The 1,115,032-nt window shown below is 43.5% G+C and overlaps 6 protein-coding genes, 3 long non-coding RNA genes and 3 other non-coding genes across 29 annotated transcripts; 2 read left to right on the forward strand and 10 right to left on the reverse strand.

The window, feature by feature from the left end:
- Positions 1 to 97,989: 97,989 nt before the first annotated feature.
- Positions 97,990 to 113,900, reverse strand: LOC140206145 (uncharacterized). 2 transcript variants are annotated; one of them, XR_011888070.1, is made up of 6 exons: positions 113,278 to 113,900; positions 107,924 to 107,971; positions 106,931 to 107,019; positions 104,390 to 104,423; positions 101,501 to 101,577; positions 97,990 to 98,144 (listed from the first exon to the last, which is right to left on the reverse strand). It is a non-coding gene; the product is annotated as an uncharacterized lncRNA (long non-coding RNA). The 2 variants fall into 2 exon arrangements; XR_011888069.1 differs by having other exon boundaries at positions 97,990 to 98,148.
- LOC140206144 (2-5A-dependent ribonuclease-like) lies at positions 113,777 to 175,140 on the forward strand. 3 transcript variants are annotated; one of them, XM_072274371.1, is made up of 7 exons: positions 113,777 to 113,884; positions 153,779 to 155,443; positions 159,423 to 159,598; positions 164,521 to 164,738; positions 168,002 to 168,134; positions 169,242 to 169,387; positions 172,360 to 175,140. In XM_072274371.1, exons 2-7 carry the CDS (start codon positions 153,811 to 153,813, stop codon positions 172,490 to 172,492), a joined length of 2,439 nt encoding a protein of 812 aa, XP_072130472.1. In that variant the 5' UTR covers positions 113,777 to 113,884; positions 153,779 to 153,810; the 3' UTR covers positions 172,493 to 175,140. The 3 variants fall into 3 exon arrangements, with proteins under 3 accessions (XP_072130472.1, XP_072130471.1, XP_072130470.1); XM_072274370.1 differs by lacking the exon at positions 113,777 to 113,884 and adding an exon at positions 117,452 to 117,605; XM_072274369.1 differs by lacking the exon at positions 113,777 to 113,884 and adding an exon at positions 117,452 to 117,601 and having other exon boundaries at positions 172,360 to 175,139.
- Positions 175,141 to 215,435: 40,295 nt separating this feature from the next.
- On the reverse strand, positions 215,436 to 783,807 carry LOC140206146 (rab GTPase-activating protein 1-like). 9 transcript variants are annotated; one of them, XM_072274372.1, is made up of 26 exons: positions 783,720 to 783,742; positions 758,783 to 758,947; positions 753,776 to 753,938; positions 738,304 to 738,511; positions 697,671 to 697,845; positions 694,605 to 694,762; positions 693,373 to 693,483; positions 675,768 to 675,834; positions 670,926 to 671,028; positions 668,117 to 668,283; positions 634,963 to 635,128; positions 596,579 to 596,672; positions 595,568 to 595,718; positions 485,877 to 485,990; positions 455,837 to 455,911; positions 440,744 to 440,869; positions 428,650 to 428,793; positions 379,915 to 379,956; positions 308,662 to 308,790; positions 256,703 to 256,795; positions 228,229 to 228,339; positions 227,479 to 227,583; positions 226,038 to 226,121; positions 224,322 to 224,393; positions 217,444 to 217,638; positions 215,436 to 216,483 (listed from the first exon to the last, which is right to left on the reverse strand). In XM_072274372.1, the coding sequence occupies exons 2-26, from the start codon at positions 758,921 to 758,923 to the stop codon at positions 216,331 to 216,333; spliced, it is 3,147 nt and encodes a 1,048-aa protein (XP_072130473.1). In that variant the 5' UTR covers positions 758,924 to 758,947; positions 783,720 to 783,742; the 3' UTR covers positions 215,436 to 216,330. The 9 variants fall into 9 exon arrangements, with proteins under 9 accessions (XP_072130473.1, XP_072130474.1, XP_072130475.1 ...); XM_072274373.1 differs by lacking the exon at positions 783,720 to 783,742 and adding an exon at positions 782,245 to 782,343; XM_072274374.1 differs by lacking the exon at positions 783,720 to 783,742 and adding an exon at positions 782,115 to 782,137.
- Positions 540,197 to 541,276, reverse strand: gpr52 (G protein-coupled receptor 52). Its single transcript, XM_072274763.1, has one exon. It carries the CDS (start codon positions 541,274 to 541,276, stop codon positions 540,197 to 540,199), a length of 1,080 nt encoding a protein of 359 aa, XP_072130864.1.
- Positions 783,808 to 786,765: 2,958 nt separating the features above from the next.
- On the reverse strand, positions 786,766 to 794,232 carry LOC140206147 (uncharacterized). Its single transcript, XR_011888071.1, has 12 exons — positions 794,181 to 794,232; positions 793,947 to 793,997; positions 793,352 to 793,382; positions 792,455 to 792,497; positions 792,125 to 792,166; positions 790,667 to 790,711; positions 790,301 to 790,337; positions 788,423 to 788,464; positions 787,966 to 788,010; positions 787,342 to 787,395; positions 787,140 to 787,168; positions 786,766 to 786,967 (listed from the first exon to the last, which is right to left on the reverse strand). It is a non-coding gene; the product is annotated as an uncharacterized lncRNA (long non-coding RNA).
- LOC140206488 (small nucleolar RNA snR60/Z15/Z230/Z193/J17) lies at positions 788,077 to 788,160 on the reverse strand. Its single transcript, XR_011888176.1, has one exon. It is a non-coding gene; the product is annotated as a small nucleolar RNA snR60/Z15/Z230/Z193/J17 (small nucleolar RNA).
- On the reverse strand, positions 790,138 to 790,219 carry LOC140206484 (small nucleolar RNA SNORD79). The gene has a single exon (XR_011888172.1). It is a non-coding gene; the product is annotated as a small nucleolar RNA SNORD79 (small nucleolar RNA).
- LOC140206487 (small nucleolar RNA SNORD47) lies at positions 792,236 to 792,309 on the reverse strand. Its single transcript, XR_011888175.1, has one exon. It is a non-coding gene; the product is annotated as a small nucleolar RNA SNORD47 (small nucleolar RNA).
- A 9,290-nt stretch (positions 794,233 to 803,522) lies between the features above and the next one.
- Positions 803,523 to 854,814, reverse strand: zbtb37 (zinc finger and BTB domain containing 37). 2 transcript variants are annotated; one of them, XM_072274382.1, is made up of 5 exons: positions 854,752 to 854,814; positions 851,397 to 851,503; positions 843,811 to 844,704; positions 831,277 to 831,379; positions 803,523 to 810,820 (listed from the first exon to the last, which is right to left on the reverse strand). In XM_072274382.1, exons 3-5 carry the CDS (start codon positions 844,677 to 844,679, stop codon positions 810,338 to 810,340), a joined length of 1,455 nt encoding a protein of 484 aa, XP_072130483.1. In that variant the 5' UTR covers positions 844,680 to 844,704; positions 851,397 to 851,503; positions 854,752 to 854,814; the 3' UTR covers positions 803,523 to 810,337. The 2 variants fall into 2 exon arrangements, with proteins under 2 accessions (XP_072130483.1, XP_072130484.1); XM_072274383.1 differs by lacking the exon at positions 803,523 to 810,820 and adding an exon at positions 830,519 to 831,158.
- Positions 854,815 to 876,203: 21,389 nt separating this feature from the next.
- serpinc1 (serpin peptidase inhibitor, clade C (antithrombin), member 1) lies at positions 876,204 to 895,872 on the reverse strand. The gene is made up of 7 exons (XM_072274764.1): positions 895,767 to 895,872; positions 892,081 to 892,490; positions 888,033 to 888,248; positions 886,869 to 887,006; positions 881,915 to 882,308; positions 881,097 to 881,161; positions 876,204 to 876,478 (listed from the first exon to the last, which is right to left on the reverse strand). Exons 2-7 carry the CDS (start codon positions 892,474 to 892,476, stop codon positions 876,293 to 876,295), a joined length of 1,395 nt encoding a protein of 464 aa, XP_072130865.1. The 5' UTR covers positions 892,477 to 892,490; positions 895,767 to 895,872; the 3' UTR covers positions 876,204 to 876,292.
- Positions 895,873 to 905,615: 9,743 nt separating this feature from the next.
- LOC140206149 (roquin-1-like) lies at positions 905,616 to 1,042,808 on the reverse strand. 5 transcript variants are annotated; one of them, XM_072274385.1, is made up of 21 exons: positions 1,042,458 to 1,042,807; positions 1,037,054 to 1,037,137; positions 996,084 to 996,406; positions 989,088 to 989,208; positions 978,814 to 979,053; positions 978,042 to 978,217; positions 968,042 to 968,242; positions 958,959 to 959,091; positions 958,323 to 958,441; positions 950,572 to 950,684; positions 942,609 to 942,908; positions 940,198 to 940,421; positions 934,900 to 935,303; positions 932,526 to 932,699; positions 926,494 to 926,649; positions 918,898 to 919,120; positions 916,009 to 916,102; positions 914,233 to 914,377; positions 913,679 to 913,834; positions 912,384 to 912,496; positions 905,616 to 910,629 (listed from the first exon to the last, which is right to left on the reverse strand). In XM_072274385.1, exons 3-21 carry the CDS (start codon positions 996,312 to 996,314, stop codon positions 910,488 to 910,490), a joined length of 3,465 nt encoding a protein of 1,154 aa, XP_072130486.1. In that variant the 5' UTR covers positions 996,315 to 996,406; positions 1,037,054 to 1,037,137; positions 1,042,458 to 1,042,807; the 3' UTR covers positions 905,616 to 910,487. The 5 variants fall into 5 exon arrangements, 4 of the variants coding, with proteins under 4 accessions (XP_072130486.1, XP_072130489.1, XP_072130487.1 ...); XM_072274388.1 differs by having other exon boundaries at positions 940,198 to 940,418; positions 1,042,458 to 1,042,806; XM_072274386.1 differs by having other exon boundaries at positions 1,042,433 to 1,042,461.
- LOC140206150 (uncharacterized) lies at positions 1,042,472 to 1,114,832 on the forward strand. Of its 2 annotated transcripts, none has more exons than XR_011888073.1 (6): positions 1,042,472 to 1,042,936; positions 1,043,344 to 1,043,489; positions 1,086,031 to 1,088,969; positions 1,096,426 to 1,096,511; positions 1,103,181 to 1,103,240; positions 1,114,289 to 1,114,832. It is a non-coding gene; the product is annotated as an uncharacterized lncRNA (long non-coding RNA). The 2 variants fall into 2 exon arrangements; XR_011888074.1 differs by having other exon boundaries at positions 1,042,473 to 1,042,745; positions 1,086,031 to 1,088,124.
- Positions 1,114,833 to 1,115,032: the final 200 nt, after the last annotated feature.

Below are 1,115,032 nucleotides of genomic sequence, written 5' to 3' on the forward strand. Positions count from 1 at the left end.
TGTGGGGTCACGGAGAAGCTGATGAAGCAGGTGTGAGGTCAGGGAGAAGCTGATGAAGCAGGTGTGGGGTCAGGGAGAAGTTGATGAAGCAGGTGTGGGGTCAGGGTGAAGCTGATGAAGCAGGTGTGGGGTCAGGGAGAAGCTGATGAAGCAGGTGTGACGTCAGGGAGAAGCTGATGAAGCAGGTGTGGGGTCAGGGAGAAGCTGATGAAGCAGGTGTGTGTTCAGGGAGAAGCTGATGAAGCAGGTGTGGTGTCAGGAAGAAGTTGATGAAGCATGTGTGGGGTGAGGAAGAAGCTGATGAAGCTGGTGTGTGGTCAGGGAGAAGCTGATGAAGCAGGTGTGGGGTCAGGGAGAAGCTGATGAAGCAGGTGTGGGGTGAGGGAGAAGCTGATGAAGCAGGTGTGAGGTGAGGGAGAAGCTGATGAAGCAGGTGTGAGGTCAGGGAGAAGCTGATGAAGCAGGTGTGGGGTCAGGGAGAAGCTGATGAAACAGGTGTGAGGTCATGGAGAAGCTGATGAAACAGGTGTGAGGTTAGCGAGAAGCTGATGAAGCAGGTGTGTGGTCAGGGAGAAGCTGATGAAGCAGGTGTGGGGTCAGGGAGAAGCTGATGAAGCAGGTGTGTGGTCAGGGAGAAGCTGATGAAGCAGGTGTGAGGTCAGGCAGAAGCTGATGAAGCAGGTGTGAGGTCAGGGAGAAGCTGATGAAGCAGGTGTGGTCAGAGAGATGCTGATGAAGCAGGTGTGGGGTCATGGAGAAGCTGATGAAGCAGGTGTGTTCAGGGAGAAGCTGATGAAGCAGGTGTGGGGTCAGGGAGAACCTGATGAAGCAGGTGTCGGGTGAGGGAGAAGCTGATGAAGCAGGTGGGGTGAGGGAGAAGCTGATGAAGCAGGTGTGAGGTCAGGGAGAAGCTGATGAAGCAGGTGTGGTCAGGGAGAAGCTGATGAAGCAGGTGTCCGGTCAGGGAGAAGCTGAAAAGCATGTGTGGTCAGGCAGAAGCTGATGAAGCAGGTGGGGTGAGGGAGAAGCTGATGAAGCAGGTGTGAGGTCAGGGAGAAGCTGATGAAGCAGGTGTGGTGTCGGGGAGAAGCTGATGAAGCAGATGTGGGGTCAGGGTGAAGCTGATGAAGCAGGTGTGTGGTCAGGGTGAAGCTGATGAAGCTGGTGTGGTCATGGAGAAGCTGATGAAGCAGGTGTGGTCAGGGAGAAGCTGATGAAACAGGTGTGTGGTCAGGGAGAAGCTGATGAAGCAGGTGTGGGGTCAGGGAGAAGCTGATGAAGCAGGTGTGGGGTGAGGGAGAAGCTGATGAAGCAGGTGTGTGGTCAGGGAGAAGCTGATGAAGCAGGTGTGGTCAGGGAGAAGCTGATGAAGCAGGTGTGAGGTCAGGGAGAAGCTGATGAAGCAGGTGTGGGGTCAGGGAGAAGCTGATGAAACAGGTGTGAGGTCATGGAGAAGCTGATGAAGCAGGTGTGAGGTTAGCGAGAAGCTGATGAAGCAGGTGTGGGGTCAGGGAGAAGTTGATGAACCAGGTGTGGTCAGGGAGAAGCTGATGAAGCAGATGTGGGGTCAGGGAGAAGCTGATGAAGCAGATGTGTGGTCAGGGAGAAGCTGATGAGGTTGGTCTGGTCAGCGTGAAGCTGATGAAGTAGGTGTGGTCAGGGTGAAGCTGATGAAGCAGGTGTGGTCAGGGAAAAGCTGATGAAGCAGGTGTGGTCAGGGTGAAGCTGATGAAGCAGGTGTGGTCAGGGAGAAGCTGATGAAGCAGGTTTGTGGTCAGGGAGAAGCTGATGAAGCAGGTGTGGTCAGGGAGAAGCTGATGAAGCAGGTGTGTGGTCAGGGAGAAGCTGATGAAGCAGGTGTGAGGTCAGGGAGAAGCTGATGAAGCAGGTGTGTGGTCAGGGAGAAGCTGATGAAGCAGGCGTCCGGTCAGGGAGAAGCTGATGAAGCAGGTGTGAGGTCAGGGAGAAGCTGATGAAGCAGGTGTCAGGGCGAAGCTGATGAAGAAGGTGTCAGGGAGAAGCTGATGAAGCAGGTGTGGTCAGGGAGAAGCTGATGAAGCAGGTGTCAGGGAGAAGCTGATGAAGCAGGTGTGGTCAGGGTGAAGTTGATGAAGCAGGTGTGAGGTCATGGAGAAGCTGATGAAGCAGGTGTGGTCAGGGAGAAGCTGATGAAGCAGGTGTGGGGTGTGGGAGAAGTTGATGAAGCAGGTGTGGTCAGGGAGAAGCTGATGAAGCAGGTGTGAGGTCAGGGAGAAGCTGATGAAGCAGGTGTGTGGTCAGGGAGAAGCTGATGAAGCAGGTGTGGGGTCAGGGAGAAGCTGATGAAGCAGGGGTGAGGTCAGGGAGAAGCTGATGAAGCAGGTGTCAGGGCGAAGCTGATGAAGAAGGTGTCAGGGAGAAGCTGATGAAGCAGGTGTGGTCAGGGAGAAGCTGATGAAGCAGGTGTCAGGGAGAAGCTGATGAAGCAGGTGTGGTCAGGGTGAAGTTGATGAAGCAGGTGTGAGGTCATGGAGAAGCTGATGAAGCAGGTGTGGTCAGGGAGAAGCTGATGAAGCAGGTGTGGGGTGTGGGAGAAGTTGATGAAGCAGGTGTGGTCAGGGAGAAGCTGATGAAGCAGGTGTAGTCAGGGAGAAGTTGATGAAGCAGGTGTGGTCTGGGAGAAGCTGATGAAGCAGGTGTGGTCAGGGAGAAGCTGATGAAGCAGGTGTGTGGTCAGGGAGAAGCTGATGAAGCAGGTGTGAGGTCAGGGAGAAGCTGATGAAGCAGATGTGAGGTCAGGGAGAAGCTGATGAAGCAGGTGTGGTCAGGGAGATGCTGATGAAGCTGGTGTGGGGTCATGGAGAATCTGATGAAGCAGGTGTGGTCAGGGAGAAGCTGATGAAGCAGGTGTGGGGTCAGGGAGAAGCTGATGAAGCAGGTGTCGGGTGAGGGAGAAGCTGATGAAGCAGGTGGGGTGAGGGAGAAGCTGATGAAGCAGGTGTGGGGTCAGGGAGAAGCTGAAAAGCAGGTGTGGTCAGGGAGATGCTGATGAAGCAGGTGGGGTGAGGGAGAAGCTGATGAAGCAGGTGTGAGGTCAGGGAGAAGCTGATGAAGCAGGTGTGGTCAGGGAGAAGCTGATGAAGCAGATGTGGGGTCAGGGTGAAGCTGATGAAGCAGATGTGGGGTCAGGGTGAAGCTGATGAAGCAGGTGTGAGGTCAGGGAGAAGCTGATGAAGCAGGTGTGGTCAGGGAGAAGCTGATGAAGCAGGTGTGTGGTCAGGGAGAAGCTGATAAAGCAGGTGTGGGGTCAGGGTGAAGCTGATGAAGCAGATGTGGGGTCAGGGTGAAGCTGATGAAGCAGGTGTGTGGTCAGGGTGAAGCTGATGAAGCTGGTGTGGTCATGGAGAAGCTGATGAAGCAGGTGTGGTCAGGGAGAAGCTGATGAAACAGGTGTGTGGTCAGGGAGATGCTGATGAAGCAGGTGTGAGGTCAGGGAGAAGCTGATGAAGCAGGTGTGTGGTCAGGGAGAAGTTGATGAAGCATGTGTGGGGTGAGGGAGAAGCTGATGAAGCTGGTGTGTGGTCAGGGAGAAGCTGATGAAGCAGGTGTGTGGTCAGGGTGAAGCTGATGAAGCTGGTGTGGTCATGGAGAAGCTGCTGAAGCAGGTGTGGTCAGGGAGAAGCTGATGTAACAGGTGTGTGGTCAGGGAGATGCTGATGAAGCAGGTGTGAGGTCAGGGAGAAGCTGATGAAGAAGGTGTCAGGGAGAAGCTGATGAAGCAGGTGTGGGGTCACGGAGAAGCTGATGAAGCAGGTGTGGGGTCACGGAGAAGCTGATGAAGCAGGTGTGAGGTCAGGGAGAAGCTGATGAAGCAGGTGTGGGGTCAGGGAGAAGTTGATGAAGCAGGTGTGGGGTCAGGGTAAAGCTGATGAAGCAGGTGTGGGGTCAGGGAGAAGCTGATGAAGCAGGTGTGACGTCAGGGAGAAGCTGATGAAGCAGGTGTGGGGTCAGGGAGAAGCTGATGAAGCAGGTGTGTGTTCAGGGAGAAGCTGATGAAGCAGGTGTGGGGTCAGGAAGAAGTTGATGAAGCATGTGTGGGGTGAGGAAGAAGCTGATGAAGCTGGTGTGTGGTCAGGGAGAAGCTGATGAAGCAGGTGTGGGGTCAGGGAGAAGCTGATGAAGCAGGTGTGGGGTGAGGGAGAAGCTGATGAAGCAGGTGTGGTCAGGGAGAAGCTGATGAAGCAGGTGTGAGGTCAGGGAGAAGCTGATGAAGCAGGTGTGGGGTCAGGGAGAAGCTGATGAAACAGGTGTGAGGTCATGGAGAAGCTGATGAAGCAGGTGTGAGGTTAGCGAGAAGCTGATGAAGCAGGTGTGTGGTCAGGGAGAAGCTGATGAAGCAGGTGTGGGGTCAGGGAGAAGCTGATGAAGCAGGTGTGTGGTCAGGGAGAAGCTGATGAAGCAGGTGTGAGGTCAGGGAGAAGCTGATGAAGCAGGTGTGAGGTCAGGGAGAAGCTGATGAAGCAGGTGTGGTCAGAGAGATGCTGATGAAGCAGGTGTGGGGTCATGGAGAAGCTGATGAAGCAGGTGTGTTCAGGGAGAAGCTGATGAAGCAGGTGTGGGGTCAGGGAGAAGCTGATGAAGCAGGTGTCGGGTGAGGGAGAAGCTGATGAAGCAGGTGGGGTGAGGGAGAAGATGATGAAGCAGGTGTGAGGTCAGGGAGAAGCTGATGAAGCAGGTGTGGTCAGGGAGAAGCTGATGAAGCAGGTGTCCGGTCAGGGAGAAGCTGAAAAGCAGGTGTGGTCAGGGAGAAGCTGATGAAGCAGGTGGGGTGAGGGAGAAGCTGATGAAGCAGGTGTGAGGTCAGGGAGAAGCTGATGAAGCAGCTGTGGTCAGGGAGAAGCTGATGAAGCAGATGTGGGGTCAGGGTGAAGCTGATGAAGCAGGTGTGTGGTCAGGGTGAAGCTGATGAAGCTGGTGTGGTCATGGAGAAGCTGATGAAGCAGGTGTGGTCAGGGAGAAGCTGATGAAACAGGTGTGTGGTCAGGGAGAAGCTGATGAAGCAGGTGTGGGGTCAGGGAGAAGCTGATGAAGCAGGTGTGGGGTGAGGGAGAAGCTGATGAAGCAGGTGTGTGGTCAGGGAGAAGCTGATGAAGCAGGTGTGGTCAGGGAGAAGCTGATGAAGCAGGTGTGAGGTCAGGGAGAAGCTGTTGAAGCAGGTGTGGGGTCAGGGAGAAGCTGATGAAACAGGTGTGAGGTCATGGAGAAGCTGATGAAGCAGGTGTGAGGTTAGCGAGAAGCTGATGAAGCAGGTGTGGGGTCTGGGAGAAGTTGATGAACCAGGTGTGGTCAGGGAGAAGCTGATGAAGCAGATGTGGGGTCAGGGAGAAGCTGATGAAGCAGATGTGTGGTCAGGGAGAAGCTGATGAGGTTGGTCTGGTCAGCGTGAAGCTGATGAAGTAGGTGTGGTCAGGGTGAAGCTGATGAAGCAGGTGTGGTCAGGGAAAAGCTGATGAAGCAGGTGTGGTCAGGGTGAAGCTGATGAAGCAGGTGTGGTCAGGGAGAAGCTGATGAAGCAGGTTTGTGGTCAGGGAGAAGCTGATGAAGCAGGTGTGTGGTCAGGGAGAACCTGATGAAGCAGGTGTGAGGTCATGGAGAAGCTGATGAAGCAGGTGTGGTCAGGGAGAAGCTGATGAAGCAGGTGTGTGGTCAGGGAGAAGCTGATGAAGCAGGTGTGAGGTCAGGGAGAAGCTGATGAAGCAGGTGTGTGGTCAGGGAGAAGCTGATGAAGCAGGTGTGGGGTCAGGGAGAAGCTGATGAAGCAGGTGTGAGGTCAGGGAGAAGCTGATGAAGCAGGTGTCAGGGCGAAGCTGATGAAGATGGTGTCAGGGAGAAGCTGATGAAGCAGGTGTGGTCAGGGAGAAGCTGATGAAGCAGGTGTCAGGGAGAAGCTGATGAAGCAGGTGTGGTCAGGGTGAAGTTGATGAAGCAGGTGTGAGGTCATGGAGAAGCTGATGAAGCAGGTGTGGTCAGGGAGAAGCTGATGAAGCAGGTGTGGGGTGTCGGAGAAGTTGATGAAGCAGGTGTGGTCAGGGAGAAGCTGATGAAGCAGGTGTGAGGTCAGGGAGAAGCTGATGAAGCAGGTGTGTGGTCAGGGAGAAGCTGATGAAGCAGGTGTGGGGTCAGGGAGAAGCTGATGAAGCAGGTGTGAGGTCAGGGAGAAGCTGATGAAGCAGGTGTCAGGGCGAAGCTGATGAAGAAGGTGTCAGGGAGAAGCTGATGAAGCAGGTGTGGTCAGGGAGAAGCTGATGAAGCAGGTGTCAGGGAGAAGCTCATGAAGCAGGTGTGGTCAGGTTGAAGTTGATGAAGCAGGTGTGAGGTCATGGAGAAGCTGATGAAGCAGGTGTGGTCAGGGAGAAGCTGATGAAGCAGGTGTGGGGTGTGGGAGAAGTTGATGAAGCAGGTGTGGTCAGGGAGAAGCTGATGAAGCAGGTGTAGTCAGGGAGAAGTTGATGAAGCAGGTGTGGTCAGGGAGAAGCTGATGAAGCAGGTGTGTGGTCAGGGAGAAGCTGATGAAGCAGGTGTGAGGTCAGGGAGAAGCTGATGAAGCAGATGTGAGGTCAGGGAGAAGCTGATGAAGCAGGTGTGGTCAGGGAGATGCTGATGAAGCTGGTGTGGGGTCATGGAGAATCTGATGAAGCAGGTGTGGTCAAGGAGAAGCTGATGAAGCAGGTGTGGGGTCAGGGAGAAGCTGATGAAGCAGGTGTCGGGTGAGGGAGAAGCTGATGAAGCAGGTGGGGTGAGGGAGAAGCTGATGAAGCAGGTGTGGGGTCAGGGAGAAGCTGATGAAGCAGGTGTGGTCAGGGAGAAGCTGATGAAGCAGGCGTCCGGTCAGGGAGAAGCTGAAAAGCAGGTGTGGTCAGGGAGATGCTGATGAAGCAGGTGGTGTGAGGGAGAAGCTGATGAAGCAGGTGTGGTCAGGGAGAAGCAGATGAAGCAGATGTGGGGTCAGGGTGAAGCTGATGAAGCAGATGTGGGGTCAGGGTGAAGCTGATGAAGCAGGTGTGAGGTCAGGGAGAAGCTGATGAAGCAGGTGTGGTCAGGGAGAAGCTGATGAAGCAGGTGTGTGGTCAGGGAGAAGCTGATGAAGCAGGTGTGGGGTCAGGGTGAAGCTGATGAAGCTGTTGTGGTCAGGGAGAAGCTGATGAGGCTGGTCTGGTCAGCGTGAAGCTGATGAAGTAGGTGTGGTCAGGGTGAAGCTGATGAAGCAGGTGTGGTCAGGGAAAAGCTGATGAAGCAGGTGTGGTCAGGGTGAAGCTGATGAAGCAGGTGTGGTCAGGGAGAAGCTGATGAAGCAGGTGTGTGGTCAGGGAGAAGCTGATGAAGCAGGTGTGAGGTCAGGGAGAAGCTGATGAAGCAGGTGTGTGGTCAGGGAGAAGCTGATGAAGCAGGTGTGGGGTCAGGGAGAAGCTGATGAAGCAGGTGTGGGGTGAGGGAGAAGCTGATGAAGCAGGTGTGGTCAGGGAGAAGCTGATGAAGCAGGTGTGAGGTCAGGGAGAAGCTGATGAAGCAGGTGTGGGGTCAGGGAGAAGCTGATGAAACAGGTGTGTTCAGGGAGAAGCTGATGAAGCAGGTGTGGGGTCAGGGAGAAGCTGATGAAGCAGGTGTCGGGTGAGGGAGAAGCTGATGAAGCAGGTGGGGTGAGGGAGAAGCTGATGAAGCAGGTGTGAGGTCAGGGAGAAGCTGATGAAGCAGGTGTGGTCAGGGAGAAGCTGATGAAGCAGGTGTCCGGTCAGGGAGAAGCTGAAAAGCATGTGTGGTCAGGGAGAAGCTGATGAAGCAGGTGGGGTGAGGGAGAAGCTGATGAAGCAGGTGTGAGGTCAGGGAGAAGCTGATGAAGCAGGTGTGGTGTCAGGGAGAAGCTGATGAAGCAGATGTGGGGTCAGGGTGAAGCTGATGAAGCAGGTGTGTGGTCAGGGTGAAGCTGATGAAGCTGGTGTGGTCATGGAGAAGCTGATGAAGCAGGTGTGGTCAGGGAGAAGCTGATGAAACAGGTGTGTGGTCAGGGAGAAGCTGATGAAGCAGGTGTGGGGTCAGGGAAAAGCTGATGAAGCAGGTGTGGGGTGAGGGAGAAGCTGATGAAGCAGGTGTGTGGTCAGGGAGAAGCTGATGAAGCAGGTGTGGTCAGGGAGAAGCTGATGAAGCAGGTGTGAGGTCAGGGAGAAGCTGATGAAGCAGGTGTGGGGTCAGGGAGAAGCTGATGAAACAGGTGTGAGGTCATGGAGAAGCTGATGAAGCAGGTGTGAGGTTAGCGAGAAGCTGATGAAGCAGGTGTGGGGTCAGGGAGAAGTTGATGAACCAGGTGTGGTCAGGGAGAAGCTGATGAAGCAGATGTGGGGTCAGGGAGAAGCTGATGAAGCAGATGTGTGGTCAGGGAGAAGCTGATGAGATTGGTCTGGTCAGCGTGAAGCTGATGAAGTAGGTGTGGTCAGGGTGAAGCTGATGAAGCAGGTGTGGTCAGGGAAAAGCTGATGAAGCAGGTGTGGTCAGGGTGAAGCTGATGAAGCAGGTGTGGTCAGGCAGAAGCTGATGAAGCAGGTTTGTGGTCAGGGAGAAGCTGATGAAGCAGGTGTGTGGTCAGGGAGAACCTGATGAAGCAGGTGTGAGGTCATGGAGAAGCTGATGAAGCAGGTGTGGTCAGGGAGAAGCTGATGAAGCAGGTGTGTGGTCAGGGAGAAGCTGATGAAGCAGGTGTGAGGTCAGGGAGAAGCTGATGAAGCAGGTGTGTGGTCAGGGAGAAGCTGATGAAGCAGGTGTGGGGTCAGGGAGAAGCTGATGAAGCAGGTGTGAGGTCAGGGAGAAGCTGATGAAGCAGGTGTCAGGGCGAAGCTGATGAAGCAGGTGTGGTCAGGGAGAAGCTGATGAAGCAGGTGTCAGGGAGAAGCTGATGAAGAAGGTGTCAGGGAGAAGCTGATGAAGCAGGTGTGGTCAGGGAGAAGCTGATGAAGCAGGTGTCAGGGAGAAGCTGATGAAGCAGGTGTGGTCAGGGTGAAGTTGATGAAGCAGGTGTGAGGTCATGGAGAAGCTGATGAAGCAGGTGTGGTCAGGGAGAAGCTGATGAAGCAGGTGTGGGGTGTGGGAGAAGTTGATGAAGCAGGTGTGTCAGGGAGAAGCTGATGAAGCAGGTGTGAGGTCAGGGAGAAGCTGATGAAGCAGGTGTGTGGTCAGGGAGAAGCTGATGAAGCAGGTGTGGGGTCAGGGAGAAGCTGATGAAGCAGGTGTGAGGTCAGGGAGAAGCTGATGAAGCAGGTGTCAGGGCGAAGCTGATGAAGAAGGTGTCAGGGAGAAGCTGATGAAGCAGGTGTGGTCAGGGAGAAGCTGATGAAGCAGGTGTCAGGGAGAACCTGATGAAGCAGGTGTGGTCAGGGTGAAGTTGATGAAGCAGGTGTGAGGTCATGGAGAAGCTGATGAAGCAGGTGTGGTCAGGGAGAAGCTGATGAAGCAGGTTTGTGGTCAGGGAGAAGCTGATGAAGCAGGTGTGGTCAGGGAGAAGCTGATGAAGCAGGTGTGTGGTCAGGGAGAAGCTGATGAAGCAGGTGTGAGGTCAGGGAGAAGCTGATGAAGCAGGTGTGTGGTCAGGGAGAAGCTGATGAAGCAGGCGTCCGGTCAGGGAGAAGCTGATGAAGCAGGTGTGAGGTCAGGGAGAAGCTGATGAAGCAGGTGTCAGGGCGAAGCTGATGAAGAAGGTGTCAGGGAGAAGCTGATGAAGCAGGTGTGGTCAGGGAGAAGCTGATGAAGCAGGTGTCAGGGAGAAGCTGATGAAGCAGGTGTGGTCAGGGTGAAGTTGATGAAGCAGGTGTGAGGTCATGGAGAAGCTGATGAAGCAGGTGTGGTCAGGGAGAAGCTGATGAAGCAGGTGTGGGGTGTGGGAGAAGTTGATGAAGCAGGTGTGGTCAGGGAGAAGCTGATGAAGCAGGTGTGAGGTCAGGGAGAAGCTGATGAAGCAGGTGTGTGGTCAGGGAGAAGCTGATGAAGCAGGTGTGGGGTCAGGGAGAAGCTGATGAAGCAGGGGTGAGGTCAGGGAGAAGCTGATGAAGCAGGTGTCAGGGCGAAGCTGATGAAGAAGGTGTCAGGGAGAAGCTGATGAAGCAGGTGTGGTCAGGGAGAAGCTGATGAAGCAGGTGTCAGGGAGAAGCTGATGAAGCAGGTGTGGTCAGGGTGAAGTTGATGAAGCAGGTGTGAGGTCATGGAGAAGCTGATGAAGCAGGTGTGGTCAGGGAGAAGCTGATGAAGCAGGTGTGGGGTGTGGGAGAAGTTGATGAAGCAGGTGTGGTCAGGGAGAAGCTGATGAAGCAGGTGTAGTCAGGGAGAAGTTGATGAAGCAGGTGTGGTCTGGGAGAAGCTGATGAAGCAGGTGTGGTCAGGGAGAAGCTGATGAAGCAGGTGTGTGGTCAGGGAGAAGCTGATGAAGCAGGTGTGAGGTCAGGGAGAAGCTGATGAAGCAGATGTGAGGTCAGGGAGAAGCTGATGAAGCAGGTGTGGTCAGGGAGATGCTGATGAAGCTGGTGTGGGGTCATGGAGAATCTGATGAAGCAGGTGTGGTCAGGGAGAAGCTGATGAAGCAGGTGTGGGGTCAGGGAGAAGCTGATGAAGCAGGTGTCGGGTGAGGGAGAAGCTGATGAAGCAGGTGGGGTGAGGGAGAAGCTGATGAAGCAGGTGTGGGGTCAGGGAGAAGCTGAAAAGCAGGTGTGGTCAGGGAGATGCTGATGAAGCAGGTGGGGTGAGGGAGAAGCTGATGAAGCAGGTGTGAGGTCAGGGAGAAGCTGATGAAGCAGGTGTGGTCAGGGAGAAGCTGATGAAGCAGATGTGGGGTCAGGGTGAAGCTGATGAAGCAGATGTGGGGTCAGGGTGAAGCTGATGAAGCAGGTGTGAGGTCAGGGAGAAGCTGATGAAGCAGGTGTGGTCAGGGAGAAGCTGATGAAGCAGGTGTGTGGTCAGGGAGAAGCTGATAAAGCAGGTGTGGGGTCAGGGTGAAGCTGATGAAGCAGATGTGGGGTCAGGGTGAAGCTGATGAAGCAGGTGTGTGGTCAGGGTGAAGCTGATGAAGCTGGTGTGGTCATGGAGAAGCTGATGAAGCAGGTGTGGTCAGGGAGAAGCTGATGAAACAGGTGTGTGGTCAGGGAGATGCTGATGAAGCAGGTGTGAGGTCAGGGAGAAGCTGATGAAGCAGGTGTGTGGTCAGGGAGAAGTTGATGAAGCATGTGTGGGGTGAGGGAGAAGCTGATGAAGCTGGTGTGTGGTCAGGGAGAAGCTGATGAAGCAGGTGTGTGGTCAGGGTGAAGCTGATGAAGCTGGTGTGGTCATGGAGAAGCTGCTGAAGCAGGTGTGGTCAGGGAGAAGCTGATGTAACAGGTGTGTGGTCAGGGAGATGCTGATGAAGCAGGTGTGAGGTCAGGGAGAAGCTGATGAAGAAGGTGTCAGGGAGAAGCTGATGAAGCAGGTGTGGGGTCACGGAGAAGCTGATGAAGCAGGTGTGGGGTCACGGAGAAGCTGATGAAGCAGGTGTGAGGTCAGGGAGAAGCTGATGAAGCAGGTGTGGGGTCAGGGAGAAGTTGATGAAGCAGGTGTGGGGTCAGGGTAAAGCTGATGAAGCAGGTGTGGGGTCAGGGAGAAGCTGATGAAGCAGGTGTGACGTCAGGGAGAAGCTGATGAAGCAGGTGTGGGGTCAGGGAGAAGCTGATGAAGCAGGTGTGTGTTCAGGGAGAAGCTGATGAAGCAGGTGTGGGGTCAGGAAGAAGTTGATGAAGCATGTGTGGGGTGAGGAAGAAGCTGATGAAGCTGGTGTGTGGTCAGGGAGAAGCTGATGAAGCAGGTGTGGGGTCAGGGAGAAGCTGATGAAGCAGGTGTGGGGTGAGGGAGAAGCTGATGAAGCAGGTGTGGTCAGGGAGAAGCTGATGAAGCAGGTGTGAGGTCAGGGAGAAGCTGATGAAGCAGGTGTGGGGTCAGGGAGAAGCTGATGAAACAGGTGTGAGGTCATGGAGAAGCTGATGAAGCAGGTGTGAGGTTAGCGAGAAGCTGATGAAGCAGGTGTGTGGTCAGGGAGAAGCTGATGAAGCAGGTGTGGGGTCAGGGAGAAGCTGATGAAGCAGGTGTGTGGTCAGGGAGAAGCTGATGAAGCAGGTGTGAGGTCAGGGAGAAGCTGATGAAGCAGGTGTGAGGTCAGGGAGAAGCTGATGAAGCAGGTGTGGTCAGAGAGATGCTGATGAAGCAGGTGTGGGGTCATGGAGAAGCTGATGAAGCAGGTGTGTTCAGGGAGAAGCTGATGAAGCAGGTGTGGGGTCAGGGAGAAGCTGATGAAGCAGGTGTCGGGTGAGGGAGAAGCTGATGAAGCAGGTGGGGTGAGGGAGAAGATGATGAAGCAGGTGTGAGGTCAGGGAGAAGCTGATGAAGCAGGTGTGGTCAGGGAGAAGCTGATGAAGCAGGTGTCCGGTCAGGGAGAAGCTGAAAAGCAGGTGTGGTCAGGGAGAAGCTGATGAAGCAGGTGGGGTGAGGGAGAAGCTGATGAAGCAGGTGTGAGGTCAGGGAGAAGCTGATGAAGCAGCTGTGGTCAGGGAGAAGCTGATGAAGCAGATGTGGGGTCAGGGTGAAGCTGATGAAGCAGGTGTGTGGTCAGGGTGAAGCTGATGAAGCTGGTGTGGTCATGGAGAAGCTGATGAAGCAGGTGTGGTCAGGGAGAAGCTGATGAAACAGGTGTGTGGTCAGGGAGAAGCTGATGAAGCAGGTGTGGGGTCAGGGAGAAGCTGATGAAGCAGGTGTGGGGTGAGGGAGAAGCTGATGAAGCAGGTGTGTGGTCAGGGAGAAGCTGATGAAGCAGGTGTGGTCAGGGAGAAGCTGATGAAGCAGGTGTGAGGTCAGGGAGAAGCTGTTGAAGCAGGTGTGGGGTCAGGGAGAAGCTGATGAAACAGGTGTGAGGTCATGGAGAAGCTGATGAAGCAGGTGTGAGGTTAGCGAGAAGCTGATGAAGCAGGTGTGGGGTCTGGGAGAAGTTGATGAACCAGGTGTGGTCAGGGAGAAGCTGATGAAGCAGATGTGGGGTCAGGGAGAAGCTGATGAAGCAGATGTGTGGTCAGGGAGAAGCTGATGAGGTTGGTCTGGTCAGCGTGAAGCTGATGAAGTAGGTGTGGTCAGGGTGAAGCTGATGAAGCAGGTGTGGTCAGGGAAAAGCTGATGAAGCAGGTGTGGTCAGGGTGAAGCTGATGAAGCAGGTGTGGTCAGGGAGAAGCTGATGAAGCAGGTTTGTGGTCAGGGAGAAGCTGATGAAGCAGGTGTGTGGTCAGGGAGAACCTGATGAAGCAGGTGTGAGGTCATGGAGAAGCTGATGAAGCAGGTGTGGTCAGGGAGAAGCTGATGAAGCAGGTGTGTGGTCAGGGAGAAGCTGATGAAGCAGGTGTGAGGTCAGGGAGAAGCTGATGAAGCAGGTGTGTGGTCAGGGAGAAGCTGATGAAGCAGGTGTGGGGTCAGGGAGAAGCTGATGAAGCAGGTGTGAGGTCAGGGAGAAGCTGATGAAGCAGGTGTCAGGGCGAAGCTGATGAAGATGGTGTCAGGGAGAAGCTGATGAAGCAGGTGTGGTCAGGGAGAAGCTGATGAAGCAGGTGTCAGGGAGAAGCTGATGAAGCAGGTGTGGTCAGGGTGAAGTTGATGAAGCAGGTGTGAGGTCATGGAGAAGCTGATGAAGCAGGTGTGGTCAGGGAGAAGCTGATGAAGCAGGTGTGGGGTGTCGGAGAAGTTGATGAAGCAGGTGTGGTCAGGGAGAAGCTGATGAAGCAGGTGTGAGGTCAGGGAGAAGCTGATGAAGCAGGTGTGTGGTCAGGGAGAAGCTGATGAAGCAGGTGTGGGGTCAGGGAGAAGCTGATGAAGCAGGTGTGAGGTCAGGGAGAAGCTGATGAAGCAGGTGTCAGGGCGAAGCTGATGAAGAAGGTGTCAGGGAGAAGCTGATGAAGCAGGTGTGGTCAGGGAGAAGCTGATGAAGCAGGTGTCAGGGAGAAGCTCATGAAGCAGGTGTGGTCAGGTTGAAGTTGATGAAGCAGGTGTGAGGTCATGGAGAAGCTGATGAAGCAGGTGTGGTCAGGGAGAAGCTGATGAAGCAGGTGTGGGGTGTGGGAGAAGTTGATGAAGCAGGTGTGGTCAGGGAGAAGCTGATGAAGCAGGTGTAGTCAGGGAGAAGTTGATGAAGCAGGTGTGGTCAGGGAGAAGCTGATGAAGCAGGTGTGTGGTCAGGGAGAAGCTGATGAAGCAGGTGTGAGGTCAGGGAGAAGCTGATGAAGCAGATGTGAGGTCAGGGAGAAGCTGATGAAGCAGGTGTGGTCAGGGAGATGCTGATGAAGCTGGTGTGGGGTCATGGAGAATCTGATGAAGCAGGTGTGGTCAAGGAGAAGCTGATGAAGCAGGTGTGGGGTCAGGGAGAAGCTGATGAAGCAGGTGTCGGGTGAGGGAGAAGCTGATGAAGCAGGTGGGGTGAGGGAGAAGCTGATGAAGCAGGTGTGGGGTCAGGGAGAAGCTGATGAAGCAGGTGTGGTCAGGGAGAAGCTGATGAAGCAGGCGTCCGGTCAGGGAGAAGCTGAAAAGCAGGTGTGGTCAGGGAGATGCTGATGAAGCAGGTGGTGTGAGGGAGAAGCTGATGAAGCAGGTGTGGTCAGGGAGAAGCAGATGAAGCAGATGTGGGGTCAGGGTGAAGCTGATGAAGCAGATGTGGGGTCAGGGTGAAGCTGATGAAGCAGGTGTGAGGTCAGGGAGAAGCTGATGAAGCAGGTGTGGTCAGGGAGAAGCTGATGAAGCAGGTGTGTGGTCAGGGAGAAGCTGATGAAGCAGGTGTGGGGTCAGGGTGAAGCTGATGAAGCTGTTGTGGTCAGGGAGAAGCTGATGAGGCTGGTCTGGTCAGCGTGAAGCTGATGAAGTAGGTGTGGTCAGGGTGAAGCTGATGAAGCAGGTGTGGTCAGGGAAAAGCTGATGAAGCAGGTGTGGTCAGGGTGAAGCTGATGAAGCAGGTGTGGTCAGGGAGAAGCTGATGAAGCAGGTGTGTGGTCAGGGAGAAGCTGATGAAGCAGGTGTGAGGTCAGGGAGAAGCTGATGAAGCAGGTGTGTGGTCAGGGAGAAGCTGATGAAGCAGGTGTGGGGTCAGGGAGAAGCTGATGAAGCAGGTGTGGGGTGAGGGAGAAGCTGATGAAGCAGGTGTGGTCAGGGAGAAGCTGATGAAGCAGGTGTGAGGTCAGGGAGAAGCTGATGAAGCAGGTGTGGGGTCAGGGAGAAGCTGATGAAACAGGTGTGTTCAGGGAGAAGCTGATGAAGCAGGTGTGGGGTCAGGGAGAAGCTGATGAAGCAGGTGTCGGGTGAGGGAGAAGCTGATGAAGCAGGTGGGGTGAGGGAGAAGCTGATGAAGCAGGTGTGAGGTCAGGGAGAAGCTGATGAAGCAGGTGTGGTCAGGGAGAAGCTGATGAAGCAGGTGTCCGGTCAGGGAGAAGCTGAAAAGCATGTGTGGTCAGGGAGAAGCTGATGAAGCAGGTGGGGTGAGGGAGAAGCTGATGAAGCAGGTGTGAGGTCAGGGAGAAGCTGATGAAGCAGGTGTGGTGTCAGGGAGAAGCTGATGAAGCAGATGTGGGGTCAGGGTGAAGCTGATGAAGCAGGTGTGTGGTCAGGGTGAAGCTGATGAAGCTGGTGTGGTCATGGAGAAGCTGATGAAGCAGGTGTGGTCAGGGAGAAGCTGATGAAACAGGTGTGTGGTCAGGGAGAAGCTGATGAAGCAGGTGTGGGGTCAGGGAAAAGCTGATGAAGCAGGTGTGGGGTGAGGGAGAAGCTGATGAAGCAGGTGTGTGGTCAGGGAGAAGCTGATGAAGCAGGTGTGGTCAGGGAGAAGCTGATGAAGCAGGTGTGAGGTCAGGGAGAAGCTGATGAAGCAGGTGTGGGGTCAGGGAGAAGCTGATGAAACAGGTGTGAGGTCATGGAGAAGCTGATGAAGCAGGTGTGAGGTTAGCGAGAAGCTGATGAAGCAGGTGTGGGGTCAGGGAGAAGTTGATGAACCAGGTGTGGTCAGGGAGAAGCTGATGAAGCAGATGTGGGGTCAGGGAGAAGCTGATGAAGCAGATGTGTGGTCAGGGAGAAGCTGATGAGATTGGTCTGGTCAGCGTGAAGCTGATGAAGTAGGTGTGGTCAGGGTGAAGCTGATGAAGCAGGTGTGGTCAGGGAAAAGCTGATGAAGCAGGTGTGGTCAGGGTGAAGCTGATGAAGCAGGTGTGGTCAGGCAGAAGCTGATGAAGCAGGTTTGTGGTCAGGGAGAAGCTGATGAAGCAGGTGTGTGGTCAGGGAGAACCTGATGAAGCAGGTGTGAGGTCATGGAGAAGCTGATGAAGCAGGTGTGTGGTCAGGGAGAAGCTGATGAAGCAGGTGTGTGGTCAGGGAGAAGCTGATGAAGCAGGTGTGAGGTCAGGGGAGAAGCTGATGAAGCAGGTGTGTGGTCAGGGAGAAGCTGATGAAGCAGGTGTGGGGTCAGGGAGAAGCTGATGAAGCAGGTGTGAGGTCAGGGAGAAGCTGATGAAGCAGGTGTCAGGGCGAAGCTGATGAAGCAGGTGTGGTCAGGGAGAAGCTGATGAAGCAGGTGTCAGGGAGAAGCTGATGAAGAAGGTGTCAGGGAGAAGCTGATGAAGCAGGTGTGGTCAGGGAGAAGCTGATGAAGCAGGTGTCAGGGAGAAGCTGATGAAGCAGGTGTGGTCAGGGTGAAGTTGATGAAGCAGGTGTGAGGTCATGGAGAAGCTGATGAAGCAGGTGTGGTCAGGGAGAAGCTGATGAAGCAGGTGTGGGGTGTGGGAGAAGTAATGAAATGAAGCAGGTGTGTCAGGGAGAAGCTGATGAAGCAGGTGTGAGGTCAGGGAGAAGCTGATGAAGCAGGTGTGTGGTCAGGGAGAAGCTGATGAAGCAGGTGTGGGGTCAGGGAGAAGCTGATGAAGCAGGTGTGAGGTCAGGGAGAAGCTGATGAAGCAGGTGTCGGGTGAGGGAGAAGCTGATGAAGCAGGTGGGGTGAGGGAGAAGCTGATGAAGCAGGTGTGGGGTCAGGGAGAAGCTGAAAAGCAGGTGTGGTCAGGGAGATGCTGATGAAGCAGGTGGGGTGAGGGAGAAGCTGATGAAGCAGGTGTGAGGTCAGGGAGAAGCTGATGAAGCAGGTGTTGGTCAGGGAGAAGCTGATGAAGCAGATGTGGGGTCAGGGTGAAGCTGATGAAGCAGATGTGGGGTCAGGGTGAAGCTGATGAAGCAGGTGTGAGGTCAGGGAGAAGCTGATGAAGCAGGTGTGGTCAGGGAGAAGCTGATGAAGCAGGTGTGTGGTCAGGGAGAAGCTGATAAAGCAGGTGTGGGGTCAGGGTGAAGCTGATGAAGCAGATGTGGGGTCAGGGTGAAGCTGATGAAGCAGGTGTGTGGTCAGGGTGAAGCTGATGAAGCTGGTGTGGTCATGGAGAAGCTGATGAAGCAGGTGTGGTCAGGGAGAAGCTGATGAAACAGGTGTGTGGTCAGGGAGATGCTGATGAAGCAGGTGTGAGGTCAGGGAGAAGCTGATGAAGCAGGTGTGTGGTCAGGGAGAAGTTGATGAAGCATGTGTGGGGTGAGGGAGAAGCTGATGAAGCTGGTGTGTGGTCAGGGAGAAGCTGATGAAGCAGGTGTGTGGTCAGGGTGAAGCTGATGAAGCTGGTGTGGTCATGGAGAAGCTGCTGAAGCAGGTGTGGTCAGGGAGAAGCTGATGTAACAGGTGTGTGGTCAGGGAGATGCTGATGAAGCAGGTGTGAGGTCAGGGAGAAGCTGATGAAGAAGGTGTCAGGGAGAAGCTGATGAAGCAGGTGTGGGGTCACGGAGAAGCTGATGAAGCAGGTGTGGGGTCACGGAGAAGCTGATGAAGCAGGTGTGAGGTCAGGGAGAAGCTGATGAAGCAGGTGTGGGGTCAGGGAGAAGTTGATGAAGCAGGTGTGGGGTCAGGGTAAAGCTGATGAAGCAGGTGTGGGGTCAGGGAGAAGCTGATGAAGCAGGTGTGACGTCAGGGAGAAGCTGATGAAGCAGGTGTGGGGTCAGGGAGAAGCTGATGAAGCAGGTGTGTGTTCAGGGAGAAGCTGATGAAGCAGGTGTGGGGTCAGGAAGAAGTTGATGAAGCATGTGTGGGGGTGAGGAAGAAGCTGATGAAGCTGGTGTGTGGTCAGGGAGAAGCTGATGAAGCAGGTGTGGGGTCAGGGAGAAGCTGATGAAGCAGGTGTGGGGTGAGGGAGAAGCTGATGAAGCAGGTGTGGTCAGGGAGAAGCTGATGAAGCAGGTGTGAGGTCAGGGAGAAGCTGATGAAGCAGGTGTGGGGTCAGGGAGAAGCTGATGAAACAGGTGTGAGGTCATGGAGAAGCTGATGAAGCAGGTGTGAGGTTAGCGAGAAGCTGATGAAGCAGGTGTGTGGTCAGGGAGAAGCTGATGAAGCAGGTGTGGGGTCAGGGAGAAGCTGATGAAGCAGGTGTGTGGTCAGGGAGAAGCTGATGAAGCAGGTGTGAGGTCAGGGAGAAGCTGATGAAGCAGGTGTGAGGTCAGGGAGAAGCTGATGAAGCAGGTGTGGTCAGAGAGATGCTGATGAAGCAGGTGTGGGGTCATGGAGAAGCTGATGAAGCAGGTGTGTTCAGGGAGAAGCTGATGAAGCAGGTGTGGGGTCAGGGAGAAGCTGATGAAGCAGGTGTCGGGTGAGGGAGAAGCTGATGAAGCAGGTGGGGTGAGGGCAGAAGATGATGAAGCAGGTGTGAGGTCAGGGAGAAGCTGATGAAGCAGGTGTGGTCAGGGAGAAGCTGATGAAGCAGGTGTCCGGTCAGGGAGAAGCTGAAAAGCAGGTGTGGTCAGGGAGAAGCTGATGAAGCAGGTGGGGTGAGGGAGAAGCTGATGAAGCAGGTGTGAGGTCAGGGAGAAGCTGATGAAGCAGCTGTGGTCAGGGAGAAGCTGATGAAGCAGATGTGGGGTCAGGGTGAAGCTGATGAAGCAGGTGTGTGGTCAGGGTGAAGCTGATGAAGCTGGTGTGGTCATGGAGAAGCTGATGAAGCAGGTGTGGTCAGGGAGAAGCTGATGAAACAGGTGTGTGGTCAGGAGAAGCTGATGAAGCAGGTGTGGGGTCAGGGAGAAGCTGATGAAGCAGGTGTGGGGTGAGGGAGAAGCTGATGAAGCAGGTGTGTGGTCAGGGAGAAGCTGATGAAGCAGGTGTGGTCAGGGAGAAGCTGATGAAGCAGGTGTGAGGTCAGGGAGAAGCTGTTGAAGCAGGTGTGGGGTCAGGGAGAAGCTGATGAAACAGGTGTGAGGTCATGGAGAAGCTGATGAAGCAGGTGTGAGGTTAGCGAGAAGCTGATGAAGCAGGTGTGGGGTCTGGGAGAAGTTGATGAACCAGGTGTGGTCAGGGAGAAGCTGATGAAGCAGATGTGGGGTCAGGGAGAAGCTGATGAAGCAGATGTGTGGTCAGGGAGAAGCTGATGAGGTTGGTCTGGTCAGCGTGAAGCTGATGAAGTAGGTGTGGTCAGGGTGAAGCTGATGAAGCAGGTGTGGTCAGGGAAAAGCTGATGAAGCAGGTGTGGTCAGGGTGAAGCTGATGAAGCAGGTGTGGTCAGGGAGAAGCTGATGAAGCAGGTTTGTGGTCAGGGAGAAGCTGATGAAGCAGGTGTGTGGTCAGGGAGAACCTGATGAAGCAGGTGTGAGGTCATGGAGAAGCTGATGAAGCAGGTGTGGTCAGGGAGAAGCTGATGAAGCAGGTGTGTGGTCAGGGAGAAGCTGATGAAGCAGGTGTGAGGTCAGGGAGAAGCTGATGAAGCAGGTGTGTGGTCAGGGAGAAGCTGATGAAGCAGGTGTGGGGTCAGGGAGAAGCTGATGAAGCAGGTGTGAGGTCAGGGAGAAGCTGATGAAGCAGGTGTCAGGGCGAAGCTGATGAAGATGGTGTCAGGGAGAAGCTGATGAAGCAGGTGTGGTCAGGGAGAAGCTGATGAAGCAGGTGTCAGGGAGAAGCTGATGAAGCAGGTGTGGTCAGGGTGAAGTTGATGAAGCAGGTGTGAGGTCATGGAGAAGCTGATGAAGCAGGTGTGGTCAGGGAGAAGCTGATGAAGCAGGTGTGGGGTGTCGGAGAAGTTGATGAAGCAGGTGTGGTCAGGGAGAAGCTGATGAAGCAGGTGTGAGGTCAGGGGAGAAGCTGATGAAGCAGGTGTGTGGTCAGGGAGAAGCTGATGAAGCAGGTGTGGGGTCAGGGAGAAGCTGATGAAGCAGGTGTGAGGTCAGGGAGAAGCTGATGAAGCAGGTGTCAGGGCGAAGCTGATGAAGAAGGTGTCAGGGAGAAGCTGATGAAGCAGGTGTGGTCAGGGAGAAGCTGATGAAGCAGGTGTCAGGGAGAAGCTCATGAAGCAGGTGTGGTCAGGTTGAAGTTGATGAAGCAGGTGTGAGGTCATGGAGAAGCTGATGAAGCAGGTGTGGTCAGGGAGAAGCTGATGAAGCAGGTGTGGGGTGTGGGAGAAGTTGATGAAGCAGGTGTGGTCAGGGAGAAGCTGATGAAGCAGGTGTAGTCAGGGAGAAGTTGATGAAGCAGGTGTGGTCAGGGAGAAGCTGATGAAGCAGGTGTGTGGTCAGGGAGAAGCTGATGAAGCAGGTGTGAGGTCAGGGAGAAGCTGATGAAGCAGATGTGAGGTCAGGGAGAAGCTGATGAAGCAGGTGTGGTCAGGGAGATGCTGATGAAGCTGGTGTGGGGTCATGGAGAATCTGATGAAGCAGGTGTGGTCAAGGAGAAGCTGATGAAGCAGGTGTGGGGTCAGGGAGAAGCTGATGAAGCAGGTGTCGGGTGAGGGAGAAGCTGATGAAGCAGGTGGGGTGAGGGAGAAGCTGATGAAGCAGGTGTGGGGTCAGGGAGAAGCTGATGAAGCAGGTGTGGTCAGGGAGAAGCTGATGAAGCAGGCGTCCGGTCAGGGAGAAGCTGAAAAGCAGGTGTGGTCAGGGAGATGCTGATGAAGCAGGTGGTGTGAGGGAGAAGCTGATGAAGCAGGTGTGGTCAGGGAGAAGCAGATGAAGCAGATGTGGGGTCAGGGTGAAGCTGATGAAGCAGATGTGGGTCAGGGTGAAGCTGATGAAGCAGGTGTGAGGTCAGGGAGAAGCTGATGAAGCAGGTGTGGTCAGGGAGAAGCTGATGAAGCAGGTGTGTGGTCAGGGAGAAGCTGATGAAGCAGGTGTGGGGTCAGGGTGAAGCTGATGAAGCTGTTGTGGTCAGGGAGAAGCTGATGAGGCTGGTCTGGTCAGCGTGAAGCTGATGAAGTAGGTGTGGTCAGGGTGAAGCTGATGAAGCAGGTGTGGTCAGGGAAAAGCTGATGAAGCAGGTGTGGTCAGGGTGAAGCTGATGAAGCAGGTGTGGTCAGGGAGAAGCTGATGAAGCAGGTGTGTGGTCAGGGAGAAGCTGATGAAGCAGGTGTGAGGTCAGGGAGAAGCTGATGAAGCAGGTGTGTGGTCAGGGAGAAGCTGATGAAGCAGGTGTGGGGTCAGGGAGAAGCTGATGAAGCAGGTGTGGGGTGAGGGAGAAGCTGATGAAGCAGGTGTGGTCAGGGAGAAGCTGATGAAGCAGGTGTGAGGTCAGGGAGAAGCTGATGAAGCAGGTGTGGGGTCAGGGAGAAGCTGATGAAACAGGTGTGTTCAGGGAGAAGCTGATGAAGCAGGTGTGGGGTCAGGGAGAAGCTGATGAAGCAGGTGTCGGGTGAGGGAGAAGCTGATGAAGCAGGTGGGGTGAGGGAGAAGCTGATGAAGCAGGTGTGAGGTCAGGGAGAAGCTGATGAAGCAGGTGTGGTCAGGGAGAAGCTGATGAAGCAGGTGTCCGGTCAGGGAGAAGCTGAAAAGCATGTGTGGTCAGGGAGAAGCTGATGAAGCAGGTGGGGTGAGGGAGAAGCTGATGAAGCAGGTGTGAGGTCAGGGAGAAGCTGATGAAGCAGGTGTGGTGTCAGGGAGAAGCTGATGAAGCAGATGTGGGGTCAGGGTGAAGCTGATGAAGCAGGTGTGTGGTCAGGGTGAAGCTGATGAAGCTGGTGTGGTCATGGAGAAGCTGATGAAGCAGGTGTGGTCAGGGAGAAGCTGATGAAACAGGTGTGTGGTCAGGGAGAAGCTGATGAAGCAGGTGTGGGGTCAGGGAAAAGCTGATGAAGCAGGTGTGGGGTGAGGGAGAAGCTGATGAAGCAGGTGTGTGGTCAGGGAGAAGCTGATGAAGCAGGTGTGGTCAGGGAGAAGCTGATGAAGCAGGTGTGAGGTCAGGGAGAAGCTGATGAAGCAGGTGTGGGGTCAGGGAGAAGCTGATGAAACAGGTGTGAGGTCATGGAGAAGCTGATGAAGCAGGTGTGAGGTTAGCGAGAAGCTGATGAAGCAGGTGTGGGGTCAGGGAGAAGTTGATGAACCAGGTGTGGTCAGGGAGAAGCTGATGAAGCAGATGTGGGGTCAGGGAGAAGCTGATGAAGCAGATGTGTGGTCAGGGAGAAGCTGATGAGATTGGTCTGGTCAGCGTGAAGCTGATGAAGTAGGTGTGGTCAGGGTGAAGCTGATGAAGCAGGTGTGGTCAGGGAAAAGCTGATGAAGCAGGTGTGGTCAGGGTGAAGCTGATGAAGCAGGTGTGGTCAGGCAGAAGCTGATGAAGCAGGTTTGTGGTCAGGGAGAAGCTGATGAAGCAGGTGTGTGGTCAGGGAGAACCTGATGAAGCAGGTGTGAGGTCATGGAGAAGCTGATGAAGCAGGTGTGGTCAGGGAGAAGCTGATGAAGCAGGTGTGTGGTCAGGGAGAAGCTGATGAAGCAGGTGTGAGGTCAGGGAGAAGCTGATGAAGCAGGTGTGTGGTCAGGGAGAAGCTGATGAAGCAGGTGTGGGGTCAGGGAGAAGCTGATGAAGCAGGTGTGAGGTCAGGGAGAAGCTGATGAAGCAGGTGTCAGGGCGAAGCTGATGAAGCAGGTGTGGTCAGGGAGAAGCTGATGAAGCAGGTGTCAGGGAGAAGCTGATGAAGAAGGTGTCAGGGAGAAGCTGATGAAGCAGGTGTGGTCAGGGAGAAGCTGATGAAGCAGGTGTCAGGGAGAAGCTGATGAAGCAGGTGTGGTCAGGGTGAAGTTGATGAAGCAGGTGTGAGGTCATGGAGAAGCTGATGAAGCAGGTGTGGTCAGGGAGAAGCTGATGAAGCAGGTGTGGGGTGTGGGAGAAGTTGATGAAGCAGGTGTGTCAGGGAGAAGCTGATGAAGCAGGTGTGAGGTCAGGGAGAAGCTGATGAAGCAGGTGTGTGGTCAGGGAGAAGCTGATGAAGCAGGTGTGGGGTCAGGGAGAAGCTGATGAAGCAGGTGTGAGGTCAGGGAGAAGCTGATGAAGCAGGTGTCAGGGCGAAGCTGATGAAGAAGGTGTCAGGGAGAAGCTGATGAAGCAGGTGTGGTCAGGGAGAAGCTGATGAAGCAGGTGTCAGGGAGAACCTGATGAAGCAGGTGTGGTCAGGGTGAAGTTGATGAAGCAGGTGTGAGGTCATGGAGAAGCTGATGAAGCAGGTGTGGTCAGGGAGAAGCTGATGAAGCAGGTGTGGGGTGTGGGAGAAGTTGATGAAGCAGGTGTGGTCAGGGAGAAGCTGATGAAGCAGGTGTAGTCAGGGAGAAGTTGATGAAGCAGGTGTGGTCTGGGAGAAGCTGATGAAGCAGGTGTGGTCAGGGAGAAGCTGATGAAGCAGGTGTGTGGTCAGGGAGAAGCTGATGAAGCAGGTGTGAGGTCAGGGAGAAGCTGATGAAGCAGATGTGAGGTCAGGGAGAAGCTGATGAAGCAGGTGTGGTCAGGGAGATGCTGATGAAGCTGGTGTGGGGTCATGGAGAATCTGATGAAGCAGGTGTGGTCAGGGAGAAGCTGATGAAGCAGGTGTGGGGTCAGGGAGAAGCTGATGAAGCAGGTGTCGGGTGAGGGAGAAGCTGATGAAGCAGGTGGGGTGAGGGAGAAGCTGATGAAGCAGGTGTGGGGTCAGGGAGAAGCTGATGAAGCAGGTGTGGTCAGGGAGAAGCTGATGAAGCAGGCGTCCGGTCAGGGAGAAGCTGAAAAGCAGGTGTGGTCAGGGAGATGCTGATGAAGCAGGTGGGGTGAGGGAGAAGCTGATGAAGCAGGTGTGAGGTCAGGGAGAAGCTGATGAAGCAGGTGTAGTCAGGGAGAAGCTGATGAAGCAGATGTGGGGTCAGGGTGAAGCTGATGAAGCAGATGTGGGGTCAGGGTGAAGCTGATGAAGCAGGTGTGAGGTCAGGGAGAAGCTGATGAAGCAGGTGTGGTCAGGGAGAAGCTGATGAAGCAGGTGTGTGGTCAGGGAGAAGCTGATAAAGCAGGTGTGGGGTCAGGGTGAAGCTGATGAAGCAGATGTGGGGTCAGGGTGAAGCTGATGAAGCAGGTGTGTGGTCAGGGTGAAGCTGATGAAGCTGGTGTGGTCATGGAGAAGCTGATGAAGCAGGTGTGGTCAGGGAGAAGCTGATGAAACAGGTGTGTGGTCAGGGAGATGCTGATGAAGCAGGTGTGAGGTCAGGGAGAAGCTGATGAAGCAGGTGTGTGGTCAGGGAGAAGTTGATGAAGCATGTGTGGGGTGAGGGAGAAGCTGATGAAGCTGGTGTGTGGTCAGGGAGAAGCTGATGAAGCAGGTGTGTGGTCAGGGTGAAGCTGATGAAGCTGGTGTGGTCATGGAGAAGCTGCTGAAGCAGGTGTGGTCAGGGAGAAGCTGATGTAACAGGTGTGTGGTCAGGGAGATGCTGATGAAGCAGGTGTGAGGTCAGGGAGAAGCTGATGAAGAAGGTGTCAGGGAGAAGCTGATGAAGCAGGTGTGGGGTCACGGAGAAGCTGATGAAGCAGGTGTGGGGTCACGGAGAAGCTGATGAAGCAGGTGTGAGGTCAGGGAGAAGCTGATGAAGCAGGTGTGGGGTCAGGGAGAAGTTGATGAAGCAGGTGTGGGGTCAGGGTAAAGCTGATGAAGCAGGTGTGGGGTCAGGGAGAAGCTGATGAAGCAGGTGTGACGTCAGGGAGAAGCTGATGAAGCAGGTGTGGGGTCAGGGAGAAGCTGATGAAGCAGGTGTGTGTTCTGGGAGAAGCTGATGAAGCAGGTGTGGGGTCAGGAAGAAGTTGATGAAGCATGTGTGGGGTGAGGAAGAAGCTGATGAAGCTGGTGTGTGGTCAGGGAGAAGCTGATGAAGCAGGTGTGGGGTCAGGGAGAAGCTGATGAAGCAGGTGTGGGGTGAGGGAGAAGCTGATGAAGCAGGTGTGGTCAGGGAGAAGCTGATGAAGCAGGTGTGAGGTCAGGGAGAAGCTGATGAAGCAGGTGTGGGGTCAGGGAGAAGCTGATGAAACAGGTGTGAGGTCATGGAGAAGCTGATGAAGCAGGTGAGAGGTTAGCGAGAAGCTGATGAAGCAGGTGTGTGGTCAGGGAGAAGCTGATGAAGCAGGTGTGGGGTCAGGGAGAAGCTGATGAAGCAGGTGTGTGGTCAGGGAGAAGCTGATGAAGCAGGTGTGAGGTCAGGGAGAAGCTGATGAAGCAGGTGTGAGGTCAGGGAGAAGCTGATGAAGCAGGTGTGGTCAGAGAGATGCTGATGAAGCAGGTGTGGGGTCATGGAGAAGCTGATGAAGCAGGTGTGTTCAGGGAGAAGCTGATGAAGCAGGTGTGGGGTCAGGGAGAAGCCGATGAAGCAGGTGTCCGGTGAGGGAGAAGCTGATGAAGCAGGTGGGGTGAGGGAGAAGCTGATGAAGCAGGTGTGAGGTCAGGGAGAAGCTGATGAAGCAGGTGTGGTCAGGGAGAAGCTGATGAAGCAGATGTGGGGTCAGGGTGAAGCTGATGAAGCAGGTGTGTGGTCAGGGTGAAGCTGATGAAGCAGGTGTGGTCAGGGAGAAGCTGATGAAACAGGTGTGTGGTCAGGGAGAAGCTGATGAAGCAGGTGTGGGGTCAGGGAGAAGCTGATGAAGCAGGTGTGGGGTGAGGGAGAAGCTGATGAAGCAGGTGTGTGGTCAGGGAGAAGCTGATGAAGCAGGTGTGGTCAGGGAGAAGCTGATGAAGCAGGTGTGAGGTCAGGGAGAAGCTGTTGAAGCAGGTGTGGGGTCAGGGAGAAGCTGATGAAACAGGTGTGAGGTCATGGAGAAGCTGATGAAGCAGGTGTGAGGTTAGCGAGAAGCTGATGAAGCAGGTGTGGGGTCAGGGAGAAGTTGCTGAACCAGGTGTGGTCAGGGAGAAGCTGATGAAGCAGATGTGGGGTCAGGGAGAAGCTGATGAAGCAGATGTGTGGTCAGGGAGAAGCTGATGAGGTTGGTCTGGTCAGCGTGAAGCTGATGAAGTAGGTGTGGTCAGGGTGAAGCTGATGAAGCAGGTGTGGTCAGGGAAAAGCTGATGAAGCAGGTGTGGTCAGGGTGAAGCTGATGAAGCAGGTGTGGTCAGGGAGAAGCTGATGAAGCAGGTTTGTGGTCAGGGAGAAGCTGATGAAGCAGGTGTGTGGTCAGGGAGAACCTGATGAAGCAGGTGTGAGGTCATGGAGAAGCTGATGAAGCAGGTGTGGTCAGGGAGAAGCTGATGAAGCAGGTGTGTGGTCAGGGAGAAGCTGATGAAGCAGGTGTGAGGTCAGGGAGAAGCTGATGAAGCAGGTGTGTGGTCAGGGAGAAGCTGATGAAGCAGGTGTGGGGTCAGGGAGAAGCTGATGAAGCAGGTGTGAGGTCAGGGAGAAGCTGATGAAGCAGGTGTCAGGGCGAAGCTGATGAAGAAGGTGTCAGGGAGAAGCTGATGAAGCAGGTGTGGTCAGGGAGAAGCTGATGAAGCAGGTGTCAGGGAGAAGCTGATGAAGCAGGTGTGGTCAGGGTGAAGTTGATGAAGCAGGTGTGAGGTCATGGAGAAGCTGATGAAGCAGGTGTGGTCAGGGAGAAGCTGATGAAGCAGGTGTGGGGTGTGGGAGAAGTTGATGAAGCAGGTGTGGTCAGGGAGAAGCTGATGAAGCAGGTGTGAGGTCAGGGAGAAGCTGATGAAGCAGGTGTGTGGTCAGGGAGAAGCTGATGAAGCAGGTGTGGGGTCAGGGAGAAGCTGATGAAGCAGGTGTGAGGTCAGGGAGAAGCTGATGAAGCAGGTGTCAGGGCGAAGCTGATGAAGAAGGTGTCAGGGAGAAGCTGATGAAGCAGGTGTGGTCAGGGAGAAGCTGATGAAGCAGGTGTAGTCAGGGAGAAGTTGATGAAGCAGGTGTGGTCTGGGAGAAGCTGATGAAGCAGGTGTGGTCAGGGAGAAGCTGATGAAGCAGGTGTGTGGTCAGGGAGAAGCTGATGAAGCAGGTGTGAGGTCAGGGAGAAGCTGATGAAGCAGATGTGAGGTCAGGGAGAAGCTGATGAAGCAGGTGTGGTCAGGGAGATGCTGATGAAGCTGGTGTGGGGTCATGGAGAATCTGATGAAGCAGGTGTGGTCAGGGAGAAGCTGATGAAGCAGGTGTGGGGTCAGGGAGAAGCTGATGAAGCAGGTGTCGGGTGAGGGAGAAGCTGATGAAGCAGGTGGGGTGAGGGAGAAGCTGATGAAGCAGGTGTGGGGTCAGGGAAAACTGATGAAGCAGGTGTGGTCAGGGAGAAGCTGATGAAGCAGGCGTCCGGTCAGGGAGAAGCTGAAAAGCAGGTGTGGTCAGGGAGATGCTGATGAAGCAGGTGGGGTGAGGGAGAAGCTGATGAAGCAGGTGTGGTCAGGGAGAAGCTGATGAAGCAGATGTGGGGTCAGGGTGAAGCTGATGAAGCAGATGTGGGGTCAGGGTGAAGCTGATGAAGCAGGTGTGAGGTCAGGGAGAAGCTGATGAAGCAGGTGTGGTCAGGGAGAAGCTGATGAAACAGGTGTGTGGTCAGGGAGAAGCTGATGAAGCAGGTGTGGGGTCAGGGAGAAGCTGATGAAGCAGGTGTGGGGTGAGGGAGAAGCTGATGAAGCAGGTGTGTGGTCAGGGAGAAGCTGATGAAGCAGGTGTGGTCAGGGAGAAGCTGATGAAGCAGGTGTGAGGTCAGGGAGAAGCTGTTGAAGCAGGTGTGGGGTCAGGGAGAAGCTGAGGAAACAGGTGTGAGGTCATGGAGAAGCTGATGAAGCAGGTGTGAGGTCAGGGAGAAGCTGATGAAGCAGGTGTGTGGTCAGGGAGAAGCTGATGAAGCAGGTGTGGGGTCAGGGAGAAGCTGATGAAGCAGGTGTGGGGTGAGGGAGAAGCTGATGAAGCAGGTGTGGTCAGGGAGAAGCTGATGAAGCAGGTGTGAGGTCAGGGAGAAGCTGATGAAGCAGGTGTGGGGTCAGGGAGAAGCTGATGAAACAGGTGTGTTCAGGGAGAAGCTGATGAAGCAGGTGTGGGGTCAGGGAGAAGCTGATGAAGCAGGTGTCGGGTGAGGGAGAAGCTGATGAAGCAGGTGGGGTGAGGGAGAAGCTGATGAAGCAGGTGTGAGGTCAGGGAGAAGCTGATGAAGCAGGTGTGGTCAGGGAGAAGCTGATGAAGCAGGTGTCCGTTCAGGGAGAAGCTGAAAAGCATGTGTGGTCAGGGAGAAGCTGATGAAGCAGGTGGGGTGAGGGAGAAGCTGATGAAGCAGGTGTGAGGTCAGGGAGAAGCTGATGAAGCAGGTGTGGTGTCAGGGAGAAGCTGATGAAGCAGATGTGGGGTCAGGGTGAAGCTGATGAAGCAGGTGTGTGGTCAGGGTGAAGCTGATGAAGCTGGTGTGGTCATGGAGAAGCTGATGAAGCAGGTGTGGTCAGGGAGAAGCTGATGAAACAGGTGTGTGGTCAGGGAGAAGCTGATGAAGCAGGTGTGGGGTCAGGGAAAAGCTGATGAAGCAGGTGTGGGGTGAGGGAGAAGCTGATGAAGCAGGTGTGTGGTCAGGGAGAAGCTGATGAAGCAGGTGTGGTCAGGGAGAAGCTGATGAAGCAGGTGTGAGGTCAGGGAGAAGCTGATGAAGCAGGTGTGGGGTCAGGGAGAAGCTGATGAAACAGGTGTGAGGTCATGGAGAAGCTGATGAAGCAGGTGTGAGGTTAGCGAGAAGCTGATGAAGCAGGTGTGGGGTCAGGGAGAAGTTGATGAACCAGGTGTGGTCAGGGAGAAGCTGATGAAGCAGATGTGGGGTCAGGGAGAAGCTGATGAAGCAGATGTGTGGTCAGGGAGAAGCTGATGAGGTTGGTCTGGTCAGCGTGAAGCTGATGATGTAGGTGTGGTCAGGGTGAAGCTGATGAAGCAGGTGTGGTCAGGGAAAAGCTGATGAAGCAGGTGTGGTCAGGGTGAAGCTGATGAAGCAGGTGTGGTCAGGCAGAAGCTGATGAAGCAGGTTTGTGGTCAGGGAGAAGCTGATGAAGCAGGTGTGTGGTCAGGGAGAACCTGATGAAGCAGGTGTGAGGTCATGGAGAAGCTGATGAAGCAGGTGTGGTCAGGGAGAAGCTGATGAAGCAGGTGTGTGGTCAGGGAGAAGCTGATGAAGCAGGTGTGAGGTCAGGGAGAAGCTGATGAAGCAGGTGTGTGGTCAGGGAGAAGCTGATGAAGCAGGTGTGGGGTCAGGGAGAAGCTGATGAAGCAGGTGTGAGGTCAGGGAGAAGCTGATGAAGCAGGTGTCAGGGCGAAGCTGATGAAGCAGGTGTGGTCAGGGAGAAGCTGATGAAGCAGGTGTCAGGGAGAAGCTGATGAAGAAGGTGTCAGGGAGAAGCTGATGAAGCAGGTGTGGTCAGGGAGAAGCTGATGAAGCAGGTGTCAGGGAGAAGCTGATGAAGCAGGTGTGGTCAGGGTGAAGTTGATGAAGCAGGTGTGAGGTCATGGAGAAGCTGATGAAGCAGGTGTGGTCAGGGAGAAGCTGATGAAGCAGGTGTGGGGTGTGGGAGAAGTTGATGAAGCAGGTGTGGTCAGGGAGAAGCTGATGAAGCAGGTGTGAGGTCAGGGAGAAGCTGATGAAGCAGGTGTGTGGTCAGGGAGAAGCTGATGAAGCAGGTGTGGGGTCAGGGAGAAGCTGATGAAGCAGGTGTGAGGTCAGGGAGAAGCTGATGAAGCAGGTGTCAGGGCGAAGCTGATGAAGAAGGTGTCAGGGAGAAGCTGATGAAGCAGGTGTGGTCAGGGAGAAGCTGATGAAGCAAGTGTCAGGGAGAAGCTGATGAAGCAGGTGTGGTCAGGGTGAAGTTGATGAAGCAGGTGTGAGGTCATGGAGAAGCTGATGAAGCAGGTGTGGTCAGGGAGAAGCTGATGAAGCAGGTGTGGGGTGTGGGAGAAGTTGATGAAGCAGGTGTGGTCAGGGAGAAGCTGATGAAGCAGGTGTAGTCAGGGAGAAGTTGATGAAGCAGGTGTGGTCTGGGAGAAGCTGATGAAGCAGGTGTGGTCAGGGAGAAGCTGATGAAGCAGGTGTGTGGTCAGGGAGAAGCTGATGAAGCAGGTGTGAGGTCAGGGAGAAGCTGATGAAGCAGATGTGAGGTCAGGGAGAAGCTGATGAAGCAGGTGTGGTCAGGGAGATGCTGATGAAGCTGGTGTGGGGTCATGGAGAATCTGATGAAGCAGGTGTGGTCAGGGAGAAGCTGATGAAGCAGGTGTGGGGTCAGGGAGAAGCTGATGAAGCAGGTGTCGGGTGAGGGAGAAGCTGATGAAGCAGGTGGGGTGAGGGAGAAGCTGATGAAGCAGGTGTGGGGTCAGGGAGAAGCTGATGAAGCAGGTGTGGTCAGGGAGAAGCTGATGAAGCAGGCGTCCGGTCAGGGAGAAGCTGAAAAGCAGGTGTGGTCAGGGAGATGCTGATGAAGCAGGTGGGGTGAGGGAGAAGCTGATGAAGCAGGTGTGAGGTCAGGGAGAAGCTGATGAAGCAGGTGTAGTCAGGGAGAAGCTGATGAAGCAGATGTGGGGTCAGGGTGAAGCTGATGAAGCAGATGTGGGGTCAGGGTGAAGCTGATGAAGCAGGTGTGAGGTCAGGGAGAAGCTGATGAAGCAGGTGTGGTCAGGGAGAAGCTGATGAAGCAGGTGTGTGGTCAGGGAGAAGCTGATAAAGCAGGTGTGGGGTCAGGGTGAAGCTGATGAAGCAGATGTGGGGTCAGGGTGAAGCTGATGAAGCAGGTGTGTGGTCAGGGTGAAGCTGATGAAGCTGGTGTGGTCATGGAGAAGCTGATGAAGCAGGTGTGGTCAGGGAGAAGCTGATGAAACTGGTGTGTGGTCAGGGAGATGCTGATGAAGCAGGTGTGAGGTCAGGGAGAAGCTGATGAAGCAGGTGTGTGGTCAGGGAGAAGTTGATGAAGCATGTGTGGGGTGAGGGAGAAGCTGATGAAGCTGGTGTGTGGTCAGGGAGAAGCTGATGAAGCAGGTGTGTGGTCAGGGTGAAGCTGATGAAGCTGGTGTGGTCATGGAGAAGCTGCTGAAGCAGGTGTGGTCAGGGAGAAGCTGATGTAACAGGTGTGTGGTCAGGGAGATGCTGATGAAGCAGGTGTGAGGTCAGGGAGAAGCTGATGAAGAAGGTGTCAGGGAGAAGCTGATGAAGCAGGTGTGGGGTCACGGAGAAGCTGATGAAGCAGGTGTGGGGTCACGGAGAAGCTGATGAAGCAGGTGTGAGGTCAGGGAGAAGCTGATGAAGCAGGTGTGGGATCAGGGAGAAGTTGATGAAGCAGGTGTGGGGTCAGGGTAAAGCTGATGAAGCAGGTGTGGGGTCAGGGAGAAGCTGATGAAGCAGGTGTGACGTCAGGGAGAAGCTGATGAAGCAGGTGTGGGGTCAGGGAGAAGCTGATGAAGCAGGTGTGTGTTCTGGGAGAAGCTGATGAAGCAGGTGTGGGGTCAGGAAGAAGTTGATGAAGCATGTGTGGGGTGAGGAAGAAGCTGATGAAGCTGGTGTGTGGTCAGGGAGAAGCTGATGAAGCAGGTGTGGGGTCAGGGAGAAGCTGATGAAGCAGGTGTGGGGTGAGGGAGAAGCTGATGAAGCAGGTGTGGTCAGGGAGAAGCTGATGAAGCAGGTGTGAGGTCAGGGAGAAGCTGATGAAGCAGGTGTGGGGTCAGGGAGAAGCTGATGAAACAGGTGTGAGGTCATGGAGAAGCTGATGAAGCAGGTGAGAGGTTAGCGAGAAGCTGATGAAGCAGGTGTGTGGTCAGGGAGAAGCTGATGAAGCAGGTGTGGGGTCAGGGAGAAGCTGATGAAGCAGGTGTGTGGTCAGGGAGAAGCTGATGAAGCAGGTGTGAGGTCAGGGAGAAGCTGATGAAGCAGGTGTGAGGTCAGGGAGAAGCTGATGAAGCAGGTGTGGTCAGAGAGATGCTGATGAAGCAGGTGTGGGGTCATGGAGAAGCTGATGAAGCAGGTGTGTTCAGGGAGAAGCTGATGAAGCAGGTGTGGGGTCAGGGAGAAGCCGATGAAGCAGGTGTCCGGTGAGGGAGAAGCTGATGAAGCAGGTGGGGTGAGGGAGAAGCTGATGAAGCAGGTGTGAGGTCAGGGAGAAGCTGATGAAGCAGGTGTGGTCAGGGAGAAGCTGATGAAGCAGATGTGGGGTCAGGGTGAAGCTGATGAAGCAGGTGTGTGGTCAGGGTGAAGCTGATGAAGCAGGTGTGGTCAGGGAGAAGCTGATGAAACAGGTGTGTGATCAGGGAGAAGCTGATGAAGCAGGTGTGGGGTCAGGGAGAAGCTGATGAAGCAGGTGTGGGGTGAGGGAGAAGCTGATGAAGCAGGTGTGTGGTCAGGGAGAAGCTGATGAAGCAGGTGTGGTCAGGGAGAAGCTGATGAAGCAGGTGTGAGGTCAGGGAGAAGCTGTTGAAGCAGGTGTGGGGTCAGGGAGAAGCTGATGAAACAGGTGTGAGGTCATGGAGAAGCTGATGAAGCAGGTGTGAGGTTAGCGAGAAGCTGATGAAGCAGGTGTGGGGTCAGGGAGAAGTTGATGAACCAGGTGTGGTCAGGGAGAAGCTGATGAAGCAGATGTGGGGTCAGGGAGAAGCTGATGAAGCAGATGTGTGGTCAGGGAGAAGCTGATGAGGTTGGTCTGGTCAGCGTGAAGCTGATGAAGTAGGTGTGGTCAGGGTGAAGCTGATGAAGCAGGTGTGGTCAGGGAAAAGCTGATGAAGCAGGTGTGGTCAGGGTGAAGCTGATGAAGCAGGTGTGGTCAGGGAGAAGCTGATGAAGCAGGTTTGTGGTCAGGGAGAAGCTGATGAAGCAGGTGTGTGGTCAGGGAGAACCTGATGAAGCAGGTGTGAGGTCATGGAGAAGCTGATGAAGCAGGTGTGGTCAGGGAGAAGCTGATGAAGCAGGTGTGTGGTCAGGGAGAAGCTGATGAAGCAGGTGTGAGGTCAGGGAGAAGCTGATGAAGCAGGTGTGTGGTCAGGGAGAAGCTGATGAAGCAGGTGTGGGGTCAGGGAGAAGCTGATGAAGCAGGTGTGAGGTCAGGGAGAAGCTGATGAAGCAGGTGTCAGGGCGAAGCTGATGAAGAAGGTGTCAGGGAGAAGCTGATGAAGCAGGTGTGGTCAGGGAGAAGCTGATGAAGCAGGTGTCAGGGAGAAGCTGATGAAGCAGGTGTGGTCAGGGTGAAGTTGATGAAGCAGGTGTGAGGTCATGGAGAAGCTGATGAAGCAGGTGTGGTCAGGGAGAAGCTGATGAAGCAGGTGTGGGGTGTGGGAGAAGTTGATGAAGCAGGTGTGGTCAGGGAGAAGCTGATGAAGCAGGTGTGAGGTCAGGGAGAAGCTGATGAAGCAGGTGTGTGGTCAGGGAGAAGCTGATGAAGCAGGTGTGGGGTCAGGGAGAAGCTGATGAAGCAGGTGTGAGGTCAGGGAGAAGCTGATGAAGCAGGTGTCAGGGCGAAGCTGATGAAGAAGGTGTCAGGGAGAAGCTGATGAAGCAGGTGTGGTCAGGGAGAAGCTGATGAAGCAGGTGTAGTCAGGGAGAAGTTGATGAAGCAGGTGTGGTCTGGGAGAAGCTGATGAAGCAGGTGTGGTCAGGGAGAAGCTGATGAAGCAGGTGTGTGGTCAGGGAGAAGCTGATGAAGCAGGTGTGAGGTCAGGGAGAAGCTGATGAAGCAGATGTGAGGTCAGGGAGAAGCTGATGAAGCAGGTGTGGTCAGGGAGATGCTGATGAAGCTGGTGTGGGGTCATGGAGAATCTGATGAAGCAGGTGTGGTCAGGGAGAAGCTGATGAAGCAGGTGTGGGGTCAGGGAGAAGCTGATGAAGCAGGTGTCGGGTGAGGGAGAAGCTGATGAAGCAGGTGGGGTGAGGGAGAAGCTGATGAAGCAGGTGTGGGGTCAGGGAAAACTGATGAAGCAGGTGTGGTCAGGGAGAAGCTGATGAAGCAGGCGTCCGGTCAGGGAGAAGCTGAAAAGCAGGTGTGGTCAGGGAGATGCTGATGAAGCAGGTGGGGTGAGGGAGAAGCTGATGAAGCAGGTGTGGTCAGGGAGAAGCTGATGAAGCAGATGTGGGGTCAGGGTGAAGCTGATGAAGCAGATGTGGGGTCAGGGTGAAGCTGATGAAGCAGGTGTGAGGTCAGGGAGAAGCTGATGAAGCAGGTGTGGTCAGGGAGAAGCTGATGAAACAGGTGTGTGGTCAGGGAGAAGCTGATGAAGCAGGTGTGGGGTCAGGGAGAAGCTGATGAAGCAGGTGTGGGGTGAGGGAGAAGCTGATGAAGCAGGTGTGTGGTCAGGGAGAAGCTGATGAAGCAGGTGTGGTCAGGGAGAAGCTGATGAAGCAGGTGTGAGGTCAGGGAGAAGCTGTTGAAGCAGGTGTGGGGTCAGGGAGAAGCTGATGAAACAGGTGTGAGGTCATGGAGAAGCTGATGAAGCAGGTGTGAGGTTAGCGAGAAGCTGATGAAGCAGGTGTGGGGTCAGGGAGAAGTTGATGAACCAGGTGTGGTCAGGGAGAAGCTGATGAAGCAGATGTGGGGTCAGGGAGAAGCTGATGAAGCAGATGTGTGGTCAGGGAGAAGCTGATGAGGTTGGTCTGGTCAGCGTGAAGCTGATGAAGTAGGTGTGGTCAGGGTGAAGCTGATGAAGCAGGTGTGGTCAGGGAAAAGCTGATGAAGCAGGTGTGGTCAGGGTGAAGCTGATGAAGCAGGTGTGGTCAGGGAGAAGCTGATGAAGCAGGTTTGTGGTCAGGGAGAAGCTGATGAAGCAGGTGTGTGGTCAGGGAGAACCTGATGAAGCAGGTGTGAGGTCATGGAGAAGCTGATGAAGCAGGTGTGGTCAGGGAGAAGCTGATGAAGCAGGTGTGTGGTCAGGGAGAAGCTGATGAAGCAGGTGTGAGGTCAGGGAGAAGCTGATGAAGCAGGTGTGTGGTCAGGGAGAAGCTGATGAAGCAGGTGTGGGGTCAGGGAGAAGCTGATGAAGCAGGTGTGAGGTCAGGGAGAAGCTGATGAAGCAGGTGTCAGGGCGAAGCTGATGAAGAAGGTGTCAGGGAGAAGCTGATGAAGCAGGTGTGGTCAGGGAGAAGCTGATGAAGCAGGTGTCAGGGAGAAGCTGATGAAGCAGGTGTGGTCAGGGTGAAGTTGATGAAGCAGGTGTGAGGTCATGGAGAAGCTGATGAAGCAGGTGTGGTCAGGGAGAAGCTGATGAAGCAGGTGTGGGGTGTGGGAGAAGTTGATGAAGCAGGTGTGGTCAGGGAGAAGCTGATGAAGCAGGTGTGAGGTCAGGGAGAAGCTGATGAAGCAGGTGTGTGGTCAGGGAGAAGCTGATGAAGCAGGTGTGGGGTCAGGGAGAAGCTGATGAAGCAGGTGTGAGGTCAGGGAGAAGCTGATGAAGCAGGTGTCAGGGCGAAGCTGATGAAGAAGGTGTCAGGGAGAAGCTGATGAAGCAGGTGTGGTCAGGGAGAAGCTGATGAAGCAGGTGTAGTCAGGGAGAAGTTGATGAAGCAGGTGTGGTCTGGGAGAAGCTGATGAAGCAGGTGTGGTCAGGGAGAAGCTGATGAAGCAGGTGTGTGGTCAGGGAGAAGCTGATGAAGCAGGTGTGAGGTCAGGGAGAAGCTGATGAAGCGGATGTGAGGTCAGGGAGAAGCTGATGAAGCAGGTGTGGTCAGGGAGATGCTGATGAAGCTGGTGTGGGGTCATGGAGAATCTGATGAAGCAGGTGTGGTCAGGGAGAAGCTGATGAAGCAGGTGTGGGGTCAGGGAGAAGCTGATGAAGCAGGTGTCGGGTGAGGGAGAAGCTGATGAAGCAGGTGGGGTGAGGGAGAAGCTGATGAAGCAGGTGTGGGGTCAGGGAAAACTGATGAAGCAGGTGTGGTCAGGGAGAAGCTGATGAAGCAGGCGTCCGGTCAGGGAGAAGCTGAAAAGCAGGTGTGGTCAGGGAGATGCTGATGAAGCAGGTGGGGTGAGGGAGAAGCTGATGAAGCAGGTGTGGTCAGGGAGAAGCTGATGAAGCAGATGTGGGGTCAGGGTGAAGCTGATGAAGCAGATGTGGGGTCAGGGTGAAGCTGATGAAGCAGGTGTGAGGTCAGGGAGAAGCTGATGAAGCAGGTGTGGTCAGGGAGAAGCTGATGAAGCAGGTGTGTGGTCAGGGAGAAGCTGATGAAGCAGGTGTGGGGTCAGGGTGAAGCTGATGAAGCTGTTGTGGTCAGGGAGAAGCTGATGAGGCTGGTCTGGTCAGCGTGAAGCTGATGAAGTAGGTGTGGTCAGGGTGAAGCTGATGAAGCAGGTGTGGTCAGGGAAAAGCTGATGAAGCAGGTGTGGTCAGGGTGAAGCTGATGAAGCAGGTGTGAGGTCAGGGAGAAGCTGATGAAGCAGGTGTGTGGTCAGGGAGAAGCTGATGAAGCAGGTGTGGGGTCAGGGAGAAGCTGATGAAGCAGGTGTGAGGTCAGGGAGAAGCTGATGAAGCAGGTGTCAGGGCGAAGCTGATGAAGAAGGTGTCAGGGAGAAGCTGATGAAGCAGGTGTGGTCAGGGAGAAGCTGATGAAGCAGGTGTAGTCAGGGAGAAGTTGATGAAGCAGGTGTGGTCTGGGAGAAGCTGATGAAGCAGGTGTGGTCAGGGAGAAGCTGATGAAGCAGGTGTGTGGTCAGGGAGAAGCTGATGAAGCAGGTGTGAGGTCAGGGAGAAGCTGCTGAAGCAGATGTGAGGTCAGGGAGAAGCTGATGAAGCAGGTGTGGTCAGGGAGATGCTGATGAAGCTGGTGTGGGGTCATGGAGAATCTGATGAAGCAGGTGTGGTCAGGGAGAAGCTGATGAAGCAGGTGTGGGGTCAGGGAGAAGCTGATGAAGCAGGTGTCGGGTGAGGGAGAAGCTGATGAAGCAGGTGGGGTGAGGGAGAAGCTGATGAAGCAGGTGTGGGGTCAGGGAGAAGCTGATGAAGCAGGTGTGGTCAGGGAGAAGCTGATGAAGCAGGCGTCCGGTCAGGGAGAAGCTGAAAAGCAGGTGTGGTCAGGGAGATGCTGATGAAGCAGGTGGGGTGAGGGAGAAGCTGATGAAGCAGGTGTGGTCAGGGAGAAGCTGATGAAGCAGATGTGGGGTCAGGGTGAAGCTGATGAAGCAGATGTGGGGTCAGGGTGAAGCTGATGAAGCAGGTGTGAGGTCAGGGAGAAGCTGATGAAGCAGGTGTGGTCAGGGAGAAGCTGATGAAGCAGGTGTGTGGTCAGGGAGAAGCTGATGAAGCAGGTGTGGGGTCAGGGTGAAGCTGATGAAGCTGTTGTGGTCAGGGAGAAGCTGATGAGGCTGGTCTGGTCAGCGTGAAGCTGATGAAGTAGGTGTGGTCAGGGTGAAGCTGATGAAGCAGGTGTGGTCAGGGAAAAGCTGATGAAGCAGGTGTGGTCAGGGTGAAGCTGATGAAGCAGGTGTGGTCAGGGAGAAGCTGATGAAGCAGGTTTGTGGTCAGGGAGAAGCTGATGAAGCAGGTGTGTGGTCAGGGAGAACCTGATGAAGCTGGTGTGAGGTCATGGAGAAGCTGATGAAGCAGGTGTGGTCAGGGAGAAGCTGATGAAGCAGGTGTGTGGTCAGGGAGAAGCTGATGAAGCAGGTGTGAGGTCAGGGAGAAGCTGATGAAGCAGGTGTGTGGTCAGGGAGAAGCTGATGAAGCAGGTGTGGGGTCAGGGAGAAGCTGATGAAGCAGGTGTGAGGTCAGGGAGAAGCTGATGAAGCAGATGTCAGGGCGAAGCTGATGAAGAAGGTGTCAGGGAGAAGCTGATGCAGCAGGTGTCAGGGAGAAGCTGATGAAGCAGGTGTGGTCAGGGAGAAGCTGATGAAGCAGGTGTGGGGTGTGGGAGAAGTTGATGAAGCAGGTGTGGTCAGGGAGAAGCTGATGAAGCAGGTGTAGTCAGGGAGAAGTTGATGAAGCAGGTGTGGTCTGGGAGAAGCTGATGAAGCAGGTGTGGTCAGGGAGAAGCTGATGAAGCAGGTGTGTGGTCAGGGAGAAGCTGATGAAACAGGTGTGAGGTCAGGGAGAAGCTGATGAAGCAGGTGTGAGGTCAGGGAAAGCTGATGAAGCAGGTGTGGTCAGGGAGATGCTGATGAAGCTGGTGTGGGGTCATGGAGAAGCTGATGAAGCAGGTGGGGTCAGGGAGAAGCTGATGAAGCAGGTGTGGTCAGGGAGAAGCTGATGAAGCAGGTGTCCGGTCAGGGAGAAGCTGAAAAGCAGGTGTGGTCAGGGAGAAGCTGATGAAGCAGGTGGGGTGAGGGAGAAGCTGATGAAGCAGGTGTGAGGTCAGGGAGAAGCTGATGAAGCAGGTGTGGTCAGGGAGAAGCTGATGAAGCTGGTGTGGTCATGGAGAAGCTGATGAAGCAGGTGTGGTCAGGGAGAAGCTGATGAAACAGGTGTGTGGTCAGGGAGATGCTGATGAAGCAGGTGTGAGGTCAGGGAGAAGCTGATGAAGCAGGTGTGTGGTCAGGGAGAAGTTGATGAAGCATGTGTGGGGTGAGGGAGAAGCTGATGAAGCTGGTGTGTGGTCAGGGAGAAGCTGATGAAGCAGGTGTGTGGTCAGGGTGAAGCTGATGAAGCTGGTGTGGTCATGGAGAAGCTGCTGAAGCAGGTGTGGTCAGGGAGAAGGTGATGTAACAGGTGTGTGGTCAGGGAGATGCTGATGAAGCAGGTGTGAGGTCAGGGAGAAGCTGATGAAGAAGGTGTCAGGGAGAAGCTGATGAAGCAGGTGTGGGGTCACGGAGAAGCTGATGAAGCAGGTGTGAGGTCAGGGAGAAGCTGATGAAGCAGGTGTGGGGTCAGGGAGAAGTTGATGAAGCAGGTGTGGGGTCAGGGTGAAGCTGATGAAGCAGGTGTGGGGTCAGGGAGAAGCTGATGAAGCAGGTGTGACGTCAGGGAGAAGCTGATGAAGCAGGTGTGGGGTCAGGGAGAAGCTGATGAAGCAGGTGTGTGTTCAGGGAGAAGCTGATGAAGCAGGTGTGGGGTCAGGAAGAAGTTCATGAAGCATGTGTGGGGTGAGGAAGAAGCTGATGAAGCTGGTGTGTGGTCAGGGAGAAGCTGATGAAGCAGGTGTGGGGTCAGGGAGAAGCTGATGAAGCAGGTGTGGGGTGAGGGAGAAGCTGATGAAGCAGGTGTGGTCAGGGAGAAGCTGATGAAGCAGGTGTGAGGTCAGGGAGAAGCTGATGAAGCAGGTGTGGGGTCAGGGAGAAGCTGATGAAACAGGTGTGAGGTCATGGAGAAGCTGATGAAGCAGGTGTGAGGTTAGCGAGAAGCTGATGAAGCAGGTGTGAGGTTAGCGAGAAGCTGATGAAGCAGGTGTGTGGTCAGGGAGAAGCTGATGAAGCAGGTGAGGGGTCAGGGAGAAGCTGATGAAGCAGGTGTGTGGTCAGGGAGAAGCTGATGAAGCAGGTGTGAGGTCAGGGAGAAGCTGATGAAGCAGGTGTGAGGTCAGGGAGAAGCTGATGAAGCAGGTGTGGTCAGAGAGATGCTGATGAAGCAGGTGTGGGGTCATGGAGAAGCTGATGAAGCAGGTGTGGTCAGGGAGAAGCTGATGAAGCAGGTGTGGGGTCAGGGAGAAGCTGATGAAGCAGGTGTCGGGTGAGGGTGAAGCTGATGAAGCAGGTGGGGTGAGGGAGAAGCTGATGAAGCAGGTGTGAGGTCAGGGAGAAGCTGATGAAGCAGGTGTGGTCAGGGAGAAGCTGATGAAGCAGGTGTCCGGTCAGGGAGAAGCTGAAAAGCAGGTGTGGTCAGGGAGAAGCTGATGAAGCAGGTGGGGTGAGGGAGAAGCTGATGAAGCAGGTGTGAGGTCAGGGAGAAGCTGATGAAGCAGGTGTGGTCAGGGAGAAGCTGATGAAGCAGATGTGGGGTCAGGGTGAAGCTGATGAAGCAGGTGTGTGGTCAGGGTGAAGCTGATGAAGATGGTGTGGTCATGGAGAAGCTGATGAAGCAGGTGTGGTCAGGGAGAAGCTGATGAAACAGGTGTGTGGTCAGGGAGAAGCTGATGAAGCAGGTGTGGGGTCAGGGAGAAGCTGATAAAGCAGGTGTGGGGTGAGGGAGAAGCTGATGAAGCAGGTGTGTGGTCAGGGAGAAGCTGATGAAGCAGGTGTGGTCAGGGAGAAGCTGATGAAGCAGGTGTGAGGTCAGGGAGAAGCTGATGAAGCAGGTGTGGGGTCAGGGAGAAGCTGATGAAACAGGTGTGAGGTCATGGAGAAGCTGATGAAGCAGGTGTGAGGTTAGCGAGAAGCTGATGAAGCAGGTGTGGGGTCAGGGAGAAGTTGATGAACCAGGTGTGGTCAGAGAGAAGCTGATGAAGCAGATGTGGGGTCAGGGAGAAGCTGATGAAGCAGATGTGTGGTCAGGGAGAAGCTGATGAGGTTGGTCTGGTCAGCGTGAAGCTGATGAAGTAGGTGTGGTCAGGGTGAAGCTGATGAAGCAGGTGTGGTCAGGGAAAAGCTGATGAAGCAGGTGTGGTCAGGGTGAAGCTGATGAAGCAGGTGTGGTCAGGGTGATGCTGATGAAGCAGGTGTGGTCAGGGAGAAGCTGATGAAGCAGGTTTGTGGTCAGGGAGAAGCTGATGAAGCAGGTGTGTGGTCAGGGAGAACCTGATGAAGCAGGTGTGAGGTCATGGAGAAGCTGATGAAGCAGGTGTGGTCAGGGAGAAGCTGATGAAGCAGGTGTGTGGTCAGGGAGAAGCTGATTAAGCAGGTGTGAGGTCAGGGAGAAGCTGATGAAGCAGGTGTGTGGTCAGGGAGAAGCTGATGAAGCAGGTGTGGGGTCAGGGAGAAGCTGATGAAGCAGGTGTGAGGTCAGGGAGAAGCTGATGAAGCAGATGTCAGGGCGAAGCTGATGAAGAAGGTGTCAGGGAGAAGCTGATGAAGCAGGTGTGGTCAGGGAGAAGCTGATGAAGCAGGTGTCAGGGAGAAGCTGATAAAGCAGGTGTGGTCAGGGAGAAGCTGATGAAGCAGGTGTGGGGTGTGGGAGAAGTTGATGAAGCAGGTGTGGTCAGGGAGAAGCTGATGAAGCAGGTGTAGTCAGGGAGAAGTTGATGAAGCAGGTGTGGTCTGGGAGAAGCTGATGAAGCAGGTGTGGTCAGGGAGAAGCTGATGAAGCAGGTGTGTGGTCAGGGAGAAGCTGATGAAACAGGTGTGAGGTCAGGGAGAAGCTGATGAAGCAGGTGTGAGGTCAGGGAAAGCTGATGAAGCAGGTGTGGTCAGGGAGATGCTGATGAAGCTGGTGTGGGGTCATGGAGAAGCTGATGAAGCAGGTGGGGTCAGGGAGAAGCTGATGAAGCAGGTGTGGTCAGGGAGAAGCTGATGAAGCAGGTGTCCGGTCAGGGAGAAGCTGAAAAGCAGGTGTGGTCAGGGAGAAGCTGATGAAGCAGGTGGGGTGAGGGAGAAGCTGATGAAGCAGGTGTGAGGTCAGGGAGAAGCTGATGAAGCAGGTGTGGTCAGGGAGAAGCTGATGAAGCAGATGTGGGGTCAGGGTGAAGCTGATGAAGCAGGTGTGTGGTCAGGGTGAAGCTGATGAAGCTGGTGTGGTCATGGAGAAGCTGATGAAGCAGGTGTGGTCAGGGAGAAGCTGATGAAACAGGTGTGTGGTCAGGGAGATGCTGATGAAGCAGGTGTGAGGTCAGGGAGAAGCTGATGAAGCAGGTGTGTGGTCAGGGAGAAGTTGATGAAGCATGTGTGGGGTGAGGGAGAAGCTGATGAAGCTGGTGTGTGGTCAGGGAGAAGCTGATGAAGCAGGTGTGTGGTCAGGGTGAAGCTGATGAAGCTGGTGTGGTCATGGAGAAGCTGCTGAAGCAGGTGTGGTCAGGGAGAAGCTGATGTAACAGGTGTGTGGTCAGGGAGATGCTGATGAAGCAGGTGTGAGGTCAGGGAGAAGCTGATGAAGAAGGTGTCAGGGAGAAGCTGATGAAGCAGGTGTGGGGTCACGGAGAAGCTGATGAAGCAGGTGTGGGGTCATGGAGAAGCTGATGAAGCAGGTGTGAGGTCAGGGAGAAGCTGATGAAGCAGGTGTGGGGTGAGGGAGAAGTTGATGAAGCAGGTGTGGGGTCAGGGTGAAGCTGATGAAGCAGGTGTGGGATCAGGGAGAAGCTGATGAAGCAGGTGTGACGTCAGGGAGAAGCTGATGAAGCAGGTGTGGGGTCAGGGAGAAGCTGATGAAGCAGGTGTGTGTTCAGGGAGAAGCTGATGAAGCAGGTGTGGGGTCAGGGAGAAGCTGATGAAGCAGGTGTGGGGTCAGGGAGAAGCTGATGAAGCAGGTGTGGGGTGAGGGAGAAGCTGATGAAGCAGGTGTGGTCAGGGAGAAGCTGATGAAGCAGGTGTGAGGTCAGGGAGAAGCTGATGAAGCAGGTGTGGGGTCAGGGAGAAGCTGATGAAACAGGTGTGAGGTCATGGAGAAGCTGATGAAGCAGGTGTGAGGTTAGCGAGAAGCTGATGAAGCAGGTGTGTGGTCAGGGAGAAGCTGATGAAGCAGGTGTGGGGTCAGGGAGAAGCTGATGAAGCAGGTGTGTGGTCAGGGAGAAGCTGATGAAGCAGGTGTGAGCTCAGGGAGAAGCTGATGAAGCAGGTGTGAGGTCAGGGAGAAGCTGATGAAGCAGGTGTGGTCAGAGAGATGCTGATGAAGCAGGTGTGGGGTCATGGAGAAGCTGATGAAGCAGGTGTGGTCAGGGAGAAGCTGATGAAGCAGGTGTCTGGTCAGGGAGAAGCTGATGAAGCAGGTGTCGGGTGAGGGAGAAGCTGATGAAGCAGGTGGGGTGAGGGAGAAGCTGATGAAGCAGGTGTGAGGTCAGGGAGAAGCTGATGAAGCAGGTGTGGTCAGGGAGAAGCTGATGAAGCAGGTGTCCGGTCAGGGAGAAGCTGAAAAGCAGGTGTGGTCAGGGAGAAGCTGATGAAGCAGGTGTGTGGTCAGGGAGATGCTGATGAAGCAGGTGTGAGGTCAGGGAGAAGCTGATGAAGCAGGTGTGGTCAGGGAGAAGCTGATGAAGCAGATGTGGGGTCAGGGTGAAGCTGATGAAGCAGGTGTGTGGTCAGGGTGAAGCTGATGAAGCTGGTGTGGTCATGGAGAAGCTGATGAAGCAGGTGTGGTCAGGGAGAAGCTGATGAAACAGGTGTGTGGTCAGGGAGAAGCTGATGAAGCAGGTGTGGGGTCAGGGAGAAGCTGATGAAGCAGGTGTGGTCAGGGAGAAGCTGATGAAGCAGGTGTGAGGTCAGGGAGAAGCTGATGAAGCAGGTGTGGGGTCAGGGAGAAGCTGATGAAACAGGTGTGAGGTCATGGAGAAGCTGATGAAGCAGGTGTGAGGTTAGCGAGAAGCTGATGAAGCAGGTGTGGGGTCAGGGAGAAGTTGATGAACCAGGTGTGGTCAGGGAGAAGCTGATGAAGCAGATGTGGGGTCAGGGAGAAGCTGATGAAGCAGATGTGTGGTCAGGGAGAAGCTGATGAGGTTGGTCTGGTCAGCGTGAAGCTGATGAAGTAGGTGTGGTCAGGGTGAAGCTGATGAAGCAGGTGTGGTCAGGGAAAAGCTGATGAAGCAGGTGTGGTCAGGGTGAAGCTGATGAAGCAGGTGTGGTCAGGGAGAAGCTGATGAAGCAGGTTTGTGGTCAGGGAGAAGCTGATGAAGCAGGTGTGTGGTCAGGGAGAACCTGATGAAGCAGGTGTGAGGTCATGCAGAAGCTGATGAAGCAGGTGTGGTCAGGGAGAAGCTGATGAAGCAGGTGTGTGGTCAGGGAGAAGCTGATGAAGCAGGTGTGAGGTCAGGGAGAAGCTGATGAAGCAGGTGTGTGGTCAGGGAGAAGCTGATGAAGCAGGTGTGGGGTCAGGGAGAAGCTGATGAAGCAGGTGTGAGGTCAGGGAGAATCTGATGAAGCAGGTGTCAGGGCGAAGCTGATGAAGAAGGTGTCAGGGAGAAGCTGATGAAGCAGGTGTGGTCAGGGAGAAGCTGATGAAGCAGGTGTCAGGGAGAAGCTGATGAAGCAGGTGTCAGGGAGAAGCTGATGAAGCAGGTGTGGTCAGGGTGAAGTTGATGAAGCAGGTGTGAGGTCATGGAGAAGCTGATGAAGCAGGTGTGGTCAGGGAGAAGCTGATGAAGCAGGTGTGGGGTGTGGGAGAAGTTGATGAAGCAGGTGTGGTCAGGGAGAAGCTGATGAAGCAGGTGTAGTCAGGGTGAAGTTGATGAAGCAGGTGTGGTCTGGGAGAAGCTGATGAAGCAGGTGTGGTCAGGGAGAAGCTGATGAAGCAGGTGTGTGGTCAGGGAGAAGCTGATGAAGCAGGTGTGAGGTCTGGGAGAAGCTGATGAAGCAGGTGTGAGGTCAGGGAAAAGTTGATGAAGCAGGTGTGGTCAGGGAGATGCTGATGAAGCTGGTGTGGGGTCATGGAGAAGCTGATGAAGCAGGTGTGGTCAGGGAGAAGCTGATGAAGCAGGTGTGGGGTCAGGGAGAAGCTGATGAAGCAGGTGTCGGGTGAGGGAGAAGCTGATGAAGCAGGTGGGGTGAGGGAGAAGCTGATGAAGCAGGTGTGGGGTCAGGGAGAAGCTGATGAAGCAGGTGTGGTCAGGGAGAAGCTGATGAAGCAGGTGTCCGGTCAGGGAGAAGCTGAAAAGCAGGTGTGGTCAGGGAGATGCTGGTGAAGCAGGTGGGGTGAGGGAGAAGCTGATGAAACAGGTCTGAGGTCAGGTAGAAGATGATGAAGCAGGTGTGGTCAGTGAGAAGCTGATGAAGCAGATGTGGGGTGAGGGTGATGCTGATGAAGCAGAAGTGGGGTCAGGGTGAAGCCGATGAAGCAGGTGTGAGGTCAGGGAGAAGCTGATGAAGCAGGTGTGGTCAGGGAGAAGCTGATGAAGCAGGTGTGAGGTCAGGGAGAAGCTGATGAAGCAGGTGTGGGGTCAGGGAGAAGCTGATGAAACAGGTGTGAGGTCATGGGGAAGCTGATAAAGCAGGTGTGAGGTTAGCGAGAAGCTGATGAAGCAGGTGTGTGGTCAGGGAGAAGCTGATGAAGCAGGTGTGGGGTCAGGGAGAAGCTGATGAAGCAGGTGTGGGGTGAGGGAGAAGCTGATGAAGCAGGTGTGAGGTCAGGGAGAAGCTCATGAAGCAGGTGTGGGGTCAGGGAGAAGCTGATGAAGCAGGTGTGTGTTCAGGGAGAAGCTGATGAAGCAGGTGTGGGGTCAGGAAGAAGTTGATGAAGCAGGTGTGGGGTGAGGGAGAAGCTGATGAAGCAGGTGTGTGGTCAGGGAGAAGCTGATGAAGCAGGTGTGGGGTCAGGGAGAAGCTGATGAAGCAGGTGTGGGGTGAGGGAGAAACTGATGAAGCAGGTGTGTGGTCAGGGAGAAGCTGATGAAGCAGGTGTGGTCAGGGAGAAGCTGATGAAGCAGGTGTGGGGTCAGGGAGAAGCTGATGAAGCAGGTGTGGGGTCAGGGAGAAGCTGATGAAACAGGTGTGAGGTCATGGAGAAGCTGATGAAGCAGGTGTGAGGTTAGCGAGAAGCTGATGAAGCAGGTGTGGGGTCAGGGAGAAGTTGATGAAGCAGGTGTGGTCAGGGAGAAGCTGATGAAGCAGATGTGGGGTCAGGGAGAAGCTGATGAAGCAGATGTGTGGTCAGGGAGAAGCTGATGAGGCTGGTCTGGTCAGCGTGAAGCTGATGAAGTAGGTGTGGTCAGGGTGAAGCTGATGAAGCAGGTGTGGTCAGGGAAAAGCTGATGAAGCAGGTGTGGTCAGGGTGAAGCTGATGAAGCAGGTGTGGTCAGGGAGAAGCTGATGAAGCAGGTTTGTGGTCAGGGAGAAGCTGATGAAGCAGGTGTGTGGTCAGGGAGAACCTGATGAAGCAGGTGTGAGGTCATGGAGAAGCTGATGAAGCAGGTGTGGTCAGGGATAAGCTGATGAAGCAGGTGTGTGGTCAGGGAGAAGCTGATGAAGCAGGTGTGAGGTCAGGGAGAAGCTGATGAAGCAGGTGTGTGGTCAGGGAGAAGCTGATGAAGCAGGTGTGGGGTCAGGGAGAAGCTGATGAAGTAGGTGTGAGGTCAGGGAGAAGCTGATGAAGCAGGTGTCAGTGCGAAGCTGATGAAGAAGGTGTCAGGGAGAAGCTGATGAAGCAGGTGTGGTCAGGGAGAAGCTGATGAAGCAGGTGTCAGGGAGAAGCTGATGAAGCAGGTGTCAGGGAGAAGCTGATGAAGCAGGTGTGTGGTCAGGGAGAAGCTGATGAAGCAGGTGTGGTCAGGGAGAAGCTGATGAAGCAGGTGTGAGGTCAGGGAGAAGCTGATGAAGCAGGTGTGGGGTCAGGGAGAAGCTGATGAAACAGGTGTGAGGTCATGGAGAAGCTGATGAAGCAGGTGTGAGGTTAGCGAGAAGCTGATGAAGCAGGTGTGTGGTCAGGGAGAAGCTGATGAAGCAGGTGTGGGGTCAGGGAGAAGCTGATGAAGCAGGTATGGGGTGAGGGAGAAGCTGATGAAGCAGGTGTGAGGTCAGGGAGAAGCTGATGAAGCAGGTGTGGGGTCAGGGAGAAGCTGATGAAGCAGGTGTGTGTTCAGGGAGAAGCTGATGAAGCAGGTGTGGGGTTAGGAAGAAGTTGATGAAGCAGGTGTGGGGTGAGGGAGAAGCTGATGAAGCAGGTGTGTGGTCAGGGAGAAGCTGATGAAGCAGGTGTGGGGTCAGGGAGAAGCTGATGAAGCAGGTGTGGGGTTAGGGAGAAGCTGATGAAGCAGGTGTGTGGTCAGTGAGAAGCTGATGAAGCAGGTGTGGTCAGGGAGAAGCTGATGAAGCAGGTGTGTGGTCAGGGAGAAGCTGATGAAGCAGGTGTGGGGTCAGGGAGAAGCTGATGAAACAGGTGTGAGGTCATGGAGAAGCTGATGAAGCAGGTGTGAGGTTAGCGAGAAGCTGATGAAGCAGGTTTGGGGTCAGGGAGAAGTTGATGAAGCAGGTGTGGTCAGGGAGAAGCTGATGAAGCAGATGTGGGGTCAGGGAGAAGCTGATGAGGCTGGTCTGGTCAGCGTGAAGCTGATGAAGTAGGTGTGGTCAGGGTGAAGCTGATGAAGCAGGTGTGGTCAGGGAAAAGCTGATGAAGCAGGTGTGGTCAGGGTGAAGCTGATGAAGCAGGTGTGGTCAGGGAGAAGCTGATGAAGCAGGTTTGTGGTCAGGGAGAAGCTGATGAAGCAGGTGTGTGGTCAGGGAGAACCTGATGAAGCAGGTGTGAGGTCATGGAGAAGCTGATGAAGCAGGTGTGGTCAGGGAGAAGCTGATGAAGCAGGTGTGTGGTCAGGGAGAAGCTGATGAACCAGGTGTGAGGTCAGGGAGAAGCTGATGAAGCAGGTGTGTGGTCAGGGAGAAGCTGATGAAGCAGGTGTGGGGTCAGGGAGAAGCTGATGAAGCAGGTGTGAGGTCAGGGAGAACCTGATGAAGCAGGTGTCAGGGCGAAGCTGATGAAGAAGGTGTCAGGGAGAAGCTGATGAAGCAGGTGTGGTCAGGGAGAAGCTGATGAAGCAGGTGTCAAGGAGAAGCTGATGAAGCAGGTGTCAGGGAGAAGCTGATGAAGCAGGTGTGGTCAGGGTGAAGTTGATGAAGCAGGTGTGAGGTCATGGAGAAGCTGATGAAGCAGGTGTGGTCAGGGAGAAGCTGATGAAGCAGGTGTGGGGTGTGGGAGAAGTTGATGAAGCAGGTGTGGTCAGGGAGAAGCTGATGAAGCAGGTGTAGTCAGGGAGAAGTTGATGAAGCAGGTGTGGTCAGGGAAAAGCTGATGAAGCAGGTGTGGTCAGGGTGAAGCTGATGAAGCAGGTGTGGTCAGGGAGAAGCTGATGAAGCAGGTTTGTGGTCAGGGAGAAGCTGATGAAGCAGGTGTGTGGTCAGGGAGAACCTGATGAAGCAGGTGTGAGGTCATGGAGAAGCTGATGAAGCAGGTGTGGTCAGGGAGAAGCTGATGAAGCAGGTGTGTGGTCAGGGAGAAGCTGATGAAGCAGGTGTGAGGTCAGGGAGAAGCTGATGAAGCAGGTGTGTGGTCAGGGAGAAGCTGATGAAGCAGGTGTGGGGTCAGGGAGAAGCTGATGAAGCAGGTGTGAGGTCAGGGAGAAGCTGATGAAGCAGATGTCAGGATGAAGCTGATGAAGAAGGTGTCAGGGAGAAGCTGATGAAGCAGGTGTGGTCAGGGAGAAGCTGATGAAGCAGGTGTCAGGGAGAAGCTGATGAAGCAGGTGTGGTCAGGGAGAAGCTGATGAAGCAGGTGTGGGGTGTGGGAGAAGTTGATGAAGCAGGTGTGGTCAGGGAGAAGCTGATGAAGCAGGTGTAGTCAGGGAGAAGTTGATGAAGCAGGTGTGGTCTGGTAGCAGCTGATGAAGCAGGTGTGGTCAGGGAGAAGCTGATGAAGCAGGTGTGTGGTCAGGGAGAAGCTGATGAAACAGGTGTGAGGTCAGGGAAAGCTGATGAAGCAGGTGTGGTCAGGGAGATGCTGATGAAGCTGGTGTGGGGTCATGGAGAAGCTGATGAAGCAGGTGTGTTCAGAGAGAAGCTGATGAAGCAGTTGTGGGGTCAGGGAGAAGCTGATGAAGCAGGTGTTGGGTGAGTGAGAAGCTGATGAAGCAGGTGGGGTCAGGGAGAAGCTGATGAAGCAGGTGTGGTCAGGGAGAAGCTGATGAAGCAGGTGTCCGGTCAGGGAGCAGCTGAAAAGCAGGTGTGGTCAGGGAGAAGCTGATGAAGCAGGTGGGGCGAGGGAGAAGCTGATGAAGCAGGTGTGAGGTCAGGGAGAAGCTGATGAAGCAGGTGTGGTCAGGGAGAAGCTGATGAAGCAGATGTGGGGTCAGGGTGAAGCTGATGAAGCAGGTGTGTGGTCAGGGTGAAGCTGATGAAGCTGGTGTGGTCATGGAGAAGCTGATGAAGCAGGTGTGGTCAGGGAGATGCTGATGAAACAGGTGTGTGGTCAGGGAGATGCTGATGAAGCAGGTGTGAGGTCAGGGAGAAGCTGATGAAGCAGGTGTGTGGTCAGGGAGAAGCTGATGAAGCAGGTGTGTGGTCAGGGAGAAGCTGATGAAGCAGGTGTGGGGTCAGGGAGAAGCTGATGAAGCAGGTGTGAGGTCAGGGAGAAGCTGATGAAGCAGGTGTGGGGTCAGGGAGAAGCTGATGAAGCAGGTGTGTGTTCAGGGAGAAGCTGATGAAGCAGGTGTGGGGTCAGGAAGAAGTTGATGAAGCAGGTGTGGGGTCATGGAGAAGCTGATGAAGCAGGTGTGGTCAGGGAGAAGCTGATGAAACAGGTGTGTGGTCAGGGTGAAGCTGATGAAGCTGGTGTGGTCATGGAGAAGCTGATGAAGCAGGTGTGGTCAGGGAGATGCTGATGAAACAGGTGTGTGGTCAGGGAGATGCTGATGAAGCAGGTGTGAGGTCAGGGAGAAGCTGATGAAGCAGGTGTGTGGTCAGGGAGAAGCTGATGAAGCAGGTGTGTGGTCAGGGAGAAGCTGATGAAGCAGGTGTGTGGTCAGGGTGAAGCTGATGAAGCTGGTGTGGTCATGGAGAAGCTGATGAAGCAGGTGTGGTCAGGGAGAAGCTGATGAAGCAGGTGTGAGGTCAGGGAGAAGCTGATGAAGCAGGTGTGGTCAGGGAGATGCTGATGAAGCAGGTGTGGGGTCATGGAGAAGCTGATGAAGCAGGTGTGGTCAGGGAGAAGCTGATGAAACAGGTGTGAGGTCATGGAGAAGTTGATGAAGCAGGTGTGGTCAGGGAGAAGCTGATGAAGCAGGTGTAGTCAGGGAGAAGTTGATGAAGCAGGTGTGGTCTGGTAGCAGCTGATGAAGCAGGTGTGGTCAGGGAGAAGCTGATGAAGCAGGTGTGTGGTCAGGGAGAAGCTGATGAAACAGGTGTGAGGTCAGGGAAAGCTGATGAAGCAGGTGTGGTCAGGGAGATGCTGATGAAGCTGGTGTGGGGTCATGGAGAAGCTGATGAAGCAGGTGTGTTCAGAGAGAAGCTGATGAAGCAGTTGTGGGGTCAGGGAGAAGCTGATGAAGCAGGTGTTGGGTGAGTGAGAAGCTGATGAAGCAGGTGGGGTCAGGGAGAAGCTGATGAAGCAGGTGTGGTCAGGGAGAAGCTGATGAAGCAGGTGTCCGGTCAGGGAGCAGCTGAAAAGCAGGTGTGGTCAGGGAGAAGCTGATGAAGCAGGTGGGGCGAGGGAGAAGCTGATGAAGCAGGTGTGAGGTCAGGGAGAAGCTGATGAAGCAGGTGTGGTCAGGGAGAAGCTGATGAAGCAGATGTGGGGTCAGGGTGAAGCTGATGAAGCAGGTGTGTGGTCAGGGTGAAGCTGATGAAGCTGGTGTGGTCATGGAGAAGCTGATGAAGCAGGTGTGGTCAGGGAGATGCTGATGAAACAGGTGTGTGGTCAGGGAGATGCTGATGAAGCAGGTGTGAGGTCAGGGAGAAGCTGATGAAGCAGGTGTGTGGTCAGGGAGAAGCTGATGAAGCAGGTGTGTGGTCAGGGAGAAGCTGATGAAGCAGGTGTGGGGTCAGGGAGAAGCTGATGAAGCAGGTGTGAGGTCAGGGAGAAGCTGATGAAGCAGGTGTGGGGTCAGGGAGAAGCTGATGAAGCAGGTGTGTGTTCAGGGAGAAGCTGATGAAGCAGGTGTGGGGTCAGGAAGAAGTTGATGAAGCAGGTGTGGGGTCATGGAGAAGCTGATGAAGCAGGTGTGGTCAGGGAGAAGCTGATGAAACAGGTGTGTGGTCAGGGTGAAGCTGATGAAGCTGGTGTGGTCATGGAGAAGCTGATGAAGCAGGTGTGGTCAGGGAGATGCTGATGAAACAGGTGTGTGGTCAGGGAGATGCTGATGAAGCAGGTGTGAGGTCAGGGAGAAGCTGATGAAGCAGGTGTGGTCAGGGAGAAGATGATGAAGCAGGTGTGTGGTCAGGGAGAAGCTGATGAAGCAGGTGTGTGGTCAGGGAGAACCTGATGAAGCAGGTGTGAGGTCATGGAGAAGCTGATGAAGCAGGTGTGGTCAGGGAGAAGCTGATGAAGCAGGTGTGTGGTCAGGAAGAAGCTGATGAAGCAGGTGTGAGGTCAGGGAGAAGCTGATGAAGCAGGTGTGTGGTCAGGGAGAAGCTGATGAAGCAGGTGTGGGGTCAGGGAGAAGCTGATGAAGCAGGTGTGAGGTCAGGGAGAAGCTGATGAAGCAGATGTCAGGGCGAAGCTGATGAAGAAGGTGTCAGGGAGAAGCTGATGAAGCAGGTGTGGTCAGGGAGAAGCTGATGAAGCAGGTGTCAGGGAGAAGCTGATGAAGCAGGTGTGGTCAGGGAGAAGCTGATGAAGCAGGTGTAGTCAGGGAGAAGTTGATGAAGCAGGTGTGGTCAGGGAGAAGCTGATGAAGCAGGTGTGAGGTTAGCGAGAAGCTGATGAAGCAGGTGTGTGGTCAGGGAGAAGCTGATGAAGCAGGTGTGTGGTCAGGGAGAAGCTGATGAAGCAGGTGTGGGGTCAGGGAGAAGCTGATGAAGCAGGTGTGTGGTCAGGGAGAAGCTGATGAAGCAGGTGTGGGGTGAGGGAGAAGCTGATGAAGCAGGTGGGGTCAGGGGGAAGCTGAAAAGCAGGTGTGGTCAGGGTGAAGCTGAAAAGCAGGTGGGGTGAGGGAGAAGCTGATGAAGCAGGTGTGAGGTCAGGGAGAAGCTGATGAAGCAGGTGTGGGGTCAGGGAGAAGCTGATGAAGCAGGTGTGTGTTCAGGGAGAAGCTGATGAAGCAGGTGTGGGGTCAGGAAGAAGTTGATGAAGCATGTGTGGGGTGAGGGAGAAGCTGATGAAGCTGGTGTGTGGTCAGGGAGAAGCTGATGAAGCAGGTGTGGGGTCAGGGAGAAGCTGATGAAGCAGGTGTGGGGTGAGGGAGAAGCTGATGAAGCAGGTGTGTGGTCAGGGAGAAGCTGATGAAGCAGGTGTGGTCAGGGAGAAGCTGATGAAGCAGGTGTGAGGTCAGGGAGAAGCTGATGAAGCAGGTGTGGGGTCAGGGAGAAGCTGATGAAACAGGTGTGAGGTCATGGAGAAGCTGATGAAGCAGGTGTGAGGTTAGCGAGAAGCTGATGAAGCAGGTGTGTGGTCAGGGAGAAGCTGATGAAGCAGGTGTGTGGTCAGGGAGAAGCTGATGAAGCAGGTGTGGGGTCAGGGAGAAGCTGATGAAGCAGGTGTGTGGTCAGGGAGAAGCTGATGAAGCAGGTGTGGGGTGAGGGAGAAGCTGATGAAGCAGGTGGGGTGAGGGAGAAGCTGATGAAGCAGGTGGGGTCAGGGAGAAGTTGATGAAGCTGGTGTGGTCAGGGAGAAGCTGATGAAGCAGGTGTAGTCAGGGAGAAGTTGATGAAGCAGGTGTGGTCAGGGAGAAGCTGATGAAGCAGGTGTGAGGTTAGCGAGAAGCTGATGAAGCAGGTGTGTGGTCAGGGAGAAGCTGATGAAGCAGGTGTGGGGTCAGGGAGAAGCTGATGAAGCAGGTGTGTGGTCAGGGAGAAGCTGATGAAGCAGGTGTGGGGTGAGGGAGAAGCTGATGAAGCAGGTGGGGTCAGGGGGAAGCTGAAAAGCAGGTGTGGTCAGGGTGAAGCTGAAAAGCAGGTGGGGTGAGGGAGAAGCTGATGAAGCAGGTGTGAGGTCAGGGAGAAGCTGATGAAGCAGGTGTGGGGTCAGGGAGAAGCTGATGAAGCAGGTGTGTGTTCAGGGAGAAGCTGATGAAGCAGGTGTGGGGTCAGGAAGAAGTTGATGAAGCATGTGTGGGGTGAGGGAGAAGCTGATGAAGCTGGTGTGTGGTCAGGGAGAAGCTGATGAAGCAGGTGTGGGGTCAGGGAGAAGCTGATGAAGCAGGTGTGGGGTGAGGGAGAAGCTGATGAAGCAGGTGTGTGGTCAGGGAGAAGCTGATGAAGCAGGTGTGGTCAGGGAGAAGCTGATGAAGCAGGTGTGAGGTCAGGGAGAAGCTGATGAAGCAGGTGTGGGGTCAGGGAGAAGCTGATGAAACAGGTGTGAGGTCATGTAGAAGCTGATGAAGCAGGTGTGAGGTTAGCGAGAAGCTGATGAAGCAGGTGTGTGGTCAGGGAGAAGCTGATGAAGCAGGTGTGTGGTCAGGGAGAAGCTGATGAAGCAGGTGTGGGGTCAGGGAGAAGCTGATGAAGCAGGTGTGTGGTCAGGGAGAAGCTGATGAAGCAGGTGTGGGGTGAGGGAGAAGCTGATGAAGCAGGTGGGGTGAGGGAGAAGCTGATGAAGCAGGTGGGGTCAGGGAGAAGTTGATGAAGCTGGTGTGGTCAGGGAGAAGCTGATGAAGCCAGTGTGTGGTCAGGGAGAAGCTGATGAAGCAGGTGTGGTCAGGGAGAAGCTGATGAAGCAGATGTGGGGTCAGGGAGAAGCTGATGAAGCAGGTGTGGGGTCAGGGAGAAGCTGATGAAGCAGGTGTGGGGTCAGGGTGAAGCTGATGAAGCTGGTGTGGTCAGGGAGAAGCTGATGAAGCTGGTCTGGTCAGGGTGAAGATGATGAAGTAGGTGTGGTCAGGGTGAAGCTGATGAAGCAGGTGTGGTCAGGGAGAAGCTGATGAAGCAGGTGTGGTCATGGTGAAGCTGATGAAGCAGGTGTGGTCAGGGAGAAGCTGATGAAGCAGGTTTGTGGTCAGGGAGAAGCTGATGAAGCAGGTGTGGTCAGGGAGAAGCTGATGAAGCAGGTGTGTGGTCAAGGAGAAGCTGTTGAAGCAGGTGTGAGGTCAGGGAGAAGCTGATGAAGCAGGTGTGTGGTCAGGGAGAAGCTGATGAAGCAGGTGTGGGGTCAGGGAGAAGCTGATGAAGCAGGTGTGAGGTCAGGGAGAAGCTGATGAAGCAGGTGTCAGGGAGAAGCTGATGAAGCAGGTGTCAGGGAGAAGCTGATGAAGCAGGTGTGGTGAGGGAGAAGCTGATGAAGCAGGTGTGGTCAGGGAGAAGCTGATGAAGCAGGTGTGGGGTGAGGGAGAAGCTGATGAAGCAGGTGTGGTCAGGGAGAAGTTGATGAAGCAGGTGTGAGGTCAGGGAGAAGCTGATGAAGCAGGATTGGGGTCAGGGAGAAGCTGATGAAGCAGGTGTGGTCAGGGAGAAGTTGATGAAGCAGGTGTGAGGTCATGGAGAAGCTGATGAAGCAGGTGTGGTCAGGGAGAAGCTGATGAAGCAGGTGTGGGGTGAGAGAGAAGTTGATGAAGCAGGTGTGGTCAGGGAGAAGCTGATGAAGCAGGTGTAGTCAGGGAGAAGTTGATGAAGCAGGTGTGGTCAGGGAGAAGCTGATGAAGCAGGTGTGGTCAGGGAGAAGCTGATGAAGCAGGTGTGGGGTCAGGGAGAAGCTGATGAAGCAGGTGCGGTCAGGGAGAAGCTGATGAAGCCGGTGTGAGATCATGGAGAAGCTGATGAAGCAGGTGTGGTCAGGGAGAAGCTGATGAAGGAGGTGTGTTGTCAGGGAGAAGCTGATGAAGCAGGTATGAGTTCAGGGAGAAGCTGATGAAGCAGGTGTGGTCAGGGAGAAGCTGATGAAGCAGGTGTGAGGTCAGGGAGAAGCTGATGAAGCAGGTGTGGTCAGGGAGAAGCTGATGAAGCAGGTGTGTGGTCAGGGAGAAGCTGATGAAGCAGGTGTGAGGTCAGGGAGAAGCTGATGAAGCAGGTGTGAGGTCAGGGAGAAGCTGATGAAGCAGGTGTGGTCAGGGAGATGCTGATGAAGCAGGTGTGGGGTCATGGAGAAGCTGATGAAGCAGGTGTGGTCAGGGAGAAGCTGATGAAACAGGTGTGAGGTCATGGAGAAGCTGATGAAGCAGGTGTGGTCAGGGAGATGCTGATGAAGCAGGTGTGGGGTCATGGAGAAGCTGATGAAGCAGGTGTGGTCAGGGAGAAGCTGATGAAACAGTTGTGAGGTCATGGAGAAGCTGATGAAGCAGGTGTGGTCAGGGAGAAGCTGATGAAACAGGTGTGAGGTCATGGAGAAGCTGATGAAGCAGGTGTGGTCAGGGAGATGCTGATGAAGCAGGTGTGGGGTCATGGAGAAGCTGATGAAGCAGGTGTGGTCAGGGAGAAGCTGATGAAACAGTTGTGAGGTCATGGAGAAGCTGATGAAGCAGGTGTGGTCAGGGAGATGCTGATGAAGCAGGTGTGAGGTCATGGAGAAGCTTATGAAGCAGATGGTTGTGTAGTTGGGAATCATGTGTGCTGCTTCCACCATCTATATGAGACTTCCATGTGGTTTGTCAGAATCTTCCTGAAAACTCAGTAGTACTTTAACTTAAGTTATATCTCTTTTGAGAAAAGAATGATATTTCACTGATGGTTTAAGTGAGTGTGGAGAATGAAGTTGGGGAAGGGTAGGGTTGAATGAACACATTTCTGACGAGTGACTAAGCAAAGCTGTCTGTAATCCATCGGTGTAAGGCACTGGGATGGTACACATGGTGACATTCCTTTACAACTCAATCAGCACTTTTTGAAGGTTAGTCACTCTGGCACTCAACCAGTGCAGCCCCTTCTAGTGTTGCACTCCCTCAGTTCTGAGCCTCCCACAGTGCTGCCCCTTCCCAAAGTGCAGTACCTCTCCTCTCACAGTGTGACATTCTCTATGTACCATCCCTGCCACAGTGTGACAAGTTTTGTACTCCCTCAGTTTTGCGACCAGTAATGCAGCACTCTGTCAGCGCTGGCCCTCCATGGAACAAAATGTGTTGAATCTTACACAGAATGATCAGCTTGCATTACGTGCTAGTCTCGAGTGGGACTGTACTGCGCCCTGACTCAGAATAAGGTTCCTGATGATCAGTGTTTTGTTTAGTGGGAGATCACATAATAATGAAAATCGAAGTTGAAACTTTTAAATAAAAGATCTGTTGAAGCTGGAAATCTGAATCAAAAATTGGAAGTTGTGGAATTGCACATCAGACAACATGTGTGGTGATAGTTACTGGTTCAGGTCAATGACATGAAGATGCCTGAAGTAACCTGTAGTGTTACCAATACTTTTGGTTTTTATTATAAAAGAGAATGGGAGGTCCTTTTAAAAAGTATCAGATTCCAATCACAATGAGATCTTTCTCCTTCCATGTCTTTCACACAGATTCTGTTTCCTGAACGCCCTAACAATATTGGGCCAACCCATAGGTCATTGGAGAAGGGAGTATGTTCCACCAGATTACCTGAAGCCGTCTCTTGAATTTAATTTTTATGAAATTATCCCTGCACTCCCAGGAGGTAAGTAATGGGTGAAGTGCTACTGGAGAAAGGATCAAAGTATTTCTCCAAGTTAAGCTTTAGTTACTCTACAAAGGGATTTCCTTCCAAAATGATTGTCTATTGTCACAGGGAGGGAGTCAAGATAACTTTCAAGATTAATGCATGCAGTTCTGCTGAGAGAATGATTAATGGAACGGGATAGTCATTCCTTTACTCTGTCATTATAAATGGTATAGCTAGTCTAAGAATATTGATGGAAGAGTGGGGAAGGAGGCTTTGTTTTGACCCTAACAAGTGTTGTCCTTGCTCTGTTAATGTCTAATACGAAAGTTTCATTTTGTAGAAGCTTTATATCCATGTTGAAGGTATTGGTTGGAACTCAGAAAGTGTAGAATGTTTTACTTAGTACTTCTGACAGGGAATGCTTGATCAGGAAAGGAGGAAGCTTAGTGCCATGGTGACCCAGCCTTTATCAGCTTTGAGGTTTGCTGAGAATGGGCATTTCTAACATGGCTGTGGGAGTGTTTTTTGAGACAGTTTATAGAAAGCTTTACTCTGGAAATCATTTGTGCTGTACTTGTTCTGGACATTTTGGTTAGAGAGTAATGGGCCCCAAACAATCCTTCCAGGTGAGGCAACGCTTCACCTGTGAATCTGCTGGGATTGTTTATTGTGTCTGATGCTCCCGAGGTGGCCTTCTCTACATTGGTGAGACCCATCGTAAATTGGGGGATGGCTTTGTTGAGCACCTCCGCTCCATCCGCCAAAAGTGGAACTTCCTGGTGGCCAAACATCTTAATTCTGGTTCTCATTCTAATTCTGACATGTCGGCCCACGGTCTCCTCTTGTGCCAAGATGAGGCCACCATCAAGGTAGAGGAACAACACCTTATATTTCATCTGTGCGGCCTCAAACCTGATGGCATGAATATCAATTTGTCTTTCCGCTTAAAAAAAATCCCTCCCCATTCCCTCTTCTATTCCACACTCTGGGCTCATACCTCTTCTCACCTGTCTATCAGCTCCCCCGGGTCTCCTCCTCCTTCCCTTTTACCTCTGATCTGCTTGCCTCTCCTATCAGATTCCTTTCTCTCCAGCCCCTTGCCTTTCCCATCTGTCTGGCTTCACCTCTCACCTTCTAGTGATCTGCCTTCGTCTTCCCCCACCTTTTCACTTTGGCATTTCCCCCCTTCCTTTCCAGTCCTGAAGAAGGGGCTCAGCCTGAAAAGTCAACTGTTTATTCATTTCGACCAATGCTGCCTAACCTGCTGAGATCTTCCAGTCTCTTGTGAGTGTTGCTTTGGTTAGAGAGTGTAGGTGGTGCTTAGCAGCGCATTTCACCTGAATTTGATGTAATTTTCTGAGACAATGTTGTGGGAGTTTGACTCTGTCAAGGATTTAAAGTGCATTTATTATCAAATATTATTATTGTCACTGATTGGTACAAACTTTTCCTAGGAATATTTGAAAGGGACAATGTGGAATGAGCTTTCTTCTGCATTTAACAACTATTACAGTGCCTTGGAAGGTTCTGATGAGACAAGGCAAAGCAAGTATTTATTGTGCTACACAGCCCTTCTGTATCAGCCTGATAATTGATGGGCAGCAGAGCAGGAGCTTTGCTGTGCACCTTTTGTGCTTTAATTCACCTGGACTTTTTGTTTAGATAGAGGAGAGAAGCCTTAAACCTTCATGTAAGAATGCTATAGCCATTTCATGATACAGTGCTCTTTACAGTGTTGAAAGGCAAAAATCCATGTTGCGGTTTTTGGTGCAAAGAACTTTTTGCAGTCCTCAATGCTGTGCTATTGGTATGATACTCTGTGCACTGATACTGTCTGATCTACTGATGGTTCTAATTGTCTGTTTTTATATCACAGTTCCAGCATCAACTGAATTTTGTTTTGGAAAGCTTATGCAATGACTCTCATTGGAATGATTCCTGGGACAGCAGAGAGGGATTTTATAATTTGTCTGCCATACTTATTATTACCAGAGAGAAGGTGCTTGGGAAGCTGAAAGTAGATCAGTCACCTGGACCCAGCATATTGAAAGAGGTAGCTGATGAGATTGTGGAGGCATTTGTAGTGATCTTTCAAGGGCTAAGAATCTGGAGGACTGGAAAATTGCAAATGTCACTCCACTCTTTAAGAAGGGGAAGAAACAGAAGAAAGGAAATTATAGGCCATTTAGCCTGACCTCAGTGGTTAGGAAGATATCGGAATCCATTATTAAGGATGAGGTTTGGGGTACTTGGAAACACGTGATAAAATAAGCCAAAGGCATCATGGTTTCCTTGGGGGAAAATCTTGCTTGACAATTCCATTGGATATCTTTGAGGGAATAACAGGCAGGATAGACAAATGACAGTCAGTGGATGCTATTTACTTGGATTTTCAGAAGGCCTTTGACAAGGTGCTACACGCGAGGCTGCTAAGCAAGGAAAGAGCCCGTGGTATTACGGGAAACATACTAGCACGGTAGCAGGAGGCGAGGAGTGGGAGTAAAGGGTTTTTTCTGGCTGGCTGCCAGTGGTGTTCTGCCAGAGACAGTGCTGCAGCCACTTTTCAATTATTTGGATGACAAATTGACGTCTTTGTGGCCTAATTTGCAGATGATACGAAGATAAGTGTGAGGGCATGTAGTGCTGATGAAGCAGCGAGTCTGCAGAAACATAGAAACATAGAAAATAGGTGCAGGAGTAGGCCATTCGGCCCTTCGAGCCTGCACCGCCATTTATTATGATCATGGCTGATCATCCAACTCAGAACCCCGCCCCAGCCTTCCCTCCATACCCCCTGATCCCCCTAGCCACAAGGGCCATATCTAACTCCCTCTTAAATATAGCCAATGAACTGGCCTCAACTGTTTCCTGTGGCAGAGAATTCCACAGATTCACCACTCTCTGTGTGAAGAAGTTTTTCCTAATCTCGGTCCTAAAAGGCTTCCCCCTTATCCTCAAACTATGGCCCCTCGTTCTGGACTTCCCCAACATCGAGAACAATCTTCCTGCATCTAGCCTGTCCAATCCCTTTAGGATCTTATACGTTTCAATCAGATCCCCCCTCAATCTTCTAAATTCCAACGAGTACAAGCCTAGTTCATCCAGTCTTTCATCATATGAAGGTCCTGCCATCCCAGGAATCAATCTGGTGAACCTTCTTTGTACTCCCTCTATGGCAAGGATGTCTTTCCTCAGATTAGGGGACCAAAACTGCACACAATACTCCAGGTGTGGTCTCACCAAGGCCTTGTACAACTGCAGTAGTACCTCCCTGCTCCTGTACTCGAATCCTCTTGCTATAAATGCCAGCATACCATTTGCCTTTTTCACCGCCTGCTGTACCTGCATGCCCACTTTCAATGACTGGTGTACAATGACACCCAGGTCTCGTTGCACCTCCCCTTTTCCTAATTGGCCACCATTCAGATAATAATCTGTTTTCCTGTTCTTGCCACCAAAGTGGATAACCTCACATTTATCCACATTAAATTGCATCTGCTGTGAATGGGCAAAGAAGTGGCAGGTGGAATGTAGTGCAGGGAAGTGTACGGTCATACATATTGGTAAAAGGAATATTAGACTATTTTCTAAATGGGGCAAATTCAGAAATTCAAGGTACAAAGGGACTTGGGAGTCCTTGTGCAGGATTTCCTAAAGGTCAACTTGCAGACTGAGCTGGCAGTAAGGCAGGCAAAATTCATTTCAAGAAGACTAGATTATATAAAAGCAAGGGTGTAATGTTGAGGCTTTAGAAGGCATTGGTCAGACTGCATATAGAGTATTGTGAGTAGATTTGGGCCTCTTTTTGAAGAAAGGATGTTCTGGCATTGGTAAGGGTCTAGAGGAGGTTCACAAGAATGACCTCAGGAATGAAAGGGTTAACAGATTTACTGAGAGTCTTTCTGGCCGTTCGAGCTGTGCTGTCCAGCAATTGCTTGATTTAATCCTGGGCTAATCACGGGACAATTTACAATGGCCAACTAACCTACCAACTGGACTGCGTGAGGAAACCAAAGCACCAGGAGGAAAGGTATGGACATGGGAAGAACGTACAAACTGCTTACAAGCAGCGGTGGGAATTGAACCCAGGTCACCTGTACTGTAAAGCATTGTGTTAACCACTATGCTACCATGCTGTATGGGGAGAGTTAACCTGTACTCACTGGAGTTTAGAAGAATGAGGGGGGTATCTCATTTAAACCAATTGAATATTGAAAGGCCTAGATGGAGTGGATATAGAGAGAATATTTTCTATAGTGGGTGAGTCTCAGAACAGAGGGCACAGCCTCAGGATAGAGGAACGTCAATTTAGAACAAAGGTGAGGAGGAATTTCTTTAGCTAGAGAGTGGTGAATCTGTGGAGTTCATTGCCACGGACTGCTATGGAGGCTGAGTCTTTAACGCAGAGGTTCATAGGTTCTTGATTAGTAAGGGTGTCAAAGGTTACAGAGTGGAGGCAGGAGAATGGTGTTGAGAGGGATAAAAAGCAGCCATGTTGGAATGACAGAGCAGACTCAATAAACCAAATGGCCTAATTCTGCTCCTGTGTCTTATGCTGCATCTATGTTCAAGATGCTGTGGGGCAGTGTAAAGTGAGCAGACTGATGCTGCGCTGGTCGGGAAATGTTGATAGGGAGGAATGTGAAGGGAGCTGTTCTGTGCATCTTGTTAGATGCCTCAGTAATTAATAACTACAGGTCAATATAAAACTTACCACGTTTAAGTAAAATCATTGAAAAAATTGTTTATCAGAACTTAACAGCTTTTTGGCACTAGGTAACTGTTTTCCTGTCTGGGTTTTGACAACACTATACTGAGACTGCTATGGTCAAGGTTTTAAATCACATTCACTTACGTCATGATGATGATAAAATTTAAATTTTGGTTTTACTGGATCTTAGAGTTACTTTTGACACTGTTGACCATGGTATATTACTGGACAGACTGGAAAACTGGGTGACACTTTCCAGTACAGTCCTAATGTGATTTAAATCGTATTATAGGACAGGGACTATTTTGTATCCATTGGTAGCTGCATATCTGACCGAACAAAAATAACGTGGAGTGCCTCAAGGATCTATTCTTGGGCCTCTTCTGTTTAACATGTACATGCTCTCTCTAGCTCAAATTAAAATATCTCACCTTAATTATACAGATGACACTCAGATTTATATAACAGTATCATCAAGAGATTATGGTCCCATACAATCACTAAGAAACTGTATTGAACAAACCACTGTTTGGACGAGCCAAAATTTCCTCCAGTTAAACAAAGAGAAAACTGAAATAATTGTTGTTGGTGCCAGAAAAGAACGATTAAAAGTCAGTGCTCACTTAGAATCCCTGTCATTACAAACCACAAACCAAGCTAGAAAGCTTGGTGTTGTGATGGACGCCAACTTAAATTCTAACTGCCACATTAAGACAATTACAAAGTCAGCCTACTGCTATTTTATAAACATAGCAAGTTAAAGGGCATATGTCTCAGTAAGATCTAGAAAAACCCATCCATGCATTTATTTTTAGTAGACTTGACTACTGTAATCGTATTTTCACAGGTCTCTGTAAAAAATCCCTCAGACAGCCGCAGCTCATTCAGAACACTGTTGCTAGAGTCCTCACTAAGACCAAGAAAGAAGGGAGAGAGAAATCCGGGAATTATAGACCGATTAGCCTAACGTCAGTGGTAGGGAAAATGCTGGAGTCAGTTATCAAAGATGTGATTACAGCACATTTGGAAAGTGGTGAAATCATCGGACAAAGTCAGCATGGATTTGTGATTGGAAAATCATATCTGATGAATCACATATAATTTTTTGAGGATGTAACTAGTAGAGTGGATAGAGGAGAACCAGTGGATGTGGTATATCTGGATTTTCAAAAGACTTTTGACAAGTTCCCACACAAGAGATTAGTGTGCAAACTTAAAGCACACGGTATTGGGTATATGGCATTGATATGGATAGAGAATTGGTTGGCAGAAAAGAAGCAAAGAGTGGGAATAAACGACACCCCTTCAGAATGGCAGGCAGTGACTAGTGGGGTACTGCAAGGCTCAGTGCTGGGACCCCAGTTGTTTACAATATATATTAATGACTTAGACGAGGGAATTAAATGCAGCATCTCCAAGTTTGCGGATGACACGAAGCTGGGCGACAGTGTTAGCTGTGAGGAGGATGCTAAGAGGATGCAGGGTGACTTAGATAAGTTAGGTGAGTGGGCAAATTCATGGCAGATGCAATTTAATGTGGATAAATGTGAGGTTATCCACTTTGGTGGCAAAAACAGGAAAACAGATTATTATCTGAATGGTGGACGATTAGGAAAAGGGGAGGTGCAACGAGACCTGGGTGTCATTATACACCAGTCATTGTAAGTGGGTATGCAGGTACAGCAGGCGGTGAAAAAGGCGAATGGTATGCTGGCATTCATAACAAGAGGATTTGAGTACAGGAGCAGGGAGGTACTACTGCAGTTGTACAAGGCATTGGTGAGACCACACCTGGAGTATTGTGTGCAGTTTTGGTCCCCTAATCTGAGGAAAGACAGTCTTGCCATAGAGGGAGTACAAAGAAGGTTCACCAGATTGATTCCTGGGATGGCAGGACTTTCGTATGATGAAAGACAGGATCGACTAGGCTTATACTCGCTGGAATTTAGAAGATTGAGGGGGGATCTTATTGAAACATATAAAATCCTAAAGGAATTGGACAGGCTAGATGCAGGAAGACTGCTCCCGATGTTGGGGAAGTCCAGAACGAGGGGTCACAGTTTGAGGATAAAGGGGAAGCCTTTTAGGATCGAGATGAGAAAAAACTTCTTCACACAGAGAGTGGTGAATCTGTGGAATTCTCTGCCACATGAAACAGTTGAGACCAGTTCACTGGCTATATTTAAGAGGGAGTTAGATATGGCCCTTGTGGCTAAAGGGATCAGGGAGTATGGAGGGAAGGCTGGTTACAGGGTTCTGAGTTGGATGATCAGCCATGATCATACTGAATGGCGGTGCAGGCTCGAAGGGCCGAATGGCCTACTCCTGCACCTATTTTCTATGTTTCTATGAAAGTCGAACACATGTTGCAGAAAAAAAATCTCAGGAGCAGCAGACAGAATAGATCAGGCCGACTCAGAGAATTATTTCAGACTAAACGATTTTATTACATGATATCATTTAGAGCCCAGACTCCTAAAGTGGAGCTCTGCAGCTCTGCTCAGCAATGGATTACACTCTTGTTTATACCCCAGGTGTATGTGACAAGAAGCACTTGAATCTGAAAATGGAAGGAACTTCGACTACAACTCGATAGAATAGCGAAGTTGTGCTATATGTCCTCGAGCAGTTATACATTTTCTTAAGTGTTAGTTCTCAGGACAGTATATCAGGCTTTCCCAAGCGCAGACATGTGATGATTCTTAGAACAAGGAAACACAGACATAGTTATTTTCTCATCCCGTCTACAAAGCACATTTACACAGTGTACAGACTTTGAATTCACATACTAGAAGAAGGTCATTAACCCCTTAACGTTTGTCACAATGTCTTAGTATGTTTCTTCCACAGTTCCCTCCTTGTTAATCCTCTAGATTAACATTTCATACTGTGGTATTTCCTGCTTCTCCTCATAAGGGGGCTCATATCCATAGGGGAAGGGTTTTGCTTTCTCGAGGTACACCTCTTCACCCCACCAGTGCTCCTTGCTTCTTTTACCATCTGGGATATCATTGGGACACCCTCACGGCCGGACAAAGTCCTCTTTATCAACTAATAATAGCACAACCTCAGTGCTCCATACACAACACCCTAAAACAGGGGTCCCCAACCTCTTTTGCACCACGGCCTGGTTTAATATTGACAATATTCTTGCGGACCGGCCGACCGGGGGGAGGGGGTGTTCAAGTAGGGTTAAATTCACCTCAGTATGTCTTTTACAGTTAGGGTTGCCAACTTCCTCACTCCCAAATAAAGGACAAAAGTAGCAGTCAAATCCCGGGGACACTTTACCCCAAAAAGACTACCATGACCTATCATTTCCCAATGTGATGTGCGCATGCGCGTAGATGCCAATTTTTTTTCCCCACAATTCGGTTTTGCCTTCATCTTCCCAGCTATGCTGTATATACGTTATTTCTACTTTATATAGGCTGTGTATTTATCATATCATTCCTGCTTTTACTAAATGTTTGTGTTATTTATTTTTGGTTTTATGTGTTATTTGGTATGATTTGTTGGGTTATTTTTTTGGGTCTGGGAACGCTAAAAAATTTTTCCCATATAAATTAATGGTAATTGCTTCTTCGCTTCACGCCATTTCGGCACAAAAGGTTTCTTAGGAACGCTCTACCTTGGCGGGGGAATATGGGACAAACCAACTTAGCCCAATATTTGGGATGTCCCGGCAAATACGGGACAGTTGGCAACCCTATGTTCAGGTTCAACAGTGCGTGACAGAGAATGAGGAAAGGTGCAGCTGAGTCATATCGTTTCCTCGCAGCCTGGTAGCACATGCTTTGTGTGTGGTTGGGGACCGCTGCCCTAAAACACATATAATTACCACTGTAATTATTTCATGCGTTATGCAGCTTCACCAGCCAGAAAACCATCCCCATATTCCTTCCCACCAAGATCCTCCACTGTTAAAGTTTTCGAGCTGTTCTCCCACCTTCTTAATCTCCTTAACCTTCTCCATAACGTGCTGGCCTAAGTCAGTTATGTTTTCTGTGGCACTGGGAATATAAGTACAACATTCCTCTTCATCGTAACTATCCTCTTTTTTTCCCATCTCCCGTGATGTGTGATTGCGCATAGCATAATGCTACTGTCTCCTCTGACTTTGACTTTGGAGGGGTGCAGACCCAGCGAACGCATAGTTGTATGACACAATGAACTACCTCCGCTAAGCAGATCAGGGCAATGAGGCTGTGAAAGAGGGGCTGTAGCCAGGAAAATATTCCTTCAATCCCACCCCAATATGATTATTACCACCCTTCATGTTAGTCCTCTATTGAGTATATATTTTGTTAATAATCAGTCACTATGTATATAACATGAGGTGCAGGTTAAAATAGATTTATGTTCCAGTCTCTCAATAACTTGTTTACATGTTTACTAGTTGTTTACAATATATATTAATGACTTAGACGAGGGAATTAAATGCAGCATCTCCAAGTTTGCGGATGACACGAAGCTGGGCGGCAGTGTTAGCTGTGAGGAGGATGCTAAGAGGATGCAGGGTGACTTGGATAGGTTAGGTGAGTGGGCAAATTCATGGCAGATGCAATTTAATGTGGATAAATGTGAAGTTATCCACTTTGGTGGCAAAAACAGGAAAACAGATTATTATCTGAATGGTGGCCGATTAGGAAAAGGGGAGGTGCAATGATACCTGGGTGTCATTGTACACCAGTCATTGAAAGTGGGTGTGCAGGTACAGCAGGCGGTGAAAAAGGTGAATGGTATGCTGGCATTTATAGCGAGAGGATTTGAGTACAGGAGCAGGGAGGTACTACTGCAGTTGTACAAGGCGTTGGTGAGACCACACCTGGAGTATTGTGTGCAGTTTTGGTCCCCTAATCTGAGGAAAGACATTCTTGCCATAGAGGGAGTACAAAGAAGGTTCACCAGATTGATTCCTGGGATGGCAGGACTGTCATATGATGAACGACTGGATCGGCTAGGCTTATACTCTCTGGAATTTAGAAGATTGAGGGGGGATTTTATTGAAACATATAAAATTTTAAAGGGATTGGACAGGCTAGATGCAGGAAGATTGTTCCCGATGTTGGGGAAGTCCAGAACGAGGGGTCACAGTTTGAGGATAAAGGGGAAGCCTTTTACGACCGAGATGAGGAAAAACTTCTTCACACAGAGAGTGGTGAATCTGTGGAATTCTCTGCCACAGGAAACAGTTGAGGCCAGTTCATTGGCTATATTTAAGAGGGAGTTAGATATGGCCCTTGTGGCTAAAGGGATCAGGGGGTATGGAGAGAAGGCAGGTACAGGGTTCTGAGTTGGATGATCAGCCATGATCATAATAAATGGCGGTCAGGCTCAAAGGGCCGAATGGCCTACTCCTGCACCTATTTTCTATGTTTCTATGTTTCTAATAACAGTTTGTTCTTGGTTCTGAGCGCCATTCCTCTCTCTCTCGGGGAAGATGTCACTTGTTCAGTGTTTTATGTCTTCCTCGTTGTGGTGCAACTTGCACCTACTGGTGTGTATCCAATCAGTTTTCTCCTTCACCTTAACGGCTGTATGGGTTCTCAGCAGCCTGGGAGAGAAAGAATCTTTATTCATTGATCTCACATATGTTCTATCTCCCGGCTTAAATGGATGCATGTTACCTTCAGTTAAAGGTACCTGGGCTTTCCGGACCCTCTCATACAATTTTCCCACCTCCTGACACATCGCTTTTGCGTATTTCAGTGTCTTCTCATCATTCCACATTAGCACTACCTTTTCTGGGGTCATGGGAGGCTTAGTTACCGTTGTTATAGGCCGCCCCTTCAACATTTCATGAGGGGTAAGTCCTGTATTTCTATTCTTCTGATTCCGCAGAGTGTACATTACTAAGGGCAGTGCATCTGGCCATCCAAGACCGTTTTGCAGACAAACTTTTGTCAAAGCCGCTTTTATCTTCCCATTTGTTCTTTCCACCATACCTGAGGACTGAGGCTGGTAGGGGATATGCACTTTCCACTGGAACCCCAAGGCTTCCTTCAGTCCCTGCACTAATTTATTTGTAAAATAGGTTCCCCTGTCGCTATTTATCCCTCGGGGAATTCCAAACCTAGGTATAATTTATTTCATCAATATGTTCACCACAGTTCTTACATCATCCCTCCTATTTGGGTAGGCCTCCACCCATCTGAAAAACATGTCTACTATTACCAATATATACCTAAACCTCCTTTCAGCAGGCATATGTACAAAATCAATTTGCAGGTTTTCAAAAGGCATTTCCGGTTGGGGCAGGTGATCAAATTTAGTGGGCATCTTTCCTCTATTGTTGATGGCATGCGCATTGATTTCTCAAACTTCTGGTAATTGCCCTCCCCACCTTCATCATTCCTATCCCGTTTCCATCTCTCACCTCATCTCCTTGACTGCCCATCTCTGCCCTCTGGTGCTCCTCCCCCTTTCCTTTCTTCCATGGTCTTCTACCCTCTCCTATCAGATACCCCCATCTCCAGCCCTTTATCTCTTTCACCCATTAGCTTCCCAACTCTTTACTTCACCTCTCCCCCTCTCCGGGTTTCACCTATCATCTCCCACCTTGTACTTTTCCATCCCCTCGCTCCACCTTTTTGCTGTAACCTCATCTATTTTTCCAGCCCTGGTGAAGAAACTCGGCCTGAAACATTGCCTGTTTATTCTTTTCCATCGATGCTGCCTGGCCTGCTGAGTTCCTCCAGCATTTTGTGAGAGTTGCTTGGATTTCCAGCATCTGCAGATCTTCTCGTCACATAATAAAGAATTTGAGGACTGACCATTAGCAAGGCATTTTATAGCAAACGAAATGAGAAAGGGACATGAGCATGATGATGACTTACTATTGTCATGTGGACCAAGGTACCGTGAGAATCTTTGTGTTGCATGCCATCCACACAGATCACATCACATGGGAAATGACAAGAGAGAAATTCACTCGAAGCTGGAAAACATTGTTCATCCCAGAAGTGTGCATGGTGCCAAGACAGAAGGGCCTCACTATGGTAGTGGAGAAGGCCAAAATAGGAGTGGCATTACTAACTGAAGGGCATGCAACAGTAACTGAGAGTAACCCCTGCAGATTGAGAACACATGCACTGAAAAGTGATCACCACCTATCACCTGCTCTCTGCTGCTGACGAGTCAGTGTCTGAAGCTCATAGTTATCTTCGTGGATCTCCAATATGAAATGTAAACATACCAGATCTCATTCTTACCAATCCACCTGTAGCAGATGCATCTATTCATGATAGCATTGGTGATGATGACCATGTCTTCAGAATCAGAATCAGAATCCTTTATTATCGCCAAGTATGTGGACACATACAGGGAATTTTCTATGTTTCTATGTTTCTATGAATTTGATGCCGGTTTCCCTGAGCTTTCGCTGTACAGAATCAAAAAAAAAACAAACAAAACAATGGTGCAAATAATCGTGAACTATATACAATGAGGTATACCTGTGTATGTACAGGTGGACTTGGTTTATAATAGACTAAAATTCAAGTGATCGTAAGACTGATGGCATACGGAAAGAAACTGTTCTTGTACCTATTTTGTCCTGACATACAGTGATCTAAAGCGCCTACCAAAAGGAAGGAGTTGGAACAGGTAATGTCTAGGGTGTGATGGGTCTACAATGATGCTGTTTGCTTGCTTCCTGACTGTAGATGCATATAGGTCCTGGATCGAGGGCAGCTTCACACCAGTAATCCTTTCTGCAGCCCTGACGGTTCTTTGGAGTCTATTCTTGTCTTATTTAGTAGCTGATCCAAACCAGACAGTGATGGACGAACAGAGAACAGACTTAGGGAACGCAGTGGGAACAGTAGCAGAAATGTACAAAGCTACAGTCTGAAACCTCACTAATGCCCCTGCTGAACCTCACCAATTTTTATTGATGCACCGTAGAAAGAATCCTTCATGCTTGGTATGGTAACTGTTCTGCCAAAGAGGGGAATGTGTTGTGAATCAGTGTGATACTTATCTATCATCCTATTAAAGATAGCAAACGTTATCAAACTGCAGAGAATTCTGATACAGCGTAGCACATCACAAAAACCATACTCCCCTCCGTGGACTCTGTCTACATTTCTCACTGCCTCGGTAAAGCAGCCAGCATGATCAAAGAACTCCACTGCCCCAGATATACTCTCTTCTCCCCCGTCCATTGGGGAGGAGATTCAAAAACTTGAGAAAAAGTACTACCTGTATCAGACTAAAGACATTTTTTATCTTGCATAATAAAACTATTGAACACACTTTTTTGTACAATAAGTAGGATGCTTGACCTCACAATCAACCTTGTTATGGCCTTACAACTTATTGTCTGCTTGTACTGCACTATATTCTCCATTCTCTTACTGCTTTACCCATTTTCTACAGTCTGCTGAAGTGATGAAATGATTTGGTTGACCATGGATGTTGTGTCCCAGCTGTCGATGTGATAGGCAAGCCAGGGCAGTACGATATGGAGAGCAATTGTTGCCCATGTAGCAAGTTCTCCCTCTCCATGCATTTTATGAATCCAAAGGAATGGCAGAGATTGATATAGGTTGCCAATCAGCATTGAATTCAATGTAGTTCTGCCTTAGAGACTCCAGCTGTGGACTTTTCCTTAGGATTTACTCCTGAAGCCTTCCCCATGAGTGAGTATAGCCACAAGACAGCGGCGGCTTAAGATCAGAGTTTTCCTTCTAGATGAGTTGCCAACCATGGCTGACGAGCCCCATCTGCCCAAAGCGACTGGTTTTAAGGTGCCTGTATCTTGCCTTTGCCCCTTCTCTTGCCAGTAGGAACTTTTCCGCTGGAGTTAGTAGCTAAGCCATGTATGAAGGCTCATGGCTGGACTTGGTTGTCAGAGGCTATTTGACATGCACACCATTGGGAGCATTTAATGAGTAATGGGAGCTTATCCCCATTACCATCCATGGTTATAATAATCTTGATCATGAAAGACAAGTTCATTCTACTATACTTTGGACTTGTGACAATAATAAACCTATTTACAGTTTGCTTTCTGTTACGTACCCCATAACTGGGTTGCCAAACCAGCAGAAATGGATCACTCAGTTGGAGTCTGGATTACTGGAACTAAGAAAGTTTTATTAAAGAAATAAGCAACACAGTACTCTAATAGTAAGGATATAAATGCAACAGGTTAGCACTGAATAAACACACATGTACACAGAACTAGGATAATAGGATCAATCAAGCTCTATCGCAGTCTAGGGGTAAAATGTTCAATCACAAGTGACAAAGTTCAGTTTAGTTCAGTTCGCAGCAATCGTTGTTGTGCTGTTGAAGAGAGAGAGAGAGAGAGAGCGAATGCTGATATTCAAAATCGGATTCAACAGACCTTTGATATTTCTCGCAGTTAGCTTTCGGGCGAGCCCTTTGTAATGTCTTCTGAGGTCACCGACTGTGACCCCTCCGTTTTCAGATACGATCGTTCCTCTGCGGTGAACCCGGCACCCAGGCAAGGGTGGACATACACACTAGGTTCTCGCCGACCGAATCTTTCCACCCTTTATGTCTATGGCTGGTCCCGTGACAATCCTCCAAAACTCCCACCGACTTGTGGGGGCGCACTGCTTCCAGGGTCTCGATACCTGGTGGTGTCGTGAGTGGTGTCTCGTGTGGTGTCTCTTGCCTTAGCGAACCCATCCCTTTTTATCCCCCTGTTGGGGTATCGCCTGTCCATCACTTCAAACAGTTCAGGTTCAAAGCAAACCAGTCTTGACAATACCCAGACTGGTGTCTCCTTCCGTTAATCTCTCTCGTCTCTTCATTAACATTTCCAAATGCTGCTCCATTGTCTTACTTATCTCTCTCCTGAAGACAGGTGGCAGATCAACTGTTGATCCTACTGGTGATAGCACAGGACAGTCAACATCTTAGTCTATGTCTACTTTCGTCACACCCCTCTCCTTTAAGAATTTTTACCGGGTAAAAATTATAAGCATGAATACATTATTAGATACACACAAATATACATCTTCATCAGCTATTTGGCTAATACAGAGAATTTTAAAGTTGTCAACACCTTGACAGATCGTCAGCAATCACATTTTCCGTTCCTTTTATATGTGTAATTTTACTAATCCTTTAAACCAGGCTCCATCTTAGCAAACTTCATAGTGGCCGAAAACACTGATGAATCGTGATCAGTGTAACCTCTCACTGGGTTTCGTCCTGGACCACGATAACAAGGGTCGTCCCATCCCGACTTAGTTTTCTTTCACAAGGGCTTAGTAGGAGGGGGAGGGGTAGTACCCGCAAAGTTATTGCAAAACTTCCTACAGTACCCCACCATCTCCAAGAGTCTTCTGAGGGCCCTCTTGTCTGTCGGGGTTGGGATGTCAGAGATAGCCCACACCTTAGCTTGCATCGCTGCCAGCTGCCCCTGTGTTACCACAGTTCCCAGATAAGTGACCTTCGCGTGGCCGAACTCATTTTTTTCAAGGTTCACTATCAAGCTGGCTTCAGACAGCCGTATTACATCGCCAATATACACTTTTGTGTTCTTTAGCTCTTTTGTCACTGAATTACTCATTCTATAGGGGTGTTGCTCACTAGGCTGACCTAGCGTGACAAACACCACCCAACGTCCCAGTTCTTTGCATCGCCTCGGGACAATCAAACACACGTGTGCGAGCCGTTTAATTAACTCTCCTAAAGGGTCGCTTTGTTCGGGGATTAAGGGAGAGACCTTATCAGCAGAGCTGGCCAAAACAATAGCCTTCTCCCATCTGGTCGGTACCATACTCATCTTTTCAAAATGGTTTTTCCCCTTATCAGGTGGCACCCTAGCTTCATTGATTTCCGCGCTAACACCGACTAGGTTTGTTAGCATATCAAAAGCCTGTGACCGTCTCAGTTCGTGTCTGCAATAATCAATAACATCCTTTCTCCTGTGCAGCCAGAAAAACTCTCTCATGGCTTCGCCGATTGTTTCCTTCAGCACCTCAAGATGTCCACCGAGGGGTACTTTGTGGGCCAGGTTAAAATTCTCATCCCCAGAACTCTTTTGCACCACCCCCCATTCCTCATCTGCAGTATTTGGTCTCCCTTTCTTCCTTAGCACACCCTCCTCCACACAATAGCCTACTGGCTCTCTTTTTAATCCTGCTTCAGAGAGAGCTGTTTCCTCATCTCGCTCCTGTACCTGTATAAAGTCCTTCTTTTCTACTGATAAATCTACCTTAATTTCCCCACTTCCTCCTGTTTCATTACGCTCCTTCTTTTCACTTTCTACCCCCTCCTCGTACAAGGCTGGTAGAAACGTCTCAGCAGTGTCTCTGGACATACAGCGAGTCACTGCGCAAACAGGATGAACCTGTGAGTCCATGGGCGGGGCCTCAAAGCTGGCAGGCTGACCTGTCAATCTCACTGCCGAGAACACAATTCCCCCGGCGAGGTCATTACCGAGCAAGACTTCCACGCCTTTCATCGGTAATTCGGGCCTCACCCCGATCGTGACTAGTCCAGAGACCAATTTGCTTTGTAGGTGTATCTGGTGCAAAGGGACTGCTTCTGTCCCTTCCCCAATACCTTTGACCCTGACCTCCCCAGTCTGGGTCTCTGAACTAAACTCTAATACACTCTTCAATAGCGATGACTGACACGCTCCCGTATCTCTCCAGATCCGTACTGGAACTGGGTTTAACCCCTCCTTCACCGACACCAATCCGGCCGAGATAAACCTCTCACGCCCTTCCTGAACTTTGGCAGACCTTTCCTCTCCTAGCGGTTCATTTACCAGCTCGATACAGCCAGTCGAAATCGCCGTTTTTCCTTTCCCCGTCTCCTTCTTTGGGGCAAAGCACTTGGACGCAAAGTGTCCGACTTTCCCACAATTATAACAGACGACCCCAGGAGACTTCCTACCAGACTGCTCCTGGTCTACCTTATCCTTCTCACTAGTCCCCGGCTTACTTACTGACTTTTCTGGCGGACTCTCCCCGCCGTCCCGACTACCCTTCTGGTAGCCTTTACTTGGGGCAAACTTCACTTTATGCGTCAACGCGTACTCATCTGCTAACTTAGCAGTTGCGGCTAATGTGGCTGCCTCTTTCTCATCTAGGTAGGGTCTCATACCGTTAGGGACACAACCTTTAAACTGCTCAGTCAGGATCAGCTGTAGCAGTCTGTCATAATCCCCATTTACCCCCTTCGAGGTGCACCAACGCTCACAATATGTCTGCATCTCACGGGCAAACTCTAAATATGTGCGGTCCCACTGCTTCCTCGCATTCCGGAACTTCTGCCGGTATGCCTCCGGGACCAACTCATAAATCCTGAGGATGGCCTCTTTCACTACCTCATACCTCTGGGCATCTTCCGCGGACAAAGCTGAGTAAGCTTGTTGGGCTTTTCCTTTAAGTACACTCTGAAGCAAAACAGCTCACTTATCCCTCGGCCAGTCCTGACTTGCAGCAACTTCTTCGAAATGGAGAAAGTACCGATCCACATCGGTATCGTCAGATGGGGGAGCCAGCCTAACCTCCTGGGTCTCCCTGATCCCTCCACCTTGGTTCAGCATGGGTCCCTGTTCTGCCCTTATCTTTAACCTTTCCAGCTCGAGTTCCCTTTCCCTCTGTTTCTCCTCTCGCTCCAACTGCCTCTCTTTCTCTTTCTCCTGCCGTTCTAACTGCTTCTCTCTCTCTCTCTCCTGCCGTTCTAACTGTTTCTCTTTCTCTTCGTGTTCTAGCTGCCGTACCCGGAACTCGTGCTCGAGTCTCAGTTTTTCAAGCTGCACCTGTACTGCGTCTCCACTAGGTTTTCCAATAGATATCACCTCCAGCTCGCCTTGGGGAAACACACCTTTAGATACATAGTGCTCTACGATAGCTCTGCGCATCTCCTCTCTCCTCATTGTCGACTTCCCCTTAACAAGATTCAACCGTTTGGCCACAGCTGCCAATTCCGCTTTCCTGGCATCCTCTAATGCCTCCATGGTCGGCGCCTTTAGAAATTCCTCAATCTCCATTTCTGCTGTTTGCCTTTTCTTTCTTTCCGGAATTTTAACCCAATCAATTTACCCCGTCCCAAATTTAGCGTTCAAAATCACGGACGAGAACCACACTTATGTTACGTACCCCGTAGCTGGGTTGCCAAACCAGCAGAAATGGATCACTCAGTTGGAGTCTGGATTACTGGAACTAAGAAAGTTTTATTAAAGAAATAAGCAACACAGTACTCTAATAGTAAGGATATAAATGCAACAGGTTAGCACTGAATAAACACACATGTACACAGAACTAGGATAATAGGATCAATCAAGCTCTATCGCAGTCTAGGGGTAAAATGTTCAATCACAAGTGACAGAGTTCAGTTTAGTTCAGTTCAGTTCGCAGCAATCATTGTTGTGCCATTGAAGAGAGAGAGAGAGAGCGAATGCTGATATTCAAAATCGGATTCAACAGACCTTTGATATTTCTCGCAGTTAGCTTTCGGGCGAGCCCTTTGTAATGTCTTCTGAGGTCACCGACTGTGACCCCTCCGTTTTCAGATACGATCATTCCTCTGCGGTGAACCCAGCACCCAGGCAAGGGTGGACATACACACCAGGTTCTCGCCGACCGAATCTTTCCACCCTGTGTGTCTGTGGCTGGTCCCGTGACAATCCTCCAAAACTCCCACCGACTTGTGGGGGCGCACCGCTTCCAGGGTCTCAATACCTGGTGGTGTCATGAGTGGTGTCTCGTGTGGTGTCTCTTGCCTTAGCGAACCCATCCCTTTTTATCCCCCTGTTGGGGTATCGCTTGTCCATCACTTCAAACAGTTCAGGTTCAAAGCAAACCAGTCTTGACAATACCCAGACCGGTGTCTCCTTCCGTTAATCTCTCTCGTCTCTTCATTAACATTTCCAAATGCTGCTCCATTGTCTTACTTATCTCTCTCCTGAAGACAGGTGGCAGATCAACTGTTGATCCCACTGGTGATAGCACAGGACAGTCAACATCTTAGTCTATGTGTACTTTCGTCACATTTCATAAACTCAAATATGAGGATGTTCACTAACGATTGGTGCACATTATCTAATTTCATCTGAAAATCTTATGTAAATGAACCATTTCACACCTGCATGCAACATTCAGGCATGGGATGGTAAGTATTCATATAGGAATATACGGGGTGTCCAGCGAGGAGTAGCACCTCTGGGGAATGGTCTTGTCATGTCAATTCTGGGGCAGCTCACTTACCTTTGGTCCCCAGTGAACACTCAGCTCTCACCTGTGGCTCCAAGTAGCTGTTTGCATGTGACAGCAGCCACACCCCAATGCACTGCTTCAACAGGTGGACTAAATCAGGTGAGGGTCGCCAGCAGCCTCGTACCCCAGGGAGACAAGGACATGCCTGTCCTAGCATGCAAAGTCAGCTCCGGCAGACCAGGTGGATGAGATGTACAGTGAGATCCAATGACCAGGAAGGCGGCTCTGTAATGCTCCGTGGAGAGCAAAGGGCATGACAAGGCACAGAAAACACGGACTCATCCACTACCACTAGGGAAGACTCCAGATGGTGACACTTGTTTATGCCACTGGACCGGACTTCTGAGGTTGAGAGAGTGGAACTTCCCCAGTACAACAGCTTTTCAACTTTAAAAACTCCCGCACAGGTTTCATGTCATTATCGGACACGATGGACAAACATTTTATGTCTCTAAGGTATGATGAAGGTGATTGAAGAGTGGACAGAATTGGTATGTTGATCACAAAATGCTGACCATCATTGGGGAGGGTGTCTGTTGGTGACATTCCTTTGATGTACTGGAAATTGTGATGGTTGATCCACTCAGTATGGGCTTTGGGAGGGATTCTGTTGTACTTGCCCTGTCTTCTCCTCCATGAAGCCAGGCACCTCATTACCATGTGAGGTAAAATCCTGAAGCCATAAAATGCAGATAGCTGCAAATAATACTGGAAAAAGATGAAAACAGGGACAGCTGCAATGTGAGTGTGGGGATGTGTCTGCTCCTAGCAATCAACAGATAAGAAATGGTTTGCAACACAATGGGGCAACTACAGAAAGCACTGTATCCTTATAAGGCAGATAAAAATAATAGTTTTTCCAAATACATGGAAACATTGTCAGATTTGTCTGATCAATTTAAGAGAAAAAAACATGATTTATACTTATCGGTTTAATTTCAAGTTAAACTTTTTGCATATTTTTGGTGAAAACATTGCTGTTTTGAAATTGGAAATGAAATGTCGCTCTGGGACCTTAGAAAGGAATTTTAGAGCTGATTGCTTCAAATAATGGAGAAATTCAAAGTCAATGTAGAATTTATTATCAGAGTACATACATGTGATCACATACAACCCTGAGATTCTTTTTCTGCAGGCATGTTTGTTGGCGATTAACCTCTCTCTACATTCACTACTTGTAGGATTAAATCCTGCTAAAGATCACTAGCAAGCTTACAGTCCACCCACCACCACATCATAAACATGAGGAAGTCTGCAGATGCTGGAAATCCAAAGCAACACACACAAAATGTTGGAGGAACTCAATTGTTCAGGCAGCATCTAAGGAAACATGTAAACAGTTCACGTTTCACACCCAAGCCCTTCTTCAGGACTGGAAAGGAAGGGGGTAGATGCCAAAATAAAAAGTTAGGGGAGGGGAAGGAGGCTGGTTGGAAGGTGATAAGTGAAGCCAGAGAAAGGTAAAGGGCTGGGGAAGTGTGACCTGTACAAAAAGGACGGGTTGCACTTGAATCACAGGGGGTCCAATATCCTGGCGGGGAGGGTTGCTAAGGCTACTGAGGAGAGTTTAAACTAGAATTGTTGGGGGGTGGGAACTGAACTGAAGAGACTGGGGAAGAGGAGGTTGGCTCACAAATAGAGAAAGCTTGTAGACAGTGCGAGAAGGAGGATAGAAAAGGGACACGCTCAGACCAAAGGTTTGAGATGTGATTATTTTAACGCAAGGTATGTTGTGAACAAAGCAGATGAGTTTAGAGTGTGGATCAGTACTTGGAGATATGATGTGGTGGCCATTACAGAGACTTGGATGGCTCAGGGACAGGAATGGTTATTTCAAGTGCCAGGTTTTAGATGTTTCAGAAAGGACAGGGAGGGAGGCAGAAGAGGTGGGGGCGTGGCACTGTTGATTAGAGATAGTGTCACGGCTGCAGAAAAGGTGGACGCCATGGAGGGATTGTCTACGGAGTCTCTGTGGGTGGAGGTTAGGAACAAGAAGGGGTCAATAACTGTACTGGGTGTTTTTTATAGGCCACCCAATAGTAACAGGGCTATCAAGGGGCAGATAGGGAAACAGATCCTGGAAAGGTGTAATAATAACAAAGTTGTCGTGATGAGAGATTTTAGTTTCCCAAATATCGATTGGCATCTCCCTAGAGCAAAGGGTTAAGATGGGGTGGAGTTTGTTAGGTGTGTTCAGGAAGGTTTCTTGACACAATATGTAGATAAGCCTACAAGCGGAGAGGCTGTACATGATCTGGTATTGGGAAATGAAACTGATCAGGTGTCAGATCTCTCAGTGGGAGAGCATTTTGGAGATAGTGATCATAATTCCATCTCCTTTACAATAGCATTGGAGAGAGATAGGAACAGTCAAGTTAGAAAAGTGTTTAATTGGAGTAAGGGGAATTATGAGGCTATCAGGCAGGAAATTGGAAGCTTAAATTGGAAACAGATTGGAAGCACGGAAAAGTACGGAAGAAATGTGGCAAATGTTCAGGGGATATTTGTGTGGAGTTCTGCATAGGTTCGTTCCAATGAGACAGAAGTTATGGTAGGGTACAGGAACTGTGGTGTACAAAAGCTGTAATAAATCTAGTCAAGAAGAAAAGAAAAGCTTACAAAAGGTTCAGGGAGCTGGGTAATGTTAGAGATCTAGAAGATTATAAGGCTAATTAGGAAGGAGATTAAGAAGGAAATTAGGAGAGCCAGAAGGGGCCATGAGAAGGCCTTGGCGGGTAGGATTAAGGAAAACCCCAAGGCATTCTACAAGTATGTGAAGAGCAAGAGGATAAGACGTGAAAGAATAGGACCTATCAAGTGTGACAGTGGGAAAGTATGTATGGAACCAGAGGAAATAGCAGAGGTACTTAATGAATACTTTACTTCAGTATTCACTATACTCAACAGTATTGTGCTTGCTGTGGAGACCTTCAGGTTTCTGGGTGTCACAATCTCCCAGGACCTGAAGTGGACACCCAACACGGACACTCTTATCAAAAAGGCTCAGCAGAGATTGTATTTCCTACGTCAACTCAGGAAGTACAACCTGCCTCAGGAGCTGCTGAATCAATTCTATTCAGGAATAATCCACTCTGTTCTCGGTTCGTCCATCACTGTCTGGTTTGGATCAGCTACCAAACAAGACAAGAATGGACTCCAAAGAACTGTCAGGGCTGCGGAAAGGATTATTGGTGTGAAGCTGCCCTCGATCCGGGACTTATATGCATCTAGAGCCAGGAAGTGAGCAAACAGCATCATTGTAGACCCATCCTGGACATCACCTGTTCCAACTCCTTCCTTCTGGTAGGCACTTTAGATCACTGTATGCCAGGACAAATAGGTACAAGAACAGTTTCTTTCCGTATGCCATCAGTCTTATGAACACTTGAATTTTAGTCTATTATAAACCAAGTCCACCTGTACATACACAGGTATACCTCACTGTATATAGTTCACGATTATTTGCACTATTGTTTTGTTTGCTTTTTGGTTCTGTACAGCAAGAGCTCAGGGAAATCGACATCAAATTCCCTGTATGTGTCCACATACTTGGCGATAATAAAGGATTCTGATTCCAATTCTGATACACTATGGAAAAGGATCTTGGTGATTGCAGCAGACTGAAAAGCTTGAGCATATAGATATTAAGAAAGAGGATGTGCTGGAGCTTTTGGAAAGCATCAAGTTGGATAAGTCACCGGGACCGGATGAGATGTACCCCAGGCTACTGTGGGAGGCGAGGGAGGAGATTGCTGATCTTTGCATCATCAGTGGGGACAGGAGAGGTTCCGGAGGATCGGAGGGTTGCGGATGTTGTTCCTTTATTCAAGAAAGAGAGTAGAGCTAGCCTAGGACATTATAGACCAGTGAGTCTTACCTCAGTGGTTGGTAAGTTGATGGAGAAGATCCTGAGAGGCAGGATTTATGACCATTTGGAGAGGTATAATATGATTAGGAATAGTCAGCATGGCTTTGTCAAGGGCAGGTTGTGCCCTACGAGCCTGATTGAATTTTTTGAGGATGTGACTAAACACATTGATAAAGGAAGAGCAGTAGATGTAGTGAATATGGATTTCAGCAAGGCATTTGATAAGGTACCCCACGCAAGGCTTATTGAAAAAGTAAGGAGGCATGGGATCCAACGGTACATTGCTTTGTGGATCCAGAACTGGCTTGCCCACAGAAGGCAAAGAGTGGTTGTAGACAGGTCATATTCTGCGTGGAGGTCGGTCACCAGTGGAGTGCCTCAGGGATCTGTTCTGGGACCCTTAGTCTTCGTGATTTTTATAAATGACCTGGATGAGGAAGTGGAGGGATTTCTGATGACACAAAGGTTGGAGGTATTGTGGATATTGTGGAGGGCTGTCAGAGGTTACAGCAGGACATTGATAGGATGCAAAACTGGGCTGAGAAGTGGCAGATAAGTGTGAAGTGGTTCATTTTGGTAGGTCAAATATGATGGCAGAATATAGTATTAATGGTAAGACTCTTGGCAGTGTGGAGGATCAGAGTGATCTTGGGGTCCGAGTCCAAAGGATGCTCAAAGCAGCTGCGCAGATTGACTCTGTGGTTAAGAAGGTGTATGGTGCATTGGCCTTCATCAATCATGGAATTGAATTTAGGAGCCAAGAGATAATGTTACAGCTAAGTAGGACTCTGGTCGGATCCCACCTGGAGTACTGTGCTCCGTTCTGGTCGCCTCACTACAGGAAGGATGTGGAAGCCATAGAAAGGGTGCAGAGGAAATTTACAAGAATGTTGCCTAGGTTGGGGAACATGCCTTATGAGAATAGGTTGAGTGAACTCGGCCTTTTCTTCTTGGAGTGACGGCGGATGAAAGGTGACCTGATGGAGGTGTATAAGATGATGAGAGGCATTGATCATGTGGATAGTCAGAGGCTTTTTCCCAGGGCTGAGATGGTTGCCAGAAGAGGACACAGGTTTAAGGTGTTGGGGAGTAGGTACAGAGGAGATGTTAGGGTTATGCTTTTTACTCAGAGAATGGTGAGTGCGTGGAATGGGCTGCTGGTGGAGGTGGATACGATAGGTTCTTTTAAGAGACTTTTGGATAGGTACATGGAGCTTAGAAAAATAGAGGGCTATGGGTAAGCCTAGTAATTTCTAAGGTAGGGACATGTTCGGCACAACTTTGTGGGCTGAAGGGCCTGTATTGTGCTGTAGGTTTTCTATGTTTCTATGTTTCTATGAATCTGATAGGAGAAAGGGAAGGAGGTGGCGAATGATAAGCAGGTGAAAAGGTGTAAAAGGCCAGAGTGGGAAGAGAGGAAGGGGAGGGAAAAAATCCTTTTACCGATAGGAGAAATCGATATTCATGCCTTTGGGTTGGAGGCTACCCAGACGGAATATAAGGTGTTGCTTCTCCAGCCTGAGGGTGGCCTCATCCTTGGCACAAGAGGGCTCCATGGCCCAACAATTTGGAATGAGAATGGGAATAAAAATGTTTGGCCGCCGGCAAGTTCCACTTTTAGGGGAGATGCTCAATAATGAAGCAGTCCTCCAATTTATGACAGGTCTCACCTATGCAGAGGAGGCCACATCAGGAGCACCGGACTCAATAGATGACCCCAGCAGATTCACAGGTTAAGTGTTGCCTCACCTGGAAGGATTGTTTAGGACACTGAATGAAGGGAGGAGCTGAATGGGCAAATGTAGAAGTTAGGCCACTTGCAGGGATAAGTGCTGGGAGGGACGCATGGAGAAGGGAATCGTGGTGATCCCTGCAGAATGCGGAGGGGGGAAGGGAGGTGGGATTCCTTTGGAGATGGCAGAAATTGCAGAGGATGATATGTTGGATGTGAGGGCTCGTAGGGAGGTAGGTAAGGAAAGAAGAGATGAGGGTGAGGACAGCATCAATAGTGGAGGAAGGGAAACCCTATTCTGAAAGAGGATATCTCTGATGCCCTGGAAAGGAAAGCTGCAGCTTGGAACAGATGTGGTGGAGGTGAAGGAGATGAGAAAAGGGAATAACAGTTTTATGGGAATAGGGTAGGAAGAGATAAACATGGGAATTGTGGCTTATGAAATGTCGGTTGACAGTTTGTCTCCAGAGGTGGAGACGGAGATCGAGAAAGGGGAGGGAGGTGTCAAAATGGACTGAGTGAATTTAAGGGCAGGGTGGAAGCTAGAGGCAAATACAAAAACATATGCTTGTATGTCACCTTCAGAGTAGGTAACACTGTATGTTAATTTTGCATGCGCAGGTAATTTTAATTGATGTTAAGCATTTTTTTGTTATACTGTATTAATGTCACTTAAAATAAATTCTTACAATGGAATCAAAATTTCAAAATTTTATGTGAAATATTATTCTCAAATGCAATGTATTTCTTGATTTATTGCTTGAAGTCAGTAAAGTAATTGTCCTTTCACATGTTTTTTAGAGGAGTTCCCCATTCTCAGATTCACACTAGCCAAAGGAATACAGATACTGATCCCTCAAGAGCAGGAGACAGGTGTGATACACTGCAAAACTGGCCCATTTGATTGATCTAATTCTGTCGCACTTAGAACTCTCAGAATACGCCTCACTCATCTGAATGTGCTGAATGCTGTTGTGCATTACTGAGGTCACTGTTGATGTATATTCTTGTACAAGCTCCTTCCTCAACAGTTTCTTCAGCATAGAGCAGACCCATCGGGACTGCAAACATTATGCCCCGGTGTCCCCTTTAGAATCTGGACCTCTGAAATTCAGGGGATGCCACTCCCTCAGCTCATGATCAATCAGAGGAACTTTCCCATGGTCAGTGTTAGGTATGCAGAAGCTCACATCATTCTGTTCATTGATAGTTTCTCATTGATCATGTTACCTGATGGAAGCACGTTGGGGATTAAGGGCCATCTTTATTCAAAGGGTCTTCTGCACAGTTTTCAGCCACTGAGGCCTGCTATATGATGAAAGCCCCCCAGTCTTCCTGATAACAAAATTTGTGTGAATTGCACCCAGCTGTAACTCCGTACAGGTTGTGTTAGGAAACTGGAGCTGCAGCTGGATGACCTGTAGCTCATTCAGGAGAATAAGAACGTAATAGATAAGAGTGACAGGGAGGTAGTCAGGAGACAGAAGACAGGAGCTAGATGACTGTCAGGAGAGAGAAAAGGAATAGGTAGGTAGTGCAGAATGGCCCGTAGCCATTCCCCTGACTAACACTTAGGATGGCATCTAGACTAGTTCAGTGGCTCAGAAGGGAAGAAGGGAGAAGGGGAGGGCAGTAGTAATGGGGGAGGGGAGGAGTTCAATAGAGGATGAGACAAGAGATTCGGTGGTTGCGAAAGAGATACCCGGATGGTATATTATCTGCCAGGTTCCAGAGTCAGGGGTGTCTCATGATGATAATAACGATGATGATGATAGGGCAGGTGACGGAGGTATGTGTTGGGGAGCTCTTCAGGTCCAGTGATCACAATACCATTAGTTTCAATATAATTATGGAGAAGGATAGGACTGGACCCAAGGTTGAGATTTTTGATTGGAGAAAGGCTAACTTTGAGGAGATGCGAAAGGATTTAGAAGGAGTGGATTGGGACAATTTGTTTTATGGAAAGGATGTAATAGAGAAATGGAGGTCTAGTGGTGAAATTTTGAGGGTACAGGATCTTTATGTTCCTGTTAGGTTGAAAGGAAAGGTTAAAAGTTTGAGAGAGCCATGGTTTTCAAGGGATATTGAAAACTTGGTTCGGAAAAAGAGAGGGATCTTCAATAAATATAGGCAGCTTGGAGTAAATGAGGTGCTCAAGGAATACAAAGAATGTAGAAAGAATCTTAAGAAAGAAATTAGAAAAGCTAAAAAAAGATATGAGGCTGCTTTGGCAAGTAAGGTGAAAATAAATCCAAAGGATTTCTACAGTTATATTAATAGCAAAAAGGATAGTGAAGGATAAAATTGGTCCCTTAGAGAATCAGAGTGGACGGCTGTGTGAGGAGCCAAAAGAGATGGGGGGAGATTTTGGATAAATTCTTTTCTTCGGTATTCACTAAGGAGAAGGATACTAAATTGTGTAAGGTAAAGGAAACCAGAAGGGTAGTTATAGAAAGTATGATGATTAAAGAAGAGGAAGTACTGGCACTTTTAAGGAATATAAAAGTGGATAAGTCTCTGGGTCTGGACAGGATATTCCCTAGGACCTTGAGGGAAGTTAGTGTGGAAATAGCAGGGGCTCTGACAGAAATATTTCAAATGTCATTAGAAACGGGGATGGTGCCGGAGGATTGGTGTATTGCTCATGTGGTTCCATTGTTTAAATAGGGTTCTAAGAGTAAACCTAGCAATTATCGGCCTGTGAGTTTGACGTCAGTGGTGGGTAAGTTGATAGAAAGTATTCTTAAAGATGGTATATGTAATATCTGGATAGACAAGGTCTGATTAGGAACAGTCAACATAGATTTGTGCGTGAAAGGTCATGTTTGACAAATCTTATTGAATTTTTTGATGAGGTTACTAGGAAAGTTGACGAGGGTAAAGCGGTGGATGTTGTTTATATGGACTTCAGTAAAGCCTTTGACAAGGATCCAAACGGAAGGTTAGTTAGGCATTAATATCATGGTAGTAAAATGGATTTAGCAGTGGCTGTATGGGAGACGCCAGAGAGTAGTGGTCGATAACTGTGTGTCAGATTGGAGGACGGTGTCTAGTGGTGTGCCTCAGGGATCTGTACTGGTTCCAATGCTGTTTGTCATATATTTTAATGATCTGGATGATGGGGTGGTAAATTGGATTAGTAAGTATGCAGATGATATTAAGATAGGTGGCATTGTGGATAATGAAGTGGGTTTTCAAAGCTTGCAGATAGATTCAGACCACTTAGAAGAGTGGGCTGAAAGGTGGCAGATGGAGTTTAATGCTGATAATTGTGAGGTGCTACATTTTGGTAGAACTAATCAAAATAGGACATACATGGTAAATGGTAGGGCATTGAAGAATGCAGTAGAACAGAAGGATCTAGGAATAATGGTGCATAGTTCCCTGAAGGTGGAATCTCGTATGGATAGGGTGGTGAAGAAAGCTTCTGGTATGCTGGCCTTTATAAATTAGAGCATTGAGTACAGTAGTTGAGATGTAATGTTGAAATTGTATAAGGCATTGGTAAGGCCAAATTTGGAGTATTGGGTACAGTTCTGGTCACCGAATTATAGGAACGATGTCAATAAAATTGAGTGAGTACAGAGGATATTTACTAAAATGTTGCCTGGGTTTCATCTCCTAAGTTACAGAGAAAGGTTCAACAAGTTAGGTCTTTATTCTTTGGAGCGTAGAAGGTTGAGGGGGTACTTGATAGAGTTATTTAAAATTATGAGGGGGATAGATAGAGTTGATGTGGATAGGCTTTTTCCATTGAGACTGGGGGAGATTCAAACAAGAGGACATGAGTTGAGAGTTAAAGGGCAAAAGTTTAGGGGTAACATGAGGGGGAACTTCTTTACTCAGAGAGTGGTAACTGTGTGGAATGAGCTTCCAGTAGAAGTGGTTGAGGCAGGTTCGATGTTGTCATTTGAAGTTAAATTGGATAGATATACGGACAGGAAAGGAATGGAGGGTTATGGGCTGAGTGCAGGTCGGTGGGACTAGGTGAGAGTAAGAGTAAGAGACTAGAAGGGCCGAGATGGCCTGTTTCCGTGCTGTAATTGTTATATGGTTATGGTTATCATCATCATCATCATCGTGTCTCAGATCGAGTCCATAGTGTTCTAAATGGCAGGGTGAATAGCTGGATGTAGGGAAGTAACATTGGTAGGGTAAGGGATGAGGTCTTGAAAAGAGAATATAGAGAGTTAGGATAGTAAACAAAAATGAAGGACACCAGGAGTGTGTGATGTTTGGATTACTGCCTGTGTCACACGCCGGTGAAGGTAGGAATAGAATGATTTGGCAGATGAATGAGGAATTAGTGCAGGTTTTCAAAATTGTGGATCATTGGCCTCTCTTCTGGGGAAGGTATGACCTGTACAAAAGGGACAGGTTACACCCGAACTTGTGGAGGACCAAGGGTCTCGGCCTGAAGCATCTACTGAACTCTTTTCCATAGATGCTGCCTGGCCTGCTGAGTTCCTCCAGCATTTTGTGTATGTTGCTTGGATTTCCAGCATCTGCAGGTTTTCCCTTTTGTGTGATTGGACTTTTTCCTTGAGCTGGATTTGCCTGATCTGTTGGGGAGGGTTTAACCTAGTTTCACAGGAGGATCGGATCCAGAGTGATAGGTCAGAGGTTGGGGCAATTGGTATACAGGTAGGTGCAGCATGTAGAGAGACTGTGAGAAAGGATAGGCAGTTGATAGGGCAGAATTGCAGTCAGTGGGATGGGTTGAAGTGTGTCTATTTTAATGCATGAAGTATCAGGGACAAGGGTGATGAACTTAAGAGCATGGGTCAGTCCATGGAACTACAATGTTGTGACCATAACAGAGACGTGGCTGTCACAAGAGCAGGAATGGCTGCTGGATGTTTCAGTAGGAACAGAGAAGGAAGTAAAAGAAGTGGAAGAGTGGCATTGCTAATCAGGGATAGTATCACAGATGCAGAAAAAGAGAACATCATGCAGGGATTGTCTACTGAGTTAGTTTGCGTAGAAATCACTCTATTAGGTCAACTCTATTGACCTCAACCCGCAATAGCAACAGAGATACTGAGGAACAGATCAGGATTCTGGAAAGGTGTAAAATTAACAGGGTTGTTGTCATGAGGGAGTTTACCTTCCCTAACATTCATTGACACCTCCTTAGTGCAAATAGTTTAGATGGGGTGGAATTTGTTAGGTGTGTTCAGGAAAAATTACTAACATAATATGTGGATAGGCTGACTAGAGCATAGGCCATACTGGATCTGTTACTGGGCAATGAACCACATCAGGTGTTGGTGGGTGAGCATTTCGGAAACAGTGACCTCGACTCCCTGGCTTAGAGTAGATGGTATGGGGAAGTATTTAATTGTGGGAGGGTGAAATATAATGCAGGAACCTGGGAGCGTAATTGGGAACAGATGTACTCATGGAAATGCACAATGGCAATGTAGATATTGTTTAGGGAGCACTTGCATGGGGTTCTGGATTGGTTTGCAACAATGAGGGAGAGGATGGTAGGGTGAAGGAACCATGGTTGACAAGAGATGTGGAACATCTAGTCAAGAGAAAGAAAGAAGCTTACTTAACGTTTAGGAAGCAAGGATCAGACAGGAGAGTTAGAAGGTAGCCAGGAAAGAGCTGACTTAGGAGTGCTAGAAGAGGATTAAGGAAAACTTCAAGGCTTTCTATATGTATGTGAAGAACAGGAGGGTGACTAGAGTGAGGGTAGGACCAATCAAGGCTAGGAGAGGAAGCATGCGCCTGATGTTAGACAGGCAGGGAAGGTCCTTAATGAATACTGCTTCAGTATTCATCTTGATGTTTGTGAGGACAGCATAAAACAGACTGTTATGCTAAAACATGTCAATGTTAAGAAAGCAGGTGTATTGGAACTTTTGAAAAACTTTAGGATAGATAAGTCCTATGGCCAGGGCAATATATTCTAAGTTGCTATAGGATGTGAGGGAAGAGGTTACTACAGCTTTCGTAATGATCTTTGCATCCTCACTGCCACAGCAGTAGTACTTGGTGATTATAGGCTGGCAAATGGTATTCCTTTGTGAGGGGCAGGTCATGCCTCACGAGCCTGTTTGAATTCTTAAGAGGATGTGACGAAGTATATTGATGACGTTAGAGCAGTGATATGATATATATGGATTTTAGTAAGGCGTTTGATAAGGTTCCCTCTGGTAGACTCATTCAGAAAGTCAGGAGGCAAGAAATCCAGGGAGATGCAGCTGTGTGGATACAGAATTGGCTTGCCCATAGAAGACAAGGAGTGGTAGTAGATGAAGTGTATTTTTCCTGGAGGTCAGTGACGAGTAGTGTTCCTCGGGGATCTATTCTGAGACCCCGGCTCTTGGTGATTTTTAAAAATGATTTGGATGAGGAAATGGATTGCTAAATTTGCGGATGTCATGAAGGTTGGTGGAGTTGTCAGTAGTGTAGAAGGTTGTCGTAGGTTACAACAGGATATTGTCAGGATGCAGAGCTGGAATGAGAAGTGGCAAATGTGATTCACTTTGGAAGATCAAATTTGAAGGCAGAATACAGGGTAAATAGCAGAATTCTGGGGCAATGTGGAAGTAGAAGGATCTTGGGGTCCACATCCATAGATACTTCAAAGTTACCACCAAAGTTGATAGGGTTGTTAAGAAGGCGTATGGTGTGTTTGGCTTTATTAGTCGGGGGATTGAGTTCAAGAGCCGTGATGTAATGTTGCAGCTCTATAAAATCCTGGTTAGACCACATTTGGAATATTGTGTTCAGTTCTGGTCACCTCATTATAGGAAGGATGTGGAAGCTTTCGAGTGGGTACAGAGGAGATTTACCAGGATGCTGCCTGGATTAGAGAGCATGTCCAATGAGGAGAGGGTGAGCAAGCTGGGACGTTTCTCTTTGGGGCAAAGGAGGATGAGAGGTGACTTGATAGAGTTATACAAGTGGATAGGAGGCATAGAAAAAGTGAATAGCCAGAGACAATTTTTTTCCACAGGACAGAAACGGTTAATATAAGGGAGCATAATTTTAAGGTGATTGGAGGAAAGTATGGGGGGATGTCAGAAGTAAGCTTTATTATACAGAGATTGGTTGTTGCATAGAATAACCTTCCAGGGGTGGTAGTAGAAACAGATACATTAGGCACATGTAAGGAACACTTAGATAGGCACATAGATAAAGAACATAGAATAGTACAGCACAGTACAGACCCTTCGGCCCACATTGTTGTGCCGACCCTCAAACCCTGCCTCCCATATAACCCGCCACCTTAAATTCCTCCATATATCTGTATAGTAGTCTCTTAAATTTCACTAGTGAATCTGCCTCCACCACTGACTCAGGCAGTGTATTCCACGCATTGGTAAAAAACCTTCCTCTAATATCCCCCTTGAACTTCCCACCCCTTATCTTAAAGCCATGTCCCCTTGTATTGAGCAGTGGTGCCCTGGGGAAGAGGTGCTGGCTATCCACTATATCTATTCCTCTTAATATCTTGTATACCTCTATCATGTCTCCTCTCATCCTTCTTCTCTCCAGAGAGTAAAGCCCTAGCTCCCTTAATCTCTGATCATAATCCATACTCTCTAAACCAGGCAGCATCCTGGTAAATCTCCTCTGTACCCTTTCCAAAGCTTCCAAATCCTTCCTATAGTGAGGCGACCAGAACTGGACACGGTACTCCAAGTGTGGCCTAACCAGAGTTTTATACAGCTGCATCATTACCTCGTGACTCTTAAACTCTATCCCTTGACTGATGAAAGCTAACACCCCATAAGCTTTCTTAACTACCCTATCTACCTGTGAGGCAACTTTCAGGGATCTGTGGACATGTACCCCGAGATCTCTCTGCTCCTCCACACTACCAAGTATCCTGCCATTTACTTTGTACTCTGCCTTGGAGTTTGTACTTCCAAAGTGTACCACCTCACACTTCTCCGGGTTGAACTCCATCTGCCACTTCTCAGCCTACTTCTGCATCCTATCAATGTCTCTCTGCAATATTTGACAATCCTCAACACTATCTACAACACCACCAACCTTTGTGTTGTCTGCAAACTTGCCAACCCACCCTTCCACCCCCACATCCAGGTCGTTAATAAAAATCATGAAAAGTAGAGGTCCCAGAACCGATCCTTGTGGGACACCACTAGTCACAACCCTCAAATCTGAATATACTCCCTCCACCACGACCCTCTGCCTTCTGCAGGCAAGCCAATTCTGAATCCACCTGGCCAAAATTCCCTGGATCCCATTCCTTCTGACTTTCTGAATAAGCCTACCGTGTGGGCCATTTAATAGAGAAGGGTTAGACTGAAAGTAGTAGGTTAAAAGATCGACACAACATTGCGAGCTGAAGGGCCTGTACTGTTCTGTATTTTCTATGTTCTCTGTTCTAACACGTGGTGTCAAGGCCCAAGCAATGGCTCACTGAATCTAAAGTCACATATATAACACCATTTCTTGCCTATGAATTGACAGTTCCCTGCAAGTCTCATATACTTTGCACCTTTTATCCATTACCTTCCAGCTCCACTAGACTTAAATAGCAGCAGAACTGATCACTGACTGATTGGTCTTTATTTTGTCCAGTTTGCTGCCACTTGTTCAGCTGTCTGAGATTAGGAAAGGTGTCCATCTGACCATGAGTGGCAAAACCTCTGTCCAGCCGGGGAGGGAGTCTTATTTCACTGTTCAACTGTGAGAGGCACCTCTCCTACCATCTGCATTCCCAGGCAGGTGGTGAAATGAGGGGCTTGCTGTTTCTCCATTAGCTTTCCCGTTTCTCCATTAGCTTTCCCATTCAGCCATCATGTCTGTAACTACCACCTGTAGCAATGAAGTGGCTACCAGTTACTTTTAATGATGCAATCCTCTGGTCTCTGCTCTTTATTCAAAAACAGTATAAAAGCTGTGTGTAGCCTGTATTAATGCTCCTACTTGAGTAGGATGACTTTGCAGACCAATGTGTCATGGTAAAACTGTTAACCATAATATTCTGCTCTTTGAATATGTAGTGGAAAATGATACTTCAAATCACAGAAACAAGTCCTCAGATCTGAGTCCTGTCAATCAGTGAGTGGTCTTTTCAATAATTCATTGGCTAGAACTGTGCAAAGGATTATGTATATGACTGCTAAAGCAAAATAGTAACACCATAAAATAACTGTTAAACATAAAAGATCATACAGATGCTGGAAATCCAGAGCAACACACACAAAATGCTGGCAGAACTCAGCAGGTCAGGCAGCATCTATGGAAATGAATAAACAGTCAATATTTCGGGCTAAGACCCTTCATAGAGTAAGAGTATCTACGAAGAGAGAAAGTTAGGTTTGTGATCCTTTCATTTGCTGAAAAGCCTTGAATGTGAAGACCTTTTTCTTTCCACAGATGCTGAATGACCTGCATTTTTAGTATTTTCTCTTCTTATTTCAAAATTCAAACATCTCTAGGGTTTTTAAGAATGCAAAATATGTCTACAGTCCAAGTCCCTGTCCCCACAAACTCACACTGTGTCCACAGGCCCTCTCCATTTTCCCCACAGACTCTCCCTCCTGTATCCAGCCCTCTCCCCTCCCATCTGTCCTGTATCCATAGCCCCTCTTCCCCTTTCCCCAAAGACCCTCCATTCTGTTCTCAAAAACCCTCATAATGCCCCACCGGGCTTTCACCCTTTTTCCCTTAGGCCCATACCCTTGTCCCACAGACTCTCATCTTGCCTCCTGAACCCTTATCTCTCTTCCACCTGGCACATCTCTGTCCCAAAAGCAACCTACCAGCAACGTGCGGTTTTGTCCTTTTCCCTCATGACCGTCCTTTCGTCCATGACCCTTTCCTTTGCCCTCACTCTGATCTTCTGTGGGTAAGTTCCTTCGTGTGGCCCAAGTACATCTCCCATAGATGTACCTTTCCTATCACTACCTTCTACCATGTTCACACCATCCTTCCTTGGACTACATTCATACCTATTTGACCTTGTCCCTTACAGCTTAGACAAAATCCTTATCTTTAACTAAAACTCTTTTGGCTGTAGTTCTTGGTCAATTTTCCGATACTTTGAGCCAGACCCCTCATGGCTGTTTATTTTTGGACTGTTTTACTCAATAACTTATTGCTGGCTATCAGGTAGTTACATGCAATGTTCTCTATGATATTTCACTAATAATGTTTGTGTTTGGAATAAGTCCTTTGGGTAAAAAAGCAGTCAGAAGTTCAGAGAGAAGGGAAGAAAAGAAAAGACATTCTCGTTCAACATAAAAAATTAAGAACTAAAATGCTACGTGAAAGGCACAAGAGAAGCACAGCTGGAGAGGGAGAGAGAACTGGGAATGTTGTGAAGGAGGGGAGAGATTAAGCTGTTTCTGTTACAATAAAGACATTTTCACATTCTTTTGGTGTTTTGTATTTTAGGAACTTTCTATTCCGGAAGCAGGTTAAAAAGTAACTTCCAAGAGAAAGAAAAGATTAAGAACTGAATGGTGTCCTTTGAAATTTTTACTCTTCCCCCATTCCATCACAAATTATTTTCGGAAGCATTACTACTCGTTTTTGCATTTTTAATATATTTTCAAGGTTTCCAAAGTGGATGATATCGCACCCGTGGGGGTAGTTGGTATTTCTAAGGGGGAGATAAAGGGAGTGGTTGGTGGTGGGGAGGTGTTGGCTCTTGGTAGGAAGGGCAGACAGCTGGAGGATTACAGGCTTAATTTAAGAAATGAATTGCTTATTACAAGCATTTGATCTTCAGTGCTTCAAAATTAATTAAAATAATCATGTAATCATCACATCCCTTGCTAACCCATCGTTCTCGTAGACTTTGCTCGAAGTATGTTATAGTTGTTGAAAAGCAATGTGACACTTCTGTACTTGACATATCCTAAGAAATATGGACTGAAGAAATTGTGATATTTCTGGGCCTGGCCTATGCATTATTGCTGTTCACTTCTGTAGTACAGTGTTAGAAACATAGAAAATAGGTGCAGGAGTAGGCCATTCGGCCCTTCGAGCCTGCATTGCCATTTATTATGATCATGGCTGATCATCCAACTCAGAACTCTGCACCAGCCTTCCCTCCATACCCCCTGATCCCCGTAGCCACAAGGGCCATATCTAACTCCCTCTTAAATATAGCCAATGAACTGGCCTCAACTGTTTCCTGTGGCAGAGAATTCCACAGATTCACCACTCTCTGTGTGAAGAAGTTTTTCCTAATCTCAGTCTGAAAAGGCTTCCCCTTTATCCTCAAGCTGTGACTCCTCGTTCTGGACTTCCCCAACATCGGGAACAATCTTCCTGCATCTAGCATGTCCAATCCCTTTAGGATTTTATACGGTTCCCATACACTAATCATGCAGTAATGCAATTCCTGTGAATTAGGGTTTGCTGTTCAATGGGGTAAAGTTCAGAATCTGCCCTTTTGAATGGTCTTGACCACATTTCTTTAGACCTAAGACCCAACCAACATATCACTGCCCCACTATATGTACCTTCAGGCAGAAATCAGGTTTTGCCTGAGCTATGATAACATCATAACTTTCCCCTTTATTGATTGTAGCACTTGAGATTGGACTTAAACAGTAGGTGATTAACTGCAGTCATTAATCCATAATGAAAATGGCAGAAGTGGGCCAAACAAAAAAGAAGTCTCAATAGTACGGTGTGAAGTATCTGAAAATTGGATTTATACCAGCACCAAGCAACCAACAGCAGCAATGTGTTTGGTGTGTGAAAAGGTTTTTTTTTCAAATGAGGCAGGGAAACCATCCAGTCTCCCTGAACATTTGAAGAGATTACACTCTGATGAAGCAAACAAGAACTTGTCTTATTTTCAGTCACCTTCAGAAAAGGAAAACACTTCATAACATGTTTGCCAGCATTTCACAACAAAACAGTGATTGTTTGTGTGCTTCATACAACATTTCGTTGTTTATTGCTAAATCTGGAAAGCCTCATACAATTGGAGAAGAACTGAATCTGACAGCAGTAAGGGAGGTTCTGAGTACAGTGTTGCAAAAGTCACATGATCAAGTAACTAAAGCAATTCTGCTTGGCATCAACACTGTCTAAAAGACAAATAGATGAAATGTTTGAGAATGTGGAAGACACATTATGCAACATATTTAGGATAACCGAATTTGTTCTGCAGCTGGATGAGTCAACTTTATCAGGCAACAAATCTTTGCTTTGTGGTTATGTTTGGTTCATAAAGGATGAAAGCATGGTTCAAGATTTGTTATTTGCAAGAGAACTAGAAGTGGATACAAAGGGGGAGTCAATATTTTGGACTGAATGAACTTTTAGAGATAAATACATTCCACTCACCAACATTCTTGCTTGTGTAACAGATAGGACACCATTAATAACACGACATATGTAGAGTTAGTACTTGAAAAAAGCTGTTTCACGGACATCTTGTTGCAAAAAAAAATCTAAGTGATCACCTGCATAAATCATTAAATACTGTTACCACAGTGGTAATTAAAATCATATACTTGCTTTCAATTCTCAACTGTTTTGAGAGCTGTGTATTGAGAATGAGGAACAATTTGAACACTAGATGTTGTACACAAAAGTCAGATGGCTCTCAAAAGAAAACTGCTGAGATGCTTTCATGTCCTTTTTGAAACTGATAAAATTCCTTGAAGACTTAAATGTTTCATTCAGTAACAACTCAAGAATTTTAGGCATGACATTGCTTATTTGCTAGAATTATTTGCAGTTTAATGAAATCAATCTTCAATTACAAGGAAATTATGTGAATCTTATCTTAGTCAAATCAGTTGTCTCCACAATTCTGTTCAAGTTAACCCTATTTAACTGCAATATTGGCCGTCGTGACCTTTTCCAATCTCAGAGCCTCTCTGATCTCTGAGATCTTCAACTACACTGTGCACACCTGGATGAGGTGCATAAAGTCATGACAGAGATGTTTCAGGATCTTCTCTTGATCCAAATTCCAGATTGGGTAATAAATACATTCCTGAACACTTATAATGAGAAATTAACAAGAAGGATGGAGGAGGAAATGATCTTACCACAAAATGATTTTGAACTGAAGCCAAGATTCAAAAAAATCATATGAAGACAATTGATTGCAGAAAGAAATCTCTGAACGCTATCCTGCAGTGTGGGAAAAAAGTCATGGTGGTCTTTATTGCCTTTCTAACATCATATTTAGTGGAGCACTGTTCCAGTACAATAGCCCAACTTTTTTCAAAGCAACAAAGCAGTTTGGAAATGACTGAATGTGGAGATCTGAGACTTCTTCTGAATGACATTCAGCCTGATGTGGAGAAGCTGGTATCACTGCACCAAACCCATCCATCTCATTGGAAGGTTGGACTACCAACATATGCTCTAAAATTGTTCAGAAAAATATGGTACATAGAGCTTAGAAAAATAGAGCTATGGGTAACCAGAGGTAATTTCTAAAGTAAGTAGATGTTCAGCACAGCATTGTGGGCTGAACAGCCTGTATTGTGCTGTAGGTTTTCTATGTTTCTAAAATTTAATTTACTGTAATTAAATAAATAATTTTATGTGTAGCTTTACATAGACTTGAATATTTTTGCAATTATTTGCCACTGCATTGAATTTGCAGTTCCTATTTTCTTTCACTGCATCGTAAATCAAAATTCTTGAAAGTTTTTATGTAATGGCCAGAATGGGGGTGGGGGGGGAGATGCTGGGGTTGTGGTCTGGGACCCAAGTGGACAGTGAGCCAAAGAAGGTTGGGAACCACTGTACTGAATGATCATACGTTAGATTTTGCCAAGTTTGATGTTGATGCTGCATTTGAGTTAATTTTCCATGATTCTCAAGTAAAGAGGAGCTCATTGTCATATGCATAAATAAGGTGAGGTACAATTGCAGTGCAAAACTTGTTTGCAGTAGAATGACACACCTACAGCCAATTCAGTTAACATACAAACCTTAGAGTAAATTGTACAAGACCATGAAGAGAAAAAGTTTGCAAATCAAAACATTTAGTGCAAAGAAACAATAACAAGTGCAAAAAGTGGTCATAAAGTTGCTGAGTTAGGGTTATGCTGGTCATTTCGAGAACTGTTGGTTGTAGGAAAGTACCTGTTCCTGAGTTCCCCTTATTAAGTCAGGGATGATTCTTTGTTTTGTTGACACTGAGCACAAGGTTGTTGCTGCAGTACCACTCAATCACATGATCTAACTCACTCTTACATGGTGACTCATCACCACCATCACAACTCATGATAATTGTCACCAATTCATCCCATAGTATTACAGGAAAGATACCAGCATTGCTAGAAAATTGGCTGACTGGTATAAGTAATATATAGGATTAAAGGGATTTTCTGGGTGGATACCAGTGATTAGTGATGTTCTGCAGGGGTAAGTGTTGGGACTGCTTCTTATGTATCACTGATTTGGATGACAGAATTGATGGCTTTGTGGGTGATTGGCGAAGGGGCAAGTAGTGTTGAGGAAGCAAGGAATCTTCAGAAAGACAATGGTTATATGTCTGGCAGATGTAATACAGTGAAATGTATAGTACTGCACTTTGCTAGAAGGAATAGAAGCATAGTCTATTTTCTGAATGGAAAGAAAATTCCGAATCAGGTACAAAGGAACTTCGGAGCCTTTTTGTGTTGAATTCCTGAAGGTCAACTTGCAGGTTGAGTCAGTCATAAAGGCGGCAGATGCAAGAGGCTTATTGGAGTACAAGAGCAACTGACAAGTGTTGCTCTAATTCTTGACACCAATCTGTTGTGACTTGCATACTGAAATCAGTATTGCAACTGTACCAGAAAAGGTTGGCTCAAGGCATAGCTAGGTGTTCAGCATGTTTTCAGTATAACAATCTGATTCTTTTGCCTTTGTTGTTTTCAATGCTCTTAGCTATTTTTTTCATATCATGCAGGATATTAAATTGCCTGGCTTCAGTGATGTTGTGATCTTAGGAAGAAGCAGAAATTAACCTTCCATTTGACACTTCTATGAGCGCACTTACAAACACTTTGTGCTCGATTCCGCCACTATTGGGGATAAGGATATGGCTGGTGTCCATTCCAACTAGGACTGTGGAGCTTGTTTTGTATATTGTACAGCAGATACCTTCCTGAGTTTGCACATTTTTTAGGTATGCTGTATACTGCTCCCAACATGCCCTTCTGAATTTCTCACTAAAGTAGGGTTGATTATAATGGCCAGTGAGGCTGGTGGAAGCCATGAAGTTGCATTTTGGTAGAATAAAGCTCTGTTGAATATTTATATTCATTTAAACTTGCTAGAATATTAGAAGCCTTTTAACCAGGCAGCACAGTGCTTGAGAAGAGGAAGAGACTTTCCGAGGTGCAGCATTGAGTCTTACTTTGCTTTGGCTTAACATCTTGACCAGCTCAAACAGCAGCTATCAAAATAAAAACTACTAATTGTCAGTCACCTTTGTGTTTGTTGTATGCCTACTTTATTCTGATTTGATTATCATGGCAATTCCTATTTCTTCATGCATCAATAAACCCCTCCAATACTAAACCATTCGATTATTTTTTGAGAAAGGCTAAAATCTATGCACTTCAGATCATTAATGCAGTTTTGACCTGCAAGATTGGGGTTCATCCTAATACAATGATGTCCCAGATAAAGTGAGAGCGGTTTCAACAAGGGCTGTGTCTTGACATTGATAATGTTGATTCACCTACATGTAGATTGGTGAAAATGAATTAGGGATACTATACCTCATTCATTTACTTAACTGCCAAAGATCCTGACAATTATCTTCAGAACATAGCCGGTGGTGATAGACATTAAAATTCCCAAATACTAGCTGCACTCTTTGTAGGTGCTAATTGCAAGTGTCATCTAACAACGATAAATAATGTTATGAGCTGGGAAACAGTGATGTGACATGTTATCAGATTAATTTTTAAATACTTAATTAAAAGAGGACAGAGAAGACCTGAAGTATAAACTGCAACTTCAACAGGATCACCCAAGCCAGGGTAAAATGGAACTAGCATTGCTTGGTACAACTAAAAGTCATAGGGTTTAGAATCAGATCCTTTTTCTCCCACATGTGCCTCTGCAACATCATCTCTAATGTGACAAGACCTGCCCAAGATTAGTGATGGAGGAGTCTGGCACACTGCTTTGCAGGAACGATTCTGTGTGCATAACTGTTAGGCCATTGCTCTACACAATCATGGGACTCTGTTTAGGTACTAGCAGTTTGTGAAACAGCAAAATTGACCGAGCCAACAGTGTCTTTACCTTGCCTAAATAAGATCCCCAAATCAAATGCTAGATAGTTTAGCTGCTTTTTACTTTTACTCAGTGACTTTGACGCAACCACATGGCTTGCTCAGGCAACTCGAAGGATAGACAAGAGATAACTACAGTAGTGCAGATTTGGAGTCACTCATGTCATACTGAACAAATGCAGCAGATTTTATTTTCTTTAAGAAATGAATAAACCATTAATTTGGCGACATTACAAGCTTCTTGGTGGCGCAAGCTTTGCTTGCTAGTTCTGCAAGATTCCCTTCAGAGCTCAGACCTCTTCATGGGCTTTGATTCAATCAAGGGCAACCAAGGGAACCCATACTTGTCAGTTCTCCATATACTATAGCTGCTGTAATGAAAGCCAAGGCAGCACAAGGAGCTGAGTGAACAAAATCTTATTTTGTTGAATTTAGCTGCACCATTGAGCTTGCACTTCAGTACACACCAGAAAGATGTTACTAATTTGATTACTGCTCATCATAAAACTCAGATCCACAGAAGGAAGGTAATGGGTTTCAGCAGGGCTGTCAACAACACAAAGTAGATATTGATAGGCAATAAAAGCAAATCATGCTGAAGTTTGGAGCCCATCGATGGCAATGAGTGTCACTGCCTTAGTGCCTCAGTGATTTGTCATCACCCTCCAACATTCAACAGCCGATTCTGGTGTCTTAGATTACACTGGTCCAAGACAATTTCATTTTACAGAAAACTACTTATTCAGCAGCAAAAAATAAATACCACTTACAAAGATCAGCATAGTGTTCAACAGATTAATGTTAAAATTGATAAATGAGGGGGGTAAAGAGGACCCACAGTAGATTGTTTATTTATTTAAAATAGCAGGAAGGATAACTTAAATAGTATCATTCTGAGTCAGGGTAAAATCAAACCATCGTTGCTTGACATCTTGACAGGACAGCAATTCCTGAGAAGACACTTCACTTGCAGGCAACGTACATTTCTACCTAGGGAAAAAGAAATTGATAGGATGTACAAAGTAAAGACCAAAATTCAGGAAGCATTTGGCACATCAGGCAACAACTATTGCAAAGAAACACAGATAATATGTTGTTGGTCAAAGCCTTTGTCAGAACTCATAGGAAGTCATGTGAATAACTCCAGTAAGAGCCAGACTGATTATAGTAAGACTAAAGGGAGAAGTGATAGGGAAATAAGATGAGGAAAAATAATGTTTGGAACAGTAAGGTTGATTTGGAGAAAGTATGGGAAAAACAAACTATTTTTAAAGTAAGCAAACTACCTCATGCTGGATGGGTGCATCTGATGGAGCTGGAGTGGAGAATTGTGGGATTCTCCCCCCCCCCGCCAAACTTTTTAACTCTTCAGATACAGATACAAATGAGACAATACAGATTAAATGTTCAAAACGCACATAAGTTTTATAACTTAGATATTTCTGCCCACAAATCCTGGATGGTATTGTTTTTAAAAAATGTAGCATATTGGAATTAATAAACATTCATAAACTGCCCAGACCACAGGTGAATGAAGATGTGGATTCTACCTTCAATGTGACCCAACACAAGACCACAAGACGTAGTAGAATCAGACCATTCAGCCCATCAACTCTGCTCCACCATTTCCCCCTCAACCCCATTCTCCTGCCAACTCCCTCTAACCTTTCATGCCCAGGCTAATCAAGAACTTATCAACCTCTTTAAATATACCCAATGACTTGGCCTCCACAGCCACCTGTGGCAATGAATTTCACACAACCATAGCCTCTGGCTAGAAATTCCTCATCTAAATGGACATCCTTCTATATTGAGGGTGAGCCCGCTGATTCTAGACTCCCTCACCGTAGGAAACATCTCTCCACATCCACTATCTAGGCCTTTCAAAATTCTATAGGTTTCAATGAGATCCATCATTCTTCTTATTTCCTCAAATTCCAACAGATTTATCAGTGAAGATTTTCCCTTAAGGAAACCATGCTGACTTTGGCCTGTTTTATCATGTGACTCCAAGTACCCTGAAATCACGTCCTTAACACTAGACTCCAAACCACTGAAGTCGGGCCAACTGGCCTCTAATTTCTTTTCTTCTGCCTCCCTCAATTCTTGAAGAGTGGAGTGAAATTTGAAATTTTCCAGTTCTATGGAACTATGCCAGAATCTATTCTTGAAAGATCATTGTTAATGCCTCCACAATCTCTGCAACTACCTGTTTCAGAACTCTGGGGCGTAGTCCATTTGGTTCAGCTGACTTATCAATGTTCAGAATTTTCAGTTTCCCAAGCACCTTCTTCCTTGTAATAACTGCACTCACTTCTGCCCTGATATTCTTGAACTTCTGGCATCTGCTAGTGTCATCCATAGTGAAGACTGATGCAAAATTCTTTTAGTTTGTCTACAATTTCTACCTCTCCAGCTTCATTTTCCAGTAGTCCAATATTTATTCTCAGCCCTTTTACTCTTTATATATCTGGAAAATATGTTAGCATTTTCTTTGATATTATTAGCTAGCTTATCTTCACATTTCATTTTCTTACCCATGGCTTTTATTTTGGTTGCCTTCTGCTGGCTTTAGATTCCCAAACCTCTAACTTCTGAGTAATTTTTGCTCTATTTTAGGCCTCCTCTTTTGCTTTTGTGTTGGCTTTGACTTCCCTTGTCAGCCACAGTAACTTCATCCTGCCTTTAGAATACCACTACTTGTTTGGGATGTATCTATACTGTGCCATCCAAAATGCTCTCAGAAACTCCAGCCACTGCTGCTCTGCTGTCATCCCTGCAAGTGGCCTCTTCTAATCAACTTTGGCCTCTCTCTCTCTTTCCTGCCCTTGTAATTTCCTTTACTCCACTGTAATATTGATACATCTGACTTTTACATCCCTCCCAAATTGCAGGGTGAATTCTATCATTATGATCACTGCCTCCTAAGGGTTCCTTTCCTTTAATCAAATTTGGTTTATTACATAACATGCACTTCAGAATAACTGATCCCCTAGTGGGAGCTGCAAGCTGTTCTAAAAAGCCATCTCATAGGTATTCTACAAATTCTCCCTCTTGGGATCCAACACCAACCTGATTTTCCCCAATCTACCTGCATATTGAATCCCACCCGACTCCCCAAATGACTACCATAACATTATCTTTTTGACATGCCTTTTCTAACTCCTGTTGTAATTTGTAGCCCACATCCTGGCTACTGTTTGAAGACATGTATACAACCCCCACCAGGGTCTTTTTACCCTTGCAGTTTCTTGGCTCTACCCACAAGGATTCTACATCTTCCAAACCTACATCATCTTCTAATGATTTGATTTCGTATTTTACCAACAGAGCCACTCCACCCCCTCTGCCTACCTGCCTGTCCTTTTGATATCCTTGGATGTTAAGCTCCCAACTGTGATCTGCTTTCAGCCACAACTTAATGATGTGCAAAACATCAAACTTATCAATCTTTAACTGTACAAGATCATCTACACTATTCTGGATATTGTGTGCATTGAAACACAACACTTTCAATCATGTATCCATCACTCCTTTCGATTTTGTTCCCCTTTTACACTGCAGCTCATCCCACTGACTGAAATTTTGCCCTATTAACTGCCTGTCCTTCCTGACATGTTCACTACCACTGCCTCTGCTTGTAAACCCAGCCCTATTCTCCAGTTACCATCTCCGGGGCCAAATTAGTTTAAAACCCTCTCCAACACTGCTTGAAACTCTGCCCCCTACAGTCACGCATTCATCTGCCAAATCATCATATTTTTACCCTCACTGTTAATGATATTACTACCCTAGAGATCCTGCTTTTCAGCTTTCCACCTAGCTCTCCAAAATCTCTCAAGACTATCTCACCTTTCCTACCCATGACATTCATGCCAATATATACCAAGACTTCTAGCTGTTCCCTCTCCCCCTTTAGAATGTCGTGGGCTCGATCCAAGACATTCCTTACCCTGGCACCCGGCAGGCAATTTATTATCTGGGTGACACAATCTCACGCCTACTCCTCAAACAATGGAATCCCCTTTCACTACTGCCGTCCTCCTCTAAACCACCCCCCCACCTCCCCCACTTCCATTCTGAGCCATAGCACCTGGCTCAGTGTCAGAGACCGTCTCCCTCACAGATATCCAGAATGGTATACTTGTTATTTAGGGAGTGGCCAGAGGAGTACTCTGTACTGGCTGCCCACTTCCCTTCCATCTCCTGACAGTGCATCTGTGGTTATCCAGGGGACCAGAGGTCACTCAGAATTCCCACATCTCACACAAAGAACATAACTGAATCATTCTCAGTGTTCTAAGTATACATTAACAGATGACAAAAGACAGAAGAGACTTACCAGATCCCACAAAAGCTCCTTCATTAAATCTCGCACTTTAGGACCTGCGGGAGGCCTCCACCATCAACTAGACCACACTGCCAAAAAAAAAATCAGCAATCAGGTCTTCAGTTGTCTCTGAACATAAGAAAATAAGAGTAGCTTTAAGCCTGCCTATTCATAAAGATAAGCGCTGATTCAAGCTGACTTCCATTCCTCTCCTGTGACAGCTTGTCATACCCTCAATTCAAATATTTATCTATCGCCACCTTCAACTGATCAAATTATCCAGTAACTGGATTTCATCCTGAATATCGTTGCTGTATGGAAACTGCATTTTTCTTGTTCCTTGTGACTATAGGTCTGGAAACCTCCGCACTGAAGGATCCACTGACAAAGCCCATTGATCCAGCCCCTTCTCACATCACAGCCTCTGTCTGAAAGAAATAGCTTACCTATGCATTAGTCTCACTATATGCACAGTGAACTCAGGGGTACAAAGTGCATGGTTAAATCACCATGAAAAGAGCTGCCCAAGATTAGTGATCATACTCATCAGAAAATTAGTGTTTAGATCTTCACAGATATTAAGGGCATGTACACACAATAAAACAGAATGCATCAGAGCGTTTACTTTGAGCCTCACCAAAATCAGCAAAAAAGTATGTCATCACTTGCATCCTGTTATTCATTACTAGCAATTCTGCCCATGGTAATCATCTCAAACATAATAGCCAGCTAGCTAATATACACTTCCTTCTGGTGATAAGTCTCAACACAATACCTCATGAAAATCATTGCCAATGGTTAAAATTAACAAAATTTTATTGTAGGACTCCAAAATCATTTTGCATGACATCAACCTGTAGTTTTAGAAAACTAAAACACTCATGTATTACAGCCAGCCTGAGGTGTACAGTGAGATCCAACTGCCAGGAACACAAAACTGCAGAAATAAGGGTGTGACACAGCACAAAAGATGTCATGGTCATCCACTGCAACCAAAGCCTGTCTGTGACATCTGCTTGACTTCTGAGGGCGAGAGAAAGCTCTCCCGGACAGACATGACATACAAACACCACCACTGGTAAGTAGATCCACTGAACAGATAGCTGCAGGATCAACTGTTGCTTAATTGAGTTTTGAGCTTTAAGGTTTTGTAGAAGATCCTGAGGGGCAGGATTTATGAACATTCGGAGAGGCATAATATGATTAGAAATAGTCAGCTTGGCTTTGTCAAAGGCAGGTCATGCCTTACGAGCCTGATTGAATATTTTTTTTCAGGATGTGACTAAACACATTGATGAAGGTAGAGAAGAAAATGTGGTGTATATGGATTTCAGCAAGGCATTTGATAAGATACCCCATGCAAGGATTATTGAGAAAGTAAGGAGGCATGGGATCCAAGGGGACCTTGCTTTGTGGATCCAGAATTGGCTTGCCCACAGAAGGCAATGAGTGGTTGTAGACAGGTGACCAGTGGCGTGCCTCAGGGATCTGTTCTGGGACCCCTTCTCTTCGTGATTTTTATTAATGACCTGGATGAAGAAGTGGAGGGATGTCAAGAGGTTACAGCGGGACATCGATAAGATGCAAATCCATGCTGAGAAATGGCAGGTGGGAGTTCAACCCAGAAAGTGTGAGGTGGTTCATTTTGGTAGGTCAAATATGATGGAAGAATATAATATTAATGGTAAGACTCTTTGCAGTGTGGAGGATCAGAGGGATCTTTGGGTCTGAGTCCATAGGACACTCAGCTGCTGCGCAGGTTGACTGTGTGCTTAAGAAGGCATACGGAGCACGTTGGCCTTCATCAATCGTGGAATTGAGCTTAGGAGCTGAGAGGTAACATTACAGCTTTATAGGACCCTGGTCAGACCCCACTCGGAGTATTGTGCTTATTTCTGGCCATCTCACTACAGGAAGGATGTGCAAACCATAGAAAGGGCACAGAGGAGGTTTATAAGGATGTTGCCTGGATTGAGGAGCATGCCTTATGGGAATAGGTTGAGTGAACTCAGCCTCTTTTTCTTGGAGCAACAGAGGATGAGAGGTGATCTGATAGAGGTGTACAAGATGATGAGAGGCATTGATCATGTGGATAGTCAGAGGCTTTTTCCCAGGGCTGAAATGGCTAGCATGAAAGGGCACAGTTTTTAGGTGCTTGGAAGTAGGTACAAAGGAGATGTCAGGGTTAAGTTGTTGTTATTTGTTTGCTTTTTCTTTTTTACACACACACACACACACACACAGAATGGACCGCCGGTGATGGTGGTGGAGGTGGATACGATAGTCTTTTAAGAGACTCATGGATAGGTACACGGAGCTTAGGAAAATAGAGAGCTATGGGTAACCCTAGGTAATTCCTAAAATAATTACATGTTCGGCACAGCATCTTGGGCCGAAGGGCCTGTATTGTGTTGTAGGTTTTCTATGTTTCTATGAAATGGCTGATCAAGCTCACTTTCAAGTTTGCAGGTATTGGAGAATTGAATGGGAGTTAAATCAATCAGGATTCATAGCAAGCCTCTCACAATCACCACCTATAGACCAGTACACGCTTTCTGTTCCATTGTGAGATAATGGGGAATGTCAAGGTCTGCACGTATTACCCATACCAGAGTGACCTGGAATTAATGGCACTTGTGTCAGCTCAACCTCAACCATCCGTGTGTTGAATGTGCCAGTCTAGAACAATAATGTTGGTGCCTCAGAAAATAAACTGAATTCTTTTGCGTCACAGCAAAAGATATCAATCTCCTCCCAGACTCTCTGCTTATGCTACAAGAAATAGCTCTCCCTTTTTGGTCATTAAACAAACACCTGTCTTAAAAACTTGGTATGCCAAAACTCCACCATGGAGGAAAGCCATTTTAAAACAAAATAACACTAAATTAAGCACTCACGTACATATTGAAAAGGTGAGAGGTTTAAAGCCTTTGACCTGTCAACAAAAGAACAATTATTAGTGACAATAGTAGCAACTTATCATATACTGCATGCATATCTATCAGAGCCAAGACAAACATGATATGCCAAAATCACCGCCATGTAATCAGATTCCAAACCATAAACAGGATGCATCAGAGTTTTTACTTTGAAGATCACCTGCCTTGAAGACAATTGACATCACATTTCCCAATACTCATCATTTGCATCACTCCGCTCAAATTTACAGCAAAGCGTACATAGATTTTGGAACAGTACAGCACAGTACATGGCCCTAGCTCACCAGGTTGTGCCGACTCTTTAACCTACTCTATCAATCTAACCCTTCCCTTTGTCACAGCCATTTTTCCATCACCCATGTGCCTATCTAAGAGTTTTTTTAAAAAAGGCCTCTTATGTATGTAATAGTGCTTTACTTTCTAAAAAAATATTTTGCTTCCAGATTTATTGGTGCACTTTAAATGCAAAGTTATAGAACATAGGACATTACAGCAAGTACAGGCCTTTGGTCCACAATGTTGTGCCAACCTTTTAACTTACTCCAAGATCAATCTAACCCTTCCCTCCTACAAGGCCCCCCATTTTCCTATCATCCACGTGTCTAAGTTTCTTATATGCCCCTAATGTAGATTAGATTAGATTCCATTCGATTCAACTTTATTGTCATTGTGCCGAGGACAGATACAAAGCCAATGAAATGCAGTTAGCATCTGACCGGAAATGCAAAGAATAGTGTTATTTACAAAATAACTGCGAATAAAAAGTAAGTGCTACAGCACACAAATATAGAAGTAATCAGACAGTACAATATGGATGCAATACTGCTTAGCGCTGTGATGTGAGGTTCAGCAGTGTCACAGCCTCAGGGAAGAATCTCTTCTTGTGCCTGCCGGTGCGGGAGCGGAGGCTCCTGTAGCACCTAGCGGATGGGAGGAGAGTAAAAAGTCCATGGTTAGGGTGAGATGCATCCTTGATAATGCTTTTCACCCTGCCCAGGCAGCATTTATAGTAGATGTTCTCAATGGTTTGCAATTGGGTGCCGATAATCCACTGGGCAGTTTTCACCACACGCTGGAGTGCTTTGCGGTCCGATACCGGACAACTGCCATACCACTGTATTTGCCTCGACCACCATTTCACCTCTGACATCCCTCCTCTACTTTCCTGCAATCACCTTCAAGTTATGTCCCCATGTATTAGTCATTTCTGACTAGGGAAAAGGTCTGTCTATCCACTCCAATCTATGCCTTTTTATCATTTTGTACACTTCTGATCCTTCACTCCAAAAGAGAAGAGCCCTAGCTCTCTCAACCTCTTTTATTCCTAAGACAGGTTCAGACAGCATCCTGGTAAAATCTCCTCTGCACCCTCTCTAAAACTTCCACATCCTTTGTATAATGAGACGACCAGAACTGAGCAATATTCCAAGTGCAGTTTAACCAGATTATACAGCAGCAAAATTATCTCATGGGACTGGAACGCAAGCCCCCAACTAATGAAAACCAACACATCATACGCCTTGTTAACAACCCTATCACCTTCACATCAACTGAGGGATGTGGACCCCGAAGATCCTTCTGTTCCTCTATACTGTCAGGAATCCTAACATTAACCCTGTATTCTGCCTTAAAACTCAACCTTCCAAAATGGATCACTTCACTTTTTACTGGGTTGAACCCCATCTGTCACTTCTCAGGCCAACTCTGAATCTTGTTGCTATCCTGCTGCAACCTACCACGACTCTCCACACTATCCACAACAACGTTCATGTCATCTGCAGAATTACTAACACACCCTCCCACATCGTCGTCCAAGGCAATTATGAAAATCACAGGGGCCCCAAAAGAGAGAGATACTACAGGGGCCTGAGGGGCACATTTTTCACTCTGAGGGTGGAGGATAAATGGAATGAGCTGCTAAAACTAGCAGTGGTGCATACAATCTAAAAATCAGTACATGGATAGGAAAGATTTAGGGGATTATGAGCCAAAGGTAGACAACTCAGTCAACATGGATGGATTGGGCTAAAGGACCTGTTTCCGTGCTACTTATCTTTATGATTCTATGATACTTGAGACAGAAGTATAAAAAAATTGAAGTATAGATAGGGTAGATAATCAGTCCTTCTTTCAGGGTGGAAATGTCAAAAAGTTTTTTCACCAACACTATTAATCGGAATGATTATTAGGTTTATTATCACTGACATGTCATGAAATACATTGTTTTGCAGTACAATGTAAATAAATAGGAAGTTACTATAAAAATCCCTACATCTCAACCTAGTTCCATTTAGCAGTTATGGCTCTGTAACCCCTGGCATCAGTTAAAAAGGCTTCTCAAAATCAGCAACAAGATTTCCAGCTGACCCATGAGAAATAAAGTATGCAGAGATGTGCAACCTAATCGTAATGATTCTTCCTCACACCTAATATTCTCTTAAAAACAAATTGCACGAAATACAGTCTCAGTATCCTGAAGGCTCTCACTACAAAAAAAACCTACCGTTTTTGAAGTCACTTCCTTGGTCTTCTACAAGCCATCCCTCCAAGCAAATGCAAAAACCTTGTCCAAACTTCAGAATTCATGAGTGTCTGGAACATACAAAGAGCCCATAATCAACATATACTGATGGACTTCATTTCACACGACAGGCCTTAATAACAATAAATAATTAAAAACCAGTCACACCTGAGTTTGGACAGTTATTTTTAAACATTCATTGAACTTTGCATATATAGAATAAACTAACCATTATGTGGAAAATAAACTTTTTAAGCACAGCTTGCCCCCCAGAGTAATAGAATATAAAGAAAAACTATGCTTCACTGATGTTTCTATGTCTATCACAAATGACCCCAGTTGTGACAACAGAAATATGCAAGCTGATAATTTGGCTATAACTCTAAAAGCAATATAATAAAAAATCTAAGTAGTGCAGAAAATATTCAATGAATAATTATTGTGCACAGAAAACAAGTTGCACCCGATAGTATAAAGCCCCATTTGTTTTATCAAAAACAAAACACATGTTGATCTGTAGGACACATCAGAGCGTTTACTTTGAGCCTCACGGTAGAATCTGCAAACAAAAATCATCATTTGTGTCCTTTCCCCTCCTCACAAGGGGGCCACCCCACAAGATTAAGAGCTCATGATAAAGTATTGATGACAAATGCATTCAGTCTGTCTTGTGAAGATGTCCTTCTACTAACCACAACAGAAATCATTACCAAATGCAGAAGGCTGACTTGCAATTTACAGCTAACTGCAAAACTTCCACAATATTTAGACTTAAAAAAAACCACACAAATCTGTTTTATGCCTCCTCCTGGTTGGTGAGTAAACTGAGCAACCCAGGCTCAGCAGTTTTATTAAAAATTGGCATTTGTTCCTCATTTCAAGGACTAAATAAATTAGTCAGAGCTCTACACTGATTTCCATTGTGCAGTACAGTATGTTTCTTCCTTAATAAGACGCAATCCTGCAAAAACTCACCATTTATAACAACTGGTTGGAGCAAAAATCTTAATCCTTTAATGAGATCTGAAAAACAAAAATCAAAGATTAAAAGACAATGCTGCAGAATTTAAAAAATGGGGGGAAAAGCAAAAAAGGGAAGTTCTATGGTGGGTTGGAAGTCAGGTAAATTAAATATTAATTTAAAGGTATGGTCAGAAGCCAAGAAATTGACAAGTGCAAAAACAACAGACCAGTCACCAGATGTAGATGGGAAACAAGCATCACAATATGGTGCTGGAGTGAGAGTGGAGCAGTCAGGAGTGCTGGCAACTAAAGAGGGGAAACCTGAGTTGAAGAAAAATGCCAAACCTGATGCATATCAGAGCTGCTGACTCACACTTCCAGTAACCCAGGCTTAAACCTGACCTCTCATTCCATCTATGGTATGTATTCTCCCAGGTGCTCTGGTTTATTGCCACATCCCAAGATAGTTTGTTAGATTAATTGGCCCACTGTAAATTTATCCTTGGCAAGTGCCAGGAGAATCAGGACGGAATCAATGGGTACAAAAAAAAAGAGAACATATTACAGCGAAGCAAGTCGGAATAGACTCCAAGCAGTATGGGCCTTTCTACTTTGACAGTAAAAATGACAAAAGTGACATTATAAGAGCTAACAAGACAAAGGCATAAAAACTGGAAGCATAAAATGAGTACAGCGATGGGAAGTGGAGAGTACATGGTCAATGCTGCTCACTTGTCCATAACAGAGATAAAAATAAACAAGAGTTCAAGATGGAGCACATGATGAAACCAGAATTATATACAGATGCAAGCTCAAAGCAAAGAACGGGAAGGTGCTTCCACTGTTATTAATTGACTGGACAAAGACAGTGTATGGGACAAGGAAATAATGTTCCATAAGCCCAACAATAATAGGCATTCCTGAACCCAAAAGGCTTCCATAGCATTTAGAGAAAGTGAGTGGAGTTAAAGCAAACACCGTTCAATGTACAGTAAATACATAACAGTCAGAAGACAGTAGTGGTGGAGGGATAGTGGCTAAAACTCTAGCGGAGAATAGAAGGGATCTTGGACTCTCCTTGGATTAAAGTATTAACAGTGGGGCCAGGACACTGTCTTCAACTAACCGGCCTCCACTACCAGTGGATCATCGTTCAAATTTTCATTTATTTTCAAAGTAATGCCACCATCAAAATACCTCTTTCTTCTTTTGCTATATGAAGGGATCACTTCCCCGGGTGCTGTTTCATTTACCTTCCAAATTTCATTCTCATGACCTCTTTGTAACCAACTGCAAGAGATGCAATGTTTGTCCCTTTACACTACTCCCAAGCACTTAACCAGGAAAAACTATATTGCTTTTATTTTAGAAAACTGCTGTTCACAATGCAGTTTCCAATTAACAGTCCCTCAGTGCAAAGTTGATGGGTCTTATAAAAGTAACCATGGTGGATGTGTTCCCACCATGCTGACATAAAAGAATTCTGGCGTAACTGAGTGCTTGTGCCATAGTAAAACACTCAATAGCTTACACAAGCTATGATTTCAATAGTTTGAAGTATTCAGAGCAGGACCTGGTGCTCATTGAGCTAACTCATTGTCCTGAGACAGCCTGCATTTAATCAGAGCATTTTCTTTCGAAAAATACATCTCAGGATGCTCTGAACACATAATCAATGATGTAGCCTGGGGTCATTGGGTGTTACCCAGGCGACCCAGCCGTGGTTGATCAAGCCACAACTTGTGCTCAGGTAGCATGTGCTGCAGATCCCCATGGACTTGCTTCATCCAGGGCCACCTTGAGTCCTTCTCTGCTGGCTCAATGATATTGCAAATGGCTCTCTGCCTCCTTGTACCAGAGATGCCCAATGTGCTGCAGACTCTGAAGAGACTGTCGAGCGAAGCTCCAGCAGTATAAAACACCACAGTTAAAGTAGTGGTGCTTCTTTTAACAACTTCCCATTCTTTGAGCCCAAAGTCTATTATAATCTATCTAGTCAAATGAGAAAGAAATTAAATTGATTTGCATCCAGGAGGCACAGAAAGGGGATAATCCAAGAGCCCCAAACTGTATTTTATGAAAATGAATCAAATGTGGGTCGTGAGCATCACTATGGCCAGATATTTAGCAAAACAAATTTCTAGGCTTCGAAAGGAATCTTTTAAAATATTGTTAATGAAGTAATCTGAAACTGATTTTGAACATAATCCCAAATTAATTTCAGGAATTCTATTTGGAACCTCGATGAGCAAAGGAACAAGGAGAAAGCCATGCATCGGCTTATATAGGCCCACTGCCTTTAGTTATTGTGAGCACGTGGTAGAATGGGCTCCAGGATAGACCAGAGCATTTACTTTGAGCCCTTGGCTGAAATCAGAAAAATACTAAATGATCACCTGCATCCTGCTGTTGTATACTAACATTGCTGGCTTTGATACTTATCCCAAACATATTAGCCAAACAACTAAACAGAATGCAAAAACCTGCCCTTGGACAGCAGGCATGGCCTGCAGATATGATCGTGGCTAATCTGCCTTGAGCCTCATCTCTGTTGCATTAGTTCCCCATGGCACTTACTTCCCTGACCTTTCAAAAAAAATGTTTCCAATTGCTTTTTAAATATTCCCAATGATATTGCCTCCATAGTCCTCCCAAATAAAAAACTCCAGAGATTCATTACCTGCAAAAAGCTCCTACACCTCGGTTTTAAATGACCACTGCCAAATCTTGTAACTGGTTTCTCTGCCAGTGACACACCCTGAGACAGGTTATTAAAAGATTTCTGATGAAACAGTCACAGGCTGAGAGGGTGATGAAGACAACTTTTGACGTGCAGGCTCTCACCAGAGAATTGAGTCCTGAATATGGAAAATGGGATGTTGCAGTTGTACAAGACATTTGGTCACCGCGCTACAGAAACAATGCCATTAAACTGGAAAGACTGAAGATTTACAAAGATGATGTCAGGACTTGAGGAATGGGTAGTGCAACAATTTGAGATGCCGGCCAAGCTAAGACTTTATTTTGTGAAGCGAAGTAGACTGAGAGGTGATCTTATACGAGGTATATAAGCCAAGAATGGCAAGGTTTATCAGCAGCTCAAGGGGCAAACTTTTCAAACAGAAGGTGAGAGGTAGAGGGAATGAGCTGCTAGAGCAAGTGGCTATGGAAGGTAAAACAACACTTCAAAGGCATTTGGACAGGTATACATTTAGGAAAGATTTGAGGGATAATTGCCAAATGCAGGTAAACAGGACTAGCTCAGATGGACATCTTGAATAGCGTGGCCCAGAATGCCAAAGAGCCTGATTCTGCACTGTATGTCTAATGCCATATGCCATAAACTGATGACATCTTGCACTGGCAGAGGAACAGAAATTCATTCAGGTCTGTTCTGCTCCTGTTCCTACAGCCAAGTTTATAAGGAGTAACTTCAAAGCAACGATCCCCACTCTCAAATATTCAGACAGGTTTTACTTCTCAGCAATGGCACAGCCTTCCAGAGTGGGTAAAATAGATTAGCCAAAACTCCTATAATCACTCCTGCTGCAAAGTACATACAGGATTATCAGTTTCACTAAAGAATGTGTAAATCCTCATCATTTGTCCTCATTCAACTGTGATGAGAAATCATCTTGTGATGCTTTGAGATGAAAATGAAGATTCTAGAAATCTGGTACAGTATAATAAAATTCTGGAAAACACAGCAGAAAGTAACTGTGGAAAGAGAAAAAGTATTTCAGATTGAAGGTTCTCTTGGTAAAGTTAGAATGTTTAACGATAAAAAGGCGGGGCATTGAATTGAGGAAAAAGCAGGATATTCAGCCTCAAACTATCATGCAACTCAATCAATATCAACCCTTAAATTTAAATAAATTTAAACTTACACCTGGGTGCAATTAAATGCCTATATGCATAAAGTACCCAAAGTAAACTGCAATAATTGATTGATAGATTCTTAACTGGTCAGGGCATGAAGGGATTTGGGGTGAAGGCAGAAGATTCGGGTTGAGAGAAAAATTGTATCAGCAATGATGAAATGGCAGAGCAGACAGGATGGCCTAATTCTGCTCCTATCTTATGGTCTATTAGGTAGGATCAAACAGCAAAAAGCTGCAAGGATTGAACAGTATAGTCTCACATCAACTCTGCATCGCTCAACATCCCAAAATCTATCTTTACATTGAATATATCAGTATATTAAAGCCTATTGAACACAAAGCTTTTCAGTACCTGAGACTGGGGTTCAATTCCCACCATTCCTGTAAGTTTGTACATTCTCCGGGGTTTCCTCACACAATCCAAATGCGTACGGATTGATCATAAGACCATAAGACAAAGGAGCAGAAGTCGGCCATTCGGCCCATCGAGTCTGCTCCGCCATTTTATCATGAGCTGATCCATTCTCCCATTTAGTCCCACTCCTCCGCCTTCTCACCATAACCTTTGATGCCCTGACCACTCAGCTGCCTATCAATCTCTGCCTTAAATACACCCAATGGCGGCCTCCACTGCCGCCCATGGCAACAAATTCCATAGATTCACCACCCTCTGACTAAAAATATTTCTTCGCATTTCTGTTCTGAATGGGTGCCCTTCAATCCTTAAGTCATGCCCTCTCGTACTAGACTCCCCCATCATGGGAAACAACTTTGCCACATCCACTCTGTCCATGCCTTTCAACATTCGAAATGTTTCTATGAGGTCCCCCCTCATTCTTCTAAACTCCAAGGAATACAGTCCAAGAGCGGACAAACGTTCCTCATGTTAACCCTCTCATTCCCGGAATCATTCTAGTGAATCTTCTCTGTACCCTCTCCAACATCAGCACATCCTTTCTTAAATAAGGAGATCAAAACTGCCCACAGTACTCCAAGTGAGGTCTTACCAGCGCCTTATAGAGCCTCAACATCACATCCATGCTCCTCTACGCTATTCCTCTAGAAATGAATGCCAACATTGCATTGATAGGTTAATTGCTCATTGTAAATCGTCCTGTGACTAGTCTGGAGTTAAAACGAGGGTTGCTGGGCGGCGTGGCTCAAAGTGCCTATTCCGCACGGCATCTAAATAAATAAATCAATTAACTACTCACTCGGTCAGTCATAGAAACAGGCTCAGTCTGCACAGTCTGCTCTGGATGATGGGGTCCTTAATGATGGAGGAAACCAGTGGATACCCAACAATCACAGGGAATACATACACATTCTCGAGATAGCTAGCACTGGAAGGAAGGATTGACCCTGGCTTGATGGAGCTGTGAGACAGCAGCGCCAGTCCACGGTGAACATGAATGTGTTCTCCGATTTTACACAGTCGGGGAAACTCATCGGTCCCGACGCATAATTACCGTCCCCTCTTCTTACCTTTCGGCGGTCCACGGCGGCCTCTTGGTAATCACTGCAGCGCACCATAAATCGCAAACATCAGCAAACTCCCTAAACTTTCTTCATGTTTTGCAACCAATCATTGATTCGTTGGGACATGCGATTTCAAATTACTAAGCTATCTTTCAGCATATCAAATGCCAAGCTGGACCAAAACACCCACAATGGATTTTGCCCATTCTCAATTTTCCCCATTTTTGGGGAGTGGGGATTTCAAAAGTTCTGGGGCAACAAGGCTCCAGGAGAGAAATGAGGGCATCCCACCGTCTCTAGATCCGACTCCCTCTAAATTCTATACTCGCAGTCGGTTGGTGGCAGAATGGCAGCTACAACCCCAGGATAGCGAGAAGTGGGAACCCTGCCAATTGTGTGCCGTCTTTTGAGAAGGAAAACCTGCTCCATCTTAGGCGCATCGCAGCAGCCCCAGCGCCGCCCGCCGCCGCCATTTTGCGGCGAGGTCACCAAAGGCCGGAAGTTGCCCACGTGACCGTTCATGGCGCGATCGAGTTGCCCCGGCCTTGTCCCTGGTTCGCCTCCCGACTCCACGCTAGCAGCTACAACCTGCGACCGCTGCCCGTAACCACCCGTAAGTAGATTCCCGCCGTCCGTGCAGCAGCCAATTAGTGGCGGGAACCACAGTCCCACCCACCGACTTCCTTGATGGCCTTCTGACAGCAGCCACGTCATCCTCTTTTGTGCCGATGGCGTCTCAAGAAGGTGCTTTGTGGCGGTAATGCACTATTAAGCTGGATGCCAACCGCCGTAAAACAAGATACAGACAGAAGAAGGTGCTTTACCGTCACCTACTGTAATGGGGTATGAAAGGAGCCATTACACGTCTTAACCGCCCATGCCTCACGTTCCAGTATATTCTGCAAACTAAGCATCCAGGTTCTACCCAATAATTGCCTAAATAGCTTTTTACGTTTTAATGAATATTTGCTGCATACCATGATCACATGTTCCACTGTCTCTGGGACCTTAAAAGATCACACCGCCTATTCCCATGATTACCAACAAGAACCAAAATGGAGTGCGAACCTGCATGTCCATACCTCAGTCACTCCGACCACACATCTTCCCTCCTATTCCTTCTCAAAAGGTGCCTCCTACAGAGGATGGGGAGGAGATCTGGCCCCTGCACACATAGCACGCAGGCCCACTGGTGTGTGGACATGCCCTGCTGCTCGTCAAGTAGATCCCCAGCTATGGATAAATAGCCTCACTGCCTTGTGGGCAGCTTTGGGAGAGAAGAAGGCTACAGGAGTAAACCCAGACAAAAAATCCAGAGTGGAGTGGATCCCTTAAGGTGGCTGAGCATCGCTGAACATCATTGAACATCCTTCCGGCAGCTCCTGTGGCCAAGCTGGTGCCAAACGTATTGCTTCATGAGCTTTCCTTTGGACTACACTGGTGAGGCCGAGAGGGGGACCTCCATACCATAGAAACCATAGAAACTACAGCACAGAAACAGGCCTTTTGGCCCTTCTTGGCTGTGCCGAACCATTTTCTGCCTAGTCCCACTGACCTGCACACGGACCATATCCCTCCATACACCTCCCATCCATGTATCTGTCCAATTTATTCGTAAATTTTGAAAAAGAACCCGCATTTTCCACCTCGTCTGGCAGCTCATTCCACACTCCCACCACTCTCTGTGTGAAGAAGCCCCCCCTAATGTTCCCTTTAAACTTTCCCCCCCACCCTTAACCCATGTCCTCTGGTTTTTTTCTCCCCTTGCCTCAGTGGAAAAAGCCTGCTTGCATTCACTCTATCAATACCCATCATAATTTTATATACCTCTATCAAATCTCCCCTCATTCTTCCACCCAGGCTTGTGATGGTGATCATCATTGCCCATCGTCCTTCCAGACAGATGGATGCCAACCACCACCACCAATTTATTTATTTATTTTATAGTCATAGTCATACTTTACTGATCCCGGGGGAAATTGGTTTTTGTTACAGTTGCATCATAAGTAATAAATAGTAATAGAACCGTAAATAGTTAAATAGTAATATGTAAATTATGCCAGTAAATTATGAAATAAGTCCAGGACCAGCCTATTGGCTCAGGGTGTCTGACCCTCCAAGGGAGGAGTTGTAAAGTTTGATGGCCACAGGCAGGAATGACTTCCTATGACGCTCTGTGTTGCAGCTCGGTGGAATGAGTCTCTGGCTGAATGTACTCCTGTGCCCACCCTGTACATTATGTAGTGGATGGGAGACATTGACCAAGATGGCATGCAACTTAGACAGCTTCTTCTTTTCAGAGATATATATTTTCAGAGGTACATGGTATATTTATTGTGTATTGCATTGTATTACTGCCACAAAATTAACAAATTTCACAACATATGCCAGTGATATTAAACCTGATTCTGATTATCCATCCAAAACACTCATCAACTCGGCAAGTATATTCGCAACAACCCAGCAGGCAAGTCATTGTGCTCAACCCCTTGTCATTAAACATGCAAATCTATTTATACAAGTTTGAAATAATTAAGTTATTTTTAAAATTAAGTGCAGAAATTTAATTTTAAAAAGTAATCAGAGCCATAAATTAAATAAACTTCTTCAGAGGGTGGTGGAGTGCAGAATGAGCTGCCAGCACAAGTGGAGTCTGTGAGCGTGAATTCAACTTTTAAGAGGAGTTTGAATAGGTACATGGATGGCAGGGGTATGGAGGGATATGGTCTGGATGCAGATAGGTGGGACTAGGCAGCTTAAATAGTTTGGCGCAGACTAGATGGGCTGAAGGACATGTTTCTGTACTGTAGTTCTGTATGACTCTGACCTTGGAGGTAAGAAAGAGTAGCAAGAATGGGCCTATCATTGCCTCAAATTGGGTCATGGTTGGTGCAATCTTAATCTTAGGACATTTTCTTGAGCTCTCCCCATACCTCCAGACTTCAACTTGAATATATTCAGTGATAAGCCCTTCACAGTTCATCCTACTGAGTTCAGGCTGACCATCAATCACCCATGTAGAGTTATCTCTCTTCCCTTCTTGTATCCCTCTCCCCACTTTCCAACCTTTGGGATGTAGAAGGAAACTAGAGCACCCAGGGGAAACTTAATACAGTCACAAGGAGAATGTGCAAACTCCATACAGTCAGCACCTGAGATCAGGTTCTAAAGCTGTGAACACCTTTTTCCTCTTGAGCCATCCTCTCAGCATCATACTTACTGCTCCCCTAAAAACTTATGTTTCAATAAATTCATGTTTTATTGCTCTAAACTCAAATATATATAGATATATAGATCAATCTTTCTTCATGTCCATTGAACTCATTAATAAATCTTCTGAAGCTTCTAACACTGCCTCCAATAACTTCTCAAAGGTAGAGTCGAAAACTAGACTAATTATTAAATGTATAATGAGTTCATAGAACTATCAGGACCATGTTAGGTCTTAGCTGAACAATCCATTACCCGTCTCCTACAAATTATTTTCTTTTGCATTCCTACCAACTCCCCTTTCATTCTCTTGCCATCCTGAAACGTTAAGTAGTGGAGCTGAATTCACTAAACAATGGTCTGATGTGGGTGTCTTTACTGTCCAGCTGCTCCAGAGTGTAGAACCAGGGAGAAATTATCTGCCGTAGGCCTGTTTTGGCAGTAGGCAAACTGCAGTAAGTTGAGGTTGTGTGGAATGCTGGAATTGGTGCTGCCATGACCAGCCTCTTGAAGCATTTCATCAGTAGTCATCAAGCCACATTATCTTAGCACCAGGATGATCATGGTCTTCTTAAAGCAGGAGGGTACCACAGTCTGAAGCAGGCTGAGGTTAAAAAAAAATGTCTGCAAATGTGCCTGCCAGGTGATCTACAGAGGATCTAAGAGGCATGGCCTTGGACACCATCTGGCCCAAAGCTTTCTGTGGATTCATGCTCTATATGGCTGATCTTACTTCTGTGAAGGTGACAGTAGATTCAGCTGCAGTGTTGGAGGCGTGGCAGGTGTTAGGTAAAACTGGGAGGGGGTGGGCTAAAGTAAAAAGCTGAGAAGTTAACTGGTGAAATAGATAAAGAGCTGGAGGAGGGGAAATCTGATAGGAGAGGACAGAAGACCATGGAAGAAAAGGAAGGGGAGGAGCACCAGAGGGAGATGATGGGCAGGAAAGAAGTGATTACGAAACAGAACTGCCTCCTTTCCTTTCAGTGTGATGCAGTTGTAGCCGAGACATATTTGGTTAAACGTCACCCCACCTACAACTATCAAGTATATCGTAGAGCAGGAAGTAGATGTGTGTTCTTAGTTTTGAAGAAAACAATAAGGAACTTTTGACAAGCAGCTTGTAAGTCAGTAAAATTCTGATCATTTGTAAAGCTTTGCCTATTGATGTTTCATATAATTTAAAAATTAGCTCGTTTTTTTTTAGATTTTTGCTTAACATGTTATTAATTTCTTTGTAATTTGCCCAGTGTAAGACTTCATTCGTTTTATTTCTTAACTGTTTGGCTTGCTTTTGTGTGATTTAGCTGGTTTTAAACTGAAGCAGGAAAGGGTGATTGTTTCCTTCTGAAATTCCAGTTGTTTAAACATCTGCCCAAAGAGGGGTTTAAACTTGATTGATTGCAGAATGTAGGAAATGAACATTCCAAGTCTATGGCTTGTAACTGTGTATTGCTCTCAGTTTGCTGTAGTTTTCAAACAATTTGATGCTTTGAACTGCCAAATATAGTCACAAAGATACTATTGTGACTTTCAAGCAGCAATTTGGAAAGTGTTGAGAAGAGTCAATAAAGTTCATAGACAATTGCACAGTCAATCAAATATTTTTACCTTTACAGAAGCCGTCAGCATAAAAGGACCAATTTTGCATAGCTATCAACTCCTAGTACCTCCAAACTCTTTCTCTGTTATCCTCATGATATTTCTAAAGTATTTATCCATTTTTTAAAGCTGTGAGAGCTGCCGGTCATTCCACATAAAATACCACTAATTCTCAGATGCCTTGAGTTCTTTTATAAATAACTTTTATTTTTTGTCTAATAACAAACAAGAGAAAATTTCAGATGCTGGAAATCCAAGCCACATACGCAGAATGCTGGAGGAACTCAGCATGCCATGCAGCAACTATGGAAAAGAGTATAGTCAACGTTTTGGACTGAGACCCTTAAGCAGGGCTGGAGAAAAAAAAGTCGAGGAGTCAGAGTAAGAAAGTGGGGTGAGGGGAGGAAGAAACACAAGGTGATAGGTGAAACCGGGAGGGTGGAAGGGGTGAGGTAAAGAGCTGGCGGGTGGGGGGGGGGAGTGATTGGTGGAAATACAGGGCCGGAGAAGGGAGTATCTGATAGGAGAATTCAGAAGGCCATGGAAGAAAGAAAAGGGGGAGGAGCACTATGGGGAGGTGATAAGTAGGTAAGGTGATAACATGAGAAAGGGAAATGGGAATGGGGAATGGTGAGGGGGGTGTGTATACCAGAAGTTTGAGATGTTCATGCCATCAGTTTGGAGGCTACCCAGATGGTTCCCCCAACCTGAGAGGGGCCTCGTCACGACAGTCGAGGAGGCCATGGACTGACATGTTGGAATGGGACTGGGAAGTGGAATTAAAATGGGTGGCCATTGGGAGATCCTGCTTTTTCTGACAGATGGAGCGTAAGTGCTCAGCAAAACGGTCTCCCAACCTGTCGGCTCTCACCAATATACAGGAGGCCACACCGGGAGCACCAGATACAGTATATGACCTCAACAGCCTCACAGGTGAAGAGTCACCTCACCTGGAAGGACTGTTTGGGGCCCTGATGGTAGTGAGGGAGGAGGTGTAGGGGCAGGTGTAGCACTTGATCCGCTTGCGAGGAGAAGAGCCATGAGGGAGATCAATGGGGAGGGATGAATGGACAAGGGAGTCATGAAGGGAATGATCCCCATGGAAAGCAGAAAGTTTTGTCTGCTTACTAATTCATGAGATGTGGCTATTGCTAGCTTCGTGTTTATTTTTGTTTTACCTTTAATTCAGAGTCAAAGTCAAATTGATGTTCATTTATTTATCACACGTAAATCAAAACATGCCCCATTTGTGTTGTTACGTGTCCCGTGAAGAACCAGCAGAAATAGAGAACACCTTGGAGTCCAGTATTGCTATTAACTAATAATATTTATTCGTAACTACGCAATACAGAAATATAAATGTAGATAAATCAAACAGGTTAGCAATGATTTTTATATATATATGTGTGTGTGTAAGTATATCAGTAAGTGTGGAAATATATATGAAAAACAAAGCTGCTTCAAGTCTAGGGGTAAAAAGATACAGTCTTACGATGATGAATAAAGTTCAGTTCAGTTCAGTTCATGGTATTGAGTTGAGTAGTGATGGAGAGAGAGGGAGAGATTTGAGTCTTCAGTTGAGCTGACCCCGTCGATTTTCTTGTTGTCCTCCGAAATCCTTTAAAAGTCACCGTCTGTGACCACAACAAAGGGGACTGGTTTCCTGTGGTGGAGCTATCAACCCAGGCAAAGGGTGGACACATGGGCAACTCCCCACCGATCAATCCCTTTTCTCACTGTAAGAGCCAACTGATCGATCCGCCTGATCAATCCTCCAAAAACCCACTTTTTCTGCGGGCACAGCAAAGCTCATTCAGTGTCCAAAACATGTGCCTGAGGTCTATCATCTGACCTTCTATTTTATCTTCCCGTGCTGAACATCAACTGTCACTTAAATAACTCCTCCTTCCTCTCTCTGTGTAAGAAATGCACAAGCAGGCGAATATCCTTGAGAAGTATCAACACGCTGCCGGAAAATCATAACATTGAGTGTCTATCAAATAACGCCGCCTTCGGTCACCATAGCAACTTACGAGTTGCTCAGCACCGTCTCCAACTCAGCAGAAATCCGAAAGTTAGCCAGTTCTTTCTCGTGCCCTAAAATGACAGTCCAACAGTTAGTCTTCATCTCTCAAGCAGAATTCCTGTTGTTTGAGTCTTCATCTCTCTCTCTCTTTCTTTCATTCTCTCTTTTCAAAACAAGATATCGGTGGTAAATACCACCGTGCATGACCATGCATTTTTCACTTGTTTACATTTGATCTATATCCCTCTGAATCTTTTCCATCCATGTACCTGCCTAAGTGTCTTTTAGATCAGTGGTCCCCAAACTCCGGGCCGCGAAGCATGCAGGGGTGCAGCGGTAGCCGGAACGCACCCAGCACATCTTTATGAAAAAAGCCGAAATAAACAAGCTAATAATAATAATAATAATAATAATAAAATAAATAATAAATGACTCATGTAAAATTGGTAAATTGGTTATTCAAGTCAAGTCGTCACTTTTTATTGTCATTTCGACCATAACTGCTGGTACAGTACACAGTAAAAACGAGACAATGTTTTTCAGGACCATAGTGCTACATGAAACAATACAAAAACTACACTGAACTATGTAAAACAACACAAAAACTACTGTCACGTACCCCATGACAAGTTAAGGAACCAGCAGAAATGGAAAACACCTTGGAGTCTGGTATTGCTGTTAACTAATGCTATTTATTAGTAACTACACAGATATATCAAACAGGTTAGCAATGATTTTATATATATATAAATAAGTGTGGAAACATGAAAACCAAGCTTCTTCAAGCCTAGGGGTAAATGGATACAGTCTTACAGTGATGGGTAAAGTTCAGTTCAGTTTTTGGTATTGAGTTGAGTAGTGATGGAGAGAGAGAGGTGTTGTGGTTGTCCGAGTAAGCCGATGCCATTGATTCTTCCCGTTGTCCTCCAAGATCCTTTGGAAGTCACTGAATGTGACCACAACAAGGGGACTGTTTTCTGTGGTGGAGTTATCAACCCAGGCGAGGGTTGGACCTACTAATAACTTCGCATCAGTCACACCTTTTCCACACTGCGAGAGCCACTGATCGATTCTCCTGATCGATCCTCCAAAAACCCACCTGTCTGTGGGCACAACAAAGCTCATCCAGTGTCCAAAACCATGTATGTTGAACAACCAGCTGACCTTGTATTTATCTCACCATGCTGAACACCAGCTGTCCATCAAGTAGCTCCTCCCTCCTCTCTCTGCAGGAACTCAGAAGCTGGCCGTGTCCTTGCAGAAATCTCAAACAAACTGTGAGCAGTCTTCGCCTCTCTCTCACTTAATAACAAGTTGTTTGTGCTGTACAGCTCTCTCTCTCTTTTTAAAAGCACAGTTCATAAGGGATAATTCAGGATCCCGTCACACTACACTAGACTACAGATCTACCCAGGACTGCATAAAGTGCACAAAAACAGTGCAGGCATTACAATAATTAATAAACAAGACAATAGGCACAGTAGAGGGCAGTAGGTTGGTGTCAGTCCAGGCTCTGGGTATTGAGAAGTCTGATGGCTTGGGGGAAGAAATTGTTACATAGTCTGGTCATGACAGCCCAAATGCTTTGGTGCCTTTTGCCAGATGGCAGGAGGGAGAAGAGTTTGTATGAGGGGTGCGTGGGGTCCTTCATAATGCTGTTTGCTTTGCGGATGCAGCGTATGGTGTAAATGTCTATAATGGTGGGAAGAGAGACCCCGATAATCTTCTCAGCTGACCTCACTATCCGCTGCAGGGTCTTGCGATCCGAGATGGTGCAATTTCCGAACCAGGCAGAGATGCAGCTGCTCAGGATGCTCTCAGTACAACCTCTGTAGAATGTGGTGAGGATGGGGGATGGGAGATGGACTCTTCTCAGACTTCGCAGAAAGTAGAGACGCTGCTGGGCTTTCTTTGCTATGGAGCTGGTGTTGAGGGACCAGGTGAGATTCTCCACCAGGTGAACACCAAGAAGAATATTATCATGTGTACAGAGATACAATGTAAAAATTAACTTCTATACTGATTAACATTGCACTGAGGTCATACAAGATAAAATAGTCATAAGATGCAGAATTAAAGTGTTACTACAGGAAGTTGATAATGAGATGCAAGATCACAACAAGGTAGGTTGTAAGGTCAAGAGTCCATCTTATAGCACTAGGGAACCATTCAAGGGTTTCATAACAGCAGAGTAGAAGCTGTCCTTGAATCTGGGTGGAATTTGCTTTCAGGCTTCTGTATCTTCTGCCTGAAGGTGGGTGGGGTAGGTGGAACAAGAGAGAATCTTTGGTTGCTGCCCAGCAAGAAGTGTAGACAGAGTCCATGGAGAGGAGGTTATTTTCTATAATGTACTGAGCTGTGTCCAGTACAGTTTCTTGCATCATGAAGAGAACAGTTGCCATACCAAGGTCAAAATGTGTCCTGATAGGATTCCTTCTATGGTGCATCAATGAAAATTGGTGAGGGTCGAGAAGGACATGGCAAATTTCTATAGCCTCCTGGGGAAGTAGGGGTACTGGTGAGCCTTCTTGGTTGTGGTGTTAAGCGATTGTACAGGAGAAATTTTTGGTGATGTTCAATCCAAGGAACTCTCAACTCTCACAACTTCAGCATTGTTGCTGTAAACAAACAGTGAGCACCACCCCACTTCCTGAAATCAATGCCAGCTCTTTCATTTTGCTGACATTGAGGGAACGTTTTTGTTATAGTATCATGGCACTAGGTTCCTTATCTCCTTCTTGTACTCCGATGTGGCCAAGTGGTTAAGGCATTGGACTAGCAACCTGAAGGTCGTGAGTTCGAACCCCAGCCGAGGCAACGTGTTGTGTTCTTGACCAAGGCACTCAATCACACATTGCTCTGCGACGACACTGGTGCCAAGCTGTATGGGTCCTAATTCCCTTCCCTTGGACAACATTGGTGTCCTGGAGAGGGGAGACTTGTAGCATGGGCAACTGCTGGTCTTCCATACAACCTTGCCCAGGCCTGCACCCTGGAGAGTGAAGACTTTCCAGGCGCAGATCCATGGTCTCGCAAGACTAACAGATGCCTTTATTACTCCGACTTATCTTTATTTGAGATATGGCTCACTACAGTAGCATTGTCTGCAAACTCTCAGATGAAGTTACAGCAGGTTCGAGCCAGTCAGTCATGAGTGTAAAAGGGATAGAGTAGGGGGCTGAGAACACAGCCTTGTGGGGAGCTAGTGTTGAGAACAATCACAGCAGAGGTATTGTTCCCTATCCTTACCGATTGAAGTGTGTTGGTCACTAAATCCATAAGACATAGACTTAGGAGCAGAATTAGGCCACTTGGCATATTGAGTCTTCTCTGCCATTCCATTGTGGCTGATTTATTAGCCCTCTCAACTCAATTTTTCTATTTTCTCCACGTAACCTTTGATGCCCCGACTAACTAAAAACCTATCAACCTCCGCTTTAAGTGTACTCAATGACTGGGCCTCCATAACAGTTCCTGACAATGAATTCCACAGATTCACCACCCTCTGGCTAAAAAAAATTCCTGCTAAATGGACATCTCTCTATTCTGAGGCTGTGCCCTCTGGTCCTAGACTTAACCACCATAGAAAACATCCTCTCCACATCCACTTTATTTACACTTTCAATATTCAATATGTTTCAATGCGATTCCCCCTCATTCTTCTAAATTTCAGTGAGTACAGGCCCAGAAACATCAAATTCTCCTCACACATTAACCTTTTCATTCATGGAATCATTCTCGTGAACCTCCTCTGGACCCCCTCCAATGCTAACACATCTTTTCTTAGACAGGGTGCCCACAACTGCTCACAATCCTCCAAGTGTGGTCTGACCAAAGCCTTATAAAGCCTCAACATTACATCCTTGCTTTTATATAATCTAGTCCTCTCGAAATGAATGCTGACATTGCATTTGCTTTTCAACCATTAGGCTCTTGAACCAGAGGGGATAACTTCACTCAGCTTCACTCACACCATCACTGAACAGTTCCCACAACCTATGGACTCTCTTTCAAGGACTCTTCACATCATGTTCTCGATATTTATTGCTTATTTATTTATTTATTCATTCATTCATTCATTTGTTTGTTTATTTGTGTTATTAATTTGTTCATTCATTCATTTATTTTGTATTTGCCCAGTTTGTTGTCTTTTGCACATTGGTTCTTTGTCTGTCCTGTTAGCTGTGGTCTTTCATTGATCCTGCTGTGTTTCTTAGATTCGCTGTGTATGCCCACATGAAAATGAATCTCAGGGTTGTATATGGAGACATATATGAAGTTTGATAATAAGTTTACTTTGACTTCGAACCTTCTTCTTAGTAATGGCAACCTTTCTCGCTTCTGTCCTCTGACACTCTTGCATTTCAGGCATGCTGCTAGCGTCTTCCACAGTGAAGACTGACAAAAAATACTTATTAAGTTCATCCACCATTTATTTGTCCCCCATTACTACCTCTCCAGCATCATTTTCCAGTGGTCTAATATCCATTCTCGCTTCTCTTTTACTCTTTATATTATTGAAAAAAACTTTTGTTATCTTCTTTTCTATTTCATATTTCATCGTTTAACACTTTATAGTTCATTTTCGTTATAGAGTCATAGTCACAGAGTACAGACAAAAACAGGCCATTTGGCCCATGCCAAAACCATTTAACTGCCTACTCCCATCGACCCGTACTGGGACCATAGCCCTCCATATCCGTACTATCCAAACTTCTCTTAAACACAGAAATCAAGCTCCCATGGACCACTAGTGCTGGCAGATCATTTCGCACTCTCACAACCCTCTGAGTGAAGAAGTTTCCCTTCATGTTCCCCTTAAGCTTCTCATCTTCCACCATTAACGCATGACCTCTGACTGTAGTCCCATCTAACCTCAGTGGAAAAAGTCTGCTTGCATTTACCAAATTTATACTCCTCATAATTTTGTATACCTTTATCAAATCTTCTCTCAATCTTCTATGTTCCAAAGAATACAGTCCTAAGCTATTCAGTCTTTCCTTATAACTCAGGTCCTCCAGACCCGGCAACATCCTTTCAACCTTGTTTGCATCTTTTCTGTAGGTAGGTGACTAAAAGTGCACACAATACACCAAATTAGGCCTCACCAATGTCTTATACAACTTCAACCTAACATCCCAGCTTCTGTACTCAAAATATTGACTTATGAAGGCCAATGTGCAAAAGCTTTCTTTACGACTCTATCTACCTGTGTTGCCACTTTCAATGCATTATGCATCTGTATTCCCAGATCCCTTTGTTCTTCCACAATCTTCAGTCTTTAACATTCTAACATTCATTTAAGACCTACACTGGTTGGTCCTACCGAAGTGGAAACCTCACAAACAAGAGAAAATCTGCAGATGCTGGAGATCCAAGCAACATGCACATAATTCTGGAGGAACTCAGCGGGTCAGGTAGAATCTATGGAAAAGAGTACAGTGGACGTTTCAGGCTGAAACCCTTTGTCAGGACTGGGGGAAAAAGCTGATGAGTAGATTTAATAGGTGGGGGGGGAGGGGAGAGAGAAACACAAGATGATAGGTGAAACCTGGAGGGGGAGGGATGAAGTAAAGAGCTGGGAAGTTGATTGGTGAAAGAGACAGAAGACTATGGAAGAAGAAAAAGGAGGAGGAGCACCATAGGAAGGTGATGGGTGGGCAAAGAGATATGGTGAGAGAGGAAAATGGGGATGGGAAATGGTGAAGGGTGTGGGGGGCATTATCAGAAGTTCGAGAAATCGATCTTCATGCTGTCAGGTTGAAGGATATCCAAATGAAATATAAAGTGTTGTTCCTCCAACCTAAGTGTGGCCTCATCATGTCAGTGGAGGAGGCCATGGATGGACATATCGGAATGGGAATGGGAAGTGGAATTAAAATGGATAGCCACTGGGAGATCCCGCTTTTTCTGTTAGATGCTTGGCGAAGCGGTCTCCCAATCTATGTTGGGTCTTACTGATACACAGGAGACCACAGGAACACCGAATACAGTAGATGACCCCAACAGACTCACAGGTGAAGTGTTGCCTCACTGGAAGAACTGTTTAGGCTCTGGATGGTAGTGAGGTAGGAGGTACAGGGGCAGGTGTAGCACTCATTCCACTTGCCAGGAGGGAGTTCAGTGGGAAGGGTAGAATGAACAAGGGAGTCATGTAGATGCCTGCGGAAAGCAGAAAGTGAAGGGGGAGGGAAAGATGTGTTTGGTGGTGGGATCCGGTTTGAGATGGTGGAAGTTTCGGAGAATTATGTGCTGGACCTGGAGACTGGTGGGGTGATAGGTGAGGCTCTAACCTATCCCTGTTAGAGTGGCGGGAGGATGGGGTAACAGCAGTTGTACATGAAATGGAAAAGATGCGGTTGAGGGCAGCATTGATGGTGGAGGGAAGCCCCTTTCTTTGAAAAAGGAGGACATGGAACCATAGAACCATAGAAACTACAGCACAGAACAGGTCTTTTGGCCCTTCTTGGCTGTGCTGAACCATTTTCTGCCTAGTCCCACTGACCTGCACATGGACCATATCCCTCCATACACCTCCCATCCATGTATCTCTCCAAATTATTCTTAAATGTTAAAAAAGAACCCGCATTTACCACCTCGTCTGGCAGCTCATTCCATACTCCCACCACTCTCTGTGTAAAGAAGCCCCCCGCCAATGTTCCCTTTAAACTTTTCCCCCCTCACCCTTAACCCATGTCCTCTGTTTTTTTTCTCCCCTTGCCTCAGTGGAAAAAGCCTGCTTGCATTCACTCTATCTATACCCATCATAATTTTATATACCTCTATCAAATCTCCCCTCATTCTTCTACGCTCCAGGGAATAAAGTCCTAACCTATTCAACCTTTCTCTGTGACTGAGTTTCTCAAGTCCCGGCAATATCCTTGAAAACCTTCTCTGCACTCTTTCAACCTTATTTATATCCTTCCTGTAATTTGGTGACCAAAACTGAACACAATACTCCAGATTCGGCCTCACCAATGCCTTATACAACCTCATCATAACATTCCAGCTCTTATACTCAATACTTCGATTAATAAAAGCCAATGTACCAAAAGCTCTCTTTACGACCCTATCTACCTGTGACGCCACTTTTAGGGAATTTTGTATCTGTATTCCCAGATCCCTCTGTTCCATGGCACTCCTCAGTGCCTTACCATTAACCCTGTATGCTCTATGTTGGTTTGTCCTTCCAACGTGTAATACCTCACATGTCTGTATTAAACTCCATCTGCCATTTTTCAGCCCATTTTTCCAGCTGGTCCAAGTCCCTCTGCAGGCTCTGAAAACCTTCCTCACTGTCTACTACACCTCCAATCTTTGTATCATCAGCAAATTTGCTGATCCAATTTACCACATCATCATCCAGATCATTGATATAGATGACAAATAACATCTCCTTCATTCTAGAATGAAAAGCCACATCCTGAGAGTAGATGCGGTGGAGACGGAAGAATTGAAAAATGGGGATAGCGTTTTTACAAGTAGTAGGGTGGGACGAGGTGTAGTCTAGGCAGCTGTGAGAGTCTGTGGGTTTGCAATAGACATCAATCGATAAGCTGTCTCCAGAGATAGAGACAATGAGATTGAGAAAGGGAAAGGAGGTGTCAGAAATGGACCAGATAAATTTGAGGGCAGGGTGGAAGTTGGAGGCAAAGTGGATGAAGTCAAGAAGTTCAGCATGGGTGCAGGAAACAGCACGAAAGCAGTTGTCAATGTAGCGCGGGAAAAGTACAGCACGGGCACCAGTGTAGGCTTGGAACATAGACTGTTCCACATAGCCAACAAATAGACGGGCATAGCAGGGACCCATGCGAGTGCTTATGGCTACAGTTTTTGTTTGAAGGAAGTGAGAGGAGCCAAAGGAGAAAGTATTTAGAATGAAGTCAAGTTCTATTAGGTGGAGGATAGTGGTAGTGGAAGGGAGCTGGTTAGGTCTAGTGTCCAGAAAGAAACGGAGAGCTTTGGCCCTTCCTGGTGGTGGATGGAGGTGTATAGGGACTGCACATCAGAGTAAAAGTAAGATGAGGGCCAGGGAACCTGAAATAATTGAAAACCTCACACTTGTGTACATTAAATTCCTTCTGGCACAGTTGCCTCATTCTCCCTTTAGAATACTTCTTCATCTTTGTGATGCTCTGTATCTATCCTGCACCTTCCAAATTGCCCACAGAAACTGCATCCATTATTCTGTCATCATCTCTGATACATCCCATTCCAATCAACTTTGGCCACCTGCTCTCTCATGCCTCCATAATTCACTTTACTCCACTGTGATTCTTATACATCTGACTTTATCTTCTCCCTCTCAAACTGCAGGGTGAATTCTATCATATTATGATATTTGCCTCTGAAGGGTTCCTATATCTTAAATCCCCTAATCAAATCTGGTTCATTATATAACACACAATCCAGAATTGTTTTTTTCCTAGTGGGCTCAACCGCAGACTGCTCTGCAATGCCATCTCATAGACATTCTACAAATTCCCTCTCTTGGGATCCAGCACCAACCTAATTTTCTGAATTATTTGCATATTATAGTCCAAGAACAGCATTCTCACATAAGCATCCTTCTTCTCCAGGTGTGTAAGGACGGTAGGCGAATTGTACGGGATTCAGTGTGGGTGGTAATATGTTGCAGGTGTAGTCCTTGACCAGCCTCTCAAAGCATTTGCTTATTATTGAGGCGAGTACAACAGGACACCAGTCATTCAGACATGTTACCTTGGTCTTTTTAGGTACAGGAATAATGGTGGATGTTTTGAAGTGGGAGGGCACTCTACACTGGGAGAGGAAGAGGAAGAGATTAAAAATGTCGGTGAACACACCTGCCAGTTGTGCTGCGCACACTCTGAGTATCTGCCCCGGGATTCTATCTGGTCCCAAAGTCTTGCGACTGTCCACTCGTTGGAAACACCTGCGTACTTCAGCTTCAGAGATGATCAGGTCGCATCAACGGCTCTCCTCAGTGGCTCAGTGTTGGCGACATCAAGTCGAGCGTAAAAAATATTTAGCTCATCTGGGAGAGAGGCAGCCATGTTGGAAACTCCACTGTGTTTAGCTTTGAAGTCTGTGATGGTGTGCTGACCTTGCCATAATCTGCGTGTGTTGTTGGTGGAGAGTTGAGTGTGGATCTTGTCCCTGTATTGTTGTTTCACTGCCTTGATGACTTTGTGCAGATCGTAGCTGCATTTATTGAGATTCTGTTGGTCACCGGCAATGTAAGCTCTGTGTCGTGCATTAAGTGTTGTTTGCACGGAACTGTTGACCCAAGGTTTCTGGTTTGGATGGACCCTGACTGATTTCTGGGGGACAACATTCTCGATGCACTTCCGGACAAAACTCGTGACCCTCTTCCGTGAACTCGGAGACATCCTCATCATGGAAAACATTCCAGTCAATGTCATCAAAGCAGTGTAGCATGGAGGCTGATTGGTCAGGCCACTGGTGGACAATTTTAACTATGGCCGCCTCTTATTTCAGCTTCTGCCTGTACCTCGGCAGCAGCAAGATGGAGGAGTGATCCGATATTCCAAATGGTAGCTGAAGGAGCACTTTGTAAGCGTTGTGGAAGGGAGAGTAGCAGTGGTCGAGTATTCTATCTCCCCATATGCACACCTGGATGTGTTGGCAAAACTTCAGAGAGCCTTTAGTCAGCGACGCACTATTAAAGTCCTTGGCGACAGTGAAGGCAGCCTCCAGATGTGCAGTCTCCAGGGTGCTGATGGCCTCGTACAGTTCCTTGAGAGCCGGGTCAGTATCAGCTTGCGTCGGAATATACACAGGTATGATAATAACAGCCGTGAACTTCCTAGACAGCCAGAAAGGCCTACACAGCAGCCCAAGGTATTCCAGATCTGGGGAATAAAAGGACTTGAGGGCATGCACATTCCCGGGGTTGCACCAAGTATTATTGACCATGAAGCATACTCCACCTCCTTTACTCTTCCCAGTTCCCAGAACAGGGAACTACAATTCAGTATTCAACACCATAATTCCCTCCAGGCTCAAAAAGAAGCTCAGTGACCTTAGCCTTCACCCTGCCTCACCCCTCTGATCCTCAACACAGGAGCACCCCCCCCCCGCCCCGGGCTGTGTCCTAAACCCCCTCCTTTACTCTCTGTATAGCCGTGCATGTGTCACCACCCACAACTTTAATCTGCTTATTAAATTTGCTGATGACACTACACTAATCTCAAATAACAGCCTACAGAAAAGAAATCAATGGTGTCAGGAAAACAACCTTTCCTTCAATGTCGCAAAAACAAAGGAGCTGGTTGTGGACTACAGAAGGAATGGAGACAGGCTAACTCCTCTAGACATCAATGGATGAGAGAGTGGACAGCTTTAAATTCCTTGGCATTAACATTACTGAGGATCTCACGTGGTCCGTACATACCAGCTGTGTGGTGAAAAAGGCATAATAGTGCCTCCTACACCTCAGACGGTTGAAGAAATTTGGTATAGGCCCCCAAATCCTAAGACCTTTCTATAGGAGCACAATTAAAAGCATCCTGACTGGCTGCATCATTGCCTGCTAGGGAACTGTACTTCCCTCAATCATAGGGCTCTACAGAGAGTGGTGCAGATAGCCCAGCGTATCTGTAGATGTGAACTTCCCACTACTCAGGACATTTACAAAGACAGGTGCGTAAAAGGAGCCCAAAGGATCATTGAGGACCCAAGTCACCCCAACCACAAACTGTTTCAGCTGCTGCCATCCAGGAAACGGTACTGTAGCATAAAAGCCAGGACCAACAGTCTCCGGGACAGCTTCTTCCATCAGGCCATCAGACTGATACAATTGTATTTCTACATTATATTGACTGTCCTGTTGTACATACTATTTGTCATAAATTACTGTACTATAATTTGCACATTGCACATTTAGACGGAGATGTAATGTAAAGATTTTTACCCCTCATGTATATGAAAGATGTAAGAAATAAAGTCAAATCAATTCAATTTAACTCATGACTATCGTGACATTGCCCTTTTTACAAGCATTTTCTATCTCCCACTGTAATTTGTATCCCACATCCTAGCTACTGTGGGGGGACCTGTATCTAATTCCCCTCAGAATCTATTTACCCTTGCAGTTGTTAACTCTACCCACAAGGATTCTATATCTTCTGATCCTCTTTAGTAGGATTGATTTCATTTTTTACCAACAGAGCCACGCCGCCCCCTCTGCCCACCTGCATGTGCTTCCAATACAATGTGTATCCTTGGATGTTAAGCTCACAACTATGATCTTCTTCAGCCAGGACTCAGTGATACCCACAATGTCATACCTGCCAATCTGTAACTGTGCTACAAGATCATCTACATTATTCTGTATACTGCGTGCATTCAAATGTAACACCTTCAGTCCTGTATCCGTCACCCTTTTCGATTTGCCTCCAAGTTACACTTCAACTCATCTCACTAACTACAATTTTGCCCTGTCATCTGCCGGTTCTTCCTCACAGTCTCACTACACAATGCATGGAATCGACTTCTGTAGCAATTGTCCTATCCTCAGCCCTATTGCTCTAGTTCCTATTAACCTGCCAAATTAGTTTAATTAACTCCAGCCGCCCTTGTGGGTTTAGGTGCATTGGAGTCCTGTGTTTAGTGCTTTGGAGATGAGTTTGCTTGGGATTATAGTACAGAAGAAAGATCTGTAGTTAATAAACTATAGTCTAACATACATCGTTACTGTGCAGGTGCTTCAGGGATGAGTAGGACCAGGGAGATTATGTGCACCGCAGACCCATTTCCATGGTAGGTGAATTGCACTGGGTCGATGGTGTCTGTGAGGCTAGAGTTAATGCATGGCATATCCAGTATCTTGAAGCATTTCATGATGACAATTTAAAATGCCTCTTTCCCAATGCACATTAATAAAACACTCATCCTCTCCTGCACCCATAACACCTGATGACATCATGGGTCCTTCTGTTAAGGTGACTGGGCCGGCATGTCAAGTGTATATCAGTATACAGTATATGTTTAGTTAATTTTACATTTTTTACATGAAGTATGAAACTATGTTAACGCTATTGTTAACACTCTTGTAACCTTGAATCTGAGTCAGGAATACTGGTTATGTGACTCAAATTGTTTTTCCTTGGCTATTATGTCACTGAAAAAGCTTCCAGTCCATAATTCAAAGCATCACTCACATTTTTATATACTTGTATTATTTTAAACTAACAAAGACTCATTTTGTTTTGTTTGTTTAGAGTATAGAGAATGCCAGGCAGGATGTTGGAATGCTCCTCTTGCAGGATGTGGGAAGTCAGGTAGACCTCCAGTCTCCCTGACAACGACACCTGCAGGAAGTGCATCCAGCTGCAGCTCCTGACAAACCGCGTTAGGGAACTGGAGCAGGAGCTGGATGACCTCCGGATCATTCGGGAGAATGAGGAGATTATAGATAGTAGCTTCAGGGAGGCAGGTACGCCAAAGGAGCAACACACAGGTAATTGGGTTACCGTCAGGCGAGGGAAGGGAAAGGGCAGGCAGAGCAGGGTTCCCCTGTGGCCATTCCCCTCAACAACAAGTATACCGATTTGGATACTGTTGCGGGGGATGACTTATCTCGAACAAGCTGCGGCAGCCAGATCTCTGGCACTGAGTCTGGTTCTGCAGTGCAGAAGGGAGGATGGAAGAAGAGGAGAGCGGTAGTGATAGGGGGCTTGATAGAGGTACAGATAGGAGGTTCTGTGGTCATGACAGAGACTCCCGGGTGGTTTGTTGCCTCCTGGGTGCCAGGGTCAGGGATGTCTCTGATCGCGTGCACAGCATTCTGAAGTGGGAGGGTGATCAGCCAGATGTCATGGTACACATCGGTACCAATGACTAGGAAGAAAGAGTGAGGAAGTCCTGAAGAGAGAGTATAGAGAGCTTGGTAGGAAGTTAAAATGCAGGACCTCGAGGGTGGTAATCTCAGGATTGCTACCTGTGCCACGTGCCAGTGAGGTTAAGAATAGGATGCTCTGGCGGATGAACACGTGGCTGAGGAACTGGTGTAGGGGGCAGGGTTTCAGATTTCAAGATCATTGGGACCTCTTCTGGAGCAGGTGGGACCTGTACAAGAGAGATGGGTTGCACCTGAACTACAAAGGGACCAATATCCTTGCAGGGAGGTTTGTTAGTGCTGTTGGGGAGGGTTTGGACTAGATTTGCAGGGGGATAGGAACCAGAGTGCCAGAGCAGATAGTGGAATGGGAGGAAAATAAATGATGTTAAAAGTTCATGCAAAGTCACAAATAGAAGGGTTGTGTGTGGTGGTAACAATCTTCTGAGGTGTGTCTATTTCAATGCAAGGAGTATTGTGGGGAAGGCTGACGAGCTGAGGGTGTGGATTGACACATGGAATTACGACATTATAGCCATTAGTCAGGAGGAGCAGGACTTGGCTACAGGAGGGGCAGGACTGGCAGCTTAATGTTCCAGGGTTCCAATGTTTCAGACGTGATAGAGGCAGAGGAATGAAGGGTGGAGGGGGGGTGGCATTGCTAGTCAGGGAAAATGTTACAGCAGTGCTCAGGCAGGACAGATTAGAGGGCTTGACTACCAAGGCCATATGTGTGGAGCTGAGAAACAGGAAAGGTATGACCACATTAGTGGGCTTGTATTATAGACCACCCAATAGTCAGCAAGAATTGGAGGAGCAAATCTGCAGAGAGATAGCAGACAACTGCAGGAAACATAAAGTTGTGATAGTAGGAGATTTTAGTTTTCCACATATTGATTGGGACTCCCATACTGTTAAAGATCTAGATGGGTTAGAGTTTGTAAAATATGTTCAGGAAAGTTTTCTAAGTCAGTATATAGAGGTACCAACTAGAGAGGATGCAATATTAGATCTCCTATTAGGAAACAAGTTAGGACAGGTGATGGAAGTGTGTGTAGGGGAACACTTTGGTTCCAGTGATCATAACGCCATTAGTTTCAACTTGATCATGGATAAAGATAGATCTAGTCCTTGGGTTGAGGTTCTAAACTGGAAAACGGCCAAATTTGAAGCAATGAGAAAGGATCTAAAAAGCGTGGATTAGGACAGGTTGTTCTCTGGCAAGGATGTGATTGGTAAGTGGGAAGCCTTCAAAGGAGAAATTTTGAGAGTGCAGAATTTGTATGTTCCTGTCAGGATTAAAGGCAAAGTGAATAAGAATAAGGAACCTTGGTTCTCAAGGGATATTGGAACTCTGATAAAGAAGGAGAGATGTATGACATGTATAGGAAACAGGGAGCAAATAAGGTGCTTGAGGAGTATAAAAAGTGCAAATAAATACTTAAGAAAGAAATCAGGAGGGCTAAAAGAAGACATGAGGTTGCTTTGGCAGTCAAAGTGAAGGATAATCCAAAGAGCTTGTACAGGTATATTAAGAGCAAAAGGATAGTAAGGGATAAAATCGGTCCTCTTGAAGATCAGAGTGGTCGGCTATGTATGGAACCAAAAGAAATGGGGGAGATCTTAAATAGGTTTTTTGCATCTGTATTTACTAAGGAAACCGGCATGGAGTCAATGGAAATAAGGCAAACATGTCGTCGTCGTCGTGGCTATCCCTCAAGGTCGAGGATGATGGTCTTCGTTCCGAAGAAGTGGCCCACAGAGCGAGGATGCCTGTGCATGTATTTGTTTGATGTGAACTTGATGTTGCATTCCAAGAAGCACACGATACTTCACAAATCAATCAACTGATTCCAATGGCATGGAAACCACGCCGATTGGAGCTGATGGATTTGTTGCAGCCTTCATCCGCCTTCACAGCCGTTGAGTTCAAAGTAACTTCGTCCGCCTGTTCCACCGTTGAGGTCTTGGTTGGATTGTTCTTTGTCAGGGACCTCACCCTCGACCTTACCACCATGGGTGACCCTACCAGGAGCATAGCTCCAGACAGCATTGCTCTCGGGATCACAGGACCACACAAGCTTCTCCACCGTGACAAGGCGACAATCCATGGCAAACAAGTACTGAGGTCATGGAACCTATACAGATTGAAGATGAGGAGGTGCTTGCTATCTTGAGGCAAATCAGAGCAGATAAATCCCCAGGACCTGACAGGGTATTCTCTCGGATCTTGAAGGAGACTATTGTTGAAATTGCAGGGGCCCTGGCAGATTTATTTAAATATTGGATTGGAGGATAGCTCATGTTGTTCTGTTGTTTAAAAAAGTCTCTAAAAGTAATCTGGGAAATTATAGGCCGGTAAATCGACGTCAATGGTAGGTAAATTATTGGAAGGAGTACTAAGAGATAGGATCTACAAGTATTCGGATAGACAGGGACTTATTAGGGAGAGTCAACATGGCTTTGTGCTTGGTAGGTCATGTTTAACAAATCTATTAGAGTTTTTCAAGGAGGTTACCAGGAAAGTGGATGAAGGGAAAGCAGTGGATGTTGTCTACATGGACTTCAGTAAGGCCTTTGACAAGGTCCCGCATGGGAGGTTAGTTAGAAAGATTCAGTCGCCAGGTAAACATGGAGAGGTAGTAAATTGGATTAGACATTGGCTCAATGGAAGAAGCCAGAGAGTGGTAGTGGAGGATTGCTTCTCTGAGTGGAGGCCTGTGACTAGTGGAGTGCCACAGGGTCCATTGTTATTTATCATTAATATCAATGATCTGGATGATAATGTGGTAAATTGGATCAGCAAATTTGCTGATGATACAAAGATTGGAGGTGTAGTGGACAGTGAGGAAGGTTTTAAAACTTGCAGAGGGATTTGGACCAGCTGGAAAAATGGGCTGAAAAATGGCAGATGGAGTTTAATACAGACAAGTGTGAGGTATTGCACTTTGGAAGGACAAACCAAGGTAGAATATACAGGGTTAATGGTAGGGCACTGAGGAGAGCAGCAGAACAGAGGGATCTGGAAATACAGATACAAAATTCCCTAAAAGTGGCGTCACAGGTAGATATGGTTGTAAAGAGAGCTTTTGGTACATTGGCCTTTATTAATCAAAGTATTCTTTCTTTTTCCAATATTTTATTAAATTTCGTATACACAAATACAGAATTCATAAGGATACTTATTATAAACCAAAATAAGGTAGCACAAAATGGACTATATATAAATCACACTGATACAATCACGGTATCCCATATTCATGATCAATCAAATAAAATAAATTGAATTATGAAATACAATAATATGGTTAATTATATTTTTAAAAAATCAACACCCACTACTAAGACAAAGCTGGTTAGTAAAAAAACAAAAGAAAAAAAAAGATCATATAATGTCCCCCGCTTTTCAAACATTCGCTTTACGAAACCTCACTGTTATGAAAGACCTACATTATTTACCTGTTTTCGCTAACAGAAGGTGTTTTCACTGTTACAAAGAAGGGCAGCGCGCGATAAAAAAGTAGTGTCCGATAATAATCAGCGCACGCCCCAAGCAGCTACTCTCCCCCGGATTCGGAGCGGCATTCTCGCCAGCTTTGCTTAAACACGTGCCTGTGAGTGTCGTGGTTTCACAAATGACAAGGAAGCGCCGAAGATTCTTCAAGAAATGTTTAAACTTTAATTTGCAAATTAAAGCTGAGACAGACAGTGGACCAGGCTGTGTAGTCTGTCACTGACTGCCCATTTGTCATTTTCATACAGCATTCTTTATAGCCCTTCTGGGTTAGCATACCTCTGTAAGTTTTTTTACTCTAACTAATAAATCAATCACTCTTATCTCTCTTACTTGGCTACATTTGTTTTTCTCGAGGGGTTAAAAGTACACAGGTTTCATTCAATGGTAACATCCCAAATACCATAGTAATCCCACGCACTCAGTAACAGACACTTAATGCATAGTAAAGGCATGTTCAACATCTGAATAAACACCTAATACGCAATGAAAGCACACTTTAAAATAAACACTTAGAAAACAGAGTTAAAATGTTTTCCAATATAATCCCTCCTATGAGACTGACAAAGTCTCACATAGAGAGAGGAAACTCCGAGTACACACACAAAAGCTCAAATAAACTCCAGAATTTACTCCCAAATCTGGGTCAAACTATAATTTCTTGTGCTTAGAACTCGAAATGTTCTCTCCCTACCTTCCTAGGCCACTGAGACAAAAACCTGTCCCTCCGTGTCTGAGACAGGAAAAAAAGACTCAGGAGCCTTTACAGTCTACTGCCACATTATCATTTCCCTCCTGTACATCTTGCTTGTCGTGTAAGCTGTAAGAGTACATCATTGGTGTTTCTCTTTCCACCAGGCTTGATTCAGCAATTTCCAGGAGCATCGGAAAGCATTTTGTTGTGGCCCGCACTATAAGAGACTTGAGACACGGAAGAAAACAGCACAAAACAATCGCACAGCTTACCAATACAATACCTACAGTTATCGCTATCTTGGTTAGCCATGCTCCCCATTATCTGAAAAAGTACTACCACCTATAACCCCATCCTTAGGGTCTTCGGGCCTGTCCTCAGGACCAAAAATTCCCTTTATGGTCTGATCAAACTCCTGTGGTACAGTGACAACTTCTTGTTTTTCTTGTCTGTCCCCTGTTATCCGTTCCTCTTCACCACTTACCTCAGGCTCCACACCTGACTGTACCTGCGGGACTGCTCTGGTGCAGTGATTGAGATGGTACCAGGTGGAACGTCCCTCTACTTGAACTGCGGTGAGTGACGCCTTGGTTACTGTAAAAGGCCCTTCCCTTCTTGGTTCGTTCCACTTTCTTCGAAAAGCTGGCACATAGACCTGATCTCCTGGCTTGTTTGGTCCTTCCCTTTGCACGATCTCCGGCTCTTTCCGTTTTTCCTGTGCATAGATAGACTTATGTATCATGGTTAGTTGCTGCATGTATTGTTTTGGTTCTACTTCCAATTGTTCCAAGCTAGGCCCTTTGTATGGTCCTCTCCACTGGGGCACTGGCATGGGCCTTCCGGTTAGCATTTCATGCGGTGTTAGACACGTCACTCGATTACTTTGCATGCGGTAACCCATTAACGCTAACGGCAGCGCGTCGATCCAGTTGAGTTTAGTACCCGCACAAATTTTATTCAGTTTGGTTTTTGGAGACCCGTTAATTCTTTCCACCATGCCCTGCGACTGAGGGTGATACACGCATCCAAACCTCTGCTTTATTCTTAGTGCTTGCAATACTAATTTGACCACTTTTTGGATAAATGCTGAACCATTGCCTGAGCTGACTTCTGTAGGTATTCCGAAACTTGGGATCACTTCGTTTGTGAGGAATTTTACCACTATTCCTGCCCCTTGATCTTTCGAGGGTACCGCTTCTACCCATCTACTGAATCTGTCAATTACTACTAACATGTATCTTTTCCCTGTTACTGTCCTTATCATATCTACGCAGTCAATCACTAAACGTTTAAATGGCCCTTCGGGCACGGGTATATGACCTATTGGGGTCGTAATTCCTTTCCGAACATTATTCTGTGCACATACCTTGCACTGCGACAGCACATGGACTACTGAAGCCTGTAAATAAGGCGACCAAAAACCGTCCTTTTTTATTTTCCTTATTATATCCCCCCTTGTACAATGATCCATCTCATGCGCTTCTGAAATCAGGATAGTCAAAACCGTCCTCCGTGCACCACAGGCCGTCTGGGCTCTGCTTGGCCCCCCTTCGTCTCCACATTGTCTGCTCTGCCAAAGTTGCCTTACCTTGTATTTCAACCAGGTCCTCTACCATAGGTTCCGGCTCCAAACTTACCTGGGGCGCAATGAAGGCCGACATACATCCAGATGCTTTCCGGGCTGCTTCGTCTGCAGCTTGATTTCCCTTAGTTATTACATTGTTTCCTTTTTTATGTGCCTGTCTCTTGTGTTAGAACCGCTGCGACATAGCCTTCCTGCCAGTTGGATACATACAAATGAAAGTCCTTCTCATAGTCAGGCAAAGCTAACGCTGGGGCTGACTGCAATTCCTGTTTAATAGTATTAAACGCTATTTCTGCCTCCTTCATTATTTTCCTTAATGGCATTACAATTTCAGCATATTCCCCAATCCAATCTGAACTGTATCCTGTTAATCCTAAAAACGTCATCATCTGCTTTACTGTCTGGGGTTTAGGAACTTTAGCTATTGCCTCAATTTGACTCGGCGCTATCGCCTTCATTCCCTTGGAGATTACCCTACCTAGGTATTCTACCTGTTGCTTACAGAATTGCAACTTCTTTTTGGATACCTTATGTCCTCCATACGCCAGTCTTTCTAAAAGTGTTACGGTCTCCTGTTCACACTGCTCCTCACTTTCGGAGCAAATTAACAAATCATCCACATACTGTATTAATGTACTTTCCAACTGTATACCCTCTAAGTCTGCGTTTAATACTTGATTAAAAATGTGCGGCGAGTGCTTAAATCCTTGCGGCATTCTTGTATAGGTATATTTGTTACCTCTGTATTTAAATGCAAATAAATACTGACACTGATCGGCCAGGGGAATGCTGAAGAAAGCTGAACACAAATCAATCACTGAAAAATAGCTTGATTCTGGCCGAACGTTAGTCAAAGCCGTGTGTGGGTTGGGGACTACAGCTGGCCAGTCCTCCACTACCTCATTTACCGCTCGTAAATCATGTACCAGTCTCTATTTGGATTCGTCCGCTTTTAAGACGGGCAACCGCGGAGTATTACACGGACTATCTATCATCTTAAGTACACCTGCTTCGAGCAACCCCTGTATTGTGGGCACTATTCCCTCCTCTGCTTCTGGTCTTAGAGGGTATTGTGGTCTCCAAGGTGGAACTGCTCCCTTTTTCAGTTTTATTTCTACCGGACTTGCTGTTTTTATTCTCCCTACGTCCGTGTCATGTTGCGTCCACAGAATAGATGGTAACCTATCCAGCCTGTTATCTTTTCCCTGACCTTTCCCCTTTTCCAATAGTGACATGTGCAGCTGAGGAATTACTTCGACTTCCTTTATAGTTCCTGTCATATCTATATCTACCATTATTTTAATGTAGTTGTTGTCTCCCGATGTCCATACCTCCTGCATAATTTTCCTCCAAACCATTACCGTTCCAGCGCGTTTTACTAAGGGTCCTAGGTCTCTAGACTGGTATCCTTCATTCACCAGCAACGTTATGTGGGGCACAGCCTCTGGTATTCTATACCATTTCTCCAAAAAGGTATTCAACCTGACTTGTAGGGCTGCCTCTTGCTTTCCAATTATTATAGCTTCTCCTCTTAGGTGCTGCTGGGTACATGGCCCCTGGTGTCATCTCTCCTCTAACTCCTTACTCTGAGTCTCGTCATAAATTACTGTGCAATGTAACTCAGACTTAGGCGCTTCCGCCTTGGGCAATATGGCCTGCATGCCCTTTTTTCATTTTTCCCAGGTTTCCCAGATCTGATCTTCTATGTCTCCTATCCAGAAAACATTAGCTTTCTTGATTTCCAGCACTAGTAACTGAGTATTCGCTCTTTCCACACTCAACCCATTTCTAGTGCATTCTAATATTAATTCTAGTTTTAATAGTGCATCTCGCCTAGCAAATTAATCGGGGTTCCTTTGGACACTAATACTGGCAGAACTACTCTTTTACTGCCCATCCCCAACCATACTGGAGCTGTATATTGTGTTAACTGTGTTTTCCCCAAGAACCCTACAGTCTAAATAAATTTTCCTGACATGGGAAGGTGAAGAGCATACTATGGCTGTACACAGGTATACGTGGCTCCAGTGTCTATCATCATGGGTCTCAATTGCCCTTCTTACATAACCTGAACAATGGGTTCCTTTTCTGCCTCCCTTGTTACCACTGGGTAATGTCCCTTCCCACCTGGGTTCTCTGGGCACCCCTAGCATCTTGCATAGGGGTTCACGGGTCTGCCTGAGCCTGTGGGGGCTGGTTCTTGGCTAACCTGCGGTTCCCCTCTCATCGGTCCCTGTTGGTACGTGACGAGCCATAACCTGAGTGGACAGTCTCTTCTCATATGTCCTGGCTGGTTACACTCCCAGCACAGTCTCTCTGTCTATCTCTCTCCTTGTTTCCTCACTGGCCCTCTTTGTCCATAACCTCTCTGGCCCCCTCCTTGGGGTTTCCAGTCCTGTCTGGGCTGCTGTTTAAATTTACTCTGTTCGTGATAGGGCATTCGTGGGAATGCTCCTCCAAAGACGTTTATTATTGGCATGGGGTTTCTGGCCCCTGTCTGACAGCGCGACCGGTTCCTCCATACAGTGGTGTTTCATTCATTTCAACGGTTGCACTCAAATCGGGTGCTACTGGCAGCATCTTTTTTCTCGCAAACAACATCTTTTTTCTTTTTTCTCTTCTCTTTTTCCTTTTTAAGTTCTTCAAGCTGCATTTGTGTTAGCTTTCTTTGCACCTCTTCCTCCTGCTCAATCAGCTTCCGTTTGTCTTTCCGATATTTCTCAACCGCATGAATTACGTGGTCTCTAAATTCTTGTGAGTTCATTGACATCAGTCCGACCACTTCCTCCAATTTAGATTTAACTTGCAGAGGCATTGCTTCCAAAACGGCAGTTTGGAACAGTATGGTCATAAACGAGTTGTCTTCCACTTCTTGCTCAGTCTCCAGTCTCCACCTTTTTAACTGATTTTCTACATAGGCTGCTGGATTCTCAGTGTCCCCCAGCGGATCCCCTTTCAAAGCTTTGGGGTCCACTTTAGGTGGGTAAAACTCCCTGAGGGCCTGCCATACCCTCTGCCTCACTTGGTCAAAGCTGGTCCCGTCAGTCATTGGGCTGAATGCATTTAGTAGTCCAGCCGTTTCCATCAACTCTTTTAATTTGGAGGTTCCCATCAACCTTATCAGCAGTGCCTTCAAATCTCCCATAGCCAATAACCGTCCCGTAGTTTCTTCTTCAAAAGCTCTAATCCACTTCCCTGCTCCTTCATGTAAGCTAGGCAGGGTGTCTTTCAGCCCATCCAGGTCCTGGGAGCCCCAAGGAACATACTGTACTTGTCCTGATCCTTCTACTAACAACGGCATCACTTTTTTCCCTTTTCTCCCCATATTCTGATTTTCCTCCTCATCTGACTCCTTTTCCCCTTCTGACCTCGTTCTTACTGGCTGCCACACAAATCTCTCCAGGGTTTGCTCTCTCCCTTGTTTTCCTATTTTCTCTTGACTTCTCCTTAGAGTCCTCTCTTTCTGATTCAGGCTAGCATTTGCTCGGGTCCTCGCAAATTCCTCAAACTGTTGTTGGAAACCCAGTGGGAAACCCAGTTTCCGCTGTAATCTCCTATACTCTTTCTCCGCTTCTCTTATCTCCCTTTCCACTCTCTCTTTTTCCCCTTCAAGGAACTCCTCTTCTATCCCCTTTCTACACTCTCTTATACCCTCATACTCATTACTTGACTCTTGCTCTTATGAATCATCTTCTTTTTCAGTCTGTTCAGTGTCGTGTTCCTGTAACAGGAATTCCTCCTGATTTTTCCTCAGCCTCAATTCCTGCAACTCTTTGATACATTCTCCTATTATCTTACTTTCTCGTTCTACTTTTTTCTTATCTTCCTGCATCTCCTTCCGCAGTTCCCCTCTCTCCTCCTCATATTTCCTTCTTTACTTGCTACTGATATTCGTCCTTTCTTTCTCAGTCTTTCTCCTTCCATCCTAAAGAGTTTTAACACTTCTATCTCCTATTTTCTTTTTTCTCCCTTTTTTAGATTTATCTCTTGTTTTATAATTTTTAATCAGCGCCTCCATTTCCTCACATAAACTTACATCAAATGTTCCTTCTTTCGGCCACTTCGTGACTAGATTTTTGGTTCTTTTTTCCCATTTTTCTGAAATTTCCGCGATCTTACCTTGACACACCGGGAATATTCTACTCAATATTTCTACTGCTGTTCCTCTCCCTGTCATATAGTTCTGCCCCTTTTTAAGGTATTCTTGGTGTCTCACACCAAAGTAATACTATTTTCTGTAACCTATTTTCTATCTAGCTGTATGGTTTCTTCTCACCCGCGTCTAAATTATCTACTTAAGCTATCCTTATCTTTTATTCTGTTCTGCCCGTGCAGACCCCTTTCTCGGGCGGTATCTGCAGAACCTTCTTTTTGCACCTCGCCTATTCAGACCCTTAACTTTTCTTAAGGCGGTATTCACGAGGATTTTCTCTTTTCTTTCTTTCCCTGTCTGTTCAGCCCTTCGTCTCGTACGAAGCAGTATCCACAGGGACTTACCAACACCACGTGGAATTTTTCTCACTTAACTTCTTATTACTTTATTCATACTCACCCACCTCATTGCAGTGTTCTTGATTAATCCTCCGAGCCTCCTTTTAACCCTCAATTCTGCCAGATTCTTTGAATCGGAGAGACCCTTTGGCAGTTGTTTCACATTTCTGAGTCCCCGAGGTCTCCCAAAAACCAACAGAATTTTTAGTTCAAATTGTCGCTAAGAAGCACTTACGTTTGTTTGGGTGCACCCTGAATTCTGTTAGCTCTGTGGAGGTCCCCAGGGACCAAGAAGCACCCTCAATTTGCCATTTCCTTCTTCCATGGGTCTCTTCCCGATCCTGCCGAATACGCCAGTTTTGTCATGGTTTCACAAATGACAAGGAAGTGCCGAAGATTCTTCCAGAAATGTTTAAACTTTAATTTGCAAACTAAAGCTGAGACAGCAGTGGACCAAGCTGTGTAGTCTGTCACTGACTGCCCATTTGTCGTTTTCACACAGCATTCTTTATAGCCCTTCTGGGTTAGCATACCTCTGTAAGTTTTTTTACTCTAACTAATAAATCAATCACTCTTATCTCTCTTACTTGGCTACATTTGTTTTTCTCGAGGGGTTAAAAGTACACAGGTTTCATTCAATGGTTACATCCCAAACACCATAGTAATCCCACGCACTCAGTAACAGACACTTAATGCATAGTAAAGGCATGGTCAACATCTGAATAAACACCTAATACGCAATGAAAGCACACTTTAAAAGAAACACTTAGAAAACAGAGTTAAAATGTTTTCCAATATGAGCAGCCATTAGCAAGATGAGTTCTAAGGTACCGGAAAAGCCTGAAAGAGCTCGTAAGGGTGTTACACTTAGCGTAAAACTGGACATAATTAAGCGTTTCGATCATGGTGAACCAAGTAAGGACAAGGTGAGTTTGACTTGTGGAAGCTGACGAAGATGATGTTGAAGAGGTTTTGGCATCCCATGCCCAAGAACTGATAGATGAAGAGCTGGTGCAATTGGAAGAGGAAAGGATAACAATCGAAACCAAATTCAGTAGCGAAAGTGAAGTCATCCAGGATCTGAACTTGAAGCAACTGCGTGAGATTTTCGCTGCAATGATAAAGTACGACTTTAATTTTGAAAGTGTATGTCGGTTTAGGGCATATTTGCAAGATGGTTTGAGTGCTTACAAAGAACTGTATGATAGAAAAATGCACAAGGCTCGGCAGTCAAGCAAGCCTTCCACATCAGCCACAGCAGATGACGAACCTCGACCTTAGACATCGAGGCAGGCAGACATAGGAGAAGATGAGCTGCCTGCCCTAATGGAAACAGGCGACGACTAGATGACACCCCAGTGTCCCACCACCCCAACCCCCAGGCTGCAGACAGATACCAATTCGCGGAGAATGCAGCGGTAGCCAGGATGCACCCAGCACATCTTTAAGAAAAAAGCCGAAATAAACAAGCTAATTAATTAGGTGCCGCCCGGCACGTAAATGTTGACCCAGATCAGAGGCGATTGCCGATTGTGTCGCCTCTGGTCCGGGCCAACAATTACATGCTGGGCGGCACCTAATTAATTAGCATATTTATTTCGGGTTTTTTCTTAAAGATGTGCTGAGTGCGTTCCAGCTACTGCTGGACCCCTGCATTCTTCGCGGATTGGTATCAGTCGGCGGTCCGAAGGGTGGGGTCCCTGCACCACCCAAACTCCGACGACTCAGCCTAACACACCATCATCAGTGTGTTTGGCAAGCTGTCTTCCCGATTCCAGTAAGTGATACTACACTGTACATACATTATTTCTACTTTATATAGTCTGTGTATTTTTACGTGTTATTTGGTATGATTTGGCAGCTTCATAGCTTAAAGATTACTGGAGAGAGTGTTTTTGCTAACAGCGCTTGCGTGAGATTTCCTGCCGCGAGAACTTGCGTGAGAGTTTCACTACGGAGAGCAGTACCGGCAATGATCGTGGAGAAGTATTTCTACTTTATATAGGCTGTGTATTTATCATATCATTCCTGCTTTTACTTTCTTTCCTTTTTAAATCTTTTTATTGTATATATATATAGGAAAAATAGATTACAATGCCTCAAAAAAAACCATCATGTTAAAAATTGAAAACAAAGTTTTGTAATAACAAAAAAAACCCTACTAAGCAGAAAAGTGAGAATAAAAAAGAGAATCCGTTAGGTGTACAACCCCGGAGCCATGCGTCATACAAAAATAAACATCAAACCGCCAGCAAGAAAAGAAAATATACTAAAAGAATTTACAATTAGATCGTGGAAAAATTATATCAATTAACTCAAATGATAATAACGAGCAAATGAGCCCCATCTTTTTTCAAAATCAAATAAAGGTTCAAAGGTTCGACTTCTAATTTTCTCCAAACTAAGGCATAGCATCACTTGAGAGAACCATTGTGACAAAGTGGGAGCTGATGCATCCTTCCACTTCAACAAAATGGCCCTCCTAGCTATCAATGTAACAAATGCAATAACATGTTGGTCAGACACAGAAATACCATGAATATTTTGAGGAACTATTCCAAAAAGCACAGTTAATTTATTAGGTTGTAAATTAATTTTAAGTGCTTTAGAAATTGTTGAGAAAACCGACTTCCAGAACTGTTCCAATATAGAACAAGACCAAAACATATGTGTCGGTGTAGCTATCTCAGTTTTACATCTATCACAATGACTATCAACATTAGGAAAGATTTTAGAAAGTCTCTCCTTTGTCAAATGATAACGCTGTACAATTTTAAATTGAATCAATGAATGGCTAGCACAAATTGAAGAAGAGTTAACCAACTTCAATATCTGCATCCAATCCTCCATCATAAAAGTCAAATTAAGTTCCTTTTCCCAATCCTGTTTAATCTTAGACAAAGGACGCTTATCCCATTGTAAAAATTCTTCCAATAGAACCCTTAATCAAAGGATTCATACTCATAATAGTATCTAACAGGTCAGCCTCCAATGTGTAAGGGAAATTCTTAAATATTTTTGTCAAAAATTTCTAACTTGAAAGTATTGCAAAAAGTGTGAATATGAAAGCGAATATTTATCAGTTAATTGTTCAAAGGACATCAATCTATCTTCTTTAAATAAATCCAAAAAAGAATTAATACCTTTATTTTTCCAAAGTAGAAAAATTGGATCACTCAAAGAAGGCTTAAAAAAGTAATTTTGTTAAATTAAACTACAAAGTTTAAATTTTGTAAGATTAAAAGAATTGCGGAACCGGAGCCAAATTTGTAAAGAATACTTAATCACAGGATATAAGTTTAAATTAACAACTTTACCTAATTGCATAGGTAAAGGAGCCCCCAATAACAAAGTTAAATAAAACTGTTTTACAACTTTTAGTTCCAGATCTACCCAAATTGGCCGATCAGTCTTATCAACCCAGTATAACCAAAAAGACATATATCGCAGATTAACAGTCCAATAATATATTCTAAAATTCGGCAAAGCAAGACCTCCATCCTTTTTCAATTATTGTAAATGACATTTACTAATTCTTGGTCTTTTATTATTCCAAATAAAAGATAAAATAATAGAATCAATCCGATCAAAAAACTTCCTAGTCAAAAAAACAGGAATATTCTGAAATAAATATAAAAATTTTGGTAGAATCATCATTTTAACTATATGACTATGACCAACAAGTGAAAATGTAAGTGGACTCCATCTACTAAATAAATACTTCATAGAGTCTACTAAGGGAACAAAATTAGCTTTATAAAGATCCTTATATTTTTTAGTAATTACAATACCTAAATATCTAAAAGAGTCTGAAACTTTAAAAGGAGTATTATCATATATAGAAACAGAATCATTTAAAGGAAATAATTCATTTTTACTAAAATTAATTTTATATCCTGAAAAACCTCCGAATTCATTAAATAATTTTAACAGGGCAGGAATGGATTCGTCAGGGTTAGATATATAAACCAATAAATCATCAGCATAAAGAGAGACCTTATGCATGGTCTCATTCACAAAGATCCCATGGATATTTTTAGCCTCACGAAGAGCAATAGCAAGGGGTTCTAATATTAAATTAAACAACAAAGGACTTAATGGACAACCTTGCCTTGTTCCCCGTGAAAGCTGAAAAAAAGGAGACCTGCAATTGTTAGTAACAACAGTAGCAATAGGGGCTTTATATATCATTTTAATCCAATTATTAAAATTAACACCAAAGCCAAATTTCTCTAAAACGTTGAATAAATATTTGCATTCGACTCGGTCGAACGCTCTTTCAGCATCAAAGATACAACACATTATGGAATTTTAGAAGAGGATGAATATATAATATTAAGTAGTCTCCGAACATTTGAAAAGGAATAACGACCCTTTATAAAACCTGTTTGATCTTTACAAATAATTTTACCCAAAATATTCTCCAACCGATTGGCCATTATCTTTGACAAAATCTTAACGTCAACATTCAGTAATGAAATAGGTCTATATGAAGCACAGTCAGTAGGATTTTTATCTTTTTTAAGAATTAAAGAAATAGAGGCCTCATAAAAAGTAGAGGGTAAGTCACCTCTCACAAAAGAATCCTTAAACATTTCCAACATATACGGAGAGAGCAACTTTCCAATTTTTTTATAAAATTCTACGGGATAGCCATCAAGTCCTGGGGACTTACCAGATTGCATTCAAAAAATAGCTTTATGAATTTCGGCTTCAGTAATTTGAGCATCGAGAGTTTTTTGATCCTCAGCCGAGATTTTACGAAAAACAATCTTTCGTGAAAAAGCATTCATTTTAGAGGAACCTAACGGAACGGACATTGAGAATTATATAGCTCAGCATGAAAGTCTTGAAAAATCTTATTAATTTCCTCATATTCCTGAGCTAAGGTACCATCTTTCCTACGAATTTTCATGATTTGCCTTTTGGCTGGAGCCATTTTTAATTGAGATGCAAGCAGTTTATTGTTTTTATCTCCAGACATATAAAATTGGCTCTTTAACTTAAGCAAATAACCTTCAATGGGATGAGTTAATAACAGGTTATATTGTGATTGAAGTTCCACCTTTTGTTTAAATAAATCAGTATTGGGGGAAATTGCATAAATATTATCTAAATCTTTATTTTGTTTTGAAATTCTATCTAATTCTGCTTTAGTTTGTTTTTTAAGTTTAGCTGAATAAGAAATAATCTGACCGCGTAAAAATGCTTTAAATGTATCCCATATAACTAATTTAGACATACCCCCTATATCATTAAAAAGAAAAAATTCCTTTATCTGGGTTTCAATGAAAGTGACAAAGTCAGAGTTTTGCAATAATGTCTGAGACATGCGCCAAGGTGGGAGGGCAAGAGTGACATCATCAAATTCAAAAGACAAACTCAGAGGTGCATGATCAGATATAGCAATAGCGTCATATTCACAGGTTTTAACACTAGGCAAGAAGCGGGGATCGATTATAATATAATCGATCCTCAAATATTTTTTATAAACGTGTGAGAAGAAAGAATAATAAATCCTCTATTGTTGGGATGAAGATACCTCCACAAATCAATCAACCCAAAATCAATCAAAAAGGAATTAATAAATGACGCGGATTGATTTGGAAGTCGCTGATTGGTTGAGCTCTTATCAATCATAGGATTTAAACAACAATTAAAATCCCCACCCATTATGAGCATATATTCATTTAAGTCAGGCAGTAAAGCGAACACCTTTTTAAAAAAGGAAGGATCATCTAAGTTAGGACCATACAAATTAACCAGAACAACTTTTCTATTACAGCTTGTTCCTTTAACAATTAAAAATCTACCATTAGAATCTGATTCAATATCCTCTTGAATAAATATATTAGGTTTAATGAAAACAGACACGCCTTTTGTTTTACTCTGAGGAGTGGAGTGGAATTGCAAACCATCCTACCATCTTAAAAATCTATTTTGATCTCCCGCCCTGATATGTGTCTCTTGAGCAAAAATTATATCAGGTTGGAATTGGTTAATAATTTTAAAAGTCTTCTTTCGTTTCATAGGATGATTCCAACCACGTACATTCTAACTTATTATATTAATCCGTTTGAGCAGCATAGTATAATTTCATTCTACTTTATACATGCACAAAGCACATACCAATGCAGGATGATCAAAGGTGGCGGCGATGAAGAATACAACCAAGTAGAAAACACGCATGCTCTGGAACCACCCAATGGGAAAAAATTAACTCTAAACCCACCCACCCACACCCGGAAACCCGAAAAAGGCAAGCGATCTACGATAGAATTCAAAGCTGCTGACTGCTCTGTCTGTGTTTTCTTTCCCTTCCCCCAGTTAGTAAAAAAGTAGAGTGACCTTGTGAGAAAGACAATAAAGTCTCAGGAAAAAAAGGTATTTACATTCCATCGACTGATAAACAAGAAAGAACCAAAATAATTCCCTAAAAAAGCTTTAAATTCAGTTATAAAATGTTATAATAGAACAGAAAAATATATAAAAAGCCCTATTAGTAGGAAAAACTACCAATTGGCTATGAAGTATTAAATTAAAGGAACAAATCGCCTTATCTTCTTCTCTCAGTCATAAAATGTCCAGAGATCATTTGAGCAGAGACACTTAAACCATAAATCTTTCCAAAGGAAAACCAATAATATGCAATAAAAAGCAAGTTTCCGTGTTCTTTAATTAGACTGTCGATGAAATATACAGGTGACCTTCATAAATCTTCTTTCCAAAATGCGAATAATATAGAAATAGCCAAACAGCCTTTCAGATGGGTCATTCAACAGCGGTGTCGGTCACAGCGGCAGGCAAAGCCTGAACAAAATCCAGTGCAGCTTTTGGATCAAAAAAAGTACGAGGAGGAGAATTTTAATTTTAAGTTTTGTCGGATACCTCAGAGACGGGAAAAGATTCTTATCATATGCTTGTTTCATTACCAGGGCAAATTTTGATCTTTGTTCCATTATCTCTCTTGGATAATCTTCATAGAAGCGGAGCTCAGATTCCATAAATCTAAAAACTCTGTTTTCTTGCTTGTCGTATTATTTGATCTTTAATTTTAAAGTGATGAAAGCAAACCAGAACAGATCTTGGTTTACTAGAGTCCTTCGATTTCGAGATAAACGCCCTGTGTGCCCTTTCAGGCGGCTTTGATAGAATGGTAGGAAATAAAGTGTGGAAAAGCTTACCAAAGTAAGCCGTTAGATCTGCATCTTCAGCTCCTTCCTGCACCCCAACAATTCTTATATTCCTTCGTCGAGACCTAGTTTCCAGGTCTATAATCTTATTCTGATATCTTTCCAAACGAGTTGTAGCTTCAGACAGCTTTTGCTTAGTTATCTTCAATTCCTCTTCGTGTGAAATAACTTGAGTTTCCAGGTCTTTAAGTTTTCCCCGAAATGACTTCATTTCATTACTATTCTTTTCCAGTTGGTCTTTAATTGATCCATTCTGATCCTTAATTGCATTCAGTGTCTGAATGATATCTTCAGCCCACGATGGCATTTCATCAGATCTTTCCTTTTGCAGCTTTCCTTTCCCATTACCTTTATCAGGTAAATTCTTCCCACTTCTTGTAGACATAGACATATTGAACACCCTCAAGAATCGACAAGTAAAAATTTTAAATTCAAAGCTTAAACTAGGGGGAAAGAAAGAAAACTAAGAGCAGCAGAAAAATACTGCTACTCCATTAGCAGACAGGGGCTTTTTCTATATGTTACTGTTATTTTAGGTTTTATGTGTTATTTGGCATGATTTGGTAGGTTATTTTTGGGTTTGCGAACGCTCACAAAATTTTCCCATATAAATAAATGGTAATTGCTTCTTCACTTTACGACATTCCGTCTTACGAACCGTTTCATAGGAACGCTGTACCTTCGGATGGCGGGGGAAACCTGTAGTGTTTTATAATGATAGCCCAGATCTCTATTTTAATAACAAAATATAGTGGGAGTGTGGAATGAGCTGCCAGGTGAAGTGATAAATGCGAGCTCACTTTTAACATTTAAGAAGAACTTGGACAGGTACATGGATGAGAGGTGTATGGAGGGATATGGTCCAGGTGCAGGTCAGTGGGACTAGGCAGAAAAATGGTTCGGCACAGCCAAGAAGGGCCAAGAGACCCGTTTCTGTGCTGTAATGTTCTGTGGTTCCTAGACAGTTCTGCAGTTCTGCAAATTTCTGATCTTTGACCTAATTCCATTCTTTTTTTGTCTTTCCTCACTAACTGTTGCCAGATCAAGTAAAAACCTAGCACCATAACTAGGAGTGATGTTTTCAGACTCTCATATGTTCACAGTTACTTTCATTTTCTCTTTGTAGTTCCAATCCAACCCAGGTTACTTCTTTCTCTATGAAATACTTCTTTTTGAGTTTTACACTTGATTTCTGTAGTAACCTGAATGCATCTAACTTTCAAAAATTTTTGTCTTTGGTACTTTTCTTTGGAACGGGGAGGCTGAGAGGAGACTTAAATGAGGTGTATAAAAATATGAGTGACCTGGGTGGAGTAAATTGGGAAGACCTGTTTACGTTAGAGGAGTGGGAGGGGTGGACTTAGGTAGTTCAACGGGAGGGATAAGGAGATGTTCTCCAACCCAGAGTCTGGTGGAGAATAGAACCAGGGTGAATTGGTGCTGGAGGTAAGGGTGCTGCAGGCAGAAACCCCCAACCCATATCGTACTAGCTGTGGGAGAATTGTGATCTGCAGGGTTACGGACTTAGTCCTGAAAGGAAAATTAAGCTTGCCTTCAAACAACACAAATGCGATAAGCCAAGCAGTCTTCTTCTGTGTCATATGTTTGTCCCTTACATCGTCTTTAAACTTCCTTGTTCTAACCTTAAATGCATGTCCTCTGGTATCTGTCATTTCTATCCTGGAGAACAGATACAGTACTGACTATCTATCCTATCTATGCCTCGCAATTAAAAAAAAACTTAATCAAGTCTTCCTTGACAGCTTAAGAAGAGAAATTCAAGTTTGTCCAAACTGTTCTAATATCTCGTATCTCAAACACAGGAACATTGAGTTGCCTGTCCTGAATCTGATGTTTCTGTACTGGGAAGAACATAATTATTCCATTGGCTGCTCTAGGCTCTTGTTTATCCTTTTAAGACTCTTGTTTTACCTATAATACTCCTAGTGTTGAAATAAGCCCATTTTAGCCTATCAGTCACACTGTTTATTAACCTGTTCCTTTCTATCTTCCTTTCAGTTTTACTTGTGAGACCATCATCAACTTGTTGCCCTGCTGTTGTAGTTCCCATCCTCCTGCTTTTTCCTCCTAGGATATCAGTTTTCTTGCAGTTCAGATACAAACTATCTTGCTTGTGCACATCCCACTTGCCTTGGAAGGGAGCCCAGTGATCCACAGATCTAGGGCTTTTAGCCATGTATTGAACTGCATTATGTATTATTTCTCAGCTCGCTAGCACTTGAGATTCCAACCCTGCTTTTTATCTTTCTACATAGCTTTCTAAATTCATTTTGCAAGACCGCATCTCTGCTCCGGCCTATATCATTGGTAACCATATGGACAATGATCTGTTCACCTCACCCCTCCTCAGAATGTCCCGTATCTCCTGTGAGACTTCCTTGACCCTATGCCCTTTACTACCAAATCACCTGTTACTATCAGTCTGCTTGACTTCACCTTTTTTACATCAGAGCTGGGCACAGTGCTACTGACTCAGCTACTAGTGCTAGCCTCTGAAAGGCCACCCACCCTCAACAATATGCAAAGGGATATACCTGTTAGTGAGGAGAATGGCCACAAGGGAACTCTGTTCTGTCTGCTTACTTCCTCTACTTTGCTTCTCCTGGTGGCCACTCACCTTCTGTTTTCAGCACCTGAGGTGTGTCCACCTCACAATGATATCATTTATGACATCCTTAGAATCCCAGATGATCTGGAGTACATTCAACTCCAGCTCCAGTTCTAATTCCTTCACCCAGTCTGTCAGGAGCTGCAGCTGGGTGCACCTTTCACAAATGTAGTCACCACAGAGACCATAAGGTTCCTTGACTTCTCACATCTCACAGGAGGACCATTCCACTGCCCAGACTGCCATTTTATCTGCACTGTCAAAGGCTGTGGATTGACAGGAAAATAAAAACCTTACCTGATTATTGTCTGCTCTTCACTAAAGCCTCTCTAGCAAAAGCCTTAGCTCACCACTCTTACACTGGCCCACTCTCACAATGGCCATTCTTTTTCCTGATCCTACAGTATCTTTTTTTTATTGGCAAAGTATGTAGCAACTCACCCACTCAGAAACAACTTTATAAAGGTGCTGGCTGTTCTGTTCTGCTCTGCTGTCCTGTCTGCTGCGACTTTAAAGAGATAATCCCTTAAATAAGATAAAATAAGCAAATTATATCCATCATAAAGCAGATTGTGCGCAGTTGCAAATGGCATGATTTTATCGCTAATGTTTTCCCCTCACAGGACCCTTTAAAGGTCCCTCAAATGTTCAGAGGATTGGGAATGATATCTTGAAACCAGTTTGCTATGATACTATAATCACCAATGTGTTATTTTCTTACTCAGGAAAGAGATTCAGCTGCAGCAATCGAAGAAAAATGTCGGATCCAGAAGCACTTGGTGAGAAACTTCGAGACCTCTGTAATTCTTCAACTTCAGATCCCTCAGAAGTGGAGCAATTAATTGCAAAGGGAGCATCGGTTGATTTTAATCCTGATGACAAAGGGACCCCTCTATTTTTAGCTGCAAGTAAAGGTAATGAGCAGGTTGTTGAGTTGCTCTTGAAGAACAAAGCTAACATTAACTATAAGACTGAGGATTATGGTTGGTCACCTCTCCATACCGCTATACAATCAAATCACGAAAAGGTTGTTCATTTATTGTTGGAGCATGGCGCAGATCCACATCTCAGGAGGAAGAATGGAGCAACGCCTTTCATTACTGCTGTGATATATAGTGAAGTGAGTTTGCTCGAAGTGTTTCTATCACTTGGTGCAGATGTCAATGATGCAGATGCCAATGGCTTTACTGCCTTCATGGAAGCAGCAGAACATGACAGAGAGGATGCCTTGCGTTTCCTGTTTAATTGCAAAGCTGATGTGAACAAGCGCAGGGAAGTGCCAGACACCAAAGCAAATGTGGGCAGGGGTGGAAAGACAGCACTCATAAGTGCTGTAGAGAAAGGTCATGAAAATATTGTTAACATCTTGTTAGATGAAATGCATGCAGATGTTAATGTGCGAGACAACCTTGGCAGAACAGCTTTAATTTTTGCCTTAAAGGAAAACAGACAGACAATTGTGGAAACCCTGTTGAATCATGGGGCCAGTGTAAACTCCATAGACAATAATAAAGAAACACCTTTGAGCACCGCTTTGAAAAATAAGACGGATGGTGATGTGGTGGAAATGCTGCTGAAGCATGAACCGCATGTGAATGTTCCAGACCAAGATGGGAAAACACCCCTGATTCTTGCAATATCAAACAGATTCACAAAGGTGGCTGAACTGCTGCTGGAGAGTTACAGTGTTGACATCAATGCACGAGACAAATCAGGGTGGACGGCTCTCCTGGCAGCAGTGGACAGCAAAAATACTGAGTTGACAAAAAAGTTGTGTGAGAAGGGAGTGGATGTGCACTCCAGTGACAATACAGGGACTACACCAATAATGTTGGCCAGAAGACGGTATGCAAAAGAAATAATAAAAATATTGAATCCGTATGGCTCAGAGAATATTAATCAAAACGTAGAAGTTTCTTCAACTTGGAAGAAGTGCAGTAAACATTGGCATGGAAAACTGGAGAAATTGCAGAAAGTTGACTGTACCCCAATTGGGAAGCTGAAACTGTCCCGGATTGAGGATTATAAGATTACTAGGGAAAACAAGACTGAAGTTTACCTTGGTTTCCATAACAGAGGTACTGAGGTGGCAGTGAAATGCCACAAGAGGAACAGCGAAGAAGCCTTAAAGGAAAGCCAATGCCTCAATGAGCCAAAGATCGAAGCAAGCAGTCTGTTTGTTAAACTGGTGTCTTCTGAACATGATGATTATTGTGACTACCTGTGCCTGAATCTCTGTGAGTGTAATCTAGAAGAATATGTGCAGAAGGAGCCTAAGGAATGTCAGTCAGGAGCCCCGGACATTATGAAGCAGTTGATTGAGGGTCTTCAGATTTTGCACAGTGTCAAGATTGCACATCGGGATTTGCATCCAACAAATATCCTCAGAGGTAATGAGTTATACCTTTTAGATATTTAAATCAGAATCAAGGCTGCACTTACCAAGGCTTACTCTTATCAAGGCTGTTCTTTTACTGTGATACCACACAAGGCCCAGGCAAAATGGAAGTGGATGAGTCAGTTCTATCAAAGTTCCCTTAAATGACTGGGACTGATTTTATGGATATCTCTTGTATCCTACAACTATCCCCCACGCCACTTTTCTGGAGAAATATACTTGCTTTTATTGGCTGTCATTGCTGTAGATTTGGTCACAAGCTTTGTTTGTTGTGGTTCATAGTGATCTATAAATCGTCTCTGTTCAGTGGAGTTAGTTTGTAAACCATTTACAACATCAAGGATACCAGCCTACACTCACACTTAATAGAACAACATGGCCAAGGAGATGTGCATGCATATCATGAAACAACAGTTGATGCAAAGCTACCTGAGGAAGCATGAGCCACGTCACCAATGATGGCCAACCAGATCATGATCTTGATGACAATTTATACTAAATGTCCTTTATCCGTGTCTCAATTGTATCTCCCCATTCCCTTCATAGTCACGTGTCTATCTAAAACCCCTTTAAACTCCACCAAACTGCATCCTTCCTCTACTAGCCCTGGCAACCTATTGCAGACACCTACCACTCTGCATAAAAATCTTGCCCATCATATCACCTTTCAGCTACACCCTCTAACCTTAAAAACATATCCTCTGGCATTTGGCATTTCTAACCTAAGGGAAAAGATTTTGACTGTTTAACCTATCTATGATTCACATAGTTTTCAAATTGTCTATCAGGTCTCCCCACAGCCTTCAGTTCTGTAGGGAGAATAATCTAAGTTTATCCAATCTTTCCTTATAATTGGTATCCGTTAATCCAAGCAGCATCCTGGTGAACCTCTTCTGTACTGTTTCCAGTCTCCACGTCCTTCATAATGAGGCAATCAAAACTGCACAAATGTGGTCTGACTGAAGTTTTATATAGCTGCAGAATGGCTTCTTATTTACCTCCCCTGTCAATGAAGGCAAGAATACCATATGCCTTCTTTAACGCCTTTGGAAATGGAAATGAACTGGAGGAAGGTATAAAGGGGGATGTCAGAGGCAAGTTCTTTACTTGGAGAGTGGAACACCCTGCCAGCGGTGGTGGTAGAGGCAGACAAATTAGGGATATTTAAGACACTCAGATAGACACATAGATGATGGAAAAATGGAGGGTTTTATAGGAGGGAAGGGTTAGATTGATCTAAGAGTAGGTTAAAAGGTTGGTGCAAAATTGTAAGCCAAAGGGCCTGTACTGTGCTGTAATGTTCTACATTCTATTATTGTCATATGTGGTACAGTGAAAAGCTTGTCTTGCTCACTGTTCATACAGATCAAATCATACACAATGCATTCAAGTTGAATAACAGAACAATAACAGAATGCAGAATAAAGTGTAACACCTATAGAGAAAGTGCAGGGCAGTTATACAAAAAGGTGCAAGATTGATTGTGGTCAAGAGTTCATCTTATCATACTAGAGAATTTTCGATAGTTAAATAACAGCAGGGTTGAAGTAGTCCTTGAGAATGGATATCCATGCTTTCAGGCTTTTTATCTTCTGCCAAAGGGAGAGAGGAGATTAGAAATGCTTAGGTGGGTGGGGTCCTTGACTTTGTTGGCAGATTTTATCGAGACAGCATGAAGTATAGACAGAGTCCATAGACAGGAAGGTGATTTCTGTGATGTGCTGAGCTTTGTCCATAAATCTCTGCAGTCACATGCAGAGCTGTTACCATGATGCATCTGGATCCTATGGTGGCATCGATTAAAAATTGATGAGGTTGACAGGGATGTGCCAAATTTCTTTCGCATCCTGAAGAACCAGAGGCATTGGTGAGCTTTCTTGGCCGTGGCATCTACAGACCAGGCTATTGATGATGTTCACCCCTAGGAACTTTAAGCTCTCAACTCTCTCTACCTCAGCACCATTGATGGAGAGAAAACTATGTGCACTGAGCCCTTCCTGAAGTCAGTGACCAGCTCTATGTTTTGCTGACATTGAGGGGAAAGGTTGTTGTGACACCATGTCAGTAATCTATGTCCTTCCTGTATTCTGACTCATCATTATTTGAGATGCGACTCACTACGGTAGTATTATCCTCAAACTTGTAGACAGAGTCAGAACAGAATCTGGCCACACAGTCGAGTGTACAGGGAGTAGAGTAGGGAGCTGAAGACTCATCCTTGTGGAACAACAATGTTTAGAATAATTGTGGCAGACATGTTGCTGCCTTTTGTGGTCTACTTGTCACAAAGTCAAGGATACAGTTGCTGAGGGATGTGTTGACTCCCAGCTTGGTGATGCATTTGCTTGTAATTAGTATTGAAGGTGGAGTTGTAGTTAATAAATTATGAATTGTAGTCACCAGACAATACCTTATCCGTTTATCTGCTTTCAGTGAATTATGGACATGGGCTCCAAGATCCCTCTATAACTTTAGTGCTATTAAAGGGCTTTTGTTAGGGGTTTGAAATTAGAGGAACACCAAGTATCGCAGAGGGTTGCAGGGCTAGAAGTTACAGACTGATAGAGGAGTTTAAGAAGGTAGAAGAGAGTCTAGGGGTAGATTTGTAATCAATGATGAAAATATTAAATGAACGGGAGTCTAGAAAACACCAAGGTGATGGCAAAAGGTGATTTTGTCAGATTTAGATTGTAGATAATGAAAAGTGTTGGTAAGTGAAGTGAGACATGATATTTATATGTTGATTTTCTGGTTAATGATGACCTCTAGGATTTTGATAGTAAGGGACAACTATTAAATGTCAAGGGAGGGTCTCCTTTGTTTGTCTGATGTGAATGTTACGTAACACTTATCAGCCCACACCTGAATGTTGTTTAGGTCTTGCTGAATGCAAATGTGGGCTACTTCATTTACTGAAGAGGGGTGTTAGAGATGTGGGATATGACCAAAAAAAAAAGTGGAGTCACTTAACACTTTGGTGCAAGGCTGTTTATTAGGTGCATCAAACTTACAAATCTTAGTGAAAATAGTCAAAAGAAAAATGCCAATATTTACAAAACAATATCTACAAGAAAACACAATAATCACTCTGTGCTGTGAACTCCTGGCAGCCCTGATCTCTTTCTCTTGCTGAGGGCACCAGGACATACCAACTTTAATTACCAGCAAAGTTAACTTAAGACTACACATGAATTAAAATATGATGCACCCCACAATCATATTACAAAATAAACAGAAGTATCTATATAAATACAGTATACAAGCGACATTAACACACTTACATCTCTCTAATACTAAAGGAATGGAATATATCACTCTGTATGGAGAGAAAGGCACCATAAAGCCAACCTGAGCACATTGTCTTGGTTTAGGTCCCATTAGTACTCAACACAATCTCACACTTATGGTTAAGTACACATAAAGAATGAAATTAAATCAAATTTCAGTGTCTGATTCTGATGTATGTAGCAATGTGAAGAGAGAACAGTGGGTTACTTATGAGAATGTACCAGGGAAGATATTGAAGTGTGTACACTCTCTGCAATGACAGCAGAATGACAAGGAAATGTTTGTGTGTGAGTGAATATGCATTGGAAGGAGTATGCTTACCAAGTGCTTCCATGACAAGAGCGTCACTTTAATACTTAGTTCCTCTCCAATTCTAGTCTTTGTCCTCAGCTTGTTCCTCTTCTACCTTTTATTCTTTACCCACATCCTTGTTATTTTGATCTTTTCCCTCCTTCCCTTCTTTCAAAACTTCTTTTAACTTCAACATTTTCCAGTTCTGAAGAAAAGTCATTGATTGAAAACATTAGCTCTCTCTCCCTCTTGTCATTATTGATGCATTTATAGATTTTACTGGATAATTAGTGTGAACTTCTTAATCTGCAAAACATTGTGTTTAAGCTGATTTCACTTTTGCATGTATCCAGTCAAAATATTGAGAAATTAAACAGTTTGATTTTCCACAGATGTTGAAAACCGTGTTCTCCTGGCAGATTTCGACAAGAGTGTGTGTCTTGCTAACAATTCACCTGTAAAGTTATCATCACAAGGGACCTGGGAGGCTTCAGAAATCCTTCAGAAAATGAAACAAGCGTCAGATTCAACTTTTGAACCAAGTGATCTCTTCACAGCAGATCTGCAGGTCCACTTCTTTCTCTCTGTCAGCTAGGTGATTTCCATATCATAGTGTGCAGCTGGGGCTGGGAAGAGCGAAAGCGAACTCCAATCTATCAAGCAGTGGTGCCTAAGTTAGGTTGTACCATCGACTTGAAACATCTACTTTGTTTCTGTCTCTACAGATACTGCCTGACCTGCTGTTTGTCTCTGTTTCTATTTTAGGTTAGATGATGCCAAGGAGGTTGGAAACAATGAGCATGTAGATTGCGTGAGGAGCTGACAAACCAGTCTACTTAGTGGTAGGGCAACAAGGAACAGAGGCAAACAGAAAAGGGGAGGAAAACATTGACTAATATAGAAGGAGGATGGTGTTCTGTATTTCATTTGGGTATCTACTGATATGAATGTTATACCGTGTTAAGGTGACATGTCCTCTTGTTTATTTATTAAACATAGTTATGTTCTATTGAGAGAATAGCCCAGTGACTAGATGGATGAGCTGACTGACCCAAGACAGTCATGCAAACTCATAGGGTTATAGATTCTTCTCTTGAATTCCATTGAACTAGCTGGTCTCTGCAAACACTGCTGATGGTTGCTTATTGAATTTGGCATCAAAATAACTGAGTGACTTAAATATGTATGTTATTTTGTTGTTATTCTGTGCAGATTTATGTCAATTATTTTGTAAACCTACATAAACTGTGCCATGTGTGCATTCAGTGTGCACATACTTTTGTCACAGGAAAAAAAATTGCACAACATAAGATTTTTGCGCACACTGACTACTAAGAATTAGAGGGAATATTGATAGGCTTTTCAATATTCAGTAGGCTTCAATGAGATTCTCTCCCCCCTCAATTCTTCTAAACTCCATGAGTACAAGCTCAGAGCCATCGAATGTTCTTCATATATTAACCCTTTCATTCTTGGGATCATCCTTGTAAACCTCCTCCGGACTCTCTCCAATGCCAATACATCTCTCTTTAGATATGGAGTCCAAAACTGCTCAGAATACTCTAAATGTGATCTGATCAATGCCTTATAAAGTCTCATCATTACATCCTTGCTTTTATACTTCTCTCAAAATGAACTCTAATATTGAATTTGCCTTCCTTAACCTGCAAGTTAACCTTTAGTGAATCTTGCACTAGAACTCCCAAGTTCTCCAATTTCTTCCAATTTTTGAAAATTTTCCCCCTTTAAACAATAGACTATGCCTTTATTCTTTCTACCAAAGTGTATAACCATACATTTCTCAATGTTATTTCCTTACTTTTATTATTTGCACAATTGTTATTTTGCTCTGCACGTTGGGTGTTTGATGGTCTTTTCTTAATGGGTTCTATTGGGTCTCTTTGTTTTGACGCCGCCTGTAAGGAAACAAACCACAAGGTTGTACAAACTTTGATAATAAATGTACTTTGAACTTTCTCTACACTGTATTCCATCTGCCAATATTATGTCCATTCTCCTAATCTGTTCAGGTCCTTCTGCAGAATCATTGCTTCATCAACACTACCCGCTCCTCTACCTACCTTTGTGTCATCTACAAACTTGGCCATGAAGCCATCAGTGTCATCATCCAGATCAATGACATGAAAAGAAGTGGTCTCAACACTGACTCCTGCAGAAGACCACTAGTCATTGGCAGTCAACTAGAAAATGCTTCCTTTATTCCCACTCTTTGCCTCCTGCCAGTCAATCAACCTTCTGTCCATGCTAGTATCTTTCTGTAATACCAAGGACTCCTTTCTTGTTTAGCATTCTCATGTGTGGCACCTTGTCAAAGGCCTTTTGGAAATCCAAGTAAACAACATACACTGACCCTCCTTTGTCCATCCTGCCTGCTACTTCCTCAAAGAACTCCAACAGATTTGACAGGCAAGATTTCCCCTTAAGAAAATCATGCCGATTTTAGCCAATTTTATCAAGTAGTGTATCTCCAAGTACCCCGAAACCTTATCCTTAACAATGGACTCCATCATCTTATCAAAAACACAGTCAGACTAACTGGCCTATAATTTCCGGTCTACCTCCCTTAAAGATTGGAGTGACATTTGCTATTTTCCAGTCCTCCAGAACTATTCCACAATCTAGTGATTCTTGAAAGATCACCGTTAATGTCTCCACAATCTCTTCAATCAGCACTTTCAGAACCCTCAGGTGTAGCTTATCTGGTCTAGGTAACTTATCTACCTTCAGACCTTTCAGCTTCCCAAGAACCTTCTCTATAGTAATAGCTGCTACACTTAACTCTGTTCTCTGACTCTCCCAAATTTCTGGCACTGTGAAGACTGACACAAAATACTTGTTCAGTTTATCTGGCATATCTTTGTTCCCCATCAGTACCTCTCCAACGTCATTTTCCAGAGGTCCAATATCCCCTCTTACCACTATTTTACTCATTACATACTGAAAAAAACATCTAGTATTCTCTTTTATAATATTGGCTAGCTTAACTTCATAGTTCATCTTTTCTCCCCTTGTTTTTAGTTGCCTTCTGTTGGTTTTTAAAAGCTTCCAAACTGCCCACTAAATGTTACTATATTATATGCATATTCTTTTGCTTTTATGCTGTCTTTGACATCCCTTGTCAGCCACGGTTGCTTCATCCTCTCTTTAGAATACTCCTTGTTAGAATTATGGAGCACTACAGTATGGAATTCTTTTTTGGGATAAACTGATCCTGCGTCTTCCAAATTACCCCCAGAAATTCCAGCCACTGCTGCTCAAACATCATCCCTCCCTTCCAATCATATTTGGCTCAGTCCTCTCTCATGCCTCTATAGTTACCTCTAATCCACTGTAATACTGATACATCTGACTTTATCTTCTCCCTTTCAAACTGCAGGGTGAATTCTATCATATTGTGATCACTGCCTCCTAAGGGTCCTTTACCTTAAGCTCCCTAACCAAATTTGGTTCATTACACAACACCCAAGCCAGAATTGCCTGTCTCCTAATGGGCTCATCTGCAAGCTGCTCCAAAAAGCCATCTTGTAGGTATTCTACAAATTCTCTCTCTTGGGATCCAGCACCAACCCGATTTTCCCAATCTACTTGGTTATTGAAATCCCCCATAACTGTCACAACATTGCCCTTTTTACATGCCTTGTCTATCTCCCATTGTAAGTTGTATCCCACATCTTGGCTACCATTCAGAGGCCTATACCCGAGCAGTTTCTTAACTCTACCCACAAGGTTCTGCATCTTCCTAACCAATGTCAGCTCTTCCTAAGGATTTGATTTCATTTCTGATCAATAGAGCCATCCCATCTACCAGCCTGTCTTTTGATACAATATATATCCTTGGATATTTAGCTTCCAACTGTAGCCTTCTTTCGACCACGAATCAGTGATGCCAAAACATCATACCTACCACTTTCTAGCTGTGCTATAAGCTCATGTACATTATTTTGCATGCTGCGTGCTTTCTGTATACAACACCCAACGTCTCAGTTTTGTCTCCATGTTGCCTGAAGTTAAATTCTTATTCCATTCTAAATTTTCTCTCTTCTACTTTATTCTGGAGACTATAGTTACAAATCCTGCACTCTCGCTCACTTTTACTTTATCCATCCCTTCCCAAGGTGTGAATCCATCTTCCTTCTACTTTAGTTAGCTATTTAGCAATTTGATGGGCTGTCCACAGTTGCTCACCATCTGATAAAGGAGGCAGAGACTGTGGAGGAGAGAGAATTGTCACTAATTAAGACACAATTACAAGTTGGTAACAAATGTGATGTACAGTTCAGTTGGCTGTAATCCAACATGGAGAGCAGTTGAAGGACGTGGAGAGCAGATGGGTGAAGGGCCAGTGATCAGTTTTTTAACATCTTGCAGAATTTCAAAGTAGCTTTAACAACAGGTCTGCTAAGTGAAAGTTAGGCCAATTACTCCATTATTCCTTGAGTTATGAGAGCATTGGGAAATGGACTGAAGTTCACATGAAACTGTATATTTTTACTTATTTATAAAATTTAAACTGAACCAACTGCAATTAATCTAATCTCTCAGGCATCTTTCCTGTTTCATTTCCCAGCAGAGGAAGAAATATCCCTGACAGAATCTGTAAGATTAATAGAGAAAAAAAAAAGAGAGTTTTATTCTTCCAGTACGTTCCCACAGGACCACACCATCTTTGACAAGAAACAGGGTAGCAACAGGAATTTCTGATCCAGAAGGCTGAACGGCCCATTTAATAGAATAATAAAGTGTGAGTGTGGACTGGTAATTGGAGTAACAAGGTTGATGTAAATTATTTTAGATAATGAAATTATGGAATGACTAATCAGAAAAGGAGATAATAGTGGAATTCATAATAGCTTTTAAACAATTGAAAAAATAACATGGATAAGAATGGAAATCTTGCACAGACGTGAACAAGGTAGCTTCTTGTATACAATTTCTGTCATTGTATAAAACTTAGAAGATGACTGGTGCAATCTAAAACAGGGTATATTTGAGGTACAGGGTTATGTTAAGTTTCTGGACCACTGCTCCAGGGATAGGAGCATTTGAATCCCGCCATGTTGGTGGGGAATTAAGACCAAATTTCATGACGTATGCCAGTGATTCCTGAGTCTGATTCTGACCAAATGATTAAATCGATCTGCAATTTGGAAACGAGCTGCTTTCAGCAACAGTGTTCATGAAGTCGCCAGCTTTTCATAGAAACTCATTGGGTTCGTTAATGTGTTACCCTTCAGAAGTAAAGCTCCCAATATTGCCAGTTTTGTGGTTAGCTCTTACCTGTACCTTCAGTTCAGTGGCAATAAGGGAATGACAAAAATGCTGGAAATTCCAGCAAAATCCACATCCCATAAACCAATAATTATTAAATCTTACTTGTATTTATATTTTTAAACATGGCAACCCAGTGAATTTAATGTATTCACCCCTTCCCCATTGTATAGTTCTGAACTTGTTTCACTTCCTATACAGGCTTTAGGTCGGCTATTGCACTACATTGTAACTGGAGGAAAAGACCCTTATGAGTGTGAGGAGAATTTATGTGAGAATAAGCCAGACCTCGACGAGAAACTGCACAGATCCGAGAATGCTGAAGTCCGGGATTTCATAGAGGGATTGCTAGCTCCAGCTAAGACTCGAATCAAACTCCTAATGGCTGAGCAACATCCATTCCTGTGGAAAGAATCAGAGTGAGTCAGATGAGCACAATAAATGCTGTGGTTCTGTGGCTCTCAAGTGTATTCTCAATTGCCCTTCTCTACAACATAGAAGAATCTAGGGTAAACAGCATGGTTATTGTTTCTGGGCTGGAACCACAGGGATGACTGGTATTTTGTATCATATACCTGGTCCCAGGCATTTAACAGGAACCAGCCACGTTCATGCTCAATGGGGAGGAGTCACAAGTGAGCAAGGACACCTGAATTTTTTTTTGAAAAGCAGTTCATAAATTGGGCCGCACAATGGTATAGCCGCTGCCCCACAGCTCCAGAGATTGGGTTCCATCCTGACTGTATTTCTCCCTGTGACCACATTGGCCTCTGCTGGGTGCTCTAGTTTCCTCCCACTTCCCAGAGATGTATGGGTTGGTTGATTGACCACCGTAAATTTCCCCTAGTGTGCAGGAGAGTGAAAGAGCCTGGGCAGAGTTGGTGAGACTGTGGGGAGAACGAAGAGTGGGATTAATATAGGGTTAGTGCAAATGCATGTTTAAAGATCAGTATTGACGTGATGGATCAAAGAGACTATTTCCATCTCATATAACTCTATGACTATGCTGGGCCAAGTTGGGGCATCTCGGGACAGACCAATATTTATTGCCGATCACTAATAGCTCTTGAAAAGATCGTGGTTAGAGTCATAGAGACACGAAGTATAAAGCATGTAAACAGGCCTATTCACACAACTGGTCCATGCCGACCAAGATTTCCATCTAAGCTGGTCATATTTGCCTGTGTTTGGCTCATATCCTTCTGAATTTCGCTGTCCATCTATTCGTCTAAATGTATTTTAAACATAATTGTACCTATCTCTACCATTTCTTCTGGCATTCTGTTTCATAAACCCACCACTGCCCATGTGAAGCACTTGCCCCTGGTGAATCTGGAGAAGATATTTTCCAGAAGGTTCTTCTGCCAAGAATGAGGTACAGCTATTTCATTAGATGTTCACAACAAAGAAATAGCAGGTAACTAACTCTAACTGTAACAAGCCCAGTCGAACAAAGAATCTGCCTCATTGTCTTTCCTAATATTGGAAACTGGTTCAAGCTAGAGAGAAAAGGGAAATTTCCTCTGATAAGAACAGTCTCTGAGACAACGGGCTCAGTCGTGTTTTATACTAGCATCACATCTCAGGCAGACAGACAAAGAAACTGCTGGAAGTACAGAACCAGCTAAAGTACAATCCACTGAACATTTACAGACAAACAAGTAAACAAGCATAAAGAAAGTTAAACTACAAGAAGGATAACAATTTCCAACACGTCTCAGCTTCACCTTTCCCCTCACTTTAGACCTATGCCCTCCAGAACATAAAACATTGACCAGTACAGCCCACAATGTGGTGATGAATTAATAAAGATAATAACACCCAGTCTCTTCTGACTGCACAAATTCCTTATCTGTCCATTCTCTGCATATTCCACTACCTGTCTAAAAACTGCTTAAATGTTTCTTTTATATCTGCCTTCACCACTACCTCTGGCAGCACATTCCAAGCTCCTACCACTCTCTGTGTAAAAAAACTTACACACATGTCTCCTTTGAACTTTCCTCCTTAAATGCATTCTCTCTAATGTTAGACATTTCAACCCTGGGAAAAAGATACTAAATGTCTACTCTATCTGTGTCTTTCACGATTTAATAAACTTCTATCAGGTTGTCCCTTGGCCTCCACAACTCCTGAGAAAACAACCCTACTTTGTCCAACTTCACCTTTTGCAAATGCCCGCTAATCCAAGAGGCTTCCTGGTAAATCTCTTCTGCACTCTATTCATAGCCTGTCACATTCTTCCTATAATAGAGCAACCAGAATTGAATGCAGCGTTCCAGATGCAGCCTAATCAGGGTTCTATAAAGCTGTACACAACATCCTAACTCTTAACTCAGTTCCTCAACAATGACTCGCAAGCATGCCATACACCACCTTTACCAGCCTATCAACTTATGCAGACACTTTCAGAGAGCTACAGACTTAGAGATCCCATGATCCCTAGATCTCTAGTTTTAGTTCTCTACTGGGGAAAGAGACTGTGACCATTCAACTAATCTATGCCCCTCTTAATTTTATAAATCTTCATAAGATCATCTATCAGCCTTATTTGCTGCAGGGTAAGCAGTCTCAATATATCAAGTTTCTCCTTATAACTCAAGACTTCTAGTCCCAGCAACATCTTCATGAATCTTTTCTGTATCCTCCCTAGGTTAATGACAGCCAATCTATGAAGGTGAATCAGAAAAGCACACAATATTCCCAAGTACGGTCTTGCCAATATTTTGTATAGTTGTATCCTAAATCTTGTATCCAGACTGAAGGAGGCAAACACGTCATCTGCCTTCTTCACCACTCTGTCTACCTGAATTTCTATTTTCAGGGAACTATGTACATATCCATGGTCTCTTTTCTGCAGTATTTCTCAAGGCCCTGCCATTCACTATGTATGTCTTGCCCTGGTTTAGCTTCCCAAAATGCATCACTTTGCATATGCCTGAGTTAATTTCCACCTGCCATTCCATTTCCACTTTCCCAATTGATCTAGATGGTGTTGCAACTTCAGACAACCTTCTTCGATGTCCACTACACCACCAGTTTTGAGGGTGTCCACTGACTTGCTAATCATGCCATCTTGATTCTCATCCAAAATACAGCAAATGTAACAGTGGACTCACCCAGCATCCATCGCTCTGGCATGGGTCTCCAACCTGAAAAGCACCCTCTGCTACCATACTTTACTAAACCAATTTTGTATCCAGTGACAAGGCCCTGGATTTCAAATGCTCTAATCTTCCAGACCAGCCTATCATTACTGCTTCCTTAAACTACATTTAATGTAGAGAATATCCTAAGGTATTCACACACATGGAGGAAACCATGCTAAGGATTTCCAAAACTGGGGTTCAGTTCTTCTGATCTTGCTCTGATTCTGTTGGAAAATTAAACTCCTTCACATGGTGATACCATAAGGCATAGGAGAAGAATTAGGGCATTCGGCCCATCGAGTCTGGTCCACTATTCCATCATGGTTAATTTATTATCCCTCTCAACTCTGTTCTCCTGCCTTCTCCCCTGAATTACATTGAACTGTGTTTGACTGGCCAGGTTATGGGGAAATAGTTAACCCAATTCTTAACCAATTTCTGATATGAAATTCTGTCTCTAAGTCACACAGATAACGACTGTTACTGGAGGTATGTGTAACTGGACTTTAATTAGCTTCTGGTTTTCACTCCAGAAAGAGCAAGTTTGTCCAAGACCTTGCCAATGAAGAAGTTGTAACAAACCGGAAGCGCAATAGTGAGCTTGTACAGATTCTGAATAAGACCAGCATGGACCAGCACAAATCATTTCACAAGTGGACAGAGAAGGTAAAACAGCTAACCTGATATTCAACTAACACTGCTCTCCCTGAGATGCTGGACTCCATGAAGAACCAGTTGTATCTAATACATAAAATTCCGTGAAATCTGAATGGATTTGGTATCCTGTTAAGTTAATGGTGGGAGGGAATGGGATGGTTCCCATTTCTGACTTCCCTTTGTTTTGTTACATAAAGGGTCTGGTTTAGAAAGTCGGGTTACATTAATGGATCAGTTCCTCAATATAGCTGGGAACTTAAACATTATGTAAAAGAAATCTGAATTAATACATGTATCTATACTAGGCAGCATGACAACACTGAATAGTCATTAAAATCTGGCTGGACTACTTGTGTTCATGGGAAGGGTTCTTTATTGTCTTGATTCTGTCTGGGACTGCCTTCATTGGCAGTTGCTCAGGACTGTGGGCTCTGAGGTGAGGCGGTGAAGGAAAAACACTAATGTTGTTCCAGGCTTGGAATTTGTTAAGATGGGCAGGTAGGAGGTTTATACTGAGATCTCTTCTGAGAATCAAGAGGGATAATGAAAACATGGCCAAGTTGGAACTACACAGAAATGTGGGTCAGAAAAACAGGAAAGGGAAGGAGGTTCCAGAATAGTATTAGAATTCAAGCGTTGTTGAAATTAAACTATGTAGTCACACAAAGCCACTATTGGCAACACCAGTTTGCAATTCCCCGGTCAGTTCTTCTATCTCCCCCACCTATCCCCATTTCTAACCTTTTTCCCATGTAACCAAAGGGAATGCAGTACAGATCTGTTCACCTCCTCTATTCCCCACTGTACAGGGATCCAAACAGTCCTTCCAGGTATTCTGTGGAGCATGAACACAATTAATGCTTCAGGTTGAAGATCCTTCATGAGAAAGGATGAGAATATAACTTTCTAGTATTGGTTAAAGGCCTTCAACCTGAACTGTAGCATGGTTTCCTTTCACAAAGATGCTTCCTGAATGTTTTACCAATCTCTGGTTGTTGCCACAGTCTGGCTTGAAGGAGGAAGACCAGAGCAGTGCTCATCCATCAGAATTTCAAGGGCAAAGGAAGACAAATGGAATATATAATTATTTTTAAAAACTTATTCTTTTTACTTTAGATTCACCATCAAGTACTTGAAGACATGAATTTGGGCCAAAGGAAGAAGCCAAGCAAGAATCCAGGCAGGAAGTATGAAGACACCACCAATGATCTTCTGAAATTTATAAGAAATCTGACCCAACATTTCAATGAAAAGGATCCAAGGTATGAGAAATAGGTGCCGGTCTGTTGATTTTTGATTTTTTTTGCAGGGTTAAAGACAAAAAGTTCCAATGAAACTCCTTCCCTCCAATCTATACAGCTTCCAATTAAGGAAAGACCATATGGTGTAGTTGCCATTTGCAGTGGTACAGTTCCTGATAGAAACTGTTCTGGGTCTGCCAATTCCCCCAAAGAATCAAGGAATAAAACGTGAAGAGCAAGAGCTATCACTGACTGCTCCCTTCCCCATCCCAAAGGCATATTTGCAAGGCCCTAACCCAGGCTAGGTAATGGCAGTCTGAATCCAGGACTTTCTGATTTTTAGTGGTAGAGACCCTTGGCAGAACAGCAATCTAAAAGTTTTATATCAGGGAAATTTGTGCAAGGACAGATCAACATACGAGGGGTGATTGATATGTTCATGGCCTAAGGTAGAAAGAGTTGAGTTATACAGCTCTCGTTACATGCACGTTCAGATCAACTCTTTGAGTGATTATGCAGAAAGTTTGAAGTTAATAAATCAACTCTTTCTACCTTACGCTACAAACTTATCAGTCACCCCGATGCATTATTAACTGATGAGTTATTAGCTTCAAACTTTCTGCATAATCACTCAAAGAGTTGAACTGCATGTGCATGTAAAGAGAGCTGTATAACCCATCTTCTACCTTAGGCCACGAACTTATCAATCACCCCTCGTAGATGGGGACGTAAACATGTTCATAAAGAACCATGCAGATGCTGGAATTTATGACCTTGAGCAATATAATGACAAAGAAGGCTGCCCTAATGGAACAAGAGAGAGGGTCCTGAGTTGAGTTGAGCTGTACTACAGCTCTGTGGACAAGGCTTGGGCTGAGCTAGCTGACACTGTTCTGACTCCAGATACTGTATGTAGAAATGTAGCCTAGTGGCAATGACATTATTAGCTGTTCAAAGTCCCTCATTGTAAAACAGCACATCTACGTTAGAACATAAGACCATCAGACATAGGAGCAGAATTTGGCCATTCAAGTCTGCTCCACTCCATGGCTGCTCCAAGTCCGCTCCATGGCTGATTTATTTCCCCTTCCAACCCCATTCTCCTACCTTCTCCCCGTAACCTTTAACACCCTGACTAATCAAGAACCTATCAACCTCCGCCTGAAATATAGCCAATAACTTGGCCTACAGAGTTGCCTGTGGCAATGAATTCCGCAGATTCACCACCCCGTGGCTTAAGAAATTCCTCTTTACCTCAGCTCTTATGAACGTGCTTATATTCTGAGGCAGTGTACCCTGGTCGTGGACTCACCCAACATCCCCTCCGTGACCACTCTAACTTGGCTTTTCAATATCAGAGAGGTCTCAGTGAGATTCCCCCCCCTCATTCTTTAAATTACAACAAGTACGGGTGCAGAGTCGTCAAATGCTCCTCAGACATTAACCCTTTCATTCCCAAGATCATTCTTGTGAACCCACTCTGGACCCTCGACAAAGCCAGAACATTCTTCCTTAGACAAGGGACATAAAACTGCTCATCATATTCCAAGTGTAGTTTGACCAATGCCTTATCTACTATTGTCTGAGTTGAAATCTGAGTCTTCCTCTCCTCCCTGACTAGTTACTATTGCTGAAGCAATGATCTCGTAGAGCAGCGTGAAGACCCATCCAGTGTGGATTTCCTCCAGCCACCATTTTACTCTTGCTCAGATTAAAACTCATTGAAGTATCATTCTGTCTGAGCTGCTCTGATTTGGGGTATACCTTGCTCATCTACAGTTTATCCTTTATCCTTGAAGACAATGCACAGCAGAATTACCCCTGGGTGAGCCCTGCTGGGGTTTCTGCCCCAAAGCCCCCTGAGATTTGACAGTCACAGTTTCAAAGTAAGGGGTTGGTCATTCAGAGTGAGGTGAAAAGAAATCCCTTCACTCAGTGGGCAGCCTTACTAGCCCTTGGAATTCTCTAACCAAGGGCTGTGGAGACTTTATTGTTCTGCATACTCAGAGGAGCACAGATTTCCGGGTATTAGTGGCATTGAGGGATGTGGTTAGTGTAGAAAATGAACTCACTGAGTGACAGAACAGTCACAAGGGGCCAAATGTCCTCTTCCAGCTTCTATCTCTCATGTTCGTATGCCCATTTCTGCCATTGTTGTGAAATGTGAGCCACTAATATCAGGGAACATAATTTAAAAATGACTGGAGAAAGTATGGAGAGATGACAGAGGTAAGTTCTTTACACAGAGGGTGGTGGGTGCATGGAATGCCCTGCCAGGGGTGATGGTAGAGGCAGATACATTAGGGACATTTAAGGAACACATGGATGATAGAAATATGTTGTTTGCGATGATAGAAATATGGAGGGTTATATAACTGTGAAGTGTTAGATTGATCTTAGAGAAGGTTAACATTGTGGGCTGAAGGGCCTGTACTGTGCTGTAACGTTTATGATATATCACCTGGAGATGAAAAATGCATTGCACAGTATCTGGATTCAATGTGTATGTATTTGCTAAAGCGAGCTCTATGAGCGGTACCCTTCCCATATGGTCAATGAGATCCCTTACTGTTGGTGTTTTCAAGCTTGGTTGAATTTTGAGTACAGAGTGCCTGAAGCTTAGTAGGGACTGCTCTCACTAATTCATACTCCTTCAATTCCATCATCAGAAGCCCTTTGTCACCTCTATCGATCACCTCCCAGTCTCTGTCGCTATTTCCACACTGCTCTGCCTCATCTACCTACTGCCACTCCTCACATGAATCCACCAATCAACTGCCAGCTCTTGCCCCACTCTCTCCCCTCACCGCTTTACACTGGCTATAATCCCTCTATCTTTCAGTCCAGATGAAGGGATTCAAACCAAAACATCGACAGTCCACTGATGTAGCCTGGCCTGTTGAGATCCTCCAGTGCTTTGTCTTTTGCTCCAGATTTCAGGATCTGCAGTCACTTGTGATTCAAACAGACATTTGTTATAATTTTTTTTTCAGCATCAAGGAAATTGTTGGAAAACCAGAGAAATACTGGCTCGGCCTTTTTCCAGATTTTGTAATCTCGATCTACAATGCTATAAAGGACACCGAATGGAAGAAGCACTTTCCAAATAATCAAGAGCAACTCTGACAGCCAGCGGTATCTCCCTCTGGCGGTCCTGCATTGGACTATTGAGATATCAGCCAGGATCACACACTGAAAGGGCACTTGTTGGTGTATTTAATCTCTTCAGGAGGCGAATGTTCTGAAATTATGTCAGGGCTGTTTTGGCAGGTGAATGTGATAGCCAATTTATGCAAAATGGTCCATAACCAGAGATAGTTTAGATAGAGCGTCCCTCACCCTTTCTCAGCCAATACCACTGCCATTTGTATCAGTTTCTCTTGGTCTTGACCCTATAACAAACATTCCCATTGCTCTCTCCATCCCTTCCACTTCTCTGCTTGCTTGTTTGCTCAGCTCTTTTGAAGAATGATAGAGTCATAGAAAAGTACAACACAGAAACAGGCCCTTCAGCCATCTAGTCTGTGTAGAACCATTTAAGCTGCCTTCTCCCATCGACCTGCACTGGGACCATAGCCCTCCATACCCCTACCATCCATGTATCGATCCAAACTTCTCTTAAACATTGAAATCGTGCTCGTATGCACCACTTGAGCTGGCAGCTCGTTCCACACTCTCACCACCCTGAGTGAAGACGTTTCCCCTCATGTTCCCCTTAAACTTTCACCTTTCATCCTTAAGCCATGACCTCTAGTTGCAGTCCCTCCCAACTTCAGTGGAAAAAGCCTGCCTGCATTTACCCTACCTATACCCCTCATAATTTTGTATACTTCTATCAAATCTCCCTTCAATCTTCTATGTTCCAAAGAATAAAAGCCTAAACTATTCAATCTTTCCTATAACTCAGGTCCTCCAGTCCTGAAAACATCCTTGAAAATCTTTTCTGTACTCTTTCAACCTTATTTACAACTTTCCTGTAGGTAGGTGACCAAAACTGCATACAAGACTCCAAATTAGGCCTCATCAATATAACATCCCACGTCCGGTACTCGGCACTTCGATTTTTGAAGGCCAATGTGCCAAAAGCTTTCTTTATGACCCTAACTACCTGTGCCGCCACTTCCAATGAATTATAGACCTGTACTCCAGATCCCTTCGTTCTTCCACACTCTCAGAGCCCCTCCATTCACCATGTAAGGCCTACCCTGTTTGGTCCTACCAAAGTGCACTTGTCTGCATTAAATTCCATCTGCCATTTTTCCACTCAGCTTTGTTTTTTAAAAAACAGCTGATGCAGATCCCTCTGCAAGCTCTGACAGTCTTCCTAGCTGTCCACTGCAGCCTCAGTTGTGGTGTCATCCACAAATTTGCTGATTCTATTAACCACATTATCATCCAGATTGTTGATGTAGATGACAAACAACAGACCCAGCACCAACCCCTGCAGCACACCACTAGTCACAGGCCTCCAGTCAGAGAGGCAATCATCCACTTGTACACTCTGGCTTCTCCCACAAAGCCAGTGTCTAATCTAATTTACTACCTCATCCTGAATGCCAAGTGACTGAACCTCCTTGACCAGCCTCCCATGGTGGGACCTTGTCAAATGCCTTCCTAACGTCCATGTAGACACCATCCACTGCCTTGCATTCATCAACTTTCCCAGTAACTTCCTCAAAAAACTCTAACATTGGTTGGACTTGCTGGAATCAGTTGTCTTTAAGATACTTTTATAAGATATTAGTTGAATTAATGCAAGACTAAAATTGTATTTTTAGCTGTACAAAGAACATAGAAGAGTACGACACAGGAACAGGCCCCTCAGCTCATGATGTCGTTCTGAACCAGCTAAGGTGTAATTCAAAAACTCCCAGTAACTAATCCCTCCTCCCTACATAACGTCCATATCCCTCCATCTTCCTCACATTCATGTGCCTATCTAAATGTCACCTAGAAGCCTCGAATGTATCTGCCTCTACCAGCATACCAGGCAGTGCATTCCAGGCATCAACGACTCTGAGTGGAAAAAAAACTTATCCTTCACATCTCACTTTCAATGCATGCCCTCTGGTATTAGACATGTCAACCCCGAGAAGCAGATACTCTTTGTCCACTCTATCTGTGCCTCTCATAATCTTGTAAACTTCTATCAGATCTCGCCTCAGCCTCTGCCATTCCAAAGAAAACAACCCAAGTTTGTCCAGCTTTTCATGATAGCACATGTCCTGTAAACCAAGCAGCATCCTGATAAACCTCTTTTGCACCCTCCCCAAAGCCTTAACATCCTTTCCATAGTGGGGCAACCAGAATTGTAGATTCCTTGTTGACATAATCTGTATATTTAACAGTTTGTATCTGTAACAAACTCATGTATTTTTCCCACAGTATGTGGTGGTGCGTCTCCACTTACTGGCAGGACGTGATATAGCAGTTACATAATGGTTTATCACATTTTTCATTGGCTAAGTATTAGCACATAGCCCACATATTATAATTGTTACATCTATGTAGCTTCTTGATTTGTTTCTGTAATCTAAAGAATTTCTGTTCTCTGGAATATAAAGGTGACAAATTTTTCAAAAGCACAATATTGAATCTCTTTAATTTCTGCCTTACTTTTCAGCTCCTAATTTAGTTTCAAATGTTCTATTCTCTGTTTAAGCTTTAAATAAACGATTGTGAAGAATTAAAATCTTACACTCATTCTTGAACTCGGAAAAGAACCCAGGGATTTAAAAAAAACCTGAGATCGATAGTTCAGCACACTGTTTAAAGGGAGTTTAAGAGTGAGAAGAAAACTGCATTAAATATTCTCTTATATTTCTTATACTCCATAAGCACCTCATTTGTCCCTACCTGCCTATACCTGCTGTGCACCTCCTTTTTTCTTAACCAGGGCCTCAATATCTCTTGAAAACCATGGTTCCCTAAACCTGTTATCTTTACATTTTATTCTGACTAGCATATACAAGTTTTGTACTCTCAATATTTCACTTTTGAAGGGCTCCCACTTACCAAGTACACCTTTGCCAGAAAACAGTCCATCCCAATTCACACCTGCCAGATTCTTTCTGATACCATCAAAATTGACCTTGCTCCAATTTAGAATCTCAACCTGCAGATGAGACCCATCTTTTTGCAAATTTACTTTGAAACTAATGGCATTATGATCACTAGATGCAAAGTATTCCCCTACACAAACTTTTGTCACCTGCCTTGTCTCATTCCATAATAGCACACTCTCTCATTGGGACTTCTATGTACGGATTAAGGTAACTTTCCTGAACACATTTGACAAACTATCCATATCTAGTCTCTTTACAGTATGGGAAGAAGTCCCAGTTAATATGTGGGAAGTTTAAAAATCACCTACTACAAACAGACTTGTTTTTTGCAACAGTGTGATCTCTCTACAAACTTGTTCCTCTAGATCCCTTGAACTGTTGGGTGGTCTACAATACAACCTCATTAACATGGTCATACCTTTCTTATTCCTTAGTTCCATCCACAAATCTCACTAGCTAAATTCTACAGTCTGCCCTGACTGATTACTCCCATAACATCTTCCCTGACTAGTAACACTATCCCCCCTGCTTAATCCCTCCTGCTCTGTCGCATCTAAAACAACTGAATACTGAACCCCGGAATACTGAGCTGCCAGTCCTTAAACCCTTCTGCAACCAAATCTCACTAATGGCTGCAATCTCATAATTCTACATGTTAATCCATGCCCTGAGGTCATCTGCCTCATTAACTCCAATTTGAACTGTCCACTGACTAACAATTTTTAGCAGCAAATTGACTCCATGTTGTAAAAGCTGTATTATAGCACATTATTTTCATAAAGATTTCTTACCATCTTCCTTTTCAAAGGTCAACACTAATCCCTCTGACCTTCCCCTGTCTGAGGAAGAACATTCTGTCGTCAGTAAGGGTCTCAACTTTGTCCCCCTACACCCACATCTTAGTGAGTTCTGCACCTATCTTCTTCCACTGCCTCAGTCTCAGTGCCTATTGCTTTGGCAAGGACTCTCCACCCCGCACTGATGACTCCTTCTCCTGTCTTCAGCCCTTCTCCTCTTCCTGGACACCCCACCCTGGTCTTCTGCCTGCCCTGGACCTTTTCATTGCTCACTGCCAATGGGACATCAACTGTCTCGACTTTACCACTCCTCTCTCCAGTTCTAATCTCACTTCTTCCGAGTGCACTGCTCTCTACTCTCTACACACTAATCCTAATCTCTCCATCAAACCCACAGGATGCTAGTAGTCTGGTGGACTAACCTCTGCCTCGCTGAGGCCAGGTGACGACTCTCAGACACTTCTTTTTACTTTCCCCTCAAAAAGTTCTCCACTAAGAATCACCAGGTCATTGTGACCCCCACCATCTCTGAACTTATCTCCCATCCACTGCCAGCAACCTCATAGTCACTTTACCCTGCACCTCCCGTTTCTATCTCCTATCCAAGATTCACAAACCTGCCTGTCCATTCTTTCGGCTTGTTCCTGCCCCGCCAAACATATCTGCATACCTTGACTCTGCTTAATACCCTTGGTTCAGTCCCTTCCTACCTACATTTGTGACACTTCACATGCTCTGATCTTTTTAATGACTGCAAGTTTCCTGGCCTGGATTGTCTCATTTTCATCATGGACCTCCATCCCCCATCAGGAGGGCCTGAAAGCTCTCTGCTTCTTTCTAAACACCAAACCCAACCAGTCCCCCTCTGCCACCACTCTCCTCAGTCTGGCAGAACTGGTCCTCAATCTCAATAATTTCTCCTTTGGCTCCTCCCTCTTCCTCCAAACCAAAGGCGTAGCCATGTGCACTTGCATGGATCTCAGCTATGCCTGCCTTTTTGTTGGCTTCGTGCGAAGGTATATGTTCCAAGCCTACACTGATATTACTCCCTGACTTTTCCTATGCTACAGCAAAGAGAGCATTGGTGCTACTTCCTACACCAATGCTGAGCTCATAGACTTCATCTTTGCCTCCAACTTCCACCTAGCCCTCAAACTTACCTGGTTCATTTCCAACACCTCCCTTCCCTTTCCTCAAGCTCTGTCTCTACCTTTGGAGGCAGTTTATCTACTGATATCCCTTACAAACCCATTAATTCTCACAGCTATCTGGACTATACCTCTGCCCCCCTTGGCACTTTTAGAAATGCCATTCCATTTTCTCAGTTCCTCCATCTTCACCACATCTGCTCTCAGGATGAGGCTTTTCATTCCAGAACTAATGAAATATCATCCTCCTTCAAAGAAAGGGGCTTCCCTTCCTCTACCATCAACGCTGCCCTCATTTGCATCACTTTCATTCCATGCATGTCTGTCCTCACCTCATCCTACCAGCACCGCACCAGTGAGAGTCCTCACCTACCACCCCACTAGCCTTTGCACCCACCACAATTCTCTGTAACTTCTGCCACCTCCAACAGAATCCCAACACCAAGCACATCTTTCCCACCCCCTAACTTTCTGCTTTCCACAGGGATTGCTCCCTACACGACTCCCTTGCCCATTCATCTATCCCCACTGATATGGAACAGTGCTACACCTGACCCTCACTACCATTCAGGACCCTAAACAATCCTTCCAGGTGAGGCGACACTTCACCTGTGAGTCTGTTGTGTTCTGTTAGGGCGCTGGAGCAGGGATCCAATCACAGACACAGTACTGTGCACACAGTGATATTAATTGAGTAACAAATCCCAAGATGCAAACAAAGTCAGTGTCAAAGTTCAGGCAGAGATCAAAATATCCAGAGAAATCCAAAAACCAGAATCAGAACCAGAGCTGACAACAGGCAGTCAATATTCAGACAGACAAAGTTCAGATACAAATGCTGGAAAGGCTCAGAAAACTCACTGGCACAATCTGGCAACAAACAGGTGAAAACACAGGACTGAAATACACTGAGCAATAAACAGAGAGGCAGATGATAGGTGGAGCACAATGAGACACAGGTGGTGGGTTGGGATTGGAGTTGGAACTGGGGCTCAGAGTGTGGAGTTGGAAATTTGAGTTGGCTGGTGGAGTTGGAAAAGAGCACGGAGGCTGCAATTGCTGAGTTGATGAAGAAAATATCCTGTAGGATGAACAGGTTGATGGATAGTGAAAGTGAGTTTGAGATAGAGGAATGGAATGAAGAGACTGAGGAAAGGAAACCGAGGTATGAGATGTCAAAGTCTAAAGAGTCAGGGGACAAACAAAATAGGATAGCAAAACAACGGAAAGAAGATGAGATTAAAGCAATTATAACACTAAGCAAAGTCTTTTGGTGAATGGAACCTGATTCATTTGATGAAGATAATCAACAAACTTATAGGTGAAGTCAAAAAAGCAAAGATTTTACGAAATGGATCGCTATTAGTGATTTGTCGGGACGTGCTCAACAAGGCAAAGTGATAAGACTAAATAAAATAGACGGCAAAAAAGTACAATGCTCAATACCCAACAATAGAAAGAGGACTTTTATTATTATTTCTATTATTATAAGAAATAAAGTGAACGAGCTTGAGGCACAGTTGGAAATTGGTCAGTATGATGTTGTGGGAATAACAGAGACATGGCTTCAAGCGGACAGGGCCTGGGAAATGAAAATTCAAGGGTATACGTCCTATCGAAAGGACAGACTGATGGGCAGAGGAGGTGGGGTGGCTCTGTTAGTGAGGAATGATATTCAGTCCCTTGTGAGGAGGGACATAGAATCAGGAGACGTAGAGTCAGTATGGATAGAACAGAGAAATTCTAAGGGTAGAAAGACCCTAATGGGAGTTATCTACAGGCCCCCAAACAGTAGTCTGGATGTAGGGTGTAAGTTGAATCAAGAGTTAAAATTGGCGTGTCACAAAGGTAATGCTACAGTTGTTATGGGGACTTCAACATGCAGGTAGACTGGAGGAATCAGGTTGGTGCTGGACCCCAAGAAAGGGAGTTTGTGGAGTCCCTCCGAGATGGATTCTTTGAACAGCTTGTACTGGAGCCTACCAGAGAGAACACAATTCTAGATTTAGTGTTGTGCAACGAACTGGATTTGATCAGAGTCCTTGAGGTAAAGGAGCCATTAAGAGGTAGTGACCATAATATGATAAGTTTTAATCTACAATTTGAGAGGGAGAAGGGAAACTCGGAAGTGTCAGTATTACAGTTGAACAAAGGGAACTATGGTGCTATGAGGGAGGAGCTGGCCAAAGTTCAATGGAACAATACCCTAGCAGGGATGACAGTGGAACAGCAATGGCAAGTGTTTCTGGGAATAATGCGGAAGATGCAGGATCAGTTCATTCCAAAGAGGAAGAAAGATCCTAAGGGGAGTAAGGGGAGGCCGTGGCTGACAAAGTAAGTAATGGACAGTATAAAAATAAAAGAGAAGAAGTATAACCTAGCAAAGACGAGTGGGAAGCCGGAGGACTGGGAAACTTTTAAAGAGCAACAGAAGGTAACTAAAAAGGCAATACGTGGAGAAAAAATGAGGTACGAAGGTAAACTAGCCAAGAATATAAAGGAGGATAGTAAAAGCTTCTTTAGGTATGTGAAAAGGAAAAAAATACTTAAGATCAAAATTGGACCCTTGAGGACAGAAGTGGGTGAATTTATTATGGGGAACAAGGAAATGGCGGACGAGTTGAACAGGTACTTTGGATGTGTCTTCACTAGGGAAGACACAAACAATCTCCCAGATGTAATAGTGGCCAAAAGACCTAGGGTAATGGATGAATTGAAGGAAATTTATATTAGGCAGGAAATGGTGTTGGATAGGCTGTTGGGTCTGAAGGCTGATAAGTCCCCGGGACCTGATGGTCTGCATCCCAGGGTACTTAAGGAGGTGGCTTTAAAAATCGTGGATGCATTGGTAACCATTTTCCAATGTTCTATAGATTCAGGATCAGTTCCTGTGGATTGGAGGGTGGCTAATGTTGTCCCTCTCTTCAAGAAGGGAAGAAGAGAGAAAACAGGGTTTAGCCTGACGTCGGTAGTGGGAAAGATGCTGGAGTCAATTATAAAAGATGAAATTACGACACATCTGAATAGTAGTAACAGGATTGATCCAAGTCAGCATGGATTTACGAAGGGGAAGTTGTGCTTGACTAATCTTCTGGAATTTTTTGAGGATGTAACTATGAAAATGGACAAGGGAGAGCCAGTGGATGTAGTATACCTGGACTTTCAGAAAGCTTTTGATAAAGTCCCACATAGGAGATTAGTGGGCAAAATTAGGGCACATGGTATTGGGGGCAGAGTACTGACATGGATTGAAAATTGGCTGGCTGACAGAAAACAAAGAGTAGCAATTAACGGGTCCCTTTCGGAATGGCAGGCGGTGACCAGTGGGGTACCACAGGGTTCAGTGCTGGGACCGCAGCTGTTTACAATATATATTAATGATTTAGATGAGGGAATTAAAAGTAACATTAGCAAATTTGCTGATGACACAAAGCTGGGAGGCAGTGTGAAATGTGAGGAGGATGTTATGAGAATGCAGGGTGACTTGGACAGGCTGAGTGAGTGGGCAGATGCATGGCAGATGCAGTTTAATGTGGATAAATGTGAGGTTATCCACTCTAGTGGTAAGAACAGGAAGGCAGATTATTATCTAAATGGAGTCAAGTTAGGAAAAGGGGAAGCACAAGGAGATCTAGGTGTTCTTGTACATCAGTCACTGAAAGCAAGTATGCAAGTACAGCAGGCAGTGAAAAAAGTTAATGGCATGCTGGCCTTCATAATAAGGGGAATTGAATATAAGAGCAAAGAGGTCCTTCTGCAGCTGTACAGGGCCCTGGTGAGATCACACCTGGAGTATTGTGTGCAGTTTTGGTCTCCAAATTTGAGGAAGAACATTCTTGCTATTGAGGGAGTGCAGCGTAGGTTCATGAGGTTAATTCCCGGGATGGCGGGACTGTCATATGTCGAAAGATTGGAGCAACTGGGCTTGTATACTCTGGAATTTAGAAGGCTGAGAGGGGATCTTATTGAAACATATAAGATTATTAAGGGATTGGACACGCTGGAGGCAGGAAGCATGTTCCTACTGATGGGTGAGTCCAGAACCAGAGGCCACAGTTTAAGAATTAGGGGTAGGCCATTTAGAACGGAGTTGAGGAAAAACTTTTTCACCCAGAGAGTGGTGGATATATAGAATGCTCTGCCCCAGAAGGCTGTGGAGGCCACGTCTCTGGATGCTTTCAAAAAAGAGATGGATAGAGCTCTTAAAGATAGTGGAATCAAAGGTTACGGGGATAAGGCAGGAACTGGATACTGATAGTGGATGATCAGCCATGATCACAGTGAATGGTGGTGCTGGCTTGAAGGGCCGAATGGCCTACTCCTGCACCTATTGTCTATTGTCTATTGTCTTTTGACTACAGGAGTTATTTCGGGTATACCAACAAAAGTTACTATAGATGAGATTAAACAGAACATAAAAGGAGCAAAAATTATGGAGGCCAAATGTTTGAAAGTTACAAGAAACGGGAAAAAGTGTGATAGTTTATCGGTTATGATCAACTTTGATGAAGAGAGATTGCCAACTAAAGTTTATTTAGGGTATATGTGTTATGAGGTCAGAATATATATACCACCGCCTTTAAGATGCTTTAAATGTCAGAAATTCGGGCATATTGCAGCGGTCTGCAGAGGGAAACAAAGATGTGGAAGATATGCTGGAGAACATGAATATGGGAAATGTGAGGCGGGAGCTAGGCTGAAATGCTGCAATTGTGGTGAGGAACACAGTGAAGCTTATCAAGAGTGCATTATTAGCAAGAAAGAAGCTGAGATACAATATGCAAAAGTAACTCAAGGGATCAGTTACGTAGAGGCAGTGAAAGCAGTTGCTGGAAAAAAGGCTATCAAGCAAACAAATACAGGGAATAATAAACCGGTGAACTGTGAGGGTTGTAATATGATAAATAAGGACACATTAATTATGAGTAAGAAGGATTTTGTACTGTCTATGGTAGATGCAATTACCTGTTCAGTGCAAACAGACAAAAGAACCGAAAAAATTAAAATTATAGTCAAGTCTGCAGAAAAATATCTTGGTATTACAGGGCTTAAGTGGGAAACAGTCAAAGATATGCTAAATGGAGGATCAAACAGTTCACAGGCAGGAGAGGTGGGAAATTAATGGCTATACTGTATATATATATAAATATATATTACAAGGGAATGAAAGGAGTCATCGCAAATGGTCAAGAATTTACGAAATATGCACCAGAATTTAAGGAAAAACCTCAGATTTTATGTTACAAGGAACATGGTCGAAACCCAGGGTAGATGTACAGAACTCCATCAACAAGTAGAAGTACTCAATAAGAACAGCTGTGAGTTGGAAAGAGATTGGACAAAATGGTACTGCGTTTAAAGGAGGCGGTTTCTGAAAAAGATGCTTGTCAAAAATTCGGTGACATGGAAAACAGATTAAAAATGGAGGAACTTATTTCAAAGTTACAAAAGAAAAAAGGAATTTGTTGCAAAGTGAATTATCTACATTTACATTATAAAATGAAAACATGGAAACAACTGAGGAAGAATTTCAAGATCTCAGTAAACAACTACAGGTCTTGATTCAAGAAACGGAAAACTTGGAAATAGCAGATAGACTTGGAAAACAACAATTTTAAATGTTAAGCATGCGATAATGAGTATTCTCAAGCAAGAAGCTTTTACTTTTACAAATGATTCAAATGAAATTAATGTAATTTGAGGCAATGCAATTATTTGGAAACCACATGACAAAATTTGAGAAGGAGAACAATCTGCAGCATTGCTATTTAATGAGCACATACAGCATTTGCAAGCAGAATTATAATTAATTATATATCCTGCGGAGGGCAGTAATATGCCTAGATGCGTCTAAACTGCCGGAAATAGAAGAAGAAGAAGAAGAAGAAGAGACACAGGCGGCAGCCATACAGGTAATAATGAGAGACAGATGAGAGGTGGAGTACTCAGTAATATAGAGGCTGAAGCAGAGCAGGAATGGGGACAGCACATGACAATACAAAACCACAGACTGACAGCTAGGGGGAAAACACACACAAAAAGAGAGTTCAACTGGAGGTACTGACATGTTCATCTATTGTATCTGGTGCTCCCGGTGTGGCCTCCTGTACATAGGTGAGACACAATGTAGATTGGGAGACCGCTTTGTCAAGCATCTATGCTCCATCCGCCAAAAAAAGTGGGATCTCCCACTGTCCACCCACTTCAATTCTACCTCCCATTCCCATTCTGACATGTTAGGCCATCTACCGTTGTGATGAGGCCACACTCAGGTTGGAGGAGCAGTGCCTTATATTCTGTCTGGGTAGCCTCCAATCTGATGGCATGAAAACTGACTTCTTGAACTCCTGGTAATTTCCACCAACCCCCCAATCATTTCCATTCCCATTTCCCTCTCTCACCTCTTCCCTCTCTCTTACCTGCCTATCACCTCCTTCTGGTGCTCTTACCCCTCCCTTTCTTCCATGGCCTTCTGCGATCTCCCGTCAGGCTCTCCCTTCTCCATCCCTTTGCCTATTTCACCCATTAGTTTCCCAGCACTTTAATTCACCCTCCCCCTCTCCTGGTGTCACCTATCACCTACCACCTTGTATTTCTCTCTCCCCTCCCTTCATCTTTTTTTCCCGTCCTGATGAGAGGTTTCGGTCTGAAACATTGACTGTTTACTCTTTTAATAGATGCTGCCTGGCCTGCTGAGTTCCTCCAGCATTTTGTGTGTGTTGCTCGGGTTTCCAGTAGCTGCAGATTTTCTTGTCCTGATTGGCTCTGTTTCTGCCATCCCTACAATGCACTGAGTTCCAGAACATTAAAGAAAACATTTTTCCACACATCCTCTTGTACCAATTGACCAGAATTCCAAATCTGCAGTCTGTGGTCCTTTTCTGTAGTTCTCTGGGACTCACATCTTTCCTGGTGTGGTAATCTGAAATTAATTCATCACTCCAAATGCACCTGATTGAGAGCTTTATAAGTGTTAAACAGGACCTCACTGCAAATCCTGTGGAAATTACTGCACCATGTGGATTATCTTATGGCATTGGAAGTACGGGCAACAGGTTCCTTTGTGTCCTGAGCCCCCATTTCACATTTCCAAACTGATCAGATTCCTATATTTACATACTCTGTTCCAACTGCACCACTGAGCATCTACTGAGACTAATCATTATCTCTACCTACCCATCTCACCTGGTTTCACCTTTCATCAGCTTGTACTCCTTCCCCTCCCCCAAACTTCTTATTCTGCCTTCTGCCCCTTCCTTTCCAGTCCTGATGAAGGTTCTTGGACTGAAACATAAACTGTTTATTCCCTTCTGTAGATGCTGCCTGACTTGTTCCTTCAGCGTTTTTGTGTGTTGATTTTTATAATGTGGTTTAATTAAAAACAAAATCCCATTCAGAAAGAGTTTGCAATTCTTTCCGATGATGAGTAATGACACCATACTCATTCAAGCATTATTCAAATGAAAAAGAAACAAAGATAATAGTTTTAATATAAATAACTGTCACGGAGCAATGTGATTCACTCCTATTTATGATTAAAATAAGCCCTACATTGGATAAATACAGCACGGTCACACATCAGCTACATCCTGTATTTATGTAGCACCTCTAATGTGAGGAAATGTTCTAAACTATTTATGGCAGTTTTATCACAAGCATCAACTAAGAGGAGAAGAGATGAAAGGGGGTCGATTTAGAGAGGCATTCCTAGAGCTTAGGGCTTTGATGGAGGAGTAGGTCAGGCAACTTGCTCTCCAAGTTCCACCTAATCCTGACCTGAAACTGTACCACCAGTCCTTCATTGTCGAAATCCTGAGACTTTATCCTGAAGAGCGTGTGGTTCAGGAAAGCGGCTGAAAGCCACCTTCACATGGGTCTTGTAGGGTTGTCAAATACTGGTCATGTCAACATATGACATTGGTGAATAAGAACGAATGATGTTGGGCTGAATAGTCAAGGGGCTTAGGAGTGCGTTACACAGTAAGCAAGAGTGAGACAGGCCGGTAGCCACAAGAACGAAAGCCTAAAACACTACTTTCAAGGAGCCAAGCAAAGGCTAGACTGTTAGAAAGCAGTTTCCACATGAGACCTCCATACTTACCTCTACTGCAAGAAATGCCAACAGGAGAGTGAAAGAAGAGGTGAGATCCAGACAGGCTAGAAATTGATAAACGGAACAATGAGAGAAGCCTGCTGAATTCAAAGTGAGCTTGTCTGGGGAAAAACATGGGAGCAAATTACAGAAGCTCTTGCTATAAGCATTCAATATGGATGTAATATGGTGTTGGCGCGTGGCCAAGTGGTTAAGGCATCGGTCTAGTGATCTGCAGGTCGCTAGTTCGAGCCTCAGCTGAGGCAGCGTGTTGTGTTCTCCAGCAAGGCACTTAACCACACATTGCTCTGCGACGACACCGGTGCCAAACTGTATCGGCCCCAGAGTCCTTCCCTTGGACAACATTGGTGGTGTGGAGAGGGGAGACTTGTAGCATAGGCAACTGCCAGTCTTCCATACAACCTTGCCCAGGCCTGTGCCCTGGAAATCTTCCAAGGCGCAAATCCAATGACCAATATCCTGGCAGGGAGATTAGCGAGGGCTACTGAGGTGACTTTAAACTAGAATGGTTGGGGGGTGGGAATCAAATTAAAGAGACTAGGAGAGAGGAGGTTAGTTCACAACAGGGGGATGGGAACCAGTGCAGAGAGACAGAGGGGTGTAAAATGAGGGTGGAAGCAAAAAGTAGTAAGGTGAAAAGTAAAAGTGGCAGGCCGGCAAATCCAGAGCAAAAATCAAAAAGAGCCACTTTTCAACATAATTGTATAAGGGCTAAGAGAGTTGGAAAAGCGCGCCTGAAGGCTTTGTGTGTCAATACAAGGAGCATTCGTAACAAGGTGGATGAATTAAAAGTGCAAATTGTTATTAATGAATATGATATAGTTGGGATCACAGAGACATGGCTCCAGGGTGACCAAGGATGGGAGCTCAACATTCAGGGATATTCAATATTCAGGAGGGATAGACATGAAAGAAAAGGAGGTGGGGTGGCGTTGCTGGTTAGAGAGGAGATTAATGCAATAGAAAGGAAGGACATTAGCTGGGAAGATGTGGAATCGATATGGGTAGAGCTGCATAACACTAAGGAGCAGAAAACGCTGGTGGGAGTTGTGTACAGGCCACCTAACAGTAGTAGTGAAGTTGGGGATGGTATTAAACAGGAAATTAGAAATGTGTGCAATAAAGGAACAGCAGTTATAATCAATCTACATGTAGATTGGGTGAACCAAGTTGGTAAGGGTGCTGAGGAAGAGGATTTCTTGGAATGTATGCGGGATGGTTTTTTGAACCAAGATGTCAAGGAACCAACTAGAGAGCAGGCTATTCTAGACTGGGTATTGAGCAATGAGGAAGGGTTAATTAGCAATCTTGTCGTGAGAGTCCCCTTGGGTAAGAGTGACCATAATATGGTGGAATTCTTCATTAAGATGGAGAGTGACATAGTTAATTCAGAAGCAAAGGTTCTGAATTTAAAGAAGGGTAACTTTGAAGGTATGAGACATGAATTAGCTAAGATAGACTGGCGAATGACACTTAAAGGGTTGACGGTGGATATGCAATGGCAAGCATTTAAAGATCGCATGGATGAACTACGACAATTGTTCATCCCAGTTTGGCAAAAGAATAAATCAAGGAAAGTAGTGCACCCGTGGCTGACAAGAGAAATTAGGGATAGTATCAATTCCAAAGAAGAAGCGTACAAATTAGCCAGATAAAAGTGGCTCACCTGAGGACTGGGAGAAATTCAGAGTTCAGCAGAGGAGGACAAAGGGCTTAATTAGGAAGGGGAAAAAAGATGATGAGAGAAAACTGGCAGGGAACATAAAAACTGACTGTAAAAGCTTTTATAGATATGTGAAAAGAAAAAGATTGGTTAAGACAAATGTACGTCCCCTACAGACAGAAACAGGTGAATTGATTATGGGGAGCAAGGACATGGCAGACCAATTGAATAATTACTTTGGTTCTGTCTTCACTAAGGAGGACATAAATAATCTTCCAGAAATAGTAGGGGACAGAGGGTCCAGTGAGATGGAGGAACTGAGTGAAATACATGTTAGTAGGGAAGTGGTGTTAGGTAAATTGAAGGGATTAAAGGCAGATAAATCCCCAGGGCCAGATGGTCTGCATCCCAGAGTGCTTAAGGAAGTAGCCCAAGAAATAGTGGATGCATTAGTGATAATTTTTCAAAACTCTTTAGATTCTGGACTAGTTCCTGAGGATTGGAGGGTGGCTAATGCAACCCCACTTTTTAAAAAAGGAGGGAGAGAGAAACCAGGGAATTATAGACCGGTTAGCCTAACATCGGTGGTGGGGAAACTGCTAGAGTCAGTTATCAAAGATGTGATAACAGCACATTTGGAAAGCAATGAAATCAATGAAATCAATGAAATCAGCATGGATTTGTGAAAGGAAAATCATGTCTGACGAATCTCATAGAATTTTTTGAGGATGTAACTAGTAGAGTGGATAGGGAAGAACCAGTGGATGTGGTATATTTGGATTTTCAAAAGGCTTTTGACAAGGTCCCACACAGGAGATTAGTGTGCAAACTTAAAGCACACGGTATTGGGGGTAAGGTATTGATGTGGATAGAGAATTGGTTGGCAGACAGGAAGCAAAGAGTGGGAATAAACGGGACCTTTTCAGAATGGCAGGCAGTGACTAGTGGGGTACCGCAAGGCTCAGTGCTGGGACCCCAGTTGTTTACAATATATATTAATGACTTGGATGAGGGAATTAAATGCAGCATCTCCAAGTTTGCGGATGACATGAAGCTGGGCTGCAGTGTTAGCTGTGAGGAGGATGCTAAGAGGACACAGGATGACTTGGATAGGTTAGGTGAGTGGGCAAATTCATGGCAGATGCAATTTAATGTGGATAAATGTGAAGTTATCCACTTTGGTGGCAAGAACAGGAAAACAGATTATTATCTGAATGGTGGCCGATTAGGAAAAGGGGAGGTGCAACGAGACCTGGGTGTCATTATACACCAGTCATTGAAAGTGGGCATGCAGGTACAGCAGGCGGTGAAAAAGGCGAATGGTATGCTGGCATTTATAGCAAGAGGATTCGAGTACAGGAGCAGGGAGGTACTACTGCAGTTGTACAAGGCCTTGGTGAGACCACACCTGGAGTATTGTGTGCAGTTTTGGTCCCCTAATCTGAGGAAAGACATCCTTGCCATAGAGGGAATACAAAGAAGGTTCACCAGGTTGATTCCTGGGATGGCAGGACTTTCATATGATGAAAGACTGGATGAACTAGGCTTATACTCGTTGGAATTTAGAAGATTGAGGGGGGATCTGAATGAAACGTATAAAATCCTAAAGGGATTGGATAGGCTAGATGCAGGAAGATTGTTCCCGATGTTGGGGGGGTCCAGAACGAGGGGTCACAGTTTGAGGATAAAGGGGAAGCCTTTTAGGACCGAGATTAGGAAAAACTTCTTCACACAGAGACTGGTGAATCTGTGGAATTCTCTGCCACAGGAAACAGTTGAGGCCAGTTCATTGGCTATATTTAAGAGGGAGTTAGATATGGCCCGTGTGGCTAAAGGGATCAGGGGGTATGGAGGGAAGGCTGGTGCAGGGTTCTGAGTTGGATGATCAGCCATGATCGTACTGAATGGCGGTGCAGGCTCGAAGGGCTGAATGGCCTACTCCTGCACCTATTTTCTATGTTTCTATGTTTCTATGTCTCAGGAGGCTAACGGATGCCTATGGATGTAAAACCACAGGAAACAAAAGTTGTAACAAGATAACGTGACTTAATGACCACCACTCAGTGGCCCTGACACCTAGCATCATGGAGTGCTTTGAGGGGGAGGCCATGGCACATATTAACTCTCGCCTTCTATCCACTGAAATTTGCCTACCGTCAAAACAAGCCTAAGATAGAGACCATCTCCTTGGCCCTACACTCATCTCTGGAGCAACTGGATAGTAAAGATATCCACATTAGATTATTGTTTATTGACTACAGCTCTGCCTTCAATACTCTAATTTCAAGCAAACACATCACCATTCTCCAGACCCTGGGAGTTAATGCCTCCCTCTGAATCTGGATCACTTACTACCTGACCAAAAGACCACAGTCAGAAAGGACAGGCAGCAATAACTCTGCCTGATTATTCTAAACGTTGGTGCTCCATAAGGTCTTATGTTCACCCCCCCATGTCAGGAAATGTAGAGGCTTGACCCAAAAGCAGAGCAGAATCAGACTCAGGTTTAATATCACAGGCATAAGTCGTGAAATTTGTTGCCTTTGCGGCAGCAGTACAATGCAATACAAAACAACAGAGAAAAAAATCAAATAATAAATTACAGTAAGTACTTATTAATTATAGTTAGTTAAATAAGTGGCGCAAACATAAAAATAAAAAAGTAGTGAGGTGGTGCTGATGGGTTCAATGTCCATTCAAATTTGTGATCAGATAGCATGATTTGAATTTTTGTTTTCCTTCCTCTTGCACATCAGGTGTTGGTCTTTTTTAAAAATTGGGTTCTTTTAGGTTTCTTGCTTCATGGCTACCTGTAAGCAAACAAAATTGAAGGGTGTATAAGTAATCCATTCTTTGATAATAAATGTTCTTTGAAACTTTAAAACTTTGAAATCTGATGGCAGAGGGGAAGAAGCTGATTCTGAATCATTGAGTATGTGTGCCTTCAGGCTTCTGTACCTCCTTGCTGATGGTAACATTGTTGTAAGGGGTTTCTTCTTTTATGTTACTGCTAAGGTGAATAAAATGGCTTCTTTGTTATGTTAAAAATAAAATGGCTTCTCTGTGATGTTAACTGCTGAGACTGGTTCTCTCTCTAGCAGCTTGTTTGGGTTATATTACTGATAAGAGAATTGTATTCTCTTGAATTATCTCTTATAATTGTAAGAAACTAAGAAGGTCATTAAGAGGGAAAAGATGAACTATGAAAGGAAGCTAGCAAATAATATCAAAGAGGCTACTAAAAGCTTTTTCAAGTATAGAAAGAGTAAAAGACAGGTGAGAGTGGATATAGGACCGATAGAAAATGATGCTGGAGAAATTGTAATGGGAGATAAGGAGATGGTGGAGGAACTGAACGAGTATTTTGCATCAGTCTTCACTGAGGAAGACATCAGCAGTATACCGGACACTCAAGGGTGGCAGGGAAGAGAAGTGTGCCCAGTCACAATTACAACAGAGAAAGTACTCAGGAAGCTGAATAGTCTAAAGGTAGATAAATCTCCCGGACCAGATGGAGTGTTCTGAAGGAAGTAGCTGTGGAGATTGCGGAAGCATTAGTGATAATCTTTCAAAAGTCGATAGGTCCTGGCATGGTTCCAGAGGACTGGAAGATTGCAAATGTCACTCCGCTATTTAAGAAGGGGGCAAGGAAGCAAAAAGGAAATTATAGACCTGTTAGCTTGACATTGGTAGTTGGGAAGTTGTTGGTGTCGATTGTCAAGGATGAGGTTACAGAGTACCTGGAGGCATATGACAAGATAGGCAGAACTCAGCATGGTTTCCTTAAAGGAAAATCCTGCCTGACAAACCTATTACAATTTTTTGAGGAAATTACCAGTAAGCTAGACAAGGGAGATGAAGTGGATGTTGTATATTTGGATTTTCAGAAGGCCTTTGACAAGGTGCCACACATGGGGCAACTTAGCAAGATAAGAGCCCATGGAATTACGGGAAAGTTACATACGTGGATAGAGCATTGGCTGATTGGCAGGAAACACAGTGTGGGAATAAAGGGATCTTATTCTGGTTGGCTGCCGGTTACCAGAGGTGCTCCACAGGGGTCCGTGTTGGGGCCACTTCTTTTTACGTTGTACATCAGCGATTTGGATTATGGAATAGATGGCTTTGTGGCTAAGTTTGCTGATGATACGAAGATAGGTGGAGGGGCCGGTAGTGCTGAGGAAACGGAGAGTCTGCAGAGAGACTTCGATAGAATGGAAGAATGGACAAAGAAGTGGCAAATGAAATACAAACACGAGGAATTCTGCAGATGCTGGAAATTCAAGTAACACACATCAAAGTTGCTGGTGAACGCAGCAGGCCAGGCAGCGTCTCTAGGAAGAGGTACAGTCGACGTTTCGGGCCGAGACCCTTTGTCAGGACTAACTGAAGGAAGAGCTGCTGCGTTCACCAGCAACCTTGATGTGTCTTGCTTGAGTTTCCAGCATCTTCAGAATTCCTCGTGTTTGCGTTTTTAAATTCACTACTGTGGAGCCTCTTCTGGTGATGCCTACACTGAAGAAATTTAAATCTTCTCTTCGATGGGAGTTCAGTGAAACCATCTCTCACTGCTCCCCATCTGTAATTTCTTCGGCTCTGCAACTTTTCAACCACATTTTGACTCAGACTCGCTATCACAGCCATATGTCCTTTCTTGGAACGTGCCTCTCTTACTAGCTCTTCCTTCAGTTAGTCCTGACGAAGGGTCTCGGCCTGAAACGTCGACTACCTCTTCCTAGAGACGCTGCCTGGCCTGCTGCGTTCACCAGCAACTTTGCTGTATGTTATGAAATACAATGTTGGAAATTGTATGGTTATGCACTTTGGCAGAAGAAATAAATGGGCAGACTATTATTTAAATGAGGAGAGAATTCAAAGTTCTGAGATGCAACGGGACTTGGGAGTCCTCGTACAGGATACCCTTAAGGTTAACCTCCAGGTTGAGTCGGTAGTGAAGAAGGCGAATGCAATGTTGGCATTCATTTCTAGAGGAATAGAGTATAGGAGCAGGGATGTGATGTTGAGGCTCCATAAGGCGCTGGTGAGACCTCACTTGCAGTACTGTGGGCAGTTTTGGTCTTCTTATTTAAGAAAGGATGTGCTGACGTTGGAGAGGGTACAGAGAAGATTCACTAGAATGATTCCGGGAATGGGAGGGTTAACATATGAGAACTGTTTGTCCGCTCTTGGACTGTATTCCTTGGGGTTTAGAAGAATGAGGGGGGGACCTCATAGAAACATTCTGAATGTCTGAAGGCATGGACAGAGTGGATGTGGCAAAGTTGTCTCACACGATGAGGGAGTCTAGTACGAGAGGGCATGACTTAAGGATTGAAGAGTGTCCACTCAGAACAGAGATGCGAAGAAATTTTTTTAGCCAGAGGGTGGTGAATCTATGGAATTTGTTGCTACGGGCGGCAGTGGAGGCCAAGTCATTGGGTGTATTTAAGGCAGAGATTGATAGGTATCTGAGTAGCCAGGGCATTAAAGGTTATGGTGAAAAGGCGGGGGAGTGGGACTAAATGGGAGAATGGATCAGCTCATGATAAAATGGTGGAGCAGACTCAATGGGCCAAATGGCCAACTTCTGCTCCTTTGTCTTATGGTCTTATGGTCTATTCATTTGTTAACCAATTGGGATGGATGTTATTCTTTCTTGTGAGTCTGTAAGCTACTGTTTTCGTGGGCTTTGGGGCAGAAGGCACGAAGCAGACGGAGAGAGGAGATGCAATGCTGTAAGCTGGGCGACAGAATTGTCCCCGAGCAGGAGTCCGAGGCCCAGGGTTTTGGGGAGGAGAACCGAAGAGGAAGGATGTGCTGGACGTGCTCTGGTCGACCACCATGGTTGGTCCCAGGCGGCGGGTCGAGGGGGTTGGAGGGGATCGAATGGTGGAAAGAAGACCCCGTTCATCGAGCTCCAACGGTTGTACATGAAGTGGTTGAACTTTGATAAGTTTGGCGCCTTTTACTTTCCTTTTATATTGTATCTCTATTAATTACATAGTTCCAGTAAGATCCATAAAGTGTAATCATTTAATCACATCTGGTGTATTGTCTGTTATTTGGTGTGGTGGGGTACATCACGCAGCATCTACACAAACTTGATTACCCAGTTTGGCGGGGCTGAAGGCTGCTCCCTCTGGACGAAAGCGAGCTGAGCGAGCCTGAGGCTTACCAGGGGGCTACATTGTGGGTGTTCGTCCAGGATATGGATTTTTGTAGGAAGCTGTGTGATCGCCCTCTTTAAATTATGCATGCTGCAGGGATGGAAAGCTGGTGTGCCTCTGTGGGATTGCTGATTGTTACTGCATACGTGTTGGGTGGGGTGGCTGTTGGTACCCCGGAGGTCTTTGTTTGAGTTCAGACTAGCGCTGATGAGTTGGAGGTGGGACTGCCAGTGTCTATTGGTGCCCCAAGTGAGGCATCAATGGGCTGTCCATACTGTTAGGAGAGAGAGGAAAGAGTGGTCTGATTCAGAGGTAGTGTCTGCGAATAAATGTTTCAGCTATGGCACGCTCCACCTGGTTTATGGGATAATGTCCACCCTTAAAGGGGCGGAGGTGTACGAGACGTGGGTGGAATGGATCACTCAGTTGTTAGATGAGTGGCAGGGATTGGTTGGAGGTTGGAAGTTTGAGTAAACATAGAAACATAGAAAATAGGTGCAGGAGTAGGCCATTCAGCCCTTTGAACCACCACCATTCAGTATGATCATGGCTGATCATCCAACTCAGAACCCTGTACCAGCCTTCTCTCCATACCCCCGAACCCTTTAGCCACAAGGGCCATATCTAACTCCCTCTTAAATATAGCCAATGAACTGGCCCCAACAGTTTCCTGTGGCAGAGAATTCCACAGATTCACCACTCTCTGTGTGAAGAAGTTTTTCCTCATCTTGGTCCTAAAAGGCTTCCCCTTTATCCTCAAACTGTAACCCCTCATTCTGGACTTCCCCAACATCGGGAACAATCCTCCTACATCTAGCCTGTCCAATCCCTTTAGAATTTTATATGTTTCAATAAGATCCCCCCCCTCAATCTTCTAAATTCCAACGAGTATAAGCCTAGTCGATCCAATCTTTCATCATATGAAAGTCCTGCCATCCCAGGAATCAATCTGGTGAACCTTCTTTGTACTCCCTCTGTGGCAAAACTGTCTTTCCTCAGATTAAGGAACCAAAACTGCACACGATACTCCAGGTGTGGTCTCACCAAGGCCTTGTACAACTGCAGTAGTACCTCCCTGCTCCTGTACTCGAATCCTCTCGCTATAAATGCCAGCATACCATTCGCCTTTTTCACCGCCTGCTGTACCTGCATGCCCACTCTCACTGACTGGTGTACAATGACACCCAGGTCTCGTTGCACCTCCCCCTTTCCTAATCAGCCACCATTCAGATGATAATCTGTTTTCCTGTTCTTGCCACCAAAGTGGATAACCTCATATTTAGCTACATAAAATTGCATCTGCCATGAATTTGCCCACTCACCCAACCTATCCAAGTCACCCTGCATCCTCTTAGCATCCTCCTCACAGCTAACACTGCCGCCCAGCTTCGTGTCATCCACAAACTTGGAGATGCTGCATTTAATTCCCTCAATCAAGTCATTAATATATATTGTAAACAACTGGGGTCCCAGCAATGAGCCTTGCAGTACCCCACTAGTCACTGCCTGCCATTCTGAAAAGGTCCCGTTTATTCCCACTCTTTGCTTCCTGTCTGCCAACCAATTCTCCATCCACATCAATACCTTACCCCCAATACCGTGTGCTTTAAGTTTACACACTAATCTCCTGTGTGGAACCTTGTCAAAAGCCTTTTGAAAATCCAAATATACCACATCCACTGGTTCTCCCCTATCCACTCTACTAGTTACATCCTCAAAAAATTCTATGAGATTCGTCAGACATGATTTTCCTTTCACAAATCCATGCTGACTTTGTCCAATGATTTCACGGCTTTCCAAATTTGCTGTTATCACATCTTTGATAACTGACTCTAGCATTTTCCCCACCACCGATGTCAGGCTTACTGGTCTATAATTTCCCGGTTTCTCTCTCCCTCCTTTTTTAAAAAGCGGTGTTACATTAGCCACCCTCCAATCCTCAGGAACTAGTCCAGAATCTAACGAGTTTTGAAAAATTATCACTAATGCATCCACCATTTCTTGGGCTACTTCCTTAAGCACTCTGGGATGCAGACCATCTGGCCCTGGGGATTTATCTGCCTTCAATCCCTTCAATTTACCTAACACCACTTCCCTACTAACATGTATTTCACTCAGTTCCTCCATCTCACTAGACCCTCGGTCCCTGACTATTTCCGGAAGATTATTTATGCCGTCCTTAGTGAAGACAGAGCCAAAGTAGTTATTCAATTGGTCTGCCATGTCCTTGCTCCCCATAATCAATTCACCTGTTTCTTATTGTAAGAGACCTACATTTGTCTTAACCAATCTTTTTCTTTTCACATAACTATAAAAGCTTTTACAATCAGTTTTTATGCTCCCTGTCAGCTTTCTCTCATAATCTTTTTTCCCTTTCCTAATTAAGCCCTTTGTCCTCCTCTGCTGGACTCTGAATTTCTCCCAGTCCTCAGGTGAGCCGCTTTTTCTGGCTAATTTTTATGCTTCTTCTTTGGAATTGATACTATCCTTAATTTCCCTTGTCAGCCACGGGTGCACTACCTTCCCTGGTTTATTCTTTTGCCAAACTGAGATGAACAATTGTTGTAGTTCATCCATGCGATCTTTAAATGCTTGACATTGCATATCCACCATCAACCCTTTAAGTATCATCTGCCAGTCTATCTTAGCTAATTCACTTCTCATACCTTCAAAGTTACCCTTCTTTAAGTTCAGAACCTTTGTTACTGAATTAACTATATCACTCTCCATCTTAATGAAGGATTCCACCATATTATGGTCACTCTTACCCAAGGGGTCTCGCACGACAAGATTGCTAACTAACCCTTCCTCATTGCTTAGTACCCATTCTAGAATGGCCTGCTCTCTAGTTGGTTCCTCAAAATGTTGGTTCAGAAAACTATCCCACATACATTCCAAGAAATCCTCTTCCTCAGCATCCTTACCAATTTGGTTCACCCAATCTATATGTAGATTTAAGTCACCCATTCTAACTGCTGTTCCTTTATTGCACGCATTTCTAATTTCCAGTTTAATGCCATCCCCAACCTCACTGCTACTGTTAGGTGGCCCGTACACAACTCCCACCAGCGTTTTCTGCCCCTTAGTGTTATGCAGCTCTACCCATATCGATTCCACATCCTCCCGGCTAATGTCCTTCCTTTCTATTGCGTTAATCTCCTCTCTAACCAGCAATGCCACCCCACCTCCTTTTCTTTCATGTCTATCCCTCCTGAATATTGAATATCCCTGAACGTTGAGCTCCCATCCTTGGTCACCCTGGAGCCATGTCTCTGTGATCCCGACTATATCATATTCATTAATAACTATCTGCACATTCAATTCATCCACCTTGTTACGAATGCTCCTTGCATTGACACACAAAGCCTTCAGACTTGCTTTTACAACACTCTTAGCCCTTATACAATTATGTTGAAAAGTGGCCCTTTTTGATTTTTGCCCTAGGCGGGTTGTTGACGGTGTTAGAACTGTCAGGGTCAATTGCCCCATAGTGACAGCTGCCAGTTATCTGAAAGTGGGGGAAAATGCGTTTCGTTTGACTGGAAGTAAAATGCAGTGCCTGGGGGGCTTTCCATACCTGTGTCAGGAGATTGGGGAAAAGCTTCTCTGGATAGGGGGGCAGCTAAATTGCTTGCCGTGCCAGGGGGATCTTTTAAGGGAATCAGCCCCTCCCTCAGTTGTTCAGCTGATCAGAGAGGTGTCAGGAAACTTAGTGGAGGCCCAGTGAGGGAACGGCTTGGGGTCTCTGGCGAAGCACGTTCCCAGCAATGAACCAAGGAACTCCCGAAAGGAAAAGACCCTATTCCTGAAGGCTTAGAGGGACCGCGCCCTCGGGTATTGTTACGGATAGATGGAAGCTATGCTAAAGCCATCCTCGACACCGGGGCACAAGTAAAGTTGCTGTACAGTTCGTTTTACAACCGGTATTTGAAGTATTTACTCTTGACAACATTAAGGACACTGAAGATTTGGGGTACCAGTGCTGGTGATTATCCAGACGACGGTTATTGGTCAGTGAAACTGGAGTTCTTGGAGGCCAATGTGTGGGTGTCAGAGGGTTGTGAATCGTTAATGCTGATGTGTCCGGACCCTGGTGTGATGGGCAGCGTTTCGATTCTGGAGGGACCAACACCCCGCTGGTGAGGAGGCACATGGGGGCCTGCCAGGAGAAGGCGGGTGAGAGCTGTTTGGGGGCATTGTCTGTGCACCCAGTGTTTCGAGCTGATTGTGAGGACGTGTATAGCAGCATTGAGCCGGTATCAAATTTAAACGAGAACCGATTGTGGTACGGCCCGGGGGAAGTATGTGAGGGTGAGGCCCTCTTAGTGAATGCTCTGGAATACCATGAGGGAGGGGAGTTGATCGCTGAAGACACCTCGGTGAGAGAGAGGTTGCAGTGACTGGCCCCTGCAGCTGTGGAAGACGTAGGCAGCGTGTGTGTGGATTATAGGACTCTGAACAGGCGCACTGTCATTGACCAGTATACGGTCTTGAGGGCCGAAGACGCGATGGTCTGTCTGAGTGGTGCAACGTGGTTTAATGTGCTGGATCTGAGGAGTGGATGTTGCCAGATCCCGATGAGTGAAGCTGACAAGAAGAAGACGGCCGTTATAGGTCCCCTACGATTCTTCTGGCCCGAAAAGATGCCACAGGGCATATCTGGAGCCCCTGCAACCTTCCCACGGGGCATGGAGAAGACCATGGGGGATGTGGGGGTGTGTGGAGTTTTGGTGTATTTGGATAATCTCCTAGCATTGGGATTCGCCTTGGAAGACTATGAAGCGAGGCGAGTGAGGGATCCCGGGCGACTAGGGATTAACGAAGTAAAACTTTCTTTGGACGAGTGCCAAGTCTGGAGAGAGACGCAGCTCCTGAGTGAGGAGATTAGCACCACTGAACTGAACTGAATGCTCAGAAACGCAGGCTGGAGACGGAGTGCTGCAATTTTGGGACAACCATTGAAACATTGGAGTTCACGCTCGTCGAAGTGGAGACGGGGAAATGGAATTCCGAGCCGACACTGCGGTCATTTACTGATGAATTAATCCAGAGACAAAACAATGACCAACCCCTTTGAAAGGATCAGCAGAAACCCAAGAAATCAATCCAGAACAGATCGGAAGAAGCTGGTGGTGTAATTGCGTCCCAGGTGGAGATGGACATGAAGCGTGAGTCAGAGCTGCTGAGTCTGGGGTGAGAGTTGGAGGAGTCCAGGAAGAAGCTGACATCTTGACTGCAGGAGGCTGAAGAGGCTGCAGAGGCAGCCCAGGCTAAGTGCTTCAGTTTGGAGAAAATCAAACAACAGCTACCAATCGAGGAAATGAGGAAGAATACAGATTTGAAGGATGATGTGCTGGATGTGTGGTACATGCTGCCTTTCACTAACTTCCCCTTGTTGGATGAAGAGACTTTTGGCCCTTCTCCCACTGAGTCAGGGGTAGTGAAGAGGGCTAGCTGTGGGCAGCCTGTGTTACAGCAGGACCCTGAAGGAAAAGAAGCGGGGCCCCGGACATGGGACATGGGGCTCTGAGTTGCAGTGGGGGCACGAGTAAGAGATTGAGAGAGGAATTGGCAAGCAGACCCAAAGTATCCCCAGTAGTGTCCGAGCCTGAAGGGTTTAGGTGAGGGGATACGGATGTCTCAGAGGATTAGGAAACTCCCAGATAGGTTAGCCTATGCAGCGCCTGAGGAACAGTAAGGTCTACTGTTTGGGGAGCAATGTCACTGTTTGTACCTGGATTGGATTTTTGTGTCTGCAGGAAGGGTTGGTGAGTTATTTAGAAGTCATGAGGACATGACTAAATTTGGTGGGGGAAGAGTGTAAGAGGTTTCTTCTTTTATGATACTGCTAAGGTGAATAAAATGGCTTCTTTGTTATGTTAAAAATAAAATGACTTCTCTGTGATGTTAACTGCTGAGACAGTGGTTCTCTCTCTAGCAACTTGTTTGGGTTATATTACTGATAAGGGAATTGTATTAATTTGCTAACCAATTGGGATAGATGTTATTTTTTCTTGTGTATGTGTAAGCTATTGTTTTTGCGGGCTTTGGGGCAGAAGGCGCGATGGGGACAGAGAGAGGAGATGCGATGCTGTAAGCTGGGTGACGGAACAGACTCCAAGCGGGAGTCCAAGGCCCAGGGTTTTGGGGAGGAGAACCAAAGAGGAAGGATGTGCTGGACGTGCTCTGGTCGACCACCGTGGTTGGTCCCAGGCGGCGGGTCGAGGGGGTCGGAGGAGATCGCATGATGGAAAGAAGACCCCATTCATCGAGCTCCAACGGTTGTGCACAAAGTGGTTGAATTCTGATAAGTTTGGCGCCTTTTCCTTTCCTTTTATATTGTATCTCTATTAATTACATAGTTCCAGTAAGATCTATAAAGTGTAATCATTTAATCACATATGGTGTATTGCCTTATTTGGTGTGGTGGGGTACATCACGCAGCATCCACACAAACTTGATTACCCAGTTTGGCGGGGCTGAAGGCTGCTCCCTCTGGACGAAAGTGAGCTTAGTGAGCCTGAGGCTTACCAGGGGGCTACATTGAGAAGAGAGCATGACCTAGATCATGGGAATCCTTAATGATGGATGCCACCTTTTTGAGGCATTGGTCCTTCAAGATGTCCTGGATATTATGGAAGCTAGTACCCATGATGGAGCTGACTGAGTTTACAACTCTCTGCAGCTTAAGTGGACACTGAGTAGCAGCTCATCTCTCCCCATATCAGATAGAGATGCAGCCAGTCAGAACATCCGTAGAAATTTGCGAGTGTCTTAAGTGACATTCCAAATCTCCTCAAACCTTCTCAAGGGCAACTGGGGATGGGCAATAAATGCCGGCTTAGCTCGCGATGCACTCAACCTGTAAATGAATAAAATAAAGAAAACTCCTAACAAAATAAAGTCATTGTTGGGCCTTCTGTATAGCTGCATTGATATGTTGGGCTCAGGATAAATCCTCAGAGATATTGACATCCAGAAACTTGAAATTGCTCACTCTTTCCACTTCTGATCTGTCTATGGGGACTGTTGTGTGTTTATTCTCATCTTACCCTTTCTAGAGCCCACAATCAGTTCTTTGGTCTTACTGATGTTGAATGCAAGGTTGTTGCTATGACACCACCCAACTAACTGATATATCTTGCTCCAGAATGGCCTCTTGTCACCATCTGAAATTCTGCCAACTTCTGAAGATGTGTCATCAGCAAACTTATAGATGGTATTTAAGCCGTGCCAAGACACACAGTCGTGGATGTAGAGAGAGATGTAGAGGGGCTAATATAACCCCACTTTTTAAAAAAGGAGGAGAGAGAAACCAGGGAATTATAGACTGGTTAGCCTAACATCGGTGGTAGGGAAACTGCTAGAGTCAGTTATCAAGGATGTGGTAACAGCACATTTGGAAAGCAGTGAAATCATTGGACAAAGTCAGCATGGATTTGTGAAAGGAAAATCATGTCTGACGAATCTCATAGAATTTTTTGAGGATGTAACTAGTAGAGTGGATAGGGGAGAACCAGTGGATGTGGTATATTTGGATTTTCAAAAGGCTTTTGACAAGGTCCCACACAGGAGATTAGTGTGCAAACTTAAAGCACACGGTATTGGGGGTAAGGTATTGATGTGGATAGAGAATTGGTTGGCAGACAGGAAGCAAAGAGTGGGAGCAAATGGGACCTTTTCAGAATGGCAGGCAGTGACTAGTGAGGCACCGCAAGGCTCAGTGCTGGGACCCCAGTTGTTTACAATATATATTAATGACTTGGATGAGGGAATTAAATGCAGCATCTCCAAGTTTGCGGATGACACGAAGCTGGGCGGCAGTGTTAGCTGTGAGGAGGATGCTAAGAGGATGCAGGGTGACTTGGATAGGTTGGGTGAGTGGGCAAATTCATGGCAGATGCAATTTAATGTGGATAAATGTGAATTTATCCACTTTGGTGGCAAAAACAGGAAAACAAATTTTTATCTGATTGGTGGCTGATTAGGAAAAGGGGAGGTGCAACGAGACCTGGGTGTCATTATACACCAGTCATTGAAAGTGGGCATGCAGGTACAGCAGGAGGTGAAAAAGGCGAATGGTATGCTGGCATTTATAGCAAGAGGATTCGAGTACAGGAGCAGGGAGGTACTACTGCAGTTGTACAAGGCCTTGGTAAGACCACACCTGGAGTATTGTGTGCAGTTTTGGTCCCCTAATCTGAGGAAAGACATCCTTGCCATAGAGGGAGTACAAAGAAGGTTCACCAGATTGATTCCTGGGATGGGAGGACTTTCATATGATGAAAGACTGGATGAACTAGGCTTATACTCGTTGGAATTTAGAAGATTGAGGGGGGATCTGATTGAAACGTATAAAATCCTAAAGGGATTGGACAGGCTAGATGCAGGAAGATTGTTCTCGATGTTGGAGAAGTCCAGAACGAGGGGTCACAGTTTGAGGATAAAGGGGAAGCCTTTTAGGACCGAAATTAGGAAAAACTTCTTCACACAGAGGGTGTGGAATTCTCTGCCACAGGAAACAGTTGAGGCCAGTTCATTGGCTATATTTAAGAGGGAGTTAGATATGGCCCTTGTGGCTAAAGGGATGGCAGGTATGGAGGGAAGGCTGGTACAGGGTTCTGAGTTGGATGATCAGCCATGATCATACTGAATGGCGGTGCAGGTTCGAAGGGCCGAATGGCCTACTCCTGCACCTATTTTCTATGTTTCTATGTTTCTATGAGAGAATAGAGCAATGGGCTAAGCACACATCCCTGAGGTGTGCCAGCAATGGCAATGAGCAATGGGATAAGCACACATCCCTGAGGTGTGCCAGCCTTGTATGTCCAGGATGTGGAGATGTTATTTCCAATCTGCACAGATTGTGGTCTGCTGGTTAGGAAGTTGAGGATCCAGTTACAGTAGGAGATACAGAAACCCATATTTTGGAGCTTTTTGGTCAGACTGTAGGAATGATTGTGTTAAGTGCTGAGCTGTTGTCAATAAACAGCATCCTGAAGTACTATCCAGGTGATCCAAGGCTGCATGGAGAGCCAGTGAGATTGCATCTGCCGTTGACCTATTGTGGTGATAGGCAAATTGCAGTGGGTCCAGGTCCTTGCTGAGACAGGAGTTGATTCTAGCCTGATCCTGTACACTCATGCTGTGTGGTCAGATTGTGCTCTACCTCCATCTACAAGTTTAGAGATGATTGCACCATAGTGGGCAATCTTTCAAATAATGAGGAGTCAGAATACATCAGGTGATAAAGAACTTAATGACATGGTGGCATGACAACAACTTTCCCGTTAGTGTCAGCATAACAAAAGAGTTGATCATTAAATTCAGGAAGGCAGGCGATGCATATGCTCTTGTCTTCACCAGTGGAGCTGAGGTTGAGAGCTTCACGCTTGTAGGAGCAAACATCACCAATAGACTGTCCTGACCCTGATCTTATAGATGAAACTTCTGAAGAGGTGGTCACACCCAGAGTACAGGCTTTGGACAGTAGATGGGTGACCACCAGGAGAGGTAAGGAGATTAAGAAGTCAATACAGAGTTCCCCTGTGGCCATTCCCCTCAGCTATGAGTATACGTCTTTGGATACTGCTGGGGAGATGACCCATCAGGGTACAGCAGCAGCAGCCAGGCTGGTGGCACTGTGGCCGGTTCTGAGGCTCAACAGGGAAGGGTAAAGTCAGACAATGAGGGGACTTGATAGTTAGGGGGACAGACTGGAGATTCTGTGGAGGCAAAAGAGACACCAGGTTGCCTCCTGGGCGCTACTGTCCAGGATGTATCAGAGTCGCTGCAGGATATTCAAAGATTCAAGATTCGAAGTACATTCATTATCAAAGAATGAATAAATTATGTACCTTGAGATCTGTTTGCTTACAGGCAGCCAAAAAGCAAGAAAGCTGAAGAACTCAATTTAAAAAAATGAAAGGCCATAACCATTGCAGTGAGAAAGGGGGAGAAAACACACACACACACACACACACACACACACACACACATCATGCAAACAATAGGAGCAAGCAATAGCATTCCGAACGAGACTGAGTCCTTAGATCCATTCCCCAGTGCAGCCGGAGTTGGTTCAAGCACCAATCTCAGTGCATCATATTAGCGGGGCAAAAATGTCGCAGAGACGACAGTAGTTGGAGGGGTTCACGGCCTCATTGCGGCCACGAGAGGAATGAGCATCACTGGAAAGTGAGCACAACCAGTCCAGCGCTTGCCTGGGGTCCCAACACTCAGGTTTTCCCGTCTATTTGGACGGCCTTTTCAATTGTCCATGCACCGGGTAATGCCTCGCTCTAGGACCCAGATCCTGGTTCAGCGACATGCTTGGACCACACAGCCCACACAGCACTCTCCATCTCACCAATTGTACAGAGGAGGTTTACTAAAATATTGCCTGGGTCTCATCTCCTAAGTTACAGAGAAAGGTTGAACAAGTTAGGTCTTTATTCTTTGGAGCGTAGAAGGTTGAGGGGGGACTTGATAGAGGTGTTTAAAATTATGAGGGGGATTGATAGAGTTGACGTGGATAGGCTTTTTCCATTGAGAATGGGGGAGATTCAAACAAGAGGACATGAGTTGAGAGTTAAAGGGCAAAAGTTTAGGGGTAACATGAGGGGGAACTTCTTTACTCAGAGAGTGGTAGCTGTGTGGAACGAGCTTCCAGCAGAAGTGGTTGAGGCAGGTTCGATGTTGTCGGTTAAAGTTAAATTGGATAGATATATGGACAGGAAAGGATGGAGGGTTATAGGCTGAGTGCAGGTCGGTGGAACTAGGTGAGAGTAAGAGTTCAGCATAGACTAGAAGGGCCGAGACGGCCTGTTTCCGTGCTGTAATTGTTATATGGTTATAAGGTAATAGACACAAAGGAATGGACAGGTTGAAGTGTGTATATTTTAATGCTTGGAGTATTATAGGTGAGGGTGATGAATTTAGAGCATGGATCAGTACATGGAAGTATGATGTTATGGCCATTACACAAAGGAGAGAAGAACAGGAATGTGTGCTTAAAGTTCCAGGGCTTTAATGTTTTAGTAAAGAAGGGGTTATAAGGAGGGGTGGGGTTAAGGAGTTGTGCTATAAATCAGGGACAATATCACAGCTGCACATGGAGGAGACATAATGGAAGGCCCATCCACTGTCTATATAAGGAGGATTCAAGAATAAGAAAGTTTAAATCACTCCGATGGGTCTATACTACACACTACATCCCCCTCCCAATATCTACAAGGACATTGAAGAACATACATACTAGCAGATTTGGGAAAGATGTAAAAACAACTGGATCCTCCTTAGTTCAAAAGGCTTAGATGGGGCAGAATTTTTTAGATGCATCCAGGAGGATTTCTTTAATTAATATATAGATAGTCGAACAAAGGGAGGGGCATACTGTACCCGACATTAGTAATGAACCTGGCCTGATGCCTGGCCCTTCAATGGGACAACAGTTATGGAAAAGAGATCACAACTCCATAAGTTTTCGTACTGCTACAGTTAAACATAAATATGGATCTTTATTTTATGTGGGAGAGTATTCATTTGACGAAGCCTGACGAAGGATTCTGGCCCGAAACATCGACCGATCTTTTCCACGGATGCTGCCCGATCTGCTGAGTTCCTCCAGCGTGTTGTGAGTATTCATTTGAATCATAGCAAATTACAAGAGCATTAGGCAGGAACTAGGGAGCGTTAATGGGGAACAGCTCTTTTTGAGCAAGCCCACATCTGACATGTGGAGGGTGTTTAAAGACCAACTGCACAGAGTACAGGGCAAATCAGAAGGGAGGACAAAGATGGCATGCTAAAGGAACATTTTTTTTGTACAGTAGGGTGAATTTAGTAAAGGGCAGGGCAGGGAAGAATATTTAAGGTTTAGGAAGCTAAAATCATACTGAGCCCTTGAGAATTATATATATATATAAAAACAGTAAAGAACTCAAAAAGGGAATTTAAAAAATCCAAGAGGGTCATGAGAAGTCCTTAAAAAGTAGAATTAAAGGAAACTCCAAGGCTGTTTGTACATGCAGCACATCAAAGATGATAACAAGGAAGTGGGTAAGTCTGCACAGGGATAAAGGAGGGAACATGTACTTGGAGGTGGAGGATGCAGATGAGGTCTTTAAAGTGAATATACTAATATATACTAATATGTTAACCAACGAGAAGGATGTGGAGGGCAGGGAGATCAATATGGAAGTGTGCTAATATTCTGTGGCATTTTGAGATAAGAATGAGATAGCCTTGAGATAGAATGAGATGTCTTAAAGAATATTAAGTTGGATAAGTCCCCAGGATATACCTCAGGTTATTGAAAGAGGCCAAAGATGAGCTTTCTGGAGCCTTGACCAAGATCTTCCTGAGATCCCTGGGCACAAGTGAGGTCCAGAGGACTGGTGAGAAGCTAATGTTGTTGAATTATTCAATGAAGATCAGGGATAATGGAGGCTTTAAACTGGATTTTCAGGGGGATGGGAACCAGAGCGCCAGAGCTGACAGTCTGGCTGGGGCGAAAATAAATGATGTTAAAAGTTCAAGCAAATCTGCTGATAGAAAGGTTGTGAGTGGTGGTAAAAATCTTCTGAGGTGTATATATTTCAATGCTAGGAGTATTGCGGGGAAGGCGGATGAGTTGAGGGCGTGGATTGACACGTGGAATTATCATGTTGTAGCAATTAGTGAAACTTGGCTACAGGAGGGGCAGGACTGGCAGCTTAATATTCCAGGGTTCCAATGTTTCAGATGTGATCGAGACAGAGGAATGAAAGGTGGGGGAGTAGCATTGCTTGTTAGGGAAAATATTACAGCAGTGCTCAGGCAGGATAGATTAGAGGGCTTGTCTACTGAGTCCTTGTGGGTGGAGCTGAGAAACAGGAAAGGTATGGCCACATTAGTGGGATTGTATTACAGACCACCCAATAGTCAATGAGAATTGGAAGAGCAAATCTGCAGAGAGATAGCAGGCAACTGCAGGAAACATAAAGTTGTGGTGGTAGGGGATTTTAATTTTCCATATATTGATCGGACTCCCATACTGTTAGGGGTCTAGATGGTTTAGAGTTTGTAAAATGTGTTCAGGAAAGTTTTCTAAATCAGTATATAGAGGGACCAACTAGAGGGGATGCAATATTGGAAACAAGTTAGGAAACAAGTTAGGACAAGTGACAGAAGTCTGTGTAGGGGAGCACTTTGGTTCCAGTGATCATAACACCATTAGTTTCAACTTGATCATGGACAAGGATAGATCTGGTCCTAGGGTTGAGGTTCTTAACTGGAAGAAGGCCAAATTTGAAGAAATGAGAAAGGATCTAAAAAGCATGGATTGGGATACGTTGTTCCCTGGCAAGGATGTGATCAGTAGGTGGGAAGCCTTCAAAGGAGAAATTTTGAGAGTGCAGAATTTGTATGTTCCTGTCAGGACTAAAGGCAAAGTGAATAGGAATAAGGAACCTTGGTTCTCAGGGGATATTGCAACTCTGATAAAGAAGAAGGGGGAGCTGTATGACATGTATAGGAAGCAGGGAGTAAATAAGGTGCTTGAGGAGTATAAGAAGTGCAAGAAAATACTTAAGAAAGAAACCAGGAGGGCTAAAAGAAGACATGAGGTTGCTTTGGCAGTCAAGGTGAAGGATAATCCAAAGAGCTTGTACAGGTATATTAAGAGCAAAAGGATAGTAAGGGATAAAATCGCTCCTCTTGAAGATCAGAGTGGTCGGCTATGTGCGGAAACAAAGGAAATGGGGGAGATCTTAAATAGGTTTTTTGCGTCTGTATCTACTAAGGAAACTGGCATGAAGTCTATGGAATTAAGGGAAGCAAGTAGTGAGATCATGGAAACTGTACAGAATGAAAAGGAGGAGGTCCTTGCTGTCTTGAGGAAAATTAAAGTGGATAAATCCCCGGGACCTGACAGGGTGTTCCCTCAGACCTTGAAGGAGACTAGTATTGAAATTGCAGGTGCCCTGGCAGAAATATTTAAAATGTCGCTGTCTACAGGTGAGGTGCCGGAGGATTGGAGAGTGGCTCATGTTGTTCTGTTGTTTAAAAAAGGATTGAAAAGTAATCCAGGAAATTATAGGCCAGTAAGTTTAACGTCGGTAGTAGGTAAGTTATTGGAGGGAGTACTAAGAGACAGAATCTACAAGCATTTGGATAGACAAGGACTTATTAGGGAGAGTCAACATGGCTTTGTGTGTGGTAGGTCATGTTTGACCAATCTATTGGAGTTTTTCGAGGAGGTTACCAGGAAAGTGGATGAAGGGAAGGCAGTGGATATTGTCTACATGGATTTCAGTAAGGCCTTTGACAAGGTCCCGCATGGGAGGTTAGTTAGGAAAATTCAGTCGCTAGGTATACATGGAGAGGTGGTAAATTGGATTAGACATTGGCTCGATGGAAGAAGCCAGAGAGTGGTGGTAGAGAATTGCTTCTCTGAGTGGAGGCCTGTGACTAGTGGTGTGCCACAGGAATCAGTGCTATTTGTCCATTGTTATTTGTCATCTATATCAATGATCTGGATGATAATGTGGTAAATTGGATCAGCAAATTTGCTGATGATACAAAGATTGGAGGTGTAGTAGACAGTGAGGAAGGTTTTCAGAGCCTGCAGAGGGACTTGGACCAGCTGGAAAAATGGGCTGAAAAATGGCAGATGGAGTTTAATACAGACAAGTGTGAGGTATTGCATGTTGGAAGGACAAACCAAGGTAGAACATACAGGGTTAATGGTAAGGCACTGAGGAGTGCAGTGGAACAGAGGGATCTGGGAATACAGATACAAAATTCCCTAAAAGTGGCGTCACAGGTAGATAGGGTCATAAAGAGAGCTTTTGGTACATTGGCCTTTATTAGTCAAAGTATTGAGTATAAGAGCTGGAATGTTATGATGAGGTTGTATAAGGCATTGGTGAGGCCGACTCTGGAGTATTGTGTACAGTTTTGGTCACCAGATTACAGGAAGGATATAAATAAGGTTGAAGGAGTGCAGAGAAGGTTTACAAGGATGTTGCTGGGACTTGAGAAACTCAGTTACAGAGAAAGGTTGAATAGGTTAGGACTTTATTCCCTGGAGCGTAGAAGAATGAGGGGAGATTTGATAGAGGTATATAAAATTATGATGGGTATAGATAGAGTGAATGCAAGCAGGCTTTTTCCACTGAGGCAAGGGGAGAAAAAAACCAGAGGACATGGGTTAAGGGTGAGGGGGGAAAAGTTTAAAGGTAACATGGTGGGGGGGCTTCTTCACACAGAGAGTGGTGGGAGTATGGAATGAGCTGCCAGATGAGGTGGTAAATGTGGGATCTTTTTTAACATTTAAAAATAAATTGGACAGATACATGGATGGGAGGTGTATGGAGGGATATGGTCCGTGTGTGGCTCCCTCTATCTATTAAATGCTCCCACTATTGTACGTCTCTGATAACCAAGTCCAGCTCCTGGCCTTCACATGTGGCTTAGCTACTAAGCCTGGTGGAACCATTTCTACAGGAGAACGGGCAAAGGTGGGTTACTGGCACCTTAAAACCAATCACTTCGGGCAGAGGCTCGTCAGCTGTGCTCAGCAGCCCATCTATAAGAAAAACTCAGATCTCAAATTTCTGCTGCCTTGCAGCTGTACCCACACATAAGGAGGGTTTCACGAGTAAACCTCAAGGAAAAATCCAGAGCTGGAATCCCTAAGGTGGTCCTCTGTCAAGTGCAATGCTAACTGGAGCTCCTGCGATGCTGCTGGTGCCAAACTGTATCGGTCTTTGTTGTTCCTTTGGACTCATCAGCCACATGGAGAGGGGGAGCTCCATGGGCAATGGTTTGCTCTCCATATTGTACTGCCCTGGGTTGCAGACTGGTTTGCAGATCACGCAGACAGCTGGAATGCAACATTCATGGTCGACCTTGACCAATGGTGGGCCTCAGTTAAAAACAGTCAGCTTAGCTTTATGTGGGGCAAGTCATGTTTTACCGGAGTTTTTTGAGGAGGTGACAAAAGTGATTGATGGAGGTAGAGCTGTGGATGTTCTCCACATGGATTTTAGTAAGACATTTGACAAGGTCTCTCATAGGAGGCTCATCCAGATGATTAAACTGCATGGGATCATGATGCCCATAGTGGTTGATGTGACTTATTCTGGCTGGATGCCTTGCCAAGTGGTGTTCCACTGAGATTTTTACAGGACCACTGATGTTTGTGATATAGACTGTATAAATGACATGGATGAAAGTGTAGATGGATAGGTTGGTAAATTTACAGATTATATGAAGATTGGCGTAGAAGTGAGTAGTGTAAGGTCCGGCAAAGGATATGGTGGACAGATCAGTTGCAGGTGTGGGCGAATAAATGGCAGATGGAGCTTTACCTGGCCAAATGTGAAGTGCTGCATTTGGGAGATCAAATGTAAGGTCATAGTACACTGTTAATGGCATTCCCTTAACAGTGTTGGTATGCAGAGGGATGTTGAGGTCCAAGTCCATAGTCCCTGAAAGTGTCTGCACAAGTTGATAGGTTTATTATGAAGGCAAATGGCAAGTTACCACTTGCTTTATCAAGGTGTCAGTAAGGTCAGTGCCCGAGAAGAGCACCTCACAGTATGACTGTCACCTGGACCTCTGTGGGAATATGTAACCAAGTGTGGAACTGACTTCCAGTACTGGTTGAAGGTTGTGTCTCAGCTTCCTGTTTCCCAGAAGTGTATGTGTGAGTAAGATTGTGACTGGACCGTTATCCAATCATGCTTGTGATTTCCATCTTGCATTTTCCCTCAGTATCACTCCTCTAACTTGCTGTGATGTTTGAATGCATTCACATAGGGATCAGTCAGTTGTAGAATCAGAGTTAAAAAAAACATGAAAACAGGTCTTTGGTCCAGATGCCCATATTGACTAAGATTTGAGTAGTGGCAAATTGGAGATTGAAAGCCTGAGAAGACATAGCTTATTCGGGTTCACCAACTGAGTAGAAAAGACAGCAACTTGTAGCAGTTTGGAGCTTTGAGGAGCAGCAAATTGGAGATCAGAAGCCTAAGAAGATGTAGCTCATTCAGATTCGCTGATTGAGTTGAAAAGACAACAACTTGCGGCAGTTTGGGTGCTTTGAGCAGTGGCCAATCAGTGTGGGATTGATTGGCAAGAACAAATTAAAGTAAGGTAGGGGCAAGCAGAGCAGCTATTGTTGGCATGGCCATCGTTGGAGTGGTCAGAGTCAGAGTGGATATTTTCAGGCTTTAACTCTTGGAAGCTTCAGCATGGAGAGGCTTCCGTGAAATCTGTAGGTAGAGTTCCCCACCTCACCCCATAGTTTATTGTTCTTTCATATTTGCTCAGTTAGAAAAGTAGAGATGCCAGGCATAATAGTGGAATGCCCCTCTTGCGGGATGTGGGAAGTCAGAAAGACCTCCAGTGTCCCTGATAACTACAACTGCGAGAAGTGCATTCAGCTGCAGCTACTAACACTCTGCATTAAGGAGTTGGAGTTGGAACAGTATGAAATTCAGATCATTTGTGAGGCTGAAGGGGTGATAGATAAGACATATAGAGAGGTAGTTATACCCAAGGCGCAGGACACAGGAAACTGAGTGACAGGGGTTTAGGGGAAAGGGGTTAAGGAGCCAGTCCAGAGTACCCCTGTGTTAACACCCCTCAACAACAGTTATATCACTTTGGATACTGTTGGGGAGAGGGGAATGACCTAGCACAGGAAAGTCACAGCAGTCGGGTCTCTGGCACTGAGTCTGACTCTATGACTCAGAAGGGAAGTGGGGGAGAAGAGGCGAGCTGTGGTGACAGGGGATTCGTTAGTTGGGGGAACAGAAAGGAGACTCTGTGGATATAACGAGATTCCCAGATGTTATGTTGCCTCCCAGGTGCCAGGGTTCAGAATATCTTGGATTGAGTTTTAGTAATCTTAATTGGGAAGGTGAACAGCTAGAATTCGTGGTCCACAAAGATACCAAGGACATAGGTAGGAAGAATCCCTTCTGCAAAGGGAGTTCAGGAAATTAGGTGCTAAGTTAAAGGGCAGGACCTCCAGGGTTGTGATCTCAGGATTGCTACCCATGCCTCATGCTAGTGATGCCAGAACTAGGAAGATCATACAGTTTTATCACATGGTTAAGGAGTTGGTGTAGGAGTGAAGGCATAAGATTTTTGGATCATTGTGCTCTCTTCCAGGAAAAGTGGGACCTGTACAGAAGAGATGGTATGCACCTGAACTGGAAGGGGGCTAATATCCGAGCAGAAGGGTTTGCTTGTGCTGCGTGGTGGTGCTTAAACTAGAGCTGCAGAGGATGGGAACCAAAGTGCCAAAACAGTTAGTGGAAAGGTTGTGGAGACAGATCTTGTTAAGACCTCAAAAGTCAGGAATCAAAAGGTTGAGCATGGTGTAATCAATGTCCTGAGCATGCTTATATTTCAATGCAAAAAGTATCATAGGAAAGGCTGATGAGCTCAAAGCATGGATCAACACATACAATTTTGATATTGTAGCCATTTGGTTGCAGGAGGGGCAGGTCTGGCAGCTCAGTATTCTGGGCTTCCATTGTTTTAGGCATGACGAAATGGGAGAGATTAGAGGAGGAGTGGTGGAGATACTAGTCAAGGAAAATGTTACAGCAGTGCTCAGTTATGACCAACTGGAGAACTGTCTAGTGAGGTGTGGAGCCAAAACAGATAAGGAAGATCTTACATTAATTTTTTGCATCTGTATTTACTCAGGAGCTGGACACAGTGTGAGGAAAAGTGGCATCAATTTCCTGGACCCTATACAGATTACAGAGGAGGAGGTGTTTGCTGTCCTGGAGAAAATTAGGGTGGATAAATCCCCAGGGCCTAACAAGCAGTTCCCTCAGCTGGATATATAAGTATTTGGATAGACATGGACTAAGGGGAGGGGAGGAGAAGATGGTGGCGCGACGTAGCGTGCGCGGCCGCTCCAAAATGATATCGATATTTGTTAAGTAGGTACCGTGCACAATCCTGATTTGATGGAGACAGACGTGAGAAGCACGGAGGAACATCTGGAGAAACCTCAGAAATGCCTGCTTCACTGCCGCTGCTACTGTATGATCGAGAATCTCTGGAAGGGAAGGCCCCAAATCCTCGGCTTTGCCTATTGCTTGTTGCCGGGGCTGGGTTCGAAGCGCTCAGCAGAGATGGTGCTCGGTGCTCGGTGTCGGAGGCTCTAAGTTTTCGGACAGACTCAAGAGTCGGACTGTGGTTGGGTGCTTCCAGGGTGCTGCATTGGCAAGTTTGCGGTGCTGGAGGTTCATGGCAGGGAGAGTTTTTTCTTCCTTCTACCGTCTGCGTGAGATGGTGGAACTTTTAAGAGACTTTGAGACTTTTTTTTACTGTGCCCATGGTTTGTTCTTTACCAAATTATGGTATTGCTTTGCACTGTTGTAACTATATGTTATAATTATGTGGTTTTTGTCAGTTTTTTTAGTCTTGGTTTGTCTTGTGTTTCTGTGATATCATACTGGAGGAACATTGTATCATTTCTTAATGCATGCATTACTAAATGACAATAAAAGAGGACTGCGTGTCCTCATAATCTAATCTAAGTAAGGACATTCAGCATGGCTTCATGTGTGGTGGGTCATATTTTACCAATCTTATAGAGTTTTTTGAAGCTGTTATCAAGAAAGTGGATGAAGGCAAGGCAGTGGATATTGTCTACATGGATTTGGCAAGGCACTTGACAAGGTCCCACATGGAAGGTTGGTCAAGAAGGTTCAGTCGCTCGGCATTCAAGATGAGGTAGTAAATTGGATTAGACATTGGTTTTGGGGGAGAGACCAGAGTGGTATCAGATTATTCCCTCTCTGACTAGAGGCCTGTGATGAGTGGAGTGCTGCAGGGAATGATGCTGGGTCCGTCGTTTGTCATCTATATCAAAGATATAGATGATAATGTGGTTAACTGGATCAGCAAATTTATGGATGACACCAAAACTGAGGCTGCAGTGGACAGCTAGGAAGACTGTCAGCGCTTGCAGAGGGATCTGCATCAGCTAGAAAAATAGGCTGAAAAATGGCAGATGGAATTTAATGCAGACAAGTGCAAGGTGTTGGCCTTTGGTAGAACCCACCACCCTAAGTCTTACATGGTGAACAGCAGGGCACTGAGGGGTGCAGCAGAGCAATGGGATGTGGAATACAGGTCTGTACTTCATTGAAAGTGGTGTCACAAGTAGAAAGGGTCATAAACAGTTGAGGCCAGTTCATTGGCTATATTTAAGAGGGAGTTAGATATGGCCCTTGTGGCTGAAGGGATCAAGGGGGTATGGAGAGAAGGCAGGTACAGGGTTCTGAGTTGGATGATCAGCCATGATTGTAATGAATGGGGGTGCAGGCTCGAAGGGCCAAATGGCCTACTCCTGCACCTATTTTCTATGTTTCTATAAAGCTTTTGGCACATTGGGTAGCGTAGTAAACATAGAGAACCTACAGCACAATACAGGCGCTTTGGCCCACAAAGCTGTGCCGAACATGTCCTTACCTTAGAAATTACCTAATGGGGTAATTACATAGTGGTTAGCACAAGGCTTTACAGTACAGGTGACCCGGGTTCAATTCTCGCCACTACCGGTAAGGAGTTTGTATGTTCTCCCCTGACCATGTGGGTTTTCTTTGTGTGTTCTGGTTTCCTCCCACACATACTGGTCGGTAGGCTAATTTATCATTGTAAATTGTCCCGTGATTACGCTGGCATTAAAATTAGGGGATTGCTGAGTGGCATGGCTTGAGGTGCAAGGGCCTACTCCACACTGAGTCCCAACAAACAAATAAATAAATAAAATTATTGAATACAGGAGAGAGGGTGTAACATTGAAGTTGTACAAGACATTAGTGAGGCCTAATTTGGGCTATTGTGTGCACCTTTAATAAATACAAGTAGACTTTTTCTACTGAGATTGGGTGGGACTACAACTAGAGGTCATGGGTTAAGGGTGAAAGGTGAAAAGATTAAGGGGAATCTGACAAAAACTTTTTCTCGCAGAGGGTCATGAGAGTGTGGAACGAGCTGCCAGCACAAGTAGTGCATGCGAGCTCGATTTCAATGCTTAAAAGAAATTTGGTTAGGTGCACAGATGGTAGGGGTATGGATGGCTATGGTCCCTGTGCAGGCTGATGGGAGTAGGCAGTTTAAATGGTTCAGCATGGACTAGCTGGGCCAAAGGGGTTGTTTCTGTGTTGTACTTTTCTACGACTCTATGCCCATCTGAGCTCATCCCATTGGTCTGCACTTGGCCACATCGCTCTAAACATTCCTATCCATTTGTCTATCCAAACATATTCTAAACAGTGTAATTTTACGCACCTCCACTACTTCTTCTGGCAACTTGTTCCACATACCTCCTGCCCTCTGTGTGAAGAAACTGTAAATCAGGTCCTTTTTAAAACGTTCCCCTCTCACAAACCAATATCCTTTAGTTTCAAACTCTCCTATCATGGGGAAAAGACAGTGACCTTATCTATGCTCCTCATAATTTTACAAAGATCTATAAGGTCACTGCTCAGCCTCTCACATTCTGAGAAAAAGTCCCAGCCTACCTAGCCTTTCCTTATGACTCAAACCCTCCATATCCATCAACACACTTACATATCTTTTCTGTAGCCTTTCCTACGTGACATCCTTCCTATAGCTGAATAACCAGAAAGGCACACAATACTTCCAGTGTGGCCTCACTAACAACTCAAACAATTATAACATGACATTGCAACTCTTGTAAATGCCCTGACTGATGATGCAAACGTGCCAAATGTTTTCTTCTCCGTCCTGTCCAGTCATTGTGCCTTTCCAATGACAGCTATTTCTGTGTCATTCACCCTTTGTTGGTTATGGATGGATGTCTAAAATCCTGCTGGATCTAACATCTGGTAATGTGGACAAGCCCTGGTCAGTTAATGAGTGCCTGTGCCACAGGCAGTGGTCAGGATATCCTGCATGCAGTGCAGTGCTAGAGAGCAATGGTCTCAAGCTTTTGCTGTCCAGGAGTGTGTCCCAACTTACTCTGGATCTGCTCTAGCTGAACTGGCAAGGTGATCGAGGAGCTGGGAATGCCCTATAGACAAATGTGTTAGCTCCCATGATGGAGTGTCACAGAATTCAAGCAGACACAAGTCTGAGCCAGTTAGTTTATTTTCGAAAATACAACTGTTAGAAATTCAAGCTCTCCCATAGGTCTGGGTCTGTGCCATGAGTCAAGAGATGGGAAGCCTGAAACTATAGATAACCAGAAACAGAAAAAACCTACCTCCTGCCAGGACAGGAAGCAGATTAAGCATAAAATCTTTCCCAAATTTAACTATTTTTAATATTGAGCCAGTTTGAAAATTAGAGAAACAAGATAGATAATTTCTTTATACATTGTGCAAATTGAATCCGGTATCAGTTACATTGCCACATCTACACACATCAGTTTGTAAAGACTCTAAGAGGAGAAGGTTGGGGCAGTCCTGCAGGATGTTAAAGGAACATTCAAGGTGTCCAGCCAGTGGCCATGTGGCTCAGCAGCCAACATAAACAATGCAACAAAAATCAGCCGATCAAATCAACTGAGGATGACACTCTCAGTCAGTCTGAGACAGACTCGATTGTTCTCAGTCAGTCTGGCACAGAGCTTGATCGTTCTCAGTCACTGAGCCCAGGGAGGGAAGGAAGATGTTATTATATTCAGGGAGGGGTAGAATACTGTAGGGAAACCTTCGCTCATGCAGAGTACAGAACTGGTGCTTTTACTACATTGGCCAGTGGCAATGTCAATCAAAAGACCAATGGCAATGAAAGGAACACCAAGGTAATATAAAATACAATAAACATCTGTTGCCTTACAATACACAAACCAACAGTTAGTAACATTGGATTAAATAATGAACGAACCTATGAATGTACAAAAGGGCTAACAGCGGTCAGCCAGACAGGCTGGTACTCTCCAGTAACTGCCTTTCCCCTGTGCAGCCTGGCTGTGTGGAGTAGTGTTTAGGATGCTGCTCACACAGTCTGGAGCTGGCCAGGACTATGTGCTCTCTTTGGGAGGGGGAGGGGGAGGGGGAGCGGGTGGGGACTGTGTGCTGGTGGCAGTTTTGATAGAGTTCAGGGTCTTGCTGAGCCAGGAGTTTTTGGTGGCTTGAATCTCGTTGAGCAGAGTTCCCCGGTGGTGCTCCAGCTCCTGTTAAAAGAACATACAACAGAGAAGGAATTCAGCCCCAAAATCACACATGGGGGTGGGGTGGGAACACTCAACACAATTGTACTTGTACACATATTGAGTAGATAGAGGCAGTGGAGAAAGAGAGAGAGAAAACTTCAGAGAGGGGAAGAGATAGGAGAGAGAGAAAAGAAGGAGAGGGGGAAAGACAGGAGGGATGGAGAGGAGGGAGGGAGAGAAGAGAGAGGGGGAGGGAGAGAGGGGGAGAGATAGGACAGGGGAGAAGGGAGAGATAGAGAGAGAGAGGGAAGGAAAAGAGAGAGAGAGGGAGAAATAGGAGAGGGGGAGATAGGGGTGAGAGGGGAAGAGGGAGAGAGAGAGAGTGGAGAACAGAGAGGGACTGGGGAGGAAATAGAGAAAGAGAGGGAGAGAAATGGAGGGGAGGAGAGAGGGAGGGAAAGGGGAGGGGAGGAGAGAGGGAGGGAAAGGGGGAGGGGAGAGGAGAGAAGAAGTAGAACGTAAGAAATAGTGAAATAGTGAGAAAGACAAAATGTGAAAGAGAGAAAGGGAGCAACAGTGAGACATGCAGAGACATAGTGAAGGAGAGTGAGTGAGGAATAAAACAGGGATGAGAAAGACTGAGATGGAACTTGGCTGGAGGATTGAGACAGAGTGGAACTAAGGGTGTGTCAGACTTGGAGAACGAGAGAGAGTGAATGTGACCACAATGAGATAGGAGGACATAAGCGAAAGGAAGAGAAAGTAAAATAATAGAAGGAGGATGAGGAAAAATGAGATAACAAAAAACGTGAGAGAGAGAATGAGTGAGGACAATGACTTAGAGAGAATGTTAAAAAGGGTTAATATGCAGGAGAGAGGGAGAAAGGGAGAGAAAGGAGAGAGAGGGGAAAGAAAGAAGGGAGAGGAGGTAGCCTTTCACCAGTAGCTGGTTCAGCTCTTACCTCCCTGTTGAACTGGTACCTGTATTTTGCATTTAGCCTCCACGAGCTGTAGCTTGGTTTGTGCGAGTTCCAGTTCCATCTCTCTCAGCTGTTTCTTTAGGAGTTCCTTCTCTTCATCCACATCCTGGTGCATGTTGGCCTGCCCAGGCTCTGGGATCAGCTCGCCGTCCTTTCTGAAGAGCTCGCAGCACCGCTCACAAGTCAGCACCTTACCCTGATGGTTGAACAAAGCACTCCATCAATAGGCTCTCTAATTTTGAAAGGCAGAGCTAAAACTTTCCCACCCTCACACTCTCCCAGGTGAAGGGACGTGTTCCAGAGCAAGAAGACAGAACTGGGCAGTTGGGAGATGACTGTCCACACAGCAGCTGCGAAAATCCAGAGATCTCTGAATTATGAGTTACTGAGACTAGGAATCAATTAAAACTCACAAACCAAAACTGTTACGGCTTTATAGGTTTGACAAGTTTTTTTTAAAAAACATGTTACAGAAGGAGAGGGGAGAGAGGGTAGACAGAGAAAAGGAGAAGATAGTGGGAGAGGAAAAGGAGAGGGTTGATTGGATGGGAAAGGTTCAGAAGGATAAGTGGGCAAATGGGACTAGCTTAGTTGGGCAACCTAATCAGCATGGAGCAGTTGGGCAGAAGGGCTTGTTTCCGTACTACATTACTTTGTGACTAATTTTTTTTTAGGTAAAGATATAGAGGATACAGAAACAAGATGGAGAGACGGATTGAAAATGGAAAATATAATTCTGGGAGGTGATAGCCTTCTGTTCCTGTTGAGAACTGGAATGCACTGGCAGAAGGGGTGGTGAGACAAACAGAATTAGTGATGCAGTAGGGATAAAGCGAGATTAATGGCTAAGACACTGAACAGCAGGACCCTGGATGAATGCTCCTCTGTATTGCAGGATTTAAATCCATTCCCAGATAGGCAACTCAGGATGTTTTCAAAAATTTAGTACATCCCTTGGGTTCAGAATTACACACACACACTTGTGTCACAATCCCGTCCATTTCCTCTACACAGTGGCTACAGTTTTCCTGCACACAAGTACGGACTGCCTCATCTGACAAGGTGCTAACATCCTGCACACAAGTACGGACTGCCTCATCTGACAACTAACATCCTCAATCCAAGCTTATGATAGAAGGAAGGTCATTGATGAAGCAGCTGAAGATAGCTTGGTCAAGAACAATGTTGTCAATAACTCCTGCAGTGATGCCCAACGATCATAATGACCTTCCTTTGAAAACCACTGACTGCAATTTGCCAGACTGGATGGTAACAAGCTGTATTGGATTTGTCATGCTTTTTGTAAATGCCCTGGGGAATGTTCCACACTGTCAGGTAACTGTACTGGAGCAGCTTTACTAGAGGCATAGCTAGTTCTAGAGCACAGGTCTTCAGTATTACAGCAAAACCCTTTAATGTTTCCAGTGTTCTCAGTTTCTTGATGTTATGTGGAATGAATCAAACTGGCCCGATACTATCTATCCTGAGCCCAACAAATTGATGCAATCACAAAAGTGGGTCAGTGGCTCTGCTTTATTGGGAGTTTGAAGGGATTGGGTATGTCACCAAAGACTACAAATTTCGATAGTTGTACAATAGCAAACATTTTGACTGGCTGCATCAGAGCTTGGTATGGAGGCTGCAATGAGCAGGGATGCAAGGGGTTTTAGACTCAGCTGGCTCTGTCATGGGCACAACCCTCCTCACGATCAAGAAGGTGGCATCCATCACTAAGGCACAACACCATCCGGCACGTGCTTTCTTTTCACTACCATCATTGGGGAAGAGGTTTAGGAAGTTGAAGATCCACATTCAATGATTCAGAAACAGCTTCTTCCCCTTCATCATTACATTTCTGAATGGTCCATGGATACATTAACACTAGCATCATTATGATCCCACCACCAAGAACATCCTTCCCTCCCCCCCCACCCCTGACCCCATTTTCTGCTGCAGGGTCTCCCTTGTCCATTCGTCCCTCCTCACTGATCTCCGTTCTGGCACTTATCCTTGCAAGTAGAACAACTGCTACACCTCCTCCCTCACTACCATTCAGAGCCCCAAACAGTCCTTCCAGGTGAGGTGACACTTCACCTGAGAGTCTATTGGGATCATATACTTCCGGTGTGGCCTCCTGTATATTGGTGAGACCCGACGTAGATTGGGGAAAACGTTTTGCCAAGCACCAAAGCTCTACCTACCAGTAAAAGCAGGATCTCCGATTTTAATTCCATTTCCCATTCCCATTCTGATATGTCCATCCATGGCCTCCTCCACTGTTGTGATGAGGCCACACATATTCAATTTGGGTAGCCTCCAACCTGATGGCACGAATATCAATTTCTCGAACTTCCAGTATTTCCCCCCACCCCCTCCTTTCCTTCACCATTTTCCATCCCCTTTTCCCTCTCTTACCTTATCTCCATGCTTGCCCATCACCTCCCTTTTCTTTCTTCCATGGCCTTGTCTCTTTTATCAATTTACTTCCCAGCTCTTTACTTCATCCCTCACCCTTCAGGTTTTACCTATCACCTAGTGTTTCTCTCTCCCCCTTCCCCCACCCTCCCCCCACCTCTTAAATCTACTCCTCAAGCTTTTTTCCTCCAGTCGTGCCAGTGGGTTTTGGCCTAAAACGTCGAATGTATCCTTCTCCTAGATGCTACCTTGCCTGCTGTGTTGCTCAGATTTCCAGCATCTGCCGATTTTCTCTTGTTTTTCATTATTTCTATTTTTTGCACCATTCATTTATTGTTAGTTTATGCTAATTTTATATCTTTGCACTGTCAAATATCCTTTTCAGAGTACTGAGATGGATTATTCACGGGAGCAAATGGTCAAGCCTTTATCACTGACATGTTGAGGATGGGATGTTCTTGGACCTTTCTCCTCCTGTGAGCTACGTAGTTAATAGTCCACCACCATTCACGACTGGATGTGGTAGGATCCCAGAACTTTGATTGGAATCATGAGTTGTGAGATCACTTATCTCTGTGTGTTTCATGTTGTTACTGTTCAGTGTGCACCTAATCCTATATTACAGGGTCACTCGGCTGCCATCTCATCAGTATTGGCTATACCTGGTGCACCCCCCAGTTAACCCTTCTCCATTCCTCCCTGCACCATGGCTGACAGTATGAAGTTACAGATTTCTGCTATGGCTGCTGGTCTACAGTGCGGCACAACAGCGAGGGTGATGGGATTGTCTCCAGAAGGACTGTATAGTAGTCACTTCCAGCAATTCATCTGCTACAGGTAGTTTGCCGAAGGGAGTGTTAAGTAGGTGTAAACCACCTATTGTTTCACTCACTACCTGTCAGTCATAGAGAAGTACAGCACAGAAACGGGCCCTTCACCCCATCCAGTTCATGCTGAAACCATCGCCTACTGCCACTGATCTGCACCAAGCCCATAGCCCCTCCATATCATACTATCCACATACCCTTCCAAACTTCTGTCAAACATTGAGATCAACTCCCATGGACTACTTGTGCTGGCAGCTCATTCCACACTCTCACGACCCTCTGAATGAAGAAGTTTCCCCTCATGTTGCCCTTAAACTTCTCACTCTTCAGTCATAACCTCTGATTGCAGTCCCATCTAACCTCAGTGGAAAAAGCCTGCTTGCACTTACCCTATCTATACCGCTTGTAATTTTGTATACCTCTATCAAATCTCCTCTTAATCTTCTATGTTCTAAAGAATACAGCCCTTAACCTATTCAATCTTTCCTTATAACTCAGGTCCTCCAAAGTTGGCAATATCCTTGTCAATTTTCTCTGCACTCTTTCAACCTTGTTTACATCTTTCCTGTAGGTAGGTGACCAAAACTGCACACTATACTCCAAATTAGGCCTCACCAATGTCTTATACAACATACCATCTCATCTTCTGTACTCAATACATTGATTTATGGAGGTCTTTACAATCCAATTTCTCTGTGATGCCACTTTCAGATAATTATGGACCTGTATTCCCAGATCCCTTTGCTCTACCATACTCCTCACTGCCCTACCATTCACTGTGTAAGACCTCCCCGGTTGGCCCTACTGAAGTCCAACACCTTGCACTTGTCTGCATCAAATTCCATTTGCCACTTTTCAGCCCATTTTTCCAGCTGATGCAGGTCCCTCTGCAAGCCATGATAGCCTTCCTCACTGTCAACTACACCGCCAAACATGGTGTCATCCGCAAATTTGTTGATCTAGTTCGTCACATTATCATCCAGATCATTAATATAGATGATGAACACGAAAGGACCCAGCACTGATCCCTGTGTCACACCGCTAGCCACAGGCCTCCAGTCAGAGAGGCAATCCTCTTCTAACCACCCACAAAGCCAATGTCTAATACAATTTACTATCTCATCCTGAATGCTGAGTGACTGAACCTTCTTGATCAGCCTCCTATATGGGACCTTATCAAGTACCTGACTAAGGTCCATGTAGACAACATCCATTACCTTGCCATCATCCACTTTCCTGGTAACTTCCTCGAAAAGCTCTCTAAGATTGGTTAGACATGATCTACCATGCACGAGGACATGTTGACTATCCTTAATCAGTCCACGACTATCCAATACTTGTATATCCCATCCCTTAGAATACCTTCCAATAACTTTTCCACAGCTGATCTTTGACAACTGGCTCAGAGCCCCAATCTGATAGCAATTCTTTATCAACCACTCTCTGTGAGAAAAATCGTCCCCATTGAAGTTTCTTCCCCTCGCCTTAATCCTATGCCCTCTTGTTCTTGATACCTCTAGAGTCGTTGATATCTGGAAGGTGCTGCCAGAGCAGGTGATGGAATCAGATACAATCACAATGTCTAAGATGCTTTCAGACAGACATTTGAACAGGCAGGGCATCTCCTCTTTTTATGCCTCTTGTAATTTTATGTACTTCTATGAGGTCACCCCTCACTTAGCCCCCTTCACTCAAGGAAAAACAGACCCTTCCCAGCCTATCTAATCTCTCCCCATAACTCCAATCTAGGCAACACCCCGGTGAATCTCCTCTGCATTCTTGCCTCTGCAACTACATTCTTCCTGGCCAGAACTGCACACAATACTCTCAGTACAGTGTAACCAATGTTTTGTATAGTTGCAAAATTACGTCCCAACACTCTATGTCCCAATTTATGAAAAGCAAGTATGAAATACACTTTCTTCACCATTTATTGAATCCTATTGATCTGTGTTGGCATATTCAGAGAACCGTGCACTTGAATCCCCAGATCCCATTGTTTATCAATATTCCACAGCACCCTTCCATCTACAGTATATGCCTCCCTCATTTGACTTCCCAAACGGCAGTCTCACACTCGTCTGGATTAAATTCCATCTGCCAATCCTCTTTTCAGTTTTCTATCTCAGCTATATCCTGCTGTATCTTTAGACAACAATTCTTCCCATCAATTTTCATCAGCACCAATTTTCAAGTCATCTGCATACTTACTAATCATTCCTCCTACACTCACACCCAAGTTGTAAATGTAAATTTCACATGGAAACTCTGAGGGATGTTACAGTTGTTGTTAATTTATTGTCAACCCGACACAACAGAGCAGAACATGACATGACCAGAGAAGCTGTACACAGTCATGTCTGAACTGAAAGCCTCATACAGTCAAAGGAGACAGTTTTGTGACTTCAGAAGTGGTAGGAACAAAGAGAAAGAGGTCCGGTTGGTCAGGCTGCAAAGGGGTATGAAAGCAGAGACACAAAGATGGACAGCTTTCAGTAGCAACCAATTTAGGATTCACAGAGTTTGGTACATTATTCGATACTATGCATAACTGTAATCATTCATTTGTTTGTTTTGTGTTGTGTCGTATCATGTGGGCGATCCTGGTCGCCCATGACCATGATTGTGCTTGGCAAATTTTTCTTCAGAAGTGGTTTGTCATTGCCTTCTTCTGGGCAGTGTCTTTACAAGATGGGTGATCCCAGCCATTATCAATACTCTTCAGAGGTTGTTTGCCTAGCGTTAGTGGTCGCATAACCAGGAGTTGTGATATGCGCCACCTGCTCCCATGGCTTCACATGATCCTGATTTGCGGGGGGGGGGGGGGGGGGGGTGTGGTCAAGAGTGACCTGTAGGCTAGCGGAGAGAAGGAGCGCTTTATCCCTCCTTTGGTAGAACAAGTCTCCACCCTACTACCCTTGTAATTACTAAACAATTACATGTATATAGGTGATCATATAAAAATTATAAGTAAGCATGGAAAAGTTAAACTACAAGGAAAATGCTAGAAAAATAACAATTCTACACCTGAATCCAACAGAGAGGATCTGCGGAGAAGTGTTTTCACTAGAAGGTGGTTGCAATCTGGAACACACACCTAGAGGAGGTTGCACAGACAGAGACATTTACAACATTTAAGGAGAATCGTCACACACACGTGAATTGCCAAGGCATTGAAGGCTATGGACCTAACCTAAGTAAATGGGGTTAGTAATAATCAGTAGCATGTAGTGGGCTGAAGGGCCTGTTTCTGTGCTAACAACTCTTTAAACGGGGGTAAGAACAGTTGCAGCTGGGTCAGGGAACCTCTCTCCAAAGTGATTCCAAATGCTGTCAGCTTGTGTGTGCCGAATAAAGGAATTATCCTCTCTGGTGCTTTTGTTAACAGTCACAACAGCCTTTTATTGTTTCTGGGGAAGCCTCGGAACCCCTGCGGCTGTACCCAACCAGTGTTACCAGGCTCAGACTCCTGTTGAGAAGGTAGCAGGGTTGTCAAGGCAAGGAGCTGAGTCTATGACAGAGGCTGTCCTGGACCAACACAAGAACCAGGTCGGCCCTGCAGGGGATCGGGGTCACACTTGGATATGTGCAGAAGGGGAACATTCAAAGCCAGTTTGTCAATAGGGGTCACACGTACCTTTACCATCTCCAGCTCCTCCTTACTGGCAGCTTGCTGCTTCTCCAGTCGTGTGCTCAGCTGTGAACAGATCTTAACAAAGAGGAAGGATCAGTGTTGGTCCTGTTACACAACAAACGGAAGACAGAGGCCATGGAGGGAGAAGGGGAGGCAAAAGAGTAAAACCACATCGAGTCTGGACCGTAGAGCTTAGATAAATGAAGGGCCATCTCAACCAATCATATGAGAACCTAAGGGAGGCTGGCAGTGTAGATGTTGAGATGAGGTTACCAGCAACAGAGCCACGAACAAAAGATATCACAGTAACAAAATAAGGGGGCCAGTCATTTAAATCTGAGGTGGATAGAAATTTCTTCTCCCAGACAGTGGGGACAGGAGCTGTCTGCACCGAGGAGATGGGATCTGGGGGAAAGGAGCTGTCTGCACTGAGGAGACAGGTCTAGGGTAAAGGAGCTGTCTGCACTGAGGAGACAGGGTCTGGGGTAAAGGAGCTGTCTGCACTGAGGAGACGGGGTCTGTGGTAAAGGAACTGTCTGCACTGAGGAGACGGGGTCTGGGGGAAAGGAGCTGTCTGCACTGAGGAGACGGGGTCTGGGTGAAAGGAGCTGTCTGCACTGAGGAGACGGAGTCTGGGGGAAAGGAGCTGTCTGCACTGAGGTGACAGGTCTGGGGGTAAAGGAGCTGTCTGCACTGAGGTGACAGGTCTGGGGGTAAAGGAGCTGTCTGCACTGAGGTGACAGGTCTGGGGGTAAAGGAGCTGTCTGCACTGAGGTGACAGGTCTGGGAGTAAAGGAGCTGTCTGCACTGAGGTGACAGGTCTGGGGGTAAAGGAGCTGTCTGCACTGAGGTGACAGGGTCTGGGGGTAAAGGAGCTGTCTGCACTGAGGAGACGGGGTCTGGGTGAAAGCTGTCTGCACTGAGGAGACGGGGTCTGGGTGAAAGGAGCTGTCTGCACGGAGGTGACAGGGTCTGGGGGTAAAGGAGCTGTCTGCACTGAGGAGACGGGGTCTGGGTGAAAGGAGCTGTCTGCACTGAGGAGACGGGGTCTGGGTGAAAGGAACTGTCTGCACTGAGGAGACGGGGTCTGGGTGAAAGGAACTGTCTGCACTGAGGAGACGGGGTCTGGGTGAAAGGAGCTGTCTGCACTGAGGAGACGGGGTCTGGGTGAAAGGAGCTGTCTGCACTGAGGAGACGGGGTCTGGGTGAAAGGAGCTGTCTGCACTGAGGTGACAGGTCTGGGGGTAAAGGAGCTGTCTGCACTGAGGAGATGGGGTCTGGGGGTAAAGGAGCTGTCTGCACTGAGGAGACGGGGTCTGGGTGAAAGGAGCTGTCTGCACTGAGGTGACAGGTCTGGCGGTAAAGGAGCTGTCTGCACTGAGGAGATGGGGTCTGGGGGAAAGGAGTTGTCTGCACTGAGGAGACGGGGTCTGGGGGTAAGGAGCTGTCTGCACTGAGGAGATGGGGTCAAGGGATGAGGAGCTCTTTAAACCCTATTTTATTGCTCTAACCACAGGGTTTAGAAGGTCCAGAAGAAGGGAGTGGAACTTCGGTCTGACTGGTTCATAGCTAATGGTCCCAAAAATATAGAGAGATTGGTGTCACCATCCACCTTACCCGACCCTCAGCCCCATCAGTGTAACCTCCGCCCCTCAGCCACCAGTGGTAATGGCCCTGTGTCTGAACTGTCTGCGGGCGATGGTGTCTTTCTGTCAGTACCTGCTTGTACTCTGAAATTATAGCACTCGTCTTCTTCACCTCCGACTCCGCTTTCTCCAACTCTCTGCGGAAAACCTCCTTGATCTGTAATGGAAAATCCAGAGGGAAGTACAAACCTGCATCATCCTCTGAGGTTTGGTCAGTGCCTCACTCCCATACCCACGTCCTGTCCTCTGGTCTCCTTCCAACAGCAGGGCCAGACTTTCCCATCCACAGCCCTGGCCCAGGGACTCTCTCCCACACCCAGGTCTGGCCCTTCCACCCACAGCTTTTGCCCAGGCCTTCAATCCCTCAGCTAGGCCTAGCCTCACTCACACACCTAGGCCTAGGTCTTCCATCCACATCCCTGGCCCAGGGTTTCACTCTCACACCTACGTTCTCTTGTAGAAGCTCACTCCCACACCTTGTCCAGGCCTCACTCTTACACCCACATCCTGTTCTAGGGGCTCACTCCCACACCTTGTCCAGGCCTCACTCTCACACCCACGTTCTCTTCTAGAGGCTCACTCCCACACCTGGACCAGGCCTCACTCTCACACCCAGGCCTGACTCTTCCATCCACACCCGTGCCCCAGGGTCTCACTCTCACATCTGCTCAGTCCCACACTGAGACAAGCCTCATTCCTACAGCTCTGGCTCAGGGTTTCCCACCCTCACTCAGGAACAGCCCTGGCCATTACTTCCTCACCAGTCGTGGTCCCAATTTTGATCCCAAGGCCTGACAGAGGGTGGAGCTTAGTCAAGATGGCACAAAATGACGACTCCTTTGCTTGCATCTTCAGAAACAGCTCAATTTTCATCTTTAGTATCTCTATTTTTCCCTTTCAGGGTTCTTTTGAAGACCCTGACCTGGAGTTACACACTGACTTCGGTTCTTTGCAGGAATAGGACCTGCTCTTGGGGTGTCACGACTGGCCATTATCCGACATGCCAAGCGTGCAGCCTAAGAGTTCGGCTTGCCTTTGGAGGCCTAGGATTTCGGGGCTCTGGAGATGGGCGGAACAAAGGTTGATGTCCCTTTTAACATCGTAAAGCAGCAAGTTGTTTATGTCTCCCCTCTTGCTGTGAAACAGAGACATCTCTTTCTCCCTTATTAGGGAGAGAGAGAGCTTGTGGTATGTCGAATACCGGGTGAACAAGTAGTCTTTGGAGTACTGCAATTCTGTGTCTTTGCTGTTGCTTTGCTCACGCTTGAGTGTTCGGTGGCAGGTGCTGACGCTTTTTATTGCCAGTGGGGGGAGGGGGTATCGTTGCTTGCTGTCGCTTTTGCATGGGAGGGAGGGGAGCTGGGGGGTATTTTGGGGTTCTAACATTTAACTGTCATTCATTCTTTGGGGCACTTCTCTGTTTTTGCCGATTGTTGCGAAGAAAAAGCATTTCAGGATGTGTATTGTATACATTTCTCCGACATTAAATGTACTTTTGAAACTTTTGACCCTACCTGGGCTGACTCTTCCTCCTGCCTCCTCTTCTCATCTTCTGTCTCCACCAACTTCTGTTTGGTCTGCAGGAGCTCTTTGTTGAGGACATCTGCTTTGTCTTCAATCTGTGCGAAGGATCATGGCTGGGTCAGTGATGAAGGTCCAGGTATTCCCAGCGCTTCATCCAACCCTCTCCTGCACTTCCTTCCCACCCCTATACCTTGCTACTTCAGACTGCAGCACTCGGCTCAGAGAACGCAGGTCTTAGCTCTGGGTTGGAAGGTTATGGCTGGTGTGCATTCCAGTCTACCAGACCTCAATCCCAGCACAGAGGACTTTTGACTTGGTCCATCCATTGGCTGTGGGGGATGGACAATAAATGCGAGCAAGGCCAAAGTACCATTCCGGACTACAGGAGAAATAAACGTGAATCGCAACGTAGAGTGGCACTGCTGGTGGAGCACTGAAGGACAGTGGCATTGCACAGGGCTGTTTCTGTGTGCTGAAGTGCGAGGGACTATCCATCTCTGCAGTGGTGTTGATGTGTTCCATACTGAGGGGAGATTTTCAAACAACATGCATCACCCAACCGATATAATTATAGCGAAGGATTATCTGGGACTTATCATGCAACAGTTTATGGAATCTTCCTGTGCACTGTCTGGCCACCATGATTCCTGTAGCAATGATGGTGGTTCACGCCAGAGTAAGGTACTCTGTGAAAGGTGTTACAGGAAAGGAAGTGTTCCACCCTACAGGGTTCCTCTCACCTGATCCAGGTCATTCCTCAGTGCGATCTTGCTGGTCACCAGCTCATGAGCCAGGTCATCGTTCTCCTGCTCCAGGCGCAGACTGGCCTCTTGCAGTCGCCGGTTCTCCCGCTGAGGAGCAAAGAGCAGAGGTTGGAACACTGAACCAAGAGGTGTAGAGAGGGAGGGAGGGAGAGGGGAGAGGGGGAGGGGAGGGAGGGAGAGGGGAGAGGGGGAGGGGAGGGAGGGAGAGGGGAGAGGGAGGGAGAGGGGAGGGGGGATAGAAGAGAGGTGGGCTGAGAACAGTGGCAGGGAGAGAATGAGTGGGAGAGAGACTGGAGGAGGAGAGAGACCGCAAGACTGCTGGGTCAGAGGGGAGAGAGAGGTGGGGAGAGGGAGGTGGTTGAATAGGGAGGTGGTTGAATGGAGAGGTGGTGGAGAGACCGGGGAGAGATAGTGGTGTGAGAGAGAGAAGAAGGGCTAGAGGGAGGAGCGAGAGATGGGGCAGGGGAAGACAGAGTTGGGGGAGAAAAAAGGAGATGGGGAAGAGAGAGGGGGATGAAGTGGAGCACAGACTGGTGGGGTGGAGGAGACGAGAGAGAGCCAGGTAAACATTAAAAATGGCTGAAAGTGATGAATGGCATTAGAGAAACATGAATAGGAATTGAAAATGAATCTAGTGCTTTCTGTGTATATATGATGAATAAACTCTTCTTGGGCTTCCAGCCAGATACAGGTATTGATTATAACCTGCTTTTACGATGATTCCTGGGCATGTCTAGTCTAGTGGTACTTATACCCACATCATTTGTCCCTCCTGATTGGTTAGTCCTCATCTAATCAGGTTTCTGTTGTCCCACCTTGTTTACAGTGGAATTCCAGTTCTTTCTTAAGAGTGAAGCCTTCGCCTTTTGCGGGTCAAAGATGACCTGGAACTCAGGTTGGCTGGCATTTACAGAATTCTCTGTGAATGCAGAGCAGCATATATCAGCCAAAAGGGAAGGGGTGCATGGAAACCCACATCAAGGAGCCAAGGAGGTGTACCCATTTGGATTACCCAGAGAAATCAGTGGTAGCAAAACACCGCATTCGTAATGGCCATAGGATTAACTTTGATGGCACAAAACTACTGTGTTGTGCCAATGGCTTTTGGACTGCCTGGTAAAGGAAGTCATTGAAATAAAACTAGAGGAAAAGAATTTTAACAAAGACGAAGGCCTTGCTCTAAGTAAGAACTGGAATTTGATGGTAAGCAAGGTGGGAGAACAGAAACCTGATTGGATGAGGTCTACCAATCAGGAGGGACAGTCTACCATTGGACTAGACATGCCCAGGCATCATCCCTAATGAAGAATGTCATTGAAACACTGGTTATAATCAATTCCTGTACCTAGCTGGATGCCTGAGAAGAGTTTATTCATGAATGGGAGTGGTTATAAAAAGGATAAACACAGTCACTGGGACAGTGCATCTGACCACATTATGCCCCAGTGGATCTGCACACAGGAGGCAGCTACTTTGGGAGTGTGTGCAAAGGAGACACAGGCCAAAACAACACTGCAGCAAAGTCTGGAGGATAATGGGGAAATGTGTTCAATACCAGTTATATGGGATATACAGAGAGGAGGTAAGAGAGAAAATAACAAGATAGGCAACTGTAGTAACTTTCAAAACAGGATATGGAGAGGATCAGAAGTTATAAGGCAATTAAAGAGAGAAACAAAAATAGTGATAAAAAGAGGAGACATTGAACAAAGGTATCGGGACAGACTGGGAAAGGAGACAGTACTGGAAAAACAGGTTTCTGTGAAATGCTCTGAGAATCAGCACAGGCCTGGTGAATGGGCTCCTCCTCGATACAAGAAACATGAAATATGTGAATGGCAGTAAGACAAGGTGACACACTGAAATAGGAGTCACTGTGCAGAAAGGAGCACAGTCACAGTGAAGGAAGCAGGATTCTGGATGTAGATGTACTGATTATGAGAGGGACATGGACAGAAAAAGAGAAAGAGTGAGGAAGAAAGGAGAGCATTGAGAAGGAAGAGAGAGTGGGGCTGTGGAGATAGAGAAAAGGAGGGAAGGAGGGACTGTTTCATGGATAGAAATACACAAATATGGAGGCAAGTAGTGATCCAACACTTGGAAAAATAAAGGGGAGGCAGAAAAAAATTTTTGCTCAATTGAGTCATCCATCGATCACGACATTAAAGTCATTCAAATTAGTTCCAGACTCATTTTATCTTTCACTTTACATACCATTACTGAAATTCTATCTTGTCTGCTTAGCGTTTGAATCTTTCTTAACTTATAATTAAGGATCATTGCAACTGTGGGTCAGGTAATAGACATGAATGAGTTTCAAATAACCAGTATTTGTGAAAGACCTGAAAAGAGTTAGTAATGTTCATAGGGTGGGAGAATTATTTGCCAATTCCTGATAAACACCGACCTACCTTAAGACTTATCACAAGTTCTCATCTTGTCAAGCAAATGATCCCCCTTGTCAAGAAAGACATTATCCCACAAGAGTAGAAAGCTTTCAAAGTGATTAAATCTTTAGTCCCAAATGAGACCATTTAAAATTTACTCTGCTGTGGATATCTATATAGTGGTTGTATTTATATGTATATAATATTGTAGGTATGCAAGTTGGGATGCATTCTATATTGAGTTGGTGTTTATAGCTAAGCAGGGAGAAGTGTTGTGTATTTTAAGATTGCAATAATATGAGTGATCTTGTAATTATTTTGTTTTATTAAGCATTCTTTGTTTACATTATTTCATTACTGGTTATATGTAAAAGTATGTTAATAGCATACATCATCATGTGCGCTCCTCACTTAAAGTAAAAGACACATAACTCCCAGCTCTGTGTTTCTTTCTTCTGAATGGTTTTCATGATTTGGAGATACAAAACATAATTAACTTAATAACAAATAAAAACTGAATTCTCAGCAGGTCAAACAAGTGGCAATTTTGGACAGAGAAACAGTGATAACCTTTTGGATTTTCAGGTAACCAACAGGAAACTTGTATTTCCCTCTCCACAGATGCCATCCGAACTGTGGAAAAGTTCCAGTGATTTTTTTGTTTTTTATTTCAGATTTCCAACATCTTGCCCTTTTTTTGTTTCACAACTTCATCCAAATAACAACAGTACGTTTATAACAGAATGTGAGTCATCCGTGAAAAGACAAAATTAAATTGATCCAACTGCAAAAGTTGATGTGCATTTTTAGAAGTGATTTCTTTTAATGAAGATATTTTTACTTCAGTTTTCCAAATCATGAACTGAGGCTTTCAAAAACACCCTCTCATGAGATTCTTTACTAAATGCTTGATCTCCTCAGTGCAATCATTATTTTTATTCAATATCTCCATAAAATGACTGAAGGGCTTTCACCATGGTCAACCAAACACAAAATAAATCAGTCTAGGGTAGCAGAGGTTAGCACAATTAACAATGAAGACAATTGCCCTGTCCACAAAATCCAGCTAATTAGCAACCAATTCAACTGCTCTCAATCATTACAAAGCGATGAAAGTTATTGTACACAGTACTATTAAATAGGAGTCACTCACTAAAAATCTACTTAATAATCCCCAGTTTTGCCAAGACCATGGTTTCAAGACTCATTACAGCCTTGGTCCAAACATGAAACAGAGGTGAGCTAATTTGTAAGTGGCTTATCATTGACACATGCACCAAGATACAGTGAAAGGCCTTTGTTTACAGGCCATTCAGATAAATCATTTCATACAGTTGGTGGGCTGAAATCAGAATGAGAGGTCATTCACTGGTAACGTAGCGCGAGGTTTAAAAAGAGCTCTGGTACTTTTGTCTCTTATTGGCAGGCTGCAATCAGTGTAGGGTCAATAAAATGAAAGGAGGTCTAAGTGGGGTGGCCATTGTGGGAGTGGGCCAGCGTTTAAATGTACAGGCTTTGGCTCAATAGGCTCAGGCAAAAACAGACCCGGGCAAGCACAGGCGGAGATTCTAAGTGAGTAAATAAGAAAGTGCTTAGTAAGTTTTTTTGTCTGTTAATACAAAGCAAGTGCACTGAGAATGGGTTTGGAGTTAGTGGTATGTTCTTTGTGTGAGATATGGGAACTCTGGGAGACTTCCATTCTCCCTGATAAGTACATCTACACAAAGTGCACTGAGCTGCAGCTCCTTAGAAACCACGTTAAGGAACTGGAGCCACAGTTGGACCTCTTGTTTACTGGTAAGGGTTCATGGCATAAAAAAGATTGGGAACCCCTGCACTGACAAGCTTTATGGCACATTATTTTTGCATTTCTCTGTAATGTTTTGTTCCAGATGACTATTAACTTAATTTCTTCAAGGAACTCTGTGCACATTTTACAAACAGGTAATGTTCAGCCAGATGCAGTAGGTACCATTTCTGTTAACACATCAAAGGCCTATTTTTGTTTAAGTTTTTATTATTGGAAAAGCACAGTATGAAGACATGTTGGTCTTGTAGCTCTCAGTTTTGATTAACATAGAGTTTTTCAAGGTAGATTCTCTGAGCAAGATCCTGGAGTCCTATTTCACTCAGGGAGGTCTTTCACTGACTGGTGAGCTGCTCGAGTTAACAGCAGCACCAATGATGGTGGAATCATTGCCTGCCTCTTGCTGTCTGACCCTAAGCCTCATGATGAATACTCCTTTGTTTTACATCTCTTGAGAAGAGAGCACATTGAATTCCCTATGAACTGGGACTTGCACTGTTCCCTAGGACCTGCCAAACCTAACTGAAAATAGTTGCTTGTTGGCTCCTATTTCTTCAGTTGTGCTGCAGATTGTTGCAGCCAGCATTGATGGGGGGGGGAGGGGGTGGTTTTGGAAAGTTAGCTGAGGATGTAGATGTTGCAAGCACCATCCAGCAGCATAGCTGGTAACAGAACACAGAATAGTACAGCACAGGATCAGGCCCTTTAGTCCATGATATTGCACAGAACTAATTCAACTAGTAATTAAATGCCTAACTAAACTGATCTCTCCATTCTCTACATTTCATGTGCCTGTCTAAGAGGCCCTTAAACGCCTCTATCATATTTGCCTCCACTATCACTTCTGGCAGTACATTCTAGGTAACTACCACTCTTTTTGTGAAAAACTTCCCCCTTATTCTCCTTTGAATTTACCCCCCTCACACTAAATGTATGTCCTTTTAGTATTAGATTATATATCTATATGGTTATAGATATTTCGACCCAAGCAAAAGGATTCCACCTGTCTACTCTACCTATGCTTCTAATAATCTTATAAACTTCTATAAGTCTCCCCTCAACCTCCACTGCTCCAGGGAAAACAACCGAAGTTTGTCCAGCCTCTCTTTATAGCACATGCCCTCTAATCTGGGCAACATCCTGGTAAACTCTTCTGTGCCCTCTCCAAATCCTTCCTATAAGGGTAGGATGGGAATTGAATGCATTACTCCACAGAGTTTTGTGTTCTAGCCTAACCAGAGTTTTACAAAACTTTGACATTACATCCTTACTCTTGAACTCAATGACTTGACTAATAAAGGTTTGCCTACTAATAGGCCTTCTTTACCACTCTATTAACTTGTGAAGTCACATTCAGGGAGCAATGGACCTTAACCACAAGATACCATACCTCCGTATGTCAACACTGTTAAAGGTCCTGTGATTAATACTGTCCTTTTACACTTGATCTCCCAAAGTGTAACACTTTACACTGGCTGGATTAATTCCACCTGTCATTTCCCTGTCCATAATGGGTGGGTCACATGTAGCACTGGAGTGCTGAGAGCTTAGTCTTTCTCTATCACTGGCATCCAGGAAATCTGAAGCATAGTACTCTGCAATAGAGGTGGGCAGTGATGAAATTCTGAGGAAGCAAACTGGTAAGTGCCAATAGCTCCATGTTGGATTTGGAAGATGTGTTAGTGAAGTTTGAATTGGCTCGCAGTAATAAGTAAGGGCCACTGAATGGTGCTGACAACTGACTTGCAAAGTAAGTCTGTGCCAGCAGGAAACAGAAGTGGAATGGTATTTCTAGCTGCTTCAAATTCCCCAACTGCTTCACCCATCTCAGGCTCTGTAATCCCATCTTTCCATTAAAATGGCTTAGATCTCTTCGGGTTGACTCTTCCATTTTGTTCTCTCACCACTCCCATTTCCAAACCTGTCTCCAAACGTTGCACCTTTCAGCTGCCTCGTCCCTTTCCCTCACCTTGTCTGTCCTGCTCCCACTTAACACTGGCAGCCAGGTTTAAGTTATGGTTCAACAAAGCATTTTGTGCAGGACACACTCTGGTAAGGTGTTGCTTAGTAAAACATCTCTGCAAGTAAAGGAAATCACAGCTCAATCACTGCAGCCTGATTTACCCCGTGCGGGCTGCCACCGGGCACTGTCATTGTGTTCAGCCACTGAGGCCTCTGAGCTAAAGTCATGCCTGTTCTTTCTGCAGATTTGATGCAGCACTGGAGATGAACTTTGCACTCACTTCTGGAAACAGAATGGAAGGTATGCCAAGTGCTGGCTAACAGACTGACAACCACAGTGTTGCAACTGTCAAGAATGGATATGGTTCTCTTCCAGCAGAAATCAGTGTGACTCAGTGACATTTAAAGACCTTATAAAGAAAATAATAGCAAGTATGGGCCATTTCACTTCTCATGATTAATCCTTTATTTCAGCACCATCCTCGTGCTCTGTATTTCCTTCACATGCCTTGTCTTGTACTTGCCCAGCATCTGAGGTTCCATTGCTGTAAAATTAGCTGTATTCTGTTTGATACATTTATCCATCAGGGTACAGTGCAAACACAAAATACTGTACATGTGGTAGAACACAGAGTGCCAAGCAGATTTTATGGTGGAAACTGATAGTCCAGTGCTTTGGGTTGAGATCTATTCTACAGTGTGAAATTAAAAAAATATTTTCAGTAATTTGCTATCAAATAAATACACCCATCAAGGTTCACTGTTAGTTCCCACCTCACAGTGGCTTGGGTGCACTCCCAACCTCTGGTGCTGTTTGTGTGGAATTTGTATGTTCTTTCTGTGACTGTGCAGCTCCCATGGGTGCTCCAGCTTCCCAAAGATGTGCAGACTGACTGCTGAACATTTCCCCTTGTGGTAAACAACCAGAATCAGAAAAGTTAAGCTGACACCATGTGGGTGAGAATGAACTGCAAAAGATACAAGGAGTGGGGAATGGGACAGGGATCACTCCCCTGGGAAACTGGTATGGATCACAGAAGACAAATTCCTTTGAGTGTCAGGTTACATTCTAGGAAATATTTATGACTGATTGTGATTGGTTCTCATAATGACAGTGTCAAGAGAAGGCCACCAGCTTAAAAGCTGATCTTGACTAGAAAGGTTTGACAGGCCATTCACAACAACAGCCATCATTAAATTCTGTTGTTATCCTAGAGGTTACCCTGCTGACACCCCCTTGTAATGGGCTATGTGTGGACATCAAATCAATGACATTCCCAGTGAGTGGCAGGACATGTGGCTAACCTCTATGACTGGATAGAGACTACATGGGATATGGAAGGAGATTAAATAAATGAGTGAAGTCTAGCATAAACTACATTGTACATGGAGAGTGGGAACAGGAGGTTTGATAGACTGAAATGCCCAGTTTCAGAATATGCTAATATAACAGGTTGTGAAGATTGCTTTACAGATTATTCATGACTGTTGTATTCTTCTCTGAAACTGAGCCATTTCCTTTCCCTTGTTGCTCAGCTTCATTTCCCTTCTAAACTGATATTTATTGTAAATCAAAAGCAGAATGATTCAGATGCAAATGTGAAATAAAAACAAAAGTTGCTGGAGATGCCCAGCAAGCCAGGCAGCATCTGAATTGGAAAAAGGTAGAAACTATAGTTGGGAAGGGCAGAGGGAATCACAGTAAAAACAAGGATGGGGACCAAGAGAGACTGAGTGACACAAGTGATGTGGCTGTGGACTCTTGAGAAGGTACATCTGCGATAGTTGATGAAATAAATCTTAGCAACCAGAAGAGGGCCAAAACACTGAATGCTGAAACTCTGAGATAAAAGGATTTGAGTAGCTTATTATCTGAAGTAGTTGGGACTTTATTCCCTGAAGTGTAGGAGAATAAGGGGAGATTTTATAGAGGTGTACAAAATTGAGGGGTATAGATAATGTAAATGCAAACAGACTTTGTCCATTGAGGTTGGGTGACACTAGAACTAGAGGTCATGGGTTAAAAGTGAAAGGTGAAATGTTTAAGGGGAACATGAGGGGAAATTTCTTCACTCAAAAGGGCAGTGAGAGTGTGGAACGAGCTGCCAGTGCAAGCTTGGATGAGTGTTTGATTCTGGCATTTAAGAGAAGTTCGGAGAGCTACGTGGATGGGAGGGCTATGGTGCGTGTGCAGGTTGATGGGACTAGGCAGAATAGTAGTCCTGCTCTAGGCTTCATCTGGTAACAGATATATATAGTAAGGAACTGGAGATTTGGTTAATTCTCAAGATTTCAGCCCCGCCCTCACCAAGAAACACAACTAAACACAGGCTATAAAAAGTAACATTTATTTTGTTGCAAATGAACATTCCGCACATTACTTTCAAAACATTTACAAGATCCTGAGTTTCAGCACAACACAAGCACAGTATGGCCGTAGATAGAAGCCCAAGCTCTGAGAAATGAAATACTGTCAAAGGTGTGTGGTGTTCGTTCAAATACCTCCGCAAACAACACTAACGTGGAGGGCAGTGAAACACAGGCCTTATCAACCAGCAACATGAAACTAGGAACAAGGGGATAAATAATCTACCCATGAAATTGTCCAGACATCATTTCATTCAAAGCTGATAGTTCAATTTAAAAGGTCTGACACACACATTCATGAACGTAACCTTCAAGTTTCAAGCTTGCTTTGCGATGTGATAAATCATTTGGTACAATTGCAAAGTAGCAGCAGCCTTCACATAAATTCCAATAATATTTTTACAATAGGCTCAGAAGTACATATCTTGTCCCAGAGTATCAAATTCAGCACCAATGCCATGTCACAGCATTTTTTTTAAAAAAGCTAGCTTGCTAGTAGCCCTTCTGTTAATTATTTCAGTTTTAAGTTGCAAAGTTAATTATCTAAAAACCTAACGTTCTAATTGAAAAACACATACTCGTCACTTTGATCGCTGCCATGCCAGGTCCTGAGGATCATTGTGACACCTCGACCTCACACACTCCACAGGGACCACAGCCCCAGCCTTTTGACAGAGTGTCAATTTGCATGGTCCTCAGGTGGAGTGAAATTAAAGTGGGCATTAAAAAAAACTAACTCTAATAAAACAGTGAGAGGGAAATGGAAGAATTCTTGTCAGGTTCTGGTACTTCCTATATGAGTCACACCAGAGTAGAATGTTGCATTAGAAGACAACTGAAATTAAAGCTGAAACTCTAAATGTGATACATTCTGGCTGGATAAATGCCTTTGTGTGAACTGGAATATTGAGGATTGTTAGTCTGGTTTGAAACCTCCCCGTCTGTACACAATCACCTGATTCTGGCGGAAGATTTTAGTCAGCGGACTGAAACAGCTCCATCAGCCGAAGTGACTGTGGAGCTTTTCACAGTTGCTGAAGAATTTGATTTACTTATGATGATACTGCATCTGCTAAAGAGAAAACAACAGAAGGAAAGCAAGCACTTACACCTCAGTTGGAGATGGTAAAAGTAGCAAGATACACAAATTTCCCTTCATTGTGACTTCTACTGGGACTGATCTGGGAGTGGGGAGTGGGGAGTGGGGAGTGTGGAGAGAGTAAGAGACCACAGAAGCGGTCCTGACTGGCTTAGAGTGCATCTGCAGGGACCACATCCCCCATTCTGAGCTCCGGCAGAAGCCTACAGATGACGGTGGGAGTGGGGAGTGAAGGGTTGGAAGTGAAATAAGGGAAACAAGTATTAGGAGTGGCTACTTTGAATCTTATGGCACCAACAACTTTAAAATACTTTTTAATATCAATCCACTGATTTTTTTAAAGACACTAGGATCAACTGTAAGCATCTCAGTAGATTCATGCTAGTGGAGAGTGTTCAGCCCCTCTTTAAGGCTGATGCAGTTACTTCCACCTAACTTCAGTTTTGTTATTTTTACGTGACCCAAGGTGGGATAGTGAGGGAATTCCAGACTTTCACCTCTGCTTCTAACATCATTGTCACTCAATCTTAAGGCCCCGTCCCCTTTTTCTGGATTCCCTCACCAAAGGAAATACTTTTCTGTTGAACTTATTATTTAACTTTACTCTTAAACAGCCCTTATGCTTTGATATTCATTTGAATACAAGATCAGTCCATGAAACTTAGCTTCATAATTTAACTCTTTAAGCATTGGATCATTCTTGTGGGTTTTCCAGAGGCGCTGGGCTACTCTTGATCACTGTCTTGGGTGGGGAGGGTGGGTGGGAGGAGATCATTCTCTACAAAAGCAACCTCATTTCCAGCCTCTCTGACCTACTCAGTTTATAGGTTTATGCTGCAGAGAATGGGACAGACAGCTCTGGGGATGGGACCTTTGGTGATGCAAATAGATGTATTGTGTAGTTTTTCATTGACTCTATTGTACTTCTTTGTTCTTCTCTGAATGCCAGCATGAAAATGAATCTCAGGATAACATATGGTGACCTTGATAATAAACTTACTTTGAACCTTAGATATCAGAGGTAGAAGAGAATGGAAGCTCGATGGGAACTATAAGGAGCTTCTCACATTTAGAGAGAAATGATTTTACATAGTGCCGGGGAAGAAATTAATTGATGGAATTTGAACCCAGTGACTGGTAATGATACAAAATCTAATGGAGCCAGCAAAGGACTGTATTAAATGAACTATTGATTTTTTGTTGATTCTCGGGATCTGGACATTATTAGCTAGACATTAGATCCTGTCAGATCCAACATCCACCACCCACCTCGACCAAGTGTTTACAGGGCCTCTTCAGATGGTAGGTAAGATTGAACCACACTGCAGGGAACCAATTGGACTAGGCAATCTGACACCTTCAAATTCACTTTTACTTAAACCACAGATTGTTTCCTCTGATTGAAATGCTGGCAACACTCAGCAGGTCTGGTAATGGGCCCAGCAAATAACCCAGATTTAAGCAAAGTAGGTTTCTGTATTAGAATAAAAAACATTTAAACGTCCATTGGGTCATCTGGAATTGTAAAAGACTATCAGCCCATCAAGTGTGCATGAAACATCTACCTACACTAATCCTATACTTTATTATCTCTACAGTCCCATCAACTCCCCCCAAAATTCTACAATTTATCTACACACTAAGGGAGACTTACAATGACCAATTGACCCACTAATCTGCACGTCTTTGGGACAAGGGAGAAAACTGGAGCACCCATTGGAAACCCATGGCCTCAGTAAGAATGTGCAAGTTTGACACAGACAGCACCCAAGGTCAGGATTGAACACAAGTCTCGGGAACTGTGAGTCAGTGCCATTCAATTATTGGTCTCTCTAGCTGATGGACTGCAGTGAGAACACAGTATTTCCATATTAAGAGGGATTTGTGTGCAGGAGGGAGGTCATTGTACAGAACAATGATGTGTACTATGTACACTTTTAGCATCTTCTCAAAGCATCACATATGTATATAATGCAAGCTTACTAGCTCAGGAATGAAGGATCTGAATTACAGGAAAAGATTAGAAGGATACAGAATTATGAGGTTTGAATATGGAACTTAGCACAGCACTAATGAAACTGAGAATACAAATTCATAATTCTCACTGTAGGAAAACAGATAAGCAGGAGGATGTATAAAAGCCAAGATAAAGAAAACTTTCTGATGCCAATCAATTTAAAGCAATTGAAAGCAAATTGTACATGCCATTCAAAAGCAATTCTGATAATTATCAAGAGCAAACTGAAAGGAACCCAAGGAGATAATGGACAATGGTTTTTGTTCTGCAAAGATATAAATGTAAAATCTAGCAAAAATAGGGCTAACATTCAAAGATAAGGATAGCTTCTTCTCAAGTCTGAGTGTTGCCTTTAACAGTGTAAGCATCAAAAGAGTCTTCATTCCTCTCCTGTTTATTCCAGAAGGATCTGATAGAGGAGGTACAACAATATCAGCCTCTACAGGGTGTGTAGCAGCAACAGGAAGGTCTGGGCTGGATTGTTGTAAATACTCAGCAGGTCCAGAAATGAGTATAGACATGATCCAGATTTAAACAAGGCATGTTTTCAGCATAAGAAGAAGAAACATTTTACATCAAAATATTATTAGTCACCTTTTTTAGACCCAGCTGATGGACTGCAGCAAGATCATAGTATTTCAATTCAAAGAGTGGGTCAGGTCTCCCCAGAGTAGGTTGTGGTTCAGTTGCAAGTCAGAAGGCTGCGGGATTCAAGCTCCTATAGAGCAGCCAGCATATAATGTGGTCTGAGACACAATTATGTTGCTAAATGCACACCAGGGTCACCTTTGGAAATGTCATCCTTTGAATGAGATGTTGAATGTGCCCACTCTGACAGATGCACAGCTTCCCATGTTTCTATTCACAGCACCACAAGATGACTTTGCTCTGTCATTCGACATCCACAGAATGCACCAAGTCCATCTGGATTGTGACTTCAACAGTTGTTTTACAAAATATGCTGAGGTGATTTAAGGTGACAAAGATCTGTCCAAACAAAAGTACTTTTTCTTTGCCAAGAAAGATTACAAGCAGATTAAAACACATTCAAAACAAACGAAAACCTCCATGGAAGATGCTATTTTGCATCCCGAGTTCTTCATGTTCATGCCCCAGGGAACTGCAAGGCAGATGCTGATGCATTATAAGGAATTCTTTGCACTAGTTCTAGCTGGCCATGGTCCAATCTGTAGTAAATAGTGAGTTGCCTCAAATTAAAGTGGTGGGAGCCTTGCCATTTCTTTGAGTAGAAAGTCGCTTCAAGCATTTCTCCATGAAGTATCGCACTTTAGGAAAATGAAATGAACTGAAACAAGAGAAGGAAATGGGGAAAATTAACCAGATCTTGCTTTGAGCACCAGAGAGTCCTAGGAGTGTGAAGAATCGGTACCACCAAAAGATTCCCAACAGGTTATATGATTAATATACAAACAGAACAAAGACAACACTGTGGTTACTGCTTCAAAATCTAGTGACTGGTGATGTTCCACAGGGGTCTGTGTTGGGCCAATTCTTTTTACGTTAAATGTAAATGATTTGGATGATGGGATTCATGGCTTTGTTGCAAAATTTGCAGATGGTACAAAGATGGGTGGAGGAGCAGGTAGCCTTGAGGAAGTAGAGAGGCTACAGAAATGCTTACGCAGATTAGGAGAATGGACAAAGAAGTGGCAGATGGAAGATAGTGTTGGGAAGTGCATTGTCATGCACTTTGGTAGAAGAAATGAAAGGGTTGACTATTTTATAAATGGAGTGAAAATACAAAAATCTGAGGCGCCAAGGGACTTGGAAGTCCTTGTGCAGGATTCCTGAAAGGTTAATTTGCAGATTGAGTCTGTGGTGAGGAAGGCAAATGTGATGTTAGCATTCAGTTCAAGAGGACTAGAATAAAAAAGCAAGTCCTGACGAAGGGTCTCGGCCTGAAACGTCGACTGCACCTCTTCCTACAGATGCTGCCTGGCCTGCTGCGTTCACCAGCAACTTTGATGCGTGTTGCATGTAATGTTGAAACTTCATAAAGCACTGGCGAGGCCTCACTTGGAGTACTGTGAGCAGTTTTGGACTCTTTATCTTAGAAAGGATGTGCTGAAACTGGAGAGTGTTCAAAGGAGGTTTACACGAATGATTCCAGGATTGAATGGCTTGTCATATGAAGAGTGTTTGATCGCTCTGGGCATGTATTCACGGGAATTCAGAAAAATGAGGGGGAGGGATGGATGGAAGGGGAGAGGGTGAGGAAGAGAGGGGGGGAGAGAGGGGGAAGGAGGGAGAGAGGGGGGAGAGGGGGGAGAGGGGGGAGAGGGGAGAGGGGGGAGAGGGGGGAGAGGGGGGAGAGGGGGGAGAGGGGGGGAGAGGGGGGAGAGGGGGGAGAGGGGGGAGAGGGGGGAGAGGGAGGAGAGGGGGGAGAGGGAGGAGAGGGGGGAGAGGGGGGAGAGGGGGGAGAGGGGGGAGAGGGGGGAGAGGGGAGAGGGGAGAGGGGAGAGGGGAGAGGGGAGAGGGGAGAGGGGAGAGGGGAGAGGGGAGAGGGGAGAGGGGAGAGGGAGAGGGAGAGGGAGAGGGAGAGGGAGAGGGGAGAGAGAGGGGAGAGAGAGGGGAGAGGGGGGAGAGAGAGGGGAGAGAGAGGGGAGAGAGAGGGGAGAGAGAGGGGAGAGAGAGGGGAGAGAGAGGGGAGAGAGAGGGGAGAGAGAGGGGAGAGAGAGGGGAGAGAGAGGGGAGAGAGAGGGGAGAGAGAGGGGAGAGGGGAGAGAGAGGGGAGAGGGGAGAGAGAGGAGAGAGAGGAGAGAGGGGAGAGAGAGGAGAGAGAGGAGAGAGGGGAGAGAGGGGAGAGAGAGAGGAGAGGGGAGAGAGAGAGGAGAGGGGAGAGAGAGAGGAGAGGGGAGAGAGAGGGGAGAGAGAGGGGAGAGGGGAGAGAGAAGGGAGAGGGAGAGGGAGGAGGGGGAAGGGAGAGGGAGGAGGGGAAGGGAGAGGGAGGAGGGGAAGGGAGAGGGAGGAGGGGGAGAGGGAGGAGGGGGAGAGGGAGGAGGGGGAGAGGGAGGAGGGGGGTAGGTGAGGGGGAAGCCAAGTTGTGGGGAAGGGGATGAGGGGGGAGGGGGAGCAAGGGGGAGGGGGGAGAGAGAGGGAGGAGGGGGGAGGGGGGAGTAGAGAGGGGAAGGTGAGGTGTGGGGGAGGGAAAGAGGGGGAGAGAGGGAGGAGGGGGAGAGGGAGAGGGGAGAGAGGGAGAGGGGAGAGAGGGAGAGGGGAGAGAGGGAGAGGGGAGAGAGGGAGAGGGGAGAGAGGGAGAGGGGAGAGAGGGAGAGGGGAGAGAGGGAGGAGGGAGAGGGGAGGGAGGGAGGAGGGAGAGGGGAGGGAGGGAGGAGGGAGAGGGGAGGGAGGGAGGAGGGAGAGGGGAGGGAGGGAGGAGGGAGAGGGGAGAGAAGGAGAAGGGAGAGGGGAGAGAAGGAGAAGGGAGGGGGAGAGAAGGAGAAGGGAGAGGGGAGAGGGGAGGGGGAGAGGGAGGGGGGAGGGGGAGAGGGAGGGGGGAGGGGGAGAGGGAGGAGGAGGGGGAGAGGGAGGAGGGGGAGAGGGAGGGAGGAGGGGTAGAGGGGGAGAGGAACACAGTTAGATAGATTTTTGTATGGCACAGGAGAATTAAGGTTATGGGGGAAGGGCAGATAGGTAGAGATGAGTCCATGGCTAGACCAGCCATGATCTTATTGAATGGTGGACCAAGTTTGACAGGCCAGTTACTCTACTCCTGCTCCCGCTCTCATCTCTTATGTTCTTATGAGAGATGAAGAAGGAAAAGGAGGGAGTTGAGGAGGAAAATGGGAGGAAGGAGTTTCTACGCTTTCAGGGACTTTGCAGTCTTTAATTGGAGATGGGTCAATATTGTCATTGTTTAAAACAGTTCACCCCTGTAGTTTTCTGAATGCAAGTGCTGATTTGAGAGCATGACTGAAGAAGACATGGCTGTGGAATGATCCTCCTGAAAAAACAAGGACACTTCTGGTGACCACGTGTATGGGAAATGTGTCCAGTTGCAGCTCCAGACAGGCTGTATTCAGCAAATTACAGAATGCTGGAGAGGCGCAGCTGGTCAAGCATCATCTGTGAAAGGAGAGATGTATGTTGATGTTTTGGGTTGAGACCTTTGGTTATGAAAGTATATGGCATGATTAAGTTTGCTGATGGTACTAAATTAAGAGGGCTTGTTGATAGTGAAACAGATTACAATGAATTGCAAAGAGATCTTGATCTGACAGAGAGATAGTTTGAGGAATGGCAAGTGGATTTCAACTTAGATAAGTATGAGATGATGCATTTTGGACAAATATCCAAGGTAGGACTTGTATACAGTGAACAGCAAGACCCTGAGGAACAGAGGGACCTGGAAGTAGTAGTGCACTGTATACAAGTGGGGACATAGAGCCAAATACAGAGATCAAACAGTGTCCAGCAGGTAGAGCAGTTTGGTATGATTAGGTGCTTGGGGAGAAAGAGAAGGAGGATGGCACCTGAGGGAGGTGATGTGCAGGAGAGGAGAAGGAGTGACTGAGGAATGAGAATAGGGAATAGAAAGAGAAAGTAGGGGACGGGGAAGAAATTACTGTAAGTTAGAGAAATTGATGTTCATTTAATCAGGTTGGAAACAACCTAGACAGAATACGAGGTGTTGCTCCTCCAACCTGGGAGTTGCATTGTCCTAGGAGTACAGGAGGCCATGGACTAGGAATAGGAATGGGAATAGACCATCGTAGAATCCCGCCTTTTTTGGCAGACAAAAGGTGCTTGATGAAACAGTCCCCCAATCTACATCAGATTTCACTAAGTGTAAAAGAGGCTGCACCGGGGGCACTGGATACAGAAGATGATCCTAACACATTTGCAGATGAAATGTTGCTTCATCTGTAAGAACTGTTTGCCCTAAATGGTGGAGGTATAGGCACTTGTTCCATTTGTAGGGATAGGATATTATTACAATAATAGTCACGTGATTGAAAGAATGGCAGAACTGGTGGTTTAAGATAAATGTTTTGATGAGGATGGATGAGAATATATAAAAGGAAAGGGCATTGGATTAATGATGAGGGAGGATATCTGTAGTGTACTTGGGAAGGCTCTTCAAATGAGGCTATATTGATAGAATTTTAAAAAGAAGAATGTGATGATCACTTTGCTGGGATTGTACTACGGGATCCCCAAGAAACAGCAGGAGCAGATACTTTCAACAAATCACAATAAGGTGTAAGGCCATTGATGCAAGGAGTTTAAGTTCATGCAGGATCTTGAACTAATGCATAGAGAAAAAGGAAGCATATTGCAGTGATAGCCCAATGGAAACATGAAAGGTCCTTTGAGGGATTCAGGAGAATACTTAAATGCTAAATTAGAGGCCTAAAGTGAGAGGAGAAAGTTTGAAGGAGATTTACGAGGCAAGACTTTTTGCCTATTCACATATGTAATAGTTTGAGGATGCAGTGAAGGAGAAAGGGAAATTCCAGAGTAAATGTTCATATGTAAAGAGGAGGTACATAATGCTTTTGTGGACTTAAAGGTGGAAAAATCCCTAGGGTCAGATGAGATTTTTCTCAGGTTGCTATGGTACGTAAGGGAAGAACTACTGAGGCTAGGACTGAGAGTTTTGAATCTCTGTTGGCCACAAATAAGATACCAGAAGACTGGAGGACAGCAAACAGAAACCCCATTTCAAGAAGCGCAGCAGGGAAAAATCTGGTAATTACAGGCTTGTGAGCCTAATATCAGTAGGAACTAATCAGAAATAGCCAGCACGGTTTTCTCAAAGTAGATCTCGTTTGACAATCTGAATTAATTTTGTGAGGAGGTAGCAAGGTGTATTGATGAGACAATGCAGTAAATGGTGCTTACATGGCCAAGGTCTCAGTTAGAGGACTAGTTCAAGTGGTCAGGGCAAAGTGGATCCAAATGGACTTGGCAATAGGAGACAGGGTGACTGTAGACAGCTGGTTTTGTGATCAGATATCTGTAACTTGTGGTCTTCCACAGCAATCAGTGCCAAGACCCTTGCTGCTTGTAATATATGTGAATGATTTTAATGTGCATGTAGGAGGTACGTTGCCAGGTGACATGAATTTTTGTGAAGTTGGTAACAGGGTGGAGGGTAGTCTTGGGCCACAGGGTGATACCCATGTGAAATGGGCTGAAAAATGGTAGCTGGAGTTTAATCCTAATACATTGAAGTGAGTACGTGCATTTTGGGAATACTACTAAGGCTAGGATATACACTCTGAATGGTAGGGTCCTAGGGAGGAGAGAATTGGTGTACCAGTCAAAACGTCATTAAAGTGGCAGTGCAGATAACTAATGTGATTAATAAAACATAAGGGATACTGCTCTTCATTAGTCAGGGCACTTAATACAGAAGTACAGATGTTATGTTCCAACTTCATAAAACATCAATTAGACCTCATTTTAAGCACTGCATGCAGTTCTAGGCACCACACTACAGGAAAAATGTCATAGTGCTAGAAAGATACAGAGAAGATTCACTTAGATGTTGCCTAGGATGGAATACTTGAATTATGAGAATAGATTGGAGAAGCTGGATCAGTTTTCCATTGAAAAGAAGAGGATAAGAGTAGTGTAAAAGATTAGCCATAAGACTATAAGACATGGGAGCAGAATTAGGCCATTTGTCCCAACACATCTGCTCCGCCATTCCACCTTGGCTGAGTTATTATCCCTCTCAACCTCATTCTCCTACCCTTTTCCCATAACCTTTGATGCCCTTACTAACCAAGAACCTGTTTTAAATTTTCTCTGTTTAAAATATACCCAATGACAATTCCTCAACAGCCATTTTAGGCAATAAATCCCACAGTCCTAATCTCTCTTCTAAAGAGACATCCTTGTATACTGAGGCTGTGTCCTCTGGGTCTAGTCAACCACGCACCCCTCCCCCTTCCCCACTATAGGAAACAACCTCTCCATGTCCACTCTATCTACGCCTTTCAATATTCAATAGGTTACAAAGAGATCCCCCCCTCATTCTTCTAAAACTCCAGTGAGTACAGGCCAAAGTCATCAAGCATTAACCCTTTCATTCCTGGGATCATTATCGTGAACCTCCTCTGGACCCTCTCTAATGCCAGCACATCCTTTCTTAGATTAGAGGCCCATTCTGCTCACAATACTCCAAGTATTCTCACCAATGCCTTATAAAGCCTCAGCATTCTATCCTTGCTTTTATATTCTAGACCTCTCGAAATGAATGCTAACATTGCATTTGCCTTCCTTACCACTGGCTCAGCTTGCAAGTTAGCCTTTAGGATATCATGCCCGAAACTCCCAAATCCCTTTGCACCCTTTATTTCTGGATTTGCTCCCTGTTTAGAAAATAGTCAATGCCTTTATTCCTTTTACCAAAATACATGATCATACATTTCGCTACACTGTATTCCATCTGCCACTTCTTTGCCCATTCACATAATTTGTCTAAGTCCTTCTGTGGAATCCCTGCTTCCTCAGCACCACCTACCCATCCACCTATCTTTGTATCATCTACGAACTTGGCCACAAAGCTATCAATTACATCATCCAAATCATTTACATATAACGTAAAAAGAAGTGGTCCAAACACCAATCACTGTGGAACACCCCTAGTCACTGGCAGTTAAGCAGAAATAGCCCCATTTCCACTCCTTGCATCTTGACAGTCAGCCAATCTTCTATCCATGTTAGTACCTTTCCTGTAATACCATTGGCTCTTACCTTGTTTAGCTGCCTCATGTCCAGTACCCTGTCAAAGGCCTTCTGAAAATCCAATTAAACAACATCCACTGACTTTCCTTTGTCTATCTGGTCTGTTATTTCCTCAAAAAATTCTAACATATTTGTCAGGCAAGATTTTCTCTTAAGGAAAAATGCTGATTTCAGCCTATTTTATCATGCACCTCCAAGTACCTTGCAACCTCATCCTAATAATGGACTCCAACATCAGTCAGTAGACCACTAAAGTCTGTGAAATCATTGAAATGGCCTATAACTTACTGCCTTTTGCCTCCCAGCCTTCTTAAAGAGTGGAGTGATATATGCAATTTTCCAGTCCTCTGGAACCATTCTAGAATCTGGTGATTCTTGAAAAATTACTACTAATGACTCTACAATTTCTTCAGTTACCTCCTTTAGAACATTGGGGTGTAGTTCATCTGGTTCAGGTAACATCCACCTTCAGACCTTTAAGTTTCCCAAGAACCTTCTCCTTAGTAATAGCGAGTACATTAACTTCTGTCTTTGACATTCTTGAATTTTTGGTATACCGTTGGTGTCTTCCAGAGGGAAGACTGATGCAAAATACTTACTAAGTCCATATGCATTTCTTTGTCCTCCATTACTACCTTTTCAGCATCATTTTCCAGTGGTCTGATGTTCACTCTCGCCCCTCTTTAACTCTTCATATGTTGGAAAAAAAACTTCTTGTACTGTCTTTTATATTATTGGCTAGCTTACCTTCATATTTAGTCTTTTCTTCCTTAAGGCTTTTTAGTTGCCTTATGTTGGTTTTTAAAAGCTTCCCAATCCTTCACTTTCCCACTAATTTTTGCTATATTATATGCCCTCTCATTTGCTTTTATGTTGCCTTTGACTTCCCTTGTCAGCCATATGCCTCATCCTCCCTTTAGAATACTACTTCTTTGGGATATAATTGCCCCAGAACTTTCAGCCATTGCTGATCTGTGTCATTCCTTCTAGTGTCCCCTTCCTATTAACTTTGGCTAGGTCTCTCTTGCCTCTGAGATTCCCTTTACTCCACTGTAATACTGATACATCTGATTTTAGCCTTTCCCTTTGAAAGTGCAGAGTTAGTTCTATCGTATCCAATTTTATTCTATCTGGTTTAAGATGGTACTATCGAAGAACTTTCAGCAACTTGCACTGCTAATATGATGAACTAAATACTGAGGTTTTGGGCCTAGTCCAGGCACTTGGATCTAAGGACTCAATTTGGCTCAGAATGCTGTTGTAATTTGTTCGCTTCTATTGTTTGCATGATTTGTTTTGTGTTTATTTTTCTCTTTCTTTGTGGGTACTGAGGGTTGGTCTTTTTTTAAAGTTGGGTTCTTTCAGGTTCCTTTCTTTGCGACTGCCTGTAAGCAAACAAATCTCAAGGTTGTATGAATCTATTATGAACACTGCCTCCAAAGGATTCCTTTATCTTAAGCTCCCTTGTCAAATCTGATTCATTACACAACACCCAGTCCAGAACTGCCTTTTCCTTCATCGGCTTAACTATAAACTACTCTAGAAAGTCATCTCGTGAGTATTCTACAAATTCCTTCTCTTGAACACCAACCTGGTTTTGCCAATCTTCCTGCATGTTGAAATCCCCCCTGACTATTGTAACATTACTCATTTTACATGCCTTTCTATCTCCTGTTGTAATTTGAACGCCACAGCCTGGCTACTGTACAGAGGCCTTTATATAACTCCCATCAAGGTAATTTTTCTCTTGCAGTTTCTTAACTCTACCCATAAGGATTCTACATCGTCAGCACCTTCTAAGGATTTGATTTTGTTTTTTTTTTAAACCAGAAGAGCCACCCTACCTGTCTGTCCTTTCAATGCAACGTGTACCATTGGATGTTAAGCTCCCAACTATGATCTTCTTTCAGCCATGACTCAGTGATTCCACAGGTTGAGGGGTATGGAAAGGACAGACAGCAAGAAACTTTCTCCTCATCATAAAACCAGACAACATACATTTGGGGTAAAGATGAACAGATTTAGAGAGGATCTGAAGGCTACCATTCAACCAGAGAGTGGTGAGTATCTGGAATGTACTTGTTGAGAGAGTGGTGACAACACTTAAGTAATGTCTAGATTGAAGAGCACTTGATTTGCTGATGCATGGATATGGGTCAAGTGCTGGAAGATGGAATTACTATAGATGGGTTCCCACTGATCAGTGTGGTTGTAGTGGGCTGAATGGCCTGTTTCCATGCTGTACAACCTTGACCGTGATCCTGAGTATTGTCTCAGGATGCAGTGTGATATAGGTCAGCTGGAAAGTTGGTTGAGTGATGGCAGATGGAATTTAATCCTAACAATGCAAGCTGTTGCATTTTGGAAGATCAAGCGTAGTAGGACATATACTGTAAATGGCAAAGTTTTAGGATTGGACCTTGGCAGACAAGTCTATATACCGTATCCTTAATAGTTGCAGCACTGTAGATAAGTTGGTGATGAACAAATATGAGATGCTTTCCATCAACAGCTGTGGCAAAGAATATAAGAGCTGTGTTTTGCACTGGAAAAAGTACAGAGGAGATTCACCAAGATTGGTGCATTTCAGTTTTAAAAAGAGATTGGATAGGCTGGGTTTATTTTTCCATGAAGTGAGAAGGATAGTGGATCACCTGACAAAAGTAAACAAAATTGTGGAGCTTAGATAGGGGAGACAATAAGAATCTTTTTCTCTCATTGGGGTGCTGATAATAAGAGGGCATACGAAGAGTGATTGATAAGTTCGTGGCCTAAGGTAGAGGGCGTCAATTTTAAAAAACCTAGCACATTTATTTTTCCTACATTTACACACTTAGTCCAGCAGTCGTGGAGCATACATATCCGTTCTTTGTAGAAGTCAGCATCTTGGACCTCCAGAAAGTGGTCCACAGCAGGGGTGATTGATAAGTTTCTGGTCTAAGGTAGAAGATGAGGAGAAACTCCAAACTTTCCACATTTTCACTCAAAGAGTTGAACTGCACGTGCATGTAACGTGAGTTGTATAACTCATCTCCTTCTACCTAAGGCCACAAACTTATCAATCACCCCTGCTGTGGACCACCTCTACAAAGAAAGGATCCGTATGCTCCATGACCGCTGGACTAAGTGTGTACATGTAGGAGGGGACTATGTTGAAAAATAAATGTGCTAGGTTTTCTAAAATTGACTCCTTCTACCTTAGGCCACGAACTTATCAATCACCCCTCGTAGGTTGAAGGTGAGAGTGCACCGGCACACACTTTAAAAAAAACTATCTCTATACTATCCTTCAATCACCCTAAAATTATGCCTTTCAAGATGCATGTACCAAGATATGGTGAAAAACACATTGTTCATACCTATCAGATCATTACCCAATGCATTGAGATAGAACATGCTAAAAACAATGACAATCAGAGCAAAGTGTAATAGCTACACGGAAAGTGCAGTGCAGATACAGTAAACATTGCAAAAAAAAACATGTAGGTCATTTTGAGGGCATCTAAGGGAGAATTTCTTTCACCCAGAGTGTGATTGAAATCTGGAACATGTTGCTGGAGGAGGTAGAGGCAGGCATACTCACAACATCTTAATAAGCTTCTAGACAAAACAAGCATCACCAAAGTCTATGACCAAATGTGGTTTAGTGGGATTAGTATAAATAAATATAACAGTCAACATGGAGATGGCCAAAAGGCCTATTTTAGTGCTGTATGACTCTGTGTCTCTTTATATCTTCTCTTTATCAACAACCTTACACTTCAGCTTAGAAATGTGATTACTTCTACCTTAGTTCTAAACTTCCATTGTTAGCCCCAAAACAGAAAAGTCTCAGCAATTAATTCAGTACAAAAAGAGACATGCCTAAATCATGCTTACTAATCCCTTATAAACTATTGTACAAAATTAAAATTAGTGTTTGAAATCTGTTACAAATAAGGACAATTATTAGATTTTTATGACTGTATACCGATAGAATCACAAACGTGTAAGAGAAGAGGTTCTGACCCAAGGAGTTGTGATACCTTGCTTGTCACAAAATATATCCACTCAAACAATACAACACCTTGTGGCCTCTGCTGAGTGAGAGGAAGGAGCAATAAGGGGAGAGGAAGTTATGAAACATATATATATTTTCTCTTCAATACCTTCAGGCAGACAGTCAGGCACAAAACACAGCAGGACAAAACCACAGCACATTACACTTTACTGTTAGGAAGAGTAGCTACACTATACTTTGCACTGGGTCTTTGGATTGTTGGCTGTGCGCAGGTATGGTGAGGTACAGGTAGCATGAAAAACCTGCTTGCATCACGGGCACATAGGTTCAGACAACATACAGAATATAAACTAAGCAAGACACTGAAGAGAGAGAAAAAAAGGTCTGTGCAAAAAAAAAGGCACGATCTATGTCATTAATTTTTCCTGCATTATTCCAGTACATGAACATAATAACCAGGCAAACCTGGATAATTGAGGTCCCCTGTATTTATATCTGTGGCACCCCACTAATTATTGGTTGCCACTCTAAAAATCACCCCGTTTCCAAAATGTTTTCTATTAGTTTTTATTTTTTTTCTATTATTTTCTACCAACTCCCCTATGGTAAATTATTCCAATTCTGCATTCTCATCTCATATCCCTCTTGGAGATCTGAATAGACTGTGTTGAACTTATCTGTTCTGTTTATTACATCCTCAATACATCTTCTACTCACAATTCCCTTTCCATAAACAATGTTGGTTCTGGTTGATTTTATAAATGTCCTGCTATTTGCTACTAAATAAAGGATTTCAATATTTCCCAGTAATAGACCTCCAGATAACTCTCCTCTTGTTCGTTTCTCCCTTCTTTCTTGAAAGAGACATCACAGTTGCTGTCTGGAACCACTCCAAAACCCAGGCAGTTGTGGGATACATTCGGCTTTCTGCAGCCACTTGGAGACCTGAAGATGCAGGCCACTGGATTCAAGGCTTGACTTATAGTCCCATTTGTTTGCCTGGTAAACTTCTCTTGTGACGGAGATTAAGTTCCACTCTCCTTAAGCCCTTTAATTGTCTATTATTATTGGTATTTTACAGTGGCTAGTGAAGGCATATGCCTTCTTCATCATGTTCTTCATTTATGCTACCACCTTTGAGAATCTTTGGACTTTCATTTCTCAATACTCCCTAGGACTCTATCATTCATTGTCTATGAGCTACACTTACTAGTTTCCCAAACTAATTATGGTTAGACTGCATCGGGAATATTGCATTCATTGCTGATCACCCCATTATAAGAAGGATGTGGAGGCCATGGAAAGTGTTCAGAAAAATTTCACCAGTATGCTGTCTGATTAGAAGTAATGAGCTATAAGGAGAGGTTAGACAAGCACGGGTTGAATTTTTAGAGAGGCAGAGGGCGAAAGGAGACCTGCTAAAAGTTTATAAAATTGTGATAGGCATAGATAAATAGTCAAAATCTGGCAATATTAAACTTAATTCTGATTGTTTATCTGAAATGCCTAATACTACAAGACATGCATTTAAGGTGAGAGGGTGAAAGTTCAAAGAAGATGTGCAAAGCCAATTTTTTGACAGAGATTGGTGGATGCCTGACATATGCTGCCGGGGTAGTGGTGGAGGCAGGTACAACAGAAGTGTTTAAGAGGTTCTTACGCAGGCACATGCTTAGAGAATGGAGGTATATGGATCATGTGCAGAGAGAAGGGATTGGTTTAATTAAGCACCGTTATCCTAATTAGTTTGGCACATCATGGACCGAAGGGCCTATTTCTATACTGTACTGTCTGATGTTCAAACTGCATCACCTCACACTAATCTAGATTAAATTCCTTCTGCCATTGCATTGTCAATTTTACCAATTGATCAATATCATCCAGGAGCCTAAAACTATCCTCCTCATGTCATCTGCCAACTTACTAATCAGATTTTCTATATTTACATGCAAATTATTAATATATATAACAAACAACAAGGGTGCCAGCACCCATCCCTGTGGTACACCATTAGTTATAGACTTTTGAGCAGAAAAGCAACTCACCACCATATCAAGCTAATTTTGAATCTAATCCATAAGACCATAAGACAAAGGAGCAGAAGTCAGCCATTCAGCCCATCGAGTCTGCTCCGCCATTTTATCATGAGCTGATCCATTCTCCCATTTAGTCCCACTCCCCCGTCTTCTCACCAAGACCTTTAATGCCCTGGCTACTCAGATACCTATCAATCTCTGCCTTAAATACACCCAATGACTTGGCCTCCACTGCTGCCCGTGGCAACAAATTCCATAGATTCACCACCCTCTGACTAAAAAAATTTCTCGCATTTCTGTTCTGAATGGGTGCCCTTCAATCCTTAAGTCATGCCCTCTCGTGCTAGACTCCCCCATCATGGGAAACAACTTTGCCACATCCACTCTGTCCATGCCTTTCAACATTCGAAATGTTTCTATGAGGTCTCCCCTCATTCTTCTAAACTCCAAGGAATACAGTCCAAGAGCGGACAAACGTTCCTCATATGTTAACCCTCTCATTCCCGGAATCATTCTAGTGAACCTTCTCTGTACCCTCTCCAACGTCAGCACATCCTTTCTTAAATAAGGAGACCAAAACTGCCCACAGTACTCCAAGTGAGGTCTCACCAGCGTCTTATAGAACCTCTACATCACATCCCTGCTCCTATACTCTATTCCTCTAGAAATGAATGCCAACATTGCATTCGCCTTCTTCACCACCGACTCATCCTTTAGCCACGTCTCAGTGATGGCCACAATATCATAACTGCCAACCTGTTGCTGTACGACAAGATCATCCACCTTATTCCTTGCGTGCATTTAAGTATAACACCTTAAGACCAGTATCTGGTACTTTTCGCTTTAATTGCACTGCAACTCATCCCAAATTTGCCCCATCACCTGCCTGTCTTTCCTGACGTCTTTACTGCTCACTATCTTAGATTTATTTCTGTTTTCCCCTTCCTAAGCCCTGTCATTCCAGTTCCCATCCCCCTGCCAAATTAGTTTAAACCCTCCCTAACAGCTTTATTAAACCTTCCCGCCAGGATATTGGTTCCTTTCGGGTTCAGGTGTAACCTGTCCTTTTTGAACAGGTCATACTTCCCCCAGAAGAGATCCCAATTATCCAAGAATCTGAAGCCCTGCCCCCTGCACCAGTCTCTCAGCCACGCATTCATCTGCCTGATCCTACTATTCTTGCCCTCGCTAGCACGTGGCACAGGTAGCAATCCCGAGATTACTACCCTGGAGGTCCTGCTTCTCAGCTTCCTTCCTAACTCCTGGAAATCTCTCTTCAGGACCTCCTCCTTTGTCCTATCTATGTCATTGGTATCAACATGTACCAAGACAACTGGCTGCTCACCCTCCTCCTTCAGAATATTCAGGACTCGATCCGAGACATCCCGTACCCTGGCACCTGGGAGGCAACACACCATGCGGGTATCTCTATCAGGCTCACAGAATCTCCTGTCCGTTCCCCTGACTATGTAATCCTCTTTGACTACCGCATTCCTCTTCTCCCTCCTTCTCTCCTGCACAACATCGCCAGGCTCAGTGCCAGAGACCCGGTCACTGTGGGCATCCCCTGTCAGGGCATCCCCCTCAACAGCATCCAGAACAAGATATTTGTTGCTGAGGGGGACAGCCACAGGTGTGCTCTCCACTATCCGCCACTTCTTTGGATATCATGGGCTCTAATCTGCCACTTGCTTTGGACATCATGGGCTCTAACCTTTTGGACTAGTCCCAGGTGCAACCTTGTCAAAGGCCTAACTGGACTCATGTTGACTACACCAACCATGCTGCCAACGTATTTTTTTTATTACCTCTTTGATAAAGTCAATCTAACTAGTCAGACACTATCTCTCCCCAACAAAAACATGCTGTCTTTATTTGATTAATCCCTGCCTTTATAAGTGTAGATCTTTTTCAAATAAATTTCCTACACTGACACTGTACTAACAAGCCTGCAATTACCTGGCTTCTTCCCTGCATAAAAGAGCTACATTTGTTTTGGCCAGTTAAGATTTAAGTGCCCCAACAACTTTTTCCCTTGCCTTGTAGTCCAGGATACATCCTAATAGTACCTGGGTATTTATTGAACTTTAAACCCATGAAGACATCTAATTTCTCCTTTGTAATGATAACATGCTCTGGAATTTCACTACCTCTTTTCTTTAATTCTCTGACCATAATGTGTCTGTCCTTATCGAATAGAGGTGACATACGAATATTCATTTAGAACCTCCCAAATTCACGAGCCTTCACACACAGATTTTCATAGTGCTATTAATATACTCATGAAATGCTTTGGGATTTTCTTTGAGCTTGTCTGCAAGTGATATTTCATTTTCCAATTCTGCCTTATGCCTTCCAATGTGCTTCTGTTTTCAGTTCTTCATACCAGACATGCGCTTTTTATCTTTATCAAACCTGTGACATCCAGGGTTCCTTGGACTTGCTTCCTGTATTTTTCACCCATAAGGGGAAATGTTGTACTTAAATTCTTTTTCTTTACTTCTGAACGATTCTCACTTGGCACATGTAGGCACTCCTCTCCCAGTCTACTTCTTGCCAGGCCTGTCATATGACCTTCAAATTGGCCTTCCCCAGTTTCAGAGTTTTATTTCCAGATTATCCTAATTCCTCTCCAAACCCATCTTGAAGCTTATAATTATGGTCAGTATCTCAGGTCAGAATTGTGGTATTTCATGAGCAGGGTGAAGATTTCTCAATCATTCTATAGCTTAATGTTGAACATACTATTACCACTCTTTGCTTGAGGATCTTTACTGTGAGATCATTCATTAATCATTCTCATTACCACCACCTGATGTAAACTAGTCTATTCCTGGGTAGTTCCTCAATGTATTGCTTTACAAAAACTCTCCAGACTTTACAACCCCTCAAGACTACCTCATTAGTTTGCTTCCACTGAAGCCTCTGACAGTATAGCCTGAACTGCAGACTTCAGACATTGACCTGTTTCTTTACCCAGTTGCCTGTGAGATTCTAAACACTCAGTGCACTCCCAACATTGTCAATGACAAGGCGGATTTTGCATGTTTCCCTACCTTGTATCTGTCGATCGGATCTTCCTGCTGTGCCTGCTGCTCCCTCATTGTTTGGTATTCCTTCTCATACTTCTTCAGTTTTTTTGTTGGCACCTGGAAAGATTGTAGGAAAGAGACAGTTAGTGGAAAAATACAAAAATCACAGTCTCCACTTCTGAAACACAATAGGGCTAAGTTCTTTTTATCAAAGGCATCATTGATAGTCCCTGTCATTAAGCCCTGGGGTAATATACAGCTTTGTGAATTGTCAATAAAGAGTGAGGGTAAGGGCTGGTTTATTCAAGGCACATTTAGATGAAGCTGTCTGAGTATTTCATTAGCTTTATAAATTATCTTGGCTCCATATCCCCCTCTTTGTCAAACAATTCACTTTAGAATTTGCAACCAACAACACCACTGTGGGGCAGCGAGTTTTGGATTTTCCATCTTTGCTGCCATTCTTATGTCATCACTAAATTACCTGGGAATTTTCTTTGAATTTACAGGATGTGCCAGGATTTATTGCCCAGCCTAATTGTCCATGAGAAGCTGGTGATGAATCGCCTTTTTGAACCACTGCAGTCCTTCACAGAGCTGTGGAAGGGAGTTCCGGGGTTTAGACATGGTAATGGTAAACTACCAGAGAGTTAGTTACAAGTCTGGACTTGGACAGAAACCTGCAGTTTATGGCATTCTCTACTGCCAGTTGCTGTTCTCCTTCTACATCAAAGGTTTGGAGAACCATTTTCGGGTCAGGACTGAAGTTTGTAATATGAAATTCAGCCAGCACTTTAGTGAGGTCATTGGACACAAAAGGTGATGTAAAACAATGTCTATAATCCTTGTTTGAGAAAACATTTAAAATTCCACTGTGAGTTTGGCGGCGGGGCGCCGAGAGCCCGGAGCCTTTGCTCGGTCTGGCTCTGGGGAGGGGAGAGAGGGAGGGAGGAAAACAGAGAGAGAAAAAAAAATTCCACTGTGCATAGAAGTCCTGAGAACACTTGAGCAGGTCTTTAGCTGAGGTGACTTTGGCGTTAAAGGTACAGGTGCTGGAAAGTCTGTGAACCCTGTAGAATTGTCCCCACTTCTGCATAAATATGACCTAAAATGTGATCAGATCGTCACACAAGTCCTAACACCAGATATAGTGAACCCAATTAAACAAATAACACACAAAACATTATACTTGTTCATTTATTTATTGACAAAAGTGATTCAATATTACATGTAACACACATCAAAGTTGCTGGTGAACGCAGCAGGCCAGGCAGCATCTCTAGAAAGAGGTACAGTCGACGTTTCAGGCCGAGATCCTTCGTCAGGACTAACTGAAGAAAGAGCTAGTAAGAGATTTAAAAGTGGGAGGGGGAGGGGGAGATGCATTCACCAGCAACTTTGATGTGTGTTGCTTGAATTTCCAACATCTGCAGAATTCCTCGTGTCAATATTACATGTATTTGTTGGACGTGAACCTTTACTTTCAGTAACTAGTGTAACACCCTTGTACACCAATAACTTCAACCAAACATTTCCAGTAACTGTTGATCAGTCCTGCATATCGGCTTGGAGGAACTTTAGGCCATTCCTGCTTCAACTTTAGGATGCTGGTGAGTTTCGTTGCATGGACTGCTTGCTTCTATAAGATTAAGGTCAGGACTTTGATTTGGTCATTCCAAAACACAAATTTTCTTCTTTTTAAACTATTCTGTCGTTGATTTACTCGTCTTTTGGATCATTGTCTTGTTGCATTATCCAACTTCTATTAAGCTTTAGGTGACAGACTGCTACCCTGACATTCTCCTGTTCTATGTCTTGATACAACTTTAATTTCATTGTTCCTTCAATGATTGCAAGCTGCCCAGGCCCTGAGGCAGCAAAACAGCCCCAAACCATGATGCTCCTTCCACCATGATTCACAGTTGGGATGAAGTTTTGGTATTGGTGTGCAATGCCCTTTTTCCTCCTAATGCCTCAGCAATGTGTATTTCTGTCAAAAAATTCAATTTTGGTCCCATCTGTCCAGAGAACATTTCCCAGAAGCATTGCAGAACATCCAGGCAGTCTTTTGCAAACTTGAGACATGCAGCAATGTTTTTTTTTGGAGAACAGTGGTTTCCTCTGTGGTGTCCTTCCATGAACACCATTCTGTTCAATGTTTTCTTATAGTGGACACATGAACAGAGACTTTAGCAAGTTCTAGAGATTTCTGCAGGTCTTTTGCTGTTACCCCAGGTTCTTTTTCACCTCCTTCAGCATTGCATGTTGTACTATTGGTGTGATCTTTGCAGGACGTCCACTCCTAGGGAGAGTAGCAAAGTACTGAGTTCCCTCCATTTGGAGACAATTTCTCTTACTGAGGTCTTTAGTAGTGCTTTTGTAGCCTCTTCCAGCTTCATGCATCTCTACAATTCTTCTTCTATGATTCTCTGAAAGTTGTTTTGATTGAGGCATAGTGCACATAAACGGATCTTACTTGAGAAGAGCAATCTGACTTTATGTGTCATTTTATACGGCAGGGCACCTCGACAACCCACACCTCCATTCTTATCTCACTGATTCGAACACCTGACTTTTGTAGAAGGCATTACTCTAGAGGTTCACATACTTTTTCCAACATAGCCATGTAATAGTGGATCATTTTTCTCAATAAATAAATGAAGTATAATTTTTTGGGGTTATTTATTTAATTTTGTTCTCTTTATCTAGTTTTAGGACTTATGTGAAGATCTGATCACATTTTAGGTCACATTTATGCAGAAAAAGAGGAAATTCTACAGGGCTCACAAACTTTCTAGCACCACTACAATCTGTCATCGTCCTGTAGGCTATAGAGTCATATAGTCAGACAGTATGAAATAGACTCTTTGGTCCAAATAGTCTATGTCAACCTAGATTCCCATCTAAGCTAGTCTCAATTGCCTGTGATTGACCTACATACCCCTCAACCTTTCCTATCCATTACCTGTGAAATTTCCTTTTAAATCTTGTTTATGTGCTTACCTCAACCACTTTCTCTGGCAGTTCATTCCATATACAGACCACTCTCTGGGTGAAAAAGTCATCCTTCAGGTTCCTAATAAATTTCTTCCCTTTCACTTTAAGCTTATGCCCTCTTGTTCTTAACTCCTTGAGAAAAACACTGCATATTCACCCTATCTATGTCATCATACTTTATAAACGTGTTTAACTTTCCATTGACTTCATCCATTCCATCATCTGTTTTACCCCCTCTGGCCATCTGCCTTGGTAGTGGTGGTCACGGGTTTGACAGGTACTCTTACAGAAGCCTTGGCAAACTGTTGCTGAGGTTGATGCAGACAGCTTGGGCTGCTGGTGATAGCAGGAGGTGTTATCATTTAAACTTGAGGTTGGAAACACACAAGATTACTTCATCAACTCTTGACACATTCCATACAGTAAGGTTTTGGAGTTGTTTTCCTCAGGACCAACTAGTATTTACAGCGCCTATAAAAACTATTCACCCCCCTGAAAGTCTTCCTGTTTTATTGTTTTAAAACAATGAACCACAGTGGATTTAATTTGGCTTTTTTGACATCGATCAACAGAAAAAGACTCTTTTGTGTCAAAGTGAAATCTAATCTCTACAAAGTGATCAAAACTAATTACAAATATAAAACACAAAATCATTGATTGCACAAGTATTCACCCCCCCTATTATGACACACCAAATCATCATTGGTGCAGCCAATTGGTTTTAGAAGTCACATAATTAGTTAAATGGAGTTCACCTGTGTGCATTCATGGTGTTTCAATTGATTGTATTAAAAATACACCTGTATCTGGAAGGTCTAACTGCTGGTGAGTCAGTATCCTGGCAAAAACTACATCATGAAAACAAAAATATATGGCAAGAATCTTCACAAAAAGGTTATTGAAAAGCACAAGTCAGGAGATAGATACAAGAAAATTTCCAAGTCACTGAATATCCTTTGGAGCACAGTTATCATCAAGAAATGGAAGCAATATGGCACAGCTGCAATTCTGCCTAGAGCAGGCTGTCCTCAAAAACTGAGGCTATGTCCACACTAGACCGGATAAATCCATAACCGAATCTTTTTCTCTTCGTTTTGGTCCTCCATCCACACTGAAACGGCGTTTTCCTCCCCCGAAAATGGAGATTTTCAGAAACGCTCCCCAGAGTGAATAAATCTGAAAACATCTAATATCTGGCATAGTGTGTACGGGGTAACTGGCTATTTTTAAAACCGCTGTCATGACGTGCTGGAATAAGTGGTGGCGGCAGCGCGGCATTTCATTGTTTTCTGCAACGCAACCTCCAACACCACAACAATATCTGACAATAGATGTGTAACAGCCTAATGTAACATTGTATGGAAATACAAGATAACACTGATGCAGACACGTTTTATACATTTAACAAGGTGCTTTATTAATGTATTGCTTGTGCAAACATTCAATAGGTGCAATTGTCACTTTTGCTCAATAACTAATTTTATTGCACATGTTAAATACAGCAAATAATACACAAAGACATGGCAAAAGTAAAGGCAAACAAATGAGGCAACAGCAAATTTCACTTTTGCCCAGTAACAAGCCTTATTGCATCTAGTTGTAGCTGTCGTCCCTTTCATCGGTGAAGAGACTATGGCTGTAGGAAATGTTTCTGGACAAACGCGCACCAAGTCTTTCGTTTGACAATTTCCTTTTAAGTTTTTCCAGTTTGTAACTGAACAAACGCACACCAAGTCTTTCGTTTGGCAATTTCCTTTTAAGTTTTTCCAGTTTGTAACTGAACAAACGCACACCAAGTCTTTTGTTTGGCAATTTCCTTTTTAAGTTTTTCAAGTCTGTAACTGGACAAATGCGCACCAAGTATACCGTTTCCTCTTCGCTTGTTTTCTGTATGTCCTGTGCATGCCCAGTAGGAGGAGATTCACCCAAATATCTGTTTTAATGGGACAGAGGTATTTTTAAAAACACCTAGTGTGGATGCCTGTCAAGTTTACGCGAAACTGGCATTTTCAAAATTACCTGGTCTAATGCGGACGTAGCCTGAGTGACCATGCAAGAAGGGGACTAGTGATAGAGCCACCAAGAGACCTATGACAACTCCAAAGGAGTTGCAAGTTTCAGTGTCTGAGATGGGAGAGACTATACATTTAAACAACTGTTGCCTGAGTGCTTTATCTCTCACAGCTTTATGGGAGAGTGGCAAAGAAATAGCCACTGTTGAAAAAATCTCACATGCAATCTCGGCTAGGGTTTACCAAAAGGCATATGGGAGACTCTGAAGTCAGCTGGAAGACTGTTTTATGGTCTGATGAAATCAAAATTGAGCTTTTTGGCCATTAGACTAAATGCAATGTTTGGCATAAACCAAACACTGCATGCCATCAAAAACACATCATCCCTACCGTGAAGCATGGAAGCATCATACTGTGGGGATGCTTCACTGCAGCAGGCCCTGGAAGACTTGTGAAAGGAGAGGGTGACATGAATGCAGCAAAATATAGGGAAATCCTGAAGGAAAACCTGATGCAGTCTGCAAGAGAATTGTGGCTTGGGGGAAGATTTGTTTTTCAGCAAGACGATGGCCCCAAGCATAAAGCCAGAGCTACACAGAAATGACTTAAAAACAACAAAGTTAATGTGCTGGAGTGGCCAAGTCGCAGTCCAGACCTCAATCCTATTGAGAATTTGTGGCTGGACTTAAAGAGGTCTCGTCACTCGTGATCCCCATGCAATCTGATAGAGCTTGAGCAGTTTTGTAAAGAAGAATGGTGAAAAATTGCAGTGTCCAAATGTGCGAAGCTGATAGAGACCTATCCACACAGATTCAAGGCTGCATTTGCTACCAAAAGTGCATCTACTAAATACTGACTTGAAGTAATTATGCATCAATTATTTTGTGTTTCATAATTGAAATAAATTTAGAGCAATTTGTAGAAATTTGTTTTCACTTTGACACTGAAGAATCTTTTCTGTTTGTTGATCTGTGTCAAAAAAGTCAAATTAAGTCCACTGTGATTCAATGTTGTAAAACAATAAAACATGAAAACTTCTGGGGGAGGGGGGAGTGAATACTTTTTATAGGCACTGTACATGGCTGGTCCAGTTGAATTTCTGGTCAATGGCGGTTTCCAGGATATTAATAGAGAAGGTCTCAGCAATGATAATGCCATTGAACTTCAGGGTGGTTGGACTTTCTTTTCATGCAGTTGGTTATTACTTGGGACATCTACTTATCAGCCTATACCTGAACGCTTTTGCTACATGTGAGTATGGACTGCTTTATTTGCTAAGGAGTTGTGAATAGAAAAATCCCTTTGATCTGAGTACCCCCACAGTCAATGAAGCAGTCCAAGATGGTAATTAGATTGCCTCTTAATGTTCCAGTTTAGGGAAATCAATCCAGGGTATGCAACCTTTCCTCATACCGCAACACATCTGACCCCGATGCTGTAAGGAATTGGGTTATTTTATACGCTTGTACTTGAATAAGGCTCTGTCTGGGACACTGTGTGCAGCTGTGCCAATGGAAAAACATCACTCCCGTGAAGATTGTTTCTGAGGTTTAGATTTTGAGGTATGGTTTAGGAATTTGGAGATCGTACTTCGAGAGATTGGTTATGGCACACATCAACCACAGCCTACCGGTCAACCTCGACGCTTTGCAATTCACCTACCGGAGCAACAGGTCAATGGCAGATGCCATCTCTCTGGCCCTACATTCCTCCTTACAACACCTGGAGAATAAAGACGCGTATGTAAGGCTCCTTTTCATTGACTACAGCTCTGCCTTTAATACCATCATTCCAAATAAACTGATTCCTAAGCTCTGGAACCTGGGCCTTTGCACTCAGATCTGCAGCTGGATCTTCAACTTCCTCACAGACAGGCCCAGGCTGTAAAAACAGGGGACAAGCTCTCCTGTACAATCACTCTGAGCACCGGTGCCCCACAAGGCAGTGTACTCAGCCCCCTGCTGTACTCACTGCACACCCATGATTGTGTAGCCAAGTTTCCATCAAACTCAATATATAAGTTTGCTGATGACACAACAATTGTAGGTCATATCTCGGGTAATGATGAGTTTGAGTAGAGAGAGGAAATTAAGAACATGGTGGCATGGTGCGAAGACAATAACCTATCCCTCAACGTCAGCAAGACGAAGGAATTACTTGTTGACTTCAGAAGGAGTGATGGACTGCACAACCCAATTTACATCGGTGGTGCGCAAGTGGAACAGGTCAAAAGCTTTAAGTTCCTCGGGGTCAATATCACAAATGACCTGACTTGGTCCAACCAAGCAGAGTCCACTGCCAAGAAGGCTCACCAGCGCCTTTACTTCCTGAGAAAACTGAAGAAATTTGGCTTGTCCCCTAAAACCCTCACTAATTTTTATAGATGCACTGTAGAAAGCATTCTTCTAGGGTGCATCACAACCTGGTATGGAAGTTGTCCTGTCCAAGACCGAAAGAAGCTGCAGAAGATTGTGAACACGGCGCAGCACATCACACAAACTAATCTTCCGTCCTTGGACTCACTTTACACCACACACCATCAGAGCAGTGCTGCCAGGATAATCAAGGTCACGAACCACCCAGCCAACACACTTTTCGTCCCTCTTCCCTTCAGGAGAAGGCTCAGGAGCTTGAAGACTCATACGGCCAGATTTGGGAACAGCTTCTTTCCAACTGTGATAAGACTGCTGAATGGATCCTGACGCGGATCTGGGCCATACCCTCCAACTATCCGGACCTGCCTCTCGGTTTTTTTGCACTACCGTACTTTCCATTTTTCTATTTATGATTTATAATTTAAATTGTTAATATTTACTAATTTGTACTATTTTAAATATTTTTAATATTTAATATTTGTAATTCAGGGAGAGGGAAGCGCAGAATCAAATATCACTGTGATGATTGTACGTTCTAGTGTCAATTGTTTGGCGACAATAAAGTAATAAAGATCGTGTTATTTGGCTAAATGAAGATTTGAGATAAACTGTTAGAAATATTCAAAAAACTGGTAAAAGAGGTGGAGGCAAGTGATCTGAATGCTGCAGACTAGATAAAAAATGAAAAAGAAAACGGTTACATTTAGCCCTACATTTTGATCAGTTCAGTGACTCATCCCTTCCAAAGACGGACTATCTTGCCAAATACTTCCTATACTATTTCTGGAACTTCCCTTCATATATCCCGTAAAGAAGATTTATAAAGTCTGTCTTATAAAGTGGCATGTGCCTGGAACACACTGACAGGAAAGGTGGTAGAAGCAGATATGGTAGCAGTGTTCAAGAGGCATTTAGATAGGCATATGAACAGGCAGAGAATTAAGACTACATGCAGATTATAGTGGCATCAGGATCAGCACAGACATTGTGGGCTGAAGGGCCGCCTCCAGTGCTGTACTGCTCTGTTCTCTGCAGTTGGTGTAAGTTTGACAGAAATTGTGAGAGACAAATGCAGACAGATCTTTGTGACTCTGGAGATCCTAAAGCACTTGACAGCAAATGAAGTAATTCTGAAGTGTAGACGTGAGAGACTGTAGATTCTGGAATCTGGAGCAACACAAAAATGAGCAAGAGGAACTCAGCAGGTCAGGCAGCATCTATGGAGGGAAATGGATCCAGCTGAAGAGCCTTGAGCTGAAATGTCTTAGTTTTGTTTTTTTTTGGCGTGTGCCTGCGTGCGTGCGAGTCTGTGCATGTGCATCTGCGTGTCTGTGCATGCGTCCATGATGATGTCTTTTTCATGGCGAGAGAGACAGAAACTGTGTGGCGCGCCACTCCTCACTCAGACATTTTTTGCAGTATTTTCCCTTTGTTTTACGAGGTCGAGTTGCGATCTCGACACTCAACCCGGCACGGATGGGAAGCGTACTCGGGGGCGGACCCAAGTTTCGAACTTGAGAACCTCCACTCCCGGGTCTGGCACCAATGTCGTTGCGCCACCAGCCGGCCCGAGCTGAAATGTTGACTGTCCATTTCTCTCCATAGATGCCAAAGACTTGTTCAGTTCTTCCAGCTCCTGAAAGGGTAGCAGTGTAGTTATATTACCAGACTTGTAAACCAGAACCTTGGACTAATAGTCTGACAGACAAGCTCAAAAATTAAAAGTAGGGAAAACCTACTTATAATTAAATAGTCTACAATTTAACAAAAAAGGTATTATTTGTGATGATGACCAAAGGACTGCAAAAATTCAATGCAAGGAGACCTACCATACTTACCAATTCTGGTTATGTGTGACTCCAGACTCTCAATGGGATGGGCGGGGGGACTTTTAACTGCCATCTAAAGTGGACTAGAAAATATTCTTTTGTACCACACTGCTGCAAAAAGACAAGAACAGGACACAAAAGCTAAAAGACCATCATGTGTAGATTTAAGGTGACGTATGTATGGCCACACCAGCTGGATCTGCAAAGTGCAGTTTGCTACTATCAGGGGACTGGTGCCGAAAATGGAAGAGCAGTCCCATGGATACATCATTTCAAATGACTCCTTCCACTCTGAGAGCTCCATCCACAGCCTTGAATACATTCTGTTTCACCAGAAGAGGTAGTGTAGTAGAGTGCAGTCTTTTGAGGTCCTCCACATCCTCCTGATGCAATGATATCAAGTCAACCAAGCTAATGAAATGTACTGAAAATTTTTACAACGGAGGTTCACTAGTAGTACTCAGGAGTGTTTAAACTAGTTTGGAAGGGAGATAAGAACCAGAGAACCAGGTCAGAAAATGGCGGGATGGAGAAAAAGGGCCAGTAAAAACAGGCAGAAGTAAAATAATAGATATGATGGAACGTTTAATTTGAAATGTGCATATTTTAATGCTATGAATATTGTGGGTAAAGGTGATGAACTTGGAGCATAGATTGGTATATGGAACTATGATATTGTGGCCATTACAGAGACTTAGTTGAGAGGGGGGCTGGAAAGGATGCTTAATGTGCCAGGGATTCAATCTTGTAGAAAAGATAGAGAGGGAGGTATTAGAGAAGGGGGGAGGGGAGTTGCACTACTAATCAGGGACAATATCACAGACACACTCAGAGGAGACATAATGGAGGGCTCGTACACTGATGGGTAGAACTCAAAAATAGGGTGCAATCACTCTGGTGGGATTGCACTACAGCCACTGGGACATTGAAAAACAGGTATGCAGGCTGATTAAGGAAAGGTGTAGAAACAATAGGGCTGTTATCCTGGGGGAATCAACTTCCCCAATATAAACTGGGAGTTTCTGAGGAAAAGTGGTTTAGATAGGGCAAAATTTGTTAGGTGCATGTAGGAGGCTTTTTAAAGTCAATGTTAGATAGTCCAACAAGAGAAGGGACCTTACTGGAACTGATGTTGGGTAGACAGCTGGCCAGGTGACTGACCTTTCAGTAGTTAAGTGACCACAAGTCCTTAAGTTTTAAGATAGCCATAGATCAGGATAAGCATGGGCCTTGCAAAAGAGTATTAAACTGGAGCAGGGTGAATTATGAGAATATTAGGCAAGAAATAGGGAAAGTTAATTAGGAACAGCTGCAAGTCCACATCCAGCATGTGGAGTGTACTTAAAGACCAATTGCACAAAGTACAGGGTAGGTACTCTACTCTACGTTCCAGTCAGAAGGAAGGATAAGGATGCAAGGTAAGAGAAGCTTGGATGTTGAAGGTGGTGATTAATTTAGACAAATATATATATATATATATATATATATATATATATCTATCAGTTGGGGGTATGAGTGAAGAAGTGACATATGGAGTTTAGCCCAGCCAAATGTTAGGTAACATAGAAACATAGAAAATAGGTGCAGGAGTAGGCCATTCAGCCCTTCGAGCCTGCACCGCCATTCAGTACGATCATGGCTGATCATCCAACTCAGAACCCTGTACCTGCCTTCTCTCCATACCCCCGATCCCTTTAGCCACAAGGGCTGTATCTAACTCCCTCTTAAATATAGCCAATGAACTGGCCTCAACTGTTTCCTGTGGCAGAGAATTCCACAGATTCACCACTCTCTGTGTGAAGAAGTTTTTCCTCATCTCGGTCCTAAAAGGCTTCCCCTTTATCCTCAAACTGTGACCCCTCGTTCTGGACTTCCCCAACATCAGGAACAATCTTCCTGCATCTAGCCTGTCCAATCCCTTTAGCATTTTATACGTTTCAATAAGATTCCCCCCTCAGTCTTCTAAATTCCAGAGAGTATAAGCCTAGTTGATCCAGTCTTTCATCATATGAAAGTCCTGCCATCCCAGGAATCAATCTGGTGAACCTTCTTTGACCCCCTCTATGGCAAGGATGTCTTTCCTCAGATTAGGGGACCAAAACTGCACACAATACTCCAGGTGTGGTCTCACCAAGGCCTTGTACAACTGCAGTAGTACCTCCCTGATCCTGTACTCGAATCCTCTTGCTATGAATGCCAGCATACCATTCGCCTTTTTCACCGCCTGCTGTACCTGCATGCCCACTTTCAATGACTGGTGTACAATGACACCCAGGTCTCGTTGCACCTCCCCTTTTCCTAATCAGCCACCATTCAGATAATAATTTGTTTTCCTGTTCTTGCCACCAAAGTGGATAACCTCACATTTATCCACATTAAATTGCATCTGCCATGAATTTGCCCACTCACCCAACCTATCCAAGTCACTCTGCATCCTCTTAGCATCCTCCTCACAGCTAACACCGCCACCCAGCTTCGTGTCATCCGCAAACTTGGAGGTATTGCACTTTGGTAGGTGTAAAGTGACAGTACAAAGTTATAAGGCAAAATTTTTAACAGTGTACTGTCTTGGTGATCTTGAGGCCCAAGTTCACATCTCCCTGAAAGTGCTATGCAGGTTGATAGGGTGATTAAGAAGGTATTTAGCATACTTGCCTTTATTCATCATTATCATTATGTGGCATTTTGTATGATGTGGGTGATCATATTCTTCATCTGTCCTTAATCTGAGTAGTTCTAATAAGCTCTTTAAAACTTTTGCCTGTCCATCCCTTGATGTAACTCATTAATGTCATGCGCTGTTGACTATGACTTTTCCTATCACTGAAAGATGTTCGAGTTTCTCTTTCCTCAGTACATGACCCAGAAATTCCAACTGCCATTTCCTGATTGATGATATCAGCACTCATCTTGTTCTGGCTTTTTGCATCATTTGTTGCTCTGTCCTTCCACGATATTTTCATCATTCTCAAAAAACACATTTCTGTAGCTTCAAGTCTTCCCTTACTTTGCTTTGTCCAACATTCACTTCCATATGTTAGTGTGGAAGGAATGTAGCTCCACAACACTGAGTTTCGTACCCACTGAAATTTTGTTATTTAGTATTTTGCTCAAATGCTGAAATGTTCATTCAATCCTAGTCCTCCTCCTAATTTCAACATCAGCCCTACTGTCAGATGTTATAATTCTCCCCAAGTAATTGAAATTCCATGTTTATTTAATTGCTTCATTGCCAACTTTCAGTTCACATTTCCATCTTTCTTCTTTGTGACAACCAGTCATTCAATCTCCTTGCAGTTGATGGTCAATCCTCTCTTTGCACTTTATTGAACAACTTTATGTAATATTTTTCTTTTGGAACTTTTCTTTGGAAGTAGCTATCAGCACTGTGTCATCTGTGCATCGTAGGTTGTTCAAACTGTATCTACTGACTATCATGTCTGGAATACTGCTAATTTTTCTTGGAATCACTTTGCTATAAAGGGTGAATAGGTTGAGACATTCAGTTTAAAAGTCAGAAAGTTATGGTGCAGCTTTATGAAAATCTAGTTAGGCCACATCTGGAGTATTGCATAATGTTCTAGTTGCCTCATTATAGTAAGGAAGTAGAGAGTTTGGACAGGGTGCAGAAGAGATTTACTAGGATGCCTCCTGGACTAGAGGGCATATGCTATAATGAGAGGTTGAACAAACTTAGCTTGTTTTCTCTGGAGCAGCAGAGGCTGAAGGGAGATCTGATAGTTTATAAGATATCAGAGGCATAGGTAGAGTAGACAAGACAGTATCTTTATCTCAGAGTTTAAAATATCTAATTTCAAAGGAGATATGATAGGCAATTTTTTTCACACAGAAAGTGGTGGGTACCTGGAATGCACTACCTGGGGTGGTGGTAGAGGCAGATACATTAGTGACTTTTTTTTTAAGAGATGTTTATATAGACACATGGATGTGAGGAAAATGGAGGGATATGAACATTGTGTAGGCAGAAGGGATTAGTTTCATTGGCCATTTGATTGATAATTTATTTGGTTTGATGCAACATTGTTGGCCGACGAGCCTGTTCCTGTGCTGTACTGTTCTATGCTCACTGAGGACTGCAAAGATGCAGAATTACTCTGGGCAGTGTCTTGTGCAAAAGTCTTAGGCACATATTCAGTATAAGGTAATGGATCCCAAGAGAGTGAGTTTGTTGAATGCCTAAGAGATGGCTTTTTAGAGCAGTTTGTTGTTGAGCCTACTAGGGGATCGGCTATACTGGATTGGGTGTTATGTAATAAACTTGAGGCGATTAGGGAGCTTAAGGTAAAATAACCCTTAGGAACCAGTGATCACAATATGATTGTGTTCAACTTGAAATTTGATAGGGAGAAAGTGAAATTTGATGTAGCAGTATTTCAGTGGAGTCAGGGAAATTACAGTGGTATGAGAGAGGAGTTGGCCAAAGTAAATTGGAAGGAGCTGCTGGCAGGGATGTCAGCAAAGCAGCAATGGTGTGCTTTTCTGGGAAAAATGAGGAAGGTGCAGGACATGTGTATTCCAAAAATGAAGAAATACTTAAATGGTAAAATAGTACAACTGTGGCTGACAGAGGAAGTCAAAGCTAATGTAAAAGCAAAAGAAAGGACATACAACAAAGCAAAAATTAGTGGGAAGATAGAGGATTGGGAAGTTTTTAAAAACCTACAGAGAGCAACAAAAAAATCATTAGAAGGGAAAAGATGAAATATGCAAGCAAGCTAGCAAATAATATCAAAAGTGGAGTGGATAGAAAAAGTTTTTTCAAGTATGTTTAAAAATAAAAGAGAAATGAGAGCGGATATAGGACTGCTAGAAAATGAGGCAAGAGAAATAACAAAGGGGGATAAGGAGATGGCTGATGAAGTAAATGAGTATTTTGTGTCAGTCTTCACTGTGGAAGGCACTAGCAGTATGCCTGATGTTGTAGTGTGTGAAAGAAGAGAAGTGGCTACAGCTACTGTTACGAGAGAGGTGCTCAAAAAGCTGAAAGATCTAAAGGCACATAAGTCACCCGGACCAGAGGAACTGCACCCTAGGGTTTTGAAAGAGGTGGTGTAGAGATTGTGGTGGCATTAGAAATGATCTTTCAAAAATCACTGGACTCTGGCATGGTGCCAGATGACTGGAAAATTGCAAATGTCACTCCACTCTTTAAGAAAGGAGGAAGACAGCAGAAAGTAAATTATACACCAGTTAGCCTGACCTCAGTGATTGGGAAGATGTTAAGAGTCAATTGTTAAGATGGCGTGATGGAGCACTTGGTGACACAGGACAGGATAGTACTAAGTCAGCATGGTTTCCTTCAAGGAAAATCCTGCCTGATGAACCTGTTGGGATTCTTTGAAGAGATTACAAGTAGGATAGAAAAAGGGATACAATGGATGTTGTATATTTGGACTTTCAGAAGGCCTTTGACAAGGTGCCACACATAAGGCTGCTTACCAAGTTATGAGCCTATGGTATTACAGGAAAGTTACTAACATGGTTAGAGCATTGGCTGATTGGTAGGAGGCAGCCAGCGGGAATAACTGGTTCCCAACTTTACTGGTTGGCTGCCAGTGACTAGTGGTGTTCCGCAGGGGTTGGTGTTGAGGCTACTCCTTTTTATGCTGTAAATAGATGATTTCATCCGTAAAAATTCCTACTCCATTAGTATAGGATGTTCCATAAGAATAAATTAGTGTTTTATTTCTATTCTGACATGTTCCTGCACCTATCCAACGAACTTTGCTAATTTCCATGATAATCTTTTGTCTTTCCATTTCATGTATCACATTGTCCAATCTTCCTTGATATAGGGTTCTTACATTTCAAGTGGCAATAATTTTCTTTTGTGTTACTTGAATTTTATGAGCAGTAGCTTGATGACGGTCGGGGATCCCCTGCTGACCAGAATCAACCCTACCGAGCAAAGCATCTTCAGAATTGTCTTGAAGATTCTCTTGATGCTGCTGTTGTGTGATACCTTTTTGTGAGTTTGACCATGGTTTTCTTAGCAAATAGATTCTAGGAAACCTAGTATCTAGCAATGGTGGTTTGCTATTGCCTACTGTTGGGTGAACTAAAGAAATCGCCATTTCTCTTCCCAAATGTTCATCCACCTGTACTATAGCCGTTGACATTTGAGCTCCTAGCTCATCTGCCTTCTCCATCATAAGTTCAGTTACTGAACCTGCTGGAGCTGCTGTTGGCCTTCGCTCATATTCTGAGCAGGAACCCTTGCAGGTGCTACCGTTCTGGGTCAGAGCGGCCCTGGGAGCAATGAATGACGAAGGGGTAACTCCACTTTCCCCAAAAGCTCTGAAAGTCCCCAATCAGAGCCTCATCACCGGTTGCAGTTTAGAGTTATACCCAGAACTACAAAACTTAATTGATATAATTGTTGAAGAAAGTGCAAAAATGGGTCTATCAATTGCAAAAAGACAGAATGTATGGTGATATCCAAAAAGGAGAGCCCTATCTGCAGGCTGAGAATAAATGGGGAAACAAGTACAGAACGTTTGCTACTTAGGAAGCCGGGTGACATCAGATGGCAGGTGTGACATGGGCATCAAAAGAAGAATAGGGATGGCAAAAGACACCTCTATGAGAATGAAGAGCATACTGACCAATACTAAACTAGGCATGACAACCCACCTCAGAGTACTGAAATGTTCTGTTTATCCAGTTATGTTATGGCTCAGAATGTTGGACAATATCTAGTAACATGAGGAAACGAATCGAAGCAGCAGAGACGCAAAGAATATCATGGATGAAACTAATATCTAACGAGGATGTCATGTACAGAGCAAACAAAAAGAGGAATAATGTATGAGATCATGAAAAGGCAATGTGACTTCATTGGACATGTGATTAGGAAAGAGGAGGTAGAATGCATGGTATTTATGGGAAAGATTGAAGGGAAGAAAGCAAGAGGAAGACAAAGACAAATGATGATGAAGACAGCAGCCAGAGAACTGGAAATAAATACCAATGAATTGATCCACTTGACCCGAAACAGGAGAGTGTGGGCCATGGCATTCAATGCTCAAACTGGGCACGACACCTGATGATGATGATAATGGAATAGATGGCTTTGTTGCCAAGTTTGCAGATGATATGAGGATTGGTGAAGAGGCAGGTAGTGTTGAGGAAACAGGATGCAGATGGACTTAGACAGATTTGGAGAATGGGCAAGAAAATGGCAAACAAAATTCAATGTTGGAAAATGCATGCTCATACACTTTGGTATTAGAAATAAATGTGCAGACTATTTTCTAAATGGGGAGAAAATCCAGGAACCTGAGATGCAGAGGGACTTGGGAGTCCTTGTGCAGAACACCCTGCAGGTTAACTTGCAGGTTGAGCTGGTGGTGAGGAAGGCAAATGCCACGTTAGCATTCATTTCAAGAGGTCTAGATTACAAGAGCAAGGATGTGATGCTAAGGCTTTAAGGCACTGGTGAGGCCTCACATGAGTATTGTGAACAGTTTTGGGGCCCCTTATCTTAGAAAAGATGTGTTGGCATTGGAAAGGGTCCAAAGGAGGTTCGCAAGGATGATTCCAGGAATGAAAGGGTTATCATATGAGGAATGTTTGATGGCTCTGGAATTCAGAAGGATGGGGGGAGGAGGGATCTCATCTGAAACCTTTCAAATGTTGAAAGTTAGGCCTAGACAGAGTAGATGTGGAAAGGATGTTTCTCTGGTGGGAGAGTCCAGGACAAGAGGGCACAGCCTCTGGATTGAGGGGTGCCCTTTCAAAACAGACATGCGGAGAAATTTCTTTAGCCAAAGAGCGGTGAATTTGTAGAATTTGTTGCTACATACAGCTGTGGAGGCCAGGTCGTTGGGCGTATTTAAGGCAGAGATTGATAGGTTCTTGATTGGACATGGCATCAAAGGTTACAGGGAGAAGGCCAGGAACTGGGGTCGAGGAGGAGATAGAAAAAAAGGATCTGCCATGATTGAATGGCGAAACAGACTCTGGACCAGATGGTCTAAATCTGCTTCTATGTCTTATGGTCTTGTATACAATAGCTACTTCTGCACAGTACTTCAGTAACTTTATGTATTGCTCTGTAACGCTGCCGCAAAAAATAAAACAAATTTCATGGTATGTGACTGATAATAAACCTAATTCTGATAATATAATAAATACTTTATTAATCCTGAGTGGAAAGTTCTTTCACTAACAGTGTGCATACTTAACTAATAGAAGTACAGAAAATAATATACACAATAATTTACCAATGTGCATTAAGTGTATAAAAATAATAAGACTGACTATTAGACTACTGTATTTTGATGTATATTCTCCTGTCACACAGAGATGGACTTGTATATGTTTATTGCATTTGGTAGGAACGATTTTCCGTAACAATCCTCATGACAGCAGAGCTGAACGAGTCTGTTCGAAAGGGTGCTCTGCTGCTTATTCAGAATGTCATGGAGAGGATCTGCCAGATTGTCCATAATGGATAATGGTTTGTTTAGTGACCTCCTCTCCCATAGAAACCATGAGTCTCTATTGTGGACTGAGAGTGGAGAGGGGACAGGAAGAGGGGAATCATGGTTATGAAAAGGGGAAGGGAGCCGGAAGCACAAGAGGGACATTCTGGAATGATCAATAACCCAATTGCTTGCAATCAAATTACCTTGTCTTTTGTCTCAGGGCCGGGTGTATCTGAACCTGCTCCCTGGCACTTCTCTGCCATCAGTCCCACACCTTTCCTGCAGTGCTCCACCCTCACCATTCCCAATATCCTTTGCTCTCACCATATTTATAAACTTGTTCTCCTCACCATGTTGACAAATATAATACTGTGCAAAAGTCTTAGGTGCATTAGGTATATATATGTGCTTAAGACTTTTGTACAGTAACTGTAGATGACAAAGGCTTTGGGTGTCAGGAGTTGTGTCACTTACCATTGATTGCCAGCCTTTGATGTGTTCCTATAGTCAGTATTGGTCCAGATATATTTCTGGTTAACAGTTAACCCCAGAATGTTAATGGTGGAACACATGTGAGGATAATGCCACCGATACTTGAGTGACACATACATTATTTAAATATATTAAACAAGGGCCCTCAGAGCAGTGTTCAAAAATCAAGAAAACTTCCAGTGGCATTTGCAGAGAGTGAACCACCTCATGACATACCAAACCTTTCCATCATCAAGGCAGAATCCAGGAGAAAAGTGAAATACTCTGTAATTGACTTGAGTGAACAGTCGAAGCTCACACCATTCAGCATAGGGCTAGAATTACCACCCTAACTATGTAACTGTGCTGCAGAACGTGCCTTCTATAGAGCTGGACTATGATGAACACAAGCCACAATATTTCAAAGGGATGGATTACCACCACTACCTCCACCTCTGGGCAATTAGAGATGAGCAACAAATCATGCAGCGATTCCCACAACAGAGAAAATAAAGTCACCATTGTATTATAAACAAATATGCAGGAAAGTTTGATTCAGCGATCTGCCAAAACAAGCAATGTGACAGACATAGCAAGACCATCTGTTCTCTCTGATAAAAGACTGCCTTGGTATCTTTAGCATCCACCTCTGAGGGAAAATGGTGCCTTTGATTACACCTGAGGCAGTGGTGCAGCGCTGAGGGTCTACCCACAATAGGTCAATTAGGGAAGAGTACTGTCAACTGAGTATTGCAGAGAGTGATGAGGGTTTGATCAGCAGCCAAGGGTCTCTGCTTTACACATGCAGTATTAGCTTGAATCAAACATACTGGATAAATCCACTATATTGTTTCATGACTCAATACAGAAACATAGACATATGAACTATGTCATAATAATGACACTGAACTTTGGCTCCCCCATTTCCTACCAAGAACCTTAGTATGTCGTAACTAACTGTAAGACCATTTTACAGAAACAGTTAATGGCAGCAACTTCATATTAAAATTCAGGACAGCAGAGTCAGTAAATTCCTAGAAAGAAAATGTCACACCAGCAAACAAGTGAAATTGCAAGGATACCATGATTAACAAATTGATTGCATCCATCCACCACTGAGTTGTTGTCCTGCCTTTAACTTAACTCCACCCAGAAAGCTAAGTATAAAAGAATCATTAACCACACAGTCCGATTATCAGTCAACCACAACAAAGAAACCAAGTTACCAGGTTACTTTAAACATAGTAAATGGAATGCAAGTGCAAGAATTTTGCACAGTTAATCCCCAGGAATGTGTGTCAACATATTTTCAGATTAAAGATTCAGCTTCAATATCTAGATTTTGCAGAGTACTTCTATTTAGGCTGGTGTTGGGGTTATTATAATTGATATACAAAGTAGTAATTGGGATGGATTAGTTATTCACCAGACTCTCCACAAATGTACTCCACAACTCTAGTTATTGTTGTGGCTGCATATAGCTTTGTTACCTAAGCTGTGTTGCCTAGCAGAGAAATTCTGTTGCTGCAGATCCAGCTATGTCTGAACCTCGGTGGAATATGTGAGAAATCTGTGACCGTGGGCCGTGAGCATAGGACTTGGTACCCATTAACTGGAGTGCGATTGCAGTAACCCAATCTTCTGTCATTGTTTTGGAGATTGCTTTACATCAACATGAAAGTTGTGTCCCAGGAAGAGAGGGTGATGAAGAAGGTATATGGCGCCACAGGAAAGGTTTTACATGGGTCACTGTCACACAGCTGTCAATGAAACCTGGTCATGCATAAATGCCACAATATGACAATGACAACAATTTCAAAAGTATTTCTTCAGCTGAGTCATTCTGAGAAAGGCAATAGAAATATCAGTGCCTTTCCTTCCAGTTACTATAATTTAATTCTCCCCACTCTGACCTCTGTCTCCAACATTGTTCCAACAAAGCTGACACAAATACAAGGAACAGCAGCTCATCTTCTGATTCTGCACAAATATCACTTTCTGGCTCAACCATGAGCTGGAATTCTAGGTAAAGCATTGCTGGCATTAGTAATTTTCTATCTAATTATTTCAAGTAGTTATTCTGCTCCCCCCAATCACTCTTCCTGTAGAACAATTCTTCACTACTAATCCCTTAAGCACCCTGTACTATCATTCAATTTGTCTCGCTTTTCACCTTCTCATCTCTCCTCAGTTACGAAGCAGATTGAAACATGCTCTCAAACTTTTTCTTGCCCAGTTCTAATGAAGGGGTATTAACCTGAACATTTAATTCTGCTTCACTTTGCACAGATGCTGCCTGACATGCTGAGGACTTCCAGTATTGTTTGTTTTATTTCAGATTTCTGGCATCTGCTGTGTTTTATTTTGGAGGTGAAAAAGAGAATATCCACTCTATCACTCAGTGTTGTGACCATTGCTGACCATTATTTACCAATGTCTTCCCTAATCTTACTGAGTAATACTTCTGATGAGGTCTCAAAGAGAAAAACATTTTCCATTCCTAGTCTCTAGTGGCACTTGAGCTAAAGAGAGGTTAATAAACTGGGATTGTTTTCCCCAAAGCCTAGGATATTGAAAGGTGACCTTTATAGAGGTTTATAAAATCATGAGGGGGATGGTTATAGTCTTGTTCCCAGGATAGGGGAGTCTAAACTATATAGGTTTAAAGCAAGAGGGGAAAGATCTAGAGGGGACTGGAGTGTCAAGTTTTCTCATACATAGGATGGTGGGTATATGGAATGAGCTGCCAAAGGATGTGGTAGAGGTGGGTACAATTATTCTGTTTAAAAGATATTTAGATAGGTATATGGATAGAAAAAATTTAAGAGTGATATGGGCCAGACATGGGAGAATGAGACGAACTCAAGTAGACTTGGTTGCCATGGAAGAGACGGGCTAAAGGTTGGCAAGTTTGCAGGTGATATGAAGAATAGTGGAGGGGCAGGTAGTGTTGAGGAAACAGGTAGGATGCAGAAGGACTTAGACAGATTAGGAGAATGGCAAGAAAGTGGCAAATGAAATGTTAGAAAATGCATGATCATGCACTTTGGTGGTAGAAATAAATGTGTCGACTATTTTCTAAACGGGGAGAAAACCCAAAAATCTGAGATGCGAAGGAACTTGGGAGTCCTTTGTGCAGAACACCCTAAAGGTTAACTTGCAGGTCGAGTCAGTGGTGAGGAAGGCAAATGCCATGTTAGCATTCATCTCAAGAGGTCTGGCATACAAGAGCAAGGGTGTGATGCTAAGGCTTTATAAGGCACTGGTGAGGCCTCACCTTGAGTATTGTGAACAGTTTTGGGCCCCTCATCTTAGGAAAGATGTGTTGGCATTGGAGAGGGTCCAGAGGAGGTTCACAAGGATGATTCCAGGAATGAAAGGGTTATCATACGAGGAATGTTTGATGGGTCTGTACTCGCTGGAATTCAGAAGGATGGGGGGCGGGTAGGATCTCATTGAAACCTATCGAATGTTGAAAGGCCTACACAGAGTAGATGTGGAAAGTATGTTTCCCCATGGTGGGAGAGTCTAGGACAAGAGGGCACAGCCTCAGGATAGAGGGGCGCCTCTTCAAAACTAATAGGTGGAGACATTTCTTTAGCCAAAGGGTGGTGAATTTGTGGAATTTGTTGCCATGTACAACTGTGGAGGCCAGGTCGTTGGTGTGTATTTAAGGCAGAGATTGATAGGTTCAAGATTAGACATGACATCAAAGGGGAGAAGGCCAGGAACTGGGGTTAGGGAGGAGGAAAAAAAAGTATCAGCCATGATTGAATGGCGGAGCAGACTCGATGGGCCAGATGGCCTAATTCTGCTCCTATGTCTTATGATCTTAGGGGCCTGTTTCTGGGCTTATAACTCTATGTGCAACTGAATCCATGAAGTGGGTTAATGAAATCATCTCAACAGCTGCATTTTGTAATCACCTCCGGGAGACATTAATTCTTATAGATGGCATTCACTTTTCTTGGTGTTATCCTCTAAAGCACTGAAACATCTGAACCCCTGGGACTTAACTGAAAGTCATGCAGAATCTATGGGAAAACAGATAATATTTTTGGGTAATGACCTCTCATCAAATAAGTTCATCCACTGAAAAGGCTAAACTCAGTCCTGCAGATATTACCTGAACCACCACACCCCATCAGTATTATGCATCCAACACATCATTCTCAACAACTTCCCACCATCTTCAATGGGATCCTACACCAAACACATCTTTACCTCCCTCTTACTCTGTGCTTTCCATAGGAATTGCTCTCTCTGTGGTTCCCTTGTCCATTTGTCTTTCCCCACTCATCTCCCTCCTGGCACATATCCTTGCAAGTGACAAATGTTACAGCAGCTCATTCACCTCCTCTCTTGCCTCCATACAGGGTCTCAATTGTCCGTAAACTAATGTGGGCATTACTGCTAAGGCCAGTACTTGTCTGTGGCTGAACTGATGGGTGACTTCCGAGCAACTCAAAGGGTGCAAGGCTGATTGCATATGCACTGTCTTACCTAACGATAATGGATTTTCTTCCTGGTGAATCTGACCATTTCACTGTCAATTTTACTGACTGCAGCTTTTCATTTCTGAGTTCGTATTCTTCAACTGCCACAATTAAATTGTGACCCCCCCCATCCCCACCCCCAACTGAATCAGAACACCCACATCACCTCTACAAAATTACACCATAAATAGAAATTAGAGTTGGGGCTACTGGAATACAGGAGTGTGAAGGAGGAGTTTGGGATACCCAAGAGGTTCCTAACCAATAAGGCACATTTGAAATACATTTGTAATTAAGATAAAAAAATTGAAAGCATAGAGTACTGGGGACAACTTTCACATCCCATCTCACCGTAAATTGCCTCCTTGGCTCCTGCTCTGCCTTACTGACCAAGCTAAGCTTGCATCAACCTACCATGGCCTTGGGCTTTGTGACTGCGACCATGCTAGCCAAGGTGTCCTCTTCATCCATCTGGCTGAAGACATGAGCATCGTAGGCTACTGTTATAGAAACTTCTTCCATCATCTTGGATGCAAAATGTTAAATAAAAATAAATTAAATAAATAAGAGAATGTCCCCCCTGAATGCAGGGAAAGTTTGTAAGAGAATGAAGAGTCCACACTGCATCCACTTTGTTCTGAAACTAATTGTGGTGACAAACTAATTAAAATCCGTCCCTCTTCCTACTCGAAGAGTGAGCTACGGGTCAGACTCCATTATCACTGAGTGCACAGAGCTCCACTGGTGGCAGCTGAGACCTCTGCAAAGCTGGCCCTATTAACTATAGACTCTCTCGCTCTCTTTCTCCACCTGTGCCTGATCCCAATTCTCTGTAAACATTCTGGAAGTCAGAGAGTGATGAAACGCATCTTCTTCTCTCGATATAAGCGCGCCCAATGAAAGGGAGATCCTTGACTTCAGTGTGCTGACCACTTCCTGCTTGTTTCTGCTGATGGGAGGGCTGAGTGTAAAATCTGCGCGCTCTCGTTACCTCGATGTCTTCATTATTCCCTGAAGAAACACGGCTCGCAGAACAGTTAAATATTCAAGAGTGATACCTTGTACATTTGCATTTGAATAGGTTTCTAGGGCAGCAACTGTGAAGGCGAAGGCTTCAGAGGAAGTCCTCTGACACACTCACTTTCGCACACAAACACTCCAAGGTTCTTCACGTTCAGTCCTTGTTTCTCAACAAAAAAAATTATACGTAGCACAACCACAAAGCAATTCACTCCAGGGAAGCCAGAGAATCAGCTGACTACTTCCTGCTTCAGACTGCAGCCGTTGCAGGTGTCATTTGGATTTTAGATTCGAGCATGTGCAGTTGAATCCAGTTGACTAGTTCTTGTAAGTACCTTCGAGTCTCTTGAGAGGAGTAACAGGTTCTTCAAGAGAGACAAATTGTCTGCTGATTTCAGAATTTTTCCTTGTTGACTTTCAAGGCACCTGTTCCACAAAGCACACACCTCTCTCTCTCTCTCGCTCTCTCTCCTCCAGAGCTGACTATAGCTTATGCACTCACTGTATGAACCAGGAAGCGGCAGCGATAGAAAGGAAGCTTCAAATGCCCTGCATTCCTAATCAATTCACGTGCTGTTTTTAAGGAGTGGCTTGCTTCAGTCCTCCAGTTCCCAAGGGCAGGTTAATGAGCAGTGGTACAGACTGAGGAGTGGCCCTACGTTGTGTGCAGTGACAAAACCCACAGTCAGAGGTATTACTAGTTTCTCTAACACAGACAAAGGGACGCAGAGAAATCCAGTGTGAAATGCATTTGACATTAACTAGGTAGCACTTTATTGCATGCCCATTAATCCACTTAATAGATTTGTTTTACGGGGAGGAGAGGCAGGACAAAAGTATTGTTTAATACAAACTAAGTTAGAATAAGGATTAGTAGTTCTGTTACAGGACAATTTGCCAAGGTCTGAAGTATTAAGAATATGCATTTATTTAATGCTTGTCACTATTTCTGCACATTCTGTAGTACTTGCTCAGCAAGTGAAAATTTTAATTGTAATACAGCTACCAATTTTCAAAAGTATTTCTTTAGCTAAGTCATTCTGTTTTAGTTACAAATATTAGCAAGGAATCTGGGCATGATGCTTTTGCTTCTCTTCATTATAGTGATGAAGGACTTTATATAATAATCACATGACATTGCGCTGGATTAACATCTCATCTGAATATCAGCATCTCCACTAACGCAGCACTCCTTCACTACCATATTTATTTAGAGATACAGTGCGGGATAGGCTCTTCCGGCCCTTCGAGCTGCACCACCCAACAACCCCTGACAACTGCTATTTAACCCTAATCTAATCATGGGACAATTTACAACAACCAATTAACTAACCAAATAGTATGTCTTTGGAGCAACACACATCAAAGTTGCTGGTGAACGCGGCAGGCCAGGCAGCATCTCTAGGAAGAGGTGCAGTCGACGTTTCAGGCCGAGACCCTTCGTCAGGACTAACTCATTTTGGAGTCTGGGAGGAAACTGGATCTCCAGAGAAAACCGATGCATTCCACAGTGCAGACACACACTCCTTACAGAGGACACCAGGACTGAACTCTGAACTCCGACACACCGAGATGTAAAAGCCTACGCTACAGTGGTGAATGTCAGCCCGGATTCCCTGCTCAACTGTCCGGTAATGCAGCACTCAATCTTTACTATACTGGAAACATGCCAAGATCCTCCAGTCATGTGTCTGATGTGGGGCTTGAACCCTCAACTCTCTGATGGAGATGCACATTTGCCAGTCATTGTGCAAAGCAGTATTTCCACTGATAATGTACCAAACAGGTGGCCGTTCTATACCTGCCAGAGTCCAATTCCACATTGTGAGTTGTAATTGGACAGAGGTGCAGCTCATAACGGAGCACGGGCTATCGGTACTACAGCTGAGATTTGCGGTATTCAGTGTCTCAACCACTTCTTGACATCTTGTGAAGTCACTGAGCTACACAGCACAGAAACAGGCCATTTGGCCCAACAGATGTTCAACACAACAGTTATGTTAAGTTAGCAGGAAGATAAAGTTGGTGGAATCCTGTTAAGTATCGGAGGGGAAGTGTTTCCTTCATGTACCATTGTTCAAAGACCATAATGATGGAGTCAATGGGAAGATTCAACGACCAGTTCAGTGAAGATTTGGGTACCTTAGCACATATTCCACTTCCACTAAGCCCCTATTCTCTAGGGTAGGTACACTGCTGCATTTAATGATTCCGAAGTCCTCTTCTACTCTAGAAAATTCTTTATTTTGGTTATAATCAGGTGTGATATTCAGATGTTGGAAGTCCATTCCATGAGGTGAGTGTTGAGAGTGCCAAAGGAAGGGATACTGACCAAGCTGGCCCTGACGGATATAGCTGGCTCTGCAACAGGCAGTGAGGGATGTCAGAGTAACCCAAAATTCAAACAAGGCCTTCACTCCAACTAGTCCATGCCAACCAAGATTCCCATAGACCTACTCACATATGCTCTTGTTTGGCCAATATCACTCCTGTCCATGTACCAGTACAAGTACTGTCTATATGTTGTTAATGCACCTGCCTCAGTCACTTCCTTTCAGATACTGACCATCCTCTGGGTGAAAAAGATGCTCTCATGCAAGAATGACTTTATTCTGAATAAAATCATTCTGACTATAGAACAACTCACATTCACCTTTACAGCGGCGGCACAGCAGCAGAAACTGGAAGCAGTTTCAAAGTCCAGGGAGTGCACATCTCACACAAACTCTCATAGTCCCGGACTACATTTCACACAATCAGGAAAGCTCACTAACACCTCTTCTGTCTGAGGCTGAAAAGAGCTGGACTATGTACGTCTGTACTCACATCCTTCTACAGATGTGCATTAGAGAGCATCCCGACACACTGCATCACTGTATGGTACAGAAACTGCACTGCAGTGAACAGGAAGGCTTTATAATGGGTATCACAAGTACCTGTCAACCCACCATCAAGGACATGTATACAGAAAAGGGCCAGCAGCATCAATATGGATTCCACACGCCCTGCTCATAGACTGTTTGTCCCACTCCCACCGAAGTCATATAACATCTACACTAGGACCATCAGACTCAAAAACAGTTATTTACCCCAACTAGTAAGGCTGTTCAATATCTCCACCCTCTACACCCCAAACCACCACTGCTTTATCACTTCATGTCAGCCACCTTTTGTACAGATAACTCCTGTGCCTGGTGTCACTTTATGGACGTGTAATCAATCTATGTTTATAAGCTATCTTATGCATTTGTATGTATTGTATGTGTTTTTATGATTACGTTATTTTTGTGCTAAATCCAATCTGGAGTAACAATTATTTTGTTACATTTGTATACTGGAAATGACACTAAAAAATCTTGAATGATTCTATACACCCCTATAAAATCAACCCTCTTTCACCTGTAGGGTTCTCAGTAATGTTAACTGCTCAGGCTAATGAAATGGCCTCTCTGTAATGTTAACTGCTGATGTAATGCTTTCTCTGTAGCAGCGATGTTTGGGTTATAACTACAGATAACGGATAGCTAATCAACAGGAGAGATGTTATTCTATCTTGTATGTCTGGGAACCAAGTTTTTGGCGGGTTTTCGGTCGAGGCGAGTGAGGAGGAAGAACCAGTGCGGGGAGCACTCAGTGACCATCGGACAGAGTCTATGGGAATTTGAGGGTCTGGAGGTTGGCGGTGTTTCGGCGGAGGCCGTTTAAGGAGGAACACCAGAGGCGTGAGCTCCAATGATTTTTGTGCACAAACTGTTCACTTTAATAAGAGTGGCGCCTTTTGTCTTTTATATTTTGTTTCTCTACTAACCACACAACAAAATAAGAGTTATAAAGTGTAATCATTTAATCGCTTGTTGTATACTGTCTGATATTTGCGTTGTGAGTTTGTGCTGGGGTACATTACACGGCATCCACCCAAACTTGAATGTCCTATTTGGCGGGGCCGATAGCTGATTCCCCTAGACGAATGTGCGGGCAAGCCGAGTGGGGGACACACCCATGCTCTAACAAATAAAGTCCAAAGCTGCTCAACTTTTTTCCATTCTCAGTCACTTGAGTCCCAGCAAATGGGACTAGATCAGGGAAACAGCTGAGGTCAGTTTGAATAAGTTGGCCCAAAGGACCTGTTTTTGGGCAGGAAACTCTGACTCTACAAAATTTCAAGAGGTAGCTGAGAGCACTGGATACAGCAATCCCAACTGTAGAACTGAGAACCTGTGCTCAGAGTAAACTGCACTTCTAGCCAAGCTGCTTCGATCTAATAACAACACTGGCATCTACCCCACAATTTGGAAACTGTCTACGCATGTTCCAATCACAAAAATTCAAGACAAATTCAAACTGGCCAATTACTACTCAATTAGTCTGGTCTTAATCATGAGCGAAACAATAGCATCTGTCATTGACGGTACAATTATGCAGGATATATAGTACCTACCAATAAGCTACTCACTAAGGCTCAGTTTGGGTTTCAATCCTTAAACCTTAGTAGGAGACAGGTGAGTGAGTTATGAGTAGTTCTGGATCCCTTATGTTAGGAAGGATGTGCTGAAACTGGAGAGGGTTCAAAGGAGGTTCACGAAAATGGTTCCAGGATTGAATGGCTTGTCATATGAAGTGTTTGATCGCTCTGGGCCTGTATTCACTGGAATTCAGAAAAATGAGGGGTGACTTCACTGAAACCTATTGAATGGTGAAATGCCTCAATAGAGTGGATGTGGCAAGGATGTAGAAACATAGAAAACCCACAGCACAATACAGGCCCTTCAGCCCACAAAGCTGTGCCAAACATGTCCTTATCTGAGAAATTACCAAGGGTTACCCATAGCCCACTATTTTTCTGAGCTCCATATACCTGTCCAGGAGTCTTTTAAAAGACCCTATTGTATCCGCCTCCACCACCGTTGCCAGCAGCCCATTCCACGCACTCACCACTCTATGCATAAAAAAAACAACTTACCCCTGATATCCCCTCTGTACATACTTCCCAGCACCTTAAAACTGTGCCCTCTTGTGCTAGCCATTTCAGCCCTGGGAAAAAGCCTCTTACTATCCACATGATCAATGCCTCTCATTCTCTTATACACCTCTATCAGGTCACCTCTCATCCTCCAACACTCCAAGGAAAAAAGGCTGAGTTCCCTCAACCTATTCTCATAAGGCATGCTCCCCAATCCAGGCAACATCCTTGTAAATCTCCTCTGCACCCTTTCTATGGTTTCCACATCCTTCTTGTAATGAGGTGACCAGAACTGAGCACAGTACTCCAAGTGGGGTCTGACCAGGGACCTATATAGCTGCAACATTACCTCTCAGCTCCTAAACTCAATCCTACGACTGATGAAGGCCAATGCACTGTATGCTTTCTAGCCACAGAGTCAACCTGCGCAGTAGCTTTGAGTGTCCTATGGACATGGATCCCTCTGATCCTCCACACTGCCAAGACTCTTACCATTAATACTATATTCTGCCATCATATTTGACCTACCAAAATGAACTACCTCACACTTACCTGGGTTGAACTCCATCTACCACTTCTCAGCCCAGTACTGCATCCTATCAATGTCCCGCTGTAACCTCTGACGGCCCTCCACACTATCCACAACACCTCCAACCTTTGTGTCATCAGCAAATTTACTAACCCATCCCTCCACTTCTTCATCCAGGTTTTTTATAAAAATGACGAAGAGTAGGGGTCCCAGAACAGATCCCTGAGGCACACCACTAGTCACCGACCTCTATGAAGAATATGACCCGTCTACAACCACTCTTTGCTTTCCGTGGGCAAGCCAGTTCTGGATCCACAAAGCAATTTCCCCTTGGATCCTATGCCTCCTTATTTTCTCAATAAGCCTTGCATGGGGTACCCTATCAAATGCCTTATCAAAATCCATATACACTACATCTACCATTATCAATGTGTTTAGTCACATTCTCAAAAAATTCAATCAGGCTCGTATGGCCTTTGACAAAGCCATGCTGACTATTCCTAATCATATCATGCCTCTCCAAATGTTCAAAAATCCTGCCTCTCAGGATCTTCTCCATTAGCTTACCAACCACTGAAGTTTCCTACAATGGGAGAGTCTAAGTCCAGAAGACACAGCCTCAGAATAGAGGAGTGTCCTTTTAGAACGGAGATGAGAAGACATTTCTTTAGTCAAAGAGTGGTGGATCTGTGGCATTTTCTGCCCAGGGAAACAGTTGAGGCTTCTTCACTGAATACATTTAAGAAACAGTTAGATAGGTTTATGGGGAAAAGGCAGGTAGATGGAGCTGAGTTTATGGACAGATCAGCCACGATCTTATTAAATGGCGGGGCAGGCTCGATGGGCCGGATGGCCTACTTCTGCTCCCATTTCTTATGTTCTTATAAGGGCTGAGAGGAAAATTGGATCAGCCATACTGAAATGGCGGAGAAGACTTATTGGGCCAAATGGCCTAATTCTGCTCCCACTTCTTATGGTCTTACAGAGTATTCAGACATGCAAGAAATGTGGCTACAAGAACAGTCAGAGGCTGGGTATCCTGTAATAAGTAATTCAGCTATGCTCACAATTTCTTCACCAGTTTTCAATTCCCTAGCTCGGATCACATCATTTTCACCACAGATGTTCAGTCTCTATCCCCCATCAAGAAAGCTCTCCACTTTTCTCTTGACAACAGACCGAACCAGTTCCACCACACTCCTTCAACTGGTAGAACCGGTTCTGATACTCAACGATTTCTCTTTCTGCTCCTCCCACTGTATTCAAAACCAGTGGGTAGCCATGGACACTTGTATGGGTTCCAGCAATGCTTGCCTTTTTGCTGGCTATGTGCAACAGTCCATTTTCCAAGCCTTTGCCGGTAATGCTCCCCAACATTTTCTGCACTATATTGATGATTGCATTGGTGCTGCTCCATGCACTGATGCTGAGCCCATCAATTTATGGCACTTCTCTTTGCTTTCTAGATTTCTCTGTCTACATCTCTGGGGACAAACTGTCTACTGATATCTTTTACAAACTTACTGTCTCTCACACAAATATCCTGACTATACTTCTCCCCACCCTATCACCTGTAAAAATGATATTCCCTTTTCTCAGTTTCTTCACTCCACTGCATCCGCTCCCAGTATGAGTCTTTCCCTTCTACGAAATCAGAGGTGTCCTTCTTCAAAAAACAGGGTTGCCCTTCCTCCAAAATTGATGCTACCCTCACCTGCATCTCCTCCATTCCTCAGACATCTGCACTTACCCCATCTGCCTTAACAGGTATAGTGTTCCTCTTGTCCTTACCTACCACCTCATGAGCTGCCGCATCCAGCACATCGTTCTCTAGAATTTCCACTACCTTTAACAGGATTCTACCGCTAAACATATCTACTCCCTCCCCCCATTTCCACTTTCCACAGAGTTCACTTTCTCCACGGTTCCCTTGTCCATTTGTCCCTCACCACTAATCTTCCTCCTGGTACTTATCACTGCAAGCAGAAGAACTGCCACACCTACTTATTCAGCTCTTCCTTCAACTCCATTCAGGGCACCAAACAGTCTTTCCAGGTGAGGCAACACTTCACCTGCAAATCTGTTGGTATCATCAGCTCACTGTATTTGTGCTGAACATGAGGCCAAATTAAACTAGCCCCATCTGCCTGCACAACTCATATCCCTCGATTGCCCACATTCTCATGCTTCTGAACTGCTACTATCATATCTGTTTCCACCAGCCTCCCAAAGTCATGAGTGACATTGGGATATTCTGTTTACAAGTAGACTTTAGTTATTAAAACATCCCCATATTCACCTCCATCAACACAAGAATTGATGTAAGCTCACTTTTCTCTTTTAGCCATTTGACTTCCTGACTGCAAAAACAGCTCATGGCTTTGAGTTTCCAAAGATGGCTTCTAAAAAGGTTTCTATTTGACCAAGCTACCCCTCCCCCAACCACCATCTTGATTAACTTTCAGCTTCCATTTTCTGAACAAAGTTCAGAAGTAAGTTGAAAAGAAGTCTGAGATGCACTAAAAGTGCATCAAGTCTGCTTGTTGAGTTCAACTAAAGGCATCTTGCCCCAATTAAGACTAGTAAACTGGAAGGCCAAAATAGCATGTAGGGCATTTACTTTGGAAACTGAGGGATAAATCAAGAATTTCCCTGTGACTTCTCTCCAGATACATCACACAAACAGTGTTTGTGCAGAGGCTGCAACAGCTGAATGGATGAGCCATCCTGCCCGTTGTCTCACTGGTGTTCCTCCTCCGTACTCCTTGGGAACTCCTAGCAGCAGCATTAGTGATTTGTTCCAAAACTGCATAAGGGTAACTCAAGTCACTTAGTAACCTTATGCAAGCTGACAAATATGGCAAGTGCAGATAATTGGAACTCAATCTTAGTTTCCATTTCTCTAACTCCAAACCTCCAAACTTGCAATTTTCCAATGGCATTGTTCCATAAACAGTACTTCTATAACATTTGTGTCTTATTCAGCGAGCAGATAACCCTAAAAACAGTTGTTAGAAAATGTGCTGACCAATCTTACAAATCATATTCTTTGCTGGGACAATATATTGGTACTTGACAAAACATCGGGTCTCTTGGCTGTTGATTTCAAATATTTAGAATTAAGGAACAAACTATGAACATCACAGTTTATTAATAATGAAACACTGAATGTTTTATTTAGCCTTTATTTCTTCCAACAACCACTGACAAGTTGGTGATTCCAGAATGATCATGGCAAGTTTTGTTAATTACTTGACATGCTATATGTATACGTTGTACAAGTTTGTCAAATTTCATAAAGGAACATCTACTTTGTTGGCAGTTAGATTGGAGTGTTAAACAATCCAAATGACAAATATGACATTTACTGGAAACTTAAAACAAAAATAAAGAATCTAAGAAATACTCAGATAGCATCTGAGGAGAGTGATCATCGCTGTTTCAGGTAATTGGCAGGCACAGACATATCTGCAGAACTGCCTAAGCTATAATCAGCATGCCAGCAACTGCATCCACCACTCACGTTCTATCCTAGACACAACATAGTGGAGTGCGTAGGTTGCTGACCCCAAATGTATCTGATGCCCCAGCTTTTGGCCAGTATTTGAAAACTTGTTCAGGCTTTCATTAGGAAGGTAACTATTATTCTAAACTTTATTTTAACATATAATGTTTCCAATCATTTTATCTTTGTACATATGTTTCTAACTGATTTATTTCATTCTTTAATTTAGGAGTACTGTGTGTAATTCTGGCTGCTGCATTACTGGAAGAATATAGAGGCTTTGGAGAAGGAGCGGAACAGGTTCATCAGGATGTACGTAATTTGTGAAAGTGGCAAGAGGTTGGTGGAAAAGGCAGTAGTCATGCCTGCTTTCATCAGTTGGGGCACTGAATACAAGAATCAGGATGCCTTGTTACATCTGTACAAGACATTGTTGTAACCATACTGGGCCAATTGTGTGCGGTTCTAGTCACCATAAAAGACCCAAAAGGATGTTCCTGGGACTGGAGGGCTTGAGTTACAAGAAGATACCAGATAGGGTAGGACTGTTTCCTTATGAGTGAAGAAGGCTGAGAGTTGACCTTATAGAGATTCATAAAATCATGAGGGCCATTCGTAGGATTGATAGTCACAGTCTTTCTCACAGGGTTGGGGAATCTAAATCATAAGCCATAGGTTATTGTAAAAGGGGGCCAGAGGGGCAAGTTTGTCACACAAAAGGTGGTATATATAATGACAAGCTGGTTAAGGAAGTGGTTGAGGCAGGTACAATAACAACATTAAAGAAACAACTGGACAGGTATATGCATAGGAAAGTTTTGAGGGATACAGGCCAAATGTGGGAAAATGGGACTAGCGTAGATGGACAACGTGATTGGTATGGATGAATTGCAGCAAAGGGCCTTTTTCTGTGCTGTATGACTCAATGATTTTATGAATCGTTAGGAACCCTATAACCTGTACATTAGATCTGGTGTGGAATAAATCTGATGACCTAGCCTGGTACTGTCTGTAGTGTGACCAAAGGAAAAATCCTTGTTCAAATTTAACCATCTGTGGTCTGCAGCATGTGTCCCAGTTCTTAGAAGGTGAGAAACAAGGTAAGGATATAGTTAGACCATACTGCATTGATGTCATGTGCAACAGTGTAACCTCTGTAAACTAAAGGTTAAGAATTTAGTAGTTTCAACTCCAAAATAATGAGCACGTGATTTGTGTGGCCAATGGTGTGCAAAGGAAGCTTCTCTTTAGAGAGTAATCCCCTTGTGGCTGCTGCTACACTACATAATAAACACCTCACAGGAAAACAGAGAGACCCTGGGAATCAAGGGTGATTTGTGTCCTCTCTAGTTTTGAAGTGACGATGAAGGAACGGGTGGGGCAGGATTCGGCTAGTTTGATAGGCAAATCGGATAACATGCGAGGTGAAACACTCCTTCCTCTGTTCATACAGTGTTCCTTTGTGCTCTTGATACTGGAGGTTCTCCATGCCTTTCCACCAAGTAGTCCCCAGTTAGTAGCTCTTAGAAGTCAGAGGGGATACTGCATTTTTCAAACTCAGAGCGCATAATAAATCAACTTCTCTATCCACCTTCTAATCTCTCCCCATGATAAAACTCCAAAGAGTGTTCCACAGCATCTCCCGAGGATGACGAGTAGTATTTTCTGAACTTCTGACAGTTGTTTGCAGTATTTTTTTCATGGCTACTTCTCAAGGCTAGAATTGCTAAGCTTTAAGCTGTGACACTTCCCCTGCTCTAGAATCTGTCAGAACAACCTGCAGTGGTCTGGAGCTGGCACACTAACTCTTTCTCCACAGGCAGTACATAAGGTGATCTGCTGCTGGATCTAAGGCAGGTTTCAACATTTTTAAGTTTCTTTCAAATTGTTTCAATTTATCGGATTGTCAAATGTTTTTATTTTAAATTCTTCAGTTTTTAAAATGACTTTTTAAACCACTCAGTAACTTGACTGATCTCTAATGGTCTGAGTAGTTATCGAAGGGCTCCACCATCTATCACCAGGCAGGAGGTACAGAAGCTTGAAGTCCAACACTATCAGGTTCAAGAACAGCTACTTCCCTTCAACCATTTAGTTCTTAAAACAACTTATACAACCCTAATTACTACCTCAGTACAGCAACAGTGGACTTAGTTTTTTGGTTCCAATTATGTTTTTTTCACGTATAATTTTGTTTATATTTATCTTGTGAACACTGCTCTATGCCTGTGATGCTACTGGGGAATGTATGACCTGCACAAAAAGAATGGGTTACAGCTGAACCTGAGGAGGATCAACATCTTTGTGGACAGTTATTCTACAATTGTTGGGGAGGGTTTAAACTAATTTGGCAGGAAGATGGCAACTGGAATGATGGGGCAGTTGGTATACAACCAAATGTTGTGTGTAATGAGACTGTGAGGAAGGACAGGCAGATGATAGGGCAACATTGCAGTCAGTGGGATGAGTTGAAGTGTAACGGGGGCAAAATCATAAAGGGTGATGAATACAGGACCGAAGGTGTTATATTTGAATGGCTGCAGTATACGGAATAATGTAGATGATCATATAGTGCAGTTAGAGATTGGCAGGTATGACGTTGTGTGCATCACTGAGTCATGGCTGAAAGACGACCATAGTTGGGAGTTTAACATCAAAGGATATACCTTGTATCAAATGCACAGGCAAGTAGGTCGAGGGGGTGGCGTAGCTCTGTTGGTAAAAAATGAAATCAAATCCTTAGAAAGAGGTGATAGAGGTTTGGAAAATATAGAAACTTTGTGGGTAGAGTTAAGAAATCGCAAGGCTAAAAAGCCCTTGATGTGAATTATATACAGGGCTTTGATGTGGGATATAAGTAACAATGGAAGGCATGTAAAAAGGGCATGGTACAATAGTCATGTAGGATCTCCATATGAATGTAGATTGGGAAAATCAGATTGGTGCTGAGATAGAATTTGTAGAAAGCCTTCAAGATAGCTCTTTAGAGCAGTTTGTGGTTGAGTAGTCTAGGACAATTCTGGATTGGGTATTGTGTAATGAAGGATTAGGGAGTTTAAGGTAAAGGAACCCTGAACGATCATAATATGAAGTTTGAGAGGGAGAAGATAACTGAGATGTATCAGAATTACCGAGGCATAAGTAAGGAGGTGGCCAAAGTTGATTTGAAGGGGACACTAGCACGGATGATGGCAGAACAGTAATGGTTGGAGATTCTTGGCAGCAATTTATAAGGCACAGGGTAAATACTGTACATCCCAAAGATGAAGTAGTATTCTAAAGGGAGGTGACGCAACCATGGCTGATATCTGTTGGATGGAAGTGACCAACAACTCTGATAGAGGCAGATGCCAAGTTTTTAAGCTCACCAGTGGGAGGTGGTGCTTTAGCACTGCTGGCCCACACCTCGAGGGAGGCTTGATCATATGCGGGCCAAAACTCCTGAAGACAGGTGGCAGATCAACTGATGATCCCACTGGTGATAGCACAGGACAGTTAACATCTTAGTCCACTTGTATTTTGTAACTCAGTAAAAATTAGAGAGAGGTTAAAGGATTCAAAAGCTTTTTAAAACCAACAAAAGACAACTTAAAAAGCTTAAGAAGAGAAAAGGTTAAATATGAAGGCAAGCTAGCCAAAAATATAAAAGAAAATACTTAGGGAAGTTTTTTTCAGATTATATGAAGAGTAAAACAGAGGACAGAGTGGATATTGGACCGCTAGAAAATGATGCTGAAGAGGTAGTAATGGGGACAAAGAAATGTTGGACGAAGTTAATAAATACTTTGCATTACTCTTCACTGTGGAAGACACTAGCAGTAAGCCAGATATTCAAGACTGTCAGGGGCAGGAGTGTAGTTGCAATTACTAAGCAGGAGGTGCTTGGGAAGCTGAAAGGCTTGTAAGTAAATAATGTTGAGTTCTATTCATTGGGCCTGCACATGAGGAGGTTGGGTGGAATTGTGGGTAAAAAATGGCAGCTTAGTGTATTAAATGTGAATGGAGAAAGCAAAGTTGTTAAAACGAAAGAAAATCTTGTCTTTATTGTTTGAATGTTACCGATGATAGCAGAGGATGGTTTCCAATTTCAGGATCCTGCTGGCATTTGATGAGAACAAGCCTTACCAAAGCCGGGAAAATGAAATTGGAATATGGACTCGTGTTATGGAGCTTGAGAAGAAGCAGGCCCTTGTAGATGTACTGTCGCTTTCGGAAAGAGCAAGAGAAATCATGATGGGAATCTTGGTGGAAGACTTGAACAAGGTTGACGGTGTGACTACGCTAATAAATGCACTTGATTCAGTTTTTCTGAAGGAAGAAAAGGATCAGATTTATGAGCCATATTTAGAATTAGACAAAATTTCCAGAAACCCTTCTATAAATATGATTGATTATATTACTGATTTTGAACAAAAGTACAGTCATATGCTTAAATACAGAATGGAACTTCCCGATGCAGTATGAGCATTTAAATTGCTGGATAGTGCATGTGTAGACATAAAGGATAGACAGCTAGCATTGACTGCATGTACAAAACTTAAATTTGCATCTCTGAAATCGGCGCTGAAGAGGATTTTTGGAGAAAAAGCTGCCAAGACAAGTCAGGATTAGTTTGCGTCAGGAAACTACTGCTGTTATGCAACTAAAGAGAAGCAGGAGTAGGTCCCAGAGCGATCAGACAAGGGTGCTATTACCTGACACAAATCCACTAGATAGTACGGTAGGAGATCGAAATGTGCAGTTTATCAAAATACTTATCACTGGGCAAAAAAACTGTCCACATATAACCAAACAAGTTAAGTTGAATGAAGAAAATAACAACTCTGAAAATTTAGAGTGCCTTATTACATTGTTTCCAAAGGAATTGTTTGCTAGTGCAGAGACATCTGATACAGAGATTTTGATGATAGAACCTCTAGCATCTGCTGTTATTGATACAGTATGCACATGCACAGTGTGTGCAGAAAGTGGCTTGAAAGCTATGTAAGTGAACTAAACCAGAAAGAAGTGCATAAACTAGTGAACCCAGAAACAAAGCATTAACATTTGGAGATAAAAAGATTGTACATTCTACCAAAAGGGTGAAAACTCTTGTAAAAATAGGGCAGACAAAATGTTACATTGAAACTGAGGTGGTAACAGTGAACATTCCATTACTCCTGAGTAAAACTTCCCATAAGAAAGCAGGGGCAGTTTTGGATATGGAGAATGATCAAGCAACGATGTTTCCACAGCCAGTGTCTCTTGAGCTTACCAGACATTACTGAGAATCAATGTGAGAATGAAGTGCTAACTGTCACAGGGAACATGACCCCAGGTGAGAAACGTAAAGTGTTGCTCAAGCTTCACAAACAGTTTGGACACGCTTCAACTGATGACTTCAGAAACTGCTCACGAGTTCAGGAAACAAAGATGCAGACTATTCTTCCATTCTAAAGCAGATAGTTGACAGCTTTGAGACATGCCATAAGTTTGTAAAGCCCAAACCCAAGTCTGCAGTTGGTCTGCCACCAGTGTCTGAATAGAATGAAACGTAGACCTACATGAACTTGAGCGAAGAGTGCGGTGTGTCCACATTATTGATGAGTTCACACATTTCAGTGCTGATAGCATTGTAAACACAAAGAAACTCTTAGAGATATTAAAAAAACATCATCTATTCCTGGATAAGTGTGCATGGTCCACCTTGGAAAGAATTCAGAAATAATGATGGCAAATTTAATAACGATGAATTTGGAGAACTTCAACATTGAAACAAAGACAACAGCAGCATACAGTCCTGGAGTAATGGACTTATGGAGCAACACAATCAAACGCTTACCAAAATAATGCTGAAGGTAAAGAAGATCAACTGCTGTGACTGGAACACAGCCCTGGATTTAACCCTTATGGTGAAGAATACTATGCACAATATACATGGCTATAGCCTGTATCAGTTGGCGTTCGGCCAGAATCCGAACTTCCCCTCTGTACTGGTTGACAGGCCACCTGCTCTAGAGGGCACAAGGAGTGAGTGGGCTGGGAAACATATTTCAGCACTACACTTCCAGGAAGGTTTTCACTGAGGCAGAGCGTCCAACTCTCCTTTGGAAGCCAAGGGCTTTGACCTTTTCGAATAATTTGGCACATAAGAATTTGTCAAATATCTTGTCAAAATCCATGCATGTATAATGCAACAAATGTGCTACTCTCATTACCGAGTCCATTTACATTCTCAAAAAACCCATCCAGTCAGATACAATACTCTGTGAAACTCCACAATGCCTGTTGGTGACCAACCCTTCTAAATACATTTCCTCAATTTAACCCAATAGTTTGTTCACCAGTAGGCAGAGTCTTTCCTTTGCTTCTACTCAGAGAGACAAGCACAGAAAAAGGCTCTTCAGTTCACTGAGTCTGTGATGACCATCAACTACTTGTCTAGACTAATCTTACTTGAATCCTATTTTACTCTTCCCACATTCTTATCAAGTCTCCACAGATAATACCACTCACCTACACATACACACAGACACACACACACAATGGTCAATTAACCTGCCAATCCTCACATAGATAGATATACTTTATTGATCCCGAGGGAAATTGGGTTTCGTTACAGCCGCACCAACCAAGAACAGAGCATAAATATAGCAATACAAAACCACAAACAATCAAACAACAAAATGCAAACTATGCCAGGTGGAAAAAGGTCCAGGACCAGTCTATTGGCTCAGGGTGTCTGACCCTCCACGGGAGGAGCTACAAGTTCGATGGCCACAGGCAGGAACGACCTCCCATGCCACCCAGTGTTGAATCTCGGTGGAATGTGGCCGAAGTCCATCAGTAAAAAGTTTTGGATGTGGGAGGAAGGCAGTGAGGCAATGCACATGGTCTCCGGAGAACTCAGATCCCTGGCGCTGTGAGACAGTAGCTGCACTAGATCTGCCACTCTGTCAATCCTGATTATGTTCAGAAACTCCTTCCAGGTGCTGACCTTTTCTGGCAATCAGCCTTCAATTCTGCCCACTGCCTAAAATTCCAGCAACACCCAGCAGGTTCTAAAAAAAGATGCACTGGACCAAAAAAGGTGGCTGTCTGTCACTTCCCATCTGAGGATAAAACTAGTCAAAAGAACGCAAGGTCTTCCTGGGCAAGATGGCTTGCATTGCTCTCAAACAGTAAGTGGCGTACAGAACACCCAGGGTTATGGCCACAGACAAGAGCTCCTTGTTAACCTTCCCATCTGTGCATCTGAAGGTGAAGATTTCAGTGACAATAAATGACCTACACAGGGAGGACTCTTCCAGCTCCATTATTATTGAAGTTAAATGGAGTGAGTTGTGGATCTAATTGAAAGTGTGGCGGGTTTAGAGTCAATGGTTTACACTCTGGATATTCAGTAGGAACAGTGAATTCTCATAATTCCGACCTCTGTCCTCAGGCATAGTAGCATACACATCAGGAGGGGTGGACGGGGTGAACCAATTATTTGTTGGTAGGATGCAACACAATGATTTGAGGAGTATAAATAACTACAGGAACCACTCAAAGGAATCAGGTGAGAGAAATTTCAGTCAGTTCATTTTTGATCTGGAAAATGTCTTCCAGCAAGATCCCTCTGTTTTTTAAAAAGTTTAAGAGACAGTTACGGATAACTAGAAAAACATACATAGGCAGGGACAGATTGTCAGCTGCAAAGAAATTGACAATCTGTCCTTACCTCCCACACAAGAGTAAAATGGGATTACAAATCCCTGACATTGGGCAAACAGGGCACAAAAAGATGGGAATATAATTACATGAAACACTATGTTGCTCAGGCAATTGGTCAGTTTGTAAGCATGAGAGCACTTTAATCCAAGGGTCTCCATTCTAAGAACAGAATGGTGAAGGAAACTGCTGAGCACAAATTATTGAAAGTGAGACTGGCACGGCCCACGAATGCTGGTCAACAGAGCAACAGTCATGATGAAAGCCAAATGGACAACTGAACAAGTAGCTGGATAATTGAACAATTAGGAGAAGGGCATTGAAATCAACAGGAAGCATAAGACTCAGATATTTAAACACAGGAGGAAACACGAGACCTAAACACAAATGTGTTCATAGAGTAAAACAGCCCAACTCATTCATGCTGACCAAGCTGTCCACGTTGTGGGATACTCCCATTTAACCATGTTTGCAGAGAGGTGCGTTTAGGCCATAAGACCATAAGATATGGGAGCAGAATGAGGCCATTTGGCCCATTGTGTCTGCTCTGTCATTTCATCATGGCTGACCCATTTTTCCTCTCAGCTCCAATCTCCTGCCTTATCCCTGTAACCTTTCATTCTCTGACAAATCAAGAATCTATCAGTCTCTGCCTTAAATATACCCAATGATGGCCTCCGCAGCCACCTGTGGCAATAAATTCCAAAGATTCACCACTCTCTGGCTAAAGAAATTTCTCCTCATCTCTGTTCCAAAAGGATACCCTCTATTCTGAGGCTGTGTCTTCTGGTCTTAGACTCCCTCACCACAGGAAACATCCTCTGCACATCCTCACTATCGAGGCCTTTCAACATTTGATAGGTTTCAATAAGGTCACCCCTCATTCCTCTGAATTCTAGTGAGTATAGGCCCAGAGCCATCATATGATAAGCATTTCAATCCTGGAATCATGTACATGAACCTCTTTTAAACCCTCTCCAATGTCAGCACATCCTTTCTTAGATAAGGGGCCCAAAACTGCTCACAATACTCTGTGAAGCCTCACCAGTACTTTATAAAGCCCCAACATTACATCCTTGCTCTTATATTCTAGTCCTCTTAAAATGGATACTAACATTGCATTTAAAGGAAGCTCTCAGATGAAGGCCCACTAATGTTTATAAACCAACTGATTGCCTGAGCAGCATAGTTCAATGTAATAATATTCCCATTTTTTTGTGCCCTGTGAGGACAGGTTGTTTCTTAACCAACTTCTCATGGTGCTCAGACGTGATGGTTCTGCTGAGCTCCTGCTCATTCAGTTTGGAATATCTCATGGTGAAGTGCTTCCTAGACTACCTGTCCCGAGACTTCACTGGTTGGTAGTCTATACTGAATTGAATTGAACTGACTTTATTTCTTACATCCTTTGTATACATGAGGAGCAAAAATCTTTACGTTACATCTCCGTCTAAATGTGTAATGTGCAATCACAGTAATTTATAATAATATTATGTCCAACAGGATAGTCAATATAACATAGAAATACAGTTGCATCAGCATGAATTAAACAGTCAGTTGGCCTGGTGGATCCCATCTCAGATGGATATGAAGCCTGCACTCATTGCACTATACCCTGTGGTCAACAGCTTTGAAATGGGGTATCCAGTTGCCCTCTTCATGATTATCAGTGATGCCAACAGGCCAAATGAGTGTGTCACCAAATTACAACCAGCACATTTCCTGTCGCACCAGGGGCCCAAACAGTGACACAACAATGGTTCTGACGATCATTGCTGTAGAACCATTAAAGATGGTGACCAAGCCACTCACCACCCCCACTCCCCCACCCTGACCACACTTTTGTAAATCAGATCACCAGGCTGTACTCCTATTTTCTGCATACATATAGAAGCTGAAATGGGAGGATCTGATACAGAAAGTAGTGCAGTGCTGTAGAAGAGCTTTTGTGACACAAGCTTTGAGTCTATGCTCAAAGACTCAGTTGCCAGCCTCGATGAATATATCATTACCAGTGTGAAATTTATCAAAGAAGTGTCTGTTTGTTTGTTTGTTTATTTATTTAGAGATAAAGTGTAGAACAGGCCCTTCTGGCTCAACAAGCCACACCTCCCAGCAACCCACATATTTAATCCTAGACTAATCACAGGAAAATTACAATGAACAATTAATCACCTACTGGGTATATCTTTGGACTGTGGGAGGAAACCAGAGCACCAGGAGAAAACCCATGTGCTCATGGGACAGATGTACGAACTTCAAATTGAACTCCAAACTCTGATGCCCCCGAGCAATAACCACTACGTGCCCATAGCACATCACAATGTTGTGAACAGTGTACCAAAGAGGACAATCTGGGTGCTCCCAAACTGGAAACTTTGGGTGAACTCGGAGATCCACTCCCCACTGACCTAAGCTTTACAAAAAATAATTGAGATACAACCTCTGTAAATCTATCAGACATCAAAAGACAATACCAGTCTGAAATTGAGTCACAGACTGGTCATCAGTTGTGGCAGGGCTTACATGCTATAATGGGCTACAAAACAAAGTCGGGCAACATCAACAACAGCAGCACAACCCTTCCTGATGAGTTTAACACATTCTATCCACGTTTTGGGCAGAAGGGGAATGGGTATATCATCCACTCCAATAGTCTCTAACGTACCTGAACACAGAATCACCTTTGCAGATGGAAATCTGTCTTCCAGAGAGTGAACCCACAGTACGAACCTGACCCAGATGGTGTCCTTGCTGTGCCTTAGATTCTGTGCAGATCAGCTGGTGGGGGTATTTGTAAACATTCTTAACCTCTCCACACTTCAAATTGTGGTTCCACCAGCTTTCAGAAAACCACTATCATCCCAGTACTTCAGAAATATAAAATAACCTGCATGGTAGCAGAACAGTTAGCGCAATGCTATTACAGCTCAGGGGATCAGAGTTCGGAATTCAATGCCAGCATCCTCTGTAATAATCTCTGTACATTCTCCCCATGGGTTTTCTCCAGGTGATCCAATTTCCTCCCACAGTCCAAAGACATATCAAGTACGTTAATTGGTCATTGTAAATTGTCCCATGATTACTTAGGGTTAAATTGGGGTTGTTGGGGGTTGTGGAGTGGTGTGACTTGAAGGGCCCAATTGTCCTAATCCCCACTGTATCTCTAAATAAAAATAAAAATAAATAAACAACTGATATTGAATTCTCCAGCTTCAGCTAACTCACCCTTCTGTAGCAGAATGGACAAGTTTGCCTGCCATCATTTTGGTTCAGTTGTTTGTTTCCTACTGGCAAAGGCTGGGTCGCAGGATACATCACACAACACTACAAAGGAGCATAATATGCTGGTAACTGCCACTGAATAATTTGGTCTCACTGTATCAGAGACATTTCCTCCATTCTACCCACCCCTGCCACACTTTCTCTGATACTAAAAAGTAAATTGTTTTCTTTCTGACATGAAATGTTAACTGTTCTTCTCTACAAATAGTGCCTGGTTCTGCTCAGCATTTCCAGCATCTTGTTTTTATTACAATGCCAATATTTTTGATTGTGGACTTGCAAACGAAGCAGAAAATGAGAGGCCTGGGCTCCAAAACACAGCAAAAGAACTCAAGATGTAGGCACCTAATGAGACTTGGGCAGCTAAACACAAGTAGGAACACAGGACTCACACATTAAAACAAAAATACCTCAGGCACCATAATACAAGAAGAAATACATAACTCGATCATCTAAACAAAGGAGGAAACACGTGACTCGGACACCCAAAAAACACAGGAAGAAACACAAGAGACTTGGGTGCCTAAGCATTGGAGGAAATGTAAGACACAGGTATCTAAACACAGGAAGAAACATGAGATTCTGGCACATGGGACACAACAGGGTACATGAAACGTGTACCAATAGGCATTTGTCAGTTAGCATAGACATGGTTGTCTGAAGGGCCTGCATTTGTGTTGTGTGATTCCATGATTTTATGACATATAGAACCCACAGTGGTAAGCATGTGACACAGATTAAAACACAGCAAGAAACATAAAACAGACACCTACATACAGCAGGAAACACATGATGGGGTCAGCTGGACACAGCAGGAAACACCAGTATTGGCCATCTAAACACAGCAATATTTGGTCAGGTACACAGCAGAAATACAAGATGCGTATCGACAAAATCACAAGACGTGCATCTATACGCAGCAAGAAACAAGACAGCCTAAACACAGCTAAAAACACATGAGGCATGGCACCTAAATGTATTTTGTTGGCAACAGCAGCTGAAAGAAGCAAAAAAAGAAACCTGAGCAAATAAGCACAGAAGGCAACATAAGACAAACACAACTAAACAGAAGGATACTCAAGACTCAGGACTCAAGCAATCAAAGGCAATGAAGCAACTTGGCCACTTTAACAGAGCAAGGCAATGTAACAAAACATCTGACACCAATAATCATTGACACTGAAAGTGTGTTTCAGCCTAGTATCTTTATTGTGCTTTAAAAGTTGTAATAATTTATAAGTAGCTTCACTGGAGCTTTATTAAACAAAACTTAATGTATCACTGGATGTGAAGATATCTGGAATAATGACTAAATGATGGCCAAGAGGTAGGTTTCTTTTGGAGCATCTGAAAGTGGTTTGGAGAGCTTGAGAAAGTGAGGAAGTGAGCCAAGATGAGTTCAAAGAAATCTGCTGGAGACCGACCGCAGTACAGGAAATATGCTATTAAACTAGGAAGAGTGCAGATAAAATTTAACAAGTTGTTGCCTGGACTTGGGAGCCTTCATTACAAGGAGTGATTGCGTAGACTAGGACTTTATATGATAGAGGTACATATTACCATCATGATGGGCAGACACAGTGAAAGCAGAGCCTTTTCCCAGGGTGTATGTTTAAGTTCACAGGCAAGAGATTTAAAATAGATATCATGAGCAGCTTCTTCACACAAAGGATGTATGTACTTGGAATGAGCTGCCAAAAATGGTTGAGGCAGCTACATTAACATTTCAAAGCCATCTGATAAGTATGTGTATAGAAGTTTAGAAGGCCGTGAACGAAAATGAGGGGGAAATGGGACCAGTTTGGTCGACAACACAATCAATATAGGTCAGTTGGGCTATAACATGAGCAGGAATTTTTGAAACACTGAGACTAAACAAGGTTATTCTTTAACAAGGTGCACTTTAAGCCCAACGAATACAACGCAACACTAACATATGAAAAAAGCAAGACAGCAGTGAGTGCAGCATCCAAAACACTGAGTGAAATGCTTTTACTCATCGCAGTGGAGAAGTTTTACCTGGGAAAGCACTGGCAACCTTGAATGTTTCTGATAGGAGCACACAGAGGCTATTGACAACATCCATACCTGTTTACCTGTCCATCCCCTGTCAGAAATACTGTCAACAGCCATCAGAAATGTTGGCACATCTACCATAGTGAACACCTGCTCTGAAATCCCAAACTATCTGGTACCTGTGTGCAGAAAATCCTACCCATTGTCCCATGAGCTGGTGTGAAATTCTATTCCCAGCTCTGTCATTTGATGAGACTACCAAGTGGAGAAAGAAAGGGATTCAAGACCTCACTGTATAAGTGCAACATCCCCACTGACACCTCACAGGCAGAAAATTACAAACAGAAACAATTAAGACAGGGCAGTGAAAAGACAGAAGGGAGCAGAGACAGAGGTTGTATCATCAGGGATGTGGACTATGACATACAGGGTGCTGCAGCAAAATGTTAGAGATAAGTGGACACACACGGAAAATACAGAGGAATTCAGCTGGTCAGACAGCATCTTTGGGAGGATTTGGACAGAGACCTTCATCCTGAAACATTGACTGCATATTTCCCTCCACAAAGTGACCTGCTGAGTGCCTCCAGCATCTTGTGTATTGCTGAGGATTCCAGCATCTGCAGTCTGTTGTGTCTCCATCAGTGTAGACATAATAGATTACTGTTCTCCAGTCTGAGAAGCCAGAGAGCAGATTTTTAATAACATTCAGTTCCTTTGGGATATTCTAAGACCATGAAAGGCACTATATGAATGCATATGTTCCTTTTTTCTCTTCCTTTCTAAACACCAGAGCAGATCATACCTGAAACTTCGCAAGATCCATACAGGCTGCAGTTTTTTTCTTATTTCATAGAACATAACAGCACATGATGTTGTGCCAACCTTTTAACTTAACTCTAAGATCAATCTAAACCTTCCCACCTACATAGCCCTACATTTTTCTATCACCCATCTACCTATCTAACAGTTCTTTAAATGCCCCTACTGTATCTGCTTCAACCATCACACCTAGCAGGTCATTTCATACACCCACCACTTTCTGTGACATCTCCCCTATACTTACCTCCAATCAGTTCATAATTTTGTCTCCTTGTATTAGCCATTTCTATCCTGGGAAAAGTCTCTGTTTATCCACTCAATTTATGCTTTTTATCTTAAACACCTCTATTAAGTTACACCCCCCCGCATCCTCCTCCATTCCAAAGAGAAAAGGCCTAGCTCACTGAACCTATCTTCCTAAGACATGCCCTCTAGTCCAGGCAGCATCCTGGTAAATCTTCTCTGCATGCTGCGCCATCAGATTTCTGAGTGGACAATGAACCCATGAATACTACCTCATTATTATTTTCTCTCTTTTGCACTACTTACTTAATTTTATGAACACGAGAAAATATGCAGATCCATTGGCCCCAAACGTCGACTGTTTACACTTTTCCATAGATACTGCCTGGCCTTCTGAGTTCCTCCAGTATTTTGTGCGTGTCACTTACTTAAAATTTATATATATATTTGTTATTGTAATTTATAGTTTTAAAAATGATGTATTGCAATATACTGCTGTCAAAAAACAACAAATTTCATGGCATATGCCAATGATATTAAAACTGGTTCTAATGTGTCTGTAAGAAACTGCTAAGCTGAAACTGGAGAGGGTTGTGGACACAGTTTGGTACATCATGGGAACCAGGCTCCCTTTATGGACCCTGTCTACACTTCTTTCTGCTTCAGTAAAGCAGCCATCATAAGCAAAGACCCCACCTATTGTGGACATTCTCTCTTCTCCCCCCCCCCATCAGCCAAAAGCAACAAAAGTCTGAGAGCATGTACCATCAGGTTCAAGGTTAGCTTCTATCTTGCTGTTATCACACTCTTGGAACTGACCACTTGTATGAGAAGACCTGGAGGACTCTCGACCTCACGAACTGCCTCAATGTGTCCTTGCACTTTATTGTTTACCTGCAGCCTTTACACTTTATTGTGCATTGTTATTGTTTTACTTTGTACTACCTCAATGCAATGTGTAATAAGTTGATCACTATGAACAGGGTTCAAGACAATCTTTCATTGTGTCTTGGTACATGTAAACCAATACCAAAACTGTGCAGAGTGGATTGATGCCCGATGGAAAGGTGGAGAGTAGATAGAGACTTCAGGAAGAGTACAATAGTTAAACAGCAGATACATTATTTGGTTCCTTAAGGGTGTTATAGCCAGGGGTGGTAACGGGGACAAGCTCCCACAACCTATTAAATGCTCCCAAAGGCATGCAACTCAAATAGGCTCTGACAATCAAGTCCAGCTTCTGCTCTTCACATGTGGTGTAGCTGCTAATTCTGGCAGAACTATTTCTACTGACAGAAGGGTCCGAGGTGGTTTACTGGTGTCTTTAAACCAGTTGCTTTGGGCAGATGGGTCTCGTCAGCCATGGCTGGCTGCTCACCTTGGAGGAGAACTCTGATCTCAAACCTCCGCTGCCTTACGGCTATATCCACTGATGGGGAAGGCTTCAGGAGTAAACCCCAAGGGAAAATTCTGCAGCTGGAGTCCCTAATGCTGTCTTACATTGAGATCCACATTGACTGGCAACTCCTGCTATGCTGCTGGTGCCAAAATGTATCAACCTTTGCCATTCCTTTTGGTTCACCAGATGTATGGCGAAGGGAAGCTTGCTACTTAGATAAAAGCTTGCTCTCCATACTGTACTGCCCTGGCTTCCATATCTAGACAGCCAGGACGTAATATCCATGGTCAACTCTGACCAATGGTGGCCTCAGCAGCATAGACAATAGATAAGCATACCTCAAGAACAAGGACTGTAGATATAACATAACCATAGTTTAACAATTACAGCACGGAAATGTGCCATCTCGGCCCTTCTAGTCCGTGCCGAACGCTTATTCTCGCCTAGTCCCATCTACCTGCACTCAGCCCATAACCCTCCATTCCTTTCCTGCCCATATACCTATCCAATTTTTTTTAAATGACAAAATTGAACCTGCCTCTACCACTTCTACTGGAAGCTCGTTCCACAAGGCTACCACTCTATGAGTAAAGAAGTTCCCCCTCATGTTACCCTAAACTTTTGCCCTTTAACTCTCAACTCATGTCCTCTTGTTTGAATCCCCTCTACTCTCAATGGAAAAAGCCTATCCACATCAACTCTATCTATCCCCCTCATAATTTTAAATACCTCTGTCAAGTCCCCCTTCAACCTTCTACGCTCCAAAGAATAAAGACCTAACTTGTTCGACCTTTCTCTGTAACTTAGGTGCCGAAACCCAGGTAACATTCCAGCAAATCTCCTCTGTACTCTTTCTATTTTGTTGACATCTTTCCAATAATTCGGTGACCAGAACTGTACACAATACTCCAAATTTGGCCTTTAGCCTTGTACAATTTTAACATTACATCCCAACTACTGTACTCAATGCTCTGATTTATAAAGGCCAGCATACCAAAAGCTTTCTTCACCACCCTATTCACATGAGCTTCCACCTTCAGTGAACTATGCACCATTATTCCTAGATCCCTCTGTTCTACTGCATTCCTCATTGCCCTACCATTTACCATGTATGTCCTATTTTGATTAGTCCTACCAAAATGTAGCACCTTCATACTTATCAGCATTAAACTCCATCTGCCATCTTTCAGCCCACTCTTCTAACTGGCCCAAATCTCTCTGCAAGCTTTGAAAACCTACTTCATTATCCACAACACCACCTATCTTAGTATCATCTGCATACTTACTTATCCAATTTACCACCCCATCATCCAGATCATTAATGTATATGACAAACAACATTGGATCCAGTACAGATCTCTGAGGCACACCACTAGTCACTGGCCTCCAAACTGACAAGCAGTTATCCACCACTACTCTCTGGCGTCTCCCATCCAGCCACTGTTGAATCCATTTTACTACTTCAATATTAATGCCTAACGATTGAACCTTCCTAACTAACCTTCCGTGTGGAACCTTGTCAAAGGCCTTACTGAAGTCCATATAGACAACATCCACCACTTTACCCTCGTCAACTTTCCTAGTAACCTCTTCAAAAAATTCAATAAGATTTGTCAAACATGACCTGCTACGCACAAATTCATGTTGACTGTTCCTAATCAGGCCCTGTCTATCCAGATAACTATATATACCATCTCTAAGAATACTTTCTATTAATTTACCCACCACTGACGTCAAACTTACAGGCTGATAATTACTAGGTTTACTGTTAGAACCCTTTTTAAACAATGGAACCACGTGAGCAATACGCCAATCCTCCGGCACCATCCCCGTTTCTAATGATATTTGAAATATTTCTGTCAGAGCCCTTGCTATTTCCACACTAACTTCCCTCAAGGTCCTAGGGACTATCCTGTCAGGACCCGGAGATTTATCCACTTTTATATTCCTTAAAAGCGCCAATACTTCCTCTCCTTTAATCACCATAGTTTCCATAACTACCCTACTTGTTTCCCTTACACAATTCAATATCCTTCTCCTTAGTGAATACCGAAGAAAAGAAATTGTTCAAAATCTCCCCCATCTCTTTTGGCTCCACGCATAGCTGTCCACTCTGATTCTCTAAGGGACCAATTTTATCCCTCACTATCCTTTTGATATTAATATAATTGTAGAAACCCTTTGGATTTATTTTCACTTTACTTGACAAAGCAACCTCATCTTCTTTTAGCTTTTCTAATTTCTTTAAGATTCTTTTTACATTCTTTATATTCCTCGAGCACCTTATTTACTCCATGCATCCTATATTTATTGTAGATCTCTCTCTTTTTCAGAACCAAGTTTCCAATATCCCTTGAAAACCATGGCCCTCTCAAACTTTTAACCTTTCCTTTCAACCTAACAAGAACATAAAGATTCTGTACCCTCCAATTTCACCTTTAAATGACCTCCATTCCTCTATTACATCCTTCCCATAAAACAAATTGTCCCAATCCACTCCTTCTAAATCCTTTCGCATCTCCTCAAAGTTAGCTTTTCTCCAATCAAAAATCTCAACCCTGGGTCCAGTCCTATCCTTCTCCATAATTATACTGAATCTAATGGCATTGTGATCACTGGACCCGAAGTGCTCCCCAACACATACCTCCATCACCTGACCTATCTCATTCCCTAACAGAAGATCCAACACTGCCCCTTCTCTAGTTGGTACCTCTATGTATTGCTGCAAAAAACTATCCTGCATACATTTTACAAACTCCAAACTATCCAGTCCTTTTACAGAATGGGCTTCCCAGTCTGTGTGTGGAAAATTAAAATCTCCCACAATCACAACCTTGTGCTTACTACAAATATCTGCTATCTTCTTACAAATTTGCTCCTCCAATTCTCGCTCCCCATTAGGTGGTCTATAATACACCCCTATAAGTGTTACTACACCTTTCCCATTCCTCAATCCCACCCAAATAACCCCCCTAGACAAGCCCTCTAATCTATCCTGCCAAAGCACCGCTGTAATATTTTCTCTGACAAGCAATGCAACACCTCCTCCTCTTGCCCCTCCGATTCTATCACACCTGAAGCAACGAAATCCAGGAATATTTAGTTGCCAATCACACCCCTCCTGCAACCATGTTTCACTAATAGCTACAACATCATATTTCCAGGTGTCAATCAATGCTCTAAGCTCATCCACCTTTCTTACAATGCTCCTAGCATTAAAATAGATGCATTTAAGAAACATTTAAGATGTGGTGATGAATAAACTTTAGACCCATCAGAATACAGTACACAATATTTCTGATAGTGTAACTGAGGTTACTTATGAAAAAAGAATTCTTGAATGTAACTGAGAGCCTGCTAGACACAAGCCTAAACTCTCCCTAGATTGCCTGCTGTAAATACAGTATTAAGTTATCACAACAATTAAGCTCCATCAGCGAGTTTACAGACTTCAGGCCAGGAAAACCCCTACCACTGGAGCATTTCGGGAGCCTTATCTTCTGTGGTGTGGACTATATATACAGTATATGTATTTCTTCCCCCTCCCCCCAGTAGCAGCAGCTCCTTGAGAAATGATTGTTAAGGTTTTTTTAAAAATTTTAGATGGATCAACCACAGTGGGCCAGATTGCTTTCCTCACTTATCTTGTAGCAAATGGTGTTAATTAAACTACTTTGAGCCTACAGACAGACATAACTATTGCTTCGGTGTTTGTACTTGCTGTATACAAATCTGAGACTGAGCTGGATTTCTTCTGATTAACTGCACCTACTGAACCAATCAACTTGTCCTCACAGCAGGTCAGAGTCATGTATTGAGCATTAAATCCAGATTTGACCAGTTACGTTCTTTTTTCCACACCCCAGCTACTTGTTGGCTTACCTTTATATTGCAGGCTTGCTCCATTAATCTCCTGGCATTTTCCTCGGCTCTGTAGCGCTTTGGCAACTGGACACGGAAGAACTTTAAAGCCCCTTCAAAGTCGGCCTGCAGCAAGTCCTCCTTTGAGGTCTGCGAAGGTGAAACCAACAATGAGCTTCCTCTTGGAAATGGGATATGTGAAGCAGTTAACCAACACAGCACAACTCATGACAAAAAGGAGGAAAGAACAATGCTATAGACAGGAACTTTCCATTCTCTACATCACTAATAATTCCACTAAGCTAGCCTCAGTTAACCACAGTCACAAGGATGTTCATCTTAAATATCTGCAGCTGGAAGTGGTTAAGCTGAAACTATTAGTTTTTTCAATTCACTACACTGCCTAGATCTGTAACCTCCTCTGGCATGAACAACCTACCGCAATCATGATGTTCTTTCATATTTGACCTCTTAAAGATCTTCCATCCTTTACAGTTGCTCCCCTTCACTACCTGTATGCCTAATTTCTGAAAATATTTCCTTTGAGCTCCTCTGCCTCTTCACATACTTCAATCCTACCACGTCAAGGATCAAGAATCAACTTTATTTGCCATACAGATTTACAAATATCAGGAATTTGCTGTGGTGTGTTGGTGCAACATGCCACAAAAACATTCAACAATTACAAAGAATAGAATAAAGAGTTAATAAGGATATAGAATTGCTCTTCTATGTGAATCTTTAGCCCATTCGTTAGCCCCCTATCCTAACCTTGCTCACTGGAACATCTGGTAAGACTTCTTCATAGAGTTCTTACAGTTATACAGCACAGAAACAGGCCCTTTGGCTCAAATGGCCTATGCCAGCAACGATGACCCATTAAAGCTAGGCCCATTTGTTATTGTTTGGCTCAGAACCTTTCCAATCCATGCACCTGTCCAACCGTCTTTTAAAAATTGTTATTGTACTTGTGTCAAATACTTCCTCTGCAAATAAATCCCCCTGAACAACAGGTATACCACTATGGGTACTGCTGGGGGAGGGATAACCTAACAGAGGAATATCACAATGGTTGGGTCTCTGGCACTGAATCTGGCTCTGTGACTCCAAAGGGAAGGGGGGAGAAGAGGCGCGCTGTGGGGTTAGGAGATTTGTTGGTAGGGGAATGGACAGGAAGTTGTGGGTGAGAACGAGATTTCCCGATGGTATGTTGTCTCCTGGGTGACAGAGTCTGGCTCATCTCGGATCGAATCCTCAGCATTCTTCCGGGAGGGTGAACAGGCAGAGGTTGTGGTCCATGTAGGAAATAATAACATGGGTTGGACAAGTAACGAGGTTCTGCATGGGGAGTTCCGAGAGTTAAGTGCTCAGTTAAAGGGCAGGGCCTACAGGGTTGTGATTTTCAGACTGCTACCCTTGCCACGTGCCAGTAAGGCCAGTACTAGGAGGATTACGCAAACACGAGGAAATCTGCAGGTGCTGGGATTTCAAGCAACACACATAAAAGTTGCTGGTGAACGCAGCAGGCCAGGCAGCATCTCTAGGAAGAGGTAGAGTCGACGTTTCGGGCCGAGACCCTTTGTCAGGTCATGGTGCGACTAGTGTCCTGAGCCGTGTTTATTTCATGCAAGAAGTGTCGGAGGAAAGGCGAATGAGGACAGGGCATGAATCAACACCTGGAATTATGATGGGGCTTGGTTGCATGACGGCAGGACTGGCAGCTCATTATACTGGGGTTCCATTGTTTCATACGTGACAGAGCATGAGGGATTAAAGGAGGAGGGCTGGCATCAGTGGTCAGGGAAAATATAATGCAGTGCTCCATCAGGACAGACTGGAGAACTCAACTAGTGAGGCAAAGGTATATTTGAAAAGTGGGAGGCCTTCAAAAATGAATTTTGAATTTTGAGAGCCTGTCAGAATAAAAGATCAAGATAAAAGTGTAGAAAACATTGGCTTTCAAGAGATATTGAAGCCCTGGTTAAGAGAAAAAAGGAGGGGCACAGCAGTTATAGGCAAGTAGGAACAATAATATGCTTATGGAGTACAAGTAAAGCAAGAGAACACTTATAGGCCAGGACCCTTCAGTCCTGATGAAGGGTCTCTGCCCGAGATGTCGACTGTACTCTTTTCCATAGATGCTGCCTAGCCTGCTGAGTTCCTCCAACATTTTGTGTTTGTTACTTAAGAAAGAAATCAACAGGGCTAAAATAAGGCATGAAGTTATCCTAGCAGACAAGGTAAAGGAGAATCCTGAGGGATTCTGCAGATATGTTAAGAGCAAAAGGATTGCAGGGCAAAATTGGTCCTCTGGAACAGCCGTCCCCAACTACTGGGCCGCAAAGCATGTGCTACCGGGCCGTGAGGGAACGATATGAGTCAGCTGCACCTTTCCTCATCCCCTGTCACGCACTATTGAACTTGAACATAGGGTTACCAACTGTCCTGTATTTGTGGGACATCCCGTATTTGCCGGGACATCCCGTGTATTGGGCTAAATTGGTTTGTCCGTATTTCCCCGGCTAAGGTAGAGCGTTCCTATGAAACCTTTTGTGCCGAAATGGCATGAAGCAAAGAAACAATTACCATTAATTTATATGGGAAAATTTTTTGAGTGTTCCCAGACCCAAAAAATAACCTAACAAATCATACCAAATAACACATAAAACTGAAAATAAATAAAAATAAAAATAAATAAAAATAGTAAATGCAGGAATGATATGATAAGTACACAGCCTATATAAAGTAGAAACAATGTATGTACAGTATAGTCAGGAAGATGAAGGCAAAACCGATTTGGGGGGGGTGAAATCGGCACGTACGCGCATGCGCACATCACATGCGCACGTCACACATGCACACACAGGTGCCCGCGCAAGGCTTCATGGTCATGGTAGTCTTTCCTGCGGTAAAGTGTCCCGGGATTTGACTGCTACTTTTGTTCCTTATTTGGGAGTGAGAAAGTTGGCAACCTTAACTGTAAAAGACATGTTGAGGTGCGTTTAACCCTACTTGGACACCCCCTGCCACGCTGGTCAGTCGGTCCACAAGAATATTGTCAATATTAAACCGGTCTGCAGTGCAAAAAAGGTTGGGGACCCCTGATCTGGAAGACCAGAATGGTAATCCATACGTGAAGCCAAAATGGATAGGGGAGATCTTAAATGAATTCTTTGAATCTGTATTTACTCAGGAGATGGATACGGAATCTATAGAAGTGAGGCAAAGCAGCATCAATTTCATGGACCTTGCACAGATGATAGAGGAGGAGGTATTTGCTACCCGGCAGCATATCAGGGTGGATAAATCCCTAGGACCTGACAATTTCAAATCCCTTACTCACTCTTTCTTCAGTTAGTCCTGATGAAGGGTCTCAGCCTGAAACGTCAACTGCACCTCTTCCTAGAGATGCTGCCTGGCCTGCTGCATTCACCAGCAACTTTTATGTGTGTTGCTTGAATTTCCAGCATCTGCAGAATTCCTGTTGTTTGTGTTTTTTTTTGACCTGACAATGTGTTTCCTTGGACCCTACGGGAGGCAAGTGCAGGAATTGCTGGGACCCTTGAATAGATATCTAAAACATCCTTTGTGACAGGAGAGGTACTGGAGGATTGGATGATAGCCAATGCTGTTCTGCTGTTTAAAAATGGGTGTAAACATAAACCAGGAAATTATAGGCCAGTGAGTATGACATTAGTTGTGGGAAAGTTATTGGAAGGTATTCTAAGGGACCAGACATATAAGTATTTGGATAGACATGGACTGATTAAGGATAGTCAACATGGCTTTGCGAGTGGTAGGTCACGTATAACCAATCTTAAAGGAAGTTACCAGGAAAGTGGATGAAGACAAGGCAGTGGATGTTGTCAACATGGACGTTAGTAAAGCATTTGACAAGGTCCCGAGTGCTAGTCAAGAAAGTTCAGACACTTGGCATTCAGGATGAGATAGCAAATTGGATTAGACATTGGCTTTGTGGGAGAACTAGAGAGTGGTAACAGAAGATTGCCTCTCTAACTGGAGGCCTGTGACTAGTGCTGTGCCACAGAGATCGGTGCTGGGTCCTTTGTTGTTTGTCATCTATATCAATGATCTGAATGATAATGTGGTTAACTGGATCAGCAAATCTGATGACACCTAGATTGGGGGTGTAGTTAACAATGAGGAAGGCTGTCATGGCTTGCAGAGGGATTTGCATCAGCTGGAAAAATGGGGTGAAAAATGGCAGATGGAATTTATTAGTGCAAGGTTTTACAGTGTTTTACCAGAGTAGGTCTTCCACAGTGAATGCTAGGGCACTGAGGAGTGTGGTAAATCAAAGGGATCTGGGAATACAGGTCCATAATTAGTTGAAAGTGGCATCACAGGTAGATGGGTCAAAAAAGAAAACTTTTGGCACATTGGCTTTCATAAATCAATGTATTGAGTAAAGGAGATGGGATCAACACACACAAAATGCTGGAGGAAATCAGCAGGCCAGGCAGCATCTATGGAAAAAACTGTACAGTCGATGTGTCAGGCTGAAACTCTTCGGCAGGACTGGAGAAAAAACTGCTGAATTCCTCCATGTTTTTGTGTGTGTTGCTCAGATTTCTAGCATCTTCACATTTTCTCTTGTTTGTGACAGGAGATGGGATATTATGTTGAAATTGTATAAGACATTGGTGAGGCCTAATTGGAACATTGTGTGCAGTTTGGTGACCTACCTACAGGAAAGATGTAAACAAGGTTGAGAGAGTGTTGAGAAAATTTACAAAGTTGTTGCCGGGTCTGGGGGACTTGAGTTATAAGGAAAGACTGAATAGATTAGGATTTTATTATTTAGAATGTAAATGATAGGTCAAATGTAAGCAGGCTTTTTCCACTGAGGTTGGGTGGGACTACAACCAGAGGTCATGGGTTAAGGTGAAAAGTGAAAAGTTTAAGGGGAACTTTTAACTTGTGTGGAATGAGTTGCCAGTATGTGGTGCATGCAAGCTTAATTTTAACTTTGAAGAGAAGTTTGGAGAGGTTCATGGATAGTAGGGATATGGAGGACTACGGTCCTGGCGCAGATCGATGGAGTAGGCTGCTTAAATGATTTTGGCATGGACTGGATGGGCTGAAGGGCCTGTTTCTGTGCTGTACTTCTCTATGACTCTTGCAACTCACTTCACATACATACCTTTTACTCATTGTGTAAAAAAATTTGCCCCTCAAGTTCCTATTAAATCTCTCCCTTCTTAAATGTATGCTCTTGATTCTTATGTGAGCAGTTTGGGACCTGTTATCATATGAAAGATGCTATTTTTGATTGTTTGAGGCTTGCCACATGTGTTGGACAACATGTGTCAGATACATCATACACAAAAGCCTTGAAATGCTCCTGTAAAGCCACATTGGTGGGTGGCCTATATTTTACAATGTGTTCACCAGACATTATAGATGAAGAGTGATACTTCAAAGGGCAGCATGCTGGTTTCATAGGCTGGTATTAATATGCACCGGGTTATTTTGATTGGCAAATAAATGCAGTGGACATAAAAATGATGTGATCTGCCAGTAACTAATTCAAAAACCTAAAGCTCTATCAACAGATAGATTTGGTTTTGGGTAGTACTGAGCTTTGTCAGAATCATAGAGGCATACAGCAAGGAAATAGACCCTGCAGCCCAGAGTTCATGTGGGCCATCGTCATTTTGTGTGTGTTTTTTATATATTTATATGTATATACACACTCATATGGAGAAGTTGGTGGAGGGGATGAGGGGAAAGGAAGGAGAGGGGGGAGACCGGATGATTCAATATATATATAAATTTTTTTAAAAATCAGGACTGTTGGAGTTTACACTGCAAGTGAGGCTGATTCCTTGGTGTAAAATCAAGCCACAGAAACAAAGAAGAAACCTATGTTGAATAGTATACAAAAAGATTCTGGGAGTTTTAACAGAAAAATAAAGGGTATCTCCAGCCTAATGTCAGATGGAATTCAGCAGCCAAGTAATGTCTTGCATGAGCAGAGAGCTGATGTACAGATGCTACTTAGATTACTATAAGGGTCTGTTCCTGAGAACAGTTTGTACCTGCAACACTTTGGAAGTTGTAAATACGGATGAGTGGCAATATATTTAAATAAAAACATAAGCCAGTCAAGGCCAATGTGTTGTTAAATTAGGGTGTTCCAACTCAGCATTCAGATTTCTCTGCAATATGCAATCAGATTGCCACAAACTGAGTTTACACACAGCAGAATATGCCTACAACTCCACAGCAGCTGGCAAATCTATCCCACCAATCTCCTGAACACTCATTCAAATATATGGACTGTACATAAGTTGGATGTTCATAACCTGGGGAGAAACTGTACACAGCTAAAGAAATTTTGCTGATAACTGAGGCAGCATTGGTCAGAGTTAATCAGCAAGGTTGCTACCACACTGAAGGGTGGAACTCGGGGGCTCAGCATGTCTGTTTGAAGTGACCAAGGGAAATGACTAGACTAGCGCAAAAACAAAGTACTCACTTGATAAAGTATCATCAGATAAAGGTAATAGAACACAGAATAAATTAGCACAAAGGATCAACAGAAAGAGCAGTAGAACTGTTGAGAAAGTAGCTTAGATGAAGTGAGGTTACATTGCCCACTAGTCAGACCATCATCATATCCAACCTGCCTCCGCCAACCCACCCAAACTATGAGTCACTGCTCTGCAAAAACTTGCTTTCTGATCTTCTTCTTCATGTGCCTTGCGTGTTACACGCTTGGGCAATCATGGCTCTCCACATTGAACGATCCCTCGCAGCATCAATGATCTGTTAGTTCTTTCACAGTATCCATATATTTTCTTCTTTGCCTTCTTCTTCCGTGTTTCCCAGGCATACGGCCTTGTAATGTAAGGCATTTTATTTCTTCCTTTCTGATGACATGGCCCTCTCATTAAGTTTCCTCTCATTTAATGTTCTCATTAAAGATCTTTTTGTGTGGGCACATTGGAGTACTGTCTCATTAGTTACCCTATGATATTTTCAGAATTCTTCTAAGAAACCACATTTCTGTTGCTGCTAAGTTTCTTTAGAGTTCTGGTGTTATAGTCCATGTTTTGGAAGCATACAGCAAGATTGACCAGATGTAACATTTTAGTAGCCTAAGTCTTGTTGTCATAGAAATGTGTCCATTGGTAAAAATGGGTTTTATTTTTTGGAAGTTGGTTTTGGCAATGGCAATTCTTCTTTTCCTTTCTACTTTACTTCTAGTATCTTGTGATATAAAGCTACCAAGGTAATTAAAGCTTGAATAAAGACTTTGTTCAATCTCTTGGTTACCGATGTACAATTGGCAGTTGGGAGCAATGTTTCCTCTAATTTTTTGTAGTCAGTGTGCGCAAAAATCTTATGTTGTGCAAATTTTTTTCCTGTGACAAAAGTATGTGCATACTGAATGCACACATTGCACAGCTTATATAGGTTTACAAAATATTTGACATAAAACTGCACGGAATAACAACGAAATAACATACATATTTAAGTCACTCAGTTATTTTCTCTCTCTCCTGTCTTTGGCATTTACCCATTCTTTGTAAACTCTGTCTAGACTAATAGAACTTCAATCCAATTGATAGCTTTTGATTCTCATTAACATATCCAAATAACATTCACCTAAATGGTTTCTCAGCTTGTTTTTGAGTTGATTCATTAGGCGAAAACCTCACTCACAGTCCGTACTAGACACAAGAGAGGTTCCCCCAATGTCCATCAACTGTGCAAGGTCGTAAAACTGTTCATTTTAAAGTACAAATGCCACCATTTAAGCAAAGTTTGAAATCAGTTTGGATTTAATTTTTCCTTGCACAGAAAATTTGAAATCATTAAACTATTACAGTATCTTCAGCTAGAAAATCATGATATTTTAGACATAAGGCACTAACTTGTTTATCGCCAAATGTGAAGTCACAATCTGCAATTGCGGAGAAATCAAAAGCTGACCATTCTTGTACTCCTTCAGGAAACCTTTCTTCTAAATGAACTCAAAGACTATTTATAAAAGTCAGCAGCGAACTTGTATCTACTGTGACGTTTTCTTCACGTTGTTAGCTTAGCAAAACTTTAACTTTGTCACTCCACGAAACATTGTCCCCCAGGTACTGCTTTCTTATCTTGTTAATTTTGCCTTGCGTAAAATGAAGTGAATCAATCGGTGTCAGGCCACTCTTTTGCAGAATCTTGCCCAGTACAGCCAGTTCATCAAAGGCATCACTTAAAGCCTGTAAAGCTACATTTTATGTGATGTTTATCAATTTCTTGTGACAGTATTTAGCCACAGGGTCACTTGACTGATCTTTATCAATAAAAACTTAGTAAGCTATCTACAGGATTTGAAACAGATCTTTGTAAACTGTCTGCTAAAGATTGCTGCCGCCGTGATGCAGCTGTACAAACTGGAACAGGAAAGGTGAGGTGACGTAAATTAGTGACGTGCATTGTGGTATTCGAAAAACCGACTAACTAGTTAACAGAAACATTTAGCTAAAAGATTATTTTCAATAAGTATAATTATTAATTACTACATTATTTTAGGTAACTAACTTTTTGTGCGCACATTTCCTTTGTGTGCTGGTTGAAAAACGTGTGTGCGCCCGCACACGCACACAGCTTGGAGGGAACATAGGTTGGGAATATCCTGCCGTTTTGATATTACCATACATTTGGTTCTTTTACAGTTGAGGGTTAGACCAAAATCTGCACCTGTTTGTACGACTTTGTCTAGAAGGATTTGTAGGTCTTCTGCAGCACATGCTATTAGGGTGGTATTGTCTGCATATCTTATATTATTGATGTTAACACCTCCAATTTTTATCCCATCTAGGTCTTCTATTTCTCTGAGAATCATTTCACTACAGATATTAAACAATTCTGGTGAGGCAACGCATCCCTGTCTAACTCCTCTTTGAATTTTAGTCCAACTGCTTATAGTATCATCAATTTTAACCGCCGCTGTTTGGTTCCAATATAAATTTTGAAGCAGTTGTTGGTCCCTTCCTTCAATGTTTAGTTTAACGAGAATTTGAAATAACTTTTCATGTTGCACTTTGTCGAATGCTTTAGTGAAATCAATAAAACATAAAAAGACATCATTTTGATATTCAATTGCCCTTTCTGAAAGCATTCGTAGTATGAAAATTGTGTTCCTAGTTCCTCTATCCTCAATAAACCCATATTGCAGTTTAAAAGTTTCTGGCCTTAACTTATTTTTAATTCAACTCAGAACAATTCTCAACAAAATCTTTAGTATGTGACTCATAACACTGATTGTTCTATAATTTTCGCAGTCAATAGTTCTAGGAATTTTTAGCAGAGTTATAAATAAATACACCAGACTCACATATGCCATTAAACAGTTCAAAAAGAATATCTATGCCTAGATCTTCTAGAGCTTATATCGTTTCCACTGAAATTTCATCAGGTCCAGTGGCTTTACCATGTTTCATGCTTTTCATTGCTTTAGTTATTTCTTCTTTGGTAATAGGTGGGCCAGAATTAGGGTGTTTAATATCTGGGAGTTCCCCTCTATTATCCTCAAACAGCTGCTGTATATACTGAATCCACCTCTCACATACTTTATCTGGATCTGTTAGTATGGATCTGTCTGCTGATCTTATGCATCCTGTAGAGGAGGTTTTCTTAATTCCAGTAATTTCTTTAATTTTCTTGTGCATTTCTTTGCTGTTGTTAATATGGCCTTCTACGTCATTGCATTTTTCCTTTGCAATATTGTACAATTGTCTCGTCTGTCTGTCTAGCTCTCTGTGTTGTACTTCATTATTCTTCACTAACCTTCTTTGTTCCATCAGATCTAGAATTTCTTGGGTTATCCACCCTTTGTCGGTGCGTTGGATTTCTTGTACTGGGATTATCTCCTCTGCTGATTGTTGTATAGCAGTGGTCCCCAACCTCCGGGCCGCAAAGAATGCAGCGGTGCAGCGGTAGCCAGAATGCACCCAGCACATCTTTAAGAAAAAAGCTGAAATAAACAAGCTAATTAATTAGGTGCCGCCCAGCACATAAATGTCGGCCCAGATCAGAGGCGACGCAATCGGCAATTGCCTCTAATCTGGGCTGGCATTTACGTGCCGGGCAGCACCTAATCAATTAGCTAGTTTATTTCGGTTTTTTTTCTTAAAGATGCGCTGGGTGCATTCTGGCTACCGCTGCACTCTTCGCGGCCCGGAGGTTGGGGACCACTGCTGTATAGCATATTTAAATCTGTCCCAAATAGGTATTGTTACATTTTCGTTGAGGTGTTCTTCTACAGCTGTCTTGAATTATTGCTTAAGTATGCTATCTTTTTTAAGTTCTCCCAAGTTCTCTGCCAGTGCAGAGTGGCCAGTGAGTGAGTGGGCCAGTGAAGGAGTGGAGCTTTGAGGCTTTGGCTCGAGAGGTTTTGGCAGTTGGATTGTGTAATCAAGTCAATCAAGATTTGAATAGCTCAGACTCAGCAGAAAACAGTTGATTGGGCAATCGAAAATTGAAAAGCTCGAACAAATAAAAAGAGGGGTAGCTCAAGCAGGGCGGCCAGTGAGTGAGTGGGCCAGTGAAGGGGTGGAGCTTTGAGGCTTTGGCTCGAGAGGCTTCAGCGACCAGAGGCTGAGGACAAGCTTACTCCCAGTCAGGTAAGGCCGGGTAAGTTTCTTTAATTAATTTAATTAACTTCGGAGTTGGTAATGGGAGAGTTCTCTTGGGGCACTAGATGGAGTAAGCTGCATTTTGGCTTTGCTCCGTTCATTTTTCAATCTTTTTACCACCCTTTTACTATCTATATTAAAGTGTTTATAACACTTTTATATGCTTGAACTTTGATTTTTAATTGCTGGAAATGGATACCAGAGGGAAAAAGGCATCAGCCGAAGACAAGGAAGCCGGTAATGGAAATGGAAGGAGAGAAGGTAATCCTAAACAGCTTCAACTCACTTTGGAGGCTATGTAGAAGCTCCTGAATGATAAATTCGATAAAAGATTTTCTACTTTGGAAGTACTGTTAAAGGAGATTGAAGGTAGACTGGGAGCACTTAAGCGGGAGAGTGAAAAACAACAGCGGCAAATTTCTGAACTCAATGAAGCTGGTAGACAGAGAGATCGTGGACTGAATCTGTTGGAAAAGAAATTAACTTCGACCACTCAAACACCGGAACAGTATAAAGTCAAGATTATTGACCTGGAAAGTCGCAGTTGGAGACAGAATTTGCGAATAATAGGACTCTGTGAAGACATTGAGATTGGTGACTTTACTAAATTCTTTTCTCAATTTTTAATGGACGTGTTCAGCTCTGAAGTTTTTTCTACTCCCCTTATACTTGATCGTGTTCACCGGGCTTTAAGAGCAAAACCTCCTAAATAGTGGAAGCCTCGACCTGTTACACTCCGATTCCACTATGTGCATAGCAAGGAGCATTTAATCCGTATTGCCCATCGGAAAGGAGTTATTGAAGTTTCGTCCTGAGGTAATGCAAGAAAGATCGCTTTTTAAACCGGTGATGTCTGAGCTCTAGCAAAGAAAGTTCTAAGTAGCTCTGCTATTTCCAGCTCACCTAAGGGTTGTCCTGCCCGATAAATCACGTAAATAGTTTAAATCCGTGGACGAAACTCATCAATTCCTTGAGGATCAACGTTCAATCTCAGCTGTCAATTTACTGTTTCTTCATGTCTGTACTCATTTCATAGATCTGGACTTTTAAGGTTTGAAGAATTTTGCCCTTAGTTTGATAATACTCGTACTTTGTTTTGGAGTATGGGTGTTGATCATGCTTTTATGTTAAAGTTCCTTTTTTTCCCTTTGTTATTTTCTTTTATTATTTTCAATTGTTCGTTTTTGAAAATAATTAAGAATCTGATTTGGTGATTGATTTTTTTTTCCTGAAATATTAATGATTGGGTGTTAAAATTACTAAATTACTAAGAAGCATAAGGATAAAGTTAACTTTTTACCCTTAATTGATCATGTTAAACAACTGCTTACTAAATGGTCCCCATTGTCCTTATCATTGATTGGTCAAATTAATGCTATTAAGATGATTATTTTACCTAAATTTCTGTATCTAATTCAGGCAGTACCAATCTTCATCTCTAAATCCTTTTTTGATATTATTGATTCTAAAATTTCTTCATATATATGGCAGAATAAAAATCCTAGGTTAAGTAAGAAATACTTACAGAAATCAAAAAAGGATGGCGGTTTGGCATTGCCGAACTTTAGATTCTATTATTGGGCAATTAATATTCGATATCTAACATCCTGGACACAAGGTTTGGATGAAATTCAATGTCCACGATGGGTGAACCTTGAGTGTGAGTCTGTACAGGTGTTCTCATTGGCTTCTATCTTAGGGGCTTCGCTTCCCTTTGCACTTACTAAACTAAATAAACAAACGATTAATCCAATAACAAAACATACAATACGAATATGGTTTCAATTTCCTAAATTTTTTGGATTGAATAAATTTATCCTATCAAGTCCTATTATATCCATTTTTTCTTCCAACTGTCCAGAACTGATCAAGCTTTCCTTTAATGGAAAAACGAAGGGAATAACATGTTCTTGTAATTTATTCATGAATAATTGTCTCATGTCTTTTGAACAGTTGTCTAACAAATATAATTTGACCAGATCACATTTTTATCAGATATTTACAGATTAGAAACTTTTTGAATGTTATTTTACCTACTTTTCCGACATCACATCAAACTGAAATTACAGAAGAAATTTTAGGTTTAAGCCCCCATCAGAAGAGTTTAATAGCAATTATTTATGAGTTAATTACAAATATATGTCTAGGTACATCTGATAAAATTAAGAATGAATGGGAAAGAGAACTTCAGGTATCTTTACCTATAGAGAAATGGGAGAAAATTCTCCAACTAGTTAACACTTCTTCAATGTGTGCTACATTTGCTTTGATACAATTTAAGGTGGTTCATAGGGCCCATAGGTCTAAGGATAAGTTAGCTCATGTTTATTGCCATACAAATCCTGTCTGTGACAGATGTACTGTAATTCTGAGGTAGCTTCCTTGACACATATGTTCTGGTCTTGCCCTCTTTTGGAAGAATATTGGAAAGACATTTTTGATATTATTTCAGTAGTTTTACATATTGATTTACAACCTCATCCTACCACTGCAATTTTTGGATTACCAGTGATAGACTCGGATCATTTATCCCCTTCAGCTTGCCATTTGATTGCATTTGTTACATTAATAGTCAGAAGATCCATTTTATTTAAATACAAAGATTCTAATCCCCCTACTACATTTCAATGGTTTTCCCAAACTATAACATGTTTAAACTTGGAAAAAATTAGGAGTGGTACTATCAATCCTTCGATTAAATTTGAAGAAACTTGGAGGCCATTTATTCAAAATTTTCATATGATGTAAGCTGACCTTTCCCGAATCCTTTTCAATAACTTTTTGTTTGTGTATAGAGGAGTGGAGTTAATGACAGATAATGATTTTAACCGATGAAACATGGCAGCCCAGCCTTTGTTTTGTTTTGGTTTTTTTTGTTTTTTTTAGTGTAGGGGGACTTTTTCTTTGTATAAAATTTTTCGAATCTTTTTCATGTTCAGTTATTAAGAGATTGGGAGGCTTAAATTGCATATGTTACTTGGAGTCTGTATCTGCATATGTTAACCGTTATTAATGTAATCCCGATCCCTTTGTATCATTATCATTGTGATGTTTATCGATTCAAAACTTAAAAAAGGTTGAGAAAGAAAGAAAGGAGTTGGTAATGGAGGCAGCAGATGGGGAAGTCCAGTGCTCCGACTGTAAAATGTGGGAAGTCAGGGACAGCACAATTGCCTCTGATGACTACACCTGCAAAAGGTGCATCCAGCTGCAGTTCCTGTTAAACCGAGTTAGGGAGCTGGAGCTGGATGAACTTTGGATCATTTGGGAGGCAGAGGCAGTAATAAATCAGAGTTTCAGGGAGACAGTCACCCCTAAAAGTCAGGAGACAGGTAACTGGGTGACTGTCAGGAGAGGGAAGGGGAATAGACAGAAAGAGCAGAGCACCCCTGTGGCCGTTCCCATCAATAATAAGTATACTGTTTTGGATACTGTTGGTGGGAACGACCTACCAGGGACAGTTGTAGTGGTCGCGTCTCTGGCACCGAGACTGGACCCTCAGCTCAGAAAGGAAGGAGGAAAAAAAGGAGAGCATAGTGATAGGGGATTCGATAGTTAGGGGGACAGATAAGAGGTTCTGTTGGAGAGATTGAGAATCCCGGATGGTCTGTTGCCTCCCTGGTGCCAGGGCCCGCGATATCTCGGATCGAGTTCTCAGTATTCTCAGGAGAGAGGGTGAGCAGCCAGATGTCGCAGTCCACGTGGGGACCAATGACATAGATAGGAGTAGGGATGAGGTCCTGAAGAAGGAATATAGGGAGCTAGGAAAGAAGTTAAAAAGCAGGACGTCAAGGGTGGTAATCTCGGGATTGCTGCCTGTGCCATGAGACAGAGAGGGTAGGAACAGGAAGTTATGGCAGATGAATGCGTGGCTGAAGGGTTGGTGCAGGGGGCAGGGGTTCAGATTTCTGGATCATTGGGATCTCTTCTGGGGAAGGTCTGACCTGTACAAAAAGGATGGGCTGCACATCAACTGGAAAGGGTCCAATATCCTGGCGGGCAGGTTTGTTAGAGCTTTTAGGGAGGGTTTAAACTACGTTTGTAGTTTGGCAGGGGGGTGGGAATCCGAATGTGTGTGCAGAGATTAGGGTAGAAGGACAAGGGCATGATGCTATGTGTTCTGAGTTGGTGACGAAGGACAGGCGGGGACAAAACATAAATGTAGCCAGTTAGAGTGGTTGAAATGTGTCTATTTCAATGCTAGGAGTATTAGGAATAAAGGGGATGCACTTAGAGCATGGATCAGTACGTGGAACTATGATATTATGGCCGTCACTGAAACTTGGCTGGAGGAAGGGCAGGATTGGCTGATGCAGGTACCGGGGTTTAGGTGTTTTAAAAGGAATAGAATGACAGGTAGAAAAGGAGGGGGGGGAGTAGCATTACTGGTCAGGGATAGTATCACGCCTATAGAAAGGGAGGACGCTGCAGAGGGAGTGTCCACTGAGTCGGTGTGGGTGGAAGTCAGATATAGGAAAGGATCAATCACTGTGCTGGGAGTAGTCTATAGGCCCCCAAATAGCCCTCGGGACACTGAGGAGCAGATAAGCAGGCAGATTTTAGAATGGTGCAGGAAATACAGGGTTGTAGTTATGGGTGATTTCAACTTCCCTCATAATGACTGGCACCTCCTGACTTCAAGGGGGATAGAGGGGGCTGAATTTGTCAGGTGTGTTCAAGAAGGATTCCTGACACAGTATGTGGACTGGCCGACGAGAGGAGAGGCCATACTGGATCTAGTTCTGGGTAATGAACCTGGTCAGGTGGCAGACCTCTTGGTGGGGGAGCATTTTGGTGAGAATGACCACAACTCCCTTAGCTTCAGCATAGCTATGGAAAAGGATAAAAACAGATAAAATGGGAAAGTGCTTAACTGGGGAAGGGCTAACTATGAAGGGATGAGGCAGGAACTAGTGAGAGTAAATTGGAAACAGATGTTCAAGGGTGAAAGCAAAGAAGTAATGTGGAGGAAGTTTAGGGACCACTTGTGCTGGGTTCAGGATAGGTTTGTCCCACTGAGACAAGGAAAAATGGTAGGAAAAGAGAACTGTGGCTGACGAAACATGTGAGGCATCTCGTCAAGAGGAAGAAGGAAGCATATGTTAGATTTAAGAAGCAGGGAGCAGGAGGGGCTCATGAGAAATATAGGGTAGCCAGGAAGGAGCTTACGAAAGGACTTAGGAGAGCTCGAAGGGGGCATGAGAAGGCCTTGGCATGTAGGATTAAGGAAAACCCCAAGGTGTTCTATGCGTATGTGAAGAACAGAAGGATGACAAGAATGAAGGTGGGGCCACTAAAGGATAAAGAAGGCAACATGGCCTGGAGGTGGAGGAGGTTGAGGAGGTCCTAAATTAATACTTTGCTTCAGTATTCACAAGTGAAAAGGACCTTGATCAGGGTGAGGTCGAAACAAAACTGGCCTGTGTGCTGGACAATGTGGAGATTAAGGAAGAAGTAGTGTTGGATCTTCTTAAAAACATCAAGATTGATAAGTCCCCAAGGCCAGACGTGATATACCCCAGGTTGCTGTGGGAAATGAGAGATCGCTGGAGCAGCAGCTATGATCTTTGAATCCTCTTTGGTTGCAGGGGAGGTGCCGGAGGACTGGAGAATGGCAAATGTAGTTCCCTTGTTTAAAAAAGGTAATAGGGAGAATCCTGGGAACTATAGGCCGGTGAGTCTTACGTCAGTGGTCTGCAAGTACAGTCTACTCAAGGATAGTCAACATGGCTTTGTGAAGGGTAGGTTGGGCCTCACGAGCCTAATTGAGTTTTTTGAAGAGGTAACAAAAGAAATTGATGAGGGTAGGGCGGTAGATGTGCTCTACATGGATTTTAGCAAGGCACTTGACAAGGTCCCCCATGAGAGACTCATCCAGAAAGTCATGAGGCATGGGATCAGTGGAACCTTGGCTGTTTGGATAAAAAATTGGCTTACAGGAAGAAAGCAGAGGGTAGTAGTGGAAGGAAAGTATTCTGCCTGGAGGTCAGTGACTAGTGGAGTGCTACAAGGATCTGTTCTGGGATCCCTGCTCTTTGTGATTTTTATAAATGACGTGGATGAAGAGGTGGCAGGATGGGTGAGTAAGTTTGCGGATGACACGAAGATGGGAGGAGTTGTGGATGGAGCTGTAGGTTGTCGAAGGTTACAAGAGGATATAGACAGGATGCAGAGTTGGGCAGAAAAGTGGCAGATGGAGTTCAATCTGGATAAGTGTAAGGTGATGCATTTTAGAAGGACAAACCAGAAGGCTGAGTACAGGGTTAATGGTTGGTTACTTAAGGGTGTGGATGAACAGAGGGACCTTGGGGTTCAAATCCATACATCCCTCAAGGTCACTGCACAGGCTGATAGGATAGTTAAGAAGGCCTATGGGATGCTAGGCTTCATTAATAGGGGGACTGAGTTCAAGAGTAGAGAGGTCATGTTGCAACTCTACAAATCTCTGGTGAGACCACACTTCGAGTATTGTGTTCAGTTCTGGTCACCTCATTATAGGAAGGATGTGGAAGCTATGGAGATGGTACAGTGGAAATTTATCAGGATGTTGCCTGCATTGGAAAATAAGTCTTATGAGACAAGGTTAGCAGAGCTGGGACTTTCCTCTTTGGAGCGTAGAAGGATGAGAGGGGACTTGATAGAGGTCTACAAGATTATGAGAGGCATAGACAGGATGGATAGCCAGTACCTGTTTCCCAGGGCACGAATAGCAAACAGCAGAGGGCATATGTACAAAGTTAAGGGAGGGAAGTTTAGAGGAGTCATCAGGGGTAAGGGGTAAGTTTTTTTACACAGACAGTTGTACGTGCCTGGAATGACTTGCCAAGGATGGTTGTGGAGACTAAAACGTTAGGGGTATTTAAGAGCCTCTTGGACAGGCACATGAATGAAAGAAAAATAGAGGGTTACGGGGTAGTGTGGGTTTGTACTTTTTTTAAAGGAATATATGGGTTGGCACAACATCGAGGGCCAAAGGGCCTGTACTATGCTGTAGTATTTTAGTGTCTAGTGTCGAACATATACTTCTTTCTCTTTTTTCCACGTTTCAGTTTCTTTAATTTTGCTTTAATGGTAGCTATTACTGGATGGTGATCTGAACCACAGTCTGCTCCTGGGTAAGCTTTAGAATTCGTGATATTATTTCCAAAGCGTTCATTGATGGTAATGAAATCTATTTGATTCCTTGTTCTATCTCCAGGGCCAATCCAAGTACACAATCTACATGGATGGTTTTTATATCAAGTATTACATAGAACATAGAATAGTACAGCACAGTACAGGCCCTTCAGCCCACAATGTTGTGCCGACCTTCAAACCCTGCCTCCCATATAACCCCCCGCCTTAAATTCCTCCATATACCTGTCTAGTAGTCTCTTAAGTTTCACTAATGTATCTGCCTCCACCATTGACTCAGGCAGTGCATTCCATGCATCAACCACTCTGAGTAAAAAACCTTCCCCTAATATCCCCCTTGAACTTCCCACCCCTTACCTTAAAGCCACGTCCTCTTGTATTGAGCAGTGGTGCCCTGGGGAAGAGGCGCTGGCTATCCACTCTATCTATTTCTCTTAATATCTTGTATACCTCTATCATGTCTCCTCTCATCCTCCTTCTCGCCAAAGAGTAAAGCCCGAGCTCCCTTAATCTCTGATCATAATCCATACTCTCTAAACCAGGTCTCCTCTGTACCCTTTCCAATGCTTCCACATCCTTCCTATAGTGAGGCAACCAGAACTGGACACAGTACTCCAAGTGTGCCCTAACCAGAGTTTTATACAGCTGCATCATTACCCTGCGACTCTTAAACTCTATCCCTTGACTTATGAAAGCTAACACCCCATAAGCTTTCTTAACTACCCTACCTACCTGTGAGGCAACTTTCAGGGATCTGGGGACATGTACCCCCAGATCCCTCTGCTCCTCCACACTACCAAGTATCCTGCCATTTACTTTGTACTCTGCCTTGAAGTTTGTCCTTCCAAAGTGTATCACCTCACACTTCTCTGGGTTGAACTCCATCTGCCACTTCTCAGCCCACTTCTGCATCTTATCAATGTCTCTCTGCAATCTTTGACAATCCTCTACACTATCCACAACACCACCAACCTTTCTGTCGTCTGCAAACTTGCCAACCCACCCTTCTACCCCTACATCCAGGTCGTCAATAAAAATCACGAAAAGTAGAGGTCCCAGAACCGATCCTTGTGGGACACCACTAGTCACAACCCTCCAATCTGAATGTACTCCCTCCACCACAACCCTCTGCCTTTTGCAGGCAAGGCAATTTCTGAATCCACCTGGCCAAACTTCCCTGGATCCCATGCCTTCTGATTTTCTGAATAAGCCTACCGTGTGGAATCTTGTCAAATGCCTTACTAAAATCCATGTAGATCACATCCACTACACCACCCTCATCTATATGCCTGGTCACCTCCTCAAAGAACTCTATCAGGCTTGTTAGACACAATCTGCCCTTCACAAAGCCATGCTGACCGTCCCTGATCAGAACATGATTCTCTAAATGCTCATAGATCCTATCTCTAAGAATCTTTTCCAACAGCTTTCCCACCACAGACGTAAGGCTCACTGGTCTATAATTACCCGGACTATCCCTATTACCTTTTTTGAACAATGGAACAACATTCGCCTCCCTCCAATCCTCCGGTACCATTCCCATGAACATCAAAGAACATAAAGATCCTTGCCAGAGGCTCAGCAATCTCTTCCCTCGCCTCGAGGATCAGCCTGGGGAATATTCCGTCAGGCCCCGGGGACTTATCCGTCCTAATGTATTTTAACAACTCCAACACCTCCTCTCCCTTAATATCAACATGTTCCAGAATATCAACCTCACTCATATTGTCCTCACGGTCATCAAGTTCCCTCTCATTGGTGAATACCAAAGAGAAGTATTCATTGAAGACCTCGCTCACTTCCATAGCCTCCAAGCACATCTTCCCACCTTTATCTCTAATTGGTCCTACCTTCGCTTCTGTCATCCTTTCGTTCTTCACATAATTGGTGATCACTTGGTTGTTTCTGACACACCAATCAGTAAACCTTTCTCCATTTTCATTTTCTCTCTCCTAACTCAAAGGGTCCTATTAGGCGATCAACCCTTTCCTGTCCAACTTTGGTGTTAAAATCTCCCATGACTAGTTTTATATCCTGAGATTTACGTTGGTCATAAGCACTGTTGAGATCTTCATAAAACTTGTTGATATCCTCTTCAATAGCTTCATTTGCTTTCTGATATCACTGCTAAATACTCCTTCAAATATTTCAGACTGACGGTACTTCTTATCTATTCTTGATAATATCTATTGACCACTCTAAATTGCCTTTGTCCACCAGCATAACCACAGCGCAATATTGTTTTATCTTTTAGGCTAGCTGTGGTATGTTGAACCATTAAACAAGCTTGAAAATAAACTGCTCAACAAAGCAAAAATTGATCAGCAGCTTATTGCTAAGGAGGAGATCTCTTAGATTTTGTAACATTCATTCCTAGCTGAGTCCAGCAAAACAGATTAACCATTGACAGATTACTGAGCCATGTTTAGTACTAATAGGTCATTCATTAGCTGTGAGGGAACTTAGGATATTGTGGTAGTCTGTGAGTCATATGTCCAAGGTTATAAAATCCAAGGTTTCTCTAGTCTTCTTCCATGCCAGTTCTTTTAAAAATGTTGCTGCATGACAAGGCAAGTTAGAGAAGTAGAGATGTTCAATGAATATCCTTTATTGAAGGCAACCGCTCTCAACTAATGGTAGTATTTGTACAAAAATGTATCAAAGGTCATACCACACGGTACATTTTTTAAAGGTATACCTATAATACATTGTTCAATAGGTACATTTAATATCTTTAAAAAATATTAATCCCATATACACAATCATCAACATACCTGCATAAAGCCATGCAGTTGGTTAACTATTTACATTAATATCAGATGTAAACTTTAACTAACTAGAAATTCAATGAATCCTTTGGTTGCTTTGTTCATTGAACTCTTCATTGTAAGCTGTACTTTATATCCACTCCCAGGCACTGTTAACTCCAATGTAGCGCTTGCCCAAGCAAGCTTTAGGCATATCAAGTCTCACCTTCTGCTCTGAACTGTGGCTTTTAACATAATTGTTGCTCTGTGAATGTACAATTTTGACCTTACTTTCCTGTTGTTACCAGAATACCAAACTGATCACTCAAACTGATCATTGGCTACTACTTATCATCCGTTACAATCTGTTAGAATTTAAAGCTATTTAAAAGAACTAATGATTATTAGGACTCAGAACTCCAGTCCAAGTGCAGCAGTTGGAAGCTTAGGGAGCATCACCATTGTCTCAGAAAACAAGGCTGCTGGACAGGACCCCACAAGTAAAACTGAAATACAGGTCCTTAAGGTCACCTCCCCACCCCTACATCCTCCTAACAAGTGTATATTCTCAAGAAAAATAAAGTTGAAGACCCCATGACTTGAGCAAGTCACTAATACCAGAGAGACATCAGGGATTGCTGTGCATTCTGCTTTACAGAGGGGTGACTTAACTCCAGCACTCCAGCCTGAGGGTCTTCACTGTCAACCACATGGTCTGGATGGTAGCATCAAGTAAAAGTAGAGGCAGTGGCATTTGCTTCATGATGAACTCATTACATTGCACAGATGTCATGTTTTGTTTCAGTCCTCCTCCCCTGACTCGGAACATCCAGCGATCAAGTCTCCAACTTTCTATCCACCAAGGGAGTTTTCTGTCATTATCCTGGTTGCAGTGTACATTCCACCATTAGCAAACATCAGGCTGGACTGGAGGAGCTGAGCACCATGAACAGCAGACATACGGCAATGTACCCTGACACCTTCCAAATTATCATGGGGATGACAATATTGAATTGACTTTATTACTTATATCCTTCACACATGAGGACTAAAAATCTTTGTTATGTCTCCATCTAAATGTGCAATGTGCAATTTATAGTAATTTATAATAATAGTATCTACAACAGGACAGTCAATATGACATAGAAATACAATTGGATCAGTATGAAATAATCAGTCTGATGGCCTGGTGAAGAAGCTGTCCCAGAGCCTGTTGGTTCTGGCTTTTACGCTGCGGTACCATTTCCCAGATGGTAGCAGCTGGAACAATTTGTTGTTGGGGTGACTCGGGTTCCCAATGATCCTTCGGGCCCTTTTTATACACCTGTCCTTGTAAATGTCCTGAATACTGGGAAGTTCACCTCTACAGATACATTGGGCTGTCCACACCACTCTCTGCAGAGTCCTGTGACTGAGGGAAGCTGACTTACTACTAACAATATTTCACCAGAAGAGTCAATACACTCAATCACTGTTACACCACCATCAGGATCACTTACTGTCACACCTGCACTTTGGCAAGTCCTTGACTGCATCTCTACTTCCACCATATATGCAGAGACTGAGGACTACAGCACCAATGGTGAGGACAGATAAAGTCTTGTCAAGGAAGATGGAGGAGCATTGACAGGACTGATTCCACCTGCCTCAAAATGGCTACAAACATATCAGTGTCCAAAAAGAGCAGGGTGAGCTGCCTCAATGACAAGCACCCAAATCTACTGCAATGAAGTGCATTGAGAAGTTCATCATGGCTGGATTTATCTCCTGTCTGAGCAAATGCCTGGACCCGCTGCAACTTGCTAACTGCCACAACAGGTCTCTAGCGGACACAGTCTCACCGGCTTTCTATTCAGCTATTGTCATAGTCATACTTTATTGATTTTCGTTACAGTTGCACCATAAATAATAAATAGTAATAAAACCATAAATAGTTAAATAGTAATATGTAAATTATGCCAGGAAATAAGTTCAGGACCAGCCTATTAGCTCAGGGTGTCTGACCCTCCAAGGGAGGAGTTGTAAAGTTTGATGGCCACAGGCAGGAATGACTTCCTATGACGCTCTGTGTTGCATCTCGGTGGAATGAGTCTCTGGGCACCTGAACAATAGCAAAATATACATAAGGCTGCTGTTTATTATAGCTTAGTGTTGCATGCCATCACCCTCTCAGTATTAACCACTAATCTTCCAAACTTGGGCCTCTCTACAACTGGATCCTTGACTTCCTAATCCATAGACCACAGTCAGCACTGATCAGTAATAACATCTCCTCCTCACTGACAATCAATGCAGGCACACCTTAAGGATGCACGTTTGTCCACTGTTCTACTCTCTCTACACTTATGAGTGTGTTACTAGCCTCAGCTCAAATGCCATTTATAAATTTGCAGATGATACAACTGTTGCTGGCAGAATCTTAGATAGCAACAAAGGGGCGTGCAGGAGTGACATAGATCGGCTGGTTGAGTGTTGTCCTAACAACAACCCCGCACTCAATATCAGCAATACCAAGGAATTGACTGTGGACTTCAGAAAAGGGAGGTTGGTAGAACACACACCAGTCCTTGAGGGATCAGTGGTGGAAAGGGTGAGCAGCTTTATGTTCCTGGTGTCAACATCTTGGTGGATCTATACTGAACCCAGCACACTGGTGTAATCATAAAGAAGGTCAGCTCATTAGGAGTGTGAGCAAATTTTTCAGAAAGACTCTTGCAGATTTCTATAATGTATAGTGCAGAATATTCTGCCTGGTTACATCACAGCCTGGTATGGAGGCTCCATTGCTCAGGATCCCAAGAGGCTGCAGATGGTTGTAGACTCAGCCAGGAACACCATAGGCACAACCTTCTTCACTACTGAGGACACCTTCAAGAGGTGGTGCATCAAGAAGATGGCATGCATCACTAAGTCCCCTCACCATTTAGGACATGCCCTCCTCTGCCATCCGATTTTTGAACAGTCCCTGAACCTATGAATATGACCTTGTTATTCCTCTTAATGCACTATTTATTATTTTGTAATTTATAATAATCTTATGGTTTTACACTATACTGCTGCTGCAAAACAAGAACTTTCACAGCATATGGCAAGGTAAGAGAACCTTGGATGCTGAGAGAGGTGACGAAGTTAGTCAAGAAGAAATAGGAAAAGTATTTAAAGCTTAGGAAGCCAGAATCGAACAGAGCACTTGAGAATTATAAAGTAGCCAGAAAAAAAAAACTCATGAAGGGAATTAGGAAAGGCAGGAGGGGCCATGAAAATTTTTTGGCAAGTAGGATAAAGAGAACCTTATACATACTGTACATCGAGAGCAAGAGAGTAAGGAGCAGGTAGGGTGACGCAAGGATGGGGGGGTGGTGGTGGTGGAGAACATTGCATGTGAAGAATGAAGGTGAAGTCCTTAATAAGTACTTCACATCAATATTTACCAAGGAGGGGGGCATGGAGGATAGAGAGATCAGTGCCAGGCAAAATTGCACTCAGTGGGATGAGTTGAAGTATAACATGGGAGCAAAATCAAAAAGGGTGATGAATACAGGACTGAAGGTGTTATATCTGAATGCACACAGTATACAGAATAAGCTAGATAATCTTGTAGCACAGTTAGAGATTGGCTGGTATGCTGTTGTGGGCACGAGTTGTGGCTGACAGAAGATTACAGTTGGGAGCTTAATATCCAAGCATACATATTGTATCAAAAGGACAGGCAGGTAGGCAGAGGGATGTGGCACTGTTGGTAAAAAGTGAACTCAAATCCTTAGAAAGAGGTGATATAGAATTAGAAGATGTAGAATCCTTGTTAAGAAACTGTAAGAGTAAAAAGACCCTGACAGGAGTTACACAGAGGCCTCTGAAAAGTAGCCAGGACGTAGAATACAAATTACAATGATAGAAAAGGCATGTAAAAAAGGCAATGTTACGATAGTCATGGGAGACTTCAATATGCAGGTAGATTGGGAAAATTAGGCTGGTGCTAGATCCACAAGAGATGGAATTTGTAGAATCCCTACGAGATGACTATTTAGAGTAATTTGTGGTTGAGCAGACTAGGGGCAAAGGCAATCCTGGATTGGGTGTTGTGGAATGAACCAGATTTCATTAGGGAACATAAGGCAAAGGAACCTCAAGGAGACAGTGATCATAATATGATAGTTTCATCCTGCAATTTGAGAGGGAGAAGCAAAAGTCAGATGCATCAATATTGCAGTGGGGCAACTGGAATTACAGAGACATGAAGAGGAGGAAGCCAAAATTGATGAAGGACCAACTAGCTGGGACGACGGCAAACCAGAATGGCTTGAAGGTGAAGGATAGGTTCATCCGAAAGATGAAAAAGTATTCTAAAGGAAGGATGAAGCAACTGAGGCTGATAAGAGAAGTCAAAGACAGCATAAAAGCAAAAAGGACATATCATATAGCAAAAATTAGTGGGAAGCTTTTAAAAACTATCAGAAGGGTACTAAAATAAGGCATAAGTTGAGAAAAGATTAAATATGAAGGTAGGCTAGCCAATAATATGAAAAAAGGATACCAGAAGTTTTTTCTGATATATTAAGAGCAAAAGAGAGGAGAAAGTGGCTATTGGACTGCTGGAAAATGATGCTGGACAGGTAGTAATAGGGGACTACAGAAAAGATGAATGAATTAAATAAGTAGTTTGTATCAGTCTTCACTGTGGAAGACACTAGCAGTATGCCAGAAATTCGTGAGCGTCAGGGGGATGAAGTAAATGTAGTTTCTATTACGGAGGAGAATGTGCTCGGGAAGCTGAAAGGTCTGAAGGTAGGTAAGTCACATGAACCAGATGGACTACACCCCAGGGTTCTGAAAGAGTAGTTGAAGAAATTGCTTGAGGCATTAGTACTGATTTTTCAAGTATCACAAGATTCTGGAATGGTTCTGGAGGACTGGAAAATCACAAATATCACTCCACTCTTTGAAAAGGTGGGAGGCCAAAGAAAAGAAAATTATATGCCAGTTAGTCTGACTTCAGTTGATGTTGGATTGCATTATTAAGGATGAGATTTCGGGGTATTTGGAGACACACGATAAAATAGGCCAAAGACAGTACAGTTTCCTTATGGCGATATCTTGCCTCACAAAACTGCTTGAATTCTTTAAGGAAATAATAAGCAGAATTTTCAGAAGGCCTTTGACAAGATACTGCACATGAGTCTGTTTAAGAGCCCATGATATTCCAGGAAAGATACTAGAACATATAACATAAAACAGTACAGCACATTATAGGCCCTTCAGCCCACAATGCTGTGCTGACCCTTAAACCCTGCCTCCCATATAACCCCCCACCTTAAATTGCTCCATATGCCTGTCTAGTAGTCTCCTAAATTTCACTAGTGTACCTGCCTCCACCACTATCTCAGGCAGTGCATTCCACGTACCAACCACTGGGGAAGAGGCGCTGGCTGTCCACTCTATCTATTCCTCTTAATATCTTGTATACCTCTATCATTTCTCCTCTCATCCTCCTTCTCTCCAGAGAGTAAAGCCCTAGCTCCCTTAATCTCTGATCATAATGCATACTTTCTAAACCAGGCAGCATCCTGGTAAATCTCCTTTGTACCCTTTCCAATGCTTCCACATCCTTCCTATAGTGAGGCGACTAGAACTGGACACAGTACTCCAAGTGTGGCCTAACCAGAGTTTTATAGAGCTGCATCATTACCCCGCGACTCTTAAACTCTGTCCCTCGACTTATGAAAGCTAACACCCCATAAGCTTTCTTAACTACCCTACCTACCTGTGAGGCAACTTTCAGGGATCTGTGAACATGTACCCCCAGATCTCTCTGCTCCTCCACACTACCAAGTATCCTGCCATTTACTTTGTACTCTGCCTTGAAGTTTGTCCTTCCAAAGTGTATCACCTCACACTTCTCTGGGTTGAACTCCATCTGCCACTTCTCAGCCCACTTCTGCATCCTATCAATGTCTCTCTGCAATCTTCGACAATCCTCTACACTATCCACAACACCACCAACCTTTCTGTCGTCTGCAAACTTGCCAACCCACCCTCCTACCCCAACATCCAGGTCGTTAATAAAAATCACGAAAAGTAGAGGTCCCAGAACTGATCCTTGTGGGACACCACTAGTCACAACCCTCCAATCAGAATGTACTCCCTCCACCACAACCCTCGGCTTTCTGCAGGCAAGCCAATTCTGAATCCACCTGGCCAAACATCCCTGGATCCCATGCCTTCTGGATTCTGAATAAGCCTACTGTGTGGAACCTTGTCAAATGCCTTACTAAAATCCATGCAGATCATATCCACTGCACTACCCTCATCTATATGCCTGGTCGCCTCCTCAAAGAACTCTATCAGGCTTGTTAGACACGATCTGCCCTTCACAAAGCCATGCTGACTATCCCTGATCAGACCATGATTCTCTAAATGCCCACAGATCCCATCTCTAAGGATCTTTTCCAATAGCTTTCCCACCACAGACATAAGGCCCACTGGTCTATAATTACCCGGACTATTCCTACTACCTTTTTTGAACAAGGGGACAACATTCACCTCCCTCCAATCCTCCGGTACCATTCCCGTGGACAACCAGGACATAAAGATCCTACCCAGAGGCTCAGCACTCTCTTCCCTCACCTCATGGAGCAGCCTGGGGAATATTCCTTCAGGCCCTGGTCACTTATCCGTCCTAATGTATTTCAACAACTCCAACACCTCCTCTCCCTTAATATCAATATATTCCAGAACATCAACCTCACTCATATTGTCCTCACCATCACGATCCCTCTCATTGGTGAATACCGAAGAGAAGTATTCATTGAAGACCTCGCTCACTTCCACAGCCTCCAGGCACACCTTTCCATCTTTATCTCTAATCGGTCCTACCTTCACTCCTGTCATCCTTTTTTTCTTCACATAATTGAAGAATGCCTTGGGGTTTTCCTTTACCCTACTCGCCAAGGCCTTCTCATGCCCCCTTCTTGCTCTCCTCAGCCCCTTCTTTAGCTCCTTTCTTGCTACCCTATATTCCTCAATAGACCTATCTGATCCTTGCTTCCTAAACCTCATGTATCTGCCTTCTTCCACCTGACTAGATTCTCCACCTCACTTGTCACCCATGGTTCCTTCACCCTACCATCCTTTATCTTCCTCACCAGGACAAGTTTATCCCCAACATCCTGCAAGAAATCCCTAAACATCGACCACATGTCCATAGTACATTTCCCTGCAAAAACATCATCCCAATTCACACCCGCAATTTCTAACCTTATAGCCTCACAATTTGCCCTTCCCCAATTAAAAATTTTCCTGTCCTCTCTGATTCTATTCTCTTCCATAATAATGTTAAAGGCCAGGGGGCAGTGGTCACTGTCCCCCAGATGCTCACCCACTGAGAGATCTGTGACCTGACCCGATTCGTTACTAATACTAGATCTAGTATGGCATTCGCCCTAGTCGGCCTGTCAACATACTGTGACAGGAATCCGTCCTGGACACACTTAACAAACTCTGCCCCGTCTAAACCACTGGAATTAATCAGGTGCCAGTCAATATTAGGGAAGTCAAAAGTCACCCATTATAACAACTCTGTTATTTTTGCACCTTTCCAAAATCTCCCTCCCAATAGAGTAAATGCTTCCTTCCTATTCCTGACTTCCACCCATACTGACTCAAAGAGGATCCTGCTACATTACCCATCCTTTCTGTAGCTGTAATAGTATCCCTGACCAGTAATGCCTCCCCTCCTCCCCTTCCCCCTCCCTTATCCCTTTTAAAGCACTGAAATCCAGGAATATTGAGAATCCATTCCTGCCCTTGTGCCAGCCAAGTCTCTGTAATGGCCACTACATCATAATTCCATCTATGTTTTCAAGCTCTCAGTTCATCACCTTTGTTCCTGATGCTTCTCGCATTGAAGTAGACACACTTTAGCCTTTCTACCTTACTACCTTTACAAACCTTTATTCTGTTTCTCTTTCCTCAAAGCCTCTTTATATGTTAGATCTGGCTTTACTCCATGCACTATACTTGCAGTTCTCACATGACCTTTATCCTCCTCCACCTCACTATCTGCTCTAACACTCTGATTCCCCTCCCCCTCCAAATCTAGTTTAAACCCCCTGGAGCAGCACTAGCAAGCTTTCCCGCAAGGATGTTAGTCCCCCTCCAGTTCAGGTGCAACCCATCCCGTTGGAATAGGTCCCATCTTCCCTGGAACAAGGCCCAATTGTCCAGAAACATGAAGCCCTCCCTCCTGTACCAACTCCTCAGTCATGTACTTAGCTGCATTATCTTCTTATTTCTAGCCTCACTAGCACGTGGCACGGGTAGCAATCCTGAGATTGCAACCCTGGAGGTCCTGTCCTTCAACTTTGCACCTAACTTCCTAAATTCTCTTTGCAGCATCTCCTCCTTCTAGCATGGATAGAAGGTTGGCTGAGCGGCAGGAAGCAAAGAATGGGAAAAAAGGGGGCCTTTTCTGGTTGGTTGCTGGTGCCAAGTGGTTTTCCACAGGAGTTGGTGTTGGAACCGCTCCTTTTCACATTATATTTCAAAGATTTGGATGATGGAATTGAGAGTTTTGTGGCTAAATCTGCAGACGATACGAAGTGGTAGAGGGGCAGATAGTGCTGAGGAAGCAGGGAGTCTGTAAAAGGACTTAGACAGATTGGGAGAATGGGCCATGAAGTGGCAGATGGAATGCAGTGTAGCGAATTGTATGGTTGTGCACATTGTTTGAAGCAATAAAAGTGTAGACTATTTTGTGAACAGGGAGAAAATTCACAAACCAGAGGAGAAAAGGGACTTGGGAGTCTTCGTGAAGGTTAATTTACAGGTTGAGTCAGTAGTAAGAAAGGCAAACGCAACACTAGTGGTCATTTTGAGAGAACTAGAATATCAAAACACGGATGTAATGCTGAGGCTTTATAAAGTATTGGTCAGACCACACTCAAGAGTATTATGAGTAGTTCTGGACCTCTTATCTAAGAAAAGCTGTGCTGACATTGGAGAGGGTCCAGAAGAGGTTCACAACAATGATTCTGCTTTATGTTTGATGGCTTTGGATGTGTACTTACTGGAGTTTACAGGAATGGTTATGGGTAAGATCTCATTGAAACCTACTGAATATTGAAAGGCCTGGATAAAGTGTATGTGGACAGGTTGATTCCTATCGTGGAGGAATCTAGGACTTTTGGGCACAGCCTCAGATTAGAGGTCCGTTCATTTAGAACAGTGATGAAGAGGAATTTCTTTAGATATAGGGCAGTCAATCTGTGCCACAGATAGCTGTGGAGGCCAAGTCACTGGGTATATTTAAAGTGGAGGTTGATATGGCGTCAAAGGGTATGTGGATAAGGCAAGAGAATGGGATTGATGGGATATCAGCCTTGATGGAATGGATGAGCAGACTCGATTTGCTGAATAGCCTAATTCTGCTCCTATGTCTTATACTCTTTTGTCATTGATCTGCTAGGTAAAGAAGGAGGTAGTGTCAAGGTAGATAAGTCCCAGGGCCTGATGGGATATACCCCACATTAATGAGAGAGACAAGAGAAGAGATAGTTGGGGCCTCAACTATTATATTAGCATCCTCACTAACCACAAGCAAGGTCCCAGAGGACTGGCGAGTGGCTAATGTTGTTCCATTACTTAGACCATAAGACCATAAGACAAAGGAGCAGAAGTAGACATTCGGCCCATTGAGTCTGCTCCGCCATTTTATCATGAGCTGATCCATTCTCCTATTTAGTCCCACTCCCCTGCCTTCTCACCATAACCTTTGATGCCCTGGCTACTCAGATACCTATCAATCTCTGCCTTAAATACACCCAATGACTTGGCCTCCACTGCTGCCCGTGGCAACAAATTCCATAGATTCACCACCCTCTGACTAAAAAAATTTCTTCGCATTTCTGTTCTGAATGGGCGCCCTTCTATCCTTAAGTCATGCCCTCTCGTACTAGACTCCCCCATCATGGGAAACAACTTTGCCACATCCACTCTGTCCATGCCTTTTAACATTCAAAATGTTCCTATGAGGTCTCCCCTCATTCTTCTAAACTCCAAGGAATACAGTCCAAGAGCGGACAAACGTTCCTCATATGTTAACCCTCTCATTCCTGGAATCATTCTAGTGAATCTTCTCTGTACCCTCTCCAACGTCAGCACATCCTTTCTTAAATAAGGAGACCAAAACTGCCCACAGTACTCCAAGTGAGGTCTCACCAGCGCCTTATAGAGCCTCAACATCACATCCCTGCTCCTATACTCTATTCCTATAGAAATGAATGCCAACATTGCATTCGCCTTCTTCACTACTGACTCAACCTGGAGGTTAGCTTTAAGGGTATCCTGTACGAGGACACCCAAGTCCCGTTGCATCTCAGAACTTTGAATTCTTTCCCCATTTAAATAATAGACTGCCCATTTATTTTTTCTACCAAAGTGCATAACCATACACTTTCCAACATTGTACTTCATTTGCCACTTCTCTGCCCATTCTTCCAATCTATCCAAGTCTCTCTGCAGACTCTCCGTTTCCTCAGCACTACCGGCCCCTTCACCTATCTTCGTATCATCAGCAAACTTAGCCACAAAGCCATCTATTCCATAATCCAAATCGTTGATGTACAATGTAAAAAGAAGCGGCCCCAACACTGATCCCTGTGGAACACCACTGGTAACCGACAGCCAACCAGAATAAGATCCCTTTATTCCCACTCTCTGTTTCCTGCCAATCAGCCAACGCTCTATCCATGTATGTAACTTTCCCGTAATTCCATGGGCTCTTATCTTGTTAAGTAGCATCATGTGTGGCACTTTGTCAAAGGCCTTCTGAAAATCCAAATATACAACATCCACTTCATCTCCCTTGTCTAGCTTACTGGTAATTTCCTCAAAAAATTGTAATAGGTTTGTCAGGCAGGATTTTCCTTTAAGGAAACCATGCTGAGTTCTGCCTATCTTGTCATATGCCTCCAGGTACTCTGTAACCTCATCCTTGACAATCGACTCCAACAACTTCCCAACCACTGATGTCAAGCTAACAGGTCTATAATTTCCTTTTTGCTTCCTTGCCCCCTTCTTAAATAGCGGAGTGACATTTGCAATCTTCCAGTCTTCTGGAACCATGCCAGAATCTATCGACTTTTGAAAGATCATCGCTAATGCCGCTGCAATCTCCACAGCTACTTCCTTCAGAACACGAGGGTGCATTCCATCTGGTCCAGGAGATTTATCTACCTTTAGCCTATTCAGCTTCCTGAGCACTTTCTCTGTCGTAATTGTGACTGCGCACACTTCTCTTCCCTGCCACCCTTGAGTGTCCGGTATACTGCTGATGTCTTCCTCAGTGAAGACTGATGCAAAATACTTGTTCAGTTCCTCTGCCATCTCCTTATCTCCCATTACAATTTCTCCAGCATCATTTTCTATCAGTCCTATATCTACCCTCACCTGCCTTTTACTCTTTATATACTTGAAAAAGCTTTTAGTATCCTCTTTGATATTATTTGCTAGCTTCCTTTCATAGTTAATCTTTGCTCTCTTAATGACCTTCTTGGTTTCCTTTTGTAAGGTTGTAAAAACTTCCCAATCCTCTGTCTTCCCACTAATTTTTGCTTCCTTGTATGCCCTCTCCTTTGCTTTAACTTTGGCTTTGACTTCTCTTGTCAACCATGGTTGCATCCTTTTCCACTCGAAAATTTCTTCTTTTTTGGAATATACCTGTCTTGCACATTCCTCATTTCTCACATAAACTCCAGCCACTGCTGCTCTGCTGTCTTTCCCGCCAGTGTCCCTTTCCAGTCAACTTTGGCCAGTTACTTAGGAAGGAACAGGCATAATTCTGGCAACTATAGACTGCTAAGTCTCACGCCAGTGGTAGGAAAGTTACTGGAGAGAATTCTCAGGGTTAGGACTTATGAGCATTTGGAAAGCCATAGCCTAATTAGGTAGAACCAGCTCGGCTTAGTACGGGGCAAGCCATGTCTTACTAACTTTACTGAGTTTTTTGATGAGATGACAAGGGTGACTGAAGGTAGAGCTGTCGATATCTATAGAGATTTTGGTAAGGCATTTGACAAGGTCCCTCATAGGAGTCTTATCCAGGAGATTATGATGCATGCGATCCATGGTGAATTGGCCATTTGGATTCAGAACTGGCTTGCCCATCAAAGACAGAGGTTAGTGGTTGAAGGTACTTATTCTAGCTGGAGATCTGTGATTAGTGGTGCTCTGCAGGGATCTGTACTGGGACCTCTTCTGTTTGTGATGTATATAAATAACCTGGATAAAAATATAGATGGGTGGGTTGGTAGTTTTGCAGATGACATGAAGGTGGATAGCATAGAAGACTGGCAAAGAATACAGTGGGTCAGTTGCAGATACAGGTGGAGAAATGCAGATGGAGCTTAGCCTGACCAAACATAAAGTTGCACCTTGGTAAATCAAATGTAAAGAGACAATACACAGTTAATGGCAAGCCCCTTAACAGTGTTAATAAGCAGAGGGATCTTGGGGACCAAGTTCATAGCTCCTTGAAAGTGGCTACAGAGGCTGATCGGGTGGTTAAGAAGGCATATGGCATACCTGCCTTTATTAGTTCAGACAATGAGTACACAAGTCAGGAATTTATGTTGTAGCTTTATAAAACTCTAGCTAGGTCATTTGGTATTACATACAGTTCTGGTTGTCCCATCATAGGAAGGGTGCTGAGGCACTGCAGAGGGTACAGAAGAGGTTAACCAAGACGTTGACTGGATTTGAAGCTAAGTGCTATAACAAGAAACACACATAAAGGTTGCTGGTGAACGCAGCAGGCCAGGCAACATCTCTAGGAAGAGGTACAGTCGACGTTTCTGGCTGAGACCCTTCGTCAGGACTAACTGAAAGAAGAGTTAGTAAGAGATTTGAAAGTGAGAGGGGGAGGGGAGATCTGAAATGATAGGAGAAGACAGGAGGGGGAGGGATGAAGCCAAGAGTTGGACAGGTGATTGGCAAAAGGGATATGAGAGGATCATGGGACAGGAGGCCTAGGGAGAAAGAAAAGGGGGGGGGGGAACCCCAGAGGATGGGCAAGGGGTATAGTGAGAGGGACAGAGGGAGAAAAAGGAGGGAGAGAGAAAGAATGTGTGTATATAAATAAATAACGGATGGGGTACGAGGGGGAGGTGAGGCATTAACGAAAGTTTGAGAAGTCAATGTTCATGCCATCAGGTTGGAGGCTACCCAGGTGGAATATAAGGTGTTGTTCCTCCAGCCTGAGTGTGGTTTCATCTTGACAGTAGAGGAGGCCGTGGATAGATATATCAGAATGGGAATAGGACGTGGAATTAAAATGTGCGGCCACTGGGAGATCCTGCTTTCTCTGGCGGACAGAGCTTAGGTGTTCAGCGAAATGGTCTCCCAGCCTGCGTTGGGTCTTGCCAATATATAGAAGGCTGCATCGGGAGCACCGGACGCAGTATATCACCCCAGCCGACTCACAGGTGAAGTTGGACAAACTTAGGTCGTTTTCTGTGGAGTGGCAGAGCCTGAGAGGAGATCTGAGAGAGGTTTATAGGATTATGAGGCATAGATAGAAAGAGTTGTCATGTCTAATACCAGTGGTTATACATTTAAGGTGAGGGGGTTATTTCAAAGGAGATATGAGGGGCAAGTTTTTTTTTTTTTTTTTTTTTACACAGAGAGTGGGACACTGAAATGTGGTGCCTGGGGTGGTGGTAGAGGCAGATACATTAGGGACTTTTAAGAGACATTTAGATAGGCACATGAATGTAAGAAAAATGGAATGCTATGGACATTGTGTGGGAAGAGGAGATTACTTCAGTTGGCCATTTAATTACTAATTTAATCGGTTCAACACAACATTGTGGGCCAAAGGGCCTGCTCCTATGCTGTGCTCTGTCTACCCTATGCATACCTGTCATAATCTCAGTGGAGCCTCCACTGCTCCACAGAAAACTACCCATTTGTATAACCTCACTTCATAGCACATTCCCTTTAAAACAGGCAGTATCCTGATAAACCTCTTCTGCACACTCAATAGACAATAGACGATAGGTTCAGGAGTAGGCCATTCAGCCCTTCGAGCCAGCACCGCCATTCACTGTGATCATGGCTGATCATCCACAATCAGTACCCTTTTCCTGCCTTCTCTCCATATCCCTTGACTCTGCTATCTTTAAGAGCTCTATCTAACTCTTTCTTGAAAGAATCCAGAGAATTGGCCTCCTCTGCCTTCTGAGGCAGAGCATTGCACAGAACCACAACCCCCCTGTGTGAAAAAGTTTTTCCTCAATTCCGGTCTAAATAGTCTACCCCTTATTCTTAAACTGTGGCCTCTGGTTCTGGACTCCCCCAACATCGGGGAACATGCTTCCTGCCTCTAGCGTGTCCAATCCCTTAATAATCTTATATGTTTCAATCAGACCCCCTCTCATCCTTCTAAATTCCAGTGTATACAAGCCCAGTCGCTCCAATCGTTCAACATATGACAGTCCCGCCATCCTGGGAATTAACCTCGTGAACCTATGCTGCACTCCCTCAATAGCTAGAATGTCTTTCCTCAAATTTGGAGACCAAAACTGTACACAATACTCCAGGTGTGGTCTCACCAGGGCCCTATACAACTGCAGAAGGACCTCTTTGCTCCTATACTCAACTCCCCTTGTTATGAAGGCCAACATGTCATTAGCTTTCTTCACTGCCTGCTGTACCTGCATGCTTACTTTCAGTGACTGATGAACAAGGACACCTAGATCTTGTTGTATTTCCCCATTTCCTAACTTGACACCATTGAGATAGTAATCTGCCTTCCTGTTCTTGCCACCAAAGTGGATAACCTCACATTTATCCACATTAAACTACATCTGCCCACTCACCCAACCTGTCCAAGTCACCCTGCATTCTCATAACATCCTCCTCACATTTCACACTGCCACTCAGCTCTGTGTCATCTGCAAATTTGCTAATGTTACTTTTAATCCCTTCATCTAAATCATTAATGTGTATTGTAAATAGCTGCGGTCCCAGCATCAAGCCTTGTGGTACCCCACTAGTCACTGCCTGCCATTCTGAAAAGGACCCACTAATCCCTACTCTGTTTCCTGTCTGCCAACCAATTTTCTATCCATGTCAGTACCCTACCCCCAATACCATTTGCTCTAATTTTGCCCACTAACCTCCTATGTGGGACCTTATCAAACGCTTTCTGAAAGTCCAGGTACACTACATCTACTGGCTTTCCCATGTCCATTTTCATAGTTACATTCTCAAAAAATTCCAGAAGATTAGTCAAGCATGATTTCCCCTTTGTGGCTCAGACCTATCCTGCTACTGCTATCCAAATATGCCGCTATTTCATCTTTTATAATTGATTCCAGCATCTTCCCCACCACTGATGTCAGACTAACTGCCTGTTTTCTCTCTCCCTCCTTTCTTAAAAAGTGGGATAACATTAGCTACCCTCCAATCTGCAGGAACTGATCCTGAATCTATAGAACATTGGAAAATGATTACCAATGCGTCCACGATTTCTAGAGCCACCTCCTTAAGTACCCTGGGATGCAGACCATCAGGCCCTGGGGATTTATCAGCCTTCAGTCCCAATACCATTTTCTGCTTGATGCAAATTTCCTTCAGTTCCTCTGTTACCCTAGGTCCTCTGGCCACTATTACATCTAGGAAATTGTTTGTGTCTTCCCTAGTGAAGACAGATCCAAAGTACCTGTCCAGCTCGTCTGCCATTTCCTTGTTCCCCATAATAATTTCACCCATTTCTGTCTTCAAGGGCCCAACTTTGGTCTTAACTAATTTTTTCCTCTTCACATACCTAAAGAAGCTTTTACTATCCTCCTTTATATTCTTGGCTAGCTTACCTTCCTACCTCATTCCGCCCCCCCACCCCCCCACCCCCCGTATTGCCTTTTTAGTTATCTTCTGTTGCTCCTTAAAAGTCTCCCAATCCCCTGGCTTCCCGCTCATCCTTGCTATGTTATACTTCCTCTCTTTTATTTTTATACTGTCCTTGACATCCCTTGTCATCCACGGTCGCCCCTTACTCTTTCTTCCTCTTTGGAATGAACTGATCCTGCACCTTCTGTATTATTCCCAGAAATACCTGCCATTGTTGTTCCACTGTCATCCCTGCTAGGGTATCTTTCCAGTCAACTTTGGCCAGCTCCTCCCTCATGGGTCATAGAAACCATAGAAACTACAGCACAGAAACAGGCCTTTTGGCCCTTCTTGGCTGTGCCGAACCATTTTCTGCCTAGTCCCACTGACCTGCACATGGACCATATCTCTCCATACACCTCCCATCCATGTATCTGTCCAATTTATTCTTAAATGTTAAAAAAGAACCCGCATTTACCACCTCGTCTGGCAGCTCATTCCATACTCCCACCACTCTCTGTGTGAAGAAGCCCCCCCTATTGTTCCCTTTACACTTTTCCCCCCTCACCCTTAACCCATGTCCTCTGTTTTTTTTCTCCCCTTGCCTCAGTGGAAAAAGCCTGCTTGCATTCACTTGTCTATACCCATCATAATTTTATATACCTCTATCAAATCTCCCCTCATTCTTCTACGCTCCAGGGAATAAAGTCCTGACCTATTCAACCTTTCTCTATAACTGAGTTTCTCAAGTCCCGGCAACATCCTTGTAAACCTTCTCTGCACTCTTTCAATCTTATTTATATCCTTCCTGTAATTTGGTGACCAAAACTGAACACAATACTCCAGATTCGGCCTCACCAATGCCTTATACAACCTCATCATAACATTCCAGCTCTTATACTCAATACTTTGATTAATAAAGGCCAATGTACCAAAAGCTCTCTTTACGACCCTATCTACCTGTGACGCTACTTTTAGGGAATTTTGTATCTGTATTCCCAGATTCCTCTGTTACACTGCACTCCTCAGTGCCTTACCATTAACCCTGTATGTTCTACTTTGGTTTGTCCTTCCAACATGCAATACCTCACACTTGTCTGTATTAAACTCCATCTGCCATTTTTCAGCCCATTTTTCCAGCTGCTCCAAGTCCCTCTGCAGGCTCTGAAAACCTCCAATCTTTGTATCATCAGTAAATTTGCTGATCCAATTTACCACATTATCATCCAAATCATTGATATAGATGACAAATAACAATGGACCCAGCACTGATCCCTGTGGCACACCACTAGTCACAGGCCTCCACTCAGAGAAGCAATTCTCTACTACCACTCTTTGGCTTCTTCCATTGAGCCAATGTCTAATCCAATTTACCACCTCTCCACGTATACCTAGCGACTGAATTTTCCTAACTAACCTCCCATGCGGGACCTTGTCAAAAGCCTTACTGAGGTCCATGTAGACAATATCCACTGCCTTCCCTTCACCCACTTTCCTGGTAACTTCCTCGAAAAACTCCAATAGATTGGTCAAACATGACCTACCACGCACAAAGCCATGTTGACTCTCCCTAATAAGTCCCTGTCTATCCAAATGCTTGTAGATTCTGTCTCTTAGTACTCCCTCCAATAACTTACCTACTACTGACGTTAAATTTACTGGCTTATAATTTCCCGGATTACTTTTTGATCCTTTTTTAAACAACGGAACAACATGAGCCACTCTCCAATCCTCCGGCACCTCACCTGTAGACAGCGACATTTTAAATATTTCTGCCAGGGCCCCTGCAGTTTCAACACTAGTCTCCTTCAAGGTCCGAGGGAACACCCTGTCAGGTCCCGGGGATTTATCCACTTTAATTTTCCTCAAGACAGCAAGGACCTCCTCCTTTTCGATCTGTACAGTTTCCATGATCTCACTACTTGTTTCCCTTAATTCCATAGACTTCATGCCAGTTTCTTTAGTAAATACAGATGCAAAAAACCTATTTAAGATCTCCCCCATTTCCTTTGTTTCCGCACATAGCCGACCACTCTGATCTTCAAGAGGACCAATTTTATCCCTTACAATTCTTTTGCTGTTAATATACCTGTAAAAGCTCTTTGGATTATCCTTCACTTTGACTGCCAAGGCAACCTCATGTCTTCTTTTAGCCCTCCTGATTTCTTCCTTAAGTATTTTCTTGCCCTTCTTATACTCCTCAAGTACGATATTTACTCCCTGCTTCCTATACCTGTCATACAACTCCCTCTTCTTCTTTATCAGAGTTGCAATATCCCTTGAGAACCAAGGTTCCTTATTCCTATTCACTTTGCCTTTAATCCTGACAGGAACATACAAATTCTTCACTCTCAAAATTTCTCCTTTGAAGGCTTCCCACCTACCGATCACATCCTTGCCAGAGAACAACCTGTCCCAATCCATGCTTTTTAGATCCTTTCCAGTTAAGAACCTCAACCCTAGGACCAGATCTATCCTTGTCCATGATCAAGTTGAAACTAATGGTGTTATGATCACTGGAACCAAAGTGCTCCCCTACACAGACTTCTGTCACTTGTCCTAACTCATTTCCTAACAGGAGATCCAATATTGCATCCCCTCTAGTTGGTCCCTCTATACATTGATTTAGAAAACTTCCCTGAACACATTTTACAAACTCTAAACCATCTAGACCCCTAACAGTATGGGAGTCCCAATCAATATATGGAAAATTAAAATCCCCTACCACCACAACTTTATGTTTCCTGCAGTTGCCTGCTATCTCTCTGCAGATTTGCTCTTCCAATTCTCGTTGACTATTAGGTGGTCTGTAATACAATCCCACTAATGTGGCCATACTTTTCCTGTTTCTCAGCTCCACCCATGACTCAGTAGACAAGTCCTCTAATCTGTCCTGCCTGAGCACTGTTGTAATATTTTCCCTAACAAGCAATGCTACTCCCTCACCTTTCATTCCTCTGCCTCGATCACATCTGAAACATCGGAACCCTGGAATATTAAGCTGCCAGTCCTGCCCCTCCTGTAGCCAAGTTTCACTAATTGCTATAACGTCATAATTCCACGTGTCAATCCACGCCCTCAACTCATCCGCCTTCCCCGCAATACTCCTTGCATTGAAATATATACACCTCAGAAGATTTTTACCACCACTCACAACCTTTCTAGTAGCGGATTTGCTTGAACTTTTAACAACATTTATTTTCACCCCAGCCACACTGGGGTCCATAGTCCCCTTTGTTCAACTGTAATACTGACACTTCCGATCTTCCCTTCTTCCTCTCAAATTGTAGATTACAACTTATCATATTTAGGTCACTACCTCCTAATGGATCCTTTACCTCGAGTTCCCTTATCAAATCTGGCTCTTTACACAACACTAAATCCAGAATTGCCTTCTCCCTGGTAGGCTCTAATACAAACTGCTCTAAGAATCCATCGCTGAGGCATTCCACAAACTCCCTTTCTTGGGGTCCAGTATCAACCTGTTTTTCCCAGTCTACCTGCATGTTGAAATCCCCCATAACAACCGTAGAACTACCTTTGCGACATGCCACTCTACATAGCCTCCACAATCCTTCCCATAATGGGGTGACTAGAATCAAATGCAATACTCTAGATGTGGCCTAACCAGAGATAAGATTCTACATTTTGCCAATTCAAGTGCTTGTCTGGAAACTTCTAATATGTTATGAGAGTACCTGCCTCCACCAACCCTCAGCCAATGTGTTCCAGATTCCCAATTCCAACAACCATCTGAGGGGAAAAGTTTCCATAAGGTGCCATCTAAACTTCAAACCTATGCTCTCTGGTTGAAGCCATCTCTGATATGGGGTCTATCCTATCCTATCCTTGTCACTAACAATTTTGTATATCCCTTCAGCTTTCTCTATTCCAATGAAAACAATCCCAGCCTCTCCACTTTCTCCTTGTAACTGAGACACTCCATCCTGGTGAACCTCCTCTGCACCCTCTCCAGAGCATGACACTTGTTGAGGAAACCAAAATTGCACCCAATATTCCAGATGTGACCTTACCAGTGTTTTATAAAGCTGTAGCATAACTACTCTTGTTCTTATATTCCATTTCCCATATAATGAAGGTTAGCATTTGTATGCCTTCTTTACTACACCTTTTTTTAACCTATGTTGTCACCTTCAGGGATCTTTGGATTTTATATCAAGGTCCCTTTATTCCTCAGTACTCCCCGGGACCCTACATTTCATTGTGTACTTCCCACTCTAATTTGAATTCTCAAAATGCATCATTTTGCACTTATAAGTTTAAAATTTCTTTTGCCATTAGTTTGCTAACTTACCAAACCGTTATTATCTTTTTGTAGTCAAAAATTACTCTCCTCCTTATCCATAAGACGATTGATTTTTGTGTCCTCTGCAAACTTGCTAATCATACTTTCTACATCGAAATCTAAATCATCAATGAATATCACAAACACTAAAAGCTACTACTGGTAAAAGGCTCCCAATCATCCCATGTCCCCCATTTCCAAGCCAATTTTGGATCCAATTTTTCCTCTCAATTTGAGAATGTAAGAGGAAAATTTCTCCCTGCAAATCTGCCTTATATTAGTCCCTTTACAGAGTCAACCAGAGTCGATAATCTATATCAGCAATTTCTTCCTGCTCCCACCCATGCCTTTCAATTTTTCTATCTTTTGGCAATTATAGCTTCAATGAATCCTGAATAGAAATTCTGACGCCAGATAGGAGGGAGATTGAAAATATGGCTGAGTGGTGCCACAACAACAACCTCTCACTCAATGTTAGCATAACCAAAGAGCTGATTATTGACTTCAGGAGGAGGAAACCAGAGGTCCATAGCTAGTCTTCAGAGTTGGAGCTGGTCAGCAACTTTAAATTCCTCAATATTATCATTTCAGAGGATTTGTCCTGGGTGCAGCACATAAATGCCATTACAAAGAAGGCACAACCACACTTCTACTTTCTTAGAAGTTTGTGGGGATTCACATGTCATCTAAAACTTCGACAAACTTCTATAGATGCATGGTGGAGAGAATACTGACTAGTCGCATCATAGCTTGATAGGGAAACATCAATTCCCTCGAATATCATGGGTAAAGCACTCCCCACCACTGAGCACATCTGCAAGGAGTGCTGTCGCAAGAAAGCAGCATCTATCATCAATATTGTGTTCAGTTCTGGTCGCCTCATTAGAAAGGTGGTGAAGAAGTTTTAGAAAGGGTGCAGAGGAGATTTACCAGAAAGCTGCCTGGATTAGAGGGCATATCTTTTGAGGATAGGTTGAGGAACTAGGGCTTTTCTCTTTGGAGTGAAGGAGGATGAGAGGCAACTTGATAAAGGTGTACAAGATGAAAAGTGATACAGATCAGCTGGAGAGCCAGAGACCTTTTCACAGGGTGGAAGTGGCTAATATGAGGGGGCAGAATTTTAAGGTGATCAGAGGAAAGTATAGGGGTGATATCAGAGGTAATTATTTTTTATAGAGTGGTGTGTGTGTGGAACACCCTACAAGGAGTGGTACTAGAAGCAGATACATTAGGGACACTTAAGAATCTCTTCGATAGGCACAACATTAGAGCAGGTTAAAAGGTTGGGACAACATCATGGGCCAAAGGACCTACACAGTGTTATAGTGTTCTATGTTCTATAAGGTATACAAGCATTCAGATGGCAGGAGTTAATTAGGCTTTGTACAAATGTTTGTAAGACTATGTCCCATGAATTTGATAATTTTTTTGAAGAAGTAACCAGGATGATCAATGAGAGCACAGCAGTGGACAAAGTCTATGTGGACTTCAGTAAGGTCTTTGATACTGTTAGATATGATAAGCTGCTATTGAAAGTTAAATCACACGGGGTCCACTCTAGGCCTTTCAGTATCCAATAGGTTTCAATGGGGACCCCCTAATTCTTCTAAACTCCAGCAAGTACAGGCTCAGAGCCATCAAACGATCCTCATACATTAACTCTTCCATTCCCAGGATTATTCTTGTGAATCTGCTCTGGATCCTCTTCAATGCCAGCACACATTTTTTAGATATGGGACCAAAACTGCTCACATTCATGAAACAGCACAGTGAGTATCTCTGCAAGGGTGCTCATGTTGTGTGGGATCAGCTCCTGAGAAATACTTCAGGCCTTGGGTCCAATGAGTAATTCCGGATGAGCAAGAAGTTAACACAGTCAGGATTACTCCGTGCTCTTGAGCCTCCTCAACACCTATTGCAACAGGTTGGGGACCAGTTGCTCTCAGAGCCAAAGCAGCACTTTCTACCAGCAGAGGAGCACTCTGACTGGTGGCAGCCATGTTCCAGACTCTTAATAACTTCTGATAAAAGCTGGGAAACTCCCGAAGAGCAGTGTGGGTAATGCTCTCTGCAAGGAGAGCTGCATGCAATGTCCTGGAAGGAAAAAATACATTCCCAGCACATTCCATCTAGGATTGTGCTCAGTGTATGGCCGTTTCTGCATGGTCCTTGGGTGAAGACCCACCAGCTAAGTATGTGCGTACACCAGTAACTGACCAACTTCTGCTGTCAGGATAACAGGACCACAGCAGAGACAAAGTGTTTCCTATTGCCCTTGAAGACATCTTCCAACTTCTTTTAGGCCATGGCAACTAAAACAGTGAGGGGAACAAGGTGACCAACTAGAAACCAGTCAGTTGGTTTATGACCAACACTCTGTCCCAGTAAGAAATCGCACTAACTAGTCCTGACCAGTGCCCTAATCAGGTAGTGACTTTCGTCTCCACGTTCCACCAGCTCGTTAGCTAGGTTTTCTCAGTGGAACTCCATGTAAATGGTCTCATCATCTGCGGTAGAGCCACTGACATGCAATTGCAACACCAAGAGACTAGAACACTTCTCCCAGTTGATCCTGTCAGAGAACACAGCTGAGAAGACCTGATAGCACTTACAGGTCACAGATTGTACAGAGTTTTGAAGAGATATTTGTGAATCACCCTGTCAAACACCTTCTCCTGATTGAGAGCGACGAAGGCACTGAACAGACTAGCTCTCTGGGAGAGGTGGAGCATCTTCCAAACTAGGTGGATGCTGCCCTGAATGCATCAGCCCAAGGCCATGGAGAACTGGTAAGGGTCAAAACACAGTACAGATGATTGGCTGTCACCTGGGCAAAGATCTTGTTCTCCATGCTAAGGCGAGAGACCAGACGCCAATTTCTCAAACAGTGGAGATCAGCCTTCTTGGGCAGCAGGATTACCACTGCCTGACACACAAGGGGGACCTCCCTGGTTGCCAGGCTCTCCTGCATGACCCCTGTGTACTCACCTCCAAAGCATCCCAGAGGGCCCTGAGAAATTTATCAGTCAACCCTTCCATGACCTGCTAAACCCACACCCTGTCAGTGACAATACCATACCCTATCAATGGCAGACACACACCCTTTCAAGTATAATACCACGCCCAGTAACAGTACAAAATGCAGTGACAGTATCACACCCCATCAGTGACACACACCCAGTGACAGACCCACAACCTCTTCGTGACAGACTTGCATCCCGCCAGTGAACAGCAGAATGCCCCTCCTACAGGTCACTGAGACTAAGACTAATGGATGGAAGCATCAAGTGTCCTGGCTCCTCTTCTCTGCAGGGAGTTAATCTCCTGCATGTGAACCATCGCGTGCCCCAGCACGTTCCCACAGACAAACAACTTCCATCGTTTGGGAACTGGTTGAAGGAACAGTCCAGTGCAGCATTTCAGGAAAACCAATGATGTCACCAGCTTCTTTTATATGGGCAGATATACTGTCAAATAAGTGGTCCCAATTTTGAGACAACTCCCTCTATTTAAACCAGCCCAGCGATAGCAGGGGAACAGTAACCATTCTGCACGCTCTGTCGTGGGCTTCTGAATTGCCAACACGGCTTTTAATGATTCGAGGGCTCCACATACATACACACACAAATACAAGAGTCAGGGAGTCAGCCATCAACAGCTCACTGATTCCCGGCAAGCGTCATTAATTACATGCTCCAGGCCTGTTCCACCTGCTGCCGCTGCATCCCCCTCCCCCAGCCCTCAGCCTCAATCTCTCAGAGAAAAGATGCTCACCGGCAGCAGCCGAGGCACGAACAGTCGATGGCCCATCCCCAGCAATTCCAGCAGCCGGCAGGCATACTCATTCACCATCTTGTGGCCATCGTCCTGTGCTTCCTGGGCTTTGGAACGGGGGTTCTGCACAGCTGAGAGGGAAGGGGCAGAACAGGGAAGCCCCTCTTCAGTCAGGAGGAAGCAGGATGGATCCAGCTTGCTGGCTCGGAAGTCGGGAATGTGCAGGAGAAAGCAGGGTAATGAACCTCACTCTTAGGACCGTGTCGTTGCTGAGCACAGGCTTGTTAGCATTGTGTAGTCCATGGAAAAGCGACAGCACGTTTGAGACTGCCTGCAGTCCGCGCCGAGAAACCCAGGCAGAGTTGCTCTTGCTAATGTAGTCGGTGAGCTCATCGCCCCTGGCTGGAAACGTGACGGCTGCTGTTCTCAGCACTGATGTGAATGTGTAATGAGGGAACCAGCCTGCAAGCCCACGTCTCATGGGAGCGGCTTGCCAATGGGGGTGGGAGGAGGGGGAATCTGTGTGAGACGCCTTGGTTACCAGCTGGCTCAGTATTTTGACATGCTGCCCCCAACCCCTCCCTTCCCCTGCAGACAGCTGGCTGCGATGCACATCCTTAGCACGACACACATTGTTTAGTAGTCCAGCCTGCCTTATGCTGTGCTCTCCTTAATCTTTGTTCTTTCAGCAAATGTGGCATTTTGATTCAGAGTTATCCCTAACGACTTGTGTAGTGGTTGTTTGTTTAAAATTCATTTGTCGCAATGACATGTTTTTTTTAAATGGCAGTCCCCTCTGTGAGTACCGTCACTTCCTAACATACAGGATCAGTTTATGTGCTCTTGACATGTGACCCAAACAGGGTAAAAAATCATGAGGGGCATAATTAAGGTACTCTTACTTAAGGTGCACATACTTTTTTCCCCCAGGGCTAGGAAACCAAACAAACTAGAAGGCATGGGTTTAAGGCAAGAGGTGCAAGATTTAAAAGGGATTTCAGGGGCAATGTCTTTGTGCAGAGGGTAATCCATATTTAGAATGAGCTACTAGAGGAAGTAGTTGAGACAGGTAACATTCAGAAGACATTTGGTTAAGTACATGGATAGGAGGTACCTTGGCTGACAAGAACCAATTGGGCTGAAGGGCCTGTTTCTATGAAATATTACTCTATGACTAGATGTGCAACCCTGCATCAGAATCAGAATCAGGTTTATTATCACTGGCATGTGTCATGAAATTTTTAACTCAGCAGCAGCAGTAAATGCAATAAATAATATAGAATAAAGAAAAAATTACAGTATATGTATATTGAACAGATTAAAAATCATGCAAAAACAGAAATAATATAAATTAAAATAATGAGGTAGTGTTCACAGTAGCATTCTCTTGTTTTCACTCACATTGAAGATTTACTCCTCACTCCGTCCCTTTCAACCCATTACATACCCACTGATGACACTGGGGTCAGCAATTTAAATATAACCCACCAACTCTTCACCATATCTCTTAGTGAACTCAGTTAACACTTTGCCCATTTTCCTAGCAAAGGCATCACAAGCAAGGTCAACATTTATTGCCCATCCCTAATTGCCTTGAGAATAAGGGATTGTGTTTTTTTTTCTTGAACTATGCAGTGTATATGGATTTCAGCAAGGCATTTGACAAGGTACCCCATGCAAGGCTTATTGAGAAAGTAAGGAGGCATGGGATCCAAGGGGACATTGCTTTGTGGATCCAGAACTGGCTTGCCCACAGAAGGCAAAGAGTGGTTGTAGACAGATCATCTTCTTCATGGAGGTCGGCCACCAGTGGTGTGCCTCAGGGCTCTGTTCTGGGACCCCTACTCTTTGTGATTTTTATAAATGACCTGGATTAAGAAGTGGAGGGATGGGTTAGTAAATTTGCTGATGACACAAAGGTTGGAGGTGTTGTGGATAGTGTGGAGGGCTGTCAGAGGTTACAGCGGGACATTGATAGGATGCAATACTGGGCTGAGAAGTGGCAGATGGAGTTCAACCCAGCTTAGTGTGAGGCGGTTCATTTTGGTAGGTCAAATATGATGGCAGAATATAGTATTAACGGTAAGACTCTTGGCAATGTGGAGGATCAGAGGGATCTTGGGGTCTGAGTCCATAGGACACTCAAAGCTGCTGCGCAGGTTGACTCGGGTTAAGAAAGCATACAGTGCATTGGCCTTCATCAATCGTGGAATTGAGTTTAGGAGCCAAGAGGTAATGTTGTAGCTATATAAGACCCTGGTCAGACCCCACTTGGAGTACTGTGCTCAGTTCTGGTCACCTCACTATAGGAAGGATGTGGAAACCACAGAAAAGGTACAGAGGAGATTTACAAGGAGGTTGCCTGGATTGGGAAGCATGCCTTATGAGAATAGGTTATGTGAACTTGGCCTTTTTTTCTTGGAGCAACAGAGGATGAGAGGTGACCTGATATAGGTGTATAAGATGATGAGAGGCATTGATCGTGTGGATAGTCAGATGCTTTTCCCCAGGGCTGAAATGGCTAGCACGAGAGGGCACAGTTTTAAGGTGCTTGGAAATAAGTACAGAGGAGATATCAGGGGTAAGTTTTTTTATGCAGAGAGTGGCGAGTGCGTGGAATGGGCTGCCGGTGATGGTGGTGGAGGCGGATATGATAGGGTCTTTTAAGAGACTCCTGGACAGGTATATGGAGCCCAGAAAAATAGAAGGCTATGGGCTAACCCTAGGTAATTTCTCAGGTAAGGACATGTTCGGCACAGCTTTGTGGGCTGAAGGGCCTGTATTGTGCTGTAGGTTTTCTATGTTTCTAAAATAATCCTTCTGGGAGAGGTGCTTGGATGGCAATGTTGGGAGAGTGGTGGTGTTGGAGTTCCAGGACTTCGACCCAGTGGTGTTGAAGGACTAATAGTGGTGGAAACCTTGTGGGGTTGGGAGAAGCTGTTGGACTAGCCCAGGAGAGTAGCTGTTGCCATTTTGTAGGTTGCAGGAATGAACTTTCAGGGTGGGTGATGGAGTGTCAAACAAGCTTTTCTGAGATGGTGTCAATCTCCTGAATGTTTTGGAACTGCAAAGAAGTGTAAAAAATTCTATTACACTTCTGACGTGGTTTGGAGATGCTGGAAAAGCCTTGGAAGTGTCAGGAGAATAATCACTCACTGCAGGACACCCATCCTCTGACCTGCTCAAGTGGCCATGGTGTTTCATGTGGCTGCTCCAGCTGAGTTTCCGGTCATTAGAGGGAGAGTGATGATAATGTAATTGAGTGTATAGAATAGGCAGTGAAGACAAGTATTGCCTGATATCTATGTGGTGTGGATGTTACTTGCTATTCATCAGTACATTGTTGAATGTAGCCTGGGTTCTGCAGAACGTGCTCATTGGTTACTTCACTGACTGAAGGGTTTCAAATCAGTACATTATGTAATCATCAGCAAATTTCCCCTTTGTGACCTTATGAAGCAGCTGAAGGTGGCTGAGTCAATGTCACTGCTCTGAGGATCTGCTGCAGAGATGTTATGGAGTTGTGATCAGTAGCCAGACAGTCAAGCATCTTTCTTGTGCATGGTTTGCCTCCAACCATTGATGTCACACCCAGTCAAATACTGGGTAGTCAAGGGTAAATTCTCTTACCTCACCTCTGGAATGCAGTTCTTTGAGCTCATTCGTGGTGAGGTTTGGAGCCAAGTGTTTCAAACAAAACACAAAGTGGTTATTATAAGAAACACTGCTAACCATCCCAGCCTACTTTTCTAACACACAATGAAGACCTGGAGTAGTAGAACTTGCTTCTCATTTGGTATCACAGTAGAAAAACAGAAGAGAATATGAACAGGATAGGAAAATAGATTTGAGGGGGCACAAAGGATTACAGATGCTGCAATCTGGAGCTGGGAGAGTTGAGCAGCATCTGTGGGAGGATGGGAGGGGGGAAGGAACTGTTGATGTTTCATTTTGGAACCTGCATCAAGATCAGTGGAAGGCTTACATAGTGAATGGTAGGGCACTGAGGAGTGTGGTAGAACAAAGGGATCTGGGAGTACAGGTCCACAATTTGTTGAATGTGGTGTCACAGGTAGATAGGGTCGTAAAGCACATTGGCTTTCACATTGGCAATGTATTGAGTACAGGAGATGGGATGTTATGTTGAAGTTGTATAAAACATTGGTGAGGTCTGATTTGGAGTTTTGTGTGCAGTTTTAGTCACCTACCTACAGAGAAAATATGAATAAGATTGAAGAGTATAGAGAAAATTTACAAGGATGTTTATGGATGGAGAACCTGAGCTATAAGGAAAGACTGAATAAGTAAGGACTTTATTCCTTAGAACATAGAAAATTTAGAGGTGATTTGATAGAGGTATACAAAATCATGAGGGGTATTGACAGGATAAATGCAAGCAGGGTTTTTTCAATGTGTTTGGGTAGGACTACAACCAGAGGACATGGGTTAAGGGTGAAAGGTGAAAAGTTTAAGGAGAACATGAGGGGAAATTTCTTCATTCAGAGTGTCATGAGAATGTGGAATGAGTTGCGAACACAAGTGGAGCATGTGAGCTCAATTTCAACGTTTAAGAGAAGTTTGGATAGATACATGGATAGTAGGGATATGGAAGGCTATAGTCCTGGTGCAGGTTGATGGGATTAGGCGGTTTAAATGGTTTCACCATAGACTCGATGGGATGAAGAGCCTGTTTCTAGGCTGTGCTTCTCTATGACATGAGAGTGGAGAGGTGAGAAGGCCAGTATAAAGAAAAGGAAAATAGTGAAAAAGGATTGTAAGGCAATTGGTGGGTAGAGCGGAGGTGTAAGAGGACAGGCAGGTGGTGACTGTTAGGGGAGGTGAGCGGGGGTGGTATTGGGAAACAATGCTAGGTGAGTGTTAGATGGAGGCAGATAAAGAGACAGAGGAATAGGGAAAAGGAATAAATAGAGCAAATGAGGGGAAAGATTGTGAAGATGGGAGACAGCTGCTGGAGGCAGATAAGCAGGAGCATAAAGTGTTATCAGTGTTGGATTTTGATAAGTAAAGAAGGTGAGAATGGGAATCAGAATATTATCACGGACATATGCTTAGACTGTGTGGATGGGAGGAACTTATGTGTGAAGTGGATGGGAACCTGGAGGGGGAGAGTGACAAATATGGGTGAATGGTAAATGGGGACTGGTGTGGAAAAAGGGGACAAAATTAGAGGACTGAAGGAAGATTGGGGGGGGGGGGTTAGAAAAGGATTACCTAAAATTAGAAAACTTAATACTCATGTCACTGGGTCATAGTCTACCCAAGTGTTGCTGGGCTTCATCCTGGCAGTAAAGACTGAAATGGGCAGGTCAGTGTGGTAATGGATAGGGGAACTGAAACAGTCTGCAACTGAGAGCTCGGGAAGGCCACTAAGAACTGAGCATAGGTGTTCTGCAAAAAGGTTGCCCACTTTGCTCATGGTTTCTCCAAATAGATCTGAAGTGTCCATTTGGTTAGCAAGCATTATAGTACTACAAAGGGGAAACAATTCTGCCTCATCTCCTATTGTGGGATAGCCTATGTTTTTGGAATGGAACCAGAAGATTCCACATGTTGCTGTACTGTATTCCAAAGCAATATATTGATACACCCATTCTCAATGTAAGGAATGAAGTTCAGAGTATATTCACCAAAGCCAAAGCATTAGTTGCAGGGCAAATTGAAGGAAGTATGGAATATTCTTCTCTGGCCTTGATAAGAGTGTCTTCAACATACAAAATGCTTAAACACCATCAATGACAAAATAACTAGTCTGACTGGCACTCCACCCACTACTCTAAACCTTCACTCCATCCTTCACCACAACTGAAGCATGCAGTCTCTACAAAATGCTCTGCAGCAACTTGCCAAGGCCTCTTAGGTAGCTTCTCCCAAAGCCTCTACCAATGAGAAGCATATATTCAGCAGGTACTTGATAAAACCACCCTAAAAACTCAACTCTATCACTTAGCATGGAAATGTTTCACTGTTCTATCACTGGTACTCCCTCTTCATTCACAACTTCTCCACTCAAACCACAACAATTTAAAAGCAGTAGCAGTAATTGAAGACCTTACCTGTAACAGTTGCTTTCCATCAAATATATTAAATGCATCATTAATAGTTCAGATATCCAGCTTAACTGTGTACACCTGATATCAATGTTTGGGGCCAAACTAAACATAGGTTAGGCAATTAATTCAACTTCATTGCAGCTTGGGTTAGATATAAAATGGTTTCTGGCACTGGGAAGGGCATCCCTCATTCCTGGACACAAACTACTGGGGAACTCCCCGTAACTCTTTGGTACAGATCTCTGGCTCATGATGTTTGTCAAGATTCCACAATCCAGTTTACTAAAATAACCTCTGATACATTGTCTTGTTCAATATCACTTCCATTATAGATTTCTCACACTTTTGTAAACAGCCCAATTCCCTCCAACCTTCTTGTTTACTCTATGCCTGTTCTGTTCCAGTCTTAGTACTTTCTCTAGCCACTGTTCATTCTTTTAACTGCCCATTCACTCCCTACCTTATTCAGATTCCATTCAATCTTATCCTACACTCTTCTTTGCTGCATAACTGTTAAAATCTCAGTCAACCTTTGCTCTCCTGATCTTTTTCAATAACACGCTCTAATGCCACTTACTGCTCAGACCCCATTTCCTACTATAAACTGAGAATAACTGAGTCCCTACAAACACCATCAATCAGAAATTCAGTGGACTAGATATATAAATACTGAGCGTACAAGAGCACATTAGTGGAATCTGTAGCAAATTACCCCACCTGATGCTCCAAATCCATCCCACTAGGTACAAGTCTCAATCTGAGAGTTTGCCTGGATGAGAAAGGCTGCAAAGGTCCCTACTGGTTGTAATATTTCACCCCAAAATCTTGCTCTCTTCTCATTTCCTTAACTTCCTAGTAACCCATCCTTCTCCCTTCCCACTCCCTTAATAATATATTTTAATCATATTAGCATACTCTCCTGCATGTTCTTTCCTATCCTGTCATCCAAACCCATTCTCTTGTTTAATCTGCAGTTTTACTGAGCTCTTATTCATCCTTTTAAATAATTACCCTTTAATTCCTCACCTTCACAGTAACATCTTCCCATTCATGCCTTATTCTGTTTAATAACTCACACTACTTTCCACAGCACCTGCAATATTCCACCTCCATGCTCTCCTACTCTACCAACACACAGTAATAACCATGTCTAATTCCATTTTCTAATCAAGAACTTATCAACTTCCACTTTAAATATACAGTGGATATTTATATATCCGTATGACCATGTACCCATAATTTCTGCCCTAGAAAAAAACACTCTGGCAGTCCACTTGATCTATACCTTTTATCAACTTGTACACCTTTATCAAATCACCCCACATCCTCCTCCATTCCAAAGAAAAAAGCCCAAGCTCACTCAAGTAAAGGTGCAGACTATTTTACTAACTAGGGAGCTAATTCCAAATCATTGGTGCAAAGGGACTTGGGAGTCCTAATGCAGTCCTAGTCCAAGTCCCTGAACTCGCAGGTTCAGACAGTAGTAAAAAAAAAGCAAATAGGGCTAGAATATAGAAGCAAGGATGTAATGCTGAGGTATTATAAAGCACTGAGTAGACCACATTTGGAGTATTGTGAGCAATTTTGGGCCCCATATCTAAGGAAGGAAGTGCTGGTATTGGAGAGGGGTCAGAGGAGGTTTATGAGAGTGATCGTGGGAGTGAAAGGGTTAATGTATGAAGAGTATTTGATAGCTCTGGGCCTGTACTTACTGGTGTTTAAAAGAATGAGGGGGAATTTTATTGAAACCTACAAAGTATTGAAAGACCTAGATAGAGTGGACGAGGGGAGGATGTTTCCAATCATGAGAGAGTTTAGGACCAGAGGGCACGACCTCAAAAAAGGACAGCCATTTAGAAAAGAGATGAGAAATTTCTTTAGCCAGAGGATGGTGAATCTGTGGAATTCATTGCCACTCCTCCCCTCCCCTTCAAAAGATAAATTTAATGTTGGAGAACAGGGATTCTCCATTTTCTATGTGGTCCAACCCTACTCCTTTAATCTCAATATGCTTAGATATCCCCTGTCACCCAAAACACTTATTTGCTCATTCCTGAACCATTTTAATATCTTATAGAGTGTAATATTGCACTGTGGTTCACTCCCAACGTCCATTAAAATCCCACTCTCGTGCTTAATCCTAATAAATATTAAAATCCCACCTCACCATTGTCACCTACACTGTTTGGTAACCACCCTAGACTGATATTACTCTCCTGCTAGCTGTAACATCCCCAAATTAATCCCACTTTCCTGTTTATTCCTTGTATTCCTTAATATTCCACATACACTACTGCACAATCTTGTTCTTTTCCCATGCTTTCGAATAGCTCAGTTGTGGTCTAATTCCATTCTCCTTTCTGCTTATCCTACACTGCAGCACTGTATGCAGCTTAATGCCATCTATACGAACAGAGAAACTGAATTCTCAAGTGTTGAGAAGAGGCAATGCTCTTTGGAAGATTCAATTATTTTCACTACCTCTGCCCTTTCCCTAACGTCGGCAATATTGTCTCCATTAAGTTTTCCTTCATTCTGCTTATGAGGACTCTGACTGAATCTCTATCAGCAGGTCTTCTCCAAATTCTAGCCATTCTCAGTAACACAGCCATTAGTACTACTGCTGCTCAGCTCCAGAGACTTGGGTTAAATCTGACCTCTGATGCTGTCTGAGTGGAATTTGCATGCTCTTTCTGCCATTGTGTGTGGTTTCCCTGGGGTATACAGGTTTCCTCCAGTGGTATGCTGGCAGATTAACTGGCTGAGGAACTGGTGCAGGGGGCAGGGGTTCAGATTTCTGGATCATTGGGATCTCTTCTGGTAGGGTATGACCTGTACAAAAGGATCGGGTTACACTTGAACCTGAAGGGAGCCAATATCCTGACAGGCAGGTTTGCTACAGCTGGTCAGGGGGGCTTAAACTAAGTTGGCATGGGGAAGGGAACTGGAGTGATAGGGCCGGATGGGGTAGTTGGTTTACAAACAGAGGCATTGTGTAGTGAGACTGTTAGCAAGCAGGGGCTGATGACAGGGCAAAATTGCAGTCAATGTGATGAGTTGAAATCTAAAAGGACAAAATCAAAAAGGGTGATGAATACAGGACTAAAGGTGTTATATTTGAATGTGCGCACTATACGGAATAAGGTAGATGAACTTGCAGCAGTTACAGATTGGCATGTGTGACATTGTCGGTATGACTGAATCGTGGCTGAAGGCTGAGAGCTTACCTACAAGTATACAGATAGTATCAAAAGGACAGGCAGGTGGGCAGGGGTGGTGGGGTGGCTCTGTTGGTAAAAAAATGAAATTAAATCCATAAAAAGAGGTGACATTGATGTAGATGAAGACGTAGAATAACTCTGGAGGGAGCTAAGAAACTGCAAGTGTAAAAAAACCCTGATGGGAGTTACGTACAGAACAGTAGCAAAGATGTGTACTTATGGGGATTTCAATATACAGGTAGATTGGGTAAATCAAACTGCTGCTAGATCCCAAGAGGGGTAATTTATAGAATGCTTATGAGATGGTATTTTTTTTAGAGCAGCTTATGGTTGAGCCCACCGAGAGATCAGCTATTCTAGATTGAGTGTTGTGCAATGAACTAGAATTGATTAGAGAGCTTAACGTAAAGGAGCCCTTAGGGGAAGTGATCATAATATGATTGAATTCACCCTGCAATTTGAGGAGAAGCTAAAGTAAGATGTATTAGCATTACAGAGGAGTAAATTGGGCATGAGAGAGGAGCTAGCCAAAGTTGATTGGAAGGAAACACTAGCAGGGATAACAGCAGAGCAGCAATGGCTGGAGTTTCTGGGAACAATTCCGAAGGTGCAGGATAGATGCATCCTAAAGAAGCAGTATCTAAAGACAAGATGATGCAACTGTGGCTGACAAGAGAAGTCAAAGCCAAAGTGAGGGCATATAATTGAGGAAAAATTAGTAGGAAGTTGGACAATTGGAAGCTTTTAAAAACCAACAGAAGGCAATTAAAATATATCATAAAGAAAGAAAAGTTGGAATATGAAAGTAAACTAATAATGAAGTGGAAACAAAAACTTTCTTCTGATACATGAAGTGTAAAAGAAAGGTGAGAGTAGCTATCAGACCACTGGAAAATGATGCTGGAGAGGTAGTAATGGGGGACAAGGAAATGGTGGATGAATTGAATAAGTATTTTGCATCGGTCTTCATTGTGGAAGATACTAGCAGTATGCTGGAAGTTCAAGACCGTCAGGCAGCAAAAATGCTTGGGAAATTGAAAGGTCTGAAGGTAGCTAAGTCACCTGGACCAGATGGTCTACACACCAAGGTTCTGAAAGACGTGGCTGAAGATTGTGGAGACATTAGTAATTATCTTTCAAGAATCAATGGATTCTGGCATGGTTCCCGAGGACTGAAAAATTGTAAATGTCATTCCACTCTTCAAGAAGGAGAGAGGCAGAATAAAGGAAATTATAGGCCAACTAGTCTGACCTCAGTGATTGAGATAATGTTAGTGCTGATTGTAAAGGATGCACTTTTGGGGTACTTGGAGGTACATGATAAAACAGGCCGAAATCAGCATGGTTTCCTTTAGTGAAAATCTTGCCTGACGAATCTGTGGGAATTCTTTGAAAAAATAGCAAGCAGGATAGACAAAGGAGAATTGGTAAATGTTGTGCCCTTGGATTTTTTGGAGGCCTTTGACAAAGTGCCACATATGTGGCTGCTTAACAAGTTGAGAGCACGTAGCATTACAGGAAAGATACTAGCATGGATAGAGTATTGGCTGATTAGCAGGAGGCAAAGGGTGGGAATACAGGGAGCCTAGTTACTGTCGGTGACTAGTGGCGTTCCACAGGGGTCTGTGTTTGAGGCGCTTCTTTTTATGATATACGTCAATAAGTTGGATGATGGGAATTTTGTGGCCAAGTTTGTGGACAATACAAAAATAGATGGAGGGGCAGATACTGTTGAGGAAGTAGAGAGGCTCCTGAAGGACATAGACAGATTAGGAGAATGGGAAAAGAAGTGGCAGATGAAATATAGTGTCAGGAAGTGTCTGGTCATGTACTTTGGTAAAAGAAATTAAAGCGTAGACTATTTTCTAAGTAGAGAGACAATTAAAAAATCTGAAGTGCAATGGGACTTGGGAGTCTTTGTACAGGATTTCCTAAAGATTAATTTGCAGGTTAAATTTGTGGTAAGGAAGACAAATGCAATGTTAGCATCCATTTTGAGAGGACTAGAATATAAAAGCATGTTGAGCTGTTATAAGGCACTGGTGAGGCCTCAGTTGGAGTATTGTGAGCAGTTTTGAGCCCATTATCTAAGGAAGGATGTGCTGACATTATTTGGATAGACTTCAAAGGAAGTTCTGAAAAATGTTCCAGGTTTGAAAGATGTGGAGAAGATGTGTCCTATTGTGGGGGAATCCAAGGCCAGAAGATGCCTTAGAGGAACATCCATTTGGAACAGAGACGAGGAGGAATTTCTTTAGCCAGAGTGGTGAATCCATGGAATTCATTGCCACAGGCAGATGTGAAGGCCAAGTCATTAGGTATATTTAAGGTAGTGGTTGACTAGTCAGGGCATGAATGGATACAAGAAGGCAGGAGATTGGGGCTGAGAGGGAAATGGATCAACCATGATGAACTGGTAGTACAGACTTGATTGGCCAAATGACCTTCTTTGCTCCTATATCTTATTGTCTTATGATACAAGTCCTTGGGACCAACAAGTCCATCCCAACCACAGTGATCACCCACCCAGTTTCAATTTCCTGTGTTCGACCCATATCACTCTAAACCTCGCCCTTCCATGTACTTATCCAAGTGCTTTTTAAATGATACTATTGTACTTGCCTCAACTAATTCTTCTGACAGCTTGTTATATCCTCATCATCTTCTGTGTGAAATCTTTCCCCTCTCATTCTAAATTTATGTGCTGTTAGTTTTGGACTCTTCTACCTTGGGGAAAATACTACTACCATCCATTTTATACTTGTCTCTCATAACTTTAAACATTTCTATAACGTTAACCTTCATTCAGATCTAACCTGTAACTCAGGCCCTCTAGATCTGGCAACTCTCTAGTAAACCTTTTCTGCATCATTTCCAGTATAAACTGAGCAGGGCGACTAAACCTGTACACAGTACTTATACTATGTAGTTTAAGTGTGGTCTCACCAACAACTTTTACAACTGCAACATAATGTCCCAACTCCTATACTGAATGCATTGACTGATGATGCTAAATACCCTTTTCACCACCCTGTCTCCCTGCGACATCACTTTTAACAAACTATGTACTTATACTCAGAAGTCCTTCAGTCCCATTACACTCTCTAGTGCCCTAACATTCATAGTATAGGTACTACACTGACTTGACTTTCCAAATTGCATAACCTCACACTAAATCTATGGAAATCTGTTTGCTATTCCTCAGCCTACTTCTCTAACTGATCAAGATCCTCTTGTAATCTGCAATAACTTTCTTCACTAACTACAATGCTTCCTAATTTTGCATCATCTGCAAAATTGCTGATTAAGCGTTATGCATTTACATCCAAGTCATTTATATAAATAATGAATATCAAGAGTTCCAACACCTACCCCTGCAGCACACCCTAGTCACTGATATCCATTCTGAGAAGCAACCTTTAAACACCACCCTCTACTTCCCATCTCTAAGCCAATTTTGAATTCACCTAACTAGCTCTCCCTGGATTCCATGGACCTAGCTTTCCAGACCAGCCTACCATGCGGGAGTTTGGTAAAAGCCTTGCTATAGTCCAAATAAAGAACATCTGCCGCCCTCCCCCTCATCCACCTTGTCGACTCCTCCTAATCAGACTCTCTCTATCCAAATATTGGCAGATCCTTTCCCTCAGAATTCTCTCCAGTAATTACCTCACTACAGCTGTCAGGCTGACTGGCCTGTGGTTGTTCACTGGCTTGTTCTTGCTATCCTTTTTAAACAATGGAACAACATTGGCCAAATTCCACCCTTTGGAAACTTTACCAGTGGCTAATGATGAAACAAATATCTCGGCAAAGGCCTCTCTGATTTCTTCACTAGCTTCCTACACAGTCTAAGGATGCAGGCTGTCAGGCTGCACACTCTGGAGATTTATCCTCCTTACCTACTCACACATTATTCGCATTACCTGCTCATGGAGTTTACTGTTATGTTCACCACCACTGTCTACATACACCTGAGCAAACGCTGAAGCTGCACTGGGAGAGACTTGCAGCATCATCAGGTTTCTACAAAACAAACATCCAGGTGGTCTCTTCATAATTACAGGAGACTTTTGAACAGACTAACAGGCAGATGTTGAGGGAGGCTGCCACAAATGGAGAAGGCAGAGATCTTGAGTAATATGCCATATCTGTTACTGGCTACATCTGTAAGTGTGTAGGTGATGTCAGTGCCTCAAGAATAGTTATAGTTGCCCAACCTGAAGCCCTTGCTGAATGCAGAAGTACGCTCCCTACTAAAAGCCTGGGACACAGCCTTCAAGTCTGGAGACAGAAAAGCACCCAGAACAGCCAAGAGAAACTTCATGTTAGGCATCAAGAAGGCAAAGACCACCTGCACATAAAAAATTCAGGAACATCCATCCAATAATGATCCCCAGTGTCAAGGGCATTATTGACTATGCAAGAGAAAACAGCGTTGATTGTACTAGCTACGCCTCTGTCCCCAATGCTCTAGACAACTTTTATGCATTCTTTTAAGCATGCACCATAACAATAGCCATGAAAGCAATCTCCCCTTTTAGGTGAGTAGCCACTGTTTATACAGTAGTGGACATGAGAAGGACTCTGCAGAGAGTCAATCCCTGTGAAGCTGCCGGGCCAGACAACATCTCAGGTGGAGTACTCAGGGAGTGTACACACCAGCTTTCAACGGATATCTACAGCACTTCACTCATCCAGATTGCTGTCCCCACATGCTTCAAATCGGCCTCCATCATCCATATCCCGAAGAACTCTATACCTTTCGAGCTAAACAACTACGACCCAGTGGCACTAACAGCAATTACCATGAAGTGCTTTGAATGGCTGATAATGGCACACATAAAAAACTCCGTTCCTGCAACGCTGGACACTCACCAATATGTTTACTGACAGAACATGCACACCTAGAAAACATGGACACATGTCAGAATGCTCTTTCTGGATTTCATTTATTTTCCCACAGACCTCAGTGAACAAATTTCTACTCCTCAGTCTAAGTACCCCACTGTGCAACTAGGTATTGGACTTCCTAGTCAATAGATCTCAGACAGTCAGGATGCAGAACCATTCTTCCCTCCCTATGATTCTCAACACAGCTGTGTACTGAACCCACTGTTACACACTCTGCTTATACATGGCTGCACAGCCAAATACTGAGTAATTACATTGTCAGATTTGTGGATGACACAATAGTGGTGGGGGTTCATCACCAACAATGACAAGTGACAAGATGGCCTACAGAGAGAAGTTGGAAGGCCTAATGCCACATAAATAACCTCTTCTTCAATGTCAACATGACAAAGGGAGATGGTTATCAACTTCAGGAGTACTCACACCACTTACAACCCTCTTTAACATCAGCGGCACAGCAGTAAAAACTGCGAAGCCTCCAACTCCTGCGAGTGCACATCTCACACAGCCTCTCATGGTTCCAGAACATATACTACACAATCAAAAAAAAAACCTCACCAATGCCTCTACTTTCTGAGGAGTCTGAAGAAAGCTGGAGTATGCTCACAATACTCATGACCTTCTACAGATGTGTAGGAGAGAGCATACTAACATGCTGCATTGCTGCATGGTACAGAAACTACAGTGGACAAGGCTCTACAGTGGTTAAAACTACCCATTGTTCACCGGCATCAGCCTACCTACCATCCTTTTAAAGTCAACAAGTGATTTGCTCAATCCTAAGCTCCTAAAACCAATGTACGCCTCCTTCTTTTTCTTGAGGGGAATCTCAATATCTCTTGTCAGCCAAGTTTAACCTTCAATCGAACACGGACACTTGCTTATCTTACTTTTAAGACTCCCACTTGTCATTCACTCCTTTCCTTTCAACAGGCTCATCCAATCGACCTCTGCTAGATCCTATCTAGTTCTCCAAAATTACATCTGCTTCAGTTTAGGACCTTAACCTGTGTACCTGTCCTATCCTTTTCCATCTCTTCCTTAAAGATAATAGAATCATTATTACTAGAGCTAAATTACTCCCTGACTGCCACTTTAGTCACTCACTCTGTCTCATTCCCTAAGAGGAGGTACAGTATTGCACTTTCCCAAAAAGAGGCTTCTATATATTGACTCAGGAAACTTTCCTAGAGATATTTCACAAAGTCTACCCCATTCAGGCCCTTAACACTCTGGGTAGTCCAATCAATATTGGGGCTATTAAAATCTATGTTAATACAAACCTGTTATTCTTCCAAGAACGAACAAATTTTCTACACACCTGCTCCTCAAGTTCACACTGATTATGGGGGGGGGTGGTGTATAATACAACCCTACTGCCCCACTAGAGTGACCTCCCTCCTTCTTGTTTCTAAGTTCTACCAGCATGGCCACACTGGATGATCCCCGAAGAATGTAATCTCTAGACACTGCTATTATGTCCTCCCTATCATCCCGTCCTTGCTCACCTGTACCTTTTCTCTCAGAAAGTTGTGAATCTTTTGTATCAACAAATCCAGAGACCCGAGGATGCTGAGCTATCAAGTGCACTGAAGGCTGAGACAGGTAAACACAGGAAAATTGAAGGTTATAGGAAAGTGTCAAAGTTGAGTTTATTGACACATGTAGAAGTACAGCTGTGATGAAAAACTTACTTGCAGCAGCATCACATGCGCATATCATATAAGCAGCATTCACAAAAAATCATAAATGAACCACAGCATTTATAAGAATGAATGAAAACCCTTTTACTGTAAACTGTTCAAAATGGTGCTAAATTGTAGTGATTAGGGCTGTGTTAGTTGGTTCAAGAATAGCTACTTCTGGCTACTTCTTTTCAACTGCAAACAACAGGAATTCTGCAGATGCTGGAAATTCAAGCAACACACATCAGAGTTGCTGGTGAATGCAGCAGGCCAGGCAGCATCTCTAGGAAGAGCCTGGCCTGCTGTGTTCACCAGCAACTTTGATGTGTGTTGCTTGAATTTCCAGCCTGACCTGCTGCATTCACCAGTAACTTTGATGTGTGTTGCTTGAATTTCCAGCCCCTTCGCCCACACCTCAGCGAGTTCCGTGTTCACCATGATGCGGAACTCTTCTTCCGCTGTCTCCGTCTCCGAGCCTACCTCTTCGGCAAGGACTCTTCCACCCCCACCAATGACCCCTTCTCCCGTCTTCAACCCTCCTCTTCTTCATGGACACCCCGCTCTGGTCTTCTGCCTGCTCTGGATCTCTTTATTGCTAACTGCCGATGGGACATCAACCGTCTCGACTTCACCGCACCTTGTTCCCATTCCAACCTCACTCCTTCGGAACGCTCTGCTCTCCACTCCCTCCGCACTAATTCTAAACATATTATTAAACCCGACGATAAGGGGGGGGGGGTGCTGTTGTAGTCTGGCGTACTGACCTCTAGCTTGCCGAGGCACAGCGACAACACGCGGATACCTCCTCTTATTTACCCCTCGATCGTGACCTCACTAAGGAGCACCAGGCCATTGTCTCCCACACCATCACCGACTTTATCAGCTCTGGGGATCTCCCATCCGCTGCTACCAACCTTATAGTTCCCACATCTCGCACTTCCCGTTTCTACCTCCTACCCAAGATCCACAAACCTGCCTCTCCTGGCAGACCTATTGTCTCAGCTTGCTCCTGCCCCACCGAACTCGTTTCTGCATACCTCGACACGGTTTTATCCCCCCTTTTTCAATCCCTTCCGACCTATGTTCGTGACACTTCTCACGCTCTTAAACTTTTTGATGATTTTAAGTTCCCTGGCCCCCACCGCTTTATTTTCACCATGGATATCCAGTCCCTATATACTTCCATCCCCCATCAGGAAGCTCTCCGCTTCTTTTTGGATTCCAGACCTAATCAGTTCCCCTCTACCACCACTCTGCTCCGTCTAGTGGAATTAGTCCTTACTCTTAATAATTTCTCCTTTGGCTCCTCCCACTTCCTCCAAACTAAAGGTGTAGCTATGGGTCCCAGCTATGCCTGTTGGCTTTGTGGAACAATCCATGTTCCGTGCCTATTCTGGCATGTGTCCCCCACTTTTCCTTCGCTACATCGACGACTGAATTGACGCTGCTTCCTGCACGCATACTGAGCTCGTTGACTTTATTAACTTTGCCTCCAACTTTCACCCTGCCCTCAAGTTTACCTGGTTCATTTCCGACACCTCCCTCCCCTTTCTAGATCTTTCTGTCTCTATCTCTGGAGACAGCTTATCCACTGTTGTCTACTATAAGCCTACTGACTCTCACAGCTATCTGGACTATTCCTCTTCTCACCCTGTCTCTTTCAAAAATGCCATCCCCTTCTCGCAATTCCTCCGTCTCCGCCGCATCTGCTCTCAGTGTGAGGTTTTTCATTCCAGGACGAGGGAGATGTCCTCCTTTTTTAAAGAAAGGGGCTTCCCTTCCTCCACCATCAACTCTCCTCTCAAACGCATCTCCCCCATTTCACGCACATCTGCTCTCACTCCATCCTCCCGCCACCCCACCAGGAATAGGGTTCCCCTGGTCCTCACCTACCACCCCACCAGCCTCCGGGTCCAACATATTATTCTCCGTAACTTCCACCACCTCCAACAGGATCCCACCACTCTCATCTTTCCCTCACCTCCCTCTGCTTTCCACAGGGATTGCTCCCTACGCGACTCCCTTGTCCATTTGTCCCCCCCATCCCTCCCCACTGATCTCCCTCCTGGCACTTATCCGTGTAAGCGGAACAAGTGCTACACATGCCCTTACACTTCCTCCCTTACCATCATTCAGGGCCCCAGACAGTCCTTCCAGGTAAGGCGACACTTCACCTGTGAGTCGGCTGGGGTAATATACTGCGTCCGGTGCTCCCGATGTGGCCTTCTATATATTGGCGAGACCCGACGCAGACTGGGAGACTGCCTTGCTGAACACCTACGCTCTGTCCGCCAGAGAAAGTGGGATCTCCTAATGGCCACACATTTTAATTCCACATCCCATTCCCATTCTGACATGTCTATCCACGGCCTCCTCTACTGTAAAGATGAAGCCACACTCAGGTTGGAGGAACAACATCTTATATTCCGTCTGGGTTGCCTCCAACCTGATGGCATGAACATTGACTTCTCTAACTTCTGCTAATGCCCCACCTACCCCTCGTACCCCATCAGTTATTTATTTATATACACACATTCTTTCTCTCACTTTCCTTTTTCTCCCTCTGTCCCTCTGACTATACCCCTTGCCCATCCTCTGGGTTCCACCCCCCCCCCCGCCGTCTTTCTCCCCGATCCTCTCATATCCCTTTTGCCAATCACCTGTCCAGCTCTTGGCTCCATCCCTCCCCCTCCTGTCTTCTCCTATCATTTTGGATCTCCCCCTCCTACTTTCAAATCTCTTACTAACTCTTCCTTCCGTTAATCCTGACAAAGGGTCTCAGCCTGAAACGTCGACTGTTCCTCTTCCTAGAGATGCTGCCTGGCCTGCTGTGTTCACCAGCAACTTTGATGTGTGTTGCTTCTTTTCAACCATTCAGTTCTTGACCTGAAGAGAAGTAACTGTTCTTGAACCTGATGGTTTGGGACATCTGGCTTTTGGTAAGAGGTGGGGATCACCAATGATGGATATTACCTTCTTCAGGCAGCACCTTTTGTAGATACTACCATTAGTGGTGAGGAATGTGCCTGTAATGTACTGAGCTCAGTCCACTGCTCTGTACAGCTTCTTACATTCCTGTACATTTCAATTGCCATAATAGACCATGATGCTACCTGTCAGGATACTTTCAAAAATACGTCTATAGAAGTTTGTTGGAATGTTCAGAGACATGCTGGACCGCCTTACTCTCCAAAGAAAGTAAATACATTGGCACACTTTCCTGATGATTGCATCTATGTGCTGGGTCTAGGACAGGTCATCTGATATGTTAGCAGCCAGGAATTTATAGCAGCTGACTGCACCCTTGACCTTCTAATGTAGACATACGTTTGCTCTCCTTTCCCTTTCTGAAGTCAACAATCAGTGTACTTGTAACAAATGAACTGGAAGTGAAGTTGACATTGATACCTTTAACAAGTCTGATCACTTGGCTGTACTTTTATTCCCACCATATAAGCAGAGACCGAAGACTGCAGCACCAGTGGTGAGGAACCTGTAAGTATGGTCAAGGGAGGCAGATGAACATTTATAGGATTGCTTTTAATTAGTGGACATATCCAGAAATTCAACTTTGGATTTGAGTAAATGTCCACAGTTGTCACTGGCTTTATCTAGACCTGTGTGGATGAGCATGTGCCTTCAAAAACATACTGAGCATTCTCAAAAACAGAAGTTCTGGATGAACCAGTCTGCTGAGGGCAAGATCTGTAACGTTCAAGACCAGTGTTCCAAAACTCTACAAGAAGTCCAGATATGACCTACAGAAGGCCACCATGACAGCAAAAATGCATTTCTATGTGAAGTTAGTGACACAATCAGATGCACATGGCTATGGTAGTGTTCCATAACCTCCTACAAGGCAAAACCTTACACTATAAATAACAGTGCTTCTTCACTCCCAGTAAGCTCAACAATTTTTATGCAAACTTTTTAAAAGAAGAATAACATTAAGCCTGTGTAAATCCCCATAGGATACAGTGACCCGTGATCTTGGTCTTCGAGGCTGACATCAGAACATCATTCAAGAGGCTGGGTACTGAAAACCTGTGCCAACCAACTGGAGTGTTCAAGGACATCTTCAACCTCTCACTGCTGTGGTCTAAGATTTCCACCTGCTTCAAAAGTTCAAATTTATTATCAAAGTGTTTATATCATATGCAACTTTGAGATTCATCTTCTTGCAGGAGAACATTCGGACTGGTAGCATCACAACCTAGTATGGAGGCTGCACTGCACAGGATCACTAGAGGTAGAAGTAGCCAGTTTCATCTCGGGCATAACCTTTTCCACCATCGAAGACAACTTGAAAATGTGATGTCTCAGGAAGGCAGCATCCATCATTAAGGACCTTCACCATCTAGAACATGCCTGCTTATTGTCACTACCCACTGGGAGAATGTGCAGGAGCATGAAGACCCACAATCAATGATTTAGGAACAGCTTCTTCACCCCTGCCACCAGATTTCAGAATGGTTCGTGAACTCTGCTGTGTTTCTTTTTTGCACTATTTATATATTTTGTAATGTATGCCAACTTTATGTCTCTACACTGCACTGCTGCCACAAAACAACATATTCCTGACATATTTAAAATTTAAAGGCATCCGTTAGTCTTGCGAGACCATGGATCTGCGCCTGGAAAGTCTTGACTCTCCAGGGCGCAGGCTAGGCAAGGTTGTATGGAAGACCAGAAGTTACCCATGCTGCAAGTCTCCCCTCTCCACGACACCAATGTTGTCCAAGGAAAGGGCATTAGGACCCATACAGCTTGGCACCAGTGTCATCGCAGAGTAATGTGTGATTAAGTGCCTTGCTCAAGGACACAACACATGTTGCCTTGGCTCGAACTCACAACCTTCAGGTCGCTAGTCCAATGCCTTAACCACTTGGCCACGTGCCCACACATATAAGCCAGTGATAAACCTGATTCTGGTCTTGTGTTATGCAATGGGCTGGAGAAGCTGGGGTTGTTCTCCCTGGAACAGAGAGGATGCAAAGGGATCTAATAAGAGATACTTAATGACATTATGGGTACAAAGGGAAAAGATAAATAGAAACTGCTCCCATTGGCGAAAGGAGGTCCAGGAAGCATAAAATGACGGTGAATTGCAAAACAAAAACTGTCAAGAGATAAATCTTGATTACATTCCATCACTGCTGGAATTCTTCATGCCAATGTTCTATGCTTAACTATTTCCTTTATCATTGGCCTATCGAGAGTTCAGAAGTGATGAGCAACTGCTTAGCAAATGAGACAACCTGTGTTTGTATGCAGCAAAACTCAGACAATATACAAACACTGTTGATAAGTGGCCAGCAACAACCACACCACAAGAGTCCGAGGCAATGACCACATCCAGCAAGACAGATAAATAATTTAGGTGGTGTTGGTGGTGCTCATTAAATAAGTTCTTCATCCAGTTAGTGGCGATGGAGTTACATTCACCCAGGCAAGTGGCAAATTTGCCATCACTCTCCTGAGTTATGCCTTGATGACAGTGTAATGGCAATAATCTGTCAGGAGGCGAACCACTGACCACAGGATAATGAGTCTCAGACCTGCACTTCCAGCCATAGTATTAACATTGTGGGTCCAGTTGAGTTTTGGTCAACGAGACTCCAAGGATATTGTTGGTGTAGTACTAGGAGATGATAATACCATTAAATGTTAAGGATATGTGGTTGGACACTGTTGTTGGAGATGCTCATTGTCTGGCATGTACTTGCCATTAACCCAGTGGAGAGGGTCAACAGCTTTAAATTGCTGGCTATTGACATATTCGAGGACTTGTCCTGGGTGCAGCACATAGATGCAATCACAAGGAAGGCACATAGGCCTCTTTACTTTCTTAGAAAATTAAGGAGGTTCAGCTTGTCAATAAATACTCTAAAAAGTTCAACGTTCAAAGCACTTCTATTATCAAAGATGTATACTATATACAATCTTGAGATTCACCTCCTTACAAGCACCCACAAAACAAAGAAACCTAATAGAACCCATTTAAAAAAGATTGTCAAACACCTAATGTGCAGGAAAAAAAAACAAATCATGCAAACAATAAAAGGAAATAAATAATATTCATGACTGAATTCAGAAGAGAAGTGAAGAAAAGTTCTAAAGATGTACTGTTGAAAGTATCCCAGCTGATTACATCATGGTCTGGTAGGGCAATTTGAATGCACAAGAATATAAGATGCTACAGAGAAGAGTGGACTCAGCCTAATACATCAAAGGGACATCCCTCTCCACCATTAAGAGGATCTACATGAAACGCTACCTCAAGAAGGCAACATCCATCAATAATAATCTGCACCAAAGTTCAAACTAAATTTATTATCAAGGTACATATATGTCACCATATACAACCCTGAGATTCATTTCCTTGCAGACATACTCAATGAATCCATAACAGAATAATAAACATAACAGAATCAATGAAAGACTGCACCAACTTGAGCGTTCAACTACTGTGCAAAAGACAACAAACTGTGCAGATACAAAAAGGAGGAAATAATAATCATCTGAATCAGAATAACAAATAAATAAACAATAAATATTGAGAACATGAAATGAAGAGTCCTTCAAAGTGAGTCCATTGGTTGTGGGAACATTTCAATTATGGAGCAAGTGACGTTCCATGTAGGGTACTAATTAGTTAGATGGTTTTGTCCTGCTTTTTGTGGATAAGATCTATCTGGGCACCTTGGTGGCTGAGCCTGGAGCAGAAGCACCACAGCTAAGATGTTTACGCACCCACAGACTTTGCTGTATCCAGTGATGTTAAATGTTACTTGATATCACATGGAGTGAAGGTAAAAGAGTTCATTGGTTTCTGTGACAGCGGAAATCTCAGGAGGAAACTGAAAAAGCTTATTCATTTTGTACTTCTGGCAGAAGCTGCCTGCAAATATTTCAGTCTTTCTACACCTGAAGGTGATGCTGTTCACAGAAATACCTCCTCGCATCACTTGCTTATGAATATGTCAATTATGAGTAGGAGAAGGCTACAGTTCCCCAAGCCTACTCCACCATTCAATAAGATTTGGGCTGAGCTGACTGTAGCTTCAGCTCTGCATTCCTGTTTATTTCATGAACATTTCACCCTCTAGCCCATCAAGATTGTGACCACCTGCAGCTTGAAAATATTCAAAATCTCTGCTTCTACTGGCCTTTCCTGAATAAAGTCTCAAATAATAATGACCCTGAGGAAAGATTTTGCCTCATTTATTATGCATAGAATGGCTGACCCTTTATTTGTAAATATAGATTCATAGAGTTATACAACACAGAAACAGAGCATTGGAACCAACTCATCTATGACAATCAACACTAACCTCATTTGTCAACATTTGGCCCATATACCTCTAAACATTGCCTATCCATGTGCCTGTTCAAATGTCTTTTAAATACTGTAATTGTATCCATTTCTATCTTTCTCTGCCATCTCATTTCATACACCTACTTTCCTCTGTGTGAAAAACTTACCCCTCAGGTCCTATTTAAATCTTTTCCCTCTTACCTTAAATCTATGCCCTTTAGTTCTAGATTCTCCTTTCCCTATTTACCCCTTTCATAAATTTTATAAACCTTTATGAAGAGATTCAGTCTCCTGCACTCCAGGGCAAACAGATGGAGAACAGGTTACTGGAAAAATAAATAGCAGAATGGGACTGATGGAAATGTTCTGTAAGCCATCTCAGACATCATTAGCTGAAGTGTCTCTTCCTATATCATGTGAAACTGAAATATTGCAGCCACAAATATACTAGCAGATGTTATGCAACAATTTTTTAAAAATCTTCTATCTATAAAAATAATCTGCAACATTCTCAGTGTTCATTTCAATGTACTCAACTTGAACAGTTTGATGTGCTCTGGGACAAAGCAGTCTTTCATATCCAGCAGAGGGGCACTGTGGTTATTGTGTGTTTACAGTGTACATTATCTACAAAAACAATGCAGCAACTGAGTATTTGTATGTAATAGGCAGTAGTTCATAACAATGTCTCCTCCTTCCAGATTCCTGATTAACAGTTTTTTTAGTGTATTACATACAGAAATGGATGCCACTGAATCTGTGTGGATACCTTTATACTTCAGATGCACAGAAACATGCACAGAAGGATGTGGACATAGTGGGAAGCACAGCAAGTCTGGCAGTGCTTCATGAAGAGTTTCCCAAAGAAATCACACCACATGATATATATGGTCACTTAGGACCAGTTGAAAAGTGGACTGGCCAATGATGTCCGTTTCCTGCCAGACACAGGGGTGTTCTTATCAAAATGATGATTATTTAGAAGTGGATAAAGGACAATCAATCAAAAGTTGGATAGTTTAATTTATTATGCGATGTAATAAAGCATCTAATTGATACACCAAATTTATTAAACTCATCACCCAGAGAGCAATAAAACAACTCCAATAACTGACAGATTACTAGAGGTACAAATGGAAGGCAATGGCTGATGGGAAGCCCAGAGATTGGTCTTATTGGAAAGGCAGGGAGCCATGCCAAGGAACCTGGAGGTCAGCATTGGCACCAGGTCATTCAGTTATTGTCTGAAACAGCCTCACACTGCAATGGGAACATGGTGATGTTAAGTGGGGAGCTGGAGGATTCAAATCCACTAGTTCATAAGGATCTTGGGACATGGAGATGGAGAGATAGTTCCTGTACCGTATTGAAATACTGTGTTCAGTATTGGTAACCCTACTATAGGAAAGATGCCATTAAGCTGAAAAAAGTGCAAAAAAAGGTATATGAAGATATTGTTAGGACTTGAGGGACTGAGCTATGGAGAGAGGTTGAGCAGTTTGGCACTTTATTCACTGGAGCATAGGAGAATGACAGGTGATCTTACAGAGAATTATAAAACCATGAGGGACAGAGATAGGGTGAATAGAAGCAGTCTTTTTCTCAGGGTTGAGGAATCAAGAATTAGAGGGTATAGATTTAAGGTGACAGGGGAGAGATTTAATAGGACAATTAATAGGATTTAATAGTGGCAATTTTTCCACCCAGAGGGTGGTAATATATGATGACATATATGTACTTTGATAATAAATTTACTTTGAACTTTGATATTTGGAATGAGCTACTAGAAGAAGTGGTTCAGGGAGGTACATTAACAACATTTAAAATGTACTTGGACAGGTACATAGTTAGAAAGGTTTAGAGGGATATGGGCCAAATGCAGGATTAGCTGCTTCCATTCTATATGACTCGATACACTGATACACTATAAGCGTCTAAGCACAATTTTCATGCTGCATGAAAAGATGGGAAATGAAGGAAAATGTTTTGCCTAAAGTCAGCATTTCCATCTGAGGAAATGTGGTGAGTCATCACAAAGATGGAATTACATATGAAAAAAGGTAGAAAAAGATGTTGAAACACACACACCAACAGTAAGGTGCATGAATCCAAGGATATTTTAATAACGGACATGGCAATTTTACAAATGGCAGAGATTGGCAGCAAAGTATGTTGACAATGAAGACTGAGAAAGAGAGTTACCATTAAGAAGTTGAATTTTAAAATAAAATTGAGATTGGGTTGTGAAGTTACAAATATCAGGTCAAGCCCAGAGATAGCCCAGTGTGATCAATCACCAATCCTTCTTCTGATAAGCATAGAAATGTACATTTCATCCTTAACCATGTCGACAGGCATCCATGATGCTGTTCACACTAATGTCACATCCCTTTATGCCTTTCTTAGCCAAATACCTGTCTAAATGCCTTTGAAACATTATAGTTGTATCTTCCTCCACCACCTCCCCTGGCAGCTTGATCCAGGTAACCACCATCCTCTGTGTGAAAACCTTGTCTTCAGCTACTTTTTAAATTTTTCCCCTCTCAACTTAAATCTATATCCTCTAGTTCTAGACTCCCCTGACCTGGGAAAATGATTCTGGCTTATCCACCCTATCTATGCCTCTCTGCCCATCTTGATTTTACAAACCTCTAAGATCATCCCTTGGCCTCCTACATTGCAGTGAGAATAAAGCCAGCCTATCCAATCTCTCATAATTAAGGCAGTCCATGCTGATAAACATTCTGGTGAATCTCTGCACTCTATTGCTACCACATCCTTGCAGTGTCAAAACCATGACTGTATACACTCCAAGTGTGAACTAAACAATATTTTGTATAGCTGCGACATGACATCCCAACTCCTATGCTCAATGCCTCAGACTATGGAGACAGCATATCTAATGGCTTATTCACTACTCTATCTATTTGTATTACAAGTTTCAGGCAGCTATGAACTTGCACCCCAAGTTCTCACTGTATGTCCTATGAATTTGACATCCCTCAGTGCATCACGTCACACTTGTCTGAACTAAATGCCATCTTCCACTACTCTGCTCGATTTACTAAACTGATCTATGGTCCACTGTGTACTTAGATAATTTTCCTTGCAATCTACAACTCTATCAATATTTGCTAATTTACTAAACATATACCAACATTCCCATCCAAGTCATTTATTATCCAGGTCGCAGCACTGATCCCTGCAATACACAACTTGTTACAGAGTTCCAGTGAGAAAAACACATTACCCTCTGCCTCCTACCATCAAGCCCATTTAACAATATAAACTGATTCTGTGTCATACAAAGATTTTTGACTTTTGAATTAAACAGATCAATTACAATCCACCTCAGGAAGTGTGTGTTCTAGAGTGCTAGACTGGATAACGTGACAAAATTAGGGTTAGTAAGTTGTGGATGTGCCATGTTGGTGCCAAAAACATGGCTGCCCCAGCACATCCTGGGACTGTTTTGATTGTTGATGATATGTTTCAAATAGACAAATGGAGCTAATCTTATCTTAAAAGTGGTTAGTGTTTGTTTCTATTTTTCCATCTTACCTTCAGCAGAGCCAGGGCCACATTGAAAATGATGCTGAGTCCCTGAAAAAACAAAAAAAAAGCAATGTTAAAACTTGGACATAACCATTGACTCCTTTAAATATCATCAAACCCTGCTAAAGATAAAATTTAGGATAATTCCCTCTGGATTTTCTTCTTGAAAACTCCTGCTTTTACACCTATGTTGCCTTTGATTCTTCTGACTCTGGGTGTTAACATATCAGATTATCTGTCCTGTACCCAGTAGATAGATGCAAACACAAGGAAAGCGCATCAGCATCTTTACTTTCTTGGGAGATTAAGGAAGTTTAGGTTGTAACTGAATTCTTAATAAGCTTCTACAGATGAACTATTGCAAGTATCCTGAATGGTTGCATTATGGTCTGATGTTGGGAGGTTATGAAGGGTAAGGTTTAAATGCCTGGTTCTTGCTCTGGCAGTCATGAAAGACTGTGCCAGTCAGTCTTCCACAGATAATATCCAGTGCATCCCAGCAGCATAAGGCAATCAAGAATTCTTCAGTATCAAATATTTCTTGCAGGTTCACAATCCATAAGACCAGAAGACAAAAGAGCAGAATTAGGCTATACGGCCCATAGTGTCTGCACCGCCATTTGAACACAGCTGATCCATTTCCTTCTCAGCCTCATTCTCCTGTCTTCGTCAGAAGCTTTTCACACCCTGACTTATCAAGAATCTATCAACTTTCACCTTAAAAATACACCCAATGATCTGGCATTCACTGCCCCCTGGATGCACCGTAGCAACAAATTCCACAGATTCACCACTCTCTGGCTAAAGAAATTCCTCCTAACCTCCATTCTAAATGGACATCCCTCTATTCTGAGGTTGTGCCTTCTGGTCCCATACTGCCCCACTATAGGAAACATTCTCTCCACATCCCCTCAATCTATGCCTTTCAATATTTGACAGGTTTCAGGTGATCACCCTTCATTCTTCTGAATTCCAGCGAGTACAGGCCTAGAGCTGTCTAATGCTCCTCATGTGATAAGCCTTGCATTCCCTGAATCATTTTTGTGCACCTCCTTTGAACACTCTCCGATGTCAGCACATCCTTTCTCAGACAAGGGGCCCAAAACTGCTCACAATACTCCAACTGAGGCCTTACCACTGTCTTATAAAGCCTCAGAATTACATCATTGTTTTTATATTCTAGTCCTCTCAAAATAAATGTTAACATTGCACTTGCTTTCTTTACCACCGATTCAATCTTCCTTTAGGGAATCCTGCATGGTAACTCCCAAGTCCCTTTGCATCTTAAATTTTTGAATTTTCTTCCTGTTCAGAAAATAGTCTGTGTTTTTATTCCTTCTCCCAAAGTGCATGACCACACACTTCTCAACACTGTATTCCATCTGCCACTTTGCCCATTCTCCTAATCTGTCTGTCCTTCTGAGTCCCCCTGCTTTGAACAATCACAGATTGCCTGACTACATGCAGTAATTGGCCAAAAAGTATATTCACACACCAATCACCTCATCACTTTGTGCCTCTTCCAAATTTGCTCATCTCCGATATTTGAAAGCACCAGTGGATGGAGCTCAGGGAGCAGCCCAATCAGTGAAGCAAGCCACTGAATTTACTATGAGCACAACAACCTGTGTTCAGGTGATCTGTGTTACAGCCATTTCGGTTATTGACATTCACCCTTATGGAATTCGCAAATCACTACAAAAATCTGACCTATGGAATAAAATTTGTTCTCATGTAAACTTAAGCATGAAAAAATTAAACATGTATTTGTCTAACCCTCATCTGACTTCCCAAAATTCAATGCTTCAGATTTGCAGGGATCAAATTCCATTTGCCAATGCACATTCCATCTGAATGTGTAACCTTAAAAATTTCTTTACTATTCACACTGCCACCAATCTTCATGTCATCTGTAAACTAAAATAGCATACCTTCCACAACCACAAATGAGGAAGAAACAAGACATTCTGTTTTTTATTATGTTCAACTCTCATTTCTTGATGCATGTGCAGAAAATATTGTGTTTTTTAAGCACAGATAGTTCATTTTATTGGCCAGTATATTTATTTACTTCCTCAAGTGTTTTCCAAGATGTCAGTAAGTTCAGCAACAGCTTCTTCCTCTTTGCCATCCGATTTCTAAATGAACATTGAACCCATGAATATGACCTCACTACATTTTTGTTTATCTTTGCACTACTTATTTGACTACTTAATATATATACTTTCTATAATTCACAGCTTTTTTCTATTACTATGTACTGCGTTGTACTGCTGCCACAAAGACAACAAACTTCATGACATATACCAGTAATATATGTCATGAAGTTTGTTGTCAGAATCAGCCTGATTCTGATTCTGTTTAAGTGCTATGTTTCAACGTAGACTGAATTCTGGAATGTGATAAGCATCTGCAATCTCATATGCCTCCAAACATGAGATTGCCTTGACAGTTTCAAAAGCGAATTTCTTTGTGCCCTGAGCCAGCAGCTGTGGTACTCATTGTTACTGTTGAGGAAAAAACATCCCATAGGAATGCAAAAGATAGGATTCAAGTTATGGAAATTTACTATACCGAGAGATTTTTAGGAACACAACCCCATTGACTGGAGTACTATGCAGACACACCAAAAACGATCCCGTGCTGGTCCGGCAAAGAGCTTTATGAAGCAGGAAGTTTTTCGATGGGAGTCATTGATTGGAATACTGTAAAGATGCAAAAGAAGCGTTCCTGCGTAGGTCCAGCAAAGAGCTTTGAAAATCAGGAAGTTTTCTCGACGGGAGTCATTGATTGGAGTACTGTGCAGATGAAACAGAATTGGTCCCGCGCAAGACTGGCAAAGAGCTTTAAAAACCCAGTCTCGATAAAAGAGAGGTACCGCCTAGCGGAGCAGTCATTGGAGTAGTCCTGAGTCAGAATAGTAAGGCTTTGGCTCAACAGAGCTTCGGTGAGAACAGGCAGAGGCAAGGTAAGTAGGTAAACTCATTCCTTGTTTCCTATTTAAATCTTCAGAGTATAGGGGGAATGTCTACAGAGCTAGTGTCTTGCTCTGATGTGAAAGTTCCAGGAAACTTCCAGCCTCTTGATGGCCACATCTGCTCCAGGTGCATTGTGATGCAGCTCCTTAAAGACCGTGTTCGGGAACTGGAGCTGCAGCTCGATGACCTCGTGCTTGTTAGGGAAAGCGAAGCAGTGACAGACAGGAGCTCCAGGGAGGTAGTCACCTCAAGGCTACAGGAGACAGATAAATGGGTGACTGTCAGGAGAGGGAAGGGAGAACATCAGATAGTGGAGAGCACCCCTGTGGCCACGCCTCTCAACAATATGTACTCCATTTTGAGTACTGTTGGGGGAGGGGGGGGGATGATCTACCTGGGGGGAACAACAGCCACCGTGCCTCTGGCACTGAGTCTGGCCCTTTAGCTCAGAAGGGTAAGGAACTGAAGAGGATGACAGCAGTGATAGGGGAACCCTATAGTCGGGGGGACAGATAGGTGATTCTGTGAACACAAAAGGAAACATGAATTAGCTTGCCTCCCAGGTGCCAGGGTCTGCGATGTTTTTGAACGTGTCCACAATATCCTGAAAAGGGAGGGTGAGCAGCCACAAGTCGTGATACATATTGGTATCAATGACATTGGTAGAAAAAGGGAGGAGGTCCTGAAAAAAGAATACAGGGAGTTAGGAAGGAAGCTGAGAAGTAGGACCTCAAGGGTAGTAATCCCGGGACTGCTGCCCATGCCGTATGACAGTAAGGATAGGAATAGAATGAGGTGGCAGAAGAATTGGAGCGGGGGCAGGAATTCAGACTTCTTGATGATTGGGACCTCTTCTGGGGCAGGTGGGACCTGTACAAAAGGGGCAACAGCCTTGCAAACAGGATTACTAGAGCTGTTGGGAGTGGTTTAAACTAATATGGCGGGAGATGGGAACCAGGATGATAGAGCTGAGGATGAGCCAGCAGGATGACATGTAGATGATGGATATATGAAGGAAGGACAGGCCAATGATTGCAAAAAGTTCGATTGTACCAGAGAGGCAAAATTCAGAAGGGCAAAGAATGCAGGGCTTACAGTGTTGTATTTAAATGCGCATAGCATTCAGAATAAGATGGATGAACTCGTGCAAAATTAGACTGGTCAGTATGACATTGTGAGCATCACTGAGCCGTGGCGGAAAGAACACCATAGTTGGGAGGTTAACGTCAAAGGATATACCTTGTATCCTAAAGGACAGGCAGGAAGTTAGAGGCGGTGGTGTGGTTCTGTTGGTAAGAGGTGGAATTACATCTTTAGAATGAGGTGACAAAGGGTCAGAGACTGTTGAATCTTTATGGGTGGAGTTAAAAAACTGCAAGGGTAAAAAAAAACATTATGGGAATCATATATAGGCCTCCATATAGTAGTTAAGGTGTAGGGTTGAGATTGCAAAGGGAGCTGGAAAAGATATGTAATAAGGGTAATGGCGCAATTGTAATGGGGGACTTCAATATGCAAGGGGATTGGGCAAATTAGGTTGGTGTCAGATCGTAAGACAGGGAGCTTGTTGAATGCCTATGAGATGGATTTTTCGAGCAGATTGTGCTTGAGCCTTCTCGGGGAAAGGCTAACTTAGATTGGGTGCTATGTAATAACCCAGATATTAATGTAAAGGAATCCTTAAGAGATAGTGATCATAATATGATTGAATGCATACTGCAATTTGAGAGGGAGAAGCATGAGTCACATATATCAGCATCACAATAGAACAGAGGGAATTACAGAGGCATGAGAGAGGAGCTTGCCCAGGTGGACTGGAGGAGGATACTGGCAGGGATGACAGCAGAGCAGAGATGGCTGAAGTTTCTGGGAATAGTTCATAAGGTGCAGGATAAATATGCCCCACAGAAGAAGTAATAATTTGGGACAAAGAAATGGCAGATGAACTAAATGGATACTTTGCATCTATCTTCACTATGGAAGACACTAGCAGTGTGCCAGAGGTCTGTGAGTGTCAGGGAGCAGGAGTGAGTGCCATTGCTATTACAAAGGAAAAAGTGCAAACTCAAACGTTTTAAAGTGCATAAGTCACCTGAATCAGATGGACTACATCCCAGAGTCCTGACAGAGGTTGCTAAAGAGATAACAGATGCACTGGTAATGATCTTTCTAGAATCACTTGATTCTGGCATAATATAACATATTATGTATATAATCTCTCCTAATATTATATATATATATAAAATATATTATAATATATTCCTCCATAATATAATCCTGGAAGACTGGAAGATTGCAAATGTCACTCCACTTTTTAAGAAGGGAGGAAGGCAAAAGAAAGGAAATTATAGGCTAATTAGTCTAATCTCAGTGGTTGGGAAAGTGTGAAGTTGTTACATACCTCGTGGGTATCTTGTGACTGTCTTATGACCATGATGTAATTGAGTATCTTGTAATGGTGGGGTGATGTAATTTTCCCGCCAGTGTGAGGTCACCTGATGACTCATTCCCAATAGGTATATAACGGGAAATCCCTGTTGTTAACGCAGATTTCAATTTAGTTCGTCAGTTAATTCGGCAGTTACTCCATTATGCTGCATATTCCTATCATGACGCAGTTTCGTTTTAAAGTGGAGTTTTACTTTCTATTGTAAGTCTAGTATTGGAGGGTGAAGACCTTACTAAAGTACGGGAACCTGAAGGATCAAGTAAAGTTGGTGTCGTTTGGCGGTTTAATACAGGATCAACCTTATGGAATCTTCTTTCAGAAATAGTGACCTGCATCTGAGATAACTCTTCAAGATCAGGGAAGTTTATGCAGTGTTCACTCGCCAGAAAAAGGTCAGTTCCTTTAAGCCATTTTATTTCCTCCATCGTGAATCCTTGGAGAATCAGCAGTAACGTCACGTCTTCGAAGAAATCCGTTTCCCGAGAAGTCTCTCCTAATTGACTGTGTAAGTCTCTCCAAACTGAACTCCTCCATCCTGATCAAAAAGGCACAACAGCGCCTTATTTCCTGCGGAGCATGAAGAAAACTCACCTCTGTTCCAGGATACTGATGGACTTTTACCGTTGTACCATTGAGAGCATACTCACCAACTGCATCTCAGTAGTCCCGTATCGGACCGCAAAGCACTCCAGCATGTGGTGAAAACTGCCCAGTGGATTATCGGCACGCAATTGCCCACCATTGAGAACATCTACCATAAGTGCTGCCTGGGCAGGGTGAAAAGCATTATCAGGGATGCATCTCACCCTTACCATGGACTTTTTACTCTCCTCCCATCCAGTAGGCACCAGCAGGCACAAGAAGAGCTTCTTCCCTGAGGCTGTGACACTGCTGAACCTCACATCACAGCGCTAAGCAGTACTGCATCCGTATTGCACTGTCTCAGTACTTTTATATTTGTGAGCTGTAGCACTTTTTTTATTCGCAGTTATTTTGTAAATAACACTTATTTGCATTTCTGGTCAGATGCTAAATGCATTTCATTGGCTTTGTATCTTGTACTCTGCACAATGACAATAAAGTTGAATCTAATCTAATCTAATCTAAATCACTTGGACATTCCAATTTACCATTTTAAGAACTGTTCCAGAGTTACCGTATAGCAGTTAACTTCCGGTTAAGTTAGTTGTTTGAATACTTTTCGCTATTGTTGAGCAGAGTTTAATAAATGTTTATGTTTGTTTATAAAACTTGACTCAATTATATGTTCATTGTTGCTGGTCACGTGACAAAGTGTATTATTATGGATGAGGTTTCAGGGTACTTGGAGACTAATGATAAAATAAGTCAAAGCCAGCATGGTTTCTGTAAAGGGAAATCTTGCCTGACAAATGTGTTAAAGTTCTTCGAGGAAGTAACAAGCAGAGTGGATGTTATTTACTTAGATTTTCAGAAGGCATTTGTAAGGTGCCACACACGAGGCTGCTTGACAAGATAAAATCCTATGGCATTACAGGTAAGATACAGGCATGGAGAGAGGAATGGTTGAGAGACAGGAGACAGTGAATGGGAATAAAAGGGGCCTTTTCTGGTTGGCTGCCAGTGACTACTGGTGTTCCTCAGGGGTCAGTATTGGGACCACTACTTTTCACATTGTTTGTCAATGATTGGGATAATGGAAATGATGGTTTTGTGGCAAAGTTTGTGGATGATACAAAGATAGGTGGAGTGGTAGGTAGTGCTGAGGAAGCAATGTGATTGCAGCAGGACTTGGACAGATTGAAAGAATGGGCAAAAAAGTGGCAGATGGAATGCAGTGTTGGAAAATGTATGATCATGCATTTTGGTAAAAGGAACAATATGCAGGCTATTATCTAAATGGGGAGAAGATTCAGACATCAGAGATGCAAAGGGACTTTGGAGTCCTTGTGCAAGACTCCCAGAAGGTTAATTTACAGGTGGAGCCTGTGGTAAAAAAGACAAATGCAATTTTGGCATTTATTGGCATTGGCTGATGACACCACAATTGTAGGCCTTATCTCGGGTAATGATGAGTTGAGTACAGAGAGGAAATTAAGAAACTGGTGGCATGGTGCGAAGACAATAACCTATCTCTCAACGTCAGAAAGATGAAGGAATTGGTTGTTGACTTCAGGAGTAGCGGACCGCATGACCCCATTTACATCGGTGGTGCGCAAGTGGAACAGGTCAAAAGCTTTAAGTTCCTCGGGGTCAATATCACAAATGACCTGACTTGGTCCAACCAAGCAGAGTCCACTGCCAAGAAGACCCACCTTTACTTCCTGAGGAAGCTAAGGAAATTTGGTCTGTCCCCTAAAACCCTCACTAATTTTTATAGATGCACCGTAGAAAGCATTCTTCTGGGGTGCATCGCAACCTGGTATGGAAGTTGTCCTGTCCAAGAGCAGAAGAAGCTGCAGAAGATCATGAACACAGCCCAGCACATCACACAAACCAATCTTCCATCCTTGGACTCACTTTACACCGCACACTGTCGGAGCAGTGCTGCCAGGATAATCAAGGACACGACCCACCCAGCCAACACACTTTTCGTCCCTCTTCCCTCCGGGAGAAGGTTCAGGAGCTTGAAGCCTCGTACGGCCAGATCTGGGAACAGCTTCTTTCCAACTGTGATGAGACTGCTGAACGGATCCTGATTCGGATCTGGGCCGTACCCTCCAAATATCCGGACGTGCCTCTCGGTTTTTTTGCACTACCTTACTTTCCCTTTTCTATTTTCAATTTATGATTTATAATTTAAATTTGTAATATTTACTATCGATTTGTACTCCAGGGAGTGGGAAGCGCAGAATCAAGTATCGCTGTGATGATTGTACACTCTAGTATCAATTGTTTGGCGACAATAAAGTATAAAGTATATAAAGTATTTCAAGGGGAATAGAATATAAATGCAAGGAGATAATGTTGAGCCTTTATAAGGCACCAGTCAGGCTGCACTTGGGGTATTGTCAACAGTTTTAGGCCCTATATCTCAGAAAGGATGTGTTGTCATTGGAAAGAGTCCAGAGAAGGTTTACAAAGATGATTCCGTGAATGACGGGTTAACATATGAGGAGTGTTTGGCAGCTTTGGGCCTGTACTCACTGGAATTTAGAAGAATGTGGGGGGATCTAATGAATGTTGAAAGCACTAGATAGGGTAGATGTTGGGAGTATGTGTCCTATGGTGGGGGTATCCAGAACTTGCGGGCACAGCCTCTAAATAGAGGCAAGGAGGAATTTTTTTAGCCAGACAGTGATGAATCTGTGGAATGTTCTGCCACAGACTGTGGTGGAAGCCAAGTCCGTGGGTATATTTAAGGCGGAAGTTGATAGTTTCCTGATTGGTCAGAGCATCAAAGGATATGGCCAGAAGGCAGGTAGATGGGGTTGAGTGGAATCCGGAATCAGCCATAATGGAATAGCAGACCAGATCAGATGGCCAAATAGCCTAATTCTGCTCCTGTGTCTTATGGTAACATGGGGGTCGAATGCATAAAAATACAGGCATATTTTTTATGATGAATTATCAATTTCATGAGTTAGGCCAGACCTTCAGGAACTGTTCTTTTTTTAAAAAACATCACTGATTGATGCCATCTTCCAGATATAATAAGACAAGGATAGTGGTCATAACATTGCAATTTTCAGGATGGGAAAGGTGCTGTCTGACTCATTCATGAGTTTGTTGTTTTTATGATGTGGTTAATTTTTACCAGTTCTCACTGTTACAATGCTACTGGTTCTTTTTTGGTTTGAAGTGATCCCTTCCTTGCTGAAGCTGTTGAGGAGTACTCCCTTCCCCTCATAGTACAGGCTTTCCCTTGGCTTCAGTCTTCTCGCCCTCCAGCAGTGATTGACACTTTTTCCATCCCATTGCCTTCCTTTCCTGCTAACTCCACTTAAGAACAATTCCACTGCCCCTCTTCCCATCCTCGTCTGAAGGTGTGACTGTTACTGGGTGTAGTTCTGTGCTTGGATTCTCTCTTAAAATGCTTATCATGTATTCCTGCAGGTAGCAGGCTCCAGTGCTCGAGGGAGAGGGGTAGCCTTACTCATACGTCAGCATCTTAGTCGGGACCATCAGTACAATGAATAGCTTAGACTGAAAAATTAGTACCAACTGGAGGAGTGTCATGTCAGGACAGGGAACTGAAAGTCCAAGACAGAGAACAAATTTCATCCGAACACAATTGAAGTACCAAAGTAATAAACAAGATACCAGAGAAACTCAGTGGACCAGGTAGCATCGGTGGAGGGAAATAGACAGTCAATGTTGTAGGACAGAGAAGGAAATTAGCCAGTATAAAGAGGCGAGGTGAAGGGCTGCAGCAAGAGCTCGCAGGTGACAGGTGCATCTAGGTGAACTGAGTAGATCCGGAGGAAAGAGAAAAGGGATGGGGGGGAACAATTTACCTGAAATTGGAGAATTCAATATTCATACTATTAGATTGTAGACTACCCAGGGGGAATATGAGATATTGTTCCTCTTTTTAGCCTCACCGTGGCAGTGGAGGTATGAGAGTGCGGAGGGGAATCATAATGGCTAGCAAGCAGGAGCTACAGATGGCCACAGTGGACAGAGCATAGGTGCTTAGTGAAGTGGCAGTCTCGTCTGCATTGGGGCTCAGTATTTTAGAGGGCACTGAATGTAAATGACACTGGAGGAGGAAATTGGAAAGGAATGAAGATCAAAGAGGGGAGATGCTGTACATGTCTAAGCACAAATTGGCAATCCTAAGCATTAATGAAATGCTGAAATTCAGGGGGAGCTGGTGTTAATCAGACTGCAGAGCTGCAGTCACAGTGCAACTTGGCCTCCAGGCTTTGAGGTTGCAGACATATATAAGTACCACAGGGCAGCAAAGTCTGTTACAAGCGTGAAAGGGAAAATGATGTGGTGGCGAGGAAGACCACCCCTCCTCCAAACAACCAGGTGCTGTGTCTTAGCATGGCTAATGTGAGAACCCTGTGCAGGGTCAACCCACAGAAGGCTGCTGGACCAGACAATATTTCTGGCAGACACGAGGAAATCTGCAGATGCTGGAATTTCAAGCAACACACATAAAAGTTGCTGGTGAACGCAGCAGGCCAGGCAGCATCTATAGGAAGAGGTACAGTCGACGTTTTGGGCCAAGACCCTTCGTCAGGACAGAGTACTGGCACAGTGCTTAGAGGATGTGCAGACCAGCTAGCTGAGATTCTCACTGACATCTTCAACATCTCCCTCCTCCTCACTGGAGACCCTGCTGCCCCCCTCACTGGACCCCCTGCTGTTCGCATACCGTCCCAGCTGTTCAACAGACAACACCATTGCCATTGCCATCACCATCACCCTCCACCTCGCCCTAACCCACCTGCACAAAAAAGACACGTACGTTCGAATGCTGTTCATAGACTTCAGTTCAGCATTCAGCACAATCATTCCTCAGAAACTGATTGGAAAGCTGAGCCTACTGTGCCTGAACATCTCCCTCTGCAACTAGATCCTAAACTTCTTGACTGGGAGACCTCAGCCAGTCCGGATTGGAAGCAGCATCTCCAACACCATCACACTAAACACGGGGGCCCCCCAGGGCTGTGTACTCAGTCCAATGTTGTTCACTCTGCTGACCCACGACTGTGCAGTAACACACAGCTCGAACCACATCATCAAGTTCACCGATGACACGACCGTGGTGGGTCTCATCAGCAAGAACGATGAGTCAGTATACAGAGAGGAGGTGCAGCGGCTAACGGACTGGTGCACAGCCAACAACCTGTCTCTGAATGTGAACAAAACAAAAGAGATGGTTGTTAACTTCAGGAAGACATGGAACGACCACTCTCCGCTGAACATCGATGACTCCTCCGTAGAGATCGTTAAGAGCACCAAATTTCTTGGAGTTCACCTGGTGGAGAATCTCACCTGGTCCCTCAACACCAGCTCCATAGCAAAGAAAGCCCAGCAGCATCTCTACTTTCTGCGAAGGCTGAGAAAAGTCTACCTGCCACACCCCATCCTCACCACATTCTACAGAGGTTGTATTGAGAGCATCCTGAGCAGCTGTATCACTGCCTGGTTCAGGAATTGCACCGTCTCGGATCGCAAGACCCTGCAGCGGATAGTGAGGTCAGCTGAGAAGATCATCGGGTTCTCTCTTCCCACCATTACAGACATTTACACCACACGCTGCACCTGTAAAGAGAACAACATTATGAAGGACCCCCCGCATCCCTCATTCAAACTCTTCTCCCTCCTGCCATCTGGCAAAAGGCACCTAAGTATTCGGGCTCTCACGACCAGACTATGTAACAGTTTCTTCCCCCAAGCCATCAGACTCCCCAATACCCAGAGCCTGGACTGACAACAACCTACTGCCCTCTACTGTGTATATTGTCTTGTTTATTATTTATTGTAATGCCTACATTATTTTGTGCACTTTATGCAGTCCTGGGTAGGTCTGTAGTCTAGTGTAGTTCTGTGTTGTTTTACATAGTTCAGTGTAGTTTTTGTATTGTTTCATGTAGCACCATGGTCCTGAAAAACGTTGTCTCATTTTTACTGTGTACTGTACCAGCAGTTATGGTCGAAATGAAAATAAAAAGTGACTTGACTTGACTTGAAAGATGTACACTACGAAGAAGGAAGAGAGCTTCAAAATCTGTAAATTGGTTACTGAGAAGAATCTTTGAAACATATAAGTTTTCGAGAAACTAATTGTTTACCATCAGAGTATAATTGCAAAATGCAAATAAAAAACACATTTGGACAGGTATATTGATAGGAAAGGCTTATAGGGATATGGACTAAATGCAGATAAATGGGTCTACGTTGGATAGAAATCTTGGTTAGGCTGAAGGACCTATTTTCATTTGGTATAACTCTATGACTCGTTTAAAGGTAAATTAGATCTATTGAAATGCAAGTCTCTGTCTGTACTAGCAGACAGAAAAGTTCTAATGCAATTCCACTGCCCCCATCCAGAATCCTGTGCATCCCTCAGCATTAAATACTTACCCATGTTTCTATTACAAGGTGTAACAATTGCTGCTCCACCAGTTTCAATGGCAAAGCATTCCATTCTGCATGAAGGAAGAAATTTCTTTTCCCATCCTCTGCAGTAAGTATGTTTTATCATATCCAAATTAACATCTTATTGGATACAGTTTCGGATTCTGCTGCTCTCTCAGTGCTGTTTAGAACCTGCATTACCTGCATTGCAAGTAATCCACTTCCAAGCAGAAATCCACAAATACTGTTATTATTTTGAAAAAAAAGGTCTCTTTTCATTATTGTGAGGCATAGCTTTTAAAAACAAAGTTGGTCAAATAAACTACGTGGTTTCACAGACTCCAGCAGTGCACGTGAGTCTGCATCCTCACAATCCTGTAAGGTACTATGTTTTGTTCAATTGCCTTCTGGATGCTCCAGTGGAATCTGCTTCCACCACCAATTCACTTTGTACGTTGCATATCTTTACTATCATCCCTGGGAAGAAACTTCTTATTTTCTCCCCCTAGCTCTATTGCCTTAAATCCATGGCCTCTGGTTACAGAAGAGATTTAATTTCCAGGAGAAGCAGCATCAAATTCTAGTTCCATCAAAATCCCACAATTGAGAGTAGTTTTCTTGGGTCTTTCTTCAATGCACTTTGAATGCAAGAGATGATTGATTTTCCTTCCACCTCTGTACCCTCTTGAGGGAGTTGCCACTTTCAGAAGGTATGGACTTGGATCCCTTCTGTACATCAATGCTATTAAGGTTTCTGCCATAGATTGTATATTTTCCCCTTACATTTGACTTCCCAAAGTGCAACACCTCACACTTGTCCGGATTAAACTCCATCTGCCACTTCTCTGCCCATTACTGATCTACTATAATTAGAAGTTTTATTTTAAACTGCATGCCAACATTTTCTGGTTTTGCCCTTCGACTCCCTCATTTAAGCCCCACTATCTTTGTTAGCAAATTTTATCGTACACTATTACTTCCTGTCTATATTAATTATAATTTCTTTATTTATCTGCAAAAAATATTAGATTTCCTTTCCCCTTATAGTAACATATATATTTCTTACACTAATCAATTTGTTCAGGAGAATTTCCCCCAATAAGTGCCAAACTTATTTAGTTCTACAGACATCCCACCTCTCACGAAAGTTTCGGGAGTCTCCCACATATTAATAGTGGCTCCCTGATGCCCACAAATTATATACAGTATTACGGAAATCAATTTTTTTGAGAGCGAGCGAGCAAGAGAAAGCGCAAGAGCGACCACGAGAGAGAGAGTGCACGCGAAAGCGAGAGCACACGAGAGAGAGAGGGCGCGCGCGAGAGACAGAGAAAGCAAGCGCGAGCGAGAGAGCAAGAGCACGCCATGGCAGAGTGTTCCAAAAAAATATAAAATGTACGTCACCCTAGACTACACTAAAGTGTACCCCTGCCTAATAGGGGTCAAAATAATGGCAGTGTTGCTCGCTGCACTGTTTGCAACAGTGACTTTTCTATTGCCCATGGTGGGTTAATATTGTAAAAGACATGTTTAAGTGAGTTTAACAGGTGTCATTCGTTCATTAGCATAGCTAACGTTATTTAAACTAGCTGGCCAGCTGCTAAGGAGCTACTCTACTGCGGACATCCCACCTCTCCCGGAAGTTCCGGGAGTCCCCGCAAATTGATGGTGCTACCTCCCTGAAATGAGCTTTTGCAGGGTGGGATGTCTGGTTCTATACTTTGCAAAAGGGGTTGTCTTTGAACCAGACAGATGCTACCTCTGCAGACAACCCAGTCCTTGTTTCTGAATCGGTTCCATTGCCCCCACATTTCTCTTCCAACAACAGTCCTGCCCATCATTCCTATCTATTCCTCCTCTTCTCAGCTTGTTCAGTGGGTAAAAAAGCAACAGGGACATTATGGCAAAACTTTGAGAGGAGTATTTCTAAACTAGCGGCTGCTTTTCTCCACACATGTCCCACCATTCTGACCTATGCCATTGGATACAACACTAACTGACTGCACTGTCCTGTCATTCCAAATATCTTCCCACTGCTGAACAGAAGTACGCAATGACTACAAGAAACATTGTCCACAAATCTCCTGGTTTAGGTTCCACAATTTGTTCAGGATAGGAGGCAAACCTAAACACAAAGTAACCCATATCAGCCATCTATGACAGGGTAATATCTTTGTCCCAAAATATAAATATCATCCACTGTTACCATTCCCCTTCTCATGTAATACAGTTGCTTCAGTGTCACAGTACTGCTCCAAGTCAACCCTGAAATCATTTGAACTGCCCAACAACGAACAATAAAAGATCACCCCGTAAGAAACCATTCAGCCCATCACATGAACCAGCATCCCACAATCATGTAACCTACTGCTCTTTGTCCAATTGCCTTGTGGACACCCCAGTGGAATCTGCTTCCACCACCAATTCACTTTGTGTGTCCCATATCTTAACCATCCCTGTAATCTGAGCTCCCACATTCAAGTCCTGGCTCCCTGTATCACTCTGGTGAACAGTCACCTACCACTCACTGAGTCGATGGCCTTTTGGCTTATCAAGTCTATTCCACCGTTCAATCATGGTTGATTTATTTTTCAAACCCATTCTCCCATCTTCTCCCTGTAACTTCTAACCCCTTTCCAAATCAAGAACATATCAATCCCTGCCTTAAATATACCCAATGTCGTGGCTATCCCTCGAGGTCGAGGATGATAGTCTTCGTAATGACATTAAAACTGATTAGCTTTATTTGTCAGATGTGCATTGAAACATGCAGCAAAGTGTGTTATTTGCATCAATGATCAACAGAGTCCGAGATGCCCTGGGGCAGCTCACAAGTCTGCCATGTTTCTGGTGCCAAAATGGACTTGGCCTCCATCTGCAGCAATGAATTCCACAGATTCACCATCCTCAGGCTGAAGAAATTCCTTCTCAACTCAGTTCTAAAAGGATGTTGCCTTGAAGGCTGTGTCCTCAAATCCAGGATGCTTTGAATAATGGAAACACTTCTTCGCTTCCTTTCTATCCAGGCCTTTCAGTTTTCAGTAGTGTCCTAACACTGCTTTGAATGACAACACAATCTAGATCCAGTTCCTCCAACAGGCAGGCTGTGGACAAGCTTTCTGAATATAGAAACACTGAGCTGCATAAACTGAAGAGCAGCATATGCATGCAAAACCCAGACATCCCATGGAGCCATGGTAGTTCATGCACTTAAACAGGAATTCTAATCATTGCTAAGTTTCACTGCCCTGTACAGCTGCTTCCAATTTCAAGATATAGTTAATTTATTTCCTGAAACAGCAGAACTAAACCCTAATAAGAATCAAACTCAATTGATTCCTGTCACACAGCTATTGTACAAAAACAAACTCCTGTCCAACTGTACCTACTGAGAAGACTAATCTCCACACAATTCCGGCTTCCACTGTCCAAGGAACGCTGTTTCATGCTCATGGATGTTTTAACTTCCATAATAAACTCACTGCTCAAGGTGGGAAGAAATGCAACAAATCAGAGAACACCTCTTATATGGCAATTGCACCATATCCAATTACCTGACTAAATCCTTAGGGCCAACCTATTATTGAGAAATGTCAACTCTTCATACAGGATCATTAAAATCAGTTTAAAAGGTCAATAAGTGGCCATTTTGTGTTTCAAAAGAGTTTGTTCAAATTTTGTTTTTTCTCTTGTAAAAACTGTGTATAATTTATATATTATTTATATTCTTTGGGAATGCTGTTTCATCTGAGATATGAGCCCCGATGGTGCTACAAGTAATTTTCATTCTACCTGTACTTTTGCATATGACAATAAACATGACTTTGAGATGAAAATTTTATTCTCATCATTTCAAATGTGGTGTTTAACATCAGGAAAACATATTTATGGGCATTTCCATTGAACGAATATCTCAAAGCTCAAGACTCCTTCAGCAAGGGTGAAGAGTGATCAACAGCACAAAGTAAAAGACTGATAAATCATTTAACAAGGAATTAGAAACTATCATAGAGAGTACCATACTGCCCTTGAGTGGGTAGACCAAATGGTCCCCACGTATATTGACTTCATGACCTTGATTATTAAGATATGCTTTGATGGCTTACTTTGCTGAACAAGGCAGACTGAATTACCACTTCATGCTCTTAGCACTTACATTCTACTAGGTGACTTTCAAAGCCTCATTCCTGACAGCTAACCTTGATTTAGTTCCTCACCAACAATACTTATTTAGAGATCAATTTACACAATAAACTGAAAAAGGTGAAAAAGGCAAATGGTATGCTGGCATTCATAGCAAAAAGATTTGAGTACAGGAGCAGGGAGGTACTACTGCAGTTGTACAAGGCCTTGGTGAGACCACACCTGGAGTACTGTGTGCAGTTTTCGTCCCCTAATCTGAGGAAAGACATTCTTGCCATAGAGGGAGTACAAAGAAGGTTCACCAGATTGATTCCTGGGATGGCAGGTCTTTCATATGATGAAGGACTGGATCGACTAGGCTCATACTGTCTGGAATTTAGAAGATTAAGGAGGGATCTTATTGAAATGTACAAAATTCTAAAGGGATTGGACAGGCTAGATGTAGGAAGATTGTTCCTGATGTTGGGGAAGTCCAGAATGAGGGGTCACAGTTTGAGGATAAAGGGGAAGCCTTTTAGGACCGAGATGAGGAAAATCTTCTTCACACAGAGAGTGGTGAATCTGTGGAATTCTCTGCCACAGGAAACAGTTGAGGCCAGTTCATTGGCTATATTTAAGAGGGAGTTAGATATGGCCCTTGTAGCTAAAGGGATTCAGGGGGGTATGGAGGGAAGGCTGGTACAGGGTTCTGAGTTGGATGATCAGCTATGATCATACTGAATGGTGGTGCAGGCTCGAAGGGCCGAATGGCCTACTCCTGCACCTATTTTCTATGTTTCTATAAGTTTAAGGTTATAAAGGGTGTGTCAAAAGTGAGTGCATGATTAAATATGGTTGAAAGCTTTTATATTCATCAACAAAAAGACAGACATTGAACAGTAGAGGCCTTAGGTCTTCTGTCAGTTTAAAAGCGTGGCTCATGGCGCTTCATGTAAAATCACACCCGTCGTTGAGGACAAATGTGCAATTGAAAAGTTGTTGATGGAGTTATGTCCATTGGCTTCATTTATTTACCTCACCATTGATTTAACTGTGTGACAAGAAATTCCAGTACATCCCACAGGAATCTACCGTCATTAGTAATACTCTAAAGTTAATTACATGCTTATACTGTGAAATAGTGATAAGAAGAACAGAGCAAATGCATGATAGTTTTCTAAGACAGCATGTTAAGGCATTAAACAGGGAACAGGTTATTTTAGATCCAATACTGTGCTATAAGGAAAGATTAATTAAGGAACCTTCAGGAAAGAATAATGATAATATGATTGAATTTTATATAAAGATTTAAATAATATTGTTTAAATCTACACAAAATAAACTATAAGATATAAAATATGAATTGGCTATGGTAGATTGGAAAACCATTACAAGGTATGGTAATGGCAAAGCAGAGACAAGTATTTAAATAATTAATACGTTGTTGACAACAAAAATATATTTAAGGCTCAAACTCCAACAAGAAAATATTCCAAATATAGAGTAATACAGCACAGAAATAGGCCCTTCAGCTCAAGTCATCGACACTGACCAAGATGACAAGATGATCTAGCCTCATTTGCCTGTGTTTAGCACACAATGACGTTTAACAAGAGAGGTTGAAGACACAAGAGTGGGTTGGAGGATAGGACAGAGAGGAAGGCAACCAAATTTGCTGATGATACGAAAATAGTTGGGACGGCTTGTTGTGCTGAGGATATTTAAATTCTACAACTGAGGAAGAGTAAATGGATGAAAACATGGCAAGTAGAGTTTAATGTGAGAAAACGTGAGGCCATGTACTTCAGTAAGAAAAATTTTATCTGAGTGGAATGACAGAGCAAATGAGTGAAGTAGAGGTCGAGATGTTCTTTTGTATGGACCTTAGAAAGTAAGCAAATAGCATCTTGACCTTTATTCCAAGGGGTTGGAGTTAGAAATAGGGAAGAAATGTTACAATTGTACAGAAAGCTGGTGAGGTCTGACCTGGAGTGTTGTACACAGTCTTGGTCTCCTTATTTAAGAAAGGATAAACTGGAACTAGAGTCCAGAAGAGATCCACTAGTCTAATTCTGAATCAGAATCAGGATTAATGTCACTGGCATATGTACGTATATCATGAAATACGTTGTTTTGCAGCAACAGTACATTGTAATGCATAAATAATAAAAACTATGAATTATAATATATATTATATATACTGTATATACATAAGTTAAATAAGTAGTGCAAATAGAGAGCAAAAAAATTTTTTAAAGTGAGGTAGTGCATGTGAGGTTAATGTCCATTCAGAAATCTAATGGTGGAGGGGACGAAGCTGTTCCTAAAATGATGAAAGTGCGTCTTCAGGTTCCTGTACCTCCTTCCTGATGGTAGCAGTGAGAAGAGGTCCTGCCCTGGGTTATGGAGGTCCTTAATGATGGATGCCGCCTTTTTGAAGCATCACCTTGTCCTGGTGCCCATTATGGAGCTGGCTGAGTTTGTAACTTTCTGCAGCTGTTTCTGATCCTATGCAGTGGCCTCTCCATCCCAGATGGTGATGCAACCAGTTAGAATGCTCTCCACAGTATATCTGTAGAAATTTGTGAATGTCTTTGGTGACATACTAAGTCTCCTCAAACTCCTGATGAAATATGGCCACTGCAGTGTCTTCTTGAAGTCTATATTCAATTCCTTGGTCATACTGACATTGAGTGCAAGGTTGTTGCTTCAACACCACTGAACTAGCTGATTTATCTCACACCTACATGCCCCCTTGTCACAATCTGAAATTTTGTCAATAATAGTGTGTCATCGGTAAATTTATACATGGCGTTTGAGCTTCGCCTAGCCATATACAGGTGTCCCTGCTTTTCCAACATTCGCTTTACGATACCTCGCTGTCACAAAAGACCTACATTAGTTACCCGCTTTTGCTAACAGAAGGTGTTTTCACTGTTATGATAAAAGGCAGCGCGTGCCCCAAGCAGCCAAGCTCCTCCCCCGGAGCTACATTCTAGCCAGCATTGGTTAAACACGTGCCCGTGAGCAGCCGTTAGCAAGATGAGTTCTAAGGTATCGGAAAAGCCTAAAAGAGCCCGTAAGAGTGTTACACTTAGTGTAAAACTAGACATAATTAAGCGTTTCGATCGTGGTGAACGAAGTAAGGACAAAGTGAGTTTGGTTTGTGGAAGTTGAAGAAGATGATGTTGAAGAGGTTTTGGCATCCCATGACCAAGAACTGATAGATGAAGAGCTGATGCAATTGGAAGAGGAAAGGATAACAATCGAAACCAAATGCAGTAGCGAACAGACCGAAAGTGAAGTCGTCCAGGAACTGAACATGAAGCAATTGCATGAGATGATAGAAAAATGCGCGAGGCAAAGCAATCAAGCATGCTGTCATTTTCCAGCCTTCCACATCAGCCACAGCAGATGACGAATCTCGACCTTTGACATCGAGGCAGGCAGACATAGAAGAAGATGACCTGCCTGCCCTGATGGAAACAGACTACGATGAGATGACACCCCAGTGTCCCACCACTCCCAGAGGTGATTGCCGATTGCGTCGCCTCTGATCTGGGCTGACATTTATGTGCCGGGCGGCACCGAATTAATTAGCTTGTTTATTTCAGCTTTTTTCTTAAAAATGTGCTGGGTGCATCCCGGCTACCGTTGCATTCTCCGCGGATCGGTAACGGTTTGCTGCCCAGCGGTTGGGGAGCACTGCACCACCCCAGCCTCCGACGACTCAGCCTAACACACCATCGTCAGTGTGCTCAGTGCTGTCTTCCCGATTCCAGTAAGTGATACTACACTGTACATACATTATTTCTACTTTATATAGGCTGTGTATTTTTATGCGTTATTTGGTATGATTTGGCAGCTTCATAGCTTAAAGGTTACTGGAGAGAGTTGTTTCTGCCGAGAGGGCTTGCGTGAGATTTTCGCTGCAGAGAACAGTGCGGCAATGATTGTGGAAAAGTATTTCTACTTTATATAGGCTGTGTATTTATCATATCATTCCTGCTTTTACTATATGTTACTGTTATTTTAGGTTTTATGTGTTATTTGGCATGATTTGGTAGGTTATCTTTTGGGTCTGCGAACGCTCACAAATTTTTCCCATATAAATAAATGGTAATTGCTTCTTAGCTTTACGACATTCCAGTTTACGAACCGTTTCATAGGAACGCTCTACCTTCGGATGGTGGGGAAAACCTGTAGTCTTAAGGCCATTTTATACTTCTGTGTCAAATCTACGCCATAGGTACGGCGTAGCTGTGTACCCTACACCGTAGCCTGATGCACACCTCCCGAAAAATGTAACTACGCATCGCGGCGACACAGACCGCAACAACTGTGATTGGTCAGCTTGGTAGTATCGCATTTCCTCCTACGCTGCAATGGCTTCCCATTGGGCGACTGAAGGGCAGGGAAGGAACTCTGGCTGCAATGCTTTCCATAAAGCTTTACAGACCTCTGAAATTCTGGAGGACTCTGTGCTTGACACCAGTTTGTAGCCAGCTGCTACGTCCTGTTGCTTCCACCTGAAGTTAAACTCAAATGGTGATTGCCAGTCTCTGTGTATACTGTGCGTACACTGATGCAAAATAAATGGTTGGCGGCGATGAACTAAATCGTCAAATCTACCTGCCGACATCCGAAAATATTTGAAATGCATTTCCTCATCCATGTCTCTCAGTGGCTGGACAAGCACAGAAAATTCATCCTCCTTCAGTTTCAGTCACCATTGCTTGAAGTTTGAGTTTCTTCATGTTGAGTTTCAACACGAAGAAACTCAACACAGTGCCATAGAAACCCCACTGCCAACTAGCGTTTTGGCGGTGAATTGCAGAGCGACGCAGACACACCACGCACAAGTAAAAATGCTCACAATGGCGCAGGCCACTTGCGTAGGCAACAGCGTAGGCTACTACACAGAAGTATAAATCAACCTTTAGGTGTAGAGACAGTACAGCAGTGAACCAAGCATGCATCTCTGAGGTGTGTCAGTGCTGACTGTCAGAGAGGAGGAGTTGTTTTTCCCGATCTGCACAGACTGTGGTCTCCCAATGAGGCAGTGAAGGATCCAGTTCCAGACTGAGGAACAGAAGCCCAGGCTTTTGAGGGTATGATGGTGCTGAATGCTGAGTTGTAATCAATGTAATCATATAATAGCGGCCTGATGTAGGTATTGCTATTGTCCAGGTGATCCAAAGCTGACAGGAGAGCCAGTGAGATTGCATCTGCTGTAGACTTCTTGTGACAATGGGCAAATTGCAGTGGGCCCAGGTCCTTGCTTAAGCAGGAATTGATTCTGGCCATGGCCAAACTCTCATATCACTTCAGCACAATAGATGTGAGTGCCACTGGGCGACAGTCATTGAGGCAGCTCAACCTGCCCTTTTGAAATAGGTGGGAATGTCCCACTGCAGCAGTGAGAGATTGAAGATGTCTTTGAACACTCCCACCAGTTGGTTGGCACAAGTTTTCATTGCCCTACTAGGCATACCTTCAGAGCCTGACTCCTTGAAAAAGTTTACCTTCATGAAAGATGTTCTGACGACAGTTTCCGAAACAGAGGTTACAGGGTCACCAGATGCTGCAGGGATTTGACCAGGTGTAGTTTTATTCCTTCTTCCAGTTTAGGAGAATAAGGTTAACCTTTCCATCTGTGGGAATCTCAAATGAAGAGACATAGAAGGTGGTGAATTTCTAGAATTCACTAACCTGCAGTATTGTGGAGGCAAGATTACTGGAAGTACTTAAGGATGAAGTAATACTTTTTTGAAAGATTGGGGGATTGAGGGTTTCGGGGAACTGAAACAGAAGGGGAGAAGAGTCTGGGGACAGATCAATCCATGATCATGTTGAATTCCAGGACAGGCTTGAGTAACCTTTAGTACAACTGGGAACCAGAAAGCTAGGCCAGAAAGTGAGAGGAAGGTGGATATCATGCTCAGTCAGACCAAAGTAATTGACACAATGGGACAGCCAGGTTGAAGTGCGTGAACTAATGCTGGGGTATTATGGGTAAGGGTGATGAACTTAGAGCATAGATTGGTATATGGAACTATGATGCTACGGCCATAATACAGACTTGGTGAGAGATGGACAAGAATAGACCTGATGAAGATGACGAGTCTCGTCCCAAAATGCTGACTCTTTATTCCTCTCCATAAATGCTGCCTGACTTGCTGAGTTCCCCCAGCAATTTTGTGTGGATTTCTTAATTTAATATGTAAATAGCACAAGAGGAGGAGTAATACCGATCTGGTGTTGGGTAATGAGCCTGACCAGGTGACTGACCTTTCAGTAGGAGAACAATTAGGGAAGAGCGATTAAGTTCCTTAAGTTTTAATAGAGTCATAGAACAGGTCAACTGACCCATGTAATCTGTGCTGAACTGTTATTCTGCCTAGTCCCGTCGACTTGCACCCAGTTCATAGGCCTCCATTACCCTCCTATCCATGTACCTATCCAAATTTCTCTTAAATGTTGGAATCAGACCCACATCCGCTACTTCTACGAGTAGCTTTAATACACACTCTCACCCCTCTAAGTGAAGGAGCTCCCCCTCACGTTCCCCTTAAACATTTCAACTTCCACCCTTGACTTCTAGTTCTTGTCTCACCCAATCTCAATGGAGGAAAAAGCCTGTTTATATTTACCCTATCTATACAGGTTTCCCCCGCCATCCAAAGGTAGAGCGTTCCTATGAAACAGTTCGTAAGGCGGAATGTCGTAAAGCGAAGAAGCAATTACCATTTATTTATATGGGAAAAATTTGTGAGCGCTCACAAACCCAAAAAATGATCTACCAAATCATGCCAAATAACACATAAAACCTAAAATAACAGTAACATATAGTAAAAGCAGGAATGATATGATAAATACACAGCCTATATAGAGTGGAAATACTTTTCTACAATCATTGCCGCACTGTCCACCGTTCACGCAAGCGCTCTCGGCAGAAACACTCTCTCCAATAACCTTTAAGCTATGAAGCTGCTAAATCATACCAAATAACACATAAAAATACACAGCCTATACCGGAATCAGAAGACAGCGCCGAGCACACTGATGATGGTGTGTTAGGCTGAGTCATCGGAGGTTGGGGTGATGCAGTGGTCCCCAACCTCCAGACCGCGGACCGATACCGATCCGCGAAGCATGCAGGGATGCAGGGGTAGCCAGGACACATCCAGCACATCTTTAAGAAAAAAGCGAAATAAACAAGCTAATTAATTAGGTGCCATCCGGCCCCTAGTTAACTAGCTTGTTTATTTCGGCTTTTTTCTTAAAGACGTGCTGGGTACGTCCCGGCTTCTGCTGCACCACTGCATTCTTCATGGCAATGTGTCGTTCCGCGGTCTGGAGGTTGGAGTGGTGGGACAGTGGGGTGTCATCTCATCGTCGTCTGTTTCCATCAGGGCAGGCAGGTCATCTTCTTCTATGTCTGCCTGCCTCGATGTCGAAAGTCAAGGTTTGTCGTCTGCTGTGGCTGATGTGGAAGGCTTGAAGAACGACAGTATGCTTGACTGCTTAGCCTCGCGCATTTTTCTTTCATACAGTTCTTTGTAAGCATTCAAACCATCCTGCAAGTATGCTCTAAACCTATGTACCCTTTCAAAATTAAAAGTCGTACTTGCAGCGAAAATCTCACGCAGTTGCTTCACGTTCAGTTCCTGGATGACTTTACTTTCGGTCTCTTCGCTTCTGCACTCGGTTTCGATTGTTATCCTTTCCTCTTCCAATTGCATCAGTTCTTGGTCATGGGATGCCAAAACCTCTTCAACATCATCTTCGTCAACTTCCACAAGTCAAACTCACTTTGTCCTTATTTCGTTCACCACGATTGAAAAGCTTAATTATGTCTAGCTTTACACTAAGTGTAACATCCTTACGAGCTCTTCTAGGCTTTTCGGATCCCTTAGAACTCATCTTGCTAATGGATGCTTAAGATAAATTGACATAAAGCACTGATGCTCACAGGCACATGTTTAAGCAATGCCGGCTAGAATGCAGTTCTGGGGGAGGAGCATGGCTGCTCGGGGCAAGCGCTGCCTCTTTTTGCATGCTGTCTTTTTTCGTAACAGTGAAAACACCTTCTGTTAGCGAAAACAGGTAACTAATGTAGGTCTTTCGTAACAGCGAGGTATTGCAAAGCGAACGTTCGAAAAGCAGGGGACACCTGTACCCCTCATAATTCAGTACACCTCTATCAAATCTCCCCTCAATCTCCTGCGCTCTAGGGAATAAAGTCCTAACCTATTCAGCCTTTCCCTATAACTCAGGTCAAGTCCTGGCAATCCTTGTAAATTTTCCCTGCACTCTTTCAATCTTACAGATAACGTTCCTGTAAGTAGCTGACCAGAACTAGACACAATACTTCAAATTAGGCCTCACCAATGTCTTATAGAACTTCAACATAACGTCCAGACTCCTGTACTCAATACTTTGATTTATGAAGCCCAAAGTGCTAAACATTCTCTTCATGATCCTACCTTCCTGTGACACCATTTTCAAGAAATTATAGATCTACAAACCCCATTTCCAGAAAAGTTGGGATAATTTCCAAAATGCAATAAAAACAAAAATCTGTGATGTGTTAATTCACGTGAGCCTTTATTTAACTGACGAAAGTACAAAGAAAAGATTTTCAATAGTTTTACTGACCAACTTAATTGTATTTTGTAAACATACACAAATTTAGAATTTGACGGCTGCAACACACTCAACAAAAGTTGGGACAGAGGCATGTTTACCATTGTGTTACATCATCTTTCCTTTTAATAACACTTTTTAATCGTTTTGGAACTGAGGATACTAACTGTAGTAGATTTGCAATTGGAAATTTTGTCCATTCTTGCTTGATATAGGACTTCAGCTGCTCAACAGTCCGTGGTCTCCGTTGTCTGATTCTCCTCTTCATGATGAGCCATATATTTTCAATAGGAGATAGATCTGGACTGGCAGCAGGCCAGTCAAGCACACGCACTCTGTGTCTATAAAGCCACGCTGTTGTAGCCTGTGCAGAATGTGGTCTGGCATTGTCCTGCTGAAATAAGCATGGACGTCCCGGGAAGAGACGTCGCCTTGATGGCAGCATATGTCTCTCTAAAATCCTAATATACACCTCAGAGTCAATGGTACCTTCACATACATGCAACTCACCCATGATGTGGGCACTGATGCATCCCATACCATCACAGATGCTAGCTTTTGCACCTTTCGCTGATAACAATCTGGATGGTCGTTTTCATCTTTGGCACGGAGAACTCGACGCCCGTTTTTTCCGAAAACTAGCTGAAATGTGGACTCATCTGACCACAGCACACGGTTCCACGGTCTCTTGGTCCATCTGAGATGAGCTCAGGGCCCAGAGAACTCGCCGGCGTTTCTGCATAGAGTTGATGTATGGCTTTCTCCTTGCGTAATACAGTTTCAAGTTGCATTTCTGGATGCAGCGATGGACTGTGCTGAGTGACAATGGTTTTCCGAAGTACTCCCGAGTCCAGGTCACAGTACCATGACAGTTTCTTAGGCAGTGCCGCCTGAGGGCTCGAAGATCACGTGCATTCAACAGTGGTTTCCGACCTTGCCCCTTACGCACTGAGATGATTCTGAATTCCCTGAATCTTTTCACAATATTACGTACTGTAGATGTTGAAAGACCTAAATTCTCTGCAATCTTGCATTGAGAAATGTTCCTTTTGAACTGACTAACAATTCTCTCATGAATTTTGGCACAAAGGCGTGAGCCACGACCCATCCTTACTTGCAAAGACTGAACCTTTGATGGATGCTACTTTTATACCCAGTCATGATATCTCACCTGCTACCAATTAGCCTGCTTAATGTGGAGTCTTCCAAACCAGTGTTACTTGAATATTCTGTGCACTTTTCAATCTTATTTTAACTCTGTCCCAACTTTTGTTGAGTGTGTTACAGCCATCAAATTCTAAATTTGTGTATATTTACAAAATACAATTAAGTTGGTCAGTAAGACTATTGAAAATCTTTTCTTTGCACTTTTGTCAGTTAAATAAAGGTTCATGTGAATTAACATAGCACAGATTTTTGTTTTTATTACATTTTGGAAAATATCCCAACTTTTCTGGAAATGGGGTTTGTAAATTTCCAGATTCCTCTGTCTACCACACTCCTCAATATCCTACTGTTCACTGTGTAAATCTTATCCTGGTTTGTCCTCCCAAAGTGCAATACCTCATACTTGTCTCCATTAGATTCCATGTACCATTTTTCAGCCCATTTATCCAACTGGTTCAGAACCAGAGTCAGAATCAGGTTTAATATCACTCGCATATGTTGTTAAATTTGTTAATTTAGTAGCAGCAGTTCAATGCAATACATAACAATATACGAAAAATTAAGCAGATCAATTATAGCAAGTATATAGATGTGTATTAAATAGTTAAATTAAAAATAGTGCCAAAACAGAAATAACAAAAGTGAGGTAGTGTCCATGGGTTCAATGTTCAGTTAGGAATTGGATGGCAGAGGGGAAGAAGCTGTTCCTGAATTACTGAGTGTGCGCCTTCAGGCTTCTATACCTCCTTCCTGATGGGACAAATGAGAAGTGGGCAAGGCCTGGGTGATGGGGGGGTTCTTAATGATGGACACCGCCTTTCTGAGACACCACTCCTTGGATACTACAGAGGCTGGTACCCAAAATGGAGCTGACTAACTTTATAACTAGCTTCTTTCGATCCTGTGCAGTAGGCCCCCACCACCATACCAGATCGTGATGCAGTCTGTCAGTGTGCTCTCCATGGTACATCTGTAGAAGTTTTCAAGCATTTTAAGTGACAAACCAAATCTCCTCAAACTCCTAATGAAATATGGCCACTGTCTTGCCTTCTTTATAACTACATCAATATATTGGGACCAGGTTAGATCCTTAGAGATTTTGACACCCAGCAACTTGAAATTGCTCACTATCTCCACTTCTGATCCCTCTATGAGGATTGTTTCGTGATCTCTTATCCTACCCTTTCTGAAGTCCACAATCAGCTCTTTGGTCTTACTGACATTGAGTATAAGGTCGTTGCTGCGACACCACTCAACTAGCTGGTAATCTTGCTCCTGCATGCCCTCTCATCTCCACCTGAGAATCTGCCAATGGTTATATTATCAGCAAATTTATAGATGGCATTTGAGCTATGCCTAGCCACACAGTCATGGATATCCAGCTAGAAAAGGTTATCAAGCTTCAATTGCCTTCCTTGCTAACCAGTACATCTCCAAATCTTGGTGCCATCCACAAATCTGCTGATCCAGTTTACCACATTATCATCTAGATCATTAATTTCGATGATAAACAGCAATGGCCACACACAGCACTGATCCCTGCAGCACTCCACTCATCACAGGCCTCTAGTCAGTGAGGCAACCATCTACTACCACTGTCGAGCTTCTCCTGTAAACCCAATGTGTAATCCAATTTATTACCTTATTTTGAAAAACAAGCAACTGAACCTTCTTGCGGGACCTTGTCAGATGCCTTGCTAAGTCCATGGAGACAACATCCACTGGCTTCCCTTCATCAAGTTTCCTGGCAACTTCCTCAAAAAACTCTAAGATCGGTTAGACATGACCTATCATATGCAGGGGGATGGGAACCGAAATGATAGAGTGGAGGAAGGGGAAAACAGAAATAAATCTAAGATAGTGAGCAGTAAAGATGTCAGGAAAAACAGGCAGGTGATGGGGCAAATTTGTAGCCATTGGGATGAGTTGCAGTGCAATAAAGTTGCAGTGAAATCAAAGCAAGAAGTATCAAATACTGGTCTTAAGGTGTTGTACTTAAATGCACGCAGCATAAGGAATAAGGTGGATGATCTTGTTGTACAGCTACAGATTGGCAGGTATGATATTGTGGCCATCACTGAGACCTGGCTAAAGGATGCATGTCTCTGGGAGCTGAACGTCCAAGGATACACGGTGTATCGGAAGGATAGGAAGGTAGGCAGAGGGGGAGGCATGGCTTTATTGGTAAGAAATGATATTAAATCATTAGAAAGAGGTGATATAGGATCAGAAGGTGCAGAATCTTTATGGGTTGAGCTAAGAAATAGCAGGGGTAAAAGGACCCTGATGGCAGTTATTTATAGGCCTCCAAACAGCTGCAGGGATGTGGACCACAAATTACAACTGGAAATAGAAAAGGCTTGTCAGAAGGGCAGTGTTATGATAATTGTGGGGGATTTTAACATGCGAGTAGATTGGGAAAATCAGGTCAGCACTGGATCTTAAGAGAGAGAATTTGTAGAATGTCTGCGAGATGGCTTTTTAGAACAGCTTGCTGTTGAGCCTGCTAGGGGATCGGCTGTACTGGATTGGGTATTGTGTAATGAACGGGAGGTGATTGGAGAGATTAGGGTGAAGGAACCCTTAGGAGGCAGTGATCATAACATGATTGAGTTCACTGCGAAATTAGAAAAAGAGAAGCCAAAATCTGATGTGTCGATATTTCAGTGGAGTAAAGGAAATTACAGTGGCATGAGAGAGGAACTGGCCAAAGTTGACTGGAAAGAGACACTGGCGGGAAAGACAGCAGAGCAGCAGTGGCTGGAGTTTATGCGAGAAATGAGGAATGTGCAAGATAGGTATATTCCAAAAAAGAAGAAATTTTCGAGTGGAAAAAGGATGCAACCGTGGTTGACAAGAGAAGTCAAAGCCAAGGTTAAAGCAAAAGAGAGAGCATACATGGAAGCAAAAATTAGTGGGAAGAGAGAGGATTGGGAAGTTTTTAAAACCTTACAAAAGGAAACCAAGAAGGTCATTAAGAGAGAAAAGATTAACTATGAAAGGAAGTTAGATATGGTTAGGTATAAGTTAGATATGGCCCTTGTGGCTACGGGGGTCAGGGGGTATGGAGGGAAGGCTGGGGCGGGGTTCTGAGTTGGATGATCAGCCATGATCATAATAAATGGTGGTGCAGGCTCGAAGGGCCGAATGGCCTACTCCTGCACCTATTTTCTATGTTTCTATGTTTCTATGAAGCTAGCAAATAATATCGAAGAGGATACTAAGAGCTTTTTCAAGCATATAAAGAGTAAAAGACAGGTGAGAGTAGATATAGGACCGATAGAAAATGATGTTGGAGAAATTGTAATTGGAGATAAGGAGATGGCAGAGGAACTGAACGAGTATTTTGCATCAGTCTTCACTGAGGAAGACATCAGCAATATACTGGACACTCAAGGGTGGCAGGGAAGAGAAGTGTGCGCAGTCAAAATTACGACAGAGAAAGTACTCAGGAAGCTGAATAGGCTAAAGGTCGATAAATCTCCTGGACCAGATGGAATGCACCCTGGTGTTCTGAAGGAGATAGCTGTGGAGCTTGCGGAGGCATTAGCGATGATCTTTCAAAAGTCGATAGATTCTGGCATGGTTCCGGAGGACTGGAAGATTGCAAATGTCACTCCGCTATTTAAGAAAGGGGCAAGGAAGCAAAAAGGAAATTATAGACCTGTTAGCTTGACATCGGTGGTTGGGAAGTTGTTGGAGTCGATTGTCAAGGATGAGGTTACAGAGTACCTGGAGGCATATGACAAAATAGGCAGAACTCAGCATGGATTCCTTAAAGGAAAATCCTGCCTGACAAACCTATTACAATTTTTTGAGGAAATTACCAGTAGGCTAGACAAGGGAGATGCAGTGGATGTTGTATATTTGGATTTTCAGAAGGCCTTTGACAAGGTGCCACACATGAGGCTACTTAACAAGATAAGAGCCCATGGAATTACGGGAAAGTTACATACGTGGATAAAGCGTTGGCTGATTGGCAGGAAACAGAGAGTGGGAATAAAGGGATCCTATTCTGGTTGGCTGCCGGTTACCAGTGGTGTTCCGCAGGGATCAGTGTTGGGGCCGCTTCTTTTTACATTGTACATCAACGATTTGGATTATGGAATAGATGGCTTTGTAGCTAAGTTTGCTGACGATACGAAGATAGGTGGAGGGGCCGGTAGTGCTGAGGAAACGGAGAGTCTGCAGGGAGACTTGGATAGATTGGAAGAATGGGCAGAGAAGTGGCAAATGAAGTACAATGTTGGAAAGTGTATGGTTATGCACTTTGGCAGAAAAAATAAATGGGCAGACTATTATTTAAATGGGGAAAGAATTCAAAGTTCTGAGATGCAACGGGACTTGGGAGTCCTCGTACAGGATACCCTTAAAGTTAACCTCCAGGTTGAGTCAGTAGTGAAGAAGGCGAATGCAATGTTGGCATTCATTTCTATAGGAATAGAGTATAGGAGCAGGGATGTGATGTTGAGGCTCTATAAGGCGCTGGTGAGACCTCACTTGGAGTACTGTGGGCAGTTTTGGTCTCCTTATTTAAGAAAGGATGTGCTGACGTTGGAGAGGGTACAGAGAATATTCACTAGAATGATTCTGGGAATGAGAGGGTTAACATATGAGGAACGTTTGTCCGCTCTTGGACTGTATTCCTTGGAGTTTAGAAGAATGAGGGGAGACCTCATAGAAACATTTTGAATGTTAAAAGGCATGGACAGAGTGGATGTGGCAAAGTTGTTTCCCATGATGGGGGAGTCTAGTACGAGAGGGCATGACTTAAGGATTGAAGGGCGCCCTTTCAGAACAGAAATGTGAAGAAATTTTTTTAGTCAGAGGGTGGTGAATCTATGGAATTTGTTGCCACGGGCAGCAGTGGAGGCCAAGTCATTGGGTGTATTTAAGGCAGAGATTGATAGGTATCTAAGTAGCCAGGGCATCAAAGGTTATGGTGAGAAGGCAGGGGAGTGGGACTAAATAGGAGAAAATGGATCAGCTCATGATAAAATGGTGGGGCAGACTCAATGGGCCAAATGGCCTACTTCTGCTCCTTTGTCTTATGGTCTTATCCCTAACGAGCCCTTGTCTACCTAAATACTTATATATCCAGTCCCTTAGAAAACCTTCCAATAACTCACCCACTACTGATGTTAGGCTCATCGGACTATAATTTCCTGGTTTATTCTTCGAGCTTTTGTTAAACAGAGAAATAACCTTAGCTATTCTCCAATCCTCCAGCACTTCACTTGTTGCTAAAGACGTTTTTGCTAGAGCCCCTGCAACCTCTGCTCTAGCCTCCTCCAAGGTCTGAAGGAACATCTTGTCAGGCTCTGGGGGTTTATTCACTCTAATTTGCCTCAAGACACCAAACACTTCCTCCTCTATAATCTGCATGAGGTACATGGCCTCACTGCTATTTTGACTTCTATAGACTGTGTTCGCCTCCCACGTAAATATAGATGCAACGTATCCATTTAAGATCTCCCCCATCACTTTCAGCTCCATGCATAGATTACCACTCTGAATTTCCAGAGGAACAATTATGTCTCTTGCTATCATTTTGTTCTTTACATATCTGTAGAATCCCTCAGAATTCTCCTTCACCTTATATGCTAGAGTAATCTCATGCCTTCTTTTAGTTCTCCTGATTTCCTTCTTAAGTGTCCTCTTGCATATCATATACTCAATATCTCATTTGCATCTTCCTACCTATACCTGCTATATACCTCCTTCTTCTTAACAACGGTCCCCATTAATGTGGTTATCCCTTCTTATTTCTCAGTTCCATCAACATAGCTTCAGTATAATTGCTACAATGTGATAATACCATGTGCTGATCTATACCCTAAGCTCATCTGCCTTTCCTACAATACACCTTGCATTGAAATATACATAACTCAGAACATTAGACCCACCATTCTCAACCCTTCAATTGTCCTCACAAAGTGCTATGCACACTTAGCATGTAGGCTTAAAAACATCTTCTTTCCCCATAACAACTCCATTGTCTGCTCTGGCACTATGGTTCCCATTAGTCTGTAATTCTAGTTTAAAATCCATCCATCTGCAACCACCCTTACCCCCCCACTGCCAAAAAATACAGCACTAGCAAACCTTCCAGCTAGGATATTCATCTCCCTCCAGTTCAGGTACAAACTGTCCCACCTGTACAGATCCATCTTTCCTGGTAGAGACCCCAATGATCCAAAAATCTGACTCCCTCCCTCCTACACCAATTCCTCAGCCATGTGTTAAAACTGTATGATCTTCCTATTTCTGGTCTCATGAGAATGTGACACAGGTAACAATCCTGTGATCACAACCCTGGAGATCCTGTCCTTTAATTTAGCACCTAACTCCATGAACTTATTTTGCAAGACCTTGTCATTCTTCCTAGCCATGTTTTTGGTAGCTACGTGGAACACGACCTCTGGCTGCTCACTCTCCCACTAAAGAGTGCTATGGACTTGATCTGAGATGTCTCTGAACCTGGAACCTGGGAGGCAACATACCATCCAGGAATCTCATTCTTGTCCATAGAACCTCCTATCTGCTCCCCTAAAGGCTGATTTAGACTTTGTGTCAAATCAACGCTGTAGGTACGGCATCGCCGCGAACCCTACACAGAGCCTACGTGGATGCCTACGCCGTAGCCTGACACGCACCTCTCCCAAAATGTAACTACATGTCGCGGCAACGCAGACCACAACTACTGTGATTGGTCCGCTTGGTAGCATCGCATTTCCTCCCACGCTGCAATAGCTTCCCATTGGGCGACTGAAGGGCAGGGAAGGAACTCTGGCTGCAATGCTTTCCATAAAGCTTTATAGACCTCCGAAATTGTGGAGGACACATTTCGCTTTTACGAAAAAAGATGCTTGCTTTAAACTTGTTTACCCCAAGAAAGACTACCATGACCATGAAGCCTTCCACGGGCAGGTCTGTGCGCATGTGCGACATGCCCAAATTGCAGAGCGACGCAGACACACCAACGCACAAGTATAAATGCTCACAACGTGCATAGGCCACTTGCGTAGGTTACGGCATCCATTTGACGCAGAAAACCCGTGAATCCCCTATCACTACAGTTCACCTCTTCTTCCCCTTTCCCTTTTGAGTCACAAAGCCAAACTAGAAAGCTGATTGCTGTGGCTTTCCCCAGCAAGACATATCCCACCCCCCACAACCCAACAGTAACCTGTTATTGAAGGAAATAGCCACAGGGGTACTCTGAACTGGCTGTCTATCCCCTTTCCCATGTCTGATAATCACCAAGTTACCTGTATCTTGCACCTTGGGTGTAACTACTTCCCTGTATATCCTGTCTGTCAACCCCTCAGCTTCTCGAATGATCTGGACTTCATTCAGCTCCAGCTCCAGCTCCAATTGCTCAACATAGTTTATAAGAAGCTGGATGCACTTCTTGCAGGTGTAAACATCAGGGACAAAGGAGGTCTCCTTATCTTCCCACATCCTACAAGAGAAGCATTCCACTATCCTATTTAGAATTCCCTCTCACAATGCAATAAGAAAGAAAGAAAATTAATGAAAATATCTGCCTAAGCCTGTTGAACCAAAGGCTCTAATACTGGCCCACTCACACAATGGCTGCTCTGCTTAAATCTAACTTCTTTTTATTGGTCTTCGCCAAGTGCCTAATTACACACAATCCAATGTCTCGTTGGGAAATGGGACATTCTGCGCACCACTGCCCCTGCTGACTTCTTATACAACTATAGCTAATATAACTATGGATAAGGATAAGTGTGTACCTTGTGGGAGAACATTAATTTGAAGCAGGGGAAATTACGAGACTATTAAATAGAAACTAGGAAGAGTTAATTGGGAACAGATATTTTTGGGCAAGTTCACATCCAACACGTGGAGGGTGTTTAAAGACCAACAGCACAAAGTACAGTTCAGGTATGTTCCAGTAAGAAGGGAGAACAAGGATGACAAAGTTAGGGAACTTTGGAATTTGAGAGATGTGGTGAATTTAGCCAAGAAGAAAGAGGAAGCATATTTAAGGTTTAGGAAGCTAAAATCAAACAGAGGTTCTGAGGATTATAAAGATCCTCATGATGTATGATATATAGAGGGAGAATCCAGGAAATGGGGTTGAGGAGGAGAAAAAAAGAATCAGCCATGATTGAATGGCAGAGCAGACTCAATGGGCTAAATAACCTAATTCTGCACCAATGTCTTACGGTCTTATATTATGATGAGTATACGAGTAAAATCCCTTTTCCAAAATGGTAAGATGCAGGTCATCAGGCCATGGGACTCATCATCTTTCAGTCCCATTAATTACTCTTTTTTGAAAATGCATTTAGGAGCATCTTGCAGCCCCCATTCTCTCTGTGCCATCAAAGGTTCTTTAGATGTGTAAAAAGAAAATGAGTTATTGTTGGCTGAGTCAAGAGAAATTTTACTGAGGGATAAGGAACTAGCAGAAAAATAAAATACTTTGTGTCTATCTTCACAGAGTACACAGATAACCTCTCCAAAATGGTTAAGTATGATAAGCGTAGAGGCAATCAAGAGCTGAATTAAATTTCCAAACTTTAAAAAAAGGATTAATGGGAAAGATGATGAATCTCCAAGACCTCAAGACGCTCTGGCTTCCATTTCTACAATTTCTACAATTCTACATTGACTTCAGCAGAGAGAAGCTGAGCAAATGTAGTCTCATTGTTTAAAAATGAAGGGAAGAAGAAAATGGGGAACTACCAACCAGTTAATCTGATGTCAGCAGCAGGAAAAGTCTGAAACTTATTATTAAGAAGATGGTAGAAGGGAAATTAACCATTAGGGTGAATGAAAGGAAATTCATATCTCACAAATTTGTGACACAAAGTCACACAGGAAGCACTCAAACAAGGAAGCAGACCTTTTGGACCAACTTGTCCATGCTGATCAAATGGTCTACATCAGCTAGCCCCATTTGCCTCTGTTTGATACATATTGCTCTAAACCATTCCTATCCATGAACCTGTTCAAATATCTTTTAAAACAATGTTATTGTACCCAACTTTACCACATCCTTCGGTAGCTTGTTCTACACACTCGCCGCCCTCTGTGTGGACAAACTTGCTCTTTAATTCCCTTTTAACTACCCTCTCTCCTTACGGCTATGATAGCTAGTATAAGACTCTCCTACCCTTGGAAAAAAGACCAAGACCACTCACCCCTCATGAGGTAATGAACCTCTATAAAGTCACCTCTCAGCTTCCTATGCTCCAGAAAAAACAGTGGGAGTCTATCCAGCTGTTCCCTATAACTCAAGTTCTCCAGTCCCGTAAACATCATTGTGAATCTTTCCTGCATCCTTCCCAGCTTAGTGACATCCTTGGTACAGAAGTGACCAGAACTGCACTTCATACATTTTCTGAAGTTGTAACTACCAAAGATGAAGGAAAAGAGGAATCAGTGGATGCGGTGTGTATTTGGTCTTTCAGAAAGCCTTCAGGAAGATGTAATACAAGAGGTTATTTAATCAAATTACAGTTATATGGATTCCAAATAACATTCTGTTGTGCTTGGTGCACAAAAAAGGAGTAGGAATAAATATGTTATTTTCTTACTGGGAGTCTATGATTAATGAGGTATTAGAAGGATCTGCACCTGCTTCAACCACTTCCTCTGATAGCTCATTCCATATTCTGACCACTCTCGGGTGAAAATATTGCCCTCATGTTTCCATTAAATCTCTCCCTTCTGACCTGAAACCTATGCCATGTAGTTCTTGATTCCCCAAGTTTTGGGAAAAAGACTATGCATTCACTTTATCTATGCCACACATAATTTTATAAATACTATAAACCCTCATTTTCCTAAACTCTAATGAAAAAAATGACAACCGGCTCTCTCCGTAGCTCAGTTTGTTGAGGCCCAGCAGCACTCTTCTGAATCTCCTCTGCACTCTTTCAAAGTCAAAGTCAGCATAATTGTATCTTTAATAGCAGGTCAACTAAAACTGAACTCACTATTCCAAATGCGGCCTCACTAATGTCCTTAACAATTGAAACATAACCCGCCAACTTCTATACTCATTAGCCAATTTCCAAAAACCCTTCTGTACTCTGTCTACCTGCAACCTTTCAGGGTGCCATAAACTTGTACTCCTAGCTAATTGAACTCCATTTGCTAATTCTCAGCCCACTTACCCAGCCGATCCTTTGTAAATCCAGATAACTTTCTTCACTTCAACGACACCAATGTCAAGTGTCATCATTTGTTGAGCCTTAGCTGTTGTCATGATCAGGATGCAAAGTAGCTTTGGAAATACAGAGGCTCAGTGAAAAGGTAAGACATGCAAGTAGAATATAATGTCTGAAATATAAAAACTGTTTTTTTTAAATGGTGACAGAGTCAAAGGTGATCTGTCAAGTTTCTGGTAATGTGCAGGTACAACAAGTGATCAATCAGAATCAGGTTTATTATCACTGGCATGTGACGTGAAATTTGTTAACTTAGCAGCAGCAGTTCAATGCAATACATAATCTAGCAGAGGGAGAGAAAAAAAAATTTAAAAAACATAATAGTAAATAAACAAGTAAATCAATTACATATACTGATTAGATTTTTTAAAATGTGCAAAAGCAGAAATACTGTATATTAAAAAAAGTGCGGTGGTGTCCAAAGCTTCAGTGTCCATTCAGAAGTCAGATGGCAGAGGGGAGGAAGCTGTTCCTGAATCACTGAGTGTGTGCCTTCAGGCTTCTATACTTCCTACCTGATGGTAACAGTGAGAAAAGGGCATGCCCTGGTGCCGGAGGTCCTCAATAATGGACGCTGTCTTTCTGAGACACTGCTCCCTAAAGATGTCCTAGGTACTTTCTGAGACACTGCTCCCTAAAGATGTCCTGGGTACTTTGTAGGCTAGTGCCCAAGATGGAGCTGACTAGATTTACAACCTTCTGCAGCTTCTTTCGGTCCTGTGCCCCTCCATACCAGACAGTGATGCAGCCTGTCAGAATGCTCTCCACAGTACAACTATAGAAGTTTTCGAGTATATTTGTTGACATCCCAAATCGCTTCTTACACCTAATAAGGTATAGCTGCTGTCTTGCCTTCTTTATAACTACATCAATATGTTGGGACCAGGTTAGACCCTCAGAGATCTTGACACCCAGGAATTTGAAGCTGCTCACTCTCTCCACTTCTGATCCCTCTATGAGGACTGGCATGTGTTCTTTTGTCTTACCCTTCCTGAAGTCCACAATCAGCTCTTTCGTCTTACTGTAATTGAGTGCCAGATTGCTGCTGTGGCCCCATTCCACTAGTTGGCATACCTCACTCCTGTATACCCTCTTGTCACCACCTGAGATTCTACCAACAATGGTTGTATCGTCAGCAAATTTGTAAATGGTATTTGAGCTGTGCCTAGCCACACAGTCATGTTTATACAGAGAGTAGAGCAGTGGGCTAAGCACACACCCCTGAGGTGTGCCAGTGTTGATCCTCAGCGAGGAGGATATGTTATCACCAATCCACACAGACTGTGGTCTTCCGGTTAGGAAGTCGAGAATCCAATTCAGAGGGAGGTACAGAGGCCCAGGATCTGCAATTCTTAATCAGGATTGTGGGAATGACGGTATTAAATGCTGAGCTATAGTCGATGAACAGCATCCTGACATAGGTGTTTGTGTTGTCCAGGTGGTCTAAAGCTGTGTGGAGAGCCATTGAGATTGAGTCTGCCGTTGACCTATTATGGCGATAGGCAAATTGCAATGGGTCCAGGTCCTTGCTGAGGCCCAGTCTAGTCATAATCAACCTCTCAAAGCATTTAATCACTGTCAATGTGAGTGCTACTGGGCAATAGTCATTAAGGCAGCCCACATTATTCTTCTTTGGCACTGGTATAATTGTTGTATTTTTGAAGTGGGAACTTCTGCCCGCAGCAGTGAGAAGACAAACAGTAAATTGCAGAAAGATTTGAGAATAAGAACAAATATGTCTTGTTCCAATTATACACAAATACTTTCTCTGTTAACTTTAGTCCCATATTCCCTGGTGTTTTCATCCTGCTCACAAGCAAATGCACCTCAAAATATCCCCGTCATTATGCAGGGAAGAGAAAGTTAACTAACAGCTGGTGACCATCTATTCCTCTATTAAGGAAAATGTTGGTGATATTGCTTCAACTTACTGAGAAAAAAAAGTGTTCATGAGCCAAAAACATCTGCTTTAATTTATGCAGCAGCTTTAAATTATCAGCAATCTAAGGCTCATGCAGAATGCTTCAAGAAGGTAAGAAGGTGGCGTCCATTATTAAGCACTCTCACCACCCAGGTCATGCCGTCTTCTCATTATTACTATTAGGGAGGAGTAACAGGAGGCTGGAAATGCACAATCAACATTTTGGGAAAAGCTTCTCCCCCTCTGCCAACAGATTTCTGAACTCTTCATGAACACATAAACACTACCTGACTATATTGTTTTCCTTTTGCACTACTTATGTATTTTTAAATATTTCTTATTGTAACTTATGATAATTTTTATGTATTGCACTGCTCCTGCATAACAACAAATTTCATGGCAAATGTAAGTAATAATAAAACTGATTCTCATCTGTTTCTGATTCTGCACGGTTGTCCGACAAAATTCAAACAGTGAGCCACAGAGAAATAGGATAGGTGAAAGTGTAGTGCTTTCAATGGTATGTTAAGATAAGAAAGAATGATGGGGAAAGACTCAAAAAAGATTCAAAGTATATGTTTATTAAAGTATGTATGCAGAATACAACTTTGAGATTCGTTCTTCCCCACAACAAAGACACATCGTGGAACCCGCTGATTTTTTATCGCGCGCTGCCTTTCTTCGTAACAGTGAAAACACCTTCTGAAAGCAAAAACAGGGTACTAATGTAGGTCTTTCGTAACAGTGAGGTTTCGTAAAGCGAGCGTTCGAAAAGCGGGGGACACCTGTACCTGTCATCTGATAGATAACATGGCACCCAGTTTTCATAAAATTATAAAGCAATTGATTTTATAATATTATAATAATTTATGTGGCCAGGATAGCAAAGAGAGAATTTCCTTGTCCTTTCTTTTTTGAAATAGTACAGAGTATTTATGACAACTTGAGGATACAGAGAAGGGACTTTGATTTATCACCTTGTCTAAAACAGCTAAAAGCTAAAAGGTAATCCCTAGTACTACACTATAGAATCAACTAAATTACCAATGCATGTAATTCCAGATATGGCAATTCAAGTTCAAGTTCAAGACTAATTGTCATTCAACCATACATGAATACCACTGAATACAGCCAAACGAAACAGCGTTACTCTGGAACCAAGGGTGCAAAACATAGTGCCGACAGCCACACATAGCACAAGGCAGATATGGCACATGTAAGAGAGAATATACATATAAAATATAGGCACACAAAAATATATATAGTCCAAGACCCTGAGTCTATGAATAGTGCAGCAGCCTGCAGTCAATCACAATAAAGCTTGTCTTCTGCTGAGCGAATACTGGGGGAGCAGCACGATCTCCAGCTTGGGCATCATGCCACACCGGCTCCAGCGGAGCTCAAAGACTCTGAAGCCTCTCTCTTGGCCGCTGTAAACAAGCAACACTATGGCTTGAGGCCTAGTCCTCACTAAGACCGAGACCATGCAGCTCCACTGCTGTCTGCCCCTGCTGTCCGCCAATAAATCAGTGAATCAGGTTTGCAGCATTCCACATTAACTATGTCCAACAGGGTCTTGCGATCACAAGGAAAGCAGCAAAGATGATTAATTGCAGTTAGACTGCACACCGTCTTCGCACACTGACCCCTCTAACACCTCTCTATCTTAGGCAGCAGCACAATCTGCACCAAGACCAGCTCCTTCACTTTCTTTGTCAATGAGCAACCCATTGAAGAGATAGACCTGTAAAACTTCAAATTCTTAATGTTCAGCGGGGTCTTATGATCATAAAAAATGATTACAAAGGACAATAACACCTTTGGTTGACCCCATACAAGCGGCAGTGATCGAACTTGCCGCCATCTTACCAGAAGCTTTCTGGAAGGTATGGTAACATAACAAATCTATAACAAGTTAGAAACTGAAACCTACTAAATATCAACTTCCCCTGGGTCTCCTTCTCCTTCCCTTTCCACTCTCCTCTCCTATCAAATTCCTTCTTCTCCAGTCCTTGACCTCTCCCAGCCTTCCCCTCTCTCCACTTTTTTATTTTGGCATCTTTCCTCTTCCTTCTCAGTCTTAAAGAAGGGTCTCGGCTCAAAATATTAACTGTTTATTCATTTCCATAGATGCTGCCTGACCTGCTGAGCTCCTCCAGCATTTTGTGTGTGTTGCTAAAATATTATCATTTGCTTTACAATTCCTGTATTGATCACTAGGGGGCACTTGCAGCACAACTATTAGGAGGCACACAGACAAACTGCCTCACGCACAGAGAAGAGGTTCTCAGGCAAAACTTCAGTACAAAATGGTACTTCGTTTTCTTTCTTTGGATACTCTTAAACATTATTTTTTGTGTGAAATAAATAATTCCATCATTCAACTACAGAATTTGTGAACATATAGTCAGAAAGTCTGATCACCTGCCTGTACTTCTTTCTACTCCCTAGTTATAGGCAGAGACTGAAGGCTATATAGCACCAGTAGTGAGGACCAAGAAGGTATGGACAAGGGAAGCACAAGAGCAATTACAGGACTGCTTTGAATCGGTGGACTGGACTGTATTCAGGAATTCATCTTCAAATTTGGATGAGTATGCCATAGACGTTACCGACCTGTGTGGATGGGTGTGTGCCTACAAAAACTTGTTGTACAAAAACTAGCCCTCAGCAGACAGCAGGTTCATCGTCTGCTGAGGGCTAGGTCTGTCGCATTTAAGTCTGGCGATCCAGGTCTGTACAAGGAAACCAGGTATGATTTGTGGAGGGCTATTTCAAAAGCAAAGAAACAACTCCGAGTGAGGTTGGAGGCAACATTGGGTGGGTGCTAACTCTGGCACGGTTTGCTGGCCAACACTTCCTACAAAGCAAAACCCAACAGCATGAATGGCAATGATGCTTCACTGTCAAACGAGCTCAATGCCTTCTATGCTCACTTTGAAAGGGAGAATATAACTACAGCTGTGAGGATCTTTGCTGCACCCAGTGGCCCTGTGATCTCTGTCTCAGAGGCCGATGTCAGGCTCTCTTTCAGTAGGGTGAACCCTTGCAAGGTGGTAGGCCCTATTGACGTACCTGGTAAGGCTCTGAAAACTTGTGTGATATAACTGGCGGGTGTTTTCAAGGACATTTTCAACCTCTCACTGCTACAATTGAAAGTTCCCACCTGCTTCAAAAGGGCAACAATTATACCAGTGCCCAAGAAGAGTAGTGTGAGCTGCCTTAATGACTATCATCCAGTAGCACTCACATCTACGGTGATGAAATACTTTGAGAAGTTGGTCATGGCTAGAATCAGTTTCTGCTTCAGCAAGGACCTGGACCCACTGCAATTTGCCTACTGCCACAATAGGTCAACGGCAGATGCAAGCTCAGTGGCTCTTCACACGGCTTTAGACCACCTGGACAATACATACACTAATGTCAGGGTGCTGTTCGTTGACTATAGCTCAGTGTATAACACCATCACTCCTACAGTCCATAGATAAGTTACGGAACCTGGGCCTCTGCAATTGGATTCTTGACTTCCTAACCAGAAGCTCACAATCTGTGTGGATTGGTAATAATATGCAGCATTAATAATATACCAAGGTAATAGGTAATAATATACCAAGATGCAGTACAGAGCACCATAGGAAGTCATTCCTGCCTGTGGCCATCAAACTTTACAATTCCTCCCTTGGAAGGTCAGACACCCTGAGCCCATAGGCTGGTCCTGGACTTATTTCATAATTTACTGGCATAATTTACATATTACTATTTAACTATTTATGGTTCTATTACTATTTATTATTTATGGTGCAACTGTAACGAAAACCAATTTTCCCCGGGATCAATAAAGTATGACTATGACTAGTATCTCCTCCTCACTGATGATCAACACTGGTGCACCTCAGGGATGAATGCTTAGCCCACTCCTCTACTCTCTCTATACCATGATTGTAAGGGTAGGCGCAGCTCAAATGCCATCTATAAATTTGCAGAAGGAGATGAGAGGGCATACAGGAGTGAGATGTTAGACTGTCTTTAAAGAGAGTGAACCCTCACAAGGCAGAAAGTCCTGATGGAGTACCTGGTAAGGCTCTGAAAACCTGTGCAAACCAACTAACAGGAGTATTCAAGGACATTTTCAACCTCTCACTGCTAAATGGGCAGAAGTTCCCACTTGCTTCAAAAAGGCAACAATTACACCAGTGCCAAAGAAGAATAATGTGGGCTGCCTTAATGACTAATGCCCGGTAGCACTCACATCAACAGTGATGAAATGCTTTGAGAGATTGGTTATGACTAGACTGAACTCCTGCCTCAGCAAGGACCTGGGTCCATTGCAATTTGCCTATCGCCACAATAGGTCAACGGCAGACACAATCTCAATGGCTCTCCACACGGCTTTGGACCACCTACACAACACAACAAACACCAACGTCAGGATGCTGTTCATCGACTATAGCTCAGCATTTAATACCATCATTCCCACAATCCTGATTGAGAAGTTGCAGAACCTGGGTCTCTGTACCTCCCTCTGCAATTCGATCCTCGAGTTGTGACGCAGCAAAAACCTTGCACTCAACGTCAGTAAGACCAGAGAGCTGATTGTGGACTTCAGAAAGGGTAGGACGAGGGAACATGAACCAATTTTCATAGGATCAGAAGTGGAAAGAGTGAGCAATTTCAAGTTCCTAGATGTCAAGATCTTTGAGGACCTAACCTGGTCCCAACATATCGATTCAGCTATAAATAAAGCAAGACAGCGGTTATATTTATCTTTATAAAGTTAACCAACTTTATCCGCTCAGGGGATCTTCTATCCACTGCTACCAACCTTATAGTTCCCACACGCTGCACTTCCCGTTTCTACCTCCTACCCAAGATCCACAAACCTGCCTGTCCAGGTAGACCCATTGTCTCAGCTTGCTCCTGCTCCACCGAACTCATTTCTGCATACCTTGACACGGTTTTATCCCCCCTTGTTCAATCCCTTCCTATCTATGTTCATGACACTTCTCACGCTCTGAATCTTTTCAATGATTTTAAGTTCCCTGGCTCCCACCGCTTTATTTTCACCATGGATGTTCAGCCCCTATATACCCTCCATGTGTATAAATGTGGCAAAGTTGTTTCCCATGATGGGAGAGTCTAGTACGAAACGGCTTGACTTAAGGATTGAAGGGCGCCCATTCAGAACAGAAATGCGAAGACATTTTTTTAGCCAGAGGGTGGTGAATCTCTGGAATTTGTTGCCACAGGCGGCAGTGGAGGCCAAGTCATTGGGTGTATTTAAGGCAGAGATTGATAGGTATCTGAGTAGCCAGGGTATCAAAGGTTATGGTGAGAAGGCGGGGGAGTGGGACGAAATGGAAGAATGGATCAGCTCATGATAAAATGGTGGAGCAGAATCCATGGGCCAAATGGCCAACTTCTGCTCATTTGTTTTATTTCTTGAATATAGGTTGAATGGGCTAAGATTTTCTCTTTGGAGCAAAGAAGGACCAGAGAAAACTTGATAGGGGTGTACAAGATGATAATAAGCACAGATTGAGTGGATAGACTGACTTTTTCCTAGGGCAGAAATGGCTATTACAAGGGGACATAATTTTAAGGTTATTGGAAGTAAGTACAGAGGTAAGTTCTTTATATGGGGAATAGTGGTGTGTGGAACGCCCTCCACCAGGGGTGCTGGTAGAGGTAGATACATTAGAGTTATTTAAGAAACTCTTAGTTGGCACATGGATGATAGAGAACTGGAGATTGACCTTACAGTAGGTTAAAAGGTCAGCACAGAATTGTGGGCTGAAGGGCTTGTACTGTGGTGTAGTATTCTATGTTCTATATCATATTTTAGAACATGGGGCTCAAACAGTGCAAAATATTCCAGGTAACACCCTGTGTAATTGTAACAAAACCTCCCTGTTTACAAACTCCAGCCTCTTCTTAATAAAGACCAACATGCTGTTTGCCTTTTTAAGTATTTGTTCAACCCACCTACTAATTTGTTGTGATTCATTTACAAGAATACCCAGATCCAAGTAGCAACACAATGAGATTGGGTGGTAAAGAAGAAGGTAAAGAAGGTTTTCTTGCCATCGTCAGTTGGGGCATTGAGTACAAGAATCAGAAAGTCTTGTAACAGCTGTATAAAGCTTTGGTTAGGTTGACTTTGGAGTTTATGTGCAGTTCTAGCATTGAGGCTGTTGTCTCTCGCCCCTAAGTAAAGGTGCATCAGTACAGAATAAGGAGTTTGGGTTCACTGTCATCTACTAAATCAATGGGCAGTGGATCTCCTAGCCACTGGAAACCAGGTAGGCAGGGCTGGGAGGGGGGGAGTCTTACACATTAGGGATATACAAGTAAGCCATTAATTATGTGTTTTGTATAAGCATGCGTGTTGGCACGTGGCCAAGTGGTTAAGGCGTTGGTCTAGTGATCTGAAGGTCACTAGTTCGAGCCTCCGCTGAGGCAGCGTGTTGTGTCCTTGAGCAAGGCACTTAACCACACATTGCTCTGCTGTGTGGCCCTAGTGCCCTTCCCTTGGACAACATCGGTGGTGTGGAGAGGAGAGACTTGCAGCATAGGCAATTGTTGGTCTTCCATACAACCTTGCCAAGGCCTGTTCCCTGGAAACCTTCCAAGGCGCAAATCCATGATCTCATGAGACTAACAGATGCCAAAAATAAGCATGCATGTCTGTGCACTATGTGTAATTTGTAGAGGTGTGTGTGAGGAAGTGTACATGGTTAATCGGTGTGTGTTCATGAAGCTGTGTGTGAGCCAGTGTGCATGGTTATACGATATGTGTGTTTGAGAAGGTGTGTGTGAGTAAGTACGGTGTGCGTGCATTAACACAAGTATGAATGTGTGTTTCAGATTTACAAATATGTTAAAAGACATTGACAGCTAAGACCAGCAACATCAGGACAACTTGAATACAGTGGAACTGCAGCCTATTCTGCAACCTTAGGAATGTAAAGTGGTATACAAGGCCACAATTCACAGTGCTCTTTGAGCTCTTTGAGTCTTGCATCAGTGATAACAGACTAGGACAAAGTAATACCCAAGCTTCAAGACCTCCCTGACACAACCTGGAAGTGGTTACCTCTGATAAGACCATAAGATATTGGGGCCTGAATTACGTCATTCAGCCCATCGAATCTGCCCCATCATTTCATCATGGCTGATCCATTTCCCTCTCAACATCATTCTCCTGCCTGCTCCCTGTAAAGTTTCAACTTGTTTTAAAAGTTTTTGAGAATCTATCAACCTCTGCCTTAAATACAATCAATGACCTGGCCTCCACAGCTGTGTTTGGCAAATTCCAGATTCATCATCCTCTGCCTAAATCTCTCATCTCCATTCTAAATGTATGTCTCTCAAAGTCTCTCTGAGGTTGTGCCATCTGGTTTGAGACTCCTCCCACTGTAGGAAATATCTTCGCCACATTCATTCTATCTAGGCTTTTCAACATCCGATAGTCTTCAACTAAATACTCCCTCGTTCTTCTGAATTCCAGCGAGTACAGGCCCAGAGCTATCAAATCTTGGAATCATTTTTGTGACGCAAATACGAAGAAATCTGCAGATGCTAGAAATTCAAGCAACACACACAAAATGCTGGTAGAACACAGCAGACCAGGCAGCATCTCTAGGAAGAAGTATAGTCGATGTTTCGGGCTGAGGCCCTTCGTCAGGACTAACTGAAAATAGAAATAGTAAGAGATTTGAAAGTGGGAGGGGGAGAGGGAGACCCGAAATGATAGGAGAAGACAGGAGGGGGAGGGATGAAGCTAAGAGCTGGAAAGTTGATTGGCAAAAGGGATACAAGGCTGAAGAAGGGAGAGGATCATGGGACGGGAGCCTAGGGAGAAAGAAAGGGGGAGGGGAGCACCAGAGGAAGATGAAGAGCAGGCAAGGAGTTATTGTGAGAGGGACAGAGAGAGAGAGAGAAAAAAAAGGGAAAATAAATAAATAAGGGATGGGGTAAGAAGGGGAGGAAGGGCATTAACGGAAGTTAGAGAAATCCGGATGCACGAATTCAACCAACCGCGACTCAAGAAAACCCAGAAGTGCTCTTCCAGCACTTGCTGTTTGGCCATGTACAGACTTTTTTTTCTTGTCATTATTCCCTAAACAATGCAGTATAACAACTATTTTACATAGTATTTACATTGTATTAGGTATTATAAGTAACCTAGAGATGATTTAAAGTATACGGGAGGATGTGCGTAGGTTATCCTGGAGCAGGAATGAAAAACAACTGGAAGTTCTCTTACTAAGTAAGTCAGAATAGGTACATCCGGTATTATTTAGCGTCAGTTAGTCAAACATTTGTCTTAGTATATAGTATATTTTTTACCTTCCTATGCATATAAAACACTTAAGAAATGTATGTTTCAGCGCCGGGCTTGGGAACTTCCGTTCCTGAGTTCGATCCAGTGACAGACCGCTCCCGAGCGCGGTCTCCACCCGTGCCGGGTTGAGGTGGAGGATCAAAAACCCAAAACCCAATAATTAAACCACTGTGTCGTTTAGCAATAATTGTAGCTTTAATCGGGGCAGGGCCTTTCTCACTTTATCCTTTAAAATTGTTCTGATCGTTGACCGACTGTAGCCTAACGTTTTTCCAATGACCGATGGCATTTCACCTCTTTCTGATCGCTTCACTCCTTCCACTTTATTTTCAATGGTGATCGTGATTATTTTTGTGAACAGAAACGCTGTGGATTCAGAGCTCCACCGCTGGGTTCTAATGTCCACAGCATTACGACAGGTTAAATAAGGTCCAGGGTTCTGCTGGGTCCTAAGGTCCTCTGCATTGTTGCAGGTTGAATAAGGGACTTGAGCATCCACGTTTTTTGGTATCTGCGAGGGGTCCCGGAACGGATCCCTCAAGGATAAGGAGGGCCGACTGTATTGGTGAGACCCGACGCAGACTGGGAGACCGTTTCGCTGAACACCTATGCTCTGTCCGCCAGAGAAAGCAGGATCTCGCAGTGGCCACACATTTTAATTCCACGTTCCATTCCCATTCTGATATGTCCATCCATGGCCTCCCCTACTGTGAAGATGAAGCCACACTCAGGTTGGAGGAACAACCTTATATTCCTTCTGGGTAGCCTCCAACCTGATGGCATGAACATTGATTTCTCTAACTTCCGCTAATGCCCCTCCTCCCCTTCTTACCCCATCCCCTATTTTATTTATTTATTTATTATTCCCCCCCCCTTTTTTCTCTCTCTCTTTCCCTCTCACAATCACTCTTTGCCTGCTCTCCATCTTCCTCTGGTGCTCCCCTCCCCCTTTCTTTCTCCCGAGTCTCCAGCTTTGTTTCTCTTTAGCCAATCTACTTCCCAGCTCTTGGCTCCATCCCTCCCCCTCCTGTCTTCTCCTATCATTTTGGATCTCCCCCTCCCCCTCCCTCTTTCAAATCTCTTACTATTTCTTCCTTCAGTCAATCCTAACGAAGGGTCTCGGCCCAAAACGTCGACTGTACTTCTACCTATAGATGCTGTCTGGCCTGCTGTGTTCTACCAGCATTTTGTGTGTGTTGCAATCATTTTTTTGACCCTCCTTTGAACCCTCTTAAATGTCTTTCTTAGATAAGGGGCCCAAAACTGCTCACAATACTCCAACATTCACCAGTGCCTTATAAAGGCTCAGCATTACATCTTTGTTTTTATATACTACCCCTCTTGAAATGAATGCTAATAAGTTAGCCTTTAGGAAATGCTGCGTGAGGACCCCGAAAACTCTTTGATTTTTGAATTTTCTCTATTTAGAAAATACTCTATGCTTTTATTCCTTCTACCTAAGTGCATGACCATACACTTCCAGACACTGTATTCTATCTGCCACTTCTTTGTCCATTGTCCTAGTCTGTTTAAGTCCTTCTGCAGCCTCCCTGCTTCCTCAACATTACCTGCTTCTCAATCTATCTCTGTATCATCAGCAAACTTGGCCACAATGCCATCAATTCAGTCATCCAAATCATTGACATACAACGTCATCGGGGTTGGCACTTGAGTGATTAAGTGTACTCAATTGTTCTACCTCTGTATCATCGGAAGGAGTGTGCGGATGCACTCGTAGGTTGAATGAACACTTTTTTCCCTGTAGGTTGAAGATCAATAGGATAAAAACATTTGTCTTCCCCAGGAACAGATATGTGTGAATAATTCTTTTCACCATAACATGTGGGTACATTTATAAAAGGGAGGGTGTGTATAAATGTGCTTACCTCAAAGAGTAGTAGATCGATGATGTGGAAGACCATACAGAGAGGGAACTTGGCAGTGAAGAGTGTGAGGAACCACTGTGAAGCATACATGTGTGCCTCCAAGTTCAGGTCCAGGAAGTGATTGTAGAGTTCCGGCAGCTGCTCCTGGAAGCAATAAGTAACAGTGTGGGGCTTTACTTCAACATGCAGTTCCACAAGCAACTGAAGCAGGGAACAGCTCACTAATTCATTCACCTATATTTTCCCAATGAATGAAGCAAAAAGAACAAATGTTTTGCAGTGAAGGTAGGAGGATAGCAAGGAATCATAGTCTACTCTTGACCATTATTCAGTTCATCTGTACAGCACCACTAGCAATGGTTTGGGTGTATCAGTATCACATACAATATTACAGGATATATTTTTGAAAAGAAAAATCTGAATCGAATCAGACAATTGCCAGAGTGCTGTAGTGGGAAGCAGTGAATAAGAAATGGAAAAGTCATATTCCTTCAAAAGCTGTTCAGACCCAAAAAACTTCTGCAAATGCTACGAATATTCAGCAGGTCCAACACATTAAATCAGGGACTCCTTATCATTCTACTTGGATAGAAGACTGAATTGGTAATTTTGTTCCTTTCTCTGCCGGGACTACCCAACCTGCTGAGTGTTTCCAGCATTCACTGTTTTATCTCAGGTTTCCAGCATCTGCAAGTCTCCTCACCTGGTTTGTTACAACCGTGTTTGTGCTATTGTTAAATAGCCAGTAACTGAATATTATTAAGATGGGATACAGCCCAGGTGGAAGGAAGTAACTTCTAGCCTGATAAACACCATACATATGAAGCTCAATAACAGGGAAGTGTACCTGAGCAACAGTGGGTAAGATGGAGCTGACATTCAATTTGTATATTACATAAATATATACAGTTACATTATACGGTACATTGTACAGCACAGGAACAGGCCCTGCAACTAAACATAACTAAATGTCTAACTAACTAATCCCTTGTGCCTCTACAATGTCTATAACCCTACATCCTCTCATATTCATGCACCTATTTAAGAGCCTCTTAAACACCACTATCATATCTGACTCCAGAACCAGACTTATTGAAGTGACTTCTATATTCAAATGTGATGTCAGAAGGTTTCTAGGATTCAGCTGAGAGGATCTTCACATATTTGTTTAGGTTAGAAATGTGATGGTCTGACTATGTATCTGATCTCCCACCAGGCAAATGACCTCTGACCCTAAAGCCAGCCAACCAAGCTGCTTTTGTGGGTGTGTGAGTGTGGGAGGGCAGTGACAGTGGATCTATGGTCATCAGCCTGGCTAATGAAGCAGAATGTAACAACTGTGAAGCTGTCTACCCAGGCAACTGACAGTAATCACGGCACAAGTGTGGTAGTAATGTTTTGGCTATAACCATGTGACAGAACATTACCTGTGATAAGTAAGTGCAAAAAAAAGAGTGTAGAACCATAATTCTGGGACAGTACTGTGTGGCTAGGGCCGTGTGGCAGGTAAGAGCAATGGATATGCTTCTAAGGACAGCCATGCTTTATGTTTTTACCATTTTATTTTCTCTTAATTTGAGAAATATTTGACTCTAAAACACATTATATTTTAATTATAGAGTTAGCCTTTTGCACAGCAGCAACTTATTTAAGTAAATTACTGAAATGATAAGCTTCAAGGCTTCAAAGTTTATATTTAAACTTCACTACCATAAATAATTGTAGTATGCCTCATTCTGCCTTTCAAATTCCTTTCTTCCTGTATTTATAGAACTGAATTACCAGTTATGTAGATCACCCTCCAATTTGCTCAAATAGATTTAAGTTGTTTAAATTCAGATCCCAAAAAATAAATTTTCTATCAGGGGAGCAGCAGGACTGAATTTTGAAGTTAATAATCTATAGTTTCCTTACTGTGTACTTGGTATTTCATACATGGTGTCAGCCATGTCCAGGCAATAAAGCTCTTGGATCAGATGTGAGAAGAACATGGGTCTAAGACACACTCCAGGGTCCTGAGCCCAGTCAACATTACTTACAAGCAGGTATCACACTAGTACAGGTTGACCTTCATTAATCTGGCACCATTGGGATCTGAGGAGCGCTGGATTAGTGAAAACGCCGAATTACAGAAGGATCACATAAGCATAATCAGTGCCGGATTATCAAAGGAACCGGATTACAGGTAGTCGGATTAGTGAAGGTGGAATTCTGCAGGGAACGCTCATGGAGTGAGGTCGCTTCTGGCTTTGCTCCATTCCCGTTATCTTTTTTTTAACCTATGATCTCCCTTACGATCTTGAAAATTGGTTAATTTTTACCTACACCAGAAGATTTATTTTATCTTACTGATTTTTTCTTGAACTGCAACTCTGGAATCTAAAGAAATCAGTACAAGATCCAAAGCCAAAGACAGGAAAGATTCCGACAGGAACAGAGGAAAAAGAAAAGGTGACTCTAAACAAACGGAGCTACCCTATGATGCCACGACGAAGGTTTTAGAGGAAAAATTCAAGGAACAACGTCAAGATCTATCTGAAAGTTTATCTGATAAATTATCTGATAAATTTGAACAACGTTAAAGTTTTACTGAAGACTTAAAATCAATCACGGAAATACTGAAATCCCTGGATTGTGAAGTTCAAAAACATCGAAGTAAAATTTCTGAACTGGATAATAAATCTCAGAAGACGGATTCATAAGTTGAGAACTTGGAGCAGAATCTAGCTTGGACCATGAAACAACTGCAACATTTTAAATCCAAAGTCATCGATCTTGAAAAACGATCGAGAAGACAGAACTTACGTATAATTGGTCTACCCGAGGATGTTGAGGATGGAGACCCTTCAATATTCTTTGCTCAACTTTTAAAGGATATGTTCAGCTCAGTATTTCCCAACGAGCCTCCAATGCTCGACCGCACCCATCGTATATCGCAGCCAAAGCCGGCATCCGCCAAATCAAAACCCAGACCAATTATTCTTCGTTTCCATTACGTTAATGTTAAAGAACAGCTTCTCCAGGCTGCTCGTCAGCAAGGGATGATCAATTATCATCAGCATTCCTTCAGAATAGTTCAGGATTACAGTCCCGAAGTGATGAAAGAGCGACTGATTTATAAACCTCTGATGTCGGAATGTTATCAAAAAAATCTCAAGCCGGCATTATTGTACTCTGCACGCCTAAGGATTTCTCTTCCTGATGGATCTCGTCATGTCTTTCATTCCACAACTGCTGCTCGAAGCTTTTTGGATGTCAACTACCCATCTGATATGGACACCGCCCTTTAATTAATGTTCGGTGCTCTCAGTATCAGCTTTTTTTCTGGTGTTTTAAAAAAAATAACAAACTTTCTATTACCGTACAATGAAGGTTTTTTATAAGCTCAAGATTTTTGTTTTGTGCTTAGTACTATAGATATTATTTTACAACTTATCTAAAAAAGTCTTTTCTCGCAAATAACGTTACTTTTCCTTAGTTAATTTTTTTTAACTATTTGATTTCCTATATTATCACTAACGATTTGATCTGACGATCAATTTTAGTTATATGTTCTTTATTTTTGCTTTTGTATAATTAAAATGGCAGTTTGTTTTTCTTTTTGCATAATCTCCTTTGTTCTTTTTGGGCACGCCATGTTCTTACGTTTCTTCTTCCCATAATCCCCTTTCGTTTTTTGGAAGCAATATTTTATTCACTTTCATTTATAATTAACTAATCATACGTACTGATACTAACTTTTTCTTATTTATGTACTTTAGAAATTATACTATGTAGATTATTGTAGTATAGTGTTTAATTTTTTATATCAGTTTTTGGGGGGTCATCTATATAACATATATCTTTGGAGTTGCCTGCTGCAGAAATGGGGTTAGATTTAATGTTAGTTAGTTCTTTCTTCAGCCGTCTCTGGCTTAGTTCGGGGTTCTTAGGAATGGAGGGTGGGGGAGTATTTTTCTTTATTAATTTTTTCTATTGGGCTGATTTAGTACTACAAAGATGTCTGCAATGTCGGGATTTCCGGTTCCTCTCTGATCATGTATTCCTCTTCCGAGTTAATGAGTTCACATTATGGTTAACCCTTTACATACCAAAGGGTTAATGTTAAATTATGGCTCACGTTATTAATTTTGTCTCTTGGAATACAAATGGCTTAAACCATCCAATAAAACGGAAAAAGATTTTCAAAGTACTCCAAAGACTGAATGCTCATATTATGTTTGTACAAGAAACTCGTGTAAGGAAAGAGGATAATCAACGCTTCCTTAAGTTCTGGACAACAATACTACTCGAACTCCCAAGCCAAAGTTAAAGGCATTTCAATTTTTATAGATCCCTCAATTACATTTATTCATCAAGATATTATCTCAGATCCTAATGGTAGATTCTTGCTAATTACTGGGTTACTTTTTAATAAAAAGGTTGTTATGGTTAATGTTTATGCTCTGAATGTGGATTATCCTGAATTTTTAAAGCACATATTCACTTCCTTTCCTAACTTAAACGAGTATATGTTGATGATCGGTGGTGACTTTAATTTATGTTTAAATCCCTTGTGGACAGATCCATAGGTAGTCCGGCTTTACCGAATAAGTTAGCTACTCTTATTAACTCTCTAATGATTGCTTCTGGGATTTCAGAAACTTGGAGATTTCTACACCCAAAGGACAAAGAATTCTCATTCTTTTCACATGTTTATCATTCTTATTCTCGAACTGACTTTTTTTATTGACTCTCGATTAATCCCATCTGTAATTGATTGTAATTATGATATTATCGCCATTTCAGATCATGCTCCAATGAAACTTTCTATCAAGTTAATGGATACTTCTTCTACTAATAGACAATGATGATTTAATCCTATTTTGCTTCAAGACTCGGACTTGGTTAAGTTTATGAAGGGACAGATTGATTTTTTTTCAACTAATACTATGGGAGAAGTTTCCAATGGAACAGTATGGGATGCTTTTAAAGCTTCTATCTGTGGTCAGATTATTTCCTATTCGGCTGGTTTGAAAAAATGTACTAAGAATGAAATACTCTTGTTGGTTGATAAAATTAAAAATATTGATTAAAAAAAATACGCTATTGCTCCTAGTAAGGAGCTGTATAAACACAGAGTTGAACTTCAATTGGAACATAGTTTACTATTATTATCGAAAATCAATTAATGAGAACAAAAAGTGAGTTTTATATTCATAGTGATAAATCGGGTAAACTATTGGCTAATCAATTGAAATTTGTTTCAGTTAAATGTCAAATTACTAAGATTCTTAAACACGATGATACTTTGACAGTTGATCATGACAAGATAGATAAAACCTTTCAAGAATTTTATACCTCTTTATATCACTCTGATTTTCCTCATGATTTTAATATCATGCATGATTTTTTAAGTAAACTGAATTTTCCAAAATTATCACCCAAAGATTGCTTATCATTAGAAACTCCTATTACAGAGGAAGAAATAACAACTGCAATCCCATCAATGAATTCTGGTAAAGCACCTGGTCCGGATGGGTTTACAGTGGAATTTTTAAAATTCTTTTCCTCTATTCTCTCTCCGTGGTTGTCTATAATATTCAAAGAAGCAATCAGTTTACGTAAATTACCACAATCATTTTATGAAGCCTCTATTTCCTTAATTCTTAAAAAGAATAAAGAGCCTACTGATTGTGCATCATATAGACCGATCTCTTTTGAATGTAGATTCAAAAACTTTTTCAAAAATTTTAGCAACTTGGTTAGAGAAGGTATTACCTCAAATTATATCTATGGACCAAACTGGATTTATTAAAAACCGTTATTCATCTTTTAATATTAGGAGGTTACTGCATATTGTTTATACCCCTTCATTTAATACTCCGGAATGTATTATCTCATTAGATGCTGAGAAAGCCTTTGACAGAGTTGAATGGCCTTATTTATTTAGTGTGCTTGAGAAATTTAATTTTAGTTTGATATTTATATCTTGGATTAAATTGTTATATCATACCCCGGTAGCTTCGGTTTGCACTAATAATCAAAGATCTCCCTTTTTTTGTCTATTTCGTGGTACTAGGCAAGGATGCCCTCTTAGTCCTTTACTATTTAATATCACCCTTGAACCTTTAGCAATTGCTATCTGTGACTCGCCCAATATTTTTGGTATTACCCGCGGAAATGAAATACATAAATTATCACTATATGCAGATGATTTGTTATTATATATCTCTAATCTGGAGAAGTCAATTCCTGTTATTCTAGCTTTATTGGCTCAATTTAGTAATTTTTCTGGCTACAAATTAAACTTTAATAAGAGTGAATTATTTCCCCTATTATGGATACCTATTATGGATGTTTACCATTTAAATTGGTTACTGACTCGTTTATATATTTAGGGATTATAATTACGGAAAAGTATAAAGATTTATTTAAAGATAATTTTTTTACCTTTAATTGATCAGATTAAACTTTTGTTTACTAAATGGTCTCCAATTTCTTTGTCTTTGATTGGTCAGATTAATGCTATTAAGATGATTATTTTGTCTAAATTTTTATATGTACAAATGTTTGTATTTCAATCGGTTCCAATTTTTATTCCTGTTTTTGATAATGTTGACTCAAAAATTTCCTCATATATATGGCAGAACAAAAATCCTAGGCTAGGTAAAAGGTATTTACAGAAATCTAAAAAACGGAGGGGAGGGGGTTAGCGCTCCCAAATTTTAGATTTTATTATTGGGCAATTAATATTTGATACTTAAAATTTTGGTTACGAGATTTGGATGCAACTTCAAGTCCACATTGGGTAAATCTTGAATGTAATTCATTACAAGGGTTTTCTTAGGGTTCGGTTTTAGGAACTTCGCTTCCTTTCACTTTTTCTAAACTGTATAAACAAATGAATAATCCAATAGTTAAGCATACATTTCGCATATGGTTTCAATTCCGAAAATTTTTTGGGTTGAATCAATTTATTTTAGCAAGTCCTATTATATCTAATTTCCTTTTTCAACCTTCCACTATGGATCAAGCTTACTTTGATTGGAAAATCAAAAGTATAGTACGATTTTGTGATTTATTTTTGGATAATTGTTTTATGTCTTTTGATCAACTTTCTAACAAATATAATTTACCCAGCTCTCACTTTTTTAGATACCTACAGGTTAGAAACTTCTTAATTACTGTTTCTCCTAATTTTCCACACTTATATCCAATGGATATTTTGGAAAATATTTGAGATTTAAATCTTTCTCAGAAAAGTGTTGCAGCAATTATTTATAATATAATTATGAATTTATGTCCTGATGTATCTAATAAAATTAAAACTGATTGGGAAAGAGAACTTAAGATTATTATACCGATTGAAAAATGAGAAAAAATTCTTGAATTAGTTAATTCATCTTCTATATGTGCTAAACATGCGTTGATACAGTTTAAAGTAGTGCACAGGGCTCATATGTCCTAAGATAAACGATCTCGTTATTACTTTTATATAAATCCTATATGTGATGGATGTCATTCCAAGATAGCTTCTTTGACTCACATGTTTTGGTCATGTCCTTCGTTGGAAAAATATTGGAAAGATATTTTTGATATTATTTCAACGGTTTTGAATATAGACTTACAACCTCACCCAATTACTGCTATTTTTGGGTTACCAATGATAGAATCAAATCATTTAACCTCTTCAGCTTGTATTTCTTACTTTAATGACTAGAAGATCCATTTTGCTGAATTGGAAAGAGATTAACCCTCCTACTATATTTCACTGGTTTTCACAAACTATGTTGTGTTTAAATTTGGAAAAAATTTGAAGTGTGGTTTATGACTCTTCCATTAAATTCGAAAAAACTTGGAGGCCATTTATTCAGCATTTTTATATGATGTAATTTGACCATTTCCAAACTTATTTTACTTCTCTGTAGTTTTGGTTGAGAGGAACAGAGTCGTCGACACTAAGGTTTTCTTTTCTCCCATTTTTTACGATGTTAAAACAGCCCAGGTCTTGTTTTTAATCTAGTTGATTAATTCTGTTTAGATTAGTTTTTTTTTGAGGGGGTTATTTTTGTCCAGATTTTTTTTTTGTTCTGTATTATTCATTGGTATCCTATATGATTGGGAGTTTTGTTAATTAAGTACTATTTGGTTCTATAATTACTCATGTTAAGTATAACAATGCATTCCCAATAACTTTGTACTATTATTATGTTATGTTTATATTTTATGAAACTAATAAAAAGATTGAAAAAGAAAGGATTAGTGAAGGTCGACCTGTATCTGTAAGGATGTGAGGGAAAATTTTGAAAACCACCTTGTAATGTCACGGCAAGAACATTGTTGTTAAGTAGGATAACAAAACTGTGTCAGAATTATACAGACTTTAACTATAACAGTGAACAGGTAACATCCATCATCCATCACCCAGGCCAAGCCATGTTCTCAAAGCTACAATCAGGCAGGAGATACAGAGGCCTGAAGTTCTACATCATCACCTACTTGCACCAACCTGAACAGCCTGTATTATTTAAATACGGCAACACTATGAGAACATTGCACTAAAACGCACTTGTTTTTTTTCTAATTGTGTTTCTTTCTTGTAAAAATGGTGTATATCTTATGTTAAATTTATGTTTTTCTTCTGAATGTTGATGACATGATGTTATATGCCTGTGTTGGGTTAAGTTTTTAATTACAATAACTCAACTTTGAAATACCAGTGAAAGATCCAACCATGAAATAAATGGTAAAGAGTTAAAATTTACATCACTTTATCTCACTACAAGTAACATACATAACCAAATAGACAAGTCAATAGAACGAATAGTGATAAATGGTTTTGGACTGAGAGCAACCTCAGTTTGCAAGGGCTCAAAGATTTGAATTAGAGATCTGAAGCAACAGAAAGAGTGGACAAGAAATGGGAATTAACCCTGATAATGGGGTGAGTCTGAAAACAATAGGCCCGAATGAGCCATATTCATATAATCAGAAAGTAGAAATTATAGCTGGAGATAAGACGATGGATAACGTTCATGGGAGCAATTTTACAGGCCTGCTAATGATGGATATCCTGTGGGGTGAAGTATGCATCAAGAAATAACAAGAGCTCATAGTGAACACGATGCAATGTACTCCAGGCTTCACGTGGATGGGACAAATCAAATTATTGTGGGATGTTGTGAGAAAGGGTTCACAGAAAGCAACTGAGACAATTGCTTGGAACAAAGTGTTGTGAAGCTAATCTAAAAAAAGCTGTTTTGGATATAGTCTTTGATTCTGACACAAGGTTAATTAGTAACCTTGTTGGGATGGAATTTCATAACCAATGTCATACCAATGTCCTCATCCAACACCAGAGTTCTGAAATTAATCAGAATAATTTGCATAGCTATATAGTATGAACTGGCTAAGCTGCAATGGAAATTAAGTTATAGGGAGTGGTTAGACAGGCTGGGCCTTTACCCCTTACAATGTAGGACAATGAAGGGTGATCTTATAGAGGTATATAAATTCATTATAAACATAGATAAGAACAGCAATTGAACAACGGTACATATTTAAAGAAATATTTGAAAATTATCCCAGTGCAATACATTAAAAAAAAAGCTCCTTAAGAAAAGGTGCACCACTTGTACCTGCATTTAACTGCAGTTTTTAATAATCAGAAGAGATTTACCAAAACATTAAAGAAAACTGAACCCGAGAATAGGAATCAGATCAGGTTTCATGTATTGCGCTGTACTGCTACCGCAAGACACCAAATTTTAAACATACAGGATCCTCTATGTGGTGAAATTTGTTGTCTTGGAGTAGCAGTACAGCGCAATACATGAAAAACTATAAATTACAATAATTATATACTCCTTTACTACTTGCGGTAGGACACTATAGGATGATCTCATGGAGGTATAAAAAAATCATGAGAAGCATAGATGATATAAATATCCAAAATGCTAGGGGTTAGAAGATTTTCAGATTTTGGATTCTTTAAATTTTTGAATATATAATGAAATAGATTGTTATCATTTCCAACTCTTAATTTATGTGCTACCGCTAAGCACTAATTCATGTTACACTTGTTCATCAACATATATACTGAAGCAGCAATTCAGCATGTTAGATTCTTATCAGCAATGATCTTAGAAAACTCACCAATGAATTTCTCTGATGCTTCATGATCAGCAAATGAGATATCACCACAAATCTTTAAAAATTTAATGTCATGCCTTTTCTTAAATTTCTGCATCCTACCTATTGCACATTCTCAATTACCTTCACAATTATCTGAAGAGAGGGGAAGAAGCTGTTCCTAAAATGTTAAGTGTATGTCTTCAGGCTCCTGTACCTCCTCTCTAATGGGAGCAATAAGAAGAGGTCATGTTTGAGGTGGTGGGGGTCCTTAATAATGGATACCACCTTTCTGAGGCATCGCCTTTTGAAGCTGTCCTCAATGCTGGGGAGCCTAGTGCCAATGATGAAGCTGGCTGAGTCTGCAACCCTCTGCAACAATCTTGTGCAGTGGCCCCTCCATATCACATGGTGATGCAACCAGTCAGAATGCTGTCCATGGTACATCTGTAGAAATTTGCTAACATTTTTGGTGACATACCAAATCAAGGAATGTTAATACTGAAAGATGGCCAAAAAGGGAGGAAAATCGATTATGAAACTTGTGAGAAATATATAACAGGAGTTTGTAGAAGGCAAACATGGAGGTATGCAGATCCTTCAGAGGCTGAAACATGAGACGTATTGAAGGAGCTAACTTAGGCATTATATTTAGCATTTTGTATTTGCTTCACAGCAGAGAAAGTAGAATGTATCTTAGATAGATCAAGAAAGCAATGAGTTAATAAGATTGAAGATTCTAGTAAAACAAAAACTGATAGAGCAACAAAATGTGTCACTCAATTATTGTGACCCGGCAAAAATCCCAAAATTCTAGAGCAACCTCAGTGGATTGTGAAACAGCAGACATTACATTTACCCAAGAAAGGAAGCAGATAGAAAAGTAAAAAATAAAGAGACCTGTCAGTTGCCAGAAAACGTTGAAATCGCTTTAAATCTCTATGGATCTCTATTGTCCGTGGATTCTACAGACACTATTAACCAACCACTGTATCTGGTTCTCCTCCAGGAGGCCAGAGCTGGGATGGGGATTAGTAGAGGGTGGTTGGCATGAGACAAGTAGTGGAAGCATGACAAATCAAAATATAGACCAACCTGAAAAATCTTAACACTACCACAGCCTAATTATTTTTTATGTCTCCTTTTCTTGCTCCATCTTGCACTAGTGTTTTTTATTTTAAACACGACTTATGTAAAATATATGTTAACCGTCCTGATGAGGGGTCTTGGCCCAAAACGTTGGCTGCTTATTTCCCTCCATAAATGCTGCCTGACCTGCTGAATTCCTCTAGCATTTTGTGTTGCTTCAGTTCCAGCATCTGCAGAATCTCTTGAGTTTATGTTACTCTGTGCTTGCCCTTGTCCTAGAATGTACTGTGCTGGTGCTGAGTAAAGCTAAATTTTATAGCATTTATACCTGGTGCATGAATGGCTAAAACAATAATAAACAAACTTGAACTTGGAAGCTTCGGCAGTGGAGTGTAATCCACACTCTAAACCTGACCAGCAGGTTTCAAAGCCGAACCCCATGTTCCCCTGCAGTGAACTATTCAAATAGTTCCTGATTCTAAAGGGTACACAAAGTTGAAAAAAAAACAACAAAATGGTTGAAACATTTCAAAGCTTGCTGAATGGTAGTGATGAGCAAGGTATCTTCAGCTGCATATCTCTCCAACAAAAATAAAGAGGGCATATATTTCTTAAAAAGTAAGTGCTGAAATGGAATAGAGGAATTGTGGGTTTCACAGATACAGACAAATCATTCCCATTCCCTTTACTGGGCCCATACCTCAATATTCACAAACACAATGCTTCCAAAACACGGGGATGTGCATCACTGAACTTAGAGCACCTCACAGTGCCCCAACCAATGGCCCCAAAGTCAATAGACTACTGAACCAAATCCATTTCAACCAGTTGCTTCAATTACATGTTCATTTCATGCTTATTAACCTAAACTTTGCTTAAACATGGCATGTACCTGGAGTAGTCTTTCCAGCTGGTAGAACTTGCAGTGAAGATTCTCAAAATTATTCTTGTAGAGCTCTCGAAGACCGTAGTCATACATGATCTTCACCAGGATACAAAATGCTTGCTCTTCTGGCATCTGCAGGGAAGACATTCATTCCAAGTCAGGATTCACTGCATTCCCTATGACAGACCAGGACATTTTGTTGGATGCAGGGTTGGGAGCCAGTGCAGGGGGAGTAAGGGAACTAGCCCAGCTGTTGCAAAATGGTTCAGTTTTGTGAGCTGCATTATGGAAGAAGTCTGCTTAAGTGTAATAAATCCAGTGGGGTTGAACTGGGTCTTACTGCTTAGGTGGGCAGAATCGCAGTGAGGGAACTACTACAGACAAGGCACGAATACACCTTCTGAGTGCTTCTTCCTCTAATGATATGAGGGAACTTCACTTCTGGATTTTTTGATCACCCCTGGCCCATGTACATCTACCAGGCATCACAAGCCCCCTCCCTCCCCAGATAAATCTTGCAATTTGAGTGCATGAGAGGGATGATATATCACAAGGTCATTGGAAATGTCAAGCAGTGCTAGAGGCTCCTCCTACTGCGGTCTGTAAACCAACTTTAATAAGATACTGTAATTCCAACTTAGATTTTCAGTAGCATCCCTGAAATGAATGTGGATGTTATTAACTGATGGATTTAGGGATAAGGAAGAGGGATTAAGGACAGCAGGTGACTCTACTTTCTGAATGCAATGGGTCAGCTGTCAACTGTTGACCTAATTTCTTTGCACAGTGCTAATTTCCTCACACAGGTCATGTTACGAATACTTCAACCCTCATCACTTAATATTGTCATTCCTTTAACATGCCAGACATTCCAATCAAGTTTAATCTCATTTCAAAATGAGAATCTGCTTCAGGTTTGATCACAATGAACCCAAAAAGCTGTGGATTAGAAATACGATAACAATGCTCTTTAATCAAGTCTTGCTTGTTAGTAGTGTCTTTCATGATATCCAGACACATCAGGTGGTTTACAAATACCAAAATGTGACAGTCACACACAGCAATGATCAGTGATGTTGACTGAGGAATAAGTATTGGTCAGGGACTTCGAAAACATTGCTCTTCCGGCAGTGGCTTTTACATCATCACCCGATCAAGTCAAAGTCAAGTTTATCATCATATGCACAAGTGCAATGAAAAGCTACTTGCAGCAGCATCACAGGCACATAGCATTATTCAAGCAGCATTCAGAAGAAAAGGATTTTTATAGGTAGGAACACATGAGAACAAAACAAAATTTCCATTATAGTGCAAAACAATCAAGCGCTTTGGTGAAATGGGACTTCTCGGCCTCCTGCCTGACGGTAACTGCAAGAAGGTGGCATCATCCAGTAGGTGGAAATCTTTGATGATGGATGTTGCCTTCCTGAGGCAGTGCCTCCTGCATGATGATGGTGGGGAAGGAGGTGCACAGAATATTGGGAAGAGTGCACTACTCTCAGCAGCTTCTTATATTCTTGCACATTCAAATTGCTGTACCAGACCATGATGAAACCAGTCAGGATATGTTCAACTTTATATCTACGGAATGGGCCTGGTATAACACCTAATCTGCAAGTTGAATCTTCTAGAGGGCTGTAGTTGCTCAGCACTGCCCAGTGTTTGTAGCAGGAAAGCCTCAAGATACCTCTCTTTCAATTAGTTATTATCTAAGTGACTATGCAGCAGTTGCCTAGAGGTCTGTGGCATTCTACAGACAGTAGTAACCAGGCACTGTGCCTGGTTCTCCTCTGGGAGGCCAGGAGAAGAGGAGTACTTCAGGAGCCTGGCAGGAGATATGATTGGGGTTATTAGGTGGTCGGCATAAGGTGGAGACTAACTGTTAGGTACTTGGCAGTACAGATACTTTAAGAAATTGCCACTGGCATTTTCATTGGGGGGAACATGGGGGCAAGCAGATCGGGACAACACCATGAGCCTCCAGTCGAGCTGTTCCCTGACAGCTCCAGTAGTCTTGGTTCAATCTTGATCCACAATGCTGTTGATGTGGAGTTTACACATTCTCCCTGTGTGAGTTTTGTATACACCAGTTTTCTTCCCCATCTTAAGGACTGCGGATTGGTAGGTTAACTAGAAACAACATGAGGGGATTGGGAGTCATTAGTTATAGGGTTTAACATGGAAACAAGTTTGTATTGACTGTCAACCACAGATTTGCAGTCAAATTGCACCTGCCAGATTCTACACAAATGACACCATCCAATTAACCCAACAAACCACACATTTCTGGGATGTGAGAGTAAACAGAGCATAAGAGTTGTATTTGGATATATGCTTTGATAATGAACCTTCCAACCTTTGATCTAGGTGAAACACACAGTCATAGGAATTATGTGAAAATTCCAGGCAGACAGCACTCCGGATCAAGATAGACTGACAACACAAGCTCATTTTAGAATGTTTCTAATTGACAAAGATGCCAAACAAGTTAAATGAAGTGTGATATTGAAGAATAAAGGTTCAGCATCCTTTACACAATTATAGAAAATTGGCATTATGCAAAGAAATTGAGTCAGTTGCCAATGGGAATGTGGGGAGAATAAATGGGAGGCTGGCAGTGGCTGAATAAATGGGCTGAAGAGTTAGTGTCAGTGTTGCATCTCCCTTTCACTTTATGACTCTGAGTGAGGTGGAGCTGTCATCTGAAGAATGGTGGGGGCAGGCTGGTTAATGAGGACTAGCAGGACACGTAATTGAAGCGTTCTAACTAGTTTTCCTCAAGTGATCTTCCCTCCACAACTTCTAACCTTGAGATGCCTCAGCCTCACTCAGCCTGCTTCTATCTTCTGCTCAAGATACACAAACAGGACTGTTTCAGCCTGCTCTTGCCCCACTAAACATTGCTCCATGAACTAAGGGTCACAAATCTGCAATGTTGAATGATTCTATCTCCATAAATGAGACCCGACCTGATAAATGTTTGCAACATTTTCTACTTTCCCTACTGACTGACCCATATGGGACCTCAATATGGCACCACTGCAGGATAACCTGGAGTACTCAAGAATCCCAGGTCAATATGGCCCAAATTACCCTGCAATTAGCAAAAGGAGAAAGGTGGCATTCCACTTGTCCCAATACAGGAACCAGGAATGACTCCTCCTCTTCTCCTCACATGCCCATTACCTCTCCCTAGTGCCCCTGCATCATCCCTTTTCTCCCATGGTCCACTCTCCTCTTATTTCAGATTCTTTCTTCTTCAGCCCTTTACCTCTTCCACCTATCATCTGCCAGCTTCTTATTTCATACCCTTTCCCCCACCAATCCACCTTCCCCCTCACCTGGCTTCATCTATCACCTCCCAGCTTGTACTCCTTTCCCTGAGCTCAACTTCTTAATCAGGATTCCTACCCCTTTCTTTTCATTTCTAATGAAGGGGCTTGCCCCGAATATCGAGTGTTTATTTCTCTCCCTAGATGCTGCCTGAAATGCTGAGTTCCTCCAGCATTTTGTGTGCTGTAATGGATTTCCAGCATCTGCAGAATCTCTTATAATCAGGAATGGCCGTTCACTCTAGAAAATGAGTAGTTTACTGCCACACTGTCCTGATGAAGGCAACAGTTTGTAACTGAGCTTCTGGATGAACATGAGTTCCCAAGGTAGTCAGAGACTCAGTCTGAAGTGCAGTTATTGATATCACGTAGGAAAGTCAACAGTCAAAATTTCTGCATTCCAAGCTGGAGTTCTATTGCAGAGTCACTGACCTGAAAGGTTAACTCAATTTCTTACCTACTGAGTATTTCTGTTTTAATTCCTTTACTGCAAGCACCCAGAGAAACAACAAACACATCACCTTCTGACACAGAGTAAAGAGTGCTGGCCACTTATTTGACAGGCTGTCATTTATGGGATGCACACTGGGATCTCCACAGGGTCAGGAAATGTAAAATAAAAGGATTTCTTTCTCATTATAAAAGCATGCTTATGCACAGAGCATCACAGTCATCGAAGTCATGGTGTGAGATAATAAAACTAAATATACAACATTATCGAAGCTGTAAGTTCTCAGGTTCTGATGATTCGGTGAGTGTTCTGTGTAATCCATCTGTCCTTGCAATATGCAATCACAAAAAAAACTTCCTTAGAGTCAAAGGTGATCCTCCAAGTGTGAGCACATTGGGAATTTAATTACAAGAGGAGAATATACTGTAAATGGCAGGACCCTAAGAAGTATTGATATACAGAAGGATCTTGGGGTGCAAAGAATGCATATGGTGCAGCTTGCCTTTAATGAACATAGAGCAATAGAGGACAATGAGAGGGAACTTGGTGACAGTGAGGACAATATGAGTGAGGTTGAAGTTCTGGAGCATGCTGATATTAAGGGAGAAGAGGTGTTGGAGTTGTTAAAATACATTAGGACGGGTAAGTCCACGGGCCCCGATGGAATATTCCCCAGGCTGCTCCACAAGGCAAGGGAAGAGATTGCTGAGCCTCTGGCTAGGATCTTTATGTCCTCGTTGGCCACGGGAATGGTACCAGAGGATTGGAGGGAGGCAAATGTTGTCCCCTTGTTCAAAAAAAGGTAGCAGGGATAGTCCGGGTAATTATAGACCAGTGAGCCTTATGTCTGTGGTGGGAAAGCTGTTGGAAAAGATTCTTAGAGATAGGATCTACGGGCATTTAGAGAATCATGGTCTGATCAGGGATAGTCAGCATGGCTTTGTGAAGGGCAGATCGTGTCTAACAAGACTGATAGAGTTCTTTGAGGAATTGACCAGGCATATAGATGAGGGTAGTGCAGTGGATGTGATCTACATGGATTTTAGTAAGGCATTTGACAAGGTTCCACACGGTAGGCTTATTCAGAAAGTTAGAAGGCATGGGATCCAGGGAAGTTTGGCCAGGTGGATTCAGAATTGGCTTGCCTGCAGAAAGCAGAGGGTGGTGGTGGAGGGAGTACATTCAGATTGGAGGATTGTGACTAGTGGTGTCCCACAAGGATCGGTTCTGGGACCTCTACTTTTCGTGATTTTTATTAACCACCTGGATGTTGGGGTAGAAGGGTGAGTTGGCAAGTTTGCGGACGACACAAAGGTTGGTGATGTTGTAGATAGTGTAGAGGATTGTCGAAGATTGCAGAGAGACATTGATAGGATGCAGAAGTGGGCTGAGAAGTGGCAGATGGAGTTCAACCCGGAGAAGTGTGAGGTCATACACTTTGGAAAGACAAACTCCAAGGCAGAGTACAAAGTAAATGGCAGGATACTTGGCAGTGTGGAGGAGCAGAGGGATCTGGGGGTACATGTCCACAGATCCCTGAAAGTTGCCTCACAGGTAGATAGGGTAGTTAAGAAAGCTTATGGGGTGTTAGCTTTCATAAGTCGAGGAATAGAGTTTAAGAGTTGCGAGGTAATGATGCAGCTCTTTAAAGCTCTGGTTAGGCCAAACTTGCAGTACTGCGTCCAGTTCTGGTCGCCTCACTATAGGAAGGATGTGGAAGCATTGGAAAGGGTACAGAGGAGATTTACCAGGATGCTGCCTGGTTTAGAGAGTATGGATTATGATCAGAGATTAAGGGAGCTCGGGCTTTACTCTTTGGAGAGGAAACATGATATTAAGAGGAATAGATACAGTAGACAGCCAGCGCCTCTTCCTCAGGGCACCACTGCTCAATACAAGAGGACATGGCTTTAAGGTAAGGGGTGGGAAGTTCAAGGGGGATATTAGAGGAAGGTTTTTTACTCAGAGAGTGGTTGGTGCATGGAATGCACTGTCTGAGTCAGTGGTGGAGGTAGATACACTAGTGAAGTTTAAGAGGCTGCTAGACAGGTATATGGAGGAATTTAAGGTGGGGGTTTATATAGGAGGCAGGGTTTGAGGGTCGGCACAATATTGTGGGCTGAAGGGCTTGTACTGTGCAGTACTATTCTATTTCTATTTCTAATACAGGCCCTTCAGCCCACAATGTTGTGCCAACCTTTTACCCTACTCTAAGATCAATCTAACCCTTCCCTTCTACATAGCCCCCCATTTCTCTACCACACATTGCCTATCTATTTTTCTTATATGCTCCAAATGAATCTGCCTCTACCACCATCCCTGGTTCCACACATCTATGACCCTCAAAATAAAAAAAAACTTACCTCTGACATCCCCCTTATATTTTCCTCCAATCACCTTAAAATTAAGCCCACTTGTATTAGCCATTTGCATCCTGGGAAAAGTCTCCGACTATATATTTGATCTATGCTTCTCATCATCTTGTACACCTTTATGAAGTCTTCTCTCATCGTCCTTTGCTCCAAAGAGAAATTCCTAGCCCACTTAACCTACTTTCATAAGAAATGCCCTCTATTCCAGGTAGTATCCTGGCAAATTTCCTCTGCACCCTCTCTAAAGCTTCCACATCCTTCCTACAATGAGGCGACCAGAACTGAACACAATATTCCAAGTGTGGTTTAACTAGGGTGTTACAGGGCTACAACATTACCTCATGGCTCTTGAACACTATTCCAGAACTAATGAAGGTCAACACACCACATCTTCTTAACAACTCTAACAACTTGTGACGCAATTTTGAGGGAACTATAGACATGGCCCCCTAGATCCTTCAGTTCCTCTACACTGCCAAGCATCCTGCCATAACCCTGTATACTGCTTTCAAATTCAACCTTCCAAATTGAATTATTTCACATTTTTCTAGGTTGAACTCCATCTGCCACTTCTCTACCCCGTTTTATAACCTGACAGTCTTGCTGCAACCCACAACTACCCTCCAGACTATTCATAACTCCACCAACCTTCATTTCATCTACAGACTTACTAACTCACCTTTCCACTTCCTCATCCAAGTCATTTATAAAAATCACAGAATGCAGGGGTCCCAGAACAGATCTCTGTGGAACACCACTGGTCACTGACCTCCAGATTTTATCTACTAACACCTTCTCTGATAAAGCCAATTATGAATCCACACAACCAAGTTTCCCTAGATTCCGGGATATCTGATGTTCTGAAGAAGCCTATCATGAGGAACCTTATCAAGCATCTAATTAAAATCTATATACACCATATCTGCTGCTCTTGTTTTCATTAATGTGCTTTGACACATTCTCAAAGAATTCTTCAAGTTCATGAGCAATGTTCCCCCTAATTTTTAGTAGTTAGTGTGGGCAAAAATCTAATGTTGTGCAATTTTTTTTCCTGTGACAAAAGTATGTGCACACTGAATGCACACGTGGTACACTTTATGTAGGTTTACAAAATATTTGACATAAAACTGCACAGAATAACAACAAAATAACACATATATTTAAGTCACTGTTATTTTTTCTCTCTCCTGTCTTTGGCATTTACCTATTCTTTGTAAACTCTGTCTAGACTAATAGAACTTCCATCCAATTAATTGATAGCTTTTGATTCTCATTAACATATCCAAATGACATTCACCTAAACAGTTTCTCAGCTTGTTTTTGAGTTGATTCATTAGTCTAAAACCTCGCTCACAGTCCGCACTAGACGCAAGAAAGATTCCCCCAATGTCCATCAACTGTGCAAGGTCGCAAAACTGTTCATTTTAAAGTACAAATGCCACCGTTTGAGCAGAGTTTGGAATCAATTTGGATTTAATTTTTTCTTGAATGGAAAATTTGAAATCATTAAACTGTCTAACTATTGCAGTATTTTCAGCTAGAAAATCATGATATTTTAGACATAAAACATTAACCTGTTCATCGCCAAATGTGGAGTCATAATCTGCAATTACAGAGAAATCAAAAGCTGACCATTCTTGTACCTCAACTTTGATCTCCTCTGGGTTTGATCGCTTTCGCTCTCGCTCATCTGCACTCAACCGTAACATGCGTAGCACTCCTGTAACGGGTAATGACGGGTTCTGTTGCCTGAGCTTTTGCACACCATCCAAAAGCGATTTACTTGTCAAATGATGCTTCAAAAAGTCAAGTTTCCAAATATCACCCCACTTCTTTCCACTAGTAAATTCTCCAGCAACTTTCGCATCACGACAATACAAACAGATAACTCCAGTTTCCGAACCATACATAAATATTTCTTGTAGCTGAACGTTCATGACCTCATGAGCTTTCGGTGTAGCAGTTTCTACTATTTTGTTAAGCCATTCAACTTTAAACAAATTTGCAGTTCTTTTGCGCTTCATGCCCTTCGCTTCTTTTGAATTCGACATAGTGAATCAATACTTTTTTCAATAAAAACTTAGTAAGCTATCTACAGGACTTGAAACAGATCTTTGTAAACTTTACGATATGAACACTGTCCGCCAAACATGGCTGCCGCCGTGATGCAGCTGTACAAACCGGAACAGGAAAGGCGAGGTGACATAAATTAGTGACGTGCATTGTGGTATTTGAAAAACCGACTAACTAGTGAACAGAAACAGTTAGGTAGAAGATTATTTTTAATAAGTATAATTATTAATTACATTATTTTAGGTAACTAACCTTTTGTGCGCATATTAATTTCCTTTGTGCGCTGGTTGAAAAACGTGTGCGCGTGCACACGCGCACAGCTTAGAGGGAACTATGCTCATGAAGCATGACTTGCTTCTCACAAAACCATACTGACTATCCCTAATCAGACTATGCTTCTCCAAATGCTCATAAATCCTCACTCTAAGGAACTTGCCCAATTATTTACCCAACACTGAAGTAAGATTTACTAGTCTATACTTAGGGTTATTCTTACACCTTGTCTTGAACAAAGGAATAACATTTACCACCCTCCATTCATCTGGTACCACTCCTGTGACCAGTGGGGACGCAAAGATCATCACCAAAGGTGCAGCAATCTCTTCTGTCGCTTCCTGTAGTACCTGGGGTATATCTCAGCAGGCTCTGAGGACTTGTCAAAGACCCCACCATCTAGGCTATGCTCTCTGCTTGCTGCTGCCATTAGGAAGGAGGTGCAGGAGCCTCAGGTCCCTCACCACCAGGTTCAGGGACAGTTATTACCCCTCAATCATCATGCTCCTAAACTGGAAGGGATAATTTCACTCACCCCAACACTAAACTAATTCCACAACCATTGAACTCACGTTTAAGGACTCTACAACTCATGTTCTATATATTTATTGATTATTTATTTATTATTATTTTAATTTTTTTCCTTCTTTTTGCCGGCAGGTGGTAAGAGCTCACCTCTGCCCCTCTGACCCTCGACACAGGTGCCCCTCAGGGCTGTGTATTAAGCCCCCTCTTCTACTCTCTGTCTACACATGACTGTGTCGCCACCCACAGCTCCAATCTGCTAATTAAATTTGCTCACGACACTACACTGATTGGCCTAGTCTCAAATAATGATGGGGCAACTTGTAGAGAAGAAGTCATTACCCTGACACAGTGCTGTCAAGAAAACAACCTCTCCTTCAATGTCGCAAAAACAAAGGAGCTGTTTCTAGACAGCAGGAGAAATGGAGACAGGCTAACCCCTATAGACATTAATGGATCTGGGGTTGAGAGGGTGAACAGCTTTAAGTTCCTCAGCATAAACATCACCGAGGATCTCACGTGTTCTGTACGTACTGGCTATGTGGTGAAAAAGGCACAACACTGCCTCTTCCACCTCAGAAGGTTGAAGTAGTTTGGAATGGTCCCCCAAATTCTAAGAACTTTCTATCGGGCCATGATTGAGAGCATCCTGACTGGCTGCATCACTGCCTGGTATGGAAACTGTACTTCCCTCAATTGCAGGACTCTGCAGAGAGTGATGCGGACAGCTCAGCGCATCTGTAGATGTGAACTTCCCAGTATTCAGGGCATTTACAAAGACAGGTGTGTAAAAAGGGCCTGAAGGATCATTGGAAACCCGAGTCACCCAACCACAAACTGTTTCAGCTGCTACCATCCAGAAAACAGTACCGCAGCATAATAGCCAGGATCTTCAGGCTCTGGGACAGCTTTTTCCACCAGGCCATCAGACTGCTTAATTAATGCTGATGCAACTGTGTTTATATGTCATATCGACTATTCTGTTGTACATAATACTTACTATAAATTACTAAAGATACATATTTAGATGGAGATGTAACGTAAAGATTTTTACTCCTCAGGTATATGTAGGATGTAAGTAATAAAGCCAATTCAATTCAATACTTGGAGTTCGTTGTCTTTTGCACTTTGTTATTTGTCCATTTTTGTTATGTACAGTTTTTAAGACCATAAGACTACAATCTATAGGAACAGAATTAGATCATTTGGCCCATCGAGTCTGCTCCACCATTTCATCATGGCTGATCCAATCTTCTCAGCACCAACCTCCAGCCTTCTCCCCATATCCCTTCATACCCTGACCAATGAAGAATCTATCTACCTTAAATATACATAAAGACTTGGCCTCCACAGCTGCCTGTGGCAAAGAATTCCACATATTCGTCACTCTCTGGCTAAAGAAATTCCTCCACATCTCGGTTCTAAAAGGATGTCCCTCTATTCTCAGGCTTAGACTCTCCCATCATAGGAAACATCCTCTCCACATCCACTCTATTAAGGCCTTTCACCATTCGATAGGTTTCAATTCTGTCACCCCTCATCCTTCTGAATTCGAGTAGACACAGGCCTAGAGCCATCAAACACTTTTCACATGACAAGTCATTCAATCCTGGATTCATTTTTGTGAACATCCTTTGAACCCACTCCAGTTTCAGCATACAACAGGAATTCTGCAGATGCTGGAAATTCAAGCAACACACATAAAAGTTGCTGGTGAACGCAGCCGGCCAGGCAGCATCTCTAGGAAGAGGTGCAGTCGACGTTTCAGGCCGAGAGCCAAGAGCTGGACAGGTGATAGGCAAAAGGGATACGAGAGGATCATGGGACGGGAGGTCCGGGAAGAAAGACGAGGGGGGACCCAGAGGATGGGCAAGGGGTATATTCAGAGGGATAGAGGGAGAAAAAGGAGAGTGAGAGAAAGAATATGTGTATAAAAATAAGTCATTCCACGGCCTCCTCTACTGTAAAGATGAAATGTCTATCCATGGCCTCCTCTACTGTAAAGATGAAGCCACACTCAGGTTGGAGGAACAACACCTTATATTCCGTCTGGGTAGCCTCCAACCTGATGGCATGAACATCGACTTCTCTAATTTCCGCTAATGCCCCACCTCCCCCTCGTACCCCATCTGTTACTTGTTTTTATACACACATTCTTTCTCTCACTCTCCTTTTTCTCCCTCTGTCCCTCTGAATATACCGCTTGCCCATCCTCTGGGTCCCCCCCCCCTTGTCTTTCTTCCCGGACCTCCTGTCCCATGATCCTCTGGTATCCCCTTTTGCCTATCACCTGTCCAGCTCTTGGCTCTATCCCTCCCCCTCCTGTCTTCTCCTATCATTTTGGATCTCCCCCTCCCCCTCCAACTTTCAAATCCCTTACTCACTCTTCCTTCAGTTAGTCCTGACGAAGGGTCTCGGCCTGAAATGTCGACTGCACCTCTTCCTAGAGATGCTGCCTGGCCTGCTGCGTTCACCAGCAACTTTGATGTGTGTTGCTCCAGTTTCAGCATATCTTTTCTACAATAAGAGGCCCAAAAGTGCTCACAGTACTCTAAGTGAAATCTCACCAGTGCTTTATAAAGTCTCAACATTACATCCTTGCTTTTATATTTTAGTTCTCTTGAAGTAAATGCCAATATTGCATTTGCCTTCCACACCAGAGACTCAACCTATAAATTAACCTTTAAGGAATCCTGCGCAAGAACTCCCAAATCCTTTTACAACTCAAATTTTTGTATTTTCTCACCATTTTGAAAATAGTCAACCCTTTCATTTCTTCTACCAAAGTGCATGACCATACACTTCCTGACACTGTATTCCATCTGCCATTTCTTTACCCATTCTCCTAATTTGTCTAAGTTCTTCTGTAGCCTCTCGACTTCTTCAAAACTACCTGCCCCTCCACCTATCCTCATACTGTTTGCAAACTTTGCAGCAAAGCCATCAATTGCATCATCCAAATCATTGACATATAATGTAAAAAGACTCAGACCCAAAACAGACCCCTGTGGAACATCATTAGTCATCGGCAGCCAACAGAAAGGGCTCCTCTTATAAACAAGGGAAAATCTGCACATGCCGGAAATCCAAACAAAACACACAAAATGCTAGAGGAACTTAGCAGGCCAGACAGCATCTATAGGAAAAAGTACAGTCGACATTTCGGGCCAAGACTCTTCCGCAGCACAGGCTCCTTTTATTCCCACTCATCACCTCCTGCCAATCAGCCACTGTTTTATCCATGCTAGAATCTTTCCTGTAATACCAAGGGGCACGTAGCTTGTTAAGCAGCCTCATGCATGCATTTCTAAATGACAATAAACGAGGACTGAGTGTTCTCATAATTAATCTAAAGAAAATGTCAAAGCACCTTGTCAAATGCCTTCTGAAAATCCAAGTACACATCATCAACCAATTCTCCTTTGTCTCTCTTGCTCATTACTTATTCAAAGAATTACAACAGAGTTGTCAGATTTTTCAGTGATTTTATTGTGTCTTTGTACTTACTGTAAATGCCTGGAAGAAAATGAATCTTAGGGTAGAAAATGTTGACATTTGTACACTTTAATAATATATTTAATTTTTGAACTTATGTATTTCTGAAATACCAGTACCTCATCTTTCTTAACGTTTACCCTGACCTCAAACGCCTGTTTGAGGCCAGGGTATTGAATATAAAGGTTGGAAAGCTAAGTTGCAGCTGCACTTGGAATATTGTGTGCATTTCTGGTCACCCATTACAGGAAGGATGTGGAGGCTTTGGGGAGGGTGCAGGAGAGGATCACCAGGATGTTGGGTGTCAGCTGCTGAGGGGTGACATGTTAGAAATATATGAAATTCTGAGAGGCATTGACAGTGGAAATGTGAAATACTAGAAAGCCCCATTTTAAGGTGAAAGCAAAAAAAGTTTAAAGGAGATTTGTGAGGCCACTTTCTTTTAATGAGAGTTTGGTAGGTACCTGGAGCATGCTGGTCGGGGGAAGTGGTGGAAGCAAGTACAATAGCAATGTTTAAGAGGCATTTAGACAGGTACATCAACAAGCAGCGAACTGAGGAATATAGACCATGTGCAACTTGAATTACTATCATAGGCCACAAACTTGTTACTGTGCTGTACTGGCCTATGTTCTAATTGACTTTGTGGATTTCCAGGTGATTGATGCAGCCAAAATGGGGACTGCTAACTGTCACAGAAAGGGCAAGAGAAGTCTAATAGCTGGGTATGTTGTGAGGTGATGTGCTCCTTCCACCATTTATCCTGTGCACTCCTGTAACATGGATCTGAGGTTCACAACATCCTTTCTCATACTTTATTAAGGGTTGGGTTCAAGGGTCAGAGACCCCAGTAATCAGTGGGAGCATTGCATTTCTTCAGGACGGCTTTGAGAATGTCCTTGAATCATTTACTCTGAGCACCTGGTAATCTCTTATCACACGGTGCTTAGGATAAAGTTCCTGTTTTGGAAGTCTGGCTTTAGGCATGTCAAAGGAGTGGACTGAATGTAACTAGGGACTCAATGCGGGAGGTACCAGCTGGTGGGAGGGGGCCCCCTTTCCTTCTAGGGAATTTGGAAGATTTTGCAGGGATGCTGTTGCTGTTATTTTTCCAGTGGTTTGAAGTGCTTGCTGTATCAGCAGCACTGGGGCTCCACAGGGGACCGTCTTGTCTCCCCTTCTCTTCGCCATTTACACCTCAGACTTCAACTACTGCACAGAGTCTTGTCATCTTCAGAAGTTTTCGGATGACTCTGCCATAGTTGGATGCATCAGCAAGGGAGATGAGGTTGAGTACAGGGCTACTGTAGGAAACTTTGTCACATGGTGTGAGCAGAATTATCTGCAGCTTAATGTGAAAAAGACTAAGGAGCTGGTGGTAGACCTGAGGAGAGCTAAGGTACCGGTGACTCCTGTTTCCATCCAGGGGGTCAGCGTGGACATGGTGGAGGATTACAAATACCTGGGGATACGAATTGACAATAAACTAGACTGGTCAAAGAACACAGAGGCTGTCTACAAGAAGGGTCAGAGCTGTCTCTATTTCCTGAGGAGACTGAGGTCCTTTAACATCTGCCGGACGATGCTGAGGATGTTCTACGAGTCTGTGGTGGCCAGTGTTATCATGTTTGCTGTTGTGTGCTGGGGCAGCAGGCTGAGGGTAGCAGACACCAACAGAATCAACAAACTTATTTGTAAGGCCAGTGATGTTGTGGGGATGAAACTGGACTCTCTCACGGTGGTGTCTGAAAGGAGGATGCTGTCTAAGTTGCATGCCATCTTGGTCAATATCTCCCATCCACTACATAATGTACTGGGTGGGCACAGGAGTACATTCAGCCAGAGACTCATTCCTCCAAGATGTAGCACAGAGCGTCATAGGAAGTCATTCCTGCCTGTGGCCATCAAATTTTACAACTCCTCCCTTGGAGGGTCAGACACCCTGTGCCGATAGGCTGGTCCTGGACTTATTTCATAATTTACTGGCATAACTTACATATTACTATTTAACTATTTATGGTTCTATTACTATTTATTATTTATGGTGCAACTGTAACGAAAACCAATTTCCCCCTGGGATCAATAAAGTATTACTATGACTATGACTATGACTACTACATACTGCTGATCGCAGTAGCAAAGTGGAGGGTGGAGATGACTGCAGTCACTGCAGCAGAATGTTGCACGATCATTTTTATCCTTTCTCCTTATCTTACTTGACTTTTTACCCACCAGCCCCACTCCACCATCCCCCGTGCCCGCCCCTCACCCCCAACCTGGCTCCAACTGCCTACCTCTTTATATTGTCCATCTCCCTTCTACATACACTCAGACCTGATGCAGGGTTTTGACCAGAGATGTCAACAATCACTTCACACCCACCAATGCTGCCTGGCCTTCCAACAGTTTGTATTTCCATAATCTACAGTCTCCACAAACATAGAAGTCTTGGGTTTACACTTTACTCTTTATTGTTGCTGGGGCTATTTTCACCAGTACTAGGTGGACAATTCAAACAGGAAGACCCACACACTGTCAATTCTGTCATGAACAACTCAGCAAATGCCAGTTTACTTACGTGCAGCAAGAGAACAGCAGCAAGGAAAGACTGGCCCTGGCAATAACCAATATCTTCATCATGTACAGAGTAAGCCTGTGGAAAAGATAAGAGAGCAGTATAAACCAAGGCAAGCTAGTGAGCAAATTCATCCCAACAAACTTATGTTAAAACAATCTTGCATTTTCAATTTAGAGACTCCTAGCTTTAAAATTAAGGGTAAAAATACCAGGCTCTATGTCAATACATAACCCAAACTTGAACTGTAGGGCAGCGCTGTATAAGTGGTACATTGATGGTTTGATGTTCCAGCTGCCATTTTTCGTGTGGGTAATCTGTTAGGTTTTTTGTGTGAGGAAGGAGGTGGGAGGCTCAGATTTGTGGGTTTTGTTTCTTTTTCCTTTTTGTGTGGGGGGGGGTTGATGTCTTTTCTTTCAAGAACTCCCATGGTTTTTCTGTATTTCATGGCTATCTCGAGAAGACAAAGTACATGCATACTTTGACAAACAACTTTGAAAACACCTTTGAACCTTTGCAGCTGAAGTGTCAGCTTGCTATTCCACCTGCCCTTTCAGATGAATGGACAAATTCCTAATGCATTATTCAAAAAGATGTGGGAGTTCTCCTTGTGGCCCTAAGTTACACGGAGCACAGAAGGGTCTCGGCCTGAAACGTCGACTGCACCTCTTCCTACAGATGCTGCCTGGCCTGCTGCGTTCACCAGCAACTTTTATGTGTGTTGCTAGAATTTACTTTTAATTTATGTTTCCTTTGTGAATGCAATGTTATGTATTGTACCTGTGAAGCCGCTGCAAGTAAACTTTTAATTGCACCTGTACATACAGTATATGTACAATAAGAAACATACAGTACACTGTATATAAAATTAAGTTAGGAGAGCAAAAACTACAGTGAGATAGTGCTCATGGGTTCATTGTCCATTCAGAAATCTGATTGTAGAGGGAAAGAAGCTGTTCCTAAACATTGAGTGTGTGTCTTCAGACTCCTCTACCTCCTCCTTGATGGTAGCAATGAGAAGAAACCATGTCTAGGTGATGGGAGTCCTTTAACGATGGATGCTGCCTGCTTGAGGCTTTGCCTTTGAAGGCGTCCTGGATGCTGGGGAGGATAGCATCCATGATGTAGCTGGCTGTGTTTATGACTTGCAGCAGCTTTTTTCCGATCCTGTGCAGTAGCTCCTTCATACCAGATGGTGATGTAACCAGTTAGAATACTTTTCACAGTATACCTGTAGAAATTAGCGAGAGGTTTTGGAAACATACCAAGTCTCCACAAACTCCTAATGAAATATAGCCGCTGTCGTGCTTTCTTTGTAATTGTATCAATATGTTGGATCCAGGATAGATATTCAAGAGATGTTGACTCCCAGGAGCATGAAATGCTCACCCTTTCCACTGCTGACCCCTCAGTGAGGATTGGTGTGTCTTCCCTCGATTTCCCCTCCCTGAAGTCCATAATCAATTCCTTGGTCTTACTGACAATGAGTGTAAGGTTGTTGTTGCGACACCACATGACCAGCTGATCTATCTCACTCCTATATGTCTGCTTGTCACCATCTGAAGTTCTGCCTACAATAGTTACGTCAACACATTTATAGATGGCATTTGAGCTGTACTTAACCACACTCTCGTGCGTGTAGAGAGTAGAACAGTGGGCTAAGCACACATCCATGAGATGTGATAGTGTTGACTGTCAGTGAGTAAGAGATGTTATTTCTGATCCACACTGACTGTGGTCAACCGTTGAGGAAATCAAGGATCCAGTTGCAGAGGGAGGTACAGAAGCCCAGGCTTTGGAGCTTTAACATCAGTACTGAGCATATATTATGGTGCTGATTGCTGAACTGTAATCAATAAACAGTAGTCTGACACAGGGTGATCCAAGGCCGAGTAGAGAGCCAGTGAGATTGTATCTGTTGAAGAGCTATTGTGGCGACTGGCAAACTGCAGCGGGTCCAGGTCCTTGTTTAGACAGGAGTTGATTCTGCCCATGATGAACCTCTCAAAACACTTCATCATTGTAGATGTGAGTTCAACTGGGTGATAGTCGTTGAGGCAGCTCACCCTGATCTTCTTGGCACAGGTATGATTATCACCCTTTTGAAGTAGGTGGGAACTTCTAACCGCAGCAGTGAGAGATTGAATATGTCCTTGAACACTCTTTCCAGTTGGTTAGTACAGATTTTCATGCCCTATCAGGAACACCATCAGGGCTTGACACCTTGTGAGGGTTCACCCTCTTGAAAGATGTTCTGACGTTGGCGTCCAAAACAGAGGTCACAGGGTCACCAGATGCTGCAGGGATTTGCACAGGTATAGTTCGATTCTCCCTTTCAAAGTGTGCATAAAAAGCATGGAATTGTTTTCTCACTCTGAATATAGCCTTCCATAGATCGTACCTGGACTTCTTGTATAGTTCTGGATCCCTGGTCTTGAATGCCAAAGATCTAGCCTTCAGCATTGCATGGATCTCCTGGTTTATCAAAGCCTTTTGGTTTGGGTATATCCAGTATGTCTTCAAAGGAACACATTCATCCATATGTGTCTTCATGAAATTGGCGACAACTGTGGCATATTTATTCAAATTCAAAATGAGTTCCTGAATATTGTCCACCGACTGAAAACAGTCCTGTAAGCACTCCTCTGCCTCCCTTGTCCATAGTGGTCCTTACCACTGATACTATGGTCTTTAGTCTCTGCTTAAACTTTGGGAATAGAAATACAGCCAGGTGATTGGACTTTCCAAAGTGTGGGCGTGGGTTGGAACAGTAAACGTTCTTGATGATGGTATAACACTGGCCAAGTGTGTTGCCTCCTTGGTTCTACAGGTGATACGTTGGTGGTAGTTGTTCAAAGATTTCTTCAAGCTGGACTGTTTGAAATCCCCCGTAATGATAAGGAAAGCATTTTGTGATTGCTGATTACAGTGCTCAGCTTCTCTAGAGCCTGTCTGACATTGGCCTGAGGTGGAATGTGCACCATGACCAGCATAACGGCAGAAACTCCCTCAGAAGATAAAAATGGATGAGATTTGAATGTTAGATGCAGCAGTTTAGATGAGCAGGACTGAGACAGAAACATCATGAATAATTAATCATATAGCATACTCTACCTACAGCAGCGTAACAGGTAGTAACTACAAACTACACACCACCTCCTCTACATTTAAAATATTGAGCTGTCCTGTCTTTGAGGAGAATGGTGAAGTCATTGGGCTGCAGCACTCCATCAGTGAGCAACGTTTCCATAAAGCGAAGTACTTGGTGGTCCCTGATGTCCCCCTGGTACCTCAATATTGCTCTTGGGCCTTCAATTTTATTTTCAAGAGACAGTACATTTGCCAGCAGGATAGTCATAAGAAGAGGGTCTAAAACATTTGCGTTTCAATCGTACCTGCAGACTGGCTCGGCATCTGTGCTTTTGTTTTCTTAAAGGGAAACTGCAGTTGCAATCTGAGTCTGTCGATTTTGAAGATCAAAAGATTTTTTAAATGTCTTAAAACAATGTTGCTTACTGAAGTACCTGTTGCTGTGTCTGTGAATTTCAGCTGTAATAGGCCTAAATGGGAATATTTGATGAGTCCCATCACAGCTACACACAAAATATCGCGACTTATGGGCACCAACTTGAGATGAGATAAGAGGAGAGAAAAACAATGCTGGAATTGCATGAAGCAGGCACTGCAGTTACTGGAGATCAAAAGAAAAAAGTGGAAATACTCAGGTCATGCAGATTTCCAATATCTGAAATTCCCCACCATTACCACCTCTACAGTTGAACAAGACTGGAAGTCTGATCCAGAGCCTCCGATAGCCCTTGACAATCCGGCATACATCTCACCCATATTAGGTGAGTTTTCTACTTTAAATATCTTTTCTTATGCATTTGTATCTGGTGCAGTGTCATACCTGCCACTTCCTTTACTGTAATAATGGCAGGATCCTCCAGTGGAAACAGATGCAAAGTGCATACTCAGTAACTCAGCCATATTCTCATGCTGTGCAAGATCACCTTCTTAGTCTCTCAAACCAACTTGACCCATTGTATATAGATCTTGGGGTTCCATGATGTCTTGGTTACTCATCTATTCTTGTGCTCTACCTTTGCCCCTTTGTTATTTTTGTTTTTATTTAGAGATACAGAGCAGAACGACCCATCTGACCCAACAAGCTGCACTGCACAGCAACCCATCTACATAACCCTCACCTAATCACAGGACAATTTACGATGATCAATTAAGATGTCACCAGAGGGCAGTTTCTTTGAGCTCCTCTGCGAGGGAGAGAGAGAGCCTGTGGCATGTCAAATGGTTGGGTAAACGATTAATTTTTGTTGGACTGCAGATCATGGTCTCTGTGTGGAGGCTTGGCTATTGCTTGCTTGGTGAGTGGTGGGTACTGATACTTCCTACTGAAATAAATGGGAGAGGTTTGATGCTTTGCTGCTGCTGCTTGTGTGTGTAGGGGGGAAGAGTGGGCTTTGGGGTTTTAACATTTTACTGTCATTCATTCTTTGGGGTTCTCTTCTGTTTGCGTGAATGTCTAAGAGCAAAAATTTCATGTCGTATAGCTGATATTAAAATGGAACCATTGAACCAGTAGGTCTTTCAACTGTGGGAAGAAACTGGAGCACCCAGAGGAAACCTGAGTAAAGGAAACCCACATGTTCATGGGGAGGACATACAACCTCCTTACAGATGGCATCAGAATTGAACTCCAAACTCCAAATGCCTTGAGCTGTAATAGCGTTGTACTAACCACAACACCATTGTGTACTTTAGTTGATCGAACTAGACTTTACCTATGGTTTTAACACTTTGCTTGGTTGTGACTGTGTTTAGTGCTAAGCCAGATCTAGCTTTCAATGCTCTGTCTTTCTCACACATAGATATGTAAACTTTAAAACTAAACCATTTCGTTTTTGAAGGCCTCCATTTCTACTTAATGTCATATCTGCTTACATTTGATTCCAATCTTTCAAGGTCTGATCCCTATGCAACTCACTGAAAGCTTCCCTTGTATTTTATGCTTGGTTATATCTTGCCTTGTTATTAACCAGTTTAAACTTGATGATGTGATGACCATTTCCAAACTGTTGCCCCCTTTATTCTCAGAACAACATCAAACACAAACATGAGTGCCTGCAGATGCTAAAAACTGGAACAAAACTCAGTGGCTGAACGACATCTGTGCAAGCAAAGAAATGGCTGATTTTTTTGGGATTGAGACTACAGAGGAGAGATAGCCAGTATATGAAATTGCGAGGGAAGTGTGATATTGGTAGAATCAGATTAGGGGGGAGAGGAGGATGATGGGCAAATGGAACTAGATGGGGGAGGAGGAGTGTTGAGAAAGAGGCTGGTAGGTGAAAAATGGAGCCAGATAAGAGAGGAATGCTGGCCAGGTTGCAGTAAGTTGGGGAGGGGAAAAGAAAGGCGAACCAAGAGAGAACCCAGGAGGATAGGTATGTGGGTGATGGGCAGATTGAACCAATTGGGAGAGGGTGATGTCAAGGTAATGAGAGGGGAAAAGGATAGAAATTTGAACAAAAGGACAGAGACCCTGGGTGGACTCGTGGAAGTGGGTGACTGAAATCCTGAAAGATTTCGCCCAACTTCCTTCCTATTGGACTTGGATACGCAGTGATCAAGAATGTTCTTTAATATACTTTTCAAGAATTTCACCCTCCTTTTGCCACCGTGACCATGCCAGCCTATATTGAGATAACTGAAGTCCCTCAGTTCATGTTCTTCAGTGAAAGACAGTTTTGGCATTTGCTTCTCCAACATAAGGTTGTGATGAGATTATTAGAGAACCAAGTGAGAAAAATGTGGAGGTGGTGAGTGGCAACATCAACAAAGCCCTCTAGTCTCTGTTGATTGAGGACTTTCTTAACCTTCTCTTCAACTACTGTCAAATTCTTCAACTCAGTCAGACAGAAAGGCACAAAATGCACATCCTTAGAAACTGCTCAAATGTACCAAAAACAATAAGATGATAAACACAACAGTTAGAAAAAATAATCTGCAAACTATGTGAAAATCTCTAATACCAGGAAAAAATGTCAGTTGCTACTGGTTAAGATAACTAGGATGGAGGCTCCTATCTAATAGCTTGGAATAGTGTGAGCATTTCCGGTCACCACACCACACCACACATCAGAAAGTCTATGCAAGTTACTACAGTGTCACAATGTACCAACAGTGAAAGGAATGAATGCTCTTGTCTAGGTGGTTGAAAGGGGGCCAGTCAAAACAGATCTGATAGGATCCTGAGGGGCATTTTACTCCCCAGCAGTGGTCAGTATATGGAACTACTGCCAGAGTGAGTAGTTGAGGCAGGTACATTAAAACAAAACACTTAAAAGCTACTTGGACAGGCACATGGATAGCAAAGGGTTAAATGTGGACTGGCTTGATGGGAACTTGGTTGACAGAATCAGAATCAGAAGCAGGATTTTATTACTGACACACCACTTGGTAAGTGTCACTTGGTAGCACTGCTGATAATATCTTCAAATTTCTTTGCTGTTGATTGTGAGGAGACATTGAGTGGAAGGTAGCTGGATTTTTTCCGGTTTTGTGAACAGGATATAGTAGTAATTTTCCTCAAAATCAGATAGATGCTAGAGAACTACTAAAATAGTTTGTCTAGAGGCATACATTGCTCAGTGCACAACTATTAAGTCATGTAGCCTTTGGTTATGAGTGTTCTTAGCCCCGTCTTCACATCATAAAGTGAAATGAATTGGCCGCTGAAATGATGGAATTTCAGGAGGAAATCAGGATGGATCATCAACTCAAAATTCCTGGCTGGACATACTTCCTTCGTTATCAGCACTCAGGTGTTGGGAGAAACAATCACTCAGACTGGGAATGCTTTTGCAGGCATCCACTCTGTAAACTACCACCTGGATAAAACAAGAGGCGGAGATTTCATTGTTCACAGATTTCTTTTGGATAACTCCTGTTAACTTGGAACTAGTTTTTTGCATACTGTCATTCTCACAATGAATGGTACTTCTCTGTTAAAAAAAATTCATCTGCCATGTGTCCCCCACCTGAACAGAAGAGGGACTAAAATCCTATCAGGAAGGTTTATTAATGCTGTATGGTGGAGTTTAAACTAGAGTTGCAGGGTGATGGGAACCAAGGTGTCAGAACAGCTGCTGGAGAGGTTGTGGAGACAGAAGTTGGTAAGACCTCAGACAAAGTCAGGAACAAAAGGTTGAGCATGGGGTGACTAGTGTCCTGAACTGCATATATTTCAATCAACGCAAAAACATTCATAGGAAAGGCAGATGAGCTCAGGGCATGGCTGATGTTGTAGCCATTAGTGAGACTTGGTTGCAGGAGGGGCAGAACTCGCAGCTCAATATTCCAGGGTTCCGTTGTTTTAGACGTGGCAGAGTGGGAACGATTAGAGGAGGAAAGCTGGCATTACTAGTCAGGGAAAATGTCACATTAGTGCTCCGTCAGGACAGACTGGAGAACTCGACCAGTGAGGTGTTATGGGTGGAACTGAGAAATAAAAAAGATATGCCCATGTTAATGGGGCTATAATACAGACCACCCAACAGTCCTAGGGATTTAGAGGAACTAATTTGTAAAGAGATCACAGACTGTTATAAGAAACATAAGGTCATTATATCAGGTGATTTTAACTTTCCACATATTGACTGGGAAAAAGGACTAAATGAGGTAGAGTTTTTCAAATATATTCAGGGAAGTTTCCTTCATCAGTACGTAGGAGTCCCAATGAGAGAGTGTACAATTCTCAATCTGCTATTAGGGACGAAGGTTTCAGAAGTGTGTGTCAGGAAATATTTTGCATCCAGTGACCACAATGCCATTAGTTTCAAAGTAAATATGCAAAAAGATAGGTCTGGTGTATGGACTGAAATTCTAAATTGGAGAAAGACCGATTTGATGGTATCAGGAATGATCTGGCAAGTGTGGGTTGGGACAGGCTGTTTTCTGGCAAAGGTACTTGGTAAGTGGAAGGCCTTCAGAAACTAAATTTTCAGAGTAAAAATCTTGTATGTGCCTGTCAGAATAAAAGGTAAAGATAACAAGTATAGTGAACCTTGGTTTTCAAGAAATATTGAGGCCCTGGTTCAGAGAAAAAAGGAGTTGCATAGAAGGTACAGGCAAGTACGAACAAGTGAGGTGCTTAAGGAATATAAAAATGCAGGAGTACACTCAAGAAAGAAATCAAGAAGGTTAAAAGAAGGTATGAAGTAAGCAGACAAGGTGAAGGAGAATCCAAAGGGATTCTACAGATCTGTTCTGAGTAAAAGGATTGCAAGGGACAAAATCGGTCCTTTGGAAGATCAGAATGGCAATCAAAGTGTGGAGCCAAAACAGATGGGGGAGTTCTTAAATGCATCTTTGCATCTGTACTTGCATGGGAGACAGATACAGAGTCTATAGCAGTGAGGCAAAGTGGCATCAATTTATGGAACCTGTCCAGATTACAGAGGAGGTATCTGCTACCCTGAGGCAAATCAGAATGGATAAATCCCCAGGGCCTATCAAGGTGTTCCCTCAGACCCTACAGAAGGCAAGAACAGAAAATGCCAGGGCACTAGCAGAGATACTTAAATCACCCCTAATGACAGAGGAGGTACCTGAGGATTGGAATATACCCAATGTAGTCCCGCTGTTTTAAAAAGTCTCCAAAACATACTCCAGGAAATTAGAGGCTGGCAAATCTGACGTCAAATTTGTGGGAAGTTATTGGAAGTTATATAGTATTTGGATAGACATGGACTGATTAAGGATAGTTAGCATGGCTTCGAGCATAGTAAGTCATGTCTAACTAATCCTATAGAGTTTTTCGAGGAAGTCACCAGGAAAGTGGATGAAGGCAAAGCTGTGGACGTTGTCTACAAGGACCTCAGTAAGGCATTTGACAAGGTCCTGCATACGCAGCTGGTCAAAAAGGTTCAGCCACTCAGCATTCAAGATGAGGTAGCAAATTGGTTTTGATACTGCCTTTTTGGGAGAAGCCAGAGAGTGATGGTAGAGGGTTGCCTCTGACTGCAGGCCTGTGACTAGTGGTGTGCTGCAGGGATCAGTGCTGAGTCCTTTGTTGTTTGTCATCTATATCAATGATCTGGATGATAATATGGTCAAACAGATCAGCAAATTTGTGGATGACACCAAGATTAGGGGTGGAGTGGACTGTGAGGAAGACAATCATGGCTTGAAAAGGGATCTGTGTCAGCTAGAAAAATGGGCTGGACAAAAGCAGATGGAATTTAATGCAGACAAGTGCGAGGTTTTATACTTCAGTAGGACCAACCAGGGTAGGGCACTGAGGAGAGTGGTAGAACAAACAGATCTGGGAATATAGGTCCATAATTCGTTGAAAGTGGCTTCACAGGTACGTAGGGTTGTAAAGAAAGCTTTTGTCAATTGGCCTTCATAAATCAATGTATTGAGTACAGAAGATGGGATGTTGAAGTTGTATAAGACATTGGTGAGCCCTAATTTGGGATACTGTGTGCAGTTTTAGTTTCCTACCTACAAGGGAGATGTAAATAAGGTTGAAATAGTACAGAGAAAATTTACAAGGATATTGCCAGGTCTGGAGAACCTGAGTTATAAGGAAAGATTGAATAGGTTAGGACTGTATTCTTTAGAATGTAGAAGACTGAGAGGAAATTTGATAAAGGTGTACAAAATTATGAGGGATATAAATACAGTAAATACAAGCAGGCTTTTGCCACTGAGGTTGAGACAGTCTACAACTAGAGGTCATGGGTTAAGGGAGAAAGGTAAAAAGTTTAGGGAGAATATAAGGGGAAACTTCTTCACTCAGAGGGCTGTGACAGTGTGAAATGAGCTGCCAGTACAAGTGGTTCACGCGAGCTCGATTTCAATGTTTAAGAGAAAATTGGATAGGTATATGGATAGTAAGGTCTATGGGAGTAGGTAGTGGAGATGGTTTCAGCATGGACTAGATGGGCCAAATGGCCTATTTCTGTGCTGTACTTCCCTATGACTCTATTTCATCAATCTGTCTTGTGGACTGTTGCCATTCCCTCCTGATTTATAATATTTCTGAATTTTCTAATATTAACATTTTTAAAGTCTTGTGCTTCCAACTCAGATCACTAGAACGGTGACTTTTTTCTACCTACAATCACTGCCTAGTGACATCTGACAATGCATCTGGATTTAGTTGCAATATTTCTGCCTGCTAAGGATTAACTGACTCTTATACAAAGATCTCAGGTGATGCCAGTGGACATTTACTCTGAAGGAACAATGCCTTTAATTGAACCAATATACTGCCTATTGGATGTGCATAACATAATCCAGCTTCTTTCAGCATCATAATTCAGCCTCTGGACAGAGAGATGAATAATTGTTCTGTTGTGTACTATCTGCCGCAGCCACCATCAATCACCGCACCACCACAGGTTCTACATTCCCTGGCTGCAGTCACAGCTCCCATTCTGCCTGGATCTCTCAACCATTCCGTCTTCATTCTATGTCCATCCCTCCTGCAGTATGTTGGGTAGAACATTGTCAAAAGCAATAGAATTTGAAAAGTCTATCAAATAGGGTGAAGGTGATGAACGTCTTGACAAACCAAACCTGCAGATTCAGCAAACATAATCACCCAGATTTACAAAGACAAAGTGAAGCAGGGAAGTGTGAAGCCAGACAGCCCAGCCTGTCTCATTACAAAGAAAATAATTAGTTTCAGAGCATCTCAAGACCCAGTGCCTCGCAGTTTAACAACGTTACATGGGAACATTATATAAAGATTAATGTAAATCTGTGCTCTTTGTCCCAGGGTTCAGGCTCTCTCAGACTTCACTTTATAGGAGGATAAAATACAGAACATAACAGTACACAAACAGGCCTTTCAGTTCACAATGTGCCAAACTAAGTAAGGTAATACCTAATCCCTCCATTCTCTGTATATTCATATGCCTGCCTAAGAGGCACTTAAACACATCAATCATATCTGCCACTACCAGCACCCATCCCTACCTAACAAGGACATTGAAAGAGTCAATGAAACCCTCCAGTACTGCAAACGCGAGGAAATCTGCAGATGCTGGAAATTCAAGCAACACACACAAAATGCTGGTGGAACGCAGCAGGCCAGGCAGCATCTATAGAAAGAGGTACAGTCGACACTTCGGGCCGAGACCCTTCGTCAGGACTAAATGAAAGAAGAGATAGTAAGAGATCTGAAAGGGGGGGGAGGGGGAGATCCGAAATGATAGGAGAAGACAGGAGGAGGAGGGATGGAGCTAAGAGCTGGAAAGTTGATTGGCAAAAGGGATACCAGGCTGGAGAAGGGAGACAATCATGGGACGGGAGGCCTAGGGAGAAAGAAAGGGGGAGCGGAGCATCAGAGGAAAATATAGTGAGAGCGGCAGAGGGAGAAAAAAGAGAGAAAGAAAGGGGAAAAAAATTAAAAATAATAAATAAATAAGGGGTGGGTGAGAAGGGGAGGAGGGGCATTAACGGAAATTAGAGAAGTCAATGTTCATACCATCAGGTTGGAGGCTACCCAGACGGAATATAAGGTGTTGTTCCTCCAACCTGAGTGTGGTTTCATCTTGACAGTAGAGGAGGCCATGGATGGACATATCAGAATGGGAATGCGACGTGGAATTAAAATGTGTGGCCACTGGGAGATCCTGCTTTCTCTGGCCGACAGAGCATAGGTGTTCAGCAAAACGGTCTCGCAGTCTGCGTTGGATCTCGCCAATATATAGAAGGCTGCAGTGGGAGCACAAGATGCAGTATATCACACCAGCCGACTCACAGGTGAAGTGTCACCTCACCTGGAAGGACTGTCTAGGGCCCTGAAATGGTGGTGAGGGAGGAAATGTAAGGGCAAGTGTAGCACTTGTTCCATTTACAAGGATAAGTGCCGGGAGGAAGATCAGTGGGAAGTGATGTGGGGGAATGAATGGACAAGGGAGTCGCGTAGGGAGCGATCCCTGCGGAAAGCAGAAAGGGGTGGGGGAGGGAACGATGTGCTTGGTGGTGGGATCCCGTTGGAGGTGGCAGAAGTTACGGAGAATTATATGTTGGACCAGGAGGCTGGTGAGGTGGTAGGTGAGGATGGGGCAGATGTGCGTGAAATGGGGGAGGTGCGTTTGAGAGCAGTGTTGATGGCGGAGGAAGGGAAGCCCCTTTCTTTAAAAATTCATCCTGGAATGAAAAGCCCCATCCTGAGAGCAGATGCGGTGGAGACGGAGGAATTGCGAGAAGTGGATGGCATTTTTGCAAGAGATAGGGTGGGAAGAGGAATAGTCCAGGTAGCTGTGAGAGTTCTATTCAAAGGGTTCAAAGGAGCATCTAAACAAGCCTGATGCATTTTTGACTGTTAAGCACGGGGGTGAATTGATCATGCTTTGTTGTTGTGTTGCAGCCAGTGGCACAGGGAACATTTACTGGTAGAGGGAAGAATGAATTCTATTAAATACCAGCAAATTCTGAAAGCAAACATCACACCATCTGTAAAAAAGCCGAAGATGAAAAGAGGATGGCTTCTACAACAGGATAATGATCCTAAACACACCTCAAAATCCACAATGGACTACCTCAAGAGGCGCAAGCTGAAGGTTTTGCCATGGCCCTCACTGTCCCCTGACCTAAACATCATTGAGAATCTGTGGATAGACCTTAAAAGAGCAGTGCATGCAAGATAGCCCAAGAATCTCACAGAACTAGAAGCCTTTTGCAAGGAAGAATGGGCAAAAATCCCCCAAACAAGAATTGGAAGACTCTTAGCTGGCTAGAAAAAGCACTTACAAGCTGTGATACTTGCCAAGGGGGCGTGTTACTAAGTACTGCCATGCAGGGTGCCCAAACTTTTGTTTTGGGCCCTTTTCCTTTTTTTGTTATTTTAAAACTGTAAAAGATGGAAATAGAAAAGTTTTCTTGCTTAAAATATTAAAGAAATGTGTCATCTTTATGCCTTTTGGAAATCAATTCATCTTTTACTCGCATAACAATTCACAGTAACAGAAATTTTGACCGGAGGTGTACACAGCTGGAGAAGGAGCTGATGTGCCTGAGTGCTTGGCCACGCCCTTGTGATTACTTGAAAAAGGGCCAGGGGTGGGCAGTTTGATAGAGTGCACAGTCCATCAATTATATGCAATGATTCAGGAATCCAGCTCCTTCACAGACACAATGATACACAATGGGACATACAACATACAAGGAGTGTGATCACTCAATTTACTGCCGTTATTAGAACATCAACTTGACTGGTTTGTCATTAACTCTGTGACCTTGCAGCTCCAGACTCGGTTTCTCATTATGAGCAGTGCTGTTGCACCTGAGACTATTTCACCCTTTCAGTTTGATGAGTGGCTTCATGCTGACTGAGAGGATGCAAATAAGCTTGCCTCTGCAGGGTTACACTGCGTTGTGTTAATAAACAATCTAAAGGCAAGTGCTAGGCTTCAAACTTGGCATATCCAATAAGGAACAAGACTTAGTTGTGATGCTTGCTATGGTCAGACAGTCTGTCTGGAGCATTAGATGGCCACTGGTCGAACACAAGATGAACAGAAGAAATAAGGAAAAGATCAGGGTTAGAAATAGAGAAACAAAGAAAACCTACAGTACAATACAGGCCTTTCGGCCCACGATGCTGTGCCAAACATGTACTTATTTTCGAAATTACCTTGGCTTACCCACAGAATCTCTTAAAAGACCCTATCGTATCCACTTCCACCACCGTCACCAGCAGCCCATTCCACGCACTCACCACCCTCTGCATAAAAAACTTACCCCTGACATCTCCTCTGTACCTACTTCCAAGCACCATAAAACTGTGCCCTCTCATGTTAGCCATTTCAGCCCTGGGAAAAAGCCTTTGCCTATCCACATGATCAATGCCTCTCATCATCTTATACACCTCTATCAGGTCACCTCTCAGCCTCCATCACTCGAAGGAGAAAAGGCCAAGCTCACTCAACAAATTCTCATAAGGCATGCTCCCCAATCCAGGCAACATCCTTGTAAATCTCCTCTGCACCCTTTCTATAGTTTCCACATCCTTCTCGTAGTGAGGTGACCAGAACTGAGCACAGTACTCCAAGTGGAGTCTGATTAAGATCTGATATGGCTGTAGCATTACCTCTCGGCTCTTGAACTCAATCCCACAGTTCATGAAGGCCAATGCACCATATGCCGTCTTAACCACAGAGTCAGCTTTGAGTGTCCTATGGACTTAGACCCCAAGATCCCTCTGATCCTCCACACAGCCAAGAGTCTTACCATTAAAACTATATTCTGCCATCATATTTGACCTACCAAAATGAACCACCACACACTTATCTGGGTTGAACTCCATCTACCACTTCTCAGCCCAGTTTTGCATCCTATCAATGTCCCAATGTAACCTCTGAAAGCCCTCCACACTATCCACAACACCCCCAACGTTGTGTCATCAGCAAATTTACTAACCCATCCCTCCACTTCCTCATCCAGGTCATTTATAAAAATCACTAAGAGTAAGGGTCCCAGAACAGGTCACTGAGGCTCACCACTGGTCACCAACCTCCATGCAGAATATGACCCGTCTACAACCACTCTTTGCCTTCTGTGGGCAAGCCAATTCTGGATCCACAAAGCAATGTCCCCTTGGATCCCATGCCTCCTTACTTTCTCAATAAGCCTTGCATGGGGTACCTTATCAAATGCCTTGCTAAAATCCATATACACTACGCTCTACCTGTGTTTAGTCACATCCTCAAAAAATTCAGTCAGGCTCGTTAAGGCACGACCTGCCTTTGACAAAGCCACGCTGACTACTCTTAATCATATTATGCCTCTCCAAATGTTCATAAATCCTGCCTCTCAGGATCTTCTCCATCAACTTACCAACCACTGAAGTAAGAATCACTGCTCTATAATTTCCTGGGCTATCTCTATTCCCTTTCTTGATTAAGAAAACAACATCTGCAACAGTCTGATCCTCCAGAACTTTTCCCATCCCCATTGTTGATGCAAAGATCATTGCCAGAGGCTCAGCAATCTCCTCCCTCGCCTCACACAGTAGCCTGGGCTATATCTCGTCCGGTCCCGATGACTTATCCAACTTAATGCTTTCCAAAAGCTCCAGCACATCCTCTTATCCTCTTGCTTTTCACATACTTCATCATCCAGTGTTGGTGGAAAAACCCACAGGTGCATGGCATGGATACATTGGTTTCAAGTGATTCCAAATGAATAATAGCCATGGAAATATGTCGCTGTTCACAACAACACGGCAGAGAACCATTGAAGGAAATATGCCACATCAAAGGGAACTGAAAGCTGATGTAATCACTTGAAGCACATATGGAGTATGGGGAAGGTGCAATTAATTGGATAACTCTTTTAAAATCACAGCTAAACAGCCTTGTCTGCTTTCCATCTATCAATAATACTGAAACAAAGCAGCAAAGAATGAAATGCAGTTTAGTATTAATTGCAATTTCCACTTAAAACAAAATCAATCAAGGATACTTGTACAGGAACGATCCCCAAGCCACACTCAAGAAAACGAATGCTGACTCTTCAATTAGTTAAATGTCTATGAAACACTTTGACATCACTGAAGAAGTGAAAAGTGATTCTTTCCTTCCTGTGTACAACTACAGAAAGAAAAGTGACTATCAGCTGAACCCATAAATCTGGTAATGATATAGTGGTGGATTTTGAAACATCTTGCTAAGCTATTTCTGGTTTCCCACACAGCAGCCAGCCTGTGTGCCAGGACATTGTGTACACCATAGTATTTGGACAGCATAACCCTTCTGGTATGGGCACAGCCTGATTTCAGAGAGAAACCATCTTTGTAAGCACAGCAAGTGACGCTGGAGGGTGTCCCAGATTCTTCAATGACCTGAATGATTGAGATGACTTCCAAATATGATGCAGCCATTACAGCAGTACTCACTCATAGATCTCCATTTGCTGCTTATATCTATCCTTGTTCTAGGATATCCACTAGAAGCACACCAGAAAAAGCACGAGCGGCCTAATTGGACATCGCGGCGAGAATGTAAGACAATTCCTTGCAGGCATTGCTTGCCAGTTTAAAAAAGTGAGAGGTGCCTGTCAGGACTTACCGGTGGAACAGGACCGATTAACTTGGGTTATTAGTAACTTAGCAAGGGCCAATAAAAAGAAGCAAGCTGTAATTGGAGTGGCTATTATGTGAGTGTTAGGGTGGCGAGGCTTTGGCTCAATAGGTGGAGGTTCAAAGTAAGTTTTTAGTAAGTTTCTTTCCCTCCACTTCTTTTATCTATTAGTACATAACTAGTGTGGTGAAAATGAATCCAGTGTTAGTGATAAGTTCTTTATATGTGTTGCAGGAACTCCAGGATACCTCAAGTCTCCCTGATAACTACATCTGCACAATGTGCATCGATCTGCAGCTCCTCAGAGACTGTGCTCAGGAAGCAACTACATACACTAGGTAGGAAAGGAGAGGAGGTCCTGAAGAGAGAAAATAGGGAGATAGGTCAAAAGCTGAAAAACAAGACTTCAAGGGTAGTAATCTCTAGATTGCTACATGTGACACTCACCAGTAAGGGTGGTTTGCCAAATGAATGTGTGGGTGAGGAACTGGTGCAGGTGAAATGGGTTTCAGATTTCTGGATCATTGAGATCTTTTCTGGGGAAGGTATGTCTTGTATAAAAAAGACAGGTTACACTTGAACCCGAGGTAGACTAATATCCTTGCAGGCAGGTTTGCAAGAACTGTTGGGGAGGATTTAAACTAGTTTGGGCACTGGAGTATAGGGCTGAGAATGGGGCAGTGAGCATACAAGTAGATGCTGTGTGTAGTAAAACTGTGAGGAAGTACAGGCAGATGATAGGGCAAAATTTCAGTCAGTGAGACGGAATGAGTTGAAGTGTAACATAAGGCAAAATCGAAAAGGGTTATGAATACAGACTAAAAGCTAGGCAATTCTTTAACTTCTTACTAGTTTTTGCTATACTGTATGCCATCTTCCTTGCTGCTATGCTGTCTCTGACTTTCCTTGTTAGCCACAGTCGCCTCATCTTCCCTTTAGAATACTACTTCATCTTTGGAATGTATCTACCCTGTACCTTCTGAATTTCCCCTGAAAGCTCCAGCCATTGTTATTCTACTGTCATTCTTCCAATCAATTTTTGGCTAGCTCATCTCTCATGCCTCTCTAATTCTGAAACATCTGACTTTATCTTCTCTCTCTCAAACTGCAGGGTGAATTCTATAGTATTATGATCACTGCCTCTAAGGGGTTCCCTTACCTGAAGCTCCTAATCAAATCCAGTTTATTATACAACACCCAATCCAGAATTGCCTTCCCCTAGTGGACTCAACCACAAACTGCTCCAAATAGTCACTGGAATGTCGATCTTATTGTCATCCGACTGTACGACACACAAGGGACATGAGTCACAAGGGAATGCAGATGCTGGAATCTGGAGCAAAAACAGAATAGCTGGAGGCTCTCAGAGGAACAGGTAGGCGATATGGGGGGAGGGCAGTTGAGACCTTTCATCAGGACTGGATGCACACCAGGTTCTGGGTTCAACCACTGGCAAATCACAAGACCGAAGGTAGTACTTTGCAGTTTGCCGCCGAATAGGGAGATGGTACCCACACCCTAGCTGATCAACAGGATCTTCCTCCCCCCATTTGTGACATTTACTGGGAGTATTACATATTGTTGATGATCTCTACTACCCATTCCACAATCTGTTTGACCCACTACCATCAGGAAGGAGGTACAGGAGCATCAGGAGTAAGACTGCCAGACTGGGTAACAGCTTCTTCCCTCAGGCTGTCAGACTAATCAATACCCTGCCACCACCAAGATCTTGTCACTAGGACAGTGAGCTGTTTACTGTTACCTGTGCAATGCACTACATGCATTTTGAATTATATTTATTACTATTTTCATGGTAATATTTGTTTTATGTACTGTGTGTGATATATGTTTTGTGGGTGCACTGTGGTCCGGAGGAACATTATTTCATTTGTTTTTATATATGTACAGTTGGATGACAATAAACTTGAAATTGTACTTGAAATTTTAGATAGTGGGTGGAGGCAGGTTTTAAGGTTTGCTGTAGTTAAGTAGCCACTGACTGCTGAAATACTTATTTTGGTTGAAGTGCCAGAGGGTCTGTACTCCTGAAAGAATGTAATCCCATTGGAGCATTCAGCTATAAAAGTATACGTGAACTGGATGTTAAGGGTGTCAGGGGACAAGAGGATAGCCTAGTTAGAAACTCAGCCAAGATCTTAGTAAATAGCGGAATAGGCTCAGAGGTCAGATGGCCTACTTCTGCTCCTAGCTCTCCTTTAGAGATGTGGCCCATTAAGGAATAAAATGCATGACCAGATTATATCAGAACTCCATGAGAAGGTTGGTTGATGTGGGAAGCTTCTCAAATTAGAGTGCAAGCCAAGAGAGTCAACACCCAAAGGCACCAAATGAGCCCTGGCCCTGGGTCACAACCCGCTGGCACCATAGCTTCTATGAGTTTAATGGGGGTGGTGGAATAAGCAGGGGTTAGATGCACATGGAAGTGAAGGAGGAGGAGATCCTCTGGGGAATGGGTCCATTCAGAAGGTATTCTCCACAAAATTATAATCGTCAGAATATGAGTCTGCACAGGAGTGACCAATTTAATTTGCTTGATGCAGCAGGCAAGAAGTTAAGGGATCAAAAGACAGAATCACAAATAACAAGAGTAACCAGTAAATCCAGCAGAGAAACTGGGAAGAATGTTTCTTTTTAAACCGGGGCTGGTCAGAACGTGAAGATCATTACCTTAAGCGGTGGTTGAGAGAACAGCAAAGTTGGGTTGATACACTGGCAGGAATGAACAGAACAATACATATGATAGGGTGAGCCATAGAGGATGTGGAAAATAAACTCTGGCCCTGTACCACTGGGCAAAATAACCTACTTCTGATGTGAACTATACATAACCTCCCCTCTTTGGTTCTTGAAAAAAACACTACAAGGATGTGTCATGGAGTTGTACAGCAGAAAAACAGGCCCATGGCCAACTCATCCATGGCGACCAAGATGTCTACCTGATCTAGTCCCACTTACATAAGTTTGGTCCATATCACTCTGCATCTTTCAATATTTTTATTCGTTCCTACATATAAGAATACAGAGTACAAGAAGATATATATTATAAATCAAAAAAAAGATAAAACAATACCAAATACATTATATTAGAATCACACTTGCAATCACATTACCCTATATTCATGTAAATTAAATTAAATCGTAATATTGAAATGTAATAATTTTTTTATACAGAAAAAAATTCTAAACCCACTACCAAGATCAAAGCTGTTTGGTAAAGAAAGAAAAAAAGGAAAAAAATCCTTATCATAAAGTAAAATATGTTATTAGTCACCATTTGTACTTTAACAGCAAGTCAAAGGCTTTGAAAATAGTTCAAAAATGGTCCCCACATTGTTTGAAAGTCTTGAATAGATTCAGAAATTGAACAATGGATCTTCTCTAAATTTAAGCATGACATAACATCACGAAACCATTGACCGTGAGTAGGTGGAACAACATCCTTCCGTTTAAACAAGATCGCCCTCCTAGCTGTAAGAGAATTAAACCCCAAAATACGCAAATCAGGTGTCTCCAAAATAATACCTTTTCCTCCACTCTGCACCTTTGATGTCCAAATGAGTTTTAAATGTTCTAATTATACCTACTTCAATCATTTTCTTAGGCAGTTCACTCTGTGTGGTAAAACTTGCCCCTCAGATACCAACAAAACTCTCCTGTCACCTTAAATCTATGCCTTGTAGTTTACATAGAATATAAAACCGTAGAGGATAGGAACAGGCTCTTCAGCCCAAAATATTGCACTACACTATTTAAACTAGTGACTAAATGCCTGTTGCCTACGTAATGCTCCTCCCTTCTGTTCTCTGCACATTCCTAATGCCTGTCTAAGTGGGTTTGAATGCCTCTGTCATATCTGCTTCTACTACCATCCCTGGCAACACATTCCAGGCACCAATCGTGTTTTATGAAAAAAGTTTGCCCTGCACATCTCCTTTCAATTTTCTCTCACTTTCAATGTATACCCTCTAGTACTAGACATTCAACCAGGGGAAAAGTATACAGGCTGCCTTTTCAATCTGGGCCTCTCATTGTTGTATTAGGTTCCATGTCTAAGAATCCTAGCCTGTCAAAGAATACTGTGATCATTCACCTTATCCGAGCCTTTCATATCCCTATAAAAGGGCACCCCTCAGCCTCTTTTATAGGGATATGAAAGGCTCAAAAGTCCTAGGCTATGCTAGGGTGGAGATGGGCTTCTTGGGCTGTAGCGGGGTTTGATGGCTCTTGGCCTGTACTTGTTGGAGTTTAGAACAATAGGGGTGAGGGGAGGAAATCTCATTGAAACAATCACTCTCACTCACACACACTCACTCTCAAACACACGTACACTCTCTCACATGCACACTCACTCATTCACATTCTCGCCCACACATACGCACTCACACTCTCCTATGCAGACTCACACTCTCCCACACACACACACTCACATTCACATGCACACTCACTTGTGCACACACACCTCTCATGTGCATGCACACACACACATTCACACTGTCACACTAGTGCATGCTCTCACACTCTCTTCACACACACGATCTCATACCCATACCCACTCTCACACACACCAGCTTCCTGTTCCTCTACCAAGTAAAATTACTTGTAAAATTGCTCTATATTCCTGCATCTGCAGTCCCTCGTGTCTCTCTGTTGTCAAATTTATCTGATTACACATGGCACATGTTGAATTTGTTGGTGAGGCCTAATTTGGAGTATTGTGTGCAGTTTTGGTCACCTACCTACAGGAAAGATGTAAATAAGGTTGAAAGAGCCCAGAGGAATTTTACAAGGATGTTGCCGGTACTGGACAACCTGAGTTATAAGGAAAGATTGAATAGGTTAGGACTGTATTCCTCAGAACGTAGAAGATTGAGAGTGGATTTGATAGAGGTATATAAAATTATGAGAGGTATAGACAGGGACAGCATATAGAAATGCAAGCAGAGTTTTATCACTGAGGTTGGGTGTGATTACAACCAGAGGTCATGGGTTAAGGGTGAAAGGTGAGAATTTTAATGAGAATATTAGGGGTAACTTCTTCACTCAGAGAGTGGTGAGAGTGTGGAATGAGCTGCCAGCACAAATGGTGCATATGAGCTCGATGTCAATGTTTAAGAGAAGTTTGGATAGGTACATGGATAGTAGGGGTATGGAGGGTTACAGTCTTGGTGCAGGTCAATGGGAGTAGGCAGTTTAAATGGTTTTGCATGGACTAGATGGGCCAAAGGGCCTATTTCTATGCTGTACTTCTCTAACCTATCTAATGTTGAAAGACCTAGATTGAGTGGACCTAGAGAGGATATTTCCTATAATGGGCGAGTCTAGGACCAGAGGACACAGCCTCAGAATACAAAGACATACTTTATACTTTATTGTCGCCAAACAATTGTTACTAGAGCGTACAATCATCACAGCGATATTTGATTCTGATCTTCATGCTCCCTGGAGTACAAATCAATAGTAAATATTAAAAATTTAAATTATAAATCATAAATAGAAAATAGAAAAGGGAAAGTAAGGTCGTGCAAAAAAACCGAGAGGCAGGTCCAGATATTTGGAGGGTACAGCCCAGGACAGGGTCAGGATCCGTTCACATCCCTTTAAAACAGAGATGAGGAGGAATTTCTTTCACCAGAGGAGGGTGGATCTGTGGAATTCATTGCCACAGACAGCTGTGGAGGCCAAGTCATGGGGTATATTTAAAGCAGAAGTTGATAGGCTCTTGGTTAGTCAGGGCATCAAAGGTTACAGGGAGAAGGCAGCAGAATGGGGTTGAGAAGGATAATAATTCAGACATGATGAAAGGGTGGAGCAGACATGATGGGCGAGTGGCCTAATTCTGCTCATGTGTCTTATGGTTTAATATGATAGAACTTCAGAAGTTTATTTAGGAGCAAATTTAGGCTAATTGGCCTATCAATCATACAATTGAACATGGCTGATTTATTTTCTCTCTCAATCTCATTCTCCTGCTTTCTCTCCGTAATCTTTGACACCTGACTAATCAAAACTCTCCCTACATCTCTAGCAAACTTGTCTTAATATGGTCACTATCATCAATAGGGACCTTTAACCACAAGATCTTTAATTATCTTTCCTCATTACTCATGATCAAATCTGGAATAGCACATTTCTGGGTAGACTCAATAATATACTCTTCTAAGATGCTATTCTTCATAAATTCTTCTTCTATGATACCCTTACCAATCAACCTGTAGATTAAAGAGTGCTCTGACAATTGCAGTCCTTTTCAAACATGCCTTAGATATTTCCTCATTCTATTGAGAGGTCCTGCCTTATTGAGAGGTCACACTTTAGGGGCTAAAAGTTACTCACACCCTTGTCTTCTTTTCTCTTTCATTTAACTTCTTGTTCATTTAACTTGTTTCATTTAACTTTTTGCTCAAAGTTCATTTGAACTTTTGATGATTTCAACCCAAACCAATTCTACATTACTAACCATTGCTACCCTATCATAACTCAACACCACTCCGATACTTGCTTGATTAAACAAGGCCACAACACCTCCTTTCCCATTTGGTCTATCCCATCCCAGTGAGTTCTGAAATATCTATTAGATAATTTTCATTATGTTGCTATTTGTGCTATTGACCCACCTGTCTTATTGCAAATGCTAATTAAGCGGTGATTTTTAATTTAAAGTTTTTACTAACTCTGGATTTGCTCTGTGCTGTATACTTTTATTATTATTTCTGTTGTTACATTTGTTACACTTTGTCACTTCCCTCCTCACTATTCTGTGCTCATTTCCTTTTGAGTGTATCTTATCTGTGGAGTCCTTCCCCCTCCTACTTAGTTGAAAGCTTGTCCACAATCCTATTTGTGAGATTTCCTCAAATTAGCCATAAGACCATAAGACAAAGGAGCAGAAGTCAGCCATTCGGCCCATCGAGTCTGCTCCGCCATTTTATCATGAGCTGATCCATTCTCCCATTTAGTCCCACTCCCCCGCCTTCTCACCATAACCCTTGATGCCCTGGCTACTCAGATACCTATCAATCTCTGCCTTAAATACACCCAATGACTTGGCCTCCACTGCTGCCTGTGGCAACAAATTCCATAGATTCACCACCTTCTGACTAGTTAGGATATTGTAGTTTTTTTTCCCAAAGGACACGAGGATAGCTCACGTTGACAACCCAATGCAGAACCAAGTGAGTGCTGCACTGCAGCATGTGGCGGCTTTGGGAAGAGACAATAAACCAAGCCTGTTGAAAATTATCCCTGGCATGGTTTTGAAAAAAAAGCAAAGGAATTCTCTCAGAGCCAGATTTATGCTCGACCAAGGTCATAGAAACTGATTACCTGGTCAATTCCACATTGCAGACTGTGGGAGCTCACTGCGTGCTAATTAACTAGCTAGGCTTCCTGCCTTACAATGCTAACTGTAAATTATGGGCTGTGAAAAATATCAAGAGATCCTTCAGTCACAAACGGCATTACAGAGAAGCAGGCTCCTCTCTCGTTCACACATTAAAGGGAAGGCAATTTCCATTTAGTGGCCTCAATAACTGAAGTAATTAGCATTGGATTATGATAAAAAAAAATTGTCAAAGTAATAACTACAAGAGCAGCAGCATTGTTGGTGGTGACAGGCTGCTAAATCCAGATGTACCTTTTGATTCTGTGTCATTAATCAGCTGGACATGAAGGTGAATCTGCTTGGCTTGAAGAAGCACACGACTGTGTCAGGTATTTTGATAATATATTCAGCAAAATTCCTAGATTCATGTGTTTTTTTAATACATAATGGACTCAAACCAGTACCTGTGGAGAGGAGGAGCAGAAGGTGGTATTGGCACCATCCTTGATTCTCTTCCAGAGCTTTGAACATAAACTGGTATGACAAAGCTCTGTGTGAAACTAAACTGTGTTCAGCTCCAAATAAAGCATTTTCGTCCAATGGAATGCACTATGCATTAAGGGGAAGGGAAGGGGGGAGTGGATGCTTAATGAACATAACAGATGTGATAACTGACAGCAAACCACTTCTGTTCATCCCACCTCCTGAATAAAGAAGCAAAAAGAGAGAGGAACTAAAACCATCTTTCAGATCAAGACTCTGCAAAACTTCACTGGTAGAAATTATAAAAAATAACTAGTAAAATATCTGGTTAGACATGGACAGAGGATGTCAGCCATTGACCCCACACAGAGAGGATCCCCTCACTCTTTGACCAGGTATCTGCTGAATTGCTCCAAGTTCTGGATTGCTGATCTCATGTTGGCAACAGCACTGCCCAGGAACACAAGGGTTCCTGTTGCTGCAGCTCACATCCCACTGATTACCTGTGATTTTACTTCAGTGAGATACTGCATATGCTTCTGGATAATGAGCAGAAATCTAATGAAGAATTCTCCCTGTATATATTGTCATAAAGTCCACTCCACTCAACACAGCTTCCATCACTCTCCTTCCAGTATTAAAAAGGGAACAGACCTTTCACCATTCGCTGTCTGACTTCCACCTCTTTTGCTGATTGCATCTATTGCATCTATCTATATAAATGCCTGCTCATTTATATATCCCTTTCCACAACCAAGAATCCAAACAGTGTTTACTCCTAAAGTTGCCATTCATTTGTACCTCTTCTCATCCAGTTTAATGGATTTGCTGTTAAAAATGTGGAGGAACCACTTGCAGAATATCTCTGCTTAGTCTGCAGACATTACCTCCAAGTCACGTTGCCCATCACTTTATTCCTCTTGCCCTCCTGCATTGTCACAGCGAAGCTCACTAGAGGTTTCAGCTATAGCATCGTATTATCAAACCAGGCCTTCAACATTACCACTACTTCCCTCTAGATTTCTTTGGTAATTTCAAACGATTCTAGATTTCCATTTATCCTTTCCCTCTGTGACCCTGAACTATTCTGATGTCTTTAAGGGTGTCCTTAAATAGGAAAGGGTTCAGAAAAGATTCATAAGGATGTTACTGGGTCTGAAGAGCTTGAGTTATAAGCAAAGACTGGGACTGTTTTCCCTTCAGCATAGGAGGCTGACAAGTGACCTTATGGGAGCATGGTGGAGTAGGGATTAGTGTGACTCTATTATAGGTCAGGGTGTTGGAGTTCGGAGTTCAGAGTTCAGTCCCAGTGTCCTCTACAAGGAGTCTCTGAATGTCCTTCCTATGGACTGCGTGGGTTTTCTCCGGGTATTCCAGCTTCTTCCCAGAGTCCAAAGACTGTGTAAGTTAACCGGTCATTGTAAATTGTCCTGCGATAAGGTTAGGGTTAAGTCAGGGTTGTTGAGCGGTGGGGTTGAAGGGCCAATTCTACATGGCATCGCTAAATAAATAAATAGAACGTTTCTAGAATCATGAGGGGCATTGATTAGGTTATTGGCACAGTCTTTTCCCCAGGGCAGGGGAATCCAAAATGAGAGGAAATTCAGAGTTCAGCAGAGGAGGACAAAGGGCTTAATTAGGAAGGGGAAAAAAGATGATGAGAGAAAACTGGCAGGGAACATAAAAACTGACTGTAAAAGCTTTTATAGATATGTAAAAAAGAAAAGACTGGTAAAGACAAATGTAGGTCCCCTACAGACAGAAACAGGTGAATTGATTATGGGGAGCAAGGACATGGCAGACCAATTGAATAATTACTTTGGTTCTGTCTTCACTAAGGAGGACATAAATAATCTTCCAGAAATAGTAGGGGACAGAGGGTCCAGTGAGATGGAGGAACTGAGCGAAATACATGTTAGTAGGGAAGTGGTGTTAGGTAAATTGAAGGGATTGAAAGCAGATAAATCCCCAGGGCCAGATGGTCTACATCCTAGAGTGCTTAAGGAAGTAGCCCAAGAAATAGTGGATGCATTAGTGATAATTTTTCAAAACTCGTTAGATTCTGGACTAGTTCCTGAGGATTGGAGGGTGGCTAATGTAACCCCACTTTTTAAAAAAGGAGGGAGAGAGAAACCGGGGAATTATAGACCGGTTAGCCTAACGTCGGTGGTGGGGAAACTGCTGGAGTCAGTTATCAAAGATGTGATAACAGCACATTTGGAAAGCGGTGAAATCATCGGACAAAGTCAGCATGGATTTGTGAAAGGAAAATCATGTCTGACGAATCTCATAGAATTTTTTGAGGATGTAACTACTAGAGTGGATAGGGGAGAACCAGTGGATGTGGTATATTTGGATTTTCAGAAGGCTTTTGACAAGGTCCCACACAGGAGATTAGTGTGGAAACTTAAAGCACACGGTATTGGGGGTAAGGTATTGATGTGGATGGAGAATTGGTTAGCAGACAGGAAGCAAAGAGTGGGAATAAATGGGACCTTTTCAGAATGGCAGGCGGTGACTAGTGGGGTACCGCAACGCTCAGTGCTGGGACCCCAGCTGTTTACAATATATATTAATGACTTGGATGAGGGAATTAAATGCAGCATCTCCAAGTTTGCGGATGACACAAAGCTGGGTGGCAGTGTTAGCTGTGAGGAGGATGCTAAGAGGATGCAGAGTGACTTGGATAGGTTGGGTGAGTGGGCAAATTCATGGCAGATACAATTTAATGTGGATAAATGTGAAGTTATCCACTTTGGTGGCAAAAATAGGAAAACAGATTATTATCTGAATGGTGGCCGATTAGGAAAAGGGGAGGTGCAACGAGACCTGGGTGTCATTATACACCAGTCATTGAAAGCGGGCATGCAGGTGCAGCAGGCGGTGAAAAAGGCAAATGGTATGCTGGCATTTATAGCAAGAGGATTCGAGTACAGGAGCAGGGAGGTACTACTGCAGTTGTACAAGGCCTTGGTGAGACCACACCTGGAGTATTGTGTGCAGTTTTGGTCCCCTAATCTGAGGAAAGAATCCTTGCCATAGAGGGAGTGCAAAGAAGGTTCACCAGGTTGATTCCTGGGATGGCAGGACTTTCATATGAAGAAAGACTGGATGAACTGGGCTTGTACTCGTTGGAATTTAGAAGATTGAGGGGGGATCTGATTGAAACGTATAAAATTCTAAAGGGATTGGACAGGCTAGATGCAGGAAGATTGTTCCCGATGTTGGGGAAGTCCAGAACAAGGGGTCACAGTTTGAGGATAAAGGGGATGCCTTTTAGGACCGAGATTAGGAAAAACTTCTTCACACAGAGAGTGGTGAATCTGTGGAGTTCTCTGCCACAGGAAACAGTTGAGGCCAGTTCATTGGCTGTATTTAAGAGGGAGTTAGATATGGCCCTTGTGGCTACGGGGATCAGGGGGTATGGAGGGAAGGCTGGGGCGGGGTTCTGAGTTGGATGATCAGCCATGATCATAATAAATGGCGGTGCAGGCTCGAAGGGCCGAATGGCCTACTCCTGCACCTATTTTCTATTTGTTTCTATGAAATAGGTTTATAGTGAGAGGGTAAAATTAAAATACATCACTCTCCGTGGAACTATTTGCACAGAGGGTGACACATATATGGGACATGCTGCCAAAGGAAGCTGTAGAGGTGTGTACAATTATAAAGTTAAAAAAAACATCTGGACAGGCCCATAGGTAGAAAAGATTTAGAGCAGGGGTTCCATGGACTCCTTGCTAGATGGATTTTTCTACAGCATAAAAAAGGTTGGGACCCCTGGTTCAGATAAACGCCAAATGCAGACAAAAGGGGATAGTTACAGAACTTGGACTGCATGGCATATTGGACTGAAGAGCACGTTTCTGTGCTGTATGACTCCATGGCATTGAAATAGGCATAATTTACTCATGTGGCTTGAGAATTGGTCAACTGATAGAAAAGAAGATAGAGAACCTTCCCAAGTTGGCAGGCTGCGACTAATAGGTACCGCAGGGAATTTTGCTTGGAGAATTCTCGAACTGTATCAGTGATTCCACTGAGGAGACCAATACGATATTCCACTTTTGTTGATGACATGAAACTGAGTGGGAATGTGGTGGGATTGAGGACCCAGAGGGGCTACAAGGAAATAGAGACAAGCTGAGGGATCAGTCAACAGATGAAGTACTAAGTGGAAAAACGTAAAGTAATGTAACAGAAATGCTGAGTGTCTTTTAAATTCTGAGAGATTGGAGCATCTCAGAATTTGGAACTGGGCGTCCTTGTACAGAGGTTTCTGAAAACTTACTGCAGCAGACAATCAGGAGATAAATGGTATGAGGTCTTTATTGTAAGAAAATTTGAATAAATGACAATTTACTACAATTGCATAGGGCTTCTGAAAGAATACATCTGCAATTCTAAGTATGAAAGGAAATATTTGCTATTCAGAAATGTAGCAAAGATTCACCAGACTGATTCTTGGGATGGTGGGTCTGCCATATGAGACTGAGTAGACTAGAGTCCTGATGAAGGGTCTCGGCTCAAAACGTTGGCTGTTTACTCTTTTCCGTAGATGCTGCCTGGCCTGCTGAGCCCCTCCAACAGTTTTATGAATGTTTCTTGGATTTCCAGCATCTGCAGATTTTCTCGTGTTTGTGAGACTAGGCCAGTATTGCCCAAAGTTTAGAGGGATGCAAGAAAATTGACAGAATTCTAGACTCAGGATTTAGGTGCAAAAAGAGTGCTTCTCTTGGCTGAGGAAGCACATAATAAGGGATAGATACCAAAGGACAGATAAAAAGAAAAGTTTTTCACTCAAAGGCTGATGAGTTTTTAGAATTCTCTACCCCAGTGGGCTGTAGAGGTTCAGCGCTGAGCTCATTCAAAACAGAGTTTAGTAAATTCTGCGCATTATGGGGTAGCACAAGAGTGGAGAATCAGCTATGATCTTGTTTAATAATGGAGAAGGCTTGAGGGGTGAAATGATCCTCTTCTGATGATTTATATCCTCCAATGATATAGATTCACCACATGAAGTAATAGATGGTCTATTCAGCACAAAAACAGCTAATCACTTCTTCCTGAACTGCTTTATTGGCATCACTTTGAATACATTGACCAGAAAACAACTGTTTCTCAGTTAGAGGGATAGGAAATATCCGTAAGCCACTCTGATAGCTCTCTAAGCTCTGACACTATAGAGAATAAGACTTTGGTTTAAATAAATAAAAACTTGCCCTTTGTCTACATGCCGTGGATGAATTGTTTAACAAGTGAACAAATACAAACAAGAGCTAGATACATCTCTATTAACTGGTTGAATACAACTTTAACATAACACTCAAGAAATGCAACATCATCCAGGACAAAGCTGTGTGCCTGATCGCTTTTACATTCAGCAGGTTCAACATCAACTCCCTCCATTGCTGGTGTAGTGTGTACGATCTATGGGATGCACCATTGCAATGCACCAAGCCTTTAACGCTTCCAAAATCTGCGATCTCCAGTACCCTGAAGTCCAACAGTGGCAGAAGCGCAGGAATGGTCACTTCTAAGCTCCCCACTATTGTCCTATTCCGAGTTAGATCCAAGAACCCACTGTGTCTCCTTCCTGAAAGGACATCACACAAGCAGCAGTAGTTCAAAAAGGTGCACTAGCATTACTCTTCAGTGGTAGTTAGAGATCTGAATAAATCCCAATCTTGGTGATGCAGGTACTTTTTTAGTCTTTCCTGTTCTTTGTTCTTAGCTAATAGACTTGCAACTCTATCTTTCCAATTCTTTTGTTGTCTTTGCTTCTTCTCTACCTTCCCTTACTAGACCTCTTTTACTGTCCATTTCCTATTTTCTTTGTTCTATTAACACTTAATGAAATGAGTGCCAAGCAACAAATTTCATGCCTTTTTCTTGACTTCTGAAAGAATCTTTAAGAAGATGGAAAATACTTTCTACCATACTTCAGGACTGTTGAATGGTTGCTGGAAAAAAGGTCACAGGATTATTTCACAACAATGATAGTATGGTATAGATTCAGCACCGAAGTCCATGTTCTGAGCAAAAACCCAGCACAGGAGAAGGCAGCTGGTGTTCTTGAATTTCAATGCCCTACCTTACAGATCTTAAATAATGACTCTTGTCCATCCCCATTAGTGTCTTTAAAGTAATCATGGGCTGGAAAAGTCCGATTAATATCACGGGTGATGACATTCGCCTGCATGGAATCCTGGAAAATAAATTAAAAGAAATCAGTGACTTTGAAATTATGATTTTTTTTATTGTCCTCAGTTTAATACCACATGACATCTACAATATACAGAAAAGTATCATACTGTGCAATGTTCATTGTGGAACAGGGATACAGATCTGGTCCACAAGTTCTTCTAAAATGAAAATATGACACAAACAAGAAGGATGCATTATATTTATGGATATTTATTATCCAAGTAGATCACATGCATACATCCTCAGAGTAAATCACTCCTTTATCTGATCGGTATAAAACATAGAACAGTACAGTACAGGAATGAGCATTTTGGCCCACGGTACTGTGGCACACTAATTAAGCTAATGATACCAAATCCCTTTGGCCTGCATATGGTCCACATTCCTCTATTCTCTTCATGTGCCTATCTAAGAGCAACTGAACACCACTATTGTTTCTGCCTCCATTTATTGTTCCTCCTTCCCAGTTGTGAAGAAAGTTCTTTGACCTGAAACCTAAGCCCGTTACCAGCAAATTGTTGTTATTTCAGATGTCCAGCGTGTGCAATTTTTTGATTTACATTTTCTGAATACTTAAATAGAGCTACCATGATATCATTGCAATCATAGCAGAGCCTATTGAGATCTCAAGGGAAAGCTTCTGAAAGGCTCATTTAATGAGTCTGTAAATTACTTTGTCACAGTAAGTGGATTGGTAATATGCTCACTGGATGATGATATCCTGTTTGAAAACTTTCAGCCAAGAGAAACTGCTATTTCCTCTTACAGATAACAGAAGATGCTCTAAGCTACCAAAAGAACTTTATGAAAGGAAAACAGAAATGCTGGAAGAACTCAGTCATTCAAACAGCATCTGTGCAAGGAGAAACCAGTCAATGTTTCAGATTAGGGACTCTTTGTCAGTATGAGGGTAAGAGTGGAGGGTGTGAAAGAAGAGCTGGGAAAAGGAATGAGGTATCAATCAGAAGACAATATGGAGATTGGTTCAGGTAGATCGGGTGATAATATGCATAGGGACTAATCATTAGGAAGGTATTTTACAGAAACAGGGTGAGAAAGGGACATAAACAGAACAGGTGCTGGAAATCCAGAGCAACACATACAAAATGCTGAACAAAGTCAGCAGCAGTGACTGCATCTATGAAAAAGAATAAAAGAACAACATTTTGGGCTGTGACTCTTCATCAAAAATAGATATTATCAAAGCATGATAATAGAAAATGGTGAAGAACCGGATGCCTCAAGGTTCAACGATAGCTTCTTCCCCACTGCCATCAGGTTCTGTCCTGAAAATCCTTAAACACTACATCAGACTATAGTTCTCTTCTCTTGCATTAATGTTAGGTTTATTTTATTTATTTTGTCATTAAAGTAAAGTATATTTTATGCCAAGTTAAATTAATGTTAACACATATATTTGTAATATTCTGAGCTGCTGTGGCAGAAAGCTGATTTTCCTAGTAATTATATGCTGGGTATGCAGTGAATATTACAGCAATAAAGTTGAACTATCTGAATTAGAAAATTCAATATTTCTTCCAAAAGGGTGCCAAGAGTTACATGGAAAGACTGAGCTGGGAAGGGAAGAGGCAAATGAACAAGTTGTATAGGAAGGTACAATGGGAGGCGAGTGAGGGATGGGGGCTGGGGGCTGGGGGTTGGGGGACAGAAGAGTGGATGGTGGCTGGTCCCTGTAAAATGCAGAAAGGGGAAAGGGAGAGATGTGACTAGATGAGGGACCAGGCTGGAGTTGGTGTAAATTATTCAGGATATTTCACTGAATGTGAAAGCTAGTGGACTGTAAGGTGAAGACCAAGGGAGAGGAAATGAGAGCTGAAGAGCAGTCAATGGAGGAAATGCAGTTGATAGCTCCATCCACCAAAGTAGAGGGGAAGCTGTGTTTCTGAAAGAAGGAGAATATTTCAAAGGCATCATTGGATCAAATGTGAAAGAAACAAAGACACTAGGAAAAAAGGAACGTCATCCCTGTGGGAGGCAAGGTAACAGGATATACGGACAAGGTAATTGTGGTAGTCTGTGTGCTTGTAAAAGTGTCAGAGAGAGTTGGGGAGTGGTCCCTCATAAGTCTGGAGCAAGGTCTGTTTCATGTATCCAACAAAACGACAGACAGAGCTATACAGGCCATGTGAGATCACACAAATACACCTTTAATCCACAGAAAGTGAGTGGAATGTGGAATGGAAGGAGATGCTGTTGAACCTAAGGACAAGTTCTGCCAACTGAGTAAGTGTGTTGGTGGAGAGGAAAGTGATTGGGCCTCTACCTGAAATTTACTGATGTACATGTCTGCAATGAAGATGATGGGGCTGGGGAATTGGAATTAGTCATTGGTTCTGTTTTGTCATCAGAGAAAACATTGAAAATGTCATGGATATAAATGGGAAGGGACTTGATTGGGGAAATAGTTCTGAGTCAAGGTAGGGGATGAGTAGTCAGAAATAATATAGAACATACAGAATAGTACAGCACAGTACAAGGCCTTCGGCCCACAATGTTGTGCCAACCCTTAAACCCTGCCTCCCATATAACCCCCCCACCTTAAATTCCTCCATATACCTGTCTAGTAGTCTCTAAAATTTCACTAGTGTATCTGCCTCCACTACTGACTCAGGCAGTGCATTCCACGCACCAACCATTCTCTGAGTAAAAAACCTTCCTCTAATATCCCCCTTGAACATCCCACCCCTTACCTTAAAGCCATGTCCTCTTGTATTGAGCAGTGGTGCCCTGGGGAAGAGGCGCTGGCTATCAACCCTACCTATTCCTCTTAATATCTTGTATACCTCTATCATGTCTCCTCTCATCCTCCTTCTCTCCAAAGAGTAAAGCCCTAGCTCCCTTAATCTCTGATCATAATACATACTCTCTAAACCAGGCAGCATCCTGGTAAATCTCCTCTGCACCCTTTCCAATGCCTCCACATCCTTCCTATAGTGAGGCGACCAGAACTGGACACAGTACTCCAACTGTGGCCTAACCAGAGTTTTATACAGCTGCATCATTACCTCGCGACTCTTAAACTCTATCTCTCGACTTATGAAAGCTAGCACACCATAAGCTTTCTTAATTACCCTGTCTACCTGTGAGGCAACTTTCAGGGATCTGTGGACATGTACCCCCACATCCCTCTGCTCCTCCACACTACCAAGTATCCTGCCATTTACTTTGTACTCTGCCGTGGAGTTTGTCCTTCCAAAGTATACCATCTCACATTTCTCTGGGTTGAACTCCATCTGCCACTTCTCAGCCCACTGCTGCGTCTTATCAATATCTCTCTGCAATCTTCGACAATCCTCTACACTATCCACAACAACATCGACCTTTGTGTCATCTGCAAATTCGCCAACCTGCCCTTCTACCCCCACATCCAGGTCGTTAATAAAAATCACGAAAAGTAGAGGTCCCAGAACAGATCCTTATGCGACAGCACTAGTCATAACCCTCCAATCCGAATGTATTCCCTCCACCACGACCCTCTGCTTTCTGCAGGCAAGCCAATTCTGAATCCTCCTGGCCAAACTTCCCTGGATCCCATGCCTTCTGACTTTCTGAATAAGCCTACCATGTGGAACCTTGTCAAATGACTTACTAAAATCCATACAGATCACATCCACTACACTACCCTCATCTATATGCCTGGTCACCTCCTCAAAGAACTCTATCAGGCTTGTTCGACACGATCTGCCCTTCACAAAGCCATGCTGACTGTCCCTGATCAGACCATGATTCTTTAAATGCCCATAGATCCTATCTCTAAGAATCTTTTCCAACAGCTTTCCCACCACAGACGTAAGGCTCACTGGACTATAATTACCCAGACTATCCCTACTACCTTTTTTGAACAAGGAGACAACATTCGCCTCCCTCCAATCCTCCGGTACCATTCCTGTGGACAACCAGGACATAAAGATCCTAGCCTGAGGCTCAGCAATCTCTTCCCTCACCTCATGGAGCAGCCTGGGGAATATTCCGTCAGGCCCCGGGGACTTATCCATCCTAATGTATTTTAACAACTCCAACACCTCCTCTCCCTTAATATCAACATGCTCCAGAACATCAACCTCACTCATATTGTCCTCATTGTCATTAAGTTCCCTCTCATTGGTGGATACTGAAGAGAAGTATTCATTGAGGACCTTGCTCACTTCCACAGCCTCCAGGCACATCTTCCCACCTTTATCTCTAATCGGTTCTACCTTCACTCCTGTCATCCTTTTTTTCTTCACATAATTGAAGAATGCCTTGGGGTTTTCCTTTACCCTACTCGCCAAGGCCTTCTCATGCCCCCTTCTTGTTCTCCTCAGCCCCTTCTTAAGCTCCTTTCTTGCTACCCTATATTCCTCAATAGACCCATCTGATCCCTCCTTCCTAAACCTCATGTATGCTGCCTTCTTCCACCTGACTAGATTTTCCACCTCACTTGTCACCCATGGTTCCTTCATCCTACCATCCTTTATATTCCTCACCGGGACAAATTTATCCCTAACATCCCGCAAGAGATCCCTAAACATCAACCACATGTCCATAATACATTTCCCTGCAAAAACATCATCCCAATTCACACCCGCAAGTTCTAGCCTTATAGCCTCATAATTTGCCTTTCCCCAATTAAAAATTTTCCTGTCCTCTGATTCTATCCTTTTCCATGATAATGCTAAAGGCCAGGGAGCGGTGGTCACTGTCCCCCAGATGCTCACCCACTGAGAGATCTGTGACCTGACCCGGTTTGTTACCTAATACTAGATCTAGTATGGCATTCCCCCTAGTCGGCCTGTCGACATACTGTGACAGGTATCCTTCCGGGACACACTTAACAAACTCTGCCCCATCTAAACCATTGGAATTATTCAGGTGCCAATCAGTATTAGGGAAGTCAAAAGTCACCCATGATAACAACCCTGATATTTTGCACCTTTCCAAAATCTGCTTCCCAATCTGGTCCTCGGTATCTCTGCTACTACCAGGGGGCCGAAAGAATACTCCCAATAGTATAACTGCTCCCTTCATGTTCCTGACTTCCACCCATACTGACTCAAAAAAGGATCCTGCTACATTACCCACCATTTCTTTAGCTGTAATAGTATCCCTGACCAGTAATGCCACTCCTCCTCCCCTTCCCCCCCACCATCCCTTTTAAAGCACTGAAATCCAGGAATATTGGGAATCCATTCCTGCACTGGTGCCAGCTAAGTCTCTGTAATGGCCACTACATCATAATTCCATGTATGTATCCAAGCTCTCAGTTCATCAGCTTTGTTCCTGATGCTTCTTGCATTGAAGTACACGCACTTTAGCCCTTCTACCTTACTACCTTTACACCCTTTATTCTGCTTCTCTTTCCTCAAAGCCTCTTTATATGTTAGATCTGGCTTTACTCCATGCACTTCTTCCACTGCTCTATCACTCCGGGTCTCATCCCCCTTGCAAGTTAGTTTAAACCCTCCCGAGCCATGCTAGCAAACCTACCTGCAAGGATATTGATCCCTCTCGAGTTCAGGTGCAACCCATCCAATCTGTACAGGTCCCACCGTCCCCAGAAGAGATCCCAATGATCCAAAAATCTAAAACCCTGCTCCCTACACGAACTCCTCAGCTACGCATTCAACTGCCATCTCCTCCAATTCTTACCATCACCATCACGTAGCACTGGCAGGAATCCTGAGAACTCCACCCTTGAGGTCCTATTCTTCAGTCTTCTGCCTAGTTCCCGAAACTCACACTTCAGGACCTCATCCCTCTTCCTGCCTATGTCGTTGCTACCAACATGTATCATGACTTCTGGTTGCTTTCCCTCTCGTACCAGGATGTCGTGCACCCCGTCGGAGACATCCCGGACCCTGGCACCCGGGAGGCAACAAACCATGCGGGTGTCCTTCTCACGTCCACAAAATCTCCTGTCTGCTCCCCTGACTATAGAGTCTCCAATGACGACAGCTCTCCTCTTCTCTGTCCCACCCTTCTGCACCACAGGGTCAGACTCAGTGCCGGAGGCCCTGCCACCGTGGCTCACACCTGGTCGGTTGTCCCCGCCAACAGTATCCAGGACGGTATACTTATTATTCAGAGGAATGGCTACAGGGGTGTTCTGCACTAAATGTGTTACTCACCTTCGCTTCCCCCCCTCTGATTGTCACCCAAAGACCTGCTTCCAGCAGCTTAGGTGTGACTACCTCCCTGTAGCTCTCATCTATGACTGCCTCATTCTCCCTTGAGTTGAAGGTCATCCAGCTGCTGCTCCAGATTCCTTATACGGCCTTCCATATCACCCAGCCGCATGCACTTCTGGCAGATGTGATGCTGCGGAAGAGGGGAGCTCCCCCAAGATTGCCACATCTCACATGAGAGGCACATCACCGCCTCAGGAGGCATTGTAAAGCCTAACTGGGAGCAAGCTCAACCTCTGCCTCTTCTCGTTGAAGCCTCTCCAGTCAAAGCCTCAAAGCTCCACTCCTTCACTGGCCCACTCACTCACTGGCCACTCCGCTTGAGCTACCCCTCTATTTATTTGTTTGAGCTTTTCAAACGGCTTGGTCACCTGACCTCGACTGCCCAATCAGCTGCTTTCTGCTGAGTCTGAGCTATTCAAATCTTGATTGACTTGATCAACTGCCGAAACTGCCAGAATCTCTCGAGTCAAAGCCTCAAAGCTCCACTCCTTCACTCGCCACTTTCCACTTTCCACTAATAGATCTACCAGGACAGCTCTGTTTGTGGACCTTTGATTGGAGATCAGTAAAGGAGCCTAATGTTTTCCTCTGACCACTGTTAAAGGCCCAGTCCAGCTACATCAGCTTTTATGGCTTGTCATATTCTATTATTTACGGGTCCACTGAGGGGCTATTGATGAAGTGGTAATAATGCTTTTGAAAGGAGCAGTAGTGATGATCAACTTGGGGACAATACAAGATGATAATCAATGCCTCCTTGCCCATGTTACTTTTTATGCTAAGATGTGTCATAACAACTAGAGTTGCTGCTGAGGTTATGCAGGGCTAGATCCTCTGTCTACACACCATTTCGTTGCTCTGTTGGTGGGTTGGAAATTCCTGAAGCTGCTGAAGGAGAGCCTGGGATATTGGGTGGAAGGTTTGAGCTTATGCACAAGACTCAATTCAAGTTGTGCTTGACCAGCTTAGGGATAGATCGCCAGATTCACATGTCCTCAGACTGTAAAGGTAGCAGGAGGGTATAATGATGAAAGGGAACACCACCTCATCTCTGAGGAGCTAGATTACAGCCTTCAGACTGAGCATGAGTTCAATATTTTCAGAGGAAAAACATTTTCTAATTTTATTTATTTAGAGATACAAGGTGGAACAGGTTCTCCTGGTCCAATGAGCTGTGCCACCCAGCAATCCACTTCGAGCGACAGAGGATGAGAGGTGACCTCATAGAGGTGTATAAGATGATGAGGGGCATTGATCGTATGGATAGTCAGGGCTTTTTCCCAGGGCTGAAATGGTTGCCACAAGAGGACAAAGGTTTAAGGTGCTGGGGAGTAGGAACAGAGGAAATGTCAGGGGTAGGTTTTTTACTCAGAGTGGTGAGTGCCTGGAATGGACTGCTGGCAATGGTGGTGGAGGCAGATACGATAGGGTCTTTTAAGAGATTTTTGGATAGGTACGTGGAGCTTAGAAAAATAGAGAGCTATGAAGAAGTCTAGTAATTTCTAAGGTATGGACATATTTGGCACAACCTTGTGGGCCGAAGGGCCTGTATCATGTTGTAGGTTTTCTATGTTTCTACATTTCATTGAATGGTTTAGTTCTTCTCCTATGTCATACAGTTTTATGAACCCCACTATCTTGGGTCATGCCCTCTCCTCGCTGCAACGTCTGGCAGGACATCTCACACTACCAGATTCAGTTGTACTCTCCTACAACCATCATGCTCTTGAACCAACCTTCACAGCCCTAACTTTCCTTCAGCAACAGATACCATGGAGCACCTCATGTACTATCATGGACTTATTTCTGATTGCATTTTTAACCTTATTTCTTTACTTAATTATTTTGTTTAATTTATATTCCCCATTGTCAGAATCCATATGTCTATGCCGCTGCTGCAAATTTTTTCCATTCTCGCTGTACCTCACTATACTCATTGCACATGATTACTGCAGGTAATGCCTGTCTATCGCTCCCAGACACAAATGAAATCAGGATACTGAGCCCTACTTTTTTTGGAATGGACTTTAAAGCACCTCTGCTAGTTTAATAGTACCAGAATGTACAGTTGCTGATAACCTGCTTGAAACCAAAAATTTAGTGGCTGTGATTAAACTGCAGATGTTTTCAAACAGTGTGTGCCTACTTGAGGGAACAGATGCAGCTTCATCGCATCTGAAAGACAACAGCTGCTGGCAGGGTAATATCTTGAGAGTGGAGTCCACACTTCTCTACCTGTCTGGAGTCTGTAACAAATTGGAATTCCTGGTCCTGAAGATTGGATGAGGAAAAGTAAGGCTTGGTCAGCTACTTTGTTTGCATGTTTCCAAAATTAATTGCTTTCTTGGTCTAATAATTAGTTTAGCTTTTATATATTTTAATTACTTTCATTTTCTCATTGGTTAAAAGAAATGCTAATTGTTTTCAGCAACAAACAACTTACTGGAGGAAATCAAATATACAAAACATAAGGTATGCCAAGAAAGTGTCATTCGTTTTTTCAGTTCATTACATTACAAGGACAGGAAAGTTTTTAATTGGGAAAGGGCAAATTATGAGGCTATAAGGCTAGAACTTGCGGGTGTGAATTGGGATGATGTTTTTGCAGGGAAATGTACTATGGACATGCGGTCGATGTTTAGGGATCTCTTGCAGGATGTTAGGGATAAATTTATCCCGGTGAGGAAAATAAAGAATGGTAGGGTGAAGGAACCATGGATGACATAAGTCAGGTGGAAGAAAGCAGCATACACGAGGTTTAGGAAGCAAGGATCAGATGGATCTATCGAGGAATATAGGATAGCAAGAAAGGAGCTTAAGAAGGGGCTGAGGAGAGCAAGAACGGGACATGAGAAGGCCTTGGCGAGTAGGGTAAAGGAAAACCCCAAGGCATTCTTCAATCATGTGAAGAACAAAAGGACGACAGGAGTGAAGATAGGACCAATTAGAGATAAAGGTGGGAAGATGTGCCTGGAGGCTGTGGAAGTGAGAGAGGTCCTCAATGAATACTTCTCTTCGGTATTCAGCAATGAGAGGGAACTTGATGACGGTGAGGAAAATATGAGTGAGGTTGATGATCTGGAGCATGTTGATATTAAGGGAGAGGAGGTGTTGGAGTTGTTAAAATACATTAGGACAGATAAGTCCCCGGGGCCTGACGGAATATTCCCCAGGCTGCTCCATGAGGTGAGGGAAGAGATTGCTGAGCCTCAGGCTAGGATCTTTATGTCCTGGTTGTCCAAGGGAATGGTACCGGAGGACTGGAGGGAAGCAAATGTTGTCTCCTTGTTCAAAAAAGGTAGTAGGGATATTCAGGGTAATTATAGACCAGTGAGCCTTACGTCTATGGTGGGAAAGCTGCTGGAAAAGATTCTTAGAGATAGGATCTATGGGCATTTAGACAACCATGGTCTGATCAGGGACAGTCAGCATGGCTTTGTGAAGGGCAGATCGTGTCTAACAAGTCTGATAGAGTTCTTTGAGGAGGTGACCAAGCATATAGATAAGGGCAGTGCAGTGGATGTGATCTACATGGATTTTAGTAAGGCATTTGACAAGGTTCCACACGGTAGGCTTATTCAGAAAGTCAGAAGGCATGGGATCCAGGGAAGTTTGGCCAGGTGGATTCAGAATTGGCTTGCCTGCAGAAAGCAGAGGGTCGTGGTGGAGGGAGTACATTAGATTGGAAGGTTGTGACTAATGGTGTCGCACAAGGATCGGTTCTGGGACCTCTACTTTTCGTGATTTTTGTTGACAACCTGGATGTGGGGGTGGAAGGGTGGGTTGGCAAGTTTGCAGACAACACAAAGGTTGGTGGTGTTGTGGATAGTGTAGAGGATTATCAAAGATTGCAGAGAGACATTGATAGGATGCAGAAGTGGGCTGAGAAGTGGTAGATGGAGTTCAACCCGGAGAAGTGTGAGGTGGTACACTTTGGAAGGACAAACTCCACGGCAGAGTACAAAGTAAATGGCAGGATACTTGGTAGTGTGGAGGAGCAGAGGGATGTGGGGGTACATGTCCACAGATCCCTGAAAGTTGCCTCACAGGTAGATAGGGTAGTTAAGAAAGCTTATGGATTGTTAGCTTTCATAAGTCAAGGGATAGAGTTCAAGAGTTGTGAGGTAATGATGCAGCTGCATAAAACTCTGGTGAGGTCACACTTGGAGTACTGTGTCCAGTTCTGGTCGCCTCACTATAGGAAGGATGTGGAGGCATTGGAAAGGGTACAGAGGAGATTTACCAGGATGCTGTCTGGTTTAGAGAGTATGGATTATGATCAGAGATTAAGGGAGCTTGGGCTTTACTCTTCGGAGAGAAGGAGGATGAGAGGAGACATGATAGAAGTATACAAGATATTAAGAGGAATAGATAGAGTGGACACCCAGCGCCCCTTCCCCAGGGCACCACTGTTCAGTACAAGAGGACATGGCTTTAAGGTAAGGGGTGGGAAGTTCAAGGGGGGATATTAGAGGAAGGATTTTTACTCAGAGAATGGTCGGTGTGTGGAATGCACTGCCTGAGTCAGTGGTGGAGGTAGGTACACGAGTGAAATTTAAGACACTACTAGACAGGTATATGGAGGAATTTAAGGTGGGGGTTATATGGGAGGCAGGGTTTAAGGGTTAGCACAACATTGTGGGCTGAAGGGCCTGTACTGTGCTATACTATTCTATTCTATACTATGTATAAAATCACATGAGAAGGACTTCATTTTTGACAGCTTGAGAAACAGTATTGAATCAGTGACAGAGCCTCAAAAATTAAACAAATTAACCGTAATATTAGAAATAACTGCAATAAAAGTGACAAATTCTCAGTTCCAACCAGAATCTTCCGAAGTTTTCTCATCATATTACCCATTCCTACAGATTGGAAAACTTTGCACTATTTAGGAAAGATGAAGGGAAACTGGATAATTCTCATTCGTTTATTCTGAAATCTGTTATTCGGAAATACAAGAGTCATCTGTTTAAGATGGAGTTATTCAAAATGTTGAAATGGTTGAACTGAATAGTTTTATATAAAGAATCTCTGGGAATTTGTTTGGAAATGTTTACAGCAGTGGGCACAAGGTTTATAGATATTATTCAAATACTCTCAAGTACCTAATAACACTGGACAACATAGATTTTGCTTCCTGAATATTTTTGGGTGCACCTTATGGATTTTGGGCTGCTGATCATGAAAATCACCATTGAATTTCACTAATATACACTATTTTTTTAAAAAATCACCTACATTTGTTATTTCAATCCATAATTCAAGTCAGAATAACTGATGCCAAGATTAAGGAAGGCGTTTTTGTTGGTCCACAAATCAATACAGGCAATTCAAAGAACTTCTAGTGGCACTGGAGAAATTTGCATGGAAAGTATTCGACAATGTTGAAAATTTTCATGGCAACTACGGAGCAGCAAACTACATGCAGCTGGTTGACAACATGCTTCAAGCATACAAAAGGTTTCACCAGGACATTGTAGTCATGGAGGAAATGGTATCAGGGCAGCCGGAATCCATCAGTGCTGGCTGATTATTGTTGGACACTTAAGCGAGAAGCTTCAGGCACTGAGTACAAATGTAAATCATCAACAAAACATTTTTAGCATAGTTGAAGTATTGCAAAGTGTCAGCACCAATATGCAATTAAATGCATTACTTTCAATAAAAGTTAATTTCTTGTTTCGCCAAATTCCTACATGATACAAATAGTCTAAAATTATATTTGTGTTCAGCTTCAAGCGGCTTATCATAAACAGAAAAAAATCTGAGGAAAATATTTGTTGCCCAGTGGTATTGGCTGAGCAAAGGGAAATAGAAGTAGGTAAAATGAGCTGGTATTGAAATTCATCTTTCTGTCACCTTCTATTCTCGAAATAGTTTCCACACTCACTGTTTCATGGTGGTATGTGCATCAGTTGACCACATTGACCACGGGCTATTCCTCATTGTGTTTACTTCAACCCACTCCCTAGATAATGTGTCTTGCTGAAGAAGTCTCAGATGGGACAAAATTTCTGCATTGGCCAAGCTTTAGGAAAGCCGGACTGTAGAAAAAACACAAATTACCCGCCTGTTGTTGATGACTGAAGTTCAGCATTGGCTGATGGACACTCAATATGGCCATTGAGAATGTTTGCTATTGTATGACATAGCAATTGTTCACCAAATACACTGAAGATAACCAACAGTGGGCCAAAGAAATAGTTCTGAAGAAAGGCTATCATAGAATATAGAACATAAAACAGTACAACAAAGTATGGGCCCTTCAATCCACAATGTTTTGCTGACCTGTGTAAACTTAATCCACAATCAATCTAATCCTTCTCCCCTACACAGTCCATAGGCTTCCATTTTCTTACATCCATGTCACTATCTAAGAGTCTTTGAAACGTCCCTAGTGTATCAGCCTCTACCACCACCCTTGGCAGTCCAATCCAGGGACCCTTCACTCTATGTAAAAAACCTAGCTCTGACACCTCTCCTAAACATTTTTCCACTTACCTTCAATGGATGTCCTCTGGTATTAGCCATTGTTGCCCTGGGAAAAAGGTGCAGCCTCTCCACTCTCTTCATGTATTTCATAATCTTACACACCTCTCATCCTCTATCACTCCAAAGAGAAAAGCCCTAGCTCATTCAGCCCTTCATCACAATGTGTGTTCTCTAAAACAGGCAGCATCCTGGTAAATCTTCTCTCTGCCCTTTCCAAAGCTTCCACATCCTTCCTGTGATGAACCTTGTCAAATGCCTTACAAAAGTCCATATACTTCACATCCATCATTCTATTTTCATCAACATATTTTATCATCTCCTTGCAAAAATTTAATTAGGCTTACAAGGCATGATGCGTCCCTCACATATCCATACTGAATATCCCTAATAAGACTATGATTTTCCAAATACTCCTAAGTCCTGTCCCGAAGAGTCCTCTTTAATAGTTTAACCACCACCGACATCAGATTAATTTCTCTATAATTCTCAGGTTTATCCCTATTACCTTCCTTGAGCAATGGGATATTTGCCATCCATCAATCCTCTGACACCACTCCTGTAGCCAGGGAGTACACAATGATCATTGTCAATGGCATAGCAATCTCTTCCCTTACTTCCCACAGTAACCTCTGGTACATCCATTCCAGTCCCAGGGAATTATCTATCCTAAGGTTTTTTAGAATCTGAAACATTAACTGTTTCTCTCTCCACAAATGCTACCTGATTTGTTAAGGATTTCCAGCAACTTGTTTTTATAATAGAATGCTTGTAAATGTCAAAAAAGTCCTAGTAGTTCACACCTGAAATACAGTAACAGAAAGAGAAATTGTGGAAGTGACAACTTAAAATCCGAAAGGGAGCTCTATGTACTATAGATTTACCAACTAACAGCTGGACTTCTGAGATTATACAATGACAGGTTACACAAATACATTATATTTTTCAACTTTCTTTCCTTAGAGAAATGGTACTGGGGCTAAAGCTGTGATATCATTATCTAAAAATGTTGAAAGGGACAGATTGTATAACCACAAGCAAGTTCACCTGACTTCAGAGCTGCTAATTATTAGAAAATGTTCAAAAAAACAGCACCAGCATTTAGACAGACACACAGTATTCAAGGATAAACAAATGGATTTGCTAAGAATTGTACTTGATCAATGGCTGATTTTATTTTTGAGATGAAAACAGTGAGGACAACATATTTGATTAATTTAACAAAGAGTTTTACAAAATTTCTTGAGGTAAATCAATCAGGAAAGTGAAGGCCATTGAATCCAAAGGAAATTAATGAGCTGGATTAAAGAGAAAAAGGAGATAAACTTCACATCAATGACCAGTCAGAATTGACAAAGAGTCTTTGACCAAAGCTGCTTATTTTGTTTTTCTTACCACAAAGTCTGACCTATGAGTACTTCCAGCATTTTCTGCTTTTATACCATAGTTACATCTTTCCAAAGAAGAAAGCTGGAAAGCTCAGCCATTTAATTGGAGACAAATCCAGTTCTATAATCTCACCACCAGTAGGATTCTTTTTAATGATGCAAAACATTTCTGTCTGCAGTTCAGCAGTGAGGGAATTGTATTGAAACCTTGAAGGAGTCCTGTGAATTAAATACAGACAGCTATTTTTGAATGGTGACATGTGATGTTATGGACACTGTGTTAAAATGCTTCCCAGATTTATTCTGCAGCAGCCACTGGGGCTTCAAAGCGAGAGTTATTTGAAATGGACAAAACAAGCTGAAATAAAGCAGAATTCCTGCACAGCAGAACAAGCTCACCTTGACTTTCCAAGAGCTCATCCTTATGATTCTTTTCATACTTTTACATTATGTCCTATAAGTGGGAGGATAAACAGTTGGTAGTCGTAATCTATATAGAGACCAATGACATAGATAGGAAGAGTGAACAGCTTCTGCATAGGGAATTCAGTGAGTTAGGTGTTAACTTAAAGGACAGGACCTATAGGGTTGTGATCTCAGGATTGCTACCTGTCCCACATGCTAGTAGGCCAGAAATAGGAAGATCAAACACTTACAGTTTAACATGTGGCTAACGAATTGGTGTAGGAGGGAGGGCATCAGATTCTGGCTTATTGGGCTCTCTTTCAGGGCAGATGGGATCTGTAGAGAAGATACAGTTTGCACCTGTTCTAGAGGGGGACTACTATCCTACTGGGAAAGTTTGTCACTGCTGCTTGACTGGGGGGGGGGTGCAAGGGGTAGTTTATACCAGCGGGTTGGGAAACAGGGTGCCAGAACAGATAATGGAGAGGTTGTGGACATAGATCTTGTTATAGTTCTTGCTAAGACTTCAAAGTCAGGAATCAAAAGATTGAGCATGGTGCAACTAATGTCCAAAGCTGCGTATATTTCAATGCAAAAAGTATCATAGGAAAAGCAGATGAGCTCAGGGCATGGATCAACACATGGAGTTATAATATTGTAGCCATTAGTTGCAGGAGAGCCAGGACTGGCAGCTCAGTATTTTGGGGTTCTGTTGTTTTAGATGCAACAAAATGGGAGGGATTAAAGGAGGAGGGGTTGCCTTACTTGTCAGCGAAAATGTCAAGGTAGTGCTCAGCCAGGACTGAATGGAGAACTCATGTAGTGAGGCGTTATGGGTGGAACTGCGGAATAAGAAAGGTATTACCACGTTAATGGGGTTATATTATATGCCACCCAGCAGTCTGTGGGACTTAGAGGAACAAATGTGTAGAGAGATTGAAGACTGTAGCAAGAAACATAAAGTTGTTATAGTAGGTGATGGGAACTTTCCACATATTGACTAGGAGTCACATACTGTAAAAGGACTAGATGGAATAGAGTTCGTCAAATGTGTTCAGGAAGGTTTTCTTAATCAGTACGTGGAAGTCCCAACAAGAGAATGTGTGGATATTTGATCTGCTATTAGGGAATGAGACAGGGCACATGACAGAAGTTTGTGCAAGGGCACACTTTACATCTAGTGATCACAATGGCATTATTTTCAAACTAAATATACAAAAATATAGGTCTGATCCTTGGGTTGAGATTCTAAATTGGAGAAAGGCCAATTTCAATGGTATCAGATATGATCTGGCAAGTGTGGATTTGAGACAGGCTGTTTTTAGACAAGTGTACACTTGGTAAGTGGGAGGACTTCAAAAGTGACATTTTTGAGAGTACAAAGCTTGTATGTGCCTGTCAAAATAAAATGTAAAAATAAAAGATTTAGGAAACCTTGGTTTACAAGAGATATGAAAGCCCTTTAAGAAAAAAAAGGAACAATTAGGAAAGAAATCAGTAGGGCTAAAAGAAGTTATGATGTTGCCCTAGAAGACAAGGTAAAGGAAAATCCCTAAGAGATTCTACAGAAATGTTAAAAGCAAAAGAATTGCAAGTTGGTTCTCTGGAAGATCAGAATGGTAATTCATGAGTAGAACCAAAAGAGATGGGAAGGTTTTAAACAGATTTCTTTTGCATCTGTATTTACTCAGGAGACAGACACAGTGTCTACAGAAGTGAGGCAAAGCAGCATCCACTTCATGGACCCTATAAAGAGGAGGAGGTGTTTGCTATCTTGAGGCAAATTAGGATGGATAATTAGGGTCTGACAGATGTTCCCTTGGACCCTATGGGAGGCAAGTGCAGAAATTGCAGGGGCCCTAGCACAGATATTAATGTTGTTCTGCTGTTTAAAAAGGCTCTAAATATAAACCAGGAAAATACAGGCTGGTAAAGCCTGACATCAATAGAGGGAAAGTTATTGGAAGCTATTCTAAGGGACCGGATATATGAGCATTTGGATAGACATGGACTGATTAGGGACAGTTCGCATAGCTCTGTGATTGGTAGGTTGTGTCTAACTAACCTTATGAAGTTTTTCAAGGACGTTACAAGAAAGGTTGATGAAGGCAAAGCAGTGAATGGTGTCTACATTGACTTTAGCAAGGTATTTGACCAAGGTCCTGCATGGGAGGCTGGTCAAGATGGTTCAGCCACTCAGCCATAAATTGGATTAGACATTGGCTTTGTAGGAGAAGCCAGAGAATTGTAGTAGATGGTTGCCTTGCTCTCTGGAGGCCTGTGACTAGTGAAGTGCCACAGGGACTGGTGCTGGGTCTAATGTTGTTTGTCATCTGTATCAATGATCTGGACAATAATACGATTAACTGGATCAGGAAATCTGAGGATGACACCAAGATTGGGGGTGTAGTGGACAGCGAGGAAGACTATCAGAGCTTGCAGAGGGATCTGGACTAGCCAGAAAATGGGCTGAAAAATAGCAGATGGAATTTAATGCAGACCAGTGCAAGGTGCTGCACAGTGCAGGTCGATGGGAGTAGGCAGTTTAAATTTTTCGGCATGGACTAGATGGGCCGAAGGGGCTGTTCCTGTGCTGTACTTTTCTATGACTATTCAATTGAGAGAAAGTTGAAGCCCATCAATGCACCATATGTTGGGCAGTGGATTCTCCATTCTCTCTCAGGTCCTGGTTTTTCCCAGGCCAAACTAAGCATGACAGTTCACTGGGAGGGCTGTTTGAAAGAAATAGGTTCTTGATTAGCCAGGGCATCAAAGGGTACGGGGAGAAGGCAGGGGAGTGGGGATGACTGGAAGAATTGGATCAGCCCATGATTGAATGGCGGAGCAGACTCGATGGGCCAAATGGCCTACTTCTGCTCCTACATCTTATGGTGTTAAATACCTCCATACCCCACAGACAGGAGAGGCAGGGAATAAAGGTACACCCTGACTTTTCCACAAGCTCAGTGAACTTACCATGGGCCTTCATATCTGTCCTTCATCAATCATACTCATACTTCTGTTTGCTTCCTGCACTAAAACTAGAGGATAAACTTTGAAGGTGAAAGGAGAAAAATTTAAAGGGGACCTAAGGGGCTAGTTTTTCCACACAGAAGAGTGGTGGAGAAGTGGAACGAGACTTCAGACGATGTGGTAGAGGCAGGCACGATTACAACATTTATCACACTGGGCAAATACTGGGTTTAGAGATATTGGCCAAACACAGACAAATGGGATAAGCTTAGGTAGGCTAAGCTTACCAAAGCTTATCCCATGTCTGAGCTTCTCCCTCAGACATAAGCAACCTCGAGACACATAAGGAAGAGAGCTTGCCGTAATTCATGAGAAAAGCTGCAGTAACAGTCTGAGGTGTACGGATTTCTGCTGGCATGAGAAAACCATCCACTGGTGAGGGTGAGGGAAAACAGGGGCATCCTTGAGAAAGGATACCCATGCCATGAACCTTAAGCTGGTGGGCACCACAAAATCATAAGAAACCAATGAGTTTTTCCACAGCAGTAGACTTCACTATTATAATTTCCAGTCTGAAGATGTAACAATCATAGGGAAAGCTGGCCTAAGAAAGTGTTGGTTCCTGCAAGCAGTTCCTATTGATTCACAGCAGGAAACTAATATTCCAGTGCAAGGTGTCACACATCTTGATTCAGGCTTTGTGCTTTTTCAGTTCTAAAGAATGTGGAAACTAAATGTTATGTATGGATATTTATTCTGTTTTTTAAGCTATTGTGTTCTTTATCTTTTGTGTTTTTGTGCTATATTGGATCTAGAATAACAATTATTTGATTTTCCTTTATACCCGTGTATAGGAAATAACATTAAACAATATAGATTGTTGAATGAATTTGAAAGCCCTTCTGATCAAGTGACATTTCACTGAATGGCTAGTTTTAACTTCAGTGTTATGAGTGACCTGAAAAGGCTGAAGAAGATTCTTTGATTTCATGGAGAGCTGCAAAATAGATGCTTTTTTCACAGTACACGATCAAATTGCAGCTCTGCTCACATTTAACACTGAGGGAATCTGCACCACAGCAGAGACAATAATGAACTTTCAGAATGACCAAGTTGTAAAATACAGCAATGTGAGGTGCTGTAATATACAAGCAGGTCATATTCTCCATAGAAAATAATTGGCTTGATTGGACATAGGTTAAGAAGGATCTGGAATGGATCCACTAATCACTAAATAGTGACTCATGTTAACAAAACTCTAAATTAAATAGCTGTGGTTCACTTGAAGAGAGGTCTGAAGAAGCAGTAGTACATTAGCAAAGATTGTGTAGAGATGGGGTGATATCACAAAATGGCTAAGGAACTTTCACATGTAGACCTGAAGTACAGTGCACTAATATTGTTAATTACTACTGACTTTATGCAGGAAGCAGAAATTTAAACTAATAATTTAAAACAAGTTACTATACAAACCTGGGAAAATTAAAGCATGAGACAGGGAAAATAATTTTAAACAATTAAGTAAGCATATTAGACCATAAGACATAGGAATTAGCCCATTCAGCCCATCGTGTCTCCACCATTTCATTATGGCTGATTTATTATCCCTCTCAACCCCATTCTTCTTCCTTCTCCCCGAAACATTTGATGCCCTTACTAATCAAGAATCTATCAATCTTCACTTTAAATATAGCACTAACATAGCCTCCACACATCTTTGGCAATGAATTCCACAGATTCACCATCCTCTGGCTAAAAAAATACCTCTCTCATCTCTGTTCTAAAGGGACATTTCTTAGGCTGTGCTCTCTGGTCCAAGTCCCGCCACTATAGGAAACATCCTCTCCACATCCACTATCAAGGATTTTCAATATTCGGTAGGCTTCAATGAGATCCCCCTCGTGCTTCTAAACTCCAGGTCCAGGGCCAGAGCCAACAAACGCTTCTCATACACTAACCCTTTCATTCCTGGAATCATTCTCATGAACTTCCTCTGGCTCCTCTCCAATGCCAGCACATCCTTTCTTAGATAAGGGGTCCAAAACCGTTCATAGCATTGAAGTGCAGTCTGACCAATGCATTATAAAGCCTCAGCATTACATTTTTGCTCTTATATTCTAGTCCTCTCAAAATGATGCTAACATTGCATTTACCTTCCCTACCATTAACTCAGTCTGCAGTTAAGCTTTAGGGAATCCTGTGTGATTACTCCCTAGTCTCTTTGCACCGATGGTTTCTGATTTTGTCCATTTAGAAAATAGTTCACACCTTTATTCCTTTACGAAGTGCATGATCATATACTTTCATACACCGTATTCCTCCTATCATTTCTCTTCTCCTTATCTAAGTCCTTCTGCAGACTACCTGCCCCTCCACCTATCTTCCTACTGTCCACAAACTGGGCCACAAAACCATCGCCTTTGTCATCCAAATCATTGTCATATAACTTGAAAAGAAATGGTCCCAACACAGGCAGCCAATCAGAAAAAGCCCCTTTATTCCCACTCTTTGCCTCCTGCCAGTCAGACAATCCTCTATCCATACTGGTATCTTTCCTCTAATACCATGGGCTCTTATCTTGTTAAGCGTACGTCACCTTGTCAATGGTCTTCTGAAAATCCAAGTAAACAACATCCACTGACTTTCCTTTGTCTGTTCTGCCTGTTACTACTTCAAATATTTCAACAGATTTGGCAGGTAAGATTTCCCTTTAAGAAAACCATGCTGCTATTGGCCTATTTTATCATATGGCCCAAGTACTCCAAAACCTCAGACGTAACAATGGGCTACAAAATCTTTCCATCCACTGAAGTCAGGCTAACCAGCCTGTAAATTTCTTTATTCTGCCTCCCACCCTTCTTAAACAGTGGAGTGACATTACAATCTTCCAGTCCTCTGGAGCAGTGGTCCCCAAGCTCTGGACCGCCGACCGATACCGGGCCGCGAAGTATGCAGGACTGCAGTGGTAGCCAGAGCGCACCCAGCACATCTTTAAGAAAAAAAGCCGAAATAAAAAAGCTAACTAGTTAGGTGCCGCCCAGAAGCCAGTCTTCATTAGAGGAACTGAGGTGGAGAGGGTCAACAACTTTAAATTCTTCGGCATTAAGGATCAACGTTTCTCTCTCTGAAAAGTGTCAGAGGATCTGTCTTGGGACCAGCATGTAACTGTCATTGGAAAGAAAGCACGGCAGCGCCTATACTTTATTAGAAGTTTGTGTAGATTCAACATGTCACCTCGATTCTGACAGCCCTGTCTTTTCAGCCTGTCTGGGCTGGCGTTTAAATTGACCAAACAATGGAACAGCTAAAGGCTCCAGCACCCTGGAAAGAGGAGTGAACATCACGTAGAGCAAGTGAAATCGGCAATCGCCCCTGATCTGGGCTGACATTTATGTGCTGGGCGGCACCTAATTAATTAGCTTGTTTATTTTGGCTTTTTTCTTAAAGATGTGCTGGGTGCGCTCTAGCTACCGCTGCACCCCTGCATGCTTCGTGGTCCAGTATTGGTCCGCGGCCCGGAGGTTGGGGACCACTGCAGAGCAATTCCAGAATGTAGTTAATTCCTGAAATATCACTACTAATGCCGCCACAATCTCTTCAGCTACCTCTTTCAGAACCCTGGGTGCAGACCATCTGGTCCAGGCGTCTTACCTAACTACAGACCTTCCAAGTTCCCAAGCACCTTCTCCTTAGTAACAGCATCAGCAGTAACTTTTGTCCAACAATCTCGAATTTCTGTAAAGCTGCTGGTGCCTTCCACAGTAAGGACAGACACAAAACACTAAGTTCATCCGCCATTCATTTGTCCCCATTACTACCTCACCGGTGTAATTTTTCAGCTATGCTATATCCACTCTCACCTCTCTTCTACTCTTTATATATCTGAAAAAAAATTTGCCATCCTCTTTTATATTATTGGCTAGCTTACCTTTCATATTTCTTCTTTTCTCTCATTGCTTTTTTAGATGCCTTCTGGTGGTTTTTGAAAGCTTTACAACCTTCTAATTTCCCTTTTGCTTTTATGCTAACTTTGACTTCCCTTGTCAGTCACAGTTGCCTCATCTTCCCTGTAGAATACTAATACTTCTTTGGGATGTATCTACTCTGCGCCTTCCAAATTGTTCCCAGAATCTCCAGCCATTGCTGTTTTACCGTCATCCCTGCGACTGTCCCCCTTCCAATCAACTTTGGCCAGGTCCTCTCTCATGCCTCTATAATTCCCTTTACTCCACTGTTATCTGGGCCATACTCTCCAAATATCCGGACCTGCCTCTCGTTTTTTTTTGCACTACCTTACTTTCCCTTTTCTACTTTCTATTTATGATTTATAATTTAAATTTTTAATATTTACTGTTGATTTGTACTCCAGCGAGTGCAAAGTGCAGAATCAAATATCACTGTGATGATTGTACGCTCTAGTATCAATTGTTTGGGGCCAATAAAGTAAAATAAAGTAATAATGATACAACTGATTTTAGACTTGGCTCAATCACAGGCTACTCTGAAAAGACATCTCGTAGGCACTCTACAAATTCCCCCTCTTGAGATCCAGCGCTAACCTGATTTTCCTAATCTACTTACATATTGAAATCTCTCATGATTATCGTAACATTGTACTTTTTACGTTCCTTTTCTATTCCCCGTTGTAATTTGTAGCCCACATCGTGGCTATTGTTCAGAGGCCTGTATAGGACCCATTAGGGTCTTTTACCCTTGCCGTTCTTAACTTTACCCACAAGGATTCTACATTTCCCAATCCTACGTCACGTCTTTCTAATGATTTGACTTCATTTTTTACCACCCCCTCTGTCTATCTGCCTGTTCTTTTGATACAATGCATATCCTTGTATGGTAAGTTCCCAACAATGCTTTTCTTTCAACTACATACCAGTGATATCCACAATGTCATACCTGCCAATCTCGAGGTATGCTACAAGATCACCTGCCTTATTCCGTATACAACATGTATTCAAATATAACCCTTCTTGATTTTGCTCCCATGTTACACTTCAACTCATCCCATTGATTGAAATTTTGCCCGATCATCTGCCTATCCTTCCTCGTAGTCTCACTACACACTGCCTCTACTTGTCAGAGATATCATTCTGGTTCCTATCCCCCTGTCAAATTAGGTAAAACCCTCCCCAACAGCTCTAGCAAACCTGTCTGGAAGGATATTGATCTCCCTTGAGTTCAGGCATCACCCATCCTTTTTGTACAGGACAGACCTTCCCCAGAAGAGATCAGATCCAGAAATCTGAAACACTGCCCCTTGCACCAATTCCTCAGCCATGCATTCATCTACCAAATCATCCAATTCTTACCCTTATTGATGTGTGGTACAGGCAGCAATCCAGAGATTACTCCCCTGGAAGTCATGCTTTTCAGCTTTCTACCTAACTCCCTATATTCTCTCTTCATGACCTTCTCCCTTTCCCTACCAATGTCGTTGATACCAATATGTACCATGACATCCAGCTGCTCACTCTCCCTCTTTAGAATGATGTGGACTCATTCCGAGACATCCCTGCTACTGGCGCCTGGGAGGCAAAACACCATCCGGGTGTCTCTTTCATGTCCATAGCACCTCCTGTCTGCTCCTATAACTCTGGAATCGCCTACCACTACTGTGCTCCTTTTCTTTCCCCTTCCCACCCACTTCCCTTCCGGTACTGAGACCCAGTCACTGTGGCTGCCTCCCACCCCCCAGCAGTATCCAAAGTAGTATGCTTATTATTGAGTGGAATGGGCACAAGGGTACTCTGTACTGGCTGCCTATTCCCTTTCAATTTACTGACAGTCACCCAGCTATCTGCCTTCTACAATTTAGGGGTGACTACCTCTCTTTAGTTCCTATCACCTCCTTATTCTCCCATATGAGCTGAAGATCATGCAGCTGCAGCTCTAGTTCCCTAATTCGGCTTGTAAAGAGCTGCTGTTTGATGCACCTTGTGCAGATGTAGTTAGTAGGGAGACAGAAGGTCTCCCAAAGATCCCTATCTCACAAGAAGACGGGCGCCAAGGTAATGTAGCAGTTAGTGCAACACTATTATAGTTCAGGGCATCGCAGTTTGGAGTTCAATTCCAACAATGTCTGTAAGAAGTTTGTACATCCTTCCACTGGGTGCATGGGTTTCCTCCAAGTGCTCTAGTTTCCTTGACATTCCAAAGATATACTGGTTTGTAGGCTAATTGCTCATTGTAAATTGTCCCCTGATTAGGCGAGGGTTAAATTGGTGGGTCGCTGGGCAATGTAGCTCTTTGAGCCAGAAGGTCCTGTTTTGCACTGTATATCAAGATAAATAAACATACCACTAATGCTGGACCTATTCTCACGGCACTAGCTATCTACCAATAGACAAAGAAAGAAAAAAAAACTTACTAGAAACTTATTTTCAGCCTTTGCCCCTTCTCGCCAAAGCCTCCTGAGCCAATGTCTGACCACTCTATCACTGTCTACTCCTACAATGGCCACTCCACTTACACCTCACTTCTTTTTATTGGCCTTTGCCAAGTGCCTAATGGATTATTATGACTGAAGCCTGCCAAAGTTCCAAAAGGCCCTGAGCTGTTTTTAAACCTCATGCCACCTCTCCCATAAGCAAGTGCTCTGATGATTGAAACCCACTAAAAAGGGAACAATTTTCTGAGATGCTCCATGGTAAGTCAGGTGACATACTCTTGCTCCTATTTCTTATGTTTCTTATGTTCTTAAATACTTCTTACAGAAATACAGAGGCCATATAGAAGGCTGAATGAACTGTTTTCTACAGCATAAAGATCAAGTCAGTAATTTGAAAGTCAGTTTGTCTCACACTATAGGCAGGTGCATGTGCACAGCATCCTGAGATCAATCAGCAATCCACATCTCAGTATCATGGCCACTTACTCCAGTATCCATTACAATTCTCATGGAGTACATCTGAAAATAAAATTAAGTCTCAGTTTCTCCCAAATATTAGGCTGCAGTGTTTATGTGAAGTTGACATTTGGTCAAAAGCTGTAAAAGGCTACATGTTTTATTCCATCACAAAAAAAACTGATAGAATCTGTGTTAAAATGTACACAGGATCTGGGATTAAAAGCATTGAGAAAGTCCATAAAATAGAAAGAGTGAACGTGAATGTGGAAAGGAATTAAATGTCTGTGTTCAGGAGGATTGCACAGATGGGTATGACAGGGGTTTTAATGCCCATAATATGGAACAGTGGACGTGGGTGGGGTGTGGAAGGGGATTAACTGTCCGTAATTGGGTAGAGAGTGAACGTGGGGTGTGGATAGGGATTAAGCGTCCATAACTGGGACATAACAGAGCACATGTGGGATGTGGAAGGACATGAACATTGGTGGGTAGAATCTACAAAAGGATAGGATAGTGTGTTCATGCAGTATGGAAGGGATTTCATGGAAGACAGGGCCAATTTTCAGTCATGGGGTAATTTTGATCATCTGAATGTATTTAATTCAAATTCTCATTATTGAACTGAGAGTTTAAGAATCTCAAGTCTGCAGCATTATATTCTTTTAAGATCCAGTCCTCTAAATGTTATCTATCATTTTCTCAGCAGTTCCACCCAAGAGAATGGAGGTTGCAGAGGTCACAGCAGAAGCTGGCAGCTTTCCCAAGACAGTCTTCCTTCTATTGTTAAATTCCAGCTATGATCTGCACACAGCTCATCAATATTTCATCAAAAACCATGTATTTAAAAAATGTCTGTGACAGATCAATGCCTGATAAAAGCAAGACTGTTCAGAAGACTTCTACTGGAATTCAGTCAAGCTCAAATGTAACCAATATAGACCACCAATGGTATGCACTTCCACATACCCAACATTTGTGAAGGATACAGCAGTCTAGAGGTATTACACTGTGTTAGTACGAAGAGAAATAAGAACTCCATCTCAGTTTAAATTTAGTGAGAACCAGGCTGCATTAAGCTGCTATCCGCCACTGTCTGCAAGGTGTTTGTACGTTCTCCCCATGCCCATCCACATGGGTTTCTTCCGGATGCTCCAGTTTCCTCCCACATTCCAAAGACATATGGGTTGGTAGGGTAATTGGTCACATGGGTATAATGGGAGGGGTGGTGGACTCATTGGATCAGAAAGACCTGTTACTGTGCTGTATTTCTAAATAAGTAAACAGATAAAATAAATGAATGCTTTACATATCATATCCACTGACATAGTGGAAGATTATAATATTTCATTTTGTGAAATTGCCAAAGAAATTTAGCTGATCTCTCTAAATTGCCTACTGATTGGAATACTATATATTTATGAGACCCAGTGCTTAGGTTGAGCCCATGGTAGACCAGAGTGGGCATCAAATGTGAGGAGAAGGAAAAAAAAGGATCAGCCATGATTGAATGGCAGAACAGACTTGATGGGCCAAAGGGCCTAATTCTGTTCCTAGCTGAATGCATTCAATCCAAGTTCTCTTCAGTCCATTGCAAGTTTGAAAATACAAAGTCTGCAAGTCCTTGTCACTGGAAAGCTTTTCAACATGTTTTACAGCAAATGGAAAAAACTTTGAAATGTAGTGTCTACAGATATTTGACAAGTAAATTGCACTACAATAGCCCACATTGTACATTGAGTACAAGAGCTGGGACATCATGTTACAACTGCACAAGTCATTGGCGAGACCACATTTGGAATATTATGTATAGTTCTGGTCACCCAGCTATAGGAAGGATGTAATTAAGCTGGAAAAGATGCAGGACAGATTCACAGGGTTGAAGGGCTTGCAATACAAGGAGAGGATGGACCAATTCTCCTTGACCACCACCCTCCTCAGTCTGGCAGGAAAGGTACTCACCCTCAACAATCTCTCTTTTGGCTTCTCCCACTTTCTTTAAACCCAAGGTGTAGCCATGGGCTCCTGCATGAGCCCCAGCTGTGCTTCCTTTTTTGTCGGTTAGATGGGACAGTCCATGTTTCAAGCCTACACTGGTAATGCTCCCCAACTCCTTCTACACTACATCAACAACTTCATTGATGTTGCATCCTGCACCCATGCTGAGCTTGTCAATTTCATCAACTTTGCTTCCAATGTCCACCCTGCCCTCAAATTTACTTAGTACATCTGATACCTCTCTCCCCTTTCTCAATCTCTCTACTGACATATTTTATAAACCTACTGACTCTCACAGCTATCTTTACTATTCCGTTTTCTCAGTTCCTCCCTCTCTGGTGCATCTGTTCTCAGGATGAGCCTTTCCATTTCAGGACACTGGAGATGTCCTCTTTCTACAAAGAACACAGCTTTCCTTCCTCAATCATTAATACTGTCCTCACCTGCATTTCCTCCATCTCTCACACATTTGCCCTCACCCCCACCCAATGTTCCTGCGCCAAAATACGGATAGAGTTCCTTTGTCCTTACTCACCACACCACAATCCTCCATATGCAGCACTTCATTGCCTGCAACTTCCTCCATCTTCAACTTAATCCTACCACTAAACACATACTTCTCTTCTCCCCCCACCCCCCGCCCAACAAGCATGCTTCACTTTCTGCAGGGATCACTTGGCTACATGATTCCCTTGCCCACTTGACCCTCCCCACTGATCTCCCTCCTGACACTTATTCCTGCAAGCAGGACAAGTGCTACATGTGTCCCTACACCTTCACCCTCATCACCATTCTGGGCCCCAAACAGTCCTTCCAGATAAGGTGACATTATCCATACAAATTTGTTGAGGTCATCCACTGTATCCAGTGTTCCCAGTGCAGCCTGCTCTACATTGGTGAAACCTGATGTAGATTGGGGGACTGCTTCATGGAGCACCTGCATAAAAGGCAGGATTTCCCGGAGGCCACCCATGTCAATTCTGCTTCTTATTCCCATAACAGTACATAGCCTTTCCTGCCACAATGAGGCCACTCTCAGGCTGGTGGAGCAACACCTCATATTGTGTCTGGGTAGACTCCAACCTGATGGCATGAACATTGATTTCTCTAACTTCTCGCAATTACTCCCGCCTCCTCCTTCTCTTTTTCATTCCGCATTCTACCTCCCCTCTTACCACTTCTCCTCTCCTTACCTGCCCATCATCTCCCTTTGATGACCTTCTTCCGTCTCTTTCTCCCATGCTCTACTGTCTTCTCCTATGAAATGCCTTCCTCTTTGGCCCTTTATTTCTTCCACCTATCACCTCCCAGCTTCTCACTTCATTCCTCCTCCCCCCATTCACCCTTCCCACTCACCAGGTTTCACCTATCATCTTCTAGCTTGTACTCCTTCCCCTCCCCCCACCTTCTTATTCCAGCTACTTCCTGCTCCCTTCCCAGTCCTGGTAAAGTGTCTTGCCTGAAATGTCACTGTTTATCCTCTTCATAGATGCTGCCTAACCTACCGAGTTCCTCCAGCATCTTGTGTGTGTTGCTCTGGACAGGCTGGACTTTTTCTTCTACGGAGCACAGGAGACCGAGGCTTATAAAATCATGAAGGACATAAACAGTCAGTCTTTTTCCCAGGTTAGGAGAGTCTGAAACCGGATGGCATAGGTTTAAGGTGAGAGGAGAAAGACATTAAAGGGACCAGAGGGGCAAGTTTTTCACACAGTGGGAAGTGGGTATATGAAAAGAGCTGCCAGAGGAAGTAATAGAGGCAGGTACAATAACAATGCTTAAAAGATATTTGGACAGGAAGGTTCAGGCCAAACACAGGCAGATGGGACTAGCTTGGTCAGAGTGGGTGAGTAGGGCAAAAGGGTCTACTTCTGTACTCTATAACTGAAACCAGTAAAGATAAACTTGCAAATTAGAATGAGAGCATAGGTGCAAAAAGTGACTGGGTTGATATCTCAGGAAGCGGTGACAATAGTTAAGTCACCAACATACAGACAAATTCTTTTTTTTTGTAATTTTTTTTATTGAATTTTATCATCAAACAAGCACTTCCGTAAGATGTATTTCAGATACTGTACGTATATATCATATAATCATATTTGTCACAAATCTCCACATAATATTTATCTGAAGTATACTCTTGAGGATAGAAAGAAGAGGAAAGAAAGAACAATCGAAAGAAGAAAACTATGTATAGAGTAGGGAGTGATTTTTTTAAACAACATATTCATTGATTGTGAGAATAAAATCAGGCCTATAAGATGTTATGTAGTTAAACCATTTTTTTCCAGTATGAATAAAATTGTTCCAACTTATGATTAACAGATATTGTTACCTTTTCCATTTTGTAGATGTCCATTGTAACTTCCATCCATACATTTAAAGTTGGGCTCTCCTGAGATAACCATTTCCTGGTAAAGGTCTTTTTACCAGTCACCAGCAGTACATTCCTTAAATATTTATATTTATCTCTTTTCAACCATTCTTGAGGTACATACCCAAAATATATGGTCTTACTAAGTTAGTATATCATTGAAATTTGCAGAATATAACTTAATCGATCTACTCCCTAAACAAATAAGAACCAAGAAAAGTGAATAATAAAAAGAAAGGTAAGGAAGGTGTGGTTCCAAGGCTGGGGTCTCTAGATGACCCTGGGTTGGGCTAGAAGAAAAGTCTAGCCGTGGGGGTTAGCCTCTCCTACCTGTGGGTTGATGGCCCCCGCTGCAGTACCTATAAAAGTAAGTAAAAAAAAACTATGTCCATTACACAGAAATGATTTCCCTGTGTATTCCTCCCATGTATATATTCTCATTTAGGTGGGGAAAAAGGAATGAATAAATGAATTTTTTAGAAATTGAGTAATATAAAAACCACATTATAACACGTATTTCTCGAGATAGGTATATCACCGTCTATTTTTGCTTCCATTTAAGTTTATCAGCACTTTTAAAGTTAGCCAAACATTATGGCTCTTCTGGAGGAGGTGAGGGTTGTCTTCGGAAAACTCACAGTCTCTTCCTAATAACATTCTCTCGTCCTGTTCCCATCCCCTGCTTTCTCGGTTCTCTTACTATTTCCCAAGCAGATCAGGATGACTGCTCAGCCAGACTTTCCCTTGGTTTGACCACGTTAATGGACAGTCCTCGGTTGTTCATGTCTGTAGTCGCCTCTTCCACTGTCTGGTACTGTCGTATCCCTTCTTGGTAAAATACCCTCAGTGTAGCAGGGTACAGGGTTTGAAATTTAATCTTTTCCTCCTTTAATATTCATTTCGCTTCGGAATACTCCTTCCGTTTCTGTAGGACCGCCGGGGGGGTAATCATGATCGAAGTATATTAACTTCCCGTTCCAAAAAACCCTCTTTGTACCCCAGGCCCTTCGTAGAATCTCCACCTTGCTCTTGAATCGGAGGAATTTAAGTGCAATTTACTTTGTCTGTCTCTGGCAGGCCACTGGGCGAGAGAACGGTGTGCCCTTTCTATTTCCATCTCCATATTCGGGGGAATCTCCAGCACTTCCTGCAGCAGCTTGCCTACAAAGTCTATCATTGACACTCCCTCCGCTCCTTCGGGAACATTATAAATCCTGATATTTTTTTCGTCGTGATCTTCCCTCCTGATCAGGCAATTTACTTTCCTGTTGATTTAATATTTTTATCATCTTACTTAGTATCTGTTCCACGTTTTGCATGTGGTCTTCCACCTTCTCAATTCGAGTCTCTGCCATCGCTATTTCCTGATTGACATTGGCGAGCTCTGACTTCATATCATTGACTTGTTGTTTTATATCTTTTTGGACTTCCCTTAGCTCTTCCAGAATCTTCATCATATTTGCCGCTTCACCTGCATGAGGCCCAGCGTCAGCCTCGCCGCTATGCACATGTGTAGGAGAGCCACGCGCTGCACCTCTCTCTTCCATAGGCTCTGCAGCGATGCTTTTTTTTTTATCTCCATTGTTTCTCCCCATTCTTGCCCCCCCTTATCAATTCAGACATGTTCGAAAGATCTTAGATTTGATGCAAAATATCCGTTTTTCTGGAAGAGCTGTTGACTTAAGCTGCCATTCTGAATGATGACGTCACCGGAACCACAGACAAATTCTGATCAGTAAAAAACATCTACCTAGGTGGAACTCCATGCAACCCCTGGGCAAATTAATACCTTCGAGGGAGAATGAAAGTAGTTGTACAGAACAAAAACTACGGCACAGTGGTGCAACTAGTAGAGCCACTACCAAGTGGCACTGGAGACCCAGCTTCTATCCTAACCCCTGGTGCTGGCTGTTGAGCATATGCACATTCTGCCTGTGACCAAACCAATTTCCACCTACATTCCAAAGATATGCAGGTTGGTTGGCTAATTGGCTGCTATGAAGTGCCCGCCAGTTTGCAGATGAGTTGTAGAATCTGGGCGAGTCCATGGGAACATGGGTAGAGAAAAACTGAGATTAATGTGTGACCGGTCTAAATGGGTGATGCTTGGCATGGACTCAGAAGCTCAAAAGGCCTGCTTGCTGCAACTCTCTATGCTTCTATAGTAATGGCATAGAATTCATACCAGTGTCTTGACATAAAATGGAGATCATTGAGAGAAATAGAGACGCTTCGACTGACTAAGATGCAAGTCCAGACTACAATGAGACACAGCTGAATTTAGCAGGCGAAAGCTTTCAGCCAATAAAAATACTGTCTCCTTGTTGTTGATGAAGCAGTCTGAATGAACTGGTCTTTAATCCCTGGCATAGTGACTTCTCAGGGGTATATTAGTTCTCCACAGGGACTGAAGCGCCTACATGAGTATCTTTTGAAGTCTTCCTGTTCTGTCAGCTAAGAATGCAGGGTGCTATGATTCATTCTGTTGTAGTGCTATTCAAAAGCTTCATGCAGTCCCTTTGATACTGCCCTTGCTCTGTCATACTTGTGAACTTTTTCTTCAGGATGTGTTAGTGGGGGAAATAAAAGTCCAACAAAATACTCCAATTCTGATGGATAACTTGCTTTAGTTCAGCATTTAACTGAGCTTAGCAAAGTATAGGAAAATTAATATGAAAGGGATCTGAGAAACAAACAAGACTGGATATAGAAGCAGGCTGGCATTGAAAATAGTATCAGCGCAGAGTTGATGGGGACAAATATTTGATTCCGTGGTATAATACGATAACCCTCAGTACCACCTGAAGTAGGAACAATATATTGACCACAATACCACTTTAACCAATTTAACAACAGTTTATAGATTCCACATTTACTTACTCCCTGAAGGAGGCCATTTGCCCCCATCAAATGTATGTCAGCTCATTCCCCTGCCAATTTTCCCCATTAAGTTATTCTTCCAACATTTTGATCACTCTCCCAGGTTCTACCATTTACTTACACACTGGGATAATTTACAATAGACAATTAACATCTCTGGAATGGGGGGAGAAACCAAATTACGCAGGGAAGCCCAGGCGGTCATGCAGAGAATATGCCATTTCCACACGGACAGCACCCAAGATCAGGATTGAACCCTCATCAGGAACTGTGAGGCTATGGTTACTCTTTGTGGAAAAGATTTACTGGAAAGTTCAAAGTTAATTTATTATCCAGGTATGTATATGTTACCATATATTACTTTGAGATTCATTTTTGCAGGCATTTAGAGGGATAAAAGAAATACAAAAGAATTTACAAAAAGCTATACAGGTGTCCCCCGCTTTTCCAATGTTCGCTTTACGAAACCTCACATAACAGTCATAACAGAAAGACCTACATTAGTTCCCTGTTTTCGCTAACAGAAGGTGTTTTCACTGTTATGAAAAAAAGCAGCGCGCAAAAAAATCAGCGCATGCCCCCAGCAGCCCGGATTTGGAACAGCATTCTCGCCGGTATTGCTTAAACATGTGCCTGTGAGCAGCCGTTAGCAAGATAAGTTCTAAGATATCGGAAAAGCCTGAAAGAGCTTGTAAGGGTGTTACATACACAGTGTAAAACTAGACATTTTGATCGTGGTGAACGAAGTAAGGACAAAGTGAGTTTGGCTTGTGGAAGATGATGAAGATGATGTTGAAGAGGTTTTGGCATCCCATGACCAAGAACTGATAGATGAAGAGCTGATGCAATTGGAAGAGGAAAGGGTAACGATCGAAACCGAATGCAGTCGCGAATTGAACGTGAAGCAACTGCGTGAGATTTTCGCTGCAATGATAAAGTACGACTTTAATTTTGAAAGGGTATGTAGGTTTGGGGGATATTTGCAGGATGGTTTGAGTGTGTACAAAGAACTGTATGATAGAAAAATGCGCGAGGCTCAGCAGTCAAGCAAGCCTTCCACATCAGCCACAGCAGACAACGAACCTCGACCTTCGACATCGAGGCAGGCAGACATAGGAGAAGATGAGCTGCCTGCCCTAATGGAAACAGACGATGACAAGCTGACACCCCAGTGTCCCAACACACCAACCCCCAGGCCGCAGACAGATACCAATTCGCGGAGAATGCAGCAGTAGCTGGAACGCACTCAGTACATCTTTAAGAAAAAAGCTGAAATAAACATGCTAATTAATTAGGTACCGCCTGACACGTAATTGTCAGCCCAGATCAGAGGCGATGCAATCGACAATCACCTCTGATCTGGGCCGACAATTACGTGCCGGGTGGCACCTAATTGATCAGCTTGTTTATTTCGGCTTTTTTCTTAAAGATGTGCTGTGTGCCTCCTGGCTACCGCTGTACCCTTGCATGCTTTGTGGATCGGTATCGGGTCGCTGCCCGGAGGGTGGGGGCCACTGCACCACCCCCAACCTTCGACGACTCAGTCTAACACACCATCACCAGAGTGCTCGGCAAGCTGTCTTCCCGATTCCCGTAAGTGATACTACACTGTACATACATTATTTCTACTTTATATAGGCTGTGTATTTTTACGTGTTATTTGGTATGATTTGGCAGCTTCATAGCTTAAATGTTACTGGAGAGAGTGTTTTTGCCAACAGCGCTTGCGTGAGATTTTCTGCCGAGAGCGCTTGCACTGTGTTTTTGCCGACGGTGCTTGCGTGAGATTTTCGCTACGGAGAACAGTACGGCAGTAATTGTGGAAAAGTATTTCTACTTTATATAGGCTGTGTATTTATCATATCATTCCTGCTTTTACTATATGTTACTGTTATTTTAGGTTTTATGTGTTATTTGGCATGATTTGGTAGATTATTTTTGGGTCTGTGAATGCTCACAAAATTTTCCCATATAAATAAATGGCAATTGCTTCTTCGCTTTACGACATTCTGGCTTACGAACCGTTTCATAGGAACGCTCTACCTTCGGATGGTGGGGGAAACCTGTACATAAACAAAGACAGACTAATAACCAATGCACAAAAGACAAACTGCAAAGAAAAAGTGAGAATGCGAGTTGTGAAGAGTTCTTGAAAGTGAGTCTCTAGATCATAAAATCAGTTCACAGTAGTGATGATTGAAGTTATCCATGTCAACTCATGAGCCTCATGGTTGTAGGTTAACAATTGTTCCTGTGCTTGGTGGTGTGGGACCTAAGGCTTTTGCACCTCCTGCTCAATGGTGGTAGTGAGAGGACATGGCCTTGATGGTGGAGCTCTTTGATGATGGATGCTGCTTCCATGTGGCAGTGTAAAAATATATTCAATAGTCTGGAGGGCTTTGTCTGTGATGGATTGCTGTATCCACTACTTTCTGTAGCCTTTTCTGTTTATGGACATTGGGTGTTTCCATACTGGGTCATGATGTAACTAATTAGGATGCTCTCCACTGTGCATCTATAGAAGTTTGTCAAAGATTTTGGTGACATGCTGAACCTACACAAACTCCTATGAAAGTAGATGTGCTGTCATGCCTTCTTTGTGATGGCATTTACGTGCTGGTGCTGGGACAGATCCTCTGATATGTTAACACCAAAGAATTTAAAGCAATTGACCCCCTTCACATCTGTTCCCCTAATGAGGACGAATAAAGGTACCAATGATCAACAGTTTCTGTTATATGGAAAGAAAAGAGAGGTTGGGCTTGTTTTCTTTTGAAATGTATTTGCAGTGTACAGAACTTTGAAGGGTCTTTATAGTGTAGTAAGGAGAAATAATGTACTAGAATCAAAGTTGAAGGTAACAGGTAAAAAAAAAGACAGATTTGTTTAGACAACACTTTCAAAGGTGAAAGAAACCAAGAAAAATATTCAGGAAAAGGAATTGTGATCAGGAAATCACTTACTGCCTATACAGTGATAGGCAGGACTAATTGTAACTTCTAAAATAGAACCAGATATACAGTCAAGCAGAGAAATACTAGAAGGGTTTTGGAAAAGAGCGGGAAAGGGAAATGATTAGATGGTACTTCTAAGATACTTGGGAAGGTCTGCTAGGCAAAGGGGCTCCTCCTTTGATGAATAGATGAAAGATGGTATAATTGGGTGTTTTCTTTGGGAGAATTCCCCTCTACTCAATCCATTCTTAAGATCTTTTACATTATTTATACATGCCTCCAATGCTATTACCACCTATTATGATGAGGTATTGGTCTCAGACCAAACATAAGGCACAGACAGAAATCTGTACAGGAATTTGAAGTCCATGATTAATTATCTGAACTGCAGCATCTATATTTTATTTATTTGAATCTAGTTTTAATGAATATATTAGCAGGGTACTCAAGAGCAGGCTGCCCTGGAGCTGCAGCCATTTTCTGAGCAACTCAACTGACGGCTGACCCGATAAGAACCTGTAAATTTTATACCTGATTTATGAGACCTTTCCTCGCTGCATGTTTGGCAAGTGGAATGCAAATGATGAACTGACTGTTGAAACCTTGTGTCACAAAACTATGTAATAGAAAATCGAGGGACAGCACGCTACTTATGAAAGATACCACGCTGGCATGGACACCATGACATTGGTGAACCAACTGCTCATTTCAATTATAAGTGGCTCAAACCACAAATCTCAAAAACTGAATAAATATTCAAAGAGCATGAGGGTAAGGACAGTGTGATTAGAATTGGTAGCTGCTGTGATCAAAAGGAGATTCCAAACTTGACAGCAAAAAAAGGAAAAGGCTTTGCTACGCAGGATTCAGGACAATTCTAAATCCTTTTGTACTATATTAGAAGGAAGAGTTAGAGACTTATACCATGGAAACAGGCCCTTGAGCCCAACTTGTTCATGCAGACTGTGTTGCCAAGTGAGCTAATCTGATCTGATCAGTCCTGATGAAGAGTCTCAGCCTGAAACGTCGACTGTTTACTCTCTTCCATAGATGTTGCCTGGCTTGCTGAGTTCCTCCAGCATTTTGTGTGTGTTGCTTGGATTTCCAGCATCTGCAGATTTTCTCCAGTTTGTAATCCAATCTGCCCACATTTGGCCCAAAACTCTCTAAACCTTGTTTAAGCATGTAATGTATTTATTGAGATGGCTATCAAACATTGTAAATGTGCATGCCTTTAACACTGTTCATAGTATCTCATTCTAAATATACACCACCCTCTGCATGAAGAAGCTGCCTTTTAAATCTCCTATCTCTAATTTTAATCTTATACCCTTGTGTTTTTAGCACACCCTCTCTGGGAAAAAGACTGCTTTCACCCAGTCAGGTCATCCCTCAATCTTCTATGTTCCTGGGACCAAGAGAATAGATCGCAAGGGAAAGAATAGGCCTCTTCAGAGAATTAAAACTAAAACTAAAAATATGTGTGGAGCCTACAAGACATGAGAGAGATCCTAAATTAACTGTTCTCATTGGATGTGGAGGGGAGTTAGGGCAGGAGTAGAATGACACTCTGCAGCATATCTGTTTCTGGTAGAAGGAAGTGTTAAAAGTTATTGGAACACAATAATTTGGAAAGATCTACAGGTTTAACACATCTATCCCAAAATAGCAACAAGAGAGGAGATTTCTGGGGCATGATGGGGATTTATGAGGTAATACACTTTGGGAGGTCAAATTCTATTAGTAATTATTTTGTAACCCTGATACAGAGTAAATATCAGGGAATTTAGGAGAGCTGATGTACAAAGGGATATTGTGCTGCAAGTTCATAGCTCCCAGAAAGTTGAAACACATTTGGATAGGATGGTGAAAAAGGCATTTGGTATGCTTGAGTCCATAAGGCTGAGGTCTGGAGTACAAGAGCTGGGACGTCACAAAACATTGGCTAGACTGTACTTGGTGTATTTTGTAGTTCTGCTCAATACACTACAGAAAGCAATAGAGAGATGGCTGAAGAGATTTACCAAGATGTTGTCTCGAATGAATAATTGTAGTTATAGGGGAGATTGGATAGGCTGAGTTTAATCTCAATAGAATGTAGGAGGCAATATGTAGTGAGGAGAGGCTGTTGATAGGGCAAAATTGCAGTCAACAGGATGATCTATAACATAAAAGGTGGACAAAATTGAAAAGGGTGAATACGGGACTGAAGATGATATATTTGAAAGAGCACAGTATACAGAATAAGGTAGATGAACTTGTAGCATTTACATTGACATTGGGTCAGAAAGTGTTGAATTATTGTGGATATATCTAAGGAAATAAAAGGATAAAAAGATCCTGATGGGAGTTATATACAGACTCCCAAACAGAAGTAAGGATGTTTTCCACAAATTGCAACAGGAGATAGAAAATGCACGCCCAAAGGGCAATGTTGCAATGGTGATGAGATATTTCAATATGCGGATAGATTGAGAAAATCAGGTCGCGGCTGGATACCAAGAGGGAGAATTTCTAGAATGCCTATGAGGTGGCTTTTTAGAGCAACTCGTGGTTGAGCCCACTAGGGAATCAGCTATTCTGGATTGGGTCTTGTGCAATGAACCAGAATTGATCAGAGAGCTTAAGGTGAAGGCACCCGTAATCATAATATGATCAAATTCACCCTGAAATTTGAGAAGAAGAAGCTAAGGTCAGATGTATCAGCATTACTGTGGAGAAAAGACAATTACAAATGCATGAGAGAGGAGCTGGCAAGAAATGATTGGAAAAGAACACTGGCAGGGATGATGGCAGAGCAGCAATGGCTGGAATTTTTGGAAGCAATTCAGAAGGCACAGGATATATACACCCCAAAGAAGAAGAAATATTCTAAAGGCAAAATGACACAACCGTGGCTAACAAGAGAAGTCAAAGCCAGCATAAAAGCCAAGAGGTGGCATACAATAGAGCAAAAATTAGTGGGAAGTTAGAGGATTGGGAACCTATTAAAATCAACAGGAGACAGTTAAAAAGGGTAATTAAAATGCAATTATGGAATACGAAAGTAAGCTAGCCAATATTATTAACTAGGATACCAAAAGTTTCTTCAGATAAATAAAGTGTAAAAGAGAGGTAAGAATGATATCGGACCACTGGAAAACAATGCTGGAAAAGTAGAAATGGGGACAAGGAAATGGCAGACAAACTGAAGAAGAATTTTGCATCAGTCTTCTCTATGGAAGCCACTTATGGTGGAAGTTCCAGGCATCAGGGGTCATGAAGTGTGTGAAGATACCATTACTAGGGAGAAAATTCTTGGGAAACTGAAAGGTCTGAAGGTAAATAAGTCACCTGGACCAGATGGTGCACACCCCAGGGTTCTGAAAGAGGTGACTGAAGAGATTGTGGGAGCACTAATAATGATCTTTCAAGAATCAGTAAATTCTGGAATGGTTCCATGAGACTGGAAAATTACAAATGTCACTCCACTCTTCATGAAGGGAGAGAGACGGAAGAAAGGAAACTATAGGCCAGATAGTCTGACCTCAGTGGTTGGGAAGATGTTGGAGTCCATTGTTGAGGATGTGGCTTCAGGGTACTAGGAGACACATGATAAAATAGGCTGTAGTCAGCATGGTTTCCTTTAAGGAAAATCTTGCCTGACAAATCTGTTGGAATTCTTTGAAGAAATAACAAGCAGGATTGACAAAGAACGATCAGTTGATATTGTACTCTTGAATTTCAGAAGGCCTCTGACAAAGTGCCACACGAGGCTACTTTACAAGCTACGACCCCATGGTATTACAGGAAAGATTCTAGTGTGGATAAGGCAGTGGCTAATTGGCAAAAGGCAAAGAGTGGGAATAAAGGGAGCCTTTTCTGGTTTGATGCCAGTGACTAGTGGTGCTCCACAGGTGTCTGTATTGGGACTGACACTTTTACGTTAGAATTGATGGCTTTGTTGCAAAGTTTGCAAACAATACAAAGATACGTGGAGGGGCAGGTAGTTTTAAGGAAGGAAGGAGGTTACAGAAGGTCTTAAGACAGATCTGGAGAATGGGTAAAGTTGCTGCAGTTGTAATACAGTGCCAGGCAGTGTATGGTCATGCACTTCGGTAGAAGAAATGAAAGAGTTAACTATTTTCTAAATGGAGAGAAAATACTAAAATCTGAGGTGCAAAGGGACTTGGGAGTCCTTGTGCAGGATTCCCTAAAGGTTAATTTGCAGGTTGATCCTGTGGTGAGGAAGGCAAATGCAATGTTAGCATTAATTTCAAGAATATAAAAGCAAGGATATAATGTTGAGACTTTATAAAGCACTGGTGTAGCCCCACTTAAGAGTATTGTGAGCAGTTTGGAGCCCCTTAGAAAGGATGTGCTGAAACTGGAGAGGGTTCAAAGGAGGTTCACGAAAATTATTTCAGGATTGAACGGTCTGTCAGATGAAGAGTGTTTGATGACTCTGAGCCCGTATTCAGTGGAGTTCAGAAGAATGAGGGATGACCTAATTAAAATCTATTAAATGGTGAATAGTGAAATGATTCAAAGTTCCAAAGTTCAAAGTAAATTTATTATCAAAGTACATACTGTATATGTCACCATATACAACTCTGAGATTCATTTTATTGCAGGCATACTCAATAAATCCATGATAGAATGATAACCAAAATAGAATCAATAAAAGACCAAATCAACTTGGACATTCAACCAGTGTGCAACAGACAACAAATTATGCAAATCCAAAAAGAATGGGGAAATAATAATAAATAAATAAATAAATAGGCAATAAATATCAAGAACATGAGATGAAAAGTCCTTGAAAGTGAGTCCTTAGGTTGGAGGAACATTTCAATGATGAGGAAAGTGAAGTTACCCCTTTTGTTCAAGAGCCTAACAACAGGAATTCTGCAGATGCTGGAAATTCAAGCAACACACATCAAGGTTGCTGGTGAACGCAGCAGGCCAGGCAGCATCTCTAGGAGGAGGTACAGTCGACGTTTCAGGCTTCAGTTAGTCCTGTCGAAGGGTCTCGGCCTGAAACATCGACTGTACCTCCTCCTAGAGATGCTGCCTGGCCTGCTGTGTTCACCAGCAACTTTGATGTGTGTTGCTTGTTCAAGAGCCTGATGGTTGAGGGGTAATAACTGTTCCTGAACCTGGTGATGTGAGCCTGAGGGTCCTGTACCTTCTTCCTAATGGCAGCAGTTAGAAGAGATCATGTCCTGAGTGATGGGGGTTTTTGATGATGGATGCTGCTTTCCTGCAACAATGCTTTGTATAAATGTGCTCAGTGGTGGGGAGGGTTTTGCCTATGATGGACTGAGCTGAATCCACTACTCTTTATAGGATTCAAGGTCATTGGTGCTTCCATACCAGGCTGTAATGCAGCCATTCAATATATTCTCCGCTACACACCTATGGAAGTTTTGTCACAGTTTTAGATGTCATGCCAAATCCACACAAACTCCTAAGGAAGTAGAGCCACTGCCATGCTTTCTTCATAATTGCATTTACATTCCGGGCCTAGGGCAGGTCCTCCAAAATAGTAACACGGATGAATTTAAAGTTTTGACCCTCTCTACCTTTGATCCTCTGATGAGGACTAGCTCAGGAACTTCTGGTTTTCCTCCTGGAGTCAATAATCAGTTCCTTGGTCTTGCTGACATTGAGTGAGAGATTGTTGTCATGGCACCACTCGGCCAGATTTTCAATCTCCCTCCTGTATGCCGATTTGTCACCACCTTTGACTCGTACAACGACAGTGGTGTCATCAGCAAACTTGAATACGGCGTTGGAGCTGTGCTTAGCCACATGGTCATAGGTGTAATGTGAGTAGAGCGGGGAGTTAAGTACACATCCTTATGGTGCATCTGTGCTGATGGACATCATGGAGGAGATATTGTTGCCAATTTGAAGTGATTTCACTCTACAAGTGAAGAAATCAAGGATCTAATTGCACAAGGAGATACTAAGGTCAATGTCTTGAAGCTTATTGATTTGTATGAGGGATTTCGATAGGATAAATGCAGGAAGGCTTTTTCCACTGAGTTGGGTGAGACTGTTGTAGAAAAAGATTTTGGTTAAAGGTGAAAGACAAAGTGTTTAAGTGGAACACGAGGGCGAACTTCACTCAGTGGGTGGTGCAAGTATGGAATGAGCTACCAGCAGAAGTGGTGAATGTGGGTACAATTACACCATTTTAAAAGACATTTGGACAGATACATCCAAGGGATCTGAGGGTTTAGGGGAATATAGGCCAAATACAGGTGATAGACATCTTGGTTGGCATGGGAGAGGTTGGGCCAAAGGCCTGTTTCTGTGCTGGATAACTCTCTGATTTTGAACAATGGTAGGCACCTGAAGGGCATGAAGAGGACTGTGAATTATAGTCATAGTCTTAGAACACTACAGCTCAGAAACAGGCATTTCGAACTATCTAGTCCATGCCAAACCTATGTACCTATCCAAATATCTCTTAGTATCCAAAGGGGATTTCCCCTGAAGCTCCCTCTCATGTTTCCCTTAAACATTTCACCTTTAACCCATGACCTCTAGTTTACAATAGTCTCACCCAACCTCAGTGAAAAAAGCCTTCCTGCATTTACCCTATCTATACACCTTATAATTTTGTATACCTTCATCAAATCTCCCCTCATTCTCTTACATTCCAGGGAATAAAGTCCTAACATATTCAATCCTTCCCAATATCTCAGATTCTCAAGACCTGGCAATATCCTTGTAAATTTACTCTGTGCTCCATCAATCTTATTGATACCTTTCCTGTAGGTAGGTGACCAGAACTGCACACAACACTCCAAATAAGGCTTCACCAACATCTTACACAACTTCAACATAACATCCCAATTCCTGGACATAAGATAATTCCTTATCCAAAGTGTTCCCCTACACAAACTACTGTCACCTGTCCTGGCTCATTCCCTAATAGGAGATCCAGTATCTTACACTCTCTAGCTGAGTCATCTGTATACTGATTAAGGAAACTTCCCTGAACAGTATGGGAGTCCAAGTCAATATGTGGAAAGATAAAATCACCTACTGTAACAATCTTATGTTTCTTGCAACTGTTTGCGATCTCCCTATAAATTTGTTCCCCTAAATCCCACTCACTGTCGGGTAGTCTATAATATAATCTCTTTAAAGTGATCAACCCATTCTTATTCTTCAATTCCACCCATAAAGCCTCAGTAGATGAGCTCTTCAGTCTGCCCTGACTGAGGATTGCTGTAACATTTTTCCTGATTAGTAAAGCCACCCCTCCCCCTTAAATCCTCTCATTCTATGATGTCTAAAATAACAGAATCCCAGAACATTGAGGTGCCAGTCCTGCCCATCCTGCAAACAAATCTCACTAATGATCACATTTTCATAATTCCATGTGCTGATCCATGCTCTAAGTTCATCTGCCTTTCCTACAATACTCCTTGCATTGAAATATATGCAACTCAGAACATTATTCCCACCATGATTTTTGATTCCTGTCCTTCTATGCAGCCTGAAAAACATCTTTTCCCAATATCACTCTGCAACTCTAGTTTAAACACCACCCCTCTCCCTGGTGCATCACCAGGAAACCTTCCCATAACGATATTAGTTCCCCTCTAGTTCAGATGCAAACCATCCTGTCTGTACAGGTCCCACCATCCTTGGAGAAGAGCCCAATAATCAAACCTCTGAAGCCCTCCCTTATGCATCATCTCTTTAGCCACGTATTATACAGCATTATCTTCCATTTCTGGCCTCACGAGCACATGGTACAGGTTGCAATCCTGAGATCACAACCCTGGAGGTCCTGTCCTTTAATTTAGCACCTAACTTCCTGAACTCACTTTGCAATACCTCATCAACTTTCCTACCCATATCATTGGTACTGACATGGGCCATGACCTCTGATGGCTCAACCTCCCACTTAACAATTGAGCAAGAGTAGGATGGCCTTGGTGAGGACAGTGTAGGGAGTGTTGTAAAGTGTGTGGAAAAGTGATTGCAGAACTGTACGACAAAAAATGGTTTTAAAAATTGCAGAAGCTGGAAATCAAAAACTCAAACCAGAAAGTGTTGCAAATTCTCATCAGCTCAGGACTGAAGCATTGATTCTGCTTCTCTCCCTCAGCTGTAGCTTGAATTGCTGAGAATTTCTAGAAGTGTATGCAGGATTGGGGGGGTTGCGTAACGCAAAGTGGCTGAGAGCACAACACAGGGAAAAGTGAGGTGACAAGAGGTAATAAACAATTCCAACAGGTTCGTCAGATAGGATTGTCCTGAAGGAAACGATGCTGATTTTGTCCTATCTTGTCCTGTGTCACCAAGTACTCCATCACCTCATCCTTAACAATTGACTCTAACATCTTCCCAACTCAGGCTAACTGGTCTGTAATTTCTTTTCTGCTGCCTTCCTCCTTTCTTAAAGAGTGGAGTGACATTTGCAATTTTCCAGTTATCTGGCACCATGCTAGAATCCAATGTTTTTTGAAAGATCATTGCAAATGCTGCCACAATCTCTAATGCTACTTCTTTCAGAACCCTAGGGCACAATTCATCTGGGCTGGGTGACTTATGTACTTTTAGGCCTTTCTGTTTTTGAGCACCTTCTCCCTTGAAATAGTAACTGCACCCACTTCTCCTCCTTCACACAGTACAACATCTGGCACACTGCTAGTGCCTTCCACGGTGAAGACAAATGCAAAATACTCATTTAGTTCATCAGCCATCTCCTTGTCACACATTATTTCTCCTGTCTCATTTTCTAGTGGTCCTATATCCACTCTCATCGCTCTTTTATTTTTAACATACTTTAAAAAGCCTTTAATATTATATTTGATATTATTTGCTAGTTTGCTTTCATATTTCATCTTTTCCCTTCTAATGAATATTTTAGTTGCTCTCTGTAGGTTTTTAAAAACTTCCCAGTCCTCTGTCTTCCCACTAATTTTTACTTTGTTGTATGCCCCCTCTTTTGTTTTTACATTAGCTTTGACTTCCCTTGTCAGCCACGGTTGTACTATTTTGTTTGTGGAATGCACATATTCCTGCATTAGGTTTGTATTTATCTATGCCTTGCCTATTCATATGTTTTTAAATGTCTCGTAAACATTATGATTGATTTCACCACATTCTCTGGCAGCAAGTTCCAGAGATCAACCACTCTCCATAAAGAACATTCCCCTCAGATTCCCTTTAAAACTCCTTCCTCTCACCTTAAACTTGTGAGCTCATGTTTAATACCTCTACCGTGAGAAAAAGATTCGGACTATCCACTTCTTACATTTCTATTGTCAAAAAACAATAACGAATATCTGATATTATTTACCTGAAAGATGCTGGCCACACTGTGCACTGACTATTTTCAGAGAGAACAGTTATAAATGGTTGGAGGTTATTAGTGAAGCATTATTTGAATACTTCTGTGCTGATCACTATGGAAATGTACTTCATTTGAAAAACAGAAGGGGTTATAGAGCTGGGAGCAATCTTGGTTTAAACATGTATAGGAAGACAATTGCATTGGGAGTGAACAACAGGAATTCTGCAGATGCTGGAAATTAATGCAACACACATCAAGGTTGCTGGTGAACGCAGCAGGCCAAGCAGCATCTGTAGGAAGAAGTGCAGTCGACGTTTCAGGCCAAGACCCTTCGTCAGGACTAACTGAAGGAAGAGTGAGTAAGGGATTTGAAAGTTGGACTGGGAGTGAGTGGCTCTGATGCAGTGTAATGGACAAAGAACTACCTCCTATGACAGAACATCAATGCTTCCACTAAATTGACTAGTTTAGATCAGAATCTGATGGACCAGATCACCAACAGAAAATGCCAATTAATTTCTTTAGCCACCTGGAGAATAACACTTCATTCAGCCCTGGTGCAGTAAAGAAGATAAACAGGAAGTTGTGGGACTGAACTTAGCATGAACAGAGCACAACATGCAACTATTACAAATGGGGACTGCAGCAGGGTCAGCAGAAGCGTTCTGTACTTTTTATCAATTCTGAAGATCAGAATGAAGACATATTGCAAACACACTGACTACCCTCATCTTCTGGGGATTCTGTGTAAAATATCCTTCTGCTTCAGCATTTTTATGAGCACACACAGCTACCAACAAGTTCCCTACAGTAAAACTTCTCTCACCTACTCATCTGGGGAAATTACCAGCACATTACAATTCAGGCATAATAGCACAGAACTCTTTCCTGTTTTCTATTAGATACAGAGTAAGAATAAGTACAAGGGGAAGTGTTCATCCATATTAATGGACTGTTTATTCAGCATTTTTAAAAAGGGAACTTGATATTATTTTACAGAATTCTTTTTTTGTAGGATTGATGGCTATCAAAATTTTGTTTTATTGCTTCATGCAAATGATTTTTTCCCTTATTCCTGAATACTCTCATGCCAATATTCCATCTGTTCACTCTTACTCACAAAATTAGCTGGCACAACTCAATCACTGCCATTCTCAGACACTCAGAATGACCAAAGTGGCTGCACCAAACCACAGCCTCTCTGCGATGACGTGTCCCACTGTGGATAGTTATCAGTACAACTCAACTGTGTGCTCATTTTATTAACCACTTGCTGTTAAAGAGAGACTTGCCAGAAGGCTTTCAGCAGAAGAGGGGTTAAAGGGTTGTTTTTAATGCTGAGTTCTTATAAAGAATTAAGTAAAATTAACATACAGAAGAGCAATGGATCATACAACCCAACTGCTCGAAATCGGTAACACGAGGAAATCTGCAGATGCTGGAATTTCAAGCAACAGACACAAGAGTTGCTGGTGAACGCAGCAGGCCAGGCAGCATCTCTAGGAAGAGGTACAGTCGACGTTTCGGGCTGAGACCCTTCGTCAGGACTAACTGAAGGAAGATCTAGTAAGAGATTTGAAAGTGGGAGGGGGAGGGGGGGGGGGAGATCCAAAATGATAGGAGAAGACAAGAGGGGGAGGGATGGAGCCAAGAGCTGGACAGTTGATTGGCAAAAGGGATATGAGAGGATCATGGGACAGGAGGCCTAGGGAGAAAGAAAAGGGGGATGGGGGGAAAAAAGCCCAGAGGATGGGCAAGGGGTATGCTGCCTGGCCTGCTGCATTCACCAGCAACTTTTATGTGTGTTGCTTGAAATTCCAGCATCTGCAGATTTCCTCGTGTTTGCGTCTCCAGAAACACTGAAGCTCATCGTAATTGCTTTCTTTTTCAACTTACATATTACAACACATAAGGTTTGTCCCACTATCCCTCCTGAAACTGATTCTTTCACACATGCCTATCAACTCCTCCTCAATTCTTAGGGTAATTTATAATAGCCAATTCACCAGCACACCTTTGGGATGTGGTAAAGCAACAAAACACCTGGAAAAAAACCCATGGAGTCACAAAGAGAACATGCATTCTTTCACATGGTTGCCAGGATCAAACCCAGGTGTTTGGGCAGTACAAAGCAACAGCATTAACTACTGTGCTGCCTACTAATTTTGGATTATCCTAAGATGAAAGCATATTCATAACATCTAACCTTGCAAACACTTCCATGATTTTATTAATATCTAATAATTTAACTTTTGGACTCTACAACACAACAAGAACGAATAGGGGTGAACAGTGCCTACTAGAGTTTGAGTCATTTGGCACTTTTTGAGAGAATACATATCAGTCCTCATCGAGGGGTCAGCAGTGGAAATGGTGAGCAGCTTCAAGTTCCTTGGCAGCAAGATCTCAAAGGATCTATCTTGGGGCAACATATTGATGCAATCATGAAGAAGGCATGCCAGTGGCTCTACTTCATTAGGAGTTTGAGGAGATTTGTATGTCACCAAAAACTCAACAGATTTATATAAATGTATTGTCAACTGGCTGTTTCACTGCCCAGTATGAAGGCTGCAATGCAGAGGATGAAAAGGCTGCAGAGAATTGTAGACTTAGCCAGCTTCATCATGAGCACCTGCCTCCCCACCATCGAGGACATCTTCAAAAGGAGGTGCCTCAAGGTGGCATCCACCATTAAGGACCCTTACCATCCAGGATATGCTCTCTTTTCATTACTACCATCAGGGAGGGGTACAGGAGTCTGAAGATACACACTAAATATTTTAGGGACAGCTTCTTACCCTTCACCATCAAGTAGTGTTCATGACTCATGAACAATATTTCATAATTTTTCTTAGTACATTATTTTTTATTTTTAATATTTTATATTGTATATAAATTATAATAAACTTGATTGTGACTTATCAATGATATTGATCCACTGCCTTCAGAAACTTGCCAAGATTATCATCAATGAGAAGATTCCATTGTGGAATGCTAACTGTGTCCAGCTGATCTTTTCCATCTCATAGTCATGAAGTCAGAGTTGTACAGCACAGATAGCCCACTATATCCACGCCAACCTTTTTGCTCATCTACATTAATCCCATTTAGCCATATTAGAATTACATCCTCTTAAATTATTTTTTTAAGCCTTCTATGACTGATGTAGTCTTTAAGCATTGGGAAGGATTGGGCATTACATGCTTCCGGGATCTGTTTGTGGGAGGAAGTCTTTCTTCCTTTGAACAATTGTCAACTAAATATAGTTTACCAAAAACTCATTTTTTTCGGTACTTACAAATTAGAGATTTTCTGCGATCTCAATTATATACACTTCCTAATGGACCTGATAAGAACATATTAGATGAAATTCTTAATATGAAACCATTCTATAATGGTTCAATATCCAATATTTATGATATGTTGTTGAGAATGAGAAATGATTCTCTGGACAAGATTAGAAAACTTTGGGAACAAGATTTACAGACCTCAATTTCTGAAGAAACTTGGAATGAGATTTTTAAATTGGTTAATACTTCATCACTATGTGCTCGTCATTCCCTCCTACAATTTAAAGTGGTTCATAGGGCTTATATGACCAAGGATAAATTATCTCGTTTTTATAGGGATATATCTCCCTACTGTGATAGGTGTAACAATGGAGAAGCTTCACTTATTCATATGTTTTGGATGTGCCCAGGTCTTGGAAAATATTGGAAGGAAGTATTCCAAACTTTTTCTGTACTCTTTAAAGAAAATTTTAAGCCTAATCCTTTGACTGCCCTATTTGGTACTGTTGGAAGTAAAGATATAATTTTGAAGACATCTGATCTGCACATTTTGGCTTTTATCTCTCTTATGGCTAGGAGGGTGCTTTTGTTTAAATGGAAAGATGCTGTTCCGCCTAATCACGTTCAATTTCTGAATCTAACCAAGATTTTCAAAATTTGTGGGAGCTGTTTTTAAATTATTTTCATAATCTTTGACTTCTTGTTAAAGTACAGAAATTGGTTAATAGTATATTTTATTATCTGATAAGTTTCTTTTTTCCTTTTATTCCCCAAACAGCTTCGACTTTAGTAGTGGGTGTAGATCTTTTTTAATAAAATTGTTTATATTCTATTCTAACATACAAATTAATCCAATCTATATGAATATAGAGTAAGGAGTTTGTTAATGTGATTCAGTATACTGTATTTGGTATTATTATATTCCGTCTTTTGTTTTATAATATGTATTCTCTTGAACTCTGTATTCTTCTATATAGAAATCAATAAAAATATTGAAAAAGAATTACATCCTTCTATGCCCTGCCTATTTAAGTATCATGTCAATGTCCCTTAAACATAGTGACTGCGCCTGATTCCACCACCATCTTTGGCAGCGAGTTCCAGACATCAACTACTCTGTTGTAAAATCTTACACCTTAATTTCCCATTAAAACTCATTCTTCTCATCTTAAACAACTATCCTTTTGTTTTTCATAACCTCTTTCATGGATAAAAAGATTTTGACTGTCTATCCATTAACGTGTCTTATGATTTTATATGCTTCACACCTCAGCCTTCATTATTCTAGGAAAAATAAGCCTCGCCTATTCAATCTCTCCCCATACCTATAGGCCTCCAGTCTAGAAGAGTATATCAGCATTGATGATGTTCTAGAAAGCATAATCATAAGTTGTCTAAGGCTGCACCAAAAAGTAGATCAGATAGAAGTTAATCCTGACAAGTGCAAGATGATGCATTTTAAGAAGTCAAATAAGGGCAAGACAATGTACATGGTAGGGCATTATGGGATAATGACAAACAAAGTGATCTGGGGATACAAACCCATAGTTCCCTAAAAGTGATAACACTGGTTGATAGGGTGAAGGTGGTACATAACAAGACTCCTTCAGAGATTGGGGCATAGAATATAAAAGTTGAGAAATTATGTTGCAATTTTACAAAACACTGTTTAAGCCACTTTTGAAGTGTCATGCTCTGGTCATCATACTATGGGATCGATGCAATTGAGCTGATGAAAGTACAGAGGAAAAACACTGGAATATAGCTTCACCAAATGGCTTAGAGAAAGTACTGTTAACAGTGCCACATACAGTATTTAGATAACATTAAAAAATTATAAATATTCTTAGAAGGATATCACAATGCTGAGGAGGAATGTAAAATGGGCAAGTTATAATATACAACAGAGTTAAGTCATAGTGGGATCTACATGCATTCAGCAAATTGTCTCACAGTCGAAACTCCACTTCCCTGGCATCAACCTTTCCAAGGAACTTGCCTGGAACCATTTCTGTTTCAGGTCTCTGCATACTTTCATTTTTAATTAAACCATCTGGATGATTTAATTACATCTAGGTGGGCAGTAAAGGTTAACAGGAAAACAGCAGTGTGACCAAGATACCTTATATCACTTCCAGTAATGGAAGGGAAAGGCCACATTCTCAAGCTTTTATTGTTTCCATAGCTTTACCAAATGTCAAGCCAGCACATTCCAGGTTACAGTGAGTATAGTAAAGGTATGTTTTTAAATCACTCATCAAGGGAACCAGCATTCCTTATATATAATCCATTAAAACTTGCATTCAACGAGGTCCCACATCTAAGCTTTTCACTGTATCTCAATACATGTGACAATAATAAACCAATTCCAAAACCTCTTCAGCCTATATTTATATATTTCAATGTCAAGGTCCTTTTCATCCTCATCTTCAAAAAGACCAAGACAAGCTAATTGGTACACATCAGCGTGCTGAGGGGATGGGCCCTCTATTAAGATCTATAAACTTCTTTCTATCAGGAAAAGGGGAACTCTAAAGCAAGGTTTTAGCAAATCATTTGTGGCATCTCTCCTGCAAAGTGATAGTTCTAGAAACATAATTTCTTTTCATTTTAAATTTATTCATAGAATGCATAGCTGATTTATTCTCCTTCTCAACTCCATCCTCCTGTCTTCTCTCAGTAACCTTTGACACCCTTTCTAATCAAGAACCTAGCAACATCCACTTTAAATATAACCAGTGACTTGGGCTCCACAGGTGTCTGTGACAATGACTTCTGCAGATTCACCACCCACTGGCTAAAGAAATTTCTTCCCATTTATTCTCATGTATTCTGAGATGTGCCCTCTGGTTGTAAGCTCCCCCAATGTACAGAACATTCTCTTCACATTCACTCTATATAGGCCTTTCAATATTTGATAGATTTCAATGAGATCCCACTTCATTCAAGCTCCAGCGAGTACAGGCTCAGAGCCAAATTTGCATCATACATTAACCCTTTCATTCCCAGAATCACGCTCATGAACCTCCACTTGTCCCTCTCCAATGCCAACACATTCTTTCTTAGATAAGGGGTCCAAAACTGCAAGTGCAGTCTGACCAATGCCTTATAAAGCCTCAGCATTACAGCCTTGCTTTTATATTCTAGTCCTCTTGAAATTAATGCTAACATTGTACTTACCTTCCTTATCAATGACTCAACCTGCAAATCAACCTTTAGGGAATCCTGAACAAGGAACCCAAGTTTCTTTGCGCCTCTGATTTCTGAATCTGCCCTCTGTCTAAAATATATGCCTTTATTCATTCTACCAAAGTGCATGAGCATACACTTCCTGAAACTGTATTCCATCTGCCACTTTTGAGCCCTTTCTCCTAAACTGTCCAAGTCCTTCTGTAGCCTCTCTAGTTCCTCAACATTACCTGCCCCTCCGCCCATCTTTGGATCATCTGGAAACTTGGTCATAAAGCCATCTATTTCGTCATCCAAATCATTGATGTATAGCGTAAAAAGAAGCAGTCCCAACATTGACCCCTGTGCAGGACACCACTAGTTAGCGCAGCCAGCCAGAAAATGCTCCCTTTATTCCCATTCTTTACCTCCTGCAAGTCAGCCAATTTTCTATCCATGCTAGTGTAATTCCTGTAATACCATGGGCTCTTATCTTCTTTAGTAGCCTCATGTTTGGCACCTTGTCAATAGCCTTCTGAAAATCCAAGTAAACAACATCTACTGACTCTCCTTTGTCTAGCTTGCCTGTTATTTCTTCAAAGGATTCCAACAAATTTGGCAGCAAGATTTCCCCTTAAGGAAACCATGTTGACATTAGCCTATTTAATCATGTGCCTCCAAGTACCCCAAAACCTCATCCTTAATAATGGACTCTAACATCTTACCAAACACTCAAGTAAGGCTATCTGGCCTATAAATTCCTTTCTTCTGCCTCACTCCCTTCTTAGAGGGAGTGACATTTGCAGTTTTCCAGTCCTCCAGAACCATTCCAGATTCTAGTGATTCATGAAAGATTATTACGAATGCCTCCACAATCTCTTCAGCCACTTCTTTCAGAACCCTGTGGTGTAGTCCATCTGGTCCAGGTTACATGTCCACCTTCAGACCTTTCAGGTTCCCAAGCACCTTGTCCTTAGTAATAGTGACTATACGCACTTCTGCTCTGCTGACACTCTTGAATTTCTGGCATTCTGTTAGTGTCTTCCACAGTGAAGACAGGTGTATAATACTTTAAGTTTGTCCACCATTGCAATGTCTCCAATGTAATTTTCCAGCGGTCTGATATCCACTCTCGCCTCTCTTTTACACTTCATAGATCTGAAAAAAACTTTTGGTATCCTCTTTTATGTTATTGGCTAGCTTATCTTTCATCTTTTCTCTTACTACTTTATTAGTTGTTCTCAGTCGTGCTCTTGATTCAATGTTTCAATTAAAAACATGCAGCAGTCCCTCCCTAAATTATGTTGGGCGTGGTGGGGGGAGGAGGGTTGGAGTAGACAGGGTTTGAACACACAACTTTCTAACTCACAGCAAGAGTACTACTGAGCACAGCTGACATGTTGCTGTACCTCCAATAGCAATTGGTTTCCTTTAATTGAACGAGAAATCCCAGTTTACAAAGAAAATGCAATTACACCATAGTAAATGCAATGGCATCATACTGGAACGTAGCACTACACAACTGAAAATGACACACCTGCGACCAGTGCTTCACCTCGAGTATTGTCACCGCAGACCTTTGCCCGCCCCCACCCCCACACAGCAAACGTGAGCAGAGAGCAACCTCCCAAGCTGAAAACTTACAGAACCATATCTTTCTAAGGTGCTCAATTTCGGGGCAGCAGGAATTGCTCGTTGGACTATATGGATATAGCTCTGCAGAACAGACTTTACACTTTTATTCAAAAAACAGAAATGAGAAAAGTGAAGATATGTTAAAGAGCTGGGTCAACTGACACCTTGAAGATGGGCAACTTAGAGAAAGAGCAGAAATGGAGGGAGGTGATTTGTGAAGACTGCTATTTGGCAGCAAAGCTGTACTGGAAGAGAGACTCTGCCCTATCCCAGAGGACTGTAGAGGTTATCAGTAGTCTTTAAGCTGGTGGAGGATGAATTTTTGATGTTAAGACTCTCAAAAAGACCTCTTATATGATAAAGGTGAACTCTTGATCGCTCAATCTACCTTGGCATGGTCCTTGCATCTTATTTGTCTACCTGCACTGCACTTTCTCTGCAACTTTAACACTAAATTTGACAGTCCTATATTTTTCATGTCTACTACTTTGATATACTTATGTAAGGAATGATCTGTCTGGATGTCACACAAACAAAAGCTTTTCACTTGGTGAAAATACAATTCACAAGTGAGAATACCAAATACCAATTGGCAAGAACAGCTGGTGAGGCCTGGGGTAGATCAGCCAAGATCAGAACAAATGGCAGACCAGGCTTGAAGCCGAATAGCCTACTTCTACTCCTGCTTCCTTGTGTTCATGTATCCTGAGAAAGAATTGTGAAGTGAAATGAAGCATAATGCATCTCATACTGACAAAAGTCAAAAGCTGTGAAAAAGCAGTCTTTTAAAAGACCCATTCCAGTAACCCAAGTGTGCCTTTATTGAATAAATCCAACCCATGCATTAATAAGCAGTTGAAGCCTGTGGCTGAATGCATTGAACTGGGAGACGATTATACTCATTCAATTTAGCATTATCCATTTATTGACCTCAAGAATACAGGCGGTTGAAATAGATTATATATCTGTTTTTAATGTAAAAGTTAATAAATCAATAAATAGTTTTGCAATAATTTAATGGTACATTCTTACTGCTTAACTCTTCCTTATCACACAGTACATAGCCCTTTGTGTGCCGCAGCAACGTTTTTGCATCTGTCATATCAACGGAAAGCTGGCTTTGCCGCTTGACATTTAAAGTGGAGGAATGCTGCACAATTCCACCCCAGTCAATGCTGACCAACAGTGTCGGAACTGGAGAACTCAAGGGGTTAATCAGCATCATTCACACTAACATCAATACAAGTACTGCTTTCCTTTTTACGACATATTCCTGAGTGGCACAATAATATGAAGAAAATCAGAAGATTCTCTCCTTAACTCTCCAAATAATTAATCCCGATGCCTGCGAAATGAGCAAGCCCGGTGGGCATTTGCAACACTTTCGTTCACTAAGCTCTCCTCAACTGTGCCAGAACCACAGACAGTACGAGCCAAGTCATTGTTGCAGACACAATGACGAGTAGCATCTTTTGGGATAATAATGATTAACTGCACTGTATGCCTTTACTTTTAGTGTTTAAATTTGAAAATGAATTCAATTCCTGCTCAAATTCAAACTGTTCACCTTGAACTACTGAACATGTGAAAATACATCAGATGCAGACAAAGAATAAACTCCACCTATTATTTAGTACATCTGCAAGCTGACACTGAAATATTATAAAGAACTGCTGCCTACCACAGAAGATGACACCGAGTAAAAGTGTTAAGGTTCCTACAGAAAGTTGTACAAATTACTGCACCATACTCCCAGTGACCAGACAGTGAACAATTGATAGAGTGTGCACTCTTCACAAAACTGACTTCACTCCTCAGCTTTTCTATTCCTTATTACAATGCGGTAAGTGCAATCTACTAACCAGTCAGTTACTCTAAGAGTGGAGCTGAGGGCTTTCAATGGTTAAAACATCAATTGAGTTCCACTGCATTTCCAAACTGTGGAGGCTTTCACCCTATTTGGAGTAGTAGATGTCTAGAACTTCACACCAAAGTCTGAGGTTCAATTGAAAATTTCAAAATATATTGCTACTTTGTCTAGGGCAAAGATACTAAAGGTTACAGAGCCATTTTGAATATTATGGGTATAGAACCAAAGAGGACAGATGATGTTAAGCAATGTCCTAACCAAATGACAAAACAGGTGGAGGGGATAAATTCCTTCCTCTTGTGCCCACATTCCACATTTTCAAGGAGCCCTTTGGTCATTGATGTCTTTGCTCTTTTACACGTCTTCACATAAAGGTGCAAGACCATACAGAATGCCAGACTGGTGTATCTCCTCCGGATAGGTGAATCATCATATGGAGCAGGAATGAGCTCTTTTCCTGGGTATGGGATCTCGCAGAGATTCATCTCCAAAACACCTGCTCAGTGAGCAGAGGGTCTCCCATAGTCTCCGTAATCCCAGCCTGAAGACGCTGTTTGAGAGGTTGTAGATGAGGCAATTGCAGAAGCTGTTGCTGATGGCCAGCCAAGTTGTCACAAAGGACAGCGAAGGGCTTTCCAGCACACGTGAGCTCTCCAGCAGGAAATAAACAATGTAGGGAAGCCACAGCACGTAGAAGACACTTGTAATCCGAAACAGGACCATTGCATAGCGCCGGTCGGGGCTGGGGCTACCTTCAGCAGATTCCACCTCCTGGCTGGGGAATCGGGCACGGCGTTCGTTGATTTCTTTGGTGTGTTGCCGGCAGATTTTAAATATGTGGAAGTAGGTGAAACAGATAATGAAGGCTGCTGGGGCATATAACAAGCAGACTATAAAGCCTGTGAAGTACGCATTAGTTTCCCAAAAGGTGGCACACCATTCAAAGATGTCTCCATGATATCCGGGTTTCTCCCATCCAAAGAATGAGGGCAAGAACACTGTCCCAGAGTAAATCCATATAAGAATGATACAGATCCTAAGGCGGCATGGAGTTACCAGCTGGCTGTAGGACAATGGTTTGGTAATGGCAAGGTAACGGTCAATACTGATGCATGCTAGGCATGCCATAGAAACGCTTTTCAACACTGAAATGGTGTACCCAAACACCTGGCAGGTCAGGGACTCTTGCATACCTGTGGAGTAGTGAAGGAGGGAGAGAGCAGGAACCAAGCAGCTTACCCCTACCAGCAGGTCGGCATAGGCCATCGTCTGGATGAAATAGCTGGTGGTGTAATGGTGAAGGAGAGGGGCACAGTGGAACACAAAGATGACTGTCAGATTCCCCACAATGATCAGGACTGTCAACAGCACAATAATCACAGTCTCCAAAACACATACATCAACCATGTCGTTGTAGCCAAAGCCGAGAGGGCAAGCGTGGTGATTGGATAAGTTGGCTGAGGTATTGCTCAGGCTCCTGGAATTCCATTCAGTCGTGGAGTGGTTCATGACACAGATGGGTGTGGGCTACAGTCCACAGTGACTGCAGATCGCTGGCAAGGCATCTGTTACTGCTGCTGCTGTTTCTGCGGCTCGTTCCGCTCCTCCGGCTCACTCTGCTGCTCTTGTTGGTCTCTGCAGTCAGCGTTTAACAGCTGCACATGCCTCCTCAGCAACAGCGGACTGCTGACACACCTCAGTATTGCAATGCCGTTGACGAGCTCCCTCCAGTGTACTGCTTCCAGCTGTTCATTGAGAGCTATTGTATGAAGAGCGGGAAAAGACGGCGAGGGAGAAATGCACAAGCCTCTCACACTGCTCTCTACATGCTACATTTCTTCTCCCGTTAAGTCTTCTGAAATACTGACAGCATCAGGAAATCAATTGATAAGTAAGCGAAGTGGGCAAAAATAGCAGTGCAAGCTGTATTCCTGCACAATTTGAAATCCTCAGCCTTCCATATACATTAATCAGTGCTACGGACTTGCGAAAGGAACACTGACAGAATTATGCAGCAACCTCGTGAATTAGCAAGGAGTCTGGCACCTTCATTGTGCTCGAGAAGCAATCCTTTCAGTGGCACATTAGCGCTGCTATTGCATACTCTTGTCCCTCAGCAGCTGCACCTGAGCCCCTTGTCTGCACCATCACAGCTGATGCGGAAGAATTCTCTACTCCAGCTACCTTGGTTTCCTGCTTCCAAATGAGCAGCAGCAGCTGAACCGCCAATGGCTATCCGAGCTGCTTTCTCTCTTTATGTCTCTTGGTAACAGTTGCCAAGCACACGCAGGCTCACAGCCATTCACTGTAACGCTATCCTGGAGCGTAACAAATGAATATAACGGGACTGGGCTAGTCAGCTTGCAGCCACGTTACTGTATAAAGACAGGTTCATGAAACAGGTAGAGTGCATACGTAGGACCCAAGAGTTTGAGCAATTAGCCTAAACAGAGCTAAAAGAATGCAATGCCAAACTTCCTGAGATGAACCCCAGCACCAGCTGTAACATCACTGAAGGAAAATCTAATACATTATTAATTGCATAAATAGCAATCAAAAACGACTCATTATAAATTTACTTGTGGCCTACACTGTAGTACTTGCATTTCTGCTGACAGACTCTTCGCACAGATGTAGGTGAGGTAGCAGCAGGAACCATCAATGGCACGAGTTTGAAGGTGGGATTTGAGGGCTCAGGGCAGTGAGGGTGAGGGAGCAAAATGCTGATGATTATTGAATGTGAGGCAGCAGAAGGAGAGGTATGAGAGACAAGACAGGGAGGTGTGCTGGTCATGGGGGCGGGTACAAGAGGCAGGTGGTGGCTGCATGGGGTGTGGGAGAAGACAGAGTGGGTTTGTGGTAGAAGGTGGGATGCTGTCAGGTAAGAAATGATAATCAGGACATCCAATGGAACATCAGCTGATCTATCATCACTGTGTTTGATTCACTTCTCTGTAAATGTGGCCCCTTAAGATGCAGCACAGCCATAATACTTCAATTTACTATAAGGTACCAGTGCACTTCAGTTAATGATGCAAAGTGTACCGTTACCTGCAAAAGCAGTTTACATACAATGGGCCAACACATTGAATCTATTATAGAGAAGCATATCAACAGCTCTACTTCATTAAGACTTTGAGGAGATTCATATGTCATCAAAGACTCTTCCAAACTTCTATTGATGTGTGGTTGGAGTGTATTCTAACTTGTTGCATCAAAGCCTTATATAGAGGCTCAAATGCACATAATACAAGGTGCTGCAGGAAGGTGTACACTCAGTTGGCTCTATCACAGGCACAACCTTTCCACCACCAAGAACATCTTCAAAAGGCAGTGCCTCAGGAAGGAGGTATCCATTGCTAAGGATCCTCACCATCTAGGATATGCCCTCTTCTCGTTACTATTATCAGTAAGCCTGAAGCAGCAAACTTAGTGATTCAGATACAGCTTTTTCACTTCTGCCTTTAGATTTCTGAATGGTTCCTGACACAAGGAAGCATCATTATTCCTTTTATTTGCACTATTACTTATTTTTATGATTTACAGTAATCCTATGCTTTTGCACTGTACTGTTGCTGTAAAAATGAACATTTTATATCAAAATAAGCTTTATTCATGATTTTAAAATTATTTACAAGAATAAACTGTGCAATGTCTGGTGGATCAACATGTTGCAGGCAGATCAAACGGTGTTTTTCACCGAGTTGATCTTCCAGCAGCACTTAATGCGTGTGTGCGTGTGGGTGACTGAGAGAGAGAAAGACAGACAGACAGACTGAGACTGTCCCTGGGCATAGCCTATAGATCAGAGAGTCCTCTGTCACACAGCAGCTTGGGATGAACAATGACACAGACCCTTGCATCTTTATCCACACCCTCTTCACGAACCTATAGTCCACAAAGAAGTGATCAATCATTCGTCCCCACTGCAGTCATTCCACGGGGAGTGCATGCAGAAAGGATCTGACTGTGAGGGCCCATCTCACCACCATCCAGACAAGATCTTAGTTACTACTGGTGAGGTCTGGCAATGAGGCATTCTGGTGGATGGCCTGAGCCTGGACTGTGCCAGTCAGCAGCACAGGGAACCAGTCCACTGTGTCCATCAATTCCTAGACCTTCAGCATCTGCAGGATATGCCATGCTGACCACTGCCTGATGGTGAAAGCTGTTGGTCTGGAAGGAATTTTCCACAAAGGACAGGCAATGCAGCAATATCCAGCTGACTGGATGCTGCATGGTAATGAATCCAGGCCCATCCTTTACAACACTGGAGAGAGACAGTACCTCAGCATGTAGTGGTACTTGATGCCCATGTACTTAGGTTCCACACACAGCCTGATGCACCAACACCCAAAGGTGGTCATCAGGGTGAGGATGACATTGGGTACATTTCTTCCCCTGTTGTCCAGGGTTTTCTGCATTGTGACCCATTTGACTCACTCCATCTTGGATCCCCATATGAACCTGAAGATAGCTTGAGTGATTTCCAAGCTGGTGGAGTGGGGGATGGGGCCAAGTACAGCAGCCCTGAAAGTACCTCACACAGGATGACCAGGTTCTTCTCAGTTATCGATAGGGACCATCTTCCCCATAGTCCCAATTTCTGTTTTACCTTTCCAATCCATTCTGGACAAATCTTGTTGCATGCTTCAGCCCCTCTGAACTAGGTCCCCAGCACCTTCAGCTAATGGTGAAGGGGACACTGGATCAGTCAGGCCAGTTGCTGAAGAGTATGGCCTTGCTTTTCAAGCTTTGGCCCTGATGCCAACTCAAACTAATTGCAGGTGCTGATCAATCTGCGAACCAATCTCAGATCCGAACAGAAGATGGTGACAATGCCAGTGTATAGGGAGGTTTTTACCTGCATCCTTCCACTACCTGACAAATCTCCTCTTAGCTCTCATCCTTCCTGATGGCTTTGGCAATGGGTTCTATACAGCATACAACCAAGACGGGAGAGTTGGCAGTCCTGTATGACTCCAGACTTGATGGAGAAGTTATGTTTTGTACTGCAGATGTCTGGATAGACCAGTTGGATCCAACTTCTGATTCCCTCCCCAGTGCCCATTTTGGAGAGCACGCCCATCACATACATGTGTGATATCCTGTCAAAGGCTTCCTCCTGGTCCAAACAGGCACATAGCCCCCAGTCCTGCACTTAGTGATAATATCCCTAAACAATGCAAGGCTGTCAAAGATCTTCCTGTCAGGTACAGCACCGATTTGGTCTAGGTAGATCAGCTTTCTCAGAGCAGACCTGACTACGTTGGCAACATCTTTGGACAGAATTTTGAGTCTTCATTCAACAATGAAATGGATTTCCAATTCCTGTTGTCATCCCTCTCCCCCTTCTGCTGTTAAAAGAGGGCAATGATGCCTTCCCTCATAGAGCTGACATGCTGCCAGCCAGAAGCATCCAATCTCACAAAGCCGAATATAACTCAGCCAGTAAGCTGCTGCTTCTGGGAGTTTTATTTGAGCTGAAGGAATGGATGGCGCCAGTCAGCTCCTCCAGAGTCAGTGGTTGGTCCAGACTTTCCTGCTTGCTATCATCTTACATCTCCATGACAGAGGTCAGGAAATTCTTAGAGGCTGTGCATCTGTGACCTTTCTGTCAGACAGACTGACTGTGAAGGATCTAAAGATCCTCAATATATCCATCTGTGAAGATATTACAAAGCCATCCTCTTTCTTAAGGTCAGGATCACCGAGCTCCCCTTGTGAAACTTTTGGAAGATCAACCGTTAGCACATCTCAATCTGTTCCATGGTGCGGACCCTGGGTTGGAAGATGATCTTGGAGGATTGTCATTTGTCAGTGATAGCACATCTGATTTCAATTCTGCCTCCTTCTAGAGATTTATACAATACTTCACTTCCAAAGGCTCACAGTACAGTCAGGATTACTGATTAAATGATCCTGTCAAGAGCAGTTCTATGAGAATATGTAAGAAAAAACATACTGCACAGTTATACCCTGACAGAACACAGCAGTCAAGAGTAGGGATGTAGTGACGTGCTGCACTGGAAATGATTAACAGCATCGTAATCCTTTCAATGATTAGGTAACCAGACTAGACACAATAGCACAGATGGGATCTGGCTAGTGCCTGCTGTAACAGCAATACACATATTTACATGCTGTCCCTTGGCTGGTGCTAAACAATGTCTTCTTTGCCCTTTTAACTGCAACTAATCATTGTGTTCAGTGTGTATTATCCACTACAGCCTACACAATTCGCAGAGTGTCACACTCCAATTTTATAGAGTTTTTTATGCCTGCAACTGAATAGTAGGATCTAGAGTACTGGGTAAGCACAACAGCAACGTGTACCTAAATCACAACACGAACATTTATCAAAAACCTGCCCTAGTCAACCACACAGACACCAAGGCCAAGAAAGTGCATCAGTACCTCTACTTCCTCAAAAGGCTAAAGAAATATGGCACATCCCCTTTGACCATCACTAACTTTTATTGATGTACCACAGAAAGTATCCTATCCAGATGATTGATATGTCAATTGCTCTGCCCATGAACCCAAGAAACTAGAGAGATGTGGACAAAGCTCTCCCCTTCATGGATTGTCTATACTTCTATACTCCCTCTGCCACACAGCCAGCACAATCAATGACCCAGCTCATCCAGACACTCTTTCTCCTCCCTCTCAGGCAGAAGATGCAAAAGCTTTAAAGCACATACCCCCAGATTCAAGAATAGCTTCTATCCCACAGTTGAATGGTTCCCTAGTATGATAAGATGGACTTGTGACCTCACAATCTACCTTGTCAAGGCTTTGCACCCTATCGTCTGTCCACACTGTACTTTCTCTGAAACTGTAACACTCCATAACAATTGTTTTTCATTGTATTATCCTGATGCATCAATGCTATAGAACGATCATTTTCATTGTACCTCAGTACACGTGACAATAAAAAAACAGCTTATATTTACTGGTCAGTGAACTTATATCTCTGTCAGCCGTGCCACACCTACTAAAGCCCAAATACTCAACTTATTCCCAATACTTCCCTGCCTCTCTTCCCTCCTCTACAACATTGTTAGCTGAAGGGCCTGTAATGTGCTGTAAACGTCTATGTTCTATGTAAAGGACACGGCTTTAAGGTAAGAGGTGGGAAGTTCAAGGGGGATATTAGAGAAAGGTTTTTTTTACTCAGAGAGTAGTTGGTGCGTGGAATGCACTGCCTGAGTCAGTGGTGGAGGCAGATACACTAGTGAAATTTAAGAGACTACTAGACAGGTATATGGAGGAATTTAAGGTGGGGGGTTATATGGGATGCAGGGTTTAAGGGTCGGCACAACATTATGGGCCGAAGGGTCTGTAATGTGCTGTACTATTCTATGTTCTATGTTTTAAAACACATGGCGAAACTAGTGGCTATGGAGGAGCTTTCAGCCACCTGGTCTAACACCTCGTGTGGTTCAGGATTGATAATATTTATCTCACACCTTGAGATGTTAAAGGTGCTAAAGCAGAGTGGAGTGAGAAGGGTTAAAGCTGGAAAGGGTAGATGCTGGGAAGTTTTCAAACAGTGATTGGAACATTGTTGGGAAAGACAGTGCAGTAACTTTCAAGAAGAAACCTTTCGTTAAGTAAGAAAGCCAAATAGTTAGCCTCATGCATATATGCATGATATTGATCGAAGTGAGAGCAGTGTTAGGAATAGTTATAGATGGAATAACTCAGCCAGGTGTCCTTGTGAAGGGAATATTATTTCTCCTTTTTTTTTTGCAAGATAGAAGGCTATTGGGTCTATTCTGATTCTCAAACAAACCAATCTCACCTATTTGTTCACAGTTTCTCTGTAACCTATTCTCGTTCACATCTTCATTGACTGGCAATACTGATTCTTCTGCCATAAACTTACACGAGGTAAAATTTACAATGTCAATTAATCGATCAATCCGCATCTTTGGGAGGAAACCGGAGTATCCAAAGGAATCTCTCATGAGAACATAAAAGCTTCACACAGACAGTACCTTAGGTCAGGGTTGAACCTAGGTTGCTGGAGCTATGAGGCACCACTCTGCCACTGCAACAGTATTCCAGCTAATTAAGGGAGGGAGGTCAGGAAACTGCCGGAATTACAGGGATTCTAAAGCAGATCATGAGGCAGATCAACGTAGATAAAGAATTATCAGACTTAGGAGAGGGAATTGAACAGTAAAGAAGGAAGTAAAGGAGCAGATAATCAGAGAGGAACAAGCATCAAAGGAATCCTGACAAAGTGGAACCACACATCAAAACCATAAAGTTAATATGGTTATGTATGTTGTGTCCTATGAATCCAACCATGAAGGAAATTATTGGAAGGTTCAGTGCTACCTTTCTGTTAATCTCGTTCACAGACGTGTAACAAAGAGAAAGGTTTTGAGAGTGATGGCTGGGATTACTGAGGTCAAGTGGTTAATGGTCATTTTCAGCAATATCTGGCTGAGTCATCCCACCTCTCCATCAAGTAAGACTATTCCAAACAACTTTTTCCACGCAGAGGGTGATGAGTATTTGGAACAAGTTACCAGAGGAAGTAATTGAGGCAGGTACAACAATATTATTTAAGAACCATTTGGATAGGTACACAGCAGGGTTTAGGGTGATCAGGGCAAATGCACGAAACTGGGACTAGCTGGATGCTGTGGTCAGCATGGATGGGTTGGGCCAAAGGGCCTGTATCTAAACTATACTGCTTTATGACTAACTACCTTCTACACTTCTGGATCATCTCTTCAACACTTCCCTCCCAAGCTCCAGTACTGCAGCATGGAGAGAGCATGGTGAATGGAGCTCTATCTTAATACTCTCTCACATATTGCATTAGCACTCCACACTATCCTTTCATTCACTTCTCACACTATTCACCATCACTGACCTACATACGCTTGCAGGTTAGTAGATCTATCACATGCACTCAAATTCATCCATTGCCTCTCCCATTTCTTAGAAATGTTTCCGGTTATTGGATTGCAGATGATCAAAATGCAGTCTCACAGTGTGAAGAAAGCCCTTCTAACTCCTAATAATCATATCAAGACATACCTCCTGGCCTACTTATTCTACTCCATGTTAATCAAGAACTGTCTCATTTCTTCTCCCAATCCTCATGTTTAACGATATAGTCACAGAGTATTACAGCACAGAAATAGATCCTTCAGCCCATCTAACCCATGCCATACTGTTATTCTGCCTAGTCCCATTGACCCACACCTGGACCAGAGACACCCATTCCCCTCCCATCCGTGTACTTATCCAAACTTCTCTTAAATGTTGCAATCAAACTTGAACCCATCACTTCTGCTGGGCATTCTTTCCACATTCTGACTGAAGAAGTTCCCCCTCAGGTTTCCTTAAATGTTTCATCTTTTATCCTTAACATATTACCTCTAATTCTAGACTCACTTAACCTCAGTGGAAAAATCCTGTTTTCATTCACCCCGTCTGTACTCTTCATAATTTCGCATACAGTATCTCCATCAAATCTTCCTCTCATTTTCCTACGTACTAGGGGAATAAACATAGAAAACCTACAGCACAATACAGGCCCTTCAGCCCACAATGCTGTGCCGAACATGTACTTACTTTAGAGATTACCTGGGGTTACCCATAAGCCCTCTATTTTTCTAAGCTCTATATAGCTATCCAGAAGCCTCTTAAAAAGAGTCCTAACCTATTCAATCTTTCCTTATAACTCAGGTTCTCAAGTCCCGGCAACATGCTTGTAAATTTTCTCTGCATTCTTTCAATCTTATTGATATCTTTCCTCTAGGTAAGTGGCCAGAACTGTACACAATATTCCAAATTAGGCCACACAAACATCTTATACAACTTCCACATAACATCCCAACTCCTGTACTTAATACTCTGACTTATGAAGGCTAAGTGCCAAAAGCTTTCTTTACGACCTTACCTACCTGTGACACCACTTTCAAGGAATAATAGATCTTTATTCCCAGACTCCTTGGTTCTACTGCATTCCTCATTGCCCTATCATTTACTGTACAAATCCTACCTTAGTTAGTCCTCTCAAAGTGCAAAACCTTGCACTTTTCTACATTAAATTCCATCTGCCATTCTTCAGCCCATTATTCCAGCTGGTCCAGATCCCGACACAAGCTGTGAAAGCCTTCTTCACTGTCCACTATACCCCAAATCTTGATGTCATCTGCAAATTTGCTGATGTAGTTTACCACATTATCATCCAGATTCTAGATATAGAAGGCAAACAACAACGGACCCAGCACTGATCCCGGTGGCACACCACTAGTCACAAGCCTCCAGTCAGTGAGGCAACTATCTACTATCACTCTCCGGCTTCTCCTGCAAAGTCAATGTCTAATGCAATTTACTACCTCATCCTGAATGCAAAGCAACCGAACCTTCTTGACCAGCCTTCCATCCAGGACCTTGTCAAACGTCTTACTAAAGTCCATGTAGACAATGTAAACTGAATAATCCTTCAATTTTCCTGGTAACCTCTTCTAAAAAAAACTCTAAGTTTGGTTAGATATGACCTACCGTGTACAAAGCCATGTTGGCTATTCCTAATATGGTCCTGTCTATCCAAATACTAAAAAATCCTGTTCCTTAGAATACCTTCTAATAATTTACTAACTACTGATGACAGGTTCACTGGCCTATAATCTCCTGGCTTATTCTTAGCGCCTTCCTCGAACCACAGAACATTAGCTATCCTCAAGTCCTCTGGAACCTCACCTATAGCTAAGGATTGTTTAAAACCTCTACTGGGGCCGCTGAAATTTCTGCATTAGCTTCTGACAAGATTTAAGGGGACATCTTGTCAGGCCCTGGGGATTTATTCACCCTAATTTGCCTCAAGACAGCAAAGACCATCTCTTATGCAATCCAGCTATGGCCCATGAGCTCACTACTCTTTTGTCTTTGTTTTTAGACTCCATTTAAGATCTTCCCCCATCTCTTTTGGCTCCATACATAGATGATCACTGTTGGGCACATAGCCAAGTGGTTAAGGCGTTCATCTAGTGATTTGAAGGTCACTAGTCGAGCCTCAGCAGTGGCAGCGTGTTTGGGTCCTTGAGCAAGGCACTTAATCACCCATTGCTGTAGTCTGTGCGAGGAGTGGCGCCCCACACAGACTTCCTATCTGCGCCTTGTAAGGCATGAAAATGCCCGACACAGGCCTCTCATGGTCTGAGTCGACATTCTCCCCGCCACCCTGATTTTTGGCTCCATGCATAGTTGACCATGCTGATTATGGGCTACTTTTTCTTTTTCCTCAGGGCTTATGCTCACCTTCTTCAAATTTTCTATTGTCACTCTCTGATCAACAATACCCTCATCTCTTGTAGACTAAGACCACATCTCCAGCTTCCCCTTCTCTCTAAAGTCCTTGAATCCATTAGTTTTCTAAACCAAAGGTCTTCCTTGCTTGAACCATTTCAGTCTAGTTTCTCTTCTGCCACAGGACCAAAGCAACCCTGATTTAAGTCACTGTGCAAAATGACAACCCTTCAAAAGTAAGGGAAACCAAAACCAGTGAAGGCAAACACAGGAGATGTATGGAAAACCAGAGAAAGGGGCATCCCTACTTCCAGATATGCCTTTCTACCAATATTGCTGTAATCCAAAAGCAAAATACTGCTGACGCTGCATATCAGAAATAAAGAGAAAATGATGGAAACCCTGACATTCTGAAATATTTGCCTTAATCTTTCTTTAGTTTGATCTGTCTGCAACCTACCTTTGCCTTCTGATGCCTTGCCACTACCCCCTAGACAGTTAGGATCATGTTCACCCAGTTTAATGTTTATCCAGCCACCTTCAAACTTGCTTTCAACTTTACGCAGCATACCTGATGACTATTTTCATGCCAGTACAGATGACATGCTGACAACAGCACTTTCAAAATAGCTCAGAGTTCTTTCCAGAAACAAATACTGACTCTAAGCAGGTCCATCCCCATAAACCAAGAGCTACTAATAGTCAGCCACTATCCACAGACTACACAGATTGCCTGGAACTCCACCATTTCTTTCACAATGATTTCACATCCTCTGGAACTTCAGTTTTATAAATCAGCCTATTTGGTTTACTTCACTTATCAAGAAACAGCTGAGAGCACAGGATGCAGCAAAGGCAACAATCCAGATATAAATACTAAAGATTTGTGCTCCAAAACTAGCAGCTCCTCTAGCCAAAATGTTCCAGTTCAGTCATAACACCAACGGTAAATATGGATCTTGATCAGCAATGGCAATTGGAGTTTAATTCGGCTAAATGTGAAAACAAATGAGAGTACGGTACAGCCATGAGGGATGCTGCAGAACAAAGGGATGTGGTTCCCTGAAACTGGTGTTGCAGGAAGACATTGTGGTGAAGAAGGCTGCTGGCACACTGGCCTCCATCTGTCAAGGCACAGAATATAGAAGCTGGGAGGCAATGTTGCAGATGTACAAGATGTAGATGAAGCCGGGTTTGAAATATTGTGTTCATTTCTGGTCATCTTGTTAGAGGAAACAATGCCATTAAGTTGTAAAGAGTACAGTGGAAATTTACGAGGATGTTGCTAGGACTCGAGGGATTGAGCTACAGAAAGGTTGGAAGCTTTTTCACTGTCACTTAGGAGAATGAGGGGTAATCTTATAGAAGTATATAAAATGATGAGGGGTAAAGATATACAGTCTCATTCCCAGGATTAGAGAATCACGAACCAGAGGGCATAAACTTAAGGAGATGGGGAGAGAGTTAACAGTAATCTGAGGAGCAAATTTTTCATCCAAAGGATGGTCAGCTTATGGAATAAGCTGCCAGAGGAAGTGGCTGAAGTGGATATATTAACAACATTTTAAAGGTACTTGGATAGGAAAGGTTTAGAGAGATATGGGCCAAATACAGGTAAATGGGACAAGCTTAGATGGGAATCTTGAATGGCATAGACCAGTTGCAATAAAGGGCCTGTCTTCATGTTGTATGAATCTATGTTAACTTACTCAGCTATACCAAATTTGAGTTTCACCTGGACTGCTCTACCCCAGATATCATTTGGACTCAAGTCCAAACGTGGACCAAACAGTTGAATTCCAGGGGTGAGGTGAGAGTGACTGTGACTAACGAGGGTAGTACAGTGGACATTGTCAACACGATGAAGGCAATCATGTCAAAAACCATTTCACCACCCTCTTCACCTACTGTATGTCTCCACTTTCAGGGAACTATGGACTTACACCTCCAGGTCACTGTTCTGCCATACTCTCCAAGGTCAGTCTGTTCAAGGTCTTTATTGCACAAGTTCTGTGAGCCTTAGGGTTCAGTACTGGATCCTTTATTGTTCCTCATATACACTGATGACTTGGAAGAGAATACGTGGCATGATGACACTAAAATTGGTGGTATATTGGTCAGTGAAGAAGATTGTCTAGGTTCCAACAGGATCTAGATCAGCAAGAAAAATGGGTAAGGGAATGGCAGGCACAATTTAACTCAGATAAGTAAAATGCAATGCATGTTGGGAAATTAAACCAGACTAGGACATACATGGTTGTTGAACTGTTAGGCCTTGGGGTACAAGTACATACTTCACTGTAAATAGCAACACAGTTAGACAGAATGGTGAAGGCAGCATTGGGTATGCTTGCCTTAAATGCTTGCAAAGGCATTGAGTACAGGAGTTGTTACAGTTGTACAAATCATTGGTTCGCTGCACTTGAACAGCATATGCAGTTCTGGTTGCCACATATGGGATGGATGTGATTAAACTAGAGAATGTTAGACTGGCAGATTTGAGTTATAAGAGTTTGGATAGACCAAGACTGTTTTCCCTGGTGTGAAGGAGGCTAAGGGATGACCTGGCAGAGATTTATAAAATTGAGGGTAGATATTTGAAGTCTTTTTCCCAGGGTAGGGTGTATCTTTTTTGATGCAGAGGGTTTAGGTGAAAGGGGAAAATTTTAGAGGATCTGAGAGGGTGATAGGTATGTGGAATGAGCTCCGAAGCTGGTGATAGAAGCGGGTACAGTTCCAACATGTAAAAGACATTTGGACAAGTACATAGACAGGAAAGGTTTTGCAGGATATGTACCAAATTCAGGCAAATTTACATGTAGATAGGCATCTTGGTCAGTCTGGATGAGTTGGGCTGAAGCTGTGCTGTATGATCCAATGGAGTAAATCATGAAGCTCCCTTCCCTGATAACCTTGAGGGAGCATCTTCACCAGAGGGACTGCAGTAGTTCAGGGTGGCAGTCTACCACTACCTTCAGAAGGGCAAGAGGGAACGACAGTAACTACTGACCTTGCCAGTGTCCAGGTGGCTAAAGAATTGGTTAAATAAACACACTTGATTATGGACAAAGAATCACCTCCAGTAAAAGCTTTCTTTCCCTTAGCCACATCACCTGAAAACACATCAATTTGCACACATACTCTGATTTCATCTCCCTGCCGCTCCAATCTGCCTCACCTACCAGTCTGTAGACAGCTGAGGAGATAAGAAATAGTTAAGTGGAAGAACTGCAAACAACAAGAGACTTGATCAACATGAAGGGACCATTTGAAGTGGGGTCACACTGACATTTGAACATCTGGTCAGGGTCAGCATGGGGACATAGCTGTTGTAATTTTCCACGAATCAACTTTACAGCACTGTGTTTTCCTCCATTATTCCTGATAACAAGAGTCACAGATAATTTTGAGATACTGTGTATCAGGGACAGCACAGTACCAATCTAAAGTCTGATAATTACAAACCAGGTGGCTAAGGTGAGTATGTGAACCAGCAAGAATTTGAAAGTACGTGTGCGTGTATGTGTATACAGATATAGATAGCAAAGAAATTAACTTTTAACCATTAGATTGACTAAAAAAATCAAAGCAATATCTTCAAATTTTACAATGTATAAAAAGGTCCTTCTACAGCTAATAGCAATAGTTGCAGATTGCAGAAGAAAACCTCAAGACTCTGACTTGAAGAAGAACTTGCCACGTAGAACCTGGCCAGTTTAATCTAGAGCAGGTAATAACTGAACAGACAATGAATTTTGGAGACTGTGGAACAGTTACATGAATTGTGTAACTAAAGAGTAATTAAGTTTATATTTTGAAACTACTTAGTGAATCCTTGAGTTGTTTTGAGCAACAACAATCAGCGATCTGAATTGTGAGAAGACATAGCTCACTTAAGTTTGCCGATTGAGTACACAAGGCATTGATTCATGGCAGTTTGGTGTTTTGAGCAGTGGCCAATCAGCAATCCAAAATGTAAGAAGATGTAGCTCACTCGGGTTCACCAATTGAGTACATAAGGCATTGATGCACGGCAGTTTGGTGTTTTGAGCAGCAGCTAATAAGCGATAGGGATTGATCGACAAGAACAAAATCAAGACAAAGCAGGGGCAAGCAGAGCAGCCTTTGTTGGAGTGAACAGTCTTAGAGTGGAGATTTTGAGGCTTTAGATCTTTGAGGCTTCAGTGAGTGAGCTTCAGTAACAGAAGGCAAAAATACTGCAGGTAATTTTTTTCTCCAGTTTATGTATGTTTTCCTTCTTTATATTTGCACAGTTGGACAGTAGGGATACCAGGCAGGATAGTTAAATGCTCCTCTTGCAGAATGTGGAAAGACAGGGAGACCTTCACTGTCTCTGACTACTACACCTGCGAGAAGTGCATCCAGCTGCAGCTTCTAACACTCCATGTAATCAAGTCGGAGCTGTAACTGGATGAACTTGGATCATTCAGGAGGCTGAAGGGATGATACAGAGGAAATTACACCCAAGGCGCAGGACACAGGAAACTGGGTGACAGTCAGGAAAGGAGAAAGGGGTTTAAAAAGCAGGTATAATTGTTGAGGGGGATGACCACGCAGAGGAAAGTCACAGTGGTCAGGTCTCTGGCATTGAGTCTGGCTCTATGACTCCGAAAGGAAGGGAGAGTGAAGAGGTGAGCTGCGGTGATAGGGGAATCATTAGTTAAGAGAACAGGAAGGAGATTCTGTGGATGAGTATGAGATTCCCAGATGGTACATTGCCCCCGGATACAAGAATCCGGGATATCTCAGATTGAGTCCTCAGCGTACTTGAGTGGGAAAGTGAGCAGCCAGAGATCATGGTCCTTATAGCTACCAATGGCATGGGTAGGAAAAGTGACAAGATTCTGCAAAGTGAGTTCAGGGAGTTAGGTGCTAGGTTAAAGGACAGGACCTCCTGGGTTGTGATCTCGGGATTGCAACCCATGCTACATGTTAGTGAGAACAAGTAGGAAGATCATACAGTTTAACACATGGCTAAGGAGTTGATGTAGGAAGGAGAGAATAAGACTTTTGGATCATTGGGCTCTCTTCCAGGGAAGGTGAGACCTGTACAAAAGAGATGGTTTGCACCTGAACTGGAGGGGGACTAATATCCGGGTGGGAAGGATTGCGAATGCTGCTTGGTGGGGTTTAAACTAGAGTTGCAGGGGGATGGGAACCAGAGTGCCAGAACAGATAGTGAAGAGGTTGTGGAAACAGATCTTAAGACCTCAGACAAAGTCAGCAATCAAAAGGTTGAGCATAGTGCGACTAATGTTCTGAGCTGCATATATTTCAATGCAAGAAGTATTGTTGGAAAGACAGATGAGCACAACACACGGAATTATGATATTATCGCCATCGGTGAGACTTGGTTGCAGGAGGGGCAGGACCAGCAGCTCAATATTCCGGGGTTCTGGTGTTTTAGATGCAACAGACAGGGAAGAATTAGAGGAGGAGGGGTGCTCAGTCAGGACAGACTGGAGAACTCGTCTAGTGAGGCCTCATGGATGGAACTTAGGAATAAAAAGGGTATGACCATGTTAATGGGGTTATATTATAGGTCACCCAACAGTCTACGGGACTTAAGAGGAACAAATTTGCTGAGCGATCGCAGACTATTGCAAGAAGCATAAGGTTGTTATGGTAGGTAATTTTAACTTTCCACAGATTGATTTGCCTCCCATATTAAAAAATGACTAGATAAGATAGAGCTTGTCAAATGTGCTCAGGAGAGTTTTCTTAATCAGTACATCGAAGTCCCATTGACAGAGTGTACAATACTTAATCTGCTATTAGGCAATGAGACAGAAGTTTCTGTATGGGAGCACTTTGCATTCAGTGACAACAATGTCATTAGTTTCAAAGTACAAACGTTTGTAATTATGGGAAAAATAGATACGGTCCATGGGTTGAGATTCTAAATTGGAGAAAGGCCAATTTTGATGGTATCAAAAAGGATCCAGCAACTGTTGAGTAGGACAGGCTGTTTTCTGGCAAAGGTGTAGATGGTAAGTGGAAGGCCTTCAAAGGTGAAATTTTGAGAGTACAAAGCTTGTATGTACCTGCCATAATGAAAGGTAAAGATAACAGGTTTAGGGAACCTTGCTTTTCAAGAGATATTGAAGCCTTGATTAAGAAAAAAAAGAGATGCATAGCAGGTATAGGCAGGTAGGAACAAATGAGATACTTATGGAGTATAAGAAATGAAAAAGAATACTTAAGAAAGAAATCAGGAAGGCTAAAAGAAAGCATTAGGTTGCCTTGGCAGACAAGGTGAAGGAGAATCCTAAGGGACTCTACTGAAATTTTAGGAGCAAAAGGATTGCAAGGGACAAAATTGGTCCTTGGAAAATATGAACGGTAATCTGTATGTGTAACAGAAAGAGATGGTGGTGATTTAAATAGATTTTTTCATCTACATTTACATAAGAGACAGACACAGACTCTATAGAAGTGAGGCAAAGCAGCTGCAAGGTCATGGATACGATATGGACTTTAGAGGAGGAGGTATTTAATGTTCAGGCAAATTCGGGTGGATAAATCCCCAGGGCCTGTCAAGCTGTTCCCTTGGAACATGTGGGAGACAAGTGCAGAAACTGCAGGGGCCCAAGCAGAGATATTTAAATCATTCTTAGTGACATTTGGGGTACCAGAGGATTGGAGGATGGCTAATGTTGTTCCACTGTTTAAGAAAGGCAGTAAAAAACCAGGAAATTATAGGCCAGTAAGCTTGATGTCAATAGTGGGGATGTTGTTGGAAGGTATTCTAAGGGACCAGATATATGAGTATTTGGATAGATATGGACTGATTAGGTATAGTCAGCATGGCTCTCTGGGTGGTATGTCATATCTAACCAATCTTATAGAGTTTTTGAAGGAAGTTACTAGGAAAGTGGATGAAAACAAGGCAGTGGATGTTGTCTACATGGACTTTAGCAAGGCATTTGACAAGGTCTTGTATAGGAGATTGATCAAGAAGGTTCAATCACTCAGCATTCAAGATGAGGTAATAAACAGGATTAGACATTGGCTTTGTGGGAGAAGCCAGAGAGTGGTAGAAGATGGTTACCTCTCTGACTAGAGACCTGTGACTAGTGGAGTGCCACAGGGATCAGTGCTAGGTCCATTGTTGCTTATCATCTATATCAATTATCTGGACAATAATGTAGTTAACCGGACCAGCAAATTAGTGGATGACACCAAGATTGGGAGTATATTGGACAGCGAAGAAGACTATCAGAACTTGCAACGGGATGTGGACCAGCTGGAAAAATGGGCTGATGGAATTTAATGCAGGCAAGGTGTTGCACTTCAGTAAGGTCATCCAAGGTAGGTCTTACACAGTGAACAGGAGGGCATTAAGGAATGTGGTAGAGAACAAAGGGATCTGGGAATACACAATCATAATTAATTGAAAGTGAAGTCACAGATAGATATGGTCGTAAAGAAAGCTTTAGGCATACTGGCCTTCAGAAATCAAAGTATTGTGTACAGGAGATGGGATGTTATGTTGAAGTTGTATAATAAGCTGGTGAGGCCTAATTTGAAGTATTGGTGATTTGATAGAGGTATACAAAATTATATATATATACAAAATTATAGGTATAGATAGGGTAAATGCAAGTAAGCTTTTTCCACTGAGGTTGGATGGGACTACAATTAGAGATTATGGTTAAGGTTGAAAGGTGAAATGTTTAAGGGGAACATGAGGGAAAATTTCTTCACTCAGAGGGTCATGAAAATGTGGAACGAGCTGCCAGCACAAGTGGTGCCTGTGAGCTCAATTTCTATGCTTAAGAGAAGTTTGGATAGGTACATCGATGGTAGGGATATGTGGGGCTATGGTCCAGGTGTAGATTGATGGGAAGAAGCAGTGTAAATTGTTCAGCACGGACTAGATAGGTCGAAGTGCCTATTTCTGTGTTGTACTTTTTGATAACTCTGTGACTGTAATCACATTTAATCAAGACGTACAGTTATTGGCCCAAGCCTTTTTCTATTGTGGTTTGTTGTATGCGGCATTTAATTTAGAAACATAGAAAACCTACTGCACAACAGGCCCTTCAGCCCACAATGCTGTGCCGAACATTTCCTTACGTTAGAAATTACCTAGGGCTACCCACAGCCCTCTGTTTTTCTAAGCTCCATGTACCTATCCAAGAGTCTCTGAAACGACCCTGTTGTAGTCGTCACCAACCTTTTTAAGCCCAAGATCCCCTACCTCGACCTTAGTGAAAGGCAAGATCTACCTACTAAATCGTTTAGAGAAAAAACAGCTCAGATTGTACTTCCAATTTGAGGCCTTTTATTTGGGCTAATTATATTTGAATTACACAAAATACTTTTGTCAAACTTTCAAATTAATTCAAACAAGAAAACACTGTAACTAGCACCTCAAACAGGCCATAGCTGTCTTTCTTTAAGAATATTACAATACTTCACACCTTTAATTCTAAGTTTCATTATTTAATTTTATTTCAACACGAAAAATAAATGAATAAAAATTGACTGTTGCACTCAGTGTGATGACTGGGGCTGAATACTTTCTGCTAGTTCCCTGAAATTTGGCTCATAACTACAGACAGCCAGTCTGAGACTGTCTGTATTTCCCCCGCTAAGGTAGTGTGTTCCTATGAAACCTTTCGTGCGGAAATACTTTACGCCGAAGAAGCAATTACCATTAACTTATATGGAAAAAATTTTTGAGCGTTCCCAGACCCAAAAAAATAACTGACCAAATCATGCCAAATAACACATAAAACCTAAAATAACACTAACATATAGTAAAAGCAGGAATGATATGATAAATAGACAGCCTATATAAAGTAGAAATAATGAAGATGAAGCCAAAACCGATTTGTGGGGTAAAAATATCGGCATGTACGCACATGCGCACACAGGTGCCCGCGCAAGGTAGTCTTTCTCGGGGTAAACACAAATGTCCCGGGATTTGACTGCTACTTTTGTCCCTTATTTGGGAGTGAGAAAGTTGGCAACCCTAGTGATGTGTCTGTCAGTAAGTCAGCTCCTGTACTTAGATTTAATAATTTTCATCTGTGAAAATGCAAGTTCACAAAGATAAGTTGACCCTGACTTTTAGTGCTATAAAACCAACGCGCATATCGTGCATTGCTGGGGCCCCATCAGTAGTAATTACCACCAGTTTATGAATGGGGATGTCATTTTCACGGACATATTTTTAAAACTCATTGTAGATATCCTCACCTCTCGTTCTCTCCTTTAATTGCAAAAGAGTGAGGAAGTCCTCCTTTGTTGTAAAATCCTGGAAAGCCATTCTGACAAATACAACAAGCTGAGCTGTTTGCATTACATCCAGGCATTCATCGAACTGTAGTGAAAAATATTCACAGAGTGACAAGTCCTTAACACTTGTTGATCCACGTCCTCTGACAATGACTCTACCCTCCTTATCACTGTTGCAGAGCCAAGCAGTATATTATGTATTTCGGTTGTGATGCCGTTTTTGTTTTTAAAGTCATTAAAAACAGTCTCTGCGGTAATGGCCATTGCTTCCTTGAATAAATCGCCATCTGTAAAAGGCTTCTTGTGTTTAGCCAAAAGGTGACTTACACGAAATGATGCTTCAACAGCAGCCTTATTTTGAGCAGCATGTTTTGTGAAAAACGATTGCTGGGCCTTCAACCCCGATTTCAGCTCCTCAACTTTCCTGGCACAAATTGCGCTCTTTGCGGGGTAGATGTCTTTAAATTTCTGGTGGTTGGTGTTGCGGTGCCGCTCCAGATACCCTCTTTTAGTCAGTTCTTGTGTCTGGTGGCACAACATACATACACACTTGTCTTTCACCAAGGTAAATAGAAATTCCTCTTCCCATTCTGGATGGAATTTGTACATTTTCGCCTTCTTTTGTGGAGCCTCCGCCATGCTATCAGGATATCACAAGCGATTGCCGATTGCGTCGCCTCTGATCTGGGCCGACACTTATGTGCTGGGCGTCACCTAATTAATTAGCTTGATTATTTCGGCTTTTTTTCTTAAAGATGTGCTGGGTGCATTCCGACTACCGCTGCACCGCTGCATGCTTCGTGGCCCGGAGGCTGGGGACAACTGCCGTATATTGATGTTTGCGACAGTCTGTACTCTTATCTAATCTGATTGGTCACTTTGATGCAGCACAAGCTACGCTGAAAACACGGTGCTCACATTACAACAGTACTTCTGTATTTATTTTTGATTTTTTTCGGGATCTACTGGGAAAGTCTCAAAGATCGACCAGTCGATCGCAATCAACGGGTTGGCGATCCCTACCCTATCATATCCACCTCCACCATCGTCACTGGCAGCCCATTCCATGCACTTACCACTCTCTGCATTAAAAACTTACCCTGACACCTCCTCTGTACCTACTTCCAAGCACCTTAAAACTGCACCCTCCTATGCTAGCCATTTCAGCCCTGGGAAAAAGCCTCTGACTATCCACATGATCAATGCCGCTCATCATCTTATACACCTCTATCAGGTCTCCTCTCATCCTCCATCGCTCCAAGGAGAAAAGGCCCAGTTCACTCAACTTCTCTCACAAGGCATGCTCCCCAATCCAGGCAACATTCTTGTAAATCTCCTCTGCACTCTTTTTATGGTTTCCATGGTTTCCATATCCTTCCTGTAGTGAGGCGACCAGAACTGAGCACAGTACTCCAAGTGGGGTCTTACCAGGGTCTTATATAGCTACAACATTACCCCTTGGCTCCTGAACTGAATTCCACGGTTGATGAAGGCCAATGCACTGTATGCCTTCTTAATCAGTCAACCTGCATAGCAGCTTTGAGTCTTACCATTAAAACTATATTCTGCCATCAAAATTGACCTATCAAAATGAACCACCTCACACTTATCTGGGTTGAACTCCATCTGCCTCTTCTCAGCCCAACCCTCCACACTATCCACAAACCCCCAACTCTGTGTCATCAGTAAATTTACTAAGCCATCCCACCACCTCCTCATCCAGGTCATTTATAAAAATCACGAAGAGAAGGGGTCTCAGAACAGATCCCTGAGGCACACCACTGATCACCAACCTCCATACAGAATATGACCCGTCTACAACCACTCTTTGCCTTCTGTGGGCAAGCCAGTTCTAGATCCACGAAGCAATGTCCCTTTGGATCCCATGCCTCCTTACTTTCTTGATAAGCCTTACATGGGGTACTTTATCAAATGCAATTTGGTGTAATTGGCCCCAAATGAGTTGGCCCAGTGTTGGCTAGCCATAAATTTGCTCCAATTAAATATAGGGAAGCCCAGAAACATGATCACAAATTCCCTCACCACCGACTCTCTTCTTCTTTCTGATAAACCGAATCAACCTGTTCATAATACTGGCATTTCATCAGATCTAAAATTATATTGCAGACCTCATACCACTCAATCCTATTTCCAGTCCTGCCAAAGGGTCTCGGCTGAAATGTTGACTGTACTTTTTTCCATAGATGCTGCCTGGCCTGCTGAGTTCCTCCAGGTGTGTGGGTGGGTGTGTGTGTGTGTGTTTATTTGTTTTTGTTTGTTTTGTTTAGATTTCCAGCAACTGTAAATTTTCTTGTTTGTTATTTCTACCTCCGCAGCATTGCCTCAGGTCATCTACTTTGAAAGAATTGCCCACACCTTTATTATCTCCAGCACCGTTTATCCTCACACACTCCAAGTTATGTTCCCTTCAACATCTTATGAACCTGATCATTTAGATCTCTGCACTCTGCATCACAACTCACACAAAGCCTCATTCACTCACCACTGGTTCCTAGCAAAGCACCCATTTCAATATTGTCATTGCTGTTTTTGGATCTGTCCCTTTCTGAATCTCCTCAATAGGTATATTAAAATAAAACGGCGGCTAGGGGAAAAATTAGTCCCCTTGGGAGAGATTTTAATGATGATTTTTCAGTTTTTACTGCAGACAAAGCTTAGAAAATTTAGAAGGGGGAAGTGAATGGTGTCACCTTGGACCACACATAAATCAGCCGAAAGATGCATTAAGTTGGACATATCCCAGGGCCTGATTTGGTGCATTCTCAGACCTCATGGGAAGCTAGAGAAGAAATTGTGAATGTCCTTGCAGATATTTTTACATCATCTCTGACTACAGGAAAGGTTCTGGATGACTGGAGAGTGGCTAATGTGGTGCCATTGTTTAAAAAGGGTAGCACAAGCAGGCCAGGAGTCTACAGGGTGGAGGATCAGTATGTCTTTATGCTAGGGAAGTTGTGCCTTACAACAGCGGTCCCCAACCACCGGGCCACAATTCATGTGCTAACGGGCCGCGAGAAAACGATATGAGTCAACTGCACCTCTCCTCATTCCCTGCCACGCCCACTGTTGAGCCATTACACGAGAGGTCATTACCCGCGTGTCATCCACGTCAGCACGGGAAGGAGATCAACTCCTCGAGCTTGCAAATGACGGTGGGCAGAAAAGTATGTTTGACGTAACATCTCTGCCAGTATTCTGGATCAAAGTCAAGGCTAAATATCCTGAGATAGCCACGAAAGCACTGAAAACGTTGCTTCCATATCCAACATTTTTCAGCGAAGCGGAATTTTCTGCAATGAATGCAATGAAAACTAAATTGTGGAATAGACTGGACATAAGGAACCCCCTTCGAGTATCGCTGTCTCCCATCACCCCTCGATAGGACCGTCTTGTTGCAGGAAAACAAGCCCAGGGCTCCCACTGATTCAGCGATATTGCTGCGTTGCAATGATTTCATATGTTCATACGGGGAAAATATGTGCTGTGTGTTTAATATCCAAACGTTACTTAAAATGTTATGATGCTACTGACTTACTTATATAACCATATAACAATTATAGCACGGAAACAGGCCACCTTGGCCCTTCTAGTCCTTGCCAAACGCTACTCTCACCTAGTCCCACTGACCTGCACTCAGCCCACAACCCTCCATTCCTTTCCTGTCCATATACCTATCCAATTTTTACTTTAAACTTTTCATCTTTCACCCTTAACCCATGACCTTTGGCTATAGTCCTACCCAACCTCAGTGGAAAAAATCTACTTGCATTTCTAGACCCTGCTCCTGTCTATACTTCTCATCATTTTGTATACCTCCATCAAATCTCCTCTCAATCTTCTGCATTCTAAGGAATACAGTCCTAACCTATTGCAATCTTTCCTTATAACTCAGGTCCTCCAGACACAGCAACATCCTTGTAAATTTTCTCTGTACTCTTTCAACCTTGTTTACATCTTTCCTGTAGGTGGGTCACCAAAACTGGACACAATACTCCAAATTAGGCCTCACCAACATATTATACAACTTCAACAGGCGTCATATGTAATCAGATAAATATGACAATTGGAGACACGAGAGACTGTAGGTGCGGGAATATAGAGCAATTTTACAAGTTGCACTGTTACTTGGTAGAGGAACAGAAAGTTGGTGTGTGCATGTGTGAGTGTGTGTGTAAGAGAGAGCGCGAGAGAAAGCACACACAAGAGAGAGCACGCACAAGGGGAGAGAGAGAGAGAGCACACACGCCTGGGGGAGGGTAAGGGAGAGCACGTGCTAGAGAGGGGGAGGGAGCGCGCTCACGCGTGTGTGTGTGTGTGTGTGTGTGTGTAGCATGTACACACATCTCACATTTGGCAGGATTGAATGCCATCTGCCAGTTCTCCACCCAAATGCAAAAATGATCTTTGCATGGATGTTTTTGGTGCATTCTACAACACTACCAATTGTTGCGTCATCTACAAACTTACTAAAGTACCTAAATGTTCATCCATGCTTTCAAGGCATCTCATAATTTGATTTAATCAAGACTTCTCTCTCCTCTTTTAAACATTAACTACATCAATTTCCTGTTCAACCTCTTCAGAAAACTACGTCAAAGCCGAGTTTATTGTCATATGCAGAAGTACACGCACAGGTGCAATGAACAATTTACTTCCAACAGTATCACAGGCACATAATGTCAGACAAGCAGCAAAAATTAACATAAATTACACACAATTTTTACAAGAAAACACCAAGTCCATTTTAATGCAGTTTTTACAGTATTGTCAAACTGTAGTTTTGCTGAGTGGTTTAAAACTAAATAGCTGAAAGGAAGTAGCTATGCTTGAACATAATGGTTGGCGACTTCAGGCTTCTGTACCTCCTACCCATTGGTAGCTACAAGAAGATGGCATAGCCTGGGTAATCGAGATCTTGATGATAGATATTGCCCTCTTGAGGCAGCACTTCAATGGTGGAGGGGGACATGCCCATGATGTATTGAGCAGCATTCACTACTATTTGTAGCTTCTTACATTCCTGCACATCCCTGTACCAGACCATGATGCAACCAGTCTGGATACTTTCACCAGTACCTCTGTAGAAATTTGTTAGTGTTGAGTGACAAGCCAAACCTCCTTAACGACCTGAGACAGACACTGGTGAACTTTCCTTATAATTGCATCCATACGCTGGGCTCAGGTCAGATCATCTGATATGTCAACACTCAGGAATTTAAAGCTGCTGACTCTCTCCATCACCATTCTCCCAATGTAGTTTGGTGCATGTTAGCCCTCCTTCTCTTTCCTGAAGATTACATCAGCTCCTTAGCCTTGATGATGTTGAGCAAGAGGTAGTTTTTGCAAGATGACCTACCTTGCTCTGGAAAACTGACTCATCACTTGTGATTCCTCCAACAACAGTGGCATCATTAGTGAATTTGAAGATGCCAGTGGAGCTGTACCTAGCCACACAGTCATATGTGTATAGAAAATAGAGCTGGGTCTAAACACACAACTATAAGATGCACTTGTGCCGATGGCCAATGAGGAATAGATGTTACCAATCCGCACTTATTCCGCTCTGCCAATGAGGAAATCAAGAGTCTAGTTGCAGAGGAAGGTGCAGAGGTCCAGGTCTTGAACTTTGTTGATGAGTTTGGATGGGATGATTGTGTTGAATGTTGAGCTGTAGTTAATGAACAGCAGCCTGATGTGCGAGTTCCTGTAGTCCAGATGGTCCACAACAAAGAAGAAAGTCAGAGAAATCACAACTGCCATTGAACTGTTGTGGCGGTTGGCAATTTGTTCCCTTCCCATCTAAGGTAGGAGTTGATTCGCACCATAACCAACCTTGCAAAGCAATTCATTATGGTTGATGTAAGTGCCACCAGGAGCAGTTATTGAGGCAGGTCATCGACTGCTTCTTGTACACCTGTACTAAACATGCCTTTTCGAAACAGGTGGGAACCTCAGATTGTAGAAGTGAGAGGTTGAATACATCTGTAAATACCCCAGCCAGTTGGTCCACATAGATCTTTAGCACTTGGCCAGGTACGCTGGCTGAACCTGATACCTTTCAATGATTCATCCTCTTGAAGGATTCCTGGACACTGGCCTCAGACTGAAGCTGCAGGATTATCTGGAGATGTGGGACCTTGGGTGTATGTGTCTCCCTACCAAAACATGCATGACAATCACCGATTTCACCTGCAAGTGATGGGACATTGCTACTTATGCTACCTGACCTTTCCTTGCAGGAAGTTGTACTGTGCAAGCCCTGCCACACCAGTGACTCAAGTTTAGTCCGAAATTGCCTCATTGCACTCACAATGGCCTTTCAGAGGTCATAGATGGACTTATAGAACTGTGTCACTAGTGCTGAATGTCGCAGATTCAACCCTCAGCAAGTTACAAATCTCCTGTTTCATTTGGGACTTCTGGTGGGGGAAGACACCAAATGTTTTTGCGGGTAAACACTCATCCACATACGTCATCATGAAATTGGTGATTACTGTGGCATATTCATTTATGTCTGCTAATGAATCCTTGAATATGTTTCAGTCCATCAACTCAAAACAATCTTGAATTCATTCCCCCGCTTCTGCCATCCAGTCCTTTGGAGTCCTCTTCATCAGTGCCACACTCTTCAGTCTCTGTCTATGTGCAGGCAGAAGAAGCACAGAAGTTGTTAAGAATATTAGTCCTTTAGTGATGAGTTAATTGTATTTAGGCAGAGACTTCAACAAGCTAGCCTGATTAAAGTCTCCTGTCAAGATGTGAGCAGTTGACATACAGTGCTTCAGTCTTGTTGATCATAGTACTTAGCTCCTATATATGTTTGAAGTGAGATGCAGACAATGTCCTCTAATTTTTTTTATATAAACACAGCGGCATGGACCAACCATTGCTCTGAGCAGGAAATTGTTACACGGCCTGAAAACTGTGCAGTATTTTAATAAACCATTACATAAAAGAAAATCCCAGCTGTGTAGTGACAAAGGCTATGTGCATAGGAGCATTTCAGTTACTGCATGGCCACGCACTCGTGCAGCATAGAGGGAATTGTGAATGTATGTTGCAATCAGGATCACAGTGGAGAACTCTTGCGGAAGGTAGAATACTCAGTATGAGCAATATGCTCATTCCAGTAAATAGATACAGAACGTAATTTTTGAGTTGTTTCCAATGTTTTAATCTCTTTCCTCATTTAATCTCATATATTAAATGTGGCCTCGTCAATGAAGTGAAAATCAAAATAATAAACTACTTGCACTGGAGATCTAAATAAAAGCAGAAAATGCTGGAAATACTCAGCAGGTCCGTCTGCATCGGTGGAAAGAGAAATAGTGAACCTTTCAAGTTGAGATCCTTGGTTAGAACTGGGAAGGAGAACCTTTCAGCATTTCACAGAAACTATTCCATTCACACATCCCTGGCCCACCGACTACCCATTCTCTGCACATTCAGCACATTATCTGGTAGCTTCGGGCAATGCAACACTTGTCCTTTCACCTCTTCCCATCCCATCATCCACAGACCCAGAAAAGTGAGTCATTTGTGCATCTTGCAGTCTAGTGTACTGCATTCAGTGATCACAATATGGTCTCCTCTGCGCACAGCCTCAAGTAACTTGATTTCGTCAGTGCCTGTCATTCATCTGTGAAAATGGCTCAGCTTGTTTGCTGATTTTTCTCCTTTTTCTATATTTTCCCTCTGGGAGTGGAGGCCACTATCCCAATTGGCAGGCCAAGTCTTCTTGCACTGGATTTCACAACTCCCATATACTTTACTCTGTGTCCTTTTGTCAATGTCCTCATCCTCTAAATGCTGCCATTCACTCACCAACCAGATAATCTGTTTACAGCTTTTCCCCATGGTCACCCTGTCCACCTCAGGGAACACATAGAGTCCAAAGCAGAGTGCAGCACCTATTTTGAATAAGATGCATTGATGTCATGGTAAGTTTACAACAGGATAAGAATTTTAACATTACAGTTGATGAGTATGAAGCTAATGAGTTAAAACGTTTGTGTAAGAGCAGCAAAAATTTTTGGGAGCTGAAAGACGCAGTACCATAAGCCAATCAGGCTCTAACAAGAGCAAAGGATCTTGTGTGTGTCATTCATAAAAATGGAGAATATTAAATACTGAAAACCAAAAAAAAACACTGCTTCTCTATGGAGCTAAATAATGAACCAGAATGGCTGTGGACTTCATGCCATCTCACTCCAATGATGTCTGATACAGGAAACGGAATGAGAACCTAAAGTTCAAAGTTAAGCCAGCAACGGATTGTGATTTAAGGCGTATTACGTGTGGTCTCCACAGTCAACCTAATCACAACTGTTGACTGCCCCATGAGCTGCAGCCCAACTGCTCACACAGGCTTGATCAACCTGGACTAGTAAAACATCCCTCACTGTTACGACAGTTTTTAATCACACCAAAAGGGGTTGGAATCTTCAATCAAATTGGTCAATATTCATCAAACTTGCCCCAAGTAGCTCAGGGTGTAAAGCTGTGCAACAAACAACATCAGAATTTCCAGTATGACCAGATCTCTGCAGGCTAATCTAAAACAAAGCAACAATCTGCATCAATATCTCTAGTGAGGAAGATATTGACAGACTAAGTGAATGGACAGGAATATGGAAGATGAGATATACTGCAGAAAAATATAGAATTGCTATGTTTTTTTTTAAAATGGTGATGATTATAGAGTTACGGAGAAGTGAAAAGGTGTTGGCTTTCTGAGTGACGTGGCTATTTTTATACAGGATTCATTGACCTTTAACATGCAAATACACCGGGTGATCGGGAAAGCAAATAGTATTTTGGTAAATCTTGCTCCATTTGTGCAGAACCCCAGTGAAACACTATCTTGAATATTGCATGGAGGTCTGGTCTCCGTACTTAAAGATTAAAATAGTCTAGCAAAGATTCACCACATTGATTCCTGAGATGGGCAGGTCTGTCGTGTTAGACAGGTGAAGTAGACCCTCTCTGGAATTGAGAAGGAAGAAAGACTATTTTATTAAAGCGTACAAAATAGATGACAGGGTTTTCCCCTTGTCTGGAGTGCCTAGAAGCAGGTTTGCCAGTTGCACAATAAGGAATCAGCCATTTAGGACAGTGAATAATTGGAAGCTTTTAGTCCACTAAGTGGTAGAGGTTCAGTCAATAGAGATTAATTGATTTTGCTTTCGATACTAAGTTAGAAAGGATGCGGGGTTAGTGCGGAAAGTGGTAGTGAGGTAAAAGATCAGCTATGTCTTACTTCATGGTGATATAAGCTCAGGGGCGAATGGCCTGCTCCTATTTTTGTTCATGAGAGAGGGACAGTAAGAGAAATCTGACTGATGGCATATAAGGACATGCAAAAGGTATCTGATAAGATGTCACATAATAGGCTTCAACTTAGATTGAATCCCATGAAATAACAAAGCGTCAACAGCATGAGACAAAAAATTGCGTATTAACATGAAATCGGTGGTGGTAGAAGGTTGGTCTCCACACTCAAGGGAAAGGTGCAGAGGAGTTCCATGATAATTACTTATATTTAGGGTATTATTTTCAATCTGAAGATGATGAAATTGTGAAGAGGAAAATAGGTGCAGACAGACTGGAGAAAATAGGAGGTAAGGTTGCAAATGAAATTTAGTTCTGAGAAACAAAGTGTTATATTTTGAAAGCAAGCCTAAACACAGAGAGCACAACTCTAGAAAGGATACAGGAACATCTCTTCTTGGGTACTCATGCATAGTTCATTGAGAATAGTAGAGAAAGGTTGAGAAAGTATACTGGATCCTGGGCTTTGGTCCGGTGTAGTGAAAACAAAGAGGTCATGATGAACCTTTGAGCAACTTCAGTCACAGCTGAAGTACTGAGGCCAGTCCTTGGCACAAAGATGTAAAAGTTTTAGAAAATGTAGAAGAGATTCACTAAAATGATTCCAGGGATGATGAATTTCAGTTATATAACTACTCCAGAGAAGCTGGTATTACCACCTTGGAATAGAGGAGATTGTGTGAGGCTCTGTTAGGAGTATTCAATATCATGCACTAACAGAGAGAAATTGTTCCAGTTAGTAGAGAAGTCAAGATGTGGAGTTCACCATCAAGGGACCAGTCGAGGCAGATTCAATTGTAGAACTCAAAGGGTAAGCTGGACAAGTATTTGAAGGGAAGAATTTGCAGGACTGCAGGTGAAAGGTAAGGAACAGACTAGGTTCTTACATTAAGTCTGTATCGACTCAACAGGACAAAAGCCCTTATATACCATAACCACCCTGTGATTTTATCACCCTGATCCACAGCACTCTGCCGAACATTGTATCTGCATAAACACATGATCTGAAGGGAAAATCACATTTAGTGAATTTTCTGTTTATTTTCCTCCAGATATAAGGTATATGCAATGTAACTGGATGTTCAAAAGGCAATTGACAAGGATGCTACACAAAATAAGGTGCTCGTAGTGGTCTCGTGCCTTCATTGGTGGTAACATCTAGGGATGTCATTGAGAATTAGTTAAAGAATGAAAAGCATCAAAAATAAAGCAGACAGCAAGTTGCAGGGAATCAGTTCTGGATACACAGCCACTCACAATTTATATTAATATGTACCTAAATTAAGGAAATAACACAAAGTCAGTTCAGACAGAGTAGTAAGATGGAAATACTCAGAAGAGACAGGGATGGGCAAACAAGTAAAAACAAATTGAGTTGATATTTAATTTAGGGGAACATTATGACATTGACTTAATTGTGTGTAATGAGGCACTTAGGAAGGCCAATTTAAAAAAAAAGATTTAATCGAAGCAGCCATACTGTGAGTGGGCCAGTGTTAGAGAAGGGAATTGAGGCTTTGACTCAGAGGCTTCAGAGAGGTGGAGGCTCTACTGACATTTTTTTGTTTAATTGTTCTATTTTTCTTTCTTATTGCATAGTTAAAGCAGTGGGGATGCCAGCCAGGTGAATGACCTAGGAGACAAAAGCCACTGAGGTCAGATCTCTAGCACTGAGTTCGGCTCTGTGGCTCAGAAGGGAACTGGGGAAAAGAGGCAACATCTCGACTCAAGTCCACAGCATTCCTAAGAGACAAGATGAGAAGCCAGAGGTTGTGGTTCATGTTGGTAGCAATGACTTGGTAGAAAAGATGACAAGGTCCTGCAAAGTGAGTTCAGGGAGTCAAGAACTGAGTTAAAGGACAGAACCTCAAGGATTGAGATATAAGGACTACTACCCATGCCCCATGCCAGTGAGACCAGAAATAGGCAGAACAGCAGTAAGGTTATGGACTGTATACAGATTAAAAAGGAGTTATTTGCTGTCTTGAGGCAAATTAGAGAGGATAAATTCCCAGAGCCTGACAAGCTGTTCCAATGGATCTTGTAAGAGGCTAGTGCAAAAATTACTGGTACCCTAGCTGTACTTGATCTGGTATTGGGAAATGAACCTGGTCAGGTGTCAGATCTCTCAGTGGGAGAGCATTTGGAGATAGTGATCACAATTCTATCTCCTTTACCATAGCATTGGAGAGGGATAGGAACAGACAAGTGAGGAAAGCATTTAGTTGAAGTAAGGGGAAATATGAGGCTATCAGGCAGGAACTTGCAAGCATAAATTGGGAATGAATGTTCTCAGAGAAACGTACGGAAGAAATGCAGCAAATGTTCAGGGGATATTTGCGTGGCGTTCTGCTAGGTACGTTCCAATGAGACAGGGAAAGGATGGTAGGGTACAGGAACCGTGGTGTACAAAGGCTGTTGAAAATCAAGTCAAGAAGAAGAGCTTACAAAAGGTTCAAAAACCTAGGTAATGATAGAGATCTAGAAGATTATAAGGCTAGCAGGAAGGAGTCTAAGAATGAAATGAGGAGACCCAGAAGGGGCCATGAGAAGGCCTTGTGGACAGGATTAAGGAAAACCCCAAGGCATTCTACAAAGTATGTGAAGATCAAGAGAATATGATGTGAGAGAATAGGACCAATCAAGTGTGACAGTGGAAAAGTGTGTATGGAACCAGAGGAGATAGCAGAGGTACTTAATGAGTACTTTGCTTCAGTATTCACTACGGAAAAGGATCTTGGTGATTGTAGGGATGACTTACAGCGGACTGAAAAGCTTGAGCATGTAGATATTAAGAAAGAGGATGTGCTGGAGCTTTTGGAAAGCATCAAGTTGAATAAGTCACTGGGACCAGATGAGACGTACCCCAGGCTACTGTGGGAGGCAAGGAAGGAGATTGCTGAGCCTCTGGCGATGACCTTTGCATCATCAATGGGGACGGGAGAGGTTCCGGAGGATTGGAGGGTTGCGGATGTTGTTCCCTTATTCAAGAAAGGGAGTAGAGATAACCCAGGAGATTATAGACCAGTGAGTCTTACTTCAGTGGTTGGTAAGCGGATGGAGAAGGTACTGAGAGGCAGGATTTATGAACATTTGGAGAGGCATAATATGATTAGGAATACTCAGCATGGCTTTGTCAAAGGCAGATCATGCCTTGCGAGCCTGATTGAATTTTTTGAGAATGTGGCTAAACACATTGATGAAGGAAGAGCAGTAGATGTAGTGTATATGGATTTCAGCAAGGCAATTGACAAGGTACCCCATGCAAGGCTTATTGAGAAAGTAAGGAGGCATGGGATCCAAGGGGACATTACTTTGTGGATCCAGAATTGGCTTGCCCACAGAAGGCAAAGAGTGGTTGTAGACAGGTCATATTCTGCATGGAGATCGGCGACCAGTGGTGTGCCTCAGGGATCCGTTCTGGGACCCCTACTCTTTGTGATTTTTATAAATGACCTGGATGAGGAAGTGGAGGGATGGGTTAGTAAATCTACTGATGACACAAATCTTGGGGGTATTGTGGATAGCGTGGAGGTCTGTCAGAGGTTACAGTGGGACATTGATAGGATGCAAAACTGGGCTGAGAAGTGGCAGATGGAGTTCAACCCAGATAAGTGTGTGGTGGTTCATTCTGGTAGGTCAAATATGATGGCAGAATATAGTATTAATGGTAAGCCTCTTGGCAGTGTGGAGGATCAGAGACATCTTGAGATCCCAGTCCATAGGACACTCACAGCTGCTGCGTAGGTTGACGCTGTGGTTAAGAAAGCATACGGTGTATTGGCCTTCATCAATTGTGGGAGTGAGTTTAGGAGCCGAGGGTAATGTTGCAGCTCTCTAGGACCCTGGTCAGACCCCACTTGGAGTACTGTGCTCAGTTCTGGTCGCCTCACTATAGGAAAGTGTGGAAACCACAGAAAGGGTGCAGAGGAGACTTACAAGGATGTTGCCTGGATTGGGGAGCGTGCCTTATGAGAACAGGTTGAATGAACTCGGCCTTTTTTCCTTGGAGCAATGGAGAATGAGAGGTGACCTGATAGAGCTGTATAAGATGATGAGAGGCATTGATCGTGTGGATAGTCAGAGGCTTTTTCCCAGGGCTGAAATGGCTAGCATGGGAGGGTGCAGTTTTAAGGTGCTTGGAAGTAGGTACAGAGGAGATGTCAGGGGTAAGTTTTTTTTATGCAGAGAGTGGTGAGTGCGTGGATTGGGCTGCCTGCAACACTGGTAGAGGCGGATATGATAGGGTCTTTTCAGAGACTTCTGGACAGGTACATGGTGTTAGAGTGAGTTTTTGGGTAGATGATTCATTTACCCTTAAATTGCTTGGCCACCAGTCTTCTGTGTGACAAACTACTGTGGATTGAGTTCACAACAATGCATTTCCTAAAAGCTGTGAATACCGGAATACTAGCCCAGATGCCGTGGATGGAAGTGTGAAGTTCACAGGTAGTTTTGAAGACAGCCTTATCTATACTTTATAAATATGAATTGTCCTCTCTGTTAGCACGTAACATACCAAATAAATGTATTGTGGATTTAACTTGCATTCCTGAAGGTTATGAATAACAGCCCAGACATATTGGCATCGGGATGAATGGATGAAGTCAGAAGGTGTGATGTTTTGTATGTAGTTTCAGAAGGAAGCGACTTGTAAATACGAATTGTCCTTTGTGTTTAGCAAATAAATATCGAGCCCACATTGGGCTAGCAGACCTTTCTTCTGAAAGCGTCTCCATCTGTATGATGCCTGCTGTACCTTGTTGTGTCAAATAAAGAAGCTGCTTTGTATCGACCAGTAACTCTCTCTCTCCAATGATTTCATCCACCCCACAACACATGGAGCTCAGAAAAATAGAAGGTTATGGGTAACCCTAGGTAATCTCTAAGGGAACATAGAACATAAAACATAGAATAGTACAGCACAGTACAGGCCCTTTTGGCCCACAATGTTGTGCCGACCCTCAAACCCTGCCTCCCATATAAGCCCCCACCTTAGATTCCTCCATATACCTGTCTAGTAGTCTCTTAAACTTCACTAGTGTATCTGCCTCCACCACTGACTCAGGCAGTGCATTCCACGCACCAACCACTCTCTGAGTAAAAAACCTTCCTCTAATATCCCCCTTGAACTTCCCACCCCTTACCTTAAAGCCATGTCCTCTTGTATTGAGCAGTGGTGACCTGGGGAAGAGGCGCTGGCTATCCACTCTATCTATTCCTCTTATTATCTTGTACACCTCTATCATGTCTCCTCTCATCCTCCTTCTCTCCAAAGAGTAAAGCCCTAGCTCCCTTAATCTCTGATCATAATGCATACTTTCTAAACCAGGCAGCATCCTGGTAAATCTCCTCTGTACCCTTTCCAATGCTTCCACATCCTTCCTATAGTGAGGTGACCAGAACTGGACACAGTACTCCAAGTGTGGCCTAACCAGAGTTTTATAGAGCTGCATCATTACATCGCGACTCTTAAACTCTATCCCTCGACTTATGAAAGCTAACACCCCATAAGCTTTCTTAACTACCCTATCCACCTGTGAGGCAACTTTCAGGGATCTGTGGACATGTACCCCGAGATCCCTCTGCTCCTCCACACTACCAAGTATCCTGCCATTTACTTTGTACTCTGCCTTGGAGTTTGTCCTTCCAAAGTGTACCACCTCACACTTCTCCGGGTTGAATTCCATCTGCCACTTCTCAGCCCACTTCTGCATCCTATTAATGTCTCTCTGCAATCTTTGACAATCCTCTACACTATCTACAACACCACCAACCTTTGTGTCGTCTGCAAACTTGCCAACCCACCCTTCTACCCTCACATCCAGGTCGTTAATAAAAATCACAAAAAGTAGAGGTCCCAGAACAGATCCTTGTGGGACACCACTAGTCACAATCCTCCAATCTGAATGTACTCCCTCCACCGCCACCCTCTGCCTTCTGCAGGCAAGCCAATTCTGAATCCACCTGGCCAAACTTCCCTGGATCCCATGCCTTCTAACTTTCTGAATAAGCCTACCGTGTGGAACCTTGTCAAATGCCTTACTAAAATCCATATAGATCACATCCACTGCACTACCCTCATCTATATGCCTGGTCACCTCCTCAAAGAACTCTATCAGACTTGATAGACACGATCTGCCCTTCACAAAGCCATGCTGACTGTCCCTGATCAGACCATGATTCTCTAAATACCTATAGATCCTATTTCTAAGAATCTTTTCCAACAGCTTTCCCACCACAGACGTAAGGCTCACTGGTCTATAATTACCCGGACTATCCCTACTACCTTTTTTGAACAAGGAAACAACATTCGCCTCCCTCCAATCCTCCGGTACCATTCCCATGGACAACGAGGACATAAAGATCCTAGCCGGAGGCTCAGCAATCTCTTCTCTCGCCTTGTGGAGCAGCCTGGGGAATATTCCGTCAGGCCCTGGGGACCTATCTGTCCTAATGTATTTTAACAACTCCAACACCTCCTCTCCCTTAATATCAACATGCTCCAGAACATCAACCTCACTCATATTGTCCTCACCATCATCAAGTTCCCTCTCATTGGTGACAGGTTCAGCATAGCTTTGTGGGCCGAAGGGCCTGTATTGCGCTGTAGGTTTTCTATGTTTCTAACAAGGGTGATGTTGCAGCATGCATCAGTGCATGAAACTACAATGTTGTGGCCATCACAGAGACTAGACAATGGCAGGAATGGCTGCTGGATGATCCAGGGTTTAGATGTTTCAAAAAGGACAGGGAAGGAAGTTAAAAAAAAATAGAAAGGTGGCATTGCTAATTAGGAATAGCTGCAGTAAGAGAGGATGTCATGGAAGTACTACAGCACAGAAACAGGGCCTTCAGCCCACCTCGTCAGTGCTCAACTATTGTTCTGCCTCGTCTCATCGCAGTGTCATACCAGGTCTCCCCAAATTCCTAATGAAATGTAGCCACTATCGTGCCTTCTTTGTAATTTTATCAATATGTTGGACCTGGATTGACCTTCAGAAATGTTGACATCCAGGAACTTGAAAATGCTCACCCTTTCCTTTTCTTTTCCATCTTCACTGGCCACAGGTGATTAGATGGTGATAAATGTTATTCTTTTCTCAAGAAAGGTAATAGGGAATAGTACGCCAAAGAGTCTTACATCTCTATCATGAGAATTCTTGAGAGGTAGGATTTCTGAGAATGTGGAAAACCATAGGCTGCTTAGGGATAGTCAGCATGGCTTTGTAAGGGACAAGTCATGCCTCATGAGCCTGACTGCATTTTTGAGAAAGTGACAAAAACTGATGAAGTTAGAGTACTGGATGACGTATGTAGGTATTCAACAAGGTAGGTAATTCAGAAAGTCAGGAGGCATGGGATTCATGAAAACATGGTTGTGTAGATTCAGAATTGGCTTGCCCACAGAAGGCAGAGGGTGGTTGTGAATGGAATGTATTCTACCTAGAGGTCGGGGAGCAGTGGTGTTCCACATGGATTGGTTCTGGGACCCCTGCTCTTTGTGATTTTTATAAATGACTTAGATGAGTCAATTGAAGGGTGGATTAGTAAGCTTGCAGATAACATGAAGATTGTTGAAGCTGTGGATAATGTTGTAGGTTACAACAGTAGATTAACAGGAGACAGAACTGGGCTGAGAAGTGGCAGATGAGGTTCAATCCAAAAAGGGATGAAGTGATACACGTTGGAAGGTCAAACTTGAAGACAGAGTACAGGGTTAATGGGAGGATTCTTAGCAGTGTGGAGGAACACATGGATCTTGGAGTCCACATTCATAGATCCCCCAAAGTTGCCGATCAAGTTGATAGGATGGATAAGATGGCTAATGGTGCATTGGCCTTCATTAGTTGGTGGATTGAGTTCAAGAGCCGTTAGATGATGTTGCAACTCTGTGAAACTCTTGTTAGACCACACTTGGAGTATCATGTTCAGTCCTGATCACCTCGTTATAGGAAGGATGTGGAAGCTTTAAAGAGGGTGCAGATGATATTTACCAGGATGCTGCTGGACTAGAGAGTTTGTCTTATGAGGGCAGGTTGAGCAAGCTACGGCTTTTCACTTCAGTGCAAGGGAGAATGAGAGGTGACTTGACAGAGGTGTATAAGATGATAAAACACATTAATAAAGTGGACAGCCAGCACCTCTTTTCCAGGGTGGCAATGGCGAATACAAGAAGGGGGGGCGGGGTGGATGTCAGAGGGAGGTTTTTTAAAAAAAAGGAGAGTGGTAAATGTGTATAATACACTGCCAGGGGTGGTGGTAGAGGCTGATACACTAGGGACATTTAACAGAACCTTAGATGGGCACATGGATGAAACAAAAAGTTGAACTATGTGGGAGAGAAGGGTTAGACTGATCCTGGAGTATGTAAAATGTTCTATGCTCAACATGGTGTGCCTGTACTGTGCTCTACTGTTCTATGTTCTGTTCTATGTTCTGTTCTAAGTGTGCAGACACAAACGAACAACAGAATCTGGGTTACATGGGTTCTGGTCTAAAACTTGGTTCCGAACTACTCAGATTTATTATGACAATCACAAAAAAAAAGAGTACATCATCTGCTAATCAATCGATTTACATTAGTCATTACTTGCTTGTACAATTTAATGTGTCTTCTGCTGGAGTCTGCTTTGACATACTGGTCCACTCTTTTGCAATGTTGAGTCACATTTTACATTAACTACAGGCTGCTCTAGAAAGCTGCCCCTTTTCATTGAGGCTTTGCAGCCATATATAGCAATCAAACTAGTGCACACTAGGAGTTTTGTGCTTTCCCAGACCCATCACTAATATTGTGTGCTTGTTCTTGGCAGCTATTTATAGATGAAGTGCACCTTAGAGGTAATTAAAGATTAAAGCTATTACTGCTGCTGAGATTGACAGCAATGGGACAACATGGTGAGATCTGGGAGGGGGCGGGAAAGAATGAATAGCTCAACTATGAGTTATTTATATGTCCATTTATTGTTGTACAAAAAGAATCAATAGTCTAATCCATAAACGGAGACACAGGAAGGACTGCAGATGCTGGAATTCTGGAAAACTTCTCATTTTTCACTCATTATTAGAGAGCCAGGAACCCTGCAAATTTTAAACCTTTGCATGTTTAATGTTTCCAGAGGAGTTAATAATTCAGACCATAATCTACTCAACAATGCAGAACAAATTCAGTTAGAATTATGTCCTTTAGTGTCAGAAATTGTGTAAAGGGAGTGATCACATCATTCAAATTCACCAGAAAACGCGATTTTTATGTGACTTACGGTTACTTGTTCAGGGCATCACAACACAATAAAGTCATATCACATAGAAATAGGCTCTTCCTCGCTAACCAAGATTCCAATTTGCCTATATTTGACCCTTATCTCTCTAAGACTTTTCTAACCATGTATCTGCCCAAGTACCTTTAAAATTATATTAAAATGCCTGACTCAACCACTGTCTCTGGCAGCTCATTCCACATACAAACCACTCTCTGGGTGAATAAAGTTGTCCCTCAGATTCCTATTAAATCTCTCCCCTCTCACCTTAAACCTAATTCCTCTCATTTTTGATGTCTTGGTCCTGGGAAACAGACTGGGCACATTGACTCTATCAATGTCCCTCACTGATGTTACATACCTCTAAGATCATGCCTCAGTTCCCTACAATCCAATATACAACGTCAACCCGCTCAACCTCCTATGCACTCTTTCCAGCTTAATAGCACCTTCCCAAAAGCAGAACACAATATTCTAAATATGCTCTTGAATGCACTGGCAGAAAAGCCCAAGGTTGTGAAAAGTGCCATAAAAATACAAGTTTTTCTTTAAGTGAGTCTTACATATACTGATAACCCTACACATCTTGTTATGTTAGTGGAATTACAAAAAACTGTAAATGGACAGGCAAATAGCAAGGAATAGGGGAAGGGCAAAGAGGGTGAAATTTGCTCTCTGTTGTCGCTGAGGCAATTTTATTAACTAGAATCAAGATAGGTCATGAAAGATGTTGAAGAAAAACCAATGCAGAATTCTTGATTGGCACAATGCAGGACATCCCCATCATATCAAATTTATATAAGGTATCACAGACACAAGAGCATGACAGCTGACTAGGGACTAACACAAGCCATACCTTTCTTTTGTGTCTAGTATTTCCAATCCACTCCCAGATATCTCCAATGCTTCCAGGTATCACCTACATCAAATTGCTGCTTTAATGACTTTGAAGGATTTTTGGCTGCTCTTGTCATCTGTTGATCTTGCTGGGACTTTTATTAAGGAATTTTGTACCTTAAGTTTTCGTCATCAGCTTGTGCATCTTTAAAGGGTTTGATACTGAAAAATACCTACCAGATGCTTTCCATTGGCCCCTTATTTTAGCCCTTATATCTAACTCTCTTTTCACCTTTATGGGTTCATTAAGGTTGTTATAGCTGAGGATGGTAATGGGGACAAGCTCCCACTAACCCTAACCCTAACCTATTAAATGCTCCCAATGGCGTGCATCAAATAGTCTCTAACAACCAAGTCCAGCTCCTGGTTTCCATGTGTGGTTTAGCTAGTAGGCCCAGTGGAACCATTTCTACTGACAGGAGAAGGGGCAAACGCAGGTTACTGGTGCCTTAAGACCAGTCGCTTTGGGCAGATGTCAGCTCATGGTTAGTAGCTCATCTAGAAGGAAAACTCTAATCTCAAACTTCCGCTGCCTTGTGACTATACCCACTCATGGGGGTGGCTTCAGAAGTAAACCCTGAAGGAAAAATCCATAGCTGGTGTCCCTAATGCAGTCCTACACTGAGTTCAACTCTAATCTGGCAAAACCTGTGACACTGCTGATACCAAACTCTATCAGTCTCTGCCGTTCCTTTGGGTTTATCACATGCGTGGAGAGGGGAAGCTTGCTACATGGCCAACAGCTTGCTCTCTATATCATACTGCCCAGGCTTGCATATCTCGATAGCTGGGACACAACATCTAGAGTTGACCCTGATTGATGGAGGCCTCACTCACTCACTTCACCTGTGGTTCAACAGGCCTTAATGTCCATGCCAAGTTAATCTAGGGATGGAGGAATTCAGTGGGTTGAGCAGATGCAAAGGAATTACCTACAGTTTGAGCTAAAACCCTGCATGGTTCAGCTTGTTATATAACTATTACTCTCTCCTTATTGATGCTGCTTTGGACTCCCAACCGACACAACCAATCTACAGATGACACAATAGCCACCGCTCTACAAACCGTCCTTACACATCTGGAGAAGAAGGATGCTTACGTGAGAATGCTGTTCTTGGACTACAATTCAGCATTCAACACCATAGTTCCATCCAGGTTGGACAAGAAGCTCAGAGATCTCGGCCTTGACCCTGCCTTGTGCAGCTGGATCTTGGACTTCCTGTCAGATTGTCAGCAGGTTGTAAGAGTCGGCTCCCTCATCTCCACTCCTCTGACTCTCAATACAGGAGCCCTTCAGAGCTGTGTACTGAGTCCCCTCCTTTACTCCCTGTATACCCATGACTGTGTCGCCATCCACAGCTTTAATCTGCTAATTAAATTTGCTGACAACACTAAATTGATTGGCCTTATCTCAAACAATAACGAGGTGGCCTACCGGGAAGAAGTCATCTCTCTGACACAATGGTGTCAAAAAACAACCTGTCCCTCAATATCGTAAAAACAAAGGAGCTGGTTGTGGATTAAAGGTGAAATGGAGATGGGCTAACTCCTATTGACATCAGTGATTCTGGGGCTGAGAGGGTAAACAGCTTTAAGTTCCTCGGCATCCACATCACCAAGGACCTCACATGGTCTGTACACACAGGCTGCGTGATGAAAAAGACATAACAGCACCTCTTTCACCTCAGATGGTTGAGGAAGTTTGGCATGGCCCCCAAATCCTAAGAACTTTCTACAGGGGCACAATTGAGAGGCTGGCTGCATCACTGCCTGGTAAGGGAACTGTACCTACCTTAATCGCAGGACTCTGCAGAGCATGGTGCAGACAGCCCAGAACATCTGTAGTTGTGAACTTCCCATGATTCAGGACATTTACAAGGACAGGTGTGTAAAAAGAATCATTGGGAACCCTAGTCAGCCCAACCACAATGTACTCCAGCTGCTACCATCCAGGAAATGGTGCCGCAGCATAAAAGCCAGGGCCAACAGGCTCCGAGACAGCTTCTTCCACCGGGCCATCAGACTGATAAACTCACGCTGATTTGAGTGTACTCTATGTTGCATTGACTGTTCTATTTATTATAAATTACAGTCGACCTTCACTAATCCAACTAACTGTAATCCGGTTCCTTCGATAATCTGGCACTGATTATGCTTAATGGGATCCTTCTGTAATTCAGCATTTTCACTAATCCAGTACTCAAAAGGTCCCAGTGGCGGTGGGTTAGTGAAGGTCGACCTGTACTATGATTGTACATTGCACATTTAGATGGAGACGTAATATAAAGGTTTTTACTCGTCATGTATGAAAAGGATATAAGAAATAAAGTTAATGCAATTCAATTGACTTGCAGACTTCCTCTGGAAAAATGTTATTCCAGATTACAACATCTGCAGTTTCTTGACTTTCTATTAAACCAAACTCTAGTACTTGCATATTGCAATTTTTAATTGACCACCATCCTTGAAAATCTTTTGGAAAGGTTCCAGGTATATACAACTCTTTGTGTAATCACAGCTGAATGAGCCTAGCATTTTTCTGAAGATCATATTCTTTCAATCATACTGGTTTCATGCATACCCAAGAACGTGTTAACCTGCTTCAATGACTTGCTCAGAAGCACTTACATCCACTGTGATGAAGTGCTTTGAGAGGTTGGCTGTGAAGCACTATCAACTTCTATCTGAAGAATAAATTGGATCTGCTCCAATTTGCCTACCATCACAACAGATCCACAGCAGTAGCCATTTCAACCCTAAAACACCTGGACAAGGAAAATGGATACATCATTGACTACGCTGAGCATTCAATACTATCATCCCCTCAAAACTAATAAATAAGCTCCAAGACCCAGACTTCCATACCTCTCTATGCAACTGATCTGCGATTTCCTCACTTGCTGACCCCCTATCAGCAAGGATTGGCAAAACATCTCCTCCATGAATACCATCCGCACAGGTGCACCACAAAACTGTGCTTAGCCCCCTGCTCTACTCGCCTTATTCTTAGCTAGAGGAACAGATATTTAGGCAGATTATGCTTAGATATCAAAACAACGGTACTGTTGTAGTGGGTGATTTTAATTTCATCAACATCGTTTTGAACTTCTTTGATGCTAGAGGTTTAGATAGGACTGGACTAGTATGGTGCATTCATGAGGATTTCTTGGCACAGTATGTCAATAGTCCAAGTAAGGAAACAGCCATACTAGACCAAGTGATCTGAGTTTCAGTGGAAGAGCATTTTGAGAATAGTGACCATATGTTTCTACCTCAAGGGAAAGAACGATATTGGGGAAGGCTTAATTAAAACAGTCCTAGGCAGACACTGCGGAAAGTAAATTGGGAGCAGCTATTATTGGAAGTCCACATGTGAGTTGTCTAAAGGACCAGCATTTGCTTGTACAGAGGATAGGTGAGGACAGGAAGGTTTAGGAACCTTGGATGATGAGAAATATTGCAAATTTGCAAAAATATTGCAAAAAGGTAAAGAAAGTATATGTAAGATTTAAAAAGCTGAAATCAAACATGGCCCTAGAAGAATATAAAGGAAAGAAATTAAACACAGAATCTGAAGAATAAAAGAGGACTATGAAATGTCCTTGGAGAGTAGGATTAAGGAAAATCCCAAGCCACTTTATACATGTAATACATTAAAACAAGACAGTAACGAGGGAGAATATATGACCATTTCAAAGTCAAAGGGGGAAATTTATGCAAAGGGCCAGAGGATGGGTGCAAGGTGTACATAACAATTTTGCATTTGTAATCACCAATGAGGAGGGCAAGGACAAGGTTGAGATCAGGGAGGAGTATGCTGATATTCAAAGGGCATGCTGACATCAGGATTGAACACATCTGAAATATTGCATATTATTTTGGCAACCCTCCTATAGGAAAGACATCAATCTGGGAAAAAGCGCAGAGAAGATTTATGAGGATACTCCAGGACATGAGGGGCCCGAGTTAAAAAGAGATGTTGAGCAGACTAGGATTTTATTCCTTGGAACAATGGAGATTGAGGGGTGACCTTATATAACATCATGAAAGATACATTTAGTGTAATCACATATAGTCTTTTCTCAGGGAAGGGGAGCTAAAAAACTAGAGGGCATAGGTTTTAAGTGAGAGATGAAATATTTAAAATGGATCCAGCTATTTCATGCAGAGGATAGTGTGTTCACAGACTGAGTTGCCAGAGACAGTGCCTGAGGAAGATACACTAACAACACTTAAAAGGGATTTGGATAAGTAAATGGATATGAATGACTTAAAGGAATATGGGCCAAACATGGGATTCCTTTGACTTTGTCATGTTAGGCAAGGATCGCAAGATCTTCTATCTGCAGACCCTAGAGCCTGCTGGCTCCGACGCTAGCAGGCATGAATGTCGGTGGCTCTACCAACCCAGGGCATATTCAAAACCCGGACTCCAGCACATCAATGCGGGTTCCAACGACCATGGACACCTTCAAAGCGATTGCGCAACCTCCAACAGTGACTCCAGCCTTGGACTCCAGGCCGGGTCTTCATGTGCTGCTACTGTGACTCCCATCTCCCCTTCCCCCACCACCACTCTGCAACCCCGTCTCCCTCAGATCCCATCATCAGCTCCTGGGCCCTCAAAGGCTCCATCTTCCTCTCACCCCAACCCTCCCTTCTCCACTGACACTACCAGTTTCCATCCCCCTTCCCCCTCTGATCCCAGCTCTCATCTATGCCGGGTCTTTACCATCCTCTCTGACCTTCAACTGTCTGAGGCAGAGCGCTCTGTCCTCAGTAAGGGCCTTACGTTTGTCCACCTTCGCCCACACCTCAGCGAGTTCCACATGTGCCATGCCACCGAATTCTTCTTCCGCCGGCTCTGTCTTTGAGCCCACTTCTTCGGCAAGGACTCTTCCACCCCCACCGATGACCCTTTCTCCCGTCCTCAACCCTCCTCTTTTTCATGGACACCCCGCTCTGGTCTTCTGTCTGCTCTGGATCTCTTTATTGCTAACTGCCGACAGGACATCAACTGTCTCGACTTCACACCTTGTTCCCATTCCAACCTCACTCCTTCCGAACGCTCTGCTCTCCACTCCCTCTGCACCAATCCTAACCTTACTATAAAACCCGCTGATAAGGGGGGTGCTGTTGTAGTCTGGCGTACTGACCTCTACCTTTCCGAGGCACAGCGACAACTCGCGGATACCTCCTCTTATTTACCCCTCGATCATGACCCCACCAAGGAGCACCAGGCCATTGTTGTCTCCCACACCATCACCAACCTTATCAGCTCTGGGGATCTCCCATCCACTGCCACCAACCTCATAGTTCCCACACCCCGCATTTCCCGTTTCTACCTCCTACCCAAGATCCACAAACCTGCCTGTCCAGATAGACCCAATGTCTCAGCTTGCTCCTGCCCCACTGAACTCATTTCTGCATACCTCGACACTGTTTTATCCCCCCTTGTTCAATCCCTTCCCACCTATGTTCGTGACACTTCTCACGCTCTGGATTTTTTTCAATGATTTTAAGTTCCCTGGCCCCCATTGCCTTATTTTCACCATGGATGTCCAGTCCCTATATAACTCCATCCCCCACCAGGAAGGTCTCAAAGCTCTCTGCTTCTTTTTGGATTCCAGACCTAACCAGTTCCCCTCTACCACCACTCTCCTCTGTCTAGCGGAATTAGTCCTTACTCTTAATAATTTCTCCTTTGGCTCCTCCCGCTTCCTCCAAACTAACCGTGTAGTCACTGGCACCCATATGGGTCCCAGCCATGCCTGCCTTTTTGTTGGCTTTGTGGAACAGTCCACGTTCCAAGCTTATAGTGGTATCGGTCCCCCACTTTTCCTTTGTTACATGACGACTGCATTGGCGCTGCTTCCCGCACGCATGCCGAGCTCATTGACTTCATTAACTTTGCCTCCAACTTTCACCCTGTCCTCAAATTTACCTGGTCCATTTCCGACACCTCCCTCCCCTTTCTTGATCTTTCTGTCTCTATCTCTGGAGACAGCTTATCTATTGATGTCTACTATAAGCCTACTGACTCTTACAGCTACCTGGACGATTCCTCTTCGCACCGTCTCTTGCAAAAATGCCATCCCTTTCTCGCAATTCCTCCGTTTCCGCCATATCTGCTCTCAGGATGAGGCCTTTCATTCCAGGACAAAGGAGATGTCTTCCCTTTTTAAAGAAAGGGGCTTCCCCTCCTCCACCATCAACTCTGCTCTCAAACTCATCTCTACCATTTCACGCACATCTGCTCTTACGCCATCTTCCCGTCACCCCACTAGGGAAAGGGTTCTCCTCACCCACCACCCCAGCAGCCTCCGGGTCCAACATATAATTCTCCGTAAACTCTGGCACGCGCCACCTCCAAAGAGATCCCACCACCAAGCACATCTTTCCCTCCCCACCTCTTTCTGCTTTCTCCCTTGTCCATTCGTCCCCCCCATCCCTTCCTACCGATGTCCCTCCCGGCACTTATCCTTGTAAGCGGAACAAGTGCTACACATGCCCTTACACTTCCTCCCTCACCACCATTCAGGGCCCCAGACAGTCCTTCCAGGTGAGGCGACACTTTACCTGTGAGTCGCCTGGTGTGATATACTGCATCCGGTGCTCCCAGTGCAGCCTTCTATATATTGGTGAGACCCGGCGCAGACTGGAAGACCATTTCGCTGAACACCTACGCTCTGTCCACCAGAGAAAGCAGGATCTCCGAGTGGCCACACATTTTAATTCCACGCCCCATTCCCATTCTGATATGTCTATCCATGGCCTCCTCTACTGTCAAGATGAAGCCACACTCAGGTTGGAGGAACAACACGTTATATTCCATCTGGGTAGCCTCCAACCTGATGACATGAACATTGACTTCTCCAACTTTCGTTAAAGCCCCTCCTCCCCTTCTTACCCCATCCCTTATTTATTTATTTATTTATTTATTTATTTTCCTCCCTTTTTTTTTACTCTTTTTTTCCTCTCTCTGTCCCTCTCACAATAACTCCTTGCCTGCTCTCCATCTTCCTCTGGTGCTCCCCTCCCCCTTTCTTTCTCCCTAGGCCTCCCGTCCCATGATCCTCTCCCTTCTCCAGCCTTGTATCCCTTTTGCCAATCAACTTTCCAGGTCTTAGTTTCATCCCTCCCTCTCCTGTCTTCTCCTATCATTTCGGATCTCCCCCTCCCACTTTCAAATCTCTTACTATCTCTTCTTTCAATTAGTCCTGACGAAGGGACTCGGCCCAAAATGTCGACTGTGCTTCTTCCTAAGTATGCTGTCTGGCCTGGTGCGTTCCACCAGCATTTTGTGTGTGTAACTTGGTGGGCATCATGGTTTAAAAGGACAGGGTGGGCCGAGGAGCCTGTATCTATGACTCTGTAACCTGGAAATTCCCAGTCACTGCTGAATTGTGTCTTGAGGGTGATGAGCTGAAGTTATAATCATGGAATCTATACTAGTATCTATCTTTTGAAAAATGAAATGAGCACTGGAGCTGGAATGTAGTGCTGACTTCCATTTGCACAGGTAACTGCTGTATATAAACTGTTCTACTCATGCATTCCTTCAAATGACTCCCATCAGTCATCGTTCAACCCAAGAAAACAGTTGCTGAGTACATCACAGTTGAAGACAGTGCAACGTTAATGTACTGGCAGAGATTTACCTCAGCACTACCTCCACACAGACCTGCAGTAATTACATTTCATGTTGTATGGTGATAATAAGATGATTGTAAAATTGACAAAGATTCCTGTTCTTTGAATCATGGCTATGCTGAGAATTTTGTGTGCTTTTTGAATCTCCTTCAGCAAGGAGATCATCAGATTGTGCAGAGAGGTGATTACTTAAACTCTTCCTGATTTTAGAAGCCTGCCTTTCTCAGTAACTGATCTCAGAGATTAGCAGTAATTAACAGATAAAGCCCCGAGCAGTCAGCTCCATGCTGATTCAATAAGATCTTAGTTAATTGACATTCTAAGAGGGGTAGGTGTTTCACTCTAACATCATGTTAAATTAATTCAGGTAAAATTCCCTAGTTAACCTGCATTTTAATGTTTCCTTAGTTTCTTAGTGCATAAATTACAACGGTTTGTAATTATCTTCATAGCCCCTACTGTACCATAGGTTAAATTGGACCACTAAAAACATAACTGGCAAAGGTGAATGATGTCGAATGAATATCCTAAGGAACTGCTTTTATTAGTTTTCTCGAGTGTATTGTTATTTTAAAGCCAATGGCATGAAAGAGAGCAGAAAACTGAAAGTAAATCCAGGATTAGGAAGTACAGTGATTCAAATATCCTCCAGCAGTACACAACAATAAGGATTTGATGGACTCGTAGGGATATCCTGCTGCTGGGAAAAGTGCATTATAATTAAGTGTTTTTAATCTAATAGAAATTCATAAAATTATGATAGGCATAGTCAGAGGTGATAGACAACTTTTCCTAGGTTTGAGATGAGAAATACTAGAGGACTGCATTTAAGGTGAGAGGGGAAAGTTCAAAGGTGCAGCATGGGGCAAGTTTTTTCTCTCACACAGAGAGTGGTGGGTGCCTAGATTACATACTGGATGCAAATACAGCTTCAATAGCAACATGAATGTGCAGAGAATGAAAGGATATGAACCATGTACAGGTAGAACAAACGAGGGGTTATTAATTTACAGGTGTCCCCCGCTTTTCGAATGTTCGCTTTACGAAACCTCGCTGTTACAAAAGACCTACATTAGTTACCCGTTTTCACTAACAGAAGGTGTTTTCACTGTTACGAAAAAAAGCATCGAGTGCCCCGAGCAGCCAAGCTCCTCCCCGAGAACTGAATTCTGAAATTCTTCAATTCTGAAATCATTTTTGTAAACCTCCTTTGAACCCCCTCTAGTTTCAGCACATCCTTTTTAACATAAAGGGCCCAAAACTGCTCACAATACTCCACGTGAGGCCTCATCAGTACTTTATAAGGTCTCAACATTGCATCTTTGCTTTTATATTCTAGTCCTCTTGAAATGAATGCTAACATTGCATTTGCTTTCTTCACCCCTGCAAATTCACCTTTAGGGAATCCTGCACAAGTACTCCCAAGTCCCTCTGCACCTCAGTTTTTTTGTATTTTCTCTCCATTTAGAAAATAGTCAACCCTTTCATTTCTTCTACCGAAGACCATACACTTCTTTGTCTATTATCCTAATCTGTCTGTAGCCCCTCTACTTCCTCAAAACTACCTGCCCCCTCTACGTACCTTCATATCGTCTGCAAACTTTGCAAAAAGGCCATCAATTCCATCATCCAAATTATTGTCATATCACGCAAAAAAAAATTGGACCCAACACAAGACCACTGTGAAACACCATTAGTCACTGGTAGCCAACCAGAAAAGGCTCCCTTTATTCCCACTCTTTGCCTCCTGTCAATCAGCCACAGATTACATGGTATCTATCCTGTAATACCATGGGCTCCTAGCTTGTTAAGCACCTTGTCAGAGGCGTTCTGAAAATCCAAGTACACAACATCAACCAATAGTCCTTTGTCTATCCTGTTTGTTATTTCTTCAAAGAATTCCAACAGATTCATCAGGCAACATTTCCCTTGAGGAAACTATGCTCACTATGGCCTATTTTATCATGTGCCTCCAAGTAACTTGGGACTTCATCCTTAATAATCAACTCCAACATCTTCCCAACCACTGAGGTTAGACTAACTGGTCTATAATGTCCTTTCTTCTGCCTCTTTTCCTTCTTGAAGAGTGGAGTGACATTTGCAATTTTCTAGTCTTCCAGAACCATTCTAGAATCCAGTGATTCTTGGGAGATCATTATTAATGCCTCCACAATCTCTTCAGCTACCTCTTTCAGAAACCAGGGGTGTAAGTCCATCTGGTTCAGGTGACTTGTCTACCTTCAGACCTTTCAGTTCCCCAAGAAACTTCTCTCTAGTAACAGTAACTTCATACACTTCATGACCCCTGACCCCTGGAACTTCCAGCATACTGTTAGTGTCTTCCACAGTGAACACTGATGCAAAATACTCATTCAGTTCATCCACCATTTCCTGTTCCCCATTACTACTTCTCCAACATCATTTTCCAACGGTATGATATCCACTCCTGCCTCTCTTTTACACTTTATGTATCTTAAGAAAATTTTGCTATCCTCTTGAATATTATTGGCTAGCTTACTTTCATATTCCTTCTTTACCTTCTTTATGATTTCTTAGTTGTGTTCTGCTGTTTTTAAAAGCGTCCCAATCCTCTAACTTCTCACTAATTTTTGCTCTATTACATGCCCTCTCTTTAGCTTTGACTTCTTATTAGCCATGGTTTTCTTTAGAATACTTCTTCCTCTTTGGGATGTACATATCCTGTGGCTTGTGTATTGCTTCCAGAAACTCCAGCCATTGCTGCTCTGCCATCATCCATGCCAGTGTTCTTTTTCCAGTCTATCTGGCCAACTCCTCTCTCATGCCTCTGTAATTCCCTTTACTCTACTGTAATATCAACACATCTCACTTTAGCTTCTCCTTTTCAAACTTCAGGGTGAATATGATCATATTATGATCACTTGCCCCGAAGGGCTTTTTTACTTTAAGGTGTCTAATCAATTCTGGTTCATTGCACAACCCAAACCAGAGTAGCTGATCTCCGAGTAGGCTCAACCACAGTCCCTCTAAAAAGCCATCTCATAGGCATTCTAGAAACTCCCCCTATTGGAATTCAGCACCAACCTGATTTTCCCAAATTACCTGCATATTGAAATCCCCCATGACTATTGCCCTTTGAGCATGCATTTTCCATCTCCTGTTGTAATTTGTAAAACTCCTTTGAACATTCCCCCTCTCATACAAGCCTGACTCTCTCTGCACTTCTAACTGCCTCAGTAAAAAACCATTATCATGTCCCTCTTCTCACCCCCCAATAACTCTCTCTTTTCCCATCTCCCAATGTGCAGAAGATAAAAAAGCTTAAAAACATGTACCACCAGATTGTACTGTTAACAGCCTCTTAAATTATCTCTCTCCTTGGTATTGGAGATAAATTCCCACTACCTATTAAATGCTCCCAATGGTGTACATCTCAAATAGCCTTTGACAACTAAGTCCAACTCCTGGCCTTCACATTCAGCTTTGCTACTAAGCCTGGTGGTACCATTTCTACTGACAAGAGAAGGAGTAAAAGCAGGCTACTGCCACCTTAAAACTGATCACTTCAGGCAGATGGGATCGTCAGCTGTGATTGGCAGCTCATCTGGGATCATAGGGAAGGCTTTGGGAGTAAATCCTGAGGGGAAAAAAAAACAGAGCTGGAGTCCCTAAGACAGACCTACATTGAAACACAGAAAACCGACAGCACAAGACAGGCCCTTCGGCCCACAAAGCTGTGCCGAACACGTCCTTACCTTAGAAATTACCTAGGGTTACCCATAGCTTTTTCTGTGATCCATGTACCTGTCCGGGAGTCTCTTAAAAGACCCTATCGTATCCGCTTTCACCATTGCCAGCAACCCATTCCACGCTTATCTGGGTTGAACTCCATCTGCCACTTCTCAGCCCAGTTTTGCATCCTATCAATGTGCTGCTGTAACCTCTGACAGACCTCCACACTATCCACAACACCCCCAAGCTTTGCATCATCAGAAAATTTACTAACCCATCCCTCCACTTCTTCATCCAGGTCATTTATAAAAATCACGAAGAACAGGGGTCCCAGAACAGATCCCCAAGGTACACCACTGGTGACTGACCTCCATGCAGAATATCACCTGTCTACAACAACTCTTTGCCTTCTGTGGGCAAGCGATTTCTGGATCCACAAAGCAATGTCCTCTTGGATCCCATGCCTCCTTGAGATCAGTGCTGACTTGCAACTTCTGCAATGCCGCTGATGCCAAACTGTATTGGTACCTGCCATTCCCTTGGATTCATCAGCTGTGCAGAGAGGGGGAGCTTGCTGCATTGGCACAGCTTGCTCTCCATATCCTACTGTCTTCCTTTCCTTCTCCACTTTTCCCTGCCAAAGCTCATAAAAAGCATTTTAACTTTCGAGTCAGAAGGATATCGATGGGTTCATGTCCCACCTGGGAGGGGAGGACAAAAAGCTAAGCTGACACTCAGGTGACAGAGGTGTTTATTTTTAAGTTAGGGTGTTAAACAATCCCTCTGCCCTGACAGGTGAATAGAAAACATTCCAAGGAAAAGCAGTGTTTTCACCTGGTATCCCGGCCAAATGTATTCCACCAGTAACACCACCAAAGAAGGTTATCCTGTAAAGCTGCTGTTTCCAGAAGCTTGCTGTAGATAAGGTCCTATTACATGATAGTGCTCACATAACAACCAATGAAGCACTGAGGTTGTGTAAGGGACTCGAGGAAAGCGTATTCTTTGATTCTTTTACGCCAGAAATGATGAGTACATTACCACAACACTGAGCAGACATTCACTGTTGCCCAAGCTTTTCTTCCCCTGTGCACCCTGTGAACGTTGAAATTGAACGTACAACATTCCCTCATTAGTACTGGTGCAAAAACCAACTGCTGGACAAACACAAAAGGTCGTTAGCATCTAAGAAGGAATTGTTGACGTGGGAGTAGAAAAGGAAAATAAAGAGAGTAAAATGGGTGAGACAGGTATCATTAAGTGACTGGGATATCTTCCCCCTCTTTCCTGAAACCTCATCAGCTCTTTTCTCCCACAGATGCTACTCAACCCACAGCTCTTCCAGCAGTTCGCTTTTTGTTCCAGATGTCAGCATCTGCAGTCCCTTAGCTCTGGTTATACTCATCCTAGAACCCTTCTGCTCATCAAGAAACTATATAAATCTACATTCAAGGACTCTGCTTTCAATGTCTTTTGAGGGAAAGTTCCAGAAAACACACCAGCTTTATAGCTTCACAGTGCACATCACATGAACACATTATGCATTTGGAGCCAATTACAGACAACTCTTCCAACACTTGCAAAATGCAGGTGTAGGAGGAATAAAGGCAAGAAAAGCTACGTCCATCACTAACAATCTAAATTCAGTGAAGGCTCCAAGTTGAGCACAACTCCCAGGTTCAGTGCCCAGCCACTGGGGCATTTTGACAAGATGAAAACAATGGTAAGCAATTATTCCCCAATATGAAATCAAGGTTTTGGTCCTTCATGTAATGAAAAAGCCAGTTAATGCAGAGACTCTGACTGTGAACTGCATGGCATGGAAGCTGATGCACTACAAAGACAATTAATACAGAGGACACAAAAGAAAGGATGTGATAAATTAACATAACATAAATGTTGAATAATACAAAAGCGTGCAAGTTTTAAATGCACCTAAGAAAAAGTGAACTCTTTGTCTATATTTAAATCCACTGCATGTATAAGTGTTACAGTAAGTTGAACACTGAACGGTTTGCAGAACAGAAATTCTCCAGAACTGAAATAATAGAGCCAGTCAAACCTAAAACATGTAAGAAAACTGTTCCTGCAAACACATCCTCCTGATAAACCTGAGGAATCTTAGAAACATAGAAAACCTACAGCACAGTACAGGCCCTTCGGCCCACAGAGTTGTGCCGAACATGTCCCTACCGTAGAAATTACTAGGCTTACCTATAGCCCTCTATTTTACTAAGCCCCATGTACCTATCTAAAAGACTCTTAAAAGGCACTATTGTATCCATCTCCACCACCGTTGCCGGCAGCCCATTCCATGCACTCACCACTCTGCATAAAAAACTTGCACTCTACATAATAGATATACCTCTATTAGGTCACCTATCATCCTCCATCGCTCCAAGGCGAAAAGGTCGAGTTCACTCAAGCTATTCTCATAAGGCATACTCCCCAAACCAGGCAACATCCTTGAAAATCTCCTCTGCACCTTTTCTATGGCTTCCACATCCTTCCTGTAGTGAGGCGACCAGAACTGAGCACAGTACTCCAAGTGGGGTCTGACCAGGGTCCTATATAGCTGCAACATTACCTCTTGGCTCCTAAATTCAATTCCACGATTGATGAAGGCCAATAAACCATATGCCTTCTTAACCACAGAGATAACCTGCTTTGAGTGTCCTATGGACTCGGAGCCCAAGATCCCTCTGATCCTCCACACTGCCAAGAGTCTTATTATTAATACTATATACTGCCATCATATTTGACCTACCAAAATGAATCACTTCACACTTATCTGGGTTGAACTCTATTTGCCACTTCTCAGCCTAGTTATGCATCCTACTGATGTCCCGCTGTAACCTCTGACAGCCCTCCACACTGTCCACAACACCTGCAACCTTTGTGTCATCAGCAAACTTACTAACCCATCCTCATCCAGGTCATATAAAAATCACGAAGAGTAAGGGTCCCAGATCAGATCCGAGGCACTCCACTGGTGATCGACCTCCATGCAGAATATGACCCGTCTACAACCACTCTTTGCCTTCTGTGGGCAAGCCAGTTCTGGATCCACAAAGCAATGTCCCCTTGGATCCCATGCCTCCTTACTTTCTCAATAAACCCTGCATGGGGTACCTTATCAAATGCCTTGCTGAAATCTACATACACTACATCTACTGCTCTTTCTTCATCAATGTGTTTAGTCACATCCTCAAAAAATTCAATCAGGCTCGTAAGGCATGACCTGCCCTTGACAAAGCCATGCTGACTACTCCTAATCATATTATACCTCTTCAAATATTCATAAATCCTGCCTCTCAGGATCTTCTCCATCAACTTACCAACCACTGAGCTAAGACTCACTGGTCTATAATTTCCTGGACTATCTCTACTCCTTTTCTTGAATAAAGGAACAACATTCGCAACCCTCCATTCCTCCGAAACGTCTCCCGTCCCAATTGATGAGGCAAACATCATCGCCAGAGGCTCAGCAATCTCCTCGCTTGCCTCCCACAGTAGCCTGGGGTACATCTCATCTGGTCTCGGCAACTTATCCAACTTGATGCTTTCCAAAAGCTCCAGCACATCTTCTTTCTTAATACCTGCATGCTCAAGCTTTTCAGTCTGCTGCAAGTCATCACTACAATCACCAAGATACTTTTCCATAGTGAATACTGAAGTACCTCTGCTATTTCCTCTGGTTCCATACACACTTTCCCACTGTCACACTTGATAGGTCCTATTCTTTCACGTCTTATCCTCTTGCTCTTCACATACTTGTAGAATGCCTTGGGGTTTTCCTTAATCCTGCCCACCAAGGCCTTCTCATGGCCCCTTATGGCTCTCCTGATTTCCTTCTTAAGCTCCTTCCTATCAGCCTTACAATCTTTTAGACCTCTAACATTACCTAGCTCTCTGAACCTTTTGTAAGCTTTTCTTTTCTTCTTGACTTTCTTCACAGAAAATATTCAAAGGCCTGTGAAGATGCTATCAGCGAGTTTACAGGTGAGCATAAGTCCCACATGGTTATATCCAACCACTGAATCATACACTTACATGTATGTATTCAGAACTACACGTAAAAATTTCGAATAAAGAAGCTTACAATGGTGTGAATACCATTCTGTATGAAAGCAAACCGTGAGCATGGTGCAGTGAGGCTATGCATAGACACAGGACCATGCACTTTTATGTTCACATTGATCCATGGGTCTGCAAGTGTGAATACAGTCCTGTGGCATTACAAGGTATGAACACAGAGTTCAAATTTAAATGCAACTCCTGGTCTAGGAGTGTGAATACAATACAATGATGCAGAGGACTCTGGATATTTGATCAATCAGGCATCTACTTCTACTTCCACTGCTGAGCTGTATCTTACCTTAGTGATCAGGATTCTGTAATTTTCCAGCATTGCTTGATTATCGTGGCAATCCGACAACAACTGCCAAACTTCTGCTCTGAGTGCTTCTGGAATGCCACGTTTAACAAGGACAGGCAGCCCTTTGGGTCTGGTAGTCAGATTGCTGTGCCTGAAGGAAGAGACACTGTCAATAGGTATACATACTGAGGACAAGTCACAACCCAAGGTTACTGCTCAGTCATAATAAAGCTTCAGCATGTACTGCATGTGTCAATAAAAATATATATATTTAAGTAATAACTCCTCTCCTACAATAGCATTTTTCAAATTCAGTGCTGGATACTTTTGTGGCCCCAGCACAACATCATGACTTTGTCAGTATGGCAGCATGGCTTATTTTTTGCTTAGCATTCTTGGCCACAGAATTTATTTAATCCAGACTAAAAGAGGAGCACAACACTGAGGAAGTGCTGCCCTGTCAGAGATGCCACTTCTTCAATGACCCTGATGACTCTATTCAGGATTGAGAGACAAAGAACAGCCAAGACAGTAGGAAAACTTCCTGCCTTATTCTTCAAATGGCAAGGTAAGATCTCTCCGGCTGAGCAGGATCTCAATACATTGTTTCCTCCAACATCCAGTGCTTCTGACATTGCAGCACTTGCTCAGTATCACGCTGACCTGCCGGGCAATGGTGCAAAGTGAGGACATCTATTCTTGGGTCTGACGGCTCCTGCTGAAGCACCTACAGAAACCTGTCTTGAGTGGGAACAAAGGGAAACATTGGTGGTAATGACCACAGCAACAGTAAAAAGTGGGGAGGCACATGCAAGACAGCAGGGGTGAGTAAGGATGCAAGGGGTGCAACAGGTAGGGAAGGAAAGATAATGGAAGAAGGACAGAAGATGGGAGGGAGTTGGGTGCTAGTCCACCACAGTTAACTGCTCTGCCAATAACCAAAGAAGAAATATCAAACAATGCTGTGGCAGAAAGCAGACACACTTCTACATGGTTGGCTGTGCTACTCACCATCTCTGCAGCAATTCCCCCCAAGATTCCAGGATTTTCTCAGGACACTCTTTGGAAACATCCCCAGTGCCACTCGACAATTCATTATCACTGTCTGTGAGAGGCAGAGAAGGAGAGACTATTTCAGCTGTGGGTCAGCTGTGCAGTTTGTCTACTTCTAACCTGGGGTCTCAAGGTGCTGGGATATGGGAGGGCAAAAAGTTGAAGAGATTTTGGTGTCGTTATTATATTGTTGATTTCACCATTCGACAGTTATTGCCTAAGGGCAAACCTTCAATAAAGCTTCTAAAGTTGAGGTCATATTAGAAGTGATTTTTAATGGAAATCTTTGACTGCCATCTCCACAGATCTTTCTAACCTGCCCAAAAATCAGTGGAGTGTTTAGTTCCATCCGCCTGAAAAATTAACTGTTCTTCTCCCCATAGCTGCAGCCTGACACGCTGTGTTTCTATATTGTACAACACTATTTTCTCAAAGTTTTTTTAAAATTGAAAATATTGGGACATTAATTCATTAGGATGTAGCAGGAACAAGACAACTGATGTTGTTTACCTCAGGCAAGGCAGTGGGGAAAGCAGATCCCTGGAGTCCATGTGGGTGGGTTTTAAATGTTTCAATAAGCCATTGGTAAGCACTGTTCACCACCATAGTTGACTTACTTGCAAGTTCCACCACCCATGACCTCTTCTAGCTTTGATATTCCCTTGACCTACTGTCACTGATCAAGTTGACACAGCCTCAAGCTGCATGAAGCTAATCTACAACCTCTGTCTCATGCTCCCAATCTTCCTAAACCACTCTGCTGCCTTAGGCAAACTACTCATATTGAGCAAATAAACAGACAGGAGTTACAGATACTGGAGAGATTGAATCAGGGGCAAGCTGATGATCAACACACACCAGCAGGTAAAACAAATATTACATCAAGGAAGGTTTGACTCTGCATGTGTTAATATCGACAAGCAGTTAACAGGATTGGACCTATATTTACAACAATCCTGGAAATGTGTCTATCTTTATATGAATGTCTGGTAATGTCAATATTTGTGGCAGGTTTTGGGCTGTCAGAAGTTGTTACTTTCCTGCAAACATCAGGTACACATCACCTCTTGGACTACTATGGATCAATCTTCAATTGTGTTTTTCCCCCCACAGATTTTTACTGTATTGGATAATTTATATTTTTGTGTGTTGTCTGTACCAATGTTCCTACAAGTTTTGCATTGTATCTGTTACCTCACAGTACTTGTATACATGACAATAATCCAGACATGATTTGGACACAGAAACAGAGCATTATAAAGGCTCGGCGAAGTTTCTCTGTTTCAGTGTTCACGACATAATGCCTGGAATACAGGGAGAAAGCTGGAATAAGATATTATAATTTGGAGGATGAGTTTTGGCCAAATTGAATGGGAGATGAGGTTTGAAGGGAACAATAACTTGGTCCAGCTTCCTCACATATCTCAGAGGCATGCAGATAGGTTAACTGCTTCCTAATGGAGGTTAATGGCAAAGAAACTAAAGGGGAATTGATACACCTGTGAAGGAGGATAAGATGCAGGGCTCTTAGGGAAATAAGACTGCTGGGGTTCCTCACCAAGGAGTTGGCATGAACTCAATGGGCTAGCGACAAAACAATTAATTCTTCACTTCATGTCCATAAGAGCAGAATTAGGCCTTTCAACACCTCAAGTCATCTGTCATTTCATCATGGCTGATTTATTACCCCTCACAACCCCATCCTCCTGTCTTCTCCCTATAACCTTTGATATCCTTACTGATCAAGAACCTATCAACCTCCACTTTAAATATACTCTATGATGGCCTCCACAGCTGCCTGTGGCAATAAATTCCAGATTCACGAACCTCAGGCTAAAGAAATTAATTCCTCCTCATCCCTGGTCTAAATGGATGTACCTCTATTCTGAGGCTGTACTCTCTGGTCATAGACTCACACACTATAGGAAACATCTTCTCCACATCCACTCTATCTAGGCCTTTCAATTTTTTGATGTGCTTCAATAAGATCTATCCTCATTCTACTAAACTCCAACGAGTACAGGCCCAGGGCCGTCAAACACTCCTAATATGTTAACACTTTTGTTCCCAGAATCATTTTCGTGAACCTCCTCTGGACCCTCTCTAATGTCAGCACATCTTTTCTTAGATAAGGCGCCCAAAATGATTATGATTATGAAGACACGCAGTCCTCTTTTATTATCATTTAGTAATGCATGCATTAAGAAATTATACAATATTTCCTCCGGTGTGATATCACAAAACACAGGACAGACCAAGACTGAAAAAACTAACAACTATTGCTCATCATACTCCAAGGTCTGACTGATGCTTTATAAAGCCTCAGGGTTACCATCTTGCTCTTATATTCTAGTCTTCTCAAAATGAAGGCTAACATCTGCCTGTCTTACCACCAACTCAACCAACAAGTTAACCTTTGGGGAATCCTGCAGAAGGACTTCCAAGTCCCTTTGCTCCTCTGATTTTTGAATTTTCTCCCTGTTTAGAAAATAGCTTACACCTTTATTCTTTCTACCAAAGTTCATGACCATACACTTCCTATATATATATATATATATATACCAACTGTCACTTCTTCGCATATTCTCTCAATCTAAATTCTTTTACAGACTCCCCGCTTCTGCAAAACTACGCACCCTTCCGCCTATCTTTGTATCGTCCATGAACTTGACACAAAGACATCAATTCTGTCATCCAAATCATTGACCTATAATATGAAAAGAAGCGGTCCCAACTCCAACTCCTAGTCACCAACAGCCAAACAGAATAAGCCCCCTTTATTCTCACTCATTCCCTCTGCCAGTCAGCCAATCTTCTATTCATGCTAGTATCTTTCCTGTAATACCATGGGCTCTTACTTCGTTAAGCAGCTTCACATGCAGCACCTTGTCACCTTCTGAAAATCCAAGTAACCAACATCCACAGACTCTCCTTTATCTATAATGCCTGTTATTTACTCAAAGAATTCCAACAGATCTGTTAGGCAAGATTGTCTTTAAGGAAATCTTGCTGACTTTGACCTATTTTATCATGAGTCATGAAACTTCATCTTTAATAATAGAGTCCAACATCTTCCCAGCCACTGAAGCCAGGCTAACTGGCCTATACATCTAAACTGCCTCTTTCTGGTAATTCCTTGGGCTTTTATTTTCTTTACAGCACTTAGTCAAATAGTTCTAGTCCATGTGGATATTTACTACATGGTCCAATCTACCCTCTCTGTTAGCCCATCAAATAATTGTGAAGTTAGTCAGAAATATTTAAGAAATCTGTATTGATTTGCCTTGATTAATCTATACTTTTTAAACTACAGGTTATTCTGTCCATGATAATGGTTTCCAATGACTATTCCATCAATGTTATATTGTGTGATCTTATCTCATTACCTGTTTGAATTACCATGTCATGCGACAGACTATACTTTCATCCACACTAATTCTATACCCAATGCAGATTGAAAGACTGATTATGTCTCTGTTATTTTCATTTTTGGTTCCCTCAGCAACTGAGAAAGGACTGCTGCATCCAGCCACCTACCAACCTTCAACAATGCTAAATGAAGTGGGATATTTTCAGGGGTTTGTTAAAGGGCAATGAGTGGGAATAAGTGGATAGCATTTAATCACCTGATAAATTAGTGATAGCTAAATACTTCCCACTTGTGGCACCTTGCTGAATTCGATGATAGGCTTGATCATGTAAGCATAGTGAATGCAGGCAAGTTTTACACCTACAGTAACAGTTGAAACCATTATATCATAAACACCTCCATCAATCCAAATTCATTCAATTAAAGCAACTCTTAGCAGCACTGCAACATAAACATTTTTACCATCTGTTGGATTTTGAACCGTCAATTTGTAAAGACAGCAGAACAACAGACAAGGGCATAGAAACGTATTTTTAAAACACAATCATTAGCTCTGAGACGGAAAGGTTCCACAGGGAAAGTCAGGTACGGTGCCTATAAAAAGTATTCACCCTCCTTGGAAGTGTTCATGTTTTATTGTTTTATAACATTGAATCACAGTGGATTTAATTTGGCTTTTTTGACACTCATCAAAAGAAAATAAACTGTCAAATTAGTCTAAATTTATTACAATTATTAACACAAAATAACTGATTGCATAATTACTCACCCCTTCAAGTCAGTATTTAGTAGATGCACCTTTAGCAGCAATTACAGCCTTGAGTCTATGTGGATAGGTCTCTTATCAGCTTTGCACATCTGGACACTACCATCTTTCCCCATTCTTCTTGACAATACTGTACTGCTCAAGCTCTGTCAGATTGCATGGGGATCGTGACTATAGCCCTTTTTAAGTCCAGCTACAAATTCTCAATGGGATTGAGGGCTTGACTCTGACTTAGCCCCCCCAGGACATTAACATTGCTGTTTTTAAACCATTCCTGTGTAGCTTTGGCTTCATGCTCAGGGTCATTGTCTTTCTGGTAAACAAATCTTCTCCCAAGTCGCAGTTTTCTTGCAGAATGCATAATGTTTTCCTCCAGGATTTCCTTGTATTTTGCTGCATTCATTGTACCCTCTACCTTCATAAGCCTTCTAGGGCCTGCTACAGTGAAGCATCCCCACAGCATGATGCAATCACCACCATGCTTCATGGTAGGGATGGGTTTTTTTTTGATGATATGCGGCGCTTGCCTTAAGCCAAACATAGCATTTAGTCTGATAGCCAAAAAGCTCAATTTTGGTTTCATCAGACCATAGAACCTTCTTCCAGCTGATCTCAGAGTCTCACATGTGCCTTCTGGGAAACTCTAGCCGAGATTTCAAGTGAGGTTTTTTCCAAACAGTGGCTTCCTTTTGCCAGTCTCTCACAAAGCTGCAACTGGTAAAGCACCAGGCAACAATTGCTGTATGCACAGCCTCTTCCATCTCAGCCACTGTGGTAAACCATATATATATGTTGTAACTGGGTTAAATATCTGGACACGCCCCTCTGCTGACTGCCCCTGTGGTTCCTCCCACAGACCCCTGAATAAAAGTGTTTCGCCCTGCTACTCCCCCTCAGACCAGGGGCAGACACTCAGCATGGAGGTCACGTCTTACTGCGAATAAAAGCCTTTCAGTATTTACCCTACTTCAGTCTTTTGGAATTATTGAAGGATCTTATTTGCAGTAAATTTTAAAGCATGGAACCTTCTCTGAGACCCGACAAGTTAGATCTCGATCCGCAAACGCCTGAAGCTGGAAATGCTTTCGAACTCTGGCTGGCCTGCTTCCACCGCCTACGACCAACGGGTGCTCACGGGGCACCACAATGCGACAGACCAAGACAGAGACTCAACCCTGGCTTCCGTGACCCTCGACCAAAGCGCTCCCCACCAGCTCGCAAGGTCAATGACGGACATCCTGGTGGAGGGGCGCAGTACAAGCTGCCTGTTTCACACAGGCAGCACGAAGAGTTTCATCCACCCGGAGACGGTGCGGCTTTGTGGACTCACGATACGGCCGGTAAGTCAGAGGGTCGCCATGGCTTCTGGGTCGCATACAACAGACATCCAGGGAGGTTGTGTAGCGACGCTAGTGGTGCAGGGCACAGAATATAGAGACTTTACGTTACTGGTCATGCCTCAACTGTGTGCCCCTGTGCTATTAGGACTCGACTTCCAGAGCCACCTGAAAAGCGTGACAATGCAGTATGATGGGCCCCTCCCACCAATCACTGTCGCAAATCCCCAGTTTTGTAGGAATACGCCACATACCCCGCTACTGACCACACACACACACACCGACCTGCACATCCCACCCAACACCATGCCAACTGCCACACTACGGACACCACTTACGGCCTCTCCACCCTCAAGATCCTTCCCCCACTGCTGTTCGCCAACCTGACCCCCGACTGTAAACCTGTGGCAACTAAAAGCAGGAGGTACAGCACGAGGGACGGAGCCTTCATTAAGTCGGAGCTGCAGCGGCTGCTTAGGGAGGGGGTCATTGAGGCAAGCACAAGTCCTTGGAGGGCGCAGGTGGTCGTTGTTCGGAACAGGGAGAAAAATAGGATGGTCGTGGACTATAGCCAGACCATCAATAGGTTCACACAGCTCGACGCGTACCCTCTACCCCGCATCGCGGATATGGTCAATCAGATAGCACAGTGCAAGGTGTACTCGACCATAGATCTAAAATCCGCTTACCACCAACTCCCCATCCGCTGAGAGGACCGCCCTTACACCGCCTTCGAGAAAGATGGCAGGCTTTATCACTTCCTGCGCGTCCCCTTCGGAGTCACGAATGGTGTATCCAGAGGGAAATGGACCGGATGATTCAAAATGGATGGAGGACCAGTGCCAACTGAAGGCCACGTTCCCATATCTGGATAACATCACCATCTGCGGTCACGACCGGCAGGATCACGACAACAACCTCCAAAAATTTCTCCAAGTGGCCAAAGCTTTCAATCTCACCTATAACAAGGACAAGTGTGTGTTTGGGACCACCCGACTTGCTATCCTTGGGCGTGTCGTGGAGAACGAAGTCATTGGCCCTGACCCCGACCATAGGTGCCCCCTGTTGGAACTCCCTCTTCCCAACACCCTCAGAGCCCTCAAGAGGTACCTGGGCTTCTTTTCATATTACGCCCAATGGGTCTCTAATTACACAGACAAGGCCCGCCCCCGGTCAAGTCCACCACGTTCCCCTTCTCAGCCGAGGCCCACGCAGCCTTCAGCCGCATAAAAAGGGACAATGCCAAAGCAGGAATGCATGCGGTGGATGAGGCCATTCCCTTCCAAGTACAGAGTGACGCCTCTGACTTTGCACTGGCTGCTACCCTCAACCAGGCAGGAAGACCGGTGGCGTTCTTCTCCCGTACCCTTCAAGGCCCTGAAATTCGGCACTCCGCAGTGAAAAAGAGGCCAGGACCATAGTGGAAGCTATTAGGCACTGGAGGCACTATCTCGCCGGCAAAGAGTTCACCCCACTAACTGACCAGCGCTCAGTCACATTCATGTTTAATAACCAACAGCAGGGCAAAATCAAAAATGATAAAATTCTGAGATGGAGAATTGAACTCTCCACCTTCAACTATGACATCATGTACAAGCCTGGGAAGCTCAACGAGCCCTCCGATGCCCTATCCCAGGGAACGTGTGCCAGCGCGCAGATTGACCAGCTATACGCCCTACATGTAGATCTTTGCCGCCCGGGGGTCACCCGGCTTTTCCACTTCGTGAAAGCCCAGAACCTGCCTTATTCCCTTCAGGAGATCAGGACGATGACCAGGGACTGCCAAGTCTGCGCAGAGTGCAAACCGCACTTCTACCGACCTGAAAAGGCACAACTCATCAAGGCCACCCACCCCTTTGAGCAACTCAAAGAGTAAAAGACAGGTGAGAGTAGATATAGGACCGATAGAAAATGATGCTGAAGAAATTGTAATGGGAGATAAGGAGATGGCAGAGGAACTGAATGAGTATTCTGAATCAGTTTTCACTGAGGAAGACATCAGCAGTATACCGGATACTCAAGGGTGGCAGGGAAGAGAAGTGTGCGCAGTCACAATTACGACAGAGAAAGTACTCAGGAAGCTGAATAGTCTAAAGGTAGATAAATCTCCTGGACCAGATGGAATGCACCCGCGTATTCTGAAGGAAGTAGCTGTGGAGATTGCGGCGGCATTAGCGATGATCTTTCAAAAGTCGATAGATTCTGGCATGGTTCCGGAGGACTGGGAGATTGCAAATGTCACTCCGCTATTTAAGAAGGGGGCAAGGAAGCAAAAAGGAAATTATAGACCTGTTAGCTTGACATCGGTGGTTGGGAAGTTGTTGGAGTTGATTGTCAAGGATGAGGTTACAGAGTACCTGGAGGCATAGGCAGAACTCAGCATGGATTCCTTAAAGGAAAATCCTGCCTGACAAACCTACTACAATTTTTTGAGGAAATTACCAGTCCGCTAGACAAGGGAGATGCAGTGGATGTTGTATATTTGGATTTTCAGAAGGCCTTTGACAAGGTGCCACACATGAGGCTACTTTAACAAGATAAGAGCCCATGGAATTACGGGAAAGTTACATACGTGGATAGAGTGTTGGCTGATTGGCAGGAAACAGAGAGTGGGAATAAAAGGATCCTATTCTGGTTGGCTGCCAGTTACCAGTGGTGTTCCGCAGGGATCAGTGTTGGGGCCGCTTCATTTTACATTGTACATCAACGATTTGGATTATGGAATAGATGGCTTTGTGGCTAAGTTTGCTGATGATACGAAGATAGGTGGAGGGGGTAGTGCTGAGGAAACGGAGAGTCTGCAGAGAGACTTGGATAGATTGGAAGAATGGGCAGAGAAGTGGCAAATGAAATACAATGTTGGAAAGTGTATGGTTATGCACTTTGGCAGAAAAAATAAACAGGCAGACTATTATTTAAATGGGGAAAGAATTCAAAGTTCTGAGATGCAACGGGACTTGGGAGTCCTCGAACAGGATACCCTTAAAGTTAACCACCAGGTTGAGTCAGTAGTGAAGAAGGCAAATGCAATGTTGGCATTCATTTCTAGAAGAATAGAGTATAGGAGCAGGGATGTGATGTTGAGGCTCTATAAGGCGCTGGTGAGACCTCACTTGGAGTACTGTGGGCAGTTTTGGTCTCCTTATTTAAGAAGGGATGTACTGACGTTGGAGAGGGTACAGAGAAGATTCACTAGAATGATTCCGGGAATGAGAGGGTTAACATATGAGGAACGTTTGTCCGCTCTTGGACTGTATTCCTTGGAGTTTAGAAGAATGAGGGGAGACCTCATAGAAACATTTCGAATGTTGAAAGGCATGGACAGAGTGGATGCGGCAAAGTTGTTTCCCATGATGGGGGAGTCTAGTACAAGAGGGCATGACTTAAGGATTGAAGGGCGCCCATTCAGAACAGAAATGCGAAGAAATTTTTTTAGTCAGAGGGTGGTGAATCTATGGAATTTGTTGCCACGGGCAGCAGTCGAGGCCAAGTCATTGGGTGTATTGAAGGCAGAGATTGATAGGTATCTGAGTAGCCAGGGCATCAAAGGTTATGGTGAGAAGGCGGGGGAGTGGGACTAAATGGGAGAATGGATCAGCTCATGATAAAATGGCGGAGCAGACTCGATGGGCCGAATGGCCGACTTCTGCTCCTTTGTCTTATGGTCTTATGACCTGCCAGTATCCCACCGGCAGGAGGTCCTTCCCGAGGCACTCCACTCCATCTGCTCCCTGTTATTCACGTCCACCAATGCCACCCCTCATGAGCGACACTTTTCTTTTCCCAGAAAGTCGTCCACTGGGACCACCCTACCAACTTGGCTGACGTCCTTGGGGCCAGTGCTGCTCCGGAAACATGCAAGAAGCAATAAATACTCCCCGATGGTCGAGAGGGTTCACTTACTTCATGCGAACCCCCAGTATGCCTATGTGGTTTTACCTGATGGGTGGGAGGACACAGTCTCCATCCGCGACCTGGCACCCGCAGGAGCACAGGGCCCCTACCCTGAACACTCCGTGGTCTATTAACCCCGTATCCACCTGCATGTATACCCACCAGTCACCGCGCACTCCAAGCCCTACACAAAGACTCCCATACCGGGCACATGCACGAGGGATTACCAACGCCTAACGTGCTGGCGCCTCAAGTCAGGTCGGAGCCAGCACAACCACCGGCACTATGTAGATCACAGCGACGGACTCGACCGCCTGATAGATTTGACCTGTAAATATACTTGTTTTAAATATTGTCAGTCACTTCACCCTGCGGGACTCTTTTTAAAAAAAAAGGAGGGGTGAATGTGGTAAACCATATATATATAAGTTGTAACTGGGTTAACTGTCTGGACACGCCTCTCTGCTGACTGCCCCTGTGGCTCCTCCCACAGATCCCTGAATAAAGGTGTTTTCGCCCTGCTCCTCCCCCTCAGACCGGGGCAGACACTCAGCATGGAGGTCACGTCTTACTGCAAATAAAAGCCTTTCAGTATTTACCCTACCTCAGTCTTTTGGAATTATTGAAGGAGCTTCAGCTACTAAAGTTTGCAACTCCTCCAGTGTTACCATAGGTCTCCTGGTGGCCTCCCTCACTGGTCCCCTTCTTGCACGGTCACTCAGCTTTTGAAGATGGCCTACTCTAGGCAGATTTACAGCTGTGCCATATTCTTTCCATTTCTTGATGATTGATAATGTTTCAAGGGATATTCAGTGACTTGGAAATGTTCTTGCATCCATCTCCTGACTTGAGCTTTTCCACAACCTTTTGTGGAGTTGCTTGGGGTGTTCTTATATTTTCATGGTATAGTTTCTGCCAGTAAACTGACTTACCAGCAATTAGACCTTCCAGATACAGGTCTATTTTTACTACAATCTATTGAAACACCTTGAATGCACACAGGTGATCTCCATTTAACTAATTAATTGACTTCTAAAACCAATTGACTGCACCAGTGATGATTTGGTGTGTCATATTTAAGGAGGTGAACACTTGTGCAATCAACTATTTTGTGTTTTATATCTGTAATTAATTTAGATCACTTTGTAGAGATCTGTTTTCACTTTGATATGGAGTCTTTTTCTGTTGATCAGTGGCAAAAAAAAGCCAAATTAAATCTACTGTGATTCAATGTTGTAAAACAATAAAACATGTAAACTTTCATGGGGGGGGTGAATACTTTTTACAGGCACTGTATTCTGAGGTGCAAATTAATTTAAACAGACAGTACTAATACATGCAATTACAAACATCCTCAACATGATTTAAAAACTACCAACATATTCATTCTTGAGAGTTAAAACCAGTCTTAATGAATGCTAATCTGATGCAATTAGGATTGATGAAGAAACTTTTGCTTTTTATATTTTCAACCTAGCTGAGAGTGGGGAAACTGCAACTATAACACCAGGTCACAGACACACCATCATCATCCTACACTGGTCACTTTTCATCTTTTTTTCCTGCTGTTTCATATGTTCATACAACTGCTTAGTTTTATTATAATGGTGCCAGTAACATTATCCTGTCTTACATAAACATCCACCTTGCATTCATGTCGATCTTCAGGCCACACCACTCAGGGCCTTGTACTATTTTAAGTTTTGTTTTGTGACTCGCTGTGCTGGATTGTAACAATATGCTCTGTCTATGACTGTATGCATTGTGTTTTGCACCTTGGCCACAGAGAATAATGTCTTCTTTAGCTGTATATGTGTACGGTTGAATGACAAATAAACTTGACCTTGAGGTAACACACATCAAAGTTGTTGGTGAACGCAGCAGGCCAGGCAGCATCTGTAGGAAGAGGTGCAGTTGACGTTTCAGGCCGAGACCCTTCGTCAGGACTAACGAAGGGTCTCGGCCTGAAACGTCAACTGCACCTCTTCCTAGAGATGCTGCCTGGCCTGCTGCGTTCACCAGCAACTTTGATGTGTGTTGCTTGAATTTCCAGCATCTGCAGAATTCCTGTTGTTTGGCCTTGAGGTGTCAGTTTCAAACTGGCCAACAGAACAGCATGATTAGTTTGGATGCTCTGTTTGGTACATAGCACAAAAGGTCCATATTTTAGACAATGAGCAGGGGATAAGTTAGTGACACCTAATAAATTAGGTACCAAGACATCGCAGTGCAAAGTTTAGATTGTCCAGCTTATAATTATTCATTTACTAGTCTAAAGTAATTAAGATTGTCAGTTAAGAACTTTAAATTTAATAATTTTAAGAGCCCAACTTTCATACATCAAATTATAGCAGAAATTATTTGTGCAGCTAGGGGCATCAAGGAAAACACACCTGTGATCTATCAAGGGGAAGTTGAAGCCTCAGTTTAATGTCTCATCCAAGTGACCATATTCGTTTCAGAACAACACTTCCTTGGTACTGTACAGGACTGTTAGCCCAGATCACATGCTGGCCCTGGATGAGGACTTAAACTATTACAGTGTTCCCCACTAAGACAAAGCTGACATCACACAAAAGCATCTAAGTTCATAAAATAGTTCACCAGGCTTAATGAATGGTCTCTTTCTATCTGATTCTGAAAATCCAGGGTCAACAAAAGGCCAAAGCATCAATGGGAAGCAGTTAAATACCTTCTGGGTGCAAGCTATTGCAACTAAATGAAGCACATCTTCTATCCCAATGCCCATGCCTATTGTTAGATTTACCTGAGTATTCCTGCCCCACTTCCAGTATTCCAGTTTCCAGCACAGTTATCGCACTACTGTCCCTTGAACTCCAAGGGACGACACAAACTTCACCTGGTTCCCAATTCTCAGGAGACCGGCTGAACCTACCCCACTGAAGGGTCAGTTCCCAATATGGATTTAGTATATGTAAGATGAGAGAATTCTGTAATAGACCTCTGCATTCTCTTGGCAAACGGTAATTACATAGAACAGTACTGCACTGGACAGTGTATTCAGTCCATGGTGTTGTGCCAATCTTGACATCAATTTATGTTAAATGCCCCCCCCCCATTTTGTGTATCATCCATATCCTACGGTTACCTTTGTATTCATGTATCTATCTAAAAGTCTCAGACTCAACCAAATAGCCTGCTTCCACTACTTCCCCCGGTAACCCATCCAGGCACCTGCTACTCTGCGTAAAAAAACACTTGCCAGTCACATTGCCTTTAACCTCGGAAACATGTTCTCTAGTGCTTTGATTTTCTACCCTGGGAAAGAAATTCTAACTAACTACTCTATCTCTGCATCTCATAATTTTTAAAACCTCTATCAGTTCATCCCTCAGCCTCCAAAACTCCAGGGAGAATAACCCAAGTTTATCCAAACTTTCGTTGTACCTCATGCTCTCTCATCCAAACAGCCTCCTGGTAAACTGGTACTGGACCATTTCCACAATCTCCACATCCTTCTTATAAATCAGGCAACTAGAACTGCATACAATGTTTCAAATGTGGTCTAGCTAAAGTTTTATACTGCTGCAACATGACTTCTTTACTCTTATACTCAACACTCCAACCAAAGGAGGCAAGCATGCCAGATGCTTTCTTTACTACCTTGCATAGCCAGCTTCAGTGAACTGTAGACCTAGACCCCAAGATCCCTCTGTACTAAGCAGTCTACCATTAGCTGTATACTTTCTCCTTTCATTTGACCTCCCAAAGTGCCACATCTCACACTTGCCCATATTAAACTCCATCTGCCACTTCTCTACTCGTATCTGTAATGAATCTATATCCCACCGCATTCCTTGATAATCTTGTACACTGTCCACAAATCCACCAATCTTGGTATCATTCTCAAACTTTAATCCACCCACCTACATTTTCATCCTAATCATTGACATATATCATAAACAATAGAGGTCACAACACTGATCCTTTATGGAACACCACTGGTCATGGACCTCTAGTCAGAGTAATAGCCTTCCACCCTTACTCTGTAAATTCTATGACAATCCAGTTCCAAATCCAAACTTACAATTGACAATTCACCTTGGATCCTATCTTTATTTTCTGAATCAACCTACCATGAAGAATCTTATCAAATACTTTGCTAATGTCTATACACATAATATCAATGGCCATAATTAAGCACCTTTATCCTCAAAAGAAACTCAGTTATTTGTAAGATGAAACCTGCCCTATACAGCCAAATTGACTGTCCCTAAGCAGGCCATGCCTTTCCAAATGAACATAAATCCTATCCCTAGATATTCTCCCAATAACTCCCTTACCACTAACCTCCGGGCAGAATACGTCCATCTAATACCACCTTGTGCCTTCTGTTGGCAAGCTGATGCTGAATCCACGCAGCCATATTTCCCTAGATGTCATGCTTCTTGACTTTCTGATTGAGTGTACCATGAGGAACCTTGTTAAATGCCTTACTAAAATCCATATACGCAACATCCACTGCTCTACCTTCAGCAATTTGTGTGTCACTTCTTCAAAGAATTTAGTTAGGCTTGTGAGGCACAACCTACCCCTCACAAATCCTTACTGACTACCCCTATCAGACTGTGCTTCTCCAAATGCTAGTAAATCCTGTCTCTAAGAATCCTCTCCAGTAGTTTGCCACCACTGTTGCCTGGCTCACCGATCCATAATTGCCAAAAGTTATACCTATTATTTTTCTTCAAAAAAGGAATAATAGTTGCTACCCTGCAATCATCTGATACCGCTCCTGTGACCAGTGAAGACGCAAAGATTATCACCAAAGGTGCAGCAATCTCTTCCTGTGGCAACCTGGGTATATCCCTTCTAGCCCAACCGACTTACCTATCCCAGTGTTTTTCAAAAGTTTCAGCACATCACCTTTCTTAACATTGATATGTTTCAGTATATTCGCCTGTTTTACACTGTCCCCACATTCGATAAGGTCCCTCTCACCGGTGAATACTGAAGCTAAGTATTCATTAAAGGACTTCCACTACCTCCTCCAACTCCAGGTACGTTTCCCCTTTTATCTCTGATTGGTCCTACCCTCATTCTAGTTATCCTCCTGTTCATCTATGTTTACAATGCCTTGGGGTTTTTCTTAACCTACTCGTTAAGGCCCTTGTATGTCCCGTCTAGCTCTCCTATCCATCCTTAAGTTTCTTCCATGCTACCTGTAACTCTCTAAAGCCCTGTCTGATCCTTGCTTCCTAAACCTTAAGTAAGTTCCTTTCTTGACTAGATGTTCCACATCTCTGATCAACCATGGTTCCCTCACCCTACCATTCTTACTTGCTTCAATAAGAAATGTGGAACTTGTTTAAGGACCATGCAAGTGGTCCTTAAACAAGCTCCACATTTCCATGTGCCTTTTTTCAGAGTACATTGTTTACAATCCATGCTCCCAAGTTCTTGCCAAACAATATTATAATTTGCCCTCTCAATTTAAATACTGTACTTTCCCACACCAACTGCTCCTTTCCCTGTTAAAGGATATGGTAAAGGTCAGGGAGTTGCGGTCACTGTGCCCAAAATACTGACCCACTGAGAGATCTGTCACCTAATCAGGTTAATTGTCTAGTACCAGTTCCAGTATGGCTTCTCCCCTGGTCAACCTGTCTACATATTCTGTCAGGAATCCTTCCTGGACACACATAATAAATTTGGCCCAATCTAAATCTTTGTACTAAGGAGGTACCAATCAATATTAGGGGGTCTATAGAATACTCACAATAGAGTGATTGCTACCTTTCTAATTCTGATTTCTACCAACATGGAATGAGTTAACGATCGCTCCACGACGTCTTCCCCTTTCCGCAGCTGTGATACTATCTCCAATTAGCAATGCCACTCTCCCACTTATTTTACCTCCCTCCTTGTCCCTTTTGAAACATCTAAACCCCAGAACATTCAGCAGCCACTCCTGCCCTTGTAACAGCTAAGTCTCTGTAAGGCCACAACATTGTAGTTCCATGTACTGACCCATGCTCTAAGTTTATCACACTTAGACCATAAGACATAGAAGCAGAATTAGGCCTTCTGGCCCATCGAGTCTGCTCCACCAATCATGGCTGATGCGTTTTTTTTAATCTCCTCCTCAACCCCAGTTCCCAGCCTTCATGCCACGTCCAATCAAGAACCTATCAATCTCTGCCTTAAATACACCCAACAACCTGGCCCCCACAGCTGCATGTGGCAACGTTCCACAAATTCACCACCCTCTGGCTAAAGAAATCTCTCCACATCTCTGTTTTGAAAGGGCACCCCTCTATCCTGAGGCTGTGCCCTCTTGTCCTAGACTCTCCCACCATAGGAAACATCCTTTCCACATCTACTCTGTCTAGGTCTTTCAACATTTGAAAGGTTTCAATGAGATCCCCCCTCATCCTTCTGAATTCCAGCCAGAACAGACCCAGAGCCATCAAACGTTCCTCGTATGATAACCCTTTCATTCCTGGAATCATCCTTGTGTACCTCCTCTGGACCCTCTCCAATGCCAGCATATCTTTTCTAAGATGAGGGGCACAATACTCAAGATGAGGCCTCACCAGTGCCTTATAAAGCCTCAGCATCACATCCTTGCTCTTGTATTCTAGACCTCTTGAATGAATGCTAACACTTGTTCCTGACACTTTTTGCTTTAAAAGACACACACTTCAACCCACACAAATGACTGCAATTTTGACTTATTCATTGCTTAATTCTTTCTCACAGTCAGCCTACACACCATGTCTACCTTTACATCCTCTAAATATATTTATTTAGAGATACAGCCCAGAATAGGGCCCCTCAGCCCTTTGAGCTATGCTACCAGCAGCCTACTGATTTAATCCTAGCTAAATCATGGGACAATTTACAATGACCAAATAACCTACTAACCGGTATCGATTTAGAACGTGGGAGGAAATCAAAGCACCTGGAGGAAATTCATGCATTCACAAAGAGGATGTGTAAGCTCCTTACTGACGACATCAGATATGAACTCCGAACTCTGATGCCCGAGCCATAATAAGATCGCACTAACCACTACGCTACCATGGAGGTCACAATGACCCAAAGCTCTGAATCTGTGCCTCCTGCACCAAATCTTCAGTCACGCATTCAGCTGCCAGATAATCCTATTCTTACCCTCACTGGCACATTGCATAGTCAGCAATTCAGAGATGACTGACGTCTCTGATTTTCTGATTTCTACCAAGTTCCCTATCGTCTCTCTTCAAGTCCTCATACATTTTCTAACCAATGTTGTTGCGACCAATATGAACCACAACTTCTGGCTGCTCACCCTCCCCCTTAAGAATGTTGTGAACCTCATCTGAGACGTCCCTGGCCCTGCCACTGGCACCTGGGAGGCAACATACCATCTGGGTATCTCTTTCACACCCACAGAATCTCCTGTCTGCTCCCCTAACTATGAATCCCCTATCACCACCACTTCCCTCTTTTCCTTCCTTCGCTTCTGAACCACAGAGCCTGACTCAGTGCTAGAGACCTGGCTGCTGCAGCTTTCCCCTGATAGGTTACGCCTTCCCAACAATATCCAAAGTGGTATACTTGCATTGAGGGGCACAGCCAAAGGGGTACACAGCACTGTCAACTTGTTCCCTTTCCCTCTCCTGACAGTCACTCAGCTACCCCGCCTTCTGTAACTTAGTGTGCCAATTTTCTTGTAGGTCCTATCTAAAACCTCCTCATTCTCACGAATGAGCTGAAAATCATCCAACTCCAGTTCAATAAAACAGTCTGTAAGGAGCTGCACTCAGATGCACTTCTCACAGATGTAGCAATCAAGGAGACTGCAGGAGCACCTCATTGACCTGGGACCCAAATTCACTACCCCAGCTAAATACTAATAAAGGAAGGGAAATTTCTACAGAAACTTCAGCCCATCCTCTGCTTCTTCTCACTAAAGCCTCAGTTCCCCATTCTAACTCTGTCCCACTCACACAATGTTTAAATCTAACTTCTTTTTATTGGTCTTAACCAATTGCCTAATAACCCACATGATCTCAAGCTCCACAGAAAATCCTGACAGGCTCCACTTGCTTTTTAGTTCAGTCACTAAACTCCACAAGTAACTGTTCCCGTTATCTTAAGCTCTATTCTTAGTGCAGAAACTTGACAAGATTTTCACTGCCTGTCCATTTATTCCAAGTGAAGTTATACTGGATATGTCCAATTTAACCCCAGATGAAACAAATGCACAGCTATTGGGCTAGTTTCACAAATACTGAAATCAGTCTACAAAACAGTTGCAATTACATGCATGCATTTGGAATATGTATCACTTTTCTTTCTGCAAACTGAGATGTCAAGGACAGCTTCTTTGCTTGGTTCTACACAAGGTCCTTCATACTCAAATGAGGCCCATTGACAAGCATCTGGGTTATGTTCCCTAGCACCTGGGCATTTCACAGTAACATCCTGCAAATATAATTTCAGGCAGTGAAACAGGTGAGCTTTTTCCTTTCATTGCTAATCCTACAATGAAAAATGGAGAGGGTGCTTTGTGAAGAGGTGGACTGAGCTAATGAAAATAAACAAGGAACATTAACTCTTCAATTTGTTTCCTTACAAAGGAAATGCACTCTACCATCTGTTCACCTCAGTTCCAATTCAATACCCTCTGTTCTTCTCAATTCACTTGTGTGACTAGTCACCAGAAGGAACCAGGGAATTATTTTTCAGGCCTTTACTGTTATGGAGGTGTAAAGACAGGAGTTTATCAAAGACCACATGGAATTTAATGCAGACAAGTTGCAACTTGGGATGACAACCAGATTGGGACTTACACAGTGAAAAGTAGGGCACTGAGGAATGCAGAAGAACAGAGGGATCTGGGAATACACATCCATAATTCCTTGAAAGTGGCATCACAGGAGATAGGGTCATAAAGAAAGCTTCAGGTACATTAACCTTCCTAAATCAAAGTACTGACTACTGGGGTCAGGATGTTATGTTGAAGCTATATAAAGCATTGGTGATACTTAATTGTGTGCAGCTCCAATCACTTACCGACAAGAAAGATATCAAAAGATTGAAGAAGGTGCAGAGATAATTTATAAGCATGTTGCCAGGACTTGAGTTATAGGGAAAGGCTGAATAGGTTACAATTTTATTTCCTGGAGCGTAGGAGAACGACAGGAGATTTGATAGAGGTATTCAAAATTAGGTGGGGTATAGATAGGGTAAATGAAAGCAGGCTTTTTCCACTTAGGTTGGGTGAGACTAGAACCAGAAGTCATGGGTTAAGGGTGAAAGGTGAAATATTTAAGGGGAACATGAGGTGGAACAGTCATAGATGAGCATTTCCCCACAAAATCATTCAGTCTTCCCGAACCAGAAGCCCTGAATGAACCATGAGATCCACAATCTGCTGAAGGCCAGATCAGAGGCATTCAAGTTTGGCAACCAAGAAAGCTATAAGAGATATGACCTCCAGAAAGCCATCTCATGGGCAATTCCAGACTAAACTTGAATCAATGAAGGATGTTCAACAGCTATGGCAGGGCAGGTGACAACAGGGCTTGGCATCCAGATGAGCTCAATTCCTTCTATGTTTGCTTTGATCGTAAAAACATAGAGGAACCATCACAAATTCCTACAGCTCCCAATGATCCTGTGATTTCAATCTCTGAGGCCAAAATGATAGTACTCTTCAGGAGGGTGAACCCACAGAAAGCACCTAGCCCAGGTAGAGTACCTGGCAAAGTACTAAAGATCTGTACTGATCCACTGGCTCGAGTGTTCTCTGAGATCTTGTGCCTCTCGCTTCGGAAGACTGAGGTACCATCTGCTTCAAACAGGCTTCAATATACCGGTACCCAAGCAGAATCTGGTAACCTAACTCAATGACTATCATCTAGTAGCACTTACATCCATACTGATGAAGTGCTTTGAGAGAGTGGTGATGAAATATATTAACTCCTGACTGAGAAGAAACTTGGATCTGTTCCAGTTTGCTTACCAGCACAACAGGTCCAAAGCAGATGCCATTTAAATGGCTCTTTACTCAACCCTAGAACATCTGGTCAGCAAAGGTGCATACATCAGTTTGCTCTTTATCAACTACAACTCAACATTCAATACTATCACCCCTCCAAAACTAATCAATAAGCTTCAAGACCTTGGCTTTAATACTGCCTTGTGCAATTGGATCCTCGATTTCCTCACTTGCAAACCCCAGTCATTTCAGATTAGCACAATATCTCCTCCACAATCTCCATCAGCACAGATAGACCACAAGGCTTTACTCACTTTGTACTTATGACTATGAGGCCAAGCACAGCACCAAATTCATATTCAAGTTTGCTGATGACGCTACTGTCATAAGTTGAATTAAAGATAGTGACAAATCAGAATATAGGAGGGAGCCTGAAAATCTGACTGAGTGGTGCCAGAACAACAACCTCTCACTCAATGTCTGCAAGACTAAAGAGCTGATTATTAACTTCAGGAGGAGGAAATCAGAGGTCCGCGAGCCAGTCTTCACTGGGGGGGGGGTGTCAGAGGTGTTATCATTTCAGAAGACCTGTCCTGGGCCCAGCATGTAAGTGCAATTACAAAGAAAGCATGACAGTGCCTCTACTTCCTTAAGAGCTTGTGAAGATTCTGCATGACATCTAAAACTCTGACAAGCTTCTATAGATGCATGGTGGAAAGTATATTGGCTGGCTGTATCACAGCCTTGTACGGAAACACCAACACCCTTGAACAGAAAATCCTACAAAAAGTAGTGGATACAGCCCAGGCCATCATGGGTAAAACCCTCCCTAGCATTGAAGACATCTACACGAAAATGTCACATAAAAAACAGCACCAACCATCAGGGACCCCCACTACCCAGATCATCTTCTCTTCTCGCTGCTGCAATCAGGAAGAAGGTACAAGAGACTCACACCACTGGTTCAGGAACAGTTATTGCTCCTCAACTATCAGGCTATTGAACCAAAAGGGAATAACTTCACTCAATTCCTTTTGCCCCATCACTGAACTGTTCCCCCATCCTATGGACTCATTTTCAAGGACTCTTCATGTCATGTTTTCAATATTTATTGCTTATTTTTTAATTATCATTTCCTTTGTATTTGCACAGTTTGTTGTCTTTTGCACACCAGCTGTTGGTGTGGTCTTTCATTGATTCTATTATGAATATTGGATTTATTGTGTACATCTGCAAGAAAATGAACCTCAGGGTTGTATATGGTGATATACATGTACTTTGATAATACATTTTATTTTGAACCTCTTCACTCAGCGGGTGAAGAGAGTGTGAAATGAGCTGCCAGCAAAGTGGTGAATGGGAGTTCAACTTCAACACTTTAGAGAAATTTGGATAGGAGGGGTATGGAAGGTTTTCGTCCCGGTACAGGTCAATGGGACTAGTCAGAATAATATTTTGGTATGGACTAGATGGGCCAAAGGGCCTATTTCTGTTCTGTGGTTTTCTATGCCTCTTTGACCACTGCACACATTTGTGAGAACAACAGCCCAGTTTTTGACTTAGTACGTTATAGCCCACTAGATCGAACATCAGCCAATTCAGCATACAGTTACAGGTGAACCATGGACAGCATTCTGGCAGGCTGCATCATTGTCTGTACCAGATACCAGGGGGGCCTACTGTACAGGACCAGAAGAAGCTGCAGAGGGTTGTAAGTTTAGTCAGCTCCATCTTGGGTACTAGCCTACAGAGTACCCATGATATCTTCAAGGAGCGGTGTCTCAGAAAGGCAGTGTCCATTATTAAGGACCTCCAGCACCCAGGGCATGCCCTTTTCTCACTGCTACCATCAGGTAGGAGATACAGAAGCCTGAAGGCACACACTCAGTGATACAGGAACGGCTTCTTCGCCTCTGCCATCCAATTTCTAAACCCTTGAACACTACCTCACTTTTTTAGTATGTATTATTTCTGTTTTTTTGCACAGCTTTTAACCTATTCAATATAAGTATATTGTCATTGATTTACTTATTTATTATCGTTATTATTTTATTTTTTTCTTCTGTATTATGTATTGCATTGAACTGCTGCTGCTAAGTTAACAAATTTCACAACACATGCTGGTGATAATAAACCTGATTCTGATTCTGATCTGAGCCACAGCCCCCTTTCTGCGAGCTGCTGCAGTTGCTTGCTTTCACCTGACACTGCCATCGCTTCTGTCACATAACATCTCCTGCCTTCTACCTTCATTATTCACTTCCCACTTGTCTCATCTCATTGCTTGCTTTACCTGTTTTCTTCTCTAACTTCTTCCAATGCAAGGTCACCAAACTGGGCGAGAACCCTGCTTCTGATCTGTCATTATATATTTTTTTAAATTCTAGCATCTGTAATATTCTGCATTTGGATAATGAACAACTGAGAGTGTGTTTTTGGCAGACAATTCATGGCTACATGTGAATCAGGGAGCCCATGATTAAGTCATTCTCTTAAGAGAATACCAATACAGCAATTGCATGAGTTCCATATCTAACTAGGTCTGAAAAGCAGATTCTTCTTTCCCCAAGTAAAGGGCAATATGCCTGCCTATGTTTCTTGCATTGTCAGAAAATTTATAGGTGACGTGCTTGTGTTTGAATCCAACACTTAATAAGAAACCATTTACCATTTTTTAAACCAATTCATGAGTGACTTGGAAACTCAATGAAATCATGAAACAAACTGTTTTAATTAACCCCATTCTTCCAAGCAGCTTTAATTTCAGCTGCCAAATCAATACTTTGCTGCAATACTTTGGCCCAATTTCATTCATACTATTCAAAGCTATCAAATTTTAATTTCCTATGATATATTAACAGCCAGCTTCCCTCTGATTAAATATGCCTGATTAATGATGCAGAACTATTCAATACACATTTATCTGTAGCTCCTATCTGCAATGTCATCGTACCATCATTAGTAATCCTTTTTATACACCCATTTCTATTTCTCTTTTTCATTTCCTTAATTTTTTTACTTTCACTTATTTCCTGCTCACTGGAGACAACATTCTGGGTGATTTTTAATTCTGTTTTCCACCACCATCAGTCTGATGAATAATGTAGAGGCATGGGCACAGTAAGGGACAAAATGGCTGTGACGTTCTGTGAGAAATTGAAGGAGAGAGGCATGTTGTGTTGCTGAAAGACACCATTTGAGATATTAGGCAGTTTACAATTGATTTTAAGGGGCTTGTTCCCTCTGCTCCTTCAAAGGTGCAATAAAGCTACAGCATGGATATGCTCCCCTAGCTGTCCTTCAGCTACAAGGTTTCTTTGGTCTAGGGAATACGAGTGACAGCAACTTAAATTAAGTATTGGTTCAAAACGGTGCCATTCAGTCTCAAAGAGTTTAGTTTCTAGCAAACTTCACAAGAAAATGGGGTCATCAAACCCCTAAAACACCGCTTTAGAAAGGTGGGTGCATCATTTAAATTAAACATTTGGAAGTTTCTCTTCTTGCCCCCATTCAGTCAGAGACTTGGGAGAAAGAGAGGTGTGCGGTTACAAATCAGGATTGCTCATACCATCACTGCCTGTGCTGCACCACACATTTATTCAAGGGGAAGGGACAAATTGTAAGCATCAGAATTACTAACAATGTTCTCTTAAATCTACTTAGAGGACTAGTAATCTTCCATTTACCAAGAACAACTGATCTCCAGACCTGCTGTTATCAGACTTGATAACTTTTAATCTGCCAATTTAGTTCATCATGGCCTTTGCATATTCTGTTTACTGGCACTGTGCTTTCTCTCTTGCTGCAACACTATATTTTGCATTTTGTTTCTCTTTTTTCTACATGTATGGCATACAAACTGTTTTAACTGTATTTCAGTACACATGACAATAAACCAATACCAGCTACCTCATTTCACTTCCTCTAGCCTCTCCCGTGCCTTCACATCCATAAAAACAGGTAGCCCATTGGCAGGGGGTGAATACTATAAATTAAAACATTCTCCTGTTTGAGAATGCAGCTAAAAACTATTTCCCATTTTCTTATAAAACAGGATAGGCTGTTTAATCTATTCTTAGGAATTCGTAGGAATCCGATCAATCCAATTCCCTCACACTTCCCTATGACCTATTCTCTTCTCCCTGCCCATCCCCCCCGCCAGACTCAAACACCCACCTACATTAAAGGCAATACACAATTTGTTTACCACTAGCACATCTTTGAATGAGAGAGGAAATCAGAGAAGCTGGGGCAGCCGCAGGGATAATGTACAAACTGCACACAGACAGCACTGGAGGTTAGGAGTGAACCAGTATTGCTGGAGCTGCCAAGCAGCAGCACTGTCTGCTGCACCACATGTTGCCCAAACAATTGGTTGGAAGTTTCATTGCAATTTCTTTTGCTAAGGAACCTAAATGATAGATCCAGTGGTCTCATCCCAGTTATTAGTGTGCAAGACTACGTGACCCTCGAACATTAATTAATACATTTCACAATTTTCTTAGGGCATAGAAAGCAATTTGAACTTGGTGTCAATTCTAGTTCACAGAACAATCTTATTCCTCAGTGACTTTTCCTGCAATCTTTCCTCCCCACATTCCAATCACCACCACACTCCCAGCCAAACTCCCATCCCCATACTCTACCACAATACATTAGGGGTGATTTATGGCAGCTAACTAACCCACAACTTCCACATCCTTGGGATTTGGGAGGAAGCCAGAGCACTTGGATTGCCAAGACATAGTAGCCTACATTGTGTGGGTGTGGACATGGTGTGAAAAGAGCTGATTCTGTGTCATACAATTCTGAAACCAGAAAAATTGGGGGAAACCCACAATCATATGAAGATAAATCAAATTCCACGAAGCAGTAGGATTGAACACAAGTTGCTACAGCTCTGATGCAAAGATTCTTTGGTGCCATTGTTACTACTTGTTTTGATTTGTTACTGTCCATTGTTAAATGACAGTACTTCTTCCCTCTTCTACCAACCTGATTTTTTCAGGTAGAGGAAGGATAGGAGGAGGGAGTGTTTTATCATTGAGCAGGTAAACCTTTGATCCTGGTTCTACATCCCTTGGTAGCATTAACTTAAGAAAACTTCAGGTAAAGCGTTCAGTTTCATTTTGTCTATGTTGATAATTTTGGGCAAAATAGGGGGTATCTGGGAGTTATTATTGTAAAAGTGGTTATGGGGTTTAAAAACCGATGATCAAGCTGAACATCACAGGAGGTGGACTTATACTAAGTAATAGCTTACACTGACCTGGGCAAAAATTCTGTTAAAACATTGAGAAACAAGTATGAACAAAGGTAGAAACAGGTAGATAATATGAAGGTGGCACAGGATACTTGTGTTCATTAGCCAGCAGACAGAATATAAGAGGAGGAAGGTTATGCTACACCTTTATGCAATAATAATTGTATAATTATTGGTTGGCTGCCGGTTACTAGTGGTGTTCCACAGGGGTCCGTGTTGGGGCCACTTCTTTTTACATTGTACATCAACGATTTGGATTATGGAATAGGTGGCTTTGCGGCTAAGTTTGCTGATGATACGAAGATAGGTGGAGGGGCCGGTAGTGCTGAGGAAACTGAGAGTCTGCAGAGAGACTTGGATAGATTGGAAGAATGGGCAGAGAAGTGGCAAATGAAGTACAATGTTGGAAAGTGTATGGTTATGCACTTTGGCAGAAAAAGTAAACAGGCAGACTATTATTTAAATGGGGAAAGAATTCAAAGTTCAGAGATGCAACGGGACTTGGGAGTCCTCGTACAGGATACCCTTAAAGTTAACCTCCAGGTTGAGTCAGTAGTGAAGAAGGCGAATGCAATGTTGGCATTCATTTCTAGAGGAATAGAGTATAGGAGCAGGGATGTGATGTTGAGGCTCTATAAGACGCTGGTGAGACCTCACTTGGAGTACTGTGGGCAGTTTTGGTCTCCTTATTTAAGAAAGGATGTGCTGACGTTGGAGAGGGTACAGAGAAAATTCACTAGAGTGATTCCGGGATGAGAGGGTTAACATATGAGGAATGTTTGTCCGCTCTTGGACTGTATTCCTTGGAGTTTAGAAGAATGAGGGGAGACCTCATAGAAACATTTCGAATGTTGAAAGGCATGGACAGAGTGGATGCGGCAAAGTTGTTTCCCATGATGGGGGAGTCCAGTACAAGAGGGCATGACCTAAGGACTGAAGGGCGCCCATTCAGAACAGAAATGCGAAGGAATTTTTTTAGTCAGAGGGTAGTGAATCTATGGAATTTGTTGCCACGGGCAGCAGTGGAGGCCAAGTCATTGGGTGTATTAAGGTAGAGATTGATAGGCATCTGAGTAGCCAGGGCATCAAAGGTTATGGTGAGAAGGCGGGGGAGTGGGACTAAATGGGAGAATGGATCAGCTCATGATAAAATGGTGGAGCAGACTCGATGGGCCGAATGGCCGACTTCTGCTCTTTTGTCTTATGGTCTTATAATTAGGCCACAGCTGTGCAGTTCTACACACTATAAGAAGAATATGATTTATTTTCAGTAATCAGAGACTGGAGAGACTGGGTTTGTTTTCCTTGGAGTGGAACAGTGTGGTAGGAGGGGAGGGGTGCTGAGAGAGGTATACAAAATTACAGGAGTAAGAGAAGAGAAAGTTTTCCCCACAGTGTACCTGGAGAGAACAGATCTATGACAAGGGTTTAGGAGAGAATCAGAGGAAGCAATTGTGAGGTCAAGAGCCCATCTCAAAATGCAAGTTCAATAGTTCCACCCCACTGTTATAACACTTTTGAATGGTCTCCTAGTATGGTAAAATGGACTCTTGTCCTTACAATCTACTTCATTTTGGCCGGTGCATTTCTTGTCTGCCTGCACTTTAGTTTCTTTGTAACTGTAACACTTCAATCTGCATTCTGTTATTGCCTTCCCCTTGTACTACCTCAATGCACTGATGTGATGAAATGATCACTGTAGATGGAATGCAAAGCAAAGATTTTCACTGTTCTTCAATACATATGACAACAATTTACCTTTTCACTCAGAGGTGGTTTACATCTCGGAAACATTTCCTGAGAGAATGGAGGCAGGGGAAAGTCACTTGAATTGCATTTGCAAAGACCAAGTATAGATCAAGTATAGAAGAACATTCTTACAGACATGTTTTTGGACACAATGAGCCAAAGGGCCTGCTTATGTGTTGTATGATTCTATCATTGAATGACAAGCAGCATCTGCTGACAGGGAACAAATTAATAATAATTCAACATGGCACTGAATAACTGCAGCATGGGGGGAATGAAAATGGACAATTTTCTAGTTACACCTGTGTCACAATTAGTGAATGTACATCATATAATCTTCAAAGTCTAACCACGTGATATATTAATTATACTGTCAAATGTACATTGCAAACTAACTTCATTCGAAGGAGACTGGTGGTAGACCTGAGGAGAGCTAAGGTACCGGTGACCCGTTTCCATCCAGGGGGTCAGTGTGGGCATGGTGGATGATTACAAATACCTGGGGATACGAATTGACAATAAACTGGACTGGTCAAAGAACACTAAGGCTGTCTACAAGAAGGGTCAGAGCCGTCTCTATTTCCTAAGGAGACTGAGGTCCTTTAACACCTGCCGGACGATGCTGAGGATGTTCTACGAGTCTGTGGTGACCAGTGCTATCATGTTTGCTGTTGTGTGCTGGGGCAGCAGGCTGAGGGTAGCAGACACCAACAGAATCAACAAACTCATTCATAAGGCCAGTGATGTTGCGGGATGGAACTGGACTCTCACCTTGGTCAATGTCTCCCATCCACTACATAATGTACTGGGGGGGCACAGGAGTACATTCAGCCAGAGACTCATTCCACTGAGATGCAACATAGAGCGTCATAGGAAGTCATTCCTGCCTGTGGCCATCAAACTTTACAACTCCTCCCTTAGAGGGTCAGACACCCTGAGCCAATAGGCTGGTCCTGGATTTATTTCATAATTTACTGGCATAATTTACATATTACTATTTAACTATTTATGGTTCTATTACTATTTATTATTTATTGTGCAACTGTAACGAAAACCAATTTCCCCTGGGATCAATAAAGTATGACTATGACTATGACATTCAGCTAACTAATCATTCAGAACTAGTACAGATAGCTCATTTCTGTGCTTCAAACCTGTTGTGTTAGGGTAACTAGTGATGTACATCAAGCAATTGCTGCATTGGAGACAATGGTATTGAAATATTTTAGACCAATTTTACTCTTCAGTCGTTCAATAACAAATTCACACCACAACTTGTGGAAACTTAAATAGAGGATCACTCAAACAAGAACAAAATAATAACTGCAGAGGCCAAGACTGCAGATGCTGGAACCTGGAGCAACAATCTGCTGAAGGAATTCAGCAGGGTGAGCAGCAACTGTGAGAGGGAATGGACTTACCAACGCTTCAAGTCCAAACCCCACACCAGGACCCAAGGTAAACTAGAAACGACATGGAAAATGCTGGAAACACTGGCCAGGCAGCAGTGGAAATAGAAACAGGTAACATTTGGGACTCTTATCAGATTTTCATTTAAAGATATAAAGGCATGGAAGGAAAAGTATTTTAATAAGTCACTAATTATTTGCATTGAATATGCACAGGAAAAGTAGTTCAACTCTAGGTATAAAAGTAATTAAAGAAAGTAAGTATATCTAAAGTAGCAGTGCGTCTAGGGACTAAACAAAATGTTAGTAAAAGAATATTAAAGTCTTTGTATTCCGGTAAAAAGGGAAAAATTACTGACTGCAAATATATGTTCCAATTATTGACAGAAAACATTATGATGTAAAATATAGAGAGTAGCTGAATATTCTCCCTCAATTAAAATATATTAACAATTCATTAAAAAGAGATATCAGGGGCATAGCAGTAGGTAGCACTTCAAGAAATGAACAAAATTTTGAAATAAAAACAAAATCATTGGAAATTTCAGGTCAGACAGCACCTGTGGAAAGGGTTAAAGTTTCAGACTGAAAATAGAGGTTTTTAGAATTTTCATTGTGTTTTTAGGTAATCATTTACAAACCACAGATGCTCTCTTCTCACTGCTGCCATCAGGAAGGTGGTACAGGAGACTCAGGACTCACACCATCAAGTTCAGGAACAGTTATTACCCCTCAACCATCAGGCTCTTGAACCAAAGGGGATAACTTCACTCAACTTCACTTGCCCCTTCATTGAAATGTTCCCACAACCTACGGATTCACTCTTGCAGACTCTTCACCTCAGGTTCTCGATATTTATTGTTTATTTATTTATTATTCTTTCTTTCTTTTTTATTTGCAGCTTGTTGTTGTTCGTACACTGACTGAACCCAAGTTGGTGTGGCATTTCATGGATTTTGTTATGGTTATTACACCTGGCCAGTGGAAAGCGGCCAGAGCATGAGTGGGCCAGTGAAGGAGTGGAGCTTTGAGGCTTTGACTCGAGAGGCTTCGACAAGAAGAGGCGGAGGACAAGCTAGCTCGCAGTTAGTTTTTACTATGTCCCCTGAGACGGTGATGTGCCTCTCATGTGAGATGTGGCAGTCTTGGGGGAATGCCCCTGTCCCGCAGAATCACATCTGCCAGAAGTGCATACGGCTGGGCGATCTGGAAGACCGTGTAAGGAATCTGGAGCAGCAGCTGGATGACCTTCGACTCATAAGGGAGAATGAGGCAGTCATAAATGAGAGCTACAGGGAGGTAGTCACACCTAGGCTGTCGGACGCAGGTCGTTGGGTGACAGTCAGAGGGGGGAAAGCGAAGGTGAGCAGATAGGTAGTGCAGAGCACCCCTGTAGCCATTCCCCTGAATAATAAGTTTACCGTCCTGGATACTGTTGGCGGGGATGACCGAACAGGTGTGAGTCACGGTGGCAGGGCCTCCAGCACTGAGTCTGACCCTGTGGTGCAGAAGGGTGGGACAGAAAAGAGGAGAGCTGTCATCATTGGAGACTCTATAGTCAGGGGAGCAGACAGGAGATTTTGTAGACGTGAGAAGGACACCCGCATGGTTTGTTGCCTCCCGGGTGCCAGGGTCCGGGATGTTTCTGACCGGGTGCACGACATCCTGGTACGAGAGGGAAAGCAACCAGAAGTCGTGATACATGTTGGGACCAACGACATAGGCAGGAAGAGGGATGAGGTCCTGAAGTGTGAGTTTCAGGAATTAGGCAGAAGGTTGAAGAATAGGACCTCAAGGGTGACGTTCTCAGGATTGCTGCCAGTGCTACGTGACAGAGATGGTAAGAATTGGAGGAGATGGCAGTTGAATGCGTGGCTGAGGAGCTGGTGCAGAGAGCAGGGTTTTAGATTTTTAGATCATTGGGATCTCTTCTGGGGAAGGTGGGACCTGTACAGATTGGATGAGTTGCACCTGAACTCGAGGGGGAGCAATATCCTTGCAGGTAGGTTTGCTAGCATGGTTCGAGAGGGTTTAAACTAATTTGCGAGGGGGATGGGACCCAGAGCGATAGAGCAGTGAAAGAAGTGCATGGAGTAAAGCCAGATCTAACATACAGAGAGGCTTTGAGGAAAGAGAAGCAGAATAAATGGTGTAAAGACAGTAAGGTAGAAGGGCTGAAATGTGTGTACCTCAATGCAAGAAGCATCAGGAACAAAGGTGATGAACTGAGAGCTTGGATACATACATGGAATTATGATGTAGTGGCCATTACAGAGACTTGGCTGGCACCAGGGCAGGAATGGATTCTCAATATTCCTGGATTTCAGTGCTTTAAAAGGGATAGAGAGGATGGAAAAAGGGGAGGAGGGGTGGCATTACTGGTCAGGGGTACTACTACAGCTACAGAAAGGGTGGGTAATGTAGCAGGATCCTCTTTTGAGTCAATATGGGTGGAAGTCAGGAACAGGAAGGGAGCAGTTACTCTACTGGGGGTATTCTATAGGCCCCCTGGTAGCAGCAGAGATACAGAGGAGCAGATTGGGAGGCAGATTTTGGAAAGGTGCAAAAACAACAGGGTTGTTATCATGGGTGACTTTAACTTCCCCAATATTGATTGGCACCTGATTAGTTCCAAGGGTTCAGATGGGGCAGAATTTGTTAAGTGTGTCCAGGATGGATTCCTGTCACAGTATGTGGACTGGCCGACCAGGGGGAATGCCATACTAGATCTAGTACTAGGTAATGAACCGGGTGAGGTCACAGATCTCTCAGTGGGTGAGCATCTGGGAGACAGTGACCACCGCTCCCTGGCCTTTATAATTACCATGGAAAAGAATAGAATCAAAGAGGACAGGAAAATTTTTAATTGGGGAAAGGCAAATTATGAGGCTATAAGGCTAGAACTTGCGGGTGTGAATTGGGATGATGTTTTTGCAGAGAAATGTACTATGGACATGTGGTCGATGTTTAGAGATTTCTTGCGGGATGTAAGGGATAAATTTGTCACGGTGAGGAAGATAAAGAATGGTAGGGTGAAGGAACCATGGGTGACAAGTGAGGTGGAAAATCTAGTCAGGAGGAAGAAGGCAGCATACATGAGGTTTAGGAAGCAAGGATCAGCTGGGTCTATTCAGGAATATAGGGAAGCAAGAAAGGAGCTTAAGAAGGGGCTGAGAAGAGCAAGAAGGGGGCATGAGAAGGCCTTGGCGAGTAGGGTAAAGGAAAACTCCAAGGCATTCTTCAATTATGTGAAGAAAAAAAGGATGACAGGAGTGAAGGTAGGACCGATTAGAGATAGAGGTGGGAAGATGTGCCTGGAGGCTGTGGAAGTGAGCGAGGTCTTCAATGAATACTTCTCTTCGGAATTCACCAATGAGAGGGAACTTGATGATGGTGAGGACAATATAGAAACATAGAAAGATAGAAAATAGGTGCAGGAGTAGGCCATTTGGCCCTTCGAGCCTGCACTGCCATTTATTATGATCATGGCTGATCATCCAACTCAGAACCCCGCCCCAGCCTTCCCCCCATACCCCCTGATCCCCGTAGCCACAAGGGCCATATCTAACTCCCTCTTAAATATAGCCAATGTACTGGCCTCAACTGCTTCCTGTGGCAGAGAATTCCACAGATTCACCACTCTCTGAGTGAAGAAGTTTTTCCTAATCTCGGTCCTAAAAGGCTTCCCCTTTATCCTCAAACTGTGACCCCTCGGTCTCGACTTCCCCAACATCGGGAACAATCTTCCTGCATCTAGCCTGTCCAATCCCTTTAGGATTTTATACGTTTCAATCAGATCCCCCCTCAATCTTCTAAATTCCAACGAGTACAAACCCAGTTCATCCAGTCTTTCTTCATATGAAAGTCCTGCCATCCCAGGAATCAATCTGGTGAACCTTCTTTGTACTCCCTCTATGGCAAGGATGCCTTTCCTCAGATTAGGGGACCAAAACTGCACACAATACTCCAGGTGTGGTCTCACCAAGGCCTTGTACAACTGCAGTAGTACCTCCCTGCTCCTGTACTCGAATTCTCTCGCTATAAAAGCCAGCATACCATTCGCCTTTTTCACCGCCTGCTGTACCTGCATGCCCACTTTCAATGACTGGTGTATAATGACACCCAGGTCTCGTTGCACCTCCCCTTTTCCTAATCGGCCACCATTCAGATAATAATCTGTTTTCCTATTTTTGCCACCAAAGTGGATAACTTCACATTTATCCATATTAAATTGCATCTGCCATGAATTTGCCCACTCACCCAACCTATCCAAGTCACTCTGCATCCTCCTAGCATCCTCCTCACAGCTAACACTGCCACCCAGCTTCGTGTCATCCGCAAACTTGGAGATGCTGCATTTAATTCCCTCATCCAAGTCACTAATATATATTGTAAACAACTGGGGTCCCAGCACTGAGCCTTGCGGTACCCTACTAGTCACCGCCTGCCATTCTGAAAAGGTCCCGTTTATTCCCACTCTTTGTTTCCTGTCTGCTAACCAATTCTCCATCTACATCTATACCTTACCCCCAATACCATGTGTTTTAAGTTTGCACACTAATCTCCTGTGTGGGACCCTGTCAAAAGCCTTTTGAAAATCCAAATATACCACATCCACTGGTTCTCCCCTATCCACTCTACTAGTTACATCCTCAAAAAATTCAATGAGATTCGTCAGACATGATTTTCCTTTCACAAATCCATGTTGACTTTGTCCGATGATTTCACCGCTTTCCAAATGTGCTGTTATCACATCTTTGATAACTGACTCCAGCAGTTTCCCCACCACCGACGTTAGGCTAACTGGTCTATAATTCCCCGGTTTCTCTCTTCCTCCTTTTTTAAAAAGTGGGGTTACATTAGCCACCCTCCAATCCTCAGGAACTAGTCCAGAATCTAATGAGTTTTGAAAAATTATCACTAATGCATCCACTATTTCTTGGGCTACTTCCTTAAGCACTCTAGGATGCAGACCATCTGGCCCTGGGGATTTATCTGCCTTCAATCCCTTTAATTTACCTAACACCACTTCCCTATTAACAAGTATTTCGCTCAGTTCCTCCATCTCACTGGACCCCCTGTCCCCTACTATTTCTAGAAGATTATTTATGTCCTCCTTAGTGAAGACAGAACCAAAGTAATTATTCATTTGGTCTGCCATGTCCTTGCTCCGCATAATCAATTCACCTGTTTCTGTCTGTAGGGGACCTACATTTGTCTTTACCAGTCTTTTCCTTTTTACATACCTATAAAAGCTTTTACAGTCAGTTTTTATGTTCCCTGCCAGTTTTCTCTCATAATCTTTTTTCCCTTTCCTAATTAAGCCCTTTGTCCTCCTCTGCCGAACTCTGAATTTCTCCCAGTCCTCAGGTGAGCCACTTTCTCTGGCTAATTTGTATGCTTCTTCTTTGGAATTGATACTATCCCTAATTTCTCTTGTCAGTCACGGGTGCACTACCTTCCTTGATTTATTCTTTTGCCAAACTGGGATGAACAATTGTTGTAGTTCATCCATGCAACCTTTAAATGCTTGCCATTGCATATCCACCGTCAATCCTTTCAGTGTCATTTGCCAGTCTATCTTAGCTAATTCACATCTCATACCTTCAAAGTTACCCCTCTTTAAGTTCAGAACCTTTGTTTCTGAATTAACTATGTCACTCTCCATCTTAATGAAGAATTCCACCATATTATGGTCACTCTTACCCAAGGGGCCTCTCATGACAAGATTGCTAATTTAACCCTTCCTCATTGCTCAAAACCCAGTCCAGAATAGCCTGCTCTCTAGTTGGTTCCTCGACATGTTGGTTCAAAAAACCATCCCGCATACATTCCAAGAAATCCTCCTCCTCAGCACCTTTACCAATTTGGTTCACCCAATCTATATGTAGATTGAAGTCACCCATTATAACTGCTGTTCCTTTATTGCACACATTTCTAATTTCCTGTTTAATACCATCTTCGACCCCACTACTACTGTTAGGTGGCCTGTACACAACTCCCACCAGCGTCTTCTGCCCCTTAGTGTTACGCAGCTCTACCCATATCGATTCCACATCTTCCCGGTTTATGTCCTTCCTTTCTATTGCGTTAATCTCTTCTTTAACCAGCAACGCCACCTCACCTCCCCTTCCTTCATGTCTATCCCTCCTGAATATTGAATATCCCTGAACGTTGAGCTCCCATCCTTGGTCACCCTGGAGCCATGTCTCTGTGATCCCAACTATATCATAATCATTAATAACAATCTGCACTTTCAATTCATCCACCTTATTACGAATGCTCCTTGCATTGACACACAAAGCCTTCAGGCGCTCTTTTACAACTCTCTTAGCCCTTATACAATTATGTTGAAAAGTGGCCCTTTTTAATGCTTGCCCTGGATTTGTCGGCCTGCCACTTTTACTCTTCTCCTTAGTACTTTTTGCTTCTATCCTCACTTTACACCCCACTGTCTCTCTGCACTGGTTCCCATCCCCCTGTTGTGAACTAACCTCCTCATGCAAGCCTCTTTAATTTGATTCCCACCCCCCAACCATTCTAGTTTAAAGTCACCTCAGTAGCCCTCGCTAATCTCCCTGCCAGGATATTGGTCCCCCTAGGATTCAAGTGTAACCCGTCCTTTTTGTACAGGTCACGCCTGCGCCAAAAGAGGTCCCAATGATCGAAACACTTGAATCCCTGCCCCCTGCTCCAATCCCTCAGCCACGCATTTACCCTCCACCTCATCGCATTCCTACTCTCACTGTCGCGTGGCACAGGCAGTAATCCTGAGATTACTACCTTTGCGGTCCTTTTTCTCAACTCCCTTCCTAGCTCCCTATATTCTCCTTTCAGGACCTCATCCCTTTTCCTACCTATGTCATTGGTACCTATATGTACCACGACCTCTGGCTCCTCACCCTCCCACTTCAGGATATCTTGGACACGATCAGAAATATCCCGGACCCTGGCACCAGGGAGGTAGACTACCATCCGGGTCTCTGGACTGCGTCCACAGAATCGCCTATCTGACCCCCTTACTATCGAGTCCCCTATCACAACTGCCCTCCTGCCCTCTTCTTCCTTGCCCTACCCTTCTGAGCTACAGGGCCAGACTCTGTGCCGGAGGCACGGCCACTGTCGCTTCCCCTGGGTAAGCTGTCCCCCTCAACAGTACTCAAACAGGAGTACCTATTGTTAAGGGGTACAGCCACCGGGGTACTCCCTACTACCTGACTCTTCCCCTTCCCCCTCCTAACCGTGACTCACTTGTCTGCCTCCCGTGGCCCCGGCGTGACCACCTGCCTGCAACTCCTCTCTATCAACTCCTCACTCTCCCTGACTAGACGAAGGTCACCGAGCTGCAGCTCCAGTTCCGTAACGCGGTCCCTTAGGAGCTGCATCTCGATGCACTTGGCGCAGATGTAGACATCCAGGAGGCTTGGAGACTCCAGGGCCTCCCACATCCGACACCGAGAACAGCAAACTGCCCTCACACTCATACTGCCCCTCTCCTCAAATAACAACAGAAAATGAATGCCAAACCTCCCTCGCCTCGCCCGTTTCCTCCTAAGCCCGTTGAGCCGAAGCCCTTAAGCCTTCACTCTGCTCCCGGCTCACTCCACAGCCCGCAAACTACGCTGCCCGCTCTATGAGGCTCTGTTCCTTTTAAATCTGCCGCGCTGCACAGCCCGACGTCACACGCCTGCGCAGTCCCGCCTCTCAGAATGCCGTTGGAGAAGAAAAAATAGCGAAAATTTCAAAAATATCTTTCTCGGCACTCCCACTCAGACTCTCAGACTCCTTCTTCGAATCAAACCCAAAGCAGGATTTCAGGATATGAGTGAGGTTGATGTTCTGGAGCATGCTGATATTAAGGGAGAGGAGGTGTTGGAGTTGTTAAAATACATTAGGACAGATAAGTCCCCGGGGCCTGACGGAATATTCCCCAGGCTGCTCCATGAGGCGAGAGAAGTGATTGCTGAGCCTCTGGCTAGGATCTTTATGTCCTGGTTGTCCACGGGAATGGTCCCGGAGGATTGGAGGGAGGCAAATGTTGTTCCCTTGTTCAAAAAAGGTAGTAGGGATAGTCCGGGTAATTATAGACCAGTGAGCCTTACGTCTGTGGTGGGAAAGCTGTTGGAAAAGATTCTTAGTGATAGGATCTATAGGCATTTAGAGAATCATGGTCTGATCAGGGATAGTCAGCATGGCTTTGTGAAGGGCAGATCGTGTCTAACAACCTGATAGAGTTCTTTGAGGAGGTGACCAGGCATATAGATCAGAGTAGTGCAGTGGATGTGATCTATATGGATTTTAGTAAGGCATTTGACAAGGTTCCACACGGTAGGCTTATTCAGAAAGTTAGCAGGCATGGGATCCAGGGAAGTTTGGCCAGGTGGATTCAGAATTGGCTTGCCTGCAGAAGGCAGAGGGTGGTGGTGCAGGGAGTACATTCAGATTGGAGGATTGTGACTAGTGGTGTCCCACAAGGATCTGTTCTGGGACATCTACTTTTCGTGATTTTTATTAACGACCTGGATGTCGGGGTAGAAGGGTGGGTTGGCAAGTTTGCAGACGACACAAAGGTTGGTGGTGTTGTAGATAGTGTAGAGGATTGTCAAAGATTGCAGAGAGACATTGATAGGATGCAGAAGTGGGCTGAGAAGTGGCAGATGGAATTCAACCCGGAGAAGTGTGAGATGGTACACTTTGGAAGGACAAACTCCAAGGCAGAGTACAAAGTAAATGGCAGGATACTTGGTAGTGTGGAGGAGCAGAGGGATCTCGGGGTACATGTCCACAGATCCCTGAAAGTTGCCTCACAGGTGGATAGGGTAGTTAAGAAAGCTTATGGGGTGTTAGATTTCATAAGTCGAGGGATAGAGTTTAAGAGTCGCGATGTAATGATGCAGCTCTATAAAACTCTGGTTAGGCCACACTTGGAGTACTGTGTCCAGTTCTGGTCACCTCACTATAGGAAGGATGTGGAAGCATTGGAAAGGGTACAGAGGAGATTTACCAGGATGCTGCCTGGTTTAGAAAGTATGCATTATGATCAGAGATTAAGGGAGCTAGGGCTTTACTCTTTGGAGAGAAGGAGGATGAGAGGAGACATGATAGAGGTGTACAAGATAATAAGAGGAATAGATAGAGTGGATAGCCAGCGCCTCTTCCCCAGGTCACCACTGCTCAATACAAGAGGACATGGCTTTAAGGTAAGGGGTGGGAAGTTCAAGGGGGATATTAGAGGAAGGTTTTTTACTCAGAGAGTGGTTGGTGCGTGGAATGCACTGCCTGAGTCAGTGGTGGAGGCAGATACACTAGTGAAGTTTAAGAGACTACTAGACAGGTATATGGAGGAATCTAAGGTGGGGGCTTATATGGGAGGCAGGGTTTGAGGGTCGGCACAACATTGTGAGCCAAAGGGCCTGTACTGTGCTGTACTATTCTATGTTCTATGTTATTATTCTATTGATTTATTGAGTATGCCCACGGGAAAATGAATCTCATTCATTTATGACATATATGTACTTCGATAATAAAATTGCTTTGAATATTTTCTGTTACTCTATTACATCGTATTTGATATGTGTTCAGTGTTGTAGTATGAGAAATGCAGCAGCCAATTTCTACAGCAATCTCTTACAAACAACACTGCGATAATCAATCAATAATCAGCTTTTATGACCACAAGACACAGAAGCAGAATTAAGCCATTCAGTTCAACCAGTTTACTTCGCCATTCAGTCATGGCTGATTTATTGTCCCTCTCAACCCCATTTTCTTGTCTTCTCCCTATAACCTTTAACACCTTTATTAAGAACCTATGAACTTCTATTTTAAATATATCCAATATAACTTGACCTACACAGTCATCTGTGGCAATTCATTTCACAAATTCTCCATCCCCTGATCAAAGAAATTCCACTACATCTCTGTCTAGAGGGATGTCCTTGAGGCTGTACACTTTTATCCTGGACTCTCCCACTACTGGAAATATCCTCTGCAAGTCCGCTCCATTTAAGCCTTTCAATATTCGGTAGGTTTCAATGAGATAATCCCTCATTCGTCTAAACTCCAAGCCCAGAGAAATCAAACAAACAGTTCTATATGAAGAATATTATTGTGTTGGGAGATTCACCATGATGGCTGGATTGCAGGACCTTGGCTAAAGGGATAGACTGGGTAGTCCAAACTTGTTTTCTTTTGAGCAAAGGAGGTTAAGTGAAGACCTGATACTAATACAGAAGATTCTAAGAGGCACAGATACGGTACCCAGTCAGAATATCTTTCTCCATAGTAAGGGCATCAAAAACAAGAGGGCATATGTTTAAAAGGGAGAGTTTTAAAGGAAGCCTGAAGAGTAGTTGTTTTCTCACACAGAGAATGATTGATAACTCGAATGCGTTGCTATAGGAAGTGGGAATCAGATGCAAATACTATGTTTAATGGGCATTTAGTAGGCAAGGTATAGAAGGGTGAGGTCTTAAAGTAACAATAACATCCAAATTAAATACTTTTCATTCAGTATTAGGCTTGGGCGGTCCTTATTTCCAAGCCTCTATTTCTCACAAGTAGACTCAAAGCTCTACTTAAGAACAAAAATATGTCTTTACGTACCTTTTTCTTCCTCATCATCCTGGGGTGAAAGGGTCACACTGGTTTGTCTCCCAAGATACAGCATGAAGCCAGTTGTAGATGCAGTTCTACCCCTCTCGGATTGTTTCTGCAGTGACACCACTTCATACATTGTGTCAACACTACTGCCATGGTTTCTGCCTTCTGACTGCAACGGAGAAATAACAAGCTATTTGAGCACAGCAGTTTTCTTCTGAGGCTATGAAAATGGTCAGCCACTGAAACTGTACAATAATCATGATTATTTGGCATACTACATAGCTCTGAGTTTATTAAATACCCAGTGTAACCTGCCAACATTCTATGCATAGATCGATAAACAGAATTCATCAGATCACAATAACGAGATCACTAAACCAGGGTATGATGATCTTTCAGTGGCACTGTGTTGTTCATAATTTGGTTGCTGTCTTCCAGCTGAATTTTCTAATCAGTGTTTTAGAAATGGCTCCCAGGTAACCCATGCTTGCCAGGTCCAGTCATGGACACTCACTGCCAGGGGTGGGAAAGGGAGTCAGACTGAAAAACTGGAGCAGGTTAGTGGGAGACATTTGTGTTCCAGTTACTTCATACAAGGCCAAGGCTCAACTTCTCACACCCTTCACTGAAAGAGTCAAAGACTTGGAGTTCAATCTCCCCATGTGTACAAACAAATGTCACTGAAACAGGCCTTTTGGCTCAACTCAAAAATGCCAACCAAGTTTCCTAACTGAGCTAGCCCTATTTGTCTGCATCTCTTTAAACCTTTCTTATCTACGTACAGCACCTGTCCAAGTAATTTTTTTAAATGTTGGAATTCTATCCACCTTTATCACTTCCATATATCCACCACAGTCACGTGAAAAACTCGCCTCTCAGGTCCACTTTAAATTTTTCCTAATAGGTTTTGCACACTAAACTTTTGACCTAAGTTTTATGTACCCCTACCCTGGAAAAAAGACTAATCATCTACCTTATCTATACCCTTCATGATTTTATAAAACTCTTTAAGGTCACATCACAACCTCCAATGCTCCATGGAAAGTCCACCTCCTACATTCCAGTATCATCCATGCACTGAAAATTAATGAGTGTGGGGTGATTCAGAGTGGAAACAAGGGCTCCAAAATCACAAAAAGAATTACAAAGAAATGCTTGCATATTGTGAAATATGTTGAAATATGTTGTTTTCCAGCATCAGTATAGTGCCATACATCAAAATACTTGAGCAACAATGAGAAATATAAATAAAAAGTAAGTACTGTGGTGCAAAAAGAGAGCAAAAAGCAGTGAGACCATTTAGAACGGTTCATGGACCATTTAGAAATCCGATGGTGGAGGGAAGAAGCTGTTCCTCAAAAGCTGAGTGTGTCTTCAGGCTCCTGCACTTCCTCAGCAATGATACCACAAGACCATAAGACATAGGAGCAGAATTAGGCCATTCAGCCCATCAAGTCAGCTCTGCCATTCTATCATGGCTGATCCTAAATCCCACTCAACCCCATACACCTAGCTTCTCACCATATCCTTGAAATCCCTGACCGATCAGGAAACAATCAACCTCCACTTTAAATATACCCACGGACTTAGCCTCCACTGCAGTCTGTGACAGAGCATTCCACAGAATCACTACTCTCTGGCTAAAAAAAATTCCTCCTTACCTCTGTTCTAAAAGATTCAATTTTGAGGCTGTGCCCTCTCATTCTGGAATACCCCCACCACAGGAAACATCTACTCCATATCCACACTATCTGGTCCTTCCAACATTCAGTGAGATGAGATCCCCGCACATTCTTCTAAACTCCAGTGAGTACAGGCCCAAATCTGCCAAACCCTCCTCATGTGTTAACCCCTTCATTCCTGGAATCATCCCTTGAACCTCCTCTGGACTCCCTCCAATGACAACACATCCTTTCTTGAGAAATGGGGCCCAAAACTGTTGACAATACTTCAAGTGAGACCTGACTAGTGTCTTGTAAAGACTCAACATTATTTCCTTGCTTTTATATTCTATTCCGCTTGAAATAAATGCCAACATTGCATTAGCCTTCAGACTCAACCTGTAAATTCTGGAAGTCTTGCACAAGGACTCCTAAGTCCCTCTGCACCTCTGATGTTTGAGCCTTATCCCCATTTAGTTAATAGTCAAGTCTGCACTATTGTTCCTTTTACCAAAATGCGTTATCATACATTTCCCAACATTGTACTTCATCTCAAAGGAGTGTATGGGGCATCAGGGAGGGGTAAAACCTCTGGTGGGGGAACATGTCACGTCCTTCTCAGGGCGGTTTGTCCACCTTTGGTCCCCACCTGGAACTCAGCTCTCACCTGTGGTTCCCTGTAGCTGTTTGCATGCAGCGACAGCAGCCACACCCCAGGCAATGGCTTCGACATGCCGGCTAAACCAGATGAGGGTAGCCGATGGGTTTCAAACACTCGGTGAGATAGGGAGTTGCCTATCCCAGCATGTGAAGACAGACTCCGGCGGATTGAGCAGACGAGACCAACGGAAGGTCCAACGGTCAAGAAGGCGGTCTCTGCAAGCGTTGTGGAACGTGTAGAGCAGGACAAGACACAGAAGATGTCCTGGTCATCCACTGCACCTAGTCCCATCTCCAGCCGTCTCAACTCTTGTCTTGCCACTGGACCCAGATGGGAATTGGGAAGAGAGAGTGAGGCTGATGCTGCGCAACTCTCCCTCACTTAAATCCAAATCAAGCGCTAGTCTCAACACCAAAATAGCCGGATGGTGGCGCAGTGACATCAGTGCCGGACTCCGGGAGCGAAGGTTCCCGAGTTTGAATCTAGTTGAGCCGCTCCCAGGCACTGTTTCCATCCGTGCCAGGTTGAGTGTCGAGCTAGCAACTCGACCTCGTAAAAAGTACTAATGGTGTCGAGGTCTTCATCGATAACGATGGACAAGCCTTATTCCATCTCAAACAAGAGAATACCTGCAGATACTGGAAATCCGAGTAACACACACAAAATACTGGAGGAGCTCAGTGGGCCAGGCAGCATCTAGGAAAAGAGTACAGTTGACATTTCGGGCCGAAGCCTTCAGCAGGACCGGAGAAAAAAAGATGAAGTGTAGATTTAAAAGCTGGGGGAGGGGAAAGAGGAGCACAAGGTGATAGGTGAAACCTGAAGGGGAAGGGATGAAGTTAAGAGCTGGGAAGTAAATTGTTGAAAGAGACAGAAGACCATGGAAGAAAGAAAAGGGGGGAGGAGCATCAGAGGAAGGTGATGGGCGGGCAAGAGGATAAAGTGAGAAAGGGAAAAGAGGATGGGAAGTGGTGAGGGGGGGGGGTTGGGGGGACATTACTGGAAGTTCAAGAAATTAATGTTCATGCCATCAGGTTGGAGGCTACCCAAATGGAATACAAGGTGTTGCTCACCAAACCCAAGTGTGGCTTCATCACGACAGTGATGAGATGCGGTTGAGAGCAGAGTTGATGATGGAGGAAGGGAAGCCCCTTTCTTTGAAAAAGGAGAACATCTCCTTCGTTCTAGAATGAGAAGCTTCATCCTGAGAGCAGATGTGGCAAAGGTGGAGGAATTGAGAGAAGGGGATGCCATTTTTACAAGTAACAGGATGGGAAGAAGTATAGTCCAGGTAGCTGTTAGAGTCCTTGGGATTATAATAGACATGTCTCCAGAGATAGAGACAGGGAGATTGAGAAAGGCTGGGTCGGAAAAGGACCAGGCAAATTTGAGGGTAGGGTGGAAGTTGGAGGCAAAGTGGATGAAGTAAGCAGCACCAATGCAGTCATCGATGTAGTGTAGGAAAAGTGCAGGACAGTCACCAGTATAGGTTTGGAACATGTCTGTTCCACATAGCAGGCATAGCTGGGACCCATGCGAGTGCTCATGGATACACCTTTTGTTTGAAGGAAACAGGAGGAGCCAAAGGAGAAATTACTGAGAGCGAGGACAAGTTCCGCCAGGCGGAGGACTTTTTTTCTCTATTCCCGCCAAAGGATTTCGGCCCCAAACGTCAACTGTATTCCATCTACCACTTTTTTGCCCATTCTTTCAATTTGTCTAAGTTCTGCTGTAATCACATTGCTTCCTCAACACTATCTACCCCTCCACTTATCTCCATATCATCTGCAAATGTTGCCACAAAGCCATCAATTCCATTATCGAAATCACTGACAATGTGAAAAGTAACAGTCCCAATACTAACCCCTGAGGAACACCACTATTCACTGGCAGCCAACCAGAAAAGACCCCTTTTATTCCCTGTAAAGCCATAAGATTTTAACTTGTTAAGCAGCTTCATGTGTGGCACCTTATCATAAGCCTTCTGAAACTCCAAGTAAGTGACATCCACTGCCTCTCCTTTGTCCATCCTGCCTGTTACTTCCTTGAAGAACCCTAACACATTTGTCAGGCTAGATTTCCCTTTACAGAAACTATGCTGACTTTGACTTATTTTATCATTAGTCTCCAAGTACCCTGAAACCCATCCTTCATAATAGACTCCAAAACTTTCTCACCCACTCGGGTTAGGCTAACTGGCTTATAATTTCCTTTCTTTTACCTTCTTTCCTTGTTAAAGAGTGGAGTGACATTTGCTATCTTCCAGCCCTTCAAGACCATGCCAGAATCAAGTGAATCTTGAAAAATCATGACACTGCATCCGTAATCTCCTCAGCAACCTTTCTCAGGACGCTGGGATGTAGTTCATCTGGTCCAGGTGATTTATCCACCTTAAAACCTTTGAGTTTGCCTAGCACTTTTTCCTTTGTAATAGCAATTGCGCTCACTTCTGCTTCCTGATACTCACAAACCTCTGGTACACTGCTAGTGTACTCCACAGAGAAGACAGATGCAAAGTACCCATTAAGTTCATCTGCCATTTATTTGTCTCCCATTACTACCTCAACAGCATCATTTTCAAGTGGTCCAATATCAATTCTCACTTCCCTTTTACTCTTCATACAACTGAAAAAACTTTTGGTATCCTGCTTTATATTATTGGCTAGTTTGCCCTCACATTTCATCTTTTCCCTTCAAGGATGGCATGCCCTAGGTGGTGGGGTCCTTAATGATAGATGCTATCTTTTTGAGGCATTGCATTTTGAGAATGCCCTCAATACTGGAAAGATTAGGGCTCATGATGGAGCTGGCTGAGTTTACAACCCTCAGCAGCTTTTTCTGATCCTGTGCCCCTCCATACCAAAAGGTGATGCAACCAGTAGAAATGCTCTTCACTGTACATCTATAGAAATTTGCTAGAGTTCTACACCCCCAGTCTTAGAGTAGTTTGAGCAGTATCTCTGCTTTCCCCAGATTCAGGCTCTGCTTCACTCTGTTTCCCTGCATGTGGTCTCTCTTTCTCTCACAAACACCTTCAAGCCCTGTATAAAAGCCAAGTGCACAACAGATTATAGCTTTCAGTAGGCACAAAGAGCATTCTGAACAAGAGACTTAAAAATCCCTAAGAGTATACTTTTGACTCTCAAGTTGTGTACCCCAGCATGTAATACAAAGTTTACAAAATGGAAATTCAAAAACATACACTACATATAGCATGTCAGCATTTAGAGAATCATGGTCTGATCAGGGACAGTCAGCATGGCTTTGTGAAGGGCAGATCGTGTCTAACGAGCCTGATAAGAGTTCTTTGAGGAGGTGACCAGGCATATAGATGAGGGTAGTGCAGTAGATGTGATGGATGTGATCTACATGGATTTTAGTAAGGCATTTGACAAGGTTCCACACAGTAGGCTTATTCAGAAAGTCAGAAGGCATAGGATCCAGGGAAGTTTGGCCAGGTGGATTCAGAATTGGCTTGCCTGCAGAAAGCAGAGGGTCGTGGTGGAGGGAGTACATTCGGATTGGAGGGTAGTGACTAGTGGTGTCCCACAGGGATCGGTTCTGGGACCTCCATTTCTTGTGATTTTTATTAACGACCTGGATGTGGGGGTAGAAGGATGGGTTGGCAAGTTTGCAGACGACACAAAGGTTGGTGGTGTTGTGAATAGTGTAGAGGATTGTCGAAGATTACAGAGAGACATTGATAGGATGCAGAAGTGGGCTGAGAAGTGGCAGATGGAGTTGATCCCGGAGAAGTGTGAGGTGGAACACTTTGGAAGGACAAACTCCGAGGCAGAGTACAAAGTAAATGGCAGGATACTTGGTAGTGTGGAGGAGCAGAGGGATCTGGGGATATATGTCCACAGATCCCTGAAAATTGCCTCACAGGCAGATAGGGTAGTGAAGAAAGCTTATGAAGTGTTAGCTTTCATAAGTCGAAGGATAGAGTTTAAGAGTCGCGGAATAATGATGCAGCTCTATAAAACTCTGATTAGGCCACACTTGGAGTACTGTGTCCATTTCTCGTCGCCTCACTATAGGAAGGATGTGGAAGCATTGGAAAGGGTACAAAGGAGATTTACCAGGATGCTGCCTGGTTTAGAAAGTATGCATTATGATCAGAAATTAAGGGAGCTAGGGCTTTACCCTCTGGGGAGGAGGAGGATGAGAGGAGACATGATAGAGGTATACAAGATATTAAGAGGAATAGGTAGAGTGGATAGCCAGCGCCTCTTCCCCAGGGCACCACTGCTCAATACAAGAAGACATGGCTTTAAGGTAAGGGGTGGGAAGTTCAAGGGGGATATTAGAGAAAGGTTTTTTTTACTCAGAGAGTGGTTGGTGCATGGAATGCACTGCCTGAGTCACTGGTGGAGGCAGGTACACTAGTGAAATTTAGGACACTACTAGACAGGTATATGGAGGAATTTAAGGTGGGGGGTTATATGGGAGGCAGGGTTTAAAGGTTGGCACAACATTGTGGGCCAAAGGGCCTGTACTGTGCTATACTATACTATGTCTATATCTATATAATTGGCAGTGCAGAGCTATACTTGTATGCATTTAGGTAATACAAAATAGAAAATCCTAACATCAACACAAAACCCAAACATGCACGAATGCCTACAGAAAACATAGACATTTACACAGCATAAGCAAGATTAGTAAGCAGAGAAAATGGAAAAGCAACAGATTCCAACATAGGCAAGTCGAGGGACAACATCAAAAGGGTCTCACTGGAAAAAAGAGAAACTAAAAAGGACAGAGTACAAGACATATACTTACACAACAGAAGGCAAGACTTGGAACTTACTGATACAAGTGATAAACTGTTATAACAGAGGGTGAAGTTTAGTAACTTGAATGGCAATTTATTTGCCAGCTCCCTGGAGTTTGCTGCACAGACTGCCACAGGAGGCAAGTAATCAGCTCGGATGGGACTTTTCTGTAATAGACGCAAGAACCCACCAGACCTGGATCACACTGCCCTCTTCAGTTCAATAAATTTACAGCTTGTTTTCCAAGGTTGTGTTAAAGGACTTTACAACCACGGGGAAACCTGCAGACACTGGAAATTCAAGCAACACACACAAAATGCTGGTGGAACGCAGCAGACCAGACAGCATCCACAGGAAGAAGCACAGTCGATGTTTCGGGCCGAGACCCTTCGTCAGGACTAACTGAAAGAAGAGAGTAAGAGATTTGAAAGTGGGAAGGGGAGGGGGAGATCCAAAATGATAGGAGAAGACAGGAGGGGTAGGGATAGAGCTAAGAGCTGGAAAATTGATTGGCAAAAGGGATACAAGGCTGGAGAAGGGAGGAGATGATGGGACGGGAGGCCTAGGGAAAAAGAAAGGGGGAAACTGTTCCTGGATCGTTGAGTTCATGCCTTCAGGCTTCTGTACCTCCTTCCCGATGGTAGCAAAGAGGAGAGGGCATATCCTGCATGATGGGGGTCCTTAATAATGGACACCATCTTTCTGATCCACCGCTCCTTGAAGATGTCTTGGAGAATATGGAAGCTAGTACAGGTCCACAATCCCTTATCCAAAATCCTTGGGGCTAGTTGCATTTCGGAATTCAGAATTTTTCGGATTTCAGAATCCCTCCTTATTGGTTCCAGGACTCCCCATGGATACCAAAAAACACGTATGCTCAAGTCCCTTATTTAACCTGTCTAAGTGCATTGGACTTTAGGACCAGCGGAGCTCCAGACCTATGCACATCCTCCCGTATACTTTAAATCATCTCTAGATTACTTATAATACCTAATACAATGTAAATGCTATGTAAGTGGTTGTTATACTGTATTGTTTAGGGAATAACGACAAGAGAAAAACATTCAATAAAACATAAAAATATACAGCTTCAAACGAATTGAATCAAACACATGGTAAATGACTTGTTGGAATAAATATAGAACGTCACTGTCACTACAAAACTTCAGTAACTTGTTTGTTTCTTTAAATCATATACAGTGGTAGTTCCGACACCATATTCTTCAGTGAGACGCCGCACAGACACACCATGATCAAGCTTCTGCAATAACTCCACTTTCTGCGTTAACAATAATGATAGATGCTTCCTTCTCTTTTTCTCATTGTTACCCATAGGGGTATCTGCAGCTCTTTTTGACATCTTCACAGTGAAATTAAACACAAAGTCAACAGTGAACACAAAATATCAGCGAACAGCAAATGCAGTACGAGCACTGAGCCACAACTGACACCTGGCAGCCTCTGCTAGTGCTGCCACGTCACACCTGAGTGACATCAGCTGTTGGCGAAAGAAACTTCGGTTTTCGGAACTTTTTGGATTTCAGAATTTTGGATAAGGGATTCCGAACCTGTACCCAAAATAGAGCTTTACAGCTTTCTGTAGCTTCTTTCGGTCCTATGCAGTAGCTCTCCCTCCCCCCCACCCCCCATACTAGACTGTGATGCAGCCTGTCAGAATGCTCTCTACAGTACATCTATAATAGCTGTACTGAAGTGTTTTAGGTGACAAGCCAAATCTCTTCAAACTCCTAATGAAGTATAGATGCTGTCTTGCCTTCTTTATAGCTGCATCGATATGTTGAGATCAGATGAGATTCTCAGAGATCTTGACACCCAGGAACTTGAAATTGCTAACTCTCTCCACTTCTGATCCCTCTATAAGGATTGGTTCATGTTCCCCTGTCTTCCTCTTCCTAAGGTCTACAATCAGCTCTTTCATCTTAATGACACTGAGTATAAAGTTTTGCCGTGACACCACTCAACTAGCTGGTATAACTTGCTCCTGTACGCTCTCTCATCTCTGTCTGAGATTCTACCAACAATGGTTGTATCATCAGCAAATTTATAGATGGTATTTGAGCTATAGCTAGCCAAAGAGTCACGGGTATAGAGGGAGTTGAGCAGTGGACTAAGCACACACCCTGAGATGTGCCAGTGTCGATCATCAGCAAGGAGGAGATATTATCAGAAATTCTCACAGATTGTGGGCTTCCGGTTAGGAAGTCAAGGATCCAATTACAGAGGGAAGTACAGAGACCCACTATCAATCAGGACTTTGGGAACTATGCTGTTAAACACTGACCTATAGCCAACAAACAGCATCCTGACATAGGTGTTTGTATTATCCAAGTGATCTAAGGCCATGTGAAGAGCCATTGAGAATGGGTCTGTCATAGACTTATTGTGGAAATAGGCAAATTACAGTAAGTCCAGATCCTTGATGAGGCAGGAGTTGATTCTAGCCATGACCAATTTCTCAAAGTAATTCATCATTGTAGATTTGCAAGGATGCGATTTCCTGATGGTGGTTGATGGAGTAACAGCATTCTGCCGTTGCTCCAACTTTAATTATCTTACTATTTCCAACCTGTCTTGAACCTTCTTTTTTAAGTGTGATATTCTTTCATTATGGCTGGAAGAAGTGCCAGGGGTACTAAAAAAGATAACCTTCCTGCTTCTTTTGACTCTATTATGGATTTGCTGCAAATCCATACACAAGAAGCCTCTGAGAAGTTTCAACAATTCAGCACTGAATTTTAACAAATAGATGCTAAACTGGATTCTATTCAACAACCTCTTAATGAACATGATAAACGTATTCAAAATAATGAAGAAATGTTGTCGGTTTTGGAAACGGAAGTGGATGAATTGCAGAAGCTTTGTGAAAAGCAATCGAAGTTCAACGAAAAGTTAAGACAGAAGATTATCAACCTAGAAAATAGAAGTAGAAAGAACAACCTACGGGTCGAAGAATTAATCAAAGGTAATCGTCCTATGGAGTTTTTTTACAAACTTTTTGCGAGAATTATTTCCGGAGATCTTGACGTCTGTGCCTATGATCGATTGAGTTCACAGATCTCTGCGTTCAGACCTCCTAATAATCAGAGACCAAGATCAGTAATAATCTGTTTTCAGGAATTTAAAACAAAGGAACTCTTAATTCATGAATCTCGTCGAAGAGATTGACTATAATGGTCGCAAGATTAGAATTGTCGAAGATTATTCGCCTGAGGTTATGCAGGAACACATTAAGTTCAAAGAAGTTATGTTTGAATTTTTTAATAAGGGTTTCAAGCCTTCCCTTCACTACCCAGCCCGACTCAGAATCACACTTAAAAACGGTTCTTTCGAATGGTTCAGCTCATCTGTTGAAGCTCAAAAGTTTTTACAATCCAAAGGCTAGCTGTTTAGTTTCTCCTTACATGAAGACATAAGATTAAACTTTTAATTCGCAAATCCCGTTGAAGGGGCATGATTGGTTATATGGTGGAATATTAAGATCCTCGAAGATTATTTGCTTGAGGTTATGCAGAAATATGATAAGTTTAAACAAGCTCTGTTGGAATTTTTTTTTAATACAGGTTATAACCCGTCCCTTGGCTACCCAGTTTGACTGAGAATCTTATTAAGATGGATCCTTCAAATGGTTTTGTTTGAATGTTGAAGCAGAAAGATTTTTTAAATTTGAAGGCTAACTGCTTAGTCTGTTTTTCCATGAAGATATAAGATTAATGTTTAATGTCTTTCTGTATGAATAATTGTATCTTTTACTTTTGGTAAACCTTTGTAACTAATTTCCTTTCGTATTTTTTAATACCGTATTTTTGATCTACGACAATTGAATTTGTTTGGATATTGTTTAGTCTAGGTTGGAATATAAATAACCTTGAAAGTAATTGGAGCGATCACCAGGTTTTTTTTGGGGGGGGGGGTTGTTGTCCATAGTTCTTAGATGCCCACTTTCTATTAGTCGGTTTTCTTTCTTTGGGAGGTGGACGGGGGTGTTTTTTTTCCCCCAGAAGCTGTTTTTGAATTTTTAGCCAACTTGTTGCTTGGTTACCATTTCTTAAGGTTTATGGCTTAGTTTTTAACTTACATTTTAACCCTTCCTTTAAATAATATTAAAAATGGACCAAACTATTAATTTACTTAGTTTTAATATGAAAGGGTTAAATCACCCTGTTAAACGTAATAAGATTTTTGCTTATATTAAGAAATTTTAAGGTCTCTATTATTTTTTTAACAGGAAACGCACATATGCAAATGTGATCATCTACGTTTTTTTAGCTGTTGGAACGGACTTTGTTTTTACTCCCTCAATAGCTAGAACTTCCTTCCTCAAATTTGGAGACCAAAACTGTACACAATACTCCAGGTGTGGTCTCACCAGGGCCCTGTACAACTGCAGAAGGACCTCTTTGCTCCTATACGCAACTCCCCTTGTTATGAAGGCCAACATGCCATTAGCTTTCTTCACTGCCTGCTGTACCTGCATGCTTACTTTCAGTGACTGATGAACAAGGACACCTAGATCTCGTTGTACTTCCCCTTTTCCTAACTTGACACCATTCAGATAGTAATCTGCCTTCCTGTTCTTGCCACCAAAGTAGATAACCTCACATTTATCCACATTAAACTGCATCTGCCATGCATCTGCCCACTCACTCAACCTGTCCAAGTCACCCTGCATTCTCACAACATCCTCCTCACATTTCACACTGCCACCTAGCTTTGTCATCTGCAAATTTGCTAATGTTACTTTTAATCCCTTCATTTAATTGCAAAAGAAGTAAATCTCTCTTATTCTGATGAAAGATCACCATATTGAAATGTTTCATCTGTTGCTTTTTTCACAGATATTTTCAGTGTTGCTGACTATGCAATTTTTGTTTTATTTCCTTAGTTCTAGTACTGGCAGTGATTTCTTTTGTATTAAGATGAAACTTTGACTGACAAAAGTTGATGAACTTACTAGAATTCATTTAAGGATACTCAAGGTAATAAAAAAGAGGGCAAAACGAAAATTGTACCTATCCAGTTAACTTAAACAAGGGAAAATGACACAGAATGTTCCTCACAATCTTTCCTCCTGAGTCCACAATCAGTGGAAAAATGAGATTAAGACATCTGGAGCCTGTATTGTCTGCTCTGCAGTATTAACAGGTTTTCCAAAATACTTCTGAGCTGCATCCGTTATCCAGTTATCAGGAATATTGGAATTGGAGATGGCAATTCAAATGATTTCTATTTTAACTCCATTTTGCTTCCATGTCCATTCATACTATTGCATAAAAAAAACTAATATTTCAGTTGTAAACAGACTCTCATCACTCCATCCCCCATTACTCTAGAGCAGGGGTTTCCAATCTTTTTATGCCATAGACCCCTACTATTAATCAAGGGGTATGTGGATCCCAGGTTGTGAATGCTCACTCTAGAGAAAGTTTTCAGAAAATTCAAAATGTCCATTTTCTTCAGTGTGAAGGAGTGCATCTTGGCATTAATCCTGAACATCTTAGTTCCAAATTGAACTCTTCCACAAGAGGAAACAGTTTCTCTCCATTTACTACCTTAAACATCCATTTAGATCATCTATATTCAGGGACAAATAACTTCAGCTTGTACAATCCATCTCCATTACATAAACCTACATGTTGAAGTTAAAACTAAATATGATCTTCTGTTAACATATCCAATTGAAACTCAACTTCTTAAAGATACAACTCAATTTTACATTCACGGAGATAAACCAGGCAAAGTATTGGCCAACCAATTAAAAACTTCTGTAGTTAAATGACAAATTAAAGAAATTTGCAAAACTAATGGTGGTAGGACAACTAATTACTCTGAAATAAATGATACCTTTAGAGAATTCTATTCTAAACTTTATAGTTCTGATTCCCCTGAAGATAATACTGCAATGAATAATTTTCTAGATCAATTAAATATCAGTGCACTTTCTGCAGATAACTGCAAACAGATGGATCAACCCATTTCTTATGAGGAAATCACCGAGGTTATACATTCATTACACTCAGGGAAGGCTCCAGGTTCAGATGGATTTTCTGGAGAATTTTATAAGGCTTTTTCTTCATTAATTATACCGCAGCTACAGTTAGTCTTTTTGGATTCTTTCAATTTGGGTAGTTTGCCTCAATCTTTTTATGAAGCTTCTATTTTGCTTATCCTAAAAAAGAACGAGGATCCAACTGAATGCTCTTCATATAGGCCAATTTCATTACTCAATGTTGATACTAAAATTCTCTCTACAGTTCTGGCTCGTAGGATTGAAAATATTTTACCTTCTATTATTTCTGATGATCAGACTGGATTTATTAAAAACCAATTTTCACATTTTAATATACGGTGTGTATTAAATGTTATTTACTCTCCTTCTCAGGAGATATCGGAATGTTTGATATCCTTAGATGCTGAGAAGGCCTTCAATCGGGTTGAATGGAATTATTTATTTAAAACCGAAGAAAAATTTAATTTTGGACCAGATTTTATTCAATGGATTAAATTACTTTATTTATCTCCTTCTGCTCAGGTTCTTACTAATTTTCAAAATTCCAAACCATTTAAACTTCACTGTGGAACTAGACAAGGTTGTCCGTTGAGTCCTTTGTTTTTTGATCTAGCTTTAAACCCCTTGCCATTGCTTTTTGAGAATCTAATGATATCTGTGGTATTTTAAGGAGAGTGTGACGACAAACCAAGTTATCAGAAGATTGGTGCTGATGAGAGAGATAAGGGAGACAATGGAGAAACATTCAAAATGCTAGTAAGAGAGAAAAGAGAGATTAACGAGAAAGAAACACGTTTCAGAATATTGACAGACCGGTTGCTTTGAACCTGAACTGTTTGAAGTTTGATGCTCAGGCGATACCCCAGCAGGGGGAGAAAAAGAACAGGTTCGCTAAAGCACACACACCACGAGATCATGAGATAATGAGACCCTGGAAGAGCGGTATGCCCCCACAAGTTGGTGTGAGTTGGAGGTCGGGTTCGAGGGAACCGACCATAGACTGACAGGGTGAAAAGGGACGATCGGCGGGAACCTGGTGTGTGTGTCCGCCCTTGCCCGGGTGCCGGGTTCACCGCGGAAGAACGGTCGTATCCGGAACGGAGGGGGTCACAATCGGTGACCACAGAAGACATAAAAGAGTTTGCCCGAAAGCTAACTGTGAAGAACACCAAAGGTCTGTTTGAATCAAAATTTTCATTCTCTCTCTCTCTCCAACTGCACAACAGCGATTACTGCGAACTGTACTAAGCTGAACTGAACTCTGCGTCACTTGAGACTGATCATTTTATCCCTAGACTGCGATAGAGCTTGATTGATTCCTATTGCCCTAGTTCTGTGTACATGTGTGTTTTATCATTGCTAACCTGTTGCATTTATATCTGTATGGTTAGAGTACTGTGTTACTTATTTCTTTAATAAAACTTTATTAGTTTCTGGTAAGCCAGACTCCAACAAAGTGGTCCATTTCTGCTGGTTTGGCAACCCAGTTATGGGGTACGTAACAAGAGGTATCACCCACTTTGTTGAGACCTCGTTACCTTGCGTACTTTCTTTACTCTCCCGTTTTAGCCAGTTTTCAGGATATAAATTGAACCGACATAAGAGTGAATTATTTCCTTTAAATAATTTGGTATCAATTAATACTAATCTCCCTTTTAAAATTGTAAGGAATCAATTTATTTATTTGGGTGTAACAGTCACTAAGAATTACAAACACCTGTTTAAAGAAAACTTTCTTACTTTATTGAACTACGTAAAAAAGGTATCATTAAATTGGTCACCGCTTTCAATATCACTGATTGGACGAATTAATTCTATTAAAATGAATATTCTACCTAAATTTATATATCTTTTTCAGGCCTTACCCATTTTTATTCCTAAATCCTTTTATGATTCTCTTGAATCTTTTATCCTCCTATATATGGAAAAATAAACATCCTTGTTTAAATAAAATCCATCCTCAAAAACCTAAAAAGTCTGGAGGTTTAGCCTATCCTAATTTTAGGTTCTATTACTGGGCAGTTAATATACGATATCTTACGTTTTGACTATATTAATCATGTAGACTTCCGGTATGGGTATCTTTAGAAGATAACTGTTAATTTCTATTATTTCTCTTCTTGGATCCTCACTTCCTTTATTTGTAAGTAAACTAATTGATAATTTAGTAGTTAAACATACTCTAAGGATCTGGATACAGTTTCGAAAACATTTTGGTTTATTGAGATTTTCCTTTTCTAGCCCCATTTATTCTTAATTTTTTTAAACCCTCCATGACTGATTTAGTTTTTAAAGAATGGGACAGGTTGGGTATTAAATGTTTTTGGGATCTATTTGTTGGAGGAAATCTTTTTTCATTTGAGCAATTATCCGCTAAATACAACTTACCCAAAACCCACTTTTTTAGATATCTACAAATCAGAGACTTTCTAAGATCTCAGTTATGCACATTTCCTGTAAGTTCAGATAAGAACTTACTAGACGTAATTTTTAATTTGACACTTTTTCAATATCTGATATTTATGGTATGTTACTGGAGACGAAAAATGTTCCTTTAGACAAAATTAAGAATCTCTGGGAACAAGATTCATAGACATCAATATCTGAGGAAACTTAGAATGAAATTTTTAAACTGGTTAATACTTTATCACTGTGTGCTCGCCATTCCCTCATACAATTTAAGGTAGTACATACAGCCCATATAACTAAAGATAAGCTATCTCGTATTTATTTGGATATATCTCCCTACTGTGACAGATGTAATAATGGAGAAACTTCATTAATTCATATGTTTTGGACTTGTCCGTGTCTTGAAAAATATTGGAAGAAAGTTTTTCAAACTTTTTCTTTACTTTTCAAAGTCAATTTTAAGCCTAATCCTTTGACGGCCCTATTCGATATTGTTGCAGGACACGATATCAAGCTGAAGACATCTGATTTACATATTTTGGCCTTTAGCTCTCTTACAGCTAGGAGAGTGCTTTTGTTTAAATGGAAAGATGTTTTTTCTCCTACTCATGCTCAATGGTTATGTGACATTATGTCATGCTTAGGTTTAGAGAAGATTCGTTGTTCAATTTCTGAATCTCATCAAGACTTTCAAACATTGTGGAGACCCTTTCTGAATTATTTTCAAAACTTTCAATGCCCTCAATTTGTTGTTTAAATTTAGATGTTGGCTATTATTAATTTTTTTACTATACAAGAAGATATTTTGCCTTTTTTTCTCCTTAATAAACAGCTTCGGTCTTGGTAGAGGTTAGACTCTTTTTTTGTAATAAATTAGTGTATTTCAATATATCTATTGACTAACCTACATGAACACGGGGTAATGAGATTGTTATTATGAATAGGTACAATGTAATTGGTAATTTTTTTCTTATCGTTTTTTTCCTTTTATATGTACTTTCTTGTACTCTGTATTCTTCTATGTAGAAACTAATAAAAATATTGAAAAGGAAAGATTTACAAGGATGTTGCCTAGATTGGGGAGCATGCCTTACGTGAATAGGTTGAGTGAACTCGGCCTTTTCTCCTTGGAGTGATGGAGGATGAGAGGTGACTTGTTAGAGGTGTATAAGATGATGAGAGGCATTGATTGTGTGGATAGTCAGAGGCTTTTTTCCAGGGCTGAAATGGCTAACAGACAGGACGCAGTTTTAAGGTGCTTGGAAGTAGGTACAGGGGAGATGTCAGGGGTAAGTTTTTTTTTTACGCAGAGAGTGGTGTGTGCATGGAATAGGCTGCCGGCGACAGTGGTGGAGGCGAATACGATAGGGTGTTTTAAGAGACTCCTGGATAAGTACATGGAGCTCAGAAAAATAGAGGGCTATGGGTAACCCTAGGTAATTTCTAACATAAGGACATGTTCGGCACAGCTTTGTGGGCTGAAGGGACTGTATTGTGCTGTAGGTTTTCTGTATTTCTACGTGAATGCTACTGGACAATAGTCATTAAGGCAGCTCACATTACTTTGCTTAGGCACTGGTCTAATTATTACCTTTTTTGAAGCAGCTGGAAACTTCCAACCTTCCTTGAATACTCCTGCCAGTTGGTTGGCACAAGTTTTCAGAGACTTACCAAGCTCTTCATTAGGGCCTGCCACCTTGCGAGGATTCACTCTCCTGAAAGACAGCCTGACATTGGGTTCTGAGGCAGAGATCAGCAAATCACTGGGTGATAAGAATAACAGAAGGATGTGGCCACCGAGATGGCTAACACATGGCTTGGTTATATGGGAGAAAGGAATTCAGCCCCACTAGTCAATCAGTCTTAAATCCTCTGCTGCTCATATATGAATAAGGGACTGAGTCTGACATTGGAACACAAATTTCCTCATGTGTGGAGTAGTCAAGGTACACCAACACCTTAGTCACCGATGTAGAAAAGCTGCAGCATTAAAACAGGGTTGCCATGGTCTAGGTAGTGTCCTGCACAAGGTTACTGTGGTCCAGGTGGTGTTCTACACAAAGTTGCTGTAGTCTGGCTGACATCCTGCATGAGCTGCTGTGGTCTGGATTGGTGTCCCACATGAGGTGTTGCCGTGGTCCAGATCAGATCCAGCACAAAGCACAGGAAAATTTGAAAAGTGTGTTGCTTAAAAAAAGGAATTCCGAAGAATGAGTGTGTGTGTGAAAGAGAGTGTGAAGGTGTGAGGGAGAGTGTGAAGGTGTGAGGGAGAGTGTGTGTGATTGGTAGCATGCCTGTCTCGGACCTCTAAAGGATCCCAGTATGTGCTTGTACCAGAAAGCATTAAGCATGTTGGGAAGTAAATTGAAGTGTGTGGAATGGACTAAATGAGTGTCTGCACATGTATTCTTAGAGAAAGGAAAATGTGAGACTGTAGGGTGGCCTGAGTTTGTTCAATGCAGATGTGAAATGCAAAAACAGTTGGATAAATCCTGTAAAAATACAGACAAAGTGAGCAGAAATCAAAGGAGGAAAAGACACAGAAAGAACAGGCAAAGTATAATAGTGTCTACCTCAGTGTTTGAAAAGAAACAATTAATACTAGAGTCTGAGAATGAACTAGATGCTGTAACCCTGCCTTCCCCAAGCACGGTTTCAACAAAATCCATGCCAAGGGATGCCTCTTGATTACTCGGTGAGGCCAGTGTCATCTGGTGCCCTGCCACAGACAGCGATTCCGAACAGCACTATGGGAGACGGGAGGTGAAGGGTGCAGAAGGGATGAGCAAATTGCTGATTTTAATGTACCTTGAATTAATCTAATAGGAGCTTTAAGAAAATGTTTCCCTTGTGTTGCAGATTGGCATAAAACAGTGTCAGCCAGGAGACCATGTGTGGATTAATATGTAGAACATGTGATTAAATATTTTCAAATGTATTCCAGATTAACTCTAGAAGCAGAGACACCCGTCTTAATAAACGTTATTGTAAATCAGTTGCAATCTAGGTTAAAGGAAAACATAGTGTTACTGTGTGAGATGAGAACATCAAAGTAAAATTGTGAGTGCTTTACAATATTGCCACAAGCAAGTACAACATCAAAGGATTAAAACTGTTCAGGGGAATGGAGACAATAATTGTATGAGACTTCCCAGGCTGCTTCACCATAAGGCAATATTGTACATTGTTTTAAAAGCATTGTGATAACTGTCCTATACTGTTTGAATGTTATTTTAACATAGCTTTGTTTTACATTTAACTAAGTTTATGATGACCAATTTTTGGCTAATCATTACCAGATTAACTTTTGCTTAAAATTTTACTGTAAACTTCAGTTTTAACAGTACCTGCTATATACATATATGGCTCATGTGACCCACTCATGACTGGTAATTTTTGTTTTGAACAGCATAGTTGTTTAGATAATACTATTCTAAATGTATTATCAATACAGTTCCCTGATTCAACAAACATGGAAATGAGAAAGTGGACACAGAAGAGGTAAACATAGGGACGTCTGTGAAGGGTATGTCTTTAGAAATAGAAAAGTCGAGTCAAAAGAGCAAAGTTATGTTAGTCATGGGAGTTTTTAACCTGACTGGGAAAATCAGGTTGGTAATAGATCTCAGGAGAGTGAGTCTGTTGAAAGGCTGAAGCCCAATTTATACTTCTGCGTCAAATGTACGCCGTAGGGTGACATGCACCTCCCCAAAAATGTAACTCACGCGTCGCAGCAACGCAGACCACAACAACTGTGATTGGTCTGCTTGCTAGCATCGCATTTCCTCCTACACATTTCCAGTTGCTTTTCTCCGCCATGCCTGTACACTGATGCAAAATAAATGGTTGGAGATGATGAACTAAATCGTCAAATCTACCTGCTGACATCCGAAAATATTTGAAAGGCATTTCCTCGTCCATGTCTCTCACAAAGAAACTCAACACAGTGGCATAGAAACAAATGTAAAAATCATTATGCACAAGTATAAATCAGTCTTAAGAGATAGCTTTTTAGAGCAGTTGTCGTTGAGCCCACTAGGGGATCAGCTATACTGGATTGGGTGTTATGTAATGAACCGGAGTTCATTAGGGAGCTTAAGGCAAAAGAACTTAGGAACCAGTGATCATAATATGATTGTGTCAAATTGAAATCTGATATGGAGAAAGTAAAGTCTGATGTAGCAGTATGTCAGTGGAGTAAGGGAAATTACAGTGCTACGACAGAAGAGTGGGCCAAAGTAAATCGGAAGAAGCTGCTGGTAGGGATGTCAGCAAAGCAGCAATAGCATGCTTTTCTGGAAAATGAGGAAGGTGCAGGAGGTGTGTATTCCAAAAATGAAGAAATACTCAAATGGTAAAATAATACAACTGTGGCTGACAAGGGAAGTCACAGCTATTGTAAAAGCAAAAGAAAGGGCATACAACAAAGTAAAAATTAGTGGAACGATAGAGGATAGGGAAGTTTTTTTTAAAAACCTACAGAGAGTGACTAAAACAAAACCATTAGAAGAGAAAAGATGAAATATGAAAGTAGCTAGCAAATAATATCAAAACGGATAGTAAAAGATTTTTAAATATGTTAAAAGTAAAAGAGAAATGAGAGTGGATATAGGTCCGCTAGAAAATGAGGCAGGAGAAATAATAACGGGGGACAAGGAGATGGCTGATGAACTAAATGAGTATTTTGCGCCAGTCTTCACTGTGGAAAACACTAGTTGTATGCCTGATGTTGTAGTGTGTGAAGTAAGAGAAGTAGGTGCAGTTACTGTTACAAGAGAGAAGGTGTTCAAAAAGCTGAAAGACCTAAAGGTACATAAGTCACCCAGACCAGAGGAACTGCACCCTAGGATTCTGAACGAGATAGTGTTAGAAATTGTGGTGGCATTCAAAATGATCTTTCAAAAACCATTGGATTCTGGCATGGTGCCAGAGGACTGGAAAATTGCAAATGTTACTCCACTCTTCAAAAAAGGAGGAAGGCAGCAGAAAGGAAATTATAGACCAGTTAGCCTGACCTCTGTGGTTGGAAAGATGTTAGAGTCAATTGTTAAGGATGAGGTGATGGAGTACTTGGTGACACAGGACAAGATAGTACAAAGTCAGAATGGTTTCCTTCAGGGAAAATCCCGCCTGATGAACCTGTTGGAATTCTTTGAGGAGATTACAAGAGGGTAGATAAAGGGGATGCAGTGAATGTTGTATATTTGGACTTCAGACGGCCATTGACAAGGTGCCACACATGAGGCTGCTTACCAAGTTAAAAGCCCATGGTATTACAAGAAGGTTACTAACATGGTTAGAGCATTGGCTGATTGGTAGGAGGCAGCGAGTGGGAATAAAAGGATCCTTTTCTGGTTGGGCACGTGGCCAAGTGGTTAAGGCATTCATCTAGTTATCTCAAGGTCGCTAGTTCGAGCCTCAGCTATGGCAGTGTGTCTGTGCCCTTGTGCAAGGCACTTAATCACACATTGCTCTAGTCTGTGCGAGGAGTGGCGCCCCACAGACTTCCAATCTGCACCTTGTAAGGCATGAAAATGCCCAACGCAGGCCTCTCATGGTCTGAGTCGACGTTCCCTCCCTCCCTTTTCTGGGTGGCTGCCAGTGATTAGTGGTGTTTCACAGGGGTCGGTGTTGGGACCACTTCTTTTTATGCTGTAAATAAATGATTTAGATGATGGAATACATGGCTTTGTTGCCAAGTTTGTAGATGATACGCAGATTGGTGGAGGGGCAGGTAGTGTTGAGGAAACAGGTAGGATGCAGAAGGACTTAGACAGATTTGGAGAATGGGCAAGAAAGTGGAAAATTAAATACAATGTTGGAAAATACATAATCATGCACTTTGGTAGTAGAAATAAATGTGCAGACTATTTTCTAAACAGGGAGAAAATCTAGGAATCTAAGATGAAGAAGGACTTAAGAGTCCTTGTGCAGAACACCCTGAAGGTTAACTTGCAGGCTGAGTTGGTGGTGAGGAAGGCAAATGCCATGTTAGCACTCATTTCAAGAGGTCTAGAATACAAGAGCAAGGATGAGATGCTGAGGCTTTATAAGGCACTGGTGAGGCCTCACCCTGAGAATTATAAACAGTTTTGGGCCCTTCACCTTAGAAAGATATGCTGGCATTGTAGAGGGTCTAGAGGTTCGCAAGGATGATTCCAGAAATGAAAAGGTTATCATACGATGATACACAGATTGGTGGAGCATTGTATGGGCTCAGAGCCATCTAACGTTTGATGGCTCTGAATCCATACTCGCTGGAATTCAGAAGGATGAGGGTGGATCTTATTGAAACTTTTCAAATGTTGAAAGGCCTAGACAGAGTAGATGTGGAAAGGATGTTTCCCATGGTGGGAGAGTCTAGGACAAGAGGGCACAGTCTCAGGATAGAGGGGCGCCTTTTCAAAACAGAGATGCAGAGAAATTTCTTTAGCCAGAGGGTGGTGGATTTGTGGAATTTGTTGCCATATGCAGCTGTGGAGGCCAGGTTGTTGGGTGTATTTAAGGCAGAGATTGATAGGTTCTTGATTGGACATGGCATCAAAGGTGACGGGGAAAAGGCCAGGAACTGGAGTTGAGGAGGAGATAGAAAAAAAGGATCAGCCATGATTGAATGGTGGAGCAGACTCAATGAGCCAGATGCCTCAGAGCCTAATTCTGCTCCTACGTCTTATGGTCTTAGTCTTCTGCGGACAACCTGGTCACTGGGCTTGTAGATGCCCTTGGGCCAAGGAAACTATGATAATGGTTTCCGCCTCCACCACCAGCACAGCACTATAGTCTATGCAGTTTAATTAATCCATTCCCAAACTGTCCTTCAGAACTTGTACAATTTTAATTCTGTCTGTCGTAAAATGTCCACCTGATATAAACTCACATGTAATATTGCTTTGATGGCTTTTCCTTCCAATCCAATACTGGGAAAAATTTTAGTGGAATGTGAATGTTATTCCCTTGTTCAAAAAAGGTAGTAGGGATAGTCCAGGTAATTATAGACCAGTGAGCCTTACGTCTGTGGTGGGAAAGCTGTTGGAAAAGATTCTTAGAGATAGGATCTATAGGCATTTAGAGAATCATGGTCTGATCAGGGACAGTCAGCATGGCTTTGTGAAGGGCAGATCGTGTCTAACAAGCCTGATAGAGTTCTTTAAGGAGGTGACCAGGCATATAGATGAGGGTAGTGCAGTGGATGTGATCTATATGGATTTTAGTAAGGCATTTGACAAGGTTCCACATGGTAGGCTTATTCAGAAAATCAGACGGCATGGGATCCAGGGAAGTTTGGCCAGGTGGATTCAGAATTGGCTTGCCTGCAGAAGGCAGAGGGTGGTGGTGCAGGGAGTACATTCAGATTGGGGGATTGTGACTAGTGGTGTCCCACAAGGATCTGTCCTGGGACCTCTACTTTTCGTGATTTTTATTAACATCCTGGATGTGGAGGTAGAAGGGTGGGTTGGCAAGTTTGCAGACGACACAAAGGTTGGTGGTGTTGTAGATAGTGTAGAGGATTGTCAAAGATTGCAGAGAGACATTGATAGGATGCAGAAGTGGGCTGAGAAGTGGCAGATGGAATTCAACCCGGAGAAGTGTGAGGTGGTACACTTTGGAAGGACAAACTCCAAGGCAGAGTACAAAGTAAATGGCAGGATACTTGGTAGTGTGGAGGAGCAGAGGGATCTCGGGGTACATGTCCACAGATCCCTGAAAGTTGCCTCACAGGTGGATCGGGTAGTTAAGAAAGCTTATGGGGTGTTAGCTTTCATAAGTCGAGGGATAGAGTTTAAGAGTCGCGATGTAATGATGCAGCTCTATAAAACTCTGGTTAGGCCACACTTGGAGTATTGTGTCCAGTTCTGGTCACCTCACTATAGGAAGGATGTGGAAGCATTGGAAAGGGTACAGAGGAGATTTACCAGGATGCTGCTTGGTTTAGAAAGTATGCATTATGATCAGAGATTAAGGGAGCTAGGGCTTTACTCTTTGGAGAGAAGAAGGATGAGAGGAGACATGATAGAGGTGTACAAGATAATAAGAGGAATAGATAGAGTGGATAGCCAGCACCTCTTCCCCTAGGGCACTACTGCTCAATACAAGAGGACATGGCTTTAAGGTAAGGGGTGGGAAGTTCAAGGGGGATATTAGAGGAAGGTTTTTTACTCAGAGAGTGGTTGGTGCGTGGAATACACTGACTGAGTCAGTGGTGGAGGCAGATACACTAGTGAAGTTTAAGAGACTACTAGACAGGTATATGGAGGAATCTAAGGTGGGGGCTTATATGGGAGGCAGGGTTTGAAGGTCCGCACAACATTGTGGGCCGGACGGCCTGTACTGTGCTGTACTATTCTATGTTCTATGTTCTATCAGTCCTAGTGGAACTGCGGGGTATGCACTTCATATAGCAGCTGAGACGGCGTACCTGCCTTCCCTCTTGTTCTGCACAAGCAACTGAATCTTTTTGCCTTAACATCCTTGCAGCTGGTGCACTGAATCCCATTTAGCTTTAGGTGTTGCACATAACAATGGAGATTAATGGTAACTATTTTTTTGTTGGTTTCTCACCTCTCCTGAACTCTGATAAAACACAGTGAATCTTTTCCTGCTTTTCAATTACTTACTCCAATTGTTGCTTTAAACTATGTGGCTCATACTAACGGGAACGATGAAATAACTGGAGGGAACAAACGGGCTGACTAAGGCAGCAACAGCAGATCGATATGGACACAACCAGTGTGATCAGGCTGCCAATACTTTCCAAATTCTTTTAATGAACCAGAACAATTACAGCGTGTGGCATCTGTAGCTGAAAAGACTTTATGGAATAAAGCACAATATGTATAAAACTATAAAGGATGATGGGTATAATCGAAAATGAGAGATGCTCAACCATATCAAGAAAAGTAGCAGCAAATGTATGATTTGCCAGAGACATAATCCCAAAGACGCTGCCAATATCTTCCACTCCTGGGCCCTCCCCCAGAATTCCTTTGTGCATCTCCTATTGTATGGGTTGTGATTAAATTCTTGTTATTGTGTTTATTCTCTCCATGGGTAATAGCTTACCCAACCAAGAAAAACGATGCTGTAATTGGCATTAACTTGTATTATGAGAATTTATTCCTAGCTTTGGAATTCCCAAGATAATCTCAAGTGATAACAGTCCTCACATTATTGGTTAAATTGTCTAGGATTTGACAAAAATCTTGTAGTGTAAGCATCATTTCACCTGCCCTTACCACCCTCAATCTCACAGGGCAGCTGAAAGGCAGAATGGGACCTCGAAAAACAGGTTAGCTTAGTTGTGCAACAAGATCAAGCTGAAGTGGCCAGAGATGCTTCTACTGGCCGTCATGGCAATGCACTGCACTCCAACTGTGTGACAGGCCTATCCCCAGATGAACCATGCGCTTGGCAGTCACCCCTCCTTTTTTAATTAAACAGATGGACAGCCATATTATATATAGATAGATAGATAGATAAACTTTATTGATCCCGAGGGAAATTGGGTTTCGTTACAGCCGCACCAACTGAGAATAGAGCATAAATACAGCAATACAAAAACCACAAACAATCAAACAACAAAATGCAAACTATGCCAGATGGAAAATAAGTCCAGGACCAGCCTATTATGAGTGTAAACATGGTGCATTATTATAGAGAACTAATATAAGCTCTTAAAGGTTTTCATCAACAAGTACTTGAACCCCAGAAGATCGTGACTACTGCAGACTGTCAGACCCATCAGCCAGGAGTGTGGGTACTGGTGAGAGCCTACTGATGAAAGAACTGCCTGGAGTACGCTGGGAAGGTCCATTCCAAGTGTTTTTGACGGCTTTAAAGGTCCAAGGAAAGCCAGCATGGATGCAAACCTTGCACATTAGGCCAGTGATGTCACCAGACCAGGGAGCAGATTACCAGAGCTTGATAAGGACTGATGGAATGAACTCTTGATCTTTGCTATTTGCCACCTTAAGTAACCAATATGCATTCTAAGTTTTGGGTAACCTGGGTATCTATTTTCTGCATAAATGCAGAAGTATACACAACACTAAAACTCCTAACACTTTATTCGGTTATGAATATGCATCGTATACTTACTGGTCAGGTTGTTGAGTGTGCTCTAAGGACCTACACATTCAGAAGGTGGATTGTCAATGTGCCCTATTCTCCTCAATCATAGTGAGTTTGATTCAGTGTTTTACTTTGATAATGAAACCAGAACTGTAAAGGAACCAAGAAACTGTACTGTCAATGCAACTGTTTCCAGGATTAGTATTAACCCACCTACAATGGAGTGTATAAACTCCCCCACCATCCCCCCCCCCCACGCTTAAGCTGCTTCATGTGAACAGGGGTGAAGTATGTTATTGTACCAACAAGGGACAAGACTAGACTAAGGTAACAGTATGTGCAACGCCTATACCACTGGTGACCACCCCCCCCCCAACCAGTTAGCCTGACCTCAGTGGTTGGGAAGATGTTAGAGTCAATTGTTAAGGATGAGGTGATGGAGTATTTGGTGACACAGAACAAGATAGTACAAAGTCAGCATGGTTTCCTTCAGGGAAAATCCTGCCTGACGAACCTGTTGGAATTCTTTGAGGAGATTACAAGTAGGATAGATAAAGGGGACGCAGTGGATGTTGTATATTTGAACTTTCAGAAGGCCTTTGACAAGTTGCCATACATGAGGCTGCTTACCAAGTTAAGAGTCCATGGTATTACAAGAAAGTTACTAACATGGTTAGAGCATTGGCTGATTGGAAGGAGGCAATGAGTGGAAATAAAAGGATCCTTTTCTAGTTGGCTGCCAGTGATTAGTGGCGTTCCACAGGAGTCGATGTTAGGACCACTTCTTTTTATGCTGTATATAAATGATTTAGATGTTGGAATAGATGGCTTCATTGCCAAGTTTGCAGATTGGTGGAGGGGCAGGTACTGTTGAGGAAACAGGTAGGATGCAGAGGAACTTAGACAGATTTGGAGAATGGGCAAGAAAGTGGCAAATTAAATACACTGTTGGAAAATACATAGCCATGCACTTTGGTAGTAGAAATAAGTGTGCAGACTGTTGTCTAAACAGGGAGAAAATCCAAAAATCTGAGATGCAAAGGGACTTGGGTGTCCTTGTGCAGAACATCCAAAAGGTTAACTTGCAGATCGATTTGGTGGTGAGGAAGGCAAATGCCATGATAGCACTTACTTCTACCGCTGTACCACTGACAGCATACTCACCAACTGCATCTCAGTGTGGTATGGCAATTGTCCTGTATCGGACCGCAAAGCACTCCAGCATGTGGTGAAGACTGCCCAGCGGATTATCGGCACCCAATTGCCCACCATTGAGAACATCTACCATAAACACTGCCTGGGCAGGGTGAAAAGCATTATCAAGGATGTATCTCACCCTAACCATGGATTTTTTACTCTCCTCCCACCCGGTAGGCGCTACAGGAGCCTCCGCTCCCGCACCAGCAGGCACAGGAAGAGCTTCTTCCCTGAGGCTGTGACACTGCTGAACCGCTCATCACAGCACTAAGCAGTATCGCATCCGTATTCTACTGTCTCAGTGCTTTTATATTTGTGTGCTGTGGCACTTTTTTTATTCGCAGTTATTTTGTAAATAACACTATTCTTTGCATTTCTGGTCAGATGCTAAATGTATTTCATTGGCTTTGTATCTGTACTCGGTACAATGACAATAAAGTTGAATCTAATCTAATCATTTCAAGAGGTCTAGAATACAAGAGCAAGGATGTGATACTGAGGCTTTACAAGGCACTGGTGAGGCCTCACCTTGGGAATTGTGAATATTTCCGGGCCCTTCATCTTAGAAAAGACGTGCTGGCATTGTAGAAGGTCTACAGGAGGGTCACAAGGATGATTCCAGGAATGAAAGGGTTATCATACGATGATACGCAGACTGGTGGAGCATTGTATGGGCTCAGAGCCATCTAACGTTTGATGGCTCTGGACCCGTACTCGCTGGAACTCAGAAGGATGAGGGTGGATCTCATTGAAACCTTTCAAATGTTGAAAGGCCTAGACAGAGTAGATGTGGAAAGGATGTTTTCCATGGCGGGAGAGTCTAGGACAAGAGAGCACTGCTTCACGATAGAGGAGCACCCTTTCAAAACAGAGATGCAGAGAAATTTCTTTAGTCAAAGGATGGTGAATTTGTGGAATTTGTTGCCATATGCAGCTATTGAGGCCAGGTTGTTGGGTTATTTAAGGCAGAGATTGATAAGTCCTTGATTGGACATGGCAGCAAAGGTTATGGGGAGAAGGCCAGGAACTGGAGTTGAGGAGGAGATAGAAAAAAAGGATCAGCCATGATTAAATGGCCTAATTCTGCTCCTATGTCTTATGGTCTTATGGAATCATATTAATGGTATTTACCAGGTGTCTGATTGCCAGGAGTATTGCTTAAAAAAATAGGATCATTGGCCTGAACCAAACTGTCCAGTGGATGTTGTTACAGGTTTCCCCCACCATCCGAAGGTAGAGCGTTCCTATGAAACGGTTCGTAAGCCGAAATGTCGTAAAGCAAAGAAGCAATTACCATTTATTTATATGGGAAAATTTTGTGAGCGTTCGCAGACCCAAAAATAACCTACCAAATCATGACAAATAACACATAAAACCTAAAGTAACAGTAACATATAGTAAAATCAGGAATGATATGATAAATACACAGCCTATATAAAGTAGAAATACTTCTCTACAACGATTGCCTGCACAGATCTCCGTAGCGAAAATCTCATGCAAGCACTCTCAGCAGAAAATCTCACGCAAGCGCTGTTGGCATAAACACGCTCTCCAGTAACCTTTAAACTATGAAGCTGCCAAATCTACTAAATAACACGTAAAAATACACAGCCTATATAAAGTAGAAATAATGTATGTACAGTGTAGTATCACTTACCGGAATCAGGAAGACAGCTTGCCGAGCAAACTGATGATGGTGTGTTAGGCTGAGTCGTTGCAGGTTGGGTGGTGCAGTGGCCCCCACCCTCCGGGTCACCGACCCGATACATTGCCGCAAAGAACGCAGCAGTAGCCGGAAGGCACACAGCACATTTTTAAGAAAAAAGCCGAAATAAACATGCTAATTAATTAGGTGCCGCCGACACGCAATTGTCGGCCCAGATCAGAGGCGATGCAATTGGAAATCGGCACTGATCTGGGCTGACAATTACGTGTCAGCGGCACCTAATTAATTAGCTTGTTTATTTTGGCTTTTTTCTTAAAGATGTGCTGTCTGCCTCCCGGCTAAGGCTGCATTCTCCGCGAATCGGTACAGTATCTGTCCGGGGCCCAGGTGTTGGGGTGGTGGGACACGGGGGTGTCATCTCATCGTCGACCAGGGCAGACAGCTCATCTTCTCCTATGACTGGCCGCCTCGATGTCGAAGATCGAGGTTCGTCATCTGCTGTGGCTGATGTGGAAGGCTTGCTTGACTGCTGAGCCTCGCGCATTTTTCCATCATACAGTTGTTTGTAAGGACTCAAACCATCCTGCAAATATCCCCAAAACTTACGTACCCTTTCAAAATTAAAGTCGTACTTTATCATTGCAGCAAAAATCTCACGCAGTTGCTTCACGTTCAGTTCGCTACTGCATTCGGTTTCGATTGTTATCCTTTCCTCTTCCAATTGCATCAGCTCTTCATCTATCAGTTCTTGGTCATGGGATGCCAAAACCTCTTCAACATCATCTTCATCAGCTCCACAAGCCAAATTCACTTTGTCCTCGCTTTGTTCACCACAATCGAAACGCTTAATTATGTCTAGTTTTACGCTAAGTGTAACACCCTTACAAGCTCTTTTAGGCTTTTCCAATACCTCAGAACTCATCTTGCTAATGGCTGCACGTGTTTAAGCAATGCCGTTCCGAATCCGGGGGACAGCGGCTGCTCGGGACGCGCGCTGCCTTTTATCGCGCACTGATTTTTTATCGCACGCTGCCTTTCTTTGTAACAGTGAAAACACCTTCTGAAAGCGAAAACAGGGTACTAATGTAGGTCTTTTGTAACAGTGAGGTTTTGTAAAGCAAACGTTCGAAAAGCGGGGGACACCTGTATCTGTCCTACATCATACCACGTATGTACCACCTTCTCACACTCTAAATCCCACTGTGCAGGCCTGCTACCAAAGGAACATTATGCAAACTGAGTGTTTCCAGATAATAGCATCCCTATTCTGAGGACCTGCCAGACTCGCTTGCAAGAGTGTCAATATAGCCTTAGCGCTGGAGAAACTGGCTAATGATGCAATCTTAGCACAACATGATACAAATCAGGGTGGTATTTATGCTATCACTGGCCAGGTGTGTTGCATATACATTCCTGATATGTCCAAGAATATCACCAGTTTAGCTGTGAACATCCAAGTAGAAGCTGGTAAGGTTAGGGTGATTGAGAAAAAGCTGCACAAGACTCCATGCTCGCCCTGGGGACCGTTATTCTTGTTAGTTGTCATATTCAATTTAGTGTCTTGCCTGAGATTACTCTGTGGAATATTAGCTCACAGAGCAGCTACCTCCATCATGATACAACAGCCAGCTGCCCTAGACAAAACTGTCACAGAGTTTCAGAAACTCTGAGCTATTGAAATTCATTTATGTTGTTCTACACAGGGCAAAGAGGAGGGAGTGTGAAAGTTGCAGTAAGGGAAGAGTTAAAGACCACATCCAGGAAAGAATATCTTAGGGCAGTTACATTAAGTGCGATTACTGGAGAACCTCTGCTTAGTACAGGCAAGATAGGCTGGGGTGACTGGGACAGTGTGAATTCAAGCCAGACAAATAAGGTCTCTGCAGTGAGACTTTTCCAGATTGCTCTTCCTAAAACATAGAGTCCTTTTACACAACAGTGGTGCAGGAAAAAACAAGATAAGGATAACAGATGGAATACAGGAGACTCGACCCACATCACCATGGTTGGAACAGTTATTACCCCTCAACCATCAGGCTCTTTAACCAGAGGGGATAACTTCACTCATCCCATCACTAATCTATTCCCGCAAACTATGGAGTCATTTTCAAGGACTTTTTATCTCATGTTCTCAATATTTATTTATTATTATTATTTCTTTTTTTTTCTTTTTTGTATTTGCAGTTTGTTGTCTTTTGAACTTTGGTTGCTTGCCTGCCCTGTTGGGGGCTGTCTTTCATTGATTCGATTGTATTTCTTGTATTTACTGTGAATACCTGCAAGAAAACGAATCTCAGGGTTGTATATGGCGGCATAAATGTACCTAGATAATAAATTTACTTTGAATTTTGAGTTTGTGAAACATACCCAACAACTAAGGCACAATTGTCTTTACTAACTTCAAAATACCATCAGCTGCCCACTCGAAGTTTCAATCGATTTTTAACACCTTTACTATGAGTGGCAATTGATCCTGCAAGCAAGGAATTCAACATATATAATTTATTAAATGGTCAATATCCGTAACTGATAAGCCAATTCTATATAAAAATAGCAAGTGTGGGTGACGGGGCTCATGCTGTTCTCCTTGTGCACAAGTGAAATAAAAAGAATGCTTGAGTCATAAGTATGGAGATCTTCTGGGTCCAGTTTTTGTACTTATTTTATTCTATTTATTTTATTACCGGCAATGACAATTACTTTGAGGTTCCACCGAGATGAAATAGCCACTCTATTCTAAACTCTGTCACAGCAAAGTATTACCTGGACAATGGAAATGGTTCAAAGATATTCTGAAATCTTCCTTGAAAAAATAAAACATCCTTATCAACTCTTGGGATTCTTGGTCTGTTATTGCTCAAAATGGAACAGTTCTGGCATAGGACTGAGAAGCTCAAGTCTATGCATTGGGAACTCCAGCGAAACAGAGGAAGAAGCACACGACCTCTCAAGCTACCCACTCACCAATCAAACAGCTCTTGCCCCATCTATGGCAAGTCTGCAGATACCTCAAAACTGCAGTGGAAACAAGCATCCTCAATCCCGAGAAACAGCCCAAGAAGAAGACAACAGAGACTGCGCATCAAAAGTACTTTAATTGCATGGAGTGTTTTGGGATGTTTAGAGACTTTTCTTTTTACATATTTACTTGATTGCTAAAGCTGGTCAGATTTTTCTATAAAATGTCCTGAATTTTACATATAGTTAGTTGTTCGTCCATCGTTGACGTCGATGAGGACCTCGACACCATAATGATGGTGTCGAGACTAGTGCGTGATTTGGATTTAAGTGAGGGAAAGTTGCACAGCATCAGCCTCACTCTCTCTTCCCAATTCCCATCTGGGTCCAGTGGCAAGACAGAGTCGAGACGGCTGGGGATGGGACTAGGCGCAGTGGTTGACCAGGACATCTTCTGTGTCTTGTCCTGCTCTACACGTTCCACGACGCTTGCAGAGACCGCCTTCTTGACCGTTGGACCTTCCATTGGCCTCGTCTGCTCAATCCACTGGAGTCTGTCTTCACATGCTGGAATAGACAACTCCCTATCTCACCGAGGGTTTGAGACCCGTCGGCTACCCTCACCTGGTTTAGCCGGCTTGTCGAAGCCATTGCCGTTGCCCGTGGTGTGGCCGCTGCTGCATGCAAACAGCTACAGGGAGCCACAGGTGAGAGCTGAGTGCCAGGTGGGGACCAAAGGTGGACTAACCGCCCTGAAAAGGACGTGACATGTTCCCCCACCAGAGGTGCTACCCCTCCCTGACACCCCATATATATTTTACATATAGAATAATGACAACAACTGTAACCAAGGAATGAACTGGTTCTCTTCCTGACCTGAGGGAGTGGAACTGTCTCTTAATCTTCTCTCCACCTCTACCACAGGGTAGTGACTATGCCTCCAATCCCCTAAATGGGGAACGGTCTACATTCACCCCAGAGCAGGGATGAGTCCCTGGAAAGGGAATCATGAAGGGACATGGGGATCAGTGTCAAGATTCAACAACATGCCTTTAAGGGAGGGATGTAGTGTTACACTAAGGAATACATTTAGTGCCAAGGAAGGGATGCATCTCTTGGTATCAGCAGAGGAGATCCACCTCTAAATAACAACTTCAGGCATCTTGGGCTCAGATACCAAAGTGTAGATGATTCCTGACCCTGAAGTAGAGTTACAGCTTGTTAAGTTCCAGTGTTAATTTGTAACCATTTCTTCTCCTCCATGGGCCTGAGACAGTGTGTTTTCCTTCTTCAGTAATCTCCCTCCTCGCACATATCCCTGAAAACAACAGAAATGCTACACCTGCACATTCACCTCCTCCCTTACCTCCATCCAGGGCCCCAAAAAGTCCTTCCAGATGAGGCAACATTTCAACCGCAAATCTGTTGGGGTCATCTAGTGTATCCAGTGCTCCCAATGTGGCCTCCTCTAAATTGGTGAAACCTGACATAAATTGGGGAACCGCTTTGTACAGCACCTTCACTCCATCCACCAAAAGTGGAATTTCCCGGTGGTCAACCATTTTAATTCCTATCCCCATTCCCGTTCCATCATGTCAGTCCATGGCTTCCAGTTTTGTTATTCACTTCCATAGATGCTGCCTGACCTCCTGAGTTCCTCCAGCATTTTGTGTGTGTTGCTCTGGATTTCCAACATCTGCGGAATCTCTTGTGTGTAGGTAATACCCCTACCTGTTTCAGCTTCATGCGGAAGGCTTCACTGAAGGTCTTTCTGCTGAAGTACCAGAACCTCTCGTTGGCTGAATACACACGGACCACAGTTTCTAACTGAAACCGAACTGGCTCCACCACCTCAGTGATCACCAAGTCCACAGCTACCGTCATGTATACCCTCACATCTGCAAGTAAAACAAATCCAAGCTAAAATTAGTCAACAGCTACAGGGAGCCACAGGTTGTACTGAAAACAGGAACTATTGGAAACACTCAGCAAGTCAGGCAGCATCCGTGGAAAGAGGAACAGAGGTAATGCTCCAGGTATTCTGGTTTACTTACACATTCCAAAATGTGCTGAATAAGTAAACTGGCAACTGGAGATAATAGTGGGAACATCAGTGGTAGGAGTAGGAAAACTGATGGAGACTCTCAATGGTGGGTTAGAAGTGGAGAGGGATAGCAGCCTCAAACTCCTGGGTGTTAACATCTTAGGCAAGCAGTCCCTGGCCCAGCACATAGATGCAATCACAAAGGAGGCATACCACTCCAAAGTTTAAGAAGATTTGGAGTGTCACCAAATACTCTAAGAAACTTCCAGAATGTTGAATGTTGAAAATATTCTCAATTCAAATTCAGATTCATTTATTTAACACATATACATCAAAAATATACAGTGAAATGTTTGCATTAACAACCAACACAACATAAGGATATAGACGGGTCATATTCTGCATGGAGGTCAGTGACAAGTGGTGTGCCTTAGGGATCTGTTCTGGGACCCTTACTCTTCGTGATTTTTATAAATGACCTGGATGAGGAAGTGGAAGGGTGGGTTAGTAAGTTTGATGATGACACAAAGGTTGGAGGTGTTGTGGATAGTGTGGAGGGCTGTCAGGGGTTACAGCAGGACATTGTTAGGATGCAAAACTGGACTGAGAAGTGGCAGATGGAGTTCGACCCAGATTAGTGTGAAGTGGTTCATTTTGGTAGGTCAAATATGATGGCAGAATATAGTATTAATGGTAAGACTCTTGGCAGTGTGGAAGATCAGAGCGATCTTGGGGTCCGAGACCATAGGACACTCAAAGCAGCTGCACAGGTTGACTCTGTAGTTAAGGCAGCCTATGGCGTATTGGCCTTCATCAATCGTGGAATTGAATTTAGGAGCCGAGAGGTAATGTTGCAGCTATATGGACCCTGGTCAGACCCCACTTGCAGTACTGTGCTCAGTTCTGGTCACCTCACTACAGGAAGGATGTGGAAGCCATATAAAGGGTGCAGAGGAGATTTACAAGGATGTTGCCTGGTTGGGGAGCATGCCTTATGAAAACAGGTTGAGTGAACTCGGCCTTTTCTCCTTGGAGCGATGGAGGATGAGAGGTGACCTGATAGAGGTGTATAAGATTATGAGAGGCATTGATCGTGTGGATTATCAGAGACTTTTTCCCAGGGCTGAAATGGTTGCCACAAGAGGACACAGGTTTAAGCTGCTGGGGAGATGTCAGGGGTAAGTTTTTTACTCAGAGAGTGGTGAGTGCATGGAATGGGCTGCCAGCAACGGTGGTGGAGGCATATACAATAGGGTCTTTTAAGAGACTTTTGGATAGGTACATGGAGCTTAGAAAAATAGAGGGCTATAGGTAAGCCTAGTAATTTCTAAGGTAGGGATATGTTCAGCACAACTCTGTGGGCCGAAGGGCCTGTACTGTGCTGTAGGTTTTCTATGTTTCTATAATGTGCTAGGAGCATTCTGCAAGAGTCACTACACATTCCTGTGCCAAGAAATGGTTGCATCATGGTCTGATACAATAGTTCTGATGCACAGAAACACGAGGCTGCATCAAGTAGTGAGTGAACGCAGGCCAGTCCATTAAGGACTCAGCCTTCCCAACCACTGACAGCATTTGCAGAAATCAGTGCCTCAACAAGACCGCAATTGTCATCAAGGATTCCCACTGCCCAGGTCAGACACTTTTCTCACTGCTACTGTCAGGCAACAGGTGGCACAGAAGCCTGAAGTCCCACGCTCCACCAGATGCAGAGAAGGCCTACTTTCTAGCAACCATCAGGTTCTTGAAGGAACCTGCACAACCCTAACCGTACCTCAACAGCAGAATACTACAGACCATCTGCTGCATCAACATGGACTTACTTCTGATTGTCTTTTGTTTGCCACAAGGTCTTGTGTTTGACTGTCTCTTCACTGCCTTGTATAATTAATAAACTGTGTGCTGTCGTGATTATTCTGGAAGTTTCTCATTGTACCTCTATCTCACCCTACTACGCACATGACAACAAACTCAACTTGAGACGTAAGTGAAAAAGGAACTAGTTTAGTTAGGAGCTTGCTGGACAGTGTGGGTATAGTGGGCTGATAGTTCTGTTTAATTATCCTTTACTGTAAATACAAACCAAGATGATGCAATCTGTTTATTTTAAACATTTTGGACGAGATAACATTCTGGAAAAACTTTACAGCATGCCTACAGGTCCAATATATTATCCCTAAATGAATGAAGTGGGGTCAAAATAAAGCATTATAGAAACGACTCCCACACCAAACCACTTCCTTTTGCGAGTGCTGGGTGCCTGGAATGTTCTGCCAGGGTGTGGTGGAAGCAGAAACGATAGAGGCATTTAAGAGACTTTTAGATAGGCACAAAAAGGGATAAGGACATTGTGTAGGTAGAAGGCATTAACTTGTGTATTTAATTAGACTGGCACAACATTGTGTATCAAAAGACCTGTTCTCTGCTGTACTGCTCTCTGTTGTGTGCTTTTCCACATACTACTAAACGTAGTGGATGAAAATGAGCTGTTTTTACCTTTGGGAGTTTCTTCATTCAGCGCCTGAAAGGCAGGACCATTAGGGTTCCATATCCCCGTGATGACATAGGACTTCCCATCAGCACTCTTCCCCATGGACTCCTGAAAGCAAAACAAAAATAATATCAGCAGTCAGAAGGCAAATGTCAAAAGGATAAAGAGAAGTGTTGTGCCACACCCCTGAAAATACTCTCTACTGAAGAAGCATTGTCTCCTTCAAAGGAAAACACATCAACTACAATCATCCAAATATCATGGGGAAATGCCTGACAACATGCCACAATGCCTTTGTGAATTCCTTTGCCACTTTCAATGTTTTTGCCTCTCCCATTCACATTCCTGTTTTTTTTTGCCTTTATTATCTCTGTAGTTTTTCAACTTGTACTATCATCTCTTCTGTCATTTCCTCTCCCTGCCCTCCACACACTTTATTGGCTCTCACCCCACTTCTAAATTATAACATCCATTTACTATTCCCCAGTTCTGATAAAAGGATTTCACTTTTGAACCAGAGGGGAACACTTTGCTCATCTTTGAAAATACAGAAGAATCTTAAATTCATTCCTTTCAGGGTGGGTGTGGTTCTGTTAAAGACCCTGAGCTGGAGTTACACTCAAACTTCAGTTCTTGGTGGTGATGGGGCCCGCTCTTGGTGATCATGAATGGCTGCTTTTCGATATCCCAATGATGCAGCCTAGAAGTTGAGTGTGCCTTCAGGGCTCCGAGGTTTCGCAGTCCTGAGGACAAGCTAATACTTAGCTGATGCATCGTGGGAGAAAACAGAACATTGGAGTCAGCGGCTGTTGGAGACTGTGTACTCAACAAGCCGCGCGCTCTCTCTCTCTCTCATTGGTAAGGGAAAGATTGTTGACAATTTCTAAGTCACAGAACTCAGAAAAAAAACCTAAAAGGTTCTTAAAACCATAAACCAGTGAGTGGTTTTGCTATGTCTTCCCTCTTGCTGTGAAAGGAGGCACCTCTTTTCCGAAAGAGGGGGAGAGGGAGGGGGGGGGAGAGAGAGAGAGAGAGAGAGAGAGAGAGAGAGAGAGAGAGAGAGAGGAAAGAGGGGGGAGAGGGGAGGGGAGAAGGAGAGGGCAAGGGAGAGGGAGAGGGAGAGGGAGAGGGAGAGGGAGAGGGAATGCGCGCGCACGCCTGTGGTATGTTGAATTGTTGGGTGATCAATTAGTTTTTGTTGTACTGCAGATCATGGCCTTTATTGGGAGCTTTGCTATTGCTTGCTTGGCGGGTAGAGGGTGCTGATGCTCTTTTGCAGAAGTGGGTGGAGGTGGGGGAGGGGCATTGCTTGACTGCTGCTTGTGCGTGGGAAGGGGGGGCTTTGGGATTTTAACATTTTTATTGTCACTCATTCTTTGGGGCACTCTTCTGTTTCTGTGGATGTCTATGAAGAAAAGGGATTTCAGGATGCATATTGTATATATTTCTCTGCTATTAAACAGGACTATTGAACTACTGAAATAGCAGATGGGACTTCAAAATTCAAAGTTCAAAGTAAATTTTAATTATCAGAGTACATTAAGTATATGTCACTACATACAACCCTGAAATTCATTTCTCTGTAGGCAAACTCAGCAAATCAACAGAATAGTAATTATAACAGGATCAGTGAAAGATCATCCTGAGTGCAGAACACAACAAACTGTGCAAATGCAAATAAAAATAAATAACAATAAATAATGAGAACATGAGATAATGAGATAAAGAGTCCTGAAAGTGAGATCATTGGTTGTGGGAACATCTCAATGGATGGGCAAGAGCCTGATGGTTGTGGGGTAGTAACTGTTCTTGAACCTGGTGGTGCAAGTCCTGAACCTTCTACCCGACGGCAGCAGTGAGAAAAGAGCATGGCGTTGGTGGTGAGGATCTCTGATGATGGATGCTGCTTTCCAATGACAACATTTCACGTAGATGTGCTCAATGGTTGAGAGGGCTTTACCCATGATGTACTGGGCTGAATCCACTTGTAGGATTTTCTGCTCAAAGACATCGGTGCTTCCATACCAGGCCGTGATACAGCCAGTCAATACACTCTCCACTACACATCTGCAGAAGTTTGTCAAAATTTTTGATATCGTACTGAACTTCCACAGACTCCTAAGGAAGTAGAAGTGCTGCCGTGCTTTCTTTGCAGGACAGGTCCTCTCAAATAGTAACAGCCAAGAATTAAAAGATGCTGACCCTCTCCACCTCTGATCCTCCAATGAGGACTGGCTCATGGACCTCTGGTTTCCCTCTCTTGAAGTCTACAATCAGTTCCTTAGTCTTGCTAATATTAAGTGAAAGGTTGTTGTTCTGACGCCACTCAGCAAAATTTTCAATCTCCCTCCTGTATGCCGATTCATCACCATCTTTGAAGTAGATTGAATTGACTTTATTACTTACATCCTTCACATACATGAGTAAAAATTTTTACATTACATCTCCGTCTAAATGTGCAATGTGCAATTTATAGTAATTTGTAATAAATAGTGTGTACAACAGGACAGTCAATATAACATAAAAATACAATTTTATTAGTGTGAATTAATCAGTCTGATGGCCTGGTGGAAGAAGCTGTCCCGGAGTCTGGCTTTTATGCTGCGGTATGGCTTCCCGGTAGCAGCTGGAAGAGTTTGTGGCTGGGGTGACTCGGGTCCCCAATGACCCTTCGGGCCCTTTTTACACACCTGTCTTTGTAAATGTCCTGAATAGTGGGAAGTTCACATCTACAGATGGGCTAGGCTGTCCGCAGCACTCTCTGCAGAGTCCTGCGATCGAGGGAAACACAGTTCCCTACCAGGCAGTGATGCAGCAGTCAGGATGCTCTCAGTTATGCCCCTGTAGAAAGTTCTTAGGATATGATGGGCCATAACAAACTTCTTCAACAGACAAGAGCTGAAAGAGGCACCGTTGTGCTTTTTTCACCACACAGCTGGTATGTATAGACCACGTGAGATCCTCGGTGATGTGTATGCCAAGGAACTTAAAGCTGTTCATCTTCTCAACCCCAAATCCATTGATGCCAATAGGGGTTAGCCAATCTCCATTTCTCCTGTAGTCCACAACCAGCTCCTTTGTTTGTTTTCTTGACACCACTGTGTCAGGATGATGACTTCTTTGTAGACTGCCTCGTTATTATTCAAGATTAGGCCAATCAATGTAGTATCACCAGCAAAACTAATTAGTAGATTGGAGCTGTGGGTGGCGACACAGTCATGGGTATAGAGAGAGTAAAGGACAGGGCTTAGTACACAGCCTTGAGAGGCACCTGTGTTGAGGGTCAGAGGGGCAGAGATGTGGGAGCCCACTCTTACCACCTACCATCTGACAGGAAGGCCAGGAAGCAGGGTGAAGGCCATGGTCTCTGAACCTCTTGTCGAACCTGGAGGGGTTATGATGTTGAATGCTGAACTGTAGTCCAAGAACAGCATTCTCAGATAAACATCCTTCTTTCCAGATATGTAAGGACAGTGCGTAGAACTGTGGCTATTGCGTCATCTGTCGATCAGTTGTGTCCGTAGCTGAATATGGTATTGGAGCTGTGCTTACCCACACAGTCAATAGGTGTTATGCAAGTAGAGCATGGGGCTAAGCATACAACCCTATGGTGAGCTGTGCTGATGTTGAGGAGACGTTGCTGCCAATCTGAACCGACTGGGATCTACAAGTGAGGAAATTCAGCATCTAATTGCACAAAGAGGCATTGAGGCCAACGTCTTGGAGCTTATTGATTTTTTTTTGAGTGGATGAGGGAATTAAATGCTGAGCTGTAATCGATAAAGAGCATCTGATGTATGCAACTTTGCTGTTCAGATGTTCCAGGGTTGTATGAAGAGCCAATTAAATGGCATCTGCTGTGAACCTGTTGTGCGGGAGGCAAATTGGAATGGATCCAAGTTGCCACTCAGACGGGAGTTGATATCTTTCATCACCAGCCTCTCAAAACACTTCATCACTGTGGATGTAAGTGCAACTGGGTGATTGTCAGTAAGGTAGGTCACCATTCTCTTCTTAGTCACCGGTATAATTGAAGCCTGCTTGAAGCAGGTGGGTACCTCACAATGTCAACGTGAGAGGTTAAAGATCTCAGTGAACACACCAGCACTGGTCTGTTGTAGTAAATGACCAGGTACTCTGTCTGGTCCAGATGCTTTCCTTGGATTCACCCTCCTGAAGGCAGCCTGCAAGCCAGATTCAGATACTGAACTCAAAAGATAATCAGGAGATGTGGGGGTTCGTGATGGTTTCTCAATGTTCTGATGGGCAAATCAACCATAGAAGGCAAGTGAAGCGAAACTCCGTTGTTCCCCAAGTCACTCGATTCAACTATGTAGGAGGTTATGGCATTCCACCCTTCCACAGCTGTCGAGCATCCCTCGTTGATTCCAGTTTAGTCCAGAATCTCCACTTCACCCGTGAGATAGCTTACCGGAGATCATATCCGCACCTCTTGTAGCATTCTTTATCTCCAGCCTTGACTGTCTCTGATCTGGCCCTCAGCAAATTTCAGATCTCATGGTTCATCCTGGGCTTCTGATTGGCGAAGACTTTGAACGATTTAGTGGGGCACACTCTTCGACAGCTGTTTTAATCAAGTCCATTAAAACCCTGGTGTATTCATTCACATCTCTAGATGAGTGCTTGAACATGGACCAGTCCACTGATTCAGAGGAATGCAGCTCTAACACTGAAATATTCTCTCTGCATTGCACTGTAATGCTGGTCTGAGTTCAGTCACTCAAAACCACCTTCTGAGGCAAAAGTGTGCCTATGTCATAGCTGGCACTTCAACATAAGTAATTTTGAACTTAACCTCGTAATTAATCTGTTCACTCCAAACTCACCATGTCAAGCAGGTGCATGTCACTATTCCGCACATTTGTCCCTGGGCTCAAAAGCATACCAAAACATCTGAAAAACACAAAACACAGAAAACATCAAACAGTACTTCAAACAGAAGAGGGAAGTTGCAACTAACCTACTTTGACCATAAACTTATGTGTCCTATTGTAACATTTCCTTACAGAACAAGAGATTGTTTGGCCTATGGTGTCCTACTGCTCTCAGAGACTTCCAAAGAACCTCACTGCCTCAATTCATTCTCCTGCACTCCATTTGCTTTCATATTCCTATCATCCTCCATCTCCCATCAGCCAGTTAACCACACTAGAGGCAATTTATACTGGGTCAAATAACTCATCATTGCATCTCTGGTATGTGGGATGGAACCAGTGCACCCAGAGGAAATCTGCATGGTCACAAAGAGAACCTGTAAACCCCATGCACACAGCACTGAAAGTCCGCATCAAATATGGGTTGCTGGAACTGTGCAGGAGCAACATTAAATGTTGCGCCACTGTGGCATCAACTATCAAAGTGGTGGAAACTATGCCCCAACTTGAAAGCATGACATTCCCTTATAGCTTCAGCAACTGAATCAAAACCATATTTATTTTGAAACCTCAGCCACTTCTCATTCTACAGTGGAATACCAAAAGGCTGGCAAATTGTAAATGCACCTAAGGTTTTCCATGTGGGTTGCTGGAGGCAGGATCTCATGAGTTTGTGGAATTTGTAGAATAAAGCAGATTCTATTGAAAATGACACAAGTAATATGAACATGTTGGAAAGAATTACTTTCTTTGGACAGAAATTGTCAGATCTGTAAGCTATAAATTATTGTTTTTAAGTGAATTCAGAGACAATAATTATGCCAATTTCATTACAGAATGGAGTAGAAAATCTGTATTTCATGTACAAGACTTTCCACAGTACATTATGAAGAAAATATACACCAAGATCTCAAAATATACACTTATTGTAAATTCCAAACTATGCAAATACCATTAGTCTCTAATGAACAATTAAGTATTCCCTTTTAAGTATATTCTGGAAAAGAACAAGAGTATGACACAGGGAAATTATAGATCGGCACAATCAAATAAAATCCATATCTATTATTGACAGCTCACAGATCAAGGCATGCAGGCACACCATTTAGAATTTTCTGCAGCATTTGGGTCATAAACCTGACACTGATTGGAACAGTCCAATTAACATTAGTGGAACGTAGTTGCAAACTGACCCAGTTAGGAATTGTATATTCCAGGATTCTCAACATTTAGATGGGAAAATGGAAAAGGGATAGACCCAACAATTGAAATGTTGACTGATCGTTTCCATGGATGCTGCCCAACCTGCTGAGTTCCTCCAGCATGTTGAGAGTGTTGCTTTGTCCCCAGCATCTGCAGAGTATTTTGTGTTTAAGACTCAACAATTAAAGGTTGTAGAGAGAAGGATTGTAGCTGGAATCATTTTTGATGGAGCTGAGAAACAATGAGGGCCAGGAAACATCAGTGGGAACTGGAGTTAAGTAGTGGAATACCAGGGCGTCGTAAATCTGGAAAGTAAGGATGCAAGTAATAAAGGTAATGCAATAAACATACAAGCTTTGCTCTATATGTTAACTGGGAAATCCAAAGGAACAGTAATAGTGTAAAAACAAATGCATAGCCTGTATTAGTAGCAGTTTTCCACATCAGGATATACAGGAACCAATGAAGCTATTTTAACACGAGAAATGTGTGATAAGAAAGGGTTAAGTGATTAATTACTAGTTAAGGAGTCACTGTGAACATTATCACTGAGTATTCTACAACAGTGCTACATAGGAATTTAAGGTGTTTTTGTTCAGTCGTAAACTGGGGCTTAAAGCATGAAGCGTAATCTGGTGAGAACCTTAAAAATTCAATACATTACATCATATTAAGGCAAATGAATAGCAGCAGAAAAACTGGAACAACTATAAACTGAAAGACAATACTAGATCAAAGGTTTTTAATACTGCTACTGAATACTAAAGAAAAGACCTAGGAAAATGTCAGCACTCAGCAAAAATGGAACAAGGCATTGAATCAAAATCGGGTTTATTATAGAACATAGAACGGTAAAGCACAGGCCCTTTAGCCTACAATGTGTCACTTACATGTCAGGAAATTTTGCAACAGCTGTACAGAACAAGATATAAAAATTGCTATAAGTTACAATAAATAAAGACAAAAAAGTAGAAAACAACAGTAACACACATCAAAGTTGCTGGTGAACGCAGCAGGCCAGGCAGCATCTCTAGGAAGAGGTACAGTCGCCTGCTGCATTCACCAGCAACTTTGATGTGTGTTGCTTGAATTTCCAGCATCTGCAGAATCCCTGTTGTTTGCATTTTTAAGAAAACAACAGTAAGTGGAAGACAAAGATTGCAAGAATTTATGTAGAAATGTGAAAAGGAAATTACTTCATGAAATGTGAAATGAGGTAGAAAGAATTACTAAGAGGAACTGGGAAGCAGAAAAGAAATTAAATAAATGTGTTGCCTATTTTCACCACAAAGATACAGAAAACCTTTCAGAAATAATGGGGAACTACAGCTAGATGGCAGTGTGTGTTGTAAGGAAGACACCGACAAAGTAACACACAAAAAATGCTGGAGGAACTCAACATCTATGTAAAGCAGGGGTGGCCAATCTTTTACATTCCATGAGTCAATTTTTTCAGGCACAAGTTCAGATGCACCCTACAACTCCTGTACCCCCATTCAATTCTTGTAATACATTAATATAGACATATTTAGCATTTTTACATGATATATTGATTTAATATAAAAACAAGATAAACATTACTTACCTTAATGAGACTTTTGAGTCTGTTTTGATTTTACCAAGCTTTTAATGTTTGGAGTTAAATTAATTACCGAGAGCAGCACAGAGTTCTTCAAATTTGAATCAGTCAATCGTGCCTCATTTTGTTTTTAATCAATTTCATGTCTGAAAATACTTGTTCACATCTGTACGTTGTTCCGAAACAACAGATATAACTCTGGGCAAATTTTCTTAGTTCTGGAAAATGTTCACAGGGTAATGATCGCCAGAAATTAATCATGTCAGAAGCATTTGGGACTGAGGGAAGCTCATCAAGTTTCATGTTCAATAATGAATTTGTTTTCAAGTCAATAAGTTGCATTTGTATGTTAACTAGGTATCTTCATGATTTTTTGTTCACTATCACTTAGTGGGTCATTTTCACTAAATGAGTTTATAAATGCAAGTATGTAGTCTTCTTCTTTAGCAAAATCACAAAAATGACTTTCAAATGACCCTTGCAATAACCTGATTTTTTCAATATATTTTGTAAAATTGTAATTATCTTCAGCACATTCACTCTGCTCTTTTAAGTGTGGAAACTGGCTCAAATCCTCATTTTTTAACTGAGAGGTGAACAGTTTTAACTTCATCTTGAATGTATTGACATCATTTACTAAGCTAAGAAACAATTTGTTCTTGCCCTGGAGTTTCAAATTTAGATTATTGAGATGGTTGGTAACATCAACTAAAATCGCTAAATCAAATAGCCAATTGTTATCACATAAAAGGGCTCTTTCCTCAGGCAGCTCATTTTTCTCTTCTAGAAAATTATGACAGTATTTTTCAGTTTCCAAAATCTACTCAGAACCTGTCCTCTAGAAAGCTGAGGCACCTCACAATGAAGGACGAGATCGCCATATTCCAAATCTAACATGTCACAATATTCTCTGAACTCTCGTCTGTTTAATCCTCTTGCTCTAATTTTATTCACGCATTTCACAACCAGTAACAAAACATGCTTCAAGTTTAAAGTTTTTCCACACAGTGACTCTTGGTGTATAATGCAGTGATATTTTAGTCGAGGACGACCTAAAAAGTTTTCAAGCAAAGTTGCAGTCCCAGTGGCTTTACCTATCATTGACGGTGCTCCGTCAGTACAAACACCAATGAGCTTACTAGAATCTAGTTGTAGATTTTCTAGGCATGATTTTACTTTGTCAAATATGTCTGATCCTCTTGTTTTTCTATGAAGCGACAAGACAGATAAGTTCTTCAAAGATGCTAAAATTATCAATTCCTCTTATAAAAATGCTTAACTGGGCTACATCACATATGTCAGCAGATTCGTCCAAAGCCAAAGAAAAGAAAGTACAAGCACGGACAAGGTCTTTCAGTTGCTCAGATACATCATGACAAAGTTCTTTAGTGTATCTCGTAACGGTTTGCTTTGACAGAGCAATTTTGTCTACTTTCCTTTCGATATTTTTATCACCAAGACATCTTGCAAATATTTGGAGACAAGGCTTAACAATTTTTTCTCCATCAGAGAAAGACTTCCGTTTTTTGGCCAATGCTATAGCAATTCCGTAGGACACTTCTGTCATCGCCAAACTTTCACAACTTCTTTTAACAAATATATTTTGTCTTCTTTTCATTTCTTCCTTTTTCTTAATCACATATTCTTTCCGTAACTCAGACCCAAGCACTAGCTTCAGTTTTCCTTCTATTTCAGTCTGATGTGTTTTATAGTGTCTTTTAAGATCGTGTCTTCTATTATGTGAAAAAGTGTTTTCACAAACACTGCACAATGGTTTTCCTGATGGACCCGCTATAAATAAGAACTCATTTTCCCACTGCTCATTGAATTCACGCTTACTATCACTTTCTGCTTTTCTTTTGCTCATTTTCTTTTACACTGTGATGGGTAACTGAATGTAAAAACAAGGTTTAACTTTCAAAAAAGTACAAAACTGCAAATGTTCACAAAGGACGTACAAAGCACAACTCCGCAGTACACCAGTGTCAATTGTAAACTGGCAAAAACCTGCGACGCACCGCTGGTGCAGACGCCTGGCGCCTCAGGATCGAACAAGTATCAACCGTGTATTGAACAGTTATGGAACGACCGCAGAACAAAAGTCCTTCTTTCCTAGTTTTACTCATTGAACATTTTTTTTAATTGAAAACAGATTAATGTGAAAGAAGATAACATTCGCCAAAAGGTGTGCACGAAATAATAAAATCGCTAAAAATAATTGCTAAGTTTTAGATTTATTCTCAGTAAAACCATTTCTAGCTCTAAGCTACTTGAATTCCTGTTATAGATATTTTTTGCTACAAATCGGTTTTTGGTTAATACCGATTTGCATGAGTAGGCTTATTTTTTTATTATCATCACTGGGGTGCAATGCGCCACTTCTAATCATCCAATGCGCCATAGGTTGCCCATCCCTGATGTAAAGGAATAAAGAGTCGACGTTTCAGGCCAAGACCCTTCATCAGAATGGGTGTTAGCCCTAAACTTCAACTCTTTATTCCTTTCCACAGATACTCCTTGCCCTGCTAAGTTCCTCCAGCATTTTAACTGTGTTACTCTGGATTTCCAGCATCTGCACAATCTCATCTTTAGACAGACATGCAGAGATGAAGTGATTAAACAAGGATATGGAGACAGTGTAATGATGTGCAAAAATGTGACTTTTTTAAATGGTAAGTGATTGGAAAGTGTTGGTATCTTGGGGATAAGGATGTCCTTGCACAAAGTTAACATGCAAACGCAGCAATTAATTAGAAAGGTAAATGGAACACTGGCCTTTATTGAAGTGTGTTTGAGAGGAAAGACGTTTTGCTGCCTTGCTAGGATAGCATCTGGAATACTGCACAGAGCTTAGGATGATGGCACCTAATGGCAACTCCTTTGTTTGCATCTTCAGAAACAGCTCTATTTCTATCTTTAATATCTCTTTTTTTCCTTTTCAGGATTCTTTTGAAGACCCTGACCTGGAGTTACACGTTGACTTCGGTTCTTGGTGGAAATGGGACCCACTCTCAGGGCCTCACGACCGGCCGCTTTTCAATATGCCAATGATGCAGCCTTGAAGACTAGCGCGTCTTCAGGTTGCCGGATCTTCGTGGCTCTGGAGGCAGGCAGATTCGAGGCCAGTGCCGCTGCCTGATGTGCCATGGGAGTACACAGAAGATCGAAAGCAGCGGGCTGGCTGCTGGATGTGTGTCCAGATACTCTTTGGGCACAAAACTCGGAAAAAGTGACGCAACAGACTTAGATCAGTGAGTTGTTTTGTTATGTCTCCCCTCTCGCTGTGAAACAGGGACACCTCTTTTTCCTTTATTAGGGAGAGAGCGAGCCTATGATATCTCGAATTAATGGGTGAACGAGCAGTCTTTTGAGTACTGCAAGTCTGTGTCTTTACTGATGCTTTGCTGCACACTTGAGTGCTTGGTGGAGGGTGCAGGTTTTTGCTGGTGGGGGGAAGTGGGGGGTCGTTGCTTTGCTGCCTATGCGTGGGAGGGCTTTGGGGTTCTAACGTTTAGCTGTCATTCATTCTTTGGGGCACCCCTCTGTTTTCGTGGATGTTTGCGAAGAAAAAGAATTTCAGGATGTATATTGTATACATTTCTCTGACATTAAATGTACCTATTGAAAATATCTGATCTCCATCAATGATGCCCAATTACCATCAGCATAAACGTGTAGCACCAGAGGTTCAGTATGATCACTGTAAAGCCATTCCACAGGTGAAGTTGCAATTCCAAACCAAACTTGAATCAACAAAGGAGGCTTCACAGTTGTGGCAGAGCTTGAATACTATTACCTCTTATAAAGTTGAATCAAGCGATATGAGAGACAGTAGGGCTTTGTTTCCAGATGTGTTCAAAACCTTCCATGCTTCCCTGAGGGCTACGTCCTGGATTGATTCCGTTGAACGCTGTGTGACTGCCCTGTTTAAATCTGTAAATCTCTGCTGGTATGGATGCTGCTGAGTTACAGCAGTGGTGTGCCTCTGTGGGATTGCCGGTAATTAATGCGTGTGTGTTGAGTGGTGTGGATATTCATACCCCGGATGAATTGTTAATTCGATGCTTGTGTACAGTTGTACAGATGTTGGCAAGGCTGAAATCATAGTGCGAAAGTTTGACAACATGGCGGGCTCAGACCTTGTTTTAGTTCAGACTAGCGCTGACGTAACAGCGGTGGGTCTGCCAACGTCTACTGGTGACCCAGGTGAGGCGGGGCCATGGCGTGTCCATACTGTCAGGGAGGAAGAGAAGGGAGCCCAGCAGGCTGGGTCACAAGCTGAGTTGCCCGCAGTTGGGGGCAGAGATTTCAGAGACAGGGTTCTATCATTTCTAAGGAATGAGGGGTAAGAGTGGTCAGACTTGGAAAGTTTAATTAGTCCCAATCCCCCAGTGAACAGTGAGAGTTTTTTGGGAACATTGTCCGTGCACCCAGTGTTTTGAGCTGCCTTTGAGGAAGTGTGTGGCAGCATTGGGCCGGATGCCAAATTTAAACGAGGGACTGTGTGGTTCACCCAGTCGAAGCCAATGGTGGTACGGCCCGGGGAAGTAGCGAGAGTGATGGGGACCCCCAAATTTCCCAGAGTGCCTGAGGGTGAAGCCCTCTTAGTGGATGCTCCGGAAGACCATGACAGGGAGTCTGGGTTTGTAACTGGGGGTGTATTACACAGCATCCACACAAACGTGATTACCCAGTTTGGCAGGGCCGAAGGCCGATTCCCCTAGACCAGCGGTCCCCAACCACCGGGCTGCGGACCAGTACCGGGCCGCAAAGCATGCGCTACCGGGCTGCGAGGAAGTTATATGATTTGGCGATATGAGTTAGCTACACCTTCCCTCATTCCCTGTCACGGCCACTGTTGAGCCATTACGCATGCGAGGTCATTACCCGCGCGTCATCCACGTCAGCGCGAAAAGGAGATCAACTCCTCGAGCTTGCAAATGACGGCGGGCTGGAAAGTACGTTGGACATAACATCTCTGCCGGCATTCTGGATCAAAGTCAAGGCTAAAAATCCTGAGGTAGCCACGAAAGCACTGAAAAAGTTGCTTCCATTTCCAACATACCTCTGCAATGAATGCAACGAAAACTAAACTGCGGAACAGACTGGACATAAGGAACCCCGTTCGATTATCGCTGTCTCCCATCACCCTTCGATAGGACCGTGTTGTTGCAGGAACACAAGCCCAGGGCTCCCACTGATTCAGCGATATTGGTGTGTTGCAATGCTTTCATATGTTCATACGGGAAAAACATGCGCTGCGTGTTTAATATCCAAAGGTTACTTAAAATATTATAATGCTATTGACTTATATAACCATATAACAATTACAGCACGGAAACAGGCCATCTCTCCCCTTCTAGTCCGTGCCCAACGCTACTCTCACCTAGTCCCACCGACCTGCACTCAGCCCATAACCCTCCATTCCTTTCCTGTCCATATACCTAACCAATTTTTCTTTAAATGATAATATCGAACCTGCCTCTACCACTTCTACTGGAAGTTCGTTCAACACTTATTTCAAGCTCCCCTGATAATTGACTTATCACTATATTCATGCGAGGAAAATATGCACTGTGTGTTTAATATTAAATTCGTTAGATAAACCCTTTTAGAAAGGAAATTGAGTGTATTAGCCACTTATCACCGATATTCCGGTCATGAATAAGACCCCCCCCCCCGAACAGAATCGCCAAAAACGATTTGTAGAAAGAAATCGTACACGCATGCCAAATCACGCATGCGCACTGGTGCCCGCGCAAGGCTTCATGGTCATTGTAGTCTTTCCTGGGGAAAACCCAGCGTATTTGACTGCTACTCTTGTCCATTGGCAACCCTACCACCACCCCCCACCCCCCGTTGGCCGGTCCGCAAGAATGTTCTCAATATGAAACCGGTCCACAGTGCGAGAAAGGTTAGGGACCCCTGCCTTAGACGAACGCAAGCTGGGCGAGCCTGAGGGTTACACCTAGTATTTACAAGACTAAACTTGATAATTTTTTAGGTGGTATTGAATCAAGGGGTATAGGGCTCGCACAAGAAAGTGGCCTCGGTAAGGCAGGATCTCACCAGGGCCCAAACTGTCTTCTCTAACCTCCACTTGCACTCTCAGCATCTTTATAGTGAGCATGGAGAGCTTGCTGCAAATAAAGGAGAACTCTTCATACTCCATATCCTCCTATGTGAATTAGACAACCGGCACCTTTGCTTTCCTGGGATGTGCCATTATTCAGTGTAGTACACCTGCTAGCTCATGCTCCAGCCATTTAAAAGATGCTGGTAAACAATGATTGGTAGTAACTGGTTTTAACTGCTGCTCAACACTCATAATATTAGCCCCTCCGAAACTACCCAAGCAACGATTAATACTAGCTGTTACATTCATGAAACTGAGTGAACAGCATTCTACTTGAATTCTGCAGAAGAAACCTGACTAGCCAATCTCCTAAATCAGAGCAATAATGCATATTAAATTCCATTTCAATTTCAGCTGGCAATCTCTTATGTGCAACAGTTCTGTCCTTGAGCAGTCTACAAAAAACTCATTCAAAGGTTTTCCCTTGACTACTAATAGATATGCTACACAATTTTAATCAGTTTAAATTTCCAAATGTTCACTCTGTCCTATAGACTTCATTTTAAAAATAGTATATTTGCACTTCCCTCCATGATTCCATTGTTCATTCATACCTCCCCACCAATCTCCCTCCAGGCACTTATCCCTGCAAGCACCCCAAGTGCAAGGATACCTGCTCATACACATTCTCCTTCACCTCCATTCATGTCCCCAAACAGTCCTTGCAGGTGAGGCAACACTTCACCTGCAAACCTGCTGGGGTTGTCCATTGTGTCCAACGCTTCTGAAGCTCCTCCTCTACATTGGCGAGACTCGCGTAAATTGGGAACCACTTCGTCCAGCACCTCCACACTATCTGCCACAAGCGGGACTTCCCAGTGGCCAAACATTTTAATTCCCATTCCCAGGCCACCCTCAGGATGGAGGAGCAACATCTTGGTACTCTCCACCCTGATGGCATGAATATTGATTTCTCCTTCCAGAAACCTAACTCCTACACCCTATTCTCCACTCTGACTTTTCATTTCTTACATATTTCTTCCTACTGGGTCCACTCCTCCTTCCCTTTCTCCTATCGTCCATTCTCCTCTCCTATCAGATTCTTTCTTCGCCAGCTCTTGATCTTTCCCACCCACCTAGTTTCACCTATGACCTTCCAGCTAGTCTCTTTCCCTCTCCCCACATTTTTATTCTGGCATTTTCCTCCTTCCTTCTCAGTCCTGAAGAAGGGTCTCGGTCCAAAATGTCGACTATCTATTCATTTCCATAGATGCTGCCTGACCTTCTGGGTTCCTCCAGCATTTTGTGTGGGTTGCTTTATATTTGCATTTATTTATTCTTAGTAATCCTTTAATTCTAACAGATTGAGAAGATTACATCTCAAACATACACAATTTCCTCACTTGCTTCCTTTAATGCCCTCAAATATAAACAGGCTGGAGAATAATATGAATAAAATGCCATGGTCAGAAAAATTTGAGCCATTATGCTTCAAGATCTATCATCCTCGGATCAAGAGCATGAGAAATAAAATAACATCTCTTTCTTTCCCCAACATACATGCATTTCATTCAATGACAGATCTGTGAACCTGACTGACTGCATTTCCTGCAGCCTTTACTTCACTGGGGTTAAAAAACTCAATATTAAAGTTATACCTTTGACATAAGAATCAAACAGCATAGGTGTGGGAGGGGTTTGAACCAGAGGAAGGGAGTTTAGGTTCAACTTATCCATGCTGACTGTGTTGAACAGCGTGGAAGTCCCATCTACCCACACTTGGCCCATAGCCCTCTAACATCAGGAGAAAGAGTAAGGCAAGAGAACATACACCAGTCCTCATCAAGGGGTCACCAGTGGAAAGGATGAACAGCTTCAAGTTCCTGGGTGTCAACATATTTATCCTGGGCTCAACATATTGAGGCAATTATGAAGAAGGCACACCAGCAACTATATTTTATTAGGAGTTTAAGGACATTTTGTACATCACCAAAGACTCTAGCAAATTTCTGTAGATATACCTTGGAGAGTATCACCGTCTGGTATTAAGGTACCAATGCACAGGATTGGAAAAATCAGCAGAGGGTTGTAAACTCAGCCTCCCCAATACTGAGAACATCTTCAAAGGATTCTCACCACCCAGGACATCCCCTTGTCTCATTGCTACCATCAGGGAGGTAATAGAGGAGCCTGAAGACAGACACACACACACACACACACACACACACGTGTTTTGCACACAGAACCAAATGTTTGAATGAACCCTGAACTCATGAGCACTACCTGACCATTTGTTCTCTTTTTGAACTATGTTTTTTTTTAATATATTTCTTATTGTAACTTGTATTTTAAGCATTGCATTGTACCGCTGCTGCAAAACAATAAATTTCATAACATGTCAGTGATAATTAACCTGATTCTGACTTAAGCTTCAAAGTAAATTTATTATTGAAGTACATATACACTACCCAGAGATTCATTTTATTCACAGTAGAACAAAGAAATATAAGAGAATCATTGAAAAACTACAAAGACTGACAAACCACCAATGTGCAAAAGACAACAAACCGCACAAATACATAAATAAATAAATAACAAGTAGGACCTCTTTCTATGCACGTAGTCATCTATATGGCTTTTAAATGCTGCTAATGTGCCTGCCTCAACCTCCATTTCTGACAGCTCATTTCAAATACTCTGTATGAAAAGGCTGCATCAGATGTCCCTTTTAAATCACTCACCTCTGATCTTAAACCTGTTTGTTTTTAGCACCCTGAGAAAATAACTACATGCTTTCAACTCTGTCCATGCCCCTCATGACCTTATACCTCTATCAGGTCACTCCTCATTCTCTTAACATTCCAGGAAGTAAAGTTGGAGTCTACACTTTATATAGTTATAGTTTTATATTGTTTATATCACTTTTTCACATATAGAAAGAGTAAAAGAGAGGCAAGAGTAGATATCGGACCACTGGAAAATGACACTGTAAAGGTAGTAATGGGGAAACAAGGAAATGGCGCACAAACTGAATAAGTATTTTTCACCGTTCTTCATTGTGGAAGACACCAGCAGTATGCAGGAAGTTCGAGAGTGTCAGGGGGCAGAAGTGAGTGAAGTTGCCATCACTGGGGAGAAAATGCTTAGGAAGCTGAAAGGTCTGATCACCTGGACCAGATGGATTACACTCCAGGGTTCTGAAAGAGATAGCTGAAGAAATTATGGAGGCATTAGTAATGATCTTTCAAGAATTAATAGATTCTAAAATGATTCCATAAGACTGGAAAATTGCAAATGTCACTCCACTCTTCAAGAAAGCAGAGAGGCAGGAGAAAGGAAATTATAGGCCAAATAACCTGGCCTCAGTGGTTGGGAAGATGTTGTAGTCAATTGTTAAGGACGATGTTTCGGTGTACTTGGAGGCACATGATAAAATCGGCCAAAGTCAGTATGGTTTCCTTAAGGTAAAATCCTGCCTGACAAATCTATTGGAATTCTTGGAAGAAATAACAAGCAGGATAAACAAAGGAGAATTGGTTGATGCTTTGCATTTGAATTTTCAGAAGCCATCGACAAGATGCTACACGAGGCTACTTAGCAAGATAAGAGCCCATGGTATTACAGGAAAGATACTAGAATGGATAGAACATTGGCTGACTGGCAGGAGGCAAATAGTGGAAATAAGGAGGGCCTTTTCTGGTTGGCTACTCATTCCTAGTGGCATTCCACAGGGGTTGGTATTGGGTCCGCTTCTTTTTACATTGTATGTCAATTATTTGGATGACGGAATTAATGGCCTTGTGGCCAAGTTTGTGGACGATACTAAGATAGGTGGAGGGACAGGTAGTATTGAGGAAGTGGGGAGGCTGCAGAAAGATTCAGACAGATTAGGAAAATGGGCGAAGAAGTGGCAGATGGAATACAGTGCTGGGAAGTGTATGGTCATGCACTTTGGTAGAAGGAATGAAAGCATAGACTATTTTCTAAATGAGGAGAGAATTCAAAAATCCAAGGTGCAAAGGGACTTGGGAGTCCTTTTGCAGGATTCCCTAAAGCTTAACTTGCAGGTTGAGTCGGTGGTGAGGAAGGCAAATGCATTTTGAGAGGAGTAGAATATAAAAGTAAGTATATAATGCTGAGGCTTTTTCGGCACTGGTGAGGCCTCACTTGCAGTATTGTAAGCAGCTTTGGGCCCCTTATCTATGAAAGGATGTGCTGACATTGGAGAGGGTTCAGAGGAGGAGTGCTTGATAGTTCTGGGCCTGTACTCGCTGGAGTTTATAAGAATCCGGGAGGATCTCATTGAAATCTATCGGATGTTGAAAGGTCTAGATAGAGCAGATATGGAGAGGATGTTTCCTGTAGTTGGGGAGCCTGGGACCACAGGGAACAGCCTCAGAATAGAGGGACTTCCATTTAGAATGGAGATGAGGAGGCATTTCTTTAGCCAAAGAGCAGTGAACCTGCAGAATTCATTGTCACAGGCAGCTGGGAAAGCCAGGTCACTGGGTGAATTTAAGGTAGAGGTTGATAGGTTCTTGATTAGTCAGGGTGTGAAAGGTTATGGGGAGAAGGCAGAAGATTGGGGTTGAGAGGGAGATTAAGACAACTCCTCCCTTGGAGGGTCAAACACCCTGAGCCAATAGGCTGGTCCTGGACTTATTTCCTGGCATAATTTACATATTACTATTTAATTATTTATGGTTTTATTACTATTTAATTAATTATGGTGCAACTGTAACGAAAACCAATTTCCCTCGGGATCAATAAAGTACGACTACTATGAAATGAGTCAGCCATGATGAAGTGGTGGAGCAGACTTGATGGGCCGATTACTTAATTCTGCTCCTACGTTGTATTGCCTACATGACTTCTCCTTGCATCTCAGGCCCTCAAGTCCAGGCAACATCCAGTATCTTTTTTCTGCACTTTTTAATTTAATTACATCTTTCCTATATAACAGGGTAACCAAAACTGTATATAGTACCCCCAAGAATGGCCTTGGCAATAACTTATGTAATTGCACCATATCACCCCTTGTCTTAAACTTAATGCCTTGACTAAAGGCTAACATGCCCAACACCTTGTATTAACCTGTGATGCTGCTTTTAACAAACTATGTACTTGCATTCCTAGGTCTCTCAGTTCTATAACACTCCAAAACACACAAAAGCTGCACATCAAATGAGCCAAATATTATTTGAATAATATAGGCAGTCAAAATGTTATAATAGGAACATTTTCCTGGATTCAACTGGTGCAGCCTCTCAATTTATAATGAACTTCTAAAACAAACTGTAAAATAGCTATATATATTGGACCTCAAGAGAGAGAATTTGTGGAATGTCTAAGGGATGACTTTTTAGAACATCTTGTTGTTGAGCCCACTAGGGAATCAGCTGTGTTGTGCAATGATCCGGAGGTGATATAAGAGCTTAAGTTTAAGGAACCCTTAGGGACAATATGATCGAGTTCTCTTTGAAATTTGAGAAGGAGAAACTAAATTCTAATGTGTCGGTATTTCAGTGGAATAAAGGAAATCACAATGGCATGAAAGAGGAACTGGCCAAAGTTGACTGGAAAGGGACACTAGCAGGAAGGACAGCACAGCAGCAATGGCTGGAGTTTCTGTGAAAAATGAGGGAACTGCAAATCAGATATATTCCAAAGAAGAAGAAATTTTCTAATGGAAGAAGGACACTACCCTGTCAGAGCCAAAGTAAAAGCAAAAGAGAGGGCATACAAGGCAGCTAAACCTAGTGGGCAATAAAAGATTGGGATTTAAAAACTTACAGATGGAAATTAAGAAGGTCATTAGGAAGGAAAAGATGAATTATAAAAGGAAACTGGCAACTAATATCAAAGATACTAAAAGCTTTTTTAAGTATACAAAAGGTAAAAGAAAGTCGAGAGTACATATAGGACCAATAGAAAATGACGCTGGAGATATTGTAATGAGAGATGCAGAGACGGCAGAGGTGCTGAATGCATATTTTGCATCAGTCTTCACAGTGAAAGATATCTGCAGTATACCGGACATTCAAGCATGTCAGGGAAGTGAAGTATGTGCCATGAAAATTATGACTGAGAAGGTGCTCAGGAAGCTTAATGATCTGAGGGTAGATAAATCTCCTGGACCTATCTCGGGTTCTGAAGGAAGTAGTTGGGGAGATTGCATTAACAATGATCTTTCAAGAATCAATAGATCCTAGCTTCGTACCGGATGACTGGAAAACTGCAAATGTTACTCTGCTACTTAAGAACGATGGGAGGCAGCAGAAAGGAAACTATAGACCTGTTAGCCTGACATCAGTGGTTGGGAAGTTGTTGGAATCAATTGTTAGGGAGGAAATTACGGAATACCTGGAGGCACATGACAAGATAGACCAAAGCCAGCCTGGTTTCCTGAAAGGAAAATCCTGCTTGGCCAACCTACTGCAATTTTTTGAGGAAATTACAGGTAGGGTAGACAAAGGAGATGCAGTAGATGTGGTGCCCTTGGATTTTCAGAAGGCCTTTGACAAGGTGCCGCACATGAGGCTGCTTAGCAAGTTAAGAGCCCATGGAATTACAGGGGAGTTACTAGCATGGGTGGAGCATTGGCTGAATGGCAGAAAACAGAGAGTGGGAATACAGGGATCATATTCTGCCAGTTACCAGTGGAGTTCCACAGGGGTTGGTGTTGGGATTGCTGCTTCTTATGATGTATGTCAATGATTTGGACTATAGAATTAATGGATTTGTGGCTAAATTTGCCGATGATACAAAGATAGGTGGAAGAGCAGATAGTGTTGAGGAAACAGAGAGCCTGCAGAGAGACTTAAATAGTTTTGGGGAATGGGCAAAGAAGTGGCAAATGAAATACAATGTTGTAAAGAATATGATCATACACCTTAGTGGAAGAAATAAACGGGCAGACTATCATTTAGATGGGGAGAGAATTCAAAATGCAGAGATGCAAAGGGACTTGGGAGTCTTTGTGCAGGATACCTTAAAAGTTAACCTACAGGTTGAGTCGGTGGTGAAGAAGGCGAATGCAATGTTGGCATTCCTTTCTAGAGGTATAGAATGTAAGAGCAGGGGTGTGATGTTGAGGCTCTATAAGGCACCTGTGAGACCACACTTGGAGTATTGTGTGCAGTTTTGTGCTCCTTATTTAAGAAAGGATATGCTGACATTGGAGAGAGTTCAGAGAAGGTTCACAAGAATGATTCCAGGAATGAAAGAGTTACCACATGAGGAACATCTGGTAAATCTTGGGCTGTATTCCCTGGAGTTCAGGAGAATGAGGGGAAATCTCACAGAAACATTCTGAATGTTAAAAGGCCTGAACAGATTAGATATGGTAATCTATTTCCTGTGGTAGGGGAGTCTAGGACAAGAGGGCACCACTTCAGGATTGAAGAACGTCCATTTAGAACAGAGATGCGGAGAAACTACTTTAGTCAGAGGGTGCAGCTGTGGAGGTCAAGTCATTTGGTGTATTAAAGGCAGAGCTGGATAGGTTCTTGATTAGCCAGGGCATCAAAGGGTATGGGGAGAAGGCAGGGGAGTGGGGATGACTAGAAGAATTGGATCAGCCCATGATTGAATGGCGGAACAGACTCGACGGGCCAAATGGCCTACTTCTGCTCCTATATCTCACGCTTTTATATATATCTTCTGCATCACACCAGTACTTTGGGACCTTGTGATGCTTTAGGTGTGTTACATAAATGGAAGTTGTTGTTTTACTCAAGGCAATAGGAATGCAGACTCTTCAAAACACATCCAATGTTGTACAATAGCTTGAAAATACCAGTAATACGATTACAATTTGCTGCCACACATGTGGAACAGAATTTAATTAGGTCAATTCCTAAAGTCAGACAACAGATGACTGGAGTTTCATTGTAATCAGAATTTTCAAGCAATGGGAAGACAACAAACTTGATGCTAGTCGAACTCAGCAAACAAGGCAGCATCTGTGGAAGGATATGGCGTGTGTGAAGAGAATCCTGACTCCTGATCTCTCATCACAAATCACAAGGGCAACACTTAGCCAGACTTGGCTGCTACAGAACTCTGCTCACTACCAGGAAACACATTTTCTGTGTCAAGTACTTTCACCTTTCAACAGATCTGTTATGGAATGCTGCGCTTTGATATGGTAGTGTAATCTTCCTCCTTTCTCCCACCCAAATTCTCTGACACAGCTCCTTCAGAATCCATGCACAGAATGGCTGGGAGGGGTGTGGGGGAAAACAAGTAAACAAAATCAAATATAATGACAGCAACCTATAAACTATACTAAAGCGTGTGTAGGAAGCATGATCAATCAAATATTCTGCCAGCTTTCACAATTAGGAATGAACAGCTGGGCGAGACATCACAGAATCATGGCAACGAAGCAAAGATGATGAGAATTTATAAAATGCACCAACTTGCAGTGAAAGTAAGAAATGCATCATTACTGTAGCAAAAAGCGAACTGCTGGATGAACTCAGTGGGTCAAGCAATATCCATGGAGGCAAAGGGATGATCAACATTTCAGGCTGAGAACCAAAACTTCGACTGCCACAGATGATGCCTAGCCTGTTGAATTCCTCCAGCAGTTTGCTTTTTAACCAGATCCCAGGATTTGCAGTCTCTTGTGTCATCATTATTATAGCTAACCAACCTTAATAAGAACTACATCAATCAGTTTATAAGAATATTACCTCTCAATGGAGAGCTCATTGTTTGATGTTTGCTGCACATTGATTATTAATTTTTTCTCTACCCCTTGTCGCAACTTAAAATAAAGTTTGTCTCTGTCCTTCGGTACAGCACTGTAAAGAGAAAATAGATTATTTCAGGTTCAGGAATCAAAACAAAAAACCACTTACTACTGAGTCATACTATGAATAATAGTTTGCTGTAAAATCTACCCCAAGGAGATTGTTCCCTAATGTATTGCAGACATCAGTACAAGAAACCACTATAGAAAGTCAATGTACGTACATAGTTTGGTGCATTTTGATACTGCCCAACATCATCAAAACATCCGAACATTGGTAATTTCACATAGCTGCAGAGAGTTAGCAACATTAGGAAGTCTTGCTGTAACATTATTAAACACTGGTTAAATCTGTACCTCTACCTTGTCCAATTACAGGCTTTGGAAATAATGCTACAGGCTAGGAGAGAGTGCAGAGGAGATTGGAGCAGTACCACTTTTAGAATTCAATAGATTGAAGAAACTGGAAAGTTAGGACAGTTCTCCTTCCAGCAGAGCAGGAGAGAAGGATATTTACCAATATGTTCAAAACCATGAGAAATGTAACATCGCCAAGTCTGCAAACCACACAAAGCTGGGGGAAGTGTGAAGAACTATGAGGACACAAAGAAACAACAGTGCATTTAGACATGTTGGCTCAGTGGATAAGTGCCTGGAAAATGAATTTTAGTGTAGAGAAATACAAGGTGTCCACTGTTTACAGAAACAATGAATCAGAATGATGACAGTTGGGGAAAAAGAATAGTGCCACAATACCTGGGTGTAGGTTACTAAAAGCAAGCAATTAGAAAGATAAATGGTATGCTGGTCTTCATTGTATGAGGACTTGAGCCCAGGAGCAAGAATATCCAGCTACAGCTGTACAGGACCTTGCTGAGACACCACTTGAAGCTGTGTGAGAAGGAAGGAAGATGTTCTTGCCAGGGAAGGATTACAACAATGACTGATTCCTGTGACGTCAAAACATGAAGGATTGGGTGCTAGGCTTGCATTTACTGGATTTTAGAATAATAAGAGGAATCTACGAAACCTGAACATAACCACACAGAGTAGAAACCAAATGGGATGTTCCTGATGGTTGAAGAGCCCAGAACAATCAGCTATGGTGTTAAATTGAGCAGGCCCAAAGGACTGAATGATCCACTCCTGTTCCTCAATCTAATCTCGGTTCACCTGAAGTTGCCTTTTCCATCATCCTCCTTTATTTCCAGAGAGACTGTGAAGTTATAGCTGTCACTCTCGGGGCTTGTATCACCCATGTCTTTTACCTCTGTTGTCTGTTTGGAAGACCGGCGGAAAGCAGTAGAAAAGCTGTACAGAATTCGACTGACCTGAAAGACAGGGAGAGATGTACAGGTTCAAATTTTTAATTCATGATCACTGTCCTCATCTTCCACTCTTACAAAGCACTGCCAAGACCCTATCTGGAGTTTTACATTCAGTTCTGGTACAACTGCTCAAAGAAGAACAAGGGGAATTGAGGCAGATAGTGAAGTGCTATGCAGATTCACCACACTAGATTTAAAAGGTTAAATTATTAAGGCAGATGAACAGAGTTTACTTAATTTACCTCAATTCTGCACTGTCCCATTATAATGATGTGAGATATATCCCAAACCTTCACTAAAACAGTCCTTGGTATAACCCCAGACCTTCACTGTAACTATGACTGACATACACCACATTGATTCAAAGGTCTGAATTATAGGAAAGGCTTGGATATTTCTTGCAGGGGTGACCTTATAGAGGTGTATAAAAATCATATGTGGCATAGATAGATTGAATGTGCATAGACTTTTCCTTTGGGAAAAGTGAATCAAAAACTATAGGCATAAGTTTAAGGGAAGATTTAAAGGGGATATGAGGGGAAACTTCTTCATGCAGGGGATGATGCGTATATGCAACAAGCTACCATTGGAAGTGGTTAAGGCAGGTACAATAAAGACATTTAAAAGATTTTTGGACAGGAATATGGATTGGAATGGTTTAGAAGTATATGGACCATATGCAGGCAAATGGGATAAACTTAGTTGGGATGTTGATTAGCATTAATAAGATGGCCAGAAGGGCCTGTTCCCATGCTATGATTCTGTGAAAGTGTTGGATGATCTAAGACATTTCAGGATATCAATGGTGCTAACCTTTTCTCTGCTGAAGGGTTCCAAAATGAAAGGACATTATCCCAGCATTAAAACTAAGCAAGTCATTAAGTCAGAGGAGACACTAGAGACTGCATTTGCTGTAATCTGAAGCAACACCATTTGCTGGAGGAATTCAGCCTGGTTGAGCATCATCTGTGCATGGGGTGGGGAGAGGGAGGGAAGAGCCCTGATGCAGGGTTTCAGCCTGAAATTGGCATTTCTTCAACACGCATACTCACAGTGCTCAGCCTACCTCAGGTACTGCACGTGTAGACAACGTAGGTGCAGGATTAGTTATAAGTATCATCCAGATTGATTGAAACACTACATTTAAAATGTAGCACTGGATTCAGAGCAGGAATACTGAACCAAGTCAGTTGTACCCAGTGACAACTTATTACCTATCTGAAAGGAAATTGGTAAATTGTTTATTATTGTCACATGAAAAACTTTGTTTTGTATGTCATCCATACAGATCATTTCATCGTAATGGTACATTGAGACAGTACAAGGGAAAACAATAATATTGGAAAGTTTATTGTCACAATAACAAATAAATAATGAATGCAGAATAAAGTATCACAGTTACAGAGAAAGTACAGTGCAAGGCTGAAAATAAGATGCAAGGCCATAACAAGATAGACTGCGAAGTCAAGAATCCATCTTATTGTACTAGTGGGCCATTCAACAGTCTTATAGAAGCTGTCCGTGCACCATGATACGTGCTTTCAGGTTTTTGTATCTTCTCCAATTTGGGTGGTGGGGAGAAAAGAGGAAATGTCTAAGGTGGGTGGAGTCTTTGATTAATTTGGCAACTTTACGAAGGCAGTGGGAACTGTGTAGAGTCCATGGAGGGAAGGCTGGTTTATATGTTGTGCTGAGATGTATCCACAGCTCTGCAGTTTCTTGAGGCTCCCTGTAGAGCAGTTGCCTGCGGTTCCCAGCAGAGCAGTTGCCATACCGATAACTGGTGTGTGGACAACACCACATCCTGAAGTGAGCTAATGTCACTTACTGACAAAGCTTATTGCTTTGCCCATTGCTCAAATCTGAGGTCTGACCAGTGTTTTATAAAGCTGGAGCACATGCTCTTGTGTAGGTAGCTCCTTGTTACAGCAATGGAAATTCAGTCTTACAGAATTCACAAAATCACTAGCAGTCATTAAATACTTTTTCAACTCTTGTTTGCTAAGTGGTGAACAGAGGGTTTCACTGGTAGATCAGGCAAGGAAAGATATCCTGGAGCTGTAGTGTCAGCATGGACTTGTTGGGCTGGATAGTCTGTCCTGTGCTAGATGACTTTTGTTAGTCTATTGATCTGCACTGCCATCAGCCTGGCTCTGTTCTAAAAGCCCTCATCTGCAGAGCTCCACTACTGTTACAGTAGGAAAACACCATCTAGACTCCAGCTGATCAGACAAAGCAACATCAGTTCAAAAGGCTGGCAGTCCCTCTGTGAGCAACAGCTAGGCATGATTCAATGAAAATACTTTCCATTTTAGATCTAAAACCAAAGGAGCGAGCCACTACAGCTTGCATCAAATTCGGTTCTGATGAAAAGGACTGATTCATCACTACTAGCGTTTTCACACATTTATCTCAATCATTTCTTGTTCTTATTCAATAATCTTTCTGTGTTACCAAATCAGGAAAACAGGTAAAGCATCTGACTCCTGTATCAAAATTCAACAAAAGACGTTGTGACAAGGCACGAGAGTGGATTAATATAAGCAACATCTACTGCTTCTGACCCTGACACTAACCATTTGCTTTTGTACAGTTTTCTCTGGTGTTAATCAATTTAGTTAATAAATCTCTCTCGTAGTTTATACACTGAGTCATAGTTTGGTGGAGTGTTTATTAAGCTGTACTCACCTGCTCAATGCTCAACACTAATTCATTGCACGTGATGTGCTTTGAGACCTAACAGATATACAAACTGCATTGAAGTCAGATACTGAAGTTATTTATAGTCATATTAATTTTTCACAAATAAATCTGCTGACACAAGGAAAAATATATGGTTTATTATTTCTGCTTTTGATTCACAAACATTTTGAAAACTAAATTTTCAACACAGTTAAAATACATTACTTACAGCTTCTTTGATCTCACAACAGAACACATGAAGCTGGAACTCTTCTGTACTACAGTAACTTTCAGTAAATGCAAAGCAATTACTCTCTGAAGTACCATCAACGTCTCGGACGCAGAACAGCACTGTGTATATGGGAAATGCTGCTATCTCTCTAGTCGTAGCCTGGTCTATTATCCTGAAGTGGGATGGAGGTAGGGGTGGGAAGGTTTGGGGGAAGGAAGGAACAAAGAAGTTAGTTAACAGACAGTGCAAACAGTGGCCCACAAGATGTTTTATTCCACAAATGAAACTAATCAAGTTTGGGTAAACACAAAGAAATCTACAGATGCTGGAAATTCAAGCAACACACCAAAATACTGGTGGAACGCAGCAGGCCAAACAGCATCCATAGGAAAAAAAACAGTCAACGTTTCAGGCCGAGACCCTTCATCAGGACTAACTGAAAGAAGAGATAGGTAGAGATATGAAAGTGGGAGGGGGAGGAGTAGATCCAAAATTATAGGAGAAGATGGGAGGGGGAGGGATGGAGCTAAGAGCTGGAAAGTTGATTGGCAAAAGGGACACAAGGCTGGAGAAGGGAGAGGATCATGGGATGGGAGGCCTAGGGAGAAAGAAAGGGGAAGGGGAGCACCAGAGGAAGATGGAGAGCAGGCAAGGAGTTATCGTGAGAGGGACAGAGAGAGAAGGGGGGGGGGGAGGGAAAATAATTAATAAATAAATAAGAAATGGGGTAAGAAGGGGAGGAGGGGCATAAACGGAAGTTAGAGAAGTCAATGTTCATGCCATCAGGTTGGAGGCTACCCAGATGGAACACAAGGTGTTGTTTCTCCAACCTGAGTGTGGCTTCATCTTGACAGTAGAGGAGGCCATAGATAGACATCCCAGTGGCCACACATTGTAGTTCCACGTCCCATTCTCATTCTGATATGTCTATCCGCTAATGCCCCTCCTCCCCTTCGTACTCCATCTCTTATTTATTAATTTATTTATTATTTTTTCCCCTTTTTTCTCTCTTTGTCCCTCTCACAATTACTCCTTACCTGCTCTCCATCTTCCTCTGATGCTCCCCTCCCCCTTTCTTTCTCCTTAGGCCTCCGGTCCCATGATCCTCTCCCTTCTCCAGCCTTGTATCCCTTTTGCCAATCAATTTTCCAACTCTTAGCTCTACCCCTCCCTTTCCTATCTTTCCTATCATTTTGGATCTTCCCTCCCCCTTTCAAATCTCTAACTATCTCTTCTTTCAGTTGGTCTTGATGAAGGGTCTCAGCCCGAAACATCGACTGTGTTTTTTCCTATGGATGCTGTCTGGCCTGCTGCGTTCCACCAGCATTTTGTGTGTGTTGCTCAAGTTTGGGTAATATCATTTTACAGAAAAGAGCTTTTACTGTAAACTGCAAAGGTTCTAAGTTATTCAAACAACAGAGTGACGGATCAGAATTTATCAGCATAGCAACCTGAATGACCATTTATGTTATGATATGGTGTTAGTTCTTTGAAAGTGCCACCCAGTGAGGTCCTAATCCCTTACTTTTCCCTTGCTCTTCTGCAAATACTTGTCCTTCAACACCAAGTTCCATTTAGAACAGAAGGCTATCTAAAAATAATAGCTCTTGGCTTTGCTGAGTAAGGGTAAGGGGGAGGAGGGTAAGGGCATGGGGAGAAGGGGGAGAAATCTGCAGAGGAGAGGATTAGCAGCTTTAAAGTCCTGTGTGTGAACATACTGGATGTCCTCGCCTGGGCCCAACACATAGATACAATCACAAGAAGGAGTGCCAGCACCTTTACTGTATTAGAAGGTTAAGAAGATTCGGCAAGTCTCCAAATGATCTCAGAAACTTCTACAGATATACTGTGGAAAGTGTCCTATTTGGTTATATCATGGTCTGATACAGCAATTTAAATGGGTAGGAAAAGAAAAGCACAGAGTACTGAATTCTATTCAATGCATCATGGGCTCATCCCTCCCCAACATGAGATACTGCCTCAAGAAGGCAACATTGATCAACAAAGACCCCCAACATCCAGGCTATCCATTCATCTCACAATGACTATCAGGGAAAAGGTACAGAAGCTTGAAGTCCTACACCACTAAGTTCAAGAACAGATACTTTCCTTCAACCATTCAGTTCTTGAATCAATTAGCACAGGGGTCTCCAACCTTACTTGCACCGCGGACCAGTTTAATATTGACAATATTCTTGCAGACCGGCCGACCGGGGGTTGGGGGGTGTTCAAGTAGGGTTAAAATCACCTCAACATGTCTTTTACAGTTAGGGTTGCCAACTTTCTCACTCCCAAATAAGGGACAAAAGTAGCAGTCAAATCCCAGGACACTTTACCCCAGGAAACACTACCATGACCATGAAGTCTTGCGCGGGCACCTGTGTGCGCATGCGTGACGTGCGCATGTGATGTGCACATGCGCACACGTGCCAATTTTTTTCCCCACAGATCAGTTTTGCCTTCATCTTCCCGACTATACTGTACATACATTATTTCTACTTTATATCATATCATGTGTATTTATCATATTATTCCTGCTTTTACTATATGTTAGTGTTATTTATTTTCGGTGTTATGTGTTATTTCGTATGATTTGTTAGGTTATTTTTTGGGTCTGGGAACGCTCAAAAATTTTTCCCATATAAATTAATGGTAATCGCTTCTTCACTTTACGCCATTTCGGCACGAAAGGTTTCATAGGAACGCTCTACCTTAGCAGGGGAAATACGGGACAAGGGCGGTACAAACCAATTTAGCCCAATATATGGGATGTCCCTGCAAATACGGGACAGTTGGCAATCCTATGTTCAAGTTCAACAGTGCGTGACAGGGAATGAGGAAAGGTGCAGCTGACTCATCGTTTCCTCATGGCCCGGTAGCACATGCTTTGCGGCCTGGTTGTTGGGGACCGCTGAACTAGCACATCCCTAATCATTACCTATGAAAAGCAATACTGCAACCGCTTTTCACTACAATGGACCTTGTTCTAATTGCAGAAATAATTTCTTGTCAATATGTTTGTTTGTCTTATGAACGCTCCTTATCTGATGTTATGTGCCCATGATGCTGCTTTAAGTACAAAGTTCAAATTACATTTATTATCAAAGTATGTGCACTATTACAACCTTGAGATTCATCTCCTTACAGGGAACCAAAAAACAAAGAAACTTAATAGAACATATTTAAAAAGACCATAAAACACCCAATGTGAAAGAAAAATAAATTGTGCAAGTAATTAAAAGTAAGCAAACAACATTTAGAACTAAAGTTCATGGAAGTGAATTCACAGTCAATCCACACAAAATGCTGGTAGAACACAGCAGGCCAGGCAGCACCTATAGGAAGAGGTACAATCGACGCATCGGGCTGAGACGTCACCTGTACCTCTTCCTATAGATGCTGCCTGGCCTGCTGTGTTCTACCAGCATTTTGTGTGTGTTGCTTGAATTTCCAGCATCTGCAGATTTCCTCATGTTCACAGTCAATCCAGGAGCCCATTAGTTGCAGGCCAGTGCAGAGACAAGTAAATTTCGCCGAGCAGAAGCCTGTCCCCCGCGTCTGGCCCAACACCATGACCTTTCAATCTGACCCAGCGCTTAAATCAGTCAAACCTTGACTTGTTCTTCACTCTCAGACCCAGGCTTTGCAGCTTCAATACACCCTTAGGGCTGGGCCCGTCTGCCTCAATTCAGCCCATACCTTTCCAATCTCACCCAGCGTTTAAATCAGTCAAACATCGGCTCATTTCTCTCACTTGGACATGGAAACTGTGGTAAACCATATATATGTTGTAACTGGGTTACCTGTCTGGACACGCCCCTCTGCTGACTGCCCCTGTGGCTCCTCCCACAGACCCCTGAATAGAGGACATTTTGCCAGTGCTCCTCCTCCTCAGTCCAGGGGCAGACACTCAGCATGGAGGTCACATTTTACTGCGAATAAAAGCCTTTCAGTATGTACCCTACTTCCAGTCTTTTGGAGTAATTGAAGGTGCATCAATTTTATTCGCAGTAGTTTTAAAGCATGGAACGTACTCCGAGACCCGACAAGTTAGACCTCGACCCACAAACACCTGAAACTGGAAACACTTTCGAACTCTGGCTGGCCTGCTTTGAATCATACCTAGAGGCGATTGAAGCGACCAACTCCACAGCGAAGCGCAGAGTTCTACTCTCCAGGGTCAGTCCACGGGTCTACTCGATGATCAGAGACCAGCCGAGCTACGACGGCGCGATGAGCGCACTTAAAGGACAATACCTGTGGCTGGTAAACACCGTCTACGCGCAGCATCGCTTTGCGACTCGGCACCAGCGGCCCAGAGAATCAACTGTTGAGTTTGTCCGGGCACTACAGACGCTCGTGCGGGCCTGTGATTGCCAGGGGCTAACGGCAGGACAGCATGCAGAGCTCCTAGTGAGAGACGCCTTCGTCACAGGGACCAGGTCAGTGTAAGTGTGCCAGCAGCTGTTGGAAAAAGCTGATCTTACCTTAAGTTCAGTGATCGAGCTGGCCAACACGCTGGAGGCCGTTCTGCACAACCCTGAGGCTCTCCAGGCGCACGATCCCCCAACGGCCTCGTGAGCACTGCAGACCCCGCAACCCGCCATCAAATCGACCTCGGCTGCTGCCAGTTGCGAGTCCGCGAAGTGCTACTTCTGCAGACTCGAGAAGCACCCCTGGAAACACTGCCCGGCCCGAGAAGCTATCTGCTCCAGCTGTGGAAAGAAGGGCCACTTCGCCAAGGTAAGTCCAAACAGTGAGCGGGATCGAGCAGCGCCGTGTGCGAGACATGGGGGTCGCCATCTTGCCTGCCGCAATCTTCCCTGCACGCCGCCACCACATGCGAGACATGGGGGTCACCATCTTGCCTGCTGCCATCTTCCCTGCACACCGCCACCACGTGCGAGACAATGGGAGCAACTAAACCCTGGCCTCTGTGACCCTCGACCAAAGCGCTCCCCACCAGCTGGCAAGGTCAATGATGGATATCCTGGCGGAGGGGCGCAGGACAAGCTGCCTGTTTGACACAGGCAGCACGGAGAGTTTTATCCACCCGGACACGGTGCAGCATTGCAGACTCGCAATACAACTGGTAAGTCAGAGGATCGCCATGGCTTCCGGGTCGCACACAACAGACATCCGGGGGGGGGGGGGGGGGGGCATTGTGTAGCGACGCTAGTGGTGCAGGGCACAGAATATCGAGACTTTACGTTACTGTTCATGCCTCAACTGTGTGCCCCTGTGCTATTGAGGCTCGATTTCCAGAGCCACCTGAAAAGCGTGACAATGGAGTATGATGGGCCCCTCCCACCAATCACTGTCGCAAATCCCCAGTTTTGTAGGAATACGTCACATACCCCGCTACTGACCACCCACACACACCGACCCGCACATCCCACCCAACACCATGCCAACTGCCGCACTACCGACACCACTTGTGGCCTCTCCACCCTCAAGATCCCTCCCCCACCGCTGTTCGCCAGCCTGACCCCCGACTGTAAACCTGTGGCAACTAAAAGCAGGAGGTACAGCGCAGGGGACAGAGCCTTCATTAAGTTGGAAGTGCAGCGGCTGCTTAGAGAGGGGGTCATTGAGGCAAGCACAAGTCCTTGGAGGGCGTAGGTGGTCATTGTTCAGAACAGGGAAAAAAATAGGATGGTCGTGGACTATAGTCAGACCAATAGGTTCATGCAGATCGACGCGTACCTTCTACCCCGCATCGCGGATATGGTCAATCAAATAGCACAGTACAAGGTGTACGCGACCATAGACCTAAAATCCGCTTACCACCAGCTCCCCATCCACCGGGAGGACCGCCCTTACACCGCCTTCGAGGCGGACGGCAAGCTTTATCACCTCCTACGCATCCCCTTCGGTGTCACGAATGGTGTATCTGTCTTCCAGAGGGCAATGGACCAGATGGTGGACCAGTGCCAACTGAAGGCCATGTTCCCATATCTGGATAACATCACCATCTGCGGTCACGACCGGTAGGATCACGACAACAACCTCCAAAAATTTCTCCAAGCAGCCAAAGCTTTCAATCTCACCTATAACAAGGACAAGTGTGTGTTCGGGACCACCCGACTTGCTGTCCTTGGGTGTGTCCTGGAAAACGGAGTCATTGGCCCTGACCCCAACCGTATGCACTCCCTGTTGGAACTCCCTCTTCCCAACACCCTCAGAGCCCTCAAAAGGTGCCTGGGCTTCTTTTCATATTACGCCCAATGGGTCTCTAACTACGCAGGCAAGGCCCGCCCCCTGGTCAAGTCCACCACAATCCCCCTCTCAGCCGAGGCCCACGTGGCCTTCAGCCGCATAAAAGGGGACATTGCCAAAGCAGCAATGCATGCGGTGGATGAGGCCATTCCCTTCCAAGTAGACAGTGACGCCTCCGACTTCGCACTGGCTGCTACCCTCAACCAGGCGGGAAGACCGGTGGCGTTCTTCTCCCGTACCCTTCAAGGCCCTGAAATTCGGCACTCCGCAGTGGAGAAAGAGGCCCAGGCCATAGTGGAAGCTATTAGGCACTGGAGGCACTATCTCGCCGGCAAAAAGTTCACCCCCTGCTAACTGACCAGCGCTCAATCGCATTCACGTTTAGTAACCAACAGCGGGGCAAAATCAAAAATGATAAAATTCTCAGGTGGAGAATCAAACTCGCCACCTTCAACTATGACATCATGTACAGGCCTGGGAAGCTCAACGAGCCCTCCGATGCCCTATCCCGGGGAAAGTGCACCAGCGTGCAGATCGACCGGCTATACGTCCTACATGTAGATCTTTGCCAGCCGGGTGTCACCCGGCTTTTCTACTTCGTGAAAGCCCGGAACCTGCCTTACTCCCTTCAGGAGATCAGGACGATGACCAGGGACTGCCAAGTCTGCGCAGAGTGCAAACCGCACTTCTACCGACCTGAAAAGGCACAACCAATCAAGGCCACCCGCCCCTTTGAGTGACTGGGTGTTGACTTTAAGGGCCCCCTTCCCTCCACCGACCGCAATGTGTACTTTCTTAACGTTATCGACGAGTACTCGCGGTTGCCCTTCGCCATCCCCTACAGAGACACGCCACGACACTCCCATAACAGGCGCGACGCACACGCACGAGGGATTACCGACGCCTAACTTGCTGGCACCTCAAGTCAGGCCGGGGCCAGCACAACAGCTGTCGCCAGTGCAATCACCACCGGTGCTACGGAGATCACAGTGACGGACTCGACCGCCTGATAGACTTGACCTGTAAATATACTTGTTTTAAATATTGTCAGTCACTTCACCCCACGGGACTCTTTTAAAAAAAAAAGGAGGGGTGAATGTGGTAAACCATAACTGGGTTACCTGTCTGGACACAGCCCTCTGCTGACGGCCCCTGTGGCTCCTCCCACAGAACCCTGAATAAAGACCATTTCGCCATTGCTCCTCCTCCTCAGTCCAGGGGCAGACACTCAGCATGGAGGTCATGTTTTACTGCGAATAAAAGCCTTTCAGTATTTACCCTACTTCCAGTCTTTTGGAGTAATTGAAGGTGCATTAGAAACCACCACCTCCACTATGATGCCTCAAACAAGAAAGATTTTCATTGTATTTGTGCAGATGACAATAAACTTGACTGACTTTAACTTCTGACTCTGATAAGAGCTGAACCATAGATTAGTTTGCAGTTTGTACATTTGGACCACCTGGACACCACACTTTAGCAAGCACACTAATGAGAGAAATAGAGTGCAGAAAAATGATACCCAAGATGAGGAAAACCCTGAAGTGGTCTGCCTCATGGCAAGGAATGTTCAGAAGCAACAAACACAAAATGCTGGATGAACTCAGCAAGTTAGGCAGCATCTATGGACAGAAATAAACGGTTGATGTTTCAGCTGAGACCTTTCATCAGGACTGGAAAGGAAGGGGGAAGAAGCTAGAATAAGGTGAGGGTAGGGGAAGGACTATAACTTGCAGGTGATACGTAAGATCAGGTGGGGAAGGAGTTGAAGCAAGAAGGTGGGAGGTGACAGATGCAAGAGGTGGAGCTACAGAAAGAGAAATCTAAGTAGAAGTGGACCATGGGATAAAGGGAAGGAGGAGGGGAACCAGAGGGAGGTGATGGGCAGGTGAGAAGGGGTGAGTGGGTAACCAGAATGTGAAATGGGTGAGCGAAGGGGGAAGAGGAAGTAATTACCAGAAGTTGGAGAAGTCAATGTTCAAGCCAACAGGGCGGAGGCTACACAGACGGAATATGTAGATGTGCATCTGTAGATGTGAACTTCCCAGCATTCAGGACACTTACAGAGACAGGTGTGTAAAAAGGGCCCAAAGGATTGTTAGGGCCCAAGTCACCCCAGCCACAAACTGTTCCAGCTGCTACCATCCGGGAAACGGTACTGCAGCATAAAAGCAAGGACCAACAGGCTCTGGGACAGCTTCTTCCACCAGGCCATCAGACTGATTAATTTACGCTGATACAATTGTATTTCTATGCTATATTGACTGTCCTGTTGTACATACTATTTATTACAAATTACTATAAATTGCACATTGCAAATTTAGATGGAGACATAACGTAAATTTTTTTTCTCCTCGTGTATGTGAAGGATGCAAGTAATAAAGTCAATTCAATTCAATATAATGTGTTGCTCTTCCAACCTGAGGTTGGCATGAAAGCATTAGGGGAGACCTTGGACAGGCACACCGGTATCTTCAGAATCTCATGTCTAAGGGACGTTTAGGACCGTTTTTATGAAGGTTTTTAACATCATGAAAGGGTTTGGTTGAACAGATAACAAATATTTCATTGACAGGAGTCTAGAAACCGAAGAAAATAAATTTAAGGCTGGCAAAAGAACCAGAGGGTTGGAGAGGAAAACCCTTCTTCAGTAGAGGAAACTATCATCTCAAAGGCACTGTGAAAGGGGAGTGAAAACTGATTCAATAACTTCAAAGGGAAATGTGCAAAATGATCCAAATTCAAAACACAGCATTGGCAATAGTAGCTACAAGCTTTAAAATGCTTTCTTCACCTAGGTTGGTTTATCTGGGATTCTAAGCACACAGTGGTCATCTCAAACGTCTTCTGAAATGGGTTAATATGCCTCAATATCAAAGCCTTATAAGGAAGTTTAAAAAAAAACCACAGGTTTCAATAGGTACATTTAATGTCAGAGAAATGTATACAACATACATCCTGAAATTCTTTTTCTCAGCCACCGGGTTTGAATTGACAAGGACTTCATTAACATATGTAGGCTTGTACCTACATTGGGAGAGTTATCTTACTGATTATTCAAGCAATAACCTGACACAGTCCATATGAAATCACACCTTTCAGCCAACATACAAGACTCCTCCATTGATCCCTTGATATAACCTCTCCTATCAGTCGTGCAATCCCACCAGTAATCATACTGGCCTCTCTAAGTGATTTCAGGTGAGCTTCACGGCATTAGATCAAACACAAGCAAGAAAACATCTTCCTCTATTCCCACGTTGCCTTCCTTTAGCAGAACACTTAATATTCCATGCTAAACAACACATAAAAAGCAAGAGTAGAGTGCTGTGGGTGTGGGACATCAACCTTCATTCCAAATGTCACAGTTGTGCCAACACTGGCCAAGCTGGTTGAGTCCTTTCAGACTGGGTGGGGGGTCAGCAAGAAGAGCCATATTTCAGCATCTATCTGCTATAGATGCATTTATCTAATGTAGTACATGATCACAGCTCGATTGCCTTGTACTGTTTGTAGAGACAGTCTTTTCTTCACTCTTTTTATCAAAAGAGTAACAGCAACATCAATTAAGTAGAATAGAGCAAGTACATGTAGCTGATCTGAACTAAAATTTCACCTTACAGTTGAGATTGTGAAAGTGCAAGACCACAGGTACATTCAAGCAGTTCGGCATTTCTCAAATTGCGAGCTTCATCACATCCTGGGAACCATGCGGAGGTGTACATTCTCTTGACCGCTCTCAGCAACAGCACCGACTCAATGCTATCCTGATCCAGTTCTACTTCACCCTTCACCACATCTGCTTTCAACAGATGACTTACTTCCTTCCACAGAAAGGTCATAAACTTGAACAATTCTTAATTCTGTGACCATTGATCTTTGTCCCCTTCATATTCCTTTAATTACATCTCCCCTCCCAATCCTACTTCTTGTGTTTCACTGTCCTTCTTGATCTTCTCCACTCTTGATGATCAGTCCCCCACAGAACCTCATTCTCTCTGTCCCCACCCTAAGACTGAGCCTGGCATGATGCTGATTCTCTCACTGTATTTGCCCCAGGACCTTCCTTATTTACCCAGGAATCCTTACCCCAGACCGGGGATCCAAAGACCTCTTGCTTAATGGCATAAAATAGGTTAGGAACTCCTGCCCCAGACTGTGAATCTTTTCCCTCATCTTGATAATGCCTAATCCACCTACACCCCTCCCTTTGGCCTCTTACCCTGTCCAGATGTATCAACACTAACTGCCACTACACATTAACTGTTTCAATTCCTCCTGTGCCTTTTTACACTCTAACATACCCCCACCCCTGTTCCATTCACAACAGACCAACCATGCCTTCCTCAAATCTCCTTACAATGATATTGCTACTCTGTCTGGCAAACTGATTGCTTCATTGTTGAAAAATTAGCCCCCTGACATCTACACAAAAGCCCACTGGACCATGGCCGCAGCACTAAAGATCAGGTCATAAGAAACTTCAAGAGTTGTGACCTTTAACACCTAGAAACAATAGTGAGAGTCACAATTATGGGTGAAGCAGCAGCAACTCTACTTCCTTAGAAGTTTGCATAGATTCTACTTTGACAAACTTCTAAAGATGCACAGTGGAGCGTATCCTGACTGGTTGTATCACAGCCTGGTCTGGAAACACCAATGCCACAGAACAGAAAAGGATGTGTAAAGCCCAGTCCACCACAAAGTCCTCCCCACTATTGAGTACATTTTCATGAAGCACTGCTACAAGAAAGCAGCATCCATCATCAAGGACTCCCACCACCCAGGCTATTCCTCCTTCTCACTACTACCATTCGGGCAAGAATACAGAAGCCTTAGGTCCCACACCACCTGGTTTGGGGACAGCTATTACCCTACCTCCATCAAGTCCCAACCTCCACTCTGAAATGAATCTACAACCTATAGACTCACTATCAAGCACTCTTTGCAACTCAAGTTCTCAGCTTAGCTTTATTTGCACAGTTTGTTAACACAACTTAATTTTTAATTTGCACAATGGTGTTTGTCAGTCTTTGGTTATTCATGTATAGTTTTTCATAAAATTTTGTTTATTTTTTTCTGTAAATGCCTGCAAGAAAATGTCACGGTAAAATACTGTAATAATGACGTAGTTTGATAGTAAATAGTCTTTGAACTTATACGACTTTGAGAAATGGTTGATCTAGTTTAATCATGCAAGTATGAAGTGTTGCAATTTTGGGAGGTCAAATATAAGGAGAAAGCACAAAGTTAAAGGTAAGACCCTTAATAGCACTGAAGTACAGAGGGATAGCTCCCAAAAGGTGAATAAAAGGAGAGTTTGAGAATACAAAAGGAGAGGGACTAGCTTTAAGGACACACAAAATGCTGGAGGAACTCAGCAGGTCAGGCAGCATCTATGGAAAAAAGTACATTCGACGTTTCTTGGCCCGAAAAGTCGACTGTACTCTTTTTCCATAGATGCTGCCTGGCCTGCTGAGATCCTCCAGCATTTTGTGTCTGTTGCTTGGATCCTCAGCATCTGCAGATTTTCTCTGTGATTGGGACTAGCTTTGAGGTGAAAGGAGGAAGGTTTAAAGGCAATGCATAGGGCAAGCAGCTCTTCTTGAAACAGAGTCATAGATGCCTGAAACATGCTGGCAGGGGTGGTAGTTCAAACAGTTGAACAGTGGAACGCAAGACACTTGTAGGTAGCCACATGAATACACAGAAAATGGAGAGAAAAAAAAACAGATCATGTGCAGGCAGAAGGGATTAGTTTAATTTGGCATCGGGTTTGAGAAAGACATTGTGCGCTGAAGTACCTTGTCCTGTGCATGTACAGTTCCAACAATCTCAAGGAACACAGTGATGTTCAAAACCTCTTCCAATTCACATATCATTCAACTTGGACATAAAGGGATGTACTTTAATCTTGCTCAGAATTCTGTATTCCTCACCTTACTACACCATAAAAGTATCCTTATCATAATGGCTCTGAAAGACAGCTTGCAATGCCCTTGCCAAGAAAGATTCTGTGAATGGCTTGAATGAGAATGCAATTGAAAAGGACTAAGTGGGCAAAGGGAAAACAAGGGGATAACTCTCAAAGGCCTGGCACAGGTGTGATAGCTATACTGCCTTCTCTGCACCATATAAAAGTATGGAAGAATGGAACCTACACTCAGTGGCTACTTTATCAGGTACACCTCCTTATTAGAAACATAGAAAACCTACAGCATTTCGGCCCACAAAACTGTGCCAAACATGTTCTTACCTTAGAAATTACTTAGGGTTACCCATAGCCCTCTATTTTTCTGAGCTCCATGTACCTGTCCAGCAGTCTCTTAAAAGACCCCCTTGTGTCACCGCCGCCGGCAGCCCATTCCATGCACTCACCACTCTCCACGTAAAAAACTTACCCCGACATCTCCTCTGTACTAACTTCCAAGCACCTTAAAACTGTCCTCTCTCATGTTAGCCATTTCAGCCCTGGAAAAAGGTCTCTGACTATCCACACGATTAATGCCTCTTATCATCTTATACACCTCTAGCAGGTCACCTCTCATCCTCTGTCGCTCTAAGGAAAAAAGGCCGAGTTCACTCAACCTATTCTCATAAGGCATACTCCCCAATATCCTCGTAAATCTCCTCTGCACCCTTTCTATGGTTTCCACATCCTTCCTACAGTGAGGCAACCAGAACTGAGCACAGTACTCCAAGTGGGGTTCTATATAGCTGCAACGTTACCTCTCGGCTCCTAATCTCAATCCCACAATTGATGAAGGCCAATGCACCGTATGCTTTCTTAACCTCAGAGTCAACCTACGCAGCAGCTTTGAGCGTCCTATGGACTCAGACCCCAAGATCCCTCTGATCCTCCACACTACCAAGAGCCTTACCATTAATACTATATTCAGTCATATTTGACCTACATCTCATTTGGTCCCGGTGACTTATCCAACTTGATGCTTTCAAAAAGCTCCAGCACATCCTCTTTCTTAATATCTACATGCCCAAGCTTTTCAGTCCACTGTAAGTCATCCCTACAATGGCCAAGATCTTTTTCCATAGTGAATACTGAAACAAAGTACTCATTAAGTATCTCTGCTATCTCCTCCAGTTCCATACACACTTTTCCACTGTCACATGATAGTCCTATTCTCCTTTTCCAGTCTTTTTATTAATTTTCAAAATTTTAAACATAACAATAATATTGGTAAACAGAGAATGGGATTACATTATTGATAGCTAACATTTGCAAATATAAAATTGCTGATAGTACACGTATGTTAGATCTCCCCAACTCTAAATATAATTGAACATGGTAAAAGATAAATGGAAAAAAAAAACTGGAAAAAAAAACCCAAACTAGAAAAGAGAAAAAACACAATAAATTAAGCTAAGCAAAACTAGACTAAACTAAGCAAAACTAAAACAAAGTCGGGCTAACATATTACATTGGATACAATCATTAAAGTCGTTAACTCCACTCCTCTATCTGTATATTTTTAGTTAAAAAAAGTTTCGAAAAAGGTCAACCTATATCATTTGAAAATGCTGAATAAATAGTCGCCAAGTTTCTTCAAATTTAACCGAAGAATCAGAGGTGCCACTTCTGATTTTCTTGAAATTTAAGCAAGATATAGTTTGAGAAAACCATTGAAATGCAGTAGGAGGATTGACCTCTTTCCAATTCAATAAGATAGATCTTCTAGCCATTAACGTAAGGAATGCAATCATCCAGCAGGCTGAAGAGGATAAGTAACTATCTTCCAGCATTGGCAATCCAAAAATTGCAGTAATGGGGTGAGGTTGTAAATCAATACACAAAACTGTAGAAATAATATCAAAGATATCTTTCCAATATTTATCCAAAAAAAGGGCAAGACCAGGACATATGAGTCAAAGAAGCAACTTCAGAATGATATCTATCATAAATAGGGCTTATATGAGAATAAAAACGAGCTAATTTATCCTTAGACATACGAGTCCTATGTACCACCTTAAATTGTATCAATGTATGTTTAGCACATAAAGAGGACAGGTTAACTAATTGAAATTTTTTTCCCATTTTTCTGTAGATAAATGAAGTTGAAGTTCCCTTTCCCATTCAGTCTTAATTTTATCAGATATACCTGAATTTATTTTCATATTCAAATCATAAATGATTGCTATTAAACCCTTCTGATAAGGATTTAAACCTAAAAATTTTTCCGTGATATCAAATGGATATGAAGTTGGAAATGTAGGTAGCTTAGTATTTAAAAAGTTTCTAATTTGTAAATATCTGAAAAAATGAGATCTAGGCAAATTATATTTATTAGATAACTGTTCAAAAGACATAAAACAGCTATCCAAAAATAAATCACGAAAGCTTAATATACCCTTCATTTTCCATACTAAAAAAGCTTGATCTATAACAGATGGTTGAAAGAAAAAGTTAGACATAATAGGGCTTGATAAAATAAATCGGTTCAAACCAAAAAATTTATGAAATTGAAACCATATTCGTAGTGTATGTTTAATTATTGGATTAACCATTTGTTTATTTAATTTAGAAAGAACAAATGGAAGAGAAATCCCTAAAATGGAAGTCAGAGAAAACCCTTGCATGGATTTACATTCCAGGTTTACCCATTGTGGGATTAAAGTTATATCCAGATCTTGTGTCCAAAATATTAAATATCGAATATTAATTGCCCAATAGTAAAATCTAAAATTCAGCAATGCTAAATCACCATCCTTTTTAGACTTCTGTAAACATTTTTTACTTAATCTAGGATTTTTATTTTGCCATATATATGAAGAAATTTTAGAATCTAAAGTATCAAAAAAGGATTTAGAAATGAAAATTGGTAATGCTTGAAACAAGTATAAAAATTTAGGTAGGACAATCATCTTAATAGCATTAATTCGACCAAGCATTGATAGAAACAATGGGGACCATTTAATAAACAATTGTTTAACCTGATCAACTAAAGGTAAAAAATTATTCTTAAATAAATCCTTATGTTTCTTAGTAATTTTAACACCTAGATAAGTAAAATAATCAGTAACCATTCTGAATGGTGAACATCTATAAATATGCATATTTAAAGGGAAGAGTTCATTCTTATCAAGATTCAATTTGTAGCCAGAAAAATTACTAAACGGATCAAGCAAGGATATTACTGCCGGAATAGATTTTTCGGGGATAGAGGTATATAGTAATAAATCATCAGCATATATGATAACTTATGTATTTCATCCCCCGGAGTGATACCAAATATATTAGTTGATTCACGAATAGCAATGGCCAAAGGTTCCAAAGCAATATCAAATAACAATGGACTAACAGGACTTTGTAAAAGCTTTTATAGATATGTGAAAAGAAAAAGATTGTTTAAGACAAATGTAGGTCCCTTACAGTAAGAAACAGGTGAATTGATCATGGGGAACAAGGACATCGCAGACCAATTGAATAACTACTTTGGTTCCGTCTTCACTAAGGAGGACATAAATAATCTTCCAGAAATAGTAGGGGACCAAGGGTCTAGTGAGATGGAGGAACTGAGGGAAACACATGTTAGTAGGAAAGTGGTGTTAGGTAAATTGAAGGGATTAAAGGCAGATAAATCCCCAGGGCCAGATGGTCTGCATCCCAGAGTGCTTAAGGAAGTAGCCCAAGAATAGCGGATGCATTAGTGATAATTTTTCAAAACTCTTTAGATTCTGGACTAGTTCCTGAGGATTGGAGGGTGGCTAATGTAACTACCGCTTTTTAAAAAAGGAGGGAGAGAAAAACCGGGGAATTAAAGACCGGTAAACCTGACATCGGTGGTGGGGAAAATGCTAGAGTCAGTTATCAAAGATGTGATAACAGCACATTTGGAAAGCGGTGAAATCATCAGACAAAGTCAGCATGGATTTGTGAAAGGAAAATCATGTCTGACGAACCTCATAGAATTTTTTTGAGGATGTAACTAGTAGAGTGGATGGGGAGAACCAGTGGATGTGGTATATTTGGATTTTCAAAAGGCTTTTTGACAAGGTCCCACACAGGAGATTAGTGTGTAAACTTAAAGCACACGGTATTGGGGGTATGGTATTGATGTGGATAGAGAATTGGTTGGCCGACAGGAAGCAAAGGGTGGGAATAAACGGGACCTTTTCAGAATGGCAGGCAGTGACTAGTGGGGTACCACAAGGCTCAGTGCTAGGACTCCAGTTGTTTACAATTTATATTAATGACTTAGAGGAGGGAATTAAATGCAGCATCTCCAAGCTTGCGGATGACACGAAGCTGGGCAGCAGTGTTAGCTGTGAGGAGGATGCTAAGAGGATGCAGGGTGACTTGGATAGGTTAGGTGAGTGGGCAAATTCATGGCAGGTGCAACTACTGCACAGAGTCTTGTCATCTTCAGAAGTTTCAGATGACTCTGCCATAGTTGGATGCATCAGCAAGGGAGATGAGGTTGAGTACAGGGCTACTGTAGGAAACTTTGTCACATGGTGTGAGCAGAATTATCTGCAGCTTAATGTGAAAAAGACTAAGGAGCTGGTGGTAGACCTGAGGAGAGCTAAGGTACCGGTGACTCCTGTTTCCATCCAGGGGGTCAGTGTGGACATGGTGGAGGATTACAAATACCTGGGGATATGAATTGACAATAAACTGCACTGGCCAAAGTACACTGAGGCTGTCTACAAGAAGGGTCAGAGCTGTCTCTACTTCCTGAGGAGACTGAGGTCCTTTAACATCTGCCGGACGAAGCTGAGGATGTTCTACGAGTCTGTGGTGGCCATTGCTATCATGTGTGCTGTTGTGTGCTGGGGCAGCAGGCTGACAGCAGCAGACACCAACAGAATCAACAAACTTATTCGTAAGGCCAGTGATGTTGTGGGGATGGAACTGGACTTTCTCACGGTGGTGTCTGAAAAGAGGATGCTGTCTAAGTTGCATGCCATCCTGGCCAATGTCTCCCATCCACTACATAATGTACTGGGTGGGCACAGGAGTACATTCAGCCAGAGACTCATTCCACCAAGATGCAGCACAGAGCGTCATAGAATGTCATTCCTGCCTGTGGCCATCAAATTTTACAACTCCTCCCTTGGAGGGTCAGACACCCTGTGCTAATAGGCTGGATTTATTTCATAATTTACTGGTATAATTTACATATTACTATTTAACTATTTATGGTTCTATGACTATTTATTATTTATGGTGCAACTGTAACGAAAACCAATTTCCCCCTGGGATCAATAAAGTATGACTATGACTAATTTAATGTGGATACATGTGAGGTTATCCACTTTGGAGGCAAGAACAGGAAAACAGATTATTACCTGAATGGTGGCCACTTAGGAAAAGCGGAAGTGCAACGAGACTTGGGTGTCATTGTACACCAGTCATTGAAAGTTGGCATGCAGGTACAGCAGGTGGTGAAAAAGGCAAATGGTATGCTGGCATTCATAGCAAGAGGATTCGAGTACAGGAGCAGGGAGGTACTACTGCAGTTGTACAAGGCCTTGGTGAGACCACACCTGGAGTATTGTGTGCAGTTTTGGTCCCCTAATCTGAGGAAAGACATTCTTGCCATAGAGGGAGTACAAAGAAGGTTTACCAGATTGATTGCTGGGATGGCAGGACTTTCATATGATGAAAGACTGGATCGACTCGGCTTATACTCTCTGGAATTTAGAAGATTGAGGGGGGATCTTATTGAAACGTATAGAATACTAAAGGGATTGGACAGGCTAGATGTAGGAAGATTGTTCCCGATGTTGGGGAAGTCCAGAACAAGGGGTCACAGTTTGAGGATAAAGGGGAAGCCTCTTAGGACCGAGATGAGGAAAAACTTCAGGAAAAACTTCTTCACACAGAGAGTGGTGAATCTGTGGAATTCTCTGCCACAGGAAACAGTTGAGGCCAGTTCATTGGCTATATTTAAGAGGGAGTTAGATACGGCCCTTGTGGCTAAAGGGATCGGGGGTATGGAGAGAAGGCAGGTACAGGGTTCTGAGTTGAATGATCAGCCATGATCATACTGAATGGCGATGTAGGTTCGGAGGGCCGAATGCCCTACTCCTGCACCTATTTTCTATATTTCTACAACCTTGCCTGGTGCCATGAAACAACTGAAAAAAGGGAGATCTTTGACTATTGGTAAATACTGACACCGAAGGGGTAAGATATATTAAATATATAAATATAAAATATAAAGATATAAATATCGGTCTTAAGTTAAATTTCTCAAGCATAGTAAATAAATATGTCCATTCAACTCTGTCAAATGCTTTCTCAGCATCTAGTGAAATGACACATTCTGGAATTCTAGATGAATGGGTATAAGCAATATTCATTAACCTCCTAATATTAAAAAATGAATAACGACTTTTAATGAATCCAGTCTGATCAACAGAAATAATTTGAGGCAATACCTTCTCCAATCTAGTTGCTAATACTTTAGAAAAAATCTTGGAATCCACATTCAACAGGGACATAGGCTTATATGATGCACATTCAATAGGGTCTTTATCTTTTTTAAGAATTAAAGAAATAGTAGCACCATAAAGAGATTGTGGTAATTTACCTTTAGATAATGCATCCTCAAAAATTCTATATAGCCAAGGTGAGAGAATATTAGAAAAGGATTTTAAAAATTCTACTGTGTAACCATCCGGACCAGGTGTTTTACCTGAATTCATCGAAGAAATAGCATTTTTAATTTCATTTTCAGTAATGGGAGCTTCTAATACTAAATGTTCATTGAATGAGAATTTCGTGAAATTCAGTTTCCTTAAAAATTCGTGCATTATAGTAGAATCATCAGGAAATTCTGATTGGTATAGTGAAGTGTAAAATTCTTGAAAGGATTTATTTATCTCATCATGGTCAACGGTCAAGGTACCATCTCTTTTACGAATCTTAAGAATCTGACATTTGACCAAAGCAGTTTTCAATTGATTGGCCAGTAATTTGCCAGATTTATCACCATGTATATAGAACTGACTCCTAACTTTAATTAATTGATTTTCGATCGAGGATGTTAGTAATAAACTATGCTTCATTTGAAGTTCAACTCTCTTTTTATAAAGCTCCTTACTAGGAGCAATAGAGTATTCCTTATCAATTTCTTTAATCTTATCAACCAGCATATGTATTTCATTATTAATTCAATTTTTCAGTCCAGCAGAGTATGAAATAATTTGACAACATATATATGCTTTAAAAGAGTACCATGGTACCCCAGTAGAAATTTCTTCTGTAACATTTGTTGAAAAAAAGAAATCGATCTGATCCTTAATAAAATTAATAAATTTCGAGTTTTGAAGAAGAGTAGAATTAAACGGCCATTGTCTAATGCTGGAAGATGTATCCATTAATTTGATAGATAGTTTCAAAGGTGCATGTTTGGAGATTGCGATGGAATCATAATTACAGTCATTAACAGATGGAATTAAACAAGAGTCAATAAAGTAATCAATTCTAGAATAATTATGATATACATGAGAAAAGAATGAAAACTCTTTATCCTTGGGGTGTAAAAATCTCCAAATTTCCAAAATTCCTGTATCAACCATAAAAGAATTGATAAGAGTAGCAAATTTATTCGCAAGTGTCTGATTAGAGGCAGATCTATCCATCGAGGGATTTAAACAACAGTTAAAATCTCCACCCATTATCAACATATAATCATTTAAATTAGGAAGAGATATAAACAAATACCTAAAGAATTCAGGATAATCAATATTTGGAGCATAAACATTCACCACAGCAACTTTTTTGTTGAAAAGTAAACCAGTAATTAACAAAAATCTACCATTCGGATCTGAAATAGTTTCATAATGAATAAATAAAACTGAAGGATCTAAAAATGGAAACACCTTTCTGGCATTCGAGTTCAAATGATATTGTTGACCCTTCCAAAACCTAAAAAAACACTGATTATCCTCTTTCCTCACATGAGTTTCTTGTGCAAAAATAATGTGAGCATTCATTCTGTGGAATACATTTTTTAAAAATTTCTGTTTAATCGGATGGTTTAAACCGCTTGTATTCCATGAAACAAAATAAATAATATTATGCATATAACTAGAGTTAATCATTTGGTATGTAAAGGGTTAACCAGAGTACAAACTCATGGATCCAGAAGAGGAAAAAGAGGTCTGAGGAGGAACCAGAAGTTACGACATTTCGGACATTTTTGTAGTTGCAAGTCAGCCCCATTGAAAAAACTAATCTAAAGATAGAAAGACCCCCACCCACAAAGACCTGGAAAAAAAGCCAAAGGCCAAAAGGTAGCCTAACACTAAATTTAACCGCATCTTTCTAGAAGGCAGCCCAAAAGATATATATTATTATATTTTTAAAAAACCACCCAAAAGAAATTACCCTAAATAAATGAAAACTGCAGTTACTGAAAGCATAAGACAAAATATCATCTGATTAATATTTTTTTAAAAACCAAGCGCCAACTCATATTGTTAATTCTTTTCAAACAGAAACAATAAAAAAGACGCAACGAGAGTGAAAAATCAATGTAGGGGGAAAAAAGCTGAAACGCTATCTTGAGATGTTAAGAACCAAAAAAAAAATACTTCCCCCAACATTTCAACAGGAAAACAAAATTAAACCCCGAATCTTCTACTTAATTACTTTCAAAAACAGAAAAAGTAAAAATAAGGATAGAAAATAAATTTTTAAAAACAGGCAGAACCATTAAGAAAAGAAAAAACTTTAATCTAAAAGTATAAGTAAAATACCTACACTACAAACCAAGAACATAGTCCTCAAACTATCAAAGATTCAAATCTGTAAATCTGTTATTAATCAAAAACAAGTAAGAACAAACATGAAAAAAGAAATAGTAGATTAATTAGGTCTTAGCAGACAAATTCAGATCATCAAGAAATTTTTGAGCTTCAATCGGAGATTTAAAGAGACGGTGAGACTTATAGGCGAGGACAATTCTCAGACAAGCTGGGTGAAGGAGAGCTGGTTTAAAACCTTTCTGATAAAATTCAGAAGACAATGGTTTAAAAGCCATTCCGTTCCCTTAAAACTTCAGGACTAAAATCCACAACCAAACTAAATTTGAAACTTTGAAATTCGATCATTCCTATTCTTTGGGCAGCTCGTACCAGATGATCTTTGAAGTGAACATAATGGAACCAAATAATAACAACTCTTGGTTTAGAACCTGCGATCGGTTTGGCGAAACGAATACGGTGAGCTCGGTCTATTAACGGAGGGGTATCCAAAACTTCTGATCCAAACACGTCCATTAAAAATTGAGAAAAGAATTTAACAGGATCACCCTTCTCAACATCTTCGGGGAGTCCGATTATCTGCAAATTCTGTCTTCGGGAGCAATTTTCAAGATCGATAATCTTGGATTTATAACGTTCCAACATTTGAGGTGTCAAAGATAAATTTTGCTCCAAGGTTTCAATTTTCCAATCCCTTCGCCGAGCAGCTTCATTGACTTCTGAAATTCTTGCTTGTTGTTGTTCAAATTTGCGTCTAAACGATCTAAGATTATCTTCAACCGTCTTTAAAACTCCTTCAATCGCAAAAAATCTGTAGGAAATTTTTGCATCTTGACGGTTGAATTTTTCATCTAAAAGGTTCGAAATTGTATCTAAAGTTAATGGGATGTCTGTAGATGGCTTAGGATCACCATTTTTTCTTACCTTGCCGTCAGAATCCTTGCTGTTTTTAACATCCCTTCGTCTGAGAGTTGTCATTTCCAACAACTTGAAATCAAAGTTCAAAAAATATATCTGTATATAAACCCTTTAGTGTAGGTTTAATCAATATGAATAAGGTTGGTTACGGGTAAAAAAAAGTAAAGGGAATGGAGCGAAGCTGAAGTGTACCTCACTCCATGAGCGCCTCCTAGAAAGTTCGATGGTCCTATTCTCTAACATCTTATTCTCTTGCTCTTCACACACTTGTAGAATGCCTTGGGGTTTTCCTTAATCCTGTCCGCCAAGGCCTTCTCATGGCCCCTTCTGGCTCTCCTAATTTCATTCTTAAGCTCCTTCCTGCTAGCCTTATAATCTTCTAGATCTCTATCATTACCTAGTTTTTTGAACCTTTCATAAGCTCTTCTTTTCTTGACTAGATTTTCAGCAGCCTTTGTACACCACAGTTCCTGTACCCTACCACCCCTTCCGTCTCACTGCAACGTACCTATGCAGAACTCCATGCAAATATCCCTTGAACGTTTGCCACATTTCTTCCATACATTTCCCTGAGAACATCTGTTCCCAATTTATGCTTCCAAGTTCTTGCCTGATAACCTCATATTTCCCCTTACTCCAATTAAATACTTTCTTAACTTGTCTGTTCCTATCCCTCACCAATGCTATGGTAAAGGAGATAGAATTGTGATCACTATCTCCAAAATGCTCTCCCACTGAGAGATCTGACACTGACCAGGTTCATTTCCCAATACCAGACCAAGTACAGCCTCTCCTCTTGTAGGCTTATCTACATATTGCGTCAAGAAACCTTCTTGAACACACCTAATGAACTCCACCCCATCTAAACCCCTCACTCTAGGGACATGCCAATCGATATTTGGGAAATTAAAACCTCCCACCACGACAACCCTGTTATTATTACACCTTTCCAGAATCTGTCTTCCTATCTGCTCCTCGATGTCCCTGTTGCTATTCAGAGGTCTATAAAAAAAATCCAGTAGAGTTATTGACCCCTTCCTGTTCCTAACTTCCACCCACAGAGATCCATAAATCTGAATTCCTGCCCCCTGCTCCAATCCCTCAGCCACGCACTTATCCTCCACCTCACTCTATTCCTATACTCACTGTCACGTGGCACAGGCAGTAATCCCGAGATGACTACCTTTGTGGTCCTGCTTCTCAACTTCCTTCCCAACTCCCTGTAAATCTGCTTTCAGGACCTCCTCCCTTTCATTCCCTATGTCGTTGGTACCAATATGTACCACGACCTCTGGCTGTTCTCCTTCACGATATCATGGACACGATCAGAAACATCCTGGACCCTGACACCTGGGAGGCAAACTACCATCCATGCTTCTTTCCTGCGTCCAGAGAATCGCCTGTCTGACCCCCTAACTATAGAGTCCCCTATCACTGATGCCATCCTCTTCCTTTCCCTACCCTTCTGAGCCACAGGGCCAGACTCTGTGCCAGAGGCACGGCCACTGTTGCTTCCCCCAAGTGGGCCATTCAACCCCCCCCCCCCAAAACAGTACTCAAGCAGGAGTACTTATTGTCAAGGGGTACAACTACAGAGGTGCTCTCTAGCATCTGACTCCTGCCCTTCCCTCTCCTGACTGTTACCCACTTATCTGTCTCCCTATGCCCCGGTGTGAGTACCTGCCTATAGCTTCTCTCTATCACTTCCTCACTTTCCCTGACCAGATGAAGGTCATCGAGCTGCATCGCCAGTTCCCTAACACGGTTCCTAAGGAGCTGCAGCTCGACGCACCTGGTGCAGATGTGGCCATCCAGGAGGCTAGAAGTCTCCAGGGTTCGCACATCTGACACCGAGCACAGAACACCGGCCCCCTGTTTCCATCCAGGGGGTCAATGTAGACATGGTGGAGGATTACAAGTACAATTACAAGGATACGAATTAACAATAAACTGGACAGGTCAAAGAACACTGAGGCTGTCTACAAGAAGGGTCAGATCCGTCTCTATTTCCTGAGAAGACTGAGGTCCTTTAACATCTGCCGGATGATGCTGAGGATGTTCTACGAGTCTGTGGTGGCCAGTGCTATCATGTTTGCTGTTGTGTGCTGGTTTTTGTTTGTTTTTACACATCAGGGACACCCCAGTAACTGTAGGCCAGTCTTTTTTATAGGCAATGATAACCAGGGAAGAAATGCAATAGCCATTTGGAGAAGCCTTAATGAATTAATGAGGAGGTAACCTGATCTTTTTTTGAAGACAAGCCCTATTAGATTATCTTTGTTTGTTGCAGGTAATGTCGGTGAGAATTGTACTGGGCAGCCCGCAAGAGTTGCTAAGCTTTCAGAACAAAGAGGGACAAGGAAAGAAATTACATCAGATTTACAGATTAGAGATGTACAATCTCTCTCCAATGCAGCACAGGAAATTCTGATACTTACAAAGAATTAATTGCGCACACACACAACTTCTGAGCTATAGGAGAGAAACAAAAACATTGTTTACTCATGTAAGTTTTTCACAAACTAACAGTTCCAGTTTAATACACTTACCAACAATACTCCTCTGCAATTCTAAACACTAATCAGGGTGCAGGTTTAGCTATTCACTAAGGCAGTAAGAGTAACTTTCAAACACTTTTCCCAATAGCATCCATTCCCCTTACTAGGCAAACCACATTATTTGTTCTCTGATGTTTATTTACAGGGTCAATGATGATGGTGTACGTAAATGCTAACTTGGCTCAGTTGCTAATGCTGAAGTCAAATGAAGCAATCTTAACTAATGCTACAGAGGACACTTTAAAGATGCATTTCACTTTCAATTGGGAGCCCTTTCTCTAAGCAGAAGTTAAAGTAAGCCCACTTTCCCATTCAGGTGGATCTGTTAATATGCGAAAGGAACTAATAATTTATCAGAATCCTAGCCAATATTTCTTGCTGCACTGGAGTGTGTAAAACACCAACAGGTTTTGCAGTTGTTGGGTTGGGCTGTGCACAGTCTGCCCACCTAACAGTGATTGCACTTCAACAGTATTTTGATGCATTTCAAAAACAATCTGGAGATTTTTGATTATTAAAAATTCCTTCAGGTTGTCATAGGCAGGGGAGGTAATGGGGAGCAGCTTGCACCACATGTTAAATGCTCCCAGTGGTCTGCATCTCAAATAGCCTCTCACAACGAAGTCCAGCTTTTGGCTTTCATGAGTGTCTTAGTTATTAAGCCTGCTGGAACAGTTTTTACTGACAAGAGAAGGAGCTAAGGTGGGTTACCGGCACCTTGAAAACAGTCACTCCAGGCAGATGGGGCTCGTCAGCTGTGGTTGGCAGTTCAACTAGAAGGAAAACTCTGATCTCAAAACTCTGCTCCCTTGTGGCTATACCCACTTATGGGGAAGGCTTCCGGAGTAAGCCTCGAGGAAAAATCCAGAGCTGGAGTCCCTAAGCCAGTACTACATTAAGTTCCTGCAACGTTGCTGGTGCTAAACTGTATCAGTCTCCCCTGTTCCTTTGGGTTCATTAGCTGTGTGGAGAGGGGGAACCTGCTACATGGGCAACAGCTTACTCTCTGTATCATACTGCCCTGTCTTGCATATCACATAGACAGCTTCATATTTCTGGTATCGTTAATCAATATTAATCCTTACATAATTTAATCCTGTAGTTCTATTGTTATGGTGTAAGGACCCCTCAGGGAACACAGGCATCAAACACAGGCTCAGAGGCTTTTATAATATTGAGAACATTTAGTTAGTAAACAAAAATACATTTGGCACACTAATTCCGAGCAGACCTGGGAATTCCTGGGATAGCCACAGTTTCTCAAAAGGCATAGCTTTCAATTACATGAGATGATGTCAGTTACATGGGGTTTGCATTGACATAAACTGGAAACCACTGGGTTAGAGTCCAGAAGAAACCTTTGCTGAGAAAGGTCATCTGTTGAACTTGTAGCTTCTCATGTAACCAGTTGGAATGGATAAATAAAAACAGAGCTATAGGTATTTTAACATAATTTCCAATGCAGCTTGAGGTAAAATCAGAACAGTATCTGAGCTTCTGGGTGGGGGCACTGCAGCCTTTTGAACAATATCATAGAATGAATCTGTTACACCCTCACCTTGCTATCCCAAGGAAGACAACCATGCATCATTTTTAGAGCTATAATTTTCCATCTCTAACAAAATCCTTGTAAAACTCTGCATCCTTTCATATATGCAGTTCTCAAGCTGTGGCCTCAAGTGTTGCACACCATTCTAACACAAACTCCCTACTCTTATACTCTATGCTTCGGCTAATAAAGGTGGCATCCTGTGTACCACTTTAACTATTTCATTGCTCTCATCCAGCTACTTATGGATGGACTCTTGTGTTCCTCTGCTCCACTCCACTTAATACCCTGCCACCTATTGCTTATTTCCTTGCCCTCGCATTATTACACTTCTCTGAATTCAGTTCTATTTCTATCTGACCAGTTCATCAATAACCTTTTGCAGTCTAAAGCTTTTGTCAAATATAACATAATAATCTTACCAGTAAATTTCTTTCTCTCTCTTCCATTTGTCTAAAGAATCAAGGTGTATTACAAACAATTGACTGAGACCACATGAGAAGCACACATCAACCACAACCATTGGCTTCCTATACACCTCAGACAGCTTTGGATTCTGATGTCTTTTTTCACATTTTTGACCAGTCTGTTACTTTGCGTAAAGCCTTGCTGAAATCCATTGACTACATGAAACATTTTATTACTCCCCCAAAAAAATTCATTATACACGAGCTTCCCATCAAGACTGTGCTGACAGTCCACTATCAATTGAAAGAAAGGATATACCTTCCCTATGGATGGAACTGATTTTCATACTACCAAAGTTAAAAAAAGCTTATAGTTACTCAATGTATCCTTTTTTTAAAAATATATCAGGATTCACAACAGTCAGGCCTTCAGTACTCTAACACCATGCCAGACCCCGGGAAGACTAGAAAATGACAGTTGAGATCCTCCGTTGATCAGGGTCAACCATGGATATTGCATCCTAGTTTTCTACGTAATACGCAAGCCAGGGCAGTATGAAATGGACAACAAGCTGCTGCCCATGGAGCAGGCTCCCCTTCTCCACACAGCTGATAAACAGCAGAGACCAGTACAGTTTTGGCACCAGTGGCGTCGCAGAAGTTGTCAGTTGGTGTCAATTGTCTTCGGGACCCCAGCTCCAGATTTTTCGTCAGGGTTTACTCTCAAAGCCTTCACCATTAGTTGGTATAGCTGCAAAGCAGCAGAGAGGAGTTTTCCTTCTCCTAGGTAAGCTACCAACCACAGGTGACAAGTCCCATCTGCCCAAAGCAACTAGTTTTAAGGTGCCAGTAACCTGCCTTTGCCCCTTCTCTTGTCAGTAGAAATGGTTTTGCTGGGCTTAGTAGCTAACAACTAAGGCCAAGAGCTGGACTTGGTTGTCAGAGGCTATTTGAGATGCACGCCATTGGGAGCATTTAATAGGTAGTGGGAACTTATCCTCACTACCTTCCCTGGCTATGAACATCCTTAAGAAACCAGCAAAATGTCAGTTAGAACTTCCATAATTTACTTACTTACTTCATTTACAAAGCTGGCATGTATTTCACCTGGTCCTGGTAATCTATTCAATTTCAAAGATGCTAAACTCTTTAGTACTTCCTCTATTACAACTTATAGCCGTTAGATTGTACATTGCACTTCATCTGTTTGACTGTTGTTTAGAGAGGACTGGCAGTGGAGAAAAGGAATTTGATATTGCCCACATAAATTTCAGACAAGCACTTGGCAAGATCTTAATGATCTGGTCATGGAAATGGAAGTCCACAGGACTCAAGGGAAAGCGTAATGTTGGATCCAAAATTGGTCTGAAGGAAACTGAGGATAATGGTCAGGATGTGTCACTTTGATGAAAAAGCTGTCTGCATTGGGGCTCCTATGGCCATATTTTCAGAACCTTGGACTTTTGAAAATATGGGAATGACCAAATAATCCAAAAGAAAAGCTATTACCTCAGACATTGGTCATCCCAATCAACTGGTTTCTTTAAATCTAGGCTCAGTAGATGCACAATGCCTCAAATGCCACTGTAATTGCCAGCTCTGCCAAAGGGCAAGATTAAAGTCCAAGGTAAGATTATGAACAGAGCTTGATGTGTTTCAATAATAACTTGCCTATCACTGAGTTGATATGAAGTGAGTGAGCTCCTATAGAGAATTTTGTAGCTATCACATTTTACAATGGAGACAGATACATTTACAAGATTTAAGGTCGCAAACACGAGGAATTCTGCAGATGCTGGTAATTCAAGCAACACACATCAAAGTTGCTGGTGAACGCAGCAGGCCAGGCAGCATCTCTAGGAAGAGGTACAGTCGACATTTCAGGGCGAAGGGTCTCGGCCCGAAACGTCGACTGTACCTCTTCCTAGGGATGCTGCCTGGCCTGCTGCGTTCACCGGCAACTTAGATGTGTGTTACAAGATTTAAGGTGTATGAACAGGTACTTGAATAGGAAGGGTGCCTACAGGTTTGAGCCTAATGTAGGAAAAAGGGATTAGCATCACAGTCGGTATGGATGAGGTGAGCTGAATTGGCCTGTATGATTTGTGCTATTACTGTAATCAGTGCCATGCATTCAAATGTCTAGAACTTGAGCTCAACTCTCATCACCAAACCTGTTGTTATCCTTTCATATGTTGCTTCATCTTTCCTTAAATGTTTTGTGGATCTATGAATGAGCACTATATTTTACCTGAATTGAGTTTTGTAAAGCAGTTTACGACACTTCAACTTGTTACAGGTATTACTTTAATGCAGCCCATTAATTCATCTATTCAGATGCCATTTAAGTGAAAAATGCTGGAAATACTCAAGTCAGAGAGTATTAGTGGTGAGGAAAGCAAACTAGTCAGCCTGAGAGCTCTCAGATAAATTGGAAAAGTTATAGAGATACAAGAATTTAAGCAAGTACAGAGGCTGAAAAAAGAGGGGAGGTAAAGAAGGGCAGATCTATGATGGGCTTCGGGGCAGACTGTCGATTAAATAGTGATAGGGGTAATGGTGCAACACAAGGTGATGATGGGAGAAGCCAAAATGAGCCCAGAGGAGGTCTACATATTCATTATCTTAAGTTGTCCAGAAAGCTCCTATGTCCCCAGTCAGATGTGGTTCTTTCTTTACATAAACTTCATTAGAACTTATACTAATAGTTATTTTTTCTCTATTCCCACTGGTCACATGAGAAGCTACAAGTCCCATAGATGGTCTTTCTCAGCATAGGCTCCTTCCAGACACCAAACCAGTAGTTCCCAGTTTTTTTTAAATCAATGAAAGCCCCTCTTGTTCACAGTTGGTAACTTGCACCTATTTCCTACATGAAAAAACCATGTAATTGACAACATCATTGGCTACCCCTTTCAAAGAGTTGTGGTTGTCCCAGGAATTCCCAGGTCTGCTTGGGCAGCTGGAATGCCAAATGTATTTCATTTAAACAATCTCAATACTACAAAAGCCTCTGAGCCCTTGTGTTTGTCTCTTCTGTTCCCTGAGGAGTCTTTGTACCACAACAATGGAACCACAAGATTAAATAATGTAAGGATTAATATTGATCAATGACACCAGTAGTATTTTTGTGTGTGTGTGTGTGTGTGTGTGTGTGTGTGTGTGTGTGTAGATATACGCACATGTGAATGTGTCATTGATGCAAAAGGAGTAAGTTTGGAAACCCTTTCCTGGTTGAAAAATAAACCTTCATTTCAAACTTAAAGAAAGAGCTTGTTGTTATACAGTTCTTTAATTGTACCCATGGGATTTCTGCACATACTTCACAGCCAGGTGTGACACAATAAGAAACAGAAGCATTCAATCCTCCCTCTGCTTTGCCTTTTTAATGCCATCACATCTGATTGTTTTACCTTCAGTTTTTTTTTGCTTTGATCTCATATCTCTTGATTCTCTTAATATTGAGAAATCCATTTATTTTCTGAAAAACATCAAAATACTGTTGAAGTGTAATCACTGTTGGGTGGGCAGACTGTGCACAGCCAAACCCAACAACTGCAAAACCTGTTGGTGCTTCACACTCTCCAGTGCAGCAAGAAATATTGGCTAGGATTCTGATAAATTATGAGTTCCTTTCGCACAGTAACAGATTCACCTGAATGGGAAAATGGGCTTACTTTAACTTCTGCTTAGAGAAAGGGCTCTTCTTGAAAGTGAAATGCACCTTGAAAGTGCCCTCTGTAGCATTAGCTAAGATTGCTTCATTTGACTTGCACATCAGCATTAGGAACTGAGCCAAGTTAGCATTTAAGTACACCATCATCATTGACCCTGTAAGTAAACATCACAGAACAAATAATGTTGTTTGTCTTGTAAGGGAAATGGCTGCTATTGGGAAAAGCGTTTGAAAGTTACTCTTAGCAACACACTTAAAAGTTGCTGGTGAACACAGCAGGCCAGGCAGCATCTCTAGGAAGAGGTACAGTCGACGTTTCGGGCCGAGACCCTTCGTCCGGACTAACTAAAAGAAGAAATAGCAAGAGATTTTAAGGTGGGAGGGGAAGGGGGAAATCTGAAATGATAGGAGAAGACAGAAGGGGCAGGGACGAAGCCAAGAGCTGGAAAGTTGATTGGCAAAAGGGATATGAGAGGATCATGGGATGGGAGGACAGGGAAGAAAGAAAGGGGGAGGGGGGAATCCCAGAGGATGGGCAAGGAGTATAGTGAGATGCACAGAGGGAAAAAAAGAGAGAGAAAAAGAATAATATATATACATTATAATAATAAATAAATAATGGATGGGGTGCGAAGGGAGGTGGGGCATTAACGGAAGTTAGAGAAGTCAATGTTCATGCTATCAGGTTGGAGACTACCCAGACGGAATATAAGGTGGTGTTCCTCCAACCTGAGTGTGGCTTCATCTTGACAGTAGGGGAGGCCATGGATAGACATATCAGAATGGGAATGGGATGTGGAATTAAAATGTGTGGCCACTGGGAGATCCTTCTTTCTCTGGCGGACAGAGCCAGGTTGGAGGAACAACACCTTATATTCCGTCTGGGTAGTCTCCAACCTGATGGCATGAACATTGACTTCTCTAACTTCCGTTAATATTCCATCTCCCTTTCGTACCCCATCTGTTATTTATTTATTATTATTATTATATATATTATTATTTTCTACTCTCTCTCTTTTTCTCCCTCTGTCCCTCTCACTATACTCCTTGTCCATCCTCTGGGATTCCCCCCCCCCTTTCTTTCTCCTTAGGCCTCCCGTCCCATGATCCTTTCATATCCCTTTTGCCAATCAACTTTCCAGCTCTTGGCTTCATCCCTCCCCCTCCTGTCTTCTCCTATCATTTTGGATCTCCCCCTCCCCCTCCCATTTTCAAATCTCTTACTATCTTTTCTTTCAGTTAGTCCTGACAAAGGGTCTCGGCCCAAAACGTCGACTGTACCTCTTCCTAGAGATGCTGCCTGGCCTGCTGCGTTCATCAGCAACTTTTAAGTGTGTTGCTTGAAATTCCAGCATCTGCAGATTTCCTTGTGTTTGTGAAAGTTACTCTTGCTCCTTTAGTGAATAGCTAAACCTGCACCCTGATTAGTGTTTAGAATTGCACAGGAGTGTTGTTGGTAAGTGTATTAAACTAGAACTGTTAGTCCGTGAAAAACTTACATGAGTAAACATGCTAATGTCCTGACGAAGTCCTGACAAGTCCTGACGAAGGGTCTCGGCCTGAAACGTCGACTGCACCTCTTCCTACAGATGCTGCCTGGCCTGCTGCGTTCACCAGCAACTTTGATGTGTGTTGCTTGAATTTCCAGCATCTGCAGAATTCCTGTTGTTTGAGTAAACATGCTTTTGTTTCTTTCCTATAGCTCAAAAGTTGTGTGTGTGCAATTAATTCTTTATAAGTATCAGAATTTCCTGTACCTGATTTGTCTTGAAACAGCAAACACCTCCTCTGTATCCAATATACAATCCATGGCCTCATTACTTCTTTGCCTTACTTCTATAGACTCTGAGTCTGTCTTCCGAGTAAATACAGATGCAAAAAATCCATTTAAGACACCCCTTCTCTTTTGGCACCATGCAGAGATGACCACTCTGATTTTCCAGAGGACCAATTTTGTCCCTTGCAATACCTTAACATATTGGCAGAAGCCCTTGGGATTCTCCTTCACCTTATCTGCCAGAGCAACATCATGCCTTCTTTTAGCCCTCCAAATTCCATTCTTAAGTGTCCTCTTGTACTTCAAGTAACCTGTTATGCTTCTTCTTGCCTTTACCTACTATGCACTTCCTTTTATCTTAACTAGGACTTCAGTATCTCCTAAAAACCGATGTTCCCTAAACCTTTTATCCTTGCTTTTATTCTGACTGGAACATATAAACTGTACTCTCAAAATTTCACTTTTGAAGGCCTCAGACTACTAAATACACATTTGCCCAATACTTTGAGGTGCCATCAAAATTGTATTTCTCCAATTTAGAATCTTAACCTGAAGACCAGACTTATCCTTCTTTATAATTATCTAAAAACTCCGAGGGAAAGTTGGCTCTCACAATTCTCTCTTGAAAAAATTAGCAGGCACAAAATGGGGAGCTAATGCTCACACACTTAGATCAACTGCCCTAGCACTCTGCTATGCACCTGGAGAATACTGTGCACCTGTGTGGGGCAGATCAGCCCATGCGAAGAAAATTGACCCATTGCTTAACAAAGCCTGCCGAACAATCACAGGCACACCGAGCCCCACACCCACTAACGTCGTTTACAGACTTGCAGGCATTGCTCCCCCAGAGATCCGAAGACACACTACAACAAAAATTGGAAAAGGTAAACAGAACTCGGATCCACGGCACCCACTACATCATCACGTGCCAGTTTCCAACTGCCTAATATCGAGGAAAAGCAGAGGAACTACCGCATGGGACATCCCCCCAAGCATACAGGATTAACCTCTGGCAACAAACAGAAGCCAGAACCCCACCAAACAATACAGTGCAAGACTCCACAGAAATGTTATCAGACAGGGCACTGCTTGACAGATGGAAGTGGTGCACTCTCAACAGAGTGAGAGCAGGAGTTGGTAGGACGGGAGACAATATGGTGAAGTGGGGTTTAAAGACCAGTGAATCCTGTGAGTGTGGCGAAAGGGTGCAAAACACTGAACATGTTCTGCGCAACTGCCCACTCTCACCTGATTTAGCTGACATTGACCTGCTCAACAACAACCAAACAACACTAGCGTGGCTGGCTGTCTGCTGTGACAAGCTATGATGATGATGATGATGATCTTGAAACTAATGGCATTATGGTCACTGGATGCAAAGTGACTACATAAATTTCTATCACCTGCCCTGTCTCATTTCCTAATACGAGATCTAGCATCACACCCTTTCTAGTTGGGCTCTACATACTGATTAGGGAAACTTTCCTGAACACATTTGACAAACTCTACCTCTCCCAGCCCATTTATAGTCCCACTGAATATGTACAAAGTTAAAACCACCTATTATCCTAACCTTATTTTTCTTGTGTGAGGAGATCCAGGAGTGCCCCTATCAACTGTTTGGAGGGAGACATTTATCATTGATGGTTTGTTTGGAAAGGAAAGAGAGACAAAGATTAACAGTGGACTGTCACTTTAAGGCACTGGAAGTTACTTTGGATTTCTACTGAGTTTGGAGTTAGAGACAGCACCGAGCAGCTCGAAGATTGCTATGGTGACCGAAGGCAGTGTTATTTAATAGACACTCGATGTTATGATTTTCAGCTAGTTATTGATGTTACTTCCAAGGACAGGTTGCCTGCTTGTGTACCTCTTTACAGACAAAGGAGAGAGGGACTCTTTGAATGACAGGTGATGCTCAGCCTGGTGAAATAAATGGGAGGTCAGATGATACAGACACAGGACGCATGATCTGGACACTGAATGAGCATTGTTGTGCCCGCGGAGAAAGTGGGTTTTGGAGGATCGATCAGGCGGATCAGGCAAGGGGTTGACTGGTGGGGAGTTGTCTATGTGTCCACCCTCGCCTGCGTGATAGCTCCACCACAGAAGACCGGTCCCCCGGTTAAAGTCACAGTCGGTGACTTGTAAAGGATTTCGGAGGACGACAAGAAGATCGACGGCATCAGCTCACCTGAGAACTCAACTCTCTCTCTCTCTCTCTCTCCATCACTACTCAACTAAATACCACGAACTGAACTGAACTTCACTCAACATTGTAAGACTGTATCCTTTTACCCCTAGACTTAAAGAAGCTTGGTTTTTCATACATATATATTCCACACTTACTTTTACACATAATCATTGCTAACCTGTTTGATTTATCTACATTTATATTACTATATTGCGTAGTTACTAATAAATATTAGTAGTTGTTAGCAATACGAGACTCCAAAGTGTTTTCCATCTCTGCTGGTTCTTTATCCCCGGCACGGGGTACGTGACACTTGCAACAGACCGCAATCTCTCTACATATTTGCCCCTACAAATCCCCTGGACCAGTGGTTCCCAACCTCCGGGCCGTGGACCGATACTGGACCGCGAAGCATGCAGGGGTGCAGCAGTAACCAGAACGTACCATTTCGGCTTTTTTTTTAAAAGATGTGCTGGGTATGTTCCAGCTACCGCTGCACCCCTGCATGCTTCGTGGCCCGGAGGTTGGGAACCACTGCCATGGACTGTTGGGTAGACTATAATATAATCATGGTTATCCCTTTCTTATCCTCAGTTCCATCCACATAGCCTCAATAGTCTAGCTCTCTAGTCTGTCCTGCATGAGCAGTGCTGTGGCGTTTTCCCACTCTCCTCATGCCACTCCTCCTCCTTAAATCCCTCCAGCTCTATCAAGTCTAAAACAAAGGAACCCTGGAACATTTAGCTGCCAGTCCTGCCCCTCCTTCAACCAAGTCTCACCAAAGGCCACCATATCATAATTCCATGTGCTAATCCATACTCTAAATACATCCAACTTTCCTGGAATACTCTGCATTGAAATGAACAAAACTCAGAATATTAGTTCCATCATGCTCAACCTGTCAATTTCTGACTTCATATGCAGGTTTAACAACACCTTTTCGCACAACTCCTGCAACTCTGGTTTAAACCTCCACCACCTCTCCCTCCTCCACTGCCACTCCCCAATGCAGCACTAGCACAGTGTTTTAAGGAATTCCCCATCACAACTACACTCCTCTTCTTCCCCTTTCCCTTCTGAGTCACAGTGCCAAAGACCTGACCACTGTGGCTTTCCTCTGCCATCCAAAGTGGAATACCTGTTGTTGAGGGGGTAGGCTACAGGGGTACTCTGCACTGGCAGACTATCCCCTTAGCCATCCTGATGGTCACTCAGTTACCTGTGTCCTGCATTTTGGGTGTAACTACCTCCTCGAAATGCCTGTTGTTCAATCCCTCACCTTCCTGAAGATTTGTAGTTCATCCACTTCTAGCTCCAATTCCTTTACACTGTCTGGAAGAAGCTGCAGCTGGATGCACTTCTTGCAGATGTAGTTGTCAGAGACACTGGAAGACTACCTGCTTTCCCACATTTCTGCAAAAGGAGCATTCAACTATCCTGACTCACATCCCTACTGTTCTAACTGTTCAATCAGAAAGAAATAAAAATTAAATGAAAAAAATCTACCTTCAGCCTTCACCTCTCCTCACTGAAGCCGCTATGAATCAAAGCATGAATTCCCCACTCTAACACTGGCCCATTTATACTATGGCCACTCCGCTTAAACCTAACATTTTTTTTGGTCATTGCCAAGTGAGTAATTATGCACAATCGAATGTCTCCTGAGGAGTTGTGATACACAGAACATCCCGACGGCCCTCACTCACTGCTTTTAAACTTTCTTTCCCACTGTGTAATCCAATGCCTTTTCGGGAACTATGCCATGCAGGCTGTCCCAAATGTTCCCGTTTGCTTCTTCTAAACTCTTTCTCTAGCTACTCAATGCAACATCTCCTCAGGAACTGTGGCATGCCAAATGTTCCAACTATCCCCACTCGCTTTTTTTAAACATTCTCTCCAGCTACTCAATTCAGTGTCTCCTCGGGGACCATGGCGCGCAGAATGCCCTGAATGCCCCCGCTCACTTCTTTTGAATACTCTCCCCTCACTATCCAACCTCTGCTCGGGAAATATACCACACAGGTTGATGGACTCTTTTTCTCTCCCTTGATACTAGCTGCTCTGTAGTGTTTCTTGGTCCACTGCTATCTGCCATTTGCAATTTTCTGTTTATCTTATTTGCAACTCTGGTTGCTACTGCCTTCTTCTTGGAAACTTAGTTTGAACATCTCCCAGCCCCATTAGTGGATGCTCATGCATCCCTGCCCCCTCCTCTACCGTCCGGTGCTCCCGATGCGGCCTTCTATACATTGGCAAGACCCGATGCAGGCTGGGAGACCGTTTCGCTGAACACCCGCACTCTCTCCGCCAGAGAAAGCAGGATCTCCCAGTGGCCACACATTTTAATTCCACATCCCATTCCCATTCTGATATGTCTATCCACGGCCTCCTCTACCATCAAGATGAAGCCACACTCAAGTTGGAGGAACAACACCTTATATTCCGTCTGGGTAGCTTCCAACCTGATAGCATGAACATTGACTTCTCTAACTTCAGTTAATGCCCCACCTCCCCTTCGTACCCCATCCCTTATTTATTTATTTATTTATCTCCCCTCCCCTTTTTTTTCTCCCTCTGTCCCTCTCACTATAACTCCTTGCCCATCTCCTGGGCTCCCCCCCCCCTTTCTTTCTCCCTAGGCCTCCCGTCCCATGATCCTCTCCCTTCACTAGCCTCATATCCCTTTTGCCAATCAACTTTCCAGCTCTTTGCTTCATCTCACCCCTTCCTGTCTTCTCCTATCATTTTGGATCTCCCCCTCCCCCTCCCATTTTCAAATCTCTTACTATCTCTTCTTTCAGTTAGTCCTGACGAAGGGTCTCAGCCCGAAACGTCGACAGTACCTCTTCCTATAGATGCTGCCTGGCCTGCTGCATTCACCAGCAATTTTTGTGCCAAGTTGGTTAGCTCGATTTTGAACAGCATGGACCAGGTAGCCAGCATGAATTAATCTTCATAGGATTCACTTGTTAAGTTCCAAGTTAACTGTTCTTGATTAATCCCAAAGCAGTGATAAATACAAGCCTCCAGACTTGTTACCAATAATTTTCCCAAGGTTAGGCTGTTTAGCCTAAAATTACTTGGCATCTCCTTTATCCCTTAATAAATGAGCATTCAATAACACAGTATCCTAATCTTCAGGCCATGTTGCCACAATCTCAAAGGCAAATGGGGTGGGCAACTAAATGCAGGTTCTCTCTGCCAAGTCCTTTGAATGAATTGAAGAAACACTAATTAAAGAAGGCAATAACTATTATAGAACAGTGGTCCCCAACCACCGGGCCGCAAAGCATGTGCTACCGGGCCACGAGGAAACGATATGATTTGGCAATATGAAACAATATGAGTCAGCTGCACCTTTCCACATTCCCTGTCACGCTCACTGTTGAACTTGAACGCATGCGAGGTCATTCCGCACACAAGGTCATCACTGACCCAAGATGCAAATGACCCAAGACGTGCAAAGGAATGGGTCCATGACTCATTTGTGAATTCCCCAGTGAATCATCCACGTCAGCACAGGAAAAAGATCAACTCCTCGTGCTTGCAGATGATGGTGGGCTGAAAAGTATGTTTGACATAACAGCTCTGCCAGTCAAGGCTGAATATCCTGAGATAACCACGAAAGCACTGAAAACGCTGCTTCCATTTCCAACATCATATCACTGCAAAGCAGAGTTTTCTGCAATGAATGCAACGAAAACTAAATAGTGGAATAGACTGGACATAAGGAACCTCCTTCGATTATCGCTGTCTCCCATCACCCCTCGATGGGACCGTGTTGTTGCAGGAGAACAAGCCCAGGGCTCCCACTGATTCAGCAATATTGGTGTGTTGCAATGATTTTGTATGTTCATACGAGGAAAATATGCGCTGTGTGTTTAATATCCAAACTTTACTTAAAATGTTATGATGCTATTGATTTATAATTAACTTATCAATATTCATGCGAGGAAAGTATGTGCTGTGTGTTTAATATTAAATTCGTTTGATAAACCCTTCCAGAAACGAAATTGAGTGTATTAGCCACTTATAAGTGACTTATAGTTGACTTATCACCTATATTCCGGTCGTGATTAACACCCACCCCCCACCCCCACTGGGTCAGCCAGTCCGCAAGAATATTATCAATATTAGACCAGTCCGCGGTGCAAAAAAGGTTGGGGACCCCTGTTATAGAAAATACATTTGACCTCTGAATAGAAACTCCAACTATACTCAAATCTAGCTGACACTGATGAAGGAGACAGATAATGTTCAACTTCTTTACTGTGGTTGTGGCTACGGATGAAGCTCAAAACTCCAGTGACAATGCAGAACGTTATATAGCCACATCATCGGTGTGCCTTGGTCCGGCAGCCCTCAAGAAACTTATATGAGAGAATTGAAAAATATTGGCAAGATTACAGTGAAAGAAGTTTAAATTTCTTCATTTCAATAGAATATATATCATACAGTATGTCAGCTCAACTTGGGTGTTACCCTACATCAAGACAAGGGAAACAGGATCAATTTATCAGTGTCATCATTAATATGAAGATGAATGGCCTGAAGACACACAGTAATTTCCAAGGCGGTCTTCAACTGCTACAATCACTTTTCATGTGTCAACACTTTAGCCATTGCAGAAATCTACAATAAATTTGGCCAATCTCTTGGGATTGTTCGGAGAAAAATTCCATCCTGTAGTCATGGTTAGTTATCCTAGTACTTGCTCTGGCCTAAAATAAGCATCAGTGAGCATACTAATGGTAAACAATAGGGTCTTTTAAGAGACTCTTAGATAGGTACATTGAGTTTAGAAGAATAGAGGGCTATGCAGTAGGGAAATTCTAGGCGGCTTCTAGAGTAGGTTACATGGTCAGCACAACATTGTGGGCCAAAGAGCCTGTAATGTGCTGTAGATTTTCTCTGTTCTATGCAAACACACACAACAATAGCACTAACGTATTGGATTGAAAGGCATCTGAAAGGATAGCAATTATGTTTGCTGTTTTTGATGAATAAGCCATCTTCAGATAATTTCCACTTGTTTAATGGATTCTAGCGAGAAGACCGAACACTAATTACCAGCTTCATCCATGGAAATGTTGTTCTGTCTCAGACATTGCCTGACCCAAAAATAAATATCTCCCTTCCACTGCTGATTCACAAAGCCCCACTGTCAACAATTATGGGCACTGCAAATCTGCAGAAAGTGATTCCATATGGCAATTGAATGAGCAGCCTTTCTATGAGAACTGAGATTAGTTATGTTGTGCAAAAGAAATTACTCTTGAATAATCACCTGGAGCATTTGACGCTGTCAATGTTGAAAATCAAAAGGGGCACTGTTTCCAAAGTAGACACCATTCAGACTCAGTACAGGATCAAGGCTTGAATGACATCTTTGATATTTATTTACTCACTTAACAATAAATATTTCATCTATTTACAGTTGCAAGAAAAAGCTTGTGAACCCTTTGCAATTACCTGGTTTTCTGCATTAATTACTCATAAAATGTGGTCTGAACTTCACCTAAGTCACAATAATAGATAAAGCCAGCAACACACACAAATGCTGGAGGAACTCAGCAGCCATGCAGCATCTAGAAAAGAGTACAGTCGACATTTTAGGCAGAAACCCTTCGGCAGGAGAGTCCGCTATAAGTAAAACGCTGAACAAGACACCACTGCTTTCCAAAAAAAAAAACACTGCTGTAAGTCTCAAGTTTGCAACCTGGATGTTCCACAACACTTCTGTGGACAGATAAGATAAAAGTTGAACTTCTTAGCAGAAATGCGCCCTGCTATAGTTGGAGGAAAAAGGACACTGCACACCAATACCAAAACCTCATCCCAACTGTGAAGCACAGTGGAAGGAGCATCATGATTTAGGACTGCTTTGCTGCCTCAGGACCAGGACAGTTTGCAATTGTTAAGGGAACAATGAATTCAATATTTATCAAGACATTTTACAGGAGAATGTCAGGGTAGTTGTCATTCACCTGAAGCTTAATAGAAGTTGGATAATGGAACAAGACAATGATCCGAAACACAAGAGTAAATCAACAATAGAGTGGTTTAAAAAGAAGAAAATTCATTCTTTGGAATGGCCAAATCAGAGTCCAGAACTTAACCCAATTGGGATGCTGTAGTATGTCCTGGAGAGAGCTGTTCATGCAAGGTATCCCAGGAATATTGATGAGTTTTATATGGAGGAATCGTGTAAAATTCCTCCTTACCATAGTGCAAGTCTGATCAGCAGCTATAGGAAATGTTCAGTAGAGGTTATTGGTGCTAAAGGGGGTCCTACCAGTTATTAAATACAAGGCTTTACGTACTTTTCCAGCCTAGACTGTGAATGATGAAAACATGTGTTCAATAAAGACGTGAAAAGTACAATTGCTTGTATGTTATTAGTTTAGGCAGATTGTGTCTGTCTATTATTGTGACTCAGATGAAGATCAGACCACATTTTGTGAGTAATTAATGCACAAAACCAGTTAATTGCAAAGGATTCACAAACTTCGTTGCAGTTGTATATAATTGGCACTAGTTCTGTGACAAATCTGAAGATACCAAGAAAAATTAATTTGAACTAAAAGTGAACCTACCTTAAAGATCCGCCAGCAACATTAGGCACATACAAAGTAACTGGAATAGGAGCTTGACAACTGGAACGCAGTTTGGCCATAGCACGAAGAGCCTCTGCTTCATTGCGTGGAGAGGTGACCTTCGTGGATCCAAGGTAGGTTAACTTGTTAAACAGTACACTCTCCTCTTCCTCAGCAGTCGGGGATGCAACCTTTAGTACAGGCAGCTCTGTAAAAAGTGCTCATAGGTTAATCTCTCACAGCAGATAAAAACAATAATACACAAGAAGACTTCTGGTCTGCAGTACACTTTCCAGAGATGCAAGCAAAATGCTGTAAATGGAAGTCATTCATCAAACATCATCAAAGGTTACGGGGAAAAGGCAGCAGAATAGGGTTGAGAGGAATAAATAATCAACCTCGATTAATTGACGGAAAAGAAAGGCCTAATTCTGCTCCCATGTCTTATGGTCTAAAAGAGATTGTACACTGTCAAAATACATTTCATTACTGGCAAATAATGGGAAAAGATAGATGAACTAAGAAAACAATTGTTCAGTCTGGAATTACGTCTACCCGAGTCAAAAGATGTGACACGTAATGACCTGGATTTTGTCAACACTTGAGAAACAAGGCCTTCTCGGTGCCATAACTTGCTCTCTGAGAGGCCAGGGAGAACAGCTGGTAAGAATGGTTACAATATGATTAAATGGACAAAGATCCTACATGTAAATAGCCTCTCCTTATTCTGTCATTTGTAGTTTTTACACACTGCTAGAGACAAACCAGGAGGAAGATCTGTATCTTGGGCTCTTGCTGCAAATTGGTACTCCTCCCAAAGTTGCTGCAATATTACTGCTGAAACTGAGCATGTCATTCTTATGCTGTGATTTTATGTCATATTAATTCTGAACATCAGCTTGAAGGTTGCCTAAGCAGCAAGAGTGCAATTACAGTTCTGTGCAGAAGTCTTAGACACACGTTAATAGCTAGAGTACCGAAAACCTTACTGTGGAAATTTTATGTATTGCACTGTGATGCTGACACAAAAAAAAAATTCATGACATATGTGAGTGATGGTAACTCTGATTCTGATATGGGCCTCTTTTGTGGACTGAGTGGGAAGGGGGCAGGTATCATGGTAGAGAGAGAGGAATCATGGTTGGGAAAAGGGGAAGGGAGAGGGAAGCACCAGAGAGACATTTATTAACAATATATAAACCAAATGTCACCACCCACTCCTGGCATTCCTTCTCTGCCACCTGTCCCACACCCTCCTGCGGCACTCCACCCTTGCCATTCCCAACATTTTTTGTTCCTGCCAGATTTACAAACTTGCTGTCCACTCCACGTTGACAAATACTGTGTACATTTCATTTGTTATTCAGGATTCATGCATATAATGCAAGGTGCAGCAATCTGGGTCCTAGATTCAAGTCCCCATCAGAAGGTTCAAGCACAAATATAGAGACTGAGGCCTTTTGCACTTAGAGGTGCTTTTTTTTTGACACAACATTAAGCCAAAAACCCTTCTGCACCGTCAGGAAAAAGCAAACTATTCCAGAACACAATGGATTATGATTACGGGAACTTGCTGTATGAAAATTGGCATAGGTTTAAGGTGAGTTAGAAGGTTAGAAGGGATCTGAGGAAATATTTTCTCACCCAGAGGGTGGTTGCAATTTGGAACACATTGCCTGACAAGGGGATAGAAGCAAGTATAATGCGCAGCATTTAAGTATACGGATGAGCACTTGAATCTCCAAGGAACAGAACACCATGGACCAGGTGCTGGAAAAAGGGATTAGTGTCAATGGGTCCTTAATGAACAGGGTGAGCAGAAAGAGTCTATTTCTGTGTTGGTGTAGCTCTATGTTGGTACATTATTGAACTGTAAAAAAGGAAATCTCTATTAAATGAACATGCAACAAAATATTTAGCTACTTGATAACTGCACTGCTTACTATAAATGGTAGGGCATTAAGATATATTGATGAGGACCAGGTCCATAGCTTTCCAAATGTGGCAGCATAGGTCAGTAAGTTGGTGAAGACTACATATAGCATGACAGAAGTTGAGATGTTACAAAATATTAGATTGGAGGACCTTGGCTTATGAAGAGGTTGGATAGGTTGAACTCTTTTCACCTAGGTGGAGAGGGTAACCTGATAAGATAAATAACACTGATAGGATGTGTAATCCAAAGAGGCAAAAAAAGATTAGGGCATGATGAAGGAGGTAAAAGGGATCATGAGGGGCAAGTACTTTTCATATACAGTCAGCAGAGAGTGGTTGATATCTGGAATATACCATCACAGGAAAAGATCGTATATGTAATGTTGAAGGATGCACATCTAACAGATACACACAAACAGGCAAGGCATAGAAGGATACACATCTAACAGAGGAAAATATTAGTAGTGAAAATGGGCAAAAGGTCAGCAGGACACGGTGGGCTGTACGACTTTGAATCTACTAGCTACAGTGAAATGGCAAAATATGGTCTATATCTGGAGGGGTCATGTGCTTTTGCTGACTAAGGCCATAGCTGTGTGTCAGCAATATTCAATACTAACCAAAAGGTCATGACCTTACCTTGGGTCTAGAGTCATGCACTGACTTGAGCAAATCCCACTGTGCTTCATTGCCCTGACTGCCCAAACAGCATGGAGTTCCCAACATATACTCAATGTAAATGATACTCAATGTCATCCTCTTGCCTGAAAGATTATGAAACTGAATACTTTACTAAATGTGTACGTATGTTTTCTATAAAAATACACACATTTTTAAATTTTAGAAGTCCTAAATATTTGATTCAAATGAAGCTGCAATTTCAGCATCAGTATTTGGTCATTAAATTGAAGAAATGCCAGTGATTGCCTCTCTGTGAAAGCTAGGAAAATACAAACCAGTGGTCTATTCACAACCAGCAATGCGACGAATGAGTTATTAACAGTAGTCTCAAGCCACACATAATCAATAACCTGCCCACAGATATGTTATGATTCCAACAGTCATCTAACTCATGTGGACAAAAAAGATGAATTTCAGAAGTGTCAGAATAGCCTTTGATATTATGACAAGATTTGAATGACTGTAACATCAAGAAGCCCTTGTAAAAGTGATGTCAAGGGAAATCAAAGTGAACTTTATTCACAAGGAAATGCATTGCACTAGAAAAGTGGTTAAGGTTATTGCAAGCCAATCATTCGATTTCTGGGCATCACTGAAGAGGTTCCTTAAAGCAATGATCGAGGCACCGACATTTCAAACTGTCCATTTCCCTCCACAGATGCTGCCTAACCCACTGAATACTGCAGTTTCTTGTTAGTTGCTCCAGATTCCAGCATCTCGAGTTTTGTGCCCTCAAATGTTTCAAATTCAGACGAAGAGCTGATCACCAATCATTGCACTGTAACACAAACAAAATGCTGGAGGAACTCAGCAGGCCTGGCAGCATCTATGGAAAAGAGTACAGTGGACGTTTCGGGTTGAGATCCTTCAGCAGGTCTGGAGAGAAAAAGATGAGGTGTAGATTTAAAAGATGAGGGGAGGGGAAAGAGAAAGACAAGGTGAAAGGTGAAACTGGGAGGGTGAGGGATGAAGTAAAGAGCTGGGAAATTGATTGGTGGAAGAGATACAGGGCTGGAGAAGGAGGAATCTAATAGGAGAAGATACAAGTCTATGGAAGAAAGAAAAGGGGGGAGGAGCACCAGAGGGAAGTGATAGGCAGGCAAGAAGATGAGGAGAGAGAAAGAAAATGGGATTGGGACTGCTGAAGGGGATGGGGGCATTACTGGAAGTTCTAGAATTCGAAGTTCATGCCATCAGGTTAGAGGCTACCCAGACAGAATAGAAGGTCCTCCAACCTGAGAATGGCCTCATCTTGACAGTACAGGAGGCCATGGATTGACATATCGGAATGGGAAGTGGAATTAAAATGGGTGGCCACTGGGAGATCCCGCTTCTTCTGGCGGACAGAGCATAGATGCTTGGCAAACCAGTCTCCCAATCTATGTCGGGTCTCACTGATATACAGGAGGCCACACCGGGAGCACTGGACACAGTATATGACCCCAACAGACACCTCACCTGGAAGGACTGTTTGGGGCCCTGAATGGTAATGAGGGAGGAGGTGTACAGCCAGTGGTAGCACTTGTTCTGCTTCCAAGGTTAAGTGCTGAGCACCTATTAACAAATTCAGTTCTATTAACAAATTCTTCCTCAAGTAATAAAGCAGACAGTTCCTACATTTTGCAATAGTATGACAACAATCATAATTTTAGCTGACATGGATGTAAGGAGCTGTAGAATTTTCTTTCTATTAAATTTCTATTTAATATTGTGGTAACTAACTTTCACATCACTGCTAATAGGAGATGGTCTAATCACCTTCCTTTATATCCAAGTACCACAGTTTTCTCATATACCATGAGCATCCTGGGGATTTGTAACAACGGAATTAGCCACACAAATACTGTGGCTTCAAAAAGTCGGAGGCTTGACATTCTGCAACATATGACTCACCTAATTGCACCAGATCTACCAACTACAGGCAATGTGATGGTGAGTGCAGCTTCAAGGTAAAGCATTTTGTATGATTGATGCCTCAACCTCACCACCACCTTCCTACACTGGTGTACCATGGTAGCACTCCACACCATCTTCAAGGAACACAATAACTAGTCTGCACTTGTAAGCAGACTTCACATAGGCCCCTTCCACATTTTTTAATTTTTATTTTATTGAGATACATCAAGAAACACTGCTAGAGACAAACCAGGATGAAGATATGTATCTTGGCCCTCCAGCCCTTCAAACCACGCCACCCAGCAACCCCCAATTTAACCCTAGCCTAATCACGGGACAATTTACAATGTCCAATTAATCTACCACCTGGCATATCTTTGGAGTGTGGCAGGAAATTGGAGCACCTGGAGAAAACCCATACAGGCACGGGGAGAACGTACCAACTCCTTACAAGCAGTGATAGGATCTTATTCCTTTCATCCTAGTTTCCTCCTGAATGCTCCTGGCCGGTCATTATCTCTACCCCTCTCTGGGTAAAAACACTTCCCCAAAATTTACCAGATTTAATGTTATATTCATGACAACTTACTTGGAATTCCCCTGTAACTGGAAATATTTGCCCTTTCCAATCCCTCAATAAATTACATAACCAAACCTCTCTGTGAAAAAATGAAAATTCCAGGTTAAGTTGTAAGCTCTCAGTCTGTTATTGTTTTGAAAATCAATTTTGAACCTTGACTATTCAGATCAAACAATGCACAGTAAAACTCGTCTGAAAGGAGGCCTGGAAGAAAGTTACTGTGGTGCTTCATGAAGATGCTGTTCACTGACCCCATATTGCAACAGTGATGAAGGGAATTAACTTCCTGAAAAATAAGGACAAGATGCTGATCAAGGTCAGAGCCATAGAATAATAAAGCACAGAAACAGGCCCTTTGGCCTAACTGGTCCATGCTGATCAAATGCCCAACAAAGCCATTTCCTTTTGTGCCAAAACCCTCAAAACCAGAGATTCCCAACCTGGGGTCCATGGACCCCTCGGTTAATGGTAGGCGGTCCATGCAATTAAAAAGGTTGGAAACCCTTCCCATGCATGCACCTGTCCAAGTGCCTTTTAAATGTTACTACTGTACCTGACCCAACTACTTCTGACAGCGAGATGGTAATTGCTGTTAGAACTGTACTAGGGTTAATTGAGTGATTTTCATTAATTGAGAAGACTTTAGCAAGTCAGGAAGTGACTCCCTTATTACAGAATATCCATGTAGGTACACAATCTACATTTCCACTTGTGTAAGAGTTGAAAATCAGAATTCAAATTACATCACCCTTGACAAATTAATTTAGAAACTTATTGGATGGCTCATAAGTTTTCAATTTCAAGTTTGTTCTCACCTTACCAAGCTGATGAAAAATCTACATGTTGCCTATAAGCAAAGATGGCATGGTGCCACCCACCATACAATTTACAAATTTATTGAATTTAATACTAGAGACTTGGAAAAATGGATAATTTTCAGCAAGATACCGCAGTGTCAATAATAGAAGATGTTTTTAGTAACTGTCCATCTCAACAACATCATTCCTCATACTATTATACAGAGAAAGTGAATTGCAGGTAGACAATGTCTCTACAATTCTAACACTATGTTGTGCATCTGCTATTGTTTCTTCTTATGTACCACCTTGATTTGCTTGAGTAGAGGATTATCTATTTGGATGGCATGCAAACATAGTTTTTCACTTTGTCTTGTTACGTACCCCGTAACTGGGTTGCCAAACCAGCAGAAATGGGTCACTCAGTTGGAGTCTGGATTACTAGAACTAAGGAAGTTTTATTAAAGAAACAAGCAACACAGTACTCTAATCAAAAGGATAATAAATGCAACAGTTCAGCAATGATAAACACACATGTACACAGAATTAAGATAACAGGATCAATCAAGCTCTATCGTCGTCTAGGGGTAAATGACCAGTTTCAAAGTGACGCAAAGTTCAGTTCAATTGAATTCAGTTCAGTTCGCAGTAATCACTGCCGTGGGAGATGGACAGTGGGGGGGAAGGAGAGAGAGAGCAAAAACGAATGAATATTCAAACGGCTTCCACACAGAACTTCGATATTCTTCGCAGTCAGCTTTCGGGCGAGCCCTCTGTGATGTCTTCTGAGGTCACCGACCGTGACCCCTCCGTTTCCAGATACAATCGTTTCTCTGCGGTGAACCTGGCACCCAGGCAAGGGCGGACACACACCACGTTCCCGCCGATCGTGCCTTTCCACCCTGCGCGTCTATGGCTTGGTCCCGCGACAGCCCTCCAAAACTTCCCACCGACTTGTGGGAGACGCACCACTTCCAGGGTCTTGTTACCTCGGGGTGTCGTGTGTGTCTTGCCTTAGCGAACCTGTCCCTTTTTATCCCCCTGCTGGGGTATCGCTTGTCCATCACTTCAAACAGTTCAGGGTTCAAAGGGGGAGCCAATCTTGACAGCTCTCCTTCCATTAAACTCCCCGTCCCTTCATTAACATCTCCAAATGCTGCTCCATTGTTTTCCTTATCTCTCTTTCTCCTGAAGACAGGTGGCAAACCAACTGCTGATCCCACTGGTGCCAGCACAGGACAGCTAACATCTTAATCTATGTGTATTCTCGTCACACCTCCCACCTTCAAGGATTTTGACCAGGGTAAAAATTACAAACATGAATACATTATTTGATACACATAAATATACATCTTTATCAGCTATTTGGCTAATACAGAGAATTTGAAGTTGTCAACACCTGACAGACAGTCAGCCATCACATTTTCTGTTCCTTTTATATGTGTTATTAATAATCCCTTAGACCAGGCTCCAATTTAGCAAACTTCATCGTGGCCAAAAACACTGACGAATTGCGATCAATGTAACCTCTCATTGGGTTTCGTCCCGGACCACGATAACAAGGGTCGTCCCATTCCGACTTAGTTTTCTCTCGCAAGGGCTTAGTAGGAGGGGGAGGGGTAGTAACCGCAGAGTTATTGCAAAACTTCCTACAGTACCCCACCATCTCCAAGAGCCTTCTGAGGGCCCTCTTGTCTGTCAGGGTTGGGATGTCAGAGATAGCCCGCACCTTAGCTTGCATCGCTGCCAGCTGCCCCTGTGTCACTACAATTCCCAGATAAGTGACCTTCGTGTGGCCGAACTCATTTTTTTCAAGGTTCACTATCAAGCTGGCTTCAGACAGCCGTATTACATCGCCAATACACACCTCTGTGTTCGTCAGCCCTTTCGTCACTGAATTACTCATTCTATAGGAATGTTGCTCACTAGGCTGACCTAGCGTAACAAACACCACCCAACATCCCAGTTCTTTGCATCGCCTCGGGACAATGAAACACACGTGTGCGAGTCGTTTAATTACTTCTCCTAAAGAGTTGCTTTGTTCGGGGATTAAGGGAGAGACCTTATCAGCAGAGCTGGCCAAAACAATAGCCTTCTCCCATCTGGTCGGTACCATACTCATCTTTTCAAAATGTTTTTTTTCTCTTAACAGGGGGACCCTAGCTTCATTGATTTCTGCGCTAACACCGACTAGGTTTGTTAGCATATCAAAAGCCTGTGACCATCTCAGTTCGCGTCTGCCATAATCAATAACATCCTTCCTCCTGTGCAGCCGGTAAACCTCTTTCATGATTCCACCAACTGTTTCCTCCAGCACCTCAAAATGTCCACCAAGGGGTACCTTGTGGGCCAGGTTAAAAATCTCATCCCCATAACTCTTTTGCACCACCCCCCATTCCTCATCTGCGGGTACGGTACTTGGTCTCCCTTTCTTCCTTAGCACTTCCTCCTCCACACAATAGCCTACTGGTTCCCTTTTTAATTCTGCGTCAGAGAGGGCTGTCTCCGCTAAAACCATCAGCCCCTCGTCTCACTCCTGCGCCTGCACAAATTCTTTCCTGGCTAATGCTAAGTCTGTCTCAGCTCCCTCATTACTTCTTGTTTCACTGCACTCCTTCTTTTCACTTTCTACCCCCTTCTCGTACAAGGCTGGCAGAAACGTCTCAGCTAAATTTACTTCGGCAGTCCCATGATGAACCTGTGAGTCCATGGGCGGGGCCTCAATGCTGGCAGGCTGACCTGTCAATCTCACGGCTGGGAACACGATTCCCCTGGCGAGGGGGAATTACCGAGCAAGACTTCCACGCCTTTCATCGGTAATTCGGGCCTCACCCCGATCGTGACTAGTCCAGAGACCAAGTTGCTTTGTAGGTGTATCTGGTGCAAAGGGACTGCCTCTGTCCCTCCCTCAATACCTTTGACCTTGACCTCCCCAGTCTGGGTCTCTGAGCTAAACTCTAATACACTCTTCAATAGCAATGACTGACCGCTCCCGTGTGTCTCCAGATCCGCACTGGAACTGGTTTTAACCCCTCCTTCACTGACACCAATCCGGCCGAGATAAACCTCTCGCGCCCTTCCTGAACTTTGGCAGACCTTCCCTCTCCTAGCGGTTCGTTTACCAGCTCGATACAGCCAGTCAAAATCGCCGTTTTTCCTTTTCCCGTCTCCTTCTTTGGGGCAAAGCACCTGGACGCAAAGTGTCCAACTTTCCCACAATTATAACAGACAACCCCAGGAAACTTCCTACCAGACTGCTCCCGGTCTACCTTATCCTTCTCACTAGTCCCCGGCTTACTTTCTGACTTTTCTGGCGGACTCTCCCCGCCGTCCTGACTACCCTTCTGGTAGCCTTTACTCGGGGCAAACTTCATTTTATGCGTCAACGCATACTCATCCGCTAACTTAGCAGTTGCGGCTAACGTGGCTGCCTCTTTCTCATCTAGGTAGGGTCTCATACACTCAGGGACACAACCTTTAAACTGTTCAATCAGGATCACCTGTAGCAGTCTGTCATAATCCCCATTTACCCCCTTCGAGGCGCACCAACGCTCACAATATGTCTGCATCTCACGGGCAAACTCTAAATACGTGCGGTCCCACTGCTTCCTCGCATTCCGGAACCTCTGCCAGTATGCCTCCGGGACCAACTCATAAATCCTGAGGATGGCCTCTTTCACCACCTCATACCTCTAGGCATCTTCCGCGGACAAAGCTGAGTAAGCTTGTTGGGCTTTCCCTTTCAGTACACTCTGAAGCAAAACAGCCCACTTATCCCTCGGCCAGTCCTGACTTGTAGCAACTTTTTCGAAATGGAGAAAGTACCGATCCACATCGGTATCGTCAAATGGGGGAACCAGCCTAACCTCCTGGGTCGCCCAGAACCCTACACCTTGGTTCGGCACGGGCCCCTGCTCTGCCCTTATCTTTAACTTCTCCAGCTCAAATTCCCTTTCCCTCTGCCTCTCTCTCTCTTCTCACTCCCATTGCCTCTCTTTCTCTTCTCTCTCCAACCGTTTGTCCCTCTCTTTCTCTTCTCGCTCCAACTGTCTCTCTCTCTCCTGCCTTTCTAACTGTTTCTCTTTCTCCTGCCTTTCTAACTGTTTCTCTTTCTCCCATCTTTCTAACTGCTTCTCTTCGTGTTCTAACTGCCGTACCCGGAACTCGTGCTCGAGTCTCAGTTTTTCAAGCTGCACCTGTACCGCGTCTCCAGCAGGTTTTTCAATAGACACTACCTCCAGCTCCCCTTGGGGAAACACACCTTTAGACACATAGTGCTCTACGATAGCTCTGTGTATCTCCTCTCCCCTCATTGTCGACTTCCCCTTAACAAGATTCAACCGTTTGGCCACAGCTGCCAATTCCGCTTTCCTGGCATCCTCTAATGCCTCCAAGGTCGGCGCCTTTATAAATTCCTCAACCTCCATTTCTGCTGTTTGTCTTTTCTTTCTTTCGGGAATTTTAACCCAATCAATTTACTTCGTCCCAAATTTAGCGTTCAAATCCCGGACGAGAACTCCACTTATGTTACGTACCCTGTGACTGGGTTGCCAAACCAGCAGAAATGGGTCACTCAGTTGGAGTCTGGATTACTAGAACTAAGAAAGTTTTATTAAAGAAACAAGCAACACAGTACTCTAATCATAAGGATAATAAATGCAACAGTTCAGCAATGATAAACACACATGTACACAGAATTAGGATAACAGGATCAATCAAGCTCTATCATCGTCTAGGGGTAAATGACCAGTTTCAAAGTGACGCAAAGTTCAGTTTGATTGAATTCAGTTCAGTTCGCAGTAATCACTGCCGTGGGAGATGGACAGTGGGGGGAAGGAGAGAGAGAGCAAAAATGAATGAATATTCAAACGGCTTCCACACAGACCTTCGATATTCTCCGCAGTCAGCTTTCGGGCGAGCCCTTTGTGATGTCTTCTGAGGTCACTGACCATGACCCCTTCGTTTCCAGATACAATTGTTTCTCTGCGGTGAACCTGGCACCCAGGCAAGGGCGGACACACACCACGTTCCCGCCGATCGTGCCTTTCCACCCTGCGCGTCTATGGCTTGGTCCCGCGACAGCCCTCCAAAACTTCCCACCGACTTGTGGGAGACGCACCGCTTCCAGGGTCTTGTTACCTCGGGGTGTCGTGTGTGTCTTGCCTTAGCGAACCTGTCCCTTTTTATCCCCCTGCTGGGGTGTCGCCTGTCTATCACTTCAAACAGTCAGGGTTCAAAGGGGGAGCCGATCTTGACAGCTCTCCTTCCGTTAAACTCTCCCGTCCCTTCATTAACATCTCCAAATGCTGCTCCATTGTTTTCCTTATCTCTCTCTCTCCTGAAGACAGGTGGCAGACCAACTGCTGATCCCACTGGTGCCAGCACAGGACAGCTAACATCTTAATCTATGTGTACTCTCGTCACAGTCTCAATATACATGACAAAACAATTACTAATGTGAATGTGTTCATTCCAAACTGTTCGGAGTGCTCCATCCTGCAGTATTCTAACAGCAGAATAGGAATTGCTCAATATCAAGAGCCAAAATGTTAAAAGGCCAATAAATTACTGCCTAAAATCACCATGCTATCTACTGTTGTATAATAAGATAAATGAAGTAAGTGCTTAAATACTTACTTCCCAAGAGAGGACAAACCACCTCAGTTTTCAAAGCAATGGGTCTAACATAAGGGTTGGCAATCAACTGTTAATGAGGAATCCATGATAACGTCAATTCCTATTAAAATATCATGGTGCAGCCTTAGTGGAACTTTATATGGTGCACAAATCATGGTACCAACTATTGTGAGCGAAGTTTCATACTAAAACTCACCCACAAAAGAACTTGCAGCATCACACCTCAACTGAGGGGTAAAGTACAAAATTCCACATCCATGCTGTGACCCAGGAACACATTAAACTGCCCTGCAGACATTCTCAGTCAGTGCCTGAGTGTTGCATGCAACAACCATTAACTCAGTTAATTCAAGGTTATTGTGTTGCATGAGAATGCAAATTTAAGCATGGGAATTTAACACAGACGAACATCCCAAGGTGCAAGAGCATCTTACACACCCAAGCCCCTACAATTGACTCATAAATTCCGTCCTGGCACTAAATTGGGTTAGATCTTTTCATAGCAACTTTATTAAAGCCAATAAACCAAAATGAACATGAAATTCTGTTAGCTTTCTTTTTAAAAGAACTTTTTGCTGAAAGAAGTCAGAGCAAATGCATGGCTCTATTCAAAGGCACTCCTTGTTAACTGTACCCATACCATCTCCTTCTTGCTTGTGATTCCAATCGGCTTTACCTCGACTCAGGTTTGTAAATGACTCTCTAAATAGCTGTGATCCTACATTTGTGCAGCAGAGGTAATTAACACTGATCTGTTAATAATTTGGTATTCCTTCAGACAGCTCAATAAAACTATACACTGATCAATCTTTTTCCTTTTCATATTTCCAGGTCACTGTAGAGTGAAAGATTACTGGGTGGTGAAATATACACTGTTTGAACAACTACTAGAAGGCTTTTAAGATCCTGAGTAAAACTCTTTAACAGCTGTTTTATGGTCAAGAAATCAGCACCAAACTAAAGGGTTCACCTGTTTTCATCTTGCTTCTGTGTCTATTACTCCTTTCACCACATCCTGTTACATATCTGTATCTTCATTCCATTTTTACCCAAATGAAGTCACCCCATCAAACAGGGATTAGCCTCATCCAAAATATATCTGGGTCATAGAAATTCACACTATGTTAAGAAACTAATGGGGCAACACCTGTTGGAGGGACAAGAATGTTCTGGCATCTGATTAACAGACCTTATTCACTGATTGCTCTGAAATTGAATCAGTGGGTTGAAAAACCTCCCTCTGCACCAAGTTCGAACTTTGAACTACAGTCAGCATGAGCTTTCAACTGCTTTAGGTATAAAGTTACGGTAATACCATGCTGATTACCACCTACCACACCCTCAAATGAAAACTCAATATTCCAAAGTCAACTAGTGCTGGAAAGCTCCAAAGAAAAAGAAGGACCTACAAACAGACAGTATGTATACCCATCACCAAAACTGGCTTAAGCTGACCAAGCTAAGTAATAAGTTAAATGGATTACATAACTCTTAGAACTAAATTAATATCACAACCATTGCTCCGTTTGTACATCCATTACGAAACAATCCACTGAATCACACAAAATTCTTGGGTTGGGTTGTTGACGATCGATGCTGGCATGGCTCTTCATCCTCCCCTTGACCTTTCCTACTTTTGATGAAAGGTCATTGACCTGAAATGTTAACACTATTCCTCTCTTCACAGATGCTGTGCGGCTTGCTGAATATCTCCAGGATTCTGTTGTATTGTCCACAGTTCCTTAAGGTGGTAGTGGTGTTTTTTTTAAACTTGAATCACAACATTCCTTATAGACTGCACCTTAAAAATGTTTTAACTCCTTTCTGAAGGAGCACAGCAGTGTGCTTCAGGAATGATCATGATCACCTTCAATTGCTTTGCTCCAGCAACAAAACATCTGTGTCATCTAGGCCAGTGGTCCCCAACCACCAAGCCGCAGACCGGTACCGGGCCGCAAAGCATGCACTACCGGGCCACGAGGTAACGTTATGATTTGGCGATATGAGTCAGCTGCACCTTTCCTCATTCCCTGTCACGCCCACTGTTGAGCTTGAACGCATGCGAGGTCATTACCCGCGTGTCATCCATGTCAGCGTGGGAAGGAGATCAACTCCTCGAGCTTGCAAATGACGGCGGGCTGAAAAGTATGTTTGACATAACATCTCTGCCAGCATTCTGGATCAAAGTCAAGGGTGAATATCCTGAGATAGCCACGAAAGCACTGAAAAGGTTGCTTCCATTTCCAACATACCTCTGCAATGAATGCAATGAAAACTAAATTGCAGAATAGACTGGACATAAGGAACCCCCTTCGAGTATCGCTGTCTCCCATCACCCCGCGATAGGACCGTCTTGTTGCAGGAAAACAAGCTAAGGGCTCCCAGTGATTCAGCGATATTGGTGTATTGCAATGATTTTATATGTTCATACAGGGAAAATATGTGCTGTGTGTTTAATATCCAAACGTTACTTAAAATGTTATGATGCTATTGACATAAGTGACTTATATAACCATATAACAACTACAGCACAGAAACAGGTGACCTCGGCCCTTCTAGTCCGTGCTGAACGCTACTCTCACCTAGTCCCGCCGACCTGCACTCAGCCCATAACCCTCCATTCCTTTCCTGTCCATATACGTATCCAATTTTTCTTTAAATGATAATATCAAACCTGCTTCTACCACTTCTACTGGAAGTTCATTCAACACTTACTTCAAGCTCCCCTGTCCTCCCCTGATAATTGACTTATCACTATATTCATGCGAGGAAAATATGAGCTGTGTGTTTAATATTAAATTCGTTAGATAAACCCTTTTAGAAACGAAATTGAGTGCATTAGCCACCTATCACCTATATTCCGGTCATGATTAACCCCCACCCCCCGGCGAACAGAATCGCCAAAAACAATTTGTAGAAAAAAATCGGCACGTACACGCAAGCTACGCAGGCGCACTGGTGCTCGCGCAGGGTTTCATGGTCATTGTAGTCTTTCTTGGGGTAAGCACAACATATTTGACTGCTACTCTTGTCCATTGGCAACCCTACCTGCCCCCACCGTCCCCCCCCCCCCCAGGTTCGCCAGTCCGCAAGAATATTGTCAATAATAAACCGGTCCACGTTGCAATAAAGGTTGGGGACCCCTGATCTAGGCAACCTCAGTATCAACACAATCACAGATGCACCCATTAGTCTCTCCACTCCTCACTCTGCAATTTGAAACATACTTTTGTTTTTTCCAGCTCTGATAACGTCTCATTGATCTAAACTTTGATTCTGTTTGTGTCTCCACAGACCTTCCCTGACTCACAGAGCATTTCCAGCAGCATTTTCATTATAGATTTAGTTGGCTACACATAATGCTGGCATGAATTTTCAAGGACATGAACTTCAAATAAACAGTCCAACATGACAATTAAACCAAAAAGAGCTTTGTTTCAAGAAAACAACTTCCTTTCTTCAGTGAGGAAGTGTGTATGCAAATAGAGGCCACTTACAAGGCAGAGATTGGAAGCAACATAATTAAATGTGGGTGTATTCAAAAAGTCCAAAATAGGATACAGGGTGCAAAGTAGATAGGCAATTTCCCCTTTGCTGTGTTCATCGTCCTCACAGTGAGCCACAGATTATAAGGAACTTGCAGAAGAAGTGGTGAAAATTTCCCCTGCAGCATTCAGGCTGATGAGAGTCAAAACTAAAAGGTTTCTCCCTACCCCTATGACACAGGATAGAGCAATATTTACGATGGTTAAAAAAAAGTGCCAAATATCTTATTAAGTTTACTATTTCTTTCCATATCAGAAACTAACCTCTGATGTGAATATATGAATAGTAAAGTACACAACAGAGAAAACACTATTTCATGCAGCTTGTTGCCATGTGCAACTGTCCTCTGTGCACCAGTTGTCTACAATTAAACTGTATTAAGCACACACCAAGTACTTACCTTCCATTGCAGAGGAATCCAAGGTTAATTGTGGAGGCTTTTGTTCTCCTCGGGACATCAGGCTTCTGCTTCCCTTCTCTCCTCCTGCTCCAGTTAGTACATAATCTTTCTGGCCCTCCTCCAGCGCTGCCTTTAGCTGCTGCTCATTCCCATTACAAGTGATCTGGAGACAATGACAACAAAGTAACATACTGCAATGCCATTTACAATATGAATACACAGTACAGTTCAAAGAATTCATTCTACCACAGGCCACAGCAAATTCCCCAATTCCACCACATTTGGAGATTTTTAAACATTTCAATCATAAATCTGAAATACAAACAAGCTTACACAAGCTTTGAAAACATATGCTTAAATAAAATTTGCACTTACCGGCACTGATCAGAACCTTGTTTCACATTTACAAAAAGCTAATTAATTTGATAACTTTTGCTGTTGCTCTGAAGTGAATTTGTCAGCCTTCAACACTCTGAACTTGCCAAGTCCATGGAACATCAGTTGTAGGTTTCAGCATACATCACAAAACTAACAGACGAAAAAGGCTGCAGATTCTGGAATCTGAGAAGTATAGGCATCCATTAGTCTCGTGAGACCATGGATTTGCGCCTTGGAAGGTTTCCAGGGCGCAGGCCTGGGCAAGGTTGTATGGACGACCTCCCCTCTCCACACCACCGATGTTGTCCAAGGGAAGGGCACTAGGGCCGATACAGCTTGGCACCGATGTCGTCGCACAGCAATGTGTGGTTAAGTGCCTTGCTCAAGGACACAACACGCTGCCTCAGCTGAGGCTCAAACTAGCGACCTTCAGATCACTAGACCGATGCCTTAACCACTTGGCCACGCGCCAACACAATCCGATAAGTAAGTAAGGTGATAAGTGGAATAATATAAGGAAAGGACTCTAGACAGGTGGAACCAGTTGGGAGAGGGAATAGGAGACTCTATAGGTATAATGTAAGCAGATAGAACCAGATGGGGAGGAGAAATTCTGGCTGCATCGGGAGAGAGAAAGGAGCAGAGAAATACTACCGTGTTTCCACTTATCACCTTCCTTGTATCAGACTCCGGCACCTGCAGCCTCTTGTTCCAGCCCCCATCTCTACTTCCTACTTCCACCGTCCCCATGCCCCTTTTCCACTCTCTCCTTTTCTGTTTTTAGCAATCATCCACCAGCCACCGTCCCCCAACTCCGTCGCTCCCTTTCCCCCACCTGGCAGAAGAGATGCTGGAAAATGAGAAAGTGGTGGTCTACTAAACCTAGACTAGGCAACCAAGTTCGAGAGCTTGCGAGCTGAAGAGCCAGCCACAATGATGACGCAAAGCATAAAAAGTTGGAAGCATGGCGCCACAGGCAATAACAACAGTGGCATTAAAACAAGGAAGTGCAAAAAGAAGTGTGTGAATGTTACATTTGACATTTTGGGGAATGACATTGCAATGCAAGTCAATGAGAAGGGTAGGATTAAGCTTATATCATCTGATGAAGACAATGATAGAAGGCAGAAATTTGGATAAGCTGCAGTCACAGAAAACAAAAAAAACTGCAATTGTTGGAGATCTGCATTTTCTGCTTTCACTAAATGGTAGGACTAAGAGTTATAGGACAGACGAACCTAGGAGTGTAACTACATGGTTCCCTAAAAGTGGTATCACAGGCAGACAGGGTGGTGGAGTCAGCTTTTGCCACGTTGACCTTCATCAGTCAGGTCACTGAGTATAGAAGTCGGATGTTATGTTGCAGTTGTATTATGCACTGGTGAGGTCACATCTGGAACGTTGCATTCAGTTTTAATCACTGTGCTAGAGGACAGATGCCTTTCAGCTGGGAAGAGTGCAGAGCAGATTTACGAGGAAGCTATCGGGACAAGAGACTGAATTATGGATAGAGGTTGAGCAGTTTGGAACTTTATTCTTTCGTATGTAGGAGATTGAAAGGTGATCGTCCAGAGGTGTATAAAATCATAAGCGGTATAGAAAGGATAAATGCAGCAAATCTTTTCCCCAGGGTTGAGGAATCGAGAACTAGAGGACATTGGCCTTCATAAATCAGGCCATTAAACATGTTGGCAGGTCATATTGTGGTCCTACAAGATGCTAGTGAGACTGCACTTTAATTATTGTGTTCAGTTTTGGTCACCCTGCTAAAGGAAATATGTTATTAAACTGGAAAGAGTTAAGAAAACATTTACAAGGATGTTGCCAGGACTTAAGCAATTGTTGTAGGCAGAGGGTGGACAGTCACTGATGTTATTCTTTGGAGTGTAGGTGATGGATTGGATATAGTAACATGTAAAAGTTTGGGCACCCCTGGTCAAAATTTCTGTTACTGTGAATAGTTAAGTGAGTAGAAGATGAACTGATCTCCAAAAGTCATAAAATTAAAGATGAAACATTCTTTTCAACATTTTAAGCAAGATTAGTGTATTATTTTTGTTTTGTATAATTTTAGAGTGAAAAAAAGGAAAGGAGCACCATGCAAAAGTTAGGGCACCCCAAGAGATTTGAGCTCTCAGATAACCTTTACCAAGGTCTCATACCTTAATTAGCTTGTTAGGGCTATGGCTTGTTCACAGTCATCGTTAGGAAAGGCCAGGTGATGCAAATTTCAAAGCTTTATAAATACCCTGACTCCTCAGACTTTGTCCCAACAATCAGCAGCCATGGGCTCCTCTAAGCAGCTGCCTAGCACTCCGAAAACTAAAATAAATGATACCCACAAAGCAGCAGAAGGCTATAAGAATATAGCAAAGTGTTTTCAGGTAGCCGTTTCCTCAGTCGTAATGTAATTAAGAAATGGCAGTTAACAGGAATGGTGGAGGTCAAGTTGAGGTCTGAAAGACCAAAAAAACTTTCCAAGAGAACTGCTCGTAGGAGTGCTAGAAAGGCAAATCAAAACCTCCGTTTGACTGCAAAAGACCTTCTGGAGTGGTGGTGCACTGTTCTACTGTGCAGCGACACCTGCACAAATATGACATTCATGGAAGAGTCATCAGAAGAAAATCTTTCCTTCGTCCTCACCACAAAATTCAGCATCAGAAGTTTGCAAAGGAACATCTAAACAAGTTTGATGCATTTTGGAAACAAGTCCTGTGGACTGATGAAGTTAAAATAGAACTTTTTGGCCGCAATGAGCAAAGGTATGTTTGGAGAAAACAGCGTGCAAAATTTCATGAAAGGAACACCTCTCCAACTGTTAAGCACGGGGGTGGATCGATCATGCTTTGGGCTTGTGTTGCAACCAGTGGCACAAGGAACATTTCACTGGTAGAAGGAAGAATGAATTCAATTAAGTACCAGCAAACTCTGGAAGCAAACATCACACTGTCTGTAAAAAAGCTGAAGGTGAAAAGAGGATGGCTTCTACAACGGGTTAATGATCCTAAACACACCTCAAAATCCACAATGGACTACCTCAAGAGACGCAAGCTGAAGGTTTTGCCATGGCCCTCACAGTCCCCTGACCTAAACATCATCCAGAATCTGTGGATAGACCTCAAAAGAGCAGTGCATACAAGATAGCCCAAGAATCTCACAAAACTAGAAGCCTTTTGCAAGGAAGAATGGGTGAAAATCCCCCAAACAAGAATTGAAAGACTCTTAGCTGGCTATAGAAAGCGTTTACAAGCTGTGATATTTGCCAAAGGGGTTGTTACTAAGTACTGACCATGCAGGGTGGAAATGAGGTAATCTTTTACTCACTTAGCTATTTACAGTAACAAAAATTTTGACCAGGGATGCCCAAACTTATGCATACCACTGTATATTTTCCATAAAATCATGAGGGATTGGGAAATCAATAAGTAGCCGGCATAAGTTTACAGTGAGAGGGGAAAGGACTTAATATGAATTTGCAGGCCATCTGTGCATATGTGGAATGAGCTACCAGAAGTGGTACAATAATACCTTTAGACAGACGGGCAGGTAGATGGAGTTGAAAGGTTTAAAAGTTTATGGGCCACATGCTATTAAATGAGACTAGCTTGGATGGGGCATCTTGGTCTGTATGGACTAGCTGGTAGTTGGGCTGAAGGGCCTGGTTCCATGCCGAATAATTCTATGCTCTATGGCACAGGCTGAAGGTGAGAGGGGACAGTTTTAATCGGAACCTGAGAGACAAATTTTGCACCAAAGGATTGGTCAGTGTGTGTAAGATGGCAGATGCATTAACAATATTTAGACAAGTACACGGATAGAATGGGAATCCAAGCATGGACAAGTTGGTGCAAAAAATCCAATTCCATTATCTACCCCTTTAGCAAGTTGCTCATTGGCAGATAAATTGAAGGAGCTGGAGTTGGTATGGACCATGACACTGCCTGTGACAGAGGGGCATCGGTGCGAAGGAGGTGTGCCGTCTAACAGCGACTGATTGTCTTAATTGCTTTTCTTGTGATCACAAGACCCTGTTGGACATTGGTTTATTGACGAATGACGAGGGAGCTGCATAGTCTCGGTTGTAGTGAGGAATAGGCCGCAAGCCATGGTGTCACCTATTTGCAGCCATGCAGGCGGAGACATTGGAATCAGGCACTCCACTGGAGTTCCGGAGGCTGTGTGGCACGGCATCCATGCTGGAGTCGGTGCTGCCCCCAGTGTTCACTTGGCAGAAGGCAACTTGTATTGTGTTCAAATGCAGACTGCTGCAACATTCATGGACTCAAGGACTTGGACTATACAGTATGTTTCTGTGTGATTGTATTTTACTGCTATCTTACATGTGCTATATGTGCCTTGTACTGTCTATTAATGTTAGCACTGTGCTTTGCACCTTGGTCCTGGAGTAATGCTACTTTGTTTTTATATATTCATGGGTATTCATGTATGGTTGAATGACAATTAAATTTGTATACAGATTGGAGGATGAAAAGTCTGCTAATCAGTGACCTGAGGCAATTAAACGTTAACAGAGGGTTTCTGGCTTTGTTGTAAAGAGACAGATAAAACAATTCTTTACTATAATTGCTCTCTGTTCGCAGTCTGTGAGAAGAAGAAACATTTGATTACCTTCAATGCTGGTTTGTCTTCTCCATTGGTGGAGGAAGAGTCCTCAGCTGGCTGAGACACAATGACAAACTCTTCGCTGTTCAGTGTGGAAACAGAGTCTGAGGAACTGCTCACTTTCCTCAAACCAGCCTGGACATCCATGTCTCAACAAATCACAGCAGCACCCTGAAAGATCAGATTGTGAGAGAGGATCTCTAAAAATGTGTTTTTTTTTTCCATTCTCCACATTAAACTCCTTAGAGAGAAAGAAGCCATGGATGAGAAACTAGGTAAATAAAAGAATAAAATTGAAAAGAAAAAAGCTAAATGCTAACAGAGTCAGTTAAATTAAACCATATTCTTTAAAAATTTAGAAAAAGTTCTCAGTCACCACTTGCATGGTCTTCAAATGCAAAATGTTTCTTGTTTAGGTTATTGCCAGTAATTCCTCACGCACTAAGTTCTGATCCGAAGTGTGAGGAGGATGCAGAACAAGGTTCAAAGTAAACATTATTATCAAAGTACATATGTCACCACATACAACCCTGAGATTCATTTTCCTGTGGGCATACTCAGCAAACCTACAGAATAGTAACTATAACTGGATCAATGAAAAATCAACTAGAGTACAGAAGACAACAAACTGTACAATTGCAAATATAAATAAATAGCAATAAATAATGAGAACATGAGATTACAAGATAAAGAGTCCTTAAAGTGAGATCATTGGTTGTGGGTACATATCAATGGATGGGCAAGTGAGGGTACGTCCACACTACGCCGGATAATTTTGAAAACAAAGCTTTTTCTCTTCGTTTTGCCTTCCTGTCCACACTGAGCTGGCGTTTTCAGCCTCCGAAAATGGAGATTTTCGAAAACGCTCTCCAGAGTGAGTAAATCTGAAAACGCTTAATATCCGGCATAGTGTGTACGGGGTTAACGGAGAGATTTAAAAATATTGTCATGACAACACCACAACAACAATGCTTTTTCTGCTTCTGCTTGGTACTGCGCGAGCTGTTATAATGCGCAGTCAGTGTGAACGGCGTGAGAGTTAAATTGTAAAGTGAGCTTTTTTTGACTATTTAAAAACGCTGTCATGACGAGCCGGAACAGATAGCCGCAGCGCAGCATTTTGTTGTTTTCTTGAACGCAACCACCTAACAATTTCAGAACAGACGGCAACGAGACTGAAGGATTAAAAATGTACTCACCAAATACTTTGACCCATAACTTACTGAATAAAGAAGTATACTCACTTTGCCCTGTTTTCTGTCCTTGCTTGTATGAAGGTGGTTCACCTGTTTATGCAAGTACTTCTCTGACAATAGATGTGTAACAGCCTAATGTAACATTGTATGGAAATACGAGATAACACCGATGCAGACGTTTTATACATTTAACAAGGTGCTTTATTATTGCAACAGAGTTAGTCAGTTTTTCAATGTTCGTCGTCAGCCAGGTCATACTGTCCATGAACTCCCTGTCGGTTGCCTCCATACGCTCCAGTATTTGTTTTTTTTTAGTTTTAAGTCCTCCTGTGCGACAGCCAAGAGCAAGTCCTTTTAAGTTTTTCTACTCTGTAATTGGACAAACGCGCACCAAATATACCGTTTCCTCTTCGCTTGTTTTCAGTGTGTCCTGCGCGTGCCCAGTAGGAGGAGATTCACCCAACTATCCGCCTAATGTGGACGGAGATATTTTGATAAACACTTAGTGTGGACACCTGTCGTTTTTACTCGAAACCGGCGTTTTCAAAATTATCCGGCGTAGTGTGGATGTAGCCTGAGTGTAGTTATCCCCTTTGTCCAAGAGCCTGATGATTGAGCTCAAGAGGGGTACAATTAGATAAAGTCAATGGATGAGGATGTGGCAGGTTAAATGTAACACTAAAGGAGGGGACATCCCCATTGATTAAATAAAAATAAAAATATGGAGTATTTCTTAAATGGTAAAATGATTGAAAGATGTTGATGTCCGGGTGCAGGATATGGATGTCCCTACAAATAAATCACTGAAAGTTAACATGCAGGGAAATAATTAGGGAGATAAACTATATGTTGGCCTTTATTGCAAGGAGATTTAAGTTCAAGACTAAAGACATCTTACTGCAGTAATAAAAAAAGCATTACTGAGACTGGGCCTAGAATATCTGGTCTCCCTAAACTTGCAAAAGAGGAAGTGCAATTAGCTTTGCCAGAATGACTCTTAAAATGGCAGATCTGTCCTATGAGGAAAGATTAAGCAGACCAGGCATAGAATTCAGTAGAATAAAATGCTGGAATATACTACATTTTTACAAGCCTGATGGGATAGATGAGGAACTGATTAATTTTCCTTGCTGGGTGTCTAGAACCAAGGGTTATAATTTGAAACTAAGAGGTTCATCATTCAGGACTGGAATTAAGAAAAGTCACATTCACCTAAAGGATGCTGAATCACTACCCAAGATGCTGCAGATGCTCAGTCATTACATATATTCAAGGCAGGAAGGAACAGATTTTTAATTATTGGAGAAAATCAAGCATTATGGCAGGGAGATTCAAGAGACTGGGATCCAGAACAACACACAAGGCGCCGGAGGAACTCAGTCTCAATGGAGGGAAGTGGACAGTTGATGTATTGGATTGAGACCATATATCTGCACTGATCCAAAACATTGACTGTCCATTGCCCTCTATAGATGCTGTCTGACCCGGTTAATGCAGGGAAGTGGTGCAGAACTGAAAATTTGTTAGAGCAGATAAAAACACCTTATTACCTTATGGCCTATTCCTGTTTGTGCACTTGTGAGCACTTAGTGAAAAGCCTCATTTACACATAATGAATATGCAGCCTTTGCTGGTTGGCTGCCAGTGATGAATGGTGTTCCACAGGGGTCTGTGTTGGGACTGAATATTTTTATGTTACATGTCAATGATTTGGATTATGGAATTAATGACTTTGTTGCAAAGTTTGCAGACAACATGAAGACAGGCATTGAGGAAGTATAGGACAACAGAAGGACTTCGACAGATTAGGAGAATGGGTAAAGTGGCAGATGAAATAGAGTATCGGGAAGTGTATGGTCACGCACATTAGTAGAAGAAATGAAAGGTAGACTATCTTCTAAGTGCAGAGAAAATACAAAAAAAAACTGAGATGTAAAGGGACTTGGGAGTCCTTGTGCAGGATTCTCTAAACTTTGCAGGTTGAGCCTGTGGTGAGAAAGACAAATGTGATGTTAGCATTCACTTTAAGGAAGGAATAGAATACAAGGGCAAGGATGTAATGTTAAGACTTTATAAAGTACCAGTGAGGCCTCACTTGGAGTATTATGGGCAGGTTTGGGCCCCTTATCTTAGAAAGGATGTGCTGAATCTGGAGGGGATTCAAAGAAGGTTCATGAAAATGATTCCAGGATTGAATGGCTTGTCATGTCAAGATGGTTCTGGGTCTGTATTCACTTGAATTCAGAAGAATGAAGGGTTACTGCAATGAAGCCCATCAAATGGTGAAATGTCTTGATAGAGCGGATACTTCCTTTGATGAGAGAGTCTAAGGCCAGAGGACATAGTCTCAGAATAGAGGGGCAACCTTTTAGAATGGAGATGAGGAGAAATTTCTTGAGCCAGAGAGTGGTGAATCTGTGGAATTCTTTGCCACAGGCAGCTGTGGATGACAAACCTTTACGTATGTTTGGCAGAGGTTGATATATTCTTGATTGGTCAGGGCATGAAGGGATTCAGAGAGAAGGCTGGAGATTGGGGCTAAGAAGGAGATTGGGGCTAAGAAGAAGATTGGATGAGTAACGATGAATTGGTGGAGCAGACTCGATGGGCCAAATGGCCTAATTCTGCTCCTATGTCTTATGGTATGATAGGCAGGATCAAGCGGCATTATACCACCTAAATAGAAAAGACAGCCTCTGTAAATACTACTGTTTAGAAAGCTAATGGGGCCAAACATTAAAAGAGCAGCTTTATTTACTGTCTAAACTTCCCCCTTTTCCCTTCAGATATCACTTTGCCTCCGTGGGGAATGAGGAATGCACTATTCTGGCAATACGGGAGAGCTAGAATAGCACATACATTCAAGCCTGACAAAAGCTTTTGGATTTTACTAAGTGACAGAATAGGTTTGAATAGCCAAGTAACCTTCTCTTTCCATCTCTTATATATCGAGAATTGGGTTAAATTGTCAATGGACTAATTGATGTGATCGCTGGTTTAAGACAAACAATGTGCCTGTTCTGTGTGCTAGCCCTACCATTCCACAAACAAAACAAGTTGCCTTGTAATTAATGAATAGAGTACACAGGAAGTCATTCCTGCCTGTGGCCATCAAACTTTACAACTCCTCCCTTGGAGGGTCAGACACCCTGAGCCAATAGGCTGGTCCTGGACTTATTTCCTGGCATAATTTACATATTACTATTTAATTATTTATGGTTTTATTACTATTTAACTATTTATGGTGCAACTGTAACGAAAACCAATTTCCCCCAGGATCAATTATGACTACATGCAACTTTTTCCATTCACACAAGAGCAAATTAATACTTGCCTCGTTTCCATCTAATGTTCTAACCACAGTTTGAATGGTATATATGACAGCAACACATTAAAGAAACTATGAGTAACAGGATTAAAATAAATTAACTTGCTTCCCCTTCTAAATGTGGCATTGAAAAGTTAGCTAAAAGAATGGGCAGTGGTACATTGGTGATTTTATTACAAAAGAAGTGGGAAACCATAAATAAATTTGCTCTGGTGAAAAAATTAGCCAATAAACTTCAGATTAAGCACAAATTGGCACACTTTAAAGAGGAATAAGGGGGTCACACACTCCTCGAAAAATATCCAAATATTAAAGAGGAACATGGGGGTATGAACTCACATCATTAGGAGAAAGGACACATATCAAGCTATAAAAAGCCCAAGTACTGGGATTCACTTCCAGAGAACTCATTTGAAAGGCACAGGATTTATATTCAACTCCTAGAGAACCTCAGTTGAACAACATGAAAGGCAGGGAGTGATTCTGCTGAGTTATATTTTGTTTTATTTAGCAATACAGCACAGAACAGGCCCTTCCAAGTAGCTGCACCGCCCAACAACCCACCTATTTAACCCTAGCCTAATCACAGGACAATTTACAATGAATAATTAACCTAATAACCAGTACATCTGTAGACTGTGGAAGGAAACCGCAGTAACCGGAGGAAACTCATGCACACACGGGAAGAACGTTCACACTTTCTTATAGAGGATGCCAGAACTGAAACACGAACTCCGATGCCCCGAACTGTAATGGGTGACGTGCTAACCATTTTTATGACATTTTATGGAAAATTTGATAAGTTAGACATTATTTCAGCTGGCACTCCACAACAGAATTAGGGGTCATAAATTCATTGCTATTAATAAATCAGATACAAAATTCAAGAGAAGCCACTTTACCTCAGTAGTTAAAATGTGTATCCCACTCACGTGACTTAGGTAGCTAGCAGAACCTGGAAGGATACACTGATGTGATGAAGGGTGCCTCAATTACAGCATAAACTGGGCTCAGTATCCTACTTCCGTGTTACAAAAACAGCATCACTGTGCAATAATCAGCATTCAGCCTTATCCTTCCACTCCTGGTGCACTGCCTCAGCTTGCATCCACCCCCAGAACTCCACTCCAAGATGTTTGTTTGCAGCTTGTTCTTCAAAGCCTCACCCAACACTTCGATCACAAAGAAATATTAAGTCTTAAAAGTTTCAAATTTGAGGGAATGTACCATATACTTCGCTTGTTCCAGGTTTACATAGTTGAGGATGTTTTAAATAAAATAATCTTTGCTCAGATGGATGAATCCAAACAAGCAGCAAGATATCGAAATTAAAGGGGAATGGTAGATCTGGAACAAATTCCGTGAAAGGCTTTTTATGCTTGAACTTGTGAAAATATCAAAACTGAAATCAATGGAAATTCATTAGCAATCCAGATTAGTAATATAAGGCTAATTAGAATAGGAATCAGAATCAGGTTTATTGTCTCTCACATTAATGGTATAATTTGTTTTGTGGCAGGCATAACAAATACCAAAGTCAGAATTAGTAATTCAACCCAACAGTCTAGCAATAATAGTAATTCAAAACCCATGACAGTAGCTGTAGAATTCAAATTTAGTTAACTAAATGGATTAGTTAATCTCCATAATGGTGAACATGAAGATACTAGATGTTCATGGTTTTACTGTGATGTAGATAACCTGCTCACTCATGACACCACACAATGGAGAAAATTTCTGCCCAATCTTCCTACAACAATGTAGCTATGAATTGTCCTCTTCAAATAAATGCTTAAACAACACACCAAGCTGCATCAATCTTTGTGCTGGCATCAAAACTGACCTAGCACAGTCCTCCACGTCGACATCTGGAGAATGGTATTTAAACTAGGACTGTTTTCTTACAGGAAAACAACCCGTTGCAAAAAAAAACCCAGAAAATGCTGAAATGCTGGGAACACCCAGCAGGTCAGACAGGATCTTTGACTTTAAACATAAACTCTATTTCTCTTCCGAAAGATGTCCCCTCACCCACTGGGTGTTTCCAGCACTGTGTATTAATTTGCATTTTTTGACAGCCTATTTCACTTGTACTCACAGAATTGCAGACAAATGCCAGATACCTATTTCACAATGAAAACAAAAAAAATCCTGCAGATGCTGTAATCTGAAACAAAATTTAAACACCAGAAGAACCCAGTGGGTTGAGCAGCATCTGTAGAGGCAAAAGGTGTAAATTGATTTGATTGAGAACTTGCATCGGGATCATCCTTCTCAACCAAAATTGTCAACATACACCTATTTCACAATCCCCGGGTTTATCCCATTTTACTAGTAGTTCAGAGTCAACAGACAGAAGCAGCCATGGGAGTTGGGAGTCCTCAGTACAGACCCTCAGACATTTCATGACTTTAAACTAAACATGCGAAAGGAAACTTCCGAATTACCATGATCCTTCAGAGGATGAACTGGTGCTCCTCCTTGTTGTTCTTAATCTCTGTGTGAGGACTTCAATGTCTATCATCAAGAATGGTTTAGTCGCACTAGCACTGAACAAGCCTTGACATTAATAGATATAGTTACCAGATATGTTCTGAAACAGGCAGCAAGCAAATCAACATGATGGATAAAACAAATCTGACTTCGCCTTGACCAATCTATTTGTTGAATGACTCCCTGGGGAATGAAGAAAGCACTACGTTGGGAATAACAAAGAACCAGAATGCCACATGTATTCAAGGCTGACAGATTTTTCAATTTCACTGAATGGTAGAATAAGAACAAATCATAGGTTACCTTTTAATTCCATTTCTTATGTATCTAAGGTTAGGTCATCATGATAGCACTGATAGAAGCAACAACTGAACAGTCCTTGCAGAGACAAAGTCACATCCTCAGATCAACAACATCCTTTAACTTGATCATCACCATTACTAAACTCATTCTAGCTTTCTCCTAAGATCCCCAGGAACTCACAAGTCATTTGGTTCAAGGAATGTCTGACAATACTAAGTACAGCAAGGATATGGGACTACACAACATTCTAGCTGGGTACTAATTGCTCTAGTAGAGTTACAATTGAGGTAAGTCTCTATCAGCAAAATAATGAAACATACTGTCAACACTGCTTCAAGGTAGTACTTCTTCTCCAACAGCCTGCTCGCAGATGCTCAGTTCAGGCTTCACCAGGACCACTCCACTCTAGACCTCTTCAGTGTTGGTCCAAAGATGGAATGCAAAGCCAAGGTCCATAATTGAGCAGAGAGTGATCGGGTTTGACATAAAGGGAGCATTGGAGCATGTAGCTTCAAAGAGTCCAGGTAAAACTGAAGTCACTGGGCATTATTCCCATGACTGGAGTCAAACTTCACACAGAAGATTGTTGTAGTTCAATAATCCCAATCCCAGGACCTTACTGCAGGAGTTCCTTAGGAAATCAGTGAGTTGTTTGTTATGTCTCCCCTCTCACTGTGAAACAAAGACATCTCTTTCTCCCTTATTAGGGAGGGAGAGAGCCTGTGGTATGTCGAATATCGGGTGAACAAGTAGTCTTTGGGGTATTGCTGTGGTACTGCAGTGGGGTACTGCTGTGTCTTTGCTGTTGCTTTGCTGCACACTTGAGTGCTCGGTGGTGGGTGCTGATGCTTTTTTTGCTGGTGGGGGAGGAGGGGTTGTTGCTTTGCTGCTGCTTATGCGTGGGTTGGTAGAGCTGGGGGGGACGTGGAGTTCTAATATTTAACTGTCATCCATTCTTTGGGGGCACTCCGTTTTCATGGATGGTTGTGAAGAAAATGCATTTCAGGATGTATATTGCATATATTTCTCTGACATTAAATGTATCTTTGAAGCCTTTAAGCTCTGCCCAACCACCTTCACATGTTTCATCAATAACTTTCCTTCCATTGCAAAGTCAGAAGTGGAGACATTCGGAGATGATCAGGCAGTTCAGTTCCATTCACAACTCCTCAGCAATGAATCCAATCACAGCTACTAGTAGAAGCATCTGAACAATATTAACCCATGGGCTGATATGCAACACTCTCACTATACAACTAACAAGAGGGAATTACACTATTACCCTTTACATTCAGTGGTATCACCATCATTATGTCCCAAATCACCATTTTCCTTTTGGATATGTGGCAAAAGGCAAACCTGTTTCAATAGATTCTGGCATGGTCCCAGAGGACTGGAAAATTGCAACTATCATTCCACTCTATGAAGAGAGCAAGGCAGAAGAAAGAAAGTTATAGGCCAAGCAACACACATCAAAGTTGCTGGTGAACGCAGCAGGCCAGGCAGCATCTCTAGGAAGAGGTACAGTCGACGTTTCGGGCCGAGAGATCAAAATTGCTGCTGAACGCAGCAGGCCAGGTAGCATCTCTAGGAAGAGGTACAGTCGACATTTCGGGCCGAGACATCAAAGTTGCTGGTGAATGCAGCATGGGTCTCGGCCTGAAACGTCGACTGTACCTCTTCCTAGAGGTGCTGCCTGGCCTGCTGTGTTCACCAGCAACTTTGATGTGTGTTGCTTGAATTTCCACCATCTGCAGAATTCCTCGTGTTTGCGTTTTTAAAGTTATAGGCCAGTTAGCCGGACTTCATTGGTTGGCGAGATGTTGGAGTCCATTATTAAGGACGAGATTTCAGCATACGTGAAGGCACATAAGAAAATAGGCTGAAGTCAGCATGATTTCCAAACATGGAAATCTTGGCTGACAAATCTGTTGGTGTTCTTTAAGGAAATAACAGGCAAGATCGACAAAGGAGAGTTAGTGAATATCGCTGATTTTCAAAAGCCTATCGACAACGTGTTGCACATGAGGCTGTTAAACAAGAGCCCTTGATATTACAGGAAAGATACTATAATGGATAGGAGACAGCTGACTGGCAGAAAGCAAACAGAGGGAATAAAGGGCCCTTTTCTGGTTGACTGCCAGTGGTGCTCAGAGTTGGGGTCAGCATTGGGACTGCTTCTTTTCAAGTTATATGTCAATAGTTTGGATGACAGAATTGATGGTTTTGTAGCCAAGTTTGTGGACTCTATCAAGATAAGTGGAGGGGCAGGTAGTGTTGAGAAGCAGAGTCTGCACAAGGACTCAGATCTGGAGAATGGGCAAACTGGCAGATGGAATATAATGAAGGGAAATGTATGGTCATGCACTTTGGTTGAAGGAATAAAGGCACAGACTATTTTCTAAATGGGCAGCTAATTCCAAATTCATCGGTGCAAAGGGACTTGAGAGTCCTTGTGCAGGATTCCCTAAAGGTAAACTTGCAGATTGTGTCGGTGGTGAGGAAGTCAAATATAGTATTAGCATTTATTTCAAGAAGACTAGAATATAAAAGCAAGAATGTAATGCTGTGGCTTTATAAGGCATTGGTCAGACCACACTTGGAGTATTATGAGTAGCTCTGGGCCCTTATCTGAGAAAAGATGGCTGGCATTGGAGAGGGTCCAAAGTAGGTTCATGAGAATGATCCCAGGAATTAAAGCATCATTTTGATGGCTCTGGGCCTGTTCTCATTGGAATTTAGAAGAATGGTGGTGGTGGTGGATGGGGGAATCCTCATTGAAACCTACTAAATATTGAAAGACCAATATGGAGTGGACATGGATGGAATGTTTTCTATAGTAGGGGAGACAAAGACCAGAGAGCACAGCCTCAAAATACAAGAACATCCCTTTAGAACAGAGAATGAGGAGGTATTTCTTTAGCCAGTGGCTTGGTGGATCTGTGGAATTCATTGCCACAGACATCTGTGGAGGTCAAGTCTTTGGGTGTATTTAAAGTGGAGATTGATAGGTTCTGATTAGCAAGGGTGTTAAAGATTATCGAGAGAAGGGATTGCAAGGGTTAACAAATTACATGATGGAATGATGAAGCAGACACAAGCGGCCAAACAGCCTATTTCGTCTCCTATGCTTTATGGTCTATCTACTTTACGCACTCTGCATCATCATTATCTCAGGTATGGCCCATTACAGTGCTATCATCTGCAAATTTGTAGATGGAGGTAGAGCAGAATCTAGCCATGCAGTCATGATTGTAGGACAGTGGGGGGCTGAGGACGCAGCCTTATGGGGCACCAGTGTTGAGAATAATCATGACAGATGTGTCGTTACAGATTCAAAGTTCAAGTTCAAACTTCAAAGTACATTTATTATCAAAGTATGTATAAATTATGCAACCTTGAGATTCGTCTGCTTACAGGCAGCCACAAAACAAGAAACCCAAAAAACCCTATTTAAAAAAGACCAATATCCAATGTGCAGAGAGCAAAAAAAAAACACAAGTTGTGTAAACAATAAAAACAAGCAACAGCATTCAGATTGAAAGTGAGTCCATAGACCCAAAGCCCAGAGCAGCTGGAGCAGGCCCATAGCCTCAGTTCATCACACAGCAGGACAAATCTTCGCAAATCTCTCAGATACGAAGCCAGGAGCAGCCAGAGCAGGACACATCTCCAGAGTAAACATCATTGAGCAGTAAGCAGAATCAGCCCAACCCTAACTTCGCCTCCAGTCCCAACACCTTGCCTTTTCAGTCTATCTGGCCTGCCATTTAAATTTCCAAACACCAGGGTGAACCCCGCACTAGGACCCAGGTCCCACTGCACCAACACTTTGTGCCTGGACCCCGCTGTCACGTCCAGCCCATACACGACCTTTCCAAATCGGTCCAGCGGTTAAATCAATCCAACCTTGCTCCCAGTTTAGACGGATGAGTTTCTAAATTCCTCTGCTCTGCTTGTTCCAGCTTCGTCTCAAACATGCCTCAACCTCGCTCTGAATTTGAATCACACCCACACCTTGACCCTCAAGTCAGCCTTGCTTTTGCTTGTATCTTGATTGTTTGTAGTGATAGTTTACCACAAATTTCTACAGAAATTTATCATTGCCTGGTATGGGAACTGTACTTCCCTCAATCACAGCACTCTGCAGAGAGTGGTGCAGACAGCCCAGCTTATCTATAGATGTGAACTTCCCACTATTCAGAACATTTACAGTGACAGGTGTGTAAAAAGATCATGGGGGACCCAAGTCACTCCAAACACAAACTGTTCCAGCTGCTACCATCCGGGAAATGGTACCACAGCATTAAAGCCAGAACCAACAGGTTCCAGGACAGTTTTTTCCAAAAGGCCATCAGACTGATTTACGCTGACACAATTGTACTTCTAAGCTATACTGACTTTATTACAAATGACTATAATTTGCACATGCACATTCAGAAGAAGATGTAACGTAAAAATTTTTACTCCTCAAGTGAAGGATGAGAAATTAAGAAATAATTAAGAAATAAAGTCAATTAAATTCAATTCAAAAAGTGTAATTAATGAAGTATTTAATTGTATTTCTTGCTTTATGAACCACAAGTAAGCTGTCGCCCATCTCCGGTAAGGCCATCTTAAACCAGAAGATTGTGGTCTACTGGTCAGGAAGTCCAAGATCCAGTTGCAGAGGGAGACAATGACTCCCAGGGTCTAGAGCTTGGGTCATAAGAACGCTTGGAATTATAATATTAAAAGCAGAGCTATAATCAACAAACAATTGTCAGGCTTAGGTATATATACTGCCTAGATATTCCAGAGATGATTGTAGGGTCAGGAAGATGGTATCCACTTATTTCAACAGCAGGCAAATTGCAGTAGAACAAGGTTGCGTAGAATGCTAGAGTTGATGCATGTCATGACCACCCCTTCGAAGCACTTCATGACAGTAGATGTCAGAATCACTGGGCAGTATTCATTACCTTGTCTTACTTGGGTATTAGTATGATAGTGATCTTCTTAAAGCCGAAGGGAACCACGGCCTGCAGCAGGGAGTTAAGAATGTCTGCAAATACAAGCTGCCAGATGATCCGCACAGGATCTAAGTGAACAGTCAGGAACACCATCCAGGCGCAATGTTTTTCACAGGGTCAACCTTCAGACTGATCTTACTCCCATGACAATGACAATAAATTCAGGTGCACAAGAGACTGTTAGGATAGGTGGTGACCTACCAATTCCCTTCTGTTCAAAACATGAATAGAATGTGTTAAATGCATCGGGAAGGAATGTGCTGTTGTTGGCAATGCTGTCCACAACTTTATTTTGTAACTCATTATAGTATGTAGACCCTGCCACAACTGACAGCTGGACTGGACTGTCTCTCAGCATGGCTTTACGAAGGTCAATTTTGATTTCTTATAAAGGACAGAGTCACCTGATTTGAATGGGGCAGACCTAGATTTCATGGTTTCCAATTGTCACCCAGATTGTGCACTTTGATACATAGTTCCCAGACTTGTATTTCCACTCCTTTTACCTGCCTTTCGAAATTTTAATTAATTTTTTGTGTGTTAGCATTGCTGGGTGTGAATTTCAAAACTGATTAAACTTTAATAAATACCTATACATCCACAAAAACTAAAACTGTTTGAAATTCAATTCCATTATCCAATTTTATTTTATAGTAATATATATATTTTATTTCTTAAAATAACCAGCTCAATTCTGCCTTCAAATAAAGCTGCCAAATTCTAACAGGGAACTTTTCAAGATGATGGAAAAACAAGAGCGTGGGACAAGTTCCACAGCTTTGCCAAAGGGCCAAAACAGGCACCATATAATTCAATAACCTCAAAACACTCCCCAAAACAGCAGAGATCAGTGTTTACTAACATTGATTTTGAAAAAGCAAACACAGCAAAATAGCCATTACTGCATGTTTTTTGAAAGTCATAGCTTAGTACAAAATTAAATCATGCATGACAATTCAATCTGTTTTACTGCACGCATATTTTAAAAAATGCAGCCATTCTGAACTCACAAATGACCACACAAAGTCAATTTTTATTAGGCTGTTCACATTGAGTTCTCAGTTTAAGGAAAATTTGGACTGATGCTGCAGACTAATACACAGTTGATAATTCAAAAAAGTACATGCTATTTTCAGTATGCAGCCAGTTGTTCAATAAGATTCACGCAATGTGGTCAATATTCCATATTTTGACCACAGAGCTGTAGAGTTGAACTCCAGGAGCTTCCAAGCATCCAGCCAAGTTGTCTCAATATAGAAGTCTTAAACAGATAACATTTGATCAACCACAGAAAAATTACTAATCAAAAAGATGAACAATGGTAATTCCTATATAATCAAGGTACTTCCAATAATTATTTCATTTCTTTATTAACTTGAAGCACAAAGAAATTAAAAGCAAATAAGTATTTCCAAAAATTTAGTTGCTCACTTCAACACAATCCATGCCACATACAATACTGAAACAAACTGGAATGAAGCCACCAATTGGAACAGACACATTTCAAAGCTTGCCTCAACTCTGCCTATTCCATATTTTGACCACATAGCTGCTTTGTGAAAATCTTCTCTCCCAGCTGTGGTATTATGAATTGAACTCCAAAAGCTTCCAAGCCTCCAGCCAATTTGTCCCAATATAAATGCAACACTACCCAACAATATGGAAAACAACCCAACAATATCCCTTCCACTAATAGCAGAACAAATCGAATCTGGCTAACTGCTGCTTACTTAGGTCATTTAAAGTGATGGAAGCGATGGATCCTGATGTTGGGGCTCAGCCCAAAACATCAACTATCCCTTTGCCTCTACAGATACTGTCTAATCCATTGAGTTACTCAGGCAGTTTGCTTTTTGGTGATGAAAAGTATTGTTGACAATGTTAACAACTGGAACTTACTCCCTGATAACCTGCACACCAATGCTCACTTTGGGATTTACTTGCACCACTTGGTTGCACAGCTCATCACAGCTTTAGTCCAAAGATGAACCAAAGAGCTGAATTCCACAATTGAAGGAAGAGCAACTGCCATGGCAACAGAGCAGCTTTTAACAAAGCGCAGCATTAAGTACAGGTGTCCCCCGCATTTCGAATGTTCACTTTATGAAACCTCGCTGTTACAAAAGACCTGTTTTCGCTAACAGAAGGTGTTTTCACTGTTACGAAAAAAAAGAAAGCGCACGCCCCAAGCAGCCAAGCTCCTCCCCCTGGAACTGCATTCTAGCCGGCATTACTTAAACACGTGCTTGTGAGCAGCCGTTAGCAAGATGAGTTCTAAGGTATCGGAAAAGCCTAAAAGAGCTCGTAAGGGTGTTACACTTAGCGTAAAACTAGACATAATTAAGCGTTTCGATCGTGGTGAACGAAGTAAGAACAAAGTGAGTTTGGCTTGTGGAAGTTGACAAAGCTGATTTTGAAGAGGTTTTGGCATCCCATGACCAAGAACTGATAGGTGAAGAGCTGATGCAATTGGAAGGAAAGGATAACAATTGAAACCGAATGCAGTAGTGAACGGACCGATTGTGAAGTTGTCCAGGAACTGAACATGAAGCAACTGCATGAGATGATACAAAAATGCAAGAGGCTAAGCGGTCAAGCTAGCCTTCCACATCAGCCACAGCAGATGACGAACCTCGACCTTCGACATCGAGGCAGGCAGACATAGAAGAAGACAACCTGCCTGCCCTGATGGAAACAGAAGACGATGAGAGACACCCCAGTGTCCCACCACCCCAACCCCTGGGCTGCAGACCGATACATTACCGCGGAGAATGCAGCAGTAGCCGGGACGCACCCAACACATCTTTAAGAAAAAAGCTGAAATAAACAAGCTAATTAATTAGGTGCCGCCCGGCACGTAAATGTCAACCCAGATCAGAGGCGATTGCCGATTGCGTCACCTCTGATCTACATATTGGCAGTGCCTACGCGGATCTCTACACCGTAGCCTGATGCGCACCTCTCCCAAAATGTAACTACGCATCGCGGCAACGCAGACCGCAACAACTGTGATTGGTCCGCTTGGTAGCATCGCATTTCCTCCTACGCTGCAGTAGCTTCCCGTCCAATGACTGAAGAGCAGGGAAGATACTCTGGCTGCAATGCTTTCCATATAGCTTTACAGACCTCCGAAATTATGGAGGACACGTTTTGCTTTTACAAAAAAAGATGCTCGTTTAAACTTGTTTACCCCAAAAAAGTCTACCATCACCATGAAGCCTCGTATGGGCAGGTGTGTGCACATGCGTATACGTGCCCGAACTGCAAAGCAACGCAGACACACCAACGCACAAGTATAAATGCTCACAATGGCGTAGCCCACTTGCATAGGCTATGGCGTAAGCTGGTACACACAAGTATAAATCAGCCTTCAGTAGGAGAGCATTTTGGAGATAGTGATCACAATTCTATCTCCTTTACCATAGCATTGGAGAGGGATAGGATGCATGGCAGAAACATGGCGAATGTTCAGGGGATATTTGCATGGCATTCCAAAGAAACAGGGAAAAGATGGTAAGGTACAGGAACCATGGTGCACAAAGGCTGTAGAAAATCTAGTCAAGAAGAAAAGAAAAACTTACAAAAGGTTCAAAAAACTAGGTAATGATAGAGATACTTTATACTTTATAGTCGCCAAACAATTGGTATTGGTACAATCATCACAGCGATATTTGATTCTGGATTACAAACATTAAATATTAAAAATATTAAAAATAGTTAAAATTAGTAAATATTAAAAATTTAAATTATAAATCATAAATAGAAAATAGAAAAATGGGAAGTAAGGTAGTGCAAAAAAAACTGAGAGGCAGGTCCGGATATTTGGAAGGTACAGCCCAGATCCGGTCAGGATCCGTTCAGCAGTCTTATCACAGTTGGAAAGAAACTGTTCCCAAATCTGGCCGTACGAGTCTTCAAGCTCCTGAACCTTCTCCCGGAGGGAAGAGGGACGAAAAGTGTGTTGGCTGGGTGGGTCATGTCCTTGATTATCCTGGCAGCACTGCTCCAACAGCGTGCGGTGTAAAGTGAGTCCACGGACAGAAGATTGGTTTGTGTGATGTGCTGCGCCGTGTTCACGATCTTCTGCAGCTTCTTTCGGTCTTGGACAGGACAGCTTCCATACCAGGTTGTGATGCACCCTAGAAGAATGCTTTCTACGGTGCATCTATAAAAATTAGTGAGGGTTTTAGGGGACAGGCCAAAATTTCTTTAGTTTTCTCAGGAAATAAAGGCGCTGGTGGGCCTTCTTGGCAGTGAACTCTGCTGGGTTGGACCAAGTCAGGTCATTTGTGATATTGACCCCGGGGAACTTAAAGCTTTTGACCTGTTTCACTTGCGCGCCACCGTTGTAAATTGGGTCGTGTGGTCCGCTACTCCTTCTGAAGTCAAAAACCAATTGCTTCGTCTTGCTGACGTTGAGGGATAGGTTATTGTCTTCGCACCATGCCACCAGGTTCTTAATTTCTTCTCTGTACTCAAACTCATCATTACCCAAGATACGGCCTACAATTGTTGCGTCATCAGCAAACTTATATATTGAGTTTGATGGAAACTTGGCTACACAATCATGTGAGTACAGCAGGGGGCTGAGTATACAGCCTTGTGGGGCACCGGTGCTCAGAGTGATTGTAGAGGAGAGCTTGTCCCCTGTTTTTACAGCCTGGATCCCATCTGGGAGGAAGTTGAAGATCCAGCTGCAGATCTGAGTGCAAAGGCCCAGGTTCCGGAGCTTAGGAATCAGTGATGGTATTAACGGCAGAGCCGTAGTCAATGAAAAGGAGCCTTACGTATGCGTCTTTATTCTCCAGGTGTTCTAAGGAGGAACGTAGGGCCAGAGAGCTGGCATCTGCCGTTGACCTGTTGCTCCGGTAGGCGAATTGCAAAGTGTCGAGGTTGACCAGTAGGGTGTGGTTGATGTGTGCCATAACCAATCTCTCAAAGCACTTCATAGCAATTGATGTCAGAGCCACAGGTCGATAGTCATTCAGGCATGCCACCTTGCTCTTCTTCGGCACTGGGATTATTGTTGCCTTCTTAAAACACGAGGGGATCTTAGACTAAAGCAAGGAGCAGTTGAAGATGTCAGCAAACACTCCAGCTAGCTCGCTTGCACAGGCCCGGAGAACCCATCCTGGGATGCCATCTGGGCACGCCGCATTCCTTGGATTTATCTTCAGGAAGGCCCTTCTAACGTCCTCCTCGGTGACGATGAATCTCAATGCCACCAGGTCCAGTTCATCCGGAGGGAGCGGGACGCTCCTCTGCTGTTCGAATCTTGCGTAGAATATGTTAAGTTCGTCAGGAAGAGAAGTGCCACAGTTATTGATATTCCCAGCCTTTTCTTTGCGCCCAGTGATCTCATTTAGACCCTGCCATAGTCTACTGGCATCCCTTTGGTTAGCCTGGGCTTCCAACTTGGCTCGATATTGCCTCTTGGCGTCCTTAATGGCTTTCCGGACTTCACACCTGGATTCCGTGTAGCGATTGGTATCTCCTGACCTAAAAGCCGCAGCTCTAGCCTTTAAAAGGGACTTGACCTCATAATTCATCCAAGGTTTCCGGTTAGGGAATACCCGGATCGTCTTGCGAGACACACAGTCCTCCGTGCAGTTTCAAATAAAGTCCATGATAGCTGAGGCATACTCATCGAGGTCAGCTGCTGAGTCCTTGAATACTAACCAGTCCACCAACTCAAAGCAGTCACGGAGGACCTCATCTGTTTCCTCCATCCAACGCAACACTACTTTTGACACCTTGACCTCCCGCTTCAGTTTCTGTTTGTAAGCCGGGAGGAGGAATATGGCCTGATGGTCGTAGTGAGATAGAAGATTAAAAGGCTAGAAGGAAGGAGTTTAAGAATGAAATTAGGGGAGCCAGAAGGGTTTATGAGAAGTCCTTGGCGAGCAGGATTAAGAAAAAATCCAAGGCATTCTAGAAGCACGTGAAGAGCAAGAGGATAAGACGTGAGAGAATAGGACCAATCAAGTGTGACAGTAGAAAAGTGTGTATTGAACTGGAGGAGGTAGCGGAGGTACTTAATGAATACTCACTACGGAAAAGGATCTTGGCGATTGTAGGGATGACTTACAGCGGATTGAAAAGCTTAAGCATGTAGACATTAAGAAAGAGGATGTGCTGGAGCTTTTGGAAAGCATCAAGTTAGATAAGTCACTGGGACCGGACGAGATATAGCTCAGGCTACTGTGGGAGGCGAGGGAGGAGATTGTTGAGCCTCTAGCGATGATCTTTGCATCATCAATGGGGAAGGGAGAAGTTCGGAGGATCGGAGGTTTGCAAATGTTGTTCCCTTATTCAAGAAAGGGGGTAGAGATAGCCCAGGAAATTATAGACCAGTGAGTCTTACTTCAGTGGTTGGTAAGTGGATGGAGAAGATACTGAGAAGCAGGGTTTATGAACATTTGAATAGGCATAATATGATTAGGAATAGTCAGCATGGCTTTGTCAAAGGAAGATCATGCCTTTAATAGTCATTTATTGATCCCAGGGGGAAAGTGGTTTTCATTACAGTTGCACTATAAATGATTAAATAGTAATAAAACCATAAATAATTAAATAGTAATATGTAAATTATGCCAGGAAATAAGTCCAGGACCAGTCTATTGGCTCAGGGATCTGACCCTCCAAGGGAGGAGCTGTAAAGTTTGATGGCCACAGGCAGGAATGACTTCCTATGACGCTCTGTGTTGCATCTCAGTGGAATGAGTCTCTGGCTGAATGTACTCCTGTGCCCAACCAGTACATTATGTAGTGGATGGGAGACATTGTCCAAGATGGCATGCAACTTGGACAGCATCCTCTTTTCAGACACCACCGTGAGAGAGTCCAGTTCCATCCCCACAACATCACTGGCCTTACAAATGAGTTTGTTGATTCTGTTGGTGTCTGCTATCCTCAGCCTGCTGCCCCAGCACACAACAGCAAACATGATCGCACTGGCCACCACTTACGAGCCTGACTGAATTTTTTGAGGATGTGACTAAACACATTGATAAAGGTAGAGCAGTAGATGTAGTGTGTATGGTTTTCAGCAAGGCATCTGATAAAGTACTCCATGCAAGGCTTATCAAGAAAGTAAGGAGGCATGGGATCCAAGGGGACATTGCTTTGTGGATCCAGAATTGGCTTGCCCACAGAAGGCAAATAGTGGTTGTAGACGGGTCATATTTTGCATGGAGGTCCGTGACCAGGTCTGTGGAGGTGTGCCTCAGGGGTCTGTTCTGGGACCCATTCTCTTTGTGATTTTTATAAATGACCTAGATGAGGAAGTGGAGGGATGGGTTATTAAATTTGCTGATGATACAAAGGTTAGGGGTGTTGTGGATAGTGTGGAGGGCTGTCAGAGGTTACAGCGGGACATTGATAGGATGCAAAACCGTGCTAAGAAGTGGCAGATGGAGTTCAACCGAGATAAGTATGAGGTAGTTCATTTTGGTAGGTCAAATATGATGGCAGAATATAGTATTAATGGTAAGACTCTTGGCAGTGTGGAGGATCAAAGGGATCTTGGGGTCCGAGTCCATAGGACACTCAAAGCGGCTGCATAGGTTGACTGTGTGTTTAAGAAGACATATGATATATCAGCCTTCATCAACTGTGGATTTCAGTTCAAGAGCCCAGAGGTAATGTTACAGCTATATAGGACCCTTGTCAGACCACACTTGGAGTATTGTGCTCAGTTCCAGTCACCTCACTACAGGAAGGATGTGGAAACTATAGAAAGGGTGCAAAGGAGATTTAGAAGGATGTTGCCTGGATTGGGGAGAATGCATTATAAGAATAAATTGACTGAACTCGGCCTTTGCTCCTTGGAGCAACGGAGGATGAGAGATGACCTGACAGAGGTGTATAAGATGATGAGAGGCATTAATTGGGTGGACAGCCAGAGGCTTTTTTCCAGGGCTGAAATAGCTAACAGGTGAGGACGCAGTTTTAAGGTGCTTGGAAGTAGGTACAGAGGAGATGTCAGGGGTAAGTTTTTTTACGCAGAGAGTGGTGAGTGCATGGAATGGGCTGCTGGCAATGGTGGTGGTGGCGGATACAATGCGGTCTTTTAAGAGACTCTTGGATAGGTACATGAAGCTTAGAAAAATAGAGGGCTATGGGTAACCCTAGATAATTTCTAAAGTTCGACACAGCTCTGTAGGCCGAAGGGCCTGCATTGTGCTGTAGGTTTTCTATGTGTCTATGTTTCAAATGCGAACTGCTGCACTTTGGGAGACCAAATATAAATGGAGAGTACACCGATAATGGCAGGATCCTTCACAGCACTTACATACAAAGGGCATGTGCTATCAGATGGGGTCGGACAAAGTTGGCATTTTCTTTCTGAAACAATAGGCTGAGAGAAGGCCTATATTATCAACATATGACAAGCAAGATAAAGTAGAAGCCAGTATCATTTTCCTCAGGATTAAAATGTCCAATACCAGACGGCATGCTTTTTAAGTGATATGGGTTAAGTTCAAAGGGGGCACGCAGGCAAGTTTCTCTTTCAACATCGTGTGGAAAGTGCCTGGGCGGGAGAGGGAGCAAATACAACAGAGGTGTTTACAACGCTTAGAAGGCACGTGCAGATGCAGAGAGTGGAGCAGCATGAACCTTGTGTAGGCAGAATTCATTTAATTAGGCAGTTAATTACTAGTTGGTCAACATTCTGAAGGGCCTGTTCCTGTGCTGTATGTACTGTTCTAAATTCATTCGTTCCAGCTCCAGTGCATCAGTGCAAGAATTACTCATGGCTGTGTTCGAGGCTCAACTACCTTCAGCTGCTTTATTAATGACTTATCTTCTATAAGGTCGGAAGTGAAAATGTTTGTTAGCTGTAAAACAGGAACTGAAAGAAGGTGAGAAGCATTATTTTTTGAATGATAGTAAATATTGTGTAATCACTAACAAACATTTTTGGAATGTTCAGTGTATTCTCTATAAAGACAGGTACAAACTATTTAAATCTACCATGTCCCTTTTGCCCAAATGCAAAAAAAAAACTTTCAGAGCCAAAGGAGACTGCAGATGCTGGAATCACCTGGAAGAACTCAGCGGATCAAGCAGCATCTTTGGTTGGAAAGGAACATTGCATAAACTTGATGCAGGGTTTCGTCCGAAAATGTTAACAGCTCCTTTCTCCCACAGATGCTGTTCAACCTACAGAGCTCTTCCTGCACTGTTATAGAAACATAGAAAACCTACAGTACAATACAGGCCCTTCAGCCCATGATGCTGTGCCAGACATGTACACATTTTAGAAATTACCTAGGGTTATCCATAGCCCTCTATTTTTCTAAGCTCCATGTTCCGATCCAGGAGTCTCTTAAAAGATCCTATCGTATCCGCCTCCACCACTGTCGCCAGCAGCCCATTCCACGCACTCACCACTCTCTGCGTAAAAAATTTACCCCTGACATCTCCTCTGTACCTACTTAACTGTGCCCTCTTGTGCTAGCCATTTCAGCCCTGGGAAAAAGCCTCTTGACTATCCACACGATCAATGCCTCTCATCATCTTATACACCTCTATCAGGACATCTCTCATCCTCCATTGCTCCAAGGAAAAAAGGCCAAGTTCACTCAACCTATTCTCATAAGGTATGCTCCCCAATCCAGGCAACATCCTCGTAAATCTCCTCTGCACCCTTTCTATAGTTTCCACATCTTTCCTATAGTGAGGTGACCAGAACTGAGCACAGTACTCCAAGTGGAGTCTGACCAGGGTCCTATATAGCTGCAACATTACCCTCGGATCCTAAACTCAATACCATGATTGATGAAGGCCAGTGCACCATATGCTTTCTTAACCAGAGTCAACCTGCACAGCAGCTTTGAGTGTCCTATGGACTCGGACCCCAAGATCCCTCTAATCCTCCACACTGCCAAGAGTCTCACCATTAATACTATATTCTGTCATCATATTTGACCCACCAAACTGAACCACCTTACTCTTGTTGTTACAAAAACTTTTAGTATGTTTTTACATTTCTGACTAGCTTTACCATGCACTCAATGTCTTCCTTCATCATTAATGGTGTTAAGTGAAAAGTAAGTTACAGCTGACCCACAAAAAGACCAATCAATGACCAACTCCAAGAGTCAGACCACCTACCTTTGATATTTGTTGCTAAGAGACTCAATTAGACCAATCAAATAAATGCAAGCGACATACACAAAATGCTGGAGGTACTCAGCTGGCCATGCAGCATATGTGGAAAAAAGTACAGTCGACATTTCGGGCCGAGACGTCGACAGTACTTTTTTTTCCATAGATGCTGCCTGGCCTGCTGAGTTCCTCCAGCATTTTATTTGTGTTGCTGGGATTTTCAGCACCTACAGATTTCTCATTTGTGATTCAATCAAATAAATAGCATGTTAACAAAAGCAGGCCATAGATTGCATATCTCATGATGACTTTTCCATCAACAAGACAAAGGTCAAAAATATTATGGCACTTTCAATTTCTCTAGATGCCACAGGTTGCAACAATTCTCATCGAGTTGGAAACCACTGAGGACAAAGAAATTGCTCAGCTTGCCAAACATCTCACCACTGGTACATAATGGCTGCAGTGTCAACATATCCAAAGTGCAGTACAGTTAAACCTGAAGGCTGCTCTACACCTCAGTCTGAGGACAAGAGTAGCTGATGCAAGTATACACGAGAAACTGCAGACTCCTCTCCAAGTCACACATCTTGACATGGAGCTACTGTCACAGGCTACACTAATTCTCACCCTCATGCTTCCCATGTCAAAGATCACGGATCTCTCTCTATTATTCTCAGGGACGAGTGGGGGGGTCGGGGGGGGAGAAGGCCCATTAGTGCAGAGTTTTTTTGGGATCTGTCTCTGTCAGTCTCTCTTCAATCTAGTCGGCACTCTCTACATCAGTCCGCTCTCCATCGTAGTGGCCATGCGACCCAGAAACCCTGCTGAGTCCCACTCTTCTTCCTCCCCATCCAGCCGGGGTCAAGGAATCTCTCCTCATCCCCACTCACTTTCTCGGGCCTCCAGCCATGTCAGTCAGAGGGAGGCGTTGTGACGAGCTGTCACATCCCAAGTTGGCCTCGTGTTTGCATTTTTAACATCCCAAGTTGTGACGTGTTGCCGATCACCGGCAGTCCTTACCGGGCTCTCCTGGCTGCGCTGCCGCTACCTTCGGCTACGTCCCGGCCTCGGCCGACGCCAACATCGTCGCTACTAGCACCGGAGCTCCGTCCGCGCATGCTCAGTACAACCAAAGGGCGGCCGTTCCTGCTGCGCGTGCCCAATGCTGCTTGCGCGCGGTTTCCGCTTTGCGCATGCCTAGTACCTGCCACGCTGATGGTGGATGCTGCTGATTGTCTTTGGTTGTGTCTGGTACTGCGCATGAATTGCGATGTTGTGTATGTGTTCGGGGAGCAATGCTCGCGCTCATTCCTTGGTCTCTGATCTCGAAGATCAATGCAAATTGACCACATTTGGATTGCTTATTTTCTGAATAACTCCTGGTAGCACGCGCCAGGCTCTAACTTTCAGCAAATAGTATGTGTCACGCGGAAGTATTCACAACTCCGTTGATGTAGTTATGATCACTGTTTTTGAGATACTTCCGCGTCAGTTGTATCATAACCTCCCTACTCATTTATTCCACACCCTAACTAATGAAGTACAGTATAGTGTATGTTTTTTCACTATATCTGACCCTCAATGATCCTCGGATTCGATATTCGTTCAACATGCCCTATCCCTACTCGCCCTCCCTTACTGCATCACCAGATTGGGGTTATATTCCATTTCCCATTGCCCTGCCTGCTAATACCACCCTGTAGCTGCCTAAAACTACACCCCTCATTGTCAATACCACCAATTATTTGTCATCATGCTAATCATTCCTGAGACACACAGGAGAGCAATCTGCGGTAAGAACTCAATGGGTTGAACAGCATCTTTGAGAGGATAGTTGGGACGCTGATGTTTCAGGTCGAAACTCTTCATCAGGACTGTGTGGAGAAAGCAGCAATCCAGGGCGATTGCTGAACTGAGGAATGGAAGACAACAGGCAGTTAGTGTCAGGTAAGCGAGATAAGCGGATGTAGAGTTGGGAGACAGTAACAGGTGAATGATAGGTGAATGATAGTTGAAGGCAAACAAAGAGGAAGGTGGGGAGGGGGGAACAGATACAGTGAAATGCGTGGTGTCAAGGTGGAGTATATGCTGGAACAGCAAGTGCTACCAGTGTTGGATTTAGATAAGGTAGAATGGGAACCATTACTTCACCTATACTCACTTACCATATCTTCCTGTCATTTTACGCCACAAAAAAAAAGAGAAAATCTGCTGATGCTGGAAATCCGAAAACACACAAAATGCTGCCTAGCCTGCTGAGTTCCTCCAGCATTTTTGTGTTGTCATTTTACACCCCACTTCAGTACAACCTGAATTCTTCCCACCACATCCACTTTCTTCATTAGAGGATTTTCCCTCTCCACTCTTAAATTTTCGCTTCCTAATCAATCATACATCCTTCATTAATTTTGTTAATATAAAACGATTAATACACAATAATGAGTGGCGTGGTGGATGTACGTCTCTACCAAAGGAGTGCAAGGTGTAGCACCTACCTGGCCAACACCCCACATCGGGAACACGGTCTTCTATGTATTGGCGAGACCCGACGCAGACTGGGAGATCGTTTTGCTGAACACCAACGCTCTGTCCGCCAGAGAAAGCAGGATCTCCCAGTGGGCACACATTTTAATTCCACATCCCATTCTGACATGTTTATCCACGGCCTCCTCTACTGTAAAGATGAAGCCACACTCAGGTTGGAGGAACACCTTATATTCCCGTCTGGGTAGCCCCCAACCTGATGGAATGAGCATTGACTTCTCAAACTTCCGCTAATGCCCCACCCCCCCCCCCGTACCCCATCCGTTATTTATATACACATATTCTTTCTCTTTCTCTCCCTCTGACTATACCCCTTCCCCATCCTCTGGGTTCCCCCCCCCCAATTCTTTCTCCCTAGGCCTCCTGTCCTATGATCCTCTCATATCCCTTTTGCCAATCACCTGTCCAGCTCTTGGCTCCATCCCTCCCCCTCCTGTCTTCTCCCATCATTTTGGATCTCCCCTCCCCCTCCCAAATCTCTTACTCGCTCTTCAATTAATCCTGACGAAGGGTCTTGGCCTGAAACGTCGACTACCTCTTCCAGTGCTCCCGATGCGGCCTTCTATATATTGGCGAGACCCAACGCAGACTGGGAGATCGTTTTGCTAAACACCTGCGCTCTGTTTGCCAGAGAAAGCAGGATCTCCCCGTGGGCACACATTTTAATTCCACATCCCATTCCCATCTGATTTATTTGTATACATTCTTTCTCTCTCCTTCTGCCCCTGTCCCTCTCACTATACCCCTTGCCCATCCTCTGGGTTCCCCCTTTTTGTTCCCCCCTCCCTGGGCCTCCTGTCCTATGATCCTCACATATCGCTTTTGCCAATCAACTTTCCAGCACTTGGCTCCATCCCTCCCACTCCTGTCTATCATTGTGATCTCCCCCTTTCACATCTCTTACTAACTCTTTCAGTTAGGCCTGACAAAGGGTCTTGTACCAGAACATCGACTACCTCTTCCTAGAGATGCTACCTGGCCTGCTACCAGATGCTACCTGAACTTTGATGTTTTTGCATAATTCCTCATGTTTACAATACTAGGGCATTTCTGAAAATTAATTACCCCATAAACTGTCAGATTTACAAAATTAATCTGGGAGTGTAGAGGGGACAATGGAATAGCAATCTGAATATGACAATCATAATTCCCATAGCAGTTATGCAAGGACTAAGTTGAAGTTCTACATTTACTTGTGAATTATCAATAAGCAACTTTAAAACAAATCTATCACATGTGGAGAGCCCCAAAGTCGTGAAATCTTATTATCATTTTGATTACATATTTGGTTTCTCTTTCATTATTTGGATCCCTGTTTTTCTTACCTTAACAGTTAGCAGTTGATAAGTGATTTATCCTGTATCTCAATTGTAGCCTATGCAACTCCCATGTCATCTACTTGCTTATTTTTAATATTTTATTGGCCAACATCTGCAGCAGATTCATTGAGATGAGCAAAAAGCATGCAACCTCAAAGTATGCAGGAACATTTCCAAAATTCTTGCAGTGGTGCAGCATTTCACTTGATTCTCCATGGAACAGGTGATGAAAGGAGCATTATACATAGAATCAAAACATACAGAATTGACCAATTGGGCAGTGTATTATCACAGCAATGCCTCAGTGCCTACAACCCAGGTTCAGTTCTGCAAGTTTGGACATTCTCCACCTACTTTCCAGACAAATTAATTTTAAGCTTATTGGCACCAGGTTGTTGATGCAAAGAATGCTTTTCATTGTATGTTTTGATGTTTTAATGTAAATGGTACAAAGCTAATCTCTAATCACATGCTAGAAAAATGACTGCCCATTTTCAAGTCTAGAGTAAGCAGCTGGATGCTATTCACAAACAACCTTGCATTGCTTACAACTGGTTGTGATTTCTCTATAAATTTGCTCCACTAATATGATCATCCCTTTTGTATTTCATTTCCACCCATATAGCCATCCTGTGAGCACTACCATGACATTTTCCCCCAACTAGTAATGCCACCAATGCTCCTTTTAATCCCTCCCACACTAGTCTAAAACAGAACTCAATCATTGAACTGCAATTCTTCTCTCCCTCTACATTGTCATTACACCTACACCCAGCCACCTCAAGTCAAGAAGAGCTTCATGACTGTTGTTCCATTACAATCAACCCCATCTGAAGTCCGCATCACCTAGTGGAAAGACCAGCTTGCCAGTCTCAAACCCCCAACATTGGAAATTCCATAAGAAAACCTTCCCCTAGGAGCTAATTGCAACTGAGCAACCTGGAAGTGCTGTAACAGACTTAGTCAAGTTAGCTGTAGGTCGTTCAAAGGTGTCACTAAACAAATGGGGATATACAACCAGGCCGACAACTTATGAATGTGGAACTGAGCCATAAACTATGCAACATCTCCTGCAATGGCCAAATTCAACAATGAGGTGCACAAATGTGTCCAGTTCTAGCTAAGCCACATATAGACAGTCTGTGGACACGATAAGGCAGCAGCGACTTAAAACATCTTTCCTCACAACACTCCATCCTGGACGCCGGTTCTCATCACCCTGCAACTCTTAAAATCCCACTGCAATGTCAATTTGCCTTTTTTTTTAAAAAAAGTAAGGCAGCGTTCATAGTAAAACAGCAAGAGAACAAGAGCAGGAAATATGACTCTTCCACTTGTCATAATTATTACATCCAGTTACAGCAGAGATATCTGCAGAATAAGGTAGAATAGTGGTTGTCTAAGTTAGCCCAAACAAGATCTTCGTAAACCCAGTAACAACCAGCTAAAGCAGTTCATTCAGGTCAACAGGCTGTGAAAAGTAGGAACCAGAAAAGGTTCCCTTAGTAAGGGACTAAATATTACACAATTTAAATAATGCTACCTTAGATAAGCAGAGAAATACTGAGCAGTATTTATTTTATTATCCCAGTGTTACATGGTGAATTGACATACTCATACACAAGGCATAAAAATAGCTGATGTCAACTGGCAGGCTCCATTTTGTACCTGCAACAGAAAACAAAAATTAATACTGCAAAACAATCCAGAAATCAGAGTTTAAATAGTCTGATCCACCACACCAGTGAGATAAATCACTACCACACTACACAATTCAGATGCTCAAATACTAAATATCTCCCAAGAACATCAGCGCTTACCCTGCCGATCATATGAGGACCCAAGCCAACCTCCACTGCTGCTCCCAATGAACCCCAGTTCTGGAAAAGATAGGAATGTCAGGTCACTGCTGACAAACATACCTTACTCACATCCAGTGATCTTCATAACCTGATCAGTTAGAGCTAATATCAAGACAGTCTTCATGGACAATTCAAGTTTTCTGCTCTCATCATAGGTACTTATTGTGAAGGAAAAAAGCCAGACACTCACCAATAGTCACAGCAGCTGCATTCTGACACCTGAGACAGAAAAGGGTACTTTAAAAACCAGGCTTACAGGAGACATTTTAAAACAAATGGACTGCCTATCATTATCAGTCAATTACTTGTCCTCATGACTAGGAGACCTAATTCATACATCATAGTGAAAGGACAGTTAAAACAGCAGAATGAGGATTGAACATAGTGCCCACCTGTTAAAGGCCAGTCAGTAGCCCCAGCATACTTTTGAGAACAGAAACCATAATCTGTTGAGGAAAAAACTCAATAACTACACAATGAACAATAACCCATGCTTTTACCATCTCTGCCAGACAGAAACCACCCAATACAGTCTATTAACTTCCCAATTCATCACCTCACCCTGAAAATAGAGGCCATATGATTTTTGGCAAACGGTGAAACCTCAGGTATATGGAACTAATTGGAATCAGTCATGGTCATATGGCAGAATCATCTTAATCACTGGTTTCACACTAAAATCCTTCAAGGAAGCCTGTCCTATCCTCACTGGAGCCTGGAAGAACAAAGGTGACTGCACACTGGTACACAAATCCAAGTAGTCTTCCCCCAACCCCCCACCTCATCTACCCACAGGCCAGTGAAGGATTACTGCTCAGAAAGTTGCAAATTCAAAGATCACTCCAATGCTGCATACCATTCATCTCAATATTCACTCCTGCAGCATTTGGCAAATCAACCCTACATTTCCACTGTAAGCAGACTTTAAATCCCTGATAAAACCTCAGTTCATTCCCTCAAACATGCAACACCATCAATAACAAAGAATGCACCTGATTCAATCCCACTCCACTCACCTGATACCATCCAATGCACAGGCTAACTTCATATTTGGATTTGGGCTGAAATAAAAAACGATTGTTATCCTGGTGAAGGAGGTTTCATGTGTTGCATCATGTATGTGGATGAGGAAATGTCAGGTATATGCGAAAGACTAATGATTAAGTCATCATCAGTTATCTGCTGAACTATGAGTTCATCATTCACTCCTCAGATAGAAAAACACTAATGTAAACCCAGTCTCCAGAAATCTCAACTTACAGCTCCCACGGAACACTCCAAAATGAAGTCTCCAAATGACTACACAGCAAACTGTCATGATCAATTGAACCACCCAAAAGGAAATAACATACCCAAAGGCTAACCATATTAGATTTGGAACTGCATTGCAGTTAAAAGGCCCACCACTAGCAGGTGAGTGCATTCTTGGGTTTACTGTCAACTCCACACCAATAACTGATGATCTCCACTCACCTGGTGCCACCCACAGGCCAACTTCATATCTGGAGTCAGAGGCTGAAACCCAAAAAACAGTGAAGAAAATGTTATGTGAAAAAGCAACAGATCTAGCTGTCCCATACTTTCAAATACTCAAATTTACAAGATAACAAAAGTACATACATTGGAACTCATTACAATGTAATCCAAATCACACATTAATGGCCCATCTTGCCCATGGTGAATGTGATGCTAATCTCACTTGGCTGCATGGGGCCTAAATAATTTTGAGCCTATTCAAGCACTGGCCAAGCTGACAGATCCCAGTTAAATGGGACACTAGCATATTTTAGCCCAATTAAACTGTTGTGCTGATTAACCAGTTTTCTGTGAATAGTTCAAGATACAAGTTAAGCAGCCACCTGGGTAACAAACTGTATTTAAATGAAATAGTACAAACTGGAACACCAGAACAGTACTATTGATAAAGTTTAAGGATGTTGGGAAAGAAAGACGTGATTCTTGGACTCTTGTAAATAATGGGTTAAAAACTTAAGTGCCACTCTGTGTGTTAGTGAACAAATTCTGTTGCATTTGCTGAAGAATAGGCCTGCAGTTTGTTTAGATTAAGAGCTTCACTTTCAGTACACTGGATGAACTCAGGTCAGGCAGCATCAGTTAGAAACGATGAGTCGACGTTTTGCGCCAGAACCCCTCGTCGGGACTGAAGAATGAAAGATGGGGAAGAATTTGAAGAATGCTTGTAGCTCCAGTTGAAAGACCAGTAATTTGAAAGACAAAGGGGTGGGGGAGGGGAAGCAGTAACATCATAGCCCTGAAAACAATGGGTAGGAGGCAGAACCATGAGGGAGCTGGGGGAAGTGGTAGAGTGAATGAAATAGGGATAGAAGGGAGGGGGAGGGAATTACCAGAAGTTGGAGAATTCGATGTTCATACCAAGGGGCTGGAGACTACCTAGACAGTATATGAGGTGTTGCTCCTCCAACCTGAGTTTAAGCTTGCCTGATTAACAGCCTGTAGCTGCCTCTTCAAGGTGATGAGGGCTGGAATTACTCGGTGCTCACATAGGTCATACTTTTTTTCTTTTGAGAGGTTTAATAAGAACATCTGTCTCTAATCAAGTCAGGGGCCTAGCTACAGGGATGGCTGGTGGACAATATTTGTAATCAAACTCTGATTTAGTGGACTCTCTTATTGGGTTTCACTCTGACTTAACATACCATTGTAACCAAGTGTTCTTTGTCTGCTCATTCTATATATTGTAGCATTTCTGTTTTAAAATCAGAAAGCTCATCTGAGCCTCCAAGGAGAGAGTCAGTCTCTCTGATGACTGGTTCAGAGTTCTTTCTCGCCAGCTGAACTGAGCACAATAAACTGGTGAAGAGGTTAAAGTAATAACTGTGTGGTGTGATTATTGGTCCGGCAACCTTTTTAACCTTGCACTATAAAACTTAGTTCCTCGTAATTACTGACAGAATTGAGCACATATACCGATGATTTAACAGTCCAGATACTGGACTGCCTCCAAACAATGCCATCAAATATTGCATCCTCCAAATATTCATTGTAACATTGTTGACTCCTTCACTCCCAGCCATTTCCAAGGTAGAACATTTGAAACCATGAACAAATCAGTTGTGAATCATCTTATTAGTTAGTGACCAAAATCACTTTTTAAATACAAGCATACACAATTCATGCCATCTTTTACAGCAACTGAAGTTAACTTGTACTGGTTCAGTAACATACAAGTGTCTTTCATACCATCTCAGAGAGATTCCCATTGTATTCTAATTAACATCATCAACAGTACAAGTAACTCATCACTCAGAACTTCAAATCCAATGACATTTCCCACATTCAGTTTAGTGACACCCTGCAGATCATTCTCACCTCAGCAGCAGACACTTCGACTTGACTGGATTCACACCTGGAGGAGACATATTGTTAGTAACTGGCTACATCATCAGTATCATCATCTATTAAATTTTGTGCGCCTCAGGATCTATATGGTGGTTCATATCCTTCGTCATCCAACATGTCAAGAGTAGCAAATAAGCATCATCACTGGCACAATTCAATGGACAATGTTACTGGTCCCCTCTCCAAGACCGCTCTCCAGAGCTAATCAGACCATCCTCACTGACAGGTCAGGTCTTCAGCTCTCAACTTATTGTGAAATCAAAGCAGGGCAAATCACCACGCAACGGCAAGTGTGAACTTAAAAACAGCCAAGTGAGAATTTAACATGGTGCCCACCTGTCAAGACCAGTCCCAGCATCCAGAGAGAACAGAAATTCCAATCTGTAAAAGAGGAGAAATTTCAGAACTGCACAATGAACAATTAACTGTGACCCAGGTATTCACTAACTAGACCACAAACAGAAACCACCACACAATACACTTCTCATCTTTGCCTACATAATTGCATAGTGACCATCTCCAACCCCACAGCCTTCCCTAGCAGAGCAATCACCTGATAAAAACAAATTTTCTCTTCAGATCCTTTTCAGAACTCTTCCCTACCCATGCACTTGTTTCTTTAAAAAAAAGGGGATTCCAAAATCTTGGATCTCAAACTGAAAACAATTCAGTCCTGAAGGATCTTTGCTCTTTTGCATACATGCTGCCCGAGTTCTTCCAGCATTATGTTACTTCACAGTAATCTAACCAATCTGAACACGAAGTAACACGGTTTCTCAGCAGATTCAGATTAAGTTTATCTCATCACTTTCAGAGAGAGAGTTCAAAATATTTCATCATTTGTGCTGAGTTTAACCAGGATAAAATGAAACTGCAATCCAACACTAAGGTTATTCAAAACAAGACGAATCTCCACCACTGCAGGTGTAATTCCGAGAGGGCCCATCACCCCACAGTAGATTATAGGCAAAAATATGAAACAGGCCTGAGAAAGGTTCATTAGCAAAGAAACTAGAAGCATGAACATTCTCAGTGTCTGCAAGCAACACCCACACTGCCAATTTGAAGAATGATCCCAGAATGCCCAAGCAGCTCTCTGCACTAACCTCCACTGCTGTTCCCAAAGAACCTGCTCCTGCAGCTCAGACCATCAAATAAATGTCTAACACTGTTGGCAATCTTGCCTTACAGAGCTAATATCAGACAATCCTCATGGACAATTGAAGTTTTCCTGTTATTATAGATACTTATTGTGAAAGGAAACTAGATGTTGCTCACAACTGCATCCTGACACCTACTTTAAAAACCAGGCTTACAGGAGGCAGTTTGAAATAAATGAACTGCCTTGTCATATCAATTACTTGCCCTCATGACTAGGAAATCTGACTCACACAGTGAAAGCCCCATGATAAAATGGCAGAAGGGTTGCACTCAGTATCCACCTATTCAAATATACACTGGGAAACAAATTGGAACCTGTAACAGTGGAAAAATCTTAGGATTTTCACTACACACCAACAGTCATGCAGAAAGACCTTTCTGCACATCTACACTAATCCCATTACCTTGCTTTAGATTGTCTGAATGTGTCAGTATTTAATTGTCTTAGTATTAAACAGACAGTACTGACCACAACCCCTTCCCCAGCAGTGCAACTACAACCTTCCCCTCATTATAACCCTAATTACCAAACACAGGAAAGATTAACGGCCTCTTCAAGTCATCTTCAGCACAGCAACAGATGGAAATAAATTGAAGCCAGACTTCTCCAGACTCAGCAAGAACTGAACTCACCTTTGTCATTTGTTTGTCCAGTCGACACTTGATCACCTCATCCTGAAAATTAAGACCATGTTGTCATTGACAAGCACACACAAACACACAGAAACATATGCAAAGCAGCAAAACCTCAGATTTAAGGAACGGATTTGAGTAGAATCATTTCTGATCATATGGCAGAATCATCTTCATCACTGGTTTCACTTAAAAACCTTCAAGAAAGGCCTGGAAGAACAAGTGTGATCTCAGACAGGTATACAAATCTTCAACTCAGGGGTCCAAGGATCAGAAACTGGCTCAGATTAACTTCATTTAACCCTGTACCCACAAATACACACTACTCACCTGATGCCATCAAACAGGTCACCTTCACATCTGGAGTCAGCTGCTGGAACCCAGAAACCACAGGATTAACTTGAGGCAGGAAATAGCAGTCACATTTACAGTAAGGAATAGTCAGGTATATGCACAAGGCTAACAATTAAGTCGTCAGATATCTACTGAACTCAAGTTCATCATTCATTCTTCAAAAACAAGCCAATGTATCCCAAGGGCTTCGTAAAATTAAGTAATGGATCATGGCCAACACCACATTTCGCAGGTTATCCACAAGACACTTTCAAACTGATATAGTACAAATAGATGCATCTAAACTGCATCTTGCTTGAAGCAGCAAGGTGCTGAAAGGAATTCAATTTCTCAGGGTTGCTGATGGAAAACAGAAGCCAACATATCAAGTTGTGTTGATTAAGGCAAATGATGCATTCCACTATTTTCAGTACTGTGCAAAAGTCCTAACCATAGATTACAAAAATCTAAAAAGCTGATTTTAAAAATAATGAAATGAAAGTTTTCAAAGCAACAGAAATATACTATAAAGGGCAATAAACATTAAAAAGAAATCAATATGGTGACCTTTAAAACTGCAGCATTTCCCTTAGGTGGGCAGTTTTTTAACAAAATAGCCTGATAGGTTTACTCCAAGCCTCCTGGAGAAGTTACTACAGGTCTACAAAACTTTGGCTGTTTTGTTTTTGTCTCCACAGGTCTTCAATGAGCCTTGAAGATATTGAGATCAGAACTCTCTGGACAACGTAACACCAGAAAACATAGAATTTAAGGTGCCATGAGTCTTTCGAACAGGGGAGTACATGAGCCAAATCAATCTTAAACCTTAAAAGACATGGAAAAGCAACGAATAAAGCTGTAAATTACAGGTTCGCCTTTAAATATTCGAATTACCTGTCTTTAGCCCATCTCCGGATTCAAGCACCTGAAAACAAAATCTCGCATCAGCACATGCAAAGATCAATGACGGATGAACAGATATGCTCACGTGGGTATACAATAGATGCAGGAGTAGGCCATTCAGCCCTTATACAATCTCTGTAGATTACGTGACACATCAAACCACACGCAAACCGACAGGATTTCCTGCCATTATCAACTATCAATACTATATTGGTAGCCCCAACCACAGGATTTTAACGTTTCTTGAACTGGCACAACCAATGAGACTCTCACCTAGGCTTCCGCTCTACGATTATCCTTTTCCGACCATTCTGGCCTGTTATACATGCCCCACTGCTAGCAACGGTATTGAAGCAGAACACTGGTTTCACATTCTTCACACTAACATTATCCGTTCCCCTTACTACCCCAATTCGAAAACCAAATCCACTCCCGACCCGGCCCCTCGATAAGCCTCATTCAGAAGGTTTTCAGGAACAGTCCTGACCACTACTCGTTAATCACTGGCTCTACAGGATGGCCCCGTTCACCCACAGGGTTCCCCAGGGAACGGGAACACGGGGTGGCCCTCTCCGTACTTGGTTACCTGGGTCATTCGCCTCTCGGTCCGTGCGAAGTCGCTGCTACGCCAGGACACCTGCGGACGAGGAACGGAGAGTCGGTGAGAGGTACGGGGCCGAGCCGCGCAACAGACCCACTCGCAACCTCAGCATGTTGGGTCCTCATCACAGTTATTCAGATGTCCCTACCAACATAACCTCATCACGGGAGACGTACCAGAACCCGCCCGACCGCAGCCACCCCCTCAGCACAGACCCACCTCCATGTTCACCAGCCGGCTGCAGGCGCATGAGGCCGAGCATACCGCGCAGAACCCCTTTATAGAGTCCTCCGCGCGGAGATTCATGGGATCATCAGAAACGCTAATCTGATTGGATCATGGAGATATAAACCCACCTCCAATTAGATAATGCCTTTGTCAATCGAATCCTGGTCCGGCATTCTAATCAGATAGATCTGATTGGCCGCTCAATGGTAGTTTTTTTCAATTTTTGAAAGGCAACATTGTAACGGTCGTGTGACGAAGGTGGGAATGTAAACCACCCCCTTCCGATACTACCAAACCTAGTTAATCGTAACCTAATCACGGGAAAATTTATAATTTACCTAGTACTGGTTTGGACTTGGAGAAAAACCCACGGGGAGACTCCTTACAGAACACCACTGGAATTCAGCTGTTAGAGCGGCGCGCTAAAGTGGGCTTTTCCGAGCACCATTCTTGCAAGGCCGAGGATTGGCCCTGCGATGGCTGGTGGAGGTGTGGCAAGGACATGGTTTCGCCCCACACCGCCGCTGGGCTGGCTGGCTTACCTCACTCGTATGCCTCAATCGTGTAACCACGTTGGTACATCGATCAAGGTGTATTTATTATTACAGGTATATGCGCGAGTACGTGCAGATATATTGGAAATGAAAATTTTACCTGCAACAGCACCACAGGCACATATCATTTAGAGGCCCAACATTGAAAAGAAAACCAAATTCTAATAGATTAGGCACTCGGGTCCTTGTATTCTGATTTTATTGTAGAAATCCAAATGCACCAGAATCACTGGTACCCCCTTATCTCTTCAGCTAGTCACATCGTCAAAGAACTCCCAACAGAATCAGGTTGAATATCACTGGCATATGTCGTGAAATTTGTTAACTTTGCAGCAGCAATATAATGCAATACATAATATAGGAGGGAAAACTGAATTACCGTAAGTGTGTGTGCGTGTGTGTGTATGTATGTATATGTATATATATATATCAAATAGTTATATAAGAAGAGCAAAAACAAATTTTTTAAAAAAGTAGTGTTTGTGATTTCAATGTCCAATCAGAAATCAGATGGCAGAGAGAAGAAGCTGTTCTTGAATCGCTGAGAGTGTGTCTTCAGGCTTCTGTACCCCCTCTCTGATGGTAACAGTGAGAGAATGCAAACCACTCCCTGTACTACCAAACCCTGGTAACAGTGAGAAGGGGACAATGGATGCCGCCTTTTTGAAGCATCACTCCTTGAAGATGTCCTGGATACTATGGAGGCTCGTATCCAAGTTAGAGAAGTCGATGTTCATGCTATCAGGTTGGAGGCTACCCAGACGGAGATGCTGCCTGGCCTGCTGTGTAAACTGATGGCATGAACATCGACTTCTCTAACTTCCGCTAATGCCCCACCTCCCCCTCGTACCCCATCTGTTATTTATTCATATACACACATTCTTTCTCTCACTCTCCTTTTTCTCCCTCTGTCCCTCTGACTATACCCCTTACCCATCCTCTGGGTTCCACCCCCCCCCCCGCTCTTTCTCCCCGGACCTCCTGTCCCATGATCCTCTCATATCCCCTTTGCCAATCACCTGTCCAGCTCTTGACTCTATCCCTCCCCCTCCTGTCTTCTCCTATCATTTCGGATCTCCCCCTCCCCCTCCCACTTTCAAATCTCTTACTAACTCTTCCTTCAGTTAGTCCTGACGAAGGGACTCGGCCTGAAACGTCGACTGTACCTCTTCCTAGAGATGCTGCCTGGCCCGCTGCGTTCACCAGCAACTTTGATGTGTGTTGCTTGTCTTTCACAACTGGTTCAGTTGCACATTTACTTTTTTTTTTGCTGCTTTCCGGTAGAAATTTGAAACATTTTCTATGTGGTGAGGCATTTGAAATTTGTAGGTCATACAGCGCAGAAACAGGCCCTTTGGCCCAACTCATCACTGCTGGCCGAAATTAGTTGCATTTGTGTGCATTTGGACCATATCCTATTCAACCTTCCCTATCCATGTATTTTAAATCTTATTATTGTATCTGGCTCAACCACTTCCACTGGCAGTTCATTCCATATATGCACCACCATCTACATGGCGGAGGTCGCTGCTTAGGTGCCTTTGAAATCTTTGACACCCTAAAACCATGTCCTGTCGTTTTGATTCCATTTCCTTGAGGAAAAAAAAGTGCATATTCATCCTACCTATGGCCCTCATGATTTTATACACCTATCATACCCCTTATCCTAAATCTAGATCTTCTACTGCAGACCTGGCCAAATGGCCTATTTCTATTTTGTATAATTCAATGAAACAAATAAACAATCTTAGATCTTGTTTTCTCCATTTAATAGTCTTGCTATATTGAACAGACTGTTAAAAGTTGAAATGTTCAACTTCATGGAATGGGTGTAAATTATTAAACTCCTATCCAAATTAGTTCTTCTATTGAATTAAATCATGGTAATCATTTCCTAGTTTTACGTCATGCAAATGTCAACTGCTGTGTAGAGAAAACAGCAGGATTAGTTGTCTGTTATTTCCCTTCTTAAGGGGAAAGGTTTGCTCAGTCTTCCCAATCTACATTTTGTAATTTTATATACTTTGATCCTAAACAAGATCGAAGATTGTTCAACAGCTGAAGGCCATTAAATGAAGCAAAAAAGATGCCCAGATGACTGAGAACAATAAATGCCAGTAAAGAATTGTTCAGAAATGGGTTAAAAATGCAGGAAATATAAGAGGGTTTGAAGTTCAATGAAATATGACAGTGGTAGCAAACAGCACAAATCACAAGAGACAAGTTGCCATATCAGACCTGGCTCGCAACGTGGGAGGAATGGGAATGCAATATTCCAGTTGTCTGAGAATTTAAGGAAGGAAAAAAATAATTGTTGCAGAATTGATTTGAAACGGTTACAAATTGGTGATCAGAAGTTGTTATACTGCTGGAGAATAATTTCAGTGCATTAAAGACCAAATTGCTCTGCTCAAAAGTTAAGGACTAATCAAGGAGATAGTAATAATGAAAATTGGAAGTTAGCAGACATTTTGGGGTAGACAAAAACTCTTGGATTTTTTTTAGAAACAGATGGCTGAGGGTGCTTCAACTGTGATGTATAAAATGATAGCTCTAGATAATGGGAACAAAAAAGGACGATTCTCCTCGGTAGAGAGATCAATAACGGGGTCATAGATTTCAAGTAATTGTTAGGCAGATTAGAGAACACTTTTACTTGAACAGGTAAACGCTTAGAGGGATATGGGCCAAAAACAAGCAATGGGGCTAGCTTAGATGGGAATCTTGGTTGGTATTGACCAGTTTTTTTTGGCCGAAGGCTTATTTTCATGCTGTATGGCTCCATGAACAGAGATGCATCTTTTCCTGGAGGATGTGAGGTCTGCCTGAGACAGCTGTGGCAAAATAAGACTCACTAGCTATCATATAATATACAAAGTTTAATCTTCCTGTTTGAGAACAGTTTACAGCTAAAATCTCACACAAAATTACTTGTTACTTGGGAAGTTTAAGTTAAAATCTGTGTAGAATTTTTAAAACCTTGTTAACAAACCTGACTAACCATTGAAAGAGTGGAGAGAGTTGGTGAAAGTAATATGATTGCACAATGACTTCTAGAAGGTGTATGATAATTGTGTTCAAGTATGTCACTTTAAAAAATATTTTGAGAGAATTCTATTAATTGTCACAGAGAAAACAGAGGGAAGAATTAAGCATAGTTATGATACAATAAGCAGCTTCTCTGATTTAATTATGAGAGCTCAATAAGGACACCCCTTCAATTATAACAATTAATTCCCTTTATTTTCCTTGTACCACCACAGACAAGTCAACACCAGCCCTTGTACGCTCTCTCAGCTGGACAGAGCCACATATGCTCTTTGCAGGTGACGCAGCAACTTATTTTTGTTCCTCCTCATCTCTTCCCTTTTTCTTATTTATTTTATTTCTTATTCTAGTTTTATTAATCAGGTACTAACCTAAAATGTTAGCAATTTCTCTTCCTACACATGCTGCCAGAGTAGCTGAGCACTTTATTTTACAACATTTCTTAAAAATATTATGATGAGTACCCGGCTGCTTGCAGGAGGTTCCGGGCTGTTCTGAGGCCATGACAGCTGATTTATAAAAGCAAACCATTATATTTAATCCCTTCCAAGAGTAATTCCTCATGTGGGTAGGTCCCATCTGATTGAATCTTCTGATCTCAAGCAAAAATATGGACCAAGATCCCTCATGATAGCTGATCCAGAAGATCAAGATGCATGGGATCCACATTGACTTGGTACTTTGGATTGAGAACAGAAGACAGAAGGTGGTGGTCAAAGAGTGTTATTCTGACAGGATGCCCATTAATAACGGTGTTTCACAGGGATTTGTACTAGGACCTCTGTTTGAGATACAAATAAATCACTTGGACCAAAATGTGGACGGGTGGTTGGTAAGTTTGCAGATTTGTGGCAGTGAAGAAGGTTGTCAAAGAATACAGTGGGATTTAGATTAGTTACAAGTGAAGAATTTGAAAAGAGTTTAATCCAGGCAAGTGTGATCTTTGGAAGCTCAATGTAACAAAAAAATATAGTTAATGATAGGCCCCTTAACAACATTGATACACAGAGGGATCTTAAGATCCAAGTCCTAAGTTCTCGGAAAGTGACCCCGCATGTAGAAAGAGTGGTAAGGAAGGCATATGGCATGCTTGCTTTATTGGTTGGATCTTTCGAGTATAAGAGTCAGTAAATCATAATGCAGTTACATAAAACATTGGTTAGGCCACACTTTGACTATTATGTGCAATTCTGGTCAACCCATTACAGAAAGGATGTTGAGACTTTGGAACGGCCACAGAAGAGGTTTACCAAGACGCTACCTGGTTTAGAAGGCATTAGTTATAAAGAAAAGTTGGGTAAACCTTGGTTGTTTTCTCTGGAATACCACAGGCTGAGGGGAAACCTGATACAAGTTTATAAAACTATTAAGGGGCATAGATAGGGCAGACAGTCAGAATCATGTCCCCATGATAGAAATGTCAAATACTAGAGGGGATTCATTTATGGTGAGAAGGAATTTTAAAAGATGTCAGGCATTGTTATCTTCTTTTGTAGAATGGTGGGTATCGTAATGTCGAGGTAGTGGTAGAAGCAGATACAATAGTGACGTTTAAGAGGCTTTTAGATAAGTATGTGAATATTGGGATAAGGATCATGTACAGGCAGAAGTTTAATTCACACCGTGTTGGGTGCAGACATTACGTAACAAAGGGCTTGTTCCTGTGCTGTACTGTTCTGTGGTCTATGACATCAAGCAGCATATTTACATTTTGAATCTTCCAGCTAGTTTTGCTGCCTTAAATTGCAACCCTTTCATCTTTATATGGCAGGTGGCCAGCTTCTGGGATTTTAATCTCATGCAAGCAGTGCCTGGAGATACTCAGAGGAAAGAGGCATTTTGGGTTAGGACTACTCACCACAGGAAGGATTAACACCAGCATAAAGCAATCTGCTTCCATTCAAAACAGGAACAACATCATAGTATTAGTACAGAGGAAGAATTATTTAAGTGGGAAATGGTGTACAATAGGACAGAGTTGTAAGAGGTCTCAACTGTCTGTAAGTACTTGCCCATGTACATAGAATAATGAAAGCCCAAAGTGTCCTTGTCAATTCTCCAGAGACCAATCCATTGAGTTAATTTTTTCCACTGTTTCCCTGAAGCCCTTAAATTATTATTTTTCAAGTGCCCATCTAATTGACTTTTCACACCACATTCACAATTAGGCTTAAATTATGACTAGTCCCTATAGCAAAAGTTCCTCTATTATGTATCAAAATTTTTCCAGTCTCCCTTTTTTGTGTGGCCCTCAAACCCTTCATTACTGGAACAACTTTTCTGATTACCCAACACAATCTTAAAAACCCTCCTTCAAATCTCGTATCAGCTTCCCCAGTCTCATTTCCAGAACCATTCCAGTACATCTCTTCTGGCAGAAGTCTATTGATAATTTTCAACACAACTTCCATGCAAATGCATTAAGGTTCACACTTTGAGCTCCATGTTTCTGTTACCTTTTGGTACAGGGCCAGCTAGTCTGTACACTGGAGCAGATCTCCCCTGAGTCATGCTATACTGATAACATGACTTGCCCACATTTCTCAGTCCCAGAATTCAAAGCTAGTTTAGGTTTTTAAGGACCACACACAACACGTTGGAAGTCAGACAGCCTTGATGGAATGAGATAAAAGATAAACAGCTGACATTTCGGATCCAGGCCCTTCATCAGCACTGCAAAGGAAGAGGGCAGAATTAGAAGGTGGGAAGAAGAGAAGGAAGGACCAGAATTGGAACATGGGCAGAGGGGAAGGATTACAAGCTGGCAGGTGAGAGAAACTAGGTGGGGGGGGGAAGGGGGATGAAGTAAAAAGGTGATAGGTGGAAGAGGGGGAGGAGTAAGAGGGAAACCAGAATGTAGAATGGAAAGAGAGAAGGGGGGATGGGGAGATATTATCAGAAGTTAGAGAAAGTGATGTTCATGCCACCAGGTTGGAGGCTACTCAGACGGAAAATGAAGCATGGCTCCTCCAACCTGTAAGTGGCATCATCATGGCAATAGAGGAGACCATACATGTCAGAATGGGAGGTTGAATTGAAATGGGTGGCCACCAGAAAACCTGCCATTTTTTTGGCAATTGGTGAATCAATCCTCTTGCGTTTTAGGTGTTATTGAACTATGCCATGGGTTGACAACCTTTTTTATGCCATGGGCCAATACCATTAAGCAAGGTATCTTTGGACCCCACGTTGGGAACACCTGCACTATGCTATACTCAAAAGGCAGCACAGGTGTCTCCGTATTTTCCAGCTGTCTGCTAAACTGAAGCCCTCTGTTGGTCAGGGTCAACCTTGAATGTTGCATCTTATCTGTCTATGTTGTTGGTGCAGCACCGTCAGTCAATGTGCAAAGCAGTAAGAAACTCGGTGCAGTACAATACAGAGAGCAAGCTGTTGCCCATGCAGCAGGCTCCCCCTCTTCAGGCAGCTAATGAATCCAAAGGAACAGCAGAGATCAATACAGTTTGTCACCTGCAGCTTTGTAGGAGTGGCCAGTCACTGTTGAACTGTCTTAGGGACTCCAGCTCCAGATTCTTCATCGAGATTTACTCTCAAAGCCTTTCCCAAGAGTGAGTATAGTCACAAGGCAGCAGAGCTTTGAGATCAGCTTTTCTTCTCCTAGATGATCTGCTAACTACGGCCGACGAGGCTCATCTGCCCACAGCGTCTGGTTTTAAGGCGTCAGTAACCCATCTTTGCCCTTTCTCTCGTTAGTAGAAACGGTTCCGCCAGGCTTAGTAGTTTAGCTACACGAGATGGCCAAAAGCTGGACTTGGTTGTCAGAGGTTATTTGAGACAAACGCCATAAGGACAATTTAATAGGAAATGGGAGCTTAACCATACTAACCACTCCAACCCCCCCGAACAATCTTAAGGAAACCTGCTATACCTGTGCCAAGTTAATGCTGGTGAAAGTTCAGCAGTTTCATTTAAATTAATGCAAGAAATCAACAGCAAGGAAAAAATGGAACTTTTTGATCTATTAAGTTAGATTAAATATTTAAAAGTGTGTGATCCATAATGGTTTGACTTTTAAACAGTTTAGTTAACATTCTGTAACAGTTTTCTAGTCATTTTGAAAGCTCAATAACAGTAACATTTTGGCAGCTGGTGAACTTGGGCTGCCAAAGCTTTTCAGTGAGGGCTGACACACTGATATTCACAGAGGTTTGCATATACACAGGAAGAGACAAGGACCAGCAGTTTTGATCTCAGAGCAGAACATCACCCCCACCTTTCTCTCTCTCTCTCTCTCTCTCAGAAGTATCACTTCACACTCCATCAGCTTGTTCATTTTTGCTCCAGATTCCAGCATCAGCAGTCTACCAAGTCTTCATATTTCTCTCCATTAAATTTCATCTGCCACCTGGCTGACCAATGTACTAACTTTAAATACTGTCCTCATTACTGGTTGCCTCAAAAATGTTGGTACCTGCTGTATATTTTAGAACTTTAACCATGCACCACCATATGCGAATATTTTCCAGACAAAACTAATGACCCTGGGGAACATCAAAAACTATAATGTTCCAGTCTGAGTAACTTTCATGTAACTCTCTGCCTCCTATCCTTGGTCTTTCTTGGGCCTCAATTTTATAAATTCACCTTTTATGAGAAACTTGTCAACACCCTTCTGAAAATCAGTATGAATTACATTTTCAATCTATTCTGTGATTGATCTTGTACTCTACACTGCAAATTCTCTGGAACAGAACGTTAAGGAACATTCCATTTCTTATAACATCTCAAGATGCTGAAAAATTGACACTCGCTTTTGTTTTTAGCCAATTAGACTACTGTAATGCACTCTTTTCAGAACTGCCCATGAAAGATATAAATTGGATGCAGCTTGTTCAAAATGCAGCATCAAGAATCTTAACAAAAAAAATGAAATCTGAGCACATATCACCAGTTTTGGTATCATTATACTGGCTGCCTGTGTCAATTTAAAAATACTCTGAAAAATAAAGCTCTTCTGTGTATTTTGAGTGTCTATCCCCTTACATCCTTAATCATAATCTTAGATCTACAAATACTGATTTGCTTAGTGTTCCTAGAGCCAAGCATATAAAAACCAGTGATGTGATCTATTGCTCTTACGCACCAAATTTCTGGAATACTCTACCCACTGAGATACACCAGGCTAGTACTGTGGAACGTTTCAAAACACTTCTAAAAACCTACTTTATTAATTGGCCAATTTATTGGATTCCTTAATGCCTGTTGATGTTGATTACATTTATATATTTACATTGGTATATTTGATTACATTTTATTCCATATAATCTCTGTCTTTACTTATGATTTTTAATTTTGTCTTATTTTTATGACTGTATTGATTTATTTTTACAATCTATGTAAAGCACTTTAAGCCTGCATCTTAATGTATGGTACTATATAAATAAAGATTATTATTATTATATTCTGCATGCTATTTTCCTTTTCTGTATACCTCAATGTATTTATGTATGGAATGAACTTGTACCAAATTCATCAGGGCCCCCCCATTCTCTTGAAGCTGCACCCTTGATGCCCTCAGAACAGTTCATAACTATTAAAATACTGTTGAACCTGCTGTGACATTAGGAATGGTTCTTGAATTGTTTGTTCTATCAGCAAGTGATGGTATGGGTGGTATTCCAAGTGACAGGGGCCAGGTTTCCTGATTCCCCGGCATGGAGAGAATAGACAAATGAAACACTTCAAAACAAACACAGTACAGTAGATACAATTCTCTAGAATCAGTTTATTTTCCTCCTGTTCTTTGCCTACTTGCTGGAAATGGTAGTGACAAATGTTCACAAGTTTTCAACAGTTGTCCTTGAGTTATTAACAAGTTACTTGCTGTCACACCTCAGCCAGCTCTTGCTTTAGCTTCAGTTTCATAATTATGTTCAGGGACTTAGAAAGGGACTCAAAGGAAGATCAGTTTCTAAAATGGAAAATGGATCAACTTCAACATAAGATGATACGATATAGGAGCAGGATTAGGCAATTTAGCCCATCAAGTCTGCTCCACCATTTCATCATGACTGATTAATTTCCCTCTCAGCCCAATCTTCAGCCTTCCCCCCCATATCCCCTCATGCCCTGACTAATCAAGAATCAACCAACCTCTGCCTTAAATATACATAAAGACTTGGCCTCCACAGATGCCTGTGGCAACAAATTCCACAGATTCACCATTCGCTGGCTAAAGAAATTCTTCTTCAACTCTGTTCTAAATGGACATCTCTCTATTTTAAAGCTGTGTCCTCTGGTCTTAGACTCCCAGATATAGGAAATATTTTCTCACAAGGAACGACTAAACATAGACCAGAAAATACTGGCGGATGGAGATATACAAATAAATTACATGTCAGAGAATCATCAGCTGTATTAGAGCTTTGATAAGTTAAAATGCTAAACAATTTACCTGTTATAATTTCACACCCAAGCTCCTCCTCACTAATTAAAATCTAAGCCTAACCTTCTCTCCCTCAATTAAAATCCTAGGTCCAATCAGCTCTTGTACTATTAGCACCAACATGCACACCTTTCCCCTCTCCCTTGTTTAACCTTGGGTCCAAATTTTCTATTCTTTTGTTTTAAACACAGCTTTGATCTCCACCGCCAAAAAAGTGACCTGTTATTTTTGTAGGCTATAAAATGGTAGATGGTATATCCAACGCATATTTTGAAGTGGTCTTTACTAAGAATACTTTGGACAGGAGGAAAATTATACAATACCATGAAAAATAAAAGTACAATTTTTGTTAACTTTGTTTGGGTTAAGTCCCAGGATCTGTGGGATAAGCTTTAGATTTATGCTGAGTTTGTGTGTGTGTGTGAGGGAGGGAGATTCTATCTGCTAGGTGACCACACAGCATCTTTTAAAAGGGGGAACTGAGCTAATGGGGTGCAACTTCAGGGTTGTTAACGTCTGCAAGCAAACATGAAGAAATTATTGCATGTTGGGACTGCTTCAAGGGAAGGAAACAGCAACTTCTTAGTGTGTTTTTGTGGGAAGTTCTGTTCCCAGACCACTCCTGTGGGCTTTGATGATGATATGGATTTAGGGGGAAAGGGAGTCAATATATGAAGAGTGCAGTAAATGAGATACAGGATGAACTCACCATTAGAAAGAGGGAATCACATTTCTGGGGAAGAGGAAGAGGGAGAGAGAGAGAGTAGAATGAATATAGATGAATTTATTAAGAGTGCAGAGATAACAAGGCAAAGGTAGCTGGGAAATTCAACTAACCTAACAGTAACTGGGGCAATGTCAGAGGAGTAGCAAAATTGTGAAAATATTTCTCAGGAATGTATTTGAAACCAAGTCTAGCAAGGGGGAGAAGCAGTACTGCACTTTCCTAGAATGCACTGGGCATGTGAACAGCAACAAGAGCACAAAGCAGAGTAAAATTAGGGATGGCCCAATTTTACTCAGTAAATAACCATGTAAAAGTGAGAGTTCCAAATTCCATAAATGTCAAGGAAATATATAGTAGAATAGAGCTACAAGAGAGGCTTTATATACTGAGAGCTCAACACTTAGAAGGGAAGTAGAGCAGAAGGTGAAGGGGTGGAATTTAAAAGGGACACTAGAAGGGTTATGGTAAAACCAAAGAAAACTTGAAATGTTCTGGAAGTACAAAAAGGGAAAGATAATTAAAAAGGAAGACAGGGAGATATTATGAAACAATAAAGTAAGCGAGGAGGGGGAGTGTCAAGTTCTAATGAACCTTCTTCTCAGAACACTGTTTGATGAGAACATTGAAACTGAGGAAGAAGAACAACCTCTCACTCAGTGTCAGAAAGACCAAGCAGCTGATTATTGATCTCAGGAAGTGGAAACCAGAAGTCCATGAGCCAGTCCTCGTCAGAAGATCAGAGGTGGAGAGAGTCAGTAACTTTAAATTCCTCAGTCTTATAATTTCAGAGAACCTGTCTTGGGCCCAGCATGTAAATGCAATTGCGAAGAAAGCACAGCAATGCCTCTACTTCCTAAGAAGTTTGTGAAGATTCGGCGCGACATCTAAAATTTCGACAAACCTCTTTGAATGAGTAGTGGAGAGTATACTGGTTGTACCACAGTCTGGTATGGAAACACCAACGCACTTGAATGGAAAATCCAACAAAAAATAGTGGATATGGCCCAGTACATCACGGGTAAAGCCCTCTCCGCCATTGAGCACATCTACAGGAAGCACTGTCGCAGGAAAGCAACATCCATCATTGGGGAACTCCACCACCCAGGTCATGCTCTCTTCTCGCTGCTGCCATTAGGAAGAAGGCACAGGAGTCCCAGGACTTAAATCTCCAGGTTCAGGAATAGTTACTACCCCTCAACCATCAGGCTCTAAAACCAAACTTTACTTGCCCCATCGCTGAAATGTTCCCACAATCAATGGACTCACTTTTGAGGACTCTTCATCTCATGTTCTCGATATTTATTGCTTATTCATTATAATTATTTTTTTCTTTTTGTACTTGCACAGTTTGTTGTATTTTGAACACTGTTTGAACACCCAATTTGGTGCGATCTTTCATTGATTCTATTTTGGTTATTATCCTATTATGTATTTATTGAGTATGCTTGCAAGAAAATGATTCTCAGGATTGTATATGGTGACACATATGTACTTTGATAATAAATTTACTTTGAACTTTGAATGTGACATAATAGAAATGATAAACAGAACAAATGATGTAAGCAGCTTTGAGAGCGAATAAAATACCAGCTCCACATAAAGTGTATCCCAGGCTGTGAAAAAGAAGACAGGAAATAACACAGGATTGTTCACCAACAGGTGAGAACAATAGAAGACAGATAATATGGTACCAATGTTTCAACAAAGAGCCACAGTGGTGCACTCAGTAAAACTGCTGCCTTACAGCACTTGGAATCCAGGTTCAATCCTGGCTGTGGGTGCTGTCCCCCTCTGCCCTTGGATTTCTCCCCTCAGATTTCCTCTCACATCCCAAAGGTGTGATTATAGTAGGTGAACTAGCTGCTGTAAAGTACCCTAGGAGTGTAAGTGAAGGTTAGATCTGGGTGGAATTGATGAGAATGTTTTTTAAATATTTGTTTTAAGGATGCAGGCTTCACAGTCTGAACTAGCATTTAATTGCTTCAATCATGATGCCCTTATGCCACTGTAGACTTTGAGGTGTGGGTAAACCCACAGTTGTGTCGAGGATGGAGGCTGACCCAGTGATAGTGAAAGAACCATGATATATTTCCAAGTTATGATGGTGTGTGGCTTAGAGGGTAACCTCCAGATTGTGGTGGTTCCCTCAGCTTTTCGGGGTAAAATAGGATCACTGCCAGATTAGTGTAAAAATCGGTGCTTGATAGTCTCAGTCAGCTAAGGGCTTGTTTTCATCCTGTATCTTTCTGTGATATGGTAAGACTGAGTGACGTCAGACCAAGAAGTCTGACAGCAGTGGAGGAAAGATGTTGGGAAAATGCACAGACCAGCATTTTAAGAAGGCACAGGTTAATTAAGCACTGGCAACATTTTTTTTGTTGAAAGGAAAGGTGAGGTTCTAAATGAATGAAGAAAGCAAAACCTTTGGGGTCCAAGAGAAGAGGAACAAATTGCATTAAACACTAGATCAGTGCAGACAGCAAGAGGTAATTGTTTATGCATGTTTCAGTCACTGAGTGAGTTAATTACTGAAGGAATTGGGCCTGAATAATACTGGGCCCCTTGGATTTCATGGAATTCATTGGCAGGGTTAGTGGCTTAGACAGAATCTAAGACAATATGAGGAATTAGTCAGGGTGGATGGATTTTTGGAAATCATGTCTCGGCCTGAAACGTTGACTGTACCTCTTCCTAGAGATACTGCCTGGCCTGCTGCGTTCACCAGCAACTTTGATGTGTGTTGCTTGGAAAGAATGGATTATGTTTATCCTCCATTTGTTCGCAGCACAAACATACACCACCCTTATTTTAACTACAGTTCCACTTGTTCTTCATTAAATGCAATTTTCTGTACACTCACTATTCCAGAAAGAGTAAATCAAAACTCCTTAACAAACTTAGTGGCCCCTGACCACTGCTTGATTCATTCCATGCCATGTTCAATCCAAACACTTTTCATTTGTCCTGACTAGTTCCAGAGCTAGTTACAAAGCTAATTATTAGTTTAAATATTCACACCCTGAGTATAACAACAGCTCTAATTAATGCAGCTCTTCAGCAAGACTTATGATCCTGGCTGGTCGAAGCCATTGGAACAGAAAGAAACTACTCAGTCCATTGAGCAACTTCTTTCATTCAGTTAAAGCATTGCTAATCTGTCTTCTAACTCCCTATAACAACTCCTATCTCATTAATACCCTTGTATGACAAAAAAAATTTTCAACCTCAGTTTTGAAATGATCCATTTGGCCCTGAGCCTCAAGTTTTATTATTGAGTCATACAGCATGGAAAAGGGCCCTTTAGCTTAAATGGTCCATGCTGACCAAGATTCCCATCTAAGCCAGGCTGATTGCCATGTCCCTCTAAATGAAACCTTTCCTATCCATGCACAGTACTGTACAAAAGTCTTAGGCACACATATATAGTTAGGGTGCCTAAGATTTCTGCAGAGTACTGTGGTAATTTTATGTATTGCACAGTACTGCTGCCACACAAAAAAAGACAAATTTCATGACACATGTGAGTGATGATAAACCTGATTCTGATGTGGGTCTCTATTGTGGACTGAGAGTGGGAAGGGGTCAGGGAGGGGGAAATCATAATTGGGAAAAGGGTCAGGGAGAGGGGAGGAAGCGGGAAGCACCAGAGAGACATTCTGTAATGATCAATAAATCAATTGTTTATAATCAAATGACTTTGCCTGGTGACTCAGGGTTGAATGTGTCTGTACCCACGCCAAACCCCCCTCGGCACTCCTCTTCCGCCAGCTGCCCACTCCCTTTCCATAGCTCTCCACCATCACCATTCCCAACATCCTTTGCTCCCACATTTACAAACTTGCTCTCTGCTCCACACTGACAAATAAGGTAACGTGCAAAGGTTTTAGGCATCCTAGCTATATATGTCTAAGACTCTTGCACGGTCTTTTAAATAGTTTTAATGTAACGGCTTCAATCACTTTGTCTGGAAGCTTGTTCCAGATACGGACCACTCTGTGGGTGAAAAAGTTGCCCTTCATACTCCCATTGAGAAAGAGAATTCACTCTTTTCTGTTGGAACATATCACAATAAAATGACCCAACTCTAATATTGCTCAGGAACTCCACTATCTCTTTCCCCGTACCTGTCAATTTTTTTAGTCATCATCTGTTTTCTCCTCATCAATAGTGCATTTTCCACCATCCATTAAGCTGAAATCATTACCACAGAAAAGTAAGCAGTATCAGTTGAGAGTAAAACAAAAAAATCTGCAGCATGAATAAGAGAGAGAACCAGATTTCAATAGTATCACAGTGGAGCACCTTGTTAGAGACATAGGGTGCACAAGAAGGGCAAGTTGAAGCATTTGATACCCATATGTTGCAAACCCTGTCCCATTCCTCTAACATATTCTTCAGAAGCATTTCTGCACTAAATCAAGGGATTAGTAACTTCATTAACTTATTCTAGGAATGTTATAAATTATGGAACATTCTGTGTTCTGTACATTTCCTCTATCCATTTTTGATAAAAACAGTTTTACAAGCTCACACAGAAATGCTTCATTAGAAAGTTCATAGGAGGCATTTTAGGTAGATAATATACTATGATAGACTTTCATTCCTGAATAGGATCTCTCATGTTAAAAGACACATACAATATGAGAAACATTACACACACAAATCCACTCAACTGTAAATCTACTGTCAAACCAGGGCCCTACATTCACTTGCAGTATCCCCATTTCTTTTAAGCACTATCTATGGATTAAACCACATTTGTTAGTCATTTATAGAAATGTACAGAACCACAGGGTTTTCCATTTGCCACACAGATCACGTCACATTGAGGAATTAACTAAGATGTTCCACTCCAGACCCATTGCCACTCTGCCATGATTTTTAATCCCCAATCTGCCTGAACAGTCACATCTTTCCTGAAAACCTTGATTTCTTTTATGTTGTCCTTTCTAGACAGTGACAGCTCTGAATAAGTCACTTCTACAGTTTCAAAGATACAGCTCTGGATCTACCCAGGATCTATTGAGGAAAGAGCTCAGGAGGGGCCTCCAACTGCTTGCTAACTACCCTAAGAGTGATCCATACAGCAAAATACTTTTTATTGGATCGGGTCATTCAATATTAACTACTCACTCTACTAATATCCAGGGTACTTTCTCCTCACCACTCCTTGTCTTTATACACTCAACAATCCCTTTCTTGTTTCTTTTATAAGGCAGGGAAATGTCAAGATATTGAAAAGATAATGGTTGATAGTGAATTTCAGCAACCTTGCAACTGGGAGGCTTCATCTTCCTTTCCTAAAGAAAAAAAAACCCTTGGTATAAATAGTTCTAAATCCAAATGAAATCGTCCATTCTAAAGAAAAACAGTGTCCCAGAGTCTCTCACACAGACATCCTCCCCCAGTGCAGTCAGTCAGGCCCCGTAGTTGAGATGGAAGTGTGAATTAGTTCACCCACTGCTTTTGGCTGGTCCTGAAGTGGTGACTGTTGTCCGTTCTGACCCTTGGAAGTGGTCTCTGGTGAGATACTGTGCAGCCCTTCCAGTAATGTGCAACCAGGATGGTTCTTTTTGAAGTGCTGGTTTAAAATGGCCTGGAATGGGAAGCTCTTGCCACACACATGGCAGTGGAAGGGCTTATTCCCAGTGTGCTTGCGTATGTGATATTCCAACTGGTCTTTGCGGGTATACTTTTTCCCACAGATCCGGCACACAAAAGGCGTTATGCCCATGTGCAACCGCATGTGGCGGTCCAGACTCCCCTTCTGGTTAAAAGACTTGCCGCAGTACAGGCACGTTAGTCGAGGATTGTAACGGTACCAGCGCTCAGCCACTTCTTGGTCCCGGAGATACTCTTCATAGCCAGTGGCACCAAAAATTGGGATGTCACCAGTCTAGAAGAGAACACAGTGTCAATTCAGAAGGTGCAAATGGTGCAGTATCTATGAGGGAATGGCTAATCAAACAGTTCAGATGTCACCCAGCATAATGTTAGTGATTTTTATTACAAGATCTTGTATTTCATTAGAATGATGTTCCACAAAAAATATTCTATTGACATAATTGCAGTTATAATGTAGGAAATGCAGTCAATGTGCTCACAGAGAAGTATAATATGTTACAATGACACTTTCTAAAGCACATCCATGATTGAACATTAGAGAGTTTTAATTAGTTAAGAAGTTAGCTCTTCAAAGCATATTTTCCTTTCTACAAGTCAGAGAATGTTTCAGAATGTTATAGACGCTGCGGAATTGCCAATGAAACCATTGATAGCAGCTCTGGGAAAATGTGCTAACTGATGAAAATGTAACAGTGAAATCAGTAGAGAAAGTTTATTAATATTCCAGTTATGCTGATATACCAGGCAATGCAGAAACACTTAGTTGTCATGGAGAAAGAATAATAAACAAGTAGGTTTTGGAAGAGATGCTTGTATGGTCAACTAACATTATACCATTAGGAACCTCAATTCCCCAGGCTAAACTCATATTTTCTTTTTAATTGCACGCATAAATTACTGTTCACAAAGTAAATCTGTAACACCAAACATTCAGGAACTTTGGAATCAAAAACTACATGCAGTAATACACACACACATTTACTGCTTCTATCTTGCAGCAGCTTTCTGTAAATCTTTGTCAAGAATGAGATCCAATTAAATGTCGCAAATTGGTTCCTTGTTCCTTGATCCTGCCTCTCCATCATCAGCACAATGCCCAAACTTAGGTACGTTGCCACAACTACACTTCACTGCCATCCGACCCTCACAATTCCCCTACTCATACATCACCTCTCATTCAACACTGTCCCTATGTCAAAAGGCAAAACCGCATTCTTTGCTAATGACCGATTCTGCCAGTGGACTCTGTGGTCATACAGGGTTGTGAATAAAGATGCAAGTGGAAATTGCATCTTCATTTATGACCCTGTACTAGATAGCACGCCCATGGTAATTCAGTTCCCAATCAAGTCAAGTTGTTTATTATGGGCACATAACCTTTGACAGTGGAAAATTTATTTATTACTTAAAGACAGGCCCTCCAGTCCAATGAGCCCGCACTGTCCAATTACACACATTTGACCTACTAACCCGTACATCTTTGGAATGTGGCGGGAAACCAGAGCACCCAGAGGCAACCCACATGGTCATGGACAGAACATTCAAATTCCTCACAGACTGCAGTGGAATTGAACACAGGTTGCTGACACTATAACAGAGTAACGCTAACCGCTACACTACTGTTCCACCCCACCATTAAAGCCAAAATAACTTCAAATTTATACACGAGCAAAACATGCAGAAGTGACTTTATGGTGTAAAAGTTTCCCACTTCCTTTAAGATTCTGAAGATGGAGTCTTTTGTAATAAATAAAAAATCCTACAAAAAGCTGTAATATTATTATGTTTTAAAAATTGATTCACTGAATGAAGTGGTATTACTACCAAGGCCAGCATTCCCTGCCCATCTCCAATTGCCCTTGAACACCACTTGGAGGACAAACAGGCCAGCACACAGATTAAACATACCAAATGCTCTGCCTTGAAGAGCATGCACAATACAGTGGTTTTTGTTCGCGTTGAAATACACCACAGTCTTGCATTGGAACTTATTTTCACAAAAACGGGTCAAATGATTCATTACACAGCGTCAAAAAAAAAAATACATTGCCATCCCCAAAAACAGAAAAGATATCAGATTGCATCAATTGCGCACTCTGATGCTTATATTAATATGAGTGACCTACAACATGTATGTCACTCCAAATGCTTTCAGTTAAAATATTGTTGTCATGGTCATTATATATCAGTTAACTTGGATACAGCATGTTCTAAATAACATCTCCTAAACATCACTGAAATGCCCTCACCCAGGGTGTGCATTCAGCCCCTTCAAGGGAGTTCTGTACTTTATCTAGACAAGTGGACCCACATATCTCGCCCTTGGACTTGGTGGGAGTTTCTTAGGGGGTGATAAAGACAAAGGGGTGATGGTAGTGGAGTCACTCGGTAGCAAGGAGCGCAGCTGATGGATTACAGGCTTAATTTTAAAAGTGAATTACTTTGAATCAATTAAACACATGTGCAACGTTTCCATTGAACACCTGGGCGCAGCAGGAATTTTTTCTTTGGAGAGATTAAATTGAGCCACGGCAACAACATGATGCGGCAACGAGCAACAAATTGGTCAGCCAAAGTTGTGTGCAACAGCAGAAGCTGGATTACCGTGTTACCATAACCAGGGAAGCTGGCGAGGTTATGGAGCATGTAGACAGGAGGGAGAGACATGGTAGAGGAGTGAACACAGGGAAGGGCAGTAGTCACATACTAAAGATTTTTTTGTCATTAAAAATTCATTGTAGAGGGAACAGGTAATTGTCGAGAGGGTTGAACAGTTATGGACCCTGGAGTGAGGGGCTGTGGTACTGTATTAAAGTACACCACCGGCCGTCGCAACTGTTTGCCAATTTCCAGCCTGAGTTAGAAAGAAAGAAACAATACCAGATGTGACCTTCAAGTATACTGGGTGATCTACATAAAGACACGTCTCTTGATCCAAATTCTAGATTAGGTAATAACTAAGCTCCTGAACATTTGTAATGAGAAATTAACAGGAAGGATGGAGAAAGAACTGACTTCTCTACAAAATGACTTTGAGCTAAAGTCAAGGTTCAAGGTTGCAGAAAGAACTCTCTGAACGCTGTCCTGTAGTGTGGAAAAAGGTCACAATGTTCTTTATTGCCTTTCCACAACATATTTGGTGGAGTGCGGTTTCAGTGCAGTTGACCAACTTCTTTCAAAACAACGAAACAGACAGCAAATTACTGAATATGGGGATCTGAAACTCCTTCTGAGTGGCATTAAACCTGATGTTGAGAACCCGCACCAAGCTCGTCCTTCTCATTGAAAGGTTGGACTACTAACAACCACTCTAAAATTGTTGATGAAAATTGTTTTTATTGTAATTAAAAGAAATAATTTTATTTGAACCTTTAAATAAATTTGAATATTTCTTGCACTTATTTGTCACTGCTTTGAATTTGCAGTTCCTATTTCTTCTGCTGTGCATTGAAAATCAAAATTCTTTATAGTTTTTATATAATGGCTAGAATGGGAGAGAGCAGCACTGGGGATGTGATTTGGGAGCAAAGGGGGTGGTAACACAAAACATTTTGGGAACCACTAACCTATACTAACCCATAAACACTGTATTGCTAAACATGTTGTTTATTGATAAGATGCCAAACCAAGACCTTGTAATCTCCCTCAAGCTATATCCAAGTATATGCCATAGTTGTATCAGTCCATCCCTCCACCAACGGTATCAAAATATAGACCCCAATACACAAGAAAATAAGAGCAGAGGTAGGACACTCAGCTCCTCAAACCTGCCTCACCATTATTCAATATGATCATTCTTGATCTATGCTGGTCTCAATTCCTCTCCTGTACCAGTTCTCCATAACCCTCAATTCTTTGAGCTTTGACCTCCTTAAATATATCAAATGATCTGGCTATCACTAGTCTTATGGGCAGAGATTCGCTACCAACAGAGAAGAACTTTCTACTCACTTCTCTTCGAAATAACTGGCTCCTTATTTTTTTTTAGCAAACAAACCAATTATTCCACTTCCCGTTCATGTGACTTTACTCTATCTAAATTGACTGCCTGCTTTTTTGCTTTGTTCCAGAAACAGTGGGGTTAATTGTGCGGACTGATGCTCAGCTGTCAGCTGTTTGAGTCTCAGCAGTCGTGGACTTCTGTGTGCACATGGCCAAACAAGCAAGTCTATCTGATGAAGCTCAGATGCACGGGTGTTAGAGGACAATCACTGGTTCTGTGCAGTTAATGCACTACATTTAATTTATTTTAATGCTTTTGTTAGCATTTTAAGAAATTTTTGATTATTTTTAAAGGATTTAAATCCATTTGAATAGTTTTTAAATACCTTCAACTGTCAGGGTACTGAGGGCCTCAGAAAGTGATGCTCAAGACTGAGAATCCACTCAAAGTTCCTTCTGCCTTGCCTGACCAGCTCATCTGGGTTGGAGAGAGGATTTTAGTAGGCCAAGACCTCACACAGCCAGTTCCTGATATCCTGGCCTAGTAGTAATTGTAGCTAACACAGGACAAAAAGAGATCAGCAGGTCCACTCAACCACCCCCATGCAGTCACTCTATAGTCTACTTCAAACACTGGCCTCTCTGGGTTAGGGAAGTGTAAAGACGAAAGCTCAGAAAACAACACCAATGTCTTATCAACTCTCAAGCAAACACACACAACATCTAACCCCAAGAGCTATCAAATGCAGGAAATCCCAGTTCCTTCTAAAAGGTTTGTAGTAAATCCTCCCACACATTTGGGGTACTTATTTCTGAAGCCAGCAATTGAAAAAGTCACCTCAATGCACAGCCAAACTTGATATTCCCTTATCCTGTACTGTTGTGCCCACATTCACCTCAAATAAGCAATCTACTCATGTGGAACTGATTTGAAAAAACTCAGTTTTGTCCTCTCATGAACAAGAGAAAACCTGCAGATGCCGGAAATCCAAGCAACACAGACAAAATGCTAGAAGAACTCAGCAGGCTAGGTAGCATCTATGGAAAAGAGTGGTCGATGTTTTGGACCAAGATCCTTCATCAGGACTGGAAAAAAAGATGAGTCAGAGTAAGACAGTGGGAGGAAGCACTCACATCGACACTGATGAAATGCTTTGAGAGGTTGGTTACGACTAAACTGAACTCCTGCCTCAGCAAGGACCTGGACTCATTGCAATTTGCCTATCGCCACAATAGGTCAACAAGCAGACGCAATCTCAATGGCTCTCCACATGGCTTTAGACCACTTAAACAACACAAACATCCTCGTCAGGATGCTGTTCATCGACCATAGCTCAGCATTTAATACCATCATTCCCAAAATCCTGATTGAGAATTTGCAGAACCTGGGCCTCTGTACCTCCCTCTGCAATTGGATCCTCGACCTCCTAACCGGAAGACCAGTCTGGGCGGATTGGTGATAACGTATTCTCCTCACTGACAATCAACACCGGCGCACCTCAGCTTAGCCCATTGCGCTACTCTCTGTATACACATGACTGTGTGGCTAGGCATAGCTCAAATACCATCTATAAATTTGCTGATGATACAACCGTTGTTGGTAGAATCTCAGGTGGTGACGAGAAGGCGTACAGGAGTGAGATATGCCAACTAGCGGAGTGATGCCCAGTAACAACCTGGGACTCAACTTCAGTAAGACGAAAGAGCTGATTGTGGACTTCAGGAAGGGTAATTCGAAGGAACAATAACCAATCCTTATAGAGGGATCAGAAGTGGAGAGAATGAGCAGCTTCAAGCTCCTCGGTGTCAATATCTCTGAATATCTAACCTGGTCCCAGCATATCGACGTAGTTATAAAGAAGGCAAATCAGTGGCTATACTTCATTAGGAGTTTGAAGAGATTTGGTATACCAACAAATACACTCAAAAGCTTCTATAGTTTTACTGTGGAGAGCATTCTGACAGGCTGCATCACTGTCTGGTATGGAGGGGCTACTGCACAGAAGCTGCAGAAGGTTGTAAATCTAGTCAGCTCCATGCTGGGCAGTAGCCTACAAAGTACCCAGGACATTTTTAGGGAGCAGTGTCTCAGAAAGGCAGCATCTATTATTAAGGACCTCCGGCACTCAGGGCATGCCCTTTTACCATCAGGTAGGAGAATCAGAAGCCTGAAGGCACACACTCAGCGATTCAGGAACAGCTTCTTCTCCTCTGCCATCCGATTCCTAAATGGATATTGAAGCTTTGGACACCACCTCACTTTTTTTTAATATACAGTATTTCTGTTTTTGCACATTTTTTAAAAATCTATTCAATATACATAACTGATTTACATACTTGTTTATTTATTATTATTATTTTTTCTCTCTCTGCTGGATTATGTATTGCATTGAACTGCTGCTGCTAAGTTAACAAATTTCATGTCACATGACGGTGATAATAAACCTGATTCTGATTCTGAGCACCTCGTGATTCTTCCTCCCCTCCCCCCACTTTCTTACTCTGACTCATCTTTTTTTCCAGTCCTGATGAACGGTCACATCCCGAAGCGTCAACTCTACTCTTTTCCATAGATGCTGCCTGGCCTGCTAAGTTCCTCTAGTACTTTGTGTGTGTTGCTTTGTCCTCTTATGGTTTGTTTGAAACAAAAAGTTCAGCCCCAAGTCCATTCTAATGGCAAATATCCAGGAACTTGGTATCAAGCAGGTAAGCCCTCTGCCACTCCTGTAACACACATCACATGGAGATAGCAAGCGCAGAAGTATTTGAAGATGCTTTGAAATTATAAGACGATATAAATGTGAATCATTTTAAAATAGAGACACAAAGACACAAGTGATCACAGATGCTAGAATCTGGACCAATCAGAAATCTGGTGGAGGAACTCAGTGGGTTGAGCAGCATCTGTAAGGAGGAAGGAATTGTTAATGTTTGAGGTTGAACACTATATCAGGACCTGAAATGTCAATTCCACTCTCGGATACAGCTTGGCCTGCTGAGTCTCATTTCAAAATGTATTCTGTACATTTATTTCATGGTTTTCACCACCTCATGCAGTCCAAATACAAGTCAGCCCTATAACAATTCATTAAGTGTAGTCACCACTGCAGTGTAGCAGTTAGAGCAGCTGGATCATACACAGCAAGCTCCTACAAACACAACTGTGATAATATGTCAATGTGATTTAGTTCAGGGTCTCTTCTACTACAACATGTCTGCCAATAAATGTCAACATTTAAAGGAGGATTCAAAGCAGTCCATTTCAAAGCAAAAGAAATCATTTAAAACAGCACACCAGAACAGTCTATCAATACAAGTCTTTGTAAATGGAACAAGTCTGAAACTACAGCAGTCACCCAGTAAAACATTAAATGGAGAATAATTATGTGAATAAAATCAATTCCTTACTGCAGTGCTATCACCAGGTGTGCCTGATGGAGGAAATAAGTAATCATATTCTTTTTGGTCGAAAGTAGTGGTGTCACTACACAGCTGTTTTAGTAAGGATGGTTGAGGGATAAAAATTGGTCTGGACACTGTAGAAAGTTTTTCTGCTCTTCTTCAGGTAATATGATTGGATCTTTTACTTCCACCCAAGAGGTTAAACAGGATCTTAATTTATCATCAGAAAGACAGCACTTGCTGCACGGAAGTGTCAGTTGAAATTATGTGCTCAAATCTTTGGAATGAGATTTGAACCCACAACCGTAGAGAGTTGCTACTGAGATACAGGTGAAAGCTAAAGGAGGTAACACTATATCTTCTACACTCCTCAGTGTCAATGTTAAATTTGTGCCATGTAACTTATATCTGAAACCTATAAACTCAACATCAACAGTCTCCAATATTGTCCATTCTGTTAGCTGGCATCACCTACTGATAATTGAATGTCTTACTGGATTGGCAAATTCTTTGTTATTAAAATGTGGGATGAAAAATGCTAAGTAGTTTGGAAATGTTCATTTTAGCTTAATTTTTAAACTCCAATGCCCAATTTGGCATCTCTTTGCAATACGTCCTTTCAAGCTTTGTACCTTCTGCATGGAATGAAAGAGCTGCAAGTAAATGGACATATAGGTCCAGATGCCATTTGAATCTGTCACCAAGATAATTACAGTTTGAAAAGAAATCACAAATACAGCAAAACAGAAATTCTGCAACAAGTGTAAAGGAAACAAAATTAAACCCCAAAGAGTTCAACATCAGATTGGTCTTAGATGCTGGGTGGGAACTAATTGTAAAAACTTCATCTTCTGTCTTTCCAATACATACCCATTTTCCCACTAGGGCTGAAAAATTATTTTGAGGTTAGGATAAACTCCAGATTGTACACTTGGTTATTTGAACCTCTCAAGTTTGGTTCACTTAGGTTTGTATTGAAGTTCAAAATTCAAAGTAAACTTATCAACGTGAATATATATATCCCCATATACAACCCTGAAATTTATTTTCTTGCAGGCATACTCAATAATTTTATAGAATAATAACCATTACAAAATCAACGAAAGACTGTGCCAACATGTGCATTCAACCAGTGTGCAAAAGACAACAAATTGCACAAAGACAAAAAGTTATAATAATAATAAATAAGTAATAAACATAGAGCACATGAGATGAAGAGTCCTTGAAATTCAGTCCATTGGTTCTGAGAACATTTCAATGATGGGACAGGTAAAGTTGAGTGAAGTCATCCCCTTTGGTTCAAGAGCCTAACTGCTCCTGAAACTGGTGGTGCGAGTCCTGAGGCTCCTGTACCTTCTTCCTGATGGCAGCAGGGAGAAGAGGGTATGTTATGGGTGGTGGGGGGTTCCTGATGATGGATGCAACTTTCCTGCAACAACGTTTCATGTAGATGTGTTCTTTGGTGGGGAGAGCTTTACCCATGATCAACAGAACCATATCAACTACTTTTTATAGGATTTTTTATTCGAATGCACTGGAGTTTCCATACCAGGCTGTGATGCAACCAGTCAATATACTCTCCACTACACATCTATAAAAATTTGTCAAAGTTTTAGATATCACACTGAATCCCCATAAACTCCTAAGGAAGTAGAGGTGCAGCCATGCTTTCTTCACAATTGCATTTACGTGCTGGACCCAGGTCAGATCCTTCGAAATAATAACACCAAGGAATTTAAGGTTGCTGAATTTAGTTTTATTCAAAGGGACTAAAATTGCAAAATTTGGATTATTCTGTGTAATTCTGGTCACTGCATAACAGTGAGGGTTTGGAAAGAGTGCAGAGGAGGTTCACTGGGATGTTGCCTGGATTGAAGTGTTTCAGCGAAAAAGATTGTTCAACTTACATTATGTTCATTACATTAAGATCAGAAGCTAAGGGATAAGACCGTAAGTCATAAGAGCAGAATTAGGCCATTCGGCCTACAAAGTCTGCTCTGCCATTCCATCATGGCTGACTAATTACCCCATTCAACCCTTTTCTCCTGCCTTCTTGTCATAACCTTTGACACTCTTACTAATCAAGAAGCTATCAACCTCCGCTTTGAGCATACTCAATCACTTGGCCTCCACAGCCTTTTGTGGCAATGAATTTCACAGATTCACCACCGCCTAGTTAAATAAATTCCTCCACATCTCTGTTGAAAACAGAAACCTTCTATTTTGAGGCTGTGCCATCTGGTCCTAGACTCCCCTCCCATCCTTTCCATATCCACTCTATCTAAGCCTTTCAACACTCCTCATACATTAACCTTTTCATTCCCAGAATCATTCTTGTGAACCACCTCTGGACCCTCTCCAATGTCAGTGCATCCTTTCTTAGATTAAGATTAGATTTATGTGATTATTGGACTGTAGTTCATTTTGCTCTCCTTCAGCTTTCTGTGTTTTGTTTCTTTTTGCCCATTGGTGGGTTAGGGCTCTGGGTGGGTGATATGTTAGTTTTTGTGAGAGAGAGGGGTTGGAGGTTTGGGATTGGATGTTTTTTTTTCTGTGTTGGGCAATCTGTTAGTTTTTATGTATGAGTAGTAGATTGATGCTATTGTCACTGTTCTCTTCCGCGAGGGATGGGGTTGTGGGGTTTGATGTTATTGTCACTGATTTTTTGTGAGGGAGGAGGTTAAAGATTTGATATTATTGTTGCTATTTTTGTTTTGGAGGGTGGGGGCTGGGGTTTGGGGTTTGATGTTCCAGCCACCATTTTCTGTGTGGGCGATCTGTTTGCTTTTGTGCGAGGGAGGAGGTGGAGGGGGGTTTGCAAATGTTGTTTCTTTTACCTTTTCATGTGGGGTGGGGGTTGAGGTCTTTTCTTTCTTTTTTCTGTATTTCATGGCTATCTGAAGGCGAATATGAGTTGTATTATACATGCATACTTTAACAATAAAATGAACCTTTGAGGGGACCCAAAACTGCTAACAATACTTCAAGTGAAGCCTTACTAGTGCTTTATAAAGCATCAGCATTATACCCTTGCTTTTATATTCTAGTCCTCTTCAAATGAGTGCTAACATTGCATTTACCTTCTTTACCTCTGATTCAACCTGCAAATTAACCTTTATAGAATCCTGCATGAGGACTCCCAAGGCTCTTGGTAGCTCTGACTTCTGAATTACCCTCCCGTTTAGAAAACAGTCTATGAAAATAGTCCCGGAGAACTGGAAGAGTGCAGATGTCATTCCACTCTTTAAGAAGGGAGGATGGTAAAAGAAAGGAAATTATAGGCCAGTTAGCCTAATATCAGTGGTTGGGAATGTGTTGGAGTCTATTACTAAGGGTGAGGTTTCGGAGTACTTGGAGACTAATGATAAAATAAGTCAAAGTCAGCATGGTTTCTGTGAAGGGAAATTTTGCCTGACAAATCTGTTAGAGTTCTTTGAGAAAGTAACAAGCAGGGTGGACAAGGGAGAGGCAGTGGATGTCATTTACTTGGATTTTCAGAAGGCGTTTGATAAGGTGCCACACATGAGGCTGCTTAACAAGATAAAATCCTATGGCATTACAGAAAAGATATTGGCATGGAGAGAGGAATGGCTGACAGGCAGTGAGTGGGAATAAAAGGGGCCTTTTCTGGTTGGCTGTCAGTGACTAGTGGTGTTCTTCAGGGATCAGTATTAGGACCGCTACTTTTCTCATTGTTTGTCAATGATTTGAATAATGGAATCAATGGCTTTGTGGCAAAGTTTGCAGATGATACAAAGACAGGTGGAGAGGGGGTAAGTAGTGCTGAGGAAGCAATGCAATTGTAGTAGGACTTAAGACAAATTGGAAGAATGGGCAAAAAAGTGGCAGATGGAATACAGTGTTGGGAAATTATGATAATGCATTTTGGTAAAAGGAACAATAGTGTGGACTAGGAGGAGCTTAAGAGAACCAACGCCACCTAACGGCGACGCCTTTGCTTACATCTTCGGAAACAGCTCTATTTCCATCTTTAATACCTCTATTTTCCCCTTTCAAGGTTCTTTTGAAGACCCTGACCTGGAGTTGCACGCTGACTATGGGTCTTTGTGGGAATGGGACCCACCCTCTGGTTTTCACAACTGGCCGTTGTTCGGCACACGACGGCGAGGCCTCAGATCTTCGCTCTTTGGGCACATAGCTCAGAAAAAGCGACGCAACAGGCATTTAACATCGTAAGCCAGCGAGTTGTTTGTTATGTCTCCCCCCTCGCTGTGAAACAAAGACACCTCTTTCTCTCTTATTAGGAAGAGAGAGAGCCTGTGGTATGTCGATACTGGGTGAACGAGTATTCTTTGGAGTACTGCAAGTCTGTGCCTTTGCAGTTGCTTTGCTCACATTTGAGTGTGATGCTTTTTTTTGCCGGTGGGGGCAGGGTGGATCATTGCTTGCTGCCTGCTTATGTGTGGGCAGGAGAGGAGCTGGGGGAGGGGACTTCGGGGTTCTAACATTTAACTGTCATTCATTCTTTGGGGGCACTCTTCTGTTTTCGTGGATGGTTACGAAGAAAAAGCATTTCAGGATGTATATTGTATACAGTTCTCTCTGACATTAAATGTACCTTTGAACCTTTGACTATTATCTAAATAGGGAGAAGGTTCAAACATCAGAGGTTCAGAGGGACTTGGTAATTCTCGTGCAAAACTTCCAGAAGATTAACCTACAGATTGAGTCTGTGGTAAAGATGGCAAATGCAATGTTGGAATTTATTTCAAGGGGAATAGAATATAAAAGCAAGGAGATAAAACTGAGCCTTGATAAGACCCTAGTCAGGCCACACTTGAAGAATTGTCAACAGTTTTGGGCCCCTTATCTCAGAAAGGATGTGTTTTCATTGGAGGGAGTCCAGAGGAAGTTCATGAGGATGATTCCAGGAATGAAGGGGTTAACATATGAGGAGCATTTAGCAGCTTTGGGCCTGTACTCACTGGAATTTGGAAGAACGTGTGGGGTCCTCATTGAAACCTATCAAATGTTGAAAGGGTGGATATGGAGAGGATGTTTCCTATGGTAGGGGAATCCAGAACTAGAAAGCACAGCCTCAAAATTGAGGGCCGACCTTTTAGAACAGAGGCAAGGAGAAAGTATTTTTTAAGAGTAGTGAATCTGTGGAATGCTCTGCTACAGACTGCAGTGGAGGCTCAGTCCATGGGTATATTTATGGTGGAAGTTGACCATTACCTGATTGGTCAGGAATTCAAAGGATAGTCAAAGGATTCAAAGAAGCCAGGTGTATGGGGTTGAGTGGGATCTGGAATCAGCCATGATAGAATGGCAGAGCAGACTCGATGGGCTGAATGGCCTAATTCTGCTCCTATGTCTTATAGTCTATGCCTTTACTTCTTCTACCAAAGTGCATGACCATATGTTTCTCTACACTGTATTCCATCTTGTACTTCTTTCCCATTCTCTTAATCTTTCTTTGTCCTTCTGCAGAGTCCCTGCTTCCTCAACACCTATCTTTATATCATCCGCAAACTTGGCCATAAAGCCATCATTTCTGTCATCCAAGTTATTGACATACAATGTGAAAAGAAGTGGTACTAACACCAATCCCTGTGGAACACTAACAGCCAAACAGAAAAGGTCCTTTTTTTCCCCACTCTTTGCTTCTGCCCGTCAGCCAATCTTCTATCCATGTTCCAAGGGTTTGTATTGTCTTTAGCAGCCTCATGTTTGCATCTTGTCAAAAGCCTTCAGAAAATCCAAATGAACAACATCTACTAACTCTCCTTTGTCCATCCTGCCTGTTATTTTCTCAAAGAATTCCAACTGGTTTATCAGGCAAGATTTCCTCTCAAGGAAACTATGCTGACTATGGTCTATATTATCATGTAACCTGAATCGTTATCCTTGAATATGGACTCCAACATCTACTCAACAACTGAAATCATGCTAACTGGCCGTTAATTTCCAGTCTTTATCAGGATCAAGTATATAAAATGACAAAAAAAAATTGTGAGAGGCATAGAGTGTGGATAGTCAGGTCTGCTTTCCCAGGATGGTAAGGTCAAATAGCAAAGGCCTTAGTGTTTAAGTGAAACCAGATGTCGTGGAGGCATGGGTGGAATTAAAAGGCAAGTTTTTTGTTTACACAGATTTCAATGTACATACTCGCAAATAACTTGAAGAAACAATAGCAATATTAAAGAAGTATATTTAAGTGGAATGATAACAGGTTTAGGGAACCTTGGTTTTCAAGAGATATTGAGGACCTGGTTAAGAAGAAGGAGGTGCATAGCAAGTGTAGGCCAAGGCACAAATAAGGTAGTTGAGAAGTATAAGAAATGCAAGGGAATACTTAAGAGGGAAATAAGGAGGGCTGAAAGAAGGCATCAGGTTGCTCCAGCAGACAAGGTGAAGGAGAATCCTAAGGGCTTCTACAGATATACTGTATTAAGAGCAAAAGAACAAAATTGGTTCTCTCGAAGATCAGTGTGGTCATCCATCAGAATCAGGTTTAATTTCACTGGCGTATGTCGAAACTTGTTGCCAATGCGGCAGCAGTACAATGTAATACATAATAATAGAAAAAAATAAATTACAATAAACAATAGTCATATTAAATAAGTAGTGCAAAAATAGAAATTAGAAAAAGTAGTGAGGTACTATTCATGAGTTCAATGCCCATTCAGAAATCCGATTGCAGAGGGAAGCTGTTCTTGAATTGTTGAGTGTGTGCTTACAGGCTTCTGCACCTCCTTCTTGATGATAGCAATGAGAAAAAGGCATGACCTGGGGGATGAGGAACCTTAATGATGGATGCCGCCTTTTTGAGGCATCACTCCTTGAAGATGTCCTGAATACTATGGAGAATAGAGCCCATGATGGAGCTATGTTGATAACTTATTTTGATCCTTTGCAATAGCCCCCTCCCCCATACCAGGCAGTGAGGCAGCCATTTAGAATTTTCTCCAGGGTACAACTGTAGAAACTGCCGGATGTCGTTGGTGACATACTAAATCTCCTCAAACTCATAATGCAATATAGAAACATAGAAACATAGAAAATAGGTGCAGGAGTAGGCTATTCGGCCCTTCGAGCCTGCACCGCCATTCAGTATGATCATGGCTGATCATCCAACTCAGAACCCTGTACCTGCTTTCTCTCCATACCCCCTGATCCCTTTAGCCACAAGGGCCATATCTAACTCCCTCTTAAATATAGCCAATGAACTGGCCTCAACTGTTTCCTGTGGCAGAGAATTCCACAGATTCACCACTCTGTGTGAAGAAGTTTTTCCTCATCTCGGTCCTAAAAGGCTTCCCCTTTATCCTTAAACTGTGACCCCTCGTTCTGGACTTCCCCAACATCGGGAACAATCTTCCTGCATCTAGCCTGTCCAATCCCTTTAAGATTTTATACGTTTCAATAAGATCCCCCCTCAATCTTCTAAATTCCAACGAGTATAAGCCTAGTCGATCCAGTCTTTCATCATATGAAAGTCCTGCCATCCCAGGAATTAATCTGGTGAATTTAGAAATGCAAACACAAGGAATTCTACACATGCTGGAAATTCAAGCAACACACATCAAAGTTGCTGGTGAACGCAGCAGGCCAGGCAGCATCTCCAGGAAGAGGTACAGTTGACGTTTCGGGCCAAGACCCTTCCTGACGAAGGGTCTCAGCCCGAAAAGTCAACTGTACCTCTTCCTAGAGATGCTGCCTGGCCTGCTGCGTTCACCAGCAACTTTGATGTGTGTTGCATCAACCTGCTGAACCTTCTTTGTACCCCCTCTATGGCAAGAATGTTTTTCCTCAGATTAGGGGACCAAAACTGCACACAATACTCCAGGTGTGGTCTCACCAAGGCCTTGTACAACTGCAGTAGTACCTCCCTGCTCCTGTACTCGAATCCTCTTGCTATGAATACCAGCATACCATTCGCCTTTTTCACCGCCTGCTGTACCTGCATGCCCACTTTCAATGACTGGGGTATAATGACACCCAGGTCTCGTTGCACCTCCCCTTTTCCTAATCGGCCACCATTCAGATAATAATCTGTTTTCCTATTCTTTCCACCAAAGTGGATAACCTCACATTTATCCACATTAAATTGCATCTGCCACAAATTTGCCCACTCAGCTAACCTATCCAAGTCACCCTGCATCCTCTTAGCATCCTCTTCACAGCTAACACTGCTGCCCAGCTTCGTGTCATCCACAAACTTGGAGATGCTACATTTAATTCGCTCGTCTAAGTTATTAATATATATTGTAAACAACTGGGGTCCCAGCACTGAGCCTTGCAGTACCCGACTAGTCACTGCCTGCCATTCTGAAAAGGTCCCGTTTATTCCCACTCTTTGCTTCCTGTCTGCCAACCAATTCTCTATCCACATCAATACCATACCTCCAATACCATGTGCTTTAAGTTTGCACACTAATCTCCTGTGTGGGACCTTGTCAAAAGCCTTTCGAAAATCCAAATATACCACATCCACTGGTTCTCCTCAATCCACTCTACTAGTTACATCCTCAAAAAATTCTATGAGGCTCGTCAGACATGATTTTCCTTTCACAAATCCATGCTGACTTTGTCCGATGATTTCACCGCTTTCCAAGTGTGCTGTTATCACATCTTTGATAACTGACTCTAGCATTTTCCTCACCACCGATGTCAGGCTAACCGGTCTATAACTCCCCAGTTTCTCTCTCCCTCCTTTTTTAAAAAGCATGGTTACATTAGCCACCCTCCAATCCTCAGGAACTAGTCCAGAATCTAAAGAGTTTTGAAAAATTATCACTAATGCATCCGCTATTCTTGGGCTACTTCCTTAAGCACTCTGGGATGCAGACCATCTGGCCCTGGGGATTTATCTGCCTTTATGCCCTTCAATTTACCTAACACCACTTCCCTACTAACATGTATTTCACTCAGTTCCTCCATCTCACTAGACCCTCGGTCCCCTACTATTTCCGGAAGATTATTTATGTCCTCCTTAGTGAAGACAGAACCAAAGTAGTTATTCAATTGACCTGCCATGTCCTTGTTCCCCATGATCAATTCACCCGTTTCTGACTGTAAGGGACCTACATTTGTCTTAACCAATCTTTTTCTTTTCACATATCTATAAAAGCTTTTACAGTCAGTTTTTATGTTCCCTGCCAGTTTTCTCTCATAATCCTTTCTCCCTTTCCTAATTAAGCCCTTTGTCCTCCTCTGCTGGACTCTGAATTTCTCCCAGTCCTCAGGTGAGCCGCTTTTTCTGGCTAATTTGTATGTTTATATATAGCCAATATAGCGAATGTCGTGCCTCCTTTGTAGCTGCATTGATATGTTGGGGTCAAGACAGATCCTCAGACACATTGACAACCAGGAACTTGAAATTGCTCATCTTTCCAATTCTGATCTGTCTATGAGGACTGGTGTGTGTTCCCTCATCTTATCCTTCTTGAAGTCCAACATCAGTTCTTTGGTCTTACTGATGTTAAGTGCAAGGTTGTTGCTGTGACACCATTCAATCAGTTCATATATGCTCTCTCGTAACCCTCTGAAATTCTGCCACAGATAGTTGTATCAACAGCAAATTTATAGATGGCATTTGAGCTCTGCCTAGGCACATAGTCGTAGGTGTAGAGAGAGTAGAGCAGTGGGCTAAGTACACATCTCTGAGGTGCGCCAGTGTTGATTGTCAGCAAGATCGACATATATTTCCAATCTGCACAGGTTGTGGTCTTTTGGTTAGGATGTCATGGATCCAGTTGCAGAGGGAGGTACAGAGGCCCAGGTTCTGGAGCATTTTGATCAGAACTTTAGGAACACTGAGCTGTAATAAACAGCATCTTGAGACAGGTATTTGTATTGTCCAGGTGATCAAAGGCCACGTGAAGAGCCAAGGAGATTTCATCCACTATAGACCTATTGTGGACGTAGGCAAATTACAAGGGTCCAGGTCCTTGCTGAGATAGGAGTTAATTCTAACCATAACCAACCTCTCAAAGCACTTCATCGCTGTAGCTGTGAGTGCTACTGTGAGTCATTAAGGCAGCTCATCCTGCTCTTCTTGTGCACTAGTATAATTGGTGCACTTTTGAAGCAGGTGGGAACTTCCAACTATAGCAATGAGATTGGAAATATGTAGCATGGAGCCAAAAGAGATGAGACCAACCTTAAATCAACTTTTTGCATCTGTATTTACTCAGAAGATGGACAGAACCTATAGAACTGAAGCAAAGCAGCAGTGAAGCCATGGACCACATACAGATTACACAGGAGGTTCCTGCTGTCTTGGTCTAGGTGCAAGTTAGGGACTGGACAGATTAATCAACACTGTCAACCTGCGCAGCAGCTTTGAGTGTCCTATGGACACAGACCTCAAGATCTCACTAATCCACCACACTGTCAAGAGTCTTACCATTAATACTATATTCTGCCTTCAAATTTGACCTACCAAAATGAACCAGTTAACACTTACTTGGATTGAACTCCATCTGTCACTTCTCAGCCCAGTTCTGCATCCTATCAATGCTGCACTGTATCCTCTGACAACCCTCCAAACTATCCACAATATCCCCAACTTTTCTGACATCAGCAAACTTGCGAACCCACTCTTCCACTTCCTCATCCAGGTCATTGATAAAAAATTCACAAAGAGGAGGGGTCCCAGAATAGATACGTGCAGAACACCACTGGTCACCATCCTCCATGCAAAATAAGAACCATTCACAGCCACCCTTTGCCTTCTGAGGGCAAGCCAATTCTGCACTCACAAAGCAAGGATCCCATGCTTCATTACTTTCTGAATGAGCAGCACGTGGGGAACCTATCAAATGCCTTACTGAAATCCATATACACTACATCCACTACTCTACCTTCATCAAAGTGTTGCATTACATCCTCAAAGAATTCAATCAGGTTCATAAGGCATGACCTGCCCTTGACAAAGCCATGCTGACTATCTCTAATCAGATTATGTCTCTCCAAATGCTCATAAATCCTGCCTCTCAGGATCTTCTCCAACAACTTGCCCACCACTGAAGTAAGACTCACTGGTCTATAATCCCCTGAGTTATCTCTACTCTCTTTCTTGAACAAGGAAACAACATTTGCAACCTTCCAAACCCTTGGTACTTCTCCTGCCCCTATTGATGATGCAAAGATCTTTTCTGGGTTGAACTCCATCTGCCACTGCTCAGCCCAGCTCTGAATCTTGTCACTGTCCTGTTGCAACCAACGACTCTCCATACTATCCACAACTCCAACAACCTTCATGTCATCTGCATGTCTCCTTCCACTTCCTCATCCAAGGCAATTATGAAAATCATGAAGAGCAGGGGTCCCAGAACAGAAAAATATGGACAAGTTGGGTGAGGTGCTAGAGGGCAGGATAGTTGATGTTGCCCCCTTGTTCAAGTTAGGCTCTAAGAATAAACTGGGAAATTATAGACCGGTGAGCTTGACATCATTAGTGGGTAAATTATTGTAAGGTATTCTAAGGGACCAGATATATAAATATTTGGATAGACAGGGCCTGATAAGGGATAGTCAACATGGCTCGTTTATGGTAGATCATTTCTAATCCATTTTTTAGAGTTTTTAAAAGAGATTACCAAGAAAAGTTGAGACAGCAAACATTGCCTACATTAACTTTAGCAAGATCTTTGATAAAATCCCTCAAGGGTAGCTGGTCCAGAAGGTTCAGTTGCTTGGCATTCAGGACGAAGTAGTAACTTCGATTCAACATCGGATTAGCACAAGCCAGAGAGTAGTAGTAGCAGTAGACAGCTGTTTCTCTAACTGGAGGCCTGTGACTAGTCATGTGCCACAGGGAATGTTGTTTGTCACGTACTGAATATTATGAGGTTCCTCTTCTCCAATCCTGTTCGCAACATGCTTGTGTGTGTTAGACGCCAGTCTATCATTTCAATGGTGCAGAAAACAGAGAGCTTCAGGAACTCAGTGTGTCAAGCATCATCAGTGGAGAGAAAGAGACAGTCAAATGGACTAAAGGAGGGAAGATAGCCAGTACACAGAGGTGAGGGGAAGGGACAAGGCAGGAGCTGGCAGGTGACATGTGGATCTAGATGAGGGGGTGAAATGGTAAAGGAACCTACGGAGTAACCTATAGATAGAGGAAGGAGAAGTGGAAACAGTGATAGAAGCTGTGGTAATGGGTAGAGGTGACAAGGGGCTGCGGATAATGGAACCTGACATGAAAGGAAGGTGGTGCATGAACTCTTTCAGTCCTAATGAAGGACTCAAAACATTGACTGTCCGTTTCTCTCTGCAGATGCTCCCTGACCCATTGATATTCCTCCACCCAACTGCTTATCTTTTCACTCCAGATTCCAGTATCTGGAATCTTTTAAGTCTCCAAAAAAAAAGGAACAAGTTCTTCAGAAAGGTTTGTGAGAAATTAATTAATTCAAATTAAACAAATTTTCTTCAGAAAATTTGAGATAAGTATATGACATTTGGAAGTGCTTGGGAGGAATGAATGATAGTGGACCTATGGTTCTCAAAGTTCTTTAGTTCTAAAATTCAACAATTTCTGGTTTCCCAAAACATGCATATACCTGCTGTATAAAATCTTGAGATACTTATACCAACAAAGGCAAAAGGCAACGCCTCTGCAGATACCACAAATATCAGAATCAGAATCAGGTTTAATGTATATATAATACAAAAAGATAGGAAAAATAGTGAGGTAGTGTAATGGGTTTAATATCCATTTATAAATCTGATTTGGAGGGGAAGATGCTGTTCCTGAAACAGTGAGTATGTGTCTTCAGGCTCCTGTACCTCCTCCTTTATGATAGCGATGAGAGAAGGGCATCTCCTGGTGATGGGGGTCCTTAATGACAGATGCCACCTTTCTGAGGCATCACCCTATTGAAGGTGTCCTCGAAGCTGAGAAGGCAAGAGCCCATGATGAAGCTAGCTGAGTTTGCAATCTTCTGCAGCTTTTACCAATCCATTGCAGTGGCCCCTCCAGTGACGTAGCTAGTTAGAATGTTCTCCATGGTACATCTGTAGAAATTTGCGAATCTCTTTGGTGACTTCTTTGTAATTGCATCCATATGTTGGGCCCAGGATAGATCTTCAGAGATGTTGACACCCAGAAACTTGAAACTACACACTCTTTCCACTACTGATCCCTCAATGAGGACTGGTGTGTGTTCCCTTGACTTCCCCTTCCTGAAGTCCAAAATCAATTCCATGGTCTTACTGATATTGAGTGCAAGGTTGCTGCTGCGACACCACTCAACCATGTAGCCTCAAAAATTCCAATCTCAAGGATCATCCTACATTTGGAAAACAAAATCTCTGGACTTAGAAACAAAAGTTCTGCCTGAAATGAAAGTTGGAACTGGTTAATTACAATACAAACAATATAATGACCCTAAGGGTTCTGATAATTACCTGTGCATTGGACTGCTTCTGTTCTTCAATTTTGCCCGGAGACTCACTCCTCGCTCTGTGACGCTCTGACACGGTGCAAACTACGCTGCCTGATGGGCTAAATCTGTTCAACAAGCATAGCAATGATGGACAGTTTAGTCAGCAAATGGACAGGAAATAGAGACTAAACACATACATACCATAGCGAGAAAACATTCTAAAAGGAACTAGCATGGAAAAGTCATTCTTTTCACTTTCCATATGTGAGTCTGCTCCCAAACTACTGATTCCACTTCTTCTATCTGGCAAATGTCTGAAACTGAACTAGATTGCTTGCAATCTCAGCATCATGTTGCAGCCAATGCATCAGACTACATAGCCATGCTATCACTAGAACTGACTGTCTCTACCTCTGCACATTTGCCAGTTTCACCTGTTAGGGATAATTCTGGAATTATGAAATCCTGGATAGCCGATAATAATTAAAATAAGAACCAGTCTTCAGGGAATAAAGCCTGTTTACAATTTAACTTACTTCAACTGACACTTTAATATTATTGAAACCTATCACTGGGTGTGGGACGTTCTGATTATATACCATTGAAACTGCAAAGGGGAAGGCAAAAGATGAATACCCATGTTAATTGGTGGCGATTGAATAATCCAGTTTGAGACAAGGGAAGGCTTTGATAGGACATCTCCTTTATTAGCATATTGTTGAAAGCATATCTCTCCCACTTACTGCAAAGTTTAGGACAGGTCGCTTTTGTCACAATATTCTGGCTAGTTGTATGATCAAAGAGCTATCTCTCAACATTGCAATAAAAGTACATTTTGGGTGTCTGGAGTTTGTGCTCAGAAGCTATCAGACCACCAAAAGTATTTGAATATTCAAGAGTTCGGTTAGTGAGGTGCACCACCTTTGTAAATATGTAATTTTTGAGAGCAGGTCCTCAAAGTGTGTGCAGAACAGATGGCTGGTGTGTTTACGGATATTTTTAATCTCTCCTTCTCCCAGTGTGTAATACCATCCTGCTTCAAGTGGCCCATCATTGTCTCTGTACCTAACGAAACCATGCCTAAATAATTTGTACCCTGTTGCACTTACCTCAATTATAAGCAAATGCTTTGAGAGACTGGTTAAAGACTACATCTGCAGCATGCTACCACCTACACTGGACCCCTACAATTCGCCTACCAACAGAACCAGTTTACCGATGACGCCACAGCCACAGCACTACACACCGTCTTCACTCACCTGGAGAAAAAGAATGCAAACGCTAGAACGTTGTTCGTGGACTACAGTTCAACACCATAATTCCCTACAGACTTGACCTCGTCCTGCATCCCACCTTGTGCAGCTGGATCCTAGATGTCCTTTCGGATCGCCGACAGGTGGTAAGGATGTTACCTCTGCCCCTCTAACCCTCAACACAGATGCCCCCCAGGGTTGTGTCGAGTCCTCTCTTCTACTCCCTTTACATCCATGACTGTGCCACCACATACAGGTCCATTTTGCTGATCAACTTCACAGATGACACAACATTGATCAGCCTTATTTCTAGCGGTAATGAGACAGCCTACAGAGGAGAGGTTAACACCCTGACACAGTGGTGCCAAGATAATCACCTCTCCCTCTGTTGAGTACGTGTCCTGGTTACACAACAATGCTATTAATAAAAACACTGGAGACAGGAGTTAAGGTTCATGGTTCTTTACTGGCAGAAACCGAACTCAGCACATATGTACAAATCAATACACACCTAATAGCGCATGCTCAATACGTGCCTAAGAGTGCATGCAACGATGTATCCCTACAACATAAAGTAGTCCCTTATTATACTGTAGGCCATACAGTATTTTAATAGTGTATCAACTGTTTTTTTTACTGGGTCACTATGCTAAACAAATATGTCTACCCTTAACATACAAATGCCTACCATTTGTTTACTTAGTAACTTAATATCCAATCTTAACAAAGTAACATAATAATATCGAATTATAACAAGCCTTTTGGTCTAAGACCCATTTATAACTCATCTCTGGGGAGGTCTTCTCTGCCTCTCCGGGTAACGACTGTCAATAAACTTGTTTGTTTTAATACAGATTTCCATATAAAAGTCATGAAAAGTTGACCTCTGAGCATAGGGAGTTAAGAAGATGTGTGCCTCCAACTTGCTAAGAGTTCTAGGCAGCAGATCACCCCCGTATAATGAAGACTCCTCTGTGCAGCTGCCCTAGATATATACACATCTTTGTGCTATCACTTGTCTTCCTTACCAATATCTCATTTGTTCCAACTGAGCTAATTACACAGCCAATCTTCATATTCTCCTTAGATTTCAAATAGATAGCCTGACCTTTATGCCATCTCTTTTCATAATATAACTTTCCATCTTCTATTCGTGCTTCATATCTTTGTGCTGGTGGTTTAGCAGGAGTGCTAGGAAGATGCTCAGGAGAAGACCGATGGAACACATCATTTTGGGAGTTAAAGAAATGCATGATAAATTGGAGAACAAGGTTGCATTCTACGCTGATCAACTTGCAAAGAGTTTGAACAGTAACTCTGATGTGAGATCCCGAGGGCTCTTTCGGGCTGTGGTTCAGGTCCTCGGGGACTGTAAAAATAGTGCAGGATGTCTGTTCTTCAGGTATGATCTGAAAGAATGTACAATTTGCTTAGGAGAACTCAATGATCCCATCCTTGTCGCCAATTTGTTGTGTATGTGGCCTGGTTGCACAACAACGCTATTAATAAAAACGCTGGAGACAGGAGCTAAGGTTCATGGTTCTTTACTGGCAGAAACCGAACTCCGCACACACGTACAGATCAATATGTGCCTAATAGCGCATGCTCAATACGTGCCTAATACCCCATGCAACGACATGTCCCTACAACATAAAGTAGTCCCTTATTATACTGTAGGCCATACAGTACACCCTCAATGTCCAAAAAATAAAAGAGCTGATTGTGGATTATAGGAGGAACGGAGACAGGCTCGCCCCAATCAACATCTATGGGTCTTCAGTTGAGAGGATGAGTAGTTTTAAGTTCCTCGGTATACACATCACTGAAGATCTCATCTGGACTGTAAACACTGGCTGTGTGGCAAAAAAGCACAACAACGTCTCTTCCACCTCAGGCGACTGAAGAAGTTTGGAATGAGTCCCCAAATCGTCAAACCCTTCTACAGGGGCACCATTGAGAGCATCCTGACTAGCTGTATCACTGCCTGGTATGGAAATTGCACCAACCTTGATCGCTGGGCACTGCAGAGAGTGGTACGGACAGCCCATTGCATCTGTGGACATGAACTTCTCTCCACTGAGGACATTTACAGCAGCAGGTACATAAATAAGGCCTGAAAGATTATCGGAGAACCAGTCACCCCAACCATAAACTGTTTCAGCTGCTTCCGTCTAGCAAACGGTATAGCAGCATAAAAGCCAGGACCAAAAGGCTACAGGACAGCTTCTTTCTACAAGCCAACAGACTTATAAATGCACATGTCTGTACATTGCAACCAAGTCATAACATAAAGATTTTTACTCCCCCATGTTGTGAGATGGATGTAAGATTTAAATAAAATTCAATTTAAAATTCAATTCAAGTTCAATTCTGTGAAGTTACCTGTCTACATTCAATATTTTAAAGTAGATAATTGTAGCCATTTAAACAGTCATTAAAGTTATTATCATCTTTATGTTCAAAAAGTAGAAAACACTGTGTCAGGAGAGAACTAGATTACATCCAGAAGATCTATATTGAATAAAGACTTTTATATTACCAGCTTCAGGTTTTCTCTGGCAATTCAGCTCTGTTAGTCACAACATCATCCACTCTGCTGCCGAATCCGTCATCTGTTTCAATGTTATAACAATTTCTATATGGTCCTCCTGGTTTCCCCCATTCTTCTTGATGTTCCCCAAAATACTAATATTTTTTACACTCAGTTTTTCTCAAAGTGGTATATTAAGCCTTCCAAAAGATTTTTCATAAGGTGCCACACAAGAAGTTATCAAACAAGGTGTGGGACTGAAAATGTAGGGTAGGAATAATCAACCCTTGAGACTGTAACGAGTAAAGTGCTGCAGGGACCAGAGGTGGGACCCAGTTATTCATAATGTAAAATGGCATGAATGAGGAGATTGTACGACACTAATGAAAGAAAACTGGGTAGCAATGTGGACTGCAGGCAAGATGCAAGAAGGCTTAAGTAAATGAGAAAACAATGACAAAAGTGTGATCTCATCCACTGACAGAGAAAAAAGGAATGCAAGTGTTTTCCCCTAACAATGAATGCTAGAAGTCTCTGAAGGTATAAAAGGTGGAAAATGAAGGCCAGGCAAAGAGCCAGAGGGCGACTTCTTCCAGTTCATCCACAAAACAGTTTAATTTCTCCTATTTAATGTCTTTTCTTTCCTTTTCAAGGTGGCTGGGAACCCATTGGAGTTCAGACGTACAGATGCATTCAAACCGCAGTTCTTCACGGTTCCTGCTCTTGGAGCTCACCAAGCAGCCGAACGTTTTCAGTATCTCTAGGCAGGCTAAGGATGTGCGCCTTTGGGATATGGCCCTGCAGCCCTGAGGATGACCTGATTCCACACAGGTGTTGCCAACTGAAGCATCGCAGGAGATTAAAACATCAAGATAGCAGTGTACACTGCTATTTAAATAAGCAACACTGCAGACTGTAACATTGAAACAGTGAGCTGTTGGTCTCCCCTCTCGCTGTGGCAGGAGTGATATCTTAGTGAGAGAGACAGCCTGTTGAGATGTCGAGGTGCTACCTCAGGAGTCTGTGGAGGTTCATCATGTCATCAGTAAACCTTGGCAAGCTTCTATAGACAGGTGGTGGAATGTGTGCTGACTGGCTGTATTACAGCCTGGTATGGGAACACCAATGCCTTTGGGTGGAAAATCCTACAAAAGGTAGTGGATTCGTCCCAGTACATCACAGGTAAAACCCTCCCAACAGTTGAGCCTGAAATGTTGCCTTAGAAAAGGAGCATCAAATCATCAAAGATCCTCACCATCCTTGCTATGCTCTTTTCTTGCTGTTGCCATCAGGTAGAAGGTAAACGTGCCCCAGATCTCATATCACCAGGTTCAAGAACAGCTACTACCCCTCAACCATCAGGCTCTTGAACCAAAGGGGACAGCTACACTAATTTAAGGATTCTGTAATATTGTTATTTCATCTTTGTTATTTATTGCTATTTATTTATATCTGTATTTGCACAGTTTGTTTACAGTTAACAGTTCCTGATGTTTGCAGTTACTACTCTATAGATTTGCTAAGTATGCCTGCAGAAAAAGAATCTCAGGGTTGGATGCGGAGACATGTATGTACTCTGATAATAATTTTACCTTGAACTTTGAAGAGTTGGGATGAACAGTGATTCTTTTTGATGGACTTTAGGTTATGGTCTCTAAGGGGCTTTGCTATTGTTTGCTTGGTGGGTGGGGTGGGGAATGATGCTTTTGCTGGAGGAGGGGGTGCTTTGGGGTTCTAGCGTTTTCTATCATTCATTCTTTGAGGGTTTTCTCTCTGTTTTGTGGATGTCTGTGAAGAGAAAGAATTTCAGGTTGTATACTGTATACATCTGATATTAAATTGAACCATTGAATCATCCATAGAAAGAAATACAAAACTAAAGTTTCACGTTAATGATGGTTCATCAGAATGGGGCAAAGTTAGATGTTTATTTATTTATTTATTCATTCAGAGGTACAGTGCGGAATAAGTACAGTACAGTACAGTGCCAACCAACAACCCACTGATTAAATCCTAGCCTAACCACAGGCCAATTTACAATAACCAATTCATCGACTATCTGGTACGTATTTGGACTGCGGGAGGAAACTAGAGCACCCAAAGGAAGTCCACCCACTTCATGGGAAGGACGCATAAACTTTCTTACAGAGAATGCCAGAATTTAACTCCAACAACCCAAGCTGTAATAGCGTCATACTAACTATTACGCTACCATGCTGCCCCACAAATCAAATCCCTTTTAAGTTACAGAGAAGGAGGGATGGAGAGAATAAGAGAAATGTGGTGCTATCGACGAATGTTGAAGATCAGCTGGGCAGAGAAAGTTTCAAATGAGAGGGTTTTGTCTGAAGTTGATAGACCACAGATTGCTGAAGAAGATTATGAAGTTAAAAGTTGTTTATTGTGGACACGTCATGCGGAGAGATAACATCTTGTCGGACTTGCTATATGGCAAGGTGGAGGGAAAGAAAGGAAGAGGAAGGCAAAGAACAACGTGGCTGGACAACATCAAAGATTGAACCAAGCTGGACAAGACTAGGGATGTTGTGGACAAGTATTGGGACAGAGCGGCATGGAAGGAAATCCTACACCAACTGGCAATTCTAGATGCCACCTAACGATGACGAATTATAATTTTAAATATGAAGTATTTATGATCACTCTATTCTAAAGGCTCTTTAACAACATAATTACTAACAAACAAGTTCTTCACCAATGCACACTATGAGATCGCTTGACGTTCCACAATACACTGATCTAGAACACCATCTTGCATATGTTTCAAGATTTCTTTCCCACTTTATTTAACTTATCCAGATTAACATCTATAATTATAGTATCACTATGTAATATGCACTCAAATTTCCTCATTTATGTCATGCATAATATTATAAGCATTAATTGGTGGTCTCTTAGTAACCTTCACCAATGTCATTGAGTCACACAGCATGAAAACAGGGTCTTCAGTGCATATGATCAATACCAGCCATTGACCCAACTATACGAATCCCATTTGTCAGTACTTGGTCCACAGTCTACTATACCTCAGTGATCCAACTCTAGTACAGATGCTTGCAAAATACTGTTACAGTGCCTATCACCACATTCAATATAACTACCTTCTGTGTGAAAAAAATTCTTCCTTATAGCCCCTCTAAACAGCTTACTTCTCATCTTAAACAAGCCCTGTAGTCTTAGATACCACTGCCATAAGGTTTCTTACTAGTAAATAGGTTAAGTAGTAAAAAACATTTCCTTAAAAGACAACAATCCTTCCATAAATTTGTAGTAGAAGTAGTGCAATCACTCCAATCAGATATAATGTTCTCCTAAGGGGTTGTCAGCTGGTGGGTCTTCAAGTGGATGTAGACCTGGAATCCATATATTCTTTGTGTTAACACCATAAGATAGGAAAGCAAAAAAATAGGCCATTCAGCCCACCGAGTCTTCTCTGTCACTTCATCATGGCTGATACAGCTTCCCTCTCAATCCCATTCTCCCACCTTCTCCCCATAACCTTTCACACCCTGAGTAATCAAGAAACTATCAGCCTCTGCCTTAAATATACCCAATAAATTGGCCTCCACAGCTCCCTGTGGCAACAAATTCCATAGATTCAGCTCCCTCTGGCTAAAGAAATTCCTCATCCCCATTCTAAATGGATGTCCCTTTATTCTAAGGCTGTGCCCTCTGATCCAAGATTCCCCCACCATAAGAAACATCCCCTCCATATCCACTCTTTCTAGGCCTTTCAACATTTGAGAAGTTTCAATGAGATCCCTCATTCTTCTAAAGTCCTGTAAGTACAGGCCCAAAATCATCAAATACTCCTTATACAATAACCCATTCATTCTCAGAATCATTCTTGTGAACCTCCTCTGAACCCTCTCCATGTCAGCAAATCTTTTTTTAGATAAGGGGCCCAAAACTGCTCACAATAATCCAAGTGAGACCCCAGCACTGACTTATAAAGCTTCAACATTACATCTTGCTTTTATATTCTAGTCCTCTCGAAATGAATGCTCACATTGCATTTGCCTTCCTTACCACAGACTCAACCTGCAGTTAATCTTCAGGAAATCCTGCACGAAGACTCTCAAGTCGCTTGCACCTTCGATTTTAGAATTTTCTCCCTATTTAGAAAATATTCTGGGCTTTTTTTTCTTTCTACCAAAGTGCATGATCATACACTTCCAGACACTGTATTCCATCTGTCACTTCTTTCTGTTCTCTTACCTAAGTCTTAAGTCCTTCAGCAGACTCCCTGGTCCTCAACCCTACCTGCCCCTCCACCTACCTTTGTATCATCTGTAAACTTGGTCACAAAGCCATCAATTCCATCATGCAAATCATTACATATAACGTAAAAAAGAAACGGTCCCAACACCACCACTAGTCACTGGCAGTCAATCAGAAAAGGGTTCCTTTTTTCCCATTCTTTGCCTCCTGCCAATCAGTGAATACACTATCTATGCTAGTATCTTTTCTGTAATACCATGGGCTTTTATCTTGTTAAGCAGCCTCATATGCAGTCCCTTGTCAAAAGCCTTCTGAAAATCCAAATACATAACATCCACTGACTCTCCTTTGTCTATCCTACTTACTATTTTCTCAAAGAATTCCAAAAGAATTGTCAGGCAAGATTTTCCCTTAAGAAACCATGCTGACTTTGGCCTAATTTATCATCCTTAACAAGCAACTCCAGCATCTTCCAAAACGCTGAGGTCAGGCTAACTGGCCTATAATTTCCTTTCTTCTGCCTCCCTCCCTTCTTAAAAAGTGGAATGATATCTGCAATTTGCCAGTCTTCTGAAATCATTACCAGAATCTAGTGATTCATTTAAGATCATTACTAATGCCTCCACAATATCTTCAGCTACCTCTTTCAGAACCCTGGGTTGTAGGCTATCTGTTCCAGTTGACTTATCTACTTTCAGAACTTTCAGCTTCTCAAACACTTTCTCTCAAACAACTGCACTCATTTCTGCCCCCTGACAATCTTGAACAGTCATGGTTGTTCACCCGCGCCATTGTTAAGGTTTTGGTTGCATTTCTCTTTGTCTAAACTGCCTCCTTGACCTTACTGTCATGAGCGACCCTTCCAGGAGCTAAGCGCCAGATGGCTAATCTCCAGGCATCACTGCTCTCGCCACCTCAGAACTCACAAGCCTCTCCACCGTGACAAGGTGATGATTCTTACATTGCTTTGGATACCACTATGCAGTATCCCCTCAGCCTGCTCTGCTCCAAGGAAAACAAGCCCGGTCAATCCCGCTTCCTCATAGCTGAAACACTGCATCGCAAGTAATACCTCTGCACCCTATTCAGTGTAATCACATTCTTCCTATAGTGTGGTGGCCAGAATGGTACACAATTTTCCAACTGTGGCCTAACTAATGTTTTATAAAGTCCATGCACAAGAGTTCTATGCCTTGGCTAACAAAGGCATCCACTTTGCTGCCTTCATGATCATACCTACCAATGCTAACTTCTTCAGGGATCTTTGGAGATGTACACAGAGATCCCTTTCTTCCTCAATTCTCCCTACAGCTTTTTCTGAGCTGCACCAAAGTCTAATTCTACATCATGATCTGTCGGGCTAAAATTGATTCTCACCACAGCACTGATTTCATCCCATGTTAATAGCACTACACGTCTGCTTGACAATACTGCCTGAAACTCCTAAATGGGAAGACTCTGAAAATTCAACTCCCAGTCACATTTCTGTAATGACCATGGGCCATACTTCAGAATCAGAACCAGGTGTCTCTCTAACAATGGGGTTTAAACTAGAGTTGCCGGGGGATGGGAACCAAAGTGCCAGAACAGATAGTGGAGAGATTGTGGAGGCAGGTGTTGGTAAGACCTCAGAAAAAGTCAGGAATCAGAAAGTCTGAGCATGGTGCGACTAGTGTCCTGAGCTGCATACACTTCAATGCAAGAAGTATCGAAGGAAAGGCAGATGAATTCAGGGCACGGATCAACACCTGGAATTATGACTTTGCAGACGTTAGTGAGACTTGGTTTCAGGAAGGGCAGGACTGGCAGCTGAATATTCTGGGGTTCTGTTGTTATAAACTTGATAGAGCGGGAGGGTTTAAAGGAGGAGGGTTGGCGTTACTAGTCAGGGAAAACATCATGATAGTGCTCCATCAGGACAGACCGGAGAACACAACTAGTGACATGTTATGGGTGAAACTGAGAAATAAGAAAGGTATGATAACGTTAATGGGGCTATATTACAGACCACAGGCACTATACTACAGACAACAGTCCTAGGGAATTTGGAGGAACAAATTTGTAAAGAGATCGCAGACCATTGCAAGAAGCATAAGGTTCTTATAAGGAATGAGACAGAGAAGGTGACAGAAATTTGTGTAGGGGAACACTTTGCACTCAGTGAACACAATGCCATTTAGTTTCAAAGTAAATAAGCAAAAAGATAGGTCTGGTCCACGGGTTGAGATTCTAAATTGGAGAAAAGCCAATCTTGATGGTATCAGAAATGTTCTAGCAAGTGTGGATTGGGACAGGATGTTTTCTGGCAAAGGTGTACTGGAAAGTGGGAAGCCTTCAAAAGTGAAATTTTGAGAGTACAAAGCTTGTATGTGCCTGTCAGAATAGAAGATAAAGATAACAAGTGTGGGGAACCTGGGTTTTCAAGAGATATTGAGGTTCTGGTTAAGAGAAAAAAGGAGGTGCATAGCAGGTATAGGCAAGTAGGAACAAATGAGATGCTTATGGAGTACAAGAAATGCAAAAGAACACTTAAGAAAGAAATCAGGGAGGTAAAAAGATGGTATGAAGTTGCTCTAGCAGACAAGATGACGGAGAATCCAAAGGGATTCTACAGATATGTTAAGAGCAAAAGGATTGCAAGGGACAAAATTGGTCCTCTGGAAGACCAGGATTGTAATCCATGTGTGAAGCTAATACAGATGGGGGAAACCTTAAATGCATCCTTTGCATCTGTATTTTCTCAGAAGTTGGATACAGAGTTTATAGAAGTGAGGCAAAGTGGCATCAATTTCACAGACCCTGTACAATTACAAAGGAGGAAGTATTTGCTACCCTGAGGCAAATCACAGTAGCTAAATCCCCAGGGCCTGACAAGGTGTTCCCTTGTACCCTACGGGAGTCAAGTGAAGAAATTGCTGGGGCCCTAGCAGAGATATTTAAAATATCCTTAGCAAAAGGAGAGGTAACAGAGGATTGGAGGATTGCCAATGTTTAATAGAGACTCTAAACAGAAACAAGGAAATTATAAGCCGGTGAGTCTGACATCTGTTGTGGGGAAGTTATTGGAAGGTATTCTAAGGGATTGGATATTTAAGTTATTTGGATAGACATGGAGTAATTATGAATAGTCAGCATATATGGCTTCAGTCATGGTAGGTCATATCTAACCAATCTCATGGAGTTTTTTGAGGATGTTACTGGAAAGTGGATGAAGGCAAAGCAGTGATGTTGTCAACACGGACCTTAGTAAGGTGATTGACCAGGTCCCGCATGGGAGGCTGGTCAAGAAGATTCAGTCACTTGGCATTCAGGATGAGGTAATAAATTGGATTAGACATTGGCTTTGTGGGAGAAGCCAGAGAGTGATAGTAGACGATTACCTCTCTGACTGGAAGCCTGTGACTAGTGGTGTGCCGCAGGGATCAGTGCTGGGTCCTTTGTTGTTTAGTCATCTATATCAATGCTCTAGATGATAATGTGGTTAACTGGATCAGCAAGTCTGTGGACGACACCAAGATTTGGGGTGTAGTGGCCAGTGAGGAAGACTATCACGGCTCGCAGAGGGATCAGCATCAGCTGGAAAAATGGCAGATGAAATTTCATGCAGAGAAGTGTGATATTTTGCACTTTGGTAAGACCAACCAGGGTAGGTCTTACACAGTGAATGGTAGGGCACTGAAGAGTGTGGTAGAACAAAGGAATCTGGGAATACAGGTACATAGTTAGGGTTGCAAAGAAAGCTTTGGCATTGGCCTTCATAAATCAAAGTACCTAGTACAGAAGATGAGGTATGTTAAGAGTTGTATAAGACATTGGTGAGGCCTAATTTGGAGTATTGTGTACAGTTTTGGCCTCCTACCTACAGGAAAGATGTAAATAAGGTGGAAAGAGTACAGAGAAAATTTAGAACGATGTTGCCAGGTCCAGAGGACCCAAATTATAAGGAAAGATTGAGTAGGTTAGGACTGTATTCCTTAGAATGTAGAAAATTGAGAGAAGGTTTAATAGAGGTATACAAAATTATAAGGGATATAGATAGGGTCAATGCAAGCAGGCTCTTTCCACAGATGTTGAGTGGGACTACAATCTATAGTTATGGCTTAGAATGAGCTGCCAGCACAAGTGGTCCATGCAAACTCAATTTCAATGTTTAAGAGAAGTAGATGGATAGTAGGGATATGGAGGGCTATGGTCCCAGTGCAGATCGACAGGAGTAGGCAATTTAAATGTTTTCGGCATGGATTAAATGGGCCAAAGGGCCCGTTTCTGTGATGTACTTCTCTATGACTCTATTTAGACCACTCCTTCATCTTCCATGGTGTCAAATATTGCATACGTGTTGTAAACTGTGTACATTATGAACTCAAAGCCCCAGCCTACACATTGCTACTTTGTCTGACCACACCAGGTACGTCCATCCTGCACGATCCCACCCACAGTACATACTTTGCTGCCTTTGGGACCCCACCCTCTGCCCGAATATTAGCAGAGTAAAGCTGTATACAACGGCCATGGAGTGACCTGCCTTCCATACCTGTCCATCTCACTGAAGCTGCTGGAGGGTCTGGAGGTCTTGCCGCTCGATGCCGTGGTGTGAAAGGTATCCTGGACCAGAGTGCTGTGTCCAGTGCTGTCAATCACCATGGCTGTCACCTCCTCTGCACTACTGCCGTCCTCCCCAGATGGCTGGTTTTCCGACACAATCCACTCATCTGGAGTCTCGGTCTTGATCCGCATGCTGCTGATCTGCCTGATTGTTTCTGGGCTGCGATCTCTGCTGACACCAGTCTCCACATACCATTGGCCCACTCGATCAATGCGCACCAGCCTCTCGTCATTGCCACCCTCACCACCCAAGTCATCAGGCAATGGGCTCCCGTGCGTTGCACCCCCTGCGTAGTTTGAGGGTATCCGCCTTCGCCGTGGGTTTGGGGGGAGAGCACTGCCCCCACCACGAGGCTGGCCCAAGCGTTTTGATCCATCCTGGCTCAGCCCTGCCTCCACCTCGGAGATGTCAATGCGGAAGTGGATGCCGTCCAGGATCTGCGTGCACTTGTCGATGATGTACTGCATCTGGAGGAAGCTAGCTGCTGTTAGGTAGCTTATAATGTCGGCCACCTGCAGGCATAATTTGCCTGTGTAGCAGAATGCCAGCAGGCGCTCAAACACTGCCGGGCTTTTGATAACCGAGATGGAAACAGCACTCATCTCACCCAGGGACATGTGATCACGGAAGTAGGGCGAACTAGCAGCCAGCACGGCCTTGTGGGCACGGAAGGACTTCCCCTGGATGTCGACTACGATGTCACAGAGGCGACCCTGCATCCGCAACTGATTGAGCTGTGCCAGCACGGAGCTGCTGAAATCTGGGACCTCCAGCTGGATGCTGCCCTCCTTTTCCATGGCTCCCAGTACAGCTCACACACTCCTGCAGGGAAGAAGCAGTGTAGTGGTTACTAAAGAAGAATGGCTCCTTTTAAGCAAGCACAAATGAGGCATATCATGGCATATTCTACCCAGTGAGTATCTCTGCACTATTTGCAGGATTTTCATGCTGTTGGTCACCAAGTCCCATAGTTTTCCAAATGACCAAACAATAAAAGGAATGAGCTGATGGACAGACTGTGTCAAGGGACTGGGGAACCCAAGAGCACTCATAGAAGCTGCATCTGCCACTTTCCTCTTCCTCAACAAGGTTATGGAATCATGTTTCTGCCTCAAGACTTTCCCAGCACCAGTCTTGCTTCTTCTTCTCAACTTTTCCATGAAACCCACTCCTTGTTCACTTCATCCTCCAACTAAGTACTGACCAAGCCTCAACTTGAGTTTATCATAGTGAGTATAAGTACAGATACAAAGAAAAGTTTGCTTGCAGCAGTTTCACTAGCACATAGGTACAGATAATAGACAGAATATAAATCATACAAGCTGCTTTCCATCTCAGGTTTAATGTTATTTCTAGTAACTCATTCTTATTTACCATTTTTACAGTTTCCATGTTTACCATTGGCAGGTTTCTAATTTTTTAAAAAAAATCCTCGTTACCTTTGTCTTCTACCTTCCAAATTTATCTTCCCAATTCCATCTTTCCTTTGCTATTCAAAATATTGTTATTTCCCAAATATGTATCTGCCTTTTCCTCTAATTTAGTTTACTCCTCCATCATATTGAAATGACACCCCTGTAATCTGTATTCAAAATCTTCATTCCTCCAAACTCACCTTTAGTCTGCCATCACTTCATTCCCCTCAAAAGCCTCTCCTCAGCTATGCTCTTGGATATAATTATGTTTGTTTACTTCCAATCTCATCTCTCAAATCAAGGCTAGCACAAAGTCTGCTAGGCTATGTGATGTCGACGATATCGTTTAACCTGGTGATTGAATGGGTTATGAGGCAAACAGTGAAAGATAAGCAGAGGGGCATTAGGTGGACTCTATTTTTCACTTTAGAAGACCTTGACTTTGCGGATGACCTTGCTTTACTATCACATACAGACCAACACACGCAAGAGAAAACTCAGCACCTGTGTAACTTGTGGTAGACGGGTTGAACAGTCAACCAGAGACAGACTGAGACCATGACCATCAATGTAGAGTCTCCTCCTCCCATCAAGGCATATGGCATCAACTTAGTTTCACCTACCTAGGCAGCATCATTCCGCTAAATAGTGGAACCAAGGACTCAGCAAAACTTGAATCGTCTTCAGATCAATGAGCAACCTATGGGGAACAACCAAGTACAGTGTCCACAGCAAGGTGAAGATGTACCAGAGCTGTGTCCTGTCCACACTCTTGTATGGTTCAGAACGATGGTGCATGACATAAGGGCATGTAGTGTTGAGGAAGCAGGAAGTCTGCAGAAGGATTTGGACAGATTAGGAGAATGGAATACAATATAGGGAAATGTAAGGTCATGAACTATGATAGCAGGAATAAAGGTGTAGACTATTTTCTAAACAGGGAAAAAATGCAGAAATCAGAGATACAGAAGGCCTTGGGAGTCCTTGTGTAAGATTCCCTGAAGGTTAGCTTACAGGTTGAGTCGGTAGTAAGGAAGGCAAATGCAATGTTAGCATTCATTTCAGGAGGACTAGAACATAAAAGCAATGATGCAATGCTAAGTCTTTATAAGAAATTGGTCAGACCGCACTTGGGATACAGTGAGCACTTTTGGACCCCTTATCTAAGAAAGGATATGCTGGCATTGCAGAGGGTCCAGAGGAGGTTTAACAAGAATGATTTTGGGAATGAAATGGTTAGCATACCAGGAATGCTCTGGGCCTGTACTCACTGGTGTTTAGAAGAAAGGGGGGGGATCTCATTGAAACCTATCAAATAGTGAAAGGCCTAGAGACAGTGGATGGATCTTCCATCTTTCCCTCTAAACCTTACCTTTCAAATGGCTAGAGTGCTCACTGAGATCTTTAACCTCTCTTTCGGCAATTTGAGGTACCCATCTCTTCAATCAGACGTCAATTATACTGGTGCCTAAGAAGAATGTGGTAACCTGACTCAATGACTATCATTCAGTAGCACTTATAGTACATCCACTGCAATGAATTACTTTGAGAGACTGGTAATGAAACATATCAACCCCTGCCTGAGAAGTGATTTGGATCTGCTCTAATTTGTTTACATCACAACATGTCCAAAGCAGACGGCAGTTCATTGTTTCTTCACTCAACCACAGAACATCTGGACAGCGAACATACATACATCAGCATACTCTTCATCAACTACAGCTCGGCATTCAATAAAATCATCCCCTCAACACTAATTGATAAGCTTCAAGACCTTGGCCTCAAAACCTCCTTGTGGAATTGGATCCTCGACTTCTTCACATGCAGACAGACCCCAGTCAGTTCAGATTGGCAAAAACATCTCCTTCACAATCTCCATCAGCATAGGTGCACCACAAGCCTGTGTGGTTAGCCCCCTACTCTACTCACTTTATACTTATGACTGTGAGGCTAAGCACAGCTCCCAATGCCATATGTAAATTTGCTGACAACACCACTGTTGTTGGCTGAATCAAAGGTGGTGACGAATCAACATAAAGAAAGGAGGCTGAGTGGTGCCATAATAAGACGAAGGAGACGATTGACATCGTGAGAGGAAACCAGAGTCTATGAGCCAGTCCTCACCTGGGGAACAGAGGTGGAGCAGATCAGCCACTTTAAATTATCACTTCAGAGGATCTGTCCTGGGTCTAGCACATAAATGCAATTACAAAGAAAGTGCCGCAGCACCTCTACTTCCTTATAAGTTTGTGAAGATTTGGCATAGCGTCTAAAACTTTGACAAACTACTGTAGATATGTGGTGGAGAGTATATTGACTGGTTGCATCATGGCCTGGTATGGAAACACCAATACCCTTGAATGGAAAATCCTACAAAGAGTAGTGGATATGGCCCAGTTCATCATGGGTACAGCCCTCCCCACCAATGAGCACATCTACACTGGACAGTAGCATCCATCACCCATGATCCCCACCATCCAGGCCATGCTCTCTGCTCACTGCTTCCATATGAACGGAGCCTCAGCACCCACACCACCAGGTTCGGGAACAATTATGAACCTGAGGGGATAACTTCACTCACCCTATCAATGAACTGTTCCCACAAGCTACGGACTCACTTTCAAGGACACTTCATCTTGTGTTCTTGATATTCATGCATATTTATTTATTGTTATTATTTTTTTTCCTTTTGTATTTGCAGTGCGTTGTCTTCTGTACATTGTTTGCTTGTGGGTTCACAAGAAAATGAATCTCAAGGTTATATATGGTGACATATATGTACTTTGATAACAAATTTACTTAGAACTTTATTCCTCCCCAAACACACATCCCATCTAAAGAATCTCACCCATATTTACCACTAATCCTGGACATTGCAATTTTGTGGTCTCCAGCTTTCTTGCAGGGTAGTCTCCAGTCACTTCCATATATGAAATAGAATCAATTTCTTCCAACTACATTTCTGTCTGTCAACATGTCTGTCAATCTTCCTCTGTCAACATGTGCCTGTATTAAACACCATTCCATTTTGTCATGTTATTATCACACCTGCAACAATCACCTCACCAAGTCACTGGTGAGACCACAACTACTGTATTGTTCACCCAGCTATAGGAAGGACATCAATAAGTTGGAAGTGGTGCAGTTTTTTTTGTTTCAAAGATGTTGCCATGACTGGAGAACTTGAGTAATAAGTAGAGACTGGATAGGCCGTGACTAGTTTCCCCGAAGTGTAGGAGACTAAGGGCTGACTTTATCAAGATTTATATAATCATGAGGGGCAAAGATAGTTACAGAATACACGTGGACTAAGATGTTAACTGTTCTCAGTGGGATCACCAGTGGGATCATCAGTTGATTTGCCACCTGTCTTCAGGAGTTTCAGCCCGCTTATGATCAAGACTCCCTCAAGGTGGTGGGCCAGCAGTGCTAAAGCACCACCTCCCACTGGTGAGCTTAAAAACTTGGCATCTGCCTCTATCAGAGTTGTTGGTCACTTCCATCCAACAGATAGTCTGCTCTTCAGGTGTCTATGCAACTACTGAAGGGTTTGCAAGATATGTATATACTGTCTGACTATCTGCCCCTCTGGACATACTTGGTCCACACCCATGCTGATCCTTTCTCTGCTGCCTCAACTACAGCCCTGCTAGTTGACTTGATCTCTCTTCTAGTGTAGCCAAGGTCACGCAGCCACTTCTTGAGAGTGAATGCAATAAACCCACGGCAGCCTACTTCGAATGGATAGCATGAGACCTTCCACCCTCTGTCTCTGCATCCTGATCTTAATACTGAATACTTGGTTAATTTGTGCTCATGGGCTTCATCGATATTGTCTTCCCAGGAGACTGTGAGTTCACTAATAACCCGGGAGACTAAGGGCTGACTTTATCAAGATTTATATAATCATGAGGGGCAAAGATACAATAAATGGTCACAGTTTTTCCCCCCGGGCTTAGATTTAAGGTGAAAAGATTAAGATTTTAAAGCAGGCGTTTCCCCACCTGGGGTCTACAGACCCCTTGGTTAATGGTAAGGGTCCATGGCATAAAAAAGGTTGGAAACCCTAATTTAAAGGCAATCTGACAGTCAACCTTTTCACACATGTGTGATGCCAGTGGAAGTGGTGGATATGTGAACGTTTACAATGTTCAAAAGCCTTTCAGATACATAGATAAGACAGGTTTAGAGGGAACATGGGCCAAATAAAGACAAGTAGGACGAGTTGAGTAGGCAACCTGTTGGGGCGATGGGCCGGTCTCAACGCTGTATAAGTCTATGATTCTAATTGCTACTAGATGATTGCTGTTAGCAAATTTAGTCCAGTGGCAAGAGCAGTTCTGTTATCAGTGCTCACTGAAAAAGCGAGCGCCCCACTGGGTGACCATGCATACCCCAAGCAGTGCAGATCAGTGCAGCAGGTGACCAAGACAACTTGGTTGATAGAGAAAAGACTAAAAGAGTATTGGATGTGATATATGTGGAGTGGGAGTTAGTATACAGTAGGTCAGTTGAGTGAATTAAGGCAGAGGTCCCCAACCTTTTTTGCACTGCGGACCGGTTTAATATTGACAATATTCTTGCAGACCGGCCGACCCGGGGGGGGGGGGGGGGGGGGGGCATGTTCAAGTTGGGTTAAACTCACCTCAACATGTCTTTTACAGTTAGGGTTGCCAACTTTCTCACTCCCAAATAAGGACAAAAGTAGCAGTCAAATCCTGACGAAGGGTCCTGGCCCGAAACGTCAACTGTACCTCTTCCTATCGATGCTGCCTGGCCTGCAGTGTTCACCAGCATTTTTTGTGTGTGTTGATGGGACACTTGTATTTACCCCGAGAAAGACTACCATGACCATGAAGCCTTGCGCGGGCACCTGTGTGCGCATGCTTGACGTGCGCATGCATGTACGCGCCGATTTTTTTTTCCACAAATTGGTTTTGGCTTAATCTTCCCAACTACACTGTACATATATTATTTCTACTTTATATAGGTTGTGTACTTATCATATCATTCCTGCTTTTACTATACGTTAGAGTTATTTTAGGTTTTATGTGTTATTTGGTAAGATTTGGTAGGTTATCTTTTGTGTCTGGGAACGCGCAAAAATTTTTCCCATATAAATTAATGGTAATTGCTTCTTTGCTTTACGCCATTTTGGCACGAAAGGTTTCATAGGAACGCTGTACCTTAATGGGGGAAATACGGGACAAGGACAATCGGACAATCCCGTACGGGACAAACCAATTTAGCCCAATATACCGGATGTCCCGCCAAATACGGGACAGTTGGCAACCGTATGTTCAAGTTCAACAGTGCATATCAGGGAATGAGGAAAGGTGCAGTTGACTCATATCGTTTCCTCACGGCCCGGTGGTTGGGGAATGCTGAATTAAGGGCCTTGTTTGAGATTAACTAAAAATCTTCTCTGCAATTGGCAGGTCCTTCAGTGCACTGATCCACCCTGACCATCACACTAAACCCATTTTATTCTCCCTGTGTTCTTATTAACTCTGCTAGGATGCCACCCACTCAGGACAACCAACCAAACCACAAAAAGGAAGCATCCAGCAGAAACCCACACTTTCAGAGAGATAATGTGTAAAATCCCACACAGTCAGGACCAGATGTCAGGATTTGATCGAGAACACTGGAGTAGCAAGGAAGAAGCTCTACCAGCTGAACTGCTTATGGCAAAAATGCCAAGCAATGACAGGAGAAATGTGCATCACAAGATTACTGGTGAAGGCAATCGTCTCAGGAGAGAAACCAAAAGCTGTCCAACCCTTTCAGGATTCTACCATTGTAGCACTGGATCAATGAGCCATAAGAAATTTATACATACATATATAACTTAATTTACAGGAATAAACTATGCAATGCCTTTTCATTCTTACATTCATAGACAATGTGTTAAGTAATGTTCTATTACATTTCTTAAAAACCAATAGCACTGTTGCCATTCATGTGGCCCCCTGGGGTGGTATGCTACTACAATAATTGAGGGGCTTCTCCACCCAACCCAACCCAACCCCTCCCTGCCCAGTAGTGAAAGAACCCTAATTTCCTTTGACAAACCCACCAATCTCACAAGAAACTCACCAATTACCACACAAATGTGCCCCGGTACAGTGTTGATGCATCGCAAAACATGCAACAATGCTCCAGCACGGGGTTCCTGTAGATCTTAGCCATTACGTAGTCTCAATCTATAAAACAAAAGAGATTAACTTACAAAGTCAAAAAATACACAACGTAAGAAAATCCAGCAACTCGTGAAATTGATATTAAATACTTGTCCTGAAAAAGTCACCGAGATCCTTGGATATGGATTGAATTGCTTTATTTTTTGTAACTTGGTCCACTCTACATGAGATTTATTTTTATAGTACAACAACAGACCTGGCCGTTTCAAGGCATTTATCTGCCTCATCAAAAGAATACCCCTCACAAAACCAACTCTACAAAAATATCTAAGTATTCTAGATGTGTTCACTGACATTCACCGTGAAATGTGTTACTTTGTGGCAGCGATACAGTGACTATAACTTACAAAGACAAATAAACAGAGCAAAAAGAGGCATACTGAAGAAGTGTTCATGGACTGTTCAGAGAAATCAGATGCAGAGAGAGGACGACACTCAGCAACTTTCTCCATTTATCTGTAACCCAAAGAGGTTAAGTAGAAACTAACTTCAAACAAACATAGGTATTTCCAAAGCCATTTGCTCTGTTCCATCGCCACAGATTGGTAAACTGAATTACCAATCTCCTGGTAACCTGTTGCAGTTGCTGAAAATTCTTCTACAACTTGAAACATTAACTTTGCTTCCTTGTTCACAGATGATGCCTGAGTGTTTACTGGCACATGCTGCAACTCTGGCATTATATCTGACCCCTCCCCACCCCCATCCCCCAGGGTCAATTTAGGATTACACCTCTGCCATTACAGACTACCTATATCCACCTCCATTATAATTATTCTTTCCTGAGAGCTTTCAAACATCCACCTGAAGAACAGAGGAGCTTTTTACCAGTGATATTCTTGATTTGTTGATGTAACCTTTTTGGATCAGTAATAGGGATTCTTTCTAATTGCTCATTCCTGGTTTAACCATTCTTCTTTGGCTTTTTAACATAAGCTTTTAACTTTTTTAATCTAAGGACTTAGATTCTATAGGATTTGCATGCTTCCGTCTCCTTTCTTCCATTAGATTTTTGATTTCATCTGTCATCCATTTATTCTTCCTGTTTTTTTTTCTTTTTTAGGGATCACTGACTTTGCTGATTCTACCAAGGCATCCTTCAGATAGTTAAACTTCTTTTCTACATGATTGCTATCATCTTCAACAGATTCTATTTCTAGACTTTGAAATCTATTCTTTACTTCAATCGTAAACTTTTGTCTTAAGTTTTCTATCAATTGCAAAAAGACAGAATGTATGGTGATATCCAAAAAGAAGGGGAATCCTACCTGCAGGCTAAGCATAAAACAGGGAAGACATAAAACAACGGGGAAGAACAGAACTTTTGCTACTTAGGAAGCTGGGTGACATCAGATGGCAGGTGCGACATGGACATCAAAAGAAGAATGGGGATGGCAAAAGACACCTTTACGAGAATGTAGAGTATACTGACCAACACTAAACTAGGCATGACAACCCGCCACAGAGCACTGAAATGTTATGCTTATCCAGTTATGTTATATAGCTCAGAATATTGGACAATATCTAGTATCAGGAGGCAACAAATTGAAGCAGCACAGATGTGGTTTTTGAGGAAGATGCAAAGAATATAATGGACGAAATGAATATCTAATGAGGATGTCATGAACACAGCAAGCACAAAAACAGAAATAATGTATGAGATCATGAAAAGGCAACGTAACTTCATTGGACATGTGATTAGGAAAGAGAAGTTAGAGTGCACTGTAATTATGGGAAAGATTGAAGGGAAGAAGGCAAAGACAAATAATGATGGAGACAGCAGCCAGAGAACTGGAAATGAATACCAATGAATTGATCGACTTGACCTGAAACAGGAGTGTGTGGGCCATAGCAGTCAAAGCTCAAACTGGGCATGGCACCTGATGATGATGATGATTCCTGAGAGCAATCCTGAATGGGATAGGTAGAGAATGGATCTGGGCTTTGGAACGACAGGGAGAGAGGAAGGTAGGTTGGATGGAGAGGGGGATAGCTCTGGAATTCTTCACCCTGAAGATCATGGCAGATTTATAAAAAGAAAATAGATTTTTTGAAAGTTCAGGAAATTAAGGGCAACAGAGAAATGGCCCAGAGGTGCGGTCTGGAGCAGATCAGCCATGGTCATATTGAATACCAGGGTAAGTATGGCCTACATCTGATTTTCTTTAAACTCCTCCATACCAGAGTACCCAAAATATATGAACTATGCACGTTAACGTGGATATTGCAACAAAGTATAGATCTGTAACATTCACATTAAATTCACAGAATCTTCTAAGTACTGACGTTGTCACCCAGAGATGTTCTGATTTATGATCCATTCCAAAATATAAAAGCAGCAATATAAACACAAAACAGGAATCAGAGTTCCTTTATAAACAACACTGTGTTCACAAAAGAATTTCACTATAGCACATGTGGCCTGGAAATAAGAAGACAATGATGTAATGTAATATCCATTGAAAATATAGGCACAGCATATTCATTCAGTTAACTACTTTGCCATGACAGGGTAATCAAGGAGAATTGAAGGGGAATTTAGAGTGATCAAAGATCTTAAAAGAAATCTAAAGCATACTTTTTTTTGCTATACAGTAGTTAATATCCAGAATGTGTTGAAGAAGAGTTGGTGGAAACAGATACACTCATTGGATTTAAGAGGCATTTGGAAAGCTCATTAAATAAGCAAGCAAATAGCATTAGTGTAGATGGGGAAGAAGGTTGGCAGGGGCGTGATGGGCCAAAGGGCCTGTTTCTGTGCTGTGAATCTCCTAGACAAGATAGAATCCACCCCCTGATTGGGGAGGCTCCCGTCAGAAGGTCCCTACTGTGTCATATCTCGGGGGTCCAGATAAACATGCCCATGGCACGGTGAATAGCGGAGAGGTGGGGAGTTCGGAGGTCAATCGGCCACACCTCCAAGAAGGGAAAGGGCAGAGTTGGCCTCGCCTCGCAGGGTGACAGGCCACGCCTATGAGGGAGGGCCAGGTAAACAAGCCTTCCTGGGGAGGAGCCCCAGTTGGTCACGCCCGCCGTCCCAATAAAACCGTGGCCCGATCGAGGGCCCCGGACTGGAAGCCCCTCGGCTGGTCCCGCTGCCCCTCCCACAGCACCCGGACCGGGCCCTCACACTACCCTCCCCCCTCCAGCGTCTCTCTCTTCGCCCCACTCGGTGATTCACAGCAGCCGCATGGCGACGCCTGCCCCGGCCGGGTGCCGTTGCCCGGTTACCGGCGGCGGTATTCACTCACCGCTCTGCGCCTACCGGACACTACTCGTTCAGGCGGGCCCTAACGCGCATGCCCTTTCGCACAGACCCTGGGACACGTAGTTTCCGGCCGCTTCGGATCACCGGAAACGGTGCAAGTAGGACTACAATTCCCATGATGCATTCAACTCCGCCGCCATTTCTATCCAAAGGAGTGACCAGCGGTTGTGGGTGTATGGCGCGGATTCTTTGGGAACGGGATAAAGGAACTAATAACTGTATTACGCGCCCACCAACTTTAATCAAAACTACCCCACGTAATGGTCAGTGTTAACGCTGGGATGGTGCGGTAAAAGGTATATAGGTACAGTAGATGTAGCTGTATTGGTTGACGTCCTCATTCCATGTGAAATGATCCTGGGGACGTGAGAGTACAATCCTATTCGTCAAGCGGACCGCTCTCCCGCGATAGCGACGCTGGGAGGTCACCCGCTGCATAGGTCTGGTCTGTCAGTTTGACCTTATAGGAGGCATTGTACAGAGACAGCTATGTTAGCTTAATCAACGGTGGTACATCGAGCATGTATTCCACAAATTCATATCATATAAATATGTGCGAAAGTACAGCCGCGGGAGATCAGTTCTATTCCATTTCCTTCTTTCCACCTATTCAGGGATCCAAACCATACTTGGTGCCATCAGGAAGATAGAGGACCCACACCACCAGGTTCAGGAACAGTTAAACCCCCTCAATTATTAGGCTCTTGAACCAGTGGGGATAACTTCATTCAATTTCACTTACCCCAACACTGAACTGTTCCCACAACCGATGGACTCAATTTCAAGGACTCTTCACTCAGTATTTCTTGATATTTATTGTTTTTTTCTGTATTTTGCAATTTGTTGGAGGAGGTCTTTCATTGATTCTATTGTGTTCCTTGGTTTGCTGTGAATGCCCACAAGAAAATGAATTGCAAACTTCTATAAGGTGACATACATGTATTTTGATAATAAAGTTACTTTGAACTTTGAATTTTTCTGGGTGAATCACTTATTCCAATCTGGAGGACAAGAAGTTGGTGAGGCTATATTTAGAATATTGTTTTCAGTTTTGATCATACTACTAAAGGAAAGTTGCCATTAGGGACTAAAGAATGCAGAGAAGATTTGCAAGGATATTGTCAGGATTTGAGGGACTGAGTATAGAGCAAAGTTAAGCATATTGTAATTTTATTCATTGCAGTGTAAAAGAATGAGATAAAACCTTATGGAGGTGTATAAGATTATGAGAGTATGGCTAGGGTGAATACATTGTGTTTTTCCAAGGATTGAGGACTCAAGAACTGGAAAACAAAAGTTTAAAGTGAGAGGGTAGTGATATAATAGAAGCCTTTTCACTGCTTGTTCATATATGGAATGAGCTGCCAGAGGAATTGGTTGAGGCAAAACACCAACAATTCATCAATAAGGGACCTGGATGAGGAAGTGGAAGGATGGGTTAGTAAGTTTGCTGATGATGCAAAGGTTGGAGGTGTTGTGGATAGTGTGGAGGGCTGTCAGAGGTTACAGCAGGACATTGATTGGATGCAAAACTGGGTTGAGAAGTGGCAGATGGAGTTCAACCCAGATTAATGTGAAGTGGTTCTCTTTGGGAGGTCAAATGTGATGGCAGAATATAGTATTGATGGTAAGACTCTTGGCAGTGTGGAGGATCAGAGGGATCTTGGGGTCTGAGTCCATAGGATGCTCAAAGCAGCTGTGCAGGTTGACTCTGTGGTTAAGAAGGCGTACGGTGTATTGGCCTTCATCAATCGTGGAATTGAATTTAGGAGCCGAGAGGTAATGTTGCAGCTATGTGGACCCTGGTCAGACCCCACTTGGAGTACTGTGCTCATTTCTGGTTGCCTCCCTACAGGAAGGATGTGGAAGCCATAGAAAGGGTGCAGAGGAGATTTACAAGGATGTTACCCGGATTGGGGAGTATGCCTTATGAAAACAGGTTGAGTGAACTCAGCCTTTTCTCCTTGGAGTGGAGGAGGATGAGAGGTGACCTGATAGAGGTGTATAAGATGCTGAGAGACATTGATTGTGTGGATAGTCAGAGGCTTTTTCCCAGGGCTGAAATGGTTGCCACAAGAGGACACCAGTTTAAGGTGCTGGGGAGTAGATACAGAGATGTCAGGTAAGTTTTTTTTAATGCAGAGAGTTGTGAGTGCGTGGAATGGGCTGCCAGCAACAGTGGTGGAGGCGGATACGATAGGGTCTTTTAAGAGACTTTTGGATAGGTACGTGGAGCTTAGAAAAATAGAGGGCCATAGGTAAGCCTAGTAATTTCTAAGGTAGGGACATGTTCAGCGTAACTTTGAGGGCCAAGGGGCCTATATTATGCTGTAGGTTTTTTATGTTTCTAACAACTTTTAAAAGGCACTTGGGTACATGGAAAGGAAAAGATTAGATGTACCAAATGCAGACAAATGGGAACGATTTTGGCCCCACACATCCATTCCAACTGAGGAGCCTACCCAAGGCAGCCCCATTTGCCTGCAATTAACCCTTATTCCTCTCATTATTTCCTATCCATGTGCCTGTCCAAATATCTTTTAAACATTTAATTGTACCAGCCTTTACCAATGCCCCTAGCAGCTCATTCCATATATACTCTGTATGAAAAATCCACCCCTCAGGTATATTTTAAACTTGTGCCATAAACATGTACCCGCTAGATTTAGACTCCCCTACACTGGGAAACAGACTGTATCCATCCATATTAGATCTGACCCTAGTGGCTTTTGCAATCTACCTTCCACATTTCTCTGTGGGGGGGGGGGGACTTATATACAAGTCCTTTTCCTAAGACTGTGTCCCTCTGGAGATTCTGTGAGGTGCAGGTTCACTGCCTTCTGCACACCTGGTTTTAAAGGGTCAGTCCCATTCTTGAGTCTGTGTTCCCTTATTGGATACCCACTGGTGAAAACATCTCACTTCTGCCTTTTTAAGCCTCATTATCTAATGTTTTTGAAATGCGTCTTTCTTTCTTCTAAACTCATTCATTCTTCTAAACTCAGGGAATACAAGATGGAGATACAAGAGAATGCAAACAATGGAATGTGGAGCAACGTGCAAAATCATTGAAATCTACAGCACATTACAGGCCCTTCAGCCCACAATGTTGTTCAGATCATGTAACCTACTCTCGAAACTGCCTAGAATTACCCTACCACATAACCCTCTATTTTTCTAAGCTCCATGTACCTATCTACGAGTCTAAAAGAACCTTATTGTATATGCCTCTACCACTGTCACTGGCAGTGCATTCCACACACCTACCACTCTGTAAAAACCTTACCTCTGACAATTCTGGATCCACAAAGCAAGGTCTCTTGGATCCCGTGCCTCCTCACTTTCTAAATGAGCCTTGCATGGGGAACCTTATTAAATGCCTTTCTGAAATCTATAAACACTACACCCACTACTCTACCTTCAATGTGTTTTGTTACCTCCTCAGAGTTCAATCAGGTTCATAAGGCATGGTCTGCCCTTGTCAAAGCTATGCTGACTATTCCTAATCAGATTACGTTTCTCTAAATGCTCACAAATCCTGCATCTCAGGATCTTCTCCAATAACTTGCCCACCACTGAAGTAAGACTCACTTGAAATTGTAAGACAATTTCCTGGGTTATCTCTACTCCCATTCTTGAACAAGGGAACAACATTCACAACCTTCCAATCCTCTGGTACTTCTCCCATTCCTATTGATGATGCAAAAATAATCACCAGAGGCTCAGCAATTCCCTCCCTCGCTTCCCACAGTAGCCTGGGGTACATCTCCTCCAGTCCTGGCAACTTTTCTAACTTAATACCTTTCAATAGCTCCAGCACATCCTCTTTCTAAGTGTCTATACACTCAAGTGTTTCAATCCGCTGCAAGTCATCCCCACAATTGCTGAGGTCTTTTCCCCTGGTGAATACTGAAGCAAAGTATTCATTAAGTATCTCTGCTACCTCCTCCAACTCCATGCACACATTTCCACTATTGCACCTGATTGGTTCTATTCTCATAGGGCTCATCCTCTTGCTCTTCGCATACTTGTAGAATGTCTTGGGGATTTTCCTTAATCCTGCTCGCTAAGGACTTATCATGGTCCCTTCTAGCTCTCAATTTCATTCTTCAGCTCCCTGGCAACCTTGTAATTTTCTAGCGCTCTAAACAGTACCTAGTTTCTCAAACCTTTTGCAAGCTTTTCTTCTTAAAAAGATTTTCTACATCCTTTGTAGACCATGATTCTTTTACCCTACCATCCTTTCCCTGCCTCAATGGAACATACTATACAGAATGCCATGCAAATGTTCCCCGAACATTTGCCACATTTCTACTATGGATTTCCCTGAGAAAATCTGTTCCCAAGTTCCTGCCTAATAGCATCATATTTCCCCCTATCCCAATTAAATGTTTTCCCCAAATTGTCTGCTCCTCTCCCTCTCTAGCACTATGGTAAAGGACATAGAGTTGTGATCACTCCCTCCGAAATGCTATCCCACTGAGAGATCTGACACCTGACCAGGTTTATTTCCCATTACTAGATCAAGCTCTCCTCTTGTAGGCTTATCTACATGTTGCATTAGGAAACCTTCCTGAATACACCTAACAAATTCTACCCCATCTAAACCCCTTGCTCGAAGGAGATACCAGCCAATATTAGGAAAGTTTAAAAAAATCACCCAGCACACAACAACCCTTTCCAGAATCTGCCTCCCTATCTGCTCCTCGATGTCTCTGTTACTAATGGGGGGGGCCTATATAAAAAAAAACACCCAGTAGAGTTATTGCCTCTTTCCTGTTTCTGACTTCCACCCACAATGACTCAGTAAATAATCCCTCCATGACTTTTCTACAGCCATGATACTATCCCTGATTAGCAATGCAATTACCCCACCTCTTTTGCCACCCTCCCTGTCCCTTTTGAAACATCTAAAGCCTGGCACATTCAGCAGCCATTCTTGCCCCTGAGACATCCAAGTATCCATAATGGCCACACATCACAGTTCCACATATTGATCCACACTCTTAAGTTTATCCACCTTGTTGATGATACTCCTGGCATTAAATAGACACATCTCAAACCATCTGGCTAAGTGCATCTTTGCTCTATCATCTGCCTATCCTTTCTCACAAACTCCCTACAAGCTGTCCCTATTATGTGCACCAACCACACCATCCTCTTCACTTCAGTTCCCACACCCCTTTAAATCTAGTTTAAACTCTCTCCAGTAGCATCATCAAACCTCCCTCACAGGATATTGGTTCCCATCCAGTTCAGGTGCAACCCATCCCATTTGTATAAGTCACTCCTTTCCCAGAAAAGGTTCTAATGATCCAAAAACTTGAAACCCTGCCTCATCTCCTCAGCCACTCATTTATCTGCACTACCTTCCCCAGCTCATGGCACTGAGAGTAATCAGGAGATTATCACCTTGCAGGTCCTGCTCTTCAACCAACTTCCCAACTCCCTAAACTTATTGCACAGGACCTCTACCCCTCTCCTACCTATGTCAGTGGTACTAACATGTACCACAACCTCTGGCTACTCACCATCCCCTTCAAGAATATTTGCAACCACTCAGACCTTGTACTGGGGAGGCAACACACTATCCCGGCATCTCTTTTGCTGCCACAGAATCTTTTATCTGTCCACCTATCAAGTCCCCAATAACTATTACTCCACCTCATTTAACCCTACCCTTCTGAGTCTCAAAGCCAACCTGTCAGGACAACCTGTCCAATTGCAGACCCAGTACTGTGCACACAGTGATTTTAATTGAGTAATAAATCCCAAGGTGTAAACAAAGTCAGCATCAAAGTTCAGGCAGAGATCAAAATATTCAGAGAAATCCAAAAACCAAAATCAAGAAACAGGCAGAGTCAATGTTCAGACAGCCAGAGTTCAGATACAAATGACAGACAGGCTCAAAAAAATTCACTGGCACTATCTGGCAACAAAGAGCTGAAAACAGGACTGAAATACACTGAGTGCCAAACAGGGAGGCAGATGTAGGTGGAGCACAATGAGACACAGATGGCAGCAATACAGGTAATAATGAGAAGCAGATGAGAGGCAGGGTATTCAGTAATACAGGGGCCGGAGTAGAGCAGCAGCATGTGGCAATACAAAACCACAGGGAAAACACACAAAAAGACAGAGTTCAACTGGAGGTACTGTCAGTAGCCCCCACCCCACCCACCGTATGGACAGCTCCTGGCGTCACAGCAGGTAGAGCTGGGTGCTGGCGATAAAAGTCCCTGAGGAGAGAGGGGTCCAGGATGTTACGGACGGGGACCCAGCACCACTCCTCAGGACTGTAGCCCTCCCAGTCCACAAGGTACTGGAGGCCACGGCGACGAATGTCCAGCAATGAAGGCCACTGACCCATCGATGAGCCTTGGGTGGGTTTGGGAACAGGACACAGGGGGTAGCTCATGAAAGGCTTGATGCGGGACACATGGAAGGTGGGATGAATGCAGTGGAGAGTGCAGGGGAGCTTGAGATGGATGGCAGCAGGGCTGATGACTTCAGCAATGGGAAAGGGGCAGATGAAGTGAGGGGCGAGCTTGCAGGAATCCATCTTGAGGGGCAGGTCTCGGGTTGAAAGCCACACACGCTGTCCCTGGTGGTAATGTGAGGCCTTGGAGTGATGGTAGTCAGCTTGATGCTTGATCCTAGCAGAGGCACGGAGAAGGGCAGAGCGAGTGTGCCTCCACATCCGCTGACAATGGCGGATGAATGCCTCGGCAGATGGAACGCCAACCTCCTCCTCCCGGGCAGGAAACAGTGGAGGCTGGTAGCCAAGGCAGCGCTCAAAGGGGGACAGACTGGCGGATGAGAACGGATGAGAGTTTATGGCATACTCGGGCCAGGATAGCAGCTGACTCCACGCAGAGGGGTTCTGGGAGACCAGACACCACAATACTGTCTCTAGCTGTTGTTTAGCTCACTTGGTCTGTGGGTGGAATCCTGAAGACAGACTCACAGAGGCACCCAGAAGATTACAGAACGCCCTCCAGAAGTTGGATGTGAATTGAGGGCCCCTGTCTAGCACAACACCTACAGGTAAACCATGTAATTTAAAAACATGCAGTACTAGTAATTTGGCCGTTACTTTGGCGAAGGGAGTTTAGGTAAAGGAATGAAGTGTACAGATTTGGAGAAATGATCAACTACTGTGAGAATGGTGGTATTACCATCTGATGGGGGAAAGACCGGTGACAAAATTCAGGGTCTCTTGGGGATAGACGGGGGTTGTAACAGACCAGCAGGTGACCGGTTAGATTTCTTGCCTTGAGCATAGACCGAGCAGGCTGAGACAAAGTTGTGGATGTTATCTCCCATGGAGGGCCACCAGAACCGCCGACTGATGACGGCCTGAGTATGCTTGGTTCTAGGGTGACAGAATAACTGGGAAGAATGACCCCAATGCAATACCAGTGAGCGGACAGAGCTGGGAACATAAACACAGTTAGTGGGGTATTGACTAGGGGCTGCCTCACTCCATTGAGCAGCTTGCACCATGGCTTCAATGTTCCATTGCACTGCACCCACAAGACAGTGAGCAGGGAGGATGACAACATCGGGTACCTCAGGGGTCTCAGAGGAAAGAAATCTTCGGGAGAGGGCATCTGGTTTTCCATTCTTGGAACTGGGGCGGACGGACAGAGTAAAATTGAATCTTGAGAAAAACAAGGACCAACGAGCTTGACAGGAGTTGAGATGTTTGGCCGTACGGATATATTCCAGATTCTTGTGATCAGTCCAGATTAAGAATGGCACCTTTGCTCCCTCCAGCCAATGCCTCCACTCCTCCAGAGCTAGCTTCACAGCCAGCATCTTCCAGTTTCCGACATCATAATTCCGTCTGTGGGAGTGAGGTGGTGAGAGAAGGCACAGGGCTGTACCTTCTCATCCTTGGCCGAGCGCTGAGAGAGAACAGCTCCTACACCAATGTCAGACGCATCCACCTCCACAATGAACTGCCAGTCGGTGTCGGGTTGAATCAGGATGGGGGCAGAGGTGAAACGCTTCTTCAGGTCAGAGAATGCTTTTTCAGCAGCAGGGAACCGGGAGAATCTGACAGCTGATGAGGTAAGAGCAGTGAGTGGTACAGCCAGTGTATTGAAATTTCTGATGAAGCAGTGACAGAAGTTAGCGAAGCCCAAGAAACGTTTCAACTCCTGGCGAGTTGAGGATTGGGGCCATTGACCTTCTGTTGGTCTATCTGAATGGAACTGCCTGAAATTACATACCCCAGGAAGGAGACTGTACTGTGATGAAACTCACATTTCTCAGCCTTCATAAAGAGATGGTTCTCCAGAAGGTGCTGGAGAACTCTGTGGATGTGACCTGTGTGTTCAGCAAGGGACTTAGAAAAAAAATCAAGATGTCATTGAGATACACAAAAAAAAATTGGTTTAGCATGGCCCTGAGAACGTCATTTACCAGGGCTTGGAAGACGGCGGGGGCATTGGTGAGACCAAATGGCATGACCAGGTACTCGTAATGACCTGAAGTGATGTCGAAGGCAGTCTTCCACTCATCTCCTTTGCAGGTGTGGACAAGATGGTAGGCATTATGGCGATCCAGCCTGGTGAAAACTGAGGCTCCTTGTAGTAGTTCAAATGCTGAGGTCATGAGCAGAAGAGGGTGACGGTTCTTAACAGTGACTTCATTCAGTCCCCGGTAATCAATGCATGGATGCAAGGAGCCGCCCTTCTTTTCAACAAAGAAAAAACTGGCACCAGCAGGGGAGGAAGATGGCCGGATGATTCCTGCAGCCAGAGACTCTTGAATGTACTTATTTGTGGCTTCTCTTTCAGGTATGGACAGGGAATACAGGGGGAGATGTGCCAGGCAAGAGGTCAATGGCGCAATCATATGGACAATGAGGCAGCAGGGAAGTGGCCCGGGACTTGCTGAACACAGCCTTGAGGTCCATGTATTCATGAGGGATGGCACTAAGGTCCGGAAATTCCTCGGGAGGGGGCAGGATCTGGGCGTGGCGAAGGCAGTGGGAGTGACAGAATGGGCTCCAGCCTACAGTCTTATGACTGAGCCAGTCAATGTGTGGGTTGTGTCTGAGTAACCAGGGATGGCCCAGGACAATGGGAACTTGAGGAGAGTCAATAACATAAAGGGTTAACTTCATGATGGTTGCCGGATAAACTGAGACTTACATGGGTGATGTTAGCCAGTCTCTGACCGTTCAAGGCGTTGGCCATTAATGGTGACTGGAGAGCAGACGTGGGTAATCCACACTGGGCAGCCAAGCCGGAATCAATAAAACACCCCTCCACACCAGAATCGACCAAGGCAGAGACTGCTCAGCATTGGACGGCCCGCTCCAGAGAAGCACGTACGAGAGTGAGTGGAGTCGAGGAGGGCCAGGCAGGGGTCACGCTCACCAGTACTCCTCGTCCTACTGGTGAGCACTTGGTTTTTACTGGGCAGGTGAAGATGAAATGGCCTGGTTGGCCACAGTACAGACAGGAACGGGTGCTAATTCTCCTTTGTCTTTCAGTCAGCATCAGGCGGGTACGGTCAACATGCATAGCCTTGGGCTCTGGAGAGGGAAATGTAGATGAGGGCAAATGGCAGGACAAGGTGGACTGACAAGGAGCTTGGAACTCACCCAGTGCCCCCAGGGACCCTCTGGAACCCCTCCCTCTGCAGCGCTGCTGAAGGCAAACATCAATAAGGAGGGCCAAATCCACCAGGGCTTCAAAGGTGGCAGGAAGGTCCTGGGTGACCAGCTCATCTTTGATGTTTTCAAGAGACCATTTAGGAAAGTGTCTTACTGGGCCTCCGATTTCCAGCCACTCTATTGCATAATCTGACAGATCTGCGCCCCTGGTGCATGTGCAGCATTTCACGGGCTGCCTCTCTCCCATGTTTGGAGCAATCAAACATTTTTCTCATCTCTTCAGAAAATAACTGAAAACTACTCCAGAAAGGAGAGCCTGCCTCCCAAACAGCTGTTCCGCATTCTCTCGCTTGACTGGGCAGTTGGGTGATGGCGTAGGCTGCCTTGGCTCAATCAGTTGGAAATATTGTTGGTCGCAGTTCAAAAAATGAAGGTGCGCTGGGAAAGAAAAGAGCGGCAGGTACCGGGCTCACCTGAGTACTTTTCTGGAGGAGGCAGCTGGGGCTGTTGGACAGGAGGAGCATGTGAGGACGCGGAGGGCGGGGTGGAAGATGCAGTCGCAGAATGTTGATGGGCACTCTGGGACAGCTGGAGTGACTGAGTCTGGGCCACAAAATCGGCTACATTGGCAGAAAGTGACTCCACTGCCCTGAACACGGAGTCCAGCTGGTTCTGGTGTCTCGCCAGCATCACTCCCTGTTGTTCCAGGACAGCTGTCAGATGGCCGGGGTCTGCTGAATCCATTCTGCCCAGGTTGTACTGTCAGGGTGCTGGAGCAAGGATCCAATCGCAGACCCAGTACTGTGCACACAGTGATTTTAATTGAGTAACAAATCCAGTGGTGCAAACAAAGTCAGTGTCAAAGTTCAGGCAGAGATCAAAACATTCAAAGAAATCCAAAAAAACAGAATCGGGAAACAGGCAGGGTCAATATTCAGATGGACAGAATACAGATACAAATGCTGGAAAGGCTGAGGAAAATTATCCCAAGGGCTATGGCCACAGGGAAACCCTGCACTGTCTTCTTTCTCCCTTTACCTCTCTCAATGTTCACCCAACTACTCCCTGAATTCTGCACTCTGGGAATAACCACCTGCTCAAAAGCCATATCTATCAAATGCTCTGCCTCCCGGATGATCCTAAGTTCATTCAACTCCAGCTCCTTAAAGCGGTCTTTCATGACTTGGATCCTGCATATGTTGGAGGTCCAGAGCAACATACATAAAATGTTGGCAGAACTCAATAGGTCAAGCAGCATCTCTGGAAATGAATAAAGAGTCGTCGTTTGGGCCGAAACCCTTTATCAGGATTGGAAAAGAAGGCAGAGTAAGAAGGTGGGGTGGGGGGGGGGAGGGAGAACAAGCTAGAAAGTGGTAGGTGAAGCCAGGTGGGTGGGGGAGAGAGTTGGAGTAAGAAGCTGGGAGGAGAGGAGAGTGGATCATGGGAGAAAGGGAAGGAGGAGCACCACCAGGAGGAGGTGATGGGCAGCTGAGGAGAAGAGGTAAGAGGCCAGAGTGGAGCAAGTGAAGAAGAGGGCAGGAGGAGGAGAAGAAGAAAATTACTGGAAGTTGGAGAAATCAAACACAATCTCTTTAGCCCCTTCTTGATCGGACCACCCTTTCATCTCAAGAGTTATCCCGGTATATCTCCTTTGCACTATGTACCGTATCCTTTCTTAGGTAAAGGGAACAAAACTGTGTACAGTACTCCATGTGTGGCCTCACCAACACCCCAGTACAACTGTAACACAACCCTATTTCTAAGCTCAAACCATCTTTTAATAAAGATTGAAAAAGAAGAGAAAGAACAAAGTGTCAATTACCTTTCTATCTGCTACACCTGCCTGCTGATATTTAATGACTCATGCAGAAGTCTGTCTAAATCCCAGACACTCAAAATAACTGCAGGTGATGGACTCTGGAACAATACACAGAATGCTCAAGAAACTCAGTGGGTCAAGCAGCATCTGTGGAGAACAAAGGACAGTTCCTGCCCCACTGCTTCCCATCACCTCTCTACTCTGGCTGCCTCCTCTCTACTCTTTTAGTCTAGGTGAATGGTCAAAACCTGAAATGTTGACAGTCCATTTCCTTCCAAAGGTGCTGCCTGATGCATTGAGTTCCTCCAAGACACCATCTTTTTACATCTAGGTGTCTCTCGACTGCTGAATTCCCAAATTGTTCACTTCTTCTATAAAGATCGAACCTCCACCACTATCTGGAATCAAATATTCGGAAGGATCTGCTCCCTGTCATCCATCTGTCATGTTGTTTTTCTGTTAATACAGCCCGACCTGCTGGTCATATCCCACAATACCACATTTAATAACATTTGATAACTCAACTACCAACTGTAACCACCATTTATCCCCATGGCAATATGGCCTCAGCCCATCACAGATGCACCCTTTGTTGTAGAATGCATAAGATGATAAAACTTAGGAGCAAAATTAGTCCAGTTGTTTACTGAGTCTGCCCTACCATTCAACTGTGGCTGAATTTTTTTCAACCCCGTTCTCCTATCTTCTCTCCGTAACCCTTAACCCTCTTACCAAGTAGAACAGAAATAGGCACTTGGCCCATTTCCCTCTAAACAGGGCTTCCCAACCTTTTTTATGCCATGGACCCCTAACATTAACCAAGCTCTAAACCTTTCCTTGCCATGTATCTGTCCAAGTACCCTTTAAATGTTGTTAATGTACCTGTGTCAACTGTTCATTCCATATACATATCATCCTCTGGATAAAAGTTACCCCTCAGGTTCCTGTTAAATCTCTCCTCTCTCAATTCAGCCTATGCCCTTGGGTTTTTAATTCCACATCCCTGAGAAAAAGACTGTACATTCGCCCTCGAGATTTTATATTTGCCTTATCTATTCCCTAAGCACCTCTGCAGCTTAAAATGAACTTTAAGATAGGTTTCACAGTCCTGAGAAAGGGTCTTCAGCTTGAAGCACTAACTCCGTTCCTCTTTTCACAGATGGCTACCTGACCCACTGAGTGGTTGTTTTTGTTTTTGATTCAGATTTCCAGTATTGCAGCATTTCTGGATTTGCGAGTACTCATGGAATCACTCAGTGCTACTGGTGTTCAGTGGGCCATTGTACAGGGAGTGGGCTCCTTAAGAGAGCACACAGATCCAAACCGTGGCTTTTACTGAGCTGCCCTAGTTTCCTCATGTATGTCCGGGTATGTTGTAGACTCTGACTAATATATCACTGGCACATCCCTCCCCACCACTGGCAATATCTACAGGAGGCACTGCCTTAAGAAGGCAACTTCAAATCATCAAAGGTCCCACCCTCCAGACCACACCTTCTTCTCAGAGCTATCATTGGGCAGAAGGTACAGAAGCCTAAAGTCTACTAGTTTCCAGAACAGTTACTTCCCTTCAACCATTCTGTTCTTGAACCAAAACTCAAATCACTCCATTGGATCCTGTTGTCTCCAACTCCAGATGCCTCAAGACCGTGAATTACATAGCCTCTAGCTGTGACTCCAGCCCCAACCTCAGAACCTCTACCTTCTGGCCAAGACCTTCTTCACTGCCACTGGGCCCCTGGTCTCCATTTCCTCTACCACCACTCTCCAACCCTGGGTCTCTCAGGCTCCATCATCACCTCTTGGGTCCTCAGAGACTCCATCTTCCTCCCACCCTACCTTCCCTGAACACCCCAATTCTTCCCCCATCCCTGATACCATCAACTCTTCCCCCCCCCCCGATCCTAGCTCTAATCCATGCCATGTTTACCATTCTTTCCACCTTCCCCTCTCTGAGGCAAAATGTTCAGTCCTTAGCAAGAGCCTTCCTTTTGTCCCCCTTTTCCCACACCTCTGTGAGTTCTGTGCCCACCATGACACTGAACTCTTCTTCTGTCACCTCCATTTCCATACCCTCTTTGGCAAGGATTCCCCACCCCACATCAATGAGACCTTCACCTGTCTCCAACCCTCCTCCTTTTCTTGGACACCCCGATCTGGTTCTCTGTTTGCCCTACATCTTAAATTGTTAAGGAGACATCAACTGTCTCAACTTCAGCACTCCTCTCTCCTCCCTGAACCTTAACCCTTCTGAATGCACTGCCTGGCACTCTCTGCACACCAATCCTGACTTCAACATCAAACCCGCAGACAAAGGGGGTGCTGTTGTACTGCAGTGAACTCACGTCTACTTTGCTAAAGCCAGAAAGTAACTGTTAAACACCTCCCCTTACCCATTGAAAAGGACCCCACTTAGGACCATCAGACCACTGTCTCCTGAACCATCACCAACATCATCAAATCTGGAGATCTCCCATCCACTGCTACCAACCTCATAATTCCCCTGTCCCACACTATCCCACCTACCCAAGATCCACAAATCTAACTGTTTGGGCAGGCCCATTGTCTCTGCCTGCTTCTGCCCCACTGAACTTGTGTCCACATACCTTGACTCCATTCTATCCCCCTTGGTTCACTCCCTTCCCACCTACATTGCTACACTTCACACGCTCTCAATCTCCTCAACAACTTTCAATTCCCTGGCCTCATTTTCACCATGGATGCAAGTCCCAGTTCCCCCACCCAGAAGGCCTTAAAGCCCTCTGCTTCTTTATTGACAACAGACCACATCAGTTCCCCTCCACCACCACCCTCCTCCATCTTCACACTTGACAATTTCTCCTTCAGCTCTTCCCACTTTCTCCAGGCTTGTGGGGTAGCCATGGACACTTGCATGGACCCTAGCTATGCCTACCTCTTAGCTGGCCCCAAACAGTGCTACCAGGTGAGGTAACATTTAACCTGCAAATCTTTTGGAGTCATCCACTGTATCCAGTGCTCCTGACGTGGCCTTCTCTACACTGGTGAGACCTGACATAAACAGCGGGAACGCTTTTTCAAGGACATCTGTTCCATCTGCAAAAAGCAGAATTTCCTGGTGGCCAACCATTTAAATTCCTATTTCAATTTTCATTCAGACATGTTAGGCCATGGCCTTCACTTCTGTCACGATGAGGCCACCTCCAGGGTGGCAAAGCAACACCTCATATTCCATCTAGGTAGCCTCTAACCTGAACATCGATTTTTGCTTCCAGTAATTATTTATTTTCCCTTCCCCTTCCCTCTCCATCTCCACTCTGGCCTCTTATCTCTTCTCTTCACCTACCTATCACCTTCCCCTCTCTCGTGCTCCTCCCCCTTCAATTTCTCCCCTCTCATGTCAAATTCCTTATTCTCCAGCCCTTTGCCTTTTCTACTCATCATTTCCCAGCTTCTTACTTCATCACCGCTCCTCCACACACCCGGCTTCACTTATCGCCTCCTAGCTTGTTGTCCTTCTCCTCCACCCACCCTTTTATTCTGGTATCTTTCCTCTTCCTTTCCAGTTCTGAAGAGGGGTGTTGGCCCGAAACATTGACTGTTTATTCATTTCTATAGATACTGCTTGACCTGCTGAGTTCCTTCCTGAGTTTGTGTGTGTTACTTTTAACAATTTGACCACTTTGCAGTAAAATGGACTTATTTTGTTTAAATTGTCTTTTCTGAGAAGAATGTGTATAATTTATTCACAAGCAATGTAATCTGGGGGTGTGCAGGTGGATGCTCAGAATTAGAGAGACAGCAAGGACTTTGGAGATTGCTGAAGGACAGAAGGGCTGCATCAGGAATGTAAAATCTGCACCGGAACTGGACTCATAATCTTCAGAGACAATGTGTGATGGGTTTGATACCAGCAAGGGGAGGAACTGGTGAAGGGGTATGGTTGTCAACAAACTTACCTTGGGTTCAGAGAGGCCATAGTGGAGGAGGGGGAAGGGAGATGCAGTAAGGAGGGTAGGGTTGTTATGGGGATGAGGACACCATGAGGTTGTGATGGTGCAGAGGAAGGGAAAGATGGCGAGGGGGATTGCTGGGGAGTGGGAGTAATGAGGGAGGGGAAGATGAGTGGTGGGAGACTGCGATGGGGATGGGGAGTGTAAGAAGGAGCAATGATGTGGGAGGCAGAGGAGCTATGTTGATGGGAAGAGGATGGCCTTACTCAGGGACTTCCACCTGACTTGTTGAGAGGAAGTTGGCCTTACTCGGGGACTCCAGCTTACCCGAGACTCCCCAGCTCTCTGTCGTCTCACTGACATTCCCACCATATACCATAAGACACAGGAGCAGAATTAGGCCATTTGGCACATTGAGTATGCTCTGTCAATCTATCATGGCTGATTTATTATCCCTCTTAACCCCATTCTCCTGCTTTCTCCCGTAACCTTCGATACCCTGACTAATCAAGAACCTGTCAACCTCTGCCTTAAATATGCCCAATGACTTGGCCTGCACAGCTGTTTGTGGCAAGTAATTCCACAGATTTACCTCCCTCTGGCTAAAGATATTTTTCTTCATCTCTGTTTTGAATGAATGAGCCTCTATTTTGAGGTTGTGCCCTCTGATCCTAACTCCCCACCACAAAAGAAAATATCTCTCCACATCCACTCTGTCTAGGCCTTCATTATTCAATAAGTTTCAATGATATCTTTCTCATTCTTCTAAACTCCAGTGAGTATAGGCCCAAAGCCATCAAATGCTCCTCGTATGTTAACCCTTATAGTCCTGGGATCATTCTCTTGTACTCTATCTGGACCCTCTCCAATGCCAGCACATCTTTTCTTAGATAAGGGACGCAAAACTGCTCACACTACTCCAAATGTGATCTGTCCAATGCCATATAAAGGCTCAGCATTACATCTTTGTGTTTATATTCACAGCTGCCACTGCTACTGTGCGATCGAGAACCTCCGGAGGGGAAGGCCCCAAATCCTCGGCTTTGCCTATCACCTGTTGCCGGAGCCAGGGTCGAAGCACTCGGCAGAGATGGTGCTTGGTGCTCGGTGTCAGATGGCTGGTCGGAGGCTCGGAGTTTTTCGGACGGACTCAAGAGTCAGCTGTGGTCGGGTGCTTCCAGAGTGCTGCATCGGCAAGTTTGCGGCGCTGGAGGTTCATGGCAGGAAGAGAGTTTCTCTTCCTTCTACCATCTGCATGAGATGATGGGACTTTCGAGAGACTTTGAGACTTTTTACTTTACGGTATTGCTTTGCACTGTTGTAACTGTATGTTATAATTATGTGGTTTTTGTCAGTTTTCGGTCGGTTTGTCTTGTGTTTCTGTGATATCATTCTGGAGAAACGTATTATTTCTTAATGCATGCATTACTAAATGACAATAAAAGAGGACTGCGTGTCCTCATAATCTAATCTAACCTAATCTAATATTCTAGTCCTCTTGAAATGAATGCTAACTTTGCAGTTGCCACTGACTCAACCTTCAAGTATATCTTTAGGGAATCCTGCAAGAGGACTCCCAAGTCACTTTGCACCTCTGATTTTAGTAATTTCTTCCCATATAGAAGATAGTGTAGCCCTTTATTCCTTCTGCCACAGTGCATGACCAAGCACTTCCCTACACCATATTCCATCTGCCACTTATTTGCCCATTTTCCCAATTTGTCTAAGTCCTTCTACAGAAACACTCACTATTACCTGCCCCTCCACCTATCTTTGCAAACTTGACCACAAAGCCATCAAATCCTTCATGCAAATAATTGACATGTAATGTGAAAAGAAGTCCCAACACCGACCACTGTGGAACATCACTTATCACTGACAGCCAAACAGAAAAGGCCCCCTTTATTCCTATTCTTTGCCTCCTGCCAGTCAGCTGTCTTCTATCCATGCTGGTATTTTCTGGTAATACCATGGGATTTTATCTTGTTAAGCAGCCTCATGTGTGGCACCTTGTCAAAGGCCTGAAAGTCCAAACAAACAACATCCACTGACTCTCCTTTGTCTGCACTGCCTGTTATTTCCTCAAAGAATTCCAATAAACTTTTCAGGTAAGGTTTCCCCTCAAGGAAACAATGTTGACTTTCGCCTATTTTATCATGTATCTCCAGTACCCTGAAACATCAATAATAGACCAACCTCTTTCCAACCACTGAAGTCAGTCTAACTAGCCTATAATTTCCTTTCTTCTATCTCTTTTCTAAAGAGTTGAGTGACATTAGCAATCTTCCAGTCCTCCAGAACCTAATGGTTCTTGAAAGATCACGTCTAATGCCCCCACAGTCTCTTCAGCTACCTCTTTCATACATAACATGTAGTTGCTAGCCTGTCCCTCTCTAATACTTTTCTGTCTCTTCCTGATCTACCCATTTCCTTCTACACCATCCCAGCTCTGATCACCCTGTTTCTTTACCCACCTCTACCTAGTCCATCTGCCCATCATACACAATCTTCCCACTGAGACCCCGCCACCACCACCACTGTTTCCATCTGCCCTCTGTACTTCTCTCACTTGATTCCATGTTCCACCTTCCCCTCTGAGCAGATTCCAACCAGCAGCCCTTCGTCACATCCACCAATCACCTCTCAGCCTGTGGCTTTTCCCACTCTCTCCTCTAATCACCTGCCAGCTCTTTCTCCGCCCCTTTACACTATCTCCCCTCTACACTTTCTGTCTAGGTGAAAGTGCTTCAGCTTGAAACATTGACTGCCCATTTCCCTCCACAGATGGTGCTTGACCCATTGAGTTCGTCCAGCATCTTGTTTGTTGCCCCAGGTTCCAGCACATGCAGTTTCTTGTGAGTTTTATTTCAAACATTCCCTCTGCCCTCTCCACTCCCCCCGCCTCTCCAGAACTCACAACATCTGTCTGACATCCAGCTTTTCCCAGTTCTGACAATAGTTTATCAGCTGGAATCATTGACTGTTCTTCTCTCCACAGATACTGCCCAACCTGATATGTGTTCCCTGCAATTTCTATTGATTATTTTTTAAGATACAACAGGGACTCTCAAATGGTTGCTGACCCGATACTCCCCATAGCTGGAAGCTAGAACCAATGACCTCAAGATCAGAGGCCAGGTAGAATGTCTTCACCACGAGGGCTGTGAGTGGTTGCGATTCTCATCTCATGATGTTGTGGAGGTTTATTGTTGCATATTAAAGGCTGTGGAGTTAGTGCAGGCAAGCGTTACTTGCCGGCCATGGTCTAGCTGAACAGCAGAATTATTTCAGCAGACCTGTCCTGGTCCCGGCACATAGGTACAATTATGAAGAAAGCACAGCAGCGCCTCTACTACCTTAGGAGTTTGAGAAGATTCGGCGTGACATCTAAAAGTCTGACAAGCTTCCATAGATGTGTAGTGGAGAGTGTATTGACTGGCTGCATCACAGCCTGGTATGGAAACTCCAATGCCTTTGAACAGAAGATCCTACAAAAAGAGGTGGATACAACCCAGGCCATCATGGGTAAAGCCCGCCCCACCATTGAGCACATCTGCACATTGCCTGAAAGCATCATCAGCGACCCCCACCACCCAGGACATGCTCTCTTCTTGCTACTGCCATCAGGAAGATGGTAGGGGGAGCATCAGATCTTACACCACCAGATTCAGGAACAGTTACTACCATCAGGCTTTTGAACCAAAGAGGATAATTTCACTTAGCTTCACTTGTCCATCATTGAAATGTTCCCACAACCAATAAACTTGCTTTCAAGGACTCTTCATCTCATGTTCTCAAAAACTATTGCTTATTTGTTTATTATTATTATTTCTTCTTGTATTTGCAGTTTCTTGTCTTCTGCACTCTGGTTGCACGCTCTAGCTGGGTGGTCTTTCATCGATTCTGTAATGGTTGTTGTTCTATAGATTTATTGAGTATGCCCACAAGAAAATGAATCAAATTATATTAGTAATAAATTTACTTTGAATTTTTAAGCAAAGGAGCTGATCATTGACTTTGGGAAATGGAGCCAAGCACATGCTCCTGTCTATGATGTTGGTGTTGGTGGAGATGGTTTCTGGGGGGGTGGTGGTGTACATATCACCCACAATTTGTCCTGATCCAGCCACATGGACACCACAGACAGGAAAGCACAGCACAGCGCACCTGCATCTCTGCTTCCTCAGAAGGCTAAGGAAATATAGCATCTCCCCGATGACCTTCATTTTTTACAGATGCACTATAGGAAAGATCCTAGCTGAATGAATTCACTGTTTAACATGGCAACAGCTTTGCCCAAGACTGCAAGGCGTTGTGGACACAGCCCAGTCCATCAAGAAAATGAGTCTCTCTTTCATGGACTCTGTCTACACCTTCTGCTGTCTTGCAAAAGCAGCCAATTTAATCAAGGACCCCATCCTCCCCTGGTCATAATCTCTTCTCCTCTCTCCTGTTGGGCAGAATATATAAAAGCTTGAGAACACATACCATCAGGGTCAAGAGCAGATTCAATCCTGCTGTTATAAGATTCTTGAGTGTTAAAAGAATGCTACAAGAACGCTTGATCTTTCAATCTCCGTCATTGTGACCTTACTTGTCTCCTGCACTGCACTTTCTCTGGAACTGTAACACCATATTCTACATAACTACATTCTCTTTTCTTTCCTTTTGTACTACCCTATGAAATAATCTGTCCGGATGGCACACAAACACCGTGATAATTATCCATTACTTCTGACTGTGCCCAGTACTGTTGCCATTGTCATTATCATCACATGACAGTCTACAGAGTTTGTACCAGATTCTGAACAGAGGTTTCTAGTCCAGGACCACATCTTGGTAAGAGAGTATGGTGGATGGAGAAAACTATTCATGGATTTTTTTGGCGTCTCCTCGTTAGAGTGGAACATCCCTACTAACTTCATAATTTATTCATTGATCCTATTGAGTTCTTGTGTTTATTTATAACATTATTTTGTATTTACTGTGAATTCCTGCAAGAAAATGAATCTTAGGGTAGTGTATGGTGATATATAAGTCCTTTGATAATAAAGTACTTTGAACTTCTAAACTCTTGGGAAACCGTGGCTTACGTACCAAATGTAGTCAGTGGCCATTTCACCCAGGAGCACACAGAAACCCACAGCAAGAAGCAGAGGAGCTCATCACCACAAAGTACACAAGCCATCTCCTGTCCCATCTGCAGAAGAGTCCGATGGCCTCACTGGAACACACTGAACTAGAGTAGAAGCTAGTCTTCTTTTGATCCAAGGGGCTTGGGCAAAAACTGGGTAATGTTGCAGTGGTAAACAGTTTTGGGGAGGCTGCATTTGGAATATTGTGCTTAGTTTTGGTTGATGTGTCATAGGAAAGATGTCATTACCGCTGGAAAGTACAGAGGAGGGTTTATAAGGATGTGGCTGGAACTCGAGGGAAGTCTAGGCAGGCTAGGACTTCATTCACTGGTGTGCAAGAGAATGAGAGTTGATGATATAAAATCTATAATATCATCAGGATGGGTTAATGCATGCAGTCTTTTTGCCAGGGCTGGTGAATCCAGGGCATAGGTTTAAGGTTAGAGAGGATTTAAGAGAAACCCAAGGAGCAACTTTTTTTTTCATCCAAAGATGGTCAGTATATGGAATAAGTTGCCAGAGGAAGTGTTCAAAGCAGGTACATTAACCACATATAAAGGTTACCTGGATAAGTATGTGAAAAGGAAAGGCTTAGAGGGATATGGGCAAATGGGACTGCCTTAGACCCACATTTTGGTTCGCATGGATGAGATTGACTGAAGGACTTGTTTCCATTCTGAATGACTGGAAGAGAAAAAGACTTAAGAAACAAAACCAAAAATCCTCAGCAGCTCAGGCATTTTGGTAGATGAAAGGTTTACTCCCTCCACAGATACTGGTCGAGCACTTCCTGCAAGTACTGTGTTCTCATTTCAAGTTTACAGTACCTGTAGTATTTTGCCTTACAATTACACTTGTTCATGGTGAGGTGCTTTAGAATGTTCCTAAGGTCCGAAAGAAGTGACAGAGTAGTCTATCTTTCTTTATTTTGTTTAATAAGATAACAACCCTGTAAGCACTTGATTAAGTTTGTGTAACTGCTGCAACAATGATATGATTCATTCCCCTCATTGCCGTGTTGGACCACAGGGGTCAGATATTCTCCCCATGAAGATGACAGCGTTGATGGCGACTTCTCGAATCAGCAGGATGAAAGGCCGGTTGGCATTGAAAACCTCCAGGTCCGGACGCAGTGAACGTCCCATCAACATCACGGCCGTGGTTGCTGCAGCCTCACTGCCTTCCTCGTTCACCTGCCAGGCAAGGTGTCCATGTCAGGCTGGCCCAGTAAACAGCTGTCAAACCCTCCCATTGGATAGAGAGCAAAGCTGCTGCTACACTGCACTGGCAAGCACTCGCAGAAAATGTACCATGTGGATGACATAGAGTATAAGCACAGTCTTTATACCAGAAGTATAACACTCCCAGATTAGGCATAATGGAATGGGTATGGAGTAAAATCCCTAACACACTGGCCCATCACACTCGGCCAGCATGAAATCAACATAGGTTAGACACAGAGTAAAGCTGTCCCAACACACACTCAAAGGACAGGGACAGGATGGGTTAGATACAGAGTAAAACTCCCTCTACGCTGTCTGATCACACACTACCACAACAGGGATGGAATGGATTAGATATGTAGTGAAGCTCCATCTACACTGTCCCATCACACACTCCTAGGGCAGGAACAGCACACGTTAAATACAGAATAAAGTTTCTCCCTTAGGCTGTCCCATCAAATCAGCTCAGGACATGTACAGCTGACACCAAGTGAAACTCAGTCTACATGGGAATTCTCCCACATTGTTATTCAACTACCAGTCCATAAGAACTGGAGGAACATTCAAAACCAACCACAACATGGAAATTTAAATAGAGAATCAAATGATCTGGAGTAAAACACTGCCATGATCTGAGAGATGATGTTATCAAAAAACATCCACCTAATTCAGAAATTTTCTCAGGGTAGAAATTTTGTTGTTCTTTACAGGTCAGGCCTGTATATTGACTCTCAACCATGCTTCAGAACATAAGGAATTGTATCAAGGGTAGCCAAGGGACCCGTGAGTTTCTGCCATAATTTAGTAACATCAGATCCACTTTCCTGTCTATTCCCTATAACCGTCAAGACTCCATTGAGCAAATATCAGTCTATTTTGGCCTTCAATGGCCCAGGCTTCACAAATCTCTGGGCTAGAGACCTCCAGGAGTTACACTCTTCTGAGAGAAGAAATTTCACTTCATCCCCATATCAGGAGACCATGCTCTTGAGTTCTAGGTTACCTTAAAGGGGGAATAGCATCCACTCTATGAAGACATCCTGAATTTTTCTGACTTCCCTCTAAACTCCCATGAGTATTGGCCCAAGTTCTCCCGATGAGACAGCCCCATCATCGCAGGAGTGCTCCTTGTGAACTTCCACTAAAGTATTTCCAGTGCAAATATACTTCCCCCCCCCCTTCAAAGTAGGAGACTGTGATAGGACTAGGTGCCATCTCATTGGCTCTTCACACAACTCTGGTCTATCTGAACAGTAAAGGTGCTTACATCAGGATGCTCCTTATTAATTACAGCTCAGCATTTAACATCATCATCCCCTCAAAGCTAATCAAGACCTGGGCCTCAAAACCCCCCTGTGCAATTGGATCCTGGATTTCCTCACCTGTAGACCCCAATGCAGCCTGGTATAAGAACACCAAAGTCTTTAAGCCTTTGAGAAAATCCTACAAAAGGTAGTGGATTCAGCACAGTACATCATGGGGAAAACCCTCCCAACCATTGAGCACATCTACAAGAAATGGTGCCGTAGAAAAGTAGCATCCATTACCAAATATCCTCACCACCGAGGCCATGCTCTTTCCTTGCTGCTGCCATCAGATAGAAGGCACAGGAGACTCAGGACTTGCACCACCGGGTTCAAGAACAGTTACTACCCCTCAACCATCAGACTCTTGAACAAAAGGGGATAACTACACTCATTTGAGGATTTTTCAATCTCATTATTTCGTGTTTGTATTTATTGCTATTTATTTATAGCTGGATTTGCACAATTCGTTGTTCATTGATCCAGTTTACATTTACTGTATTATAGATATGCTAAGCATGCCCACAGAAAAAGAATCTCAGGGTTTTATGTGGTGGCATGTATGTACACTGATAATAAATTTTACTTTGAACTCTGATCCCAGGAATTATCCTGTTAATTTCCTTGAAATGCTTCCACCTATGATGTCCCTTTTTAGGTAAGGGGACCAAAACTGTACCTGGTATTCTAGTTGTGGCCTCAGTACATCCTCTGAAATTGGAATGCAATTTCCCTAACTTCATTCTCTTTGCTATAAAGATTAATGTTCCTTTTGTCTTCCTGATTACATACTGCACCTGCATGCTAACTTTATACATTTCGTATCCAATGTCCAGGCATGACTGAATTTCTTAATTAAACAGTACTCTACTTTTCTACTCAATCTCGCAAATAGATAACTTGCTCTCCATGTTATATTGCATCTGATAAACTGTTGTCCTCTCACTTTGTCCCTCAATATCCTTTTGCAAATTCCTGAAATCTTCCACACATTATGCTGAGGAAATTTTGTTGCAATTCACCTGGCCCCTTTATCCACATTCTTAATAAAGTTTGAGAATAGTCGTTCTTCCAACACACAAACTAGATAGTTTGTCAATCTAAAATGACCCATTTATCATCACTTTACTTTCTGTTTGTTATCCAATTGGATATCCATGCTAATACATAACCCCAATTACTATGCAGTAGGTGTAGCGATAAGCAATAACCTTTCATCTGGACCAGACTGAGTGCTGTATAAAAATCCAGATGTACTCCATCCATTGGTTCCTTTTACACTGTACCTGGTACATTTTCAGAGAGCTCCACTTACCTTGTCAAACATCATTTCCTTTTCATAAAACCATATTGCCTCTGCTGATAAATGATTTTCTAAATATCCTTGTTTCCCATGGGAGGAGAGTTAGTAAAACTAAAAGGCATATGTTTGAGGTGAGAGGAGGAACATTTAATAGGGGCAACTTTTCACCCAAGAGGGTGGTCAGTATATGGAACAAGCTGCTGATGAGTAGTTGAAGCAGGTACATTGACAACATTTAAAAGACAATTGTTCAAATACATGGATAGGAAATGTTTAGAGAGATATGGGCAAAATGAAAACAAACGGCATTAATGTAGAAAGACATCTCAGTCAGCGTAGATGCTGAAGGACTTTATGAGTAATGGACTTAACATCAGCAAGAGCAAGGAATTGATTGTGAACTTCAGAAAAGGGAAGTCAGGAGAACATGCACCAGGACTCCTTGAGTATTGGCTGTAGAAAGGGTGAATAGTTTCAGGTTCCCGGGTGTCAGCATCTCTAAGGATCTGCCTGGGCCCGAGACATCAATGTGATCACAAAGGCAGGCCAGAGGCTCTGCTTCATTAGGAGTTTGAGGGGATTTGGTACGTTACCAAAGACTTTACATATTTCTATAGTGGTACAGTAGAGAGCATTCTGACTAGCTGCATCAGAGCTTGGTATGGAGGCTCCACTACAAAGGATCACAAGAGACTACAGAGGACTGTAGACTCAGCCAGTTCCATCATGGGCATAAGCCTCCCACCACTGAGGACATCTTCAAGGGGTGGGGTTTCAAGAAGGCAGCAACAATGATTAAATATCCTCACCATCCAGAACATGCCCCCTTTGAGTTACTATAATTGGGGAGGGGGTTCGGGAACCTAAAGACCCCCACTCAACATTTTAAGAATAGCTTCACCTCCACCATCAGATTTCTGAACAGCCTGTAAACCCATTAACACTACCTTGTTGAATTCATGAATACTAATCTGTTATTTGTCTTTTGCTCTATTTATTTATTTTATAAGTTTTATGCCTTGTACTGTATTGCAGCCAGTAAACGACCAATTTCACAACATATTGGATGTCAGTGATTACGATTCTGATTCCAACGTTTGTCACTGACAAGTCTATAATTTACAGACCTGTACTGATGGGATACTGTAAATGAGAAACAGTGTAGAGTCTGAACTCTCCCATCGTATTATCTCAGAGCAGATTCCAGACTCAGTAAACCAATAAGCATTGCTATTGCCCAGTCTGGGTTCTCAGAAATACTCTCTCAGGTTAAAGAAGCCTCGGACAGTTGGGCAGCAATTTCCAAAATTCCGGGTGGATAGGATGGCGAGGAAGACACCTGGCATGCTTGCCTTCGTTAGACAGGGTTTGAAAACTGGAATTCAGTTATCACGTTACAGTTACACAAGGTGTTGTAAGGATACATTTGGAGTACTGCACACACCTGTGGTCTTTAAACCAGAGAGGGTGCAGAAACTTACAAGAACGTTACTGGGACTGAAGGGCTTAGACTGACTGGACAGGTGGGACTTCTTTCCCTGGAGCATAGGCGGCTGTGGGGTGGCCTTGTAGATGTTTATGCTTTTACGTGGGGCATAGATAAGGTTAGTGGTCACAGTCTCTGGCCCAGGGTAGGGCGTCTAAAATTTAAAGTGACAGATGAAAGATTTAAAAAGGACCTTTAGACCAGGAGATGGTCCGTATATGCAATGAGCTGACAGAGGAAGTGGCTGAAGCAGGAACATTAACAACATTTTAAAGACCTCTGGACAGGTATATGGAAAGGAAAGTCTCAGAGGGGATATCGAGCAAATACCGGCAAATGAGACTGGCTCAGGTAGGCACCGTGGCCAGGAGATAGATGAGTTGGGCCAAAGGGCTGTTTCCATCCACATGGAGACACTACTAGGGAGACAGCTTCCTGGAGTGCAGCTGTCAGTAAACAGAGACTTATTTACAGGTAAGGCAGAAAACAACATACCTCCAAAAAGGCTTTATGAAATGCATCGGAGACATAGAGGTCAGTGTGCAATCCTTCAACTAGTCCTGTAAGGTAAACACAGTCAATGTTTCTCAGTGTGCAATAAGCAGAGAGACAAAACACCATCAGTCTGCAGTCTGCTGTCAAACCTGAAGCACTGAGGTTGATCAGAACGGATTCTGACTAATGGTACACAGGGCCGGATGTGGTTCAAAGCCTTGGTTAGCTCGATCTAGTGAGGGTGGAGAATACAGGGATCTGGGTGTGACCAGAAGTAGGAAACTGAATGGACAGAGGTGTTGAGAGAGGAGCAGGGAGGGGGAGGGGATGAAGGAAGGGGAAAGGAGGGGGAGGTAGAGGGATTGGAGGGGGAGGATGATGGGAGGAAGGTAGGAGACAAAGTAGGTGGAGGGAGGGGATGGTGGTAGGAGGGACAGGATATGAAAAGGGAGGGAGATGGTGTGGAGGGATGGAGGGGAGCAGGTAATAGATGTTGAGGAGACAGGGAGAGGGAGTGGAGGGAGGGAGGAAGGTGTGTAGCGAGGGAGATGGAGAGGGGTTTAGGGAGGGTTATGGGTATATATGTGAAAGGGAAACATCAGACCGGAGAAGGGAAGGTCTGGGAAGTTGAAGAGACCGTAAGGTAGGGTGGGGAGAATGGGATGGAGAGAGTGATATAAGCAAGGTAAAGGTGGGAGATGGGGAATAGACTGGGTGAGGAGGAAGATGAGCAGGGATTTGGAAGATGGTGTGTAGGGGATGGGTAGATCGAGGGTGGTGAGTAGTGACAGCGAGCAGAGGGAACATCACACACATACCTGGGAGACTTGCTTTCTCAGAGTTGAACAGGTCAACCAGGCCCATCTGCTTTAGCTTGCTGGTCAGGCTGAATGAATCCTCGACACGGAATCGAGGAATGGAGAGCTCCACCTCTGTTATACTCAGCCTGCTGATCCAGCCCAGCATCTTCTCGTGGCTCAGCGCAGTCTCGATCTCCTGCAGGTTGCCTCCCGCCATGGGGAGGATCAGCACCATGGAAACATCGTCGCCTTTATATGGGAGCTCAATCACCTTCACCTTGTCTGCTGGGAATTTGCCAAATCGGAAGGAGCCTTGTTGCTGCATCATTGGGACCTGGCACTGGCTGCTGGCAGCTTTATCAAACTCCCTTTCTGTCGTCATCTGCTTATCAAACATGGACTTCCACAAACCCTGCAGAAAGAGATGAAAACTTACTGTTCTTCTCTCTGACAAAACTGTCTGCAGTGGCACAGAAAATCTTACCAACTACAGGCATGGAGAGGATGTTTTCAGCAGTAGGAGTGTCTGGGACCTGAGGGCACAGCCTCAGTATAAAAGGACACCATTTAGAACTGAGGTGAGCGGGAATTTTTTCTTCCAGAGAGCAGTTAATCTATGGAAGCCGTTGCCACAGTGGACTGCGTAAGCAAGACTTTGGGTGTACTTAAGGCAGAATTTGATAGGTTCTTGATTGGCCAAACCTCACTTAGGTTCAGGACCCTTTTAGTAACTATCAGGATGGTATCTCAGACTGCAATTCACACCCTTGGGTTAAGCCCCAAAGGCCCTGATGACAGACACTCCCTTCTGACCTTGGGAACCAGTCCAGTGACATTGCTGCAGCTCCTACAGATGACAAGTGTTGCCAAATGGAAGAGACAGGCAACAGCAGCATTCTCTCAACAGAACCCTCGCTCAGGGGGCAGTTACAGACACTCACAGTCAGGAGTTCCTCCCTATGGATTCCTTACAGACCATGACGGGAATATTTTTAACAGAAGAGGAGAAAATGGTTGAGGGACACGGTATTTTGTGCTGGGTAAGCATGGAAGAAAACAAAAAAAAAAATCTTAGAAATATGGGAGACAAAGTTTCCAGTGCCAAAGACAAGGGATAGCCCCAGGGAGTGATGTAGATCAGAGGGACTTTGAGTTCGGGTAACCACACACAAAATGCTGGAGAAACTCAGCAGGCCAGGCAGAGTACGGTGGACGTTTCGGGCTGAAACACTTCCGCAAGACTTCAGGTACACTGTTCTCAATCATTTTCCCAGAGTTGGGGGGTCAAGAACTCGAGGGCATAGGTTTAAGCTGAGGGGCAACTTTATTACACATACGTGGAATGAGCTACCAGAGGAAGCTGTTGAGGAAGATACAATAACAGTAGTTGAACAGGTACTGTCCGTGGTTTGAAAAGGTTTAGAAGGGAAGGGAGGGAACGTCGACTCAGACCAAGAGAGGCCTGCGTTGGGCATTTTCATGCCTTAAGGCATGAAGGTTTAGAAGATTACAGGCCAAACACTGGCAAATGGGACATCTTTGTTGACATGGACCAGTTGGGGCAAGGGGCCTGGTCCGCTGCACAACTCTACGAATCTCCAAGAAACAAGTACTAGTTATGCAGCATCCATGGAGATGAACAAACAGTCGATGTTTCTGGCTGAGACGCTTCTTCAGGACTGGAGAGGAAGGGGGAAGACACCAGAATAAAGAAGTGGGGGGTGGGAAGAAGGCTAGCTAGAAGGTGATAGGTGAAGCCAGGTGGGTGAAACAGGTAAAGGGCTGGAGAGGAAGGAATCTGATAGGAAAGCAGAGTGGACCATAGGAGAAAGGGAAGGAGGTGGCGATAGGCAGGTGAGAAGAGTTAAGGGGCCACAGAGGGGAATAGAAAAACAAGTTTATTTTTTACTGGAAGGAGAGATCAATATTAATGCCATCAGATTGAAGGCTACTTAGACAGAAGATGAGGTGTTGTTCCTCCACCCTGAGGGTGGCCTCATTGTGACACAAGAGGAGGCCATGGACCCTCATGTTGGAATGGAATAGGAATAAGAAATCAGAATTAAAATGTTGGACCACCAGGAAGTTCCGTTTTTGGTGGATGGACAGGAGGTGCTCGATGAAGCGGTCCTCCAATTTACAAGGTAGAGGAGGCTGCATCCGGAGCACCGGACACAATGGATGACCCCAGCAGATTCACAGGTGAAGTGTTGCTTCACCTGTAAGGATTGTTTGGGGCCCTGATTAGAAGTGAGGGAGGAGGTGAATGGGCAGGTGTAGCACTTTGGGAGGGAGATTAGTGGGGTGCAATGAATAGACAAGTGAACCTTGGAGGGAGCAATCCCTGCAGAAAGTGGAGAGGGGTGGGTGGGAGGTAAAAATGTGTTCTGTGGTAGGATTCTGTTGAAGATGACAGAAGTTGTGGAGGAATTTGTGTTGGATGCAGAGGCTCATGGAGTGTTAGGTGAGGACAAGAGGAACTCTCTCACTGTTAAGGCAGCAAGAAGATGGGATGAGCGTGGATGTTTGGGAAATGGAGGGGTTGCGGGTGGGGGCAGCATCAATGGTGGAAGAAGGGAAACCCCATTCTTGAAAGAAGGACATCTCTGATGTCCTGTAAGGGAACGCCTCCATCCTGGAAACAATTATTTTAATTCTGATTCCCATTCCTGTTCTGACATGTTGGTCCATGGCCTCCTCTTGTGCTATGATGAGGCACCCTCAGAGTGGAGGAGCAGCACCTCATATTCTGTCTGGGTAGCCTCCAACCTGATGGCATGAATATCAATATCTCCTTCTGATAAAAAAATTCCCTCCCCTTCTTCTCTTCTTCTATTCCTTACTCTTGTCTTTTACCCCTTCTCACCTCTCCCAGTGCCCCTGCCCCTTCCCTTTCTCCTGTGGTCCATTCTCCTCTCCTATCAGATTTCTTCTTCTCCAGCCACCTGACTTCACCTATCACCTTCCAGTTATCCTCTTTCCCCTCCCCCCACCTTTTTATTCTGGCGTCTTCCCCCTTTTTTTCCAGTCCTGAAGAAGAACCTCGACCCGAATTGTCAACTGTTTGTTCATTTCCATAGATACTGCCCGACCTGAATTCCCCTAGTATTTTGTGTGTGTTGCTTTGGATTTCCAGCATCTGCAGAATCCCTTCTGTTTACATACTAGTTATAATACCTACGGAAAATCAGTTAATCTGGAACCTGATAAATCCAAAAGAGCTAATGACCTACATCCCAGATTTTGAGAAAGATGGCTCTGGAGAGAAATGAGTCCCTTTTCTCATCTTCCAGGTGATTGGAATGATTCCTACGGATTACAGGGTGATGAGCATCAATCCATTATTTAAGAAGGGAAGGAAAGGGTCTAACCAATTCGTTGACCTGATGTCAATAACTGGGAAACGTTGAAATCAATTGTAAGGAATGTGAAATCAAAACACTGAGAAAATAATAATATAATCGAGCACAGTCTACACAGATTTATCAAAAGAAATTGATGTTTGATTAACCTACTGGAGTTTATTGAGTTGTATTAAGTGGAGGCATTAGCGGATGTGGAATATTTGGAATTACAGAAGGTTTTTGATAAGGTCGTGCATAAGAAGTCAGTGAACAAGATCTGAGCATGTAGAGTCATGCAGAATGGAAACAGTCCATGCAGACCAAGACTCCCATCCAAACCTGTCCCATTTACCCAACATTTGGTGCATATCTCTTTAAACATTTCCTATCCATCTATCCGTCCAAGTACCATTTAAATGTTAATGTACCTGCCTGAAAAACTTCCTCTGCTAGCTCAGCCCGCATTCTAACCACCTTCTGGGCGAAAATAAATTGCCCTTAGGTCTGTATTAAATGTCTCCTTGCACACCTTAAATTCTTTAGTTCTTAATTCCCCAGTCCTGGGAAACGGATTATATGCATTGGCCCTCATGATTTTATACAGCTCTATAAGATCACCCCTCATTGTCCCACACGTCAATGATAAAAGTCACAACCCACTCAACCACGGTTCCCTCAGGTCTAGGCAACATGAACATTGTACACTGGAGTGGATAGAGTAATCATGCACGGGAACAGTCTCTTCAGCTTAACTGGTCCATACTGACCAAGATTCCCATCTAAGATGGCCACATTTGTCCATTGGTGTCCCATATCCATCTAAACCTTTCCTATCCATGTCCAAGTACATTTTAAATGTTTTTAATGTACCTGCTTCAACCACTTCCTCTGGCATTCCATACATTTCCATGACCACTGTCTGGATAACCAAGTTGCTCCCCTTTCACCTTAAACTAAAGCTCTTTGGGTCTCAATACCCCAACCCTGGGGACAAAGACCATGTGCACTGACCCTCTCTATGTACCTCATGATTTTATCCAACACTATAAGATCATCTTTCATTCTCGACATCTGTCAAGTGGGAAGACTGAGAAGGTTGGCATTGGTTTAGAAGAATGAGAGGAGATCTCATTGAAATGTGCAACATTTGTTGTTGGCATTGGGACTGGCCGGATGGACACCATAGGTGGCATAGGTTGGTGGAGGCAAAGGACCTCTATCTGTGCTGTGTTTCTCCATGACTCTATGACTCCACAGTAAGGAGACCATACACAGTGCTCTAGGAGAAAAAAATGAAGTTGCAGTTCAGCCCTGTATTTGTTGAATGACGGAACAGGCAGCGCTGCCTTCTCCTGCTCCAGTTTCTCTCTGATTTTTCAATAGTCTCAAGTCATCCCTGTGCCTTGCATCCAGGGAACTGTTACATTCTTAGATTCCTCCTGTTTGAACTATGGAATCCTGGCCTGGGTCAGTAGTTCAGGGCACCTCTGGGATAAAGCAACAAGAAGTGACATGAGGGGTCTCCATCTCTTTCAGTTCCTGAGGATGGTTGGGAGGTCTCACACCCCTCTGCAACCAGATATACAGGAGCTCAGAGAGACTGACAGCGTGTGGGGGTGACAGCTCACCTTAAAGTATATAGCGTTGATGATGACCAAGGTGGTGAAGGGAGTTATTGCATCTGGGGGAAGGAGATTCTTGATGAGACCTTCAGTCTTGTTGGCCACCCAAGAGTTGATATAGTTTCTGGCCACCTTGGGCTTCTCCTGCCAAGGAAAAAGCAACATTTTTATTTGCGTTCAACAGCCCCAAGTTGTCCTAATGCTTCGCACCCAGAGATGAGGTTTCATTGAGGGTTAGTTGCTATTGTCAGAAAGGAAGCATAGCCTGTGCATTGCAAGCTCCCACAAGGAGATAAATTGCTAGCTAACCTGATCTTTTAAAGTGGTGACAATATTGAAGATTTTCCCCAACCCTTCTTCAGACAACATCAACCCAAGTTAGTAGACGTGGTTTTGTTGAAACATTCCCGGAGATACAATACTGGGACACTCCTGACAATGATCGGATGGGTCTCAGCTAATTGGTTGCAGGATTTCCAATAGAAGAGCAGTTTCCCTCCTGGATCTTCAGTGGATCCTGTGGAAAATCTTTGGCACAGTGGTCCATAGAAGGGGTTACCCATTAGCCTCATTAGCTCAGGGCGAAGGGTGGGAGGAGGGGCGGGATGGCGACAAGGTGGCATGGCCAAACACTGAAAGGCCTAGATAAAGTGGACATGAAGAGGATGTTTTCATTAACAGGAGAGTCCAGAATCTGAGGTCTGAGGACACAGCCTCAGAGTAAAGGGACATCCCTTTAAAACTGAGATGAGCAGGAATCCCTTCAGCCAGTGGGTGACGAATCTGTGGAACCTGCTGGCACAGAGGCAGTGGCAGCTAAATCATTGGGTGTTCTGAAGGCAGAGATTGACAAGTTGTTTATTAGTAAAGGGGTTAGAGGTTACAGGGAGTAGTGGGAGAAACAGTTTGAAAACCTCTGCCACAGTGGGACTGGCTGGATGGGCTGAATGACTTCATTCTGCTCCCATGTCTTCTGACCTCAGCATTCCGTGGAGGCTGATTTTCTTTCTTCTTTCCTTCCACTCTCTCTTTTCACTGGCTTCTCTCCCCTTCCCTTCTTTTTCCATAGATATCCTTCCCTCCTCACCGTGTCTCCTCCCCTTCCCTCCTCCTCCTGACCATCCCTCCCTTCTCTGCTTTCCTCCCACCAGCTCCTCCAAATTCTCTCACCCTGAAGTTGACTGGGATCAGCTTTGCTTTGTACACAGCCTCACTGATGTTCTGGAAGGTTCTGTTGTAGGCCAGCGCCTTGTCGCCAAAGAGACGGTTGGCCGACACCAGCTCTGATGACTTGTTGGCTTTGCGGTACAGTCTGCAGTTGAGTTTGGCAAAGAAGTAGTGGACTTGATCTGATGTCTTCTCTGTGATGGTATCAAACTTAAAGACCTGGTGGTGGGTTGGGAAGGGAATTGGAATTGGTTTATTATTGTCACATGTTCTGAGATACAGTGAAAAACCTGTCTTGAGCACTGTTCATAATGCATTGAGGTAGATCAAGATAAAACAATAACAGAATGCAAAATGTAACAGCTACAGAGAAAGTAGAGTGCAGGTAGTCAATAAAATGTAGGATCATAACGAGGTAGATAGTAAAGTCAAGAGACCATCTTATAACACTAGGAAACTATTTAATAGTCTGTGTAGGAACTATCCTTGAGCCTGCAGATATGTACTTTCTGCTGATGGAAGGGAGGAGAGAATGTCTGGGGTGGATGGTGATCTTTGATTATGCCGGCTGCTTTACTGAGGCAACAGAGGTATAGACAGACTCCATGGACGGGAGGCTGATTTCCGCAATGTGCTGAACTATGTCCACAAAATCTTTGTACTTTCTTGCAGCCATGTGCAGAACAGTTGCTGTACCAAGTTGCAATGCATCCGCTTAGGATGGTGCATCAAAAAAGATCTTGTTCATGGTCAATAGGGAAATGCCGAGATCTTTCAGTCCCCCGAGGAAGTAGAGGCAACAGTGGGCTGGGCTTTCTTGGCCACTGTGTCCATGTGGTTGGACTAGGACAGCCTACTGATGCTCACTCCTAGAAACCTGAGGTTCTCTATCCTCTCAACGTCAGCACTGTTGATGAAGAGAGAACCATGTGCATCGCTCCCCCCCCTCCCAACTTCCTGAAGTCAATGACCAGCTCTTTTGCTTCGCTGATAGTGAGGGGAGAAAAGGGGATTGGGAGAGTTGGGGGAGGAAGGTTTGGGTGAGTGGAGTGAAGTGTACAGTATCTGTTAAGTTTGGTCTTTGCTTTCTTCGACCCCTGCCTGGATCAGCCATTACATTTCAATAACACTCCTATTACACTCCCATTACACCCCCATTACACTCCCAGTCCCCCCACTCTATAAACAATTCCCTTATCAAGCTGGACGTAGTTTGTTCAACCACACACCGGGTCATTGGCAGATGGAATTCCGGCCCCAGGACAGAATGTCAGAGGTCATGGTGTGGTCACTCAGCTGTTGTGAGGAGGAGACGGCTGCTCCCTTTCTCCGTAATTTGCTTTGCAGGAATTCGATGGGCCAAGACGTCTGATACCATGTTATAAATCCACGGATTCCTTCAGCTCATACTCTGCCCCTCTTGAAGAATGAGGTCCCTCCAACACTGATTCCTGGTCTTGTTTGTCCATCCAATACTTCACTGCCTTTTCACCCTCCCTTCCAACATTCTCCACAGGCCTTTGCTCTCCCATGGACTTTCCAACGTCTGCCCCAGTATCTTCACGTCTGGGCCACTGCCAATTTAGTCTTGAATGACAGTTACCATGTGTCACAGATCCTTGACCATATGAGGGGAGCTATGTAAATGCAGGTTTTATTGTTGGAAGTTTAGAATCCACCCCTTTCATAGAGAGACACTCCCTCAGCACCACCCCTCCCAAAATGTGACACCCCTCAAAACCAATCTCTCAGTGTGACACTCTCTCAGTACCACCCCTCCCTCAGTAGGATAGTTGTCCATTTGATGGCTTTGTCTGCAAGCAACTAATTCCTTGAGTAGAGCAACACGTGAGTGCAGATCCTGGAATCTGGGCCGAAAGAACACAAAATGCTGGATAATCTCAGTGAGTCAAGTAGCATCTGAGGAGGGAAATGGACAGTTGAGATTTCAGGCAAAGACCCTTCAAATTCCTTGGTGTCCACATTTCCCATGATCTCACCTGGTCCCTGAACTCCTCCATCCTGATCAAAAAGGCGCAACAGAGCCTTTATTTCCTGCGGAGCATCAAGAAAGCTCATCTCTGTCCCAGGGTACTGATGGACTTTTACTGCTGTACCATTGAGAGCATACTCACCAACTGCATCTCAGTGTGGTATGGCAATTGTCCCGTATCAGACCTCAAAGCACTCCAGTGTGTGGTGAAAACTGCCCAGCGGATTATCGGCACCCAATTGCCCACCATTGAGAACATCTACCATAAACTCTGCTTGGGCAGGGTGAAAAGCATTATCAAGGATGCATCTCACCCTAACCATGGACTTCTTACGCTCCTCCCATCTGGTAGGCGCTACAGGAGCCTCCGCTCCTGCACCAGCAGGCACAGGAAGAGCTTCTTCCCTGAGGCTGTGACCCTGCTGAACCTCACATCACAGCACTAAGCAGTACTGCACCCATATTGGACTGCCTCACTACTTTTATATTTGTGTGCTGTAGCACTTACTTTTTATTCGCTGTTATTTTGTAAATAACACTATTTATTAGAGGACACAGGTTTAAGGTGCTGGGGAGTGGGTACAGAGGAGATGTCAGGGGTAAGTTTTTTACTCAGAGAGTGGTGAGTGTGTGGAGTGGGCTGCCAGGAACGGTGGTGGAGGTGAATACGATAGGGTCTTTTAAAAGACTTTTAGATAGGTACATGGAGCTTAGAAAAATAGAGGACTATAGGTAAGCCTTGTAATTTCTAAGGTAGGGACATGTTCGGCACAACTCTGTGGGCCGAAGGGCCTGTACTGTGCTGTAGGTTTTCTATGTTTCTGTGTTTCTATTCTTTTGCACTTCTGGTCAGATGCTAATTGCATTTCATTGGCTTTGTATATGTACTCGGCACAAGACAATCAAGTTGAATCTAATCTAATCTAATCTCTAGACAGAAAGATTAGAGGGGAGATGAGGGGAAGGGGTAGGACAAGAGCTGGTAGGTGGATGGGGAGGGGAGAGGAAAGAATGACAGATCCTGGGAGGTGACAAAGGGCCGAAGATGGTGCAATCTGATAAGAGAGGGAGGTGGTGCACAGAACCAAGGGAGGGAGGTGTGTGACGAATGTGCGGACCATGGGCAGATGGAGTGGGTGCAGGAGATTAAAGAAACGGGGTGATGGGTACTAGTGTGGACGAACTGAGCAGAGCAGAAGGAGAGAGAAAAGGACAGGGGCAGTGGGTTATCTGAAATTGGCACTGGGATGTAGACTAATCTGAAAATCAGGTGCTGTTTCTGTAATTTGCATTTAGCCTCACTTTGGCAGTGGAGGAAGCAGAGGACAGGCATGTTGTTGTGAGACAAATTTGTTGAAAGTGATGGAATCAGCCCAGTCCATCATTGGCAAAGACCTTTCTACCATTGACAGCATCAACATGAGGTCATGCCTCAAGAAGGCAACGTCTGTCATCGAGGACCCCCACTAGCCAGGTCATGTCCTCTGCTCACTGGAGGTTCAAAATCTTGAAGACCCACACCACCAGGTTCAGGAACAGATCCCTTTTACAATCACCAAGCTGCACTGCCCCAATCCCTCCTCAGGGGTACAAAACTACAGACCACTTCTTGCAATACCTTGAACTTGTCTCTGGTTGTATCTGTTATTTTTCCACTCTAAATTATGTATAATCTTTTATATTCTATTTGTTGTCTGTGCCTACATGCCAGTGATGTTGCTACAAACACGTTTTCCACAATACCCGTGCCTCACCGTCACACCCTGCACATCACAATGAATGTGACTTGCATGAGGAGGGGAATTAAAATGGTTGCCAAACAGGAGCTCCAGGCAATCACGGTGGATGGAATGCAGGTGCTCGGCAAAAAGGTTCCCGAACCTGTGTGTAGTCTCATCGATGTAGGGGAGGCCACATTGATGGCATGCAGGATATACAGCCGGCCATCCAGCCATTTGGTACTTTGGGTGACCTACTCATATGTGTCATTCTGTTGCTGTGGCTTAGTGATGGTGAACCCCTGAGTCACCAGTAACCCTGTACGTTGTAGGCACCCACCTCCATCAGCTGCCGTAGGGTTTCGCCACAGGCGCCCAGCTTGGTCATGGCGAAAGCTGTCGAGATGCTGAGTGGTGACATGAAGATGTTCTGGGTGTTGGACTTTGAGCTGGCAAGACGTTTGTACAGGTCAAAGGCAAACTTGCTGATGGAACGAGACAGCTCCCAGACGCGAGGGTTCGTGTTCCCCGGAGGTTTCCTGGGACTGTGCTGGCTCGCTTTCTGGCGCCCGTCTGTTGGCTGGTGACTCTTGTCTGGAGTTCGGTAGACGCACATGGGCTGGCCTGGGATGTCCTTCAGTTTGGTATTACAGTGGGACAGTCTTTCACTGTTGGACACATGAAGCTGGGTAGTCCCCACCAACACTGCACAGAGTAGCAAGTCGAAGAATCTCATCCTGCAGGGAGAGACTAGGTCGACCAGATGAGGGTTATTCCATAAGCAAATTCATTGGCTTACCACCACGTCTACTGTGCTTTCTACACACAGCCACAGCCCTTCACAACCATGGGGACATTCTGATAAAGTGAGGCAAATCCAAGGTTTGACATGACATGCAGGCCCACCACCAGTGCAGTACTGAGGGAAGGTCTCACTGTGGGAGGGGTGGTACTGAGGGAGGGTCACACTGTGGGAGGGGTGGTACTGAGGGAGGGTCACACTGTGGGAGGGGTGGTACTGAGGGAGGGTCACACTGTGGGAGGGGTGGTAATGAGGGAGGGTCACACTGTGGGAGGGGTGGTACTGAGGGAGGGTCACACTGTGGGAGGGCTGGTTCTGAGGGAGGGTCACACTTTGGGAGGGGTGGTAATGAGGGAGAGTCACACTGTGGGAGGGGTGGTACTGAGGGAGGGTCACACTGTGTGTGGGGCGGTAATGAGGGAGTGTTCCACTGTGGGAGGGGTGGTACTGAGGGAGGGTCACACTGTGGGAGGGGTGGTACTGAGGGATGGTCACACTTTGGGAGGGGTGGTACTGAGGGTGAGTCACACTGTGGGAGGGGTGGTACTGAGGGTGAGTCGCACTGTGGGAGGGGTGGTACTGAGGGACGGTCACTGTGGGAAGGGTGGTACTGAGGGAGGGTCGCACTGTGGGAGGGGTGGTACTGAGGGAGGGTCACACTGTGGGAGGGCTGGTTCTGAGGGAGGGTCGCACTGTGGGAGGGGTGGTAATGAGGGAGGGTCACACTGTGTGTAGGGCAGTAATGAGGGAGTGCTCCACTGTGGGAGGGGTGGTACTGAGGGAGGGTCACACTGTGGGAGGGGTGGTACTGAGGGTGAGTCGCACTGTGGGAGGGGTGGTACTGAGGGAGAGTCACACTGTGGGAGGGGTGGTAATGAGAGAGAGTCACACTGTGGGAGGGGTGGTACTGAGGGAGGGTCACACTGTGGGAGGGATGGTACTGAGGGTGAGTCGCACTGTGGGAGGGGTGGTACTGAGGGAGGGTCACACTGTGGGAGGGGTGGTACTCAGGGACGGTCACTGTGGGAAGGGTGGTACTGAGGGAGGGTCGCACTGTGGGAGGGGTGGTACTGAGGGAGGGTCACACTGTGGGAGGGGTGGTACTGAGGGAGGGTCACACTGTGGGAGGGCTGGTTCTGAGGGAGGGTCACACTTTGGGAGGGGTGGTAATGAGGGAGAGTCACACTGTGGGAGGGGTGGTACTGAGGGAGGGTCACACTGTGTGTGGGGCGGTAATGAGGGAGTGTTCCACTGTGGGAGGGGTGGTACTGAGGGAGGGTCACACTGTGGGAGGGGTGGTACTGAGGGATGGTCACACTTTGGGAGGGGTGGTACTGAGGGTGAGTCACACTGTGGGAGGGGTGGTACTGAGGGTGAGTCGCACTGTGGGAGGGGTGGTACTGAGGGACGGTCACTGTGGGAAGGGTGGTACTGAGGGAGGGTCGCACTGTGGGAGGGGTGGTACTGAGGGAGGGTCACACTGTGGGAGGGCTGGTTCTGAGGGATTTTATTCCCTGGTTTGTTGGAGAATGAGGAGTATGGATAGGGTAAATGCAAGCAGGCTTTTTCCACTGAGGTTGGGTGAGACTAAAACATGGAGTATGGGTTAAGGATGAAAGGTGAAACGTTTAAGGGGAACACGAGGGGAAACTTCTTCACTCAGAGGGAGGTGAGAGTGTGGATCGAGGTGCCTGCATAAATGGTAGATGCGAGTTCAATTTCAACATTTAAGAGAGATTGGGATAAGCACCTGAATGGGAGAGTTGTAGGTCATCGAGACAAGGCAGAATAATAGTTTGGCATAAACTAGAAGGACCTGTTTCTGTGCTCTAGAGCTCTTTGACTCTCCTGATCATTCTATTGCTTGTAGCCCTCTTCTCCCTGAACTGTCAGTCCCTGATGCCCGACTCCTCCAATCTCTCCCTTTCCCTGAATCCTTCTTCCATTTCCATTTCTCCATGACTCTTTATTCTCCCAATCCTGTTTCCTCTCCTGCTCCCTGTCCCCTTTCCTCCTTCACCTTCTACTTTCCTGGTTTCTGCTCGGGAGTGACTGGAGCATGGAACCTCTCTGGACTTCGGAAGCAGACACTGTTCTCAACCAGGGAAGGCAGTCTGTGGAAGCTCAGTATGCAGCACCCAGAGGGACAAGCTCTCAAACTGGAAACGTGGGTGCTGTGTAAATCTCAGCAGCCTTAGTCTGCCCTGGGACATAACTCTCCTTAGAGTCATACAGCACGGAGGCAGGCCATCTGAATCAGCCAGTCCCAGTCAATCAAAATTCCAATCTATGCTGCCTGATCTGCTGAGTTCCTTCAGCATTTTCCGTGTGTTTCCCATCTGAGCTTGTCTCATTTGTCCACGTTTGACCCATATCCCTCTGCTGTTTGAATGCTGTTAATGTACCTGCTACAACATTCTGTCTAGCAGCTGATTCCACATACTGACTGCTCCCTGGATGAAGAAATTGCCCCTCAGTTTCATATTAAATCTCTCCCTCTCTCACTTGCACTCAGTGGCCACTTTATTACTACCTCCTCGTCCCTAATAAAGTGGCCATTAAGTGTTTGTTCGTGATATTCTGCTGCTGTAGCCCATCCACTTCAAGATTTGACATGTTGTGCATTCAGAGATGCTCTTCTGCACACCACTGTTGTAACAAAGTTATTTGGGTTACTGTCACTTTCCTGTCAGCTTGAAACAGTATGGCCATTCTCCTCTGACTTCTTTCATTAACAAGGCATCTTTTCCTACAGAGCTGCTGCATTCACCCTGTCTTCACCTCACGTGATTTTCTATACCTCAAAAAGATCATACCTCATTCTCTGGTGCTGCAGTGAATAAAGTCTGAACCTGCTCAACCCCTCTCCATTACTCAGTCCTTCCAGTTCTGGTAACATCGTCGTAAATCTCCTCAGCACTTCCCATATCAGGGTTATGAAAACTGAAAGCAATATTCCAGTTGCAGCCTCACCAGTGTCTTTTACAACTGCTACACTCCGTGTACTGGCTGATGAATCCAATGCGCCAGAAGTCTTCCTCACCACTCTGTCTTCCTGCAAGGTTTTAGAGAACTACCGTACATAAATATTACAGGATCCTTCTGTTCCACAACATTCCCCAGGCCCTCACAGGCACTCCGAAAGTCTACTCTCATTTCTCTTCGCAGAATACAATGCCTCACACTGATCCAAAATGAACAGGAACAGGATCTCACCCACGTACCTGTGAATTTCACTCCTGGCGTGGTGTTTGAAATGAAAGGGTGAAAAGTTCCTGAATCAGAGTAACTGTGGAGACAGCCCAGTCAGATGGGTCAGTGGTTGTGAGTATGAAGTGGGAGGTCACTGGAGATTAACGAACCTGTGCAAACAGCAAAAGCAAACGACGGACTGATTGAAGCTCCACAACAAACATGTTTTGACCTGTGGTTAACCCTTAAATCCTGCTCCTGTGAACTCTTCCACCCTGAGACAGAAGGGGGGGCCATGGAAGGACTTTGGTAAGCCCCGTGAGTAGCCACACCAGCACCCCCAAGTCAAAAATCTATGGCTTTCATTCCACCAGTGTACGAGTGAGGGAGGGAGGGAGGGCTGCATTGTTGTGTGAGCCGTTTTAAGGAAGATTCACTCTGCCCGGTCTGGTGACAGTGCCAACACATCTCTTGTGATGTTGGATGCACAACAAGCAGCTCTATGCTCCATCATCTGGGCCAAGGCCCTCAGTAGTCACTTGCTCTGCCCTACACCCCCACTCCTGCCAACTCCCCCAAGAGGTGAGTCAAACATATGATTGGTCAATTCAGGTGCAGGAAGGGAACTAGAGAGGGAAAGAAAGAGTGAGAAGAGGGGCAGAAAGGAAAATAATTATTTTTATTTCTAGAATTTGATATGTTTGAGCATTTCAGGACTTCGCAAAATTAATTCTTTGAACAAAGTGTTGCATTGTAGATGGACCAGGAATGTTAGGATTGTAAGACAATCAGACATAGGAGCAGAATTAGGCCATTCAGCTCATTGAGTCTGCTCTGCAATTCCATCCTGGCTGATTTATTATCCCTCTCAATCCATTCTCCTACCTTCTTCCTGTAACCTTTAAAGCTCTGACTAATCAATACACTCAGTGACTTGTCTTCCATAGCAATCTGTGGCAACAAATTCTACAGCTTCACCACCCTCTGGTTAAAGAAGTTTCTCTTAATCTCTGTTCTAAATGGACAGCCCTCTAGTGGACGGCTATGTGCAGAGCCAAAAGAGATGGGGGAGATTTTGAACATTTTCTTTTCTTCAGTATTCACTAAGGAGAAGGATATTGAATTGTGTGAGGTAAAGGAAACAAGAAGGGTAGTTATGGAAAGTATGATGATTAACGAAGAGGAAGTACTGGTGCTTTTAAGGAATATAAAAGTGGATAAGTCTCCGGGTCCGGACAAGATATTCCCTAGGGGCTCTGACAGAAATATTTCAAATGTCATTAGAAACGGGGATGGTGCCGGAGGATTGGCGTATTGCTCATGTGGTTCCATTGTTTAAAAAGGGTTCTAAGAGTAAACCTAGCAATTATCAGCCTGTGAGTTTGACGTCAGTGGTGGGTAAATTGATGGAAAGTATTCTTTGAGATGGTATATATAATTACCTGGATAGACAGGGTCTGATTAGGAACAGTCAACACGGATTTGTGCGTTGAAGGTCATCTTTGACAAATCTTATTAAATTTTTTGATGAGGTTACTAGGAAAGTTGACGAGGGTAAAGCTGTGGATGTTGTCTATATGGACTTCACTAAGGCCTTTGACAAGGTTCCACACGGAAGGTTAGTTAGGAAGGTTCAATCGTTAGGCATTAATAACAAAGTAGTAAAATGGATTCAACAGTGGCTGGATGGGAGACGCCAGAGAGCAGTGGTGGATAACTGTGTGCCAGATTGGAGGACAGTGTGTAGCAGTGTGCCTCAGGGATCTGTACTGGGTCCAGTGTTGTTAGTCATATATATTAATGATCTGGATGATGGGGTGGTAAATTGGATGACTAAGTATGCAGATGATACTAAGATAGGTGACGTTGTGGATGATAAAGTAGGTTTTAAAAGCTTGCAGAGAGATTTAGGCCAGTTAGAAGAGTGGGCTGAAAGATGGCAGATGGAGTTTAATGCTGAAAAATGTGAGGTGCTACATTTTGGTAGGACTAATCAAAATAGGACATACATGGTAAATGGTAGGGCATTGAAGAATGCTGTAGAACAGAGGGATCTAGGAATAATGGTGCATAGTTCCCTGAAGGTGGAATCTCATGTGGATAGGGTGGTGAAAAAAGCTTTTGGTATGCTGGCCTTTATTAATCAGAGCATTGAGTATAGGAGTTGGGATGTAATGTTGAAATTGCATAAGGCATTAGTAAGGTCAAATTTGGAGAACTGTGTACAGTTCTGGGCACCGAATTATAGGAAAGATGTCAATAAAATTGAGGGAGTACAGAGGAGATTTACTAAAATGTTGCCTGAGTTTCATCTCCTAAGTTACAGAGAAAGGTTGAACAAGTTAGGTCTTTATTCTTTGGAGCGTAGAAGGTTGAGGGGGGACTTGATAGAGGTGTTTAAAATTATGAGGGGGATTGATAAGTTGACGTGGATGGGCTTTTTCCATTGAGAATGGGGGAGATTCAAACAAGAGGACATGAGTTGAGAGTTAAAGGGCAAAAGTTTAGGGGTAACATGAGGGGGAACTTCTTTACTCAGAGAGTGGTAGCTGTGTGGAACGAGCTTCCAGCAGAAGTGGTTGAGGCAGGTTCAATGTTGTCGTTTAAAGTTAAATTGGACAGCTATATGGGCAGGAAAGGAATGGAGGATTATGGGCTGAGTGCAGGTCGGTGGGACTAGGTGAGGGTAAGAGTTCGGCACGGACTAGAAGGGCCGAGATGGCCTGTTTCTGTGCTGTAATTGTTATATGGTTATTCTGAGACTGTGCCCTGGGGTGCAGTCCTTCTGGTCCAGGTGACTGATCTACCTTCAGACCTTTCAGCTTCCCAAGCACCTTCTCTTCAGTAATAGCAACTACACTCACTTTTGCCCTGACACTCTCAAATTTCTGGCATTCTGCTATTGCCTTCAACAGAGAAGACTGATGCAAAATACTCACTCAGTTCATCGGTTATTTCCTTGTCCCCCGTTACTACCTCTCCAGTGTCATTTTCCAGTGGTCCAATATCTAGTCAATCTTTCTTTTACTCATGAAATATCCCAAAAAAATTTGGTATCCTCTTTAATATTATTGGCTAGCTTACCTCTTGGATTTTTTTTTTTGGTTTCTTTCGATTGCTGTTTAAAAGCTTCCCAACCCTCCAACTTCCTACTAATTTTATTCTATTATATGCCGTCTCTTTTGCTTTTATTGTTGACTTTGATTTCCCTTGTCAGCCATAGATGTGTCATCCTCCTTTTAAAACACTTTTTCATCTTTGGGATTTATCTATCCTGCTTCTTCCGAATTGCTTCCAGAAACTAAAGCCATTGGTGCTCTGCCATCATCTCTGCTGATGGTCCCTTCCAATCAACTTTGGCCAGCTCCTCTCTCATGCTTCTGTAATTCCCTTCACTCTGCTGTAATACTGGTACATCTGACTTCATCTTTTCCTTCTCAAACTGCAGGGGGACTTCTATCATATTATGGTCTCTGTCTCCTAAGATTCCTTTACCTTAGGCTCCCTAATGCAATTTGGTTCATTACTCAACAGCCAATCCAGAATTGCCTTTGCCCTAGTCTGCTCATCCGCAAGCTTCCCTAAAAAGCCATCTCATAGGCATTCTACAAATGCCCTTTCAACATGTATTTTGTATCCCCCATTGTAGTTTGTTCTCCATATCCTGGCTACTGTTTGGGAGCCTGTATATAATTCCCATCAGAATCTTTTAACCCAAGGAATCTATATGTTCCGATCCTATGTCACCTTTTCCTAAATGTAATGCCCTGGTTCACATATTTACTGTTATGCTGTAGGTATTTCATTTAGCAGCTCTGTAAGAGCAGTCTGTTCTGCTTTCAGACTGTTCGGGTTATTGTTGAAGATAAGGAATGATGAGGAATGTGTGCCATCCAATTAGGTTGGTGGAACTGAGGGGAGGTTTTTTGGGTGAGGGACACTAAGGTTGGTCTCGGGATTTTGGTTTGGCAGAAGATGAAAAGAGAAGATGCTGGGAAGAACCAGTCATAGGATACGACCCAATGGGAGACCTGTTTGTTCAAGATGAATTGCAAGCAACGTTCGGAATGTGGTACGTGCTCTCACGCAGACAGAGACCCCAGTGTGTGAGTACCAGAGCAGTTCAAGATGAGCTCCAATTTGTGCACATTTGGCTGTTTATTTAAAATGGATGCTTTTCTGTTTGTTTTTCTTTACTAGCCCTTTAGTTAAGATTGATAAATATAATTCCTTTAAATATATGAGTGTACTGTCTGTTATTTCACGACACTAATTTGAAACATGGTAGCAAATTACACAGCATCCACACACACCAGTGTTTGGGATAGGAGAGCCGTCCCAATCTCATGAGTTTGGCGGGACTGGGGAGTGTTTTCCCTAGACTTAAACAGCCAAGGAACCCAGGAGGTTTCACAAGGATTTGATTGAATATTTTGCCAACATAGCCACCCCGCCCCCTTTGCCTACCTGCCTGTCCTTTCAACACAATGTATATCCTTGGATGTTACGGTCCCAGCTATGATCTTCATTCAGCCACGGCTCAGTGATGCTCACAACATTCGTTTCGGCCAATCTGTAACTGTGCTACAAGTTCATCTATCTTATTCCTGTGTGTGTTCAAATATAGCACCTTCAGACTTGTACTTGTCACCCTTTTTGATTTTGCCCCTTGTTACACTTCAACTCATCTCACTGACTGCAATTGTGCCCTATCACCTGCCTGTCCTTCCTCACAGTCTCACAACACATTGCAATAAGATATCGGAGCAGAATTAGGCCATTTGGTCCATTGAGTCTGGCTCTAACATTTCATCATGGCTGATCCATTTTCCCTCTCAGGCCCAATCTCCTGCCTTCTCCCTGTATCCCTTCATGCCCTGACCAGTCAAAAATCTATCAACCTCAGCCTTAAATATACCCAATGACTTGGCCTCCACAGCCACCTGGGACAAAGATTTCCACAGATTCATCACTCTCTGGCTAAAGAATTTCCTCATCATCTCTGTTCCAATAGGTCATCCCTCTACTCTGAGGCTGTGTCCTCTGGTCTTAGTCTCCCCTACCATAGAAACATCCGCTCCACTTCCACTCTATTGAGGCCTTTCAACATTCAATAGATTACAATGAGTTCACCCCTCATTCTTCTGAATTCCAGTGAGTACAGGCCCAGGGCCATCAAATGCTCCTCCTATGACAAGCCTTTCAATCCCAGAATCATTTTCATGAACCTCCTTTGAACCCTCTCTGATATCAGCACATCCTTTAAGCGGTCTAAAACTGTTCAGAATACTCCAAGTGAGGCCTCACCAATGCTTTATAAAGCTTCATCTTTACATCCTTGCTTTTGTATTCTAGTCCTTTTGAAATGATTGCTAACATTGCATTTGCCTTCCTCACCACCAACTCAACCTGCAAACTAACCTTCAGAGAATCCTGTAGGTCTCCCAAGACTCTTTGCACCTCAGATTTCTGAAGTTTCTCTCCATTTAGAAAATAATCAACTCTTTCATTTCTTCTATCAAAGTGCATGACCATACACTTTCCAACATTTTATTCCATCATTCACTTCTTTGCCCATTTTCCTAATCTAAGTCCTTTTGTAGCCCTATACTTCTTCAAAACTACCTGCCCCTCCACCTCATATCATCTGCAAACTTTGCAACGAGGTCATCAATTCCCTCATCCAAATCATTGACATATAATGTAAAAAGAACCAGTCCCAAAACAGACCCCTGGAACACCACTCGTCATCAGCAACCAACCAGGAAAGCCTCCCTTTATTCTAACTCTTTGTTTCCTTCCAATCAGCCACTGCTTTATCCACATGAGAATCTTTTCTGTAATGCCATGGGCTCTTGACTTGCTAAGCAGCCTCGTGTTGTGGCATCTTGTCATTAGCCTTCTGAAAATCCAACTATACAACATCTATTGATACATCTAGTTGTATACCAATTGCCCTTTCATTCCAGTTCCCATCCCCCTGCCCAATTAGTTTAAACCCTCCCCAACAGCTCTAGCAAACTTGCCTACAAGGATATTGCTCCCCCTTGGGTTCAGGTGGAAGCAGTCCTTTATATACAGGTCATACCTTCCCTAAGAGAGATCCCAGTGATTCAGAACTCTGAAACCCTGCTCCCTGCACCAATTCCTTAGCCACACATTCATTTGCCAAATTATCTCAGTCTTACCCTCATTAGCAGATAGCACAGGCAGCAATTCAGAATTACTGCCATGGAGTTCCCGCTTTTCAGCGTTCTATCTAACTTGCTATATTCCCTTTGGCTTGGAGGGGAAGTCATTGGGTATATTTAAAGTGAAGGTTAATATGTTCTTGATCAGTCAGGGCATCAAAGGTTACCAGAGGGCAGAAAAATGAGATTGAGACGGATAATAAATCAGCCATGTTGGAATAGGGAGCAGAGTCAATAGGCAGAATTTCCTAATTCTGCTCCTTTGTCCTATGGACTTTTTTTTTTTTTTACAAGGCTTAGATGGAGACTTGGTTGCTGTGGCTCTACCCTGGTAGGCTGACCCACCTCAACAGTATCTAAAGTGGTATACCTGTTACTGAGGGGAATGGCTGCGGGGGTACTCAGCACTCTGTCTTTTCCCTTTCCCGCTCCTAAATCACCCAGATTATTTGTTTCCTACAATTTAGAGCATATTCTGTCAAGAGGTGCAGCTGGATGTTCATTTGCAAGAAAAAGCTTGTGAACCCTTTGCAATTACCTGGTTTTCTGTATTAATTACTCATAAAATGTGGCCTGATCTTTACCTAAGTCACAATAATAGACAAACAGAATCTGTCTGAACTAGTAACACACTAACAATCATACTTTTCAAGCAACACACATAGAAGTTGCTGGTGAATGCAGCAGGCCACCTCTTCCTATAGATGCTGCCTGGCCTGCTGCATTCACCAGCAACTTTTATGTGTGTTGCTTGAAATTCCAGCATCTGCAGATTTCCTCGTGTTTGCAAGGAAATACTTTTCATGTATTTATTGAACACATCATTTAATCATTCACAGTCCAGGCTGGAAAAAGTATGTGAACCCTTGTATTCAATAACTGGCCAGCAATAACCTCCACTAAATGTTTCCTGTGGCTGCTGATCAGATTTGCATAATGGTGAGGAGGAATTTTAGACCATTCCTACATACAGAACTGCTTCAGTTCATCAATTTCCAGGATACCTTACACGAACAGCCCTCTTCAGGTCATGCCACAGCATCTCAATTGGGTTAAAGTCTGGACTCTGACTTAGCCATTCCAAAACAAAAATTTTCTCTTTTATAAACCATTCTGTTGTTTGTTTACTCTTGTGTTTCAGATCATTGTCTTGTTGCATTATTCAACTTCTATTAAGCTTCAGGTGATGGACTGCTATTCTGACATTCCCCTGTAAAATGTCTTGAAAAAAATTTTGAATTCAGGATTCAATGATTACAAGCTGCCCAGGCCCTGAGACAGCAAAGTAGCCCCAAACCATGATGCTCCTTTTTCCATGCTTCATCGCTGGGATGAGGTTTTGGTGTTTGTGTGTAGTGCACTTTTTCCTCCAAACATAACCGTGTGCATTTCTGCCAAAAAGTAGTTTTGGAGAGCAATAGTTTCCCTCGTGGTGTTCTCCAATTAATGCCATTTTTGTTCAGTGTTTTTCTTATAGTGGACACATGAATAGAGACTTTAGCAAATTCTAGAGGCTTCTGTAGGTCTTTTGCTCTTACCCTTGGGTTCTTTTTCACCTCGTTCAGTATTGCATGTTGTGCTCTTAGTGTGATATTTCATGATGCCCTCTCCTACAACCCACACCTCCAATCTCATCTAATCGATTGGAACACCTGACTCTAAATAGTTTTTATAGAAGGCATTAACCCAGAGGTTCACATACTTTAGACTGATTGTGTTTGTCTATTATTATGACTTAGATGAAGATCAGACCACATTTTATGAGTAATTAATGCAGAAAACCAGGTAGTTGCAAAGGGTTCACAAACTTTTTCTTGCAACTGTAGCTATCTGGAAGACCGAAGGTCTCCTGGAATTCCCACATCTGACATGAACACACCACTGACCCTGACCTATTCTCACTACACTAGCTTAGGCACTAATTGACAAAGGAAGAATCTTATCAGAAACTTTCCTTAGCCTCTGCCCGTCATCACAGAAGCCTCTTGAGCTAAAGCATCAAGCAGTCCACTCCAACAACTTTGGGGACAGAGAGGGAAGTTAGACCATAAGACATAGGAGCAGGATTAGGCCACTTGGCCCATTGAGTCTGCTTCGCCAGTCATGGCTGATCCTTTTTCCCCTCCTCAGCCCATTTCCTGGCCTTCTTCCCAGAACCTTTGATGCCATGTCTCGTTAAGAAACTGTCAAGCTCTGCCTTAAATACACCCAATGACCTAGCCTCCTCAGCTGCTTGTGGTAACAAATCCCACAAATTCACCACTCCCTGGCTCAAAAAAGTTTTCTGCATCTCTGTTTTAAATGGACGCTCCTCTATCCTGAGGCTGTCCTCTTGTCCTAGACTTCTCCATCCTTTCCACATCTACTCTGAGTTGGCCTTTCAACATTCGAAAGATTTCAGTGAGACCCCCCCCCCCCCCCCACCATCCTTTAAATTCCAGTGATTACAGCCCCGGAGCTATAAACTGTTCCTTGTACAGTATTACCACTTCATTCCCAGAATCATCCTCTCCAATGTCAGCACATCCGTCCTTAGATGAAGAGCCCAAAACCGTTCACAACACTCAAGGTGAGGCCTCACTTGTGCCTTATAAACCCTCAGCATCAGATCCCTGCTCTTATATTCTAGATCTCTTGAAATGAATGCTAACATTGCATTTGCCTTCCTCACTACTGACTCAAACTGCAAGTTAACTTTTATGGTGTCCTGCACAAGGACTAGTCCAAGTCCTCTTTGCATCTCAGATTTTTGATAGTTATGTTTCAAAAATGGTCTGCATGCTTATTTTTACTACCAAAGTGCATCACCATTCATTTTCCAACATTGAATTGTAGGAGTCACATCAGGGTTTAGGGCATTGATGTGGTGTGTTAGAGATCAGGCCGGAGTCTAGGTTTCTGTTCTGCAGGCCATGTTCAAAGGACATCTGTAGATAGATTCTGGGCCAGCAAGCACAGTGGACAAAGACCAGTGAGCTAATGCCCATGTCCCCCATGATCAAAGATCAATGCAGGCAAGAGACATGAGGGCCGATGATCCTCTAGGTATGCAAATTGGCAAGTCTAGAGTTCAAGATCCTGTGGAGTTTGGGGTCCTTTTATTAGTGAGTCTTGGTGGGGTCGATACTGAAAATCAAAGCCTAGAGGTTGATTGGAAGCTCCTTGGCAACCAAGGTGCCCAACTAAGCTAGCTCCTTTTGTCTATGTTTGGTCCATATGCCTTTAAACCTTTCCAAGTCATGTACTTATCAAATGTTTTTTTAAAGATTGTAATTGTATCCACCTCAACCACTTCATCTGGCAGGTCATTCCATATATTGGACCACTGTCATTGAAAAAGCTGCCCTTCAAGTTCTTAATAAATCTCTCTCCTCTCACATTAAATCTATAGTTCATGATTCCCCAACTCAGGGAAAAAGAATGCACGTTCACCCTGTTTACGCTCCTCACGATTTTATATAGTCTCCCACACTCTAATGAAAAACATCCCAACATTCTCAACTTCTCTCCAAAACTTAGTCCCTTGAGTGCCAGAAACATCCTTGTAGATCTCCTATGTGCTCTTTCCTATAGCAGGGTGACCTACTATAGTGTGGGAAGAGGGAGCGAGCAGCACAGAAGTGGTGAACAAAAGAGAAGTATCAATAAATAACACCAAGGACACAGATTGCAATTCAAAATTTTGTTTTCTTTTTAAACAATTTATTGAAGTCCTTGTGAACTTCTATTGTTTGATGAACTGCATTTGCTTTCTGACAAGCAGAACAATCTCATGTACAGTTTCTTTACTGATTCCCTTTCCCCAGTACTGAAGCAGAATATTATTGTACTATACAAAGGCAAAAAACAATGTTCACACAGTGAATTCATTACAAAGGAAAAAAGCTACATTCCACATTGGAGAAAGATATTCTAAAACATTCCATACTGGAGTATATCAAACAAAATTTTCAGGAAATTTATTTTTTTTTACCTTAATTTAAGAAAACTAAACAAGCTGATGTGTGAGAAGGCAATACTCTCTGCATGAGGATCGACATCAGGTGGTTTCTGGGGCTCTTCTTCTAACAATGTTACATGCTCAGGGCACCCATCGTGCACTCTCTCCACAGGACCTCTGGCAGCACCAAATAATGGTAGGCCTCTGAACAGAGAGCAGGAGCTCAGAGCAAAGTACAGGGTAGACACAGCGGCTGGCCCCAGCATGTGCTACAGGTGGGTGAAACGGCCAGGGTTTACAGGCAGGGCATTAGTCCAACTCACCCCAGGAACATCACTGCCCACTGTCTGCAGCACATGGGGTGCAAAGTGGAGCACAACCTCCCCCATACACTCTGACCCTCACTAGAACCTGCAGGCAGGGGAGCGTGAGCGGTGAAGAGCTGGAGCAAGTGGGAAGGAGCTTTTGTGAGGGTGAAAGGGTTTGGAGCGAAGGGTGAGGGGTGAAGCAAGGGGGGAATGGGCAGAGAGATCAGGTTAGGTGTTAGGACAGGGTGGGACAGAGTGGAGAGAAGGCAGAGGAAGGGAGGATGAATTGATGGTGTATGGGGGGGCTGAATGTTTTAGAGAGAGAGGGGGGTAATGAGAGCTGGGGAAAAGTTGCAGGAGAGAATTTGATGGAGAGACTGGAAGCAAGACAGTCTGCGTACTGATCTGTCTGATGTACTGGTATAAATGAATGGCTTGGTATGATCCCTGACGTTTTGCCAGTAATCTGCCCTATGGTCTGGCGCTGGTGGTGGTAATGTTCTCTCCACACCAAACAAGTCTAATCTGATGGCATACATCTCACACATTATCACTGCTCTGTCTGAAGAATGAAACTGTTTCCACCCCAGGAGCTAGCAACAAATGGCTAGCAATGACGCAAACAATAGATGGCATGAGGTTGCTAACTCATGCTTTTTCATAAACATGCCCAGCTGATGGCTTTCCTGTATTGGCAGGGTAAAATAAAACATACTTCATGTTGAAGTGTAGGCTACAGTTAAAGCCAATGCTCTCCAAACCAAACCCTCCCAGTCTTGAGTTTCACCAGCCAAGAGGACTAATTCCAATATACCCAACTCAGACTCCAACTTGTGGGTGCTCACTCTTGATCCCTCACTGATTATCAGCAGGATACAAAATGATTACGAGTAAGATCAAAGGCAAAAGGGCAAGGCAGGAAGGATATGGGTGAGATGTTGGGCACCTTGTCCCATTCACTCCCATAGATGAGGAAGACGGAGAAGTACTTTGTCCTGGCAATATGGCAGATTGTAAACCTGGGCTTGGGAAAGTGAGAGGGGCACAGCTCTCCAGAAACAAGAGTGGTGGGTGTGGGGTGCATAGGACTGATGACTGACTGCTACTGAGTCACGGCTGGAACCTGGAGAATAAAATAAGCTGGACAGGGAGAAGGCTTAAGATAATGGTGTTTTGGAAAATCCTGGGCCTGACCACAGACTGCTGTGATCAGCCTTGATGTGAGGACCAAGCTGTGGGCACCTGGGCCCCGATGTGGTTTCACTGCAAACCTGGGTAGGTGATACCTCACTTCCTCTCCTCTCCCAGATAACACCACCACTCAGCCGTACCAGAATAATAAATAAAGTTCACTGCCTCACTTAGCCTATCCTCAATGGAAAGGTTGGACTCCACTCTGTAATCTGGACATCAGCACCACTCTGAGGGTCACCTGACCACTTGTTTCCACTACTTCCCAACCCCTGCCACCATAATGCCCCAGAAAGCCCAGGTACCTGTGCATGGAGGCAGCAGCGTGGATGGTGTCCCAGTCAGCGGTTTGCAGATCTTCCAAAGAAAGCAACTTCACAGAAGTCATTGTGACAAGATGGGGGATGGGGAACTGCAAGCGGGAGAAGCTGCTGCTGGGCAAGGACTTGACAGCATTAGTGTCAGAAGGGTACACCTCCCACTGCACTGACACACTGTGACTCCATGCACTCTACACCATCACAAGCCACTGTGGGGCCAGACAACTGCAGACTGAATATCAGTGCTTAGTATTGGCATGGATTTGAAGGAAAATATCTAATAAAAGTATCAAAATTACAATCACATAGCTGAGAAAATAAATATCACTGCAATAGGCAGTACTCTACACCAGAAATCAGCCAACATAAAATAATACAGGGGAGTGCTGAAACTCCCCATCAGTTGTTTCAGTGAGAGCTGATGGCCCTTTCCTTACAGCAGGCTACAACAGATCCTCATCTAGGCAGTTTGCCCACTCACACTGGTGCCCAGCGAGGGCAAAGTGCACACTAGAGATCTGACGCAAGATAAAAGACTTTAAAGCTGGGGGAGGTGGGGAGGCATTTGTTTGGGAGGGATCACTGACATTATGTCAACGTCAGGACTGAATACAGAAGGTGGAGGAGAGGATGGAAAGGAATTAATCCTCATTTGGAAGTGCTTACAAGAGATGTAGTATCATTTGCCTGGACTAAGAACACCTTCCAGCTTCAGGTTGATTCCCAGGGATTTGGGAATCATTTTGTGAACCCTCTACCATTAATGTTTGAGGACAATATTGATTTATTGACATAACCTCCTTGACAGCAAAGGTTCTAGCTGAGATACAAGGGGTATTAACCTGTGGGCAAAGTACTGACCAAGGCCAATTCCACTGAAATGGTAGGGGCCGCATGGGGGGGTGGGGGGGAGAGGAGAGGAGAAGAGAAGCAAATCGAAGCCAAGACTTTGGGGAACTGCTAGGCTCACATTCCTTGTCGATTAATGTCAGCCCCTACCCCACTTTGAGGTGGCAGTCCTAGCCCCCCAGTTTAGTCGGAACCAACAGTGCAAAGCTGCTGTGATCAACACTGTCGAACAGGAAAAGACACACAAGGTCAGAGAAACACAGCTGGGTCTGAAATAAAACAGAACAGATTTTGGAAGCACATTTTGAAATTATACCAGCCTCCATGGTCTTAAGAACATTTGTAGTAAAGTACACGATTAGTTAAATGTTATTTTTCACAAGGATCTTTCAAAACAAACTGCATAAAGCTGAATAACACTCCCAGCCAACAATCTTTTCCATCAAGATTCAATCTGGAAGTGTTAGTCCTGGTTAGCTTTGAGAGAGAGAGATACTGCAGAGGTACCAAGCAGCCAGCACCCGCCTTCACAGTTTAATCATCTTTGTTTCAGATATGTACAGCTCTACACTGGAATCCTATAATCAGACCCACACAAGCAGGGCCTGGGATTCACAAACCCATCACTCAACCAGCCCCAGAGAATCAGCACTAATTACCCATTCAGTCTAACCTAGCTGCGGATATGAAAAAAAAGAGCAAGCCTTTAGAATGGCACCCAGAATCTGCTTTTTATGGGGCTTTTTTCCCATCATTTGTGATTCAGGTTTATCTGAACAGTTTTACTGAAAAAAAAACTGATAACATACAATATCGTTCCTTGGAGTGCAGCTGTGTGATGGCCTAATCGCATACCACTTTCACAAGCCAACACAGAGGAACTGAAGGGTCACTGCAGCATAGTAGTATCTTGCAAACAATTCTGCACTGTATCCAAGACCTTCTGACTTACAACCCAGCCCTTTTTACACAAACCTATCACTCCAATTCAAGCCCAAGTGGTTCCAATCTCTCAACTCAATCATGCACTGGGAATTCATGCCTCATCTCCTCTCTACTGGAAGTTTAGCTCAACTTCCTCTCCCATCAGAGACTGGCTTGAGAAACATGGCCCAGATCTCTGCCTCACTGACAGGTCAGCCCAGACACACAAGCTAGAGCTCCACCCAGCTTCCTCTTCAATGGGGTACCTGATAGTCTGATCTTGGGATGACCACCCTCTCACTGGAACCAGAAGGCGTGACCTTTCAGCTACCCCATGACCTTTGGGATGTGGCTACTCCTCAGCAGTTAACATGGGCTAAGCAAAGAGAGGCATTAACTTCAATAAAGTTCATTTTCAGAAAGCAGTAACCCTTTCCTCTTAGGCTGCTCTTGGATTAGTTAATTTCCACCCTGTGGAAAGTAAATACAACAACAATATTTAAGAGTGTTACTTTCCCCTTGGTGAAAGCCTTTCTGACCGGTTCTTCCCTCCTCACTCACCTTCTGAGGAAGGTCGCTCAAAGGAAGAGGTCAGAGCTTCTTTCTATCAGAAAGTAACAGCTTTTGATTACATGTGTTAGCGGAAGTATTTGCTCCTCACTGCGGTGGAACTAAAAAGGTTCCATCTGTGACGTTGACCTTCGTCACATCATCTCAGAATCCCATGGGAATGTGACTTCAATAACTTGCGCTGTTGCAGGCACAGTTCTGAAGTTGGGGTACATAAGGTGAGATTACTTCACTAAGATTAACCAGGTAATCATAAGAATATGTCCCATGCCTTGCAAGCCAAGGCATGCATGCTAATAAAATAAAGTTTACACACACACACACAACAACAAAAAAACTCAATGCTACTTTGACGCATTGCATCTAGATGAGTGGTGTGTCAAGTCCATTGCTTGCAGTGCTGTATATTTTAACACGATGTTGAGTGGACTTGTCCAAGACAGTTGCTGTCTCCATTCGTTTAAAGGCCATTCTGTTGGCTGTCGCAGTGGTCCCCTGCTCCCTCTGTGTCAAGGGCCAGATTGAGAGAGGCAGCTTTGCTGGTCAGTGCGCTGACGGAGCTGTCTGTAGTGAAGCCAGAGGCCCCGACCTTGCATCTTTCACTTTGCAACAAGAAACAGAGAAGGTTTTAGCATTCCAAGCATGGACAGAGTGCATCTGTGACATTAACAAGTTGCCTATCCTCAGCCCTAAACTGCTCACATTGTTCAGGCTCCTGCTGCTCTCTGTTCATTGGGAAGCTGAGGTAGGATTTTGGTCAGCATACTTTGTCTGACCAAGCTGAAAGAGTCCTGACTAGTAGTTGCATCATGGTCTGGCGCAGGCATACAAGAGGCTGCAGGGAGAAGTGGATCACAGGCACAGTATCTACAGGACAGGCTGCCTCAAGAAGATGGTATTTATCATCAAGGATCTCCATTACATGGATCTTGCCGCCTTCTTACTGCTGCCATCAGACTTCCCACAGCAACAGGTTCAGGAATGCTATTCTCCTACGACCAAAGGCAGCTTTTTTTTCCTCTCTTGTGACTGTCTTGTATAATCTATATCATGTGTTGTTTATGAAGCTGCTGCTAGTTTCTCATTGCACCTGTATCGTGCAAATGACAATAAGCTTGACTAGTGTAGCTAGTGATGTCAATAGAAATAACACTACCCTATGAATGTGCAAAATCACATAGCCATACTGAGCCCCTCACTGCCACAGCATGCGCCTTCATAGTTACACAGCTGGCAAGGAGAGCTGTGAAGGGTTTGGGGGAAGCCCACATTGACCAGTGACAGTTCTGTAGCCAAACAAAGAACTCTTCCAGGACCCTGAGCTCCAGTGGAATAGGAACACAAGAGCCCACAGATCCTGCTCCCCATTCATTAGTCCTGATGTGATGCACCTGCCATCTTCATCAATACAAGATCAGGTGGCACAGCTTCAGAATAAAGGGATTCCCCTTTAAAACTGAAATAAGGAACAATTTCTTCAGCCAGAGGGGTGGTGGATTGAGGGATCAGTGGAATTTGTTGTGATAGTGGGTGATGGAGGCCAAGTCATTGGGTATATTTAAGACAGAAATTGATGGTTCTTGATTGGCGGGGGGGGGGGGTACATGGTGAGGGCAGAAGAATGTAGTTAGCCATGACTGAATTACAGAACAGACTCAATGGTCTGAATCGTTCTATTTTGCTCGTATATTTTAGTCTCATTACCATTCTCTCCTCATACTTCTGGACATCTTTTCTGTCAAGAAACCTCCCCTCCCCTTCAATATATTCAGCAATCATAATGGAATGTGCGTAGTGTTAACACAGGCAACTGTGGGTAAAACACTGACAATCCAAATGGATCCAGAATCTGACCTGCATCAACCAACAGTAAATAATACCTTACAGAAAACGTTTGCAGCACCCTAACCCCGCCATGGTCAAACCCAACAAGCCTGGACACAGGCACAGTAGCCACCTCACTGGGCACACTATTCACAAGGTCAGTCTGTGGGTTGCACTGGGTATTAGAGCACAAGGCACCACAATCAAGTCCAGAGCAAGGACGTTGGCTGAACCTATGGCAGTCACTCAAGTATGGACTAACTAATCTGATACAGTACAAGCAGAATGCAGCAGAGGGGTATCTGGGTGTCCACGGTTGTTGACTGCTCACACACCCAGGACTACTCCATTCTGAAAGCTAAGGGCGTAAACCTGCATTTACTAAATGTCAAAGTGTCTTGCTTTAAAGCAGATTTCCGGGAAATAAAACATTAAATGGAGCAGGATAGGACGGAGGCGGAGGTTTCTGACACACTGTGAAGATCAGTTGTAGAATGGTCTGCACTGATAACTAGGTGTGCTGTGCAGTTACCTGAGGGAAGGCTGCAGATCCTCTGAGGGCTTGTGCTGCTGCTCAGGCTGTCCGTTCTCTGCCTGATGGCTCGATGCCAGCTTATACTGCACTTCCAGTGAGGGTCGACTTTCCTGTGTAACAAACATAAATTGATTGTCTGGGATAGATAACGTAATACAATCATGATGGTACAGCTCTGGTTGCAGCCTAAGGTGAGGTTAGGAAGGAGCATTAATTTGAGATGTTATAATGTGGAAAATACAGCAGCCAATTGTACACAGCACAAGCACACACACTAGATCTTAGGGACACTGCTGGATCTCTCCAATGCAGAAGAAAGAAGTCTCTACTCCTCCTGATTCATCCAAACCAAGTAAACGGGGTTCAGCTGATACTCAGTACCTGAATCCAGACAACTGGACAAAGTGAAGGGCTGCCCGAGGCCTAGCTGAAAGCCAATCCGCTCCACTGATGGGAGTCAGTCCATTCGGCCCTGTTCTGCCATTCAGAAACACCATGGTTGAAACTCTACCTCGGGACCACATCCTCATATCTTTCCTTTCCCTTGTTATCCAAAGATCCATTGTTGCCTTGAATACACTCAACCATCAGGTCATTGACAATCCTGTAAAGTGGGAGAAAATTCTCAGATAAAGGAACTTTACCTGAGATCGGCTCTAAATGGCCAATTACTGGTCCTACCCGGGTTATGTTTGTAATCCAAACAGTTCACAGGCTGGAGATGCAGCCATGAACCAAGAACCTATCTAACAGAAGACACCTGCAGCACTTCAGCAGTGGGCAAATCCATCTCAATAGCCTCACAGTTCATTCGTGTGTGTGGGGGCAGAGGGGAAACACCTTGATGCTTCCACATTCATCGTGAAGTGACAACCTTATGGATTCAAGCCTATACATCCCTTTCAGGAATTTGCATGCCTTAAAAAGGCACTAATTCCTAGCCTATTCTGCATTCAGATGAACAGCATTAAACCCTGACTTGATTTGCAGCTGTTTCTATGCTCTGTGGCTTTCTGTCATAGTGATGCTGCTTTGTACTGTTGCCCTGTTCTTTGCACATTAACTCTTAAACTTTCCTTTATCTGGCATTGTAGGTTCTCTGGATGGATAGACACCAAATACACCCCAGTTGACATTTGGAATAGATCATGGAGCTGGGGCAAGAAGTGGACTTGAGGATTCAACATGACCTTATTGCATGGAGGAAACATTTGAAGAGCTACCTAGGTCCATGCCTAACCTGGATTATGATCTTCAGACAAGGCTTCACTGCTGAGGTCCTGGCCACCTACCGTCTCCAGCTCGTGCTTCCTCTTGCCGATCTCCCTCTCCACCTGGTGCAGTTCCAAGCTCAGCTGCTCGCTGGACATTCGACTGGGCCAGGAACTGTGCTGCTGTGTGGTGAGGCTTCCCACCTCTCGTTGGCCCAGCACTGGGCTACTGGCAACCTAGGGAACAAGAGGAGTAAGAGAATGTCAACCTGCAGTACATTTCCCATTTTTCACACCCCATGGCACCTGATCTTGAGGGACACAGACGAAAGGAGGTGAATAGACTCTAGCGAAAGGTCTTTCTACCTTGATTTTCTCGAGCTCCTGTCCATATTCCCCACCCTCTCCTGTCCTTCCCTTCCCGTTGACCACTCCAAAGTTACTCTCCTGAGCACTCACCCTTTCCCCTCATTGGGCCCAGATACCTCTCCTGACCCTTCCAGGAGATCCTTTCTCCTATCCAGTTACACCCTGATGGTTGGGCAGTACAATGCCTTCTGGTCAATGGTACCGCCCCCCCCCCCCCCACCTTAGATTAAAGTGCAGATACTTCAGCTGCAGGAACATTTGGATACCTCCATTCCTCGGAGCTGACTGTGTTGGCTGATCTGCTGGTTGACTTGTTGCAGCTCCAGCCTCAGCTGGTCCCGGTCCGTTGGAGGTATGTGGGGCACAGGGTGCTTCCCATGGGGAGTCATTTCCTGTACGTTCAGCCTCTCTCTGTGTGGTACAAACACTACAATAAATCGACATTGGAATATCGGCAAGAAAGGATCTCCAACCGCTCCTCCCACCCACCAAAGTACAGCCTCACAATCAGCACATATTCTTCTCAAATAGTATGACAGCGAGGAGTGTCCACCTTCAGCCTCTGATGTGCATGCGTGCATACACACACAAACACATATATACACACACACACACACACACACACACACACACACACACACAGAGTCTGCATTACGGGTCTGAGAATGGGTCCTATACTACCTCATCAGGTCTGAAAAGCCTGACGCTGTTTCAGATCATACCCTGGTCTCAGTCTGCTCAGCTGGTATTTCTTTCAGATCATACCCTAGTCCCAGTCTGTTGAGCTGGTATCAATTTTTCTTTGGCTCCCGTCAACTCTCTTGGATCTCATTGTCGATTTGTAACTCAACAGCTGAGATGGAGATACGGTTGTTAGAACCTGCAATTAGTGCCATTAAATGACCTGCGAGTAAGCTTTCGGAGGGAATATTGCAGTCCGCCTGGTAACAAAGTAATAGCGATCGTTGTCAGGATGGTGTGAGACTTGGTTGGGAACCTATATTCCCATGCACCTGCTGCTCTTATGTGTCTTAGTGGGCTAGGGAGGTGCTGTTGGGGCAGTCGGGGCAGAAACCACTTTGCATCCTATACTGCAGCCACAATGCACCAGTGACAGAAGGAGTGAATGTTTAGGGTGGTGGATGGGGTCTCACTCAAGTGCAATAACACTATCTTGGATGGTGTTCAGTTTCCTGATGATTGTTGGAGCTGCACTCACCCAGGGACGTAGCGAATACTTCATCTGAGCTAGGTTTAAGTTGTTAATTAATTACTAATCTGAGATCAATAGTTTGTTAATAAAGCTATTAATGGATATGGACCAAAGCTGGAATTTGGATTAGCAAACAACCTGCTGCAAGAACTAGGCAAGCAGCATCTGTGGGGGTGAAAGAAAGCGTAAACATTTTGGGTCGGAACCCTGCATTGGGACTGAGTGCAGAAAGGAGATAGCCAGCATAAAGAGAAGGGGACTGGTGACATAGAGGTGACCGGTGGACTGAGGTGGGTTTTGGCTGAAGTGGAGGGTTGGAATTTGTAGATAGAGGAGGTGGAGACTAGGTCACAGAGCAGCAATAAACAAATCAAACAGCAAAACCAGTTTGAGGTTAAGCATTCCTCTGTCACTCCTTTCTCTTCTAAACACTCACCCAACATGCTCTTCAAAAGCATTTTCAATCTCACATCACGTGGCTCCAATCACAAACAGGAGAAAATCTGCAGATGCCAGAAATCCAAGCAACACACACAAAATGCTGGAGGAACTCAGCAGACCAGGCAGCATCTAGGAAAAGAGTAGGGTCGACGTTTTGGGCCAAAACCCTTCAGCATGACTCACGAAAGCCTTCGACCTAAACCGTCGACCCTACTCTTCTCCTAGACACTCGCTGGTCTGCTGAGTTCCTCCAGCATTTTGTGTGTGTTGCTCACATGGTTCCAATTTCTCAACACCTGTGTTGTTACTGCACTGGGCCACCTGGAACGGTAGGTGGTAATGAAGCATGGGAGGCAGCAGATTATTACAAGAGGTTAGAACTCCCCACCTGTCAATAAAATGTCCCTGAGCATGTAAGCTTTGATGAGAATATGAGGCTGGTGAGTTTGTCCAACTGCTGTGGTTTCCATATGGATTATAATCTGCCAAGGGGAAATAAAGGCAAGTTTAGAACAGTGTAAGGGCCCAGTTTTAATTTCACCTGCAGCTGTAATGGTGACAATATTCTCAAGTAGTACTGTGAAGACTTGGGGTCCATTTGCCATGAGCTGCTCTAACATACTTATATAAACAGCTGCTTCGAATGCGTTGGAAAATTCCCCTCAGATGTGAGCAAATAAATCCATTGCAGGCTGGCCTGACTTCACAGGAGGCTTTAGAACAACTGGGCCCCTTGAACACGTCCCACCTTTCAGATTCCTGCTGACTGCTCTGTGTTTGCGGACCTTGATGCTCTGATGCAAGGACAATCTATCAGTATAAAGTTTATGCTTTAGTAACTCTCCAACAACATCGCAGCATTTTAGGGAATTTTTGCAGGAAAGTGATTTCTCTCCTTCTGCTAACTTTAAAATTGGTAATTCTTAGAATTGTAGGGTCATACAGCAAGGTCACAGACCTTATGGCCCATCACATTCATCAAGCACCTATTTACACTAATCCTACAAACCAGTCACCTGTCCTTGGTAATTCATCCAGTGGTAATGGTAAGGCCTCCACCAACCACTGAGTTCCAAATTCCAACCTCCTCAGACCCCCTTTAAATCTATTACCCTAAAAATATGGCCTCTAGTTTTTGACACACCTGTTTGGAAAAAGTTTTGCATTATCTGCCCAATATACACCAATCAATTCTACATGCTTCTATTAGATCCCCTCAGAGCAAACTATCTAGTCTCTCCACATAACTGAAATGCTCCATTCCAAGCAATGTCCTGGTGAATCTGCTCTGCACACTCTCCAGTGCAATCATATCCTCCTGCAGTGTAGTGACCTGAACTGTACACAGTATCACAGCTACAGTCTAACCAATGTTTTATAAAATCCCACTAGTTTTGCTGTTATATCCTACGGTGTGAAGACATATCCCATGTGTCTTCTTAATCACCCAATTTACCAGTGCTGTCACCTTCAGGGATCTTAGTACTTGTAAATCAAGGTTGCTCTGTTCCTCAACAATTCCCTATAACCTTACCATTCACTGCATATATTTTAGGTGACCTCCTAAACTTGACTAAATTCCTCCTGAGCAACACACAAAATGCTGGAGGAACTCAGCAAGCCAGGTAGTATCTATGGAGAGGAATAAACAGTTGAGATTTTGCGCTGAAACCTTTCATCAAGACTGGAAAGGAGAGAGGCAGGTGAGGGGAGGGTAAGGAGTATAAGCTGGAATATGCTAGGAAGACCAGGTGAGGCAGAAGATGTGTGAGTGGAGGAGGGGAGTGAAGTTGGAAGCTGGGAGGGGATAGGTGGAAGAGGTAAAGGGCTGAAGAGATCTAATAGGAGATGACTGGACCATGGAAGAAAGGGCTGGAGAAGGGGAACCACATGGAAATGATGGGCAGGTGAGAGACAAGAGAAGAGCTGAGAGGATAATCAGAAAGGGGAAAGGAAAAGCAAGCGGGGGGGGGGGAGAAATTTCTGGAAGTTGAAGAAATTGCCATCAGATTGGAGGCTACCAATCTGTTTATTCCCTTCCATTGATACTACCTCGTTGTCTGAATTCCTCCCGCATTTTGTGTATGTTGCTCAAGATTTCCAGCGTTTCTGATTAAATTCCTCAGCTATTGCTTTGCCCAGTTTACCAGCTGATCAAGGTCACTCTGTAGCCTGACTACTGTGCTTATTATCAACAGCAGCACAATTTCTTTGTCATCAGCAAATTTGTAATTCATGCTTTCTACCTTTAATCCAAATATTATCATATGAATACAACAAACATCTAACTTTACAGACCAGCCTTCCATGTTGGGTCTTGTTAATGAGATTAATATAGTCATTATAAATTACATCAACTGCACTGCATCAATACATTTTGTCACTTCTTTGAAACTAAAATTGGACAGCCAAGATCTCCCCATAATTAAACCATGTTGTCTGTCCTTGAACGACTCTTACTTTTCTAAGTGTAGGTAAATCCTATTATCAGAATGTTTTCCCTGTAACATCACTAGCACTGACTTTAGACTCACGGACTTGTAAATTACCCAGTTTATCCATGATGCTCTCGTTGAACACTTGATGTCCTGTTGTCATTTGGTGTGTCACATGTGGCCAGTGAAAATTTGAATGGATGTCAGGGTCTCAGCTATCTCCTCCCATGCCTTTCATTGCCTGGAATATGCCTCATAACTCCTTTATAATGATAACACTGTCTCTCTGCCCAAGTTCTTCAACTATAAAGTCCTTTGCTTTGGGTGAATACCAAAGAGTCCAAAATAGCTCCATTTATTAACTAACTATCCTCTTATCATTAAGATACTTACAAAATGCTTTGCAATTTTCTATAAAATTGAAGTGATAACTCGTGCTCCTCTTTTCCATCCTAATTACCTACTTAAGTATCCCCTACCCACTCGTTCTGGACTCCAGAACCAAATACTTATAATAGCACCAAGATCTTGGCAATCTACAATGGTTCAGGTTACCACCCTCTGGATGAAAAAGATGTTCCTCTGAAATGGGGAGAATTTTCCTGCAATTCACCCTATAAATACCCATGCAATTTTATATTCTTCAATCACATCTACTCTCAACTCCTCAAGGAAAACAGGCCTAGTCTCTCCTTGTAACTGAAACATTTCATCCCAGGCGACATCCTGTGAATGTCCTCTGCACCTTAGAGTTAATGTACTTCACTCACTACAATATCCAGGAGGGAGATATTTTCCTACATTTACGAGAATTTTGTGTTAGGCTGTTGTACCTTGCTTACCTGACACACTGATGGGCTTGGTGGCAATGCTTTGTGAAGCCATAGCTTGCACTGGTCCTGTTGTCTGATAGCTGGTTTTGGAAGTGCGAGAAATGGCACCAAATTTCGAAACAGTTGGCAGTTCCCCGAACGGGATAATGGGATCTTCCTCCTTGTTTTCAGAGGTTCTCCTCTGAATGTCAAGGTTCATCAGCTGTTCCCGCAGGCCTTTACTGTCAACGTTCTGTTAAAGATATTAATTCATGTATAATTGATTAGAAAGTACCCAACTGCACCAACAAGTCCAATTTTGTGCGAAGCGCGAAATCAAATATCGCTATGATGATTGTATGCTCTAGCATCAATTGTTTGGCGACAATAATGTAAAGTATAAAGTATAATCTTAAAAACCTGGCAAACCATTTGGGTCCTCACTCTGGTTCTCTCTATGCTGCATAGCACAGAGCATGCCATGTTTCACCTTTCTGATGGGTGGGCAAAGGGTGAGGGAAGAGGGAGGAAGGGTGAGTGAAACAACAATTTCAAAGCTCCAGTCAGAGCATTTGATTGACCCTGAGTCTTTTGATTTGGGTATCACTATCCAAAGCTTTCTCAAGTGTTCAAACTGGAACATTGAAACACACGGAATTTTACTAGTCTCCAACTCCCTGGCTCCATCTTGAAGTCTCCATCTCAAAGTCCATTGATAACTTTTTAAAAATTGTCCATGACAACGTTCATGCTTTGATTAAGCCTCTTCCTACCATTTCTCATCTTACACGAGTGGAACATCTTTCCCTCTCTGGTGTTTATTTCACTGTTTACCTCAAACGCTCCTTACACTATGGAGTGTCACACTCTGCACATTCACAGGGTGGAGACTTTTCCCTGGATTATCTACTGGATTTCTTGTGGTTTACCGTATATTACAGTCACTACAACCTAATTCCTTCAGAAGTGGAAGGATCCTAGCTGTCTTAAAAGACAATGTGAATGATGTTAGGTCATTATTCTAATCCTGATAGTTTCTGTCATTACACACACAAGCATGACCCATTTCAAGCCTGTAGTAAATTGTATTCAAGTCATTATTACTTACTTGGAAGGGAAGGGGACATTTTATCTCAGTATATATACTGTCCCAGGTATTCAGGATTGCCAAGATTACACACGTGTTTGTCATGTTTATATACTGTACACACTGTTCTAAGAACAGTACTTTATCTTTTGTCAATAATTCACTATATTAACAAGCACATGAGGAAAACCCAGCAGAATCAACACACACTCGCCTGTCCCAACAACATGCTCCTATCGCTGCCCTTTGCAGTGTCCTTCGGTTTAATGCTTTACAAATATTTACAGCACTGGGAACCGGGCTCTATTGTTAGTCAGCCACTATGTTGCATCTTTTGAATGTGACTGGGATGTCACATTGATGAGATGGACGCCTTTTTTCTTCATGTAGTTGTAAAGGTCCTTCACGATATAACTAGTGCTTCTCCAGTACATGCACTCCACAACGGCAGTGAGCTGCTTCAAATCACAAATCAAAAAGAACACAAAAATCCATTGTCTGTAGCAATGACCAACCAAACCACTTCATTCTTCTGAAATGATTGCAGCTTGACCTTGCTGTCCCTGTCCTGGGAGTGTGTGATGGGACAGTGCAGAGGGATCTTTACTCTGTTTCTAACCCATCTGTCCTTGCCCTGGGAATGTTTGCAAACATAAATTGAGGATTCAGAGATTTAATACCATAAGATTTATAAGAAAAAATAGGCCCCCTGACCCATTGAATCTACTCTATCATTCAATCATGGCTGATTTACACTCAGTGGCCTCTTTATTAACTATACCTTTCTAGTACTGGGTAGAACCCCCTTTTTCCCTCAGAGCAGCCTGAATTCTCTGTGCCATGGATTCACAAGGTGCTAGAAACATTCCTTAGATTTCCTGATCCAGGTTGATATGATAGCATATGGAGGTGCTGCAGATTTGTTGGCTGCACATTCATGCTGTGAATTTTCCATTCTAACACATCCCAATGGCACCCTATTGGATTGAGATTGGGTAACTGTGGAGGCCATTAGAGTACACTGAGCTCGTTATGTTTGTGGAACCAGTTTGAGATGACGTGTACTTTGTGACATGATGCATTGTTCTGCTGGAAGCAGCCTTTAGAAAATGGGTAGCTGTAGCCATAAAGGGATCATATGGTCAGCGACAATACACAGGAAGGCTGTGGCATTTAAATGATACTCATTTGATATTAAGGGGCCTTGTGTGCCAAGGAAAACATTCCCCACACCATTACAGCACCACCACCAGCTGAACTGTTGACAAAAGGGAAAAGGGATCCATGGATTCATGTTGTTTGCACTGAATTCTGATCCTACCATTTGCATGTTGCAGCAGAAATTCAGCTTCAACCAGGCAGTGTTTTTCCAATCTTCAACTGTCCAGCTTTGTTGAGCCTATTTCCAATGAAGCCTCAGATTCCTGTTCTTAGCTGATGGGAGTGGAACCTGGTGTGGTCTTCTACCATTGTAGCATATCCACTTCACGGTTCAAAGTGTAATGTGTTCAGAGATGCTCTTCTGCATACCACTATGGTAACATGTGTTTATTTCAGTTACTGTTACCATCCTATCAGCTTGAACCAGTCCAGCCATTCTCCTCTGACCTCTCTCATTAACAAGCCATTTTTGCTCACTGGATGATTTTTGTTTTTCACACCATTCTTTGTAAACTCTAGAACAGGGTTTCTCGACCGGGGTTCCGCGGAACCCTATGGCTTCGCAAGGTGCTCTGCAAGAGATTGTGATTAAAAAAAATCACAATCACAATATTAAAAACTTTTTTGCTAGTGCTCGCTAGTGACTGAGCATCCTCATTAGCAATCTCTCAGCCCAGTAGGGCAGTGTGCAGTAGGACCATATTTATTTGGTTGAGTCCATTCTCAGTTTTTGACGCGAGATAGGGGAGGACAGTAGTTGATACTGCCCCCCTCACTGGACCCCCTGCAGTTCGCGTACCGTCCCAACCGTTCAACAGACGATGCCATTGCCATCACCCTCCACCTGGCCTTAACTCACCTGGACAAAAAAAAGACACATAAGTTCGAATCCTGTTCATAGACTTCAGTTCAGCATTCAACACAATCATCCCTCAGAAACTGATTGGAAAGCTGAGCCTACTGGGCCTGAACATCTCCCTCTGCAATTGGATCCTAGACTTCCTGACTGGGAGACCTCAGTCAGTACGGATTGGAAGCAGCATCTCCAACACCATCACACTGAGCACAGAGGCCCCCCAGGGTTGTGTGCTCAGTCCACTGTTGTTCACTCAGCTGACCCACGACTGTGCTGCAACACACAGCTCAAAACCACATCAAGTTTGCCGATGACATGACCACGGTGGGTCTCATCAGCAAGAATGATGAGTCAGCATACAGAAAGGAGGTGCAGTGGCTAACGGACTGGTGGAGAGCCAACAACCTGTCTGAATGTAAACAAAACAAAAGAGATGGTTGTTGACTTCAGGACACAGAGCCACCACTCTCTGCTGAACATCGACAACTCTTCCATAGAGATCATTAACAGCACCAAATTTCTTGGTGTTCACCTGGCGGAGAATCTCAGCTGGTCCCTCAACACCAGTTCCATAGCAAAGGAAGCCCAGCAGCGTCTCTACTTTCTGCGAAGGCTGAGAAAAGTCCATCTCCCACCGCACCCCCATCCTCACCACATTCTACAGAGGTTGTATTGAGAGCATCCCGAGCAGCTGCATCACGGCCTGGTTTGGAAATTGCACCATCTCGGATCGCAAGACCCTGCAGCAGATAGTGAGGTCAGCTGAGAAGATCACTGGGGTCTCTCTTCCCACCATTACAGACATTTACACCGCACGCTGCATCCGCAAAGCAAACAGCATTATGAAGGACCCCACGCACCCTTCATATAAACTCTTCTTCCTCCTGCCATCTGGAAAAAGGCACCGAAGCATTCGGGCTCTCACAACCAGACTATGTAACAGTTTCTTCCCCCAAGCCATCAGACTCCTCAATACCCAGAGCCTGGCTTGACACCAACCTACTATACCCTCTACTGTGCCTACTGTCTTATTATTCATTATTTATTGTAGTGCCTGCACTGTTTTGTGCACTTTATGCAGTCCTGGGTAGGTCTGTAGTCTAGTGTAATTTTTGTGTTTTTTCTTACGTAGTTCAGTGTAGTTTTTGTATTGTTTCATGTAGCACCACGGTCCTGGAAAACATTGTCTCATTTTTACTATGTTCTGTACCAGCAGTCATGGTTGAAATGACAATAAAAGTGACTTGACTTGACTTGATAATTTGTAAGCGCTGTATTGCACAGAGGAGAGGACAGTAGGCTGATGAGGAACAGGAAGTGTGTTTTCCAAGCTATGAATGGACTTAAACATTTTTATATTTTATTACCCTTGTGTTTTACAGACATGTCTGACAGTCTAAAGTGGTGATTTTTGAAGAGGAGGATTCTAGGCCAGGCCTACAGACAATACAGGTAAGGTTAATGATGAAGAATAACAACCTTCTGAGTCATTCCATGCACTAGTGCAACAATGGACACAAAAAAGTCTGCCTTTACAATGAAAGCTACTTCTCAATGGGTTTTACATGGACTGGTGATCCAAGTTGTCCTATTCCATTGTGCCTGGTCTGTGGCAAACAACTTACAAACACAGCAATGGCTCCAGCAATATTCATATTTCTTAGGCTTATAGTTTTTAGTAACTTTACTATTCAACATTGTCAATAAATTTTCATGCAGTAAATAGCAATCACTAAAATCAATTTACTGCCTTTATTTAAAATTAAATCTACTGAGCCTATCTTTAGAAAAATTAAATCCCACTTTGGTCTAAACCAGTTATTTAACGGAAATTTATGTTTGCCTTATGAGATTTTAAAATTATGAAATGGAAAGTTAGAGATAAATTCCAAAAAAGGTAAGCTAAGCCTAACTACCTGTTTTTCTCAAAGGTTGGTGAAAAATTCATTCTCTGCACAAAAGAGCACTGACAATTATTTTTGGATTATATCTACAGCTTACTGATCACACTTACATACTGTGAGCTGTAGATTTAATAATTTTTACACAGGGGTTCCCTGAGACCTGAAAATTAATTCAAGGGTTTCTTCAGGGCACAAAACTTGAGAAAGCTTGCTCTAGAGACTGTTGTGCATGAAATTCACAAGAGATCAGTATTTTCTGAGATATTCAGATTACTGCATCTGACACCAACAATGGTCAGTCACTTAGAACACATTTCTTCCCCATGTTTGGTCTGAACAACTGAACCTCTTGACTTATGTCTGCATGCTTTTATGCAGAGTTGCCGCCACAAGATTGGCTGATATTTGCATTAACGAGCAGTTGTACAATGCACGTAATAAAGTGGCCCCGAGTGTATTTCCCGCCTCAAACCCATTCTCCTGCCTTCTCCCTTACTAATTATCTATCAACCACCACTTTAAAGATATCTAATGAGTTGGACTCCACAGCTGCCCGTGACAATAAATTCCACAGAGTCATCACCCTTGGTGAAGAAATTCCTCCTCATCTCTCTTCTAAAGGGATATCCTTTTATTCTGAGGCTGCGCCCTCTGGCCCTAGGACTTTCCTACTATTGAAAACATCCACTGGGCACGTCTACTCAATACAGGCCTCTCAATATCCAGTAGGCTTCAATGAGATGTCCTTTCATTTTTCTAAACTCTAGTGAGTACAGGCCCAGAGACATTGAATACTCTTCATATAGTAACCCTTTCATTCCCAGGCTCAGTCTTATAAACCTCTTCTGGACCTTTTCCCAATGCTAGCTTATCCCTTCTTAAATATCGGGCCCAAAACCTGCTCATAATACTCAAAATATTATCTGACCAATGCCTTGTAAAGCCTTGGCATTACATCCTTGTTCTTCTATTCAGTCCTCTTGAAATGAATGCAAAGATTGCAATTGCTTCCTCACCACTGACTCAATCTACAAGTTGACCTTTAGGGAATTCTGCACGAGGACTCCCAAGACCCTTTGCATCTAATTTCTGAATTTGCTCCCTTTTAGAAAATAGTCTACACCTTTATTACTTCCTTGTAACTGTATTTCGCGTACCACTTTGCCCAATCTCCCGAATGGTCTAAGTCCTTCTGCAGTCTCCCTGCTTCCTCAACACTACCTGCCTTTCAACCTATTTTTGTATCATCTGCAAACTTGGCCACAAAGCCATCAATTTCATCATCCAGATCATAACACATAATGTGAAAAGTAGCAGCCCCAATTCTGACTCCTGTGGAACACTACTAGTCACTGGCAGTCAACTAGAAGAGGTCCCCTTTATTCCCACTCTTTGCCTCCTGCCAGTCATGCTAGTAAAACCTTGGGCTCTTACCTTGTTTAGCAGCCTCATGTGTAGCACCTTGTCAAAGGCCTTCTGAAAGTCCAAACAAACAACATCCACAGACTCTCCTTTGTCTATCCTGTCTGCTATTTCCTCAAGAACATTCTAATAGATTTGTCAAGCAAGATTTCTCCCGAAGGAAAACATGCAGACTTCAGTCTACTTTATCATCTGCCTCCAAGTACCTCGCAACCTCATCCTTAATAATTCTTATTTGGGATGAACGAATTCTGTGTTTTCCACAGAAAGATCAGCAAACGCTAATCAATGCTGCTCTACTTTCATCCTTACTAGTGCTGCCTTCCAATCAACTTTGGCCACCTCCTCTCTCATGCCTCTGTTGTTGCCTTTACTAAACTGCAATACCAATACATCTGATTTTAGTTTCTCTCCAAAAGGATTAGAGGAAAAACTTTCTTCGGCCAGTGGGGGTTACAATCTGGGATGCATTGCCTGAGAAAGTGAAGTCAGGTATTCTCACAACTTTGAAGAACCATCTGGAAGAGCACTCAAATCACCATGGAAAAGGCGGCTACAGCCAAATGCTCATAAATGGAAAGAATAAATTTAGTAACTTGATATTTGGTGGTATGAATCTATGAACTCCTGTTTTGGGAAGTTTTTGATGGGATTGTGTAGAGTTTTTTCCCCGCTTTCCAACCCTTTCTACTCTGTGCTGTTCCTTTCATGAATAGTTTGATGAGACAGTATTGTGGGAGCTTAATTTTGTATCAACTCTGTCGTGTACCAAATATTAATATTCAGCTGTGGTACGTAGCTGCCTTTTTTTTTTAAACACTTTAACTGAGCACAATTTTCAAGAGAGTAACTGTGTTAATAAACCAATCAGTATTATGTGCTGTGGTAATTCAATGAAACTTAAGCAGGAAATGTGATATTTTTCCTTGGCCCCTCTAAGTCTGCACACGCCTCATCAAAATAGTCAACATTTGCTCACCAGCCTGGACCTCAAAAATCAATAGATAGTTCCATCCTATGTAATCTTATTCACAGAAATGCTGGACCCGCTCCCCCACCCACCCCCAGAGATGTACTCCAGGTTGCTCTGCTGCTATTTCAGTCAAATCCTAATTTCAACGGTTTGGCACAGCTCAGTTATTCCATGGCAAAGTTAACTCAGTCAGCATTCCTCTGCACACTTACACTGCTCTTACCGTCATTTCCAGGCTGCTGGAAGTCATCATATCTTTGGGCTGTGCATCTTTGCTGCCAATGTAAGAACTAATTGTGTCACAGGACCAGGGCGAGTACTGAGCAGTGTAGTCATGGTCTTTGTACTTCTTCACTGCTTTTAGGTCCTCATCGGAATACTAGACATGTAAAGATACAACAGTTAGACCACATAGACTCAAAAAACGAAGTTTGAACTTGTCTATGAAAAACAGAGTATAGACTTTACAATTGAAATTACTACAACTACTTAATTGGTGATGAGAGCTTAAAAGTGCTGAATGGAATCAATAATTGGGTTTGGTTACAAAGTGGGAGGACGCCTACTGCAGGTTGAAACCCATGTCTAAAAGCCAATTTTGTGAACATTAAATTCTTTGATTTCAGGAAACATGCTCCTCCTGCGCAGGTTGACTCTGTGGTTAAGAAAATATACGGTGCATTGGTCTTCATCAATCGTGGGATTGAGTTTAGGAGACGAGAGGTAATGTTGCAGCTATATAGGACCCTGGTCACACCCCACTTGGGGTACTGTGCTCAGTTCTGGTCGCCTCACTAGAGGAAGTATGTGGAAACCATAGAAAGGGTGCAGAGGAGATTTACAAGGATGTTGCCTGGATTGGGGAGCATGCCTTATGAGAATAGGTTTCTCTTTGGAGCGACGGAGGATGAGAGGTGACCCGATAGAGGTGTATAAGATGATTTCCTATGAGGAAATTGCCAAGGTTGTTCATTCTTTGCACTTGGGGAAGGCTCTGGGCCCTGATGGATTTTCTGGAGAGTTTTATAAGGCTTTTTCCTCGTTGCTTATACCCCATTTATATTCAGTCCTTTCTGACTCTTTTAAATTAGGAAAGTTGCCACAATCTTTTTATGAAGCCTCTATTTCACTTATTCTTAAAAAGAATAAGGACGCAATCGAATGCTCTTCTTATAGACCTATTTCCTTACTTAATGTTGATACTAAAATTTTATCTAAACTTTTGCCCCATAGGATTGAAAATATTTTGCCACCTATTGTCTCTGATGATACTGGATTTATCAAAAATTGATACCCCCACTTAAATATTCGTTGTTTATTGAATGTCATTCTCCTTCTAAAGAGATTTCAGAATGTGTGATATCCTTAGATACTGAGAAAGCCTTTGATCAGGTTGAATGGAATTATTTATTTAAAACTTCAGAAAAATTTAACTTTGGGCCCAATTTTATTCAATGGATTAAATTACTTTATTTATCTCCCTCCACTCAGGTTCTTACTAACTTTCAGTACTCTAAACCATTTAAACTTTATCGTGGAACTAGACAAGGCTGTTCCTTGAGTCCTTTGCTTTTTGATTTGGTCTTAGAACCTTCAGCTATTGCTTTCCGGGAATCTAATGATATCACTGGTATTTTAAGGAGGGGTATTACCCACAAAGTTTCGCTTTATGCTGATGACTTTTTGCTCTAACATTTCTAATGTGGAGTCTTCTTTACCTTTCCTACTTTCCTGCTTTAGTCAGTTTTCTGGATATAAACTTAACTTTTATAAGAGTGAACTTTTTCCTTTGAATAATTTGGTATTAGTTAATACTAACCTTCCTTTTAAAATTGTAAGAAATGAATTTACTTATTTGGGCATAACAATTACTAGGATTATAAATTTCTTATTAAAGAAAATTTTTTACACTTCTGAATTATGTTAAGCAGGCACTTTCAAATTGGTTGCCCCTCTTTATCGTTGATTGGCTGAATCAATTCCATTAAGATGAATATTTTGCCTAAATTTTTATATTTATTTCAGGCCATACCTGTTTTTATTCCCAAATCCTTTTTTGATTCTTTGGATTCTATTATATCTTCTTATATATGGAAAAATAAAATTTCTCGATTAAGTAAAGTTCATCTTCAAAAAGCTAAAAAGAATGGTTTAGCCTTACCCAATTTTAGTTTTTTATTACTGGGCAGTCACATACGGAATCTTATGTTTTGGTTATATTATATTAGTCGAGAGGACTGTCTGGTCTGGGTTTCTTTAGAAGCTCTGTTAATAAATTTGCTATCATTTCTCTTCTCAGATCCTCAATTCCTTTATCTCTAAGTAATTTAACTGATAATTTTATAGCTAAACACACTTTGAGGATTTGGGTTCAATTTAGAAAATATTTTGGTTTATTGAGTTTTTCACTTTCTAGTCCCACTTTTTCTAACTTTTTTTTAAACCTTCCAAGTCTGATGTAGTTTTTAAAGACTGGAATAGATTGGGTATTAAATGTTTTCATAATTTGTTTGTTGGAGATAGATACTCGCTCTTCATTTGAACAACTGACAGTTAAGTATAGCCTACCGAGAACTCACTTTTTTCGATATTTACAAATTAGAGACTTTTTGTGTTCTCAAGTACATACATTTCCAAAAGGTACAGATAAAAATTTACTTAATATAATTTTTAATTTTAAATCCTTCCATAATGCACCTATATCTAATATTTATGGTATGTTGTTGGGAATGAGAAATATTCCTTTAGATAAAATTAAAAATCTTTGGGAACAAGATTTATAGTTTTCGATTTCTGAGGACACTTGGAATGAAATTTTTAAATTGGTTAATACCTCGTATTTATGTGCTCATCATTCCCTTTTACAATTTATACGGGTTCATAGAGCCCGTATGTCTAAAGATAGGCTGTCTTGTTTTTATTCAGATATATCTCCCTTTTGTGATAGATGTAAATAATGGAGAAGCTTCTCTAATCCACGTGTTTTGGACTTGTCCGCGAGTCTTGAAAAATATTGGAAGGAAGTATTTCAAACTTTTTTTGGTGCTTTTCAAAGTAAATTTTAAACCTAATCCTTTGACTGCCTTATTGTTGGAGGAAATGATTATATTTTGGAGACACATGATCTGCATATTTTGGCCTTTATTTCTCTCATAGCCAGGGGGGCATTGTTGCTTAAGTGGAAGGATGCCACCCCGCCTGCTCATACTCATTGGTTACATGATGTTATGTCTTGCTTAAATTTAGAGAAGATTCGCTGTTCAATTTCTGAACCTAGACAAGGTTTTTTAACATTGTGGGGACCTTTTCTGAATTATTTTCAAAATCTTTGATTTGCTATTAAGAACAGATGTTGGAAAATAATATATTTTATCATATGTTAAGGATTTCTTCCTTCTCTTTTTTTTTAACCTAACAGCTGTTTTTTTTTCTGGTAGTGGGTTTAGATTTTTTGTGTAATAAAATTATCTCTTTTCAATATTATGTTTAAATTTAATTTTATATGGATATTGGATAATTACACTCTATCTGTGATTTCAATATATTGTAATCTATATACATTATATATCCTACTGTACTCTGTATTCTTTTACATAAGTACCGAATGAAAATATTGAAAAAAAGGAAAGATGATGAGAGGCATTGATCGTGTGGATGGTCAGCGTCTTTTCCCCAGGGCTGAAATAGCCAGCACGTGAGGGCACAGTTTTAAGGTGCTTGGAAGCAGGTACAGAGGAGATGTCAGGGGTAAGTTTTTTTTTTTACGCAGAGATTGTTGAGTGTGTGGAATGGGCTGCCAGCAATGGTGGTGAAGGTGGATACGATAGGGTCTTTTTAAGAGACTCCTGGATAGCACATGGAGCTTAAAAAATAGAGGGTTATGGGTAACCCTAGGTAATTTCTAATGTAAGGCCATGTTCGGCCCAGCTTTGTAGGCCGAAGGGCCTATATTGTGCTGCAGGTTTTCAATGTTTCTATTTGTCCCTTCCCTCTCTTCTGGTCTTCTCAGTTCTCCCTACATCCATCCAAATCATCCCCTTATCACAGTTTTCTTTTCCACCACACTTCCCTTACTTGACTCCATGCTCTATCTTCCTCTCCTTTCAGATTCCACCAACTGCAGCCCTTTGTCACCACCATCTCTCACCTCCCAGCCTGGCACAGTGTCAACCGTTCACCCCCAGCCTGGCCCAGAGTCAACTGCTCACCCCCCAGCCTGGCCCAGAGGGCACTGTTCATCCCCAACCTGGCCCAGAGGGCATTATTCAATCCCAGCCTGGTCCAGAGTCAACCATTCATCCCCAACCTTGCCCAGAGTCAACCATTCATCCCCAACCTGGCCCAGAGTCAACTATTCATCCCCAACCTGGCCCAGAGTCAACCATTCATCCCCAACCTGGCCCAGAGTCAACTATTCATCCCCAACCTGGCCCAGAGTCAACTATTCATCCCCAATCTGGCCCAGAGTCAACCATTCATCCCCAAACCTGGCCCAGAGTCAACTATTCATCCCCAACCTGGCCCAGAGTCAACTATTCATCCCCAACCTGGCCCAGAGTCAACTATTCATCTCCAACCTAGCCTAGAGGGTAGTGTTCATCCCCAACCTGGCCCAGAGGACATTGTTGAACCCCAGTCTGGCCCCGAGCCAACCATTCATCCCCAACCTGGCCCAGAGTCAACCATTCATCCCCAACCTGGCCCAGAGGACATTGTTGAACCCCAGTCTGGCCCAGAGTCAACCATTCATCCCCAGCCTGGTCCAGAGTCAACCATTCATCCCCAACCTGGCCCAGAGTCAACCATTCATCCCCAACCTGGCCCAGAGTCAACTATTCATCCCCAACCTGGCCCAGAGTCAACTATTCATCCCCAACCTGGCCCAGAGTCAATCATTCATCCCCAACCTGGCCCAGAGTCAACTATTCATCCCCAAACCTGGCCCAGAGTCAACCATTCATCCCCAACCTAGCCCAGAGGGTAGTGTTCATCCCCAACCTGGCCCAGAGGACATTGTTGAACCCCAGTCTGGCCCAGAGTCAACCATTCATCCCCAGTCTGGCCCAGAGTCAACCATTCATCCCCAACCTGGCCCAGAGTCAACCATTCATCCCCAACCTGGCCCAGAGCCAACCATTCATCCCCAACCTAGCCCAGAGGGTAGTGTTCATCCCCAACCTGGCCCAGAGGACATTGTTGAACCCCAGTCTGGCCCAGAGTCAACCATTCATCCCCAGCCTGGTCCAGAGTCAACCATTCATCCCCAACCTGGCCCAGAGTCAACCATTCATCCCCAACCTGGCCCAGAGTCAACTATTCATCCCCAACCTGGCCCAGAGTCAACTATTCATCCCCAACCTGGCCCAGAGTCAACCATTCATCCCCAACCTGGCCCAGAGTCAACTATTCATCCCCAAACCTGGCCCAGAGTCAACCATTCATCCCCAACCTAGCCCAGAGGGTAGTGTTCATCCCCAACCTGGCCCAGAGGACATTGTTGAACCCCAGTCTGGCCCAGAGTCAACCATTCATCCCCAGTCTGGCCCAGAGTCAACCATTCATCCCCAACCTGGCCCAGAGTCAACCATTCATCCCCAACCTGGCCCAGAGTCAACCATTCATCCCCAACCTAGCCCAGAGGGTAGTGTTCATCCCCAACCTGGCCCAGAGGACATTGTCGAACCCCAGTCTGGCCCAGAGTCAACCATTCATCCCCAGCCTGGTCCAGAGTCAACCATTCATCCCCAACCTGGCCCAGAGTCAGCCATTCATCCCCAACCTGGCCCCGAGTCAACCATTCATCCCCAACCTGGCCCAGTGTCAACCATTCATCCCCAACCTAGCCCAGAGGGTAGTGTTCATCCCCCAACCTGGCCCAGAGGACATTGTTGAGCCCCAGTCCGGCCCAGAGTCAACCATTCATCCCCAACCTGGCCCAGAGTCAACTGTTCATCCCCGGCCTGGCCCTGAGTCAACCATTCACTCTCAGCCTGGCCCAGAGTCAACCATTCATCTGGGCCAAACTGGCCCAGAGGACACTGTTCAACCCCAGCTTGGTACAGAGTCAACCATTCATCCCCGGCCTGGCCCTAAGACAACCGTTTGTCCCCGGCCTGGCCCTGAGTCAAACGTTCGTCCCCAGCCTGGCCCTGAGTCAACCGTTCACTCTCAGCCTGTCCAGAGACCACTGTTCACTTCCAGACTCTGTGGTAGATCGTATTTCCTTGGCAACAGAAAACTAAGAATTCCAAGTACCTCCGAGGAAACATCTACAAAGGAAGATGGTATCACTGCTGTTGGAGGGAAGGGAGGTGGAGAGATGGTTTTCCGCTCCTCGAGCTGAGCCATAAGCTCTTTCCTCCGCCGGTGTAGGTAATCCAGGCTTGGTGGGGGCTGAGGCTGGTGCTGGGGCACCCTGCTGTGAGGATCCTGTAACAAAAGAGGACAATCAGCAATACTTGCATGCTTTTCCCCGTGGGCATTTAGAATGTGATCTTATCGGCAGATGAACCCCAAGCACATCAGCCATTTCATGTACAAGCAGAATGACACAAGGTGGAAAGAAACAGAGGACGTGCAGGTAGGTTTACATGAATTAGGCAAGGAAGCTTATGCACATAAACATAGACAGAGCTTAGATGGGCTGAAAAGCCAGATTCTGCAGTGTAAATTCCACTGTCAGGAACAACAGTCAATCACTGTCAGGCAAAGGCACTGTTTTCTCCTGTGTTAGTATAGGTCTCTAAAATGAAGATGGGTTCACACAGCACAGGAGTTCTGTGCTGTGTTAGCCAACTTTAGTTTGGCTTACAGTAGCACTTAGCACCCCACAGCTGCAGTCCCACACTACCCATAGAATAATGCCAGAAAGTACACGCACAGACAGGACAAGGCTCCAGTTCCACAGTTGCCTGTCTGACACAGGAGACTGATGGCTTGGCTGAGATTTTGAAGACGTTAGACAGCTTGTATGACATGGGAGAAAGTGCAAGAAAATTGCAAAATCCAAATGGTGAATAATACCCAGGGACTGCACATACTCATTCAGCACTTAGCTCATTGTACCCTGCTGCCTCTTGGTCCATCTATTTCCTTTAGCTATTAGAGCTAAACTCTTCCTCAACCTGCTCCATTTTTCCTTTTTCAAATATTTATCCATCTTCTCGCACCAAGACTACGAGGCATTTTGGTCTCCTGATTAGGCATTCCACATCCTCCAATCAATCACTGAGACAGAAACCAAAATTCAACATTGACCTCCAGAGACATCGCTCCAGTCCAGAAGTTGTCTGATCACCTAGCCATGCTCATCATGCGCCTCATCATATCTACAATGCGGCACCTTATCAAATCAAAAGCTTTTACATTTCCAAATTCCTAAAATCCACTGCACTCAAGATGTTTTTGATTATTGGCTGGAAGGATTCCATTAGGTTCCGTCAGACATGATGCTGCTGCCTTTCTGGGTGATTTAGTCCTGTGCATTTACAGAGTACTGCTACAGGGCTGTTTCCTTGTATCTCCCTCATGAACAGTAGTGGGCGAGTTTCCACTGAGGGATGCCTGAAAAACTGCCTTCACTCTTGCTATTCCAGATGGCTGCCACCAAGAGGCTTTTTAAGAGGCTCCTGTATACATACATGGAGCTTAGAAAAATAAGAGGGCTATGGGTAACCCTAGGTAATTTCTAAAGTAAGTACATGCTAGACACAGCATTGTGGGCCAAAGGACCTGTATTGTGCTGTAGGTTTTCTATGTTTCTAAGATTAATGATTGCCGAAGGAGCAGCACACTATGTCCTCATAGTTCATCTTCATCAGTGACAAATCAATGTATCTGGTTCAGGTCTTCCTTTTGTATCTCTTCACTTCAGGTCAGGACTTCCCTTTTTTTTAATCTCTTCACCTCAGGTCAGGACAACAAAGTTTTTATTTTTCACCCCTCCACAGCATCACAGGATCCCCTTCAGTTATAATTAATCTGAGTGTTTACCATTTTAGTGTGTGTCCTGGCATATTCCATGATGAGGTCAGCAAAGCTCACAATGTAGAAAATTCCTGGGCTGGGCTTGAATAGCAGAATGGGATACCCGACCGGAAAGTGTTTACTGAACCGGTGCATAATTGGAGGGGTATACCTGGATAAGGAACCGCAAAATACTTTGACAGAAGGTGATTTGGGTTGGTCTGGAACAGAAGGATACCTTGTCAGAGATGATTATTGGTCTCGTCTTGTATTCGAGGACACATAGACCTGTATCTGTTCCAATTTATTCCAAAGAGCAAGCTGTAAATGCCTCAGCAGGGCTTACTATCACACAGGATAATCCAGTGCTAATACATCCTTTTCTGTGACACCTGTATGAAATAATTAGTGCCTCCTTGTGTCTGGGTGGAATTCAGAAGAAAGAAACTGGGGTTATTTCGTCAGTGTGTATGTCAACTCTAGAATGAGCCTGTGAGTGTGCACAGGGCATTTATTGACTTCAGAGAGAATTCTGACAAGGAACAAAATGCACAAGGTTCACCAATGATTTCTGATAACACAGAATGGACTGATACCAGCAGAAATTCCAAGTTTGCACAGAACACAAGGTGGTAGCAGTCTAAGTGATACCAGTGGGACCTACCCTGTATGCAGGCCTGATCTGGGTGGGGTGAGAGCTCATGGTATAATAGCTTTCAGGAGCATAGCATTCCCTTGGCTCTGCAATGCAGTTAGTCACTGCAGATGGTACATCGACTGGTATTGGGCTGTTTCGAATGTCCTCCCTTGGGTAAGATTGTAGAGGGTGGTAGATCCGCCGCCCATCATAATGGGGAGGGTACATTCCTGAAACTGGTTGTGCCAGTGGGTACTGCTGAGGGCTGGAGTACTGAGAGCTTCCCATCCTCTCCTGAATGTAGGATGGGTAATGGTCCTGGTACTGAACACTGGAAGGAGGCAGAGGGGGTTCTGGTACATTGCCAGCCCGTCTATAATGCGGTAGGTAGGGTGCCACAGATCCAGAGGAGTGATGAGAGTAGTAGAGGTCTGGGGAAACAAGAACAAAATATCACATTTAGAAACAGTTGCATCACACAAGGGTACTGCCAAAAACAATCAAGATACAAACATGTGAGTTAGAAGGATTTAGACTCTTGAACTGGTTCTGTTACTCATTACTGTGGTTATTCTGGATGTGGCATCAACTTCACATTCTTGACTACCCACCATAGCCTTTCAGACTCTTGCTTATCAAGAATCTATCCACCTCTCCCTTAAAAAAAAATTCAAAAGACATCTTTGCCTCAATCACACCGACAATTCCCCTTAAGGTCTTGTATGTTTCAATAGCCTCCAATTTGGCTGTACTCTAATAGAAAGGTGCAGGTGGTTTAACTGTAGGGTAACACCCATAATCCAGTATCCAACCATTTGGAAATCTCAATGGTTTGGCATCTGACTCACTGGATAATGTTTGTTGACTCTCTGGACCCAATTTCACACTCCCTCCCTCCCACTCACTAGGATCCAGTTCCTAAACTGCCTACTAATAACCTGGGCCTTTGCTTTCATGTTTCCTTCTGCATTTTAGTTCTCACTTATCTTTCAACTTACCAGGGTCCTGTGCTCCCTTTAAACTTACCAATTCACTAAGGTACTCTAATAGATTAATAGACTAGGTGAGAATAAGAGTTCGGCACGGACTAGAAGGGCCGAGGTGGCCTGTTTCCGTGCTGTAATTGGTATATGGTTATATGTTAACATCTAACGTGAACAACATCCAAATATCGAGAAGATTTGCTAATCCCACTCCAGAGATCTGAGCATGTGGATTACTAGAGTTTTACTGTAAGTGGATATGTGTTATAAGCTGGAAGCGTATCGTGGGCTGTGGATAGTTTACTTACAGAACAATACGTACTGAGGAAAAACCTACATCTACCCCAAAAGACTCAAGGACTTGTTTTCATCTCCAAGGACAGTATTTCTAAATGTCCACTTTTCTACACTGGCGTGCAATAGTGCTAGAGAATTATAACCCAGACCCACTGACTGAGAGGCGAGCCTTGAGTCATGTGAGGAGGATGTTAACATGCAGGTGGAGCAAATAATAGTAAGGCAATGGATGGCCTTTATAGCAAGATGCCTCAAGTACACAATTCTCTGGTGGGACTACACTTGAAATACTGTGCACAACTGATCTCTCTACTTAAGTGGTATATACTTGTGATGGAGGGAGTGCAGAAGGGGTGGGGAATTGTTGTCTGGAAAGAGATTAAACAGACAGAGACTAGTTAGAAGACTAAGTGGCGATTTTGCTGTACAAAATACTTACTGGGTTTGACAGGATAAATGTAGGGATGATATACTCCCTGACTGGAATGTCCAGAAGAAGGGTTGTTCTAAAATAAGAGGTCAACCATTCAAAGCAGTGGTGACAAGAAATTACTTTATCCTGTGGGTAGCAAATCACCATCTCAGGGAGTGGTGGTCTGTCACTACAGATATGCGTCGCTTAACATCCACGATACATTCTGTGAAATCGGACGTTATGTGATTTGGACGTTGTGTGAACACCATATTATATAGTTAGCAAACCTATAAGGAGTACTGTAGTGTACCTGTATTGACTAAATAGCCAAGAACTTACACTAAAACTGTATACTGTACACTATAATTTATTTCATTTTAAACTTTTAAATTTTTTTCACTTCTTAAACTTTTATGCAAACACTTACTTAGCCTATATCACACACAATTTATCAAAGAGGATCAGGATCATCCACGTCACTGTCGAAGAGTTGCAGGTCGAGTACCCTGCATTGATGAACTATCACCAACAATGATAATATCATCTCCTGTAATGCCTGAAGGACCTGGCTAAGGCTCTTCTTCAGGAGGTGTTGGCTTCTTCAGGAATATGTCCAGTGTTGTTTGCCTAGTCTGCCTTTTCCTTTCTTCATAAATTTCTCTATATGCGGCAAACACTGCATGAGCATTCCTCTCTATCAGTGAAAAGCGTTCAGTATTTGGGTCCATCTCTTCAGCAAGCTGTTAAGGCCTGCAAAGAATCTGGCTAACCCCTAACAGTTAACCTCTTCTGCACCTGTTCTTCTTCAGCTATTTGCTCTTGCTCTAGCTCCAGCAATTCTTCATTTGTTAGTTCCTCAGGAACCACCTCTAGGAGTTCTTCAATGTCCTCATCATCTATGTCCAAGTCCAGGTTGTTGTTTGCCATGTCGACAACAGCGTTATTAATCTTTGCAATCTCATCCTTTTCAAATCCCTTCAAGTCATGCACATACTGCTTCAATATTTTCTTCCATATGCCTTTCATGCATTCTTTGGTTACATCATCCCAGGCCCAAGCAAGGCCCTTTATGCAGTGGTACATGTTGTATTCTTTCTAAAACTGCTTCAGTGTCATCTGCTGCAGCAATAGCCGGAGCAAAAGTCCTCCTCAGGTAGTAGGCCTTAAATGCAGAAATAACCCCTTGCTCCATTGACTGTATTAAAGAGGTATTTGGTGGGAGGAACACCACTTTGATGTTGGGGTGGAGTTCACCAATGAAAGGGAGGGGGGGTGTCCTGGAGCATTATCGACAATTAGCAAAATCTTGAAAGGTATGCCTTCTTCTAAGCAGTTTTTCTCTATTTCACTGCCGTAGCAGTTTAGAAGGAGATCCTGAAACAGCATTTCTGTCATCCAGGACTTTTTATTGCTCCTATAATACACAGGTAGTGTATATTTATTGATGTTCTTGAAAGCCCTGGGATTTTCACAATGCCAAATAACAAATGGCTTTAACTTGTAGCCAGCAACATTGCCTCCTAACAACACTGTCACTCTGTCCTTAAAGCCTGGAATTGACTTGGCCTCCTTACGGATGAAGGTCCTTTCAGGCATTCGCTTCCAGAATAAGGAGGTTTCGTCCACACTAAAAATTTGCCGGGGCAAATAACCTCCCTCTACAATTAGCTTATCTAGGGTTTCAACAAATTCTTCTGCTGCCTTCGCATCAGCACTCGCAGACTCACCACTAACTTTCACATTATGCAGTGAAGAACATTGCTTGAAGCGCTTGAATCACCCAGAGCTAGCACTAAACTCAATACCGTAGTCTGGGCCTGCTTTTTCTTTAAGCATTTCGAACAAGCTCCGTGCCTTAGCAGTGATGGTCAACATGCTGAGAGGGATTCTCTTTTGTGTTTGGTCCTCAATCCATGTCATTAGCAATTTCTCCATATCCGATATAGGTCCCCCTTGCATTTTCGTGAGCCTTGTAGTTTTCAGTGAAGCCGATCCTTTAACAGCTTCGAGAATTTTTTCTTTGTTTTTCAGGATTGTTGTGATTGTTGAGTGTGACATGCCTAAATCCCGAGCACTAGCATTCAATAGTTTTCCACCTTCATATTGTTTAATAACCTTTTGTTTCACTTCCAAATCAATACTCTTCCTTTGCTTCTTGCTGCTGCTATCACTAGGAGTGGTTTTGCAGCATTTGGAAGCCATGATGCACCTCACGGTAAAATTTTCGAAAGAAAATTAAACAGCGAGATAACTCAAGAGATGCGCAATACACGAGATTGGTTACGTCCGCTACGTCATGTTCTCCAACGGGACTGCGGACGTATATGCGATCGGATGTTGTCCGAATAGACGTTAAGCAGCACACACTTGTATATTCAAAGGATCAATGGATTTAGAGACACAGTGTGCTGGGGATATGGTATTAGTGCGGAAAAGTGTGTAGAGGTTGAGGATCAGTCTGATCTTACTGAATGGCAGAACAGGTATGAGGGGCTAATTGGCCTAGCCATGATCGGAAACAACTTAGTCAGAATAAACTAGCTATTCAAGGGGAGGGCCTCCCTCTTCCTCTGTGCATCCCTGACTACTTCCTTTCTTGATTCTGCTCAGAATGATAAATTGATGCCCCACCTGGTGGCTACACACTATAAAAGCAGAAAGTAAGAAGGGGTCAAGAAAGTAACAGGGCAAACAAGGTCTTCCACTAATACCCCTCCACTGTCAGTTCCCACAACATCAATCCAGTCACCTGTCACTGCCAGATTGACAGAAATGCAAGAAGCTGCAAAGAGAGGTAGACTTAGGCCAATATATCACCGATGCTGATTCTAGAAAGCAACCTCTATCATCAAAGATCCCCACCATCCAGGTAAAGCAATCTTCTCATAGCTATCATCAGGAAGGAGGTACAGAAGCTTTAAGTCCCACACCACCAGATTCAAGAACAGGTACTTCCCTTCAGTCAGCTGGTTCTTGAACCAACATGTATTACCTTAATCTCTAGCTCAGTATAGAAACACTATGATCACTTTACCCTACAATGGACTTTTTAATGTTCTAATTGTGTTCTTTTTTTTGGATAATTTATGTTTAATTTATTCCCTTCTTGTGAATGCTGTGGTTCAAATGCTCTGTGCCTATAATGTTACTTCAAGTTTTCCACTGCACCCGTGCATTCATGTACTTGTGACAATACACTCCACTTTGATTTCTTACTTTTACTTTGAGGTTGACCATGTCCCCTGAATCCACTGATTTTGGTGGCAGCACCTTTGATCATTTTTAATCACTCTGCCTCCCCTTCCCTACATAAACTCTGGTTCAGTAGTTCATCAATACATTAGGATGGTTGAAGTAGTTTGACTAGAGGTATAGCAGTAATTTAGAGAGTTGTGTTTCTGAGGGATTTGCAGCAGGCAAATCCCATAGCAATGAGGCACTCTAAATTGTTGCTATGCCTGCAGTCAACTGGAGGCATAGCAGTACTCCATTTGCTTGCTGCACTCTCCTAACAAATAGTCATCTTGCTTTCTCCTGCTGCCCTCTAATGGTTGTTCTCAGCTCTACCTGCTACCATTTCTGTGCCCTGTGGTATGACGCAGCCCAACTGTTCACAAATAGATGGCTTACTTGGCGGATACTGCGGTGGCTCATAGGAAGCAGCTGAGCTCCTTGGGTCCTGGTAGTACATGTCGGGCTGCTGGCTCGGGGTGTACATTTGTGATCCCCGTGGTACCATCTGGATCTGCTTGGAGACTGGCATGGGTGGCATCTCGGCACTTATTCGCGGTGGCACGGAGAGGGCACTGATTGGCACCGCACCAAGGGAGCTCTTCTGTGGCAATTCAATCCTGCTGAGATACAGGGAAGGAAAGGATTAGCTTGAAGCAATGCGGGGAGCTTCACATACCCAGAGAAGAGGAAGGACAAGAACAGGAGTAGCCCATTCAGTTCCTTAAGCAAAGCAGCTGAAGCCAAATACACGCATGACTGTATCCTGTTTGAATCCTGTTTCCACATGCAACTTTAGCATCAGGATCTGGCAGATGGGGAACGTTGACATCCAGCATATCTTGTGGGGAGCAACAATCCGCAGGAAGAACTCAGCAGCTCAAGCAGCATCTGAGAGCAGAGGTTGTTGATGCTTCTGATGTAGGGTTGTTGTAATGTAGGAAACACAGCCCACAGCAAGGAGAAAACCACCAGATACTGCTGGTTGATAAATAAATATTGATCAGGACACCCACACTCTTCTAATTAATACTTAGGGACCCAATGGCGTGAAAAGCTGTGGTGAAAGCTTTCCCTGTGCATTGACTTTTATACATAGCAGCACTACTCTCAGAAATAATACTCGCTGATCAATGACATTTACCCAATAATTTACTATGGTGGGATTTCGCCTTTGGTCACCACCAACCCAGAATCTTAAAACTGCACATCACTAGAACAGGCCTTTCAGCCCACCTCATCAATACTAACCAATTTCATTTGCCATTTTTAGAACTGTCTCCTTAGGCTAACAGGGTGGATAAAGAGGGAAACTACTTCCTCTGGTTGCATATCAAGAGCTATCATGTTTTAATATTCCAACAAAGGCAGCACCTTCACTGACACATGGTGCCTGGAAGTATTTCCTTTTTTTTGGCAGAAGGTGCACTGATAACCTGGAACCCTATTTCTGCAAAGAGCTGCAGAAGCTGAGTTACTTAAAAATGACAGTGGATTTTTGTTAGGCACATGAAGTGGAAGCAAGGCAGGTGTTTGGATAGAGAATAGCGCAGCAAAGATCTAACGGAACGGGGAAGTAGGGTGGAGGGGGAGGCTGCTTTATTTTTCATTGTTTGGAATGTGGGCACTTCTGACAAGGCCAGCACTTACTGCCAATAGGGGCGTGGTTGTGAACCAGCTTCTAAAAATCATGCCCATCCCCACACACATGCTGCTCATGTTCTGCTTGGCGGCAGAGAAAGGTGTTGTTGAAGTGGTCTGCAACTACAGTGCACTTTGTAGATGGTCCACAGTCTAGCCACTGGAGGCGGGAAGGAATGGTTCAGGTGGTTTTCCTCACTTAGATACTGTTTATGTTTGTCTCAGTCATCAGGCTGATGAACCCAACAGACTTTTCCCTGGTTTGTTTCTTTAGTTAAAGGATTCAGGTTCTGAAGAAATGGTATAGAACTGAAAAAGTTAGTTCTCATTTATTTCTCTAGATACATATGCTGTTGGACCTGCTGAATACTTCTATATTCTATTTGTTTTATATATCCATCCTTTGTTTTTGAATTAAGTGTGCAGGATTCATCCATGTTCATTATTCACGTGATTCAGATGGGTTATCTGAGAGTATTCTTGTCACAGCATTGGGATATGCTAGGCAGATAGGATTCAAGCATTTAAATGGAGGTTGAACACAAACAGGGCCATGAGAGTGGTTGGGAGCAGGTAAGTAGAACGTGGTGAGACAGATGGAAAGTTCAGCACAGACCAGTTGCATGGGATACGTCTCTGCTTGTCATAGATTCTAGGTAATACCATAACCATCACAAAACACAAGATGAGCTTGCAACATTGAGTACTTAAACCTCAAACAACACTGAAAACATTTGGTATGTTTGCAGAACACAAATTGGCTTGTTGGGATTTCCCACATTGCCATTGTAGGAATGGCAATACTTCATCTGCACTCTGAAGGCTGTTTACACCTGGACTGGTGGAAGACAAGAAACAGATCATAAAAATACAAGCTTCTCCATGCTCAATGCTTCAAACACCCCAGCACTGCGAATGAATGCCCCAGTAAGCTGCTGAAAGCTGAGGGAACTCCTGCAGAGAGAGCAGGCAATGGGTGAATGGGTGATCCAATGGGGAAAGGGGCCTCCAGACGAAGTGGTCTTGTGCAGCAGGCTATTGGTGAATTGACTCTCAGAACAGTCGAGGAGATTCCCACCCATCAGGTGACTAGGGAAGCTGACAGCTCTTGGGCTTTTATTGGGCTGATGTTAAATGCACCTTACTGTGAGGATAAAGAGTTTTCTTACGAGTCTGGTGGAGATCCTGACACCGATCCCGGCGCACTCATACTCAAGTCGCCCATCTTGCCCGGCTTCACTGCAATGTCATAGGTGCAGTCCGTCCCACGGGATATCAGCTGTGCAATGCTGTTGCTCGTGACTACCATGCCGTTTTGAATGGACACGGGCTTCGTGCCGGCTTCCAAGGAGCCCTCGTCAGACAAGCTGTTGGACGTGACTGACATCACCCCTCCCACCTTGCTGAGTTGGGTGAGGGATTGGCTGAGAGGCCGCCCGGCTGCTAACCGCTTGTTCCTCATGCGAAATCTGGAAGGGAGAGACATCATCAAGAGATCAAACAGGTCAGCCAGAGTCACAGCTGGTCTGAGGAGTGCTGATGGTTCTCATTACCTGGTTCTTACTGCTGGGGACTGGAAATGTAGTGCCCCTGAAAACTTCACATTACACCTGAAATAATCTTGGCTGTGCAATATGAGGAGATGATTGTTACTCTAGTGTTAAGCCACATCTTTTGCTTTGCTACATTTTAGATTTTTTACAACGTAAACAGTTGATTCACTTGAAGTTAAGAGCCATCTAGCCAGACAAGGGACAGTCTGAAGTTGCTGACTACACTGACAAGGCTTTATGTTGAAAAGCTCATTGTGTGCGGTGGACAAAGACAGGAGTGCAGAGGCAGGGTATTCAGTCCCAAGAAGGGGTGTGATGAAAGTGGCAGGAATACGGCCAACTCAAATTGCCAAATTTTCTTTGTGTTGGAATCAGTCACCAAGGAGTGTGGTCCATAGGTGATGTGGCAACAGGCTGCAGCAATTAGATTGCTCTTCAGTGAAATGATAGCATGTTCCTGTTGGAAACTACGAGCAGTGACTTCATTAGGAGCACTCTGAGAACTGTCAGCACTAAGGTAGTAGTCTGAAATTCCACTGAACTGGCAAGCTGTCCAAGCTCATCACCGAGCAAAGCCCACCCCACCACTGAGCACATTTATTTGGAACCCTGTCAGAAGAAAGCAGCATCCATCATCAAGGATTCCCACCATCCAGGCCATGCTCTCCTCTTCTCCTACACTCGGGCAAGAGGTACAGAAGCCTTAGGGTCCACACCACCAGGTTCAGCAAAAGTGACTACCCAACAATCATCAGGCTCCTGAACTAGTGTGGATAACTTCACTCACGACAACTCAACAAAACACAACCTTCAGACTCACTCTCAAGCATTTTTTTACAACTCATGTTCTGAGTATGCTCTATGTGCACAATTTGTCTTCTTTTGCACATTGGTTGTTTGTCAATCTTTGCTTATACAGAATTTTTCATAAATTCTACTATATTCCTTTATTTCCTGTGAATGCCTGCAAGAAAATGAATCTCAAGGGAGTATATGGTAACATATATGTACTTCAATAATAAATTTTACTTTGATTTCAAGTTCATAGGCCCAGCCCTGTGCCCCTTCCTGGCACCTGCCCTGACCTGCGCCCTCCCCGAGTACAGGCACCTGCTCTGACCTGCGTCCCTCCCCGAGAACAGGCACCTGCCCTGACCTGCGCCCTCCCCGAGTACAGGCACCTGCCCTGACCTGCGCCCTCCCCGAGTACAGGCACTTGCCCTGACCTGCGCCCCTCCCCGAGTACAGGCTCTTGCCCTGACCTGCGCCCTCCCCGAGTACAGGCACTTGCCCTGACCTGCGCCCCTCCCTGAGTACAGGCTCCCGCTCTGACCTGCGCCCCTTCCCTGAGTACAGGCTCCTGGCTCTGACCTGTACCCTTCCTCGACTACAGGCTCCTGCCCTGACCTGTACTGTTCCGAGTACAGGCACCTGCCCTGACCCGCGCCCCTCCCCGAGTACAGGCCGCTGCCCTGACCAGTGCCCTTCCCCGAGTACAGACTCCCGCCCTGATCTGCGCCCTCCCCGAGTACAGGCTCTTGCTCTGACCTGCACCCCTCCCCGAGTACAGGCTCCTGGCTCTGACCTGTGCCCCTTCCCCGAGTACAGGCTCCTGGCTCTGACCTGTGCCCCTCCCCGAGTACAGGCTCCTGGCTCTGACCTGTGCCCCTCCCCGAGTACAGGCTCCTGGCTCTGACCTGTGCCCCTCCCCGAGTACAGGCTTCAGCCCTGACCTGTGCCCCTTCCTGGCTCCTGCCCTGCATCCCACTAGGGTTCAGGATCCTGTCATGACCTGTGTCCATGCCAGGCTAGTCTCCTGCCCTGTACTGTGCCCCTCCCGCATTTAGGCTCCTGACCTGAACTGTGCCACACCCCGGGTACATACTCAACCCCTGTCCTGTGCCTTCCTTCGGAAACAGGCTCTTGCCCTGACCTGTGACCCTCCCTTTGGGAACAGGATCCTGCCCTGACCTGTGACCCTCCCCAGGTACAGGATCCTGCCCTGATCTGTGACCCTCCCCGGGTACAATATTCTGCCCTGACCTGTGACCCTCCCCAGGTACAGGATCCTGCCCTGAGCTGTGACCCTCCCCAGGTACAGGATCCTGCCCTGACCTGTGACCCTCCCCAGGTACAGGATCCTGCCCTGACCTGTGACCCTCCCCAGGTACAATATTCTGCCCTGACCTGTGACCCTCCCCAGGTACAGGATCCTGCCCTGACCTGTGACCTCCCCAGGTACAGGATCCTGCCCTGACCTGTGACCCTCCCCAGGTACAATATTCTGCCCTGACCTGTGACCCTCTCTGGTTCCTGCCTTAGAAATGACTTTGTTCTTGCACTTCTGTTCAGCAGTTATGCACCTGACAGCAATGGGCTTGCTGGATGTGCCAGGGGAACACTTGCCCAACATGGGAACTGGAAAATCTATCTCGCAAGGCGAAGCATCAAGCTCTTGCACTGTTATTATAGATAAAAGCCAGGCTTCCTGAAAGGAAATGCAAGTTTTTGAGCAAAGATCTATGCCATTGGATCTGGAGTGAGCTGCCCGAGACACAGTTTTATTTGTCTTGGTAAAAAACTATGGGAAACACTCCTACTAGGATTGAGAATGGGATTTCGACGTTAGAGGGTGTAAGTTATAGAGAGGTTGAATACTCAAGTGTTTTTTTTTCTGGAGCAATGGAGGATGAGGCAAAACTTGGTAGATGTTTTGAAAATTATGATAAGCATACATAGGGTAGATAATCAAGAGTCTTTTACCCAGGTTAGAAACTTCAAATATTAGAGGATATGCAGTTAAGGTAAGAGAATGTTTATGGAAGATGTGCACACAATAGTGAGGGATGAGTGCCTAGAATATATCCCCGGGGTGGTGGTGGTAGAAGCAGATACAACACTGGTGTTTAAGGGGCTGTTTACATAGACATACGAGAATGGAGGGATACAGGCAGAACAGAGTTAGTTTAATTTGGCATTGTGTTTGGCACAGATATTGTGAGCTGAAGGGCCCGATTCGGTCCTGTACTGTTCTATGTACTCCTGTGAGTAGTCATGGGGACATTCTCATCCATAACATGGAGGATATCAGCAGGGTGGTATGTCACCCATCAGAGCCACATGCCAAGAGCAGTAGTTGCTGGAGCCTATGGGTACAACAGCTGCCACGGCATCATTGATCAGTGTTGGGAATGTGTGGTAGTAGGATGGCTGGAGACAGGAAATTGTACTGTAACCTCCCAAAACACATGAGCATGGGGTTGAAATATATAAGAAATAAATTCTTAGTGGATTTCAGCATTGGACACTGTAAGGTCTAGGATCTAAGGAACACATGATCATGAAGGAACCCCCCGCTAACAGGGCCTATGTGTAGAGATTATACTTTTGTATCCTGCTTCAATGTCAAATCCTGGTATCAGAACATTTTGTTTACAATATTAGGAAGGGGTGTGGATTATTTGGGACACTGGACTACATCCCTAGCACATAGTTTCAGTACAAATATATTGAAATACTAAATCAAATTCAAAAATTTGAGAATTACTAGGAGTGGCATGACAGATGATTACATATTGGCAAACACCCCATAATTTGCTAATGTCCTTCGAGGAGAGGGATGTTACACTCTTATGGGACTTTTGTGACTCCAGTCTTAGGTAATATTGGTGATTTATATCACCTCAAGAGTCATTCAGGCTGTTAGCTAGGGTTATAAAATCTGTGAATTACCTATCACCATACAACCACCAGCGGTATCTCTTTGACATTGTTCCACCTATTGTTTGAGCTGTAGCATGGATGAGACACTGGGTAAAATGTCCTTCATTCTACCCCACTAACAGTCCCAGGGGAGCTATAGCACAGGGTCCAAGTTCTAACAGTGATCTGTGAAACATCCTTGTTGGATTTGGGATCTAAACAGGATATGAAGTTTCAATGCAAGAGTTTTCCATTGCTCTATTCTGGGACTACACAGAAGGTTCTTAGGAAATTGAAAGGTCTGAAGGTAGATAAGTCACCTGGACCAGATGCTGAACATCCTAGAGATATGAAAAAGGTGTCTGAAGAAATTGTGGAGGCATTAGTAATGACCTTTCAAGAAACACTAGATTCTGGAATGGCTCCAGAAGATAGGAAAATTGCAAATGTCACTTCCCTCTTCAAGGGAGAGAGACAGCAGAAAGGAAACTATAGGTCAGTAAGTCTGACCTCAGTGGTTGGGAAGACATTGGAGTCGATTATTAAGGATAAGGTCTCAGGGTACTTGGAGGCACATGGTAAAATAGGCCATAGTCAGCACAATTTCCTCAAGGAAAAATCATGCCTGACAAATCTGTTGGAATTCTTTGAAGAAATAACAAGCAGGATAGACAAAGGAGAATTGCTTGATGTTGTGTACTTGGATTTTCAGAAGGCCTTTGACAAGGTGCCATACATGTGGCTGCTTAACAAGCTACGAGACCATGGTACTACAAGAAAGATTCTAGCATGGATAAAGTAGTGGCTGATTGGCAGGAGGCAAAGAATGGGAATAAAGAGAAGCTTTCCTGGCTGGCTGCCGGTGACTAGTAGTGTTCCACAGGGACCTGTGTTGGGACCGACTCTTTTTACGTTATATGTCAATGATGTTGCTGATGGAATTGGTGGCTTTGTTGCAACATTTGCAGACAACATGAAGATAGGTGGAGGGGCAGGTAGCTTTGAAGAAGTAGAGGGGCTACAGAGGGCAGACAGATTAGGAGAACAGGAAAAGAAATGGCAGATGGAATACAGTGTTGGGAAGTGTATGGTCATGCACTTCGGTAGAAGAAATGAAAGGGCTGACTATTTTCTAAATGGAGGGAAACTATAAAAAAAAACCTGAGGAACAAAGGGACTTGGGAGTCCTTGTGCAGGATTCCCTAGAAGTTAATTCGCACATTGAGTCTATGATGAAGACGACAAATGCAATGTTAGCATTCATTTGAAGAGGATTAGAATATAAAAGCAAGGAAGTAATGTTGAGACTTTATAAAGCACTGGTGAGGCCTCACTTGGAGTACTGAGAGCAGGTTTGGGCCCCTTTTCTTAGAAAGGATGTGCTGAAACTGGAGAGGGTTCAAAGAAGGTTCACGAAAATGATTCCAGGATTGAACAACTTGTCATATGAAGAGTGTTTGATGACTCTGAGCCTGTATCTACAATTCAGAAGAGTGCGGGGTGACCTCATTGGAACCTATCGAATGGTGAAAGGCCTTGATAGAATGGAAGTGGAGAGGATGTTTGCTATGGTGGGGAGTCTAAGGCCAGAGGACACAGCCTCAGAATAAGGTGCATCCTTTTAGAATGGAGATGAGGAGGAACTTCTTTAGCCAGAGAGTGGTGAACCTGTGGAATTTGTTGTCACAGGCAGTTGTGGAGCCCAAGTCTTTGTGTATATTTAAGCGTTCTTGATTGGTCAGGGTACGAGGGATATAGGGAGAAGGTAGGAGTTTGGGACTGAAAGGAAAATTGGATCTGCTATGATGAAATGGTGAATGATATCCCTGTCTCAATCTGGGTTATGGGACCTCATGTTCATGGCTCACCCAGAAGAATGATGACTGTTCATGCAGACAAGGCTTGGTGCTACAACCTCACTGGATGTTGCTCAGATAAATGTGGACCCAGTTTGGGCCAGTGGGAGAGGTGTCTTTCCATTGTGACCTGTGCTGAGTTGTGTGTGTTGCATTGCAAATATGATGCTCAGAGGTGTGATTGCGAAATTATCTATTTCTCAACTCCAACCCTCTTGCCTTCCTACTTGCTGCTCCTGCTGTTATGATTCATGCAAAAGAACACTCAGGTGTACTCCACTCATTTGGATTCCTCTTACTGAAGTGTGTGACTTTGGGCAACCCATTTGCCAAGTTTTCACCTAATTCACTCAACCTATCTATGTTCTGTTGCAGAGTCTAAAAAAACCTAATCATGCTTGAATGCTAGAGCAGAGTCAATAGGCTGAATGGCTTAATTTTGCTCCTGCCTTATGGTCCTCAGAATGTCCTTGTCTAGACGTCTGAACCCAAAACATTGATTGCCCATTTCCCTCCAGAGATGCTGCTTGAGCTTGAGTTCCTGCAGTACTTTGTGTGTTGCTCCATATTCCAGCATCGGCAGTTTCCTGTATCACCAGTGTAAATAGCCAGTCTTTCTCTATCTGCAACATCTTCACAAATTTAAACACTTGAATCAATTTTACATTCAATTATATTTTAACATAGCTTTTGCAAGCTGCCTTTAAAACTCTCTTCATAAAATCATAAGACATCAGAGCAGAATTAGGCCATTCAGTCCATCGAGTCTGCTCTGGTAATCAATCATGTCTATTATTTTCCCACTCAATCCCATTCTCCTGTCTTCTCTCCATAAGCCTGAACATCATCCACAACCCATCAATCTCTGTCATATACTCCATGACATAGCCCCTCCATGCATATTTCACTAATCTCATTGTGATGGATCTAGGATGCAACCATCTGCATGGATAACGTGCCCAGTGCTTGGAATGGGGGTTGACCAAATTTCTCCATAACCATCTGACAGTTCTATCTTGGTTTCTGTGAGGCAGCTGTGCAACATCCAGAGGACGTCTCTTTACATCATTCCGTGCTTCAGCAGCAAATGCAAATCTAACAAATCAGACGCTCCGTATGCTTTCATAACATTGCAAGAGATTAGTAAAGAAATTTCCCTCATTGAGCCAGCTTACATCTGACTTGCATTGGTCTGTCCCACATTCTACCTCTACAAATAGCTGTGTGGGGCCTATTCCATGTCAATAGGCTGATAAAATTTTCACTGAATGTCATATTTTTATCCCCTTCATTCTCAAATCCTGTTGAATCTTGTTTCCCTGTCTAATAGCTAGTTGATTACAGAAATAGTCAGAGTCATGATGCCTGAATTAGGAGCAGTGTCCATGCACTACAAGAACACAGAACAGCACAGGCGCTTCAGCCCACTACGTCTGTGCTGACCATGATGCAAATCTAACCTAATCCTATCTGTCCGCACAGGGTCTACATCTCTCGATTCCCTGTTATATCTGCTTCCACCACCACCCATGGCAGCATGTTTTAGGCACCTTCCACTCTTTGTTAGAGGAGAAAAGTCTTGTTTCACACATCACCTTTAAATTTTCTCTCTCTCTTTCACACCTTAAAGCAGTGCCTTCCCATATTGGACATTCCCATTCCCATCCTGGAAACACAAGGCTCTCATTTCTCAATACCATTTCTGCAGAACATTCAGTTGAGGTACTGTAGGTTATGGTTCCACAGTACAGCAGGGGGCTCATGTGTTCACTTAGGATATGGAAGCACCTACAAACCGGCAAGAGACTAAATGTAGGAATAAAACAGGGGCACAATCAATGGCACGATGTGGGACGTGGTACAAAGCAGGACAGTGGCTGTTAAATCAAACAAGTGATAATCTGTGCAAAATAAGTCACTTCTCTAAAAAAAAAAGGGGAGATTCAAGTTTCCCATCAGGACTGTGCAGAGTCAGGTGACATGAAACACAAATGTCCGCAGTGAGCCTGTATAGCACTTACTTTTCGAGTTCATCCTGGGAATGGGCAAAAGTGCAGCTTGCTCCTCGAGGACAGCCTCCCCGCTGCCTCAGGTCTCGGCACATGCTTGTTTTGTACTTGCTGCTCTGTGCTGACTGCATTGTAAACAAAGAAAAGAGCAGACATTATACAGAAATACACAATGGCTGGCCATCCTTTGCTGGCTCATTTCTAACTCTACTCGGGGGAACACACACAAAATGCTGGACAGACTCAGCAGTCCAGGTAGCATCTATGGAAAAGAGTAAACAGTCGACGTTTCGGGCCGAGACCCTTAGTCAGGACCGGGAAAAAGATGGGAGGTCAGTTAGAGCAATAAATTGGAGGAGGGGAGGTCAGTGATAGGTGAAACAGGGAGAGGGGGAGGAGGTGAAGTAAAGAGCTGGGAAAATGATTGGAGAAAGAGATAAAGGACTGGAGAAGGTGGAAGAGCACCAGAGGGAGATGATGGGCAGGTAAGGAGAAGGTGAGAAGGAGGAAATTTTGGAATGAAAAGCCTCATCCTGAGAGCAGATGCAGCAGAGGAATTGAGAGAAGGGGATGGCGTTTTACAAGTGACAGAGTGGGAAAAGGAATTGCCCAGGTAGCTGTGAGAATCAGTGGGTTCTCTGGGGAAAATAGTTACAGTGCTGAAATGCCTTACAATGATCCTCTGGTTAAATACACCTTTAGAAGAGGTAATGGGCCCTCTTTGTCACCCACAGTGCTGTCACTCACCTAAATGCCAGAGTTTGGGAGGGCGACAAAGAATGAAAACAGCTAAAGCACCTCTCGTCACTACTCTCTGCAAGCTCCCGCTGCACAGCACCTGCCTGAGAAATTAGTTCAGGAATTTTCACTGTCAACTAGCTTGCTAACATTGACAACCTAGACTCAGACTTGGATGTGATACCTGATAGGGGTGCTGGTGTCTGTGGATAAAAGCACCAACGTGCTCATAGCCATGGTGTTCTTGTCTCTTCTAGTCCAGGCTGACACTTTATTGCAATTTAAGCCACATTTTTGTCCGGAATAGAGAATAAGACAAAAAGTTTCTAATGGGATAAGAATTTAACTTCAGACAACATGGCGACAAAATTGAAAAGAAAGGTGGTGAATATAGGACTGAAGGCGTTATATCTGACTGCATGCACTATACAAAATAAGACAGATGATCTTGTAGCAGTTTAGAAACTGGCAGGTGTGACATTGTGGGCATTGCAGGATTATGGCTGAAGGAAGATCACAGCTAGGAGCTTAACATCCAAGGTTACACATTATATTGAAAGGACAGGCAGGTAGACAAAGAGGGTGGGGTAGCTATGTTGATAAACAATGAAATCAAATCCTTATAAAAAAGTGAATCAGAAGCTGAAGTATCTTTGTGGGTAGAGTTAAGAAACTGCAAAAAGACTGATGGGAATTATACACAGGTCTCTGAAGTGAAAGACAGCATAAAAGAAAAAGAGAGAGCATACAATATAGCAAAAATTAGCGGGAAGCTAGAGGATTTGGAAGCTTTTACAAACTAAAGGAGGCAACTAAAAACCAATGAGGAGAGAAAAGATGAATATGAAGGTAAGCTAGTCAATAATATAAAAGATGATACCAAGTTTTCCAGATGTATAAAAAGTAGAAGAGAAGAATGGGCTTCAAATCCTGGAAAATGACACTCGAGAGGTAGTAACGGGGAAGAAAGAAATGACAAGATGAACTGAATAAGTGTTTTCCATCCGTCTCCACTATGGAAGACACTGGCCGAGGGATTCTTGATCCACCAGATGGATCAACTGCTGATTCAGAGAAGGCAAGAGGTGGGGGTCTGTGTTTCATAATAAACTCTTTGTAGTATTTGGATGTTGTGGTCTTTTATTCTCCTAACCTGGAACATCTAATGATTAAGTGCAGACCGTTCTACTTACTGAGAGTTCTGACCGCAGTTTACATATCACCAGAGGCAGATGCTAAGCAAGTACTTGAGGTATTGAGTAAAGCGATTAGCAACCAAGAAACAGCCTTTCAAATCATTGCTAGGGGCTTCAATCAGGCTTATTTGAAGAAATTTCTGCCCAATCATACTCAACATATAACAGGGCCCCAATGCACTCGACCACTGTTATACCATGATTAGGAATGCCTACCATTTGATTCCTAGACTTGCACTTTGGGAGATCTGATCATTTGCCTGTCCTCCTCTTACCTAGAAACATAGAAAATAGGTGCAGGAGTAGGCCATTTGGCCCTTCGAGCCTGCACCGCCATTCAGTATGATCATGGCTGATCATCCAACTCAGAACCCTGTACCAGCCTTCCCTCCATACCCCCTGATCCCTTTAGCCACAAGGGCCATATCTAACTCCCTCTTAAATATAGCCAATGAACTGGCCTCAACTGTTTCCTGTGGCAGAGAATTCCACAGATTCACCACTCTCTGTGTGAAGAAGTTTTTCCTCATCTCGGTCCTAAAAGGCTTCCCCTTTATCCTCAAACTGTGACCCCTCGTTCTGGACTTCCCCAACATCAGAAACAATCTTCCTGCATCTAGCTTGTCCAATCCCTTTAGGATTTTATACGTTTCAATAAGATCTCCCCTCAATCTTCTAAATTCCAATGAGTATAAGCTTAGTTCATCCAGTCTTTCATCATATGAAAGTCCTGCCATCCCAGGAATCAACCTGGTGAACCTTCTTTGTACTTCCTCTATGGCAAAGATGTCTTTTCCTCAGATTAGGGGACCCAAACTGCACACAATACTCCAGGTGTGGTCTCACCAAGGCCTTGTACAACTGCAGTAGTACCTCCCTGCTCCTGTACTCCAATCCTCTTGCTATGAATGCCAGCATACCATTTGCCTTTTTCACCGCCTGCTGTACCTGCATGCCCACTTTCAATGACTGGTGTATAATGACACCCAGGTCTCGTTGCACCTCCCCTTTTCCTAATCGGCCACCATTCAGGTAATAATCTGTTTTCCTGTTTTTGCCACCAAAGTGGATAACTTCACATTTATCCACATTAAATTGCATCTGCCATGAATCTGCCCACTCACCCAACCTATCCAAGTCACCGTGCATCCTTTTAGCATCCTCCTCACAGCTAACACTGCTGCCCAGCTTCGTGTCATCTGCAAACTTGGAGATGCTGCATTTAATTCCCTCATCTAAGTCATTAATATATATTGTAAACAACTGGGGTCCCAGCACTGAGCCTTGCGGTACCCCACTAGTCACTGCCTGCCATTCTGAAAAGGTCCCATTTATTCCCACTATGCTTCCTGTTTGCCAACCAATTCTCTATCCACATCAATACCGTGTGCTTTAAGTTTGCACACTAATCTCCTGTGTGGGACCTTGTCAAAAGCCTTTCGAAAATCCAAATATACCACATCCACTGGTTCTCCCCTATCCACTCTACTAGTTACATCCTCAAAAAATTCTATGAGATTTGTCAGACATGATTTTCCTTTCACAAATCCATGCTGACTTTGTCCAATGATTTCACCGCTTTCCAAATGTGCTGTTATCACATCCTTGATAACTGACTCTAGCATTTTCCCCAACACCGATGTTAGGCTAACCGGTCTATAATTCCCCGGTTTCTCTCTCCTTTTTTAAAAAGCGGGGTTACATTAGCCACTCTCCAATCCTCAGGAACTAGTCCAGAATCTAACGAGTTTTGAAAAATTATCACTAATGCATCCACTATTTCTTGGGTTACTTCCTTAAGCACTCTGGGATGCAGACCATCTGGCCCTGGGGATTTATCTGCCTTCAATCCCTTCAATTTACCTAACACCACTTCCCTACTAACATGTATTTCCCTCAGTTCCTCCATCTCACTGGACCCTCTGTCCCCTACTATTTCCGGAAGATACAGGCACAGGCTAAAGATCAGGGTTTCAGAGGTAACAACAACAAAGAGGAGGTTGCTGAAGGCAGAGGAGCAGCAGCTATGGGATTGCTTTGAGTTGGTGGACTGGGCCATGTTCAAAGACTAAAAAGATCTGAATGAACATGCCACAGTTGTCACTGACTTTATAACGGTAGTCATGGACAAGTGTGTCTGCACAAAATCTTTCTAAGTCTTCTCCAACCAGAAGCCAAGAGATAGCAATTTGCTGCAGATCAGATCAGTGGCATTCAGGTCTGGCAACCAGGTAAAATACAAGGTCCAGGTGCATCCTCTGGAAAGCCACCTCATGTGCGAAATGACAATTCCAGACCAAACTTGAATCACAGAAGGATGCTCGATAGCTGAGGCAGGGCTTGAATGCTATTACCTCCTAAAAAGTGAAACCAAGCACTATAGGTGACAAAAGGTTCAGCTTCCAGATGGGCTCAATGCTTTTTATGTACACTTTGGTCATCAAAACATGGAGGCACCTTCACAAATTCCCACAACCCCTGACGACCTGTGATTTCAGTCTCTGAGGCTGACATGACAGCATCCTTCAGGAAAGTAAACCCACAAAAAGCAACTGGCCCAGATGGGCTACCTAGCTGAGTACTGACAACCTGTGCTAATCAACTGGCTTGAGCATTCACTAATATCTTTACTGTCTCGCTTTGGCAGTCTGAAGTACCTACTTGCTTCAATTATACTTCAATTGCAAAAAGTGTGTGCTAACTTGCCTTATTGACTACTGTCCATTAGCATTTGCATGCACTGCAATGAAGTCTTTTGACAGGTTGGCAATAAAGCACATCAACTCCTGCCTGAGGAGTGACTTGGATCCACTCCAATTTGCCTACTGTCACAAGTCAACAGCAGATTCTATCTCATTGGCTCTTCACTCAATCCTGGAACATCTGGATAGTGAAGATGAAAATACCAGGATGCTCTTCATTGACTACAGCTCTGCATTCAACACTATTATCCCCTCAAACCTAATAAATAATATCCAAGCTTCACTACTTCCTTGTGCAACTGAATCTTCGATTTCCCCACCTGCAGATCCCAGTCAGTTCGGATTGGCAACAACACCCTCTCCACAATCACCATCAGTACAGATGCACCCCAAAGGTTGTGTGTTTCACCTCCACTCCACACTCTACTTACTTTACACTGATGAGTGTGAGGCAGTACAGCTCCAATGCCCTATTTAAGTTTGTTAATGACTCCACTGTTGTGGACTGAATCAAAAGTGGTGACGAATCAGTATATACGAGGGAGATTGAAAATCTGGCTGAGTTGTGTCACAAAAACAAACTCTCATTTAATGTCAGCAAAACCAAACAGCTGATTACTGACTATAGGAGGAAGAAACCAGAGGTCCATGAACCAGTCCTCAGAGGTGGAGAAGGTCAGCAACTTGAAATTCCTTGGCGTTATTATTTCAGAGGGTCTGGTCCTGGATCCAGCATGTAACTGCCATTACAAAGAAGGCACAGCAGCACTTCTTCTTTCTAGACATTTGCATAGATTTGGCATGTCACCTAAAACTTTGACAAACTTCTATAGGTACAGCGTCTATGCTCCATTGGAAGTTTTCATGTTTCATTGTTTTATGACATTGAATCACATGGATTTAATTTCACTTTTTTGACACTCATCAACTAAAAGACCATTCGTGTCAAAATGAAGAGATCTTTACAAAGTGATCTAAACTAATTAAAAATATAAACCACAAAATAATTGATTGCAAAAGTATTCATTCCCCCACTTTAATATGACACACTAGATCATCACTGGTGCAGCCAACTGGTTTCAGAAGTCCCATAATTCATTAAACGAAGATCACCATGTGTAGTCAAGGTGTTTCAATTGATTGCAGTAAAAATACACCTGGATCTGGAAGGTCCAACTGCTGAGTCAGTATCCTGGCAAAAACTACACCATGAAGACAAAAGCAAATCCATGAAAAGCACAAGTCAGGAGATGGATACAAGAAGATTTCCAAGTCACTGAATATCCCTTGGAGTACAGTTTAGTCAATCATCAAGAAATGGAAAGAATATGGCACAGCTGTAAATCTGCCTAGAGGAGGCCATCCTCAAAAACGGAGTGACCGTGCAAGAAGGAAACTAGTGAGGGAGGCCACCAAGAGACCGATAAGAACTCTGGACAAGTTACAAGCCTCAGTGGCTGAGATGGGAGAGACAGCACATACAACAACTGCTGCCCTGGTGCTTCATCAATCCAGCTTTATGGGACAGTGGCAAAGAGAAAGCCACTGTTGGGAAAAAAAAACTTCACATGAAATTTCAGCTAGAGTTTGCCTGAGGGCACGTGGGAGACTCTGAAGTTAGCTGGAAGAAAATTCTATGATCTGATGAAACCAAAATTGAGCTTTTTGGCCATCAGACTAAATGCTATTTTTGGCATTTGCAAAACACCGCCCATCATCAAAAACACACCATTCCTACCATGAAGCATGGTGATGGCTGCATCATGCTGTGGGGATGCTTCACTGCAGCAGGCCCTGGAAGGCTTGTGAAGGTAGAGGGTAAAATAAATGCAGCAAAATACAGGGAAATCCTGGAGGAAAACCTGACACAGTCTGCAAGAGAACTGAGACTTGGGAGATTTGTTTTTCAGCAAGACAATGTCCCCAAGCATAAAGCCAAAGCTACACAGGAATGGCTTAAAAACAGCAAAGTTAATATGCTGGAGTGGCCAAGTCAGAGTCCAGACCTCAATCCAATTGAGAATTTGTGGCTGGATTTGAAAGGGCTGTTCACTCACGATCCCCATGCAATCTGACTGAGCTTAAGCAGTAAAGAAGAATGGGAAAAAATTGCCAGATTTGCAAAGCTGATAGAGACCTATTCACACAGACTCAAGGCTGTGATTACTGCCAAGGTGCACCTACTAAATACTGACTTCAAAGGGGTGAATACTTACGCAATCAATTATTTTATGTTTTATATTTGTAACTAATTTAGATCACTTCTGTAGAGATCTGTTTTTTACTTTGATACGAAAGAGTCTTTCTCTGTTGATCAGTGACAAAAAACCAAAGCCAAATTAAATCAATGTTGTAAAACAATAAAACATGAAAACTTCCAAGGGGGAGGTGGTGTGATTACTTTTTATAGGCACTATACGTGGTGGAGAGTACACTGACTAGTTGCAACAGTGCCTGGTATGGAAACACCAGTACCTTTGAATGGAAAATCTTACAAAAATAACTGGATACAGCCCAGTCCATCACAGGTAAAGATCTCTCCACCATTGAGCACATCTACATGGATGCTGTCACAGGAAAGTAGCACCCACCATTAAGGACCTGCAAAATCCAGGCAAGGCTCTCTTCTTGCTGCTGCCACTAGGCAGGAAGTACAGGAGGCTCAAGTCTCACACCACCAGGTTCGGGAACAGTTATTACCCCCCAGCTATCAGACTCCTGAACCAGACGGGATAACTTCACTCACTCTAATACTGAACTGATTACCACAATCTATGGACTCACTTTTAAGGATTACACAATTCATGTCCTGTAGCTTATTTATCTATTTTTGTATTTGCAGTTTGTTGTCTTTACCATTGGTTGTGTCTCCATCTTTGTTGACTGTGGTTTTTCACTTATTCTATCATGTTTCTACTGTGAATGCCTGCAGAAAATGAATCGCAGGGTAGTATATAGTGACATACATGTACTTTGATAATAAATTTACTTTGAACTTTGCTCCCCTATTTTAATTCATAGCCTATTTATTCCCCACAGCTACATTTTCCTGCTCCTGGCATGTAAATCTGCACCCTCTCCAGTGAAATCACATGGCTCCTATAAAGTTGGCCACATTTCCGATTACCTGCTGCTGGTCTGTTCCTTTCTTGCTATGGTTCTGTACAAAATCCACCAGTCCGTGCACGACAGTCTTTACAGCCACCAGCCCAAATTCCAGCTGCTCCCATGTCGGAGGAGGGGCATCTGCAGAGAGATTCGGCAAACATACGGGTTAGACGAGGACAGGGGAGGACAGGGGAATTCTTGCATGGTATGATAGAAGTCCACCTTCAGAAGAATCCTGACAGGGTCACAGAAGTCTGACCCTGGTGAACTTGAAAGATATTCATTGCTGGGTAATCAGTGTGACACAAACTCATAAATAATGCAGAAAGCCCTGCAAATTTAGAGGAGTCAAAAAGGTAAGGCACTACCAGTCATTTAATTAATACCAGAAACCCAGTTGGAGCTATTCATTGGCCATTTACATTGTCCATCACTTTCTTCCTTACAGAGCATGCAGATTATTTTCCCCCATCCAAGGAATATGACTTAATTCTTTCATAAGGAAATATGCAACTTATTCTAGAACTAGCCACAGATCTGGGCCCAGAACATTTTAGTCTGTTAAAAATGAAATGCAACATTGTTGTGGGTTTGTGTGTTTTGCTGCATAATTAAACTTTGAGCTGACTTGTGTGAGATGAAACAATGTTTGTACCTGGGCTGGGGTCAATGTTGGCCAGCAGTTCCAGGTGTGGCCTCAGCCGGTTCAGATTGGCAGGATCCCCAGTTCGTTGCAGGGCAATTGTCAGCTCCTGAACACTCTGCGCAAAGGAGGCTGGTGTTTGTAGCTGGGAAATAATGACATAAACAGTTATAACTTATCTTTATGAAGTTCCAAGTCCCATCTGGGTAATTGCAACATCACGAAACATCCAAGTGAAAAGATTCAAACCAAGCTTGTAAAAGATTAAGTGGGAGCCACTGGAATACAGCGCTTCCACACAAACTCACAATGCCAGAAGACCCTTTGCCTCTCATTAATATGCTTCCACAATCTCAGACCATCTACTGATATTGGCTTTGGGAAAATATGTCTAGTCTCAAAGGTAAAATTATAACAAATCTGATTCAGCCACTCCACACAACATTCAATGGACCTAGACAATGAAGGTGACACACAAAGTACTCACACATCCCATCACCTCTCAAAGACCTTTAGTCTCAATTATACTCCACTAAGGCAGCTTAACAATACATTAACATCAGCAATTATATTCCACATATTTATCAGTGTCAGGATTAAAGGCAAGGTGAATAGGAATAAGGAACCTTGGTTCTCAAGGGATATTGCAACTCTGATAAAGAAGAAGAGGGAGTTGTATGACATGTATAGGAAGCAGGGAGTAAATAAGGTGCTTGAGGAGTATAAGAAGTGCAAGAAAATACTTAAGAAAGAAATCAGGAGGGCTAAAAGAAGACATGAGGTTGCCTTGGCAGTCAAAGTGAAGGATAATCCAAAGAGGTTTTACAGGTATATTAAGAGCAAAAGGATTGTAAGGGATAAAATTGGTCCTCTTGAAGATCAGAGTGGTCGGCTATGTGCGGAACCAAAGGAAATGGGGGAGACCTTAAATAGGTTTTTTGCGTCTGTGTTTACTAAGGAAACTGGCATGAAGTCTATGGAATTAAGGGAAACAAGTAGTGAGATCAGGGAAACTGTACAGATTGAAAAGGAGGAGGTCCTTGCTGTCTTGAGGAAAATTAAAGTGGATAAATCCCCGGGACCTGACAGGGTGTTCTCTCGGACCTTGAAGGAGACTAGTGTTGAAATTGCAGGGGCCCTGGCAGAAATATTTAAAATGTCGCTGTCTACAGGTGAGGTGCCGGAGGATTGGAGAGTGGCTCATGTTGTTCTGTTGTTTAAAAAAGGATCGAAAAGTAATCCGGGAAATTATAGGCCAGTAAGTTTAATGTCGGTAGTAGGTAAGTTATTGGAGGGAGTACTAAGAGACAGAATCAACAAGCATTTGGATAGACTGGGACTTATTAGGGAGAGTCAACATGGTTTTGGGCGCGGTAGGTCATGTTTGACCAATCTATTGGAGTTTTTCGAGGAGGTTACCAGGAAAGTGGATGAAGGGAAGGCAGTGGATGTTGTCTACATGGACTTCAGTAAGGCCTTTGACAAGGTCCCGCATGGGAGATTAGTTAGGAAAATTCAGTCGCTAGGTATACATGGAGAGGTGGTAAATTGGATTAGACATTGGCTCGATGGAAGAAGCCAGAGAGTGCTGGTAGAGAATTACTTCTCCGAGTGAAGGCCTGTGACTGGTGGTGTGCCACAGGGATCAGTGCTGGGTCCATTGTTATTTGTCATCTATATCAATGATCTGGATGATAATGTGGTAAATTGGATCAGCAAGTTTGCTGATGATACAAAGATTAGAGGTGTAGTAGACAGTGAGGAAGGTTTTCAGAGCCTGCAGAGGGACTTGGACCAGCTGGAAAAACGGGCTAAAAAATGGCAGACGGAGTTTAATACTGACAAGTGTGAGGTATTGCACGTTGGAAGGACAAACTAACGTAGAACATACAGGGTTAATGGTAAGGCACTGAGGAGTGCAGTGGAACAGAGGGATCTGGGAATACAGATACAAAATTCCCTAAAAGTGGCGTCACAGGGAGATAGGGTCGTAAAGAGAGCTTTTGGTACATTGGCCTTTATTAATCAAAGTATTGAGTATAAGAGCTGGAATGTTATGATGAGGTTGTATAAGGCATTGGTGAGGCCGAATCTAGAGTATTGTGTTCAGTTTTGGTCACCAAATTACAGGAGGGATATAAATAAGGTTGAAAGAGTGCAGAGAAGGTTTACAAGGATGTTGCCGGGACTTGAGAAACTCAGTTACAGAGGAAGGTTGAATAGGTTGGGACTTTATTCCCTGGAGCGTAGAAGAATGAGGGGAGATTTGATAGAGGTATATAAAATTATGATGGGTATAGACAAGTGAATGCAAGCAGGCTTTTTCCATTGAGGCAAGGGGAGAAAAAAACCAGAGGACATGGGTTTAGGGTGAGGGGGGAAAAGTTTAAAGGGAACATTAGGGGGGGCTTCTTCACACAGAGAGTGGTGGGAGTATGGAATGAGCTGCCAGAAGAGGTGGTAAATGCGGGTTCTTTTTGAACATTTAAGAATAAATTGGACAGATACATGGATGGGAGGTGTATGGAGGGATATGGCCCGTGTGCAGGTCAGTGGGACTAGGCAGAAAATGGTTCGGCACAGCCAAGAAGGGCCAAAAGGCCTGTTTTTGTGCTGTAGTTTCTATGGTTTCTAGTGATTTGGATTGTCCTGCATCTATAACACCATTTGCACACTTTTGTCCTTCCTTTCCTGTCATGGACTACTTCCAAACCCCATCTACACACTACTCTTTCAGATACTCCAGGAACTTACTCACACTCTTTATACTCCACTCTCACTTCATGTATTCAACAATTATATCACCAGCTCTTACATTGGTCATGATCTAATATACACTGTTTGACAAAAGTCACTGATTAATGGGACTCTTTACGTGCAGCTCTGAAAGGAATCATCAAATATTCCCGTTTAGGACTACTACAGCTGAAATCCAATCCCAACCACGTGTACTTCAGTAAGCAACATCACTGATTTTAAGACGTTTAAAAAAAATCTATCAATCCTCAAAATCAACAGACCCCAGGCAATAGCCTTGGGTTGCGAGTGTAGCTCCCCTTTAAGAAATAAGAAATGAGCCTTTAGACACCCCCCTCCAACTCATCCTGCTAGTGAATGTACAGTCGCTGGAAAATAAAGCTGCAGTGAAATCAATGCCAAAAGTACCAAATACTGGTCTTAAGGTGTTATACTTAAATGCACACAGCATAAGGAATAAGGTGGATGATTTTGTCGTACAGCTACAGATTGGCAGGTATGATATTGTGACCATCACTGAGACATAGCTAAAGTTTGCATGTCTCTGGGAGCTGAACGTCCAAGGATACACGGTGTATCAGAAGGATAGGAAGGTAGGCAGAGGGGGAGGATGGCTTTATTGGTAAGAAATGATATTAAATCATTAGAAAGAGGTGATATAGGATCGGAAGGTGCAGAATCTTTATGGGTTGAGCAAAGAAATCGCAGGGGTAAAAGGACCCTGGTGGCAGTTATTTGTAGGCCTCCAAACAGCTGCAGTGATGTGGACTACAAATTACAACAGGAAATAGAAAAAGCTTGTCAGAAGGGCAGTGTTATGATAATTGTGGGGGATTTTAACATGCGAGTGGATTGGAAAAATCAGGTTGGCATTGGATCTCAAGAGAGAGAACTTGTAGAATGTCTGCGAGATGGCTTTTTAGAACAGCTTGTTGTTGAGCCCACTAGGGGATCGGCTGTACTGGATTGGGTATTGTGTAATGAACCAGAGGTGATTAGAGATTGAGGTGAAGGAACCCTTAGGAGGCAGTGATCATAACATGATTGAGTTCACTGTGAAATTTGAAAAAGAGAAGCCGAAATCTGATGTGTCGGTATTTCAGAGGAGTAAAGGAAATTACAGTGGTATGAGACAGGAACTGGCCAAAGTTGACTGGAAAGGGACACTGGCGGGAAAGACGGCAGAGCAGCAGTGGCTGGAGTTTATGCGAGAAGTGAGGAAGGTGCAAGACAGGTATAGTCCAAAAAAGAAGAAATTTTGAATGGAAAAAGGATGCAACCGCGGTTGACAACAGAAGTCAAAGCCAAAGTTAAAGCAAAGGAGAGGGCATACAAGGAAGCAAAAATTAGTGGAAAGACAGAGGATTGGGAAGTTTTTAAAACCTTACAAAAGGAAACTAAGAAGGTCATTAAGAGGGAAAAGATTAACTATGAAAGGAAGCTAGCAAATAATATCAAAAAGGATACTAAAAGCTTTTTCAAGTATATAAAGAGTAAAAGACAGGTGAAAGTAGATATAGGACTGATAGAAAATGATGCTGGAGAAACCGTAATGGGAGATAAGGAGATGGCGGAGGAACTGAACAAGTATTTTGCATCAGTTTTCACCGAGGAAGACATCAGCAGTATACCGGACACTCAAGGGTGGCAGGGAAGAGAAGTGTGCGCAGTCACAATTACGACAGAGAAAGTACTCAGGAAGCTGAATAGTCTAAAGGTAGATAAATCTCCCAAACCAGATGGAATGCGCCCTAATGTTCTGAAGGAAGTAGCTGTGGAGATTGCGGAGGTATTAGCGATGATATTCCAAAAGTCAATGATTCTGGCATGGTTCCGGAGGACTGGAAGATTGCAAATGTCACTCCGCTATTTAAAAAGGGGGCAAGGAAGAAGGAAAAGGAAATTATAGACCTGTTAGCTTGACATTGGTGGTTGGGAAGTTGTTGGAGTCGATTGTCAAGGATGAGGTTACAGAGTACCTCGAGGCATATGACAAGCTAGGCAGAACTCAGCATGGATTCCTTAAAGGAAAATCCTGCTTGACAAACCTATTACAATTTTTTGAGGAAATTACCAGTAGGCTAGACAAGGGAGATGCAGTGGACGTTGTACATTTGGATTTTCAGAAGGCCTTTGACAAGGTGCCACACATGAGGCTACTTAACAAGATAAGAGCCCATGGAATTACAGGGAAGTTACATATATGGATAAAGTGTTGGCTGATTGGCAGGAAACAGAGTGGGAATAAAGGGATCCTATTCTGGCTGGCTGCCGGTTACTAGTGGTGTTCCACAGGGGTCCGTGTTGGGGCCACTTCTTTTTACACTGTACATCAACGATTTGGATTATGGAATAGATGGCTTTGTGGCTAAGTTTGTTGACGATACGAAGATAGGTGGAGGGGCCAGTAGTGCTGAGGAAACGGAGAGCCTGCAGAGAGACTTGGATAGATGGGAAGAATGGACAAAGAAGTGGCAAATGAAATACAATGTTGGAAAGTGTATGGTTATGCACTTTGGTATAAGAAATAAACAGGCAGACTATTATTTAAATGGAGAAAGAATTCAAAGTTCTGAGATGCAATGGGACTTGGGAGTCCTCGTACAGGATACCCTTAAGGTTAACCTCCAGGTTGAGTCGGTAGAGAAGGCGGCAAATGCAATGTTGGCATTCATTTCTAGAGGAATAGAGTATAGGAGCAGGGATGTGATGTTGAGGATCTATAAGGCGCTGGTGAGACCTCACTTGGAGTACTGTGGGCAGTTTCAGTCTCCTTATTTAAGAAAGGATGTGCTGATGTTGGAGAGGATACAGAGAAGATTCACTAGAGTGATTCCGGGAATGAGAGGGTTGACATATGAGGAACATTTGTCCGCTCTTGGACTGTATTCCTTGGAGTTTAGAAGAATGAGGGGAGACCTCATAGAAACCTTTCGAATGTTGAAAGGCATGGACAGAGTGGATGTGGCAAAGTTGTTTCCCATGATGGGGGAGTCTAGTACGAGAGGGCATGACTTAAGGATTGAAGGGTGCCCATTCAGAACAGAAATGCAAAGAAATATTTTTAGTCAGAGGATGGTGAATCTATGGAATTTGTTGCCACGGGCAGCAGTGGAGGCCAAGTCATTGGGTGTATTTAAGGCAGAGATTGATAGGTATCTGAGTAGCCAGGGCATCAAAGGTTATGGTGAGAAGGCGGGGGAGTGGGACTAAATGGGAGAATGGATCAGCTCATGATAAAATGGCGGAGCAGACTTGATGGGCCGATTGGTCGACTTCTGCTCCTTTGTCTTATGGTCTAAAATAAAGTTGGAAACCTCACAGCAAGACTGCAGTACCAGAGGGTCATCAGAAATTGCTGTGTACTTTGCTTTATGGAAATATGGCTCACCCCTGCCATTCTGGATGTAGCACTGCAGCCCACTGGCATCACAATCCACTGCAAAGACAGGACAGCTGAGTCTTCTGGAGGAGTCGAAGCATGCTTCACAAATAATTCATTGTGGTGCACAGACATGGCTGTTTTGTCTCAATGCTGCTCACCTGACCTGGAACATCTAATGTCAAGTGTCATCCATTTTATCTGCCAAGGGCTTTTTCCGCCATCATCCCGGTAGCAGTATATATTCCACCTCTGGTCGTCAAACAGGCGCTGAGCATTGTGATCAGCAGTCACAAAACAGTGAATGCTGATGCCTTCCCTAATATTAACTATGGGGGATTTCAAGCAGACCAGTTTGAAGAAGTCTCTGATAAACTACCAACAACATACCACCTAGGGAATCAGAGGAGCTAACACATTTGACAACTGTTACACCATCATCAAGAACACTTACAGGCAGAGTCAAAAGATCGGCACTTTGGGAAGTCCGATCACCTGTCTGTACTTCCACTAGTCTAAAGACCATAGCACCAATGGTGAGAATCAAGAAGTTTTGGTCAAGGGTGGTGGAGAAGTGCTTACAGGACTGCTTAGAGTTGGTGAACTGGACAATATTCCGGGATTCATCTTCGAGTCACCGACTTCATCAAGACCACAGTGGAAGATCAAGTGCCTTCGAGAACATACACAACATAAACAAATCGAAAGGTATGGATGAACAGAAGATTCATAGTCTGCTGAGGGCTAGATCTGTGGTATTCAACACCTGTGGTCCAGAACTATACAAGAAGTCCAGGCACAACCTATTCTGATTAAAGTTACAGATGGAATTAGATACATGCCAGCTCTGATTGGATTTGCAGGCCATTACTTCCTACAAAGCAAAACCTAAAATGAAAGGTTGTGACACTTCACTCCCAGCTGAGCTAAACACCTTTTATGCATTCTTAAAGGGAGAATACGACTACACCTGTGTGAATCCCTGCAGCATCTCATGAACCTGTGATGTGTTTCAGAAGCTGATGTCTGCCCTGATGGTGTGGCATTGAAAACCAACTGGCAGGAGTGTTCAAGGGCATCTTCAATCTCTCACTGCTACATTCAGAGGCTCCCATCTGCTTCAGAAAGGTGATAATCATACCAGTCCCTAAAAAGTGCAGGGTGAGCTGCCTCAATGACTATTGGCCAGTTGCACTCACATCTATGTGATGAAGTGCTTTTGAGAGGTTGATCATTAAGATCAGAACCGACTCCTGTTTTTGCAAGGACCAGGACCCGCTGCAATTTGCCTATTGCCACATAGGTCAACAGGGAATGCAAACTCACTGGTGATTGCTCTCGGCCTTGGATCATCAGGACAATCGCAATACCTATGCTAGGCTGCTGTTTATTGATTACAGCTCAGCATTCAGTAACGTCATACCCTCAGTACTAATCAACAAGCTCCAAACCTGGGCCCTTATACCTCCCACTGCAAACCGGATCCTTGACTTCCTGATTGGAAGTCCACAGTCAATGCAGATTGGAAATAGCATCGTCTCCTTGCTGACTATCAACCTCAAAAATGCGTGCTCCACTGCTCCATCCTCTCTACAGCTGTAACTGTGTGCACTTTTGCCGAAAACACAACTATTGTTGGAAGAATTTCAAATGGTGTTGAGGAAGCATATAGGAGTGAGACAGATCAGCTGGTTGAGTGGTGTCATAAGAACCTTGCACTCAACGTCAGTAAGGATAAGGAGGTGATTGTGAACTTCTGGAAGGGGAAATTGAAGGGAACACACACCAGACCTCATTGTGGGATCAGCAGTGGAAAGGGTGATTTTTGATTCCTGGGTGTCAACGTCTCTGAGGATCTATACTGGGCCCAATATATTGTTACAATTACAAAGAAGGCATGATCGCGGCTAGATTTCATTCGGAGTTTATAAGGACACTTTGCATGTCACCAAGGACTCTCACAAATTTCGCCAGATGTACTGTGGAGAGCATTCTAACTGGTTGCATTACCATCTGCTACGGAGGGACCACTGCAGAGGATTGGAAAAAGCTGTAAAAAGTTGCAAACTCAGCTAGCTCCATCATGGTCACTAGCCTCCCTAGCATCGACAACATCTTCAAAATGTGATGCCTCAAAAAGGCGACATTCATCATTAAGGCGCCCCATCATCCAGGACATGCCCTCTTCTCATTGCTACCTTCAAGGATGTTCAAGAGCCTGAAGACAGACTCAATATCTTAGCAAAAGTTTCTTCATCTCCGCCATCAGTTTTCTGAATAGACAATGAACCAATGTACACTACCTCACTATTATATGTTTTTGCTCTTCTTATTTAATTTAAATTTTGCAATGTACTACTGCTGCAAAACATCAAATTTCATGACAGATGCCAGTGATATTAAACATGATATTGATTTTGAAAATAGATTTTTATTGCTCACTTAATCTTCTGATGAAATTTCTAGTCACACTTTTTCCTGTTGTATATGGTAAATTATCTTATATCTTCACTACCAAGATCTGTGATTTTTGATACCATTCATTTTTAAACTCTATGCAGCCAAACTATGTAAACACAAAAGAGCAATCTGTATGTACTGGTGGCAAAGTTCAAGATCTAAGTTCAATTAATTAAGGTGACCTATGCAATGGATGGTAAATATCCCATGATACAGCTTAAAAGCAGAACCTAGTTCTAATTCATCAATCAGCATTTTAAGAGAGTTCAGCCATTCACTCTTCTCTGCAACAAACGCCAACCACCTTTATACAGCATGGTTCAGGTCCTGCCAAACATCAGAGCTCAATGCAACCCACAGTAACATTCAAGGAGGTCTGTGCAGTTTCAAAGAAAACTAAGTTTCAATAAAAACTAATTTTATTCTCTGCAAAGAAGAGTGGGACAGTAGATTGCTGAGTTTGTCCCCAAGTATAACTAGTAAACAGCTGGCATACCTTGTCAATAATAGATTGCATGTGGGACTTGTGTGACAGATCCCCATAAAGGAGAGAGGACCATTGGTCGGGAGCAATGCGAAGCCCTGCTTCCATGGCAATCTGCACGATCTGAGAGTCATGTTCCCGCCGCAGTGCCTCATAGGTCCGGAACTCCTCCTTCAGTTGCATGAGAGATGAATCTTCATCTCTCTTTGTGACCTGTAATGGTGAGCAGACTGTCAACACAAAGCCAGGAACAGTAAAGCCATTTACCACAGACCCAGTAAAAGCAAATAATAATTAAACACAGACATGGAAACAGATAATCGCCTGTAAGTGTTCCCACTGTAACAATGACTGAACATTCAAATATCTGAATAACCACTGAACTAGTTCTATAACATAGCTGAAGCAATAAATGTGCCTCAGTTACTGACTTCAGGAAGGGGCAGTATACACACTCCTGCGTACATCAACAGTGCTGAGGTCGAGAGAATTGAAACTTCAGGTTTCATCATCACCCCTATCTAGTCTGCTCTGGTCCATCATTACCAACAGCCTGCTCTGATCCAACCATGTAGAATTCACAACCAAGAAGGCTCACTAGTTCCTCTACTTTCTCAGAATGCTAAAGAAATTTAGAATGTTGCATTTGACCACCAATTTTTATAGATGCAACTTAGAAAGCATCCTATCTGGAGTCATCAGTTTGGTATAGCAAACGCTCTGCCGGAGGCCACAAGAAAGTGCAGAGTTGTGGATATAGCTTTGTGCATCGCAGAAACTAACCTTCCCGCCACAGACTCCATCTACACTTCTCGCTACCTTGGTAAAGTAGCCAGCATAAGCAAAGACCCCACCCACTCTGGATATTCTCTCTTCTACTCCCTCCCACCAGGCAGAAGATACAAAAATTGAAAGTGTTTATCAACAGGGTCAAGAATAACTTCTATCCTGTTACAAGATATTGAACTATCCCCTAGTACAGTTTATTTTGCTATGTCCTTGCACCGTATTATCTGACTGCACTTTCTCTGTAACACTATATTCTGCATTTTGTTATTATTTCCCCTTGTACTACCTCAACGCACTGTTATAATGAAATTATGTGTATGGATGGTACAAAAAGTTTTTCACTGTTCCTTGGTACAATAAGCTTATTTACCAATATGCAAATACAAAATAAGGTATCAATAACAGAGGGAGATAAGTGGCTGCATTACTGGATCTAGGGACACAAGTTCCAATCACACCCTGTCAGCTGAGAGTATCGATTTAACACAAATGATCTATGAAACCTCCAGGTCATCAAGTAAGCATCTGGTTCACCGATGTCCCTCAGGGAAGGAACCTCCCTTCCTCACTTAGTGTCTAGCTTCTACATAACCAATTGTTCGCTGGGGTGTTTGAGATGGGCAATAAATGCTAACATTACGATAGCAACAATAAAAGTAAATACTTCTTCACAGTGGACAATTATGGGCTTGGTAATTAAAATAGGACTGTAACAGACAAAGAAAGAATAAGAACTAAATATCATTTGACTGATAGTATTCATTAACTGTCAAAAAAGGAAGAACTCAGATGAATCAGCATCTACCGAGGAAAATGGACAGAGGAAATTCAGGGTCGAGACAGTCTAGCTAAAGGTCTTGACCTTAAAAAGTCGACTGTCCCTTTGCCTCCTGCTTGATCCACTGAGTTCCTCCAACTTTTTGTGTGTTGCTCCAGGTTCAAGCATCTGTAGTCCCTTGTGTTTCCTGTTAAAAATAGTCTATGACCATGAGACATAAGAGCAGAATTAAGCCATTCAGCCCATTGAGTCTGCTCCGCCATTTGATCACGGCTAATATATTTTTCAACTTCATTCTCCTGCTATTCCCCATAATGACAGTGGTCCCAACCTCCAGGCCGCGGACCGATACATTGTCGCAAAGAATGCAGTGGTGCAGTGGTAGTCGGAACGCACCCAGCATATCTTTAAGAAAAAAGCCGAAATAAACAAGCTAATTAATTCGGTGACGCCCGGCACGTAAATGTCAGCCCAGATCAGAGGCAACGCAATCGACAATCGCCTCTGATCTGGGCTGACATTTGCGTGCCGGGCGGCACCTAATTAATTAGCTTGTTTATTTCAGCTTTTTTCTTAAAGATGTGCTGGGTGTGTTCTGGCTACCGCTGCACCACTGCATTCTTCACGGCAATGTATTGGTCCGTGGCCCGGAGGTTGGGGACCACTGATCTATGATCTCTTATTGAGTACCTACCAACCTCTGTTTCAAATATACTCAATGTCTTGGCATTCACAGCCTTCTGTGGCAATGATTTCTACAGATTCACCACCCACTAGCTACAGAAACTCCTCCTCATCTCTGTTCTAAAGGGGTATCTTTGTATTCTGAGGTTGTGCCCCCTGGTCCTAGACTCTCTGACTATTGGAAAGATCCTCTGCATATCCACTTCATCCAGGCCTTTCAGTATTCAATGGGTTTCAATGAGATCCTCCCCTCATCCTTATAACCTCCAGCGAGTACAGGCCCAGAGCCACCAAACACTCCTCAGATGTTAATTCTTTCATTCCCAAGATCATTCTCACAAATCTCCTCTGACTCTCCAATGCCAGCATTATCTTTTTTGAGAAATGGGGTGCAAAACTGCTACCAATGCTCCAAATATGGTCTGAATAATACCTTATAAAATGCAGGATTACACCCTTGCTTTTATATTCTAGCTCTCTCGAAATGAAGGCTAACAATGCACGTCTTCCTTACTATTAACTCAATGTGCAAGTTAATCTTTAGGGAACCGTGCACTAGGACATCCAAGTCCTTTTGTCCCTTCGATTTCGGAATTTGTTCCCCATTTAGAAAATAGTCTATGTCTTTATTCCTTCTACCAAATGGAATAACTATACACTTCCATATGCTGCATTCCATTTGCCACTTCTTTGCCAATTCTCCCAATCTGTCCAAGTCCTTCTGTACACTCCCTGTTTCCTTAACACTACCTGCCTCCACCTATCTTTATATAATCTGTAAATTTGGCATCATCTAGATCATTAACATATACAGTGGATTCCAGATAATTGAGACACACTAGGACCAGTATATTTTGGTCCAATTAAGCAGCTGCCCTAATTAACCAAAACTTCATTGAAATAGTTAAGTATAAAAAGTCAAACTACTGTTTAACTGAGTAACAAATTATATATTTAAATGAAATACAGAACAAATTTGAAAAGTACCAATACTATAGTACTATAAAAATTGTGTATTAGTTCACAATAGTTATTGATGGAGAAATTCATTCTATGTGCGTGCTGTGCCCTTCAATTGTCTGTGTAAATGAACAATATCAGTGCAGATATCTATGCTTCAAACAATGCTTTAGGATGATTTCATCTTCCAAATCTTCATTTTTCATTGTAACACTCAAGATGATTGGTGATACCATTAAATTCTTCATAGTTCCTAACTTAATGAAGTAGTGAAAGTTTTACTCCAGACCATTTCTGGCATCCTCAAGCCTGATTGAAACCACAGTAAATGAAACAATTCTGAATGGTCTTATTGCTTATTTCTCAACAACCATCAGTGACAAAAATCACTGCTTTTTGAACACAAGCACACACAACTGCGGCTATTTAACACAGTTCGCTCTAAGCACCCTGTAGCATCTAATGGCCACACAAGCACTCACAACTGACATTAGTTAGAAACTGTTTGCCAACCACCTCCTGTCCCAAATAAGCGGTTGCCCGGATTAACCAATGGCCCATCCAGCCTGAATCTATTGTAACGTGAAAAGTACCTGACCCAGCACCAACCCCCGTGTAACACCACTAGTCATCGGTAGCCAACTGGTAAAAGGCACCCTTTATTCCCACTCTTTGACATCTGACAGCTAGTCAATATTCTGGCTATGCCAGTATCTTTCCTGTAATACCACTGGCCCTTACCATATGCGACACCTTGTCAAAGGCCTTCTGAAAATCCAAGTACAAACATCCAATGACTCTCCTTTATTTATCCTGCCTGTAATTTCCTCAAACAATTCCAACAGATTTGTCATGTAAGATTTCCCCTTAAGGAAACCATGCTGACTGGCCTATTTCATCTTATGCCTCCAAGTACCCTAAAACCTTAGGCTTGTAGTAACAACTAGTGACCATTAAATCCTGTGCAACTTATAAACAGGAGCTCAGTGATGAAAGGCAAACAGCCAACACTGCCTCATAAACAGTTATCCACAGTGATTCAGGAGCCTGATGGCTGAAGGATAATAACTGTTCCTGAACCAGGTGGTGTGGGACATGAGGCTCCTGTACCTCCTTCCTGGTGGCAGCAGTGAGAAGAGAGCATGGTCTGTGTGTTAGGGTCCTTGATAAGGGATGCTGCTTTCTTGTCGCAGTGCTCCTTTTAGACTACTCAATGGTGGGGAGGTCTTTGCCTGTGATAGACTGGGTTTCTTGTAGATTTTCCATTCTTGAGCATTGGTGTTTCCATACCAGGCATACAGTGTGCCTTCTGTAGCAGTAGGTTATATTCAGCACTGCCTTAGCAACAGGGTAACCTTGAAAAGACTTCACTAATTCTGAATACTATTCAGAGAAAGTGAAAGTGAGCAATCTTTTATTTCATTGTAATGTGTGTCATCAGAAAAAGCCCCAATATAAACTAACTGAGGTTATTTGTTGTAGCTGTAATACAACTTTCCAGCATAATTTGTCATTTAGGCCAGCATACTTAGGGAACAGTCGACCTGTCAAATTCCTATCTTCCTAAACTACAGATTTTTCCTTGAACTACTCATCCAGTATACTTAGAAAATTCATCATTGAACCTATGTCAATAACTTTTAGGACCCTGTCCATTCAATCAATGACATCATCCTGGGAGATATCCTCTCTTAGGGTTAAAGTTAAAAACACCTTTTATTAGGCTTAGAACAGAGAGTGGTGTGAATTACAAATATTCCTTAGTTTTCACACTATTTCTTTATTTACAACACTACATGTAGGAGCAAATGGAAAAACCATACAGAGTTGTGTTCAAAGCAGTGGGTGATTTATTAAAACTGATGCACATCAGGAGACCAGTCAAAGCTGATCTACCCAAGTGTGAATTTGGTACAGCTTTTACATTCTCAGCTGACAAGATTACACAGAGACTTGATTAACAGTAATACTAGGTTTTGACTGCGGAACGGTGGTTACAGAAAGACTTAATTATGGTCTTGATTACAGAATATTACGGAATTACAAAATAAAAAAAGTCCAACTTAGTTAACAATAGATCCAATTTTGCATTACAACAATGGGTGCACATTTCTGAAATTTGTACATCATCACTGATGCACTCTAGGTCTCTAATTTTAGGCGCTGTCTGTAGTTCCCTGTTACCACATACGGACAATTCACATTCCTATTTACTAGTTATTAGCCATCACTATTCTAAAAAAAAATTCTGAGTATGGTTTGTAACCTCTAAACATTTGTGCATGCATTTTCAGATCTTTGCTTTAATGCACATAATTCCTTTGCTAAAGATATCTTTCACATTTGCAGTAAACTTTCCTCTGCCCAGTGTCTATCCAAACCACCAGACCATCTGTGGCATTATGTGATTTGCCATTCTCCTTCTCATCATTTGCAACAATTATACCTTTGAAAAATTGCAAGCTGCTTCACAGCAGTGTTACCTGCTAAACATTTAGAGAGAACCACTTGCCAATATTAAGATACCTGGTCAATGAGGCAAGTTTTGAAGAGTAACTTTAAGGGTTTAAGTGATTTGGAATTCCAAGGCTTTGGACCTAGATAAGTGAAGGCACAAGGACCAATGATGGAGTGATAAAGATACAAAGACTGTAACTCAAGAGTTCAGAGAGGGCAAGATGGAGTTACCAAATGGTGAACAGTCTTCACCGTAGGGCAAGATAGAGTTACAGAAATTGTTGAAGTCAGGCATTTGTAGAAATAAAGCCTGCAAATGCTGGTAATCCAAAGCAACACAAACAACATGTTGGAGAAACTTAGGTCTAGCAGCATCGATGGAAATGAACAAACAGTTGATGTTTCGGGCTGAGACCCTTCTTTAGAACTGAAAAGGAAGGGGAAGATGCCAGAATAAGAAGGTGGGGGACAGGAAGGAGGCTAGCTAGAAGGTGATAGGTGAAGCCAGGTGGTGGGAAAGGTAAAGGGTTGGAGGAGGAATCTGATAGGATTAAGAATTATGGTTGTTAGTTTTCAGTCCCAAGGAACCATTGTGGGTCAGTGACATATTTGCATTTATAATCATGCTTTGGTCTTACTTACAGGAAGCCCCAAATGTAGTACAACCTAAGTACAGGTACTTAGAAGTGTGTGGTCACTGTTGTTATGCTGGAAATAATCTGCGCACAACAAGCTACTGCAGCAAATAATGATTAGAATGTTTGCTTTAGTAGTCAAACATTGATCAAAGGAAAACATACAACACAGAACAGTACAGCACAGCAACAACCTTTGGGCTATGATGCTGTGCCAAACTAATTAAGCTAAAGACACATTCCTTTCTACCCACAAACAGTCTACATCCCACCATTCTGTGCATATTCACATGCCTATCTAGGCGCCTCTTCAACACCTCTGTCATATCTTTCTCCACCACCAACCCTGGCAGCGCATTCAAGGCACCCACCATGTTCTGGAGAAAAGAAAAACCTTGATCACACATCTTCTTTGAACTTACCCCCTCTCACCTTAATGCATGCCCTCTGGTATTAGACAATTCAATTCTGGGAAAAAGATACCATTGTTTTCTCTATCTATACCTCCCATAATTTTATAAACTTCTATCAGGTCTCCACCCAACCTCTGCTACTCCAGAGAAAACTGTAGTTTATCCAACTCCTCCTAATAGCACATAGCATCTAATCCATAGCACTCTCATGATAAATATCTTCTGCACCCTCTCCATGCTCTCCACATCCGTCTAATAGGGCGACCAGAACTGAAAGTAATACTCATCGTTTGACCCAACCAGTGTTTTATAAAGCTGTAATATAACTTTCAACTCAATGCCTCAATCAATAAAGGCAAATGTGCAATATGCCTTCCTTATCATCTCATTAACCTGTTCAGCCACTTAGAGAATTATAAACCTGGATCCCAAAATCCCTCCACACATCAATGCCTTTCAGTACTTCGCCATTAACAGTGCAACACTACACATTTGCTTAGATTAAACTCCACCTGCATTTCTCAGTCCATATCTGCAATTGATCGGTACCCCACTGTATCCTTTATTCAACAGATCTGAGTGGGGTTAGTTGGGACTTTGTGTGCTACAGTTCCCCAGCAGACATCGGATTGTGTATAATTAGGCATCTGGCAAGGGCCAGTAAAAAGTAGTGTTTAGAGTGGGGAGCTCAGGTTTTGACACAGAGGCATCAATGAGGAGAGGTGGAGAGTATAACAGGTATATTGTTGTGTTTAATTTTTCTTTCTTTCTTATTGCACAGTTAGAGCAGTGTGGGTGGCAACCAGGATTGTGGAATGCTCTTCATGTGGGATATGGGAAAGCAGGGAGACCTCCAGTATCTCTGATGACTACAGCTGCAAGAAGTGCATACAGCTGCAGCTTCTTTCAGACCGTGTTAAGGAATTGCAGCTGGAACTGGAAGAAGTCTGGATCATTCTGGAAGTTGAGGGGTTGATTGACAGGACATACAGGGAGGGAGGACATAGGTAACTGGGTGACTGTCAAGAGGGGAAAGGGGATAGGCAACCAGAGCAGAGCACCCCTGTGCTGTTCCTCTCAACAAACAGGCTTGGATACTTCTGGGGGTGGGGGCAATGACCTAGCAAAAGATAGCCAGAGTGGTCAGCTCAGGTCTCTGGCTCAGGAGGCAAGGTGGGGGGGTGGGGGTGGGGACAGAAGAGAAGAGGAGTGCAATAGTGATAACTAGGGGAGCAGACAGAAGATTCCGTGGATGTGAAAGAGACATCAGGATGATATGATGCATCCTAGGTGCCAGGGTCAGGGATGTCTCGGACTGGGCCCACAGCTTTCTAAAGTGGGAGTGTGAGCAGCCAGAAGTTGTGGTACGTATTGGTACCAACGACAAAGGGTTGTAAAGAGAGGAGGTCCTGCAAAGAGTATATAGGGAGTTAGGTAGAAAGCTGAAAACCATGACTTCCAGTTGGTTGTGCCACATACCAGTAAGGGTAGAATGGATGATTTGGTAGATGAATGTGTAGCTGAGAAATCAATGCAGGAGGAAGGGTTTCAGATTTATGGATCACTGGGGTCTCTTCATGGGAAGGTAATGACTTCTACAAAAAGGCTGGGTGACATAGGATCAGTAGATATAAAATCCTTGTGGGTAGAGTTAAAAACTGCAAGGGTAAAAATGACCCTGATGGGAGTTATATACAGGCCTCCAAGCAGTAGCCAAGGAGATAGATAGGCATATGAATAGGGGAATATTTGATCCTTATAGGGGATTTTAACATGCAGGTAGTTTGGGTTACGGGAGAAAACAGGAGAATGTGGTTGAATCAGCCTTGAAAGAACGGTGGAGCAGATTAGAAGGGCTGAATGCCTAATTCTGTCATGTCTTGTGGTCTTAGGCAAACTTCTACACTGTGCACAACACCACCAATCTTTGTCCTCCCGCACTTTTACAAAACAGTTCTACAGGTCTCCAGTTAAACATTTTATTTGTACAAGGACAACCTACAGAGTACTTCATGAGTAATGCAATATGTATTGCCAAAAATTGTATGCCAGGAACACACGTAACTAATATAGAAAGTTCCAGGAATATACAAAACTATCAACAAGACTGAAAAAGTGACATCTCAGTCATTGCTTCATGGGAATAGGTCCTGGGATCAGTTCAAGTTACTGGGAGGGGCAGAAAAGTCCAGTCAGTGAATAATTAAGAGGTAACAAAGCATGGATAAGGTTTCCACTGCAGGTGAGCTGAGGAAGGGCAGACAGGCAATGTTTGAGAAGTAGAAAAAGGCAGTTATTGCAGGAGAACAACACAGGAAACTTGGAAGTACAGAGCCAGCCTTCAGGACCAAACTACGGCTGCAGGAGGCTGAAGCTCTTTCACAACCAGTGTAAAATATCAGTCGTGCAACACATACAAAATGCTGACGATACTCAGAAGGCCAGGCAGCATCTATGGAAAAGAGTAAACAGTTGATGTTTCAGGCCGAGATCCTTCTTCATGTTTTGGCCAAAAACGTCGACTGTTCACTCTTTTCCATAGATGCTTCCTGACTTGCTGAGTTCCTCCAGCATTTTGTGTGGGTTGCTTAGATTTCCAGTATCTGCAGACTTTCCTGTGTTCGTTATTAATGGTGCAATAGTTTTCAGCAAGTAGCAGGTCGGGTAGTGTCAAGGAGAACAAAGTATAAAAGGAAAAGTTTGTTTTTAGGGTAAAAGGCAGGAAAGATTAAATGGCAAAAAAAATAGGGAGCAATACTGGAGTAAAAAAATAAAAGATGTTTCGAGGAAGTACAAGTGAGAAAAGCAGGATTATTTTTAACTGTTGCCGTGGGAATAAAATGTAAGCAAAGGTTACGAATGAAAATTACTGAGGTTATTGTTGAGTTAGGAAGGCTGCAATTGTCTGGACCAATGTCTAATGGTTTAGGAGGCTAACTGACTCAATGGTAGATATTAGTCGTAGAGATCACAGAAACAGGCCTTTCAACCCACTGATTCCATGCTGACCATCAACCACCCCTGTAAACTCATCCTACAACGAGGGCAATGGCTATTGTCTTCATATTATTTACCAAGAAGAAATCTCCAACACCAGGTGCCTGTCTACAGAGAGCTGGAGAGGTTGAATTCAGTCTCATCAACAGAATGCAAAATACTTTATTGTATTTTAGTAAACTTTGTCCTTTATACATAGAAATCATATTAATTATTCAACACAGAAGATGCCCTTGAACTGATTCAGCAATACCCAATTGGTGCACTTCAATTGCTGCCAAAGATGATACCAGACTTACTTTGAAACATGATGCTCTGTACAGGAGCTGCACCACATGGCCAATGCTGGTCTTTGAGGCTTGAGGAAATCGTGGTTCCAGTCTCTGAACCACAAACAACACCAGGACTTTCCTTGAGAGTGCAGAACCATCTTCCAGTGCGAGGAGGACAAGTTTGAGAGCTTCTTCCTGCATTGCTGGGAGCCAAACAGATCACTCACTCAACAAGGTGAAGATCAACCATTCACAACCCTGTTCATCTGGACCCAAAGGTATAGCCTCCTGTGCCTTAGTTTCTCTAAATCCACCTTATTATTTCACAGTTACATACCCCTCAATGGTACAGCTTGTTTTATCAGCAAGGTGAGTCGGGAGTTTTCCCACAAAGATTGCAAACAACCTAAATTCTGTTAAATTGCAGGCAGTGATGTTAAATAATAAGACTAAAAATGATTTTCTTCGGTGAGAAGGGCTAAAGGGAATTATACCTCAGCCACATTTTAACAGGGTGTGTTAGATGAGGGAATGTAGATGGAACATTACTATCTCATGCTTTACCTACCCCAACAACCTCTGAAGGGGTAGTGTAGGCAGGGTAAAATATTACTCTACATTTTCCTCTTTCCCCATGTCCTTCTTTTGGGGTGGTGGACAGATGGCAGTGGGGGATTTCAATAAGCAGCTCCTTCCCCAGCAACGATAATGCAAGAATTTGGAAAATACTTAGCCTCTTGCCAGTGAAGCTGTGTGGTAAACACTAAAGTGAATCTACAGCATTAAATCGGTATGGTACCTGGTCCAAGAAACTGGCAGCCCCTGGCTCTGACAGCAGCCCAGAGATTGGAGGAGAGTTGCTGTGGGTTCTGATGCTGGAGGATGAGCTCGGTGACAGTGCGTTCCCCTAATGAACGTGCAGCCCGCATTGCTCGGATCCGGCCCTCCTCTTCCACCAGCTGGCAGTGAACCAGTGTGACCAGCTTCCTCTGCATGGGCCGGCTCAGCACACTCTGTGCTGCACTGCTGAGCACCACACCTGCAACACAACACAATACAGTTCAGTACAAGCTCCGGAGCTTTATGGCTGTAGGGTAATAACTGTTCCTGAAATTGGCAGTGTGAACCCCAAGGCTCTGTACCTCATGCACAATGGTTGCAGTGAGAAGACAGCATGGGATGGATGGTGGGGTCTTTGATGATGGATGTTGCTTTCTTGTGGCATTGCTCCATATAAATGTACTCAATGGTGGGGAAGGCTTTGCCTGGGAAGTATGCACCACTTTCGGTAAGCAGGCTGTGATACAACCAGTTAGGAAGCTCTACAGTGTGCATCTCCAGAAATTTGTCGAAGTTTTTGATTACATGCCAAACCTACATAAACTTTTCAGGAAGTAGAGGTCTATGGTGCCTTTTTGATGTGTTCCAAATCAGTCAATGCGAGAGTCTTTGTGACTAACAACTTTTAACTGAGTGGAAACATTCCTGGCTGAAAATGACATAGGGACAAGTAAGTAGACAATAGTTTTGTATTGAGAATGCGCATCTAGCAGGGGAACCTGCAGGTATGGTCCCTCCCCACTGCTGACTTTGTCCTCTTTAGAATTACACAAGACAGAAACAGACCAAGATGCATATCTATGATAACCCATTTGCCTGCACGCCAACATCTCTCTATACCTTTTCTATTTAAGTACAGTCCAAATGCCTTTTAAATGTTGTGGTTATAATCTGCCACCATCCCTCTGGCAGTTGATTCCATATACACCCCATCCTGTGTGAAAATTTTATCCATTATTTCCTTAAAGTCTTTCCACTCTCACCTTAAACCTGTACCTTCTATTTTTAGACTCTCCTCTGAGGAAAAATACTCTATTCTTTATATAGCCCTAATTTTATAAACCTTTATCAGCCTGCTACATTCCAGTGAGAATAAATCCAATCTATTCAGCCTCTCCTTGTAACTGCAGTCCTCCATTCCAGGCACTATTCTGGTGAGTCTCTTCTACACTCTCTCTCACATTCTTCCTGCAGTGTGGCGCAATGAACTCCAAGTGTGGTCTAACCAATGTTTTGTACAGCTGCAACAAGATGTCCCAACTCTTATACTCAGCCAAAGCTAACAAAGGTAAGCGTAACAAATGTAATTTTCAATAACCCATCTATCTGTGCTGCTACTTACAGGGAGTTAAGGGCTTACACCCCAAGATTTTTCAGTAACAAAGGTCCTTGCTCTTTACTCTACACACCCTGCCAGAATTTGACCTCCCAAAATGCATTACTTTACCCTTGTTTCGTTTAAGTTCCATCTGTCACGGCTCGGCTCAATGTTCCAGCTGATCCATGTTCTACTGTATCCTTTTCTATCTATAACTTCACCAATTTCTATGTCACATGCAGATTCACTACCACCTACATTCTCATCCAAGTAATTTATACAGATAAATTTATACAGAAAGGTCCAAGCACCAATCCCTGCCACAAGAAAACAGCATCCATCATCAAGCACTCCTCCCCACCCCACCATCCAGGCCATGCTCTCTTCTTGCTGCTGCCATTGCGGAGGTGGTATAGGAGCCTTTGGTCTCACACCGCCAGGTTCAGGAACAGTTATTACCCTTCAGCCAACAGGCTCCAGAACTGATGTGGCTAACCTCACTCACCACAACACTGAACCGATCACTGAACACAACTATGGACCCACTTTCAAGGACTGTACTACTTATGTTCCTGGTATTATTTATTTATTATTAGTGGTTTTCTTCATATTTACAGTTTGCCTTATTTTGCAAATTGGTTTCTTGCTAGGCTTTGTGTGTAGTTTTTCACTTATTTAATTGAATTTCTTTGTACTACTGCAACGTCAGCTAAAAAAAAATTGAATCTCAGAGCAGTGTGTATGGTGACATACACCTAGTGGTCACTTTCTAAGGTACAGCTGCTTGTTAATTTAAATATCTAATCAGCCAATCATGTGGCAGGAATTTAATGCATGATCAAGTGGTTCAGACCAAAGATCAGTATGGGGAAGAAATGTAACTCTGACCATGGAATGATTGTTGGTGCCAGATGGGGTGGTTTGACCACCTTAAACTGCTGATCTCCTAGGATTTTCATGCAAAGCAGTCTCCGGAATGTACAAAGAATAGTGCGAAAAACAAAAAATATCCAGAGAGCAGCAGTTCTTTTGGCAAAAAGGGCTTGTTAACGAAAGAGGTCAGAGGAGAATAGCCAGACTTGTTCAAGCCGACAGGAGGGTAATAGTAACTCAAATAACTATGTGTTACAACAGTGGTGTGCAGAAGAGAATACCTTGAAGTGGATGGGCTACAGCAGCAGACCATACTGGGTTCTACTCCTGTACCTAATAAAGTTTTTTTTTAATTATGCATTGTAATGTATTGCTGCCACAAAAACAAATTCCACAACATATGCCAATGATATTAAACCTGATTCTGATTCACTGAGCGTATAGGTACTCAGAAAGAAATTGATTTTGAATTCTGAAGTCCATGCAAACTGCCTCTCCTGCTCTGCTTTGTACCTTCTTAGTTACCTCTTCACAAAAACTCAGATTTGTGACACATGATGATCCTTGCACAAAGCCATGCTAGCTCCTCCTAACCAGTCCTTGCCTTTCCAAGTGAACAAAGATGCTATCCCTCGGAATTTTCTACAATTTTTCCCCTATCACTGATGTAATGCTGACCATCCTGTAGTTTCCAGTGTTATCCTTATTACCACTATCAAACAAGACAACAACATTAGCTATCTTCCAGGAGATTCTGCTACCTCACCCACACTAGTGACGATGCAAAAATCTGTATCAGAATCGCAGCAATCCCCTCCCTTACATCACATACCATCTTGGGATAGATCATCAGGACTTGTTTGGCTGGATAATCTAAATGTGCCAATATTTCTTACACATCCTACTTCCTGATACAGGGATATATACCTCCCTTTATTCTCCAGCCTCCACATCTTTCCTCTTTATAAGGACTGCTGAGAAGTATTCACTTAGGGCCTCTTTCATATTCCCTGGCTTCACACTCAAATTACCGTACTGGATCCTAAAGGGACTTGTTCCTTCCTTAATTACTCTTGCTTCAAAATACCTATAAAAGGTTCAAGATTCTCCTTAATCCCATCAACCAAGATTTCATAAACCACATTTGTTTTAATTCTTTTCTATCAACCTCAAAGGACTCAATCAATTTCCTATCCCTAACATATGGTTCTTTCTTTTCCCTGATTAAATCTTTGTTCACCCAACTTTCCTAAACTTACCAACTCTGCTTCTTACTCTTACAGAGATGCTGACTCATTACCTCACTTTAAAACACCTTCCACTTATCAGATGTGGTTTTCCCCTCTCCCAATCTGTTTCTGACAGTTTCTGTCTTACACAATCAAAATCTACTTTCCCTTAGATCAAGGTCCTTTCTTGAGAGCCAACTTTCTTTCTCGTTCTCTGCGTCGAACCTTACAAAACTATGGTCACTGTTCCTTAAGGGTTCCTTTACAGACACTTCTAACACTTGCTCATCCTCATACCTTAAGATAAGGTCAAATATAGACCATCCCTAGTAGGACTCTCTCAATAGTGCTTCAAAACATCTTCCTGGATGCATTTTCCAAATTCCTCCCATTCTAAGCCCCTTGCACTTTGGGAATCCAGAAAATATTGGGAAAGTAAAAATCCTCCACTACAATAACCCTATTGTTTTAAATACTTCTTTGATTTGCCTACATATCAATTCTCACTGACTCCTGGGAGGCTTATATACAGTATAAATCCACCAAAGTGTCCAGTAGGTTCTTATTCCTTGGTATCTTTCTCACCACTGTTGCAAGGCTTAATGGCCTGCAGTTCCCTACCTTGTCTTTGCAGCCCTTCTTAAATAAAGGCACAACATCATAGAGTAAAAAAAGTCAAACAGTATGGAAACAGGCTTTTTGGCCCACCTCATCCATGCCAACCATGGAACCCATTTAAGGGAGTCCCATTTGATCCAAATCTCTCTAAATCTTCCCTATCCATGTCACCATGCAAATATCTTTTAAATGTCATTGCACCTCCCTTAATAACTTCCTTTGACACCAGCAATGATGTAAAAATAACACTACAGCCCAAATGTTAACTTCCATTCATGCTCAGTTCTGAATTTTATTGGATTTTGCAGCTAGCAGGTCTGTTCCACTGCCCCAAGCACCCACACATACAAGCTCCTGCTTTGGCACAGTCTGAAAGATGCATCTTTCTTGTTGCTCAGTACCTGGAAAAGGTACAGAGATTTACCCAGGTGTCAGCTGGGATGGAATCTTTCAGTTTGGAGCTGCTGCAAGATTGGGTGCATATTCCTTGGAGTGCAGGAGGGCAAGGGGAGACGTGATACAGTGCCTTGAAAAAGTATTCAGCCCCCAACCCCTTGTTCACATAAGTATTACAACCAGGGATTTTGATCAATTTAACTGAGCATTTTTATTTGTGAATCACTTGTTCCCTTTCTCACAGTAGAGCCCAAAAAAAACAGGGAAAATTGTAAAGCATGAAAAAGCTAAAAATTCAAAAAAAATGTTATCAGTTCAAAAATATTCATCTCCCTTTGTTCAGTACTTAGTTGACTACTACTTGCAGGTATTACAGCCAGTCATCTTTTTCGGTAAGTCTCTCTTAGCTTTGCACGTGATGGAGCAATGTTTGCCCATTCCTCCTTGAAAATTGCTCAAGCTCTGCCAGCTTAGTTGGGAGCTGTGATAGATAGGAATCGAGGTCATTCCAGAGCTATCTGAATGGGTTAAAGTCAGGACTCTGAATGGGCCACTCAAAGACATCACTTTTCTTCATTTGAAGCCACTCCATGTTGCTCTGGCAGTGTGCTTTGGGTTGTTGTCCTGCTGAAAGACTAACTTCTTCCCCAGTTTAGGCTTCTGGCAGAGGATAGCAGGTTTTTATCCACAATCTTTCTGTATTTAGCAGCATTCTTCTTCCCATCAATCCTGACCAGATTTCCAGTTTCTGCTGCTGAAAAGCATCCCCATAGCATGATGTTACCTCCACAGCATACCTTAAGAGTAGGGATGATGCTACCAGGCTGATGCACAATATTAGGTTTACACCATGCGTACCGCTTAGTGTTAAGGCAAATGCTTTCAGTTTAGTATCATTCAACCACAAGACCTTTTTCCACATTTTTACAATATCTTTAAAGTGACGCTTTGCAAAGTCTTTATGGGCAAGGACTTTTTCTTTGCCACTCTTCCATAAATACCCTTTTTGTGCAAGGCCTTAGAGTTTGTGGAGCCATGGAGTTCATCTCCAGTTGTAGCTATTGATTTTTGCAGTTCACTCAGGTGACTGTTGGTGTCACAGTAGCCTCTCTTACAAGTGCCAATCTTCTCTGGCAACTAAGCTCAGAAGGGCAGCTGGACCCAGGCAATGTGGCTGTGGATTCATATGTTTTCCATTTTTTCATGGTGGACTGCATTGATCTCCGAGTATGTTCAGTGCCTTTGAGATGGCTTTGTACCCTTCCCCAGATTTGTGCTTCTCTATGATCCTTTCCCTGACTAATCTTGGATGCTCTTTTGTCCTCATTTTGGTTTCATCTGTTGAAAATCTACCATACTGTTGGACCTTACAGAAAGAAGAGAATTTATTTTTATGAATTTAATGAAGACAGATGATCCTCCAATTTTCTACATCACCAAATTGGGTGAGTAGATAAGGTAATATATCGCAAAGTTAGTGCAGTAATTTTAGTTCTTAATTTTTAATAAATTGTTGACAGGTTTTGGAGTTTTTCTATGAGTTGACATGATGCACAATGCTTTGTAGATTAGCTCAACAATTTTACTTCAATATATGTAAATTTAGAAAATGAGACAGTAAAATATGAAAAGTTATGTGGGCTGAATATTTTTTCAAGGCACTGTACAAAATATACAATTTAAAAAGTTCAAGAATAGTTCAGGTAGTAGGAAACTTATTCCAATTACATACAAGACCAGAAGGCATAAGCTTAAGGTGAGATTTACAGGGGATCTGAGGAAGAATTTTTTCACTCAGAGGGTGACTGCAACTTGGATCACACAATCTGAAGGTGTGGTGAAGGCATGTACTCTCACAACAATTAGGAAGCTTTTGAATGAGCACTTGAATTGCCATGTCAGGAAATCTATGGATGGAGTGCTGGTAAAGATGCATTAGTACACATAGAAATTGAAGGCTGGCATGAACAAGGTAGAACAAAGGTCTTGTTTATGTGCTACAAGACTATGTAAGGTCAAGGTACAGAGTTACACAACACAAATCTCTGCTTATTAAGCAATTACCTAAACATTTTTAAAAATGGTATGTCATAAAGTCATGATTTGTTTGGTTGAGATGATACTGCATTTGCAGACAGATGCCATTTGGATGAGTTGTAGGGAAAAGGTAGGGTGTCTGAAGGAGGTTTTGACATGTAGTGCAGGAATGCTTGAGTTCACACTCAAACAGCAGTGTGACGTTGAGCAAAATATTGCTTCTGTATCTTTAGCGAGGGATTTGGTCAGAAAATGGCAATACCTCCCAGTATCAGTTTTGGTTTAGTTCCACTAGAGAGGCCTTATCTTTATCACCCAACAGTGCAGCAATCACACAGCCTCACACAAAGTGTTAACAGATACTTTTGTCCAAATCCTTGGAATTAGCAACAACAGCATGACCAAGTTAACACTGATTAGAAGTTGTGGTCCAGTCTGCTACTCTTAAAATCAGATATGTTCTGTCATACACACTGACTTTTCCCAGCTGTTACTGTGAATTATAAACAAAATATTCACCACTATCAACACATTTCTAGAATGAAGAACTGATCAAAGGAACTTGCTCAGCGAGGGATATATTCTGCTTGTTTTGTAGTGTGTTACATCCCCTTAAACATGCCTAGATATTAAGCAAGAAGAGTCTAGTGCAGAAAAAACACAATTGGCTACATTCCCTGATTGAAAAGTTATCAAGTCTTCAGGATTTATAATGAATAAAATTATTTTGAAGAAAACATACTGTTAAATGACTAAAATCTGTCATTATTTCCTGTATTTTAATTAATTTATTCCTTGTTGGGAATTTGAAAATTATGCATTAACATTTCTTCATTTGTGATTAAAAATATCAAACTAGATAGAAATTGTTAAAGTAATATTTACAGGGAATAACCTTCAGAAAAAACTTGAATCTTCACAAAATGCTGTATGACCCCAACAAGTCAGACAGTCAATGGTGGGGAATAAACAGTCCATGTTTTGGTCGACCCTTCATCAAGCTGGATAGATTCCCTTCCTTCCTCTTCAACCTGTATTAAAGCTCCTGAATGTCATGTTCAGTTAAATGTTGTCTTGTTATAGCGGGAAGGTTATTTTCTTCTTAAAGTCTGCTTCTTTTTTTTTGAGGTTTACAAGTTAAATAGCACTTCAGAGGAATAGGATATTGCTGAGTAAACACATGATAGCCCTTTAAGCAACTCCTTCCACTTAACTAATAGTTGACAGTAGACTGATGATTCAGACTGGAGAGATGTACACTTTCTTTGAAGACAGGGCACATGTTGGCAATTTTTCCATTGTTGGCTATAGAGGCGGAGCTTAGGAGGGTTAATGACGCCCAACGGCAACTCCTTTGCTTGTATTTTCAGAAACAGATCTATTTCCATCTTTACTATCTCTACTTTTCCCTTTCAGGGTTCTTTTGAAGACCCTGACCTGGAGTTACACGCTGACTACGGTTCTTAGCAGGAATGGGACCTGCTCTCGGGGTTCCATAACTGGACGCTGTTTGGCATGCTTGGCCTAAGAGTCTGGCTTGGATTTCGAAGCCTAGGATCTTGGGGCTCTGGAGTTGAGTGGATCGAGGGTTGGTGTCACGACAGGAGACCAGTGTGTCGTCGGGGGAGTTGAAATATCTACGGCTGTGTGCCTGGAGACCCGGGATCTTTGTGACCTTCAGGCACAGAGCTTGAAAAAAGCGACAAAACAGACTTTTAACATCATAAACCAGCGAGTTGTTTGTTATGTCTCCATGCTCGCTGGGAAAATGGAGACATCCCTTTCTCCCTTATTAGGAAGAGAGAGAACCTGTGGTATGTTGAATACCAGGTGAAACACGAAGTCTTTGGGGTAACTACAAGTCTGTGTCTTTGCTATTGCTTTTGCTGCACACTTGAGTGCTTAGTGGCAGTGCCAATGCTTTTTTTTGCCGGTGGGGGGAGGGGGGAATTGTTGCTCACTGCTGCTTACGTGTGTGGGAGGAAGCTTTGGGGTTTTAACGTTTAACTGTTGTTCATTCTTTGGGGCACACCTCTGTTTTCATAGATGATTGCAAAGAAAAAGCATTTCAGGATGTACATTTTATACATTTCTGACATTTGAACCCTTGAAGTCAGTGGTAAAGCTGTTCCGCAATTCTGGAGTGATGGTCTTTAGGACAATGATTGGTTCACTGTTTTGAAATTTGTTAAATAATCGTATCTATGATGATGGAGATCCCAGGACATCTTCTAAGATGTCGTTGGTGATATATCGTAATGCTTTGGCGACGGCTCACAAATTCTACTAAATTTATGTGTGGACTACAATCACTGCAATCCATAGCCCATAACTTTCATTTGGGAGGTGCTCTGCTGAACCGTCTGAAAGATGTGGCATTTTTACATTTTCCTGAAGGATTCGGTGAACTGGATTCTCGAGAATATAGATATGACAATGGCCATTGCTTGTGCAGACCTTGGGCTGGATCAAAAAACAAACTGATATTTAGCCTATTTAAGCACTGAGCCAGGATAAAAAGATTTAAAATGTCAAAACAGAGGGCAGTGATCAAATTGGTGTTCAGCTCACTTCTCTGTGTCAGCCAAGATCCCCCACCTGAGCCCATTCCATCTGCCTGAGTTTGGCATCGGGCATGTGGTCTTGGGTCCACACCGCCAAGTTTGGGAGTTAAGTTGATGCCTTGCAGCCACTGTGCTCCTGGATCGGCTTTACTTGTCTTGCTGCTGAACTGGCTCTGTGGCTGTGGACTCACTTTTTGCGTGTCTGTGGTTCATGTTCTGAGCATTTATTTTTACTTTCATTATTGTTTACACAATTTGTTTTTTGGATATTAGACATTTGAAGGTCTTTATTGTGTGTTTTTTTTAAAGTGGATTCTATTGCTTTTTTTTGTCTTGTGGCTGTCTGTGAGTAGATGAATTGCAAGGTTGTATATTATGGTATACATACTTCGATAATAAATTTAGTTTGAACTTTGAGATGGCTAAAGTGTATTTGAGCATTTTTGGTCAAATATGCTTTCTCAGTCTGTCATTGGTATGTTGCTTCAGGAATTAAATTGAGGAAAACACTAAACTATAGTAGGTAGTGATTTTTCCAACATTGCCAGGTTAGAAAGCCTACACTTAAGATTTGATTTGACTTCACAGCTGCAAACATTGGTGTTCATTAGGATGAAAGCTCACTGACCTAAACTATTCCTGGCATTTTGCTTTTATTTCAGATTTTCCAGAAACTGCAGTTCTCCGTGTTTTGTATTTAGTTCCAAACGGGCATCTGGGGGTTACAATATGCACGGACTAGTTTCTATTGCTAACAATCCAGATAAAACAATGCATTACACATGGGTGTCAACTTGGAGATTTGTATCTGTGAATATGACAGTATCAGAACTCAAGTTATTTAAAGCTCTTCAGTTTAGATACAACACCTGATGATTGGAAAAACAACTCTGAAAGGGTGAGAGGCTGAATCTTTGTATATGTTATTTCGCAATAGAAACCACCAAGCATAGTAGATTCAATGCCAGTTTGTTACACCATCCCAGTTATCAATGATTTTCCACCCACATCCTTCAGTTACAGTAGATGCAAGCCAGTAACACGAACCAGGCTATTTTTTTTTTATTATTTGGTGACTATCTAAACCTTTCAATCTTTCAACCTTTTTGTTATCCTATATGTAAACCACGTAAAGCTCCTGATTAGAGCTTATAAAATTCCCAAAGAGATGTCAAAATACTCAGATTGTAGGTTGTACCTCTGGCGCTGCTAAGTGGTTTCAGGTAGAGGGCCAGTTCCTCCACACATTTCTTTGCTTCCTCATAGTGTTTGGTATTTTCTGCTCCAGTACACAGGGTGACAGGCTGTGGCTCTGGAATCTGCAGAGCACAAAAAAAAACAGACTGACTGCATATGATTAGTACTATGACAAAATATTCTCATACTTTTCATATCAACATATTATAACTACTTAACACTTTATACTTAATATACAAACAAAAGAAAATCTGCAGATGTTGGAAATCTAAGCAACACACACAAAATGCTGGAGGAACTCAGCAAGCTAGGAGAAAAGTACAGTTGAAATTTTGGGCTGAAACAACTGTACATTTTTCCATAGATGATGACCTGCGGAGTTCCTCCTGCATTTTGTGTGTGTTGCTTAATATAAGCCAGTTTTAAATATACACTGCATCTTGTATTTATTAACTTACTTGTATCTTAGCTGATCCCAAAGCATTTTTATGAACACAGAAATAGAGAAGTGGGTATTTTCTACTATTTCTGTAAGACTTGCACCAGGGAGGAGCTAAGATGGTGATAGAGGGCAACATCTTCAGGCTCATCTGCGAAACAGCTTAAATTCCTCTCTTTAATGTCCCTTTTTCCTTTTCATGGTGGCTGGGGTCCTATTGGAGTGTGTAATGTACAGCTACACTGAAACAGTGGTTCTATACGGCAGTGCGGTTCTGCTTCTGGTGCTTGCCGACTGGCCTAGCATTTTCAATATCTCCAGGAGCGGCCTGGAAGATGGGAGGTCCCTGTGCACTACTCGATTCCTCGCTGGCGTTGCCAACTGGAACTCTGCAGAGGTTAGAACATTGAGTCAGCAGGTTTGGCTGTTGGAGGCCTCTGCACCTGAGAGATCGCTCTCTCGATAGGGGTGGGGGAAGAATCTGCTGGTTCTTGAATGTGTGTCGCTTCAGATTGTAACATTGAAACAGCAATCTGTTGGGTTTTCCTCTTACCGTGGAAAGGGTGACATCGGAGGGGAGGAGAAGATGGCAGTGTGACGCAGCGCGTGCCTCTTGAAATAATATCGTATTTGTTAAATAGGAGCCGTGCACAATCCTGATTTGATGGGAGATAGACATGAGAAGCATGGAGGAACATCTGGAGAAACTTCTGAAATGCCTGCTTCGCTGCTGCTGCTACTGTGCGATCGAGAATCTCCGGAGGGGAAGGCCCCAAATCCTCGGCTTTGCCTACTGCCTGTTGCTGGGGCCAGGGTCGAAGCACTCAGCAGAGATGGTGCTCAGTGCTCGGTGTCAGTGGCTCGATGTTTTCGGACGGACTCAAGAGTCGGCTGTGGTTAGGTGCTTCCAGGGTGCTGCATTGGCAAGTTTGCGGTGCTGGAAGCTCATGGCAGGGAGGGTTTCTCCCTTCTACCGTCTGCATGAGATGATGGGACTTTTGAGAGACTTTAAGACTTTTTATTTTTTTACCATGCCCATGGTCTGTTCTTCATCAAATTACGATATTGCTTTGCACTGTTGTAACTATATGTTATAATTATGTGGTTTTTGTCAGTTTTTTTTAGTCTTGGCTTGTCTTGTGTTTCTGTGATATCATTCTGGAGGAACATTGTATCATTTCTTAATGCATGCATTACTAAATGACAAAAAAAAGAGGACTGCGTGTCCTCATAATCTAATCTAATCTCTCTATCTCTTGTTAGTGAGAGAGCCGTGGCATGTCGAAGTGCTGGGTTATGGACTGTAATTTTTGTTGAACCGCAGATCATGAACTCTTTGAGGGGGGTTTGCTACTACTTGCTTGGTTGGTAGTTGGTGTTGATGCTTCCTGCTGAGCAAGTTGGGGGAGGGTTGATGCTTTGCTGCTGCTTGTGTGTGTGAGGGGGGTGCGAGGGGCCTTTGTGGTTCTAATGTTTTTCTGCCATTCATTCTTTGGGGTTTTCTGTTTCATGGATGTCTGCGGAGAGTAAGAATTTCAGGTTGCACGCTATACACTCTCCGATATTAAATTGAATGATTGACTGGCACAGAATATTTAATTTCTCTGCCAATTTCACAGTCCCCAAAATAATCTCTTCTGACTCAGCTGGTAAAGGATCAACATTATCTTTTCCCTGTACATCCCTCTGAACATTTTGAAGCACAGTTGTTGTAATACAGAAAATAATAAACTTAATGATAAATACGTTAATAGTGCTCACGTTGTAAATATGAGCTCCAGAACACCCAACAACCAAAAGTTTCAGCTTCCCCAGAAAGGGAAAGAGGAATAAGAAGGGCCAGTTGCAACTACTTCAGTTTATATTTTGTGCTTGTTTTGATATGACTCACTTAACATTCTCTCAAGTCAGAAGATTGCAGATTCAATGATCATCTTCAGAAATTAAGAGCCCAAGGATCATGCCTTGGTGCATCTTTGGAGAGGCAGGAATGAGGGAACTCTTGTGCAATCAATTACTGCACCATTGGGAAGGCAGTAATGACAGAGTGCTTGCTATCAGAGGTCTGCCATTCAGACGTATCAAACCAAGACCCCAGCTGCCCTCTCAGATTAATGCAAACGATCCCAAAATCTTACTGCAAAGAACTAGGATGTTAACTCCAATGTCCTAGATGACATTCATCAACCACCACCACTATAGGAGGTTAATCAATCATTATATTCCTACTAGATGAAGCTTGCTATGTGCAAATTGGTTGCTGTGCTTCCCATATGCAAGACTTAGAAGCTGTAAAATACTTTGGGATGCATATTATAAAAATACATCTTTTCTACTGTTCTCTGCTCTTGATCATCTTGTTACTTAAAGGTGTGATATGGCAGGAGGGCCATTCCATAGTGTGCTTTGAAAATACACAATTTTGTATAAGGTGCCAACCCAGTTCCTCAATCAGTGCTGTGATAATAATCACCAACACCTCATGTCAAGCTTAGTTAAGTGATATCATCTAGAGGGACACACATCAAAGTTGCTGGTGAACGCAGCAGGCCAGGCAGCATCTGTAGGAAGAGATGCAGTCAACGTTTCAGGCCGAGACCCTTCGTCAGGACTAACTGAAGGAAGAGTGAGTAAGGGATTTGAAAGTTGGAGGGGGAGGGGGAGATCCAAAATGATAGGAGAAGACAGGAGGGGGAAGGATAGAGCCAAGAGCTGGATAGGTGATAGGCAAAAGGGGATACAAGAGGATCATGGGACAGGAGGTCCGGGAAGAAAGACAAGGGGGGGGGGAACCCAGAGGATGGGCAAGAGGTATATTCAGAGGGACAGAGGGAGAAAAAGGAGAGTGAGAGAAAGAATGTGTGCATAAAAATAAGAAACAGATGGGGTACGAGGGGGAGGTAGGGCCTTAGCGGAAGTTAGAGAAGTCGATGTTCATGCCATCAGGTTGGAGGCTACCCAGACGGAATATAAGGTGTTGTTCCTCCAACCTGAGTGTGGGTTCATCTTTACAGTAGAGGAGGCCGTGGATAGACATGTCAGAATGGGAATGGGATGTGGAATTAAAATGTGTGGCCACTGGGAGATCCCGCTTTCTCTGGCGGACAGAGTGTAGGTGTTCAGCAAAGCGGTCTCCCAGTCTGCGTCGGGTCTCGCCAATATATAAAAGGCCACATCGGGAGCACCGGACGCAGTATATCACCCCAGTCGACTCACAGGTGAAGTGTTGCCTCACCTGGAAGGACTGTTTGGGGCCCTGAATGGTGGTAAGGGAGGAAGTGTAAGGGCATGTGTAGCACTTGTTCTGCTTACACAGATAAGTGCCAGGAGGGAGATCAGTGGGGAGGGATGGGGGGGGACGAATGGACAAGGGAATTGCGTAGGGAGCGATCCCTGTGGGATGCAGAGAGGGGGGGGGGGAGGGAAAGATGTGCTTAGTGGTGGGATCCTGTTGGAGGTGGCACCCGTTATTTCATCTAGAGGGGATTATTATGGTTTTTTTTTCAAATAATTAAAAAATGGTAAGGATTTTCACCCTTTACTAGTGGTTGGTGACATTCTTCAGAAGTGGGAGTGTGTGGACCCAGCTGGGAACACGATTGGGTCTGGTGTTAATCCACCCTGACATTCACCATTTATGGCACAAACATGGACTGGCCACCTGTGGGAACTATGAAATCATCCTCACACTACCAGAACCAAACCAAAATTGGAACTGCAAAAGCCCAGAGTCAGATGGCAGAGGAGGCGCAGTCACTTGCTAGAGCCAAGCTTTCAAAGGTTTCCCAATTAGTCTCACTATTCCACTTCAAATACCACTTTTTACAGTGTTTTACCACTTTAAAGTTACTAAGGAAGTAATTTACACCTTTTTTTCCCCCCAGGCAACATACTTCAATTTATTACAATTTGCTTTGGTAAAGTAATTTTCAATGCTTCATTGGTTTAACCTTTGGCAATTAGCTTGAATCTGTGCCTTCTGATTATTGCCTAATCTTCCAGTGAAAAAAATTCCTCGCCCACTTTATCAAATCTCTTATTATTTTGAATCTCACTGCTTCTACAAAAGTATCTGAACTTCCTCGTCCCTACAAGTGCACAGGGAAGTCAGCACCCTCTCAAAGGTAAACAGTTCGTAGCACCTGAGCTTCATACTACATCCTTCTTGTTCTCCGTGTAATCACTTACCTTCACAGCTCATCACCCCTAATCTTTTCTGTTAACATGAAGGATATATTCCATCCATAAAGACAGCAGCAACAATGCCAAACCTTTCACAGCTTCTTCAAAGGAACAAATGCAATCAGTGTATCATCTTGTATCTGGTTAGGGGACAGTGTCAGCTGGAGAACAGCATTAATAAATGGGAGTAAGACCCATTTAGCAGTGAATGAAAACTCCACCTGCAAAGAGGAGGTGAGTTGGAGAGGGGATGTGGTTGGTGCTGCACACTCAGGGATCAGTGGCGTTCAGCACTAACGGTCTGGGATAACTTGTGGGGTGATTTTCCTGAGGCGTTTAAGGTGATTACAGTAGAGTTTTTTTAAAGAAATCATTTGCCTTTATTGAAAGTGTGGCAATAATGGTATGTGGATAATGAGTAAATGACATTAACATTTGAGGTGTGCCCCTTATATGTTTAGTGTACTAACAGAGCTGGAACTACAGGGTCAATGAAATTAATAATGATTTAATACAACATATTAATAATAATTTAAGTGAATGAACAGAGGCATATTGAGTAGAGGCATCTCTTACTGTTCTTTTAAGTGGTAAGAGGTGAATGGTAATTTGCAAAGCTTCCTTTGGTCAGCTATAAAATTACCTGGGAAGTATACAGGCTTATGCTTTTTCAACAAAGACACAGGTGTGAAGAAATCCCAGAGTGAGTCAGTGGTCATTGGACAGATTACATGAAGTGCTATTCTAGGGAGAGTTGTAAACAGGGGCCCAACCCTCCAATGATTCAGCACTGCAGTTTTGAAAATAACAACTCCTATAGGCATTCAGATGTCACACACAGCCCTCTACAGCCCTCCTACACTATGTGCAGCAGAACTGTACAAGCATCTCACTTTCTGATTTATTTCCATCCCTCACCACTGTATTTTGAGCTCTGCTATTCCACTTCAGCCTTGCATTACACACACCATCCGCCACTGAGTCATAAACCTGATATGAACTCCTATAGTCAAGAAAGACGCAACGTTTTGCAGATTTCTGCACAGTATGCTTGGGCAATCCATACAGAAAGGTGCTATTCATCATAAGAGAAGAATGGACTGAATAATTATAGGGTGCTTTATGAATAATTATAGAGTGTATGCTACACGAGGAAAACCATTTCAACAGGGAGATGCAGATGAAATTTTAAAAAAAGGAGTTCACATAACACCTTTTATAACCTCCAAACAAGCCAACACTTCAGAAGTTCTGAGTTGGCTGTTTCCTGAACTACTATAGTGACAGATATTCAGGAAACAAGTTGCCAATTTGTACACAGCAAACAGCATCAACCTGAAAACATTTTAGAAATGCTTAAGGGACAATACTGGTGAGATATAGTAATTTAAAGAGGAACAGTGCTATCGTGTTGCTTATGCCTATTTTCCATATATTGCACCATAATGTAACACTCAAGTTCAGTCTTCATTCTGTGTTCAGAGCTCGATCTTAAGCCCAACATCTTCTAACTCAGAACCAACTCAGCCCGTTGACACATCCATGCATTGAACACTGTTCCAGCTACTGTATGTACCGCATAATACCTTGCACAAATGCTAATGTTTTACAATGATTGACAAATATGGATGTTACAGTAACTCAACAAAACCACGCAGGGTTCAAGGCTGAACACCACATTAGTCTGGAAGTCATGGGGACTGAATAATGTGTTATACACTGAGATTTGACAACAAATATGTTGCAAAGAGTGTTGCAGAGCGTTAACAGATGTTGTAGAGGGGAAAAAAAATGTCTGAATAAGATGCTTTGCTAGAAGGTGTACAGTTTGAATGCTCTGCAGGAGAGGAAAATGGTCTGGTTCAGTTTGGATGATTGAAGAAAGGAACAAAGTGAGTGAGTTCTGACTGATAAAGAGAACACCATTGCTGGCAGCTTGTAAGTAGGCTTCAACCAGAAGTCTCCAGGTATGAAACACTAACACCACTGCAACCAAACTCAGGATAAGAGTAAACAACAGGAATTCTGCAGATGCTGGAAATTCAAGCTGAAGGTTAGTCCTGACGAAGGGTCTCAGCCTGAAACGTCGACTGCACCTCTTCCTAGAGATGCTGCCTGGCCTGCTGCGTTCACCAGCAACTTTTATGTGTGTTGTCAGGATAAGAGTGTACATTTTCAATTCTGATTTAACACATATTAGAAAAGCTCCGGTAATGGGGAAAAGTTGTTAATCTCTGTGCATCCAATGGCGTAAACAAGCAGAAGGTGGTGGTGCCACATGGTGGGGGAGGATACTACAATCTGATAAAACCTTACAGAATGCATCCAATCACATTAAGTAGCCTTATTTGTTAATTTATAGACAGTGATTCTTACCTGGGCTCCTACCAGCTGTAATAAAGCAGAGTTCACAGGTAACATGTCTATGTCTGTGTTGATAGTGGTTTGATCAAAAGGGCAAGCCTTGCGATGCAGTTTGTTGAGACACATTTTACAGACTGTGTGTCCACAGCCTAGGCTGATGGGCTTGCGTATGTTCTCATCGAAGGTTTGGAAGCAGATTGGGCAGGAGAGGAAGTCTGTCCATTGTGGAGCCTGCACAGGCATTGTGGCAGTGAACAAATGGGGAGTCCCAGAATCAGGTGGTCAGAAATAGGAATTCACCATTGTTGTCTCGGGCTCATTGTGCATTATACCATCTGTAATCAAACAGAAATTAGTCAAATTATGTTGCAATTGGGTAATTTAAGGTTGACTTTATGCCTGAGCTCAAGCATGTGTCAACGTGTGCACGTGTTCACATGCAGTACCAACATGTATATAGAATATAGAACTGTACAGCACAGTACAGGCCCTTCAACATACGATCTTTTAACCTATTCTGAGATCAATCTAACCCTCCCCTCCCATATACCCCTTCATTTTTCCTTCATCCATGTACCTATATAAGAGTCTCTTAAATGTCCCTAATATATCTGCCTCTACCACCCTGACAGCACATTCCATGCACTCACTGCTCTTTATGCAAAAAAAAAACCACTGATATCTCCCACAATACTTTTCTCCAATCACTATAAAATTATGCACATTCATTTTAGCCATTTCAACCCTGGGAACAAGTTTTGGTTGTCTAGCCTAGTCTCTGATTACTCTGTCACCTCTCATTTTCCTTCGCTCAAAAGAGAAAAGCCTAACTCATTCAATCTATCCTAACACATGCTCTCTAATCCAAAGAGCATCCTGGCAAATCTCAAAGTTCAAAGTAAATTTATTATAAAAATACATACATAACACCATATACAACCCTGAGATTCTTGTGGCTATCACAGTTGATACAAGAGAGATAATAAAATTAATGAAAGACCATACCCAATAGGACAGACAACAACCAAAGTGCAAAAACAGAAAGAAATTGTGCGAATACAAAAAGGGGGAAAAAAATAAGCAAGCAATAAATATTATGAACATGAGATGAAGAGTCCTTGAAAATGAGTCCAGTTCAGTGGGAACATTCAGTGAAGGGCAAGTGAAGTTGAATGAAATTATCCTCTCTGGTTCAAGAGCCTGATGTTTGAGTGGTAATAACTTCCTGAGTTGGTGAGTGCTGAGGCTCATGTTCCTTCTTTCTGATGGGAGCAGTGAGAAGAGAGCATGGCCTGGTTGGTGGGGGACCCTGATGATGGATACTGCTTTCCTGTGGCAGTGCTCTGTGTAGATGTTCTCAATGGTGGAGAGGGCTTTACCCGTGACCTACTGGGTCGTATCAACTACTTCTTGCAGGCTTTTCCATACAAGGGCATTGGCATTTTCGTACTTGGCAATGATGCAACTAGTCAATATACTCTCCAGCATACATCTATAGAAGTTTAATCAAGTTATAGATGACATGCCAAATCTTCACAAACTTCTAAGAAAGTACAGGCACTGCGATGCTTTCTTCGTAATGGTACTTGAACATTGGAGCCAGGACAGATCCTCTAAAATAATAATAGATAGATATACTTTATTGATCCCGAGGGAAATTGGGTTTCGTTACAGCCGCACCAATCAAGAATAGAGCATAAATATAGCAATACAAAAACCACGAACAATCAAACAACAAAATGCAAACTATGCCAGGTGGAAAGTAAGTCCAGGAGCAGTCTATTGGTTCAGGGTGTCTGACCCTCCACAGGAGGAGCTGCAAGTTCGATGGCCACAGGCAGGAACAACCTCCCGTGCCGCCCAGTATTGTATCTCGGTGGAATATGGCTGAAGTCCAACAGTAAAAAGTTCAATATCCGGTCTACAAACACGTTTCTCAATCGTAATATGACCCGGATTGCACCATCTGTTGTTAATCAGAACAGTAAGCACCCAACTCCTTTACGCTTACCGCTCTTAGTGCACTTCCGGTCAGCCCAAATGGTCTGGAAGCCGTCCATGGAAAAGTTTTGGTTGGGTATGTCCTCGTGCAGCCCCGTTCCAGTGAAACACATAACACTGCACTCCCGAAATGTCCTCTGACCCTGGCTAGCGCCGTGAACTCGTCCATTTTATTACCCACCGAACTCTTCTTCTCTATAAGTCTCTGTTGTCTCGACCCGGTCCTCTTTCCTCAACTTTGTGATCCCCCTCTACATCCTCTGTGTGTTTTCCTCCAGATTTCAGCAGGGGTGTCCGCCGCTCTGCTCGCTAAACTGGCCGGCATAAGCGCAAGCAGCTGGTCCCTGGAATAAACAATGCGACCATGCTTCTGTCCTGCTAATGAGACATGTCAGAATGTAACTGTTTCCAGCGCTAAAAACCCAAATAAAACTCTCTCTACCAGCACGTTAGATAGCTTCGACGTGTTACCGTGGAAAAAAAGTACAAAAAATAATGTAAGTTAAAAAGTAAGAAGAAAGAAGTAAGAATACTGACTGGAACGGCTGTAACAGGCTGCATGCACGACCGGCGCATGCGCATAACACTGAAGAAATTAAAGTTGCTGACCTTCTCCACCTCTGACCCTCCGATGAGGACTGGCTCATGGACCCCTGGTTTCCTACTCCTGATGTCATTAACCAGCTCCTTGGTTATGCTAACACTGAGTGAGAAGTTATTATCATGGCACTACTCAGCCACATTTTAATCTCCCTTCTATATGCTGAATTGTCACCACTCTGGATTTGACCAGTGACAGTGGTATCTTTGGCAAACGTAGATATGGCATTGGAGCTGTGCATAGCATCAGCCATAAGCATAAAGCAAGTAGAGTAGGGGACTAAGCACATAACCTTGTGGTGCATCTATGCTGATGGAGTATGTGGAGCAGATGTTGTTGTCAGTTCAAACTGACTAGGATCTGCACGTGAGGAAGTCAAAGATCCAATTGCACGAGAAGGTATTGAGGCCAAAGACTTGAAGCTTATTGACCAGTTATGGAGGGGATGCGGGGGGGGGGGGGGGAATGATAGTATTGAATGCTGAGTTGTAGTCAATGACGAGCATCCTGATGTATGCATCTTTGCTGTCCATATGTTCTAGGATCGAGTGAAGAGCCAATGAAATGGAATCTGCTGTTCATCTGTTGTGATGATGCATAAATTGGAATGGATCCAAGTTTTCCCTCAGGCAGGAGTTCATATGTTCCATCACCAACCTCTTAAACCACTTAATCACTGTAGATGCAAGTGGTATTGGATGACAGTCATTGAGGCAGGTTACCACATTCTTCGACCCTGGCATAATGAAGCCTGCTTGAAGCAGATGGGTACCTAAGACTGATGAAGTGAAAAGGTAAAGATGTCGGTGAACACTATAGCCTGTCGATCAGCACAGGTCTTTAGTACTTGGCCAAATATCCCATCTGGGCTGGATGCTTTCTGCGGGTTCACCCTCCTGAAGGATGCTCTCACACCAGCCTCAGAGACTGAAATCACAGCGTCATCCTCATCAGGGGCTGAAGTTTTTATTCAACTTTTCAAAGTGTACTGGATCACTTCACTTTTCCAGATTTAACACCAGACACTGCTTCTCAGCCTAGCTCTACATCTACGCTATCCACAACACCACTAACCCTACTGTCATCTGTAAGCTTAATAACCCAACCTTCTACTTTCTCATCCAAGTCACTTATAACCATAACCATATAACAATTACAGCACGGAAACAGGCCATCTTGGCCCTTCTAGTTCGTGCCGAACTCTTACTCTCACTAATACTCTCATATTGTTGTGTGCCTTTACCAAACCTCTCCTCATTCTCCTGAACTACAGGGAATAAAGTGTTAATCCATTCAATCTTTCACTATAATTCAGGCCCTCAAGTTCTGAAAACATGCCTGTAAATTTTCTCTGTACTCTTTCAATATTTTTGATATCTTCTCTGTAGGTACGTGAACAGAACTTCATACAATACTCCAAATTTAGTCTCACCAATGTCTTATAAACTTCAACACAACATCCCAAGCCCTGTCCTCAATACTTTGATTTGTGAAGGCCAATGGGCCAAAAGCTTTCTTTACAACCCTATCTATCTGTGATGTTAGTTTCAAGGAATTATGTCTGTGTGGTCTCTGATCCCTCTGTTCTACTGCACTCTTCAGTGCCTTACTGTGTAAATTCTACTCTAGTTTGTCCTCCCAAAGTGCAACATCTCACACTTGTCTGCATTAAATTCCATCTGCTATTTTTCAGCCCATTTTTCCAGCTGGTCCAGACCCCACTGCAAGCTTTGATAAACGTAGAACCATAAGATATAGGAGTGGAATTACGCCCCTCGACCCATCAAGTCTGCTCCACCATTCCATCATGGCTGATCCAATATCTCTCTCAACCCCATTCTCCTCCTCTCTCCCTGTAACACTCGACATGCTTACCAATCAAGAATCTATCAATTTCCACCTTAAATATGCCCGATGACATGGCCTCCACAATGAATTCCATAGATTCACCAGCCCCCGGCTGAAGAAATTCCTCCCCATCTCTGTTCTAAAGTGACACCCTGTAATCTCAGGCTGTGCCCTCTGGTCAGAGTCTCTCTCACGATAGGAAGCACCCTCTCCAAGTCCACTCCATTTTTGTCCCTCAATACTCAACAGGTTTCCGTGAGATTCCCCTCATTCTTCTGAACTCCAGAGCATACAGGCCCAGAGCCATCAAATGCTCCTCATACAATAACCCTTTCATTCTCAGGATCATTGTCGTGAACCTCCTCCGGACCCCATCCAACATCAGCACATCCACTCCTCGATATGGGGCCCACTTGCTCTCCGTATTCCAAATGTGGTCTGACCAATGCCCCGCATAGCCTCAGCTTATATAATAAAACAAAATCCACAAAGAGCAGGGGGTCCCAGAACAGATCCCTGCAGAACTCCTCTGATCACAGACCTCAAGCTGAATATGCTCCTTCTACTACTATCCTCTGCCTCCTGTGGAAACCTCTCGATGTTCTCTGCCAATTCTGAATCCATGCAGCCATGCTTCCTGATATTCTGAATAAGCTTATCATGTGCAATCTTGTCAAAAGCCTTGCGAAAATCCATATACACCACACCCATTGGTTCTGCCTAGATCAGTGGTGTTCAGGACCAATGATATAGAAAAGTACAGAGGTCCAGGTATGAGCCCTGGGACGCCATCTCCCATATGAAGTGACAATTCCAGACCAAACCTGAATCACAGAAGGATGCTCGACAACTTTGGCAAAGCTTGAATGCCATCAACTCCTACAAAGAAAAACCAAGCAACATAAATAACAAGGTTTTGCTCCCAGATGGGTTCAATACCTTTTATATTCCCTTTGACCGACAGAACATGGAGGCACCTTCATGAACTACTGAGGACAAGTGACAACTTACTGGTGGGTTTCAAAGCAAGAAATACAACTAAATACTTTATTAATAACAACTTCTCTGTAAAAATTTATGGTAAACAAAAATCGCAATGAAGAGGCAAGCAAAGGTGAGGCTGACTTGTGGGTTGAGGCGTGTGGGTACGAGTGAGGTCGAGGCATGTTTGAGAAGTGACAAGATGGTGCACATCAGCAACTCTCTGTAGGCTGCAGAAAATTGTTCCAGTTTCCTCTTAAATATACTTCTTTGACAATAATCGTACTTCAAACTTTGATCCCATTCTCTGAGGTCGAATGAGAGCTTCCAGACCTCATACCTGGTCAAGTACAGAAGACCTGTGCAACTGGCCTGAGTGTTTACTGACAGTTTCAACTTCTTGCTTTGGCAGGTCTGAGGTATGTACCCATCCGGTTCGAAGAAGCTTCAATTATACCACTGCTTAAGAAGAAAGTAGTAACCTGCCTTAACAGCTATCGTTCAGTTTAACTCATATCCACTGTGAAGTGCTTTGAGAGGATGGTGATGAAGTATATCAACTCCTGCCTGAGGAGTGACTTAGATACACCAAAATCATCACAACACATCAACAGCAGGTGGCTTTACATATGCTCTTCACTGAGCTCTGGAACATCCAGACAGTGAAGTGAGGATGCTTGTCACTGACTACAGCTCAGCTTCTAACATTATCATCCCCTTGAAACTAATCAACGAGATCCAAGTCCTAGGCCGATACCACTTTGATTTCCTCATTTGCAGACAGGTCAGTTTGGATTGGCAACACCTCTCCCACAGTCACCATCAGCACAGGTGCACTACAAGGTTGTGTGCTTTGCCCCCTGCTCTACTCACTTTATACTTATGACTGTGTGGCTAAGCACAGCTGCAATGCTATATTCAAGTTTGCTGACGACACCACTGTCATGGGACGTATCAAAAGTGGTTACAGATCAGCATGTAGGAGAGAGAAAATCTGGCTGAGTGGTGCTGCAAAATACACCTCGTACTCAATGTTAGCGAGACCAAGGAGCTGATTATTGACTTCTGGAGGATAAATCCAGAAGTCATGAGCCAGTCCTTATCGGAGGATCAGAGGTGGAGGGGATCAGCAATGCTAAAGTTCCTTGGTGTTGTTATTTTGGAGGATTTGTCCTGGGCCCAACACGCAAGTGCAATTATGAAGAAAGTATACGGCAGCGCCTCTACTGAGTTTGCATAACATCTAAAACTTTGACAAACTTCTACAGATGCGTGGAGTAGAGTATATTGACTGGTTGCATTCCAGCCTGGTATGGAAACACCAATGCCCTTGAATGGAAAATCCTACAAAAAGTAAGATATGGCCCAGTGCACCATGGATAAAGCCTTCCCCACCATTGAGCACATCTACACGGAGCATTGTTGCAGGATAGCAGCATCCATTTCGCTGCTGCCATTAGGAAGGTGGTACAGGAGCCTCAGGACCCACACCACCAGGTTTAAGAACAGTTACCTCAACCATCAGGTTCTTGAACCAAAGGGGATAACTTCACTCAACTTCACTTGCCCCATCATTGAAATGTTCCCACGACTTATGGACTCATCATCCCATGTTCTTGATATTTATTGCTTATTTATTATTTCTTTTTTCCTTTTGTATTTGCAGTTTGTGGTCTTTTGCACATTGGTTGAAAGCTCAAGTTGATGTGGTCTTTCTATTATGGTTATTATTCTAATAAGGATTTATTGAGTATGCCTGCAAGAAAATTAATCTCAGAGTTGTAAATGGTGACATATATGCACTTAGATAATACTATGTACTTTGAACTTTAATGTTTTTTGGAAGTCCCAGCTCACCCCCTTTTTTAACATTGACATGTTCCAGCATATCAGTGTTTTATGTAGTCCATATTCATTAAGATCCCTTTCACTTGTGAATACTGAAGCAAAGTATTCATTAAGGACATCTTCAGCCTCAACTAACTCGAAGCGTTTGCTCTTTCATCCCTCTTTCATACCCTCACTCTAGTTATCCTCCTTTTCTTCACGTACATGCATAAATACATACAAACACACAAAACTTTGCATATTTATTTCACCATAGATGAAAATGATCCGTTTTCAGTAATTTCCTTAAAGAGAAGGCTGGGGAAGAGCCAAACACAAAGGGCCCAAGGAATAAATAGGTCTGCTAAGGACAAGACCACGGAATTTTATGGCGATTTTAAAATCATCTAGGACTCAGAATAGAGTTACCAATAGATCAAAGAGGTATGGGATACCTTGAAACTGATCATATTATGCGCTTTTGCATAAGAGTGCATCAACTTTTTAGTAAAACCACAAAGTCAATAGGGTAGAGCTACAGATCTCTAGGACAGCCACAACTCACTATAATGATTCAGGATCAGATTGGCCTCAGAGAGAGGATTGTATATTGGGCAAGGGAACAAAGACCAGAGACCAGGGTACACTACTTGTGGGGATAGTTGTGTCACTGTATAGAACGGGGGTACCGTATCAATGGAGACATTTGTTCCTGTGAAGCACCAAGATACTGTACTGGTGGGGATAGGTTTGTCACTGTATAACAACCGGGTATAGGACAGGTGGGAAAATACAATAACAAATATAATGGGAAATAAGTATTGTGTTTAAATCCTTTTTCATCTTTCAGTTATGTAGCAGTAGAAATTAAAGCAGGCAAGTACAGGATATGGGTTAAGGGTACTCTAATAAAGGGTTTGAAACTATGCTTGTGATTATACCTTATTGGTTAGACATTAAAGTTGCATTCAATTCTGGCCCTCATGTACTTGCTTTGAAGATGAGATTCTGACCTTTAAGCTTGCACGGAGTTGCAATGGAATAGTGCAATAGGCCAGGACAGCAAAGCATGAGTGGGAAAGTTGAGGCGAAGTAACAGGGAGAGGTGGGAAGAAGCGACAGGCAGCAGGAATTACCTAGCTCCATCTGGAAGGAGCTTATCTGTCCCTTTACCTTACACGGTTTCTTCTCTGGGATGGGTGGAGAATGAGTAGAGATGTGAAAGCTACCAAATTCCTAAAACTAAATATACAAGTTTCCTTAATTTGCATTCAAAAACATACCAAACAGTACCTCTATTTGCCATTAAAAGCATGTTCAAAGTTCATTTTTTAAAATCAAAGTACATATATGCCACCATATACAACTGTGATTCATTTTCTTGTGGGCATACTTAACAAATCTATAGAATAACTATAACAGAATCAATGAAAGACTGTTCAACTAGGCCACAATATGCACATTAAATGAATTCAAATCAATCACAACTTTTGTCATGGAGCAGAATGCTGAAGAAATAGTTTATACACGTTTCAAAGTTGTACAGCACATAAGTGGACCCACTAATCCATGCTCATCTTTTTTGTCTATTTACATAAATTACAACTTCCCTAATTACGTCTGTACCCTCCTATGCCTTGTCTCGATGTCGCTTAAATACAGTGACTGTATCTGATTCCACCACTTTCTCAGGCACCAAGACTACGTATCAACTAGTTTGGGTAAAAAAAATCTCAAATCCCCTTTAAAATTCCTTCCTCTTACTTTAAATTCATGCCCTCTTTTGTGTTTGACACATGGGTAAAAGATTCTGACCATCTATACTTGTAATATTTTTAACATACAGACTGCCCCATGTAAAGATTTCATTTTTACAGATGTCCATAAGTTGATTTCATCTGCAAGTTAAAAAATACACAAAAATCACCATGTTGTGCCATACCTCCACAGTATAGAAATGAATGGCACCAGCAGCACATACAACTGACCAGAAGTAACAATTCTATATAAAAAAAATCGAGGGAGGAAACTAAAACTTTGCAGAGAAAACTAGTTTGCTGTATAACATATGCATGTTGGACTTTTAAATTTAATATTATGGGAGGTCATTCACATGTAGGTGTGTCCATAAGTTGAGTGCTTGTAACCCACTGTTGGCCTGCACCACTTAACAAGTCTCCCCTCAGACTGCAGGTAAAACAAGTCCAGCCTGTCCAATCTCTCTCCCTAACTAAAGTTCTTCAATTCAACAAGATCTGGGTGAACCCCCTTTTCATTTTCTCCAGTACAACCATATCCTTCTTATAACAAATACAGAAAATGCTGTAAATACTCAGCGAGACATGCTGCCACTTTGGGAAGAAAAACAGAAGCAATGATTCATGTCAGAAATCCTTTGTCAGACCCTCACATGGTCTGAACATCAGTGTTTCAAGAAGGAACTCCAACCTGAAATGTTGACTCTCTTCCCACAGATGTTACCTAGCCTGTTGGATACTTCTGGCACTTAAAAGTTTTGCTTTAGGTTTCCAGTAAATGCATTTTAATTCCTTTCTGCACCCTCTCAAGCTTAATCATACCCTCCCTTTATTATGATCAAATGTGCACATAATACTCAAAGACTGATCTAACCAACATACAGTACAACCATAATACTGTCCCAACTCTTGTCACAGCCAATGAAATGAATTGAAATGAATTGAACATGCCATATGAATTGAACTGACTTTATTTCTTACATCCTTCACATACATGAGAAGTAAAAATCTTTACATTATGCCTCCGTCTAAATGTGCAATGTGCAATCACAGTAACTTATAATGCCTTCTTCACGATGCTATCTATGTGGCCACTTTCAGGGAACTAGGTACCCAGTGCCTCTATTCAACAACACTACAAGGTCCTTAATTCACTTACCAAAATGTAACACCAAGTTAAATTCCATCTACCATTCCTCCACTCACTTTCTCTGTTACACACTTAGACAACCTTCACTGTATACTCTACCACGCTCTGCCTCCTTCTACCAAACCAATATCTAATCAAGTTGCTCACTCTGGATCTCATGTGTTTTATAATCCTCCAGACTAGCATAACATTCAGAAACTAATCAAAGTCCACATAGACACTGTCCTCAGCGCAGTCCACCTCATCATCTCTTTAAAAAAAATTTGATCAAATTCATGATTCCCCATACATAAAGACATGGTGATCATCCCTGATCTATATTCTGCTGTACCCTTAACCAATCTTCCTCATTAACAATGAGGCCACCAACTTTCTTATCATATAAAACTTACAAATCATAATTCCTACATTCATTTCCATGTTGCTAATACTACAAACTCCCGCAATACTTCACTGGACACAGATTCTCAATCAAAAAGGCACTTAGTCCATTACCTTCTGTCTCCTATCACTAAGCTAGTTTTGAATCCAATCAGCAAGCTCTCCTTAGATCCCATATCTTTTAACCAGAATCAGCCAAGTAGGAATTGTCAAATTACTTAAAGTCTTTAGTAAGCTTAGTAATTTAGCTATTTAGTAATAGCTACATGTGATTATTGGTGTGGACTGCAGATTTTATTGATCTCCTTCAGTTTTTCTGTGTTTTCTTTCTTGTTGTTGATTGGTGGGTGAGTGACATGTTACTTTTTTTGGGCGAGGGAGGGGCTGGGGATTTGAAGTCTAATGTTCTTGTTGCTGATTTTGTGTGTGAGCGATCTGTTAGATTTTTGTGTGCAAGAAAGGTTGGAGGTTTGATGTTTATGAAAGAACACAGAAGACCTACAGTACAATACAGGCCCATAGGCCCACAATGCTGTGCTGAGCATGTACTTACTTCAGAAATTATCTGGGCTTACCCATAGCTCTCTATTTTTCTAAGCTCCGTGTACCTATCCAGGAGTCTTATAAAAGACCCTATCGTATCTGCCTCCACCACTGTTGCCGACAGCCCATTCCATGCACTCACCACTCTCTGTGTAAAAAACTGACCCTTGACATCTCCTCTACCTATTTCCAAGCACCTTAAAACTGTGCCCGCTTGTATTAGCTATTTCAGCCCTGGGAAAAAGGTTCTGACTATCCACATGATCACTGCCCTCTCATCATCTTATACACCTCTACCAGGTCACCTCTCATCTTCTGTCGCTCCAAGGAGAAAAGGCTGAGTTCACTCAACTTATTCTCATAAGGAATGCTCCCCATTCCAGACAGCATCCTTGTAAATCTCCTCTGCACCCTTTTTATAGTTTCCACATCCTTCCTCTAGTCAGGTGACCAGAACTGAGCACAGTACTCTAAGTGGGGTCTGACCAGGGTCCTATATAGCTTTAACATTACCTCTCTGCTCTTGAACTCTATCCCACGGTTGATGAAGGCCAATGCACTGTATGACTTCTTAACCACACAGTCAATCTGCACAGCAGCTTTGAGTATACTATGTTCTCTGACCCCAAGATCCCTCTGATCCTCCACACTGCCAAGAGTACTAATTAATAATATATTCTGTCATCATATCTGACCTACCAAATGAACCACCTCACATCTATCTGGGTTGAACTCCATCTGCCACTTCTCAGCCCAATTTTGCATCCTACCAATATCCCGCTGTAACCTCTGACAGCCCTCCACACTATCCACAACACCCCCAACTTTTGTGTCATCAACAAATTTACTAACCCATCCCTCCACTTCCTCATCCAGGTCATTTATAAAAATCATGAAGAGTAAGGGTCCCAGAACAGATCACTGAGGCTCACCACTGGTCACCAACCTCCATGCAGAATATGACCCATCTACAGCCACTCTTTGCCTTCTGTGGGCAAGCCAATTCTGGATCCATAAAGCAAGGTCCCCTTTTTTTTTACTTTCTCAATAAGCCTTAAATGGGGTACCTTATCAAATGCCTTGCTGAAATCCATATACGCTACATCTACTGCCCTACCTTCAACAATGTGTTTCGTCACACACTCAAAAAATTCAATCAGGCTCGTCAGACACGACCTGCCCTTGACAAAGCTATGCTGACTATTCCTAATCATATTATGCCTATCCAAATGTTCATAAATCCTGCCTCCCAGGATCTTCTCCATCAACTTGCCAAACACTGAAGTAAGACTCACTGGTCTATAATTTCCTGGGCTATCTCTACTCCCTTTCTTGAATAAGGGAAAAACATCTGAAACCCTCCAAACCTCTGGAACCTCTCCTGTCCCCATTGATCATGCAAAGATCATTGCCAGAGGCTCAGCAATCTCCTCCCTCCCCTCCTACAGTAGCCTGGGCTATATCATGTCCAGTCCCAGTGACTTATCCAACTTAATGCTTTCCAAAAGCTCCAGCACATCCTTTATCTTAATGCCTATATGCTCAAGCTTTTCAGTCCGCCAAAAGTCATCCCTACAATTGCCAAGGTCCTTTTCAGTACTGAATACTGAAGCAAAATATTCATTAAGTATCTCTGCTATCTCCTCTGGTTCCATACACACTTTTCCACTGTCACACTTGATTGGTCCTATTTTCTCATGTCTTATTCTCTTGCTCTTTTTGTCAGTAATTTTTTTGTGTGGGAGGGGCTTGGGGGCTAGAAGTTTGATGATTAGGGATTTGCAAGTTTTGCTCCTTTTTCTTTTTCGTGTGGAAAGAAGGTTGATATATTTTCTTTCAATTACTTTAAATTGTTTTTCTGTATTTCATGGTTATCTGGAGAAGATGAATCTCAGAACTGTATTGAGTACCTACTTTGATAATAAAACAAACCTTTTAAAGACCATATATACCGTGTCTAACACCATACCTTGATTAATTTTCTTAGGGCACCTCCTCAAAAATTTCAATTTCCCCACCTCAACGTCAGGTTGATAAACCACTACTATTTCAAATGTGCACAATTCCTATCCCATAAAGTTCTAGAATGTTTTCCAATAATTTCCCTACCATGTGGGATTACCTGGCTTATCTATGCTATCCTGCAGTTTCCTTGTACCTCACTTGTGGCTAACAAAGATGCAAAAAGTCTCAGTCAGGGGCTCAGGATAGAAACATAGAAAATAGGTGCAGGAGTAGGCCATTCGGCCCTTCGAGCCTGCACCGCCATTATGATCATGGCTGATCATCCAACTCAGAACCCCGCCCCAGCCTTCCCTCCATACCCCCTGATCCCCGTAGCCACAAGGGCCATATTTAACTCCCTCTTAAATATAGCCAATGAACTGGCCTCAACTGTTTCCTGTGGCAGAGAATTCCACAGATTCACCACTCTCTATGTGAAGAAGTTTTTCCTAATCTTGGTCCTAAAAGGCATCCCCTTTATCCTCAAACTGTGGCCCCTTGTTCTGGACTTCCCCAACATCCGGAACAATCTTCCTGCATCTAGCCTGTCCAATCCCTTCAGGATTTTATATGTTTCAATCAGATCCCCCCTCAATCTTCTAAATTCCAACGAGTACAAGCCCAGTTCATCCAGTCTTTCTTCATATGAAAGTCCTGCCATCCCAGGAATCAATCTGGCGAACCTTCTTTGTACTCCCTCTATGGCAAGGATGTCTTTCCTCAGATTAGGGGACCAAAACTGCACACAATACTCCAGGTGTGGTCTCACCAAGGCCTTGTACAACTGCAGTAGTACCTCCCTGCTCCTGTACTCGAATCCTCTCGCTATAAATGCCAGCATACCATTCGCCTTTTTCACCACCTGCTGTACCTGCATGCCCACTTTCAATGACTGGTGTATAATGACACCCAGGTCACGTTGCACCTCCCCTTTTCCTAATCGGCCACCATTCGGATAATAATCTGTTTTCCTATTTTTGCCACCAAAGTGGATAACTTCACATTTATCCACATTAAATTGCATCTGCCATGAATTTGCCCACTCACCCAACCTATCCAAGTCACTCTGCATCCTCCTCACAGCTAACACTGCCACCCAGCTTCGTGTCATCCGCAAACTTGGAGATGCTGCATTTAATTCCCTCATCCAAGTCATTAATATATATTGTAAACAACTGGGGTCCCAGCACTGAGCCTTGCCCACTAGTCACCGCCTGCCATTCTGTAAAGGTCCTGTTTATTCCCACTCTTTGCTTCCTGTCTGCTAACCAATACTCCATCCACATCAATACCTTACCCCCAATACCATGTGCTTTAAGTTTGCACACTAATCTCCTGTGTGGGACCTTGTCAAAAACCTTTTGAAAATCCAAATATACCACATCCACTGGTTCTCCCCTATCCACTCTACTAGTTACATCCTCAAAAAATTCTATGAGATTCGTCAGACATGATTTTCCTTTCATAAATCCATGCTGACTTTGTCCGATGATTTCACCGCTTTCCAAATGTGCTGTTATCACATCTTTGATAACTGACTCCAGCAGTTTCCCCACCACCGACGTTAGGCTAACTGGTCTATAATTCCCCGGTTTCTCTCTCCCTCCTTTTTTAAAAAGTGGGGTTACATTAGCCACTCTCCAATCCTCAGGAACTAGTCCAGAATCTAACGAGTTTTGAAAAATTATCACTAATGCATCCACTATTTCTTGGGCTACTTCCTTAAGCGCTCTAGGATGCAGACCATCTGGCCCTGGGGATTTATCTGCCTTCAATCCCTTCAATTTACCTAACACCACTTCCCTACTAACAGGTATTTCGCTCAGTTCCTCCATCTCACTGGACTCTGTCCCCTACTATTTCTGGAAGATTATTTATGTCCTCCTTAGTGAAGACAGAACCAAAGTAATTATTCAATTGGTCTGCCATGTCCTTACTCCCCATAATCAATTCACCTGTTTCTGTCTGTAGGGGACCTACATTTGTCTTTACCAGTCTTTTCCTTTTTACATATCTATAAAAGCTTTTACAGTCAGTTTTTATGTTCCCTGCCAGTTTTCTCTCATAATCTTTTTTCCCCTTCCTAATTAAGCCCTTTGTCCTCCTCTGCTGAACTCTGAATTTCTCCCAGTCCTCAGGTGAGCCACTTTCTCTGGCTAATTTGTATGCTTCTTCTTTGGAATTGATACTATCCCTAATTTCTCGTCAGCCACGGGTGCACTACCTTCCTTGATCTATTCTTTTGCCAAACTGGGATGAACAATTGTTGTAGTTCATCCATGCAACCTTTAAATGCTTGCCATTGCATACCCACCGTCAATCCTTTAAGTGTCATTTGCCAGTCTATCTTAGCTAATTCACGTCTCATACCTTCAAAGTTACCCCTCTTTAAGTTCAGAACCTTTGTTTCTGAATTAACTAGGTCACTCTCCATCTTAATGAAGAATTCCACCATATTATGGTCACTCTTACCCAAGGGGCCTCTCACGACAAGATTGCTAATTAACCCTTCCTCATTGCTCAAAACCCAGTCCAGAATAGCCTGCTCTCTAGTTGGTTCCTCGACATGTTGGTTCAAAAAACCATCCCGCATACATTCCAAGAAATCCTCTTCCTCAGCACCTTTACCAATTTGGTTCACCCAATCTACATGTAGATTGAAGTCACCCATTATAACTGCTGTTCCTTTATTGCACACATTTCTAATTTCCTGTTTAATACCATCTCTGACCTCACTACTACTGTTAGGTGGCCTGTACACAACTCCCACCAGCGTCTTCTGCCCCTTAGTGTTACGCAGCTCTACCCATATCGATTCCACATCTTCTCGGCTTATGTCCTTCCTTTCTATTGTGTTAATCTCTTCTTTAACCAGCAACGCCACCCCATCTCCCCTTCCTTCATGTCTATCCCTCCTGAATATTGAATATCCCTGAACGTTGAGCTCCCATCCTTGGTCACCCTGGAGCCATGTCTCTGTGATCCCAACTATATCATAATCATTAATAACAATCTGCACTTTCAATTCATCCACCTTATTACGAATGCTCCTTGCATTGACACACAAAGCCTTCAGGCGCTCTTTTACAACTCTCTTAGCCCTTATACAATTATGTTGAAAAGTGGCCCTTTTTAATGCTTGCCCTGGATTTGTTGGCCTGCCACTTTTACTTTTCTCCTTAGTACTTTTTGCTTCTATCCTCACTTTACACCCCTCTGTCTCTCTGCACTGGTTCCCATCCCTCTGTTGTGAACTAACCTCCTCACGCCTAGCCTCTTTAATTTGATTCCCATCCCCCAACCATTCTAGTTTAAAGTCACCTCAGGAGCCCTCGCTAATCTCCCTGCCAGGATATTGGTCCCCCTAGGATTCAAGTGTAACCCGTCCTTTTTGTACAGGTCACGCCTGCGCCAAAAGAGGTCCCAATGATCGAAAAACTTGAATCCCTGCCCCCTGCCCCAATCCCTCAGCCACGCATTTATCCTCCAGCTCATCGCATTCCTACTCTCACTGTCGCGTGGCACAGGCAGTAATCCCGAGATTACTACCTTTGCGGTCCTTTTTCTCAACTCCCTTCCTAGCTCCCTATATTCTCCTTTCAGGACCTCATCTCTTTTCCTACCTATGTCATTGGTACCTATATGTACCACGATCTCCTCCCTTACTTTCCATATCAACCTGGACAGATCTCATTCAGCCCTGGGGGGGACTTATCAACTCTTTCATGTCCATGACATTTAACACTTACTATTAACCTGCCCCAGATTATCCACATACCCCTCTCTGTACTCACTGACTTCCATGTCCTACTTAGTGAGAAGTAGTAATTTCAGATTTTGCCCACATATCCTGGCTCCACAAGTAGTTACCATCTTTGATCCTCAGGACCCATGTTTTCCCTGGCTACCCTCTTGCTTCTGATTTATTTATAGAAGGTCAAGTTGTTCGTTCATTTATTAAATTTGAGGCAGGATAGAATGCATATAGATTGTTAGCACGTGGCTTAAAGCCGTATCCATCACTGGTACTTCCTCATAGAATGTGTAGGTTTTCTCTGGGGACCCTGGTTTTCTCCCACAGTCCAAAGACATACTAGTTAAGAGGTTAGTCATTGTAAATCGTCCCATTAGCAGGCTAGGTTTAATAGTCATAGTCATAAATTATACTTTATTGATCCCTGGGGGAAATTGGTTTTCATTACAGTTGCACCATAAATAATAAATAGTAATAAAATCATTAATAGTTAGATAGTAATATGTAAATTATGCCAGGAAATAAGTCCAGGACCAGCCTATTGGCTCAGGGTGTCTGACCCTCCAAGGGAGCAGTTGTAAAGTTTGATGGCCACAGGCAGGAATGACTTCCTATGACGCTCTGTGTTGCATCTCGGTGGAATGAGTCTCTGGCTGAATGTACTCCTGTGCCCACCCAGTACATTATGTAGTGGATGGGAGACATTGTCCAAGATGGCATGCAACTTGGACAGCATCCTCTTTTCAGACACCACCGTCAGAGAGTCCAGTTCCATCCTCACAACATCACTGGCCTTACGAATGAGTTTGTTGATTCTGCTGGTGTCTGCTACCCTCAGCCTGCTGCCCCAGCACACAACAGCAAACATGATAGCACTGGCCACCACAGACCCGTAGAACATCCTCAGCATCGTCCGGCCGATGTTAAAGGACCTCAGTCTCCTCAGGAAATAGAGACGGCTCTGACCCTTCTTGTAGGCAGCCTCAGTGTTCTTTGACCAGTCCAGTTTATTGTCAATTCGTATCCCCAGGTATTTGTAATCCTCCACCACATCCACACTGACCCCCTGGATGGAAACAGGGGTCACCGGTACCTTAGCTCGCCTCAGGTCTACCACCAGCTCCTTCGCCTTTTTTACATTAAGCTGCAGATAATTCTGCTCACACCATGTGACAAAGTTTCCTACTGTAGCCCTGTACTCAGCCTCGTCTCCCTTGCTGATGCATCCAACTATGGCAGAGTCATCAGAAAACTTCTGAAGATGACAAGACTCTGTGCAGTAGTTGAAGTCCAAGGTGTAAATGGTGAAGAGAAAGGGAGACAAGACGGTCCCCTGTGGAGCCCCAGTGCTGCTGATCACTCTGTCGGACACACAGTGTTGCAAGCACATGTACTGTGGTCTGCCAGTCAGGTAATCAAGAATCGGGAGGGTTGCTGGGCGGTGCAGCTCTAAGGGCCAGAAGGGCCTATACGCACTGTATCTCTAACTAATTAACACCAGTGCTGCAATTTTACTGCATAACACCTAAAAAATCTATAATATAGATTCCTATTCACCCATCACCCAAGTGCTGATTGACATAAACTAATTTCCAGTACAGTGAAGATTTAAACTTTATGGTTGATCCTTCTGGTCTCTATAATCCCTGTTGGTCTGAAGGGGCTATTCCTGTGTTATTCCTTTTCTCAAAACTGAAAAAGGAAAATTGCAACAAAGGCATTAGAAATCAAAAACTTGGATTAATCAATTTGGAAAATATCAATGGCATGAAGATTGGTAAAGCTGAAGGTCCAAAATATGTGGACACCATTGAATTAAAGGAATTCAGGCTAGCTATGTGAAGTCTGATACACTACCCAAGATCTGGAGCAAAGCACCAATAGTTGCACCAATTACAGCAGGTAAGGAAGTCCCAAGATCCAATCTGTTCTTGGTCAGTTTTATTCTTTTACCATTCATACAACTTCTTTCTCAAAAACTTTCCCATCTTTCCAAATCTGTGACAGGAACTAGATACAATTCCACATGTGAATTAATCAAAGCTTCTAAAATCCCCAACATCAGAAGCCATGTAATTCGATCCACTCATTGCAAAAATTAAGAAATAGTTGATAGCAGTGGATATTTGAAAGCGTGAAAAATTGCTCAGGAACACGACACATCCAGATCAGCCAGTTAACAATCTTATACCAATTATCATTTGGCTCCTCATAATTGCTGTCTTTAATAAGATAACAATCTTGTCCCTCTGTGCCATATTTCTACAGCCTACGATTCCATCATTCTCTGTTTTGAATAACTCAATGAACCTGTGCAGCCCTCAACAGATTCACTACCTCTGGGTGAAGAAGTTCTTTCTCCACTCTGTCCCAAATGGTTGAACCCTGGTTCTACACACCCAGGTTAGGGGTAACATCATTACTGTCAAGACCCATAATTTCATATGTCTCATCCTTCTCAATGCAGTAAAAGCCCTGAATTATTCCTTATAGGACAATGCCCCCTCCCCGGTCATATCAGTAATCAGCCTGATGACCCTCCGATCCAATCCCTATTGCTCCTTGGGCAAGGAAATCAGATCCACAGCACTGTATGGCAGCTAAATTACAGGTCGATATATTCTGACGTGTCTTTATTCTTGTACTCAAATATTCATACCAGGAAGGATGTTACATACTATATGACTTGAATGTTAACTTTCAGTAATGCATGTACAGGTCTCTCTAAATACCAAAATTTTTCAATCTCTCACCATTCAGAAAGTACTCTGCTATGGCATTACTTTCTACAAAAGTGGAGAAGTTTTCATATTCGCCCATAAAATGAAGCCACCTCATGGGCGAAGTGGAGATTCCAGTCAAGACTGGAATCGACAAGGGATGCTCAACAGTTGTGGCAGGGTTTGAATGCCATAACCTCCTACAAAGTTAAATCTTGCGACACTGGGGACAGCAGGGCTATGCTCACTTTGACCACCAGAACAGGGAGGAACCATTGCACACCCCCATGTCTCCGGATGATCCTTTGGTCTCAGTATCTGGAGATGACGTGCAGGCTGCCTCCAAGAAAGTGAGTCCAAGGACAGCATCCAGTCTGGACAGAGTACCTGGCCGAGTACCGAAGACCTGCGCTGACCAACTGGCTGGTGCATTCACGGATGTCTTCAACCTCTCGCTCCAGCAGTGTGTGGTATCCACCTGCTTCAAACAGGCTTCAATCATACCAGTGCACAAGAAGAGCATGATAATCTGTCCAAATGACTATCACCCAGTGGCACTTATATCCATTGTGATGAAGTGTTTTGAGAGGTTGGTGTTGAAGCAGATCAGCTCCTGTCTGAGTGGCGACTTAGATCCGCTCCAATTCGCCAAGCGGAGCAACAGGTTTACAGCAGATGCTGTCGCGTGGGTTCTTCACACAACTCTGGGACATCTGGACAGCAAAGATGCATACATCAGGATGCTCCTTATCAATCATAGCTCAGCATTTAATACCATCATCTCTTAAAACTAATCAGTAAACTTCAAGACCTGGGCCTCAATACCCCCTTGTGCAATTGGATCCTGGATTTCTTCATTTGTACACCCCAGTCAGTTCGGATTGACAAAAATATCTCCTCCACAATCTCCATCAGCACTGGAGCACCACAGGGATGTGTGCTTAGGCCCTCTTATCTATTCGCCTTACACCTATGACTGTGTGGCTAAGTACAGTTCTAACACCATATACAAGTTTGCTGATGACACCACCATTGTGGGTCAATCAACATACAGGAGGGAGATTAAGAATTTGGCTGAGTGGTGCAATAACAACCTCTCTCTCAATGTCAATAAGATCAAGGAAATGATTGTAGACTTCAAGAGAGGGAAACCAGAGGTCCATGAGGATCAGAGATGGAGAGGGGTCAGTAACTTTAAATTCCTGGGTGTCACTATCTCAGAGGAGCTGGAATCATCACACAAATATAATTGCAAAGAAAGCATGACAGCACTTCTCCTCCCTCAGGAGTCTGCAGAAGTTCGGCATCTCATCAAAAACCTGGGCAAACTTCTATAAATGTATGGTGTAAAGTGTGCTAACTGGCTGCATTACAGCCTGGTATGGGAACATCAACGCCCTTGAGCTGAAAATCCAACATACGGTAGTGGATTTGGCCCAGTATATCACAGGTAAAGTCCTCCCAACCATTGAGCACATCTAGATGGAATGCTGCCGTAGAAAAGTATCCTTCATTAAAGATCCTCACCACCCAGACCATGCTCTTTTCTTGCTGCTGTCATCAGGTAGAAGGTAAAAGTACCTCAGGACTTGCACCACCAGGTTCAAGAACAGCTATTACCCCTCAGTCATTAGGCTCTTGAACAAAAGGGGTTTAACTACACTCAGTCTATTTCTGGTCTCACTTTAAGGACTCTTGTTATTTCATGCTCATTATTTATTGCTATTTATTTATAATTGCATTTGCACAGTTTGTTGTTCATTAATCCTGTTTACAGTTATTGTTCTATAAATTTGCTAAGTATGCCCACAGAAAAGAAGAATCTCAGGGTTGCATGTGATGTCATGTATGCATTCTGATAATCAATTTTATTTTGAACTTTGGATAGCTGACCTTTCAGGTCAAGACCCTTCATCTACCACAAGCAGAGGTGTTCACTGATGATTAGAGCTTCAGTTTAATTCTTAGCCCTCTGCAAATTAAGTCGCCTAAGCTTACACTTAGGAATACTTAACCAATGTTTAAGTATGGGCCACTAAGTGGCAAATAACATTGTTCCCTCAGAAATACTGAACATTGACCACCTCCAATGTGACAGCCTAACCACCCATACTCAGTCCATATAGTGTAGTCAGCATTGTCCAGAAGCATATGGACCAGTCACATAAATAAACATACGATTCTACAAATACAGAATCTGGTGCAAAAAACAAGCTGCTTATGGAACTCCAGCAACTCAGTTTTTGCACCCATATAAATACTGAACTCATAATAGCAAATCAGAGCCTGGATACCCTGTGACAAGTCATTCACCATTTGACATTCCAAACCTTATCCAAAGACATTTTGTTGGTGTGATGCAATAATCTTTAGATGCTTACAAAAATTCAGCTCAAAAAACTCAAGCTCAATGTTATTAAGGATAAATAGCCTGCTTGATTGACACTGTATAAATCTAAGCATTCATTCTCTCTACCCCATCGGTGCACAGTGGTTCAGTGTGCATCTTCCACAAAATATATTACTATTATGTGTATAAGCAATCCCACTACCACTTTCCAAACCTGTGATCTCTATTATCCAGAAAGACAAGGGCAGTAAATGTATGAGAATACTGTGACCTACTGGATCCCAAGTTCCTGCAGGACTCTCAAATGCCACATAACCCTATCATGGAAATACATATGACAATGGTTGGGCCCAAACCCTTACACTCACTATTCAACAGCACCGAGGAAGCACTTATGCCAGAATGCGTGCAATCCTTCAGGAAGGCAGATAACCATCACCTTCTCCAGGGTGGTTAGGGATGGGCAATAAATGCTGCTTGTCAAATGAAGCCAACCTCCCAAAAAAAAAATCTGTGTGGGGCTTCTATTCTTGCACAGTTTGGAATGTATCAGTCTACAATACCTCCTTCCCGTCCCTCCTGCCAAATTGCATCACCATACGCTCATCCGCAATAAATTCCTTTTGGCACATTGGCTTGTTGCCCAGCAATTCTTCCTACTGTCTGTACACTACTCAACCACCTCCACTCTAAACATAAATCACGCCATTTCAATCTCCCCAGGACAGTAAACCCCCTTCCCAGTCAATATCTCCTCTACACCTTCTCTGGTGCAATGATGCATTTCCTATATGTACCAGCACCGTGTTAGTGGGTGACAGAAATGTTAGCATGCTGCTGCCATGCTCAGCCCTGACAGCCTACACAGAACTACATGCTGTATCTACACGTCAGAATGGAGCCACACACTGCCTGCACATGCAAATATAGGACTAAGGACTGGATCCACATATCAACACAAAACATGTTCTTCACTCAGCACCAAGCACAGCCTTTTGGCATCAGTACAGGATGAAGATGAGCCTTCATCTAAAACTGAACACACACTCTTCACACTAAATTAGGAGTAAATAAAATATGCCAGACTAACACAGTACAGCACCCACCCATAGCACAGGAAAAAGCAGACTTTTGCTGGACTGGAGTAAAACTACTGTAGCTTAACTTTCCTATACCTGTTTGTGTTTTACACGATCACCTATAGTATATATGTGTAATTGTTCAGTAATTATAGTCTAGCTAATTCTGTATTTTTCTAGAAGCTTCTTAGATTTTTCTGCAGCAGGTGTCATGCCACTTGAATCTGGTTAGTTCTTAGGTTATTGGTTATCATGGAGTCAAGTTATCTTTCTAGTTTGAGGTAATTTTTAGCATGAGATGACTATGATTTCTTTCCTCTTGGTCTTTTTGTTGTTTCGCTCTTTGTTCTCATTACACTTAAGAAACCACCATTACCGCCAGGTTTCATGCCTCATCCTTAACTCACAAAGAACCTTTGGAACATTCACCAGCATCCAATATTTCATATTGATATGAGAGCTAGGATATCATGTTAAAATTTTATAAAAGAATGGCTAGACCACAGCTGGAGTGTTGCGTAGATATGGTTGCCACACTGTAGGAAGAATGTGACTATACTGAAAAAACAGAGGAGATTCACCAGGATGTTGTCTGGGATGAAGCATTTCAGTTACGAGGACAGACTGGACAAGTTATGAGAGTGTAGGTTTAAGGAGAGGAGTAGGAGATTCAAAGGAGATCAAATCTGGAATATGGAACAACATATCTTGAGGTGATCAGCCAGTGTGGGGACAGTTGGGGTGGATGGTGCCTAGTTTGTTATGTAGTATACACCTTCCACTATTTGAACAGGCTCTCTGCATGTTCCCAGTCCATGGCCTCAGGGGATCTCAATACTCCTTCATGGCCAAGGATTTCTCAGAGTCAGTGTTGCACCTCTTCAGGGAGGCTTCAAGAACATCCTTGGATCTTTTCTTCTGTCCACTGGTAAACTCTTCTGGACAGAGCTCGGAAAAGTGGCTGCTGGCCTGGAAGAGGACACTGATGGTGGTTTGCTCCTTCTGAAGCATTTGAAAGATTTTGTAAAGACAGAGCGAGTGGTATTTTTGCAGCGCCCTTGAATGCCTGCTCAGACTGCTCCACCAAATATACGGAAGACCAGATATTCTCATCAGCCACAGGCATGAGACCAGGCACTGCTGCCAGCCACAAATGCAGGACTGGACATACCCTTCGCTGTCAATGCAAGTACATCATCCGCCCAGTATCACTGGACATCACTCATCCTCCACAAACCAAAGCAAAGATTTAACTAGAAACTGCCAATGAACATTATCACCTCACACGTCAAACAGCACCACACACAATGCCTACCAAGCCATCATCACAGTCTCCACTCAATGAAACAAGATAGACACAGAACTTACTCACTGACAGATACCTTGAGAACACATTCACCACAGACCCACAGTCTACATCCACACCAATACTACACAAAGCAGAGCCTTGAGACTTGAACCAAGGATTTTTCACTGCTTTTTAAAAGTTTGAGTTAAGCCATTATTCAGCAGTACCTTAGCCTGCAACGGCACTGAGCTTCTACCTGCAACCACAACATCCACTGCACACCATCAATACACAACATCCACTGCACACCAGCAAACACAACATCCACTGCACACCAGCAAACACAACATTCACTGCACACCAGCATACACATCCACTAACACCAAACACAACATCCACTATACACCAGGAAAGCCTCCCCACAATAAGATCTGAGCACATTAACACAACAGATTACGGCCTCTACATACCAGCAGACCAACTGCTCCTTCACAAACTCCATATACAGAAACACACATCAAAGTTGCTGGTGAACTACGAAGTTAGTCCTGATGAAGGGTCTCGGCCTGAAACGTCGACTGCACCTCTTCCTACAGATGCTGCCTGGCCTGCTGCGTTCACCAGCAACTTTGATGTGTGTTGCTTGAATTTCCAGCATCTGCAGAATTCCTGCTGTTTCCATATACAGAAATTAGCTTTCACATACTGACACAAAACCCTTTGTAACCTCCACACAATAGTGGATGACAAAAATTCTACCTACTTAGAACTGACCACATGGGAGAGTGCAGCCATTAACAATAACATGGAACTGATCACTGCCTTCACACAAGAGCACAGCCATTAGATTAGTTTTTATTAAATGTACATCAAAAACAGTGACATTTAATTTATTTTTATTTAAGAGACAGCGTGGAATGGGCCCTTCTGGTCAAATGAGCCACATCACCCAGCAATTTAACACTAGCGTAATTACAAGCTAATTTACAATGATCAACTAACCTACTAACCATCATTTTGGGTGAAATACACCCAAACGTACAGTGAAATGCAGTACATTAGTACAGCATTCACTCACTGATGTGAGACCAGGCATACACACACCAAAATGGGACTAAGCACATCTTTCACGTTGGACCTTGGATTGGAGCAAGTAATACATGACTAAATACAGTCTACACGGACATGAACACAGCAGCAATCTTAGTTCCCATATCAAATACAGTCTCTTTTAACACCAACCTCACAAGCACTCACTCCAAAACAGGTAGTGCACGGGCCCTACAGAGGAACACAGAACCAAGTACAACCTTCATATATTAACACAGCACTGAGCAGGTTCTATACACAAACAGGAAATGAGCAAAACTTTGGACATAAATGTAGCTTAAAGCACACTAATGTATGCAAACTCAGGAGTGAACATAATGCTGACACAAAAACAAGGGAAATGCACTGTCACAAGTTTCAAATACAAGACCGAGAACACTGGCATACAAAGTCAGACACGGGGCAGGGTGCACACACAAACTCGAATGAAAACAATACTACATTTTACTACATGGATAAAACTACAAGGACAAGTACAGCCTTTCAGCCCATTGCTCCCTCAGATATATACACAGAACTATTAATCAAAAACAGTGATGATACTGGAGTTGCTGCAATTGTAGTGAAATCATTGTTGCCCTCCACATCAATCCAAACCATGCCTCCCATATAAATTAAACTTGCAATGTAAAATGGGTGTCAATGATGTGACCCTCAGTACTTCCTTCCAGACACAAGAGCATGAGACTGAGCAAGTCATTCATAGGCCTGGTTAACAAAGACTTTTTTTTTATCTGTAGCTCTTTGCCAAAAAGTCAGTGACTTTTCAGCTCCTCATACATTACGGTAACCCCCCCCCCCCAAACAGCTATTCACTACGCCATATTAAACTGAACGGCAGGTTAACTCTTCTCCAGCTGGGATAACCAGAGGTCTGAAAGTTTGAGACGGGAAATCTGCTAGTCTGTCATTAGAATAGTAAGCTGTCTGAACTCAAAGCCCTGAATAAGTGCTTATGTGTAACACACTGGAAACAGGCCCCGCTTCTTTGTCTTTAAGGACTGTTCCATTCCACCAGACACTTAAGGGTTAATTCAATCTGCCTCGCTCCTCCGGTCCCCTCCCCCACTCACTACGAATAGAGAAGCGCAGAACGGGAGGAACTCCGCAGTCTAGCTTGGACCAACCAAGCCAGCCACCATCAAGGGAGTAACATGCATCCATTCGCACTGACCCACAAAGCTAAGAGCAGAGACACCGTCGCAGTCTTCCGTGCTCAACACCAGCCGCAGTCTGCACAGGAAGCTGCATCGAAGGCTGTTTCTAAATTCTTCTTCTGGACAGATGCCTACCTTATTCGAGGTACATCTCTGCTTCTCTTCTTCTGGGGTTTTCCACCCTCATATTCCAACTTCCTCCTTATTGTGTGTGGGAGGAATCACCCCACCAGGAAACAGCTGCTCGAGCAGCGCACTCTGAACTTCCACGCACGCGCACAGACACTACCGGATGATCAGGCACTTGCATAGTCCGTCAAAACAGTGCCCGGCGGTACAGGCCCCCGCCTAGCTCCGCCCAACACCTTGCATCACATCTCCTCCCAGTGCTGTTGTGAAGATTTATTATCAACAGATACCAGAGTGGCCCTCTCAGTTCTGCGATGCTGACCCAGGGTGATGTCTGTATTGAATTGGCACCCTCTGACCGTGTGGGCTTCCCCTGGGTGTGATGGTTTCCCACCACATCCCAACAATGTATGGGTTGGTGGGTTAATTGGCTGCTGTAAATTGCCCCTAGTGAGTAACCCACCAGAAGCAGGAGTTTGCTGTAGTAGGTGAGTGATAGGATCTGGAGAAAACTGATGCAAGTATGGGGAGAATAAAACTGAATGAGTGTGAGTGGATGCTGATGCCTAGTAGAGACTCGGGCAACAAAGTCTGCACTGACCATCAACCACTCATTTACACTGATTTTTTCACTCCTCCCACTTTCTCATCAACTCTCTCCCAGATTTTATTACTCACTGACTGATTAGGAATTTCCAGTCACAAATAAAGTTTGTGGGCAAAAAACTAGCACACCTGGAGGAAACCCACATGGTGAAAATGCAAGCTCTGCAGGGAGCACTCAAGGTGGGGATTGAATCCTGGATCTCTAGCACCGTGGAGCAGTGGCTCTGCTAGCTAGGTTCACAAATCGGAAGCTCATATTGAATCTTCTGTCTTGGCAGGTTTAAGAGTTCAAGCAATGGAAAATCAATTATTAGTTTTAAATTGAGACTGACAGACTTTAGGTAACCAAGAGTGCTAAAGGATACGGAGATTGCCTGCAGGTCATCAACAAATTCAACTAAATTGAGTTCACTGGATGAGTACCTAGCAGATTTACCCCAGTCCCTGATAAAGAGTCATGGTGTAATTATAGCAGAGAAATTGAACCTTCAGCCCACCATGTCCGTGCACATATTGAGTATTCCTTGTACTAATACCATCCTCTAACCCTTAGCCTTTTGTATGTCACTGATTCAAGTGCTTGTCCAAATAGTTCTTAAATGTTGAGAGTAACTGCCTCCACCACCTCCTTAGGCAGTGTACGCCAAATTCTAATCATGTTCTGGGTGAAACATTCGTCCTCAGATTTCCTCTAAACCTATTACCCCTCAGCTTAGGCCTATGACAAGTAGTTTCATATACCTCTGTTATGGGTAAAGATTTCCACATATATGATGTCTCTTGTAATTTTGTGTTTTTCCTTGGATCCTCCCTCCTGACTGCATTGTATTCTAAGTGACTCTGGTTAATCTGTTTCATACCTTCCAATATTTAAAATTAATGCACTTTAGTTGGTTATTTATGTGTGATCATTCTGTAGATTTTATCCTTACCTTCATAGGTTATCATGTGTTATGTGCACTACTGTGTTTTACACCCTGGTTTGGAGAAACATTCTCGTTTCTATATACATTAGATGGTTATATACATTATATAACTGTATATAGTTAAATGACAATAAGCTTGACTCGATCCTCCTAGGGTTTAAGAAACAGAAACCCAGTCTCTCCCTATCACTGAATGAGTCATGCCAGGCAATGTTCAGGTTTCTGAGCATTCCCAATAGCCAACATGTCTGGAACCTCAAGTCTTGTAAAAGGGACTCTGGCACCTTTTGATCAAGAGACTCAAATTTCCTTTACCATGAAGTTAAAGACGACAATTGGAAAGTGGTCCAACTACAATGGAGGAAGTCTACAAAAGACATCCATGTTAGTACCTTGCCTTTTGTGATCTCAGGATGTGCCCAAGCATTTTAAACCCAGTCCAACTTTAAAATATAGCATAGTGTAATGTTCACAATGTGGCAGCCAATCATACAAAGATGCCAAAAAAAGCAATTTGTTGCTGTGTTTAAGTGGAAGTTGAGGATTTAAACACTAGCTAAGGGAACCCTACCCTACTCATTTTTGTAAAGTGTACTGGGATCATTTTACCATAGGACCTTAGATTCACATCACATATGGCCTAATTCTGCTCCTAAATCTTATGGTTTTCCAGTGTTCAGGAAAGTTTGTTCATCAGTATGTAGAAGTCCCAATGAGAGTGGATACTTGATCTGCTGTTAGGGAATGAGACAGGGCAGGTGACAGAAGTCTGTGTAGGGAAACATTTTGTATCTAGTGATCATAATGCCTTAGTTTCAATGTAAATATGGAAAAATAGGTCTGGTTTGCAGGTTGAAATTCTAAATTGGAGAAAGGCCAACTTTGATGGTATCAGAAAGGATTTGGCAAGTGTGGATTGTGACAGGCAGTTTTCTCGCAAGGGTGCGCTTGGTAAATGGGAAGAATTCAAAAGTGAAATTTTGAGAGTACAAAGCAAATATGTGCCGGTCAGAATAACATAATAGGTTTATGGAAACTTGATCTTCAAGAAATATTAGGGCTCTGGCAAAGAAAAAATAGGAGGTGCATAGCAGGTAGGAACAAATGAGGTGCTTATGGAGTATAAGAAATGCAAGAAAACACTTAAAGAGATCAGGAGAGCTAAAAGAAGGCAAGAGGTTGCTGTAGCAGACAAGGTGAAGGAGAATCCCAAGGGATTCTAAAGATATGTTAAGAGCAAAAGGATTACAAGGGACAAAATTGGTCCTCTGGAAGATCAGAATGGTAACCTATGTGTAGGCCAAAAGAGATGGGGGAAATCTTAAATGGGCTTTTTGCATCTGTATTTATTCAGGAAACAGACACAGTCCATTGAAGTGAGGCAAAGCAGCAGCATTGTCATGGACCCGATACAGATTACAGAGGAAAAGGTGTTTGCTGTCTTGAGGTAAATTAAGGTGGATAAATCCTCAGGGTCTGACAAGGCATTCCCTTGGACCCTATGGGAAGCAAATGTAGAAATTGCAAGGGCCCAAGCAGTGATATTTAAATCCTTAGCAACAGGTGAGTTATCAGGGGATTGGAGGATAACTAATGTTGTTCCACTGATTCAGAAAGGCTCTAAAAATAAAACCAGGAAATTATAGGCTGACGTGCCTGACATTAGTGGGAAATTTACTGGTAGGTATTATAAAGGACTGGAGTTTTTTGAGGAAATTACAAGGAAAATTGATGAAGGCAAGGCAGTGAATGTTGTCTTACAAGGCATTTGACAAGGTCCAGTATAGGAGGTTGGTGAAAACGGTTCAGTTGCTTGGCATTCAAGATGAGGTAGTAAATTGGATTAAACATGTGGGAGAAACCAGAGAGTGGTAGTAGATGGTTGCCTGTCTGATTGAAGGCCTGTGATGAGTGGAGTGCAACAGGGATCCATTGCTGTTTGTCATTTATATCAATGATCTGGATGATAACGTAGTTAACTGGGTCAGCAAATTTGCGATGACACCAAGATTGGGAGTGTAGTGGACAGCGCCTGCAGTGGGATCTGGACCAGCTGGAAAAATGGCAGATGGAACTTAATGAAGACAAATGCAAAGTACTGCTCTTCAGAAGAACCAACCATAACAAGTCTTATGTGGTGATGATAGAGCACTGAGGAAGAACAAAGGGATCTGGGAATACAGGTACATAATTAATTGAAAGTGACATCATCTAAGGTAGGTGGGGTCATAAAGAAAGCTTTTAGTACATTGGCCTTCATAAATCAAACTACAGAGTACAAGAGATGGGATGTTATGTTTAAGTTGTATAAGACCTTGGTGAGGCCTAATTTGGAGTATTGTGTGTAGTTTTGGTCACCTACCTACAAGAAAGATGCAAATAAGGTTGAAAGAGTACAGACAAAATTTACAAGGTTGTTGCTGTGACTGGGGAACACGAATTAAAAGTAAAGATTGAATAGGTTAGGACTTTATCCCTTGGAATGTAGAAGATTGAGAGGATATCTGATAGAGGTATGCAAAATTATGAGGGATTTGATAGGCAAGCAGGCTTTTTCCACTGAGGTCGGGTGGGACTACAACTAGAGGTCATTAAAGGTGAAAAATGAAAAGTTTAAGGGGAAATGTCTTCACTCCAAGGATGGCGAGTGTGTAGAATGAGCTGCCAGCACAACTGGTGCACGCAAACACGATTTCAACGTTGAGGATAATTTTGGATAGGTACATGGATGGCAGGGGTATGGAGGGCTATAGTCTGGATGTAGGTCAACAGGAGTAGGCAATTTAAATGGTTCGGCATGGACTAGATGGGCCGAAGGGCATGTTTCTGTGGTATACTTTTCAATGGCTTTATGACGTACAGAGTAGCCGGGACTGAACTCCAATGCCCCAAACTGTAATAGTGTTGTGCTAAAGCTACTCTGTGGTGGTGCACTGCTGTAGCACAATCATTCCAAGGTTTGACAGGTTATGCACACCACTGTTGTAATGTGTGGTTAATTCAATTACTCTCACCTTCCTGTCAGCTTCAAAAAGTCTGGCCATTCTCCTCCAACTTTGCTCATTAACAAGGTAGTTTTGCCCACAGAACTGTCACTCACTGGGTGTTTTTGTACCATTCTTTGTAAACTTTAGAGCAGGGATTTCCAACCTGGGGTCCATGGACCCCTTGCTTAATGGTATTGGTCCATGGCATGAAAAAGCTTGGGAACCTCTGCCCTTCCAAATCCCACAAGATTAGCAGTTTCTGAGATACTCAGACACCAACAATCATGGTCAAAGTCACTTACATCATACTTCTTCCCCATTCTGATGTTTCTTCTGAACAACAACTGAATCTCTTGACCATTCATGCTTTTATGCATTGAGTTGCTGCCACGATTGACTGATTGGATATTTGCATTAACAAGCAAGTGTACAGGTGCACCTAATAAAGTGACTATGCAGTGTAAACGCAAACAGTTGAAACTCCAAGACATTTCTACGGCACACTTTGCCAACCAGTAAAATTCCTATTTCTCTCCAGTTTTCCGTTAATCAGCTATTCCCTTGTCCATGCAAAAGCACTTTTTTTTTTTTTTAAAACACTAGTGGCTATTATTTTATGCATTAAAAGGCAGGAGGAGGAGATAGCAGCGCACCACACGTGCGCAGCCCTCCAGTGAAAATGATATCGTATCTGTTAAGTAAGGGCTGTGGACAATTCTGATGATGGAGACAGACGTGAAAGCACAGAGGAACATCTGGAGAAATTTCTATAACGCAGGTTCGCTGCTGTTGTTACTGTGTGATCGAGAATCTTCCGGAGGGAAGGCCTCAAAATCTCCGGCTTTGCCTGCTGTTGGCAACCGAGATTGAGGTCAAATCGTTCGGTTAGAGATGATGCTCGGTATCGGACAGCTGATCGGAGGCTCGAAGTTTTCGGATGACTCAGAGTCGGACTGTCTACGTGAGATGTGGGATATTTGAGAGACTTTGAATTTTTTACTGTGCTCATGGACTGTTCTTCATCAAGTTATGGTATGTTGCACTGTTGTAACTATATGTTATAATTATGTGGTTTTGTTAGTTTTTTCAGTCTTGGTCTGTCCTGTGTTTTGTGATATCACACCGGAGGAAATATTGTATCATTTCTTAATGCATGCATTACTAAATGACAATAAAAGAGGACTGCGTGTCTTCATAATCTAAATCTAAATTGCCAAATGGAAATCTAAGTGCAGTATCAGTTCCCCTCTTTCCACAGCATCTGTCACTTCTTCAGCAGTCTAGAAAATGTAGAGCTGTGGACAGCTTCTAACCAGCTGTTACAAACTTTTGAATGGACCTCTTGTACAAAAGATGGACTCACAATCGACCTCGTTATGACCTTGCACCTTATTGTCTGCTGGCACTGCACTTTCTCTAACTTTTACTCTTTATTCTACATTCTGTTGTTTTCCCTTGATCTCCATGGATGGCACACAACACAAAGCTTTTCACGGTACCTCAGTATAGATGACAATATGAAGCCAATTTACTAATTTTCAAAGTGTTTCAATAAATTGGTGAAACATGACCATCCATGGAACCATGTTTGTAAACCACCCTTGGAATGATGACAGTAATATCATGTATGTACTCAAGGCTTGGCATGAAACTGAGCAGGGTCTCTAAGGTGGGATGCTGGACACAGATTTCTTCTGTTATGGAGATGCCTTGCCTTTGAAGTAGAGTACAGTCTGGTACTACACAACAGAAGCAGTCTCAGTAATGTACTTCATGCTGTAAGGCAGGTGCGTTTCCCACACAGCTGCTCCTGCACACTCTCCAATTCCTTGCCCCTATCCGTTCAATTGGCTTGCTGTGGCAGTCCGCTCTGCTATTTGGTAATAAGTGGAACTCACTAGTGGATGACTTATCTATACAGTAGTCCTCATTTAAAACATGGCCCTGGAGTGCAGACTGCTGCATGAGGCTTTTAATTTGGTTGTTGGAGTCTTAAATTACCTGCCATTTCTACAGCTAGAAAAGTCACTTATATGGAGAGTGAAAGGGTACAGTTCCCGAGTATTTGAAGGATCTGCTCCTCAAATTCCGGCTGAACCAATCCTGGTTTCTAGTTAATTTGCCCATCTCCCTTGATTGTTGGTTAGAGTGCAGCAGGGAACAAGTCAGTTGAGGGACCTCCTTGTTGGTCAGGCCTTGTCAATATGTCCAGTCAGCAGGCTGTTGAAAGACTCGTCAAAGGTGACTGACTGCCCCTCTTCCAAGAATACGTCTGTTTTGGAATGACCCTGGAGAGGGAGCAATGAATCACTGGGTCACTGGAAACCTCCGAGGACCAGTGTACACCACAGAAGTTCAGGTACATCTGGTCAGCAAGAATTCTAGTTGAATGTAAAGACTTTTGCAAATAAAGTTAATAAAAATGCAACAAACATACAATGATGGGCCTGGGATAAAAGCCGTAACAAAGTGTTTAAGAAAAAAAATAGATGTCCTCCCAGGGTACAAAAGCCATACATACTTAAATAAAAGCCTTCAGTCACAGAACAGGCTGGGCAAGTAAAGTTCCAAAATGGGCTCATCCTCTAACTAACCAGGTTGTTATTACAAGCTTGCATGGTGACTCACCAGAAACCACATTTTCCTTGGCCTTTCGGGGAAAAACTCAAGAGTGCTTTCATTCCATGCCTGCATCAGAAAGGATAAAGAGGGTATTTCTGTTCTTCATGCGAACTTCAAGTGAACGCGATCAGCAGGTGTCGTCACTGATTGCCTATAAGCCCAATATTGAAAACCTCAAGCCTTCTATCCTCCCATTAGTTTCCAGTGCCAATTATACTCAACACATGCCACAACAAAATCTAAAGCAATCATAAGGCTAAATCAGTGTCAATTCAGTTCACCCAGAGTAGGGTACCGGCATAATCAGTGCCAGCAGCTCACTTGCATTATTGTAACAGCCACATAGTATACAATCACACTCAAAGGTACACGACACACTCTGTGACACAAACCAAGGCGAGGTCATCTTGGTGTACAATGATTCACCCAAGAACAACACAGGGCACTGTTGGATTCTCCCTCTGAGAGAAAGAGGCGGGGTCGCATCTTCTACACACACCCTGCCAGGGTTGACAGACAAGGGCATACTCAGATGGCGTTCAAAACATGAAACAATGACTCAATAGGACAGTATTAGACTGCAAAAACAGCAGGGTACTAACATCATGTACCTTGCAATGGTTACAGTTAAGTCATCAACCAAAACTGCAGATGCTGGAAATCTGAAAGAAAACCAGGCAGGATTGCAGTTCTGTGATAAATGCTACTGTACGCTGCAGACAGTCACACCACATAAAAGGGTATGCCATACCATAATGAATAGTCAAAATTTTAACACGTCAAACACTGGCCTGATATCAACTAACTTCCAAAGAAATGGAAACAACAGGAATTCTGCAGATGCTGGAAATTCAAGCAACACATCAAAGTTGCTGGTGAACACAGGAGGCCAGGCAGCATCTCTAGATAGAGGTGCAGTCGACGTTTCAGGCCAAGACCCTTTGTCAGGACTAACTGAAGGAAGAGTAGGTAAGATTTGAATCTCTTACCTACTCTTCCTTCAGTTAGTCCTGACGAAGGGTCTCGGCCTGAAATGTCGACTGTACCTCTTCCTACAGATGCTGCCTGGCCTGCTGCGTTCACCAGCAACTTTGATGTGTGTTGCTCCAAAGAAATGGACATTGCCACAACCTTTCAAGCAAGCTGCCCACCGCAGTTGCACTTTAACCTAACATTTCAATGAGCCTTGTAAGTAAATTAATAAAGTTATTGTTTTTGAAAGAAAACTTGTAGAGGTCTTATGGGGAACAGCAGCAGCTCAGGTCCTATAGTTAAAAATATGTTAAAACCCATAAAATTATTTAACTTAATAAATGGATGACAGCTAACTTATTAATACAACATCATTCATGAAAATGTTGAACTTCTGTATTGAATTTTTTAATGAATAATATATACTTCGTAATTAAAATAATGACTAGACGTCAGACAAGGCTGCATGCCAGCACTTACTGGTGATCAAGCAATTGAGACACATAGACGAGGAGAGGAGGGCTATGGTTGATCAACTGCAATCATTCTAGATGGGTTTAGAAGCCTAGTATCCAACTCCTACTCACATTTCCTTGGATTCTTCATTATTGACGTCCAGACACCTTCACTCTTACATCATAACTGCGATGTGCATGGTGTACAAAATGTTCTGTAGAAACTTGCCTAGGCTACTCCAATAGCACCTCCCAAACACCCAGTCTCTACCATCACAAGGAACAAAGGCAGCAGGGGCCTGGAAACACCATTACAGGTGCTCCTCCAAGTCGCACACCATCTGACCTGGAAGTAAATATTTCTACCATTACTGTTGGGTCTAAATCCCCAGAGTGGCCTCCACAACATCATTCTTCATTGAAAAGAAAGCTGAAATCCAGCAGCAGTCCAAGAGAAGGCTTGATAGAAGTGGGCAATAAACGCCTGCCTGGGCAGCAAAATCCACACCAAGTAAAAATAATAACATGAATTGTCTATTCCGCATCTGTGATAAAGACCATACATTTGCTATGAGAATTCAGGGGGCATCAACTTGCTTTTAGCTACATTACAACACGAGTGCCAACTCAGTAAGAAGAACTATGGTACATCGAACCTTGATATTACTTTCTACATAGCAAGATATCGTGTTGGCGCGTGACCAGGTGGTTAAGGTGTTGGTCTAGTGATCTGAAGGTCGCTAGTTCGAGCCTCAGCTGAGGCAGCATGTTGTGTCCTTGAGCAAGGCACTTAACCACTCACTGCTGTGCGACGACACTGGTGCCAAGCTGTATCGGCCCTAGTGCCCTTCCCTTGGACAACATCGGTGGCGTGTAGAGGGGAGACTTGCAGCATGGGCAACTGCCAGTCTTCCATACAACCCTGCTCAGGCCTGTGCCCTGGAAATCTTCCAAGGTGCAAATCCATGGTCTCACGAGACTAACGGATGCCTATATAAAGCAAGACATCTGAATAGAAATGGTCCCAAACACAGCACGAAGAGCAAACCCTGATGACAAGCTTACTGGGAGGGTATGGAGGGCTATGGTCCAGGTGTACTAGACAGATAAATAGCTCAGTATGGACTAGATGGGCTGAAAGGCCTGTTTCTGTTCCGTAGCATTCTATGATTCTATTGAGTTCTTTGACGATATAACGAGTGCAGTGAAACCTCAATATTTGGTGGGGGAGGGGGCAGGCAGATTAGATTTAGAACAGAGATGAGGAGAATCCACTTTTTCCCCCAGGGTAGTGAATCTATGAAATTCTCTGCACAGTGAAGCAGCAGAGGCTAACTCATTAAATACATTTAAGAAACAGTTAGATAAACTTTTACATAGCAAAGGAATTAAGGGTTATGGAGAAAAGGCAGGTAGGTAAAACTGAATTTATGGCCAGACCAGCCATGATCTTATTAAATGGCGGAGCAGGCTCGATGAGCCAGGCGGCCAATTCCTGTTCTGAGTTCTTATGTTTATCAAGATTTGCTTTATTCTAATTTATTATTTATTTCCCCAATTTTGATAAGGAGTAACTATGTTGAGACATTGTAGCTTTGTGGCAAAAAAAAACACAATAGCATCTCTTTCACCTCAGGCGACTGAAGAAGTTTGGCATGGGCCCCCAAATCCTCAAGACCTTCTACAGCGGCACCATTGAGAGCATCCTGACTGGCTGTATCACCACCTGGTATGGGAACAGCACCAACCTTCAGCGCTGGGCACTGCAGAGTGTGGTACGGACAGCCCAGCACATCTGTTGGTGTGAACTTCGCTCCATCGAGAACACTTACAGCAGCAGGTGCAGAAAGAAAGCCTGGAAGATCATCAGGGACACCAGTCACCCCAACCATAAACTGTTTCAGCTGCTTCTGTCTGGCAAATGACTGCGGCATTAAAGCCGGGACCAACAGGCTAGAAGACAGCTTCTTTCTACAAGCCATTAAACTTATAAATTCACATGTCTGTACACTTCAACAAAGTTATAACACAAAGATTTTTACTCTCTCATGTTGTGGGATGGATGTAAGATTTAAATAAATTCTAATTCTATTTAATGTACAATGACTGTGGGGAAAGAAATATTGCTTCTTGATGGAGAATTTTAAAAATTATTATTAGATTTTGAGATCACAACAGAGAAATATTGTGGTTTCGATTGAGGCTTTAAGTCTGCGATTATGAAGGGAAGATATTAGTCCTTGAGAACATTATGAGCATACAGTGATCCCAGAATATAGTCTGGGAGATGATAGTTTATGGAGTCTGATGATGGGGGAAATTTTAGTTGGTTACGTGATAGAGAGAAATAATGAAGTTCTTGATGTTATGATGAGGGGATACGTTAATCAGGAAATACAGTGCATTATGGTTAATTGGGCCATCAGTGAATCATGGCAGCCGCTTATTTGTGACAACTCTTAAAGAACAAAAAACTAAATTGAGAAAATAGCAGGGATTCCCTTTCTTTACTTGGGACACTATACTGTTTAACTGGGACAGGATACTGTTGCTAAACAGTTCCTAACTAGCATTAGTCGCATGCACTTGCGCGGCTGTTAGGACACAACACGAACAGATTGGTGCAAACAAATTTTAAATAGCATCAGTTGCATGTGTTCGTGCTCAAAAAGCAGTGATTTTGTCACTTTTAGTTGGTGAGAAATAAGCAGCAAGACAATTCAGAACTGTTTTACTCACTGTGGTTTCAAACATTCAGGCTTGGAGTTGCAAGAAATGGCCAACAGTGAAAATGAAATGATTTCACTACTTCAATAAGTTAGAAACTATTGAAGAATTTGAAGGTATTAAATTCTTCATAGTTTCTACTTTGAAGGTAACATCTTAAGTGCTACAATGAAAATGAAGATTTGGAGGTTGCAATCGTTGACAGCATTGTATGAAGGCAGTGCTTTATCTGCACTAGGTGGCTGCACTGATTTTGTTCAGTTGCAGTCAAAAGGACGTGGACGAATTCCTTCGTCAATAAGTATTAGGAACTAACATAGTTTTATAGTACTGTATTGGTAGTGTTCTAATTTGTTCTGTATTTCATTTAAATACATAATTTGCTAATCAAATGGTAGTTTGCCTTTTTTATACCTTTTTAACTACTTCTGGCTCCAAAGGTAGTCATAGCCAAAGGGTGGTAGTGGGGACGAGCTCTCACTGCTAAAAAAAAAAATGGTCTTCATGGCGTACTTCTCAAACAGCCTCTGACAACCAAGCCCAACTCCTGGCCTTCACGTGTGGCATAGTTCTTAGGCCCGGCGGAGCTGTTCTCACTGACAGAAGGGGCAAAGGTGGGCCAATGGCGCTTTAAAACCAGTTGCTCTGGGCAGATGGGGCTCATTAACCATGGATGGTAGCTCATGCAGGAGACAGAAAACTCAGATTTCAAACCTCCGCTGCCTTGCGGCTATACCCGCTCACGGGAGTAAACCACGAGGAAAAACCCGGAGTCGGAGTCCCGAAGGCGGCTGACTGCTGTACCCAGCACCGGCACGGCAACTCCTGCGATGCTGCTGGCACCAAACCGTATCAACCCTCATCGTTCCTTTGGACCTGTCATCAGCATGGAGGGGTCCCACTGCATGGGCAACAGACGGATCTCCGTATTGACTCTGCCCTGGCTTGTGCCCTGGAGAAGCTACTCCAGCTTCCTCAATAGCCACAGTTAACACAGCTCGACAAACCAGTGACTACCAGAGGCGCAGGACTCATCGTCGACCACGACCGACAGAGGCCATACACACTTCCATGAAACTTTAGCTAATTGGGGCAGCCACTTAATTGGGCCAAAATGTACCAGTCCCAATGTGTTGCAATTAACTGGAATCCACTGTATATGTTACTGTTACAATGGAAGATAGTTATTCAGGTTTCAATGATTAAAAGTTATTAGAAGTTACGATCTATATTAGTATTGGAGGGAGATATTAATCCAAAAGCTAACAAACTAAAGCCATACCATCTCAACTCATCAATATTGATTGCAAGAATTTGATATATTGGCTTCAAAGCAAATTTTAATAGGCATAAAATGAAAAATCATGCTTCCAGTCCAAAGCTCTTATTTCTTGGTTTCAACCTCATGATAAGTATTTTCTGTTCTCACCACCCTTCTCTACAATTAAAATATACTTGATTTAGAACTTTCCCAGTTCTCATCAAAAGCTACTACGCATTTAGACCATAAGACATAGGAGCAGAATTAGGCCATTTAGCCCATCGAGTCTGCTCCGCCATTTTATTATGGCTAATCCAATTTTCCTCTCAGTTCCGATTCCCTGCCTTCTCCCCATATCACTTATAATCCTGACCAATCAAGAATCTATCAACCTTTGCCTTAAATATACATAAAGACATGGCTTCTACAGCTGCCTGTAGTAAAGAATTCCACAGATTCATCACTCTCTGGCTAAAGAAATTCCTCATCTGTTCTAAAAGAACGTTTGTCTATTCTGAGACAGTATCCTCTTGTCGCAGACTCTCCCTTCAGAGGAAATATCCTCTCCACATTCACTCTGTTAAGGCCTTTCACAATTCTGTAGGTTTCAATGAGGTCACCCCTCATTCCTCTGAATTCCAGCGAGTACTGGGCCAGAGCCATCAAATGCTTTTCATATGACAAGCCATTCAATCCAGGAATCATTTTCATGAACCGCCTTTGAACCCTCTCCAGTTTCAGCACATCCATTTTAAGATAAGGGGCCCAACTCTGCTCACAATACTAGTGTTTTATAAAGTCCCAACATTACATCCTTGTTTTTATATTCTAGTCCTCTTGAAATTAATGCTAACATTGCACTTGCCTTCCTCACCACAGACTCAACCTGCAAATTAACCTCTTCATTTAGAAAATAGTCAACCCTTTATTTCTTCTACCAAAGTGCATGACTGTACATTTTCCACCACTGTATTCCATCAGCCATTTATTTGCCTATTCTCATAAACTACGTCCTTCTGTAGCCATCTTCCTCAAAACTACCTGCCCCTCCACCTAGTTTCATATCATCTGCAAACTTTGCAACAAAGCCATCAATTCCATCATCCAAAACATTGACATATAACGCAGAATCATTCCCAACACAGACCCCTGTGAACTCTACTAGTCACCAGTAGCCAGCCAGAAGAGGCTCCCTTTATTCCCACTCTTTGCCTCCTGCCAATCAGCCAATGCTTTATCCATGCTAGAATCTTTCCTGTAATACCACAGGCTCGTAGCTTGTTCAGCAGCCTCACTTTATCCAAGGCCTTCTGAAAATCCAAGTGCACAACATCAACTGATTCCCCATTGTCTATCCTGCTTGTTATTTCTCCAAAGGATTCAAACAGATTTATCAAGCAAGATTTTCCTTGAGGCAACTGTGCTAAGGCTTACTTTATCATGTGCCTCCAACATATTCCCAACAACTGGGGTCAGATAAACTGGCCTACAGTTTCCTTTCTTATGCCTCTCTCCCTTCTTGAAGACTGGAGTGATATTTGCAATTTTCCAGTCTTCTGGAACCGTTCTAGAATCTATTAATTCTTGTAAATTCATTACTAATGCCTTCATGATCTCTTCAGCCACCTCTTTCAGAACACTGAAGTGTACACCATCTGGTCCAGGTGACTTATCTACCTCTCTTGCACAGATACTACCTGACCTACTGAGTGTTTCCAGCATTTTCTGATTTTATTCTGGACTTACCACGGGCCACTCTTTGCAGTATTGCCCCTCATCTGGAGTCTTAAATTGTCAGCAATCCATTATCCCAGGAGCATTGAGCAGCGTCTGTAAAATAAAGGTTATTTCAGTCACACAATGTAAATACTTTACTTTATTGTCGCCAAACAATTGATACTAGAGCGTACAATCATCACAGCGATATCTGATTCTGCGCTTTGCGCTCCCTGGAGTACAAATCGATAGTAAATAGTATAAATTTAAATTATAAATCATAAATAGAAAATAGAAAAGGGAAAGTAAGGTAGTGCAAAAAACCGAGAGGCAGTCCGGATATTTGGAGGGTACGGCCCAGATCCGGTCAGGATCCGTTCAGCAGTCTTCTCACAAAGAAAGAAGCTGTTCCCAAATCTGGCCGTACGAGTCTTCAAGCTCCTGAGCCTTCTCCCGGAGGGAAGAGGGACAAAAAGTGTATTGGCTGGGTGGGCCGTGTCCTTGGTTATCCTGGCAGCACTGCTCCGACAGCATGCGGTGTAAAGTGAGTCCAAGGACGGAAGATTGGTTTGTGTGATTTTGTGAAATACTCAGATATCTTTACATTACCAACATTACATTATATGGCTGACCCAGGACGTCAGCCTGCTTTTTCAGAAAGCATAACCAAGAGAAAATTAAGATGAGCAACACACACACAAAATGCTGGAGGAACTCAGCAGGCCAGGCAGCATCTATCAAAAACAGTAAACAGTCAACCTGTCGGGTTGAGACCCTTCATCAGAGACCCAATAGGTCGACTGTCTGATCCTTGGATTTTCCGCATCTGCAAATTTCCTCTTGTTTTAGAAAATTCACAGTTCATACCACAGATTAAAACCACATTACCTACAATGTTCTTTTACCTGTTTCTATACTTCTGTAAATATTCATGACTATCCACAAATAAGAAAAAAAAATCAGATTTCTCCTTCTGCAGTTCTACTCCTGAAATCTTTGATTGTCTTGCTAACCAAGTTCCCACCTGCTTCAAAAGGGCAACAATTATACCAGTGCCCAAGGAGAGCAGCATGAGCTACCTTAATGACGATCGTCCAAGTCACTCACATATACGGTGATGAAATGCTTCGAGAATCAACAGCTGCTTCAGCAAAGACCTGTATCCGCTACGATTTGCCTATTGCCACAATAGGTCTACAGCAAACATGATAATGGCTCTCCACACAACCTTGGTTCACATGGACAACGCAAATACTTATGTCAGGATGCTGTTTATTGACTATAGCTCAGTACGTAACACCATGATTCTTACAGTCCTGATCGAAAAGCTACAGAACCTAGGCCTCGGTACCTCCCTCTGCAACTGGATTCTTGACTTTCTAACGGGCAGATAATCTGTGCAGATTGGAATTAATATCTTCACCTCGATGACAATCAGCAGTGGTGCACCACAGGGATGATTTGCCCACAGTTCTACCATATCTACACCCATGACTGTGTGGCTACGCGTAGCTCAAATGCCTTCTATAAATATGCTGAAGATACAAGCATTGTTGGCGGAATTTCAGATAGTGATGAAAGAATGTGTGAGAGCAAGATATACCAGTTAGTTAATGTGTGAGAGCAAGATATACCAGTTAGTTAATGTGTGAGAGCAACAACCTTGCACTCAACGTCAGCAAGACCATAGATCTGACTGTGGACTTCAGAAAGAGTAAGACAAGGGAACACAAACCAATCCTCAGAGGGATCAGAAGTGAAGAGAGTGAGCAGTTTCAAGTTCCTGGGTGTCAAAATCTCTGAGGATCTAATCTGGTCGCAACATATTAATACAGCTATAAAGAAGGCAAGACAGCGGCTATATTTCATCAGGAATTTGAGGAGATTTGGTTTGTCAACTAAAACACTCAAAAACTTCTACAAATGTACCATGGAGAGCATTCTGACTGGCTGCGTTACTGTCTGGTATGGGTGGGATAGGGGGTTACTGCACAGGATCAAGGTAAGTTGCAAAATGTTGTAAACTTAGTTAGCTCCATCATGGGTATTAGCCTCCGTAGTATCCAAGAAGCGGAGCCTGAGGAAGGTGATGTCCATCATTAAGGATCCCCACCATCCAGGACGTGCCCTCTTCACATTGTAACTATTGGGAAGGAGATACAGAAGCCTGAAGGCACACACTCTGCAATTCAGGAACAGCTTCTACCCCTCTGCCATCCAATTTCTAAATGAACATTGAACCCATGAACACCTCACTACTTTTTTTAAAATGTATTTTCTTTCACACTGAGCTGGTGGTAGACCTGAGGAGAGCTAAGGTACCGGTGACCCCTGTTTCCATCCAGGGGGTCAGTGTGGACATGGTGGAGGATTACAAATACCTGGGGATACGAATTGACAATAAACTGGACTGGTCAAAGAACACTGAGGCTGTCTACAAGAAGGGTCAGAGCCGTCTCTATTTCCTGAGGAGAATGAGGTCCTTTAACATCGGCCGGACGATGCTGAGGATGTTCTACGAGTCTGTGGTGGCCAGTGCTATCATGTTTGCTGTTGTGTGCTGGGGCAGCAGGCTGAGGGTAGCAGACACCAGCAGAATCAACAAACTCATTCGTAAGGCCAGTGATGTTGTGGGGATGGAACTGGACTCTTTAACGGTGGTGTCTGAAAAGAAGATGCTGTCCAAGTTGCATGCCATCTTGGACAATGTCTCCCATCCACTACATAATGTACTGGGTGGGCAAAGGAGTACATTCAGCCAGAGACTCATTCCACCGAGATACAACACAGAGCGTCATAGGAAGTCATTCCTGCTTGTGGCCATCAAACTTTACAACTCCTCCCTTGGAGGGTCAGACACCCTGAGCCAATAGGCTGGTCCTGGACTTATTTCATAATTTACTGGCATAATTTACATATTACTATTTAACTATTTCTGGTTCTATTACTATTTATTATTTATGGAGCAACTGCAACGAAATACCAATTTCCCCCAGGATCAATAAAGTATGACTATGACTATTTATTGTAACTATTTTATATACATATATTTACTGTAATTCATTTTTCTTTTCTATATTTATCATTTATTTCATTGTACTGCTGCCATAAAGTTAACAAATTTTCAGGCGTATCCCGGTGATATTAAACCTGATTCCGATGCACAAAGTACAAAGGTCTCTTTGTGCCTGGAACTCCCGAGTTTTCAGTTCAGCATTCTACAGGTGTACTCAGTAAAGGAATGATTCACAAACAAGGAAGTACCAATAAAATGGAAGGTAGCGTCCTTATTGAAAATACCCATTTATGCCTCCTATACATGACATAACACCTGTCCAACAGGAGGCACTGGGGTCACCTGGAAACTAATGCAGCACCAGTACAAGATGGCAATTTTTCTCCAGTCATTCTCCATCCCATTTCTGCGCTAGCTTCCATTTAACTGGTGGTCACTGATCCAAGGCTGATGGACAATATTGTACCACAGATACAGAACAGTCCAATAACAAAAGGGACAGCTAAATTCATCCAGATCAGTGAATCTTGGCTCACCAACCACTGCAAAGAGGAATAATTATGTGGTCGTCAGTGATCCCCAAGCTGTCTCATGTCCGTGGAGCATCCACAAAGCCATTACTTGTGGCCCTTGTCCCAGAGATATCTATCCACCTCCCAGCCATTTTGACTACTCCTCAGCTATTAGGGATTGTTAACAATGTCTCCTCCTCACTGAGCATTCAGACAACTTCGGCCCAATGCAATTAGCATACCACTGAAACAGGTATACAGCGGATGATGTATCCCTGGGCCTATATTAATCTCTGGAGCACCTGTATAGTTAAACACTTACATCAGACTATAGTTTATTAACTACAACTTCAATATTACAATTCCAAGCAAACTCATCACTGCACCCTGGGAGAGACATTTGTCTTCCTGCACAATGATTAAAAATCTTCTAAATGCTTTTTAGCAATCTTTGCTCTCTACTCATTGCTCTTACTGTCCCAATCCATGTATGACAGTGATGTTTAAGATGCATTTAGACAGACATCTGAACAGAGATTGAAGAGATATGGACCACATGCATTCTGATGGCATTATATTCATTTGGCATCATGGTTGGTGCAGATGTAGGGGGCTGAAGGACCTGTTCCGGTGTTCCAGAGATAATATGTGGAGTCAGAGTAATACAGCACATACATAGGCTTTTTGGCCCAACTCATTCACTCATCTAAGTTAGCTCATATCCCTTTCCTAAATGCTTATCCATATTTAAATGTTGTAATTGTACCTCCCTACACCACTTCCTCTGGCTGCTTGTTCCATATACCCATTGCCCTCTGCATACAGAAGTTGCCCCCAACTTCCTATCACCTTAATCCAGGGCTTCCCAACCTGGGGTCCATGGGCCCCTTACTTAATGGTATTACTCCATGGCATAAAAAAAGGTTGTGAACCCTAAACTTTAAATCTATGCCCACTCTTTCTTGATTTCCTAACCCTGAAAGAAAGACTTGAGTTCATTCACCATATGCCCCTCGTGATTTTACACACCTCCATCACATCATCCATCAGTTCCCTATGCTGCAAGAATCAAAGTCCCAACATGCTTAGCCTCTCCCTATCGAATTCTTCAAGTCCTGGCAACACAAGAGATTCTGCAATGCCAGAATCTGGAGCTACTTGTAAAAAGGCCGGAGGAACTCAGTGGGTCAGAAGACATCCGTGGAGGAAAATGTTTTGAGCCACTGAGCAGGCCTGAGCTGAGGCAGAAGCTTCAAGAGGTACAAGGGAGGGTCCAGTCACACAGGCAGGATGATAGTGGGATAAAACCTGTTGTCAGCACCTGCAGCAGGTGGCTACCCCACATCCCGGAGCTCCTCCTTGTCATGGCCTCGTGTCTGCCTCTCCCCTCCTTCCTCGCCCTCTTTACCTTCCCTTCCCAGTAAGCGTGCCCACCCCTCCTCACCCTCCCTCCCTGGTAACCGTGCTCACCCCTCCTCACCCTCCCTCCCTGGTAACCGTGCTCACCCCTCCGGTGACCAAGCCTGCCCCTCCTCATTCTCCTTCCCAGGTAACCGTGCCCGCCCCTCATCTTCCCTCCCCGGTAACCATGCCCGCCCCTCCTCACCCTCCATGGTAACCGTGCCCGCCCCTCCTCACCCTCCATGGTAACCGTGCCCGCCCCTCCTCACCCTCCATGGTAACCGTGCCCACCCCTCCTCACCCTCCATCCCTCTCCGGTAACCGTACCCGCCTCTCATCTTCCCTCCCTGCTAACTGTACCCACCCCTCCTTACCCTCCCTGTCCGCTAACAGTGCCCACCCCTCATCTTCCCTCCCCGGTAACCGTGCCCGTCCCTCATCTTCCCTCCCTGTCCGCTAACCGTGACCGCCCCTCCTTACCGGCCAGCCCCACCACACAACCTACCGGCAGCCCGGAAAACCGGAAACAGGTGCTCGCCCAGCACCTTCCCCCGACCCACAGGAGCCGTAGAAAACTGTTCCCGCGCTCCTGTTCCTCCCGCCGCCACTGGGAAACTCAGCAGAATAATCCCCTTCTCGGGGAGAACAATCTCTCCCCAGAGAGCGGCGTCAGCGGAGGGTGTGAGATGGAAATTAGAAGCAAGTGCTGGAAATGGTGCAGGTCGTGCGGCTTCTATGAGGAGAGAAACAGAGTCGCTGTTGAAGTTGGAGTAGAGCAGGAAGAACAGAAGCTGTGGGTATAAGGATCTGACCAGTGTAACCAGGTTCTGTGATCTGTGAGTGAACGGGAATAGTCAGAGGGTGAGAAAGTCGGCGCAAGAATGTGGAAGTTGTGAAATACAGAGTGGGAGGATGTGCCTGGCAGGTCAGAATGGGCATATCATTTCCTCCCAGAATGTCTCCATTTTTACTAAAGTCCACAAGGTGATTTTGTCCCCAAGTCTGAGAATGCACTTGCTGCTGGAATTGGTTTGGAATCATATTGTGTACCAAAATACAGAGGAAAAACGTAGTTTTGTGTGTCATCCATAGAGATAATTCCAAAGCATTAGTATATTGAGGAAGTACAAAGGGAGAAAAAACAATAGCAGAATCAGAATATAGTGTTACAGCTGCAGAGAAAGGGCCATGATGAGGTAGATTGTTAGGTCAAGGGTTACAGAGGGCTATGGGTATGGTGACCATATTTTAATGTCATCAAAAGTGCATGAAAGAGCATTGCTAAAGCTGAAGTGAGAGAAGAAACTAGTTCTGATGTTCATAGCAGTGAAAATATGTACTGTACCTTAACTGAACTTTGAGTTTAATAACAGGAATCCATTTGTATGTAGGCTTTTGTATTTTGGAGATGGACAGAATATGTGAAAATCAAGCTGAGCCAATATCATGGATGACTGATGAGAAATGGAGGACCTCAAGAGCAGTGATCTCCAGATTACTCCTGGTGCCATGTACTGCAGAGTTCAGTAATAGTAAGGTGAGTGCATGGCTGAAGAGCTGTTGCATGGCGCAGGGATTCAGGTTCTGGGATCATTGGAATCTCTTCTGGGGTAGAGGTGACCTTTACAAGAAGGAAGTGTTTCACTTGAACCAGAGGGGGCTAACATCTTAGTGGGGAAATTTGCTTTTACCGCCAGTCAGGATTTAAATGATCGGCAGGAGCATGGGTCCCGACAGAGTGAAATCAGCAAGAAGACAAGTTCGTGCAACAATCAGAGCATGTAAGCCTAGCAGTCAAGATAGCCATGTTTACAATAAAAGGGCAGGTAGGACCTCAGCTTTAAATTACGTCTATTTATATGTATACACATAACTTAACAAGTAAGGCAGATGAGCTAAGGGTCTCCAGAGACTGGGATGTTGTGACCTTAACAGAAACATGGCTGAGAGAAGAGCTCCGGATTATTCTTCGGGGTTTGCTCCTGAAGCCTTCTCCATGAGTGGGTATAGCCGCAAGGCAGCAGAGGTTTGAGATCAGCGTTTTCTTTCTAGATGAGCCACCAACCACTGCTGAAAAGCCCCAAATGCCCGAAGCGACTGGTTTTCAGGCTCCAGTAACTGGCTTTTACCCCTTATCCTGTCAGCTGAAACAATTCTACCGGGCTTAGTAGCTAAGCCACACGTGAAGGAACTGGACTTGGTTTTCAGATGCTACTTGAGACGCAAACCATTGGGAGCATTTAATAGGTAGTGGGAACTTGTCTTCAGTACCATCCCCGCCAGTAACAACTTTAAGAGACTATGGACACCTTGACAGGCTATATTATAAAGCCTCAAGAGGCAGTGGGAACTTGAAGAGCAGATGTGTTAAGGCATTGCATGTATTTGTGAGAGGAGCAGGGCAGTGCTATTGGAAGATTTCAATTTTCCTAGTATCCATTGGGTCACCCAGATTGCAAAGGGCCTGGATTGGGTGGAATTAATTAGTGTATTCAAGACAGTTCCTTCATACAGTACTTGGTAGGAGCAACACTGGACCTCCTCTTAGGGAATGAGGCAGGCCAAGTAGCCAAAATGGCAATTGGGGTGCACTTTGGGTCCAGTGACCACAATTCTATTGGTTTTAAAATAGTCATGGGTAAAGGTAGAACGGGTTCACGGGTTAAAATCTTGAACTGGAGCAGGTCCAACTCTGAGGGCATTAAGCAGAATCTAGCTGAGTTCAACTGGGAGAATCTATTTAAAAGCAAAGGAGCAGTTAGCAAGTGGAAGGGTTTTAAAAAGGTCACTTTAAGAGTCTAGGGGCAGCATGTTCCTGTTAGGGTAGACATATTAAGTTCAGTGAACCCTGGCTGACAAGACACAGAGGCTCTGCTCTGGAAAAAGAAGGAAGCATTCATTGCCTTTAAGCAGCTGGGTGCAAATAAATCCCTGTATGAGTATAAACCGTGTAAAAAGGAAATCAGGAAAGCAAAAAGAGGGCATGAGATGGATTTAACAGGCAGGGCTAAGGATAATACCAAGAGGTTCTTCAGTTATATTAACAGTAAAAGGTTAACTAAGGAGCGACCAGGCCCTCTTAAAGACCATCAGAGCCACTTATGCGTGGAGCTGCAGGAGATAACTGAGATTTTTGATGTCTATTTCTCCTCATTGTTTATGAAGGAGAATATCACGGATGCCAAGAAGGGAAGATGTCTTAAGGCTTGGAACAGGGCCTGACCAAGTGCTCCCCTGGACCTTATGAGAGGCCAAGGAAGAAACTGCAGAGGCCCTTGCAGGGATATTTGCTTCATCATTAGCCACTGGTGAACTGCCAGAGACTTGAGGGTGGCTATTGTTGTTCCAGTGTTGAAGAGGGGTATCAATAACAAGCCAGGAAACTGTGAGCCTAACTTCAGCTGTAGTGACGTTACTGGAGGGAATTCTGAAGGCCAAGATTTGCTCTCTCTTTCATAGTCAGGGCCTGGTCTGGAGTAGTCAGCATGGCATCATGCATTGACATCATGTCTGACCTTTTGGAGTTTTTTGAAGAGGTGACTAAGGGGATAGATGAAGGTAGAGCAATGGATGTTGTCTTGTTCGGTAAGGCCTTTAACAATGTCCCATTTGGCAGACAGATCTGGAAGGTTAGGTGGCGTTAGATTTAGGAGTTGCTAATAAGGTGGATTTATAATTGGCTCGATGATAGGAAGCAGAAGGTGATGATTCAAGGTTGATTCTCTGACTGGAGGCCTGTGACTGGCAGGGCCACAGGGGTCGGTGTTTTGACCTCTGCTATGCATTATTTAGGTAAATGATTTTATTTGTATGTGACTACATGGCACAATTAGCAAGTTTGTTGATATTACTGAACTATGGGGTGAAGCAGGTTACAATGAATTACAAAGCAATCTTTATCAATAAGGGAAGTGGGCTGAGGTATAACAAATTGGTTTCATCTTAGATAATCAGAATCAGGTTTATTATCACCAGCATGTGACGTGAAATTTGTTAACTTAGCAGCAGCAGTTCAATGCAATACATAATCTAGCAGAGGGAGAGAAAAAATAATAAATAAAATAAAATATAATAAATAAACAAGTGAATCAATTACGTGTATTGAATAGATTTTTAAAAATGTGCAAAAAAACAGAAATACTGTATATTTTAATAAAAAAGGTGAGGTAGTGTCCAAAGCTTCAATGGCCATTTAGGAATCGGATGGCAAAGGGGAAGAGGCTGTCCCAGAATCGCTGAGTTTGTGCCTTCAGGCTTCTGTAGTCTAAGGTGATGCGTTTTGGACATTCAGACCAGTGAATGGCAGGGGATTGACGAGTGTTGTGCAACAGAGGGACCTGGGAGTACAAGTGCACAGTTGCTCAAAGCAGCCATGCAAATAGAAGGGGTTGTGAAGAAGGCACTTAGCATCGCAAACACGAGGAATTCTGCAGATGCTGGAAATTCAAGCAACACACATCAAAGTTGCTGGTGGACGCAGCAGGCCAGGCAGCATCTCTAGGAAAAGGTTCAGTCGACGTTTCAGGCCGAGACCCTTCGTCAGGTCTAACTGAAGGAAGAGTGAGTAAGAGATTTGAAAGGGGGAGGGGGAGATCTGAAGTGACAGGAGAAGACAGGAGGGGGAGGGATGGAGCCAAGAGCTGGACAGGTGATTGGCAAAGGGGATACGAGAGGATCATGGGACAGGAGGTCCAGGGAGAAAGATGGTGGGGGGGAACCCAGAGGATGGGCAAGGTGTACAGTCAGGGGGACAGAGGGAGAAAAAGGAGAGAGAGAAAAAGAATGTGTGTATATACATAAATAACGGATGGGTACGAGGGGGAGGTTGGGCATTAGCGGAAGTTTGAGAAAATGTTCATGCCATCAGGTTGGAGGCTACCCAGATGGAATATAAGGTGTTGTTCCTCCAACCTGAGTGTGGCTTCATCTTTACAGTAGAGGAGGCCGTGGATAGACATATCAGAATGGGAATGGGATGTGGAATTAAAATGTGTGGCCACTGGGAGATCCTGCTTTCTCTGGCGGACAGAGCATAGGTGTTCAGCAAAGCGGTCTCCCAGCCTGCGCCGGGTCTCACCAATATATAGAAGGCCACATCGGGAGCACCAGATGCAGTATATCACCCCAGCCGACTCACAGGTGAAGTGTCGCCTCACCTGGAAGGACTGTCTGGGGCCCTGAATGGTGGTAAGGGAGTCCCTCTGTCCCTCTGACTATACCCCTTGCCCATCCTCTGGGTTTCTCCCCCCTCCCCCTTTCCCCTGGGCCTCCTGTCCCATGATCCTCTCATACCCCTTTTGCCAATCACCTGTCTAGCTCTTGGCTCCATCCCTCCCCCTTCTGTCTCCTATCATTTTGGATCTCCCCCTCACCCTCCCACTTTCAAATCTCTTACTAGCTCTTCCTTCAGTTAGTTCTGACGAAGGGTCTTGGCCCGAAACATCGACTGTACCTCTTCCTAGAGATGCTGGCTGGCCTGCTGCGTTCACCAGCAACTTTATATGTGTTGCTTGAATTTCCAGCATCTGCCGAATTCCTGTTGTTTGCGTTTTTAAAATCTGCAGATGCTGGAAATCCAAGCAACACACACGAAACGCTGGAGGAACTTAACAAGTCAGGCAGCATCTATGGAAAAGAGCAAACAGTTGACGTTTCAGGCTGAGACCCTTTGTCAGGACTGCAAGGAAAGATGAGAAGTCAGAGTAAGAAGGTGGGGGGAGGGGAGGAAGAAGTACAAGGTGCTAGGTGAAACCAGGAGGTGGGGGAGGGTGAAGTAAAGAGCTGAGAAGTTGATTGGTGAAAGAAATAAAGGGCTGGAGAAGGGGGGATCTGATAGGAGAGGGTAGAAGACCATGGAAGAAAGCGAAGGTGGAGAAGCACCAGAGGGAGGTGATGAGCAGGTAAGGAGATAAGGTGAGGGAGGGAATTGGGAATGGGATATGGTGAATTGAAAGGGGAACATTACCAGAAGTTCGAGAAATCAGTGTTCATGCCATCAAATTGAAGGCTTCCCAGACGGAATGTAAGGTGTTGCTCCTCCAACCTAAGTGTGGCAGTAGAGGAGGCCATGGATTGACATGTTGGAATGGGAATGGGCCAGGAGGGAGATCAGTGGGGAGGGATGAATTGAGAAGGGAGCTATCCCTGCAGAAAAGTGGAGGTGGGGGATGGAGGAAGAGAGAGAAAGATGTGCTTGGTGTGGGATCCATTGGAGGTGACGGAAGTTACAGAGAATTATGTACCGGACACGGAAGCTGGTGAGGTGATAGGTGAGGACGAGGAACCCTGGCCCTTGTGGGTGGCGGGGGGATGGGGTGAGAACAAATGTGCGCAGGATGGAAGAGATGCTGGTGAGGGCAGTGTTGATGGTGGAGGAAGGAAAGCCCCTTTCTTTAAAGAAGAGGGATATCTCATTAGGTCGGATGAAATGCCTCATCCAGAGAGCAGATGTGGCTGAGGCTGAGGAACTGAGAGAAGGGGATGGCGTTTTTGCACATGACATGGCGACAAGAATTTAGTCCTAGTAGCTGTGAGAATCAGTGGGTTTTAAAAGATATCAGTAGATAAACTGTCTCCAGAGATAGAGACAGGGAAGTTGAGAAAGGGGAGGAAGGTGTCAAAAATGGACCAGGTAAATTTGAGGGCAGGGTGGAAGTTGGAGGCAAAGTTGATGAGCTCAGCATGGGTGCAGGAAGCAGCACCAATGCAGTTGTCAATGTAGTATAGGAAAAATAGGGGATTGATACCATTGTAGGGATGGAACATAGATTGTTCCACGTAGCCGTCAAAAAGGCAGGCATAGCTGGGACTCAAGCGAGTGCCCATGGCTAGACTTTTGGTTTAAAGGAAGTGGGAGGAGCTGAAAGAGAAATTTTTGAGAGTGAGGACCAGTTCCGCCAGACGGAGGAGAGTGGTGGTGGAGGGGAATAGGTTGGGTCTGTTGAATAGAAAGAACTGCAGAGTTTTAAGACCCTCCTGATGGGGGATGGAGATCTATAGGGACTGGCCATCCAAGGTGAAAATGAAATGATCGGGGCCAGGGAACGGATGTAGGTAGGAAGGGACTGAACCAGGGGAGATAAAACAGAGTCGAGATATGCAGATATAAGTTCGGTGTGGCAGAAACAAGCAGAAACAAATGGTCTACCTGAACAGCAGGTTTAATACAGGGTACAAATTTCGTCATCTTTTTCTTAGGAAATACCTTATCATGCTGGAGAGGGTGAAGAAGAGATTTACAAAGGTACTGCCTGGATGACAGGGCCTGAGTTATAGGGAGAGGTTGGCCAGACTAGATCTTTATTTCTTGAAACGTAGGAGAATGCGGGTGACCTCAATGAAGTCTATAAAATAATGAGTGCTATCGATAGTCTTTTCCCAGCATCAGAAAGTCCAAAACTAGAGTGCACAGACTAGTTTGTGACTAGTTTGGGGAGAGATTTAAAACATATCAAAAAGATAACTTCTTTAAGCAGAAGATAGTGAGTATCTGGAATGAGCTACCAGAGGAAGGAGGCTGGTATAATTGCAAGATTTAAGAGGCATTTGGATAGGTACTTGGAGGGAGGCTCATTGTAGCTTATGAGCCTAACATGGGCAACTGGGAGTAGTAAGGAGAATGCAGTGGTCAGCATGGACCAGTTGAGCTGAAGGATCAGTTTCTGTGCTGTATTACTCAATGGCTCTACCTGAAGTTGTAGAATTCATTATTAAACTGGGAAGGCTACGCCATTCCTGGACTGAAGATAACATGCTGTTCCTCATGCTAGTGTTGGACCTCTCTGTGACAGTACAGGAGATCACAGGCCAATAGTTCAGAGTGGAATGGGGGACTAAAATGGCAGGCAATGGGAAAGTCAGTGTTACACAGTGCACTGAATATAGAGCAGTCACCCAGTCTGCATTTGGTTTATTCAGTGTGGAGGACACCATATTGTGGCAAATACAATTTAAGTCGGCAAAGGTGTGGTAAATTCATTTTGTGTGGGTGGGCAAATCTGCGGCATATGCACTTTGAGTGGGTGGGCAAAGGTGTGGCAAATGCAGTTTAAGGTGGAGAAATACAAGGCTGCCCACTGGTTCTAGAAACAAAAAAGCTGATTATTATCTGAATGGTGACAGTTTGGGGAAAAAGAATGGTACTACAAGACTTGGTGTCCTTGTGACCCAGTCACCAAATGTAGCATTCAGGGAAGCAAATGTCTTTTATTGCAAGAGGATTTGAGCCCAGGAGAAGGGATGTCATGATGTACCTGTGCAGGGCCTTACTGAAATTCCACTTAGATTTTTGTGTGTAGGTTTGACCTCCATAACAAGGGAGAATGTTCTTTATACAGAGGGATTGCAACATGGGTTTAGATGGCTGATTCCTCCATCTGATGCTTGAAGAGGGATGGGGGTCAACTGGACCTACATTCACTGGCAGCACGAAGGCTGCATCTATTCTCAAGGAGTAACACACCATCAGGTTCTGGAACAGCTACTTTCCTACAATCATCATGTTCTTGAACTGACCAGCACAACCCTAATCCTACCTCAGCAACAGCACACCATGAACTTCTCTCTTGATTGTGATTTTGTTTCTCACTTAGATCTAGCTTTTACATTGTCTTATCTTTCACTGTTTTGTATATAATTTATATATAATTTATGTTTGATGCATTGTCTGAATCTATGTGCTTTTGATGTTGCCGCAAGCAAGTTTTTCATTGAAACTATAGCTCACTGGATTTCTACACATGACAATAAACACAACTTGACTTGATATTCTAACAGGAGTGTACTGACTAAATGCAGGAGGACATTCCCAGTAGCAGGGGAACTCTGAACCAGGGGCCTCAAGATATGATGTTAAACCATTTAAAAATGAGATCATGAGAATTTTCTCCCCTCAGATGGTGCTGGACCTATGGAAGCCCCTAAATGAAAATATGGAGACCAAGCTATTAAATATGTTTGGGAAGGGAGTAGATGTAGTTCTTGTGGTCGAGGAAGTCAAGAAGTCTGTGGAAAATATGGGAATGGAGTGAATGAACAACCATGATCACACTGAAGGGGACAGTAGGCTCAGAAGGCTGAATGGACTCTTCCAGTTTATATGGAAACTGTACACACGTTGTCTGCTCATCCCTTGCATGAGGTACCGAAGCCTTAGGTCCCACACCTTTAGGTTCAGGAACAGTTATTACCCTACAACCATCAGGCTCCTGAATTGGTGTAGATAATTTCATATACCATTACTCTGACCTGATTCTATGACCTATCAGGGACTCTTTATAACATATGTTCTCAGTATTATTTTTCTTTCCACAGCTTGTTTTCTTTTACACATTGGTGTTTGTCGGTCTTTGCCTATTCATGCATAGATTTTCATAAAATTCTGTTTTTTTTGTACTGACAATGTCTGCAAAAAATGAATCTCAAGGTAGTATACGTTACATATGCATACTTTGATCATAAATTTACCTTGATTCTGAGTTTGACTCTGGTGGTCTTCCACAGCATCCTTCAGCCAGCGATGATGATACCCTGAGAGCTGCCCAAACACAAGAAGTGCCCGATGAACTACTGGATGCTGTATCTCTCTGCCCCCTTTAAAATATGCTTTGGAAGTTATTTGTTCCCATGGGGAAATATGAGGCTGTGCTTCTTTGAGCAACCAAAGTCCTCCTCCCTCCGCTACCCCACCCAACTTCAGAGAGTGTGAATCACTCGGAACTCAAGTGATTGTATACTGGGTGTCACTGGTCTCTAATGGGGAAACAATAGCCCCTGGAAATAAAGAGTAGTTCCCCCTTTGTGTCTGTCCCTCTGGAGAACAGCACTGCCACCTGTGTCTCTGTCCCTCTGGGCAATAGCACTGCCCCCTGTGTCTCTGTCCCTCTGGGCAACAGCACTGCCCCCTGTGTCTCTGTCCCTCTGGAGAACTGCACTGCTCCTGTATCTCTGTCTCACTCAATAACAGCACTGCCCCTTGTGACTCTGTCCTACTGGAGAACTGCAGTGGCCCCTGTGTCTATGTCCCTCTGGAAAACAACACTGGTTCCCTGTGTCATTGTCCCTCTGGGCAACAGCCCTGGCCTCTGTAATTCCACCATCAGGAGACACGACATATGAATAAAGCCCGTCCGAATGTGAAGAAACACACACCTTGTTACTGCGAAGTCCTGTTCTGTTACCAGAGAACAAAACTTTAATTCCAGGAAACGGGTGGCACTGAATATAAGAGTGGGGTGGTGTGTGAGGGGAGTGGGTATAATCCAGATTTCTCCCCTCAGTCTCAGACATTCCAAAGAAAGCATCTCAAGTTTGTCAAACTTCCCTTAGAACATAGAATAGTACAGGCCCTTCGGTCTACCATGTCTGTGCAAACATGATACCAAATTAAACTAAATCTCTTCAGCTTGTTCGCAATTCATATTCCCCATTCCCTACATCTTCACATGTCCATTGAAGAGCCTCTTGAATGCCACCATGACCTCTGTAGTTCCACCCAAAGGCCTGCTTGCATTTACCCTATTTGTACCCCTCATAATTTTGTATACCTCTGTCAAATCTCCCTTCAATCTTCTACATTCCAAGGGATAAACTCTTAACTTATTCAATCTTTTCTCTTAACTCAGGTCCTCTGGTCCTCTTTCCTCGGCAACATCCTCGTGAATATTGTCTGTACTCTTTCAACCTTATTTATATGTTTCCTGTAGGTAGATGACCAAAATTACACACAATATTCCAAATTAGGCCTCACCATTGTCTTGTACAACTTAAACATAACATCCCATCTTCTGTACTCAATACAATGATTTATGAAGGCCAATGTGCCAAAGGATTTTTTATGACCCGATCTACCTGTGATGCCACTTTTAAAGAATTATGTACCCTCATTCCCAGATCCCTTTGTTCTTCTGCCCTTCTCAGTGCCCTATCTTTCACTGTGTAAGACCTACCCTGGTTGGTCCTACTGAAGTGCAAAACCTCGCACTTGTCTGCACTTGCCACCTCCAACGGGATCCCACCACTAAGCACATCTTTCCCTCCCCCCCTCTCTCTGCATTCCGCAGGGATCACTCCCTACATGACTCCCTTGTCCATTCGTCCCCCCCATCCCTCCCCACTGATCTCCCTCCTGGCACTTATCCGTGTAAGCGGAACAAGTGCTACACATACCCTCACACTTCCTCCCTTACCACCATTCAGGGCCCCAAACAGTCCTTCCAGGTGAGGCAACACTTCACCTGTGAGTCGACTGGGGTGATATACTGCATCCGGTGCTCCCGATGTGGCCTTTTATATATTGGCGAGACCCGACGCAGACTGGGAGACCGCTTTGCTGAACATCTACGCTCTGTCCGCCAGAGAAAGCAGGATCTCCCAGTGGCCACACATTTTAATTCCACATCCCATTCCCATTCTGACATGTCTATCCACGGCCTCCTCTACTGTAAAGATGAAGCCACACTCAGGTTGGAGGAACAACACCTTATATTCCGTCTGGGTAGCCTCCAACCAGATGGCATGAACATCGACTTCTCTAGCTTCCGCTAGGCCCCACCTCCCCCTCGTACCCCATCTGTTACTTATTTTTATGCACACATTCTTTCTCTCACTCTCCTTTTTCTCCCTCTGTCCCTCTGAATATACCTCTTGCCCATCCTCTGGGTCCCCCCCCCTTGTCTTTCTTCCCGGACCTCCTGTCCCATGATCCTCTCGTATCCCCTTTTGCCAATCACCTGTCCAGCTCTTGGCTCCATCCCTCCCCCTCCTGTCTTCTCCTATCATTTTGGATCTCCCCCCTCCCCCTCCCACTTTCAAATCCCTTACTTACTCTTCCTTCAGTTAGTTCTGACGAAGGGTCTCAGCCTGAAACGTCGACTGCATCTCTTCCTGCAGATGCTGCCTGGCCTGCTGCGTTCACCAGCAACCTTGATGTGTGTTGCTTGAATTTCCAGCATCTGCAGAATTCCTGTTGTTTACTTGTCTGCATTAAATTTCTTTCTTTTTTTCTTTATTAGTCTTTTTATTGATTTAAAAGGAGCCTAAATACAATCAAGAGGAGAATTATCTCAAATATATAAACCAATAACAATATAAACCAATATTAAGATAGACATTGTATTAAATTTCATCTGCCATTTTTCAGCCCATTTTTCCAGCCGATGCAGATCCCTCTGCAAGCTATGATAACATTGCTCACTGTTCACTACACCCCCAATCTTGGTGTCATCTGCAAATTTACAAACAACCAAAGACCCTGCACCGATCCCTGTGCACAGCACAAGTCACAGGCATCCAGTCAGAGAGGCAACCCTCTAATACCACACTCTGGCTTCTCCCACTAAGCCAATGTCTAATCCAATTATGTTCAGAACCTTTTTTAAACAGCAGAACAGCATTCCAATTGATCGTGTGGATAGTCAGAGGCTTTTTCCCAGGGCTGAAATGGCTGCCACAAGAGGGCACAGGTTTAAGGTGCTGGGGAGTAGGTACAGAGGAGATGTCAGGGGTAAATTTTTTACGCAGAGAGTGGTGAGTGCGTGGAATGGGCTGCCGGCAACGGCAGTGGAGGCGGATACGATAGGGTCTTTTAAGAGTCTTTTGGATAGGTACATGGAGCTTAGAAAAATAGAGGGCTGTGGGTAACCCTGGTAATTTCTAAGGTTGTCAGGACATGTTCGGCACAACTTTGTGGGCTGAAGGGCCTGTATTGTGCTGTAGGTTTTCTATGTTTCAATTCTTTGGTACTTCTCCTGTTGCTGAGGATGTTTTAAGTATCTCTGTCATGGTCCCGACTTTTTCTGCACTTGCTTCCCATAGGGTTCGAAGGAACACCTTGTCAGGACCTGTGGATTTATCCACCTTAATTTGCCTCAGGGTAGCAAACACCACCTCCTCTGTAATCTGTACGGGGTCCATGACCTTGATGCCGCTTTGCCTCACTGCTATAAACTCTGTATCTGTGTCTTGAGTAGATACAGATACAAAGAATGCATTTAAGATCTCTCTCATCTGTTATGGCTCCACACACAATTACCATTCTGATCTTCCAGAGGACCAATTTTGTCCCTTGCAATCCTTTTGCTCTTAACATAGCTGTATAATCCTTTCAGATTCTCTTTCACCTTGTCTGTAGGAGCAACATTTTGCCTTCTTTTAACCTTCCTGATTTTTTTCTTAAGCGTTCTCTTGCACTTCTTGTACTCCCTAAGCACCTAATTTGGCAGATAAATGCGTATTTGAGAAGCTGGTGCAGGGGGCAGGGCTTCAGGTTCTTGGATAATTGGGATCTCTTCTGGGGGAGGTATGACCTGTTCAAAAGTGACGGGTTGCACCTGAACCCGAGAGGGACCAATATTCTCACAGGCAGGTTTGTTAGAGCTCTTGGGGAGGGCTTAAACTAACTTGGCAGGAGGGTGGGAACCGGAGTGAAGGGACTCAGGAAAGGACGGATGGTAAAAAGGTAAAGATAGCGTTCAGTCAGATTGTCAGGAAGGGCAGGCAGGTGATGGGACTTAGTTACAGCCAACAGACTGTGTATCAAATCATTAGGGATGCAGAGTCAGAAAGTATAGCAAATACGGTATTCAAAGTGTTATATCTAAATGCGTGTAGTATAAGAAATAAAGTGTTGTAGAAATAATTCTGTTGTAGTTGTGAGCTGAATGTCGAAGGCTACACGTTATATTGGAGGGATAGGAAGGTAGGCGGGGGGGTTGGTGTGGCTCTGCTGGTAAAGAATGGTATCAAATCAGTAGAAAGATGTGACAGGATCGGAAGGTGTTGAATTCTTCGGGGTTGAGTTAAGAAACTGCAAGGGTAAAAGGGTGTTGATGGCAGTTATATACAGGCCTCCCAACAGTGGCTGGGAGGTGGAACACAGGTTACAACAGGAAATAGAAAAGGTGAGGCAAAAGGGCAATGTTATGGTAGTCATGGGAGATTTTAACATACATTGGGAAAATCAGGTTGATAGTAGATTTCAAGGGAGTGAGTTTGTTGAATGCCTAAGAGATGGCTTTTTAGAGTAGTTTGTTGTTGAGCCTACTAGGGGATCAGCTATACTGAATTGGGTGTTATGTAATGAACCTGAGGCGATTAGGGAGCTTAAGGTAAAATAACCCTTAGGAGCCAGTGATCACAATATGATTGTGTTCAACTTGAAATTTGATAGGGAGAAAGTATGATGTAGCAGTATTTCAGTGGAGTAGGGGAAATTACAGCGGTATTAGAGAGGAGTTGGCCAAAGTAAATTGGAAGGAGCTGCTGGCAGGGATGTCAGCAGAGCAGCAATGGCGTGCGTTTCAGGGAAAAATGAGGAAGGTGCAGGACATGTGTATTCCAAAAGTGAAGAAATACTCAATTGGTAAAATAGTACAACTGTGGCTGACAAGGGAAATCAAAGCTATTGTAAAAGCAAAAGAAAGGACATACAACAAAGCAAAAATTTGTAGGAAGATAGAGGATTGGAAAGTTTTTAAAAACCTACAGAGAGCAACTAAAAAAAATCGTTAGAAGGGAAAAGATGAAATATGAAAGCAAGCTAGCAAATAAAGTGGATAGTAACAGTTTTTTCAAGTTTGTTAAAAATAAAAGAGAAATGAGAGTGGATATAGGACCATTAGAAAATGAGGCAGGAGAGATAATAACAGGGGACAAGGAGATGACTGATGAACTAAATGAGTACTTTCCATCAGTCTTCACTGTGGAAGACACTAGCTGTATGCCTGATGTGTGTGAAGTAAGAGAAGTGGGTGCAGTTACTGTTATAAGAGAGGAGGTACTCAAAAAACTGAAAAACCCAAAGGTCCATAAGTCACCCGGACCAGAGGAACTGCACCCTAGGGTTTTGGAAGAGGTAGTGTTAGAGATTATGGTGGCATTAGAAATGATCTTTAAAAAATCATTGAACTCTGGCATGGTACCAGAGGACTGGAAAATTGCAAATATTACTCCACTCTTTAAGAAAGGAGAAGGCAGCAGAAAGGAAACTATAGACCAGTTCGCCTGACCTCAGTGGTTGCGGAGATGTTGGAGTCAATTGTTAAAGATGAGATGATGGAGTACTTGGTGACACAGGATAAGATAGGACAAAATCAGCGGGGTTTCCTTCAGGGAAAATCCTGCCTGATGAACTTGTTGGAATCCTTAGAGGAGATTACAAGTAGGATAGATAAATTGGCTGCAGTGGATGTTGTATATTTAGACTTTCAGAAGGCCTTCGACAGGGTGCCACACATGAGGCTGCTTACCAAGTTAAGAGCCCATGGTATTACGGGAAAGTTACCAATATGGTTAGAGCATTGGCTGATTGGTAGGAAGCAGCGAGTGGGAATAAAAGGATCCTTTTCTGGTTGACTGCCAGTGTCTAGTGGTGTTCCCTCAGGGTCAGTGTTGGGACCATTTCTTTGGAATAGCTGGCCTTATTGCCAAGTTTGCAGATGATACGAAGATTGGTGGAGGGGCACGTAGTGTTGAGGAAACAAGTAGGATGCAGATGGACTTAGACAGATTAGGAGAATGGGCAAGAAAGTGGCAAATGAAATGCAATGTTGAAAAATGCATGGTCATGCACTTTGGTGGTAGAAATAAATGTGCAGACTATTTTCTAAATGGGGAGTAAATCCAGGAATCTGAGATGCAGAGGGACTTGGGAGTCCTTGTGCAGAACACCCTAAAGGTTAATTTGCACATTAAGTCGGTGGTGAGGAATGCAAGCCCCATGTTAGCATTCATTGCCAGAGCACTAGAATACAAGAGCAAAGATGTGATGCTGAGGCTTTATAAGGCACTAGTGAGTACCTTGAGTACTGCGAGCAGTTTCGATCTCCTCATCTTAGAAAAGATACGCTGGGAGAGGGTTGAGAGGAGGTTCATAAGGATGCTTTCAGGAATGAAAGGGTTATCATATGAGGAACGTTTGATGGCTCTGGAATTCAGAAGGATGAGGGGGTATCTCATTGAAACCTTTCGAATGTTGAAAGGCCTAGACAGAGTAGATGGGAAAAGGATATTTCTCATGGTGGGAGAGTCTAGGACAAGAGGGCACAGCCTCAGGTTAGAGAGGCGCCCTTTCAAAACAGAGATGCAGAGAAATTTCTTTAGCCAAAGGGTGGTGAATTTGTGGAATTTGTTGCCATGTGCAGCTGTGGAGGCCAGGGTGTTGGGTGTATTTAAGGCACAGATTGATAGGTTCGAGATTGGACATGGCATCAAAGGGGAGAAGGCCGAGAACTGGGGTTATGGAGGAGGAAAAAAAGGATCAGCCATAATTGAATGGTGGAGCAGACTCGATGAGCCAGATGGCCTAATTCTGCTCCAATGTCTTATGGCTGAATTTGTTCCTACCCGTCTGAACCTGCCATGCGCTTCCTTTTTTTCTCTCAACCAGGGCCTCAATATCTCCTGAAAACCAAGGTTTCCTACACTTGTTATCTTTACCTTTTATTCTGACAGGCACATACAGGCTTTGTAGGCTCAAAATTTCATTTTTGAAAGCCTCCCACTTTCCAACTACGCATTTGCCAGAAAACAGCCTGTCCCAATCCACACTTCGCAGATAATCTTTGATACCATCAAATTGGCCTTTCTCCAATTTAAAATCTCAACCCATGGACCAGAACTAACTTTGCATATTTACTTTGAAACTTATGTCATTGTGGTCACTGGATGCAAAGTGTTTCCCTACGCAAAATTTCTGTCAACTGTCTCTCATTCCCTAATAGCAGATCCAGTATCGCACGCTCTATTGTTGGGGCTTCTACATTCTGATGAAGGGAACTTTCCTGAACACTTTTGACAAACCCTATCCCATCTAGTGCTTTGACAACATGGAATTCCCAGTCAATATGAGGAAAGTTAAAATCACCGAATGTAAGAACCTTATGTTTCTTGTAACAGTCTGCAATCTCTTTACAATTTATTCCTCTAAATCCTAAGGACTGTTAGGTGGTCTGTAATATAGCCCCATTGACATGGTCATACCTTTCTTATTTCTGAGTTCTACCCATAACGCCTCACTAGTCATTTTCCATAACAACGGAGCAATGCCATGGCATTTCCCCTGACCAGTAATGCCTCCTCTCCTCCTTTAATCCCTCCCACTCTGTCACAACAAAAACAATGGAACCCCCGGAATATCAAGCTGCCAGTCCTGCCTCTCCTTTTCTATGGTAATACTTGCGTCGAAGTATTTGCAACTCAGGACACTAATTGCACCATGCTCAACCTTTTAATTACTGACTTGTCTGATGTCTTACCAACATTTGCCTCCACAACCTTTCCATTCACTGTTCTGGCACTCTGGTTCCCATCCCCTTGCAGCTGTAGTTTAAACCCCTCCGTGCAGCATTAACAAACCTTCCTGCTAGGATTTTAGTCTCCTGTCTAGTTCAGGTACCATCTGTCCCGTCTGTACAGGTCCCACCTTCACTGGAAACGAGTCTAATGATCCAAAAAATTTATGCCCTCCCTCATACCAACTCCTTAGCCACATGTTAAACTGTATAATCTTCCTAGTTCTGGCCTCTTTATCATGTGGCATGGGTAGCAATCCTGAGATCACAACCCTGGAGATCCTGCCCTTTAACTTAGCAACTAACTCCCTGAACTCATAGTCATAGTCATACTTTATTGATCTCGAGGGAAATTGGTTTTCATTACAGTTGCACCAACCAAGAGTAGAGTATAAATATAGCAATATAAATCCATAAATAATTAAATAGTAATATATAAATTATGCCAGGAAAGAAGTCCAGGACCAGCCTATTGGCTCAGGGTGTCTGACCCTCCAAGGGAGGAGTTGTAAAGTTTGATGGCCACAGGCAGGAATGATTTCCTGTGATGCACAGTGTTGCACTCTCTATGCAAAGCCTTGTCGCTTGTCCTTTTCATGTAATTCATACCTACATAGACAATAACCTGTGGAACTATAGGCCAGTTAGTCTGATGTTGAAGTTGATTATTAAGGATGAGGTTTCAGGGCACTTGGAGGCACATGATAAATAAGCCATAGTCAGTATGGTTTCCTCAAGGGAAAATCTGGTCTGACAAATCTATTGGAATTCTTTGAAGAAATAACAAACGATATAGACAAAGGAGAATCGGTTGATGATGTGTACTTGGGTTTTCAGAAGGCCTTTGATGAGGTGTCACACATGAAGCTGCTTAACAAGCTGTGAGCCCATGGTATTACAGGAAAGATTCTAGCATGGTTGAAGTAGTGGCTGATTGGCAGGAGGCAAACAGTGGGAATAGAGAGAGTCTTTTCTGATTGGCTGCCAGTGACTAATGGTGTTCCATTGCAGTCTGTATTGGTTCCTATTCTTTTTACGTTATACGTCAATGGTTTGGATGATGGAATTAATGGCTTTATTGCAATATGAAGATAGGTGGAGGGGCAGGGAGTTTTGAGGAAGTAGAAAAGCCAGAAGGACAGAGACAGATTAAGAGAATGGGCAAAGAAGTAGCAGATGGAATACAGTGTCGGGAAGTGTATCATCATGCACTTTGTTAGAAGTGATTAAAGGGTTGACTATTTTCTAAATGGAGAGAAAATACAAAATACTGAGATTCAAAGGGACTTGAGAGTCCTTGTGCAGGATTCCCTGAAGTTTAATTTGCAGGTTGAGTCTGTGGTGAGGAAGGCAAATGTGATGTTAGCATTCATTTGAACAGGTCTAGAATATAAAAGCAAGGATGTAATGTTGAAACTTTTATAAAGCAGTGGTGAGGCCTCTTTTGGACCTGGAGTCCCTAAGGCAGGCTTACGTTGAGTTCAATGCTGACTGGCAACTCGTGCGACTCTTCTGGTGCCAAACTGTATGGGTCTCTGCCATTTCTTTGGGTACATTAGAAGCATGGAGAGGGAGAGCTTGCTACATGTGCAACAGCTTGCTCTTTATATCAAAGTGCCCTGGCTTGCATATCTAGACAGCTGGGACACAACATCCATGGTCGACCCAATGGACGGAAGTGTCATCATTAATTTTACAAACTTCTAACAGGTTTCCAGTCAGTCTCCAAAGCTCCAGAGTAAACAACACTAGTTTATACACCCTGTCATCATAGCTCATACCCTCTAATCCAGGCAGCACCCGATAGACCTCTTCTGAATCCTCCAAAGCCTAAATGTCCTTCCTGTAATGGGGCAAACAAGTCTGAACAAGAGCTTAACACTTTTCTTATAAATGAAGGCATAAGAGAATGCAGGTGGTGGAATTTGAATCAAAAAGCCAGAGAAACTCAGTAGGTTGTTCAGAATCTGTGGAGGGAAATGAATGAGTCTTTACTAAAGTGATATATAGCTACAAGTTGTTTTAAAGTTGGAGAAAAGTGGAAAAAGAGAAGTGTTTTGGAGAAGCAGCTCCAGAAAATGAAACCCTAGCTGGTAAAGACAGGGCTGGCAGCATTGGTATGATGTGAAGTAAGATATTAAGTCCATAAAGCATTGAGACAGAATTAGGCTATTCAGCCCATCAAGTCAGGCTTAGAATGTTTGACACCAGGGCTGGAAGTGCTCCTGGTTTTCAACGTGTTTGAGAGGAGGGACTGGAAATAAATGTCCTTCAGATGTTGCTGGAGCAGGAGCCACAAACAATGAAACACTCAGGGATGTCCTTGTATGAGAGTTGGCAAGTGGACAACCAGGTGAGTTAGACAACAATGGGCTGGAGGTCAGTTGGAATGGAGAGGTCTCAGGGTTAAAATCTCTGCTGGGAACATGGGGTGATCTGTCCGAGTGGTGGTCTCCTCAAAGTTCAATCATTTCTTCAAGGTTCCATAACATGACCGTCCAGCTGGCAATGTGATGTGTGGTTGACAGGCTGGTCGACTGTTTCAAGTGCTGGGTTCATTATTAGAGCCACCACAGGGTGGCAGTCTTGAGCTACATCAGGAGACTGGAACTGCAGCTGGTCGTTGTGTCAGCCAGGGTCTCAGAATCAAACCCAACTCCAAGGTTCTGCAGCAGGCTGAACACCAAGCTACAAGAACATGAGTATTGTCTTGATTCTCTTTGTAGAGCTTTACCTCTTCACGCTGAAGTTCTATAAAATTTTGGAGTATTATGTGCAATTCTGGTCGCTGCTTATATTTACTTTATTTAGAGGTATAGCATGGTAACCAATCCTTCCAGCCCAGTGAGCCCATCCTGCCCAGTTACACCCATGTGACCAATTAATCTGCTAACTCGTATGTCTTTGGAATGTGGGGGAAAACTGGAGCACTCAGAGGAACCAGAAGAGCAGAATTAGACCATTCATCCCATTGAGTCTGCTCTGCCATTTTAAATATACTCAATGACTCGGCCTCCACAGCTGTATGTGGCATTGAATTCCACAGATTCACCACCCTCTGGCTAAAGAAATTCCTCCTTATCTCCAATCTAAATGGCCGTCCCTCTATTCTGAGGCTGTGCCCTCTGGTTCTAACTCCTCCACCCCACTATAGGAAACATCCCCTCCACATCTACTTTATCTAGGCCTTTCAAAATTTGAAAGCTTTCAATGAGGTCCCCCCTCATTCTCCAGCGAGTACAGGCCAGAACCATCAAACATTCCTCATATGTTAACACTTTCATTCCTGAAATAATTCTCATGAACCTCTTCTGGACCATCTCCAATGCCAGCGCGTCCTTTCTTAAATAGGGGCCCAAAACTGCTCAAAATATTCCCAAATGTAGTCTGTCCAATCACTTATAAAGCCTCAGCATCACATGCTTGTTCTTGTATTCTAGTCTTCTTGAAATGAATGCTAATGTTGCGTTTAGCTTCCTTACCAATGATTCAACCTGCAAGTTCACTTTTAGAGAATTCTGCACAAGGATTCCGAAGTCCCTTTGCCCCACTGATGTTTGAATTTTTTGCCTGTTTAGAAAATAGTCTACAACTTTATTTCTTCTACCATAGTGCATGACCGTACACTTCCCTACACTATATTCCATCTGCCACTTCTTTGCCCATTCTCTTAATCTGTCAAAGTCCTGCCGATTCCCTGCTTCCTCAACACAACATGCTTCTTCGCCTATCTTTGTATTATCCACAAACTTGGGCACAAAGTCATCAATTCTGTTATGCAAATCATTGCCATATAATGTGAAAAGAAACGGACCAATCACTGACCCGTGTGGAATACCACTAGTCATTGGTAGCCAGGCAGAATAGACACTCTTTATTCCCACTCTTTGCCTCCTGCTAGTCAGCCAAATGTCTATCCATGCTAGTGTCTTTCCTGTGATACCATGGACTCTTGTTTAGCAGCCTCATGTGCTACATCTTGTCAAAGGCCTTCTGACAATCCAAGAAAGCAACATCCACCTACTTTCCCTTGTCTATCCTGCATGTTATTTCCTCAAAGAATTCCAAAAGATTTATCAGACAAGATTTCCCTTTAAGGACTTTAGCCTACTTTGTCATGTGCTTCCAAGTACCCCAAAACCTCATCCTTAATAATGGACTCCAACACTTCCCACCCATTGAAGTCAGGCTAAGTGGCCTATAATTTCCTTTCTTCTGCCTCTCTCACTTCTTAAAGAGTGGAGTGATATTTGCAATTTTCTAGTTCTCTAGAACTATTCCAGAATCCAATGATTCTTGCAAGATCATTACTAATGTCTCCACAATCTTGTCAGCTACCTCTTTCAGAATACTGGGTGTAGTCCATCTGGTCCAGGTGACTTATCTGCTTTCAGATCTTTCAGCTTCCCAAGCATCTTCTCCTTAGTAAAGTAATAGCAACTACACTCACTTCTGCCTCAAGATACTCTAAATTACTGGCATAAATATAAATAAATAGTGTCTTCCATAGTGAAGGCTGATGCAAAATACTTATTGAGTTCATCTGCTATTTCTTTGTTCCCCATTGCTACCTCTCCATCGTAATTTTTCAGGGGTCTGATAGCCATTCTTGCCTCTCTTTAATTCTTTATATATCTGAAAAAAACTTCTGGTATCCTCTTTTATATTATTGGCTAGCCTTTCATATTTCATCTTTTCTCTCCTTATGGTTTTTTAAGTTGCCTTCATTTGGTTTTTGCTATATTATAAGCCATCTTTTTTACTTTTATGCTATCTTTGACTTCCATTGTCAGTCATGATTGCCTCATCTTCCCTTTAGAATACTTTTCATCTTCGGGATTTATCTATGCGGCACCATCCAAATTGCCCTAAGAAACTCTAGCCATTGCTATTCTGCCATCATCCTTGCTAGTTTCCCTTTCCAATCAACTTTGGCTGGCTCCTCTCTCTTGCGACTGTACTTCACTGTAATATTGATACATCTGACTGTCGTCTCCCTCTCAAACTGCAGGGTGAATGCTATCATATGATCACTGCTTCCTAAGGGTTCCTCTACCTTAAGCTCCCTAATCAAATTGGGTTCATTACACAATAAAAAGGCATCCGTTAGTCTTGCGAGACCATGGATCTGCGCCTGGAAAGTCTTCACTCTCCAGGGCGCAGGCCTGGGCAAGGTTGTATGGAAGACTGGCAGTTACCCATGCTGCAAATCTCACCTCTCCACGACACCGATGTTGTCCAAGGGAAGGGCAAGGGCCGATACAGCTTGGCACCAGTGTCGTTGCAGAGCACTGTGTGGTTAAATGCCTTACTCAAGGACATAACACACTGCCTCGGCTGGGGCTCGAACTCACGACCTTCAGGTCGCTAGTTGAATGCCTTAACCACTTGACCACGTGCACAATATCCAATGTAGAATTGCCATTCCCCTGGAGGGCTCAGTCATAAGCTGATCTAAAAAACCATCTCATAGGCATTCTATAAATTTCCTCTCTTGGGATCCAGCAGCAACCAGATTTTCCCAATTTACCTGCATATTGAAATCCCCTATGACTATCGTAACGTTGACCTTTTGTCATGCATTTTCTTTCTCCCATTGTAATTTGTAGACCACATCCTGGCTACTGTTTGGAGGCCTGTATATAACTCCCATCAGGATATTTTTACCCTTGTAGTTTCTTAACTTGACCTAGAAGGATTCTACATTTCTGATTCTATGTCACCTCTTTCTAAGGATTTGATTTCATTTTTTTACCAGATGAGCCAACCCACCGCCTTTGCCTACCTGTCTTTAGATACAATATGTATCCTTGGATGTTACGCTCCATTATAATCTTCATTCAGCAATGACTTGGTGATGTCCGCAATGTCATACCTGCCAATCTCTACCTGTGCTACAAGATCATCCACCTTATTCCATATACTGCTTGCACGCCACCTTCAGTCCTGTTTTCATCACCCTTTTCCAGTTTGCCCCCATCTCATACTCGAACTTATCTCACTGATTGCAGTTTTGCCCAACCGTCTGCCTGTCCTTCCTCACATCCTCACTACGCACTGCATCCACTTGTGTATAACTTCCCCATCCTCAGCCCTATCACTCCAGTTCTCACCCCCCTGCCAAATTAGTTTATACCCTCCCCAACAGCTCTAGCCACCATGCCTGCAAGGATATTCCTTTCCCCCCTTGGGTTCAGGTGGAACCCGTTTTTCTTTGTACAAGTCATACCTTCCCCAGAGGAAGTCACAGTGATCCAGAAGTCTGAAACCCTGCCTCAGCCACTCATTCATCTGTACTATCATCTTGTTCCTGCCGTGACTAGCACGTAGCGCTGGGAGTCATCCAGATATTATTACCTTCTCTTCAGCCTTTTCCCCAACTCTCTATACTCACTGTGCAGGACGTTTTCCTCCTTTCTACCTATGTCATTGGTGCCAATGTGCATCACAACCTCTGGCTGCTCACCCTCCCTCTTGAGAATCTTCTGCAGCTGCTCTGAGACGTCGTGGACCCCCACACCATCCTGGTGTCTCTTTCCTCTCCGTCCCCCTAACTATTGAGTCTCCTATCACTATTGCTCTGCCTGACTTTACCCTTCCCTACTCAGCCTCAAATCTGGCACTGGCTTGGCTGCTGCAGGTGCCCTGATAGGTCATTCCCTCTCCCTCCCCACCCAGCAGTACCTAAAGGGGTGTACTGGTTGCTGAAGGCTTATGATCTGAAGCCTGTACTCTGGGTGTGACCACCTCCATCAAAGTCTCATCCATGAAGTTTTCAACCTCCTGGATGGTCCTGCGAGCATCCAGCTTCAGTTCCTTGACCTCGTCAGTCAGGAGCTGCACTTCCTGCAGAAGTAGTCATCAGGGAGACTGTCCAGTACCCTGAAATCCCACATCTCACAAGGAGAACCATTCTGCCTACACTTGTACTAACCTTCGCTTGTTCTCACCCAAGTCTGTTGAACCAAAGTCTGGCCACTCCAAAAATAGTCGCTCTGCTTACACCTTACTTCTTTTTATTGGCCCCTGCTGAGTCCCTAAAAGATTGTTGTGATTGCAGCCTGACGTAAGAATTGCACAAGGCCCTGAGCTCTTTTTAAACCTTGTGCTGCCTCGCCAACAAATGACTTCTTGCAATGATTGCAGCCTGCTGAAAAAAAACCCATGTGGTCATGGGGAGAATGTACAAACTGCTACAGACAGCAGTGGGAAGGATTATAGGAAAAAGGTGGATTAATTGGAGAGGGTGCAGAGGAGGTTTAGCAGATGCCGCCTGGGTTAGAGGGAATATGCTATAAGAAGAGGTTGGACAAACTTGGGTTGTTTTCTCTGCTGCAGTGGAAACTGAGGGGAGATCTGAATAAAATTTATGCAATGATGAGAGGCATAGATAAACAGCCAGTATCTTTTTTTTCCCAGGGTGTAAATGTCATATACAAGGACATAGGCAAAAGGTGAGAGAGGGAAAATTCAAAGGAGATGTGTGGGCCAACACAAAAAGTGGTAGGTACCTGGATATGTTGCTGGGGCAGTGGCGAAAGCACATATGACAGTAGCAGTCAAGGCTTTTCAATAGACACATTAACAAGCAGGGATTGGAAGGAAATGGATCCTGTGCATGCAGAATGGATTAGTTTAATTTGGTGGTGTATTTGGTGCAACATAATTGGAGAAAAGGCCCTTTCCTGTGCAGTACTGTTGTATGTTCATTATAGAAGAGTGCCATGAATGGAGAAGGCCATGTCACAAAGGAGAAGCGGGAACAGGGTGCCTTGTTCAGAACTCCAGGGACGTATTCAAATCGAATCAACACCTCCATTAGGGAAGGGCAGAAGTCCCAATCAAAGTGGTGCTGTACCCCAGTGAGAAAGGTCACTATGCAGTCTTGACAATTTCTTTACTTCGGTGAACCCTTGCTCAGAGGGACTAAGGAGATCTCTGTGAGAGTATTGACCTGAGTCCTGACACCCTACATTTTATAGGGTAGCCCAATGTCAATCACATCTCAACAACTGATAATGCCATCCGATGTCCAACACCGCTCCTCCTCCAGTACAGAATCACGGAGGGGCTGCAGATGGTGACTAGTGAGACAGGAATGGGGAAAGCCTGCAAATGAATCAGAATCAGAATCCAGTTTATAATCAGCGACATATGTCACGAAATTTGTTGTTTTGTGCCAACAGTACAGTACAAGACGTAACAATTACTGTGTTACAATAAAAGTAAACGTTTGTGAAAGGAATAGCAAAGTTCATAGACCGATGGCGAAAGGGAAGAAGCTGTTCCTAAAACATTGTGTGTGGGTCTTCAGGCTCTTGTTTATCTTCTCTGATGGTAATAATGAGAAAAGAGCTTGTCCTAGATGGTGAGAGCCGTAATGTTAGATGCTGCCTTTTTGAGGCATAGCCTATTGAAGATATCCTCGACAGTGGCGGGGATTGTGTCCATGATGCATATGGTTGAATCTACAACTCTGCAGCCTTCTCGATCTGCGCTTTGGAGCCTCCATACCAGGCAGGAACGCAAGCAGTCAGAATGCTCTCCGCTGTCCATCTTTAGAAATTTGCCAGCGTCCTAGGTGAGCCAAAAACTGTAGTGTCATCTGCAAATTTATAGATGATGGTTTTTAGATGTGCCTAGCCATGCAGTGGTGAGTGTAGGGAATAAGGAGAGTAGGGCAGTGGGTTAAGCTTGCGCAAATTGTAAAATTCCCCATCTCCCACTGCCTCTGCATGACACCCAGCTTCCTGTCTTCCACCCTGGCACCCTTCAGCTGCCTCGGACCGAAGCTCAGGAATTCCCACCCAACAGCTCTCTGTTTCTCCACCTCTCCCTCATTTAAAACCTTCCTCAATTAAATATTCCCTAATTTATAATTTCCCATTTAAATCCTCTCTCAATTAAATCTTCTTTCAATTAAATCATTCCTCATTTCGTTCCCTCTTTTTTTCCGACTCCTGTCGGGAAGAAGATGCAAAAGCCTGAAAACATGTACCGCCAGGCTCAAGGACAGCTTCTATCCTATCATAAGACTATTGAATGGTCTCCTAGAATGATAAGATGAACTCTTGACTTCACAGCCTACCTTGATACAGCCTTGCACCTTACTGGAATTGGTTTATTACTGTCACATGTACATTGAAACACTTGGTTTAGCATGTCATCATGGAGATCTTTTCATTACAACAGTGCATGAAGATAGCACAAAGGAAAACAATGACAATGCAGAATATAGTGTTAACAGTTACAGAGAAAATGCAGTCCAGGTGGACAATAATTTGCTGACATTGAGGCAAAGGTTATTACCATGACATCATGTCACGAGGCTATCTTCTTCCTGTTTGCTGACTCATTGTTATTTGAAATTTGACACACTTGTTGGAGTCATCTGCAAGCTTATAGATGGATTTAGAGCAGAATCTGGCCACAAAGTCTTGTAGAACGCCATTATTTAGGATATTCATGGCGGTAATGTTGCTGCCATCCTTACTGATTGTGGTCTGTTATTCAGAAATTCAAGGACTTTATCAGAAAGTGAGTAGAGCTCAGTGTGCCAAACATGTCAATCCGGATGTTCTCAAATCAGAAGTCATGGATGAACCAAGAGATCCACTCCCTACTGAAGTCTAGGACTGTGGTGTTCAAATTGGGTGACCCCGACCTATGCAAGAAATGGAGATACAACCTTTGTAAAAAGCTGTTAAGGATGCCAAAAGTCTATACCGCTTCAAAGTTGAATCTCAGACCAGCTGTGAACTGTAGCAGGGCTACTAAACAAAGTTGGGCAGTATTGCTGGCAACAATGCCTCTCTCTCCAATGATTTTAACACATTCCACGCACACTTTGAACAGGAGGGGATTGAAATGTTACCTCCTGCCCCTGGCAGCCTCTAATGCACCCAAACCTACAGTCATTGTTGCAGATGTCAGATCAGTCTTTGGAGAATGAACCTCTGGAAAGCACCTGGGCTAGATGGAGTCCTTGCCATGCCCTTCGATCCTGAACAGATCAGCTGGTGGGGGTATTTGTATGTATTTTTAACCTTTCCTTACTTAAATATGAGGTTTCCACCTGCTCTAAGAAGACCAGTATCATCCCAATACATTAAAAGAACAAGGTAACCTGCCTTGACTGTGAACCCTAATGACTACTGCCCTGTGGCTCTAAAGTCCACCATCGTGAAGTTCTTTGCTGGCCATAGCATACATCAGCTTCAGCCTGGCAGGCAACCTCACCCTCTGCAATTTGCCTACGGTTGAAAAACATTTATGGCAGATGTCATCTCCCTGGCCCTACGCTTATCTCTGGAGCACCTGTACAGCAAGGCCACCTATTGTTTATTGATTACATGTCTGCCTTCGATGTTGTAATTCCAGGTAAACAATTCTCCAACTCCTAGACCTGGGAGTCAATATCTGCCTTTGTAACTGGATCCTTGTCTTCCTGCACTGCACTTTCTCTGTAACTGTAAAACTATATTCAGTGTTCTGTTATTTCTGATCCACTCTACGACCTTGATATACTGATACTGTGAAATGATGCGTATGGTTGGCATGCAGAACAAAATTTTTCATTTTACTTTTGTATGTGTAGCAATAATAAACCAATTAAAATTTCCTCCATTTAAATTCTCCCTTGTTTAACACCACCCTCATTAACCCAGCGCAGTCCTTAGTTAATGGCGGTGAAAATTACATTTGTTGACTCCTTTGAAACACCTAGCTCCTTGTCTACATCTCCACCTTGCGAGGCACGTGGCCTGTTAGTGGCTGCTGCTGTTTTCTCTGACAGACACATGCTGGTACAGCAGGCTTGCAACAGCTGATAAGATCAAGAAGTGGAGCCGTGGCAGAAGTGTCAGCTCAGCTGTTGGAGGTGGACTTCGGCCCAATGGGATCTTATTTTATTGATTGTAAAGAAGTATTGCTTAGGAAAGATTATGCTGATAAATTGTGGTCGGGCTGTGGTTACGTAACAGGGCTAATGCTCCATGGCAAGAATGCAACTCTGAAAATTTCTGAAGTAATTCAGGCAATAAAGAGATCTTGTCTAAAGTGATGATGAAGGTGTGTTGTAAAGCCACAGCTGGTTCACGTGTATGTCGGAAAGTGAAAGCTGGCATTTTTTCAGCAGTTCCCTGCTGTCACTGGCAGCTGTGTCTTCATTGCCTCCATTCTAACCTCACCCTCCTAGCCTAGATCCCTGGAAAGAACATTAGATAAAAGATTAGCTTTATTTGTCACATGTACATTGAAACAATTGAAACACACAGTGAAATGCATTGTTTGTGTCAACGACCACTACAGTCCAATGATGTGCTGGGGGCAGGCCGTGAGTATTGCCATGCTTCTGTCACCAACATTGTATGTCCACAAATTACTAAGCCTTACTTCTTTGATATTTGGGAGGAAACTGGAGCATCTGGAGGAATCCCATGTGGTCATGGGGATAACATACAAACTCCTTGCAGGTAGTGGTGGGAATTGAACTGGTCACAGGCACTGTCAAGTGTTATAGTAATTGCTATGCGACCGTGCTGCCATCCTTTGTTTTAACCTCCCATTTCAACTCTACCTCCTTGATCTGTATCAGATCTCATTTGTACCCTTCCTAGTTAGAACCCTCCTGGTTTATACTCTCCTTCTGTAATGACCACCTGCTTCTTCCCAGCCTTTGATCCCCTCTGCTAGTTCCCCATCTGGCCCTTACTCAGGAAACCAGGAGTGGCTAAGGAGCTTCAACCCAAATATAATACCTCCATGAAGAAAATATTTTTTAAAAAATGCTCGGCATTGAGGGTTTGGATAAGAATAGCTCAGTGCAGCTATTAAAACAGCTAAATGGTTTTTGCCAGTGTTGTCATCAAAGGATGTTAAGTCAGGGTCCTACTACCCTTCCCAGTATATAAAGGATGCCATGGAGTTGTTGGGACATGACCAGTAGAGATGTAAATAATGTTCTAAGCTGATCTTGTAACAATAAGGCACTAGGCTCTGCAGCAATATATTAGTATCAAGAGTTGTACAATGCAGAAAAACAGGACCTTCTGCCCATCTCATCCATGGCAACCAGTTTTCTTAACTGACCTTGTCCAATTTGACTGTGCTTGGCCATTATTCCTCCAAATCTTTCCTCTATATGTATCTATCCTAATATCTTTTAAATGTCATATAACCAGGTGAGCTTACAATACATATACCTATGAGAGTTAGGTCAAAGGAGTTCAGGATAAGGCAACATCAGATCAGGTGTATATTCAAGAAGTCCCTGTTACAAGGGTTGCACTCAAGTTCTATGAGGGAAATCGTAGAAACCAACACTGGAGACACTCAGCTGGTCAAGCAGAATCTGTGGGAAGAGAAACAGAGTTGCTGTTACAGATTATGAAATCCTGGGCTTCCTGTGTCTTGTAATTTTCTTTCTCGTTTCCAACCTTTTGCTAGAAATGTTTTACTTGAAATTATGAAAATGAAAAACTTGCTTGCAGCAATATCACAGGCTTATAGCTGCAGACAACACATAGAATATAAGTTATATGTAAATTATACAGAACAGCAAAGAGGAAAGGAACTGTGCAAAACAAGGCATCAGTACAAAAAAAATCACCATTGAAGACAAATCCATTGTAGCGCAAGATGTGCTTCAAGGTGTTCCATTGCTGAGGTAGGGCTTAGGTTGTGTAGGTCAGTTCAGGAACCTGATGGTTGTAGGATTGCAGAGGGTCCTAAATGTGGTGGTGTGGTACCTCCTGTTCAATGATAGCAGTGAGAAGGCGGCATGACATGGATGGTAGGGGTCCTTGATAGTAGATGCTGCCTTTTAGATGCAACATCTGCCGTAGATGCTGCCAGTCAGACAGGTAAGAACTGATTTGAGAGAGCCACAAGTGCTGCTACTGGACATCCATCTCTGATGACACACCTGCAAGTAATGGAGAAATCATTGATCCAGTAGGCTATGGTGTGTTTACTATTGGTTGTTAAAGGAGGACTGCAACTCTAAGGTTGAGGCTAGGGTCAATCTTGGTTATGTGGATAGTTCAGTCCCATGGTAGCAGCTGCTGGTATCCGGAGAGGCTGGGCCCCAGAATAGAGGTCTTCCTGGGGTCACGGCCACAGTGATTTGAGTTGCCCACCGCAGAACTAACATTGCACAGGGTATCCGAGGTGTTATTTTATTCATTTTGACTTGGTAGTATAGTGTGAGCACATAGCTGTTATGTTTGGTAATGTCAGGAAGACACAGGAGTCTGAAATATGAGTCTAAATTCGAATTTACTTTAAGCAAGACATGTATGTATCACATGGTAGTGTGATGACATATGCAATTCATGTATTTTTACAAATAACCCATAATAGTTTATTTAAATGAACAAGAATGCTTAATCAACACACACACCACACAGACACAGAGACACAGGATTACTCAAATATTACTGAAATATTAAATATACAACACCAGGACTTGAACTGGCCTTTGGACAGACACTGGAACTTGGGTAAAGAGCAGGAGGCAGAGAGAGATGCTGATGGATGTGGAATTGGCAGTAAATACTGACACCTTGACTTGATACGTCTTTTATGAATGACAGATGAAAGAATAAAGTTATATATCCCAGACTTCAGCCATTACTAAATTAGATATCTCCCTGAACCTCGTCCATCCTGGTCTATAACCTCCTTTTATTCGTACTTAGATCTTGGCACCTCTCCAGTTTCACCTAGTTGCTCAACTCTGTGACTTTGGTAGTGGAGTTATCAGTTGTAGAGCTCAAAGCCCTGGCTCCTGGAAACTCTCCATACCCTCCTCATGACTTTTCCTCACTACCCACATCGAAGCTCGCAGTGTGATAATGTTCTGACTGTGTTCAAGCACTGGTAGGAGAGTCAGAGCGTGGAATGGATGGAAGCGATTAGCAAGGGTTATGAAAGGAACAAAGCTCTGATAGGTAGGCATTGAGCATGGGGAGATCACCACTGAGAGATGATCCAAGTATGTTCAATCAGTGACATAATTGTAACACTAGAAGGTGAAAGGTTGATCCAATCAATGTGTTTAACTGAAGAGGCATTGATTGTGTAGAAAGTAAACATTATCTATGGTGGAAGGTAGAATGTTACACATTTACTGCTGAGGTGCGAGCCCACATTGTAGGTATCTCTCTCCCTTTGTCCACTGTAGGTATCTCTCCCCCTACCCACACTGTAGTTATCTCTCTCCACTACCCACACTGTAGGTATCTCTCTCCACTACCCACACTGTAGTTATCTCTCACCACTACCCACACTGTAGGTATCTCTCCCCCTACCCACACTGTAGTTATCTCTCTCCACTACCCACACTGTAGGTATCTCTCTCCACTACCCACACTGTACGTATCTCTCTCTCTTTGCCCACTCTGTAGGTATCTCTCCCTCCTACCCACCCTGTATGTATCTCTCTCCCACTTTGCCCACTCTGTAGGTATTGCTCCCTCCTACCCACTCTGTAGGTATCTCTCCCCCTTTGCCCACTCTGTAGGTATCTCTCCCCCTTTGCCCACTCTGTAGGTATCTCTCTCCTTTTGCCCACACTGTAGGTATCTCTTCCCCCCTACCCACACTGTAGGTATCTCTTCCCCCCTACCCACTCTGAGGTATCTCTCCCTCTTACCCACCCTGTATGTATCTCTCTCCCACTTTGCCCACTCTGTAGGTATTGCTCCCTCCTACCCACTCTGTAGGTGTCTCTCTCCCTTTGCCCACACTGTAAGTATCTTTCTGCCCACTACCCACCCTGTAGGTATTTCCCCCCCCACCCACCCTGTAGGTATCTCTCCTCCTTTGCCCACACCGTAGGTATCTTTCCCCCCTACCCACCCTGTAGGTGTCTCTCTCCCCTACCCACCCTGTAGGTATCTCTTCCCCTACCCACCCTGTAGGTGTCTCTCTCCCCTACCCACCCTGTAGGTATCTCTTCCCCTACCCACCCTGTAGTTATCGCTGCCCCCTAATCACACTGGAGGTATCTCTCTCCCACTTTGCCATCTCTGTAGGTATCTCTGCCCCCTGCCCACACTGTAGGTATCTCACCATCCTACCTACTCTGTAGGTATCTCTCTCCCTTTGCTCACACTGTAGGTATCTCTCTCCCCTACCCACCCTGTAGGTATCTTTCCCCCGTACCCACTCTGTAGCTGCCTCTCCCATTTTGCCCACACTATGGGTGTATTTCCCCCTGCTCACACTGTAAGTATCTTTCCCTCTGCCCACATTATAGGTATCTTTTCCCACTGCCCACACTGTAGGTATCTCTCCCCCACCACCAACACTGTATGTATTTCTTCCTCCTGCCCACACAGTAGGTCTCTCTGGAACTGGAGCTTTGGCTGATTCCACCTCTAAGGTCACAATCTGCCTGCTTCACACTTGTGCCTATTTATCATGGGTACAGTAAGTATGCTGAGGCCAGAGAGAATGTCGGTAATCATTTCTCCACAACAGAGTGTGGGAAGATGCTGAGTCTGCAAAGTGTGATAATTGGAGCCTTCCAAACTTAAAACATAAGAGCAGAATTAGACCATTCGGGCCATTGAGTCTGATCTGTCATTTCCCCATGGTTGATCCATTTCCCTCTTAACCCCATTCTCTTGCCTTCTTGTCTTTCACGCCCTGACTGATCAAGAACATATCAAATTCCACCTTAAATGTACTCAATGACCTGGCTTCCACAGGCTGGTTTGGAAAAGCTTTGTTGGGGTGCCCTCACAGATTGTGGAGGTTTGGATCTCATGTCTCAAGGCCTTCTACCAGGATGAATGGACCAGAGGGATGTTGCTGAGAGTGAGTGTTTCTTCTCTGAGGGAAGATTAAATGGATTGGCCTTATAGAACATATAACAGTACAGCTTATGAACTGGCTTTTCAGCCCAACATGTGCCAACTAATTAAGCTAGTGTTTAGATGCCTAATTAAGCTAATCTCTTCCTTCTGCCTTCACAACGTCCATGATATCCCTCTATTTTCTGCACATTTGTGTGCTTGTCTAAGAACCTCTTAAACCGCTGTGTTGTATTTGTCCTATCATTTAGAAGAATGAGAGGTGATCTCATTGAAATAGAATCACAAGAGTTGTACAGAACAGAAACGGGCCCTTCAGCCCACTGTGTCCATGCTAACCCTTTTATCCATCCATATTATTGCCACTTGCCCACATTAAGTCCATATCCGTCTATGCCTAGCTATTCAAATCTTGTCTAAATGTCTTTTAAAACTGGTGATTGTATCTGTATATACCACCTTTCTGGTGGAGAGTTCAAGATATCAACCCTTCTCTGTGTAAACAATTTGCCTCGCTTATATCTTTACTGGAATTTTACTGGGATCAGTTATTACAGATGAGCCCTGATGGCACCCAAGCTCCCTGTCCCACACTGTTAGCCTTTTGTGGCAGTGAACAGTTTGTCTCTACCCTGGTCTGAGAGTCTTTCAAGGGTAAATGCATTGATACATTACACTAATCACTGCCACAGACTGACCTAAAGGCGACTGCCAGGCTTTGGGGCGGGAGCAGAGCCATGGGGTGGAGGGACAGCAGAAATGGTGGGCTGGGCAGAATGGTCCCCTGTCCAGCAGTGGGTACAAGACTCACCTGGGGCTCCCACAGAGCTGGATTAGAAGAGGGCAGGGGAAGAAAGGTCTTCAACCAGCCACTCTGGAACAGGCTGCAGCATCCTGTTGGGTCCTGAGTTGTTGCCAAGAACATCATATAATTGCTCTTTATTCCCTGGGGCTGTGGGAATGTTAGCCACTGCAGCGTGAGGTGACGTGACTGCACTCAGGCAGACCTCAGTATTTGGAATCAACTTTTTCCCAAGGTGTCAGTTCCCTGTTCACCAGGTGACAGACTGGAGCTGCACAATTAACTGGTAGGCTTCTCAGTAACCCACACTGTCCCACTAAAGATTTCCCAGAGCAGGGTGGACTCAGCCCGGCACTATCCCCACAAAAGGAAGACAAGGTGACACACAAATCAGGGACAGATAGGAGGGGGTGGGGTGTCTAATGAGATTTTACAGTCTAGATTCAGACTGAAACCTTGTCCACAGTGATCAGCTCTCAGAACGATAGCAGAGACCAAATACTCATTTGTCAGAGCTCAGACTAACCAATTCCCAAGGTTTCACTGCTGTGGGATCCAGCATCATAAACTTGCCTGGAACCTAACAGGGTCATTAAACAAGATGATGATCCGGGTGAGTAAGTAACTCGTTAATTAAACAGTAGAATAACGTCGTGTTAAAAGTGCTGTTAGTTCAATGTCTTACGTTACATTCTTTAGAAATTGCTGAAATATACTTTGCAAGTAAACAGTTTGTTTCTTCATATTTGGCAACATCATCACAGCCGCTCCACTTTGAGCCTAATGCAGAGCTAACACAATGAGGCCTTTCAATATCACCAGGCTTTGTACTTCACACAAAAGGAACAGTATTTAATAACACAAGCTCAAGCTACAACTCCTCTTTGTGATATTCCCGGAAGCGTCATGCAGGAGAGTTTGCTCGTTACCAGGGCAAACAGGCTGCCAATGCTCTACCAGACCACATGAATTAGCGAAGTCCATCTGGAGGAGTGGGTGGGTGACCGGTGGTGGGAAGATACCATCAGGGTCGCCACCAGCTTTCCCTCGGGATACTGGTTCCACTTCTCCCCGCAAGCATCTGCCTTGTCAGTAACCTTCACCTACAGCTACAGAGGGCCATTTGGTCCACTAACTGCATGCCAGCCCAACATGTCTCCTTAGTCTGCAAGTGATGATCCTATTATTGACAGACCCTGCTTCCACACTCTCCTGGTCAGAGCCACTCCCTGTATGGGGAGAACCTCAGCATCTGTGGGAGGAAAGTGGACAGTTGATGTTTTGGTTGATACCCTCCACCTGACCTGAAAGATAGAGGGGAGATAGTTGTCATTAAAATATGAAGGGGAAGGGCTGGAGGTGATAGCTAGATCTAGATGAGGAGGAATGTAGGCAGATGGGGGCTGGGAAAGTGGGAATAGTGACAGAGGCTGGGAGGTGGGAGTATCTGACAGGAGAGGAAGGTGGATGATGAAATAAAAATGGAGAGAGCAATTGGGAACAGTAGGCCAGGGGAACCAGTGGGAGGAGCGTGTGGGTGATGGGTTGATGGAGTGGGAGGAGGAGGAAGTATCAGGGTGATGAGGGCTTGGTGAATTTAGGAGGAACTGGATACATCAGGAAGAGAGAGAAAGGGGACAGAGGGGGTGCAGGTTACCTGAAGTTGGAGAATTCAATGTTCATGCCATAAGACACAGTAGCAGAATTAGTACATTCGGCCCATCAAGCTGCTGCACCATTCCATCATGGCTGATTTATTATCCCTCTAAACCCCATTCTGCTGTTTTCTCCCCATAACCTTTGATACCCTTATTAATCAAGAACCTATTAACCTCTGCTCTAAATATACCCAATGGCTTCACAACCATCTCTGGCAATGAATTCCACAGAATCACCAACCTCTGGCTAAAGAAATTCCTCCTAATTTCTGTTCTAAAGAGACATCCCTCTATTCAGAGGCTGTGCCCTCTGATCCTACCATTGATTTGTAGATTAGAGTCATGGAGGTGAGCAGAGAAACCATCCTCTGACTCACTTGTCCATGCTGACCAAAATGCCTATTAAAGCTAGTCCCATTTGCCCATGGCGGTGTGCTGTTCCCCTATTTTCTATGTGGCCTCATGACTGGCAGTGGTGGAGGCCACGACAGATAGTTGGTGTGGGAATGAGGAGGGGAATTAAATAGATGTCAATCCCAGGAGGTTAGTGTCTCCTTTAGCAGGAATCCATGGACAAACCAGAATGCGCATCACAACCACACTGGGCATGGTGATCAGTAGGCACCATGCTCTCGCTGCTCCTGATGCTTGAGCTGTGTAACAGTGGCACATGGTTGAGGGGCTGTAACTCTTAATAGTTCCATCTGATGTGCTGTGGATCTGTATGGCACAGCATTCTGACAAGCTGCATCACTGCTTGGTACGGAAACTGCACTGAGGTGGACAGGAAGGCTTCTCGACAGGTTGTCAAAACTACCCAATGCATCACTGGCACCAGCCTTTCTACCATCAAGGGTCTATATATAAGAAATTCTACAGATGCTGGAAATTCAAAGGAACAGACACAAAATGCCAGAGGAGCTCAGCAGGTCAGGCAGAATCTCTGGAAATAAATAAATAGTCGACATTTCGGGCTGAAAAAAAGACAGTTACTTTCCCCAAGCAGTGAGACTGATCAAACCTCCACCCATTAACTCCACTAAAGTTTATTATTTCCTATCAGTCACCTTATATAGCGCCTAGCATCATATTGTGGACATACTGTATACAAGCTATCTTATGCATTTATATTTATTGTGTTTATTTTATTATTATTGTGTTCTATATCTTTTGTGTTTTATTTTGTACTGTATCAGAGCTGGAGGAACAATTTTTTCATTCTCCTTTGCACTTGTGTACGGGAAATGGCATTAAACAGTCTTGAATCTTAGTACAAAGTAAATCACTGCAGGAGAATCAGAATAGCCTCAGTGTGTGTGACACACTCCTCTTCCAGGAATTAGTGTGGGTTTATTATTATCACATGGCCAAGGTAGAATGAAAAACTTTATTTTGAATGCATCCATACAGGATTATCACATCAAGTACAATGAGGTAGGACAAGGGAAAACAATAGCAGAATGCAGAGTGTAGTTTTCCAGTTACAGAGTAAGTGCAGAGCAGTAGACAGGAAGAGTCCATTTTGTCGTACAAGAGGACTGATCAATATTCTTATAACAGTAGGATAGAAGCTGTCCTTGAGCCTGTTGGTACATGCTTTCAGGATTTTGTATCTTCTGTCCAACAGGAGACGGGAGAATGTTTGGAGTTGGGGGGGGGTCTTTGATTATGCTGGCTGCTTTCCCAAGCCAGTGAGAATTGTAGACAGGATCCATGGATAGGAGGTTGCTTTCCATGATGGACTGAGCCATATTTACAACTCTTTGCGGTTTCTCGAAGTTTGCCGTGGGCTGTGTTGCTGGATCAGTGTCTATGTACTGCGGCCCTGAGGATGCCCTGGCTGAGGAACATGTGAGCAGTTTATCTTGCACCCTATACCTGTGCAGCTTAAATTGTCAGGTCAGGATACAGGGACCTGCAGGTGTTGTGACTGGAGATGACCCAGTCCCACCACTCTACCTGGGAGGTTCAGATAAACTGAAAGGAAGCTCCTCTGTGATATCATCCTTGAACAGTATGGTTGCAGCCCTCCCCCCCCCCACCAACTTCACCAGAGCTCCTTGGGAGGGAATCTGTCCTCCTTCCCCAGTTTCTGTCCTCCTTCCCCAGTTTGGCCAACAGGAGGTCGTCACTTTGCCCAGTTTTCCATAGATTAGCCAATATCATCATTACCCCCCCCCCCCCGCCCCCACCATCTAGTAGCAATGAGGAATGTTCAATAAATGCTGGAGTTGCTGGTAACATCAATGTTCCATTAGTGAATAAAGTAGAGCACAGGAACAAGCTCTTCAGCCAATCTGAAGTCTGTGTTGAACATAATGCCAAATTAAACTAATTCTCTTCTGCCTGTACATAATCCATATCCCTCCATTCCCTGCATTTTCATGTGCCCATCTAACAGCCTCTTAAACACCTCCATTCTATCTGCTTCCATCACCACCGCTAGTAGCCTGTTCCAGGCACCCACCATTCTCTGTGTAAAAAAACATATCCCACACATCTCCGTTAAAATCTTATCCCTCTCACCTTAAAGCTATACCCTCTACAATCCACCCAACCTGTGCATCTCATAATCTTATAAACTTCTATCAACCTCCCACGTTGTAGAAAAAAAACAACTGAAGTTTGTCCAATCTCTCTATATAGCCTCTTATTCAGGCTACATCTGGTGAAGCTCTTCTGCACCCTTTCCAAAGCCTCCACATCCTTCCTGTAATGGGAGACCATTACAATGCTATCACATTCTTCTTGGAGTCTGGTGACTCAGAATCAGAAATGAATCAGGTTAATGTCACTGGTATACGTGTGAAATTCGCTGCTATGCAGCAGCAATAGATAATAATAAAAAAACTATAAATTACAATAAGAAATATACACCTAAAAATTTAAATCAAAAAAGTAGTGCAAAAAAAGAGAGCAAAAAAAGAAAAAATATATAGAGCTAGTATACATGGGTGCATTGTCTGTTCAGAAATCTGATGGCAGAGGGGAAGAAGCTGTTGCTGAAACATTGAGTGTGTGTCTTCAGGCTCCTGTACCTCCTCTTTGATGGTAGCAATGAGAAGAGGGTATAACCTGAATGAAGGGGGGCCTTAATGATGGATGCCCTCTTTCTGGGGCATCACCTTTTGAAGGTGTCCTCAATACTGAGGAGGCTGGTGCCCATGATAGAACTGGCTGAGTTTGCAACTTTCTGCAGCTTTTTCCAGTCCTGTGCGGTGGCCCTGCCATACAAGACCAGTTAGAATGCTCTCCATGATATTCCCATAGAAATTTGCTTAAGTCTTTTGTGATATAGCAAATCTCCTCAAATTCCTAGTGACGTATAGCTGCTGTCATCCCTCCTTTGCAATTGGATCAATATGATAGACCTTCACAGAGGTCAACACCCAGAAACTTGAAACTGCTCACCCTTTCCACCACTGATTCCTCAAGGAGGACTGGTGTGTGTTCCCTCGACTTCCCCTTCCTGAAGTCCACGATCAATTCTTCGGTCTTACTGATGTTGAGTGTGAGGTTGTTGTTGTGACGCTACTTAATCAGCTACTGTACACTTCCTCAATGCTTTCTGAAATTCTGCCAACAATAGTTGTGTCATTGGCAAATGTATAGATGACATTTGAACTGTGCAAAGCCACTCAGTCATAGGTGTAGAGAGAATAGAGCAGTGAGCTATGCACGCAACCTTGCAGTGAGCCAGTGTTGATTATCAGCAAGGTGGAGGTGTATTTCCGATCCATATAGACTGTGGTCTCCCGCTGAGGAAGTCAAGGATCCAGTTGCTGAGGGAGGGACAAAGGCCCAGGTTTTGAACTTTGTTGATTAATACTCAGGATATGATGGTTTTGAATGCTGAGCTGTAATCAATTAACAGCAGCCTGGCACAGGTGTTGCTATTGTCCAGGTGATCCAATGAGATTGAATTGAATTGAATTGACTTTATTACTTACATCCTTCGTATACATGAAGAGTAAAAAACTTTACATTACGTCTCTGTTCAAATGTGCAATTATACTAATTTATAGTATAAACATTATGTGCAACAGGATAGTCAATATAGCATAGAGATACAGTTGCGGCAGCGTGAATTGATCAGTGTGGTGGCCTGGTGGAAGAAGCTATCCTGGAGCCTGCTGGTTCTGGCTTTTATGCTGAGGCACCGTTTCCCGGATGGTAGCAGCTGGAACAGTTTGTGGATGGGGTGGCTGGAGTCTCCAGTGATCCTTCGGGCCCTTTTTACACACCTGTCTTTGTAAACATTTACAACTACAGGTGCACTGAGCTGTCTGCACCACTCTCTGCAGAATCCTGTGATTGAGGGAAGTACAGTTCCCATTCCAGGCAGTGATGCAGCCAGTCAGGATGCTCTCAATCGTGCCCCTGCAGAAAGTTCTTAGAATTTGGTGGGCCATACCAAACCTCTTCAACCATCTGAGGTGAAAGAGGCACTGTTGTGCTTTCTTCACCACACAGCTGGTGTGTACAGACCACATGAGATCCTCGGTGATGTTTATGCAGAGGAGCTTAAAGCTGTTCACCCTCTCAACCCCAGATCCATTGATGTCAATAGGGGCTAGCCTGTCTCCATTCCTCCTGTAGTCCACAACCTGTTCCTTCTATTTTTGTGACGTTGAGGGAGAGGTTGTTTTCTTGACACCACTGTGTCAGGGTGATAACTTCCTCTCTGTAGGCTGCCTCATTATTATTTGAGATTAGGCCACTCAGTGTAGTATCATCAGCCAATTTAATTAGCAGATTGGAGCTATGGGTGATGACACAGTCTTGGGTATACAGAGAGTAAAGGAGGGGTCTTAGTGCACAGCACCTGTGTTGAGAGTCAGAGGAGCAGAGGTGAGGGAGCCCACTCTTACCACCTGCCGGTGATCTGACAGGATTGCATCTGCTGTAGCCCTGTTGTGGTGATTGGCAAATAGCAGCGAGACCAGGACCTTGCTTAGGCACGAGTTGGTTCTGGCCATGACCAGACTCTCAAAGCACCTGCTGTGAGTGCAACTGGGAGATAGTCATTGAGGCAGCTCACCTTGCTCTTCTTAGGCACTGGTATGATAGTTGCCCTTTTTGAAACATGTGGGAACATCCAACTGCAGCAGTGAGAGTTTGAAGATGTCCTTGAATGCACTTGCCAGTTGGTTGGCACAGGTTTTCAGAGCCCTACCATGTACACCATCAGGGTCTCACACCTTGCAAGGGTTCACCCTCTGGAAAGACATTCAGACTTTGGCCTCCGAGGCAGAGATCACAGGGTTACTGGAGGCTGCAGGGATTCAAACAGGTGTAGTTTTATTCTTCCTTTCAAAGCAAGAATAAAAGACGTTGAGCTCACCTGGGACTGAAACATGACAGCCATCATGATGTTAGGTTTCACTTTGTTGGAAGCAATGCCTGCAAACCCTGCCAGAGCTGGCATGTATCCGATTCCATTTCTAGCTTCAATCTGAATTGATTTTTCGCTCTTAAAATAGCCTTCCGTAGCTCATACCTGGACATCTTGTATAGTTCTGGATCACGGGTCTTAAAACCAACGGAGCTAACTCTTAGCAGATTATGAATCTCCTGGTTCATCCACAGCCTTTGGTTTGGGTATGTCCAGTATGTTTGTGAAGATAGTTGGTTCCACACTACCACCTGTGTGTTGGCTCCTCTGGTTCCACACTACCACCTGTGTGTTGGCTCCTCTGGTTCCACAGGTGGTAGTTGGTCAGAGACTTCTTCAAGCTGGCCTGGTCGATATCCCCTGCAATTCTAGGGAAAGCAAAAGGGTGTGCTGTTCATGACTGCTGAACACGGAGTTGAGCTCCTCCTGTGCCTGCCTGACTCTGACCCGAGGCAGAATGTACACTGCTACCAGGATGATGGCGGAAAGCTGCTTGATAATATTTGACCGCTGAGGTGTGCTGGACTGAGACAGAACCGCCACATCTGTGTTCAATGACAAGTTGATCACGAACAATGCTCTGCCTCCTCTAACTTTAAATGACTTAGCGGTCCTTTTTTACGGTGGATGGTGAAGACTGTCTGAAATGGTGGGGGTGAGCTTGTTTCTGTGAAGCAAAGCACACAGCAATCCTTGATATCCCTCTGGTACTGCAGTCTTGCTCTGAGGTCTTCGATTTTATTTTCCAGAGACTGTACATTCGGCAGCAGGATAGTCGGGTGTGTGTGTGTGTGGGGGGGGGGGTGCATAAGGGCTCTGCGTTTCAATCTTATTTACAGACTAGCCCGTTTTCCTCATTTCCTTTTTCTTAAAGGGGGAACTCCACTTGCAATCTGAGTCTGCAGTCTAGATTCTGCCGGTTTTGAAGGTTGATAGATTTTGTAAATCTCTTAAGACAATGTTGCTTACTGAAGTACACATGGCTGTGAGACTGTGGATTTCTGCTGTAGTAGTCCTAAACGGGAATATTTGATGATTCTCTTCGGAGCTGCACACACAGAGTCTCCATGTATCGGCGCCATCTCAGATTGTAGTGTAACTCCAGCTGTTTAGCTCAACTTACATAGTGCAGCAACAAGCAAGCTGCTGGAGGAACTCAGCAGGTCAAGCAGCGTCTGCAGAAGGAAAAGAATTGTTGACATTTCAAGCCGAAATCCTGCAGCAGGACATGTACTGTCCTGAGAAAGAGAGAAATTCCAAGCCAGGACTTGGCAGAAGGGAGGATATTTCTGTAGGTGAAGGGAATTTGATGAGGAAATGATTGGGGGATTATTTGATGTGGGGGTATTGTCTGTAGAATGAAGGTGGGAAGATATAATGGGGGAAAGGTGAGGTTTGATTTGAAAGAGAGGAGAAGACTATATATGCAGAGAGTGGTGGGATGTGATGCAGTGTATGGGGAAGGGGTGTGCTGGTTAGTGGAGAGCCACCCACCTTGGGCTCCTGGGCTGACAGTTTGTTGCCCTCGTTGCTTTGAGCCCCTGTTGTCTGACTCAGGAGTGGGTACAGAGAGCGGAGTGTCCTGAACCATGTCCCACGTCAGGCTGGAACATAAGCTTCTAATTCAGTCCCGGTTTGTTTGTGTTGTCCCAGCACGGATTCTCACAAACAAGTGTTACGTAAGTGCCGCATTCTGGGTGCATGTGAGAAGGGTTGCATAAACACGGGACAGGCACAGTGATATGGGCTAAGTGAGCAGCAGGACACAGCCATCAGGCTTGGCAGCAGCGGCTGGTTCTCTGCCAGCACTGTGTTGTTGTGTACTTGTGAAGCTTTACTTGTGAGTCTCTCTGGCGGGGGCGGGGGGGGGAGGGCGAGGAGGGGTGATAAGGAAGGGGAGATAGGCGATAGGCAAGGGTGGGAGATGCAATAGAGGAGGTAAGGGAGAGGAAAGGGGGAAGGGAGGGGAGAGGAGGGGAGGTGGTGGGGGGTGAATTTAGATATTGAGGGGAAGGGTAAATGATGGTGAGGGCATAGCAGGGAAGTACAGGCCAATTCTTCAGGACCACTCTGCTGAGGAAAACTCTCAGCGGGATTGTTAAACTTTGTTCTTTTTGATTAGACGTTATGAATTCCAAAGGAATACTCTGAAGAGTATGTAGCAGGTGAGACCCTGATGGGTTATCCAACTTAACGGGTTCAACAACTTGGAAAAGTGAGGATAAAGTAAAAGGGAAGGAGAGGTTCAAATTCCAAAGTACATTTATTATTGAAGTATGTATACATTATACAACCTTGAGATTCATCTCCTAACAGGCAGCCATAAGACAATGAAACTCAAAAGAACACATTAAAAAAAAAGACCGTCAAACTGCCAAGGTGCAGAGAAAAGAAAACAAATCATGCAAACAATAAATGCAAGCAAATAGTGTTCTGAGTAGTCCACAAAGAGAGTCTGTCCGCAGATCCCTAGTTCAGTGCAGAATGGAGCAATGAGTTGAACTGGCCCATTCCTTGCGTCGGGCGCTGACATTCTGACCTTTCCAATTCGGCCCAGGCTTCATCAAAACGCCGGGTTCAGTCGTTTTGATACACTCTGGGACCTGGACTCCGCCACCTCGATTCAGCCTGTATCCAACCCTTCCTATTTTAGCCCAGCACTTAATTTGAACCTCGGGTCTTCCTTGCTCTTGGCAGTGGGCCCGCTGCCTCGCTTTACCCTGGTTCTGCTACATTGAATTGCCTCCAAGTTCAAAAGGAAGTTACGGGTGATTTTTTTGTGATTATCGTTTACCAGAAAAAGAGTGACTAACAAAGTACACTCAGACCCCGTATAACACTACCCTGCATACCGTTGATTTGTTACACCATGGTTATTCAATTCTTTATTGAAATTTTTAAAAATGACAACAATTCAACAATTCATTCTAAACAACACTTAAAACTTCTCAAGAGCGCCCACCATTACAGTAAACATTCAATCAGCCAATGAGAGTACTTTACATACACTCTGATCCACTCACAGCCAATCACGTGTGAGTTCACACTCTGCCTCCCCTGCGTGTGTAAACATTCTTGCCCTCTCGCCAATCTATTCCTTTTTCTCTTATGCAGGATGTCTGGAAACCAGCCTGCAACTTCCACTGAGATGTCTAGGAAAAGCATTAACATGGATAGGAAACTGCAAGTAATATTGTGTTTGGAAGGTTGATGTTGACACCTGTTTGAAATTGGCTACATCGATGATCAGAACAATCATAAAAACTGCAAACAAGATAAAAGCTTCTGCAACAGTGATCTCGAAGTTATCATCAATGAAGGTGACTTGTTTATGGAGCCATTTGCTTGAAAAAATAAAAAATAGACTAAATATATGGGTGGATGACCAAACTCAATGAAACATGTCCGTAAGTCAGCTGATAATAATGCAAAAGGCAAGAAGCATCTTCAATCATATTCAAGATGAAGAAACGTTGGTAACATTCATAGCCAGCAGAGGTTGGTTTGATAGATTTAAACAACGCAGTAACCTCCAAAGTATACGCATCTCAGGTGAAGTGGCTAGTGCAGACAGCAAGGCACCCAGGATTTTCCTGCAACATTGAAGAAGAAAGCCCTTAACTCCGAGTGGAGTCATCGGGACGCCGTCGTGACGGTGTTCTTTTAGCAGGCTTTCTTGTTTTTACGAGGCCAAGTTGCTAGCTCAACGCTCAACCCAGCACAGATGGAAAGTGTGCAAGGGGGCCGGCTGGATTCGAACTCAGGAGCCTTCGCTCTGAAGTCTGGCGCTGATGGCACTACGCCACCAACCAGCTTGCAACGCTGAAGACCACAATCGAAAAGGATGATTATCCTCCCGAGCTTGTCTTCAAGGTAGATGAAACAGGCCTCTTTTGGAAAAGAATGCCTTCTCGTACTTTCATCTCCCAAGAAGAGAAACATGCATCTGGGTTCAAGGCTATAAAGGACTGGTTAACTCTCTTGCTAGGAGACAATGCTAAAGGTGACTTCAAGTTAAAACCTATGATTGTGTATCACTCTGAAACACCATGAGCAATGAAAGGCATTTATAAGTCAGGTCTACCAGTGATTAGGAAATGAAACAAGAAAGCCTAGGTGACAATTGATGTTTTCCAAAATTGGTTTGTTTCACATTTTTGTTCAGCTGTGAAGCAGTACTGTGAGGAACATGACCTTGAACCTAAAGCATTATTGGTGCTTGATAATGCCCCAGGCCATCCTGAGCATCTCAACACCCTTTGGACCTACATTCCTGTAGAAGCGGTTTAACTTCCACCCAACTCCAACCAATGGGTCAAGGAGTAATATCAAAATTGAAAGCCTACTACCTTCATTGCACATTCAAGCAACTTGTAGAGGAAATAAAAAGGTTAAGACAAGCAATCCATAAGACAATTGTGGAAAAACCATAACATCATGAAAGCTGTAGAAAATATCAAAGCAGCCTAAGATGAAGTAAACAGCATGAATAGAGTGTGAAAGAAACTATGGCTAGAAGCATGCAACGACATCCTAGGATTTCAGGTGGAACCAGTCGTCTAAAACATCGTTGAACTGGCCAATGAAGTGGGATTAGAGGTTGTTAATGATGATGATGAGTTACTGCATTCTCATGGTGAGAGCCTTAGTAAAAAAGAGCTGCAAGAATTGGCAGAGCAATGCTTCCTGGGTGAATCTGAGGACGCGAATGGAGAAGAGGAAGTGCTCCCATGTGAAAGGGGTAGTCCCGTAATGAAGGCCAGCGCAATGTGCGACCAGGGGCAGCTAGGGACAAGTAGGGGACGAAGCAATCCAGCAGGTGGTCGGTGGGACGCTTTTCTGCTGGCACAAACAGGACAGGCAGAGACAAAGGAACGGGTGTCAGCGTCCACGGAGGGCCACCAGAAATGTCTCTTCGAAAGGGACAGAGTCCCATCGATTCCGGGATGGCAGGCGAAATGAGAAGTGTGCCCCCACTGGAGAACCTGAGACCAAACCGAGTCAGGCACGAAGAGGCGATTGGAGGGTCCATTGCCTGGGTCAGGTTGAGTCCGTTGGGCCTCTTTGACTATGGCCTCGATCTCCCAGGTGAGGGCAGCCAGTACTCAGGATGGTGGAAGGATGGTCTCGGGGTTGGGAAGGTCCTCCTCGGAAACGTATTGATGGGAGAGAGCATCGGGCTTCCCGTTCTTGGACCCCAGACGATAGGTGAGTGTGAACCTGAAGCAACCAAAAAATAATGCCCAACGTGCTGGTCGGGAATTCAGGCGCTTGGCGGTTTAGATGTATGCGAGGTTCTTGTGATTGGTCCAGACGATAAACGGATGTTCTGCTCCCTCCAGCCAGTGCCTCCATTCCTCTAAAGCCAGTTTGACGGCCAGTAACTCCTGGTTCCCTATGTCGTAATTTTGTTCGGCAGGGGACAGCTGGCAAGAAAAGAAGGAACAAGGATGAAGTTTTTGGTCAGGCCCGGAACGTTGGGAGAGGACTGCTCCCACCCCAGAGTCGGAGGTGTCAACCTCCACAATGAATTAACAAGAGGGGTCTGGTTGGACTGGGATGGGAGCGGAAGTGAAACGCCTCTTCAAGAATGCTGAGTCAGCTTCGGGGTCCCAGTGAAAAGGGGTCGGAGGTGAGGTGAGTCGAGTAAGGAGCGCTGCCACCGGACTGTAATCCCTGATAAACCAGCGATAGAAGTTCGCAAACCCCAGAGAACGCTAGAGTTGCTTGCGTGTCGTGGGTTTTGGCCTCTCCGCCGCCAGCCGGATCTTTTCGGAATCCGCTGTCACTCACCCGCTCTCGATGATGTACCCTAAGAAGCTGACTGAGGGGACATGAAACTCGCACTTGTCAGCTTTAACGAATAGTTTGTTCTCCCAAAGCCTCTGTAGAACCTGACGGACATGGTGGATGTGTTCCTGAAGACTGCTGGAGAAGATTAAGATGTCATCCAAATAAGCAAACACAAAACGGTTAATAAAGTCTCTAAGGACATCGTTTATCAAGGCTTGGAAGAGGGCTGGGGCATTGGTGAGACCGAATGGCATGACCAGGTATTCAAAGTGACCAAGAGGGGTGTTAAAAGCTGTTTTCCACTTATCTCCCTCCCTTATTCTGACCAGATGGTAGGCACTTCGTAGGTCCAACTTGGAGAAGATGGTGGCTCCATGAAGTGCTTCGAAAGTAGAATTGATAGGGGGCGGTGGATACTTGTTCTTTATGGTTATGCTATTTAGACCTCGATAATCAATGCAGGGGCGCAGTGAGCCGTCTTTCTTCCCCACAAAGAAGAAACTTGCACCAACAGGGGAGGATGAGGGTCGGATAATGCCTGCTGTGAGAGATTCATTTAGGTAAGCCTCCATTGCTTCCCTTTCTGGCTGGGACAAGTTATACAGCCGACTGGTAGGTAGAGGGGCTCCGGGGAGGAGGTCAATAGCACAATCGTAAAAGCAGTGTGGAGGCAGGGAAAGTGTTGCTTACTAAACACTTCTCCCAGATAGTGATACTCTGCTGGAACTTTGGATAAGTCGGGGGTTCCAGCGGCAGATGAGGTCGCGGTGACTTTCACAGGGGAAAGGGCCGATTGTAGACAAGTGTAGTGACAGAATGGACTCCAGCTGACTATCTTCCCGGTGGACCAGTCAATTTGGGGATTATGGCAGCTTAACCAGGGGTACCCAAGAACTATAGGAGCTTGAGGAGAGGAAGTTAGGTTAAATTGTAGACTCAGAGAGACGGAGTCTCATAGATAAACCTTGAAACTGGAGCTAACTTAGAACAAACGGTTCTAAGCGGTCAGGAAATGTTAGTTATCACACAGGAAAAAGACCAACGATCTGGCAACTAGGTTTTGTAACGCCGGGGTTCTTATACTGCAGGTCCTGATGGAAACTGAATGTGCCGTCATCAAAGAAAATTAGAAGTAATTGAGAAATTAACGGTTGGAACAGTGGCACAATCAAAGGAAATTAGAGGAAACTAGGGAATAAACAAACAGGACCGTGACAATATGCCTCTATTAGGTCACTTCTCATCCTCCGTCGCTCCAAGGAGAAAAGGCCAAGTTCACTCAACCTATTCTCATAAGGCGTGCTCCCCAATCCAGGCAACATCTTCGTAAATCTCCTCTGCACCCTTTCTACAGTTTCCACATCCTTCCTGTAGAACTGAGCACAGTACTACAAGTGGGGTCTGACCCAGGGTCCTATATAGCTGTAACATTACCTTTCGGCTCTTAAACTCAATCCCACGGTTGATGAAGGCCAATGCACCATATGCTTTCTTAAGCACAGAGTCAACCTATGCAGCAGCTTTGAGTGTCCTATGGACTCAGACCCCAAGATCCCTCTGATCCTCCACACTGCCATTAATACTATATTCTGCCATCATATTTGACCTACCAAAATGAATCACCTCACACTTATCTGGGTTGAACTCCATCTGCCACTTCTCAGCCCAGTTTTGCATCCTATCGATGTCCTGCTGTATCCTCTGACAGCCCTCCACACTATCCACAACACCCCCCAACCTTTGTGTCATCATCAAATTTACTAACCCATCCCTGCACTTCCTCATCCAGGTCATTTATAAAAATAAGATAGGAGTCCATACTAGCATGTACAGAAGATTGGCTGACTGGTAGAAGGCAACGAGTGGGTATAGAGGGGCATTTTCTGGTTGGCTGTTGGTCACTAGTGGTGTTCCATAGTGTCTCTATTGGGACTGCTTCTTTTCACATTATATATCAATTATTTGGATGACAGGATTGATAGTTTTATGGCCAAATTTGGGACAAAGATAGATAGAAGGGCAGGTAGTGTTGAGGAAACAGGGAGTCTGCGGAAGGACCCAGACAGATTAAGAGAATGGGAAGATGGAATATAGTGCTGAGAAGCATATGGTCATGCACTTTGGTAGAAGGAATAAAAACGTAGACTATTTTCCAAATTGGGAGCAAATTGGAGGTACAAAGGGACTTGAGAGTCCTCATGCAGGATTCCCTAAAGATTAACTTGCGGGTTGAGTTGGTGGTAGGGAGGGCAAATGCGATGTTGGCATTCGTTTCAAGAGGACTAGAATATAAAAGCAAGGATGTAACACTGGGGCATTGGTCAGACTGCACTTGGAGTATTGTAAGCAGCTTTGGGGCCCTTATCTAAGAAATGATGTACTGGCATTGGAGAAGGTGCAGAGATGGTTCACGAGAATAATCCTGGAAGTGAAAGGGTTAATATGTGAGAACTGTTTGATGGCTCTGGTCCTATACCCACTGGAGTTTAGAAGAATGGGGGGGGGGGATATCAATGAAACTTATTGCTCATTGAAAGGACTAGATAGGGTGGATATGATGAGGATGTTTCCTATAGTGGGGGAGTCTAGGACCAGAAGGCACAACCTCAAAATACAAGGAAATCCCTTTAGAACAGAGATGGGGAGGCATTTCTTTAGCCAGAGGGTGGTGAATCTGTGAAATTCATTGTCACAGATGGCTATGGAGTCCAAGTCATTGGGTATATTTAAAGTGGAGTTTGGGTTCTTGATTAGGAAGGGCATTAAAGGTTACAGGTTGAACGCAGAAGAATGGCGTTGAGAGGGAAAATAAATCAGCTGTGATTAATGGCTGTGTAGACCTGATCGGCTAGATGGCCTAATTTTTGCTCCTATGTCTTATGGTTTTGTAGTCTTAATGCACTTTAAGGCCTCCAGTACCTCCTCCCTAATCATTTGTATGTGGGCCAAGGCAACACTACTCATTTCCCCCATTTCCTTAGCTTCCATCGTTTTCTCCATAGTTAAATCTGAAGGGAAATATTGGTTAAGATTCTCACCCATTGTCTTTAGTTCCACAAACAGTGGCGTAGCGGTTAGCATGATGCTATTACAGCTTCAGGTGTTCCGGAGTTAAATTCCAGCATCCTCTGTGAGAAGTCCCTGTACGTCCCCCTTGTGGAGTGTGTCAGCTCTCCCTGGGTGCTGCTGTTTCCTCCCACAGTCCAAAGACCTACTTGGTGGGTTAATTAGTCATTGTAGATTGTCCTGTTATTAGGTTGGGTTTGTTGGGGGTTGCTGGGGTGACGTGGCTTGAAGGGCTGGAAGGGCCCACTCCGCACTGTATCGCTAAGGTAACAAAAAATAAAAACAGACAGCAATAGAATATTCTCTCCTTTTTACTCTTTTTATACTTTACTCTTCATGCACCTATGGATTCTCTTAGGATTTTGATTCTCCTTGCTTGCCAGGTCCTTTTCATATCCTCTTTTTGCCCTCTTAACTTCTCTCTTAAGTACTCTCCAACCCCAGGAGAGTTTCCCTCTGAATCCCACTGACCAATTTAATCAGGTCTCCTTCATGAAGTGCTGCTCTGATGTTGTGGGATTTTTCCTCCCATTTCCCCCGATTTTCTGCAGTTCCCATCTGTCTAGTGATGAGCAGGAAGGAAAGCCAGACTTGTCAGTCGATAGCTAGGTCCCTCCACTCCTCACACTCGGTGCTGGGGCTTCTACTACCACAAGCAGACAGTGAGAGCAGGTCCATGGTGAGGAAAAGCCCCTACCCTACACGTAGGAATTGCAGATTGGGTATCTGACAGTGGGATGGAGGTGGTGGGATGTTGGGGTGATGGGTGGTGTGGAAGATGGGTTGTTTGGGTGATGGGTGGTGTGGAGGATTGGATGTTGGGGTGATAGGTAGCTCGTCAAATCAAAACTCACCAGTACAGTGAGGTATGTTGTGGGAGAGAACTGGCAGCTCAGGGGTTACTCCACTCATAGTAGAGCAGAACAAGGCCAGCAGTATGTATCCCTCCTGCCTAACCACTGATATAATGGGACCTCTCCCGACAACAATGGGAGCCAGCGAGGTGCACAGTTTCCATCTTAGAGTGTTTCCGTCAGGAGACTGATGGCGCAAACATTCTGGGTTTTCTAGGGGAATAGAAGCTATTATTTTCAGCAAGTGTGCGGACAGAATGTCCCCTCTCCCTGTACCATGAAATGAGAGAGCTGCTCCATTTGGCTGGCAGCTGTGCTCTGAAATCATTGCTCTTGAGTCACCGGCTGAATGAAGCCTTTGTCAGCAGGCTTGATCCCGTCCCAAGTGCTACAGCTCCAAACTGCAAACAGGGTCGGCTCTCGCTTCCAAAGGAAGTGCAAAAGAGTTGATGGGTCGGTTCGGAACGTAGAACAGTGCAGCAGAGAAGCAGGATCTCTCACCCACAATGTCTGTGCGGATCATGATACCAAATTAAACGAACTCCTGCCTGCACATGAACCACAATCCTCTGATCCCTGCATACTCAGGTGTCTATCTATCAGTTTTTTAAAATGCATCTAACAGACCTGCTTCTAACATTTCCCCTGGCAGCACATTCCAGGCACCCACCAGTCTCTGTGTAAATAACTTACTCCACACATTGTCTTCAAATTTCCACCATCACTTTAAAGCTATGCTGTCTATGATGACTCAGCAATAGTTGGGTGTATAAAGGGACGACAGGAGGATGAATACAGGACCCTGGTGGAGGACTTTGTCAAATGGTGCAATCTGAATCATCTGCAGTTCAACATCAATAAGACAAAGGAGATGGTGATGGACTTTAGGAAGACTAAGCCTACATTGCTCCCTGTTACTATTGACGGTGAGGACATGGATGTGATGAGGACCTACAAGTACCAGGGGGCGCACCTGGGTGACAAACTTGAGTGGAGTACTAACACGGAGGCTGTGTACAAGAAGGGACAGAGTCGTCTCTACTTCCTAAAGAGACAGGTCCATTGGAGTATGCAGGCCTCTCCTTCACACGTTCTACCAGTCTGTTGTCGCCAGTACAATCTTCTATCTGCTGGTGTGCTGGGGCAATGGCATCAACACGAGTGATGTCAACAGGCTCAATAAACTGATTAGAGGGGGTGACTCTGTTATAGGGGTCAAACAGACACAGTAGAGACTGTGGTAGAACAAAGGACCCTATGGAAAATCCTGGCAGTTCTGGACAATGTTTCTCACCCTCTGCATGCCACCTTGGCTAAACAGAAGAACGCGTTTAGTAATAGACAACTGCAATGCTCCAAAGAGCGCTATATGGCTTACTGTCAGCCATTAGGCTCTCTAATGAGTCAACCTATAGCCTGGGAAGTGATAACCCATTTCTGTTAGACTGTTAGAGGTAACTTATTTTTTATTCTTTCTTACTTCTTTTCTAGTATTTGTATATTTGTGCACTTGTAATGCTACTGTGACACTGTAATTCCCTTTGGGATCAATGAAGTAACTGTCTATCGATCTACTTAGTATTCAACAGTATTCCAGCACCCTAGGGTCCAGTTGGGGTTTGCTCTTTCTCTGGCTAGGTTTTGGTCAGAGTTGTATTAACCCAAGATAACTGTGCATGGAAAGAAGCAAATGCCCAAAGGACCAGATGCATTTCTGCCTCCTCACCCCTGTTGATCTGTCTCTGGGTCCTTGACAGTCACTTCCTGCAATAAACTCACATAGTCAAATAGCTTGATGTTCTGGAAACTCTCTGTAGGACACAGAGGGGATCCTCCAACATTTCAGGGTGATGGCCTTTCATCAGGCCAACAGGGACTCTCAGACATGAAATATTAACCCCATTCCTCTCTTCTCAGTTGCTGTCTGACCTGATAAATATTTCCAACTCTTTTGTGTTAATGTTGCAGGCTTCCAGAGTCTGCAGCATTTTGATATCCAGCATGAGGTTGCAATTGCCAGAGATTGCTGGGATCTGTTCTCAGCTGTGAGCTGGGAGTTAGAGTGGCTGTGGCTGGTTCAGAGGCTATGTGAGACATAGAGTATGGAAGTGGGTCATCCGTAGAGACCATGAAACACCCATTTACTCCTGAATCATTGAGATTTACAGCAGGGAAACAAGCCCTTTGACCTTGCCAACCAATTTGCCTAAATGAGCTCGTCTCATTTGTCCACCTTTGGCCCACGTCCCTCTAAATATTTCCTATCCATGTGCCTATCCAAATGTCTTTTAAATGTTGTAATTGTACCCACCTTTACCACTTCCTCTGGCAGCTCATTCAACACACCCCTCATCCTCTGTGAGAAATAATTGCTCCTCAGGTCTCCTTTCCAATGTTTCCCCTCTCACCTACAACCCATGCCCTGTAGTTGTATATTCCCCCACTCTGGGGAAAAGACTGTCGCTGTTCACCTTACCTATGCCCATACTAATCCCATTTTTATTCTCCACACATTCCGGACCCTACCACTCAAATACAGACTGGCAACAATTTTTAGTGGTCAATTAACTTGCTAACTTAGGTTATTTGGATGGAGAGCAAAGTAGCCGGGAAAAGCCATGTTGCCACCTGTGGTACAAACTCAAAGAGACAGCACAGCATTGAACCTGGGTCTTTGGAGCTGTGAGGCAGTGGCACTACTGGGCCACCCACTATCTGCCCAAAGAAAAGTAGGAATTGGAGCAGCAGGGTGCCAGTGGCCGAGGCCCAATCAGTTGGAGAGAACCTCTGTAGCTGGTGAAAGCTGCGGAGTGGTAGGCAATTGAGGGAAGGAAGATGGGGTAAGAGAGGACCTTTCTCAGATGTACAGCTTAATTGTAATTAGTAAGTCAGCACAGATGCACCACAAGGCTGTGGGCTTAGTCTCCTGCTCTACTGTCTTTACACTTCTGACTGTGAAGCCCAGCCCAGCTCCAATGAAATATTTACGTTTGCTGCTGACACCACTGTCATTGGCCAAATAGAGGTGGTGACGGATCAGCATGTAGGAGAGAGAGAGAAAATCTGGCTGAGGGGTGTCACAACAACATTTCACTCAATGTCAGCAAGACCGAGGAGCTGATTATTGACTCCAGGTGGAAGAAACCATAGGTCTTTGTGCCAGTCCTCACCCGGGAATCAGGTGGAGAGGGTCAGCAACTTTAAATTTCTCAGTGTTATTCAGAGGATCTGTCCTGGGCCCAGCACAAAAGTGCAATTACAAAGAAAGCACAGCAGCACCGCTACTTCCTTAGAAGCTTGTGAAGATTTGGCATGTCATCTAAAGCTTTGACAAACGGCTATAGATGTGTGGCGGAGAGTAAGTTAATTGGTTGTGTCACAACCTGGTGTGGAAACACCAATGCCCTTGAACAGAAAATCCTACAAAAAATGGTGGATATGGCCCATCTATCGTGGGTACAGCCCTCCCCACCATTGAGCACATCTCTAGGAAGCGCTGTCACGGGAAAGCAACATCCATCATCAGGGACCCCCACCACTCAGGTCATGCTCCCTTCTCTCTGCTGCCATCAGGAAGAAGGTGCAGGAGCCTCAGGACCCGCACCATCATGTTCAGGAACAGGTATTATCCCACCTAAACATCAGGCTTTTGAACCAGAGAGGATAACTTCACTCAACTGCACTCACGCCATCACTGAACTGTTCCCACAATCTATGGACTCACTTTCAAGGACTCTTCATCTCATGTTTTCGATATTGTTTGCTTATATATATTTTTTCTTTTATATTTGCACAGTTGGGTGCAGTCTTTCATTGATTCTATAGTGCTTCTTGGACCTACTATATATGCCTGCAAGCAAACAAATCTCAGGAATGTATATGGTAATGTATACGTACTTTGATTATAAATTTACTTTGCACTTTTAAATTGGTTTATTATTGCCACATGTATTGAGATACAGCTTTGGTATCCATACAGATCATTCCAAACATGATGACATTCAGATAGTGCAAGGGAAAGCAATAACAGAATACAGAATTTTGTGTTTCAGTTAATAGACAATAAGATGCAGGGGTCATGACGAAGTAGTTTTGTGAGGCCAGGAGTTTGCTTTATCATTGAAGAGGCCTGCTCAATAGTAGTGTAAGAGTGGGATAGAAGCTGTCCTTGTGCCTAGTGGTGCATGCTTTCAAACTTTTTTATCTTTTGTCCAATGGAAGGGGAGAAAGGAGAGAGTATTTGGGTGGGTGGTGTGTTTGAGTATGTTGGCTACTTTCCGGAGGCAGCGAAAGTGTAGGCAGAGTCAACGAAGGGGATCCTGGTTTGCAGTGTGTGCCAAACTGTGTTCACAACCCTCTGCAATTTCTGGCAGTCTTGTGGAGAGCAGTTGTCATACCAAGCCATTTTGCATCCAGATAGGAGCCACAGCCGAGAAGCTTGGCCAAAACCAGCTGGGTTGTTGACACTGAGGACATCCTAGGGTATTGACAGATGGCTCAGGTCGGCATTCAGTCTGGGGTGGTGCAGTGGAATGTGCTGCATGGTCAACTGAGGCAAGGAATACAGGATAAATGGTCAAGCCTTGCCTGTCTGAATGTCTCCAAAACAACGTGATTATATCTGATTCCACCTCCTCTGCCAGCATGTTCCAGATAATCAGCCTTGAACCTCTGCCTTCTTGTTTTTGATATCCCTTCCATGGGAAAAAAGATTTTGACCACCTATGCTATCTCTGCCACTCATGATCTTGTACACATCTTCCAACTCTCCCCTTAGCCTCCTTTACTCAAGAGAAAACAAGCCCAACTTTCCAATCTCTCCCCAGAATAAAGACCACAATCCAGGCAACATCCTGGTGAATCTTCCTTGCACTCTCTCCAGCACAATCACATCCTTCCTATAGTGCGGTGACAAGTATGTACACAAATCTCCATGCAGCATAACAAGTACCTTGTAAAGTTGAAACATAACGTCCTTTTATATTCTATGTCCTGACCTAAGAAGCAAGCATGTCATATGCCTTCTTCACCATCCTACTGACGATGCCTTCCTCACCATGCTGTTTTCAGGAAGCTTGAATTTTTCTACCTTAGCCTCAATGTTCCTTAGTGCTCTATGATTACTGTACATGTCCTACTTCTGTCTGAATGTACAGAATGCATTACTTCACACTTATTGGGATTAAATTTCATTTGTCAATTCTCCGTTTAACTTTCCAATAGATCTATATCCTGTTGTAGTGTTAGCCAATCTTCCTCATTATGTACATCAACAAATTCTGTGGCATCTGTACACTTACTAATCATACCTTCTGTATTAATATCCAAGTATTTCAAAAAGGTTGCAGCACTGATCCTTATGATACACCACTGGTCATTGATTTGAAAATCAGTAAAGTATCCTTCTTTCACTACCACCTGTTTGGTTTTGGCAGGTCAATTTTAGAACTAATTGGCCAGCTTGCCCCAATTTCACAAGTCTTAACCTTCTGGACTAGCCAATAGTGAGAGCCCTGGTCAAATCCCTCACTAAGGTCCATATAAATAATACCTATCACCCTGCCTTCATCTATCTCCCAGGAGATGTTACTTTCTACAATAACATTTGGGCTGGCGCCTTATCAAGTGCCTTCTGTTAACTTCAAAAAATTGGTCAAACAGGATTACTCACCCGCAGAACTGCCTTAAGTTTTTCTAAGTGACCTCTCTTTACAAATTTCTTCTAGCAGTTTCTCAATGACATATCAAGCTAACTGGATTATAGATTCCTTCACCTCTTTATACTGGCTATCCCCTTTCTATCTTTCAGTCCAGAAGAAGGGTTCTGACCTGAAGTATCAATTGTGTACGTTCATCTGCAGATGCTGCTTGGCTTGCTGAGTGTCTTGTTTGTTGTTGTAGATTCCTGCTTTCTATCCCCTTCTCCATTTGGATGAAGAAGTTCCATTTGTTCTTTTTCCAATCTTATGAAGCCTTGTCCAAATTTTGGAAAATTTATACCATGACATCAACCATCTCACAACAGGCATAAGGCAGGTAATTTCAGGCCAGTAAGTCTACGATCAGTATAAGTAGTGGGGAAGCTAATGGAAAAGAGATGTGAGGGACACTATAACTTCATGAAAGCTGGTATTGATCTGTAATAATCAGTACAGATTTATTGGTAGGAGATCCTGTTGATACAGTTTTTTGGAGAAGTCACGCTATGTATTGGTGAGGATAGTCTGGTTGATATGGTCTGTAGAGACTTTGATGGGGTCCCATATGCGACACTGATACAAAGTGTTAATGCCCATGGGATTCAGGGCAAAATGGCAAATGGCTCCAAAATGGGCTTGAGGGTGCAAGGTTGCTTTTATGATTGAAACCTTATGACCGGTGGTGCTGGAATCCCTATAGTGTACATTCATAATTAGCAAACAGGAGGGCAAAATTGCAGGCTCAGAATGATATTGATCAGCTGGTCAGTTAAGCAGGGTAATGGAAAATATAATTTAATTCTGTTAAATATGAGGTGAGGACTAATATGCCATCAATGATAGGGCACCAGGGAGTACTGAGGAACAGAGGAACCTTGACGTATAAGTTATAGACCCTTGAATGTGGTAACACCAATATATAAGGTGGTGATGAAGGCATATAGGATGCTTGTATTCATTAGCCAGAGCATAGAATACAGGTATAAGAGCAGGGAGATTCTGGTATAGCCTCATAAAATATTGGCTAGGTCATAGCTCTGTACAGTTCTGGCCATAAGACCACAATATATAGGAGCAGAAGTAGGCCATTCAACCCCTTGAGTCTGCTCCGCCATTGAATCATGGGCTGATCAAATTCTTCCAGTCTCCCCATACCCCTGCCTTCACCCCATACCCTTTGATACCCTGGCTAATCAAGAACCTATCTATCGCGGCCTTAAATACACCCAATGACTTGGCCTCCATAGCCGCTTGTGGCAACAAATTCCACAGATTTACTACCCTCTGACTAAAGTAATTTCTCCACATCTCAGTTCTAAATGGACGTCCTTTAATCCTGAAGTTGTGCCTTCTTGTCCTAGAATCCCCTACCATGGGAAATAACTTTGCATATCTAATCTGTTCAGGCTTTTTAACATTCAGAATGTTTCTATGAGATCCCCCCTCATCCCCCTGACCTCCAGGGAATACAGCCCAAGAGCTGCCAGACGTTCTTCATACGGTAACCCTTTCATTCCTGGAATCATTCTTGTGAATCTTCTCTGAACCCTCTCCAACATCAGTATATCTTTTCTAAAATAAGGAGCCCAAAACTGCACACAATACTCCAAGTGTGGTCTCACGAGTGCCTTATAGAGCTTCACCATCACATCCCTGCTGTTATATTCTATACCTCTAGAAATGAATGCCAACATTGCATTTGCCTTCTTCACAACCGACTCAGCCTGGAGGTTAACCTTTAGGGTATCTTGCACAAGGACTCCCAAGTCCCTTTGCATCTCTGCATGTTGAATTCTCTCCCCATCTAAACAATAGTCTGCCTGTTTATTTCTTCCACCAAAGTGCATGACCATACACTTTCCAACATTGTATTTCATTTTCCACTTCTTTGCCCATTCCCCTAAACAATCTAAGTCTCTCTACAGGCTCTCTGTTTCTTCAACACTACCCGCTCCTTCACCTATCTTTGTATCATCGGCAAATTTAGCCACAAATCATAATACCATAGTCCAAATCATTCACATATGTCGTAAAAAGCAGCAGTCCTAACACTGGCCACCACTTTATATTAAGGATGTGATTACACTGAAGAGTGTGCAGAGTAGATTCATTAGAATAACACACACGAAACGCTGGAGAAACTCAGCAGGTCAGGCAGTGTCCTTCAAAATGAACAAACAGTTGACGTTTTGGGCTAAGACCATTCTTCAGGACTGGAGAGGAAGGGGGAAGATACAGAATGAAAAAAGGTGGGGGGAGGGGAAGGAGAATAACTACAAGGTGATAGGTGAAACCAGGTGATTAGGAACAGTAAATGGCTGGAGAGGAAGGACTCTGGTAGGAGAGAAGAGTGGACCACAGGAGGAAGGGAAGGAGGAGAAGACCTAAAGGAGGTGAGTAGCAGGTGAGAAGAGATAAGAGGCCAGAGTGGGGAATAGAAGAAGAGGGGAAGGGGGAGGGATTTTTTTTCACCAGTAGGAGAAATCAATATTCATGCCATCAGGTTGGAGGCTACCCAGATGAAATACAAGGTGTTAATCCTCTACCCTGAGGGCGGCCTCATCTTGGCACAAGAAAAGGTCATGGACCAACATATCGAAAGGGGAATAAGAATTGGAATTAAAATGTTTGGCTACTGGGATGTTCTGATTCTCCAGACTGTTGTCTGGGATGGAACATTTCAGTTTGGAGGAGAGACTTGATAAGCTGAGTTAGTTCTCCCTGGTGCAGAAGGGCTGAGAGGGAACTGATTAAAGAATAAACTCCAACAGATTGTCAGAAAAGTCACTGGGTCATAAAAATATAATCTTAATGAATTCACATCAAAGTTGCTGGTGAACGCAGCAGGTCAGGCAGCATCTCTAGAAAGAGGTACAGTCGACGTTTCAGGCTGAGACCCTTACTAACTCTTCCTTCAGTTAGTCCTGACGAAGGGTCTCGGCCTGAAACGTTGACTGTACCTCTTCCTAGAGATGCTGTCTGACCTGCTGCGTTCACCAGCAACTTTGATGTATGTTGCTTGAATTTCCAGCATCTGCAGAATTCCTCTTGTTTGCGATCTTAATGAATTCAATTGTTTGAATAATAATTCACACAAGATGGTGAAAGTATCTCTTCAACTGAAGATCGAATATTAAGTGATGAAAAGCATTTTCTTTATGACTGGGTACAAGAAAGTCATGCATCATACTCTGTTTTAGAAAACCAGTGGTAGGTATTATAGGGTCATAGACGGATACAGCACAGACCCGGTCATTTGGCCCATTGAGTCTGTACGACCATGAATCACCCTTTTATACTAAACCTAAAGTAATCCTTTCATTATTTTTCCCTGTTATATAAAATACTGGTGGAGATGCATTTGGAGTATTGTGTGCAGTTTTAGTCACCCTGTATAGGAGAGAGTGCAAAGAAGATTTATGAGTATGTTGCCAGGATTTGAAGAGTTTGGGCAGGTTGGGACTTCATTCCTTGGAATGTAGAAACCCGAGGGAAAACCTTACAGAGTTATATAAAATCATGACAGGCAGAAACAGGGTGGAAGATAACAGTCTTTTCCCCAGGGTAGGGACGTCCAAAATTAGGCAACATAGGTTAAGGATGAGAAGGGAAAGATTTAAAAGGGATCTGAGGGACTTCTTCATCTAGAAGGTAGCCATATATATCCATACATACAATATGGAGCTGTCAGAGGAAATTGTTGAGGCAGATACAATAACAATATTTAAAGGACATTTGGATAGGAAAGGTTCAGAAGATTATGGGCCAAATGCGGGCAAGTGAGACTCGCTTGGATGATTAGCATGATCGCTCAGAATCTTACCTATCTTCCACATATCCTACCCCACATGGACCATTCAACCCACCGCTGGAACCTAGGTTGGGGGAAGCTGGTCCAGTGTACACGGTTGGCCAGTTGGTGGATTCACTTTGTCGTGGATGAGATGTTCGTCGCGGAGTTCCACTGCATACATCTGCTCATCCTGGGCTGTCGGGTGCCAGCCGTAGGAGGGGAATCCTGTCAGACACCTCCCTGTCTCCACCCAGCTAACGGGAGTCACCTGCCACTCATTTCCAACTCATCACCTGCAGCCTATTTGAACCCAGCTCTCATCGGATGTCCTTGTTCACCTGATGAACCATCCAGCCAGAACCAGTTGCTCCTAGCCTTCAGTTACTTAGTTGCCTGTGGTGTTTGGTATCTGCTCCCTCTTGTGGCCCTTCATGGCTTGTTATTTTTGCAGTCTATTATTAAAGTTATCATCATTGCTGAATGGTCTCTGCTGCTTTGCCTTTGGGTCAAGCCTCCTCTAATTTCCTGATGGTCATAGAGACATACAGCACAGAAACAGGCCCTTCAGCCCCACTGCTCCCTGCTGACCAAGATGCCTATGTTTGGCCCACAGCTCTCTAAACTTTTCCTATCATGTGCCAATGTTACTGTTCTACCCGCTGCAACCACTTTCTCTGGTAGCTCATTAAACTTACACCATCTAGTTCATACTTTGCAACCCTGAAAAAAAGACTATGCATCCGCCCTATCTATGCCCCCCATGATTCTACAAATCTCTTATAAGGTCACCCCTCAGCTGCCTTCAATCTGGGAATGAGACATCCTGGTGCTGTGGTTTCCTGGGATTGAGATGCACTGGCACTGAGATGTCCCAGGAATTAGATATCCTGTGACTTTGAGATGTCGGCTGTCCAACAACTGCAACCACCTTCCTTTTATCAAGGTTTGATTCCAGTCGTTGGAGTGTTTTCATTTTGATTCTCATTGACTGCTTACTGTATCTTGTTAAATACTGTTTGATGTCAAGGGGAGTCACTCTTAACTCTTATTCATATTTAGGCTCAGGGAGTGAAACGGTCCAGAGCAGAATGGTGCTGGCAAAACCTATACTAGGTGTGGGTGAGTAAATGACAATCAATGTACTGCACATTAACACACACAAAATGCTGAAAGAGCTCAGACAGCCAGGCAGCATCTGTAGAAAAGAGTTCCATCAATAATTTGGGCCAAGACCCTTCAACAGATTTCCACCAGCATTTCGTGTGTGTTGCTTGGAGTTTCAGCATCTGCAGATTTTCTCTTGTTTGTGAAATGTACTGCACATGCTGAAAATACCAAATAGAAAAATATAAACAGAAAATGTGGTCTCATTGAAATCTATTGAAAGACTGAGAGCAGGTGTTCCCAACCTGGAGTCCACGGACTTCCTGGTTAATGGTAGCGGTTGATGGCGTAAAAAAGGATGGGAACCCCTGGCCTAGAGAGAGTAGGCATGGAGGAGATGTTTGAAGTAGTGAGAAAATCTTGGACAAGGGACATAACATCAGAATAGAAGGACATCCCTTTAAGACAGAGAGGAGGAGTAATTTCTTTATCCAGAGGGTGATGAATCTGTGTGCTCATTGCCACTTTATGTGGAGGCTAAGTCATTGGGCATATTTAAAATGGAGGTTAATGAGGATGTCAAATGTTAGGGGGAGATGGTATGAGGATGGGGTTAGAGGGATAATAAATCAACCATAATGGAATGGAGGAGCAGACTCAAGGGCCGAACAGCCTAATTCTGCTCCAATATCTTCTGGTCTAATCATCTTTCTGGATGGCATGCAAATGAAAGTTTTTCACTGTACTTTGGTACATTTGACAATAATAAACCAATACTAATTACAACCAGACTGAGTAGATCAAAGTCTGCAGCACTGTCATTGTAGTAGGATTACAGAACTTTGATCTGATCCATGAGATGGATAAGATAACTTAGCTCTGTCCACTGCCTGTTGTTTTTGCTGTTTAGTCCTGTGTTGCAGGGTCATAAGACTGCCATCTCAATCTTAGTTAGCCTTAGTGCCACTTTCCATATATCCCTCTGCAATCCCCTCTGATTCTCTGCACTGATGATAATGGTAGAGTGAGGAAGGTGCTAAGCCTTTGACAACAGGTGATACTTGTTAGTGACCATGTGTGGCATCAAGGACCCCAAGTCAAACTCTCCATTGAGGGAAAAGACGCAATGGCTGGAGCTGTTGTCACACAAAGGAAAATGGTTATGCCCGTTGAAGATATATCATACCAGCCCCAGGACATCAGATCAGAAGATCCTCAGGGCAGTGTCCACGACCCAGATACCATCATCTGCTTCATCAATGACCTTTGTCCCATCAGGAGGGAGGATGTTCACTGATGGTTACACAGTTCATTTCTATTCAGAACTTCACAGCAAATGAATCAGGCAGTATCCATGAGATCCAGAAAACAGGCACAGGCTGATAAGTGGAAGTAATATTTGCATCATATAGGTACTAGGTAATTCAAAGCCAAGATTGGACTCATAAGCCACTTGAGATCCCATAAGTAGATCATCGGAATGAAGACCATCATCCTTGACCTCGAGGGATAGCCACAATGACAACTAGATAATGGAATGGCTACCTCCAACAAGAGAAACTAATCTTCAATCCCTGACACTCAGAGGCATTCCCATTGCCAGGTCCCCCACCATCAACATCATGGGGGGAGGGGTCCCCACTGGATCAACCACAGAAACACTGGGTATACTGTGGTGAGTGACTCACCTCCTGACACTTTTCCACCATCTACAGTTCTCTCTCTCTTCTGCACCCATTAGGACTGTGTCTTATTCACCTCCTCTTTGCACCTCCGGGTGAGCCAGCTGTGATTAACAAGTATTGCCCACCACCCCTCAACCAGCAGCAGCACAATGAGTGTCACTCGGTCTCCCTCACTCCTCACTCTGTCACAGACCATCCCTGTACTTACCAGCTCTCACTCTCCTTTAGAAATTCAAGACAAAATTGAAGTTAGTTTCTCAAGTGTCCTAATTCTGACGAGAAGTGATTGACCGGAAATACGGAGTATCCTAGCCAGGGTGTGGAGGCATGTCCAGTAGCTTCCCAGAGCTCAGGCAGACAGGCCACGATCCTGTGAGCTCCGTGCTCTACAGGGATATGCTGAAGCCACCGGAGGTTGGGGCAGTCACATGTCTCTCACGCAGTCAGATGGCTTACCTCCGGGCTGCGTCCATGCTCCTGCATCCAGCTGCAGGACACACCACATGTGCTGATACCTCCCAATGCAGTTCCAGGTCTGGCCTGTGACCAGCGGTGCTCGTCAATGCTGCCTCCTGTTCACCAGCAGGACTGGAGAAGCAGGCAGAAGGGCAAGGACTCCTAAGGCTGGGAGGTCCTCTGGAGATGCCTCTAATGGAAGGACAGGCAATCTTTCATTGGCTGGATATGGCACTCAGAGTTCCCAGAAAACTGCTGAGGAATCATTGCCCTGGCTAGGTCACAAGTCAGAGGCCTCTGACTGACCCACACTGCACTGCGGTTCTCAGTTACCTGTGACATGCATGAATGAGGCTGATCGCGCCAGTCGTGCTACAGAGGCTGACCTGAAGGGGAATGAGTGACGTTCTCAGCCTGAAGAGAACTCTCTGCTTCTAAATGCAAGGTGCAACTCATGGCTTAGAGTTCATGAGAGGCATCAGCAGACCGAGAAGGTCCCAGTGAAATGATTCCATGATGTTGTGTAGATATGGTAAGGATCTTTGCAGGGAACTGTTCTGTCACTTTCAGCATCTGATACTCCCCTACCATGCACACAACCTTCTCTCTCAGCACCCTAGGCAGGAGGTTAATGCATCTGTCCTCAAATTCAAACCAGAGTAACACCTGTCTCGTCATCGTATGTAACGCACTATCAGAGTGCAGCATTACCTGAACAGGTAACAGGAGGTTTCAGTCTCTGTGTGAGTAGAACATGGAACACAGCACAGTACAGTGCCTTCAGTCCACCATGTTATACTAATCCAAGATCAATCTAACCCCTTCTACACAGCTCTCCATTTTGTTCATCCATGTGCCTATTTAAGAGTCTCTTAAATGTCCCAAACGTATCTGCCTCTACCATCACGCCTAGCAGCGTGTTTGTTTATTTCTTATTTTGATTTAGAGATACAGTGAGGAACAGACCTTTCCAGCCCAATGGCCCGCACTGCCCAGCAACCCAGCTATTTAACCCTAGCCTAATTACAGGACAATTTAAAATGACCAATGACCGGTACGTCTTCGGAATGTGGGAGGGTACCGGAGCACCCAGAGGAAACCCACGTGCTTGTGGGGACGATAAACAAACTCCTTACAGACAGCTCTGGGATTGAACGCCAACACCCGAGCGTAATAGCGTCACAATAACCACTACACTACTGTGGCATTCTGTGCAAATACTATTCTCTGTGTAAAAGAATGGCCTCTGACATTTCCCCCTATGCTTTCTTCCAGAGACTTTAAAAGTATGTTCATTCATGTTAGCCTGTCCCCTCTAACTGTGCCTCTTCTCTGCTTCTACCACGGCACTTAAGAAGGGAAGGCCTTGGCGAGTAGGAATAAGGAAAACCTCAAGGCGTTCTACACGAATGTGAAGAACAAGAGGCTGACTAAAGTGAGGGCATCCTCACTGGTCACAGGAGCAGTACCAGAAGATTAGAAGATGGTGAATGTTATTCCTTTGTTCAAGAAAAATAATAAGAATTATAGACCAGTGAGTCTTACGTTAGTAGTGGGCAAACTATGGGAGAGGATTTTAGAGACAGGACTTATGAGCATTTGGAGAAGCACAGTCTGATTAGGGATGGTCAGCGTGGCTTTGTGAGGGACAGGACATACTTCATGAGCCTGACTGCATTCTTTGAGGAAATGACAAGACAAATTGATGAAGCTAGAGCAGTGAATGTGATGTATATGGATCTTAGTAAGGCTATTGATATGGTAGGCTCTTTCAGAAAGTCGGGAAACATGGGATCCAGGGAAACTTGGCTGTGTGGATTCAGAATTGGCTTGCCCACGGAGGGCAGTGGGTGGTTGTAGATGGAGCGTATTCTGCCTGGAAGTCAATGACTAGTATTGTTCCAGGAACCCTGACATTTGTGATTTTTATAAATGACTTGGATGAGGAAGTGGAGAGGTGGGTTAACAAGTTTGCAGATGACACAAAGGTGGTGTGGATAGAATCATAGAATCAGAATCAGGTTTAATATCACTGGTATATGTTGTGGAATTTGTTGTTATGTGGCAGCAGTGAAGTGCAAGATATAATAATATAAAACTATAAATTACAGTAAGAAATCTGTTAAGATTTCTCATGAGAAATGAGACCATGGATTTGCGCCTTGGAAGGTTTCCAGGGCGCAGACCTGGGCAAGGTTGTATGGAAGACCGGCAGTTGCCTGTGCTGCAATTCTCCCCTCGCCACACCACCGATGTTGTCCAAGGGAAGGGCATTAGGACCCATACAGCTTGGCACCGGTGTCGTCACAGAGCAATATGTGGTTAAGTGCCTTGCGCAAGGACACAACATGCTGTCTCAGCCAAGGCTCAAACTAGTGACCTTCAAATCACTAGACGAATGCCTTAACCACTTGGCCATGTGCCAACACTATATTTATATATATTATTAGTTATATATTATAAGACCATAAGACAAAGGAGCAGAAGTCGGCCTTTCGGCCCATCAAGTCTGCTCTGCCATTTTATCATGAGCTGATCCATTCTCCCATTTAGTCCCACTCCCCCGTCTTCTCACCATAACCTTTGATGCCCTGGCTACTCAGATACCTATCAATCTCTGCCTTAAATACACCCAATGACTTGGCCTCCACTGCTGCCCGTGGCAACAAATTCCATAGATTCACCACCCTCTGACTAAAATATATATATAACTAAATAAGTAGTGCAAAAAAAGAGCATAAAAAGGTTAGGTAGTGTATATGGGTTCATTGTCTGCTCTCAGAAATCTGATGGCAGTGGGGAAGCTGTTCCTAAAATGTTGAGTGTGTGTCTTCAGGCTTCTGTACCTCCTCTTTGATGGTAGCAGTGTGAAGAGGTCATATCCTGGGTGATGATGGATAATTGCCTTTTTGAGGCATCATATTTTGAAGATGTCCTCAATGACAGGGAGGCTTGTGCCCATGATGGAGCTGAATGAGTTTGTAACAGTGGTCCCTCCAGAAAAATGGTAATTCAACTGGTCAGAATGCTTTCCACAGTACATCTGTAGAAATTTGCTAGAGTCCTTGGTGACATACCAAATCTCCTCAAGCTCCTAATGAACTACAGCTGTTGTTGTGCCTTCTTTGTAATTACTTCAATATATTGGGGCCAGGATAGATCTTCATCCAAGAACTTGAAACTGCTCACCCTTTCCACTGCTGATCCCTCAGTGAGGACTGGGGTGTGTTCCTCAGCTTCCCCTTCTTGAAGTCCACAATCAATTCCTTGATGAGAACGTAGTGCAAAAATTGTCATAGGTTACAACGGGACATTGATAGGACGCAGAGCTGAGCTGAGAACTGATAGATGGAGTTCACCTGGAAAAGTATGAAGTGGTTCACACTAGAAGGTCAAACTTTGAGGCAGAGTACACTGTTTATGGCACAATTAACCATTTAATGCCTAATGGGGTGGAGACAGAGTCAGCTACATTCAGGTGAACTAAGGGAGTCGTATGTAACAAAATGGAGGGCTACATGGGAGGGAAGGGGTAGGTTGATCTTAGAGTAGGTTAAAAGGTTAGCACAACATTGTGGGCCAAAGGAGCTGTACTGTGCTGTATTCTTAACAATCTGCTGGATGAATCCAATGGGTTGAGCAGCATCTGTGGGGAGAAATGCACAGTTGGTGCCTCATTGCTCCACATGCTCCAGTTATCGTTTGTGGCCCAGAAGTACTGGGGAGCTGGCACTGTAGATCCCCCCCACCCTCACTCACCTATTGCTCTCCCCGCAACAGGGCACTCCAGCCAATGTGGTCCTTGCCACTTTCTATCCAGGCCTCATTCCTGGAGTGGAGTATGAACCTCTAGATCCCTCCCAAGCTCTTGCTCGCTGCCTGTGGCCTCAACCCTCCTCGATCCAGTGCAGCCCTGTAATGAGGATATTGTTGAGGGCTGAAGTCAGTCGGATCCAGAGTGGAGGTGGCTGTTACCCCACCAGCCACTAGGTGTCAGCCACTGTTCAGCTTCCCTTGCTTCAATCGTGGGTTCAAATCCCACGTTCAGCACACGTTCAGCCTGGCAACAGTACAGCTCTGAGCGAATCAGTGCACGGCCTGTAGGCCGTTGGGGAGAGAGTGGGGGAGGGAGCCTGGGGGGATGGATAGTTATTGCGAAGGAGGCCTACAGGAGGATGTTAGTGAACTTGCAGATTGAACAAATGAAATCCAACAGAAATACATAAAATGAGGAACATTTTTGGATTGTGAATAGGGAGGGCACATTACTGGAAGCTGAGGGAATGAGTTGCAAGCAGGAATAACAAGATCTCAGAGTATAAGGTTGCTCTGCAGGTTAGCAAGGATTTAAAAAAAGCAGATTTAGCCACTGCCATTTGCTTGAAAGTAGTGAGGTTTTGCCGAAGTTGCATAAGTTGATGCTGGGACTGCCCCATGAGCAGGCCTGTTCTGAAAGGGTTGATTTATTATTGACGACAGAGTTAAAGTTGTGTCTTGCAGGTCAAATCAGTATTCCGTGATTAGCACGAATAAGGTCAAATCAGTAAACTGCATTACCACGAGTAAGGTCAAACAATGAAAATGCAGAATAAAGTGTAGGCAGACAATTTAGGCTTTAAATTGTGGAATGATTATAATAGAAGCAATGAGTGAACCTGCAGGGAGCAGCTTGCAGCAAGTTGTCATGTTCCAGCCAGCCTTATGCTGATCACACTGGAGCGGGGTTCTGAGGTGATTAACGGGAGGGTGAAAGGGTGAACAGAGTGAATCTCTTTGCTTTTGTGTAAAGGAGATTGAGGGGCGACTTAGCTTAAGATCTTTCAAAGTGTGCAGGCGTTGCTAGAAAAGGCTGTAATCGCCAGTGGTTAGATCAGGAAGAGCAAAGCCAACATGATAGATTGGCTGCTGAAGCAGCAACGTGGGATCACACTGTCTGTCAATGTGTTCAGCTATATAAATCAGTTACAGATATGGGTGGAGAAATATCAAATCTGGGCAAGTGTGAGCTGTTAGACTTTGGGAGGTGCAACATAGGGGGAAAGTACACAGTTAATGACAGGACACTTAACAAGTGTAAGGACACAGTTGATGTACAAAGGGATCTTAGGGTCCAAATCTATTGATCCCTGGAAGTGACCACAGCAGTAGATAGAGGGGTAAAGAGGGCCAATGTCATGCTTGTCCTCATTGGTCATGGCATTGAGTAAAAGGGTCAGGAAGTCATGCTACAGTTGCAGGAGATTTTGGTTTGGCTGTCCTTGGAGCATTGTGTAAATTTCTGGTCACCTCTTTGCCAGAAGGCTGTGGAGGCTTTAGAAAGGGCATGGAAGAGGTGCAGAGAAAATTTTTTCATGCAGAAGTGGTGAGTGCCTGGACAGGCTGCCGGGGTAGTGGTGTTCAGAAGGTATTTAGATAGGCACACGAATGTGCAAGGATTAGAAGGACATGGTTTATGATCGAGCGAGAGGGATTATTTAATTCAGCATAATGTTTGGCACAGATATTTGTAGGCCGAAGAGCCTGGTCATATCTGTACTGTTCAATGCTCTTTGTTTGTACCCTTTGCTTCATCTGTCTGCACCTGCAACTCATTGCAAATTGGGTGAAGAATGCCCATAAATGGGCCTTCACTTGTGGAACATGGTTGCCAAGTGACCAAGGTTGAGAATTAAGTATTCCGGGAAAACTGGGAACAAATGAGCGGGAAAATGGGGAGGGGAGTGGTATTGATTTTAAATGATGGGATTAAGACAATAAAAAGAAAAGATTGCAGCTGAGGAAATCAAATGAACAATGAGTTTGAAGCTGTGAGGAGCTGAAATATCAGAAGGGTTTACACAGGGCCACAGTCAGTGGTAACACTGATCGATCCAGAAGGTAGGCGTGCAGATAAAATTGAGCTGCTGGAGGAACTCGGTGGGTCAGTACTATCTGTATGAGGAAATGGACATACAGTGTTTCGGGCCAAGATCCTTCATTCAAATCTCGTCTCAAACCATCTGTGGATATTTTCGTCCACAGATGCTGCCTGACCAGCTGAGTTCCTCCAGAAACTTGATTTATGCTTCTGATGTACCTGTAACAAGGGCTATGGAAGAAACACAGGCGACTTCAATCCACGTGTAAACTGGGTAAATCCTGAATGCTTCCAATAACTTCCCTACCACTGATTTTAGGCACACAGCTCTACATTTACCAGGCTTTTCCCTGCTTCCTTTTTGAAAAGGGTCACTGCATAATCAGTCTTTCAGTCATCTGGTACCTCGCTTGTACGCAGGGTGGATTTACAAATCTCAGTTTGAGCCGCAGCAATCTCCTCCTTTATTAGCAGCTGGGATTTATCCACCTTCAAATCTGCATTCAGTATCTCATTTTTATTTATGAGACTTGCACTGGACTCACAAACAACAAAACCAGGTTCAGTCTGCCTTGTCACCGAAGGGTTTCTTTGAGAGACCTGCATCTTTTTATGCTGCTCCACCTCCGCGTTCTGAACCTTCCCCTGGGTTTAGTAATGAAGACTCTTCAGGCAAGCAAAGGTGCAGAGTGATGGAGGGAGGAAGGAGGTGATGGGGAGAGGGCAGGCCAGTGGAAGGGGAAGGGCTGTAAGTGGGGTGAGCAGGAGAGATGGAAGAAGAGGAAAGAGAGAATGGAGGGGAGTGAGGAGGGGGTCAGGGGGCACAAGCTGGTGATGATATAATGGGAAGGAAGGGGTATGTGTGAGGAGGGAGGGATGGAGGGGAAAAAGGGGTGAGTTGAGCGGAGGGGTGGAAAGAGGGAGATGTTGAAATGTGGAGGGGAGGGTGAGGGGGTAAAGGAGAGGTGAGTGAGGGTGAGAGGTGAAAAGAGGGAAGGAAAGGAAGAGAGGTGATAAGAGGAAGAGGAGGGACGGTGGGGAGGAGGAATAGGGTGGTGAGGATATGGAGAGGAGAATGCATGGATGGGGGGAGGAGAGAGACAGAAAGTGGAGGTGAGGATGAGTGAGTGGTGGAGGGGTACAGAGGGGAGAGAAGAGGGAGAGGGGAGGGGTGAGTTAGTGTGAAGTGAGAGGGATGGTGAGGAACGTAAGGGGGGTGTGGGTGGATGAAGAGCAAGTTATCTCTCATGAGCTGTATCCCACCTTCCTCTTGGAGGCTGTTGATGAGACCTATAGGCCTGCACCATTCTCCTCACATGCCCATCATCTCCCCTTAGATTCTTGCCCTCACCCACATACCAGAGGTAACTTGGCCAATTAAACTACCAACCTGCATCTAGAGGAAGAGGTACAGTCAACGTTTCGGGCCGAGACCCTTCGTCAGGACTAACTGAAAGAAGAGCTAAGTAAGAGATTTGAAAGTGGGAGAGGGAGGGGGAGATCGGAAATGATAGGAGAAGACAGGAGGGGCAGGGATGGAGCTAAGAGCTGGAAAGTTGATTGGCAAAAGGGATACAAGGCTGGAGAAGGGAGAGGATCATGGAACGGGAGGCCTAGGGAGAAAGAAAGGGGGAGGGGAGCACCAGTGGAAGATGGAGAGCAAGCAACATGAGATGGGGTAAGAAGGGGAGGAGGGGTATTAATGGAAGTTAGAGAAATCCATGTTCATGCCAACAGGTTGGAGGCTACCCAGATGGAATATAAGGTGTTGTTCCTCCGACCTGAGTGTGGCTTCATCCGTACAGTAGAGGAGGCCGTGGATTGACATATCAGAATGGAAATGGGATGTGGAATTAAAATGTGTGGCCACTGGGAGGTCCTGCTTTCTCTGGCGGACAGAGCGTAGGTGCTCAGCGAAACGATCTCCCAGTCTGCGTCAGGTCTTGCCAATATATAGAAGGCCGCATCAGGAGCACCGGCCGCAGTATATCACATCAGCCACGCTCAGGTTGGAGGAACAATACCTTATATTCCGTCTGCATAGTTTCCAACCTGATGGCATGAACGTTGATTTCTCTAACTTCCGTTAATGCCCCTCCTCCCCTTCTTACCCCATCCCTTATTTATTTATTTATTTATTTATTTATTCCCTTTTTTTCTCTCTCTGTCCCTCTCACAATAACTCCTTACCTGCTCTCCATCTTCCTCTAGTACTCCCTTCCCCCTTTCTTTCTCCCTAGGCCTCCCGTCCTGTGATCCTCTCCCTTCTCCAGCCTTTTATCCCTTTTGCCAATCAACTTTCCAGCTCTTAGCTCTATCACAACCCCCCTTGTCTTCTCCTATCATTTCCGATCTCCCCCTCCCCCTCCCACTTTCAAATCTCTTACTATCTCTTCTTTCAGTTAGTCCTGATGAAGTGTCTTGGCCCGAAATGTTGACTGTACTTCTTCCTATAGATGCTGCCTGGCCTGCTGTGTTCCACCAGCATTTTGTGCGTGTTACTTGAATTTCCAGCATCTGTAGATTTCCTCATGTTTGCGTTTTTAAACTACCAACCTACCTGGTCAAATGGAGAGTATGCAATCTCCTCTGAAACATGGAAATTCCCCCTTCATAACTGAAGAAACCAACATTGAGTCAAGTCCTTCCTTGGCATCAGGATGGTTTGAGGGAATGAAATAGCTTTGAATGCAGTTCCCAGTGCAAGGACCTTCAGTGAGAGTGGGGTAAGGTGACACAGTGAGAGACAGCCTTCAGAAAGGCAGTGAAGTTCTGTTGTCAGGAACGAGAGTACTTTCTTCAGTGGACTCTCTGTTCCTTTCAAGGACTTTCCAAGGTTAAGCAAATGTTTTGCTGAAGTCAATGTTTGTGGCTTTGTGTTCTGAGCTTTCCCTGCTCCGGATAAGTGCCCTTCCTCCAAGGAGGGACGCTGTGGATGGAGGGCCCAGACCAGAACTAGAGGGAGGAGCTTAGGAGGATCAATGGTGCTTAACGGTGACTCCTTTGCTTGCATTTTTGGAAACAGCTCTATTTCCATCCTTAATATCTCTATTTTTCCCTTTCAGGCTTCTTTTGAAGACCCTGACCTGGAGCTATACACTGACTACAGGTCTTTGTGGGAATGGGACCTGCTCTCAGGGTTTCATGAGTGGCTGTTATTCAGCGCGCCAAAGGTGTGGCCTAAGAGCTCAGCTCACCTTCGGAGGACTGAGATTTAATGGCTCTGGAGATGGGGGATCAGAGGTCGGTGTCCAGGCAGGAGATTGGTGTTTTGTGGGAGATGGAAGATCTAAGGCTATGTGCCCAGAGACTTGAGATCTTTGGGCACAGAGCTCGGAAAAAGAGACATAACAGACTTTTAACATCATAAACCAGTGAATTGTTTATTATGTCTCCCCTCTCGCTGTGAAATGGAGACACCTCTTTCTCCCTTATTAGGGAGTGAGAGAGCCTGTGGTATGTCGAATATCGGGTGAACAAGTAGTCTTTGGGGTTCTGTAAGTCTGTGTCTTTGCTGTTGCTTTGCTCACGCTTGAGTGCTCGGTGGCAGGTGCTGACGCTTTTTTTTGCCAGTGGGGGGAGGGGGGATCGTTGCTTGCTGCCGCTTACACACGGGAGGGAGGGGAGCTGGGGAGGACTTTGGGGTTCTAACATCTAACTGTCATTCATTCTTTGGAGCTACTGCTCTGTTTTCATGGATGGTTGTGAAGAAAAAGTATTTCAGGATGTATATTGTATACATTTTATTGAAGTTAAATATACCTTTGAAACCTAAACACATGCCAGGAACTTTTAATGCACTTGCTGAT

This window comes from Mobula birostris, chromosome 12 (assembly GCF_030028105.1).
Source record: "Mobula birostris isolate sMobBir1 chromosome 12, sMobBir1.hap1, whole genome shotgun sequence".
Taxonomy (NCBI): domain Eukaryota; kingdom Metazoa; phylum Chordata; class Chondrichthyes; order Myliobatiformes; family Myliobatidae; genus Mobula; species Mobula birostris.

Excerpts from the sequence above, each read along its gene's own strand:
- LOC140206149 (XM_072274385.1), bottom strand. The coding sequence starts at position 996,314 with ATGCCTGTGCAGGCTCCACAATGGACAGACTTCCTCTCCTGCCCAATC. Across the intron at positions 989,209-996,083 it reads TACAGCTGGTAGGAGCCCAG|ATTCCAGAGCCACAGCCTGT; the intron begins GTAAGAATCACT and ends TGTGCTCTGCAG. Across the intron at positions 912,497-913,678 it reads GGAAGCACGAGCTGGAGACG|GAAAGTCGACCCTCACTGGA; the intron begins GTAGGTGGCCAG and ends TTTGTTACACAG.
- LOC140206144 (XM_072274371.1), top strand. The coding sequence starts at position 153,811 with ATGTCGGATCCAGAAGCACTTGGTGAGAAACTTCGAGACCTCTGTAAT. Across the intron at positions 155,444-159,422 it reads TCCAACAAATATCCTCAGAG|ATGTTGAAAACCGTGTTCTC; the intron begins GTAATGAGTTAT and ends GATTTTCCACAG. Across the intron at positions 169,388-172,359 it reads TTCAATGAAAAGGATCCAAG|CATCAAGGAAATTGTTGGAA; the intron begins GTATGAGAAATA and ends TTTTTTTTTCAG.
- zbtb37 (XM_072274382.1), bottom strand. The coding sequence starts at position 844,679 with ATGGAAAAGGAGGGCAGCATCCAGCTGGAGGTCCCAGATTTCAGCAGC. Across the intron at positions 831,380-843,810 it reads AGCTTCAGTGAGATGGACAG|ATTTAGCCCATCAGGCAGCG; the intron begins GTATGGAAGGCA and ends CTTGTTGAACAG. Across the intron at positions 810,821-831,276 it reads AGAAGCAGTCCAATGCACAG|ACTGGTGACATCCCAATTTT; the intron begins GTAATTATCAGA and ends GTTCTCTTCTAG.
- gpr52 (XM_072274763.1), bottom strand. The coding sequence starts at position 541,276 with ATGAACCACTCCACGACTGAATGGAATTCCAGGAGCCTGAGCAATACC.
- LOC140206146 (XM_072274372.1), bottom strand. The coding sequence starts at position 758,923 with ATGGATGTCCAGGCTGGTTTGAGGAAAGTGAGCAGTTCCTCAGACTCT. Across the intron at positions 671,029-675,767 it reads ACATGCACCTGCTTGACATG|GAGTCCATGGGGAAGAGTGC; the intron begins GTGAGTTTGGAG and ends TTTTGCTTTCAG. Across the intron at positions 226,122-227,478 it reads AGGAGGAAGAGTCAGCCCAG|ATCAAGGAGGTTTTCCGCAG; the intron begins GTAGGGTCAAAA and ends TTTCCATTACAG.
- serpinc1 (XM_072274764.1), bottom strand. The coding sequence starts at position 892,476 with ATGAGATTCTTCGACTTGCTACTCTGTGCAGTGTTGGTGGGGACTACC. Across the intron at positions 887,007-888,032 it reads TGATCCCAGTCAACTTCAGG|GAGAAGCCCAAGGTGGCCAG; the intron begins GTGAGAGAATTT and ends TTTCCTTGGCAG. Across the intron at positions 876,479-881,096 it reads TTCATAAAGCCTTTTTGGAG|GTGAACGAGGAAGGCAGTGA; the intron begins GTATGTTGTTTT and ends CTTGCCTGGCAG.